The following is a 905,172-nucleotide window of genomic DNA, read 5'->3' on the forward strand; positions in this document are numbered from 1 at the left end:
AGACAGACCAACTGACAGCGTGGCATGAGTTCAAGAGCCATGGGTGGACCCACAACATAAACACGGCAGGCAGTGGTTATGTATGAGCCCTGTTACTCCTGCCCAAGAAAATGTAAGGCAGGGAAAGGTTTGGAGTGAACAGGCAACAGCAGGCAGCTCTGATCAGAAGCAGTGATGCTCAGTGTGTAGCACATGAAACTGCTGAAAGATTGAGTGCTCGGAGAGACTGAGGGAAATGGAAACGGAGCCCCCCGAGGGGAACCATTTTTCAGCAGGTCACGAGCAAGCCAATAATGATTTCCACTTCATTTGTATGTGTGCTAAACATACTTGGAGTTACTTCAGAGACTGGGGTCAAAAGTTCGATGATTATAGATCTTTGCTAAAGGCATTGTGCTAGAAGACCCATCTGGAGAGCTGCTAGGGGAGGGTCAGCCCCGGGTTTGCATTAACCCTTACCCCTGCCCTGTCCTAGTAGGGTTTCCCAGCTGAGATCCATTATACACGTAACTGGCACTGAAAAACAGACACAAAGCTTATCTTGCAAGTTACCTTACTGCCAGCATGCTTCAGAACAGCAAACGGGAAGCAGAGTAAGCAGGGCCTGCATTCATTCTGCACCTCCAACAGCCTTTCCATGCTGCCAGTCTCCTGGGCCAGCAAAAGCCTCCCTTCGCTGCAGACCCTCCAGCATGTCCTTCAAGAACAGCACATACAAAAATCATCATGGCTATATGATGAAGGGGGAAGGATAGCATCCTCCCCATCAGCTGTCAGGGAAAGGTGGGTAACTACAGGAGGGCAAACTAGAGCACTTCAAATTAGCCCGTGCCTCACACAGAGCATGTAAATACTCCCCCTCGCAATAAGTCAGCATGCACACACTCCTGCTCTCTCCACAGCAGGGCCCGCACTGCAGTTGAGGCCCTTGTACACATTTCAACACCCACTGCTTTCTCACCGCACGGTAGGACACCCATTTTCCAGGTACAAGCACAGCACCTGGTCTTGAGGGTATCCACATGGAGCTTAAAATGAACCCTAACCGCCTGCTGCCAAAGGAAGCTTTGGACCAGCTTCATTCCCCAAGGAGAAGCAGTGGCATATGCCTGTTGCCAGGGCAGCTCTGCAGCAAGGCAGCCCCCTCACCACCATTGCCGCTGCCTCTCTGGCAGCAGAGGACACTGGACCCTTAGCCACTTCACCACCTGCTGCCCTGCAAAGCGGCAACACGAGTCCCAGCACTAGGTGCTTTGCCTTGACCCAAGAGAAACTCTTCCCAAACAAAGGGTCAATAACTTTGTTTCTTGGAAACACCAACAGCATTTTAACCTCACCCATTAGGCTTTGGTGGTCTAGTGGACTTGCAATGCGAGTCCCACATGCTCAGAGATACGTGGTGGAGCTCCCTCCACACCTCCAAAGAGGTGGTCCTTACATCACTCCTTATGGTCCCAGTAGCACTTGGCTGTTGCTGCCTGGGGATAAGTGGAAGAGAAGGTGACCTGCAAGCACAGGTTTCTCTGCCTGAGGAAGATAAGAGCTGCAGCAAAGAAAAAAAGAGCTGAGTACACAAACACAATGCTGAGAGCATCCCTTCACACCATCTCTCAATGTCTTGGCTCTCTTGCCTTTCTCCAAAACATATCTGTGTGACAGAGACTCTCGCCACTCACTGAGTTTCAGCACACAGTTTGACTTCCTTTACATTGAACTGGCAAGAAAGGAGGAGATCTGTTGGTCCCAGGTGCATTATGCTGACTGTGTTTTCCAGCTATGAGCAGCCTTACAGAGAAGTTTTCCAGGGGAACCTCAAGCAGACTTAGAGAAATGAAGGACCAGAGGTCTTATCTCACAGGATGTAATTGCACTGGATTCAAGTAATGAATACCGAGTACTGGCTGGGGAAGACGTAAGTTCATTTTTCAAGGACTCCCATGCAATTGTCTTGAACTTTAGTAGGAGCTTGCAATGCCTGAAAGACGCACATTGTAAACATGACTTTTCACAATGTGACTTGGGGGGGGGGGGGGGGGGGGGGGGGGGGCAGCCAAGGAAAACAAACCCATACTTTTTTTTAGAAACTCTTCCCTCCCCCCCTTTCATTTTTTAAATTAAGTTTACCATAATGACCACTACAATCTAAATCTAATAAGTCTGAGATTGTTTTCCATTGGTAGCCATTTGCAGTGCTCAATTTAAGCAGTGCACTAAAGCAGAAGAACAATACTGCAAGACAACCTTCTTGAGTCAGTGGGTAGGAAGAAAAGCTTACCTAGACAGTATTAAATCACTAAAATTGATTGTACCCTATTCCTTATGCTCTGATTCCACTGGCAGGAAAGGTATGAGCCGGCTTATTTACACACATACTTGTGAACTCATTCACACACAGCTGCTTTCCACCTCGGAGCAATAAAAATTAATAATAAAAATAATTAAAATGTATCAGCTTTCAGGTATTTGGAAGTCCCAGAGCCCTATTGCCAGATCCTCTGAAAATGCGTCAGCCTCCTCATGAGAGAGATTGGGGCTCAGTTCCTGCAGGGACTGGCTGCCAGAACTGCCATGGTGCCTGGCTGTCACACTCCAGCAACAGATTATTCCGTGGTATCGACTCTCCTGCTCTGGGTTAATTCTTTTAATTGTCTCGCCACATCTTTTCCCATTATGCTGATGTAACTTGTTTAAGCATACACAGATTGATTTATGACAGCACTAGGGATGTTAATCAGATGCCTGCTGTCCAGTTAACGCATGCTCTGTAAGAGATGCAGGACAATAGCCTCCCATATGGGAGCTCTAGCCTTTCACCTCAAAATCAAAGGCAGCCTCACAGCAAGAGCAGAATGACCCTGCACTAGGAATAGGTGGCTGCCACCAGCTTTGCGGGTAAGGTAAGGTCATAGTCTCCTACTCTCAATTCCCGGGTGCCATATTCTTTAAACATAGCTGCCATCAAGGAAACGGGAAATATCTTTGGAAGTTCACTGTTCGGAATTATTGGAGCCCATTGAAATCCTAAAACCTTGTCAGGAAGTACAGGGTCCCCTTCAAATGCAGCCTTATTTGTCTCCAATTAGAGGTACTTCACAGTCTACGTTCAACATCCTTTAGCTCACTGCTGCACATTCCCTGCATTTCCCTTTTATTGAAGGGACACGCATGCAGCACAAGCCTGCGTAGAACAGCCCTCTTTTCCATACATACAGTTTAGATCACGTAATGCACAGAAAACAGCATTCAAGTACTATGGAGATAGTTGAAAAGAGTTCTCAACAGTACCACTAAAAATTTGAAGTCTTTGGAAAAAATAGGACACCCTGCAGATCCAAGGTACTTTTCCTTCTACGGCTGTGCTCAAAATTAGACCAGATACCTTCAGTAAGAATGAAGTTCAACTGCAGGTGCCACCATCTCACTGAAAGTCAAAGAAAGCTTGCCCTCTAACTTTGTGCTTCTAGGGAAAGAAAAAAAAAAAAAAAACAAACACAAAACCTCCCCATATCCACTATGCGAAACTGCTAAAGAAAATTTAAGTTCTGATTCTGACTCTAAACTACATAACCAGACACTCTTTGGGATTACAACCAGGACACTACCAGTCCCATCACATTTTGACAGCAAATCCCATGCATTCTCCCCACCAGCAAGAAAGCTCAGAGCAGGAGCACTCTCAGCTGATTCTCCCAGGTGCTCCTCCTGCTACTCAGCCGATCCTGCCTTGGTTAGCAAACGGACCTCATCTCCGATCTGCAAATCCTCCAGAGATCTTTCAGTGCAATTTCTAAACACAAACTTACTGGATGTGCTGACAAAACTCAGCACTTAGGAAGTTCATTTCACTTACAGACTACTCCTACTCTTCTTAAGCAGGAGGGGGGAGAGGGGGAACTTATATAAGAATTTATTTAGAAAATTGCAGAAGTTCTCTTTAACTGAGTTCCAGCCCCCACATCAGACCCTTTAGACACAGCAGAGGGGAAGCCGATTTGGGCATAACCAAGAAAACAGCAAATAGAACAAGGCCTAGAAGTGACCAGATTGATGGCAGCAGATGTTTTGGGGAGGAAAAAATTTTACACAAAGAAGTGGCATCCAGAACTAAGTAACAACACCTGCCCTTCCACAGTTCTCATCTCATCAGACTTGTTCAGGTGCCCTGGCCAGGCCACTGCCAGCAGAGCCTCTCCATCAGTGCTGTGCAGCCTGGAGCCTGATAGCAGCAGCCTTGCAGCCCCTGGGCAGGGAGCAGGATACAGCCCTTCAGCATCAGCCAGGCCAGTACGCTGGGGCCAGCACCACCTGTGCTCCACTGCCAAGCCCAGCTCAGGTCTCCAGAATCATCAACCCCAAGAATGATTCCCCAAAGCCCTGCATCAGCATGGCAGTGCTCAGGATGAGACAGCAGGAAGGAGAAGGGAACCTGGCACTAACCCCCCACGCTTCCAGCCCAGGCAGCGAGGCAATGGGAGGTGCACAGCCCCCGAGGGCCGGTCAGTGCAGCCCAGGTATCTCATGTTTACAGCAAGTTTTTTTCAGAACAACCTTCATGCTGAGAGCAACTCACATTTACAAACAAAATAAGTGAGACAACTGTCAAAGTATCTTCAGATGATTCGTGAGCAAAGACCAAAAACCTCTTACCTAATGTATTATTAAGCATAGATTGTTATTCAGCTTTATTCAAAAATACCAAAGGCTGCTTTGACAGATGTAAAAGCACCAGCAGGAGCCACTGCCCTTTGCAACTTGCTAAGAAAAACCCCCAGCTGACAAGGGCCACATGGACCATATGCTGCTCTGAAGCAGTACCGACAACACAGATCTCAGCAAACACTCCAAGTGACAAAAAGGACCATGAAATCACTACCTTCACTCTTCTGTCTCTGCCCACAACTTATCCCACACCATCACTCCAACAGCATCTTCAAACCCACGCTGGCTTACTTAAGATAAACCTCACCTGAGCCCATCCTCCTGAGGAACCAGCCACGAGGACATGCCTAATGGCCCTCCCTAAATTTATGCAAATAGTAATCCTACACACCTGCAAATAGCTACAAGGTGGCTTCACCTTCCACTTGATTTTACCTATGCTGGACAGGACAAGAGGAAACAGCCTCAGGTTGTGCCTGGTGAGGGGTTAGATTGGATATTGGGAAAAATGTCTTCACTGAGAGGGTGGTGAAGCACTGGAACAGGCTGCCCAGGAGGTGGTGGAATCACCATCCCTGGAGATGTTTAAAAAATGCGTAGATGTGGTGCTTAGGGACATGGTTTAGTGATGGACTTGGCAGTGCTGGGTTAACAGTTGGACTTGATGATCTTAAAGGTCTTTTCCAACCTAAATGATTCTATGATTATGTTGTTTGTTTCCAAAAACTAACAACTACTTCATACTTAAAATGCAATGGTTTTGTAGAAAGGTATTACAAAATTGCCAGATGCCAGAGCTTTTCTTGACAGTGAAATTTCACTCAAATAGTATGAAGGTACAAGCTGATTTGTATCCTGTCATTGGGATATGTCACATACAATACATCCTGCAAACGCATTTCTAATTCTTTGCCAAGATACTTGCCTCCCCACTTAAGTAAAACATTCATATTCAATTCATTCTGCTTGGGACAATGTTGATCACTTTACAGATTACCAAAACAAAATATCTGACAGGTTATTTGAAATATCCTTCTTCTGTAGCCAGTATGAGGAGAAAGCCCAGCATGATGGAAGCCTACATTTAAACTGTCAGCAAATCTGATTGCCAATCTGGCACCGCTCTTAAAGTCACAGAAACTATTTGTGACGGTGTGGAAGAAGTGTTTCCTGCTGTCTTAGTTTTGAGAGGCTGTTAAGCAATGAGGAATTTGATTTGGGCTACAGTAAAGCCCCAGAAGGTGAGTAGATGTGAATGGCTAGTGGAGAAGCATTTCAAGAATCAGTAGCATCAAAAGATTTCTTCAGCGCCAGCTCCCTACAAAATTGCATGAGAAATGAGTGCAGGGATGAATTTGAGGGGTTTTGGAGCAAGGATAGATTCTGTGTTTTTACAGTTGAAAAGCTGAAATACAGGGTAACTTTGGGAAAAACAGTATTTTTATGGTTCGTTAGAGAACATTTTGACAGGCTTCCTCAAAAGAGCAAAGAAAGACATGCTAGGACAAAAATGATGCTAAAGTACTAGGAAGAGAAGCAGTCACTGGGGGGAGCAGGATCTTCCCAGATCTTATAGCTGCTTCTTGCATCTCAGAGATGGACACCATTTGTGATCCTTGTCGAGTCTAGGACTGACAGAGTAAATGCCGTCCCACACAACATCATTGTCTTTAAACTGGAGAGACATGGATTTGATGGATGAACTGCTCAGTGGATAAGGAAGTGGCTGGATGGTCACACTCAAAGAGTTGTGGCCAATGGCTTCAATGTCCAAGTGGAAATTGGTGATGAGTGTTGTTCCTCATTGGTCCGTATTGGGACCAGTGCTATTCAACACCTTTGTCGGCAACATGGACAGTGGCATTGAGTGCACCTCCAGCAAGTTTAACACTGATACCAAGCTCTGTGGTGCAGTCGACATGCTGGAGGGAAGGGTTGCCATCCAGAGGGACCTTGACAGGCTTGAGAGGTGGGCCCGTGCAAACCTCATGAAGTTCAACAAGGTCAAGTCCAAGGTCTTGCACATGAGTCAGGGCAATCTCAAACACAAACAGACTGGGCAGAGGATAGATTGAGATCAGCCCTAAGGAGAAGGATGCAAGGGTGTTGGTCAACAAGAAGCTCAATGGGACCTGACAATGTGTGCTTGCAGCCCAGAAAGCCAACTAAATCCTGGGCTGAATCAAAAGAAGCTTGACCAGCAGGTTGAGGGAGATGATTCTACCCCTCTGCTCCACTCTTGTGAGACCTCACCTGGAGTATTGCGTCCAGCTCTGGGTCCCCCAACATAAGAAGGACATGGACTTGTTGGAGCAAGTCAAGAGGAGGGCCACAAAGATGATCAGGGGGCTGGAGCACCTCTCCTATGAAGACAGGCTGAGAGAGTTGGGGTTGTTCAGCCTGGAGAAGAGAAGGCTCCGGGGAGACCTTAGGGCAGCCTGCCAGTACCTAAAGGGGCCTGCAGGGAAGCTGGGGAGGGACTTTTTGCAAGGGCAGGTAGTGATAGGAGAAGGAGTAATGGCTTTAAAGTGCAAGAGGGTAAGTTTAGATTAGATATTAGGAAGAAATTCTTCACTGTGAGGGCGGTGAGGCGCTGGCCCAGGCTGCCCAGAGCAGCTGGGGGTGCCGCATCCCTGGCAGTGCTCAAGGCCAGGCTGGACAGGGCTTTGGGCAGCCTGGGCTGGTGGAAGGTGTCCCTGCCCATGGCAGGGGGCTTGGAGCTAGGTGATCTTTAAGGTCCCTTCCAACCTAAACTGTTCTGTGATTCCATGAAAGAAGAGACAAGGGTGGTTTAAGGTGATGCACACAATAGATATAGGTATAGTGGGAATAAAACAGGAAAAGAAATTTTAACTTGAACATTAAAAGACTACTTAAGCTGTGAATTTTATTGGACAGCTAAGTATTCTCCAAGGGAGGAAGTGGAAACTCCATTCACTCAGCCATTTAGAAGTAGAGACATGACTTTATCATAGAGAATACCCTGTACTTTTAGAGATGGAAGACACATTATAATTTAATACCTCTCTTTTAACTCTAACTAACAACTGTCTGTTATAACTAACAAGAACATCAACTATTGCTAGAGCTAACATAAGCTTAGACACAAAACCTTGAATTACTTTTTCTCTTCTCTTTCTCATCTATTTTTCTGTCTCTCTCTAAGCACTATTGCCAAAGAGCGAAGCAGCATAAAGTATGGGTGCAACATTAAAAAAAAACACAGATAATTTACCATTGCTGAAAAATAAAAGGGTGTGGGTGTGTTATGACAACAATTTATAAAGAGCAGTTTTGCTTATTGAACACAGCTTTTATAGAAACAGATAGGCACACTTTCATGTACAGTCCCCTTCCCTCGTCACACCTATATCACACGTGAAGTTTTGACAGAGAATTACAACAGACACAGTCTCCCCAGAAGGCTGTGCCTGGTGGCTATTCTCACTAATGCCAAAAGCACCATCGGCTGAAGGAGCTAAGGCTTGTCCAGCCAGTCCTGCCAACCAGACCTGCCCAGTGGGTACCCGAAGCAGGACCAGGGCTATCGAGCCCTGCCTGGCCTCCCCCCACCCGGTGCCACTGCATGGAGGCACCAGCCCTGGGATTTGCCAGCCCCTGCCAGGACTGGCTCTTCCCTCTGCTCTTCCAAGCTCCTCTGTGTGGCTCTGCCTGCACCCTTGTGTCTGTCTGCCTTGGGAACAAAGATTTTAGAGCCCAAGAGGAAGGGCAGGAAAATAATGACCACTGACATACAGGAATATGTCAATGGCTGACCATTTTGTGCACAAAAAAGATTTTGAAATTAGGTGGTTGAAAATGGACTTTACCTTCTATCTCCTCTCTTTTCCACCACCACACTTACAGAGATTATAATATACTTGTCAAACTAGGTGAGCCTCTCCTATTTGGCAGGATCAGATTAGCAGGTCTTTTAATCAGAAATTAAAATCAGAAAAGAAACACGTGATTATTTCGGGACTAAGTGCTAAAAAGTATTGCCATATCCTTAAGGGGACAAGCTCCCTATTGCAGATACTAAGTACTCAGACTATTAAGAAAATTAATATTTTGCAGACATGAGGAACACTGACTCACTGTACTTGGACTCCTCATAGCAAAAAGTTTTTCTCCTGTGGAAGAAAGACTCTTAAGGATGCATGATTAACTTAAGCCTGTTCCAGACAGCAGAGTGCATCACAGCAGTTGTTGCTTCTACCTCTTTCTCTGTAAAATCACTCTGACACAGCATCAAAACCAACTGTCATTCCAAAGTGCAAGGACTATCAATTCAGTAGGTAGCAGGACAAGCAAGCACAGATTGTACACAAGTCATTTTTTCTGTTTAACTACTCGGATATTTATTTTGATATTTGAAGAGAAAACCATCTCATTTTTCCAAGATTCCCAATGTAGGTAGGTCTTTCTTTTTAAACTAAACCAAGTGTTAAAAGAGTGACTAGCTGGTCATACTGAACCCCACTTTCCCCTCACGTTAAACTTGAACTGATACCATCACCAGACGTGTAGGTTTATATGCTTATATGTGTGTTATGTATTTTCCGTTGTTTCTGAAATCTCAAAGATGCTACATGAAATTTCCCTTTCTGGGCCCTGGGCTGTTTTTGGACACAGGAATAAATTCCTCTCTACGGCAAAACCGTCATCATGAGCTGCATTTTCCTTCATCTACTGCCTCTAGAACAAAGAAAGTGGTAAGAAGTCCTGGTGCAGCCAACTCTGCTCTATATACAGACCTAAAATCTTCTCCATCTCCTTGACATTAACAGTGACTTTCTAAAACTGCATGTTCTGCACTAGAGGACAAATGAAGTACATCTCCTCCTCCGCATTCCTCCTCTCAAACCAAGTAAGTGTCACATCCTCTGGGCTTTGGGACAAAGTACAAAATTTTAAAAGTCGTCTCATCTCACCCTGAAGTCCCTTCCCAAATATAATTACGCATTTCTAAGCCAAACACTAGGGAGAGGTGGTTTTTTTTTAACTTTAATTTACTGTAGGTCCATCAGTTTTGGCCACATTTGAAGGTATATTTTCTCTGCATCAGTTCTGTCTAGTCAAAGAAGCTCACGTAGCGATGACGCATCTCTTGCAGATAAGGGTATCCGTTGATTTGATTTACTAAGAAGGCTAAATTTATTATGCAACATTTTACAAGTATAATTCTGCTTTCCCTTGATGGTAATAAATTCAATATCAGCTCCCCTGAGACAAGAGAACCAGTCCCTTTATTATCCAGACATGACCCCCAGAGCCAGATTCCATTTTAGAGACGGGAAATGACCATATCTCTGATTAAAAGGGAAACTTTAATCAAATAAAGTGCCTCATCAAGCGAGAGCCAAGATTCCAATACTCCTGACTGCAGCACAGCAATGATCCAAAGTCATATCTGCCCCCAACCCATTACCGCTTACCGCAAACGTGATATCCATCCCAAGCAGGGGGTGCATCCTTCAGCAGTTTCCTTACCATCCTGGGAGCTGCTCTTCATGTGCTCACACAATGCCGTGCAGAAACATGTTCTCAGGCTGCTGCCCCGGTTCTGTCTGTTTGAGGAACCACAGGAAGACGGGCTTTGCAGGGCTTGAGGTTTGGGTTTTTTCCCAACAAAATTAGTCTCGCAGGTGACAAGTAGCCTGAACTGTGCAGCCAAGTGCAGCAGCCATGGCCTTCAGCTCAGTACCCTTCTAATAAGACTCTCCTACTTTCTTAGACATTTCCCTTCTACCCTCTGAAAGGATCTTTTGAAGCGTTTAGGATACTAGAATATTCAGAGCCCTGGGTCAAGAGCCTTGTCCTGATGTATTTCTGCAGTTTTGCAGCTGGGGTAGTGAACAACTAACAAATAATGATAGCAACGACAGTATGGATGTCTAGGGGTATTGCTGCTGTAAGTGTGCTTTGTGACACCACGTCTGTGTAAGCACGGTTGGATCTGTATGCCACTCCATGCAGGGATCCATCTTAAAGCCTTTCTGGCCATCTAGACAGTTTTCTTGCAACAAAGCAAGACACAGCAACTGACAGATAAATCATCTCCCTTTCAGCCACAGAAGCCCAGCTACGCAAGCAAATGAAGGCGCCCAAACTCCACATCTACTGAGGAACTGCTCTGTTGAGAGATCCAGTTATTTCATACAGCCTCCTGCAGAGATCCTCCTTGGATCAGCCCACGTGTCATTTCTGCTACAGGATTAATGATGTTTACCCTCTGCTTTATGCCAGGAGCATCCTACTCATACCGAAGGCCCTGTGCCCCACGATGCCCCTTGCTCCACAGGGCTTCCAGCCGCAGCCCTGGCCCGGCCGATGGCGAGCACCAGCTCCCACCACCGCCCTGGGAGAGTCCGGCCCTGGGGCGCGTGTGCCCCCGTGTCAGGCACGTGCAGCACAGTTACCGTGTTGCTCTCTGATTTCCAGTGCAGCTTCAGGGGTCTGCTAGCGGGGAGCGCTGGCGCCGGGGAGGGCACACACCCCCTGAGGAGGGGCAGGGACCGCCCGGCAACCCTGCCGGCGGGCCCGACCCCCCACCCCCCGAGGCCCCGGGGCCCGGCCACCGGGAGGGGCGGCGGAGCTGCGCGGGCTGGTGGCAGCCCTGGGAGTAGCCCTCGGGTTAGACGGCGGCAGTCGCTGGCTCCGGGCTGCGCGGCCGGGGAGGGGGACGCCGGTTCCTTGCGGCCCAGGAGCGGGGGCAAAGGGGGTCTTTGCGGCTCGCACCGCACAGGGGCTGCGCCGGTAACCGCCGACTCCCCCGCACAGCGAGCCGGGCTCGGGTCGCCCCTCTGGGGCAACTGCGGCGCAGGGCGGCGAGGACGCGGCTCCGCCGCAGCACCGGCGGGCGCACGTCGGGCCCGGCCCGCTGGTCCTGCGCGTCCAGGCCCTGAAGGAAACGACAGAGCGGGGGCTGCGGGAGGCTGCCGGGGGAGCCGGCTCCTCGCCCGCGGCTCCGCGGGCCGCCGCACCGTCGGGGCGCCGAGAGCTGCCAGAGGGCCCCCGCTCCGGGGAAGGCAGGGCGTCCCTGCCCCCACCCCCCGGCACACCCCCGGGGCGGGCAGGGACCGGCGGCACCCCCCCCCCAGCCCCCTGACGGCGACGGGCCAGGGCAGGGCTGCCGCCGCCGGCGCGGTCCAGCGGGGCGGGGCGCGGAGGGCGGGCGTGCGGCGGGGCCGGCGCGGCGGCGGGGGCGGGTGGGGTTTCCGTGCGCGGCGCTTATTAGTGTGGTGATGGAGGACCGGCCCCTCGGAGCCGCCTCGCAGCGGCGGCGCGGGCTGGCGGCGGCCGCCGGGAGGTGAGCGGCGGCGGCGGCAGCGGCGGCTCGGGCGGCGGAGGCGGCGACGGGGCCGCCCCCGCCGTGCCCCATGCGGGCGGCGGCGGGGCGGCGGCGGCACTGAGGGGCGATGTCGGAGGCGGGGGGCGCGGGCCGGGCGCGGGCCGCCGTGGCGCGGCTGTCGGAGGCGGTGGGCGAGCGGCGGCGGCGGCTGGGCACCGCCATGGGGGAGGCGCGGCGGCAGCGGCGGCTGCTGCTGGTGGTGGTGTGCGTGGCGCTGCTGCTGGACAACATGCTCTACATGGTCATCGTGCCCATCATCCCCGACTACATCGCGGCCATGCGCGGCCGCGGGGACGGCGCTGGCCCGTCCGCGCCCGCGGGGGGCAACGAGACCGGCAGCGGCGGCAACAGGAGCCTCCTGCCGGCGCGGTACCCGCCGGCCACGGGGAGCAACGAGGACGTGCAGGTCGGGGTGCTGTTCGCCTCCAAGGCCATGCTGCAGCTGCTGGTGAACCCGCTCAGCGGTACCCTCATCGACCGCGTGGGCTACGAGGCGCCGCTGCTGGCCGGGCTGGCCATCATGTTCCTCTCCACCGCCACCTTCACCTTCGCGGAGAACTACGCGACGCTGTTCGCGGCGCGCAGCCTGCAGGGGCTGGGCTCGGCCTTCGCCGACACGGCCGGCATCGCCCTCATCGCCGACCGCTACGCCGAGGAGCCGGCGCGGAGCCGCGCCCTGGGCACGGCGCTGGCCTGCATCTCCTTCGGCAGCCTGGCCGCCCCCCCCTTCGGCGGCGTCCTCTACGAGTTCGCCGGCAAGCGGGTGCCCTTCCTGGTGCTGGCCTGCGTCTGCCTCCTCGACGGGCTGATGCTGCTGGCCCTGGCGCCGCCCGGCGCTGCCGGGGCGCGGGCCAACATGCCGGTCGGCACCCCCATCCACCGCCTGATGGTCGACCCCTACATCGCCGTGGTGGCAGGGGCCCTGGCCACCTGCAACATCCCCCTGGCCTTCCTGGAGCCCACCATCGCCAACTGGATGAAGGAGTCCATGGGGGCCAGCGAGTGGGAGGTGGGCCTCACCTGGCTGCCCGCCTTCTTCCCCCACGTGCTGGGCGTCTACGTCACCGTCCGGCTGGCCGCTGCGTACCCCCACCTCCAATGGTTCTATGGGGCCCTGGGCATGGCCATCATTGGCGCCAGCTCTTGCCTGGTGCCAGCCTGCAGGAATTTCGGGCAGGTCATCATTCCCCTTTGCGGCATCTGCTTTGGCATCGCCCTGGTGGACACGGCGCTGCTGCCCACCTTGGCCTTCCTGGTGGACGTGCGCCACGTCTCTGTCTACGGCAGTGTCTACGCCATCGCAGACATCTCCTACTGCGTGGCATATGCCCTGGGGCCCATCGTGGCTGGCCAGATTGTGCACACCATGGGCTTTGTGCAGCTCAATCTGGGCATGGGGCTTGCCAACATGCTTTACGCCCCTGTCCTCCTCTTCCTCAAAAACGTCTGCCAAATGAAACCCTCTCACTCAGAGAGGAACATCCTCCTTGAAGAAGGACCTAAGGGACTCTACGACACCATCAAAATGGAGGAGCGCAAAGGCACAGGCAAAAACCTCCAGCCAGCGGGTGAGGTGGAGAACAGCATGGACTCTTACCGCAGAGACCTGACAGGGGTGTCTGAGGAGGACTCGTCGGACTATGAGTACAGTTAGGTTCCCCCACATGACCCAGCCCAGGAGCAAGGAGGGGCACCTGGGAGAGAGGGAAAGGGGGGGACGAAAGCGTTACTGCATTATGTTTCTGTACTGACGTGCAATATATAGAGTTTAACCTTTGTCATGATGTAATGGCTTTCTTCTAGACTTATTTTTAATTGGTGGCAGGGTGGAGGGGGTGCGGAATGGGGGGACAATCCTGAAGGAAATTATCTGAATAATCATTGGCATAAATCTGGGGGAGGGGGCCTTCCAAAAAAACCACCCACCAACAACAAAACAACAACAAAAAATCCCAACAGTCTCATAGCTGGGGTATAATCGTGCAAAGTTTTTCTCAAGCTGAAACTGTGTGTGACATACTGTATATCTCTGTAAAAAATATAAGAAAAGCAAAAAAGTCTGTGTAAAATTTTGAATGGCATATTCAGGGACTTGGTAAATCTTGTGTACATATACTTAGATTTTCTGTTGGTTTCATATATTTAAGAAGAGCAACAACCATCACAACGTCTTATTCTTACTTGGGAATAAACTGAAGTATTGTACTTTTCTCTCTCTCTCTCTCTCTCTCTCTCTCTTTCTCTCTTGTGCTGCTCTCCGGTAAGTGCAATATGCTGTATTATGTTGAATTCCAAACTACAAGAATAATACAATTGGAATAAATGGAATTGAAGGGGATCGATTGCCTCTGTTTTGTTGTTGAGGGCTGCTTGAGGGAGGGAGCTGGTTGTGCTCAGCGTAACCCCTACAGTAACAATTCTTCACACAAACCTCATCGGTTACCAAAATTGGCCAGGAGAAAACCCAGTAAAAAACGTTCTCGTTCATTCTTCAAAATATACGTTAATGGGTCTGAGCATCGCACTGCAAACATGCTATCGATTGCCTAAAACCAGGTCCTTGTATTCTCACGCAAATTTAATTCCGACAATCATGAGTTTCAATTCCCGAGTAGTTAAAAAATCGCACAACCGGCAGTTAAGAGACACAACACTGGAAAAAGCCTTTCTTGGTGCCGAGAACTGCCCCTACGCTGCGGTGTAGCCGACAGGGATTAAACAAAACAAAAGATGGATGAAGTGCTTCATTCAAACCTCTGCAAAAAGTTGAAACGTTCGATCCGACCACAATGGAAGCAGAGTGCACATTTTGCCCTGGAAATTTATCTTGATATGAAATAAAATCGTTCATTTAAATTCTTAGCTCATTAGGAAACAAAATACATGGCTTACAATCTCGAGAGAGGGGGGAAAATTGTAGAAACGGCCACAGCATTCACTAAAGGGCTGCCACCCGCCCCCGGAGAACTGGGCGCCCCGAGGGAGGCGCAGAGAAGCGGCTCGTCGGTGCCGCGGCGCCGCGGGTCGAGTCACTGCTCAGGCGGCGCAGAACTCGGGGAAGCACCGCGCCGGTGCTGTGGCGCGGCGGGTCCGGCGGAGAAGCCACGGCCAGCGCGGCGGGGCTGAGCCCCATTTCCCTAAACCGCAGCCTCTCTCCTAGCAGTACGCGGCGGCAGCGTCCGCCGCACCTGCCCGCCGCCCCGGGGCTGGCCCCGCTCCCGGCACGGCACGGTCCGCGGCTGCCGCCGCCCGGGGCCAGCTCCCCTCCCGGCCCGGGGCCGCTGCCGCCGCCAGGGCAGCTCCCGCAGAGCCCGGTCCCCTCCCGGGGCCGCTGCCGGCCCTCCCCGCCGCCCTGCCGGCAACCCGCTGGCAGCACCGCCCGCCCCGCTCGGCCACGGAGCGCTCAGGAGCCGCAGATGCCCCGCGGCGACACACCGCTCGACGCTGGCGACAACCGCCGTGGCACCGGAGGTCACCGAGAGCTGCAGCCCTCGGGGGCTCCCCTTGCCGCCGCCGCGCAGCCTTTCGGCTGGTCCCGACGGTGGTCAGGGCGCGGGCAACCCCGGCTCCGCCCGGCGCCCCCGCCAGCCCCCCCGGGGCACGGGCGGCCCGGGACGCGGCGCCCCCGCCAGGCACGGCCCGCTGAGGGGCCGGGGCGCGGCGGGCGGGGGGCAGCGCCTGTTGCGCGCAGCGGGAGGGGCGGGCCGGGCCGGGCCGGGCGGTGCCGGGGCCGCGGGGCGGGGAGGAGCCAGGCGGCGCCGGGGACGAGCCTCGCTCCGCACGCCCCCGCCCAGAGGGGCCCTGGCCGCGGAGCAGGCGGCGGTACCTTGGACAGAGCCGCCGCGACGCGCCGAGCCCGCCCGGCCGCCGCCCCGGAGCGCCCCGACGAGCAGGTAAGGGCGGGCGGGCTGCGCGCCCCCCGCCGCCCCGACGGCGCGGCTGCGAGAGCCGGGGCGGGGAAGCCGCGGGCATGGGAGCGGGGGAGTGGGGTCCCGCAGCCGAGAGGGCTCCCCTCGCCAAACTCCGCGGCACCCACGGGACCGCTCCCGTCGGAGCTCCCCGCGGGTCCCGCCGCGACGGGCCGTGCGGGAGGGAAGGGACCGCCCCGGGGCCGGGGCACGGGGAAGTGCCGGGGCGGTCCCCGGCGGAGCGGGAGCGCTCCCCGACGAGGACGGGCTCGGACGGTGCTGCGGCCCGCAGGGAGCTGCCGGCAGGCGACAGGGAGGCTCCGGCCGCCTCGCACTGCCAACGGCCGCCGCAGCGCGACTTCCCACAAGTATTCGTGGGAGCGCGTACGCCCCTCTGAACTTTAAGCGTCGGTTCCTGAGAACTTGAAGCTTATCTTCCTGCTGCCACTGGCAGGGGGGATGAATAGATGGGGGCTGAGCGGAATGCACTGCAACCTGCCCCCGGGGCCGCAGCGGACGGAGAACTCAAGTATAAGCACATGGGTTTATTTCAGCCCCTCTGTGCTCTCGGCTTAGGGGGAGATCAGTGCCTTTTGTTGTGGATTTGAGCTGCTCCTTTGAGCTGTGGGGAAGCCACCGGCTCCCCAGCCTGCTGTGACTCGCAGCCGCCCTGCTAAGCCACTCGCCCCAGCCCTCCAGCTAAGCCAGCCGTAAATAAAAACGGCTAGGATTATTTTTTTTTTTTTTTTTGCCTAATAACTTTGACAATGCACCTCACAGCCGTTCCAGTGAGCAACTTTGAAGTCATCTTGAATTTCTGCAGGATTTTCCCTCGTGTCAGTTTCCTTGTCCTTTTTTAAGCAAATACAGTATTGGGTGTGATGTTAAGCTGGCAGCACTTGAACCAGAGGCAAAGCCTCGGTTCATCCCCATGACAGAGAAAAAGTACAGCTCAGGCTACCCCCCCTCCACACCCCCAAACTCTTCATCACACGGATTTTACAGATAGGCGAGTCTGTTATTAGTGGCATTTTCCACAGTCACAGAACCAGTACGGACTCGTAGCCGGTGTGACTCCATATTGCAGTTTGACAAAAAACATAGGGAAAGAAAGATCAAAAGTCCCAGTGAGAAGGATACCGGCACGCTTTTTCCTTTAGGGTGGTGCGGTTTTAGGGGCCCTGGAGACAAAATGGCTGCTCTGTATTTGAACGCAGGTGGAGAGCAGAGGCCAGCCCATAAACTACTGAGCAAGCCACGGTTTTCCAAGAGTTACAGAACGTGTCCATTATTTGACGTGCTTTGAACCTGTGCTGCCAGGAATAGAGCACCTGTGCAGCACACAGGAGGGAGCGGAGCAGCACAGTGGGTTAATGTGGCCTTTCCATGAGGGAAATCGTCTCTCAGCTGGGTTGAAATCATGAGCAGATGACAGATCAACATGAGTTTGCTGTGTGGCTCATTGCAGGGCCCCAGGGACATCTCTCAACCTTACTCAACCTACTTCACAGCACATGGCCCCGCTGGCAGTGCGGGACTGGGAGAGGACAAGATCAACACAAGGTGTCAGTGACCACATACACATTGGCAGAGCCATGCTGAAGCCTCAAGGCTGGAAAAGCCAAGCTGGTTCTGCAGGAGAGGAATAATGCACATCCATCCCTGCCCATCGCTAAACAAAACTCTTCATCTCACTTTCAGGTTTTTATCCAAATTGTTCTGAAAAGTTGTCGTAGGAGTAATTCAAGTGCCTCGAATGTATAGTCCCAAGGGTTTCAGAAAGGAAGTTCTTTTCTACTTAGTCAACACGTTGTCTTTGATATTTCGCATACACATAGTGCAAAGTAATTAAAAAAAAATAATCTCCAAAACAACTCCAAAAGCCCCTATGATTCATCAAGACCTGACTGAACACATGGAACTTACTCTGCTTTAGCTGTATCACCATAATTGAAGGGTAACTGCTTGATGTGGGCACTATTATATAGGAAGAAACGTCTGGCATATCGCTCATTCTTGTACAGAAAAGGAGCAAGAGGCACCCTTAGAAGTGAAAACCAGGGTGAGCACAATACCAGAGACACACAAGTGGAAGTATGTTCTCTGTCACAGATGACTTCTGTGACTTTTGGCAGGTTAAGCCGTCTCCCTGGATAGGTATATGCTATTTGGAAAGACCGCTGTGTGAAGTGGCTCAAGTGCAGCATATGCCACCCCTCCCACAGCCAGCCTGCCAGCCTAGGCAGGCTCACGGGGGCCCCCAGCCCAGAGCTATGCCTCAAAGTACTGGCACCCTGCGAGCTTCTAGTCTGCAGGGAGCAAAGGCACATCTCCGTCAAGCTCGCTTCCACATCTTTAACATGGAGATGACAGCACCTCACTGTGTCCATGGAACCGTTCAATGACAAATACATTTAAAGACCATGATGCTTTCATATAAAATGGTAAGGGGAGGATGCAGAAGATCTTTAGATAAAAAACTGAAGCCTTCCTATTACCTGTGTCAACACGAGTACATTCAAAGAGAAGTCACCTCTTTCCTCCAGCTAACACATAGCAGTAATAGAAAGCGTGCAGATCACGGCACAGTGCGTTGCAAAGTAAATTAGAAGGACAAAATAAACCATGCTGAGAAGACATCATTTATGTGTATCAGATTGTTCTGGATAAAGAAATTTATAGCAAAATGAGACAAACAATGTCAGAGCAATCTCCACAGGGCTCAGTTCAGCTACTTCTGAACGTTGTACTTCTATTTCTCTTCAGTTTTGCATTCTGAAGCTTCTGTGTATGCTTGCACAGGGAATATTCCCCACGTACATTTTGGTTATAAATAATGGGTATTGACTGGACTTTAAATCTTTTCTATTTCCAGAACCGAGGCGTGAGGCTCCATAAGTGCCCCCGAGTGGCTTCAATTTCTGTCCTCAACAAAAGATATCAAAAGAAATGCAGGAATGCCTGTCCTAGAAAAAAACATGCAGAAGAAAGAGAAAGATACATGCAGTAAAGATGAGACAGTAAGTGACTGTTTCTGGGAAAACAAAAAACAAGAAAAAATGTTGAAGATGGATGACTTAACAGCTTTTAATGCTGTAAATTAATACAATAATTGTAAACCAAGCTCTGTTCCAGAGCAGAGTTCTTCATTTCAGGGAACACTAGGATACCTGAAGCAGTTCATAATCAAGAACTTTGGTGTAACATTAGTGCTTCTCATACCCAAATACACTTTTCCTCCCAACATCCTGTGAAGAATTCCAGTAAGTGAAATATTATTACACAGCAGCAGATGCATTACTGTACAGTCAGAGATGGCATGTAATTATTTCTTAATAGTACAGAACTATCAAACTATCATGTATGATTCATTTTCAAGCTGGTTTAAAAGATGCCGGATGTGTATGCCTATAAGCAGTCAACCCCTTGGGTTTAAAGCTTTTTTCCTAAGCAGAGCCATGAACTGTAGAGCAACCTTACCCAGAAAGATCGGGCCAAAGCCAGTATCAACAAGAAATATCATTTTACCCATCTGTTTCCACTGACCTAGAAGTCAGTGACAGAAGACATATGCCCCTGACTAAACATAGCTTGAAACTGTAGAATTACCATTCTATCATTTCTGAGATCCAGGGTGTGTTACAGGCTAAATTGGATTTGCATTTCCATTAATAGCAGGTAATCCTACGACACATTTTACGAGTACCTGAAATCTTCGGTTTCTAGATAGGGAAATTTAATGCAGTTTTTAATTTAATTTAATTAAATATCTGACTTTTCTGTGGGTGTCAAAAGGCAGGGCTGGTATTTGAGCTCTGAGGACACCCACTCCCTGCCTTCTGTTCCGAGCACTTCCTCCACTCCCTCCATCCCTACGTGCACTAGCAAAGGAGTTTGCAGCTAGCCTTTCCCTGAGCAGCAGGTGGGACTAGGTGACTGCCAGACATCTCCTCCAACTGAAATCACGCTATGGTCATGCGATCCTGTGAAAATGAATGTCTATTTCATCAAGAGCTAATAGAAAAAAAAAATCTGAATTTTACCTGCTTTAGGAGATAAACAAAAATCAGATTAGAGAAATAAACCCTCCCAAAGTTTACAGTCTACACTGATCGCTAATGGACAAGCACAGCTGAATTAGATGACCATTTCTCAACAGGAAACATGTCTATCTCCCTAAGGAACCATGCTTAGAGCATCACAGCCTCTTGCAATTTCTCAGTCCTTCATGGATTACATCCTTGCTTGATTCTCCCACTGCCCCCATGATTGCTCTGGCTTTTAAATGACTAATTACAATTCACTTGGTTAATTTTAGATTAAAAACAAAAGAAACTTAATTGCATGAGCAGCATGAGATTGTTTTTTTCCCAGATATTGTTGGTTTCCTGCTCCAAACAGGATAAAGATAAAGCAAATATAAACAGAAATGTTTTATCAAGCCTTCTAGGAGGGTTCCACACTGGCTGACAGCAGTGGTTTGGCAGGGTAAACCACAGGTTTATTGAGGATTGTCTGTAGTCAGTACTAATGAACAGGTAGACGTGCATGTCTTTTATTTCTCCAATTTTATAACCAGTCATATTGCCAATTAAACAAGTATTAACCCCTGGTTTTACTGATCACAAGCTAAGTGCACTTCTTTACTAATGAAATACCTTCTCTTAATGCATTATTTTACTATACTTTAATGTGTTTGAAGATTTCCTAGAGTCTAGCTCAGGCTATATGCTTGCATCATGCCTATTTACCTGTTTGTCCTAGGATTTCTAGACTTTTTACAGAGGAAAATTCTCCACTAGTTTCCTGGCTTATCTATTTGAAATTGTCATTGGCCAAAGGCCTACAAATAGAGCCACTGGATAGGTACCACTGCTTCAGTATTGCATACAGCTGCATACTGTGTCCTAAAATCCAGACAGTTTAAGACCTAATGAAACTCCACTGAAGTCACGCAACTACATTTGCAGTAATCAGGCATCTCAAATGCTAAAACAAAATAAAAAAGGGATGCAATATATTGTTCAGTAACAGAAGGGGAAAAAAAGAAGAAGAAAAAAAAAAAAGAGGACAGTTTGGGAACAATTAGAATTACTTGCTAATTTATTTTTTTTTTTTTATAATTAGGCAGTGTCAAAACTTCCAGTCCCACCACTACAACAGACCTTATGCATGTACCTACAATGCATGAAACACTTGGTGCCAGAGGAGCAATTTAGAAAGACCAAGGTCATTGTGGAGCAGTTTGGAATTGCAGGAGGTCTGGGGGAATCCTTGCAGCAAATCCTCGAGGAAAGAAGGGAAAAGACAACGAACTGGGTAAGCAAATACAGATGAGAAAAATATTTGCTGTATTGAGCAATTACGAACTCTTTGTGGTTCTATATATGCAATCACTGCTTGGTTTCAGTGGGTCGTCACATCAGAGTCTACCAAGGGAATGAATATTTCAGACATATTAGGCTAGATTTTTCAAACAGTTTTAAAATCTATGTCATTATTAAACAGTTTGTTGACATAAATGAGGGAATTCGTGCACCTCAGGTGCATGCACACAGGTGTCGGCTCTACCTGCAGGAAACACTATTACATCCTTTTTGGAGATAATGTCTTCCTCTCTCCTTAATAACAGGATTTAGAGTTTTTATTAAAATTAAAAATGCTTTCTGGTAGGGCTATAAAAATGTGTCTTGTATGCCCATCTACCCAAAACTCTGATCCAAATTATTCTAAAATAGAATACTACAGGATAGGAATTACTCTTTTTAAATTAAACTACTATTTGCCATTTATTGTCAAACTGTACCAATGTAGTTACTCAGAAGTATTTATTTTGCCGAATGTTCACACACATGTATACATAGATATATCTCTATCTATCACATAGACCATGCTGAGACCTCAGCCTTTAAAAAAGCTCAGCTTTCTGCTTCCCAAGATGGAAAACTAAATAAGCCATAGATAAAGTAGATTTTATCATTCCACAAAGTCACAGTTCATCCTGCCTGCATTAACCACATTAGAATATGGCAGCTGAAAACTAGAAACACTTCCCAGCAAGGAAGAGAGACACTGGATAGTTTCATGGATTCAGTGAAATCCTGCAGGCTTGCTACTGATGTCAGTGAAGCATGGTTCTCCCTTAACGTTTCAGTTGTGTGACCTGCAAGACGACTCCATCAAATTGCTGCTATAGAAAAAAAGGCTACAGTACTGGCAGTGCTTTTATTTTAAAAGCAATTCTTAATTTCTGAACGACTTGTTGCCACAGTCTGAGGGCTCCATTAAATGCTGCCCAATCTTGTTTTGTTATTCTGATCATAGAACTTCATGGTTTTGGTGGCTAAATTAACCATTGCTTAAATAGCGTTCCTGATAGCAAATAGTGTTCCAGGAGACAACTGTTCATTTAACCACTTACAGCATGAAAATTACAGAGGAAGGATGTATAAGTGTTTTCTGCAACATCTCAACTTTGAACACTGGTTATTAAAATTAAATACCTGATTCTTAAGATAAACTAGAAATGGTTTTGTTTGGAATTTAACTTGCCAGGAGTACAGCTCTAGCCTGTTCTCCTGAAGACTCCAGAGACTGTGGGGGAAGCATCTGTTCTAACAGCAATGAAATATCTCAGAGGAAAACTTTTTCAACTGATGCATGCATTCGTAATTATTTTTGCATAATTTCCTTGTTGTTTATAGTTACTATATTCAAAGCATGCTGCTAAACTCAGAAAGACTATTTGATCTTTTTATGAAAGCCTCCATTTTCCAAATAATGATTCTTCAAACCCTACTCAGAGATAAAGCAATGCAGTTATTGTACATACGTGTTTTCAATAAAAATGGTTAGAAATTTAATACTTGTGTCTGTCTGGGTCAAGCATCAGCAATCTGCATTTGTGTCAGTGGACACAGAGGGAGTTCTCCAGGGGCCCTATCCACATGCCAGTATCTGCAGGACTAAACCATTAGGCTCGGGAAATTCTTTTCCCACTCTGTCTTGCTACAGGACAGTATCTGCTGGCTAACAACAGAGCATCTTGGCATTGCTGACAAATATTTGAAGCCCCCTGAGGAAAGCGATCGCTAGTAAAATTCTGTCCATCTCTTAAATATATCCCAATCACTCTTCAAGAGTCAGCAGTTAGCATGTTGTACTCAAACATTTTTTTGTTGTAGAGAAAAGCAAACAACAAAATACCCAAAGCACCCCAATATGGAGCTTGTTTACTTTTTAATGGAACACACTGTAAATTGCCATTGATTGAAAAATAGGATTATGGAATTGCAGCTGATTTCAGCTGAGCTGAGGTCACAGAGCCCAGACTGAAAATGCTCAGCGGCTCCATTAATCAGAGCCCATGCCTGACACCAGGAGCACCAAGCACTCTCCCCTCATGCCCAGACTGCCTTTCTGCACGTTGCTCATAGCTTTAAGAATTCACATATCCTTCCCTTAGGTGCTTAACTACTGGCTGGATGACATGTACCTCAACAACCGACTAGCTCTTCCAGTCAATTCCAGCCCAGCAATTATCTTTGCTCGTCAGTATTTCAAGGATGTAGATGACCAGCTGAGGTAATGTATTACGACTTTGTAGCTTTTGCTAAATGAAAGGATATTTTAAATATACTGCTTTTGCAAAAAGACAATCAACTTTCATTAAAAAATAAGGGCTGCAACCATTAAATGATTTCCTACTAGGCCTGCTGACTGAAGACAGTGTTTCTGGGGATACTCATACTGATAATCAGAAATGAAAGCATCATTATTATTCCATTTATTGCATGAAAAATAATGCCACATTATTTATAATTTTTTTAAGGAATATTTGCAAAGCTTTTCATTGTGTAAGTAAAGCATTTTGTGATGGAAAACAGAAATACTGATTTCTGACACATTCTTTAAAGGAAAACAATTTTTAATGTGCCATCACTACAACTTGTAGCCACGCTTCAAACAGAAAAGGCCACGGTGGCATTAAATTGTCTGTCTCAGGTGCCCAAAAGAGCACCAGAAACACAGGGGATCTAAGAATAAGAATTCAGAAATCATTCCTCCCAAAGAACATTGCTTTCCTCAGGCCCATCCATCCCAGCCCTGAACTGGCCTTTCTCCTTTGAGCTGTTGTGGGCAATTACAATCATTTAAAAAGTGGAAAGGTAAGCAAGTAGTCAAGCACAGAATATACCTCTCCAGGCGCCCTTAAAACAGGATTCCATTCTTCAGCCTTTGCCAAAACATTTTCTCCTTTTAAAACAGTAAACCAGATCAAATCTACCTTCACATAGTGCAATTTTCCTCTTTGCTTTTAGCACTCTCTAGCTGCTCATTACTGAAAGAATTAACTGCATGTGAATTTATGCTATTATAGAACAGCCAGAACCCTGAAGCCAATATGTGTTATTTTAACATCTTGCATAGGCAACCAATGTATCTTTTTACTTTACTTTGAACATAACTATAAATGCTTCTATTCATTACTGAGCAAATTTATTGTGCACACAGCTTTCAAAAAAACTCCACTTTGCATTTTCTAATGCACGTGCTGTAACAAGGAAATATTTTTCTCAGAGCCTCCCACTCAGACACAGTGCAAATGGGCAGTGTCAGGAAATAATACACCTGTCCACAGCTCTGCAGAAAGAGTATCTGCTTAGGACAGGAAGTACTCTAATAAAATGGACAGCTTATGAGTATTGATATTGAAAGCCATGTTAGGGATTCTATTAAGTATTCAGCCTCTGCTCCCATTCCTTAAATAAATGCTTTCAGGCTTCCTCCTGTGGTAGTCTGTTTAACCATTTGAAGGGACCGTCTCTAGGATTTCATACTTCTCTTGACATGAATTAATTTAGGTTTGAGGTGGGGGTGGGGGGCTCCTCTTGCCAAGCCAGAAGGCTTTCTCTCCTTATGCTGTGTCATCAATCATTCAGGCTCTCCTCTGTCTCTCAGAAACAGCCCGATGTTGCCAAATGACAAAAGACTGATGTCACTTCTATCTGCTACTTGCAGGTTTGCTGCCAATCTCATTTCAGGAGTGCAAGACTATAAAGCTTTACTGGACACGTAAGTAGCTTGGAAGGAGAACTACTGCTTGAGTATCTGCAGGGCTTCTGATTCAAGGGTGCTCTAACATGCCCAAAGTCAGGCTGCATTGCACCTCTCCCCCATTTGGAAGGGTTGGGGCTCCAGCATGCTTCAAGGCAAGCGCTTCAGTGATGCTTTTTTATGTGCTTTCTGCTCTATTACTGCAATCTAATGGGTTGGAGAAGAATCCTTGTGATGCCTGCTAGTCATTGCTCTAGCACATGCAGCACAGCCCAAAGGACCCACACAACCTGCCTAACAGCTATTGAGAACACCCCAAGAAGTCTGTGCTGCCCAGACCCGATGAGCAGCAGCACCACGGTGACACAGCCCATACACCTTCCCTGTGCATGCACCGTCTCCACGCACTGCTCCCTCCATTCAGGGCATCAGCCCCCGCATCTCCCTCCTACCAGAAAAGAAATAACCCATCTCACCAGGAGAAGGGAGCCTCGCCACAGACAGGCTGGTTCAGTGGCTGGTAAAAATAAGTTACTTATGCCATTGTTCCTTTCTGTGTATAAACATGGGGAAATCCATGATTCTTTAACTCACGTATGAGGTACCTCATAACAGCATTTTACACAGCACTTCTTAACCCCACCTAGTGTTCCAAGTTTACTGATGAAATCACTGCTCGCCAAAGAGCAGAAAGAGTGGCAAGTCAAGCACAATGGACACCACACCATAGTAGGGATGGGGTCATTTTCCTGCCTGGAAACACACAAGGCCTATGGCGTATGCTTTAACCCACACTTATTTGTATGAGGAAGGCAAAGTCCCTATTCAAAGAAAGTCCCTATCATCTCTGATAAAAGAAAGAAAAGGCTGATTTTTCACTTCAGAAGTCTGACAGCTACTCAGAAAGTATAGAAGAGGTACTTATTTAAGAACATGCTTTTGTCCAAGATATGCCATGCAGCTGCAAACACCAGCACTAGCGTGCTGTGAAGCACTATTGCATACTAATGTAGTTTGTTGCATCTTTATATGACTGCATCTGAGATAAAGAAACCACATTGCTCAAACAAAGGATGATTTAAGTTCTTATTATTTTGACCGTGCTACTCCATATCCAAAGAATCCTGTGATCAGATTTGCTTGCCTTAAATCTGTAATCATTTAAATCCTCACTACTGTGTCCTCATATTGTTACTGCTGTTTGTTTATCATGCCTCCTGTATAATTATGAGGACACCATAATTGTAACTTTTTCAGTTCCTTGTTGCTGTTAAGGACTTCTACCAGTGAGCGTATTGCTAGATTCTCTTGGATCATCCCACATGCAGATGCACAATATTCCAACCCAAACCTAGGCATTTCATTTTAACTGCAGATATTCCATGCAGTTGCCATGACTAATGACGCCTAACTCGCTCATGTAAAAGACTTGTAAGACCTTACACAGACATCTCCTAAATCAGTTCAAGATTTTCTGCTGCCATCAGTCAGAGCTAATAACCCCTTTCTTAACTGCTATAATTACAGATTTTCTTATCTAAATCTACCATGCTATTCCACTATCTTCGATCATCAAAGATGCTCTTTAAAACTCTGCTAAATGTAAGAGGATTTCTGCATTATGCAAAATGTGGGAGAAGTAGATCACTAATAAGCCTATTTTGCTGATAAGGAACAAAAAAAATTAAGCACCTGTACAAGGAAATAAGTGATACAGAGAGTTTGAGAGCCAGGAACTGAAGTTCGCTGGTTTAGAACTGCAAGAGTTCTAGAGACAGTTAAACAAGATAAACTAGCACAAGACATTACCCCGTATCAGCCATGTAGCAGTAACCCTCCTTGTGTGCCTTTCACCCCTGCACCACTCTGGCAAGCTGGAAGCTGAGTCCTCTTTTGCTGAGGGAAAAATGTCTGCAGCACAAGATCTTCTTCTTCCTGTGGGCTCTGCAACCTGTCCCGAGTGACAGCACCATTATTTCCTGCTGCAGTGTCAGCGGGATATTTTACAATCCATAATTGCGATTGTGATAACTTGGGTTTTTTATCTGGCCACTAAAGATGCCTTTTAGGTGGTGTTATTTTCACATGCCTTCCGTAAAAGGGGAATAGCTCTAAGTAAAGACTAGTACGTAAGCGAGGCTTACTGGAAAACAGAAATGCCCAGCCACTCCTGTTCATCAGACAAGGCCCTCTCACAGCCTCTTTAACCACCCTGCACAGCACAGGGCCACTGTGATTTGCAGTGAATTTCATCAGACCTTTTTTTCAAGGTGCTGTGTCTTTTCCAGCTGTTCTGCTGACTTCTGTCCTGGCAAATTTCCAGGGTCCCATCTCGGCAGGTGTCCTGCGCACATTGCAAAGCTGCTTGTGACCTGCTATTCTTTCCATTTCCACTAGACGATAATGCAATTGCTTAATGAATATGCATGAAGCTGCCAGGAATGATGTATTTAACTTCGGTATGGGAATTCATCTATTTCCCTTATACTGTAATCTCATTTTATTATTAAATTTGTGCTATACCTGATCTAATTGTAACAGAACAAAGGACAGATTAGATTTCTTTTCCTTTCTGTCTCTCTCTCCCCTCTCTCCCCTCTTTTCCTCTGGCTTTGTTTTTCTCCTTCTCTCTCTCCAGCCATGCTTTACCTGTTGATTTTGCTCGTGGACAGCTGTCTGGTCATCCTCTCTGTATGAAGCAATACTATGGACTCTTTTCTTCCTATCGTCTTCCAGGACATACCAAAGATACCCTCGTGGCCCAGAAAAGCAGTGTAATGCCAGAACCAGAGCACATCATTGTTGCTTGTAACAATCAGGTAAATGAGTATTCTTCTTTTATACCTTTCTATATTTCTTAGTTTGCTTAAATTCACTCAAGAGCCTAATCTAATCACTGTTTAGAAACACAATTGATGTGCTATGTATGAGCTCACTTCTTACCAAGCATTTGCTGTCAATATTTCCAAAAGATGCTTCTGCAGCACTTTTGTTCTTAGCCCACATTATGTTCCAAGTACAGTGATGCAGAAAGGAGGAATGTGGCAGAATTCATTTGCTTTCTCATTCAAATAAAAATATTTATTAAACAGAGAGAAAACCACAGAGAAAAAAAAATATCTTATTAGAGTGCCTTTGCTGGAAATGCTCTTCTCTTGACAGTTAAGTATTGGCATGCAACACATGGCATATATACCACCATCCCAAGCAGGTATGTCTGAAGGAGTTAGCACAGGTGCAGGCAGAAATACTGAAGCGTTAGACTGAGTCCGCCCCAACCAATAAATACCATTGAGCAGCAGAGTATATTGGCCAGGCAGGATATCTTATAGCCCAGCTTGACTGTCTGACTGGAGCTGTGCCTGCAGGCCCCCTTGGAATGAAGGGGTAGATCCCAGTGGTCCCCTTTCTAGGAAGTCCATTCCCTCACCTGAATGGGAAGTTCTCTAGATTCTCTAGGTTATTTTTAAACAGATAGTACAATGGAAATTACTTACATACTTCCTGATTTTATCTCTTCAGGGGCTTTTAAGCTTATTTAAATAAGGCACGTTGCATTTGAGCCCAACATACAATTTAAGTCCCCTATAGCAACTGGCATTATACTGTCATGAAAACGCAGGAGGAGTGAGCCCTGGGCCAGTCTCCAGTGGGTTTGTGCTCCGTTGTCTGCAGGCCTGGCTCTCCAGGCAGGACTTCAGCATCTCAACACTCACCCAGGCAAAAGCCAAATGCTGGTCCAGTGAGGGTCCAACCCACCTCTAACTGTTCTGACTTCTGTCATTTTTTTGCAGTTTTTTGTTTTGGATGTTGTCATTAATTTCCGTCGTCTCAGTGAGGGAGATCTTTTCACTCAGTTGCGAAAGATAGTCAAAATGGCAGAGAATGAAGAGGAAATGCTGCCTCCAATTGGGCTGCTGACAACAGACGGAAGAACAGAGTGGGCAGAGGCCAGGATGATCCTTATGAAAGGTTAGCAGCAGCAACCCCAGCTTTCTCTTCTTCATCATCTTACTCCTCTTCCTCCTTACCACCATTGCCTTTCTTTGCTGGGAGTGAACATTACAGCAAACACAGGATTGAACGTGCAACCTCACTGCTGAATTTTTCTAGTAGGAGGAAACTCAATACCTGTAAGTGTTCAGATGTGCATTACCTGGGAAGCAGCAGATACGGTTTGACCCTTTGGCTGTGTATGTTTAAGTGTTATACCATGTAAATAGCTTTCACTCCATTCTCTGTTTTTCATCCCATAAATTACATTGCATCAGATTTTGTGATTTGTCTCTTTCTTCACATCCATTTCGTACCAATAGGAATGATGTATGCTCTTAGCTTTTGGCAATTATTAGACATTTTTCATCTCATCTAACAAAGGCATCTACAAGTTAAACACCCATTGAATCTAGCTGTGCACTCTCCCTAGTCAATTGAGAAAAATAGGAAGTACCCGGGCTGATTCATCTAAATCTTAAGAAAGTATCTAGGAAAGGTGACACTAATTATTATCTGGGGATAGTTCTCTCTCTCTTTCAACAACAGGCAGCATTTAGCTGTCTTGGATTCTGGACTCGAATGCCTAACTTTGAAACAGATGAAAATAAAGGGTGGGATTAGTCATCTATATCATGTCACACCTTATACATTTTAGTCTGAAACTAAGTGATGTAAACACCCTCTTTTTGCCATTTTAGGTGACTTAGGTGTTTATTTTTCCCTCCTGGAAAAAAAAATGTTAACTATCTCTTTATCCCCAGTTCAGCAATATTATCAAAATATGTTTACCATCCCAAGGAAGATCCTCCCTTTTCTTATTCAAGTATTTCTGTGCTAATAATAAATTTATTTAGATAAACACACACACACACACACAAACTCAGTCCTGGCCATTACTACAGCATTACTATGTGGTACCAACCTCATGCTGAAGCTTTTCTCTCCCCATCTTTTCTTTTTAAATCAGGAGGAAAAAAAAGATTCCTTATTTTAATGAAAACTGAGATAAACACCTGACTATTTATTTTCATGCCACAACTTTAAGTAAAACAGTGAATACCTTGGACCTGAAGCAACATCATCTTTGTAAACCTACATCATCCTAAATGTAAAAAAAAAAAAAAAAAAAAGACAAATTGACAAAAACTTGAACCCTCTCTAGAGTGTATTTGGATTGCCTGGCATTTGCCAAAATATTAATTTTAATAAAGGAAGCAAACCAACTCTGTTATGCAGCTGAAAAAAACAGATTCTGCACTAGCAAATTTCACATCACTGCGGTGTGAGCCTTCTCTAATTTAAGCAGGAATCCCATCCTAGACCACTCAAATTAGTACAGCTCCTCTATGTAGTATAATGTATTGCTGTTACACATGGATACATGATTATGAACAGACATTTTTTTCTTTCTTATATGTGGTTAAATGTTATTGCAAAAATAACTAAGAGAGGAATAGAAAAGCCTCTAGTGAAGCAGTGTGAGGTGGAAGGGGCCACTCTGCAACTCTTCTGTCCTGGGCAGGAAAAGAGAGGCTGCTTCAAGATGGAGAAGACTTATACAGCACTTTGCAGAGGTTATGAAGGAGATATATACATGGGCCTGCATAGTTTTACAAGTAAAGAATAGGTCTTCTAGGTGAGAAAATTTCAAAGAAATTGTAATAAACCCCGTCAGTCATCGCTGATTTATAAACGTATTCAGTGCTTCAACTGCATTGAGGTTGCAGAACTAACTCACTCCCCTAAGTAGAGGAAGTTAATTCTTACTACTATAGGGGCTGCTGTCCCATGTATACTATATCTGAATTTGATTCAGAACCGTCTTCTCATATTTTCCTTTTTAAAACAAAAAGGCCAACTAACCAAAAGATAACTGGCCAACTCGATGCTAATTGTGTGCATTAGAAAGGAAGGGGGACACGAAATGTCTTGCAGGGCTTTAGACTTGTTCTCACACTTCTCTGTTTCAGCTATTTCTGGAAATATTCATTTTCCATCCTGAGTCATGGTTCATGAGTTCTTGTGCAGTTCATTGCCTGCTTTACGTGATAATTTTTTCAGTGTTTGATCAGCTCTCTGGACATGTCTGTTTCTTTCTGTAAGGGCATCTTTTCCCTACTTTTCTGTTTCTAGCAGAGCTTAATTTTATTCTCCCTAATACCTAGACTCAAGATACCCTGAAGTCATATGTCAGAATAAGGGCTTCATATCTGTCAAAGATGTGTGGGCAACAGCCACAATGAAATATATATAAATCTATCAGACAACATAAAGCAGAACGCCAAGCAAACTGTGAGCAGTTTGTAAATCACTATGCAAGCAGTTTTTCCTTGAAGGTGCCTGTCTGCAAATACCAGCAGCTGAGGTATACAGGGCAACTTCCATTCACGAGGATCTTTTCAGCCTTTGCATTGATGTACCCAGACCATGAATGGAATAAATACCACAATTACGGTCAGCCCTTTAAGTGTCAGATACTAGAAAAGCTTTACAGCCAAGAGGACAGGGACGTGGCTTCTCCCTTATAGAACTTCTGAATGCTTTTGAATACAATTCATAGAGCCATCAGTGTTTCACATGTTGTAGGGCATCACAGATCACTGGCAGAAAGCTCAGCCTACCTGCATGACCCATCAATTACAATGTCCTGGCTCAAGTCTTTGCAGCACCTGGCAGGAACACCAGGTGCCTTTCCTAGGACTTTGCTTCTGTGTGCAAGGGAAGACACCATAAAATGTGCCCCACCAGGTCCCCACGCAGCCTAGAAGTCAGGCTGGCCACCCCTGTCACTTGGGCCCATGGCTACCAACACTCCCTAGTAGAAGCCACCAGACCGCAATAGACAGTACCTTACCATAACCTGCCTCTTCCTTCTCAGCCACTGCTATCATTTGCCTCTCTTTCTCCTGATACCTTTTTCATTTCTTGCATATTTGTGCTCTTTTTTACTACACAGCATCCAGAGAGTGAACCTGGATGATTACAAGCATCTGGGTTTTTTTCTAGCTCCTTATTAACCTATATTACTCATTTTGGGAAGTTATATTTTTCTTACTTTGAAAAATGCTGTCCTTTCAGAGGATCAACTTCTCATATTTGCATACATTAGAAACATGCACATTTTGAAATGGCTCCATATTTCAAATGCAAATCAGAATTGTTTAATTTTAAATATTTTTTCCATTCTTTCAGTTAAAGTCATCTCCTGAATTCAGCACAGATTTGTTGAACTTAGCACAGACTTGCAAGAAGTTTTGATCAATTTGAATTCATTTCTTTAGTTAGGAACATTCTGAAACAAAAACATTTTCATCAAAACCTAGCTAAACAAGCAGGTAAAAGTTGATCTGTTAAGAATGGAAGGAATTTTAAGCTGATGTTTGAAAGCCCTTTTTCCTTTGATCTTGTTAGAAAACATTTAACAGCAATTAATGATGTTATATGCTTTTGAATAAACCAAGTTCTTTTTATAGATTCCACACTTTTATCCTTTCAATTAAGAGCTGTATTAAGTGCTCACTATTAAATATTTTCTATGCCTCAAACTGGCCCTCAGAAGCAAACAAAACGTTACCTTCATAATGTTTCTGACTTTAAAAACTTGAGAAAACACCCCACATAAATAGACCATGAATAAGGAGGAAAGTGCTGAGGACAACATGAAAATAGCCTTTGTAGTCCACCTGTAGAAGCAAGAGTGACAGGATAGGAAAAAGAAACAGAGAAAGAAAGCCAGAAAAATCATATTTTATTCTGCGGTACACTAGTGATAGGAAGGAAGTGGAATGTGGCAACCCATGGTTTTGGCAATATCACATTAAAAAACTAAACCTCACAACCTCATCCACAGATGCTTCCCTCATGTGATATAAGCAATATACCCATCCAGGGCTTGTTTCTCTAAAGGACAAGAAATGACCAAGGACAAGAGAGAGAAGAGGGTTTTAATGCAAGAACACAAAACCAACGTGGGCCCTGCTGTTCCTTGTCCAGAAAAGGGTTTTAATGAGTGAACAGCACAATACCTGTACAGGCCCTGCTGTTCCAGAGCAGGATACTGCAGCAACAGCACGAACTCTGAAATTCTGTATTTTCCACCTGTCCTCTCTGTAACTGTTGTATATAAAAGAAGTAAGCATTGCTGGCTTTAAGAGTAAAATAGATCTATTCTGTAATATGATTACTTCAGGAAATGGAAAGCAGAAAAAGAAAGTGGATATTATTAAATCATATGAAAGATACTCAGAGATATTGCAAAAGTTAACACATGAATGAATGCCTCAGTGTAACATTTCCTTGCACCGAGATGTTCTGCTGTAGAGAGAGCTTTGCAGTCATCAGCTCATTGCAGAGTCAGGGTCGGATCTCCAGTGCTCTCCAAGGCAGCAGGGTTCCCCACCAGGCCTGTATTACACATAAGAGGATGTGAATATTTCACTCTTTTATCCCCAGACTCTACTAACCGCGACTCCCTTGACATGATTGAACGGTGCATATGCCTGGTGTGTCTGGATAGCCCAAGCGGGGTGGAACTCAATGATACAAACATGGCACTGCAACTGCTGCATGGGGGAGGCTACCATAAAAACGGGGCCAATCGCTGGTATGACAAACCTATGCAGGTAAAAACCTTACAGTACGATGATATTACTTGCACGTGGCAAAGCACTCCAGTTGCCCTTGTGGTAGGGACCACTTAGAATCAAGGAGGAGAAAGAGGGGAAGGTGGCATCAGCATCTGCCAAGGCAGGGTTGGTGTGAGCAGCACTGTTCCTTGCAAGGCAGGGATGCAGATCTACTGCCTTTCTTGCAGTGGGGAGGCCTTCTCCAACACAGGTATGCTTTCACCTTCCCTGAAGTTGCCCTTTGCACTTGAGGAGGTAGACAGATACACAGATAGGTAAGTATCTGATAAAACCAAACCGAAACAACAGTACCCATTTAATTACACTCAATCAAATGAAATAAAAATGCTGAGCTAGCATCCTAGAACAAAAAAAGAAAAGTACAATAGCTTTCTCTGTTTTCTCACACATTTTCCTGTCGTCCTAGAAATACTACTGCTTATAATTCAGCATGTCTTAAAGTTAGTACAAAGTTCTCACTTAACAGACTGTTTACTCATTTAATAACATCCTTGTTGAGACTTTCCTGAAAGTATTGATTTCTCCAGCCTTCTTCCCAATCAGATTTTGATTGTCATATTTGAAAGTGTTGCACTGTTAATTTCACATTTTGCAATAGACCCAGGGTGAAGCAATGTATTAATCTCCAACTGCCAACAAAGTTGACACCTCATGAAAAACACTAAAAAAAACCCCTGACTGATACATTGCTTGCACAATGCTTGTTGATCGTGCCCGTATTTAAGAACAGCAACATGAAAAGAGAAACCACTAAACTAATTTCACTTGCGCTTACTTACTGTGCAAATACATTTCAGTAGTCATTCCTGATTTATACCACTGCAAATGACATTATTAGCAGACCCCAGTGCTGTGTTTTTCAAGAACATACCATTTGTCTTTAGTTAGAATCCTGTCATTTGCAGGGCCACCAGTTGAGGTGTTTCAAGTAGATGAGAATAAACAAGATTTTCTTTCTGTTTACTATCAGAAGGTAGCAGAAAGCAATACATTTACATAGTATATGGGAAAGCTGCATCTGCCCAGATTTATTCCGGCCAGAAGTGGTTCAAAGGTGAAGAGAAATTCATAGGGGAAAAAAGATCCCATTTTCTTTCATGCAAATGCAAATTTTGTAGGAAGCCATTCTCACAGTAGGACTTGCTCTTTCTCTCCGTATTCTTCTTCAGCTCTGCAGTAAGGCATCAGAAAACATCCCGGTAAACTTTTTGCACCACACACACGGTGAAAACCTCATAGAAATCACGGAGGCAGAATGCATAGGTGTGTGATACAAATGCACAGAGCAAGATGAGTGGGAGAAGTCCAGGAAAAGACACTTCAAAAGAAGTGAGGGGGAAAGTCCAGAAAAAGGATAGGAAACATGTGAGACAAGTTGCAATTTTGTCCTAGACATTTGCATTGGGTTGAAACACAGAAGTAACCAGCTGCATGGGGGTATCAGAACTGCAGTGCAGCAGGTTAAGTGTCACCACTTGTACCATGTATGTGTAACGAAATCAGGAAAGCAAGCAAGAGGAAAATGAAGAATACACACCCCAAAAAAGGTAAGGAGGAAGCAGGGCAGTAAAACAAGCCATGAGAAAGCTACCAAATAAGCATGAGCTAGCTCATTTGATATATCTGTAATAAAATGTGATCCTAAGGGACTTCCCAGATACAGAAGTTGCATTGCCCCCAAATGGGGAAGGAGAACCCTGGCCTGTATTTCTATTAATGGGTTTTCTCTACCAGAAAGCAGATGCTAAATCCTATTTCCAGACTCCAGTGGGAACTGCTAAAATTTACATTCTCGCAGGAATCAGTCTGAAATAGCAGCATGAAAGGGATCCAATGCAATGCTATTCACAGGACAAGAAAATCTCCTGCGATAAGACTGTAAGTCACCCACTAATCTGTAAGTCAAGGAAGTTCCTGATATGAGCAATAAGAAAACAAAAGATGTTGTTGTTCTCGTGTGGTTAGGTTGCCAGCCTGGGTATCTTACCCAGAAAATGATTTATTCTCTATATATCTTACACTTGTTCTTTTCCTTGCTTAGTTTGTGGTAGGAAGAGATGGCATCTGTGGTACCGTGTGTGAACACTCCCCTTTTGATGGCATCGTACTGGTGCAGTGCACCGAACACTTGCTCAAGCACATGTGAGTCACCTTTCAGTACAGCTATTGTACCCACTCCAGCCCCTGGGAAGCCTCTGCCAGCCGCAAATTCCCCTTGATGCACAGGGCCGCTAAGACCCATACAGCTCCTGGAAACCAGTCATTTACCTCCTAAAAAAGCAGTATTTAATAAATTGGTTATTCCTGGGACTGTAATGATTTTTTTTTTCTCACATACTAACAGGAAAGAAAGCTCCAAGAAATTAGTCCGAGCCGATTCAGTGAGTGAGCTTCCTGCTCCACGGAGACTGAGATGGAAATGTTCCCCTGAAATTCAGGCACATTTGGCATCATCAGCAGAAAAACTCCAAAGGTAGAAGAGATGCCTCATTTTTCTCAACAGTGACTGCAAGCTGGGAACTACTCAGCACATTGTGTGCAGGCATGGGTTTCCTCATGAGGGTTCTCCCTGCTCTCCCACTTCTCCTCCTCTTCCCAAGCTGAACATACCTAGCATCTCTTGGCAGGATAGCACCCTCATGGACTGGAGCCACTTCACTGTATTCAGGAATTGTATTACCACTGTTTTTCTTCCATGTAAATATTAGGACAATGAAAGACCACTGGAAAAACTGTTGAGTCTGATTTGCACAGGATGCAAGTCCGCTGTTTTTGTGGATGCACTTTGCAGGTTTGACTTGACTAAAGCCGAAGCCAGGACAATGGGGATACATACATGCGATAGTAAAATACAACTGATTTGAATAACGATTTTAATTCAGGAATGTAATTTGTTTACATCTATGTTGCTCATACAGGGGTTAGTTTTCCAGACTGTAAAAGATTTGCATGATCTTTGGGGGAAGGGGTGGTAATGAGAGATTTTTTTTCCAAATTATTTAATCTCAACACTCAGGCCTGTCATCTCTCTGTAGAGACCGTATTGTCTGCATGACCAGCGGTAAGTATGTCCAGCGTGACTGAATTAGACGAGACCTCAAAGTAACTAGAAGCATATGTAAGAGTATGAGAACATCCAGGATGCAGAGTAATTCCTTTTTGTTTTTAAATAAAGGTAGTAGTCCTCTAAATTGAAAGGTTGCAAAGAGCTTACACCCTTTACCAGGTTTTAAATCCACCCATTTCTCACACTAGCAAATCTCACAGACATTTGTCAAGAACAAAGCAGGCCCTCACTTAGGCTTAACACTATGGTTAAAAAAAAAAAGTGTTTTACTCAAATGAATAGAATGACCTGAGTGCCACAGCTCCTGCTAAGGCTGCAGATAACAAGCCCAGCCTAGAACCTGCATGAATAAAAGTTACTGACTAGGAACAAGTTACCAAAGGGCAGGACTGTCTGCAGAGCAGGAGCCTGCTCACCTCCAAGTGGGTACAGGCAGGAAATGATCTCTGGGTTTTATTTGCAAATGGAAATGGAACATGAGATTCTTGCATCTCCCCCTGCAGTAACTGCCTCTGCTTGTTTTCCAGGATAGTAAAAAACCTGGACTTTATCGCCTACAAGTTTGAGAACTATGGAAAGGAATTTATTAAGAAACAAAAGATTAGCCCAGATGCCTATATTCAAGTAGCACTTCAGCTGGCATTTTACAGGTAAGGTTAATTCAAATCACAGGAACAAGGCAGCACAAAAGGAGACTCACAATTTGTTTTTTTTATGCAAAGGGTCCTTTTTTCCTCGGCACCCAAACAAATGCCTCCTGCATGGAAGTGAGGGATCTTGCATAATGACTGTAGGTCAGACAAGATAGGAATTCCCACTTGGCTCTAAGACAGAATACTCCTTTTCCTCACTCCGTTTCCCTCTCCTTGCTCTACCTTCCCATCCCCACATCCCCCTTCCACCACACACCATTCCCAGGCAGTGCCCTCCCTACAGCTGTCCCTGCACTCAGCATAGAGAAGAGGGTGACAGGATGTGGCAGGGAGTGGTAGACAACCCTGCCACCCACAGCAGCAGAAGCAGCTAGGGAATTCAAGTCCCTGGAGCAGAATGCACTCCCTTGCCACTGCAGGTAGGTTGTGAGGAACCGTGGCAGTAACGCATAGCTCAACACATACGCATCCCTTGCACTGCAGGGCAAAAAGCGTTGACAGGGAAAAATACTACAGCAGCATATCAGATCAGAGTTCCTACACGGGATAGCAACTACTGCTGCTTCCTTCTTCACAGGCACCCCAAAATTGATAATACCCTCCAATTTCCATGGTGTTATCAAAGTTAAAAGCTCCTTTTTACGTTGTCAGAACAGCTAATGCTCCAGGCTAGAGATCAGTTGCATGGTTTCCTGCAGAACAGCCTATTTCATAAACAATTCTTTATTGTGTCAAATTAAATCCTGAAGTGGTCTTTACCTAGTCAAAACCAGAGATGCCTATCACATTTTGCATACTCCATTAAGTGCTGTTAAACGTCCATTTGTGTATTCCATTAACCAAATTCCAATAATGACCTGGTCCATGATTTTCATCTGGATCCCAACCATGATATAAATCCCATGTACGCAGCAAAAACCTTAGGGGACAGTTATGTTCCGAGACTCCTGCTTCAACTGGAAGGCACAGTAGGTGTCTTGAAGCGAGGAACAGGAGCTATATACCTGGACCCAAATCAAACAATAGTCTTCACACTGTTCTGTTTGCTTTTCATTCCAGCTCCATCTCAAATAGCACCCTTTTCCCTTTTTAGTTTTCTATTTTTCTTACACAGTGCATTTTTTCTTGTTTTAAATAAAGTATATTTCAATGCCATAAGTAAATGATTAATTACACAATTATTTAGTGATGCAGTACAAATAAAACATTCCTTGAGATCTTTCAGTAAATTTTAGTTTTACTAGCCTTGTTTTTACACAGCAAGTCATTTTTTATGGGCAATGCATAACTAAAACGTATACAGCTGTATGCAGCTTCTCATATTAGAAAGGAGTGACCATCCATCTTTTTTAAGCTTCTTATAGAATTCTATCAACATTAAGATGAATACTATGCAAAAAATAAAATCGTGGCTGTAACAATAAAATATACCAAGCCTATATTTCTTTTAGTCTTTATGACTCCTTGAAAATAATTATTCTTCGTTTTTCTTAATTCATTCTCTCAGATGCCATAGGAGACTGGTCCCTACCTACGAAAGTGCTTCCATACGCCGATTTGATGAGGGCAGAGTTGACAATATTAGGTCTGCTACCGCAGAAGCATTCGCTTTTGTGAAAGCAATGACTGATGACAAGACAGCTCTATCGGTATGTTGCCCTGGTTCCCCCTCTGCCTTCTTTGGCAAAACACTAAGCAAATAATACTTTCATGATCCCCAACCTCTCATTTTTAACTGTTAACTGAGAACATGAAGTCATAGGGTAGGGTAGCAGGATTTTGCTTTTTGTGCAGACCATCCATTAAGCTAAATATAAATATTTCCTTATTTTTATTTAAGCACCAAAAGGTGCCTAAAAAGGTGTCAGAGGTGCCTAAGCATGATATTACAAGAAACAAATCATCTGATTTTAGACTTAGTACTGTCTCGGGAATGATCTATCACCATATCCAAATTCAGCTCCCTGGCGAGATCTAGGCTGAACATGCAAAGTTCAGGATCATTATACTGCCACACCAGGGGAATTGCCTCACAGGTCCCCTGCAGCAAAGAGCTCTGCTGCAGACGGCTATGTGTGAAGTGATATAATTCACATGCTTTGCTTTCTGGATAAAGTGGATATGTTCTGGCTGAGCTTTTTGGGTTTAAAGGTATGTTTCTACCAAATAGAGTTAGCTTTAAAGGATCCTCAAGGGGGCTGAACCTTCGTGATGAAAAAACTTCATCACGCTAATAAAACAACTCTCCAAACTGTCCTGACATCATCCTGCAAAAAGAAAAATGTAATTGCCTTTCTTTGAGGCACACCATCTGTTTGCCAGAAGCATGAGTACTGTACACAGTAGATGAGGATGCAAAGAGGTACAGGTGAGAGAGCCGAGACCATAGCTGCACAAACAGCTTTGCGCACTGTCCCGCCCGCCATCCCTGGAGAGGCTCCCTCAGCATCTCTCTGTGTGCTGCTTCTACCCACTGCACTTCACTGCTGTACAGGGAATTTCCAGGTGGCTGTTCAGATGCAAAACACTGCCATAATATAGATTATTTTGCACAATAAGCCCACTCCAGTGGAAACAGACCACGTGGCTGCTCTACAGAATCTAGCATAGCATTGCTAGAAGTATTGCTGGGCTGGATTAAGTGTAAATTAATGAAATATTGTAAACCAAGCTTTAATGTCCCGGAGGATAAGGAAAATTTGCCCAGAGAAGTGCTCTGTTCCTTCACTGCTTCTTCAGTCTCCTTAAGGTTACCATGACCAGAACTTAGCTCATGATGAACAAGACTCAAATAAGTTCTATGTTAAAATGATAACTCAAAGGAAACCTGAAGTAACTCCCTAGACTGAGTGGGTAATCCAAGGCAGATTATGACCATACTATTGCACATAGTGACTACCATACAGTAGACAAGAAGAGGATGTTATTTGCTATCAGTGTCCTGTCTGACAACATGGTTCTTAATCATATTTCACTAGAAGCTGATATTATATGTGCACACATTCCCCTCCACACTTGGGTGCCCAGGATACCCCCAGCCCCAACACACATTGCTGCAGGCTGACTATACACCTAGGAGGAGCCAACCTGCTCCTAGCACATTATTTTGCCAGATCCTTCTTGTTCCCTCCAACTATCTCTTCCTACCTTCCTTATTCCAACACTTACTGACTTCTGCAGCTCTCCCAAAGCTTCAGAATTTCTCATCATTTTAAACCACCGAAATCTGAGATTGTACCCACCTTTCACTGCATCCTAAACTGTACGGCTTCACACAGGCAAGCAGAAGAATGCCATGCGTGTCTACAGTGAGCTCAGTCTCATCTCCCTAATCTTTATATCGCATGCCTTGGCAGTACTGAAGAGGGAGAATAATGGTTTCATTCCCCCTGAAAAACCTGCAATCATAATGCAAACCAATACACTGACAGTTTTCCTGGCTTCTTGTCCACTGAGAGATGCAAAGGACATTTAAACTGATCTGTGAATGTTCTTTCCCACAAACTTTTAGAAATCTTTGTTTTGATGTGAACATCTTTATCTTTCAGTTCAAAACAATACGTATTATTATCACAGTATCATTAGAAACAAAATTCACTTAATACAGCCCTGTTCCAAGGTGATTTCTTTAGACCTACAGATTACCTCGGTATGTGAAGGGGTTAATTTTATTTTTTTTGACAAAGAGATGCATCACTTGGTTTAAGTAGCCTTGAACTCCCCGAAATATTGTTTGTTAATAGCCATTAATCCAAACTAAATTAAAAACAATTTTCTATCTGATGCTAATAAAAATGATCTTCAAATGATAACTTGAACAGTCACCAAAGATTGATCAAGTCGGATTGATTCTCTAGGAGGAGAAATATCTCATGCATTTGACACTTGCTGTAAAAGAAGTAGCAACTGACACTGCAGAGATTGCTTGAATAGCTGTAAATTAATCAGATTTAAAGACTGCATTTGGTAATTTAATCTGTATAAGGGAACTAAGGCCTAGCTCTAGCCCTATGAAAAAATAACAGACTCTGTACTTTGAAGGTCCCTGATGGTGGCCTTGAATGGCTTCTAAAATTAATTCTTTGTTCAAAAGATCATTCATCGTCCATAGGAGCTGAAGGTTCCCGTTTATCTGGAGACCCAGTCATTTCTGGCTGTTTCAGGGTCTCCAAAAGTTGTAGCATTGGACTTGATGTACAGCAGGGCAGTACTTCTTAGGAGCGTTCCTGCAATATAAAAGGCTGTCATTTGACAGGAGTCAAAATTTACTGGCTTGTTATCTGAAATGTGAGGAATCTGTGCAGGGTAGAGCAGCCTTGGAAAATTCTAGATGCCCTTTCACACCAGGGAGTAATTTTTTGACTGGCTAGTAAAATATCAGTAATGGCTGTCATTAATACCACTGTCATTGTCTAGATACACCATTGTGGAAAAAATATACTGCCTAGCTGTTCTGAAAACACTGAATTACACTAGGCAATTATTTTCCCTACTTCAAATGGAGCAATTCCATTAGTAGTAATCTACTTCACCAAAATCCACGGAAGGAATCCACAAAAGGAACTGCAAGTTCTTCCTTGACTTTAAACAAACTACCACCAATAAACCTGTTCAACCCTTGCACAACCAGGCACCGTTGCCGATTAGGACATTGAATCCCTATGGCTTTTCATTTATAAATAATACTTACACCTGAACCAGGAGCAAAGGACATTTGAGTACGCTCGCTCTTTGGCTGCTGGTTAATTGATGGAAGATGCTATTTCTTTGAGAATTTATTCAATAACAGATATATTTCCATTCCCCCACCAGGATTCTGAGAAGATGCAGAGATTTAAGGATGCAATTGCAGCTCAAACTAATTACACTATTCTGGTAAGTGGAACACTGCTTTGTCTGAATAAGGACTAGTTAGCTTGTTCTAGAAAATCATGAAGATACAATCATTAACTATTTATGCATCAGAAAATGTAGGCATCTTTGAAGAGAAAAGTACATGCCACGTCACACTTCTGAAAATTTCTAATGACCCAAACACCCTCCAAATAGCCATATTTAACTAACATCACCTTAAAAAAATAATTCCTGGAAAGCAAGATAACAAAATTCTGCATTAGACATCAGTGGCAAGACCATCATTCTTGGGCATTAGCTCTTTTATATAGAACTGTCATGGAACATGACACTCTGTATTCAACATATTCATGCGGAATGTGCTTCTGCAAAACATTTATGATTTGTATCTGTGTCTTACTTAGGAGTCACAGCCACAAATTAGGACTCCACTAAGCCTGGTGTTGTACAAATTAACAATTAAAAAATGGCCTCCATCTTAAAGAGTTTGTAATCAAAATATAATAAAGGGACTTTTTAATTAAATATTGAAAGGCTTGCAATGGAAAACAGTAGTCTGATGAAATAAGCCTTTATTCTGGGTACCCTGTGATCAACATGAAATGTTAGCCGTGAGGGTAGCCAAGAAAAGTGGCAGTGGTGTATTCTAATGGGGTACGGCAAGTGGAGAGCTGAAAGCCTTATCAGGATGAGAAGTAAGCAAGCATTACAAGCAACCAACTCAACTGCTGTGTAACATGCATAAGAAAAAAATCCAACTGCAAAATCCAGATCCCCCAAGTTTACAGGTATTTAGACCGATAAGCTATGATGTTACAGATAAGCTCAAGACAGCTGTTAACACATCAGGAATTCCACACACACAGAGCACCCCTAAAAATAATAATTTATGGATTTTCTTAGGCTTCTCTTCCCTAGCAGAGAGAGGTCCCTATCTGGGACCTGATCCTCAGACTGGCTGGTATTTTGGAAAGTGTACTCTGGTATTCCAAAGTGCCATTTCTAATCAAGGTCATAACAATGAGGGAATGATTCCAGTAAGTTCTCTTTTAAAGACCTGCACATCTAATAAAAGGAAGAGATGCACACACACACACACCCCAGTGAAGAAATCAGTTTAGCATGAAATGCAACTCATTTTCTGTTGATTAAAAATTAGATAATTCAGTCTAGTTAATGCTCTACATCCCACTTGTGCCAAGACAGGCACAGACTTAACCTACAAACAACTTAGTCTAACCACTTATGAAACTAATAAATGTTAACCAGCTATGTTAAGTGAATCTGAAACCTATGGTTTTGTCTCAGACCATTGCCTAACAAACCCACATTGTTGCTCACTGTTTAAATATTCAAGAAATCGTTCACTTCCAGAGGTGGTTTCAAAGGTATACTCAGAGCACTGGAGAGGTGAAGTGTTGCTTTCAGGCAGGATTATTCCCAAGACTGTGAAACAAAGAAGCAGGTGAAAAAAAACACAAAACAACAGGTTTGTGTTTCAAGCGTTGTGCTGGGAACTTGCATCTTAGAGGCTGAGGCTCTGTGTCACCTGTAAAGCAGAGCTGAGTCTTACTTCAGGGCAGTTGTCTCACCTGAACCACCTCAGCATAACCTCACCATGAACACAACATACTGTAGGCCTACTAGATCACAACCAATGGAATTTCTGTACAACATCTGTTCAAAATAAAAAGAAAAAATTTTCATAAAATTCCCCCTCCAAGTCATTTCAGATCCTGAAACTCATAAAATTCAACCTCGCGTGTAGGTCATGGAAAAATACTAAAATTGAGACAGGAAAATTAACTTATCTTTAAATTTAAAAAGTTCTCCAGGTATTTCTATTCACCAAGTACCCCCTTCTTTCTCAGAATAGCACAATGTAGTTGCTGTGCCTGTAAACTATGGTCAAGACTTACATTGTCTGACTAAATAGTGTGTAACAGGCTGAAATGTAATTGCTCCTAAGAAAAACGAAAAAATCTAGTTCATAAAACAAAAAGCAATTTAATGATTTTATTTCCCCTTGTTAGGGCTTACTAGTAGCATTGCTATCTTAAGTGCGGAGCTCTAAAATTCAATTTAGCACAGTTTTTTCCTATGTGTTGACTCACAGTTTATTTCATTAGGCTGTCTCGGCCTCTCTTCAGACATGACATTGATCTATGTTGCAAAAATGTCAATTCTAACAACCTTATAAATCTTGTGTGATAGCAAAATATTTCCTTTTATTATCAAGTCAGTTTCCCTCTATGGGAAAAACAACGTAAACATGCCCTGATGTATGCTACTTTTTTGCAAGCTTCCTTTCTCCATCTGGGCTGATGAGCAAATAGCCCCTCTACCAATGAGTGCCTACTCCTTAATAAGACAAACAAGATTATGCACTCCCAAACCCCTGCTTCAAGCATTATTAGCGGGTTAAGCAAACTTGTGCTTTTTTTTTTTTTTTTTTCCATTTGCCCCTTAAGAGGAAAACCAAGTTTGTACTTGTTTTTAAATCCTGCCTCCTCTCAGGTTGCTTCTTTCCCTTGTTACAAGGGGCCTGTGCCACAGGGTTATCGGTTCTACTCCCAGTGTAGTACCATGTCCCTTGTTCAGCATTCTCTTCCTCCATGGCTTCAGCCTGTTACAAGGGGTAAGCTACAGCTCAGTCCTCATAATCAATGCTTCCACCAAGCAGAATAAACCTAGACTGAAGGGTTTTAAATGCACATTTTAATCTGATGCAATTCCTGCCTGATTGGAACAAATTTTGATTGGGTTTTGTAAAGAAACAAAAGTCTGTAACTATCCTGGTCTGCCCATCTCCGACGACTGACTTTTGATGCTGTTAGCTATCTTCCATCACATTTGCTATCAGGGCAAAGACCTTAAAGCCAATGCATTCCTTAAGTCTACAGCATTAGGTAGCTGGATAGAGCTGAAACACCCAAGCATATCCAGCTCGTGGTAGAAAGACTTACTGCAGGCTCGGCAATAATTCTTGTAAGCTGGCTAGCTGGCCACCAGCATGGCCCTACTAAAGTTCAGTCACTGCACATGCTGCTGATCACCTCCCCAGGCAATCAGGAGAGGAGACTGGGGACACTCAGGAGCAGGGTTTGGGGGCAAGCGTAGCTGGTTCTATGCTGGAGATGATGGTGAGCAGAGACACGGGCAAGTAGGATGGCAATTAGACTGCTGCTCCAGGTCTCTTGCTTGTCAGGCACATTATTCTCATTAGTTAAGCCCTCTTTAATTTGATTCTGGCTTCATGGCACCTGGGCTACAGTACCATCCTTACTTACCAAATTTAGTGTTTTCAATTGCCCCATTAGGGCGAGGGCTAAAGTAATGGTTGCCCCTGAGATAATCCAGCACAGGGCAGGGGGAAGTGGCATATTTGGGCAGTGAATTGAATCAAGAAGGCATCTGTGTCCACAACCCCAATCTTCTTAAGTGGTGGGGTATGCTAGTAGATCTGTGATAGATCACTGGCAATTCTATCTGTTATTCTGTGATCACTGTTAAATCTGTTGGAGACATCTACCAGATCTTTGGATACGAGTTCTATGGAATAGCACATGCTTTACCTGCCAGAGAGACCCAGGCAGCAAGGCAATGAAAGATAAATTTGTTTCAATTCAGATCTGTCTTGCTATCTTGAAATACAATCCAAGTGACACACAGGAAATTCCAAAACAAGTTAAAGATTTCTAAGTGTCCCATGTGCTCCCTTCAGTGGCTTTGGAAGCCCAGCCCATGATACTTAGCTCTGAGAGATGCCAGATAACATCAGCACTTGGTACATCTCAAGACCAGCTCCTTCCTAATTTTTACATCTTCAGAGCACCGTATGAATTTCTAGTTACCGATCATCCAAGTACGTACTCAGAGTAATATCTGAACATTATCAGCATTACATCATCCAAACCAAGTTCATCAACTCTGACCAGAAAACAAGGCAGTTACAACTAAGAAAATGTCTCCATACTCAATTAAATGCTGGTATCTTATCATGTCGTACACAGGCTATTACTGGAATGGCAATAGACAATCATCTGCTGGGGCTCAGAGAGGTGGCACGGGAACACTTCAAGGAACTGCCAGAGTTATTTACAGATGAGACATATTTGACAAGTAATCGATTCATCCTTTCAACCAGCCAGGTGAGTTTCTCCTGTTCACTGGTCTTGCTAAGCAAAGGCTAATTCATTTGTGTTCTGCCAGACTTTGTAGCTCACAGTTAAAAAAAACAAACCACCAAAACCAAAAAACCAAAACAAACTACAACAAAAATCTGTTACCATCAAGAACCATCAAGAAGTCTGCAAAATTCTCCAGAATTTTAATCTAGTTTTGGTTCATCCCACAAAATCAGAACCGTAAATACTGAACTTATCACTTCCCTTGCAACATCCCAAACCCCTTCCCAGAAATTCTGGAAATGCACACAAACAAGCTTAGTACAATTCGCATGAGGGCTCAGTGTTTCCTCACTTCCCAAACTATGTATCTTCCCATTCCCTTTCTTCTCATCCTTCCCCTAAGGTGACAGCTCTAGTGTGAATTCTTTACTCCAGTGACAGTACAGCCACAAGCCAGACAGGCTGCCACTCTGAGAAACAAAAGCCAAGAGCCATGAGGAAATTTTACTCTTAAAAGTAGCTGTGTCTGAAATCTTCAAGAGCCTTCAGTTACTCAGTGTAAGACTGCAGCCTGCGCAGGCATGCATCCTGGATTTACAGACATTTACGGATTTTAGTTATTTGCAACCATACTAAGATACTCTAAGAGTCAACACTTCTTCCATTTAATGTTGTGAATAAGGAAACATCTTTATAGCATACAGCCTAAAAATTAAATGTTTCATTGCATGTAGTAGCAGTCCTAATGAAAGAAGAAATCTTTGTAGGAATTAATTTACTGAAACACTAACCCAACTGCACAGATTGGAACTATGCAACAAAAGAGACTTATAATATCATGCTACAGCATAAAACCTTAATAAGTAATTTGATCTTGTCATAATGTTTGTAGGCTTTCAGACATGAGTGAATGTAACCAACATACTACTACATAAATTCTGGAAGAAACTATCCATGAGCAAAGAGTGCTTCTGAATAGCTTTATGGCCTTCGGCTGTTGCACGGCAAATTTATCTGACAATTCTATGGCTCTATTAGCAGGACTAATGGCTTGTTCTAGACCATTAAAAAGCCAAATGTCATTTGTGAAGGCCCATGTACACAGAGTCTGAAACATATAGATTTCTAACACGTCTTTTGTTTTCTGCAGGAGAAAGTGTTTCACTCCTGCATTATGCCATGATTAAACTCACATGTCATAGACATATAGCACCTAGATGCATTAAAATATTTTTATACAACAACACAATTATAAATGGTGGTTAGAAATGGACAATACTACTTTCTCTAATTGATTACAGTCTTCCCATTACAAGTTTAATATAACCTTAAGATAACCTTAAGAAATTTAAAACCTTAGAGAAGTTTTATGTATCATAACTTTATGTATCAGAATTACATACATCCTTAAAAATAACCCATCTATCAGCAACACAGCTTATAGCTGTTAAAGATCTAGATAAAGTGAGAAAACTTATACATTATATCCACTTCAAATGATACCAGTTTCCAAACAATAGCAAACAAACAGAGCAACCGAATTCAGTATTGAGATCAGCTTTTACCTTCAAAGTGTCAGCTCCAGGTCTGGACTTCTGAAGGAAGTGATATTTTACAAGGGGGGTTCACCACATTTTCAGCATTTGTAGCATTTGCTTATCTTTTTCCTCATTCCTAACCAACCGATTTCAGGTGCCCTCATTAACCAGAGATCACTCCTTACCTTCTCCCTGCAACCAGGTTCCAACTACTACGGAAATGTTCTGCTGCTATGGGCCTGTGGTGCCCAACGGTTATGGGGCATGTTATAACCCTCAGCCAGAGCATATATTATTCTGCATCTCAAGCTTTAAAGACTGTAAAGAAACCTCTTCAGATGTGTTTGCAAAAGCTGTGGAAGAAAGTCTCCTAGAAATGAGAGATCTGTGCAGTAGATGCAATCCTACTATGGCAAAGCCACTTGCTAAACAAGAAGCAACGACATAGCTGCAGAGTGACCACAAACTCTAAGAGGCTGTGGGAGTTATTCTCCTGAACCCACCTTATGGAAGAAACAATAATATAGTTGTTCAAAGGCAAGATAGTACTAGTAATATATTAGTGTAGAACCAAAATGTCATTGTTTTACATTGTAGCCAACATTTAAAACCCTGTACATACTAAACTACCATTTCTTGCTTGAGAGTCAGCAAAAAAAGGTTTGGTCTCAAATGGCTGAAATGAAGGAAGAATTAATACAAGTTGTACTACTATTTCTAACCATAATTAACTTATGCCTTTTTATCACCTAAAAAATTGAGTAAGTTTGTCTATGACATAAATTAAATACTAAGGCACACCAATTAATTAACACCCCCTGCAAGTAGCACTAAAGTATTCACATCTATTCCTGCAAGACTTGCATGTTAAAAAAAATTAAAATATTCCCCTACTGGGAACGCTGAGAGTGACATCGTAAATAATAGGCTGATGCCATTAAATCTTGAAAATTTGAATGTAGAGTATTTAATACCACCATGCTATTTACTACATAAGGAAAACAGATTATTTTTAAGTGGCCACTGTGTATTTTCACCAACAGGGTTTAGGAAGATTACACTAGTGTTTGCGTGTTCCCCCAGTTCAAAAATGCTGCAGAAATAATTTAGCCTTTATTCAGGTTTGCACTTGCCTCAAGCACAGTCCTGTTCTGAAAGTGGCATATTGGAGATAAGATCCATCACAGAGAACTGGGAGAATTTTTTCCGTAATGAATTGACTTAATTATTTCTTTCTATCAGTGTGCAAAATCCAGTCTGACAGAGAGGCAAAGCACAAAGCATAAGTGCAATTCAGTCCTGCTTAAGACCTTTTCTGTTTGCACAGGAATGAATTTAGTCACTGTGGTTAGCAGGAGAGTATATGCAACCACACAAAATTAAAGAGCAATAAATAAGTAGAAAGAAAAGGCAAACTTGCAATATAAGGAAGTCTCCAAGCTAGAGCTATAAATACCAGTTTAGGAGTACTAGTACTCATATCAGCTTTGCATCGTCCCACTTGGGAGGATTTATATTTTATATTTTTAAATTGTAAATGTAGGGTTCATATTCTGCAATACGCAGTAAATTCAGTCAGGAAAATACTAGAGTATCTGGTAATTTCCATATTCTGTGAGTGTTACCCTGAGGGTTTTCTCATTATCTCTTTTCTTTCATTACTTACAAATCCTTCCAAGGACTGCTATTTTCAGTTACTTCCTCTTAAGCTGAAATATGTTGTCTTGCTTAGGAGTGTTCAGTCACCGTTGTTAGAATACAGCTTACTCACTGACTAAAGACACTTAGTTACTAGCTCCAGTGCAGAACCTTTGCTAGACAAGCTGGAGCACACTCGGAGGCCTGGCCAGGGACTGCTTACTTGCCTGTGGAGAAGCAGAGACATCTTTTCTTCCTTTGTAGGCTGAACAATCACATGCGTAAGCACTCTCAAGCCTAAAAGCAGGAGAACAGATTTATTACAATAAACTGGAAGCGCAGAACTCTAGATACAGATTCAGTAGATTATATGTGTCCATGTTTATTTTACTGCCTCTTTGGAGGGGCGTACATGCAATTAAGCAGTCTGCTGGACAAAGACTACCCACAACCCCATCTATGAAAGCACAGTGGGCCTGATGATCAATTGGAGCAAGTCAGTTGTGTTGGAGCAAATCAGCTGTGATGATTTACAGTGATTGAGAGTGCATTCACTTAAAAATGTATGTGTTTCATTACTCCATGAGCTGTGGCTCAAACCAAAGGTGAAATCTATTTTTAGATTTTATAAATAATATTATGGCATTAAAACTGCCCCAAAGTTAAAATGTAAAATTTTTTTTTTTTAAAAACCAACACCAAAAAAACAAAACAACCCCCCCACACCCCAAGAAAACTGTTAGTCAAGCCAGACATTCACTTAATGGATATACTGTTCAAAATACGATTTTAAATAATTCCTATACTGTAATTATGAAAATTACTTTTAAACATTCCCAGTACTTTTGCTTTGTTCTCATGTCCCTACAAATGCATTCTACATTTTTAACATAAACATAGCAGTGTTTTGCGTCATAGAATTGTATGTTTAAAAGTTATAATCATATTTTAAGTGTATAAAAATGCTGTGAATCGTTATTTAATTATTTATTAATTTGCTTCTAACAAAATGTACAATTTTATTTTGTATTCCTAGTTCCATAGTTACTGATGCTTATTTGTAAATATTACTCATGTTTTCATTTTACTTTTTTTTTGGCTGGAATTTTAACAGTAGCTTAGACACTGTACTCAATACACAATCACTGAGAATTCAGGCAGAAACTACAGCCACACCTGAAATTTTATACCAATTTATCATTAAGAGCCCCTTGTCTACAGCTGCTGTAACAGGTGTTTCAGATTCTGCAATACTGGCAAATACTAACACCATATTTTTACTTGAAGAAGAAAACCATGACCACCCATACTTCCTATTTATTTAGCTAACCATTCCATACTTGTATCTTAGATACTCACTGCTCTGAGTTTAGCATTCAGCCTGAATACCTAAAACTAGCAGCTTCAGTGAAGCCAGTCCCTCCAGGGGAAGGCATTTGCATACATCCTTAACCTCAGCCACTGCCCCTGCTAAAAGTGGGATCTGCCAAGTGCCTGGCCCTGTTTGAGAAACTGCAGGCTCGGTTCAGGCATGTTTAAATTGGAGGGTCCTGATTAAATTACAGATAGATAAAGTTCAGGGCACAGGGCATTACAAATGTCTCCGTTTGCAAGCATAAGGGACTGTGCTGCTCCTCAATCAACCCCTACACCCACACATCAGGGTCCCATGCTGCACCTGCACCTATTTAAGGATTTCAGGAAATGGGCAGTTTTCTTAGGTTCTTATTTAAAATTATTTGCATTATACAAATGAAGTTCTCTTCTAAGGTTTAAAAATACACGGTCTATGCACATGCACTTACGGAAATTGAATGTGAAGCCTTTAAAACATTTCCAACCAGAAAACTATGGAATAGACAGTTTGTTATAAAGAGGGAGAAAATCTTGATTGACAAATTAAGTGTAATTACATGGATGTAACAAGTGGCAATGACTTAACAAGACCTCTTGGTGAGACCTGGGACATACAAACCCCCTGCAAGAGAATTTTGAGGCGGTAATTGTTTCGCTCTGCCCGTAGGTGTCCATCGTGTGCGCACGGCACTGGGATGCAGAAGTTAAAAAGGCAATTTTTCTCAACTTCTATGCTCACTGTGTACAAAAGTGAAAGAAACTTGACTTCTTTCTATCTATAGTGATATATAGATAAGTATATATACATCATGGCAAGCCGTGGCGGTGGGAGGGCGCGGGAGGCCGGCCTTGCTCCCCACAGCGCCCTGTGGCAGCGCAGCCCAAAGCCTCCTGTATGCATTGCAGAGGACATAAAAATATTTTAGCGATACTTTTATTTTTATAAAATAGTATAGATTTATGATAAATGTAAAGGTGTGTTTATAGCACGTCAGGTTTCTGTTGTGTTTTGCGCTCGACTAATATATATTTATCTGTCTATATTAATATATACAACCCGAGGTGTGTATGCCGGCAACATGCACTCAGCTTATGGAAAGATGGAGCTTCGCACCGCAAATAAAAAATCCCTGAGGAAAGACGTTGCCGCCTTTTTGTGCCAGGCGCCGCCGGCCCCGCCAGCCGCCGCGGGGCAGCCCCAGGGCGCTGCCCGCCGCCGCCGCGGCCCCTCAGGGGAAGGGAGGCGGTTGCGGCCGCGCTAACGGCCCCGGGGCGGCCCGGCCCTCGCAGCCACCGGCGCGGCGGGAAGCGGGCCCCGGCTGGGGGAGCTGCCGGGGGGCAGGCGGGGCGGCCGGGCCCGGCGGTCACCTCCGGGCGTTTGGCAGCAGTCACGCCGCGCTGAGGGGCTCGCAGGCCGCCGAGGGAGGCTCTGTGTGACTGGGGAAAGAGCTGGCCCTGAAACGTGCCTCGGGAAGGCGAACTGGCCCGTGATGTTCGCTAAAACCAGCTCGTAGTACCCTGCGTGTATCTTTCCCAATTACACACACCTCGCTAAAAAAGCGCAATCCGAAACAAACTCCTCAAGCTGAAAACGCTCAGGCTCAAACCTAGCGATAAAGCCAAGTACTTGGGAGTGCAGGGTAACTCCCGTTGCCCGTCAGCCCAGCTGTAGCTCCCAGCAGTTCGCTGAGGGCAGGTGGCGGATGCCGGGCCACGGGGGGGTGGGGGGGGGGGGAGCGGGGCTGGCCCCGGGGGGGGAAACGGGGCTGGCCCCGGGGGGTGAGCGGGGTTGGCCCCGGGGGGGAGCGGGGTTGGCCCCTGGGGGGGTGCAGGGCTGGCCCCGGGGGGTGCAGGACTGACCTTGCGCCTGGCTGCAGGCCCCGCTGGGCAGGAGTGCTTCAGCCTCTTGGCCAGCCAGCTAGAACAGCCAAAGTGCACTATCCCTGCCTAAAGCTGGGGTGACATCGCCCACGAAAGAAGGTGTAGCTATATTTTTCCAATTCATCGCGAATTAAAGATTACTGTTGGCTATTTTGTGTTTGTTAGGGAATGAGCAACTGTTTTTCTCTGTTCTAATGCTTTCCGACTACAAGAGGGTACATAACAAAAACTTCTACCTAGCAAAATTAATGTAAGATTGCAAGATAAATCGCACGCATGTGATCTGAAGTATTCAGATAAGTAAAATGTGTGATTATAAAGGCTTTAGATCACATGCATGCACCTAAAAAAAAAAAGAAAAAAAGATAAACTCGGTATCACTGTTGAGCTGACACAAAGAGCAGGAGTTAATGCAATATATAGCTACCAGCACCTCATCCACAACCTCTTACTGGGGTTGCAATGTATTGCAGATCATTGCAATGTACCTGACAGGGACTGGGCGAGACCAGGCCTCAACCTCGGGAAACTAGTAAGGCTGGGTTTTTTACATTTAGAGCCAACAGTATAGAGATGCCATTTCTCTCATTCATTTTACAAATGTTAATTGTCAGACATTGCCATTAAAGGATCCAAGAAATAGGTGGGAGCTGTCTGATGAGGATGACAGAACAGCAGCAGAAGCTGAAAACATGCTGCTTTATGAACCGGACTCTTTCCTCAGCCCTTTTCTGTAGTATTGCAATAAGTTGAATTAAAATGCTGCAAACAGCTGTCACAGGTGGACACAGTTAGGTTAAATGTTTGAGAAACACCAACCCTTGCAAGTCATACAGCTGCAGTAGAACTGGGACAGAGGAAGCGGTACCTCTGCCTGCCAAAATAACTGATGTGTGCTGGGCAGTAGGCTGTACTAGCCTTGACACATAGCCGATAAAAACCTGGAAAGGTGAGACCCTGCACGTTTGGCTATACAGGAATCTGCTTCTGTCTTGTGAAATAAGTAAATAGAGTAAGATGAATTTAAAAAAAATTACATCGGGGGGGGGGGGGGGAGGGGGCGGCAGGCACATGGAATTTCAGTATCAGCCAGTTCTCTTCCCCAGTTCTGATTAATTTACAATGCTATACAATGTACTGCAATAAACCCAAAAAGCACCTAATTCATCTAAACAAATATGTGGGTCACGAGAGGATTTTGTCCCTTCTGGTTTCATTCTCAGCTTCACAAAATCACAAGTCTTTAACGTCCTGAGGAATTACTCCTTCAGTAGAAGTGAAATGAATTATGCGTGAATGAACAATTGGGTTATCAAGGTTGTTCACTTAATGTTCCAGCTGTTCTATAGCACCATCTTAATGTTTATTGGAGATTTCTTTTGAATTTAGTCCTGTTCCATGGTAGTTACAAATAAATACATTGTGTTTCTTACAGCCGCTGTGCCAGTTAATAGCAAATACAAGTGCATAATGAATTTCTTGCGTTTTACCGCTGGAACTAGAAATGACAGAGGGTGGAAGCTTCATTCAAAGGAGATCCATTAATGTAATAATAGTGAAGCCAGAGATTAAAGCTGATAGGATTTGTGGAGAGTTTTGTACAGCACTTAACTACATTAATACTGTTTTTTTGCTCCTGGCCCTCCTAAGTGCTAGAACTTGGATATACTCAGGGTTCACAGGAAACCAAGCAAGTACAGTGCTGGCCACTGCTGCTTTGCCCTTCTCCAGCTGTCCTGCAGGCAGATGGATATCAGCTTATTTTGGGAGAGGTACCAGGCTGGAACACTGTAGAGCTGGTGGGCAACAGGGAGACTGTATTTTGCTGCAACATCAATGACCTGGATTTTCATAAGTACAGAGTTTTATTCACCGCAGTCTCTCACTGAAAGCACTTATATTTTGAAATGAGCGCTTCCTAAGGCATAAACAGTCCAGGTTCTGTCAATATTAACACATTTAAGCTCTGCAGTCCTTTATATTTGAGGCAGTTTGAAGGGCACAGTCAGGAGGAGAGGGTAGTTTGGGAGTTAAGGCCATGCCCAGGAGAGCACCGTTTGGGGCCTTCCCGCATGCACCAGCACACAATCACAAGAAAACCTGCTACATTTCAGTCCACAAAGGTATCAGAGCATGCTTCTGCTTTTAAAATAGCAAACACTTTTCTTTGCTTTGGTCTTAATTTCTTCAGGATTTTTGTTTTCCCCTCCTCCCCTGCAGGAAAACATAGATAATATTATTTAAGTGCCTCATGGAGAGTGATTTTTTTATCATTTTTTGCTGCAGCTGAGACAAGGAGTTCAGGGCTTGAGTTTTCTAATCTCATGTGCAAGTGGCTTCCAGAGAAAGGCTGAAAGCCACCACTGCTCACCTCCCCATTTTTCAACAGCCTCTCTAGGGCTGGGGATGGGAGTTGTGGAGCAAAAGCAGAAAACTGACCAAGGATAATGCCATCTCTAGCACCTCAGCTTGGTTGGTTTCACCCTCCTCCAAGGCAGGCAGATAGGTTAGGAACTGGGAGGTTCCAGCTGGAAACTTCTTCCAACAAAATACTTTTTTTTTTGTTCCAATCCTAGACCTACGCTACACAGTGAAGTACTGGCTAATAGGCCATGCTACTATCTGTGGAACCACCTGCAATGCTGCATTCACTTTTTGATCTGTTTTAAATCCACACCAAAGCTGAATCAACCTCAGACTATACAGTTAACCAGGGTAGAGCCAAGCTGGATCCAAGTACTGTGAGAGAGAACGCAAAGGAATATAGATGCTAGGATAAGAAGTAGAAATGTAAAATAAGAATAAACTTATTTGCATATACTTTGTAAGCTGTATTTCTCCTTTAGGAGGTGATGGGAAGTTGGACCCACTTAGTGAAAAGCAGTGTTAAATGCTTACTTATTTACAGGGACGCATTCCCTTATGCCTTTGCTTTCTGCCAGGCAATGTACTTGCATCACAACGGTATCTAAAATGTCAGGATACAGTTGGTTCTTTACACTTCCAGGTCTCTTAATGAAGCGCTAGATAATCTTACTTGCTATACTCATGTGTCAACCAATTAAGAATATACTGCCTTTTCCAGAACCAGTCATGTTACCACTCCGAATATTATGAATTCATGTAGGATTGTGACTTGCATGTTGTTCTGATTTGGTTTTAATTAAAAGGAGGAAGAAATTCCTGGATATCTTTCATTCTTTCAACTTCTAGAAAGTTTCCTATGTCAAAGACTCATACCGATATGCCAGATCCACTCTTTTCTTGGCCACAAATGTCTCAGAAAACATTCGTACATCGTTAGACACAGCTCAAAGGTACAGAGAGAAAGAAGGTGGCATTGCCATAAGGACAGGATTAAAGTTGACTGGGTGTTACCACAACTGGTATTCCAGGTGTCTCAAAAGTAATGCTGCCTTTTCCTCTTGATCTTTTTCCCCCCAATATCTAGAGTATGAAGCTTCTTTTTTGCTCCTGATTTGTCAACATATATTCTCAACCTCAACTTCATTTTAAAAACACTTCTGAGTCAGGTAAATTCAGCAGTTTGCAAACAACCCTATGCCAGAATGCTGGTACCCTGAGCAATTTTCAGTTTGGCCCATAATCAGTTGTGAAAGGAAGAAGTGGTTAGTCTTTGCATCCTAACAGAGTGGCATGAATAAAGAAATGCAACGTTTGTCAAGGCTTGGGAGCGCTAGGCAGCAAAGACAGGCTGCCCAGCATAAAAAACAAAGACAAAGAAATCCTGTCACTCGGTGTCTCCTATCAGCTGTAACCTGCAGGGAGCTGCACTTACAAATAGCCAAACTACATTTACACTGATACTGATCCAACACAAAAGTGTTGCCAAAATAACATTATGACTGTATCCAAATACAGTCCCCTTCTGATGACTTACAGGTAACGAAGGCATTAAAACAGTGTTCTTCAGTGAGCAAAAAATACTCAGAGTTGGGTGAGGCAGAAAACCATATTGTCCCTTTAGAAGACAGAAACATTTTTTGCTTTCTGCAACTCTGATGTAACAAGATTAGAAAGTGAGAACATTCAGACTGAACCATACTGAGACGATCAATACAGTTACGCTTGGCACAGATACCAAAGGCACTTTCTGCAGTAGAGATCCACACAGACAGCAGGCTGGGGTCTCAGCATCTGCCCTGCTCTAGTTCTGCCCTGGAGAGCAGTGAGTTAGTTCACACCTCACTGTGACCCCGACCCTGTAACTACTGAGCAGTTACTGTCCTGCACCACAACCCAGCTTCAGGCTCCAGCTCCAGCGCAGCCCTCAGCATGGGGAGGGCTTTAAACCCGCCCCCACTGCATTCGTCAGCGGGACACCAACAAAGGGCTTTTTGCTCTGGCAGTAAATTGTTTATTGGCCTCTTAGGTATATGCAAATTACTTAGACTAAGTTTAAATAATGTTAGTTCTGGGCGGAATTTACTCCCAAAAGCAGAAGACTAAACTCCCCAGACCTCTTAAGCATGGAATGCTGTGCACATCAATGGAAACACTCCAGGCAGATGTACTCACCACTGTGACTACTTTATTTTTTAAAACAGATTTAGTTTTTGTTCTGTTTAGTGCCTTCTGCAACATCACTCTGAGGACATTTCTGATGTACCTCCAAGTTAGAATGCCAGCAGTTTTGTAGGGAGATACTAATCCTTAATAATTCAACATGTTTAGCTGGAATAAATACAAACAAGCTTCTTCAGGTCTGAAAGAGAAGCAGCAAACTTCAAGGCAAGTATGGGTTGAGAACAACTGTTCTGACTTTGCTTTAGATTAATATTATGACCAAGTTGTGAAAGAACAGAGACAGATGAGAAAAGGTTTGTAACATGACAGTGAGGTATCTTCCAGCAAGATAAAAAATTAGCTCCATCAGACATTTTGAACACAGCCGGCTAGAATGCATGAAGAGATCTCAGGCCCCGTTATTGTGGTTTTGTTACAGAAGAGAAAAATAAACACAAATTTGAAGCAGCCCTTTCAGTTTGGTACCTGTCCCGCAAACACTATCTGCGATTAGTTGCCATGGCACTAGCAGGCAGCTGGATATTTGAAGGCACTGTAGAAGCCACTTGGACAAAGGCAGTTAATTTTTTTTATATGCGAAATAACCACTTTTTTCCTCCAAGTCTCCCTCATTTTTAAGGGGATTATCTGCTCATAGATAATCATGGCCATTTGAAAGCTGAACCCAGCCTGCAAGTCTCTCTACAGCGACTTTCATCCAGACCATTGTGATAAAGTGAGATCAGGAGGAGGAAAACAGCAGCAGCAAATTATTCCAGTAGTAACACCAAGTAAATTGCTGTGCAGCTTTTATGGTTTGACTAATTGTCTCATTAAGACACATTTCTGATCACTGAAATGGATCTCAAGTATTATTAATCACTGAAAAAATTGTACCACTAAGAGCCTCTCTCCCTCCTATCCTTGGCATTATTTGCCATGGAAAACACACAAAGGCTCCCGTTGATTGGAGCCCCGCTGCTGCACAGTTGGCAGTCAAATGGTACTAATGGCACAATAACACAATATAACTAAAATAGTTTGCCTTTTGGAGTTACAATCTCTTATAATATGATTAAGCTCTGTTATGAGCGTTTCCTTGTGTTTTGCAAATGGCTCCAAAAAAAAAATCTGACAGTTTTTCCGGTAATTTCTTAAAAAGGGGAGGGGAAAATAAAAAATCATTAGCTACCAAGAAACAAATTAACAACACTTGATACATTAAGAAAAAGATGAAAACAACTGCATCGAGCACAGGCTGCACAGCAGCATGGTTGTGTGGCACCCCGTCCACTCCCCCTTGCACCTCCGAAGGCCAGGTCTGCTACACTTAATTGCAGGCACTTTATCGAAGCCCTCAGCTTCGGAGCTGGCTTGCTCTAGGCTGCCTCTGTAACTGATGGAGAGAGGTGTCTCCGCAGAGCAATTCAGATATCTCCTAAGTATAGACTGGAGGATCTCCGGGCACCTCATTTAGGTACTTTTTTGGTGTTTGGTTTCAAACACTATTAAAAGAGATGAAGCTTCTTCCTCATATGAGAGGCTGGTGTTATCCCACACACTACTGGTATGCTCCTTACGTTCTCAGCCAACAGCAAGATTTTGCTTTTGGCCATCAGTCCCAGCGGTTGCACAAGCCATGCATGGCAACAAGACATTTCCCTTTACCAGAGCTGTAGGTGTTTATCTCACATATTACCATATTAAAGACAGCAGCCACTTAATTTTCAAGCAGCTTATTCTCAGAAGCCTAATGCAAAAGTGGCACAGCTATTGGTAGGAGAGATGTACACTTTCATCGTGGCCAGCCTGATCAAAAAAAACCCCTGAAAAAGCCTAGGAGCTCTTTTGTGGAGATGGAAATGGTGCCTGGAAAGGAAATCACTCCATAGAATTACTGAGGAAGAGTTGAAAAGATCTGATTTTTGCTTAGACAGGTTTTGCTCATTTTAAAGTGACTGTAGGATGGTAATCAACTTCCCATAGGTACACCTCTGATCACGTACTCAGAAAAATAAAGCAAAATACAGCTGTTACCAGCACAGGTGTCAGAAAAGAGTTTAAACTTCATTAGAGCAACAAAGTTGAATTAATGTAACGGAGTTTTTTTGGATAAAAGATATCAATGTTACTATACATAGTTAAATTTCCTTCCTGACCATTTTGCATATTGGCCATCCAGCGTCATGATATTAAACACGGTAGCACTAAGGACTTCCATGCATCATTCTTAAACATTAAGAGAAAGTCTGTGACAGATTGGCTTTGCAGCTTGTAAGACATTACTTCTCCATCTCCTTTACCTGAAATGGAGATAACAGCTTTGAATCATAGAGAACTTGTGGACCCTAAAACATTTTCCAATTCTCCAGTAAAAAATTCTATAGAACTAGCTGTATGGCACTCCACAATTAGTGCAAGGGCTTTAGTCCAGTAAATTCTTCACCACCATTCCTGTCCCTCAGCTTAAAAGAGAGGGGACAAAGGGATAATTCTGATGGTTGCTTTAACCTGTCCAGATCTCTTTTGGTTATTTTAAGGCATTTTTGTTTATAACATTGAGAATGTTCCCTATCAAGGCCCACACACATTACGAGTTGAAAACAGCCCAAGAGAATATGTGCGGGATTCTTCTGCTCTGTCAAGGCACATATTTACAAGAGTCTGTATAGGCTCATTCAAGTGAGAGGCAAGATGCATTATTAATTTCAGGTGACTCCAAAATGTGGCCATTTCCTTGCTACAACTTTCAGTTTTGATCAATTTTGTAAGGCAGTTTTAAAAAGAGAGAGGGTTGTTCTGCACCCACACATAGGCAGTACCCGTCGGGCACAGACATCTTTGCTCACATACATGCACATATGTAAATGTAACCAGGAAAGCATCCACCAAGGTTAGATGAAGCGCAGCCAGAAACATTACAAACTAGTGGCCTTTGTCATAGCCTTTGGAATTAATTCTAGGGAACAGACTACATTACAGAGATTTCTGTTTACTTCCCTTTGGGCTTTGTTACAGAGACAGGTACCACAAAGTTACAAAGTTCTGCATAAATCTATTGAGCTCATCAGCTGCGCAGTATTGTGCTCGCCATGAAAAATACAGTTTTACTGTTAAGTCTAATGAGGGGCCTGAGGTCTGTGATAAAGGTCTAAGAAAAAAAAAGGAATAAATAATAATAATAATAATAATAATCACTCTTCATGTAGCATGTTTCTAATTTTTTAATGCACGTAAATATCAGAACAGTGATGCTGAAAAGAGGGAAAAATATTAGTTTGTTGGGGTTTTTTTCTGACAGTCACTGCAGAAGCTATTTATGTGCAGTCATATACTGACATGCATACTCAGATATATTTTCCCAAAGCCTCTAAAGTTTTGCCTAAGCAAGAGCTTCAGAATGTGAATGTGTAAATAAATTAAAGAATGTCTGCTTTATAATGAGAAGGGTGTATTGTGGTATAAATATTGCAGAGCACATTAAATAAACATGGTCACATATGACCAGGTATCTATTAAATGAGCACATCACAGGAGAAGTTAATTATCTAAGAGTGTAACGAGGAACCGTTTAGAACCGCTGGAGATTAGGTTGCTTTATTTCTATTTAACTTTCCTTCTGAACAGGCAGTAGGTTGTTGCAATGAAAAGTCCCCAAGCAACACAGAGCTTCAGCTCTTCATCAGCTCTAAGACGACAGAGTTTTGTCAATAATTTGAAGTTCTGATAAACCAAAAATTTTCCTCAAATGAATTTTGTGCCAAATATGCTGGCACAAACCAGTGTTTAAGATGTAAAGGTGCAAAATATTTATGATTCTTTTGATACCTTAAGCTGCTCAGGGGAAAGAAGATTACTTACATGGTAAGTATGTATTTCTCTCCTGTGTTGCACCCCAACAAAAAGTATACACAGACTTCTTCAAAACTGGTTGCTAGTGTGCGGTGGTGCACTTCTCCCCTTCTCCGGGCTGTCCTGGGACCTTGGGAGCTGCTGGCTAGGGCTTGGTGCCCTGGGTGATGAGTCAGGGTTAGGCACCACTGGCTGCTCCGGTAACTCCTACCCAGCGGAGGCAGAGTGTGGCACCGCCTGTGCTGGAACTCCCGTTCACTGGACAAAGCAGGGAAGAAGAATGGGAATGATCAGTTATTCCCTGACAGCCCCGGAATGTTCTCACCAGATCATAGTCCAAGTGGCAACCAGGTGGAACAATGTACTGTTTCTGGAAATTTTGAGAAAGTTGCTGGCTCGGGTTGAGGTCAGGGTGGAAATTTGCTAATGACTAAAGCCAGTCATCTCACAGCCTTATAAACAGTGACCCTAAAGTGAGACCCTTTGAGCTCTCCTGGATCGTAGCAGGCTGCAAACAGCATCTCCCTCCGAGCGAGATGCTGCTCAGGGCTTGCAAACTACTAACTCTGCAATACTACATGGAGGGGCCGTCACGGAGAGTTGATGATGAAGCCTGGGCTGACTGATTCCCCTGCTCCTCGAGGCTCAACCCTTCACCTGTTGAGGGATGCAAAGGTGTGAGACACGAGTATTTCACTGAACTCAAGGGAAAACTTTTAGTAGGTACACCTTTGCTGTAATACATTGCAAGCTTAAAGTAGTTAGGTTGTTTTAAATCACAGAAGTACATAATCAAGTGTTTTCCTGCTAAAATCCTATGAAATGTCAGTAATCTTTCTCTCCCCTATTAGATCTAATCTATTGCCCAAGCTTGAGACCAGGAATAGATCCAGCTGCATCCAAATGCTGTGGGAGTTTAGAAAGCAAGGGGGTCAGTTCCAAACCTCGTGACTCAGTGGGAGAATTCCCCTTACCCCTAATATTTCTCTAGATCTAATCTGCCATGCAAGTCTGAGACTAGGAATAGATCCAGCTGCACCTAAACTCTGCACGAGTATAGAAAGCAAGGGGGTCTACCCTAAACCTCATGACTCAGTGGGAGAATCTCCTTTACCCTTTTATACCTTTGATTTTACAAACTGTTGCTGCTTCTATTCTGATTTGATTTCAGTGTGACTTATCTCTGCATTTACTCCACATAATAAGTAATAGAGTGGATCTTTCCATCAAATCTTGCGTAGTCACATTCCCACAAATTCATATTAAATCTATTTCACTTAAACTCTTTGGTGGTAAATCTTTAAGCAACCTGACCTACCACTTCCTTCATGACATAGTGTCAGAGACTAACATCCCAGTACTAATGTATAACTTTACTGAATTAACAAGATTTTTCCAGACCTGAAAACAATTGTGTGTTTCAGTCCACTCACAAAAACATTAATTCTGACGGAATCTGGTTTTGCTTGGGCCATGGAATTAATGAAGAAATCTGTCCACTATTAATTCTATTCAATATAATCAACACTGCAAACACTGTACAGTTAAGGATGTGTTTGTGCAAACCGCTCTAGCACAAAGAACAGCTGATGAAGAAGGATTTAATCACATAAAATTCTTGAAAGCAAGATGAAGCCAATCCCTTCACATTACTTAAGTACTGCTTAAACCCTGTAATTAACATATAGTAATAAATATTTCATCTTTAACAAGCCTATTGGGAGCAGTTTGTTAAACATTTATTTCTAGTCACAGGGAATTACGTACAGTCATTTTATCATGTTCTGTATCAGACAGTTCTATTTTATCCTTTTTATTTTATCCACAGCAGTGGAGACACTCATTTAGGGAAATAAATTCCTCCAATACGGGGAAAACACACTCTTTCTTCAAATGTGTTTTGCTTTTTACTCATTCAGTTTACCCTTGCCAAGTCCTGGCCAGCACACAGTGACAGCTCGCATTTACTTGATGGCCTCTGCTGTGGAACTGATGTACTACAGGTACGGGACCTTTACTGGACCCCCCAGCCAGACCACCCAAGGCATCGTTGCAGAAGCAATCGTGCAACCTGGGCAAGGTCATTTTGGGACACTAGAGAGGAGAAGAGAGGTCTCCTCCATGGCACAGCCAAGCCCCAGAGAGGTGATACCAGGGGTGCATTTTCAGGCACCTTCCAACATGGACCTGCACTTTTTCCTTTACCCCAGGGAGCATTGCAGGCATGGGGAGAAATCCCCGAGAGCACTAAACATCGCTGCCCTTCAACCAAGTCCCTGCGCAGACAGCTGTTATTCCACTGCTAGGCCAACTGAAATGTGGTCACGTAAGCCACTATGTAAACACGCCCATTACTTTGATAATGTCTAACGTCCATCCAAGGAAAATAATCGAGAGCCAAGCTGCAGTCTTAGGCAGAGCTTCTTCACTTGTGATAGCCTGAGCACACCCTCCCCCCTGAAAGGGAGGAGGATACAGAGATAGAGCTGGCTGGGGTATGACATGGGCAGAAAGTTTCTCTGTGCTCCTTTATGAGAGTGTCAGTGAATTTATGGGCTATTGAATAGGAACTAAAGATTTCTGCAGCAGAATTGGGTTTGTTTCCTAGTAGCTACCTGATAAACTGTGCTAGCAGCAGGGGTGTGCTTGGTGGAAACCTTTGCTCTGCCTGCAGTGCAGTTGGAGTCACTGCTAGAGCAGAGGAGTAATGCGTTCTCCAGAAAGGGAACCATTCTGCTTGTTCTGAGAGGTAAAAATTAATGTTTATATTTCAGTGTTTCATGCAGCATCTTTAGTGATGACTACAATTATTCTCCCCTCCAAACAAACTTGATCTCCACTTGCCATTAAGGACTGCGTCACTTAACTATCACAAAGGAACTGCCTGGTGCGCTTATTAATAATTGAAAACTTTGATTAAAAATGTTTCACAGATTTCTTCAAAGCTAATAAATTTCTAAAATATTCTTTTTCATGAATAAATTTTCCTTTTGTTCTTTTATTCCTTTTGGATAATAGGCTAAATTTTAAATAATGGCTTTAAGAAAAGCACAAGCTGAAGTAAGTGTTGAAAGTATCTAAAATCAGAAGTGGTTTCAACAATTAAAAAAAAGGCAAGAATTAGACAAGAGGCAATATTCATCTGTTTTGTTCTTGCGAGTATGTCAAATTTCTATTTCAGTCTGCATGCTGTTTCATCGATATCTTACACTGATGATTAAGAAAATGTACCCACTTCATCTCTTTGTTCTGCATAAACATGAAGAAAACCTTTCAACCATCATTTTTTAATCAGTAGAGTCCATCAAATCAAGACTCCTGTTGCTACACAATTGGACTTCACAGAACTACTAAATGACCAAAGGGAACAAAAAAATACACAAAACTTTTTGATCAGAGCTAATAGAAATCTTGGACGTCTTTTACCATTTAAAGTTTCACATTGTAGTTATTCTACTTAGTAACTTCTACTACCCAAGAGCAAGGGCAGAAAGATACATACAAAATTACCCTCATCTGCAAAGATTTTTTTTTGGGTGCTATAATGCTGCTTTTTTCATCAACACAGAAAGGTTGTGACCGCTACTGATCAAAGCTCCAGGACCTGCAATCTTGTCCACAGGACATGGAGAGAGGGAAAAGCAGAGGTCCAGCATGTGTCCCATCCAGGCAGATCTTGCTCAGGGACGATGGCTGCAGCCTGGCAAAAGGCAGGTCATTCTTCACCTCCCCCCAGGGAGGGAGAATTGATTTTTGAAGGGGTTGCTTTGTTGTGTTGTTTTTTTAAAAAAACCCAAACACATGCATTTCTCCATTGTCTTTCACGCAAAGGTTTCCTCACCTTTTCCAAACAATCCTCGCTGCACCTGCACTGCGAGTGGCAGCATTTTACATCCCAAGCAGCTTCTGCCGGTGACTTGCGCCAGAAATCCACAGCCACACTCGGGGTTTTTCTCTAGGCCTTAAAGCCCTCAGAAGCTCTGATAATAATTCCAAAGACAGTGCTCCCCCCTCCCCGGGGCAGGATGAGGCCCCTGCCCCTACCCAGTTCCACCAGCCAGGTCTCTTACCTGCTGGTAGGAAGCAGACGCAGCCGGCAGCCTGTGCGCCCGCTCTCTCCTGAGCCTGCCCCAGCGGCCACCCCTCAGCCTCGTCGGCCGACTCTGGCCCTCCCTCCTGCAGAAACGGCCAGCCATGCCCCACAGGGGCCCAGGCAGGGACCCCTCCTCCCCTGCGGGTGCCCAGGGGCCCAGCCACAGCCTCCCACCCTGGGGGAAAACGTGCCGTATCTGAAGTATTTAGGGGACAATGGCAAAGGAGATAGAGATGGGCCAACTGGGACCAAAATCTGGGATTTAACCAGCTGACCATAGGCTGCCTTTGCTTGGCCATCCCCACGCCGGCCAGTCCCATCAGCCATAATTAAGTGGTCACTTTTACAGGGTAACTCGTTAGGCTGGCAGATGCCCTGACATCCCCTCATGGCATCCCATAGCCCAGTGCCAACATGCGGAACTGCCTGTAAAATTGAAGCGTACTGAATTCACCGAACCAACACTAGACAATAGCAGACTCTGCTTCCACCTTTGACCAGACTTGTTAACTTTACAAAGATATTTAATTTACTTTTAGGGATTTTCTGGCTTTACATGACTTTTGAATACGCCTCTATTTCACATTTTAAACAACGTTTCAAGTCGTCTATGCCACTGGCAAAACCCTAGGTCGAGCAACAATATCTGTGACACATGCATAAAGTTAACAGCAATCAAAAAGACTTTTAAATATATATATGTATATATTCGCATATGCGCAGAGCAGAAGTTCCCAAGCTTTCATTTTGTTATTAGCAGCAGCAGCGGTTATTCCCAACTCTGCATATGTGGGCAGCAGAACATCCCTGCTCTTTGTGCATCAAGGTAAGAGCTACCAGAGCTCTTGAGACAGAAGCCAGAGTATGGCCAAGGGGTTCTTAAAAAAAAATCCAACCAACAACAAACCCAAAGCAAACAAACAAAAAGAAGCAAACACCACCACCCAACACACACACTTTCATCTACTCAGTTCAAACGCATACACACCCCTGTTTCTCGGCCACTCTCACACATTAATTTTTACCTCTCAGAAGCAGCAGAATGGTTCCCTTTCTGGAGAACGCGTTACTCCTCTGCTCTAGCAGTGACTCCAACTGCACTGCAGGCAGAGCAAAGGTTTCCACCAAGCACACCCCTGCTGCTAGCACAGTTCATCAGGTAGATACTAGGAAACAAACCCAATTCTGTGACAGAAGCTGTTTGTCTTAGCAAGTCTTTTGCTGTTGTGGGCACGCATGGCGTGGTATCTCACCCACAGATACGATGAAGGCAATTGATTCTCACATGGGCTGTTTCTTCCTTCTGAGATACAAAGCCGTGATTTGGATTTCAGTGCAGACTATTTGCAGGAGAGGACTACATAATACTTCAGTCCTTTACAAACACTGCACAAAGATTAACTGATTGCTATTTAGTATGTAAAAAGTATTTACCTTGTCAGTTCTAACAAAGTATTTGTTTGCTGTGAGATCAGAGAGATATTCTTAACCTGGTTGAAAGCTGCCATTACAGAAACCTGCATTCATTGTTGATAATGCACCTATTTAATGTGCATCTACTTGAGAACTCACTGCAAGAGTTTCTTTTCAAGAGCCTTGTTCAAGAAAAGTAGCAGAATTCTGTAAACCAGTATAATCTATGCCTGTTGCAATTTATAATGCTTTAGTAAGCTTTTGAACATTTACTATCTGAAAGTGCAGGCAACAGGAAAAGTAATTCAATAGAAACATATGTTGAGCCAACATGTTTAGAGAAATGAACTCCAGTGTTTATAAATTAGAGAAGTTAATTCCAGTCTAGTTCCAGTATTTTAAAAATGCTGCTTGAAATAGAAATGTGTTCATTTATTAAAAAAAAAAAAAGTTAGAATAAACCAAAATACTCTAATATAACCTCAATGCTATTACTACTTTTAACCCAATTGTTTTGAATAATTATCTTTTCCTAGTCCAGACGCTGTCTCCCTCACTGCTACCACATTTAAATAAGCCATTGTTGAGGAAACAAACAGAAAATGGAAAAATGAGCTGCCCTAGCACTCTTACGGATGGGATGCTAATGCCAGCACTCAACGGAGAAACTGTCAAAAATAACAGCCATAACAGAGAACTTCTTTCTTACATATTTTTATTTTATTGAGTTTTTTACATTCCTTGATGGAATTTTTATGCAACTATTATGCCACAATCTATGATACACAATGAAAATGGAAATCTGTTATTTACCATTTACACGTCGATGTTAATTTTGTTTTCTGCCTCTGGATATACTGTGGCATAAGTGCATTTATCATACTTCATGCAGCACTGACCTGCCTTATGCAGACTGCAAATACAATAAACGGTGCCAGCAATATTCAGCTGCACTCAGTTCTTGCCACACAAACAAGCATTCATAAAAGCATTAAAATACTTTGGGTGATGGTTACTGCCTATCAGCCTAAAATTTGGAGCTATAGAAATGGACAGGAGACAATATTTACTGCTGTCAACTGCAGTACCTTCCAAGTTCATTAGGCTTCAAAAGACTGAATTAATTTCAATATTTCAGGTAAGAGAAAAACCCCAAGGCAACCAGCCTGATTTAAAAGGATGCTGCTGAGTTTCACAAACATTAGACTAAGTTTGATTCTGAATCCCATGGTAAGTACCTTAGCACATCAATTTTATGCTGTGACAGAAGGATTCTTTTTTTCACCATCGTGTTGTCTCCAGGCCAAATAAAGGGACAGCACAAGGCACACGTCCCTTTTTGGTAATCTGTTCGGACAAGTAGTATCCGATTACAGCTCAAAGTTTTTAATACATCGTTTTATTTTGACGAGACAGGAAGCTTTCCAGCATCACCTGATTCTTTGGTTCAGGCATATACTGTCAAGCCTTATTATCTCACAGCCAATACAGCAGCAGCAGGGTAAAACTTACTGCCAAGAACACATACATGTCCCAGGAGCACGCTCAGGACAGGGAATTGGAGACGGGGGTGAGGTCTCGTCTATGTTTTCCAGTCACTTGTTAGGATATATCGAAGTGGCTGCTCAGCAGATCCAGCACAACCCTGCAGGCCCTGCACGGGGCCCTTGTGCAGCCAGTTACTGCTGCCTGCCTCAGCACAGGCCTGGCCATTCCTCTGCGTCCCACCACACCACTCACTGTGTTGCCCACGCAGCTCCCTCTGCCAGCCAGCACAAAGGCAAGAAATGTCCTGCCACTACACAGTCCAGCGTTGCGGAAACCGGCAGTCACAATGTTCACCCAGACCCAGGTTCTCCTGGGCAGAGGCAACAGGACTTCTGACCACACTAGTTCTTATATGAAGAGAGGAGAGGGAAGCGGTGCCCACTTGCCTTCTGGCCCTGCGGAGGCATGGCAGGCAGCGGCATCTGAGACCACCCCGCTGCAGTGCCTCCCAGGAAGCCAAGCACCGTCTCCTGGGAAGAGAAACAACCCCTGCTGTCCATGCTGAAAGTACATGGCGACCGATATCCTAATTGACAAGTAAACACAAGGGACAAAACAACAAAAAAATCAATGACTACTTGTACAAACCCACAGCATGTGCCTTTGGTCAATCAGCAACTGTTGCTTGCCCACCTTCCTCTTAATATAAACAAGGGTGACTAAATCAGGAATTGCCACTTCAGAGTTGAATTAATGTCAGCAAAGAGATGTGAGGCAGGGATTAGCACTGGACAAAGCAGAGAACCCACTACGTGTTGCACAAACACAGATTTCTCATCCAAACACAATCTTTTTACAGGTGCTACCAGGTCAAAGAAAAGCAGATCCTAGTAGTTTGGTGAGGGGAAGTGCTCATCCAAAATGAGGATGTTCACAGGACACCACAGCTCCCTAATATCACAGAGCATCAAAGCAGGCAGCCCAAGGAGTGGGAGAAATCGGTACTGTCATCTCTCACTTTTGAAGTCATTTGATGCTGAATGCTGCTTATCACCCATTGCTCTGTGAGCTGTGGTCTTGTGTAGACCTCTTTCCTCCTCAGCTACCCCCAACAAATCTTTTCTTGGTCCCTTTTATTTCTGCCTTCATCACCCTCCTCCACCTTACCTAGGTGGTCTGCACCACTTCTCTTATCACCCATAGTTCAGCAACTTTGTAATCAGAGTCCCTGTTCCCAGCCTCCTCCTCACATCACTGTGATGGACCTTACCATCTCCTTTCAACAACCACAGCCAGTATGTTCCCCTACCAAAGTCATCTATCAACTCTTTGCTTTTCAGTTTCATTACCCTTCTCCAATATATTTAGAAGTAACTGTCAACCACTTTCCTTACAACAATGCAACTTGTTTCCGTAGTGGTTCCCAAACACCCTCTCTTCTTTTTCAGGGATGGGCACAACTATCATGCTGTCCATGCCTGCTCTACTTACTTAAGTAGTTAGTGCCCACAGACTGAGACTGCAGCCTCACTGAGCCAGACACTGCATCCTTGGATAGGAGACTCTCCTTCTGCCAAAGAGGTCCCCAATCTAAATTGCCAAGTGACAAAAAATGGTGGAAAGTAAATAGGAATAATTTTTTTTCCCCTTACAAACTGGGGAGCAAGGGGCAGATTAATGAAGCCAGCTGTTGGATTGTTTTATCTGGTAAAGCAAAGCCATGTAATTTCCAGTATTTTTCCCACTTTTATATCCTCTTTCAGATGCAGTGATTTGAGAGATTATATCAGAGATGGGTCGGTGCCCTGCAGCTAGAACGTCTTTCCCTCAAAGGCCTCCAGGTTGAAAGCTGTATCCAAGAATCTTCTGAGCGACACCAGATGTGTGTTCTTGTTGCCTGTGGCAGCTGCAGCAGCAGGCTCTCGGCCAACGTACCTTTGTGACAAAAAGAATTGGGCAGACAAATGAGGTGAGAAGAGAGACTATTTTGACACAAACAAGCATGAGAACATGTTGGTAAATGCATTCAAGTCAGCTTGGCAGATTTGGACATTTAATCATCAATCTTTCTTAAATAAAAATCAATCTAAGGTGCACCATCAGTTATAGCTTCTGGTCAGCTTCCGCCTCTTTTCCTCCTCCCATCAATATTAAACTGCGCTTTCTCCCCCATCCCTCCCAGGGCAGCCAGCTCGTAATTAGGTAACTTGCTTTTGGCGATAAAGACTCTTATTCCTCCGACAGCTGCATGGGCAGATCTGAGAGTCAATCATCTAAAACAAATGCAAAGGTACCTGGACTGAGCTCTTAAAACATCTGTTTCCTCCAGATTTTGAGTGAAATTCTTACAAAAGACAATCTTAGATGACAAGAGAGAAAAATCCAGGAGAGCCAAGTGCTGCGTTAAGTGGCAATAAATACAGAGCTAGTTGCTACTGATTTTCTTTTAGAGGTACTAGGAGGAGCAAGATAGGCATGATGTCTTTGAGAAATTGCCATCTAGACTTTTCCCTCCTTCACCTAAGACCCCAAACTGATTTGTAAAAATTCTGACTTACCCATGAATAACATCCTTACATCAAAAACAAATCTAAAAGCACAAAAAAAACCCCAAACCCATCTAAATTTTAAAGTAAAAAAAAGCCCAGGACCAGGAGGTAGAGCAATTGCTTAAAGTCTTATACCATATAGGTCGAGTGTGGTTCACAATAGTGCGGAAACGAGGTTTGACATAATCATAATATCCACTGTTTTTGTGTTCCTCCTGACACCAAACTAGATCAGCACTTGGATACTTCTCAAGTTCTTCTTTCAGCAAGTCAAAGGGGAATGGTGAGATCTGGAAAGAGAGAGCAATAACTGGCAAAGCTTTCTCTTACATGGTGTTAGCCCATTATAAGAAAGCTTTTTACCTATCAGGTGTTACAACCAACTATTGTATTTAACTATTTAGTACCTAATATAATTGAACTATTTAGTACCCAATATAATTGCCGTATGTTCTTTAAAGTGATTCATATTTCTTTAGTTGATTTCATGCTGTCAGAAGCAAATACACACTTATTTTATAGTTGCATCAGTATGAACAGAAGTAGGTCATAGTCCAGATCTCCTGCATCCCAATAGCTTTTCTAGTGAGGCAGCTGTGACAACACAAGTCCTTAGTTAGGAAATGGCAATATAGCTGCAAAGAGTACTATTTGCAACATGCAAACCTAGAAGATTGGATATACATATTTAAGGTGCTATCATATTGTAACCTTCACTTTGTTACCTTGTTCTGGAAAAGTCATCAACCTTTCTGTATCTCATTGTCCACTATACTACTGATGTGTTCCTTCTCCACAAGGCCACGAAGGATTAGATAATGTCTTGTAAGACGCACAGTGCTATAAAAATGCTATCACCATCCTTTCTGACAAGTGACATCTATTTAAAAGCATAGGAACCCCTTGCTGAAAGTCTCCCCAAGGTCCCTGTCTTCTGAGGATCAGGGAGCTCACCTGCTCAAGTCTGGTTATAGCTACTTGTTTCTCCAGGTCTTGATTCTTTCTCTCCTTCACAAGATCATAGTATACTTTTCCTGTGCAGAAAATCACTCGCTTGACCTCATGTGGTGCATGAGCTGCCAGCCCATTCTCAGGGATCACACGTTGGAAAGTGGTACCTAGATTAGAGCAAAAATTAGAAAAGTGCCCTCAGTGGAACTGACACTGTAATAAAGCAGCCCAAGAAACAGCAGCTTGCAATGGTCATGGGGTTCTGCTGCCTCCCTATTCCTATTTTCAGACTGGTAATTCTGCTAAAGTGACTTTCAGCAGTTTAGTTTCAAGAAGTTAAAAGACTGTCAATAATCCACTCTTCCACACTTAATAGAGAGAAACATATTAACAGTGGATTCTTCTTTAGCTTTGTGTTGTGCATTACACCTTTAATTTTAGATTCATTAGATAGCTCACCTTTGCTTCCAGGGTTTTTTTTTAGAGAATTACCTGGAATATTATTTCTTCTTTCCAAGATGACTTCAACCATGTAACATTAATACAGGTTTAGAAAATTTTATAACATTCTTACATAAAAGCATAGCACATATTCATAATGCAACTAAATCTGGCAACTGCAGAACTATTTACACAAGCACATACATTACTGCCATATATTTATGCAATTTAAAGCTCTGTTTGAGAGCTAAAATGGCATTAGCTAAAGGAAGAATTAACGTAGTACTGAGCCATATGTGTAAGTGATAAGATACAAATTCAGACACAAATCCTCACTGCTAGGTATCTTTTCCCCTGTGATATCATCTCCCAGGAGAACAATTTGCTTGGGATACGTGAAACTGGAAGAGGGACTTGATGGTCTAAAAGATCCTTTTCTTTGCTCTTTTAGATGATTGATTAGAACTACTCCCGTATTAACCAACTGCAAGGCAGCAGACAGCACATGACCTCCCAGTCTGAATCAGCACACCCACTTACCAGGAGAATAAGCTCCTGTTTGAATCATTTATCTTTGGGGGGGGGTGAAAAGCAGCAGCACAAACATGAAAAAGGAACTGATTTATGTCAGAATTAGCCTGTCTCCCTGAACAGAAGAATTTATCATTAAAAAAGACTGAATCTGCACTTCACTGGGTCAGCTGGAGTCAGTCTTCCTCTCCTTCTCAGCTTTCCATTAAAAACAGAGCAAAACGCATCAGCTAAGAGTCAGCAATACTTTACTACTTGCTGTCCTCTTCAGCAGGAAAATGAAAGTACGTCAGAATTCAATGTTAATTAGGAGCTTGGCCACTACTGAGGGTTAGCCTGAAGTAGAGAGGGATCCCAAGACAAAGAGACAAATCACAATCCCTACAGAATTTCTAATCTGACTCACTCTACAAAGCTTTTAATCAGTAATCAAAACCAGTAAATGCTTTTGCTTGAGAAGCAAACTGTAATCTCCTACAAAAAGGAGACAATGCAATATTTAAGCATGTTTATATACTGGAACTTGCTTTTAAAAAAAAGAGCACTTACTCTTTTCTGACAGCAGTCAGGACACCCACTAGAACTGGAGCCAGACCATCACACCTGGGCACACTGTCGCTCTGAACAATCGCTTTATCACTACATTTCACTGCATTTCCTCACACCACTCAAACACATTTTAACCAGTGCGTGGCAAGACAAATGACTCCAGTTTTCGGTGTTACCTCTGCAGTCGCCACACGTCTCTTGGTGCTGATGGCATGCCAGCAACAGCTAGGGCGGTAGCCTACAGCTCTGAACCAACTGAGCTCACTTTAGATCACTAGTGTGACATGGTGGCCCCAGAACTTGGTATTGCAAGAAGAAACAGCCCCCTCATTCTTCCAAATGGGCACAGTATGATTACACCCTGCCCCTCACATCTGGGGGCAGGGGGGGGGAGCAGGACAAAGAACAACTCAATATTTTTATGAAGTGAGAAAGAGCAGAGGGACCCATTATATTTTTAATATATTATTATTACGTATGTGTATAATTCATGTTTAATATTTTTATTTACTATAAATAACACACACATAATTTATATTTATTTATTATTAGACATATTTATTATTATTTCCCTTCCAACAGCCTACTGAGGGGAACATCCCTGCAGAGAGGGGAATGTACTTTCCACTGCCTTTAAGATTAATGGTTGGTTACATGATAAGCCTGTTACAATTAAGAATGCACACTTGAAAGCAGATTTTTCAGCAAAAGTCCATGCTAGATCTCACAACAGCTCCACAGAGATTACGGCAAAGGAAAAGGCAAAAAAAATTTCCAGAGCAGATTCTCTTCACATCTCAGATGTGACTGTATAGCTAATTATTTGTCCATAATGCTTTGAGATGACCTACCAGACACCATTTCATCAAAACTGGATTTAGCTTCTGGATGCCTCAGCAGTGACTTAGGTGTCAAAATAATCAGCTGTAAGACAGAAATTTTTCCAACACTCATGAGCTGTTTTATCTACAGTATTATTACATGCAACTTTTGTAACACTGTTCATGCAAAACACACAAGCCTTATATGCCACACATCAAATTAATGTGAATAGCAAACCCAGTAAATTCTTTTTTCCTGTTGTGAAAGCCTAGGAAGCTTCAAAAATTATTCAAAGATTTGGGTAGTCTACTCCCTTTAAAGGTTCTCAAAAATGATTGCTTATGCCTCTTTTTGAGAACAAATTCAAATCACAGGCTATGAACCAGTAGAACATCCAACAGATGTATCTCAGGTTTTTGAAGTTCCAGCAATTAGACATACAGATTACAGTTATGCAACCTGTTAGCTACGTAATGTCTTGACAAGCTCATCTGAAGGTCTACACAGCCAGGACGAAGTAAAGCTGAAAATCAAGTTTTAGAATCATAGTAAGTCAGAGCTGAGTTTCACCCCATCAAATCAGCGACTTCAACCTGTGTTCAGTTAAGGTTTTTCATCAATTCTTGTTCTACTCAGTCTTATGTCATATGCAAAGACCCCTCTTTGTGTGAGAGTTAATATACTTCGAATAACCAAGTCCATTACAGGAACTTTACCGGTTTTCTGAATGGCAGCAAGATCTGTCTTCTGAGGACGTGGAAGTAATTGGCTGGAGTTGAGCAATTCACCACAATCCAGTTGCATTCATACAGCTGGGAAACTTCAAACTGCTCACTGAACTCCTGAGAGAGACATTAAAGGCATTAAAAAAAAAGTCTAAAAAGAGCAGGAAAAAAAGGCTTGAAAGCTATCCTTCTGACTCTCGGCAACTTCCTTCCTCAAAAAACTTAATTAGCAGATCTCTGCTGAGATTATATTATTAGCTAGGGAAGCATCCCTACAAATCACTCTCCTCTTTTTCTACTTCTTCTTAAAAATGTATGCAAATAAATGCAAAAAGCTTCCATTAATTTCAGCAAGCTGGGAAGTTCAGGAAGGAAGGGTGGGGGGACTAGGACTTCACTAGGTGGAAGTACAAAACAGGACCCCTTTGAAAGATTCTTAAAACAGCAATTAATTTTTTTAGTAGATATTTAACTCTTTCTCTCCCATTTTTTGGTGGGTGTCCTTTCCCCTTATAATACTTTAACACATAAAATCACGTATTTTACAAACATGGGAGGGGTTATCTATATCTATGTACATATATATTAGGTAAGCACATATATAGGTGTAGAGGTACAATAATCTCATTATAGATTGGTATGGCATCTACTACAATTTCCTGGTCCACTGAATTGGACTCCTACCTTCTACGACAAAATTTATAACTTGCTTATTATGTACAATTGGCAGTGCTTAAATGTAGTCAGTCAAACTGGTCTTTAGTTAGCCAGCAGACTAACAAAAATCACTTTTAGATGAGGAGGAACATGGCTCTGGAACCATCACTGCCCCACAGGCAACAAACTCAGGGCCAAAACTGAAACGCCCATTTTATTTTGCCTTTTTTTTTGTTTTTGTTTTTTGGTTTTTTGTTTTTTTTTTTTAAATTGGTGGGCTTTTCAACTGATGTATAGCATCATTTCTTAGGAAATCTGCAGTGGGGAAGTGTATGCCCAGTATCCTGTAGAGGTATATACTTTATCAGTAAAAAGGAATGTCCAACGCATGAAGGTCTTAGCTGAATCAAATTTAGAAGTTGCTTATTTTCGTGCTCCCAGCAGTACAATGTAGCTCCACTGCAAAAAGCCAGGAGTAGTCTCACTTGGCCTCCTTTCAAAATTAGCTAGAGACACCTATTTGCAGTACACACAGCAATATAAACAAGCAGAATCACTGGCCCTGAGGAACAGCCATAAAAAGATCATGCTGCCAGAGATTAATTGTATATGACCTCAGCTTTGCAATGAAACAGCGCAGACAGCATACTACCATTACTTTTACCGGGATCAAGTTAATGTTACACCTAGTCCTTGAAGCTAAATCTTAACCTACTATACCTAGCTAAAACCCACTATACCTAGCTAAAAGGATGCTGCTTGCAAAAAAAAAACACCTCTGAGATGTGAAGAGCAAAAAAAAGGACGTGGCCTTTGACAAATCTACTTACTGGATAAGCATCAGAATCATCATTGCTCATCTGCAGAAACCTCTCAGGCCTGGCTGATGAATGCTCCGGACCCTGGTAAAGGTATCATTTAAAACAACATTAAAAAGCCAGATCAGCAGTTAGACAACACTCTAGGTCGCTCCCTGCATAAGTACCTCCTGTTACCCTGGCAGCTCTGACCAGCCTGCCCACCTGCCCCCCCAGGCAAAGGCATCAATGTCAACAGCAGTGAGACGAGAGGACACACCGAAGGACTGGAAATCTTTGTCATCCACAAACCATTTGCACAGGAGAAGATTAAGTTTCACACGGATTTTTTTTTTTTTTACCAGCTTTTTTACTTTTACCGGCTGCAAGTAATTTCTAGCCTTAGTATAGCTGCACGATGAAGACCAGTGAAAGGGCAGCAGGTCCACGTGGGCACAAGAATGACCTTGCTAATGCAGGGCAAAAAGGAGCAGAAAGAATGTCAGGAAGAGAAACACTGCGTTCCTCAGCATACTGCAGTGACTCACACTTCTTTGGGCTAAACCGCACCTGCATGCTGATCAGGAGCAAACGCAAAGTTAACTGCCGACTCTCTCTGCTATATTAGTGACAAAAGGAGACTCAGGATCTCCCTCCTACCATTGTACATGAGTCAGTACAGGACAAATTAGCCTAGGTGAATGCTTCAGCTAAAATGGATCAAAATACACGTACAAACTGTACCTACCAACTAGCCTATAATTAATTTCTGCCCCCTCAGAAGGTATTTCACATTCTGTCAAAGGACTGAGCACTCACATCTGCTATCTCACTACCAGTAGCCAAGGTGGTTTCTTTTACTGCACAAACACTGTTAGATCCATTTTACACTAGCAAAACATGCATGCTGGTCACAGACAGTATCAGGAATGAGGAGTGTAACAGAACCTGTTATCTTCCCTCTCATGTCCTTGTTTATAAAGGATAAAAGAAAGCTGTGAGGAGTATGAGAATGCAGTGTGGGTTTGCATTTATTGGTAATGCTGGCAGCCTTTGCTTGTTCAAATGACAGTTACCATTAGGTAAGACTTGCATTTTGGAGACAGTTGCAAAGAATTTTAACCTGAAAACATAAACTATTACACCTCCCGAATGTCTCCATGCATCCTAAGCTAATGATGTTCACAAAGAACTTTTTTCTTTATATGGCCGTCTCTCATCATAACTTCCTCTGTTGAAACCTTAACGATCTCAAAAATCACTCATTATTTTGACAGCTAGTAGTCCACCTTGATTCAACACATCATCCTCCCTGATTCTAATTGCAGGATTCCAGAGTCCAGAGGAAGGCCACAAAGATGATCAGGGGGCTGGAGCACCTCCCCTATGGAGACAGGCTGAGGGAGCTGGGGTGGTTCAGCCTGGAGAAGAGAAGGCTCCGGGGAGACCTTAGGGCAGCCTGCCAGTACCTAAAGGGGCCTGCAGGGAAGCTGGGGAGGGACTTTTTGCAAGGGCAGGTAGTGATAGGAGAAGGGGGAACGGCTTTAAACTGCAAGGGGGTAGGTTTAGATTAGATATTGGGAAGAAATTCTTCCCAGTGAGGGCGGTGAGGCGCTGGCCCAGGCTGCCCAGAGCAGCTGGGGGTGCCCCATCCCTGGCAGTGCTCAAGGCCAGGCTGGACGGGGCTTTGGGCAGCCTGGGCTGGTGGAAGGTGTCCCTGCCCGTGGCAGGGGGCTTGGAGCCAGGTGATCTTTAAGGTCCCTTCCAACCCAAACCGTTCTGTGATTCACTCTACTCCATGGACTAAGGGAATCCCAAGGAAAAAACACCCCACTGGCAACAAAGGAGTAACACAAACAGCCAAGAATTATGCCTTTCAAAAATTACTCTTTTGAAGTCCGTCTCCACTTTTGAGGTGCCAGATGATCTAGTCATAGATGGTAAGGGCTCGAGAACAAGAAGCAAAGACACGCACACAGTAAGAGTCCAACATCGCAGTACCTCTGCTGTATATAGCTATTTGCCGTGAATCAGATCCTACACCAAGTACCTACACATGCACACACACAGTGCTTCGCGAGCACACTGAGCTCAGTACGCTGGAAACAGAGATGTTACCAGCAAATAGTTGGAGAAGAGACATATGAGGCTTCCCTAACACACATGACACTGCCCCAGCAACCACCTCATCCGCAGCCTCAAGGTTCACATCTATCTTTGATTTCTCTGCTGACACCACCAGTCAGATTGCCAGCAAGTGCTGTGTGGGATGGGCTAGGGTTTATTTCTACTGTGACCACCTATCCAGTGAGAGCTATACTGAATCCATTAGCTACTTTCAGACGAGCCCCCAAGGAGCCATTAGGCAGCAGAGTCTTTCAATCTCAGCCAACTTGCCTGTGAATGCATGACCCAGAGATGAAAGGATCCATATCCCATTACGAATCCTTCCCCAAATCATTCTGTCCCCAGCACTGTACTTATAGAGAGAATAACACTCCTGTAATGGAAAGCTCCTCTGGGAAGATAACTGATTTCAACAGCCTGGTGGGATTCCTAAATATTCCAAAAACACCTGACACTAGTAGCAAAATAAGCATGTTTGAGAAGATCTGGACAAATCTTAGCTGCCAAGTTGCTAAGAGAAAAGGAAGATCAGTTTTATTTTAAGTAGCAGAGAACCAGCTCCCTTCAGCTGAGCGTTTCCCTGCGAGAACCACACCTCCCGCTGAGGGCACATTCAGGCTGTCCCTCAGAATTAATTTAAAAAAAATAATAATTTATCAAAACATTTGTGAACAGCATCACACCCTCTGTTCTTCACACACACCTGAGTATGGAAAGCCATTCATAAGCTATGAATACACCCTGGTATATCAGGACAGGATTATAATTGAAGGGAAATAAACTAAATTTTTTTGTGAGAATGGAAACGATGTCATTTGTAGTGAAAGGGTCTAGAGCACTTATACAGATGGAGAATGACACTGTGGCACATACTATGCTTTTCTTAATAGAAAACTCGAAACGTACACACATCAATTCATAAATGTTAATGCATTTGAAAAGGGGAAAATTAACCTAGCCTGACACGATGTTCATGTAACCTTTACAAATAATTTAAAAGATTTGAAGAACAATTCTACTGCTGATATGATCTTCATATTACATTACATACAGAGCGTGCCCATGCCCTTTCCCTCTAAGACACTGTCTACTTCCTCCTACTAACCACCAAAGAAAAGGGAGTCAACAGCTAGTGGACACATTTTCCTTTTCAGAAAGAGGGAAATTTCTTACTATATCAAAATTATCCAACATCAGTGATTTTTGAAGACCTTTTAAAGTTGCTTCATACCATTTCATTGCAAGAGAATTTAGAGCAGATTTTACACAGACTTACTTCATGCAAAATAAAGCCAAGCAAGCACTTCTAGGCTTTAATGATTTATTTCTTACTGCACACTAAGAATCTGGCTTTCGAGGGAAAGCACTGAAGCAGTCCAACATGCCAAGCAGGGCCTTCCTGCTCCTGGCTTCATATCACCACTGGATCCCCGAGACACTTTTGGCTTTTACAGCCGCAGAGAAAGGCACGGTGGCCAGCATTTCCCCCCAGCACGCCTGCCAGCAGCCCTCACCATTCCTTCCATGCCGTGTGGCAAGAGCAGGACGATCCCGTTGTGACGAACCCACTTGGCCTGGCCAGAGCTGATGAACTGGTCTATGATGCACTGTGCCGTGTTGTGGAAGTCGCCAAACTGGGCCTCCCAGCACACCAGAGCATTGGGACTTGCCATAGCGAAGCCAAGTTCAAAACCTGAGAACCAGACAAGTAGGAGAATTAGTAAAGAGATTTGCCGAGAATTCTGTTCATTTCTCACTAAAAAACAATAATAAATTAAAACAAAACCAAAATGAGAGCATGAACTGGATTTCTGTAGCCCTGTTATAAACCATGCAGTTTACAGTAGTACTGTCTCCATGAGAAGGATTAGCAAGTAACATTTTTCCAATCCTGACTCCAAACCTTCAAATTTTTCCTCAAACATTTAAATATCAGAGGAATTTTTAAATGAACAGTTACAACCCCTCCCTTGGCTCAGACTTTTGTGTGACATTTTCCTGAGAGCTCACTGAGGTAGGTGCCATCTTTTCCTGTGAAAAAAATCCACATTTTTGTGGAAAAAAATGTGGGATAAAAAAGCACATTATTAGTTCAAGAAGCTACTTGTTAATTTTATTATTTGCACAGCCCTGCACAATAGTCTTTTTTTTTTTTTTTTTTTTATGTTCTCATATGCAGGCACTGAACAAAATTATTGGTGACATCAATCTTTAGTCTACAGGCAGGTCCATAGTCTTTGGATCTTCAGAAAAGCTTGAACAAAATAGGTGCATGGGAGACATATCTGGGATTTGGGCAAATCCTTTCTTCGGCAGGGTCAAGGACCCTTAAGGTCTCTGTCTTGGTGGCAAAGAGGAGACCAGAAGTGCTCTTCACTCTTTGTGGGGAGGACATCATTACTTCAGCTAACGAAAACAGAAAGACATAACCTTCTCCCTCTCTGTGTCAAAGATTTCAGGTGGCTTACACTGGCCAGTAATTGCAGAAATTTCCCTAAACTTGTGCTGCTTGAACTGTAAATTCACCAGCTGCGCATGGAGCAGAAGGGCTGCCCGCTCCCCCTGCTCAGCCACATCAGGTTAACGCAGCAGGACCAACGGCTGACAGCAGCTCAGGTGTTCTGCACGGGGCTGGCCAGGCAGCTTCTGGTCAGCTCTTAAAACTTGTCAAGGCTCAAACATAACTGCAGGCTCTCACCAGGCTCCATACTTACCTCTTTAAAGGCAGAAACTAACCACTGCTCTCACTGGGAGACCTGCTGCAGTACGAGAAAGCCCCAGCTCTGCAGCAGGACCTGGGGCAGTGATCGGCAGAGCGAAAGGAAACCTAAACTGCAATGTAAGCCAGGTGATTGATTCTTAGGAGCTCCGGAAAGGCAAAAGACAGGAAACGACAAGGGTGTTTGTATGTGCGAGACAGCCTCAGCTGCCTAGCTTTTAAAAGAACACATGCAGAATTTTGTGTCAAGTCAGGACATGAAAACCTAGCTACGTGCAAAGTACCTGTCTCAGTTTAATGACCACGCTTAAATTTAAGGTATTTTTCTATACCATGTTTCATACTAAACACCTAAAAGTATCTAATAATATATATGTATATATATTAAAATATATATTTAATTCTTTGCTCATATTTTCCTTTGACACTGATACAGCTGAGCCTGCAGTGCTGAGTGAATACCTGTACTCATACTCTACACCTATGGTTTGGAATGATTAAACCCCAAAAAGTTAAATCTCTCAGTAAAAAACAGTGTTATGCAGCACTGCTCTGGATGTAGAGGCTCTGACTGAGGGAAAACTGGTTCCATACACATAAAGAATAAATATTCAATGGATAAGTATGTTTTGTGTTAAAGTTTTGAAGGTCTGCACAGAATATAAAGATTTGCTTTCAAATACAGAACTGCAACATGGATAGACTCTCACTGAAGGTTACCCCAGCAAAGCAACTAACTTTGCTGTTGTAAAATTTTATTTAAAAACCTGTGATAATGAGTTGTAACTCTTTTCTTGAGTAATTGCAAGACTAAAAAACCTCAGTGAGTTAACAAACTGACCTGGATTTCTTGTCTCTTTCCAGCTTCTTTATTTTAAGATCTGCCCATATAACCCAAGTTGCAAAGTCCCATCCTGCTACCATTGACCTGCACTGCACTCAGCTTCATATTTTCACTATGTGCCAGTCACCGTAATTTCCATTTTTGCCTGGTTTCCTTACTGTGGCAAGGTAGCTGCTCAAACTCTGTTCTACAACATAGGCTTCATAGCAAAAATGAGTGCAGCTTCTGGTAAAAAAATATCTGTACTGCTCAATTTGTCCCACTAGCCTGCAGCCTCCCCCTACCTCCGAACAGTCACAAGAGTTGTGTGCTTTTAATTAAGAAATGCACCCAAGACTGGCATTTGGGATGCAGAGAGAAGTCCTTTCGTATCTGAGAGGATGGTACACCGATCTAGATACTATGCATTAATTTGGGTTTGCAGACATTCTCTGGAGTACAGGACAAAAAAAAAAAAAATAAATCAATCTGTAAAACCTCATGTTTGTGGGTAGCATTTTCTTAGAGTGAAAGGTGTCTATGAGCCCAAATACAACCCTAAGTCAGGCACCTAATATGCCTCCTAAATACTGCATATCAGTAAAATCCAATACTGCTTTGTGACCAGCAGCATTTAGTAAACTACAGTAAACTGTTGTGAAGCCATGATAAAACCCAAAGTCACTTGAACTACAGTTTCTGACTCAGATCAAACTCACCATAAAACTCTTCCAATTAGACAAGTTTCAGGAACTTAAAAAACCCTCAGGCTTCCTGGAAAAGACAAACTTAGCACCTTGACATTCTCCACACAAAGAACGCTCCTGCTACGGGGTCACCAGCAAGTGACAGCTGACATCTCTCACATACTTATCATCTGTGATTTATACCCTGGTGACTAAGGGCTGCAGTCCCTCTAGGAGAGCCTCCCTTTAGGTGAATGAGAACTACTTAAAGAAAACTAGAATACCAAAAACCTGTGTAAGCGATAATAGAAAAATACCTAAAATACCTTTAAGATGGCCTGGCATTCCAGGCATCAAAAAAAAATTAATAATATAGTATGAGATAGAAGAGAACAATATGTGGCACGTACAGCATATGAGTTACTTTAATGTTATCGGTGCAAAGTAATTGACTTCGCTATGGAGGAAGATTTCAGGATCAAGTCAAACCTATCCAAACCTTCTTTGCCCTTTTTTGGTTTTGTTCAACTTTTACTTTATGTTCTTTAGCAGACAGATACTCAGAGCTCTAAGCTAAGATCGAGGTCTTCATGTGCTGGATACCACAAACACACACAAGTAGCTCCTTCCCTGAAAGTTTTACTGTCAAACTTGGGGGAGGGAGGGAGAAAAAGAGTTAAGGACAAGCATTTCCACCTTATAAAATTGAGAACTAATGAATATACAGTTACAGAAAGTTTAAACTAACTTCAAGGAAAACCTCAACACCTCAACAAAACCTAGTGAGACTAGCAACGTATCAGAGAAGTCCCTCTATAACGTGAACTACAAGAACACCCTTCCAACACTTGACATGAAGCTTTGACATAGGTCATCTATGCATGAAACTGAAATTGCTTTAGCTTAACTCAATGGCTACAGCTAAATGGGGACTACAGGATTTCTTTCTTCTGCTCCAGGAGCAGGCTTTTCTGTCAATGTCAGTATACAAACATTCCCGGAAGGTTAGTGGAGGGACAAGTGCAGGACAAATTAACAGCATGAATAAAAAAGCAACAAGAGCTTCAAGTGAAATTGTTTACTCACAGAGAAAACAGTTCTACACATTGATTTTTATAGCGTATCCTCATAGTCTACTCCCCGGTTATCCCAATCCAGCTTCTCGTTTACCATCTCTATGGCAAGAAATCTTGGAGTCACCTGGCTTCTGGATGGCTGACTGAACAGTCCACCCATAACCCCAGCAGATGCTCACGTTCTCACCTAAAGGCAACTAGTAAGTCAGAGGCCAAAAGGGGACCAGTAAGTCAGCCAGAGAGCCTTTCACCTGTGAGTCACCATGACAGCGCGTTACCAAAGAGGATGGGCTTTGCTGACCATTCCTTTGGCCCGACTGCCTGAATGGCCCGTCTTTCGGAATGTATTTTAAACCTCTGTCATCCTTATTTGTGTGAATCTATTGTTTTTAATGCAATGCAAACAGTGGAAAAATTTATACGACTCCTTCAATGCATGTTCCCAAAGGTATCTGAAAAATAGATTTCCCTAGACAGGCTTGAATCCCATTCTAATTTTACACAAGCATTAAGAGACCATTTCTACTGATTGGGTGACATGGTTGAGAAAATATGCAATATGTTCAAGACTTATTTGCACATATGCTGCTCTCTGTAAGGATGGGCTAATCTAGCTTTTACAGAAGAACAAACTGAAGTCTTGGCTGCTTGGAGTTAGCCATAATCACACAGTGCTTTTCAAAGAGTATGGAGCTCTGTGCATATTTAAAACTTGCTCAGAGCACACATGTAATTCTGTTTCGTATATCAAAATCACCCCTAAAACTCAGACAGAAAAAAAGTGTGTCCATATCTCATTTTGTATCTTGTTGCCCACTTGTCTAATAATCTTCACAAGGTGACAATGTCCCAGGTGAAGCCGCATTGAAAGGTGTGATCCTAACACTGGTGCCTTTTGCAGGCTTGCTGACAGCCATAAAAATATCTGGGAAAATATATCCAAATGTAATCTGTACATTCCGATTAATGTTTGAAATCAATTTTGCCAAGACCATTTCATGGAACATATGTCTATGTTATACCAGAACTCATTTTCCACCAGGCAAATGACAATGAGAGTTCTTAACATCAAAGCTATTCCACCAGCAATTATAGCAATTATCAGGGAGTCTGTCAAGAGTTACTACTCCTACTTGCATGCAGAGAAAACAGTTTAAAGAACAAGATCTGAACAAAATTTAAAGCTAAACTAAAAAAAGAATAAAATATTGGTGGAAAGACACCTAGACATATGAAAGGTGAACAACCCAGGAGAGGGTGAGGTGCTTCTCCTGAAAGGGACTTGTGGGCCATCAGATGAGTCAATGTCAGGGAAGGTGACCTGAGCTAGAAAGACTCCACAGTTCTAGAGACAGAACATGAACTGCAGGGGAGCAGCTTCCTAACGCAGCCCCTCATGAGTAAAGGGTTAAAAAAACTGCAGCAGAGACCTGGCAAACTTTCGTTTGTGTCTGCAGAGGCAAGAGCTGAACATTTCTTCAGAATGCTGTGCAAACATTGTGAGTTTAAAGTTTAACTCTTACACAGCTAGAAACAGAAAGAAACAGAGAACGAGGTTTAAGCTGTGAGGAAATCCAGTGCCAAGACAACTAGGCTGCAAGATGTGGCTTTCAAAGAACGACCGGTAAAGAACCCGCACACCCGAAGGGTGGCAGGGCACCAGCTCCCAAACACCCGACAGCTGCTCAGGGCTCAGAGCACACCAGGGCACAGGGGACCAGTGTCTGGTAAACGGCCAAACTGAGGGGAGAAAAGAAATAAAAATACACAGCACTTGACTAAGGTTGCCAAACTAATGTTTTAATTGCTGAAGTTCATTAAGGTCCCTAGATGACAGGCATAGCAGAAATGCTTGTTTCTATTAGTCCAGTTCCTGCTGTGCTCCCTTACTGTTCTTCTGTCACTCTGGCACAGAAAGAGGTGTTGTCAAGCAAAGTGGCAGCTTACACAGCATATTACGCTGTGTTTTTCCCCACAGCACTTTTCATGATTGTCGTAAGAACTGTAGTTTTTCAATTAATGTAAGTAAGGCTATAGCTTAATTCAATATGATTTCAAAGTGACTTCAGGCATGAATGTTAACTAATAGTTACAGAGGGCTTATGAGTGCAGGGATTTAATGTCAGAAAGAGGAAATTTACAAAGACTGTTTTGTGCTATGTTTAACAGAAAATCTAAGCACAGGGACTCTGAGGGACATGCACCCAAACACAAACCAGGAGAAAGTGAAGTTAATACCCATCTGGTGGCTGATTCTATTAAACAGAAAGACCGATGCCTTCTTAGAGCTCCACGCAGATGCCACTGAAAACCAGGTCCTTGGTTACCACGGTCTGTCCTATTTCCTAAGACAATTTCTGACAGGTAATTGTATTTGCTACTCCTAACTTTAAAAATATGCTGTTCTGAATGAGTAGTAATACTACATATTTCATCCTAAGAGTGTATTGCAAAAAACAAGTTTAAATTGGTACCTGTCCTCTTCCCTTCATCTTTTACTTTAACCATGACCTCCCCCCTTGAAAAAGCTGCACTCCCGGCCTCATCATTCGGGAATTTGCTGAATTACGCCCTTGTTCCAAGTCTATCTTGCCTGGATGCTCCCTGGAAGTTCCCAGTATAGGATGCTGCAGCCCAAGACCTCTCAAAGACAGTACTGAACCTGACCTGCGTGGAGGTCGTATCTCCTGGATAGAGAATCAACACTACACAAGTCATTCTGAGAGTGGTAAACAACAACAGGAGATCTTTTGAAGTATTTAAAAAATGCTGAAGAGGTTATGTGGAGTGCCTGTAAGTTACTTATGCTTTTCTCCTCTACCTCAATCAGCAAATAAACTCAAACTGTTTTGCTTAAATGACTTTACACAGCCATCACTTGTACTCCCAGACATTCAGTTTCAGTAAATGGGAAAATTTATAGCTAGATGAGTGGATGCACAACTAAACGGTAATAGTCTGGATATAGCTAAAAACAGTAGACATAGGATGTCAAACAAAACTATCAGAGGTTGTTAAATACTTTGATTTAATGCCCCAGTACACACACTCTACAGCTTCCTGTACACAAAACATGAGCAACTGTTTGAACCACAAGTTAACAAGACTGCCTTTGTTTTATTTCTACATGAAATCAATCTCATCAGAGTATCATTTTAATGGAGCAGTTACACTCCAGGCGTTCCTAACCAGCTCAACAATAACTTGGTGCAAAGCTCACAGCTCTGAACAGATGCCAGCTCTTGGCTTATGTACCTGCCAAGGAAATAATCTGTTTAATCATGCTGGGCTGTTCAATCCATTTTTATTTAGCTCTAATTTACAGAAACTAAAGGAATTCCCAAAATGCTTCTGAGGTGCTGCATGTTAACACAGTCATAAATTAAATTCTTAACACCCTTTTTTTTCTTCTTTGTATCCTCTCACAACCCTCCCAGCTCTTCCCCCCGACCTCCCAATACTTTAGGGCACTAATCCCAAACTGTTCCTTATAACAGGCTTATATAGCAGAAATAGCAGTTAGAGAAAATCAAGTGTTGGGGGGGTGGGGGGGGGGTGGAGGGTTGCCACTCCTGAAGGATCAACTCTTTGAACTGCAAGTGTTCACTTATTCTTCCACCTAGTACAGACATGCAGTGATGTTACCAGCTGAACAGGTAACAATTCTAACAGCTCCTCTTTGACTGAGATGCTTAACTAGAAGATGTTCACACACTGCTGCTTATCCCAACACTGTCTCTCTATGGATACAATACACAAGAGTAAACATGTTGGAGAAGGTTCATATGTAAAAGTTAGCAAGGGAGAGGAAACAATTATAGAATCACTTCCAACACAGAAACATGGCAGTTTCAGTAAAAAAAAATAATATAATAATCACTTAAAACAGGCTCAAGTTAAGAACCCCCAGACCAAACTCTATGAAACAACAGGAAATTGGGAAAAAAAACCTAACAATAACATTCTCTGAAATTAAATTCTTGCTTTTTATCTACAACAATTATTTCTCTTACGTTTATACACATCTCCTCTTTTACTCTCCTATTTACATGTTACTGTACCAGCTTATAGAGATACAAACTTGTTTGCATCAATTCTGCCACAGAGCTAACAAAAATAGCTAAAACCCCTCAGCTCTTCAGCCCATGCTCCAACTATAGTTTTATACCGCTTTAATTTCATTAGCGCTAGGTAATATGTAGCATATGTAAAAATGACTATGTGATCAAATATTTCTGTAACTTTGACAGCAGCTATCAATTACCACATTTATCTACTGCAATGTTTCATTTTTAACCTTCACACTAGCTCTGAAATGGATATGAAACAAGATTTCATTATTTATCCATAGATTCAATAACACTTCTGATAAATTATTAGATGCATTTGGTTTGTGCTCCACATTCCTCTTGCCACCCTCAACATGTCAGAGTGAGGTTATCCATTCTCTGCAACTGAAGGTAAAATGTCTGTCCGGTACCAAAAATATAATTCACTATGATTAATGTTATCACTAACAAGAATTTGTTTTCTTGAAATAGGACGCTCAGAATAGCAGTTCAGATAAGGCTAGCATGGATTTTTATATCTATATTACCAACTGCCCCTGATTTTCTTGACAGTTTCTCCCCTTTTGAGAAAGCATTAAGTGTATCTTCCAGCATTGCCAAGATCAACCACAACAGATGGATACTTTCAACCGAATCCCAAAATTGTAAAATGTGGGGATGCTTGTTTAAGAGATGCCAGAACCTGAGAGGGAGAGCTTTGATACCTGAATCTTATACAACTGTTTTACAGCTTTTTTCCATTTCCTTTCTTGCTGAGCTCTGCTTCTTGTGTAGCTGTATTATTCTCTGAAATTCATCTTCTGTCATTACTACATAATTTCCTGTTGAACACTAATGAGACCAATGCTAGCATATTCTGTGACTTTTCCACCAAAAGCTACTTAAGTCTCCCAGTTTGTAGTTTTGAAGTACAAGCAGGTTCTGAGCAGCCTAAACAAACCAGTGTACCATTTGAAGAGTGCAGAAAGCTTTGCATCGCAAAAGCACACTGAAACCTGCAAATCCATATGCCTGATACCACAAGCAACACATTCAAAAACTAAAGAAAACAAAAAGAAACAATGCAAACATACACGCCGTTGAAGTTTTCCCCTCTAATTTTTAATTTATTCTAAAATGTTAAAACTAAAATATACATTAAAACTGAAACCCATCATAGCACACTGTAGGAAAAAAACAAGGGTTTGGCTTAAAGTTTATATCTGACAATGATTTTTCAAAAACCATTCAAAGTAAGAATAAGGGACAAATCTGACAATGAACAGGGTAAATTAATTGAATCTCTTGAGAAAACTACTTTTTTCAGAGGGTGTGGGGGGATCGGTTTAGGCATTTTGATTGGATTTTAGGCCCCTGTTCTGCAATTCCTGGATCCCCTCTTAATACAAAAATGTTATGAATGTGATAAAGTCAAAATACAAAAAAGGCAGAGCGTTTATTATTAAAGGCCACTAGCAGAAGGAGATGTTTTTTGTTTGGTTTGAGGCTTGGCAAACTCAAGTAACAAAGTAAAACTTGGTAGCCAGAAAGCTTAACCACGTTAAAGCAAAATCTGAAAAAAAAACCAACAAAACTATCAGCAGTCATCATTTCCAACATCTCGCTTGAGACCTATTAAAACACAAGCAGAGCTGTCAGACAGCTACTCCGAGCCATACCTAGGACACCGTATTCGGAAAGGGAGCTGTTGCAGACGGTATAGGGGGCCTGCTGCTCCCAGAGGTGGTTCATGGGAACACACGTTCTCTTGTCGACTTCTTGATCGTGAAGCACATGATGACGATGGCTGCGAAGGGTTGTAGAAAGAAATTCGTTAGCTAAGATTAACTTTGGGCTTTAACAGAGCTATTTTCAAAGACAAACCACCAAAGCCACATTCTCTAGAGGGCATGCAAGCAGCACAGTTGTCTTTGCTTTACAAAATACCCTGCTTCAGCTGAAACCTAGAGATACAATCACATGTCTAAATACAATTGCTGCACTATAAGGACTTTCACTGAATACCCAGGCTTGTCCTCAAGCACTCACAGAAACTGAAGATACCTCATCGCTAGTAGAACTGGGTGGGGGGAGGAGGTTGTTGCAATGAAATAGACTGATTACAGTAAAAAAAAAACAAAAAAAAACACAGAAGAACAAAACTGCTATTAAAAATATTTCATGCTGCCTCCCTAGCAAATTCTGTTATTCTCTTCCTTAAAACAACTGTTGTTTGCCTTTTATGCAAAAACTTAATCTAATTCTAATCTCAGCATCAAGACTTGAAGCAGTGGTATCATCTTTGCTGCTGTTTCCACTCACATGCACCATTTACAGCTCTCTAGAACACCATTAATCAGCACCAGAATGGGGCACCGAGGAACACCACCAAAACAGAGATGACTGGAGTAATTACTGTCATCCATTAACTCTCTGAGCAGACCGAGTGAATCACACCAACAAGTCCAGCTTTACAACTGCTAACAGAAGGACAGTTATTACACTGCTCACAACTACTGTGTGTTGTACAGCTGCCAACACTGAACTAATGACGGAATCTTTTTGTGCTTCCCTTCGCTATAATGAACGCTAGCAAAAGAGCTCTGAAATTTATTTAGAAGTCAACAATGTAAGGCCAGGAAAAGACTGAATCTTTGGAGAACACCACAGGGAGGGAAGCTGGTAGGAACGGGAGAGTACACACACCAGACAGCTGTTAGGCAGAAATAATTTTTGCCACTGTCATTTTATTTCTGTCATTCAGCCAAAGATAGAAGGCCTAGATAGGCGATAAGCCTCGAGCACAAATTTTTGTTCTTCCGCAGCAGAAGATGATTACAATGAGCATAGATAGACACCCAGAAATGCAGTTGTACAAGTCAGATATTGCTGTTGCGTGATTGTCAGGTTTACCGACATCAAACCAGTACAGAATCAAGTCTCTCTCCCCTTTTCCTTCCCTTCTCCAGTACGTCTCCAAGATGAGAAAGGGCCCAGCGCTTCTATCTGTAGTTTTTATCTAGCTTCTGTCTATTGATAACGTTGAGTACTGAAACAGGAGGAAAGGCAACCATCGTATTGAATACTAACAGAAAGTACCATTTTCTAGACAGCACTTCTGAAGCTCCAAAACAGTGAAAGCACTCCAGTCATGTTGCTTTCATTATGGTAATGCAGTATCTTAAGTTCTTCCCAAATTCTAGCTGATACTCCCTCTTCAATTAGTCCCAGAGATTGGGGGGAGAAGAAGGATCTTCTCAGTACAAGGAGAGGATAACATGACATACACTTCCTATGTGTTTGCGATGTGTTTTTTCCAATAAAAATGCACCAACATTTGCAAATGTCTTCAGTTGTTCGGGAAGTTGCTCACCTTTATTACAAGCGAAAAAAACTCAACCACAGCCAAAAAAAGAGTGGCTTTACTGACAACTGCAGTATCTCATCTCTCAGATGTGCTTGTACTGCAAGTTAACTTTTCTACCTGTTCCTCTGATGAAATGAGCCTGAATGCAATAGGCTGTCTTACACATTTCTACAGCGTTCTCTTTTGTTTAACAGAGTAGTTGCATATTCTCTGACTTCCTCAGGTCATTTTTTTAATCTCACCCTTTATTGTCCAACTGCCCTATCACATTCATAACAAAAATTCATAATCACTCTACAGGCTAGTGTTTTGTAGCTCCCACTACGCATCAGGCAAACTCAAAACTCAGTGGTAAAGCAGAACCAGGTTGCTATAAATCTAACATCTGCAGTACCAGCTTCAGTCCTGAACTTCACAAAATTTATTTGAATGCCTTTTTACTCCTTTTAGAAAAGACTGAATAATAAAATCCAGATGGCACAGGAACCCTGAGCCAGTCTTCACCAGTCTAAACAGCTTTTTATTTCAACATATGCTTTTTATCTTTTTCCCTATATTGCTGTGAGCATAACAATTATTTTTATCTTGAAAGTCAAGAAAATCTGGGCAATAGTTTTGGAAAATCCTCTTCCACCAGTGAGGGAACTTGGTATACAGAGAACCAGTATTCTACAGACAAGTCTATAGGTGTGCGCTAGACATAACTAAGCATTCACCTGAAATAGGTGGGTAGGCTGCTAAACAACGAACATGTGCGTTCCTCTCCCAGGAGATGCTCACCACTTTACAAGACTACGGTACTGAAATCAAAGAGGATGAAAAATGGGGGTGGGGGTGCAGGGCGGGAATCTCCTGATCTTCAGTTTTATCTTCAGGTCTTATCCAAATGATTTTGTTAAACTGCCATTAGAATAGGAGCAAAAAGAAGAAAGCCCCAAAGACTGGGTGCCAAAGGAAGCTCAGCACAGAAACAGAGCACTGTACCACAGAAGACAGGCACCAAGATTTCTCTCTCTTTCTGCAAGCATTCACAATGAAGCACAGTGCAGCTGCTGGTTCATTCACCCCCAGCAATGGGCTTCGCATCAAAGGCTTCAATTAAATACATCATTAACATTTTACTCCGCAGAGAATCAGGTAAGAACTGTATATATTTTAAGAAGCGATCAGACTCTGTGTTTGTTCATGCTCCACAGTCATTAAAAAAGTCCTGGTACCAAAGACCTTATTTCATTTTAAAAAGCCTTTCCAACCGGCAACGTGTTTGTTCACAGAATACCCGCGTTCCAAGCAGCCACCGTGGGAATGGTATTTAAAAGACTTCAGAATCTGCAGCAGCACATATCCTTTTACTTCTCACAATGAGATGGACTGGAACTGAATTTTTACTTAAAAAGCAGGAAAAAAAAAAAATTCTGCTTTTCAGCAAGAGAAGGAAGAAAGTATTTAGGAACAGTCGTTCTCCCTTAAATACAATTCTTTAAAATGCTGTTTACAGAGACACAGGAGATTAGAACATTCTTGATTGCCAGAATCTAAAACGTTCAGATTGATGCTGAATAGTCTCAACTTCCCCTTTCCCACAGAAGACCATATTATTTAAAAAATGCCAAGGTGTTTCTTTAAGAATGGGACAGCATTTAACAGTCAACTCAATACTCACCTAAAAGTACCCCTCTCCACATCCTGTCCGCTTAGTCGGACGTGGATCCCTTCTTTCAGAAACGAGCCAAAAGCCATGTATTCTGCTAAGGCCCAGTCAACAACCCTGTTCTTGGTCATTTCCAAGCGGGCTCTCAAAATCCGAGAGAGGCCTACATTGCAATAAAGACCACAAGTCAATGGACCTACTTCAGAGATATTTTATATTCACATTACATTCACCGTTCCCCTTCCCCACTGGCTAAGTTAAACACAGATCTTAAAAAGGTCTGCAAACTGTTCTTCCAGAACTGAACTACTAGCAAAGTAAAGTAACTTGTTTCCCAGGCAAAGGGTTGCATAATGTTCATACCTTGTTTGAGAAGAAGAAAATAAGGTTGGTTGTGTCAGAAACTACTGAGAACAATCAAAAAGACTCATGGTGAAATACTTCTTCCCAAAGATTTATTTTCACATCTCTAACACCAAGTACTGTTTCATGAAAGACTGAAAACATCAGCTATCAGGTTTGTGACTTTTTCTTCTCCCTTTTTCTCTCTCATTTTTTCTTGGCATTTGTCTTATTGGACTTCTGGAGATGTTACAAAGTGAAACAGGCTGGATTAATCAATACTATGAGTATCATATAAATAGGAAATCATAGCAGCTGCCAACAGATTTTCGATTGGTAACCAATAGGTTTTTCTGTTGTTTTGGGGTTTTTCGGTTGGTTGGTTGAGTGGGTTTTTTTACAGTGAAGATTGTATAATTTGGTAACCCAAAACACACGTTACAACACTGTGACTTTTAAAGGGAAGTCTTCCAGCTCTGAGGCTATAAGCCTAGTGTATTCAGTGTCACTTGACAACATCTTATTTTCGCATTTGCACTGATTTTTTGGTAAGCTGTCCTATTTTTTACATTCCCATATTTCCCTTTGTTACTTTCTCCATTTTTACAAAAATCTCCCTGTTTTCATTTGACATATAACGTCATTGAAATTGTTGAATTTTAAGTAAAGAAAAAATCTTGAAAATTTTCTCTTTAGAATATACTAAACTTTTCACAAAATCTTCCAACTGTTTGTTGAAAGACTGCAATTCATCAGCTGTTTCATTCCAGTGGAAGGACAAAACAAGTCAAAAACGCTCCTGCCCCTTCTAATTCTCCCAAAATTTTCTCTCTCATGGCCTTTTACACCGCATAAAACAATCCAGCAGATAGGATTTGCTTTGAACCATAAATCTATCTTATATGCTGGCAAGTGTTACTGTCAATGGTTAATTAAGTTACTAAACACAGAACATCTTACCATTTTAATCACAGAATCATAGAGTCATTTAGGTTGGAAAAGACTTTTGAGATCATTAGAATGTTTGATACTAAATTTTATTGGCTGACGATAATTTCAAATTTATCAGTGTCACAACAAAGTGCATAAATACATAGGAGAATTTTAAAGTTGATCGATCAATTGTATCTGCTCAACAAGCCTGCAATTGAAAACTGGGAATGCCCTACCATCATTACGTGTAACAGTGTTTAATTGTCCCAAAGGAACACAAACACGCGGAACATCTACAGCAGACACACTTCGTTCCTTGATGGATTACTCTGGAGAAGAAGGACTAGCTAGAGATTTTACATAGGAAAAAAAAGCTGCTTCTCCTGATTTGAAGTACCTTCCCTACAAGCCAACAAAAGAAAAAAAGATCCCTAAACAAAGTGTCTCCATGTTTCCCCATGGAATGAACATTCTATTGCTCCCTGTAGAGCTGTAGACTTCAGCCTGACGAGAAAGTAAAAGAACTAACTCCGAACTCTGAGACAGCTTCAGGGCTCCCCAGTAAGACAGACACATTTAACTGCTTACTGTAATAGATGCCGAATACTAAATTGAATCTCTTCAGACCAAAAACTAAGACTTTTTGAGAAAACACTAGATTTGTGCTATCATCAATGCTAAATGGTAAGTTGAAAAAAAAAAACTGTCTGAATTTGCCCCCACAGAGTTCATTCAGCTGTACTAAAGTTAGGCTCACAGTATATCAGCAACATTGCCAGGTCTGAAAAGAACAAGCTATATTCCTGAACAGAAAGTTATCAAACCACAAGAAAAGTATTTTCAGTGGACTTCAAATTACCACTGGTTTTAGCATTAAAAACCCCCATTAATAGTGCTTCCTGTGATGGGTGCCTTACTTCCCAGTAAGTCCCACAAACACGCTGCATAGAGGCAGCATTTTCCACAAGGACATGAAGAATGAAAGGAGGTATTAACGTTACAAAGAGGCTTTTAACACCCTCAGAGGAAAATCTGTTTTAATGAGGTAGGGAACAGAAGCGACGTGATACTGAAAGAACATTATGCTGAGCACAAGTAGCAGGACCTCAACTGTCACGTTCTCCTTGCCCATAGGGTGGAAGAGTTAAAAGTCCCAAGCATTTTCCTCTTTGGGAAATGGCCCAACAGCAACTCATGAGCACAAATACAAAGTCTGAACAAGAAACATAGCCACTAGGAGAAACAAAGACTCCAGCTGACCTGCATGTATTTTGAAGTCTTTGACTGGCACTGAACTAGCTACATTGCCAATGTGAGTCAGCAGGTCTTCTGAAATGCCAGTTGGAGGACAAGACATGCTCTTGGGTTCTCCATCCACATTAAAGAATCCTGGAAGTAAAAGATTTGGTGAGATGTTCAAGGACTGATTAAGATATATCTACAATTTATTTAAAACCTCATAGCTCTTAAAAGACATTCTAAGCAGCAGCCTAAACCTCATTCATCATGTTTTACTGGGAGACACAATCATTTTGATCATCTGTATGACAACAGAACCTGATCTTACAGGCATGCATGATCTGGTTTGTTTCTGCTTTCACTCCCTGTGCAGTCCCAACTTATCTGGGCAGAGGCAGCCAAAAAAAGGCATATCTCAATCCCTAAGAAACACTCCAAAACCCAACAAACCCAACAAAAAGGAGCATGAGACATACTCCTTTTTCCTGAAGGCACAGACAGTGAAAATTACAGGAAAAACACTTCTCTGCTAAACTGAAAAGACATCTTTTTCAAAGCCACGCCTTACTTTGCATGTTTTTTAAGAAAAGCATCTCTTTCAAGTTGATCTGGCAGAATGTTTTATTTACTATTAACAGGGGCAAACCGAAGGTCAAATATTCTATTTTAAAGGAACACTTTCAGATAAGAAACCATTTAAGAATTCTAGAATATGCACTCAAAATAAAAGCACAATAATATTAACACTAGGACAGGACACTTCTTACCAGGCCAAGGAGAATCAAGCCAGTGCTTGATATGAAGGATCTTATTATCCTTAGATCTAGTATATGCTTCTTCACATATTCTGTCATACTTTGCAATTTCTTCCTGTAGAACAAAAGTTTATTTTTAAAATGAATAAACATAACACCCTTGTATCTTACAGATGACACCTGTCATTCAGTATGACAAAAAGTTATTTAACTCCAGAAGAAAATTTAGTTACAATTATGCAAACAATTCTTTTTTTAATCTAGGATCAAATTGCCTTCTAGAAACATGCTTACCCACATTAAATAAAATCAGTTTACTGGACAGGTTTTACAGAAGTAAAGAGAGCTGAATTCACAAGCGTTGCTCTAGAATGAGACAGAACCGAAGTACTAAATACAATTTACCATCGTATTTCTACGATCAGCATTATCCAGCTCTCACACGTCTGGCTACAGAAGCCACTAAAGACTACAAAAGAATCTCCTAGAAAACTAGTCTGGCTAGGAGAGTCTAGCTAAGAATCTGCTGGCCACACCTGTCAATGGCAACAGGTACAAAGCAGTACTCTGCAGAGGCAGAATGCCTCTATAATATCTGTCTCAATTCAAAACCCCACTCCAGTTATCAAACTAGCTCATCTTCCAAGTAATGAATAGCAATGTTGTGCTCAGCCTGTACAGCAAAACAACCATCCTGGATCCAGTCACCAAAGCCCACGTCACTGCTGACACAGGTTTACAACAACTCCAGATAGACAGTTCTGCATCAGCCATGACCATTCCCACAGATAACAAAACACACCTACACAAACTGCTTTTTTGTTGATTTGCAATAATGTGTCACTACACAGCCACACCTTCTCAGAAAGTCCTTTGTTGCATCTACACTCTACACCCTCACTTTCAAAAAGATTAAGGTAAAGACCTGACCAGCTTAATACAGGCACCAGACTGCACTTCATTCCTTCTGGAATATTTCAAATAATCTCTGAATTTACTTGAATCATTGCAAGAAAATAAAAAGATTAAATTGATTTTATTGCATTGTTGGTGGATACAAGCCTGTCAAGGCTATCAATTTGATGCTATAATTATACCTATGAGTGTTTAAATACTGTCTTACTGATGAATCAAGGTTCTAGAGATGAAAAACAGTTGACAAACCCCTCCATCCTCAACACTCGCATTTGATCACCTTTTACAAATCTCAGAACTGAAACACTTCTTTCTGTGCAATATGTTATGAATTACTTCACAGTGCTTTCAGCCCTTTTGTTACAACAATACAATCTATTTTACATGAAAATCCAAACCAAACTGAATCAGAAAGTGTCAAAGGGTGAAGACTTATCACGGTAACGGAAGGTTTTTAAGCAGAGAGCACACAGCGACAGTTGTGTCTTCCTAGTGAGAGCTTAAGTTCCCTTTAATTCTGTGGACGTGTACCTCAAACTCCTGCAGCGTTACGGTCCCATCTGCAATCAGTTTGTCAGCGTACTTCTTCAGCACCGGCACCTGCTTATGGATCTGCTTGTACATTAGAGGCTGGGTGAACATCGGTTCGTCCATTTCATTGTGCCCCCTCCTACGGTAACAAACCTACAATGGGAAAGATTGTATCTGTTGGTAAGGAAAAACGTAAAATTCAATCTTTCAATTTCAGAGTTTTACAGACATTTTAGAAGGCTTCTGGTATAAAAACATTTACAGATTCTTGTGGGCCTGTTAGTTGTTCAGGTTTTTTAAATGAAAAAACTAAAGGCCTTTAAAAACAAAGTATGTTTCTTGACCGGGCTATCTAAGCCACAGAAAAATAAGAGTAGTACACAATACACAGAATGAAAAGTTAAGAAAACAAAGACTTACCAAGTCAACCACCACATCTTTATTGAACGTGTTTCGCCATTCTGCAGCTACACTGCACACATACATCACTGCTTCAGGGTCATCAGCATTCACATGAAAAATGGGAGCATTGACCACACGAGCAACATCAGTAGGATATGGAGATGAACGAGCCATACGGGGGTCTGTGGTAAAGCCAATCTAGAAATGCCAGAAACTTCCATTAAAATAATTTGGGCATCTCCCTCTACTTTGTTTTGCACCCTTGAGGTTTTCATTTAATAGTCATTTATACAGCACTAGTGTCAGCTTTTCATTTTGGCTAGCTAGCTTCTTTTTGCTCCCCCCAAAACAAAACAAAGCAAACCCAATCCAATTAAGTTTTACAAATTGAATGAAATAAATACAGGTGATAAAATACCATCCACTCAGAGTTGCCGGATACTGTGATCATTTTCAGGAACATCCTAAGCATTCTGACATACAGAGGGGACAATGCACCCAGCTAATAACAAGTAAGAATAAAAAGAAATAAACTTGCAGCTATTCAGCAGACAAACTGAATGCAAAATGTTCTACTTCTTACCTGGTTGTTGACCACAACGTGAATAGTGCCATTTGTGGTGTAGGACGGCAGGTCACTAAGATGAAACGTTTCATACACCACTCCTTGCCCTGCAAAGGCAGCATCCCCATGTAACAATATGGACATAACCTAAGGGAGGATTATACACACATATCCACATATATATTAGAAAGCAAAACTTCCATTTCAGCTTCTCAACAGGATTTCTTTGCTCTGTATTTCAGCAGTGCTTACAAAATAGAACTGTATTTTTATATAGCCTTCTCAGCATTCTTCTACCTTTCTCAGTTCACAAATGAAAGGAAGTTTTGATCCTACTTCCTAGAGTTACCTTTGAGGTACCATGTCAAAACCCCTATCTAGTTCAACAGGAGATATATCCCTTTTGTGAAGGAGGAAGAGAGGAATGCTATGATACAAAACTACTTGTAAGCTATTTTTATTAAAAATAAACGAAAAAAACACCGGTAAGAGTTACTATATTAAACAATCTGTACCTTCTTCCCTGCCGTATCCCCTCGATAAAACTGTTCGGCTTTTGTTTTCCCTTGCACAACAGGATCAACTGCTTCCAGGTGAGAAGGGTTAGCCATCAGGGACAGAGTGATTTTCTTGTTTGTTGCTCGGTTGATCCTCTCATGGTACATTCCCAGATGATATTTTACATCCCCAGATCCCTAACATGCATGAAGTATTCATGATTCAGGAATGTCATTCATACCAGCCACATCCAATTGACTACGCCTAAAATTTGTGCTTCAGTCTGAAAAACACATCTAGCTAATCGTACACCAGTACGCCCTGTGGTGTTGACAACGTAATTTCAAATTGGAACACGGTTCCTATTTTATTATCTTAGTGTCACTAGCCAATATTGGATTAATATTTACAGAATATTGATACTAACTTCATTTGTATAAAACAAAGAAAGATGCTTTGAGATTACGAACTCAGTCAAATGACCCAGAACTAACTTATCTACAATCATTCCTGAGATACCTTCTGCAAGTCAGAGGTACAGTATAGTCTTTAGATTCGTTAAAAAAATTCACTGAATTACATTCCTCAAACTAGTAAAGACAACAATACATCTCAGCAGCTGATAATGCTATTTTCATAATAACTATGACCAAAATGACTAAAAAATAGCTTGAATGTTGACCTCTCTATATAGATCTATTGAAGAAGCATCCTACCTCATCGGCTGCCTCAAGTTTGGGATCAAACTGACAGAAGATCTGCTCCAGCTCTTTCCGGATTACATTTGCCAATACATTCAGTCTACCTCTAAGAAAATTCCAAACACAGTTATGTCTCAAAAAACAGTAATGTTAACAGCAGGAAACATAAAATCAGCAAGCCATTCTGTCAGAAATTTCATAGTAAGAAGTTACTTCAAGCTTTTGAACCTGAAACCCTTCTTTCTACCCTTCTCCTTCCCATTGCAAAGTTCCTCCAATGCATTCCCACAGACATTTTATAACACCTGGTTATCCAAGTATGAGCAATTAATTTCACAGCTATCTAGCAGTCTTACTATAATGCCACTAATAACTAATAAAGGCAGACTGCAAAAGTAAGTTTGATACTATCTCACCAAGCTTCCTCAGTCCCAGACCTTACACAATGGGACAGACAGCACGGCTGCTGCCACATTTGCTTGCAACTTCGATACACACTGAAGAGGGTTTCACTGGCATTTACTTGTGAAGCCTGTAGCCTCTCACCGACAAGTACTTGTTACAATTCTGTGTTCCCACTACTCGGTATGACATATTCTTGCTACTCGAGCTTCTCTAATATCAACTTAGTTAATAAAAGCCTAGAACTCAAAACTCGTCTTAAGACAATAAGCCTGTTTTTGTTGGGGGAGTTCCATTGACATTACCTATGAGGCATCCCCATTATAACATATTCAATTCCCATTTCACTGGATTTGTCAATGATGGTCTTCAGTGCAGGAATCATTACTTCACATCCTTCCAAACCAAATCTCTTTTCGGAAGACCACTTGCGAGCAAGGAAGTCTTCAAATCTTTGCCAAAAAGAAACCCGAAAAAACAAGACAGAGTGTTTGTGTTAAGATAATGTAGCACGTGCTCATTGTCAAACATCTTTTAGCAGATAAAATTACATTATGCTGTTTTAAAATGTCTGTGAATACATGTTTTTAGGCCTCAAAGTAAGTCACATTAGGGAGGGAGACACAGGAGAGAATTAAGTCTTCTTTCTCCTCCATTTGAGATCTATTTACTAGGACTGTGAAAAAATTCAGACAGGAAGAAGAGTCTCCACCTCAGACAAGATTCACGTAAAGTTATATTCTGCTCCTTCCTATGTACACAAAATGTATGCTGACCACCGGGAAGGCAGAGTGACAGCAAAGAAGTGTCTTCTATGTATTGAAGAAAACATAACAGAGAACCTGTATTTTCTGGAAGTAACAATTAAATACTTCTAAAAACCCAGAGTAGAAAGCACACCTATTTCATAGATCCTATTCAGTGGCAGGGCTCCTCAGACTGTGATGTAACTGTTGGTGACATGCCAAGAACTAGGACATTGGTATCTCTGCCTCAGCTTCAGCAGCAGAAAGATGTCAATCCTTGACAGCTCTGTGTTCTTTCATTCTTTAATGCATTTGGGCCAGAGGCAATGTGAGTAGTTAAAAAGTACCTTTTAACAAACGTTGAAAGCATTATATGTTGTAAAGCTTGGAGATACAAGAGGCAAAGAAAATAAATCTTCATGAAAATAACTGTATTGGTTACATCATCTGTGCAACACCTTGACTCATAAGACAGCCCTAATCCATTAATACTCAGCTTATTCCTCACTTAGGATGCTGACATTTACCTCTTCAGACTGAAATCCTAAAAGCAGCGAAATGAAGAGTTGCCAAAAGATTCTCCTTAGCTCACCCATCAATACCCTTACAATTCAGTCATCTAAGCAACAAGCCAGACCCTCAGCTGAGCTATGCTGCCAGAATTCCTCAGGGAAGACTGTGGGGCTCTGCCAGTTTATATAAACTGAAAGCGGGGTTCCACATGAACAGCAGGTCCTCCAGGGCAAGTCAAAGTGGTGTAGAAGCTGTTTTCCTTCTCTCTGCAGCTGCAAGTTAAGCCAGTATTGGACAAGCAGAAAGTTCATTATTTGAGGCAAACTCCCACTAAGTGTGCAAAACTACAGTATTTCACAGTCACATCTTGCAAGTCCTCCGTATGCCACAAAGGCTGACAACAGCTCATCCACTGTCACTGCACATACTGAGTACCCAGAGAGGAGCAAGTCTGTGAAAGATGGTTGCTCTCAAAAGGGATAATCTAGAACTGCTTGACCCTGCACAGGCTTAAGAAGATGCCCAGATCACACTACACAGTTAGGGTCTAACATGTTTACTAATGCATACACAAGGCAGCTCAAAGATATACCATGACTGTTTTACAGGAGGAAGAGTTAAAAATGACCCTTTGTTCAATAACCTACCAGTGAAAACCAAAAAGGGTGAGAAATCTTACTTTAAAATTCAGTTTCAAGTACCTGAACTATGTAGCACTTGGAATGAACACTTTTAAAAACATTATTCTTGAGCAAAGTGATGACTATCTGCTTTAAAAAGTCACAAATCTCAAGAGAACAACCAGTTTTCCACAAAACCAGTTTTTTCTCCTGATCATTTTCAGAAAGAAAAAAAGAAAAAGAAAAAATGCACGCTAAAGATAGCTGGATAGAAATTTAGGTAAAACTTTTTTCTTGCATTTTCAGCAGACAATTAATTTGGCAGATGAACATTCAGCTCTTTCACGCTACTAGAAACTCTAGATCTTTCCAAAGTTTAGACAGGCAGGAATAAAAGCACAAATTCTTGTCTCAAGATAAATGGTGATGATTCATACTGAGGGCTTGAACTTAGTCAAGTGCAATATTCACTTGACCATCAAGTGACATTTTTATTTCTGTTTAAATGAAATTTAACCAAACAATCTTGCTATAATATTGGCAAACGAAACACCTGGCAAAAATACCTTCCAACTCCCCCAATGAGCACTTCATTTTTAAGTCTTTGAACACAGACGTTTAATCAAAAATATGTATCTTTATATATTTCTAATTCTTGTGCTTATCAAAGGATATGCAAACTGTTTCAGATTGTAAGAACTGGAATAAATCTTGTGCCCAAAAAGACAGTCTGACTCTAGGGGTGAGAGGGTAATTCAGTCTCTGAGATCACAGTGTTTGCATACAGACAGCCATAATGGGAGCCATCAACATGCTGTTTCCAAACATGCCTTCATATATTGCAGAGGCCAAAACTCCTGCTGCCAGGTCGTGCAGCAGTACAGAACATGTTGGTACACCTCAAAAGGAAAAGGGCAAAAACAAGACTTGAAATCACATTATGCCTCTCAAATCCAGTCCCATCTTGGCACAGCTTTCCAGAGACCGTTAACATCCCAGTCAGTTAAACAATGCTCACATCAACATTTCACCCATCTAAAAATTCTCCTTGGGCTGACTGTTAGGATGGCTTCCTTTGATCCTGTGCTACTAGAAAGATGCACGGTAGAGAGAATAGAGCAGATCAGTATCCAGCGTTGTTCTGACACCTATTTTATGACAACCTATTATTTATGACAACCTATTTAGGTTGTGAATTTTTAACACAGATGTATGTTACTAGTCCGTTGAAACAATTTTTTCCCAGTGTCTCTCCACAAGCCAATGAAAACATTGCCAGATGTACCACTAAAGGCCATACAATTGTTAGAGAACACAACCTGCCTTTTCTTAAGACAGACGACTAAGTCACTACGTAGACCCTGACATACTTCAGAGCTTTCCTTTGATATCGCAACCAAGTCAGCTACACCCAGCTCTACTCCAGATTTCACTTAGACTCCTCACCCCCACCTTGGCAGTTTACAGACTGCACCAGCTTCCCACGCCAGCTTCCACCCAGCAGCCACAGCGCGGCTCCCCAGCACCACCCCAGCATACCTCATTGAGCGCACCAGCCTTGCCAACAAAGTCCTTTTCTCCTCATTAGTAAACTTCATAACTCCCGGTGTCTCAAACTTCTGACGGATCCACTGGCACTGCTCCACATCATTGATGAACATAAACTCCAAACCAATGTGTTGGCAGTAGGTATTCTAGGATGTGAAAACAACACAGAAGCTTTAGGAAGTTAATAGGCCACGAAGAAACAAAGATATTTTTTAAATTATATTTTCTGGATATATTACTCTTCTGAAAGCTATCTTGCCTTCTTCCTCTTCCACTAGATCTTCCTCACAGTAATCTTTTAAGCAAATAAATTATTTTGCTGAATCTAGTTTTGTGCCAGAAAGCTTTCTCTACAAAGTAACATTTCAAAATTTTGAATCTGGAAGATTCTCATTTGGTAATACATTCAAAGTAGGCCAATAAACCTGCCTTACACCGACTGGCATATTTCACCGAACTTGCTACTACTCTTACAAGCAGTCTTTTCTTTAGATGCACCAGCAAAGGTTTCAAGTAATTTATTAGAATTTACCCTGTCTTTTTTAAATGTCACCTGAAATGAAGCAATAGAGACAATGAGAAGACAGCTATGAAGCCTTATGCAAATTATCTGATAACTGTCAGTTCTCTGAAGGCTGGAAATCTGAAAAAGAATCCAAGCAGATGAAAGCACAGAAAGGACAGGGGAAAAAATGCAGACATTTTTATCTTCTTGTTGCATTTTTATTTTTATTTTCTTTTTCTTACCTTAAATAGAATACGTCACCAAAAAAATGTGTCCAAAATACAGGTCAACAGAAGTAAGACCTATTGTGAGTTTAATTTGAGACAAAACCACTCTGAACACACAGTATGGGCTCTCTACTGCCACTAAAAAGGAATTTTTAAAAAAATCCAAAGCTCTGGAGAGAAGAGGGAAGCCAGAGGGTTATTTCTCTTTAACGCACATCAGTTCCTTGAGGCTTTTAGATTTTGCTATTGATTTTGACCATCTATTTGCACATTACAGTTTTAAGGATTCTCTCTTTAAATTGCTCACAGACATGCTACAAGTGCAAAAACCAAAAAGCAAATACAGAACTCAAATGCACAACAGAGATGCTGTGGCTAAACAACTTACCATGCTTCAGCTAAACTGACATAAGAGTCAAACATGCAAGTCAATACATTCTCTCACACTTGCAACAGGTCAAAGCCATGAACTCTTACACACTTAGTAATTATTTTTACATTCTTTATTTTACATTCTTTACATACACAAACTCAGTACCGTGTTTCCTCACCCCTAATCCTTTTCACTCCAGTGGATTTCATTACCATGCAACAGAACTCTCTACAACTTCAGTACTCCCAAATCCTGGAAGAAGCACGATCGGGAATATCCAGCACTTACTAACTCAGTAGTCTCCAAAATCATTGCCATTCCTACTTGCTGTTTTGCTGTTTGGAGTTGCCCTCTAGTTACATTTACTCCTTTGAATTATTGTTGCTTTAAATGGTTTTAGCTGTGATGACTTAACATGGCATAACCATATCACTTGTCAGATGATGAAACTCTAGAAAAAGGATTGGGGATGCAAAACAAGGACCATCACTACCTACAAGCTACAGCTGGGATTTCATATGTTTGGTACCAACCCTCACGTCCTCACTCAGGTAAAAGTCTCACTAAAGCTAGGGGTCTGAAAGCAAACCCTGCACATCCCAAGTACTCTATACAAAGGACTTCCATCTGTATAGTATGAACTACAAGGTAGGTTGCTTAAAAGACAAGTTCTAAAGGCTCCACTCCTTTTAAACAACATCAGCTCTTTGCAGAACTAGGGCTCACATTCACCTGTTTTATACTCATCCTTAATCTATGTATTTCAGATATCCAGACAGTGAAATCAATGGTGCTGCCCTCTCTAGAAACAATACAAGGGTTATTTTTAATGTCATTTGAATTCTTTACATGCTCTATTTAAAAATTGACAAACGATAAGGCTTTTTGTGACTGACAACCAGAAAAAGTTCACTTCTGTTTGGATGAAAACAACCACAAATCAAAAAAAATCCCACTGACCTCCAACCGTTTGATGATCTCTCGTAAAGACAGACTGTTCTCATTTCCTCCTATGAAGGTGGTTGTAGGCAGCTGAAAGACTTTGTCCAAATCCGATTCGTGCAAACCATAAAACCCTACAACAGGTACATCACCAATTTGTGAAGCAGGGCAGGAGACAGAAAGGAAAACAGCACTGGTTTTCAAACCACCACAAATTAAGTTTAAGAAAGCAATATTAAGCAAGAAGGTACCAGATTAAAAATTGAAAGCGTGAATATTTTGGAGGCATCCATTAGTAAAAGCACTTTAGTCTGGATTTTAAAAAGAAATGTTTTCCTTTAATAGTTATTGTTTGATTAGAAGTACCAAGCTGTTCTTTCTTAATGCTCAGATAGAACAACTGAAATTAAAATCACCCAAACCTTTTTATATTTTAGCATATTAGCATATATGCTATCAAATCTCCATATTATATCTTGCACTTCACCATTTAGTAAGGCAACTAGCTGTAATGACTGGGATATCTTCCTTGCTCTATCACAAGCAACAAAGACAAAAATAACCACTTTTCACAGACAGAACCAGTTGGTTGGAAGCGTGCTAGATTAATTTACATAACATTAATAGACAGACTAGACAATATACAGAACGTGTTCAGTGTAACACTGTGCAAACACTCCAGTAGGACTTCCAAGGTATCTCTGATTCACCCTCTTTCTCTTTACAGGGAAGTTAGTTTGAAATAGCCATGTAATAACCTGTAGTAACCTCTACCAGCAATATTTCCCAGTCGGTGACCCCTTATAGAACAGACACACACACACACTCCCCAGCTAAAACAAGGGCTTGTTTAAGCACATGGTTCCATCTTGATTTAGACATAGTTAAGCTTGCTGTGGCTGAGAACACGGTTTAAGAAAATATTTAACTTAGCTATCGCACATTTCGAAAGCCAAAACACACAACAGACAAAACTGCAAAACTGGTGTCAAAGCAAGTTAAAGGCTTTGCATGATAAAGTTTAATCTAGACCTGGTTAATTAAAGAAAAGAAAAATTGCTTCTTACAATTGTAAGAAGCAAATGTGTAATGCTTATAATACACATACAGTTATAGAAACAAAAATATATATGGAAAAATTATACATAAACACACATGTAAAAATAATTTAAGAACTAAAAGCAGCTTCTCTATTTTTAATTTTGAACTCTTTACCTTGGTTCCACATAAGCTGCAGGCATCCACTTTAACACTGATATGAAAGCCTGCACATAACTCTTAAATCAATATAGAATAGTGCTCCGTACTCCCTGTTCAATGAATTTTCTGAAGATGAATATGAAGAAGTAATTTAAAGATGAAATAATAGCAGAACTTAGTTTTTAGAGTTGAATTCAGGCCATAGGACTGTGTTGCTACCACTTTTACTACACAGCACTGTCAGTGATAACACATTTTGTGTTTTAAAAATAATATATCTTAAAATATTGTATTTTAAGTATTAATTTTTTTCTAATAATGTTTTTATTAATATATTAAAATGTCAAATCTGGAGTGAGCAAAAAAAGTGTTTTGTACCACTATTACTCCTTTTTTTGTACCACAATAGGTATTTAAATTAATTATTAATTTATTCCTTTTTTAAAAATTTATTAAAAAAAAAAGAAAAAGAGAAAAAAAAGAGGAGGAGGGAGGGGCACGGGGGACCACAGGGCCTTTAGTGTCATTTGAAACAAAGCAGTGCTAGCTTTCCCCCCTCCCACTTTGCTTACTTTCTCTCAGACTTCACAGGCTCTTCATGTTCTGTCATGCAAAAACCAGAACACGTACAGGAGCGATCTGGGCACACACAGAACATCTGTGCTTTGTACTGTAGCGCTGCATATCTACTGAAGCATCACCTCAAGTTTAAAGAGATACAACCTTACTGAAATCCTGAAAGTAATTCTATAAACCGAATCATGCAGTAGGTACACCTGTAACTAGTTGCATTTTTAGAAGCAATTCCCAGAAGAAGCTTCCTACCAGAAGGTTTCTCAAAAAAGAAGCCAGAAGACAGGGATAACAAAAATGCACAGAAAATCAAACAGTAAAATACTTCCTGTACTACCAGAGACCTTTCCCAAGTTCCCTGCCTGGATGATCCAAGGACAGGCAACATTTGAGAACCTTCACCTTTTTGCTGTGCCAAGACTAGGTTAGAAATTTTATTTCCCCTCAAAAACTGATATATCACTTCAGTTACACACTCAGACACATCCCACCATCTCACTCAGAGGTCTAGCATATTTTTCCTACGCTCATGAGGGCTTCAGTATGATGCCTTCTGACCAGTCACAACACTGTTCTAAACTATCTGTTGAGTTTAAGAAATCTGTACTGATGTGCTAGCGATCACCCATGCTCCAAACAAGTTATATTTACTCAGTGAATGTCTAATGGATTTTCTAGTAGGTACTTTCCTTTAATTAAAGCTGACAAACTTCAAAGGATACTGCTGATTTATGTAAGCTCCTATTTACAGTCCTAAGCACTCCACTGCCTTTATATGATCAAGGGTCAGAACTGCTTTTTTCCCTACCACCAGAAATAGAAACCACAGCAGCGAAGAGGCGGTAGACTTACTTTGAGTAAAATTAAGCAAAATGTGTTTTATCTATCACTTGCACTATGCTTTATGTCTGGTCCAAAAAGCTTCCCTGCATATCAAAGAAGAATTGATCCAGTGTCTTCATGAAGTAGAAAACCACCTTTTAAACAAACCAGGTAGACTGAAGAGTAGAGAAAAATCAATCAGATGTGTGGGGTTTTTTTATTCAAGCAGAGAGGAGCAAAGAAATTGATCAGTGCAATTTCTCAAAGGCATGCCCTCTTAGCAACCAGAATAACCTTTGCAAAAGCAGACCCTAGTGTACCACACTCTTCCAGCAGTAAACTAAAGTGATCGCCACTGGATTATATACGCAAGTCAAGAATTCTACACTTTCCGTATTTTCTTCCGAAAGCTTCAAACAGATTTCTTCAAGTTATACAGAAGGAATAATTATGAGAGGCTAGAATCCAAATTTGGTACGAAATTTACCCTAAGCTCCACTATCCAAGATTTTGTTTATTGCTGGTTTTTTCCTATTGACTAGCCTTCAGATGTCCCCAGTCAAAACAAGTATCAAGCATAACGGTACAAAAGTAATATAGATTATCAGAATCTTGGCCTGATGTATTGATTAGCATTACTTTCTGCTGTGGTTCAAAACCATAAGATTTGGGGTTTTCATAAAGCATTTATAATCCTCATTCTTCAGCAGGTGAATTCACAGGAACCTCACTTGTGATCTTAGAGTTGAAATTCCATTGTCCTGAAATTTGAGCCTCCTTACAGATGTTCAAAGAAACTATTTCTTGATACCAGCAAGCAGGAAAGGTACAAGCTTCCCTGAAATGTCTTATTAAATCACTTCAGACCAACGAGACAAAAGAGACAAATGACCATTGCAAATAACAAGGGATACAGTGTACACACCAAGTTTATCGATTGTAGTGATTAAGTCAGATGGAACAAATGAATCCAAGTCTGCATCCAGAATTCCAAGGGGATCCAGCTGAGCCACATGATGGCCGCGGATCTGAAAAAAAGGAAGAAAGTGAGAGAAAAATGAAATCACACTAACAGAAATCAGAGAAAGGGAAAAATTCACTGATATCTCCCTATAGCATGTGTATCAGCCATGAAATCAAACCAGCAAATACCACTAATGTCATGAAAGGGTCTTATTTCCCAAGTTTCCCCATAAGGATGGGAAATAACCATTGTATCTTTGGATATGTATACTAACTATTAAAAAATGCTGAATACACATCAGAGCATAACCTTTATTTTGTCTGACATATGATTTAAACTGGAATTACACTGAAGCTTAAGTAAAGAAAACTACTGAAGATTGTACTCTACATCTCTGGGTAAAATTAAATTATGACCAGTCTACAGATCCTTTCATCTGCTAATTTGGTCATTTTGTATATTTGCCTGAATCCTCCTTTCCACACCTGCAGGATACAAAAATACAGCATTATTGACCTAAAACATAGATTGGGGATGAAGAAGTTTATATTGGAAATGGAGGGATTGCTCTTCTTGAGCTCTGCTCTACATTGGACAGCATCAGACAGCATTTATTTTCGTCCATGAAATGGTGGGAATTTCATCTGTGATGAAGTTGACTTTCAAGACTTCAAAAAACACAAATTCAACCGGGAATTTAGCCAGTTTTCAGTTTTTATAAAAACTTTTATAAACTAGTGCCTTATATTAACATGTAACATTGCTATAGAAGAAATAACTAATTGATTCAATAAAGCCACAAATAAAAAGAAAAAAATTAGCATGTCTCCTGTGCGTGATTCTAATATACCAGATTAGCTCATTAAAAGCTCTTTATAGATGAATATATGGATATTTTCTCCTTAATATTTTTCTTTCTAGGGACAAATTCAGATCACTTGAGGAGAATTTCATTCACGGTACTAGTAACCTAATTGTTTCTGAAAAAAATCTGCAATATTAATAATGAATCGCATCACACTGTAATAAGAGTGTGATTAAAGTATGGTTCATCAACAAGTGACTTGTAAAAACAGTACTGAAATGTTCTGTATTTGCAAGAGTTCATAACAAAATGCTTTCCACTCATAAGTGAGCAGAAATATGGCATTTTTTTTAGAACCACCAGCCCTGTAAATTCTGCCTGGGCTCTGAGACTCTTTGCATCTCATGAATCACCAGCAATAAAGCTCTGACAGGCCAAATGATGCCCACGGCAGCATCTGTGCCACCTCATTGTTTACAGCAGCACAAAGTCTATCTGACTGGAACTAAGCAAACAATTCTCTCTCAAGCATCATCAACAGGAAAGAATTCACCTCCCTAAGCTACATCTGCTCTGCAGTATTAGCAGGAAGAGGAAGAAGATTAGTAAGACCACCAAAACCCAGAATAGCACATCAATGAAGCGCTATGCCTTATTACACTGCAGGAGCAGTTTGGTCTTTAATTAAAAGACAGTGTTTACCTCAATACCAAGTTGTTTTTTAATACCTTGCACTTCTTTCACTGGATATAGAAAATAGTAACAACTGCAAAAATCAGAGATCAATCCTGTGAAAATAGATGGATGGAAATTGTTCATCAATTGCCATTAATTTGACTAAATCCAAGTACAGACTACCTGAAAGCAGATTTTAAAATCTTATTTTCTAGACACAGATGCAAAAAACCTAACCTACATTACGAAAGAAAACTCAAGAAATTAATTTATCTAGACTCATTTCTGTTAAGCTCACACATTTCACTGGAAATCCTTCTTTCAGTGCTCTGCATCAGATAAAGCAACAGATTAACTGCCTTTTCAGAAGTCCAGCTCCACAGACCACAAAGCAGTTTACCACAAAAGCCATAAAATACTGACAGGTTTGAGAAATGAAGATACTGTATCCTGCTCCATTTCATTTCATTATCAGGCAAAGGAAGGTCACAAATTGATCACATCCCTTCAACACAGAATTTAGAGGGTATTAAATACCTTTTAAAAACAGACAGTTGCCTTAGGTAATCCTCTTCCATCGTCTATCGCAGACACATGGGTGTCTGCCATTTAGACAGACATTTCTGTTCCATCACTTGACTTAGCACACTCTTTCAAATACATGAAACAAAATGGCAATCCCTGAACTAATTTAAAGTAAATGGTGTCAAAGCAGCCTAATATTCTCCAATTTTCTATAATTCCGCAGCAAATTTTTACTGAAGCAGTTGTTTTCTACATAGCTATTTCTAAGGAAATTTCATATATCCTTTATAGCCACAAGCCTTTCTACTCTTTTACAAACACCTCCCCAGTTACTGGAATAGCATGGTATATATATGAATCAATGGTGACAATATGATGTATTAAAAAAAAAAGCTTGTTTAAAAGTTCCTCTTTTGTTCCTCTGATGACAGCAAAGAACGTTAAAATTTTTAGTGCAGGGCAGAACAGATCTGTGCAAGTCAAACTGTATCAAACATCTTGCAAAGTTACATACATACTTTTTTAAAAAAGGCAAAAAAACAAATCTAAAAAATCAACCTGGAATACCTTCCTCAACACAGACCTACAATTAGCAGGGTTTGGTTTGGGATTTTTTGTTTCACACTAGTTTTAAGCCTTTCTTGAAATTAAGATATTAAACACGAATCTAAATAAAAATGTTTAGACTTGGTTTACATTTAGAAAACATCTAAACACAAGCACTGTGCTATTTCCAAAAACCATCTTCTTTTAGAAGAAAAAAGGAAATTAGACTTAATTTCTTGATTTAATAAAAGTGTGAAACAAAGTCAACTTTGACAAACAGGTCTCTAAACAACATTCATCAATGCTGACCCAAACTCAGTATGTAAGCCTCCCAAAATTCAACTTCTGATTAATTCATTATTTCTTCTCCCTGTTTTTACCTATAATCCTGCTCAAATCAGGAATCTCAAAATTCACACTGGATGTATGAGAAGGCAAGCACATTTCCTCCTTTCTTAAAGAAAGGCAGTAACATTAAGAACTGCAATACAAACTTTCTCAGAGGTGAAGACAGACTTGGATCATGGAAAACTTTGCTGTTGAAGAGAGGAAAAGGTTCTTATTTCACTTCATGCATCAGGAGATTCATTAGTACCAGTATATCCACGACAACTCCCTTCATATGAAGCAAAAATATTTCAGATAAATTTGTTTTCCAATTTGGTCAAGTCATTCCCTGAATAGACACACACACACACAAAGTGAGCCAAAATAGTAAAGGCTAGGCTTTGACATGTTTTGTTCCTGCTTCTGGTAAATAGGCAAAAAAAAGTAGATTCATGTTCCCCTTCACAAACCACTATCTCCATAAACAGCTCCCAGGTTAAGTCAGATGACCAGCATCAGGGCTGTGGGTAATCTGACCCCTCAGTTTGCTACGCCAGAGGAGCATCCCAGTCTGGATCCAGGACCTCAGCGTTCAGACGCTACCAGGAAGAAAAAGACTGTCTAGCTCAAGACATTCTGGATCAGAAGCAAGACAATAGGCAAGAGTTATGACCAGAAGGAAGAAAAAGGTTGTGTGGAAATGAGAGGTCCTCCCACACCTTCCCCAAAGCACACTTACTTGGTATGCTCTTATCAAAGACTGCACGGCAAGGTGGTCCTCAACAAGCTTTTCAGCTTTACCAGGTGTCTGGGCAAGACCATGGCTCTGAAGAAACGATGCCTTTCTTTCCAGCTGATCTGGTAGATGGGGATCATATGCTTGGCCAGCATTAGCATTTCGAAAAAACAAATCCCAGGACTGGACATGGGTACAGAGAAGGAAAGGAGGAAAATTTATTACCTCAAACAAAAGTCTCAACCAACAGCAGCTCCTTTAATCTACAACTGGTATCTCACTACATGACAGCATTAAGTATCACTAATACCCAGCAAAAAGTGAGCAATGATACGTCCACCTCTTGGTACCAGCTGTGTGTTTCTTTTACACAGAGCCCTTTTCATCTCATTTCTTACACTGAGCTTGTTCAGTGGAAAACTCTGCAGCACACATGAGTGCAAAGCATCTTCGTACATTATTCATTCACACAGCTCTTTTTAACTGTGATGTTTATCCAGGCAACCAGTAATGGGTACGATATTATGCTGCTGGTAAAGAGGTATCAAGCCTATAAAACTAAAAACCTCAATAAATGAAATTATGCCATTCCTTTAATGATACTTAAAGGATTTATGATACTTCAAGACACCCACTGAATATGCTAAATAAGAATCAGTCCTTAAGGGCCTTTCTTGAAGAAACTGTTTAAAAGCAATTACAGCTTTTCTGAGTGAGGCTTTTGGTCTAAGATACTTTCCTCACTAGCTTAGGTTACCTTACTATGAAAGAAATTATGGATCTGGTTTCAGGTGCAAGTCATAACTTTAGAATAATACGTATTTCAGAAACCGAATTGCAACAAACCACAGATCTTTCATTTCCATCGGCACTTTAAAGCAACCACTTCCTTGACATATGCCCAAATTTTGTTTTCCTGAACTGTTTCCATTCTGATGAGGTGATCACTGTCCCAGGTTAAAATGGTATTAGATATACAGATGCCAGCAGACAGCAGCAGAATGGGATAAACATCCGAGATGCTTATACCCCAGAAAGAAGAATGTCTGCATTAGCAGGGGATAGATCAATACTTCTGCTTAGCTTAAAGTTTCCATAAAACGTAATGAAAGGTCATAAACCAACTTCCTCAGTTTGGCTAACTCAGGAAAGAAAGGAAGCTATTTCAAAACTTTAAAATCTTTGTGACTAGAATAGAGTAACTGCAAAAGTTGAAAACTCATTTTGTACAGTGCATGTTATTTACCCTGGCTGTGAGCATAGAACTAATGCATTTCAAGAAACCAGTGCCAGAAAAGACAAAAAGCAGTGCAAAGATTTTATTTTTTAAAAGAACTTTGCTTAATATATTAATTACAGAATACACAAAAGAATCAAAATAATGTAATCCCAACACTGCATGACAGAAAAATATCTATAAAATTCTGGTTTTGTAAACAAAAAGTCTTCACATTGCAATTTCTACAGTCTTCGAGGTGTTCAGAAATGCTATGAGAAAGGCAGCATACAAGAGCTAAACCAAGTTCAAGTTATGAAAGTGGGGGGACTCACTGAACCTGTGGGCAGGAACTTCATCATTAGCCTGAAGCCACTGCTCAAAAAACACTGCTTTAATGCACCTCTCTCACTTCTTTACGAACACAAATCTGCATTGACACAAATACGATAAACGTACTCAATTTATCACCCTGCTCTTACACAGACTTGATTTTAACATAGCCTAAATTTTATGTGCCATGACAAATTAAGGCAGACACATCATGCTTGGTGGTCAGTCCCAGACACACTGATGAAGAACTCATTCCTTCTCCTTTCTCTCATTCATGCCCATTTCTTGTATTCTTCTTACCTTGACACCTCTCTAGCTGCACTGACACTAGAAGTCTGAATTTGCACACCATCCTGTAAATGGTCTACAAGTATAACTTCATTTCCTCTGGTATTCTCTCTATATATAACTTCTAACTCTTTATTAAGAACAGTACTGTTATTCCATGACTATACAGCACCTAGTTTGAGTTTGCAGATCCCTGACAGTGAAAAACAGATACCATTACTTCATTTTACAACTAATGCTACTTAGACTGGGGGAATTATTTTGGCAATACAGAGTTATTAACTTCCATTACATTAGGAAATTCCAAACACACATTTAGATCCATAACAAATCTGACATTTGGTATATTCATTCAAAGTTTAATAACGAATATGTGTTGCTTATGTTAAGGTTCCTTCCTTGCTTTTTCCAATACCATGATACACATAAAAGGTTGATAATATAACTATTCCTTTGTTGAGTCAAAAGGTTTTCATGTAGATGTAAAAGTTATCACAGCACAGTCCCACAGACAACTGAGTATGTTTTTAGACAAGTGCTCTGCTGAGACAGTTGCTAACAAAATCCAAATAGACTTGCCCAACAAGCTATCTGTTTAAGGGACAATAGGCGTAGGACCCTTTCTTCATGCAAACTCACAAATATAAAGAAAATGTTTACATCCAAAGATGCAGCCAGCTGGGCCAGAAGGAACCCACACTATTTTTTCCTATCACATTTTTGAACTTATTGATTTGTTGGGCAGGCTTGACATTTAATCAGAGGGGAGGGAAAATACATCATTTGGCTACAGAAAATTAGTTTTTTCTAGATACACATCCATCAAAGCCTTTACAAATTTCTATAGTGTCTTTCAAGATTGATACCAGATTATAGTCTTCAAGTCCTGTGTATCAATGTCAGTCTTTGGTAACAGCATTTGCCATGTGACAGAACAGAGAGAAGATCAGCTTGGTCTCACAGCAAACCTGCAGGTTCTCAACTAAATTATTAAAGTTCTTTAAGAAAATTATAGAGGAGACTTATAATAGAAAAATGCATCTGTAAAAAATAAATTACTATAGCGATACATGATACATCCCTTTTTTTTCTCCTGTCAGCAAATCTATACTGTAGTTAGCCATTATTTTCTCAAGTAATATAATACAATTCAAGTGATTCAGTGGCAATATTCTACTCTCATATAATAAACAGTGTTGCACTTAGAATAACAAGTAACATATTAGTTATCTTGATGGTTTGTTTGTTTTTTTTCTAGTGACATAATATTTATCAACTGCAATGAGAACAGTAAAGCCTTAGAAGACACACACTGAGCATCACTACATCATTTAAAAAAAAAAAAGAAAAAAGATGAAGTCAAAACAAAACAAAACCCCAACACTTTCTCCAAGTACACAAAACAAGGACAGGATTACACTCACAGTACAGTGGCTGCATACAGGATAACATGGCAGGCTTTATGTACTCAATATCCAGCCATGCAGTTTTGTAATTAATCTTGCAATAGTAATAACTGAGCCTTGTCAAGGTTCTCCCTTATGATCTACGACCGTGACACCACACTTCAAAGAGAAATAATGATGCCTTTTTCAGAGCCCAAGTCGTTTTATTCCGATTGTTGGTTAGGCTACTCTAAGAATAGGAAATTCTAAAGACAAGGAAAAGCAGGAAATTATCAGAAATGGATTTGCACAAAGAATAAAAGCCTCTATGGATATAAATGCATATTCCTTGACACATAACCATGGTATACATTCTTAGAAAAAATGCTAGTAACATTGAATATGCTCATTGGAACATGACAGACATATTTCAAAGAGTTTTAAACAAGCACACATAGGAAGACATTTCCAGTCAAATCTTCTGAGGGGGAAATAATTTGAGGAGCCATGATTAATTGGAGTTTCTAAGTAAAAGTGAATAAAGTATGATTTTTAAATCCCAGGAAAAATAAAGCTTTTCCATCTTGTCAACTAGAAGAAGGCACATCCCCTTGGATAAGAAGGAGATGTTCAAGGAGAAGAAACATGTGGAAAAATAGGAAATAAAGAGGGAAAAGAAGAAAGAGTGTCATGTCTAAATGCCTAGCACAAATTTGCTCTCTAAACAATGCTGGACATACTGGATAAAACAATGAAATATGAGTAGCCTGAAGAGAGTAAAATCATTAACAATACCATAACTGGCATCATGTCAGCCACTGGTGTTTCTTGTCATTATCATTCAACACTTCCACCACTTTCCACAGCAGAATGACAAATTCACACCTTGCCTACAGTCATATAACTATGGCATGAATTTTTCTGTATTTTTAAGAAAATAGGGTGACTTCAACTTTAACAATTTTAAACTGTTTATTAAAGCCCAAATTGAAAATTTCTGTGAACAAAAATCTTGGGTAAGTTTACAGCTTTCAGCTGATGAAATGAGATGGTTTACAAGAAACCAAAAAAAAATTTTGTTGATGAAACAAAGTAAAATGAATCAGCATCATTCTCCTCCTCCCCTTTTTCTAGGCTGTGAATTCATTATGTCCATCAGTCATCTTCTGTTAAGCCTCATAAACCGGGTACACAGTGAATTTACTTCAGTTCATTACTATTGCAAGCATATTACATACAGTTAACCTGGAAAAGAATTCACACATTTTTAAAATGCATCTTGAATTACCTGGGATCCACTCCCTAGGCCACTCTACACCACCAGTACATTTACATTCCTCTGTCAATTCACTTCTGCTAATTTATTGGTCACTGTTCAACCTACAAACTGCATCGCCTCACCAGGATCCATCGCCCCACCGTGCCTGAACAGCCAGACAGATAGCCTTTCAGCTGCCCCCAGGTACCAGCAAAATAACGAACAGGTCTGAATTTGGCAGAAGCCAGTGCTCTTTGCCGCGGAGGGTTGCGCAGCGGAGGGGCCGGGCTCCGGGCGGGCCCGCCGCGGCCCTTCAGCACCCTGGCCAGCTCCGGGCGGGCCCGCCGCGGCCCTTCAGCACCCTGGCCAGCTCCGGGCGGCCGGCGGCCCCGCGGGGACGGCTGCGGCCCCGGGCCGCTCCTGCTCACGGCCGGTTTCACCACCTGACGCTTCTGTTCGTTTCCTGGGATTTATGCACCATTAGAAGTTTGCAAGACTGCAAGGCAGCAACATTCACTCAGCTGTGAGAGGTCCGAACAAGAAACTTCATTCTTCTTAAAGGAAAGAAATGTGTCGTGCATCAGCATAACTAAAAACAAGGTGTCACCACACATGCTCCTTATGTGTGAGTTCATCCCTTCAGTGTCCTCACAATAAAGGGTTAAAATCGATCTATAGCAGCAACACATCATGAGGGCTTCTCAGAAATCAAATCTAATTCATCTACATGTGCTACCCTGCTTTACACTGGCTGGAACTTTAGCTGGCAGTTACATGATGAGGCGTCAAAGACAGATGGGATGCAAGAACGAGCCACCCCTGGAGAAGGCCTCTTCAGTTCCAAGTTAAGGCTTCACGCAAAAGACCTAGGATCTACCCGCTACATGAATAACATTCAGTCTTCAGAGCTGTTACTGCATATGTCACCTTCCAACAAGACTACATTCACATGCAACATCCAAAAAATCCAGCTACAAAGCTGCTTTTGGGGGTCTTTTTTTCTTCTTCCTCGACATGCACCACTTCCTCACACTCTAGATAGTTAGACTCAGACCAACAACTTCTAAGTGACATTTTGATTCACATGCCTCAAGAATAAGGGAAAACGCAACCAATTTGGTAAACATTTTGGCCACAATTCACATTACTTCTCTAGAAAATTACTTGCCTGTCTTAGAATTTATCAGATTTCTCATCAGCTGCTTAAGTTACCATACGTGTATCAGCATAAGAGAGTCTTCCTTGTCAGCAGAAAGCTTGTTAAAAAACAAGTCTATGTATTTTGTCTACAAGAAAGAATTTTGGCAATAAATTTAACGTAAAAAAAAGCAAACAAATTTATGTTGCCTGGAGAGAGAGTGAGAGAGACAAAAAATACTTTTCCAGATACTTAACAAGGCTTTTCTGACAATTTCAGATGCAGTTTTAAGGTGACAACTTCCATAGCTACCTGAAGGGAACTAAATATTCACCTCCTTCAGACAGCTTGGAAGGACCAGTATCAACACATACTATTCAAATACAACACACCCTCAGATACAACCTTATTACAAAAAACGAAAAGTTAAAAGTATTTTATTTCTTGGGTCTTCTTCCAGATGTAACTAATTATTTAACAGACTGCTTGAACAGTATTTCCATGGAGGAATACTGAAAGTGTCTGAGCAGCTTACTGTTTCTGGTCTGGACTTCTCATTCTTTCTGCAGAGCCCACCATGCCTATGGCTCCTCTGTGCCTTTTTAGCTGCAATATCACATCTCACAGCAATCAATATGTGGGAAATTACTTTCACATTTTTCATTTCATACAAGACCTTTTTCTGGACTTTTTGTAAAACAAGTTAAGAAAAAAATCGATTTCACACTTAATCTAATATGCTCATTTACAGTCAAGTTTTAGACTTACCTTATGTACACTTTTAGGGTTTTCAAGCCACGCATAATACATTTCCTCCACATAATTTGAATTACTCCCATTCAGGAATGGTTCTGAGGTTCCTGATGAAAAATACCGTTGGCCATGTAAAAATGCCCTTCTGGCTATATCTTGTTTTTCCAGAAGTTTAATGCCATGCCACTTCACCGTAGCCGCAAACAACTTCAGATGACTCATGTTTGTTTATTAGATGGAAGATCCAAGTCTATTAATAAAGACAAAACCAAACCTAATCAGAAAGAGTCAATGAATTGCAGACGCATTTCAGCCTCATAGTGAAAACTTATGGCTAGAGTGCTCTTCAACAAAGCTCGGGCCCAGGCACATTCTCTTCAGGAGAGGGGCCACTCCATGACTGATTGTAGAGCTGCACTTACAACGCTGGAAGCGTTGCTGATGGCCATCACCACCATCAATCAGCTCACCTCACAGCTTCTGTAACTGATAACATCATCCTGGTTCCTGAAGCAATCATGATACCACTTGTACAATACGCCCCCTGAGCACTGGTTCCCTGGGAACAAATGAGTCTGCTAATCATTGACTTCTCTGGAGCTCTTGGCAGCTGTAACTGCTCTCTCTTGGTTGTAGAAAGCTGTGGCCTTTTACCAAGCCAGATTGGGGTAGGTTCAACGAACAGCATCAGCCACAAATGCAGTGGTTGAGAAAAGGCCTGCTACTTCAAATTTATGCCGTAACAGAGCTGACAAGATAATTAGAAGTGTTAGTTAAGTGTTAATATTGGCATTGGCCTTCAAACAGCATTACACTAAGAAAAGGCTCAGTTTAATTTGCTTTCCTAGCTAGCAACATTCACCTTGTCCTTCCAATGACCTTTCATGAGCTTTTTAACAAGAATATATTCCCTGTGATTTTGAACACAATGAGAAAAACAATAAGGGTTGAACATTGGGAATGCTGAACACAGCATCAGCGCCAGTGCTAACAAAGGGAATCAAAGCTCACCTTCAGAATAAAACAAACAAATGCAGCTTACAATATAAAAATAATATAATCTTAATGTTCAAGTTAATAAAATTGCAAAGGAATAGCAATAATGTGAAAAGAAATTACTCATTTTGTTTTCACTTTAGAAGTATTTGGAAAGCTACAAGAACATAAAGGGTAGGGTACTAATTAAGAGGAAGAAAAAGTCAGATTTAACTCTGAAGTGTCTCTCATTTGTTTTGCTGTCCATCCAGAGAAATAATTTATTTGGTCCAGAAGGTAAAAACCAAGTGTTCTGTTGTTTAGTGTGACTAGTTGAACAATTGTTAAGAACAAACAAAAGTACTGAGCTGCCAAATGTACTTCAAAGTGTTTTAAAAACAACATTGTAACTTTGAGTCACAGATCAAGATTTATGTTACCTATTACATGTAAAGATTATTTTTATCTCTATTTCAAGAAGTAATAGATACCTTAAAAAATCCATATAAACATTTTCTTTATATAAATCCCATTAAATTATTTCCTTACAGTTTTTGTTCTTCCCCCCTCTCCCTCCAAAAAAGGAAATCTATGGTTTCCTAAATTTGTAAGGAAGGGATAGGAAGAGCTATATTTTTCATTATCTAATTTAAAAATGAATACAGGTCTTGAAAAAGAAAAAAAGAAAAAAGCTCCTACTGAAAAAGACAGTATTACTGCACACTATTCTCTGTCATCACATTTTTAACATGAGATTTTTAACTCATCTATTTTGAAAGCTGTTGACTGAATCCCTTTCTTAGTTGCTGACTTTAATGGCAGCATCCCAGCAGCGAATTCTCCTCTTTTATTACTAAATTCCTTTGTCCCCTCTTTCGAGAATTCTGTGGCCTTTTCACTCCCATCTACTAGCAGATCTGATGCCTAGCTCGTATCACCAGCTGCCATCATCCAGTCAATGAATTTTCCAAACAAGCACTTGTTCATATTCTCCACAGTGCCCAGATATATGGGAAGTATTCTCCCAAGGCAGATCACCAAAATGAGCATACAATCCTCCTTTAAAACCCCCCTCCTACAAAACTCCCAAAACCTCAAAACCAACTTCTCTCCCCACTTGACATTTTCAGCAAGTTGACAAAGGTTAGGCTACCTGCACACTGAATCCCCTACACGTTAGCATTATTTCCTGTCTACCTATATTCACTTGTCATTTCCCATTTCACAAATTCTAAGCTTATTACAACACTGATTTCCTCCTGTGTCAACACCATGTCTATGATTAGGGCTCCTAGGCAAATGTAGGAACATAAATACTGTCCGCACCATTTTGAAAGCAGATTAAGTCCTGCAAAAGCTCAGAGCAACTGGGTACAACACTGACAAGAGTTAACGTACTGTCTATATTCATAATTCTCGTTAAGATGTAACAGCACTAAAACCATTATGTATACATCATGTCATTTTGCAAAACTTGGCAAGATTTCAACATATCATAACAGTAGGAACTGAGAGACCACCACGGCACTTAGGACTTTATGTCTGTGCCCATTCTGAGCAAAATAATTCATCTATCCCTCTACCACCAAACTTCTGCACGTATACCTCAGGGCTGGACACTCATTCCTAAAAGGCTACCTCTCTCTTTTAAAGTGCTTTGCAAAGAGCTGGAAAAGAAGAGAATGAGAGGAACATTTTTCTCAGTTTATCATACTACAGCGGCAAGTTTCTTAAGTACAGGTAATTTCATGATCTTTCTCCCTAGTAAGTCTGCCTGGAAAACGTGTAGATCTTTCTTCTAGCAGTTAGCAAAGAGTGCATAGCAAAATAACAACAATTTGTCAGGGAGATTTGAAAACGGATGCAGATGACATAATATATCATAGAAACAAAAAGCTTCTAAGTGGTACCAGTCACTTCCCTCCGGTTCCCCTGAAATTTCAAAATGGGGTCAGAGCCATACCTCCAAGTTGTAACTACTGAATATGCAATCTGTAAGAGCAGATATGGGCTATGTCACTCCTGTGAAGATATAAAGATAACAGGTGAAGACAACTGTTATCGCAGATGTTATTCCCATCTCATGAAAAAGTAATGCCTCTATTTTTATGCAGGTATGAAAAAAAAAAAAAAGACAAAGCCACCAATCATGTAATTCCAGTCAGATTTCAGCTACAGATTAATTTGACTCAACAAAACTGAGTTCTTCCTAGCTCTTCCTTTTGCACACACCACTCTTCAGCACAGATGTCAGCTGTCAGCAGCTACATGAATCAGAGACCACCAGCATGATCATAGACCATCCCAGACCACTCAGCCTTGAGACTGTCAGTCAAAAATCAGCACGCAGGACAGCAGGCAGAAGTCAGAAACAGTTTGGATTGTTCCAGTCGGCTATGTTTCCTAAATCAACTCTGCTCTGAAATGAAAACAGTGATTGGCAAGGAATCAAGCTTAACTAAGAGCAACTTAAAGGAAGATATTAATTAAATCACTACCGGAGGTCAAAAATAAGAAAGAAGCAGTGAACCAAAAGAACAACCTGATATTTAATGCACCAAAGCACCCTTAAAATGGTGGAAGTAAATGAAAACCCTAAGCTGCTGAAAATTTCTGCAGCTGTTCTGCAGTATGGCATGTGTGAGGTTTCACCTTGGCACTTTCAACTCCAGAAGTGACCTAATGTCATGGACAGTCTTGCAAATTACTCTGCCCATGTTTCTAGAGAGTAACAGAAGCATATGAAAAAAAGACAGCAAGACCCTTCTGATAGCAAAGTGTTTTTCAAGTTTTTTTTTCAAGCTCACTTTAAACATAAATACATTGCATAGGCTACTGTCTTATGAACAGATAATTCCCCTGGTATTGCCAATACCCTTACAGAGTTTCTTAACACACCCATGAAGTCCTGCTACCAGTGCTAACAAATGCTCTTTATGCTCTGCAGAAGTAATCATTAATACATCTGGTCCATATTTCACAAAAACGCTCCTTCATTCACCATCATAGTCGTTTTCTCCTATAATGCCCATACAACTCGCTCCTAAAGCTCTTTTTAAGACAGATTCTAATAAAACAAGGCTGACAGTGGCAGGGGGGAAGGATGAACATAATGAAGTATCTCCAAAGGCCTCACGGATAAATGAAACTAGAGACGTGCTGATTTTCCTTATCAAAAAAGTCTACTTCAGCAATACACACCTCCCCACACTACATGCTGGTTTCCCTCCCAACACTGATGTGCCATGTTGTAAGAAGCAGCCCAGCTCTCCACCCAGAGCGATGACCCAGAGAATGGAGAACGGTGACAAACCGTACGCCCCCCACGAGGCACCCGAGGCACCCCCACGCCATAAAGCCACCCGACGTGCCAACCGACCCCCAACAAAGCCGCCTTCGGTGGGCACCACCACACGGGCGCCAGGCTGCCCGGCCGCAGTGAAGCGCGGGGGATGCCCGGAGGGGGCCGGGACCGCCGGGACACGGCCGTCCGCGGCCTACAGCACAGCCCTGCCCTCTTCACCTTGGCCGCGCCCGGGGGCCGGAGCCAGCGCAGCTGCCCAGGCTCCCCCGTGGGGCTGGGGAACCACCGGCGCCCGGGCCCGCTGCCTCCGCACCCCGCGCCGCGTCGCGTCGCCGCAGGCCGCGCTCCGGGGCCCGGCTCGGGCCTGCGCCGCGACCCCCCGCAAAACCACAGGGCGAGCGGCCCCGCGGGCCTGGGCGGCGGGCGGCGGCCCCTGACCTTCAGGCACGCTCACACGGGCCGGGCCCCGCCCCGCCGCCCCCAGCCGAGCCGAGCCGGGCCCGCCGCCCCCCGCCCCTCGCCGGCGCGGACAGACCTGCGGGGGCGGGCAGGCTCCGGCCCACCCGCGGGCAGCGGCCGCGCCGAGGGAGCGGCGGGGCGGGGCGGGGCGTTACCTGCGTCACGTGAGGCGCGCTGAGGTCACGGCGGGGCGGGGCCGCGGGGCGCTGTCCCCGGTACCGCTCCGTCCGCGCCGACCTGCGCGGCGCCATGTTAGGGACGCCGGGGGCCCGGGCCGGCGCGAGGCGGGGGTGGCGGGGTGTGCCGGGGGCCTCTGGCAGCACAGGGCGAGCGCTCTGCCGCTCGGCGTGCCCCCCGGCCCCGTCCGCAACAGGCGACCCACCTGGCGGCAGGGAAACGAGGATAAAAGGGGCGCCCGCCCGCAGGATTTCCAGCGAATTGTCAAGAAAACCGGCGGTAGGAGCGGGCACCCCTGCAGCTGCACGGCGTGAGGCACGGCGGGGGCGCGGGGGATTATCCCGGCCCTGAGGGCGCCGTGCTGCCCCTTCCCGCCTCAGCCTTCTCCTCATGGATCACCTCGTAAAGATCCTGGTGCGAGGAGAGCAACAGCACTTGGCGTTAGTGGCAGAGGGCAGCATCTAACTCTGTGTGTACAGAGAAAGCCCTTCGGCGGTCCCTGCCCAGCAGTTTCCTTTAAAAATATAAATGAAATCACCGATGAGATGCAAAGCCGTAAAGGGAACGCGGAAGGAAAGCTCATCTGAAGGACGAGGCATTCACACAACTCCCGTACAGGAATGACTGCAGGTTCCATAAAGGAGGTATAAAGTGTTCCAAGGACACATAACGCTTTCTCTCCAAATTTTGTACATAAAGTAGACTGAAAGTAGTAGACCTTGACAAAATGATTGGAACTACTTTGAGGCATGATTTAGAATGAGTTATTGTCCGAGGTTATGTGGCCAAATATAAAATGCAAGACAATACAAGTTGAAGTGTTCCTTTGCTGGCAGAATTTTTATTTATATCTTCCAAGTCTTTTTTTTCTCCTGGGTGCCTTCAAATTACATATGTCTATCCATTTTCTCAAATAATTCAGAACATGGCATGTTTGTTATTTACCTGCTCTTAACTTTCATGGTACATACAACCAAGGTCAATTGTCTTTAGAGACGCTAAAATTGATATTTCAGGTAAATACTGACACCATCACATAAATACCAATGTGTGACAATTTTCTGGGTAAATAATGAGATAGGAATAATAGGAAAATGCCACAACTTAAAAGGAAGGAGAAGAGAAGGAGAGCTGTAATTTGTTTTGTGCCAAGGGTATACTGCAAAAATGAGCGTATCAGGGTCAGATGGGCAGAAATGGAAAGTAAAAACCTTCGAAAGAAACACAACAGGCTTCATCAGGGGCTTTGTCACCTAATGGTCACACAGGTTTTCATGAGGCTTATTGGCTATTACGGTCGTTGGTTAGAGTAAAATTAATTTCTTCTAGAAAAAAAATATCTTAATTCTCACATAAATAAATCAAAAGCCTCATTATCATCTCAGCAGTTTTCCTAGCAGCTGTGTGTCTTTGAGGAATTGATAAATATTGCAAAGTTAAGGTGTCAATGATTTTGTGTTAACATCTTTGTGATACAGTATTCAGTGCAGGGAACAGATTGCACAGAGGGATGGCACTGGAAGCACTGCGGGATGGCCTGTCCCATGGACGCTGCTGCCCAGGAGGGTGACCACCATGCTGGCTGTGGGAGCCCATCACCGTTGCAAAATTAAATGCGTGCTGAACTGGTTACTTGCAGCTAGCCAGATGCTTGGTTGAGCCTTCTGGCGAGTGGTGAAATATTGTTAGATGCTGCAGCTACTAATTGTTTTAACCTTATTATGAGCAGACAGAAGCCATCTTTAGAGCAATCATGTTATGCTGACTGAACATAAAGTCAATTAAAAATTATAGTGAGGACAAGCAGATCTCCCATCTACTTCAGAGGGAAACCCACATGTCAAATCTGACTTTGAAATACCATTGCAGTGAACAGGGTAAATACAATTAGATAGATACTAAGATATTGCAGTACGTTTTAAGTACTTATGTTGTTCCCTGAAGCCTTTGCCCGATTTCCCAACATTTATGTTCTTTTTTTTTTTGTTTTTTTTTTTTGTTTGTTTGTTTTTTTAAATTCTTTACGCAAGAGGAATTTGTGTGCTTGAAACAGCAAAATGCTGGTTTATTGTACTTTGGAGCAACCCAGTTTCTCCAGTATTTATTGTAACTGGATTTCCTGCCTGCTTCTTCCACTCAGCTTTTGGTGCCTGCCTCTCCAGCTCTTGCTTTACTAAGGCATTGCCCTACTGCTGCTGGCTTTCCTTCATTCGGTGTCACTTTGCCACCACTCTGCGCCTCCTGAGCCATACCTTCTTGCCACTCATCCGTTTGCTCTCCAGTGAGCCCCTGTGACAGACAATCAGCTATTTTCTTATTATTCTAGTTTTAATTCTTACATTTCCTAATTATAGTTCATGTTTACCTGCACATTTATGTGTCCACTTGTATACTTACCTCTCCCTCCCACCACCCAAAAGGAGACACGTACACTGGCTTTGCTTCCTGCTAAACTATTATGCTTTGAAATTGGCTGGAAGGAAAGTCCATCAGTGGAATGAAAACTTAGAAAAACTGCAATTCATAGCAGACACTGAGCCAAGTTTGCCAGCTTGCTCAACATTGTTCTCATGCCAGCTGCCCACTAAAAAAATGTTATGTGTTAGAGAGGTTTTGCACTGGATAAAACGTATAACAGGATAGTGAAGACAGCACCCTTGAAATGGAAGTCAGATGTGAAATTGTCTATTGTGCTGAAAGACACACTGCCTCACCATGATTTATTTTTATATTTATCCTTGTTTTCTCTAGCATGTCAGTGTGAACCTGACATGCTTTCTTACTTATTTCAGCCTCTTTTATGTCTTAACTCAGGCATGAGTTAACAGAACTAGAACCAGCCTATCTGAACAAACCAAAGCATGTTTTAACAAAACTAGAACCAAACGCATTTTGGAAACATGCCGTGTTGCCCACCGAGGGCACAATGTGACCCCTCATTTGTTCCATTGGTAGAGTATTGCATGACTCTCTAACACTTTGCCTCTGTCTTACCTTGGTTTTGGTACATCGGTTTTCCTTGCTGGATCAGCAGTTACTTGCAATCAGCATTGCAGTTCCTGTGGTTAATTGCTTCACACAACTCTCTCTAACACAGCATGACTTCTCAGTAGGCTTGTTTCTTCAAAGGGTAATCTCATAGGAGGTGGTCTGGATACAGGATTACTCGTAGAAGGACAATCTCATTAATAGCTTCCCCTCCTGAAATAGATACATTTATGTATTTTTGGCAACTCTTCATTGTTATTAGTAATGTAATTCCACTAGAGACAATGTTTACCAGAAGTTCTTCCTAAACCAAGCACAGAAACTCCATTTTACTTTTTTTCCCAGGGCGTTTATTACATGTGAAGACTACAAAGTAACATAAATTCAAACCTAAAGTATCATCCCTTCTTAAAGCAAGGCGACTGGGAAACGATAAGGCATCCTCTCTCTTTGAGTCCAACAATAAACGCAGTGAACATCCTACAGGGCTCTGGTCATTAGGCTTGTCAAATATTTAAATTTGAGACTTAAAAGCCTTAGAGCATCCTAGACCAAAGAGCTCCAACAAGCGGTTCAGTCAGTTTCCAAAGTGGAAGGTTTGAGGTTTTTGCTGCTTATCCTAGCTAGACATTTCAATTAAGTGCTAAAAAACCCTTCTAAAATCCTATAAACAGTAACAGAGTAATGGCACTCACTCTTCTAGTTGGGATTTGCACCGATTCCTCGTACAACATTTCTCTCCCTTTTCTGTAACCCTCTCAACTGGAATATTCTGAAATTAATCTAGCAGCCACCCAGATTAAGCCCCTCTGCCAAGCACAGGAGCATTTCCTAGGCAGAGTACATCACTCGAGTTGATTGCCGATGCTTTGACCCTTCCTCCCAGAAGTGTTCTACTACTTCAGTGGCTCACACAGCAGGGTTAACCACAAATTCTTGCTTAACCCCCCTCCCCACCCTGGGGGACCTTTCGGCTGCTGTTAAGCACCCTGCACTGTTAGTGCTCCACTTACGTCCATTAGTGTGAAAAGATATTAACAGTAAATATACTTTTCAGCCTAGAATTCATATCATGTTTTCAGGATGAACCAAATCACTTTTAGCAGCAGCTCACAACTGCTGAGTGCTGCCAGGCAGTTCCTCTGGCAGATTTCTAATTCTAACTTCCCTGGTTTTGCTCCATGGCTTTTATTTTTATTGTATCAGACATAGCTGCATCGAATGGGAAAATGTTTTTTGTAGCACTAGTACAGATCTGCTTTGAGCTGCTATTTAACCAGGGTAACAGTGCTGCATTTTGTGGTGAACTTATTATGTTCCCTAAAATGGCACATACTTGGGCATTGGTTTGTTTAAAAGAGAACAATGAAGTGCTTCATGGTGACGTTCTCAATAGTTGGCTCAAGTGGGTTCCATCATCTGGGAATACCTTTCCCAGATATTCCCTGTAGTATCTACACAGCTATGTTCAGCATATTTTACTACTACAAAGTCAACAGGTGAAACCATGACCCTAATGAATCAGCACTGAATTTCCTTTCACTTCAGTGCTTTCCCTCAGGTTTTTTTAATCTTCCTCTGTTGGGTTGTTTGGTTTTTTTTTTTCAGTTGGTATCATTTATCAGGCTTTTCTCCCTCCCCAGTCCTACATGAGAGAAGCGTATTAATCACCTCTGACAACTCCTGCAGCAAAGTTTACATGCAGAATTTTACATAGCTTATTTCTATCTCCTTTGCTTGCCAAAACCTTGGGTTTATGTGCCATGAGCTTCAGTAATATCCCTGACATCCCAGAATAAACTTGCCATGGTAAAGGAATCATGGGCTGCTGGATGTCTGAGAGACAGGAAAACCAAGCCCAGTTTCTCACTGCTTCTTGTACTGGGCAGGTTAAATGTGAGGCAGTGAGGAAAGCCAACAGCATGCTGGGCTGTGCCAACAGCAGCACAGCCGGTGGCTGGAGGGAAGCAATCGCTGCCCTTTCCTCCGCCGTAAGGATAACTGGGGGTTGGGAGTAGTCAGCAGGAAGACAGAGCCAGCATGGAGGAGGAAGAGAGATGGTGAAATAGGAGTGGTTCAATCTAGATACAACGAAAACATTTTTGACTCAGAGGATAAACAAACACTACAACAGGGACCCAGAAACGTGGCAGATCTTGGAGGCTTCATGACCCAACTCAACAAAGCGTTCAACAACCTGGTCTGACTCCAGTGTGTATCCCACTTTGAGCAGGAGTTGCCCTGCATGACCTCCAAGCATCCTTCAAACCTGACTGAAGCATCCATGATTTATATCAATTTCACGACAGAAGTCACATCAGATCTAAGGTTAAGCATGCAATCATTATTTGGTCAACAAATGAACTCATATCAATAGTTTTATATGGATACCATCTATCTTAGTTTAAATTATTCTCTATTCTAAAATTTCAGGCTGCATTGCCCTGGAGAAAACAGTAACTTAGAAGTACAGCATTTCATTGGAAAACCAAGATCACCGAAGGCTACTACTCAGCTGATTCTGGCCAACAGATTAATTTCAAGTGACTTTATTCTCCAAACGTATTCCTGGGTAGAATCAAACTGCAGGAGCCCACTTGTCTGGCCACAGATCCATTAGAGAGGGACAAGTTAGACAATAGAGCCAAATGAAAATCTGCACAATACAACTTCTACTTGGCTGTTTCACAAGTCTTTCCTAATAAACTAGTCCACTACAACTACAAAAGCAACTGTTGCTGTAACTGTTTCTCTGATACCTCACTGTATTATCATTAAAATCTGAGAATAAACAAAAAGCTACAGCATATACAAAGCAACAAGTGAATCAATACAAGAGGTAGGTTAGGGAGAAACTCTGGCATACAACATATGTAATAGCTGCTAAATAATGAATTAATGATGAAATTAGCAAGAGCACTAAACTTAATTTGTCCTAGTAGTTTAATAGGAAGTTAGTACATTGGCAGGAGAAACGGCAAGAAGTTTTCCCAGTAACTGTGGAAGTGGGTCACCACAGGCACTGCAAAAAAGTCTGCCAGTGTTTGGCATGTTGACATGAACAAAGCCAACTGCCTTTTCCTTATCCAAGAAAGAACTGAAAATACTATTTTTTTCTATTTTACCTGTGGATTAGGACAAAAATGCTAGAAAATTGTTTTCAATATTTGCAGGCATTTCCTTAGAGACTCCTAACAAAAAAACAAACCAAACAACAACAACAACAACAACAAATATTTTTAATAACTTTCTTTTAGCTACACCTAACACAAAACTGCATTTTTTTAGATTGTCCCTTTAGGTGAAAACGAAACATTCAAGTACCCTGACTTAATCATACTCAACTGGTAAATTATCCTCATCTCTTATTTTATACCACTGTATGTGTTTTCTTCAGAAGAATCTATTTTGATTTTTAATGCTATTTACCTTGATGAAGGAAAGTGTAATTATCTTCCCACTTCTATTTGGAAGACAATAAATAAGTCAAGACAGTCCTCCATCAGTTAAAACTTCTGGGGTATCTAAGATTTGTAGCTCTCACAGGGAGTAGGGTTTGCTAATGAAGCTTTTGAAGCCACAGTGCAGGGTCTGATTGTAATTGCTAAAAGGTGACTCTTGAAGAGGTTTATTTGCACTAATCAACACCATGTTGTGCCTCAAAGCTAGAGTTCCCTTAGATGCACTGTCCCTACCGAGTTATTCTGCAGCAACTAAACAGGCTTTTCTGTTTACTTCTGTTCTGGCACCATATCTGTTTTTTTAATGGGATCCTTTGAAGTGGCTCTCCAAACCTGTTGTACAGTTAAAACTTTGTAATTTCTAACACTTTCCTCTTGCAGCCCTCAACCCCTTCCTCTCTGATACCTGAGCCAAAGGGACCTTCAGCAAAAGTGTTAATGTAAAATATCCAAGGGCTCAGGGGTGGGCTGCAAATATTGAATCTAGTACCTGCAGAGTAACAATTATTTCTTATTTTCCTGATGGTGGCCATTTAGAAACTTTACATTCAAAGCACTAGGTGCAGCTGGACAGTATTAGAGTGATCCTCGTTCACAGCTGAAACAGCTCTACGCTTCCCTTAATTTTTGTTGCCTGGGTTCTACTGTACAATTGCTCTCCAGTAAAGTAGAAAATAACCTGAGCATCTCAGTTATGAGGTGAGATTATTGTTCATGCTTCAGAAGAACTGCTGATCCATTAGCAGCCACCATATCACTGAATAAATTTTCAGAAAAATAATGTTGATCTTAAGGGGAAAAACAGAACAACTCACCCCAAACTTACTCCCAGCATGTTGTATTATGCTTGTTTTATCAACTCAGAATAAATTGTTCTAACTTTGCTCTAAATTCCTTTCAGACCAGATGTAATATGTAGTTCATATTACATATTCAACAGTCACATTACATAGGCCCTCCTTTTTTACAAAGTCTTCACTCGTGGATGCTGAGCTCACTGAATTTATTAATGCTTATTAACATGAGGCAGTTGTGGTAGGTTTGGATTTGTAGCACTATCACTGTGGCAGCCTAAGCCAATTACAGATGTTGCCTTAATGAGCAGCCCTTTCCTGCATAGACCCATTTCCCTGGATGTGCACAGTGCCTGTGGAAGGCTGTCACTGAAGCCAATTAAAGAAGAAAATTGAAAACTCCGTAAAGGTGTTTGGAAAGTGAGAAATAAATCCTACCTGTCATTTCTTACTCAATCCAGCTAGCAAATCGTGATTCATTACCACCCTTGCACGTTGTAGCTAGGGAAGGATCTAGCTCTGAAGAGCAAGGATTGCACATCACTTTGGGGACTGTGATTAGCCCAAGTCATAAGTAAATGAGCTTGAAGCTGACAGTTCACTCAATACTCCAAAGCCACTAAGCGTAGCTGGCACACGCTGTCACCAGCGGCGCTCCGCGTGCGGTGGAGGCTTAGTAGGAGCGAGCCAGGAGGCTGAATTATGATTCCTCCTGCAGACAGGGTGAACCTTGTGGGACGAGGCTGAGATCATCGGCTAGACACTGCGAGGAGCTAAGCGGCAGTGAGGCCATCAGACCAGAACAGAGATATAAAGCAAGCGCTTCAATAAACAAAGAAGCTTTTGCAAGGAATTAACACCTTCTCAAGCGTATGACAAAACATGCACGGGGTCACCCACCAGCTCTAGGTTTGTGGCACTTGTGTGTTGTAGCTCTGTAAGGAAAAGGTGCAGGCTGCCTGCTGGACACTGAGCAGGGGACCCTCCCGAGTCCCTCACCTCCTCCTGGCTCTTTATTTTTTTCCCTCAGCCCACTTCAGAGAATTCCCCCCACCTGGGTATGTTCCACATATTCATTTTTGGAAATGCTTTAAAATAGAACATGAGGGTACTTTGGCCACTAGTTGCTGCTTGTGTTATGTCTCAGTCCTAGAGAAATATTGAGGTGGCAGAGAATACCTGGCGTTATTTGCTGTTTCAAGATGCTGGTCACTGTGATCCTACATCCATGTGCGTGCCATTCCATGGAACATTGGCTGAGTGTTGCTGGAGTTCAGAACCCAAAGTTGGATTTAGCTCCCTTAAGCCATAGTTCTGAGGTCACCGCCTCATCAATTCTCAGAACAGCAAAGCCTTCTCTTGCTTGTTTAACTAGATCAATGCATTATTACAGTCACAGATTAAACATTTTGCGTGGGTACAATTTTACACGGATCTGTCAGCAGCTTTTACTGGACTGTAGCAGAAACTAATCTCAAAGTGATTTATTAACATTTTGAAGCTATCTGAGGGTCACATGCAATCAAGATTTGAGGCAAAAAGAGGAGGATGCTTGTTTAAAGCAAACACGGGTTTGATTACCCTTGAAACCTTTCTGAGCCAAAAGCTTTCCTAGCAGGCAGAGGAGGTTCCCGCTGTCAGCCAGGGTAACGAAACCTTCCAGAACTGACATGCAGAAGGTGCAGGTTCATCTGAGTGTTTCCAGCTCTTGTGCCGATGACTGACAAACAATTTTAAACTTTCAAAAACTTTAAAATTTAACCAAAAAAATGTCAATCAAAAGATTTAGAGCCCTAGATGCTGAAGGCAGATGACTTTAGGAGGCACTTAGTTGTCATTAAAAACACGTAGTCCTCATGATTGCCCGCAATCAAATGGTCAGGTTTGGGGTGGGAGGAGGGGGGAGCTCCAGAGTTGTTGCGTTTTACATTTAATCTGCTGGGTTTGGCTGCTAGTTTTTGTGTACCTGGAGTTGGTGGCATGAGGGAGGGGTGAACTCAATCAATAATCAGTAGGTCTTTTTTTCCACTGTGAACACTCAGGGAATCGTCATCATCAACAGTAAAGTCTAAATGCCACTTAGCTGAGATTTACAACGCAAAGAATTAGAAGCCTCCTTTCCTCAAAGTTGTTAGAGTACATACAATCCTTGCCCAGAAGACACTGATTATTTATTATTTTTACCTTTTTCCTCACACTGCAAAAGTTTTGATTTTCCACAGAATGTAAAATCAAACATCCCTTCATTCCTGACCCACATTTGCTGTAGGTCAAGTAATTATGAATGAAAATGCCACTTTGCTTATATGAACTCCATTTACGACAGAGATGAAGCTATGAAATTTGTACTCCTGGCATCTTATTAATACTGATCTGCAGTAAAATTCCTCAGGCAACAGGCAAAATAATGACTTAAAACTGCTACAAGATAATTACCTTACAATGCAGGCGTTTTGAAGATGAAGTTAGCTCTGGATTTGAAAACACAGGTTTTTTAGGACCTTATTCTTTCTATGAAAGATTGTGAAACACCTACAATTACCTTAATTTATTTCCATGACACTTTGGTTTAGGTCCAATCAATTCCTAGTACATTAAGGAAATTCTTGTCATTATTCAATAACGGGATTTAGCTATTCAAAGTAATTTTCTTAACCTTTAATTTTGAAAAGGTAAGTCTTCAAATCTTAGCAAAATTAACTTCATGCCATGGTGAGACACTTTGATCTATACAGTATCTTTATTGCATCTGGTGTGCCAAGATGCTTTGATGAATGAAAGAAATCAGCAAATTCAGCACTTCCCTTCCACTCCCAGCTGAAAGCCCAGTGTACATGTGCAGAGGAGCGATGCCCTCCCTGATAAAAGGCCACAGAGGAAGGTTCCTCTGAAGCCTCTCTATAGCAGACGACATAAACTACATCTAAAATGTAAATGGACTCTCTTCAAAATTAATTTGATTTAGCTTCCTCCTTTTTCATATGAAGTAAACCAAGCTTCTTTCTGCTTAGCGATCATCCACAATAACGTCACAGTTCAGGATCATCAACTTTCCCAAGAGTCCCCTTGTAGGTAACACCTGACGCAGAAACAGCACAAGAGTAATTCAGCAAATGAATTTCCTTTGTGAGTGGAGCAGGTCAAACTCCTGCAACGGGAAAAGATTTTCACAAGCGCATTTCACCCTTGTCAGTCCTGCAAAGCCAACAGACACCAGAGGGGACACCCTGCCTCCGTCACACATGGATACAGTTTCTCACGTGCCCAGTTATTGGAACATTACAAAAGGAGACAGCAGCTACTCAGGACCATTAACAGGGGAACACTGCTACTGATGAAAACGCACAAGCCCATGGAAATATTTCTCTGAAAACCTACTTTCTGGTGTTCCAGCTACACAAAACAAAACAACTTACCCTAACAAAGCAGCCTGGAGAAAATTTTCCATGAATTTCTTATTCTCAGTTCTAAAGTTGCAACATTCTGGCCAGGTAAGGTGCTTACTCTTGTCGTCTCCCCACTGAAGCCCAAAATTAATTCAGCTTACCTGGACATGGTCAGAGCTCACATTGTTGTCTTCAGAAAAATATAAACTTTTTTTTTTGCCCTGCTTTCCCCCTATAAGCAAAGCAAAACTACTATCAGCATCCAGTCAGGACAGTCTTTCACAAATGGAAAACATTAATTGACCAGGCACCTAAGGAAACCATTACAGGTATTTCTTCTTGGACGCTTACATGCGGGAGGTGGCAACCCAACAAACAGGAACACAGGAACAAAAATCAGTTGCCTTCCTGAAGTGTTTCCTGCCCTCTTTGCAAAAATCTGCAAACTTGGAAAATTAAAGGCTAATCAGAACACACACACCCACACACCCACCCAATAACTGGTCTTGGTAATGATTGCTGAGAGAATTTATGCATTATGTTTGGAGAGCATGACTAAAGCAGATTCCTGTAATAACTCTGGAAGCATTGACGTTTACCCCTGGTTCTACCTTTGTTTTCCTGGTTAGGTTTGGTTTGGTTTGTTTTTAGAGGTACTGTTAGCAATTTCTGAGAATAAATGTAACTGTTCCCCAACAATTAAAATAATCATCTATCTCCATAAAGTGAGTGTAAAAGACAGGTGAAAACAGAGTCTTTGAGCAAGAAGATGCAGCTTTTCCCTTTTGCCTCTTAACACATTCCTCCACCCTGAAAAGTATGCCTGGCTGCTCAGCAGCCACTACAGAGCACGACCAGCCAGGATTTACAGAGGTTTCATTTCTCAATTGTTCCTAATGTAAATATCAGTTTACACAAAAACTAGCCAATATTGCACTCCCCGGCAAAAATACCAGTAATGCCTTTAACCTTTAGCTAAGGTCAGACATATTAAGAAAGTGACATTAAAACAGCCATCCTACAGTAACAGCCTTCGGAATGGAAGTCAGCAGTTGTGTAGGGGCAGTGATTAAATGCCGATATGTGTACGTGTATACCTTGCATCCAAACTGGTAGCCATCTTTTGCGGCACTGCATTGTTTCTTGGTAACTCTAAATACGGACTTTAAAAACAACCCTACTCCGCTGCTTCTTTCCTCCCTTCCTATTTAGCAAACGCTTTTTTATCTGTGCAGAATCTCACTTTGATAATATTAGTTGCAAAAGAAAGCAGCTATAATAGGTATAAAAATTCCAAGCAGCTGCAGAAGGCATCTCTTTAAAGAACAAAAAAGCCCCGCGTCACTGAACTGGTCTTTCCAAGTGAACGTGATTGAGAACAGGGTAGACAAAAAGTGTCTGCGGACAGTTTTGTGCAGGGCAGGTAGGTAGTTACCTATGTGTTATGTGAAATCTCCAAGAGGAGATGTACACAAACCAATATTAACACTCAGAAAGAGGAGCCGGGGCTTTTCAGTAACCTTTACTTAATCAGGCATGCTTTTATCATTTTACACACAGTGAAGAAATCACCTCATTGTATTTTGCTGCTCTGAGAACTGGGACCAAAGTGGTCCTCTTAGATACTCAAAAAGGGGAAAAAAAAAAAAAAGGGCCGGGGGGGGGGGGGGGGAGGGGAACAAATCCCCCATTTTTTAGTATCACCTGTTCAATTTACCATTAAAAAACCAAAACACTAAACCCTCTCTTTTTCTTGTTGTTGGGCAGGTAAGCTACAGAAAGGATTTTCAGTGCAAACCTTTTTCCATTTGATCTAGAGCAAAGCTGCCCGTCAGGCTGAGGTGTGTGACCTGCGGATAGCAGCCAGCCCGGTGGCCTTGTAAAGACAGCGCCATCTCTGCTGCGCGCAGGAGCCGCTGTCCTCTGCTTGGCAGATTTACAGCGGATCGACCATCACGATCTGTGCTCCCTGGGGGCTGTGACAGCTTCTTCAAGCCTCTGCAGCAAACATCAGAAGAGGGTGGCGCAGTGCTGCCACGAGGACTCGGCACATACCCATGCTGCCTTTGACTGCGCACCAAGTGCCACTTACCAGAACTGTCAGGTAACCCCGGCTGACAGCTCCGTCAAGCAGAAGTTGATGGTATTGCTGTAATGGGGTTACCAGCTTCTGGGTCACACTCGCTTATGCAACGATAAGTGAAAATGACATACTATTAGCACAAAACAAGATCATAAATGCTCAGTTCTTAGCTAAAAACCCCTCAGCTTCAGACAACTGTGACATCTTGCAGTTTCCACGATTATGGCTGTTCTCACTCTTGTTAAAACTGTTCCACAAAACAATGAAAGGTGATGTTTTGCAGATACAAAAAAAAAAACAAAAAACAAAAAAAAAACAGAAAGGAAAAAAACCCAGTCATCCATCCAGAGCAAATATTGCATCACCCTACGCTGGCTAATACACAAATACATCTGTGAACCTTAACAGAGTTTACAACAGCTTTTGGTATCCCAAGGTCCGACATCCATCTGTCCATCCTTCTGTCATAGAAAGCTGCTTAGGCTGCGAGCATGCAGGCTGGAACGTAAATGTCAAAACTTGTAACATTCACTCGTCTGGGACTCCACCACCCCAGTATGACATAGGTGGGAGGCCAGTGGTTTGCCGTGGAGAAGACTGGGAAAATTCCACAGGGAAGCAGCCCTTGCAATTGTGCTTTGCCCCTAAGGGGTTACCTCCACAGGCTCCAATTGCTTTTAACAATTAATAAAGCATATTCCTGAGGGTGTCCGCTGATCACAGTTAGATTGGTGACAGCTTGGGACAGGAGACTGGCAGCTGCTTCCCCTCTGCAGCAGTGGAGTGAGCACCTTCTGCGTCCCCACCACCTGGGACTTGCAGGGTACAACACCAGGGGCACAGTCTCTCCTCTACCCAGTTACCTCCCTACCAAAAGCCTGTCATCTCCAGATTATCCCACACATAGCCAAACACCACCTGCAGAGAAGGACACCTTTTTGGACATTTACATCTAAAACCAGGAATGACAAACTGCTTGAGGACGCACCGAGACCTAGCGCGCGGCAAGAGCCAGCGTCACACGGGGCACCCTGCCCCGCCACAGCCAAGCTGCTCAGTCCTGCTTCTGCGGGCGCGCCTGCTGGCCCACGTGCCACTGCTGTGCGACACACTGAATCCTTCGGTGTCAACACTATAAACTTTAGTAAGTGTGGCTTATTAAATAAAAAACAAAACAACAAAAAGCCGAACTCTGAAAACCTTGAAAAACCCAAATCCTTAAGAGCAATCAGAAATTGTACTTTATCCTGATTTTCTGCAATACTAAAAACATTAGTTCCTTACTGGCTTAAAACAAGATTTTTGAGTAACAGTTCTAGATCATCTCACTTCAGAGGATGTCGCTCCCACTTTTATAAACCATGCAAACATTTATGCAACATGTTCATTACTCATATCTGTTTAGGGGTTTGTACGTTTTTATTTAGTTACATTGCCTTCATAAGGTTCAAAGAATAATTGCTTGCTTGCTTACCAGAAGCAAATAAGCAAACTGGGAATTAACATTGAAGCGTCTCCCTATGCCCATACGCACGTATGAATTCTCACATTCATGCCAACACCCTTCCAATTTACAGTAGTTACTTCCTTTTTACGTTGCTACGTGCATGGGAGCAACTGTTACAATATTGTACAGTAAGAATAAATCATTTAGCCATATTCTGTGTGTCAAAATACTGGAATTATTAAATTTATTGCTAGAACTATCTGTAATATCGTGCCACTGGCATTAAAATGTGCTGGAATTTCTCATTCCTGGAAAGTATGTTATGAAACAAAGCACACAATTTTGCTTCAGTCAGAATTTTTTTTAATCGTATTCCTACAAAATCATGTAAACATTAGCATACAGATCCAGAAAAATCAATATAAGATAAGGGTGCATAAACTGTAAGTTTAGAAGAATGTCAGGAACACTTCAACAGTTTATAAATTAATATATACAGTAATGGGTACTCATCATTAGATAAGAACACCTCAAAACTGAGGAATTTGGGTGCAAGAGCTGTAAAACAACTGAAGTGCTCAGACACCAAACTTGACTAGGAGGCAACATTGCAATCTACATGACTGCCTGTTGTTTCATATTAAGCATTCAATTTAGTGCTAAAAAATATAAACCAAAAGTTTTGGTAGGAAGTTTATTTTTATTTGAAATCATATAGCAAACATCCCTAAAATAATAAAAAAACCCCAAGAATCGGAATACTCCATAAACAGGTTTCTAGAAGAGTAAAACTGAAGCTTACTAGGCTGCACAAAGAGATCATCGACATCTCCATTCCACGCTACTTCAGACAGAGCACCAAAAGCCATTTCTAGGTAGAAAAAAAACCAGTTTCAGGTGGTTTATAAATGGAGTGGCAGATGGAAGGGGGGGGAAAAAAATATGTACTGGGCTGATGCAAAATTCCTACTTCCACATGCAGCACTGTGGGCAGTTTAGCTTTTTATTAAATTAGAAAGCCATGGGAATGTAACACTGTTGTTATTTGTTAACTCTGGGCTATTTTACTTTAAAAAACCAACCAAAACAAAACCCAGACAAAACACCAAAACAACCAAGAAAAATACAATCTTCAGCCTGCCTGTGATCAAAGTCATATTCAAAGTGTTCTTACACCACTGCCCATTACAAGACTGGGGACACACAGTAGAATGCAGGATGTATCACTCTCATTCAGATGACACATTAAACAGAAAAGTTGTTACTTTCCTTTTCTCCTGTCATATTTCATGGGATGGGATAGGGGGGCAGGGGGGGAATGTATGGGAACATATGGTAAACATGTCCTAAAGAATGATCTCAAATAAAAGGCATTCTTCCTCATACTAGAAATTTCTCGGGTATCGGTGAAATTACAGACTACATAAAATGACTGGTATCATCCTGGGGTCACCTGGCTCTGCAAAAACTCTTTGAACTGGACACCCTACAATATGATCTTCAGAGAATCTTTCCAAAGTTAAATATATTTTTTCTGTTTCTAGAGTTGAAGTAGAATTTTACACCATCTTATTTTGGTACATTTTTCATACCTGACCAATCATTTCCCCTCACAATGAAAATTAATATTGCACTAATAAAGATGTATTTATTTACAATTAAGAGGAAGTCATGTCTAGCCACCTAAAGCTTTTTGCTGTATTTTCTTCCAGTTGTTTAGGAACAAATTCTGTCCGCCTTTTCTATAGGAAATCCTGAGTAGTAAGATGAAGAAGGTTTGGCAGATAGCACCGATTTTTCATCACTTGTCTTAATTAACAGGGTACATTTATCATCAGCAATGCATCTAGAAGCACTATCACAGCTGAACATAAACGCCCAAATAAGAACTTATTACAAAACACTGTTATTCCCATGCCAGAATCTGAGCCAACGCTGAAACACCAGGAGCAGGAGAAAAGATTTCTGCTAACTCCAAGGACACAAGTTGTAAACACAGAAAAAAGCCTGAAATTCTAACCCAAATCTTTTCCGTGTAATGGATGGGAGAAAACTACAGCTGGTGGGAAGAATAAACCCCTCAACTGCTGTGTCTGTCACCTTCCAAGCAACACAATTCCAGGCTGCCTGCTCAGCAGGAACGCAAAGGTGCGGCGCTCCGAAGATGTTTATAAATCGCCCAGACTCTGCTATTGCTTTCACAAGAGCAGCTCAAGCAGCAAGTGCTTTATTGTAAGCCAGGCCGCCAACAGCTTCCAGCGTTTAATTACCATGCCGTGTTTCAGGCTTGGAGAAGTGTTTTAGCCAAAAGAATTTCTCGATACTAGAGCCTTAGCTCCCTACATTCCCTGCTGCAGTTTTCACTTGTATTGCTAAACTCATAACAGCAACCATGACGGACCAGAAAATCTAACATAGAAAAGGCTAAACTTAGCAATTTGGGCTTAAACAACTAACAGACAAACATTTCATTGGATTGGCCCTGTATGTAGATGTTGAAAGTTTTATCACAGATGTATCTGCATTTTTCTGTAAACTATTAATGTACTACAGCAACACTAATTTGGGTATTCACAGAGATAGTAACAGCACAGTTCTACACATCTTTTGCCCTCTCTTCATCATCATTCCCATGCCTGAAGACACACGGGTGCGAAGTCTAACAAGATGGTACGTTCTTATCTGTAGCCCGCAGACTTTCCTCCCACTGATATGCAAGTGATTGCCATTTCCTCACTCACGTTATCCCATGGGGACCTTATGCTCATATATATGCATACTGCAATAAAGAAGAACTGACATGACAATATAAACACAACTAGCAGACCTTAGTTCAAATGATTATCGCCAACAGCGGTGACCCTTGAGAAACTTCAAATATACCAACATGTCTAAGACCTTGTTCAATGTTGTAACAGATAACACCAACAAATGGCATTGCAGTTTCACGTGGAAATATTCCCCTCTGCTTCTAACTTTGGTCACCTTTCTCATTTTCCCACCCTCCCATACTTTCTGATTTTTCTCTACTTCTTCATAACTTTTATGTCTGATTCAATAAAGACCATGCAGTTATGAAATGCACTTTAGCTCCTCCTGATTCTTTTCCATTTTTAGCTATTTATTAAAAAAAATAGATTTAAACCAGGACATTTTAAGTGAAATGAATGAAAAAGTTGGTAAGAACAATGATGGTACCATGGCCGTCTTAAGAGATAACCGCATGATGAGAGTTTTCAGTAAGAACGATCATTACAACGCTTCTCTCTGCCATCATCCCAGAAGTTACGTGGCTGCCTGTACTCCAGCACTAAACTTACATGAGAAATCTAGGCAAGATCTCCGAAAAATAAGGACAAATGAGTACAGAGAAATCTTCTGAAGTCTTCCAGCAATCTCTGACTGAAATACTACTGAAAATATCCTTCTTAACAAGGTATAATGCAAACCAGATTTACCAAAGAAATCTTCTCTGTACACATGAACAAAGTTTTCACGTATGCAACCATCAAACAAAAAGAATCTTTCAAAGGTGGGATTTTCTTTTTCCTGGGTATTATACAGAACTATCAATGCAGTCAATATAATATATTAAGTCAAGCCAATGCGTACATTGTACCCAGCAATTCACACGATATACCAGCGGGAGGAGATGAACAATATTCTGATCAAATACATTTATTTTAATCCTCAAAGCACAACCCTTTTTCTTCATCATCATCATCAGTAGAATCTGCATAGGACTCAATGGCGTTGTAGATGAAAGAGTACAGCTTGACATCTGGTCCTGAAGTTGAACAGCTTCTGCATTCCTCATTGTAGTATCTCAGTAACAGCCTATAAATGTCCCCTTAAAAAGAAAAAGAAATAGTTAAAAAACATTAAGATCATACAATAGGAAGAACATATGACTGCAAATGAAGACTAGAAACGAACACTCACACTGAGAAAGTGGCTAGGAACATCTCTTTAAATGAGCAGTGAAAGAGGAGGTAGATAGCTCTATAAGGGGAACGTGAGCGTATCCAGGTTTGTTCAGAACATCGGGTGGGCTCCCTCAGCTTTTTGCTGAGCTCTCTACACAAGCTATCCAAACATTAGGCTTGCATACATGTTACTTACAAACATACTGCCAATTACCTAGCTTTGTGCTTCTGTCCCAGACATTCAACGATTACAGTGGGGAAATGGATACACTGCTTTTCTTGTATTGCTACTAGATAATACATCTGACCACATGTTTCAGGATCAAGGCAGAACCACTGTGAGACACATCTGCATCAAGAATGGATAAGCTGATTTTCCCTTCTCAAAGCATTTTGAACTATATTAAAAAACTTTTGCAAGTGTTCTGTCTACCCCATGTACTGTATTTTCCAAATTCTGGAGCGTAACTCCCAAGTGAATTAGAAAGGGATTCTAGAAGTCTTAACAGGTTAACACTGTGCAGCTGACCCTGAATCAGAAGAGTTTGTACCTGTTTCCAGAGTGGACAATAAACACAGACCCATTTGCTTGTGTTCAGGACCTGATGACAATAATTCTTATCGGACAAGTTCCACTTACAGAGATGGTTAAGTCTTTTTACTGCATGAAAAGATTTCTTTACGCTCACCAATAGTTTGGCCCTTCTCACAGAGAAAAGTGTGCATGCTGTAAATATCCCGCATCAGCTCCACATCTCCAAAGGTAAAATAAACAACATCACGTCCAGCCTCAGCAGCTGCCAGTATCTGTATTAAGGCTGAAACCACAAAAAAGATGACACACATAAATACGGAACAAAACAGTTCGCTGATGGGAAAAACACCGCCTAAGTTTACAGCAAATAATCATACCACCCATCTCCAGGTGAATGCTGCAAAGCGATTTGAACAGCGATTAGATAAGTATTACCTCCACTTTTAAAACAAAGAAAAGAATACTGGGCACTGCAGCTCAGAGTGTTGAAGTATTCTGCTGGAGTCAATAGTGATGACCACACTTACCTTCCAGATGAACAATGTGCTTAAAAATGAAAGGGGTTGGTTTTTTTTGTCCATGTCTGCCCCCAGCAGCATGCAGCCATTAATATCCAATAAACGTGGGTGACAGCATAAAGACAGAGCACCATCTTACATCCCGGGTTAAGCTGCTTGCATAGAGTCACAAGAGCGAGGTAAAAAGCACCCGCTAGCACATAAGTTTCTGTTCTCTGCCACTGTTGAGAAGGAAGGGAGCCAACCCCCCCACCGCACAAAGTACACTACACAGAGCAGCCACACAAAGCAGGTGCTGACCCAACTTTCAGCTCCCCAGGGGAGCTCTGCGGTTCTGCAGCCTCTTACTGTGCAGTGTGAAGGTGTCCACCTGACCCACCACAGAGGTATGCAGCATGGAACACAACGGCTCTTTCTGACCTATGAGAAGTGAGTGGCGATGCCAGGAATGCAATTCAGGTTATTGAAGTTCCAGCTTTACATCAGACTTGCTGGGCCAAACTGCATCCCAAGTTCTGTGAATAGCTAACATTACAAAATAGACTCTGTTCTTCTATGTGGAAAAGAAAGAATGCTTCCTATCTTGGAAACAGACTTTTGAAGATTCATCTTGAGAAATCACCTGGGGTATTGACCAATGGTCCAGCTGAGCTGCATAATGACCCGCTGCAACTGCAGGAAGTGGCTCTAGTCCGGCTACATTTTCTCCCTTGTCACCGACCTCCTGACTTTTCTGCAGCTCTCAAGTGCTCAAATATTTCACTGAGCCAATTCCGTTCACAAACCTGGCAGAAAAGTTACACACAAAAGAATAAAAGCCTATTGTTTTCTGCCAGATTAGCAGCTGAATTGCCTGAGTACAGGGTCTGCTTAAGTGCCAGAGCTGATGCAAGAGAGGGCACTAGACCATACAGCCAGGAAGGAAGGGGGGAAGGAAAACCAGAACCCCTCTAGGCAGCACCAAATTCTTGCAAGAACGCAGCTTTTTCACAGTACTGTGAGGCTGGGGTGTCACAGATGCATGCAATCAATTACACATTATTTGGACTGTTGTAACATTACCTGAAATGAATGGACCCAGCAACTACTTACTCTGGTGCAGCTTGTCTTATTTCAGGGTCTGTGAGTGCAGTTCTGATATTAATTCTTTCCTTTTCTACCCAGTAATTAAAATGTGATTGTCTCAGTAAGATTAATTTTAAATAAAATAGTGCACGTGCTGCATTACCACCTGCTACTGGAAACTAAATAGAAAGCTGCTCATAGCTCAGCTCAAGATTCTTTCACATTTTCAAACAGAAACCTAATAAAATAATGCATTCTTTAATCAAGAAAACCTCTTGTAAACCCATAGCTAAAATTATAAATTACACTATTCACATGTGAAATTAATCTCAGTCTGGGAATGATATTTTAATTAAACTACTGAACCAGCTGTGGACTTGGTAAAGCTTCAGCAGTTCAGCTTTTAAAGGGTCTAATTAACTATCTTGCATAGGGGAACAGAACCTAATGGATGTTATTATTCATTCCAAACAAACAACGCAGTTTCACTTTACAGAAGATATTAAAGATATTCTCCTGCTTACTTTGAATTGCTGTAAACCTTCTGAAATGAGGCTTATAATTTGTCAAGAATCAGGCTTCACAATCCTCTGTGCATTGATGATATACAACACCATGTGAAAATCTTGTGCTACCAGTACAGAAAGGAGCATCGCAGGAAGAGCCATAGAGCCTGTGGTACAGGGGTCTGGAGGGATGTGGTCTCTCTTACCCCTCGCGCTCAGCTGATGTGATCCCATTTAACTCTTCTGGACTCACACCTGAAGGAATGGCTGCGTTGACACACCTTCTTCTATCACCCAGCAGGGGTGGCAGAAGCACAATACAATTTCCTCTGGGGACCCAACTATCCCTCAGAGGCCCTATACATCCCTTTTATCCAGAGGAAAGAATGTTATCGCCAGGGGCTCCCCTCCTGCAGTGCTGTTGCGGCAGTGCAGCCAAAGTCCAGAGATCTGTGCGAGGAACGTGGCAGCAGAGACACAGCTGGGGCAAGCAGAGCAGAACCGCACCACTGCAGGCACAGCAGCACAGCTCTGGGCAAAGCACCCAATGCTCCTCGTGTCGCCTTGCAGTACTATCACGGCTGCACCTCACTATCGTATGCACTTCCATGACACAAGGCACATGCTTTTCTCTCCTTCCACTAACCCTACAAGGGTCTCTTTAAAGCTGATGGCTGTCTTCCCATTGAACTTTATTTTCTCAGATAAATAAGAACACCAGTTCAGCTAAAGATTACATTCTCACAATCATTAGTAGTTAAATTAGGTATTTATGAGATGCCTCATCAGATCATCTCCTTTGCATTTTCAATAAAACAACACTCTTCCCATCTTCAGACAGTCGCAACAGAGCCCCTGCAGCTATTAATTGCTAAATTATCCTCTGGTTGAAAAGATAAGCTCTTCCAACCCCTTCCAATCATATAAACATACTTTTTTCAGTATTGAGAGTCTTAAGTTTATACTAAAATTTTGTGGAAATATCCTTAACTTAGCTGGAATCCAGCTTGTTTACATACCAGGCCTTTAATTTATTAAGCCAGATAATTTTTTTCCTCCCTTAAGAAGACTTCAGTTTCTTTAATTCATGACTAGAAAAAAGAAAAAAAAATATAAAATACCATAATGCATTATGGTGCTTATCCAATTACATCAAATACTTTGGTGGTTCTGAAGCCTCTGTTACAGATCCAGATACTACTTCTGAAAGGACAAGGGTGTATATTTAGGAACATTAAATGAAAAAGCAAAATTTTAAAACTATGAAAACTATTTTGTCATTGCAATACACTGCAAAGCCTGTGCAGTCAACAAAAGCTATTTATTTGGGTTCAGTGAAACTGCAATACCGCTAATCTCAGAGTTTACCAAGACATGTTCTGAAATGAAGAATTTATGACTCCCTTTGAAGTGTAAAAGATTATTCACCAGCGTAAGAAATTTACTTATAATGAAGTGAAACCATTGAGAGTATTTGCAGTTTAGAATAACCCTACACAGCATTTTAGAACATAAGGGAGAAACAACTTTTAGCACTTATGACTGTGCAGGGAATATCTAAACTAGAAAAGACTTCATTTGTTTATCACACACCAAATGCAACTCTATTCTGACAAAAGCACACATGACTAACTACTGTACCCTTCGTAGCTCATAGTTTACAAAAAAAAAGAACCCATCTTGTTTCTCATCAGCATCAGCTAAGAGTAGAGTATCAAATACTAAACGACTAGCTCCATATCCATAGCACATCACTGCTGTTTAATTGCCTTTACTGATTTTTCAGGGTCAACTAAGAAATCAAGCTGTTCTACAAAAAGAGTAACCGAAATGCAAGTTAAACCAACGTCTGTCTTTGTAAGGTCTGCCAGAAGAATAGCAGAAGACTTGAGAGTGCACACATAGATTTAGATTTTTTTTCCTCACAGCAGCAGTGCTGTTAAGTGTTAATTCTCACAGACTTTTGGCGGGGGGGGGGGGGGGGGGGGGCGGGGGGAAAGACTGACCAAAAACCAGAGGAAAAGTTACATAAATGAAAGCTCAAACTAAAATATTAAGTTAAAATAAAACTGAGAGAATGTTCACCCTTACATGCTCTTGTTTTGCCTGGAGTTCCTAGCCAACTTACAAAGCACCACGTATCTCGTGGCTCATTTCTTGATCTACATCGAAGACTTTCCTTATGGGCTGCCTCACCAAACGGGCTCAGCTCTGGTGGTCTCTGTCAGCGTGCTTCAGTTTTGAGCTCTGACCAACAGGCAGAGGGAGTAAAGCACTGCAGTGAGCAATCACTATTCTAAAAGTCCAGTGTTGAACAAATAATGGCTTAGAGCAGATGAGCCTTATTTTTATCAGAAACCCAGACATGAAAAAATACACATGGAATATCACAGTTCAGATCCAGTAAGAGACCTTATGCAAATCAAAGCATTTATTAAACCTTCCTAACATAATCATAATCAAACATGATCAGATCCTGCAGTAAAAACTACTTCTGATATTGACAACCTGTACTTGGCAGCCCATTTTATCTAATGGTAATCAAAAAACAACTGTCAGGAAATCAATGAGCATGGGGGGAAAAAAATAAATGCTCAATGAATAAAAAGCATTAAGAAAGAAAACTAATGAAGCTGGTAGCCTGATGCTTGTTTGTCTCGATGTAACTACCAAAAGCTGCTCAGAAAAGCAAATTTTAAATAGTCTCCGAATGTTTGAAAACAACAAAAATGTAAATGTCTACTTAGAACCATACGAATCAGAATATCAATTTAAATGTCAGGATCCATCAGTTCTTAACTTGACGGGAAAAAGTCTTGAATTAAAGTAGGCATGTGATAGCTGCTGCATTATAAATACTCTAATTAAAAATAAAAGAACATGGGAAAGTTAGTGATACAGCAAGCGAGTCAGGAAAGAAAGGCGTATTTCTGAGTGACTGGAAACCTCTCTGGCATACAACAACGTATTAAGGAGCAAAACTAAACATTAAGAATTGCCAGCAAGTTTGTGAAGCCTTGCAAATTACCAGGAACTATAAACAGCTTTGCAGACATACAAATTTTAGGCATAATCTCTAAAGACTGCTCCACAAAGGTCAACTGATTTATAGCACTGCAATGAACATGTTTCTTTTGTGAACGAATACTGTGTGCTTGCGCTTTTGGTTTCAGTGCCACAGGTCCTGTAAACGTGACATTTCACCATCACATACTTACCTCAAACAAAGCCAAACCCCGAAAATAACGTAAGAGCAACGTGCATTTTTATTGCTAAGGCCACATTACTCATGGTCTAAAGATCAAAGCTAATGAATCAGTTCTACGGACAGTTTAACTGTTATTCCAATTCTTGGCTAAAATGTATTAAATTTGAATGAAACCAAAAAACGTACTTGAACAACAACAAAAAAGTCCAAGAATAAAAAAATCAACTTGATTGATTCATTTGGACATTAATGATTTGCTAAAATTTACCTTTTAATCGGGAGTCCCCTCCAAAGGCACCACATCCCCAGTTTCCTGTGGCTATTGCAGAGAGATGTTGAGGTGGAACATTGGGTCGAGAGAAGCCACAGTAGGCCTGCAGGCAGACAAGAGTCAGAAGATGAAGCTGACAGGCAATCTGGTGCAGTATTTTCAAAAAATAAGGTGGCAACAATAATCAGTACTGTCTTCTAGCAATACCAAATTCAAAAGACTTCAATACACAATTAGTCCTCCTTTAAATTTAAGGTGAATCACTAAAGACTGTAAGGCAAGAGTAATTTTGCCTTATCAAAGTGAAAAATTAAGATACAGATGCTGACTCCTAGGGATTTCTTCACAACTACAAGAAACTTGTCAGGACAGCCAGAGCACGGAATAACTTTAACCGTAGATTATGTCACAGTTGTTGCTTTTTGGCTTATTTAGCACACATGATAGCTGAACTGCTGTGTCCAGTATTAATGAAATGTCTCAAAACTAAAAATAAAATACAAAATGGCATCTTAGAATACAGGTCTAATGTAATAAATGAGGGTAGGAGGAAAAAGTGCAATATTCACTAAGAAATCTTGAGTAAAGGCAGGTGCTTCCATACATGGAAAAAAGGATAAAACTCTTCAGGATGTTTTTCAACAGTACGAAATGGTATTGAACTGGTACAATTGTCTGGTACAGATTGAAATACCCGTAGTTTCACTCCAGTCTGATCTAAGCTGCAAATTCAGGCTTGTGTTAGTTACAATTTCGCATGATACCAGATTCAGAGTTTGCATAAGGAGCACTTACACCTCATCAGGTGCATGCAGCTGCTCGAGCTCTTTCAGGTCAGAGGTATTATTAGTATGCTTCATGTCCAGAACACATTTGTTTTGTACAAAACTAGTGGACCAGGCAAGCTACTACTCTGGTTGCCTGGACAAAAATTCTTCAAAATCCATCCTCCCAATGAGGGAAATGGATTGGTGTTGTGATAAGTTGCTGTTTTATTTTCAGCTTTTACTTAATGGGCATGTATTTCTCAACTCGCCAGGACACAGAGAACAAAAACTGTCTCATCAGACACAGTAAGGAAGTCAGATATTTTTTGTCACTGCTGCTGAAGTCCTTCCAAGTATTTGCTAAGTGCTCCTCTACGATCTTTCATTGCAAATAAAGGGTAAAGATAAAAATAATCACTTTTTTAAACAAGAGATTATGAACCAATATCTGAAATAGGTTTCGCCTAGGAATATGAAAAGCAGTTTTAAAGCAGGTACTTTTCTATGGGAAGCAGAAGAGGTGTTCCTCTTGAACGACATAAATGAATCTGTTTTTAAGCTGTACAACACAACTCCAAATAAATGGTGTCTCATATTTAGAAGTTGTATCATGTTTACGATTGGTTTGTTTTCACATAAAAAGTGTTATATATAGTTCTCACTGTTAACATTGAAACATAACTGTTTGGCTTACCGTAACTCTTAGGGAAGCATTTCTTGCCAGATATGAAGCTGTAACTTTTTTTTAATTGCTGACTACCTAAGTAGGCTTAATGACATCTACAAATGGGATTGCAAGCCCACGGTAAGTCAGTTGTTCCTTAGGATTTGGGAAGTGGAACTTGCAATGGGAAAAGTTATTGCTAGTGAGAGTCTTTATTAGGCAATAATCTCAAGGGGCTACCAAGGATGAAACAGTGACATCTCTTGCACATACATCTGTAAATCTTAATGCTGGAATCAGATTCAATGATTTTTTTGTTTCTTATTCTGAACAGCTGACTTCAGACAACATTAATCTTGTTTTCTCAGTACGGCTTAAACCAGCAACAAAGGTCAGCCTCAGACAGCTACCTTTTGAGAAAACTAACCAAAAGTGAACATCTGGTTCTTTAAGATAAATGGATTTTATGCAGGAGAAAACATACAGGCTTGTAAGAAAATACAGGTTGCAAGAAGAACCACTTTTGTTTCAATCATTTCCTAACATCTAACAAAATAACGACAAACAAAAGAACCTCTGAACACTGAGCTGTGTCTACTAACACACAATACACTCATATTTCAAAGCCTGTGTGCATATACTGTGCATACTGAGTCCTGATTTATTAAATCATAATAGAAATAGAATTGCAGTTTATTCCATCCACTTGTTCTCACCCACAGTCTTAAGATTAATTTTAAATCAAACCGAAAAAACCCACCCACAGTACGTTCAAAAGTATAGAACCTCCAATAAATGTAATGAAATTTTTACTGTAGTAAACAGAATTAACTCAGGCTTACAATTTTCTTTAAATACCAATCAGTCCTCAAACAACACCAGCCATACTGACACACTGTATAAAAGCTGCATATATCTACCATAATTTATTTTAAAAATCCAAACCAAATCAATACTACTGAAAATTGTAGGCAGATCATAAATTCACTGGAGTAGGTAATTTGAATTCTGTTCTACGATATCACTGAAGTTTACAAAATTTGTTTACTGTCTTTTTCGGGGCTAATTTCATTACCAACCATGAAGAAACAAGCTGATGAATGTTACTTTAGTCAAGATACTAAGATTTTATGACTAAATTAAATTAGTCCTTCAGCACCGTACATCATTTCTGGGAGGTGCATGTGTGGGGGAAGATGAGCTTCCAGGTATATTCCTTTTGCATTTCCAGCTGAGAATAAGAAACACATTGCCATATGTTTGTTTTGAACCCAAATACAAGCACAATAATACAGTATAACTGTATAAGCATTCTTGTACTCAACTGTCCAATAAAACTACCATTGCCACTGCTATAACAGACCACAGACCTGTCACTACCCACGCCTTACACTAGCCATGCAAGGCCCTCGTTCTGCTCCATTAGCAAATACTTAGAAGTTAATAAGGCGGCTATGTGAACCAGAGACTGATACCAGGCATTTCTTGTTAGGAGATAATATTTGTGCCTGGGATAACAGCAAAGGCCTTGAAAACATTGGCACAGGTTGAAAGCGAAGGTCTCAGAACTATAAACAGCTCAGCGATGGCAATTACTAGTCACTGAAAAGGACAACAAAAGCTGGGAAAAAACTGTTTTAGCCTCAAGAAAAGAAACAGCAGCAAAGCAAGAATTAAAACAAGTAACATGGAAATCTCAGCCATGCAAGATGATAAAGCACCTGCCATGGCTTGGGAAAGTAACCCCATGTTCACAAACATTACGCAGCACACAGTCCAGGGCAGAGACCAAGGGCTAGGAACCATCTAAAAATTCAAGTGTCTTACAAGGACAGGATCCCAAATTAGGGAGAGCAAAAAGATGCCCACCACACTTCCACCTTCCCTTACCAAAAAGCTCTTCAGCCTGGCAGCTTAGATGACCAAGACCACCCTATCAGGGACCGTAGCCATCAGATCAGTGCAGTTTTGCATACATACAGCCAACGCAGGGTAAGGCCAAGGACTGTCTACTTTGACTACATAGTGATAATGATTAATAATGTTTAAGAATTGCTAGTAGGGAGTGTGCTTTTGCTCAATGTCAGTCTAAAGTTTTGTTAAAATGATTAAAACTGGCCTGATTTATTAGTCCTCCGAACACCACCATTACTAAGCTCTAAGTATATACACAATCAGTTGCAACAGCCCTTGCAGCCATTGTGCAAAAAAAAAAAAATAGGAGACTTATGAACAGCTGGATCTGATCTCAAGATGACATCAATATATGAAAAGATAAACTCCCAGGTAATATGGCAATACCCCAGGAGCAAACAATAAAGGTGGAAGAAAAGCAAGTGGCACCATATTTGCGAACTGTGACCATGTTAAAACATGAGGCACCCCCTTCTCTACCTTGACTGCAGGGCTGAGTAGGATTCAGCAGAGCCAGTCACAGGAAGAGAACTTAAAATCATGATTTAGAAGCAGGACAGGGAAGAGTTAACAAAATGTATATCCAAATTTCACTTGTATTTTTGAAAGTGAAGTAAAATACACCTTTGAATAGCATATGAAATGGTAAGAGTCGTTCTATTTGACAAGCTTCTGCTTTAACACTGGACAGCAAAATCCTGAAATACATCTAAGAGACACAACTAAGCAAGAACTTCCTTAGCTGAAGATAATAATACAAAAATATTTGAAGTAGTACTATAAACATTAAACTGCAGACTGTTGTAAGAAGTTACTGGCCTTGTTGAGCTCTCTTCTAATTTTCTCTGGACCAAACTGATCAAGGAAACGTCTGAAGTGAAATGCATCAATAGCAACAATTTCAGTGTAGCGTCGCTGCCATTCATCCCTAAAATCAGAGGGAGGAGAAAAGCAGATGACATTAGTTTTTTTAATGTTGGCATATAATCATGATCCAAAATGAGCAATTCCCTGCAGAGCTTCTCTGTTAGAAGCAGCTAGGAAAGGTGAGCTCGTAACAGACAGTGGGTCAGGAATGAAAGCACCATCAGAAATGAGACAGGTCTCCTTAAAAATTCAGAAATAATCTGGCCAGACTTTGGGCATAAATGTAAAACAAATCAAATTACACAGTACTATTTATTACGTAAGAATACTGCAAGGTCAATGAAAAGCACTCTGGCTCTCTGTCTTCCTCCAACATTTAAATGAGAATGTATTATGTATGTTTCTACACCAAATGAATAACTTTGTGTATACACTATGGTAACAATTTTTAAGAAATTCAAGACCTCAGAGCTTTCTACTCAGATCCATTACATGAAATCTTATTTTGCCACATACCAGCTGCACTGTAGCACCTGAGGTATCATTGTCAAACTTTTTGTGACATTACAATCCAGAGTTCAGTCAGTACCTTAACAAAGCTTTGGATTGAATACATATAACTGTAAAAGATGTTGGTTTAAGAACTGACATATTGGCAGCTACCATTTATTAGCATTAATATCTCATCATTAATAAGAGATAGCTTTGTTAGCTTGTCGGCTCTACTGAAGAGAGCAGGATCAAACAGCCAAATTCTCTATTATGGCAAACACTAGGAAATACTTAGAGCACCAAGTTTTCAAATCCGTAACATTTAACTTACGCTTTCACTTTAAATGTTTACATGGAACTTTACCTTGGGGTCTTATCCTCATGGCTTCTTGCCCACCGGTAAGTTTCTGCATAGCCTGTATACTCACTGTACTGCTCAGTACCTGAAACAAATGATTTTTCCACATTATTAAAAAAATATGTACATATTTTTTATCTTGGCAAATCTTTCATAGGAATCACTGCTTCTCCGAATGAACACACAGCTCTCTGAAACAAAGGAAAACAGAATTCATATCTGCACCAAGAATGCATTATCTTCTACCAGCAGAAGCTTTGTTTCCACAGATGATGTGTAGCATCCACCACAGAACACTGCAAGTGCAGATCTATGTATGCTGTCCAGTATATAACAAGACAGTTTTCAACTTTGCCACTCTCAAGTTCAATAGCTTCTCAATAAACTGCCTGTCATCTTTGAAGTTTTACTGGCTAATATCTGGTTAAGACTGTGAGCCTTCGGGCCACCAGCACATATTTTTTTCTTCTTTTTTGAGGCTACTACCTGTAAACATGATGATAAAATAGTCACTCCGCTATTGAAAACATGGCAACTATACTTCATCACAATTTAGCAAACATCTGGGCTGACAGTTTAGGAAACACAAGAAAAATACACACAGATTCAAAAGTGTATGTGGTGAGCAATACGTTCACACATTTTATTTCTCTAACAAGTTTTGTTCCTCTAACAAAATTAGAATCTATAAAGCCAAAGAAAACCCTGACGGTCAAAAATGATGCAGATTTCCAACACACCAGTATTAACCAGTTTGCTGCCCTGCAGTCTCACTGCCCAGTACACCTCTTTCCTTGTTACCATTTTGCCTTACATTTTTTCAGCAATTAATGACACTGACTGAACCCAAAGATCACTGCTGTCAGCTGGAGTGGTCAGTGCCAGAAAGCTACTTTATAAAAACTTGAGGAGCCACAAAATCATGGTCTGGCATGTATCTGGCTGCTGTCAAGAGTCCAGCAGGGTATGTTGGCAAGCACCAAGAGCTGTAAGAAAGTAGCTCACTAAGAAATCCAGTATTTTTAGCTATTATGCTCTGCTATACCAACTCCTTTTCAAAGGTTTATCTGAAGACCAAGGAGGAGAGCATTTTAACTGACAGTAAGGATCAGAACCTTTCTAAAAGGCTGCCTTTCACGTGTCATTTTACTGAGCTTCAGGACCTTGCTTCAAAACCTGGGAATGCACAAATGCTTCAAAGAAATACTTCTAAAGTAATGCCACAGCAAAATCACAACTTTTCCCCATTTTGAGCTCACAACAGCCAAATTTCAAAAGCAGGGGACTGAAAAGAATACCTTGTTTGGAAAATTTCAGCTCATACCTGTACAGTTTGGCACAGGCTTAAGCAGTAAGAGTAAGGAGATAACTGTTAAGCAATCCCTTAATTACAAACAGTAACACCAGCTATGCCTATATATATATATAACAGAAAAATAGGTTTTAGAAAGATGTGTGTCAGCAGGCAGCACAAAATGTCTGATTACTAAGACAAGATTAATGCCTAACTATTGCACAGGTTGGTGATACTCTGAGAATACAAATGTTTAAATCTAATCTCAAAGTTATTCGATTTCTAAATAAAAATAAAACTGAAGTTGAACAATCAGAAACCTGGAACTATTCACTTTTAACCGCATCTGACCAGGGAATTTGAATGCTGGCTATCTGTAGTCTCAAACATAGGAAACACAAGCTGTTAAAAACTGTTTAACGTGATGCATCTACTTCAAGACATTTTCCCCGCTTACCCTAAGTCATTTTAAGTGAAAAGACTTATCAGTGCTTCTTTAAATCATCTGCCCTATTATTCACTCATTCATTTAGATTCGTCTAGATGATTAACCACACTGAGGGCACACAAATTCCACTCAAGGCTATTTTGAAAAGTTGCTATGCAAAATGAGTGGGATGGTAAAAGATTCCTCACCAAGAATTCACTTCCTGTTACAAAATCAAAGTCCCCCAAAATTGCGACGGCAGAATATGCCTGTATATTCACACACACCCATGCCCTCGATCAAAGGACAACTGTGAGCAGCTTAAATATTCAGAACAGTCTTCTAATAGAATTACAGGCCACCAACCTTCAGTAACTTTTCCTGACACGGGCAAAATTCAGTTTTATTTATATGCTTGGAAAAAGTATCTGAGCAAATAGTAAGCAAAAACAGAGAAGAGAAGTATAAGACTTTTCTGACAGCTCTCTTTAGGGGACAACCTAGCAAAACTTCCAACTTGGAAAAGGAAGCATTGCCTTTGGTGTCTAGCATGTGGAAAGACAAGACTACCCTCTCACAGTATCTTGATAACCTAGATTAAGTGACAGTCAAAGTATTAAGCTAACTTTTTCAAGGTTCATTGTTTTCATTATTTTTATTGAAGCGCAGTGTCTGATCACAAAAGCACCAGGAAACAAACAAACAAGCAAATACAAACATACACACATATATAAAAAAAATAATAACAGAGATATTCAAAGAAATCACACAAAATCTATACTCATGTCCCAGAAACCCAAAGTTAATGAAAATCAATGGGTTTTCATAAGTGAAGCTCTGGAAATATGTCAGACAAAAATGGGTATTCAACTGGCAGCACTTTTGCGTATGAACCACTACAATACGAACTGCTGTAGCTGGGAGAATAGAAGCAGTACGGGATAAACTGGATATGCTAATGTTTCTAGTGAATTTTTTTTCTTCCCATAAAAGAAAAAAAGGGGTAAAAAAAGCCAGGCCACAAATACAGCATAACAGTATAGTTCCATCAGAAATTTAAAAACAAACTACAAAAACAACAAAAGCCTTAAGTCAAAAGAAAGTATATACAGGTATCCCTCAAAACTACATTCTTTGTGAAACTTGTAATAACCACAGCATCAAATGATAAAACTGCCGAGTGTTAGTGCTTATGGGACCTCATCTATCTAGAAAGACTTGCAATTATTACTAAAAATAAATATTCCTTTCTCAGACTCTATAGTGTAGCTTTTCATTTTCCTGTCATCTGTATGGCATTATAAAGTTCCCAAGGACTGGGAAAAGCCTCACCATGCTGTCCCTCTAGTCTTTCTTACGAGCTAGAAATTATGCCTCGGAAGAGCCAGTACCAGTAGCACTGAGTAACAAGGAGAACATGCGAACAGCGCAAGTATAGTTTTGTAGTCACCAATCCAAAGAAACATTTACTGCCAAAAGTGAAGGGAAGGTCCTTCTCTCCCTTTCAACCAATTCTTCTGATCCTTATCTTGTGCTACTGTTAATCTTCTGGGTCTCCAGACAGTAGCACAATCAGCCTGCTAAATCCAGCTGAAAAACAATTTTTCCCCTCTGAGTAAATTTTCCGCTGAACCGATTATCTGATCTCATTTACTGCACGAGTAATGTGCTTAGAGGTCTCTGGAAATGCATCGCTAAGATGCAACCAGTACTGGTTGTTGTTCAATCTGTAGATTTAAAGCAAACATGGAACACTGCTTCATCTGCTCTTAACACCGCTCGAGTACACATGAACTCAAGATGGGGCTGGGGCAGGAGGTGGATAAAAAAAAGAAGAAAAAAAAAAAGCCTGAATGAGAAACACTGACCCTTATTCACAGCTCTAGCAGAAATGCAGCTGTAACTCTCTGGCAGTGCTGCTGACATTTCTGTAGGGAGATGTCTGTGCTGAAGAACCTGAGTGTTTGCATGGCCAGTTCCATACTCATTACAGCAGTGATCTTAACCAGATACTGTGCAATCAAAACAAATTTAATTTCTCTCCAATTTCTCAGACTCTTCTGCAAATCTAAGCTACACAGTTATACCCATTAGGCTGCTAAGCCAAGACGCATCAGAAAGAATGTAATTTATCACGAGGATTGTAACACGCAGCAAGGAGACTTGGCTAAGAACTGAGGTGGAAGAGCTCCAAGGATTAAATGGAAATGATGGAATGGCCATTTCCATTAGAGAACAACACTGTAACACAAATACTAATTGCAAAACACTATAAAGTACTCAAAAAAACTAAAAAAAAAAATACTGCTGTGAAAAAATATCCCCACCTTTATTTGTTCATGCCAAATCAGTGTTTTTCGCAGAGGAATGGAAGATGCTCTTTCAAAGCACTCAGTGTTTTCTCCCCATCAGTTATTACACAGACTGATAGCTGTGCTCTGCTTTTACCCTTGTCAGAAGGGCCTCACCCAGAGGACAGTACTTCCACATCTTAATCTTGTTATAGTATCATATCCAAAATACACAACAGAAATCAGCCACAGACAAGAATTTTCTGACTCAATTTTTTAAAAGGTAATCACAAAAAGCCAATTTATCAAAAAGTTCTCACAGAAAAAGAATTAAGCTTTGGCATGGTGGAAAAACAAAATAAAATGCTGTCTTAAAAAGATTACCAAGTGTAAGACTGAAAACAAAAGATGCTCTGCCCAGTACAATCAATAGCTCAGGACAAAGTAAGATTTACAAGATATAAATTCAAATTCCTACTGTGCATGCATGTGAAAAGTGCTCTGGAAGGACTTTTCCAAGAAACGTGTTCTAATACCTATACAAATTACTGACTGTTGAGGCAGCTCAGGTAACCAAACCCAACATTTTTACTGAAAAATATAAAATATACATAACTATTACCATATTTGCCTAGAGGACTTCTCTGATCAAGTTTTGTGGATTTTTTTTTTTAATAGCTGTTCTTTAGAGTACATAAAAAAATATTATAGCATCATTTTATTTTTCAGTCATGACAAATGCTCACTGTGTTCCCATGTATGAAACAGACATATACAGCACAACCTGGGTTTCTCCAGTTCTTAATAGTGACGTTTAGTGGTTTGATGCTCACTGTTTTGATTCAATGGATAATAATAAAACATTCCAAGTTCTGTAACAGAGGTTGAAACAAAAGGAAAAACTTCCAGTAAAGCACTGGACAGACAGAGCATCTCCATACACAGCCCATCAACAACATACTGGAGAAGTGTTTAGTTTTTGATGTTGTAGTAACAAACTCATAACTAACTTGCAAGTAACACAAACATGGTCTTGTAAGTTACGAACAAAATCCTTAACAGACATTTCCTGACTTTCTAACCTTTTTTAACAGATGTTGATTTCCTCCTCTTCCACTTCCTCCCCTTTTTGCTAACTAAAGGGCAGTTACAATGTTACAAATTCCAGACAGGAACAAAAAAAAAACCACCCCTGCTTCAAGGTAACAGAAGCATTACCAGCTAATAGCTAGTAATTGTGGCTTTTACCAATATTGCCCAATATATTCTTCAGCTAGGCCTAAACACCAAAGTCCTCAAATATGTTTCCTTCACAAAACATCTACTGGAACAGCAGCCCTAAGGTGGAGTGAAGAAGGAAGCTCATTGTCAAATGAGTATTAACTTTACTTTTTTTCTTCCTTTTTTTAATCCCTAAAGCATTTAAACATACTAAACTTCCAACCTGAAATGTATCATCTATACGTAAAACCAGAATAAGATGTGAAACATTTTCTGCAAAAGACCAACCTGTGATGATAAGACATTCATTGTGATCCAAGACTTCAGTGATGAGCCTTGATACAATCAGTTCTGGGTTGATTAAAAACCGAATTTCTTCCTGGACTAGTCCTGCCCCAGTCACACCACCTCCAACAAAACGGTTTGCAAAATCAACCTAACAAAAATATATTCATGAGGATTATGAGACAAGCAAACAGCACAAAATTCTTTCGTTTACCAAGGTAAATAAAAGTCCTGTACAAATTTCAGTACTTCTGTTGAAATCTGCTATCACTTCAAAATACAAGCAGCCTCATTAATAATAATAACCTAAGGGACAGAGCCTTAATTAACAGTATAAGTATGTTTTTTTTCTCTTTCTAATTCTCCAAAAACTTTAAACAAGCAAGACATTATACAGCAAAATCAAGTTTTGCACCTCAAATGCTCTGAATTCAAGTTTTGTGGGTTTTCTTTTGAAGAGCACATACTGAACAATGAAACACATTTCAGTAAATGTGAAAGATGATAATAGCACAGTATTCTTTTTGCATTTTATGGACGTGGAACAATTATTAAGTTGTCCTTTAATAAGCATTCTGCCCCAGCTGTCCACAATGAAACATTTTAAGATTAGCATTGCCCCCCTACCAGTTGCTCTGCACTTGGAAGAATCTCTTATGAATTCTCCTTGAAATGCACCTGAACAAGGCAAGTAATTTTGATCATTAAGGTTTCTACCTGAAAGAGAGAAGCTCTGGACTCTTATTTTTTGCTGCAATAATACATATTTTGCAAATCACATTTTTATATAGACAAGTTTTAAAAGGATTTGGTTTATCCAATAAAGTGATTACTATTTACACAGATTAACTGCCCATATAAATTTATAGTTTAAAAAGTCAATTCATCTTTCAAATGCTATTAGCTTCCTACTGATTTTTATTTAGATAGCTGATGAGAGCACACTTTTTTTTTTTCCCCCCTCCTGTAAGAGTTGCTGGAGCAACATGAACATCCGTGTAGATTAGAAACTGATTCAGGAGTCAAGAGTCAAGTCTAAAGCACAGCGAGAGCCAGCCACCACAACAGCATGCATTCCTCCAGTCTATGCTGGAAACAGCAACATGCTCCAGTTGTTTAAGAACCGCTGAACTTGACTACGATATAAAAAAGTAACACGAAAATGACCCAAACGTTCAGTGTCAGAGCCCCAAATGCACATGAACTGCCCTGAGTAGCCTCACCTTGGGCCCCCATCCTGGCTCCCGTGTAAACACACAGCCTTGTCCTTGACCTCACCGGAGACACATCATGTATGGGCCCATGCCCAGCCCTGTTCTCTGCGGATGCCCACCTGCTGACCAGATGTCTAGGACTGACCTTGGTGACCTGACACATCACTTAGCCTTTGTCTGATGACCACCAGCCTGTCGGCAGAACCTGTCATCACCACCATCCCTGCTCTGCTTATCCCAGCCAGTGACCCTGCCTGCTGAGGCCGAGGTCACTGAGCAGAGATATTTCATTTGATAAGACTTCAAATGGCCAGGAAGAAACATATTACATCCCAGGCAATATTCACTTTTACAGAGTGCAACAGAAACAGTACATGAAAAGGTATAATTAAATCTCTCACCTCTGAGGTTATATAGCTGGATAGAGACAACAGAAAAATTGTTATTGAGCAGTTGCTCAGTTCTTAATAATTTCAATACACTCAATTGCACGCTCAGGTTTCAGTCACAAGACAAGTTTGAGCAAAAAGCATCACAGAAAAAAACTCCTATTTGCCTTCCTCCTCTTCCTCTGCAGTACTTGTTCCTGGCTAAAGTTGTAATTTTTATTTTTTTAAAAACAAACTCTAGAAGGCACTTTCTTTTTTTAAAAAAGAAAAGCAAAAAGCAAACAACTAATTTGAAAAGTCTGAGTGTGCTCCATAGATATGGACAGGACATCCTCCTTATGAATTTCTTTTGCTGACTGCCTCCCAGACCGGAACAGTGGTGCTGGCAGCAGCAAGAAAGTCTCCTGAACCACTGACCTGGTCACCGTCTGGGGCGCAGAATAATTTTTTAAAAATAAACTGAAACCCTTGACAACTCATCAAGATCACAGCCTGAAACTTTTATCTTGTCAATCTTTAATCCTGGCATGAACCATAAGACCCGAAGCTGTCCAGAGCTTCTGATTTTCTGTCAGCTCGTTCTGTACCAGGTAGATGGGCAAACCTAGATGGGCTGGGGAACACTGACAGCACCAAGACTGGCCACGGAATTAATTTTGATGTTTCTTTTAAACTGCATAACATCTTGTCATTTAAGTCAATTGAGGATAAACAAATAACTTCGTTATGCTGGCAGACCACAAAAGTATGACAAATCCATGACATAAAGCCAAAGTTACCGTTATATGTGCTTACCTGTAGCATACCTTGTCCATTGCTTTCAATGGTGCCTTCATAGGTGACATGCAATCTAGACAGTTTTTTCTGAGATCTATCATTGAGGAAAAATATTGTACAGAAAGGACGATTACAGAATCTCCAAAGACATCCATTTAAAAAACAAAAAGATATCCCAATCCAAACTTCTTACACACCTTAAACATAAGGTGGTTTAAAAAAAACCCCAACCACCTGACGGATTAAAGTGCGTTTGCCTCTCAGAAACAATTTGTAAAAGTTTAACACAGTCAACTGTGTTAAATTTGAAACTGAAGTTCGATGTTTTTCACACAAGTTTGTCCCACTTAAACTTGCTAACCAGCAAGAAAGCCACAATAGTCGTGTTTTTATGCTGGTTATCACCCATACTTCATTATATTTCCCGTGACTTCTGAAATCAAGTCATCTCTTTCTTCCCCACTCAAGCAACAGCACCAAAGATGTGCTACTGTTCACTGTGTAAAATTCACTTCAGACTTGTTGGCTTCACAGGCAAACATACTGGAAAACCCAGGACACTCAAACTACTTGTGGCAGTCCACCCACTTCCCTCTGTACTTCTCTCCATAACAATCCATACCAAACATTGTGTTCTGTAGTACTTCCAGGCCTGAATTAATGTCATATGAATAGGATTCAGTTACCGATTTAAGGAATTTCTTACGTTAACTGGATGTTTGACTTACCTTTCCCAGTCTGGAAACTCCTGGAGACACTGCCTTGTAAATGTCACCAATCCCGTAGGTTCTACAGGCAAACCAACCCCAGAGGAAAACGTATTAACTGCTGGAGCTTTAGTCCTTAGATTATTTTAAGTGGTAAGCTTTTAAAATTACAACATCATTCTTGGCAGAAACACAAAAGCTTAACTTTCCTCAGGAGCAGCTTTGAATCTTCCCCTGACAGCCCATGCTCAAACTGAAAGCAAGTAACATGAAGACCAAAATACTCACTTCTCCCTTTGGAGTTTGAGTATTTTTCTTTTTCCAGATCAAGGAGAAACTATTTATCGAGTGATTTTTAAACTGTAAACACTAATAGAAAGACTTGAAAGTTGGAAGTAAAATGTGCTGCCACTTAGAAAAAAAGAAACTGTGAGCGTTTAGAGGTTGCTGCTGTTCAGAGTCAACAGACAACGCACAAAGTACTCAGCCTATGGATGGATGAAGCAGCAGCTCATGTTTCCAAGAAAATCCTACTACATCAGCATTAGTGGATTCCAAATCAAGCTGTTTTCAGCCCTGCCAGGCTGCTAGTCAAATTCACTGTATTTCAACCGAGAAATGACTCCTGCCCTCAAGAGAAAAAAAAGGAGCTATTGCTCACTGCAGGAAGGATACATTAGCATCTTCTCTCCTTGTTTTACTCAAAAAAGTTCATTTTGCAACAAAAAGTATCAATCTTTAAGTCATGTAATCCTAGTGAAAACTGCATTTGAGACTCATCTCTGTGCTCCAGTAAGTCTATGCTTGTGAAAAACATTCAAAATAGTAGGTAAAGCACAAACATATCTTTCCAAAAGCCTTAAATAATCCTATGCTTTTCTTCAAAATTACAGGGGTTTAGGGGAAATAAAAGGACTACTGGCTCTTAAAAAAATAAGTGCACAGCTTTCAGTTATCAAGTGGTTTTCCACAAAGGAGCTCTGGTTATCAGTGGCAGTGACTTACAAATTAAGCATTCACCTTTTGAGCACAGTCTTCAGTTGATATAGTCTCCACTGTGTTCTTTTACAAGGAATTCAATTACCATTTCCAATATGCAACAATAAAGAATTGCAAAATTACTACAGTAATTTACAGAGCTAAGTTACTTCAGTCTTACTAATTCCTTGGACAAAAAAGAACAAAGAAATGGGGTCTCTTTTGGACGTATGATAGGAATTCTTAATTCAAAAAAAGAGCACTCAAGAAACTCATTAAATGTTATTTAAAGTTATCACGTTAGGAAATGCAGTTTCATAAAGCATGTTCCCAACAGATTTCATATGCACAGGGGGTCAGGGACAGCTGCATAAATTTAGGATTTGGTTTGCATGTAAACATTATTACTCAACTGAAAAAAAAAAAAGGCTAGCACTCTGTCTCTCTTCAGTCCAACACTTAGATCACAATTTACTTTTTACATCAGAGATTTAGTTCTATTGACATTGCTGAAAGTTTGATAGCTGAAACAGGATGTAGCTGGACTTAATTTGTGGTGAACTAAAATTATGAACTGAAGATGGACAGAACCAAGGAAAGGGATTTTAATATTTAATATCTTAAAGCTGTCTGTCTTTTAAAAAACCCTTCTGAGAGAACATGAAGCTGATAGTGAAATACTGACATGTAAAGAAATAAAGTTCTTTTAAAAAATACTGTAATGAGGATATTGCTGCGGATATGATGTATGCTTGCTACTGCAGTAAAATCTCTTTCTCCCGCAAAATACAATATATAAGCTCTAATAAAATTATCACAAAAATTTATTTTTGAAAGCTTATGCAAACGTTCAAATTCATGGCTACAACAAGAGATCTGACTACGTACGCTAAGGAAAATATTGCACTAAGTTCTGAAGGAGTTGGGGATCTCTCATATCTTGCTATCAGTTGTTTTATTTGAGCAGTGCAAACTTCACAACAGCTTTGATTTAGGAGAACAGAAGGGAAAAAACTGAAATATCAGCACAAGCAGGGGAAAATCCTTCAGAACTGCAAAGGTAGTCAGAGGACTAAATGTGCACACTGGGGGAAATCTGAAGCTTAAATCAGAATCTTTAAGCCTATGATTTTAATGACTACATATGGTGCTAAGTTCCCTCAACATCCTCACTTTGATGCAGTGTAGCAAGTAGTTGCATATATTACAAATATACCTAAGTATACTTACATATACACATTTATATACACACAATTTGTATAAGGGGGGGTGAAAATATTTCTCTGTGTATTTTACACATTCCCCTCATATCCTCCTCTCAGAAAAAAAAAAGCCCTGCGCAAAAAATTTAATTGCATGCATCATCTATATGAGAAGAAGTTACATTAATACAAATACCAGTGTACTTAGCAAGCTGGCTTTTGTTGCACACTTCCATCATAATGCTGGATAGCCATTTCTAAATTTAATGGGATTAATTTTTTCACGTATCTGTTTGTAGCTCAGAAAAAGAATAAAGGATATACTTTTTTCTGTGACTCTTCTAAAATAGCAGAAAAGGGTCTTAAGTTTCTCAGGCTTCCTTGGTGACCGTCCTTCAAACAATCTGAAAAACAAGAAATAAAAGCAATTAATTAGATTTCAGGGATATAGTACATAGTTATTAGGCTACGAACTTTGATTTTTTAATCATTATATGCACATTTTGATTAGCCTTGCATTTAAATTCTGTACTGTGGAAAGAACTCTTTAGACAGCCCCTATAACATGGGCCTTTAAGAGTAACAAGTTCATTCACTTGCTAAGTTTCTTATTAAGATGCTAAGTGAACGCCTATCTCATATTGATACCATAATATCAAAAAATATAACTTCAATATGAACATCCAAGAAAGCTAATAGTTTGTTTGCAACAGACTGGCTTGGATTAAAGTAAGTAACCAAGGGGTGACAATACATACATTGAGTACTCCAAGATCCAAATGCTTTACCCTACTTTCAGCTCAGTGAGTTGCACAGAAGAATTAATGCAACCATATTGCTTTCAAGAGTTGCATTGCACCAGCAGCATTTCTAAAGAAAAGAACCTACCCCCAACAGAAACTGCTTCATCCGCTGGGCAACTCCTGGCATTCTAACGTTCATTTGTAAAGACCTAAGCATTAAAAAGAAGCGCCCTATTTTTAGCCATTAAGTGAATGTATTCTTTTAAGGTTAGCTGAAATACTTTTACTGCATCATCTGTCCTCCAGCAACTTGAACACGCATTAGTTAATTTCACTTCCAACAAAGTGACAAGGCATTGTTACTGGCAACACATAATGGAATTTATCTGGAAGGAAGAATAGCAGCGACTTCAGAAATAATATCCTTTGAGTAGGAAGTTCACTAAAAGATGTCTGATTCAGTGAAAGCCCCAAGGATGTAAGATTGCGCCCCAATAAACAGTCTAAGTAAAGGAATGACACGACATTATTTATTTGTTTCTACGTACTGGGATGACAACCTGCCTTTAAAACCAGAATGCTGTCAGGTGATTGCAGCTTTTAGTAGCAAACTACATTTTTTCAGTATATAAGAATTCTTATGAAGTATATATGCTGAAAAGATCAATGTCATCCGAAACGTATATTAAGTCACAGTAGCAAGTTTTGAGGTGGTTAAAAAGGTTTTATAAAATCTCTCTCATTCATTGAATAATGAATCAGGCAAAGGCGGCAAACTCCAGACTTAGTCTATTTTAAAATGGGCCAATATGCAAGTTCTATCAAGAAGTTCTGCTTGCATGACTAATAAGGTGTTCATAAAAGGAAGAGTTGATACGCGTGTGTGCACACGTGTGCAGGTCCTCCCTACGTGCATAAATAATCTCTGACCTTTTATCTGTCAGTCTCATTTGGTATGAATCCTTTGAACTGGTTAATTTATCTGTTAGTCCAATCATGCCTTTACTAGCTTTTTGCCTCTTTACATCAAATTGAAATCTCACTTATGTTGCAAACTCTCAGCAGAGTGTTCTTCGTATCACAAAGGCAATACATGACTCAGCATAACTAACAGACTGGGGAGGAGAAGTCCAGGACTGGAAAAAAACATGACTAAAATAAGTCACATCAAGCTAAAAGGCAATGGCAAGGCAGATAAACTTTGTTTCATCCATTACAATTACTCATCAAAATGCAGCCACTCTGTCAAGTAGGGAACTCCAACCAAATATTTTCTCTTGTTAAAAGCTGCGTTAACTACCTCTCTTTTTTCTCCTCTGCGATCAAAGCTAGAGTAACACAGATTTGCTTCTGAAAAGGCTCATTTTACAGCAGATAAAATATTCCCCAAACACCATCTATAATTACAATAATGAGAAGAAATACCTGTATTTCTGTTCCAGCCCTACATAGCTGGGTAAAGACAAGGCAGCACAAAAGAATCTGAGAAGCTCTAGATTCTGGCACAGGCATCCCTTGCTCTGGAGGGATAGTCCATACCATGGAGATTGAAGAATACTATGGCCTTCAAAATTACCTGTATTTTGACCTAGTAGCTGTATTAATCCAGTAACTACATGCATTAGATCTTTTGTAACAGTTAACCCCAGAGCTCTCATCACCCTTCTCCACACAGCATTTCCTTTTCTTTGCTACGACATAACATAAATTGTACTTTGTCTTTGAAAATCCACTGTTAAATACAAAAAAAAATATTTAAAAAAATGTTATTTATTAAAAACAAAAGCGTGCAACACCAGTCCTGCACACACATTTTAGGACCACAAATCATGTTTGTCTGAAACAGAACACACTCATAAAAGGATAGCCATTTGTGGCAGGCCAAAACCACCGTGTCTTGGATCAATTAATTCGTATTTTCTGTTCTAGGATTTACCTTTACTAGTGAGCTAATGGTAAACTGAAGATAGCTGTCTGCAAACATGCTTTTTATTTATCTATAATGTTTGAAAAATACAAAACACTAGTATATCACTTGCATATTTTCATATAACCAGACCAAGGAACTCTTGTCTTCAGTTATTTCAAGTGAAAGTGCTTTACATCATTAGGAATTTGATTAAAAGGCCAATTAGACCTGTGGAAAAATCCCCAAGGATTTTAACGGGCTACAAATTAGCCTTAAACCCTCACAGTATCTAATTATTTAAAGTTATTGATATTCATTCAGTTGAAACTGATTGCTTCATATGTTCTCCCAAATTTCCATAGAAATCATGATATCAATGATTTGGAAGGCTTCCACCAAGCTATACTAAATTCAGAAGAAAAGCACAAGAGAAAACCCAACACCTCCCCCTGCAACACACACAGGCAGCCAAGCTTCCCGAAGTACAGCATAAAGTAACCAACATGCAACAGTAAAAGCAAGTGATACTTAGAACAATCAAAAATGGCCCAGTCCTACTCCATTAATTTAAGTGAAGATATAACACGGCAAAGTTATGAACGTTTTAACCTTGATCCTTACTTCTGAAACAGATCAATTTGGCAACATTATGATAAGTTCTATTTCTGAAGCAAATCTCTATTTTGAAGAACAAAGCTATATGAGGGCATCAATAAGATACTAAATAAAATTCTTCCTCAAGCCCTGTGACACAGATCCTACTAAAAAAAAGCCGCCCAAAATTGTAAGTGGAAACCACACAATCAATTTCCTGACAGAAGAACCCAAGGCCAAAACCCATTAATTCCAATTAAAGAACTCATCCAAATGAAGTGCACCGTAAATCAAGTGCAAAGCACTGCAAGCCTACTTTCAGGCGAAGTAATTGAAATATTACTGGCAACTGCATATGTAAGCTGTTTTGCTTTGTACAAGATGTTCTCACTGCCATGCAGATAACTTCAATTTAGCAGATATGGGAGTTAAGAAAGCTTGCAGAGCTGATCGCCAAACATAGCCACAAATTTATCTCTGGCTCTCCAGCTTCCAAGCCAGGGTAGCAGCAACGTTAATGAATGAAGACCTCTACAGGGCCATACTTAAGTGTTCGAGGAATCAAGGTCAGAGATTTAAAAACATAAGAAAGCAGATGCGTGAACGATGCCATAAACACAAAGTAGACTGTTAAAGTCATTCTGGCTAACCAAAAACTCTTTCCTAGCAAGTATTCAGACAATCCAATTGTTCTGAAGAGAATTCCTATATATAAGAAATATTAAAAATAACAACTGGTACTGGGAAAATGTAAAAAAAAAAAAATGTAAAAAGGACTCAACGAATGTCAGTAAACATACAATGAAGTTACGAGGCAACAGTGTATACTATTTCAGTAATTATTACAAAAACACGTGCATTTCTTTTGCTAAATTTCCCTAAATTTTAGGGTGGAGAAAAAGCATTTTAAAACTGTAATCAATATTCTGTTTTCTGTAGTCTCACTGACTGCAAACACAAAATGGTCTTATTTCGTGCTCTCTGACAGCACAAAAGCTGGAGCCAAAAGCTCTAAGGAACCTGCTCTTAGGTCCCTGGAGTGCTGAGACAAGCGGCAAATCTTCAAGGGACTTCAAAGGGTGCACTTCCAATCAAACCAACATCAACATGATTTAACATTAAAAGCTACGCAAAAGTGACCGTGGCATGCACATAATGCATGCTTAAGTGAACAGTTCCAAAACACACTGCTTCCGATTAAGGTATTATTAAAATACAGAAGTTTACTTGCAAAATATAATTTCCAAGGTGCTAAACTGATCTTTCATGTTACTTGAAGAAATGGCTCCAGTAATTTTTACAAGCAGAAAGAACCATTACAATCACGTGGTTTAACCTCCCAGTTAAATAGATCTGTTATCTGTATTTCTATCCCCAGCCTGTTATCTTCCCACCCACAGGCTGGGATTCCTTTGAATGTTTCTTTTTTAAGATTATAACGATGCCTTTACTGAAATCTGAACCTACCAAAGGACTCAAAGCTGCCCATGTGAAAACAATATGCAAAATTTGCAGTGTGAATCATACTTCAAAGAATACTTCCCATTCATAAATCCATGACATTTCATGTGTGCTAATTTTGCTAAAATAGCAACAAAAATTTGCATTTTTGCTATTGCAAAAGCATGGATGCACAAGTTTATACTTATGGTCCCCACAATTAACTATGCATGCTTTTACCTAACTGCCAGACACACTACACAGTGCCTTTTTCTTTACTACTGTAGTTGAAGACACACTTGTACTGTTTCTTGTATTTTAGTGTGGTCTCACTAAGGGCAACACAGCATCTAGACAAGGGCAAGCCGTTTTACTAAAACCTCAGTTTTCTCCTACAAATAAAGGTGCAAGAAGAAGGATTTACAAGGAAGTAGTATGGACAGATGAATTTCACCCAGTAAAGGGACTAAGCAGGGGGAAGGATGGAAAGTTAAGGCAGAAATAAAAATATCAAATCGACCTTACCTCCAATATCAAGAACAAAACTAATCACTAAACAGAGCTTTAGTCTAATGTATAGGATCACAAAATACTTGGGGGAAAAAAAAAAAAAGAACAAACCAAGCACCTTGCTTTTTGTATCTTATTGCATTTCAAGCCTAAGCTTTTCTGATGCATATGTGTAGGAGTGGAAATACTATGCTTACCTATGTCATCGTCAAATCTGTATAACTCTCCATATGATTGAGGGCTATTTTCATTAAAAGGCTGAGCATTCTCAGATGCTAGCAGTCTCAACAAACTACTAAAATTTCATACTGACACACGGAACCCTGAAGGAAAAACTAATACAGTGTTGAATGGCACAATAAACTCATCATTCAGGATTACATCAGTTGCACTGGCGAGCACATAAGCAGCCTCTCTTCCATCTTTCTCCTGCAATTTTTTTTCCCCCGGGAAAAAAAAAAAAAGGTGAAGTTCCACAAACAAAAGCGAAAAACAAAACTCTCCCTTTTTCAGAAACAGTATCATATTTCTAATGAAGTATTTTTTTAAGCTTGGATATGCAATGCTAAGCACAGTTGATCAAAAAATTCTTTTTTCAGTAAGGGTCTGTCACGATATTATTTGACATTTTTATTCAATTGTGCTCAAGGTAACTATCACATGCATATTGAGGACTGCCTACGATATTAGTCTAGCTAATGTCTAGGAAATCTGTTTGCATTATGCACACGGAGAGAACCCCATAATGTAAGATTTGGAATGTGTATATAATTATGTGTACTTATCACATGCTTACACAGGACAGAGAACAATTTCTTTCACTCTCTCAATATGGAAAAACAATTCAGCCTACCATATAGGAATAACTGGAATTACATTAATTACCTGTGTGCTTTGCCTGAAATATTTTCTGGGAAAGCCATTTCAATCGATCAGGTATTGAGTGGGGTTCTTCCCCATACAGAAATATTTGTCTGCCTTTTAAACCAGACTGCTACATCCCTAAAGCTTCACTCCAATGGAGAAGATGGAAGATTGTTCCAGTCAGTTACTGGTCAAGGACTTTTCATGAAGAATGGAGCTGCAACTCGTGTTTCATTGCTACCATTTATACTCCACATATCAAAAGAAATGAATTACAAAATGTTTCCTTCCTGCTTACATACCTGTATGTTGTGAAGAGCAGCACCCCAGACCCACTCTGGTCTCCAAAGCCCCCAGGGGGTGCGCAAGTCAATCCACTAAGATTCAGGTAGAAGTACTTTTACACCATTCATTAAAATAAAATAGTAATATTTTTTAAGGTAGTATTTACTTCATCTTTAGGTCGTCCTTTTAAAATTTCTCTTTTTGTGCACATACTAGAATGTAATATATTGATACAGTAGCACATGTATGTAATTTGCAAGTAAATAAATATGCGTATGTTGGGGGTGCATGCTCAAAAGTTTTTTGTTCGTAGGTATGCGCAACCAAAAATGCTTGGAGACCACTGCCCTAAACAGCTTGAAGCACTTAAACATCAATAACATGACATAAGATGACAAAACCTTAGTAAATTTTAAATGGGAAATTCTTACAGCCTACATAAAACTTAAACCCCTTACTACAAAGTCCTGCCGCCATTCAAAAAAATGTGAGAACTAAAAGTAAAGCTATTCAGAATATCAAAACTTCAATTCATGCAATGCGGACTTTATATAAATCAAAAGCAGAATAATCCAGATGAGAAATTCCTCCTAGAGAGATGGAAGGCAGACAAATTAACCAACCAGCTCTCGGACGGCACAAAAGGAAATGCCACTGTCCAGATCTTGCACTTCCCAGTAGGGAAACTTAGCACCACCTTACACAAATCAGGTACAGCAACCTCAGTTCGGCTTTTCTGGTGCCTAGTGTATGTCTCTTCCACTTGATAACATGAATTGCACCTTTCTGTATCAAAACTGCTTTCCTTTTCTGTTTACCCAGGATGGAATTTACAGTTTTTTAATTCCCTTCATGTCAAGGAGAAAAACTATACATTCAATAATTCAACCTCATAGGCCATTTTGCATTTACTGTCATGTGTCCTGGGTACAAGCTGTTGTCATCTCAAAGTTATATAACAACATCACACCAATTCAACACCCTTATATTTAATTATAACTTCATCTCTAGATTAAATACTGACTTTCAAGATTCATACAAAGAAAAAATAGAGCAATGTAATTCTGTTGGTAATCTGGATGCAAAAACTATCTTTCCAGCTCAGACATTCACATATACCCACATCTCTATTCTCTGTGCCTTTCATTTTGTGTTTTTGTTTATTGTGGCAAGTAATGTGGAACACTATAAACCTGTTTTAAGGAAAATTTTAGTGATTTGGGACTCCTAAAATACACCAGATTGATAGCTGACTTTGATGAAATGCTAAGATGCTAACTCCAAGTACTTGCCATATTTTACCCTAAAGATCTAAAACAAAAGACATCCCATAGCATGGTACAACTAAGTTCTGGACTAAATTACTACATTTACAAAGCTAAAAAAAATATTCAGATTGAGTACTGCTTTAATCACTACAGGAAAGTAATTATGCCAGGCTTGTTAATAATAGTGTCCTTTTGAAGTTGTCTGTTTAAAGAGTATTTAATCATTTACTACATGCAAATGTTGATTTTAAATTTCTCAGAAAATTACACTCTACTTAAAGTATTCCATCCAAGGCTAATTAGAACATATACTTAAGGCAGGCATACAGGATCAATTTTGTAGGATCAGCATCTGTAAACTCAGAAACCCTAGAACCACTTTTCAGGAGTAATGCATCTCAGTCCAAACCAAGTTCTCTCAAAGTCGCTAGGTAATTTATTCCCCACAGAATACTCATCAGTGTTGTGAAATTGATGTTGTTTATGAAGAGACAATTGCATTACTAGTAAATCAGATTTCAATTCTCCTGCATAAATGTACTATACAGTTTTCCCATTTCCTTTCATGTATTATACATTCTGTAACAGACATATATATCTTAACTAGTGGGTTTTTTCCCCCTCCTTTCCTATCACTTGAAATTGCTTTAAAAGGTCTGTTTAATAAAGATGAAGAAATTCAGTCCTAGTGGAATACTGGCAGTTTCAGACCACAGCATCCACTAATATATGTGCCGAAAGATCCACCCGGCTTATGGCATTAGACACGCTACCTTCAATGATGAATTCAACCTCAATTGCTTTGATGGGAGCTATTACAGCTGCACAACAACCTCCAGTTTAAGTACAGTCAGTTTTTTTGAAAAAAGGCAAACAGAGAAGTTATTGTCACTTGACATAGCTACGAACAGATCTGTAGCAGGTCAAAGACACAGCAAAACCAAAGTGTGTTTTTGACAAACCTGTCTCCTTTTCAGTCATCCTGAACCGATGCAAGATTGCAGAAGGTTTTTTTTCCCCTTATACTTTGCTTTTACATATAATCAGACTAGGTAGTTCCCCTAAACTACCTAATTCTGTAATGTCAAGACACAGGTCTGATAACTTCGTCAACAGGAGGGAAAAAAAAAACCTTCCACAGTGCAAAATCATGTGTGACAGTGGATGGCACCTGTTTCAGCATCTTACCCAAAAAAAAAAAAAAAAGCAAGAAAGCACAGCTCAATCTTATCTTTAATATATCTCAAGAGGAATATATTTTTTAATGAAAGTGCAACATTAAACCACCAACTATTCACAAAAAAGATTAATTATGATCATCACCATAAGAAATGACTTTAAACTGTGCAAACAACATCACAATTGTACAGATTATGTCAGAAGAGTCAATGCAGTTCATGCTCTACATTCAACCAGCATGCAATTTCCATGGAAACTTATCCAGCAAGGCAAAAAAAATAGCAGATTTAATTATTTCCTTTTTTGTGATGGGATATTTTTCATAAAGCTGCCTAATCTATTTCCATCATATATTATAAAAGTTTTTTTAAAAAGAAAAACTGAACTCTTTAAAGTTAGCTTGATATTTTGAACGGAAGCAGTATTTTATGCTATTTAGTATGATCTAATGTTTGGCTACTGAACAGATGTCATTTTATCTACTGAAATTCATAAATATTAAAGCTCTCCAAGTTAAAATACGAATTATATTTTATTAGCTACATTTGAAATGAATTATGTTGTTAATGACTTAAGAATCATAATAGGTCCATCCTTGCCAAGCATGAAAGGGAAGAATTCAATTAAAGTACCCAGTATTTCATTATACACAGGTGACTTTCAGTCTGTAGCATGAACAATCAAAACAGCATCGGTGTCACAACATACTATTAAACTAAGTGCTTCACTGTCAAAAGAAGAATGCACACTTTCTTTCTCCCCTCATCTGGCAAGACCAACACGCAGGAGAGGAGAGGTAAGTACAGATGACATGTCAACACTAAAACATACAATGGCCTTCCTTCCAATCAGTTGCAGTTATTAGCACATGCACCAGCACTCAAACCACTTGCCATCATCACTGCAGTAACAATGCCAAGCACTGGTGCACCAGAAAATGATTAACACAGGGAGAAGGGGATGGGGGGGGGAAGAGGAGGGAGCAGGGGAGAAAGAACAAAAGAGAAAAAAAGAAAAAAGGGGAGAGTCTCAGTATCTTACACTGACTGTCTGTTCGATTTTTACCTTGGGGGAAATATGGGTGGAAGGCAAAATACAGTAAGTCAATACCACATAAAAACCTGAGGTAGAGAAAAGACTGGGAGGGAAAAAGGAACGTTACAGCATTTAAATGTAGAAACCATTAACTGTTTTATAGTGTATGAAATGTTTAAGTCTGCATAAAGGGAATTGATAAACAACTGCTGTGTAAAACTGAAAACACAAGAAAGAAACAGCTTATATGGTTGTGTTTCTAATTTGAGGGACAAATTTTTTTCAGTCTCAAGGAGTTGAGGGGAGGGGTGGAAGCCTTTTGTATAGATGCAGAAAGGGCATACACAGCAGAATTGAGAAACACCACCACTTGCTGAAGAAAAAAAGAAAAAAAAAATCCCTCAAATGCAAGCATCCTCTCAGTAATTTTGCTTTGTTAGGGAACCATGGCAGATTTTTTTTTTTTTACCCAAAGAACAAAGTCATTCATTCACAGTCATGTAGCAGATGAATTATGCTAAGAACTAAGTCCGGAAAAAGCTGCAGTCCATAATATTGTGGGGAGAAAGAGCTGCTGTGTGGAACGATCTGTTATGCCCATCCCTAAGCAGACAGAGCATAACAGCAGCCTCCAAAACCTTTACAACAAAACAGTTATAAGGGGGGGTGGTGGGGGAGGGCACAAACATTTTAACTTCAGTCATTACCTACTGCCTTTTGAGTATAACCAGCTTCACGAAAGGCTTTTTTGTAAAAGCTGAGAACACACACTGCAATCAACCAAACCTTGCTGTCTTTACAAGTCTGCAGTAATAGCTGAAAACATGACGTTTCATTCCTTGCCCTCACTACCAAAGAACTAATTTGCAGGGTGAAAAAATAGAGGGTTGACAGGAAGAAAAAGAAATAAAATCCTATCCATCCTCCTTCTCCCCCTTCCTTTCAGATTTCAATGAAATCAGGTTACATATTGTAGCACAATAAAACCTGTAAATTCTTGTAGTGCTCTCTCCACCACTTGCTCTCTTCAATCTCCTTTTGCTTTTATCCTGCCAGTCTCCCTCTCCCTCATACATTCCTTCTTATTTTATCTACTGCCTGTCACCCCCTATTCCACCTCACTAATCTGCTCATTATCATATGCAAAATACACAGGGCAGGGGGAGAAGGAATTTTGGTCCAACAAATGGTTAAGTAAAAAAAGGACTTGAAATGGCAACTAATTATATATGTTAAAAAAAAAAAACATCACAGAAATTGGCAAACACTGAGGACAAGCCACTTTTAATCCTCAAGAACCAGAGGACATCAGCTTCCCTTCTTTCCTCCAGTTTGGCAACAATATTCTTGCAATTACATGGATAAAAATGGCTTTGTACCCTATGTGACTAACAGCTGAGCATTACCTCATCCATAAGGCAAGAGGAAGGCCTGAAGGCTGTCTGCTGTATTACCCCTTTAAATAACATTGCTGGGACTTACCATGAATGACAGCACTGGGAAGCCAAGACAGAAAACAAAGGAGGACTGACTGGAATAGGACAGAACCCCCCTGAACAGTTCATACTTTATACTGGTCATTCTTCAAGTCTACGGCAGGAAACTATTTACCTAATAATTTAACAAGGCTTTTTTATTTAAAAGTAGTTCAAAATATTAAGCCCAGAGTTAACCACTAGTACTACACTGTACTACTGTGACTTTATACTGCTGTACAACTCCATAGAAGACAGTATCAGTTTACTCCGCTGATTTAGCGGTATTTAATTCTGTAGTTGGTAAGAATTTAACTGCTTGATTTATAACATGCTTAAGTTACAAAACCTTTAATCTTCAAGCCCTTCATAAATAACCTCAAAAATTCAGCTAGAAGTGTATAGCTGGTACAAACAGAACTCTTTCCAGAACTTTACTGTCCTCCTTCGCTGCTTTGAACATAAAATCTTCTTTAATTCACGGATGGTACTTTTAATTTATTTGTTCTCATGAACTAACTGTGGAAAAACATGCTGAATTGTATGGTACATTAATGTCCACCCACACTTCCATAACCTACTGCACTGCTGGAACAAACACCAAGACAGTGACCCTGGCCTCTCTTCTGAAATTCACAGTACAGAGAAGCTTGTGCTAGCCCTTAAGGACAGCAAGCACCAAAACGATTATTAGTACATTGGCATGCCTGACAATTTATTCTGGGAAGTTCTAGTCTAACAGAGCTCTTATGACACACATACCCAAGTGTGCTGGATCACAGGTGACAGTATTTTTATATTTCATCTCAGTTTTCAGAGTACACACACTACATATGTTAACTGTGAGGAATGAGAAAAACTCTACATCAATAACTTACCTAAGCTCCCGCCTAATAAATTTAAGGTTGACCTACACAGCCTTGTATGGAGGTGCCCAGAAGACAAAATCCCCTTTCTAATCTACAAGTCCATGTGAACCATAATATTCTGCAGAAGAAAGCATCTCCATCCTCTTCCCCCATTTAACATTGAAATAAGCTTATTTAAAAAATAACAGATGTGAAGAAAAATTTCTAATTGAATCTGTAAGCTAGCACTGAGGGGAAAAACCTAAGTGTTTGTTTAGAAATCAGAGTAACTTTAATTAAATTCTTACCATGGTCTTGAAACCCTTTTAGGCTAACTTGTAGCAAAAAGGATAGGTTTATTTTAACATGCAGCTCTACAACTGCCTTAAAATGATAGAGAGATTGTAAGGATGCTGAGGAATGAAGTCCTATTGGTCTAACCAAACGTGCAGATCACTGATGCTGACACAAAGGATGTCAGAAACATGGCTGGGGAAACACTGACCTTTGATTTAAACATATGGAACACTTGAAGCATAACTGAAATGTACCATTCACAGACAAATGGCTTATGAGGAGGTAGGGAATTGTATCAGCCTAATTACGCCACAGCAAAAGCGTGTCTGTGCGTGCATGAAAAAAAAGAAAAAATTGGAATATTAAACATATCTTTATGTGCACAAGATCCTTTCTTAAATAGCTACATAGTTTTCTTGTCCCTTAGAGGTAAACAGAAAAGACAGAAAGCAAACTACTGAAATTAGTGACAGAAGCATGAAAGAAATGAGTTTCTCCCCTAAATGACTACAATAATATTTTCATTGAAGGGTTATCAGCTTCATTTACCTCAGAGTGCCATACCTGTTGAAGTTAATGTCTGGATAGCTAGAGTACTCAGACTTCATCTTTGCATTGCGACGTGGAAAAGTACAGAAGAAAGCATTGGCTAGAAAACTAGCAATCTGTTCCTGTGACATTGTGATGGAGTGATTCATCTTTTGTTTCAGTAGAGGTATTGGCTACCAACAAAAGGAGGGGGGGGGCAGGAGAAAAGGGAGGGAAGGAGAGAGAAAAATAATTAGCTTACCCCTTTTAAATGAAAAAACAGGAGCACAAAATTACATTTGTTAAATTAGAGCAAGAGTAATTTAGGCCATTGGTGAACCCTTTAATCAGCCGCACCATTAAAGTCAAGAACAGATTATTCCAGACAATTCAGAAAAAGTTTGCTTGACAAACTGCAGATTTCTATCAATAATAAAAAGGAAGACCAAGAAAACACAACTTATCAAATAAAACCATGGGGAACAGAGAGGGGGAAAGTAGACGGGATGCTGCAAATCCTGAGCAATCTAAAAACTGAAGTAAAACCCCACTTTCACAAACTGTACAGTTAGGAGCCCTTAAGGAATGCTTTCAGCTACAATAACTTATATTATACTTAATAAAGAAATGCAGAAGTCACACCACAAATCATCATTCTATGACTTGCTTTGAATTTCTTTCCATCCTACTTGAAGAAGTAACACTGATAACATTTGCAGAAAGTGCAGGATTATCTGTTCTTTTATAATCAGAATGAACAGAAGCTCAGCTTTGCTTTGCTCTTCAGCTTGGAGTTTTCTTTAATATAAAAGTAAACAAAGGGGCTGGGGGAAGGGGGGGGCACAAAAATAAAACACCCTGAAGTTTTTTTGGAAAAAATCTTCCATTTTATCAGGTTTCAGCCTCCTGACATGGAATTTTCACTCACTACATTCATGGCTGCCTTTTTTTTTTTTTTTTTTTTTTTTTTTTTAAAGTTATGTGATAATACAGGGGGGTGGCGAAATATAATTCTGAATGCTAAGGAGTCCAGGAACTATTATGATAAGCCCACTTGACAGGAGAAAGGGAACACAGCTTTCACCTCTTCTCCCAGTATTCTCAGCCATCATCATCAGCCTAGCTCCTTGAGAGCTGAGCAGCTATGTTTTAATCCTTTTATTTGTGAATATAGAAATTGCTACTGATTTAGATGGTCGAATACACAGCCCTATTTACTCCACAAAACAAACAAGTTTTCCTTCATTCTTATAACTACTACATTCACGTTCACTGAATCTCATTCTGTCTTCTGGCTATTTAATTAACAAGCTGTATTATGATGTCTGAAGTCACACAGCTAGAGGGGGGAAAAGAGCCTCAGAAGCTCTCTTTAATTAAAGTTCTACAAGCCTATAAAAATAGGATATTTTGGACAGTACATTATATTGGAACAAATTTAGCTTTATGTCTAATGAAAAAAAAACGAATCTGACAAAGTTCTTAATTTGCACTGCCTAACAGTACATCATCTTTATAAAAGGCATTGCTACATGAATTTGCAAGTCTTGCATTTGACTTTGTGTTCAGAAACTTCACAGCATTCTCAAAAACTTCCCCATCCAGTGACTAGTAAAAGAATTTTAAGAAATATTCATACTGTCTGAAATTACATGTCTACTGTAGGACCCCTGCAGCAGAATGAAATAGGGAGGTATTTTCCTGCTCCCATCCAACAAAATCAATTTTGAAAATTGTAACAAAGAAGCTTACGAGTCATTCCCCTGCTAATGTGTTACCCATCATACATTCTCACTTACTTGATGAGTCCTATTCATTTTTATCAGCTTTACTACCTACAGAACTGATTCTCATAACAATAATAAAGAGTTAAGGTTTTTATGTGTGCAAGTATTGTGATGGTCTAACTAGAATAAAATATGCTCCCATGTAAACAAAGGCTTTATGAAAATACTAATTCCAGGATTAAAAATTTTCTAAAATAAAAAAGACGTTTTAAGATTATTTAAGTATTTCAGTTTATAAATGTGGTTTTCAAAGCAGACAAGCTGCATTGTCATTTCATTTAAGAAAAGGAAGGAGCGACTCCAGCATATAGAAAGGGAAGCGTTACTGAAGTTCAGACTAAAAATACGACATCAAGATACGTTTTTTTACATTCCATTACAGATGTGCATTGTCCATTCTGCACTCTAGGCTTCAGCTACACTCAACACAAAACCTACAGCTTTTATTAAGAACATAACGTGATCCTGACATTTTGACCTTAGCCATTAGTTACAGTTTGAAGAGCAGCGGTCTGCCACAGAGCACTTAGCTGCGTTTACTTACCTGGGTGCAGATACTTGGGAGACAGAGCGCCAGCTTGACCATATCAGGAAGAATGGACTGGAACAAATGTTGAGCCTCTGCATCCTCAAGAACCTGTTACAAAGAAAGGAAAAAGGGAAAAAAAACCAAAACATCTCTTTTACATCAGAAATAATGATTGTACAAGAAGTTTGTGAAAGCAGGACCCATCCAAAAGAAATGAAAGAAAACCAAAAATGTCCTATTAGCCTCATGCAAACCTGCAGCATTTTTCACTGTACCACCTCACTACATTTTCCCTTGCAATAATCCTTTAACCAAAACACACAGAAACAACTCTCAGAAGTTGCAGTTGAGAAAAACACGTCACCAAATACTGCATAAAGGAACCTTGAATAAGTTATCATTTGACTCTTTCCCCAACAATGAACCAAATTATCAACTTATAAAAATCACTACCTAACCACAAAAGTACTGGAACTATTTACTTCCCTTTCATATTCAGGTCAAAGTCCAAGACAAGTGCCTGTGCCATTCTCCTCTTAAGGACATAAGAAACACACTGCTGGGTCAGCTCAGTTGTCCTCTGCAGCAGCAAGAAACTACGTAAGAAAGCACGCAAGCCTGGCCCCTTTCTGCTGCCCATCCCCACCACCTTCTTTCAAAAACTATAGCCATTGGGGCACATACCTTAAAGGGTGCAACCTGCCTGGTCCCACACTCTGAAGTTGCAATCTTTTCAGCCTCTTCCTGTAAGACAGCTGATCCTATGACTATTTTAGCTGCCCCTCTCTACCTATTCTAACATTATTCCCAAGGAGAGACCAGAATTGACAACGCTCAAAAAAATGGGCACACCAATGCTTCACAAGGCTTCTATACTCAAGACAAGTCATATCAAACCCTTCTTATACTATTCTCAATTCCCTTCCTATTGACATGTTTGGCTGCCAAAGCGTATCAAGTCAAGGTATTCAGAGAAAGTGCAGGCTATCTCTTCTAAAGTTGCAACTGCCAGTTTTGAGCTCAACATCACATACCCAGCGTTTAGATGAACCCACACACCCCCTGCACCCCCATTTGTGTATCATACATATATTTTTAGAAAGTGCAAAAGGTTCTTTAGATGGCCAATACTCTCCTTGAAAAGCTAGGATAGGCACACAAACAGGAGACTGTAAAACGAAAACCAAAAAACTGTGCAGCTGCAATATGCAAAATGGCACAAAAGCATGCCATAGCCTCCAAAGTCTCATGCTCTGCTGTACGAACAGGCTGAAGAAGGATGAAGGAGAGAAAAGCACATTCTCCATCTTTCTGTGCAGTAGTGCAGTTTTTCCCCTGACCTAATCCAGGCACTAGATGTGACTGGCTGTTACGTTGGCATGCTGTGTTTAGGGCAAGAAGCAGAAAGAAGAGAACACACAACGTGCACTAAAGCTGGGGAACGGAAGATGAAGATCACAGTTTGGCCTCCCTCCTTCCCCTACAACCAGGGAGTCTGTATTTGAGACAAATACCTTCCAACAGTTTCTAAATTAAAACCATTAAAATTCTGAAACTGTGGCTTTAAAACTATAGAATATTATTTTTTCAATTAAAACTGGAAAATAATTGGATTTACTACCAATTTCACACAAAAACGATAGCAAACAGAATGGATGGAACAGCATCAAGGTATTATCAGCTTCAGTCTCTGCAACACTTAAGGCTAATTGTGAAATCACATAAAGTGATCTTTTTATTCATATAATTAAAGCTTTGTAATTCACAATCGAAAGTTTCACAGAGACTTCAGAATGTAAAAAAAAAAGATACTGGCAATTGTCTTGAGAAGAGGAAAATACGATGCCTCTGATTCAAAGCATACTGTTCTCCATAAATGCCAAGCTGAAAATACTGTCTGAAGGCTAACAACTTCTGTTCTTCCAAGATCATTAAAATAAGTATAGAAGTATCTCTGCTCTATTCCCTCCTGTTCCAAGTGATATAAAAGGGATAAGAGCACTCCGGAGATTAAAAAAGCAAAACAAAACACAAACAAATGTTCAAAGGACGAACAACTTATGATAGGGAAGGGGGGAAAATAAAACAATCTCAATACCTACAGTTACTTTCCACGCATTATGTATGCTGCTCACAAAGACATACAAACAAGGTTTTAGTTCAAAATTTTAAATTGAAACAAGAACTTAGAAAGAACAGCAAACCTAGAAAACATGAAAAAACCCCTGATATAATAGAGGAGGAATCCATGTAATATACAAAGTATTAGTGAAAGCAGATTTTTTTTCAAGGTTAAAAAATGAACAAGATGCATATCTCTCTCTCCCCCTGCCCCTGTTCTTGGCCGTGTAGGTACCTGCATATTTACACAGTACAAGTCAGATATTCAAAATTATGACCAAACCTTTAACACCATCTGCTCTAGCAGGAAACTTTGCTCTGTTCTTAGGCACAACGTTTTTAAGCGCCATGAAGTAACAAAATGAGCATTTAAAGGCTGGAATTTCAGATCTCAATACTAAAATGAATATGTAAGTTAAATCTAATCATAAGATGACATTTAACCTCAGATGTCTACCAGGCTGTCAAATTCTGATATTTTCTCCCCTTTGGGTAACACTTCCTCTCTTTTAAAGTTGACATATAAATAGTAGCTGCTATGCTTTGCTGACTGCCACAGACTATACAGTATCACTTATCTGGTGACACATTATGGCACTGGACTTTGTCACAGCTGTCAAGACTTCAACCTTTTCTTTATGCTTCTTTGAAAACAATATCATAATAGTATGAGACAATTTCTTCCCAAAACAGAAGCAGCTCAGCTCTGATGCAGAATGCATAACTACAAAGGTCACTTACACTCTGAAATTCTCCTTTCTCTTCTCCTTACCTTCCTAATGTACCAGAATATACTCTCCTCTCTACATTATTTCTATGCATGACTTTTACTAGACCTCCACTAACAAAAACTTCAAAATTTGGAGCTCTTAATGCCCAGAACTGTTCTCATTGGACTTCAGACAGATTATTCTTATATGTAAATGACAAATAAGCTGCCTGTTTCGTGAAAAGCCTTGGGTGCCATGAAAATCTTACTACACTTCCACAAGACCCAACAACTTCAAAAAGACGGTAACTGAGTTCACGGACCTTAACAAGAAACTCCTAACTCTGCATTGTTCTCTAATCAAACCATCCAGCAGCCTAAGCACCCTTGTTCTGAATACTCCCCTATTTAGGGAGAGATCTCCTAAATATTGTGGGGAAGCACATCAATAGTTCTCAAATTCAAACATAGCTTGTTTCTTCCTGGAAATGTTATGAATTCACAAAAGAGCTGCTGCAGTATGTAACCTAAGAACACGGTTGTTCAAGGACAGGTGCTGTTTGTTTCTTTAAAAGAAACCTCGCAACACTATCACCATCACAGACACACAGACACACAAAAAAAAAAGGCAAAACCCCCAAACAACCCCCCAGCTTTCTCCCTAAAAATAACTCCTTGGGGAACTATACAGTCCTGTGCTTACCATTTATATCTGGAGACTGTAACTCATTATTGAACAGTGACAGTAAGCCAGAAATATGTATCCCTTCTTGCTTTTTAAAAAACTTATGTAACTTGAGTCATGGCCACCTTCATGTAATAACAACTTACCCTTTCTGCCCATGAACTCTTCCTGCACAGCTAACATTCCAGCGAGGTTTTTATGAAAAAGAACACCTGCAAACCCTTGGCTGCTTGGCTCTTATCCTCTTTTGTCCACTAAACCAGCACGCCACCACAGTTTCAGCTTTGCAGACCAACCACTATCAATGTATATTCTCAGCTATGCTCAGTGCAACGCCGCCTGGTTTTATCTGTGACCATCTTTTCAGACTTTGAAAGCAGCAAAAAAGAACACTATCATGGAAAGTAAAAGTATTCCAGGACGTGGAATGCTGACACCACAACTACATCTGGCAGACATCGCACAACGCAAAAGCCAACCTGAGAGAACCTAGCAACAGCACAGAGCATACCTGGTCCCAGAACTGAATGAAGATTTATTTAGAAGGAAACTCTCTTCAGGAAGCAGTGACTTGTACTGATGTAAAATCCAGCCTAGAGTCACATTATGTATTTTACTTACTTGTAGCTGCTGAAAGAGGGATACGTCAGTCTATCCCCCCAGACACACACACACCACGTTTCACCAGTTCCCATGTTCATCTGATAATTTCTTGAGATCCTTCAGCTTGCTAACACTACAGGAAAATAATCTGGGGGGGGTGGTGGTGGGGGGTGGTGGTGGTGTTGTCAGATGGGATAGTCTTCCTCTGCATTAATAAATCAAACCAGCCTACCACAAAGTCATGCATTATTAGATGTTGCACAGGGTGGGTGGTAGGTGAAACAGAACCAGTCACGCCCCTTGCCAATGGGCTATAAAAGGCAGATACCAGTTGCAACTCTTCTCGCTGAAAAAGCAGTAATATTCTAGTTAGAATGAAGCTGTTACAACAAGCACCTCACTTTGAAGTAAATCTAGTACTTTCTACTCTGAAGTAAATCTAGTAGAAGCATCTGTATTGATTCACTAAAGTGCTTTCAACTGCGTACAAGCTTCTTCAAGGCTACAACTCTGTAAACGTTAAGAGAGACCACTGGATTTCCATTTGTTAAAAACTAACATCTGTTTTATAACTTCAGAGAAATTCTAAAATATGAAACGGTTATCAACAATTTTTAATAAAGGAAAATACATCAAGTATCATAGCAACTTTGTTTGTAAACAACTGATCAGTTTCTCCTTTCCTTATTATGCAAACATGTCCTTTGCAGCTTCCTTCAGGATTTGAAATAAAACCAAAACATATTGTTGACTTTCTTCACAGTCCTCCAATCATGCAAAAAAGTTATTTAGGAATTAAATAATAGCAGGGGTTATGCCCCAAGGGAAAAGTATATGGAAGCAGAGTTGCAAAGCATGACTTGCCTTTTGCTAAAGAAATCACTCTGATTTCAACAGTATTTGCAACTAGAGCAACTGATTAAATGAACATGACTTAGGGCTCCAATTCGTAAGATGCAAACGGCTCAGCAAGCTGTTGCAGAGGTAAGAGCTCTTGGTGAAACCTGCATTGCAATTTTGCGAAATGAACATTTATACTGCAGCAAAGAGGCCCGACTAAACATGGTCATAAGTAATGGCATCTTGTCACTATAAACCAGTCCTCCAAAATGTGATGAACAAGTATGCCTGACAGTCCTAATAAGAAGGATCTGAAGCAGCATGGGGTGATAGTGATGGTAGAGAGTTTATATCTAAATCTGACAGCTCATCAAACCAAACAAACTGCACATAGAGAACACAGATTTGGACAGCTCTATCTATCTCATGGGAAGGTAGAGTCATCACACCAACAGGCAACCAGCATGCTACGACAGCAACGGCTTAATGTTTTCAATCTGTTTCGTTTTATTTCCCCGTATTAACTTTTCTGGCAGGACAAGAACCAACTGAACCATGTTCTTAAGGATGAAGGGGAAGACCAGAGTGCTTCCTTCAGACTTTGTGTCTTTTATTTCCTAATTCTAACAGATTTTGACCTGACATTCTCCTTCCCAGCTGCCATAATGCCTCACGCACTTCAAATCACTTTGTTTTGGTTTATAAGTGCCCTGTACCATGTTACTATACTGAACCACCTTTCCAGTAGCAGCTTTCCTAATTACTTTAATGTAAGATATCATATGGTTAGAGGTGGTAACAGCCTCCTAACTAATTAAACAAGCTGCATAATTTACGTACTTTATTCATAGTACGTTCATTCTCCTAATTTCAGGAACAATTTTTTTCTTTCTTCGCTATCTTCTGGTTGTCTCAAAAAATATGTCTGTATACTTTTACAGGGCATAAAGATCCACATGATAAATACTTCCACACTGAAAAACCTGGTTGCAAATAGAGGCAGACATAACATCATTACTGAACCTCCCTCAAGTCTGCAATTCAACAAAAATAATGAAGACAGATACATGAACAAAGCAATACTATTCACATTCCCCCAAAGAGAAAGATTTGCTCGGTGCCATATGCAAGGAATATGCAGGAGGAACATATCACGAGATCTAGGACAACTTGGAATGTTCTCCAGAAAAAAAGTTGATTGGCTTTTGTAATTTTGCAATTTTGGTGAAGATAATAGGGAAAGCAAAAAAATGAAAAAAGTAAAAAATTGTTTTGGGAAACAAAGACAACAGGAACTTGTGTTTGAAGGCTTTGTTTCTTTGTAAGACTGTTAACAGTCACGTTCTACCTGTAAGTATTTAAAATGCTGCTTTTTTCATTCAGTGCATAGACCGTATCTCCCTTCCAAAGGCTCCCATTTCACTGTTAAATGAGATGTAACTAGTTCAGTTGTGCTCTTGCACTATTCTACAAGACATTGGTTCTTATGCACTTTTGGATAATGTTAATTTTAATTTAGCTCTTTTTTGTTTTTTTAAAGTGTATTTCACAGAAGAACTTTCCAGGCATCCTGAAGCATCCCCCTCACCATTCCCTTTCAGCTAAGACTTTCCTTTGAGATGACACACAAAAACTTGAGCATACTTAAGCAGTCACAATATGCGGGTGCTCCTTTACTGCACTAAGCCATGTTGTCTTTTCTCTTTCTTCCAGAGCACCCTGTACTTACTTACTTGTTCTCCTGCCTCATACAGAAGCTACATACTTTTTATTTGCTGTTTAACACCTACATTTGGTGGAGTCTAGACCCATGACTAGACCTACAACAGTGCCAATAAAACAACCAAGGCACTGTTTACAACATTTAAGTCTTACCTGAAAATAAACCAATGTCAGACTGCCAAACTACTCCCCCTTCTTCCCCTAATCCTTGTCATAAGTGCTTTTAAACATTATAGAATCCTAAAGGCAGACTTTCTCAATCTCTTATCTGGAACAGCTGGAAGAAGAAAAAAAAATAATGAAAGAAGCCTAAATAAGTCCTTATCAGGTGACTAATGTATTTAAATTAAAACACACACACACAAAAAAAGGCTTCACTAAGTCATACCCTCTACAAAGCCTTTTCCTCTGGACAGGGAGTAGGTGAATTCTGCTTAAACATACCATGCCACAACTATCAATGTAGCTGGTACGCAGAGAGGGACACTAGGCTGCAACCCACTAACTTGTTGTATGCCTATGTAAAACAGCTTCTTTGTCATGTCAAATATTACACATATAAACAAGATTGAAACCTAGAGGCGAGGCGTGGGGTAGGGGGGATTTTAGTTCCCATTTTATTAAGTTAATAACACCCAAAACTGCAGAAAGAATACTCTCATCTGCCTCCTTTAGTTCCCTTACAAAACCAATTCAATAGAACACACCTAGCTGTCAAATCCATCCCATTTCTTCAGCACTCGTCTGATTAGAAACCAAAGGAAGGACAAAGAAATCTTTGGAGGGAAGAAGGAAAAAACAGATAACGCTGGATTATGCAGAGAAGAATCTTATTTGAGAAGAAGAATGCTTCTGACATTTATCAAAACCACAAACTGACACTTCAAAAGGAAAACAGAAGACAGCTTACAAGGCAGAGGTTAATTCATGTTTAATTTTTTTTCCCCCCTAAAGGCTCATTCACGTCTTCTGCCAATCCAACCCTGGAATGATTCCTCAGGTGTATCATCCCTAACAGCTGCACTTTGTTCTCAAACCTTTTCAACATTCTAAATAAAATCAGAGAGAAAAACATGTATTTATTTTTCCATCTCCTCTTCATGGGTTTAGAAGCCCAGTTTATACTTCCAAGGCACTGGAAATCTAACTTCATTCATTTCCATTACCAGTGAAACCTCAGTCCTGATTCTCTGCAGGCCACCAATAGACTCTGCCTGTATGCTCTTGCAAAGCAACTCTAGCATGAGAAGAAGCATAACAACCATTTCCAAAGCACTGATAGAGTCCTGGAAAGAAAAATCAAATACTGCTTTCTAAATACTTTCTGGATACACTTGGGAAGTACAAAGCAGTGGAAAGGACAATGACCTTGTTTCTACAGCAGGGCTGTAACACAAGGAGGAGGAAAAAGCATAAAGGTGAAAATGATCCCTTTCCAGGTTCATTCAAAACTTACATTTCTAAACACAGTACGGGGGGGGGGGGACGGGGGGGACGGAAGAGATTAAATACTGCTATCATTTAAGAAAATTCTGCTAGGAAGCATAATGTAGAAACATTTGAAAGCCATCAGATATTTAACTACAACTTTTTTCAACCGCTTTTGAAATCAATAACCTTGGCACCAAAAGTTTCATGAGACACCACAGCTATTGCCCTTACAAAACTATTTTCTTTAACATTACAAAAAAAGTCCAGCACAGGCAGAAGGGGAAAAAGAAGGATCAACTAAAAACAACACAACACTGTAGTTTTCAACAAATCTATAAACTGGTTTTTGCTTGACTCAAAATCACAAATATCTTGAGGAAAACATCCAGTAATTCAGATTATATTGGCCAGATAAGAACCTCAGGCCATCTCCAGGGTACACACACTGCCACCTTTGCAAACCTGCTCTTTTAAGAATGCATGGCAACTATTAATAAACTCTGCATGGAAGCAGTATAAACAAATTCAGTTTTTAAGATTAAAAAGGAGGAGAAAAAATGAGGAATATAGTTATAATACGCTTCATTTACGCTTTCACAGTCATTCTAACAATGGCAACGCCTCTTTATCCTTTCCCTGGTTCCACGTACACTTTTTCAGAGGAGCGCTTCTCTTGAAAGCTTTGACCAGCGTTTTTTATTCTAACTACTCCAGGCATAAAACCAAAACAAAACCCACTTAAGGCATAAAGCAGCTAAGGAAAGCCACCACAACCAAAAGGAGGAGCTTCTCTTAAGTCATTTGGGATAGACAGGTGACCACATGAAAATAATGATTTACACATAATCCAATGGAAGCAAAGAAATCTGTCCATGAGTCCCCAGCCCCCAAAACAAAACAACAACAAAAAAAAAAACAAACAAAAAAAAAGCAAACACCAGAAGATTACTTTTAAAAACACAACCTTTACATTTACTAGCTTTTTTCCCCGCTGTTTTTTGAAACAGGAATGTTCTCAATACAGTGAAAACTATGGAAGAGATCCTCAGGATGTATCTTTATATTGTCCCAAAGCATTAAGCATGCACAAACACTTAAGACACAATGTAATTACAACTCTACAGCTGGTACGTGTATATACCCCTTTCCCTGGTAGTTCTGAGTCAACAGTCTGATGCAATAGGATTGCAATGGTGCTTACAAAACACCACTTGAAAGATACTCAACTGTTTTGCTGAGAAAGTACAGAAAACTAACAATAAGCTTGTAATTCAGTACTCAATGCTATTTCTCCGCTACAACACTTAGCTTCTAATGTTTTGAACATGTACAAGATGCATATTGCCCCCACCCTAGAAAAGCTCACATTTTGTTCAATATGGGGATAAATTCCTTTCTGCTGCTGTGAAAAGAAAACCCTTCACGGCACACTCAAAAGACCTTTCAGTTTAGATTTTAAAAAGGTAATCTGATGTAATGAAAATTGTTTGAAGACATCTGGACTAAAATGAATCCAGCATGAAGCAATGGATAGGCTATTTTCAGCCTTGGGACATTTTGTTTCTTGCTTAAAAGCCTACGTTTGTATGCTGACATCTTTGTACAACGCTCACTTCTGTTAGTACTGTCTAGACAATTATAAAAATGATTTATCAAAAACCCAGTCACCAGAACAATTTGGTACCTTAAAATTCCTTCTCTTCCAGTATCACTGATTACAGCAATCATTTTTTCAAGCAGGTCATTCAAACAACAGAACATACAGGAAAGACTGACATGGTTCATAAGACCAGCTAGGAGACAAGACTGCAGTAAAGCCTTTTAGAACATAAAAATCTCCCAAGATATGCACATACTTAACAGTAGCAGGTATTCTTAAGCAGTTAAGTCTTTTGAAATAAGCGAAAATCCAGAGCTCAACTGTAATCCAACTAGACTATGCTATAGTCTCATCAGCTTCAGATGTTGCATTTACCGTCTTTTTTTTTAGATGAAAAATTGAAATAATGGTAAAAAAAGGAAGTATGATTTCCAAAATTGTCCAGGCAATTTCCAAAATTTCTTAAGGTTATTAAGTTTAAAGTTATTAAGTTAAGGTTATTAAGGTTCAGACCACACACACACACTTAAAGTCTGCATGGTTCTGTGGCTGTTTGAAATCTTGCAATTGAAGTACAGTACTTCGTTGACAAGACCGTTCTTAACGTCATTCAAAACAGCTCAGTGATACCAAAACACAACCAATTCTTCTTGGAGAAGCAGCAGATATACTGCCAAATTTTGCACATCTGATTTTTCTGCTCAGTTCTTACACATTTCATGTGCTCAGTCTTAACTCAATTACTCGCCTCTGACACATTTTCTGAAAGTACCAAAGGCCAAACGTGCCAGTATATTACATAGTAACATACGTTCAAATGAGAAACTATAGTCTGGCAAAAGAGTGCACTAAGCATATTCTGTAGATAATCCCAGGTTTTACTAGGTTTATGCCACACTTCAGCAATTCAGTAAGACACATTTGTTAGAAGAAAACTGATATTTCACTGAAAAACTATTTATTTTAATTATTCCTAAGTGCAAAGCATTGACTAACAGTAACAAGACTCATTGTAGTATGCTCCACCACTCCTCACTTCAAGAATAATCTCTTACATTCTGGAATCTGCTCAGAACACCTGTGGTAGAAAAAGTGATACCTTAGAAAGCGTGTGCACATATCCATATGAATATTGCTAGGCCAAAATTTAAATAGTAGGGATCTGTGCAAATTAAAAATAATTTCTAGTACAATAATTATCTTCAATTTTATTTTTTAAAAAAAAGGAAAACAGACTTTTGGAAGAGCAAAACATCTGTAATACAGCTGTGTAGTATTCATGGAAAATACATAAAGTTTTTATAATTTAATTTACATATTTATCTTGCATATTATATATTAAGTGTATGTATTTCTAAATGGTATTTATAGAAAATTCAAAAATGATATCAAGTGAGTTTCTAGAAATTTACAGTCGACACTTGCACATAAAAGCAGACAGTAACTAAGCCTCACGTCCTGACTGCTCCAGACTTTTAAAAGGATCTAGCATCCAGAACTATGACTGTCATGCAAGTTTTAATGGAAAGAAGCAGGGAGAAATGGGACTCCTTTTCTAATCCTGTTTCAAAACTAACGACAGCTGTAATTGTAAGACAAACATTTTTAATAGCCCATATTTTATATCATGTGAAAGCATAACTAAACGGTAAATAAAAATAGCAATATATTCCTTCAGCTTGACAACTGACCTGTTTTCTGGCTACAAAGCTTTTTATCAGATTTTTGGATAAGCTGAGAATTGTGCCCTACCAAAAAACCCACAAACAAACAAACCACCAAAAAACCCAGCTAGCAGCCAGTTTGGAGGCTAAAAACATTGAACTTATGCTTGACTGGAAAAGGAGAAAAAAGCACAGATAAAATGGTCTGGTACATTCTTCCTTCATGCTGAAGGTTCTTCTCTGCAATTAAGTATGGACAGGAGGAGAAGAGACTGGTCTTTTTTAAGGAACATGATCATGTTTCTTTCAACCTCTTGGAAAAACCCAAATGTCAAAGTTATTCAGCTTCTTTCATAACACAGAAGGATTTCCTGATGCTGAATTTATAAGGAAATCAACAGCAAATATGCACATCCTGGACATTAAACAGATTGACCGGCTTCAAACAGCTTTCCCAACAGACAAAAAGACCACAAGACATCCATAAGCAGACACACACATGCTTTTTTCCTACACTAAAACCCAAATCTTATAGTTGGAAACTGAGTGTTATACAGTGGAGAAGATGACAGCATCTTTGTAAAGGTATCGACAGCATATTCCCCCTTTAAGTCTTCCTGCTTACGTCAAGTAGGCACCAAGGGGTTTAAAGTTCTGCAGAGAGCTGAAAAAACAAAATTTAAAAGGCCTAAGTGCCTTCAAGTGATGTTCATTTGTCCTCCTAAAAGAAGCTAGCATATAGATCCCCATGCCTTTCTGTCAGCAACGTGACAAGGCCACTTCTGCCTCTCAACTTCAATCCAGCATTTGTAAGAATGTAAACACAGACAAAAGCTCATGAAAGCCCATCAACAAAAGGTGCCCAGAAAAGTTAACAGCACAAAAAACAAGCAATCAGCAGCACTTCCTCACAACGCTTTTACTTGCAGTGATCAGTTTCAGAAATCTCCAGAATCTATCACAGTATCTGTGTAGATGTCAATGGGATTTTTCTGCCAGCAATTTCTCCAAATCCCTTCAGAACCTGGTGTAAAGCCATAGCATCCTCTACATGCCCAGACAAGGAGTTCCACAGCCTTTCATTCAGTATCTAAACAATTACTTGCTTTTGTCTGGTTTTGAAATCCCTACCTGATAGGAACACTCCTCTGGTGTTCTTTAACTGTCATAGTGAAGAATGAACACTCATTTCCTCTTCACCCTCTCCTACATATATTTTGGACACCGCTGTTATACCCATTCCTCACTCCTCTCAACTAAAATGAAAAGATGAAACACTCCTAGCTTATGCAGATATTCCTCACACGGGAAGTATTACATACCTTTACACCATTCCCGACTCCTCTCGTTCTATATTCTCCATTTCACAGACAAACTTTCCACCAAGATGATCAAGCTCAAAGAGTCCAGACAAACATAAAAGTAGTTATGGATACAACGTGAATATCTACAAGATTTATTGTGATCCATTTTCAGATGACTCACAGCTCCTCAGACACCCACTGACTATGCAACACAAATTTACCTAAACGCCGATCGTCAGTCTGTGCTTCTTAAGAGACTGGCAATCAAACTTCTACCTAAACTATCTGCAATTTCCAAAACATGAGTAATCATCAGGTATCACAGTTTTCCTTTTAATGACACCCCCGAGTACTGCATTTAATCCTTTTCAGCTCTGAACAGCGTACAGATATTAACTCACAAATTAACATTTTAAACACAAGTATTTGGGGAATCCTAAATGCTAACAGTCCTGCATACATGAGTCACTCTTCCGGCTTTGCGTACACCAAAAAGCAGCAAGAGTAGCTAAAACTCAGATGACTAGATCCGATTATTTCTTTTTATTGAAGTGTATCAGGAAAGCCTGTAACTTCGATAACTTGCAAGTAAGACTTGAAAAGCATATGAACCTTATTCCTTTGTTTTCCTCCACTAAAATGATGTACATGCTATAGTTCTTCTCTATGCGTCAAAGGAGTTTAGAAGACTGAAATTAATCCACGTGAGAAATAAAAGCCCCCATTGTTGTTTTGGTGCCTGCAGAGCTCCTTTTTGCCACTTTCAGTGTCTTACATATTTTTTCAGTAGATTTGTTATTAACTGAAGTACTGCTGCTAAATCTCACAAGTTCTAGATGGGACCAAGTAACTCAGTTTGATACAGCTCTACTGTGAAGACAAAAACGTTTAAGTTGCGAAGCTGTTCACCAACTGATTCACCTCAAAAGAACTTAGATTTTCATGACAGAGGTTCTATATCATGAAGGTTTCCAAAGCTTCACAACATAAGTCCTGCTGACTAAAGTTCTTGTATACTATGCAACTAAAACTGGATTTAAAAGAAGGAGGACCTTTAAAGAAAGTTATGCACTGCTTATACGATGTTATGTCATTTTCAGATTTAAGCACTCCTCTGTTCCTGAAAGAGCAGGGCAGATGCAAGCAGTAAGAGAAAGAGTTCATAAAACAACATTAACAAGAATTACGTTTAAGCTCTGAGAGACTTTAAAGCAATATGATAAAAACAAAGCATGTCCAGAACAAACAAGCCCCATCTAGAGCAGCAGACCATGCGACTGTCTTAAATGATAAAGCCTTACTTCTCCCCTTAAATAAAGTTGATGTTGAAGATTAGCCTAAGACACAGGCCTTGAACAACCTCACTTTTTTTTCTCCACACACCTGGGAAAAAGCAAAAGAATTTACTCTTGCCTGGAAATGGAAGGGCAAATCTACAAGAAAGAAAAATAAAAACTACTACAGTATGTAGCACTGTTGATCAAAAACATGTAATAAATTCCCAGCCTATCATCATTCACACAAATAAAGCTCATCTACAACACACTGTGGGTCCAGAGACAGCTCCATCCAGAGCTGTTTCTTCTCCTTTCCTTTTCTGTTTGTTAACTCTTTCCTGCCTGGCTTCTACATAAGTTCTGGAGAAACAGATGCAGGGATGATTTCCAAGTGACAAAAATTTTGCAAGTAAGAAGAAAAATGTTAGCACTAATAATTTTCATCCACTAAGTAATAACTTAAATAAATCCTAAGCCTGTTTGCAAATATTAACGAACAGATGGCAAAACAAATCAACACAACTGTGGAAATTCTGTAGAGGACAACCAAAACCATCAGATATCTGAGGCAAACCACTAAGAGCTTTACGTACATTACTGATGGGTACCATGAGTTTTTAAAAAGAAACAAAAAAACTCGAAGCTTCCAAACTTACTTCACACTACAAATAGGAATTTTACTTCCACACATTAACTGGCATCCAAAAGAATCTTTTTAAAATAGTAAGGGCTCCCTCTTCTGACAACACTTGGAACAAACTGTAAAGCTGGTCAGCCCGTACATGTCAGGGGATGCTGTTTTGGAAAAAAAGCCTGGCTCACATACATGACATTTATTTCCCATTAGTTAAGAAAGCTGAAAGTGTTTGAATCTTTATTCTATCTATATCTAAAGGAAAATAAACTTAAGTCAAATAAACCGGTAATTATTGTTATGATAAGAAAACTGATTTCAATCCTACTTGTAAGATTCAAAAGTAATGTATATTTTTAATGTGTAACTTGGAAAGAAACTACCTCAAATAGGAAACACAATGTAAGACTGACATGAAAGCATATAACAGATATTAATGTTAATAATGATGTGAGCTGTGTCCAGAATCAGAAGATAAAATAACAAACGGTCCTTTATAATTTATGAAGCACAGACCTACTGAAGTAGTATCTGAATACAGTGGTCTCAAATCAATAGACACCATTAATTTGTGGACCCAGCTCCCTTCTAAATTAGACAACAAAATTCTTGGTTAAGAAATGCATTGGAAGTCAATAGTGTCCAAGAATGTAAATAGATGAGGACGACACTCTGCTTTAATCTTTTTTGTTTAACATATATTTGTGACTATTTCTCCCTCTGCTGAGCTGCTCCTCCTCCTTTTGGGCTGATTACTCAAGCCAGCTTTCCTTTCAACCAACCCTCTCAACTTTTGCTGAGCAAAAGTCACCTGAAACAGTTCCCCTGTTCCCTCAAAACCGTAAGATAAACAAGAAAATACAAATGCCAATAGTAAACTCCTGAACATTAACTGTGAAATGTATTAACCTCAAAAGCCACATTTCATTACAGACAGTGTATTTAGGTCATTTCCACAGATCTCAACTTCTAACTCAATAGCTACTCACTTAGGCAGACTAAGAACAGGCTTTGAAAGCAGATGCCTTGTTTACTTACAAAACTTGAGTTCAGACGTCCCTTTGTAACAGAAAAGATTTAAACATCTCCCTAACAAGATGTATTCCCTCTGTATGTTCTGTTCACTGAACACATTCAATAAACAGAGCCACAGTAAAATCTTGCTTCTGTGGTCTACAAGGAGCCACCATCATATAGTGCTTCATTATTCTTTATTTAATATACCGCTGCACACTCTTCACCTTGGTCTAAAATTCATGTTTTGAAACAGCTCTCCCCACTTCACCTGGGAGCCTCACAAGTAAGATAGCATTCCCAGGTGACAGAAATTTCCTTTTCACTCTCAGTGAAGGACTGATGCCCAATATTATGGTTTATTTTCCTATTGTTCCTCTCTTCTCTGGAAAGAGCTGAGATTACTTACTCTCCCTGGCAGATGACCTCTGAATCTGATTATCCACAGTTTCTGAACTCCCAAACGCATAATATGAATGCATCAGGGCAAGCTCGGTTGCATTTGTAGCAATATGATGCAAATCTGGTATCTTCCCAAGTCAGATTTTTACATAAATAGTGCTTGTACTTCAAAACATTCTAAAAATTTAAATATGTATTCTTTAATAACACAAGAATTAGTGTGTTATGAATAGTTATGTATAGAAGACAGCAAACGGTTGAAGAGGCCAAGGTAATTTTGGTTAGTACAAGAGTCAATATGAGCAAATAGGCCAAATATCCACAGCCTCTACCATCCAGCCACGACAGCCTCAAAAACAGAGACACCCCACAGATGACAGGAGGAAGCACTAAACTGGCAAGATGTGCAAACACAGTAGCTCTCGTGGCTGGTACATATGATACCACTAGTACTTTTAGAAGTGTCTTCTGTCAGTAATAACAAGACTGTGTTGCATGCAAAACAAAACTCGCTCTGCAAAACAGTAGTCCCCATACACTATGGAAACAGGCAATAGAAAGAACAGTTCTGATCACATGAAGTAAGCAGATATTATTTTAAACATACGTAACTAACAACATTAGCTTCAAATCAAATTTATTTTCCACTGAACCTTAATACAGCTTAGCAAGCCCCTCCTAAGAAAAAAAGCACACGTGTTTTTAAAGCACTTCTGAGCTGGTGGAAGAAAACCACAATTTCTGTTGCATCTCATTTAATCTCCCATACCACTTTAATTAGCATAGTTTCTGATTGTCAGTCAGGACATACATTAATAACGGTCCAACTTGCATTTGTCACCTACTATTGATTTTTTTTTCCCATCCTCTTCCAGGAAGGCAACATGAAGTCATAAAACCCACCGCAATCTTTCAAAGACTCTACAGTTTAGGTTCATCATCTCAGCATACAGCAAAATCTTACTGTTACAGCAGCAAAGCCCAGTCTATACAAACACCACTGCAATATAACATTAAAGCTGTTTAAAAAAGGAAAAATACGACCAACATTTTTTTTTAAAAAAAAAAGATACCATTACGCTAGAAATATTACTACAAGTCCTTAATAAATCTGGTTGTCATAAAACAGAGAAAACGCATTTCCCACCTTACCTTCAGTAACCTTAGGTGTTACCGAAGCACCAATTAAGTCCTTAAGATTTAAAATTAACCCAGTTTATAAAGTATAATTATCATTTCAGCTGAAGTTACCAGACAAGTAACTGTCCACATTGGTGTCTGCAAAATCTTTACTCTCAAAAGGGGAAATAAAGCCAAAAGCATTGAGACATAGAAACAAAGCAGTCACTTAGATTTTACTTTTCTTCCTATTTGAAATCAACTTGGTTTACCTTCTCACAGAAGTCGCTAAGAGCGGTGAAGTCCCATTTCTTGGAATAAGCAACATTGTATCTCAGTATAGCTTCCTAGGGAAAGAGCACATCAAAATGAAGCTTAGAGATACTTAACAGAAGAAAAACGATGTTATGAAATTTCATTTTTGAAGGGACAGTACCATCTAGTGGCTAAAACCTGTCACAGAGCCCATCAAAATCCACAGAAGTGTATTAATACGGTGCAACTCCATGACACTGAATCCTGTATTTTAGGTTTAGCATTGAATAAGCTCTAGTCTACAGGCTTTTCCTAGCACAAAACAAGACAAGGCATCCTTGGACCGGCCTACAACACCCAATAAACATTCCACAGCCTGTGCTTGCTTTCTTTAAAAATACAAAAAGAGTCCCTCAGCAATATAGCAGAAGAAGTTTTACCAGTTTAAAAACTTACAGAATCAGGACCACAACAAAATTAAACAGGTCCTTCAAAACAGCAACAACCACCTTCAAAAAATTGTCAAGAAAAAATACCAAATAAAATAGTATCATCAAGGAAAGTTTCATTAGTTGCTGGGGGAATGCTATTTATTTGTTTAAAGTTTATCTGTAGCTTTTGCACCCTTCTCCTTCCCTGCCTTTTAGGTATAATCAAATTATTATTCTTCACAAAAAACATAACTGCAATTTTAAGCTGCTCCAAATCACAATTTGTTAAAAGCCAACAAGAACTCTAAGAGTTATTACCAGAACATTTAGTCTTCACAATTTACAGATTTTTGTCAGCGGTTTGAATTGTTGCAATTTTTGTGGACTCCACCAGCACGAACAGTTACTGTTTGAAACTCTCTCACCTGTGTGTTGCCCTATGATCTGGTTACAGAAAAAGCCCACGTTACATTTGCCACAAACTAGTAGATACTACCAGACAAACACAGTTTATAAATGACAATTCATTTTAATAATAGCTAATAAATTCAGTGGCAACACGTAAGACTATTAAAGACTCCTAATTCATTAGGGAATCCCTTGAACAGCACAGATTTTTTAAAAAAATTATTTCTGTACGTGAATAAACAAATAGGACTAAGCCAGAATCACTAACAGTACACAGTGAACCTGAATGTACTTTTTATGCATATAGACTTCATTTCAAATTGACAAGCTTACCTTCAAATCATGTGAGCACGTAAATTTGTTAAGTAAGGCTGTTTGGATTAGTTCCCATCGACTTCCAGCAGTTCTGTCTCCATTCTTTAAACCAAAAGCCCAAAACAAAGTCGGATTAAGTTATTCAAAACAGAATGACATATTTACTAATAATTTTCTTCCTTGCCCCATTTTTTGAAATAAAGTTTGCTTTATTTGTGAAGGCCTTTAAAAATAAACCACATATTCTGAATAACTGTGAAGCACTTCTGCAGTTCTAGAGTCCCCTGCATTTAACTTCCTTAAGGTTCCCTTTTAACTGAAGCTACAGATAAAACATTACCACACTTAAAATACACAATTCAAAACTCAAAAACTAACTTTATAAAAAACAGTATTAAGAACATTAAGGGCACAGATTATAAAAGCATATTGCTGTGGCTGACTTGCACTAACCCAAATGTAAGACAACGTGTGATACTGTTCCTCAACAGAAAGTCTTACTGCCCACTGCAATCAGTAACAACAGTTCCTATAGGACCACCACGAGGGCAGATACAACTCATCTTGCTCAACTGGCAACAAAGACCTTATCAACACTTTTCCTCTGAAACATCAATTAAATTCATTTTATACTGTATCTTTAACATTGAAAAATTAAAAGATTTAATTTTTTAAGAGTACTTCCTAGAGGCTATAAAAATCATCTGTTTCAGATTCAAGCATCAATAATCATGATAGTGTCTTCACTACAGGACACACTTGCTGACATTACTCATCACAGTCTAAAGTATTTCAGTGGGTACGTTTAAGTAAGTCTCGAGCAGTAACAAGAAACAGCAAATGAACAAACCATGCAGGGCCAACCCTAACCTCTCTGCCATTGTTTCATCAGAACAGCAGTCAGATACACCTCACTATCGGCAATACCTGACAAGAGTATTATGAATTTGAAACCACATATTGATTATTCACATCTGTTGGCATCCCAAATTGCTTCACCAAAAAAACACCAAACCCAAACATATAAATACTTATACTCCATATCAAAATATATTCATGATCAAATCACTGGCTAGGTAAAACAATTACTAGAGAGAAAAAAAAAACAACATTAAAACAAATCTCCTGCTCTGCCTGAAGCATCATGACCCACAGTCCAGGTTTTCAGACCAGGTATGTTCATCTACTTGATTTTCCAATTCCATACATACAGTCTTCCAACTAAGCAAATGCAGTAAACTGAAAACTCATCTATATGAAAACAAATTTATTTGGTTACACAACTGTAAATACTTGAGCTTACCTCATCCTCTACAGGGTATAAATTCTGTTCTGAGCAGGGCATTTTAACATGTTTGTTGTCCCACAAATCTTTGTAGTGAGTTGGAAAAGGTTTAGGCACCTCTCCTTCCCTCAGAAGATCTACCTGCAACACAGAAGGAGGTGGGGGAAAGTTCAGACTCTACTTTCAAGTTTTTAAATTGAAGAAATAAAAAGTAAGCAAAAACATAGTTAAAAAGAGGTCTTATCTACAGCCACCTGTTTTGGAAAGGGGAAAGCCACAAACTGACCACGACAGATACTCAGAAAAAAAATTCCATCTGTTACTCCTACATTATACTTGGTGAAAAGAACACCACCTTATCATTTGACCTCTTGAAACACAATGAAATAAAGGTAATATATGCAATTATCTCATGTCCAATTATCAACTAAAGACTTCCTCATTTATGAATTTAAGTGTTTACATAGTGTCATCCAAGTATTTTCAAAATGTAGCTTCAAATATACCGATAGTCATGTGCAGAAATGTTTTTTAACCTAAGAACGAAGAGGATGAGAAATCATTATAGATACAGCAATATTTCAAATTTACTCCACAGAATACCAGAAATGTAAAAATGATGTGATGTACTTAAAGACTTAATCTGCTAGACAGCCTTCTGACAGCACTGATTCTCTCAGAACTTGCATTTAAACTTAAACATGCTTTTCTTTTGTTTGGGATTTAACCATGACCCTGCGGTTTTCTGGTCACATGTTTTACTCCAAGAATAATATGACTGCATACTACTCCAAAAAATTAAAGACAAATACATCAGATTTGATCTAAAATGCAGTGGTAAAACTCCTTGAAAATCCTCTTCATGTTTTGTCTTTTTTATATCTTGAGCCTTTTGCGTATCTTGAACCCAAAACAGGATCATGTTAAAACAAAAATATAACATGAGTACAAATTTTACTTGCAGACATATTTAAATTCTCACAGTTTACAACTCAGACAAGGAAGTACACACATACCTCTTTGCAAAAGAAAAATACTTGTCCCTAATGAGCCAGAGGCAGTTCAAACAATTACATTTCTTCTGGATCTTAATATCCTAATTCTGTGCATCAGAAAAGTCAATTTTCAGGAAAATCAGTTGCCCTAGTCTGCTTGCAAGGAATGGCAAAGAAAGAATTCCACAACCTGCTAATACTACAAGACTAATGTTTGGCATTTCATATTATTGAACAATTCAGTAGGAAATTTGATTTCAGGTAATACACTTAATTATCGTACTCTGACGGTTACTGTATGATTGGCTGAGGGTCGCAGATGAGGAAGACGGGCCCCACACATAGGCATTCTTCTCATCTCTTCAATTGGTGTCCCAAACCATTTCTTATTAGTTGGAAGAGGAGGTGGCACATATTTAGGCATCTTCCTTCCTGGCCTCTGGGGTTTGAATTCACACTTTTCTTTCCTGCTGTTAAAATAAAATATGTTGAAACAATTCATTTCCACTGAAAAAAACTAGTAGGCAAATACATGAACTTCCACTCCAGGGTTATGTTTGTAACAGAGTCAGTTTATTTGCTAGTCCTTGCTGTAGCCCCAGGCCAAAGCTTTATTTGGGGAACTCTCCCCTTGCCGCCCCCCCCGGCAACTTTCTCCTCCACCAACACACACAAGTACCCAATGTCTACCAAAACACTCCTCACCACAGGCTTACAAACCCCTTCACAGAACAGCGGTGAGTTAGCAAGGTACAGTTTTCCCCTGCAGAGTCCCAACTGGATCTGTTTATCCAGGGACAGGAGACAGACTCACTGGCCAGTATCTGTCAGGATAGCCTCTAGAGCCCCTTCTCAACTATTAGAAAACAAACAAACGTGCATGCAGAGATGCACATATTCTTTCTTCAAACTAAAAAAAAAAACACCAAAAACCCAAAACACTTCTTAACCACCCTTTCTCACTAGGGTTGTATTTTTCATGTCAGGCATAAAACACTTGCAATGGAAGTAGACATTTAAAAGTAATCCAAAACACACCTGTAAAATTCAATTATATGCAAGAGCAGATGAACTAATCCTCTTTGATGGTCAAAGGTATTTGCATGGATCTGATATTCTGGGGAAGAAAAATCTGAACGTGCTGTATGTTTGATGTAATATACCAGATGTTTCTCACGCAAGAGGGAGGAAGTTCTCAGAGTAGAACGCAAAACAAGTTAAAAGCCTGCACTCTGAGGTACTGTTTAGACCTCTAAATTCCCCTTAGCAAATTTACTCCACCCTCGAATAAAGATGTAGTCCAACCTGTTCGCTGCATCTATGCATATGCCAGTATTGCCAGGTGCAGACATTACCTCCAGCCTGGCCGATCACATACAAATGGTGTAGCCACATCGGCATGACACTGGGTACAGGCCCACTGCGCTCATCTGAGAGCCAGAGGGTAATTCTGGCACAGCATTACCGATGACTGAAACCTGTTTGATACACCACTGCTTTCTTCTCTGCGAGTTAGGATCTGAGCCACTCTACCTTCTGCTGTAGGCCTGGCATAACAAAAAGCAGGAGGAAAGCTTTAAGATTTTCTAATTGCCCTCTTAAGCACTATAGGCAATACCACTACTTTGCCCGGCACTGCAGTTTATAACCCTCACATCCTCTTGTTTAGACCCCCCAAAAATAAAAGCAAAAATAATCTCTCTGCAGCCTCACACACTATCTTACTAATTATTCCGTAAAGTACTGCTAGGATTCCCACCTATCCACACAGCAAAACTTCTGCATGAGTTTCCCTTTCAAACATGGATTTATTTTAACACACTATGCTCTAGCACTGACAAACACAAGCCTCAATCTCTGCTGCTTTGCTACAACAGCAATTCATTTAAATTAGTGAAAAGAGTACTCCCTAAACCCATTATTTTAAACGTTAGGACCCCCTTTTCCATACTTCAGCAAATTCATCTCCAATCTCAGCCTACTCATCTCTTAAGATCTGTCAGACGCAAGCTCCCACTGCTAGTTAGCCAACCTCCATCACCTTCTTCCTCTCCTCCTTGAAAAGTATGGTTTGTGCTGCTCCTCACACACAGAAAGGACCTCCCAGAAAAGATGTGCAAAACTACATTCTTGCCCTACTTTAAAGACTTGAGTCAACTAAGAAAATTGCTTGTTACACCAATACACACAGCCCTCTCATTTCTGCTTGTTCCTTTGCTGTTTATTCACTTTTGTCTGCTCCCACTGAAATCTAAGCTCTCAGAGAAGAGATTACCCTTTACACAACATCTAGCATGCAGAGTCCTGGGTCACAGCCGCAGCTTCTCTTTCCAGTGCTGTAGTCTGTATCACCAGCCCTTCTCTCTCCCGAATTATGAACAAAGCCAAAAAAAAATAAAACCCTGAAAAATATGCATACACATCTCTACAACTGTGTTCAAAAGTGAGATTTTTCATGTCTATTTCAACCAAAGCATCAGCAGCACTAATGCTTCAACAAAACAGATCAGTATTTTTAAAAGATGAAACTAAGAAGCCCATTAGTTTCTTCACGTATTCTGAAATTTTTGAGCATGAAAAAAAAGATGAAGTGGCAGACAGAACACTACCTTTTCTCCTCAACTTTAGGTATCCTCATGAAGTGAGAGGTGATTTTGGAATCTCTCTTCACACCCTGTTTTGCACTTTTGCATTCTGATGACGGAGCAGGATACAGCGCAGGTGACTTCGTATGCAGACTGTCCTCTTTAACAGAATTATCTGTTTCCTCAAAGCTTTCACAGCCCTTGGCAGAAAAACGTGACTTTCTTGACTCCAGTTCAGCATCCCCATATTGAATTCTAAAAGATTTGTTTATGGATTTTGAGATATTTATCTCCTCTCGCTCATCAAGAAATGGACTTGTTTCTTCATCAGCCTCTGACCCATGACAGCTATTTTTAGAATTATCTACATCCATCGGTGACTCCGGTTCACTTTCTTTCTCAAAAGCAGGTGAATCCCCTGAACTGCTCTGACATTTGCTCAGTTTCCCAGGACCTCCAAGATCAGATACACAAGCATCACAACCAGCATCTGAAAGTGGACTTTCTGGAACTACATCCCCTTCTTGTTCACCCATTAAACTGACAGAATTGCAACTCTTCAGCTTTTGTGAGTTGCATGAAGCCACTTGCTCATCTGTCTCAGTATCTTTTGAAGAAAGTTTTGTATTTCCCATTTTTAAAGACTGGCCTGATGGCAATTTCTTCTGAGTCCAATTGTCACTGCTTTCTTCACAGCCCCTCTGAGCCTGCTTGCCAATTTTGTGCATCTGGTCAACGTTGGCATTTTTGAAGAGGTCTCCAGACTGCATCCCCTTCACAGGCTCTGTGTCCAAGATTGCATCTTTGTCCTCAGCCACCCAGTTACACATGCTGACTGTCTGAGGCAAATTTACATGCTTTGTCCGAACTTCCACAGATATTTTTGAATAATTTTGCTGACAAATATTCTCTAGCTTTTTCACATCATGCTCACAAAAGTTCTCTTTTTTAATGGAAGTCATCTTGGGATTTGCTTCAGTATTGTTATGGATTTTGCTGTGTAAGCTGTGGAAGAGAAGGAAATTTAATGTCTTGTCTCCAAATGAAATTTCTGTGTATATATATTTTTAAAAAGAAATTATTATAAAGATACAATAGAAAATACAGGATTTTATTCATTATACTCTGTAAGTGAGCACTAACAGGATCAAGAAGTTTTACTGCACCAGGGACTGTATCTCCATGACAACCTATTTCCATTTAAAGGATCCAAAGGATGATGAATCAGTTGCTTATCTTAGAAATCTATACAAGTTATTCATTATCCTTATTTTCAAATCTAAACAGTATTAAGCTGTTTAGCTAATTTTCTCCAGATAAAAAAAGTTCAAAGTCATGATGAAGTCCTCCTTAACTTTCATTTTAATCAGTTAAATACAGTGAAAAAGGAAAGCAATGGTTTTGTAGCCATTCCCTCAGAGCTACAAATTCATCTTTTAGAAGACCAGGACACAGCAGTCCACAATTTCAAAAACATCCTATTACTTCCTTACTTTTATAAACAGTCCATGACTTAAAAAAAAAAAAAAATTACAAATACAAAAGCATGAGTAAAATATATTTAGAACTGGTAAGAAAAGTTAAAGAGAAAAATCACCTAACTTGTCCTGTGCTGTCTTACACAAAGAAGAGAAAGAAATGCATCCTAACCGTTACACAGGGAAACGAAGCAAGTTTTGTATGAGCAGATTAAACTTTTCAAGAAGACACTAGGAAGTAATTTCACACTTATGTACTAATTTTTGTACCAGTGTATCGATAAAGAAAAATACTTAAGACACCATATAAATATTAAAACAACTGACTACTCTTGGTGATTATATCACTCCAAACAATACCCCCGCCTGAATTTATTGATACATATTACATACAACCAATGCAAACTTAAGTACGCTAAACTCTTTATGTCTGGTTATTGCCCAGTATCCCATCTACATAATCCTAAATTCAGCAACTGAATATCTTAATAGATTCTTGAACACATTAATTCTCTCCATGAATGGTAACAGATCCTCTTCTAAAAAAGCACTCTGGGTAAAGAAACACCATTCACACCTTTATCATTACAGAACAAAAAGAGAAGAAAAAAAAAAAAAAGCTGCTTGGAGCAACAGATGACAGCTTGGAACCTCACGCATAGGAAAATTATTTGAAAACAAAAGGATTTTAGAGGGTTTTATATTATGATAATGTAACTTCCCACCTAAACATTTGTTTCTGCACTGAAAATTCTGATGAAAAAAAATTACTGCTGCCATCTCAATAAATGACTGCTTAAAGGTATTGACAACATCTGTTGTCAGCTTCAGATAAGAAATCAAATCTAACACAAAGACTGTTCAAATTCAGATTGTTGTATCAACTGCAATAGAAAATCACATTAAATGCTTACACAACTAACCTGCTAAAAACTGACTAGGCTGTAGTCTGTCAGCAAGGCTGGGGAAGAGCACACAAAAGCAATACTCTAAAGGGAAACTTCAAAAAAAATAAAAAAGTATTTGCTCCCTCCTTAAGCATCCTCTTAATATCTTTGCTTTACTGCAACCTGTGACCCTGTAATTGAGTCCTACATAGTTCTGTATTAATCATCCCAAGTTTTCCTATTTTAGCATTGCTATGGATTTCCATTTCTATTTATTAACAAACATCAATGAAATATAAACCAACAGATTTGCAAGTGGAATTACAGGAAAATAATATCTGAAATTCCTCTGCAACAGACAGTTAAACTCTTAGGTGTTTAATTTTAACACTGCCTTGCACACATTGCTCCTGACAGATTATGTTAGCAGGAAACATCAAACTTTACCTGGTTCCATTCAGCAGCAAAACTTTTATAAAACCTTCACAAAATAACCTGAAGTTACATTTGAGCACCTGTAAATTTCGGTCCAAACTAAATCAAGTTGCACATGTTTATACTACAATCACAGTCCAATGAGACAAACCAAAACAGACCTTTGTCTGTAAATTAACATAACTGCAAGTTGAATGCAGGACCATCAGCCCAAATCTGTAACTGTTACTGCCCTATCTTAAACAAAAATAAAAGCAGAGCTGTTGACTAAGGGCATAGCCTGATATTACATCTAACTTGACCTAGCAAGTTGACTTCACTGCCACTGGAAGCAGCAGTCCCACTTGGCCTTGCCCTTGCTTTTTCTTTGCAGGAGCAGCAGTGTTTATTCACCTAAAGAATGAGGTGCTTCAGGAAGCTAAGTCAGCAGAAAAGTTTGTGTTTGGGGACTTAGAGGGGAGGGGTGAGGGACTAGTTAGCTTTCTGTAATGAAACCGTCAGGCAGTTACACTCAAGAGGATGTGCCATGGTAAGGAAAACAGCAGAAACGGGGTTGCCTTTTTTCAGTAGCTAGCTGTGCTGGCAACCCACAGTTTTGAGTTCCCCACAGGCCCACTCAAAGAACACAACTTTTGAATAGGTATGCTGTACATTTTACCTTTTGGACTCAGTTGTCTTGGGTCCTTTATTCTCCAACCAAGTGGTAATTGTCCGTTGTTTACAAACTGAAAAAACACATTTCACTATATTATTACATGAAACATGATAGAGCTGCAACATGATTTCATATGAATAAAGTAACTTGTTCTGGACGAAGATAAAAACACCTCAACTAAGTCCTCATTATCTCTACTACAAGGAGCTTCCACTAATACTATTAAAACTACATGTGATGCAATATTTAATTTTTAGCAGTCAGCAACTGTAGCTTCTGTAATAGTTTTTATAAAAGCCAGACTTGGGGGGTGTGTTGGTTGGGTTTTTGTAGCCAACTTTTTTTTAATATGGTTAAAAACATACAGTCAATCTCCAGAGGGGGGGAAAAAAAAAAAAAAAAAAAAAAAAAAGACAACTTCAACTTTCCAGCTCTGATTATCACCTTTAATTACCACCACAGCGAGTCCTGGAAGACTTCTGTTGGTTTGGAATGAAGAGACAACATGAAATAGCTTTAAAAAACCCAACCAAACAAAAAACTACCAACTAGGCATCTTAGAAGACCCAACTGAGAAACTTACTTATATGCAACATACTGTGAAACATGAGGCTTAATATAAAGATTGTACACATTAGAAGTGACAAGTGCTGAGAAAAGGATTTTGTCTTCTCCCCTCCATCTGTAAACTGTAAAGCCTGTCAACGCTTACTCCCCTAACAGCAACAAAGTGTGAAGGACTTCTGGAAAATTACTATTAACACTCTTATCTCTGTGATGATGTTCAGACAAGCTTCCAAAACCAGCAGCACATGAACTAATTATGTAGAGACTTGGGGGGTGGCAGGGAATAAGGAGAAAAAACTCAAAGCAGTTATTTCACAACTGGAAAGTAATCTTAGGATTTTTTTTTTTAGTTCAGTTTTGTTGTTGTTATTTAAAGGTAATTCTGAAAATCTAGCAACTGCTTTCAGTTTTTCAGTTCCTTTTCTTTCCTTTTGTCAAGAGAAGTTATCTACCTGCCACTACTAACTATGCAAGGCATTTACCCACTGCTTTCAACCAGGTATGTAAAATTTGTAGTTCCCCTACGGCAACAGTAGTTTTGCAGAACTTAAAAACCAGTACAGCAGATCTGGCTATTCCAATTAATAGTCACTACATAAAGACTCAGCACTTTACGGCAAATGGAGGTTGTGCAGCTTGTAGCATAGGTAGCTTAGGCCATAGAAAACTTAAAGAGACATTGTTTCATAAATGCTTTCCCTAACACTCCAGACCTTGAAGACTTCCACAGCTGGTTATTAAATATCGTCATCAAAAGTACAGTTGGTAGAACACAAAAATAATCTCCAGAAAATATTTAAATCTTTTTAGTTTCTTCTGAAACAATAGTGCAAAACTGCCATCACGTGACTAGGTCACTGGGGAGTAACGCCAAAGCTGTATGTGGAGTGCAAGCACAAGGATACCTGTGCCATACTCAGCCATTCGATTTTTTTCAAAAAACACATAACTTCACCCCACTCAGACAAAAATAACTGAAGGATTTTATTAACTAGAAGATTGTTATTTCTAAAGATTCACTAAAACTGAAGTCTATTAGTCATTCTGTTCACCAAATTTCACTTTATTTAAAGTGTTAACCCACTGCCTACAGGAAAAGGGGCAGAAACAGAAAATAACTTGAAGAGACATGTTAAAACATCGGACAAATAAACCTCTTCAAAAGGCAGCCGACTACTTCTTGAGGTATAAATTTGCACTGAGGCAGGAATACTAGTTCTCTAGCACAATAAATAGAAATTATAGCAGCAGCAGCACAGAATTAAATGGTTTTGGTCTGAATTTTAACATCTGACTAAGCCCTTTAAGCCCTATAACCAACACAGTACGCATAATTTTAATACTACTAACATCTCTTTTTGCTACAGAAAAGGTGGTAAAAACATAAGCAACAACAAAAAGACAATATATGCTTACATACAGCATAAACAATAAAAGCAAACTTTGGTGTGATTTCTTTTAAAGTTGATCTCTAAATTTCTGCTCAAGATTCCACAGCAAATTCCCACAAAGAAACCATTCTTCAGAATCTACCACTGAGGAAAACAACTGAATTTGTAGAACATTCTTATTTATCACTCTGTAGGAGTGCATATGTATATAACTTCGAACTATTGCCTACTCGAAGTTGCCTCTAAGTTACTGGTTACTGAGGTTTAACTCATCAACCGAGGACCACAGCAAATCTGTTCAGGTTTCTTTTCGTCCCTGCGCTCCTTCCTATTCCTGAAACAGGTACTTTATCGTGCATTAAAATTTGATTTTGACAGCATTAGCTCCAAATAAAAGTCACCCAAAGAGGCTTGTGGGAACTTTTTATACACAGCTTTGTTCCAGGGCAGGAGGCGCAGCCCCCACGGCCAGCAGCACGCCAGGCCTGCAGCCACACGCCCATGCGGACTGTCACCACCCTTAGCTCTCACGGCCGCGACAGCCTGGCACAGCACCCCGCCGAACGTCATTTCTCTCGCAGCAAGGATTTGCCCCCCCACACGCAACGTGCTACCTTTAGCGGCTCAAGGCCTCACTGGCACGGCTGCACCGCTGCCGGAAAGTCTGTGCAGAACCTGGCCCAAAGCGATCCGGCACCCAGACCCCTCTCCACAGGGAAGCAAAGCGCACTGCCCCACGCCGCCGGGGGCGGGTGCCCGGGGCACGCTGGCTGCGCGAAGCTCAGCTAGAGACGACGAAAGCCCCGGCACTGAAGGCCAGCTCCGGGGAGGCTACGTGCAGCCGCACAGGCGGCCTCCCGCCACGTCCCGCTGCCCTCCCTCCAGCGCATCACGCGAACAGGGGCCGGAGGGCCCGCAAGCAGCAAGGGGGGACCCCGCACCTCGGCGCGGCCCCCGGCCCGGCCGCCGCCTCCCGCCCAGCCCCAGGCGATGGAGCAGCGCTCCGGGCCGGCCTGGGCGAGTTCCGCACTGCCCAGGCCGTGCGGGCGCAGCCGCCCCCCAGCACCCCGCAGCCGCCGAGAGGCAAGGGAGTTGGGGGACCCCCGCCGAGGCCCCCTCCGCGCCCAGCCCCGGCGCTCACCTGGCCGCTTCCCCTCGGCCCGGGGAGGGTGCAGCCCCGGCCGGTACAAACCTTTGTTCCCCACGGCGGTGGTGGGGCTGCCGCCGCCGGAGCTGCCGCCCCCAGGCCCCTCCTGGCGGGGACCGAGCAGCGGCCGCTCTCCCTGGGAGCTGCCGCCGGGGCTGGCGGTGCTCGGCCGGGCTCTCTTCCGAGGGGGGTCCCGCCCGCAGCCCGCACTCATCCTCAGCGGGCCCGCCCAGCCCGCCTCAGCCGCGCGGGCCCGCCAGCGGCCGCCGGGGCCAGGCGGCTGCCGCCCCCCGGGGACGGCGCGACGATGCGGCGGCGGCGGCTCTGCCCCTCCGCATCCTCCGGCCCGCGGCGCCGGGCGCTTTCCGCCAGCCGCGCCCTCGGCGGGAGGCGCGGAAGGAGCGGCGGGGCCGGAGCCGAGCCGCGTCTAGAGAAGGGAGCTGGGGACCACCGCCGCTCGTAGCAAAATGGCTCCCCGCCCGCCTCACCCCGTCTCACCATGGCGACCGCGCTCCTCCCCCGCCGGCAGCGGCGGCGCGGGCCGGAAAGCGGCGCGGGCCGGAAAGCAGCGCGGCGCGCTTTACGGCGGCGGCGCGGAGGTCGCTGCTGCGGCGGGCGGCGGGGCCCGGTGGCGCCATGGAGGGCGGCGGCAACTCCAAGGGCACGGGCCTCGGCGGCCTGTTCGGCGCCGGCGGGGTGGGCTACTCGCACGCCGACCTGGCCGGGGTGCCACGTGAGTACTGGCGCGCAGGGGCGGCCGGTGGGGCCGCCCTCGGCCCGGGTGGCGGGGCCGGGGTGGGGGGGGCTGTGTCCGCTTTCCGTCAGCGGGCAGGGCCGGGCGGGCCTGCTGGCCCGGGGCGCGGCGCCGCCGGGAGATCGGCACGGCGCGTCCCGGGCTGCGGCTCTGCCGGCCGCCGAGCCCGCGGGAAGCCGAGCGCAGCGCTTCCCCCGCCTGCCGGGGCCGCCGGGAGCAGGGTGACACACGGGGCCCGCCGCAGCCGGGCCCTGGCGGGCAGCGTGGCGCGACGGGCGCTGGTGACGGGGGCGGCGTGTCCGTCCCACTCGTGCCGCTCCCGTAGTCCCCCCTGAAAGCGGGGGGTTGTCGGCCGGGGCCGTATTTTACTCAGTTGTGCAACTTAAGCTTCAGCGCACGAGGTCAGCCCCCTTTTAATTCACTGGGTGGGAAATTGTTACTGGGGGAAGTGGTGGTCACGTGTTCTGGGTTTTTTTCCTTTCAGTAACTGGAATGAGCCCTTTGTCCCCGTATTTAAACTTGGATCCCAGGTATCTAGTCCAGGTAAGAAGGCAGCTTCTTTTTATTTTGTTGGACTCGATTCTGTTGTTTGTACAGTCGTGCGTGAAGGCGTCAAAAACCCCGCAGTGCTGTGCAGTGTGCACTGAAGTCTTGAACTGTTGAGCAGGTGAAAGGAACGATTTTTTTCAGTATTGTTCCTAATAAAAGCTTGCAGCGCCATGGCATCTAAGAGAAGAAAATCAGTTTAAATATTTAGGATAAGTAAGACCGTTGCATCAATATAAGTGTCTCTCCATTGAAGAGGAGATGTCTCCCTCCCTACTCAGGCATACAGCCCCAAGCGCTCTTACACAAGTTCTGCCATTTGTCACGCCCTCCACTGAGCTCCTTCAACCAGTAGGAGCAGCCAGAAACTCTCCACTCTTAAGTGGATCAGTTTTTTATACTGTGATGAGTTTCCTCAGTTTACAGAAGTGTTTAACCAAACCCCAGACCTGATACAGGCTTTGTCATCGGATGTGCTGACTTCACAGCACTTACCTTACGTCATTTCCCAGCTGAAGGGAGACCATCATGAAGTAGAGCTTTCTGGTTTATTCTACAGAATAATTAACTATCATACTTACACAGCTGAACATTAGTTAACATCAGCTAATGGCCAGTAGGCCCCCGTAAGGAAAATAAAATCCTAGGATGTTTTCCTTTCTCAGCAATATTAACTACAGCTGAAAAGGTGTAGTTAATCCAATAAGGATGCATCTTTTAATGATTTTATTTAGTTAATATTTTTTATATATATATGTATTTATGACTTGGATTATCTGAGAACATTAAGTTTTGTAGGAGCACTGAAGGTAAACGGTTGTGGAATGTCTGCTAATCTGTGTGCCTATTGTTTCACGGTATGCTGGGTCACAGCTTTTTTTAAGTGGAAAACTCTGAATGCAGTTCTGGGGGCTGTTTTTTGTATTCCTCTCTCACTAGAAGCTGTTGTAGTCAAGATTACAGCGTAACGTTCCCGTAGCAGTACAAAACGGGATATGCCTCTGTTTGAAGTAGATTCCCTAGTGTGATTAGGTGGCCTCCTGTTGAGTGGTCAAAAAACCACTAAGTGATTATTTAGACCTCTTCTGAAAATGCCCTCTCTAAAGCTGTCTTGTTTGGTTAGTACAGTATATCTGGAAACATACTGGTGTCAAAAAAGGTATAACAGAATTTTGTTGGAACAATATGTGTATGCTAAAAGATTTTTTATAAAAAAAAAAAAGCCTTGCTTGAAGAGAAAGTGCTACTGTCATGAATAACTTCTGAAACAGTTCCCTAGTGATGGAACCCTAGAGGTTACAGTTTGTGTTGTAACACTTCTCTTTATGTTTAGCACTAGCGAGTACATTGAAATAAATCTCACATTAAATGTGAGAATAAAACTTTACTTGGAACAAGTTGGAGACACAAGCTGTCGGGTCTCCATCCCTGAAGCAGCACAAACCCCAGCTACGGCCCTGAGCAGCCAGCGGTAGCTGGCCCTGCTTTGAGCAGGGGAGTTGCACTAAACAGTCTCCACAGGTCCCTTAAAACCTGAACTATTCTGTGATTCTAAAAACCCAAGGAAAAAGACATAGCTAATATTTTAGAATACAAAAACTTAAATTATTAGCCTTTAAAATTGGTTTGTCTGTGAAGGTGTGCGTGGAATGATGAGGGTCTCCTGTATTTAAAGACCATCCACTGGCTTTCAGAATGCAGAGGGAAAGTCAGCCTGATTGTTGAGAATCTTACATTTTGGTCCTGGCCTTCCCATAATAATGAGTGGTACAATGGTACTCATGAGTTTAAAACCCACTTTTTTTTTTTTGTTGTTAGTCCAGTAATGCAGGCACAAAATGTGTTTTCTGCAATGCTTTTGTTACCTTCAACAGGTATGCATTATAAAATAGCATGCCAGCCTTTTGTCAGAAACCTAAAGGATAGCCCTCCTAGGTGTTTATAGAAACATAGAGGTTACTTACAGACAATGACAGCTTCATCCTGACCTTTTGGACAATAGTGAAAATTGTTGGGAACTGCTAAGTCGTGTACGCGCTCAGTTTCTCGAAATAACCTAGTGACAGGAAAGATAGAAACCATATTATAGGTTCAGCTTATTGCTGAAGTATTCAGAGTTTTAGAAGCTGGGGTTATTTTCTGTATTGCCACCCACATTTAGTGCCAAGTGTGGACTAAGAGTGCAATTACTTGAGCCTGCGGTTGTTGCAGTCATACAAATTGGTTAAATAGGGGGTGAATAATACCATAACTGGAAAGCACAGAAGCATAGAAAAAGAGATCTTACTGCTTTAGCACCTTATTGACACGTGTACGTCTTGTCAGTGTCTCATATACAAAAAGTGCTTTGGACCACCACCTCTACACATGTGCTTGTTATCAGCCCATTTCTCTAGCTTTTTAGACCAATCTGATTTATGAGAACATAGGCCTGTGGGAGAAAGGTGGACATGTAAAAAAACTACCAATCCCATATTTCATGCCTAATCATCACTTATTCTATTCCTTCCTTTTTTCATGTCTTTAAAATAGGTCACTTAGCGCAATAAAATACAGCTTTCAGTACAAGGGCAGTTTTTCTTCAAGGTCAGAGTAGTGGGAAACCTTAATGCATTTCTGCATCAGTATAGGTTGCTCAGTGCTGCGTAATCAGACAACAGGAATGTTTTTAGAGGGGAATGAATCTTGTGTTGTCTGCTGCAAGGATATAATAAATAATTATGCAAATAGTAATTTTAAAAAAGCCCAAACAACATCCCACACAGTATGAATTCCTTGGCTGCTTGATGTAATCTAGGGGATTACAGCTAGGTGGAAAAAAAAAAGCTCACTATCTTTTTTAGGTCTTTTTTCATTCTTGTTAAAGCATACACATAGCATATTCCATCTCTATGCTTGCATAGACAACAGTTTTCCAGAAACACTGGTTGTACCTGTCTCTTCTTTAGTTCATTGTATGGATTAAAGAAAAAAGAAATGTAGTATGGCCTACATTTTGAAGCTGGTATGCTTGGAAAATACAAAAGCATTTTTTTTGTTTTGTTTCCCCCCAGGATACAGATGAGTTTATTTTGCCCACAGGAGCCAACAAAACTCGAGGCAGATTTGAGTTGGCCTTTTTTACCATTGGAGGATGTTGCATGACAGGTAGGTCTCATTGGTTAGTTTTTTCATTTATCCCAACTGTCCAGGTAACACGTGTGTACTACAGTAACTGACAAAGATTGTTAAGTTCTGTCTTCTGCAATATAGCCTTACATAAACAGCTGTCTATACACTGAAGTCTCTTCTCAGTATTTGCTTCTAGTATTGTTCTTTTTGTTCCTTTTTCTTCTTCAAAACTAATAACTGACATTATGCTAACTAGGGGCAGCATTTGGTGCACTGAATGGTTTGCGACTTGGCTTGAAGGAGACACAAAATATGGCGTGGTCAAAACCTAGAAATGTACAGTAAGTGTTTAATCTCAAAAAACAGTACACTTCAGTGACAGAGTTGTTTCTTCCAGCTTCTACAAGGTTAGATCTAAATATGCTGCAAAAATAAATATATTTTTGTGCCTTTAATGGGGAAAAATGAGAGTGTTTGTCTTCATCAAGTCACGAAATGTTTTTAGTTATAATGATGTTCGGTTCAAGCTTTTTGCTTTTCATTTAGTGACAAGTGCTATGTCCTCTGACTTACCTTAAATATTTGAGAATAGATCACTACTTTGATATTTACGAGTAATCGTCTTCAAACTCAAAATGATGGTTTTATATGATGACATATTCCCAGAAAAAAAACACAATTTTGCTTTGAGCTGTTTGTCACTTACTTGAGAGTGAGGTCTCTCTCCTTTCCCAAACTTTTCAAACAGGAAGAAATGACAATTCAGGAGCAAGGCCCGTGTGGATTTGCATTAGGCATGACATTGGTGCATGCTGCTGAGCAAGTGTTGCATGGTGGAAGTTGTTCTGGATTGTGGTGTCCATGAACACCCACGGCATTCACTGTTTTCACCTTAGCTGATCATTTGAAAGAACACAGTAGAAATAGAGAGGCATTTTTTCCAGCAGTATGTTTCTCCTTCTACAAGTACTGGTAGCTTAGACGTAACTGTAAGAAAACTTAGTGCCTCTGAAGGAGACATAGGAAACTAGAGGAATGGTATAACTGGGGGAAACAGTTTTCACTCCCACAGTACTTTGGAAAAAGGGAATTTTAGAGGAGGAATTTTAGTATTTCCTAGCGCATTTGTCCAGGCTCACCTCCTTTTTACATTCTTTTTCTGTATTCTTCATCCCCTTCTTTACCATCTTTAGAGTTAGAACCAAAATATCACCCACCATAATTATGACTCTTCTATAATGTTCTAGATGAACAGGATTGTATTTTACATACTCAGAATGAGCCAAGTCAGACAAAAACACGCTGTTAAGCACAAGCGCAGCTGGTTCAAGCCCAGTAGGTGGCAGCCAGGCCGCACGCTGTTGGTAGCCCTTGCCCTTCAAGGGAAAAAGGCCTGTTGAAGGTCATCACCTTGCAACAGTGTATTAAGTTCCATGTTTCCCTAATCAGATGCAGGGACGAGACTTGCCTAGCTAGTGTTTCCTTCAAATTTATCCTTAACACGTACATTATTTTTTTTTAATTTGAATTTTGCTGTTAATATTCTGTCATCAAATGTTTCACAGTATGTTATGGTTATTAAATTACGATTTTTCTCATCCATTCAGAACTATGCAATGTTAACAAAATGGGTGTTGGGGGTGTAATTAGGGGGAGATTGTCAATACCCTGGCATCTTAGATTTTTATTCTTGTTTCAGTGTTCCATTATTAAATTCATTACCTAACCATATTCAGTAATGGTCTGTGTCTCCTAATGAAAATTATAAAAAAAGGAAAAATAGTGGAGAATGAACTCAAATCAGAAGGAACATAACTTGTGATGCTTTCATTGCTTTAAATGATAAACTAAGTTCCAGTGGTAGTCAGCTGTCCAGAGCAGTACTGTGCTTGTGACAGTGTTACACTGCTGGAAGATAAAGATCAGTCATTTCTTCTGGCTGCTGTTATCACCATTCTGGAGACAGCTGATGCCAAAAAGAAGTGGCATTGTGCTTCCCTGAGAGTGCACTGAAGATTTGCTTTCCTTCTTTAGTGCTAGTCTGGAAGCATACATACAGCAATACTCAGGGTACTTTACCTTTTGTTGGGTGCTAAGTTTGACAAAAGGAAGTGCAAAAGATTGCCTCTTTCTGACTGGCTTTTAATACCCATGCCATTTGTTCAGGCATCGCCATGCTCCCTGACACATGGTCCCTGTATTGCTTGCACCTTCTAGAAGAGCACTTAAGCTTCCTTGGAGGTCTTTTACCCAGTTAAGTCAGCATAAGTGTATCAGTCATTCTCAGTAGCTATGTGTAGTCGTCACGTACACAACATTTATCAACTGGGGTTAGAAAGTAATTCAAAGGGAAGAAATTGGATTCTTAATAAGGGCCAAGTTTGACCTGGAAAGAGAGAAAACCTTTCCTAAGACTTGAGGGGACTAAATACTTGCTGTCGGTATTGCCTGTGTTACTGTTTGTAGTATCTGTGATAGAGGAGATTATGTATTACCAAGCTGTGTGCTCTTCCTTACTGTTTTCTTTTGAAGGGCTTTTGGTTCATTATTCCAGTGTTATTAATGAGATGTGTAGTGTAAACACATTATTTTAATTCCTTTATAGAATTCTAAATATGGTGACAAGGCAAGGAGCATTATGGGCCAACACTCTGGGATCTCTGGGTAAGTGAAGTTGTTGTATTGTAGGGAAAACAGTTTAAAGATGTAACTGATGGGAAAGAGTATTCTTAAATTTTCATTATGAAATCCATCAGAAAAATCTGCGAGTTTTTTTCTTTGGATCATGAGGACATTTCAGTAGACATTGAAAAGGAAATTAAAGGCTAAAATGGAATCTGAAGCCTAAGTAGCCAAAAGTCTCTAATTAAAACCCAATATTTTTAGTATATTACAAACAAGAACTCTAGTTGCAGAATTAACAGGCATAACTGAAGTTATAGATAACGCTTACTTGTTAATACATGGCAGTGAATTCACAACTTAAGGCAAAAAATAAAATTAATATATCTGCAGTAACTTTAATAACCTAAGACAACACTCAGTGGTCATGTGAGCAACTGCCAGATGCCTATTTCCTGTTAAAGAGTCAACAAAATGTTTATCTATAGAAGAAATAGCGACTATAAAGATTTATCCTTTTATGATGGCAGCTTAGCTAGATATGATGCCACCCACTTGAAATCTAAACGTTGCTTATAATTAATACAGGTTAGAAAAAAAGAGCAAAATTATCAAAGCCTAATGTATGAGAAGGAAACTTCTGTGAACTGAGGCTGGGTTGGCAAATAAAAATCACGTCAGTTCCCTCAGAAAAACCACTCTTCACATGACCTCATAGAATTCAGTGGAATAACTAATGCCCTAGAGCATACAGGCTCTTTGGCTTCCCCCCAGGTCTTAAAAGACCGAAGGGTGCTCCATTACTCTGAAAGGAAAAATCAAAACCTGATGAAATTATTCTGAAGATTAATGATGTAACTCGTTGCCCCACAGAGTGGTAATAAAAGAGAAATCAGCAATATTTACAATAGAGATTACATCATGTTGCAACCCAATCTACTTATATTTGAATCTTGAAAAACACATCAAAGGATAGGTTAAGTTGCATTTACTACATTTGGTTTGAGTCTTATTTCTAAGGAGTAGATTAGTCTGCCATTTAACTGAGACACCAGCTTTTGAGCCACAATGTAGAGGCCATGGTTAGAGATGGGATTCTGAACTACAGTAGGAACAGCACTTCTCATAAGAGTTGCATATGCCTAGTGAGTTTTGTGGTGGGATGTATTTTTGTTTTTTCTTATTTTTTATTCCAAATGTAATGAAAACGTGTCTGAAAACTGAGATGCAGGCACAGTGGAGTTCAAGGTTCCAGGTTAAGTGACACATTAACAGGTTTTTCCAGCTGTGTTTGAAGAAATTACTCAAGAAAATGTTTGTGCATTCCAGTAACAAATTGTTATATTTCTTACAAAAGATGGCCTACCAAGTCACAGAGTTAAGTTGAATTTAGTATTTTGGGATTTGGTATATCTTTGCCTTTTCCTAGCTACCAGACAAGTTCCTTTCAAGGAGCTGAAGTTTTTTTGCATCTTCTTTCACTTGTGCAGCATTTCTTTTGGCATTACTGATAAGAAAAAAGATTCCTTTCGGCATTACTGATAAATTTTGTCATTCTGTTCCTGAACAAAGGTAGTAACATATGTGTTAAACTATTTTTAAAAATGTTGTTTAACTCAGCTTTTCATTCCCCTCATTGTTAATACTACATGCTACTAAGACAAGGTAAAATACCATTGCCTATGCTGAAAGGAGAAAGATGCTACTGTTCAACTGATCCACATTAATATGGTTGTTCATGAAGAATTTACCTGCTTTTTTTTAGCAAAGATTTGAATTTCTTGGAGGACAAGGGATGAATTAAATTGGCATTGTGTCTTTGTCACTTTAAAATGATGACATATTCTACCGTTCTTTGTCAGCTTGAAATATATCATGAGGTATAAAGGATGGGCATGCCTTCTCCCTTCATCAAAATGCATACATTATACATACCTCCATACTAAAAGACTGTGCATTTCACGTTCTGTTCCTTTCCAGGAGAGTCCCCAAAGTTCTCCAAAAGCAAAAGGCCCTTTGGGAACAAAGTTATGAGGTGAAGCAGCTGTCAAATCCCAAGCAATTTAACAGTCCTTTACAAGGGAAATGTAGCCCATTGTACTCCAGCCCTTGATAACATCACCTGAATGCAGCACTTAACTTGCATTTCATCTTGGTCACATGAGGTCAACAATTTTCTGTGCTGCCTAGAAAGCGTTGTTGCCTTTAGTTTCACATCACCCACAGAAGACAGTATGAAGCCTGCCAGTACAGTTAAACCCTCAGAAGTTATTTCAAACAAATTTCAACTAGCAAAACAGGCTTAAACTTCAGTCAGTGCTTTATGTCACGTATTTATCATGACTTGAGGCAGTACTAGATGTCATGAAGCATGCTACTTTATAACCAAACTATAGCTAGAGAAGGGAAAATTATCTGTAAAACAGAAATAGGTTCTGGGAAGAAAAACCACCGAAGACAGGATTTTGCAGAGAAATACCCTCCCTTTAAACAAACAGAAAATCTCTGCTTCAGAAGTGTAGTCTAGTTACACCAGGCCTGGATTCTGAGCCCTTTGTCTCAGAGAATAGGAGTTTTAACCAACATTTTTCTTTCTCAGCTCTACTTTACAGTGCATTTGGAGTCATAATTGAAAAAACACGAGGTGCAGAAGATGACCTGAACACCATAGCTGCTGGAACCTTGACAGGAATGCTATACAAAAGCACTGGTAGAGTAGCAACGTGTTTCTAGTTTTCTTGTGCTTTATCCTAAAAATTCTCATTACTTTTACTAAATACTCTCCTGTTGTGAAAATTGGCAGTGTAAAAATGGTACAGTAGGAACTAAGACTTATTAGTTCAGTGTGCACTAAGCCGAACACTGTTTTTCACACAGCTAAGACTACTTAAAGAAAACTTGCACTCCAAAAAAAAATTTCCAGCTGAATTAAATGGATTCTTCCCAACTTGCACAGCACTAACAATAATCAATGAGAGCCAAATTATGTCTGTTACACATCTATACTGAATAAACACTCAAATGTTTACTGAGACTTATAGTGCAGCTGTGTGAAAAACATACTCTGCTCATTCTTAGCCATGTTTTTCAGGTATAGCAGGAATAAAACGAATAGTTTCTCAAGTCCAGGAGTGGATGCAGGCAAATGGGAACTCCTTTACAAAGGGAAAGAGGGCCAGGCAGGGGAGGGGAGGAATACACAGAGCACAGCTTAGTATCTGGAGCCACAAAACAACTATACACATAGAGAAACTGATATATTTATGAAGTTTTACTTAGCCGTTTGTGAAACTTGTCTTGTGGTAGGACTCTAGGCTTTGCATAGTGGTCAAAACCAACAATGTTATTTGAGAACACCATGGATTTAAGGTTAGTTTGCTGATGCATACCGAATTGTTTGCAGAAGAGAGGATGGGTCTGGGCTTCATCAGCAAAACACCTGTTAACACATATTCCAAGCTCAACAACTGGATCATCTTTTTTTTTTGAGAGGACTTCTGGATACCACAGATTGACATTACCACAGGAAAAAATTATAAACTTTTAAGTACCTTGATGGAGGTTTGGCTATGTGATTCACCTTTATTTTACTGAGGAGATAATTCCAGAATTAGCCTATGTACTTTTACATATCTAACTGAGCTTCAGTGTCTTAGAAATGTTCCTGAAGGCCAGCAAAACAGTTTAAGAAGTCTTATTTTCCTGTTGGCCTAGACTAATTGAAACCAAAAATAATTGGCTTTAGCAGCCTTCATAAATACAACGTGTTTATGCAAGGTTAAGTGCAAGGTTAGTAATCTTTTGTAATCAATTATTTACTTGGGATTTCATGAGTGATATGACAGATTACCAGCAACAGCTGGATAGAGTAGCCATATAGAAGTCTTATCATTTTCTGTAGGAAGTCATTAAGAACTACCATCTTACACTCCAGCAGAAGCTTCCACCTTGCCTTTCAGAAGCATAGGGTTGGCCTTATGTGTAATCTTTTTTTGGCACAGTGCAACAACTACAGTCACATGCACAGTCAACCTAACACTACAAAATTTTTTCTTAGCAGAGCACAGGGGGATTTTTGTTTTGTAACATAAAATCTGCTGAGCTACTAGTGGGGCTGATAAAGGTAAATGTAGTCAATAAGTAGTCAAAAAATCACTAAGTCTTACAATATTGGATTTCAAGTGTGTCATGCATATGAACTGTAGTGCACAGAAACTCAAAATAAATAATTTTTTCACCATATGCATGAAATCAGAGTAGCACAGTAGACCTAAAAGGTCAAGGATTAGTTCTGGAAGTGAAAAAGATAGTATTTACATCTGTCTGAAGAACTTAATTCCAAATCTTATTTTCCTTTTTCATGCTCTGTCCCTCTTGTTGCTTCTCCCATGCTTCCTCTCCTGTCATCTTATGCCAGAATGCCCTTCCTAATTCTGTATGGTAAAGCTTCCCTCCTTTACACCTTTACCCAGCATCAATATATATTTACCTTAAAAAAACATGAATATTTAAACCATATGCAAATGATTAGTTCATATCTGTGACATATATCAAGATTGTAATAATTTCCAGTGTTACACAGAATGCCATGTTGTGTTGGCATTAAAAAAGGAAAAATTGAAAGCTTTCAGGGACATTTCTGTTATACATCCTCATATTTTAGTGTCAACAAGAAACTCCCACAAACATGCCATTTCAAATCAAGGCTGTTCTGTAACCTACAAAGGGTGGCTATAGAGTTGGAGGCAGTGCTGTTCAAACACTCAGATTTCCCGGTACCATCACTCCTGTTATTGTAAAGAGATCAGGAACATATTTAAGGAGAAACTATAAAATATGGCAGGTTTTTTATTACAACTTTCTGGTCCACTTATAAACATAGCCCTGATGGAAGAACCCTATCAGCAACCCTGCTGACCTGAAAAACACTCTTGCGTACATACACTGCATAACCTAGATTGAATTTCTGAAACAAATAATTAAGCCTTTGCTGAGGGGAATATGTGGACAGGAAAAAAAATAGTGGGAAGACACTTTGAAGGCTGAGATTTGTTGCCCCGAACTGGTCCCAGTTTTCACAATTTGTCCTTGTAGAAGTGTTAATCATTACCAGAATGCCAGCAGTCAAGCAAAAGAAAGAGGCTTTCCAGAATATGCATGTTCTCAAGCTGTTAGATTGTGAGCAGTTTTGTGCAAGGCTAGAACAACACAGCTTGTCTATGAGAATATGAAAGAGCATTAAAAAGTCTGCAGGGGAGGACTGTGGAAGTTCAGCCTGTCTGTGTTCACTGGAAGTGGTGTAAAGTCACTGAAAGTTCCCCATTGCAAGTGACTGAAGCAGTGAAGTCCCTGAGGGTCCTCCTTGGAGCAAGTCAGATGCTATTAACTCACCATTATAAATCAGATGTTAGCTGGAATCGGCCTCAGCATACTATATGGCTTAAATTAACGGATGTTGAATTGAGTTTCAAAGTAAACCTGATTTGAGGAATTTTGAAACAGCATATTAGGTCATCCCTTCGACCAGAGTGACCTCTAGCTTTCAGACTTACTTGAAATGGAATCTTAACACCAAGATTACTTACTAGATTTTATCCTAAATGTAGCAATGCAAGTACAGTTATTAACTTGTTACACTAGACTTGCAGCTTCATGGAAGCTGGCTTTTGAGCTCACAACTTTAACTGAATGTTTTAGGTAGAAGTTGAGTGACAGGCAAAAGAAACCCCTATGTGTTCCTTTGCTGGTGGTGTATGTAGCAGAAACGCTGCAACTTGGTCAGTCCTCTGAGTTTTGCTGAAAGGGAGTGATAACCTAAGTGCACAAGGATGGCTTTTCCATTTAATAAATATTATTTATTCTTCAGTTTCAAGCAAAGACAGAAATGAAGATCTGTTATGCAATTCTTTTTCTGATAAATGTTGCAAAGCACAAATACCAACATAGCTTAAAACAGATATTTAGCCCTCTTGTGTTTTCAACCTCTTTTCTAAATCAAATGTTGTTGTTTTGTCGTAACTGTGTTAGTCTCTGAAAGTAGCAAAAATCAAAAATATGATTGTCACTGTGCACTATGTCACTATTATCCCGTTCCACTGTGAAAATGCATGTGGTTCCAGTCATCACTCCACAAAGGTACAGCTGGCAGAGGATCTTACAATTCTCCTCAGGCATGCAGGACTGATCACTCAGGGAAAAAGATACTGAGCTGGGTAGGACTTTGGACTGGCACCCAGTGTGACAGCCATTGATTTCTCATTGAAATTCCTGACAGAGACTTCAGTAAGCAAAAAAGTTAAATAACCTTTACCTCTTATCTGAGGGTTACACAGGTTGTAGATGTTCTTTTTCTTAGATAATTTTTTCCCCCTCTTGAGGTTAAGGAAAACAGGAGCAAAAATAATGCTTTTGAACAAACTGAATTATTTTGTTTACTGTACTTCTGTGCAGTAGGAACACAATACTAGATAGAGCATCTCATGCCTTTTGCACAATAGATGTTACATTATCTGGTATAAAATGGTGTGCATCTGAAAAGAAGGGAATTGCATGCAAGTGGTAGCTGAAAGGAGTAGTTGCGTTTTAAGCCCACAGAAAACAACCCTGAAAAATCAATACATTATGAATTAATTAAAGAGGAGCTAAATGTTTTATTGCTAGCAGTAAAGTCTGGCCAGAGCTAGAGATCAGTTTTGTGACATTCAGTGGGTAGAAGTTCAGGGCAGTTGTGTTAGCTAACTGCTTCTTCAGCTATAAAAGCCTCTTCCCTTTGGGCTTAATCTGTGTTTTTCTTTGGGCCAGGCAGAGCTTTTCTCCTTGTTTCTGTTGGGGCGGGGCAGGAACGAGGGGCTTTTTGCAGATTGCTGCAGCTATGGCCCAAGGATATCTTATTTTTCTGCATTATTTGGAGAAAAGTGAAGGATTTGCTTCTGAACTTCAAAGTTCAGGGCTGTCTGGTGCTTTAGAAATAAAGAACCTGTGTTAAAACCTGCTTTTAACTTAACAAGTCTATAGGACTTACTCTAATGGCATTTAGTGAAAGGATTTTGTTTCAGGTCTGAAATAAGGAAGAAATAAGAGCAAAGTACAAGCAGGCACTACAGGTAGTAGCTTGCAGAGGCTTTCTTTGTTACTTGGGGGCTGATGTCTAAAAGTACACGTGGCCACCGAGAGCAGCACTGCCTTCTGCCCGGCTCTGCTAAGCAGAAACGGTGAACTGAGTTCTCAGTGTTGCAGGGTTCTTGCTGCCTTTTACAGTAGCTTAAGTAGTCTCCTGTCAGCTAGGTGCTGCTGCTTTCACTCAGCGAGAAGACAGGGAATTTTAATAATGTTTTCAAAGTAATTTCAACAACTTCAATACTTACAAGTTTGTAAATTAAATAGTAAATTTTTACTGTTTTTCCAATTTATCCTTCACTCCACAGTAACTACAGGAGACGTTCCCTATTTCAAGCTTTGTGTTTCTGTATTTTAACCACAATGCTGTCTTAGCTGCAGCAGTCTGAGAGCAGAACATGCTTTTCTGGAATGTATCTTGTTTCCAAAAAGAAGTTTGCCGGTTTCCGCAATAATTTCTGTACCCACAGACTTTGCCCACACTTCAAAGGTTTCATAAAATGACCCTAGTGGAGCAGCAGGAGGAAACTCTTCAAGTTTTCTACTGACATGGGACCACCCACAGATGTTCAAAGGAATGTCTGGCTGATGGTTCAGTGGCTCTGGTTAGCTACCACTGTGCTTAACCTTGGAGCAAAACTGAGTTTGCCTTGTACATTTGAAAAGTCAAGCCCTTTAAACCATTTTAAATTACTTTTGTTCATGGAAGCCCTAAATGAAGAGAAACTCTTTGCATTCTGAATATCTGGGAGAGAAAGATTGGAAGACAGAAAAGTAAACACAACTTAACTATTAACACTTCTTTTGTTTGGCATAAATATGTGGGTCTGGGTTTTCAGTTAAGGTATTTCTAGTGCTTGTTGTTGGATGGTTCTTGCTTTAAACATCCCACAAACTGTCCCAGGATAGTTGAGTAACACATTTTGAAAACAGAGGCAGTAAAGTCCTAAACAGAAGATTTTTCCCTCGTGTTATGCAACATAGATAATGGCTTTACCTACTATGAGTTAAAATTCAGTGTTAGGAGTGGATCATACCATGAAGAAATGCAAAGCTGTTCTGTTAGAACACTGTGTGTCATTGCATAGTGTACTCTGAAACCTATTTTAAATGTATAGAAGAGGGACAATACTCTGGTGAAAGGGTACAGCAGCTAAAGAAAGGCAGAGAACTAAATTCTCATTTAAGAGAGCATCAGATGTATCTTTGGAAACCCATAGCAGTTCTCAAGTATTGTGCAAGTTGCCTGATCTCAAAATACCTGCTTTCAGAAATGTTTGTCAGCTGGAACTTTTAAGTTATCTTACTCAGACACGCAAGATTAGAGGCTTAGAAACAACCGTGTTTCTAGCAGGGTTTTTCAAGGCAGACTTGGTATCGGAAGCTTGCAGGGAGTGATTGCAGAGGAGGGGTGGGAACATGTTGTATCATGCAAACACAGCTGGGACGGGAGTGGAGAATTTTTTTTTTCCTTCTAACAAGGTAATCTTCTCAGAGGGCTTAACATTTCCTGCCCAGCAACTGGGCTGCATTCTCCAGTGCCTTACTGTTTGAAGTCTGCCACAGACCTGGAGGTATTTACTCAAATGCGATTCTAACCAGTTAGGGAAAGGAAAGTTTTTTCTTTCCCTTCTTTAATAATTACTGTGGATAGTTCAGAAGCCAGGTACAATTGCTACAAAACAAATAACTAATAACATTTTGTAGCAGAAGCATAGGAAACCTGGTCAGAAACATTTCCTGCATGCTTTCTTCTTGGATTTTTTCTCACTCGGTAAATGCACCTATACCAACTGCACAAGTTTAGTTCTTCCTGTTCACGAAACAGATTTCCGCTGAAGCATCTTCAGCAAAGTCCCTAAGTTTTCTACAAGAATTGCAGACTGCTTGAGACCCTCGTAAGTGGATTCAGAGCTGCCGTCCTCACCTGGCTGACCTCAGCATGTGAAAATATTAACAACATTCTGTGTTAGGAGCAGTACGTTTTAGCAGCACTGTGTCTTAAGTCTGCATGGATGCTAGAAGGTGGCTCAGCTACCCAAATTAAAGAAAGTACCTTTCTTATACAATCCCGACTTCACAGAATCTGGAATCTTCATCAGCCTTCAACCTAGCTTTCTTCCATAGGAAGGATAGGATTTTAAGGGAAAAGTAGAGGAATTGAACCTGGGGGCTGAGGGAAGCGTCTGCAGGAATAGTCATAGCTCTGTACAGTGTACAGTGAGGATGTTCTGCATCTTGTGCATTTTCCTGTACACTGTAATGGTAAGGAGCCCTCTTTGGAGGTTTCTTCTGTGAGCAATTGCTTCCTAATATAAACAGCAGAAAAATCAGGCTGTCTAATGTTTTATTAATTTTTCCCCAAAAGTAATGAGAAGTTAGTACATTTCCAGATTATCTCAAATACTTGTTTTGCACAAAGTGTCCTTTAAATTTCACCTGCGGCCTTTTGCCAGAAGCTGCTTGCACATGGTTAGTTCTGTTTACCCAGCTGCAACCCCTTCATGTGAAAAGCCTTTTGTGCAACAAGTTCAGGATGAATTATCAAAACTAAGTCTACATTTGTGTTCCTAGATCCTGATTTAGGCACGTAGGTGCATAAACAGTATGGCTTTCCTTATAGCTGTTGAATTCTCAACAGTTAGGGCAGTGAATTCAGTTAGGTGTATATCCCAAAAAACTCTCAGATAGTCGCAGCTGGTCTGGCAATGAAATTTCTAGAAACTATGGCTAGACATGACCTCTAGTACCAAGTCCAACTTCTGCTATCAGTACTGCAGCTTCTTGGTTTCATTACATGCCTGGGCAGTGTGAGTAGGTTTAACAGCTCCAACAAAATCTTACTTAAGTCTTGCAGCACAGGTAACGCAGTCTCAGTCTGGCTGACGCCAGCAGCTTGTTGCCCCGCTACAAGCCTAAATGCAGTTCTCCGAGACAGCTTCTTGATCCATAATGGAGAAAAAAAAAAACCAAACAACCAAAACCCCACAAAACAAAAAACAGCCACTGATTACTGAGATTCATTTGGTTTCAGGTTTGAGGAACCTGAATTCCACTGTCAGTTTTACCAGTAAAGCAGGCAGGTTTATCTAGCGGTAGAGCAGAAGCTGGCCCTGTTCTATATACTGTGCACATTATCCAACTTGATTCGGCTGGGATTGATGAACACTGCAGAATCAAATTCAGTGAGGTCTTTCTAGTGTTGAGGGTCATACAAGATCTTAGGTATTCCTGTGCATTTATAGCACTTTCTGGAAGCTTTACGAAGGCATTTTCTACTGCTGAGGAGTAGAAACATTTTGCCATTCAGGAAAAGCAGCAGTTCTGCCCCGGTGCAGCACAACCCTCACATGGATGGAATGGCCTTGCAATGCCATCTGACTCCCAGCTCCAGCCAGGTGCTGGCTGCCAGTAGCAGCCAAACTTGCCCAGTATTTTTACTTTCACAGCTTGCAGAAGCTTCAAGTCTTCAGTGAGCAGTAGGAATTTAAAAATAATTTTTAATCACCTGCATGACTCAGGTTTTGCCATTGCAGGATGATGATTTTGAACATTAGTAAGAATAAAGTTTTTCAGTGTATGCCCTAGCAAATTCTTGCCAGTTGATCCCTCTCATCTACTTTTTTTTCTTTTTTCCCAAAAGACTTTAAAATTTTAAAAAGCAGCAATAAGTTCAGAGTTGTGGCCCTCATGAATCTCTGCAGCCCGCGGCCACATCCACATCAGCTGCTGTTGTGTTCACTAGTTCCCCTCCTGTCCTTTCTGCCCCAAACCTAGTTACTATAACTGACAAACGTTATTACTATTCCTCATCTGAAATCCTAAGTGGATGAGTTCTTAAAGCAGAAAGAGAACATATCTATCTGTAAACACCTGTGTTGAGGACAGATGGAATAAAATAGGGCCTGGGAGAAGCCATCTTTGCTTTGAGTGTTCTTTGGTTCACTGGGGCAGTAGGGCTAACACAGTCTGAGAGGAAGCCATACCAGCAGAATTAACGTCGGGATCAGGAAGGATCTTTCTTGAGCCTGGCAAGAGGTTTGAGGGGAGGGTAGAATTAGCAGAGGTACCCTTTCTGCAAAGTTATAAAAAAAAAAAAAAAAAAAAAAGGCAGCTGCATTTCATTAAGCTGACCATTTCCTCAAGTGTAACTTTAATGGGTTTCAATTTGTTTTTCTTTTTCAGGTGGAGTGCGTGGGATAGCACGAGGTGGCATTGCAGGTCTGACGCTTACTGGCCTCTACGCTCTCTATAACAACTGGGAGCACATGAAGGGCTCCCTAACCCGGCAGTCCCTCTGAGCAGGGCAGGCAGCGCTGGGCAGAGGACACGCTTGCGTAGTCACCAATCAAATCAGTTGCGAGATCTGTCTGGTGCCCCTTCCTATTTTATTTACAATTAGTGTGAAACTGAAGGAAGCTATACTGGAAGGAACCTTTTGACACCGCATAGCTGGACTGGCCCTTTCCTTTCTGCCAGCCAGTCGCTGGAGAGGCAGCAATATTTGTTGGACCTGCAAGTGAGCAGAGTGGCCACCAAGATAGAGTCTCCCTGACACGCTCACCAGCTAGCCCTGGGCCAGAGCTACGAGGCATGCTCAAGTCCCATAGCTGTACCTGCTGCGCTGCCAGGTTTGTTCGGTTGCGTGAGCTACAATGCTAGCGCTGTGTAATAAAGTCTGTGTCCATAGAACTATTCACTGCGGTCTTTCAGCGTGCATCGCCCAGCCAGCCAGCGCGTTAAGTAGCAGCTGGCACAGGGCAAGGCTTGCTGCTCTGACAGCGCAGGGTAAGCTGTAAAAAGGGACATCGTCATTAATAAAAAGGGTGGTACTGATGCAATGCTGTTCCTATACTTTGCCGTTCCTGGTACTGATAAGACAAAAGTGTGCTGTATCCAGTGACTCATTTACAGTTTTGTTTTGAGGGACCGGTGTGATAAAATCCTGGGGGAGTCAGTGGGCAAGGGGAAGCAAATTCACAGGCCGACTGTCTCCTGATGTGAGATTATGGCGAGGCATACAAGGGCTTGACTCCAGTCCCTTGCTTGCTCCAATAAATAAGGAACTGGTTGTTTCTGGGTCAAGTGCTGTTGCAGAACAGTCATTAGTAAGTTATCAAAATGGAGGTGCTCCAGCATCTCAGATCTTGTTTAGCCAGCAGTTGGAAACCAAGCAGTTTCATTGCCTATTGCAATTTTTATTTTGCATTTGTTTTATGTTGTCACTAGTTTTTAATTAGTGCCAAGCTTCCCCCCTGCCCCCAAGTAACATTTGTAGGTTATTAGAGGAATGAAGTTGTGGTGAAGCCACACCTCCAGCATTAAAATTAAACCACATACCAAACATTGCTTGCAGATAAATTAAAGAGCAAGTCGTGAATTAGTTCAGAAATTAAGAGTTATTGTACAAGAGCTCATTCCTTCAGTTCTTAAACAATTAAATAGGTCTGAGATATCATGAAGGCAGAGCAAGGGAAAACCAAGAAACTTACTGCTCAGTAAGCAACTTAATGCAAAACAAGTTTACTTAGAGTTCTTCCTATTGAAACAGCTCTTGATAACTACACTGCACCCAACAAAACAAAATATTAGAGAGAAGATAGTACTTACCCTCCCCTAAGAAGAAATGCACCTTTGCTAGAAACCTCATCAGAGGATAGCTACTGAGACTGGGTTTTTGTAGAGTAAGTGCCACAGCTAACGAGCCTTCACAGTTGAACTCAATTAGCTTTCTTCGGCTACCAGTTAAAGAAAGATGCTTTACACCAGCACTTAACTAGGGGTAGCATAAAGGAAAGAAACCAGGCTCGCTCTGACCTGCTTTGTAGCTGCTGTTCCTCATTAAGCCTTATGTCCCAGTCCATCAGCCGGCTGTGCGTTACTGTTGCGGTGTTAGAGCTGGACCTTCTAGCATGTATTTGTCAAGGGCTGTACCACCAAAGAAACTGTCTTTTACATCGCAGGCTGCAGAAGGGTGACATGGGCACAAGCTGCACGGCACTGTCACATGGGACGTCAGGAGAATGTGTGCATTTTCAGAGTTTTTCTCCCCATTGGCATCGGCAGGTTCCCCCCTACTCATGTTTCTTGGTCACCATTAATAGAACTTAAAATTCTACATGCTTGGCAATGCTGGATGAAGGGCTGGTAGCTGCTTTATGGGCTGATGGTGTCAGGAACTTTGTAACGTATCTTTTAGGTTTTCTAGAGACTTTTCCAGGACTGATATATGACCCAGGAGCTCTCTGCCCCTAAGTGGAGTATTAAAGCTGTGAGGCTCAAAAAAATGTCTCTCCTCCTTTAGATGCACTGGAGATAATGTAGGAACAAGCTTTTGTTAAGTACAAAGTTGCCACAACCTTAAAGCTAGGCTGCCTCTTGAGACAATTTATCTTGTGTCTGGTCTGCATTAACCTCAAATTTCCTGGAATTGCTTGCCTTAGGGGCAGAGCTGAGCGCATTTGTCTGAAGTAGCGGTTTCTAGGGCTATCAAAAGGTTTGGTTCATAACTTGTTTGTAAATGGAGTGATCCATAGCTTGAGCTATGAAATATAACCAGCACGGAGGAGCAGTGATGCAGGTGAATTGTAAATACGGAGTGCAGAGAACATCTTGATGATGTTCTGTGTCAAGATTTACTGTGTTCACAGTCTAATGGCAAAAAATCAGTATAAACTTGCCACTTAAAACTGTGACCAAGAGAATATTTGAGTTCAGTAGGAATAAAAGGAAGTAAAATAAAGTTGCGGACAGGATTTGTCAAGCAAGTTACAGTCCTCCCGTGCAGGACTGCACAAATGTGAGCATGGGAAACTGCGGCCGTCTTGAAGCACGGTGTTCTATCCTCCTGCAGGGCCAGTCATGGTGTCTAGTTTTGCTGGTAGATGCGAGACAGATTGCCATGCTGCGGCGGCAGGTGAGGGAGTCTGAGACAACAAGTCTAACAGAAGCTTTTTGAGTCTTGTAAAACTGCTTCTGTGTAGTCATTGGAACAGAGAAAGGCAAACCACTTTCACCGTTCCCTGTCAGCAGGTGACTTCTCTTACAACTGGGGGAATGTGTTGAAAAGCCACTAGTCAGGTGGCAGGACTTGCCAGCTTCCCCCATGAAGCAGAAGCTGCCTCTGAAGATAGGAGGCAAGTGTACGTTAGGGCAGAAAAATGATCCAGTCAGTGTTCACAGCTCACGGTTCTTCGAGCTTATCTGGGACTGAAAAGGGTCGGGAAAAATCTTTTTTTGTGCTTTAACAGGTTACCCCCTGTGCTTAATAAATTCTAGATGGCAAACCGGTCTGTTTTAAGTGAAGCTTTGTGTAGTCTGGATACTGGCCTGTGCTTCTAACAAGGAAGCTCTCGCCCATTTGTTCTCTCCATGGTACAGTGCAGCCTGGAGTTTGTAAAGGAGTGGAAAATCCTTAAAGGAGGAACAAAACGCACAGGAGCCCAGTGTTCAAAAACCAGGAGAGAACAAGAGCTGGAGAGCAACTAACTACCAGTTGCACAGCTAGACCAGAGGTGTTCTACAGCCATGGGAAAAAGAAGACTGAAGGCTACTAAAATATATAAATCCTCCTGAAGTATTTAAGTGCAATAAGAAACATGTTATTTGGGCCAAATCTGTGTTTCTTACAGTAGCTGGGCAAAGGCTGGGTGATGTAGCCACACTGGCCGTGTATCCCAGGTGTCATGCCGCAGTGTGGCAATGGTCAGGTGTTGTCCATTGAGCTCCTGCCTGGTGCCTAGGCTCGTGCCTGGGCTCCCTGGCTTTGACAGTGCAGCTCCACGCAGCTGTGGTAGTGACAAGACAAAGAACTAAAGGCATGTGAATCCAGCACGGGGCGCAAGCACGGCTGCAGCAGCATCCAGAGTTTAACTAGGCAATGCGCCGCAACATTTTTTGTTAACCATCCTGCAAGGAAGATGTACCACAACCTTTGGTTGCAATTAGTTTTTAATGGAAAAGACTAATCAATGTTTTACATAAATATCAATTAGTGATAACAAGTCAGTCGAGTAAGTAAAGGAATACATACCCCCAAGTTTTAAAGGCTCATGAGCTGACCAAGTAGCACACAATGACAACTACAAGGAATTGTTAAGAGGTGGGCTGCACGTCGGTCACCTTCGTTAAGTTCCACTGCCAATCAAAATAGGTTGTTGCTGGAGTTAGTCACAGTGCAGTCTTCCCATGTAGCAATGATGACACGTTCAAGGGGAAAAGGGAACTTCAAAAATGTCTTTCTTCTTCCCGCAGAAAGCCCCAAGTGCTCCACTGATGTTAAGCCCTTTCGGGGTCTGGTTTCAGATGTGCAGTATCTTCCTCACTGACTAAAAACTTACTTATAAATAAATGCACAGGTCCTACCAGACAGGAATGTGTTCACACTTCAAAACAATACCAAGGTTGGATCTTGCTAGTAAGTTCTTTTCTACAGGGTTGTGAAGAATTGAAATCACTTCTATTCCCAGGCAGGCTGCAGGGATGGGGAGAAGAGGCAGCTTAATCCGATAACCATTAAGAGCAATTTAAGTGAGTACAAGCTGCACCAGAAACTACGTAACTTAATGGTTTTTCATGCAAGCTGACAGGTGTGATCCACATTTCCATCTAACATCTCCACACTCTTTCCTACAGGCTCAAAATGCTAAGTACCTAAGGAGGCATTGCTCATGTTATAGCCACAGCTATAGGGATCAGTTACGCGACCCCACTTTCATATGCATAACAACATGGAAATCCACAGATTTAAATATCTTTCAAATGCATCAGTGGGAGCCACACAGTTTGTCAAGTTAGTGTCTCCCAATTAAACAGCATGACATCAATCTGATGAGAAAGCATTTAACGTCCCAAATATTACCTCTAAATACTATGTGGCTAAGATGCCTGCTTTCCAGTGGTTTAGCCATGAATTGCCTAGAACTAGCAGACACATACTCTTTTCATCTCACAGCTTTTTCAGTGAAATTCACATAGTTATTAAATGCTGGGGACACGGTAGGATCTGATCTACTGACGCATGAAAATTATCACCCTACCCTGTTCTCTGAATGGCTCAAAAATTTGCAAGAAAAATACTCATTCAGAACTAAGTCACCAATTCTCCCATCACGTGTCAGGTCCCATAAATCTGTGTCTTTTTCAAACTCTGGACTACACATATTCAGCTGGGAGACGCACCAAAACAAGATGCAAATGAAACCTTTCAAGTTAGAAACTGCTCAATAAAAGAAATTGCTTCCAAATACAGCCCAAATTATCTTGCAATCCCAGCAGGCTGGAACCCAACTCATGACAAAGTTGCAGCAGCTGAAATGAATGACACTTCCAAAGTCACTGCCAAAGGTGGACGTTTCACAGCACCAGAGAGATTTTGCTTTATACTTGCACTGGCTTCAACATATTTCAAGTGACAACCCATTAAAAGAAGATTCACGTAGTCCCGTAACAGATACAAATTTACTAACACCTCTATAGTATCAGATTGCTTATGCTCAGTGGGTTTATATTTCAGAATTAATCAGAACAAAAAGGCATCTTCTGCACCATCACTCTATTATATGAGTAATCTTTCTTTTTGTTAAAATTTTAGAAGAAAAGCAGGCGGCCAAACAAAACACAAGAATTCAGCTGGCTGCAGTCGTTCAGTGTGATGTGCAATCGATCATTACGAAGGGGACAATTTCGATGCTTCAGTTCTTCACATCTAAAAAAAATTAAAATGGGGTTATTACCTTTGATAAACAGAAAGCAACACTTTTGGGGAAAAAACCATGTACAAGACATCTGGAGTGGGGCAGGGGGCTCATATTAAAATACAGAACTGAGTATCTTGCCTTTTAGGGTTTGAAATATGCCTGCTAAGGACTTTTTTCATTAATTTCAAACACAATGATAAGGAGTTATCTCAGCAAAAACGGAAAAACATGACATCAGCTGTAAATACATTACCAAAATAAGAAAGAAGCTGCCTGGAAATTCAGACATTAATTGCCCCTTCTAGTTACAGCAGAAGTTACTACGATTTTATTAAGTGCCAATCAGGTAAAGAGTGGTTTACTCAAGAACATAAATGAGCTCTCTCCCTGGCTTGTGATAAAAAGAGGAGGAATAATGACCAAGTAGAATGGTCCAAGCTGTTAAAAAGGTATATGGGAAGGAAGTCACAATGCTGTTAAACATTACATTTAGAGAACTCTGAAGGTGACAGCTGCCAGTGTCTGTATTCTGTACCCCCAAGTCCTGCTTAGGCTCAGCTATTCTAACACATTCTGTGCATCCTACCTGTAAAGGAGTCCGATACAGCCATTTTTCTTTATCTCCATTGAGTTTCATACAGGCAAAAAGGTCACAAACTGTAGGAAGGCCAAAGTCCTGAAAGAGAAGTCACATTAATTACTGATATCCAAACAGAAATACATTCTGAAGTATCTTCAAATTCTGTCAAGTGTTCAAAAAGAAAATAAAACTGACCTCCGAGTCTTAGATATGTATACTTTCTTCATTTAGTAAAACATACCAACTCGTTTTGCGTTAAACACTGGCCTCAGCTACTGAAGTAACTAAGTAATAAACACTGAAAACATTAAAACAGCTATGAAACCTAAAAACTGCGAAGTCAGTATTATCCAGAAGAGCTATGAATTTGGAAGAGAAGGCAGGCATTACACTCAGTAGAACAATAAACCCAGCACACTGACTTAAGACACAGCAGTAACAGAAACATGCTCACTTGCGCTTTCTTGCGTAGAAGCCATTTATCTTCCACTGGAGGTGGGTTAGCATTTTCTAGGTTGTTTGAAGCCAACACCCAACTGCTTACGTTCAAGGGGAGATGGAACGGAGCCAGGAGGTCTAGGAAAGGACTCTTGAAACTATTATTTGCTTTTTCCCTACTCGCCTTTTCTTCTGCACTTTCTGCTTTGTGCTCAGACTTAGCTAGCCAGCTTGTCAGAGGCCTTTCAAGCAATACTTTCAAGGGTTCTGCGATCTCTGCTGAATAATCTGCTTTCTCTGCACTAACGGGTTCCCCTGTGAGCTGCTGCATGGGGTTAAGCCAGGTATTGGCAGCAGACTTGGTCTTCTCATGCTCGAGGTTTGAACCATCTTTCTGGCTGACTGGAACTCCATTTTTATCCTTCCCTTCTTTCTTCAGAAGCCATTTACACAGAGCCTCTTTTCCACAGTTTTCATCACACACGCATTCTGAAAAGCTGGCACACAGCTCATTAGCTTTGCACACATCTTCCATTTTAAATGTGGCCTGGGGATGCTGAAGAAGCCAAGCATTTACAGCAGATGTTGTGGGTGACTTCTTTCCGTCAAGATGCTCATTCAGGCACTTCAGATTTCCCAGGTTCTCAATTTCCACACTCTTGATCTGGCTGCTGCGACAACTGGTACATGTTTCAGCTTTGAGGAGCCAATCATTCAAATTAAACTCTTCCCTAAAAGGTTTAAATTCATACTTCCATTTCTCATCTGAAGCACTGCTTCCATTTTCTGTGTCAGGAGCAAGCAGCCAGTCAGAAAGGTCCATCTCTTCTTGTCCAAGGGATCCCAATTCCTCCACCTTGTCAAAAGTGGAAAAGGATGAGTTGAAAGTAGAGCTGGAGTCCTTGTGGCCAGGGGAGTCTGTCTTCCCAGCAACATCACGCTGTTGATTCTGCAGGAGCCAGTTTTCCAAATCTTTCAGATTCCCCCAGGCTTCCTCAAAATAACAGACTTTGGAAGAATTTAAATCCTAGCAAAGACACATTGAAATACATCTATTAACACTGAAAGACAATGTTCAGTAACCGTTTGCAGTTACTGCTTGGAGCATTCTGATAGTAAGCCCGGAAGTGTTAGTTGAGCATGAGGCAGAGAGAAGAGAATTACAGAAGGTTTAACTCCCACCGTATTCTGCCTGCGATCGCATAGTATTTTCCCCTTTATTAAAAAACTAGGTTAGTGCATACAGGCTTACCTGGCTGGGCTCTGACACGCATTTTTGCATAACCCATTCTTCAAGATTGGTGCTGGGAACATACGGAGCCTGGCAAACACCTGCAGGTCTGCTTCCAAGTAGCCAGTCAGCAAGTGAGGCACTCACTGTCCCACACTGGGGGACTTTCTTCTGCTAAGAAAGAATGTTCTTAGTTATGAGACAGTCTAATTGCCAAAGCAATCTATGGTGAACATCAAAACAGACACTCAACATGCATCAGCACTTCTGAACCAAAAAACTCCCAGTCCCTTCTAATTAAGAAAAAAGTAAATCTTCCATCGCCTGTATGACTTTAAGCCACCGCACTGATAGCTATTTTTGTCATCCCAGATTCTTCAGAGAATAAAGGACAAAAATGGGAAGCGACAACTTCTACAATGCACAGTTCTGATACGTGTAATCCAGCCATAACCCTCCTTTTGACCACAACTCCCATGACTAATTTGCCACCCTCCTTCACTGATGCTGTTTCTGTGCAGAGCCCAATGTAAGATTTCCCACTAATTTCTGCATTAAAAGCAATTGGATAGTTCCAAGTCCTGGCTTGACAACATCAAGGAATGGTCACTTAAAAAACTCTGACTGACAGTCACAATCCAAATTCACTTTCATACTATGTTCTTGCATGCCTGTTCCTGGAGCAGCTAGACCATCAGATCACTAACGCTCACCGCAGTGACTGTTACTGACTTCTCAAACTTCTTAACAAACAGAAGTCATTACTCAAGCAAGCTAACATACTGTGCTCAAGTTACTCTTTTTCCTTTAATACAACTAAACTTTCAGATACAGGTAAGATCTTAACCTTACCTGCTCGCAGTTCATCAGGGCACAATTCTGCCCTGGGAACCAGGGAGAAGTATTCTCTCTCTCAGAGGTTTGCTGTAATGTAAGAAAAGTAAAAGTTAATTTACATGTCAATTTTGTTTAGTTTCTAGGATTAATTCTACAATAAAGTAGAAATAAAGCACAGTTACAACTGGTCAGTTCTTTGTGGCTAACTATTTTCCCAACATTTAAAAACAGAATGGAGAAAGATTTACTACCTTCAGCCCACTTTCTTTAAGAGAATTATCTCCAATAATACAGGAAATACTGTGCTTACCTAAGAATCCCAAAATAATTTTATCACAGCAAGCCATCTACAACGTATAACTATTAATATCTAAAGAATACTGTAGCATTAATTTTCAGTTGCTAGAGTAAGAATACAACCACTGTTCCCTCAGTCTCTGCCAAAATCTATTAAAGTAACATGTACATAACTAGAGCTAAGTTCGATCAACTACATGCAATAATTAATAAACCATCACATGTATATTATACAGCTAAAACTATATGACTCACACACAAGATCCATACAAGGTGTAACTAAAAGTAGAAACATCACTTTGAGTATATCACACTATTGCCTCTAAAAAAAGATATTTTTTTCCAAGTATTCCAACCCAGGAAAGCCTTAGTGCTCACCATCGTTTTAATTGAACCAAATGAGGTAATAGCCTGGCGAAGGTAAGATGTGTCAGCCTCAAAATTCAGGATGGAAGACTCCTCTGGTTTAAGAGTAAGACTTTCCAGTCTGAAAGAGTAAGGTGGTAGTTGCAGAAAGAAAAAAAAAAATTACAATCTTCTTCATCTGTCATGTTTTAGCAATCAGTCCATTATTTCATAAAAAGAATTCCAAGCTGACTTGGTATTAATTAGGTAACAAAAAGACTTCTAATACACGCATAAAAATAAAGATGTCCCTCACAAACACAAATAAAGAGGATCCACAAACCAAGAACAGAACGAAGAGACAGCAAAAACCAAGTTTCTCCTTCTTACTTTAACTGCCATCAATAACTAAACATTTGAAATACTCTGCACAAATGAGTACCTCTCCTGCTCTTTATAGCCCTGTACTTTCAGTCAAAGATAAAAAAGATGAGCGGAATCCTATCTCGGACTGCTTTGAAGATCTTATTTCCAGGAACCATTAAAAATGTAGAAACAGTGAGTTAGATCTATTAGAATCAAAAATCAGATTAAATTTGTGAGTCAAAATAAATACCAATTCATTTGCACCATAAAATGTATTTACCTCTCCAAGCAAGCTGAAATCTGGTTTGCTAGTTCGTTACTACAGGAACGCTCCAGCTGATGAATAAGACAATTGAATTGTCCCAAGTACTGGATGGAACACAAAACACATGTTACTGTTTTGGCTTCTAAGAGTAAAACGGAGAAAATACTTGCAAGGACAAAGTTTACTTCAAAATGCCAGTGCAACAATTTACAACCCAACCTTACCCAATAGAGCTGCTGCGCCTGCTGCTGCAGTGCCTCCTCCTTCAGCTGCTGGATGAGATCCACCTGCTCAAACAGCCAAACCTCACGGCTGCGCAGGCATTCCAGGTGGCGGCTTATGTGGCTGTGAATCTTCGCTTTTACCTGTAAGGTAACAGGTACCGTTTCTAGAACATCTGTCAAACTGGATGAACAAGCATATGCTGCACCAATTGCAAAATAGTATTTGTCATAGATAAGTGTTATTTTTGGAGCAATTTATTTCTCAAGAGCTAACCACAGTCACCCAGAGCACCACATGACTCAAGTTAGTAAAAGTTCCACGGCTACCTTTAAAGAAGTACCAAAGAACAATGTCACTTGCAGTATCTCTCTATACGGGTGTTTCAACCAACAGCTTTAGGGAATTCTGCGTGCCTAAGCTAGTAATACAGGAATACCTTTATCAAGAGCACAACCAAATTACACAGCAAGATGTTTGCAAGTCTCTAGGGAAATTTCACACCATCACCGTAATAGGAAGTACTCTGGAATAATAAAAACTGGCATTAAAGCCATGTTAGTTATTAAAACGTATTTTTTTAAAAAAAGAATTTGAAGTTACCTCCCGCCAGTTCTCTTTAATCTGTTGTTCAGCTTTGACAATTCCAGATATAGCTGTTTCCAAGTCCTTCTTTGCTTGAAGGCACTTTGCCAGAGGCTCACTGCTGCAGGAGCTTCTACTTCTATCTTGTGTTGGACTCATTCTTGAAGTGTTCCTAAAACTGAATAAAAAAAAAAAAAAAAAATCTTAAGTTTCTATTCCTCCTTAATGGAAGAGGAAGGGCATCATATGAAGAACCATCTGTTCTACTTCACTATAAAGGTGAACAAAAGATCTGCTAAGACCCTACACCAATGCAAGTTTTCTAAACACAGATAAAGCTTTCTCCAGGAGCAACAACGGTCTCTCAAACACTTCGGCCCATGGAATTTGCACAATCGAAGGAAAACCAACACATATTTGACAACAGCTTCAACCACAGGCACTTAGGCAATCCTCCTCTGCGGCTTTTATGTTTAGCCAGCAAACTCCAGCAGCTGAGGCAAGGTTCCACAGCTCTGCCGGAGCTGGGGTAGAACGGCCTGGCAAGGGCCAGGAAATGTTTCAGTCACCCTTTTTTCAGCTGCAGGCGAATGAACTGGCTCCCATGAATGAGAAAACTTCTAATATCGTTTGATCGACTGAAAAACCAAGTGTTGATACACAGATCACTCTTTACTAAGCTGCAAAGGTCAAAACTGAGAGCAGCTGCCCATTATTTTTGTCCTGGTCACTGCTGTGGTAACTTAGCTTCAGCATATCCTCAAGTAAAAGGAGCTCAGATACAGAATTTCTACTCAAGTTACACTGTTAAGGAGTCTGCAAGTTAAGGGGAAAAAAGCTAAATATGGATATTTAGTAAAAATGGGAAGCATCAATATAAGCATTTTTCCTAAATGGCAGATATTTTGTTTCAGCTCTCCTGTGCTTCAGGAATCCCATGAAACCAACTAATTAAACATTTGTAGCAAACATTCTATTTAAAAACAAGTCTTCAGCAATGACAGCTACAGAAATTCCCAGCAGAGTTGATTAGAAGCGTACACATATGCCAATCTAAATATTTCACAGATTTTACCACTCCTCTGGAGGGAACTGAAAGAGTATTTTGAATATGACAAGGTGACCATGGAGCTTGTGTTACTGAGCAGCTATTCAGCCTGTGATTTCTGAGCCCCATGACCATATAAACTGCGACCCAAAAATCCTTCTATAGCCAAGGCCCACCAGATACATGCAAGTTGTGTACATCAGAGAGCAGAGGGCCAGGAGTGGCTCACAAGTGGAATCTGGCAGGAAAAGCAAGGTTCGCTGTGAGGCAGCGGCAGAGGCTGCATCTCCCTTAGTTCCCTCCACACCATGGGCTTCCCATCTCCCAGGTGCCCCCAGCCACAAGAAATGGAGCAGGCACCAAAGCCATGCCAAGCCCCTGTACAAAACTCAATTCCATCCTTGACGTAACATCTCACCTTCTAGGAAGTGCAGAGCAAAACCAGAAGAGAAGTGACCTTGAATTTATTTTTTAAGTTTATGTTAATTCTACACCAAATTAGACAAAGTGCAGAAGTCCAAAATACATCATTTTCCATTCCATGCTATGAATGTCCGTTTCGTCTCTGTATTTGCATACTCTGTAACACATTCACAGGTTCAATACCGCAAGATTTCATGACCTTCACCTTACCACTGATGTTCAATAAAAAGTAAGCTTTCTGTTTACAACACCCCTCCCCCAGATTTTATCTGGCTTATCAACTCTCTCATGTACAACCTACAGGAAAGCATAAGCGGGAGCCCTAGCTCTCAGATGCAACCTAAAAGTATTAGTGCAAAGGCAGAGATATAGCCAGCCAAGAAAACCAAGGCATTAGATATATTAAGAGCTATCAGATACTCAAAAGTCAACAAAAAAATCCTATTGTTCTTCATTATTTTATTCATCACACTTCTATGTAACAACCGAGTCAAAGTCTGAAAAGCTAAACATAATTGCCATGTTGGCTTGCACAGCAGATAACGTACTTAAAATTGTGAAAACTATGCTGAGTTGTGTATCTACAAATGCCAAGTCCAATGTATGCCGCATTACCATTTATGTGTTTTCTGAATTTATGCCTCGAGGGAACTGGGCTCAGTATCTGAAGAAATACTACTTTTTCACACTGCATTAGCAACTACATACTGGGACAGTCAAAAGTAAGAAACTTGCACATTCTCCTCTATCTCTGAAAATACTTGTGTTTGTTGCTTTTCTGCTTTTTCATTTGCTTGGAGGAGTTGCTTTCCGAAATGTATACAAAAAGAATGAATGCTGCTTTCCTCCTGTCAGCCAGCTCTTGTAAAACAGCTGTTTTTATGCTTTGTCAGTAGCCAATAAAACTAACGTTACAGTTGAGGAAGAGTCACTCCACCCTTCCCAGTTTTTACAGGCCTCTAAGGAAAACAAGTGGGGGTAACCACCTACTTCCTTGCTGCACAAGTACCACCAAACAGCAGTAGGGGTTCAAGACACCCAAGATCACGTCTGCAACAGCATACACAGCTGCAATACAGAGGCATCATTTTTGGCAAATTCCATGCCACCGAAGTGTTCCCACCCGCACGGAGCATCCTCCCGCGGGTACCACGGGATGCACAGGCGCGCACACACACACACACACACACACACACACACACACACACACATGCCCCTCCCCATCGCCGGGCTTGCACTTACTTTCCGAGCAAGGGCAGCAACCCAGCAGCGGCCTGCTTATAAAGCTGCTGCCGTTCGCAGCCTTCCATCCCGCACAAGCACGGCCCCCGAACGCGCAGCGGCCTTCAGGCCCGCTGCAGAATCCGCTCCAAATTCCGCCGACGGAGGCGAGGGCTCGGCGAGCAACCCACCGCGGCCCCCTGCGGCGCCGCCCGCGCTTTATCGGGGCCGCCAGCCCGCGCCCCGCCCCGCGGCCACGGCGCCACGGCGCGCCCGCACGTCGGCAGCGGCCGGGGGAGGCGCCGGAGCCGCCCCGGGGGGCGCGGGGGGGCCGGGCCCCGGTACGGCCATCTTACCCCCGCCCGGCGAGGGGGCGGCGGCAGAGCCCCAGCCGCGCTCCCCTCCCCCGTCCTCTAGCGCGCCGAGAGCCTCCTAGCATCCCCCCGGCAGCTCAAACCGCAGAACCGCAGCGTTTTGCAACAAACCCGCGATGTCTTGCAACTTCAGCGCTGTGGCAATGCGCCTTTTTCACACAGGCGATGCAGCAGAGCGCACCCGAGCGCGCAGGCCTCCAGCCCGCGGCCCTTCCGCAGCAAGGAGGGCTACACGGGGCTGCGAGCCTCCACCCCGGCCACATGAGATACCCCTCCCCGTGCCCCGGCGCACACAGACCCCGCAGCGAGGCTCCCCGGCACGGCACGGCACCTGGGATGTTCCAGCAATCCTTCTGCTAACAAACGGCTGGGCTGTGGCCAGCTCCGGAGGGCCCCAACCGAGACCGACGCGCACACAGCCCTTATCTGCCCTCGCTCCACGCTCCCGCACGCAGGCGAGGAAAGCAGAGGTACGTGTCTGCACGTAATCAGTTAAAATGTTACAGCGATGAAACCGAAAGAACCGCCCAAATGAGGCAGGAAGATGGTAATATTGTCTCTATTCGCAAAATAACCGGTGGCCTTTAGGGAAAAATTTTTGTCTGCTGACACCCAAAAGCCTTGCCGGGGAGCTGTCACCACCAAGACCCTGCAGCCCAGACTCCTGGCCACTGTATCACTTCTCCTGGTGCTCTGCACAACCTCCAGTCTTCAATAAGCTGCCTGCCCTCTACTCCCGAGGTGTCTTCTTTTGCTTTTATTTGTAGATCAGAAACTGCTGGACAAAAATCATCTTTTCCATTTTCATTAAATCCCACGTGGCTGGGGCACAGGGGAGGGGGGGGCAAGCCTTCCTCGCCCACGCAAGCTGCTAACCAGCCAGCAGAAAACTGGTTTTACCAGCCTTTCAGCCCAGCCACCCCCGGGAAGATCATTGTTTTCCATTTCAAACGAGTGTTGAATAACCTCAAAAAGATGGCCGTGCCGGGAACAAAACCTCACATCGAACAGGCTCTATTTATAAATGCGGAAAGATTTCTTTCAGCTGGCAGGCCAAGGCTGTCCGAAAGGTCTCTCTGACCTGACTTCATGCGGTTTTAAAACCAGCTGGCTTGTTTGAACTGGAATCACGCTTAGTCTCCATTTACTCCACCAAAAAACAGTAGTTCTTCTGAAGTACCATCCCAAATTACGTACGTGGGAGTTGTGGTCAGAGAGTGAAGTACTGTAAGTACACAAGCTGAATCTCAGAAATTTCCATTTGCATCCAAACATAACAAGCATTTTATACAGTACAGCATCAGCCTCGCAACCCAGGACCTTCGTGGACCTTCTGCTGGGAGGATTATTTTCCTCCAAAACAATATGTAACACCCTGTTTTGTAAGCCACAAGCAGAAAAAATGACCTCTAACAGTTCTGAGTAAGAGACAAAGTGAAATTAACACCTTAAGGAATTATAAGGGAAAAAGTTCCAGGTAATACATTTTCCTAAAATTCAAGCAGTTTTCACCTGCCTGCACTGTACTGGATCTGGGCCACAGACCGGAACACATGCAACTGCCTTTTCAGCCTATTTTAGCCTTGGAAGAGGCCGCTCAGCGCACAAAGTACAGATACCAAGACTTCTTCACCAGAGCTGGGTTCTGAAGAGTTGCAAGTTACCAGTGCAGCTGAGACAAGAGGTCTGATCATCGCTTTATTCTATCCATCGTAAACATTTTTTTTTTAAAGGGCAGCACAGCAGGCACATAAAGTACAATCACAAAATATCTGAATACAAAAGCCTGAAATCACAGTGCCATAATTGCATACAACACCAAAGTAGATCTTCCAGAGTGGAAAAGACCACTGTTACCTTAACACAGGTTTTATATTACAACACATCTATCCTTCTGACTTTTGCATTTAAAACCCTTTGGAAAACAATTGATAAGCCCCTAAGATAGCACTGCCACGTTCTTTGTATATCCATCAACATAACGTTATGCACTTGCAGAGTTCTGAACCCTATTTTTTACTTGACTGTCAGCTTCCTTCCCCTCCCATGATGCATGCCTTACCTAAAACCCCAATGGAAGAAACCCCAGTGGAGGACAATCTTTTTGCTCTGTCGGCTTTTCCCTTTAACCCCAGCCACAAATACTGAGGTTAAAGCTGAAAGAAGGCCTGACAAAATCCCTGAAAGCTCTGGCTCGAACCACTTACCAACCACCTAACAACGCCGGTTTTTCAACCTGTCAGTAAGCATGGTGTACAACAACTCCTGATCGTTTCTAACCCCGGCTGTTAATACTTACACAACCTTTGACAAGCGCTGACACAAGATTCTGACTTTTCAGTTTAGGGGTGGAGATGACTTTAGGAGTGCTAGCGGCTCAACCCCTCACGGGCATAAGAAGGAAGCGAGATTAGTGAGAAAAAAAAAATAAAATCCACCATGTCTTCGTATCCGATCACTGTCAGCCCTCCACCACCGAATGCCGATTCCCGGACCGCCCCGCCCGGCCATGCCGACCCCCGCCGGGCGGGCCCGGGCGACTTCCCGCCGGCTGCTGGCGGGTGGCCCCGCGGCGGGCCCGGCACCTCACCCCGCGGCGGCCCCGCGCCCCGCCGGCCTCGCCGCCCGCCTGCGCGGAGCCCCGGCCCGCGGGGGTGCAGCCGCCACCCCCGGACAACGCGGACCGCCCGTCCAGCGGGCTGCGGCAGGCGGCGACGGCGGCACCGCCAGAGAAAGCCCCCACAGAAACTAACCGCACCACCGGCCCCCCCTCACCACCACCACCCGCCCGCCGCACGGTAACGCGTGTCCGTCCCCGCTGGCGCGAAACCGCCGCCGGCCCGGCCCGCGGGGGGGCCCGGCCCTGCCACCGCCCGCCCCCGCGGTGCCGCTTACCGGCGCCCGGCGCGGCGTCCCCTCAACCCAGCGCCGCCGCGGCTGCCCGGCCAGCAAGGGCCGCTCTCGCGAGAGCGCCGGCCCGCCCGCCCCCTGGCGGCGCGGCGGAGAGCCTGCGCGGCCGGGCGGGGCGACGCCATGGCAGCGGGGGCAGGGAGCGGGGGCGGCCCGGGGGCGCGCAGGCGGAGGGCGGTGAAGGGGGCAGCACGCAGGCGGAACGGGGCAGAGGAGCGGGCTGTGTGTGGGGGGGGTGCTGTTCCACAAAGCAGCCAAACACCGTGAATCGCAGCAAACCCAGCACAGCAAATCCTGTCAGACAGGCCCGCAGCAGCACGGCTCGTGGCCTCGACACCTCTGTCCCACACAAACCTCAGGGCCCGCCATGGCGGCGTGCGGCCTCCAGCCAGGGCGGGAAGGCCTTGGTGCTGGTGAAGACACCAAGCTGGCGGACCCATGAGCTTCCCAGCACCGGTGCGGCCCACGGCAGGCCGGAGACGGGCCTCAGCACCCCTCACCCCACGCAAAGCCGGCAGCCCTGCCCCACCAGAGCCTCTGCCCCAGGAAGAGCCCTTGCAGCTCGTGATCCCTGGCGTGCCCCCTCCATCCTCCCCTCCCCCATTTTCCCTGTGGTGGTGGGAGAGCTGCCCAGCAGCTGGGGTACCCGGCAGGCAGCAGGAGGGCTGCCCGGCTCCCTCAGCCCTGCCCAGGCCATGGCCAGCCGAGCCGCGCTGCCTCCATCCGTCTGCAGGCGGGACGTGAAGTCCACCACCACCGACGGCCTGGCGCGCCTCAAAACCTCCGACAGCACCGGGTCACCCTCCCCACCCGCGGCGAAGCAAAGCAGAGGGGAAGGGTGAAGTCCAGTACATGGCAGGGGATGGGGCCAGCCACCAGTTTTGGTCTTTTTCCTGCTCGCTGGGAAACTGCCAATGGGCATTGCTTGGTTTGGCTTAACACAGTACTTATATTGTAGTATTTTGTGTTTTCCCAAGTGTGCAGCATAGCAGAACACTTCCTAATACCTGCCATCACGGTTTTCAGCTGGGAAAAGAATCCAGTTACTCTTCTGGAGGGCAGCAAGAGCGGGCTGCACTACGGCTGCCCATGCTTTTAGCTGTTAAAGGCAAGCAGATGTCAGCCTTCCCAGGACCACCCAGCCAGCACCTCCAAGAATGCATGTCTGTGAAGCCGCTGCCTTTTATAGGTGCTTGCACAGTATTTGAAACAATTAACAGAGAAAATGGGTTTCAAATAGAAACCTAAGTAGCTGTGCAGCTCTGCATACATGTGCTAGCTGAGTCATCATTTTCTACACATAGGAGCTCCTCCGGTCATGGACAGAGGAGGTGTTCCTTTGAACAGGGCCTTACTTGTGGTTAGGGCTCATGGCTGTGGCCAGAGTACAAGTAATTTAGTGCTGACATAAGAGAAAGTAGAAGCCAGCCACCTAATCCCAGTTGCGCTGTTACTCCAGGAACTCGCATTTCAGGCATCTGGCTTCCTCCTGGTGTAAATACTTAGGAGACACAGGATGTGTTATATAATCCTTCTCTGTGTATTTGGATGTAAGAGAAAAAAATAATAGCAGCCCTGTCTGACCTTGAAAACCAGCAGCGCTTCTATACCTGTTGCATCCCCCCATCCAGTTCCCCAGCAGGACTGGGTCGGGTAAAGCGAGCAGCCTCTCTCGGGCAGGCAGGCACAGCAGACAAAGCGGCCTGCTGTCATGTCTCCCATTGGCTTGACCAAGGCCATATCATAATCTAGATGGTTTTCATGGAGCCACTTGTGCTGGCAGGTTTGCTTCACACAGTATGCTGTCTGCGTGAATTCATTATGGTTAAGGTTATGCTTTCCTAGGAGGATTCACCAGCTGGATACATCTTCCATCTCTCCCTTAAAGGAATTTCAGAGTAAGGAACCGTATGCATATTTTTAATGAGCTCTTCCCTCTCACCACTGATGGCAGTATGTGCTGCTCCTCCCCCTGCCATACCCTTAGCCCCATCAGATGCGCCTTTTTATGCAAACCTGCATAGCGGATCAAAAAATGGAATTTAAAATGGCATTAGTCTAAGCAAAGGACAAATTGGTAGTCTGCTAAATTAGGGGTGAAGGTTGGGTAGAGATGCAATTTTGTGGAAAAATAAACAAGAAGATCTCCTCATGTTCAAACAGTAGCAAAAATAAAATCTTATGTACTGTGTTGTTCCTCAGTACTGGATAAAACTCCGCATCAGTATTGACAGTAAGCCTCCTACCAGGGTACAAAGAGAAGCATTTTAGATGCACAAGAAGCAACTACATACACATCAAAAATAGTTAATGAGGATAAACACATGCAACTTTTCCCTTGGGAAGTCTATGACACCACATAATGCGCTGCTGTACCCAGAATTCAGTTCTGTTTCCTGCTAAATGGTAATCATACATGTAGTCCTGCAGCATAAAGCCCATCCTTCCTGACAAGCCACTGCTTGGCTTTGCCTTGATTCTGCAAAAGTGCTTAATGACCCTCTTTGTACACTCCAAGACATTCTTCCTTGCTGGGCTGCAGCGTGAGAATGAAGGGCAGGGTGAGATTCATCCTTCCACACCCTTGAAACAGGAGCCTCAGTACAGAAGTGGAAGCTTTTCCTGCAATTCTTCGGTATTGGCCTGCCAAACTGTACTACTCTGCACCACCCAAAACACAAAGAACCTGAGGAATGTTCTCTGCTACAATGATTTTGTAGCAAATTTCACGGGGGTCTATGCACATGTTCTTAAAGAATGTTTCCGGTTCCAGTTTAGACCATTCATCTTTCAATAACTGCAATAGTTTCAGCTGAAGAGAAGCAGTTGTGTTAACTCCTATAATTAATGCCTCATAATGTAATTTCCCAGTTCTACAATTCTACCGCAGAGTTAAGCAGCACAACACTGCCTTTTGAAAGGGAAATAAAGAAGCGCAGCACACTGACGCGGCGAGGCAAGCATGGCACCGCTAGAGGTGAAGCCAGATGCCAAGGCAGAGTTGCAAGCTGATGGCTGCTCCTCTCAGAGACAGCAACAGTCCTAAAGCAGAATATGAAATTATAGAAGGGTCGTCCTTATAGGCACTGGGGAAATTCATGCAGCTCCTAGGGGAATCACCAGTTGCTTCAAGCTCTGCTGCTGGAAGTGGGTTGTTTTCTCTTTGTCCCTGTCAGCCTGGCTGCATCCCGCCCTCATATCCTCTCTGACGTCTGTCCTTGGTCCCCTTCCAGGCAGGCCGTGACCTGGTGCTCGGTCTCACAACTGCATGCCAGATCCATCCCCAGCCTTCCCCCAGAGCTCATCCTGCCCATGGCCAGAGGCCAACCTCGCAGTCACCAAGCCGCCCAAGGAGCCGAGAGGGGCAGCAGTCAGTTTTGCTTAAGTCCGAGGCTTTACTTCCCTGCAGGGGATTTTCAGAGCTCTCTGTGCTGTATTTACGTGCCTTGAATCTTTGCGCTTTTTTGTCAAGCTACCTCAATTCCAGAGATAAACTAAATATTTTTGAACTCCCACACAAACAGTTTCATACAGAGGCTGTGAACAGATGTTGTAATGGTCTTTTCCTGCATGCCACACTTGGCCTTTTCGCTTCTTCTAGGTTAAGGATTTCTCATTTCTGCAAACTTTTTTAAATTACTATCAGCCTGTCTCACATATAGTCTATCCCACTTCACATGCAACAGAAGTACAGACTACACCTAAACTCCACACGCAGCTTTCATTTAAAGAGATTACCAGAAAGGTTTTCTGTAGCTTCTCCAGGAAGTCTAACCAAAAGCAGAACTTACTTCTGGAAGCAATGGGCTGCAGTGAGAACCCAGCAATCGTGAATAAGGGTCCCACCACAGACGTGAACAAATCTCTTACTTGTTGTGGTCCAAACCTATCAATGTAAAAAATAACAAAAGTTTTAGCCAAAGAAACGTCATCGCTGAGTAGAGGGACAGAGAAGAAGAACAGATGAACTTGTGGCAACAGAAATTATTTCTCTTGTGTAATAGGGGCTACTAGCAATTGTAGAGGGAAATAACATTATTTATGTACTACTTCATCATGTATTCAGTGAAAGTAATTAAGACTCCATACCCTATGCACAGACATGTTGGTAAGCACATACCCAAACATTCAGATGTTTGTCAACACAGCATCTTTTGTGTGATATGTGCCTAGGCAAGTAGTTTTTCCTAAGAGTCCCACATGTTCTCTAAAACAAAACCATGGGTATGGCCATTTTAATCCTTGCCCGTTTTTTCTGCTTTTTTTGTTATTGTTGTCGTTATTTTTCCCTCCTGAAATCATCCCAAGCCTCAGCTGGTAGGTGCATCTCAAACAGCAACCACTTCATATACACATAGCCTTTTGCAGAAACAGGAGATTCTTTGATGGCCAGAAATTCTATGTCTTGCCACCTATCAAGGGGAAAGGTCAGGTGTGATGGATAGGTACTGCAACTCACATGCGCTTTACAAGCAAGAGGAACAAGCGTATATGTGTTGTGGGTTACAATAGACTTGACCACATCTTTGATGGCAGCAGGAATAGCCCAATGGCTACACAAAAATGTGCCGAAGTGTTACTTGTCAGTAAATGTGTTACTGACTTCATCAGCAACCTCTTCCAAGACGGTGATATTTATATTACTGAAAAATTGTCTTAAAGGTTGTGCATACCTGCAAGGAGATTTGCCAAGGCCAGGAGCGTGGCTTTGCTTCAATGCCTGATATAGTTCTCCCTGCGGTGTTTGGCTGAAAGTAACACTCTGCCACGGTTTGCTGGCCAGTCTACAATACACAGAGAAAAACACTCAATAAGCAAAGTCATATCCCAACAGTGATTCACTGATCCTAGACTTGGTGGCTCCTGCAACTATTGAAGAAGAATGAAATATTAAACATAAATCCTTAGCCATGTTCCACATACACTACAATGTCATTTTTTTAATAACTGCCTGGCGCACTTGAGATGTTAAAAATGCTGTAAATTCAAGAAATCAGAACGTCAATGGGCAAGTTTCCCATGCAAGCTCACTGTTAAAATTTCAGAGACCTCTAGTTTCCCAAAGAGCTGGGTTTTGTGGTTCAACACACACACACACACACACCGCCTCTCAGCCTGCAAGCGACTGGCTTTTGGGACAGGGCAGCTGCTTCGTGTTTGGCTGCTTGGAGGATAGCTCAGATGCAGGCTAATGTAGAGCAATTCAAGAACTGCATGAAACTAAATTTGAGTTGGTTTCAAGACATTAACTCCATTTATTCCCAGGGGCTCACTTTGCATTTTAATCAGAAAACAAACAAACAAAAAACAATTGATCCTGCACAATGTATTTCTCTGGATCGTTCATCACCTCCTGCTTGTTACAGCAGGGTTGAGGAGATGAGTTAAACCTGGTGAGGTTATTTTTTAATCATCTTTGGCGGAAGATAGTTGGCTTCTGCGATGCTAGAAAGGTGGGAAAGTGATACAGGAAAGAGCTGGTGTCCGGTACAGGATAGAAACCTCCAAATCTAATATCCCCATAGAGGGAAGTACTTTATTTTGTATAAAGGCATGTAATACCCAGATATTCCACTTCCCTATGACAGAAAAACCAAAAGATTTAAATAAGAACCTAATGAGGAGAAAATGCGCAGGGAAGGCACAGACCTGGTGCCCCAAGTAGGGCACTGGTGCCAACACAAACATGAGGGAAGGGCCTCCAGGGAAGGTGAAAGCAGAGGAGATGCTTGTCCTGCAGCCCCAGAAAAGGTCCTGGCACCAGCGCTCAGGCAAAGCACCGAAGGGCCCACACTAGGAGGGAGGGAGAGCGCATGTAAACAGCATATCTTTTCAAACAATTGTAACTAATCAAAAATTGTTTTTACAAAGCTTCAACCTCCTTCAGAAAACTTGTTCTGTCACAAACGTAGTTTCAGCCTGTAGTGAAACAAGCTGTGTGATTTTGGTCACTAAACATTGTGAATGTGACCCTCCCAACACCATGTAAAAAAACCCACAAATATATATATATATATATATATATATATATATATACACAGACATACATATATTCCAGCCAAAACTGGAGCAGGAAAGGACTCAGCACAGGCTTAAAGCACAAGGGCTGTTTTATCTGACAACTATGCTATGTTACGGCTCTAGGGATTGCTCTTGCTTAAGTGGGGAAGTGGATTGTTGAACAATGGGTAACGCATAATCAAAACAGGCCTCTTCTTCTTTCTCAGGAACACTTGTCTCAGCTTTTTCCAAGATCCCTTTTAAGAAAGCAGCTACAGCAGCATGCACTAAATTAACCCCTAACTCTACCATCAAAGTGAGTCCCACGCTGAAAAAAGCATGAAATTTAACAAACACAGATCCCTATGAAAACAAGGAAGGAATTACAACATAACCCATCACATCATAAATTCAAATTAATGTATGGGCTTTCCTAAAATTGGATTCTCTGAGTCAATGGCATTTGTAGGGTTTTCCAGGCAGTGTGAACACAAGACAGCACTTAACTCACCTACATGCAGGAATTTCTGCTCCCAGTCTGGAGCGAAGCAGTTTGCACTACAGCCAGTGCCAGAGACAGGGTAAGCAAATTGTATACAACCATCACAAAAAGCAGCCAGAGGAGATGAAAGGACTGACTTTATGCATGTGTCATTACTGAGGGTATTGTGTCTGTGGTAGGGGAAGGACCAGAAACGCCAGCTCCTGCGGTTGCTGTCAGGGCAGTAAGTACAGGGCAGGTCAGATGACGGCACCCAAGCCTGGATAGTTCTGTGTGCTTCGTCGACTGCAAAGAGCTGCCTGTCAGCAGTTGTGCACTGGAAAGCACAAACAAAAGGGTGTTTTGGCAAAGTTCATGGTGCAGGAAGCTGGGACCCCATCTCTGCTTTACAGTTAAAATCGTAGGAGGTGAGAAGGTACCAGAAAAATGCAGGGGGAAAAGCGTATGTCTGCACTGCTGGGCTGTGCGCCAGGTGGAGCTAGGAGATGTAATCCTGGCCCGCAGGAGTTCACCGGAGCTCCTGACCCAGATTCGTGGTGCTACGCTGCTTTTAGCATCATGGGGGACAACCTCTCTCCTTCATCACACCGCTGAGTCACCTGCGACTGTTGTTGCTGAGCATCGTCCATTGGACCTCGTTGTGGCTGGAGTTGCCCTTTCTGCCCTTAGGCGAGAAGGGGGTGGCCGGGACAGGATGGACAGCTGCAGTGTCATTTCCTTGCTTCTGTTTCTCCCCTTTGTTTTCTAAGCTTCCTTCTCATGTTGTCTGAGTGGCATAGCCCGTAGCGTATTGAAAGGCTGATAGTAAGATAGATGACATCTGTTTAGGTCACATATTAGATAGGATTAATGCTTCTAAAGACAAGCTACAGCTTAGTTCTCTGCTATCTGAACACATTGGCCCTTGTACATGTGATGGCTGTCAGCTCAAAACCCAGCACTTCTCCAGCTAGAGGAAGATGGAAGCCGGGCATCCGAGTGACCACAGCAAAGGATATGCACCGTTCCCTTCACTGATGCAGACCGGCAGTAAAAGCCACAAGCAGCCGTGAGCTTAGTCCTGTGAAGGAGCTCCCAGAGGAGGATGACATGACCCCACAGCACTGGTTTTGCCCAGAGCGGGGCTGCTGCCCCATGGAAAATGGGTACACTCATTCCAGCTTGCAGAGGTGAAAAAGGCGCACACCCATTTTTGTACCGGGCAGAACTTTTGGCTGCAAGTTTCTTTTTGAGTGAGAAAAGAAATAAAATTCTCATTAACCCACACATCACCCACAAAGTTTACTCATCCCTTCCCCCTTTATAAACCACATGGCTCTGTGGTTTATAGGGGAAGGGGAGTGGGATGCCCTGGACTAGAACACCAGTGGAAAGCACCAGGGTCCCTCCCTCAGCAGGCACACGGTACTTGCAGACACGAGCAGCCCAGGGCTCTACACACAGGCTCGCAGGCATTAGATCCTCCTTATTTGCAAAGGGTCAGCTGGATCTTGTGACCTGCGTAAATAACAAGGCTTTGGAAGGAAGCTCAAAAGGCACATTGTATTCTTCATTTCAGACCCATAGTTCTGAATGGAGGAAAAAGAAATAAAACTTAGAAATCAAAACTTGCTTCACTTTTACAGATCTAAAGTCCCCTGAAAGGGAGACACAAGTGACTGACACAGCAAGTCCCACCAAGGTATTTAACTGGTACTGTGGGAGTCGATGAGAATTATTTATTTCCAACTCATAAACCCACAGGCTGCCTCTTTCTCTCTTGCCAATTAACAGCATTACTTAGCACTAATAGACTGCTTTCATTTTCAAGGGGCTTAAGAAGATAAATTAATCACCTCAACATGTCTGAAAGGAACAGATGGTAATGAAGTATTAACATTGCAATTTCACAGTTGGAAAAGCTCCTCAGAGAGGGGGCCACAGCAGTGTCTGGAGGGCACCTGGCCGTGCCCCCTGTTTGGAGCTGGGGTTCCTGGGTCTTGTCTTCCATCCAAGATTCTGCTTTATCCCAAACTCACCACACATTACTTTTCCTAAGCAAAGCTACACAGTTTTTCTTATTCCATCTTTAACAGGGAGTAACATCTTTCCAGAAGGCCTCTTACCTCAGCATGTCTCCAGACAGGTCGTTACTGCTTTGGATTTAAAAGACTAAATGTCTATCCAATAATGCAATTAGTCCAGCTTGCCATTATTTCTTACTGGCTATAAGCAGAGAAGTGATCAGGAAGAAATACATGCCCCTGTCCCTACACTGGAGATGCTTTTTTCCCTACAGGAGGGTACAGAACAGCTAATTGTATTTTCCTCTCCACTGACTCCTGTCTCGGAGGACCATGGACACGCAGGGAGCAGTGCTGCTCCGTGGTGCCTTTTGGCTCAGCTGTACAACACATCATTTTTTCAGCTACCTCTGGAAGGAAGATAAGCTTACCCTAGAGCAGGGCTTCCTACAGTAAAACTTGTGTAGGAAGGGTGAGATGTGTGGCCGTCCTTAGCAGAACCAGCTCAGGATCCAGGCTGTGTTAGTAAAAGGTCTCTTCCAGCAGCATGAGGCCAAAGGCACATGGTCTGCAAACACCACAGACTGAACTGGGACTGAGAGAGAGCCCACAGGACCCCGTCACGGGGTTGCCATCTTCGGACAGCCCCTCAGCTGCACACCCCCATCCCCATGGCTGGCTCCTCATCACCCTAGGGACAGCAGGAATCACTGGGAAGTTTGTGATACATCTCCTTTGTTACTAAAGCAAGATAATAATTCAGAGTGAAATGAAATGTTATAAATTTTTCAGAGCTATTTCATCAGCATAGTGATATTAGCATCAATTCCTTTCAGTCTGTGCCGAACCACAGACCTAAGCATCTCAGCCCATTATCAATCCCATACCCACCAAGTATCATATACAGTTTGTTCCTTCTAGAGACATTACTTAGTGTCCAGGGATGACATAACATACCCAAAATGCTGCATTACCAGGTGGCTGTTCCGTATTTAAGGGAAAGAAGGAGCACTGAGGCAAGAGGGTTAAGTTCCTCGTGTGCCAGTGCAGCCCTCACTGAGGGTTTGTGCTAAAGGCAACCCCAGCTTGATCAGCTGCAAACGATAGCTGACCATTCGGGCTGGGGAGCAGAGGCAACATGATGCAATGCAAACTGGTTTTCAAATGGGCTCAAGGAAATAATGCACTCTGATTTCACCCTAGCTTGACATGCATCTGTGTTCAGCATTGACCTGCTCAGTTATAAATCTAGTGGAAGTTTTCCTTCTGCTTTAGTTATATTTAAAAGTAGAATGCAATGGATTTGGATTTTTCCAAGTCAGAAAAAATTAAAAAACAGAGATAAGAGCTCTCACGTTTACAAGATTAACACTTGAACAGAGCTCTAATATGAAGAAAGCTTAATATACAACCTAACCGCATTTAAATTTTTTTTTAAATTGAACCCAAATGCAAAGTGAATCCAAATTCCCTTTTTTAAGAGGTATCCATCGTAAAAGTTACACAGCTTATTTTACCCATGTAGCTAATATTTAGATGAGTATTTGTTTGCTTTTTTCCCAGATCTCCATTAACATACCTCGTATTTTAACCTTTGCAAAAGCATAGGAAATCCTCAAACACAAATGATACGACTGTTTCCCACAGCAACTCCAATTAGTATCCTAAAGACTCACCATGCCTGTAATGAGCGAGCATCTGTTTTTCTTGATTAGCAAATCGTTGGTGTCCTTTCCCCTCACTTGTTATTTATTTTTCTCACCCAGGAATGATAATCAGTGTTTAGCACCATAACAGCAAATCTGTACCAATATATAAACCATAGGTAATTCACACCAGAGCTGTGTGAAGTCTAAGAGTTGTTCCAGCCTTTACAGTATACAACAAGCAAAGCACTCGGGGGACTGCCATATTGCTCCAGTCCCTTCTGCAAACTATCTCTTTCTGACCAGTTTGACACTGGTCCTATTTTAGCCTCTTCCTAGAGTTAGGGGCTTTATTTTGGAGGGGTGCTTGGGAAGGCAGGGGTGGGAAGGAGAACTCGTATGCCGAATAGCTTGAAAGTGTGATTACGACGGTCACGGGAGCAAGGGTCACTTGCTATATTAAAGCTTTAGTTTGATTGTTCCAATCTTTAATTTTCCTGCACAGCCAAGGACAAGGTAACAGACAACAGAAGGGTTTAGGCCATTACAGTGCTTAGAATTCTCAAAGTGTAATATTTGAAGAATGGATGAAATCAATGTTTGGTACTGCTTATGATACTCTGGACCAGAAAATAAGCCCATATAAAAACTGTTTAACTAAACGCTAAATAACAGCAGGTGACTTTTTTTTTTACTTCTTTACTTCTAGTAAAACTTTAATAAAAGGAACTTCAACATCTAGGATCATTGTGGAAACCTGGATGCCTACAGCTATAGAGGCATCCTGAGTAAGGCATCATATTCCAGTGGTTTCAGACTCCGTTTGTATAAAACTCATTTTGAGTTCAGACTTTACTGAGGCCAAAGTCCCAGGGCCTGAATGGAGCCTCCTGAACGTAAAGTGAGTTTCACAGGAGCCAGCTCTGTTCAATTCCACTTTGTTCAGAAGTTAGAATTTGTTCTTAAACTAGTCTACATTATTAAATTAGTGCATCGCAGGACATTCCAGCTAGCAGGTCCTGTATTTAAAGATTTTCTAGATGAAATTTTAAAGCTGTCCTAAGCAGCAGGGGCTCCTGCTCATATACAAATGTCAGGCGAGCGTTTTGTAGGCAGCCTGCTAACTTACTGGGACAAAACCCAAACCAAACCAACAAAAGCATGACCACACACTTTTAAAGAAAGAATGGATAATCCCGCAGCAGTAAGTTCTCTGTTATGGCAAGTTTTCCTTTGAGACAGAATGTTCCTCCTCTGTCTTCATCAAACAACACTGCACATTCCTAGTTTCCTAAAGAAGCTTAGACATTGACCAAAGGCCACAGACGACACTGGAAATAATAGTCTCAGCTTCCTTGACAGACCTTTCACTTCAAACAGGCCTTGGGCTATGGCTGCATTACAGTATCATCAAAAGTTTCTCACTGGGAAATTGCAAAGTTGGTTTTGGAAGAAAAATCTTTAAGCTGCCCATATGACCAAGGCACTTGGAACAAATAACCTCAGAGCTGTGCTTTGGCGAAGCACAAAGTCTCACTTTTCAGCAGACGCTTGACTCAGACCAGGCAGGGAACACAAGAGGAGCAAAGGTTACATGCAAACAGTTGCCTGTGGTTTATGCAACAACAGAATAACCACTGTTCAGGATAGATGCACATAAAAAGAACTCACTGGAAATTACTTTTAATATAAGCAGAACAAAACTGCTTATGATTTGTAGGGTATGATAGCGTGACAGACTAATGTGAACAGCTTTTGTTCCATGTCTCTAAAACAAGCATTCAATGAGTAATTCACATCACATGAGTCATCTTTGGTCATACTGTACATTTGTGTCAATCACTTGGTAAACATCAGTGCTGGATTATTTAGAATATATCTCGTCATTACTACAAACTAATTTGAAAGTTGCAGGAGCATCCTCCAACTGTACATCAGCTTGCAAAGGGAAGAGTTCAGACTTGCAATACCGAAATTACTTCAGAGTTATGTAGCAACAGTTGTAATTCTTTGTCATACAGCATTACACTAGTTGTCCATTTGCCTACAGTTAAAGTGGGCTCATATTCAGCATTATTATAAATTAACAGCAAAATATCTCCCAAAACAATTTAAGGGAGTAGGACCGAAAGCTAAGAACTTTGATTAAAGCATCATTTTCTAACTTTGTTTTCTAACCCTAAATTATTAAAATACTTAACCCTAAATTATTTTAAAAAATTATTTTAAAAAGATGCATCATTTAGAAAAGAAGTCTCATTCCTTACAATATCATTTAAAACTAACATAGAAGAATAAAACAGTGCTACATTAAATACAGCCAAGAGCTTTCAGATGGCATGATGTAGGTACAACCTCGCGTCCTGTTATATGGCCCGGTCACGGGTTTTTCCTTGCTTTGCTGTGCATTTGACGGTCACTGAACTTTTCCCATTTATCCTGACGTGGGTTGTCCACAGGTACTGTGTTAACACTTAAGAGTCAGCATTTATTTACAATTTAAAAGCAGCACAGCTGTCCTACATCCTACAGCTGTGCTCACTCCACTGCAGTACTGGAACGAGCACAACAGCTCGGGTATCTCAGGGAATGCATCATTGTTCTGAATGACCTTTTTTTCCCCATTTTATCAGAAGATGGCTCCTCATTACTGTCCCCAGCCAGCTGAGCAGGGTCTGTCTGGAATTGTTCTATTTGAATCTCAAGATGTTTTTGAATGGCTAACCCAAGGACTTCTGGATCCACAGATGCCCCATACACTTCCCATGTCATTCCTTCATCATCCCATCTCACTTCACGTACTGGAGATTTGGGGGCCTCCAAGTCTTGCTCCAAGTTCACCTCGGGGAACACATGCGAGTGGCCTTCTGCTGCAGCCGCCGGGCTTGTTGCCACGGATTTGCACTCCATGGTTGGAAGGGTTTGTACCTCGGCATCTCTAAACTCATGAGCTGGTTTCAATCCTTTGGTTAAATCATTCATAGAGGTCATAGTCCACATATCCTTCATGGTCATTACCATGTCTGCACCTTGCTGGCTACTAAGGGCAACACAGGCAGCCTTTGTTTCTGGAGGAGCTCTCTCTGGCCGAGCGCAGTGTTGAGCATGTTGCGGTTGTTCTCCAGGAATGCTACAGCACTTCAAGACTCTCTTGGCATCCAGGCCTGATTCACTTACTGAAGACACCAGCTTAGGATATGTCAGAATGTCTGAAGTAGAAAAGGAATGAAAATAGCCAGGTGCTGCCTGCTCTTTTCCTGACTCGCTAACCGAGCATATCAACCGTGGCACAAGTTGTATAGATGGTATGGGCAAAGAATGGCAGTAGGCAGGGACGGTGGCATCTACCTTCATACAAGGGTCCTGCCGTATATTACAGGCCCCTGCAGAATTGTTATGAACCGTCATCACCATGGGGGAGTATGCAGAGTTTGGAATAGTACCGTAAGTCAGACCACCGTGAATAATCCCAGTGGCTTGACTGAACATCGTCCTGTTTGAGAAACCATTTCCAGGCATGTGGGGTCCTAGCACGGCAGCGTGAAATGTTCCAGGATCTGTGTAAACAGTAGTGTTACGTGGAATACCGCTGCTGTCAAAGCTGTTTGTGGGTACTTTTTGGTCTCTGGGCAGAACTGTAAGATGAGTCACAAGGTTTTGATAGTGAGATGTATTTTCATTTGTTTCTGATCCATATCTCTGCGTTTGGAAAGACACCCTAGCCATTGGTGGATCGTGCCTGCAGCTAGAACTTAGGCTGGAGTGAGCAGCACTCGTTTCTACGTGAGTGACATATGTCTGTTGTTTGCAACTGCAAGTTAGGTCTGAGTGGCTTCTCTGAAGGGTCGTTCCTGGTTCTTCCATTTTACACATGCTTTGCTGGTGGACGATGCAGGCTGAAGAAACATTCTCAACAGTGCTGCTCTTTACACACATCTTAGTGCCCCCCACTTCCCAGGACACTGGGGACTCTTCAGCAATAAGAATATGGTTTGTAGTCTTACTTCTGCTCTGTGAATTGTCATTGCCTGACCGGTCGCTCATGGTTTGGACCACTGATCCAAGTCCCACCATCCCAGGCTGTGAGAAGGACCACCCAGGACTCCTTGCATCACTCTTGTTTCCCAGGGTATGGCAGATGGTGCTACTGTGGCTTTTCTTTAGCTCCTGTTTGTTGCTTTGACTTTCCTCTAAACTTGATTGCCCACTATAAGCCAGACTTGAGGAGCTCTTCGACAGGGGGTGACTATTGACATTCAAGAGACTGTAACAAGTAGAACTTAGTGAGTCCTGGTAGGAATGAGTGTGGAGCTGGTGGCTGTCAGCTGACATGGCAAAAAAGAGAGATCTGCAAGAAAAGGTGAGAAGAAAAAGAAGAAATTTAAGCAGGAAACAAATGCACTGCAAACTACAGTCTCTGTTGACTTTCTGCCTGGGCTTCTTGCTTTTCACAGCTCACAAATACCTTTCAAAAAGCACTATACTGTAGTATAGCGACTGGCCAGTTTCCACTTTCAGTTTCCACAAGAGGTTTTTCTCCGAATTAAAGCAGGATTTATTGAAATTCTGGGGTTTTTACATGTCACGAAACACAAAGGGGGAAAAAAAATATCTTCTACCTTTTAACAATAACAGTCTCAGCATTGCCAGGTATCATCTCCCCTGATTTTGCTGGAGCCATTTTTGGAATGTCCAGAGATGTCATATAACTTGAGCAAAGACAGAAGTATTTTTAAACAAGATAGCTTTTCGCCATGGTGTTATTAAAGCAACGATGCTAACTGGTTTGTCAAAACAAAAAAATGTTCAGTTTTTAGTTTCTTGACAGTGTCATTTCAGAAGTTATCCAAACACTGCTGGAGCTTGCAAGCATTAACAAAGTCTCAACAACTGAACAAGTTTTCCCTTTTTCCCCTTCCCCTTCCTAATAAGCTTCTTCAGATTTTATTCCACAATACTGTCACTATTTTAGTGAACTGTTTTCCCAGGGTCCACACAAGTGTGCAGTAAATGTGGACAAAATTGTTTTGACCACCTGTAGCAGAGTAGAAATTGGATGAAACCCAAGGAAATGAGCTCTGCCAGGCTTGTTTGGAGTCAGTGCCAGTGGTCCCAGGACAAAAAATGCTGGGCAGCACGGTGTGAAGACATTGGGTCAGTGGGCATTCTAGCTTGTGCTTACTGCTGGCATGATAGGAGGTGGCAGCAAAGAGGGACCCAGTGAAAGGCTGGGGGAGAAACTCCCCTAGGAATCACTGGGCTGTATGGAAAGTGTGCATCTCAGCAGTCTGTTAAGGGTACGTGCTTCCGTGCATGGTTTGGGCTTCTTGTGCCAACCACCTTTGGGAATTCACAGGTTCACACTGGCTGTGGAAGGTACATACTCACTGCACCAGAAGCAGGGTAAAAGCAAACCAAGAAATTCTGTAGCCCAAGTACTGTGGTGGTTCTGTCCTTTTTTTAGTGCACTTAGTCACTTCTATTGTTAGAAAATGCTTGTTTCTACTGAGTGCTATAGTATCCTAGCCTTGTTAACATCTATACTAGCACATCCACATCTAAGAGAAGTTGTAACTGAAGATCTTCAATCTAACCAGATCTAGTGATCCATTTTTGTTGATTGAATCGGATCTTCCCCTGACTGATTACGCACATTCCCTTGGTGTCACAGAGGTCTTGCAACATTTGCGTAACTAAGTTATTTTAATATGGTCATATAACTATATCTATCACACATGCATACAAACATATCCTAAAAGAACCCATTCTGTTGAACAGAAAAATCTAGAGCATTTACTCATTGCTTCCAGGTCAAGCACTGTTGGATATTTTGTTTTACAGAAGTACAGTGGAAGCCACAAGTTGTTTTAGAGAAATCTCCCTCAGATGCACTCTGTACACTCTGCCTCCTTAGCAGGACTCCTACAGAAACCTTCACAGTTTCTTGTGAACTGTACCACTAAAATAAAAACGAATGTGTGGAACAAGAAAGGGTCTTATCCACATTTGGTGGACAGAAGTACTCTGTAAGTGTGACAGGAAAGTCCACTCGTAATGCCAAGAGACCAGTGGCTCCAAGGACTCACATACAAACCTCTCGGTGAGAAGCTTTCAATATGTGATCCTTTTAGTATGACATTTAGAGACTCACAGAGTCCTCTACCAACGCAACTGATGAGGAGCATGCCTTTTGCTCCATCCACGAACCAAAGCTCTGCTGCTGATCCAGACAGTTATCAGTTCTTACACTTGTAATGCCATTTTCATTGTTAACTTTGGCAAGCTAACGGTTCAGGCTGCAGTTTTCCCATCACCTGAAATCCACTTGCCTTGGCAGTTTTCCATAATGAAATTAAATTGAGCAAGACAACGTTAAAAAATAACAATGTTTGCAATCGCTTGAGTAGCTTCTTGTTGTGGGCTGTGTACTAGGCACTTGAGGTTGGCAGCAATACCCTCTATCATTAGGCTTTGCTTGAATTTGGACTGTGTGCAGAAAAAAGGCAGTTCCCCCTCCTTCCTACGTGCTTGTTTAGTTAGAAGTTAAACTCGTTACAGACTCCACCCGCATCAAGGCTGCTCTTTACACCACGCAGCCTCCGGGCCCTGTAGGACTCCACAGGCTGGTGGCATCAAAGGACAACGCAAAAGCATCTTTTCTTCTAGGAATGGAATTTTTTCAGATTCCTGGGTTAGAGACACTGCTGAGTGCAGCTGCAGCCAAAAGCAACCACTTCTGGCCAGGCTGGCCATCAACATATTTCTGCAAGTTTTCCCAAAGCCCTCACAAAATCTCACTCAGCACTTCGTAGAGAAGCAAGAACTGGGAACGTGACAGTTTTAAAACACTTCACACTCCTCCTGCAGCCACTTAACACAGATAGGTATAGTCTGCCATGGAGTTCAGAGCAGTCAATAGGATTAAACACCAGAGCATAGCTGTCCGCAAGGTGAAGACTGTACATTTAATCTCCTTAAAAGATAACGCCTGCAAAGGCTCTCGCACACACTGGGATGAAACAACATTTACTAATGGAAATCCCCAGTCACAAATATTGAGTCTCAGGTGAAAGGAAGCTTCAAACATATCCCGTTACAGAAGATACAAGGCTGTGCAAACTTTGAGGAGCTCTCTCACAAAGTTTACGAGGTTCAAACACGGGTATATAGGCACAGAGACCTCTATTTGCTTTGTTTACTTAGCATTGCTGCAGAAACCTCTGTAATTGGCAGAAGTGAAGCAATCTGAGATTGATTCATCACCTGAATGTGAAGAAACACATTCAGGTGAATGAAACAGTCCAAGTATATTGACATCACTGAAAACACCACCTAGTGTGGTTTGCAACGAAACCCCCAAAGAAAACTCTGCAGAGATTTATTTTTGCTCCAGCCGCGTAGACTCCAACCGCAGCTGAAATCAAGACCAAACATGGGCCAATGCTACATATATTACACATTACAAACACACGTATAACATTATAACCACCGAGTATCAACAGCATGTGAACACTTTTGCTCAGACAGACAAGTGTTCCATGCTAACACAATTGTAACAATTATCCTGTGACTTTGGGACCTTAAAACAACAGGAACAAGGATCAATGAAGTAAAACAGCATCTTACCTGATACTTTAGGACATAGTTAAGGAGGGAGGGAGGGGGGAAATGATAAAAAAGAAATCAAATCCCCATTCAAACATGATGAATCAGCTTCCCTTAGAACAACGCACTTTCTTTCCTATTGTGTTGAAATCCAACGCTACATTTTCCCAGACAGCTGGAACACTTCCCCGTTTGTAGCCCACCTATTGCTTTCCCCCTCCATTCCCTGCTCCTGTTCCCCACTCACTCCGGAGAGACCTGTGAGCTCTCACACTGGCAGCACGCTTTGCCCGCCTGGCAGAGGCAGAGCCCCGAGCCAGCCTGGCACACGTGGGGCTCCGCACGCAGCGCGCTGGCTGCAGAATCGCTCACGCTGGTGGACCTGGCCCTTCCTCACCTCTGCTGCAGTCCAGCCTTGCCACAGCATCCCACAGCAGCACAGGCAAGCACGCAGGTGTGCCTTAAACCGCATCAGCTTGTTGACCCTGATTGCTCTTTTTATTTTGTATAACTGTCTTAGCTTTCCCTGCGCCACATCATCAACCCAGCCACACCGATTGCTAAGGTTAGCACAGGGAATAAACAGAAGACCACTCCCCACTGCAAAAACCCACAAATTTACTAGTGGCATAAACCCAGAGCAAACCTGCACGATGCCCTGCTTCCTAAGGCTTTGGAAAGGGCACATAATCCCTCGTCCACCTTCCCAGGCTCCACATTTCACACGTGCAAAGCTGGCGCTCATTCCCCAGCGTATGCAAAAGTTCTTACAGGTAGGTATATACACCCCTACGGAGGAGTCACAACACTGCACGTACACACACTGGAGGTGCTGTTCCCTACACGAGTTCATGCAGGCTGCATCCAGCTGATGGTTTCTGAGAAGGGGAAGGAAGCAGAAGCGTCTGGATGGTTATACCAGCACATAACCAACACATGTCCAGGGAGGGGCTGGGGGCAGCTACCGAGAACAATGTGACAAACTAAAAAAAAACAACCAACCAAACAACCAACCAACCAAACAAAAACAGATCAAAAAATAGCAACCCCAAAACATGGAACCCCTCTAATTTCACAGTCCTGCAATGCCGTTGTATTTTGTGAATCAGCTAATGAGGAATGGATTACCCATAGGAAACATGGATACAAACACGGCTGACTTCATGGGTACTCAGGGACCTGAAACTTTTTTGTGCGTGTTGGGCAGAAAAGACTGCTTAGCTTAACTTTTCTTTTTTAAAAAGTAAATACATAGCTTACAGGAAAGTGATTTTATGCAGAAATACCGATTGTAGATTCTGAGTTGAACTGAGATATTTTCATTTGGACATTCAAAGGAAATCCACACCTGAACGCACAAATAAGCAAGCATGAACTTTGAGGCAGATACCCTGCTATGAATACATAGAGAATTGTTAGACAAGCAGAGAAAGGATTAGGATAGAAATGGAATTAACATCCACTATTTTTGGCTTAGCTTCAGATAGCTTATGAGGGGATCTAGGCTGCTTTCACTAATTCCACTGAACTACTTTAAAGCAACAAATGTTTATTTTGCTATGACTTATGATTAAAGTTGTGACCTATTTAATGCACTAGTAAATTTAGTCTTAGAATATTAAATATCATGGACGTTATCAATTAAAAGACGTTCAGTAGTATATTAACTATGATTCTAGAATTCTTCAGTATTTTTGTATACCATGCATGTACATTTATTTATAGTTTTGACAACAAACACAAGTGGATATAAGTAGAGTGGTTCCTTACAGTCATGTCAACGTATAGAGCAAGCTTTCATGAAATATAATCATACCACATGATATTTCAGTATGATTTTATTTAGCTCCTACGTTATGTATTCCCAAGTGATTGCTTTCTTCCCTGCACTGGCAGGCTTCAAAAGAGCAATATGATAAACAAGACATCCACAAAACAAATCATAGTTTTCATAATAAGGATAGTAATACGGGACGTTAACACAAGACGATGTGTTAATAACAAAAGAAATCCAGCTGTGCTAGCATTTCCTCCAAGAAGCAAAGAAAAAAACTACAAAATGCCATAAAAGTAACACAAATGCTGGATCCTTTATCCCACGAAAGGAACTTTTGAGTACCGTCTCAAGCTCTGTACTATAACTTCACAAGTTACACGGCACTGCCTGCTCTTTCATCAGTGCTGTTACTGCACTAAGTAAGTGTATTGTGATGCAGTATGAATTGCCTAACACATTACACAGTACAAGTTAGCTGCAGAATTTGGGAAGAGACAAAGAGAAATTTCACTTAAAATTTAATACTATTTACTAGAAAAATACATGCCATGCCAGAGACTTATTTCTCTGTTTCCCATGCTTTATTTTTGCTTTATACAACTATGATGGTCAACCCACAATCCAACAAGACCTGTAATAGTGACAGCAGGCTGTTTCACCTGTCTTCACTTTACTGATCATAACACTGAAAAAAAATATTTCTTTTCTTCATATATTTCATTTTATGCTTTCAAAACCAGTATCTGACTGCAAAATAAGTGATAAAATCAGAGCCAGTTTCAGAGGTGACAGCATTAATATGCAAGTGTGGAATCTGGAAGACATAGGTGATTTGATGCATACCAGAATTTTTGGATGATGACTGTTAATTTTGGGTACTGACCAGGACACTCCATGGCAGGCATTAGCCCTTTTTGAGAAGACATGCAGCATTAGGGGGTTGCAAGGTATTTGCCCAGAATTCACTCCTTCATTTGCACCATCCTGGCCCCACTGTGCATCAGCACTCAGTAACCTCTGCAATAATCAGCTTGATCAGACGAACAGAATTTCTGCAATAGCACCAAATTCCATGACAAACACACGTATGTTTTATTATAAGGAGAATAGTGTGATTTGAACTAACTTACGAGATCTACTTGAATTGATGGCTGCTATATGTAAGTTCTTAACTCTATTTCATCTTGTTACAAACACCCTGGGTTATAAATTTGAAAAGGCAAGAGCAGTTTATGGTTATAATGACAGAACTTTAATTACAGCCCAAGGGGCAGCTGCCACTTAGCCATAAACACTGGCTGACACCTGCCTGGGACACAGGACAGCACACACAGAAATACAGCACAGAAATTTCTGCCTGAACAGCCGAGTTACCTTGGGTACCAGAAGCAATGCAACATGTCCACATGGTGTTCTCTTCAGGTCTGCTATTTTAAGCAATGTGTCTTCCTTATTGGCATCTACAACTAAACTTCTAAGGCAGATGTTTGCCATGGTAAAAGGATATAAAAAGGAACATCATCTAATATGACATTAATTTCTTCTAGAGCTGTTCTCATTTTAAAGAGGCTCATACCACCAAAATAATTTTCAACAAAGCAAACACCGGAGTATGGTCATGTCTAAAAATTTATCCCTGCTTGCCCACATTGAGAATTACTGATAACTTGCACAAGACAAGATCTGTTTTGCACTTACATGAAGACTGACATGCCAGCATCAGGAGACCTGATGGCCTCCCCCTACCTACACTCCCTTCAAAGAAACAGTCCATTAGCAGTAATCACTAACATCTACTGTTGGCCGGGGGGATTCAAGCCACTTGGAAGGCATTGGCAAAACAGGATTAGCCATGGTAAAAAGCTTAGAGATTCAAGTGCCTGGGATTAGGGGTTTTTTGGTCTTTTTAATTGTTATTTTATTTCGGTGAGGCATAAGGGAAGGGAAAAAATAGAGGAGTTGAAATAGGGGAAAAGGTATCACTCACCAGGGAACTTCAAGGAAATTCTGTGAATACAAGGATATTAATGCAACTAGATTAATGAAGAATCAGGTTGAGACCCAAATTACTTAACCTTTAATCCATCATCTTCCTTTAGGCTTTCCATTTTGGAATAGCATTATAAATTAACTATGCCTTGTTCAGTTCAATCTGCTAATACCCTCTTGTAAATATTTTGGGTCACCGTGTATTTCCAAGTGTCAGACAGATCTCCAGGAGACACTGATCTGGGCATCTACAAATACCACCCGATGCACACAACAGCCAAGTGCATACTGTCTGTGCAAACGGATGGGATCCTTGTTTGGTTCTGCCCCAGTACAAGCACCAGTGACAGCGGTGCATGTCACTGGGACCATAATTCACCCGCAGGAAGAGGAAGAGGAGCACATTTGACACAAGAGCAGAAGAGTTATGATCCTCAGTGTGCAGCATAGCAAAGGCATAGATTGCGTGTGGTTTACGTGTGTGTAAGCTGACTTGTCACAGCTTTTCTTTTGTTTCTGTTAATTATCACTTTAGCTATCAGGCTTTTCTAAAAGACTTTGTCTTTTCCCTGTCCAAAGCTGAGCACACTGGACAGACAGCTCTCTCTGCATCGATTGGCAACAAAGGGAAAAGGAGAGAGTCCCCTTTTCCTGAGGATTAATGAACCTCAGCTACCTCCTTACCGAGGAGCCAAGCAGAGACCTCTTCCCCCAATGCTGAAGTTACCGTGGGGAGCCTGCTTACCAGCGGCCTCGGCAGGGGGTAACAAGCTCATTGCCATGTCAGAAAGTGAATAGATTCAAACATTTGCTGATACAGTCACCTTAAGGCAGAATGACAAGGCCATTGTGTCCACAATTATCCCAAGAGCATCATAAGAAAAGTCATGCAAGAGGGTGATTGCTGGCTTTTAAGAAATAGCAGGGGCAGCCCACAGTCCTGGCGGTGCCTGAGCCTGGAAAGAAGAGCTGGGAATGCTAAATTCTAAAATAAAAAAGCTAAAATGAGAGTGCTGTGAGAGAAGAGCCTGTGGAGGATGAACCAAAGGAGACTGTTTTAATGACAACTTTAATTGAATTCCTAGGAAGAAGAATTCACGTGGGGCTGTAAATAAATAATTGGGAAAGCGGGGAGGGGTACGCTCTGTTGCAAGGGAGGCGTGTGCTGGGTGTAGCCCTGACACCACCACACTATGCACTGTGCAACTAGGCGTCCTCTTCACCACCTGTCTTTATTTAATCATCCATCCCAGAAACAACTTCAAAGTTCTCTTGGGATTTTGATCTTTTTTTAGAAGACATTTATAAGCAAAACATTACTCCCATTGTGTCTTCATGTGCACACAGACCTACCTCAGTGTACAAACTGCCCTACATATACCCGACAGAGCTAAAATGTGAGATATTGTAGTCATATTGGACGCTCGCTATTGGTATTTGACAGCTCACTTCTTTAAAATTTATCTCTTCAGCCAGAAGACTTAAAACTTTTTCATTACAAATGAAATATGCTGATACGGTCATGTAATCAGCTGTTTCCAGCAGCTGGGGCTTTAATAAAAAAATCATCAAATATTACGACAGCAGGCAACACTGACCTAGAATCATGCTTACTGTGAACAGTGTGTGCCTACAGAAGTGGTACATTAATATAATTGCCTTTCTGCTTTAAGCAGAACAGAATTATGCAGAATGAAACTTAATTCAGCTGCCAGGTTTGTGCTGCTAAGAGCTGCCGGTGGTACAGAAGTCCTGTGAGCAAAGCATGTCATAATTTTTTTAGGAATTGATCTTTATCGCACAAAATTTGCAGTGGCCTGTTCACATTTGCATTTATTTCGGAGAGACAGATGCTAGCAAACCTTTTCGCAACAGAGGATCAGATCCTATTCCATCACATGTGCCAGTCTGGAGGGGACAGGCTCAGTCTGGTATCGAACAGCTCCTCGCCCTCAGGTGTGGGTTGGCTCCCCAGTTCTGAGCAGACCGTGCCCAGAGCCATGCCACCGACCCACAACTCTGCAAAAACACAGGGCCACAGCTGGCTCAGTGAGACCCTCTACCCATCAGAGGCCCAAGCAAGTAAAATGTGTGAATCACAGTTGCCTGTGAAGCATCATGAACGTAAAAATCCTACAGCAACCGAAAAGCCTGCTTCCAGCCCGCTTCCAGCCTGGCAGCAGGGGAGTGCAGCCCCAGCATTCCCGAGGCCAGGAGTTTGCACGTCCACCAACCTCCACCCAAACTGGCCAAGCGATTAAAATATCTGCTTGGAAATACATGTGGTTTTAGTAGAACACAATCAAATCATCATTTTTGCTGTTTGCTTGAAAGCTTAAAAGCAACAGTTAGAGGGAAGATAAGAACTCAGTGTGGCTTAGCATGGGTATCCTAGCTTCAACTTCAGGATTCAGCACTGTAGTTAGTTACTTCTGGATACGAGGGGGCTGAGATACCCCACCCTGAGGAGTGAACGTGCATCTGACTCCTAAAGCTCCACGGGAAGGTCGATGTGCTCTCAGAGCAGGTGCACTGCCCTGGCTGGAAGGAGGAGGCCAAAAGCACGGCACTGAGCCCCCACCTAACACGCCCGGCCTCCCAGAGAAACGCCAACAAAGACCAAAGCTTTACAACCAGTTACAACAGCAGAAAAGGAAGCTCAAATCTGCCTTAGAAATCCTGACTAGGTACAGCCGCAGGTACAGTGGCTTTTCACGTTCACGCATCATCCCTACTGAGGATGGCAACTCCTGTAGCGGCAAATGGGAACGATGGTGACATAAACAAAAGTAACAGCAATCTGAAGCTCTCCAAACAACTCTGTTAGGATAAAGGAAGACAATATTTACAGACTGAAAGATGCACCAACGAAACAATCAAAGGTGGTTCATTCATCTTCTACATGTAGAATAGTTAAATTGCTTTCCTGCCTGAAATAAAACCTTTGGCAACTTACCTAGTGAGACTTAGCAACTTATCCTCATTTCTTGTTCCCGTATTTTTCCCTGTGATTGAACAATACACAAGGGCTACAAAAAACCCAAACAACCCTTTAATTCTTTATTTAATGACAGTGTTTATGAACTGTACACAAAACACTGGAGAAAAGAAAGATTCAAAAAGGCAATCCATCTGCCTCCAGAAGCTGCTGTCAGCAGTGGTAGGGAGAAGACTGTCAGAAGACTGACCCAGATTATAAAAACAATTGCTCAGTGATTAGAAAGAGGAAACAGTTGCCTCTGTCTGTGTTCACTGACACACTGTATGACCTTGAGCAAGCCATTCCCTCTGTGACTCAGTTTACTCCTCTGTGACTCAGGGATTAGATGCAGAAGCCCTAATGTAGGCATTTAAAGGCTTAATTCATGATTCCAGAGCACTCTGAAATCCCAGAATGAAAGCTATTAAATAAAAGACATTGAGAAGAATATATTCTGGCCTTTCTTTTGTCATATTTGGTTTGAAAGAAATAAATAGAGCATCTCTATGTGAAATTCTGGTTGCAGTTGCAGAAGACTCATCTCACTGGTAACGTTCACACACTCTTGGTGCCTCAGAAGCACTTGCTGAAAGCAGCCCCTCCGCTAGCTTCCCCGCATCAAGCGAGGGTGAGTAATCTGCAGGATTTCAAGTACATAAACCCAGTATTAACGGAATTTCTCAAATTAGGTATCATGTGTATATATTGTATATATAATACGCATGCTAATACCACGCATATTACATATGCATGGTATATTATGTAGCAATGATTTATTATAAGTAGGCTCTTTATGAGCAGAGCTGTCACAACTGCAGACCACGTCGCCCTGCAGTGCTACATTCACTCACAAGCTTTTATTTACTATGATGAACTTTTCATTAAAATCTGTCTGGCAGAGGGATTCTGTGACACATTTATGTTTTCAGTTCACGCTGCAAGCTGTCTTTTGTGTATCTGTAAGCTGGAAAAGACCTGGCAGTCTCTATCCAGAGGGATAAGTGGTGCTGCACACATGTAGTCAAGTAAGTATTGAAAAGGACTCATAAGAAGGCTACATAACCACATTTCATAGCGTTGCTAAAAGTTCCTATTGTCTGCATAAGCTAGCTCTGAAATGATATAAACAAAAAATATGGGAGGAACTAAGAAGAAAAAATTTCCTTATCAAACTCGATATTTAAATAACAGTTACTATGTCAAAGTGTGGTGTCTCTCTCGAAAAAGCAACTGTCCCAATTACTGTGGTCTAACCAGAACTATGTGGGAAGCTCTTATCTATTTTCAGAAAACATCTGAAAGGGATGAAAGGGAGCTTCTCTACTCTCTCAGGACTAAGAGAAGAAAGAGAAGAAAAACATTAGAGCTTGGCTAGAGGAGAGCCCGTGCTCACAAGATGCTATCCAAAGCTTGTTTGACACCAGAGACCTTAAGGAGAGAAACCCCAAGATATGGTAAAGCAGCTGACTAAAGCTTGCAAATGTTTTGTCAAATCCGAGTATGTGAAGAAGTTCCTCAAGAACTTCTGTTTACACCCTGCTCTATATAAACAAGCAAGTTTCCCCTCCTCTTGGTTAATCTCAACCACAAAATGAGCTGCAGAAGTCTCTGCTTCCTTATTAACAGTCAATAATGTCAGAAACACAAAATATTGTGGTATAAATGCAGAGCAGCTCAAGAGCTGCGAGACAAAGCGGGTTCCTGTCATCACCACGGCAGATGAAGACCCCACCTCTGCGATGGGCAGCTAGAGGGTAACCCGTTAAATGTCTGCTGTTAACCACTAGCAACGAGGCACTGGTTATAAGGAATTAAGTCTCCATTACAGGAATTCTTCGCTTGTCAAACATTTAGTTTGACCATATTCAAGACCCAAGTGGACAAAATCCTAAGAAATCTGATCTGACCTCATAGCTGTCTCTGCTTTGAGCAGCAGGTTGGAATAGATGACTTTCCAAGGTCCCATCAAAACTGAATGATTCAATGATTATTTTTTTAACTGTTTTCATAATTTTTTGCTTTTACCTGTCTTTGCCAATGAGAAGTTTTCATGAGGCTTCTCATCCTGAACCTCAAAAGAATGTGCAACCATTTTGCAATATTAAACCGTCTGATTGATTAGTAGAACCTCTACCTTTTACTGGAACAAGGTGAAATAGGAATGACTTTTGAAAGGAACCACAAACCTGACCCCTGTGCTCTACAGGCAAGGTGATACATTGGAATGAGGCAACGAATTCCAAAAGTTTCTTTCCAGTCTGTCAGCCCTTTCTTGTAACTAAATCAAGAAAAGCACTGCACTATTTCCATTGTTTAGAGGCCATTGAGAACCAAATACAGCTTCTAAAACAAGATGTATCCTTTTCCTTGACAGCGTTTCAAGACGTACTTATCTACCCTGTTCAGTCATAAACACTGAACTTTCCCAGCAGATTCATTGCAAAAGCCAATAAAATAATTTTGAGTCTAAAATAAAAAAAAAAATTTAGTTTAGAAGGGTTAGCGTGGCTTTGTGCATTCATCATCTCTCCAATTTCCACACCAGGTCTGCTTAGTTTGAGCTGAAAACAAAGTCAGATCTTTCAACGCAGCTCAGATGAACTGGGTTCTGCCAGTTTCATTCACTGTTGACTAGAGTAAAACTCTCCAAGTCAAATGAAGGTTTTACAACTGCTCAATCCCATTAATCTTCATTTGCACTCAGGTGTACCCTTGCTAAAGCTTAATTAGCAAATATTCTGCAGATGGAGAAATGCACTGGCTCCTTTTTCTGTATTAGATCTACACTGCGCAAGAGCTGAGCCATAATTTTGGAAGACATACTACTTTAAAGATGCACACAGGGATGGGACAGGCCAGTTTAAAGGTGATCTTTCTTACAACGCTTTTTTGGTGCAGCCTGACACCTGGATGTAACTCACGTGCTTAATGTTCACACTCAACACCACGCTAGCAAAGACCTGGCTGATGTCTTCATTTAGTTAGCCTGTCCCCCGTCCCATGCTCTCAGTATATACACCTAAGCAGCCCCAAAATAATTTTTTGTGGTTCCTACTGCTAAAGATAATTTCTGTGAATGGAACTTTATTCTGAAGAACTTTAACAGCTTTTGCAAAGAAAAGAGACCACCTTCTTCTCCACCACCCACTAAGGAATCAGAAGATACTCCTAAAGGACAGTTCTTAACATAGATATGAACTATCAGCGGCATAGCTTTAGATTAATTCCATAGTCATAATGCATCTGTAAGAAATACCACATCAAATTATCTGAACCAGAGAATGGCTCATTTAGTATCTCTCTGCTCACTGCCTTCACGCAGGTATTCCTTGGCACTGTATCCCAACATTTCTTTCCATTCTCCCCCTCTTTCTGCTTTTACAGAAACAATCGCTCTTACCACTGAAACATCCACCACCCTCCCCACAAGGAAAATATAGACTATTAAGAGTTTGGATGATTCACGTCTTCCTGAATTTTAATAGCCCAAGGAGAAGTGTTTTCACATAGGATACGGTATATGCATACAGCTTTACAGCTTACACAAGTTAAAAACCCTCTTGTTACTGTGCAATGAAACTGCAAGAATGAACCAAAAGGCCAGTGCCTGCAAACCCTCGAGTGTAACATCATTTGCAGCCTGATCCATGCTATACAGCTGTTCTTGGGCCAGAATGGTTTGGGACTGCAAGCAATGAAATGTCACATGCATCTGCCAAAGACAGAAACTTTTGTTTCTTTTAGGAAGTAATGGAATTGCCCAATGACTTAAGGAACGCCTGCAATGATAAACCCATGGCACATGATTACAAAAATAAGATTTTTATTTTTTTCTGATTCATTGGAAAAAATACTTCTAGGACACAGCAAATTAATAACTACCATTAACAGCTGTCTGTCTAGTTCCTGAGCCTTTGAAAGCATCTTTCCTAGGCTGCATTCTCCTGCAAATTGTATAACAGCTTGCAATATCCAAATACAAGGGACCAGTCAAGTACAATCCATCCTCATTTTGTAACATTAACTACAGGGGAAAGGAACGGAGAATTCAGCCTCTTTAACCTCCAGAAGAGCTGCTGAGGAAGGAAGAGGATTTTGTTGCTGTTCTGCACAGAACGAACCAGCCTGCAGACAGGTGTAATGTTATCTCACTGGTACAGCAAATACCTCTGCTCATCTGGAGTGTTTTAAAGCTGCCTCGGGTTTACCCTTGACCATTGCCCTTAACAGAAAGAAGATTGAATTTCAGAAGTATAATGACCATCAATACCAATTTCCTTCCGTTCCACCCTCCCTCATACCCTCTTATTTCTCAAGTGTATTTTGAATGTGCATAGTTTACTATAGAAAGAGAAATGTGGGTTCGGTATGGTTGTCTAATGGGGAATTATCATATTTGGTGTTGTAAACCAGTTCAGACATCACAAGGCTGTATGCAGTTTACTGCTCTTGTTTGGGCAGCCCTAGATAAGTGTCAGATAAACTAATCTGCAATTGCAGCTCTCTCTAAAGTACAGTTAAGATAAAATGTCTAGACAGTAAAAATCAACAAGACCCTATAATCAGGGAAGAGTGTTTTGCAGAGTAACTGAGCCATGGCATGAAAACATGAAGCCCTCATCTAATCCACCCTCTTAAATGAAACCTTCCCCAAACGTAATTCTTTTACACAAAGACTCTACTCCGTGTAAAAGTCTTTGAAGTCGGATCTTACTGCAGTCTATGTCCTGCAAACGTTCAGGCATATGCTTAACCTTAAACATGCAAACCACTATTTGGAAGCTTGGTGCAAGGAAATCACTGATATTTTGGCACTGGATGATTACTCTGAAGCATGAGTCGCTGGAAAAGAGGTAAGTTTTGGTCTTTATATGGTCCATCTCATTTATGCACAAGATCAACATCTTACAAAATATATTTATCCAATGGTTATCTTTCCAGTCACCTTTCATGCTTAGAGTTCTCTAAACAGAAACAACTACTGGCTCTTCCCCTCCCTTTTAAACCTCTTTCCCTAAAATCCAGAAGTGCATCAGCACAAAATCTTACCTTTAATCACAGGAGGTTATAAACTACAACATATGCGCAAAACACTCTCCTGCTATGGTTTCTGATCTAAAACATTTACTCTAGTGATAACAAAAAGCCAAACCAAATCAAACCTTTGACTTCAGAAAAGACGCGTTTTGGTTTAAGAGAAAATGTTAGTGGTTGTTCTAAATAGTGATTATCATTTATCTAGGAAAGAAGAGTATTAAACAAAGCTGATATGCAGGTGGCGTTGAAATATTCCTCAGCTTTTCTGTTGTGTTGGATATTAACTTCTTAGGAATTCAAAAAACATGTGGTAGGCATAGTGGAAGAAAAAAAGGGAAACCATTCTCTGGCAGATTAGTCCTAAAAAGGTAACAATTTAAAGCAATACAATTTACCCCTTTTCATTCTTTTTTTAGTATCAAAACCCCGACATACCCACAGAAGATCATCAAAAAGCATCTTCATAAACTTGTAGATGTGCAGAGGAATAAGATGAATGGGACTGGGGGGGTTCTCCCCCAAAGAAACAGTAACAAGGATATCTGAGCAACACTTGCTGAAAGACAGATACATACACATCTAAATGAAAGACACCAGCACAAAACCCCCACCTCCTGCAGAACTACATGAAATTCAATCAAAGCTCGGAGACACAGTTCCCGTCAACGTAGTAAAAGAGAAAACTACGATTTCCTTGGCTTTTCAGCCCGGCTACCAACCCCCTGCTGCCGACACGGCACTTACAGAAGCCTGGGTCTGTCTCTGTGCCGCTCCTCTCCCTTCCCCTCATCGGCTTTGTTACTCTCAGAGACCTGCTGGCACAACGGAGAGGGCTCCGCGTCCTCCCAGGAGAGGAGAGAACGGGCAACACATGGCTTCCGTGGTCCTTACCTTCCCCCTCCTCAGGGACTGCACATCCAGCTTCCCTGCCCAACGTACTTGGAGGGGATTTAAAACAGATGCTCAGAAATCCGAGGAGAATGAAAGGCAAGAGAGTTCGGATTTCCTTTGGGAACTGGGCTCCTTGGTCCGCCTGTGCTGTTGGCACCAAGGTAGGCTGAGGGGGAGGAGGAGGGATTGTTAGAGAGCATCAAAGGCAGGAGCCTGGGAGACGGGGTTTCCTCTGCCTGGACGTGACGCCCCTTCCTGCCTCCCCTCTTGGCTGGAGAGGAAATAAAATGGAGCCCAGGAGGGAGGGAGGGAGAGAGATAATCCTGCGGCTTCATCCGATTAGAGAAACTGGGCCTGTGCAGAGCCGGCAGTGCCGCCAGGGAGGCACGGGGAGGGGAGGCAGAGAGGGGCAGGAAGAGGAGGAGCAGAGGGGGGAGAACAGAAATGATAAGGGGAAAAGGAAAATTATAAAAGGCATGCCAAGGAACCGGCGCCTGGGCCAAGCCGCCCTGGCTACGTTCAGTTTCTACCCTTGTGTAAATGTGGAGTCACCAGTAGGAAACACCCATTGCTTCTGGTCATCTGGGGCAGCTGAAAAAACCCAACCCAACCCAAAACTAAAACCCCCAAACCCAGAACACATCAGCTGTATAGGCATGGGCTGGGAACAAGGGTGTCCCAATGGACTGAAAAAAGAGCGAGATTGCTTGTGCTGAGTAGGGGAGGAATAACCAGAGCGGTGTGCCGCACGAGCCGTCGAGTTTGGCACGGACAGGACACAACTTCGAACAAATTTTCTATTGCAAGTTGTTTACCAGAACCTCTTTCCAATTACTGAAAGAAATCTTAGTTGAACTGAAGTGACTTTTTAAAAGCGTGTATCAGCATCTCCCCCTTGCCGGGCGCTGGCAGCAGTGGCCTGGGTTGCCCTCCCGGCTGCCCCATGCCCTGGCAGCTGTGCCCCCGGCCTGCCCCCCCCTCCCTGCAGGCACATCTGGGCTCGGGGCTGCCCAGCGCACCCCTGGGCAGCACTGCTGGGGGCGGGGGGGGAGGGTGATGCTGTGGAGCATCCCCTGGCCCATCCTCCCCCAGCAGGACACCAGCATCCAGGTCCCTCTGAGCTGCCAGGTGTGACCCATGGTGCACTGGGGAATGCCAAGGACAGAAGTTGCCAGCAGAACCCTGGCCCCACCTGCGGTGGCCCATCTCTGTACAGAATCTGGCCTCTCACTCACCTTTACCAGCCGCTGCGCTCGGTCCTTCCCCAGGCACCACTCCTTGCCTCTGCACGGTGAGCTGCTTTGATCTCTTTCTGGCCTGTTCCCCTCCTTTTAAAGCTTCACACAAGGCAGGCTGGTTGGATCTCCAATGGGGCAAGGAGAAGGATGCCAAAACATCCAAAAATAATCCTTTCAAGTCCTCTTTCTTTCTGTTCAGGACAGAGTTAACACCTTTCCTGTAAAACACTTACAGCACATTCTCACTTTGTTCCTAAGCCTTCACCCAGTGCCCTCCCATCACGCCTAGCTCAACTGGGAGAGGGGGACCAAGACCCCCATCCCGATGTTTTTAGGAACACAAGCTTGCTCCCTCAGTCTTCAAAATGGCCTGCAAAACCAGTCATTTTCTATGTGCTTCCAGGCTTTGTTCCTAAGACCCACACACCACACACCCCCCTCCCCGAGTGGCTGCTCCCTCGGACTGCAGGTCAGGAGGCATTTCAGGGGTTAACAGCCATGCCTGGGTCAGCCGCAGCTTTCCGGCTGCTTTATTTTACTTGCTATGTTTATTACAGCAGTGAAGCAGAGCAGGCATTTTAATTCAGCTGTTTGCGCTGACCTTGTGCATCCTTCCTCAAAGGCTGGAAAGAGAAGTTCCTTGACCCAGTCCCAGAGCATCCTCATCAGACTCTCCCCGCAACAGTACAGGACCCCAGCAGTGCTGCAAGCAGAGGACGACTCCACAGCATTTTCCTTCCTTTCTTATTCCAGCAAAAGACCTTTGGCTGATACGATGAGACCACCCCCTCCTCCCCCGACGCTCACAGCTATTCCAGCACCATTCCACGGGTGCCAGTGGCCAGCTGTGGAACAGCTCAGTGTTTGACCCTTCCAGTCAAATGCATCTTCCAAACTTGTCCCAAGCTGCCCAAACGACGTCCCAGGAACACATAAAGGGTACAATGTAAGGATGATACTACATTTCTCTTTTTCTTTAAACCCTCTGCAGGAAGAAGTTGCATAGCTCTCTTGTTCTGGATTTGGTATGTCCAGTAAGGTTGACTATTTTTATTAAAAGCATTGGAATGGGCCTACTGGAAGGTACTGGTGACCAACTTTTACCTCAACAGGTTACACATCTGGGCATCCGTAATGATGCAATTGGCATACAGCTTTTTCATTTATATTTAAAGAGGAAAGGTGTAAAGATATCTCAAATTCAAATTTGGAGAATTTATTCTGTGTCTATGACAAAGCTGACAGAGGAAACTGAGGAGTCAAAAGCCTACAGATACATTAGGCTAAATCCAGACAACTTGATGTATTTCTTTTCGGAAGAAGGGAAACATTATTTTTTCAACTGGATTTTTGCAGAACAGTTCTGGTACCCCATTGCTCAGCCTGACTTGCATTCGTGTCTCCCTGAGAGCTCCACCCAGGGTTTAAACATGTGAGAATGTGTTTAATTTCATGAAATTAAAGTCCTACGCCCAGCAAGGAAGAGAGCTTTCAAAATTCCTGTTTACTGATTTGGCTGCTGGAAGATCAGAAGAAAGCGAAGCAGCAGCCCCATGACTTTGAGTCACTTTGTGTGAGGAAGGGCAGTGAGCCCTGCTGAAGGACACCGCTGGGCAGAGCTGTCCCCCCCTCCCCAGGCCAGTCTGTGCCACCCCAGCAACCTTCCAGAGAGCAGCTGCCCAGCCCTAGCCCAGAAGCCCTTTGTCTAACCCAAAAATTCCCGGACCACATCAGGGCCAGCCACCCCTCTGCAGAGGAGGGTAGAGGGTGGGAAAACCATCCTTGAGCTCCGTTCCTCCATACTAGACTGAAAAACTTGTCCTGAAGCCCTCCCCTCACCCCTTCCCATTCCTAACCCTACAGCCTTTTCTTGCACTGCCCGCACTGCTGTCCTGTTAGCAACCTGTCCGTGGCCGGTGGTGGTGCAGACCTGCCCGGACTGCACTGGCTGGGCTCCTCCATCAGCCCTGAAGCTCCCAAGCTCCATCAGGTGCCTCCAGCGGGACAGTGCCCTGCCAGCAGCGCCTTTCCCAGCCATCTCACAAGACCGCTGCTCGCAATTTGTTCATCTCTCACCCTCTGGGGCTCCCTACGCAAACCCTGCGAGGCTGATATTTGCTGTCTGTTGATTCAAAGCCATTTAAGCCAGCAGAGCTGCACCTGCAACCAGGCGGGTTTTAGCTTAATGCATGTCTGGAATATGGTCTAGTTTCCAGCAATAATGTAGCCCTCCAGGAACAATATGCTGTCTTGCGGGTAACGCTGCTCGGTTGCCTGAATGTCATCTGCCACAGTCGATTTGGATCAGATCTCGGATATTTCCATTGTGAAGTGTTTTTGAGTGTTTCTGAAGAGTAATAGCACTCCAGCGCAGTCTGAGAGCGCCTTCACGACAGTAACTAACACACCATAGCCAAACTGGGTTTTTACTATGCCTACAACCAGTCAGAAGCTCTCCGCTCGAGGTACTGCTGGCCCCTTGCTGGAACTGGCGTTCCGTAGGCACTGCAGGCGTCCAGTGTTCGCTTGTGCTCAGACACCCAGCATAATTCCAGGCAGCCCAGTATAGCAGCTAGCACAGCAAGCGTTTTCACACACACTTGAGAGAACTGAAATGCATCTGAGATGCGTTGAAAACATAAAACTGATCCTCACCTTCCGTTTGATGTAAGAAGCACAATTGTTTCTAACACAGAATTTTACAAAGAAAGCGATTCTGTCAGATAAGCAATACCAAAAACTTCAGATGAAAATTTTAGACAAACATGCAACAGCTGTCATTTGGATAATTTACAGGTAGTATCCGTCTGGTTATATGTTAATGTTCTACCTAAGCAAGCAGCTCCATTTGTGTATAAATACTTAACTTATTCAAACATCTGCGACTCTAGACCATCTTCTCATGTACAGAATTTATTTAAGAAAATTGAGCTCCTCTCAAGTTCTCAACTTCCCAGTGCTAAGAACTAGACCCATGTCTGCAGTGCCCAACTGTAGCAAGTACTGTCTATGAATAAACCTTTATTCTGCAATTTTATTATTCTGTGAAGATTTGTGTGGGTTTACCTCATCTGTTGGTTTCATAAAGTCACTACAAAATCTTCCAGGTCATCTCATCTACATTCATCTTTCTCAGGAATAATGCTGTAACACTACCGACATGATTTTTTTCAAGGAGCAACATAGATGTAGCGCTCTTCTTTGTGGAATTAATCTTTCTGAAAGCTGTCAGGCTTTTTAGCACTGTGAAAACTTGTGGGTCTGAGCTGTGTCATCTCCTTTCTTTTTCATCTTGGATTTAAGAGCAGCTTTCCCAACAAAACAGATCAGTTCTTTTGCCTTTATTTTGCCTGGGCAATTTGCAAGGCAGCCTGCTGATATAAGCAGTCTCCAAGACTTAGCAAATCTCTACACAGCAGGACTTTTTTGTTTATCAAATGAATAGAACAACAGCTGATTATGGAGAACGCAAACAAAATTGCATCTTTAAGCATGTTTGGTTATAAACCAAAGATTTCATGACGTGAAATCTTAAATCTCATTTTAAATCAAGGGACTATCACATGGGCACCCTGCTCTCACTTCTCCTTTTCCCGGATCTCATTTCCACCCATGCACAACCACCAGAATTTCTCCCCTGTTCTCTACAGTTGCTTAATATCCAGCAGCAGAAAGAAATAATTAAATGCAAAAAACCGCCAACCTGTAAAAAATTACCTTTCAGGCCAGTTTTGGGGTAGCTTAAAGCTGCCTTTCATGTAATAAGGGCTTTGGCCTTTTTGAGAATTTAATCACGTTTAGCTTTGTTCTGCATTTCATTGCTAGTCTTCCATCTGTTCTGTTACTCTTAACTGGAAAGGAGGCAAGCCAGCACCACATAAGCCGGCAGGGCTCCCAGAAAAGAAAAAGACGGTGCAAAACATTACACTTTGAGAAGTCACCCATAATTCTGTCCTATGTGACTCGTCCACCAAGGCACTCTCACAAATCTGGATCTGAACTCTTTTCAAAAACACATTCATCTACATACTAAGCTTCTTTAGTTGACTTTTGCAAATAGTGTGATTAAAAAGGAAAAAATAATAATTATTTGGTCTTTGGACAACAAATAGAACAAAAGTAGCAGAGTATTTTCTAGATCTTGGTGCCCAGGGCTGAGCCTATGAACAAAGCCTGCTGTAGAGATATTAGCTCTAAGTAATGGGAGTCAAGCATCTCAATAAAGACTTGAATTTTGATGCCTCAATTCAATAAAGACTTGAATTTTAATGCCTCAATTCCCAGATGTGAAACGAGGAAATGGTATCAGCGAGAAGCTGGGGAAAACACCACAGAAAACACTGTACCAGAGGAAAGCACTGCAGCTTAGAGGCGTAATTTCTGACCCTGATGCACTTTGAAAAACCATAGCTCCGCAGCTCCAAGAAAGGCTCTGTTTTCCATATGACCTGGAATATTCCCAAGCAATTTAGAGCGCAATCATCATAACGTAGCTATCTGTTGGCCCCACGGCCTGTGGATTGACTCCAGCCCACTCAACACTCCTGCTCCCACCTGGCTTTCCCTAGACACCACGCTCGGGCAGCATACCCATCCCCACTTCTGCCCCACGCAGCAGGAGTCTTCCTACACTGAGGAGCTGAGAGGTTCATCCAGGATATGCTGGGGACAGAGTATGATGGAAAAAAGATGGGTGGAGGACAGAGGCTTCAGGAAAGCTGGGGCCATTGGAAGGGGATTTGGATCTAGTCCCTGTGGCTGCCTATACTGGACCACCCTCACAAAAGGCATCACCCTTGGTTAAATGGAACAGGAAAAATTATTATGCAACCGATAGAGGAGGGTGACATTCCAAATCAAACGCAAGCTGATAGCAACAGCACTGTGTATGAAAAAAGGCTTGCACCAAAGAAGACCTACGAAGCAGTACCCACAGATCTCAGAGCAGCCCCACAGCGAGGGAGCGACGCTATTTCAAGCGCTCCCAGTGCCAGAAGCATTCCGCCGGGATGGGCTGTAAGCCCCGGGCTAGTTCTGCCTGCAGTAATCTGCAGGGCTGACTCTGTGACAGATTGAAATGCAGTAACAGTGTTTATGCAACTAAATCTTGTTCTAATCTATTAGTTTATGTAACCTTTGCTCATGGACATACTGACTCGTAGGTCTCAGGAACTGAAAGAAAAGCTCCTTTTTTAACTCTCTCCCGCCCCTGGTTGCCAAATAAACAAATAGATTGTCAGAGATGTTTGTTCTTTTTGAGGAAAATTACACTGGGGGGGTGGGTTGGGAAAGAAATCACCTGAAGTCCTAAAACCCAGTGTACCTCTCCATACATACAACCAAAGCTATATAATAAGCTGGCTGATGGTAGGCAGGTGCCCAGCCACAAATGTACCGTTTGGGCCCCCGGCTGGGGAACGGACAGCAATGGTTTACTTAGCTCCTAGGGAAAAATACTGCTTTCTAGCATTCAGGCTGTACCTTTCTGAATAAAGCAAAGCAACAATATCTGTGGGAATGACACTGATTCTTCTAAGCACGAAAGATTTATTTCTATTCCTCTCCTGTATCTTGCATTTCCTAGAACATTTTCACATGGATTTTAGGTGAGGCTCTAACAAGTGGGCAGTGTTCCTGCTGCAGCAGTCACCGTCCCAGTGATCGCTACCTGATGTGTGCCCGCAGCAGCTCACGCTGCCCCTTCCTGGCCAGGCTCTAACCTAGATTTGTGAAAGGATTTGAGTTAAGATGAACCCTCTTTGAGTTTTGGGGGTTGTGGTGTTTTTTGTTCCTTTTATTATTTTTTTTTCCCTGCCAATTTAATAGTTCACCTGGCTGCTTCGACATTGCCCATATGACACCCCTTATCTACACTATACCTGATTTAATTTCTAACCCTTTGTCATGCACAAGCCAAAGCTGATTGATATCACTTGGAAATAAATGTTTTTGGAGCCAAATCCTATTGTATTAGGTGTATTTAGGAAAGGTCATTATGTATTTCTGATGCATACTGGATGCTGTCAGCACTAGACAAATGCTCTGCAAACGGATCAGGAATTCCTTGCTGTCTGTTGCAGAAGCAGTACCAACAGGCAGAGTGCCTTTTACGTCTTAGTCCCTTTACATACGAGGGTGGTGTCCTGGGGGATCCTGTGCTCACATCGAACGGTCTGTCCTGGCAGAGCCAGCAGCTGGGTCCAGACACGGTCAGCACGGGTTTAGGTCCGAGCAGAAGGGAGCCAGCAGGGGCAGCCCAGGCTGCCCACCCTGCCGTCTTCTGGCTGCTGGGCGAAGAGGAAGGCAGATGAAATAAGGACTTAATTATACAAAAAGTTTATTCTTTTTTTCCCCTGTACTCAGGATATTTAATTTTTTTTTCTTACATCCTTGGCCCTCAAGATCCCACTACAGTCTTGCCCAGGCTTTTGGACACTTTTAAAAAAAAAAAAAAAAGCCACAAAAGTTTATGGAATGCCATCAGTAAATCTGTTGTTGCTATCTTCAGCTTTCAGTTGTATATGCTCCCAAAAACAAACATCAAATTTTGCTCCCAGCGAAAAGTTTGTCTTCTGTAAGGCTGTACCCATTAGGGCTATGTTACATATGGTATAATTGCTATGCCGTATGTCTGATTTGTGCTTTCCTGGACTTTACCTACATCTTCAGATGCATTCCTGTCTATAGATTCTTTCGTCTGCTCAGCAATCCCTCCCCATTTGTCTTTGAGTACCCATACTTTATTTACCTTATGGATGGCCTAAATCCATTACCTGTCCCAGAGGGAGTTAGGAAATATTGCCTAAAACAAAAACTAGTCTTGCCTTAGAAAAACATCTGTTGTTCATCGCTCCAGCTGTCTGAACAGTTCATTTGCCATGTGTACATAAGTAATCTTGCAAGGCCTTGTCAAAGTTAAGAAGTTTAGAGTACTATTACCAAAACTAGGTGATGTACAGAACCAGAACAAAAAGCCAGATATTGCCCCCCAAAAGCTTTAAAGCCAGCCGAGCCAGAGCTTCGCAAGTAATTTTTTCAGCAAAAATCTCTACAGTCCTTGAGTACATCATCTGTGAACTTGGACTTTATTAACAGATGTAATTTTAAAGGAACATTTTGTACTTTTTTTCTTAAAACAGTAACAGCTGCTAATTTTCTTAATGCATTTTACACTAACAAAAAATAATCCAAACCCTACAGCTGTGAGAATGCGATCCAGTGAAAGCAGATTTAGTATTTCTGAAATTCCTATTGTAAAACACAGGAAGGAAAAGTCAACTGAGAGGAATAAAAGTTCACATTTTTAGCTTTATGAAACAGCATACAGACAAAAAGGAAAAAAAAAGGTCACCTTTGAGAGCACTTTTTGGTTCGCTGTACTGAATGACACCAAAGCCCGGCTCCGGACGGGAGGTGGTGCTGTAGCTTGTGTAAGTTTTATTATTAGGCAACACCCAACAGTTAAAGCATACTAGAAGCAGAAGGAAAGTAAAAAAAACCCGAAACACAACAAAAACATTCTGCATTCTGCACAAGTGCTGATACGCAGATTTGCCCGCGCATGCTTTCGTACCAGTAGGAACACCCTAATGGGGCTGAAAGAGTTGTCACAGAAAAAGCAAAGGCAGGTGTGTCCCTGTCTGCCAGGGGCTCGGAATGCCTGGCAGAAGGTGACAATCAAAGCATGGAACAGCCAGCGTGCTCTGTGCCAGCTGTAGGGGGTCTGCGTGCCCCGGCTCCCCTGAGGATCTCTGTGCCAGAAGGACACAGTGGGACAGACACACGCCGGGGGAGGTTTGCATGGCTGCGGGGAGCTGCCCGCCTGCCTCTCCTTGACGAATATCGAGGTTAGCGGCGGTGTCAGGGGTCTTACTGGGCTCAGATGGAATACCAGGGTAGGAACCCTGCCTGCGCTGCCTTCTCTGCTGCTCCCTCTCTCCCCAGGCCCTTCTGGAGGCACCCAGTGTGGCAGCTTTTAAAGATTTTTCCCTGTTTCCGCGTTGGCCTGGCTTCTATCCCCATTTCATCCCTGCAGTTTTACTGGGAGAGCTGTTCTGGACTGGAGCCCGAGGCACCCCGCGCTCCCAGGCCGCCGCCACCAGCCGAGCTCGAGAAACAGCCCTGGTGGGCTCCTGCCCTGCTCCGGGCGCTTCCTCTCCCATTCCCACCTTTTCTTTGGAAAGGCAACTTAGAAACTTAGAAACGACCCCCAGAATGAACCCAAAGGATATTTTATGACAGCTCTCTTTCACCTCTTCTTTTCCAAAACAGTCAGTTATCCACAGCCTGCTAAAGCTGAGAACGGGATGTTAATCCAAGGCCAACAGCAGATTATGGGAGAAATCCTTCTCTCAGCTACACAAGCGTGAATCTGGAGGCACTCCAGTTATTAAACAATCTATAAAATAAGGATAACGATAACCATTATTTCAAAAAGCTTTTGTGGTGGTTAACTACCAGTAGTTAATGCTGGTGCAGAAATTGGAGGCCTGGGAACGAAAGGCACTATAGAAATGCTGAGCACTCATTATTTCTACCATTCACAATTATACTTCTTGATGTAATCTACCTGTTGTAGTTAGGGTGCCCATCGATGCTCCCTGTAGACCCTAATCTACTACGTCCCTGACTGATTCATCAGCTTCAATAAAATTGATCACATTTTAACTGGGGGGAAAAAAAAGTCTACCTCTTTCTAGACGCCACTGTAGCTGAGGGCACCACCAATGTGAAAGTCAAAATTCACAGACGCAGGGAAGTGGGAGTGAAGGCAGAAGAACATGAATATGTTTCACTTAAAATACCTGGATTTAAGGATCAATCTAGGGCTGCCAAATTGGATTTAAAAAAAAAAAATAAAAAAAATTTACAAAATCCTTTCATTGAAAGGCGTCTGCTGTAACTTCAAGATTATTAATAAATTGCAGAAGGGATTAGACTTTAGAGGGCAACTGTTAAGTGAATTATGCTAGAATTACTTACCACTAGAAGGATCTACTAACGCTTGTGATTCTACAGCTATATCTTAAGTATCTCTCGATCCTCTGTCATGGGCTGTTCCTACAAACAGCATTAAGTAATTACATGCAATCAAGTTGATTGTTAACAGAACGGTATAAAAGATGCTGAGCAAATATTTCGCTTTATTTAATTTAAAAAACACATACATTTCAATTTCACCCACTCTAGTGGAAATTATAAGAATATCATATAATAAATGACGCAAACGTGTTACTCAAGTCAGTGTCTCATGAGCAATGTGACAACGCTGCATTTAAACTAACACATTTTAGAAAACCGCTTTGTGGTAGAATATTCTTTAGCTTGAGTGTTGTGACTTCTTAACCTTTTAACAATTCTGTAAGAGACTATAACCCATTTCCAACTTCTCTATTTTTCACAGGGTTTAAGGGCAACATTACAGGAGCAACGTTACAGCGGATTTTCAGGCTTACCTTGCCTACACAACCCTGCCTTTTCAGCATCTGTTTCAGCTTTGCCAAAGCAAGAAGAAAGCCTCCACCTGAGCAGCCATAAAAACAGTGTCACCATCTCAGCGTTCAAAACAAGACTAACCGCTACCAAGGTGAGGAAAACATCCATAAGCAAAGTGGCATCAGATGTACACGGTAAAAACTACGGCATTCAGTAACTCCCCAGGTGATGAGCTTTGCAATTTCATGAGAATGTGTATTTTCAAAAACACGATAGGGATGTGCCAGCAGAGTTAGGAAAACAGAACATGAAGGAATATACACTTAAGAAATATGTATTACTTTTGGGGGGCCTGACTCCTTACTTCTGTTGCTAATACTACAAAAATCATTAAAAGGTGGGGAGAATGCAGCACCCTTTACCCTGTGTTCTAAACTAGGATGTCTTGCTGATTATCCTGAAGTATAGTAAATACAATTTTGTGGTTACTGTGCTGGTTTTGGCTGGAATAGAGCTAGTTTTCTTCGCAGCAGCCAGTGTGGGGCCGTGCTTTGGGTGCGTGCTGGAACAGGGCTGACAGCGCAGGGCTGTTTGGTGACTGCTGCGCAGAGCCTGCCCGGAGCCGAGGCCCTTTCTGCTCCTCTCACCACCCCACCAGCGAGGGGCTGGGGGGCACCAGGAGCTGGGAGGGGACATGGCTGGGACAGCTGACCCCCGCTGACCCAGGGGGTGTCCCATACCGTATGGCCTCATGCTCAGCATGTAAAGCTGGGGAAGGAGGAGGATGGGGGGGACATTCAGAGGGATGGTGTTTGTCTCCCCAAGTCCCCGTTACGCACGACGGAGCCCTGCTTCCCTGGGGATGGCTGTGCCCCCGCCTGCCCATGGGAAGCACTGAATGAATTCCTTGTTTTGCTCCACTTGTGCCTGCACAGCTTCTGTTTTACCTACTAAACTGCCTTTATCTCAACCCACGAGTTTTCTCACTCTTACCGTTCCCATTCTCTCCCCCATCCCACCGCGGGGGAGCGAGTTGCCAGCTGGGGTTAAATCACGATGGTTACAAATTAAACTTTTATGTGGTCTTTCAAAGACCAAGGTTTTACCCTAAGAAGCGAGACCTGGATACACACACTGAAAAACATATTACAAAAAAGACACACCAGAAACTTAGAATATGTATAAGTACAATATTTAGGCCCACACAACATTAAACTGTCAGCTTGGTCTCAGCCATTCCGGAGACTTAAGCTAGGAAGGAGGTTGGTAATCGGAGAAAAGGGACGGTATAATTCTGTTCCTCAAGTCCTGTATTGATTTTGATTTCCAACCAGTGCAAGAACCCAGCACAGAAAGACTGCAGAGCAGGGAGGTTGTGGTGCAACACAAAATGAAAATTAAAGCTCCCTGTTCAGCAACTTTGCCATTAATTCCTTCCACAGGAACTTGGAGAGGGTGAGATCTGCTCCTCCAGGCTCACCCCATCCCATCCACTGGCTCACTGAAACAGGAGCTGAATCGGCAGATGGTTTTTGCTTCCCAGACATTCACGCTTCCCACCCCTCTACACAACCACCCGGCCAGGAGCATTCTAGCTGCTCAGTAGTGCTCTGTAAGGCAGGCTGATGCTTAAAACAACTTCACCGCTCCTTATGTAGCCATAAAAGCCAACTCAAGCGAGAACACTGCAACAGAAAGCAGACAGTTGTTGGTCTTGCCACCCAACTCCAAACTGTCAGTCACCTCAGGCTTGCACATAGGCATTATCCTGGCAAGCGCAAAACCGCTGATCAAAAAGTCTGTAATTCACCATTACTACTAATTCAGTGTAGAAATAAGAACAGCAAAAGCACCGACTGTGCAATATTTATTTAATAGTAACTACATTAAAAGTGCAAAACTGGAACACGCGGAGCTTTTTCTATTTAGAATTAAAATTATCTAAATGCTTCCTTGCTTACGGAGGACACAAAAAAAGATGGAAAAAGCTAAACCACACTACATCTACTGCAGGACATTTTAAATGCACTTAAAAGAATTCTGAGGTTCCACAGAAACAGAGGGTATTTAATTAGAATCCTACTGGTTCAATTCCTACACATCACTTTAGCTTTTAGATTAAATGGCTTTAAATTAAATTAAATGATTAAAAAACCACAAACACATGCAATAGTTGTGAATGGAACAAGCATGTATACCACAGTTACATTTAATGTATAGATTCTCATCATACAGGCTGAGAAAGAAGTAAGCACTAGCAGGCAAGAAGCAGCAGAGCGAGTATTTTCATTTCTGAACTATGTGCCAGTGGTTTTGTTAGTTAGGATCAGTGTGGTTGTGTTAATTACACAGACCAGCAATTAAAGATCATCACAGCTGTAAATACAAACAGGAAAAGCTGGAATTGCAATTTGCCTGAATAGATTTTCCATGTTCCTTCGTATGCGTTTGGTTAAAAGTTTGAAACAAGTGTACGCTAACCTCTTGCCCACCCCGATTTCCAGGACTAAGCTACTGACATCACGGTCTTTTTCTGAGCCCAGCTGTTGTTTTCGAAGTTACCCCAAGGTCGGACGGGGGTTTTAGGGCTGACCGAAGATGTACAGCGGCCACTCCTCCACCGCTGCCCTGCGCTGCCTTCCAGGTGGGCTGCCCCGGGGGCTGCCCCTGCCATCAGCCCTAGGGGCTGCATCTGCCCCTGCCATCACTCCCGGGGGCTGCATCTGCCCCTGCCCCTTCCATGGTCCCCGGAGCTGCATCTCCCCCTGCCCCCGCCATCCCCCCCCGGAGCCGCATCTCCCCCCGCCCCCGCCATCGCCCCCGGGGGCTGCACCTCCCGGTGCCCCGGGGCGGCCCCAGGCCCTCCCCCGGGTGCCCCTTCCCTTCCGCCGCTGGGAACCGGCGCTGCCGTCCCACCGCCTGCCCCGGGCGCGCTCGGCGGGGCGGGCGGGGAGGGGCTGCCCGCCCCTGGGCAGCGGGGTCGGTGCGCCCACCGCCCGCGGCGGAGCCGTGCCCGAGCAGCCATGGCCGGTAAGTGCCGGCGGCGGGCGGGGAGGGCCGGGCCGGGCCGGGCCGGGGGGCAGCGGCTCCCACCCGTTCTGCCCCGGGGGGCTGCAGCCCTGTCCCCCCGTGCCCTGCAGCCCGCGAGGGGGTGGGGGGCTCGGCCGGGAGTGGGGGGCACGGCCAGCGCAAGGGTCACCCCCGCCCCAGAGCTTGGGTCGGTGCTGGAGATACTCTGAATGTTACAGACCTGAGCGTTCATACAGGGGTGAAAGCTTCTGGGGGAGAACTGGCTGGCGGTGACTTCAAAAGGCTCGCTGGAAACTTAAAAAAAAAAAAAGAATTAAGAAAAGCTTACTAACAGCGTGTTATCAGACTGGAGGATAAAAGGGAGCCAGTCCCAAAGGTAACAGGCAATGACCGTCAATGCTTCTCCCTGTGCTGGGATAAACCCGGTACCCGTTGCCAGCAGACAGCCCCCCAGCACTGCCCACTTGGAGATGAAGTGGTCCAGCAGGTCTCTCCCATCTCCAGCTGCCGTGATCCTGTGCCACAGCAGGACACAATACATCAATTTCTCATGACAGCAGGTAGTTATTTAAAAATATACGTATTTTCTCCCTGCACACAATGGTTTCAACTCATTTCATCAGTTATTTTGTGGCTAGTGCTACATTGTGCCCTAAGCTCCTGGTTCTGTTGCTGATCTAATCAGATAAGATGGACTAAAAGTGAGCCAAAGGCTCCTTACTCTCATTAAATCATAGATGGCTTTACCGAAATTAGTAAAGCTTCACCTTATATCTACCACTGTGTAAAAATAAAAAAGCAGAACTGGGGCCAATGGCAGTAGGTAGGTCAGGGATATATATTTATCATTGTGCAGCGAAGAAACTGAGTGCATTAAGACTTACCAACGAGGAGACTGGAAACTCCAGGATCGATGCACAGCTGCCGTACTACACATTGCATCGCAGCCCACCTCAGCTTACTGTCCCTGGCGGGAAATGGTGACAAACGGGTTATGGGAGAGCACAGGACAGAGCTGAGAGCACAAAAGACTTGGGAATGGAGAGGACACAAGTGAAACAGAGTTCTGCTGAGCTTGCTTGAAACGTTAACCTTCAAGATGTGTATGTCAGATGGTAAAACCACCAGCCCTGTGAATGGTTGTGTTGTTGGTAGTACACCTGTATGAAGTGAACCATTAATTTCTATTATGTTCATGGGCCTTAAACTGAAGCATTTTTTCTGCATCTGGCCTCCCAGTCTGTAAGAAAACAGCAATCTGGCTGGCGAGGTGCTCGAGCATGCCCTGCAATGCGAAGGGGAACAAACCCACGGAATTTCCAGCCTCAGGACTGCGTTTCTTACGTTTCCTCATACTGTGCGTTCTTATGAAAGAAACCCCAGTTACCGCGTAGCATGACCAGACTTGTCTCTGCATTAATATTAACCCACACCAACGAGGTACTCGTTTCCCGTTCCTCAGAGCCTTGTGCTAATACTATGGTAGCAACAGCCTGGCTAAATGCTGAAAGCAACTCAGCTGACCTACCAGTTGCGGGGACAGCGAAGCGGCCGTCGCTGCGGGCCAGCCATGAGCAGGGCGGCTGCTCCGTGGTGCTGGCAGACACGGCCCATGGGGGACTCACAGGGAAGCAGCCAGCCAATTTCTGCAGAGCGAGTCAGCTAGGCACACCGGGGGGGGGGGGGGGGGGGGGGGGGGCGGGGGAAGCTGCAGAAATAAGTTGGCTCCTGTGACTGTACCAAAAGCAGGAAAATGACATGGGATCAGGTAAAGGCCTTTAAGGCAGTACAGCCAGGTTAATTTTGTAACACAGAGTAGTTCCATAAGCATTGTGTAGCTGAAGGACATTTCATATCACTTATTTATTGCTACAAGGCAAAGTTGAAAAAGCTCAGTAACGCATGTGTTTGCAACTCTTTTCCTGTATTCTTTATAGCTGTAATCAAACTAAACCGTAATCAAATTAGTTCTGAATTCTTATTCAAAGCTACTACTAGCGCCGACTGATTACTTTGTGCCTGTACTGTCTTCCTTTACTTGTACTATCATATAGAGGCAGCTAACTGCAAGGTATCTACCAAGAGTAGACAGATAAAACAGGGAAAGGAACAAAGCATAATCACGATTATCTCTACCCAAAAGCAGAGAAGAGGAAAAAACCAGTCAGTGCCAGCTGTGAGAGAACACCAGGTCACTTGGTTGCTTCAGTTTCAGGGGAGCCGTTGGGAGCTGGCAGTGCACGGCGCTCAGCGGATCAGGAGCTACCTCCCATGGCAGCAGGGAGATGCTTCTACACTGTGGGCTCATCTCCAGACAGAGGATATTCTGGTCAGAGCAGTTCTCAGCTGAGACCCAGCCACGTCTCGATGCACCAGTACTAGTTTAGTGGTTGGCCCAGACAGGCTGGGTGTAGTTACTGTGCAGAAGGGGTCTGTGCAGCCTTTTACTCTAGCATACTCGGCAAATGTGAGAAAACAACAAACTGAGCCCATTAGCAATCATCGGTCCTTATTCTAGTGAGAAATTCTCACAACACAACTCTTCATACTCGTATTAAAGACATTTATTAAATTTTACTAGTGTGAAAAAAACAAACCCCAAATTATACAAGATTTGGTTTTATCCAAAGTAATCAAGATTCAGGAAACAGCGTTTAATGGATGCTTAAGTTTGACTTTCCAGATCAGGAAACACATGCATCCTTAGCAAAAAAACACCCAGAGCTTTGCTTTGTTCCTTGCGCCAGGATCTAGTCTCAAGTCAACACAGACGAATAGTTCTAAGTACAAACCAAACCATAATAATGGTACTTTTTGTATTAGGTGCTCCCAGGTTGATTTTTTTTTTTTTCTTTTTTCTTCTGTTCTGAAACCTTAGCACTTCTGCCATGCTAAGGTAAATGCTTATGCTGTTGTAAAACAGAAGCCCAAACAACTCTTTGGGTTCTGGGTTCCCCTGTCTATAGTCTTTTCCATTGCAGTCACTGCCAGCGTATTCAGATGAACACTTTCAAATCTCTCCCTGCCCATGTCGTACATCTTCAGGTGTTGCATCGTGCTATAACCAAAGACAAAATGTGCATGTGAGCAGAATGTTTCATTTAAAAATAATTTTGGAACGTAAATCAAATCTGTCAGCTTCAATATTCCTGTCTACCCCCAAAGCAGACATAACTTTGATCCTCCTATGAAGCTTTACGTGCTTCTGTGTTTGAACAGAACAAGCACTGGCTGTTGCTGGCGGTGTAATAGGAGCGATCCTTGTAGTTGTTCTCATTGGAACAACTGCGTACCTGCTCTGGAAGAAATTCTGCTGCCTTCTTTACTACGAAAAGCTCACCAGTCCTGTCCAAACGAGAAACACAAATGCCATTTTGCAGGATCGATCAACTTCTGAAATTCAACTGAAAGGCACAAGGTACTTATTTTTGTTTTGCTTTTAAAATATGCGCTACTGGTAACTTATTTCAACTTGTAAAATCTCAGATGAGGGGGTGGCCTAAATACATGCATGTACAGAAATAAAGGAGACCCCTAAATTATATGAAGAAAAAAAAAAAAAAAAAATCAGTCACGTTCTGTTTTGTTCCTTTAGGAATATAATACTTTCTTGCATTCTACAAATGCAATTATTATTTCTGATTTATGTAAAAAATAATACATTAAAGTGTAATTGGTGCATGGATAGCTTCATCTGTTACCTAGCCAAATCTGGCTTATGTTCCAGAATTCATTCCTGGTGGTCTTATAACAAAGCATCTGAGAACCAAACAACAGAACTTCAGAAAGGAAACTCTTACAAAGTTAGTTACTGCAGGGCTTTGGGGCTCCAAATCAAGCAGCTGCAGTTAATTCTTCCTTTCCTTTGAAGGATAAATTCTAAAGGAGAAGAAAGGGAAAAAAAAGTGAGGGGTCTGTGTCTGAAGAATTAAGATCTGACACATCTTGATGGACCTTTAGGTATTACACAAATAAAATCACTTACAAAACAATGGGTATTTCTCTTTTTCTACCTATGCACCTCCGCAGAATTTTTACAAAGCAGTGAGATAAGAACAGTAAAGTTATTACCGTTACTAAGTTTGTTTTTCATATTTAAACCAGAAGAGTCAGTAGCTGTTGTCTTGAGCAGATCCAGAAGCATTCCCTTTATCATTCCACCGACACTGCACGGGCGAGACTGGATTAACCTGACTAGGGAAGAACACGTTCAGGATGACGGTGACCCCTGCCTGATGCCTCAGCCCGGGCCACGCTCGTCATTTCACTCGTTGGGTACGGACAGGACTAGTTAAGGGTACTCTTTTGAAGGATTACTCTATCATTATGAAGCATGTTTACGGGGGGCATACCAGACATAGCATTGCACAGTACAAACCCTAAACACTGTATGTGTGTGTGTGTATATATATACATATATATATATATATATATATGGATAGGGCCATAATGTAGCCATTCTGGTCCCACTCCTGTGGGACCTTGCACCTCTGGCAGGCAGAGCAATCTCTCCTTCCGTGTTTCATAAAGGCATGACACGAGCGTAATTCGGGAAGTGTCCGATTGCTGTCCCCACAAACAGCAGTGACCAGTTGCAGGGTGCAGCGACGAACACCTAAAACTACCAAGGTACGGTCACAGGAGTAAGAGCAGAGTGGTGGAGCCTACAACTACTCCTCCAAATCTGAGGGGAAAGGAATTAAAATACAGAGTTCGTGCAAAAATGGATTGTTAATGGAGAGATTAATGTGATTTCCCCTAATACAGCAGTGGTTATAAAAATGCTTGCTAAGGTCTTGAGACTAATCTGAGGGTGCTTGCATTTTATTTCACGAAGCTGGAGCTTACGTCGTGGGGACCATTAACCCAGAGCTGTACAAGTTCCCTGAAGATGAAAGTGAGACGGATTTTCCTGAAGGCAACATTGGCCGCCTCTGGTTCTCCATAGAATATGAACAAGAGTCAGAAAGGCTCCTCGTCTCTCTGATCAAAGCCAGAAAGCTGCAGCCTCCTGCCGATTCCTGTAGTCCCTTTGGGAAAATCTACTTGCTGCCCGACGAAAGAAGCTACTTGCAGTCCAGAACAAAACGCAAAACCCTTAACCCACAGTTTGATGAAAACTTTGTTTTCCAGGTACTTTTCCTTTTGATGAAGCAGAATTTTGTTTGCAAATATTGACTTGTCAAACCACAGTATGTGTTTTGTGAAAACTGATTTTCTACAGACTTCTACCAAGATACAAGTTGTTTCTGCTAGAGAGGGGATTTATTAACTGGGGCTTCTGGAGATCCTGGGCTACTGAAGCCTGTGGCTCCAGAGCTGATCCTACCTGTGGTCTACACCAAAGTTGAGGATCCTAAAATTTGCCCTGAGAATGATGAAAGCTCCAGTTTGAACTGTGTCTGAGTAGTACAGCCCAGCAGCTCTAGAAGTCCAGAAGCAACAAATACTGAACTAATGCTTTCATAGCTTTTAGCTTCCTTGCTGTGGAAGCAGGCCAGAAACCAGAACTCGTGAGCTGGCTGGTGTGCTCTGTGTAGTGCTGTACAGCCAGGAGCTTGGCTCCCTACGTCAAGAGGCTTTCAGCAGGTGTCACAAGACAAAAGCTTTAAAACCAAAAAAGTGTGCGTTTCAGACAATTGACAAATGAACGTTTAAAGATTTCTAAACATCTGTGTCTGGAAGTGAATGCATCGTAAAACACTAGATCTGTACGAGGTGAAAACCTGCCAGCTAACTTCACATTTTGCAAATGAACTCGTTCTCTTTCAGCTTGGATCTTCAGACTTCTGCATAGCTAAAGCTTTAGGCGAATTAAGAAAGTGGACTTCAAATAATCGAAGGAAATCTCCACCTACCTTTAAAAACACTTTGAAAAATTCTTCCTTTGAAGTCGTGCTAGAGTAGAAAAGTGTCAGATGTTTTATAATTATTAATATAGCCTTCTTTTTCCTGTACAGGTTTCCAGTAAAATGTTGCTCCAAAGGACTCTGAATTTTTTGGTTTATCATGTCGATAAACAGAAGAAGCACCATCTCCTAGGCCAAGTTATCTTCCCACTGAAAAATGAAACATTAACTGATGACAACAAACTAGTCATATGGAGAGATCTGGAGAAAGAAAACTTGGAGGTATGCAATAGCAGGCTGCTTGGCGTTGTGCAACTCCTGTCACCTTACAAGCACTGGAGGGGTACAGCTGAGGCAGAAGTATGTTGTACCAAATACATCAAATGAAAAGTATTTGATAGACATTTGGAGTCAAGATTCCCACCGTACTGAGCTGCAGATCCATAGCTGTTGTACAGGGGTTATCCAGCCGCTCAGAAGCGGTCACGTGAGTTCGGAGATGGACGCAAGGAAGCTCCCCTTTTGTTATTTCCTTCTGTTTTGGATTAGTAAGAGCAGAAAAAAGCAGAAGAGGCAAGGAAATAGGCGTCACCTGGCAAAGACAGTAATTCAAAGGTTCAGGAAGGCTGATTAATTGGTTCTATCAAATCTCACCACAGCATTAAGCCATTGCAATTCACTCACACGCGTTGGTGTTGCAGAAACCAGCAGTGTGAAGAAAGAATATTTCAGATACATTTGACAAGTGTTCTTTTTCCAAAGCCTCCTTCAGAGCATGGCGATATCCAGTTCTCCCTCAGCTACAACGACTACCTGGGCCGTCTCACTGTGGTGGTTCTGAGGGCAAGGGGATTACAGCTCCAGGAGGAGAGCCACGGTGTCAGTAAGTGTGATTTCCTCTCTGCTATCAGCTCCAGAATTCCTGTTTTGATTTGCTCCTTCCTCATCTGTCCACCCAGGCTTGCCCTGAGTGACTCTGAAAAGAACAAATAAACATCTGGGTGATTTAATCTGAGTGGAAACAAGCTATGCTTCGTTACTGGGCTAATTAGGTTTTGGTAGCTCAGTTCTGCTATGTTTTGGTTTGGTTTCATAAATGGTTTGTCTCGTGTCATCCGTAGCAATTTTTTTCCTCCTGCTTTTAGTACAATGAGCAACATCCCTTTGCTGCGCTTCGCTCCAGAGAAGAGCAGCTGCAGGATGACTGCTTAAAATGAACAGCTGTTGGGGAAGAACTGGGAATAAAATTCCCATTTTAGGGCAGCCTGGCTGTTGTTTAAAGGACCATGGCATGGAGTCACAACTTTTCTCCCCTTACTGCAGTGGGGTTTTTACTGGTACATTGTGCTCCTGTGTCCTTGGACTTAAATGCTGAGTGTAGAGATTACCTCAAAAGGCTGTTTAAAATCTAAAAGGCTCAAAGCAAAAACAGATGGAAGAACCAAACTTGTGTTTGCATCTGTAGTGATTTTTTTTTGGAAGGGCTGTGAAACTAAGCAATATAAACGCAAAATACACCCAGCAATTAAAAAGAGGTTTAGTTCCCTATATACACACGTCAGCTGAGGGTTTTTTTGAGGTGAGTGGGCTGTTACCATGATGTTTAACTTTAGAAACAACAACCTCTTAAATGAGTAAATCTATATTCATAACATTAGACATAAATTTGCTCTGTTTAGGGCAAAACTTATAAATGAAGAAATGCACAGTAAAATGATGAGAATATAGGGGTAGCTGTATTCTTTAAATAAATATGTATATAAAGCTATAGCTTTACAAGCAGAATCATACACTGTGTACTTGTTGAAAGAGAAATGGATTACAGAATGTATTAGTTTTACAAAACAATTAAGATAAGGATGGCCAGTAAAAAATGACTGCTCTGTGGCAGATGAACAAAATAGCATCGTGAACTAAGAGCATCTAATTTTGCATCATCTCAGCAGCTTTACAAGAGAGGGAGAACACGCTTCTTAATAAGTCATGTCTCCGCCTGCAAGCTGTGAAGTACTGTAGCACAGAGAGCTAGAACTTTCTGTGATTTTTCCTACAAAGGTAATGCTCATCTGCCATGTTATTTCAGTGCTGGTATACTTGAGGTTATCAGAATAGCAAGAGTCGTGGGCACACTCTGGAAGGAAGAGCTGCCAGAAGGAGATTCTCCAGAATATACTACTGGGGGGGGGGGGGGGGGAAGAAAGATTACATAAATCAGGTGTAATTTCCTTTGATAATGCCCTTCAGGTATGATTTAGGGTCCACAGATTCTCTTGAAAAGCTGAACAAACTTGAATAAAAAGTTTTCTATATTAACAGGGATTACTGCAACACCAACTTTGGTAGAAAATACGCAGTATGGGACAGTAAGGAAATGTTTGTAGATTCAAATTACTGAATCAAATGTATTAAGTAATAAGAAAGTAATGAAAAGTCAGACTTTGTACAAGTAGTTTACATAGTAACTCCTTCCACATATGGCACTCAGGTAGCAACTCTGTCAAAAAAGGCTGTGCTGGTAATCCTGCTCCCTCCAAAACAGTAATGAGAGCCTACTGGATCTGTGGGAATAACAAGGAGACATTAGGAGTCTGTCAGCGCAGTCTGAAGTCCTGACATTTTGGATCATTTTTGCTATACAGATAAACTGTAACGAACCAAATAGCAGGGAGTAATAAACAGTAGCAGCATGGGATCTATTACTGCTCTGTTGGAGAAGAACAAATCCTCAGCCATCAGATTAAGACGAAGTTTCTACATGCTTGGTATTAAATTTTGTAGAAGGGTAGGGAAGAAGTTTCAGGCTGCTTTGGATCTCACTGTCAAAGATCTACTGAATAAGACCCCAATGCAATACAAGCCCCCTTCAGGAAGCAAAGCAAAATTTTGTTGTTGTTCTTGTTCCCACACTCACACACCATTTTTGTAGTATTTTCTAGAAGAGCGAGCAGAGATCATTGATCTTTTCCTCGAATTTTCTACAGAATCCCTTACCACAGGGCTAGAAGTCCTTAGTAAAACATTTGTTTAAGGATTCTTGTCTGACTAGGAGAATCTGTTCCCTTGAAATGTATGCAAGCCAAGCACAGGCTGCAGCTCTGCGACGCGGCTCCTCCCGCACAGCCTCCCTTGTCTTGGATCAATCATGTGACCAAATACATGACATTAGCTACCGACCCAACAAACTAAGCCTTCAAAAAGAGTCTCCATCAGATGAAGGGAAGGTACAGAAATGTAAGATCAAGGATACGGGGGTAAGAACACAACTGCTCCTATTAACAAATCTTAAATTGGAAAGTGCACTGCGAAACTGCACCCCGAGTACTTTGTGTACTCCCTGCTTAATGTTCTGCATTGCCATGCTGCCGTGTACCTTTCGCGAGTTGTTGAAGATGTAATTTTGCACTTAATATTGACTCCTGAAAAGCAAGAAATTCTTTAAGCCTTCTCCCAACTGCCTCTGATGTATTTTCTTCATGAATTTCTTTTTCTCCAAGGTGTGTTTGTCAGAGTCTCACTAATGAACCATAGTAAGTTCATCAAAAGTAAAAAGACAGCAGCTGTTCTGGGATCTCCCAATCCAGTGTACAATGAAACCTTCAGTTTCAAGGCACATCAGACAGAGCTGGATACAGCAAGCCTGAGTCTATCGGTGCTGCAGAGTACCAAGGGAGAAAGTAAGCTATACAGATTATTACAATTAAGATGTCATAGAATCTCTTACATATTACAGACATATTTAAACCTGGGAGGAACTAGTTCCTTTTCAGCAATAATGAGAAAACGGCAAAAAGGTTTGAGGTATTTCACAAGTTGTTTCTTTAAAAAGCTCAACAACTCATTTGCAGTAAGTGTACACCTCTTTCAGAGGCTAAAGATAAATTTAATGGAAGACATGAATAAAGTAACTGTAGGCTAGTCACTGTCAGCCCGAGTACTTTTTTCATTCTGGCCTCCTAAGGGAACAAGCTTGTGACATCACATTCTGTGACCACTTGTGTGTGCAACCCCTGACCTCCCAAACTGAGGCCATTCGCTGTTCCTAAGCAAATCTGAAAGAGGAATAGGAGTTCCAATTATCACAGCAGTTCAAACAGTAAGAAAGAAGAAAGAGAGACTGAACACACCCCATTCCCTAGCAGAAAACCTGATGCTTGAGGTTGCCTCTTACTAATTGCCAGAGTCTGTTAAGCAGCTCTGCTTAGAGAAGCAAATCAGAATTCAGTATTCCCACTGCTCACAAGAAAAACATCTTCCCTGCTGTGCAAATATGATATCAATAATGAAACGTTAATACCCTTCTTTGAATTCACAAGCTCCTAAAATAATTCTTTTAGGGGAGACTTAGGGCAGGTGCTTTGGCTTTGAGGATTGACAAGAACTAGGATCAGTACTCGAGTCTTTCACCATTTTCACTTGCGACAGCTGAAGGCTTTGCAGACATTCCAAAGCTCCTGTAAGGCAGGTTTCCAGGTTATTTCCCCCTTCCACAGCTGAGAAGTTCAGGCACGAAGAAACAACCTGCTCATCGGCAGTGGGTGGGCAGTGGCAGCCCTCCCTGCACCTCCCCGCCACCCCAGAGACTGAACCTATTCTTTCCCAAGCTGGAGCATCATGTGGATCCTGCTCAGGCTGCTGGGGCCCAAACCTGCCCCTGAGGCACAGGGGCTGGGCAGGTACGGATCTGTGTGCCTGGAACGGATTCCGGTTTGGAGGGCAGACGGTAGGGTAGACCAGCCTTGACGCAATGCTCACTAACTGCAGTACTTTTAACTGCTGAAATCTTAGTGCATAGAAACTACAGAACTTGAAATCTGCAGTGAATTCCTCGACTAAAATTTTAGTTTTAAAATTACTTTCAGAACATGTGTTATTTACAGAAATACAAGTTAATATTCTCATTTAGGTAAGGATTTTAGAGAAGCACTCACGGATGTTAATCACCGCCTGCTTGCTTTTTTCCCCAGAAACACATCTCCTAGGACGTGCAGTAGTTGGGCCCTTCATGTACACCCGCGGCAAGGAACTGGAACACTGGAATGAAATGATCAGCAAGCCCAAGGAGCTGGTTAAACGATGGCATGCTCTCTGCCACAACATGTGAAAAGTGCGGACAAAAAGACAACCTTAACATGGAAAAGCTCTCGCTACCTTTCATAATCTAACGATAGAGTACAAAATCTTTGACCGTTTCACACTCCTAAATAGACAAGAATAAAATAAGTAAATTGCCCAACCACAAATAGAAGACTCAGTCCCTGGTAGGCTGAACTCTTATCTTTCCTCTCTTCAAAATATATTTCCAATTTAATCAATATGCAGCAGAGCAAACAAAACAGGAAGGCAAACACGATCTCCTAGTATTAGTTATGACGAAGGATTGGAATTTACTAGTCAAAATGAGTTCCGGGCACAAATGATCACCCATCATGTGGGCAGAGCCCCAAATTACCTAAGAATTGTCAACAGTGACACGAGGCCTAACTGTCCACCGCACTGCATCACCACGGGCAGAGGAGCATCGCCACAAGGGATGGAAGCCCAGTAAATATGCCATAACAGACAAAGCCCAAGAAATGCTGACTGACTACTAAATTTACAGTTTATTCAAAATAGAAGCATTATATTTAGAACCTCTTTTGCATACGGATGGTGGGCAGCAATTTATGGATCAAAAGCCTAGAAGCACAAGTTGACATCCCTCAGCGCAGGATTATTTCTTACAACAATTCAGTCAGACGTTCTCAGCCGACCCCAACGTACAACGCTGTGTTGACACTAAGAAAGAAGCATAGAAGAATTCAGAAATCACAAATGACCGGAGGCTTGCAGGACAGAGTACTCGGAGTAGTACAAGGGACCTGTTCCATCCTTATATATTTCTCCCTAAACAAGTCTCTGCTGGAGACAGAGCACTGACCACAAGAACCTTGGGTTTGCCCTAGCACGACCATTCTTACATTGAAAATCCAATTAGCTTAAGCCCCCCAACATATGTCTGTTTTAGCAGTAGTTTTCTTTGTTAAGTGAATTACTGTTCTGTAAAATAATTCAGAGCGATTATTTTTAATCAAAATAAATAGGATGTTCTTCTCCTTTTGATTGTTCACTGGGGACCTGAACTCTGTACCTTCCACACCATACAGTCATAAACCAGACACACACAGACTACTGCAGCAAAACATTTTGTACAATTACGTTCCTAGAGAACAATAATCTCTGCAGCTGAAATAAAGCTAATACCCTTTCAAACAGGATACAATATTAATTCATTCAATATATTAAAAAATGAGGCTTCTCTGGGGAGATCAGAACACTTTCCATTTTGATTGTTATTATCTAAAGAAAATATTACGAGCGAGAATATATCTGAGAGGAATTGCAAGACAAGACTCCACTTCACCTGATCCCCCATTTGAAATGTTACATGGTACTTGCTCTCAGTCCGTCCTGCTAACTGCACCACTGGATCTAAGATAAGCCCACGCTCGTTACACTTAATAGAATTTTACAGAACGTTCAGCCCTTGTTGTATCTCTGTTAAATGAGTAATGCCAGCACCTCCAAACCCAAAGAGCTGTTTTCAAATTTTACTCCTACAAAACCACTGAAAACCTATCTAACAGGCAACTAATACTTGATCAGGGAAGGAAAACTACATATAAACTCTATTATAACTATATTACCACAATAAAGCAATTTTACCAAATAATTATGTCCTTTTTATGATTATAATCATATCAATAAACATTAAAGATCTTAAAAGTAAACTGTTAAGAATGTTTCAGACACTTAGGTTTACTAGCTTGTACAGGAAGATGCATGTAATGTACAGTGTCTATTAACATAAATACCTCTGAAGTGGGAAGTCAGTCACCCATCTGACTTGATGTACAGTATGGTCCAAGTAATAAAACTATGCATTATACTAATGTTGTCTTTTTTCTTTGCACTTCTTATACATTAAAGTGCCAATACTTGCAGTTTGTATGTTTAGTAATTCCAGCTAAAATCATGAAGAAATGTATTTAAATGCACTTACCAATGCTCAAGGTCATTCAAGTGATGTAAGTGAGAAAGGTCCTTTTTGACTTCGTGAACAGGACAGTTATTCCAGTAAAGCAAGAAACGTTATTTGAGAAGGAATTATAATACAGTGGTATTAATAGTCACGTAACAGAACAACTTTTTTACCTACTGCCTTTTACAGATCATCTAGCTGGTCTCGTACTTGAGATTTATATCAAGGTGAAGGAGGAGGAATGATTATGAGACCTCTCAGTGCCAACAGTTCTATTCATCTACAAAAATTTTAAGATTTTACCAAGATGCACAGCACAGAAAACCCCCATCCAAAAAATACATACAAGATCATACAAAACGTGACACCTTCCTCAATACTTCCCATTACCACTGACGAATACAGCAATTTCTAAAGCTCTGCATTAGGTTTAGCATGTAACTTTATGAAAGTACAGCCCTGTCAAATGACAGCGAGCGGCAATTTACCACCACTTTAGAACAGACATGAATAATGGTTACATTCTTGTTCTAGAGAACAGGACCTTGGAGAAGCCCTACCACTACTCAGAGTATTTATATTCCCTTGTGGATCACACTCTACCTTACCCTCTCTCCCAATTAAAATTATACCTACACTAGTCTTTTAGGAAACCTAATGATCGCTGCCATCTGCACTACTCTATCCTTCCTCTAAGTGAGGAAATGAGACCAGATGGATGTGATGACTGCTTGCTCCTAATGTAACCGTATACTCTAAAAGCAGCAGCTTGATGAAACTGAAATGATGATTACAGGTGATAAAGGATCAGAAAGCTCCTTCAGAAGAAATCTCTGTGCTAGCTGGAGGCACAGAAAGTGAAATGGCTTCCTGCTTGAAAGGCAGGGAGAAAAGCCTGAAGTAGTAGCCACAAGGCAGCAAGACCTAGAAATTTTACACAGAATTACTAAAGTGAAGACAGGAACCAAAGAAACTATAGAATTATGGTAAATTTATTAAAGTTCACATTGAACTACAGTGTCATGTTGCTTGGATTTCAAGAAGGAATACTGTTAAACTATGACTCACAGTGGCTATCTGAGAAATCATGACAAGTGAACGAGGCAGCTGGGTCCCAGTCAGCTGGAGAGACCTTCCCACAGCATGTGGAACTTGGTGGTAGCCACACACAGCTTCCCAATCCAGATAGCATAACTTCCACTTAATGTGGCTTACACATAGTGCTATTCAAACATAATTAAAACCCCAACACTCCCAAACTGGTTTCACATGAGATACAACAGAGTCCAAACTAGCCACCAAGAAAGATGGTTATTCAGTTGTAGGAAGCTGCTTCCAGAAAACAGCACATGAAAGCTGTTCAGTCATATTACTTGCATTATCATACATTTGACAACTTGATTTATCAAATTCAGTTTTGAGAACAGCTCTGTTTGAAGCCTGAGGATAAGTGCAACAGTGTATGGGGAAACCAGTTTCCCTAAATGAGACCAGTGCAGGTAAAGATTTACCAGGCAGCAAACAAGATTCATCCCCTACAGCTTCTACCAGCCTCTGTAAGAGGCACAATTCATATCAGACAAAGATATTTGTCAGAAAAATACTGATCTATATATATAATTGCATTTGCAGAGTAGTAGTTATGAGACTGTTACTTTATGAAGTCAGGTACAGTCATCATTCACTCAGCTTTACTGTTAAAAATCACTATCAGAATACACTAAGACTTTAAAAAGAATTAAATTTCTAAATCTGATCAAGATGGGAGAAAATTTTGCAGATCAGTGTTAAACTGATTACACTGGCTTAAGGTGATTAAGTTTCTTCACCAGCTTATGCTGGATAAATACTAAACAATAAATACTACAGCAATTAAATAATTTAAAGGGTCCATGAAAGAACACACCAGTTTAAACCCTCATAAATATGTGCAATACCTTCTCGATACACAAAATTGGATTCAGTGAGACAGTTCTGTTTTACTAAAAGAAAACAATGGCAGCAAAATTGCTAAGGGTAAATGGCAGAAATTCTGCTGTTAAAAAAAGGATGGCAACCACAAGAGCAAAGCAAAAGACATAACCAAGTTACAGATAGCAACAGAATAAGACAAACAAAAATCTCATAACTAAAGTATCATTGAATTGTGGCCATCTTCCTGCCCTATCTGAGAAAAATTCAGTCTCTCAATACTAGTAAACTTTTCTGGGGAGAAAAGGAAAACAGATACCCAGTAAGAGTTTATTATAAAAAAATATATGTATAAAAATATCTTTATGAAAATTTCAGTATTACAGCAGCAGTATGTACTATTAGCAGATATTCTATACCAGTCCTTTTGCGTTTTTAGGATGAGTTAAACCCAGAATCCTTTATTGTATTTTTAAAGAGATTTGCTTCCTTCAGCTACTTCAGATTTCTTCTGTTTGCCATCTGTGTGTTCCTATGGTCTCTGTTACTCAGTTATTGCAGAGTTCAATGCTTCAAAGATCAGGATGAAGGTTTAGCAGATGGAAATCTTTTTGCAAAGGATAGCTGTTCTCATCTAGCACAAAATGGCTCCTAATTTCCAACAAATAGGATGCTTCTGTATCTGCTAGCAGCAAATGACACAGATCTGCTACTATCGTGCTGTAGGTTATATCTGAAGACGGCACTGCAAAAGACAGAACAATCCAATTTACTCTTTATTTTCACAGTAGCACCTAACATTCCAGTTTTACCTCCATGAAAGCTACACTAAATTACTGAAAGTGTAGTTCAACATCTGAATGTCAGTTTTGGTTTTAACAATTTTTTTAAAAACACTGCACTAAGACTCTCTCATTAAATTAACACCTGTGAATCATGTAAAACACTTCAAGTCAAAAAAAAAAAAAGTGTATCAAGGGAAGCCTGTCCGGAACACTGCTCAGTTATTTACATCATGAGAGCCTGTCAGCTATTTCTAAAAACTGCTAAGACACCCTATTCTGCATATAAGCAATCCATTTGGTTACTGAATACTTAGTTATATAGCATAATAGATGTTCATGCCATCTCATCTCTTGTTGCTACCTCAACTCTGAACTTCTGAGTTTGTTGGACAGCAACTGAAGTGTTCTGAGGTGTTTTTTGGGGTTTTTTTTCTGGCTTTGTGTTGTTGCTGTTTTTTGTTTGTTGTTTTGTTTTGTGTTGTTTTTTTTTTTTAAAGTCTCATGCAATATAAGCAATCATCATATTTCCAGAACAATCTCATCCCAGTTCTCAATTGTCAATAATTAAAAATCTTACTCCCATTGTGAACTGTGCTGCCTGTTTCTATCAGAAGTAATTCATGAAACAGTACCTACTAATCTGTTCAGCCAGTCTGCAGGAATACTGAGGAAGATTTTTTCCATCAACTCAGACGCCACATGAACATAAATTTCATAACCTCCATCTTCTACTGTCATCACAGCAGGTCTAGATCAGAAAACAAAAGAGTTGAAAGTTAGCTGCTATGTTTTTTTGATTGAAGCAAAATTTCTGAAAGTAATACAATGTAGTATCACCCTCCAACCTAACACCAAGAACTAGAAAATCTATGCACTCATCTCTGTCAAGTCTCTGGAGTTGGAATGAGTTTGAGATATATTCTGAAGTCACTACTCAACGTTAAAGTAACTTCTAAAGCTATCAAGTAAGTCTTACTTTCAGACAACTGCAGAAAACCATGCCTTAGTGGCGTTTTCCAGGAAGACAGCGAGAACTGTGCTATTATGAAATTAGTGTTATGTTATTTATGGCCTTGAACTTTAAATATACGAAGTATAAATGTTAATATGTACCTAGAAATATATAATGGGTACATAAAGATGGAAAGGCAAAATAGGGAGACAAGCTTCGGTGCATCACTTGGAATTGTATCATCTGTATCAACATCACCTAATACTGTCTGTCTTAAAACACCACTTCATAGCCACTACATAATACCAAGATAGTATCCCTTGTACTATGATTAACATCAAATGTTTCACATACTGCTAAAAAAGTAATAATCCCTCCTTCCTGGAAACTATCTTCTACACAGAATATTGCCAATAGTATTCCTATTGGGTTTGAAATTAACCTGTTAGGGACTGCTGTCCCACAAGCACTGGTCTTTCCAAATTTTGCTGTTTCACATGATTCAAAAGTGATACTGGGTCACAAGCAATTGGTACGAAGTGATCTTTTCTAGACAGGTATTCCCTACATTTCAATTATTTGTCTTTCCAACCTGTCATTATTAGGGGAACAATGAAAAAGGCATGGCATTAAGTCCTTGCTATTTGTTTTGCAACGTTTCTGCGAGATGATACCTTAGCAGTCCTCTACAGCGATGTTCAGCAGGTGGTTTCTGCTTGCTTTCAAGCTTCTGAGTGATTTTACTAAGTCTAATCATTTATACAGCTGATGCAGCTTCTACCCAACATATGCTCTGACTGCCCTTACACTACTTACAATTTGACCTGCAACATCTGCAGCACCACAATCCTCACACTTCTTAGAAAATCTGCACTGCTCTGACCAAAGCAGGATGCAACGCTTACACCCTGACCGCCCACAGAAGAAACTAAAATAGTAAACATCAGGAGATATATCACAATAATGTAAATCCTGGTTATAGCAATATTGGAACGGTACCAAACCAGTATATGTTAATGTAATAAAATATGGCACAATCATCCTCAGTGCAGAACTTTTCCATGGGAGACGTTCCCCAAAAGGATAAAACGTGCTCACCGCAGAGACGGCAGAATGAAGGAAGGGCAGTCACTTCAAGAGACTAACGGAGCTGCACTGTCAAATACGACAGTCAGGCAGTAGTTCAGTATACTGACAGCTGGGGAGTGTTATGAAGTGATTAATTTAGTTAGCATGATGCAGAATACACCTAACAGCACTAATCTGAATGCTTATGAGGCACGAAGGCAAATGACTGTAAACATGCCACTTTCCCAGTAGGCAAACGACTTTACTTGCCATCTGTTAATCTAAAAGCTACTGCTAAATTTCATAATCTTAAGTGAAGTGATCAAAAGAGCTAAGAGAACTCCATGTCTGATTATCTGTGGGATAATTTAAAATCTGTTGGTTTAGACAGAAACCAAGGCCCACACTATTTGTAGTCACTAAAGACTGCTGGCTTCCTTCATGAGAGAAAGCTTAACAGTACACTTAATGCTCAGCTTCCCAACTAATTGTGGGCAATCGCTATTTTGTGTCTGAAGAAATATATTTTGGTTTAGACAATTTATGCTGAAGTACATGAAAATTATTATGATTTCCAGAAATACTAAATAACCATTTTGAAAACGGTATAATTAATACGTTTGCAGAGAAATGTACTAAGTGATGTTGCAAAACATAAAGCTTTTAAAAGCACAGCCAGGCACGGTCTACAGATATAACTTGCAAACCAAGCGATGCGTTAGGAAAGATTAATTTTGCTTCATCCCTGGTTATTATATGCCCACTACCTCCTCCTCAGCTCCTACTCTGTTCAAGGTTATCCAAGTCTTCTTTCAAATAGTCTTACTTACGTCAACAAGACTGAACTGTCATGGGGAAAAAGAAAAGTCAACACAGCCTTCAAAACAGAGACTGACACTGTTAAATTCCCTTTCACTAGCGCCACAGAAAATGCAATTGTGAGATTAACTTTATTCCTTAAATACCACTGGTTTTAATATGGTGAATTTAAATCAATGTCAAACAGTTAGAAACATATTTAAGGATGTAAATAAATTTCACTAGAGGCATACATAGTTCTGCTAAAATATTCCTTAAAGGCTACTGAGTACATAGCCTTTAGTACCTGCACACAAAGCTGGCGAAGCACGCCAGTGAAATAGGCTTTTCCACTAGTACAGAAAGGTTAGATTTAATCCCTGCTGAGCCTAAATACCCTAGAAATCTTCTGTCTCATTACTGCTACTGTTAAAATGTTCAACTTTTTAAATGGCAAATACTGATTGGTACAGACTGAAGAACGAATTATCTAAGGGAAATGCTACCGTCATACCAAATTCCAGGGAAGAGACGCTAGGAAACTGGAAGTTTGGGCAAAGGCCCATCTGTGAAATCCAAAATCTAGGAGATAAGCTCTGAAATACAAAATAGTTTTCTTTCTCTTCGCTTTTGTAATTTCTTTTAGCTTCATATTCATATTGTCCAAGCTCAAAAAAGAATATGGAAACACTGACACATGTACTTTACGTAAGTGCTGTCATATAATAGGTTTTTAGGATCTTCTGCCTCATTATTACTGCTATTGTTAAAGTGTTCAGTGTTCTGGGTATCTAACTTGGAAAAAAGAAAGCTAGCTAAGCATATACACATGCACCTAAATGTTATGTCTTCAGCATCTGAGGGAAAAGATGAGCTTCATTGCAATCACAGCAGATTAACAAAACTGGGCTCCTACATTTCAAAAGAAAAAGGTGACAGGAGATGACTTCAGTGGCCTACAGTGCTGAAACCCAAGATTTTAAAGCTATGTAAATCTCTTAAATACCAAGATCCTGTCATAGACAATATGATAGGAAAACAGATACTATCTCATATCTTAAACATTCACACTCTTAAAATACATAAATAAAAAAATCTATTAGGTTAATCAGTTACTAAATTCCCTGAATTGAAGCAGCAAATCAAATTACAGACTAATCCTATGTTTTAAGAAGTCTGCAGTGTTTAGTATATATTAAGTAGAAAACAACACGCAGATTTTACTTCCAAGGAGATGCTGGTAGCTATTCCATTGTTAGAAATAGAGCGTACTGAACATACTGCCTCCTTATATTGAGGGATTAAAAGCAATCTGAGATAAGGGGACATGAATTAGCACACTACAGGAAAAAAAAAAAAAAAGTAGTTTTCTACTAGTTGTGCACACAGGTTTATAAAAAAAGACTAACACTAACCATAGATGTATCAATCTGTTAAGCAGCACAGTAATGCTAGAACAGCATTTAGTTAATAAGTTAATTTCATTTTCACAAGATATTTCTTTAGCAAAAGACAGATTTTTCTCCTGCTAAGCTGTACACGTACCGAGTTATCCTACAATACAGAATTAGGAAATACTACCAAGGAGATGCATTCTTACTAAACTAATCAGAGCAAAATTTCAGTACAAAAATGACAGACTTTTCTTTGAAGAAGTTGCGCATTTAAGTTCCACATCAAGACGTGTTCACATGTTGAGAATACAAACAGTTGAAGTCTTTATCATTTTCCTACCACCTTTTGTGCAAGAGAGTAAACTGAAGTCCTTCAGAGTCACACGAGAGGTCATAATCTTATGAAACGGAGGGGGAACCTTTTCAGTTAAGGAAAAAATCTTTGCACTTAGTTGTAAACTTAAAGATGCAAGACTATTTTTTGCACAGAGGAAAAAGACCAAGTCACTACCTTGTTAGACAAATGGGATCCTAATATTAAATCAAAGCCAAGTGAGAAACTACTAAGTATGTAATAATTCGTTAAACTCATTATGAAATAGTTTAGGCATACTTTTAGAATGAATTTTGGTAGGAAATGTACATATTCTAGAATCCTATTACATCTGTGATTGTCTCAGTCTTCTCTACCTACACATTTCAAATTGATACTTACATTTCAAAACATATAAGTAAACATTAAGAATTGAACAATTTGTTAACAATGTTCCCACCTCAACTGGATCGATTTAGTTTAAATAAATGTGCATATACGTCTTGTCTCACAGCGCCACCTGCTGATAACTTACTATCCCTGCTCTCTATGAGAATGCTTATTGAAAACATGTCAATTTCTGCAAGGCTAGAATTGATTAATTAATTTTTAAAAATACGGTTGTGCATTCACACAATTTCAAACTTAGGCTGAAATAAGACTCTCAAAAAGCTTTCCTTTCCTCCTCAAGCTTCTACTCCATTCTTAGCTTACTGACACAGTGCCGGGTAAACCTAATGACATAGTATTTAAAAGAAATTAAAAAGTTAGGTTTAAACAAACAGTATCACCTATAAATAACGGCAATATAATACAGTAATTCAAGAACAGTTCCTTGAAAATACATTTAAAAAAAATAGAAATTGCTAACCACACCTTAAATAATTTTTTATATGGGGGAGCTTAAAATGGAGAAAGTTGTAGTTTACTTCCCTAATAGTAGTGTTATTGTAGTTTTATTTCATTTACCTGTAGAAAGTCTTTACTTTGTTGTACGGCAAACATCTTATACACTGCTTGTAGATCATGTTCTTATCCGTCGGTAGTTCCAAACCACATTGAGCACAGCCTGAATACGTTATCATCGGCAGAGAAGCCAAAACACACTCCAGTGAAGTGTCAGCACAGAAGGTGAGTTGCTTGCACTGACCAGTTGAAATGGTAAACTTCAGTTCTAAGATACGGGCTTTCACTTGAATCACTCCTGCAAAAACAATTTCAATAAAATCTGCATTCAGTTTTATTTATAACTAAAACCAAACGCAAGGGTTACAGCTTGTTCAAAACCAAAATGATTATCAATAAAACTTTCTGAATCCCCCCCCAGCTTTAGAAGCACACACTCATATTTTTAGAGATGATTTATGCAGCAAAAAGTCATTGTGGTTAAGTATTACTTAAAAGTACATACAAGTACTATGTTTTCAGGTACTGTTGTCATAGATACCACTACAGAAGAGCCTGAATAAGAGATCAAGAGATTAGAATTGTGCAAATTGCCAGTTGCTTTTCTTCCATGCTAATTCAGAGACAGTGAAAAGCACAGCTTTAACAACTTAGCCTTCCACTATTCCTACATAAACTAGAGTTAAATGCTGCAACACCAACTTTATATAGTTACTTCTTAATGTTTAACACCAACCTTCGCAATCTTCTAGGTTTATCTGGGAGGTGGTGACTGCATAAAATGTTGTCTTTGTTCTTTTGTAAGCAGTCTTCGATAGCAGTAGCTATTTTACTCTCGCTTTAGAGAATTCCAGTTTTGGAGAAATGCTATTAGACAAACTTTCAGTCATTAATCACATCATTACTAGATTGGTTGGCGTGGACAACAAAAGGCAGCATTTCACACTGTGTTCCAAAGCCTATCTCTGTATGGTACCACCTGTCCCACCTCTGGGCTCACTGAGGGAAGGCTGCATTCACAGTTTGGCTGGATATTGAGCAGCAGCCCTCAGAATAAATTAAAGACTCCCACAACTGTGCTAACCTAAAAATGAAAAAAGTTTTACTTGATCAACAGAACATCTATTTTGCTTAGTTACACACTGCACAACAGACAAGTGTGGAACAGTTACAGAGCTATGGATAACGACTTTACCTGAGCATTTTTCCTCCAAATGCATCGAGAGCTTTGTCACCTGCATGAGGGAAGTTTTGCTTTTCTGAAACTTTTCTTTAAATTCAATTGCCCTTCTGTCATCATCAAACAAGCACTCGTAGGATGACCATGGAGTTGTGTGCAGTTCAAAGTCACCAGAGACAGAACTACGTTGGACCAGAAGGTATTTGAAGTCCCACAGGTGTTCTACAGGACAAAAAAGCAAACAGGAGTTTACTTTCTATACCTTAGTTAATTTATAGAAAGCCACAGTCACTGACAAGATTGAGAAGCAAATCAACAAGACATTCTCATATGGTCAGCTCCGGCAACTTTATTTCAAGTGTGATGACAGGTAGAGGTTTTCCCTTCCCTATAAACTTTGCATGAGTCCTCCCATAACTAAACAGTGTTTTCATTTCACTTGTACTGAATTCAGCTTTCCAATCAACCAAACTTTTTTTTAAAAAGAAACCAATTTGCCAGCTCTAATAAGGAAAAGTTGGGAATGCCTAGAATAAAAAATCTTCACGTTATTAATCACTTCCATCTTTAATACACCCCTGTTTTTTAATCTTCTAATTTAATCTTAATCTCCATAACGTTCCAATTTAAAAATACTGATTTTCCATCTTCCAATTGACTCTATAATAAAGAAAAATACTTTATAAAAGGAGATTACAGAGGAGAAACATTTTGAGTTGTCCTTCACTTTGTTGTAAGAATCCAGCATTCATCTACTGATCAGGCCTGATAACCTTTCAGGCTGTTACTTTTCCTCCATATTTGCTCAAGCTGAAAGTTGCAGCCAAAATAATTTGGTTTGGAAATAAGGGTAGAAAAATGGGTAAGGATTTTATTAGCATGTTTTAGTGTTTTCATATTTTGGATTAATCTGATTTTTGGTAGTAACCTGCTAAAATTGCAAGTGTCTGAAAAAATCTGCCACCAGACAGTGTTTTACAGCAAAATACTCCAGAACTTTCTCTCCTCTGAACATGTCTAGTTTCCTGCACATCACATCTGACTAGAGATATCGCAGTGCCCCAGAACTGAGTGTGTTGTGTGTTCTAGTCCAAAGCAAGATTCAGGTAGTAACACTACAGCAACAGTGAGGGAAAATCTAAACAGGAAGAAAGAAACGTGCACTTGGCAAGAGGGGATATATGGAAGTGGAGGACATAGTCTAACTAGGGTACGGGATTTGGTTGATCCCGAATTTAACTTATTATTCAGATCTTCAACATTCCCCTGTTGATTAGAAAACTGATCACAAGAGTAAAGACTTAATACTACAGAGATCTACAATTTACACTCTTCTGCTTCAAGCATCAGAGAACTGATATATGATTGGGTCTTAGAAAGTCCCTTTGGTATCTTCTTTTTGCAGCTACAATTAATTCTAAAATGCTATATTTTGAGAAGTTTAATAGTCTAGCATACTAAATTCTGTAAGATTTCTAAGAATCTAACAAACAGTATATACCTGCTCACACTGAAGCACGCACAAAACCAATAACCATGTAGGTATTATGTCATAAAGTTAATTGGTTAATGTTTAAATTGGACCATCTTCTTCAAGTAGTCTAAGAGGTATGTCTTGCCGTTAAATGATTTCTAGGAGTGCAGATTACTTACAAATTGAAGTGGAATTGGCAGAATTCAGAGCATCTATGTTTAATAGGTAAAGATTCACTGTGAGGTTTTAACCTTTCTGGGTTTTATTTTGCACTGTACAAAAACCGGCATTTTAGGCCGCCACATTCTGCACTTCAATACAGCATATACTTCCTAAGCGCATCCACGGATTAGAAATACAAACTCTCAAGTTACCAGTTCAATGAAAACCTAGTTTCCTTATTTTAAGTTAACAAAGCCAGTACTAAAACAAAATTCAGTAGTAGTTGCTGCTAAAACACAGGCCATGTAATTCTTGCAAGAGATAGTTTTGGTCAGTTAGAGCTAGACTTGACAGCACAACCATTAGGGTAAAGCCTGACCCTGTAGTAAGGTGGCAAGCAGAGAATGAGTATCAGAAGCAGAAAAACTCAGCAATTCATGCTAAACCAGACAACAATAAGGAAGGCTCAGCAAACATGGTAACATAGTTATTACTCAAGTGTTTACAGTTACATAACTGAACACCAGTGCATCTTGTACCTAGAGTAAAGTTTCTAAACATTCATGCTTTCTCAGTCTCATAAAGCGAGTGCACTCAAATCTGTTGCTGATGCCACTGCTTCTTAACAGAGGAGAAATGTTAAAATTGTTATCAAGTATATTGCCTTTCCAAGGGGAGTATTTACAGTTTTAATGGAAAGACGTTACCAGCTGAGCTTTTTAAAGATACTAGTAACATCACAAAAATCCTTTTACAGCTACCTACAGATACACGGACTTTACCTTTTTTCCTTTGAAGTTGAGGGCACCAGGCAGCCCCTGCTCCCCACAGTACCATCCTATAGTGTTGACCTCTGTTCTGTTCTACTGTTAGAACAATTTTTTTTTGGTTGCCACCTCTGTATCTATACACAGATTCTGAAAAAGTTTGAAATTATGTGAGTTCTACAGTAAACAGCATATAAACATGCAAAACCCATGTGCCTCAATATTAAGATGAAATCACGCCGCTATGTTATTTTACAGTACAACTATAAGTAAACAAGAACACACCTACAATTTCTTCAGGACAAAATGAGAGCAATCTGATTTCTTCAGCAACACAAACCTAGTTTAAAGGAATGCACAAAGTATACTAATTTACCTTTATCTACCTAAATACCTAGCAATCCATGCATCTTTCAGCTCCCCTGCATCCTGACTGGTATAAATGGAAAGAAATCATACTCAATCTCTCAGCAATAAACTGTCATAGCTGGAAGTTAAAGTTCCTGTAACTTCTGTGGAATACACTGAAAGAAACATTTCTCTAAGAGTTTTCACAAAAGAAAACTACAATCACGTACAAGCCCACTGAGAGGATTAATAACAGTACATATATACTGAAACAATTAAGCTCCACACTAAAAATACAGTATTTTTCAAAACCAAATAATTTTTGAACAAGAGCTCTTGCTTTAAATATCTAACAATTCTAAGATTTTATGTATAATAATAAATTATAAAGAGTTCCATCTTCAAAATTCTCCATTTATAATTAATAAACATGATATTGACAGTGTGGGTAAAAATTTGAATCTTACAAGATGGTAGTGCAATATGATCAAATTTGTGGCCAAAGCTTGAAGTCAAGCACAGAGAAACAGTGGTACTGTAAAAAAAAGATAATCAGAACAGTTATGCAGGGAAAAAAGGGAAGAAGAGTCCTTTTCCAGGTGTGAATGGTGATCTTTAACTGCCCAATACAGGTTAAAAAAAAACATGGAAAGACACTGCTTGAAATACTGAGAATGCCCCAAATAAATTTGGTTTTGTTCACTTCAGAGGGGAAGAAGATGCTAGGAAGCAGCTGTAAGGCCCAATTATGAAGAAATGGAAACAAATCCTCAATTTTAACATGGAAAAGCGCTTCAGCAAAAGGAATCCTGAAATAACTACATTAATTATTAGAAGAAAATTAATGTGTGACAGAAGAATAAACTTAAAAAAAAAATCAGTATACAGACTGCTGACCATGATTCTTTGGGGAAGAGGAGAGTTTACAATAAAAATATACAGGAAACTCAGATTTCCAAGACAAACTTATATTGATGAGGCAGGTCTCTGTTGAGCCTATGCAGAAAAAGAGTATCACAGTTAAGACATGTTAGCAGTTTCATACTGTGCACTTTCCAGTGCTGAAAAATCAAAAAGAACTTTTACAGAAAGGCACACAAGTAAGGTTTATTATAAAGAAACATCACACGTATTTAAGAAACCAGGAATGCTTAGCTTTAAAAACCTATCCTAGATAGGAAAAAATAGAAACAAACAAGAACTGTTCCAAATAAAACATTATAAAGAGCAACACAGCTCCTTTATAAAGTAAGAAAGGCAAGCAATTCCTAAACCATTGGATTAAAATAATAACTTCATTCTGAAAACCACATGATTTACAGTGCAATCAAATTTTCCTTTAATGACAGGATGCTTACCTGGAAGGTAGTTGGCTGGCAAGCCTTGAATTAGTAAGGCTTGACTGTCCCACGTGACATTTTCATAAACCAGCCCCCTTTTTCAAGCAGCGGTCTACAGCAAGAATGTACCTCTTGAATTTCAAGAGCCATTAAAAAACACCTTTATGTTCCTCCACCGTAACTGCATTATCTTCCTCTTTTCAGCACTCCTGCCACACACACCTATCTTCCCGGAGAAGGATTTCAAACCCACATTCCTCATACTTAAGATACTTGAAGCTGTGGAGATGCCCAAGCTATCTCACTGACAAGTCAATACATTTGTAACTGCAGCCGCTGGTGAGTGCTGATTCCTTAGGGAAAACACACAAATCCCTCGGTGAGCAGGAACACTCAGTGCCCACTGCCTGCGTGCTGCTCCCACAGGCATGTATGCTATCCATACCACTAGTGTGTAGTAACCTCCTTTCAGCAGCTAACTACGGTCACTATTCTCTCCCTGTCCTTAACTCCATTTCTTTGCTATGCCTCCCATGAGTGGATCGTCACAGACGTTTCCCTTGTGATTCCCGTGTCAAACACTGGTGTATGGAATGGGAAATCACCAGAACTGCCTTGCAAAATTACTATTTAAGTTTTACCTGTTGTTGAAGTTTTGGAAGTCAAAGTCCAGTGCATGAACTTACCTATTAAAACAGCAATGTTGATAACTTTCAAGACCAAGTGAACCAATGTATTTGGCTGGAGCTGGTCTAGCTGCATATACTGAACACTATCCAGACTCTGAACTTGTCTTCGTGGAATGTCTCTGAAGTGTGGAAATTCTGATGATACGTATGACAATAAGCCATGGAGAGCATCACCATCCACTACAGGACAAACTTAAATACAATAAAAAAAGTTAAAGGGACACTTTTTTTTTTTTTAAGCTTAGAAGTACAAAATTTATCAGTTGGTACTTATTTATACTGACAAAGCGAAACTATTTCACAATAATTCTAAGGCAAGAAATTCTTGAGATGTGTAACGCTTCATCCAAAATTAAACCGCACTTCATCTGCCTTCCCTTGATAGCATCCCACAGTTAAGCCAAGTACAATATTTTAAATCACCCTAAAAATAGGAGAGACATTTTATCACAGCTTGGTAGGAACAGCTATTCTTGTTCATTTACCTCAGCACCTGCCTTAAACAGCTGGAAATAATGAGCATCAGGAAGACAATAAGAGTAACTCAAGTTCACGGTGATACTTCTACTGTATCCTCACGTATCTTTAAAGACTTCATGCTTAGTCGCCTGCAATGAATTACTCTCCCTGAATGGATCTACTAACTTTTAAGCCTCAAGTTTTTGCAAAGAATTTAATCCTCGTGAAATCTCAGACATCTTATGGTTGAGTGCTGGAATAACTGCTCTTTCTCAAACTAAGCTCAAAGAATTCAGTCTTTCAGAGTTTTGAATGGTAACCACCCAACTCTACCATAAAGTTCACGTGCCTATCTGGTGTCATCATGCCAAACATCTTGCCCACATGTGTTCCTGTCATACTTTCCTGTAGCGTTTTATAGCTCTGTTGCTCACATTTCCGTTTTGTCCTGTATAGGAGGTATTGCCAAGAAAATGAGTACTTTAAATAGCTATTTAACTGTGATTTTTGTGGAAGCTTATGCACTACAATCTTACATTCTTCTGGATTGAGAGCTGAGCAGTTCCCCAGATTCAGTAACTGGCTGGTAAATGTAGACTGCAGCATGATCTCTCCACACCAAAGATTTTCATACATTATTAAATCTGCAAGAAAGAAGCAGCCTTATCAATTCATGTATTAGCAATATTGAAGTACATCACACTTTCCCTGACTATAGAACCATCATGCATATAGGTGTGAAAAACTGAAAGAGATCGCTTGGAAACAAAGTGATTTTTTTTTATTTATTCTGCCAACACCCTTTACAATGACTTAATCAAATTTTCTCAGTAGTCTGACGTAATTCTTCAATTCATATAAAACATTCAATAGTCTCATAGCAGGTGCTGTATAAGTGAAGTGGGTGACTGTATTGGTGAATTATTATTGTGCAACATTTCAGAATGAGTAGCGAAGTACTAGGCTTACCCAGAAAGACTTTTGATGTATTTTGAGATAAGAATGATTAAGCAGACAAGAACTATTTCTCACCCTGAGACTGAACAGATCACCATGATTTTCTGGCTCGACAGCGGAGAATTACAAAAAAAGTCTACCCATTGAACAACTAGCATATCTGGTTTGTAGCAGCACTTACACCTTTCAGGAACAATTGTTTTAAAGCACTGACAGGTTAGAAAATAAGACTGACTACCTACGGCACTGCTGCAGTATCAATGCACTCCTGTGTCTCAGACCAAAGACTACACAGAAGAGACAGGCAAGCTTCCATGAGACCGTTGATGTTCCGCTGGCAGGATGACTGAAAATTCAAGGTGATGCTGAGCAATGTAAGATACTTACAGACGCTTAGCCACAGTTTCAAATTACTGGTTACACACTATTCTACTTAAAATAGGCATTTTTAAGACCCACATTTTAAAAAGGCAAACAAAGGAATTCTCACCTGTAAGCAGTACAACATCCCCAGGAAACACGGTGAGTGACCAAAACGCAGCGCTACGCCACAGCACCACCTTTCTCTCAATTTCTGACTGGTCAATAACAACGATTGTTGCTACAGGAATTGTACATGAAGATTTTGGTCTAGTCTTCATCTGTATTTCTCTGATATGACAGGGATGTACTATTGTAACCAAAACATTGTACTTTTGATTTCTGCAGCAACAATTCTTAAGTGGTGTTAGTTTCTTTTGAAGCTTCTTGAACTCTGCCATCCTCTCTTGATCCACTCTCATCCCAGGACCAGCTGGGGAAGAATTCAGTTTAGCTCTCTTTGGTTTCAGCAGTCTTTCAAATGCTGGAGGAAAAATATGAAAGGAATCTTCATACTGGCGGGCTCTTTCCAAACAGATCTTACGAGAACTGTCTACTTGAGAGCACAATATTCCTGAGCTCAGTGGTTCAATATGGATTTCATTTTCAAATTGCTCAGCAGGAACGTTATGTTCTTGAGACTTCTCTGCGTTTCCCTGAGCAGCTCCTTCTTGTTTTGTAGCTTCAAAGCAAACATTTTCCCCATCACCCTCAGAACTGAAAAGTTCAAGGGAACTTGTATACTCTTCCTTATATTCATTTTCAGCCACATTAAGACATGTTCCAACATCAGGATCAAACTGGAATTGATCATACTGCCTTTTTTCAGTTTTTTTGCCTGCTTCTGTTTCCAACAGTTTTACAGTTCTTTTCTGCATCTCATTCCTACCCCATGCAAAAACAGCCATCTGACTTGAAGTTATTATACTACGGAACTCAGTGTCTGTTGACACTGCAAAGTCTAAACAATCACTTGATTGTCCTTTTGGTTTTGACTCTCGATTTTGAGGGAAAAACAAATCCAGATACTGACTTCGATGTTCACGGCCATCGCTTCTACAATCTGATTGAACAACTTCTCCCACAGACCTTAGATGTACGCTAATCTGCTTAGTACTGGCAACCAAATCAGAAATGTAAGAGCTGTTAAATTCTACGTGACTGGCTTTTCTTTCAGTAAGGTTTGAACAGCCACCATGTGACTGTTTATATTGTCTAGCTGATTCTGCAAATCTTTGTGCAAAGTGTTGATTTGCAGCCTGATTCACATTTGCATGTACGCATTTATCTGTAGATATCTGACAGTCAGAATAAATTAAACTTTTGGTCTTTTTAGGTGTGCTGGCACAAGTTACTGCCGCAGGCACAAGAGATGTCAAAATCTCTTTTGCTACCATTAATCTCCCCTGTTCAGACTGCTTAGAGCTGTCATCACTTGTAGGAACTGCTGTGACTATAGAGCTTTCTGTCTGAAACATTAAGTGGTCAGCATCTTTGACTTTTCCAGGAAAAAGACTACGTGTATCACACCAACAGCGGAGTTCCCTCCATTTTTCAGCAGCCGGTGCTGAACTACTTTGTTCTGACATCTCCACTAGGCTCGGAATGTTGGGTGCTCCCACAAAAATATGAATTTGATGTCTTTTTGTCATTTTTGATTGCTGTGCCAAGTCTGACTTTAAACAATGTGGTTTATGTAATAGGCAGAATACTAAATATTAGTAAATGCAAAAAAATATATTTTGCCTTTTCTTTACAATTTAAAGACACCTAAAATTCAAAGGAGTAATTAATAATTTAACTGGTAAAACCACTAGTTTACTACCTAAAGCCTATAAAATTAAAATGCGCACAAAGAAAAGACTGGAAGTTATTTATTGTATCAAATTTGCTTAGAAAAATGAATTTACAGTGGGGCTTAATTTCTGATTCTGATACTTGAAAACATAGAGCAGATGCAGAGTTATAGTGGAGTTCAATTTAAGTTTAATTCATGAGCAGACGCATCTTCATTTATTATTGCTAATTAGCCAGTCAGACGTGAACTCCCTATTCAGTACCTAATTTTAATCTGAAATAAATGGGTGTAATAAACTTACACAGCATAGTTAGGAGATAACTTAATCTCCCAGAAAACTACAATTTCAACTAAATGATTAAAAATACTAGAGCTATTAATAATTAGTTTAAAATTTTCTACAAATGCAGTATTTTACATGCTGTTTTAGCATGAAAATACTGTGTTAAGTGACTGTTTCAGGAAATGGAAAGCTTGATGATATTATTGATAAATTATAATTATTAAATAAACAGTCAGCTAAGAGGTCAGTGAAACCTGAGCAGATGACTCATAATTTGTTTTAATTCATTTAAATAGTACCATACTACCCAAGAAGCTACTAGCTTTTCTAGCTAATTAAAGATAAGCCCACCTTACACAGCACAAAGGACCCCTGATTTTTTAAATTTCTGCTGTAGTCTAATTTTAAAATACTCAGCGACACCTACAAATGTTCATTAAAATGCAGACACCTAGCTACGTGTTTTGGGAGTGTTGTTCATAGAAGTTGCTGCAATAGGCAATTCTGCAGAGGTAGGAAACGGAACACCAGAAGTGAACTCTGGGAGATAATCCGGCTGCAAACAGAAGAAAAAGAACACTGAAACAAAGACAGCACTGAAAAGTACTTACATTTTTCATTTAGCAATTATTAAATTAACGGCCATTTTCCTAACAACCCGCTAGGGGTCAATAACTCTGCACACTCATAAAACTCACAGTAACATGGGAAAAAGATAAACATCCCGATCTCCGGTATATTATAGCTGCATCTGGAAAAACAGTATACAACCACTAAAACCAGATATGTTATCATATAAAGAAGCTACAAAACACTAACTGGTATTGCTCAGTTTTACGATCACTGCAAAGCAATTCATACTTAAATGATTAGAGTATCCAAACTTCTGTAGTTGTACATTTGAATTCAGCCTCATATGAATGCAACTTTTAAAGGATAATTCCCATACGAAAGGTTTAAATTATGTAATTAAAGAATGGTAATATACAAATAACTAACGGAATCTGCAGTTCAACATTCATGACGTAAGAAAAGAAAGGCAAAGCAAAGTGACAGTGAGGTTGAAGTCCTAAAGAAGTGATGTTAGTAAGTTCCGTAGATAAAAAGCTACCCAATAACGATGTCAAAACAGCCTCAGTAACAGATCCCCTACGACAAACAGAAAATGTTACCACTGCTCTACATGAACTTCAGAAGTGCAACCTAACTGATAAGACTAAACAATTTCATAGAGTCGCTTGTTCCCTGGCCACGCTGTTTTGGGCACCAGCCCGGTGCCGCTGGCCTCCTGGGCCACCTGGGCACGCGGGGGGCTCCTGCCCAGCCGGCCGCCAGCCAGCCCCCCCAGGCCCTTCCCCGCCGGGCCCTTCCCAGCCGCTCTGCCCCAGGCCCGCAGCTGCCCGGGGCTGGGGTGACCCCGGCGCGGGGCCCGGCGCTGAGCCCTGGGGAACCTCGTATGAGCGGCCTCGGCCCCTCGGCCCGGCCTGCCCAGCCCCCCCTGCGGAGCCCCCCGCCCCCCAGCACATCGACACCCCCAGCTGGTGCCACCCGCACACTGGCTGGGGCAGCGCTCGGTCCCTCGCCCAGGTGATTCTTCCCATAATCAAGGCAGAACAATGAATTAATCAGTTAAGACTTGAAGGAAAAACATCACTGAAGAATCATATGGAAGCATAGGGGGGTCGTGTGTAATTCTGCCCAATCCCCATATTCAAACCATAGAAACTAACTTTGGTTTAATTCCCTAGCAGTGCTGTATTATTGTTAGTGAAAAGCTTTACCAGTCTATGAAAACAACAATGTGTAAATCTAAATGCATGCCAACAGCCCCAGACTTTCTTCTCAGTGTATATACACACAAACTCTTTATGCATAGTCCGAATTAGACAAAGCTGCTACCTTGGCATACTTGTGGTCTTCATGAAAATCTATTTTCTATTTTTATTCCCGAGATTCAATTCTTCTTACATTCAGATAAGATCCTTGTGGCAAAACAGGAGTCTTACTTCTAGATTTAAATACAGGCAAAATAGAAGAACTGGGAAAATAAAGATTACAGCAGGATTTTATTTAACTATTTTTATTTGTTACGGATTAATTAGTTGTGGTTGGCTTCAAGTAGTTTTGTGTGCACTACAATATTAAGTAGTATGCGTGTGAGGATCAGAATATAGCAAAAAAAAAGTAGGTTTTTTAATACATATATAAGTATGTGTGTATATATATATATATATATATATATATATATATAGGTGGGTAGTTATGGATCTACCCATCCTTCCAGTTAAGGAAGGGTCATCATCATCACAGCATCAGATTAATGAAAGAATAGACTACTAGAAATAAAGGAACAAGTAACTGGAAGGTTTACGAGGATGGTGTTAGGAACAGGGAAGGTTGCATTCCAGAGCCTCAGTGTAAGCCACTCTTGGATCAGAAATGTGTTGACCACACCCCACTACCCCTCATCTTTTATGAATAACTAAACTACCTACTTGGACCCATATTGAAATATTATAAATAGGAAAGAAAAAAAGACAAATACTGTGCCCTTCCACCTTCCCCCCCTCCCCCACCCCCCTCGGATCTCTTTTTGTGGACCTGGAAGATCTTGGCAGTCTCACAATATACTCTAAAAAAGCTAATTCCTCTTGCAACTGCAGTGTTTTGGACTCAAGTTACAGCAGGCATGACACTGCCAAGTACAATTGAAAAATTTCTGCATTTTCTTCAAGAGTAACTCATCCTCTTACATATACATGTATACATTAAGATCTGTGACTAGTATGAAAGAAGTACTTTGAAAACACTTTTTTAGACAAGTACCTGAGTACTTGCTTGTATAAGCACACCTTACACTTAGGTAACATTGACATGACCAAAATGTATTAATAATAATCAGTAACTTATTTACTACAGTAAAACCCCACCAATGAAAAAAATCTGGGAGCTACTGACCGCAAACGCTAACACTTCCAAGATCTACTGCTGCACATACAGGGACAATCAATGTCATTAGCAACTGAATTTCCCTGAAGTAGTTTAAATTGAATTTACAATAGGATGATGGCTATGCCACTTCTAGTACAAAAATGAGTTTACTAAAGATGTTTGTTTTGAACACATTTTTATAGAGACTCACATGTTAAATAAAAACACACCTGAAACAGTATTGCATATAAAACCATGTGAAATCAGATTAATAACACTAACTAAGATGCCAACACCACTTTAATAGGAAAACACTTGTCAAAACAGAAATAACTTCTATACTTTGGTAAACTTCCATTTATGCAGTATTTGATCAGCCTCTCATTTTAACTATTACTTCTCTTGAGTTTTGTCACATTTAAAGATTAAGTAGTTATATATAATTCAGAAAGTTTTCCTTAACTTTCCAGTTCTATAACTTCTCTGAAGATTTTCTTTCCTGATTCATATTTTGCAGTGCAAGTATATTACATAAAAACATTTGAATCTTGATGTTATTTAACAAATTTTTGCAACTAAAGTATCATTTATCTTTTCAAAACCTTAAAATTTCATTTTTCTTGAGATATTTAGACCTTAGGAATGCTAAGTGACCTCTGCCTAGTTCACCGAATGAGTTCACTATTGAATGACCTGCTTTGGCAATTTCCGAATTACTTTTTAGGACAAAGATACCAAACTCCAGCACCAGAAATCATCATTACTTACAATCATTTCAGTCTCTGAATCAGAAAAAATTAAAGTTCTGTTAAATTATCTGCATGCAAAAGTGTTTAAAAGAATCTTGCTATGCTTCTTTAGAACAGTATTATTACTTAATGAGTTTTGTTAGTGAAGTTAATGTGCTTTGTTTTAAAGAAAAAGTCTAAAAGAACAGCTCATTACAGATCTTAAAAAACCGAGCAAAATACTATCCTATTAAGCAAAATGGCACTGCCAGAAAACAAATCCATTTTTATCCTGTAGGTAAGTTATCTGTGGGTAGACAGGGGGTTAACTACACCAAAGATAACAGGAGCTAAAGCTCATAAAGATATAACTGAAACCTGAATGCACATACCCATTATACCTGTTAATTATTACACCATTTCTTAATTTGTGGAAAGGTGCTCTATTCATAATGACCAATGAAAGCCTAGTGTTTTATCTCTGAAATGGTCAGAGTCTGATTGACGGGTCAATGATCTATTAAAACACAGTAACTACATCAGCAAGTTTTACATTTGCAAGACATTGCAACCGAAGTTTAATATACCTATTACAAGAAATAGACTATATACCACAATGTATTTCCCCTGACCTAAACAACAAGAGAGGAATTCTAAATTTAAAGGTTTTTAAAATGAGGAACTATGACATTAACAGTTTGTTAATCTCTAGTAATTTGCTACACATAGGAAGAAATTACAAATAACTTTTAAAATCCTCTTCCCATAGTTAAAAGTCGAAGCACATTGTGCAATGCCACATACATGGTCTTAAATTATTTTTAAAATACCTTAGAAGTAGCCATTACTTTTATTTCATATTTCACTCTTCATTTATAGTATTGACTCACCACAATAATCACTTAAGCATTACGCCAAAGTAACTTCCTATCACTCCTGAATATTAATGGTAGTCAGATACCTAAATTTAAAAGTTACATCCAAATATAGCTTCATCAAGTCTTTATGTAAGTCCTATACACTGGAAGTAAATCACACTAATTCCACCTCTGGGTGCCGGTTTCTTCATGTCTGTTACAGACTGCAGCTTCAAGCTACAAATAACATTACAGAAATAACAGTGATATATCAGATTAGTGCAATATAATGCAAAAGAATAACTTTACCCCTATGAGATTCTCATATACCCCCAACACTTACGCTTTTGGGGATAAACCCAGTATATTCTTTTATATGTAGACACATAAAAGAATATATATATTTATATAGAATATATAGAAATACATATTTCTATATATTCTCTTAACTTGCAGCTTTAATTTGGAACAGCTTGATGATGAACACCCTAACCTGCAAGTACTTAACTTGATTCCTACAATATGCAAAAGCAATTATATCTTTCTTTACTTGATGAAAAGCTGGCCCTGTAGGTCACAAATACGTAAGGTAGGATATTCTTTAAATTCTAAATTTTAACTTCTACTTTGAGCTCTCCCCTCCCTCCATTTGCATGCTTGATTTTACACTTCTATCAGTAGCATAAACAAAACTACAGGACTGTTTCACTGACCTTACAACAGAAAAAAAACGAGTTACTAACAGCCATCTTCAAAGTGTTTGCTTTCAGTTCAAGCTGTAGGGTTGTTTTTTTTAAACAGTTCATCCCAGTTGACGATAGAGTAGAAAATCTACTAGGACACTTGCCAACCAAAGGAAAATTAGAAATGAACCTCTGGATGCAGAATTCTGACTACATCAGAGGAAAATCTTCTGGCACTTCTACCACACTGCTCCAATCTCCCTCCAAAATTCAACTCTGCCTTTTTAAGAACCAAGTGCTGTAGCTGTACAACAACCTTGAAAAACGGAACAAACAACAAGCAGTGTAATAACAGTTTCACACACTTAGAATCTGAAACAACACCAGGATGAAGTGATGAACATACTACATGTTTGCTTGCAATTTGTGCAAGAAAAGAGACAGATGATCTTTATGCCAACAACTCATGTTGGCACTGCAAGTGGATCAATATACCAGCAACATCACCTATCCACCAAATGAGTAAGAAACTTCGTCCAAATATTTGTATGTATTAAGAGGAACTGAATGAAAAATAAAAACTGCCAGAAGAGATCAAGCTAAGCAACTTAGAGCTGAAGCAATCTTATATTCTACCTAAGCGAGCGATGTATCATCATGATGTATTAACATCAGACTATACCTGTAAATTGATGGCAGATGAAGGGGATTTAAGCGGATTGGCTTTAGACTAGGCTAGTGGGACCTCACAAGAAGTCAAGAGAACACCCATGTGGGAGAAAGTACACGTACACATGGGCAACTGCAGAAATTGATAGGATAAGTAATACAGGTCTTATTTTTGTCACCCTTTGGTGGTGGTAAAAAAATCACCAAATAGCCTGTATCTAAATTTTAATACAAAGTTTCAGGCAAATCCTGTAGTCCTATCTATAACTGACCTGTTTAAGCAAAAGTAAGTTTACTCCAAGATGGTTATTTTGCTCACATAATAACATGTCTGGAACACATTGTGGAGGCAGCTGTTGACCAGACATGGTGGTAGAGCAAGAACCCTGCTAGTCAGTATCTAGATTCATGAAAATCACAAACCTTCATTCCTACAGCAGTACCTGTAATAATTAGTATGAAGTTATTGTTAAATAATAGCTGAATATAGATTTATTATTCAACAGAAAGTAATTTCTATTAGTACTTTTTATATTAAATAGCAGCAATACTAATGTGTTGAGCAATTAGTTCTTGTCACTGGTTCTTACCAGAGGACTATAAAACCATCTGGCCTTGAGACAGGCACAGCTGGTTTGCAAATAAAAGCTGTATTCAGTAATATACAGCCATAAAACAATGTGTATGCAATTTTCATTATCTGCAACACTTTTAGTAACAAAATGCTTTTTTGAATATGAAACACCTAAGATTTAGGCAATAGAAACTTTCCTAAATACTCCTGCAGCATCGGCAGGGATATTGATAATTCAAATGAAAATCAGTGTTTTGAGAAGTTCCATACAGTCTGATGCTTTTCAGAAGTTAAATCAAAATACTGATTAAAAGGCTAGAAACACTACCATTGTTCTTCATAACTATTAAAATAATAACCAAGGCAAGCAACCAAATGGCATTGTTAACATTTAATGTGTACCTACTTGCCTGCAGAATCAAGGCCTGTGGCTTCTAAAATTGTGGTCCAAAAGGAAAATGTTTTCCTTTATTTGAAGCTCTTCTGTAAATACAAGCTTGGATCATATGGAGACATCTACTCAGCAGCTGCATCAGCCGTTTTATTTTAAAAGGATTACTTTTCCGATGAAGCAAAAATCTGAACACTGATAATACATTTCAATTCAGCCATTGAGATGGTCTTCATTGTCTTTGAAAATTGCAGTAAAGGCAGTAGGCTTTTGTGATTAACTTGGTAATTCTTTCCTCACTGCCTTTGTGCCTTGCGAGATCTACGTTTAGGTAAATGCTATTTATTGATTTCTGTTTTGCAATACATAAACCCACATAATTAAGGAGATAAGAACATATAGTGGCTGTTACAAACAAAAGAAGTTAAAAGATCTGAAGAACAGTGACCTCTTAAGTAGGAATGAAAGATAAAGGTAAAAGGACAGATATACAAAAGTGCTATGCATGTTTTCTTGAAGAATACTCATTCCCCAAACCCTTATTTGAGAACTATTTAAACAACTAAAACTTCTATACTTTCTGTCAAGAAAGATATTCTTCCGTATTTCAGCATATTCAAAAGCCTCACAGTTTTAGAATGACATCATCAAGGGTTTTTTTAAGAAAAATGGTTAAGTCTGCAGAAAATCTTCCACAGGTTATCATTACCAATGAATATCTGGTTTAGGAATTAAATCTTCTAATAAACTAAGGTTGATAAAACAATACAGGACCTAAGACAAAAGTGAGGAAACTGGTCAAAGAAACAGGATCACAATAGCCCTATCCCCATCAAATTAACTGCCTGGATATTCGATTTATTAGGATTGGTAGATAAACCCCCAAGATATCAGGCTAGTAGCAGCTTTTATTTTCTTCTTTTAAGTCTTCTCTGTTTTCTTAAACTGAATTTTTTTGACTAATCAGTAAAATAGAACTTTCTTCTAAATTGAGCAACAATTCACTGGGCTTTGATTGAATGGATTTCTGTAAAATCTATTTCCAGAACAGCAAATACCTTTTGGCTTGACTTAGTAACACAAATGCCAAAACATCAGTAGAATATTGTGCAGGCATTATAATACAAATAAGTACATCTTCCCACACAAATCCAGTGTGTTTCTCAAAAATAATAATAAATAAAATTTTTGGCTTAAATCACATAAGCTGGTATTTCACATTATGGAAGTTATTGGAATCCATCTTCCATAACAATTGCATACATCACAGGGATTAACAGGTTATAGCACACAGATAGCCATAATCAAAGCCTGATGTCTCAACTGCAGTTGCCTTAGTGGCTTGGGAAAGAGAATTTACTCCCCCATACATAGTTTCCATGCTATGGCAGAAAAAAATTTATTTAAAATACAAAGCCACCACTATTATTTTCTCACCCGTACAACAGCTTCACTCAAAAAAGATGAGGTTTTGTAACCAAAAAAATGGATGCTGACTGCACATATCATCAATGTTTTGGACAACAGCTGTAGGGAAGACTCTGCTTGTGTTTTTATACTGTGGGAGACAGAGTATTGAAAAGGTATCATTCATAACTTCACTTAGGTGGGATAAATCAGTAATTTACAACTGTTAGCAAAATATTTTTCACTCTCCACCACCAGTGGGTATGTTAGCAGTAGACTAACAAAAGCCACACTTCCTCTTGAATATAAGGCAAGCGCAGTATTTTTTCATTTGCCAGCATCACTAAACAATTAAAGTTAGATGTATTAACTAAAAAACCTGCCACCCACTCAAAGAAGTTACGTTAGGAACACACAAGTCATCACTAGATCAAGACATGCTCCAAGGCTCTGCAAAACTAGAAACTACACAAGCAGCTCCAGAAGCAGCCAGATGGCATACAAGCCCACAAGACCTCTTTAGACCGATAGCTCAATCAGTAGTTCATTTACCTCCTCACTGTTTATGCAGGATCTCTCCAGGAGAGCAAATATTTAACCTTCTTGTAAACAGAAACAGCAGCAAGTATTTTTTGACAGGACTGAACCTACAGCACCAGACCTCTTCTAGTCCTTCCCCACTCTGAGACACATTCTGCACATTTTCTGTTTCTGTACTATACAACTACATCCTTCATGTGGTATCACTGGCTTATTTTTGTGAGGTTCAAAGTAACCGGTGAGCTGGTATACTAAATAGCTGATCTCCCCAATACTTTCATATCTCAGTAAGATGAAAGCTGGCTTCACAAAATATTTCTATAAATCTAACATCTCAAAAGGAAAGTTCATAACACATGCTTCTGATGTAAGCATTGTATTTTAAATAAAACACTTGACAGATGTTGAATGTGCCAGTACTGACTTTTATATCCAAATTTTGAGTATTTCTGTTTCTGAAAATGCAAAGACATTGCAAGGTTATTTTAGGATCTTCCTATTGCACACACTATACACACACTCCAAGAATACACTTCAGCCTTAACAACTGAAAAAGTTAAGTTCTTCTGTCCAGAAGTTGAGAAGTTTAAGTTTTTTTTCAGAGATAAAGCTCCCTTATGGGAATGTAACCTTCAGACTTGGTCCAAGCTGGCTCTGTGCAATGGTGAAGAGCACTACAAAGATCACAGATGGTTCACTGCACACACTTGCTCCTTATTGTGGCTACAGAAGCAATGTACCTACCAACTTCTTTACAGAACTGTATGAATGTCAGCCAACCAAATGCTCTTTCGCAGGTATTATGGCTAAGGAGTAAAGTTGTTAATTTACTAGATCACTGCAGAAAAAACAAGATAAAAATTTCAGAGTATTTTGAGTTAATGAAAATGACAGTCAAACTTCTGGAAACAGAAGGAAAGTTTAAAAGTCTTTTAGCATATACCTGGCTAAAATTAAAACATGATACATAAAGAAAATTAGCATTAGCTTTTTAATATATAAGCCTTTACATTTCAATGGTTTAGACAGATGTTAGTTTAGCAAACTGGTTAAGCTTTAACAGAGAACAGGTGACACTGAGTAACTATCAACACAGCTGACTGAGCCAAAGGTGCCTTTTAGATGCAAATTTCCCTATTTCATTGGGTAACTTTTCTCAGACTTCAAAGCAGCAATGCACATAGACTAGTTATCCAAAATAATTTGATGGATTATACTTCAAAGAATTGTAGATGACAACTGCTATCCTACTCTGCCCATAAAAGTTAAGTGAAATCATCACAACTGAACAAGATCTGTGAAAAAAATGCCTAAAACACTGATTTATATGGCCTGTACATATATCTACCCTTTTCCATGGTAATTCAGCTGTCCGAAAACACCTCAAGCAAAATAAAAAAACTCAAAGTATGGTGTTACAAAGTCATCTTGGGTCTCCCTCTGCTTTTTAAGGCATAGCGCATAGCTGCATAACTACTGATAAACACCTTTTCTTGTTCTCAGTAAAGATGTATCATTTTCTTCACCATTTTTATGTTAGAGGCAATACCTCAATTATCTTCTGTACCATGCTAATGTAACTACTATTGTGCATCTTCACTCTGTTTTTTATTTTATTACTTCACTACTACATAGTCCTCATTTTTGAGGTGTACTACATTAAGGCGTTGAGACTAGCCCTATCTGCTGACTCACAGCTAATCTGAAAAGCTTTCAAGATCATTTCTCCCCCTCACCATTTTAATACCTGGGAATATTCTGCCTACCCTAACACTTCCATCATGTGTTTTGGGAGAAAGTTCAGCCAAGTGTATGCAGACTTAACATGTTCACACACATCAGCAACCCACTTTGTTCACCTAGAGTACACCAGCCTCTCTCTGAAGAAAGGTGCTTTCCTCAATCTTAACCACCAAACCACGTTTATAAAACCAGCAATACAAAAATATGAAGGAACCATGAAATTTTAATTTAATAAATGAAATGTGTAACTTTCCAAGCTCCTGAAGTATAAAGGGTTAAGGATGGAAACTATAAATGTTTATCTATTTATCCATTTGTCTTCACGCAGCAGCTGCTCCAAGCTGAAGTAAAACTATAAATTGCTTCTAATTCAATATAATGAGGAAAGACTGGAGATGTAATAAGTGCTCACCTGAATTTACAATCATTTAATTATTTAGGTTGGAAAAGGCTTTGAAGATATCAAGTCCAACTGTTAACCCAGCACTGCCAAGCCCACCACTAAACCATGTGCCTAAACACCACATCTAGTGTGTTTTTTAAACACCTCAAGGATGGTGATTCCACCACCTCCCTGGGCAGCCTATTCCAATGCTTGACCATCCTTTCAGCAAAGATATTTTTCCTAATATCCAATCCAAACTTCCACTGGCACAACTTGAGGCCATTTTCTCTAGTTACCTGGGAGAAGAGACTGACGCCCACCTGCCTACAGCCTCCTGTCAGCTAGTTGTAGAGATAAGGTCCCCCCTGAACCTTTTCCTCTTAAGTATTTGTACTGAAGTGTTAATTATTTGCTTAATACGTTATGTACTAGAACTGTAATCCTGCGTGCAAATACAATTTTTCATCAGCCTAATGTGGCAAGTTCTATACGTCATCTTTACTAGTACAGAAACAGCATGACTGACAGCGTACACAACAACAAGCCTACCAGTGTGCTAGCAAAATTTTTATCCACACAACCACGTAAACTACTATACAAAGCTAACAATCACAGTAGCTTTCAGAAAAATATTTTGAAAAACACTAGTAGGAAGTTTACATGTAGAACAGAAATGGCAGTGTCTACATTAGAAATTTATCTTTTTAAGAAGAGTTCTGTTTAATGCCACAATACCCAAACTACTTTAGCACTAAAGTAGTTCTGAATAGTCTTTTCTAACCTGCCCTTATTTTATGTCAACTTATATACTTCAATAGAAACACCGTTACAACTATGTGTGACTCACAGTACTTCAACGTCATGTGCATACAGGTAAATTTTACCTTCTGCAATGATCTGAAAGAGGAAAATTAGAGGTAACAAATTGTGATTACTGCAATGAGGGGAAGAAATACAGGTGAAAAAAACTTGCTACCCATTCCACATCAAACCATTCCATGTATTTAGCTAACGATTTGAGTAACTCCAGATTTTAATCACTTGTGTGTAGAAGCACATGAAATAGAAATAATCAGATATTATAGGACTGAGCAAATAACAGGTAATGAGTAAATACACATTGGTTTTGTTCTTCCCATAAATTTCATATTAAGATCTGTTTATATATGCCTACTTTAAAAGACTTTAAAATTAGGAGCTAAAGCAGAGAATCAAAAAGTTATTACATTAAACATACAACCTATTATCTTTCTCCAGAGATGAGTAACCTTTACTACTGACCAGACAGAAAAGAGTTTAAAAAGCAGTACAATTTGTTCTATCTTATTAGCTAATGTTCCAAGTTATCTGACATCTCATTGCAATAATTACATTGATGTTTACACTATAGATATAAGCCTTATTTTGCAGCTAAAACTAATATACCATCCAAATTAATGACAGTTTAGGAGCCATGAGCTAATAACAACAAACATTAAGTGAAGTATGGCAACATTTCATGTAAACTGTTATGAAACACTGGAGCAGACAAAAAATTTAAGAGAAAAATACATAAAGGCAAACAGCTAAGCTACGACTTTTGTCAGCATGAATCTAAAAAGCAACAAATGGAGATTCAGTTTACGGTATGGAAATCAGATTAAAAAAACATTGACGGTATCTTCCCCAAAATATAGTTTTAATTCATTAAATACCAGGTTTTCAGTGGCAAGTGAGAGGTAAAATATTAACATATTCAGTGTATGCTTTTCTCAACAGGAACTTGCACGACATTACAATGTATTTATTGTATGATATATTATGAGCTGCAGCTGCCAATAGAAAAACTATGCAGAAAACTGAATAGTCAGATCACAATGAGACAAAATTAGTAAGTGATGGGGTATGGATGCAAGGCTTTAATCTTCACCAAATAAGCATGTGCACGTACTTGATTTGATGAAGCTGAGGAGAAAAACATCCAAAGAAGTGTCCATTTAAATTGTATTCCTCATTAAAAATGCAAATATAAAGACAGAAGAAGTAACATCATCATGTATAAAAATTAAGAACTGTGTAATTACTGTATAGTTCATGATAATGTTACTTGTTGCTCCTTTCTAATTTTGGCAAACAACTAAGTTCTACTCTACCAGCTCTCAAGGAAGTTAAAACTTTTAATTCTAAATGGGAACCAGCTGCCAAGTCCCTTTATCTATGCATATTATCGGTTTAAGTTGGGAAACCTAGGGTTTAGAATACAAGTACCTACACTTTAAATCCAGGTAATTTTTCAGCCTGAAATCCTGATCCTGAAAGCTAGTCTACACAGGTAACATTCTCCAAGTACCCCTGAAATCACACACTATTTAGCAGGCATCTCAGATTTTCACTGACCATGTAAAAACAGAGAGGCTGCCCACCAGTGGTGTCCTCCACTGCTGAGCAATGCAAAGCCACTTGTACCGTTCTGCTGTACAGAATGGTGGTGTTATGCAAAGCTTTCCCCTCTCCAGTTAGAGCCCAGCTTCTTAAGACTGTAAACACCATAAATAAAAGACCGTTTAAAAAGCAGTCCTGACTCAAACTTACCTTTCCAAAAGAAAAAAAAAAATAAAATAAAATCTCACTTACAGACATTAGGATTTTAGAAACTGGTGGGGAAACCTTGAGACTTTGAAAGAAAACTGTTTTGCTTATGCAACTGCTCATCTGTATAAATCCAAATACAGTTTAGGGGGACTGAAGGTGTTCCCATTTAAAAGTTACATAGGGCTTTCCACATTACATTAGATTTCCAGTCTAGCTCCAGGCTCCATGATAGAAACTTGCCACCATGCTTTATACCAATAAAAGTACTGATGATAATTCAAGAGCAGTCTGACACTGTTATCCTAAGGAGGAAATACTGACTTCTCAGTCAAGAACTAGCTGCCAGGAGCAGTACTACTGAAAGATGCATGGCAAGCTTTCTTCAGGATTAGTAGTGCTTTACAAGCACTGATGCAATAAGGAGTTTGATTTTGGCTGGTTGTCCTACTGTAGGAATGAAAGTCTCACGCTTGAGAAGTCAGATTTCTATCCACTGGGGTTACACTGCTGTACACAGGAAGACTGGGGAATAGCTGAACTGCTATGTCCATACTCCCAACAAGTTAATTAGGATTAGCAGTCCATGCAGTTAAAGATCTGATAAAGTCGCCTTGGGTCCATCTCATCTCCAGATTTTATATTCTCTTTTGATCTAGGATGGGGACACACACACGACAGGGACGACACAACAACAACCACCACCAAGCATAGACAAAGCTCAAGAAATTACAGTGCTCTAAAGAAGTTGATCTGATATTCTCAGCAACAAAGCACAACCGTATCTATACCAGCACATTCCCAAAGAACTCATGCCAATCCCAGTATCCATTTCCTTTGTTTGTTGAATAATTTCACCTTACCTGGCATTTTAGAATTTTTTATAACCAAATATAGTCATAGGTCAAGTTATATTACCTTCTCTTCACCTGTCATCCAATTTGCTGGATGAAGACTTGCTGAAAGACTGATATTTTTTTCCCCAGACACATTAAGCACCAGACACAGAAATAACTGTAAAAATCTGCTTGAAAAACATATATGTAACATGTAATGATAATCACTCCTTTTATCCAAAATAACACATTAAAGGAGCTTATGGATGCAGCGCCAGATTGCATTTGTTATTCCAAGAGAACTTCTGCTTTTAATCCAACAGAACCTAGAAAATCCTACATAACTTTGATTTTTCATTACCTTCGAGATAAAATGAATGAACCAGTAAAGCTCACTGTTTCTGCTCCTAACAAAGAAAAAACTGAGTAATTTTAACATGCTCTGATAAAGGATAAACATTCAAGACAAGAAATATTTTTCTTACCACTGAGAAGACAATAATCTAATTTCCTGTATTTCTTGAGAAAGCTTAAGTTTGACAGGAAAGAAAAACTGTATCAGTTTATTAGAAAAGCAAACTCCATGAGTTTCTTATTTAGAATACTGTCCATGCTCTGTAATTTCTGACCTATATTCATTCAGATATGAGGACCATACAAGTTTGCATAACCAGCCCAGTTCCAAATGATACTTGACATATTTGTCCTCCCCATACCTTTGAGAAGCAGGGACTAAGTTATCATCTGTTCTTCTTATGGGAACTGAGGCTAGGAAAGATTAAGTAATTTACTTTGGCTCACACAGTAAAGTGGAACAAGTGGAGAGCTCACTCTGTGTGAATCTTTCAACTCAATACCTTAAACACTGCACTATCATTCCCCAATGCGTAATCCTTCACCTTTTTGATGTCACAACCCCATCCTTTTCAGCTTACCTATTGAGATTTTAACATTCATCATCTGATTATCCCATTTCTGTATCTGCAGGTTTCTCTCTTCCTGCAATAAGATTTATCATTCTCCTCAGTCAAATGCTTTTATTCCTTACCTTACTGAAGTCTCAGGTGCTGTCTTACACCAGGATAAGATAATCAAATGATTCAAAGTTGGTATTAACACAGGGCACTTGGTGTTACTTTTTGTTTAGTTTTTGAACCTCTGAACTATGTGAAAGAGGTTTTCTCTTACCTTATGTGTTAAAGGTTTTATCTTACCTTACGTGTTGTGCAGAACCTACCCACACAACGAAGCCTTAATTTTCGAACTGTTAAGAATTACTTTAAAATCTAAGTCTGGAGACAGTGTGCTTTATCCTGATATGACTAAGACTCAGCCACTCTGGGAGGAAAAAGGTGATGAGTACAAGGTTTTGTCAAATGAGATACCTTTTTCCTTTTAGTTAACAGGCCCATTAATTTCTTTGACTTACAATAACCTTCACTGAATTAGCCATGTAATAAACAAGAATAAATTAAACCTAAAACTAAGTAACACTAATGAACTTGCACTACAAGTACGGGTTCATTGGTAGGTGAGGCGTAAAGTATACAGGGGAAACAGAACAGTGAAGGAGACTGGTTTCTTTCTCCTTCCTTCTCTATTACCTTCATGAAGTATCTGTCACACGAGGAAGAAGTTCAATTTCTGCTTATACAGCCCAATGATACACATTTATTTATATAACTGCCACAATGCTCGTGAAACTTGATCTCTAATGATAACTGTGAACAATGTAAAAGCATACATATTTAGATTGCCAGTTAGTTTTCCTTTACTGAATTAAAATCAAACACTAGCTTATCTGAAAAACTGATAAGACAGAACAAAAGAAATCAAGATAAGCTTTCACAAATTCCATGACGATTTTAACTCAGTCAGATGACAGCAATATAATACTCCTCCTGAAATCTGAAAATCTGTTACCAATGATGTGCAGAGATGCTACCTTACCACTAGCTCAAAACAAGCTTACCTTCAAACTACTGACTTTCAAAGGAAAAAACAGAAGAGCTAAAGTAGAACAGAGATGAGACAACCTGCCAACATTGACAAGACTAGACAATAAATAATAATAAAGAAAAACTTACAAGCAGCACAAAATCTTCAGCTTGTTAATTAAAAGAAACCTTTATCTAAATCAGATTCTGTGGCAGCGCTGAGGATTTATGGCAGCAATTGTAAACTATTCTCATGTCAACTGCCAAGATACCTTGGATGCTCCTCACAACTGTGGATACATGAGGGCCTTGCTCCTTCATGTGCCCACTGCTCCCACACCAGCACCAAGGAACAATGACAGCAACAATGCCTCCAGAAGACATTCCAGGAGACAGATTTTGTCTGTGCACGTTTTGCCACAATCCCGTAAGCTGGCACTGCATGGCTATACACTTAAGAAGACTGCCCTATGGGCACCTGAACACCATTTATAACGTGATTTTTATTAACTCCAGCATCAAAGGACATTAATAATAAACCAAATTGTTTAACTAGAAGACAGACCAAAAGGACTGGAAAAATACCTAACCTTTTTAAATAGTGTTTTCAAAAATAGTTCAAATGTGCACAAGATGGGACAATATAATTAAAATCCAAGTATTCCTTATTCTGACTTATTTCCCCATTCTGAGATTCCTCTAGGATAAGCCATGTAACATTTGCACTGTATCTCTACATCCAGTGGACACCATGAACAATCTTGAGGTCTGTAAAAGATGACTAAGAAAAGACATCACATACACGTTCAGCATCCAGCATAACCAGCAATTTTTTTACTTTTTTTTTTTTTTGTAAATCTGTAACGTGTTGCAAAATACCAGCCAATGTACTCCTGGACTTTGCTGATGAACAGCGCCAATTTCAATTGTACCAACAAACTTGAGCAGTAATTCTTAATTCTTTATATATGGGCTTCATCCACAAATGATTAAACATTCAAATATATTTTAACAATACCGATTTCCATAACCAGTCCTCCAAAGTGAAAGAGGATAAAGTTAATTTTGTTAACAGAAATGCAAACAAAAGCACTACAGAAGACTAGTATTCTCCAGTTCATAAGAACTTTAATGTTTGTTATTTAAACAATATACACTTCGTTTATGCCAACAATTTCTGATTGTCAACTGAGCATTAAAGCAAGAAAAAACTGGTTTGCAGTCTCTGACGCTGTGATTCCAGGCTGTTAAGATCTCTGGTATAACTTTCAGCCAGACAGCCAAGGCCACCAAGAGTTGCAAAAAAGAATTTCAATTGTAAATGTGACTTTCAAACAATTCTTAGCTACTCCTGGCAAACCATACTTCCTACTATCTGTTTTCTGCGTTGATTAAAATAGATGGCAATTCTCAAAACATAGCATAATTTCCAGGAAATAAAGTATTTACTTTCCCTCCTAACCCTATTTAAAGGAACAAAGCTCGCATGTTCACAGTGCATCTGTGAAGGTTTTTGTCTGTATACCTTTCAGCTTTCCCATTACCAACTTTTTTCATGAGCTCATTTCAACTTTCCCATTACCAGCTTTTTCATGAGCTCATTTCAAACGCATTTCACAGTTAGGAATCTGAAGTATACCATTACTCTCTGTTTTAAAGTACAAATGAGGACAAAAGAAGCAAAAGCTAAAGATTATTCCACGAAGATACAAACCAGCTACTGTAACAGAGTCTCACTGATACAGGAACTGAGAAAGGAGAAGCCTTCACATTGACTTGCAAAAGCCCCTATCACTTCATTAAGGGCTATGCTGACTGAAAGGTCACTGAAATCAGATTAACCTGTTAACTGACTTGAGTAAGCTTCAGATCAGATCTGCAGCCTCCAGAGAAAGTTCCTTTTCATCCTACCCATCTGAAAAACAGAAGTTGCGCTACAGGAAATAAGCATTTTAAGAAGCGTATTTTGTATTTCTCATTTACATTATTTGGCAATGCCGATTAGCAATATACTGATGATAAAAGTACTAAAACATGGCACAAAATTTTTGTGTATCTGTAGACTGTCTGAACAAGAAATGAGGACATCACCTCCTGTATACATCAAGAGCTTTTTATATCTGTTCTGCCACAGAGCTAAAGTAACCAGTTGGCAACATCAGTCATCATGCACAGCAGCAATATAAACAGATGGAGACCGAAGGCCTTTAAAGCTGATAAACATAAGCACCACCACTTTTCAAGGCAATCAAAACTGTATTTACTCATGAGATAGTTATGAGAATTTAATATTTTCTGACTTCTGCAGCAGAATCATTAACAATTTAAAAGCTTGGGAAATTGCCCTCTGACACTTGCTCTGAAAAGTTGGTACATTAGTCCACTTACTGAGGGGTTTTCAAGTACCTTTCCCAGAGAATTAGGAACCCCTGTCGAATTTACATTCTGGAAGACAGCCCAATAATCCTACTGCCAGAATTCTAAAATAAGAATGCTATCTTGCTGCAAAAGTCCTGCAAAAGTAAAAAATCTTGGGATTGTTTAAATAATAAATTTAAACATGATATTGTTCAGCTGATTGCTTATATAGCAACACCCGAAGTAAAAACCTAAGACTCTCACGTTAGACTATTATTTCCTAAAGGAAGCCCCCACTAAGTTAAAGCTACCAACTTCCTACTTCACTTGTACAATCATGAGTTTCACCCTCTATATCTATATTTATCAGTGCTATAGATAGGCTAAGAAGTAACTATTTACATACAAACAAGATGTTAATAGCTTATACTTGAATTCAGCAACCATGAAAATACTTAAATTTAATGCAAAATAATACATAAAAATAATGTTAAATAATCAGACCACAGATACCTAAGCATCTCACTAATAACACAAAGTATTGGAAGGTTTAAAGTCTTTATCTCAACTGGAAACAATCCAAATACCTCTTCTCCAGCTCTGCAGTACTACAGAAAGCACATCCCAGATCTAACTTCTGCAACCTGCTTGGAAAGCCACCAAATTCAAGCTCTTTTGTATCAAGCCAAAAGGAGCAAATAAAGAAAACCTACCAGTCCACTCTCCAGCTCTGGTATGGCTGGACACAGCTGAAGCTATTTATAAAGGAAAGAAAAATTACCTCAGACCTCAGTTAAGGGATTCATAGGTATTTACCAGAATTTTAACTTCAGCTGGCTCATGCCCAGTCTCCAAACCAACAGATTTAAGTGTTGATACCTTCTGCTGCCAGTGAAACAGCTTTTCATCAGCTTTAGTCTCTAATTGGTGAAATGACTGAAATGAAGGTTTCTAGTTAAGTGTTTGTTTTGTAAGAGTGCTTACACAGACAGGTTGCAAATCAAAGGAATCTTCTGGGATTTACCTAATTCATGTGTTGCTTGTAATAGCATCTTATAGAGCCAGCACTCTAGCAACACTGAAGCTAAACAACCGTGCCACACTTCTTTTTTAATTCCTGTTATATCATGTTCTGGCTTGGCATAAAAAGGGAAGAATATAACCAAGAAATGTGACACTTAAGAGTATAATAATTTAATTCACAACTTTGGAATTAAAATTCAGCTCAGGTTGCATTAATCATTCCTTAGATTCTTTAGGCTGTAATGTATTTATTTTCTAAAAATATACATATTTGAAAGAACACGTGCTCTATCAAAATTACCTCCCCTTATTCTGAAGACTGAAGGCTGGCACAACATTTTCCTTTAGATAAAGAAAACAGCCACCTACTTTCATATCCCATGCCAAAACTAATTATACATGAAGCTTTACTTTAAAGCATTGTGAAGGCAGAAAATATAATCTGTAAAACTTGAGAACACCTCAAGCTAACAATCTGCAAAAGGATCAGATTTGCTGTTTGGTAGTATTTTGGCACACTTTGCCACAATATGCAGGCAGCTCCAACGCAGCAGGATTACTGTGAAGTCCTACATACTTGCTGCCCACCTGCATACCCTCTACATAACAGAAACATGCCCGGGATTTCAACCGAGAGGAACAGGAATAGGACTACAGTTAGTATTCCTGACAGATTCATACCCTCCCATTATCCCCGTAACTATTATTCAACCATCCACAGATCTGTTAACGGGCTGAACAGTTCTTCTCCAGCAAGTTTGGGTAGTACAATAACCCCAGCTGTCACCTAGTGTAGGTCACCTAACTAGACCTACACTACCAAGGTCTACATAAACCAATGCAGCATAACACTTAAGTCCAAGAGAAATAAACATCTTTTTGCAACTTCTGGTTAAATAAGGAAGGGAAACACAATTGCTCATACAGGCAATTCAAAGGGGAACAAGAACTTGCTTCAACTTGCACAACACACTATGTTATCCTACTGGGCTAGAACCAGTTGTAAAACAGAGGTTTTACAACTTGCCACGTTATTTCTAGAATCACTAGAAAAATATGTCTTCATATGTGTTACCAATATTTGGACTTTATCTCAATTCTTTAAGCAAAGGGTAAGAACTGCCAAATGCTTCATGTGATACAGCTGACAGCTTAAAATGAAGCTTGCTGAAACAACTGTAATTCCATTTGCAGAGTATTTCAAATTCCATTTCTGTTCCCAGAAGAAAGTTTGTTTACCACAGAAAGGAATTAGTTCTCTGACCACTGTACAGACCAACCTTCCTCCCGAACATGGTAATGGATGTTCAGACTCTTAAGTCTCTGAACTGGAGGCCGTCCCAGGGTTACCCTCGATTTCAAGGGGCTTAGCCAGACAAGGGGCAGAGTTATTCAGAGCCCTGTGAGGTCCCCTAATTTCCAGCTTCTCTGCTCTTGCTCTCTCTTACCCACTTTGGTAAGCTGGTAAGGAGACTGGGATGCAAACCAGGAATAGCTATCCTGGCTTCTGAGAGAACCCAGTACTAGTACATCCTAGGAACATTTTAGCCAAATCGACAAACCTTGAGAACACTAAACTGAACCCAACTGACCTTTTAATTTTAATAAAATTGTATTTTCCATCTGTGATGCCAATATTAACGATGTCAGACATAGGAAAAAGATTATCCTAGTAATCTACATATTCTCAAATAGCTAATACTTCAAATAATGGATTAAAGCAGAAAATACTGGATTCCTGTCTTAGATCACTTTTTTCAATAAAACTTTACAATTTGACACATAATAAATTTGACTCCCCCTGCTATGAAATCGACAATTTACACCTTAAAATTGTGGACTGTTTCAGGAAGGCACAATCCAATGTTTATAATTGTTCTCATAAATAACAGAAATAATCTGTTAACATAAAGACGTTTTAGAAGCAGCTTCAGAAATTAAATCAACTTGTCTCCCTCACTTAAACTTCACAGATTTAAAGACTTAGATCTATCATGCATAACACTTGAGTATAACCTTGCTGCAAAGTCCACAAATCTTGCAGACAGTTCCTACCACACAGGTATGAAGTTTTCTCTATGTACCTCTTCAGATGCAAGCCTAAGACCAACATTCAACATGACATTAAAAGTTAGTGAAGCTTCTGGTTGTGAAGACAAAAAGTTACCTTTGAATCCATTCAAGAGATACTTTTTTTTTTTTACTGATGGCACTCAAACGTGAATCTTCCGATGGCACTCATATGCTATACAAGAACAAAGAAGATACAGTTAATCTTTTATTATTGCAATTAACACTTTCATACCTGCTAAAATTCATTCTAAAGCTTGTGAATTTTAATTTCTTCTGATAAATACATTTTGCTTCAACTGCTCACTACTTACTATATAAGAGTACTAGAATAAGGTATATAACTCCTGTTCTCACTCTTCTTGAATACCCTCAGGCATCATGATTACTCTTGTCATCAGAAGGGATTTGAAGCAACCAAAAAAATGGTACGGGCCTACTGAGGCTGATAAAGTGCCTGTGAACTGTACACACAAAAAATGCAAACAAAAATCCCTAACTACCTTTTCTTTTACAGTATTTAAAGACTAAGAAATTCAATGTACTGATTTAGTTATTCTTAGCATTCAGCACACAGCTTGTTGAATATTTTGCTGAAATCCAGTCTTGTTTAGAAAAGAGAGCAGCTATGATGCTGCCATTACTCCAAATACAGTTATGTGACTGAACCCATGCGGAGATCCCACTTTGGTCTCACACTGTCATGCCCCACACTCAGTCTCAAATACCTTCACAAATGTGTACTGCAAACAGCCTGATACTGCAAGCAGCTGATAATTGAGTGAAGCTCATAAATCAGAGATGCCACAGCTGAAGGCAGGATAGGAGCTAAGCACGTTAACCTTATTTGGATCCAAGTCTACACACAAGCAAACTGGTTTATCACATTTTTCATTTAACCTTTGTGTCTGTGAAATGGTATTGTAACCTACAGAACAAGGTGAAAACAATTAGCTGATAAGGACTAATTGCCACACCACCTTTCCTACACATTTACAGAAGTTAGAAACTTGAACAGAAGTTCAGCTTTAGCTTGTCAGAACCTGCAGATGACAGAAATCAAATAGTAACTCAAAGCTGATACAACTACTGAGATCAGTGCAATTCTGTGAACTGAAAGCGAACACAGCAATAGAAGTTATCTATGAACCACTTCCAGTATGGCCAGAAAAACAACTCTGTAAGCTTTTTTTCTGAAGCCTTGTGGGAACACCCAATTGACAAACTGGCCCAAGAACAACCTCCTGTCTTGCTTTTGTTTCTGTATCCCTTACTACAAGGATCTTTGTTCTCCAGACTACAGTTACAAACCACCCTCATTAGATAAAAGGTAACCTTATTAGTGGTCCTTACCAAAACTTCTTAAGAATCTCGGGATAGAGAAACAACACTAAATCAAGATAAAATTTGAGTATCAGTGGTTTGAGCATGAAAGAGCCTGTGACTAAGCTTCCTGCTGACCAATACAGGTAAGTTAAATGCCCCGCAAGCCTTGCAGCGCAGCCCTTCAGGCGTCCAGGCGTCCATAGCGGTTAGAGATCCCCATAAAGGGCCTTTCTGCTTTTTTCTGCCCTAAGGCCATTGGTCTCCCACATGTTTCAACAGAAAAAACCCGCTGTATTTTCTGATTAGCAGCCCAACCCTACAGAACATGAACAAATCACTTTTTCTTCTAAAACGAACTGGGTAGAAAGGCTGCAACACACTATCTCCCGTGTTCTCCAGAACACATCAAATCAGACCTTACATGGCTTAAAGCGATATTCTTAGAGAAGTACTCAACAGCCTGAGGTACGTAAACCCCAACGCCCTCGAGCCAGCAGCCGGCAACGTGCTACCGACACAGCACCTGAGCACCGCGACCAGCCAGCAGCTTGGCTCGAAGCCTGTCCCCGGCTGACAGGGAAGCCGTTAAACACAGGTGGCCAAGCTGGGGCTCCCTAGCGGGCTCCCCCTCCCAGGGGGTCGTCCCACAAACCCTCCTTTCCCTGGAGGATTCCCTGCGCCGCCCTGCGTGGGAGCACCCTTACTTGCATGTGTACCCGACGCCGGGAGAGGCCACGCTCCGTGCCCGGGGAACGGGCAGCGCGTGCCGGCCCGGCCCGCCGCAGCACCCGCTACCGCCGCCCGGAGCGAGCCGGGGCTCCCGCCTGTGCTCTACCGCGGGCTCCTTCCACGGGTCCCTCACGGCAACGGCGCCTGCCTAGCGCGGGGCCGCGGGGCGCGGCACAGGCCCAGGAGCGGGGCGGCGCAGCCCCCGCAGGCCGCAGCCCTCCGACCGGCAGCGGCCGTTACCGCTCTCCCGCCGGCCCACAACGTGAGGCGCGGAGAGCCGCAAGCTCTGCGAGAGGAAAGGGAAGCGACGCGGGCGGGAGGCGCGGACGAGGTGAGGCGGGGCAAGGCCGCCCACGCTGCCGCTGCCCCTTCCCGCCGCCGACCTACCGAAGCCGGCGGGGGCGCGGCCGGCAGCGCCCGAACTCCCGCACGGCCGCGGGCGGCGGCGGCGGCTGCGCAGGGAGGGGGCGGGGGCCGGGGCCGCGCGGCCCCGCAGCGCGCGTGCTCGCCACACCCCCTCCCGTCCCGCCCATAGCGAGACTCCCGCGCGCCGCGCCCCCCTGCCCTCCGCGAATCCCGCCGGGGGCGGGGCGGAGAGGCGGGGCGCGTGCGCAGTGGGGAGGCGCAGCCCGTTCCTGCCCCCCCCCCGCGGCCCCCCCTGCCCCGCCGCCCCCTCCCCCACCCCGACGCCGTTTAAAGGCGGCGGCGGCGGCCCCGCGCCTATTGTAGCAGTACTGCCGGGCTCCGCCACTGCGGCTGTGCCCCTCGCCTTTGCGCCGCTACCGTGAGTGCCGGCGGCTGCCGCCATGTACCGCTACTTGGGGGAGCTGCTGGCGTCCCGCCTGGCCGCCGGTTCGGTGCTGGCGGGCGCGGAGCCGGGCGGGCCGGCAGCGGCTGCCGGGGGGGTGGCGGCGGCGGCGTGGGGTGGGAGCCGGTGCCCGCGGCGGCACTACTGTGAGGCGGCGAAGAAGGAGGACGACCCCAACTTTTTCAAGATGGTGGAGGGGTTCTTCGACCGCGGCGCCAGCATCGTGGAGGACAAGCTGGTGGAGGGGCTGCGCACCCGCGAGAGCATGGAGGACCGGCGCCACCGCGTCCGCGGCATCCTCCGCATCATCAAGCCCTGCAACCATGTGCTCAGCGTCTCCTTCCCCATCAAGCGCGACAACGGCGAGTGGGAAGTGATCGAGGGCTACCGGGCGCAGCACAGCCAGCACCGCACCCCCTGCAAGGGAGGTAAGACCCGCCGTCCCCCTCCCCTCCCCCCCCGCCCCGCTCGACAGTGCCGTGCCCGCCGGCCACTCTCCCGCCCCGGCCGGGCGCCTCCCGGAGGTACCGGCGCGGGGGCGACGCTTGGCTCCCCGCTGGCCGCCCGGCCGGCGTTCCGGCGGCGACAGGCAGCAGCTTCCCTCCCTCAACTGAGGGGAAGGCGGCAGCGGGGGCAGAGCGGCTCCCCTCGGCCCCTCAGCGATCCGCTGCCCGGCTCCCCGCGGGTGACCCGCCCGTTAGCCGGGGTGCGAGAGCTCCGGGCGGGCCTTCGCCGCGGCTCCGGCCTCGGGCAAGGCGAGGGGTGCGAGGGCAGCTCCGCGTAACCGCCTGGTGCGCCTCGGACCGCGGCGGTGCCCCTCGGAGGACGTGGGGTCTCCACGCCTGAAGTGCCAGGTCTGGAGCCGGGGGCTGAGGAGCTGCCCCTTCACACGCCGCCTGCTGCATTTGCGACACCCTAGTGCTCACCCAGAAAGCGGCAGGAGAGAAAAATAAAATAATAAAATTGCACGCTTCCCCAGGCGTTGGCTACACATGCAGGAAAGAACCTAAAGCGATTTGCCCAGGGGAAGCTGGCTTGGCGTAGGTGAGGCCGGTGCAGAGGGACTGGGAGGGTGAATCCCGCTGGAGCTGAGCGGGACTGAGCTCACGTGGGATCAGCTCCGATCTTAGACGAATCGGACTCCTTGTAGTCTGGGAGAGATGGCGTTTCCTGGAAAAACAAATACAGATGTCCTCATAACTTTTTCAGGAGCTTCGAACTTTGTGGACAGTTGAGTATTGGAGACCATTTTGGGACCGTTTCAGACCGGAGCCTCTGTGCTCTGTAAACATGTTTATTCAGCGTAGAACAGCTTTATGGTAAATAACGATGATTGCGGGAAGCAAAGTTTTCTCGGTGATTTCTTATCAGCAAAGACCTCTGACTTCGAGGATAGGGTAGGAAGGGTGTTCCTGATAACCAGTTCAGCTGGTGTGTGTATGTGACAGGGGGATGTCTCTCTTGGCAGCGCAAATAGTCTGTCCTGTTAATGCGGTTCGTAACCTTGCAAAATCAAATACATAGTGAGTGTCCCATGGCAGGCTTAGTTCTCACCCGAAAGAGGCTAACTCAGCTTCTGGTGATTACTTGGAACAAGAGTTACCACCACAGACTTAGTTGTAGCTGAAGTTGGGTATGGCTGAAGCTTACTCTGTGTGGAGCCACTGTTTCTCTGACATTGCTATGATTTCTTTTAAAATGCTGATGGTTATTTTGCTGCTGCTCACAAAACGTACTTTTCTGTACAGCCTGTGTTACTTACAAGATCCCCACTTGTGTAACAAAATACAGTTCAGTGGCAAATGAAGTAATAAGATCGTATTTATATATACGATAACGTCTAATAAGTCACATTAGTATTGCGTAGTACCAAAGAAATTAATGTTTTCATAACAAAGAACTGTAAAATACTCTGTACAGGAACAAAAAACACCAATGGGGTGACGGGATACCTTCTGTTCTGATACCTACATTTGTAAGTCCTCAACAGAATTTCTTGATTTTCAGTAGCATTTGTTATGCCTGTCTGCACTGACACTGGATCAAACACTGGAGCATTTGTGGAAAGTTACAACTGTGAATTTCAAGGCAGTTGGAAATGACAGCTAAAGAAAATGGGAAGTCTTAATAGTTTGTCCCTTTCTTCCTGTGCCACTCCCCACCTTCTGTGGGTTTAGGGGAAGGAATTGCAAATGATAGTTCCTTTCTACTCTTTTCACTGTAGTGATTATAAATGGATTTCACCTTCTGATGCTCTCTAGGAATTTGCTCGCTATCAGATGACAGATCTGGCTTTGCAGTAAATTTATATGGCATGTGCGATAAGTGCAGATTGACTGCTTGAAACTTGCTATGAAAAAAAAAGATGTGAGGAAGTAGATCACTTTTACTCAAACTGTAAAGAAAAGGAGTAGTAAAGGTTTTTCTATGTTTATGGTATATTTGATCCACCTAGAATACACCAATAACTTGAGCTTTTGTCTAGAAGTGATTTTTAAACTGGAATCCTAGTACATTCCACAGGGAAAAAACCTGCAAAGACCAGTGAAATACAACTCAAACTCCATAATAGTACAACATGCGAAAACTTGCTGAAGTGAGTGTCACTCACACACTGTGGATTCAAGAGTCTGATGAAAGTGATTCATGCCAGCAAGAAACAGCAAGGGGGACATTAAGACCACCTTTTAAAAGAAGGGGTGAGTTAGAATCTGCAAGGCTTGCAGGGCAGTTAGAGGAACACAGCTTCCAGATTTTTTTCAAATGCGGAGTTGTGAACTTTGACTTTGTACTTACTGTAATTTAAAGTTCGATAAAATAAGGTTCCCTGTACTTTTTTTTTTTAGAATTTTGTATTTGGTACTAAGAGAGAGTGTTTAGTTACTGCTAGGTAATAGCAAGTAGGGATTCTTTGTCATCTCTGTCATTCTTTTAAGAAGCATTGTGATTTAAAAGCTCATCTCTTGTATTTCTTGAGGTTTACATAAGCTGAAGGATAAGAGATGCTGTTTAGAGAATATTAAATACTGTTGTGTATGCAGATTAGACAAATGATCAAAGTACATTTTAAGGTATGGAATGTAGGAAAACAAATATTTTTAAATCTTTTAAAGGCTGTCTTCCTTCAATTTTGTTCCTCATTTCTTTTTGTACATCCATAACAAAATACTTCATTAGTGATTGTATGTTACTTCTATATACCTTTTTGTTTATAAGGTCATTTACAAATTTCACCATGAACTAATGAAGAATTTTTACTGTCAATCAAATTTAAAAAAAAAAAAATCTTGATTTAGATGCTTTAAACCCAGAGACAGCCAAATTACTTGAGGAAACAGAGTAAACATTTGAATTATCTGTACTTTAGCAGCACCTTGTGTTTCTATTAAATGTTTGTAGCTTAATATTATAGCAGTTAGATTATGTTCCTTCTGTCACAGACATCTTCAAATTCTTTGCCTGATCATTCTCTTCTAGAGTGAAACCTCAACCCCTGTCCAGCCCAAATCTGAAAAGTGCCAAACTTCTTAATGTGAGGTTGATCTTTATGAAGCAAGTTTAAAACTCACATGTGCACGTAGATGATACCTGCCAGGAGAAATGCAGCAGTTCCTTGGGTAGTAGTACTTCTGTACTTCCTTCTCTGCTGGCCTCTCTGTTGCCTGCAAGGAGAAATAAACCACCGGAGTGAGTGCTAGCAGAGGCCTGCATTGAAAATAAGGCTCCCGAGTGGATGGATGACTCTGGCCTGATGCGCAAATGGAATGGCAGACCACATGGGCTGGGCTGGATGAGGGCAAGTTCAAGATCAGTCTTACATTTTTAGCACAGGCAAACTTCTACACTTTGGTGGGAAACTTGACTGTCATATCTCTAATCAAGAAGTATGATGCTATTAATAACCTAGTTCGAACAATCTAAAGCATAGTTAATAAACATAGGAAGTATTTAACGGCTTATCCTACTCTCCTCTCTTCCCCCCCAAAACAGGTGTAAAACCAGAAGTCAATTGTAGAATCGTTTAGGTTGGAAAAGACCTTTGAGATAAAGTCCAACCATAACCCAGCGCTGCCGAGCCCACCACTAAACCATGTCCCCAAGCGCCACATCTACGCAGCTTTTCAAATACCTCCAGGGATGGCGAGTCCACCATTTCCCTGGGCAGCCTGATCTAAGGTCTCCTCTGAGCCCCCTCCTCTCCAGGCTGAGCCCCCCCAGCCCCTGCCCGGCTCTGGACACGCTCCAGCCCCTCTGCATCCCTCTGGCCGTGCGGGGCCACAGCTGGACACAGCGTTCCAGGGGCGGCCTCGCCGGTGCCGAGCGCAGGGGGACGGTCCCTGCCCCGGGCCTGCTGGCCACGCTGTTTCGGGCACCAGCCCGGTGCCGCTGGCCTCCTGGGCCACCTGGGCACGCGGGGGGCTCCTGCCCAGCCGGCCGCCAGCCAGCCCCCCCAGGCCCTTCCCAGCCGGGCAGACACAGGTTGGATGCAGTTGTCACTACACGACAGTGCAGGTGATTCTTCATCTTAGTGCTTTTCAGGAAGACTGGCACTAGGTACTGAAACATGCTTTCTTTTCAGTTTGTAACCTGTGGGATTTTCCCATGTCATCGAGAGAACCCAAAAATAACATCTTCTGTTGCATCTTGTGGCATTTACCTATTTAATTGCTGTAGAAATTAGCCTGTCATTCTACTTCGTGGGTTGCAAAACTTTGCAACTCGAAGGTGGTGATTCTTTTTCTTCTGCTGTTCTTCAGGAATCTTTACAGAACGGTTATTTACTCGTTTCAATGGTAGGCCTCGGGGTATGTCCAGCATGCCAGTCCAGGTTTTAAAGGCTCTGTTTTCTGCAATGTAACTGTTTGCTGGAAAGGAAAGTTAAGATCCCTCATCCCATTGAGAACATAGGGATAAGCAGTTTTCTTGTGTGTTGGAAATCAAGTTGCCTATGATCCAAACTTAGTATTTATATGACTGGACTGTGTGGTGGCTGAAGTAATGCTGTGGGTCAGGTCACTCTTTCCTTTGCTGGCGTGGTGACTTGTGTGTGAGTGGCCAGCACCAGCAGGAAACCGCAGCTGCTCTCGTCCGCAGCACTGACAGCTGCCTGCAGAACTGAACCCGAACGGGGGGCAGGAAATGAGATGGCTGAATACGGATGATTCTGTTAAAAAGTGTGCTGGCAGTTCCTGCTTAAAATAATGAATCTTGTAAATAATTTTATCAGGTTCTGTGAAAGGTGTAGAACTGGTTAAGCTGCTTTTTCTTGTAGTTGCTGACAGCTGTTTTCATTAATGGGTCTGTTTCAGAAAACAGAATAAGCCTATCGAGTCCCTACCAGCTTAGTAGTATGGAAATGATTCCATGTTTGTTAGGCAGCATTTAGTGTGGGGATAAAGCTATTAAGTGGTTTTAGAACTTTTTAAAGCCTTTTCATTTTAGCCGGCTGTACAGCAGGTCTGCTATCAACGAAACCAAATGATTTGGAGCTGGGGAACAGCCTAACCTTTTGTTTATGCTCACCCAGATTGCTTTAACCAAGTCTCAGCTGCTTCCTCAGTTCAGAAAAGCTTTAAAACCATCTTTAGTTCCAGAGCAGGTTTAGTCTAACTTTCACTTACACAGGAATTTTGAAAAACTTTTGTCATAGGTTACTTTGAAGTTCACTCTCTGTATATAAAGACAGATGATTCTTACTTTATTTGCTCAGTTGACTTGGAGGTGAATGAATCTGATTTCCTGAGTGGTGCTGTCTTGGCTGGAAGGTGCTATTCTGCATGACAAAGCTGTACCATCTTCTGGTTTTGGCTGCTTTTCTTCTGCCCATCAGGATTTATCCTTCTCACTTCATGTTAATGAGTTTCTTACTGCATAAGGTGACATTCATACTACCCTTGCCGCAGTTTTCCAGTTGCAGAGGTCTTAAGGCTGATGCTAATCTCAGTGCTCAGTCAAATAGCCTCTGTTGTACATACTGTCTAAAACAGTACGCACGCATCGTGATGGTAACGTTACTTCCAAAAGAAAAAGCTTTACGTGTAAGAGTTGGACCAGTACAACCCCGTGTGCTCTCTTGGCTATTGTGACATTGTTTATACCCCTTTGTAAGTGGGGGAAGTAAGAAGTCGTGCTATAAGGTATCTTCAGTTCAGCAGAGCTCTGTTTATCCGGGGGTTGTATTGGTGGCTTTGCTTTTTTAAGTTATGCATGGATGAAAGTTCTGAGCTAGTGTCTTTGGCCTGGGGGTCTTCAAGGGTAAGGTGTGGAAATGTACCCTAGAGACCATGCAGCAGATGGAACTGTAGCATAGACCATCTGTAACCTGAAAATACACCATGGAAACTGATCTAACTTCAAATGAATATGAGACTTTTACAGAAAAAAAGGTAATTAGCTGAACTGTGGTAACAGTGTTATAGCTAAAGCTTACGAGTGCCTTATTTTCATAGGTTTCTGTCCTCTTATTGTAGCTTACCTAACTTTACAACTGTTACAGCAGTGGATTTATATTTAAATTGCAAATTGAAGGAAAGAAAAAGACAAGGAATGGGTGACCTGTGCTTTTCCTGTCTTTTAATATAAACTAGTTGCAATTCTCAGTGAACCGTATCAGTTTTGTGTTTTTATCTCAGATACTCTTGTAGGAGTCTATGCCTTGCTCTTCTGGCTATGAATTTTTTCAGCCTCAGCTTTTTCATTTAGTCAGCTCATACCGTTTGTGTAGTAGCCAGCTTTGTCCTTGATCCTAAATAGTTATTTTCCCTTGCTACTGTTGGCTTCTTGTCTATTTATAGAGCGATCATACCTCTCTCAGCATTGAGGTTTCTGGATAAACACGTTGAAGGGGGTGAGGAGGGGAGTCTCTTGTGTGATAGTCTCCCTCCTGTTCTCTGGGTCATCCTGGCAGGTATGCTTTGTTACTTGAATTGCAACAGCTCCCTCTTGTTAGGAAATAAACTCTTAGTAAGAGTGTGGAATTTGCCTGCTTCATGTCAGCACTGCAGTGGCTTATTGTTTTGTGGCTCCTATGGCATTTGGCCTAGCCAGGGCCAACTTGTGTGTTATTTCCGCCCTCTGCGCACACCCATGCCCGTGGTATTAATATCTACATGGAAGCAGTGTTACTGCATCTCTCTGTATCAGTTTTTGTTGCTACAGAGTGGAGTGCAGTTTAATGAGAAGGCTATGCTTTAAGTAGGGTTGAGGTAGTTCTGCAGGTGAGACTCTACTTCTACTGAGCCATATTCTATGTGCATTAATTCAGGTAATACGTGATTGCCTGGTGGTAGCTATACTAAATTTGTCATATCTGCATTAAAAACACAAGGTCTTACCAATGCCCCACACGTTATTTTTTAATAGAGGATATTCTTGGCTTTTCTCTTCATGGAATGAAATGAACATGTACAGTTTAAGCGTATTTCATGTAAGTGCAGGTTATTAAAAGCATACAAGAAGTGGTGTATACTGAAGTATTCTGTCTGGTTGAATACCTTATAGTCATGGAATAGATACATACTTGTGGTTAAATCAGAATGGTGGGATGTGTCCATAGGGGAATCTCTTGACTGCCCCAGGTTACAGCTGGCTAATGCTGTGTGGGAAGAGATAAATATTTTTATCTCCTCTCTTGGCAGTTAGTGAATTGCATTTAGGAATGAGTAGTTCTTGTTGCTGGTGGGTGTGCAATGATCTTATTTCCAGCACTGAATTACTCATCTTGCTTTATTAGGTTTCTCTGGAATTTCTTCGTCTTCAGTAATTACAAAATTTGTCATTGTGCTGCTTGCCATGCTTTCCAAATGGTTAAATAAGGCTGAACAATTTCCTTCTAGGGAAGGCTGGATTGTTTTTCTGGATTTAGAAAAATGTACTTGTTCTGAAAGAGTCTAAGGATCGCTTGGAAGATCTGTTCTTACTGTGTTAGGTATTAATGATTACATAGAGTTTTATAGTAGTGTAATCAGTCTCACTTGTTTACTTCCCAGACTTCATCTAAATGAAAATGTTGTACATGATCCAGAGTTAAAATGTTAAGGAACTAAGGCATTGCAATAAATGCTGAAGCTGATTTACAGATTTTGTTTGGGGATTTTGCTGAATAGTTCAAACAAGGTGAGCATCTTTGCTGAAGCTCCTTTAGACTCTGGATGTAATGTCAGCCTTTGGACAGGGTCAGGCAAGCTGTTAACCCACAGGACCACTGCAGAATCCAGTGTTGCTAATTGGGAGATAAATATGGCTGTAGTCAGACCTAAAAACTTTCAAAGAGATCATGAAATCTGTTTTGCTGAGTGCTGTATGGGTAGTGTAGGATAGCTGCTGCCTTCCCTGGAATGCTTTTTCTGATGAGCAAGCATTTTGCAAATAGCAGTGAGCAGAACAAATGCACCATCTTAACAAGAATTGTTATCTGTAAAGGACCCAAATTAGTTTCAAAGTTCTAAAGATGATCACAACTAGAAGAACACACCAGTGTCAAAGCATGACTGTTGCAGGTTCTGAGGAACTAGAGAGACTTGCTAAGGTTTGCAAGATACCTAGTGCAGGAAGAGTAGTTTACCATGTGTTTTGCTCTGAACAGTTACTATGGCAACTGTTTACTTTTGAGACTTGTCTTTGAATACTTCATGCTCATTAGTGAGAAGGGCATACGTAGATACTACCATTTAAGATCACTGCAGTAGAAGATCAGGAAAGAATTACACCAGCTTCCTTAGATGTAGATTTTTAGGCATACTAGAAAGGCAGTAATCATCCAGGAAAAGGTGGTGGTTCTGTACACCGTGATTTCTAAGGAAGCATAAAACCCAAACAACATCACAGAACATACTGAAATTCTCACAGTGTAAAATCTAGTAGGATGTATAGCCAGTTTTTTTTGAAATCAAGGTCTTTGTTGAATGCCTGGTTAGTACACTCCTTTACTACAAACCCGCTGATTAAAATGGTAACTGACTGCTGTTATTACAGAATCCAAAATACAGTCTTGCTGATAATTACTACTCTGACATTTGTTTAAAAAACACTGTTTCAAGCATGTTGCTACTTCCATTTGGAAAAGAGAAAATTGATCCATAGCATCTATCTAAGAAGCTAAGTTTAAATCATGAGCAAATTTTATTTTGTCTGAAACAGTTACTTGGCTCAGTGCAAGAGGTAACTGGGTGTAGTGGGTTTGCATGACAAGGTTTTGGTAACGGGGGGGGGGGGGGGGGCTACAGTGGTGACTTCTGTGAGAAGATGCCAGAAGCTTCCCCCAGGTCCAACACGGCCGTTGCCAGCCAGCTCTGAGACAGACCTGCTGCTGGCCAAGGCTGAGCTAATCAGTGACAGTACCTCTGGGATAACATATTTAAGAAGGGTGGTAAAAGAAACAACTGCGCAAAAAAAACCTGCAGCAGAAGAGAGGAGTGAGACTGTGTGAGAGCAGCCGCCCTGCAGCCCCAGGTCGGGCAGGAGGGGCAGGAGGGGCTCCAGGCACCGGGGCAGAGGTTCCCCCGCAGCCCGCGGTGCAGCCCACGGTGAGGCAGGCTGTGCCCTCAGCCCGTGGGGGTCCATGGAGGAGCAGATCCCCACCTGCAGCCCGGGAGGGTCCCACACCAGAGCAGGTGGGTGCCCGCAGGAGGCTGTGACCCCGCGGGGACCCTGGCTGGGGCAGCGTGTGCAGAACTGCAGCCCATGGGAAGGACTTAGATTGGAGAGGTTTGTGGAGAGCTGTCTCCCACGGGAGGGACCCCACGCTGGAGCAGGGCAGGGCGAGGAGGAAGGAGCAGCAGAAACAACATGTGATGAACTGACTGTAAACCTGTTCCTTGTCCCGGTGTGCTGCTCAGGGGGAGGAGGTAGAGAAATCAGGAATTAAGCCTGGGAAGAATGGAGGGGTGGGTGGAAGGCGTTTTTCTGGTTTGAATGGTTAACACATCAAACTGATTTTCCCAAAGTCGAGTCTGTTTTGCCTGTGACAGTAATTGCTGAGCGATCTCCCTGTCCTTATCTCAACCTGTGGACCTTTTGTTCTATTTTCTCTCCCCTGTCCGGTTGAGGAGGGGAGCGATGGAGCCGCTTTGGTGGGCACCTGGCATTCAGACAGGGTCAAACCACCATACTGGGTAAAGTATATCTCCGAAATACAGATCACAAAAAAGAAGTTTTAAAAGCATTGACACTGCAATGTGATGATAAAGCCTTTTCTTTATACGGACCAGTCACAAAACAAAATTTAAATGAAAATGTTTCCTCATCTAAAAGGTCTCGTGCATAGAAAAACAAAGTGTCTCTCTTAGCATGTTGTTTAACTTCTTGGGGTGTGGCAAGGAAAGAGAATTCTCAGCTAGGACAAGAATTTGTATGTTTCCCAGTGAAAAGTATTTTCCATGGCAGTGAGTCATACTGTAACTTGAGGCTTTCTTCAAACTATTTTTTGTAGCTAGTTTGCTGTACAAGTCACAAGTTTCCAGAGACTGACTGTGTGGGACTTGTTAGGATTTTAAAAAATCATAATCTTGCTGCGTAGCAGCATTTTTTTAATACTTTTTTTTTCATATCATTTGCTTATGTATTATGAATCTTTAAAAAACCCAAACCAAACCAAAACAGTATTTTATCTCTGTATACGGTCCATTTTTAGACTCAGACTATTGAATGCATAATAACACTGCCAAAAGAGCCATACAAATGCATGGCAATACTCTCCTCCTGCCAAATTAGGAAGCTGTCAAACTAAATTTCACTGATGTCCAAATAGAATAGAAATTAAGCCTTTTATCTTTGTGCATCCCCTTGCAGATGGAATGTACAGCATTCTCAGATGCCTGCTTCTCATCAGTCCTAACAGCTTAGCACAAATAACTTCCCCGTCAAGAGGTGGGCCTCCTGCAGAGTAATTGCAGTTCCTGGAAAACAGTAGCTCTCCTAATTGTGAAAAGGATTGAAATGTTAGCGCATCTGAAATGTTATCCACTGGTGACAGAGAAGGGAAAAATCATCACACCTGTCAGTGAACCTGGAATCCACACCTTGAACTTTGCCTGACACTACTGACAATTTTCACTAGATAAACTGGAGCAAAGTGGCTAGTTAAGTGAGCACAACTCTCAGGATTGACTAGCCTCCCACTTAGGAAGATGAAGCCACCAGACACGCCATTACAATGAGAGCTGTTTAAAAGGCCAGAAAAGAAGCTAAATCTTGCTCAAAAATATGAAGTTGTCCAGAAAAGGACAGTTTCAGCCTCAAATCTAAAGTTTTCCCTATTCTGGTGTATGTACAAGGGTGACAAATAGGCATCTCAGCTGAAAGCCTTTCGGGACTTTGTCTTTGGGCCTCTCCCTATTTCCCTTGCTGTAAAAGTTTAATACTTATTACAGTAAAGTTTATAGTAATCCTTGACTGTAATACAAGGAAACTGGAGATGTAACTGTTTTGCACGTGTTTGAGTCTTCTAGTTAAACTGCTGTATGTTCACCTTTTCAGAACCCATCTTCTGTATGATGTGCAGAAAAGGGTGCTCTCTCCTTTTGCTTCCCTGTTAAAACTGTACAAAATAACTATCCCTTACGGTTTGGTCTCCCTGCTGCTTTCCATATATCAATAAACAACATTTTGTGTGCCTGTGGGAGTATAGTTATAGCAAAAAGGCTTTGTGTATGCAGCTTGAAGTTTGAATAAATATATGGGCTGAACAAATAAATACACAGTGATCTGGTTGAGCTGGGGGTGGAGGGGCAGAGTTCATTTCTGCCCAGCATAGATTGTGGCTTCAGACTCGGCTGGCTTGAGCAATGCTCAGATGAGACCTGTCACCAGAGTACCTGCTCAGCCGAGAGGGAACAGTGTGCCCAGGCAGGACAGTCAGTGCCGTAGGTAGTGTTTGTTCTTGCTCAGGGCCTGATGGAAGGGTAGTCGCTCCTTTGAAGGATCAGGGTAAGAAGTGTTAAAAAACCCACTTAACCGTTAACTGTGACTAGTCGGTTGGGCTCTGATAGATTCCACTTAAATTTCGAATATTACTTCCTGTGAGAAGGTTCTTGAAAGCCCAGGCATTAACGCAATTCTACTGAAGTCAGAAACTAGTTAGCTTGCTTGGGAGACCACCCTTCCCCCATTTGCACACAGAATTTAAATTCTGTTCTGCAGAGACATGGTACTTTCTTCTACTGATTGAAGTCCTGTAAGAAAGCAGCACTTGGCCCTCAGCTTTATTTGAGCAGCACTCAGTTCCTTTGAAACTGGGATTGTTCCCAGAGCATTCAGGAATGGCTTTCATAGCAGCACAGTGCTTTAGTTTGGATAATGTATGCTGGCCTTTTCTCACTCCTGAGGGCCTGAATATGGTCTTCTCTTTACATAGAAAGTAGGAAATTCGTAGTGCCTTGTCCTAGCATCTAAAGGACACTCTGTGCCTGCTACAAGCCACCGTGCAACTTGGCACAACCTACAGCCAAGGATTCGGGGAGTAGAGGTGGGGATAATAAATTCTTCATGGCTCTGTTACATGCTTAGTGATGTAGAAGATGCTTGGATAGAAGCTAACATATAGCTGTGGTGGGGGTTTTTTTGTCTGTGGGCGCTGTGTTGATCACGTGTTTAGGCTTCTGTAGTTCTGTATATGTGCCCTGTCAGTTTGGTTAAATATTTTCTACTCTGCAGCTACCTCCAGAATACATGAATTTTAACTTTTGAGTTTAATCAATGCATTGGACAGCTACAGTTCACTTTTTAGAAGACAGGTATGGGTCAGGCAGGTGATAGATGTCCCTACCTTTGTGTAATCATTTTCCGCTCTTTGAAGGTTTGAACTGCCTTGAAAGGCTGGGATCACCCATTCTGCATCTGAGCTGCTGTCAGACCACAACAATCTGAATTGTGCCTGCACCGTGTGTCAGCACACTTGCAATTCTGCTGAATGACTCAGAGCAGGGAATGCAGGTGTGGGCTGGCTTCCATGCATGTGCGGGATGGGTGGCATGGGCCCACAAGCTTGCTGGGGTAGGCTTATGCAAACAAAATGTTTTGAACAAATTTGAATTAGTAGAGTGACTTGTTACTTTCTGTTATGTGGCTGTGCCTAGCAGCCAGAGCCTTGAAGCTACCTGTGGTTTTGTTGGACCACGGCCAATGTATTGCAAGGCTCATAACTTAACAGGAGCTTGCATTTCTCTAGCAAAAAGGTCTTGACTCTAACCTGTACTGATAAGTCATGTTCAGGAGCAAAGTTCATCTTGTATATACAATCAATGAAGTCCAAAGCTAAAGATCTTATGGAATGCTGATGAGCTTTTTCAGCCTTTAAAAAAATCTCTACTGCTAGTTACCTATCAGCCTGGCTTATCTTGCTCCCAAGGAATATTCGCTTTTGTTCCAAGGTTGAGTGCTGCTGTTAAACTACTTACTTAATAGAGAATTACTGAAGTCTTGAATTTCTGCTAAGTAAGAGATAGATATGTAAATAGGAGAATGGGGGAATTGCTCTTCAAGTCTTAAAGCACAAAAGTTGATAAATTAAATACTTGCGTGTTATAGATGGTGGGTACAGAATTAACCTTCTCAGTTTATAAATACCTATGAAGTTGTTCAGTGAATTCCTTCTTGTCTCATGTGTCTTTTGCAGGTATTCGTTACAGTTTGGATGTTAGTGTGGATGAAGTGAAAGCCTTAGCATCTCTAATGACATACAAATGTGCTGTGGTTGGTAAGTGATAATTTTTCAAGCAAGGATACAATCTTGATTTCAATCAGTACTGAGGTAATTTACAGAAAAAAAATCTAAAAGGTTTGAATTAATTTTTAGACACTAATCTTTGACTAAAATCCATAGCAATATGGGAAAAATATATAGTAACAAAAATAATAATACATATTCCCTCTGCTGTTACTGTAGATACTTGGATAAAGTTGCATTTTCATTTGAAAAGTCCATATTCTGCTAGCTACCCCCTCCTGTAAAAGTACTGTATCTTGAACTCAAATCAAAGTATGACAAACTTGGATTAGGAGGGGGCTAATTTTAGGGGGAACAGATGGAGGCTGTAAAGGACTCAGGCAGGGGAGCTGTGGAAGGAAAAGGATAAAATTCTTTATGGGTTGTAAAGTAGTATAATTCATACACAGCTGTTAAATTGTGGAGGGGTTTGGAGAGAATCTGCAGATTATGTGTAAGAAAACAAAGTACTTTCTTAATGTATATAGAGACACTTCACTTAGGACTTCCAAACTAAAATTTTTAGGCTAAACCAGTGAAATATAAACTGTAAAATCTATTGTTTCTACTAGTGCCAAGTACAAGTGCTTGAAGCATAGAAAATTTAAATCATAATCTTTTGAATTTCAAAGACCATTTTCAAGCTGCCCTTGAAATATTTCTCATTTTTATAGGAGTACCTAGATAAATCATAGCTTAGCTTGTGAAGCCCTAAATGTGGCAAAACCAAATTCACTGCTAAAATCAGATATAATTACACATATTACTGATGTGTTCTGCCTTTATTGTTGAAAAAGTAAAATAATTTTCCTTTGCATTCTTGTAGATGTGCCATTTGGCGGGGCAAAGGCTGGTGTCAAGATCAATCCCAAGAACTACACAGTAAGCTTAATCATAGATAAAAATTTGGTTATCTGCAGTACTGAAGCCAGCCAGTTAAAAAAGCTCTTCTAGGGCGTTATTGACCACTTAAAACTTCCTGCCACTTCTGCCTGTGTAAAGGCTGAATTTAGCTTGTGCATGCAATAGGTAGGAAAAGAATTTTTAACAGGTCTGTGTTTCAGAAGTGAAATATTTCCATTATTTAACTTACTACTTCCTTTCTTAAAGTCAGGAGACTACAAATAATTTGGAGCCTGATTTTTTTTTTTTTAAGTTGATACTGTTAGTAAAGGCTTAAATTAAATTACTCTTAGAAAAAAGTTAATGTTTTTGTTTATTTTGACAAATAGTTTTATGCTCCATTAAACCTTTCTATGCAGTGTTCCAGTGTGAATAATAACTAACTTGCTTTATAAAAGGTTTACTGCAGGCTTGCCTTCTTGCCCTAATTAAAATAACTCGTACAGAAAGGAATACTAGGATATGTAACAGATATCCTAAGCTCAGAAATCTGTAAGAATTTGTGTGAAGTTGCTCAACTGCATTGATTACACAATTAGCAGGCCAGCTATCGCTGTTGCTGGTTATAAATCTCTCACATAGGATATCAGATTTGTTTGCTGGAAATCTCTGCTATAAGCACAGGTGGTTCTTTCTGTGCCACACTCCTGACTTGTCCTGGATCAGAATGTACGGAAAGAAAGTCGAATGTTTCCCTGTGCTGCCTGAATTCCAAGGGTCTGTTAGGGGGTGGCATGTAAATGATGTAAATATGAGTCATCCTTTCTTCTAAAAGAAAAGGGCATGTTTTCATGCTTGGGTATAAGTTCTAGTAAATATTCATGAACACTAATGATTTCTTGTGATATTTATTGCATTTTCTCTATAGGACAATGAATTGGAAAAGATCACGAGGAGGTTTACCATGGAGCTAGCAAAAAAGGGCTTTATTGGTATGTTGTGCAATTGTACTATTAAAATTTAGGAATCTGATTTGTTGTGCATTGGCAGCGTCTACTAGATGGTATCCTTAAATAACCAAATTTTTGAGAGCTGTAAATAATTTGGGTATAGAACTTTCAGCAAAGAGTCATAAAGAATTGAGTTACTGCATCTTAGTGCATTTTAAAGGGAACTGTGTCTTAACTTTTTTCTGGTGGCTGTTCTGCTATGAAAAGCCACAAAAGCTGAGCTCACAGGATGCAAAATGAATCGCATTTCTCTTAGAGGTACATTATAAAATTGTGACCAAGTTTGTTGCAATTTTAATATCTAATATCAATCTGTTCACTGTTACTGTTTCCTGTAGTCTCAGTTGAGGCTTTTGGCAGATATCTGAGGAAACAGAGGAAGGAAATAGAAGATCCACCCCAGAGAAAGTTGATGGCTTCACCCTTGGCAACCACAGGCTGCAAGAGAAGCGTAGGCAAGAAGCATAGGTGCCTGTTGTAACAGAACCTCAGCTTCTGTAATGTTAGTAGGTGTTTCATTCAGACTCTCAACCCTTGAGTAGTTCTGATAGCTTGCTGTGTGGAATTGCTATCTGGAAGTCTCTGGAGAAAGCTCACTGTTACTAGCTCAACTTCTATTTAAATGGAGGATCTTTACCTGGAGGAGGTTCTTATTCAAGTGAATAACAAGGCATGTACCTAATTAAAGGTCTGTCATGTATTCCTGATGTCTGACTGCCCCGGGAATGTGTATCCATTTATCTGCATTTTCTTGCTTTTCAGCCAGAGAGTTTGTCATAGAATCGTTTAGATTGGAAAAGACCTTTGAGGTCATTGAGTCCCAACCCAGCACTGCCAAGCCCACCACTAAACCATGTCCCTAAGTGCCACATCTATGCGTTTTCTAAACACCTCCAGGGATGGAGATTCCACCACCTCCCAGGGCAGCCTGTTCCAGTGCTTGACCACCCTTTCAGAGAAGAAAATTTTCCTAATATCCAATCTAAACCTTCCCTGGTGCAACCTGAGGCCGTTCCCTGTTGTCCTGTCCCTTGTTCCCTGGGAGCAGAGCCCGACCCCCCCTGCCTACAGACCCTGTCAGGCAGCTGCAGGGAGCGATAAGGGCCCCCCCCAGCCCCCTCCTTTCCAGGCTAAGCCACCCCAGTTCCCTCACCTGCTCCTCATAAGACTTGTGCTCTGGACCCTTTACCAGCTTTGTTGCCCTGGTCTTCCAGCCAGAGTGTTTCTCGTCTAAATTAAGGTTCTTTATAAACACCCTCATTGATGTTACATGTGACTAGGGTAATACTATACACTGTGCCAGCTATAGCGATTGTTAGCTCAGTGACAATTAAAATGGTTTGATTAAATTTGCCTTCCTTTTCTGCTCTATGGTTGATGCTATGCAGCTTTCACAAACCTTTTAAAAATACTTAGAAAAAACAATTGGTAGGGGCAGATGTGCATTTAAAATCTTGCTGAGCAAGTCCCTCTGATCTTAAATATGTTGGGCAGATGCTATTTTTAGTTATCTGGAAAAATCAGACCAGATTTGGGTTTTTTGCAACAGATGTGTGAAAGTTCTTTCAAAGGTTTATTTCATCAAGAAAGATGTACTGTCTCTTTCTTGAAGTAAGCAGTAAAATCAAATGGATGTGCTACAGTGCAATGACTAGGAACAGCTGATCTGCAATTTTTAAACTCACCCAGGATGAAAAGGAAATTCTAATGCAAAACAAAATTATTAACGTCACGGTATATAGAAATCATACCTAGATAGCGCCCTTCCTGTTGTTGCAGCAATGATTGTAAAAAAAAAATATTCTTTTGAAGCATTCTCATATCACTTTTCATTGACAAACTTACATTCATTTTACTGAATGGCTTGTGTGAAAGCTTAGAGGTTTTGACAGTATTGTACAAATGTGTGATACGGAATCTAAAACTGAACTGAATCCAGAAGAATCTGTTGCTTGCATAATTAACGGAGGATTAAACAAGAAAACAGTTTCTCTCTGCCAAGGCCTGCACAGTTCCCAAGGGAATAATGGTTGAAGATAGCTATTCATGTTTGATCCTTAAAAGCTGTTTTCATTGTTGCCAACAGGACCTGGTGTTGATGTGCCTGCTCCTGATATGAGTACAGGGGAGAGGGAGATGTCCTGGATTGCTGACACCTATGCCAGTACCATAGGACACTATGTAAGTTCTGAGCAGAGGCTCTGAAGCAGGAAAGCTTTCTTGGCCTTTGCAGAAATCCTTTTATCTAGACATTTATTACCGTGCTGCTTAATAATATAATTGTATTTAATTAACTTGATCTAAATATATTCTTGCAAACTCTAACAACTTAATTGGTGGGAGGATTTTAGGGTAGCTTAAGTTAAGTTTGTCTGATACAATACTGATTGCAACTGTTCAGCAAAAAAAAAAAAATACACTGTTTTTAAAGGCCTCATCCTTAGGCTAAAATTGGTTTCTATTTCTACCATTCCCTTTTGGTTTTCATTATTACTTAATAATTTAAATGATAGTTGTTATAGTCTTGAAGTACTGAAATCTTTCCATTTTAGACTACTGAATTTACAAGTGTTATTAAGTAAATGCTCATGGGTTTTGTGCATTCAAGAGCCCATGTAAATTAAGTTTGCACTATTAGTATACCTTGTAAAAGTATTAAAAATTCTCTGTGGTCCCCTAAAAGTAACAGGTAATCAGTGTAGACCAACAAATTCTCCAAAATGTAAAGCAAAAGGACACCAATAAAACTTACTTCCCAGAAGGCAATAAAAAAAAGGAAGTTTTTTTAAAACTAGTTTTTAATTACAGCCCTTAATTTGGCTTTTGTCCTTATGTTGCTGGGGTTATTTGTATCTGTTTTGACTGTACCAAAAGCATAACTGTTGACCAAACACTTCTGTTGTATACTTTTGACAGATTGCATGAGGAAAAAAAAGTATTATGTACAACTTACTTCTTGCAGCATAGTGTCTATGCTACCAAACTTCCTAGCTTCTCTTTCAGATGTTGTTTCTGCTACTCCAGCAGGTCATACTTTGCTAAGGAGTCTTGCCATAGCTTTGCATTGGCGTGTTAATATGCTAGGCTATTGCATGTTTGCCTATCCCCGCTCTTTTTGAATTGAAAAGACTCTTTCTTTGCACTTTCTGCAGTCCCTTCCAACAGTTCCTCCAAAATACAGCATGTTGTACACCCCCAGTAATGAGGCATTAGAGCCACCCAACACGTATTTCTCTTTGGCATGTCTGTTCAAGATGTGCCTGGCTTCCTGAGACGGTCTCTTGGCAGAATACTTGTCTTGTGCTGTCTGGTGCCCCCCATCCTCCTATTGTTACAGGCATAGGTTATTCTAGAGCTGAAATACAGTCTAATGGGGGGGTAAAAAAGGAATGCTTGAGGAATAGGCTGTGGCATGCTGATTAGTTGAGCTAAACGCAACTGTCTGTTAGACAAGGATATCACTATAAAACATTGCTTGCTTTTTGTTATTCATATATGTACTTCATTTAAAACTTTAATCCTGATAAAAAGCCAAAATTATGACTTTAAGAAGACTTCAACATGCAGAGGGGCAACTTGCTACCTTAGTCATAACTTAAAATTCCAACATTTAAGAAAACTACTGCCTGAACTCATTGCACTAAAATGTGTATTTCGTTGTGATACGACAGCATTGTTAGATTACGACTGACACCAAAGGCTCACAGGGCATGCCCTGCCTTAAGATTTGCTGTATTTGTTAATAGTTCACATTTATACAGAAGCTTCAGCTTTTTTAATAGGTGGAAAACTAAACACTGGTACAGGAGAGGATTTTTAAATGGCTCAATTTCTTTTCTTTCCATTTCGTCATCTCAGCTTGTTGTGTAGTCCTGCACATACACACGCTTCAATGACAAAAGAAAAGAAGCCAACAACTACTGAGCATAAAAACGCAGTTTGAATTACTACAACAGCTTCTTTTATTCCTAGATTCTTTCTGCATAGCAGTATCTTAATTTTTGAGGAATAAAAAAACTCTTGAGGATTTAGGTGCATTTTTCTGAAAGGTTAATTATATAATTGTAATAAGGAAAGAAATATCAGTTTTTTCGAGTTGCTTTGTACGTGGGTACATATGAAGAGACAATGGTAGCTGTAGTGGGGCTTAGGAACAGTTGTGGAGAATGAGCAAGTATAGAGAAGGAAGGTGAGAACCCTTGACAAGGCTGTAAAAAGTGGAATAATCTATCAGAACGTGTTTGTAGAGGAAGATATTTCAGAAAACTATCTGGTTGAGACACCAAGAACAAAAATAAAGGTAATTAAGGAATACTACACAGATAAGTGACCATGGGGGAAAGAGGAAAGGGAAGTAAGAGCAGAAAACGACCACTGAATAAAAGTGAAACTAACCGTAATTCCAAAAATGGATGGAAGCTATGCAAGGGACTGCATCCAGTTGTGGAAAGATAACTTTGGTGAGAGGGATGTGTTTGAGAAATCTACAGCCCTGATGAGTCAGTGTGGTTGCACACAGATGTGTGCAGGGAGCTTGAAGTGGAAAGGAAAAGTCAAATAACAGACAAACGGAAAGGGGAGGTCGCTGCAGCTTCCTGTCTCTGTATGTCAGGTTTCGAGCAGACAAGGAGAATGTTGCAGCATGGAAGAGGATTAAGACATGAGCAAAAAAGTTCAGTATCTGAACTTTGTCAACTAAGTTCATAGGCTATTAGTACTAGTATAGAAGTCTTTAATGCTAGCGATAAGCCATTTTACAAGCTTCTCATTAAAAGCCGTAGTCTCTCTTTTTGGCCTAAGATGTGTTAAACATTTTTTTGATTGACGACTTAAGACTTTGACATCAACTGTGGTTTGTATGTGTGACTTTAAGAAGACCCGGACCTGCCTTCACCTCATGCTCTTGTTTTCTTGCTTAACCATGCAAGTCTTTAATAACTATCATGTTAACTGTTCCAGAAAATCCATCTGAGGTTGCTGGGTCACTGAATCATATATAGCTAAAGTTTTTGATTAAATTCATCCTTTCCGTTCTTCTGTACTTCCTGACCCATCCAACTGATTTTTGGGACATGTGAAGGGACTTAAATAGATTCTTATGTATGGTGGGAGGCTGTAATTCTTCAGGTGTTTATAAAACATACTTCCTCCTTTGTGAATGCATGAAGGCTAAAATGTTGTTTCAATCTGAAACAAAATGAAAACCTAAAAATACATCAGAATGCCAGACGGAGTTGTTCCTAGCAAAACGCCACCGCAGATCTTGTTTACAGTTGATATGCCACCAGAGGGAGCATATAGCTTGATGAGAGCAATGCAGCTGTATTTTTGGGAAACTGAACTTGGAATTCTGTGACAAGCCCAGCATCGCTTTTATTGTTTTTTAAAGAGGGGTTATCTTTAGCTCTATATGCTAATTCACTATCATTGTCAAGCAGTAAATAGTTTTCACTTCCATTATGGCTCTAGTCGTCTCCTGCCATTCTGCCTCCACTTGCTTTTGTCTGTTCCTTTCCTTCCTCTCACCAAGCATCTTGCACTCATGCCACAGGCATGCAAATGCATTTGGCACGAGTGATGGAGGGGAGGGAGCCTCTCAGTGAATATGCAGCTGGTAGAATAGAAACCCATCCGGCTGCTGGCAGACTCCTTTCAGTGGATTCCCTTTCATCCCTACTATTTAACTTGTGTTGGAGGCCAAGCCGCTGTGTGACTGCTCCCAGGGTGTGGGAGCATGGGAACCAGTGGTGAGAGAAGAGGGAGGCTCAAACAGCATGTGGTTTGGAGGAAGTTTTTTCAAGTTATTAATTTCAATTTGAAAAACTAACTCTGGTTTTAAATAGTCTATTTTATCTTGGCTAGCTGTCTAGTATATGGAAAATTTAATTTTATTGCCACCAAATTAAGGATAGAGGCTTGATATGTATATATTGCCTTTCTGAATAAAAATAGTAAATAGTTATCTAACTTTTCCCATATGACCTTCACACTGTAGGTTTTACTCTGAGATCAAACATCCCTGTATTCTGACAAGAGGAAGGTATTAGGCCTGCATTGTCATTTCAGAATAACTGAATTTGGTATGAAGGAACACTAAACACTGTTTTAAGATGACTAAAAAAAACAGTCCAAAGATACATCTGAGCCCTTTAAAAGATGAAAATGTAAAGAATAATGATGGAAGTTATGGCTGTAATGGGAGCTAATTTTAGAAACTTATCCTTCAAAGCCTTTTGATTTGTCAAAGGTCTGTTGTTAACAGTACAACATCGATGTCACCATAATTAACTCGCCACAGACTGAAGTTAACCTATACACCTAAATACAACAAAAAAATTACAGAGCATATCCAGTATTGCACCATGCAGCTTCCCTGACATCTACTAGAGTACTTCTGAGAAGCTGCTCACACAAAGCGAGGAAGGAAATAATCTTTACAAACCAAACGTATATAAACTATATCATGTTCTGACTCTTACGATTCCTGTTTTCCCTTATCTCTAAAGTGTACAGACTTTCTTGTTTCAGCTGTTCTTTGATAAATCCCATAGCTCACAAGTCCTTCACTGTTTTGCAGGATATTAACGCACATGCATGTGTAACTGGTAAACCCATCAGCCAGGGCGGGATCCATGGACGTATATCTGCAACTGGTCGTGGTCTCTTCCATGGAATTGAAAATTTCATCAATGAAGCATCATATATGAGTATATTAGGAATGACTCCTGGATTTGGAGATAAAACATTTGCTGTTCAGGTAACTTTTTTCCTTCAACTATAGGGAAAAAGTAGCAAACTTTCAGTAGAGCTGCTTTTCTAAAAGGCTGTAGCAATAGATCCTGTTAGGGTTTTACAACTTCCAAGTTAACCTTTACTCTCAAACTTTAGAAACACTTTTCGAGCAACGTAGGTGCCCTTTATTTTGGACTGTTTTTTAAAAACTGAACTTTTGATTGCACTCTACAGGCGCAAAGCCAAATCTCCAGTCTTTATGAACATAGGCTGCAAAGAACAAAGTGAAATACTATTATAGCAGTTCTTTAAACTAAGGCATTGCACACTTTTCAATGAGCTGTGACTGTTGCTGCCTACATAAAATTTGTTGCACTGTTTTGTAATAAAAATTCTAGGGAGAGAAGGAACTGAGGGTTGGTTCTTGTTCCACTGAGGAACAAGCAGTTGGAAAAGTAGAAACCAATACTTTATCCTACATTTGTAGGGTTGAATGTAGGGTTTTGGTGTTCATAAAACTTCAGGATTTACTGAATTGAAGTAGTTGCATTTTGAAGGGGTTTGGTATTCAGTAATATGCATTATCATTCTAAAAATTCTGAAGAAATAACTTGTTCTGTTCAGCTTTGAACAGTATGTTAAATGGAGGAATTGAGGGATTGCTTTGTTTTGTTGTTTTCAGTACCAATGCACTGGTTGTTAGAATTAGCGGAGTAATTGTAACCTCCTAGTTGTCCTTTAGTTAACTAGTGGGCTGAAACAAACGTCTCCGCCCTGCACAGACAGACCCAGCAGCACACGCATCTCGCTGCACTTTGGCATTTTCATGCCAGGCAAGGGGATAACCAACAGGCACTTAAGCATAACTTAGATGAAAATACGGCCATAAGAATAGCTGATTTTTTTCTAGGAAAATGAGGATACACCACTTCAAAGGGATCTAATGCATGAGAAACTCTTGTAGCAAAGTTTGCTTCTAATACATACTAGCAAAAATCCTAAATATAATAGGACCTATGTTATACACAAATTTAATGTTCATCTTTTTTCCAGCATTGAATCTTACTATTAACTTTGGACATGGATTATGTGACTTTCTGGTCTGCCATGTGTGTTCTTTTACTTCCAGAATGTTGCATAATGGCCTGCAATCAGGTTTTCTACACCTGTAGGGATGTAAGACATGCTAATGAGATGCAGGATTATCTAAATGTAAACTTAGGCAATCTATTTTGACAGGACCACTTCAGAAGTGTATTAGAACTTATTTAGTTTCCTACTAGTTTGTATGTTTTAATGTGAAGAATTAATAATATTATTGTTTAATGCTTTCTATTGTGGGATGGTTTTATACTCATAAGCCTTCCTTGTTCAAATTAAACGTGAGTATTTCTTGACCTGCAAATGTTAGTTAAGCCTCTGAACAGTCATACAGAAATCCATGAATTTATGTTCATGGATATATAAACAATTTATATTTATACCAGTTATAAAATAGTCACAGTTGATAAACATCATAGTTTTAACACTTTCATAGTAGCATTAACACTTCCCTTCTATGTGTCCAGTGTAAAACACTTAGCACAACTGTACATTGCTGGCTAAATGTATAATTTCTAGAATGATATTCAGACTAGAATAGAATGCATGTATTTTTTCCACACATCATCTAATGCCAAGATATGCCAATAGGTGAAGAACTGTTTAAAACTGTCCCAACCTATATAAGCCTTAGAAGTAACCATCTTTTTAGCTGAAGGGTTAATGACTTTTCCCTTTCTCTTTTCCACCTGCAGGGATTTGGTAATGTGGGCTTGCATTCTATGAGATACTTGCATCGTTTTGGAGCAAAATGTGTTGCTGTTGGAGAGTTTAATGGTTCCATCTGGAATCCTGATGGGATTGACCCAAAGGAACTAGAAGATTACAAATTGGTATGAAACTTAACTGGGCAGAAAGAGTTTCGTTTTTGTCAGCTTTGCAAGTACGTCAGATGACTGTAGACTGGTTTTAATTTGTGATATTTAAATCGTGCTGCAATTAGTACTTACAAAATGGCTTAGGAATGTTGATTCTTCTGGCTTTCTCCTTTTCCCCATATGAATGCAGGTAGCACTTTTTTTACCCTTTAACCTGACTCTCGGAAAAATGGCAAGGACTTGTATGTGTGCAGGCTAATTACTTGGGTTTCAGAATGGGAGTTCATAATTATCTTGCCTTTGTAATGACTAAACTAGGAAGGACGTCTCAAGGAACCAGGGCAAGGAGGTTGCTGAAGGTTTCCTGACTGAGAATCACAAGCATGTGGACATTTAAGACTTCAAAGTGCAGTTTTGCTGCTTCTTACCTTTTGGATGTTTCTCAAAGAATGAAAGCCTGTCTGCCAGCGTGACTTGAATGTGTAGTTTATAATGAAAACTGGATTTGGTCTCTTTATTTCAGTTACCAAGTGAAGCAAACTTCAGACAGTTCACAGGCACTAAAATACAATCTTTTACTTAGAGTTTCTAAGGGGCTTATTTGATGTGTCATCTTTTTACATAGGGAGCACGTGAATGTTGTTATTACCCCCTTTCACAAAAGGATGAAAAGATTCTGTCACTAAAAAGGGCTATCATTGCAGTACTGAATTTGAAAATGGTACCTCCGAATCTTGTGTGAGGCAGCTTATCCTGTGGGTAGCTGGCTGGTGGGTCATTTCAGTTGTTTGAAAACTATTGCATTTGCCATGTATTTTAAGAGTTGAGGGACTTCCCCCCCCCCCCCCCCCCCCCCCTTTTTAAATACTCCAGAGCCCAAATGGGTATCAGTCTTTGGCCAGAGAGCAGTTATGCCTCAATCATGGGAACTTTGACTATTATCCAATATTATCTAAGCTTTGTAGCTTGCTTTTTATGTCTAATCTAAAGTAAAGCTAGGAATTATGTTATGTGCTGTCTTTCTAAGTACTGTTGTTTCTTCCTTCTTTCTTTTTTTGAAAGTTAGAAGGAGGGAAGGAAGTCATACAAGTACACACACACTAAACCCACCATGGTTTGTTTTCTTCAAACAGCAACACGGGACAATCATGGGCTTCCCTAAAGCACAGACACTTGAGGGCAGTATTCTGGAAACAGACTGTGACATTCTCATCCCTGCTGCCAGTGAGAAGCAGTTGACTAAGGCCAACGCTCACAAAGTTAAAGCAAAAGTAAGTTGGAGATTTCAAATGTAAATGAAAAAGAGGGAAAAGCCTGTTCAAGTACTAGTATTCAGTAATCAGCACAGATGAAAACAAACATACACCTCTAAGTTACTCTGCTGTGATGCCTTTCAGATTATTGCTGAAGGTGCCAATGGGCCTACAACTCCTGAAGCTGACAGAATCTTCTTGGAGCGGAATATCATGGTTATCCCTGTAAGGTTCTATTATGACCTTTGACTTTCATTACAAGGTTCATATTTCTGTGAATTGTAGTAAAATGTTATTTATTGAAGGTTTTTGTTAATAGCCATTTATTCTTTTAGAATCGTTTTTAACAACTGATGTCTAGGAAACGGGTGTCAATGTTGCTTGAGATTGGTAGTAATTACTTAAAGATCTCACTGCAACTGTCAATCACCAAAGGTAAATATTACATGAAGACTATATTTTTGGAAGAGAGAAAAATCCACAATTAGCTCTTAAATCTGTAGTTTTGTATTTTGGATTATTAGCTGACATTTGCTCAACTAAATAGTCCACTAAGCAAAGGAAGAAGGCAGAGTAAATACAGTGGTCAATTTGTTTGTAAACATTGTGTCTCTGGGTGGTGCTCTGGCAAAACTGTGTGTTGTAGACTGTATAGAGTAAGTAATGAGTAACCTATGGCAATAATTTGAAAGACTAAGACCTATCCAGGTATAATGATAATCTTTTCCCAGAGAAAGGGTGTCCTGGTCAAGTGGTATTGCTGGAAAGGGTGGCTGATGTTCAGTGTTTACTCACGGAGGTGGCCTAAGAACGCCCTAATTTTATTGATTAAAAACTTGTGCTAAAATAAAGGAAAGTAGTCAGTCAGTCAAGCACACCTGAACTTCACATGTTTTTAAGTTGAATCCTGTTTTAAATTGGTAGAAGTAATCCTTGGACTGCAGAAGAGCATAAGTGTTGTCATGTAAGAGTAACAACTGGATTATCTTTTCTAATGCAGTTTAAACTAGTACTTGTACGCAATGCTTTTGCTTAGTGCAGTAGAGCTGTCTGTCACATGGTCACATTTCAAGACGTTTATCATTTCTGTGCAGGATCTTTACCTGAACGCTGGTGGTGTAACAGTATCCTATTTTGAATGGCTGAAAAACTTGAACCACGTCAGTTATGGCCGCTTGACTTTTAAATATGAAAGGGATTCAAACTACCACTTGCTCAGTAAGTGCTCGGTGTTGCTTTGGCTCACTGTTTAATTTATAGACTGGACTATATGAATATACAACTCCTATAAATTCAGTGCGGTTTCCCACAAGTCTTATCATTGCTACATATTGAAGAGCAGGAAAGATGTGATAGGTTAACTGACTTGTAACTCTAATGACCTAGGTTCAACGCATACTTTTTTCCACTTCTCTTTTAATTCATAAAGCGATGCTTTCCTCAGTTTTGTGAAAATACTGAACTCAAACCGCTTATATGACATATTTATTACTACTTAATGAACATCTTTCAGCTGTACGCTTGGTATTTGAGAAGTATTCAAAGTTCAAGTGGGTGACATTGTTCTGCGCATACAACAATGGAAGATTTTTGTAAAAGGCGTTAATAGAATCAGCACACATGCTGTTAAAATCTCCTTATGGTCTACAGCTCCACTCAGGGTCATTCTGTGCTTCAGTTTCTGGGCCAGAATACTGATTGCATGGAAAGAGGATGCTTAACGGAGAAGAACTGAAGTATATGGCTCCATTGTAAACAATATTCTCTAGAAAACATGTGAGAATCTTGGGATGTTGAACTTGACAAAACATACATCTGAATGTTTTTTTAATATAGCCTTTTCTCATAAGTGATACCTTTTGAGGTGTTTCTGAAGTGGTTGAGGGTTATGGCAATTCTAATTTAAATCCCTTAACTTCAAAATTATGTCACCTCAAGTACTTTGTGATGTTTAAGAAACCATACCAATTAAATTTCAAGAATTAAGATGAAATAAGTATCAATTCAAAACACCAAAGCACTTCTCCGAAGTTAAAAACTAAAATTCCACATGAGCTTTTTTCTTAGCAAGTAGTGTGCATGCAAAGTGCCATAACAGATAACTGATTGCTTTATTTTCAAGAAGTATTTTGTCTAATGCTATCTATCAAATTAGGAAAGTTAAACCAAATTGCTCTATCAGCTTTATTAGGTTAATGAAGTGGGATCAGTAGATCCACAGTTACTTGCCATGTGATGTACTGTAGCAATATTACTACTAATATTGGAGGCGTTCACCTATAAAAACAGAAAAATTAACATCTTTTCCTTTTCTTAGAAAACAAAAATAAGATGACTGCCTTTGCCCACAGTCCCCGTGGTCGGAGCATCATGCCATTGAAGGCTGAAAGTCCTCGGTCAGGTCCTTTGTTAGGGAGCACATTCCTCTCCTTGTCACTTACCTTGCCTCTGCTTTTTTTTCCTTTCTAGTGTCTGTCCAGGAAAGCTTGGAAAGAAAATTTGGGAAACATGGTGGAACTATTCCAGTTGTGCCTACAGCAGAATTTCAAGATAGGATATCGGTAAGTAGTTGCTGCTGGTTTTTCAACTCTTACTGTAGCTGTATTCTGATCTTATAACTGCAATCTAAATTCTACTATTGTAGCTGTCGTGGAGGTTTTTGTCCCAAGCAAGGCATTAGCACATAGTTAGCCTGATAGCCAAATGAATTAAGAAAGCAAATGATCTGAACTGCTTAGGAATACTGGAAGTAAGCTATTTTTTCTTTCTTTTACTTGAGCCCATGCAAAATGCCTCCAACATTGTTAAAAAGCTACAGTTTTAATACAGATGCATTTTGTGTTTGTAACTGGTGTTAGACTGGATGCTGCTGTTCGTGTGCTGGAGTTTTTCAGAGCAACAGACTATCTCCATTGTTTAGATAAACCATGTATGGGTTTTTATTTTTTACTGAGGAGGGTGCAGGGAACGATTCTTTTTGCAGGCCTGTAAGGAAAACTTAAAAACCTGTAGTTTTTCTTGATGCTTTTGTTTGCTATGAAATAGTTCTGCTGGCTAACCAGATAAATACATAGCTTCCATGATTTCTTTGAACCCTAGCTGTCAAAGTCTGTGGAGCTTTTTTAGTAGGAAATACTGCCTCAAACATTACCAGAATTTGTTTTGGAGATCTTTTTGATGTAGTTTGCCTAGATTCCCAAACAACTTCCAACAAGATCCCGCACCACAGACAGCTTCACGCAGTGTTTCTGTAACTCCAGGATAACACAGACAAGAGCGGGGTGAAAAACCGCGGAACGTTACTCTAAGACTAAATTAATGGGCAAAGAAACGTCAGTAGAATTCATTGTTATCTAATGTGTAGCAATACATGGTAGGGAAATTTTCATGTGAAATGATGGGTTGTGAGCTTATCCATTTGCATTGAAATGGAAGATCTGGAAGTAATGACAAAATGAATGAATATATTCACATCGCTCATAAATGTTAGGCTACATGAATAGCATGGTAGATAGGTTCTGTGGCTTAAAGCGATTGCTGTCATCTCTTAAACACCAGCTGTAGAAACTGGCCTGGTACTTTCTAAATCGAGCCCAAATTGGTATTTGGGGGATAGCATGTATGTTGTGAAGCCAGATAATTACTAAATTATTAGTAAATTACAGCAATCAGGATGATGCTGAAGCAGATATTGACATTGAAGCTGATAGTCATCCTAATTCAGGCTATCTTCAATTATTTATTGTTCTATGTATTTAAATTGTAATGGGAAAAAAGTTATTCTGGTATTTGAGAATTGCAATTGCAAGTACCTTCTATAGGTTATTGGCTCCTGGGAGTTTTAACATTTACTGTGTATTCTGAAGGCTGAAAGCTGAGTTATAACATGAATAAAAAGTGCTAGCATCATGCATCTAGAAGCTAGGCATAAAGAAAGACTTCAGTGCTTACATCTGAGGTTTTAGAATGTAATTCATCATAACTAGCTCTTCAAGTAAAGGCAATTTAGATTCTTACACCAGTTATTAGAAGAAAATTGGCAAGCAAGCTTTTGTCATTATGGAAATCCAGCATGTCATTGTCCCTAATACACAACTAGTACCTTTTTGTGTTGTGATTTAAACCTTGATTTTATTCCTTGTTGTTGCAGGGTGCATCGGAGAAAGACATCGTCCACTCTGGGTTGGCTTACACGATGGAGCGTTCTGCTCGGGTAAATATTGTGCTAGTAAATATAGGAAAAAGTCTTACATGACTTTGCGACAGTTTTTGGATGGGTTGTACAGAATTTCTTTGCAACTGAAGGAGTAGATAAACAGTTCATGATAATGGAAGTCGCTCTGAGTCCGAGGTATTTCTGCTCTGTGCCAGGATGGCTGCCTTTAGCTGGATATAGTAAACATTAGAGACCAATACATGAGATCAGGAAGTATTTTCTAGCAGAAGCTGTAATAATTAGAAACTTTTTAGTGGTCCTCTTGTACGTGGCTAATCTGGGACATATACCTAAGAGTGCTTTATTTTACCATCAGCAGTTTTAGATTATTCCATCTATGCAGTATTTTTAATTAGTGGCGCAAAGACTACTTGAAACATCTTGTCTCTCTCTGTATTTGAGGTAGGCGTGGAACCAAGACCTGAAAAGGTGCAATGTAGTGATCTGGGAAGGATTTTCTTCCCTTTCAGATGTCAGTTCTAAGGGGAATCAAGAAATTTTAGAATTGATCCACAAAAGATTGGAGCTCTGATACAAGTCTAGCGGATTCTTATGCTCCTAACACGGATCCTCCAAGCAAAATCTAGTTTAGTTCCTCTGGAGGTACTTGCTGAAATCACATATCGCCTTTTCCGTTTCAGCAAATCATGCGTACTGCCATGAAGTACAACCTGGGTCTGGACCTGAGGACAGCTGCCTATGTCAATGCAATTGAGAAAGTCTTCAAAGTGTACAATGAGGCTGGCCTGACCTTTACATAAAGAGGCCGTTACCGCTCCTTGTTGTATCCCACCCCTCTCGCTGTTCATGTACCCTCTTCTTGAGAAAGCTTATCACAAGTTTACATGTAACCACAAAATTTTCATTTCTTCTGACATTATAGTGGATTCTATTCTCAATTAGTTTCAGTCCAAACTAGTCTTTTTTTTACAATAAAAATCCAAGGATTAGGAAATTGTATACAAGTATGTATCTGAAGATAACAGCTCATCTGCACTTGTGGGGGCCATTCTGGGTATTTCACCTACAAAACAAAATGGTACATTTTATGTATGAAAGAGTGGTCTTGCCACCTGAGCCACTTCTCAGACTTCAGATCAGATACTGTACTAGATGAGCACTTAGCTCATTATTACTTCATGCACTTTTGTTTAATGATGTAATTTTGGCTTTGGCACTTTCAGTAAGGCCTTGTATGATCAATGCCGTGGCATTGTCAAAGGAAGAATGGGCCTCCAGCAGGGATTAACTTTGATAGGAGTCTAATTTTTATTTGTAGTAAAGCTTCAGGCCTGATTCTCTTTAGGCAATGTTTTTTCTTTAACTGTGCTGCTGTTATAGGACTGTCTTTTACTGCTTGTTCAAGCTAGCTAGACTATCACCATGGAAGTATGTAGAGGTGACAGACTTAATATTTTTATAAGTGGAAACTATCAAGCAACTCTAGTTATGTTTTTAATCAAGTATCTGCATAATTATTCTGACTGTAGGTTGTTTCCTTTTTTTGTTTTTTTAAAAAAAGGGATAGTCTGAATTTGATAAGTAATCATACTTAGTTTTTCTGGAATTCTTTTTCAGCCTTTTCCTTTCAGAGGCTTTCTGAAAATCAAATACTGCCTCGGTGAACAACTAAAGTGAAACTGAACCCAGAAATCATTGGCCAAACTAAGGAGGAGCTAGAATGCTGCTATAAACTTAATTCACTGTCTTAACACACACAGCCTTTTTTTTTTTTTTTTTTTTGTCATCAGGAGGTCTTGAAAGTTATGAACATTAGAGTACAACAAAATAGACCTCAACACAATATTGGATCAAGCACAGTTTTTAAAGTGTAAGGCTTTTGTCCCATGGAGTCCCCTTGAAGTGCCAGATGTTATTTATGTAATGAATATGAATGTTTTTTTTAAAAAACAACTAGTCCCTCCCAGAAACTCATGCTTTTTTTCTAACTACTTTGTAACTGCATGACATAACCTGGAGAGAAGAGCAGTTATTAAAAAAAGTTGACCTTTCCAAACCTACTATGCTGGTGTATTACTGTTTTCTATTCCATGCAATAGCTTTCCGTAGTTACAATCAATCTGTGAACCTTCACAGCACCCTTGTTTATTCATGACGTGCCTACTGATAAGATATTGTCTGAGTTATCCTAAGGGTCTCACTAATACAGATCTCTGTCTCCTGAACTTGCCTGTCAGCAAGACTTTTGAAGTCGGATATGTTTGGTAAATCATTTCAGGTCTTTACTGTGTCCTCTCAAATTTGTGTGAAGAACTATTCTAGTAGTTAGCATGGAGCAATAAACCTGTGTGATGCATTTCATTAGTGGCTTACTCCATCATATATGCTGGTATCTAGGGTGATAAAAGTACTACACATCACCTAAGTGCAGTGTGTATATATATATATACTGGCATTTATTTTTGGAAACAATGAGAACTCTTTGAGCATGAAAGAATTACTGTGATCAAGATGTGGATCTCTACACATGAGATCCATATCTTGGATTATATTTTTCAGTGCAGCTTTTATGTAAACATTTATTAGATAGTGAAATGAAACTACGATTTTAACCGTTCTACTGACAAACTGTAACCTGCTTCCACCAAAACCTGGAGGCTAAAAATTCACGAATAGGTATCAGTAGTATTGAAAAGAGAAAGAATCTTAAAAACCCAGGTGCATTATCCAGCAGCAAAGATGTTGAAAGCAAAGTGCAGTAGCAGTGATGAGTTTTGGGTAATTACTGTTGCTCTCCCTCCCTTTCCCTCTCATTTCCTCTCCTCTCCAGCTAGTAAAGCATGTCTAGTTTGGCTGTGCAAACTTCAAAAATGGGACCCTTTCATTGCTGGAGCATGTGGAAAGCTGGCATCGCTAGCTAACTGGGATATCTTCTACCTCCTCCCCACTTTGAAGGAAAAAAAAGAAAGCCAAAAGCTTGCACCGTGCCTGAACTCCCCAGTTCATTAGCATCTTACATTCTTTCGCATCCGTATGTTAACACTTCTTTTCCCAGGACATCTCAAAAGAAAGCAGACCTACCACCTGGCATGATTTTACCAAACCAAGAGATGAGCCTTTAAGGCTGACAGGATTTCTCCACAACCCACCTGACTGCAGCGGTTACTGACCTCTTGTTAACAGGGACAGTGTTGGAGACCCATGAGACACAAATCTGAGCATATCCAAGGGCTGGTGTAAAAAGAACTTGGGGTACTTCTGATCAAGGAGCTGAGATGCTTGAGGAGATTGATGCTTGGAGTCTGACTTAAGATTACAGCACATCAGTTGATCTGCCCTTTGCTTCTAGCTGAACGCCAGAACCAAACTGCATCGGTGACTCCAGACTTCTTGTGGCAGCTTGCTCTGAAATGGTCCGGAGCATTAAGGTCACACTGGTGCTGAGCATCGCCGAGTTCAGTCCTAATGTGATCAGACAGTTAAGAAAAACATAAAATCGCATGTTCCTTAGCACGTTTTGTAGCACATCCCTCTCGAGACCTGGCAACAGTAACAGATAGAAGAAAGGGGTGAAATTTCACGCGGTTGCTGTGAGTTAATGTGGTTTCAGAGGCTAGGTGCAAAGCCAAAGTTCCCAGCCCCTAGCCACAGCTGAAGAAAGCAATTGCTGTCTGGGACGTTGTAAGTATTGGGTTTGGTTTTTTTTTACTGCAGCTGTAACTTCAGTTGGGTGTTGGACCAAACTTCTTGGGGAATGCTCCCCTCCTTACACATATAAATACCCATGTACACAAGTTTTCTCTTCCAGCTAAGATTGTCACCGCTTGCATTCACTTACCTGCCACCGGATACTCGCCGAGAAGCTCGCTGGGGTGCCTGGCAGGGAGCCAGTCAGTACCTGAAGTTAGATGGGAACACAGGTTTGAAACCGCTCTGAACCACGCCTGCTACCTAGAGCAAAACACACCTTCCCGCAGCAGGTGGTGTAATCCCTCGCGCAGCAGGAGGTGCTGGTTCTGTAGGCTGTGCTGAGAGCATCTCGGTAGGTGCTCTGAAGGTGCAAGTGAATTTCATAAAAGTGACAGCTACAGCGGCCGGGGTTACACACCGCCTGCAAACTACTAAGTGCAAAATATCTGTTATACAGAAGAACAAGTAGAACAATCATTTTTTTTATCCCAGCAAAGAACTCGTTGCTATGCCAGTTTTTGCTGATGGCAACTGTCACCATCAGGAGGAAGTGCTGGAGCCATGGTCGTTCTTGATGTGATTCCAGGATGCCAAGTAAGTGACCTCTGAATGACTGTTAGCAATTGGCGAGTCTGTAGATTCTAAGACCTCTTTCTGAGCTCGTGCACACGGGGTGTTTTTGTTGCTGCTGTTTGGGGTTGGGTATTTTAGTTGTTCGGTTGGGTTTGTTGTTTGGGTGGTTGGTTTTTGTTTTTTTTTTAAACAGCCCAGAAGTGCTCGGCTCTCATTCTTTCAGCTCCTCTTTTACTCATCGATACTTTGCTGTGCAGAGCTGTTGAAGCTGTACCAGTGATCCGCCTCAGGCAGTGTAAACAGCGGCCAGCTACATGCTCTGCCAGCAGTACCACATCGTTCTGCTATTGGCATTAGTTTGAGCGTCACAGTGGTTACGTACATCTCAAACACACTTGAGTCTTCATTAGCACAGTAGCTAATTGCGATTTTACAGATTAAGACCAGAAGCACGAGCGCAGTCACAGAAACCGGTGCTTACCTTGTGAAAGGGCTGTTGGGTGCACAGCTCGTCACACTCACGCGCACCCGGCTGTGACTTGGGCTCAGTGACAACACAGGAGAGACCAGCTCTCAAGTCCTTGACTTCACGTTGTGCTTGCTCGGAGCTACCCCTTACCTCATAAAAAACCCACACCAGTGTTTGTCTGCGTTAATAGCATCGCACGGCTTTAGCTGTCAGCTCCATGAAGTAACCTAGGCTTTCTCAACCCATGATTGTAAATGCTTTTTTCATACGTGTAAGCAAAAGATTCCTAAGGAATACATGCAAGCCGGGTAGAGTATAAGTGTTTTCTTTATTTAAGAGTACACATAGGAGAAAGTTGTTTACAAAAATTTCAGTGGTGGTACATTTTTGTCTTCATTGTCCAAAGCTTTTGGTCCATGAAGTTGCTTGATTCGCTACATTTTTTACAGCTTTTTCACTGGTTTCAGCGACTTTGTGGACCTCGTCAAGAGCTTTTAAAACAGAAAAACAAAGGTAACTGTAGCATCGCTGCAAGACCTTCCCCTTTCCCACCAGGTGTGGGACAAGGAGCAGGGAGGGGGTGGGGGACATATCTGGGACTTTGCTGACGTGACACTATTGAAGTGAACAGAAACATCACGGTACCTTTCTGACCAGCATCCTTAGCCTGCTCCACTGCTTGCTGCACAGTCTGGCCCACCGCGTTTACTGGAATGAGGAGAAAAAGAAGGGTCAATCAGGCAGTTCTTACCCTTCCCCTGAATTCAGTGATCACATTTTAGAAGGGTTCCCTAAATGTTTCAGGACTAGAAGATGAAGATGAAAAATTATTCCTTAAGGATGGGCACCCTGATCTTGTGAGAGAGCTGCTATTAGGACTCCAGCTGTAGTCCCCCACATTACCCTTGTGTCTTGGTACAGATGAAGATTATGGACATTACGACGTGTCACCTACAGTGTCAGGAAACAAACCCTCGCAGACAGTCAGGTGCAATGAAACCTTCCTTTTTCTGAGCCTGGGTAAGATCTGCCGAGAGCGGGCTCAGGTGGGTTGGTTGGTAGATTCTCTCACCAACTGCAAAAAGCTTGGTGCTCGCTGTCTGGAGCAGCGTGCTGGAAGGGCAGCACATCAAAATTCAGTGATTGGTCTAATGCTTTTTCTTGTGGCTAGAAAAAACGTTACTCTATTAAGAGACCAGATTAGTTGTAAAGGCATGGAAATGTTCAATAGAGGAGGCTTACTGAGACATGAAGAGCAAGAGAAGGTGGTGTCTTAAAGCAGAGCAACTGCAGCCTAGAAAATAATGATATTTGGATGCTCGGCCTCCAATAGCTATGATGGGGGAAGTCTTGCTCAGCAAAGGCAAAAAAAGTTTGGGGCAAGTGGCCGTCAGCTGACCCTGGATTTCTTTTGCTCCCCCTGGCTCCAGCCGCTACCTCTCCAAACGCAGGGATGTGTTGTGCGCCGGGTGCCGCTGGAGCGGGGGCTGACGGAGCGAGCCCGATGCCTGGGGCGCTGCGTGACGGCGAGTGCGGAGGTGAGGACAGGCATCTCAGTGGCCTGGGAGGGTCTGAAGCTTCAAAGGTCTCCAGGCTTGAACTGAATGGCTCTTCAACAGCAGTTGTGTCATTAAGCGTCTTGTAAAGACCAGTGGCCTGCTTCTCCTGGGGTTTGCAGGGCACTTTACTGCTTGAAGGACACGCGGATTACCACCCTGCCTCATTTCCTGCTGCGGGCTCCTAACGTCACAGACGGTCACTGCCCAGAAGGCGCTGCTGAGGAAAATGCTTCCCATAGCAATCTTGGGTCACAGCTGAGTCCATGGCTCCTTTTAGGAACCATGGGGTAGGTGCTAATTTTAGATACTTGCAAAGCCCGGTTGTGCTGCTCTTGGCAATGGCTCACGGGGCTGTGCCTCTGGGGCGCATGCACGCACGCATGGCAGAAGTAGTGCAGAGACAAGGTAAGCAGTAGTTGCAGGACCACCCGTTGGACAGTCTTGTTTTTGTTAAAAAAACTCATAAAAGCCCCTTTTATTTTCATTTAAATGGGGATTATAGAGTATTTTATATATACATATATATATAGTGTGTGTGTATATATGTATATATATATAGTAGTATAGAGGGTACCTCTACAATACTTCCAGGAGTTGGTGACAGTGACGCCACATGAGTTCACAGTCAGGTGCTGCGTACCTGCTGCATGTTACCAAGGTACGTGCTGATGGCACAGAAGTGGCCAAAGCCAGGCCAGTCCCTGGGACCTCCTGTTGTTCCAGGATGCAGCTCCAGCTGGAAGAGCCGTGCTGCAGCGCAGGACTTGCTGGGAAGATGGGCACAGGGTTCAGGCACAGGGCTTCAGGCTGCTCGTGTCTGAAGAACTGGTTCAGCTTCAGGTGCTCGGGGCAGAAGGGGAAGGACTGATGCTGCTATTTAAAAGCTTTGCTCTTTGAGTTTGCTGACTCCTAAATGTTCAGGCAGCTGAACACTGAGATGGCTGCTCAGCTCCTTCATGATGGCAAATGCTACTTCTAAAAAATCCGTATCGCTCTTCCAGCATAGGAAACAGTAGATATTTCCCTAATGTCAAAAAAGTTAGGAGCATCAAAAAATCTCCACAAAATGTGCAGTTCTAGGGCTGCTGCACAGCAAAAGCACTGCATTTGAAAACAAAACTTTACCGTTACCCTCCAACTGCCTGCATCCTGGTGGGTTTCTATTCATGCTTCAGCAGAAATCTTGTTGATTTCACCATAAACCCAAATTCTTTGGAAAAGGGGGTGGTGGATGTGGGGTTACGTATCTTTCATCTTCCTAGCAAACTCAACCAAGGACAGACAGTAAATAAGTAACAGGCTTTCCACTTGCTTTATGGGGCACAAAAGCTGCAAGTAATATTTCTACTGTATTTGAAGTCACAGAACGAAATGTCTGGTTTTGAGAGTTTACCTGGATGTCACCTAGAGAAATAAGACACGGTCTCCACTGCTTACTTACTACGCTAAGCACAAACATTCCTGGAATCGCACCAGTGCTAAAGCTTCACTTAACAACAGCTCATCGAAGCAGTGTGTTCTTCAATTTCAGGGCCATTTCAGCAAGCCTCGCCGCAGGAGTAAACCTGGCTCAGGTGCCCTGAGCTCTTGCAACTGCACCTGTGCTTTCGGTGGGGCAAGTGCCTGCGATGCCGGCAGGGCTGGAGCGCGGGCAGCAGAGCGGGGCTGACAACTGCACGGTGCTGAGCAGATAAAAGACCTCAGGGCTTCAGGGAAGTCCTCCTTTGTGCCACTGTAAAACTGGGATTGTAGTACAGCCCCAGTACAGCTGTAGAACAGCCAAAAATGGCTGTTCACGTTAGGAGGCAAAGCCCTAAATAAGCAGCATCGTCTTCCCCTCTCGGCTCTCTGCCGCCTTCAGTGCATCATCAAGACACCCACACGGTGAAAGCCAGCGTGGGAGAGGTTGTGGGAAACCAGCAGTTAACATCGGTCCTTCGTTTCCGATAGCGTTAGAAGTTTGGGGATTACGGGATGTCGTGGCCACACCCTTTAGGACAGCATCCCTACAGCTCCTGCCTAAGAGACAGCTGTGCTGGCAGGGCTGGGAGCAGGGCAGGTGCAGCACCCAAGGCCCAGGAGGGGGAAAGCAGGGAGCTGTATTTACCTGCCACCTGCACAGCGCTTTCGGCTTGTTGCGCGGCTTCTTCAGCGAGCTTCTTCCCCATCCCGAACATGGCTGCTCCGTCCTCTCCCCGCAGAGGGTGGGTGAGCGACTCCCTAAGTTCGGTTCTGTTCCAGCATTTGGCAAAGTGTGGCTTTTTATAGACAAAGCAGGACTCCTCCCAGCAGTTACAGGGCAAATGCAAACTGGAACAGGGAAAAGCCATGAGCCCTTGTTGGGTGATTAATATACAAGGCATAAAAGGTTGAAGAGAACATTAGCATTTATTATGTTTTCCTCCCCAGAGAGGGGGTGTGGATTAATTGGCAGAAGTTTTCCATAGCCCAGGAATGAAAGCTTTGTTTTTCCATATGGAGCTGGTAAACAGGGCGCATGCCACAGCTGTCCCGACCAAAGGCTCCCGAGCCGGTGCCGCAGGGCAGGCGCAGCCCGTCGTCAGCTGGGCAGGAAAACATTGCATCCAAGGCATACCGATGAGGAATTGCTTAAATCAACTTCGGCATTTCAGAACCTTACATAGAAAAGTATCCAGTTTCAGATGATTCTTGCCCGCATTTTTTTTTTCTCCCCAGTAGGACTTAAAATCCATGGTTATAAAAAGAAATGGGAGGAGCTAACCCTGCTTTTTCAAGCATCTGATGAAATCTTTGTTGTGTTAGACGAAGCTAATAATTTCGTGGTGTGTCATAATATTTTAACCCCTTGTTTCCAATGCCTGGCTCTGGAGTGCAAAGGGAGAAGGCTTGTGTCCTTCCCTCCCTGTCCCCACCTGCTTTCTAGCACAATTACTTCTGTGCCCTTCCACACAGGGGATGGGAGCTTCCACTCTGTTGATCAAGTAAGTGTTGCTGAAAAGGGCTGCAAAAGTGTAACCGACCCCAGAACACTGGGCTTATTCATCAAACTGATCTTCTGCCCGTGGTTACCACCACACCAGGCTGTAGGAATGCCTCTCTCGAGCCCGGGCATGCCATCTCACAAACAACAGTCCCCCTGTGATGTCCTTTCCAGCATTATGGCAAAGGTTCTGTTTTCTTCCAGCCGTTGCAGTTCCTTACTGACCACAAAGTCCTACTTTATGTCGATTAAATGTGAGGTGGAGGGTTTCCTGATGGTGGGGAGGGGCTTCTCTGCATCATGTTATCTTCTGACATCAGGGAAGGGATTACTCACCATATATGAAAGCAAGTTCTACCAGAATATGCTCCCAAAATGCAGGGAAAGTAACAATTTTGGTTTAAAATTAATGTCTTCCTTGACGTCAAGTCAAGGGGCACTGACAAAGTTCAGAATTGGCCTACGATGCAGAAAAAAGACCCTGAAGTATTTCCATAAACTGAGGGTAGCATTTGACCCGCGGATGCTCGTGGCGCAGCAGCCAAGAGGCAGCATTCCCATTGTTCCCGGCCCCTCCGCTGGCCTCGCTGGCAGGAAACTTCAATTTCCTCGTCCCGCTCGGCTGCTGCTCCAGTTACTGACAGGGGTGAGACTCGGAGTCAGCAACAGGCTCGTCTATTTGTGTATCTTCATCCTATCCCAACTGCAAAGTGCAGGATGGTTCCTTCTCCCCCACGCTCCAGTACTGCAAATACAACCCTGTGGGTTTTTCCATCACCAGCTCGTGAGCAACTTCCATGAGAGCAGACGGGTACGGCACCAGCCCTGATGCTTTGACTTCCCCATGAACTTGAGTGTAGAAATAAAATTACCGAAATAATCCTAATTATATTACACACCGACGCGCTGCAGGTACATATTGAATTGTAGCACTGGAGCGAGTACGTGCTGTTGCAACACTCCCTGCACACAGGTGAAGGTGATTGCCTCACAGGAGTAAAGACATTAAAGCACACCCCAGTTCACAGCTATAAAAAGGACTTTTCTGTTACTCATATAGAGCAAAGCATAGCAGGCCAGCGGAGAGGCGCAGTTCTCTGCAGGCACCACGATTTCCATCACAAGTGCATTTAGATGTCAGGTTGCACCCAGTGCCACAGCTCCTGCCACCCATCCCCGCAGCAGCGTTCCCTAACACGATCCGGGGCGGGTGCGGTGTGCGGTGCCTGCCCGTCCCTCCGTGCCACGGCCACGACCTCGCTCCTCGGTGCCCTCAGCCACCCTGGCACAGGACACAACCCGGTGACCTTCCCTTCGCAGCACATGGGGCTAATGAGAGCGGGGCTGGGCTCCGTGCGCCCACGTCCCCCGCCACCTCGCCCCCTCCCCGTGCCACCCGGCTGAAACCCGGTCGTGCTGCTCGCGGCGGTGCCAGGACAGCTTGGCAAAAACACGGGCTAAGGCAGCCAAGGCACAAGCACAGATGCTTCCTAAGCTCGGCCACCAGCCAGCCCCAGCAAACACACAGCGCTTGCCAGCAGGGCCAGACCCCGGCGCCCTTTTGTCACCAGCGCAGCTGTGGGACACCCCCAGCCCGGTGGGGCCCAACAGCACCCACCAGCAGCTCCCCCACAGCCCGCTCAGCCTCTGCCACTGGGCCGCGTCCCACCGCCCGCAGTGCCGCACGCCTTGGCCCTCCCCACCCCCACCCGCCACGGCTGCAGCCGGGGGCTCCCGCAGCCCCGGCGGGGGCAGGGTTTGGGGAGGGGGCCCTGCCCCAGCCCCGCCCGCAGCAGAGCCCGAATTCGCAGAACCTGCCAAGTTCCACGTGAGGGGACACCCTGTGCGCTTGGGAGGGGACGAACTGGAGACGGGAAAGGAGGGTCCCTCCGCCCGTGGGCCGGACCCGCCGCTGCCACGGGCGCTGGGAGCAGGCGGTGATGGGCAGCCCCGAGGGGCAGCCGGACACCGTCACGGGCGACGGATCGGCCCATAACCGGGGGCTCTGGGGAGCAGCCGGGACGTACCCTCCGGCGGCACCGAGCCAGCAGTCACGGCTGGCTGGGGAAAGGGTGCGGAGCCTGGCCCGACGTGCTGGGGCTGCCCAGGGCACCCGTCCTGCTGCGGCCCGCTGCTGCTGCTGCTCTTTGGGAAGGATTGGGGCTGGCAGGGTCACCCGACGGGTTTTCAGGTCACAGCAGAGCGCAGCAACAGGGGCAAAGCCCGCAGCCCTCGCAGCAGCTTCACCCCTGTACATTAGCGGTGGCATACGGAGACCAGCACCCAGCCCAGCCACAGCCTGTGCACCTCCAGGTTCCTTGACCTTACTTTAAGGAAGGCGAGTTCCTTTCCACAGAGGTGCTGCCCCATCCCATTTCTGCACGGTACCCTCACAAAGCCGCGAGCTGTTCCTGCGCTCACTCTCCACAAGCCACAGCGCCACCTCGTCTGTGCCTCCCTCTTGGCACCCACCAGCCCCCCACAGCAGCCCCCCACGTCCCTCCTGTGTCCTGTCCATGTCCCATCCATGTCCTGCTGCTCAGCCTCAGGTCCCCCAGCTGCGGCTGTGCCACTGCAGCAGCCCCCCAGCCCTGCAGGGACTGTCCCTGGGGGGGCGTGGGGTCAGGGACAGGGGCTGTGCCACGGCAGGGAGCGAGGACCTGAATAACTGCAAAAGGGTGATTTGGGAAAAGAAGGAAAAAGACGGAGGGTTAGTCCTAAGGGACAAAGGAGACCGTGTTTCACACATGCTGCCTAAGTTAGACGTGGGGAATGGAACGGCAGCTGGAGCAACGCGTGTGAGAGCGACACCCGGGGGAAACTGAGGCAGGGCGAGCTGCTGCTGGCAGGCCTGGGGGGCTGCTCATGCCCAGACCAGCACGAGAGCAGTAAGAAGGGCTCGCTTTACTAAGGGCTTGGTTAACACTCACCGCAGCACGTCTCCCTGCACAAGCAGCCGGTCAGCATGCTGTGCTCAACAGGTACGGACCCTGCTGTCCAGCCTTTGCGTAGGCTCTGCTCTCCCCGCTTTCAAAATGAACCCTGAGGGCTAGAAATGCTCAAAAAGCTTGGGCAGGTGCCTGGTCTAGGTCTGGGAGCTGTAAAGAAAGGAGAAATAAAAGCTTAGAACTGTTAGTAAATGACATCAGGGTTGGGGGAAGGCGGTGGGGATTTGCAAAAAAATCACCTTTGCATTTTGCCACGATGGGAAACTACAGCCACAAAGGCAGGTTTCAGAAAGCTCAGGTTCTCGATAACCATTAATCAAAGCATTCACCTGAGATGAGGATTCATGTTTTCTTGGGCAAAGAAAGGAGATGAAGGTAGATTTCAAACAGTCTGGTAAAATCTGTGCCCCTGTGCCCCTGCCCTGCTGAGCTGCAAAGGGGACATGGGGCAGCTGCTTGTCCCCCCAGCCACCCCGGGCAGGTCTCTGGGGCGTTGGAGTGGGGCATGGGGCAGGTGGTGCTGGTGCTGGGCAGCCTGGCCAGGTTGGCACATGAATCCCCTTTGCCCGGCATTTCGTGACTTAGGCAGCTGGGGGCACACCCAGGAGCAAATTTTAGGAAATTTGAGAACTCAAGTGTTGGATAACTTCACATGGCGTGGGCTGATGGAGCCTGAGGGATGTCTGCTTTGCTTTTACACAACATCTGGAGCCTTCGGGATGGATGGCAAGGCACGGTCCTGGGTTGGGACACAGCTCCCGGGTTGGGACACGGCTCCCTGTGTGGTGCACAAGGGACAGAGAGCCCCAAACACCGCAAGGCCAAAGAGCACTGTTACCAAAGCAGTGACCTTATTTGTGGAGCAAAGCACTGAAGTTCAGATCTAGAAACACTTGCCAGCAAGTGACTCAGGCTCATGAGTGCCTGTGGCACAGCATCCACCCTCAGGACAAGCAGGATGTGAGATACTGCCATCAGGCTCCTGGGACCGGTGCCGAAGCAGCCAGGGCATCCCCGTGCCAGGGACCAGGAGCTGGGAGCTGCCTCTGGAGCTGGATGGAGAAAGGCGCTTCTCCCCGCTCGGCTCGGGGGACGACCCCGCGCAGTCCCTGCCGCCAGGCAGCCCAGCCCCTACCCCACCAGTGCTGCAGCCCATACTGGGCCAGAGCAGCGGGCAGCGATAACTGGAGTAGTTACACTGAAGCCCTGGCTTGTGATTGCAATAAGGAAACAAAAACTGCGCAGCAGGAGTCAGGGCTGCGTCCCCGTGCACAAAGCAGCAGGAACAGCACCAGTCACGTAAGGGGGCAACAGGTTTCACTGGGGAAAAGACCCACAACTGTTCAATTTGTTCGGTGTAGGATGAAATAACGAGTGGTTTGCATGAATAAAACATTGTGGTGGAGAGCAGTGTATGGGCCACCAGCACCCACAAACGCAGCACTAGCTATGAAACACCGAGCCTAAAGACTCACTCTCCGAAGATTTCACCGTCAGGGAGGTAACCATGGAAAGTACTAAATAATTAAGTACTATTGAGGGTTGCCCAGTAACTGAGAGTGCAATAGTCTAATGCTTTTCTGTAAGCTTGTACTTGGGCAAATATTTAGGCTTTTAAAGCTTTAAATGACAGTGGACATTGCATAGGGACGCTCCGTGCAAAGCCCTGGACTATGTTTACTCACAGATGGTCTATTACTTACAGGGCCCTCTAAAGGCTTTCCCGTCCGTCCACACAGTCCTGGTGCAGATGCAGGCAGGGTGCTCCTCGGGTTCAGCCGCATGTCAGTCTCCCCTAGGGCTGCATTTGCCAAGATCAGCTTCCAAAAACCACGGTCAGCCACAGCTCTTGGTCAGCAGTGGAGGCACCGGTTTCTCACACCGGCGTGGATCGCCCTATTTCATTACAGCCAGATGCTTTCAGTTATGCTTTGGTTTTCTTTTGTAAGGCCCAGATTAGATTTTTAACCAGGCCGATAAGGCTTCAAACCAAGAGAAAAAAAAGTACAACCAACCCAAAACAAAACTGAAAAGAAAGGCGATGTCGCCTAGCGATGAGAGACATGCAGAGGGCAAGGTAAGAGCACTTACTGTAAGTGGGTATCAGCACCTTCTGCTGCCAGCGGCAGCACCGAGCGGGCACCCTGTCTGGCTGCAGTGGCCTCTGATCGCCCAGCAAGCTAAAACAAATATTTCCACCTGGTAGGCCAGGCTGCCCGCTGGCCTCTCTCCCGCTGCCTCGGTGAGCCGGCGGCCGCGGCGCAGTGCCCGCTGCCAGCTGCGCCCAGCACATGTGGTGCCCTGTCTCGCGGCGGTGCCACCAGCTGCGCCGAGCTGCAGTGCTGCCCGTGTGCACTGGCGTAAAGCAAGTGCCTGGTTTTTGTCCCCAGGAGACTTAACAGAAGATGTGTCGTGGATGACAGTAACACGAAATTTAGATGGACGATAGACACGTAAGAGAAAGGAACGAGGAGGCGGATGGCAGAACCTGCATCCACTTGCAGAGATCTCAGGGCTCCTCTGCAGTGCGGGACCAGTCGTTTCCAGAGCCGGCTGCCAAACTGCAAACTGATTCAGTACTCGCCTCCCTTACAGGATGGTCACTGACCTCACCGGGCTTTGAATCAAAGAGCAAAAGAGATTTGCAAGACATTGAGCAACCCTTCACCGCAGGTCCCCATAAAATAAAAAAGAGTACGTAACAAGGCGAGGTACTTTTGGGTGGTGGAAATCTTATGATACCTTTTATTTATCTTTACCCGAAAATACAGCAGATGGGGAAAATTGGACAACTGACAAGAAATATAGCCCCAGCTTAATTTTTGATTACTGGAAGGAAACTCGGTTTCATCATATGACTATTCTGGTGTCCTGGAGTATGAACAGTTTCATTGCTTCCATAAATACACTCAGCAAACGTGGCTATAATTGCACTGTTTTAAGCGCAGGGCAACAGCACTGCTGAAGCCTTGTGAACCACGTTGAAGGTTGTGAGCAGATGTGCTAACAGACGTATTTTTCCCACATAAAGGATGAGGGGGGCCCTCTGCCTTAAAAACTTGTATTTGAAGAGAGAGAAATTACCCAGATATCAAACAGCTTTCATTTTTCTACACAAAGGAGTAGAGAATTGCAGACCAAAGAGAGATTTTTATACATAATACTGTTTGCTTAAATTAGCATCATTTCTTAAATCCACACTTTTTCCCAAGGCCAGACATTGCTTCTGCGGCTTGGCCGGTTGCTTTTTCTACCCCGTCTTGTGCCATCTTGGAAGCCTTGTCGATAGCTGCAAGAGAGGAAAAAAGATAAGCAGAAAGCTGGGAAAATGCAGCACATGGTTTAATATTTACAATGAAAGGGGGAGGTGTGAAAATGATTAGACTATAAAAATACAGATACATCTTTAAAAAAATATTTCAGCAGTTTTGCTGCCTCCCCATCCAACGTCAGCAAGTGCCCAAGCCCGCCCTTCTCTGCACATCCACGGCACCGCAGAGGGCATCTGCTCTAAGGAGACGCTGTCGGTGCATTTTGGCTTTAAGATTTTAGGTCCTGAAGTCACTAACTCTCCTCTCACCCTCAGAAAATTATTAAAATCAAGAACTGATCCTAGTATTTTGTTTAACTTGTTCCCAATCCAGAGAAGTGAGTTGCCAAGACTTCTCCTGACGGCACCTTTGGAGCTGTGGGATGTTCGACCCCAGCTGCTGCGTGAGCAGGCGCTGGAAGCCGGCGTGGGGCTGGTCCTAGATGCACTCCTGCCTGCCGGGCTGCAGGCAGCCAGATGTGTCATGGAGTTACTTCATTCTCAAGAAAGAAAAAGTTTTGTCCACCCTGTTCCCAGAAATTTTCAAAAGGGGAAGCCAAAATCTGGAGTGCCGTGCATGAGACTCGGTGGCCAGGGGAGTGTCAGCTACTGTCTGCCAGTAAACTTATGGAGCTACGAAGCAACAGATCCTGAAAGTCTTTCCCACAAGATTCATAAAAAGCCAAAAATTGTCACTGAAAACCAGGACTTTCAGGGTGAGAGCACCCATGGGACAGCGGGGAATGAGCACTGCCTGCTGCTGGCTCGTGTTGAGCTGCTCCATCGCTCCTTGATTTGAATGGCATTGCTCCTACCTTTCTGGCTTGCATCTGTAATCTGGTTGACTGTGTCCTGGGTAGCCTGTCCCAACGCGTTTGCTGTAAGTAAGGACAAATAATAATAATAAAAAATAAAATTCCAGCTGTTCGCATTCATGCTTACAGGAATTCCCTATGTCAGTTGCATGCCCACAGAAGGTTATGGCCCTGGCAAGAGCTCAGGCTGGTATGGAGCAGGCTGAGGCTGTGTCCTTCGCTTGTGGGCACCCTGGGAGTGGTGTGTTGCCAGAGCAGCTTGCTATGAGATTAGCATCCACCTAGCACCCACGGTCAGCTGAGCAAAGCAATGATAGATAAGAAGATAAAATAGAAAGGAGATAAAGGAGCAAAGATTAGCAGTGAGTTGGAATGATGACATTTGGCTGCAAGTTGCTCATTTTACACTACACTTGCTTGTATTGACTTTTCTACTTATTCTGCTTGGAGAAGCTTGGCCATCTAGCATGCATTTTCCTCGCAGGCTGTTTGGGAGTAAGGCCTTTTCCAGGGTGGAAGCAAATGCATTAAACAGAGCAGGACAGGAAAAGGGAGATTTTACAAACAAGATACAAATCGAAGAAACAACAGATCAACTCCGGAATATAAAGCGTTAAAAAAGTGAGATGCCATGTAACTCTAAGATGTCTGACAATTTTGAAACCCATCCTATCACTTTTGCTAGAAGTGACCCCTCAACGACATGAGCATATTCAGGAAGCAGCAAGGACCGTTTTATTTCTCAGCAAGGTGTACAGTCATCTCCCTGGGCCTGCTACACATTTGCTCCCAGGTGTGCGGAAACTTACTGTAACTCTGAAGAAATAAGTGAGGTTACTCACATATTTCAGCTATACAACAAAGTGTGCGCAGGATCAGAATCCAGGACTGTGATACAAATCACACCCTGCTAGGAATGAGCTGCACACACACGCTGTAAGGAATATATCATAAAATGCTTGAATAAGCTATAAATATATTGCAATTTTTAATTTAAAGGAAAAGCTACTATGCTTTGCCTTTTAAAGTTGGTTTCCAATGCACAGAGCTAATAATAATAGAGTCCTTGGCCCTACAACATAGGCAGAGCTGTGACAGAAATGCGTGCACAGGTTTTTTTAAACCCTACGAAGTCTGGTGATCACTGCCGGAGAAGAAAACAATGGAACATACTCGTACTACTTATTACAAACAGTCCATTGCAACCAATACCGGGAGGCACTGACAGCCTCAAATACTCATCAAAGCAGCAAATACTAATCAAAGGTTAAGGCCAACTTCTTAAAAAGAGAACAGTTTAAAAACCACTGCAGAGCATGAGAACAGACCACCCTGAGGAATGTAAATGCTAAATACAGAAGGTTATTACTAGCAAAAAAAAAAAGGCTCCATTGCTCTAAAAGCACTAAGTTTAAAGAACTGTTTGGGGAGCGATAAAGGCTGGACGATGCTCAGGGGCTGCAGAGGGAGCTGGGGGGACATGGCTGCCCCCGTGGCCAGCCCGGTGCCTCCTCCGGGCCATGGCCAAAACCTGGCCCCTGGGAACTGAAGGAAAAAGGGGCCGCTGTGTCCTGCTAGCACCAATGTTTCTCTAAGCGAAAGCAGCGCTAAGCCCCCCACAAATATACATTTCATCTTTCTCACCAGCATCCTTCGCTGCACCTTCAGCCTGTTCCTTCAGCCCCTGGAAGTTTTTGGCTGACATCGTGGCTTCTGACACCTGTTAACACTCCTCTGCTTCAATAAAATTAAGCACCTGGCAATGTATAGCACACTATGTGAGGGGTGTCCTGACCTGTCCTGCTTTTATACGTGTGCCAGGAGACCTGCTGATGCTCTGGGGGGTGATGGGTGCAATGGGTGGAGATTGGATGTGAGGAACCAGAGCTGAAAATACACACAGAAAAGCCGTTTATTTACCCTCCCCAATGAGAGGGTGTGCCCAGGTAGAGATTTCTGCCTCATCGCACTGTCTTTGTTTATAAGTTTGTTTTTTTCTAAATCAAAACCACAAAAAAAACCCCACCAACCATTAAACAAAACAAAACAAAAAACAACCAAAAAAACCCAGTTTCACTATCACAGACAGAGCAAAACCACTGGGCTGAGCTTTACAGAGTCCTGGAAAACTACTGAAGTAGCAGTATCTGGGCATGGCCAACTTTCATCCCCGCCGGGCTGGCTTCTTTCTCCTTCCTTCATCCCCTGAGCTGAACCTCCTGAGAACAGAAACCAGCCCAGGCTTCTTTCTGTTCTCAGCAGTTTTAATCACCATCCCCTTTCCTTGTTAGATGGTGAGAGCTGTCATTTACGTGTATTTTTATAAGACACCACTAACCTGGCCATCTTCCCAGCTGCCTGCTCAAGTCAGATTGCAAAAGCCCATCACCAATGCAGGCCTTGCCTGGGTTAGGCAGGTAACCAGTGCCAGCGCTAGCAGTTATCGGGGGAAGGGAAAAAAAGAAGCCAAATTAGCAAACCCACCTTTTCCTAGCGTAGCTTTGCAGTATGGATTTTGTTAGGACAGAAATAAAGTTTAAACTGATCTCCTTACCTACTTTAATAAAAGTTTCTGGCTTTAACCTCTGGCATTTCACAGCTTTCCACCAGCCTCTGGAAGGGGTGTTTTCTGCCACCAATCCCCGGTACAAAGGAACTTTGTACACTTAAAGCACTGGGAGAGCTGGGGCCAAAGGGCTGGCCCGTTTTGTGGGGCTTGGGCTCCTCGGGACTATTTTCCAGCCTGCAAAGCATCTCGGTCAGACGGTCCCGCTCATACCCATGTTTGTCTTTCTAAGGAAAGCTTTGTGTTAAGTAACAGGCAGGAGAACAAGACGCCACAGATAAAGAAGGGTGGGAAGTGGCAGTTCTCATAAGTCTGATACTTCATTAGTACCCAAGTGAGGGAGAGTGACAGAAAACAAGCTTAAATGCAATCCGCTCCCATTCAGCCTGTCACTGCAGAGAGCTCTTTTCAACTTTTGCACCGCTCATTTATTATTTCAAACAGCAATCCTCTTTCCCCCATCAACAGGTCAATTAGCATTTTAACTACGTATTCACGTCAGGTATCTTTTCCCATTCCTTGCAGAGTTCTTTTTCAGAATGATTTTCTTACTCAAATTTGCAAAAACTCAGGTAAAAGACAGGCAGTATTGGGGCACTCTGGCATTTTCTGGGCAAAACCACTAACGTAGATCTGCTTACCTTTCTTGCCTGAACCTGAGAACCTAGCCACAACAGAGCCACAACAAACGGGTGGGTTTCGGCTGCTCTCAGCCCCCTTCGCCAGACGGCTGCTGCATCAATGAACTGTGTGCAGTTAGGGAAAGCATGGAAGAGGCTCTCCAGCACCCACCAGGCAGCCTGTCATGGCTTGAGAGGGGACGTGCCCAGCAGCAAATACCTTCCAGCTGCCCTCCCAGCTCCTTGCTGCTGCTGGATTTTCAGCTCCAGGGCCCTGCTGATGCTGGCCAGCACTGTCTGCCTGAAGGGGAGAACAGGAATTTGGGAGAATGTTTATAACCGATGCACACTGGTACCAAGCGTAAACATGCAACACATTATAGCAATGTTTTAGAGGCTCCTACACAGTTCAGGTAAACGTTGCTCTCTAGTTCTGCTCTGACACCTACCTAGATTTCTCCGGCTCCAACTATTACTCTTCCATGTGGAAATCTTTGTTCAGCACTTTGGACTCCATGTGGGTGTCTGATCTGTGCATGCTGCTTGCTTTACCTCCCGCTCAAACATTAAGTAGCACAAATTCATGAGTAAAACCTACACCACTGTCAGCATAGCAGCATGACTCCTCATCTAATGTAATCTTATCCTTAGCGTTAATATCATTACCTCGATTCCAAGTGAAAAAAAAAAAAACCTCAAAGAAAGCAAATTACTCTTGCCCAGCAAACTGACATGGCATGATCATTATAACGAAGCCCAGAGAGGAGGGAAAAGGGACCGTTGGTATAGTACATATTTATCCCATATGACTGGAGAAAGGGTCTGTGCATCAGGTGGCTTGCAGAGTTACAAAACCCCATCAGGAAATTAAGGGAACAGACAGACTGCATCATCTTTATTCACTTTGTGAGTTAACATTACTTTTTTAAAGCTAACAGGAAGCTTTTTGAACTGACGTTAGATGTAGATTAGAGTGCTCAGATAGAAAAAGGGTGATTGACCTGGGTAAAAATGAACATTTGAATGTCACCTGCTCAGAAAGCCACAGCAATTTATCCCTGAGTTTTCATTTTGTTCTGTTATGAATTTTGAAACTACTAATGCAGATGGGATCTATTCCTGGATTTAGTCAAAAACTATTTCTCAAAAGCATTCAAACTTCTCTTGGCCTCTAAAGAGAATAATATCACAAGAGAAACTTTTGAAAGCCTTTTCCTAAGACAGAGGGTTTAAGGAACAGTAAAAGTAAAATAGTAACTTATTTCTAATTACAGATGAATGGACTAAACGAAGTAAGCATATAGATTTAAATTAATTCCTGTCATAACCCAAGCTATAGGTCATCTAACTTACACTTCACTGTGTGTATCTCATGACATCAGGTATTCATGATGGGCTTCCGTGGGTCTCTTACAAGTGTGATGGGAAGTGTTTGAGCTTGCGATGAGCTGGATGTCCCACCAGGGCATCAGCCTTTCCCGGGACTTCAGCAGCAGTTCAACAGACTTGGGGCTGCCCTGGGAAATGAGCGGCTACGTTTTCAAGAAAGTCAGCTTTCAAATGTGCCGTCTTCTGAAGTGCTGTCTCTCCACTATCCTGAACACCTGGGCAAAAAAAAAGGAGCTTTTTCAAGAACTGCTCCTCCCCATGGATCCCAGTCTTTGCTTCGACTCTTTTGTATGCTTTTCCATAGTCTATCACCACTGAGAGAGAGGACCTGACCACCACTTGATGGACCTGGCCAGCAAGTGCTGTGGGATTGCCCATTTCGCCACTGTCAGTTCTCAACCATGTTGCCTCATGACAAGAAAAGATAGAGGTGGGGTGGGATATTACGAAGTATTTTGAAAGCTAAATGCCAAAACCCTACAGCCTGTGTGCTCCTTGTCTCCAGACATCCACACAGCATTGGCCTACAGCTCCAGCCTCTACCTACATCTACAGTCCCTACTTCTGTTCCTCGCATGCATTACCTCTTTCTGAATGGGTTTCCTGGCCTTTGATTGCATCATTCAGTGTGTCCTAAGGTCAAACCAAATTGCTTACAGGTGGAAAGTCAGTTTGGACCTTTGCACCGTTCAGGTCTTGGTATTTGCTGAGACTGCAGACAGAAATCCCGCTTACCCCCAGCTGGGGTAGGTACCATAATGCGCAGGCAGAGCCACACGCTGAGATGCCCCTGAAATTTCAAGCTATTCCCAAAGTTACTCCACCTGGTAACACCGGGGCATGTTGCTGACACTGCTGGGCCAGAATCAAGATGTGACAAAGTGTCACCACCCCCAGCAGCACTGCTCGCCTCCGACAGGTAACTTGTCTCACCCAGCACCCTTCTCCCATGCCTTGGGCTTTTTCTCCGTGTTCTGCACCTTCTTAGTCTGTTGCCTGTGAAGAGCAGTTATTTGTGTTTGGGAGGGAAAAAAAAACCCCCAAACTGATTCCTTAAGTGCTAGGAGGGCTCCACAACCCACGGCTCTGGGGCTGGTTGGCAACTCCACACACACAGCCCAAATAGCTGTGGGTTAAATCTAAGGCACTGCAGGGAAATGAGGAATTGTTCTGGTTCCTCTCCTTTCACACCTCGTCTATGGCATCTTTGAGCACCCTCTCACCTATCAGTAAGATGAACCCTTCTGTTCTTACTACCTGATGAAGGTGAGAAGGAACTGATCACAGCTAGAGCTCATGTTTTACACATGAAAACGGGCAAACAAGGTTAATTAAATGGGAAGTGTTGAAATTTATTTGGGTTTCACTCAATTATAATTTTGCCAGGGTTAGGTTTTATAGGTAGGTATGGTTCCCATCAGCAAGGTAAATGCAATGGTGAGGCAGGGCTGGAAAGTTTTACAAACATCATTCCTGAAGCTAATGGAGTGTGCAGTGTTCAACATCCACTACGCTGCTAAAAGAGCCTGATACTAGCGTGGGAGGGATGTGATGTTTACATCAAGAAATATGATTGTTTTAAGAAACAGAATTTTTTGCTCATAAAAAGAAATAATTACCATGTCACGTCAATTAAGCTAAAATAGCCCTCCAGTTCAAATATTGAAATACAATTCTGGGAGAAAAGTAGGACTACCTGATTCTTCTTTTCCACAGGTGGCAACATTCTCCAGAAATCACCGGTCACCTCTGCTTCAAGGCATGAGATCAAAATAAGGTCCGTATATATGGATTTCTTTACCTTCTGGTTTCTGAACCTTGAGGCAACGTCTAGGTGAAGTGACCAGTTCCTACTGTCTTCCAGAGCACTGAAAACTAAAACCAAGCTTAAATACCAGAATTGTTGCAGAGTCTCATGATATCCTGCAGCTTCAGTATTAGGAAAGTCAAATAATTGTTTGGTCTTTAAATTAGAAGGGGCAAAAAGATGGGAAATGCTTGACTACCGCTGTAAGATCTGGTACAGGGCTAGGGAAAGAAACAACCGGTCCCATCCCAGGAGTGGCTAGGAAAGCTGAGGATGGCAACTGGGATGTAAGCCGAGGGTAAGATCCACAGGAGAGCTCTGTATATTTTTTCAGGCACACTGGCTTTACCCTTGTGGCACACAGCTGTGCTGCCCACCCCGCCTGGGGCCCAGAGAAGCAGTTTTTATTCCGGTGCTCTTTGAGTTCGGTTTTAGGACGTGTGTTATGCAGACACAAACCCCAGACTTTCAGATGAAGTGGGATTTTAAGAAGTGTATTATTACCTGATTTGCATTTAAATTAGTGGAATGCACATTGAGATACTCTGGAGAAAGCCATTGCTTTCTCTACTGCATCCCAGATAAGCATGTTTGAAAAATCAGGCCCTGCATTCCCTTTAAAACACAGCTGGGGGGGAGCTCTCAAAGGCTATGAACTGTATCACAACATATCATTCAATAAAGCTTAAATGTAATGTTACATGGCAAGTAAGTTTTGCTATTACAAGGGGGGGAAAAAATGTTTTTCAGCATTTCGTTGGTCACTTGTATGGTAAAGTTGAGGCAACACTTGGCAGCTGGATCACCACGGAGGTGACAGCCTGAGTCATGTCACTGGGGACAGACAATGGCCCTGCTGCCCCTGGCACCAAGCGTTGTCTCGTCACAGAGGGATTAAATTAACAGTTTATATGAGAGTGGTATCACACATACAAGGGCCACTTAAATAATTCACAGGAGATGTGTAAAAGAAACTCTTGACTGCCCAGAACATGACTTGTCAGCAAAAAATGACTTTGCTACTGTTTACCTCCATCAGCTCTTACCCGGGGCAGGGGCATTCCCAGTGCTTCCCTTGGGAAAGGACCTTCTGCTGCGCGATGTCTTCTGATGCATCTCCTCCATCCTTCTGTTTTTCAGTTTCCTTCCATCACCTCTCACGCGGGTCTGAACACTCATTAAAAGTACAGCCTTCTGTTCCATGCAGCGAACTAAGCAGACATACAACAAAGTTGAATTGAATAATTAATAGATAAGCTTTTGGGTCTTTTATGACAGACCCTTCTGCTTCAGGAGAAACGAGTGTTGACCTTTCTTACCTCTGAAGCAGCCGCTCTGACTGGCATTGCTGCTCCTAGGCTGGGGAAGGAATGGGGAGGAAACCGAGGTTCACCGAGCCATTGCACGGGCACAGCGCTGCCCTGTTCTGGCTCACTGATGCAGGATGCTCATGTGGGAGGAAACCTTGTGTCCTGGTCTCCGTCTTCAAGGCTTGTGACCGCCTTGTGCACTTCTCTGAGCTCCGACCTCCATGGGGCTAGACTAGACCTAGGCAGGGGCTATGGCAGGGAAGTGCCGAACCCCTGTCCGGCCCAGGCACAAACAGCGCTCAGTGACACGAGCGGCAGGCGAGCACAGAGACAGATCTGTAGGAAACATCCAGACCAGCTGAGCAGTGGTTTTAGGCTCACAGTTCTAGATATAGGTGTGTAAATACCAGTTAAATCCTTTCATTCCCACAGGGAAGATGCTACCATAGCACAGCACATCAACACTGAGCGCTGCAAGCCTCGCTCCTCAGCAGCTACGTAGCCCAGTACCCTAGAGCAGTGTGCCTGCTCTTAGCTCAAAAATTATCATTCTAGCCTGGTCTCAGTCCTTTTGGACCAGGGTGAAGCCTGCTTGAGACGGGTGTTCGGGGAGCAGCTTACTCCTTGCTTAGTTACAGCCTGGCCCAGCCGACACTGCCCCTGCCTCCCACACGTGCTGTAGCTAGCAAAGGCACTCACCTCCTCTTTCCCCCTGGCTGGCAGAACAATTTTTTTTAAACCTCCGTAAAGCAAAGCTTTGGAGCTGAGGAATTTTCCCCTGTCTCTCCTGAGCGTGCACTATGAATAGACTCCAGCCTCCAGCAGGAGTATCACGGCCCTTCATGCCTTCTTACCTTGGCCTCAAATTTAGTTATTCTGTTTAACTGGCAGATGTTTTGCAGGACATCAGAAAAGGGTACGCATATAATGGATATAACTTCCTTTCAGGGGCCTTATCTCTGCTAGGGCTCTTTTGTTCCCCTTCCTTGTCGAGATCAAACATCCACCTGGATGGAAATCCTGGGGTCTCTAGAAGGCAATGCTTCATGTGCACGGTTAGCGCACGAGGGAGGCTGATATCACACTTGCTAGATCCTTCCATGCTACAGCAAGTCTCTCCTGTAATACCTTCCGTAGTCACGCAGCTTGATGGAGATTAATGGTCTGATTTTGAAGCAGCTTAAATCTTTATGGTTTACACTGGCTTCTCACGGATTCGTGGGTGCTCTGCCTGCAGGTGAATAAAAGACCCCAGGTTTTAGATCCACACTGACTGACAGGCTTTAAACTCATCCTTCGTTAGCTACAGCAATGAGCTTGCAACTACATTTTCCCGCTCTCTAAGCCTGTGAATGCAGAAAGTGTGCGCTGCTCCCACCCAGCAGCTTACCTGCAGGCTGCCCCCCTGTGCAGCCACCACCAGCCCCGGTGGTCAGGCTGCCCCCCGCTACCGGATCGGGCACCTCACAGACATCCCGCCTGACCCTGCCAGCCGTGGCCCGTTCTGATCCAACAGGTCAGTGCCCATCACGCTTCTTTATAATTACCTTTCTAGCTGTTCATTACACCCAAATGTCAGGACAGAGCTTTTAAAGCTCTGGCGTAAGCAGAATAAACAGCAAAGAACAAATGCTAACCGAGCTCTACATGACTTCCACGTTCCTAGAAAAAAAAAGGAGGCTACACCACCAGCCCCAGACACCCCACCCCCCCCCCCCCTTAAACACAGGGGAGTATTTAACAAGTGACATCTCTCTTTTTCAGCCCTGAGAGACAGAAAGCTGGCCTACTTATGCTACTGACTTCAGAAATACAACTTTTCATTATCCCACATCTTTTACATCATGATCTAAGGCCCTTGCATTTTAATACCACACTTTTATAGGAAGAGTTAATCAGTTTGGAAGGATCAAGGTCTAAAATGTGCAAATAAAACTGACAAAACAAAAAACTTGTTCAAACACTTTTATTTGTTAAAAAACAAAACGAGACGAAACAAAACATATATATTTCCACAATACCTAGAGATCCCAAGTGCCAGTGCGGATGGATGTGAGAGACAGATCAGTGAATCCGACCAAAACACGCAAAGCGAGCGGGTCGGGGAGCTGCGAGGGAGGTGGGGAGGGAGACACGCACCCCGGTACACACCTGCGCCTTCCTTACAATCAGAGGAGCCTGGCTTACGTATATTTTATGACTGGTTAATGCGGCAAGTGAAAGACTACAGGGCTGAATGTAGTTAGTCTATGGAGAGCGGGGTTTTCCTGTTGCAGTGTCAACTAATATTTCCATGTACGCTCTTGGAATGCTCTCTTTTGAACTAGAAGCCCCTAAGTTGATTAATTGCCTTCATTTTCACCCTGTGAGAAAACACAGACAGGAAAACAGTTAAATATTTCCAGTGGAAAACGTACATAAATAAAACCAGGAGAAAAATCAGTGCTGGTAGTCACCACATAAAACCCCATGAACAGCTACAGAACAATAAAGGACCATATGTGGTGCAGAAAACAAATGAATTATCCCTTCCTTCTGGGAACCAGGCACACTCCTGCTGTAACTCAGACCTCTGGGGAAAATGAGGTTGTGATTTCGCATGGGGTGGATGCTGAGCTGACATGGGGCTGGGCTGCCACTGCCACCCATGTCCCGCTGCCGGCTCTGCCTGCCACCCTGCCACGCAGCTTGACACAAGCGCTTGCGCAGCCGTGGAGTCAGTCGGACCAGCAGGGCTCATTTGGGGGACTGGCAGCAGGGGGATGATGGCTGGCGGAGGGTGGGAGGTGCAAGCTGAGACTTTTGGGAGCTTCAGGCACCGTGAAGACAGCCTGAGCTTCAGAGAAGCTGAAAACTGGGGAGTTTGGGTGCTCGCAGTACTGCGGGGCTTGTGGAGCGGGCAGCCAAAGGCTGTAGGACCAAAATCATCAAGGAAATACCACGGGAGAAGCGTTCATCCTTTTAAAGCACCCGTGTTGGACAGTAGGAGGTCATCATCCCTTGTTCAAGAGCTGAAATTGGCCCAGAGGCTGACACTTGACCCAGGGCTTCAAAAGGACATAGCAGGGAGAATAAAGCAAAAATTAAAAGAACGAATTTAAATATAGAAAAATCTATCTTGTTAGCCAAAATCTATAGAAAAATCTAACGTGGTATCTAAGGCTCTTCTAAAGCATGGCTGCAACCAGGAGAAAGCTATTCCATGTGGTGATAAAGCTATAGGTAAGCATTAACTACCGTTTGTGTGTTTATACCCCAACACCAGCCAGCAGTTTGCAGCCTGTCCCACCTGTCACTCACAGCAAATTCTTAGTCCCAAAAAAAAAAGAGGCAAAAGCAAGAACTGATGAGGTCAGGTTTTTGTCAAGTAAGTGATGGAACTGGGAATAGCGATGGGCTCCACGTGCAGCAGATCTATAACCACAGAAAACAAAGAGGAGATGGTGCCAGGGAAAACCAGTAACCCAGAAGAGCCCCTGCATGGTCTGAGAGCCCGGGGACCACGGCATGGCCTTACCTCTCCGCCGCCGCCTGTGCTGGCTGCTGGGGTCCCCTCTCCCGCCGCCCCCGGCTGCTCGGGCGGCTGTGGCACGGCCAGGTCCTCCTGCCAAGTCACAAGCGAGATGTTTGTCCTTACCGCCGCGCCCAGGGTCACTGCCTCCATCTCAAGGCTCTCTGAGCAGACCGCGCAGGGCGAGTCTGAGCATTACGCACGCAAATAAAATGCCAGGTTTAATAGATGGCAGATATTGCCTGAAATCCATTTTTTTTGCGTGCAGCTTGTTAGAGCAAGTGTCTATGAAATAGCAATTCAATTTCTTACAGTCTCATTTAGGGTCTTTTTCATACAGAGATTCCGTTCTTTTTCTGAAGTTTTCTTCCCTGTCACTGAGACCAGCTTTGACTCCTTCATGTGAACCAATTTGAGAGGAACAAATAAATGTACCCAGAGTAAGACAGGCTATGCCTAGCCTTTCCCCATACTATCTTCCCTACCCTAAATACTCATCACATAGACTAATACTAATTTCAGATATAGCAGTATTGCAGTGGCATTAATGTCATGCCTCAGATAAAACGTCATTATTAAAGGATAAGCTTTTCTTTGTGTTTGAAGTCCAAGCGTTTTCATAAGCTCTTTGGGTTCTTCCAGCTACCTGCTGACATCTTTCAGTGACCTTTCTATGCAACAAAGAAAAGATTATATTTCCAGGTAATTACTTTAAATGTGATTTGGCCACATGGGAAGCGAAGACAAAAATCTTGACCACACTGGATGTGCACAGGGGGTGGACAGAAAGCAGAAACACACCGTTGTGGAATCAGTCACAAAGAGCCAGGGGAAGCAGGAGTAGCAGGACCTCTATAGTCCAGCCCCAAATCACCAGCGAACTTTGCTAAAATTACAGAGCTGCTCTGTTCCCTTTGAGCGCACATCCCCAGCAGCATTCCCAAATTTTTACTCATGAAGTCAGGGCCATCACAGAAGGAACTTGAGACACACATATTACCTACAGGGAAAGTCAATTTTACATGGAAGGGAGATGTATAATTTGAATTTCAGTATTTTGAAAACGCGAGGCCACTGCTTTCCCTGGTGCCACTGTTGCCGCAGAGCAAATCAAATGCTCCTGTCAAACCTCCTGTAAACAGAACTTTATGCTCCATGTGTTTTGGGGGACTCCACTCTTCACTTTAAGGCATGTCCTTACTTTCCTGTCCAGTCACAACCGTTCTCATCAGTAGGAGCACACACCTGCTGCTTTTGGGACTGAATTAGGGAAGAGGAGATGACGTGAAATAAAAAGGAAAAAATAGACGTATTTCAAAGTTACATAGATATAAGGTAGATCCCATGAAATTTAAGCTGGAAATTGGACTTCAGATCCATTTTTGGCAGGAAGGGGAGCCAGGAGACAGAAGCACTGCAACCTGGCCTCAGGATGGAGTCTGAGGCTTTAGAACACTCTACATGCATATAGGGCCATATAAAAAGGACTATACTTTATAACTCAACAGGCATGTTAGGTCAGAACAGGTAAATAGCTTCAAACGGTATTCTGAAGCTTTACAAGCAGGTTTTTTGACTGTTAGGTGCAAGGAAAAGAAACCCGCCAGGCAAGCCAACGACAATAGCTGCCACAGCAGGTGCTTCGTAGGTTTTTGCCAGTGGGGTTACCAGCTACCACGTGAAATCACGAAGGTGAATCAAAGGCAACAACCTAAGGCGCTGAGTTGCCTTGGGAAAACTGGGGGACACCTCATAGGAACACAAGGACAAGTGCAGTGCACTGCATCTTTCTACAGGACATGATCCCCTACCTATTCTTGCTGCGGCCAGGGAGCTCAGCTCTGGTAGATGTCATGGGAACTATCAGGGAAAAGGGGATCCTTTCCTCAGGACACAGCACCCGAGAGTGATGGGTGGGCTGAAGAATCCCTGTTCAGCAATTGTGCTGCTTATTGTATCGCTTAAATCATGCTCTCTGCCAGGACTCTGCTCCAGAAGGATAAAAGTGACTCCCACCTATTTTTAGAAAGGGAAGCAACCATGTTGCTGGAGAGTGTTTCTAAACTGTGTTTCAGGAACCAGCACAATGGCAGGATGAAGAGGTGTCAGGCTGTGGTAGGGATGTCGCCTCACAGCCTTTTTCTCACACGCTTCCCACCCTGCCCAGAATAGCGAGCACGAGTTGAGGAAGGGTTGCATTCTTCAGCGGGGCGTTAGCCGGCTGGGGATTTCGGTGACTAGATGGGAAACAAATATACAGGAGGACCGTGCGATATAAGGGTCTTCATTTTGGATGAAGAGCCAGAAATTCCTGGGTACCAACCCCAGCTATAACACTGACTCATGGCATGATGCTGGGAAAGAAACAAGGGTGAGAAATCCAGCTTCTCTGGAGGACAGCTATAACTGTGCCATTCCGTTCAGTGTTCATCTCCGCATTAAAAGGGATAAAATGTTCTAAGGGAAAGGCATGTTGCAACTATGAAGTAATTAGCAACGCTCCTCCTGCTCTTAAACAGCAAGCAGATCTCTTTTCCCCCCTCAGGGATTATGTACTGTCTCCAAAAAAAGTATTTTAAATGGAAAAAACCTGATTTAGTGTGTTATGGGCTGCTTTCTTCTGTTTTTTTGGGGGCAAGTTGAATCTTTTTGGATAGAGAAGAGAGAAAACCAATGTAGCTTAACATAATAGTTAAGTGAAACACAAGACCCTAGAATTCATTACGGGAATACTACAGAAATTTTAAAATATCTTTTTGTGTATAAAAATACATTTGTATATAGAACATATACACTATAGAGGATGTATATATATAAAATTCAGTATTTCACTAAGGTTATGAAACACAGTTACATGTTCAGATAACACTAATGAAAATCTTGTCAAATTAGGATGTGCCGTTTATAAAAATATTCCTGCGCAATGTTAAGAGGACTTAAACAGAGTGTACTATAGGCTTCTGGCTTCAGATATTTTAATACGTTTTTTCAAAAAAAGATTTTTAAAGTCCACAGATTTTGCAAAAAATATTGCAATCTGATTTTTTAGGTTTGTCTGTTTCACAGATTCTATGAAATTCCTTTTTTCAGCTCAGTGCCTGTGTTTTATGTTCTGCTGGCTGAGTCCATATGTGAAAAGGAATTTATATTTTTATCCACATCATGTTATAGGCCAGTGATTTTTTTTCCCACTACCCCCAAAAATCCTGAGATAAACAACCTTATCAGGATTATCTTTCCTATCTAACAAAGAAAGCATACAGAATCTAAATATTGGATGCTGGAACATTACTTATCAAAACCTCAACAAATTCACTGGCAAGCAAGATTTCTTTATTATTATTATTATTTTAAGGCTGTGAAACCGGAGAGGTTCACTGGCAACCTAATCTGCTACAAATTTAACAGCCTGCAATGGGACATCAATTGCATAAGGCGGAGAAGGGTTCGGCCCCCTGTAGTGCTCTTGACCTTGGGTGCTGGAGCAAAAGCAATGCTGCTTGGCAGCATCCCCAAACCACTCCCTTGTTAGTCCTCAGGCAACCTGACAGGTCCCATGGACGGGCTGTCCTGGGCGGGTTTCGGGCTCAATGTGCTCAGAGTGATGCTGACAGCTCTGACTAAGAGGTTAACCTGTGATTAAAGCGAGTGGACCCACCGGCAGGCGTGCATGATACCTGCCTTACCCTACAAATCCAGGTGGACTCTTGGGGTCGCTTTGTTTTCATCCACCTCACAGACAGACTCTCTTAGGGTTTCCTGGGGCTGCTTATACAAATAATATGTATTTAATAATGTTTACGTTATTATCCGATGGGATTACTGGGGCACAACCTTTAGCCACGAAGCGCACAAATGCACACCGAGTTTTGTAGACTTCAAGGCTTCACCAGTGCCACTGACACAACTGTTCTGCATCTGAAAAATGTACACCTGGATGCACTAAGGAGGCTGAGAGGGAAGCACAGAAAAAGTGCCTGTAGGCAGAGTACCCCACTCCACGCTGCTTTTGCAGTCTTCCTTGCTCCATGGGATGCTGGAGGATACCACTGGGATGCATCACTGCATCAGTGAAGTACAGTGAAGCTTGAATACAAAGGGGAAGAATTTTGACTGTTTATTCTACTGAGTTGCAAGGTAGTTCAGCTGTTGATGTCCCAGCTCCTCCTGCTTAGCGGCTCTGCCCTCGGTGGCCTCTCAGATGCCCTTGGTTGCTCTCTTCTACTGCCACTTGCCCTGCCCAAACTAACTCAAACAAAGAGGTCACTCATCAGTTTCTGCTTCTAATTCCTTTGGTGTGACTGTCTTAGCGTCAGTGGTGTCGCAGGGTTTAAGCGAACAGAATTAAGGCCACGAACATCAACTGTTTGCATTCAAAACGTGCGGCTGTTACGAAAGCGATAAGCTGTGGTACGGGCGCAGCACACGTGCGCCAGATGAAGTGCAGAGAGAAACGATGTGATCCAACGGACACACCCGGCAGTTGCACGTAACTGACAACTGTTCAAATCATTCATGGAGTGAAATAAAAATAAAAAGGATCAAACCCAATTCAAAGTGACAGAGCCATGAACTGACAACTAAACCATATAAAAACTGACAAGGCAAACAGATCTAAAGGGAAGAGCTAGGTGGAGGGCGTAGGGAAGCATCAGCTCCGGGGGAAATACCTCCAGTCCCTGAGGGATATTTGGTGAAAGAGAGTGTGTGTGTGTGTGTGTGTACACATACATGTGCTTGTTCCCAACCACGTGGTGTCTGCAATGCAGCAAACTTTGTGCTGTGTCATGCAGATGAAGAATTAATCCTCTTCTAAGACGGGTATTTAGTGGATGGTTATCTCACTGAAATCTCTTAATATTCACCCCAGGGACTAGCATGGGTGCACAGCCACAGAAAAAACACATTACCGATAGGTCTTGTTCCTTTGTGTATCAGAAAAATTGTGGAGGGTTTATAATCTTTTAAGTTATGTATTTTTTAGTTAATCTTTAAAAACTCCTCCAAATCGGTCAACGCCATCTTGTATTCAGTTAGCAGTGACCAGGCCAGTGCCAAAGCCCTACTAGATGACACCAACACTACTCAAGGTTGCTCTCATCTGGTGCTTGGCACCCCTCCACGCGGTAGAGTTACTTCAGCCCCATTTTCTTCTGCCTGGCTCCGAATGCTCCCACCGAGGAAAGCAAGGAGCAGCGGGTTGCCAACCGCCCCATGTGTGTCCATATTTCAGTGCCTGTCATGTTCCACAAAGGGCTGAGTTCTTCCCCATGGCCAAAGTCACCGTCTGATACACCCGCAGGGCTCAGCCGCCCTGCAGCTGCTGCCCCGAGCAAAACTTAATCTAGAATCCTTAGAGTTCTCTGCTCCTTGCTAGTATGAGCCTGCCGCTGATCCCCGCTGTCAGATGCACAGATGAAATGTCAACAAGCTCTCTGTAATTGACATTAATACTGGGAACGCTCAGCTGGGGACGTGCCTCCTAGGCCACTCGACTCCCCAGATTTGAGTCAGCCCGTGGCACTGCTCAGTGCCATGCATTCACACACATCCCCTGGGCTTTGGACAACCCTTCCATAAAGTCAGCAGGGAACAACACTGGACATAGTTGAAAACAGAAATAAGACATTAGCAAATGCTGTTTGCGATTAGAAAGGAGGAGGACTGGATATAACAGCTCTCTCAGACTTCAGCGGCTGAAACACTTGTGTATATTTCCAGGATATATATTGCATATATTATGCAAAATTGTAACAGTAGGTATGTATTTTTTAAACATCTAACTGCTACACCTTATCACTCTTCTCAGTGTATCTCCAGTGGGTCTCTCGCATGCAGTACAGTGCCCGGTGCTGCTCTTGGCAGCCTCTGGCTGTGTTTCCATTAGCAAGTTATGCAGCACAATAGGAGCAGAGAGAACAGCTGGTGCCAAGAGCCCAGCACAACCCCTCCACTCCAGTCAGAGCCCTCCCTCTGGAGCAGCTCTGGCTCCGTGGCATTAACCGTTAGCAGTTGGGATGCACTCAGTGTGCACATGGAACTCAATCTTCCGTGTCATTGCTATCCAAAAAGTATCTAGCAGATGCAACTGAAGTGTGGTGAGTGAGGATGACTACAAGATCCGCACTGCTAATCCAAGCTGAACTAAACCAGTGGAGTAACGACCCCTCTCTTTCCCAGAAGGAAGCGTTCTGTCTACATCTCTTTCCTCTGTGACTTCTTTTGCCTTGCTTTTCTCCTCCCGCTTTCATTCTGCTGCCCACATCTGCTATCCAGCATGACACTGTGATACTGTATCCAAAGAAATTTCCCTCATTTAGCCTACCCTTTTTTATTTCTTGATCAAACCCTATTTTAACTCCAAGCAGGCAGACGTCAACAGAAGATGCCAGAACAGTTCAGAAGCTTAATACTTTAACCCTCTGGAAAACCCACAGCTTTTTTTATATTGCCTGCAGTCTGCATAACCCAGAACTATTACTAGGGTGAAGGAATCACTGATTTTCTAAGGGACTCCCTGCACAAGGATGGAAACGGAAAACATCTAACTGGTTTGAGCTCTGAAATTATCACCTTTAAATTGTAGCTCATCAGTCTTGGGGGGGGGGGGCTCACTTAGGATGAAAGGGGAAGAGGATTGCTGCTGCTCAGTCCTTGCCAGACGGAGAGACAGTTTGGAATCTGCAAGATGGATTCCTACCATCAGCAAATTCCTAGCTCTCCCGGGTCAACTACCCCATGCCCCATGGAGTTAGGAATCACTGTTTGCACTCCTGCAGCTGAACTGCCGTGTCCTGTGGGAATAGAGATTAATCTTATCCCAAGAGCTTAGCAGAAATTCTGTATCTGCCCTTTTCACATGCTTTCAGGAGGACATTTTGCGTCACTTGTAGCTGGTGTTCTCCTCTTTTGTTAGGCTATTCTCTCAGGATTTATATGGCATGTAGAAGTTTTGTTTCACATCACAATGTGTTTACGTGCAGGTCAGGAAGTTCATCAGCCAGCCATCTGAACAATTAAAACAATTTTGGCCTCGCTTTGCTTTGATTCTGGGTTTGGGTTTGCTGTGACTCATCTAACTCATGTCGCTATCAATGCCACGGCCCACAGCTCTCTGAAGAGGGGAAACGCAGCCAGGCTTACCAAAGAGCTGCCAAATATTATCCCCACGTCCCGTACAATCAGTTGCTGTTCGTTACCACTCAGTGAAAGCACCTTTCCTAATTATCAGCTTTGCCTTCATCTAGGGAGTTGTTCTGCTCCTTCACATGCCCCTTAATCCCCTCAATTTGAAGCAACCCGGTTTGTCAAATCAGGCTGGAGGACAGAAGATGCCTTGTCCGAATCTGGCTTAATCCGCAGACAATTTGGGTCACGAGGCCTTTATCAACAAGCACTTGGTGGTTGTCAAAATCAGCAGCGGGCAGAGCGGGAGGGTCGGGCTCGCTGCCGGGGCCGGCTTTGCCTGAGCTGCTGCTGCCCTCTGCCGCCCGCGGGGCTGCCGGGGGCCCACGCTCCCACCGAGCTCCCACACCTTCACGCCTGCCACCCCACAGCTCCCGCTCCGGCCAGGTGCTCGCTGCCGCCTGCCCGCATTTCTGCTCAAGTCCCTGGGAAAAACACTTTCCACATTCACAAGAAAACAGGGAGCCAGGCTCTTGGCAGCAGTGCCCGCTGATGGGACAAGAGGCGATGGGCACAAATTGCTTAATGTGTCTGTCTGAACACGAGAAAACACTTTTTTTCTTTCCTGTGAGAATGGTCAGACACTGGCACAGGCTACCCGCGGATATCATGGAGTCTCCCTCCATGGAGATACGCAACACCCAGCTGGACACCGTAGCGGCCAACCTGCTCTCAGTGATGCCAAGGAGGCTGGACTAGATGATCTGGAGTAGTCCCTTCCAAACTAAACAATTCTGTGATTGTATTAGCCATCACACAATAATTTGTATTAGCCATCATACAATAATATTCAGCATTATACAAAAGCAGGTATTGCTGAAAACCTCTCACTGAATACGAAAAACTATCGACTGTAAATGTTTGCAAGCATTTTAAGTGTAATCCAAAGACAATTCTTCTGCCCCGCACATCACCAAAGAAACACACATACCTTTTTTACGACGCCTGTAGTGGCCACAATTGTCTCTGCTCCTTCCACAGTCTTGTTTGCCACTGTGTTCACGCTGGCTACAACAGCTTCTCCCACCACATTGGCCTGCTCTTTGGTCTTCTCAGCAACTGGGGTTTCAACAAAAGCAGAAAGTCAACAAGCTAGGCACTGGCAAAAGGCAGTCACGTTCACAGGGACAACAGAACGATTGCACCGAGGTAAGAGAGGAAACCGGCCCTGCTACAGTCCCTATTTGGATTTTTTATAAGCGATCGCATCTGAATTTAAATCATGTTTGTGAGGGTTTTGTCTGACTCAAAATGCTGCCCGGAGAGCAGCACTGCAGCCTGTCAGTCTTTGCAGGCAACTGGAGAATGAAAAATTCACTGTAAGATACTAAGAGACAATCGTGCAAATAAGGCATTTTGCATTGCAGGCACGCATGACCTCTCTCTGGGTACCTTCTGTTTAACTTAATACACCTGGGCAGAAAAACCAAAAAGCAATCATCATGAAATTCTCCAGGGCAAGGATCCATTCATCTCTGCACAGGAGTCTCCCAAAAGACCACAGCTTTGGCTCGACAGGATGTTCTGTAATAAATCTCCACATGCTGGGCAGAACTCCCGACATTGTGAAACGTCTAAATTGCAGTGAATCATCTGAGTCTGCCAAGTAACGTTTGCTAGGTATTTCTGACCTGCTCGACCGATATTTTCTCCCATCCATGTGCACTGCCAATACCAGACCCTGACCCACCACTCCTGGCAAGCCTCCTCCATTCATCAAATGGAAGGTCACGCAGCTCAGCGGTGTCCCCCACTGACGTTCCATTTGGCAGGAGCGATCGCCTTATCAAGAGGGCCAGCAGCACATCACAGATTTCCACATCTCTCTCAGGGCTGTGCTCTTACCTGAGGTCACACTTTGCACTACGCCTTCCTTGGTTTTGGTACCTGTGAAAGGAAACACAAGGTCCATGAGTGCGACAGGGCAAAGAACCCCTTGGTTTCTGGACATGGACAAGGACAGCTTTCTGCTCTTACAAGGTGCAGCAAGGAGCCGTGGTGCTGCCAGCACCTTCCTGCTAAGACATGAGCCATTTGTAGAGCCCGAAGAAGGGACCAGCTTCTTTCCCCAATAAAGCCAACGAGTACCTTTGTGTCGGGAGTTGGATAACTTCAGCTGCAAAGTGTCTGGAGGTGCCTAGATCTAAAAAATCTTGATTATACCATGCTGAAGTACAAAAAAATGACCCTGAAATATTTCCAAAATGAACAGTTGAGTGGAGGTAAAGCAGTGCTGAGCTGATTTTAAAAATGAATGCATATTAAGTCATCTCATAAAATCTCACCTACTTCAGTCTTTCAAGACAAGGAGTCACATCTGTGACTCTCCCCTGCATTTTGGCAGGTTACTTGGCTGCGATGGTCATTTAAAGCTCATTCTGTACCTGTAATAAAGACTCTGGAGAAACTTGAGGCAGAATTTATAGAACCACCATCCACTTGCTACATACCTGCTTACTAGATTCCAATTTCAGTGCCTCAGCCTGCTTGCAGTGATACACAGAATGCAGATGTTTTTATCGCACGTTATGAAAGCACACCATATGTATGCTTACATTGTAATTTATCTTGCTGTTCTCTAGGCTAACAGGATGTGAGGGCATTCAGTTTGCAAGGCAAATAGCCCTTAAGGAATAATTAATCTCTGCGGTTTTCCTCCAAGCCTGAAGTGACCTTCTATACATCCCTTCTATTTGCATACTGCAGCACGTACATTAAATCATACAGTAGGTGGGCAGCCCCACGTAACTAGATGCTTTTCCACATTACAAAAATAAAGGAACAAATTAATCTCTGTTGGGAGTTAAATAAACACAACCCAGAAGGTGCCACTGGTCCCACTACTGTATTTTGTACGTCATCTGCATCTATACAGGCTCTTTTCAGGTTTCCCAGACTGATAAAAGAAAAGGATTTTTATGGCCAGCTGTCAAAATGACAGAAATAGAGCACCAGACAGATCTTTAACTCCAGAGGTACTACAGCATCCGTGGGTGTGGTGGGAGCAATCAGCTACCAACCACTCATTAAACAGCCTGAAAAGCAAAACAGGTGCAGCACCCTGATAGCAACAGATCCAGCCCAGCACTGTTCTGCCTGATACATGTCATGTATTATTGAATGTAATTCTCAATTGTTGATTTATTTTGGTGGTTGCAATTGTCGCCTGGGGCAAAGCAAAGCTGTTCTACCACAATATGCCCTTAACATTTCACTCCACCCTCCTGAACTGTGTTAAAACTGAACTCTTCATGCTTTCCACTTGTTACTGCTTTAAACTGCAGTTCCTAACGGTGCACGATACGCGTGCACTGCTGTAACCTGGATTTAATAATGATGCCCGTCATATAGAAATGTGTACAGAAGCACAGCAGAGAGCAGAGCAGATGCAAGTCTCAAGCCATGAGCGTGAGCTCCTGAATGGGCCAAACGCACACAGTTCAATTCAGACGCCCTCCAGCTTCACTCCCAGTGCCATGCCAGTAAAAGACTGCCACAATACTGATTTGACATGCAAGATTTTGTCACATCAGGTGCAGATGCTCAGCCCTTTGCAGTTTTTTGGCCAAAGAGCAGTTGTTAGGTAAACAAAGTCTGTATTTTGCTGTACTAGACTCGCATACGTTTTTAGTTTTGTAGTGAGTGTGCTTAGTGGGACAAGAACTGTACTTCTGTGGTTTTTTTTTACCAGACTTTTGCTTTAAGATGACTATTCTGGCTCAGTTCTTTTGCAGGGGGAGGGGAGCAGGTGGGTACCATCTTTTCTGATGGAAAATAATTCCAGAAAGGAGGGATACGGGCAGACAAAAAAACCACTCGAATCCATGACAGAAGCAACGGCATTGGGAAGTGCCACCGCTGCAGCCTGGGGAGAGCTTGCCTCATCTTCCGAACCCAGCCTCCCAGCCACACCCAATGACTCAGGCTCAGCATCCATTATGCACCACATGAAACCTGACCTTCCGGCCCATACCCTTGCCAGCAACCCACATCTGTTGAATCAGAAAGCAATCACCTGATGCTCAATCTCATTTCACTCATTAGTCCTTGCCAGCATGCAGCTTGTGTACACAGAATTAAAAGTGCACGCATCCTGCCTCTCCAGAGTGCTGCAAGTCATCTGAAACAGCTTTGGTGTGACAAGGGTGCGACCAAGGTGGTGGAGAGCCGCGCAGTGGGAAAAGGTTTAGAGTAGAAAAGGATATTATGGTGTGCTGCAAGTCCTGCAGGAGTTCGTGCTGGAGTCCCTTCCTTGGGGCGACATGTGTAGTCAAAAGCTGTTCTGGAAAACTAGAAGTGCGTTCTTTGTCGAGGCTTCCTGAACTACAGTATTAAGCAGTACTAATTACCTTATACTCAATACTCAGATGCAGCTTTGCATTAACTTTGTTAACAAATCACTCATCCCCCTGTTCAAACCAAATAAAAAAAGACAGCCCATTGAATCAACCGCTGGATATACATTAACTGCGCAAGGATGCACTCCCACTTTGGTACACCCTGAGACTGTTACCATTCGGAGAGCAGACTGTGATTTTGCTAACTGCAAAGGTGGCCCGTGCTATGGGATTTCTCTCTCTCTTTTCGTGCACCCTCTTCTCTGCCCTACCCGTTCAGCAAGCCACGTGGCAGGGCAGGAGCATCCCAGGCTCACGACTGCCCCAGCGATGGCAGCATCTGTAACCAGCCCAGCTGTGAACCGCATTGCAGTGTTAGCACAGGAGGGAGGTATCTCCAGCTCTGGCACAGGTTGTGGGAACTAAACCTGCATGGCTCAGAGGGGAGGGACGAGGTGGCCGCAGTGCCCCGATGACACTGCTCCAGGCAGATGCCTCTGAACGAGCATTATTTTTTTCTCCTGGGGCTGCAGCAAGTGACTCACCAGATGTGGTGGTTGTTAACAGACATCTGGAATCCTCCTTGGAGAGTCAGCAAGGAGTTAACGCAAACCTGAATAAGTGTCAGGGATCCACTTCATCCATCCCAGGTTTTGGGTTTTTTTCCTCCCTTTCCTGATGTTCTGAAAAGACCCTCAAGCTTTTATACAAGTATTATTTTCTCCTATAACAGCAGCCAAACATTCAGGTTGCGTCACATAATGCTCTAGACCAAGCTGCTTCCTTCTGGAAAGGAAGGAGCAGGAAAGGAACAGTTCAGTTCTCTGATTAACCCTTCACGTGGCACAGAGAAACGGCAGCACAAACAACAGACTAATCATTCCAGTTTTAATCGATATACCTGGCCTCCACCTTCTCTGCTTATTTAGGAAACAATTCCCTGAGCTAATCAGCATCTGGCCTTTACTTTTCCTGCCTGTGCAAGACTGAATTTTGCCTGAAAGGCTGAGCAGCCCCCAGTATGCAACAGGAACTGAATCAGCCCCAAGGCAGAGTACTATCCAGTGCATGACTGGGCAGGAATTGGCGGTATACCAATAATCCAAAAACAAACAAACAAATTGGAAAAAAAAAAAAAGGAGAAAGCACTTAACCTTTCCCTTGATCCTTATTTGATCCTCATTGAGAGATTTAGGTTTTAAGAAAGCTTTTAGAAAACTTCGTTGAAGAGGTTAGAATCTCATAAGCAGACTGCACCTCATGGCTATGCAAAAATGAAAGCCAGGTCACAGTCTGGAGACATACAACATGACTGAACAGAGATGTTAGGACTTATGTATAAAATTTGGAATAACCCTTTCTGACATCACTCAGACTAGGCAGCAGCTGGAGCAGTAGCAATGCCACAATTTGACACCTACATGTGACGTTTTGCAGACTGGTGTTTCAATTACTGTACTTAGTTTAATTATTTACAGGGATGCTGTTTACCTTTTTTCTTGGGAGTCAGCTTCAAATTGAAATGTGAACTGTTACAACTGTTCATTTACAGCATGCCAAGAGCTGAGTATTTAAAAATTTGGGATGAAGACCTTACCAGACCTGTTACATGTAAAATCTGTATTTCATTTATGATGTACAAGTACGTAGCTGTAGCTATTGTCAACAGAGCTGTTTTAAATATAGCAGCTACATACAGCTGTGGATGGTGCAGCACGATAACAGGAAGAGCCTGCATGTAAACTTTCCTGCTAAAAAAAACCCTCTCCCACATCTAGCAGACATAAAAAGCTGCGTGAAGTAATCAGCAGCAAGGTTATCAGTCTTGGGAACCTAAGACTTTGTAGATTTTATAGTACCTGGAATAGCCGACCATCCAGCCATATAATTGCATGTGCTAGATAGTGGAGATAGCGGGTTTCAAGGGTGACCTTCAAAGGGAAGGTTTCTGAAACAGCACATTAACTGCGCGAGGTCTCCAGGCAGGACATCAGACGTGCTGTTTTCCAGATCCTATCCTTTAGGGAAAATGAATCCGAGCGTCTCTTGTAAGGCAAGATTAACGCATGCATAGGGAACGAAACAGGTCGGTAAACAAGAGGGGATTTCAGGATAAAATGGTACGTTTGTGGGGGAAACAGATGCATCCTGCAACCCCCAGTTAATAATGCTGCTAGCTTCTCTCGGGGACCTCCTCAGCGTGTCTCAGTGTAGAGGTGAGGCGGAGACCAGCAGTGCTCAGATGCTTGGAGCATGACTGACTCCCCCTGCAATCGGTGAGCAGTCAGAACAGAAACCTTCCACCTGGGCACCTGCTCCTTAACATTGCATTAGTTCTGCCTCCCCTCAGGCAGTATCTTGAGTCTATGTATAATTTACAGCCGGGGAAACTGAGGCACGGGCAGGACGTGGCACCCCAGGCTTACATGGCCACTCTGTGACAGAGCTGAGGATGTTATCCAGACCTCCTGATGTTCACTCCCAAGCTTTAGCCACAATATAATTTCCCCAGACTTTCCCAGAGACAGTCTATGCGGCAGTCTGTGCTCAAATGTAGATTGAAAATTGTTCTCTCTTACCTACATACATCACCCCTTCTTTAGTCTTCTCTGCAGCCTCCGTCACCCCCTGCTTGGTCTTTTCTGCAGCAGCCACCACACCTTCTTTAGCAATGGAGAAACCTTTCTTAAAGACATCCATTCTTGTTGCTTGCTAGGGTAATACCTGGGTGATGTGAGTGAGGGACAGCAGCAGAAAGCACCTCAAGACTGGGACTGCAGTATGCAGCCTCACCCTCAGCAGATACTCTGTTTCTCTGCCGGTCTCTGCCTTTCCTCTTACTTCTCCGCTGGACGAAGGCAGTGTGGCAAACCTCGCAGCTCTTGCCAGCTCTTATTGATGAAGTGTGCTGCAGTGTAGCCAATGCCTGTGAACAGCTGATACTGAAATATTAATGATATGGATCTGCTCGGGATTTAAGAAGGGAGGGGGGAGAGGACGATGGCATCAGTAGGTAAGGGACTGTCTGGAAAATTTCCAGACAGATAAAGCTTTTAAGATGTGCTGCAATGCTCTCACTCAAGGATGCTTTCATGTGAAGAGGGAGACTTTTTATCTGAAGAGCTGAGATCCTGAAAGGGCATCTCCCCGGGGATGCAGCAGGAGGCAAACACAAGCTCTCCGGGGTTCCCGGGGGGGAAGGGGGGCACATAAAGGCTGGTAGTGTTTCTAGCAAACAGGGTCAGGTTTCTTCGTCTGGCAGTTACCAGAACCCACTTTGCACAAAACAGTAACGAGGACGTTATTTCTAGTAAATACCAAGAGAAAAAGGGAACCAGCTAAGGCTTGGTGCTCAAGTGAAGGGAGCTAGAAGTCCCACTTGCGATGTTTGTCAAGTCTGAAGGCGTTCAGTATAAAACACGGGTTTTGCATGGCTGCACATCCCACTACAATGGCTCATTTCTGAAAAATCAGATGCCTGTTGGGGGAAATCCTGCTTCCTAGTTCTCCGAGTTGCTGTAGACAGACCTCTGCTCTGCCACTGCAGGGTGAGCTGACGTTTTCCACTGACGCCATCACTCACGTCGGAGCTCTGTGCTGCAGAGCACAGTGGGGTGAGAAAATCATCCAGCAGAGAACTCTTACAGCTTGCACAGAGGATCCATCCAGCCTCAAGGACTCGCCAGGAAAAACTACAAAAACATACGATCATTAATCACAGTTGGATATCCTAATGTGCTTTAAAGTTAAACTCAAGATAAATTCTTTTCTGAAATAAATCCCGAGTGGCCCAAACCAGCTGTTGTCCCGCTAGCAAACTGAAATTCAGAGCAAGCACCTGTGAAAGCAATTGCTGGTGCAACAAGGTGGTTATTTATATATTTTTTTTAACAGTGCCATATCTGAGACTATGGAAGCCATGGAGCATTGGCCTCCGAGCACAAACCCTGACCAGCTCTGGCTGCTTTTCCTTATGAGGCAAACCAAATATGAAATGCAGAGGTTTAACTGCATTATGGGAGGGTAACACACTGTAACATCATGAAGTGTACTGGTCTGTAAGCTGCTGCTACCACGAGTTTTCAGCCTGGAAGTGTCAGATGGGGAATGCCTACACAGAAAAAAAAAAAAATAATCTGAATAAACCCCAGTATGTCTGTACATACATGCAGACATGTACACAAACATAGCTTACTGTGGAACTAAGAATATTTTTTTAGGTTTTGGGAGTGTTTTTTTTTTGCTCCGTACTGAGACAATTGAAAAATGGTTGATTTGGGAAACAGCATAGATTTCTTCATCTTTTTTTCTCACAAATAATTACTTATTATTATTAAAAACAAATCCTTACTTATAAATGAAGTACAAATTTCCATTTGAATGTAGAAGAGCCAAATCTCTGACTAATAAATTTATCAATCTTTTAAATTGATTTTAAAAAATGCAAGATTCAGAGGAAGGCCATCACAACATAGCCAATTATTATAGGAGCTTGCATTGTTCTAGACTATTGCAGCAAAAAGTGAAAAAAGGTTTTTCTTACCATCTTTCAAAATTCCCATCAGGTGGCTGATCAACCACTACTGTAAGTGCACAGCTGGTGCTCATTTCTGCTCCCAGGGTATTATTGAATTGAAGATATCTGCATCTTACTGTGCCATACAACCAGTGGTTTAACCTAGGTGCTCTGAGAGTCAGTTGCAAGACTCCCATCGATTTCATCAGGCACAGGGCAGGCGTTTTGTTTTTACTGCATTTGGTAAGAAGGAATTTACCATCTTTGGGAATTGCTACAGGGCCCATTTACTTTTTCACTAGGCTTTTAAAGACCATTAAAGCAGAGCACAGAGTTTCCCAGGGTTATGGGTTTTACTGATATTTTCAGGAGAACGCCTAGGCTGATAAGGCTGAGAGAGAAGTGTATTTTGATTTTGTTAAGTTATTGTTCTGTCATTGTGATTTTTACAATTGAATTCTACATATTTTGCATTGCTATAAAAGGTAACAAATACATGAAACATTAAGCCATCCTGGAATACGAAACGTGATTCATCACTGAATTGAATTAACCAGTACTCCAGTGGGATACTCCTTTCCTGCCTTCTCCTCTCTTGATGACCTTCAGAAAGAGCTCACAAGAGGTATTTAAATGCTGCTGGATCCCTCCCAAGGCAGCAGGCAGTTTGCACAGACATTGTTTTACCTTGAAACCCTTTTAGGAAAGCTCTGGACTCAAGACTGTGTTGTAGGTGATCTATATAGGGCAAGCATCAATAACGGCTGCTGAACGTTTGCCACCCCACGGTGACTGCAGTACCCCTTTTCTATTCTAAGCAGAAGGTTCAGCCCTGCCTCAGGCGAACCTAACAACAGGAGCTAATGTAAGCAACCCTGGCTTTAAGATTTTGCTAACATTATCAGCAGCTAAAGAGAAGCTTCTCCAGCAGGCAATTCAGAGAAGCCAAGTTCCTATCTCACCTGGCAGCAACCTCCTTTTCTCTGTTCTCTGCCTTGGGACACTGGGGAGAAGTCAATTAAATCGAGATCCTATTTTTCTTCTATTGAGTTTAATTCCTATCACTTTGTAAAGAAATTCGTATCTCACAAACATTTAGCTGATCTGCATAACACGAAGTGAAAGCCTCGTCTTGCCTTGTGCAATGACAAATTCACCCAGCTGTTGTTCATCTGAAGTCTGAACTCTGGCTGCTCAGACTTGCCCATTGAGTTCTCGCTGCATAACACTGTAGTTTCTTGAGGGTCTCTGCAAGGTGCAGTTCCCAACCTTCCACGAGCCTACACCTCCCTCTGGGTGTGGGTGGCTCATACCTGGAAGCAGACCTGTACAACATCTGCCAGTAGTTCTGGAATAGGGGCGTGACACGTGTAACTCCAGTCTACCTATTCCCAAAGCACAGACACAAGGGAAAGAAACGCGTGCAAAGCAGAAATCAAGATTCTCTGTCTTCTACTGTCTTTTCTTTGCGTCTGCAACAGATTAAAACAGGATTTTACTTAATTCGTGTCTCTCTCCTCTTTAATTTTCCCAGTTGCTCCGCACACAAAACCTTAACCTTGTCCTTTAATGACGAACTTACGCTGGAGACTAACAGCTGACAAAGGCATCTCGCTGGATGAAAGGAGAGGGATTTGGTCATATTCTACTGAAGTATTTAAACAGTGTATGATGTTGTTTGAAAGACAGGCAAGGCAAGGAAAGACAGACTGCTTTTGTGGCTGGTAAATATCCTTTGTTCAGGAAGTTTTTGTATGGAGAATAATATTAACATTAACAGGATCAAACCTTGTTCTATATAAACAGAAATCCTCCTGCCCCTCCCTCCCTCTCTCCATTTATGAAAACTTCAAAACACAGAAGGGAGAACTGTCTCAGATCATTCATTTTCATGCCTTAACGAAAATAAGCAGTTGTCTGACATCCTCTTGGCAAACAGTTTAGGATTTGAATCCCTGCATGTACGTTTGCATAGTTAATGACTAATTTCCTCTGCCAGGGAATGAATAGCTTGAAGGCTGATGGACGAGCCGTTTTTAAGGCATACGTACAGCGAGCAGAGCACTGCCAGTACAGCGGTCTTTCGTGACTGATCTCTGCCTTTGAATATCATTGATTATTTCTGTTAGTTTGCTCAAAAGCTTTGTCAACAAGAATTCATCTTCTTCCTCTGCAGGACAGAGCACTGAAAGGAACTGCCTCCCAGCTCAGCAGCCCCCCTCCCGACACTCCCCCCCCCCCCCCGTGCTCCCTTTCCCTGGAGCTGCTGCACACCCACGTGCGCGTATCGACAGCAGGGAGGGAATGAGACAGCGTTTTCCAGATCTAAAACCCAGCGCCTAATGAGAAGCTATCCCCTTGCTGCGCAGCTATTAACAAAACTGTCCTATTCATCTTCCCAGATAAAAAAATCCTTTCAGTTAGTCCGCTTCAGAGATTTCGAGCTGGGATATATGAATCTAAAGCAACCCATGCTTAGGAAAATAACGTAATCGTTTCTTGGCCTTTCAAATATTTTTCCAAGGTTTTTGGCTTTATTTTTTTTTTCTTTTAAAAGCACGGATTCTGAATTTAAGTCTATAATTAAGAGCATTGTGGAGTAGGCAGTGAATCAGGGAAGATAAAAAGAACAAACAAGAAAACACAATTCTAATAACTGAAAATTTAATTTCTACAGGTTCTTTCTCCAGAGAGCCACTGACTGGGCTAGCCAGCATGTTTGCTTTCCAAGTACATATAAGCCATTTATCAAATGTATTGTTTGGCACTGTTTACTGTGTGGTCACCCACCTCCTATCCAACCGTAGGTGCAGGGCTCTGACTCCAAACAAACAGAAAGGGGCCAAGATGAGATTTGACATCTTACACAGCTTATCCAGTACTGGCATCTGACAGCTTCGTTACGGAATGACAAATGGGACATTGAATTCTCAGAGCGGGCAACACTGGAAGGGGTTAAGAGCTGTGTTTGATGGAAATGGTTATAATTACCAGACAAGGCAAGAGTAGCCCTGAAAGTTACCTGCAAGATCCTGGGGCATACCGTGAATCTGGTGTAACTTGCAAATTCAACTCTTTTAAGACTAGTTTGAAGTCTGAAGACTAGTTTGAATAGTTTGAAGAAGTATTCCTCAAAAATAATCGGGGAAAAAGTATTTTCATAAATAAAGGCACAGGCAAAAAAAGCCATTAGACTGGGATCCAAGACTGGAGGAACAATATCTATCACCTGTCCAATTTAGTTGCCAAAATATAGAGTGAGCGAGCTGCATTTTTTTGGCTAGCTGTTCTGAGAACTGCTAGAAACTTCTGAGAAGTAACAGGGCGGCTCCAAACATCTCCACATTGTTACTGTCACATCACTTACCGATAGGGTTTCAAGTATACTTTTGGAATAACACTTATTTCCAAATCATTTTCCAAACTATGTTTTAAATTTGATTTACTCGCCCATTCCTTCCATTCTGACAGTGGTAGCCAGCTGCATAAAGTACACCAAGCCTAACTGAGCAACTGAAAAGAGAATAGGTATCTATTAATATTAGTTGGTGCACAGCTGCCTTTCTCACCTAGAAGGTACCTCCTAGAAGAGACTGACCTCAAAAAGCAATGAGCAAATTGTTACAGCAAATGACCTTGCACATCTGTTTTCCTTGGTTCCAGGCTGAGGAGTTAGCTCAAAAAAAGAGAGGGAAAGTTGTGGTGTATCTTGTTCCTAAATAGGTACACTCTTCACACCTGTTCCTCTACAGATGTTCGAGCAAGAAAACTTACAGCTCAGTTTGCCAATAAATCTAATGTTATGAACCAACCGTATAACCTGAATGTTATTCAGAGACCTCAAATCAGAACAGCTATTAGACAGAAACCTTAACTAGCGTTTAGTAAGTAAAGTCCTTTGAATAATTCATACCTTCCACGTGTTCATGGCAGCATCCTATGCTATCCCCATCACAAGGAAAGAGACGTCAGTTGCCGGCATGCTCTAGATTTTAACATCTTTCATAACTGCTACCAAAAAGTCATGGTAAATTATTAACTTGCAGATGGCTGAGCAATCTGCGCCTCCCAACTGCTGCAATTGTAGGCAGCGTCATTACAAAGGCACAGAGAATGGTTCTCGCACCTGAAGGAGCAGCAGATGTTCTGAGCCAGGAGGATGGCAGAGAAACATTGCCCCACCACTTGGGAAGTATCACAAAGAATAAAGATTAAACAGATGAGTTAAGACTGAGTGGAAAGGTATATGTGGGAAGGCAAGTCCAAAGGGTTTGGAAGGAGGTCACAAGTGGGACAACTTCAGTATCTGTAGCATAAAATCACTTTTCTGCAAGCCACGATCACACAGCAGTTCAGTTTATAAGCCTGTTTGTTTTGTCTTGTGTTTGTTTCAGTTCCTTCCTGATAATTAGTCTTATTAAATAAACAAACATAATGCTTAGGTCACATCCAGTTACTTGTAAGAAAGGCACATTTGTATGTGAAACATGGCACATAAAATATTCACACGTTAACATATATTATAGCAGGATGCACGCAATTCTGAAATAAAAGCAGCAGGAAGGAACAAAGGGAAATTGCCTACTTCTTTCAGTCTTCAGTCCAGAACTTATGATTTCATCTCCCTGGAGAAGTGACTACAACAGCAAGAGCAGGTTTTGCCCTTATAATTATCAAAATCTCTCTCCACCTTGCTCCATGTGCCACTGTTGCTGCCCTAGCACTTAATTGCTCTTACACAGTGGTGTCTGTCACAGGTCAGTAAGTGCATTTCTGCATCTTTCTAGGTTCTTCCAGTAAGCATAAACGAGGGGCAGTCAAAAGGAGAGGGGTGCAGATCCAACCAGTGATAATGAGATGCAAATTCACAGCCTTTAATAACAAGGCCTTCCAAAATCCTAGAAAGATTTTACCCTCTATTTTTCAGCTGGCACTGGAATGACTCCAGAAAAGCTTTACATTTAATGCACTGAACTTCAGGATGTGCATCTCATCATTCAAACAGACATAATCTAGCAGGTCTGCACCAACATTCCCACCTGTTTTGTCAGCGGGGCATGATTCTCCTTCGTTTTCTTCTCAAAAATGCCAGAGAGCTCATCACCCTGCAAGACAGTAAGGAAAGAAAAAGTTTATGATAGCAACAAAACTAAAAGCAGCACCATCAAGTAAAGCAAAACCAGTAAGAAAACTACGTCCTACTTCCACAGCCTTTTTCTTCGTTATTATTAGGATTTGGTGATGCAGCTCTTTACAGCAGCTCTTGGCAAATGTTTTTTTGTAATGCTAATTAAAAATATACAAAAAAATTATGTAAGATCCAGAGATGAGAACCCAAATGGAAATTCTTAAAAATGTTCAATAATCCTGAATTCTCAGAAGGACCACTTCATGAGAATCTTCCATGATGGCAACAGAGTACGATTCACAGAGCTACTTTGCAAAAGCCACACAAAAATGGATGTTTGTAAGCTCTTTTTTGCTGTGCATTTACTCCGAATCCCTTAATGCCCATAATTTGTTGTACATACCATGAGTATTCTGCTGCTAAAGCCACAGTATTTCAGCCTTTAAATTGCAGAAAAAATACCCACATGCAGACATTGGAGCAAGCAGGTCTGTGACATTTTTTGGCACCATAACGAAAGTCTGTTACACCACTCAGTATTTTCTTTCCTTTCTTTTCTCTTCCTTTCCTTTAAGCTAACATCCTTTTCCTGTGCCTGAGGGAGAAGGCAGTTGATAAAAGCCAAGTTCCTGTCCACAGAGAAGTTTAGAAGGCAGCCAAGCTCAGAAGTTCCTTGAATAAGCTATATTCCTACCACCGTTTTCCCCCCGCCTCTGTTGGAGACGCTAGAGCCCCACACAGGAACCAGACTCACATTGTTCAATAGCCACGGACGTTTCCACAGTAGCTGGGAGGGTCGAAAGCTTTTTCCGCTCTTTGTTAAACTTTTTCCCCCCCCCTTCCTTCTTCCAACTTTCCAGTTAAAGAATGTTGCCGGGGCATTCCTGAATTAATCCAGGCTGTGCTTCAGAGAAGAGAACAAGAGACAGGTGTAACTAGGTGGGAAGAAACCCACAATGCTAGTGAAACTTTTGTTCCTCTGTAATACAATAGGACTGGCAAAGCTGGCCAGACACTCGGACCATCATGGATATCACGATGGTTCAGTGCACAGCTCAAAGCCACAAATTTACGAGACCTCTGTATACCCCCAGAGGACTCCTCTGTCACACGAGGAACAAGGTTATTGGGAGGCAGAAGGGCTCAGGGAGAATATTCAAGATTACCCTTCAAGTGTGACCTCCCCACATCAAGAAGAGAGAGAGGATTTTGAAGCTGCAAGCTCACAGTCTCGAAACGGGTAAGTACCCCAATGTGTCTGTCTTACACGTAAAAATAGTGCGATCCTGTCTGGTACCCTTTGTATCCTGTTGACAAATGACCATTTTCAATAGAAGTTTCTCTTTAAAATACATTAGATTTTAGGGATCAGTCTATATCCAAGGAGAGGTTTAAATGTTTTAACTACAGAAACAGAAATTGCTTGTGGAGGATGAAAGCACAGATGGGACTGGCTCTCTACCTAGTCCGAGATGGCAAAACAGGGTTAGGGGTTTGGACACACCTGGCAGATGCAAAGCCTTCCAGTTCTGCTGTAGCACCATAAAATAAATGCTATTTCTGGCAAAGCAGAACTGGAGAAAAACCATTTACTAACTTTTTCTCATCACAAATTAATGCTGATTATTTTTGCTGATCATGGCAACCTTTGCCCATCGTCGGCATGTGCTTGGCTACAGACTCGGGCCTTGGAAATGGAGAGAGAAAGAGAACGGCAGGATGTTAGCAAAATAAAAATAGTGAAGAATAAATATAAGAGAGTAAAGAATAATAAATAAGCATGAAAATGACTACAAATTCAACCCCCACAAAAGGTTTTCATGACCGTGAAATGTTTCTCGGGGCAATCTACAGCACAAAAGTAGCCATGCTGAATGGAAAAGGCATGTACTTCACTAGAAAGATTTCTAAACACTATGATTTTTTGTAAGTTTTACAGGGCACATAAGTAGGTCTCTAAATGTTTAAAATAGATGAAAACCAAGCAGGACAGTGAATGAATCTTTTATAGCCCTGATGGATGGGTACTGCAGAGCCCTGTTTGGGAGAGCTGAAACAGCAGCACAGTGAGTGCTGTTCACAGCTCAGTGCTTTAGGATGCCCTGGTATTTTTCCCTTTAAATGCTCTTGAGGAAAGGGAAAAAGGGAGATGGAAAGAGACTACAAAACCTTGCTCATGTCATGCTTCCCTTCTATGCAAACTGTAGTATGCAAAATTGTTTCTAATCTCACCTATGTGTAAAATTAGGGCCTCCCTTCTGCATGCAGCATGGTGAGTGTATTAAAACCCTGCGGTGCTTCGTACCACACCTTCCCCCAAATCTGTACCTCCCACCATTAACCTTAAGTAATTTTCTAAAGCCTGTAAGTGTTGACTTCCAGTTGCCTGATGGCTAGTGTTTGATAATGACATGCCCTGTTAATTCACCAACTCCTGGTTAATGCATTTCAGACACCATCAGAGGAAGGAACACAAAGCCTAAGCGGTACTGTGGACTGCCACATTATACTGCAAGGTGGTGCTAATCATTTGATTGCTAGGTGAAATGCCAAAAGCATTCTGAAAACTATAAATACTACGCACATTTAGCAGTGTAAAAAAAGTGTATATATGGGTCAGCAAGACACTGTAATACACTGTCCTAATAGGGATTTCTTCCTTTGCTATGTAGCTTTGTTCAGCACTAGCTATTACTCATCCTAATTTCCTCCCAAGAAGATAAATACTTCCTCCTTTTATGGAGACAGTTGCATAATGAGTCAAATCATAGAGTTCTTCCCAATTATAAAGCTATGTTGATGACTACAGGCAATCAAAATCTAGCCTGGCTGTAGCTTTAAGGTGTATGTTCTTTTGCTAGAGCTGTCACATTTATAGTGCACACAAGCCCAGGAAGGTGATCCATCTTACGAAAGAAATCTGGCACTTTGAGAAGAATTATGTCCAAAAGCGAGGTGAGAGAGTGTGAACAAGAAGAGACAGCACAGTTCCCCTTGTAAGCGCATTTGAAATTCTAAAAATTCAAAGAGCTGAAGCAATGTACTTTTTCAGATCCTAAATTTCTCAAATGCATGTCAGGTGCTCATAGCTGGAGTACGCTGCTATGCATAGACAAGAAGTTGTCATCAATCTGGTATTTCCTCCCTATAAGTGTGACACATACCCTGGAAAAAAACATTGAGGAACTGGGCTTCTACCTCTAAAGCGCAGAGCAAGAAGAAAAGCAGGATTTAATCAGGAATTGAGAGATATAGGGGAGATAAAGACATGCCACAAAAGAAGCCCAGGCTCATAAACAAGAATTTTCTACCAAAACTATGTCCCACTTACAGTTTGCTTTTGAAATACAGAAACACTTTGTTTTCAGAACTTGGAAAAAACCCAAACAAAATCAATGGTAACTTTGTCTGTGAGATAAAGTTTTGACTCTCATAATTGTCTAACAAAAATGATGTGGGTTTTTTCCCACCTCTTGCTATTTTTCTTGTGTATTAGGAGCAGTGGCTGTTACAAAATAACGTAAGATTTTTCTAAAAAAATTACAGTATTATTTTTCTTAGTGCAGTTATCTGAATAACTGAGACATCATGACTAATATACCCAGGGCAATTAGTCAGACAGATTCCTCTGTTTCATGTTTCAACATGTAAGGTGAAATGACTTATTAGATCCCAGCTTGGATATGGTACTTTACTAATGAATTCATCTCACAATAACAGGATTATTCTGACAAGAGAATCAGCAAGAAGACACTAGTCTTTAGGTGACCTTTTTAAAAAGAGATAATAAAGTTGTTCCAACTTTTCTTTAGAGGAAAACCTAGGTAACAGTTTGGTATCTCAGCTGTTTGTATCTGAGCAAACAGCTGAAGCCCTGCATATTCAAAGCGGACAAGTGCTTGTACACGTTACTTACAAAATCAAAACTATCAAGAGGCCAATTTTCCCAGCGAAATCATCTTTTATTCTTTTCTCCCCAGCAACTGTGCCCTCATATGAGCTGCTTGGTTTGACTTTAGATATTTTATTCTATGGTTGAGGTAAATGGATCCATGTGTACACAAACTGTCAGCAGAATTAAAAAGGGAAATGAAAGCACAAGTATATGAAGAGACCTGTACTGTGAAACGGCTGGACTATATTAGCATTTGTTTTAGCAATGGAAGATAAAGGGTAAGAACAGTAAAAACAGGTTCTGGATTTCATAAATACTCCATGCATAATACCCAAAATAAATACATTTTCACTCTTCATTTCCTATATAAAACAGATGCCTAATGCAAAACTTCATAGGAAGACTCTGCTGTTACTGGTGGATTTCCTGCGTATGGATACAGGCAGCTAAAATGAGGCTTGAAAAGCTGCCTGGGCTATGACCAGATATGTGGAAGTTCTGCAAGTGACCCAGTAAATATCAAATAAGAGCTTGCATTAGCTCATTCCCTACTCTAATAGTCACCACTATTGGAACAGATTCAAATGCTGTCTGATCACAAGTCGTATTGAAAGGGATAATTAAATACATCAATGAGACAATACACCACTGTTGTTAGCCTGACAATCGCTATATGGATGACACACCTGACAGCTCGTGAAAACTTGCCCTGAACTGACAAGCCACCTTGGAGATTTTTCTTTCTTTAGAGCCGCTTCTACCAAACACTTGGTAATGACGCGTGCCTGAGCAAGGCATGGTGCTGAGCCGACCTCAGGGGAGCTGCAGCTGAAGGAGAGGGCCATTAAGTATACAGCTGCATGCCCTCCCTTAGGTTCTACAATTCAGACCTGGGCAGACAGAACTGGACACGCATGTCCTTCTCCACACAGCTGCATGGGAACCAGGAACATGGTGACCCAGCCTTTGAAAGGAAAGATTCCCTGACCCTGGGAAGAACATGCTATCTTCTCCATACCCTTGCCATGAACTTACCTCTGTTGATCAGAGATCTATGGAAAGACCTCTACTGTAATTACACTCAGAAGCGCTTGTTTTCTCTCCCTATAAACAGGTTTTTCTCAATTCAGGCAATGCACTGAAGCACCATTAGTGGAGCAGTGTACCCCAAGGCTCCTTCCTATCTTTTCTCAGTGCTGAGCAGAACTGCAGCCAGCTGGCCTTAATCTAATCCACGTGCCCACAGCATCAACAACAGTCAGGCTAACAACTCAGGTTTCATGTACTTGCGTTCATATTTAATTAACAAAAAAAAAAAAAAAAAAGAGAAATGAAGCATCTAAAAGATGCAATCCCATCACGTGCTAGCTCTGACAGCAAAGCCCAAAGCTGCCTGTACCCTCAGTTGGCCTATCCTGTCTGTCAAGCAACACTGTAAACCAGACCACTTAAGCATTCCAGGTTAAAAATAATCCTAGGAAAAAGCAGAGGTTATTTTTAACTTCCTCCCCTCAGTAACCACACAGAGAGAGTTGGTCCCCAAACAGAAGGCTAACCCAGTAAGGGAGAAATGGACTGTGGTGATAAAATGGGAAGTAGCAGAGCAACTAAAGCTGGTTTCCCCATCTGTGGCAAAGTCTCACAGAACTTCCCTCTCTCTCCAAAAGTGCAATCATTGCCAAGTAGCCCCTGTTTTGGATTTGCCCTCCAATTGGATAGGTGATTTAGATTTTCTTCTTTCTCTTTAACCCACAAACACACACTCTGCCTGTCATCTATTGGGATTTTTCTTAAAATTACAATGTATCTCAAAAAAAAAAAGAAAAAACAAAAGCAAAAAATTCCCCAGACTCCACTACCTGAACTACAAGTAGGAAAGGCAGAGGTCTTCAGCGTAAGTAAATCCTTAATTGCATTAACATATTTCGAGGTTTGGACACACGATTCTGTGAAGTCGCCCTTGATTAGAGGAAGGCTTTCTGATGTCAGCCAGGTGTGCTGTTATCTCAATGAAACACTCACCTCTTCCTCTAATTTAGCACCAAGACAGCCACAAAGAAGCAGGACTCTCTTTGTGATTGCCCAGGGTGTCAAAATACAGAACAACTATCCTCTGAAGCGCAGACAAGCAGAGGAAACCCAAATCAGTCTTACTCTAAGGAAAGTCAGAACAATGCTCAATCTTAATAGCATATTTTTTTTTGTCCGCTTTTACAGGAAAACATCTATTGCTTTAATAAAGACCAGTTTCACACTGACTTATCTATCGCTTCAAAATTAGACAGGGACTTTCTCAAGAAGCCTATGGGATACTGAAATTTCCCAACAAAGGGGCATAGCACATACCCTTAAAATAAAGCAGATTTGGATGAAATGAGCTAAATGTGATCTTCAGCCCCTGATATCCTGCAATCTAGTGGAATGGCCATTGAGTGCTCAACAATAGCTTTTGCAGTGCCAAGTTCATTAACAGAAGCAACAGTTTCCTACCAAAGTTAGGTACTTGGCTCCTTTCAGAACTTTAGGAAATTCTCTGATATTTGGCTTTTGCTGAGCTGCACAGCTGCAGGCGGAATGGCTCTCCATTAGCACGTTTGATGCAAATGACACACAGCTTCACTGCATGCGGTGCAGGAGTCATCGAACACTGTGCCCACAGGATTGTTTTACTTCACTGCTCCTTAGTGCGAGCTGCAGCAATTCATTCTTTCAGCAGGTAACAAGGGACCACATATTTCAGCATAGCCACAGAACCACCATCGGCACTACCACCACGTGGATCCAAAGCCGTCCCACTTGCGCGGGCCAGCACCCCTTGAACGAGTGATTGGTAGCCAGCCCTCAGCAAAATTACATGCAGGCCCAAAACGTGATTAGGGCAAACCCTGGTGCACATTACCTGCGCCCAGAGTGGGTGGCACCTGGGAAGCTGGTCTTCCTGTGCATTTTGGACTCGCTGGTATCACCACAGCTGTGCTATCAGGTGGCTACCGGCTGCAATTCCTACTTGAAGACAAGGTCTGACAAAGGAGCGAGCGTGCTACACTAGGGGTGAACTTGCGTGTGCAGGGATCAAAAGGTTAAACCCAAGTGTAAGCTGCCCTCTGAACAGGCTGTAGAACTTCTATTACAGGGAGGATAATATAAATGAAGTAATGGCTGTGGATGCTTTGTGAAGAGGAAAAACCTTTTGCATTTATTTCCCTGAAGTAGCAACAGTTGGATTTGGCTCAAACTCAGCTCCCAGACAAGCCTGCTTTTTCTTGAGCTCCTGCTCCCAGTAAGGCTCCAGATTAAGGACTGGATTTTCTCAGAAAGCCTTCACTGCACTAATTTTTTAGGACATTCTGCAGCACAAGTCCCAGCTGATAACAGACTAACTGGCACCACTGTTGGAACAGAAGTGGTCTTCAGGCAGCATTACTCAGGGCTCCGAAGGCTTCCAGCAGTGTCTAGAAATCCACCTGTTTAAAACTACCACTGCCACTCTTTCCAGCCCAGCTTGTTAAGGTAAACTGCAAATCAATCAGACTGCTTAAAACCCCGTGACAACCAGGGTGGTTCATGGGACGAGTCACAGGAAGATCCCAGAGCCTGCCTGAGAGGGACCTCTACTCATGCTAAGGGAAGGATGGAGAAATACGAGAGTTTCTGCTGTGAGATTGTAAGACAGGGTTGCTGGTTGCTCAGGAAGAGCTGGAAATTCACTGATAGATCACCAGTGATCACTTGCTGCCCGCTAATTAAAAACACAGTGGCATACATTCCATGCTCCCTCAGAGAGCCAGCACCTTGTTCAACAGCTGAACACCTCCTGCAATAAACAAAAAGACAGGTCTGTCTTAAAAATGATGTGCACAGTCCTAGTTTAGATTAATTTAAATGTGGTATTTTACCTCTGTTTTATTGAGGCTGCTTTTTCTTGTCAGTGAGAATTTTGCACTGAGGGAAAAACAGAACATAGATTACTCTACAGTTAAAGCCTCATTCTTGTTTTCTGCTTCAAATGGTATAAATCAAAAGTCATTCTGTAGAAGTCAATAGAAAGTGGCTTGTTTAAATTGGAAGAACATAGTCCTCTCTACTGCAGCCCATTTAAGCAGCAATAATTGCTTATTTGATGCCCTTTGCACAGTATCAATAAGGAAAGTGTTATGGACCTGAAAAGTTTTGCGCTCTGTCAGCAGTAGACACAGGAATAGCTGGACAGGAGCTTTCAAGGTAACTACAGAAACTGGATTCCTTCCGAATAGAGACCCAAGGAAACTGATGTAAAGGACAACCCAGTTGTACTAGTATAGCCAAAGGAATAGCAAAACTTATGGAAAAACAATATCCTGAAGCTTTTGATTAGGCAAAAATTCCACTGACCTAGGAAGTGTCTGAAATTACGCATTGCAGTGCCCATCATGAGAACATGTAACTAAGAAAAATAAAGTATGTAAGTACTTAGCTGACCTGGGGGGCATTCCTCGCACTATCATGCTGCAACTGTTGGCATAGCAGTGTATAGAAAAAAAAGGGACTACCCCATATTCATCTAAGCAGAGTGATAATTACTGCAGACCAGCCATCTCGCTTTATTCTCCTGGTTCAGTGGGTTTTACTTTGTTTGCTATGATATAAGGTGGTCCAGCCAAATCCTGCAATCAGATGTAGAACTGCCTGCATTTTGCTATCATAGAATCAATTAGGTTGGAAAAGACCTTTGAGATCATCAAGTCCAACTGTTCACGCAGCACTGCCAAGTCCATCACCAAACCCTGTCCCTAAGCACTGCATCCATGTGCTTTTTTAAACATCTCCAGCAATGGTGATTCCACCACCTCCCTGGGAAGCCTGTTCCAGTGCTTGACCACCCTTTCTGTGAAGACATTTTTCTAATACCCAACCTAAACCTCCCCTAACACAACTTGAGGCCAAGGTCCTCTTGTCCTATCACTTGTTACTTGCGAGAAGAAATCAACACCCACCTGGCCTACAGCCTCCTTTCAAGTAGTCATAGACAGCAATGAGGTCCCTGCTGAGCCCCCTCCTCTCCAGGCTGAGCCCCCCATCCCACGGGTGCCCCAGCCCCTTCCCCAGCCCCTGCCCGGCTCTGGACACGCTCCAGCCCCTCTGCGTCCCTCTGGCCGTGCGGGGCCACAGCTGGACATGAGCCTTGAACCTGTGTTTCAGTAAAATCAGAAGGAATATCTAACATAAGAAAAAAAAAAAATTAAAATCAGTTTTTAGTTTAAAGATCTTAAAGGTTCAAATAAAAGGAGCTTGAGCTAACCTAGATTTGTTGAATCTTATTTAAATACAGACTTCTTTGTCATCAGATGTATTTAACTGCAGACAGAAGAATACACTTGCCTCAAAATAAGGCCAAAGAGGATAGACACGTGAAGACTTTATTCAATAAGGAGATTAGAATAAATCCTAGGAAACACACACGTAGTCTATCAAAGAAAATAATTCAGATACTTTGTTTCTGGTTTAAAAAAAGGATTAATATGCTTGGAATGTAAAACAGGAAAAGTAACTGAATAAATGAAACATCTGTAGCCCTGGATTTGCTAGGGTTCCCTCAAGTGTTGCTCCAACTTGCAGTATGTGATAAACTTTACCATTCCCCAGACTGGAGAGAAAGCTCTTCTGCTCTGCTCAGACCAGCAACTTCTTTCTATTCCTCTCTCTCCTTGGCAGCAGAAGCTTGATTCAAAAGCAAACTGTATTAAAGAGAATAAAAGCAGAGGGTGTTAAGTTGGTTATATACTTAGTGAATGAAGCAACGTAACTACAAAGAGGGGGAAAAATGCAGAAGCAGAACACAAAGCTGCTGCATTCAGAAACCAGCTGAATAAAGCGCTGTTCGTGAAAACACCAGCTCTTTGAAACTTCATAGCCTGATCCAGGCCCACTGGTGCCAGCAGATGAACTCCTGCATGTCTTGCTGAACTTTAGATCAGTCTTTACATTGTTTCACTTAACATTCAAGAATGACGTATTTTCCCTCAAGGTTATACAGTTAAGGAGTATTTTTAGTTACAGATAGCAAAGTGTCCTTAAAGGAAGCATTTGATAAGATGTGCAAAAAATACTGCAATAGAAGTTTCCTCTTTGGGCACATGTATCTATATCACAGCTTATTAAAGATGGGAAAGATATGCCTCATTTACTTATATGATGAAAGAATAAATTTCGGGAAGCTTCACTTAATACTATGTTTTGATTTTAACCACAGTAACTTTTAGTGGTTTCAAGTTATGTAGCCCTTCATCTCCACAAATAAGCTTTTAAGATCAAGCGAGAAAGAACTAGTGACCAGACACTAAAGAAAAATGGACATAAAGAAATATGCCCACCGTTAAAGGAAGTTGTTATTGAGAGCGTACCAAATTCCCCTTTTTTTCATGCTATTCATTCTGCATGCTAATAACTGTCCAAAGTATGCACCAAGCTGGGATCAACCACCAATTCAATTTCTGATAGAACATAACCCCTTTCTACGAGTGAGAAGCCCACCAGAGACCTCCAACACATTAACAGGTTTTGAAAAGGAATCCTCGTGTTTTCCGTTATGTGTGTGTGCACATTGACATGTGCTACACAGCTGAAGTACTCAGTCACACGATGCCCCATTCTTGCTCACACACGTGTTGATGCATGTAAACATTTGGTTTAGATTCGTGTGGCTTCCATGACTCAAAGGACCTGTTGGAAGCTGTGTATGGTGGGAAAAACAAATCAGCCCAGATGGTGATTCATGGGGTGTGGATTGTTTTCGTTAGGAAAGAACAAAACACTAAAGCCAACAAAGCCTATTTTAAAAGGAGGTTTCCACAGTGAATGCAGACTCCTGCCTGGATCTGGCAGGCATCCCATGGGCAGACCTAGCAATGATGCCAGCGAACTCCAACAGCAGCAGCGCCTGGTCACTTATTTCCCCAGAAAAAAAAGCAGAGGATGTGAGGGGGGAAAACCCACTCCCATTTATGGCTTGCTGGGCACATGAGAGAGGACAGCCTAAATACAGGCGCAAATCGGGTCTCTGTTTCAGAGATATTCATCTTAAACCAACCACTGACAAGCAATGCAGCCTTACAAAGCCTGGCAGACTTATGGGCACCTTGGAGACAGACGTCAGCCAGGGCACGTGTGTTCGTCTGTGGCTTCAACTGAATTGCCCGGTGACACAAGCAGAGCATTTGACTCTCGAAGATTAATGATTTAATAAAAATTTGAGAATTTGTGTTCTGGTTCAGTCCCACAGGAAACAAGGCTCCCATTGATAAATGGGATAAAATTCTCCCAGTCACTTGCAAAGGCCTTAAAACTACAGCTCATCAAAACAGCTGGTTTGGCTTGAAATCACCACGAAGGCTGCAGCCGCCTGCTTTCCTGTGCAGCCCTCCCAGCGCCACAGGCTCCGGCAGATTCCTGCCCCTGCTTCTAACAGATGAAGAGTTTTGCTTGCATGAGCGTCCGCTGAAATCGTAACCACATTTTCCTTAAAAAACAGGGGAACACAAAAGGCTGTTTATGTCCCAACAAGCCTGGTGAAGTGTTCCCAGCTAGCCCAGGCTGTCTGCCCTTTCCAGCCTGATGCCTCCAACTCCTTTGCAGCTTCTTCCCCTTCTCCTGGCTGCCTGGCCACTATGGCCACAGCTTCTGCTTTTGGGCAGGACTCAGTTCCCCAATATTTCTGCAACTCTCTCAGACAGGCAATTTTTTTCCATACATGCTGATTATCAGAGATTTGGTTCCTGTGTTCCCACTTAAAAATATACTGCTTAAAGTTCAGTTGTTCCCATTATAGTTATTACTCCTCACTTCTGGTCTTGGATAACTGTCACTTCTGATCTTGGATTTTAACCATTGAACTTCAAACAACATGTCTTGACTTTAAACTCTTGAAAAGGAAGAGATTCACCTACACTCTGGGATTAATAGATGCCTATATAATTCTGACATGTAAAATTTACCTGACTAGTACAACTCACTTGTCCTTGCTAGAAGCATAAAGCAAAAACCCAAGAAACCCAAGAAAACAACCCTCACTTTTCCAGCGCTATTTTCCTGCAGATGATAGGAGAAACTATTTCAAAGCTAGTCTAACTAATAAAATGCAACCGGTTACTGTATTATCTTGAAGTAATACTTAGGAAGACATTGATTGTTAATGGAGTTTTTGTCAGATTAAGTTTTCAGAAGCAGTCTGCCTCAACCTGATGAGTCAGTCATTAGGCATCTGAAATGGCAACATGCTGAGAAAGGCAATTTGACATTTAAAGTGACATTAACCTGCAGGTTATCATGGATTGGAAATTTCTCCCGCTAAATGAAAGGACTGGAAATGGAACTATAATGCATCAAAGTTTAGACAATCAACCCTTTTGTAACACACCGAGATAAACATCCCAGATGAAAACAAATGAACTGGGAGTGGAGGGAGAAGCCAGCAAACATTTTCCATTTTCCTCATCATCAAGCTGAAAAAAGAAAAAAAAAAAAAAGAAAAAAAAAAAAGGGAAAAAAAAGAGAAGAAAAAGGAAGGGCCCTCTGCATTTCACTCTTCCTTGGCACTGTTACAAGCAGAGACTTAAGATGACCTACTTCAAATTCCTTTCCCATGTCTGTCTTCCACTAGGAACTGGTGCTCCTTCACGCAGTCCCGGCTGGTAACATACATAGAAGCCTGCATGAAGGAGAAGTACATCATCAATTCCCAACAGCCCTGCCTAAATGGAGCACCAGACTGCCAGAAGATCATGTAAGTATCCTAAATAAAACCACTGAAGAAAACAGAATTTTCTCTGAAGTATCTAAATGATAGTTTCAAAAGTATTTAGTGACACATTTCAAAAAGAATTGAAGCATCAGCTCAGCCTAATACCAAAGTGATGCAGGGTCTGACTTACGCACCTAAGGTGATCAGGCATTTCAGTAACCTGGGAGAACAACTGCCTTTCTAAGCCATCAAGTACAGGACCACACAGTGATTCAGTGATTTTTCAAATCTTCTCACATGTTTGTTCAGACACAAACAGGGACCACATGTTTTCCATGATTTTCAGGTCACAATACACATGCATAAGTTAAAAAAAATCTCTGCCTGCAGCCATCAGTAAAACCATTTATGTGGCAGGAGTCAGAGATGGGCAACTGGCCAAGTGCTTACTCTTCTTTCAGAAGGACTGGCTGCCCAAAGAGTACTGGTGAAAGCCAGCGGTGTACCTTAAGGTACCAGGGCTGATACATTTTTAATGTTGGGAGACACCGAGTCACAACGCACTTATGAAGTGAAATAATATTTAATACTCACCTATGTTTTCACATCTATGTAGTTACTTGATTGCAAAAATGCTTTTGTTATTTGTTAATACAATTAATTCCTCTTTCTTTGAACAGAAAAAAAAGTTTCACAACTATTTTAGTGGAGTTTTTACAAATTTGTATCTTCCTTGGTACCAGTGACATTTTGGGATGTTTGTTTAAAAATAAAACTTTCTCTACAACTCATCAGAATATTACAGAAGTTGAAGCTCCATCCAAACTTGATTGCAAAGGACTCTATTACAATAAACATCGCAGTTGCATTACTGATAGTTGCATAAATTTGCCATCTGTGACATTTCTCAGACTTGCATCAGATCAGTGTCAACATACTTGGAAAAACACCTCTACCAAAGAACAATCAAGCGTGAGGCAGAGCACTGGAGCCCTGCTCACTGAATAGTACTTAGATGCTGTCTGCATGTAAGAGTGTGTACACACCTCCTGGTGTAGACAGTAATCCTGAAAAGCAATCTTATGTAGGGGAAAAAAATAAATCACTGTGGACTGCCTAAATGTTTTACTAAGCAGCAGTGATACAGTTTATGACAAATGTCTTAACTGCATTCTGCATTAGTTGTCTAGGACACACTTGGAACCAAACTGCTGCTAGTCCGAATGATGCCAGCTGACTGTAACTTGCAATCTAATGCCCAGACCCTTACTCCCCAGGTACAGGAAAGCTCTGAAGCCAGTCTATCAAGTGAAACAGAAGGTTTTGAAGTCTTTACAGTGGAAATGCTGCCCTGGATTTATTGGCAAGGACTGTGAACAGCGTGGTAAGGAAAGCCAGGGAACAAGCATGAGAATTAAAGACTAAATGCCGGTCACAGTGGCAAGAAAAAAGTTTGCCTATTTGTTTCTCCTCTTTTTGAGAACTGATGCCTTACTTTCTTTAATCTGCTATGCCCTAAATCACGGATACCCTGAAAAGAAGTAGCAGCTGTAATTAGCTGTAATTCTTCTGCTGGTAGCATCTTTGTAATCTTTACACATGGAGAAAGGTATTAATTTGCTGGGGGAGGCTGGGGGGGGGGAGGAGCTGTCAGATGTACAAGTCCATTTAGGAACGTCTAATTCCAGGTAGAAACTGGTGACATCAGAAAGTAACACTAGTATGTGAAATGCCCCTACGGTCAGTTTACAGGATGAAGTCATCTGGCTAGGGAAATCACAACGCATCCAAGTTCAAACAAGGTAGGCAGCGCTCACTCCGCCGCCTGCATTGCTGCCTCCTCTCTGCTTCCCCTGTCTGCACATACACCGGCTCGTAGAGCGGGGAGCAGCTCTACAACACAAGAACAGAGGCCAGGCTGTTACTTCCACGGAAGCTCTAGCGATAGCTTTTTACATACAATAAACTACTACAACTCTTTACACTGCTGAATAATGGTGAGTGCAGCTACTAAGTCAGAGAGGGGAACATTGCTTAAAAACTGGAGTGTTTCACAGCGTGGGCAGGATTTAGCAAATAATACTCCAAAAGCAGAAAAAGAATTTAAATGGATAAAAATGGATAAAATAGCAATTAATGCAATCAAAACAAAAAAGGCAAACATCTGTGTGAAAATTTTCACACAACGTATGTCTAACTCACCTACAGACTTCACAGATAAAATGGGAATGTCTCTTTTTATCTCTGTAAGGTTTAGCTTTTTTTCCCCCACAGATAGCTTTTATTTGTAGATTTATCTCCAGGTGATACCTTGGCCTGACCTTCATTTATAACGTTGGAAAGATATTACCAAATGCAGTGCTTCTAGTCTAGTCTCTCCTTCGTTACGCTCATTGACCAAACCCAAATGCTCCACCTTTATCTCCTCGTTTGTACAGCATCACTCACTGTAGCCGGTGCCAGCAGAATGTTCAGATAACTGTGGAACAAGGAAGAGAAATTTGCAGATCTTTTGATAGGACCCCCCAGAAAAGCAAGCATACATACATACAGACTTATTTCCTAGGAGCAATAACTCAGCATGAGGTAACACACCACCACCACCGCACAGCATGAGCGTTTATGCAGTTGTACGCCAATGCTGTACCACAAGCAAAGTGAATTCTCCAGACAAGGTGTTCTTTACCCAAGAAACCTGCAACGCAGAAACCTGTCTCCACATCAGTAATACTAGACATGAAATTGCCCTGCGTTGCTTTGTTAAATTGTAGTAGTTTCTGTCTAAAACATTTTCACAGATGTATTATGTCTCAATTACAGATGCCAATTTTATTCTGGTGCCAGGAAGTCAAACTGAAGGACAGGAAGAAGAGGAGTTCTCAAACCACAGTATGTGCTTGAGGTTACTTTGCTTGCCACTCTTTTACCTCTCAGCCACTGACGAGAGAGAGATATGGATTTTTTTAGCTGCAATTTTACAATGATAAGCTATGGACAATATCTCTAGTGAAAGCATTATTTGGGAAACCTTGTATACAACTACATTTATTGGCATGAATGAGGGCTTTTGCTGTATCACTACACGAATGCTCTAGACAAAGCATGCAAAAGTTTCAAAGTTGGTCTGGTCATCAGTGATACCCAGTGAGAATGCCAGCTGGTACAGAGCATTAAACTTCAATGGCATGCAAGTTTAACCCTTTGCTCTACTAAGAGGATTCACAGGAAAGCATACCATGCTTAGAAGTCTACCAGAAAAACAATCCGCTCAAAATCCTATTTCAGAGCAGCTACCCAGTAGCTTTTTTTATTATGAAGTAACATAGATTTGTACCTCAGGCACTCCAAGTATCCAAAAAGGACCTTTCCTTACCTTCTGGGAAACGGTGTGGCTTGCAGTGCTATGAAGTATCTTCTAGCAATTGGCTTTAGGGCAGTACTGCAGCTCTGAAAGAGTTGTCTTTATATTATGCTCTCAACACCGAATGAATAAGCAGTTTCTTTAAATGACTTAAGTTCATAAAACATTAGATTTAAAAGTCAAAGTTAACCCTGGGGGGCGAGAGGCCCCCAGGATGGCACAGTTGGGATATACCACTTTCTGCAGCTCTCAGCTATGACACTGGCACTCTATGCTTAATGTGTATGCTTAGTGGAACATCTCAATTGCTCTTTCATCTTCTCCTTTTATTTTGGGTTGGTAAACCTTGCTACCCTTTAAGTCAATGGCTTGGAAAGGAGTCATTATTCCAGGATATTTTTGTGGCATGGGGAGATTTTAAGTGAAGAGCATTTTACTGCCATCATGGCTACTGTGGCTGAAGTTCTGTTAATATTTAAATATATTTGGTTTTCATCACTGTTGAAAAAACTCTTTGCAAGGAAACCACAAGTTAAGGTGCTATAAATCAACAAACCTCCTGTCAGTGCAAAATTTTCAGAGCAAAAAGCACACAGGTGTTCTCGGAGATCTTGTAGGAATACCTGTCACCTGGTCGCTGCACTCCATTGCATGATTTTGTTTTTTTAATCTTGTGATTAGTGTCAACATCAGTGGAATCAAGAGAAATGTTGGAAGTCATTCAAAATCATGAGGCTTTACTGGATGATCTTCAAAGTGATATTCATCAAGCAGTCAGCAACTTAGGTGACTTACAGAGAATATTTGAAAACAACGGTACAAGCATGGTGTTAGAAGTGAACCAGAGCAATTCAGGTGAGAGGTCTGACCCAGAATTATCAGCCTGCCAATAGGCCCTGTACAACCACGCAGATCAGAAAAACTTGAAAACAGAAATACCCTGATAGTCCTTGGTCTGCTGGTTGCTTCTAAAGAGAGAAAAAAATACGGTTGCAATTCCAATACAAATGAATGAATCTAATTAAGGAGTAACTTGAAAAGGGAAATGCAATGGAAGGCAGATTCCTTTGTACTCTTCAGAATATGCCTTAACAACAGAATAAAGAGGTTGCTCATACTTAAAATCTGTTAGCTTACTATTCTGCTTCTATGGCTTCTTTTCTCCCATGGGGATGTAGAGTTTAGATTTGGGTTTTGTTCTTTTTTCATACTCATGCTGTGTACTCTGAGGGGAGGAATACTGGACTGGTGTATGTAAAAAACCCGATAACATTCAACCCGTTCCTGGAACATTATTCCCGCCATATACAGGAGTGGGAAAAAAACAAGGCTACTGAATTTGAGCTACTAATGTCAGCCACTGCCTCACAAAAAACATGTTCTAATCATCAGAAAATGGTTTGGGTTGGAAGGGACCTAATCATCATCTAGCTCCAAGCCCCCTGCCATGGGCAGGGACACCTTCCGCCAGAGCAGGTTGCCCAAAGCCCCATCCAGCCTGGCCTTGAGCGCTGCCAGGGATACAAACTGTTGTCCTCAGTGAACTTGCAGGCATTCAAGTTTGAACATTAAAGACAGAAATCAAACCTTATTAAAACTCCTACCTAGTACAGATACTTCACAGATTTTTCAAGTGACTTGGTTCTGGTTTACTTATTCAGTTGTTAAGATGCTGTATAACTTTGTGAAGTAGAAGGTATGTTGTAGAAAGCATCAGAACAAGAACAACATTATGAGACAGCCAAACAAGCAGGAGCCTACCAGCTAAGAACTGTTGTGAAAACGGGCAGTATTTTTTATGACTTACAGGGCTGTCAATACATATTTAAGTTATTGCCTGCAGACTCAAAGATACAATGTGCTTCACAGTAACCTTGATTTAAAATTAGGCTATTTTTGCAATTGTCAAAATTTATCATGCGGTCAGATTCTGGGGAGTAATATGGCAGTTACTATAGAAAAATACATACTTGACTTACTCTGGCAACACCAAGATGTGTTCCGAAAGCAGAATTTAAATTTAATGAAATTAATTTTTTTTCAACGGTGTTAACAGATCTACAGGAAAGGCTTCTGCAGCAAGTTTTGTTTCCCCACGTGGAGAATTTTCTAAGGAAACATTTTAACCCAATGTGGGCAAGCTTCAACAGAAGCTTACAGAACCTCTCGACCATGGTAAGAAACTTGTCCCATGACGTGCAAGTCAACAAGAAAAGCATAGAAAGATTCCAAGAGAGCACTGTGCCCAAGAAGGAATTCCAGGAGCTGGGAACTAAGTTTGAATCAAAAGTCCAAGAAAACATCGTGAAAGTAGATCAGTTGAAAAGAGATATAGAGAACCAATTGCAAATGCAGCAGGCCAGTACCCACTATAATCTCACCACGATCAAGGCAGATACTGACACAAAGCTCAAGAAGTTTCATAAGATACAGCAGTCTCATTTTGTATCTTTGAACAACAGCATAGCAAATGTGAAACAAGAACAAAACAATCTTGAAAATAAATTTGAGATTTTGAAAAAAAATTTAACAGAACTCTCCTCGCATCATGGTCCCAAAGATGAAAATACCCATTTAACCATCAGACAAATAAACGACATTCTGACAGGGCATGCAAAGCAGCTTAAAGAACTTTACATGGAGTCAGATGTGGCCTTTCAGAACATTGCAGTTTTAGAGAGATGGTTTAAAGAGTTAAAAAAAAATATCTCAAAATATAGGCCAGAAGATCTTACAATAACTTTAATGGAGAAATCACTTATTATGGAAGAAAACAAAGCAGCAATGGAAAGGCAGATAGCAGAGCTCAACTATACTCTCTCAAATCTTCGGGAAAACTATTCAGATCTGTTGAGGTACATGGAGGAATGTAATTGCCAGAGATTATCTTCTGACACTGACGTACTGGAGGAAGATTTAAAGAATATCACTTATTCCCTTGAAGGCACCCAATCAAACTTAAAGGATATGAAGCAATTAGAGTCAGTATTCAGAGATCTCTTGAGGAATGAAATTGAAGAGCTCTCCTCAGCTTTTCCATCTATCCATCAGTCCCTTAATCTCCGTCAAGAAGAAAACAGACAGCTTCAGTCACAAGTTACGGCTTTTTCAGAAGACATAGGCTTCTTGAAGAAGAAAGATGAAGAAATTCATCAACACATCAAATTTCTCAACAGTTCTTTTGGCTCACTTTTAGAAGATGCCATGCGGCACGAAGCAGCACTGGAGGCTTTACTGGGAGAAGAATTTATGGAAGTCTTGTTTGAAGAAGATCCTAGTATTCTAATATCATCAGTATTTCAGCTGCAAGAATCTCTCAGACACATCTCAGATAAACTCCAAGAACAAAATGTGACTTTAGAATCTCTTATAAAGAGTTTTCACCTGTTGGAGAGAGGTCAACAGAAAAAACACGATGCTCGTACATCTCCCATGCATCCCAAAGAAGAAATGCAAACATCCTCCACTCTAGATGAAGCTAGTAGTCAACGCAGCATCGTAGAACATATGGAACCTAACTATGAAGCTGCCAAAGATGACTTGGATAGCTCAGCTTATCATGATATCATGACTCTGAAGAATGATATCAAACACCTGAGCCTGGCAATCAAGAGGCATGAATCCAGAAATGACATGAATCTCTGCTGCAATCATACAATAGCAAATGTAATTGAGCCACTCAACATTTCTGTGGAAATTCTCTCAGCAGACTTCGCAACCATCAAGCAGAAGCTGGAGGAACATCTGCTAATTTTTAAAAAACTATTTGGAAGCAACGAAGAATTAGTTGCCTCAAATGTAAGTCTGGATGTTACAAAGATTCAGTCAATGCTGACCAGAAAGGGGAGAAGGCAACAGAAAGGTCAAGGCAAGCAAAGAGACAAGAAAAAGCCTGAGAAGCACAGAGAAAATACCCAAGTGATAAGTGGAAGAAATACAGTGCAGACAGAGCTTTTGGAAAAAGGTGGGTTCTTTTCTTTTACTTGTTCATGTGCAGGTCTGGTTTCTTTCTGGGCCCTGCTCCAAGTTCCACACACAGAGCATATTAGCTGTGAGACCTGTCAGGTACCTTGTGGGATGCTGGAGGGAGAAATGCTGGCGTTATTTACATCCTCCCCCCTCCATCAAAATCAGCAGTTCCGAGTGAGAACCAAGTCGATGCACTGCTGCACTTTGCTTGAGGCCAATAAAATTACACCCATTATAGCTGCTGGGAAATTGGCCTTGAACTAATTGAGCTTCAGATGTTTAGAACACAAATTTTGTTTGTAGATGCTCATGTTAATACAGTAGCAGTTTTCTCTTTTGAAGCTGACAGGGGGTGCTAGGCTTCCCGGTCTTGACTTTTCCTCTATTACTTGAGTCTGGAAGGAGCATACTCAAAGCACCACATCTGTTCTAATGCAGACAGATACATTAAATGAACTGCTATAATTTGCACAAGTGGAACAGGGAGGACCTGCCAGAGCGAACACTCTTTCTTACAGCTAAGCTTCAGAGACAAGTTTTCAGCTCATACTTCACTGTGACTGGCCGTTTCCCTTTCCCACTAAAGATGTGGCCATAAGCACCTGCCTGGTAATTACAGCCATCGCAGTTTTAGCATTGGGTTTTATGATTGTAGCCATTGTTACAGACAGAGCAAAAACCAGCCCTTTCAGGCATCTGTGCTGCAGAACTGCAGTTAAGACTGAATAAGCAGAGAATGTATTTCAAACTGATTTATTTTTAAGACAGCAAAAAGTGCTACTTCTCTTTTTCCTGGGTGGTCTCAACTTTATACTTTCCAAGAGCAGTGGTTCAGGTATTTCCAGGGAACCATTTGACTGAATCCCAGGCACATACCCATTTCACGTCTTTAGCTCTACAAAGAAGCATTCCAGAAATCAGGCCTGATAAGGTGGGACATAAGTTGAAGCCCTGAATCCTGGGAAAAGAAGAATGCTCACTGCTAAAATCCTGTTCCTATTTCTTTTTCAGATTCATTGGTGGCATTCCACGTGGGATTCTCAGAAGGAAAGGATAAACAAAAAACTCTGAGGTTTAATGAAACTTACCTCAATTATGGAAACAGCTATTTCCCTGAACATGGCTACTTTAAAGCACCACATAAAGGTGTCTACCTGTTTGTCATCTCTGTGGAGTTTAGTTCGGGACCAGCAGTAGGACAGCTGTCCTTTAGCCGTGGGTACAAAAGAACTCTCTCAAGTAGTCAAAGGAAAGCACCAGATGGAAACACCATGACTACTTTTGCTATGGCAGAAATGGAGAAGGGAGAGAAAGTATGCTTTGAATTGCTGCAGGGCTCTGTAGCAAAACGGAGCCCACCTGGGACAACGATGAGTGGATTCCTATTATTTAAAACTTGAATAGTGACATTTTGTTTTACTGATATCTTTCCATAGATACAATGGATCAATTCACTATTGCTTCATCTGTGATGTATTCAATCCTACTGCATGTGTTTAAACATAGCACTACCCTAGATTTGTCTTCATGCTTCTTTTCTGGAAGTGTTTGGCTTTTGATTAGTTGCTTATGAGCAGCAATGGGATTGTCTTTCAAGTGGTAACCCAATGGTTTGGACTCCAAATGTATCAGTACGCACGTTCCCAAATCTTTCCATTGTGAGAAATTGTACCTAATTAGAAAAACTGTTCTGTCGGACTGTCTTCACTTATAATGTAAATAATTTCCCATTTCCCCTGGCAAAAGAGTATCCTCCCATGGCAAATACCCCACCACTGGCATGGAAAAGATTTTAGGAAGGACTGTATATATGAACTTTCACATTTTGTAAATAGTAGCTTAAAACCAAGAACTCAGGGCAATTTTACCTTTTAGCTCTCTGTGGACCACAGGCACTCACAGTCTGTCTTGTAAACTCCTGCAACTCACTCCAGTGTGTGCACAACATGAACACTGGAAGAGATCGATCAAACCCAGTAAGATGCACCCTATGCTAGTACTTGTAAGCAAGGATCTTAGAAATGGCCTGGTCTTTTTGCTTCTGAGCCTATGTTGTACTTCAAACACACCACAAAAATTTAATAGTAATGTAATATTGTTAAGACAAATTACGTCTACACATTTAGACATTAGGAAAATGTCTACAACATTCAAAAAATATTGGTGAAAATGCAGTTTATTTTCAAAGATAACCCTGAAGAATATTGTGACCTCAGACCAGAGTTCAGCATTCGGTAAATAGGTAAAACCAAGCAAGCAAATAAAACTTACAGCAAAAAGGCAAGCTTTGGTCTGCTGTCATTGTTGACTATAAAATAAATTTATAATTAGAGTAAACCAAAACAGTACTGCAAAACAAAACCAAACCAAATCTGAACTGCAGAGTAGTTTTGAACTTCCAAAATCTCAATGTCTGGTCATGTCCTGAACTTTTCTTCTGTCAAATAAAATATCCCAAAGCTTTAATTTTAAAGAAGTAAATTACTATGGTGTACTTGTCTATCCTCATGCTTTACCAAAAAAAAAAAAAAAAAATTAAAACAAATTTGCCAAAGTTAAATACATTTAAAATTCCCAATGTTTTTGATTAAAGAGGTAAATTCTTATCATGTATTTTATGCCCTTTTAAGGTAGCATTTTCTAATAAAAATCTATCCTGCCATGAAGGGGTTTTCTCCCCACCTACATGTATTCTAATCAACACTAAACTACAAATTTGTTAATAAACCACATCGGTACAAATACAGATTGCACTTAAGACATCATCTTGACAAGCAGACAACATGCATCCTCTGAAATAGCTACAAAGCAGTTTCAGCTACTGATTTGCTGAAAAGATTGTTCTTCTCCATCCTGAAAAATCCAACAAAGCAAACAACTAAAAATGATCTCCCATCTACTCCTAACAAGTGCTGATTTTCGTATGAGATTAACGGGCCAGGTCTCCCCATTCATCTAGCATGAAGCCACATCTTGCACTGCTCTGTGGCAGGCAGCACAAAGTGCCCACAAGCTCAGTGTCTTCTTCTATCCCACAGACTGCTCAAATACGAGTCAAGTAAAAGAAGAAAAAATTCAAGACGTAAAATGTGAAAAAGGAATAAAAGCATCACATTGTAAGATTGGGTTCTTTGAGTATAAAGATACTATACTGGGGTGGACCCAGACGTTTTTACCAGTGGTCCTCCAGTTACGGACTTTCGTGGTGGCAGCATTCTACAGTGCCAAGCCAAGCATGCTGCCTAGGTCAGGGTAGCTCAAAGAAACATCCCATCTTTAGTGCACACCAATTTTGCAGCTACCAGCTGAGTTCCACAATTCAATACAGACAGGGGACACACACATATATATTTAAAAATGCTTTGCTTGTTTTAAAGCTTTGACAGAAAGCTTCCACTGGAACAAAACCCATACAGCTACTTGGAAAAGGATTTGGTAGGTAGTAAAAGTAGGATAGCAGTTCATCCAGACAGGACTTTTAAAGGTTTGGTATCCTTGTGCTTACCAGAGTTTACTTTTGTTGACAAATCAGCCGGGCAAGTGCAGAGATCATTGACTCCAGAGTGAACACAGTATTAACATGAAGGCATTTTCATACTTGTCTTCTTCAAATATGTGCTTAAGTTAGCCACCTGCATATTCAAAGACGACACACTTGACTGGAAGACTCATTTTTAGACTATGAAGCAAAAAATTAAAAAAGGATAATGGGTTAAAACATTCTATTGGCTGCATAAGTCAGGAAGCCTGACCTCCTTCTCAAGCCACAAAAGACGATTAAGCTACTGGCTTGTGGTTTTTTTTGTTTTTTGTTTTTTTTTTAAATGAATACATCAGCTTTTTAGTAAATTTCCATCTAAATCAACTCTCAAATAGAAGCCAACTATTTGACTACTGGTATAAATTTCTTTAAAACACCCCACAAAATTGTTTTGTTGCTTACTTTTTTTGTTTTGTTTGGTTGGTTGGTGGTGGCGGTGGGGGCACTGTTTGTTGGGTTTTTATGGTAAGATTAACACAACCACATCACCATGACCTGCATTTTTAGACAACAGATGACAGGAAATTATTTTAATGAAGGGACGGCAGACTCCATATCAGGACCTAGAGGAAAGAAAAATTTGCCACAAAAGTGGCAAGAGGACAATGATACAAGGATGATTAATTGACAATTTAAAAAATAGCTACTGGTTAGCTCAGTGGATTAAGAATAGGGGAGTTTTCAAACATGATAAACAAACCGAAGCTGACCATAGGCATTAGGAAAAGACAGTTGTCTGTAAGATCAGACAAGTTGCTCCGGTGTAACTCATAGCCGATCAACCAGATTAGCAGGCCCGATGGCAGTTTCAGCCAAGCACCAATAGGCACAGAAATACGCATGCTCAGTTCAAGACAGAGATATATATACCATCAATGTAAACCTCACATTTTAACAAGAAAAAAGAAAGCTTCCACCTTCTCTCAGTACTTCTCAGAAATCTGCCAGAGAACACTGCTAATAGTTCAGGCTTCTGGATTTCAAGATCAAACCACTAAGCTTTATAAAAAGATAAAAATAGCTGTGCATCGTAATGCCTTCATGTAATTATTTAATTACTGAAACCTTCACCGCTTTATGAATATTGACACCTTACAGCATTTTAAATTTTTTTAAAGTCTCCTAGTTTTTTCTTTTCCATTACAAGATGATCTCCTTCCTTACTCAGAATGCAAGTACCCAATCTATATAAACGATTTTACTTTCTATACATCCATCAATGCCTGAATTCTGCTGTCAGATGCATCTGAAATCATTTCAAATACCCACATCAATCCGGTCTCTGAAGTCCATGGTGGTCACCCCTCTCAAACCAGATTCATGAGGTGGTCAGCCCACAGCAGCGGTCCTTTCACGGCTCAGATTCACAACTGGTATTGACTTACTACATTAACATCAGCAAGAAAAGACTGAAGTGGTATTTTTAGGAAAGGCAAAGATAAAACTGCAGAAGGGATTAATGAAATTAATTACATCTGATCCTATAGGCAATTAGTGATACTTCTGCAACTTATTTAAAAGTTTGTGATTCAATTCACCAACTACTTGGTATGCTTTTTGGCTTGCACACAAAACATACATGTGGGTTTTCAGACATGTCACTGGGTATAGCTCTTTCAGTTCTAAGACTGATGCAAGCTCATCAGTAGCATTTCTTATGTAGAGGTCAAAAACAATCACATATAAATGATAACATTTTGATATTTATTATTAGCACCCAGAAGAACTTATTTTCTCTTATGGCCTGCTTCAGTTTTTTCAAAATGTAGGATATGGCACCATCCTGTGGTCATTTCAAGAAGCAACGCTGGAGGGTGGGAGCAGGCATGCTGGTCAAGAATGGTGCAAAAAGTTTCAGTTACCCATGGTATTTTCATTATGTCCTCCTGTAACGCTAATATAAAAATCCTAGTTTTCAATCCAGCCATGATCAGTGTAATCAGTGGCGATATTCCAAAGCACACGATAATCACAACAGTAAGAAAAAGTTTACTTTGCCAAGGTACTAATTATAAGGAGACCAAATCTTTGTGCAGTATAATTTCCTGGTATTACGTATTAAGGAAAAAACAGGTTTGAGACAGTCTAGTCTTCCACTGTACTTCCCAGAACTCTATTGCAAAATTCAGCACATGACTTTACAGGGGAAAACCGGGTGTTATTATTATGTTTGTAACACACCAATAACAGCTTATATATATGATACTCAGATATCAAAACCTTTCAGCTACTGTAAAAAACTATCTTTAAAGCTAAAATTATTCCTGCTAAAAGGACAAAGTAGAATAAAAACTGGTCTTACTTATTGGTCCTTGTAAATAACAGTGAACTCTGTGAAGAGTAGTGGCCAATAAATTTCTACAGTGAGAAAATTCTGAGATTTTGTAGCATTGTGTACTCACAGATGAGATACCCCCTTGATGGGTCTTCATTTGCTTGAATCACAACACAGTGAATTTAGCAGGCTATACAGAAGCACCTGCATAATTTTGCAGCCAACAGCAAATCAGCATATTAGCTCAAATCTCTTAATTTGGATACCACTACACAAAAAGAATGCTGTTCACAGAAGGAACAAAAAATTTAATTTACTGAATCTCCCACCCCTTTATTTCTTCTCTTTTTACTTGATAAGCTTGATGCAAGTTTATATGCATAAAACCAACATGTAGCGAACTTGTGTATATTCAAATACAATAATTACTCTATTTTTACTTGCTTCTGGCTTTCCTGCAAGACAGGGATAAAAATCAGCAGAAGGAAACACTGGTTTTACTATTGTGCCCAAACGTAGTCCAAGGAATACAGAGCACCAAGTAATTAACACCATCGCACAGTAGAAGTCATCATTAACAACTTATTCAAAGACTGTGGGAAAAGAAAAAACAAACGAGGTATTAAAAAGTAGGGAATTATTTAGTTACAGTATTATGATTTCCAAGTCATTACATTCTTAAGGCAAAACCTTATAGTAACAAAACACATTACTAATATGTACTAAAATAAGGTTATTTACTTAAAAATGATACATTGGACATAATCTGTGTACAGAACAAGCAATTCATGGTAAACTCAATAAGGCACCTTCTAAAGCAGATGCTGTACAAAATACATTAGTGTGTTACATTTTTAAAGGAGTATTCTACACTTCTGGCATATAACACACACAAGAGTGTGACCATTTGTCTTGTTCCACTCTTCTTTCATATTTTATTTACATCTTTTCTAGGTTAACTACAATGTTATTTATTCTTCTTGTATACAATATAGTACATTTCATTTTGGGCACGGTATGTCAGAGCACAAATGTCACTACATGATGTGGGCTTCTATAATCGCATTAAATGGTAAAATATTACAAAGCAACAATTACATGAGATTTGTTAAAAATTAGAAGTAATGTGTACTCCACTTCTGCTATACCAACCAAGGCTAATATACCATGGCTTCATAAAGCATTGTATCGTGCCGTTATTAGGCATGACCCCAGTTTGGAAAAGACTGTGGGCACTGGATAAAGGCTTGACTTCAGAGACACTGTGAGAAGAATGAGGAAGAGCTAAAACATTCTAGTATCTGACAGAAGCTGAGCACGTAACTTTCCTTTAAAAATTTCTGCAATAGCAAAATAATAGTTTTTAAGTTAGTATCTTTGCTTTTCAAACATTTTAGACTGTTAAAATAGTCTGTGAAGATAAGAGTAGATGAAATTTATCCAAATTATTTGTTTTATAAACACATTCAAATGGTCATTTAGATCAAGATCTAAAATTTGATTCCAGACTACTGCGGAGGTAATTTAAAATGTTAATTTTACATTTTATTTAATACCTCAAAATGGACTGATTAAGAAAATAATTGGGGAAAAGTGATGGATATTGGGAAAACAGTTTCTTGAGTAAAACTGAGGAAAAAAGTATATATTAAGTAAAACAGAATAAACTCAAAATGTAAGCCTACATTTTCCTATAGGGATATAATGTTTCTTGTGGAGTTTACAAGATACCAGGAATGCAAGAACTTTCCTTTCAGTTGCTGTAACAATAAGAATTACATAAATGACTCAAATTATTTTCCACCTAACTGAAGTCACATAGACCAGGTTAAATAAACACAAACCCACCCCACCCCCCTCCATATATAAGTGTTTTCCAAGGCACAGTCTTGATACTCCTCAACATACTTTCCACACTTTTTATTTTTGTATTGATAATAATAAAAAAAGGAATTAAAACACATTTGGGGAGATTTTTTTTTGATGACAAATACTTAAAATTTTGACCAACAAAATAAGATTAATCACACTCCATCAGAAGAATCCTATTACCCTCCCTGACCTTAAAGGCTTCTGAACTTTACGGTATTGCATAAAGCAACAACTTAGCTTTAAATTCTGCACTAAGTATGCTTGATTATGTTAAAATGAATGTGTTAGCTTTAAGCAAAGTTGGGGTTCTTTTTCCCCAAATAACTGTTAAAGTATCAGTATAGATGTGCTTAGGCTCCAAACAGTGAATGACTTTGCATGGAATGCAGATATGTGCTCAAGTGCTTTATGCAACCAGATCCTTTAGTGATAATTTTTTTTGAGTACCAGGGAACCAAGGAATACTAAAGACCTAGCAGCTCCTGTTCAGGACAATGAAAACTGCATAAATTTGGTATGTTTGAGTATGAACCTAATAAACGAAGTGCTGAAAAATTAAGATTAAGCTTAAGGTGAAAATATTTTTTTTCTCTCAAAGATAGTCTTTGCAGCAGTCAGCTCACTACTTCTGTGTTAAATTGAATACGTAAATCAATTTAGGTCTTAAGAGGCCTATCGAGTATCATCATCCTATTGTCTTGCAAATGCCTAAAAAAATGGAGAAGAAAATAAGTGAATAATTGCAAATTATCAAAATTTCCACTTCCAACAGTGGCTTCCTGAAAACTTGGGAAAAATGACTTTAAAAATTCACAAAACAAGTTTACAGCTAATAATGCTGTGCCAACTTCTAAAAGAAATAGAAAAATATTCTTAACAGGAATGGGTTAACTTAAATAGACCTCCATGCTCTGAAAGTTTAAGCTATAGAAGGGTACCTACATAAACATTCTTCCTTCTTATTGATAAAAATCCTGAAGAAGGGAAAAAACAAAGCTTATCCCTTACTTTTTTTGGCTCATACCAAATATTTTCCAACTACCTGTGCAAAAATTATGTGCGAAGACATGATTAACAATTTCAAATTCATCATACATTTCTTGGCGATGGACGGAGAAACTTTTTTTAAAAAGCCCTTTATCATGAGGATTGTGGCACAATATCAGGTATCTCTTGCTGTTTTCAAATAAGTTAAAACCATAGTTGACAAACCTATGATCTTCCCAGCCAGAATACATATTAATACTTAAAGGCATTACTGAACAAAAGTAATGACTTTATTTTTTTTAAAAAAAGAAATGTCCCTTGAAATAGCTAGTTTTCTATAAAATATGCAGAACTGTTAAATAAAGTCTGTACATCACAATAGAAAATAAAAATACTGCAATCTTTTGCCTGACCATTTACATTATATGAACTACAGAATTAAAACAACAAATACCAAAAACCACATTAGAAGGTTGTAATTGTTCACAAATCACATTAGTTCTGTATTACATTGTTTTCTATCAGTTTCAAGGGAAATTTAAACACATATCAAAACAATCTCCATGTACATATTTTAACACAACAAATAATCTGGCATAAATCATTCTGAAGTTTTAACATTTTTTCATCAATTTTAATATTATTCCTAACTTTTTTCTTCAAATCTTGACTATGGCATATGTGTGTATGTGTGCATGTATCTAATTATACACATGTACCTAAGACTAGGTGGGTTTTTTTACTAAAGCACAAAACACACTGTATAAATAACTTCCCTTTTTAAAGTTATCTAGAACAAGATTTACAGTACAAAGTTATAGGCACTTAAATTATCAAATAGGTTCAATGGTTCCAATACTGTGTGTTCATTCTTCAGATGATTCACGCATTTGAAGCTTCAACTTGACTTATGGTACTATTTTCTAACTTCAAAGTAGAAGTGCCAAAGGAGTTATAAATCACTTAATTCTGCCTTACAGTAACCTCATGGAGGGGTTTTGGCTTTCAACCAACTTGTCTGTATCAGTGGAGAAAAGGAGGCAAATACCGTTTCCTGTGCATGCCAAATAGTTGGCACAGTGAGACCAAATTTTGCAATTATGTTACCTAACTTTATCTTCATGAATTATCTTTCAATGCCATTTCTTCCAAATGTGCTTAAAAGGACCATAAAACACCCACTGATTTACCTTGTCTGAAACCTTGAATTTTTTAACTGTCTACTAAGCGGCCCACAGATGTGGCCTCCCATCTTTACGTCAGGGCAACCCAGCTCAAAATCTTCTGTATGTTGTGGATCTTACCTTCACCAGTTCACATATTCAATCCTCCTGGTCTTGTCCTTTACCGTATTCTCTAATCTTCTGGGTGCCTGGCCTGCACTTCCTGCCTTCCCTCTTTTGCGTCTGTAAATTAGACTTGTTCCCAAGCCTTTCAAAACTTTTCTGCTTAATTTTATGAAATGATGAAAAGCATGCTCCTACAGCTGACTGATTCCCTCCTGTATGGAAAAAAGTTCAGAGCATGACAAGACACCTACCAGTGAGTCCCAATAAAGTAGAAAGGAGAATCACATCATCAATGGTCTTTCTGTTAAGATACAAAGTGCTCTACAGCAAAAAGGCTGGTTGAATGTGGCAATTTGAAAAATATGCCAGATTTCATAGTCATCCAATCATGGAGCCCACTAGACTGTAAGAGAGATGGCCAAGGCAGTCTATACCTCTAAAAGAGGTTTTTCAAGCTTTTTACAGACTTAGGTAAGCATTCCTGAATTTATTAATGGTTCACATTTTTGCAGTTCTCCTTGTGACCAAAACAAGAATAGAAATAAAATTAAAACTGAGATTGTGGAAGATAACTTAATGGCAAGGTGTAAATTCTGTAGCAAATCTTTGATGGTGGAGCAACAAAATGCATAGAGCCCTGACCATAAAAACTTTGTTCATTTAAATGGTTTCTTATCTATTCCAAATGACAGCAAATAATCCTGGCACACACATAAAGGCATAAAGAACTGTTAAAACTGAGTAGTATTACAAACAGATTCATAACCTACAGGCTGTTTCACAAAAACTTGGTATGGACTGACTAGGTTTTATCAGGTAGAAGGCAAAAAAAAAAGCTTATATTCTCCATCTCTGTTGAATCCATATAGCTTGTTAGGCTTTCACAGAAAGCACTGTAATCTGAACATTCAATTCAGTACCCAGAGTTTTACTGGAGACTCACTAAGTATGACTGAAGTCTCATTGCAGCTCAAAAAAAAAAAAAACCAAAACGTGTATTTTATCAAGGCTGTCCATATACGTAGCATGTAGTGTATAGAGGCTCTCAGTATTACAGTCTATGAAGTACTGAAAGATTTCATTAGCAGCCTGTAGAAGTGTGCTGAGAAAATACACTGAATCTCAGTTATTTCCTCTTTCCACATAGGTCTCACCCATGTTTTGAGTGAAAAGATCTAGGAGTCCAGCTTTGCTCTCCAATGTCAATTTACTATGTCAAATCTTTACATCTTGTGATTCCACCATCTTGGCAAGTGTCTTCTTGATCCTTAAGGCAGTGAGCCTCGAGGCAGGATTATGAGCCCAGCATTCAGACATTAATTTCAATATTGCTCTTAAACACTGTAAAATAAAAACCAAAGGAACAGTATTGTAACAACTGACAGATCTGAGGTGTGTAATTTTGGTTCACTGCAAGCCCAAACTATAGAACTAAACTGCAGAATGCGTGACTTCTACATTTTCTGCACAGATGCTGACAGAGAACTATTATAAACAGACCAACAACAACAAACAAAACCCAAAAAAACCAACAGCCATGTCCCAATCCTTTTTACTCCCCTTCACTGCCTAGTATTAGAGCAGCTGGAACCAGCTGAAGTGTTTCTTCAGTTTCACAAAGATGCATTACCAGAACTTACCATTAAAACTCAAGAACAGTGATACAAAAATGATAGCTATAATGGTAGCTATGAACAGAAAAATCTCCACATGTAAGGCAGAAAAACTGTAAATAACTTTTCCACTGAAAACAAAGACATGACAAAAGTTCTCTCAGCAGTCAAAAAATAATATGGAAAAAACTGGGGATTCTTAAAAGAAATCAAGGACGTGGGGAAGAAAGAATATGGCATATCTAGCTTGCCATGTGAAAGTTACATCTTATTTACTGTGTTCAAGCTGTGCGCCTTTAAAAACACATTTAAATTTAATATTTTAGTTGCATCATGGCTTGCCCTGGTATGTACCAGTAAAAAAGAAAAAAAGAAGAAAAAAAGGACATATACAAACACAAAGAAATTGCTTCATATTCCATAAAATACCTTATGTCACAAATCAATATGCTATATACATTAAAACTAATAAAACCAATTAAAAACTCATTTATGTTTTAGCTTCAATCAAAACTCTGACAACTGGTCCACTATCTAAAAAGAAAATCTCAATTACAGCAGTATTCATACACTTAGATGGCTGCTTAGAAGTATCTTCCCCTCAGATCAGAGAAGGTATATAAAAAATACAGTATTTTGCATTGTTTTCAAACATCTTTTTCCTATTGTTGCTGTGAGGTTTTCAAAATATTAGAATGTCTGAATGTAGTCCCTACTTCACAATGGTTTAGTATTTATTAAACAAAAATACCCTTCCATGTTAATGAACAAACTGAATTAATTTTTCCTTTCAGCATACTCACTTCATCACTATTCCACCTATTCGATACTACTGGGCGTAGGCGTTTGACACACACCACTTCTCTCATGTCTTCATAGGATGGATCATTTGGCACCATGTCATAATATGGCAACTGATACTCTTCAACAATACCTGCAGATAATTGTGTAAGATCAAGAACCATTAAAAAAAAATAATAATCTATATATCTACTCTCAGATTTCCTTAGCCAGAAGCAAAAATTAACTCAATTTTGTGCCAAGGCAAACTCACCACACTGCTACACTGTGACAAAAATTCAAAAACTTCACAATAACAATCAAGACATTTACCAGAAAAGCTCTGATATTATGAATATTAAGTTTAATAGCTACAATAATTCCCCGCAGTCACTTTGACACCCAACACAGATTATGACATCTTTTAATCTACTACATGCTACAAAGAAACAGAGAAAGCATATGATGGAAGAAGAGGAGAATACAAGTAAAGACCTGCAAGGTCACAAAAGAAGAGTGAAAGAATAGGAAGGATGAGTCACAAAAATATATGTAAGCAGAAAACTGAATGACACCAAAAATGCAAGTAAGTATAACAAAATAATATCGTCTTATCAATTACATTTTAAAAGTTTTATTAACAGCACAGGGGTGAAACACATCTGCATCCCACTATTTCTCCCAGACCAGGCACTCTGCTTTTTGAGCAAGGGAAAAAAAAGCCTGAGGTGCTTAATTGTAACAGTCAAAGAGGTTTAGTTCAGTGATTTTTCAAGCTGTACTCTGGACAGATTGTTATTACTGCTTTTAAAGAACACAAATCTGTTGATATAGCAGGCTTGTTGTATTATTTCCTGGTGAAGCATTGTTAAAGTGAGACAAGGGCCTGGTAGATTTTACACAGAATATTTAAAAGTTTACCTCCTGTGACGCAGCGCCGAGCCATTTCCCAAATGATCAGCCCAAAACTGTAGATGTCAGCCATGATGTACGGTTGGAAATGGTTTTTATTCAGGCTTTCATCTAGGACCTCTGGAGCCATGTAACGTTTTGTTCCCACTCTCGTATTCAAGGGAACATCAACTTCATTTGTGTCACTATATGAAAATATTAGGAAGTCAGCAAATCGTGGGCTGTCACAGGACCTGGTATGAAATCCCATATGGCGCAATCACTACACTACAAGCTCCTATTTACAAATCAAATTCCTTCTTTTCTTTCCCTCTCAATACCATGTTTGTAATACATTATACCTCCCTGAAAAAGATTAGCTAGACAAATGATAGTGAGTATGGAAGTTGACAGTTCGCTGCTGCTTTTGCAAGACATTGAAAACACATATTAAAAAAAATTTAAATGAGAAACCACTATAAAGATGAGTATATTTGGTAACTCAGAAAATTATTTGCAAAGGCTTACACTTTCTTTCAAGTTCTATTGTAGCAGAACACAATTCTCCGCCCCATTGAACTAAAAAAAAAAAGTATTCAATAATATTAATATAGTATTCTTCAATTAAGTTCTACTCCCTTTACACTGTTCAAATGTTCTGTGACAGAATTTATAATGAAACTACATGATAGCAATTACTATGAAAGGCCAGTTTGAATAACGAATGAGTTTGTCTCCTCTTCCTCTCCTCTACAAAACTACTTATTTCCCACAAGAAGTCTTCTCATTGTCTCTCAATAACCTATTTTCACTTCAGTCCTGACCAGCATTCAAAGGAATAATAGCATTTTACTCTCAAAACTGAAAAAACCTGAAAGCATGCAACTAAATGATTCTATCTTCCTTTTAAAAAGGATATCTGTGTATATTAAAAAAAAAAAAAAAAAAACCATAACAAGTTTTCCTGTTACAGGGGATTTGTTCATCTACCTGTTAAACTTGACTGCAAGACCCAAGTCTGCAATGCAGCAGGTTCCATTTTTCTTTATCAATATATTTTTACTCTTCAGGTCTCTGTGTGCAATAGCAGGCTTGCCTTGTGTCCCATAAATTTCCGTGTGTAGATGGCACAGACCACATGCAGCAGAATACGCCAGTTTGAGGAGAGCCCTGTTGTCTAGCGTAGTGCATTTCAGGAAATCATACAATGATCCATTTTCATGATAATCTGTAATCAAGTAAAGCTGTGTCCAGGAGCCAGTGCCTTTAATATCTGCAGCTATGAAACCTATGAAATACACAAACAAAGTTACAATTTATTTGTACATAGATTATTTTTTTTTATGCAACAGATTTAGTAGGAATTCCTAAAGCTATATTGTCCTGGACTGTATCAGAAGATACCTGTTCCCCTTACGAAAACTGATCATGTAAAAGCTCAGATTTCAAGTAAACATGAAGTTACTATTTCAGTCTTGCAGCAAAGAGATTGCAGACATGCTTCCACCCAACAGCAGCAAAATTCCACCCTTTCAAGAACATTTTATTAGCATATGTTAAGGGACAACCATCTGGTTATTCCATAGAAGCTTCCATACACCCCTCAAGACACCCACTATGAACTTCCCCCTTCCTTCACCCTCACACAAGCCCTCCAGTAGCCAAATAATTTACTGCTTCCTTACCAAGGATGTTTTCATGACGCATTAAAACAGTTTGGTAAATCTCTGTTTCTCGGAACCAACTGGCTTCTTCTGTAGTGAAAAACACTTTCACTGCGACTTTTTCACCCCTCCATTTTCCCATCCACACTTCACCATATCGTCCTTTTCCGACTTGCCTCACCATCTGAATTTGTTTGGCAATTGTACGCTGAACCTAGGGAAGAAGAAAAAAAAAAAACAAAAAACAAACAAACCAAAAAAGAGTGAGGGTAAGGTAGAGAAGGGAAACCCAGCGATTAACTAAAAGTACCTGGACAAGCTGCTTCTCAAGCTTGGATTGCTTTGAATTTTGATCCCATTGTAAAATTTGTTCTGTATGATTTTCCTCTCTTCCCAATTCAAACTCATTATTGCTGCCTCCAAGGAAGAATTGTATAGCAAACCCAAAAAGATTAAATCAGCTCAACTTCTTGTTTAATTCAGATGCATTCTCTTGCATCATATTTGTTTCTTTTATAAACAATTGTAGTTATATGTCTCACTGGCTAATTTTTATGCAAGTATTATATAGGAAGGTGAATAAAAAATTATGAACAACTGTCAGCAAATAAAAAGCAAATCTGTTTTATTGGACAGCGGATACTAAGAAAAAATATCTTTGAATTTGTTCAATTCAATACTTGTATTATCCATTTATTGCATTTTTATCTTAATGTCTGCAGGCTCTAAATTTTCTTTACATTTTGCTGATGCCAACAGATTTCCTAACATACCATCTAATTTTGTGCTTCATTTTAGTTAATTACATGAAGACAGGCTTTTTTATACGTTTAATTTGTACTGTATCATTCACAGTAATTGCTTATAAAATAATTAGCATACCATATGGATAAACTGCTTTGTTCTAGGCATAAGGTACAAACCAAACTTTGTACATGCTGGAGAGTTCAGCAAAGAAAAAACTTTATGATTTACCAACAACGGTAGTCCTGATCCACTCCCAGAACTCTGTGACTGGTCAATAAGGTCTTTTAATGACTCCCCAGCTGGAATAAATGCTTCATCTTGTTCCAGGTCACGATTATAACAGTGCCTCTTTGCCATCGACTTACAGTAATGCCTGCAAAAGCAGCAGGAGAAGTTAAGCTGAACTCCAAAACACATTCTTCAAAATATGTAGTAAATTAAGCTAGGAAAAAAGCTATTTAAATGTTCAAGTTTTCTCAAAAGAAAAAAAAATTATCAGATTTTACTGTATCTCTGTTTTTTTTCTTTCAGAAGTGTAACTTGCATAGTTTTTTAATATTAAGAAGTTGTTGTAATGCTTGTAGAGGCATGTCAGTTTATGATGAGTCAGGTGGAAAACAACCTTTTTTAACACTCAGCTCATGGCCAGTGTTACTAGAATAACACCGCTGGTTTTGGTTTAATCTAACAGACTGAACCTTGAACCATGGCAGATGAGGCTGACACATGCACGTTTCTGCTGAAACTGCTAGAACAATGATCACCTGCAGCACAGGGCTGGAGCTGACAGAAGCAGCATAATGTCAAACTGCATCCGCATGAATTGCCATAGCTCAGCTGGTTAATTATTTCATTTTGGAACACAGCAGAAAAAGAAGTTATAAAAAAGTTATAAAACACATTCTTGTCAATTTACATTTGCAAAAGCACTTTACAAAGGTAAATCTCAAAAGTAGATGGAATTTAATTATCAAAAGTGCCTGTAGATCCAAAACCATACAAACCATCAAGATATTCTGGTTTACTGCTAGAGCATAAAAGTTACATGTAGCTTAGCAAACTGTAAACACTTTGTAGCCAGAGGCAAGGATCAAATACACTTAAATTTTATGCTGTGCACATTTCATTTCACCTAGCAATACAAAATGCTATCCACAAAAATGTTAAATTAAATTACAATGGTTTCACTTCCCATCTGTTTTTGTCAGAAATGCATATGATTATCTGAGTACATTTAGAAAATTACTGTTCTGTCTACACTCTTTTGGGAAATTAAAGATATTGCCAATAAAGAAGGTGCTTTCCTTACTTGTAACAAAAGCAGCTAAATAAGACGATCATGACAATTATGCAGACTGCCATAGAAATCAACACTGCCATCCAACGAATGCTGCCATCAAAAAGCCCATCTATTTAAAAAAAAAAAAGAAGAAAAAAGGAAAGTTTCCGAAGTCTATTAATTAAACATCTATTGTAAACAGTTTAGTTGGATACATTTTCATATCCTGTGTTCATGAATGTGCACAAACAGAAACATACGAGGTTTTGTTTGAACATCGGGAAATACTTCTTCACTGTGAGGGCAATCAAGCACTGGCACAGGTTGGCCAAGGAGTGGAATCTCCCTCCTTGGAGATATTCAAAAGCCACGTGGACATGGTCCTGCTTGAGCAGAGGGGTTAGATCAGATGACCTCCAGAAGTCCTGCCCAACCCTTAACCAGTCTGTAATTCTATGACAGTAAGTGAAGCCACTTGCAAAACGTCAGAAACAAGCAAGACAGCTAATGTGTACAACATATCAGTTCATACGAAATTACACAAAATTTCTACTGTTTTAGTATGAAAGCAAATATTTACACCAGAAAAGCAGAGATAATTTCATTTGAATGACACACACACACACAAAAAAAAGATCGACCTTGATATTTTGGGAGTTGTTTTGGTTGACTCTTGTCAGTTTGTTCTTACAAATAGAAATGAAGGATTTACAGCAGTAAGATTCTGAGAAAGTATTAAGCAACAGTTGAACAGTTAAACCAGTACAACTTGTCTAGCCATGAATGTGTAAGATGAGTAAGCATATGAAACTATAAGCTATGTTCACTGGGAACAACAGAAAGAAGAGAACACATTTACAGTAGATAACAACGTCAGAATACTTTTTTTTTAAAGATACATTCATCACAGCAAAAGCACAGCAGAGATTAAGAAACACATGTTAAGAAACAGGCTGTGGAAACAGGATAAAAGCAGACTGAAAGATCACATGCAGATCAAGATATGAGCAAAGTGAGCAAAAGAAAAAAAATACCACAATTGACCGATGGAGGAAAAGATTAACCTCGAAGTAGCAGAAAAGGAAAACTGGAAATACAGTATGAAAGTGTCATACAGAGCTTTGTATCAAAATTATTTGGTAAGAAAAAACCCCAGAACTGTGCAATACTATAATTCCATTTTCTTCTTATTTGTATCTGTTGATCAGGAAGAACAGAATCTACACAGCATTTATGAGCAGCAGTGTGAACATCTAGGAGCTGTTTACCTGTACTATCAAGTGGTGGTAATGTTGGTTGTAAATCCTGATTGCAAAAATCAGTCCGACAGCACTCAATTGTTCGACGCAGTTGTGCTTTAGGTGAGTCCTGTTGAAGGAAAAGCATTGTATGTAAGCATGGAGTAAGCATTCAGATTTTGAAGTGATCAGCTGGGACAGGGACAGGTGATGCTACGGATACGATACAGCACAGACAAAAATTCAAGCTACTTTATTTTCAAAAACAGTGCAACCTCACCATTTAACATGTGGGATCACTTCACAGTGGCAGACAGGTATCATCTAATCCCTTTGGGTGCATATGTTCTATGTTCACATTTTATTTTCATGGAACATTTTTTACTTGGTGCACAGAAATATATGGTTCCTACTTAAGTTGTTATTTCATACATCACAAAAAATTTAAGCTTGGTCAAAAGCAGTTAACAGTATGTTAAATAAATACCGCTCTTAAGACAAAAAAACCCCAACCCCTTTGAAAGTTTTTCTTTTGCACTCATCATAGCCGTACTGTTTGCTTCAAAAACATCTTCAGAACACCACTTAAAACATGGAGGGGCATGAAAATTAATCTATAAGTGAGACACTAATATAAATACAGGAACAATTTCAGGAAGGTCATCATGACACCTCAGGTCTGACTTGCAGTAACCCTGAACATTCACAGCTGTAAGCTGAAGTCAACAGTGCTTCCAAAAAGCAGTGCTACTGACAACTACGTTATACAGAGATTTAAATTTGAGTACCTAAAACAGTGATAGTATTTTGGGGGAGCGTGAGAAGCAATCCAGCTGGTGATCACCTCCGAAAGCTTTGTCTAATGTAAGGAAAAATCAAAATCCAGTCTTCCAAGGCAACATCCACTTGCCCAACTAGTGCTATATACCTGTCTTCTAAACAAATCCTTGCTTTAACTGAGTTTTCAGTTTCAAATTTTGTAACAGATAAAGTTCTAAAGGCAGCAGTCTGCTTAATTATACCCCTTTAGATCACAAGCAAGTTATATTAATGCAATTAATGATACATAACTTTTAGAAAGGAAAAAAAAATATTGTATGTTGGACAAGAAAACACACATTTGATAAAGTTTCATGAACACATACACACAGTTTAATGGAGCTCTTGCATAATCTGTGAAGACAACTGCTTATGATTATGCTCTGCTATCAAATGAACTGAAGAAAACAAGAAATTCAAAATTAAAACAACCAAGAACTTCTGTACTAAACCATAAACTATAGTTAACCTAGTTGATCTGAGTAAAATTCTCTTTGATGGAGAAAACAGCTGACAGAAGTAAGAGGTTGATGTCCTCTGTTCATTTTGTCAGTGGCTTACAAATACTTACAGAGAACTCCAACAAGTTAGGATTCTATTACAATCTTTGTTGAAACACCGTTAAGTGTCCTTTCTGCCACTACTCACTCACGACTGTTCAGTCCCATTCTCCTCAGCAGTAAACGGCAACATACAAAATTCTGTGACAGCAGTTGTAAACTACAAAGATTAAAACTGCTTTTGCAGTTTCCCTACATAATTCCCATGGAGATCTTAAATTTTAATGATATCTCATTTATTTTACCTTGCACTGGAAGTCTGAACCTTCATACTTCATGCAGCCAGAAGCAAGTGTGGGTTCTCCATGTTCATCTTCCTCAATGATAGCAAAGCAATGCCCATTAGTTCTGGAATAAACATATCACTTGTGCTTTACCAGCATGTTTGTCGTTTAACGTGCAGCATTAGTTGAACATGAACCTCTTAAGAATACCAGAATGGCAATATCTAGAAAATATCTTCAACACAGTGGTTATCATACAGTTTGAAAACAAAAAAACCCCACAGTATTTTCAAATAGAATACTGTAGGGATGTTTTCTCCTGAATATTCTGCCTTCTACTTCCTCACTCCCCTTTTCAAGATTGCTTGTAACCAACCACACCTGCAGTTGTTTAGAAACAACTGAGGTCGCTATAAAAGAGATGTAACCAAAAAAGGCTTACTGACTACAATTTCATAGGCTATAAAAAAAAATAATGAATTCACTTGTGTGCCTGTTCTTGAAACTGCAATGATAAACTCCTGAAGTCCCAGTATGTGAAAGGTGGCTATTGCAAGGTAAAAAACTCAGCTACACTTTTCCCACAAATATTCGGCTTTGAGAGCAAAACAAACAAACAAACCCCCAAAACCCACTTTCTGAAGTTGACAGTAACAAATGAATTATATTCTTTCAAAAAAACCAGCACTTCAATTCCCCATTATCCCTTTAAAACTAATGCTTTGATTTCTACACTACATGAAAATGTCAACAATATTTGTAAGGATTCCCAAACCAATTCACAGTGGTAGGTCTGTGCTTTCAAAACCTGTAAAATTAAGATTTTATTAAGTTAATCAACATTCATTCATTTCCTCAACAGAAATACTGTGGGAAACAAATATAGAAATATTTTTGTTTGCCAAAATTTTTTTATTTAAATGAATTAAAGAAATGCAGATTTTGGAAGCATAATGCCACAGAATACACTGCATAAGTTTTGTTAACTCTCTTGACAGTTTTATTATCAGAATAATGATCCATACAGCCAATAGTTCAGAGGCAAAAAAATTAGTAAGGCCTCTAGTCACTGCAAACACCAGAGGGCGATAAAAAGCAACAAATAAATACCAAAGGACTGGAAAGACAAAATACCGGATCCTAACTAAACATTTTCTAAGTGCAAAACTGTTTGTAAAATACTACCTATGTTTAAATTGAAAAAGATAGTGTTTATTCCACCTCCTTGGGTTCCACAAAAACTGCTTTATCTGCCAAGTGACAGCTTTAGAGAGGCTTAATATTATGTGTTAAAGTGAAGACTCAAATTGAAGCAGCAATAATATGTTTTCTATTACGTATCTTCATATTAATTCTTAAGGAAAACAGAAGGGCCTTAAAACATGGAACTGCAAATGAACAGAAAAAAGGAAAACCGAGGGCATTTAAAGACATGAAAAAAAACATCTTAAGCAAACACATAATCAGTGCATGAATCTGTTAGGCTTCTTAAGGCTATGGAAGTTAAAACTACCCTCTCCTGTCCCTGCGTGTTCAGAGGCTTTTCTTTTTTTCCCGCTTTTCCCTCACACTCTACAATTAATGAATATGCAACAAGTAGTAAATGGCTACGTTGCCAACACTACCTTTGACTACTACGTGAAGAAGTATTAGACTAAGCAAGCGGATGGTTATATCCGGTTTAGACTTGGGTCATTTAATACTCAGTTATAAAATGCTACAGGTTACTGAAAACCTCGGTCCTTCAAAGCAGTCGCTGGGCATGGAATGACCATTTGCAAATGGTTCCAAGTACGGTGAAAGCAGTATTGTTTACATACAGATGACCGTGGGTTTTAGTGCTCAGCTCTCCACAGAACCAGTGAGTTTCTAATCAGCTATGGTCAAATCACCTGACAGAACCAGTCAGCACTCCAGAGATAGTTTGCGCTCTCACGAGCAAAAATGAGCCTCTTCAAAGAGTCTCTTCTACCCTGTGTGCAGTACTTACATGCATGTGTTATTAATAGCATCATCTGGACAATGTCCTGAGCAGTAGCACTTAAGAAAAGGTAACGTGTCCTCTGGAGCGAGTGTTACTCCATTTGCTTGTTTCTTTTGGTCAGGATTTGTCTTCATTCCTGTGCCATGAAGCATGCTGTCTGGATCTTGACCTGGACATTTGAAAAAACACAAATAAAATATTTTTGCATGTCCAATAACTGTTCAAAAGCTTTACAAGCAAAACATGACAATAGGATAATGACATTAACAAATAATTGAACTACACAAGACATAAGAACCTCTCTCCCAAGATTATGGTAGACACTGGAGTTAACAATATTATTCTAGAAATACCTATAGCTCAAATCTTGACAGCAGATATTCCAACCATAATCAATATAAACAGAAAAAGGATATTTTCCCTCTTTGAGGTGGAGCAGGAAAGCAGTGAGGTAACCGGTAAGGATTTTCTGAAGAAAGCCTTTCTCATTCATGTGTTTAAAAAACCAAAATGCTGACCGCTTGATAACCACAACAGTATAATTTTATGCATGACTGAATGTACTTAATATGCAATTTTCTAATTTTCTGAAGTCATTTTTTATGGATTCACAGTGTCATAGAAGAGCAGTAATAACTCCAAAATCTCTTGGCTTTTTTGATCTCTGTATGCATTAGTACTTCAAAACAGAGCTAAAGTAAATCTTGTTTGCAAATTAAATTTCAGTAAATGACATGAACATCCACACAAACAAGCTTTCACAGAATAAAAATAGGGCTAAATTGCGTTCCAAGTAGCCCTCAGTTTCTCAAGAATAGGAGAGCTCAGCATCATTTGTCCTAGTTCGTGTTATTAAAGTGCTTTTGTGAACATAGGTATTCAGAAGAAAAATTTCATCGGTTTTCTTCTTATCAAAGAACATCCAGAAAAAAAAATTAAACACATAAATAAATAAAACATGCCTCATTTTGAATATGCTTTCTGACTACTATATGAGTCAAGAACATCTTCACCCATCTCCTCCAGCATTATCACAAGTAATTTTACCAACATAAAATCTCTTTGTCCATCACCTAACAGTACTCTTGGCTCCAAGTTCTCAAGCTGTGAACCAAATAAAGCTAGAAAAGCTGTGAACAAACTTATCACCTGCACTGACACAATTTACAGCAAGTCTCTGTGGAAGACTCAGTGTTAGGACTGATAGAAACCTTTATAAATTCAGTTATAATTAAAATGGTGGAGTACCTCAGTTCCTCTCAGAAAGATTTTAGTCACAATAGAAATTCATCTAAGAATAATTTTTAAAAAAATTTTTGACCAGGAAACTCATGGTCTCTTTTACCAGATTCTTGTGGCTTCCTGTCAAACCCACCTAAGACTAGCTGTAATGAGAACATTGCTCTCATGTTGTACCTTGCTTGAAAGATGTGCAGAAAAACTTGATTAAACCCCTGTGTAGATACCACCCTCTGTATCAATCTATTGTAACACCCACTATATCAAACAGCCCAACGTGCAATGAAGTTATTTGTGAAATTTCATCTTATTGCTCCCCAAAAAGCAGACTTACGTACTTCCTTATCTGATACAGTACACCCAGTGCATTGACCCAATTCAGAGATTTCTGAAAGTAATGAAACTGCGCCTTTTTCAGATACAGCTAAGAGTATATCCTAAGGAAGTATAGCACCATCTACCTAAACCCTCAAATCACTTAGCCATGTTTTATCTGAAACGTAGTTTTCACAGTACTTCAGTAACGCCCGAGTTAAATATTCCAGATATGTACAGACTGATAGCAAGAAAGAAGGTGCAGTGCTAGAACAACAGGAGTTTACCTGTGCAATCGGTATTTCCGATTTAACCAAAAGGAACTTTGCACGTATGAAATAGCAGCTCCTCTCCATCTGTCCTCTCTCTCTCTGCCAGATTTCTTCCCAGCATAAACTGAAAGCTCATTTTAATATTGTATTACAGATGATACACAACATTGTGCATTCACATTTAAGAGATCCTTACCTGCTCAGAGAACAGGTAATTCTGCTTCATATTTAAAGGAAAAGCCACTGCATATGTACAAATACTGTCTTTCCTTCTGATTTTGTTGAACTACTAAGGTATCTTTCCCAATTCATGTTAGAAAAACTCCTTTCTCTTCAGGGACATTCCACGTGTTAAAAGTGTGCATACTTTATGACCTATGTCACACAGTCACACATCCATCTTCCTACCCTCTGCACCAAATGCGGTATTTTTTCAATTCATTAGAAGAGAATTAAGGAACCCTTAAAGCATAGCTTCTCCTAAGTCAGAAGAAAAAGTACAACATTTTTATGCAGGTCTGGATCTTTATAAGCACTATTATTCTTTGTAAACTAACACTGAAGCATGACTACAGGTATACAGACCTTTTATACTAAAACTGAGATTAAATACATTTTTCCTCTTAATTTATTATGATGGATTGTGTAACAAGACTTATGAAGAACACATCAAATAACATCTGAAATAGATAACTGTATTTTCAAAGAACCAGCACCTTTGACTTTTGTACAGCTGACTTTGCTTGCATTTCTTGAGATATTTTAAGAGGGCAGATTGAGATCCAAATAGGGCCACAAAATGTTTCATTGCTGTTTTTTCCTGGTTAATAACTACTGGGTAAATGAACAAGAGTGACTGAAGGATATGCCTAAATGACCATCTTGCTTCAGACATCACCTGACCTTCTTGCACTAGTGTTCTCCTTATCCCCTACCCTCAGAGCTCCATCTCTCAACCATTCACGCTGCTTTATCTTCCTTCTGGGAGCAGGACAGAGAAAGAGAGGATCATGTTTTAGGGATCTTGTGACACTACAGTAGTTGATGATGTAATTAATGGCTTCTTTTCCACGACATGCAGTTGTCAGCTCTGCAGTGCTGCTAAGGAACACACGTATAAATCTTAACATAACCTTCAAAGGTGTAAGTGCTATGCATTAATACACACAGCTTCAAAAGAAATAAGTCTGCACCAAAATACAGTACGCAGAGATTTCAGGCACAACAAAGCTTCTTTCTTCATTATTTCCTACCCTCTACCCATAAATTGCAGAAGGCTGGTGGGGCAAAATAATACGCAGTAGCAGCAAATGAACTGTTGCACGCTGGAGGACTTGTTCAAGACTGTGGATCAGTTTCAGCCTGTTATCCAGGCTTGAGAATGACAGTATCATATACCTTTAAACATATAAACTGCTCTATAATATGTATTTTACCACATTTCAAAAACATACAATATTCAATAAAGTATCAGAGTGATAGTAAGCTGGAACATTCTCTTCTCACGCAACCACAGCATAAGACAATAAATAGAAACAAGCTGATGGGACCTCCAAGTTCCCAGTTCCTCTTCTGCTTTGCCCCATCACAACATTGTCCCATACATAATGCATTAATTTTAAATTTCTAGAAGTGTAAACAGCTGCTACAGATAAGGAGACATTTAAATGGCTTTCCATTTAAAATTAAATTTTTTTAATAAAATAGAACAATGCCTGCCAGTGTATCATATCCAACCCTTGATCGAAAAATATAAATTATTCAAATAACTACTTCTTTCAATCACAGAAAATAAGTTAGACTATAAAATGTATTTTAAAGAAGCACAGTATATTAAAAATCCCACGAGGTTAGAAACTTATGTACGTCTACTTGAAAGCATGGCTTCAAATACTAATACTAATATGGATAATTTTTAACAAGTACTGTGCGTGACAGTGAAGGGTTAGCAGCACTAAAAACTGAGCTAACTCGGTTGCAACTCAATGCCAGGATACATATATAATTTCGTTAACTCTTCTAAGAAAAGATTTGTGTAACCCATAAAAAAATTGGCCTACTAAGAAATGCAGAGACAGAGAGCAGTAAATGAAAGAAGACAAATACAAAAGCCAAATTATGCCTATAATTTAACTGTATCCCCTCTACGTCCACAAATAAAGCTGCAATGTTAGAACCAACAGCCTACAGCATTCAAGTTGTTCAACAGCTTTCTGAATTCATAATATAGATGTTCCACATAAAAACATTTTTATTCCGGAGCACATTACCCTTAAAAGGGATTTATCCTAGCAGAAGTACAGTACTATCAGCATTTCTTTGTAGCTATTCTGACCCAAGCTTGTAAATCCCAATAAATTCAGTATTTAAATTAAAGGATTCTTTTTCAGAAGACTACCTTCACCTGCCTTCGTGCTGGTGCTAAAACTGTATGCTGGGGCTAGCAGACCCTCTGGGCTTGCCCACACTGGGCTCTTTTCATAAAAGATTAAACTTGTACCAATGCTTTTTACATTAGATATGCCTTCCCTATGAAAAAAACATAGCCAGAAAATTTTATGTGGTAGTTTTCAATTACTTTTTCTTGCTTTAGTATGCAGATACTGCAAATTCATCCACTCCAACAAGGACATTTCACCTTTCTGCCTATCACAAGCTTTCATAATGATCAAACATGTACTGCTATGTGAATTAAACCTTGGTACAACTGATACAGCCCGAGTAAAGTACTTTTTCTTAAAACACAAAATAATTTAAAAAATCAGGAAAATCTTTTTAATGAGTGCAAATATCTTAAATGCTTCTATGAGCTCTGTGTCTGGCGTTTCAACCATAATTCTCCCTGTAGTGCCTTTTCATGTATCAAGGCTGTGATCTCCAAAGATCAGGCATGTTAGAGGTAGCTCCATCTAGAAGAACTGGTTCCTAAAAAATCACAGCAGGTTCCCAGACTACTCCTTTAAAATCTCTCTACCACCCTCCAGCTCTCCCAGCAGCTACACCATTGCTCAACAGACAGGCAGCCCCTGCCCCCCTACCTTCCTAACCAGTAATCCCCAGGCTCCCACTTCCCTTCCCCACTAAAGTCACTTCTGAAGACTGCTCTCTGTTCGTATGTATTCAATATGAGAGCCAGAGACAAGAAAATTTTACGTTTATTTTACTTTAAGAAAAAAGTACACTGCATTCTAATTTAAATTAAATGGACTCCTAAGGAGTAAGTTACTTAAAACTAAATGTGAGATTATAATAAAGAAATATATAACCTTTTAATAATCCATTAAAATAATTTTAATCAGACAAATGTTTAACATCACATGTGCTGCCTGTGTGTTTTAAAAACAGCTGTAGTGATTGAGGAAATCACAGGTAAACAGAACTACGCTCCTCAAGGAATGAATCTGCTTCTGACTCTAAGTTCCTTCTGCAGATTTTAGAATACTTTCTAAATCTCAGATTAGTTTATATGTTTAAAAATCAGTAAATATTTCACTTGAAATTCAGAAAATGCATAAAAGTTAAAAAAAGAAATCTCCTTTTCTATATCAAATCTTTGAATAAAATTAAATATGACAGTGAAATCAAATCTCAACAGATTTTTTCAGTTCACTAACTGACAATGCCAACTTTAATAAGTTCATTTTAATATTTAATAGTAACATTAATTATTTTTAAATTTAACTTTTAATAAATCTTTCTTCATACATATTGAATGCTATTAATACTTTTTAGTCAACTAATTTACAAGGATTAAAACCCTGGTCTTCTGTGGTGCCTCTAAAGAACACAAAGGTGTGCTGAACCACACATCTAACATTACATCACACAGTAAACTGACAGTAACAAAAATACAAGACTTAGGAGAACATGTTTAAGTATACATTAAGTACTCCATTCCATAGATTGATCGGTTAGGCTCATCAATTCAATGCATTGAAAAAAAAAAAAAAAAAAAAAAAAAAAAAAGAAAGAACTCTACTCTGTAGTAAAACTGGTTCTCTGAACTAAAACCTGCACTAGTGGCAAAACAAAAACACATTTACCACAGTCCTCAACTACAATGATGCTGACAACCTCTTGCCTTAGATGAGCAAAAGTAGGTGGATGAAGATGCAGAGCAAGTCACAGGTCTAAAAAATATTGCAAAGGCCTTCCACAGCAACAAAGGAAATACAAAAATGTTTTTCTTGAAAAGCTTGCTATTAAATCTGTCTGCCACCCAGGCTTATTATTTTCGACCATTTCTCAACAGAAGTGAAAAAGTCCCATAAACCATAAAGAAGATACAATCCAGAGGATAACCACTGTGTCCACCTGCTCCATAGTACCAACCTGAGAAACAGCAACCATTCACCAATTCCATGACATTATTGTCTGGTTTCTGCTGCTGTCGTAAGAACATTTTCACATTAATCAAACCTGCAGCCACTTGTTTTTTTAAAGTTACCTATTAAGGAATATGGCGCGTATACATACACGTACATATACAGACACACTTGTTATCATTCTCTCAGGTCTTCGTAAGCCCCGAAAACCATACCATTTTTCAAGAAGCCTCCAAAACAAGAGAGCAAACCATTAAGCTGGGTGCCAGTCACTGAAAGTACACATGCCGTGTGTTTCTGCTTTCTCTTGCTTTTCCCTCCTTTTTCTGTAAATCACACATTCCCTTCAATTCCTCACAATGTGTCTTCTCCACTTCTACTGATTCCTTTAAGATGCATTTTTTCTAACATCCTGCATATATTTTTCTTATTGAAACTATTTTCCACTTGACATTTCCACTTTGACTTTTCACTTCAGATTTCCTCTTTCCTATAAAAATTTCAAACATTTGAAGACTAATCAACTTTATTCTTTCCTCCTCCCAAGCACAACTCTTCCATGAATTTAGGGACAAGTAGAAAGACTTGACTTTTTCTACTCACCACCCCTACAAACCAAGCATACTTCACATGTTTGAAGACAAGCCTTTAGGCAACTTGCATCAAAGAATCAACAACATTTCAGCAAGCGCAACTTTCCCATGGCTTTCAGAACTCACTCAGTATTGATTTGAAAGTCAGAAATATTCCTAAGAAAATTTCTTCTTTAGAAGCTGAAAAAACATATTTTTTTTACACAGTCCTTAAACTTATTTTACCTGTATTATTTTTTAGTAGTTATTTATTGAAGCATTTATTAATAAATATGATCATGGAAGGAGTTAATGTAATTTAAAGTCACTGTAAGACCTGTAAGTTTGTATTATTGTTCCTGTTTGTATCTGGAGAGAAAAAAATTTGTTCCTTCAGTTGCTATTGCCTTTGAGTAAAGTGCTGAATATTGACTAATGCAAAGGGGAAACTATAACTTCAGTAAAAAGAACAAAGTATATCGCTCCCAGCAGCCTCTTGAAGAGAAGCAGCTGGTATCTTCTGCAAGAAACAGCAAAACTTCTTGAATACTAGCAGAACAAGCTCCACGGCAAAGTGCTATGTCTGAGAGTTATTTCAGAATGGAAGAGACCTCTGGAAGTCACCTGGTACCACCACCTGGTCAAACGAGGTCCAACTTGCACATGAGACCAGGTTGTTCAGTGTCATTCTGGTAAAGTGACTGTCTACAGAAGGGTATTGCACAACCTCTCCAGGAAGCCTGTTCTAATGCTTAACCCACATTCACAGTGAAAATTTCTTTCCTAACTTCTCAACAAAATTTCATTTATTGTGATTTGTGCCCATTATGAATCTAATCACCTTTCAGCTACCTATAAATATTTGTAAATCTGTACTACAAGCTTCAGCTATATCCAAACTAGGCTATTTCTGTCTAAATAGACTGAGCTATTTCTCATCAATTAAAAATTTTAAGTCCACAACAGAAAGAGGAACTGGTCTTGTGAATTTCCCTCTCCCAGCTTAACTAATGTAACAAAGACCAAAGACGGAAGAATCCTGGATTTGTATTTGTTTTTTTGCTTTCAACCTCAAAATACTTGCTGCAATGCCAAAGCTTCAAACTTAAGACTCGTGCTCTTCCTCACTTCTGAAATACATGTGCATGCATACACAAACACACATGAGTAAATGAAGCCAAACATCAGCACTTAAAGCACATACCTAAAAGTTAGGAGACACTATTCTGAGCCCCTGCAGGCTAAAAAGATGAAAGCACTCAAATAACTTGGCAATTATACAGGAACACTTGCCCAGTTTTGGAAGAAAAGTGTTTACAGTTCTGTAGGCTGCACTCAATGATACAGAAGCCTTCAGTGTGCTCATGGTAGCCTCCTGGACTGAACCCCACAGGAAACTCAGAAGGAAGAACGGCAGTTTTAAGTATCTTCAACGAAGTGCCATTCTGCAAAGATCCTGGGAGAGGACTTCTGTTCCATTAAAGCTTAGCTGTGAATGTGTGTGTGGGATGGTACTTGAAAGAGCTTAAAGATGATCCTCCTTGCACTGACATGCTCGCTATTCATTTAATTTGGGTCTACTAGTGTAGCTGACAGCTCATCCCTGGTCAATTCCAGAGAAATATCTTCAGTGTCATTTATATTTACTGCTTAATAAAGTTTTGGGTTATGTTTAAGGGTACAGTCTTGTGCACTGCCTGAGTGCTCCTCCCAGGGTTAGAAGCTCCAATAGTTCCCAAGTACACCTTGGCACTTGATTACAGGAGGATAAATACCAGCACAGGGGATGAGGTGGGATCAGGTGGCTTGGAAGGGGCAGGCCATTATACATCTGATTCAAGTTTGCTGTTACAAATCAGTTGTCAAGCTACGTATTGAGCATAGCCCCACCAGAGACAGCTCTGCTAAATCCTTTAATCCACTAGTACCCACCAGAAACAGAACAGAAAGACTGCTATTTAGGTACTTACCAGGCTTCCTCCTCTCCCCATTTTAATAGGTTCACTGAATTGTTATTCTGGAAAGTAAATAGCTCAAAGAACATCTCAAAATAAAATCAAGCACTAAGCAATAATTGATATAAGTATGGAAAGAGAACATAAAACCTTTTATATTAAAGTATTGAAATTGGCACTGCCAAATCAGCCTTGCTTTTCCCTTGAAACATACGGAAAGCTCTGTGTACTCAAACATGAGAGGTGCACAGCTGGGAGAATGAGAATTCTAACACAGAGACCAACGATGGATGTACATACTTGGTGGGCATGCAGAGTGCTACTGTTCATGTCCCAAACATGAGAATGCAATACCACTAACAGCTCAGATACCATTCTGCTATTCTAACGCTTCTCTGAACTACAAGCAATTACAGAATCAGATCTAACAGGTACAGTACAGTTGCTAATATGGACTAAGAAAATAATAATAAAATGGATTTTCCCACAAACTACTTATAATCTTCAGACTTAAGACTTCCGTTCCCGATAGAGCCGGAGACACTCACATTGGTCAGTTCCCAATATTTTTCTTTTTAATTCAACCCAATTTAACTGAGGAGTTAAAAGTCCTAACGATAACTGGACTTGCAGAAGCTTTTGATAACTGATGGTTGGAAAGGCAACAGACATACAAAGGAGTATCTTCGCCAACTAAAAACCAGACTGTCGCAAACATCCCATAGCCTCACTGTGGCCCACTGAGTAGCTGTAACAAGTTTATTTAGATTTGTCACACCACACTATCTCTTGGCTGTCGGGAGCATCAGAAGGCATGGAGAACCACACTCTGCAACTTCTTCAGTTAGTCAAGTTTAAAGGGATCAAAGATGCACACATACAGGGAACAAATTCAGAAAGTCAAACCTTCAATTCTGCTGTTCATATAACTTGCTCCATAGTGTACTATGCATTTCTGGTACTGTTTCTATTTAAGCATTTGCTAAAATAGACTTAATCTATATCTATGCTACAACAACACGTGACCATTATAATGTCCTTTTTAGGGAAGTGTCTATATGCACGTCAGGCAGATAAGCCACCTGCCTGCAAAAGAACACACACCCCCAACAAAAAAACCCTACCCCAACCACTGGAATACACATGACTCTGAGATCAAAAATATAAACTTATTTCCACTAGTACATATTTACCTTGAACATGGAGAATGATGAGCAGATAGGCTCCAAGCAATCGCTCATAAACTCTCAATCGAGTCATTGTTCACTTTTAATCCTTCCTGTGCAAGGCGACTGGCCCTTCTGCTTGACAAAGGTTAAGCTTAGCCTGTTTGGTGAAGCCTGGTACAAGATTTGGCGCCTGACTGCGAAGATGCTTTTGTAACTTTTCCAACTTCGTTTCCTGAAAGATACAGTAAAACAAAGTGTTAAGAAACTCCTTGCATTTCTAAAACAAGAAAACCCCCTCAAGATTTTTTGTCACATTGATCATAACCATGTGGCTGCAAAAACTAATTAAAAATGTCTATGCTTATTAAGATTAATAACTCAAAACATCAGCCATATTTACTACTCGACTGAATAGCAGGATTCTTCTGAAATATGCATTTTTGGTAACAACCCACAGGAATGTTTTTACATGCCTACCAAAAATGTTAGACATGTTAACTCACTAGTCACAGCCATATATTTTATACTCACATACAGCTTTCAGGTAGCATTCAACAGATTAACATGTAACAGTAATTGAAAATGCATTATTTTTTTTTACAGAAATTTAAATTTACACACATTATTTCTCTTAAAAATGAAACCCAGTGGTGACTTCCCATAATCTTGCGGGAGAAAGGACACCACCACATTGAGCCACCAGTTGAAAAAATGCTTGCAGAGAAGCTTTATTGCAAGAAAAACCTAGTCTCTGCTGGATGAAATCTAGATTTGTATTAAAATAGTTGGTTTAGTTACCTAATTTACTTACAACTTTACTTTTGGCTTCTAGAATAGTACTATCTTAAAAAAAAACACCACCACAACCTCACTGAACATTTGAATTAAGAAACTTCTTACTTAGCATTGACTGTATCCCAGTCCCTCTTACTGTAGACTACTACTTCATACAGTGTTTTCTGGAAAAAAGAAAGTTAGCTCAGTCCACAATACCAATGAGCATTTATTATTAATCTGTTAACTCCAATTCAAAATCCTTATACCTTTCTGTATACCCAAGTTTTGTACAAAATAATCCCTCCTGAAAAATGATGCTACTATATGCACATGCCATTTGCTCCAAAGATAAAATATAATTCTACTCATCAGGTGGATGAACACATAGCCAAGACAGCCAAACTGAATAAGAAGTTACTTTTTCAGACTGCAACAGTTTGTGGTAACGTTCCGCTTAACGAACTTTCTACAGCGATTCACAAGGGAAGCATAATTGGGCCTCAAAGGACTAAAAAGCAGCTCGAACACCTAAACGGTTAATCGCAACAAAAGCGACCTTGCACAAAGACAAACAGAGGGCTGATTTTGCCTTCCCTCGGCCTCTTGTTTCAGTGGGCTTGACCCCTCTGACCCCTGTCAGCCTGGCGCTGCTCATGAATGCCAAAACTGGTGTTCGCTCAGGGATGCGCTGCAATTACTGTTGGTGGCCGCTTCCCCCATCAATAACTCAATCTGTCTGTCGGTGAGACCCAAGAACTTTTCATTTTAATTAGTGCTTCGGAGGCATTTAACATGGAGGCAAATTAGAGGCTGAGCTGGGAGGTGTCCGTCACTTTCAATTTCAGCGGGGCCAGGGCAGGCTGCCCTGACCCCTGGCCTACTTTTCACACGTCTCTGACTTCTCCCTAATGAAGCAACAAAGCATCCCTGCGCCAGAGGAAGCCGGGGGTGAGCTCCGGCCGGGCGCCTGCCCACCACCACTGCCACCCAGCCGCCCCGGCATTTGCCATCAGTCCTGCCGGGGGACGGCCTCAAACGACACCATTTGCAGACGTCCTAAGCACTAGTAACCTTGAAATAAAACTTCCTGGCAAGGCAAGAGGTAAAAGCAACATTCACTCTCTTTTAGTGTTTCCTAATCATAAGAAACAGGACCGATTCTGACAGCTGGCAGGGAACGTCCTTCTAGCTATAAAAACATCGGGCCAGCAACGTCAGTCTGTAAGTACTATGACTTTATTCTGTGTTTCAGCTGCAATGAACTTCATAAAACACGTGGAAGACAAAAACTGCCAACAGCTTGTATATAGTAAAAAACCAAAGGCTTTATTTACAGTATTGTTTTTGCAGTCCATGAAAGAGGAAAAAAACCACTAATAATCTGTTTAAAGTCTATCTTAAAATCATTTCTGTCTGTCTTGGTGCAAGTTTCAGTAAGGACTACGTATTCTCACTCTTCTGCATGTCAAGGGGAGGAGTGTTGTTAAACTTTCAGAAAGTTGGTGATCTCGCTCCCCAGTTCAGTAGGGTAAGAGAGTGGCTCAGGCGCTTAATGTGCAATGTGTGTCTACCACCATAGCACACAGTACATTATGAAAGAAATCAAGAACTGGAAAAAAGAACATTTTAATGCAACTCATTTGCAATTTCATGGTGATTTTTGTTCAGTGAGACAATTGAAGGTATTATTCAAAAATGTTGTCCAGGCCTATTCAAGAATATAATGCTCTCCACTTAGAACCGGTATTTTGACTTGACTGAATCTTCCTTTCGTTAATATTTCACTTCTTACAGATGTATATGTATTAAAATGTTTTTATATACATTTTATATGTATTTACATGTAATAAAATGACGCTGAGAACAAGCTCTGTTATAATTCCCCATTTAAAAATCATTCTGATTTTAAAATGCTTTTCAGCATTTAAAAGTACCTCTAAAATGGAAAGTAAAACCCAGAAGGGCTGCAATTCCCTTCTCTTCCGCTGAAATGCACATAACACCTTAATACTGTTACTTATCTTTCTGTGCTGCTACTGTCAGGGTCAAGTTCGCCCTTAGCCAGGAAAGCCCTGCAGCTGGCTGCAAAGCTTGGGCAGACAAGCTCCGATGAGCCTTGCTGCAACATTTCACCGCTGGGCAGGTGAGCTTAAGCCATCAATGGAAAACTAGCAATTTACAGTAACAAGTCCCAAAGTGGACTACATGAACTGCAGTGTGGGCACATGTCCTATTCTACTGCCCACACTACAGAAGCAACAAAGTTTTGTCAAAAACATAATGTAGACAGGTTGAGGCATATTTTTTTTCAGTCACCGCAGTAATATTCAGCAGAGCCTTCCTCCCATGACTATCAGAAGAGATTTCAAGTGGGTTTTAGTCATCCTTTGAGCTGTTCTTCCTTTTTCTCATTTAAGTTTCTGAGCTAAACAAAGACAATCAGGTCTCTAATAGCCTATATTGCTCTTTCCCAGAAACGAAAACTATTTTGAGAACATTTTGTTCTTAAAATCACCTGTGGCACTCCAATATAGCTATGCAGTTTAACAGCATTAAAGAAAAAGTTTCCAAAAACCGACTAGTTTTTTTACTCCTTCTAACAAATGCCACACCCCCCAACAATGCAGTTATGACCTTCCTGTGATAGTATCTTTTACTAAAACCAAAACTAACCACAACAAAAAAAATACATTTGACAAAACTGAAGAGGCTGCAGTGACAGCTTTTCTGAACCATTTCTGGATTCCCATTAAAGAGGAAGACTGGTAGCCCCCCACTAAGGCACGCTATCTAAAGTGAGCGACAGCTGGAACTTCTCCAAAATTTGTCCGATATTAACAGTGTAAAATGACACAACTGAATGGCTACTTCAAATATGTTAAAGTGCCAATTAACACCTGAAACACTACTCTGCCAACAGAGCATGCTGAAGAAATTCAAACCCATAAGCCAATCAGTTGAATTCAAAGTCCTCAATCTCTCTTTTTTCCTACTGTAGCCATGAAGAAGCGTTCAACTATATTCTGCTAAAAAGTAATTTATTCATCAACTGTAACACCCACTGTAGTCTACAGTATAATTTATTATCCTTCCTAAAATTAGTTTATTGAAGAAAATGCTTTTGTTATTAAAACTGGGGGGTGGGGTGGGATGGTGTCTGAACTGGAACTCATCTGTGAATTCACAGCACTATCATGGCAGTCTAGCCCTCCACTCCATACGACTCCAAACATACGAAGCTGAAGTGTGCAAGATTTGTCATATGGTCCAAAACGATTCTAAAACCAGTTCAGTGGTAACTGTTCTTTAGATGTGGCTCTGTAATATTTTTAACAGCATGATCCCCAAACGAAATGAGCTGCACTGTCCCAAATTTCAATAAAGAATGATAGTGCTGAACATAAGAACAAAGACAGTATTGTAAAAGGGGAACATATGAAAAAAGAAATGTCAGTCTCAGACTTCACAAGAATTAGAACATTAAATCCATGTCAACAGACATTTCAAAACATCTGCAGCAGTACATACAATACCAACTAAATATATTTGCCAAAGCAAAACTGAAAAACATTGAGTCTCCTATGTGTAACGGGGATAAGAAGCAACTTAGGTAACCATAAGGGTATTACTTCAATGACATGTACAGTTTTGAACAGAACTTTGAGGTGGAAGAGAATGCCAGAAATAACCCGGACTGTCAGTCAAAGCCAGTATGCAGCAACAACTTTTGTATTAAAACTTTAAAAAGCCTGATATGCTACCACAAAGAAAACTATTAATTTGGATGAAGAAAAGAGGGATTGCAAGAACAGTAAAGAATTCACTACAGGGCAGATGACAAGTAATTTCAAGAACAGAGATTACCAGTGTAGTTCAAATGATGTTCAAGGACCTTGATTCCTGAATCAGCCCGATTCAAGAATACTTACCCTTTTCATTAATGAGCTAAACACAGAAAGTAAAACTTTGATAGACCTAGCTGACATACATGAATTGTCAATTCAGCTGAGTGTTGGTTTTATGCAGGAATATTTGGATCACATGAAGAACCGAAGTTACAGAAACAGAATGAAATACAAGGGCATGAAATTGGGAAAGTTATGCATATTGGTAACCCTGAAGAATTTCTGCTTCACATAGACTAGGCATTCATGCATAAGAGATGCTATGTCCAAGGAGTCAAGTAGACTTAACAATTACAGAACATCAGACACATCCATGTGATGTTGCTGGGACAAACAGACAAACACAACTCTAGGATTTCCTAGGGAACCTTCCCAGGAGAAACGGTAAAACACAGACAGCACAGAGACAGTATGATAGATAAATCCAACATATGCCTAGGATTGATAATATTATCTGGAGAACCGGAAAGCCCTATGAATGGAGACAAAAATAAATAAAATATTAATAGGGTGAAAGTTGGCAGCAAAATGATTTCTCTTTGAAAGTGTAACACAGGAATAAACACTAGGAAAAAAAGACAGCTATTCAACCTGAAGAAAATTCCTGGTTCAACAACAACTACATATGGATTAGCCATTAAAATTTATTTAGATCAGAAATTAGAAGACAATTCCTAACCACTGGTTAGAAGGTTCTAAGGCAGTTTTGCAAACTAAATAGTGTCCAAAAACTTAATTAGCCTTTAGTTTACAAAGGCCACCATCTCATGTAGCTGCAGGTGACACGACAGGAGGAGACTGTGATCCAGGAGCCCTTACAAGTCAATTTCGTTATTCACAATACAAAAAGAGTTACAATTAACTTCTGAGTATTTGACTTTGAATAAGCTAATTTAACCAATGCCATAACAAGAAGGAAGTTGCAACGGGTTTCAGATTCTGTACTGTGTAATTCTGCCAAATACTTGTACAAGTGTACTTTTAAAACTTGTTTCTACTATTTTATTGCAAGGCATGCCTACTGAAACAGCCGAACTAGCTATGCATAAGTACTGTCAGATATATTAAATTAAAAACACAGGTAAATCCACTACAAAAATCTATGAAGAAATCATACAGTTGCTGGAGAAGACTGCCATGGCTGCATGGTCATCAACAAAACCTACTTCCAATAAGGCCCTATTTGTTTAGGCACTAATCTGTGTAAACTCACAAAAATAATTCCACTAAATCAGGGACTGAATTAGAATTATTTAAAAATATCGGTGACTGCATACATTTATAAAGCAGAAGACTGTGTAAATTACTTCAATGTTCTTGCTCCCTCTAGAAACCACTACAAAATCTGAAATGTTAAATGTAGCACACTTGTATGTGTATATTACACACTTGTCAAAAAACCCCATAAATGTATCTGAGTTTTATTTGTGGGATATTTATGACACATGTCTAACATGCATGGACTGCAATGGTGGGTTTGTTCATTCAGAAAATGTAAGCCACTAACAACTGCTTTCTGCAGCAAGAGTTCAAGGTCTTAGAAAAGGACTTTTTTTTTTTTGAGCAGCTGGAAAGTTCACCAAAATCCACCTCGGATACTCTTAACAGAAATCTTATGAAAGGAAAATTTCACACTGCTTGCAAATATCAGATGTGTGTACATTAGGGCAGAACTCAGAAGCCAAACTACTAAATTATGACATATCTGTCTGTTTCATAAACAAACTTGTTAACCATGAAGAAATTAAAGCCTAGCTGCTTTTTACCATGCCCAGCACAATTAGGTAATTGGGGACGCCACTCATTGGACTCCTGCATGCCCATCTTACTGTTACTCTGGAATTCCAATTAACTAACTGCTACAAAGTTTGTGCCATTAAATTAACAGTAATGAAATTCAGCAACATTGTTTTCCCAGTACCATCAGGTATTCAGACATATCCTAGTGTGTTACAAACATGACACATTCTCTTATTTGAGCATATTTAAATAGGATTTCACTACACAATTTTATTCATCTTGACCCATTTCCCCTCTTTCAACTCCATGACTTTGGCGATTAGCTAGTTGAGAGCTTCTGCCCTTAAGACAATTGGCAGACACCCATGCTGCTTCTACCGTAAATGACATCAACTGCTGCTATTGTACCCAGAAGCTATCACTCTTAAATATTTTTATTATCTATTTATCATTTTTGTTAGTGCCTTACTGTCATACCAATCAATGTCAACAGGGAGAAAAGTCTCCACATGTAATACATTCCATCTCTAAATCTAAGAAATCCAAACTGGGAATGTAACTGAAGCCTTTTAAATTTTGTTTGGAAAAAAAAAATTACTTAAAAAATGCCTTTTGTTCACTAAACAAAAGCAACAAGAGAAAAGTAATTAAAATTGTTACAAATTTCACGTGTCACTATTGAAAATATTGTCATACTATACCACTACAAGGCCTATCACATATTTTGGTTCTGAATTGCGCTTATTTTATACAAACAATTAACTAGGCTAAGGAAGGGAAAAAGCTGTGCCTCAATCCTGAATATATATTTGTTCACTTTATAAAAAGTGAACAATGGACCCTAAAATCAGGGCCAGTGCCTTTAAAAGCACAAATGCTTTCACAGGAAGGGTTTCTCAAGTGCAGCATCCCTTTCAGCACTCTAAAGAAGACTAATGAGTGTTTTCACAACCTTACAGTACTTTTTCCCTAATTTAAGGACAATTGTTCATTAATCTATGTCAAAAAAATCCCCAGACCAAAAAACTGACAGGGTAAACTTTTATTATACTTAGATCCCACGGTCTTAGCTTGTTTCTGTTACACCTATAAACTTTGTCCAATCTAGAAAAACAAATTCACAACTACTTTTTGTCTCCAAAGCAAAGGTGATTGTGCAAATTCTGGGACTCATTAGGAGTTCCCCAGAAACTGGGGGTTTGTTCAGTGGTTAAAGAGCGTATTTTTCATTTCATTTCATGGTGCCTAAGCAAAACAGCCTGCCTTTTTTTTGTTACTGAATTTAATCAATAACAAAACATGCTCTACAAACCCATGCTTTCCCCCCCGAAGTCGCTGACATCGGTTTCTCCTACAAGAGAAGGAGCAAGGAGCAGCAAACCAGAAGCCCCCCAACGCCATCCTTAGGTCAGCCTGCAGCTCCAGCTTCCAACACGCTTTCCGATCTGAACGTTTTGCCCACATGGGGGTAGTGTAAGCTAATTTGTGAGGAGGGGCACGTTGCTAAAATCTGCATCTCACGCAGACCACCGTTTCGAAAAAATGGTAACTATTTCAGAAACACGTCGCTTGAAATTTCGATTTTGGTACAAAGAAGAGAAGAGCAGCAATGAGACAATTCAGCAGGGTTTTGGAGGCTTGGGTTTTTTAACGTGAAAAATAGACTGCAGCTACATCTCTTCCCCTCACTTCCACCCTTGATTCTTGTTTTCTAGGTAGTAAGATTTTTCCAAGTCTTATGGCTAGCTGCCAGCTCCATAAAGTAAGTTGGAGTGGAGCTCTCCCCTCTGCTCGGGCCCCTCCCCGGAGCAGCCCTAGGCGCCCTGCCTGACATGCTTTTCAAGGCGTGCTAGACTGCAGAGCAGACTTTCTGGCTCCACTTCCATTGTTTGCACGGCTGCTTTGCTCCTTATCCAGAGCGTGGATTAGCATAAGAATACTGTCTTCCCCCTCTGCAAGCCAGCTCCCCTCTAGAAGACCTCTACCCCTTAAGAATAAACATGGGGTTGGGTTTCTTTTTTTTCAGATTTTCTCTTTAAATCCTCTTTTCCTACTCAAGGCTTGTAAAACCCAATCAAATAAATAACATTTTTAACAAGCAAGGCTGACAAGGCTCAGAAATACCCGATTGCACAGATTAGTAATTACCAAGGTCAAAAGAGTCAACTTGATAATGCTATTCACAGAGCCCTGACTCCTCACGCTCACGTTGTGGGTATAATTTTCGTTATTAAAGGATACGCTTTCCAAACAGAGCTGAGAGTAAGAACATTCTAGGAAAAAGTAACAGAAGGGAGACCTTAAACTCCCTCCATTCTTTTTTATTTACTCCTGGAACACGGAGTTTCAAGTTATTGTGGACAGAAAGCATTACTTATCAACACGGCCCTCAGCCGAAAACACAAACCAACCCCCTCCAGACTGCTACCAGCCATGCCTTAAACACAAGAATCGCTGCTGCCTACTGAGACAAATGCAAATCCTTTCCCTCTGGTATCTGACCAAGACACTATGGTGCCCCTTTGTAAAGTAAGTGACCTGTGATCCAGTATTAGGAAAGGCCAACAGATAAAACATTTCACAAGGAGGAAACTGCTTGCCCTCAAAATGCTTAAAACTGTCAACGTGGATGTAGGTTTTTGTTCTGGTACCCATAAGATAAACTGCTGCCGTAATTAACCGATACATTATTTTGTGAAAAAGATAAAAAACACACTTGTAAATGTGACTTCATAAGCAAGCCACAGAATTTGTAAATCATCAAATTCAGCACTCCTCATTGCAATGGGCAAGAGAAAATCTTTCTTTAACAGTATTTGCTCAATACATACAAACAGCAGAGACAAGACTGGCAAGAAGTTCAACATCATCACAATTTGGTAATACAAAATGCTGCTTGGCAAGGTAAGTCTTAATCCTCATTTTCTTCACCTGTTTACCATGCCCATAGGAGAAACTCCCTAGCTGTTCTCACAAATCACTGTAAATAACACACAGATATTCTCAAAGGAGCAGTCTCCATTGCTCTTCCAAAGCAGCCTTTTAATAGCTGGATAGGGCAAGTAAACGAAGTAGTAGAGATGCTGCTCCTTTATACTCTTCTAAAACACACATGTGGCAGGTAGGGAATTATTCTTTAAAGTGTTCGGAAACAAAATTTTAGATATGCACTTTGCAAATTACATTTAACTGTTAAGTTTATTCTTCACGTTAGCTATATTGCCCTTCTAACTTTAAATTGCTGAAATGTGCCCTTTCACCCTCTTTAGAACTCTTGAATTATATGAATAGTCAGCTAACAGCTCTTCTGTCATCTGTGAGTCTCAACACTCACCCTAGAAACTCACATTTGGGGTTATTACAAGCTCCAGACACAAAACATGAGGAGGGTAGCACCTCCACAGAAAGAGTAGGAGAAACGAGCAAGTATTGTCGGTGGCAAGTCTAGCATGGCCTAAACCAGAATCAATGGCAGTTTAAATTAATATGCCAGGCTCTGAACAGCTGTGGCTGATGAGCTGCCACTTGCTTGATACTGCCACAGAGGCGCTGACCTCCAACAAAAGAGCAAGGTGGACAGCTGGGGTTACTAACCTCACAAGCTGTCTCACTAGTAACTCCCAGAGCTTCCAAGGAGGACCCCGATACATACAAGTAGGTTAAGAAAGCTTCAACAGGCCCAAGAAGAAAAGAAGGGGGTTAGGGGGAATAAAACCCTGAATCCATGGAGAGAGCAAATATCTTGTAATTACACACTACCTTATGCAGAACCTGCAAAGTATTCTGTTATTCTTAGTATCATAGAGTGATAAACACTTATGTTTAAAGCATGACTTGCTCACACACAGTTACTTCACAAACAGTGGAGACATTAAATTAGCTATACTAAGAATGTGCTTCCACAGTACTAATAATCTAAAATAAATTCTACACTGCATTGAGCTTCTACTTTCATCTGCAACACTTAATTTTCAATTGTGTATGTAAGAAAGTATTATTGCACCAGGAAAAATTTCCAAGTGTCTATATGTAATGTGTCTAAGCCTACCTTACTCTGTTAGTATTCTGCAAGTTTTGCTGAGATGAAAATATATTTTAATACAAACTGAAATTAAACTCTAAGTGCACTGCAGATCCGCATGGTTAAATAACTACAGAAACAACATGGCATACACATGCACACAAACTACAACTACTTTTGTTTAAACAATGTACTTTCATCCATATAGCTTCAAAGACATTTCTAAACCCAAACACAGTAATCTTTCAATAAGTAGACAAAGGCAGAGTTCAAAGGTAATGTTTACACTTCAACAGTTATACTCTCCTATTTCCCTGCACAGAAGTGCTAAAGCAATACTGTTACTTTTTTTTCACGCAAAATGAAACATATACACAAAACGCATGACTAGATAAAGTTCAATGAGATTGAAATATTTACAGTTCAATAGTTTTATTAGTAGTATATCTCCCATTAACTAACAAGTAATTACACCACTTATTTTCTTAGTGGAAAAAGGTCACTTTAAATACACCAAGAAAGAAAAGGTTTTCAACAACCTCTGTGCAGCAGAGCAAAAAAGATCAAAACATCAAGATGTAAGGTAGCAGTTTGGTTTTGTTTGTTTCGGGTTTAGATTACATTCAGCTAATAAAACCCTTAAATTTTTTTTTCATTCAAATCTTTGCTTTTCTCTTCATATTGTAAGAAAGCAACTAGACTAAGACCTAAGGAAACTAAGAAGGTACAGTTATTATACTATATATTCCTTCTATCAATTTCATTTGCTTTCCTACTTTTCCTCTTTGACCCTTGTATGACAAACTACCTATACTCAGTACTATAGGAATTATTTGGACACTATTTTTTATTGCAAAAATTTCCCCCATTGCCCCACCGTCCTTAAACTTGAAATTGAAAGTATCTCCTCTGATGTCTCAACAGTTCCTTGAGCTAAAAATCTTAAAAGTGAATCCATCTGCCTCCTAAGTCACCTCTTGATTAACTTTGGCAATTCAGTTATTACCCAATCATTCAAGATGTCATTCTTATAAACATCTCATCCTGCCTTTCCTTATGTTACTTCTGTCAAGGCTGTGACTGCATTTTAAAGTCATTTATTCCTTCCACAACTCCACTATCAAAACCTTTCATTCACGATTCTTTAGCTTACACTAATCACCTCCAATAGGAAAGAATGAAGGCTGATTCAAAATAAATCTGTAAAGGAAAAATTGAGGGTTACAGGAAAACCAGATTCCACTATGGGAAGAAATTGTTGTGAGTTGAAGATAATAAAGAATTACTTTTGGCAGAAGGAAAGGGGACAAAAAAAAGTCATCATTATTGAACCTTCTCTATCAATCACTGTACAGTATCTTGTAATGACCAATCCTCTTATCACTTCCTGGGTATTTTTTCCATTCCCCTTTTTACTTTGAGATTTTACACATATTTGAGTTAAGAACTGTACTGAAACAAAAGCAGCAGATTAAATACTGCGGTATAAATACAGCTCTACTGCAGAGGTAGATTGGTCCATCGTTCCTATGCCTTGACCTTAAAGAGTCAGGAAGAAATGTTGAGGGCAAGAGTACAAAACTCAGAGAATGATTAGGATGCTCTTTCTCTGGATATCCCACTACATTTATTTCCTCTGCTGCAAAATTTATTCATAACTCTGAAGAGGCATCTACTCACCATGAACGTACTCTTCTACCCTCTTTAAATCCATTTAAAGTGTTGGTCTCTACAATAGTTTGCAATAATCAATTATCACCGTGTAGCTCTGCCCTATGTTAAAAAAGCCCTCATAGATCTGGAAACTGATACATTAGTACTGCTAATGCTTTGAAAAACTTGCTTTATAAGCTATCAACTGGCTGTCACAAGGTACGTGAACATGCTTTATCCAAATTCCAGTTTTACAAGAAAAAGCTAAAATTTCTTTCATAATCCTTAGAAGCATTTTGCTACTCATATCCCCCAGGACAGTGAAAGACACACAGTAAGCCATTTCTGTCTATCTGCTCTATCTGAAGCACAGTTTTGATATTCTTGGTATTTTGGCATAGAAAAGTATTACAGCAGACTGTAAAGAATAAACTCCTCCCAGATCACAAAACTATAAATGCATTATTACATGCTCAGTTTTAACTGCTCCCCTTGTAGTAACAGCACCTTAAACTCCTGTTTAAACACTTCTGCCTAAGTATGCATGAGTATTTTTTTAAAAAAAATACTTTCAGCTGTAATTTTTTTTTTGTCTTCCTTCAGTTACAACATGAGTTACATAACTAATTAGCTTTTTCTGGGGAGCAGAGAATGGTCACTGAGACAAACAATTCCATTTTCCAAGGAATTAATTTCAGTTTATCAATGTACCAACTGTAAAATTCTCGCATGTTTAAAAGTAACATTTACAAGACCAAGTAATTATGAAACTTACTTGCTTTCAAGTATGCAACACATGTCATACTGTATTTTGAATTTTTATTAAACGTAACCACAGCAGGAGTATCCACTCTCACTAGCTCAAGATTTCCAAAAGATCTTTTCAGCTTTTTAAATTTTTCTTCCCAGTCACAGGAATAGTGACAATATTCTTTTTTATCATGAGACTGTATGTCCACATAAGGATTTAGCTCCTGCTCAGGCTCTGGCTGAGTAACAGGCAGAGCAGGGGGAAAGGTACCATCTACTGATGGCATGGAGACAGTAAGAGCAACAGAACTGTTGATGCTAATTTTGTAAGGCTGATAAAGACACACCATCCCCTCATCCCCTCCACGTACCCTATTTAAAAAAAGTCTTATTAATTCAAAGATTGGAAATACCGCCAAACAGCAAATTTACTGGAGGAAAAAAAGTGAGTAGGTTACAGGTGTACATTTAGGGTTTTTAAAGGGTATGTAGTATCAGGATTAGAAATAAGAAAACTAGCAAGTTTCTATCACACTTTTACGAACATTAAGGATGTTAAACAAGGATCCTTATCTAAATCAATCTTAGATTTTAGTAGCTTAACAAGCAGCTCTTTAGTTTTTTGAAATACATTTTAACTGGACCCCTAGACTTATTTCCATGCAATTCCATATCAGCTGTAATACTTCAGAAACATTTCACCCTATCATAACCTTGAAACCTCTGAAGAAGGATGTTCTTGACATTTAAACCTAGCTCAGAGGAACCTAGTCCATAATTGACTTCTTAAGACTGCTTCAAAATGGTACCAGCAGAAAGCAACATTTATCTGCTTGGTTCTGCCTCAAGGAAGGAAAAAAAACCAACCCCAAACCCATCAACCAACAAAAGAAAAGCAATACTTGAAAACAAAAACAACCCCTGTATTAATATTCAGTAGATAACCACATTTTACCATTCTTAATCTAAACATTAAGTCAACAAATAAGCAAAGAAGAAAATCTGGTATGTTTCTAATTACATATCCATGTCACAATAATCTCATTGTAAAATACATTCCTATCAATACAAACATCTTCATACTGTCCTGTGAATGCATTCACTGTATACTTTTTTTGGCTAAGTTCTTGAATTAGTTCTCCATCCTACCCCATAAAAATCTACATATCTGAGGGTGGGAAAACACAAAATTCAGCCTCCTCTTACTACATAACCACTTATCTGGATTTCTTTGAGATCTCTCACCCACTACACTTTCAACACGAGCTTCTGAGCCAGAGCCAACAGAAAAACTGTAAAACGAAGGGATTCTTGGACAGCTTAACTCAACCTGCCTGAATCTGACGAGTCCTGGCCTAGCACAGGGAAGGCTCTTGTTTTATGCTGTCATGGTCACCCTACAAGAATAACCTGGGATAAGCCGGGCCAAAAGGAAGTAAGTAAAGCACAGTTAGGAGGATACTGGTCAAAGGACCAGCAAAACGTGTGACAGCGCGCTACAGAACAGAGCAGCTCTGGAGTGGAATCACTGGCACTTCCTGTTTTGATCAACTGATTCAAAAGACAACATGGACTTCTGGTTACTCCACTCCTGGAAAATGCTTTGAGCACACTGACCTGCATTCCCCACTTGTGGTTTGAGCCTGAAGTGGCTCAGCCTGTTTGTTATGGAATTAACTCTGAGCAAATAGTTTGCCACCAAGGAAATTCAGTGGCAGCTAACCCAACCTTACAGAATAATTGCTTCCTAGCTGAATGGAGGGGTTCTTACACAGTCTTGATGGTTAGTAAGAAAACTATTGAAAAAAATACCATGTTGTCACTGGCAGATTTCAATCTGAAGCACTTGGCATGTGTTCCTGGCTACTGAACGTACAAGCTCCATCACATGAGAAATTATGGTTCTACTACCACCAGTTTGGGAGGAAACAGAAAGACAACAACTCTATAGACATTAGAAGCTGAAAAGTAGGAAGTTATTCTTAAACTGTGAACTAAAATTACTGGTTCAGCAGTTGTACATTAGAGGTCTTTAATCTCCTCCTAGTTGATGCCTTGCTGCAGGCAAGTCAAACTAAGGGAGTATTTCATATTTTAATGGAGGGTGAGGGAGGAAGTCATCCAAAGCCCAGTTTTCAATACTGCAAAAACCCAAAGTAATCATACAACCAAAATCTTTATATTAAATGAAGAAACAACATGATACACAAGACCAGTTGCAGAAGGTAATTAAGCATACACAGACCTACTGATTAGGCGTAACATATTAAGCTGTATTTCTCCAGTTACATCATACTAGAAATGCTAAAGACTTGTATAAACACACAGTTGCAAAAAAAGTTTACGCTGTCTCAAAAAAATAGACTAAAAATAGCAAAAGTACAATGAAGACCCATATTACGGAAAGACTCTGTATTAAAGATTAAAGTAAACCATCTTGAGAACTGTCAGAGAGATGTACAATACTCTTAACTGTAACATGGAAGACATAACCAGAAAGATTTAATCACAATTTCTCCCTGTACACCAACTAGGAACTAACACATAAATTACCAGCCAGCAGTTTTAGATACAAAATAATGCACCTTTTTCATAAAACAAACATTTAAAACTAAAGCACTCACTTTCACAGGGTTTTGTGGGTGTCAAGTCATAAGTAGGCTCAAAAAATACACCTGAAAGCAAGTCAGGCTCTGAAATATGATACCACCGATCTCTCTCAGGAAGTACATAAAATGTCTGATCAACACCTGGAACGATGCACTCTGTCCACATCTGGTTATTTATAGTTTTTCCCCTCTTTTGGATTTGGTAACCTTCCTTCTTTGTCACCTTGCTATTGAAATTCAATATATATATATATTATAAAAGGTATATATATATTATATAAAGGTATGAAAACAGGAAGTAGAACATACATAGGAACAGAAATTATTAACAAAAGGACTTGTTCTTGTTTGGTTCTGATAAGCTCCCTTTTTGCATTTGTGTGCTTGTTGACTTACAAGCACATAATCCTCAGTAAAAGCAGGACAAGCTGTGTCAAGATAGGGAAATTTTGTGGCGTTGCCATTTTATATTTTGCCACATCAGCTACTTCCATACAGGGAAAGCAGAAAACCACTTACCTCCCTCAACTGCTACTAATACTATTACTATTAAAAAGACAGTGGAGAAGGGAAAAAAGGTAACTATGAAGATGGTTTGGAGTATGTGGTGGTAGTGTTGAGATTGTTTCGGTTTTCCCTTAAAACAACACTGCATCCAGTTTTCACCCAACTGCATATGCTTATGCTGTGCCATTTGACCCTGGAAAGCTTTTGCCCAGCCTATCAGCAAAATAATAAGTATTAGCAAAAAAACCCCTTCTCTCTCTCCCCACATGTAACAGAAAGGCATCCACCCATTTTTCAGTTCATTTCAATTCAGGATAGCATCTGAAAGACACTTAAGAGGGAAATACAGATGGTATCTTAAAGACATACTAATTAGCATGTACTGGTACTCTTTATTCAGAAAGCTCACCTATACACGGCATCTCCAAGCATTTCCCTTCTTTCAAATCTCTGACATGAAAGGAGTGAGATTTTTCATTAATCAAGTTTACAGCACTACTCTAAATACTGCACCAGCTGCAAATGCTTTGGGAGTGGGATCACTGAGAACAGAGGACAGAGTGATAAAAAAACTGTTTTTTAAAGACCCATTCTCTACACTCTACCATTCCTTAATCCTACAAAATCCCAAAATCTACACCAACACAGTTTATCCTTTCCCTTTAGCACATCGATTGCTCTTCTAAATGGCTGATGTGGTTCTAGTGTCCAGGCAAACCATCTAGGTTAATGAAGCTATTTACTTGTACAAATAACTCTTAAAGTACACAGTCTTCTATTAGTATGCACATGTTCCCAAACACTTAATCCCAATTCTGAAATTTACTTGTCATTACAAGCCTAAGAATAGACATTGTTCTTTCTGGCAGACGAAAGAGTGATCTTTCAAAACAGTGCCTCACCTGCAGAATCCTCTCTTGATAAACAATTTGGGACCTGTTATTTATTGCTCAACTATCCATCTCATTGGAAGAGAAATGATCTGCTCCCCTCCTCTGGGAGAAAAAGGGAGGAAATTAGTTCTTGGTTTTGTGAGAGTGCAAAGTCCGTAACTGTCAGCACTTGACTCCAAGTCCTTTACTTTTGAGCAGTACACAAGCATGTTAGATCTGTGCTAGCTGTTTCTGTTTGCAAGATGCATAGTACAATTGGCCTTTGAATCATCCAGCATCTTTATAGGAGTATGTGATTGAATAAGAAGAAATAGTACTTGCCTGTCTTCTTGTCTTGTCAGGCATAAAACAACCCAAGTAAAATAGGAAGGTGAAAGAAGCTAACATCCATCAGACCTGCATTAAGCATGTAGACAAGACTACAATCTTCCTCACCTGAAGTGCTGTAGATTGAGTACAAATTTTGCACTTGTCAACACGAGTTCCAACTTTATAGCTTTGTGAATTTGCTTATGGTATGCAGAAAGTTGCTGGTTTTGAGCAGTAAGTCCGCTAAAGATAAAATATGAGTTAGCTGAATTCAATGCTGATCTTTCCTTAGATGTTTCTCTAAAATTTGACCTCTAAAAGAGAATACATGCTTCTCTCTGTCAGTCAAATGTACATGCATATTAAGATTCCTTGGCTGATCTCCAGAAGTGAGAAAGAGACAGTCCTCTTAAGTAAAGTTTCTGTTTTCTTGATAAGGAGTTCAACATTTGTTTGTAACAGCGGCCAAAATCAGCAAGGTAAAATCTGAAATGTGAACTTCCTTTGACAACAAGCAAGATGATGACTGTTGAAGCCTGCTAGGGTAGTCTCTGAAGCTGTCCCACCTGTTACAGAGACCCCACTTCTACGCAAATGGGAAAGAGTGAGAAGGCCCAACAGCACTAGCAGCTTAAAAACTGCTGTATATGGGTATTGCCTCAGCTTCAGTTAAGCAAATTCCAACAGCGAGAAGCTCGACGTAGGAGGGCCACTGCTCACGACCTGTTTTTTAAACAGATCTAATGTTGCAGAAAACAATTCTGAAGTATGTCAGAAATCTGGCATTTCAGGATTATTCTACTTAGCCTCTTAGTTACGTAAAGGGAAAAAAATAGCCTCAGACACCACAAAAGCAGCAAATTATGAACCAACACACCCATCACTCATAATCAATCACAGGAATGCCTGTAAGATTTCGAGGCAGTGGAACTTGGTATGACAAAACCACTCCCCATAACGTTTTACTAATAGCAATAATAATAAAAAAGGGTAAGAGCATTTTGTACCAATCAAACACTGGGCCAGAAGACAAGATGCCCAACAGGCATGTCACTTAGTTTATGTTTTCAGTCCCTTGTTTCAATTAAAGCGTTAGTAATAACCATGACCAGACAGATTGTACCAAATAAAACTTGCCTGATATGGTAACTTTTTTCTAATGTATCTTTCTACAACAGATGTCTCTGTAGTTGATGCCGTTTTTTTCTTAACTGAAACATGGACAGAGAGTAGATCAAATGGCCGTTCCCAGTATGGTATTAAAGACTCACTAGCATACAAAAAGTAGGTTCAGAAATATTTATAAGAAAGATATCGTAGCTGCTTATCATATGCTTTTTATCCCTGAAATATTTGAAATACAGTTTCGCATGCATTAACCTTACCTCAGAATTAGGAAACTGAATGAAACTGTACTGTACTTCAAGCTTTCTCCAGACTGTTTTCATCTGTACTTCCACTTCATTAGTTCAAAGGTGATATTATGGAAATGCATATTTCTATCAATCTGTAAAACAGGAAGATTATTTGACTTAAGAGATATCCAAAGAAACTGTATTGACAGTTCATAGTACATAATGTGAATGGCACATTGCAGATACTGGTATCTGGGATTATGGAAGCCATCTGCTATTATGAGATGCTCCTAGCTAGAAAAAGCTTCTTCCTTAAGGGTCCTGAATCTCTAATACTTGCATGGTTGCAGTATATTTTTAAAATACTGATATTAAAAAGCATTTAAAATTTATTTTATTTATATTGTATCATTATGCACTCATATGATTAAAAAAAACAAACCCAGATTTCTATCCTTTTGTTTAAATACAGCTTTGTCTTAGATCAACAGTGATGTCAGGGAGGAAGGGTATTAAAAAAGTCTCTATAGCTAGTTTTCCTATAAAAATAAGCCTTTCTGATCTCTCCCAACTACTCTTGGATTCGCCTGGTCTATACCAGCCCAATTTGCAAGCCTCCAGATACCAGGTTTCTCCAATTTTTTTTTTTTTTTTTTTTTTTTTAGTCAGCAGACTAGAGGAAGGACACATTGTTGGTGACACCAATGGAAAAAAAAACCCCAAACAACGCACCAGTCAATTTTAATTAAACACCCAAGAATCTTTAAGATTGCAGCTTCACAACAAAAATCCACTGGTATCACCCCATTAGTTCCAGGACACAAGAAACTGCAATATACTGAGAAATAATCAATAGCTGCACACAGGCATGATTACTCCTGGAAGAAAAAGCAAGCCAAGAATTTAGAAAAAAGTCCTGGCAATAGGGTGAGTTTGAATTTTTGTTCGTGTTTTTGAACTGGTATACACCTAAGCACTAGAGGAAAGCACAACACAGGCTCTTAACCGCACAAACAAATTGTGAGCAAGCCTGACCTGTATCGATTCCCAAAGTCTTCAAATTCATTGTGGATAGCTAGGTTGGGCTTATCACCTTTATTATTTAGACTCCATCTTGAGCATACACCACTTAGTGTCAACTATTCCCATTTTATCAGTGTCACAATTTTTGAATGCTTCCATCATCTAAAGCTTTCAAAGAGATCATACAAAAAATTTTCATTTAGAAGTCCCAGTCTTACGACTACAAATGTAACCTTGAAAGTAACACAGGCTTTAACATCAACAATCCAGTTACACTGTTAAAAACCATACAACCAGTCTTGCCGCATAAAGATGTATTGACTTATTTTTGAATGCCAAGGCTAACAGTACTGGGAATAGGGATGGATAAACCATGCGCCTGTATGATTTCCAGCAGAGGAGGTTCAGCATCCACTTTCTTTCTCTCTTCCTTTCTAAGCACCATGAAGACCTTTACCATTACAAGGTCAGAATACTTCTGTCTCCACATCCATTTATAAGCACTGTTCCTCACACACTGAGGTTTAATAGTCCTGGTAATAAATAATAAATTTGTGTAAAATGGTAACCCAAAACCATCCTGAATATCAGATAGCACCAGTTCTTAAAGACAACTGTCTCCACTGAGCAGACAGGCTGATACTTGACTTATTTCTTCCATGGTAAAACTGAAAAAACATTCTTGCCATGAAAAAGTATTTGTGGAGATTATTTTTGCTTTTTTAAAGTACAGAATCTGAAAAATATATCCATCTCTTCCTCTCTATAACACCAAGAAACTAGAGTTCATCTTCTGTTGGACTCCAAACGAAACAACTATAAACAGCAAACAGTTGGCGTGCTTTCTGTTTTTACACCACCTCCAATCCCCTGTATTTAGCATCTGATTTATACAAAGGCCACTTTATAGGGGCTGCTTTATAAGGGTGAAGACATTTCCAAAAAATACTAGTTGGATTATTTGTTTGTTTTTTAAGTGATGCCCTCCTAGTATTTTTCAAACTCCCAAATCAATGAAATTCTTAGTAACTGTTCATTTCTGTAAGCATTCATTGCATTTCCTGATCCCACTCCCATGTATCAGATATCCAAGCTCTCTTACCAAACAAAATTACTTAAGTGAACTTCCTGATCTGCACGACTCTAGGTACATCTATACTTTAGCATTTAATTCAAATCAGGATTACACTTTTGAAGTCAATCTCCCAAACAACCCTATTTTCCTTGCTTTGCAATGTAAAGCAAAGCAGTCTCTAAGTACACGAACCACGTTTCTTTTGAATAAAACTAGATCAGAGAATGAGCTTCAGATGTACATTGTACACGCTCCAACCACTAACAGGAATTCAGCCACACAATCAGACAAGGACCAGCTTGAAATAAAACCCTCACCACCTGTATAGGATGGATGCCAGGTTCTCGGCACCTGACAGATCTGATCCTATTACACCACAGTGCTTGGTAAGGTGGACACAGCCTCTTTCATGACCTTACCGAATTTTTGTGTCAGTTCCAAATTCATCTCTCCTTTTTTTGAAAGGGGAACTGCAAAATCTCTCGTCAGAGATAGGACTGAAGTTAATGATAATTATTAATTTATGTGAGTGACCTAACTGTGTTACTATTTCTTCCATTTCTTCATCGGCATGAGATGCTACTTAAAAACATACCTAATTTTATAAAAATCAATTGACTTAAATATTTATTTTATACAGTTATCTAAAATGCTTAATTATTAATGGATTACTTTTTCAAAATATTTAGTGCCATTCTTGATGGCATCTTCCAGAGAAGTGCTATCAAGGACAAAATAATAAAGTTAATGAATAAATTATTCAATTTAATAGAACTTGGTCTACTACAACGACCACAAGAAGCACAAACAAATTCAAATGTACAGAGCCTCACAGTGCTGGTCACTAGTTACACATTAAATCCAGATTTATCAGGAAATTTTTCCAAGTGTTCTGACAAAATCTGGAATCTTCATATACTAATAACTCAGAAATACCAGCACCCAAACTGGGAAAAGAAAAATCTGAATTACATGAATATACAAATTAAATAGCTAACCCAGAGGACTGTAAATTTTCTGCCATTGGCAAGTCCCAGGGAACAATCAGAATATCTAAGCTGAGCCGATTTAAACCTCATTCCGTGTGCATGTGGGGAGGGAAGAGCTACCCCACTAGCACAGAGCAGAGGACAGGAACCAACAGCCATGAGCAGGACAGACAGGAGGGTCTCAGAGTGGCAAAGCTCAAGTCAGACTGACTTACCTTGAAGAGGAAACTGTACTCAGGCTGTGGATTCCTTTTTCTTGTCTTCCCACTTATCTCTAGATCCTGCTTCCCTTCTATAGCTCCAGTTCCTCCAGCTCCAGGACCACATCCAGCTCACTCCCTCACCTGTCTCTTCTTTTGACACTAAAAACTTCCCTGGCACTTGACTCTCCCTGCACTCTGTTCCTCCAATTCATTCCCCCTTTGCCCCAGTTGCCTCACCAGTTTTCAGCTGAATTACTTCATTCATTTTAGATTCTCTCTTCTTGCTACTTGTTACAGTTGGGGAAATATGCCAAAATCTGAGAAAATTGGAGGGCTGGGGTAGGTGCGATACGGAACTTTCATACCTTCAGTATGAATTAGAAATTTCACAGCAGAGTAAGACACCAGAGGTAGATGAAGGGTATTCCTGATGTAGCTATAAACATCCAGTACTCCCACCGATCTATAGCTGAATAAGCACAGCAGCTTTTTACCCCAGAACCAGACAGGAAAGGTTGGCATGCAGGAAATCTGCAATTGCAGGAAGACAGAATGCTCAGGAGGGCTGCACATTTAAATGAAAATTGACTTACCACAGCTTTTCAAAACAGAAGGGTGCCAATGGCAAATCTTTGTGCTATTAGACAGCTCTAGCTCAGGTGTGCATTTTAAATGCAAAATTATATGTATTTATGGAACATAACCTTGGAAAAGTAACTTTAATTAGAGTAACATAACAGTTAAAGTAATTTGATTGCAATTAAGTACATGATCATACAAGGATTCATTGGTACAGACTATGGGTTAAATAGTTCTCCATTCACTCCAGCTTCCAGTTACTTCTTTCCTGCTGTTTTACTTCCTTCAGCCACCAGTGCCTCACTTCTGCAGGGTTAGCTGTTCAGCTAATTATACCTTTAACCCGATTCACGAAACGGAACTTGTTTTAAAGTTTCTGTAAATTCAGATCATGTCACAGACATGGGCTAGGGTGATACTGTACAAACAGATCAGAAAAAAAACAGGGCAAATAACCTCCTGCATCTGAGATTTGGGGTGGGAGCAAAGTGGAGGAGAACGGCAGGTGATGCTAGCAACCTGTCCCTCTATGCAGTGTCAAGAGTTCCCGGCCAGCTGAAGGCTCTGTTAATCATAGACGAGAGAGGTTTCAGAACCAGAATTATTAATTTTCAGGCAAACTATAGTCCTAAACAAAGTTTTTTGTTAGAAATCTATGCACAAAGAAAATACATTGCAGGTCCTGATAACAGTCTAGAAGATGCTCCAACTAACAGTCTCACGACTACCACTAGAAAATTTATCTAGAGTTGCTGTAAGCTAGAAAGAGTTTGCAAAATAGTGACTATACTGCTTTTAGAAGTCTACTATAGCTGTGAAATTTGAGTGGAATTTTAAAGGGAAAGCAGCCATACCAAATTTCCAAATCCTACTTCAAAATTCATGTCCAAGGATATGAATTTCTTGAGGAAAATCTTTTCAACAAATCTACATGTGAGAAAAACCCCTTATCATGCTGGGAAAAGGAAACATCATACCACCTGCAGTACATTTCAGTCTTGTCTGTAGAACAGTGAAGGTATATGAGCAAGAACATCTTACTGAACAAACAACCCTTCCAAATTCAATGGGACTCTTACAAGAAATAAAATGAATTGGCTGAACAAACAATATCATTTTCCAGCCTCTGGACACCAAGTTTTCCAGGTAGCAAGATGGGAAAGAAGAGCCTGAAATATGGTTCAAGCACATTTATCCAATCCTTGAGGCAAACTAGCTCAAAATAGTTCAAAAGTAGAAATATACCTCCATGAAAACTAATTTTTAACATTATTTTTATGTCTGCATTCCCTTGAGTTTTAATAAGCAATCACCAAGTTATTCTTGCAAGGTATTAAAAATGCAAGGAATAACACAATATTCCAGCACTTCATGTCATACCGTTCCTCACATCTGTATTACAGTGGTTTGGCCTTTCTATATATTTAGTCAAAACTCTCAACTTAGTTCAGGATACCTCTTACCTTTCCAGCACTTCCAGGTTGCCCTTGGAAAGCCTAGATTTTGTTTTCTTTATCGATTACTGCATGGAACCTTTATGGCAGAAAAAACTTGTAATCATTTGTGGGAAGGTTTACAGAACTTCAGAAATACTGCCTTGGAATACTTTGATGAAACCAAGATACCACATATAAATAATACAGACTTAAACACCAACTGGTCAATTTAAGTAGTTATCTAACCTGGCCAGTTGTTTGTGCAGGCAGGTAGAACAACCACCACTGCCATTAATGCAAAATCTCTTGATTGACGATTCATTTCTACTCTGGCAGAAAATACAGGACAAATCCGTACAATAATAATAAAAAATAATAAATATATATACATACAACTGCTTTTCTTTAAGGCAAGTCTTCCTCTTTTTAGGAAAAATTTCTTCTCTATCAGAGACATGCAACTTTCTTCTTACAGACAGAATTTTTATTTATTTCATGAACATTATTAGACATAAGTTAAATCAATGGACTAGGCCTAACACATTGACATAATTTTTTTCCAGAAGAGACAGTGGTTCTTCCAGGTCCTTAAAGAACTTGTCTGCTCGGGAGGTATCAGAGGACTCTGCATGTCACATCATTTGGTCCCTTTACACATGAGGAAAGAATCTGTACCCTAGAGCAACCTGACCTTTTTCTTCTGAGGCCTTACAACCATGCAAGCTCACACAGACAGAAGACACCCTGAATGGGCAATATCTGAAGGACCAACACACTACTTAAATGGTCAGGCACTCTCCCTGCCCTTGTTACATATTTCTTTCATCACCTTGAGTTCTGCACCGAGATATATAACACAAAGTCTTCTACATAACCAAGCTCCTGATAAATCATTGCCCCAAGGCATATCTAGAAGTATTAGAATACAAATAAATTCTCAAGTAAGGCAGGACGATGCAGTACCCGACAGACAAGACTGGATGCATCTTCCAGAATGACATGAACCTGCATAAATCACAACGCACCATACTCTCCACAGCATCTAGTGACACAAGGAATTAATTAGTGGGGCCATGTGAATCCAGACATAGACCTTCTTAGACTCCATAATGAAAGTCTGCCTCAGCAGTAGGGCCAGAAAATTCCACCAGGCTTTCACTTTGTCTTGGCAGATAGAATTGCCTATAGTAGAAAGAGTTTAAACCTCCCGATTTCTTAGAGGATACCTTTAATATTTTATTTTGGCATACCTAGCTACATCATCTGGAGTCATCTGAAGGACTCCACAGCCTGCTGTGCTGTGAGAGCAGGCTCCGTGCTCCCAGCAAAGCTGCAGTATTCGTCTCTGTATTCTTACAGGTTCTTTGCCCAGTGAGCCAGTAGAAGCTGAAAAATCAGCTGACGCTCCATACTTTGGGGCTAAAAGGAATCTGACAATAGCTCGTTGTTAAAAACAAAAACAGTTATATAGTAGGCCACCCTCAAAGGCAATCCCATCATCCTGCAGCACTGGTGATGCATCAAAGCCAAACAGTTCATTCAGCGTGGAGAGGTCAAGTCAGAATCTGACTTGCCAAGCTTTGTCAAAAAACAACCGGGCTAAAGCCTTTGCTGTCCAGCTCCTTCTTTCATCATACACCACAGCTCTCCAAGTATCCAAAACAGTTCTCTAAAAAGTACTTCTGCTTTCCAAGATAGATCTAAAACTCAGCTGGTTTACCTCAGTGTTGTAGGTACCCAAGTCAAAGCTCCTCCATTTGCAATCTGAAATTCCTCTCAGGATACTGAAGACAGACTGCCCCCCCCTATTAAGAGTCTTCTGCTGCTTTTGACATTCCTGGAAACATAAGGCTAGCTGTGATACCATGGACTGATTTCACAAGCCTTCCCGAGGTCGAAAAATTTATCAAAAAAATACCCAGGCTCCATGCTATTCAGCCATCAGGCAAATTTCATAGCCAGATTTCACAGTATGCATCAGACCCTCGCTAGACTCTACTCGCCACCTGGCTAATAGGTTGCCTTGCGTGGATGGAAGCAACAATAAAATCTGATCATTTGGCACACAGACCCAGATGTGCGCATTCTTATCGTAATACTGATCCTGGGAATGTTGCCCAGACTTCAATTTCTCTCTGACAAAAGAGCCAATGAAACCTAGCTCCTGCCTGTCCCACAGGACATATTAGACCACATTCTGATAGGCAATCCTCTTCTTCCTCCCCCTAAAATTCCTGCAAAAGGTCAAGTATTTCTTCAATTTGTCTTTTTACAGAGTAATTCAAACAGTGAGAAACATTTTCAGGAACTCTTTGATTTTGGAAAAAAAAAATAATTAAAAAAATGTTCTGCCACAACTTTAAAGTCCCATGGTCACAGGTACTATGAAAATTCTACAGAGCAAACAAGATCCCCAAACTGCACTAATGTTCTATTACATTGACTTACACCTCCGAACGCATGTGTAGGATTAATGTTTGGTTTCTCTGGTTTTTAAATTGAACTGCCATGTTTAAATTGAACCCATACTGCCATGGGTTGGATGCCAGGTACCCAGCAAAGCAGCTCCTCCACTGATCAGGGGAGAGAAAACATAACAAAAGGTCCAGGGGTTGAGGTAAGGACAGGGAGATCACCCAGTAACTACTGTCACAGGCAAAACAGATTTTACTTTGGGAAAAAATGTTTTAATTTATTACCATTCAAAACAGAGTAGGATAATGAGAAAATAACTAAATCTTAAAAAAACCTTCCCCCCCACCCCTCCCTTCTTCCTGGGCTCAACATCACTCCCAATTTCTCTACCTCCTCCCTGCCAGCAGTGCAAGGGGACAGGAATTGGGGTGTGGGGGTGGTGTCCTCGCCCTGCCCTGCTCCAGCATGGGGTCCCTCCCGTGGGAGACAGCTCTCCACAAACCTCTCCAATCTAAGTCCTTCCCATGGGCTGCAGTTCTGCACACGCTGCCCCAGCCAGGGTCCCCGCGGGGTCACAGCCTCCTGCGGGCACCCACCTGCTCTGGTGTGGGACCCTCCCGGGCTGCAGGTGGGGATCTGCTCCTCCATGGACCCCCACGGGCTGAGGGCACAGCCTGCCTCACCGTGGGCTGCACCGCGGGCTGCGGGGGAACCTCTGCCCCGGTGCCTGGAGCCCCTCCTGCCCCTCCTGCCCGACCTGGGGCTGCAGGGTGGCTGCTCTCACACAGTCTCACTCCTCTCTCCAGCTGAAGTTGCTGTTGCACAGATTTTTTCCCTTCTTACACGTATGTTATCCCAGAGGCACTGTGCTGTTGCTGATCGGCTTGGCCTTGGCCAGCAGCGGGTCCGTCCTGCAGCCAGCTGGCACTGGCTCCATCATCTTCTCACAGAAGCCACCTTTGTAGCCCCACTGGCTACCAAAACTTTGCCTTGCAAACCCAATACACATAGCCAAGCTGAATCATACTAAACACAGCTTGTGGGGTTGGTAACTTCTGACAAGGTACGGAGGTGACAGGAACGTATAACTGGGAATGAGAAAACCTTTCCAAGGAGATCACTGCCTTCAGCAAACCACTAAGTCAGAGCCATCATCTCAACAGCTCTGAACACATGGAAGCATGACAGCATCTTTAAGGAAATCAAGAGACACCTTAGACACATCCCTCCTCCCCAAAAGGTTAAAGGCCTTCACCATGAGCAGACTTACCAGGTAACTTAAGTTTTCTTGCAGAAGATAACGTGGACTACATTAACATTCAAAAGAGTAAAACAACCATCCTGGGGGAACGAACACAACATGTGCTGGAGCTCAGAAAATTACTTTTTCATTCAGATATGAGAATACAAACACACCTAGACAATTTTGGCGGTTTGGACAGCTTTAGTACTAAGAGTCCTTACAATTAATGTCCTTCTAAAAATCATAAAACCACTTATTTATTAGCTCAAAAGTGTTCCTCCCCAAAAGCAAAATAAACACCTACGTCTCTGTTGTAACTTGGTCTGTCACAACAGAACATTCAAAGTATAAACGCTTTCCCCTATTGGGGCTGACAGACTGTTGAAGGTCGGTCACCAAGCATTTTAGTTGTCAGTAATGAGAACTATTTTAAAAGAATATGGAAACCTTAAGGTCTAGAACTCAGCAGCTGGCACAGGGAGAGAGCTGAACATTTTTTTTTTTCCCCTGGAGCTGTAAAAATGCACATATTCTATTAAATGGCCTGTAGTGAAACCAAAATCCTATCAGCATTAGAGGCACAAAAGCACAGAATTCTTGCCTCGCTCAATAAAATCTGTTTTAAGTTCTGCTAAAACATATAAACCTTAAAATTTGCATTTGTTTACACCATTGTAAAGTAAAATGAAAGGATCAGTCAACTGTCATTAAATCTTAAAATTGGCAGCAGCTATAAATGCAAGGGAAGCACATTTAGATTTAATTCATGCAGTGTGTATCATATCAGGAACATACAGAAGACCATTCAGATTTATACACAAAACCCTACATGTAGGCTTCTATTGATATAACCCCTGGTGATTAAAAAAACACAATGCATACTTTATTTTCAGTAACTCATTAGTCATTCTTTAATCAACACTAAAATTTTATTAAAACATGTTGCAAAGTGTTTTCCTTCAGACTGGCTACGACTTACCAATACTGCTTTGGGAAAAACTGACTACAAGGATGCTCAAATAGGAAGATGGGGTGGCTTAGAATGCTGCAAAAGACCCATCCATCCTTTGGAGATTCCAGCTGTTGACAATCATCTATATAAGGATATATAAATATATAAAGTTTGGTTCCCAGTAGGCCCATCTATATTCCCCAGAATACAACCTCATTTCTGTGAAATAGTGATAGGACGTTTGGAGAATAACCAAACTCCCCCCCCAAAAAAAAGTCTTTAGAGGAAACAAGCAAGCACAGGAACGTTTTGCTGGCAACAGCTTTTAGCTAAAGATAAAAGACATGACATCCAGTCTCTTGCTCTCTAGAAGTCACTACCTATACAATACTGTATAACAAAAAGAAAGGCATTTAAAAATATTTCAAATTATTCTAGTCAGCTTGAGAATTCCCTTAGTCCAAGTGTAGCATCTAAAGTTTAGGTATTTCTGTAGTCGATACATTAGATGCTTTTGGATCTAACTTCAGAAAGTCATAACCCGATATTCTTCTAATGAACAATGTTCCACTAAAGGAATGTTCTGGCTTTCCGCAATTAAGTGATGTTACAGAAACAACTGTAATTCTTTGGCAGACACAGAACTAAATGTTTTACCATTTTTTTTTGTAATTTCATTGTACCAAATAAACCCTTCTATATGTCAGGAAAAGTGAAAGAGTGCTTTATAATCCAGAACACCATATGAAATTACCTTGGTAGCATTTGATTTTATCTGATCTCAAGTGGACTGAACTTTGACTCAGCTGTTTAAAAAACCAAGGTAGTACTCTTCCCTGATACAATAAGACAAATTTATTATTCAGTCAGGTATTATTTCCACCCCCTGAAAACAGAAGTAGTCTTTTTGTTTGCATAGAAGAAGTTACACATTACAAAAAATATTTACAACAACTCAAAATAAAGACATAATTATGGTATCTTGTACCAGTATGGAAGTCTTGTACTAGGGAATTATTCCTGTATACCTGGTCCCTGAAATTACTTCAAACATTGTTATTTCAAAAAAAAATAAAATAGAAATATTAGAAGAAAAAACCAATGTAATAAAAACAAACCAGATACTGCTAAAGTACCCATTTACTCATTAGTATCTTAAAAAATATGACCATAAAAAATTTCCATCATTACCACCTGCATTATGATACAGAACTCAGTTTGCAAGTCTGAACTCAGGCCACCACAGCCTCAACTTCTGCTTCAGCTGAGGTGAACAGGTTAGAGTAAGGCAATGCTGCATCATATGGGAAGTAACACACACAGGTCATTCAATTTAGAAACTAAGCTGCTCAAAAGTCCTCAGCCATTTTGGCTATTAAACCTAACAATTATACATCCAGAACACTGGAATGTTATACCGCCCGTAGTTCTTTGGCCACCAGATCATGGGCCCTTTCAACTCAACCTAAGATGTCTAACGAAAGATTAGTGAAAAAAATTCTACATACAGAAAAGGCCTGAAGGGCACAGACACACACAGGGCAGGAAAATTCAGCACCAAGTTCTTTGACATGATGTATTGTTACCTACATATCCATTCTGGCCTCCTATATTTACTACCGATTTATATATTAAAAGTAATGGTAAAGAATTCCAGTTCATCTCATCTCTAATTCTCTGCTACAAATGCACAGGGCTGCTGGTGCCCTTATGAAGGACCTGAAAGAAACTAAGCCTTTTTTTTTTTTTTTTTTAATTATTATTTTAAATTGTGGCATATACTGGTGGCACACCACTCACAGAGAACAATACGCATGTCTACTGGTTAACGGCCCAGGAACAGGTCCATTTTATATAGCAAAACCCACCTTCTCAGAACAAACACTGTAAAAGATGGGCTGTATCCTGGAAAAAAAGACTTTAAAAAGAAGGGCTAAATTAACTGCATAGTTTCTTTAGCCAGGAAGAAGTTTTTGTAAGCAAAGCTCTACAGGCACCAGAGGTGTGCTAACCACCAGAGCTAAAACACACCGTTGTCATCTGCTTAACCTGCTAAAAATTCCGACACACTTGGTATTCTGCACATGACTTTAAACACTCTGGCAGTGCTGATGTACACTAACAAACTTAACTGACAGGCACCTTCCTTCAGACACATTTTAATATACTAATATAGAAGTTAAAGCATCACCCTAGAAATTGTGGATGAACAGGGTGATTCAAGATAGACTTGATGAATACAAGTGATTATTCTCTGCTGTACTTGCTAAAGACATGTTACTTTACAGAGATGAGCACAAGGCTCATGAAGGAAGGGGCAAAAGGGAGAAAACAGAAATAAATTGGTTTTTAGCCAATTAAGCATACTTGGAGGAGAAGACTCCTGAAATATGACCATACATTTTAGTACAAGCTTTACAGCAAAATACACTCAAAACGAGAAGTCATTTTGTTCTTGGAAGGTACAGAAAGTAGGTTAGACTTCACATTAGAATAACATATAAGCTTTTCCAACAACACTGAGACACACCACCAGGGAAATACGTACATTTGTGATAGATGCATTGTTCAATTTTTTTTTTTGTAAATTTCATGTTTATTTTAGTTCTGGAAAGCTTGCCCTGCTGCAAGAAACTTAAGATACTTGACATGTTCACTTTAATGTAACTTCTAACAAAAAAAAAGGAAAAAAACCAAAACCCTGACACTAGCAGCTTTTTCTGTTTAGTGAAGGCACAAGAGCCAGCAGCTGACATTTGAATCTCATCTTAATTCAAACAGGAAATACACTTTAAAGAGTTATCAATTACAGACTGATTCACCCATGACTCAGTGGATTCTCGATTGCGAGAAGACTGCTAAAGGCATACTAGATATACAACAGTTAAATGCATTTATAGCACACTGGGGTAGGCACTTATGTGGGTTTCCTTCTGCCCTCAAGTCCACAAACTGAGAACAGTCTCAAATAGAATTCTTTAAACCTGAAAATGACACACACATCTGCTCAGACTAACCAAGCAGAGCTCCTCACTTCAGGACCACTTTGGATTTAGTGGAGACAGAGATCCATTGCACAGAGCACGGACCATCACAGGAAGATCTTTTATCTTTCCAGCGCTGTCCCATTTGTTGTTAGTTAATAATATTTAAACTTTAAAAAAAAACACCTTTGAAAAAAATGGAAGTACAGCTATTTCAGATGTATACACTATCACAACCTGTAGCATTTATGAAAAAGCTAAAACAAGTCTTACAGATACACTTTACAATATTAATTATCCTAAGTAATTGCTGCACCATTATTATTTTCTGGGATATTCTAAGGAAAGGAAAACAGCATCCTTGCAAGTTCCCTTATGTATTTCATTTCCTACCCAAGTAAGAGGAGAATACAATTCTTATTTTAACTAAGGAAAAATGCAAAAACGAGTTCAAATATACAGGTAACCTCTGTCCCTCTCTACACTGAGAATCATCTGTAACCTATTAAACTGTCAAGCAAGGACCAGGGTTAAGCGAAATAAAAGAACCAGCAAAGTGTTTAACATTGGTAGTTTCTCTATAGGCTATGCTAAACCTCTATATGAACCTTAGCTGATTTAACACTTTAGATGCATGACATTTTATAAAATCATACGTGCAAAAGTGCAGGTAAATATTTTACTTACTATCCTTAGTTTACAGAGCAGCTATCTCTTCCTCCTAAGCAACTACAGAAATATAAAATAGCAATCAATACTGTGAAATTTAGGGGAAGGCAACAGAGACTTTCATGTAAGGCTGTCAGATTATTTTATCTCACATTTCTGTGTTCCAACCTTCTGTAACACTGACCACAGGCTATACATAGCACTACTCAAAGATTCAGCAAGAAAAGGGCCTAACTGCAGATGAGCACCTCTGGGGCTCTAAAGTAATTCAGCCTCATGAAGGTGTATGCTCAAGTGACAAACTTGCATGGGACTTACAAACCTCACCAACAGGAGCATTCCTTGGAAAGCTTTCATACTTTAAATAGATAATAACAATGCAACCGAAGCATCAGTCTTCAGATAGGCCTTTTCAGCATACCATCATCCCCACCAAACCAGAAAGCCATTGAATTTCCTTACTCCTTGCTGAAACAGATTTCAGCCCTCTAACAACTTACTGGAAATTCAGCAATCCCTGTTTGACAAGAATGCCAGACACTTCTAAGTGCTGATAGATTTCAACACTGGATAGCTTCCAAGAGTACTCATTGAAAATAGAAAAGAATCCCAGTTCAGGGTAGCAGCTTCCTTATTCAGGTGAAGAAAGGTGAAAGGCTGTCCAGAAGCAAATCGAAAGTAAACAGAAAAAAGTCAGTTTTTCCTGAAGTGTTGTATAAAGCATTGATTATTTACATTTTGCCTCTGTGTTCTTTTTACAGCAAGGCATATTAATTAAAGCTCCCATATGTATACCATATAATTAGAGAAGATTATAAAAGGAAGATAACATATACACACTATCATGACCACTTTTGTCTGTTCAAATCTGAAAAGCAATTGCTGGAACAAACAACTGCAGGAAAAATATACAGGTTACAGGTTTACAAAGTAAAAAATTACATGTCTTACAAAGCCAAGAAGGAACAAACTCAACATTCCAATGTTTTTAAATGTAAAAGAACTTATATACGTACCCTTCCTTATAAACCACTGAACATTAGGAAGGATGAAACAACCTTCCACATTTTTGTAAGTAGCTTTGAAAATGACAAAAATTGACACAGAATTACGTCGCAATGCAGCAGCAGGCTCCATTTATAGGAGTGCCTTTCACATTGCCCCATGGAAATACAGAGCCTTTCTAACTATCAGCCCTGACAATTCAACCCAGGTTCAAAACCCGGTTACTTTCTTGCGATTGTATTAACAGTGGGAGACTGCAAAAGAAAGTATGTACCCCAGATATGTTCCTGCATTTACTTCAAGTGATTTATTGAAGTTACATGACTGCAAGTCAGGAAACAGCTTTCAAGCACATGAGGAAAATTAGAAAGTCTGACCTGGTTCTGTTGGCTCTAGAAGAGTCACAAGATAAAACAATAAAAGTTACTAAAGTGAGCAGAAATAAATGAGCAGGTTTAAACAGAAGTTCTGCTGAATAGAAGCAGTACTCTTGCACATTCCTTCTCATATTAGTATGTTCTCAAAACTAAAATAGAACAAATATTTGAGTATATTTAAACAGAACCACACAATAGTTCCATAACAAGCTTACAGCTCTTTATATTTAAAAAGAAAACAGAACTTGAAAGATCTAAGCAATGCAACTAAATCTTGATCAAAGAAGCATGCAATCATATTCTGGCAGTCACTAAAGCAGATGCCTGCTATTAGTATAACATAAGCATCTCCATAATGCAACTCATCCTTATTAAGAAAGAAAAAGAATATCTGGGGTAAGAACAAAACAAAACAAACAAACAAAAAAAAAGTTTGATGTTACAGGAAACCCAGGAAAGGGTGATCTCAAGATGCTGTAATGTATTTCACTTGTGCATATATGTCTGGAAGTCAGGTGAGACCCAGAAACTCTCGAGTTCTTTAAGATACAGGATGCTTATCTCTAATAAACCAGAATGGTACATGATAATCCAGTGATCTGATTAAATGAGCTTTAGACTGTCAAACCACCAAAATCCCATGTAGATCAGATTACATGATCTTGGCCTTTCCTAAACCAGAGAAGGGAGTGGGGAACGTAAAGAGAAAACAATGATGACGTGGGATACAGACATGCGTGACCCAAACCAAAACCTCCTAATAATATCCTTGAACAAGACTGGTAGCTTTTGCCAAGACTTGCAAAGGTGTAAAATGGTCTCAGGCTGTTTCCTGAGTGAACTTGGGAAGGAGAACGGGCCATCCCCGAACTCCTATTCTTTAAGATACACTTAAAAAGCTTAAAAAATTCAAGCATTCAACAATTCTTCTGATGAATAAAGAGCTTTCTGGCCTTTCCTTGTCTACATGCTCACTTAGGGGTAAGGTTTACCTCTTTGTCAACAGAAGCTAACGCGTTGCAGTTTGTATGATGATGATGTCAGTTCTTCCATGCACAGACCAGCAGAATGGTTTGAGGGAGGTGGGCTCTTCTTGGCTGGTTGTGGTGGGTGTTTCCTCTTGTTAAATAAGCTGAGACCTCCTCGTAGTTCCTCCTTGTTAAAAGTAGCAAGATATTTGTAAGTTATCTCAAGAGGAACATTCTTAGATACTGAAAAATAGCAGCAGTTCAGGTACATAACTCTTATCGCACTACTTGTAACTTGATCGTAGACTTGACGTATTGAAAAGCAGCTTCAGAACACTATTACCTGCCTCCGGGGGGTTGGGGGGTAAGACACCTGATAATTTGAAAACTGCACGATCAAGATGCTCTTAAAGATACAGAATATGTTATGCCAAATCCAGGAAAAACAGTGGTAGGATGATGAAGCAAGATACCCATCTGTGCCGAGCTGATAGATGAGACTTTCAAAGGTGTATCAATAGGAGAAAGAACAACAAAATTTCACCCTCCATCACCTTCAAAGGTTGTAACAAAGAAAAGTTATCAGCAATCTGTATAGGCAGGTGTCTTAACTAAATAACTGAAAATATTTATACTTTGAAGGGGATGAAAATGAGGGAGACTTGTTTAGGATAATGAAAAAGAGGTAAAGACGTGGAGAGAAAGCACCTTTGTTTTAACTACTGTTCCTCTGCAGACAGAAGTTAAAATACTCCAGAATTCAACCTAGCCATACAAGAAGGGAAGTACATGCCCCAAACCTCCTCCGCCCTGCCATGCTGCTTTAGGTGTACTGGCTCCATACAGCACCATCTGAAAAAGCAAACTGTCTACTGTACATGAAGTAATGACAAACAACTTTTCCATTATTGCACAGTAATAGTACATTATTTTCCTACAGGTCTTTCAGCACCTAGATTATTTTATAAAATTATTTTTAGACTTTTACAATTCTTCCACTCTTTAGTCAACTGCTCCTTCTCTCATGTGGTTGTGAATATTAGACATTTTCACAGCTTAACCTCTAACTTTGGATCTTAAAGTTAGATGTATTTGGATGAGCTACAAGGGCTTCTTTTTGCTTGAAAGCGTGACAGGATACAACACTGAATGCTTTAGACTGTTCTGATGTTATGTTTCACACTAGTAATTGTGTAAAATGCCCATTATGCAGCACCACCAGGATACATAGCTACCACTGAACAGCAGATAAAGAGCTTTCCAAGCCACGGTCAGCAACAGTGAAATTAAAATAGTTTACAGAAGATCTAGGAACTACTGAAATAACAAATTCTGCTACTGCAGTACTAAGGAACATCGCCCAACAATTATACTGGGAAGTTGCCTATAATCTGGTCTTATCTTTATTACATTTATTTTAGTGTCTTTTATTTTATCCTCCTTAAAAAGGCTTCCTCTGATGCTATTCAGTTTAGGTGCTACTAAGAAATAATCAAAAAAGCCTCTTTTTGTATGAGAAAATTTTCTAAAACAGCTGTTACAAACAGTGTATCAGGGGAGGAACAATTTTCACTTCTTTCATTTGCTAATCCTTTGCGAGAGCATCTCTACTTTCTGACAGCAATGACATTTAAATTGATCATTCAAATTAAAGTGATACACACACACACAAAAAGAAAAACAAAAGACAAGGAAGAAAGTCCAAAATTCCAAGGAAATGGACAGGTTTTGAAAGCCCAAGTTAACCCAAGAGGAAAATATAACAAAAAAACACCCAAAAACCCCAAACCCCACCTAATGAAAACCAGTTGTATTTGCCTGACATTTTCAAGTTTTCTTTGATAAAATTACAGTCATATTTCAGAAAGCTTTCCAGTTCACAGACCTATTCTATTTCTTGTTGATGCTGCAATAAATTTCAATTAAAAAATGTTAACAAAAAAGGAAAACATCAAATGCACGTATTTAAATAAAAGCCAAGAAAGATACTAAATGCTTATACTTCTATCTTCTAATGAAGTTTGGGTGAAAAAAAAACGGGCTACAGAAAAGATGTAACAGTTGCACAATTGCTATCAATGTAAAACGAAAGATGGAGACAAACTTTTTAGTTGGGACTAAAAAAAAGCTAATGCTTTTAAACTAAAAGAGGGTAAATTCAGACTAGACAAAAAGAAGAAATTTTTTATGACAAAGGTTGTGAAACACTGGAACAGGTTGCTCAGGGAAGTGGTAGATTCCCCATCCCTGGCAACATTCAAGGTCAGGCTGGACAGGGCTCTGAGCAACCTGATCTATTTGAAGATGTCCCCGACCACTGCAGGGAGGGGGTTGGACTAGATAAGCTTTAAATGTCCCTTCCAACCCAAACTATTCTATGAATATTCCGTTTTCAGGCTTAACTCATATGCACCATGTTACAGGTAACCATGACCTGCAAACTAACATTGATCCTTTGAAGTTATCTTTATACATTTATATATGTGCAGTATAGAAATTGTCATTTTCAAACAGGCAAAACTGAAAGAAATAGTAACAAGACAATAGGCTAGGAGATCTTACTTAAAGCCAGTACACGGTTGATATCTGGAAAATACACAAAGGACAGGTGAAAAAGATTCTGGACTTTACTAAACTAGAGAAAATTCCCCAAATGCTAATCTGCCTTAAGGTTCCTGTCCTCCAAGTTCCAAAGTGGTTTCCTTAACAATTTGATTTAAAAATTTAAAATAAAAAGGATACTGTGGAGTTGAGTGATAACATTCACATTGGGTGATAACACAGCCAGGAAAAATCCAACTGGAAAAAGAATATAATGATTTACTTCTGCAAGACTTGCAGATAGCCAGAACACCAATTGAAAACCTGCCAGATTTTATTACATACTATTACAGAAATGACACCATTGTCCTCTATTGAGTTTGAAAACCTGATGTGCATAAACTCCTGCTGAAAAAAACCCCACCCTGCTGTCAGTTTTCGATTATATCTATATAAAAATAATTGCTTACAGGCCAGCAGTTCAACCTATAGCCATTTCATATCCTACCTCACAAAAGGAAGGAAGAAACTACTTTTAGCTCACTTCAAAGTAAACTCCCTCCTTTTAAGTCCTACAATAGGATTTAAATATTTGCAGAAAAATCACGGGACTCACAAGAAGTATGGTAAGAGTTACTCCTTTCCTGGCAAATTGTTTCTCATGTTTGTGAGCCACTGCCAAATCTAACACTGACAGAAGAAACACTTCGGAACTTCAACATTTTTTAAAGCCTTTCCATTGTTTCAAATACGCTCATAGAAACAAACAATACTGAACATCCATAGTATTATGTTATCTTTCCCAGGTCAGAAACACCCATAATTTTTAAAAATGTAACTGCTGTAGCACAAGACTATGTACAATTACTTTTGCTAATACAAATGCTAAACTTCAAAATAAAATGGAAGCTCAAATCTATTCAGACAACCAAGTGGTCAGACCAGGGAAGGGGGGGGTGGGGGACGGGACACGAGACAGGACGATGACAAACCAACCAACCAAACCCTAGGCATCCACCCAATAGCTCCCACTGACAAAATATTCAGATTGAGATTTTAAGATAGCCTGTAGCACTAAACCATTTGGCAGCTCTCCTGCCTCAGTTCTCTGTATAAAGACAGACTTAAATCACGGAATAGAAGACTACCACAAATGGGGGATAAACAGAAAAAATAAGTCTACATAGTGCGCCATGCCCCAACCCAGACCTTTAGAAAACTGTAACTCAGGCCATCTGAAATAATCAAACTATAGTTAAAAGTAACTAATCATAGTATTAAAAAAATAAAAATAAAAATCTGTGAAGTTTCCTTCTAAAGAAAGATCTACCAGAAAAGCCCACAAATATGACCCTAATGAAAAGGGCCATCACTAAGTGCCACACCTGTTTGCCGAGTTCTTCCCTCAGCTGTAAAACAAAAGATGGTGGTACACTTGCAAACTATACATGAAGTTCCGTTTTCATTTTAACCCAGATACACAATACAAATGAACTTTAACTACTGCAACCAGATAAACTAACATGGCTGGTGTTGAACAAGGTCAAGCAATTTTTGCTCCTGTCCTGCATTCACCAACTCAGTCAAGCAGAATGATGCCAATTAAAAAGGACCAACCAAGCAACCTATTAGACTGGGTTAGAAATCAGATGAGAGACAAACTGTCTGAGCTCTGGAGAAAGACAAGGTGACCAATCCACATGAATTGGTAACCCCACACAACCAAGTTGCTGTCAGATAGAACCATCAACTCACAGAGGTTGGAAAAGACCTCCAGAAGTTGCTTAGTCTAACCTTCTGCCCAATACAAAGCCAAATTCAAAGTCAGGTTAAGTTGCTCAAGGTTTTGTCCACATCCAAGAATGGCAGTTCTGCAGCTTCTCAGCAACATGCCCCAGTACCTCATCATTCTAATTATTTATTTTTTTTAATCCAGTAAAAAATTATCTTGCTGTAACTTGTAACCACTAATTTATCATCCTTTCAACATGCACTCTTGGGAAGACTCTAGCTCCACCTTCTCTAAAACACCCACTGGGTAGCTGAAGACAACAAACAGACCATTCCTCAGCTTTCTGCGGGCTAAATGCGCACACACCTGGCCCTCAGCAGCCCCTGTTGCCCACCACGCCACCGCATGAGTCTTCTTGTACTAGGGTAACCAGACCGGGAAGACTGAACCTGCAGCCTGCCGGCTTTGATTTCTGTTCTAATTCAGCTGAACAGTGAGCCAAACCCAAAAGTTTTAGTCTTGATCCCACTGTTCTCCCCCCATTTGCAGACCAGAGCTAGTACCCCAATGCAAACAAAGGATGAGGTTCCTCAAATAACTGATGTGATGGTTTTGGTGTTGGGGTTTTTTGTTTGTTTTGGCTTTGTTTGTTGTTCTGGATTTCTGTCAGATCAGGACAATGAAAATGACTTAACCTGGTCACCACAACTGCTGCATGGAGTATAACTGAAGGAGGGAAAGGGCAGAACCACCCATTATTTCACTGCCCTATCAGACAGGTGAACAAATAACGAGTTTTACAGTGAAAGCAACACTAGAAACATACAGCATATCCTCCATTCGCAAGGTTGTTACCTCAAATACCATGTTATTTTACTGCCAAAATAATTTTGTTGCTTGCCACGGCAGATTAAGGGAAGTGTTTTTATGAAGATCTATGCAAACATTTTGCAAGGTAAGCATGCGTGGGCAGAAGCAACGTAATTCAGATGTGTTCGCTGCTAACTTACAGCATGACTGCCACAGCTATGCTCTGTTTCAACTAACGCAGAAGTTGGGTGTTGGCAACACAATTTTAGCCAGAGCTCTTCGTCTATTATTCTACCCTGGATCTCAGCACAGGGGTTCCACCATCACAGTTTGACTGCTTGAAGTTTCTAAACTGGCACAAGTACTTAACTAAAATGCATTATATGTGCATTTATGGTCCTCACACTTCTGGGTATACGCACTGAGATTTCAGTTTGAATATGATGAAACTATCTGAACTGTACTGAAACCCATTATAGATGTACACATTGGAACAGAAACAAAAAGGTGTTTTGTTGTAGTGCTTTTTTTATATGTATTAGTTACCTTTATATATTCTTAGCACCAGCTGCATCTGTGACATATCATGCTTTTTGGTTATAAAAAACGTATTTTTTTAACCAACACTAGACACATTTTGAAATACCACATGCATGACAGTAAGTTGAAAAAACACCAAGAATTTGGCTAATAGGGTACATGAGGTGATCAAATAATTTATTTTTACTGTATATGGTCTTACTAAGAAAATGAAATACAGTGGAGATAGTGTCCATTTTCATTTTTGCTCTTAAGGTCAAATTTTATTGACTTTAGAGTAAACTCAATCTTTCCAAAAAGTTCATGTTCAGATTTTTAACTTGGAGTGGACAGAAACCAGCCAAAATTAGATTTCTCATGTTCAGGCCGAGGAGAAGAATTCTCCAACCTGCACCAAAGACACTTCTGCTGGGGGAGGTAAAAGACAAAAGACTCCTGCAATGAAACAGAAAGAATCAGTTTGATTCCTTTGGTTTGGGGGGAGCTCAGGAATGAAGCAGCAGCAACTCTCAGGAAGAATGTTCATCAGAACAAGATACTCTCCGTGAGTGCTTCATTCTAACTAAAACAACTACAGAATTTTGACATAAGACTCCCCATTCCAGTGGGTGATTGCTTTTATTTGTGGGAGGAGGGAAGGGAATAAAAGGAATTCCTTTGACAAGAGAGCTGCATTGCTAACCAAACCCAGGATCATTTTACCTCCTTTGCTACAAAGAGGTTACATGCCATGAAGAAAAAATCCCATGATCTAAAAGCTTCACATTATTTTATAAATAATACAACTCCAACCAGCTGCTAGAGAAGATATTTCTGCAGTTGATTTGATTCATCCATTTCACAGCACTTGATATACAGCATTCGTTATTTAGGCGCCAACAAATGTGGTATCTCATGCCCTTGCTCAGCCTTTTCACAAACAAAGCTGTACTTACTAGCTCTTGAAGGAAATCTAGAGTCATTATCTCTCTCACTTTTGTGGTATCATAGAGAAAGTAGAGGAAAAAAGTCGTCAATACTTATGGACACCCGATTGACACTATATGATGTACAACCCGAAGGGGGGTGGGGTGGGGGGGTGGGCAGTGGGGGTAGAACAACAGACCAAAACCCACAATGCAACATGGTCAGAGTCTCAAATTGAGATTTCCTCCTTAGTTTCTTCTACCTGAAAATGTTTACGCAGCCTCAGAGAAGTACACAGACACATGTTGATGACCCTATAGGAAGAGCAGATAAAAACTGACAGTTGCTGTATCTTTGCACTGTAACAACTGCAATAAATATTCCACAGAGCATTCTGTTCCAAAATGAACTCCAAACTTTATACAAACACAGTTCTGTTACAAAAAGCCTTAATGATAGTCTCCTGCAGGTTTGTTGTTTGGGTTTTGGTTTTTTTTTTTAACGGTGCAAGCTTTAAAGTGTGGGCTAACTATTGCTCTGCCAAGGAGCGCCTAAGTACTGCTGCAGTGCAAACATTAAATGGAAATTAGACGATCTTTAAAACATGTCACTTCAAATTGCTATTTTGTATCCATGGGAAGAGATGGGAAAACAATTAAAATACACAAACCTGCATCTCCGTGAAAAAAAGTAAATATTTACCTGGAATTTACATAACACTGTAAACATAGGCAGCAAGTTGGAAAATGAGGAGGCAATATATGCATCAGATAATCAGCCTTCTCCTTCTCGACGAAATATTTTAAGCACAATAATCCGTTTCCAGAAAGTCCTTATAAGCACTGTTACAGCTAAGCAAAATTAACCAGAGCCAAAAGGATTTCTGATACCTAAAAATACTTCAAACCCAAGTTCTTTCCTAAGTTGTCATGCCTACTCGGAGCCAACCCAAAACCCGAGATCCTGGACAACGACAGGCACCCGACGAGGCGGTGCCCTCCCCACATCTGGCGCGCCTGCAGCGGGAGGCGCAGGGCGCTCGCCGCGCTCCCGGCTCCCCCTGCGCGGCCCCTTTACCGGGCGCCCCCCCCCGGGGCGGGCAGGGCGGGGGCGGGGCCAGCGGCGCTGGAATGCGGAGCCGGTAACCCGATCCCCGCCCGCCCCGCAGCGCTCGGAGGCACTGCGCCGCTTAAAATGGCACCTCGGCGCTGCCCGGAGCCGGGAACAGAGCCGCTCGCCGCCTCTCCTGAACGAGGAAAGAAAACCGGTTTTTGCTCAGTATTCCCCGCGCCCCTGGAGCTGCCGGCTGCCGCCGAGGGGCCCTGCGCTCCCCCTGCGCCCGGCCCGCCGCCGGCCCACGGAACCCGGCCCCGCCGGCAGCCGCGGCCCAGCTCCGCCCCGAGGGTCTGGCGTGTTCGGCTCGTCTCTACCCGGCTCAGAATTCACCCGACTTTCACCGACCTCAGAAACGAGCAGATCTTACTCAGAAGCAAGGAATTAGTAAGAATAGCTCCTTCTCATCTCAAAAGCCTTGCATCTCAGAACCAAAGCATTCACGTATATCAAATCAGACAGAATTTCATTCAGAAGGCCAGCCACTTCATAAACCCAAACGACAGGGACAACTTCGTTATGAATTCACGTGATTTTTCAGGCTATACCCGTGCAGCTGATTCAGGACACAACGACGCTACAATGTCTAAGTTTTCTGGTCAATTACACACACACACACAGAAATAACAATAAGCACTACAGTTACCCCACAGAACACACCAGCTGACCTTACAGAAACACAAACCATCTCTGTCTATTTTCCCTAGAAGATGATATTTCTGTAGCATGAAAAAAAAAAAAGGCTGTTGCAATTTGGAATAAGTATTTTGCTGTGAACAAAATAGCCAAGAATTTTACTGTTCTGAATAAACTGAAATTACTAAAATACAATTATCCTACTAGATAACAAAGACTTGAAAAAAACAAGTTATCAATTATTCTAGTGATAGCACAGTGTAAGAAAAGAGAAAGAATAACTCTGAAAACATTTTTCCAGCAGTAGTAATTCTATTTATTAAGCATACTACCAAATGTTATTCTACCAGAACAAAAAAAACAACAAACAAAAAAAACCCCAACAACAACAAAACCCCACCAAACCCTAAACTACCAAAAACCCCCAAACACACAACACCCACCCCCACCCCACCAAAAAAAAAAAAAAACAACAAAAAAACAACCAAAAAACCCCAACCAAACCAAAAAACAAACAACCCAAAAAAAGAGCCCTCAAGGTATCTCAAGAGGGTGCCAAGTCTTTAGGGCATCAGGGTGGCAATAAGGAGCTCCCCCTGACATTCTCTTGTATCATTTTCATAGGAGGTAGTTTAAACTCTTTGTTGGCTTAACTAAATATGACACCACAAAGCACTCATATGGGTGGCAATTCTACAACTCTACCAGTAAGAGACCTTTGGCCAGTGTACACTGCATCTGTAGAATCACTCTTGTCCCTGTAAAAAACAGCAACAAAGGCTGCCAGAAACTTTCAACTGTCATCAAGTTTTGGGCCTAGATTTTTAAATTTATTTAAGAAGTCAAAAACAGAAATGCAGAGCTGAGGCATCTTTAGATGTAGGATCCTTCACTCACACAGTTTCTCCTGTATTGGTTCCCAATTAAAAAGCAGAAACAAGTTCTAAATGTTAAGAGATGTCGAACTGAAGCAGTGTTTTCATGCTGAACCTAGTAACATCAAATACTGCTATGATGGGGGCTTAAATCTGGGAAAAAACCCCAACACACTAGGGTAGGCAGGATGATTAAAATAATCACCCTTATCAATATACTACTAATACATTTACAAAAAACAGCCACTATGAACATTTCTTAACCTTGGTTATTGCAGGTCAAGCATCAGAAGCACTAACAGCTGGCTAATTTACCCTTACATTCTAGGCAAAGTAAATACAGGGTTGGGTGTTTTAGTTTTTTTTATGCATCAGAACAAAAATCCTACTCAGATGCCTTTGTTACTTACATAATATGAGCACTATAAACATAAGTATTTTCATTTACTGCACATACTGACTTACAGTTACAAGACCTCTTGTTATTTTGTAGAAGGCAAAATGCAGTCATTTTGCTTGTATGCATCATATAAAATAGGTTTTGTCTTTCACATTATGCAAAACTCCAAATCTTTTAAATATTTCCTCAAAGGAGCCTCTCTTATCTGTTACTCATCTACTAAATTTGTTTTTGAATCATTTATTTCCAATTTATAATTTGTATTGGATAGCCAAAATTCAAAGTAGGGTCACAGTTTCTAACTGACGGGATTTTCTGTTTTACTCAGCATTTCTCTATTAACCTCAAGGCAACAGAAAATGCCCCAAATATTATAACAAATCATCAGTTATGTTTCTTGTAAAATATATATAAATATATATATATAAAATAACCCTTAGTCAGTTGGAATAAAATTTATTCAAATCGTTAGTTAGAAGTGGAAGAGCAAGTATGTTTACACATTACACCGAAGCTCAAAACACCATAACATGATTACCTGACAGCTATTAAACGGCTTGCAAAAACTTACTAGTGTCGATTCTCTTTCAGAAGGCCTATATAACAGTTCCACCCTTAGCATCCTCCCTGTACTTATACTTTGTTGTGTCTTTTTTTAACATAAACTTCCCCCTCACTCCCACAGATTGTGTTTTGGTCTCAGGACCTATTATTGGGATATATCACACAAGCACTATATATAAAGAAAATTAAGACAGCCCTAAAAATACAAAGTAATCCCAAAGGCTTCAACAGGGGTCAAACCCATTGTGCTAAAAATAAAAGAACGTACACAAATTTTACTGAGGCTTCTCTGCTAAAGCCCTGTTTTCCAAAAGAGCAGACAGAAAACATGACTGTGATGTTTTATGAGGACATTCGCAAATGCCTTTAGTATTTCAGTTCAGCACAAGTTTCATGCCAGCAAAGATTACAACCCGTCACTGGAGGGGGGAACAACAACAAGAAAAAAACCACCAAACCAAACCCAACCAAAAAAACCAACAACCCTAAACTCACATCATCAGTGGAAATTAATTGTAACAAATGAAAAGTAGCATCAGGAAATATACCAACCTGCTTACAACAACTTTAATGTTTTCACAATCACAACCTTCTTTGAAAGCTAAAAAACACGTATCACAGAAAAACACATGGTGAAACAATTACTATGTGCAGAAAAGAAACAAAACTGATTACATAAAGTACTGTTAAAAAGGAGTATTGAAATGGATAACATCTTCTAACTTCTTTTAACTGTACTACTCTTAGGTGCACAAGCAATACAGAGCCTGACAGGCACCATTCTAAATGCACCGCCCTTCTGAGCGGTTCATTTCATATGTGAACTATGATTGGGAACGTTACTAACCATTCTAGCAAGTGCCACTTTGGATACCAATCTCTAACATAACTGTGCACTGCCAGTCCCACTGAGCTATAACTGAACTCTCTGCACCAAATAAAGCTATACCTATGTGTTACCGCTTTGAAGAGCAGAGAAACAATATTTTGAAAGATGTATCAAAATTATCTTTTTAATGTTATTTTAAGTATACTTCTAGAAACTTGCATTCTAAATTAAAATTAAAAACTCAACAGTATTTGCAAATTTGTTTGCATGAGGATAAAATATTTCCTAATATACTTTCCAAAAGCACAAGTTCTGCATGATAATGCTTCCTGCTGAAAAGAAAATCCAGTGCAAAGGAGCAGCATTCAGCAAATCCAGCATTTTCAAAAACAAGTGAATTTGCAACAACAGTTTATACAGAATCTGTTTTCTATTACAGTATAATGGGTTCAGTAGGTGGAGGAGTGTGGACTGCAGACATACTAATATATAAACATGTTGCTGCACCGGTACTCCTATGACCCTGTCAGACATTTCAACACTATATTTTTAGATTATTCTCTCATACCAACTGCACTGTTAAGATGGCATTTAATTCTGTTATGTCCGTTGTCAAAAAGCTAGTTGTCTTCTTCAACTGCAGCAGTTCTTCGAAAAAAAACATTTTAAAAGACGGAATTTAATTCTCAAACGTATTTTCCCATTCACAGCCATAAGCCAGCTTCGTTTAAGACAAAGGAGCATCCACATTTCCACTTGCTAGATGCTATGTCACTTTAAGCTCCTTTTGACCAACTCTGTAAAACTCCTTGGATTTAGGAATAGCATACACATTGCTATTTCTGTCCCTTAAGATATTATTGTGCCTTCCCTCTGTTCTACTAAAGCCTCGATTACATGAGGAAAACAGAAGAAAAAAACCTTTGTTGAATTGATCCCTTCTGCCCTGGCAATGATGGCAAACACACACCTATGGTACTACTGGTTCTTACACCTCAAGTGATTCTTTTATCTCAAATTTTCCTCCTCTTTCAGGGGGCAGGGGAGAAGTCATCACACAACAAGCTAATTGCACTAAGAGCAACAGACCTCAGAAGGCCTGGCTTCCTACAGATTTACGTCCTGTTTTGGTCTGTATCTTTTCCCAACGTAACTGCCCCAGCTCTCTCCCTATATCCTGTATGATTTCATTCCCCCTGTCCTTGCAATATATCCATTTCCCCACTCACACGGATATTCCACATATAACCACAGTTTTCTCTCCCTTTCCCTCCCATGTTCTCTGGTGCCAAATGCCATGTCTCACTGGCTGGACAGTATGTGCATACTGACTTCCCCCTTATCAGGCATAACAAGTTTACTGAACACTTCTGATCATAATATCCTTCACCTCTGGGGACATTAAGACAGCTCAAGACCTTTGAAACCAAAACAGTGTGACATCCACTCCATAATCGTACCAGACATCTAATCTTCAAGCCTGTTGACACGTGCAGCTTGTCTCTGAAGGTTTAAGGAATTTGACAAAACCCAAAACTTTATGTACTATAGAGACAAAAACACTTAACAAAACTACTGAACAAAGGACACAACTGCAAAAGGAGAAGAGCAATGAGGAATGCAGGAATGGCAAAGTAAAGCTTCTGCTCAAGCCATTTTTGCTTTCTGGAGGGGAGATATACTCAATATACACTAAGAAGTTACACGGAATCACTATTATTCAAGCTTATGAGGAAAAAAAAAAAAGTATTCCAAAACAGGTAACATTCCCAAATGGCTGCCTCACCCACAAGCACACTACAGTACAACTAAGCTGCATCTGGAAGGGACACTCTGGTTCTGTATGCCAACACTGGCACTTGGTCTGCCCCCACAACCACAAGCTTCACTTCTTGCCAGTCTAGCTATTTAAAAAAAAAAAAAAAAAAAAAGGCAATAGGCTTTCAGTCAAATTCCAACAGCGTCAGGAGTGCCAGCCAGTGCTGCTGTAAAGGAAAAGGCAAGGACGCACAAGGGTGGCATTAACAGGGAGTAGAACTGGCCCTTCGAGTGTACCCGCCTGCTTGGCTTGCTTATCTGTAGCATAGAACTGCCCTCTTCAGCTGCTACTTAAGTTATTCATCTAGCAGATTCTCATTGCAGACATCAATGGAAGTCTACCTGGCTGCACTGCTCCAGTCCTCAGGAAACTGTATTAGTGGTCCTTCCACACTAAGCAAAGAAAAAATACCTGAACAGAAAGTGTTCAAGATAAGGCAGACACTAAAACATGTTACTTTGTGTTTGACAGCAATATCATTAAACCAAACCCAAAAAATGTGTCAATGAAGGCAGCTAGAAGCCAGTCCCATAAAAAAAATGTAGGCGTTACAGACATTACTGAAAGTAACAGCAGAGGAGCTGACGTGCCTGGGTGCATGTGGGTGTGATAAAAGGCATAACAATTAGCCTACTGCACTGTAGCAGATGTCTAGCTGAGCACTCTGTGACACCGCCTGCTATCAGACCAGTCAGGAAAGAAGGAAGAGTCGTCCTCCCTTGCTCCATTCAGAAGCCTGTGTAGTTCCTGACCTGCAACTGGACACAAGCGACTATGCTATTGCCACCCTTCACAGACACATCCTTCAACAGGTCTCTGTGATCACAAACCTGCACAGTACTTTCATCCCCAGCCGCATATTCTGGTAGCGACTCTTCAACTGAAGTTTTCACTGTGAGGAAGGAAAGAGACATGATATTTTACTGTGCTTGTAACCTGCTACTCCCTTATGCCATGGGGAAAAACAACAACCACCCCCCAGCCAAAACCTACTCCCTATCAGTTTCTTAATTTCATTTAAGGTGTGATAGATTACCATCACCATTTTGCTCTCCACTATTTCTCTTTCCCCAGCTCAAGAAGCCCAAGTCTATTTGTACTGCTGGGGCAAGAAAAACACCAAACCAGAACAAAAAAAATTACCTTCTAGTTTTAATGAGATTGTTGAAATTGTGTTACTAGAACTATATAACATGCATGTCTATATATAATGAACGTGTACAGCTGCATAATCACGTTTGTAAAAAACTGTAATTACTCTATAGAACACTGCTTCAAAATTGGCTTAAATTTAAGACTGTGCTGATTGTAAGAAGGGAAGTGCCGTGCCTCCTCTCCCCTTACTCCACACATGGTATCACGGTGAGCTGGAAATACTGAAAAATGAAGGTTTTGTACAGGGTTGTTTTTCAGCCAGATTAGCAAACAAATCCAACCTTCCACCTAGCCACAATTACACCAAAACAAAAGCGACAGTGGAAACACACTGCCAAAAGGAAGAAGGGGAAGTTTTAAACACCATAAGCAGCTAGGTGCAATCTACAGTTGGAGCTTCACAGCAAAGAGCTGCTTGGAAAACTATCAAAAAACCTCCCCAGGTGTTAATACCTTATTTAGAGCCTATTACTGTTTTACCACAGTCCAAATTAAATTACATTGCACTTACAGTACCTCATCTGATATTTTATCATCCAGGCATTCAGTACGGCTACAGCCACTTTACAACACCTGTATCAGCTACAAGTTTCACCACCTCACCACCTACCTACCCCCTTTCCACACTACTTCCAAACACACAGAACAGAACTGGCCCTGTCACTTGCTTCCAGCGAGGCTGTTGGCACCTCTCTGCCACAGGGGTACCCGCTGATTACCTCCCAGGTGTCCAGAACTGGCTAGGGCCTTCCAGCCACGTCTCACCAGAGCCAAGCCGAAGGGCATCATCATCTTCCTCAGCCTGCCCACAACACTCTCCCTAATGCAGCCCAGGAGGCTGCTGGCCACCTTTGCCACAAAGGTGTGTTTGCTGGCTCATGTTCAATTTGTCGTCCAGTATGACCCGCAGGTCCTTTTCTGCAAAGCTGCTTTCCAGACAGTCAGTCTCCAGTCTCTACCAGTACATGGAGCTATTCCTCCCCTGGTACAGGGCTTTGCGTTTCCATTTGTTGAGCTTCATAAGGTTCCTCTCTGCCCACTTCTCCCATCCATCCAGGTCCCTCTGAGCAGCTGCACAACCACCCAGCCTATCAAACATTCCTTCCAGTTCTGTATGGCCTATAAACTTGCTGAGGGGGTGCTCTGTCCCATCATCCAGGTCATTTATGAAGATACCACACCATACTGGAACCCAGCATGGACCCTTTGGGGGCACTGCTAGTGACTGGTCTCCAGCTGGACTTCATGCTGCTGATCAGCACTCTTTGAACTTGGTAGCTCACCCAATTTTCAGTCTATCTCACTGTCTAGTCTGTACTTCCATCAGTTTGTTGACAAGGATGTTACAAGAGGCACTGTCTAAAGCCTTACAGAAGTCAAGACAAACAATATCCACTGCTCTCTACTCAACTCACTGAGCTAGTAATTTCATTGCAGAAGACTATCAGACACCGGCCAACATCACCCATGCTGACCTGCTGCTAATCCTGACCCGTATGCTCTCAACTGACGCCTCGTCCACCCAGAAGGCAGAGCTCCACGAGTTCCCATGGCGCTCTCAGAAAAACAACACACAACACCCTGCACCCGTTGCCATCCCAGCCTGTCCTTTCTGGAGAGCCTATACCAGTCCTCACAGCACACTGTCAGCTGTCCCATCACATCTCTGATCTCAACAAGATTGCAGCCATGCGACCGCACGCAGACCTCCAATTACTCCTGTTTGTGCTCAGTCTTTTCCACAACGTGTGGCAGAGTGAAATCCAAATAAACAGAGTATTAAACTTAGTCTGTGAGCAGGGAAATTTTGTATTAGCTACACTTCAATAGCCTAAAATCTCATTTCACACTATGACAAAGTCTCAGGCACTGAGGGAAAAATCAGTGGTGACAATGGAATGGTAACTACTTGCAGAAAGGAAACGTATGGCTAGATACAGGAAGAGGTGCTAGGCAGTTACATACAGAGAAAAGGAGATACACAGGTCTGTCACTAACTACCCCCAGGCAAAGGGTGAGACCTACCTCTGCCCACCTGCCACACTCCAGGGCTCACACCCAGCAAAGCTTTCTCACTATGCCCCTTCTCCTCTGCCCACGCTCCCTGTTGCCCGAGCCCACCCACAGTCCTGCTCCAAGCCCCATTTCAGCTCTTTCAAATCCTCATGAGACCCTATGATCTGTATTTGCAGCACACCCACAGCTGCTCTTCTTATTCAAATTAACCTGAAGGAGAACTCTTTTACCGTCAGTTGTTCCAAGTACACATAGTAAAAAATATTTTCCTGTAAACACTTCTTCCAGAAACAGATACACTTTGAAAACAATATTCAACATTTCTGAAATCCACAGCATTTATCTTACATAACTTTAAAATCTTGGCTAAAATTCTTTGAAGCAAGGGTCACCCTTGGTATCTTTTCTACAGATAAAATCTTTAAAAATCAACATAGGCTCTTACACCAACTAGATCACCCTTTACATCAGCACTCAAACCAAGCCTGCTCAAAGACTTGCTCTAACACATGTAGATCTCAGTACCAACAGGTAACTGATCCCCAACATTGTCAAAACAGTACGAAGAAATAAAAAAGGACACAAAAGAAAATGTAAGATTACACATTTTTATAACTTGCTTAATAGCTTACAGAGACCTTTTCTAACTAAAATGCTCTAACATTTTAAGATACTGCATAGAAACATGCTGTGGATATATACCTAAACTTATTTAATGTGCACCGCTGCTTCAGCTAGCTCCTGGTTATTAGGATGTAGGTAGAAGCTTCCACAGAGCAGTGTAATCCCACAGTTGTCTGCTACAGACTGTCTTGTGCTTTCCTCTGGAGCAATACCACCGGCCGTTGTTGAGAGCAGAACACTCGAGGCAGGTTTCTTAATTTGTAACATTCTTTTCTCACTAGTGCACTCATTTAATATATTTGTATTCAGTTATTTTTCCCATAACCAACCTCACCTCTGAAATTAAGTCACCAAAAATTAAAAGATACTCAAAAAGAACCACCAAGAAAGAAAATGACAGAATTTCATTGCAGCAAACAACCTTAAACACTACAGATGCTTAAGGATAAAGGAGGAAATCCTTACACCAGCTCACCAGCGCTTCCCTCCACCTCTATTCTCTCTACAACCTTAGGTTCCTAAGACTATTAACCAAAAGTATTTCAGAGAGATATAAATATTATACAACAGCATTTTAAACTTCGAGAAAAATTGACTAATGCCATTTCTGCAGCAGAACCTCCGGCTAAGGAATGCACAGCTGCTGAGCAGATGTATAATTTCAGCATTTAGATTCCATTATTTCAAGGGTGATTTTTTTTTTTTAGTAGATGTTTTCAGATTTTCTATTTCCATCTGGTTTTTGACCTCCCTCAGTTTAGTCCCCTCCTTTCAGTTTTAGTTCATTATGCCAAAATAATTTTCTAAATTAGAAACATCTCTGCATTTAAAAACTTGTGAATTTGAAGAGAGGTGGGGGGAATGAAGCAGGGCCAGGGGCGGAACAAAAACAGACAGTTCAACAGAGGCTTAGGTTTGAATAAAAACTGTCCTGTCTGGGTTGGGTTTTGTTTCGCAGTTCCTGGTTTAACCCAAATTGGCGAGTCTCTAACTGCATTCCTTCCATGAAATTTTAAGAGCAGGAAACTGAAGAATATCAGCTATATGGGAACGTTCCTACACTTCACCAGAACCCTCTGCCCTAACTTCTGATTAGGACAATGTTCCAGGTTTAGATTCTTTCTTTTTAGAGTGGTATTAATTATAGTTGTAAGCTAAAAATAGAAAAGAACAACTCCCCATGTACAAAAAGAACTTTACAAAACTTACAAAGATTAGTGTAAACTAGCATCAGTGGTTGTCAACTTAAATCAGTAAAGAATCGTTAACGCAAAAGTATTAAAAAAAAATTAAATGGAGCTAGCAGTGTTCAAAATAATTTCCATTCATCTAACCAAAGCAGAAGACTGGGGCATACAATATCGTCTGAAACTTTGGTCCACACTGTGAGTTTTAAAGAAGAATTATCACTAGTAGGATCACTGGTTCAGCTCAGCAAATACAACAAATTGGCTGCAAATCCTACAGAATTTTTATTTTAATTTTAAACTCACAGTAACAATTTCCCTGGGTGACGTAGGGCACAATCTTTAATCCTAATGAATGGCATACACTTCAGAATACTCCTACAGAAAGTTTTGTGTAGGGTATTTTCACAAAAAAAAAAAAATAAAATGGTTGCAAACTAGTAAATATAGCAGATAAAATTAGAAAAATACATCAATACATAAAAACAAAAAAGCACTTTTTCATTCTGTGTGATTTATTGTTTCCTTTGTCTCCAAGAGTGCAGACATTCAAAATTAGTTTTAAAAAAAATACTTTAAAGCAATACAAATAAATATCCTACTAAAACTTCCCATATCCTCTATCATCAGTGACATTTCTGCTCGATGTGGTACACTCAGTACCACTACTGTATTTTGATTATTGCTAAAAACCCTTCAATAATCTGAACCGAAGATGGTCAGCGTTTTGTGCATTGAGTCTAAGAAGAATGCCTGCACCTCATTAGCTGGCAGTGCCTTCCTGTGCCCTGTGTCCCAATCCCTTCTTGTAATTAACTCTCAGTTGTCCAAACCAGTGTCTGATAACTGCACAGCCTGTCCCTCAGACAGCACAGAGAAGGGTACAGGAAGGTTTCTGAAACCTTCTCCAAGGCATTCCGTAAAAGATTAGTCTCTCTTCCACAAAGGCAGGTGGGCAGCAAGGAGAAGCATGTTCTACACAGATTTCTGGTTTTCTCATTCACGTTTACAGTCGCTGAGGTTCACTCTGTCCTCTTCTGATAAGCCACTCTTGTCATACTAGTCTCCAGGTTCTTTCATTCTCAAGCACAGGGGACAAGGGGATGACACAGTATTTCCTGTTTCCAGCATCTGTTCTTCCTGCTGAACAATTCCTCACAGCTTACCTCTTCATGCTTCCTTTTCAAACCCTTTATACCCCCTGCACAACAACATGGGACAGTGCCTATGCCTCTGCATCACCACTGCACCGTGAATTGCCAACTGAACAAATAATAGGAAAAAGAACAAATTATTTAGAAAATTTTGCCTGAGCTTATGTGCCACATCTATATCCCTGAAATTCTGACTCTGAGCACATAATATACTCACTTGCACAATAAACCTTTCATAATCAGGATATTAATTCTCTGCAGAAGTGAAATCTGTGATGGCTTCGGTCCTCCAGAAGCCATTTGGGCTCTGCCCACTGATTTCCAGTCAAGTTTGGGATCAAGCTCTCACGGAGGAAGTGCAAAGGCCTATGAATGTTTTCAAGTTTTTCTCAAATCACGAAAAGGTTGTTAATAATTAACACTATAAAGACAAGAGAAAAGCAAATTTAGACCATTTCAACAGCTGCAGCAGTGAACAGGAAATTGCTTCTATGAACCAGGTCTGTGTCCTGGTATGTATCTTCTGAGACTTCCTTTGATATTTTTCCAACTTATCCCTGCTCTACCTGCTTGTATTTTTATTGGCCAAAACATGGCAAGATTGACAGTTGTCTCTTTACGATAGTGAACTGAGGGAATACAGACACAAAGAATTGCTAGCTGCTTCCTCATTTTATGCTAACGAAGTTGACTGAAGCCATCCAGTAAAGCATCTGAGGAGACACTGAGAAAATTCAACTGATTTTGTAAGTTTTTGTAAAAAGCATTGCTGCTGCTATAACATGCTGCAAATTAAGCTACAGTGCTGCAGAGCCGAGGTAGTAATACTGATTTTTTTTCCCTTTTTAACTCACAGCCAACACATCACATACTAAAATTACATTTACATGTACTATATTTTCCTCTGTATTTCAGGAAAGTCTATTCTGGGGAAAAAATAATCATCAGACCTGCAGCATGTGGCTGAATGCTAGGCACCCTATCAACTACTACTTCACAGATTTTGTCTTCTCAGAACCTTTTAAAGAAAGTTCGTAACTTTCATGTTACTCAAAATATTCCCCCCCAGCCCCCTGTGAACACAACCACTGGTGAATTCGGCACAGGTAGCAGACTCTGCTGGTGACTTGCAGGACAAGCTCCATCAAGCCAATCCTGTTCACTGTAACAACAGATGTCACTGCAGAAATTCTGAGGTGGTAACACACTGAACCTTAAATAAGGCTTTGCTGTGTTGCTTCTTTCATCATGCATACACAATCTATAAATACATCATAATGATGAACCACAGTTTATTTTCCTTCTTTAACACTTATTTTGAATTTCATTAACCACACCATCATAAAGCAGCAAACCTAACTGAAACACACTGAATTCAAATGAAATGAGAAGGCAACTAGAAGACACCCATGAGAAAAATGGCAAGAAATAAAGCTATGTGGATTATAAATCTCAACCAGAATGTCTGTGTTTTTCACACCATTTATGTACTGCTGATGCAGTGGGGTCATAACCAGAAACTCATGCATCTGATCACTACCACAACATGAATGACGCTATCTTCTGACTATATCAAATATATGACAACCTAAAATACTTCAGTGTCATAAAACTACTATAATGAATTTAAAAATATATATTGACGACTAGTAGAGTAATTGCTTTGTTTTGCTTTTGGGGGAGCATGGGCATAAAATACACCTAATACAACCTGCAAACATACCCGCTGAGGTGCTAGGAAGCCAATTCACAACAAAGATGGTTCTGGCAAGTTGGTAGCTCGTCCCCTAGTAGATTGCCTCATCAACGGTGGGGCGGCTATTTGTTTGTATCAAACTAAACCTCTTGAGGATTCCATACCCAGAGCACTAAGTACTGAGCAGATATTTCTGGGCTGAATCCCTCACAAAATGGCTATTTTATGTATTTTCTCAATAAAAAGCATTCAGAATGCTAAAATGATGTTTTCTGTGCAATGAAGACAAATGAGGTGACTATTTCAAATTTTTGCCCAATTTCAAGGATCACCTTTTCCAGTCTCAATATTATTTTTAAAGGACACAACACAGCATGTTAGATTTTACATTTGTTTTCAGTTTTAAACATTTTTCAGAATAAGTAAAGCTACTTTATGTCTGCGAATATCAAACGCTCAAGAGACTTCACAGCAACTTTTAAAGAATTGCAAGAAAACCAGGCAGAAATTCCCTGCTTTCCCTTTAAAGCACTACCCATTGCGGAGGGGGCAAGGCGACTGGGGACTATCAGCATGAGTGCGATGGGGCAACTGCAGAGACTTCTGCAGATCTTGTCCAAGAAAGGAAAAAGTGTAATCACTAAATCATCAGCAGTGAAAGGAAAAGTTTGCTGTCAGGCCACAGAGCACATGCACTCTGTGCCCGCCCCCAAATCCTGCATTTGGGGAATATCAGCAAGTGAAACAAGGCTCCAAGTACTCTGTCTGTGCCCACATAAAACAACTCTGACATGACGTATCTTTAAATTACTGAGTTCCTTCTGTCATTTATTTACAGATGATAGTAAGGTAAGTGAAGAAAACCCCAGGCACCAAAAACATGCCCAGGTTTACTGAGCAACCAAGACATACCAGACACTTTACTAGATATCTAGATAGAAAGGACAGGTCTTCAACTGATGCTTGATAACGGAGAAACACATTTGTAACACATTCCCTGTCACATACTGTCTGGTCTCATTCATCCATCTATACTTTTCAGCAATTTACTAAGGAAGTTACTACAGTTCCATGTGTCACACCTTTACCTGCTCTTGGAGAGAGATGCTGTCTTCTTCACAAGTTATCAGCCACGACAATGAACAAAAAAGAACAGAAAGGCTGGCTTTTTCCTTTGGTTTGTTTGCTTTTAAGGGCTTTGGAGAAGGTGGGTTCCTTTCACTTGGAAAGCCTGGTCATACCAAAATTAGCGAAAGCACCAGTACTTGTTCTTTGATTGCTTCTGTGAAAGGTATGTACTCAGATGCTCTTATCTACACTTTCATGCCCCACTATGCCATGGGAAACAGTAGAGTTCCTAGTTACACTGACTGACATACAATTTAAAAGAGATTTGATTAATTCAGAGTTACTTATTATCAGTATTTTCAAAACACTTTTTTCTCTTAAAATATTTAGGGACATGGTTTTATGGTGGACCTGGCAGCAACAGGTTAACGCTTGGACCCACTATCTTAAAGGTCTTTTCCAATTTAAACGGTTCTATGATTCTATGACTATAGCCTGCACCAATTTCTCACTATAAAAATACAGTTTAGTGAATATTTAGCAAGTCCTTCCCTACTTTTTTTAATATTACACAACCACAGAATCTGTATACTGCTTCTTAGAGAACAAATAAAATGTTACGATAATCCCTAATTTTAAAACCAATGGAAAAAAATTTAAAAAAAAAAATCAACTTATCCATCAATTGCTTGCCTTTCAAGACTCTGGGAAATAGACAAATTATCTATTGCTTCTTCAAAATCCTCTTCTCTTTGCAATGCAATAATCCATGACATTTCATACAACAGTAATGCTCATCTATGGCAAACACATGTCCATTCTGAGCGAAGTCAGGAGACCGATTACTACACATCTGAACAAGCATCACATTCAATCCCAGATGCGATCAAAACTTTGTTAGCCCTGACCTGGAGTAGTACAATAAACACATCAACTACTACAAAAGAACAAAGTTAATTACTTTGGTTACACCACTTACCAACATTCAGGAATTCGGGATCTCAAGTGTATCAAGAAAAAGCACATAGATCATTTACACACTCTACAATACTCACTAATTTGTGTGCTTTGTTATGAAAATTTAATTCTCACTGCAAAGTTCTTGCAGTGTCAAAACCACTAAGATTTGGGTCCCATATGCTGACTTTAAGAAATTCTACACTCTAGCTGCTTACTGTTCCAGTAAACATGATTTGATCACCAAATTTCAAACAACATGCTATTTCAGGCTTGCAATTTACCAAAGGCTTTCTGTTCTAATTTGAACTGGGGCTGGACCAGATAACATCCAGAGGTCCCTTTCAAAACTACTTCACAATTTAAAAAAAAAAAAACAAAACAAAACAAAACAACAAAAACAAACAAAACAACCAACAACCAGAAAAAACAACAACCAGATCCAGCCATATATATTCATTGTCCATGGAACAAAGCAGCCAGCAGGACATACTAAGGACTGGCAGCTGAATCTTGCAGCTGTGCAGGAAGATCCTCCACAAAATTTCAGACTAGAACTCAAAAGCCTACCAGGCTGCATGTCTCCATATAAATACATATAAAATATACACACACTCACATAATAAAGGAAACATGGTGAATAATCTAAGAAAAAGGTACAAATGTACAAGAACAAAGAGCACATACATTGCCAGCAAGAATTTTATCCAGACTGCTCCAAATGCTGCAATATGGGCTATTTCTGGCTATATACGGGATAAAGTATCTGACTACAAATTGCTCTCATGTTAACTTTTTTTATTCCAGGACTAGGTTCTACTACAAACCAACCAGCTTTCTGAATCCAGCAGAGCCTTCTTCGTCTAGCCAAGAATCTTCTCTATTCCTACAGATAACAGTCCCGAATATCAATCCTTAGGACACTAACTTGGTAAACAACTAAAAAGTTACCTGTCCACGGAGAACAAAAAATGTAAATTAGAACCGCAATCAGTTTTCACGGGGGAGAACCATCATACGACTTCGACACAAAGTTAAGAGGCAACTGCTGAATGGAAAAACCACAACTTACTACCATTCCCTGCTGCTGAATTCAGTCTTAATTTTAGAAAAACAAAACCGAAAAAAAAACCCATCAAAGGGTTGACTGAAGAGCCATTCACGTTTTTAAACCCTCTTCAACAGATTTTGTAACCAGTTATAAAAACATCGTACTTAATCAGTAGTCAACAGCGCAATCTTTTACTCCTAAGGTACGTGCGATGCTCTGGGCTTATTTTTTGGTCCGACAGCTTTTCCTTCGGATGGCCGAACGGGAGGAGATTTGGAAAGCCGGCGCACAGCTTTGTTTCAGGCTCGCACAAAAGGCAGACGAAGCACCTTCTCCCTCGCACCCTTCCCACGACGGCGCTGCCGCTCGCTCGGGCTGGGGCTGCCGGGCACCGAGCCCGGGATTACAACACCAGGGGCGCACAGGCGGGGGCAGGGAGCGCAGGGCGAGGGAACTCACCGCGGGCCGCTCGGGCCCGGCCCCGCCAGCGCCGCGCCGGCGGCCCCCCGGCCCACGCAGGAAACCGCCGGCCCCGAGCAGCCCCTGCGCCGGCGCGGCGGCCTCCCGGCCTCCCGCCAGCCGCGGACCGACCCCCGCCAGCGGCGCCGGGCCGGGCAGCGGCGGGGCAGCGCCCCCAGCGCCGCGGCGGAGCAGGGCGCCGCGCTGGGCGCTCGCGGGCCCCCTGAGGAGAAAGGCCGGGGCGGGAGATCCGTCGCCAGACGGGGAGGCCGCGTTCGACGGCGCTGTGGCCCGGGGCCGGGCCGCGCAGAGCGCGCCCGGGGGGCGGGAGAGGGCGCAGACCCCGCCGGGGAGAGCCGCCCGACGGCGGGCACAGACAGCGCCCCGCGCCCCCCGGCCGGCAGCGAGAGGGGTGCGGCGGCGGAACGCGGTGCTGCCCGAGGCGCCCCGACGCTCCTCAGCCGCACGCGCGCACGCACGGCCGGGGCCTCCGCGGCCCGGCCCGGCACTCACCGGCGGTGGGGGCTCCTCATCCTCCGCGGCGGGAGGGAAGGCGAAGGGGGAGGGGGCCCGCTCCCCGCCGCGCTCCGCAAGCCGTTCCCGGGGCCCCGACGGCTCCGGTAAGACGGGGGCGAAGGCGGGTGCGTGTCGGGCGAGGGAGGGCGAGGGCGGGACGGCGCGGCCCGGGCTCGGCGCAGGCTCCGTCCCGGCAGGCGCTCCCGGCGCGGCGCGGCCCGGCCCTGCGGCGCGCGGGCGGGGCGGGAAGGAGCCGGATTCCAATCACTGCAGCCGGCGGCTCCGGCCGCGCGCACGGCGGGGGCTGAGGGGAGGCGGGAACGCGCGCAGCACCAGCAGCAGGAGCAGCAGCAGCAGCCGCGGCCGCCGGCGGGCGTCCTGGCGCGGCGGCACCTCGGGGGTGCCGGGCGCGCGCCTTCCCCGCGCGGCGGGGAGCGCGCGGCAGCCGTTGGCGCGGGGCAGCGGCCGCCCCTCAGAGCGGCCGGGCGGGGGCCGCGTCCCGGGCCCGGCGGCGCCGCCCGCCTCCTCCCGCCCTTCCATCAACACGTGCCGTGGGCGGGAGAGGCTGGCGGCGCATCCCGGGAAAGAGTTGGCCGGGAGGAACTAGCCGGGCCTGCTTTTCCTCCCCCGTAGGCCCTCCTGGGGCGGGAGCGCAGGCCGCAGCCAGCCGCCGCCTGAGCGAGCTTGTCGCTAGGCTCCGTGCCCCGCGCGGGCGGCCGCCCCCAGCCCCGGCACCGAGGCGGCGCCTTACCGGCCGCCCAGAAGGGCTTTCCCGCTGAGGAGGGTGGGGGCGCACCTCTAGGGAAGGCCGGGAAGGTGTGAGGACAAGCAGTGGCCAAGCAGGTGTCACGGAGGGACTGCTGGCCGAGCAGAGGGCTCGGGATGAGGAGGAGCAGCTCAGCTGGATATGGCTGCGGGGCCGGGGAGCTCCATCCAGATGCTGGTGGGTCGGCGCCATGGAAAATGGACAAGCTGCCAGGATTCACAGAGTAGGTGGGGTGGAGGATTACCGTGGCAGTTTTGACGTGAATTAAAGGGGGCCAGTGTGCCAGCTGGGGTGGGCAACAAACAGGCAGTGGTTGCGGCAGCACAGGGGAAAAAAATGACGGCCTCAAACGGGCCTTTAGCTTTGTGGAAAAATCGTTCTGAAAAGGTTGACGTTGCAGTGCCGTGTGAGGGGTAGAGTTCCATTGTAAACGACAGAATTGGTTTTGTTTGCTTTTTTCCATTTCCTGTATCTCTAAATAAATAAACCCAGTTAGTTAGATTGGAATATGTAATAACTTGTGCTTGCTTGATAAGTTTCCTGAAGGCCATGATTTGCATTGCGTTTCCAAGCTCCTCATCATTAGGACAAATTAGCAAAGTAGTAATTTGTCTGTCTGTCTTCAAGTGAGGTCTCCCAGCAGCAGTGCAGAATGAGCTTTAATGACAGCATGCCATGCGACAAGAGGACCACACAGTTCCCACCTGGGCTGCTGTTTCAATCCTTTGCTGAGCAAAGTGGCAGCAGTTGTGTTGTTGAGGTGGTCTTGCCTCTCCCTGTCATGTGGTTACTTCGTGTCAAGAACTTTGTACACAAAGCCAACTAAAGGGGAAAATGAAGATTGCATGGATCATGCAAACCTACTCGGTTTCCCTTTGCTGCAGCCCAAAACACCCTTTAGGCCTTCAGGACACACCAGCAATTGCTAGTGTCAAGGTGCCTGCCCAGATAAACTGTTTCTAGAGAATAACCAGTTGGGAGGCAATCTCACTTATCGGTGCCAAATAGCCACATGCGTATATATTGTGGGAAACACAGGCTTGCTTATTTTGTTGCCCACAGCCTTGCTCCATTTTTGTGTGCTAGTATCAGATAGGACTTGTAAATGCTGTGTACTCCACTCCAGAGTTGTCACCTCTGAATGTAAGATGAGAGCGTGGGCTCTGCAGTATCATTCACATGCATTATACCTGCGGATCATTAGACGAGTACTTAGCTTGCCTACTATCCTATATAGCAAAACAAAAAAGGGAGTAGAATTTCAAACCTATCGACTTCACAGACTCCTTTAAAATGTAGGCAGTTAAAGGCACACCTAGTGAGTGTAGGTGGCCAGATACTATGGTGATAGGCATTTAAAAATACAGGTCTTGTCTTACTAGACTTCTAGAAAATTTTTTCCGATGACCATCATCCAGAAAAATCTGTCAGTGTCCAAAACAAAGACAGCCTGCGAGAAAGACAAAATCACAGCTTTCATGCCAAGCAATACAGAACTTGTATGCTTATGTTTATAATTTCAAAGGAAAATATGAGTCTGCTGTTCTTCCACACTGTCTACTATCAGATTATAGCAACAGAATAGACACTCAATATGGAAGAAGAATGCAACATGCGTGTCTGTGCTCCCAACCAGAACCAAAGCTGTTAGCGCTAGCATCTCTTTAAGTAATAATCTGTGTGGTAATACAGTCGTGCTTTTCAGATGTTGGATATTGATTTAAATCCAGTATGCATTAATTTAGCAAAAGCCACTAGCCTTGAAATTTATTTGATCCCTTGTGTGAAATGGATCAACTGTTTTCATCCAATTCCAGGTCAGTAAATGTGCACATCACAGAAACAGCCATCTCAGCTTGTACTTTTCAAGGCACTCAGGCACTGAAGATACCACAAGAAATAGTCCGTGTCAGATCAGAAATAAGTATTGCTGAGGATGAACTTTGCATTGCCATGGCCAATATGCCTATTCTCTGCATAAACGAGCACTGTGTAAATACTCAGCTTAATCAAAGAATAAAGTCAGTAAAAGCAAACTACATTATAATTATACTAGGGCTGCAGGAGACAGAGGTGTATCGTCATCTAAAGTGAAGAATCATAACAACCTTAAAAACTATTTAGATTGAGATGGATGTCTGATGAAACATCACAGGGAAAGTACTGGTGTCTTTCAAAACTGTGCAGTACTTACAATATGTTTCCAGTTTCATACAGGGATAAACTGTCATTTTTGACACATAGGATTTATAACAAAAGTATGAAACCAGTGTGAGTAGATTAAAATTCCTTATTTACAATCATACAGCAGTCTCTGTGTGAGAAGAGGATTGTTGACCAATCCTGGCATGCGAGATGTTCGACCTGATGATGGAAGAGTTTTCTTTATGCACCACCTGAAGAACCAATGTATTTCCTGAAATGAAAGTAACTGTGGAAACTGAAGCTAAGATTTTTGTAAAGTAAACCACGAAGAATCAAATCTGACTTGTTTTGCTTTGTTTACCTGGCAGGATAGGTAAACATACCTATTTAAACCAGAAGATGAACACTTCAGGTGACAGGCACTCAGAAAGACATAGAGTACCAGTGAGCTAGTTATCAGTAACAGACATCTCACCTGGTGAAGATTTTAGGAATATGCAAAACCTCAGACACATCAGGTTTTAATAACATGGAAGTATTTATTTTGTTAATTGACCAACACTCAAAGATGCTGTAGTCTAAAAATCTGAAAATAAACATACGTTCATTTGACATTTGGCCAGGATAGGATGTGGAACCCTAACATGAAATACAGAAGAAGCAGATCAAGACTGACTGTCATGTTGAAGAGAGCTGTATTTAAAAAAAAAAAAAATTAAATCATGAATTGGATGGTCTTCCAGCTGCTTGCTTTGTCATTTCCTCTCCAGGAATTTCTTATTAGTTCTTGGAATCACTTGGGAACTGCAAGTCTTAAATATCAAAAGATCTATAAGAACAAAAAAGTACGTACAGTGAGAAGGTCATCCATGTGATAGAACTTTTATCTTTGTAGATCCTTCTTCCCTTCAGTTTCTGGAATTCATGTCTTAAATCTGTGGTTCAAATACATTTTTGAAAACTGTTTGCAATTAGATGAGTAGTTCTCTGTTACTGTTACCAAAATAAATACTCTATGTTACATATTAAAAGAATATTGCCGTTCAGCCAGGGACACAATTTTTTTCACTTAAAATGACGTGAATTTGGCTTTGTCTTTTCTCAGAATTATTTTACTTGAAAGTACATTCTTCTGATTATAAATTTATACAGCTGTTTGTTACTTAGAAATGTCATGGATTTTATTAAGTGTTTTAAATGTAAGCATAACTAATTCAGTAAGGCAGAATCAAATCTGTGAAGAAAGGTGTGTTTAAAAAATTTCTGCTAGTGAAGCACTGATAGTAAAAAGGTGAAAAAAGTATTCCTCGGCGCTGCAAGCCCCGGCCAACCTTTGGTCCAACAAGCGGGATGTGGAACTGAGCACAGTACAGCACTGGAGAGCACTGTGGAGACACTCCAAAGAATAACAGTAGAGCACAGGCACAAGGAAACAGGAAACTGTTCCCACAGCTTGAGCACTTGGTGTATTTTCGGGTTACTTCTGGGATTCTGCAGACCAGATTGTTCTTTAGCCTTGTGCAGGTGGACAGGGAAGGAGGAGGACGTAATGGCTATACCTGTCATGTGCCTTAGGCAGCTTCTGCAGGATGTGGACTGATTCCTTACTGAGCTGCGTAGTAGGGAACTCCATTTCATCTTGCAAAGGGCTGTAGTAATGGGAACACTTTGCCTGATGTTGCAAGTGCCCTAGGAGACATTTTGCCAGTCAAGAACCAAACTTCCTGTTGCTTTTTCTGATTCTTCTTCCTACGCCTAGTTAAGCTGTATGTTTCTGGTTTTATGGATTCCCAAGTACAAAACCCGTATTGCAGTCTTTTCACCAGGCCAAAATAAACCCTGAGACAATTCTCCTTATAACTACAAAGAAACATTTAAAATTATTTTCTTTTTCTTAAAGCCAGTGTTGGGTAGTAAGAGCATTAAAAGTCTTACACAGAAAAAGAAAGTATTTGTAGGCTGAGCAGAGGCTTCACTTGAGTTCTCGCATCAGTTTGTCAGAATTAGTACCTAGATGTGTGCAAATAAAATCCTGAAAGTCTTCTTTTCCTCTGAGAAGATTAAGTATTCAGACTTAGACTCGAGTGCTGATTTTGAAATTTATCCTCTGAAATTACTATGAGTCTGCAGTGCCAAATGATCTACAAGGAAGTTCTACTTATTAGCTTCTCTCTGAGAATGAGTGTATCTGAGATATGTCTGTGTTCCTCTGCTTTTTATTTTAAGAAGTATTTGTTAGTTTCTTTTACAAGTTTGAATAATCCTTGGCTCCAAACCCACATTGTATTGACATTTCTCCTACTGATGCTGAAGTTTCATCCCCCTCAAGTCTTTGTAACAAAAACTTCACTTCTTGATGATGATCCTTCTCAGCAACAGAAACTGAAGGAACGATGAAAGGGGAAATGTTTTTTAATCCTGCTGTTAAACAAGGAGAATTCTTTCCAATACAGAAAATTTCTGTCTTGGTGTGTATGACAGCTTTGTCCTCAAGAGGCATGGATTCAAGGAGATGTGTTTCTGGCAGCTATAGTGGGTAGCATAGAGATTTACAAAGATGGACGTTTAGAGACTGAAAATGTTATATTCTTCGAAGCTTGTTAGAATGAAACAGATCTGAATCCTATACAAAACAAATTAACCAAATCATTTCACTTAATCAAATCCTTAGGTTTTTTTTTTCTCAGACTAAACATACCTGTAACCATGAATGCATTGCTGTTATATAAGAACAAATGCAGCAAAATCCTCTTATTCTCTTCTTTTTTTCACATTCTAGCAAAACCAAAATAATACAGGTTTACTAAATTAATAAGAAAAGGATATATTTGTATTTCAGTCACAGCAGTCAACTAATATGTCTGAAAATATATAGTGAAGTTAAAGGCACAGCAATAAAGCTTTTCTCCCTTAGCGTGTAAGATACTTAGATACTTGAATATGTACTGGAACTGAACTTGAGCAAATTAAAGAAACACATATAACTAAAAGCAAATCCTGACAAATAGTCTATAACTTCCTTTGCTTCCAGTGAGAAATTGGCCTGTGTCTGCAAATCTCCGGATTTGGCAGCTATACCTAATTTACTTTAAACTCCCACCGGCATCAGCGAAAAATTACCTAAATAGGGATGCAGGATTGGATCTAAGATAATAGCATATTAAAATTCCACTATAAATTCAAAAGCTACTAATGGAAATTAACTCCCCAAATTATAAAAAGTTCAAAGCAGTTCAACAGTTTTCAGTGTATATACTCAAAATGCTACACAATAGTAGCTATTGCATGTGTGGCCATCAGGAAACACAGCTGTGCTTCTTTGTGCTACAATTAATTACTTCCGTTGTATATAAAATTGAAAGTATTGGTACTCTGGGGCGGAAAAAGGATATCCTGATACACTGCTCCTATTTCCTTACCAAGGCCTATTACTGAATGTTTCACCATTAATTCAGTTTCAATGATTTATCTTACGATGAATAAAGGAAGGGTAAATTGGGTGGTTAATTGTTATGCTAAAAGCCATTTTTTCTTCACATTTTCACTCTTCTACATTTTTATCTCATTTTACTGCTTTCACATGTGCCCTCTTTCATAGCAATTGTTCACTTTTAAGTAGTTGCACTTAGTAATGAATGTCTAAAATAAATGTTCACTTAACTATCCTTTGACTTAAGGATTGTTCTGGTGGGGTTTTTTTTGGTTTTTTTTTTTTTTTTTTAATGTTATGAGATCAGAGAAAGCAGAAAACTTTGTTGGTGCCCTTTAAAGGAATGAGTAAAATTTTCAGCTTAAGTATTTGTGGCCAGGTTCTCTGAAGCTGGCACACAGAGATGTAATTTATACCTTTCTGTGCCAGTGAATTTCCCTAAGCTGGAGGGGGATAAGGATTCTTACCCAGAGTTAGGGAGGAGTAATTAACAGCCCAGCATTTCTCTGTTACGCATTTTTTTTTTTTTTGGTGAGAATTGCATAGAAGCAAATACAGTTTGAGGTTGTATTAAATAGTGCAAATGTGGACCCTTAAGGATATACACTGCCCCCAGACTTTAATACTTGTTTTTTAATAACACTGACTCTTTCTTTTTAGAGGACTTCTAAACAGAGAGCAGCTTCTGTGACTGCTTAGGAAATCCATGAAGTCTCCGACAACCACCAGCCATGTAAGTCTATAAAGGGTAGATAACGTGTCATGTATTTGCCACTAGGAATTAAATCTCTCAGGGTGCTAACCTAAAAAGTCCGTGATTGTATGCATAGGTGTAATTAACACCACCAGACTGTTTCCAATCCATTAGAAGATGTGTAGCACAAAGCTGAGTAGGTGACATGGGGGAAACATGGAGTCCTTCAATGTGACTACAAATAAATTCTGCCAAATGAACTGAAATCTTTGCAAGTTTGAATTCACTGTAGCTGATGTCACAACAAAGTGACAGAAGAATGGAAACTCAGAAAAGCTCCCATTCCAGAAACCGGTTTACATAATACAGATGGCAGAAAATCATCATCCACATAAAATACAGCCCTATTCTCCTTTTGCTGCAGCAGCTGGAGAATTATGCTGTGTGTAGTAAATGACACAGTAGAGCTGCTCAAAGAATTATGCTCTGTCACTATTTTGCAACAATGCAGTTTAGATTCAGGTATGCTAAATTTGAGGTGATACCTAGAACCTGAATATCTCTGGCTAGCACTATCACATTTCTTGCAAGTATTTTTTGTCCAGAAGTATGTGCAGTTTAGCATAGATGCTGTGTTGTATAGATGCAGTAAAGCAAAAACTTCCAGTTAGTAACGTATATATTGTGTATCTCCAATAAATCTCAGTAAAACTGGTATTTCCAGGGTGCCGTAGACCGACTGAATACACTTGCACTAGCAGCACAGCACGTTGCATTACTTTTTACCCCACAGTGCTACACAGCTTACAAGCATGTGTAACAGTAACTCTGGCCAGGCTACCACATGTGCAGAAATCATAGGGAAATTTATGATGTCCTCAGAATCTGTGCAGGGAAAAATTTCCAGGAAGAAAATGGGTCAGGGAACATACAGGCCAACCAGTGGCATTGGGAACTGCAGAAGACCATTTGTCTGTGAAAGAATGTATTTGGTCTTTGTCTATAATGCACAAATAAAATTTTTATTCCTGAATTCATACCTTTTATATGAAGCCAGATTTTGGAAAGTGTGCCCTTCTTTCTGCTCCCACATCTCCTATGCTATCAGAAGTCTAGAGATGTTACCTCTTAAAGCACAAATACCTAACTGGTAACAAAAACTACATCTCTAGGTGCACTCAGTTTAATGCACCATTATTATGCTGTGTGTAGTAAATGATACAATATGACAACAATTTAGGCTCAAATGCTGCAGGTATGAAACACATGCACTTAAAGGAAATCAAATCCTCACTTCCAAGTATTTTAATCCACATACGTGTTCCATACATGCATATAGGAATGCTTGCATTTATCAACATTTAAATGAAACTAAACCATGTTCCCAATGTTATTTTTCAGTCTACATATGATTATATCTTAAAATAATTAAAATTCTGTAAATCATTCTTTTGTTCTGAAATGAGATCCTTAATTTTCACTATAGATACTTATTAAACTTCCCAAAAATCCAAAACAGCTTCTTTAATGCACCATAAGAATAAAACATTCTAGAAGAACAGCAAGTTTCTTAGCTTTCTTGTAGCAAGCACTATTACTTCCACAAGTACTGGAAGGACCATTACCTTTATTCAATTCAAAGTTGTTTTTTATCTATATCTTCTAAGTAAAAGAAAAATAAATAATTAATTCAGTTATAGAAAGGCCTCAACACTTTTTCAGTAACACTGCACATAGTAAAACTAAGCAGAAGCAGAAGAATTTCTGTAACATCTTTGTCATTAGTGAAAATAATCTGATTTCTATAGTAAGATTAGAAAATACTTGTGTAGCAGAGGCAGATTTATTAATGATACTTTATGCATACTGATTTATTATTCCCTAACGGTTAATATCTGGAAACTTTTAAAGGAAAAACATCTTTTGCTCAAAAGTTTATCTTCGTTTGAAAAAAATTCATACCGCTTGTCCTTATTGCACAGAAAAGTCTCGTGAGTCAGTCTGAAGGTCCTTATTAGCACAACACACATTACTGTTTTCTTTTGATGTAATCTTCCTAAGAGGAGGGGGAACTGTATTTTTAACAGCTATCCAAGGGCATGTTTTATAGGCATACAGCACAGAATTTATGCCTGAATATAATCTGAGTCTCATCCATAACTCTCTGATTTGGCTGTGAGAACAAAGCATTTCATTGTGTGTTCAATAATAGTTTCAGCAATCTTATTCACACATTCCTTCCCTTCTTAATCAACAGAAACTGGCTGAATTTAAGATTCAGGGGCGGGGGGTGGGGGGTGGTGAGGAGCAATGCCAAAGTCTATAGTTTTGAAATCACCATTTTCTTCAGAGTAAATCATAGTCTCACTTCTATTAAGAAACTCTCAGTGCAACACTTGTCAAGCTATTTTGCACCATGTCCTTTTCTAATGAACTTTGCTCTATTCACTTTTTGCACTCTATTAGCTGGCACAGTGTTATGGTGCCTCTATTGCTTCTACTTCCAACAACTCTCCTGGGATCACAGTGCACAGTTTAGGAACCACTGTCTTGTGCAAGGGTTAGAGGTCAGAACAGACAATTTGAAAAACAGCAATTTTGAACTGTCAGAAAATTGTGTCTGTTCTGTTCATTCTTTTGAATTGTGTTTTTCCTTATGCACATTGTAAACAGAAATTAGGGCTGTAAAATAAAATCAAAGTGCACCAAGTGCACTGATGCTGTACTTTGTAATGCTATCTAAAACCAAATCAGTCCATTTATCATCTAACTTCTTAATTAGGTTTAATGTAATTAGTTGTGTCTTTAAAAATCCTGCATTCCTGAAGGGTGTGCATTAGGAATGCACAAAATGGCTGTTTTTATAAACTGCACTGTTATATGAAGATATCCTTTCATTTGAAAGTATTTCTTGGCACTGGAGCTCAATGAGGACATTTAAAACATTTTGTGCATTATTTAAAGTCACTTCTTCTAAGAAATGGAATACCCACCTGAACTTACGCAATCAAACTTTGTTCTCAGATGTGTCAACGTAACCTAAGACAGAATTTACCCATTCCTTATAAAGTTACTATAAACACTATTTGTTGACACAATAAGGTCTGAGACTATACAAGTCTTGCTAAGTTACAACATGTACTGTTAGTACACTACATCCTTTAAGCATACTAATGTTTGTTTAAAACAGTGTTATTTGGTTAATAAAACATTCAAGATGGATATACAATGAAGTTGAAACCAATGCTTTTAATTTTTATTTTCAGGTCTGAAGTAGAGAGTACAAGCTTGTGTATGCTTTCGTATCAGTATTACATGGCTGAAAGTAGTCAGCTGTTCACATGCCATATTAATAAATATGCCCAAATCATAAAGCTTTAACTGTATTTGCACATTGCTTTTATTACTAGACTGGTTTATTCATGTTGGCACAGATAATCCATGCAAGGCAGTTACTCACACCTCATAAACCACACTACATTCTGTTTCTGAAGAAACTAGGAACTTAGGAAAAAAAGTATATCTAAAAGCAAGGGCACTTGTGGCATCAAGTCAACATGTCAATACATTATAAAACCTAGATTTCTAATATGATCACTGCAGGCAAGAATTCACTCAGTTTCAAATTCTGATATTTATAAATACTAAAGAAATTAATATCTGCTACCAGGAGACAAGTATTGCAAATAAACATTAGTGTGCCCAGCACTAGACACTAGTGAGTGTGTTCAGTGCTGTGGACATTCACATTATTAAACATAAATACAAATAATCTTTAACAAAACATTTTGCCCAAAGTACTGACCTATGAAGGACCAAAGTAAAATATTTTTGTTGTTTTGAATTTATTTTAGAAATGTGTAATGTGTAAATCCAATACAGTAAAAATGAACTTCTAAAAAAAGAAGTCATGATTTTTTTTCCAGATAATGGAAGCGGTCTTCTGTGGAAACATTATTTTTACTCTGTTCTGTAAAAAGAACCAAAAAATGGAAAAAGCGTTAAGATACTTTTTGAAGACTTTGATTGAAAAGTTACTTAACATGTTTTATTAGCTAAAAGACTGGTCTTTTTATTTGATCATTCAGAGGTACAGTATCTTTGTTTAATTATGTAAATTAATTAGAATGAAAAGAAATATTTAGAGGAACTTAGGACTTGTCCCAGGCATCTATTACAAGACATAAAACATAAACAAGTAGACATTATTAGTCTTGCATATTTTTGTACAGCGTTTATGTTCAGTGATAGTTGAAAGTTGAATTATATATATATCTCTCTATGCATCTTTCCCCCCTCCATATCACAAAGGTGACATGTGACAGAAGAGTATCAGCAGTTATGTGGTATTCTACCCCCATGAAAGTTAAAATACTACATTATTATTCACAAATTTCTGGTTCAGATATGTGCAAAAAGTATATCTTAATATAGATATCAAGGGCGGGTAACTGGATTCTCTATTTTTGGACCACATTATGAAGCAGCACAAGTCAAAACAGGAAATTTATTACATTATAATCCTCAGGGTATCTCTGTTCTTCATTCAGAGATATCACTGTATCTCATATAGTGATATGTAAACTAGCTTTAATCTCACTTGCTCGGGCACCGGCTGGAGTCAGGGCATGTGTTACAGTGCAGGTTATCTGCCCAAGGAAATTTTCAGGACTCTCAAGTTAGTACGGCTCCCACTGAAAGGGAAATTTTAAGGACTCAAACTAGTACAGCTTCTGCTGAAGTCTGTGCTGCTGCCTTTTCTCTGTTGTCACTCCACGAGCTAGCTCAGCTATGCTTATGTACATTGCATTCACTTTTCTGCAGTACTGACTTCAGATTTACTAGATGGGATCCTGTATCCCCCTTGCTCACCCCTTCTGTACATATTCATACTCTCTCTCTGAACTATTGTGAGCTACTTGTACCCCAATTTCTTGCTTCAGGCCCTTTCCCTGACTGTAGTGAGTCATCCTGGCTATTCCCCCTTTCCCTCCCCCTGCCCCACCCCAACCATCTACTCTGTCAACTCAGTGAAACTAGGCTTACCTAGGCATTCCCCCTCCTCCGGCCCCAGCTTCAGTAAGGGCTTCCCACCCCCTCAATGCTTCATCTTTCCACACTCAACCAGAGGCCCCCAGAGCCCCTACATTCTGGCTGCTGCAGGTGCTCTCCCTTCTCTGATCCAAGCCTCCCTTCCCCTGCCCACACTGAGACCCCTGTCTCCCATACCTCCATCCAGCCAGCAAGCCAGCAACTCGCAGGCTGACCCGGGCCCCTTCAGCTGGCAAGCCGGGCTCCCCTGTGAACATGAAGAAGAGACAGCCCCAGCCGTGCTGCCTACCACCATCTCACAGAGTGTACCCCTGCCTGAGCTGCAGCCTTCCATCTCTGGCCATCTCCTAAACTGCTTTGTCCTTCACGCTGCCAGCGAAGAGGGAGCTTTTAAGGACATTGAGGGGGAAGGTGGAGAGTGAGAGACACACATATACACATCTGTAGATTAGAGGTGAAAGACCTCATGAAATTCTCCTGAGGCATCACAAGCCCTAGCGTTTTGTGTCCTCCCAAGGGGTCTGACTCCCTGTTTTGATGTTGACAGCAAGAAACTAGTCCCAGTCAGTGGGTAACACAGAAATCTGCCTAAAAAATACCTTCATGCAGCCTTAGTATATAATATGCTGTTTTGAATTCTCTTAAATAACAGAGAATAAAACCCACCATTTTGAATGACATTAAAAAATTAAAAGGAACTCTAGAATTGTCTCACTGTTATGAAAAAGTGTTTGAGGAAGTCAAATATGAGTGAAAAAAATACTTAACTTCCATGATTAAAATTTATTCCTCTAGAGAATATTATGAGCCAGATCTTTGGATTTTGTAATCAATGGAACCATATTCACACCAACCCAGCACCGACTGAAAACAGAAAATTTGTTTGCTATAGAAAAAAAACAACCAAGGCTTTTCATATAATGTGCTAGTATTTTAGAATAATTCATGCATACAAAAATCTGATCCTGTAGCGCCTGTATCAGACCACTGCTAAGATCAGTAAGAACAAAGATACCTACTGAATAAATACAGGTCATACATGTCTAAACTGCCACAGGCAGTTCAGGTTGTTATTTTTGTCCAAGCTGCACACTGCCTGCAGCTAACAACTCTCATATTAGAACTCCAAATTTCTCCTATTCCTCCCCCAATCTTTGGACAGTTTTTCATCCCTGAAAAGACACAACAGTTTTCTTGAAATGACCATTACCCATTGGAGGGCAAAGGCAGACAATGCCATGTCATTTCTTGTTACTCAAAACACTAGGCAGAAATAGGGTGCAGATGGCACCAGAATGTGGCCCACAGAATGCGGCCCACAGAATGCATCCTCAGCCTCAGAAATACTAATTCAAAACTGTCAGTACTGCAAGCTGTCAACACACACATCATAATTCTCACTTAAACAGATTAATAAAACTTGAATAGTGATCAGACTTGCCATTTTAACTCTATTTTCAAACAGAACTGCGGTCTCTAGTACAAGTGTCATTGGTATTTAAAATTAAAAATTCAAAGGTGTTATCAGTGCTACAAGTATTGATCTTTTTGGTGAAAAAAAGTTTTATAACTAACTGTTTGAACAACCTGAAAGTTGTTTTTAAAATACTAGAAAAGATTACTGTACGGTTATCCTAATTGTCAGACCCTATCTACAGTTTTACAATGGCAAATACTACTACAATTCAGGATGCATTGCACTTAAACTAAGAAAAGGGGGAAAGAGAATGTGCCTGTGGTGTAATGCTTCCTTATGAATTTTTAATCAATGTTAATTTACTAAGGGGGGGGAGGGGGAAAGATGCGTTTTTCCTGTGTGGGATAGAGTAGGGAACTTTTGCAAGCTGTCATCCATTTCCTAGCTGTGCTAGATGGATGTGTGTCTTCTGTGTTCATCAATATGAAGGTCCAGATGTAAATTCCTACCTCCCACTGATATCAATGGGAATTAGAAACCAAAGCAACTTTGAGCATTTTTTCCACAAGAGGAAAGGAAAACTGGATTTGAATTAAAAGCTAGCCTTTCCAGCCAGCTCTATTCCATTCAATGTAAAAGCAATTTGGAGAAAGCCAGTTGTCCTTTTCTATTATGAATGAAAGTGACTAATCTACTGTGCGAGTATAAGCCAAATGCACTAGCAACATTGACCCAACATGCTTTTCTCAATCTTAACGGATTATGGAAGGCGTTAGTCTGTTTCCACTTTATTTTCAAACTAAGTTACAGATTATCTCCTATGCTTTCCAGTTACATATGGATTCAAGGCAGACTTCTTATTTGGAAAGAATCTAAAATATTTGATGCTATGAGGTAGCACCACAACATAATGGAACAACACTCACTTTTCACAGAGGAAACCCTAATCTATTTATTTTCCTTTGAAAGTTATAGCCTTTGGTTCTACAGATTATTGTACATGTGGCACTTAGTCATTCTTGTTATAAAAGAAAATGACTTATTTCAAAAGGACTTTCCCAGTTGTTCTTGAACACTAGTGTGTGGTCTAAGCAGTAAAACTGCTGTGGGTAGTTATTTGAAACTGTATTTGCACATTACTTTTTACATTACAGTTTTTAGTTAATTTCAATATTTCCCCCAACTGTTGCTCTAATAATGGACTAGTTCATTTGTTTTTGACTGTGCATTTAGTAGGTTTTTGTATGAACCTTGCAAAAGCATGTTCTGCATTTATGAAAGAGGTTAAAGTTAAAACTTCAGCAGTATCAACTTCCCAGCTTTTACCAAGAGAAACACTAGCCATGGTTACCAACTTTATAATTTCCCAGTTAGTCATCTGTTTCTCCCCAGCATTACTGACTACCAGCTCTTTTAAACATTGATGGCGTGGGCATGCTTCTTGCACAGTGGCTTATCCTTCTTGGAGTAGAAAGGCTGACCTTCCAAGTTCACATGGCATACCTAGAATTAATAATAAATATAATCAGGAATCACTAAAAATAATAAAAAAAAATTAAAAAAAAAAGAGGGAGAAAGACATAATTATCAACCTCAACTGTATTTCTCTCCTGCCACATATTTCTTTGGCAGAAGTGCATCTGATTTCCTGGATCAAAGTGGTAGTTTTCCTTGGTAGTTTTCCTACTCCATGTTGAGGTTAGGCTCTGGTTTGTATCAGCTCTCCTCTCTGTACTTTCCTGCCACCGCTACCCACTACGTTCACTAGTTTCCATTAAAAGGAAGTCTGGGTACACGATCCCCTAGGCAGCTTCAGCATGTCCCAGCAGTGCTTGTGTAGATCATCAAAGAACGGTGGCACACGCAAGCACATGCAGCTAGCTCAGACTTTAAGACCTAGATTCTGATCCTTTCACGTATGATTTTACAAAGGTTCTGATTAGGTGCCATGGTCCCTGAGGTACCATCCTTCCACAGTACTATTATATACTCATTCCTGTTATTACTTGGTATGGGTGCTTATGTGATCAAGGAGTGAGTCATTCAGACAGCCAGTATTGAAAACTAATTACTTATTCTTACCAGTTTATTCTTCAGCCCACAAAGCTCTCTGCCTGGCTGCAGTGCCAGGGTTTGAGAATGCGTGTCTGAGGCAGGGCAGCCTAGGTTTAGATCAGCTTAAACTGCCCTGGAATTGTACACAGGGTGGTGCAACACCACTTGCAAGGTCAGAGTTGGCTAGAACCACTTAAGGAAGTAAACATATCTGAATCTAGGAGTAAGAATAAATGTTGTCCGTAATGCTTATGGCAGGCTTAAAATCAGTGAGTGATAACATCAGTGATGTGCTGCTGCAAGTGGAAGGAAAATCACATGAAAGGATATGAGGATGGCATATTAGAATTTAAAAGTCATGTGGTTATTTACATTTGACTTAACCCACTGAAATAAAGTTAGCTCCTAACAAAAGAAGCTATGCTGCGAGAACTGCATTAGCAGAACTATCACTTCCAGAGAAAGTCGCATTGCTAATTTAAATAAGTACATAAGAATGCAATTAAATGAACAAGCAAGAGAAGAACACAAAATATTCAGAGAAAGCATCTTTTATAAGTGACTAAGAGCTGTTAGTTCGTGAAGGAAACTTGTTGTCTGGGTATTCTTTTCCTATGTTAGAATTTCAAAACCACTTCAATTTTCACAGGACACCTGTGTCACTCACTTCCAAGTACCCTTGAAAGACCAGTAGCTAGTTTAGTTTTAGATATTTACATTTCTATACTTTCTACTCTTCAGCCTAAATTTTAGAGGTCAACAAACATTACGAATTGTCACTACCATTTTTGCTGTGGCCAACACAGTATTTTTAGCTAATTAGAGGTTCTAGATGTTATTACCTTAGCACAGCATTATTAGAGCCAGATGAAAAGTACTCTTTATCTTACGGATTTTACTACTTTGTGTGCAGTGTGGGAATATGGCCACACTGTATAGCTGTATGTGCACCACAGTTCGATGAGTTTGACCAACTTCTATGCTAATTACTATTCATTCTCTCTAAACAGACTTGGTTTTGCAAGTTTCAAAAAGCATTCTGCATGGAAATACAAATGCACTGCTTTGTAAGATTGTGGCTATATTGTTCAGTATGGTGTTAATTTATTTTAAATCCTGCTTTATCTTTATTTGGTAAATATTGGAAGGAATAACAGCAGTAGTGCTATGTATTAATATATGTACTCCCTAAAACTGGATGTTTTATTAGAAAGCACTTGCTTGAGATGGTCAAATTTAATAATTCTAGTACGTTTATGGGAGGAGAAGAGAAATGAGTCCCATCCTTCTCCATCTGCAAGTAAAAAATGAAATTCAATCCTCTACATCCTTAGGCGTACGTTAGTCATTCCTGCTTTCAGGTCTTCTGATGTTACTTCACTATTTATGAGTATAAAGAAATTATATAGTATTTGATATAGAACCTACAGCACAAATGAAGCAGGTATCATGCCAAGTGTGTCCGAGAGCTTCAATGAATTTATCTCCAGCTTCAACAGGAAAATCACAGCCATGGCATTTTGTGCTGAACAAAGCAATATAATCTAAAATGAAACAAAAAAACAAACTTAAAACAAACACTTAATGTAATCGTATTAAATCCAAGAGAAATAGAAAGCTTCCAGAGGATGAATTTTTTTACTTTTTACTACATTCACTGAAACACTTGTTTCATTTGTTTCATACATTACTGAAATATTTGTTCCTTTGTTGCAACACTTAGAAAACAAAATCTCCATTACCACGTCTTGCACATCTGAGCAGAGCTCTTTTTATGTATGTTGGTTGATTCGTTTTAGGGTGAAGTAGCAGTACCAGGGGTTGTAATTCAAGCAACTTAGTAGAGACAATGTGGGCAGCAACCCACACATACTGTATAGAAGCACTACCAGAACCCTAAAAGAAGAATTTTTCACCCCATAACGTGTAGATTTCCAGTGAGCAGACTCTACCAGGGAAGGGAGGGGCACAGGAAAAAAATGTGTAGGAACAGAAACAGAAAGCAAGCATCATAATACAAAAGGGAGAGAAATAATGTAAGGCATTCTGGGACATGGAGGCAAAAGACCAGGGCTCTTCCAGTCTATCACAAAAAGTGGAGAACAATACAAAGGGAAATACTTGTATATGTGGCGAGTGGAAACAAAATCCATGCTGGATAGGTAACTTTTTTTATTTTGTTCATCAGCTGCTTTATTCTTATGTTGCTTCCACACAAAATGAAGCACATGATGACTGAGCAGACCTGTCCAGTTTACCATACCTTTCTCACAGTAAGGTTCCCCATCCTCCATGTGAAAGAGGCTATTCCCAAACGGCATCTTACAAGCAGCACAGACAAAGCAACTGGTGTGCCAAGTCTGTCTTAGGGCATGCATAACTTCCTGTAAAACAAACAAACAAACAAAAATCTCCAGCAGAATAGCATGTCATGCAGCTACCTACTGGAGAACAAACACAAGGCAAAGATGCTCTAAATTTTTCCCTTTTGTATCAGCCAATTCCCCTCCTCAAAAGAAAGAAGTATGACAAAAATTGGGCTCCTCTGGCAAGAAAGAGGAAATAGGACTACAAACTTTCCAGAACAATGTATTTGCCAAAATGAAACAACATAGTTCAGGCAGCTGTTTGTATCAACATGCCCAGTCGCTGTTGCAGGAGAGATTCTCTACAAAGATTCTGATTATTTGCTCCTTTGTTTTGACACAACTAGTATGAATTCTTCAGTGCAAGAGTATGATTTGTTAAATAAATTTTAAAGAGTAACTTTCTCTCTAAGACCAGGAAGTGTATGCAGGGGATAAGTCTGATGTTTCAAAGCAACTTAGGTTATGCACTAATTTCTTTAAGCTTCTCACAAGAATGCTTTACAAACTAATGTAAAAATCTAAAAAAAACCAGCAAGGGTTCTTAGATTTTAACTTATGTGATTAGTGAAGATGAGTCTATGGGTCTGTTCCTAGGCCATGTGGGCCATGTGTTCATCACAACCCTCCATGTTCGGTGCAACTGATGTTCTCTTAAACTGAGTATCGAGATTCTATCAGCTTCTTTCTTCTATCCAGTTTGGATCAATCTCTATTACTGATTCATTCTTATCTTGTCATACAGAAGTCCTCCAAGACCAGAAGCTGCTGTACTGAGCTCTGATACATGATTACCTGCTAATTTGTCAATCTCACTTGTGCCCAAGACAATGTTCAAGTGTATATCTGTCAAACAGTCCAGATTTCAAAAGGCCAGATGTGTAACTGGTGTAAATGAATTTAACTTTGTTCACTTCAGTGAAACAGTATTGATTTACACCAGATGAGAATCTAGATCCTATTTTATGTTGTTTCCAATTATATATGTAGACTGATTCTCTTTAAAAGATTATTTTTAGTCTCCATTGACTATGACAAAAGGGTTTGAAGTCCTCTTCTATGCTTTGAATCCAGTGAATAGCCAGAATAGTCTGTTTACCATATATCTTATTAGAGAATCACCATTTGTCATGAACTTCTGTTACTGTTTGCAAAACAACTATTGCTGATAAATAGGTTTGTATCCATTTATGAACCTCATTGAGCTAAGAAGCAAAAAATCCAGATTGAGAAATCTTATTAATATAAATAGAGGCAGCTGGCATCTTTGCTATTTTCCTGATGAAAATCCATAATGGGGAACTGATTTGTGCCGGCATTAATTAGGTAAGTTAAGTCAGTACTGTGCTGTAAAATTACTACTGCTGCAGTAGCAAACAAGACTTGGTTGGAGCCAGAGCTTCACCATAGATGTCTGATGCTGCCATCCCTAATTGGCAATTGCACAGAAAAGCATCTAGTCTGTCAGTGCCAACATTTAGATACATGTCAAAAGCTAAGCAGTGAAAAAACAACGTGTACTCCTTGCTTCCTCATTTAAGAGTATCATGTCATATATTCATTATCGCTGTATGGATAAATACACTGCTAAAATTATTTTATGGTATTCCAACCTCATCACCATCTTAGGTTTAAGTAGAGCAAATTTACTTGTACCTAAGCACGAGTACATTAAGACAGAAGTGGCCTCTATTTTTGCCTGTATTTTCTTAACTATAAGAAGTCAGCAGAATTCCTCTTGGCAGCTGTGTTGCTAGCTACCAGCGAGGTGCAGCAAGAGCAATGGGCCTTTTCCCAAGATCACTGATTTCTCCATTGAAATTTAGGCTAGGTCCTGTGTAAGATAGAAAACTCCAGTTCAAGTCTCTTACTATGAACATAAGGAAAAGACAGATAAAAGTAACATAGCGTGTATCGGATAGCGAAGAACTATCCAGAAAGTGTTACTTACTTTGCACTCAGTGAGATGGTAATTGGATTACATGTGCTGTCTATGAATTGAATAAGGTACAGAAACATCCAATATTTCAGCTAGATAAAAATTACTATAAAATAATATGTTTCTTATTCTGAAATAATCAATGGGCTGGGACATTATTATATAAAAAGGGAAAATAATTAAATATTTACATTCATTGCTTACAGTCTAAACTATTTCACTATTTCCATGAACCATGCAGCTGGAGAAAGGGTTAAGCTTGTTCTCTTACCCCCATGATCTTAGTGTGGCATCTGGCACAGGTTGGTGCAAAGAACTGTTCATAACAGCGCTCACAGTACACACTATTCTGCTCTTCCACAAAGCACATATCAGCCAAGGATGTCTTGCAGTAAGCACAATTGAATTCTTCTGGGTGCCAAGAGCGACCCATGGCTACCAGGAAAGGACCCCTGTAAACAATCATAGTTGTCTTATTTGTATTGCAAAAAGATTGATTGACCCTGATTACAAACCCACTTTGTTAGACACTGCATACACGTAGAACAAGCATTCTGCTTGAACCGTGAAGGTACCTATTGAAATAAGATCCAGAAGCTTGAACAGAAATGGTCTTTTTCAAGCACACTACTCAAACACTTTGCCAGTTGGTTAAAATATTTCATTGTTATTCAGTCTTATACATTGGATTTACAGACAACTGTTGGAAAAATCATCAGTTGTTTTCATATCTGCACAGCTATAAGTGGTCTTTGCAAAGACAGCAGGAAAAGGCCAAGGGTTGTAACACAGAAGATAATGCTACTATTTGAATACATGAAAAAGCAGGCAAATTTCCAAACCTACACACCCACACCTCACAATAGCTCCTGAAGTCCCTGCCTTTTTTCATCTGAGAGCACACTGCATGTGGCATGTTCTAGAAATGTCAGATTATCAGATGATGACTTGCTGTTTGATTATATGGAATACACATTAAATTCATCTTGGTGATTTACTCTTGATTGTAATTAGATATAGTGATTATTACTGGAGTCTATCTATTTCAGAATATATAAAGGGCAATAATCAGCAGTTCCACGTCACCAAACCAGCTCCTTTAGTGGGGGAGACTGTCATTATACATGGATTACTTAAAGTTGGTTAGCAGTCCACAGGGTAACAATGGGCACTGGTCCAGCAGAATGAATTGGGAGAGGAGAAGGGAGAGGCATGCTATGAATCACTGGTAATAGAGTGTAGGCATTATCTTTCGCCAGACACAAAAGCAACAATTACATTTGGCTGCTGTTCCAAAATGATGTCTCGTTCCTTTTCTCTCCATAATCCTCCCCCCCACCCCCCAACTCTCCCAATGAGGCTCTATGTACCTCCTTCAAGGGGTACCTTAGGACCAGAAACTTGTTTAAAAAACAAACAGTGATTTACCACAGCATCCAAGAAACAAACAATTAGCATGTATAACTTTGCAGTGATAAAAAGTGAACCACACAATAGCAAAATGAGCTCTGGAAATGTTAAATTAATGATGCAGACAACAGACATCCCTCCTGGGTAATTTAACTGAGTCTTAGGCTCTGGTACTGTATATTAATGTACAATAACCAGTCCCTCTGATATTTTTTCCCTGCTTCGTCCCTCTTCAAAACCTCATGACCTTACCGAATTATGCTGTTACAGTGCCCACAGAGAGGAGTTCGGCTGCTGGCTGGGAAACGCTCAGCCCTCTGAACTGTTCCCCGAGCTATTGCAGGAGCCTGGGAAGAAGTTGAAACTGGAGATGGGTAGGCAGAAGTTGAGGCAGGAGATGGTACTGGAGCACCCCGTGGTAGGATGTGCTTTGTGACAGTGGTGGTGGTTTTTCCAGGTGCAAATTTCTGGGAAAAGGAGTCATCTGTTACCCACGGAGGGCGGCTTGCAGGCTCAGTGTTGGCAGGGGTGTAGGAATGCGCTGGTGCTGGTGCTGTTTTAAGTATCCCAAAAGAAACCAAGAAGTATTTTAAAGTCTTTTCTTCTGATGGCGAAACAGCAACACTTACCAAAGGGTACTCCATGACACACAAAAATTAAAAGCTTCAGATGACACTTAATTATGGCCTGTCCCATTATTGCTGATTAACTCTGGACTGAAGCCAAAGTTATCAGTACAATCACTGACTTTTAATCCACATGCATTACAGAAGTCATTGCCTACTGGCTTTTACAGATTTTATGATGACCATTTTCAAGGGCAACTCTTCATGTAGGAATAGACATGGCAATTCTGTGATAATTTTAAAGACTGCCATATAATCCGTTCAAGGCAGGTTAAAAACAGAAAGGCCAGATCACGTAATAACATTTTAGATGGAATTCCCCATACTTTCAATAGAAGTTATGCTTAAATTTTAGTCTCATTATATTCATTAAAATGCAGCATTTTCCACAGATGGCACTGTTATCTATCATTTGTAGGTTTTACTCCTAGGTGTCTGAAGAAGAACAGGCTCATACAGGGAACACAGAGACGGAGAGCACTGGAAGCAATACTGAGGGAGCCAGTTCAGCTCACATGACCAGCGAGACAATGCCAACAGCACTTAGTGGAAGGCCAGACTTGCGGTTACGACTGATCTCAGTTCAGTTCTTGGCTCTGCCACAGACTTCCTGTATAACTTCAAGCAAAGCGTAGTATCTCTGTGCCTCAGTTCCCATGTATAAAATAGAAATATTATACTTCCTTTCTTCCACCCTATCACATAAAATCTTCAGTGCAGACTGCCTCTGTGTTTGTATGCACCAGGCTCTAATCTTGGGTGGAGCTTTATCACATAAAAATAAGCAGAAGCTAGAGCCTGCACATACCAACAAGTTTTCCCATTGCCCTGCTCTTTTCAAAACGTCAGATCTTGCATTGTGTAGGACTGAAGTCACTGCCTGAGAAACTGCCTCACTTTGCCAAGTACAGGAGCACTAAAAGCAGTTTTTCCTTTGCAAGGAAAACAAAGTGAATTATTGTTGGTTTGTGTGAGGAGGAACAGAAGCTTGGAGAGTTGAAGTGTTTTGCCCAAATGAGAGAGCACAGATTTGGGAACAGAAGTCAGTTCTGCAGCCTAGGCAAACACTCTGCATAGTGGATTTGAGTGCCAACAAAATGATGACCAAGTACAGCATTTACAATTAAAGGGGCTTGCAGGTAGAAAGGGATTTCAACCAAGAAGAGGGTTCTGAATGGGGGGAGAATGGATCTTTCTGGATATTTATGTGGTGTGAAGATTATGTTCTACTTAACGTTCCTCCCGTAGCCCACACCCTGCCACAGAGAATAACAGACATTGATCATTGGCAACTGCAGGTGCTTAAATTGCATATGTATCAATCCATTGTGATCATCCTAGTGATCTTTGATTTTCTTCTTTTTATTGAGTTCAGAATCTAATGCATCGTCTTGGTAAAACTTTCTTATGCTACAGTATCAACAAAGTTTCTGCCTCACAAAACTGTATCCCACCTTAGCTTGAGGCTTCTTTTTTTTTTTTTTTTTTTCCACTTGGGAATGGTAAACAGCGTTTAAAGATTTCAGAACAGAGAGTTTATATGCAATCTCTTTAAATCCTGAGGCTGTTGCTATTTATGAATTACGGTATTAAGCTAGGTAAAATTAGAAGGCAATATTTCATCTCTAATTGGTGAGTTCAAAAGGCTCCCACCTATGAGGCTCTCTAATTAAATAAGGTGACTTCTAGCTCACTCCGTTTTGTGAAAGGATTCTCCCTCCCCCAAGAGCCAGTTCTTGTTTTGCAAAGTACAGAGTGTATCCCACGGAGGGCCTAACAAAATGGTCAGATATTCAAACCCAGAGTTCCAGAAGTGAGGAACAAATGCAGTCCAGGTACCATTTTTAGGATCTGTTTTTCTATGGTTGTCTTTAGTAAATTCATCTTACAACCTCTTGGTTTTTCACTTTTTCTTCCTTAATCTCTCAGTGTCAGTATTTTGATTTTTCCAGTTTGCTTATTCCAACTAATGCAGACAGCATATAATTTATCTGAGTTCAGATTAATCTAGACTCCTTTGAAGGATAAACACTGTGGAAGGATCTTTGTCTTTCATTCTCTCTACTGTCTATTTCTTTTTACTTTATCCATCTTTTCCACTTGCCACAGTAAAATAAAGCAGCCAAGTAACATTTTTTCCCAGTTGCTGAAAGAAGATACCAGGGGAATTATTGCAAAATGACAAATGCTGGGTGTTCGCAACTGGTCCAAGTTCTCTTTTCAGCCATTACAATTTGTTTTTACAGGCTGGATTTATTACAATATATTTTCCTCTGTGAACAAACTGGATATTGATTTTAAATACTGTCATTGCAATGTATTAGAAATATTTCACCAATTTTGAGATTGTAGCTACTGTTACTAAGAGGGAATTATTATCTTATTATTCAACAGCTATATCCCTAAGCTTATAGGCTTTTAGTAGCTACTGCCATACAAATGCACCTTGCATGTTTATGTATTTCATTTTCAATAGACATGCAGCAGATAAAAGGTGCTGTTTGCTGGTTAAAAGTACTAAGATTCAGTATACGAGAATAGATTCTCAAAATATCAGTATCGTATGAGCTGACCCTGAACTGTTCAAAAATGAGCACTTTAAATAATTCAGTAACCCAGCCTCTATCACCTTGTTTCTCTCAGCCCTCAGACTCTCTTAAAGTAGGAGAGAAAGAATGGGACTATTGTTATCCCGAGAGCATGGCAGAGAGGAGATCTCTTTTATCAGCCCTAGGAACAAGCCAGTTCCTTGCTGCTGGGGAATTTGGAATTCTCCCCATCAACTCTTCATTTATGGTCAATGGATATTTTCCCTCTAGGAAAAAAAGGTGTGTTACCAGAGATTAATTTAGTAAAGTAAAGATTCGTATAGTTGCAAATGCTTTAGTCTTCGATACTAGCTTGCACTGTGAAAAAAAATTTCCTCTTTTTTTGCTTTGTTAGTAGAACACATGATTGTTATTCTTAATAATAATTTTCCATTAACAAATGTAATTCATAATCACAATAGATTTCACTTATTCTACACTTAGTGGCCACATCCTTGAAGCTCCAAATTTTCTTGTATACTGTTCCAGTACATAGTAGAAGACGGCCAAAGCAGGTAATGCAACTATTCCTTTATAAGAAGACACTATTCTTACTCAGAAGAATGTCAAATGAAAGATGGTATGTAACCTGCTGCTTTAATATTGAAGGTGCTTAGGATTCAGTGAAAAGGTCATTGAGATCTGTGGGAACCTTTCTACCAATTTCTGAAAGAGCGGATCAAGCCTTTACACTTGAGCACTTTTACATACATGAGTAGTCCTATTTGGACTTATGGATTTAAAAGGAAAGATCTGCTTTCTTACTTCTAGGTATCATGTTACTTCGTAGTATGAAACTGGCATTTGAGTTGCTTGGAATATATAAAAGCATTATTCTAGTCTGGGAAAGCTTACAAGAAAGGGATACACAAGTATTTTCTGCCATCTAGTGGGCTTTGTTCAGAAAAGAAATCTACACTCCTTTTAAAAATAAAGAAAATCACAGGACAGAGAAGGGAAAGGATTTCGGAGTTCTCTGCTTTCCCTGTCGGAAGATTTTTAGCAGCAGAAAATTCCCACCAGAGTCAGGTTAGACAAAGTAGTCCTCTTTCTTCTCTTTAAAGTGTACACTTACTGATTACTTCCATCTGAGCCAGATATTCAATGACGCAGTTTCATTTTGAGATTGGTTTCTGAGTAAACAAGATTTAGCCCCATTATTTTTTTCAATCTGAGACAGATTAAAATAGTCTTGTAAACCCTCTCAGTGATTCATTCAGGTTTCTAGATATTGCATATATGAAGCTATTGGTGGGTGTTTTAACCTGCAAGTTGCTGGGCCACATTTTTAAGGGAAGCAGGTAATTTCATTCCCATTGACACTGATGGCTAGCATAAAGACCTTCCCTTTCTAAATTCTACATTGCAAATTCTCATAGTACTCTCTACTATTTTGGCCTTTTCACACAGTGGATTTACAGAAATAGAAGTCTAAGAAATTATTTGCCAAAGTGAGAGTGCAGTTATTGCAAAAGCCTGAGGTTGCACTTAGATTGGAAGAAAAGATGTATTTTGTGGTCCCGTATGTCACAGTCAGAGAACAGCTGGTCCTCTCAGATTGCATTTTACACTGCAGGACAGAATTTATATGCATTGACAAAGTTGAGTGAGTAAGTTTTCTAACTGTCTTGATGGTTTGCTTCAAAGTACTGCTGATCTTTCCCATCTGTGACAGGAAATGCTGTTTCCTCCATTTCTTCCTAAGTGACAATTTCCCGTTTGCTCAGGACTGGAACTAGGACTGTGCTGTAGGGCCAACTCATATTCCCAACCAGTATGAAGTGCTACTACATCAAATATATAAAAATTCAAAAAGTTACCAAAAGAAACACAAACATCTTCAATAAAATCTCTGTCTGTAATCTCCTTTGTACCCAAGTCACTCTGGGGTTCAATTAGAAAGGTATTTCAGAATCCTTTGCCAGATATCTCAAACTCCTAAACAATACAGGGAGACTTACTACTTCTTTCTCTGCCAAACTTAATTTCATTTTAATTTTGTCTCTGTAATATATCACATTATATATTATTCTGAATTTTCTCCTGTTCTCTGGAGTCCATTACATCCTTGCAGTGCCTGCAAAATGAGAATTTTACACATGCAGGCAGACAATATATACAGTTGAAGTAAGCTTGTTGTATATGTAGTGACAAAACAGAGTTTCCATATTCTGTATTTTAAATCTTTGTTAGGAGGGAGTGGGGCTCAAACCCAGCAATATAAGAAACAAAGAAGATGTCCATTACAGGAGATAACAAAAGCTCTGCCTCTTATTCTGAGTCTAATTCAACAGCCAGCTTTTTCTTTAACAGATTTAACTCCTAATTGGGTATAGCTACAGATTTATTTCTGTGGCAGGTTGGTATATTGAGAACTGGAGTTTATACTTCCCTCAAATAACCATGGGACTTAGTATCTATCGGTGCATTTAGGAGATATTTTGACTTGTCGCAGTTTGCTCTGTTCTGGATTATGGAAATAAATCATCTGTCTTCATCTTTCCTTCTTTTGCAAGATAAAAATAATAACATTTGCCTTCAGTGAGAACATGGTATATGCTGACACACTTAACCAAAAGCAAATGAGGAGAAGCTGAAACCTTTATTTACTTTGAGACCCTTAAACAGCCCATGATAGCTCTGAACTGGCTTTTTCCAACTTTATATCTCAAATATAAAGATCAATCAATTGATCTGTCTGTCGTCTTTATGTCCAAGCAAAATTTCTGCATTGGTTTCATTTCAGTAGATCTAGAGATAGAGCATGACAGAATACAGAGTTTAAGACTGTTAAGAATTCTTGGCCTTTTCATATTTACTTGACTGTCAAGATATAAATCAACTTCTAAATTCTCTTGCTAAGATCAGAACAAACTTAATTTGAAACAGAACTGCATTGAGACTTATATTGCTGCCTTATTTAATTTATTCATTTTGAAGGTTCACATTTTGGTCATCAATGGTTTTAGAAGTTCACTCCCTTTGTAACACATTAATACAAAGGGAATTTAAATAACATCAAGGAACATATTTTCCACATGAATGAATAATCAAATATATTCGTTCAGTAACTGGATCTATGGGAAATGGAAGCATAGCATTATGAAGTGCTTTAATAGGTCATTCTTTATTTCAAATATAAGCCTTATCTATTTTGCAAATATATCCTACTCAAGCTACCTTCACTTATTTTATCTCCTTCCTGAGCTGTGCATTCTTAAGGTATTTTATCAATTCTGAAGTGTCATTGGGCCCCTAATTGGGTGTACTGGGTTATTTTCCAAGAGTATTTCTTTTGAAAAATCAGGCTACACATTTTATATTACAGTCTTTTCCCTTGCTTTTATTTTTCCTCCATTTGTTCCACATTTTCATGCCAAAGCAGAATACAAATACAACATAATCCTTTGTCTTCAGATAGTCTGAACAAAATTAGCAACTAGCAGCATTTGGTTCGATGTATTTAAATGTTTCCTGATCTGTGTGTGACCTACTGCAAAATGTCCATTCTTTGCATTATCTTTTTCTGAAAGAAATGCGTGTGCATTTCTTCTGAATCCTTTCAGTACTTTGAAGTCACCTTACCTGGTTGGTAGACAGAGGGCTTTATGCTGGCAGTAGTAACAACTCTCATTTTTGAAGTAGCAGAAGGAGCAGGACTTTCACCATAGCTTCCAGAAACTGGCATTGGTGTATATGACTGGCTTGTGTTTCTAAAAGCAAAATGAAGGTATGAGCAACTTTATAAACAGCAAAAGTTACTGATTATGAAATAACAGATCTGGCAGCTTCCAAAGCACTCCAAGAGGAATGGTCCTTGAGAACTACAGAGAGAATACTGTGAGTGAGATTCATTAGTCTTTACCATTGCTCAGAAAGGTTTGGACAATTCTTTGGAAAGAAAAATTATCTGAATAAGGCTTTTAAATAATGCCACGTTGCTCTTGCTGTTGCGGAAAATAGCTTACTGAAGGAATATGACAAATTTACTAAAGGAACTGTCAGTTTAACAATAGATCAGACTTCAGGAATATGCATACAGAGTTTGGGTTTTCTGTCCCTCTACAAACAGGCTTTTTCTTGTCTAAAATAAATCAATAAGGGATATCTTGCTGACTTAAAAAGATACTGGCTCAGCACAATTACTACTACTACAAATGCTAACTACTGTTTATAAGCACTGTACTCATTTCAAAAAGATTACAGTGACCTTTAATAAACTTCTGAAACTAACTTTTCCCTATTTAGGCTGAAACCACATTTTATGTTAATTTTTCTAATGTTCAGATTCAGCTAACCCAAAAGCAAATGAAATGCAATATTATGATGCAATTTCTGCATTCCTAGATTAAAAGCATTTGCTCAGGATTCCAAACATCAACAAGAAACAGTTTTTCTCTATTTTATGACTTGGATGGTGATTCCCAGTTTGATTATAGTAACACATCGAAATATATGCCTCTTCTATTTGCCTGTTACTTAGGATGGTTCTATTTGTAATGACTTTGCTTCACAGACCACTAACAGAGCATTACATACAAAGCAAGCAACAAAATAAAGAAGTACAAGGAAGGGAAGCAACAGATACTGAGATGTGTGCAGTAATAAACATTCACTATTGAACATCATTGTTATTCACCCTGAAAACATAGTTTTACTTTCTTTTCCCCTTCATTTTCACTATGTGCATGAACAAGATCCCTATCCATTTGTGCTGACAATTTAGAAGTTATTTCCATAGTGGCTTTGTCTCTAGGAAAACATTGGTCAGCATGAGAAATGAAGCATTCCGTTTTGCCAGACCATTGGTCCATCTTGACTTGTACCTTCTTCAACAGTGGAATTAGATGCTATCTGGAGAGAACACGTTATCATTTTTACATATGGCAAACCCAGAAAATTCCTTCCAGTACAGGTTAAAAATATTCTGACAAATGTAAACTTTTGATTTTGAACAAAATAAACCTGTTCTCACAACACAGCCTTTTGCTACTCTGACAGTGCTTAAAGTATAGATCTGGTTTGCATAGCACTGATGCCTCAGGCTAATTTATTTTACCTATTTAGTTAGACCTAGAAACGTTGCTGTTGCTACAATGACTATAGGTAATTATTTCTGTACTTAGTCTAGGGCTTAGGGCTGGATTTGGGTTCACTATACCATGAGTAAGCAGATAAACTCCAAGCTAAACTATTTTAGTGGGTTTGTATTCACTGTAAATTCTGTTGTGAACTGTGCTGTGATTTTGAACCGCCAAAGCTGTTCTAAACACAGTAAGACTTTCTACTTTCCATCCTCACCATCTATTTCCTGTTGATACTTTCTTATCTGTAGTGCATAAGAACACACTGTACTTGGGGTCACTGAGCAGAGGATCGTTGCTCCTACCGTAGGACAGGCAGGAAGATTTACACTTCAGGTACGCTGGCTTCACATACAGCCTTTAGCTAAACACACACTATCAAGACTTTTCCCTGTTTTAAAATCTACTATTCAGGGTAAACTAGACAGAAAATCAGTAAAACATACTTACCTTTACAGGCTTAGTGATCAATATTTACAATGTGGATTAAAAGATTTTAAACCATGTGTCATACAGCCTTAATCTGAAAACACATACACTCAGGAAAGTCTACTCCCAGATGTGCAGGTCCATTGGCAGAAAGACTCATTTGAAGGTCTCTTAATGCACAAAATACATAAAGAAGTTCTGAACCAGATTAGTGATATTTAGACTGTCATAAAGAAAGATCGTTTTTCGAAATACAAATGTTTCCCAAAGCTAATAGCAGGTAATACCATGCCACTATATTTCCTTGTATGTTCAGGGAAATGAAGTTGAAAAAAACAAAAACAACACACACAAACCCCGCCCCCACCCCTCCCATATTCATAGTACCAAAATCATGGCAAAATTAAGTCAACTACTGAACTTTTACATAATATGATGCATATTAAATAGAGTAAGGAAGATAAAAAGGCTTGTCAAAGAGAAATAAAGTGTTATGCTACATCATTAAGGGTTTTAGTGAAGTTAAAAGATTTATCAGAATTTCTGCTGAAGAAAAGGAAATAGCATGTGATTCAAATAGACGGGAAAAAGGAGAAAAAGAAAAAAAAGAAAGAAAAGGAGAAAGGAAAGAAAAGAAAGAAGAAGAAAAAAGAAAGAGAAAAGAAAGAAAAAGAAAAGAAAGAAAAGAGAGGTGAGAAGAGAAAAGAAAGAGAAAAGAAAAAAAGAATAAAAAGATGTCCTAAGGATCAAAGATGCTTTAATGGAAAAGGAAGCAATGGCATCTCGAAAAGCAGTGAAAGCACCCTTACTGAATTTATCTGTAGCAGCCAATGGCATGTGATAGGCAACAAATTAAATGCTGGCTCTGAAAACTATTAGTTGTCAGAAAAAGAAAGAGATCATTTTTATGTTAACACTTCACTAAATGCCTACTAGCAGCAATAAATTGGTTTGTTAAGTGCTTGTAAAGTAGAGTAGCTGCACAACACATTTTTATACCTCTTCTTTGACTGGTAGCTGACGGAGGTGGAAGAGTGCCGGTTGAAACTAAAATGAGACAAAAGTTGTATTTGAAAAAATATACCAAGAAAATCGAGTTATCTTGTCCTACAGTGACTTTCCTTATGAGTAAGAGGTGCTCTTAAGTGCTAAAGTAAACAACATGTACATACTTATAATCATTTAAGATCAGTATTACATTTTTCTTCTCTTATTCAAGCTAGGAATCATAGTGAAACCTGACCGATGGTAACATAAAAAAATGAGCTGAGTATATTGCTCCATTAGTCACTGTCATTCAGTTTTGCTTATTCTTTATTTGTAGAACTCTAATTCAACCACTGGGCTGTTTGCTTTGACATTCATAATTTATATTTACTAGCACAGAAAAATAAGTAAGAGTTTCCTTTTTTCAGTATCATAAGCTCAAGCTGCATCAAATCTTAAAAGCAAGCCTTGAATGAACCAAAGTCAAAACAAGCCTTGAATGAACCAAAGTCCAAAGATCAGCTAAGTTTCCTAGCTTATAAGGCAACTAGGACAACCCCACAGAAAAGACAGGCTTGGAAGTAGTTGAAGCAACAACACCAAGCCATCACATTCAACTTTTCCATTGCAGTACCATTCTATTGTTCATTTACTAAATGGAGTCTTAGATAAACAGGTAGATATTTTTTTTTCTTGGGGAAACAGCATCATTTCGGAACATAAATGATTAATTTCTGAAAATACAGGAAGTATTTAAAAGCCTGCACAATATATGATCTGAGAAACACGGGGATTCAGAATGAACACTGTCTAAATGCAGAGCAGTACAGGGCTACATGGCATCAATCACATCCCAAAGGAGTACAGCCCACATTTGCCGGAACTACCAGAAGTCTATCATATGCCAGTTATTTTCTTAGCTTCTGGAGAAAAGTTTTTCTTCCCTTTACCACAGATACAGTGCTTGAATTAAAATCCTAAGATCTCAGAAGCTGCACCTTCCTTTTAGAACCATAATTGTAGCTCTTTCCGTTGTTTCTCTTGTTTTTGTATTCCCAGAGTGCTGTCTCACTGGTTGCCCTGCTTTTACCCTTCAGATGGAATAACCAAATGCATAAAGAGCTTCGTAGCTTGTTTAAAACACTCCTGCTATGCTTTCTTCTTTGTAAGTAAGATCGTAAGTGAAAAAGTAAGATGACATGGCAGATTTAAAAGCAAGAGTAGCGTGATCAGTTAAGTATTAATGACTTAGTTCAAACATTCCTGTTTAGGAACATTATGAAGCTTTTACTCATGTTACGTGGTTATGCATATGGCCTTGCTCACAAAAGCAAAGTCACTATAGAAGAGGATCTACCAAAATTCAAAATCAGATTTGAATAGTTACGGACACTGATCAAGAAATCCTCCTGCATTTTCTTGGTGGACATTTTTAAGGTATCTAGAAGGAAAAAACACCAACAAACACTGGAACAGTGCTGGTAAAATCTCAGCCTCATTCTACTTGAGCATGCTTTACAGGATGGGGATACTGTTGTAACTAAGGTAATCCATATTTTATTTTTAACTAAAATTATACAACACGCTGCAATGCTCCAATGGTGTATGTCAAGTGGAAACTGGATTTTTGAGTCTGTATTTTGGCATGCTAATGAACTGCTTGATTTCTAAATTAAAACTATCAGATGCTCAAAAATTTGGATTATAAATTAATTTAGAGGCCTGGTCAAGTCCCTTAAGTTTGAATACACTAGCTATAATACGTAACAGTTTTTAAAACAAACATAGAAGTAGTGCACAAAGATAAAAACCCTATTTCAGCTACAACAAAACCCTCCAAATCCAGACGGAGTTTGCTTCTTGCACCTGACTATCAGGGGAACGATTTTTTACAGGTCCTACAATTTCCTGATTTGCCTTTATGTTCCAAGGCTTGCTGAATTACTGGACTTCCAGGGCAAGCATTTGCTATGACAATAACATTTGCCTGCTGGTAATGCCTTGAAGTGTATGTCAGCATGATACCTGTGTCATCTGTTGGCCAGTAAGATTTTAGGGCAGTAGTGTATAAAGCTGATATGCTGTAGATCTTATATCTTTGACTTAAGTAATTGCCAGATATGAGCAATAGGTTTTAGTAGTCTGATTAAAGCATTGCTTTCTGAAATGGACAGCTGGTTTTCATAGATTCACAGAACCTTTCAGGGTGGAAGAGACCTCAGGAGGTGTCTCATCTAACCTCCTGCTCAAAGCAAGGTGAGCTCTCTGGTCAGACCAGGTTCTCAGTGTTTTATCCAGTGGTGTCTTGAAAACCTTCAAGAACGGAGTGCATACCTTCCCAGACAACCTGCTTCCTTTCAAAGGGGCAAGAAAGGGTAAAATGCTCCATGCCAATTTAATGCATGTGATAAAAGACAGTTGAATTGCAAGTAAATTTTAATATCTCATAGTGATCTTTTTATCCTCATTACTCATTAAAATTGTGATTCACACTGATTAGTCCATGCTGATACATCACTACAAATGAATTTGTAGTTTCAAGGCCTCACACTGCCTCCCTTCTCCCCGTTAAAGGAATGTGAAATTAAAGTGAAATGGACAGAGGCTCAATCAAGAAATAGTATTATATTAGGTCTAAGACAGCCATGCGTGTAGTGTCAACAAATAATGGCTATCTTTACACTAATTTATTAGCTGTTTATATGTAAATTATACATAATTGTTGCTTAATTGTCATTTTGAAGACAACAATGAAAACATAGCTCTTTTATGGAAAAGCAGATTTATTCCAAAAGATAACAGAAGATATCTGCATCTAATTCTTATACCAAAAGCTATACCAGCAGTTGTCAATCTGTCCCAAGTAACTATTATATTCTATTCCTGACCAACATAGTTACCATACTTCAATGTAAAGAGTGCCTATTCTGGGATTCCAGTCTATCCATAATCCTGTGATTAATACACATGAATTATGAGCTTCTTAAATGAATAGCCTTCAGTTAAAAAAGTATGCATGCGTTAACCATTTTGTGAAAACATGCCTTCTGCCTACTTAGGCGGCCTTATTTTAAGAATTTCTATGACGATAAACTGTCTCTGAAAAGTTTCTAGACATCTACCACTTTTATAACTCTGATTTAAAAGCTCACAATGCTATGATTCACATATTCGTAAGGGTTTCTGAAGTTTTTAGATGACTCCGAGTATAGCCTTATAACTCAATAGTCCAATTTTAGAATGCCCCCCCTGACTAGCAGCATCCTCAACATTCAGATCTTCGTCTGCCTTCACCTAGCCAGACAGCTTCACAGAATAATAAAAACAAAATCCAAAGTAATGTTTATTTCTGAAATAAAGCCTTTTCTTTAAACTGGAAAATTTGTAGCTTTGACTTCTTAAAAGTGTGATGTGTTCTTTAGCCCTACCCTTATATCCTCCTATTCAAAATTCTCAGAAATTGTCAATGAGTAGCATCTATTTCACTCAAGTCTAAAAATGCCTTTCTAATCTTGGACAGACAATAACATAAATCTGATTAAGCTTTTAACAATGGAATGGTAATTTGTGATTTTATCTTTCTGCATTCCTCCAGAATTGTTCATTAAATGAAAGTCTTTTATTATCTGACTGTTTTTCTTGAAGGGGAAAACTAGGGCCTTTTGTGACATCAATGCTAATTTCAATGAAATATGTGTATATTGCAGAAATAAGAAGTATTACATGCAGACTACTACTAGGTGCAGGCTTCAAAGACCTATTATTAGCTATTATGTAAAATTCTCACTGAAGCTAGTAGAATACCAAGGAAATCTTTTATGCAAGTCTGTAAAAATATACCTCTCACAACAAGATTTATATGGGTCCTAAGATACAGACTGATGAAACATGAATAGATGTCCTCTGGTTGACCAGAATAGTCACCAAGGCTTCAGTGATGGATACAATTCAGTCCTCAACTGAGAGAAGCACTAAAACTAACTCTTTTCTGTAGCTCAGAAGAAATAAACATATTTTGCATGTCAGCGTTTAATCAAGCTTAAATATGCACAGTTATTGTTGCTTAGGAAGCAAGGGACTGGTTATGAGAGGCTTCCAATTGTCGCCTACAACTATGTAGGACCCTCTTCTCACAGAGATATGTGATCATTCCACTCGACTAAAAGAGATTTGTTAGTAAAACAAAGAGCAGATGAAATAGTACTGGTGACATTTAAGAGCCTAATCATACCACAGGATTGAACTGAAAAGCAGTGTAAGAATTACCTGTGAAATGCACTGAGCACTCTCCCAGTTAACAAGCGACAGGACAAGAGGAAACAGCCTGAAGTTGCATCAGGGAAGATTTTGATTGGATATTGAGAAAAATGTCTTCACTGAAAGGGTGATCAAGCATTGGAACAGGCTGCCCGGGGAGGCGGTTGAGTCACTGTACCTGGAGTCACCTTTTAAATACAAAAGTCGTGTAGGTGTGGCTCTTAGGACACACTGTTTAGCGGTGGACTTGGCAATACTGGGTTAACAGCTGGACTCAATGATCTTAAGAGGTCTTTTCCAACCTAAATGATTCTATGCAAAAATTAGGCCCTCTTAAGGCATTTTATGATGGACACCCACAAATAATTCCCTAAATAACACCACTTTGGAATTTTGAAAGTTCATACATGAAACTAGACATCAGTGGCAGCAAACACCCTTGCATCTGTTCTTACCTTCTATTCTTGTTAACATTGTGGGGACATTCACCAACTAGTTTAATAGAAACTAAATTTATGATTAGTGTACTTCCACTCAAATAAATAGAATTACATCAGCAGTTAATTTTCTTTCTTATTTTTTATCAGCTCCATATGGGAATCACATCCCCTGTGTAATTCCCATGGCTGTAAACAGCCATGTTTACATCCTAAAACTCAGAACTCTTCTGATCTGTTCCATAGGTATTTCATTTTTGCATTGGTTTCAGCAATGTGAAGCCATCCAAAATGCTTTCAAGTATGTACCTATGCTGTTTTCTATGACACTCTTGACAAAGATCATTATACTTCTTGAAATGTAGCCTTCGAACTTGCATGTTTTGTTCATTTCAAACATCACCTTTGGGTGATTACTAGCTACCTTTTGATATCAAGATGAAAGACATGGATAATTATGATCTCAAATGCATTGCTGATTCAGTTTTTCATTATTTCTGAAGATTATATTCAAACAATCACTCTTAAAACCTACTGCTTTCTCCTGTTAGTCTTGACAAAGTGTTAATGAAAGCAATGAAAAAGCTTAGCAGTGAGGCAGTACAGCAGCATTCTCTCTTACTAGTCATAGATGCTACGTTTCCCTGTCAGTGCTCTTTCATTAGTCATGATTAAGAGCATAATAAAAGGTCTGTGATTCTGTGTTACCACCAAGAAAAAAAAAAAAAAGAAAGAAAAAAGTCTGTCATTCTCACCCAGTGTCACTAGACAACTATTTTCATTTTAAGATGGCAAAACCAACCGAAATACCTTTGTTCCGAAAGGATCTTTTGGTCACATATCCTAAATCTAAAACTTAGGCATTTCCTAGCTTGGTTTTAATGTGAAGGATAAGGAAGAAAGCTGTTCCTTTAAACACATCAAGCTTTTCAGTAGTCTCTGCTAAGTCAATCTCTTAAGAAGCTGAAAACCTTAAACAGGAGAGAGCAATATAGAATAAACACAAATTAAGTTAAAATAAAAAGAAGAGAGCTTTACAGATATACCTAGACTGAGATGAGATTGCAGATGAAATAGTGGAAGCTGCTAATGACATGTTCTTGGACCCATGGAAAGGCTTAGGCTGTGAAAGAGAGCTGGGGGCTGCAAGCACTCTGCAGAAGACACAGTAAAAGCGTGAAAGCATGTACAAAATTATTTAACAGGGACAAAAATAGTGACATCAGAACCAGGCTTTGTCGGAGTTCAGGAAGACTGCTGCATAGTTACCAGGAACAGGTTTTCTGTAGCATACATCTGCAGACTTACAGAATAGCACAACCAAGCACACTCCTACAGAACACAAGACAAAATGCACACATTATGTACACATCTTAAAACCAGAGTCTGTCAATAACCAAGAAAGACAGTGTTTCAGGACTGGACTTTACTAAATTATTCATGTTTTTATCTGCAAGATCTGAAGATGTTTGAGACTGAATTCAAGCTAAAGTTTTTTAACATGCAAGCAGTACCAGACAAAAGATTCTATTTAAAACACAAGTCAATGGCATGATTAGTTTAATAGAAGCATTTATTTTTGAAGCATATATTAGATAATCCATTTTCTTCATGTTACAGTTTCAATGGAGGGATAAAAATTACTTAAACTGTATCATTATTTCATGTCAAAGTGCCTTACGGCACAGTTCTGAATTACAGAATAATACCTTATTCAAACCTCCTTTGCTGGCTGGATGATAGATTTTCTTGCACTGGAATAAAAACACTGGAGTCTGGTAGGTCACGGTTAGGTAAAAACTGACTAAAGTGAGAAACTAAGTAGTTGCTATACATAAATAATTCAAGTCAACTAGCAAAAATTAAACAAGTAGAGCCAAGAGAACATTTGCAATTTCATTTACAAAAATCTAAGATATGACAGACTATATCCTAGGTCTCAATTATTTGAAGTAGTTTCCATTACTGAAAGCGTTTTTTCCCTTGTATTTTTAAAACATGCTAAAACATACATCTTCTAGGAATATTCATTTAGTAAAAAAAAAACACAGAGAAAAGAATAATATGCACCAAAGGAATTCACTCTTGCTATCTGCAAAATTACTATAATGTGACAGCAGTATAAACCCCACGTTTCTTCACAGACTGTCTGACAGCTTTTAGTATACAACTGTAGATCCTACTGTACCACAAGTGTTCTGAATGCCTACCTCCTTGAAACTCACCGTAGCTCTGTGGCTAAATCTCATTAGAGAAAAGAGAGTAGACAAATCTAATAGAAATTGATTGAAATTAATAGAAACTTAATACCTTACAGAGCAAGTCAGTCATGAAATGTGTGGTTCTACTGACATGTCCACTAAGTTTCACTGACACCTGCTATGATATGATAAGCTCAATCACGTGACTAATGACGTTTTCTGATTTTCCATTTCATGTCATACTACAGAAACATTACTAAGAGAACCTTTATTCACTGTAATATTATGAGGAGTTGTTTTGGTTTTAATACAAGCAGTGAAGAAACTTCTCTCATTTTAACCCTAGACTTGCTTTCTGAAAATGTAAGCTGTATTACAGACTTAAAGCTACATTTTTAGGGCAGTTTTATTTTGCAAATTATTTGCAAACTTGAACAATGTACTTCAAAGTAAGAAAACATACCTAAATATACAATAGCATATATAATAGGTTACAGCTTTTGCATACTACATTCTTAAGTTAAGAATGTGTATGCAGCATTTTCAGAGCCATACAGGGGTGTACTTGCGGAAGGACAAAGCAATGAAGCATTACCTTTGGAAGGAGGATGAGAAAGACTCTTGCACTACTGAGGTGGTTGCTGGTGGCGTCATCAGACTGGCTGTGTTTTGAGCAGCAGTAGCAGGCTGATGGGCTGAAGCATGTGCAGGAGCAGAGGCAGAACTGGTAGACACTGGAGCATGCTCAACAGGGGTACTAATTAGAGTTAAATGAAATAAAACAAGAAGCATCTTCAGAAGAGGCATATTTAAAAGTAGAGCATAAAACCTACTATGTTTGAACCTGAAGCTGCAAACATAGTAGCAGGCCGTGTTACTGAGGGAAAAGCACAATTATGCAAAGAAAAAAGAAGAGATTTGTTAAGCCTTTTTGGATGTGCAGTTAAGACTGTAATGCAGTTTTGGTCCTGCTTGACTGAAATTTATCCCAGGCGTTATACAGCATTTAAGTCCCGCTCCCACTGAAGCCAGTGGTAGGAAATGTGGCACGCAGTACTTAAATGGTTGCAATCAGCCTGTCACAAACATTGGGCTCAGATAAATTTCACACAATATTTACTCCTGGAGCTGAAGTTTATGTTGGGAGTAAATTTTTTAATTAGATGAAAGAAAAACAATTTAAAGGGTGTTATCATAGTTTATGATAGCATCATCATATTATCATCATTATCATGGCAGGTTTCCTGCAAGTTCTGATAGTCTAGAAATCCACTCAGCCCAGTTTTGTGTCAGTTTTAATCAGTCTCGTGCAATACAGGTGGTGGAAAGATGCTTAAAAGGAGCCCATTCATCTCTGACCTAAATTCACCTTACATTGCACTGGCCAACCCATCAAAAAATAAGATGCCTTTTTATACCTAGAACAGTATGCAAAATACAAGGGGAAGATGGAGCATAAAATTTTACGACACCAGTTTGAAAACTACTTGGCTGATGAGTGTGAGTTGTTACCCTTGTGACCCTCTCGTGCTTTTGTGGCACAGATAACATGGAACAGAGAAATATTACAGTTTAATTCATTTTATCTTTATTTGATTGCAAAATAGATTAATTGAAATTAATAATAACAATAAAAATCTAGTCTCGTACCGTGTGGCCATTTTAGTAACCTACTGAACTACTAGTGTCTTTCATCACCTGCTATCAGAGCACCCCATGCTTATCAATATATTTCAGCCTTGCAGCCTCACTGAAATTTGGAAAGTATTACTCATCACTTACAGACAGACAAATGGGGCAAAGTTATCTATTAGACAGCTTTGCAAGATAGTTTAGTCAAAGCCATCCACTGCTAAGAAATGAACAGTCTTTTGGGAGGTTGTTTATTGTCTCCCCACTAGCTCTTACATCAAATGAAAAAAAAATAAATCATTAAGTGGACTTAAAAGGTTCAAGTTATTTGCTGACTGTTTCAATGCACTTAATATCAGCAAAAGAATAATGGTATGTACATTCATTATTCACTTGTGAATAAACCTAACAAAAATCACTAGGTCATTTAAAACTAAAAGCAGGGGCAGGGTGGGGAAAAGGAGAAACAAGAAGAGACAAAAGCTTAATTTTGTGTTTAGGCAGATTTTACTGCAGATCTTATTAATTATTATCCACAGAACAAATAAGCCACTGAAAAATGACTAATGGCAATTTGATTTTTCAGATTATTATACTATTCCAGTGCATGTAACAATATGAGCGTATGTCCCCCAGGCATAAGGAACATTTTTTTCTTGATGCCATTTTATTATGCTGTAGATCCATTTTCTTTAGTAGTTATCCTAATACATTATTTTTTTTTTCCTTAAATCAGGGCATTACTGTACATGACATAGTTGTCTTGTCCATAAGCAGTGATATAAGAACATAAGAGATATATTTTTACTTCTTTTGACCTAAGTCATATGTATATTGCCACATGTCTGGATTCTTACAAATTACTCCTATCAGGGTGATGATGGAATTTGGCAATTCTTTGGCCCAAAATATTCTTTCCTGAGCACACTAAGTATCAAATAACAAAAGAAAGCTTACAGTTCCATGACTGTTTTTCAGCCAAACCTTAGCCCTCTGACAAAAGCAGAAAATCAGTGTTTTCTCCCTTATGAGTTTTGTCTGCCATTGTATACATACCAAGTGAGCTCCTCAAAATACTCATCCTGTTTGCAATTCTGGTTTTCAAATCATTACACCAAAAGTTTTGCAACAGTTTTGCAACAGTTTTTTCATCATGATATGCATTTGAAATTCAGATCAGTTCTTCCATCTTGATGCAATTTGCACTGTGATGGAAATGCTTCCGCTTCACTAATACAGTACCAATCACACAGGCTATGAGGCAGAGTGCCTGTATATTGTACATTACAGCTGTGGATCACGGGCTAGGCTGTTACCGAGTTTTCATACTTGCAGGATTTTTTTTTGCCCTGTGCAACAGTGGGTACTGAAATTGTCACATTAAAACGTGTAGAGTCAAAATTTAGTACTTACGTATCTTTGATTTAGCAAACAGGAAAGGACTGAATCTATACTGCACATAAAAAATGAAGCTTTATATATGTTCTAAAAACAAACTAAGATTGCACCTATGTTGTCTTTCTATTTTCCCTGATGTGAGAGGGATTTTGCTACAGATTTCAGAAGTCGTGAAATGATACCTTGAATAGAAGAAAACAGTGTATATATACTTAAAAGAATAGAATAAGAATATTTTTAAGAGAAAACAGTGATATATACTTAAAAGAAATTAAAAAAAGAAGAATATGTGTGGACATGGACCTGTGTGGAGACAGATTTGAACTGGACAAACATATATAAATAAAATAAATGCAAATATACTGGAACACCTTATAAAACTTGAAAGAAATACAAATTTTATCTTGCATGCTGTTTGTAATAGGTTTTTTTTGTGATTTAAATGTTAGAGGCTTGATCACCTTCCTGCAGCGTAGGATATATTAATTAATTAATGGAACAAGGAATTGGAATAAATATAGATGAAGTACAGAAAACTTTAAAATCAGGATGATCTGATTACACAAATTATATGCAGTTGGTAACTAATTCTCTGCTCTGTTTTATAGAAAGGACTCAGACTGACTGTTTTTATTTTACACCAGTATAGATTTTAAATAATTTTATTTAGATATTCAAATAAGATAACCCAACTTTTTTTTTCTAAACACTGCCTAATTTCTAGTTTTTCAATCTGATTTTTTTTTCTTTTCTTTTTTTTTTTTTAGTCCTTCAGGTGCAGAAGAATTTTAAGAACTAATAAATGTGAATGCTGCTTTATAAAATAGATCATCTATTAAAATAGCTTCATTTTTACATGTTGATCATATTAAAAAAAATCTGTATTCTGTACACTTTTAATCTTTATAGTATTTTGTATTTTAAGGAAATCCAAAGGAAATGGATGTTCTCAAACATCTCCATGTATGTGGTCACAAACAAACATAAAATGCACAATGTAAGTTAGGTGGATGAAAACAAACACATATATCTCTTCTCAGATGATTTTCAGTCACAAAAAAGAACACAGATGAGTAGAGGTTAAGAGGATAATAAAGGTTAACAACCATAATGAGAAAACACAGGCAACAAACACACTCTAACATTTAAAAAAATTAGTGCCAATTAAACTTCTTTCTTTCAGTAAAGTCCTAGGTTCTGACATTTGCTGTCTGAAAAACAATTGAGTGGATTATTAAAGCAGTACTTAGTTTCCTTTATGTAACACCTGAAGTTCTTTTTGTTTCAAATCCTCCAACAGATCTCTTGTAAGGAACTGGAGATATAGGGAACAAAAATAAAAATGAATAGGGGAAAATTATCTCTTATCATAGCATTTGTAGAAAAAAGTGCTGGAGAAGGTGTTTAGAGAAAGACATAACACGGAAGAGCTTTGCATTCGAATATTGGAATGTTTGTAGAAATACAGTGAACTGTTTCTCTGCAGAGGGTGCTTAATGACTGTTTCCTTCTTATCGCAGGTGCGATCCTTAAGAGTGCTGCTTAAAACATAAAACTCACACAAACTAGAAGTTGTTGGAATTTGTAGAACTTGGAAACGCCCATTGCCTAAAAGGCAGATGTCTGTCTGAAGGAGTTAGAGGTTGTTATTACCAAACCATTCCAAAGCTCCAAACAGGTCAGTTATGCAGTTACACGTCACAGTGTACCTTTGATTACTGGATGAAGTAAGAGGGACTTTCTGGCCAGTAGTGATGAAACCGGCCTCCCTCTGACTTGTACCCGCTCCAAGCCTCACAGACCCCTTGGAGGCCACTGGCTTAGCATTGTCAGTGTTGGCATCCATGCTGCACGGTTTAGGAGGATGCCAAATACTTGACGTCACATACTGTGTCGCATGCGTAGTAGCTGCAGGCCTGGGTAACAAAGATTACAAGGGGATTTGTAAATGAGGCATTTCCTAGGTAATAGCAGGTATTTGAGGGAGAGACAGAATTCCAGCCTTAATAGAAAAAGGGTTGGGTGATTTTTTTGGTTTTCAGAGATTCATGTGCTTAATGTCCATCACAACAAATAAAGCAGCATTTTAGAATGCTAACACCTGGCCCTTTAAGACAGCAGGTTTTATATGGAGTAAAGCCTTCAGAAAAAAAACCCCAACAAAACAACTCAAACACCAACCCCTCCAGCCCAAATCAGAAATGCTAAACCTCATAACCAAAAAAGAAGTTAAGTCTAGATTTAGTAACGAAGGCTTTGTTTTTCTGTCTTGTCTTTTTTTTTTTTTTCCCCTGGAAGATTTATATCTGTAAATATCCAGTGTCTTCTTTTTATATCCCCAAATTCCTTATACCATAGATCATCCTGATATTGCAGACGAAATCATGACAAATCTTGGTAGTTCATTAGTTTATTACTGCTTAAGACCAGGAAAGGCTTTAAGAATTAAAAAAGGTACCTTGTGTTAAATCTGGAAACCATATTGCTAGGAATATCAAAATAAGACACATAGCAGAGCTGTGATGATAACAGAGGTGGAGAAAAGCTATGGTATGACAAACCATGCAAGATTAAAGCAATGTAATATGACATTAACACCCATCATACATCACAAATTGTTCCTGGTAAAATAAAATAAAATATTTCAGTGGAGCAGCTGCATAGTCTTGTAGATGATTTTATACAACTGAAACTGCTAGTGAAATGTTTACGTGCATTACTTGTTTTTTCAATTTAGTTTATTTACTGTTGTTATACAGGAATCAATGGGTTTATTTCATTATTTGGACAAAATGAATTTAAGAATAAAAATCAATTTTCCCTACTCTTCCAAGTGCCAGTTACCATTGCTTGTGTCATTAGTAATGACAACGCTTGCACTTGGATTTAAACTCTGCAACCTTTATTCAAAAGTGAGCAGTCTCACAAAAAACAAGCAAAAAAAGTGATGCACATTGTTTAGGCAGGAATCAACAAAACAGAGGAAAGCTTTGAGATAGAATTCCTTTCATGTCAAACTAATAAAAGGCATTCATTTGCTCAATTAAACAATTGTCCAGGTTCACTCAAGAAGTACCTGTGTTTCAGTACTTGTGTGTTTTAGTATATGAACCAATAGAAAACAGTACACTTCTGTACATAACTGCAAAATGTGCTGAGATTCTTTGGGAGAAAACAACTGTGGAAATGAAAGAACTTACTTCCAGAGATACTATTTTTGAACCTCATAACCTGTCGAGGAACAATCAAGATATGCAAGAATCTGGTATGTAAACCTTCTTAAAATATGAAAAAGATAATATTTTTTAGATTTTAAAAACATCTTGAACAATCTAGACAAAGTTTAAAATGGAAATTGTTGTTACAATTTTGTCCATCACAAACTGACAATACTCCATTCAAGAACATTTGATCAAAGCTTTTTATTTTCCAGGTTTCTAAGTTCTGAGAAACATGATCCCCACATGCCCCATCTCACAGAGCTTTCTGAAGTCTACACTAGAAAGAAATGCCTGAAGAACCCATTTAGTTGTAACCGCTACGTTCATCATCTGCTCTAACAGCATATAAATTTCACGGGTTTGAGGTAAGAACAATATGGGGAAAGTGGAAGTAAACTCTGAATAGGAGGCAAGCCAAACAAACAGAGCAAACATTACCTGTTTTGTGATGCTGCTGCGACATTTTCCTTGTCTCTGTGAAAGGAGGGGATACAATATGAATAAAGTAAATGCAATTGCCAGTGGTGGTCAAAAAACCCACCAAACCAAAAAACCAGGAAGAAAGAAGATGGGTTGAGGAGAAATGTTTGGTTGCAAAAAGCATCCTAGAGTGGTTGCTCATATAGTTGTGAGAAACCTCTTCAGCTCTCCAAGTGAAATCCAACAAATATGCAAGTTTACTGTATGCTTCTCAGTTGCAAACAACTTTATTTCAATATTAAAGTAAGATGAAGGAAATTAACAGTTATGAATCAGACACTGTATGTATGTATGTAATTTCAGGCATAGTTTTGACTTTAGCAAGTTTCCTCGTAAAAGAAAATTTCAAGAATATTCCAATGGAACGTGTTCTGATGCCAACTCCAAGTGGTAAAAATAATCAGACTGGGCAGTCCTCAAGGATCCAATATTTTGAAGTGATAAGCAGCTAAATGTTTAACAAAGATTCATACAAGATAGATTTTATGTGTCTGGTAGCACTTAAACATTATCTGTCCTCGTAAGTACTAGTTTTCTCAATCTAAGTCAAATTAGGAACAAGTGCAATCATTCCTTCATTGAGGTGAGGAGTAAGTCAGCCTCAATTTCAGTGGTAGAGAATTAGGCTGTTATTCTCTAAACACACATACACGCTTACAAAAATAACTATCAGTTTAAGTGTAAGCAACTGTGTATCTGTGAGAAGCTGACATAGGTATTTTCATGAAGAATAGAATCCTTTAGCCTTAGACTCCTAAGTCTGAAATCCAATTACGTTAAGTAATTGAGATAGTCTCAATACTTAGCAATTTAGTGGGTGGTTGCATCCTTTCCTATTTAAGGGATTGTCCTGGAATTTCAACAAGTTTAAAGTTGAAATATGCAAAATGAGAACATGTTTCTTAACTGGAATCTAAAATTACAAACCAGAAAGCAAACGTCCTCATTTACCCAACTGAACCTTCTTTCTGAGAAGTCCTTTGAAAAAAAGGAATAGACGTATTTGTTTATGTGGATTTGTTGAGTTTCAGTCATTGTCTTACACCATGTTTAGAAGGCTATTCTGTAACATTTTCCACATTATTAGTAGTATTTCATGTATTTCTATCTGTTCTATCTCTGTGTTTATGTATGTACATCACGTATATACATACAGTCACATGTCCTTTCCTTAGTTTACCTCCAATAAAGTTATAAAAACCAGTCCAGTTTACATCAGCAAAGTTTGGGCATAGGTGATCTCTACCAATTTTTAAAACCTCTAACTAAAATGTAACCCCTAAAATAGATGAATTGAAGCCTCATTTTCAAACCCAGAAGTAGATCTGAAATGGCCCTCAGATGTGGCTGCATGACTAAGATGTTATGGTGGTCAGAATGGAAGAACCTGTCATGAAAGCAAATACCCTCGTAAGATCCATGGGCTCACCACTCTAAAGCAATGAGAAACCAAACACTATCTTTATGGTAACCAAGCCGTGAGTTGACTGGAACATCAAGTATAGGAAAGCCAGGATGAAGCAACGTGGAGGAGGATGGATTAGAAACTGTGTGTGTGGCAGGCAAAGCGTTAGTATACCAAGAGCCATAATCATGCGAGAACGTTAAAAACTACAGTCACAGCCTGGAAAGCATAAAGCACTGTTTATTTCCAGTGTTACTAGATATCCTATGAGAAATTAGTCAAGACCAAAAGGCAGGCAGTTGGGGTCAGGCAGGATAGCGTTAGGCCTCTGTTGTTACTGTCAATCTGATCCAAACTTTTCTGCTCCACTAGCTGCGGCTACACTGAAGAACGCAGAAAAAGGTCACTTGACTTTGAGGTCAGAATTTCACAAAAGCTTGTTCCTTGAGCGTACAAGTATAGGATAACAGTAATGATGGCAGGGGAGTTGTGCAGGTTAAGGGGGGAGAGAGAAGTATAGTAAACATACTTCCACAGAATAAAGCAAAGGAAAAGGTAGAGAGTAAAGGGAAAGACAAGTTCAAAGGCACACAGTACTTCACGGTTTTCTTCCAGGAATTATTTCTCTCCCCAGTCAACAGCAGTAATTCCCATTTGACTAACAGTGAGAAAGGCTCAAGATCAGATGTGTCTCCTCTTGGCAATACTTGCATTTTGAGGAACAGACTATTGGATTTCCAGCCTTTACAATCAAACATGTTTTGCTATCTAAATGCAGAATTAATTTTACTTTTGAGTCAAATACATCCCTGGGGCAGGCTCAGTGAAGTCGATACCTTCACAACATGAAAGAATTTGGCTCACAACATGAGCAGTTTGTATCTCTGTGGCTACACAGGTGGCTCAAATAACCGACAGTAGTGGGTAGTAGTTTTGAGCTGTCTGGGAGAGATTTAATATTAATGGAGTTTTTTTGTCTGCAGCACTTTTAGTCACCAGCTGAAATAGCTTTTGATAGAAGGGCCTTAGTCGATGACTGTTCTGAGAGAACAGTGCAACTCCCACAGATTTTATTAAATGTTGGACATATTTCTCAAACAAGATTTATGCAATATACTGTCTTCCCAATTACACTGTATATTGTACAATGAAAACTGTGAAATGTTTCCTTATCATAAATATATGCTACATGATATGGTCACAAAGACAGAGTGAATGAAATGGTAGAAATAGTCTTTCCCTCCCACACACTAGCAAGAATTATAGTAGTTTGAGTAACAAAATGTAAAATTAATTTGCAAGCCAAGCTTGTGTGCACTACTGGATTCTAAACAGAGCCTGAAGAAACTTCAGTTTCCAATAAATGAGTCTGTTGAATCTGAACTGTATGTACTGGACACTGGAATACTTTCCCACTCAGTTTCATTTTTAGAAACCGAATGTAAAAGATTCCCAAACAAACTTGTACATGTAACAGGTAACCTCAGATATGGAGCTTGTGCACCTTTCATCTACCTTCTCCTTAGAGGATAAGGGATCTGGACTCTCTCTCCTGAACAGTTCCTCTCTGTTGCATTAAAATGATGCAGAGACAGAATCATTTAATCTGTAATGAAGATCTGCTGACATAAGAAACATTAGGCATCCTGAGAGACCACATGCTCTTTTAACTCAGTCTTTCAGTACTGAAGCAGTAAGTGAATACTATAATTAATTTTTTCTCCATATTCTCATGGAGCAAAACTATTTTTCTTGTTTTACAAACGAAGAACAAAAACTTAACAGAATTGCTTATGGTCAAAAAGAAGGTCCACGGCAGGGCAAAGAACTGAAATAAGCTCTCCTGAATCCCAGCGCAGTATTTAAAAGCTCACCCTCTTTAGTAAGAAATTGTGGATTTTTTTAACAAATTTTACTATTCAGTTTATCAGTGTTTTCCTGTATTGATCATACAATAGTCCTCTATAGAACATGACAAATATATACTGGCCTTTTTTCGAAGAGAAAATAGTTGCTAGAACTTACAGATTATTAGGGTCTCTATCTATTGAAATAAATACCACTATTCTAGTACTATATTATGGATTTGCAGGACTTGTTCTTATTAGACTTTTAAAAGCTTTTATCCTAAAGTACTTATTCGTACATAAACATTTTTGCCTAAAACTTTTAAGAAGTGTAAGTAAAAAAAATTTTTACAAAAGTTCTTATAGGGTGTCTGGGAGTAAAGCTGTGTGAAAGCTATTTCATAATTGCCTTCCAAACATTTTTGTCTCAAAGGCATGAGATACCAACACTGCTGGAAACTGGACACTGAGCTAGATTAACTGCTGCTCTGATCCAGTGAGGCTATTTCTACCTTTCCGTGTTTGCAGCTGAGAATTTTTCCATGGTCAGATGAATATAAAACTGTTGAGAGCATTTGTCTTCCGCCTCCCTGCCCCACACCCCCCTTCCCCCTAGCTACATTTTTGTTGCCTTAACAAAGACACCATAAGACACACAGAGAAATCATAGGCAGTTAACTGAAGAGGACAGAAGACAACTATCATGCTGGTTTAGTTAAAACTTTTAGCTTGGGATCAGAAAAGAGGGGTAGAAGAGCTAGTCTCTCTTTTTCAGCCACTGTAGTTAAGAATGTGAGCAGCCCACGCCAACACGATTGCAACATATCCTCCTAGTATGTCTGCTTTCCAAAACAGGGAAGTATGTTCCTCCCAGAAGGTATCCTGGTTTGTGCAGACAGTGCCACAGAATAGAAAAAGCATTATCATATATTCAGGGGAAGAAAAAACACCAGCAACTCATTCTCAACAAGTAATATGGAACTCAATCAAAGCAGCTCACTAAAATCAAAGCAAATACCTCCTACAGATGCATTTTAGTGGCATCTACTGGTTGCTGTTATATTTAACAGTCAATTAATAAATGCAGCTGGAAATACAGCATCATCAGTGTTGCTGAAAGTAAAGAGAACTCTCTTCCAAGGTTTACATAGTGATATTTGGCATGCAAGTATATGTACTCCAATTTATCTTATTGGTAAACACATCACTTTAATAAATGACCGCAAAATTCTCAGTACGTGGAACGCTTTGAGCTGGGATATATTTCAGATAATTATTCTCTATCTTGGCCTTAAGAGTGCAATTGGATTTATCTGAATGGTTCCCTCCAGCGTTTTATAGCCCCACTGGCAGAGTGCAGATAACCTGCCACCAGGCACTTGAACACAGGATCAGGACTTTCAGTTTATATATGTGACCGTTACAAACAAAACCAATGCACAACAAGTTCAGGTATTGGACACCAGGAGATTATTCCCCTTTTACTGAAGTGTTCTTTCTCATCATGACTTCACTGTTCTCCAGGGAAGCTGAGAGAAGAACAAGAACCCATAGATCTCAATTTTAGCTGGTAGTTGTTTTAGAGCTATTTCGTAGTTTGTGCAGACCAATGATAAGAAAATTCATACTTTCTCTACATGGTATTATCTCAAGTTTGAAGCTGCATTTGAAATGTACTAATGTGTCTTTTCTGTTCAGTTCCTGAACCAAATGAGCAAGTGGCATGAATTAGAGCAGTTGTCATTCTTTCAGAATGTGGATTACATTTTGTTTCATAAACTCCCTTACGGATTTTCTTGCCTTCTCCCTCTCTCATTTGTAATTGTATATCATTCAGGGTCAACTACAACAAATGCTTACATGGAAATGAACTGTTAGGAAGTTATTAGTATTTAGGGTAATTTTGCTGACATTAATGCAATTTAGAAGCAGAATAAAAGGAAGCAGTGCCAGTGCTATGCTATCGGCCAGTTCTCCAGCTCACCCTAAACAAAGCTCTGTGAGCCAGTCTGATGATCCACAGACCACAACTGAGTACCTCTGGCGTGTTGGAAAGCCTGCTACATGCAAGAACTGCTTTTTTGTTGTTGGACTGAAGGCAATGAAAGGAAGTGGTCAGAGAGAAAGGTAGCATTGTGCGCTGCTATCTTGGTTAGCCATCTACGTCAGTAGAAGGATGCATATGAGAATCTTAAAGGTTGCACAGTAGGAAAGAAAGCAATGTTAATTTCTGCCCATGCAAAAGTTTAGTGGAGAGGAACATGCAAAAGACTGAGATGGTAAAGACGAGATGTTAAAAATAGGTTGGTACACACTCCACGCTCCCCAAAACTGATCCTTGAGCTTCAACAAGCTCTGTTAGCTTATGCATTACTTTCTCTATGATCTGTTCTGATAAAAGCTTCAATGGTATTTGCTGATTTAATCCAGAGGCCCCACTCCTTCAATTTTATGTGAGTACATTCAAGTGCATACACCATCCCTTACAGTCACAATCTTTGATCAAGTGGTTCTACAGAGAACTGGCTTGCGAACAAATGATTTATGATCTCTCAATTAATTTTCCCCATAGAACTTCCAGGGCTATTTGGGGGAAGAAACACATTATATTTGATCGATTTTCCCTTCTTATTTCACTCAGAATTCCATAGAGACTATTGAGTTAGTTCACTATTCCTAAGGTATTTTTCACTCTTTAGTTCCTAAAAGGTAAGTGGAGATCAAATAGAATATATTAAACTGATATGCTTATTATTCTTTATTGCAGTTATGTTCCTTAAATGAGAAAGCTACCTATAGAAGTCTGCTTTATTTCATGGGCTGTTGTAGAAAAATAAGGTGTATATTTCAAAATGATTTTGGTAATCTGATTAGCGTATAGATAGGAAGTTTTTGACAATTGGGCAGGTCAGCAATGCTAATCATTGGAACTTCTGGCAAACAAAGGAAGGGGATCAAGATTCCTTAGCTTGTCTTGGTGGCATCAGACAGCTTTGATAAGCAGCAGTAGAACAAAGAATGTATTGTGCTTGAGAGCAAATTTTAGTCAATCTATTTTGTGCATATTGCAGACCATACCAAAATTCTAGCTTTTTAACTTTGCAAACTGAAATCTGTGCAAGTATCCATGTATTTTCTGGTATGTGTAATGATAGTTGCAGTCACTGAAACTCAAGGTAGACACTGCTAAAGAAGCCACAAAATCAGTTTAGTCCCCGTGGGAACCTGAATGCACAAGTGAAAGACTGGTGTCACCTCTTCTGCCCTGAAGAAGACTTCAACAGCTCTGTGATACGCAAGAGTTGGGACTTTTCAAAAGTGATAAAGTAGTCCCTAAAAGAAGTGTTCCTTGCTGCTGAATATATACTCCACACAGTTGTGCATAATGAGAGAGAAACCACAATGAAGAGAAAGCGACCTCTGAATTTATTACATAGGAAAAACATACTCTCCTTCCCATGCGGGCAGACGTGAAAAGAGGGAGGCGAGGGAAGGAGCCACAGAACCTTTCTCCTTTTTTAATTTTGTCATGCATGGAAGGAAGAGAGGTCAAGTTCTCATGCCTGCTGTTCTGAAGTCACACTTCTAGCCATGTCCCATCAGCATGCACCGCATGCAGTCAGTATCCCTGCTGCAAACTAAGCACCATAGGAGGTGAGGAGGAGACCATTTGAGTAGAAGGCAAGGCAGCACTATTCAGGAAACAGGTTAGTTCAGAACAAACGGTCTTATATCACAGCAGAAAATGAGCATTTCCCTGTGTCATAACCAGACAAGCAGATTTACCTGGAAGGCGTTTTGGTTTTGATTTCCTACTGGCATCAGCTTTGCTGTATCTTCATTAAATGCTTATACCACTATACTTTACTGGCAATGTTGGGAAGGGCAGGGGGTTAATACCACTATCCACATCCTGCATTTTACTTTATTTTTGGCATGGAGGCTATTTGCCAGACAGTATTGTCACCAACCATTGTCTTCTGCTCAGCAGAACAGTCATGGTTCAAAATATATTCAGCGTGGGACAGTTACACCTGCCTATCATCAGCACTATTTGAAAGAATTACATGACTCACTGAGTCTTCAATCAGGAACCTATGTTAAGCCCCTCTGTCTTTAACTGAGACAAATTTTCCCAGGCAAAACAGCAAACTTCTGCAAATGGCCAAGAAACACTGCAAGATGGGGTTGGTCAATCAGAACCGACATACAGTGAGATAAGCCTGGACATATTAAAAATAGGGCATAACCAGGCCGGACTTGAGCTTTTGCCACAACAAAGCTAGTGGTTTCTTAAAGCTGTTAATGATTTCTTATCCGGCCTAAGTCTGTTAGTCTCGAGCAATGAGATATAGTGTAATGACAAATCCAGTCCAGTTTCTCCACCTTACAGAAAAGGTCTGCCTGCCGCTCAGGACAGAAAAACAAGGCCTGCTAATAGTTATTCAAAGAAAGTTCTGCAACATTCATTTTCTGGGCTTGAAGATCACCATGACAGCATAAAGGCAGATTTTTGAGGAGTAAGAGTTAAGGAATTACTAATTTACATACAAAGAAGAAACTCGATAGAAAAATTTGACTGACGGTTTAACTAACAAAGTCCATCACTTGGGAGATTTTTTGAAAGGGACAGGACTAAGCATTGGGAATAAGCTGTAGTAAACAATCTAGCCTTAGGGATTAACAACAGCACCTTTACAAAAGGTCTTTGTGATTGCAAAAGTTCCGGAAGTTATCAACTATTGAAGATTTTTTTCTTTTTTTTTTTCCTGTAATTACAGAAATAATTGAAATTCTACAAGCTTGGAGAGTATTTAAATTCCATTTTGTATCCTCCAGGAAAAAAGGATTACAACTATTTCTCTATTTGGTTACATGGTTTATATGCACTGAATTTTTATCATTAACTAAATCCACTGAAGCAGAGCTAAGAAGAAGGGGTTCCTTAATTACATCTACATTAATTTCATATCTGATCAAACTATGCTTTTCTGATTATTAAAAAATACCTTTAAAAATACCTTTAAGTGTAAACATTGAGACATAATCTAGACATTTTCTTTTCCATTATAGTACATGCACTAGGACTATTTGAAACAAACAGTATCTGTGTTATGTTCATAAAACATTAAGGAAACACAATTCCTATTTAAGTGAAAACATTGTATTATTACTTCTTCAGAAACCCATTTAATTTAGTTGAAAATTAGAACGGGAAGATTTTTTACTTAGGTACATTTGATGTTTATGAGAAAAAGTTAATTGCCTATTGATATTTTAAATTCTATCAAAATTTCCCATAGGTAAACAAAATCACCCGCTCTGAACCAAAGTTTGATCTTAGCAACATTCAGGAAAAGTTAAAATGTTGCTCTTATTTCATGCGGTTACGTTGATTTTCCACAGGCACTAATTAGAAGGTGCGATCAGAATCTGTTTGTGTTCCCATAAGGAAAATATAAATGAATGTTGTGTATATTAAATGGCATGTTTACTGCATCGCTATGGTACTTATCTAAGAAAAGTGAAATGCATTTTAAAAGGCACTAGCGCTCATGTACTCTTAAATTATACTCAAAAATTACTACTTTTTTAAAAGTATGATAGCTAGGTTATTTTTCCTTTAAACACTCCAGTATGTGGTTGGTTCATGTAAAACAATGGCAGCTTTTTTCTATAACACAGAAGAAGAATGGGAGTTTGAATGAACTTTGTTCTTATATGGATTGCTGATACAAAGCCGAGATGTTTGGAAGCAGCAAAAAGTGTAAGAGTTTCAAGCTATTCTCATGCGCTAATCTCTGATCAGAATTACTGCTACCAGATAGAGGTACCTAATTTGCAGTTTATAGAAGTTAATGAGAAAAAAAAATACTGAGGGCCGTAAGCAGGGCTGCCATGGAGTCAACCTTCCATTGCAGAGACCAGTGTTTTATCAGCAGAAATTTTTGCTTCAGTCAGTACTACGGACTCCTAATGCAGGTTGTTGAGGGCTAATGTCAACTGTTTCTATGGAAACCCCAAACAGTTCCATTTAGTTGCGTTTTTTGTTTCATTTAATGATCAGACCATAAACTGGAAAGGGAAGGAACATTGCTCTTGTACTTCAAACGGAAAACAGAAATACTTGGCAGCTACAAAGGTTTGCTACATCTCGACTGACAGCTTAAAAGCAAAGCATAGTTCTAATGTCGAAACAAAATTATCCCATTCTAAGCACCAGCAATGTCTCAGTGCCTGTGCCATGGGCACAATTACTAATTATTGCCAGAGAATGCATATTATTCAAATGGAAGTGCTAAATGGTATTATTAATAGGTTGTCATCTAGCATCTATTAATTATGCTTGCTATCATTCACACCTAATACAATAGTTGTTAATTTCTGTTGTTCTTTCAGCTGCTTTGTCAGGTTTATTCTAGTTCAGATAACTTCAAGGTCAGCAATAATTATAGGTAATAGGGGAAAGCTTTTTGACCAAATTTTCTGTTGTGGAAAGAGAAGTTCTACTTCTTTCAGTCAGTTGAAGCAGTTACTGTTTTGAAACAGAATAAAGTACTCTGTAAAACAGGCACATAATTATTTTAGTTTTAAAGTCTTTTATTTCAGATAAAGCATGCTGCTATATACAGAAAAAAATGTGGGTCGAAGCAAGAGCAATACAGAATGGGCAACATATTCCTTAAAACTTACAAGATACTTTTAAAAACTTCAGTGCACCAGTAGTACTATATATTCTTCTCACTCCTAAATCTCCTACAGCAAAATGTAATTTCCTCACAGATCCTGAGCAACCACAGCTATCTCTAGCTTTCATATAATGATAAATTCAGGTTTCCAACAGAAAACTTACAGCACTGTTTTCAGCAAATGACTGCTACCAGTATAACATACTGAAGAAATACAACTTCACATTGCTAATACCTTATTTCAAGCGGCATCATTCGACTATGCAAACTAAGTATGTTGTACATTTAGCAAAGTCTAGTCCAGGCTCAGGCAGTTTTCCTTTTCATCTTTCTTTCTCCTACTTAATTAACTTTACAGCAGTAAAACTCAGTAAAAGTATCATTTCTCTTCCTTCTAAGGAAATACTGTCAATAACTTCCCTCTCATTTTCTCCTAGAATTAAAGTCAAGAAAGCAGAATAATGCTGTTTTCCCATATACTGCAGTTACATTTGATATAGTAAAGGACAAAAGCTAATCTACTTGATAATGAAGAACAAGAACCGGGTTGTATCATCATTTTTACTTTTGGTGAGAGTGAATGGATAAAAGGCTAACAACAGAGATATACAGAAGACAGGCACTTGGAGAAAGGCCCTAGAACTAAGCCTTTCCTGTGCGTGACACACTTAGGCTCTAGCTCAGGACAGCAGTTAGTTTTTTACTGTACTTCTCTGTCTTATGTATTTGCCTGCTAAATGTGGGCTTTTAACTTTTAACATTAAGGATTTGCGCTGATAGGCCGTGATGCCAGTTGCGCAATTTGGCAAAGCGTGGGCTGTTACGTTCCGTTTCAAACCTTTCCCTGTGGCATGAAGAAAGAGAAAGAGAGAGAGAGAAAGACAGAGACAGAGAGAGAGACACACAGAGAGAAGAAAGAAAGGAGGGAGAAAGAAAGGGGTTAGGGACCATGGCTACTACTCCCCTGCCTTATAACTAGGGCAATAGCAATTTATTTGGATTTCTTCCTCAGCTTTTAAATCAGTGCAAAGAAGGCTTGGTGATCCCTTTGGACAAATGTCTGAAAGGTTTTGCAGTTGTTCATTTCTGAGAAGTAACTTGATGTAACTTCATATTCTTTGACTTGTGCTTGGTATTACAGGGCTGCTTTTGCTAGAAATGCAGTTTCATCCCATTGTTTTCCTGCCAGCAGATTCTCTTGGCTTTTCCCTCCCTCACCCCCAGCTGAGCAGTCAGTGAAAGTTAGCTCCATACAAGAGCAAAGTTAATGCAAATATTTTCCATTCAGTAATACCTAGGTCAGCCTGTGTATATATCCTGCTGTCCTTCTTGTAAAAACAATCAGCCACAGTTTCAGCAGTGCTTCTCTATAGCTTTTCTCCGCATAAGTGAGTGTAACTGTTGACATTTGCATAAATATTTCTGGTCATTTGTGTCAAAAAGCAGTATGTCATGGGATTTTCAAAGCACAGTCCCACAAAGTATCGGCCATCTCCTGCCAACGCCCCTAGGTACCTCTGACAGCAGAATGGGGCACTTGAGCAAGTTGTAAGCAATGTTTAGTGCCTCTCAGCATGTAATCTTTTCAAGATGTTCTACAGTTTAAACTCAGGTTTTGTAAATAAAGAGGGGAAGGAGGAGCATGTGGGATGAGAACAGAGTCAAGAAGAAGTATATCAAACAGAATGGAAAATAAAATGTTATTTGCAAAATGTATTTTGATTCATTGCAGACAAGGTCATTTCCCCCTCGTTTACACCCAAAATGCAAGGCAACTGTGTTAATGCAGCGGAACTTGAGAGTGAAACCAGCCAAACAGAAATGAACAAACTGGGCTGGTTTTACTCCTCAGGCTGAAGAAAGCACAAAACAATTAACAGAGTAAATGCCAACAAATTTGCTGATATTTCTAAGTCTTCTGTTTCTAATAACACAGTGTCATGCAAGTAACACTCCTAAAGGAGTCTTGACTTACCAAACTGTCTTTCATGCTTTTAAGTAATTAAAAGATATAAAGTATTCCTAGCTGAAATGCTGAAACTTTATGATGGCATTTTTTCAAGTTACATTGGAGCATACTAGCTCATACAGTAGACCCATACAGTGGGTCTTACATGAAATTTAAGAATTCCCTTATTGCTTTGAAGAGATACCCATCCGTTCAAGGAAAAGGTATTCAGAAACCTCTGGCTTGAAATGGATACGACCTTTCTGGAAAATATTCTGTAACAATCATCACAACAGCAACGGAAAGTTTTCACAGCAAGTTGTAAGATTATGTGTGCCTTCAAAATAGCAGTAGCACGAGCAAAGGACAGTCATGCAATGCACTCATTAACTGAACGGAATATTCTGCCACCTGAAAATTCCCCAGCTTCATGGGTTCTGTTCAGTGCATACATCATGAAGTTAGAAGCAGCAATCTAGAAGTGACTATTTTTATGTGAAACAGTGCTGCCAAAAATAAGGTACGTGTGTTTATTTTTTTTATTATTATTTTTCTCCCCCAAGCATTTGGAAGAAACCTGATCACCATTTCATGCAGTCCTTGCTGACTACACTGAAGAGCTGACACAGAGACAAGAGAAAGCACCAGAGAGAGATTGCTCACAGCATGCCCCAAGACCAAAGTTCCCCACACTGTGAAATCTCTAGCAATGTAAGTTTTGGAACATGAAGGATTTTTCCACAATGCCAGGACAGCATGGGATTAATGCAACACTGAATCTGGCAAGACTCAGGTTCCACAGTTCCATGGAAACCTTTTGCTTTCAGGAGCCTTTTCTTTTCAGGAAGCCTTCCAGTTGATCCCAAACTGTGGGCGTGGAGAAAGCTGTGGTTGTACAGGCTGTCTGGGGTAGATACTCAAGAGGAGTTGCTACTCCATTACTGGGCTGGAAGAATGGAGTTAAAATATGGATCCTGTGCATTTTACAAAATCAAAAGTAGCAGGGGCCTTGCCAAAAGATTAAACAGACGGAGTCCGGTAGGCCTAAAAGAGTAGTATATGATGGAGGCATGCATAACCAGGGCTGTTGCTACCAGATCTGCCGTGGTGTACATGCAATGTCCGAGGTAGGTACCAAGCCACCGAGATGGAGCAAGCATAACCAGTTAAGTAGGAAGGAGACTCCATTCCTTGCACCAGAGCTCGTGCCAATCGCACTGTACCCATATAACTACCTAGCATATATTTCCTTCTGCCTCTACTAGCAATGAACGCCCTTAAACCTCTTTAGGTAATACAACTGGGCCTAAGTATACTCGTAACCGTAACTGTCCTTGTGCAGAAAAAAAAGGGTAAAACGGTGATACCTCAAAACTGCAGAAAATGCACAAAGCACCATGGATATAGTCATATACTGTAAGTTACACTGAATAGAACATGCAATTTACACATGCTGCTGTGTTACTAAATAATTATTTTCAACATATCTGATACCATGTTAAGTTTCCAATATCTAAAATCCAAAGCCACAGATTACAGCTGGAAAGATTAGTTCTTTAAAACAACATATTACTCTTAGATGTATGTGGGGGACTGTTAAGTTCAGCACAATGCTTTAAATCCCATCATAATAAGGATTTGGATGTGTGCCTATTACATCCAAACAGATAATGCACAATACATTTAATAAGAATTAGGCTTGCACATTTGAAGGAAGAAATAAATCCCTGCGGGATGTAATGTCAGGCCTGATGTTCAGGCACCTAGCCATGAACTTCAGTGAACTGCAAGGGAAGGTTTATAGCGAACATAAACTGAAAGTATACTTGTATTTTCACAGGGAAAATGACACACATCTTTCTCACTGATTCAACATTTGTGACTTGCACCGTGATGAAAAAGCTCAGAACCTTTATAGAAGCCACATGGCAGTAAAAAAAGAAAAGAAAAAGAAAAAGATAAAGAAAAAGAAAAAGAAAAAAAGAAAAAGAAAAGTTGACTGAATATCAAACACATCACAAACCCAGCCAGCGGCTTAGAGTAGCTAACATGATATAGGGATTTGAAGTATGCAAACAGAAAATCAGGCTTGCATGCAGGATGCGCTGCTTCAGCTGCAGGTTTTACAGCTCAGCATAAGAATCTCTACTAAATCTATTTCCTGGCTATGCAGGACAACAGAAGATGATAATAAATCTTTAATTCCTTATTACATCTCTGAACATAGCCACTTATTCAGTGGTTTTGGTAGATCACATGAAACAAATACATCTACCCACTAGCAAAAGCAGTCCTGTGCTTCCATATTCTACAACTTTGGGTTGTATTTATTCCAAACAAAACATAACCAAATGATTACGGATATGGATGGAAACAACTCCTTTACTGCATCATTTCAGGCGAGTCAAATGTCAATCATAGGGTCATCCAAATAAATTGCTCACAAATTTCAGTGCTATCACAACATGATATATTTTCATCCAGTTACACAACTGAGTAGTTACACGGGGCTTGGTCTTAGGAACTCATTGCATTCACACACTCAGTGAAGTACACGAGAGTTGCATGTGCAGAGTGCTTTCAGATTTGAACACACACTTCAGGAATTTTGCACTGTCTTTCCTAAAAACATGCTCATTTGTTATCCTTTTCATTCAAATGCCTCTCACTGATAGCATTTTAATTTTAGTGATTTAAAAGTAAATGCATTAGAATATTTTAAGACAAAAATATAACAATGTATGTTCATGTTAATGCTGTTTTAAAACATTATTTGGTTATCAGTAAGGAGAAAGCCAGATTTTTCACAGGGAGTTGCCTACCTTGACCTCCTCAGGGCTTCTTCATCTGGATCTTGCACTGCAGACAAAAAAACCCGTTTCAGTTAAAAAAGAAATAAAGAAAGAAATTGGCTTTATGATGAAATTATAAGTTCTTCAGAAATGTATCAAAAGCCTATCTAAAGGTGAATTCACGCTGACTTTGCAACAGTAGGTTTTGTAAGAACAGCATGAAGAGGAGCAGTTCCCTAAGGTTAGAAAGAAGGATGCTAGTAGGAAAGTAGCTATTACAAGTACTTTCTTGTTCATTTTTTAGCAATGTTTCACAGCTGTGATTCTGCAGAGAGGGCCTGCTGTTTCATAGGAAAGCATAAGAGGCAGCAGCAGATTCATATGAGAAGGAAATACTAAGTATTTCCCCCTGATGTGGGTAGGTCCCTGAACTTCCCTCTCTCTAGATCAGAAACAAGCTCTGAAGTTAGCACCAGGTGGTCAGAAAAACATTTTCATAGGCAATGAGCAACAAAGTTCAAGCTCCCATGACATTCCTGGCAGATCTAGGTTTAGATAACGGAGCTCACAGAACCATAGGTTCAATACAGGTCATGATCTGTGTTTTTTTTTTAACCTCTGGAAGTCACTTCCACAAAAGACTGTTACAAGAGACGTAAGTTGTTTATCTTTTTTTCTAATGAATGGACAGCTTTGTACGTCTAGGCTGCTGGAAAATTAAAGATTACACTGTAAGATTTCATTTGTAAGGAAGAAGAACTATGGGCCCCAAGTGCTCTTTTACTGAATAGTCTGTTATACTTTTCTGGTGAGACCCCTGGCAGATCAAAGAATTTCCTTCATAAAGCACAAGGTGAGAGTGAACACTTTGATTTTCTAGTTCCCTCAGGTTACATCCAGGGTTCTCCAACCTTAGCCCTCGCCGACCGTGACTGCAAGCTGGACATGAGTCTTCCTCAAGTATCAGTTGCTAATACTGGGGTAAAAAAATAAAGGCATGAATCTAAAACCAGGATGAGAGGGATGCTTTGTTATTTGACTTACTGTACTCCGTTCCAGTCATCTGGGCAAGGATGCGGAAAGACTTAGACTGCAGATTGGCAGAACGGCGGCTCCAGTCTTCAGTTTCATCTTCAGGCTTGTTCTGAGTTTTAAGCACAGCCTGATACACCGGAGAGGCACTGTCTACGTGAGTGTCTTTAATAGGAAGGGTACTGCAATTCAGAAAGTGAAACGCTGTGAAACAGCACATGGTAACTTTCATCCCAACCTCTCTGGTCTTAGTTTCTCATCCAGAATAACAGCAGTCCAGAACACAACTTTGAAAATACCACTTTTTTAAAAAAATACACAGGTCAATTTTATGTGAATTAAGAATGTTATGGTCCATTCTATCTATGAAATGGTCTGTTATCATTCAAATCTACATATTCAAAACAGTGTGAAAATGCTTGGAAATGTCTCTTCACGATTTCTCAGCCAATGCAGCCACAAGCTTATGGTGATTAGAATAATGCTTGGTGATAAAGGAGAGTATGCCAGGAAAAAACCATGTATTTCTCTGAGCATTCTTGTCTTTTTTCTTACAAAAACAGCTTCATGTTGATACTGCTTTATGTTCTATCTTGCTACAGTTTTGGGCCACTATTTTAAGGTTGCAATTAGAAATAAAAACCATGTTTCATTATAAAAATGATGTGATAGGCTTTTGTAGCTTTTTGTAGAGATGATTATTCTTTGCCAAACTCTGAATCAAACTTTCAGCTGCTGTAACTCTGGATTCATTGTCTACTAAACACGTGAAGCATTAGAAGTCTTGTACTCGCATACGTATATTGTAGCTGAAATCTTTAACAGCAGAATATATCTCAAAGTCTTATGACATCTCTAATCACCTTGCAAAGTGATATATCCTGGAAAAAAACTTCCAATTTTGCACACCTGAAGTCAAATCTATGAAGCTCTGTAGCACAAGTGAGGTAACCTCTCTCTGATTCTCCGATTTACGATCCAAGCTAGAAACAGACTTAGTAACTTGATAGTTCTCCTGCCCCTGTGAAAATAACTTCTGCATAGCATACAGTTAAAATTAAATATTAACAGAGCTGCAGAAATATACACTGAGGGGATGATGTGTGCTTGGAGCAACTTGGCTCCATGACTTCTCTAAATACAAGCTCTATTTTTGAAGCAAGTGATTTATTATAACAGCTTTAACATGCTATTCCATATAGAGCTTTGCAAGCAGCATGCTCAGCTTAATGAAAATTGAGAAATGGCTCTGTTAAAAGTTAAGGGCCATCAGGTCCAACTAAGTCCTTTCTATAAAGTTCCAGAAGCAGTCACCTGGTGTAAAAGTTGCTTCCCTGGTTTAGGCTCAAAGTTAGTGTTTTCCAAGATACCATTGTGCAGAGAAAATCTGCAGAGAAGGTGGGTTTGTGATTTGAGAGCCTGAGAGGAATCGTGAAAAAGTGAAGCAGCACGTCTGATACCCTACATGCAGCAGTAACATACGGTGTAATAAAAAAATATTACCCATATATCAGTATTTTCCAACTGACACACTCATCTTCTCCAGCACTCTGTAATACACTGTTTTAACGGCTTTGCATCTAACAATAGCATAGAATGTGTTCTTCAAGTAAGACTGGAAGGTGCTCAGAAACATGATGTGTGCTAATTATATATGCTATGGACCCCAAAATGCCCCACCTCTTTAGGTTGGTCTTTTTTTTTAATTAGAGGAGTATTTATATTCCTTGTAACTCCCAGTATATGCAGACTTCTCACTTTCTTGAGGACCCAGCAGGGTACAAAACCCAGTTATTTTTCTTTCATATGTTTCAGAATAATCACCTACGTGATGGAGCATAGCTTAGAAAAAACCTCGACTCTTCAGTTTAAATCCTGCCACAAAACATAAAAGTTATGTTAAAAAGTCTCTCAGCACAGAAGATACCTGTAGGAGGCAGCAGCATTTTCCAGCTCCGTTTTTTAGCTTGTGTTCCCTGGATAACTGTCTCTACAATATCTAAACACTAACAGGTATGAAAGGTGTAATGTGGACTTGTTTATTTTGGGAAGGGTGTGCCATCAGCGGCTTCCACTCGTATTGCGCTGATGTGCACCAGTGAACAAATAGTGCCCATATTCTTCCACAGACGGAAGACGGGAGAAAGAAGTCTTCCTCTTCTGGCCCTTCATACACAGCTGGCGGGCTTGCTGAGGCAGGGAAGCACTGCAGCGAGTTCTGCTTTCTGCTGACTTCATGCAGAAATAGTCTTCATAAGGAGAAGGGATACTCCGTAACACCCAGTCTCACCGTTCTGCTGCCACCCCTCGCTCCTGGCTACGCTGAAAAGCCCTGGCACTCTGAAGGGTCCAGTTAAAGTTCCCCGAGGTGACCCAGGTTTCAAGTCCCCTTGGTACTGGCTAAGCACCCAGCACCTTGCCCTGCACTACCGCCGCAGGTGGCTGCCGGATTTTGGCCAACTGTTTCATTTATATCCCCAGATTTACTTTTTAATTCTGCCAAAGCTTAAAAAACTGCTGTACGCGATAGCAAATTTCACAGCTGCAGACTGCTGTAGAGTGGATAATAAACCACTGGATAGGTAGTACTGCTGAGTTCAACCACGGACTGCTCTAGCAACAGCGGTGTGCAGGTCAGGGACAGTTCAAATTGCTTTGGTTTAATCCTCAAGCTGACATGCTTTGTTCTTACACTATGACAAATCTACAAAAATGCAGTATAAAAGTCTTAGGTATAGATATGCCATTAGCTCAAAGGTAGTTAAAAAACACTAGAGGCTGGACCACAAATTTCACAGTAGCAATGTGTGGCATTAATATGACATATTAATATCCTTATTGTAGATGATTAAGGCAGGAAATGGAGCTTGGAGAATTAACCTTCCCTAGCAGAGTGAAACACGCTCATGTAAATTGAACAAAATTAATGCAACATACTGGAATATTTCCAGCTCTGTCTTTAATGCAACAGGGCTTTTTCTTTTTAAAAAAACGTAATTATATTGTGGATGAGTAACTAGGACATATAAGCCACTCAGTATGGAAGTGTAAAATAGAGCGTATTGCTGATTATGAGCATTTCATAAACCTAAATGTGACAGTTGATTCTTACAGACAGCCTGAAGATGCACATAACCATGTTAATGGTTGTGTTATACCTCTTCTTAATTTAATTTTTTTCCATCTGGGTGTGTATGTGTAGAAATATCATGCATCTTTAAGCATATTACTTTAAACTAATGTTACTGTAAAAAAATTTCTTCCCGAATGGGTTAGACCTTTTGAGGGTTTTTCATATTATAGCCTAAGGTATTCTAGTAGGATTCAGTAAAAGACTGTCCTCCTTTTTCACATCATCATACAAGTCACACATTATTAAGATTAAATTAAGCTTTAAAGACAGTCAGACCTCTTTGAATAAGTAGCAATGTGATTTTTTTTTCTTGGAGTTCATTATAAACTACGGTTTACCATGTGAATCACTGCCTGGAGTCATTATTCAGATTTAATTTAAATAGGTAATAAGTAAAACTTAGGAACACTACAGTGTTCTACCCCTGATGTAGACATACAATGAAAAATTGTGACTTTGGGTATTAGACTGATTCCAACTACTATAAAAAAAAAAAAAAAAAAAGCTCTAAGAGGTAAAAAAACCCTCAACCCAGCAAAGAAACAGTTCATGTAGGCTGGTAAATTATCCAGCCAAGTTGACTTATTGTAGAGGATACACGAGGCTAAGTTCGTGCGATCACATTATTGATTCTGCAACTAAAGCTGTTAGATCTTAATCCTGATAAAGTTGTTGGATTTATGTCTACTGACATGACTTGTAAATTTGGCTAGAACTGCATAATGGAATGTAGAAGAGGTTTGATAGAAATGTGCTTGAAATGTACTAACCACATGGTTTTGCTGCAACCGACTCTTGGTTCTTGCTATAGCAAAATCAATTAAAACAAAGAAACATTGAGTGAGAAAAGATATAAAGTCAGGACATTCAATTTCTTCTGCTTTTAATTCCAGCATGAGGTCTGAATAACTGCAGTATATATAAATAAAAAATGTATATGCTTTTCTTTGTGCTTTCCATGGTGATCCAGTACATGTGGGTTATTTTCTAAGTGACATGAGCCCGATTCTGATCTCACTGACTTAAGTTGAAACATCACTGATTTCAAATGGTCAGACTATGAAAGGAATTCTTATCTTAAGCCTGTCTATTCATCACCGATAAAAGAAGCAGCAAGCAGTGTTTCCACCTATTGTCTGCCAAAAAGAACCGAAGCCCTTTAGATCTACAGTCTGAGTATGCTTACCATTTTACACACACCTTGTGGCTGCGGGGCTTCTCTCTAACATAAAATGAAAAGCCCAAAGAAGAGTAATTAAGTGCCGAGACCAAATTATGGGTAGAGAATTGAGACAACATGAATCAGTAGACAAATTGGTTTGCTTTTATATGACAAACTTCTCATACAAATACTTCTGTATTAAGCATAATCTTATCTCAGACTTGATCTGCCATGCAAACTAAAGAACATCCTTGGTTTCTACTGCAAATTAAAGTTCAGAATATCACAGAGGTCAAAGCAACACCTTAAGGAAATGAGTTACAGGTTTAATCAAATGAATATCAGTCAATGGGTACGCCATTGTCCTATCTGCACAAACCTTGCCTTTATATCGAGATTAAAAATGCTGTGTTAATTGTAATAGAACAATCTACTGAGAAAACTGCTTAGTCACTAAGTGTTACGAGTTTAAAAAGAAGTTGTTACTAAACAGGCTGTAGCTCACAGCGCAGTAGACGTAGAGAGTCCCTGTACCTGACTGCACGTAGAAATAGAAACACTAGACTCTTCTGGGGCCAGGTGAATGTTAGGCTTGGGACCCACGTTCCAGAACGAAGGAAAAGCTTAAGCAGTAGTTTGTATAGTGAATCTTGCAGAAAAACTTTCATTGCAACATTACAGGGGAGAACACAGCCATGAAGTTTTTCTGCAAAGAACAGTGTTCCACTAGAACTGTCTGATGCAAAAGGATTAATGGGCATTATCATCTCATTTCAAAAACACCCATGAGACAGGTGGACTCCATGTTTAAAATGAGAAAGTTAGAACAAAGCTTTTGCTCGTGGTGTTTAACACAACTCTTGCTGCTACTGGTGCAATGGCTCAACAGTCCATGAAAATCAATTTTTAATTTCTTATTTTTTACCTATGTATCCATTCATTCAGCTCTTTCCAGGTTGTATTTGTATACTAATATAACTCATTACCACCTTACGATTTATGATTCAAGCCTCTCTCATTTTTCAGATTGCTTACTTCACAATTTTACATGTTAAGGCAGATTCCTAAACCCCCTGGAAAGCGTGCTGATCTTCCAGTTCTAGCTGCTCTCTTTGGACTTCTCTCACCCTATCTGGAATTTTCTGGAAAGGGCATTTTCCTCTTCCCACAACACTGTGTGTTTAAATCTCTTCCACAGATGGGAAAAGATGACATTTTCCAGCCCAGCCACCCTGTGATTGGAACTGCATTTGAGAAATTCTTATAATGTGCAGTTTATAAAATGAAAAGGATCCACATGCTCAGCAGTGAAACTTTATCATCATCTGATCATTTAAATAGGTAACATTTTTAAACATTACTATTTCCATTGTATAATGTTACAGCATTTAGTAGAAAATGCAATATATCATAAAATATCTTGTATAATCCATGCCTATGAAAGATGTGAACCATTATAAAGAACACAGAGATGGAATGAACTTCTTTCATTGTACTTTGCTAATTGGAAATATGAGTCTACTTACACCTGTGAAGATAGACTAAGTCACGGCCAAAACCAGCTAAAGGTATTGTTTGGGATCCATTACTAGGGAGAGTTGCGATGAACAACAGAATAATACTGGTGCAAAAAATTAGTGGGGAAAAAAGAAAATAATTAAAAAAAAAAAAAAGAAATGGCCAGTAAAAAGGAGCACAAGCAAATACATAAACCATCTATATTTTGAATAAGCCTGCAGCTAACATTTTGAAAGGAAACTATATTAAGGTGTGTCACTATTCCTATTATTTTGGTGTCACAAGAAAAGAAGGTAAGTTCTATTTTGGGTAGAAAGATACCCAATAAGGGAGAAACCTGGCTACATTCATTGCACAGGTAATTCAGTTAAGTCATAACAATTGTGGATAAGTTTATCAGGTAAAAGTACCAGAAATGTTCATTGGAAAAGCAGAATTATTAAAGATCAATGGATTTTGCCATAGTCCAAAGGATATGTACAGGACACATGTTCGGTATGTAAACGAGGGATAGGGGTAAATATATTGCACACTACAAGCTGAAGAATAAATCAGTAGCCAGCACTAAATAAATATTTTGCATTCTTTGTGTTATCAATAAAAATTCTACCTTCCCTTTCCTGTTCTTTCTGACTTATGCCTATAATACAGTGGTTATTACAAAGCATGGTCACCATAAAAAAAAAAAAAAAAAAAAAAGCAAAAAAAAAAAAAAGCCATCCAATGTCATATACAGAGCACCAAGTACATTTTTGTGGGGTTTATCAGTTCTAGGAAGAATACCAAAAAAGAAATGCTGCATTTTTAACTACTCATTCTTTTAACTTCGAAAAGATGAAGTGCCTTCAAACACTGCCTAGGATTGATTTGTTTTTTTCCACGTGGAAGATACTCCAGAAAAGAGCCCAGGAAGACCTGCCGTGTCATGCATGTAGCGACTGTTAGATGTATCATGCAGAGAAAGAGCATTCCACACAAGGAAATAACCTTACCTAGCAAATTCTCCACCCTGGGCTTGTGCCTGGCCTGCAATTGCATCCATGATAGCATCTTGGGAATACATGCTGATCGGGGTGTTATACTGGGCGTGAATTATAGTAGCCTTGCCGCCTAGGCCTTTCACCTCAATGGGTTTGTGTGTAGACAGGGCAGAGTCCTTCAAGGCATTGGGGTTGAAACGCTCCGTGAACTCCGTGCTGGGTTATGCAAGAGTGAGGTTCGACAGGGAAGGGGGAGGAAGAAAGGAGAAAGGCGTGACAGTTAAGAGAAAGAGCACCAACAGAGGAGCGTGCATGTCTGTTCATGGCATCTCACCACAAAAGACTCTCATCGGAGGGTAAGCGACAACATAGGTAACAAGTAACAGAAGCTGGCTGCACTAGTGGATGACACTTTTGGATGTATAACAAGAAAAAAAGGTGAAACAGTTGTCGTTGTATAAGAAAATCATGACAAATCCCTAAGTATTTATGTGACACAGATTACAATTCTATTCTTACATGCATATATACATGTAAGTGTATACAAACATATGCATGCATATGTATATACGCATGCCTCTGGACGTACATACATACTGCAGAGAATGCCCAGTTTATTCACTGCATTCATTCATTCTTTCAGAAGGCTCTTACAAAGCGCTAGAAAGTGCAATGGGGTGAACAGACGTCAGGTCCTCTATTATTTAGAAAGTTCCAGTACTTTCTGTCTGGATTATTAATCATAGTGAAATGTAGTATCACACCTTTTAATCTTCATCTCTCTCCTCACTGAGGCTAAATCAATCTTCCCAAAATCTCTGTACAGCCAGCCCTAAGTGTTGCTATAGCATGATAAATGCTCAGCCTCTGATCAAAATATCCTACATTGCAATCGACAGGACAACTGCAGCTGGAAGAGTAGCCGGCATATTTTCCAGTAGCTTTGTTTATGAGCAAGAATTTTTGTTTGAGAAATCGAGCCACGAGCGAGTTAACTGAAGCTCCCATTGCAACAGAATGAGTCCGCTGAATGTCACACTTCAGCTACAGAGCACCTGGCTTCCTTGCAGCACCTAGTTGTATGTCCTGCTAGTCCTAGAGTTAGGACTGAGTATTGCCTGGAGTTTTGGTGAGTAAGCTAAGCCTCAGCTGTCAGTCACTGAAGGAGCTGCTCTTCCCTAACCTACAGGAGATCAGATAAATCTCTGGGCTGCTGTTCCTGTCCTACCAGCAGCAGAAAGATGCCAGCAGTATAGATTCCATATGCTCACCAAACAGGCCAAAACTGAGATTCCTGTCCTTTGGGAAGTAACAAATATTTCACAAAGGTTTCATTTTGAACTGAGCTCAAAAGCTGGAAATGGATTTATCTCCCCACCAAAAGAAATTCTAAAAAATGTAATCGCATTTGATTGGAACGATTTTCCTTTCCACTTTAAAACCATTACACCATAAATTTATCAGCTAGTATTAAGTCTTTCACTGAGTTTTTTCATGTGACTAAACAACAGCTTCTCTGGTTGGCAAGGGAAAAATAGTGTGCCTGTTTGCCATGGGCTAGCCCCAGTGGGTGAGCGTTAAAATCAAACCCTCAACCCAGCATGGAAGAAAAGGGAAAATCAAGTAAAGCTGGCAGCCATCTGACTTAATCTTACAGAGATGATCGAAGATGATGTGCCACCCAGCCAGCAGATTCTGCTATGTTGTCAGCTTTTTGCTTGGTGGGATGCCCTGACTGAAGATGGACAGTAAGAGACAGAGTCACACATCATTCAAAATACTTGAGAGAACATTAACAGCCACATGCTCAAGGAACAGAGACATAAATACACATGTGCTGCGTTACAGCCACAGCCTGCAGTTACGCACATCCACATTTTAAAGGAGGGAACTGGGAAGCTGCATTATGCATTCAAAAAAGTGAAAATCATCTTTTTACAAAGACATTCTCATGTTTAAAATATCTCTCCATTAATTATTCATCAGCTACGACAATATTACTATTACAGTGACATCATCTGTTGAAGGGTGATGTGTAGAGACGTGCAGATTGTTATACTCTTTCCAGCATGCACATGCTTTACTTGAACAACGGTATCTCTTTTCTTCGTAATACCCTAAATGATCACACGATAATTACAAACACACAGGTCCTCAAGATCTTGAATTTAGTGTTCTCTTCCCCCCACACTGTTAGAAATATTTAAGAGGTTCTAAACCCAAGATCTGAGAAGACTGTGTGAATGAAAAGACAGAGGTTAAATATGCCACTTTTCAAGTTCAAAGCAATTAGTTTCCACAATCATTTACAAAAATAAAAGCCAGTAATCTTAGAACAGCATAAACTTCCCTAATGGTAGCAGCAGTAGTGATTTGGGCTTTCACTTGTGGTATTTAGATGGTTTCAGTGATGTCTTTCAAGAGCTTTTAGTCACATTACACATACCAAGGCAAAACTTCCACTGAAGTTAACAGAATTCCCATAAAAATAAAAGAAAAGGGTACAGATTTTAAACTGCAGAGGTTTTTTTTACAACTCTGGAAGTAAACAGAAGATATTAGTGCTTGTAAGGGGTGCTGTGCTCTAGGACTTGGTAGCAGAAGTAAGGTCCTAGAGACAGCTGGATCACCTCTGCAAAATGAATGGGATTTTTCTACTAAACTGGAACAGGACCAGGAAAAATAAATCCCAAAGCAAGTAAAATTAAAAACACCCCTATAATGTGAATTCCACTTTCTAAGACAATTGTAAAAGAATAATTTTCAATGTAAACTGGCTAGAATTTCATCACTCCAAAGGAGTTATGTCATTTGCATGACATCACATGCACACCTCATTAAAATCAACAGAGAATGCCAGATTAGCGTAAATTATATGCATCAAATATTTCAATTTTATGTATTCTACTACTTCTAACCTTCTCTCATCAGTTTCAATTTCACGTTTAACTAATATAAATATGCTGAATTTAACCCAGTCTCCAGCAATTTCTGGACAACAGTTCAGGGACAGAAAGTGTGAATTTGGAGACAATCCTCTGCCCTTAGAAAACTGAAGATCAAAGCTGAGGACTCTGTGAGCTTTCCTAAATAAAGCGGATTAATCATACTTTCAAAGTTGCTTCTTTTTTGGGGCAATGTGTTTTTCTAAGGTAAATTACTTTTTAGATTTTTTCCATATCAATATCTCACACCAACCTAAATTTGAATTTTAGTGGAGTGGGACTTTGGAAATTAATGTTGAGGCTAAAAACATATCACTAGTAATACACCAGGAAAGGCACAGATAAGACTCCCCAAATCTTGAAGGCATAAAGACTACTTAAAGAGTTAGGAGGAATTAAACCCAGACTATAGAGACAAAACCATTTGAAAGCGTTTACAAGAGCTGAGCAAGCTCAGATGCTGGCTGCACTTGCAGCATTAGAACATCACCAAGAAATGCCGAACATATGGTGTGCTGAGAAGGGAGCACCACCGGACACCAGTGGCAGTGCATGACGCTTGCCATACCAATAAGATTTTTTAAAAAAAATAATACTTCCACTTGCAAGCAGACACAGCAGGAACACAGGGGATCATGCTACCCCAGAAAACAAATCTTCACGCATACAGCATAACACAAATACTTGGCACTACATAGAATTGATACTAACTTGGCAGCGGTGTTGGTTATGACCTAAAAGAAGAGAAAGAGAACAAACAACATCAAAACCAACCACACAGAAAAAGTCAATAGTTTTTAGAGTGCAAAGGGCAACAGGTATTTACAAAAGCTTACTAAAGGTTTTTTTCAGACCCTCTACAAAAAAAAACCCAGAAGTATGCCTGAGAACACCAATATGATTAAGAAAGGAAAAAATGTAGGGATTATAGTTGATCCACTAGGACTTAGTAGGGTACCATGGCATTTTGGCTGACCCTTGAACATGTTTTTATTGCTGTGCATCCCTGAAAATACTGTTATCAAAGTGTATGGGGGCAGGGAGTGGAGGGAAGAAAAAAGCATCTGCAGAGTATATTCTCCTCTGAAAATAGCAAATGAGTAGTAGAGATTATATTCTTCACTCGGATACTAAATATTCAGGGATGAAGTCTGTTCTCCTCGGGCCACCCTCAAAGCTGGTATTGCAAGATTGATTTTTTGGTCTTTTACATGCTGGAGAACAGCCAAAGAATATATTGGTAGATGTTTTACATCTAAAGCTAAGGAAAATGCCTTTGTACTTAACAAAGTATTGGCCTAAATTGACTGTACCTATGTTATGCCAACAGCGGTGTAGCCAATTAACTTCAGAATAGTCATTTCTAATTTATTCCATACGAAATGAATTAAGTCCATGCATTATGTGTTTTTTTTGGATATCTGTATCAGGATATTTTATTCCATCTGGTATGTACACAGTATGAAAAAACTGTGTGAAAAAACGTTCATGCTACATCCTGCTTCGCTGCATAAACAAGAAGTGACGGAGACTTGCACAGTAATTCCAAAGAAACATAAGGCCTATGATGAGTTTTGTATGATGCGGGCCAAAGCTGGGAATAATGAACAGATAGTGTGCTCAGACTGTAATATTATATTATTTGCTAGTAAGTCTTTCTGCTGGTTGCACCTATAGCATTAATAGGCTACGACATTTATTTTAACTTAGTTTTTTCAGAGCTTAGAATACTGGATTTTGCTCTTATGTTCTTGGGTGAAGTAATTCATCACATTTTGCAAAATAAAGAGGAAGAGAGTCCAGGATCAGTTAACAAACATTCCTTCTTCTTTAGCTGCACAGAATGCTGTTGACAGAACTGGGTGCTGAACCTTCCAACTTGTTGCTGTAACGTTTCTGGACCTGGGGTTGATACAAAATACTGGACAGCAATGTTATACTGTTAGAGCGACATTCAAAGTGGATTTGTCTGCCTCTGCTTCTGCCTTGCAGAACCTTTGCTATTACTGCCTCTTTTTACACACAGTTCTTTTGCATTGGCTCATGCAGCTGCCTTTTTCATGACCTAAAACACTGTAATGAGCCAAAGCTGCAGTAAAGGCTTTGCACTTCTGCATTTCCATGGAAAAAACAATCACAGATCACCTTCTGCAATTACTGTTCTTCAGACTTTTAGATTCAAGAATATTCTCTTAACTGTATAAACCCTACATTAAGCCAAATATACCATTCTGTTACAGGAACCAGTACACTGGGCTGTAAGCACATCAGTGATGCTGTATCCGTTTTAGGTATGTGCAGGACAGCTGGGTACTCATTTACAATGAAACATAGTATAATAGTATCATTTTCTGAAGTGGACTCTGATGCCTGCTTTAATCTTCTAATCCAGGCCTCTGCCTTATACATAAAATAATATTTCAAAGGCAGAACTACCATCCCTAAAATACACCTTAATTAGAGGAAACACTTGTTTGCATATAAAAGTATGTTCAAAGATAAAAATCATTACATGCACACACCAAGAACAGCTCAACAGCCATGTCTCTAAAGATTTTTGATGTGAAGAAGCTACTACAGCTTCCTTCAAAAAGAATAAAGCCTTACTTCTCCTTATGCTTAGCATGAGATGAGAAAAACCTCTCCAGTTCAGAGCCACACATTATTTTAGTTTGATTCTAAATACGGACATGTATGAAACACCCAACTTGCTACTCAGAGAGGTCACACTAAGAAGCTAGTAACCCAAGCCACCTGGCACGTACTTGTGGGACAGGTATTTACTGCCCTTAACCTAAAGTGTGAAAAATAACTTACACTGGAATGAAAAAGAACCACGTTACAAGCTATGACTCACTCTTCGTATTTATTCATACTCCCCTTTCCAGAGCTTTCAGCACATCAAGTGCTGCACTCTTAACGGGCCACCTCTATTTTTCACCCTGGGCCAGAGTGATGAAGCTTTAATGTAAAAGTGTATCAGAAAAACAGATGCTTTGTTATTCTCCACAGATCAAGGAAATAATCTCAAAAACAATTTCAGCTTTCTGATAGCATTTTCCAAAGGGTTTAGCTAAACCTCCAGCAGGAATTCACACAATTAAGTTTAAATGATTTGGTGAACAGGACGCCAAATGGAAATATGAAATATACCTTAAGATCAACCCCCAAACCTGAATCTTATAGCTTTTTACCATACTGCTAAGTGCATGTCCATGAATGCATAATAAATTCACAGTTTTGAAGCACCATAATTTCATAATCTTTACACAGAATCTCACGCTGTACTATATGATAAGAACATCCCTGCCAAAGTCCTGAGCTGATTTTGCAGACCTTACAGGGCTTTCCTTCTACACGCTTTCACATATATCCACAATGAGATCAAGACTACCATGGATGACACCAAGCCCCAAGGCGGTTACAGGTTCCATGTTACGCTCCACAGGGCATCAGGAAAGATGCCTCTCACTTCATGGGTAACACTCCAGTGGGAGTGGGAATGACAGGGTTATTGAACTCAAAATTTTCTCTGCATGTAAACAGAGATGTACAATTTTCTGCATCTCAGAGGAATAACCTGAAGAGACACATATACTTAGTAGCTCTGGGCTCTTTCATCTTTTCAGAATGTTCCTGGGCTGCAGGATAAAGGCTGATTTTTTTTTAACAGAACATTTAGAGGATTTCTCATAAATATACTTGTTGATCAGTGCTACAGATATTACAGGCAGATAGACAGCAGCTCCCTAAAATTTTGTTCAAACTGACAAAAAAAAAATATCTCAGATGGTTGTTCAAAGGCAGAACCCTGCTTTGTAATTCAGTGCACTGCCACAGGCGTGCGCTAACATGTGTACATGTAAAGGAGACATAAAACAGAAAAGCAGCAGAGTGAAGACAGTGAAGAAGTGTTTTCTGCAGGTACAGCTTCTCTGCAGCCCAATAATCACTTGTCATATTACATAGTCCTATCGCAGTGCCCTCTGGAATCAACAGAATGGTTCACATTGACTTTGGTGAGTGAGGGGTGCAGCCGTGTTGTAGTTTTGAAAACAAAGAAACAGTCAGAATGCTGAGCCATCCGAAACAGAGCCCCTTCCCCCTTTACCCCTGCAGATGTTCAGGAGGGTTGTAAAGACAGTGGGAGAAAGATAACGAGATACACTCCCGGGAAACTTTGCATATTGAAATAAGACAAGGATTAGTTCTCCTCAAGAAAACTGTAAATTAAGAGAGAAGCATTCTGAGGTTTATTTTGCTGATCTTGCTTACTAACTGAAATTACTTTCTTCAAAACACTAATTGCCTTTCTTAATTATCCATATGAGAAGGAAGGATAGGATTTTTTCAGATAAGTTAATTAGGATTGTTGGGTGCTCAAGAGAGTTACAATGAATCATCTAAAACCGCTTGAATCATCTAGAATATGTATAAATGCTCTTTTATAAGGATAAAATATCCTTAATTTGCTACAACTTAAAACCCCTTGGTTTTACTCTTATAAAGAGCTTCTGCAATGGGATATAAAGTACTTGAAAATATGCGTTTGCTATCAGACCTTGACTGGATGGCTGGAATTTTCTGGTTTCATACAGCCAGTCCCTAGTGTCAAAAGTACACCTTCCCCCCATGTTTAATCATAATAAGAAATTTATCTTCAATTTAAACAAACACAAATAAACAAACTAGAGATTTGTTTGCAAATTAGTACATGAAGGCATAGAAATTAGGAAAACCTGTTTCTCGTTGCTTTTTCTCATGTATTGTAGTCCAAGCTCCTCACTTCACAAACTGACTAATAAAACAGTTCATCTGCAATACAGTAACACTGAAAACCTTGACAGCATGGGATCAGACTCCCTGGGCAGTATTGGGAGATCATTCCTTGTGACATACAAGCCAAGAGCACAGCTAACGGAAGTGAGACAGACAATGTTCAAACCAGAGGATTCAAAATACTGCGATCCTGACTCACTTTACATAGGAAAGCTAACACATTAAGGCAGGAATTATAGCGGGATACTCCACTAGACTAGCATGTCAGACTTGCTGGTCAAAGCAATTTCTCTTTAGGAAGGTACCAGATACCAGATCTGTTTTATAACAGCTTCTTTGACGGCTGACAGTGATACTCGGCTCTGTGAGACTGAGTGCGTTAGTTTAAATCGCTAAATGCCAGAACCCCGAGATGTTCACAGTTACTTCAGTCTTAATGTTCCTGCTCGTGCTCTGGTGGCTATTGCCAATCCATATTGCAATTCAGATCCCAAAGACGGAGAGTTATTCTGCAATGGTACTGTGTATGTGTTTTGGGGGTTACTGGAAAATTTAATGATTGTTTGAGACCTTAATCATGATTACTAGACAAATGCACAATCGGGTAGGTACTATTACATTCATTTTTTCAGCAAATCCATTACTTATTAAACTATTAAATATTTTACCACGTTACCTACCCTCTAGGAAGTCCACCTTCCGAAGCCCTTCGGTTGAGACTTAATTTATGCATCTCAGCCATTTCCCTTAGAGTGTCTGCTGAGTAAAGGCCAATAGGGTTGTTATACTGCCTTGCAGGGCTCAGCTGGTGTATGGGACTACTGCCATCAGTCAATACAGGGCTTAGTTTGGAACCTAGGTTACTCTTTTCAGGTGAAATGTCAGAAGTCACAGACTGAGAGGACATGGAAGATCTAACTGTGGTAGTCTTTGAGTAGGAAGAGCTATTTGAAAAGCTGATCTCTTGCTTGTTGAGGTAGCCTGAAAACGTTCCGTTTGTTGCTAAAATACTACCCATAGGCCCAGTCGCCGTGTTAGTTAGAGGACTGAAGGTTGTTCTGTTGCCATTGATTTCCCAAGCAGGTTCCTGTAGTAGCAAACATGCAGGCCAAGAAAAGAAAAAAAGAAAAGAGCAATCATAGAACACATGCAAAAATAACATATCTGCAATTACTGCTTTCTAAACATATTGATAAACTTGCAATAAATAGGTTGGGGCCAAAGCATCCAACCTTTCAGGGAAGATTTTCAACACAGAAACACATTGTTTTAAGATAAGGAAAGCAGAGCATACTCAGGCATTATTTTTTTTTACTGGGTTTTAGTTGGAATTGACAAGTAAAGAAGCTTAACATTAAGAAAGCATTTGCTACTAGTCAACTTCATAGCAATAAGTTTATATAAAGACAACACTAATAATTTCTAGGATAGTTAAGAAATAGTTAAAAAAATGTCTTGAGGTCAGAATCATTTGAGATAATATAAGTCATAACATAAAAGTCAATGCCCTTATTATAAAAACATAATGATTCTAAACCACACCATTCTATTTTCCACGAGTACACTTCAAGTTATTGAAGGCCACACATTGCATTGCTTTTAGAGGCTCTGGCTCATGCTAATTAGGCCATGCAGCACGGTTAGCAGATAGACCAACAGGACTTGAGAACAGGTACTGCTCAGCGGGTAGGATGCTTCTATCCTGATCATTTCTGCATAATTTCCACTTGAAGGAATGTGTGCATGAGTATGTAGATGAGGAGCGTATGATCCTACAGCCATGTCCCAGATAATATTCCTAACGAGGACAGCAGGATGTATTGTCTTAGTCAAAGTCACAGGAATGTCTCCTACCCCATACCCATAGAAGTCTGTGCTGGTGCTCAAATTAGGAACATTCCACCAAAGCCCATCCTGGAAAACTGTAGTATATGCTTCAATGTCATAAAAGATTTGCTATTAATGCAGCTTAGTGAAACCAAAATAAAAGGTAATATCAAAAAAGAAAAATACTGCTTTTTCAGCAACACAGTGCAGGAAATAAGTTGTCACGTGGGTTCTGCGGAAGTTTCATGTAAAACTCATGCTTATGTTGCCTAAAACACCCCATCACTGCTTCAAGCTTATTCTGATGCAAAACCATCCAGAGCTTCCTGGGAAGCACAGAGCACCTTTAGGGTTAAACTGCCTCACTTCCTTCCAGCTGCTGGCAGCTGCAGTGACCACAGCCCTATTATGCTTTCTGGAAGTCTGCCTACACGCAGTATGGACAATTTTATGAAAGAGGAATAAAAACCACTCTCAGGGGGGTCATTTTATACCTTTACTCTCAGTTTTCTTACTCTTTAACTTCTAAAGGCTCAGTGACCTCAACATGAATAGCAAGATTCTAATATTGATTAGCATCTTTTTAATGTTTACCTTTTGAACCTAGCATCCCAAGTGCTGGAACTCATTAGCGCATGTTTTAAAATAATGAATGATATAGTTCCGAAAGCTGTTTTATTCTTCACTTTTGTTTGTAGTTACGTACTTCGGATAAAAAAAAAAAAAAAGGTATAGCTGAGGTACCCCACAAACTATTTGAATGCTTGGCAATTTACAGATTTCCCTGGAGCCATGATATCAATTTGTATGTTATTTGGGAATCTCCTGGCTCCAACCAAACTTGGGTTACATTGATTTTGCTACAGGAGAAGGATCACTTCAGCCTCTCCCTCTGGACCTAGATACGCTGCAGCCATAACTAGTACCCAGAGGTGGTGAGGCTCACAGTTAAGAGGCCCACCAGTAATGCTGGCAGCATGCTGCAGTCCGGCTCCAGGGGACAGGGACAGGCAGGGGACATTACCCTGAAGAAGGGATGGAGCCCCAGGGAAAGCCTGTACAAGAGCAGGTGGCAGCCTGCAAGTGAGATTTTGCCTCCTTCGGGCTGGCGCTGCTTCAGTCTCTGTCTTTAACACCTTACACACATCTCCCCCACAGTCTTGTATGAAACACTGGCCTGACAATAATTTGGCCTTTTGATTTTCTACTTTTGCTAGTATTGGTTATCATTAATGTCATTTACCAATTCTGATACTAAGGTTCACTAGAAAAATAAATATTTTATATTCTCCTCTTGGATTTTTTTATATTGCATATTTAAGCTTGGGGAGATTACATTTGAAAAAAACAAGACAATATGGCCTGATTAATTAAAATTAATTGCTATGCTCCACGCCCCTCCCCCCCCAAAGGTCTAAGGATATAATTAATTATAATGTTAAATACATTGAATATGTTTTGAAGCAAAAAATGTAAGGCCGATAAAATGAACGGAGACTATTTTTCTTAGTAATAAACAGGAAGAGATTTTAGCTGGCATTAATAGCTGCCTGAGGCCATAGAAATAGATAATCCTAAAAGCGTTTTTCAGACTATGCCTTTTTAAATAAGTATATTAGAATTACATACTTCAGTCATTATACCCTGACACAGCGAACAACTAACCTTTAAGTGGCCTACTGAAGCTTTCAAGTATCATTAAACAAACAGAAAACAGGGATTCTCTCTAAAAATGTGATGTAAAAGAGGCACAAATGCACAAGGCTACATTCATAAATTAAGTCACCACTTGTGCAAATGAGTTTTACATGCTAGCAGAGAGGGACAAACCAAGTATTTTAAAAAGACTTCAGAAGTAGTAGAGAATAAAAAGGATATGCCAGAGTTACATTTGTTTGTTACCCTGAAAACTGTGGCTTTTATCTAAGTTAACTGTGGGTTTTCTTTCTTAAGCCCGTAATAAAAGGACATACAAGGAGATCTGATTATAAAGTATCAGTTTCGACTGCTAATGAGAGAAATGCCTGGTTATTTCCTTAATCCCAAAGCATTTTCATAGTTTTGGTGTTACTGGATGCTAATAGTAGGCAAATGGAAAATTATAGAACCTCCATAAAAAATTATGGTTAATGATTTTGTTCACCTTTATGACATGAATGGAGTTTTGCTTTCAGTCCTCAAACAACTTCCAGCTGGAATACCAGCATGCTGGTAACTCAATGCTAGAATTCCTAGGGACCCAGCAGTGCCAGGTTAGCGTTCTCCATTTTAAAATAATATTCATGGTAGTTTTAAGGTAGTTGTTTTCCCTGCGTTCAGGGGGAAAGGGATGAAAGAGGAAGCTTCTAAAGAATTACTGCCCAGTAATCAGCTTATTTAGTGCTTTCCTTTTGTGATTGACAAAGAATGTCTCATTCCATTTATTCCCAGTAGGGTATTTTAGAATTTTTTTTCCTCCAGTTCAGTGGCAAAACCAGATCAATGCAGCATTTCTGAAACCATTTCTGAATGTGAAGGTCAAATTTCTAATACAGAGCAGCAGCACGGCTTTTAGCATTACATCACTTGAAATGCAGCCAACAGCAACAAACGTTCCCCTGTTTCCCATCTCTCGGTCATCCCATTCTGTTTCAGCCTCTGGCTGGAAAAGCAAGCACAACATCTCGAGCTATGCAAGTGTGATGCTACCCTGCAGCCGACCAGAAGAGGAGGCTCTGACACCGACCAAAGGGCTCCTTGCCTCGAGAGCAGGCTGTGATCCTGCAGCAAGCCCTTACTACTAGGGGGAAACTGCGTTTTACTTTCCCAGTGTAATAATGTCAGTGAATGAGCTTAAAACTGACAGATGTAGAGGAGCCTCAAACATTTAGGAACAGAAGGAAGCTATGCATCAGCTCAGTTTCCATTCTGAAAAATTATTATTTTCTTTATAAATATTCAATTTCTATGAAAGGCAAATATTCCTTCTTGTGTATCAGAGAAGTGAGAAACAAATTTACATCGGAAGACAAACCACCGGTTTTTCAGGCCCTCTTCCTTTGGCAGCCCATGTTCTATTCATCTATTGCTATAACCATACAATCTTCATTCACCTTTTGCACTTCTGGGAGAACAATTTTAATGCTATACTAATGAATTTGACCTCCCAACGTGACCGTGAAACAGTTGTTGCTTTAAACTTTTTTATAGAAAGAAGAAAAAGGAGGCACCATGGCATTAAATTACTCTGCTCAAAGACATCCAACAAATAGCTTTTGGTTCAGGCAGCTCTTTCATCCTATGCTTTAATTAAAAGTCAATCATCTCTTCACCTGTTTTCTTTTAGCCACATAGGTTCCCAAATTTGGCAGGAAACAAATCATAAGCATTATGAGATCCTCACTGGGACTCTGAAATAAGTGTGTTCAATACTGTTTCATAAATGGGACAACACATGGTCATAGCATTAAAATTAAAGAGGCTGTCTTAATACCTTTATGCAGAGGAACAAATGTTAAAGCTATGCTTAGCCTTAAAGCTTCAGCTTGAACATTTTGAACTGCACCAGGCTGAATCTTCACCTGTATTTTCCTTCCCAAAAAGCTGCAAGAACTCCTTCACTGATGATGGATTAGTTTCAAGCCCTTGGACTCATACTAACTCTTATTTGAATGCTTTCAGCATGAGTTATGCCCTTTCTTCCAGCTATACCACACCCGTGCAAAAGACTTGACTAAATCTTTTGACTAAATAAAAAAGATTTGACTAAACTAAGTAAAAAAAGTTTCAAGTTCAAGATTGAGATGTCAGATAAGGGAATAGTGAATCTGCAAATCAGTCAAACTTGTATTTCTAGTAATGGCCCTACAGCCCAGCTGATGCCATACTCATGGTTGCAGAACCTGTACCATCCATAATGTTGATCAGCTCAAGAAAGTAAGGAGAGAATTCATGTTACTTGTGGAATCTAGAAAAATTTCTATCATGGTGAAGAACTCTGGGGTTTTTATACCTTCCTTACATCTTTGTAAAAGAAAGTATCCTTATTTTTCTAAAACACAAAATCATGACCATAGCAGTCAAAGAAGAAATACATGCTTGAAAATTAGTGGAAGCTGCAATCAGGTCAGCAATATCGCACAAGAGGATTTATGGTTTAAACTAGGCATTGAACTTGCACATGCAGATTTTTTTAGCTAACATTGCCATGCCTTAACCTTGACTCAGAGAAAGGTGAGAAAAAACTTCTCTCAATGTTTGATGACAACACTGCCGTGACTGTCTTGAAATGTAGTTTGTTGCTTTTTTTTTTTTTTGAAATGCAATTGAATTCATTTCATGTCAACCATGAGTCTAAACACTGTCAAGTAGTGATGCGGAGGTGACAGCTCATGCTTATTTGTCACGGAATTCTTCATTTCTACAGTGATACTGTAACTGGAAATAACAAAAGGACAAGCAAAGAAACCTTGATTTTTAAAGTTTTTTTAGTGTAACACACCTTATTGCAACAACCCCATACCACTGTTTGTATCAGCAAAGACTTTTTATCCCGGACCTTCAGACTTCTCCAGTGGTTCAATGCCTTCATTCCCTTCTAAACCATGCTCAGAGAAGAATTTTTCTTCAGCTAAAAATTACTGTTGTCTACTAGTGTATAGTGGTGACACAAACGTCACTCCTCTTGCCCTGCACAGGGCCTCCACTCTAGCACTCTACTGCTACCTCTTCCCCCTGGGCCAAAGACCCCACACCTAAGAACACCTTTCTGAATACTGCTAGATACCCTGTTTCCCACCATACCTTCTCCTAGATGACACCCTTTTCCTTCAGAAAGCTCCCAGTAAATCTCTTTTCCAGCTGCAAGTACCACCTGTAGCCCATTCAGAACAGGCTGCCTCCAACAGCTCTTATAAACCCTTCCTAAGTACCAAAACACAGAATTCTGAAGTGTGAGACAACATACTCCTGAAAAAGGGCTGAGTCCTTTGATCCTCACCTCTCTCTGAAGGGTTAAAATAGGAAATGTAAAGTCACTTTAGAACTTTAATGCCAAATTAAACTTTTAGGACCTTTAAAATAACCTACAGTGTACAGTGTGTGGAGTTACCTTTTCTATAGGGTACATAGGAAGAAAAAGGGTTTGTGTGGTAAGCAGCCTTAAATACCTATGGCAGTAATTCTAAAAATGATGCTTGCCAGGGAAAAAATGCACCTAATACAAAGTCATGAAAACCTGATGTATAAAAGCTTTTACGTGCCTGTGGTGGAAGGCAAATTTGTCACACCTGCACAGGGTCCCCAAAAAGATAGTTGTCAGTCTTGTGTTGGTGAATAATTCTGAAGAGATGTGTCTGCTTGCTGCCTTGAAAACTAACAGCATTCTGTGTAGTTCATGAGGGAAAACAAGTACTCTCTCCCCCTTCCTGAAGTCCCTAATACTCTGCTGGTGCAGTCTAACTACAAGAATGATTCATCATTTTTGTTCTAGGAATTTCACAGTACTGTTCAGTGACTCTTTCAGTAACTTTCTCCAAGATAACTTTTATAAAATCATGACATAGGCAGAAACAACTCAGCAAAATAAAATCCTAATTTCATCATCCCTTTACAAGATCTGGAGTGAAATAACATTATTTCTGTCTCAACTAATACGTGGTCAGACAGGTTCATTTAAAATTTGACAAAATAAAATCGAATCAAATTATTCCCCAAAGTATGTTCTCTTCTGTTACTTTGAACATATTTGCAGTGGTTACAGGGATGTTGTTACCTTCTGAGCTCTGAATTTGGAAAGCATGGTGTTTATAAAATATACTTGAAATTGATCTGTGGAAGTCAGAACTGCCAAAACCAGCAGAACATCACCTAATTCCCCATGTATTTTGACCTTCAGTGTTTCTTATTTATACTACATGCTGGGGCTAAAACTGGCACTCACAGAAGGGATAAAGTTGCCGCAATAGAGGTTTTACCTCCTCTCTACTTATCTAATTAAATTTATCAGCAATACCAATATCCTACCCAGTGCTTGACCCTAGGGATATATACCATCTTTAAGGTATCCTTGCTCCTCTGTGCCTCCAAAGATACAGATGAAGAGTTGCCAGGTACAGTCATTGAATGCTGTTTCTTCTAATAGGAACATTTATTTTATGGAAGATTATGAGCTTTGACAACAGAAACCAAGCCATCCATTTCCTCTGCCACTTGCTGCAATTCATTAAATTGGCTTATCCTCTTTATTTTTTATTCTCATCTCTTTGGCATAATGTGACAAGAATGCAATATGATGCAAGCTTTCAAATGCCCTATCGTCCTCTTTCCAATTGAGTGTCTTTTCAGTTGTAGTCAGGATTTTCCCCAAAAATCTACAAAAGCAAATGTATATTTTGAGAAGCTTTGGTAGCCTCTTGCAGCCTAGATGAAAGCTGTTCAGAATGGGTTAGACCAGATCATATAAGAGGATAGCTGGATGCTTTGGTTCTGATCAGAAATCAGCAAAAAACAGATCACTAATACATTGCATTGTGGCAGTTTTGCTGCCTGAGCATTCATTCAGTGTTTACTTATTTGGGGTGGGCAAAAGCTATTTCCTGTAGTAGGTATTTACCTTCACTGCAGTAGATAAAAATGGTATTAACTCTGGCTGAGGAGAAGTGTGTCACATACCTTCTGGTGGGGAATTACAGTCCTGGGAGTGTCAATTCTGGGTGCTGTGGTTGAAACTGGCACTGGACGTTTAGATCTGGGGACCAAAAACCAAAAAAAATTAGCAATCTGGACTCTATTTTCCAGCTCTAATTTCACACAAAAATGAAAAACGCTGCTTCCTCAGGAGTGAAAGCTAAGCATAGCCTAGACTTATTCTAAATATCATCATGCTTTCTCTACATTCTCATTTACAAAGGTCTTAAAAGTGAAAAAAGTTTGATATAGTTTCTCTGAATGATAAAAAGCCACCAGTTACGGACGCAGCCTCTGACTTGGGTGATCATCTGTTTTCCAGTACCTTGTGGCAAACTGCATTTTCATATATGACAATCATCCACAACTAGGTAAATTCAGGTTTGGGAAGCACTCTGGAAAAGCAACTCTGAAGGTTTTTAAAATGCAGAGACTAAACTTCGGTACTGAGGCATCTCAAGATCAACTCCTCAAAAGATTATTACTTAATAGCTTAAACTGTATAGCAACTGCCATGATTTAAACACCTCTGCAGGAAGAAACACGGTCTTGATTTCAGATTATTTAGTTTGAAAAGGAGCAGATCACTACTGAATTAGCCACACTCCACTCCAGATGCCTGCCTTTCGCCTCTATTTGACAAGAATATGTACGTGATCATTTCAAACCAAAAAATACATCCCACTAAAATGCCTTCAAAACACGCGGTTCACCCTTTCATCGGAACTGAACACAGAAAGCACAGTGGCAAATGCTAACTGAAGCCCCCAGGCAGCTCGGGTTAGTGAAGGTGTATTTGTGGGAGGTGTTGCGGGAACCTGCATAGTGCTGAACGTCCCCCAGAAACCTTTCCAGTTACACATGTGATCACCAGAGAAAATGAAATGAAAAATGTGAAAATAGTGAAAAAAATCATAATTATACAAGTAATACCCTATTGCCAACCTACAGATCAGGATTATGCCTGGAATTCTCATCGCTAAAATGCGTATTTCAAAATTAAAACAGGTACAAAAATGAAGTAAAAATACTTCAAAGCATACATATCAAGTAGAAGTGACTGAGACATTTGGAATTGTTTGCTTTAGACAGGAGAGGAGTAAGGGAACACATTACATAGGCTTAGAAAATAATGAATGGTAGAAAAAGGGAAATAAAACTTTGTTCCTCTTTCAAGTGAAATTGAAAAGACGACACATACAGAATTGATCAAGGCAAACATTTTTACCTAGAGTACTTGATTAACCTGAGGTGAAACTCATTGCTACAAGACGTCATTAAGACTATGAGAATAGCAGGATATCAGAAAGGACTAGATACTTACACCTACAACAAACCCCCCAACAGCTGTTTTAGATGGGGTAACAATAAGTAGCCATACAGATTCTCATTTTTCATGGCCCACCTTAAAAGAGTGATGATGAAAGAGCCTTTGTGTTAGGTTCATTATTTCCTTACTGAGGGCTGTGTTGCGCTTTCCACCGAAACACTTACGAGTGGCACCTACCCGAGACAGAAAGCTGAGCTAGACAAAAACTGGGCTCATCCATAGCAGCAATCCCTGCACTAATACCTAGCTTCACATGGAGCTGCGTATTTAGTTTTAGCTGTCACACAGAAAATAATTCTATAAGCAGAATTAAACAAACAAACAAACAACAACAAAAAAAGGAGGAGTTGGGGGGGTGTGTGTTGGGTGGAGTGGGAAGGAGTAATCCTTACAGGACCTGTAAGATTTCCACATAGAAGATATGGGAGTAATGCTACTTTGGGAGCTGAAAACACTGATGATGTAATAGATGCGGACCTCACAATGACATGCTATGAAAATGAACACAGTTTGAGGAGACAATGAAAACTGGCATTTTGTTAAACAATAGGCAATTAACTTGTGAAATTCACTGACAAAGGATTCCTGAAATGAGAGGTTGGAAAATTGTAAAAGGCACTAACGCTGATACTCACAGTTGGAACATATCACAATATACTCCCTAAGACATAATTATCGAAGAAATATATACCTTCAGGTTCTAAGAACAAGAGCTAATTGCTTAGAACAGACTTTCCTCAGGCGAGTTACTAACTGATGTTCCCTCAGCAGTGAGTGCCATACCCTCCCGCCAACCATTTTAGCTTCCAAAGAGAAACGATAGATCATATTCATGAGAGACACACAAGTACGGTGAAAGACAGTGAGAAAGAAAAAAAAAAAAAAAGAAGATCAGCTGCAGCCCAGAACACAAAATTGCTGAAAATTGACTGTGACAGTTTCCAAACAGACAAAGATTATGGGGGAGATTCCGATCTTCCTTCCATCGGTGCCATTTCTGGGTACACCCAGTTATTTCTGTGAAGTTATGTGGGGAGACCTGGGCATACTCAAGACCACAGTTGGGCAGAATAGACACTATGTGTCCCCTCTGCTCTGCTCACTGACCATGAATTTTAGTGCCAAAGCTGCTCATCTCCGTAAAGATTGTTTGTCACGTACAGAGGTATAGCAAGCAACCACATACTGCACATTTGATGCGTAACTGGAAAATGTTTGTGTGCAAGCAAATAAATTTATTTACCAGGCTACTCCACAATTTCTGTTGTTTATTTTATGTCTATTTTTCCTCACTCACTACCCGGCCACAGAAGATGATGCTAAAAAGCTGTATTTATTCCACATTATTGATAAGAAACATTTGTTTTTCACAGCGCTATCCAACTAAGATTTTTATTTCACACTGACTTCTAAGGTTCCAAGATGTTACTTTAAAACAATGAAGTTCCTACATAACTCTGCCCTGAAAGTTTATAGCTTTGATATTTAGAAACAGAATGATGAGGCTTGCTAGATTTAGCAGAGACTTGCACCAGAGAAAAGGGCAGAAGAGGTGAAGTCCATTTGTGGAATGGAAGTGTATGCACTTGCAGAATAAAGCGATTATTTACATAAGAGCCATTACTCTTCCAGGAAAACCATCTGCAAGTTCAGGACGTTTTTTTCCCCTCCCTCTTTTGCTAGATGAATCAAATCCTGCAGCAACACAAATTTGCTTTTCAAGTGATGATGGTCCTGTTATAAACATGTATTCCCAGGTTTACATTTTAATCCATTGATTGCAAAATTATTTTAGTCCAAACATTCAGAGAGCGTACCTGCTTAGTAGGGCTATGAGAAGGATGAAAGTCCAAATTTCACAAATGACTGTGGTAAATTTAGGCTGATGTTGAAATGTTCTGCCAAGGTTGTTTATTTGAAGTAATTAACTTGATCTGAACTTTTAGACGTTTTCTTCTGTATTTTCACAATTGAAAATGGAAACAAAAACCTAATTTCACAATGAAATTTCAGAACAGTTCTAATGATGATAAAATACATCATTCTGGTATTTTTAAAATTCTTCTCCTTTCCACAGATACACCACCCCACCCCCACCCTGCACCACAATACTGGTTCTCTTTCTTAATGAAGTTCAAAACCAAGATGGATGTAGTTTTACGAAGCAGTTCAATTTTGATAGCACTGCTGATATGGCTGTCAAAATTTCTACTTGTTCCAACCGACCTAAATATATCTTTCATTGAAGAGCACTTGACTTCAATCCTGCTATCTTTGCACTCAAAGCAAAGGTTCATTAGGAGTCAACTGCATTAAGAGGAGTTGCCTGCCTAAGAAGGGGCTGCGAAATAGTTCTGTCTGTGATCACTACCAGTTTAACCTGTGTCCTCAGGGGAGCACAACACTGTACGTGCAGAGAGGTGACATGATCTAAGAGATAATAGCTCTTTTTCAGCTTCATGTGGCTTTTTTATATTTCGTATCTTCCTCAGTCAGCGTCTATCTTTTCTACCTCTCAGGACAGGTAAAAATCAGCATTTCTTTTCTTACAGTAAACTTTTGCTTTCATTTTATTACACATGAGCACTTATTTATACCTTGTTGAGCATCTTAATAATTGCATCTTAATATTTCAACCGCTAGAAAATGAAAACTGGTCAAGTGCATGGAAAGGTAATAAACCAGATTGGATTAGGGTTAGAAATGCTTAGAAAACATTTTACATACTTTACTTATCACCTAATTGAAACGGAGTCATTCTGGAGTGAAGCAGGTAAGCACGCAGTAGGACACAAAACAAAAGAGCATGTAGAACTGGGCTTCTGATACACATCTGCTTTAATGCAATAATATTCCTGACAATTTGGCCACGGTGGGGAGACATAAGAGGGGCAGAATAAATATTACTCAGGGTTAGCCATTTGAGGTGTCCATTTAATAAGTGCTAAGATCAGTAACGTGTCAGTTAAATCTTCAGCTAAACAGTGAATCAAGCAGCCAAACAGAAGCTGCTTCTTGTTTGTAAATCTTGCACAGAAGATCTTGAGTCTCGTCTGGGACACCAGCAAACAGTCTTAGTGACTCCAACGAGAATCACAAAGACAAAACCCTGAACATTTCACAGTACTTCAAATGTAACCGCGATGACTCTGGGGACAGAATAAGACCTACTTTCCCTGTCTCAGGATATCATGTGTGCTTGCAGTAAAATTGAAAAGTATTTCCATCAGCAGTTTTGCTTTCTATATATCAATGGCAAATGCAAATATTAGCATTTGGCTGGATGACTGATTTGTTAATTATTTCCCTGCATTGTGCTGCGCTCAGATTGCAAGACAGGCAATTATGCTTTCCAGACCTAGTGTTCATACCCACAGCAGTATTCAGACAAAAACCTCCTATGCATAAATGGCACCAACCTAAAGGGAAGCTGCTATCAAAACCAAAAATAATCTATGAAACAATTTTTTTGGAAGTACGTAACACCCATTTACCCTCAGAAGAGATCTAAGTCAGAGGCAGCCGCAAACATTATGGGATAGAAAGGGAAAAGAAAAGGGAAGAAGCCTTGGAGTTTTTTTGTGAAAGGATGGAAAGGAAGGGAACTGGAAACAGTATGCATAAAGCTGAGGTTTTTGAAAAGGAGTATGTATTAAAAAATATTGGAGAAGCAAATTCTACTCTCCTGGTCTCTCTTTGACCCTTTCTACTTCTGTGGCATCTGCACAGTTCCTGTTGCATCTTCTTAGCTCTTCCCCTCCCTCCTGCTATGTAAAATCCTTCTTTCTTGAACTGCCCCACATGCTGCCCTCCAGCGTGCTCCCTCCTGAACGGAGCAACCAGCTACCAATGCCTCCATCTCCTTAGTTGACTTGTTACCAGCCCTCAAATTCCTCCATTCCAGCAGCTCCTAGGGGCAAGGGGGAAGGCTCTGCCAGTGTCCCTGCAGCTCTGCTCTGTGTGTCTCTCCAAAGAGTATGAAGTATGGATGCTGAGCACGTGCCTGGCACTCACCCAATGCACGTAGCAAGCTCTACACTTAAGCTCCATGGAGCATGGACACCTTTTTTTCAGGCAGGTTATTTTTCTTGCTGACCTCTTCTTCCTGTCTTTGCACTATTTTTAAACCATTTCCAAATGTTTCACCCCTCCTTATCACTACTGAAAACTCAGGTAACCCATAAAGAAATGTGCGTGCATCCCCAGGAAATTTCATCCAGTTATAGAACTTGCTTACACTGGCATGGATTGACTTTGTATGTAAAGGTATATTGCTATCAGCAATGTTAAAAAAAAAAAAAAAGACATTAATTTATATCAAAGCCATACCTTTGTTTCAAAGTAAATATAAGTAGATCATAAGAATCTGAAAAAGAGCTTGCTTTAATGCTGAATTACCAAATAGGTCGCTCAGTTATACAGTGACCTACTGCAGCCTGCAAACCCTTGTTGACGTCACTGTATTATCATTCAAATCTCTCATACAGCTAAGTTTCTTTGTTTCAAGCTGATTTTTATGAGTTTTGCTTGAGACCATTCATTCATACATTATAATCACAATGCTACTTACCTGAATTTTTAATGTTGACACCATCCAAATTCACATTTGACTTTAGATTTCATTAGAGGAGTTTTGCAAAGCCTTTCTAATTATCAGCAGTAACTCAATTTCAATAGCATAGGATTCATGAGTAAAATGCATTTTAACGAAGCTGAAACCAAATACTATTAGAGGGAGGGTGAGGGTATGGGCTCTTTTTACTTTCTACTTTTCATTTACATGTTTTCCATGGCTGTTACTGATCAGATAAAAGTGTCAGATGTTCCTCTCAAAGCTTGATTTAAAATAACAGCAGAAACATTAATATGAATAGAAGTGGTACTTTCAGCACAGTGTGGGCAAAACCACAGTACCTCAAACACTCAGAAATATATAAACAGGTATTGATTATAAATAGGAAACCACTCTTGCCACCTCAATAAAAAATTGGTTAAACGCAGAATTTGGCTTGCCTTGCTACAGAGAATGGTGTTACAGAATCAAAAGTGAGAGGCTGAAATACAATCAAAATCATCAGATAGGCATCAAAGCTTAATGGTATATAACCTTCAGATATAGTGCCTCACTTGAAATTGCCAAGTTCAGCATAGCTATTTATTATTAATGATTTCATTATTATACTGATTGTTTATAATTACTGAGAGATGTTAAAAAGCAATCTAAGGAAAATGTTCAAATAATAAAATAATTTGTTAGTTTGAGAAGAACAGAAAATAAATTTGGGTTATGGAAGGATCTAATAGTGTAGAGCAAAGAATTAGCTATTATTAGTAAAGAGCAGAAGAGGCACCGAATAAAGATTCAGTGCTTATACGTAGCCTACTGTACCCCTGGTCTTGAGCTGTGACTGAACTCTGCCAGGAAACATAATAAATAACAATTTTGAAGAATCAAGTATCAAATATTCATATAAGTTCTTCAGCTGAAAAATATCTGAAGGGAACCATAGTGATTTTCCCTGTTCAATTTTCACCTGCCGTGCAAATAGTGCACCTGAGACCCCCATTCAAGCATCATCAGGCTCCACGGCAGTCCTGCGACTCCTGGCTTCTTAACAGCTTCCTTAAGGGTGAAAGTCACTCAAGTACGGATTTCAGAGCAGCACTGGGGACTGCTGTAGAGCATCACCCTAAAGAGCCAGCTCCAGAATCAGGGAACCACAGCTGAAATTCAGAGATATGATGATTCACAAAAGAATAATAGAAAGCTTTGTAACTGCCTTCTGTTCATACAGGCGACTTCAAGTATCGTCCAAATCCGAACAGATTTCTAATACTATGCAGATTAAGTCTGTTTTTCCCCTTGCCACTCACCAATTTCTAAAAGCAAAAGTTTAACTCAGGATACTTTGAGCATCCTGACCACAAAATACTTTCTTTAGTTTCCTGAAGCTGTTAAGGAAACATATTTACTTAGCTGATTTTCCTGTAATTCCTCTTACTTGGGATATGGACCTTCCAGCGTGCCACATGGTTTTTAAAGCATCATATATGGGACAGAAAAATTAGTGAACACGGATAATTAGATCTTAACAACAGTCCACCTCATTTAGGCCTTCAGTTTTTCTGTTTCCTAACTAAAACACTTCAATGAGCTTTCCATTAACGCCTGTAACTGAGAGACTTTGACTGGAAAGGTAACTTAACATCTTAAGTCTGCTAAGTCAAGAAAATTAGCCAGGACTTGGAAAAAGATTTTGTTTCTTTTTGAAGTCCTCAAGTACTGTTTGAAGTTGTCATTACAGTAATGCAGAAACACCACGGGGCCAGCCTGTAGCCAGTGCTCAGTATTGCCATGCTGCAACAGACATCAGCCAGGGAGAGGAGCACAGACACGAAGAGCTGGCCACCCCCTGAAGATGCCTGAAAGCCAGGCAAAACAGACCTTGGGGTACTTCTGCTCTTGCTGTAAGAGACAATGGAGCCACCAATGATTAAGGTTTTGTCAAAAAAAGAATGAGGTCTGACAGCTTTTCTAGTGGCTGGTGGGCAAGAAACACCCCAGTAAAAAGGATCCAAAGGAAACTATGAATCTTACATACACAACGCATTGCAAGATTGATCTAGTGAAGCCTCAGTATTTTATCTGATTGAATGATTCCTCATTCCTCTTCTAAAAAATACTATATCACCCATTCCAATTAGCTTCCAGTATGTAATTTACATTGTGACAGGATCATGCTTAAGCTAATCAATAAGAAGCAGTCCCAGCCCAAATACACTGTGACCTTCCTGTCTACCGAAACATTTTGGGTAACGTATACACTTGCTCATTGCAGCATGCAACCAGGAACTGTTCATCAGAATGAGTACAACTGTCATGTATTTAGTAGGTTGTGTCAGCCCGTTGACTTTGGCGAGATGTGCCCGTGATACCTGTCTTGACCTTTCCATGGTGGGTGCGAAGTAAGGTGTGAAAGGATTCACATGGAGATTATCTGTAGCTTATCCAGAGAATATTTCTCAGACAAACAAAATGATGATTTTTAACCTCTAAGCTGGTATTCGGGGGAAAGAAAAGTGATGTGTGCTCTGAGAACAGTTCTAATCCCTAAGCAGAATCTTGTTGTAATGAAAACTTCACTGCCCTTTAAAGCCTTGGCCTATATCCACAGTTTCCAGGTTCTTTCCTAAAACTAACAAGAACACTTTATGCAGTGAGTGTAAACTGCAGTCCACTCAAACTGCTCATGTAAGGAATATATTTACGTTTATTGCAGTGACCGACACTGATATTTTATTTCATTTTCCACGGAAAAAGCTGCTCATTCATTTTAATAGCATTAAACATTTCTACTTAAAGACAGAAACTCACAACCCTGTCCAAATGCTGGCCTTACATCTATTAACAAATCACAGAATGGTCAAGGCTGGACGAGACCTCTGGAGATCATGCAGTCCAAGCCCCTGCTAAAGCAGGTTCTCCTAGAGCAGGCTGCACAGAATCACATGCAATCCTACTGGCCTCTCATACCTGCATACAGAGACAACTGGGCATGCAAGGGGATTCACCTCTGTTTCACAAGGAGTGAGGGAGGACCACCTCCCTCAGCTCACAAGTAGCTTCCTCAGTCCACCAGGAGGATATGTCTTTTTTACTGCTTTGAGAACACAGCATCATTATCAGTTTAGGGAGGAAATCTTGGCTATTGGAGGCAGGGGGCTCTCAAAAGTTCTAGAGTCACATGTCTAGGCAAAATAAACTACATGGTACCATGTCACATACACCATTAGTGTTCCTCTCCTTTTTCTACTAATCTGCTTAAAATTTTGAATTTACACACTCTGTGATTCAGTAAAGCATGTAAGCAGCTGTTTGACTACTCTGTTCTTACCTTTCTAAAGGTGACTACTCTGTTCTTATCTTTCTAAAGGTAAACTTTGCAATACCTCCCCTGAGTACAGGTACATACAGTTACCTACTGACAAAGGTGCTCACTGAGTGAACCGTGGGAAGCTCCAACACTGACTGTCCACATGGTCACAGATCTTAGTACTTGGCCCAGTCTAGATCATAATTACACCAGTGAACACCACATGGAATATCTAACATTGCACCAGCTCTGAATTTATTTCTTTCTGATATTTAGCCAGTATTTTCTTAATTTAACCTTTAAATCCTGCTGAGAATCATGCTGGCATATTTAAACATAATTTCTGTAGAACTCAAGGGAACAGATTAAAGGACAGAGCTTCGTTTTTAAATTTTTCTTTTAAGATTCTTATTTGATCTTTTTGAAGTGTCATCTAATTTCCAGCTATATTTCTATGGCAACATGAGCATATTTGTACTTGAAAACAGAGAAGTCCATCATTTCTAGTGAAACATTATCAAATGCAAACGGCACATCTTTGTCAACACTTAAGGCTGAGTTGTTAAATGCTGCGTTCTGATAGAGCGTGGGTATTCCCATCCTTAATCCAGTCTGACACACTCACAAACATCTTGCTTCTGCACCCAGTAATTTAGAGATCCTTGCTGAAGTCTTGATGTCCCAGGTGGGACTTGTGAGTGTAAAAGCGTTGCTGCAGCCTCATCCAAGGAGCAGTCATTTGCTACTGAGCATTCATTTTCCATAGCTTTAAGACTGCAGTCAAAGGCAGGAATAACCAGGGAAAACTTAGTCACTCCAAGAATGGATTTCAGGAGATATATTCACAGTGCTGAGCATGAACACTAGCAAATTATCACTAGCATTAGTATTCCTTAAAAAAAATATTCATATTCACATAGGCTCAGATTCTACCTCTAGTATGTAAGCAGTCGCCAAATGAAAACATCATTAGTCAGATGAATGTAATGGAATCATTCGAAGAAGGGGGCGGGAATCCCAAATCCATATTTTCATTTTAGGTTTGTTTTTAGAAATCATCTCTACAGTGCTTTTAAGAAATGTTTCTACAGAATAGTCTGACTACCACTATTTCAGACCATGCTTTCATCAATATTGTTTGTATCTTAAACTGGGATAGATATCCTCTTCTAATTTTTCTGAGCATTAAATGCAGCCTAAATCTGGTTCCGATTTAAAACACGCCCATCAGCAGACGTAAAACATGCACAGAATTGGTTACTATTCACAGTTTCAGACAAAAGAAAGCAGTTTACAATAACCACTGAATTCCCCTTGCTTGCAGTTTGCTGTCACCACATGCTTTATTTATAGTAGGCCTGAAATAAATACTGCAGGATCAGCCATCTTTTGGTGCTGCACAAAAAAGAAAAGCTATTAAATATTTACCATAAGTCTCTCGTAGCTTTGCCTCTGACACTTTTTCCCTTTCACTAGAGAAAAGGATTATTTAGTTCATGATTTTTCAGCACAAGACAGTCAGTTATGACTGACTGGAAGTGAATGGCAGCATCACCCCGCTGGCGCTGGCGGGGGGCACACGGGGTGTCCCCAGGGCTCAGCGCTGGGGCCGGCCATGGTTCATGTCGCCATGGACCATCGGGGCGAGGGACCGAGCGCTGCCCCAGCCAGTGTGCGGGTGGCACCAGCTGGGGGTGTCGATGTGCTGGGGGGCGGGGGGCTCCGCAGGGGGGGCTGGGCAGGCCGGGCCGAGGGGCCGAGGCCGCTCGTACGAGGTTCCCCAGGGCTCAGCGCCGGGCCCCGCGCCGGGGTCACCCCAGCCCCGGGCAGCTGCGGGCCTGGGGCAGAGCGGCTGGGAAGGGCCCGGCGGGGAAGGGCCTGGGGGGGCTGGCTGGCGGCCGGCTGGGCAGGAGCCCCCCGCGTGCCCAGGTGGCCCAGGAGGCCAGCGGCACCGGGCTGGTGCCCGAAACAGCGTGGCCAGCAGGCCCGGGGCAGGGACCGTCCCCCTGCGCTCGGCACCGGCGAGGCCGCCCCTGGAACGCTGTGTCCAGCTGTGGCCCCGCACGGCCAGAGGGACGCAGAGGGGCTGGAGCGTGTCCAGAGCCGGGCAGGGGCTGGGGAAGGGGCTGGGGCACCCGTGGGATGGGGGTCGGCTGGGGGGGCTCAGCCTGGAGAGGAGGGGGCTCAGAGGAGACCTTAGATCAGGCTGCCCAGGGAAATGGTGGACTCGCCATCCCTGGAGGTATTTGAAAAGCTGCGTAGATGTGGCGCTTGGGGACATGGTTTAGTGGTGGGCTTGGCAGCGCTGGGTTATGGTTGGACCTGATGATCTCAAAGGTCTTTTCCAACCCAAACTATTCTATGATCGTTGGCATGCAGTGGGAGGCGGGTGTTGTGTCAACACACAACACAAAGTCTGCATCTCCCCTGCTCCTCTCCAGCAGCACAGGGTGACACCAAGGCAGGAGTCTTAGAGTGTCACAGGAATGTTTGTGCCAGCAGAATGAGGCGCACTCATATTACAGCACTTTCCAGAACTAAGCCAGTACATTTGGTGAATCCTTTCCAAGGAGGCTGATCAGATTCCTCGAGTTAAGATCAAATGAATGTTGTGGATGCTCCAGTAAAACATGTTGACAAATAATACTGCACTCTCATGCATTCCATTTACTGTGAATTTAAAAAGAAAGCCATTTTTATGAAATAAAAATAGATTTTGCATACGTTTCATTTTTCACCTGCGAACTGAATGCTGTAGGACAATAAGTTTATGGCCTATTATCTATCTGTGGGACAGCCAGCCAGCCAAAAATGAACTTTGACTGGCCCAGAACTAAAACGCATAGGGGCAGCTGTGTAGCTCAAGTAACTGACCAGAAACTGATACTGAAAAATGATTAAGAACTAAACTCCAGGAGGTCACAAAAAGATTAGAAGCAAAGCAATGTCTTTTTCCACCACAACCCCAGTCATTATAGAGTATGATCACAGCCTTGCATAGCATGGTCCCGCAGAACTAGCACCGACCCCGCTCAGTACATCTGGAGTAATGTAGGTTTCTAAGGAACAAGCTCCACCTATGAAGTATCTAATGTTTTAGAACATCAGCCTGCACACTATCATGCCTCTTGGCGTTCTACTGGCTAATAGTGCACAGCGCAAAGAAATTTCTTTCCTTCTCCCCTCGCTGCTGCTCTCTTTTTCTTCAGCAGAAGCAAATTCACTTCCTAGATACATTTCTTCTTCTAAACTGAAGGAAACAGAGCTGGTCTGGAGAGTCCCATACCTTTCCACACAACTAGATCACAGGTCTTTCTCCGGGAATGGTCTGGGAGTATTTCAACTCCCTGCCATTTGCCTGTGTGCATCCTTTAACTTCCCAAAAGCAGCACAGGGAGGCATGCTGTGCGCTCCGGAGAGCTAGGCAACCAGACACTGAAAATGAGCAGTCAGAGAATGCAGCGTTTCACTCAAGCCAGTAACAAGACAAGTTCTGGCTGCCCAATCAAACCTCTGGCATAGCTGGCAGGCCCTCCATCTTCATTTTGTGGTTTCATGTGAAAAAACAGCATAGGTGAGGTCATAAGACTAAATTTAACAGGGAGTTTAGGGAAGGAACCTGTCAGAAGAAAACTTGACATCCACAAATTCCTGAACCCATAATGGGATATCTACATGACTAAAACATGGAGAATTCCACTCAGGCCAGCACTACACACCAAGCACTCATTGAAGAGCTATGTTAGCGTACCCTGAACAGTGCAGATTGATGGTACTTGGAGAGAAACTAAGTTTATATAGCCAGAGAAGTGCAGACTTCTCGTTGCTCAGGTAGGCAAGTACAAATGGGCATTCTTAATGCTTCCCTTCTGCTATGTTTGATGTCTTGCAATCTGATGTCCTGCACAAGTGCTGACACCATGTTCAGCTTGTCTTGACAGCCAAATAAAAAAATAACCAGTTCCCCACCCTGAAAAAAAACTACCCCACAGGGAACTTAAGCGTGATAATAAAAGTGAGTAGCAGCAAACACTGTCTGAACTGTCAGGTTATAAACAATGCTCATGAAACCTTCATGGCCAGGATCGATAAAAGGAAAGGCCATCGCTCTTGAGAGCCAAGAGCCATTAGAAAAATGAAAAGCTTTCTGTCTCTGAGAGTTTATGTCTAGATTTCACATTCCACTGCTTCTTCCATGGACTTATAGAGTAAACAAGCAAGTTCACTTCTACTTCCGCTACTGCAACAGTGAAACCAAGGCACAGATTGTGTAGTAAGGCATTCCATGACCTTGAAATTTACTCTGCAGAGCCATGTGACCACTCCACATAAATGTCTAAGACCATAAAAATTTAGGGGTTAAGTTTTCCCATCACAACAGTCTATTTCCTAATGTACATATATTCCTTTTCCATTTGAAAGGATTTCCAATGTTGCCAAACTTTTATACCAATTAGATAACTGAGTGTACCCATCTCTACGATCTTTATGGAAACTAGCTTTGTTTTTCCATAGTAGTAGGATACTCCACTCCAGTTTCATTGCTGCAGGCTGTGTCTAAAAATGTAAAAATTATCTCTTAGCACAGTAATTTTCCTGGTAACCAAGTCCTAGGAGATTTAGGATTAGGCTCCTGGTGTCTTTATTTTTGGCTGAAAATCTTGCCTAAGAACACTAGAGGCACACATGTACATCACAGGAGGTGGCAGAAATTATTCCATGCATCTCCCTTGCATTCACTGAAACAGTTAGACAACAACCTTTGAGACAAATGTCAAATATTTTTCTTTGAGAAAATCTGGAACATCTGAAAATCTGAAGAGCTTTAATTTAAAATCTTTTCCAGGAAATATATGTTATAAATTCCCAGGAAATATACGTCTACGCAGTGTTCACAGAAGCTAACAAATATGTTGCAATTTTTTTAGCATCTTTCTACTTTGTGTACTTAACTTTACACATTATCTAGAACACCCACTTAAAGACAAACTTGAGACTTACAAAGCCATATGGGAAATTCAGCCACACATTTTGCTTTAGAGCACCCTGCTCCATCTTGGAAACCTCAGCTAAAGCTCTTTTTCCCTTAGGTATTAGTCTGTTCCTGATACTGCTTAGCTCTACTGCACATCCATGTATGGGATTTTCTGGTATATTCACAGATATTGCACTTCCACATTACAACTTACTTTCTGTACCAGTCTTTGCCTAGCCCATGTAAAAACTATCTTCTCCACAATGCCATGAAAAGAGCAGTTACTTTGCTTAATATAATTATGGAGCTTTAAATATTAATGCAACTATTATAGATAATGTCCATGCAGTTATCTGACTTGAGAACAAGTTTCCTTGGAAGCAACATTAACCAGGAAAAGTTAAAAAAACTGTTACGTGAAGAGATTCTGCCTTCTCAATGGCACGACAGCTTTTATCACATCTCTACAAGAAAGTCTGCCCTCTCCATGTTCCACTGACTTCCATTCCTGCACTCAGGCTACACCTTTCTTATTCTGTCAGATGCAGAGAGGCCACTTTCAAGCTCACAGGCACCAGACCATTAACACAAATTCTCAGCCTGCTGTGATTATTCACCCTTCTTTTCTTATTCGTTTTCTTATTCAATTCTTATTCAAAAGAAGACAAGTTCTTCTTTGTGCGTTTATAACGCTTGTTACCATAGTCTTTTCTATAACTGTTGTTCATAAATTAACCAGACAAAACTGTGTGTTGTCCACATGGGAATAAGCAACAGAAACATCACTGTTGGAGTTATTTTTTTAATAGGAGCTTGAACGGGTATGGGACTACACCTGTATTCAATAGGCTAAATTCAACACAGATACACCCAACATAGCAACCATACTGACTTGTATAAGAATAGATGCTGATTTCTACAAGAATCAGAGCAGATTTTGGCTTTCTATCTCATATCTGTGCCATGAACACTTCAAATAAATCTAAGAGACAGAGATAAAACACTTATATCCCTTAGTCACAAGTTTCATAGGACACCCTTGGGAATGCAAAGACTTTTAACTTATATCAACATACTTCTGAAGAGTGAGGCTCAAGTTGTGGCTGGCTGACTTGATCTTGTTCTGGGCCTCTAAGTGGGTCATGCTGTCAGTGTTGACTCCATCAATGGCTACCACAAGGTCCCCTTGGTTCATCTGTGACTGCGCTGCCTTGCTGCCAGGGGTAATCTGTGTGGGAAAATAAAAAAAAGTCATATCAGGATCAGTCATTCTGTGTACAAAGCACTTATAGAGAACTTGCCCAGAATTATAATGAGGAACAGATACAGCAATAAATACAGTAATAGATACAACACTAGCTGTATCTATTATTGTATGGGTGGAACAACAAAATGTATGGAAATTAAACAAACTGAAAGTTAATTTGCATTTCTGCAAAGGTCCAGGACAACATCTACTTGTTATTACTACAATTTTGAGAGGTTAAGCTCAATGTAGTTGTTCTTTTACCAATATTATCTCCTCCTCAAGGGGATAATTATCACTATTTATATTGGAGTAGCATATAGGGATATTACTCAGAAGTGGAAAGCTAATGAACCACTATCTATGGTTTTATTGTATTTTTCCTCATAAAAGCCATTTTTTCCCAAATTCTTTCATTATATTGAATGGACAGAAAACGAATGTGTGTGAGGGGCCTTACACATGCTTTGCTTCTTTTACAGTTAGCTTTATAGAAAATCATTCTACTTAACCTTACTCACATACAACTACAGCTCCCTTACCAAATCAGATCACTACATACCCGAAATGACCTCAACCACCTGTTAGACCTGATGCTCCAAAGACAGATACTTTTAGAAATAAGAAGGCACAGTGTTTCAACTACAAACCCAACTACTGAGGCAACAGTTCATAAATTCTGCTCGTTCCCTGTGGCATCACATTTTGTTAGCTCCAGATGCCTTGTGGACTGCATCTTCTCTGATAGGATGGTATCCTGACCTCAGTTTTACACAGCCCTCTCAGCTTGCATCTGGATTACATTGATACAGTACAGCTGCTTATGAAACTTGCCTCCATTGAGGTGCTCCAACTAGAACTGAAAAGCCTTCGCATACCATCAGTCAGGCAAATTTTAGTGAGCACATCAGAGTTCTCATCTGCTTTCAGCAGTCGGTACTTAAAAGATATGGACATAAGCTATAGGTCTTTGCTCTTATTTTTAGCTGTCCACTTCCTTACCTTCCTCACTTCTAAGAAAACCCAAGGATAATCTAAAATACTACAACAAAGGTTGCAGTCAGGCTCTGTTCCTTCAGCACAGTGAACACAAAAGAAAAATGTGTCTGGTTATAAGCCAAAATTTCCCTGTGAATTCAGCCAGGCTTAAATGGTGAAGCTGAATTCCCAAGGAAACCAAAACACAAATCCAAACACCAAACACTTTTTCTCATCACGTGTGAAGTGAAATTCCTTAACCTGCCTTCCCTAATATGACCTCAACACACTTAAAAATATGTACATACTCAAAAAAGTTCTTCCAAAGCAATTCCCTAGTCTGCTTGTTTGTACTCTTCCACCGGCAAAGACAAAGAAGAAAAAAAGGAAAAAAAAAACCACCAAACCCTTTCTTAACACCCTATTAAAAGTGCTCAGTATTGAGGCTGGCAGTCTAATTGACAGTATAGTCTGACAAATGGGCGTTGTCAATTTCCTAGAACACAAGCTATAGTATCAAAGTGCTAGAACACAGCACCCTGCATACTCTTGACACTACAAAAATAGAGATGACTTTGGAATTAGGCACTGTAAAAAACATCCCAGAACTGATCTGACTGCAAGAGACAGCTTTCTATACCTTTTCATTAGAGATAAAAGCTAGAAGAGCTCTCTCTGTGTTTTCTGAGTGAAGATACAAAGTTCTCATGCAAAGTAAGCTGGCTGATAATAACAGCGCCATTCCCTTATGTATTTTTCTGGTGTTGAGGAATTGAGTGGTGGAGGAAATACTTTGTAGTAGTTTCAGTGACATGGAGTTTTATTCTGCAGTTTAATACATTAATACTGCAAAGATGCGTACTGCAAACAGTTCTCCTAACCTGTTATACAAACATTGGCTTCTACGCATTTTGCGAAATGTGCATTGTGAGAAATTAACAGAATCCAGAAGCCTACAAAGAATACAGATTATTTGCATAGACACATGTACCTAAATAGTTACTGAAAGGCCCTTCCCTGCTCAGTTCCCCAAATACATCAAAAAACAGAATCCGCAATAAAAGAGGAGGTCAGGAAAAGGCAAAACGTGAACAGATAAATCAGTATGACTTGAATTCATCAAGCAGGACACTTCAGTCTTTCTTAGTTTATCTTTTTCCTCCATTACATAAACCGTTTGCCAGTCAGGTAGACACCAAGGCTTGAGCCTACTTGATAATGATTTTTTTAATAAATAATCTTCACACATCACTTTTCTAAGACACCACTTTTTACCTCCTCATTAAACATTCAAGTTCTTGCCACAAAATGTTAACTGTGTGATGCTGATAGTTCTAAATGCTGGGAACTCCCCCTTTTTCTCATAAAGAACAGACTAGTTTTTGAACATCAACCCAGTTACTGAAAGTCAAATGTTTGCCCTAATTTGGGAATTCTTACTTAACACATAGATCTCTCCTTCCACTCCCCAGTGATGCTTCAAACAAAACAGGCCCAGAGAAGCTCAGCTTCCACAGAAAGGATAAAGAAGTCTAAAACTGAGACTATTTTAATATAGCTGTAACATACTGACTTCCCTCCCAGCTTCTCTGATTTCTGCTTTTTGCAGCCCCAAATTTACATGTGATATCTCAAAATAAAGATAGCGCAGTTAACTACAACTGTCTGAGAATTAGAGTCAAATTTAGAGGGAGGGGATGGTTATGACTAGTGACCTGATTTCACTCACTCTAGTGGGATATTTTTCTCCTAACACTTTTAGAAGAGACTGCCTAAGAAAAAGATATATTTGTCAGAAGAATCTATCAAAAAAAAAAAACACCCAAACAAAAAAATTCCTGGGTAACTTCAAATTTGTCATTTATATGAATTTCTAACTATGGCCATTTAAACTCCCTTTCTGAGTCAAATTGCTGCAGGAGAACCACACTGTGAAAGATAAGAAAACAGTCTGAATCATGGCTTACCAGCCAACGTTCCTTTATTTGAAAAGTAAATTAAAGGGGTTTGTGGGCATCTCTTCAGCTAAGTGTAACAATAACAAAATATGGGCTGGATTCCTTCATGCAGCTCTACCTTTCCAATTCCCGTTTCAGGGGCCAGCGCTCCGCTGATGTCACTTCACCTCTAAAGATCAGCTTATCCTAGCTTCATGGACAGTAAGACTCACAAATAGAAAAGATTAATCTCGTTCATTGCATCTGTAATTCAGAACCATACTAAGCATCAGGAAAGAATTCTTTCCCCAGTCCTCCTACTGGCTAAAAGCATACAATATAGATTATTTGGTTCTGTACAGCTTCATATAGAGAGCATTATTAAAGTCTGGATGTATAAAATATTCACATCAAAGTACAACATTATACCTATTTTAGTTAGAAGCTAACAAGCTTCTCTGTGAGACTTTCAAGCGAACCCACAGCATGCATTTACAGCAGACATTGAAAACAGCCAGTAATTGTTGGGGACAAAATACCAGCATACAGATGGAGATACAGGGCAGCCAGATCTGAAGTGTCAAGGCACAGTCAAGACTATCTTGTTCCCATTTTTGAAGATCCAGCAGAAAGGAATGGAATGCAAAGTGTTTATTGTACTTTCCTTTGAGAATTCATTTCTGATCTACTAAAAATTTACTAAATACAATCACAGAGAAGATCTCACCGTATTTTTGTGAAATCTTTTTTCTATTAATCTATTTTTTTTATTTCATCTATTTTTTTATTTAAAAAGGGGGTTTATTCTTTTTTTCAATTAAGGGTGAATGTTAGTTAACTCTTGGAATTAGACTGCTAATCCAGATCTGTCTACATAGTAAGTTCTAGTTTGCCCTCATCTCAGCCTGTCCTGTTTACAGAAGTAACAAAATTAGAGGAATATAGTACTGTCGAGGCCAAATATGTATTTTTTGATTTAACCACCAATGTTTTTTTTTTCTTAAAAGATCTCTGGGAAAGACCTAGACAGAACTGTTTCAGAAAACCTCTGTAATGGTCCTAACTCACTTGGTCTGGATTACAACATAACTTTCAGATTCTAGGTATTGCAAATGCCTTTACTTATGGCTACAGTGAGATGTTCACCAGAGATTCAAGCTATAGCTATTTCTGTCAATTGATTCACACAATCCAAGACAGGGTACCACTGACATATCTAATTTTGATAGTAGTTCTTTAGCATCTCAAGCCCAAGCACAGACTTCATCTTGAAAAGCCAAGCATATTTCACCTCTCTCAGGAAAGCAGAGGAACACATGCTGCTTCAGAGATGTGAGTTTTCAGCCCTCACAATTTTCCTACAGGGCAGACATCTGACTTCCAATATCCCCAGCTTAAAGCAAGTGGGCAGGCTGGAAGTATCACATGTTGCTTTCAGTGCACTACAGAGAATTCTTACTACGCTCTGTTGTGAGCAGATCTGTGTACTGGGTGAATATATAGTACAACAGTGACAGCTGTGCTCTAAAAAATAAGTCTGCACCGGGTTCCAAGTAAATACTATTTAGCAGGAGCTCTGGGAGGCAGCGTACAAAGTGCAGCTGCTACACCACCTTGAGACCAGCACGTGTTTCCATCCAAGCCCCCTCAGCTACACTCCAAAGGGGGAAGAGAGAGGGACCAGGCAGCATTTGAGTGCTTGAGTGTTAAAATACTAATGAGAATGCTTGCATAAACAGACGGATGGACACAGCTTTCCTGCCCCAATGAGCTCCTAATTTACAAGGCAGGCAAAAATACATGGGGGGGACCTACACAACTGAGAAGGTGTTAGTATGGTAGCCTGCAGCATTAGCCAGGGCCCCTTGTTTTTCCAGGACTCGAGCTATGCCTGACCCCAACCCCAAAATCAACAAGTTAAACTTTCCACTTTTCATTTAAGAATCAAGTATTCACTAGCACTAGAAATATACTAAAGCACTTGGAAAGAACACCCTCTCCTCTTCAGGATCTCTGGAATAGAAGAAAATGGTAACAGAGAATGTTGCTTTCCATAGTCAGAAAGGCTAGAAACCAGAGACAGGACATAAGCTGTCAGCTACCAGAGGCTATAATACACTCTTACAAGAAAAGGCAGACAGATCCTTGGATCACTAGAAAGTATGTTTCCTTCGTGGCGAAAACGGCATTTAAATCTCCTGTTACATTTTGGCAAGTGGGGTTTTGTATAGATGCTTTGTACTAACTTTCACCAGCTTTCCAGTGCCTGGGAGGGGCAGCGAAATTTCCCTGTTTTACATAGAGGAGCATGACCTACTGAAAGGAGGAGAGACATGCCTTGGAATCTCACTGCAGAACAGTTACACCAAACTGGCAAATACCCACATGAATCTAAGTAGTTATCTCTGGACTAGAGACTTCAGTTCCTCTCCCATTGTGAGCAAGTTAATTGAGGAAATTTATATTATTGTTTCCTAAATGAGTCACTTTCCATCCCTGTCCCCACAACAAATGTGTAACAGCTCCAAAGGGAAAATCATGGGTTTTCTTAGAAAATAGAAGACAATTCTGCACAAGAAAAAAACAGCAAAGGAATAAAACCCACTGGGATAAGTGATCAGGCAGAAATTCACCATTTCAGTTGACACATTGCCAGAAGGCGTAAAACAGGAACAAAGAAAGAAACAGCCTAGCTAACCTACACCACAGAGCAAACACCCTGCCCTCTTTGATGGTGGCTTTTATACCTCTCAGTGTCAGATGGGGGAGCTGAACAAGACCAATTACATATAAAACCAGACAACTATAGAAAACTGGAAATGAAAGTCCTTGCACATGACTATCCAAACCTAAAGAAAATTCCCTCTTTGCAGCTGCCATTTTCCTGAAAAATATGTCTCATTGTTTTCAGTTTACAGGCTTTTCTTTTTTTTTTTCCTTTCTGATTTTTTGTTTTAAATGAGGCAACAGAACCTGCCTTATAAGAACACTGGTGGCATTTGCAAAATATGCCACTGACACCTTGAAGAGCTTCCATTTATATTAAACAGAGCTGAGCTGGCAAGCTGCAGAGACACTCTGAAGTGGCCTCTCAGGCTATGCTTCATCTGTAGTTAGGAAGGGAGATTACAATACACGTGAGAACACCCAAAATAGCTTTAGTCTACCTCTCTTGGGTACCAGGAGCCACGACGCCACAGCAGCACAGAGATTTTGTGGGATTGCCTGTCAAGCACGCACAATTCAGGACACTGTGTGCTGAGATCTGCACTGCAAGAGCAGAAGGACTATTAGCACTTGCGTTATCTGATTTATCCCGATCTCAGGTATGCCAGACCACATTAGAATGATACCACCACAGTTAACACCAGAAACTTTCCTTTTACTTAATAATCTTACAAGGCTGCTGTTCACACACAATATATAGGCTTTCCAAGGAAGGAGACAGACAGCTGGCCCTTCTTGCCAAGCTAAATAACCCAGGTGATGGAAGTAAACCAAATGTAAAAGACTTCCAGCTGGGAAATGAAAGAAAGCATATAGGCAATGCTTAGGGGATTGCCCTAGGTAAGGCTTTGGGGGATTTTTGGAAAGTAAGTGTAAATGCTCCTGCCCGTGGTTAGAAGGAAAGTCATTCTGTTTCCTGCCTCAACTCCACCTTATCTGATGGAAAAAACTGTCTTTTTTTTTTTTTTTAAATGGAAATATTTTGGAGTTTGCAGCTTAGCCCATTAGAAGCATGTGTCCTCTATGTACACCAACTATACAGATGACAGTAAAAATGTGTATGTGTGTTTTCAATAGGATGTGTTGGCATAGCTAGAAGACTGCAGCTCTGCAAATCTTATATGGTATGATTAATAGTAATCTTCCTTCCCCCAGTCTTCATCTAAATATAGCTGTTAGATCTATTCAGTCCATTCTCAGTTAGCATCAGCCAAGATAAGAGTGTGCTATCTAACTTGCACAAATGAGACGGAAGCAGAGAGATGAGTCATATAATAATAAGTGTTGATTGTTTCGTTACGACAGTTTTTAAGGAGCAAGTGAGTAAGTTTTTCTTTGGTATCAAAAAGTTTAACAACTTTATACAAATCAAAACTGAGAATATAACCGAGGTACTGATCCTTAGTATTGTGGCAGCCCTGTGTGTGTGAGCAGTTCAGTCGGCTTCCACAGAACTCCCTGCCAGTTACACTTGGCTTCTAAGTGCTTGCAGGATCAGAACTGCCAAGTTTCATCAAACATTCCCCTTCCTCTTCCCTACTTCTCTTTTTCAAATTTTAACTCACTGTAAGGCATATTTCTTTGTGTTTCAAGTAGACAGATCCCAGTTATCAATATGGCCTTTCATATTTTCACAGCTATTGGCTTCTTGAATTCTACATTTTGCGCAGTTTTTTGACCTCCTCATACAAACACCATTTGTCTTGCCTCCCCCTACAAGCATTAGCAATAAACTGAGGGGTTTATGTCTTTTTCTATTGGCCACTACGGTAAGATTTTCTTTTTTTTCAACTTCATTCTACTTAATACATTTCATCGTATGTAACTAAGAACATAATGTTTTCTAACTTCGAAAGGGTTTTGATTGGTTCAGCAACAATAAGGCCTGACTAAAAGGGCATTTGAGACAATACTGAGTTTTAGTTTGGTGGTTAGTGGCCTACAGCCACTCTGATATTAAGCAACTTAAAATAGCTTTGACTTTGAGTAAGTCCTGAGGTTCCAGCACAGATCTGACCGATGTATAAGTGGCTTTTCTGCTCCTGTGTGTTTGTAAATTAGAGTACTTATTACATTGACGCAGGCTTACATTTACTGTTCTTTAAATGTGAATTTGTTTATTGAGCTGTTTTTTTTTTTTTTCTGGCCACCAGAATACCAGGGGAGTAATTCTTCCTCTGATCACTAAAACACGAGCTGCCAGTTTGACAGAGCAAATAGCAGTCCTGTCTGTAAACCAGAAGTACATAGTATTCAACTCCATGCTTTGCCGACAGATGCTAGAATAGTGCAGTACACACAGAAAGGCATCTGTATGACAGAAGATGAAATATAGCCCATGTTTACAGTGACAGATGTTGAATCAGAACTAAATTTGCAGGCACTGCGCTCGGTATCATGCCATTACTTTTGCATCTCAGGGTTTAAGAGGCCATATTGCCCAATGTGAACCTGTTGCAATTGGATGGCCCAGCATCAACCATCCACCATATAGCATCAATGACTCATTGAATGCTCTCCTTATTCATGAGAATAACTGTTTTGTACCTATAGTATGCATTCATGCTCTGAGAGAATAAACAAAAGCACTGGCTTCAGACTTCAGCCAGTGAAAAATTCCTTTCAAGATCCAAGTGAATAAGAAAAAACAGAAGCAAAGTTCCCCTGAGAAAGTGCAATGCAAATTTCTTCTGTAGTATGCTGTATCATGTTTAGTGCATAACATGACGTCCTGCCACCAGGATCCTTGGAAATTTAAAGGTGTATCAAATAAAATACAATCTTGACACATTTAACAGGTATGTAAGCTGCTGGATGTTTCAGGAAGCAAGGCATGTTGTAGAGACTGAGGATGTTTCTCTCACTGTTAAAATGTAATAGCTTAAGCTTTGCTTTCCTGGCTTTTCAATTACACAGAGATGCCACTTCCCCTGTGAAGCCACAGGAACCACATTTGTTTAACAGGAAATAATTTGAACATAATGGTATAATCTCAAATCTAAAAGGGAAAACTTGTTATGTTGAAGACCGTGAAGACTGAGAAAATAATAATTAAAAGCAACACAATCTGAATTTTAAAAAAGTAAGCATCTTGTTTTACTGCTGCTTTATCTTGACTGAGGAGGGACATGGCTATTGCTGAGGACAAGAACTGAACTTTATTTATAGTGTGATGATGCCAAGGCTGTTTTTGGCTGTTTTAACCCATTAAAGTAGTGCATACAGCAGTCTTCAAAAATTTCCTACTTAAAGCTTGCAGAGTGTAATAAAACCCCCTAGACTTTATTTAACAAAGCACAAGCCAGTGGCATATATGGTTTTCTCTAAGGTAAAAACATCCCTCTAAGTTAATTTTACATCCATCAGCTTTATAATCCTCTTTGGCATTAATGTAGCTGAGTACCTGCCCATGCATCTCACAGTGGCTTCAGGGCACATAGCAATATTAAGCTGAAAAGTTTTCAGAATGTGGGGTTTTTGTCTTTTTTCCATATACTAGAGTATTTTCCATAACTCTACAATAACCATTTTTACGTGACTTTAGAATGGCTTCTTGTTTACAGACAAAATAAAATAATAGAAATGAAATGTTTTAACATACTGGTACTGTCTTCAGCTAAAGGCTATTTCAGACTTAAAGTAATAATAAAAAAATAAGCAAATGAGTAAGATGGAAAAAAGTATCATTTATTGAGAAAGATACAGTCATTTTTGTTCAATCACTAATGCAACATGGGTAGATTTGCTGGCCACAACAGTTTACCTATTTGACTTCTCTCCCCTACCAGACCATCAAGCTTGTGATGAAACAGGAGGCCAAGTAAACCCCGACAGAGTGGCTCCTACACTAACCTAGGGCTCACAGGTTTGTTTAATTTCTGGTCACAAAGAAGTCAGATCAGCTGGGTGTGCAATACACAAAGCTGACCTGGACTGAGAGTCTTTCCTCACAGAGTACTGCTTCATCAGCTCCCCTTTCCAACCTGCACCATTTCCAAGGGAGAATCTGAAGTAAAAATTTTGTATGAAACGTTACAGAAAAGAAATATATTATGTTCTGAAAATTTACAGAAATTCCTCATTAAACATCAATATTCATTATGAGCCAACGTGTCCTGAAAGGTACAACCAAAAAATACTACTAAATTAAGAAAATGCAACATCAAGAAGGAAGCATTGACATAAGTTTTTAACAAGAATGTCCCATAAATTTGGGAAGCCATAAGCTAATTTAGAAGTAGAGTATTTAGAAAGACTTTTAAAGAAATGAATGACCTTAGGTAGTTAATATTAACTTGCATGTGGTGAATAGCTCTTCATTTAAACTGACCTGTGTTTGAAGATCCAAACAATGCCGCTCACCTTCATCATACCATGTCTTCTATTTTTATGCCCAAGTTTTGGGCTGAAATTTGACTCAAAAATTCCCATTTGCTACAAGGAAAGCCGTTCTTGGGGAGTTTCCATTCCAGATAAAGGCAGGAGTCTTGATCTCATGATTCCTAACTGAGCAGAGTGCGTAGCTCAAGCAGCTTCAATTATCTTTGGATAAGCTACTGAGTTTGTTGGGGTTTTTTTGCAGAGGGAAAACTATTTATTCGAACTCCCAGTCCTCTAGAGTTCTCTAAAATAGCAAAGCGTGTTTACCTGACCATGCCACTCAGCAGCATATTCCCAATACTCACTGTTAAGAAAAACAGAACTACCTCCACAACAGGAAAACCAGAAACTCTTTGACATTCACAGAAGACCTTATTTAGTTATTGTTGTGACAAGGATGACATTTAGACCCCTTGCCAGCAGTAATAGCAGGTGTACTACCTACTTTGTCAACATTCATCCACCAGTCTTTTAGGTGCCCAGAGAAGCACTCTCTTATGGACAAGCTGATCTGTTGTTGCTGATGACAGGTTTTGAATTCCCAGAGGAGTTACCCAGCACGTGTGTGTGGAGGGGGATTTCAACGTGCAAAGACTATGACCAGTAAGTAACTGGCACTTGAAAGAAGGTATTAAGGCAGGAAGAGAAGCCTGATCAGTATTTCCTATCCCGCTGACATACTACTGTGGACAGCTTTTCAGCTGCTGAGCTGCTCACCCTGGTGATCAACAGGTGAAGTCAGAGAGCTTTCAGTTTGCATCAGGAATGCCAAGTAAGATGTATCCCATCTTAATAAATTCTTTAACTTTCTTTTGCACTACATTCCAGAGGGTCTATTGAAAAATCTCCCTTGTTTTAATTACAGATAGCAAAGCAGGCAACCATCAACTGTGAATCAACACTTCGTCTAATCAAAAGGCCCTGCAAAACCCAGCCTGCGTATTTGCCTGTGATGCTGATATTACTCATTAGTGATACTTTTACCTGTAAACCTGGGGAGCAATGTTTCTGCCAATTCCTTTTTGGGTACTCTGCTTCTCTCCTGTTTTCTCTCACCTAGATTGGGTATTCATCACTTGCTGATGTAAGCAGCACCAAACTAAGGCAGGATTATTCTTCCAGAGTACACAGGTTTTAATAGAGTGTTTAAGGTAGGGTCTTGAAGCATGCTGTCTACATATAATCCTCCAACTTTCACTCCTCTGTACATTCCTATTCCTTTCAGGTAGTTAATTATACTTGGGAAGGAAAGTAACAGTTAATCATAAAGATTTCTACCAGTTTGGCAGCATGATCAGTGGTTTAGGAGCTTAGGGTAGATTTAAAAAAATGGCTTACACGTTTGTATCTAATAAACATGCGTAGGTAACAAAATTAGGTCATAAACTATATGTGAAAATCATTACTACCCTGCTTGGTGTATTTACCTAGGCTTTATCTAGGTGAATGTGGTTCTGATTCTTAGTTTAAGACACTAATTCATCCTTGATTCAGGCTACAGCTCCTTATGGATCATCAGGCTCTGTGATTTACACATATCTTGGGTGTAACAGAATTATTCTGCAGGGTGCTTCACTTCCATTTCACAGCTGTACTTCTGCCTTTCATTCCTTCCTTAATAACTGCAGATATTTTTCTCAGAAACACTGGAAGCAAAGATTGTAATGAGCTACACACCTAGCCAGAATAAGTCTCAAAATTCTGCATCTCCAGATCAGGAATTTTCCTCTCGTGGTCCAGGGTAAATACACTAATTATGATAATCTGATTGCATATTTTGTTAGGGGATAAATGTTCACAGGACATCTATTTAAGTCCACGGAAGGAATGCAATGAACTTCAGAATTTGGCTTAACAGTGTTTTCCTTGGCTGTGTTAAACACTATAACTTCTGCAGTGGAGCATGTCAAAATAATTGGTTTGGAAGAGGCAGCAGGAAAATTTGTCGTTTGACCAAGAAAGAATTTCAGAAAGTCTAAGGTGGTCTGCCTTTCTGTGCCCAGTTTGTCTTTTTTTCTTCATCTGGCACCAAATGAATTGCTAAACAATGAATTGTGTAGATGACAAAATATGGCAGTTACTTTAATAGGGATTCCTGCTGCTAGTAAAACCATTATTTGCCTGATACAAATGAGGAATGAAGGGGAACATGCAGAAAATGTTAACCCTCCACTTTGATCTCAAATGAGGACTTAGCTAAACTGCAGGACAATGAGCATCATCACTCTATTTTGTCATCAAGCAAGCATCTGAGTGGCTAAATTAAAGGGCCATTTTGGACTGCATAAAGCAAACATCTTTAAAGATTTATGTATTCCCCAATACCAACATGCAAGCCTCAGATCCAGACAGAATTATGACTGATGGAATTACATAAGTTCTCTGTTCTAGGCACAGTTATATTTACAGTAATATTTTTCAAAGCTGTACACCCACATGCAAACAAAATCTATAGGCATTCTGGAGTTGTAATATGCTGTCAGAGTTTGATCCTGGCCAACTTTCTCTAAACACTCTTAAATCAGGAGATTACTTAGTGGATGACCGGCTCCCACCCTCCCCAGTTTTTATTTTTTATCTGCTTTCTTTTTTGATATCCTTCCTTCTCTCACAGCATCTTCTTCAATAACATTGCTTAGTCTCATGAATCATGTTTGCAGAGAAAATATTTAAAAACTGTCAGTGGTGGAACTTTGATGTGCTCCGCATCAAGACTATGCCAACTGCAATGGCAGCAGAAAACATTTCTCAAAGCGAATATGCACCTATTTAACAACAGGCGGCTTTTACTTCAGATACCAAGAAGCGGAAATAAATGAAAATTAAGAATGCTTGGATGATTATTGGGCAGCTGCAGAGATTCCTGGGGCAGACAGAAGAGCCAAATGGAGCTGTATTAGTAATCTCTCTTTATCCTAGGATGGATCTTCTATTTATAGATTTATACAGCTCTTTATGAGACTGTAAGGTTACATATGTGTATGATATGGGAGCAACATATACATTTTACATGTAACTGCCTAATAAAGTCCAAAGATGCTCCCAAACTTTTACTAGACCTATTTTAAATAGTACCAGAGATTATGTCCATCTGGTTCTCTCAGTTGGTGAGAGGCATTTTCTTCTGAATGGCTTTTTCCTCTGCCTTTCTGTATAATTCCCGGGACTGAAAGAAATTCACCCTCTACTTTCTGCTTCCATTTCCTGTATATCTCCTGCACAAAATCCTCAGGGAAGAGCTCCTTCACAATTCCAGATCATACCAATGAGTCTTCTGGATCATACCCAGTCCAGCATACATTCACGTAAAAGTAATTTCTATTCCACACAGTGACATTAACCTTCTATTTTATATTTAGAAAGCAACAATTTCATAATTATACTATTCTTCAACAGCTACCCAAAGTCAGAACTAGAAAAATACTCTTATTATTCAGGTTTAACGTTGTGTCACTACTGGAAATAGCATTTTACCAGCAAAATTTTGTTACCAATTTGGAGAGACTTCTGAGGCTGCAAAGGGGAATATTAAGCATAAGCAGTAGCCGATATTAAAGCTATATGCGTCAGCCACAGAGAAAGTATATAATCTAGCTATCTGTCTTCTCTGATGAGGAGACACACCAGAAATTGGAGGAAATTCTCTGGTTTTAAACAGTGAGGCATTGACATGTCTCTTTCACTTAACGGGGAAGAGACATAGCTTAACAGGGTCCAGACCTTCCCTGGCCTGGTTATTCAGGGCAATAAAAGTATTGGAAATAATGAATCAACACATTTTACACAGTGACAAACAAGACATCAAACAGTATTTTGGGCAAATGGTACAGAAGATTGGTATAAAGAAATCATCCAGGTATTAAAATAAGTTCCTCATAAAAATACAAATAGAGGAAAGAAGCTGAGACCTAAGAAAAAAAACTTGTTTTACAAGATTCTGGCTACGTCAGAGAAGAACAAGACTGTCTTCACTCTCCCCTTCAAAACACCTAACATCATCTCATCTAACTCTGCTGCTCTGTGTGAATACCACAGACAAACAGAACTGACATGAAAGCACGGATTTCAAGCTCTCTGCTACTCTGCCCTGTAGTCTAGGCAATAATTCTAGCTTCTGCTGCAGCCTCTGTGAAGAGACTGGCAGTGATAATGCAGAGGTAAAAGCTCTGCAGACAATAAAGTATCGGTCATGTCTCTTTGGAGGCCCCTTATCCTTTTTTATCATGCATGACCCTGTAAGAATGTGCAATGCGATAGTCCAGAGGGAAAAAGCACTAGGCTGTCAAGCTGAGCTTTTGCTGGCTGCAACTCAGATATGACACAAAGTCATGCCCATCTTATGTAAAGACTGATAAGAAGGCTGTGTGCTGTTTATGCTGTGTAAGTGTGTAATTAGAAAGTCTTGTGCTTGTATTAGTAGGTACACTGATAATCAGCCCTCAAAAGGAAAGAAAAAAACCACAACACCAATCAACAACCCAGAATGGAGAACTGAAATTCTGAATATCAAAAGTGGTTAAATCCTTTTAAAGAAGGAAGGGCAAAGAACAGATCTGCTTTAAGACTAACAGCTTTTGAAACAGCACAATTACAAGTACCTTCCCCAAGTAAGGTGTGAAACAAGCCATTGCGAAAGTGAGCCTGATGCAGGAAATGAACTCCCTTGTGCGTATTCCTCCTGTGACCCCAGTTTGTTTGCTTGGAGGACCAGAAAACTTCTTTCTCTTGGGATTTTATTTTTCTATCCTGTCTGTCAACACATTAGAAGTAAAACTTTAGCACAGCAAAAATATTATGGTCCTAATTCCCCATTACTTAGCACAAAGTTACTCTCTTCAGCACAAATACAAGTATTTCAGTTCCCCTCTTTGCCCCTTTGTAGCAAATGACTGCATAGCTGCCTAGCAATGGTAAATCAGAGTTCGCATTTTCACCTCTGGCGAAATATCAATGATTTCTTCTCAACAAGCATTTGGAAAACATACCTTTAATTTACAATAGGGTTCTAAAAGCTCTTCTATTCCATGTACAGTTTTATGTTAACATTTGTTGGTTTTATGAGTATGGAAGTAAAACTAAGGATTACAGGTGCTCATGTCCCCACTTGCTTCTGTTCTGAAGAGCAACCTCCCTGCTCTTCTTATCAAAAGTAACAACTTTTAAGTCCATCTCATCTTTACATCTGAACGCCCCTCTCCAATGACGATGGCTAGGGTGGCAGCAAACTCGCTTCACAAGAGAGCAGGGCAGGACTCACACATAACTTGCTATCTTGCAAAGTCAATGTGTAACACGCCTTCCTCCCTGTACCAGCCCTTTGCCACTCCAGTACGTGAACACTCAAAGCACAAAATCTTTGCTATCTTTTGAATGATTTATAAGCCTAAATCAGAGAAATTAAAGTTTGAAGATGCCTGTGTTGGTAGAATGCTGACAACAAGCCCATGTTAGTGGCAGAAAGTCAGGAGAATAGTCCACAGGACCAAAAAGATCTATCTACATTTATCTGTAGTTCAATTAAGCAACTCCTTGTCATGACAAACCTATGAAGCATGGAGAAGCATTAAAAAAAAAAAAAAAGTATAATGGATTTAGAAGAGATTGGATTTCAGACTTGCACACATCTCAGTGGGAAGAAAAGATAAGTACAGAAACTTCTACAGTAAACATGAGTTAATACTAAGAAAGTAACTTCCCCCCCCCCCCCCCCCCCCGCCCTTAAAACATCTTTTGTTTCCCTTTCTAGTTTTATGTAATAGATATAACAATCAGCTGGGAAATGTCATCCATGTGCAGACAGCACACACTCTCAAATCCAGTCATAATATTAATATGCCAAAGAGGCTGAGGGATCTGTATGCTTTTGCATAAGCTACAGACAAAGTATTTGCCAGTCCCATAGCACATGTATTTCCATAGTAGATAGTAATATTATTATACAACATTTTGTTAACCTATCATTTGAACTATGTTGGTATTAGTAAAGGAAAAAAAAGGTTTAATCTATTTTTGTTATAAACTTGTAATTCAACCTATGATAATATTTTCAGTATTTAGTAATACAGACTGCTGTTTCCAAAGCCTGACTTAAGAGTATGCAGTGCAATGGTGCTTACTAATACATTGACTGTCTTAGGTATTTTTTTAAAAATGGAGTTTATTTGTAACAGAAATTGTTTTGCCTTGTTAAAAATGAAAGTACTCCTATTCTATATGAGACCTGTAGTTACACACATGGCACTGTTTCATGAAGGGCACTAATGCAAATTATTACAAGTACTAAAAGCCAATTAAGTCTCCCATATGAGTTATGATAAATGATTATTTTAGAGCAAAGCTATAAATTTTCCAAAGGGTCTTTATCACAGCTATGTTGACAGGACTTTAAGTATGGTGGTATGCTTAGTACTACCCTGAAGTAGCTGAAGTATGTGCCACAGCAGGTGCCACAAGTAGAACATAGATTTGCTTTGACATTAGAACATAGGGTATAGAGTGAGTGCAGGATTGTTTGATGGATTTAAAAAGAGCATATGTTGTGAACGATTTGGAAAAGCAGAGCCTTCGGGGTATAGCATTAGAGTCAAAGGTAAATGAATTTGAAGAAATCCTGCCTCATCACGGCAACTGTTGTTTGTACTTCATGATCATAAGGGTATCTGTCATTAAACATTTTGCCACCTCAAAGAGAAAAGCTCACTGAAGTATAATCTCTTGGTGAAAGTAAGACCAAAGTATTAAAACATGTTGTTTGAGCATTAAGGCATACATTTCTGCCTCAGAACTACAAAAATTGTATTTGCAAATATTTTACAAAATATAAAATATTTTACACTTCTTTCACATTCTTGATAATGCCCTCTTTGTAAAAACTTAATCTGGAATTTTACCAGTGCCAACTCCCAGTGCCATAGGATGTTGGTAATCAATATACTCCTAGTCCTTAAGGCACACAGTGGCATAGAAGATCACAGCTTTTACCCATCAAAGGATCTTTCTGCATCTATGACTTCACATATCCCCAACCTAGACTGACCATTTCACACTAACAAAGTAGGAGATGAAAAGCCCCTCCTCGTTAGCCATAGCTATACCTCCCTGCTGACACACGTACACTTCTTGCAGCCATAAGCACGCATACACTCCTCCACTTTTCACAGTGATTTGGAAACAGTCGGTATGGTCTGATCTGTGTAGCTTTTCGTATAAGAAATTTTTCACAGCTTCTAGTATTTTTGGCCTTTGCAATGTCATTCTACAAAGATGTTGATTATTCCTTTCCTAATACCTGAGCAATGGGACAACAGCGTCTAGTTTTAATTTTCACAAATTGCTACTGACTTTTCTTGATCCATCTGAAAAATCAATTTTTTGCTTTGTATATGAATTAAGGTCACATATGACTTGGAAAAATGAAGTGAAATATCTAAACAGTCGGCTTGATAATCAGTTTTATAGACGAGGTATGCCAAAACTGTAGCTAAAATTAAAGATCTGTGAAAAATAATGGAATCATCCCAAATGCCACTAGGATAGTAACCTAAGCAGTGTCTAAGTTTCCTAGATTAACCATAAAATATATACATAACCAGAAAACCTCAACCTCATCTCTGATTAAAAAACAATGAGCTAGATTCTCAGGTATTAGAAAAAATACCACATTCTATGGTGTTCACTCTCCTTAATGGAGTTATGTTGGTTTATACCAGCTAAAAGTATCACCCTCATCTTAGCAGGTGTACCATTTTTCTTACAGAAGGAATTTTAACTTTATGTTAAATATTTTTTCCAACCTCCTTTTATATACAAGTGATTGAGAACAGCAGTATTACCCTTCAACTCATAAGGCTCTCTTGACAAATACATTTCCCCTGTAACTTCATAGAACTAGTGGAATTATACCAGGAATAAATCTGTTCCAGTATCTTCAGTTACTCTATTTGGAAACCAGTCATTTGCCTGACCTTCAGTGCAATGCTAAAAACAGAGTTTGTCTGTCATCAAGAGCCAGTGAGATTTCAGATAAAACAGAAGTCGTGGCTCCTGCAATGAAATTCCAAGAGTGTCCATCAAAGGCTTGCCAACAATAGCATCTCACTTGGTCAATACTTTCATACTTTGATAAAACTGGGGGGGGGGGGACAAAAAAAAAAAAAAAAAAAAAGAGGAGATTTTATATTTGGAATTGGGCATGTCACAGAGACTTAGTGCTCTGTTTGAAATATGCAAAAGAAAAAGAATTCTTTAATTATATTCTACCTAAACTTTTATGACTTGAATAGCTTTGGTTCTTTAAAAGCCAAATAATTTCTCACACTATTGAGAATTTACTTTTTTCTTTTTGGTTGGTTAGTTGGTTGGGGTTTGTTTTAATTCCTACTGAGGAACATTCCTTCTTGCTACCAAACCAGAAAATATTTAAAATAAAATACAGATCAACACAAAATAAATCATCTTTGTTCTAAACCCCAGTGTCAATATCGTGAGCAAGCACTGAAGTAGAAGCAGGACTATTTATTCTCCAAGCTTCCATCTTCCTTGTTTAAATTAAAATAGATTAATCTTTTGTTCATTAGAACTGGAGGATTGTTATAGAAGGATAGCTGCCAGGCAAGACTTCAAACTTCTTCCTCATGGTCCTATGCCAGTATGTAGGCCTGCAGTGCTCTCCCTTCTTTCAGACTTGACCGTAGCATTTCTCTCCACATGCATCCTAGATATCCATTAGTATATACACAGCTTGCTAACAACCTCCCTGTCTTGGAATACATGCTTACATTTCAAGTACACATGCAGTTTGTCCAGTCTTGTAGTTATTTCTGAATTGGGTTTCTACTTAGAGGATATAAACAGCTATGTTTCTGGTAAGACTAAACATAAGAGCGGGTGGGAGCGAAGCTAGCAAAAAGGATACGACATCATCTTCAATATAGTGTTCTCATATCACAAAATGGACAATATTTATTTTAATCAAAAGCTAAAGACCTGTTCTAGTCTCTCTGTCTCTCTCAGTAATCTTTGCAATAAAAATTAGCCATAAAAACCAGAAGATGGAGGTGTCAGAGGTAAGAATAGAAAGTAAAAAGACAAATTTCAAGACAATGTCAGGCATTACACAAAGTGAAAGCCATATTTCAAAGCTAAGCAGAGGTTAAGATTCATACTATCAATTTTAAGTGCAGCTTATAGGCAGCTCTCCTTAAACATGAGGCCATGGCACTCACTCTGTTATCTAACTAAATTGAGAATTGTCACAGTGAAACCTATGTGTAATACAAAGCGACAAAAGCCACCAGAGGAAGAGAAGAAAGTGTCAAGATGCAGTGAAACCAATGGCTGTTTGTCCTTGGTGTCACAGTAGTGCCCACAAGTTCAGTTGGAGATGCTGAGTCTGTTGGACAAGTTTTGCAAATTCATCCAAGAAGAAAACATCCAAGCCATTGTCTAACTAGGTAAGACATGCAAACAGATTAGCAAAACAAAACAAAGCTCTACAATTCGGAGAAAAATCCAAGTCTCTATGTTCTTGAATACTAAAGGAATGAAACTAGAGAAAAAGTAAAAAGATAAATCAAAACAGCCTAGATTTTTATTTTTTCTGGTAGCAAAGTAAAATAAAGTGGGCAAAATGTAAGTCATGGTGTGACAAATGATAGAGAAAAGGGCTACGTATATATTATTATATGTATCAAGAGTACCTGTTCATCACAGGCATACAACAAAAGCCGGAGAGATTTTTCTATAGGCCATTTGCATCCAAAGATAAATACACAGGTCACAGGCAGTATACATTCAGGAGGGAAAACCGGAAGAATGTTTCCTGCATACCAACCAAAAATGTGTACGATCAACTAAAAATGTACCAAGGCCATTGTAAGTCACTGCCACCTTCATCTAATCTCAGGATTTGATATCTTTCCAAACAAACATGTTTTTACTTGATTTCTTATTTCCTTTCTTTGTTTGTTTGTTGGGGTTTTTTTAAGCAGAAATAAACATAGGCATTTCAAGCTTTTAATATTATGGCTGTATTCAATAAATACATGAAAATATTCAAATAAATATTAAGAAACAATTAGATGTTTCAACTTCACCTCTTCAAGATAATCAGCTCTTGTACAGTGTTAGAATTTAGCCAAAAAAAAAATGCTTTTCTTTTATGACACACTGAGAAAAATAATTTTTAATGATTATCACATCAATGTAATTGTGGCAATAGTGGGAGGACATGAACAGCTTCAGAAGATGGTGTGCACCCTCTTCTTTCTTCAGAGAGACTTTGACATTGGGGGCTTTTCTTGCTAGTTTCTGAGCCATATTTAAATATTGTAAAATTGGGTTGTCTACAGTGGGAAAAGATAATATTTTAGAGACTACTTTCTACACATCTCTCTTTACAGCATTAGTATATCCCAGGACAGTCTCATACTAGTACAGATGTATGGGCTAGATAGCCACTACCCAGACAGTAGCTAAGCACAGATACTTTAGGGGAAGATTAAAACTATGGACTTCAGGCACCCAGGCAAGAACATTCACTGTGGATGTTCTAAAATTTAATGCCAACAAAGCTTCTTCCTAAAGCCTTTATTTACACATTGAACAAAGAAGCTTAACAATCAACTAATGGCAAGAGCTCTTCCTTGGCATTCTAAGCTTGGAAATGCATTTAATATTGGGACCCAATCCAATTTCTGCAAAACCAGTGGAGGAGGATCAAGACTCAATGTAGACAAAAAAGTAATATTGTTACAAGTTCTCTTAACAATGCCTTCCTCAGATAAAACTAACCAAATGTCCAGTTAATAAGCCAAATAATTCTAGGTGTTAAATTATATTAAGATTTATGCTCTTTTGTGCTGTTTCCTGGCCTGTAAAGTTTTAATAAAACAAAAGAAGTTACAGACCAAATTAACTAATTGAGCTAAGCACTCAGAGTGGCAAGAGAAAAGGAGACATCTACCCATATCATCCAATGGCATGAAACTCAGATCCAGCTTTGAATTCCTTCCCCATGGGAAGGATCAGCATCTCACACTGTACTTATAAAATATAATACTGTACAAGAGAGTGTCCTCCCTCCTTTCCAGGTTGTCTTTAGGACACATGAACTCCAGGGAATCGTGGGTGGAATGTATAAAAGATCTTATTGCAGCTGCTTGTACTGCATCTGTTCAAGGGATAAATAAAGCAGCTAAGTTCTAGTTCTGGTTTCATTCGCTGCCAGTCCCTTGATGTGCAAAGAAATTATATACCACCTCCTCATCTTGTCAATCATACTGCAAATATGTCTTCAATATTGTAGAAGTAATGATCACTTTTTTTTTTTTTTTTTTTTTTTTTTTTACCAAGAATGTTCCCACAAGCTGGGATAACCTCTATGACAAGTCACACACACTGGGAAAAAACAAAACCACTTCATATTCTTCCAAACAGCAACCCTGTTCATGTAAATTATTGGTCCTTAGACTTCTTCCCATTCTTACTAGGAAAGGAATTAGAATTTGGTCTAGATTAAACTGATCTGAAATTAAAACTGAATTAATTCACAAATACTCTAGAGCTTACAGGCTTATTCTGCTTTGTTTTTTACACCCACTTATTCACCTCTGACTCTCAAAGCCATGTTATCCATATTGCATAAAAGAAGAAATACTAGATCTGTGTGAGTTGAAGATCCAGACTTTTTCTATGTGAGTCATTGGGGTGCCTCCAGTGCCATTTAGGACACACATGCACATCTTTCACAGGGCATATTTTCCAGAAAAGCCTGTTGTTTCTTTTCCTCTGCAGGGCAGTTGTTTGGGGTTTTTTTATTATTCTTTCACTCATTTGCCTATTTCTTTAGGTCACCTAAAGGATGTTTTCTAGGAATTCAATCAAGTAAATGATGTTAGCATCCAAAGACAACATGGGCTTATAAAAGATGCACATGTTCCCGCGTTTTGCCATGAAGAACTTACAGCAGGGGTCCTCAAACTACGGCCCGTGGGCTGGATACGGCCCCCCAGGGTCCTCAATCCGCCCCCCGGTATTTACAGAACCCCCCGCCGGGGGTTGGGGGGGGAAACCCAGCAGCCGCAGATGGCTGCCTGCCACGGCATCCGCGCATCAGCCCCCTGGTTAAAAAGTTTGAGGACCCCTGACTTACAGAAATGCTCACAACCACTATCCACTTGTATTTTTTTTTTCTTAAAGATTAATGTGTCCTACTATCTATATTCAGCATAATTTCTTCAGAGAAAAAGTTGGAGATTATACTCTAAAAATGACATTTTGCAGGGTGAGGAAGCAAAGCTCTGCAGAAACTTAAGCACAGAAACGTAGGGAAAGGGAATTGCTGATGAGTAGGGCAAAAACATCATTTTCTGGGCTATAGGATGTATGGTTGTAAGGGGAGGAAAGTCTCTTCCAGGAATTCTCAGTGGAGATATACCCTATTCTCAACACAGGAATTATATTGGTATTAGTTGCAGCTTGGGTTCCACAACACATGGTAAAGAAAACTATTTAATACAGCCACATGTGTAATCAGAGAAACAGAAGACCCCACAGCTACATATAGAAAAGTTGTGAACCTCCATAAGGTACCCTGTTTAGCCAACTCCTTCCTGCACCCTTACATCCTACGTATTCTTTCTTTTTCCCTTCACTGTTTTATAAGAAATTCTAACACCTTGTGGAAGGGTCTGTAACTTTCACTTTCCAAATGCAGCTTTCATCTCTTTACTCCTCCACTCACAGTGCACTAAACCTGAAGATCGCTGAAAGCTGAGAGCAAAGAAAGGACGGCAGACTTCGGTGAGGGAGAACGTGTGGGGCAGAGCAAGGAAAGGCAGGCAGGGGAGGACACCCACATCAGCATCCTGGGCATATGGAAGGAGGAGACAGCAGAGTACGATCCCACATGGAGCAAGGATGAATGCCAAGAGCCACCGTTATGGGCCTCCCACATGACCACAGACCACAGCAATATTGGTACTTGTCCTTGCAGCCAACTGCTACAACTAAGGCACACCGCTCTCAATTGTGGGATAGTTCCTTCCTCTAAAGAGAGGATAGTTATGCTGTGTCTCAGGGATGAAACAGCCAAACAATTCTGGCACCCTCATAATCTGTTCACTCTTTCCATCAGGGGCTTACCTCCAACAGCCTGCTACCCACAGCTCTGCGCGCTCATCCTGGACTACTGACAACTATATGCCAACACAGCACATATTTTAATTTTAGAAATGTTTCGCTGAAATGAAGCAGTAGGCAATTAAACTGAGAAGATTGCTGTTATAATGGCTTTGGGTTGTTCAAACAACTGATGACACAGACTTTTGACCACTTCTTCTCATCAAGAAGGCAAAGCAGACATGTAATAGGGAGATCCTCATCCACCCCATACAGCTGATGAAAGGATTAGATAATTTAAGTCAACAAGTGAGATAAAAGAATCTGACAGCAGGTCAGCAGAGTACTTGTATTTTGCAACTCCTGTCTAAAAATTAGCAGAAAAACTACCCATTTATTACCTAGAGTAGTTAATCTTAGCCAACTTTGATGAAAGAGAACATCTTGTTTCAGCTGCCTATTTCTTTTTTAAACACCTGCCATAGTACCAACTGCTCTTGGCCATTTTTGAGCCAGCTATGACTAGGTAAGGAGAGAATGCTGACATTCTCAAATAGAGCAGGACGGTCCCAGTGACCCTCAGGATCAAGAAAAGGCAGCCCAAATTCACCCTAATACCAGAGCATTCTGATTTGGCACTATGTACCAGAATCTGGGGTTACATGTGGTATTTTTGGAGTTTTGGATACCGTGTCCCATTCCAGAACCTTGAGGTAAATGTAGCATTCATTCCAATTCAAAATAGCTTCCTAAGTTACAGGATGCTTTAAATATAGCATGAGAGTCCCACAGAGACTTCTGAAGAGTGCGCATGGCACCCTAACCAGGTATAATAAGTACTACAATGCCTTACCGTTATTTTTCTTCATGCCACAAAGACTAATTGTCACTTATGCTGGCTTTAAACTGAAGAGCTATAAATTGTTTAAAGTAACTGCGTGCCTTTAAGCCTGTTACCTTTAATGAGAGTAAGGGTTTATGCCTGTATTAACAAGTATGGCTAACCAAGAGCAGCAAGTAAGGGAGCCAAATTAACCCAGCAGCTGGAATTTGGGCTCTGAGCAAGGGAAAGAAGGGGATATGGTGCAAGCATATGAAAGGCTGTATTCCTCCTAATCCTCAGCTGCCATTGCAACAAATCAAGTGTATTTGGAAGGATTTTGGGGAAAGGTTAAAACCTATTTATGCACAGTGTCCAGGCACTGAACACCTGTGGCATAGATGATCACAACACCAGCTATGCATGTGGGAGGTGCAGAAAGTAACTCTACCCTTGCCAGGGGATTTGCACGCCTTTAAGACATTTGACCCATTACATCTTCCTAAAAGAAGAGCAAGATCTCATTGACTTTTTGGAAAAATGGCTGCTAGCCACTACTACTAAAAGAGGAGTCACCTTGCATGAAGTACATTCAAGATGTCATCTGGAGCCATTTTTAAGGTGGAAACATTATTTTCAGGGTACCTAATTCCAGAAACAGAGTGCTTACACTCAAAGCCAGTGGGTGGGAAAAAAAAATAAATTATTTCTTCCCCCTATAAATAAGAGCTGGGTCCTCTTGGTCCTTAAAATCTTTCAGAAGAACACAGAAACAGGTTCACATTTGGGGGAAAAATTATATTCTTAATGGATCTGAAAATCACAGATTTTAGAACTGTTCCCAAAGGGTACTCAACAGTAGGGCTGGACTGAGTTTCAGGACCAGCTTCACATGATCAAGCTTTTATTTCATTTAGGACCTTGAGTTATGATAGCATTTAAGTAAAATACATTTTTTTTTTTATCATCTATGCAGCACATTTTGACAGGTGATACCGGTTTGATTTAAAATTTATTTTACGTAAATTATGGGTCAATACAATGTGACTGAACAGCACATGTGTGGCATCTTTGTCCTCACTCTGTACAGGCAAGAATGAAATTCTTTATGAAGTGCCATTGTTAAATATCACAGCACACTTTTATCAGATTAGGATTTAAGGATTTAGGCAATTGTAACAAAAAGCCAGTTCTGAGATTTTGCTCTCAGGTAGCCTTTTTTATTAAGGCTTTAGTTATACTAGTACAGAAGAAACAGCCCTTTAACATGCTGCATATAAGCCATCCTTTTTCAATTCATATTAATAATTTCAAAGCATACCATAGCTGACGCTGCCAGACAACATTTTAAATTAATTTCTTTCCTCAAGACTCGCAAGTATTGATTTTTACCATGTTCAGCAAAAAATTTCCCTCCTTCCTCTCCCCTTCTCATGATCTTTTAACAGGGGTTAATAACTTACCTGCACATTGAGCATCTGGCTATTCCTGCAACAAAACCCAGTAAAAAAAGAAGAGCAGTATCTCACATTATATTGGACATTATTTAACACTATATTATGCATCACAATGGTGGCATCTCAGGTACCTACATGCAGAAACTTCTAGTTACACAAATCAACTACATCAAATTGTGTTCTCTGATAGCTCCAGTCCACTACGAATGCTAGATTATAGTGAAGACCATTGTATTTTGTACACGTTTTGATACTTTCACAGGGCTGCTAAATGTCTGTGGTTTGTTGTTTTTTTAAAAATTTTGAAGAGTTATAAAAAACATGCATATTATGCTACTAATTAGACAACAAGAGTGACCAGATGAGAACTGCTGTTGCTGGTATAGAAAGTTAATGCTGACATATTTGCAGAGCTAATTTCCCTCTTCGTGTTCCGCTGGTTGGAGAACATTTTGCAATAATGTGTTCAGAATGGAGCTAATGACAAGGTTATCTGCTGTGTTATGTAGACAGCCATTTACAGAGTTCAGACATCAGACACTAATAAAAAGTTCTACCTGAAAAAAGCTTATTGTTAATTTTAATTATAAAGCACTATCAGTTCAGCATCTTTAAATTCATAATTTAATGGTTACCTCCTGCTGCATTTACTAAAGGATCTGCAAAATTACTAACTTTAATGATAATTAAGTAAATCTGAGGACTTCCTGAAATACTACATGAACTATATTCTCAAAAAAATAAACTCTAGATCAAAGGCTAAGCAATTTGTCAGACCAGAATATCCAGTTGCTAGGGAACATTGCTAAATGTTAAAACAACACAAAAAGGAACGTAACTCATCTGAGTTGTGGATCTGTTTCCTTAGGTTAAGAAACCTTCTCCTTCTCCTCCATAAAGACAAAATAACTATGGTTATCGCCACTTGTGAACTTCTCTGTTTCTCACCAATCTTGGGCCCAACTTGCTCACACTTAAGACTATGCCTCCTGTTCAAGGGAAGAAAGCTGCTAAGTCACTGTGTAGTGGTTTTTGGCATGAGTAGTAAGCTAGCACCAATAAATAGCGACTGTATTTATAACTGAGTTAGTAATTGCATAGATGCTCTTCAGCCAATTATTTCATACACTGAGCTCTTTTCATGGATAATGCTACACGAGCATTGATGATTCAGACACCATCACACCCCAAAGAGAAAAGCTGCATTTAGCAGGTGAAATAAAGGCATGACTTTAAATCCACGGGTTATGTATTATGTGTTAGAACAGTCAGAGCAGCAGGTTTGATGATGTAACATCATTTCAACAAGTACCTCAGCTGTTATGGGCCATTATTCATATTAATCTGGCCTAAATGTTTCTCCTGAAATTCAAAACATGGATAGAATTGAGAACCAGAACCTTACAGCTGTGCATGATGTCTGCACAGACACTGTGCAGAGTACATAACATAATAGTCCATATACACTCCAACCTTCAGCAGTAAAGCTTAGTATTTAGTGATTACTTTAACTACACAAACAGGTAAGAGAGGCTGCCTTTCAGTTCCAAGCACATACTTGATTTAAAAGAGAAATCATTTGACCAAGAGCTGTAGTTTGATCCATGTCCTTCCTGAAAGTTCTTTGGTTGAGTACAGTACATGCATTCAAATCACACTGCATTATGATACTAATATTTAAATAAAATTTATAATAAAAGGACTCTTCCCCAAAAATCCTGAGTTTAAAGATACACAACAAGCTGCATGGATTTTTTGGAATGTTTTCTTCAAGGAAAGAAAACAAAAGCCTCTTAATGATTGTTGAACCAGAAGGGAAAAAATAGCACAACTTGTGGTGGATTTGCTTTGTATTACAAAAATCAGATATCTGTTGAAATCAAACCTTCTCTTAAAGAGTTAGCAGAGGAATGGTGAAACGTCCATTGGGATTACTCCTCAGACCTTATATGGGATTTTTGGTTAAGACAGGGAATATCGTCTGCCTCAGAATAACTAATGCCTTACCTCTTAGAGGACCTGGACAACCAAGTTTAAACCTTTGTTCTGCTGTAGTCAGGGCAGAGAGTTGAAGCAAGTCCCCAGTATCCAGGGATTTTCTGATCCCCAGGCACCAGAAGCCACCTCTTTCTTTGGTCCAATAAATATTATTTAAACAGAAAGCGACGCGAGAATCTGCTCCCTCTATCCTTGCCCAACATACACAAGCCACTTGTGCTTGATGAGAGATGCAACCATATCATACAAATGCCCTGTATACTGAACTGTCATTTATAGTGTAGATGCTGACTACTGGAACATCTCAAACAAATAATACCAAATCAGAAAGTTTAGGAGTTCCTTGTAGGGTTCAGGCTCACAGAAATACAATAATTTCTGATAACGGTAGTTGTAAACATACCAGAATTGGCTTGTAAATTAGTTTGAAAGCAAAGATACCATCTAAAATAACTAACATTCTCTCATTATACCAACACATTCGTACACACGACAAATGACAGCACATAATAAAATTCAGAATGTTCTGGCTTTGGATGGGGTGACTGTTGCTCAAGAAGTGATCTAGAAATTAAGCAGATTATCCCAAAGAAATGCTGATGCCCACAGAATAGCTGTGTTATCAAAAACAGAAAAGGAAGTTTTGGAGTGTTCTTAAAAGTCAGTCTGGAAGTATTTCATTTTCCTCTCACAAGGATCTACTTTGAGTTAAACTGTAGAAGACTGGAAGAATGTGAAACCACTCATGCATAAGATATAACGACAGTTTATCTAGACATAAGCCAGTCATTACATTAAATGGCTCGCTCCCCATCTCTGAGGCTGACTGAGTCATTTGAGTTTTTTGGGAAAAACGGAAACATCTCCACTGAATAGTAGTTTAAAAGGCAGGCTTTCAGAGGACACGGGACTTACTTGTTAGATTTTGTAGAATATCACCTATTATAAAGGCTCATCTACAGCTTTGAGTATTGTGCAGAACTTCACACTTGGAGACTGAAGAAAACCTCTCAAAGTTGCACTTGTGGCTGTAGGACAACTACTCAGCAGTTCAATTCACCAGAGACAGATGCTTAACAGGTGATATGGAATCAGCATTTCAAGTAAACTTGTTACATTTCTTCAGTTCAGTGAATACAAGTAAACTGCACTCTTCTGATTCCAATTTACGTACAGCACCACATGGTCGTCCAAATGACAGTTGCAGAATGAATAGTGCCTGACCCAAATAATCTGAGATTTCCCTGCATTCAAGAATACAAGAAAAAAAAGCAAAGAGGGCCTTCCTTCCCCCATCACGTGCCTGTTGTAAGGCACTGATACCCCATATGCTATAGGCCCACGGGAAATCAATACTCTCACATAGCTCCTAAGGAAACGTAGTCACAGGCAAGAGGCTGATACAAGCATGCTAAGGAGTGGAGGAGGGAGAGGGAGTAATCAGGAGAAGATGCTAATAAAAGGAAAGAGCCCAACAAATATGAGAACAGACTTCCAGCTCCTCCAGAGATGCAGACTGCAAAATGCTAGAATAGGGTTTTTTCCTCCCCAAAGAGCTGTTTCAGGCTGTTTTTATCAGGATAAATATACAGATCAGCTAATTTCTTTTTTTTCCTATTAGCGTTTGCCATTTCCCCTCACTGCTTACATCATCACCAGTTTTCAACTTCTTCCTCACTTCATAAAATAAAGCCAAAATACACTTAACACTTTTGTTTTGTTTAAACACAGTCTCGTTCAGTTTCAGGCTCTGGGTTTTGGTTTGGAATGCAGGCAACTTCAAAAAACCTTTCTATGAGGAAATAGAAAATCGTATGGATAATCAGAGTGAATATACCACTCACGAGTTACTGTGTTGTTCTGGATAATATATCTGCTACCTCAGATGATAGTTCTCACACACCTTTCAGCTCATTGCAGCACCTGCAAGCCAGTCTGTCTTACTAGAAAAGCTTGCTGTTCAGCAATGGTCATTCAGAAATATATGAAGTGGCTCTGCTATTGCATCCATCCACATACAATCATACCATCTTAGGTAATATGGCAACACAGCACTTAGATAATTAACTATGCCTAAAAGCCTTCTTACAGAGGATTTGGTCTATAAAATTAATGAATTCTGCTTGCTTCCAGACAGTTCATGCAAGCAATAGGAGAAAATAACCTGCTTTGCTGCCCATATCAATTTGGAAAGACCAGATTTATTCATACGATCATGCCACCGGTGACAGCTCTTAGCACTGCCAACAACCTGCAGGTCTCATTCATTTCAGTACGACTGACAGATGTTAAGCTTTACTAAGAGTCTGTCAATACTGTTTTCCTACCTCTGCTCCCTGCCCATGGCATCTCATGACAGAATTTGTTCTAGAAGGTAGGATGGTCTGCAAAGTAGGGACCAGAAAAATATTTTTTAAATTTTCCCAGGTTATTTTCTAATGCCATCATTAAAGGAGCATGAAAGCTGCAGTGACCTTAACTCTTCTCCACTTTGTCTCCTCTTTTCCTGTCCCCACCCCCCTACATTAGCCAGGCACTTATTTTTAGATAAAGAACAGATAAGCAGAACAATCCATTTCAGGGGAACACATCTTCACCTGTCACCCAGCTGACTGACTGTGACTCCTGTGTCTTATGTTGTTGGCTATTCAGCAGTGAGCTATCACCTGGACCTACCTGAGGGGAAGAAAATAGTGTTTCAGACAGTGTTTTAAAAGTCTTTTAAACTGTTGTGTCAAACAGCTCTGAGTAACTCCCTTGCTTGCTCACTGTTTTAAGAGCACTTTCCTAAACAGAAGCAATAGCAATGCCACAGTCTTGTATCATGCTTTTGTCAGTAGGCTTTAAAGACTTTCAGATTCTCTCCCCTGCTTCTCAGATGAAGTGCAAGCTGAGCAGGAATTGGGCTGGCTGACAGAGTGCAGGTCAACAGACAGCTAAGCCACAGCTCTAGTTCCTAAGTCCAGGGTGCCCACTTTCTGTCTAGGTGTGGGCTAGCTTCATACTGGCACAATACTAGCTTCCCCTTTCAGGAAGGTCCTTGGGAACATGCAGGCTTAAAACTATAAACGGGATGTACAATCCCAGTGTGGTAGGCTGTTGCCGTCATCTTTCTCAAGAGCTCAGAGGCAACTCTCTCACCGCATGAGAGAAAAGCACAGAGCCTCCATGAAAAAAGATGAGTCTTTTTGTTCTCTGTGGCTCACTCACAGACAGTCTTATTGCTTGGGGGCAGTTAGAGTATAAAGAGCATGTCTGCATGTAAACCCTACCTGCCTGCATAGAGGGATACTACACATATGTAAGCAAAAGAGCTATAGCACATCTGGTATTAAAAGCAATTATAAGACCCTTTAAGTTGAAGTGTTTGGGGGTTAGGACTCATCTGGCACATAGAAAGTCTGATCTTATCGCAGGGCAGCTGCAGATCAAAACCAGTCCGTGGATAAGCATATGGCATCCACTGGCAACATTTAGAGCTGTGTGCCCTTCTCAAGATGGGGATTTTCCTCACTTATCTTCTCTCCCACACTCCACCCCCCCTAGAATATCTTCAGAATTTAAGTACAGCTTTCCTTTTCCCCCATGGTAAGATTGCAATTATGGTTAAGTTCACAGCTTAACTCACTTATAACTGCAAATTGCTGTTTAAGGGGAACATCTGATCTGTTCTGAGATATATTTATGTGAAAGATGCTACATGAAAAATAGACATTATCAAAAGCCATGTATTACACTGTGTTCCAATTAAAAAATATTACAATCAGCAGGCATTCCTACTCTTGCTCCTCCTGAAAGAGGCTACGTTCATTTCTGCATGCCTGCCTTTCCCCCCTAAGGCAGTGTGGCAGGCTACAAAATCCAATCCCATCCCAAAGCAACATTCCCAACTAAAAACTGGGCCTCACCGGGAAAGAGTTCAAAACATTTAACAGTGCTTTCTGACACTTCTACTGCTGGAAACGTAGCCAGCTGTGTGAAGAGGTAATTCCTCCACATCTCTGGGAATCCAGCCATTATGGTTTCACTCCTGCTCATACGTTCCCACAAGCCCCATGAGAATCATATAGCCTTTGGGCATAGTGAGTACACTTTAAGAGATCACAATTTGAGACAATGGGTTCTTTGGTTTTCATTTCTGATTGTGTCATACAGTGCAAGTGCCATAGCCCCAGCCTCTAGGTATGACTGAATTACTTAAAAATATAAAATCAATACCATACAGCACAGGCTCTATGTCATGAAAATTCTGACAAAAATATGTTGGCACCTCTCTATACTTACCTTGTGTGGGATAAGGACAGAAATACCAAAATTATTTACCCTAATGAAATTAATATAAGTTTATGAAGTGTGTTTATTTTTGGGTGGTGGTGGTGATTGGGTTTTGCTTGCTTTTTTTTAATAACACTGACAGAACAGCCTTCTTTGCAAAAGAAGGGGTTATGAAAAGTTTCTCTCATCATCACAGGGCTTAGTATTAAGGTAAATGCGCCTCTGTCTTCAGAGAAAGAAACACTGTGCGTAAGAATAAGGGAGTTAATAATACAGAGCTTTACAGTATGAATATGAAACAGCATAGTTAAGACTTGAGAAGCTAACTGATGACTTTGAACGAGGACTGCTGCAGGGATATCAGTTTGGTACCCACCACTTAACAGACTGTATTTTTTCACTATGAAAAAACCCCACCCAGTTCTCAAAGTAGTGTCGGTGGCTTTTTTTGCAGTGAAGCATACCTTTTGTCTGCATTCTATTTGTCTGATTAAATCATTCTGGTATTCCTTTTAAACACTGTTATGTAAGTAACCTCCCCTGTCATTGCACTGCAAAATAGACCTTCTGCAGGTGATTTGTGGAGGAACCAAGATGTCTCTAAAAAGATCTGAGCATTCTGGAACAGATTTGATACTGTCAGAAGGAGGGGAAAAAAACCCCACCAAAACAAACACAAGGAAGCTGCAAGAGGTAGTAGAAAGCAGAGTTCCCAAACCAGAAGTTACACAGAACTACCTAGTTTGATAAGAGAAGTGTAGGTAAGAGAAATGCTTACAAGTTTCCTGAAAACCACACAATGTTAAAAACTTTTAAGAAACTGAGCTAATTCAGGTAATAAGAGCACTCCACTGCAACACCCTAAAATATTGCTCTTAGGAGGAAAAATAAAAAGGCAACACAAAAAATCAGCTAGGAAATAAATGGACTAATATGTAATTGACAGATACATCAGGTAATTAATTATTAAATCACATGCTGTTTGTCAGCTGCAAATGGAAGACTTCTGCATAATTTAAGACCATATCTTAAGCACTATTGAGTCTACTGCTTGAAATGTCTAATTTTCAACCAGTTTTTGCTCCCCCCAAAAAGAGGGGACATGTATCCCTACCTTTGTCCAGTTTTAACACCTAGACTTCATGTATTTACAAGCCATTACATGTTTATTTTCTAGAAAAATAATTCTATATTCCCATCCAACCGTTCTCCCTTTCTCCCAATGGGACAGCAACAGCGATGTCCCTATCAGCACAAAGAAACACTGTACAGAATAGACCTAGAAGCTTGTTTAAGAGAGACAGTATCATCATTCTATAAAACGTACTAACCAGAACTGTCTTCTTGACGCATCATCAATGCCAGGTTCTACCTTGAACTGGTATATTAAAAGTCCACATTATATTATCTTTATTCAGACCTACAAAGGTCCTCTATTTTGCCAGGCCATGTCAGAGCGTACATTGACTAGTTCACTGCTATTTTTCAACCTAAACAAGCTCAACAAGGTCTTGTTGCTCACTTACTCTGGAGATGGTCAAGGGCATGTTGAAGTCCTTGCCCCCTTGCAGTCGGAAGCCCCATGGTCCAGGACCATTCAGAGTCACGCTGTAAGCCATTTTGTACCGCTTTCACAAGGCACTGCAGAACAGAAGGATAAGGTAGACAGAGAAAGCGTGAAAAAACACAGAATGAGAAAAGGGAAGAGTTTTATATAATGAAAGCAATTCTCTTTCTGCCTTGCCTGTTCAGTCGTGCTCTGATATCACCTAAGAATAGATGGGAGCTATAATGCAGATGCTGATATCCCAGCTGAGTAGGGCCCATAAAAGGTTTGTAACCAGACACCTACTATGCAAAGACTTTATGACTCAGAGGTCTAATATAGCCCCCAGGGAAGGGGACAGATCTTTCTAGGCTTCCCAAGCCCCTCTTCATGCTCAGTTACTTTATGGGCAAAGCACATTTTGTAATAAAACAAGCAAAAAATATCCCGTGCTTAAACCCCAAACACTCAAATCTCTTTACTAACCTGTTAACAACTACATAGCCATTTGTTACTTCTACTCCAGAACATACGTTTATTGCACTGTGATATATAATGTGCTACAAACAGGTTCTTTTTACATAGATCTTTCTATATGTAGCAGGAAAGGCACCAAAAAAAAAAAAAAAGAGTTTACCTTCTTTTGCATTGGTTTGTTAAACTGAAAAAAACAGTATACACTACATGCCTTTAGCACCACAAAAAAATCCCGCAACTTCATGTCTGTCTCTTGGTTCCATAGCCCTTGCTTTCTCAAGGGAAAATTAAAATTTATTCTCTTTGAATGCAGAAAGAAGTATTATGGGTTACTTCTAATCAGCATTTAATTTCCGTGGCAAAAGCACAGTTTCACTACCAACCTGTCTCATTATTTCGATACAAGTCTTCTAAAGGCATGACACTTAAGCAGAAGGCTAGGAATACAAATAGCTAGCTAACTGCTCCCTTAACCCATTCCTTGATTTTTCATAGTTTATATTCCAGTTTTTAGGTGTTCCATAAAACTTTATAACCCTTGTTCAGTAACACTGGATAGCATTTCTGCCTTAGATTTGGAATAGCTCAAATAAGAGAGAAAAGTGACGAGGAGGAGCTGCTGGCAGAACTACAGATACAAACAAAAAGCTTCTTCTCTCAGGGCAAGGCTACAAACGTTAAATAACATTCACCCCTTTCAAGTCATTAATATGTGCAGGACCTCCAGAACCTGTCTCTCTGCAGCACCATTGCCTTTACTACCCTTCAGTTACAAAGAAATTCCTATTACGTTAACGTGGGAGGGCAAGAGGCGGAAGAGCATGGGTTCTGCTCCGATAATCAAAAAGACAACCAAAACCACATAATGCACTAGAGCGAGGCAGCTCAGTTTGAACGTTGATAATAGGTCGTTCACCCCAAACACGTACCTTAAAACGTGACAGAAAAACTGATGGTGAAATGGCAGAGAGCAGACACTACCAGGGCCTCAGCCTTTCTCTAAGGAGATGACCAATAATTTTTCAAAAACCATGAGACAATGTGTCTGTTTAGTATTCACAGTGGCAGAAAAGCCATTTGTACAAGGGAATAATTAAGCTCTGCACAGACACTAGACTAAACCACATAACCACTTTTTTTAGTCAGACATCCAAATTAAACCACAGCAATTCACACAGATTTAAATGAAACTTACACTAAGCCAGTAGAACTGGCCCAAAACAAAACAAATAGCAAGACACAGCTTTAAAAGAAAATGGGTTACTGGTGTCTCTCGAATACCTCTAGGGCATATTTACATCAACAGCATTTGTAACCTACCCTATATGAGTCCAGAACCAGTGATGTTTGGATGGTGACTTTGAAGGGAGACAAAATGCGATTTGCACTTCAAATGCCAGTTTTCAGGCCTGCCAGTTTATCTAGTAGCTCCATTTCTAAACACTAGCACTGGGTTTGTTTATTTTTTTAGAAGGTCACATGCACACATTAAAGATTGAAGGTAAATCCTCATTGCACTATTCCTTTCCTTTTCCTGGGAATTCACTTCTGGTTTTTAGTGCCCTTTCTTGGCTCCATTGCAAGGGTTCAGAATGGAATAAAACCAGGAATAAGACAAGCATAGTGAATCATTGCTTCACTAGTAAAGACAGTATCACAGAAAAAAGTATTAGAAGAGAGGATATGTTTTTACGGACTGTGAATTCTGTGCCCGTTACCTTCCTGTACCTAAATCTTGAGTCATTTGTGTTAAAGGAAAAAGAATGGGGAGTGAGTATGAAGCAAAACCCAGAACAGAATAGAACTGCACAGCAAGCTGAACAGAACTACGCATTAAGAAACAAGAAACAGAGATGCTGTTTAATCTAAGACTCGTGCTTCTATCCTACTTTCACATGTGTAACATGCCATTTGCTTATCAGTTTAGGACATCTGAAAGGATCTGTGAGATCCTTCAGGCTGGGTGATGTGCTAGGAAACTAGAGTGATAATCTTGTTAGGGGCACTGTCATTTGAATGAAATGTTAAACTGAGGTCACTTGTTCCTACTCCTTTCCTTTCTGTCTGTGTCTGCATGAATGTTCAGCATAGCTTGGCACTTTAGAAAAGAAAGTGTACAGGCTACGCCAGTGCTCTGGCCAACATTCCCCTTCCAGACAACAAGACCTCTTTCACATGCCTGCACTATCACTACCAAGTGCACCTGGGAGTAAAAATATTTCAGAGTTTTCTTTCTCCGGGCTTCTCTTAAGTCCTTTCTCTTCTGTGTTTGTTTCCCCTCTGCCTGCCTGGGGAATGTTCTGTACCTAACAAAGAAGTGCGAACAGTTAAGAAGCTCATGCATGTAGTCACGTAGAACCCAACTCCATTAGCTGCGGACACTCTATCATAGGTCTCACTTGTCTTCTACAGACTTAATACAATCAGCCTGTAAGTAAGTAAGAAGGTGATCCACCCAGATGACTGTTTCAACCCTACCCTGTTTTGAAAGGTGAGAGACACAGGGGTTCTCACCTTGTGAAATATCCTGAGCAAACCCAGGAACTACAGGCCTGCCAGTTTATCTAGTAGCTCCATTTCTAAACACTAGCACTGGGTTTGTTTATTTTTTTAGAAGGTCACATGCACACATTAAAGATTGAAGGTAAATCCTCATTGCACTATTCCTTTCCTTTTCCTGGGAATTCACTTCTGGTTTTTAGTGCCCTTTAGTGCCATCATGGCTACCAGCACAAACCTAGCAGAACACAGTGAACCTTGTGATGTTTAGATGAGGTTTTAGTTGCTTTATATAACTGCCTGTTAGACTGTTCAAAAAATCATTTTTTGTTTGCTTCAATAACATTTTTTTTTCTCTTGGTGTACCTTCTTCCCTATGTTCTCCAGCTATGTCAAAATCTAGGATTTGCTTGCAGTTCCTTCCTTCAGACAGAAGTTGTGCTGAGTCAGATAGGGTCACCGGTGTAAGGAATGACATTTAAAGAAAAAAAACCCAAACATATTCCAGGAGCAGGGTAACATTTTCTCTACAGATATCAAAAGAAAAATTTGTCCAGAGCTCAGCAGGTCCCTTGCTGAGCTACCCCCAGCTGACGGATGGGAACAGTTGTGAGGAAGCTGGATGGGTACCAGGCTCTGCAGGCTCTACAGCAGAGGAGAGTGCTGCCCCCCGCAGCGAAAGCCTCAGAGCCCGAGCAGAGCTGTCCTTCCACAACTACGTCAGAGGTGTTACACCAGCAGAAACAACTCACATATGCTAGGAGACCATGTTGTATTACAGTGAACTGACTTTAGGAAAGCTACAACTGCATGCTTGGGAGTGCATAGCCATTAAACGAATGAAATAAAACCCACCAGTGTCAATGCTAAATTAAGGTGGAAGGAAACAAGTAATGGAAATTCCAATTGTTCAAGTTGCTACTACTTCATTAAGCTGGCCACATTACTCACCAGTTATATTTTAGCTGCAGCGGTAGATGTACTCATAGAAGAGCCTTGAATTACTGTTACTGCAGCAACAAGGTTGTATCATTAGGCATTTCAGAATTAGATTGCTTGAGTCTGACTTCTGATCTGCAATAGACTATGCATCTTTGGCTTATAAAAAGATTTCATGCAAGGTCATGGTTTCAACAACATTTAATGTTTTTCTTCAGGCAAGTGAAAGACTTTCCCTGTGGAGGAATAAACAATAATTTCTTCTTTGATAAACAGATCTTCAACAAGCTGGATAAACATGCCTTTGAAACAAAAACTCAGACAATAATATTGGCCTTCATTTCAGCCACCCTCAACTGAGGGAGTGGTGGTATGAGAAAGCAGCATTCTGCTTTATGACAAACGTGTCCTTTTTGTCCCATGGATTCCTGCACTGTCTCCAGTAAGATTATCAGTCTTCCAGAAGAGTGGAAAGGCAATGAGAATGGATTGGGAGCATGTGAAGAAACTACTCACCTAGACACTTTCATGAAGAAAATTCAAGCTTTGAACAAGATGTCTGATGTATGCAATCCTAGAGTTTTCCAAAATTTTGAATTAACCCAATGTTAATTATATTCCACGTGGAATAATGAGGAAACAACAGCTATATTTGAGGACTGATCTTCATTGCAATCCACAGGACAAAACAGCGCGTTTACTATATAATGGGTAATCAGTGCTAAAGAATTTGAAACTGACACATTAGAAATGTAAAGGCTTTTTAGCTCTCAATTCCTTCCTTGCCAATGTCAAATTGAATATAAAATTACTGAGAGCTAAGATTTTTTTTCCCACAGGTTCAGCACAAGTTCAATATTGCTTCCAAAGCAAGACTATTATACAATGCAAAAGAGCTCATTGATGTCTCCTTTCCTTCACTGCTGAGCTCTGAACTAAGTTGAGCTAATCCTATTTGTACTTCCATGTACAGCTTTGTTTCACCCATTTAATCAAAATACTTCAGTTCTCACAGAACCTTGTATTTCTGAGTTCTTACTAGTCCCTTTATCAAGTTGTCCTAAATCCTGTATTTTGACCTTTCTTAAGAAGTTAAATTTTTTATCATGCTTGGCTTCAACAAGTTTTGCTTTGTTGATACCTTTCTAGTAATGTGGCTTGTGGTTCCCAACAGAGTATAGTATTGCTGGGGAGATATGCTACAGCAGTATAATGATGGAGTATTATCTCCCTTCTCTGTAACACAATCCCTTCAGAAATGGAGCTGAAACCCTTTTCTCTTTGGCTGTTTGCTGCTGCCAGGATCACCTTACCAATTAATCGTATCTGCTGTTTACCCTCACCTCTAGGTCCTCCTCCATAACTACTTTCAGAATTACGGAAAAATGACATTTCACACTACTTTTTCAGCTAGGTGTTTTGGGTTTTTTTCCTGCCATGACCTCATTCCACTACCATAAAAGACTGCCTATATATCATAGTAGTCATGACATGTAGTCAGACATGACCTTTAGAAGATTTGAAGATTTTTGGTAACTATGTTAAACTGGAAACCATACCTGTGGAGAGGCAGGCTGCTGAGGGAAGAGGAAAAGATACCTGTCCAGACTGTTTTAAGTGACTTTTTTGCCCCTGTATTACCAAAAGGCTTTAAGCGTATGTTACCAAGTTCTCACCTCACCAGCATTCCAGTCATTGTTTTTAAAGGCACCCACTACAGCATGTAATAGTTAATACTTCTACGGCGCCTACCTTGCCAAGATATCCCATGTCTTTTTTTAAGGTAAAGAACACCTCAACACCTGTTGTTGTTACCACATCCTTTTAATATATGTAACCATAGCGCTTAGATTACCAGCTTTCGGTCACAAAATGAGTCGACAGCAGCAACTGGATTAAAATGAAGGGCTCGGTTTCTAATGCAGGTACTTGAACCAGAAGAAGGTTGCTAAATGCACTGCCGTTCTGTTGTTATCACTGTTCCCCAACGCCGGGCTGAAACCAGGAAAAGTTATAGCAATGCTGTGACTACTGTAATTTGTGCCTTGCTGCAGGGGATTCTAATTGACGGTTTTGTCCTACAGGAGAAAACAGCAAAGGAGAAAAACCCAAACCAACACAAACACACCAAAAAGCGGCTTAAGAGTCTCTGTGCGGGTCACTGTCAGCTCCACATGGACCAGGGCCTGAGCTGTGATATGACATCGGTGTCACAGCACCTGCACGGAGTCGGCTGGCCTCCGGAGAGCCGGTGGTTTGGCACAGCACAATCGATGTACAGCAAGCTTAGAGGAGGGGATCCTGCACGGTCAGTGTACTGTGTCCATTGCAGAGATTCCTCAAGGATCACCACAGGACGCTGAGGCAGCGGCGTGCCCCTGCGCATACGCCCAAGGATGCAAGATTCAACCTTAAACTGAGCCGCCTGCCAGCAGTCAGATTTCAGACAAATGACCCACCTGCTCGCTCCTGCCCTCCCAGGAAAGGCTTTACTGGGCAACGTTTGCCGCTGGGGAAACTCTTGAAACCCGCAGGGAGACTTTTTCGAGGCGGCAGGAGGCTCCCGCTCGCCGGCCTGCCCCTTGCCAGCCGCCTGCGGCTCGCCCGGCGCCTGCCTCCTGCCCGTTCGCCTTCCGCCGGCCTTAGCGGGAGCCCGCTCCCTCCCGCAGCCGCGGGGCGCTGCCTGACGGAGCGGGCCCCTCGCCCGCCGCCGCTCCTTCCCTCAGCGCCGCGGCGCCACCCGCCTTGCCCACTTGCCGTACCTCGAGCAGCGCAACCGGTAACTCTAGGCCGGCCGGGCGCCCACCGCTACCGCCGGCCACGCACCGCTTCGCTGCGCCGCGCCGCGGCGGGTGGGACGGGCGGGCTGGGGGTGTCGGCAGGCGTGGGACGGCCGCTCCCCCCGCCGCCAGGCGCCCGAGCGGGCCGGCGGGCGCAGGTTCCCGCCCCCGCAGCAGCTGCCCTCAGCGGGCGGCGCTTGCGGTCACACGCACCCACGGACATCCCCCCGCGTCGGCCGCGGCCAGAGGGCGGCCCCGGCGAGAGAGTCGGCGGCCCCGGCGGGAAAGGCGGCGGCGCCGGCGGCACCACCCGCTCCCGCGGCGAGGGCGGCGCCGCTGCCGCCGAGTGGGCGCCCGTAACGCGCCCGTAACGCGCCCGCGGCCCTGCCGGGCGCCTCCGCCGCACGTGGGCGTGGCGTGCCCGTAGCGCCCGTGCCCGCCGGGCGCCGCGCTGAGGGGAGCCCGCCCGCGCGCGGGGCCGCCGCCAGGGGGCGCTGCGCGGGAGAGCAGGAGCGCGAGGGGGCTCGCCGCCGCGGGTGGTGGCGGAGTGGCCGTTAGCCGAGAAACCGTTATCAGCCGTGGCCGAGCACTTTGTAACAAAATCCGTTGTTGAACGGAGATCACCTCTCGGCCCCGGTGGCAGAGCAGGACGGTGACACAAAGCTGTGGGGAGCGGTTCGGCTGCGCGCCGGGGGAGCAGGTATCGGGGGGGGTGGGGGGGGTGGGAGCGGGCATTACGCGTCTGGGTGCCCTCAGGGCCGCGGCGAGGGAAGCCATGGCGGCGGCGGCGGGGGGGGGGGGGGGGGGGGGCGCCCTCCTGAGGGACTCGGAACGTTCTGGAAGGCGGCGCGGGAGGCGGGTGCTGCCCCGGCTTGCCGGCCACTGCCCGCCAGGGACAGCGGGCTCCGCGCCTGCCGGCGGTGCCCTGCGCATGTGCCTGAGCGCTTGGCGAGCGGGGAGCCGGCCGCCTCCCGCCCCCGCGAACCCCCCAGCACGTGTGGGAGCGGCGCGTTCCCTCGGAAAGTGGAGGTGAAGTTGTGCTATTCCCCCAGTGGTTCCTGGTGTCGGTAGGTAATGGTCGTTTGAACTGCACGGAAAAGTTAAAACGGCTGCCCAAGAGGAGACAGGGGGTTTGGAAGACAATTTTCAGAAAAATAGAGAATGAAGAGCGCCGTTGCCCAACTGAACTTAAGCTGCTCGGCCTTGGGGTGACCGCGACCGCTGTTTTGCCAAGACCCAAGCTCCTCACTACGTACACCCCTCTATGCAGCAGTGACATGCGATTATTTGCTTTTTAATATTACGCTCCCAAAGGTATCTTCCAGAAAAAGTGAAAGTGGCTGAGCCACTGCTTTATGAGTTCGTTAAAAATAAAATCAAATCAAATAAAATAAACGCCTGTTCCGAAGCACTGAACACACTGGAACCCACCCCGCGCGGCCTGGCTGTGGGGCGGCCCGGCAGCGCGGGGCCGGGGGCGCGGGCGGGGCGGGGGGCGGCGGGCGCGGCGGCCCCGTCAGCACCAGGGACAGGCGCCTCCCCGGGCCGCCCGCCGGCAGCGCCCCCCGGAGCTGTGGGGCGCGGGGACAGGGCCGCCTCCCCCTGCCGGGGCTCCCGGGCCACAGCCATCAGCAAAGACTTCGCGATGGGAGTCCCGACAGTGCCTCTGTGTCGCCTGGGGTTTTTGATTATAAATCCAGGAATGGCACTGCTGAAATGCGCAACGAGCGTTCGCAGCGCTTTCTCAACGCGGTTCTAACCTACTTAAAGGAACGGCCGTTGTGATTTAGTATTCCCCGTGTCTTACAGAACCTGAAGTCTCTATTCCACGTGTGCACTGTGCCTGAGTGCTGACTGTGATGCATATTAAGTAGGCTCTTTTGGTCCAATACACGGGATGCACAGACCAGGCCAGGAAATCGTGGTCTAAATTATTTCTGTATTTATATTTGGCCATGTTCATAGCCATATGGATTGTGACTTAACGGTAGTTGCAAAAATATCCCACTGACAAGTCAGCTTACATCCCCAAAGGAAACATTTTGCATCTTGTCGAATGCCGGAATAAATTGCTTTTCGCAGAGCACTGAAGTTATCAATAGTTGCAAGGCAGCGCAGTTTAAGTGAAAGGTGTGTCAGATCTAAGTCAATGTGCATACAGAGCAGATCGGTTTTACCACGGATTGTAAAACCAAAAACCTTGCAACTTTTTTCCCCCCCCAAGTACGACAAAACAGAAAATAACAGGATGGTTGCTGTGAAAGGAAGAAAAGCGTACCATAGCATTGTCTACAGTCAGTTTTATAGAACACTTGCTTTTCAACAGCATTATTAGATGCCAGTTTTTACAAAATTCATTCATAGCTAAAATTATACATCTCATTAGGAAAAAAAAATGATTATGCTGACAGCAATATATTTGATGTGTCTTTTAATAAAGAAAGCAATTAGAAAATTGATATTAAAGTGCCTGTTTGTGGTTACTGATGCCTTGAGCCATGGAAATACTGAAGTATTTTTTTAGAATTGTTTCTTATTATACAATTAATCAGAACTATGAACCATTGTCTGTTAGTCTTGAGGCAGCAGTGAAATTGTATGGTAAAATGTAAGAAATTTGCTCAAATCAATTTATTATAAGCTTAGTGTATCTTTATTTACGAATGGTTATGCTAACCAACTCTGATGATGATAGATACTTCTATATCTACCGGTTAATGAAAGTAATGGATATTTGCAGAGGGTAACTGCAATGAGGTGCTTTTCAAGTAAGTGATTAGTTGATCCTGAAGTTGGTATAACAAAAGACCTAAATACCTTTTCCTTTATCTGCCAGAAAGCTTTGGAACGTAAGGAGATATTTCATTTTTCAGCTTTGAATAACATTTTTACTGTGCTGTAAGCCTCCCTCTTGTATACGTTCATACCCTGCTTGCATCAAGGCTACTTGATTCTCTTTAGGAGGATTAAGTGGGAATAAATCAGGGCAGAATCTGATTTGACTTTCTGTGGCACATGGCTAGGCACTTCTGTGTGCTCTGTACTAGTTTCATTATATGCTGTATGTGTGTGCATTTAAAACCCTCCTCAGACCCTCAGCAATGTGTTTAAGGGGTAGGAATTTTGATTGTCAGAGGCTTTCTTTTTGCAGTGGGATCTGTGTTAACGAGTATCAGGATGGAAATACATGTTTTGTTATCCTTGGAGTTAGCTGTAGCTCTTTGTCAACCTTCGAATTCCTTACCAACTCTGCTGTCTCTTAGAAGACCTCTTTAAATAACAAAAGCTGCAAAATGCAAGCCTTGTAAAGTAGCATCATTGATGACTTAGGCTGGAAAACATGATCCAGATGGATGGAAGCTATGTTTATTTCATAATGAATAGGGTGATGTTCTGTTAGATTATTCCATTCTGCACATGATGATAAAAAAAAATCTTATTTAGATCTAAGGGCTTATACCTGAACCTTTACAAGGCCTTTAGCAATCTGATTTTCTGCTCCCTGTTAAGTATATCAGCAAGGATGACCACAAATTTGCACATAATCCTGTTCTGGTAAGTGGTGGATCAGTTTTGCTTCAGAATTTGTTTTTGTTCAAAACAGGGTGAAATTCACTAGCTTGTGTGTTTCTCATTAGGTCTTCTGAGGCCAGGGAATTTGAAACTATGGGAGCTCTACCTGCTCAGCACTCTTAGAAAAAGCCTACAAACTTGTTCCCAGAAACTTGTGCCTGTGTTGTGGAGAGACAGAATCTGTTGTCCTCTTTTTCTAGAAAGGACTAATAACAGTATTAAACTTGCATTTTAAATAACATTTCCAAAATACATTGCTGACCTACCAATGGCCTTGGAATAGTTCTGTGAAACATCCTCAGGAACACCACTTAGCACAAAAAGCTGAAGACCGAGACTGTCCAAACAACCCTGTTTGCTTTCTGGAAAGTAACTTACTGGTAGATTCAACTGTGCATTTTTCTCTGTTACTCATTTAATGTGATTTGCTTAATTAACTCATGAGTTTTGATCCAGCCTGGAGGATTTCCTTTCTTGTGAAATTTAGATAGTTCTGTCAAGAGCTAGTTCTGAGTTTTCCGCAAGTCTTTCTCAAAGTCTTTTGTCCTTTCTTCTACTCACAATCTGATCTCCCCAACTGTGGCATTAGCTGTTCATCCTCAGTTCAGTCACAGATCTCATGAATATATAATTTTCCTCATTCTTGTATATATATGTAATATTTTAATTGTAAATAAGCCCCTCATATTTTTGTAAATTTCTGCAGTATGGTTTCGTTAGGGTTATGAGGCATTTTAGTAAGCTCTCCGCACAGTTCAGTTGCAGTAACTGTCAACTGCAGGTACAATCGTCACAGGTGGAAGTGTGAAAGAATGATTGCTGCCTACAGGGCTGGCCTTCTCAGCTACTGAGGGGTTCCTCACCAATGCTGGTGTTAGGAGAATTAACGTGTAAACTGAATACACTGCAGCAGAAGATAAGGATCTGTTTCTCCCAGGAGAATCCTTTTGACATCGGATCTTATTCCCTGCCTTGCTGAAGGAGTTACGGTTCTGAGTTCAGAAATAAACTAGTAATGAGTGTGGCTTTCTGGGAGCCTCTGCCTAATTCTGTATCAATATCAAGTAAGTATCAAGATACTACCTTTGGTTTGGGTAAGGTCTGTAGGTGTTATTTCTCTATGGTGGCTTCAATGTGACTGTTCAGACCAAAGTGCTAACTTTAGAGGAGTGCAGATCTGGGGTGCATGTGCACTGTCATTTACCCAAACTCCTTAACAGCTTCAGTAAAAGGCCTTTCCAATTGTGATTGCTTGTTGCTTAGCGGTTCTGACTTTTGCTGTCCTTTGCACATGCAATGTAAGGGGGCAGGAGATTTGGTGGTCTGTTCTTTCTGTCATTACTGAATAAATGAGCATTTTGCAGAACAACTCGCACTTTTCACTTCCCTTCTGATGAAAGACTGGAAGGAATTTCTTTAAAATATAATTATGTCCGGTTAGCAGTCTGATTCACATGCGATGGTAGCTTAATTTCTGGTATTGGCAAACAAAAAGCTGCTGGGAGAATCTAATATTTTGGATCTTCAAAATTATTTTATTATTCAGAAGTTCTACAGAAAAATCTCAGGAAAACATAGCAAGTGCAGCTCAGATGAGAATCATATTTTTAGAGTGACTACTATGGTAATTTTACCCTTGTAAGACAGAGACTCATCATTCTCATTTTCAGTCTTACCTTAGCAGTTTTGCAAAGTTCCTAATGTTGTCCATATACAAGAGCAAACAAACAAGCAAATAAAACAATCCAAAGGTCAAGCTGTTACACAGAGTTCAATAAAATATTGTGAATTGCAACTCCAGAGTTTGCTCAAACATAAAAAGAAGGCTGTCCATGTGGTAACCTCCTTGGACTGTTCCTGTCATTTCCCTGGGACACGTTATTAGCGTAACATTCCTAGTACAGGGTAAAGACAGAGTTATGGCAGTAGGTAATTCAAGATGAACTGTCAGCAGGATGAATCCCAGCAATGCGGCTTGACTCAGAAGCCAGGCAGCTTTCATACTTGGGGCCAATCCAGCCTCAAAATGTCAGTGTCGACTACACAATTTCCACAAATCTTGTGCTCTGATTTTAGACACAAGGAAAGCTGGAATTCTCTTGAAGTTTAAACTTGATCTATATTCAGTTAGTTTGTCTAAATAAATGTTGGCCTTTTAATTCTAGCTCGCTGTTCAACTCTTAAGTATTCAGTTGTAAATGCATGCTATTTGTATAAAGGGAAAGGTGAATCTTTTCCCACCTGTTTCACTTGATATCTCTCTGCATTTCTCAGTTGAAGGCTGATTAATCTGTCATTGCATCTTTCTTAAAACAGGCACTGCTAATCCTATGTTTGAGTATGGACAAAAGGTTACAGTTTGCAACCATTATACAAAACCTTCCTAATTTTGTGTTGCATCAGTCCAAGAGTAAATGACATGCCCATTCACAGATAAACTTGGGCACTGCAGTTAATTGGATTGTCAAGGTCACAGAGGGAGTTAACGCCATACTGTAGCTCAAAACTGATTATTTTTGATACTTACCACAAAGTAGTGTCAGCTGAATATCAGTCTTGTTCAGTTTGATTACTTGGTGCCTTGATCTCATGATTTTTTTCAGTTGAAACAGTTTTAATTGTGATGTCTGAAGAACAGGATAAACTTAGCTGAGAAAACTGTGAGCCAGTTGGCTCTTCCAAATAAATACTTACTCAAGCACCACTTTTCCTTGAGCTCTAAAAAATTGTCTGAGCATTAAAATACACATTCCCAGAGTCTTTTAAAAGAGAATTTTATAAAGGGATATATGACCTCTAGATTACGCAAATGAAGAAAGACTGCCCAGCTCATGTACTTTAACAAACCAGAATTAACAAGTATTTTGCTCTGCTGATGATACATACATTCACTGCATTAAAGTAGTAAAGGAAGAACAAAATGACACACACTTCTGAGAATTTTTCATTTAATTGTAAATAGAACATGTGAACTGGCTCAGCATTTTTTCTCACAGTGGCTTACAAGTTATGCTTTGGACACTTTGTAGTTGCAGGTAAAGATAATGATTTTAAAATAAACTTGGCAGCCACTGGAGAATGACTGCTGGTATATGTTTTTTTTCTTCAAAGGGTAGCATCTCGGTACCCCACCTTTCAACATCTCACAGAATTTTTCCTGGACTTTCAAGCATAAAGTAAATCTGTTTAACACCACCACCTCAACACATAACCTGGAGTAAGCTATTATTGTAGTAGTATGTCTGTTAAAAGGGAAATAGAACAAACTAAACTGAAACCTAGCACAACAGTTTTCATTTAATACATTTATGCTAGCAATCTGTCCTGCCAGTTACATAAATCTGCACAAGAGAGTATGTGCAAAAGCAAACATTTGCTACTCAACATCGGTTAAGAGACTGTAGCCAAATGCTCCAACAAAATACAGTGACAGAACTGTTTCAGATGAGAATTTGCCTATTTAATAATGATTTAACCAAAGTCATCTCAGTTTTCATTCACACATTTTTCCATTCCTTTCTTAGTGTTTTCAGTTGTGCTGGGAATAGAGCAGGAACTGAACTCAAAGCATGACAGGCAGGGTGAGGGAGTACGCTAGCTGGATTAGCTTGATTCTCCTAAATGGTAATTTTTTTCCTATTTGAAAGGTGTGTAGGAAGATTGTTTCTCAGTTGAGAGGAAGACAGATCAGGAATGTCTTGATGGTCAGATGTGAAAAGTACAATTCATGTAAGATGGGAACTGGCAAATCGGCTATGTAATTTGCATTTGCATGATGTTTTCATGCAGTAAGCAGAATGAAGGACTAGGAGAAAAAGCACACCATGTCAAAAATGTTCTTGAATACCTCTGTTCAATCACAGTAAGTAAAATAAATTAATTTAAGATGTAGCTTTATTGGCTATTTCAATAATAAAAACGTTTGTTTAGGGTCAGCCAATCTTTCCAATTGAGTTTCAGTGGCCTAGGACTTGTGGAGGACAAATGGGATACAAATTCAGGATCCTATGATATGAGTAACCTGAGTCAGTTCCCCCACATTTAAAGGAATGTACGAGTTAACAAGAACAGAGCTCCTGGACAAGTCAACAGGAATGTCTTATTCCTTATTCCATTTAGCTTATTTTGTTCCTCAGCCCTTCCCTTTACATGTTGGCTATCAATTGCAGAGGGACTGGAATGAAAGTTCCAATAAAATATGGTCTCTGTTATGAGCTTTTTTCTTTTGATGAGATCTTTCAAATTGACATCAAGTAAAATAATAACAGTCAAATTATAACTGAAGTCAAGGAATTCTGCTGGAACCAATGTTTCTTAAGTGGAACCAAGCCACTAGCTCTTGGAGGGAGGAAGCAAAGACAAGTGCCTATGAGTTAGTCACATATTGAAACAGAAACATTATGGTGTCCTCTTGAATTTCCAAATCACCCAAAAAAAGTGTAATTTGCACTGAATGTGTGATAGCTGGGACCGTTGCATTAGTACTTAGGCTGGGACTTCCAAAGAGTTTCAGTTGCTGAAGTTCAATTGAATGTCCTTTGCCAAAACAGGTTCCTTTTTCAAATCTCTGCCTCCAGTCCTGAGAGATCCCAAACTGGGGAAGAAATACTACTGTTGTGAAAATCTTAAGCGAGTAATCAGTAAGACACAAAGTACTTAGTAGGGGATGTTGCTTTATTGCCATGGGACTTTTTGTTTTGTTTTAGCATTTTAACTGAAAAATTCAGAATTGATTTGAGATCCCTGTGAAGTGGTTTAATGGCCATGATTTTCTGTTCAGGGAATCCTCCATAAATAGTGGATGAGAAATTACATCTCCCTGAAACCCACTTTCCATCAGGATCCACCTCATGTGGCTGAATCATTATGCTGCAAGTCCTGATTGATATCATGCCATTCCTACCTGTATGGCTGTTCTGGTGAGGCGTGTGGCTGTGGCCATCTTTTGGCAACAGAAATGCACTGATCTTATCTGAGCCCAAAATCCTAAGTTTCTGAGAAATGGCTTCCAATGGTGTTGGACAGTCAGCTGTGTTATTTTGAAAATTCCTACAGTAATTTTGTTTTTAAAAGCTAGAATTCAGCCAGCTCACACTATTGCCTTGTTCATTACCTGCTCTAATAACCAACTGCCTTTGTGCTGTGACCCAGTAAAAATGGAGCAGGTTCAGCAGTGATGGGGATTCTTTCTATTTCAGGAAACAGCACAATGAAGGGAAGCTGCAAGATGCAGCTCTCTAACATACTGTGGCCTCCTTAGCCCTGTCTCTGAAATCACTATGGTCTGGCTTCTGCACCTGAGAAAAAATCAAGGAGGGTTGAGTCAGTGAAAGAAGCAAGGAGAAGTCTGACACAAGATGGTAACTCTTAAGTTCCTTTTCTGATGGTGGCCCACAGTGGGAAAGAGGCATGTTTTCTGTGAAGTTACTGTGTTTTGAAACACTTCAGGATTCCCTAGCGTATTTACAGTTGCTTTATTTTGATGCAGTGCTAATGGGTATCCTGAATTGTGTTTTCTTTTTTGCTTCCTTTGCCTTTGGCCATCCTCTACTCTGACAATTTGAGGTAAAGCAAGAATTAAAGTGGATGTGATTTATTGGAATGGAGTTTCACATGACATTTCTTGGAGTTTTCATGTTTTTAATTCCTTCAGTTGAAATAAATGGTCTCTGCAGTGCCCAAGGAGAACAGCTTTTACTGCATGAAACTTATTTCTCATCTGACTGAAGATAATGATCCAGGATCTGAAAGATTGGTGTGTTTTTTTCTTTTTCAGAGGAATGATTTTCAGAAGGAATCTATGCAGTGAATATGACCAACCACTGAGCTGCCTGATGCTACTGCCTCAGCTCTGTCCTTCATCAGATTAAGTTCTCTTACTTCACTGAGCAGCAGCAGAAAGTGAGTTTTAACCAGTGTGTCTGGAAAACAGCACTTTGAATAAGATGTATCAATACACCTCAAACAATACATTATGTGTACAATAATGTACAATACATTAAGTGTTCTGCCATGTGTGTCTGTTACTCAGAGACTTTAGCGGGGGACAGCAGCATCAAAAGGATTCTTATTTTTAAATAACAGTAGGAGGATTATTATAAACCCAGACTCCATCTGTTTACATGCTAAGGTGAAAGCATACATGGTTTCTTTAAAAGCCAGGAGGGGGCTGTGTTTAATTAATGCTGGCTTTGGCACCTGAGGGTGTTGGGGACTGCTTGGAAAGGGGTACTAGAAGCGTGAACTGGTGAGAACTGGAAGAAGATGGTAATACTGCTGGGAGGGCTTGAAAGCTAGACTGTTCCAGAGCTGACTCTGGGGTGAGTGACAAGGAATACTTGACTGCAGGATCTGCCTGGTAGAAGGGAGCTGAGACCTGGGCTTATGGGCAATCAAGAGATCAAGGTTACAGAGAGAAGTGGGGTGAGAAACAGCTATTTCATGCCAGGTCCTTGGAAAGGGTAAGAAAAGGCCTGCCCTCTGGCCCTGTGGAATTAACTGGAGAAGGGTTGACTGGTCACTTGTTGCTGGCAGTAGAGAAAATTAGAAGAATCTCTAGATGTGGACTGAGCTGAGCAGGCTCTCTCTACAGTCTGCACAACAAGGTAAAGGTGAGCAGTGGCACTGGGAAAGATCTACTAAATTCAGATCTGAAACTTTTGGTTAAAGAAGAGAAAACCAATTTTTCTTGGTTAGTTTTTAGACCTGTTTTTCTTATTTTCCTCTTCTTTTAAGTGACCTTGCATAATATGTCTAATATAGACAAATAAGGGGAGAGGCATTGCCGAAAAAATTGAGGTATATTCAGTTTTCTGCTTATGTGCTTACAACTATGACCAGTCTAGTATATATTAAAACTAGTCAAAGTCTGATGGAGAACTGATTTCCTCAAAGCCACAGCTCAGCACTGGGCAGTTACTGTAGAGAATCCAGTGCCCTGTGGTAAGAGTCATGTGCTCCAGGCACTGGAAATGCTTCTGTAAGTTTTTAAGACTATAGTCTTATTCTTTCCTTAATTCTTTCCTTTTATGGTTGAGCCTCACTGTATCCTTAACACTTGTTGGAGTTCAAACTTTGATGAATTTCCCTGCTTTAAATCCTTTGACATTAATGGAGCTCTTTTGTGCATGAAACTAAGAAGCTGGCCCTGAAAAGGCTTGCTTATGTCTGGACAGGACAGAAACAACTATTTGATGTTCAGAGCAGACTGCACTATGCAGTTATCTCTGATTTTCATTCTAGGCAGTATCCAGGGAAGGCTGTGAAAATCTTATTGGTTTGATTTTATGTTAATGTTGCCCTTGTTTCCTGGATGACACTGCTGATCAATGACTCCTTTCTTCCACTGATGATTTTTACCCCATTAATAGAGAAAAAATCCCTAAAAATCACTTTACTATCTGTTTGACTTTGCTGACTCCAAGGGACAAACCTTACTGATGAGGCCTCAGCCCTTTTTCAAGGATCCCTCTCTTATATCATCTGTTAATAAGTTGTTTCTCTCCATAGATCTGTTTCAGCACCTTCTCCACAGATAAGTTTTCCTTTTTGCTTATGTACTGTAGAGCAAAATTTGATCCAGTGATTTTAAATATTCAGCCTTCTCAAGGGAATACATTTTTACTTATCGGCTCATTGATCAAAGAATGTACACAATTGCATGATATATATTTTTATTAATTACGTTTTACCATTAAAATGCTTGGTTCTACTTGACTCATGTCACAAAGTAAAATATACCTTTAAATGATAGCTGAAGTCAGCATGGTGGGCGTCTAAATTATTTCTGATGAGTAACTCCTGTAGAGAAAATGAACTACTATGCATCCCTTATCCCCTTCAGTTACAATCTCTGACTTTTATATGTAATAGAATAGTTTAGACGTTTCAATAACTGTATAGTAAAGGAAGAAAATGTTAACAGTGGAAAAAGAAAACTATATTTCTAGTTGTGAATCCTGGAACAAACTGCAAAAGCTAGTTGAAAGTAGCCTGATGATGATGAAGAGCATGTTATCTCTATTTTAGAGGTAGAAATACCGAGTTATGAGAAAATAATTTTCCCAAGGTCACACAGAAAACATAGAAAAAACCCCACCAGAATCTTGAACTTCTGATTCTAACTTCTGTGCATTTTCTCAGCACTGTCCTTTCTCATCTTCTTAAGGTTTTGCTATACCAAAGCGCTTACTGCTTTCTACATCAAGTCACAGTAGGCCTAATAATGATACAGGTTGCAGCCCAGCTCATCTATCAGTAATAACCTTGGCTTTAAAAAAATCTGAAACTTAGGAGATTTATTAATGTACAGTTTCATGGAGTTAGCAGCAAATACTAGACCAGAAAAATATTTTAAAAATTCAGTCACTTTTAGTACTGACCTAGCATACTCTTAACTCCTTCATTTCAATTGTGTGTTCTGAGGAGTTGTGTAGATGTTTATGCACATGATTACCTTCAGGCATCTCAAAAACTTCGAAAAAAATGAATACCAATCCAAAGAGCGCATCTGAGAATGTGTAATACATTTTTAAAGTACTGGGGCTTTTGAAGGAAATGCTGTTACATTAGACATACAGTCACTTTATATGTGACCTTTCAGGCATGGCATTGTGTGGAAGGGTATGTATTTTCCATTCTGTTTTTCCAGTCAATGGAAAACATACAGCAACTGTAAGTATACCCATAAGTGTCCCACGGCCTGTTCAGGAAATGTCCTTTATGAAACTTTACATGGGAGACCTTGTGCTGTCCAATGATGTAGTCTCAGATTTTTGTGTCTGTTTCTGAACCATCTTCTTGTACACTTGTGGAAGTCGCAGTGAAGTCTAAATGTTGAGGGAAATGAATAATGTCTTTGTTTTTACGTAGTGGGTAGAACATGGTTTGCTAACTTTTTTACAAGTGTATTGTGTTCATTTTTTTATTGGCTTAAGCTAAATACAGCAAAGTAGAATGCTGAAGTTAGATGATAATATTGAGAGTGGATTCTTGGGAGAAAGAAACACAAATTCATATAATGCAACATAAACTGCAACTGCTGTATCATAAAAATTCCCATTACTAATGTATGAGATAACTGTCTCCAGGATAAACTGTAATATTAGAAAATCACATATGACTCCATAAAAGAAAACACCAAACAATAATGGACTAAGAGGCACATGATGAGCTTTACTTTCAGGTTATGTCTGTGTTTCTGTGCCGAGACAAGTTAACCTGAGCTGCAGCTCACTCAGCTCTACAGTGTACCTAAGGCTTGACTTAAGCCTGATGAAGTTAAAAAGGATGCTTCTAGAAATGCATCTCTCAAGTTACAGTTATCATCAGAAGACATACTTAGGCAGATTTTGCTGTGAATTTCTGTGCTTCTGAGTCATACATCTGATGGATTATGGCAGGGTATGTATTGTAGTAGGCCAAATGAAAGTGGGTCTCAAAAAAGTTCTCCCACATATAAGTCTCCTTGGCAAGGGTTGGTTAAGATTTTCCTGAAAGCGATCAAAAAAATCTTTGGTACTAAATCTGCATCAATACTGCTGTTTGTATAAGTTTAAAAAAAAACAACAAACCAAACCCCACAGAAGGGTAGGGAGGAAAAGTTCACTGTAAAGAGGGACGAATCCCTTTCCATTCTTCCCAGCCTACTATTTGCCCCCAGTTTCAGATGAATCTTAATCTTGAGGGCCAATTTCATTGCCACAAGGTGTTTGTAGGTAATGTTCAAACCAACCACTGTGAGGCCAGCTTTGTAGTCTAAATATCATGAGATCCTGAGATCTCTATACACAATGAGGTGATACCAGTGTTTGGAAAATGTACTAGCATTTTCCTACACTGACATGACTCTTGCAGCATTTGCTTTGATCTGCGAGCCAGGTACATAGAATTCCTGTGCTGTAAGTCTCCAGCAGAACCCTGCTGCTGCCAGGACTGGTATAACTAAAAGAAGTATTTTCCTACAAAATAAAATCTTCTTACTAATGTTTGTGCTTTGTATTAGACTGTTAAGGCTAGATTTGCTCTAGAGAAACTTTTCTGGCTTTGTTAAGCTTACACTGAAGATCTACTGAGTCTACTGAGTCCTTAGAAAGAATGTAAACAGGGCAACTTGGAAATCTCGACAACTGTGAACTTTGCATGAGTTTGGAAATGAGCATTTAGGCTATACATTTCATGGGATAAGAAAGGTATAGTAATCTTGTTGTTCTACATGAAACATTTAGTGTATGGGATTGTGGCTTATGCCTCGAGTTGCTGGGAATGACAGTACTAATAATTTATTTCTTTGTTGTAAGACTACTTTTATATAAACCTATTTATAACATGAGACTCCTCACATTCCTGTGACATTAACAGCTGCAAGGCTACAAGCACAAGTGTTTGAACTGAGATACCTGTTGCTCAGCCACTGAAATAGCATTGTCTGATACTAACATTGCTTTGCAGATAAGGGCACTCTCTTAATAGAGGCCTGTGGAAATAGTGGTTTCAGAATCAGACACAGAACGATACCCTGTCAGCGTTTCTGAGATGGTAATACCTTTCACTGAGGGATCAGAGGGTGAGGGACATACTGCAGCACTTCTTGGAATGGCCTAGGTAAAAAATGGCACTGGTCACATGGAGAAAGGCAGGAACACATGCAACTTACCCGTGTTATGCCCTAAAGAGCTGTAGAAACACCCAAAAACTGTTGGAGATGCCTTCGATTTTTTTTTCTGAATGTCAGACTTGCTGTTGGTTTTGCATATGACTTCAAGAAAAACACTTTTTGCTACTCTGTCTTACCTGAGAATGTGTGAAAATTTACTCAATGTCACATGCCATGATGACTTTTTAGTCCAATCGTGGATGCAAACCAGTTTCCAAAAGTATGGAAAATGAGGCTGCAGCCAGCAAAACACAGGGACTAAGGTCCCTTGCAATATGTGAAAATTTGAAAGATTGGCAGCTTGTGAATCTGGCTTATGTAGTGCTTCAATCTTGACTTGTAACAGCCTTTTATTATGCTGGCTCTTGACACCTACCCTCTTTGCAGAACCAATAGTGACTGATTGCTCAGCAGTTTTTCAGAACTGCTTCTATGATCAGACCAAACATTTTCACTTGTGACCCAAGTCTGAATTTGAGCTTGAGGCGATGGAGGTGAAGAGCTTGTCTGGTAATTCACACTGCTTGCTACTGCCTTTGCCAGCAGGCTGCTCCGTGAACAGCTGCTGTAGTACAAAAGGCCAAAGGGAAGCACCTCAGTTTTGCCTCAGTCCTTTCACACCTCCAAGTCACTGGAGCTTACCCAAGTGCATGGTAAACTACAGGCAGTCTCTGCAGTGCGGAACAGGCTGTGCAGTTGACTTTAGCTGAAACGTGAATCATCTCAGTCCTAAATTATTTTAATCCAGTCAGTCATCTGTGTTAAAGGGTGTAAAGAGACAGCAAAGCGGAAAGAATGGCTGCCAAGTAGAGGATACAGAACACAAATAAAGCTGCTAAGATGAGATGAAATATGAACTAATAATGGTTTATTCCAAATGCCAGTGGGGTTACAGTGTGAATCACTTGGAGAGGTATTCAGGTGAAATGCATTTTGTAGGCTTTGCCCTGAATGATTTTTATAGTCTCAGAGGAGGTGAAGGGAAGGTAAAGCTGTTAGTTACACAGGGAGTACACGCAGGAGTTTTGAAGTGCTCCCAAAAAAATTCATCCTAATAAATATATAGTTTTCAAGCCTCTTGTAAGTAGATGAACGTGAACAGCTGTAGTTCTTTTTGTAGATACAAACTAATCTCTAGTACATGTTGGAGTTGAAGGATATAGAGGACAACATGCTGTGGATTTGTAAGACTTTTCTAGCCAGGGAAGTATTCTTTTCATACCCTCTAAAAGTGGAAGGGAATGCAGAAGAGTGCAGAGCATAGTCTTCAAGAATACTGCTTGGGAACAAAATCATGATGGGAGCAGTGCTCTTAATGACACATACCATGCACTTCTTATTAACACGTGAAACAGCATGTGTGAGGTTTGACCTATTTTCTTGACAGGTTCAGCCTTTTGGGACCCATATGAAATGGGCAGCATTTTCTAGCATTTCTTCCCAGTTTTCACTAGTGTGAGCGGCTTCCATGACAAAAGATGGGAAGAATTACATGATCATGCTTCACACTTTTAAATAATTTTAAAAGCCTAAGCAATAAGTCATAATAAAATTCCTCAGACTTGATGAATATCTTTGAAAGTACTTCCTGTTTGAAGATTATATGTTTTCTCTCTTCTTTCTCCTTATTACTAGCTGTATATGTTATCAGTTTAATATTGTCCTTTGCCTGGAGACAATATCCGGTTGTGGTAGGTGAAGGGAGGAACTGTAATAGCTCCTTTCCATCTCTAATGCCTATGATTTTGTTTACATAAAAACATCCTGGGTTTTGTATAGTTTGTTTCTTTCAGCAGTTTATTACCAGCCTGAACAGCCCACTTTTTCATGATCTAATGGTTTGCTGCTACAGAAGTGATTATCACCTCCATTTTTAGTTTTAATAACCTTCCATTTAATAAAGGTCAGTTTGAAGTAAGTTTCCGAAAGTTTGCTTCAAAACAATGCCCTAAATCTTCTGGAACTCACTGATTACTTTTTTTCCCTTCGAGGGAATAAGCTGGTTACATTTTCATTGTTTTTTTCTGATGTGACATAAGGAAGAACTGATTTACTTAGGACAGAATGACTTACTGGGTTCCCTGCATTATTGCAACCACAGGGAGAACTCTTAGAGGGTCCATGGGGAAGAACTGTTTCAAGGGCTCTTTTCTTAGGCGTTTCCTAATACTTTCCTAAAGCTCTGGGGAGGTTAGCTAAGAGTGGGTTAAACCGGTCTCTTAAGTGACTGTTGGAAAAAGAAGCTAGGTATGGAAAGGACTATAGCCTCATCCTCAGTGTTGTTCCTTTCTCTTCCCCAGAATCTCAGAAATTAAAATAAAGATCTGAGACTTCAAATTACTGCTCAAGTGCATTGCCTTTGTAGAAGAAAGGCAATTTTTTCTACAATTTTTTTTTTTTTGTAGAAGGATTGTAGAAGAAAGTAAGGGGAAATGTGTCATTAATGAGAGAAGGGAGCACTGGACTGTGATTAAGTTTTCATTTGATTGAGGAACTTCACAATAGTGAAGAAATTGTCTTCAGGAAGTAATGTATGTTTTTCCCCAAATTTTTCAGCTTTAGCTCTGCAATATCTTTGAAGTTAAACTACACTAAATTAACAAAGGCTAGTTTTGAATTTTACGCTTTCCTTTTCCTCTCGTGTTAATCATAGGAGGCTTGTAAGTAAGATCCATGCAGTGGTGGGATATACCCGAGCGGAGTAAAATCCAAATGAAAGAAATGGTGTAATGAGCTGCCTAAAGAAGAAATAATAAAATTACAATGTGACTCAGATCAAGAAGTGAACCACTGGAGAGAGTTCTGATGCTGAAAAGCTTACTCCTCTTGCTTTTATCCTTGCCTGTCTTGTGTTGTGTCTTTGTAGAAGTATTTCAGAACAATGTAGGAAGGTATTCTGGGTTTAGCTGGTCCATAGTTGTTCCAGAAGTATTGGCTAAGGTGACATTCTGGCTTGCACCGCTCAGCTGTTGGACTTCTTGTTCTGCTTGTGGCTGTTCATCTTAGGGTACAAGAAACCAGAGTTATATCCAGAAGGCAGGTCTACTCCTTGGACGTTGTGTATGTTATTGTAATGCTGGATATTTGGGCTGCAGACGGTCCATGGTGAAACTCTCCTTTTCTTTGTTCAATACCGTTTGGGGTCTCACCTCTCTGAAGGATGCAAGGGTTTAAAAGAAATGGAAAACACAAACATCTGCAGGGAGATCAGGTTACATCATCTGTGAAAAAGTGGCAGATATGTAGATAAACACTTTGCCAATCCCCACGGCTAACGCAAAAACAAACTTAAAGGATGGAGGAAAAAGTAGATCTGAATATTTTTTTAATACTTCATGAATGACTTATGAGAAAAAACCTGTTAAACAAGTTAATGTACTAAAGCACAGACTTTGCAGTTGCTATTTAAGAGCTGGTCTACTTTGATGAAACACCAAGCTAATGACAGTGCATTCAACTGTGAGCTAAAGTCCTGTGAATATGCTCAGATAGTCTATGAATTCAATCAAGTAAGGAGTCCCTCCATAAAGAGGGACAGTTTAGGCTCATTGGGGCGAGAGGTGATGTTAAGTGTAGTGATAACAGCATGGATAGTTTGAAGGCGGGGAGCAAGCTAGAGAATGAAGTGAAAACAGGAATTGAGGGGAAAATCTATTACCATTTTTGATAATAGCAATGTTAGCTGTCACTTGCACAAAACCAAAACACAGGAGTGTTAGGATGAGGCTAGCATAGCTCATAAGGATCACTACTAACAATAAAGAGATAATTTAAGATATCTATATTACATGTGGGTTAATATTACAAAGATAAAACTGGCCTGTGTTCACTTGTCAACTCTTTTTTCTTATTTTGCTGTCTGTCAATAATGCAGGCAGGTTGACTCAGTTGTGACAGATGTAAAAAAAAGATAATAATCAGTATGCTATAGCTTTGTTACATGGAAGAAGAAATAGATGCTAGCACAGCATCTTACTGAATAGGTGATATGGCATGTTTTGAAATCTTACCTTGATTTCCTCCAAGGTGCATTTTTCAGATGTTTGCTGCTACCCAAAACAGAAAAAATGGAATAGTTAACAATGTCACCTTGTCCAGCAGTACTTGCCACAAGACTATGGCTGTCTCAGAGGTACAGCCATTAGAATGGCTATCTCAGCTTACTGGGTACATTATTTGTATAAAGATGGCACAAAATTAATGCTTCCATGCTCCATTAAGGAAATCACAGACCTCATCAGGGGACCTACTGAGTTCAAGAAAATATTCAGGTTTCTTGAATAAGTTTGACTTAAGGAGAACGTCGTAGTACATGTAATCTCCTGCTTAGTTTCAGCAATTATTTACCCTTTGTGGTCATGTTTTCTATAGTCTGCTGGGAGTCGTGTGATTTTTGCATCTCAAAAAATAGCGTAATTTGTGCTCAGAGACTGAGATTGTCCTTAGTTTTTGTTCCCTTGATTAGTTAAACCCATGCTGAATATTAAAACAGTAATTCTTATAGTAGGTGTAGCATTTACTCTGTGACATTCAGTTCCACCATGGATATGTCATCAGCATCTACAGCTGTCTGAAAAATGAACACAGATAAGAAAGACATAAATGACTTATAGGTATGTCACAATATTTTACATACGTGAAATGAAAAGTATAGGAAAAAAAAAACCAAAAAGGGGATTGCAGAGGACTGTCTGAAAAGCAGTGGTATGCTAAAGATAGCCTTGTTTTTTACCTCTCACTGTATGTGTTCATCTGATAGCAAAAAGATCAACCAAGTAATTTGGACAGTGAAATACAAATATTACTTAATACACACTTAAGACCAAACACAAGACAACATACCATTCAGATGCTAAGTTTGCATTGCTTGTCAGAAATGCAACAAAGACAGCTGAATAATAAACCATGGTGGAAACAAAAAGCTGATGACTTTTTACAGTCTCTAAGTCATTACTCATTGTGGTAACTTATAGGTTATCTCCATTTTCTTGGTAGGAACTTTTAGGGTTAATTATGGTAAAACGTGCAGATTTGTTAACCTACCAGTTCCAGAGAATTTAGGTATTATGCATCTATTACCTTCTCACAAATCCCAGAATCATGGCTCTTCAATTTAGGTTTGGCTCTTATGTCGCTAGTTTGAATTGTGTCTTTACCCATTTCATAGGAAATCTGTCTGCTAGCAAGTCTGGAGAACATACTGGGGTTACCAGTTTCGGTATCATCTGTGTCAGTAGAGCCCTGAAATGAGTAGAGCAAAAACAATCACTTCATGTTCCTTAGACTTCCATCCAATTTGCCCCATGAGAGTCAGTTTTACCTAGACAGAAATTGTAAAAGAGACATACGTTGTATAAAAGACATTTCACAAAATTTATGCCATGTATGACTTCATAAAATCTCTGCTGATAAGAGGTACAAACAAAACTATTAAGTCTGTTGAGTCTAGAATTCAGCTTGCTCTTTTTTTTTTTTCTCTCCACAGGATGCACTGTAAAATTTAAAACAAAATACTGTTCTGTTATAGTCTATTGTTGAAAATTCTCTAATGCACCCTGTGACTCTGAGGAGACTGTTTCTATAGTAGTACCTAGTTAAGAAGCACAGGTGTTTGGAGGAATTAGGGCCAATGTTTCCAAAGCGGCTTGCATGGAAGCAGAAGTAAATAGAAGGAAATGTTCAGGGGACTGCAGAATCTGTGCTTTAGAAACATTTTGTTTCACGAAGGGGCCCTGGTTTTATAAACCTTTTTCCAGCTAATGGGAAAACAAAACCTAAAAAACCCCAACCCACCAGAATTTCCTGGAAGTCAAAAATTTCTGTTCCTTTTCCTCACTCTGTCAGCTTTTTCACTACAATGATGAAGAATCACAGAATTCCAGATAATAATAAAACATTGAAACATCTAATGGGCTTGATGAGCAGCTTATGGCAAAGCAGCCTATTTTCTGTTTGACAGCATATCTTGCCTTAAAATGGGGGAACATAACAATGTGATATACTTTCTAAATTTTTTTTCATGCAGCAAGGGTTTCACGTAAGCAATTTACGTGCTTTGGATGTAGCTTCCATCAGATGAGAGCATATAATTGCTTGAAAATAATCAAAGCAATTATTGATACTTTCAGTATTTGATACTTTAAATTATTGAGACTTTGATAAACTTTCCCCAGGGAAGAAAATAAAAATAAGAGATAGAAAACCATGAACTTTGATGGAACTGGAGAAATTGTCCTGGTGAGTCTGTTACTATTAAGAGAGAATTCCAACTGGTGATGCTACACCAGAATTCTAATGCATAACAGTTTGTTTGCTCTAGGATCAGGATCTTTTTGTGTGTGTGTAACTGTAGGGAGGTATAAGTGGAACACAGTAGAAGGGGAAGGAAAAATTAATTTAGTTTGGAACAGTGACAATCAAGATTGTATTTTCAGAAGCAGCTTTCTAACTGTTGGGGAAACAATGATGAAGATGAGTCTACAGAATGAAGTGTCTCCAGGCTGAAATGTCTCCATGGAAGGTTTTTCAGAAGAGCTCAAAATTTTTTAGAAGAGCTTCTCAGTTTTCCTGTTGAAGCCCAAGATTTTTTGGATCCCAGCATTTTAAAAAATGTGTACTGTGCTTCCCATTCCACGCATAGAGTATATTAGCACTTACAGTCCTGTTTGATTGCATTTTAAAATGGAAGTGACTTTATTTTCTGAGCATCTGTTCTGGAGCTTGGCTCCTTTTCATTGCAGAGAACTGACTGGAAATTGTTTCTTTAGGTTTTTCCAAGGTGCAGAATATCTTTGTATCCACAGGAGTACAAAAAAAAAATTCATAAAGATAATTTATTGTCTTAGAGTTTGATGACCAGCCTTGACATAAAATAGATGGCAGCATATGTACTGCCTTTTTGCATTGTGAGTGTATGTCTAGGAATCTTACAGCTTAATTGAGCCACATATGGTGCAAAAACCCCAAAATAAATTATCAGTGAGCATCAAAGTAATTTTGTTTATTTGTTTTAAACTTGAGCCCCTCTTTCTGCTCTGTATTTCAGCTAAAATGATACTACTTACTAATAAATCGGAGTAGTCTATGGTCAAATCAAATAGTTAAGGGAAGTGTGTATTCTTCTCAGAAAATCTTGACTCTATCATTGAACAAGATCCAGACTTACCCAAGGCTTATAGAAAGTTTCAGACTGAAACGTGCCAATTGCTTGGAATTTTTTACTTTGGGTAATTTTTTTTTCTCCATTCCACTGTTTTACCTCAGGTATTAAGAGTTGTTTTCCTAAGCAAAAAGAATCATCGGATTGTTTGTATGCTTCCCTTTCCCCAGCACTGATCATAGTACAGGAACACACTGTTACTGAAGGAGTCTGTTGGTTTTTCAAGAATCAAGATTCACAACCTGAAAGTTGCAATATAAAAGTGTTCCTTTTTTATTAGCCAGTTGTAAAACCTTCCACCTGAATAGTAGCTACTAGCCAGAAGAATTTCATTCTGATTGGACCAAGAAGTCTAAAGAATATAGAGTGCAAAGAAATTGAAATGTCACTGTTAAAAACAACTCAGAATTCAGTGCTTGGCTGGATTATATACAATTATTACCTTGACTATGAAAAGAATTACCAAGAAAATGATGGTTTTTCATATCTTTGGAAATTTCATTTAAACCCACTGCAATGGCCTAACTAATGTGCTTAGTTAATTAGTAATGTAACTTAGGGTTGCAAGAGAGAGTCTAGGATGCCACATATTTGCCCTGTTCTCAGCTGCTGTGCAAAACATTTGGTTTCACTTAGACTGGCAGCAGCAATCTGTCGAGGTCTTCGGTGAGAATGATTCTCTAATAGATTTACTGATTTGTCCAAATGATATTAGTATGTTTCCAAATCCATCCCACTTCACTTTCAGAAAGCATTATCTGTTTCATTACAACCTTTCTTTGGAGAACTATTCTGTAACTAGCAGTTTCTTTTGTGTGTGAGTCCAGGCTCCAAATCTGTGGTCAGGCAAGTACATCATAGAAGTATGGTCAGACTTTCAAGTGTGCTCTGACTCTAAGCTTCCCTTACTTTCTAAAATTTCTGTTGTTCCATCTTTCCACTCTTTCTTCAGTGTCACCAACCATCAAGAATACAAAGATCTACATTCTGCTTTTAGACTTCAGCCTTCTGTCTTTAATTTCATTTTGTGCCTCTACTTTCTCTAGAGCGCTTGTAATGAGCACCATAATGCATTTCATCTAAAGAATCTACCACTTTGAGGGGCTCTATATGAAAATGAATTACTTTGCAATTAAAAATGGGTGTATGGGAAGTGTCTCTCTTACTGATTCACTGTCAGAGAGAGAAGACAGTTGCCTTTTTGCTTTCTGCAGCCCACTTATCTCAGAAGACTGGCTGGTTACAGTTGCTCGTCTGGAGGAGGGATAATTGCTGAAAGACCGTGAGTCCTTAGGAGAAACTCTCAGCAGGGTTCCAAGGCAAGGAACATATGTTGCAATGGCTTTTCTAATGGATGAGAGGTAGAACCAGTCAGATTTTTTCTGTTAGCACAATAATTCAGTCATCATAAACAATACATTTATTCAGAGAGATGAACTAATGCTGCATGGACTGGAAAATTACTGGGTACAAAAAGAGTTTTCCAGATATCCAATATCTCATATACAATCACCCTGCAAGATCACTTATTCACAGTGTTCTGCAGAACTCAAATTTATTGCTTGGCAGGGATAAGGGCATTAAAATAATAACTCTTCGAACTGAAGGGAGCTACTAAAATTATGTTTTATCTCCTTGCAGCTTAATCGGGGCAAAAATAAAATTCTGTCCCTTTAAACTGAATTCACAGAAGTACCACATAATGAGTTATTTTAATCTTCCCCTAAGCAGCTATTCTAGCTTCCTCTTACACATCTGTTTGCTGGCTATCTGTAGAGTTATACAAAATGTGCAGTTATATTACAGTATTTCTTTCCTCATACACAGCATAAGGTAACTCTGCCTAGCTTTCCTCTTCCTACCAGCCTTTCCCACTTAAATGTTCATGCCCATTTCTTCTCTATCCAGTTCCCCAGTAGGTCTTTGTACAGGGTGAAACATCAGCATATATATGGCTTTGCTGCTATCCATCAGATGTCACAACCTGTATCTGAACTTGACATGGTAATGAGCCAAGATGTTACAACTCAGAAGAAATACTATCTGAAATATGAAAACTTGATCATAAAGGTGGGGATGATGCACAAAATAGGGTAGAGGTGGATTGATGCCTTACGGAGTTGCATCTCTTACTGGTCTGGTTAATTTAACAGACTGCTATTTGCAAAACTGAGAAACGTCTGCATCTCTCATGAAGATAGTTAAAAAATTTATAGTGCTTTCCTTAGAGGTGGGAAGGTTTCGATCTTTTGTCATGTAATCTCTGAGTACAGATCAGTATCCATAAACATCTCTAACTCCCATCTGCATAGTAATTTGTTCCAAGTACAAATTCCACTGACATTTATATGGCATTGAGTAGTTTCTTGGTGAGGGCGAGGCTGTCTTGCAGAGGTAAATGAGCAGGTAAAGCAGAGTTCAGTTACTAGTCCTAAAAGTGACAAAGTTATTGTCTGATTTTCTTTGCTGTATTAAACATAGCTTATAAGAGTGAACTTACCTGTATTTGGGGTGAGTGATGGCATAAATGATGGGGTTATGGATGACAGAAGCTTTGGCAATCACAGCTGGTATGGAGTTCATGAAGGGTGTTAGAACGTGGGAATACCTAGGGTAATGCAAATGCAATATATGTTTAGTACTGAGTTCTGTGTAGTCTGTGCAGTTATACACTTACAAGACCATGCTTTATTAGTGCTCCAGAGAGAGTAAAAGGGGGAGTTCTGTACCCAAACAGTGAGAGAACAAACTTTGCATCCTTTGTCTGGAAAGATCAACACCACCCTTTCAGAGAACATCAGCGTTTCTGGGAGACATGGTTGTCTTGGGGCTTCTCTTGCAGCATATCACTACTATGAGTCAGGATGGTGGTCTGTCCGATGTTGTTTACCCTAGGGACAAAGTCAGCCTTCAGTATGTGAATGTACATTAATCAGAGTATCTCTCTGTTCCAAAATCAGCACATATACTTGCTGAGCAGTATGTCACTAAACAGGTGTGCAGAATGAGACATTGTAGGGAAACAGAACTAATAAACCTATTTTCCTATTGAAACTTTATTTTTTGTCTGATCTGGACTAAAAAGTGGAGGAGAAGTATTTTCGGGTGTCATATGTTCTGCTCATGTGTTACTGTGACCGTGCATATATGCAGGTGATGCAACTCTAAAGGATAAATGAATTATGATTGATGTGTATATGCCATGCTGCTGCTGCTATCAGCCAGTTAATGTTTGAAGAGAACTTGATGTAGCTCATAAGGTCTTGGTCAGAAGAAAGTCAATAGAACAGCTCAGACCAAAATAGCAATAACATTTCATAGGTGGTTTCTACCATGCAGATTTCCCATAGACCTGCTTAGGGGCTCTGAAGACCTCTTCCTGCATTAGTCAAAAGAGTTGTAAGTGAGATGGCCCGGTAAGTCAGTCTTTCCTCCCAAGGAAAACATCCTTCCTTTATCACTGCTTTTCTTCCTGAGAAGACAGTCTGAGCTCTATCTTTCAATTAGCTTTGTGTTCCTATAGTATTATGGAAGAAAACAGGTTTTCCTTTCAGTCCTCTCTCAGGTCTCCTACAAGAGACCATACTGCAGACAAATAACAAAGAGGATGGCATAAGTAGGTGGCAGCTCATCATCCTGGTGAAGCAATTTTTCATGATACTATGGGAATATCTGTGTTCTGTGATGAGGTGGAAATGGTTTGCCAGTGGTAATACAGGAATCATTTTTCCAGCTGCCTGAATGTTCAGATGCCATTTCACCTCTAATTTAAGGCTTTCCTCTGATAAACATGTTCTTCATATACAATTTTTAATATGGTTTCTCCTAATCATACTTTTAAAACATTGGTTAGGGGTATAATTCTTCACAGATTCTGGAGAACACCCAACAGTGTGACCTTGCTGGTATGGAGGTTTTGACCCTGAGGTGAGAGAGAGAGTGCTTTGGTGAGACTGATGGAGAGTTCAGCTAACAGAAATGAACAGTGACAAAAGCTTTTGTTTAAGCAAACCGTTCCCATAAAATACATCCTGTAAACCAACACTAGTGAACAAGATGGTGTGCTAGCTCAGTATTCCCCAAACAAAATATTTTCTAAAAGATTCTTCCTTAATTTTGTATATGTTGATGCTCTGTCAGATTTGTCTTTAGCTCAAGACTATAGCCATAGACTCCATGTCTGCCTCCCATATGTGGCATGCAGTGATTTTATCTCAGTTCATTGTAATAGAAGTGCAGAAGGCTTCCAGGCTTGGTCTATTAATCTCTGAAAAATCCCAGGAGGATTACCTAAAAGGGATCATTCAGAAATAGAAAAAAATCTGAATGAAGCTGTGTTGCTTACCAGATGAGAAAAATCTGCAAATGCTCATTTGTCACACACTGTAGAATTATGAAATTGTCCATTTGTTCAGATTTTTGTCAGAGTGAGACGTGGGTAGAAGTCAAGTTCAGCAGGCACTTGATCATCCTAAGGTAGATGCTGAATCATACAGGGCAGCCTGACAGTTAGCTCAAATCGTTAGCTTAAAGCATCTCTTAATTTATCTTTTTTTAGGTACCTTAGAGCAAGTAGTACTTTGAGGTAGCTGTACTGCATTTCTTTGTCTTCTGGCTCTTCCTGTTTCTATCTGGCCCCATATCACCAGTGGTGGATGCCCAACACCTAAGTCCCCTTCTGATAGGAAATAGGACACTGGGATACATCCTAAGGATTCATGTTTTTCAGTGAGGAACGTGTTTACCTCCATGGAGAAAATGTTCACTGCTACTTGGAATTGTGCCCTGGATACAAAGGGAGAGAATCCTCTTCTCCTAGCATTTTTTCTACTTAGTGTGGTATTTCATAAAAGCAATGTTTAGGAAGCTGCCTTCCTTAGCTATGTTTGACAAGAGGCCCTGCAGTGGCCTCTTCCTTAGGTGTGAAACAAAAATCACCCCTGCCTCCCAAAATGCTCCATCATAAGTAAATTTATCCTGTGTGTCAATTTTAGGAAAACCTACCTTTTATTTCTGATTTGAAAAATACAAATAGAAGTGTTTTGTATGTCACAGGAGTCTTCCACTTGAGGTTTTGCAGCTGACAAGACTTTATCAAGCAGATAGTCACACCCATTTTACAAAGGTTAAATGGAAGCTCAGGAAAATTTGCATGTTAACATGGGAGAAATATCCACATAGAGCCAAGACATCCTGACTCCTAATCCATTACTTGTACCTGAACTGTATCAACTATAGCCTGGTGTTAAGCTGTGTACAGATACTGTATTAACAGTGTCATGCTTTTGTTGAAATTACTGTCTAAATGCTGGCATTTAAATAGATCAAGAACATGCTTAGATGCTTTATATTTATGATCTTTTATATCCAGCATCAAAAAGCTCCCCAATGCAAATAAGTACTAATTTTGAACATGCTTATACAGGTAAGGAATTTCAGCAGTTTGATGTAACACAAGAAAATGAATAGACTTTTGTAAGTAAAACAATTGGAGAAAGAAAAGAAAATCAACCAACCCCTAGATGCATCTTTTGGGACTCCCTATTTAGCATTTTGGTGCTTAATAAAATTCAGGTAGTTCACATACACTAACATAGAGAATCTGCATTCAGAAATCATTAGCACAGTAATAGCATGTTGCCAGTAATAACCTTCTTGGTTTTTCTTTTTTTTTGTGTGTGGTTTTTTTTTTTAAATTCAAACTAAGAAAAAATACCAGTCAGCATAAGCCTCATCTGTTAAATGTCACTCCTAAATATGTGAATGTTTTGGATGCACTTTAGGCATCAAACTTGACAAGTAGCTTTGACTTTCATCTGTCTTTTACAATTTCACACCTTTTGCTTTCAATGAATATTCCTTTGCTGATACATTCATAATTACCCAGCAAAAGCTATCAGAGCAACAACAGAGTATGGTGACCAGGAAATGACATAAAGCAAGATGACAATCAGTGCAATTTTGGCCATCTTCCACTCATTTTTCATCCTCCGATACTGTTTCTGGAACTCTTTATTTCCATTTTTGCATCCAAATGTCTGAACAGACCTAGGAGAAATAAACGTACAATAGCAAAAAAAGGAGGTAGGGAATTGAGCAAATAGCTTCATAAAATGGGGCAACATTTACTCTTATGCTAGTTTATGCTAAAAGTCATGCACTGTTAATGTATGTTAATGCAGGTATGTGACTGGTCCTTGACAATTCATTGTACTTGTGTGGCACTAGTCAATGGCAAAATTCACATGTGCTTCAGTGAAGAAAATAGTCCTGTACCAGAAAAATTTCCACATAAATCAGGTATTCAAACCAATTGAACAATGTTATATTAAATACAAAGTAGAGAAGTCTTCGCTTCCCTAGGTCCAATATTGCTATTTCACTCTGACTCTACTGAGCTATGTGACTAGATATGCTGATACCTACAGGACAGATATCTGCAGATTACAGACATGGTGGCAGACATTGGCCTTGCTTTTTACATTAGCTTTTGTTTCAGAAACCTGTGATTAAATGTTTTGCCTCTTTTTTACCCTTTGTCGAACATGGAATTTGTATTTCAATTCCATCTATTTTTCTGTGGAATTGTTGACACACAATTGTTAGGTGTCTCCGATGTCCCTTTAGTATTTCTTTTGGTTGGTTAATTTCTGTAGTCCTTTCTCATCCTTTAGGTTTCTATTGTTGCTACTCACATCCTTTTCAGCATCATTAGACAATATACTGAACAGTTCTGGCTTAAATTCAGGAATGGCCCTTCTAAGGATCATATCTCTTACCATACTGATAATTGATGGAATTCTTGTTTGGTTTCCTGTCTCAGTCATGCATACAAATTAAAAGTGGAAAACTTCTGAATTTTCTTCTATTAATCTTTGTTTAAGCAAATAAGCAGTCACTTAAACAGAAGGATAAAAACTTAAAGACTGTTGGCTGCTTACTTGTTGGCCTCCTTGATAGCCTCAAATATAAAGACATAGCTGTATATGATAGCAATCAAAGGAATGAAGAAGACAAAGCAGAAAAGCAGCATTGTGTAGGCACGGACTGATGGTGTGAAAGTCATGTAGTCCCAGGAACAGGAGGTCAGCAGACCCTCAGGAACATACGCACCTAGAAAGAAAGACAGGAGAAGGCATAAGCTATGAAGTGATTCTTATTCTGAGTGAAGAAGTTAGAGAAGGGTACTCAGAATAACATGAGATTTAGCCCTATTCTCTTAAAGGGAAAAAGAGTTTGAAAGGGTAAATGATTCTTTGTTTAAAGCGCCTGTTTTTATTATCTTTTACTCTGTTGCCCTATTGTATTTATGTTTAGCAGTCTAAGGTTTCAGATTGGAAAACCGAATAATTTTGTTTCAGTCCTTGAATATTGCTTAAAGCTTGACATAGTCAAAGGGCATCTCTCCAAATACTAACGTGGGTTTTGGATCAGGCCTGTGGTTTTTTTTAAGTATCTCCATTTCCTGACAAACTGCTGTCTTCCTGAGGAGTGAAATGAAACTGATTGCTATAGCTACCACTTTTTTAAGCTTGTGCAGATAAGAGAAATCTGCTGTGCAATGAGAAAGGTTTATTGTGCAGATCAAATTAATTTTGTCTTGAAGTAAAGTTTAATACAAGTAAAAAAAAATCATACATACATAATATTCTGCCTGAAATAAAATATAATCTGGAACTGTGTCAAACTATTAAGTAAAGAAATTGTCAACAGCAGTGTCTTTTTACCTTTGTATTTTAATTTTCACTGTTTACAGTGATATTTTCTGTTGAACTCTTAAAAATATTTCACCAGATGTGCTCAGATGCATCTAATTACTGCATGAGAGTTAGTACTGTGGGTACTATTAGAATCTAATTACAAGATAACAACACACTTCAAGCAATTATTCCACCTTCTCCAATTAAGAATCTAGAATCCAGGACTATGTTGTCATTTTGTTTTTCTAACAGTTCCTCGTTCAGCTAAAGGCTGCTTCTCCCAGTATTGCAGATTGCCTGCTTAAACATGCCTCATGTTTATGGGGGACCGGAACGACAACAAGACAGTAACAAAAATCTGCTGGAATTCTACTCGGTAACTGAGCTGGTTGCAGCATCCTTTGGTAAAATCAAACATTGCTGTGGTCTCACCTCAGCTGAGCTGACACATTCTCTTCTGGAATTAGGGAGCACAATAACGGGCTGGGGTTTTGAATGATGAGTTCATTCTGACTTACTGACTGAAACTGGTGACTCATAGAAAACAAATTAACGGTAGTGAGGCAGATTCAAATGAGGAAGAATAACAGAAACCCTCTTTGTTACAAGTTGCAAGTATCAAGATGCTGTATGTGTGTTCCAATATGCAGGTGTAAAATTCACACTTACAAAAGGAAATTAGTTACTTAGCTATTACTAAATGCCATCTTTATTGGAAGCCTTAGTGAAGATACCAGTGACTGAATTGAGAATGTGACCAACATCTAGTGCAGTTTGCCCATCTAGAGCACAGTCGAGACTTACTGAACATACACTTGCACAAAATACTCAGACTGTATTCCTCTTTTATGTGAATGAAGAAAATTAGATTGACACTACTATCTTACACAGCATCTTTGGGGAGGAAAAAAGTAATTAGAAAACCCACAAAATACATTTATTTCATTTTTATATTGTTGAATTTGGTTCAACAGAAGTAGGAATGGGATAATAGGCAGGAGCATCCTTCCTAAATTTTGGCCTTGATTTTTATCTACTGCTCTTTATTCAGTAAGTAATGAGCTCAAAGAAAAGTGCCATTGTCGTATAATATGCTGTAACACACACTGGATTTTTTTCTTTTGATTAGAGATCTTCAGTTTCAATATGGATTTTATCACTTTTCTTCAAATTGACTTATTCAAGCCTAATATGCAAGCCATTAATTCAGCTCTCTTCTATACCTGTAACCAGTCTTTAATCCAATGTATGAGGGAAAAAAAACTTTTATTCCATTTCACTTACTCCATCCAAAGAAAGGCGGGAGGCTCCAAGCCAAAGAGTACAGCCAGACTCCTACCAGGATTATTAGGGCCTTCTTCTTAGACATCACTCCAACAGAAGCCAGAGGTTTTGTGATGACAAAATATCTGTCCAAGGCAATCACCATCAAAGTGGTCATAGATGTAATGCCAAAAAGAGCTCCGCAGAAGGCATACAGCTCACAGCCTTTCAATGAAGATGACAGAAGTAGCAGTGAAATTAATCTACCCATGCTAATTTCTGGGAGAGTTCAAGTGTTTCCTGTGAACTAATGTCTCCTGGAATTTGTAAAGCAATGGAACTTCAGTTTTCCTGCAGTTGTAATACTATTTCATAGCTGCTGTCTGTCTTGCTAATTACATTATCCCAGATAAACTTCAAAGATTTTGTTTGCTTGAATTGCTGGAGACAGTGATATTTAACATCTTTTCACTCAGTGATTTCTGATGTTTCCAGTGGGATCATTTCAGCAGTCCACCAATACCTTGTTTAACTCCAGTTTTACTGCAGCTCCCATAGAAACAACTGTTTTGCTTAATGGGTTATAGCTATTTTGATATCATAGAACCATTTATACCTCAAGGTCAGCATAGCTGAAGTAAATATGCATGCTATGAATATAAAAATGAGTGATTTTGCTGAAGTAAATATGCAGACTATGAATATATTAATAACTGAATTTAATTAATCAAACAACCTAATGATTAAAAGCATGGGTCTGGTTTGTTTTAAGATGTATGCAAGTGAACACTTCATAGAACTAAAAAAAAATGTGCTTTTGGTCATCAGAGATCAAAATAGCAACATTAGTTCTCTGACCTTTCTGTCAATACCTGTTCAAGAGGCAAAGATTAGTCTTCCTCTTACTACAGTTACACAGGAAGAAAGCAAGCACCGTCATTCCACATTTTCTTTGCCTTCAGAGGCAATGTTCATTTAAAATTTCAGTTGTGAAAACTCATACCTGCAAGGCTTTCTTGCCTCAGTTTTCCAGGTGTAAATCCCAGAGAGGGCTGTTTAGGAGAACATTTAAGCTGGTGCGTTGAGGGGTGGTGCTTTGTTACAGGCCTCTGGCAGTGACTAAGGTGTGATATGATTGGGAAAGAATGGTGACAAGAAGCCTAGTCCTGTGCCTAACGTTGCCAATGCCACCTTTGTATTTATCATCTCATGCATGTAATTTTCCTCCCTGTGGTGGGAATGTATTTATTGCACACAGAGAAAAAATGTTCAAAGAAACATTTGTGTCAACATTGAAACAATGTTGAGAACATTTTTCAACATTGCAAGTGTACCTGAGGATAAGGAAATAGTAGATAAACTGCCACTATGGTAAGAACATACTTAGTCATATCTTAGAAAGAATAGATACAAACCTTTCTCACCAAAAATCCAGCGTTTGTGGAGACTATTGGTGAAAAAAACTGGAGACTGCGTAATGGACATCAGGAAGTCACTAATAGCTAGATTGATGATGAATATGTTGGCTGGAGTCTGAAGGCTCCTACTCCTACAGAGATCAGAAGGAATGTTGCTAAACACTGCTGCACTGTTAATTACGTTGTTACTCTTTCCTGTGAGCCTTGGCAGCTTCACAAATACCAAGGCACACTACATAGCAAGCTAGAGCAGAGCACTTCTCTTTTCCCTCGTGAGAGAACATAAGCAAGGCTCAGTTTTGCACCCTTACACTCCTGTGTACTTTAGAGGGTTGTTTTGATAACCAGTTCAGTGATGGGGATAAATCGTATTGTCCTTTAAATATTCTGACCCAGTGCACTGCATGTCCATGATTACCAGGAAATTGAAGTTGATGTACTCTATGGATTTCTGGATCTGGGTCATCTTAAGCAGGGGGAGGGGAGTGCATTTTCCACTGCTGCTAAAATCAACAGGGACTTCAAAATACAGAGATTTAGCAAACTCACTATGTACCACATCAAGCATTTTGTTTTACATCTGTTCTTCTCTATGATAGTCATTTCACTGGCCCGGACACTGACTTTAAAGAGAGCAATAGCCAGCCTTCAGTGTAACCTGCCTGTATATGTTATTCATAGTATTATATCACAATGTTTTACAGGGTACACATAAAAGCTCAACTGAGAGCTCCGCAGTCTGGGGCTCAGTGTAAACTTTAGCTCCTTTCTCAAATTTTCAGTCTTGGATACAATTGAAAAATACCAGAATAAATGATGGGTTCTTTGCACTGATCCAGAATCAATCACTAGGACTACTGTCCCCTATCTGTCAACTTAGGAGCAAGGAGATATTTTTAGTAGATGCTTATGGACCACTTGTATTTGTTCAATAGTCTGTAAAGTTGCTGAACATATTTACATTTCAGGCAGCTGTCTGTCTTATAGTTTGCCATTACTTGAGAGTGCTTTCTAGGCATCTGATGTGTTCTCCAAACTTCTGATGTACTTTTTACTTTGCTATCAGTATCCCTTCATCCCATCATAACATCTTCAAATGAAGACAGGCTGTGTCCTCCAATGGAACTGCAATTGCCATGACTGGTTTTCCTGTATGGGACCAGCCACAGAGCCAAGCTAGCTCATGTACTTCATCTTCACATATCTGGTCTGCATGCCAGCACCTTTTCTGATCTTAAGGCCATGTCATTCACACTTAAGTGTTGGTATGTACTCCAAATGCACATACTGAGGCCTACTGTTTAATGCGCTACATAAATATAGGCTTGAGATCCAGACTACTTTCATCCACACTCCAGTGCTTTAAGTTAACACAGCCAAATAATCATATAATTGCTATTGTTTTTGTTTATTACATTAGTGCCTAAAGACAATTGTGAAGTAGAAGCTCACTGGCCTGGACATCATGCCAATGCTCTGTCCCAGTGTGACATAACAGAAACAGGATGAGTGAACAGCAATGGTGAAAAAATCACATTGTTGTCAGAGATCCAGTTTCCTTCCGATAGAAAAGTTGGAATGTGGCTTTATTTAAAAGGAAATAAGCCAAGTTTTAGAAAATGTGAAAACAAGAGACATGGCCAGTAAGGAACAGAGAGGGGAAAGAAACCGAGCAGTAACCAGCAGGAGGAAGGAAACATCTGAAACAGAGAAGATACGTGGGAAGCACAGGTGCAAAACATCCCATCAGTCCAGTGCAGACACAGTTAAGCTGGTAGAAAATTCTGAAAATTCACTGGAAGGTTTCTGCTTTGGCTGCTTTTCTATTGCTTGGCTTATCTGGGTGATTCTTTGCAGTTTTGCAAACAATTGTGCTATGGCTGTAGTTAATGGGAGGAAGTCAGAGGGAAATGGCAGGTTGCCACTGCTTTTCCTACAGCGATGTCACTTGGTGCTTTTACTATGTCTGCATAGCAGTCTGATAGAATGCCTGTGCTGCATTTGCAGAGCACAGTCATGGTACTGTTAAAGTTCATAGATCTGAGTATTTACAAAAGCATCACAAAGAAAGATACCTGCAAAAAGCATAGAAGACCAGGAAATTACCCAGACTTCCTGTGATCCCCACTATAAGAACGACTACTCCAATTGTATAATGAGCATGGTCTGGGACATCCACTGTAGGAAAGGCACCAGGAACATCTTGCACTGTCATCTTCTGTGGAGTAAACAAGAGGTCATAGGTATATTGCCAGGCTTTACTGAATAAGCTGACATGTGCTTCTCTAAGAAGAGGAAACAGTCAAGAATGCAAAAAGACAGCAAGCAAAAGAAGTCAGAATGAGTTAATTGCTTTCAAGTTACATTAACTGTAGATCACCTTCAGGGAATAGTTACATCAGCAGTGCAAAGGTCAAAGGGTGGTTTATCTGCTTACTGTTGATTTAGAATTGTGGTGAAGAAAAGCAATCTATTCTCTCCCAAAAGAAAAATAAGGATACAGAGAAGAAAAAAAGAGACAGGAAGGGACCCTTTTTATTGCATCTGACATCAAATAATGCAGTACTTAACAAGTAAGTTTTCCATACTTTTCATTTCAGGAAAGTTTCTGTACCTGTGAAGTATATCTGTTGTCCTCTGACATCACGGGCTAGACTTCTCTAAGTAAAAATGATCTTCTATGGATAAACGTGCATTTATTCCCTTATTAGTATGACTATTTAATTTCTCCCACCGAATAACACTGAATTGTGAGCTGCCTTCAAGACTTGGTTGCCAAAAGCCTGACAGTATTAAACAAGAGTCTTTTGGAAATTAAATTAACGTCAGAAAAACTAAACCACAAACCCTTTATACCTTATGTCTGGTTTCCATACCAGTTGTTTTTGCTCTGCACTGAATGTATTTTGCTCTCTGTGAAGTATGTGATAAAACACTTGTTGAAGGCATTTTTGTTGTAACTCATAACTCATAGCAAAATTCAGTATCCAAGTCTGAAGACCACAGCATTTAAATAATCAATTAAAAACATTTTCTAGTTAATTATCAGGAGCCACAAACACATTTTAGGCCAGGTGACCACAGATTAGTAATGAAGCAAACAATAAGGCTGCACCCAGGAAGCAGGATGACCTGATAGAAACTGAAGAGGACAGAAAAACAGCTGTCCAAACCGTCACTGTTGTGCTGCCTTTTGATGGAATGTCAGTCAAGGAGACTTAAACACTCACCTCTGTGCAGCTGCCACTGGCCTAAACGTGTCTTGGCTTCAGCTCCAGCCAGCTAATGGAGTCATGAAAAATACCAAGTCTTCTCCTCATTCATCTGCATGGACAGATCCTGTCTCTTCTTCATAGCCAGGCTTTTCTCATCAAGGGTGGCACTCGCTCTGGAATGGCATGCCGTGACCACTGCTCATAGCTCAAGCCTGCAAGCTGCAGCCACGGCATTCCTTGGCTACTGAGCTGTGAGAATCACACCAGGGTTCACAAAAGCCCAGAAAATAATTCTGAATCATTTGTAGCCTGCCTACTGTGAATACTGTCAGCTCGGCTGTGGCCTAGGATCCAGGACAAGGGGATTGCTGGTGCCAAAGTCAGTGCCTGTACCAAACTTAAATAGTGCTAATGAGGCTGGATATGTTCTTTACAATCACAAGTACTGGCAGGTGGTGGTACAGCTGTCAAGTGCAGTCATTCCTTCCCAGGAAAAGAAAGGTTGCTGGTAGGAAAGGAGGAAAGTGCACAGAGGTAGCTATGAAGTTCTCCTTTTTATGCTACAGTTGTGTTAGTAGCTGACATTCACCATTAAGAGTGCAGCTCAGAGATGCCTTTGACAACACCTCAGTTATCAAAGGAAATGGGTATTTTCAGACAATAAAGGCAGACATTACTTCTGAATACATCTGTGAGATTGGCCTGAACTTATCAGAGACAGTGTGTATCTAAAACCAATGTGCCAGTAGCAAGAGGTGAACCCCGGGAGTGTCTGGAATTCTGGAAGAGATTGTCTTTGCTTTGTGCTGAAGATCTGCCTGCAGCAATCCTCAACAACTGGAGCATACTCCCTGGGTTTCTACATTAGCAGCAATGAAATGTTGGACTCTGATATTAGAGAGAAAAAATGTAGCTCTGGCTGTTATTGTAATTGGAGCAAAATGTTAAGGTTGATACACTAACTGAATGACAGTATCACGGCATATACTGTTCAGGTTCCTGCAGCAAAGTGTTAAGTTGGTGTCACATCACCAACATCAATGAGCATCTTGCCTAGGTAGAAGTTGCTGTGCTTAACACACTGCCAGTAAAATAACAACAACAACATCCCATACTGATAGCAAGTGGTGAGAGGAACTCTGAGATAAAACCATTTTAAATAAATGATATCAGGTGTTCTTTAGTTTGGTTTGTGGTGTTCTTTTTTCTCCTTAGCCTTGTGGCTAGAACATTTTTAAACTGCTGTTCTACAGAGAGTTAATGATGATTATTAATGGAATGGAGATTTCTGATTTTTTGTTGCCTATAGCTATCCATTTAATCAGAAGTGGATCAAGGTAACAGAAATGAAGCAACTAAAGGAGCTTGTTTTGGCTACAAAGAACAGATTGAAATGAATTTGAATTACATTTGTGGAGGACTAAGGACAAGGAAAAATTTAAAGGATAAATACACAGAGAAATCACAAGAGAGAAAATGTGATTTAAGGGACAGTAGAATACTTTAAAATGACTTATTCAGGAATGAAACAAGTTCAGAGTCAATAAAAATGTCAAGCATGAAAAAAAAATATATTTATACCAAAGCAGTGATAGGACATAAATAATAATGAATATATGGGCAAAAAAAAGGTCTGTGGCAAAGATGGATAAATTCACATTTCAGTGCAGACTGCATGGGATTTTTATCACAGGGTCCAACTCTGGGTGTTCTCTAAGATGAAAAAGTCAGTTATTAAAAAAGTCATTTCACTGTTTTTATTGGAAATACAGATCTGATTCAAAGCTTCTTTAAGTCAAAGGAAGTACTAGTTGACCGAGAAGGCATTCAATCAGGTCTAGACACTTTAAATTCATCAGTAAGTTGCACACACAGAAGTTCCTTACTAGAAGATGAAAACGTGCCTGTAACAAGTTCATCTCTAGATCTTCTATGGGATTTGTATGTCAAAAGACAGGATAGGGAGAAAAAGATAGTGTTTGAGGAAATCAGGTCAGCATGATAATTAAGAAATCAGGTAATTCCCAAAGCTTTTCTCCATTCACTTTCTCCAGCAATTAGCCTTGTTTAGTCTCTGACTTACGTTGTCACCCCGTGGTATGAGTACTTGGTTGTCAGGGGAGAATAAAAATCCCACTGTCGGAATCCCCACTGTAGCAATTGCCCTTTGAGAATACTCTGAACAGCTATTTGCATTGATAATATGCAGCATTGTTGCCTTGCATGTTTTTCTGTTGAGCTTTCTATAAATACCTTGTAATAAAGATAAGAAAAACAGAACAGGCAAAATCAGCACTTCATTAATTCTCTTCCAAGTGATACAACAGCATGGTTTATTTAATGTAACCTGGTTCAGAACATCACCAAATGCACAAAGAAACTGAACCAGAAGCTAAGAGGTTGGACATTTCCCAGTAGATGAACAATGGACTACAGCTTTCCTGAGTCAAAAAAGTAAAAGATGCTTGCACCTGAGGCTCTGGACCACTGGGTGCCAGTATCCCCACAGACCAACGGCACTGTGGGTGCTTAGGTCGGTGTTAATCCTGCAGGAAACAATTCATTGGGAAGCACCAACTTCCTGACAGTCAGTCAATATAGACACTGCTCATTTTTCAAGCAAGTGAACAAAATGGTCATGGGAACTGTGGAGGACATCAAGGCAGTAACTATAATGTAACAAAATTTCTCCACAGTAAGTACTGAGGATCAGTCGGAGAACATACTACTAGCCGAGGACAGCATTTTAATTAACCTTTAAAAGTAGGTTTTATAATATAGGTTGGGTGTATATGAAAACTGGGTGTATATGAAATTTGTGTTTTTAATTTCTGATAGGCATGTTACTTATGTATTTTTATACTAGTTTTGCAGAATCACATGGATAATTTTGCTGTGGTAAGGAACTTTGGTAGCACCACACTGATTCAGGCCGGCATTCCTGACAAAACACTAGCCTGCCTTTAGCCATGACTGAATGCCTCACAGAGCTGCAAAACGTGCATAATGAACAGTGATGTGGGAATTTCATTTTCAGTATGGAGCCTTAGCAGTTGGTTTATACCCTAAAACAGTGTTATTATCCCTTTGAAAGGATAATCTTAGTGGAGGATATTTTTATCCTCCATATATAGGTGTAATCCTTTTCTAAATCCTACTCTATCATTTGCCTCATTAGAGTCAGTGGCAAGAAATTATGAAGTTGCTCTGCCTTAGTGTGTTTCCTTCCAGCAGGCTTAAGTTTGTCCTTGTGGAAAGACTAGAATAGAGGGAAACAGCAAGGTTTAATGCAGTCTGCCTTCTTAAAATGCTCCTTGTTCTCCCTAAATGAATACTTGTCTACTGCCTACAACAAAACAGCTGAAACAGAACTGACCATGTTTTCAGTTATCGTTTAGTAAACTTGGCTGGGACTTAAAAACTTGAGACGCTTTTTGGGAGTTTGGAGCAAAGGAAGTATTTGATAGAGAAATATATCTAAATCCTTGCTATTCTGGCCTTGTCGGGCGAGACTGCAGCACAACACGGAGCCACATTATTCTGTATTTATGGCCTGCTGCCACAGCTGGTTACCAGGGAGGCAGAATTCTTCCTGGAGGGCCAATCTGAGGAGCCAGCCTTCTTTTTGGGAAGAGAGCAGTGCAGTCCCCTCTGTTGAGGCTTGGTGCAAGCAGAGAAGGGGTAAAAATGAATTGGCCACAGAGAACATCAGTGTAGGGCAGAACTTGTATTTCATCATGAAGTTTGTCAAGATCCTGCAAGACACTGGTGTGAAGAGAGTTAAAAGGATAAAGGAATTCCTTTGCAGTTCAGGACAAAACCACAATTCCTAAGTGATTTGCCTAGGTTAGAAGGCAGTCTAGATCAGATATAAAACCAAGGAATATTTGATGTCTGACTATTCTGTCTTGAGAATCTGTTTATTATACACATTTTCCTGAAAGAAGGTTTTCTGAATAGTTATAGTTGATTACAGAAAAAACCCAAAACCAACCAAACCAGCTCACCACTGAGTAACTTCTACTAGAAGACATAAAATTTTTGAAAGTCCAATCCTCCACATCCCCATAGCATGAGAAAAATATTTGTGTATAAATGAAAAAAAAAAAAAAAAAAAAAGACAACATGCAAAGAATACAGTTCAACTATTATTAGGGAAAAAAATCTGTTCTCTTTCACAGTGAGAAAAAAAATCATTTAACAATTACTGTTCACTTGGAGATGTCCATTACTGAAGTCCTACTGAAGCTAACAGTGATGCTGGTAGGAGCAAGGCCATGCATGTAAATACTTGTATTGAACATAAATCGTATTTGACACAGTCCACTCCTCACATTCTCCCAATGGTAGGATAAAGCAAGGTTTAGTTTATACCTACAGGGAAAGAAGAAATCCTCATAAGGTCATTTGGAGATTTGAACATATTTCAGTGCTGGTTCTGATTGATTAATTTAGGTATTTGTGTAACATTGTTTCAAGAGTCAGGAACAGAAAAGACTAGGGCAAGAACATTTTTTCAGCTACTTCTGCCTGGACATGAGATGGATCGTATCGAATTTGGTGTAAAACAAGACAAGGAGAGGGAAATAAGGACCACTACATCGTTGCTTTTGTGAATTCATCTGGCTTCAAACTGTAGACATTGGTTATGCAGAATGAATATTTTAATGGAGTAGAGCCCAGTTCCAAAACGTGGCAAGTTTTGGCAGTCCCACATTGACTTCGGCAATGTATCAGGTGTCTTTGTTCTTAATTTTCTACAGATACAGGTAACGAAGCTGCTTATTTACACAGTATGACTTATACAACCAATGGTAGCATTAGGCCTTTTACATTGCAACAAATCATACAGTTTAGAAAAATCATCAGAACAGAAATACTGCAATTTCCTAGGGTTTCTAGCTGCAGTGTTTGTACCGCCTACCTACAAGAGGCTTCAAACAACTGATAGCACTTATTTTTCAGTACAGTTCCTTGCTCCGATTTCCGAGCTTGCCTCTGTAGGCACTTGCTCTGTGGTGACAGGCAGCACAAAGAGTAATCCCACCTCAATTATGGTTTCAGCAGGGTGACGCCAGCTGCTAAACCCTCTTTCCAGTAGGCAGCAGGGCTTTCCATAGATGATGTTTGTCCTGTTGAGCACTTTGGGTAGCAGATTTTGTATCCTATCTTCTAGATTTAATCTCAGTCACAAGCAGCACATACTGCTTTCGGTTCTGAAACTCTCTTAAACCAATCTTTGTGTCAAATTAAAATGCAAAAATTTGAAAATACAGTCACTTGACCTGGGGAGAGGAAATAGACAGCTAATTATCTTTTTCAGCAGAATAAGGAAAAAAACCATTTTTTTAAATTTTCAGTTGTAAATCACTCTGTGCCCGGAATCCTTTTCCATTTTGGCATGTTCACTCCAGTCTCTCTTCTCCCTCCCTGCTATGTGCTGCTGTCCTCTTTCATATGTTATCCATCTAATTTAGTTTGTAAGCCTTAGCTCAGGACACTTCTCAGTTTATTTTTCTGTAATACACCACACATATCCGGGTTTAATTAAAAAATAAGTAAACAGACTGGATTTTTACTATGCAAATAATAAAATATTTACTGGTCCTTCATTATAAATTTGGATTAAACTGAAACACTCAATCCAACATCCTATATGCATAAAAACTTTTGGAGTGTTTGAAACTTGCACACAACTTTCAGGTGTCCACTGTGTTACGTGGGCCATGCCAAAATATCTGGTGTGACCACATCAAGATTGTAAGTTGAATTTCAGATTTTAAAAACTTAAAAAAAATAGCTTGGATAATGTTTTTGTTCTTTAGTTTTAAACAGACTTTTGTATAAATAGCAGGCAAACAAAAATTTTTAGTTCTAGCAGTATACTGAGATACACAACCAGGAAGAGAACTTCTGAACTCCTTTGATTTGGGCTTTTTAGCGAGCCCAAAGAAATTCCATCCTGAAGTGTCATCACAACAGATTCTCACCTTCACAGTTCTAAGGAAACTTTCTTTCTGTTTAGCATTTGACTGACAAAAGAGCTTTGATAGAACTTACCTTGGAAACCTTCTGAACAGCTCTCTTGGGTAACTGCAAATAACAACTCATAACATCTCCATAAGCACTCCACTGCACTTACAGACTATTACAGAAATTACGGGGATTTCCATCTTGAATAATAACACAAGAGAGCATTGTGTTTGAACTGCTAAACAGCTGTTTGATGCACAAGAACATGTTGTTTTGATAGTTTGTAACATATTTGGTGTACTTTGCCATTAGACATTCCTCCCCATCTTCTGCCCATGTAACTGTGCTGAAAAACACTGCTTCTACAATCCTTTCTGCAGTAAATAAATAGTTAAAGGAATAAAAAGAAGATTTAAAAGTTTTCATTATGTTGTTCATTATTGCATTACAGCATTAAATGTGTACATGCATGCACCTTAAATGTCTGTTTACAGTTCTATAAACGGCAGCTTTGCCAGCAGAACTACTTGCTATAGCTTTTAGTGACAGAAAACACTTACTGTTGGGGCTCTAAGAGGCAGGTCCATCAGTGTGTAGGCTTTGGCTTCCGAGTCATTCCATGTGTTGAAGGACTCCACAATTTTGGTGCCGTTGTGGTCCTCAGAGGGACAAGAGACCCCCCTTTGAATGAGCTGATTGTTCAGGTGAACGAAATTAAGCTAAAACAAAGAAAGAAAAGCTCTCCTCTGAATTTGAGTCAGCCAATTTACCTTTTTGTGTTTGTGTAAAGCAGGTTTTTAGGTTCTCTGTAATAACGTGAGATCCAGTGCAGAGTTTCTCACTAGAGCTTCAGATTGCCTCAGTCCATCTTCAGCTTAGCAAAGGGCAGCAGCAGCAGTTTCCATTTAAATACAGGAGACGGCAGGATCCGCACATGCCCAGTTTGAAGCTTGTTCCATCCAAATTCGAGCTTCACTTTCATTAAAGTATAAAACTGATGCTCACTTAAAAGTGCTGTTATCTTTTTTTGCCTTTGACAGATACATGTCTGAATTTTAGGCTATACCACATTATCCCTGTATGAAAACAAGCAAGTTAAAAGGTTGAGTTCACTGTCTTAAATATTAGACCTTGCTGTTTATTTTCACTGTGTTGGTGAATTATTTTTTAGTAGTCTGCTTTTAAAGAAGATGCATGTGTACAGTTCTGCTGAAATTGTCTGAACTCCATTAGATTTTTATATTTAACAATGTGCTTGTGTGCATTTCTGTCTTGTAGAATTTAGGTCATGGTTATTTGTTGGTCCGCTTCTAAAAATAAACAAAAAATAGGGATAAAACCCACTGACATCATCCTGTGCTGCTCTTCAGTTAAAAAAAAAAAAAAAAAACCACAAAAAAACCCCAAAAACAACCACACAAATACCTTAGGCAAAGAACAGCAAATAACCACTTGTTTCAAGAGCTGTCTGCATTCTTTTTCAATTGTGTTTAGTTAGGGCGTTGCATGAGCAAATTCTTATGCACACAAATCTTCCTTTACTGTGTAAAGAGTTATGAATTGCTGTATTCCCAGTTGAAAGCCCATTACTGTGGTAAGGTGAAGTTTAATAGCAATAGAGAATTAAGCACAGAGTGTGAAAAAGCTGTGTGAAAAAGCTGTTGTAGCAGATACTGCAGGATGAATGTCACAGAGTGTAGGCCTTAGAACCATCATCAAAATGACACTAGTGGAAGCTAGTAGCTTCATTGAAGTTTGTAACACAAATAGATGGTGTGAACTGTTTCTGGAAAGTCTTTATGAGAAGGCTGTGATAGTAAGGGTGGGACCTGTATTCCCTCAGCTCCACACAGGTTCCCCTTCTCACGTACCTTTCCTTAAATTAGCACTGGCAGTACCTAACCTTAAGTTAGAGTGGTTGCATTTCTGCATGAACAGGAGCTGTGCCTCTACATCCAAGTCACTCACCTATAGTGCTGCAGATCCCCTTTCCCTGATGTCATTTAAGGAAGGTGGCGTTTACCTTGTGTCACCACAACAGTGAACATTCACCAGAGGAGACACCTCTTAGTTTCTACATGCTGTCAGACTGTGAGACCTTAAAAATAATTATCAGCTGACCTGTTGTGAAAGGCAGAGACATTTCTTCGAGTGTCCCTGCCCTGCAGTGTTAGGTAGGCACAACCAACCCAGATTTAAACTAGCTGTGGCAGAACTGAACCCAGAGGTGGCAAATCACCTGACGGTTTTCAGCTTTGTCAGTGTCTGAGATTCTATGGTCATTTTCTAGGCTGTGCTCTTCCCTTCCTCTCTATGTGTGTGTGATAACAGACATATGAGTACCAGGGCAACGGTGGATGTGACAATAATGGTACGAACTTCAAAAGCTATTGATGCAAACTCCAGATCCATGACGCTGTGTTTCTGCACACACAGTGCTTGCATGCAGCACACTGTAGATATGAGGCAGCCAACAATAGTGTTGGACATTTCAAGGGACAGAACCTTTTTGGAAGATAATTTTGAATTTTACTACTGAAAAGGTAGAAGATGTTATAACAGAAAGCCACAGTGTGAAACTGGGAAAAGCTCTTACTATCTTCAAATAAAATTTATCCAGGGAATAGAGCATGAAGTTCATTTTAATGATTGAAGTGCAGAGAAAGGAGGCAATGGGAGGTCTTCCATTGGTGTGAATTTCATGTTCAAAGAAGTTGCACACAGTTACATCCTGCTCTTACCAAACTGATAAAACAGAAAGTTTGAGACATACGGTCTTCAAGGACAGACATAAATACTAGATCCGAGGTGTTCTTTGCCTCTGTACTCTAATTGTTTGCTCTTAGTTTTCTGCTTTGTGCTTTAGTTTTTGCTATGCCAACACTCAGTCTGTTTACATACAGCTTGTACTTTGTTTTCCTTTTCCCTGGGTCACAGATTACATTTTTCTAATTATTTCCTCTCATCTTAATAATAATGCAATGAAAATATTTCACTTACCGTTAGCCTGGAAGATTCCAATTTTTCGCATTTTTAGGAGAGCCCATAGTATATTTGGCAGGGTATTCAAATCATGGAATACATGTAGTCTTTTTTGAAGTAAACCAGACACCTTCTTGCTTCATTAGATTTGGTGTTACACATGCCTTTCAAGATAGATTAATTTGATTAGTTCAGCATCTCCTGAGAGTATATTATGAAAGAATATACAGTATGAAGGAGAGAAGAATTTTCCCAATAAGAACTGGGTACTAGTCCAAAGAGGGCTATTGATTTGGTGCCCTTCCTTAGCTTCTGGGGCCTGCTTTTGTGAATACTAAGCACTTGCAAGCTAGGTGAAATTATTTCTGAAAATTAGACCCTAACACTAAGATTCGTGTCCAATGGAAATGTTCTCATATGATTACAGTTGTCTGATCCTGTGTTTTAGCCAATTGCTAGAGGCAATTCAGCTGATCTATTCTATATGCAATGCCTCAGTTTCCATGGAAAGAGAGGAGTCATGTCCTAGAACTGCACAACATTTGAAGTATGAGGCATCTCATTCTCTGTACCCAGCACCTGGGAAGTCAGGCAAAGACATATAATAGCAAATTGTTCACAAAACTTTTTTCTCTGAGATTTCCTTTTGGTTTATATGCAGTACTAAACCAGAGAGAACAATTCAAAGTATTTTAGTGAGCGGTGATTGTTTTTCTTAATAGGTAAGGCTATTTCACTTAAAAGTTATCAGAATGCTAGACTTATAGATCTGGAGGGAAATTTGCTCTCTACATCTCCCTTATTTATTCTCCACCAAAAGCTTACCTCTGTTGTCTCCCTGGGAAGCTTAATGGAGAAAATGTATCAATTCATGACACTGGGTACTTGCTAAAGCCATCCGCCTCATACTAAAGTTTTCAAATATTTCTGCCAGAGACGTGTGGGTAACTCACTGGAAGACCACCTGACTTATGGCCCAGGTCTGAATTGCTCTCAGTCACTTCTGGAGAAAAGAAAACCTGCCCAGAATTCATCTCTCTGAATTCTGTCACATTGAAGTATGGTGAGAACATCCTTCCCAATTTGAGAGTCCTGACTTTCACCTGCACCTCTATGGTAGGTTGACCCTAACTGCATGCCAGGAGCCCACCAAGCTGCTGTATCACTCCCATTCCCCGCAGGACAGCAGGGTAGTGGCAGGGAGAAAATAAGATGGAAAAAACTCATGAGTTAAGATAAAGGCAGTTTAATAAAGCAAAAGCAAAGGTGGTGCATGGAAGCAAAGGAAAACACAAGATTTATTTTCTACTTCTCATCAGCAGGTGATGTCCAACCACTTCCCAGGAAGCAGGCCTTCAGTGCGCATAGCAGTGTTCCAGAAGACAAACATCATAGTAACAAATGTGTCCCCCCTACCCTTACCCCCGCATCCTCCTCTCTCTTAGCTTTCATTGCTGAGCAGGCATCACATGGTATGAAAAAACCCTTTGCTCACTTAGGGTCAGCTGTCCTGGCTATTTCTGTTCCCAAGATCTTGCCCGCCCCAGCCTACCGGTGAGGGGCAATGTTGGAGAGACAGCCCTGGTGCTGTGCCAGCCCTGCTCAGCGGGAGCCTAAACACCGGTGTGTATCACCACCTTTCTAGCTGCCATACAAAGCCCAGCACCATCAGGAAAATCAGCTCCATCTCAGCCAGACCCAATACAACCTCTTGCTACTGATAATTAACTTCTGTTCATAGCTTTTTATAAAATACAGGCAGAAATAGCAGAAAGATCATGGACTCTGGGGCGCTTCCAGAAAACTGAGAAAACTGTCTAACAGGACAAGGGAAAGTGAATGCATGGGTAAAATTTAATTTAAGTTCAAATGAGCATAGGAGTTCTTTCACAATGAGTGAAAAGGAACAGTGTCCTCTTCTTTGGCTGGGACCTTTGTGTGGAATTAGGTTTTAGGAATCTGCAGGAATAGAGGGTGGGCTGATTTGCTGCTTAGAAGATAGACTGCTGTGGGGAAACGGCAGGAGAGTTAGAAGACTAGGGGTATGGTCAGCCAAGGATTAATGTCCATGAGACACATTTACAAAAGTTCACCTGGGCTTCCTTAAATTTTCCAAAAGATTACCTAGGTTTCCAAGGCCAGCATAAGGAAAGAGGAACAGACTACTCAGTAATGGGAAAGGTAAATTCCCACTCTTACTTTGAGTGCAGATACAGTTCTGGGATATGAGTTACCATGAATGAGGAATGCACAAAGCGAGGAAGTTGGGTGTTTCTAAGGCTTGCCTAGTAAGTTGTGTGATCTGCCCCCACCCTGTTATTATAGGGAGAATGATAGCGATAACCCCTGTAAAAGATCTTGGGGATAATTATGCTGCCCTCAAAATATGATGTGTTTGTCCTCTAGATGCACTAGGTCTTCCTATAAGTCATGGGGCAGACAGAGGAATTACTGATTTTTCAGTTGAGAGCCTATCCATTCTCAGTATCTGCCTTTCAAAAGGCAATACGACATTATAAAATCTGAGTCCATAGCAGCCTTCCTTACACAGTCCCTCCTGTATAGAAGCGGTGAGCCCTCAGTATCTGGTGTGGTATTGCTTCTCAGTGGCTGTAACATCTGAAAACATGTTTCTTTCAGAAGTGTTTTCAGAGGCCTACTTTTGTAGTGGTACCTGCAACAAATTTATCTGCTTATATATGCAGGTGAAAACTGGTTGCTCATTTTATACAGAAATCTGGTTGCAACCGCCTGTGTTCTTTCTGCCTTTTTTAACAGCTAAGATCTGTCAGGTGGGAATTCTCCCACTTCCTAGCTGTTCCCAGACAGCATACTGCAATTTTGGCACCCCAAATAACAAAGCAGGGAGAGAGTCATATAATATACATCTTCTTTGTGCTCTATTAATCATAGAAATCAAATTTATTTCTTCATGCCTGGAGCAACTTGGCAAGGGGACATGGAGACAAGAACACCTGTTGTAAATAAAATGGTTAAACTGAGTGCAAAGTTCTGTATGGCCTTTTGTGGGAGCACACTCTTGGGACTACCCAAAAATCAATAGACAAAATAGAAAACAGTAAAGCAAATCAGCGTGGTTTCTGCACAGCTGTAGAAGTGAATAATTCACCTCATAGGTAGTTCTGATTTTATAGGGTAGCCAAGATCTATGGTGAACAGCAATAGCACGAACTGCAGGGTGCAGCCAGTAAGCGTGTAAGCAAGCAGGAGAGTGAGAATCCCAGGGCTGAACTAAGTACAGAAGGACCAGACCAGAAAGGATGGTTTAGAAAAGTCCATTCACACACAAGGTTTTTTTCCTAAGATTTAAAAAAAAAAAAAAAAGTCTTTTCCACTGAGATGGAAGGATTGTATCAGTGATGTTTTCACAGTATTAATTTAGCTCTGTAACATGGCATTAGCCTGCCACTCTATGGCAAGACACAATCCAACAGGTACTCTGCCTTGATTTCCCCAGTAGTATTTCCAGCTTACTCTAGTGGCTTATAGCTTCAAGGCCAGGTAGCTTGAAAAGGTCAACCTGCCTCTGTCCCTCTTGGCCTTCCTTACAGAGCCTAAGGACAAAGAAGTCAAAGAGCTCTCCAGATCAGCCAAGTTGGATCTGCAGTGCTTCCAAAAAAAACCTCTTACTTTGTTTTGTGGGCTGAGCTCTCAGATTCATTCTTTACCTGTCTCCTGTTACTTAACTTCTGTGCAAAACCTACCCTTCTCCACAGAATTCTGGTTAGCCAAACTCTTCTCAAATTATTTTAGCTGGAAGCTTCCCTCCTTTCATTCAGTTCCCACATAAGAGCTCTCACCCTTCCAGCCCTCCTCACATGTGTGAGATAAAGCTGATTGTGCTGGTGCAGTTTAGTGCCTACTGTAAGCAGGGACAAACCCTATTTTAAAATTGATAGAAAACTTGCTATGTCATTGCAGAAAGAACAACCTTCCCATTTTCAGGCAGTAATTACATACAAAACTTAAAGGAAACTTCCCTTGCTACTCTCTTGCCCATAACAAATCAGGTCTGTGCCACAGGAAGCTCGGTCTGCAGTGGGTTGAGATGTGGGGTCAGCACATGGTGGTCTCCACGTTGCCTTGCCATCTGTGCTGGAAGTAGGCACGAAAGAATTACTAATGCAGGGATACAGCAGAACAGTGTGTTTCGTAGCTAGGGTAGGACTCAGATTGAAAGAGGGTTATTGGTAGAGAAGGCATGAGAAGTAAAATCACAGAGAAATTCTGTTCATCAAGCATTTTCCCCCAGTCAAGTATTGACTGCCATTAGAGTGACATCTGCCAGTGACAGACAGCAGTGCCAGGTTTTGGTCAGCATTAATAACGAGCTTGTACTGCTTACAGGTAGAGAAATTGGTACCATTTGGGTTTTAATCTCATCTGCTTATGTAGTATTTACTTCTGAAGTAGAAAGAACTTAGTGACCAGAGCTCATGGGGAGGGGCTGCAGAAATATCTTGATAGGTGAGATAGAGTTAGGTTATGGAGACAGACGGTTCTCTGATGAAATGACTAAGGGGAGAGGAACAATAAGATGCGATTTGTACCCGCACGCAGCAATCAAAATGAAAACCCTGGGTTTGAGAAAAAATAGTTCATGATAGCCAGAAGGTAAAGAAAGTGTGGTCTCATTTGATATTAAAGAATTGTCATCTTTCTCCTTTAGATAATAGCACTATTGTCTTCAAATGATCCGCAAAGAATGCATATACTGCCCTGATGGTTATAAAACTATTTTTCCTGGCACATATTGTCTAGTCTTACAACATCCTTGTGATAGAAATCCTAACCTTTCTAGAAATACCATCAGTGATTCTGGAAAAATTATAAAAATAAAGGACATGATTATTCAGTCTGCTGGTGGAAGAAAATTATGTTACTGCACTAATAAGCAGACAGCTTTATCACTGACTGCAGCTGAAGTCTCAGCAGCCCACAGCTACTGCAGGTACCCTGTGCTTTGCTGTTCTAGTCTGCACGGTGTTCATTGCTTTCAGGAATTTGGGCAGGGTGAGGAGGGAGAAACTGACCACTAACATCACCGAATTTTCAAAATCTTGTGTTTGAATTGTTTCTAAAAACAGCTTGGAGAGTCAGTGCAAGTTAGAAATACGGGAGGATATTTTAGCCAAGTCTGTAAGAGATTTCAGTGACAAGTGTCCTGCCCAAGACAAAATAACTAACAGCAGCTGCAGCAGGAGCAGAATTTGGCTCAGATTATACAGTGTTCAAGATTTGGGCAGGATTCTGTCATGACTATTGAGAACAGAGGTATTATGAGGAGTTTCTCCTGGCTGCAACTTGAAACCTTTCACACAAAGTCCAAAATCAGACAGACCTAATGTTTAAGATAAAGGAGAATCCACTGCAGTTCTACAGTCAGAGCTTCTCAATGTACAGAAGTGTAAAGCCATATGCTCATTTCTTTATAAACTCTTCTTCTAGGGCTGTCATCATCTTGGGCTCTGATTTCCCAGGTGTTCACATGAGGCCTCTAAATAAAGAGATATTCTCCTTTGACTCTGCCATGTGGCCTTTATTAATACCTACTCTGCTAAATGCCTCCTCTGGATCCTCACTGACTTCAGTTGCTATGACATCCTTTTTTCTCCAGCCTTAATTAATGGAACATACAAGGCAATTGTCACAAGGCTGCAGACAGGATGCAAGTGTGCCAGTGTTGTTGTGTCCAGCTCAGTCCTTTTCAGCCCCTTTCATCTTGATCCTGTCATCTCCCAGCCCATTGCTTTGACTGTTACTGCCATGCATCCCCTTCTTTGACCTCCCCTTTTCTATTAAATCAGATAGATATTGCTGTCTTCACTTCCAAGGGCCTTGATGGATTATCCATCTCCAGCTTACTTATCATCTTTCAGACAGCACTGGCTTGCCAGCTCTCACATCCTGTCAGCCAGTGATGCTCATTTCTATCATTCACTGCACAGAGTTTCCAACATGCATGACTTGCTTGTCTTCATGCAGTTCCTCTTGCTGGTGGCAGTGGCAGTGAGAGACATTGACAACAGCTAGGCTGCAGGCACACAGAACCTGCTGCTCGTATTGTCAGCACTGACCCATATTGTCTTATTGTTACCTGCTACTTTCCTGCCAGTATGCCTCTGTTTCTTGCCTCCCTATCCTTGGATAACAAGCTCTTTGGAGCAGAGACTTTTTACTATGTGCTGTTACGATGTTCTGGCTTGCCTAACATTTCTAGGCACGAGAGTAATGCAGACATGGTGAGCTTCTGTTTTCTGGTAGTGTCATGAATTTCCTTCAACAAATATACTCTGCTTAAGTTTTAGGTGATGAATTGGTGAGTAGTTCAGTATGGTTACAATAAGAAGTCAATAGAATCTCAGGGTTTTGTTTTAATAGAAACATGGATGTCTTTTTGAAGACTGTTTTCAGAGTTTAAAAAACAAAAGAGAAAGCCTTATGAATAAATATCTCAAAAGCAAACCTATATGAACTAAAGTGATAAAAGACACTGGCAGTGATCCTCAGAAGCAAAACTATTATTTCTCACTTCTGTAGTTCTGCCTGCTCCCTACAGAACTGGCATTCCTTTCCATGACTTGCAAATGATGCTGCAAATCATGAAAACATAGTTGGGTAGTAAAGCACAGCAGACGAACATGTCTGAGTTTTTCCACTGAAAGAATATCCTGGAATTCATCTATGTGATAGGAAAAGCTGGGCACTGCATTCTTTCTGCTCTTCTGAGATTGCTACAAATATGCCTGAAACATGAAAAACAGATCAAAACCAGGCATCCCTGAATACAGACTTAATTTCTGGGCCTGATTCTCCACAGCCGTTGAGCTATTTTGCATGCCACCATACAGTTTCCTTCTTGTACAAACTGAAACTTAAGAATGTCACCAGTAGGAAGCGACTGACGTCTCCCTGTGTAAGAAACAAGTGGATCCTGTGATGAGGGACATCAGATTTAGACAAGCCTTATGTCACTTCTGAGTGAATGATTCAGCTACTTCTTTTCTTCATAAGACAGACAATGCGCTCTTTTCTAAGCAGTTTCTGCAATGGGACTTAAGACTGCAGAATAGCTCAATAAAGAATGGACATTTAGAGGCTTTTTTTCCCCCAAGTACAAAAACATTTTCTTTGTGTGCATTTACCCCATTTTGCAACTTTAGTAACAGGATGTAATTTACACAGAGTAAAATTATCATCCTCTCTTTCTCCCCCCCAAAAAACCCCTCTACCCAACCAAGAAGTTAACCCTTGCCATTACTACACAAAGAATATTTTACTAAACAAATGCATTGCTGCTGCCTTTGATACAAGAGGTGAAAGTACTACATTTTTTCAGTGTTTATTTATAGTAACTGATCGTAAGGGAGAAGAGGTAATGAGAAATAGAGTAACTTTTTTTCCCACAAATTTAAGTGAAGGTAAGTTCAAAAAATCCTAACCATGCAATCAGTACAAACTGTTGCTATTATATTCCTGAGTATGGACATGCTTGACAGTCTGCTCAGTCTTTTTGTTTTCAAATTCGCTGGCTCATTGTGGAGTTACTTTCTTGGATTTCTTTTAAAGCGATAGAACAAGGCTGTTCATTTGGCAGTTCATAGCAAAACATCCTTGTGCAGCAATCTGAATTACTTAGGATCATCAGGTAATTGCAGAGATCTCAGTGTCCTCTAGTATCTTGCAGACAGCAAGTCAACAATGATCATGTTGGTTATTACGTAAAAACAATCGAAAAATAATCTTGTGGCAGCATTCTGAAGTAGAGATACCAAATAAACTCAAACCTATTTTCTGAGCATAAACCTTTCACATTTAAGGAGCAGTAGGACTCAGTTTTACAGTTCACCAAAATAAATATTCCACAAAACATACAATAAACTTCCAGGTCTAATCACCCTTGCAGAATTAAGTAGTTTTGTACTTTTATCATGGATCTGTTCCTCAGACAGTGTAAATCAACGTGGCTGTACCAACTCAGCTCCTACTGCTTGAGGATCTGGGCTCCCTCTTACAAAGCAATTGCAAAGCCAGTATAAACGGCCCAAGGAAGATTCTGCCACAGGGTTTCCAAGCACCGTACAGATGTCAAAGTGTGTTCCCTTCCTAGCAATGCTTGTTACCTGACAGACTCTAGCTCCCAGATAAGACCTCCAGAGCTGCTTTAGAATGGGAAAACAGCAGAGGTATTTTCCCCCCATTCACTCTGCTGATTTGAACACTACAGGACCTGGCTCTCCAGAGAAACTTTCTGCTGGTTTAATAAGTGATTTGGTTCCACTGCAACTCCAGTTCAACACTTGCAGAGCAGAAAGAGTTTACCAAACAATTATAAACTGAACTGAGAATAAAGCAACACAAGAATTTAAGACTAGGATATGATTGTTAGACTATGCCAGGGAACAGCAAAGGACAGCTGCTTTGTAGGGGCCAGTAGGATGATAATAAATCAGGAGGCCAGAAGCCTCACCAGGCAGGGCAGCATGCCATAACACGTGAGCAAGGTGAGCTCGGCAGACCTGGGGAAGGCAGCTCTCAGGATCAGCAGAGAGTCTGGGCTATCAGTCACATCCACGCAGCCGGGCAGGGCTGGCAGCAGAAGGTGGCGAGGCAATATCCGTACCCAGGCCCAGGTCAGGTCAGCCAGGCCCAGGGCTGCACACCGACATAGCTGTGATAAGCTCAGGCAGCGAGCAAAGGGCCAGGCTTCAGCTTAAATGCAGCCCCTGGCCCCATGGCTAGAGGGGGTTGATGGGGGTGTCGGGTAAAGCTGGTCAGGGTAATTAAGACCTATTGGGGTACTCAGGTCCCTGACAGACTCTTGAGTCTCAAATTCTTAACTAAATTACTTACTACTGTATTATATCCACTAAGTTAAATTCTTCGTAAATGAGCACATTTTCTCAAAACCAAAGTCTTACTACCTTGCAGTGATGTCACCCTAATACCTGTTTGCCGTCTGGTCATTTATTTAGGATCATAACTTTGGATTTGGAATCCTCTCACATTACGGAAGTTTAGAGCAAGAGATCTTAGGAGGGATTTTTTTGTTGCTGTTTATTTATTATTTTAAATAATCTATTGCATTAGGGAAAGATGTTGGTATTTAATAGATAGCCCTAAGAACATAAAAGTATGACAATGCCCATTCTGAGTCAGTCCAAGGGTCTGTCTAACCCAATATCCAGTGGCTAAAAGCAGCATGCCAGGAAAGAGAAGAATATGGTGAGATTTCCCTAGATTACTCTTTCAGCCTCCAGCAGTATGCAGGTCAGCACATCTGTGCCTCTCAAACCATATTTCAGTGATCTAAATCAAACATTGATGAGGCTTTTGTGGGTTTGTAAAAGGAGTCTGGATGTAAGAATGTAGTTTCAAGTTCTCGACATAAAAGTCAGGGAAAAGAAAGGCTGCAGTCTGAACCATGAAGTTATTTTGGTCCAAGCCAAATTACTCTTCAGCTTGAGCACAAGCACAGAAATCTGAAAGCTAACGCAGCCTCTCTTGGAAAGCTTTGTATAATTTAAAACAGTCATACTAAAAAAAAACAGTTTTCATCTCAGCTCAGCAACTCTCTTCATGATAGGCCAGTGCCTTTCAAAAAAGTTGCCAGAACAAACCAGCTGAGACACAAGCTCCCTTTCCCTCCTTTCTCCTAATGATTGGAAGAGAAATAATTTCTTTTAAAATCTGTGAACCAAAAACTCATTTTAATGCAACATCTTTTATTTTTTTTTAAATAGATACTAAATAGCCTTATTAAAAGCTCTGATTTTCAAGGTTTGATGATCAGAACTCTGAGATTCGCATTCCAGAAAAGTGCCTGCAACTGAAGCACCCAGAATGACTAGCTGAAGATTTAGGAACATGTTTTTTGTATAAGAATTAGGCTTTAAGAACTGAGAGGCTGAGTAAAACCAGAAATCCAACAGAGTAATGCAACATTAACATTCACTGTGTTGGGAATAGTTTCTAATCACTGCTATTTCTCAGGCTTTCCTTGCGGTACTTTGATGGTGCTTCTATTGAATGTCTTCTGCTCATTAGACATTACTGCAGTAAAAGGCTCTTCATGATTCACTGAGCGCAGAAAAATAACAGAGGGGAGACTTTTAAAAGAGCAGCTATTTTGCATTCTCCAACCATTCCACTAGGTCTGAGTTCTTAATTTTTAGTAGTCAGTAGAGTTATGAATATATGTGTTTCCAAACTGGAAGGTGTTTTGCAAGTTTTCCTTAATGATCAGCATTGAGATGTCATATTAGAGATCATTCTATGAGAAATACTCACCCACAGGGAGCTGAACATTTTAGTCCTTTAGTGATCATCAGTGCACATACATTTTAGAGCACTGGTTCTGGATTTTGACTTATATATTTACTGTGAGGTCACTTGATGCATTTTTTTGAATATGTAGGACTCAAAGATGCTGATGGTCTTTTGTGCAGGGTACTTATCTAACTAAACTCAGGAATTACTTGCGATTTGGTTTTTGTTTTGAAAGCTGCTACTGTTACCTGCCCTGCCAACTTGTTACCACAAATTAATTTGTGTGTGTCTGAAAACTAATTTTTCCAATTACGCCGGTTCATCTGCTAAAAGATAGTTACCTACAGAGCTTGAACTGCCGATGTTTACACCATAACAATTACAGCAAATACCAACAGAAATAATGGCACATTTTCCTGACTTGACAGCATCCTTCCCCAGAATTCATGAAACTACACCAGGAACATTAAAACACAGGAGTACTGTCATTAAAAACAAAGGGTGTGTCACCTGGAGAAACAAAGGAGCAGCTGTAATCCAGCCCACAGATACCATTTGCAGCTGATTTTCCAGTGTCATAATGAATTGTTTCTCCATTGCACTTAGGCCAGCTTCCGTGGAAGGACATTAAATATAATAGGCAATGTGTATGACCAGCAGAATAAAGCACAAACCATTTGGCCCTCTATAAGAATAAAGCCTTGCGCTTCAACTAAAGAATTGGGAACAGGAAAGCAGGGCTTTAGGAGACCGGGGCCAGAATTTTGAAAGAGGAAAATTCCAGCTTTACTATGAAATAGCAGATACTCCATAGCCCAGTGATGGTACATTTTGCTGTCTGTCATTAATTCTAGGTTTTAAAAATATACCAGTACTTCATTTCAGTTGAGTTCATTAGCCAGAACAGCAGCAGGAACATAGCAGTGGTCAAACAGTCTAACATGTGGATGATATGAAAACAACAGTTCCGCACTCTTGACAAGCTGAGAATGCAGCTTCAAGGAAAAAAACTTCATATCTGAGGAAGATGAAAGTGAATGCTGACATGAGGAGTTAGTCATGTAGATATTAATTCACAGACTATGAACTCCTTTAATAGTTTTGAAATAATATAACTCAGTACTTGACAAGATTTGGTTATAACTTGTTCACTTTGTAGACATGAGTAAACATTAACCAAAGTGTATTTTTCCCCAGAATATTCCCATGTACTAATACCTCCTTTGTTGAAATAAAAATGTACTAAAAATCAAATTAAATAGGTTATTTTTTTTGTCCAACCATTCGCAAGTTGTTTTCCTGTTCTGGCACTTGAGAAATCACAATGGAAGCACTTTTCTTCCCACACCTGTTAATAAAACCCAGTTTTAAACTCATCAGTTTTGTCCATCTGACAGATGCAAGATTTCACTAGTTAGAATAAACATTCTTTGATAAAATTAGCATTCCGAGTTACAAGTAGTATTTTTATTGAAGTTCTATAGTCAATAGCAATCCCTCTCTTCCTCTATATAAAGAAATATATATGAATGTATTTCTATAGTTCTTGTTACTAAGCATTTCTACTAGAAATTTATTTGGTTGATGTTAGCAAAAATGTATGTGATTATTTTGGCTGTGGTATGTTAGTCCGGAACACGAAGGTTGTTGGCTGCCCAAGGAAACTTCCTATGATGCTAAGGAATCGGCCATGAAACTTCTGTGTGCTTTCAGGGCACATGTGCTCATTTACGTGACTTAATCAAAATAACCATGTCTACTTTAATTGAAACCTTTTGCCAGTTGATGCAATGTGCAGATGATCTTGGAAGCACAGGTGTCCCTCTTCAGCTGAAGACAAGACAATAATTATAGTATGATACTGATTCAAGATTTATTATTTTAGGACAAAAAGAGTAAGAATATCCACCTATTGTACTTGCATAGCAAGAGATGTAAAGTAAGAGCAGTATAATTATTCTTGTGACAATTTATGTGCAGATCAGCACTTAAAACTGTGCTCAGTGTCAAACCACCTGAATTTCAGGCAGATGGTCCTCCTGCAGCACCTGGGTTCCTGCAAGCGAGAAACATGTCGGCCTGGCAGTTTGGACTTCTCTGAACCAGATTCATGCAGCTTTGGCTGTGAAAGGAGGTGGCAATTACCTCCCCAGGCCTTCCATCCTTCTCTGTATTGTTTCTTCTCTTCAGCATCTGATGCTTTTGTCTTGATTGAACAGGGCAAGGAAGCCAAGTTCCCTCGTTGTCTTTCTTCAGGATAGACAGTCACAGGTCGTCAATTACACAGTAGTCCAACTGTTTAGAACCTTTTCTGCATTGGAGGGTTAAGGCAGAAGCCTTTCTTCAGTCTGGACTGCAGTATCTAGAATTCTACCAAAGATTTTTGTTTACAACAGACATTTGCCATGTTTTGCCAGAGGCTTGAACAGTTTACAGCTTTTCCTAAGCATCAATTGTTAGTACAAAAAGCAGATACAGAAAAGCTGACATTTCTTCCGTCCATTTTCAACAAATGGGAGAACATGATTTGTCAGCTATAATGTGAATTTCTTATTTTCCCTTTACTGAATTTCAGAAGGGAAGTACTGTGTTGAAACTGAAGTGGTGTCTAGGTAAAGTATCTTTTGAGAAAATGATGGTGCTCTAAATACAAATTTGGAATAATACTAGAGGGTTTTCAACTGTGACTTGGGCAATTTCTCACCAAGCCTAGATGATGGATTGTTTCTTTACAATATGTTAAACAGGTTGTATTAAACAAAAGAAAAGCAACGGGGAAAGTAATATATATTACACAAGATACTGCTTTCTCAGTCTCTGAAGCTGTGGTCATATTTAAAGGGTTTTTTTCTTTTTCCTCTGACCTATTTTACTTTATTATTGCCAGCAAATTTGAGGTCTTCTGCCAATTAAATAATTTATGTCCTTTTGACATAACTTATCACTGTATTGCAAGAAGCATTGTCTGCCAAATACTACTCATTCAGTTCTAAGCTTGTCTGCAAGCTGTGGAGAGGCAAGCATTTACCTAGCTTACATGAAGTTTTCACATGGCTTCATTTTTGTCCATCTTACTCCATGGAAGAGGAAATCTCCAGCTGGGAGCGACCCAAATGCTAATATCTGATACTATGGAGCATACCCACTGGCAAATCTAGAAAAATCAGCCTCTGTATCCACATTAAGGATAAATGACAGAAATGTTTGAACATCTCCTAGGACTCCTGTAACAGTTTCCTGGCATTGTAAAAAGAATTATAATCACAAGGGAAAGAATTCTTACAACTGACAGGAAATTTTTATGCAGAGATAATGTAGACCTTAGAAAAGCGGGAATTCATCTTCAACAGCCTCAGCCACTGAAACTTGTCTGCACGCCCTCTTTAAACACCTCCATCAAGTGACTCATCCCATTCTGAGACAGTCTAAGATTAGCCAGAACAAGCCACCCTCTAGGGCTCCCTGTCTCCACACTACAAACAGGGCATAGATGACTAACAGAAACAAGGTGTAAAACGCGTGCTAAGGTTAGCAGAGTTGAACCCACCTTCAGAACACAGGTATGGCAGAAATACAGTACGTGGGGGAAAATTTCTTTATGCTGGGGTCTGGCTTTTTTAAACATCTTTATTTTTTCTATTTCCTAGTACTAGGGGACCCAAGAAACAGGACTTTGAATTAGTCTTGAGCTTTCCATTGTTGTTTGGACTACTTCACATACTACTTCAACAGTACCCTCTATTTCTTAAATGTTGTACATTCAAACCATACAGGATACTGCTCTGTGTATCGAAAGAGATTCCTTTTAGGAAACTGTATTCTAATGCTACATTAAAAAACCCCAATATCTCCTTAAATACCTAAAAACCTCAAAGTCTTCACTGTTGGGACAGTGCCAGCAAAAATAAATTAAGGGACTTACCACCATAGTGATAGATAATGCAGGAAAATTACTACATCTGTTCCTAAAGTAATCTTAAAGAATCTTCACGTCTACAAGAAAAACTAGTAAAAATCAGCAGTGCTGGGGCTAGTGAAATAATTTCCAAACAGTTGCAGAATTAATGCAAATACAGATTCATTGCACTGTGTCATTTGAAAAAGTTCCTGGCTTTCACTCCCCTCTCCGTGTTTCTGTGATGACTTATTTCAGTTGTTTGTTTATCTATAGGAATGTGGTGCTACTGAATCTAAATCCACAAGCTTCTACTACTAGAGCTAAAGAATGAGGTTGATTAATTTGCAGGGGTCAAGCCAGGCTAGCTATTAAGGAGGGACAAAATGACCCATCACAACTGGCAGTGCAGTTCTGATGTAGTGCATGTTGTTGTAAACAAATGTGCAACAAAAATCATTTGTCATAGAAGGCCTTAAATTGCCAGAGGTACGTCTGATTTTTAACTATATCATTATATCTCCCATTAGTAATCAAAATCAGTCTATCTCTAGTAGAAGACAGGGAGGACAATTTCATACTTGAGTTTCCCAGAGGTCATCAGAGGCACTGGAGTACAGCTTTCCTGCAGTAGGAGAGGACAGTTCACCATGTGCTCTTCAGGAGAGCACCGCAGCCCAACATTTGGGATTTGAACTTGCCCAAGGGTCTGGCTTTGATTTATGGTGACACTCTGTCTTGTCATACAAGGGGACAAACCAGGTTTGGATGAGAATGGATCCTTGTATTCTGGCCATACTACAGAACCCCTCTGCTTGACCAAGGAGGAATATAATGAGACTGGAAGAAAATCAGAAATTGTATTTGAAGTGGCATTTTCTTTGTCATTGCTAGGCAAGTGAGAGAAAGAAATAGGATCTTTTTGACTATTCCCTTTGGTTTGTTAGTAAGTTGGCAGCTAAAAAAACTAAAGCTTAGGGCATACATTTCTCTGTAGTTATTTACCTGGGAGCAAATAGATATTCTTCAAGTTAATATTTCTTATGTATTCATATAAATGAATAGCAACTATTATACCTCAAAATCAAAGCCTTTTTCTCATAATTCTGGGAGATGGAGTTCAAAAGACTTTGCACTGATTATCCCTGACTTCTTGGTTTAGGACAGTCAAAGGAAAGCAAGAAAGGAGGAAAAAAATATTCCAAAAGGAAAGTCCTTGTAGTACTTTTAAGATTCTGTTGGAGTCCTGAGGTCCAGAATGTCTTGGGCAAGCGATGGTTGTATGTCTAACCATACACCTGAGAATATGTTGCTTTGCAACGATACACTCTGACAGTATATGTTACATAAATCATATACTTAGAGAGACAAAGTAGTTTTAGATTACAATCTCTCATGGGTTGCCACTTATTGGGAACAGGGTGCCTAAATGTCCTCCTTTGTATTCTGAAATCTCTTGTAAGGTCCAGGAGCTGGGGAGATAACCAACAAGGGGAAAAAGTGAATACTGACAGAAATCAGATAACCGCTCTCCCCCTTCTGTCATGTGATGTACTGTCATTAGGTGATAGGGGAAAAGAGAAGGCACTAGCGCCAAGAAAAGGACAAATTAACACTGTGCGAGGCAGGAGATTGATACTGTTTAAATTCAGGATACAACTTTACACTGATTTATTTACCAAAAGGTAGATACTACTTCCTTGATTTAAATTAATTTCAATCTTCTTCCTTCACAGTCATTACCAAGAAAACCTTTTTAACAACTTGTCCCTACCTGAAGAACTTTCTGCTCCAGTTCATACAGAGCGCTTGGTGCTTGGTCTCCTTGCAGACAGATAATGGCTATTAGGTGACAAGGCCTGACAGAAAACCACCACCCAGACATGTGAAACCAGGTACATTTAAAACTTCTATTTTATAACTCTTTTTTTTACCACCACCTTCATTATCTTTGATATCAAAGTCCCAAGCCTTGACTTACATAAGCATGTGATGGTTGTATAGCTCTGTCCCACAGCTGATGGAGGTGGCATGTTCTCATTTTTGAGAGTTAATGTGACTAAATCTTAGAGACATTTGATAACCTGGTATTGAGTAACATTTCCCCGAAACAGCATTTAAGTACTTCAAAAAAACTGGCCTTGAAGTATGGTGTAGATTATCAGTGCTGACCGACTAATATGAAGTTAATTATTATAGCTATGCAACAAAGGTAGTGAGGGACTTAAAAACGCAGGTGATTAGTTAAATGCTATATTAATGAGCAAAATGTCTGCAGTCTACCAAAGACACAAGCTATCAGACACCTGTAGAATAGCATGCAGAAAATAACAAAAGCTATATAATCTGTACTGAACAGAGGTGCTGGGCACTCCAAAGAATCTGGAGCCTGGAAGTGGTGGGATGAGGAGCGGCTACAGTGACCGAAGAGCCTCCACAGTGCCAGCAGCAGACTGTGGTACTTGGAGAGCAGTAGCAGCCAGGGACAGAGCAGCTTGCGGCCAGTGGCAGTCAGGCTCTGGAAGGACCAATAACATGAAACACGTTAACTTTGAAAAAAACACTGCTGCGCAGGCATGAGTTTTCCATTTTGGTACTACCTTACACTTTCCAAAATTTCATGCAAATTCATCGTACATAGGAAGTAAATGGAAAGCACCTAACATTTAACTGAGTATTAGAAAAACATGGTAAAGGGGAGAACAGTGGCACAGGGGGCAGCCGAAGAGCAGAGGAAGGGAAGGAGACATGGCAAGGAACTAACTAAAGCAAGCAGCAACATACTATTAATCTAGCAACTGTAACAAGAGGTGCCAGTCCTTTAGGAGCAGAAATAAATCTACTTACAGCATTAATCAGTAATGCTTGAAATCAATAATACATAACAGACTAATGGATCTGAAAAGTCATTAGTGGTATGGGAAACTTACTTCCTAGAAGTAATCGAGCTAGTCAGAGAATGGATAATCTTGTCTGTGCAAAAACTGGTATTATATGTTCAAGTGATGTGAAAAGCATAAATTCTGATTTTTTGCATAAAAAGAAATGTCAAAATAAGTTTCTTGATAGGTGCCTTTCAATATTTTTACATGAAGCTTCTAAACTAAAAATATGTATATTTCAAAAATGTTGTGAAAGAATGCAGATATTCAGGTTTTTTTCAGGATTACATCAGTAAAATTACTGGAAAAATACCTAGTGGAATGGTCTTTTGCTAAGGGACAACTATATAGACGATTTTTAGCAAAGCTATAACTAGCACCAGAAGTTAACGGCACAGGAAATAGTGAAATACAGTGACTAAGCCATCTTGCTACCTTTACCTTTAGCTGGATAAAAAGCCAAATAATTTTATTTACTGTATCTACATGATAAAAGGCTGTCCCGTTACAGCAATGTTTTGTTGCAGATTTTTTCTGTTTCTTTAGACAGAAGGAAAAAAAGCTGCAAGGGCTGTGATAAGACTAGTAAATCAAATCAAATGTATTTTTTATAAGGAATATCTTCTGACACTAAAAATGTTGATCTTGCTAATGGTTCTGGCATAACACATGTGAGAGGATTACAAATTTGTAAAGTCAGTTTGTCAAAGCAATCACCTCTTCAAAGAGAGGACTCCTCTGGAAGAGCACTTGTGCTTTGACAAGAACGGACTTTGAATGTCCAAGGCAGATGAAAAAGGTCCCTTCCAGGCTCTGCTCACCAAAGGACAGATACCCCTATTAAACAGTAGCATAGGAACAGAATGGGAGGAGGTACCTTTCTCATTCCCAGAGCCCGCAAAGCCGGAAAAACTTGTAAATTTTCTGGAAGGGGGGAAAAAACCCACCTCTGAAGTTCAGCATGAAATATTTTTAAGAGTAACCAGGAGATACTTGAAACATCCAAAAGTTAACACAAATGCTGATTATATTACTTTCCTCCTCACTCTAAAGGAGATTTAGTAACTTCAGACCCCACTACTAGTTTGCTTTCTTTTGGTTTATCCTTTTGGTCCCTTTTCTTTCTGTTTGTGCCTAGAACCTGGTGTTTCACTGAAAGGCAGGTTAAAAGCTGAGTGTGAGCTCTAACCAGAACTAATGGAGTCAAATTAACTTCTAAAGGCAAATTCTATTAATAAAACTGGATTTAAAAACTGGGGAAGTTTTCAGAAGTGTTTATAGATAAAAAGGTACAAACCAAGATTGCAGAAGGTCTGTAAAAACCAGCGAGATAGCTTAATATAACTGGTATCACTTAACCTTTATCAAACCTGATAAGGACATGAAGCTTATGGTCGCTAAAACTAAAGCATATGCTAAGTTGTATTGGTTTAATGGTGTTTATGTGCATGGTAGATTAAGGCATGGTTAGCTTTAACAGCCCCTTTGTTGGTTAGGAATGTAAATATTGATTTGCCCATTTCACTGACTAACGTAGATCTTTGCTAAAGAAGTGAATAATTTACAGCACTCAAAGCCTAGAGGTCTGGCTATACTCCACTGAACTAAAACATACTCTGGTAAAAGCAAAAACTCTCGGGTGAGTTCTCAGTCATAAAAGCCCCAGCCACCCCTGAGCACAGATGTGTTAAATCCCATAACGGTAGGCACTGGAAGGGGGTTGTGTTCTTTCAGGAGTTAGTATATGAAGAGAAGAATCACTTTACATAGTATTGTACATACCAATCTACTAGTTCAGAAGATGTCATCCTAAGGGTTGGAGTCCTGTTGAAAAGAAATTGTGAGTATAACTGGAAGAAATTAACAGTAGTATACCTCAAAAAATTACAGTCAGAATTATTTAAGTAGTGTTCTGTGAACACGTGAGAGTTCAAGCAACAGTTCATTTACCCAGCTTCTGCTGTTCTTGTTGCCGTATAAATATTGCCTTATGATGAAGGTATTTCTTCTCTCACCTTTTTCACCTTACTTCGTCCTTTCTCACCTCAACCCAACTTAATGTTTTTTCCATTTTCTTCCCACTGTTCATTTCTTCCTTCCTTTTTCCCCCCAAGTGGTATCTCTCATTCATTCTTTCTCATACTTATCCTTTCTTCATTTTGGTATTTTTCAGTCTCTGTGGAAGAATAAATACTTGGTTTTCTAGGAAATTGGAAAAGCACAAAAGCAAACTATTTTTCTTAGCAGGGAAGTAGTGGACCATATCTGCAGCCAACTGATCTCAGAGTCCCTGCATGGAATAATTCAGTTCCATATCTGCTAGTCCCACTCTAATTTTGTGTTCAAAAGTTCTTTGCACACTCAGCAAGCTAACAAGTACTCAAACTTTGTAACAAGACCTTTAAAAAGCTTTCGCTGCATTATTTGGCACAGACTTAGGGACTTTTTATTAGGTAATGAAGGAAGCCCCCACTGCAGAGGATGACATTACTTAATGATAAGATGAAAGCAAGGAAACGTGTTTTTCTCCCACACAGCAAAGGCATATTACTGGATGTTGCTGCATATGATGTACTAGTTGAATTAACAATCATTTTGGAAAGCCTGCGCTTAATGTGAAAAATAGTAATAATAAGAAATAAAACAGTTGAAAAAAAGGTCCATGGCCTATGTTAGAAGAATATAACTATATAAAGCTATTTTATAGATACAGCTGTTTTGTTAAATAGGCAGCGAACTGGTTATTTGTAAATTTGTTCTAAAATAGCATCATTCTGGTTTTAGAAGTTAGATAAGAAGAATAGAGATATTTTCTTCTAACAAATAGCATTAAGTGGAGCTTTGGTGGTACTTAGTGAACTGCTACAGTCTGGTTTACAGTCTGTTGAACACTAAACAATGGAACTGGGTTTTTGTGTGGTGTTCCTTTACTGGATTACATTGTTCAAGCAGATGCAATCACAGCAATATTAACTACCTTCTGAGGTAAGACGAAGGACTCAGCCAGAGGCAGCTGTTAAAGTTTCATAAATGTTTCACAAGAAATTAACTGTTTTCAAGTAGGCAGAAGCTCATAAGGAAGCTTGTTCTGCATGAAATGAGGGCAAATTTTAATTTATTTGAATACAGTTTCATTTAAATAGCTATTTATTTTTAATTTGAAAGTGTTGACAACGCACAATACCTTTACTTACTACTTATCACATGACAAAACTACAATAACTTGTCTCTGTCTCTTCCGCAGCAGGATATCCAGTGTGAGTTTGTTAAATTACAGGAAATATCTATTTTTAAGTGAAGTGATAGCACCAAGAAAGGCTTTCTGACATATATAATACAGCAAAAAGTATTTTAGCATAGAGTCCAAGTCTTTAAAAGACTTCTTGCCCACTTGTCCTGTATCTCATCCTTTGCAGTCACAGCTCTCCTTTGTTATCAGCTGTGATGAAAGGATGGAAGACATACAAGAACCTTCTTTATCTATAGATAAGTAATAGTCTCCTGTTGGACCTGTCCTTTCTCTTAACAGAACCTGCGGAGGTCCATGTTTCTCAAGCTTCTCTCCCTTGGTTCTACTTTGGAAGTAATGTTTGATACAATCTTAGTTGTATACATCTTTGTTTCCCTATTACCACTTGGTCTGAGCAATTTGCAGTGCTTGAAAAGCAAGTTACACCACGACTTACCTACCATTCATGAATAAAATTAGATTATGTTATCCATTCGATTATGATTAGTCACCAAGGAGATCCCTTGGAAATTTAGTTTTAAGAAGCACATGCTGTTTCTGTTAACTTCTTCAAACCACCTGCTCTAGAGGGGCTGGAAATGGTTCAGCTATTAAGAAACAATATCATACAATCACATAGTTTTTCCTAGCCATCTTATCAGCTTGATTATAGAAAGAGAAAAAATAGCAGCAAAATAATTTCTTAATTATTGGAGGAAAGTACTGATCAGGAGAGCTGGGGCATAAAAAAATATCTGAAACAAGAACCACCAGCGAGGAACACCATCTCATAATCACTCACCCTTTGAAGAAGTTCCTCAGCTGGGAGTTGAAGCAAGATTCATGACACCTGTATGGACAGTCTGGTTCAGCAGAGAAAGGCTGAGGACCATTGCTGTAATCCACACTAAGCATTAACAACTGTTTCTATTCCTTCTCATAATTTACTAAAATATTGTCCAATTTAAACTGTAAATTTAAATTAGCAAAGGGAGTGCCAGTTAGTCTGTGTGACAAGAATCCTGGGGCACTGTCACAAGACGAGATCTGTAACAAGAGAGCAAACCATGAAAAATTAAGTTTGAATATGAATAGCCTTTCCTAAACAGGGCTTTATTGCAAGGGCTCTGACTTTAGCTCACACAGTAGAAGTAATTCTCAGTTGCATTTGCCAGAGGCAATTTTTAGATGTAATAAATCAATACAAGATAACATGCATTAGTGGCTCCTGCTCTATATTTGTCACTGAAGATTACAAGTTGAGAAGACTGGTACGTATTTGGTGAGCCCCATTACCTTCATCTGAACCCTGAAATTCAGGGCTAGTAACTAACTCGGGGAGAGCTTGCTTTCAGTCTACAAAAGCCTAAGGATCACAGGAGATGCTGAGGATATTACTGTGGGGCATATAACAGGATAGATGAAATTTTTATTTACTCATCACTTAATAGAGCATTCTCTTGCTTTAAGGTATTACAAAATTAATATTTTATATATAGGAAAAGGATTAGCACCAATTTGAGTTTCATATAAGAATCAAGTCCAGTTTACACAACAGTGATCTCTAATGTGAATAAGAGTTTCATAGATATAAAGAGATAAATGCTTTGCTAATTTATTATGAACAAAATTGAATCTGAGACTTTAAATAAAAATGAAGTTAGTATTTTTAACAAAATTGACTGCAAGAGTCTGAATTAGTCTTCAAAGTACCGTAGGACCAAAGGTCACAGGATCAAGCTCTGCACATAGAGTGTTTTTAGGAGCAGATCACCAGTAGAAGTATTATTGAATTGAACCCATTCATAAAAGTCTTGTTAAAATAGTGTCATTAGTTTACAAACATAAGAGAACAGAAGTACTTGAAGTATGATTTTTGGCAAACGAAACCGGTGCTGAAAAGCTTTGGGTCAGGAAACAGCAAGGACCAGCAGCTCCCCAAGGGACTGGAAACTGTATGTGGCAGCACAGCCAGGAGAACAGGGACCTCCACCAGCCAAGGTCCAGCCCCACTCTACCTGAGAAAAGCAAGTAGGACAGGCTGAGGGATAACAGCTAGCAGTCCAGATGCTCATGCACATACCTGAAGATGATGAGGCAGATCTGAAGCCAAACTGAGAAGCCACGTCAGGATCAGATCTACTAAGAATAACAAGAGTAAAACACCCTGGGGAACAATTCTGAGAGAAAGCCAAGACCAAAAGGACACAGATAGCAAGACTATAACTGCAGACTAGCAGCATTCCCATAGATAAACAGGAAGAAAGCATCCAGGGCTGAGCTAAATAGAGCTCCTGGGCAGAAGGGGTGGATGAGGGAACAGGTGAGGCTGGTCAGGGGAACTAAGGCCTGTTGGTTTGCTCAAGGCTCTGATGGTTTGCAAGCATTCTTGCTTCCCCTGAGAGTGCCTGTTTTACTAATACCTATGAAGCTATTCTTTTGCCTTTTCTCGCCAGACTTGCCAAGGTGCAAAATTAAAAAGAAAGCATCTCTTTCAAAATTGCAGTTTGATCACACAACCTTGAATTACATCCTTAAACATTCCTCATGTCACGTTTCAGTTCATCATGGTTTCTCTTTAGGTTCCTGAAGTGGATGATATTTAAGTGATTTTCAGCTTCTCTTTTACTCTCTGTAAGTTGGGCTTTAACAAGCTGTCAGATCAAATAGACAGGAGGCTATTCATGTTTCCGCTCATTTTATCAACAGAGCAAAAGTACTCTGAATCAGGGAGAGAACAGAGGGCATGTCAACACCATATAGAGATGCTAGTTTGGGTTGTGGAAGCAGAATGGACACATTGGTACAACACTTCTTCCCAGCTAATTACTCCTGCTGAGCATTGCTTTTCAGTGATGTTAACTATTCTAATCATAGTGCTCTGCTAACTTTGTTCTGTAACTTCTGGCTACTACTAGCTTCTCTGCACAGCACCATAGCACATGGTATAGGCACACTAAAAATGAATAAATTTTTAAAAAACAGATGGGGATAACAGTCAAGAATCCGTACCACCTTGTGCTGTTGGATGTCCTTATGATAGATCCATAAAGATCCCTGATATGGGGAAGGTGTATGTGTAGCGTGTTCTGCACGGCACTTGGGGATAGTGTCTAAAATAGTAGTTGGAGGGAAAAAGAACTGGCCCCATTGAGTCAAGACACATACTGTGGGGCTCCTGCTACTTTCCAAGCAGTAAACCCAATGGCTGCAAGTGAACACAGGCAGGGAAAACTGTTTTGAGCTGTCTCAAGGCTGTGAGGAATGCCATCCTGTGCTGTGCAGGCCAAAGTCATTAGGCAGAGCCAGCTGTGCCAATAATCACTTGAAAATTAAATTGTAAGAGCAATGGAGCCTGCATAGTCTTGTGATACCTGTTAGAGACAGTACAATTCCTCCAAAATATCCTTGGTTTGTGCAAATACAATGTTTGTATAGCTGTGGATTCTCTGAAGGATTGTGTTGTGGTTTGGGGTGTTGGGTTTGGTTTTTTTGCTTAAGATAAAAGAATTAAATGTGTCAGGGCCCTGAGTGACTAGGCCTTAATGACCCTAATCAACCTCATCTAGGCTCCATACCCACACCCTCCGCTCACCCGCCCAGAAATTGCACTTAAATTCGGGTCTGAGCATTCAGTATTTAAGTGCTGTTGTTAGAGTGCTGGTCTCTAATTCTAGTTCTGATCTATAGGTTGCCTTTTTAGCTTTATCTTAGGTTTGTTTTGTTTCTGTGGAGTCCGCTGGGTACTTCATGAGCTATGTTGGACCCTGGCTGTTTTTATTGCACCAGACCCGATCTGTAGATCAATTTTTTTGGCTTAATCTTGGGCCTGCACCATTGTTGCAAGTTGCTGGTATAACTTGGATACTTAGTCAAACCTGGCAGCTCCCTCTGGGTCTGCCTTGCTCAGGTACTATGGGAACTGCTAGCCTTTTTACTGTGCTTGTCCCTTCGTACATTTGGGAACAGCTGATCCTTGATGCATCCTGAGAAAACGAAGCTTAGTAGCTATGGAATTTATCTTTATGGCTTTAAGTCATCTTCAATGACTACATTTCTATTCAATGTAAACTTTCTTCTTAACGTTATTGTTAGCAATGCTTTATAGCTCATAGTAATACCTTTGCTTGTTCTCCTCAGCTGCCCTTCAGGCTGTTCTTACAGTTTGTTGTTTATGTAATCTATTTTCCTACTTCTTCCTAAAGGCATGGGTCTTCCTTCCTGTGAAATGAGCTAGTTCAGAGAACTGAAAATGAAGCGCAGCAGAAGTGAGTACAGAAAGCTGATGGAGGCTGAGCATGAGGGATGATACAGTTCTACTCTGGCTTCTTTAGATATGCCTATTAAATTACTTGTAGTGTTCTTCTTAGCTGTGTAGGAGTCGGTAGGTGGATCTGGTTGCTTTTACTGCTTCTGAAAGCAATTACAGGTCAGTTGTTTCAGTGAAGATTTCTACTTTATTTGGTGCTTGACGTAGCCCCTGTTGTCAGCTCCCAGGAGTAGAATAATGACAGGGCATCCATATGGCACTGGATTACTGTGTGAGCACTTTGATTTTGTCTTACCTTAAAAATACAAGAAGGCAAAGGTTTGTTATGGAGCACTATGTGCCAAACTGCAACTCGGATGTGACCACTCCTGTTGCATCAGTCGGGTCCTACCACACTTTACGAGGGAGGCCTGCTAGGCCAGATGCTGTCCTCATAAAGCAAGCTACTGAAGAAAGGGAAGCAATAACATTCCCTTCTCTCCAGTGCAACATTTCTCACCACAGAATGAACTCTTTAGTGAGAAGCTGTAAAAGACTGCAAGGATCAGCAGGCTTGTGTTCTAAGAGTGTCAAAATAAGGGGGTTTCCTCCCACCCAAAACCACACAGGAGAAAGACGAAAGACAGGAAGGCAAAAGTAGTATCTTTATCTTGTAGTTCAGAAATGGGACTTGAAGTGGGTAAGAGTTGTGTAAGACCATTCAGGAAGTCCACAGCAGAAATACAGGCTGCCTGCATCGCAGCTTCATCTAGAAGACCTGTCTGTCCTTGCATGCACAAAAGGCTATGTTTTCTAGAAAGAAAATAAATTATTTCTGCCTCATGGCTGCTGCCAGAGAGGATGCTGGCTGTTCAGTAGCAGCGTCTGTATTTGTGGCTATGAACTTGCTGAGAGATGAGAAACCCGAAGGCAGAACTAGAGGTTCTGGTTACGCTGCCTGGTGGGCTGGGAGTGGTCTGATGTGGCAGCAGGTACAGTGTAGTCAGATGGGGACTACGGCAGCAGAAGGTATCTCAGCAGTATAATTACGTAAAATAGACCAGATGCTGTTTACAGTGTGGGGGAATTCTTTATTAACTTTCAGAGATACTAATGATGATAGTCTTAGGTGTTGTTATAGGAAATACTTGAAGTGATCTAGTCAACCCTGTCTGACTCTACCAGATACCCTAATAAGTGCAAGAAAAGAAAATTATATCCTTTCTTGCCTTCTGGAGATATCAGAATCTGTTTTCAGTGTAGGACTTGCGTATCAAGTTTCTTTTGCATTACTGTAGAGGAGGATCCTGCCATTAGGTGGAAAAACTACTTTTTGTTTCCTTTCATTTCTGTAGTTCTCACAGCCTTAACGCTCTTCCACCTTCCTCCTCTTAGAGGCTGTCTGCATTTGGTTACTAAATCACTTTTGCGCCACGAGGAACTGCTTTTTCCACAAAGTTCTGCACACTATTTACGTAAGTAATTTGTCATGGATCCAGGACCATAGGAATTAATGTTCAACCTAAATTGCCAGTCTCTCTAGTATGTCTGGCTAGCGTGTCTCAGAGGATACTGCTTTGCACTGAGCCTTCATGCTGTGCTTTAGCTTGCTTAGAGCCTTTCTTCAACCCTTGTAACCTTTCAAAGGCAAGGGCCTCCGGAGCACCAGTGGCCATTGGTGCTTCCCTCAGAGAGGCAGTGCCACAGCCTGTAAATGATCTGTTCACCTGCTCTCAGGAAGCTTTAAAGTCTTCTGCTTTGTGGGAAACACTTTTCTGGTCCCTTCTCCTACCACAACAGTCCTTGGTAGCTTCTCTTCTCAAGCTTTCAGGCTCCAGTGCCCTGTGCATGGGGTCCAGAGGTGAAGAGGGGCCATGCAAACCCTAAATGGTGCAGGGACATGACACAGCCTCGTGAAGCTTTATGTGGAAATGGGAGCTGAGGCAGGAGGCACTGTAGTGAGAAAACTTTCAGAGTTTGTAGTGGCATGTTCCATTGCACCAAATTAATGTACGTAGTACATAGTAGTCATAACAGTATCAGAAGGAACAGTCCTGCACTGACAGAGGAAAATATTATATGTAGAAGAGGTGCAACTTTGTTATCTAGTAGAATTTTAGGTTGCAGTTTGCAATGTTAATTTTTTTCCAAGGAGGGGTGACAAAGAGTATATATATATATAAAACCCCAAACTGTTGAAGAATGACAAGTTTGGTATTAACCCTGTCTAGTAGCTTTCATTTAAAGTGTGTAGGAAAACCTAAATGAAAAGCATGGGTTTTTGTCTTCATAGCTATTATAATCTGAATTAAAAACATTTATCTTTTTATCTAGTGTAAAGAAACCTCTAGATTCATGTATATCTTAAATGCTCCTTTAATACTGATTGTATTGTGAGCTATCAATTAAATATTAAATATACATAGGCTTTTATATAAGGGCAGACACTTGTGAACAATGGAAGTGACAATATTTTGGCATGTCAAGGCCTATTTACAGAGTAACTCCTAGGTAAGCTTGTCTAACAAACAGAGCCATTCAAACCTAATGAATAGAAGTAATTCCTGCTGATATTTTGAGCTGCTATGTTTTTATGTCAGGACCTACATGGACACTTTCCAAGCCACAAATTATATAACTGAAGAGGTTGGGAGTAAGCAGTGGATTTAGATATTCAAAGTTATCACGGCACAATACACTGTTTATAAGGAGATGACTGTAAACACAATTCTGTACAAGTGGATTGACTGCTCCCTTTTGAAACATTATTACTTAGGTTAATTCCTGTCCTGAAAGAGAAATCAAATGTTTATGGGAGCCTTTTGGAGGTGGAAAAAGGAAGTTTTTGATTAATGTAGAAATGTATTGTTATAAGACATATATAAACTTCTAAAATATAAAGTAATGTTTGACTAAGTTGCAGTCCTCTGCTGATGGGTGCCTTCCCTGAGGGCAGTTGGTGGGAAGGTGTAAGCTTGATTAGAATTATTGGCTTGTATGAAGGCAAGCGATGTAGTGGTGGTGTGGTGTGTGGTGGTCTGCACTGCGTTTGTCTCTTGCTGTTGGAGATTTGCCTATATGAGGGAGCAAACTCTTAGTCCAGTTTAGTTACTCGCTTGGTTGTGCATGCTCCCCTTTAAAAGAACTGAACTCCAGTGCCTTAGAAAACCTACACCGTTTCTACTGATTTAGCTAAAAAGCAATTTTCTGTCTAGCTGGATGGAAGCTAAATACAGCTATAGAGAAAAAAGATAGTTGCATTATTGTGCCGTTCTCCCTAGGTCTGTCCTTTCTCCTCTTAAACATGTCAGAGGAGTCAAGGCTGAAAATACAGAAGTAGGAAAGGGAGAGGAGGAACGTGGTAAGGAGAGATGGATGTGGATGTGAAATGCCAGAGGATCAGTGAGCAGATTAAACAGACTGAATGAGGAATGGTGATGGGAAAGACTGCACATTTTCTTTTTGCCTAAGAGTAATGGAGAAGAGTCTAGTTTGGTAGCGTTAACTCCCTGTCTCCATGATGATTACAGCTATGGCTGTGCAGAAGGACTGACATTCTGCAAGATGCTGTATGACCTGTCTTCTATAGCTGCTACTTGGCGAAGATGCATACACTTGGCTGATTTGGAGGTCTATACACCATGTCTGTAGTTGCTGTATTTGACAACTGTTTGGTGCTCTTGAACCTGTGCAACTGCAGATAGAGATGGACTTTGTCATGCAGTCTCAGCAATGTCTGTGCCAGCTGTACTCTGAAGCCTCAAGCGAGGCCACCAAACATCTCTGGGTGGCTATCCCACTCCAGCACAAGTCCCCAGAGTCCCTACTTGCTAGGTTCAGATTATGTCTTTTGTAGCAAGTGACTGCCTATTAGACAGCCAGGTCTGACATACAGAAGAGTAGATGCTTTTCTGTTAGAAAAGGTCATCTCCAGAATTTCGTCAAGTAGGCGAAATCAGGAGTATGCTTTACACTGTTCTTTGCAGGACTACATTGCTTTTATGATCAAATCTTCAGGGTTTTGTTAGTGTTTGGTTTTTTTTATTAAGGGTCTTGGAAACAAAGCTTGGTAAATTTAATAGATAATTCATTTAATAGATATCAGAATGACAAAATCAGGGTTACCTATGCTGAGATAGGAACTTAAAAAATTAGATAAATGCAAAACACAGCAGGGCTAGGAAAGCAAGCTGTTGCAATGGAGTCTGTCAAAATCCAGTTACTGAGCTTTGCCACATCCTTGTCTCAAAGGGCACTCAGCAACCTCAAGTTTAATACAGCATGAATGTACTTGGTTATGCCATGTTTATTTGTACTGATCTCCCATCAGAAAAGACAAACTGTTGTACGTTAAAAGGTGCGTGTAGCTGGCCGATCGTCATGTGTTGCTTTGGGCTTGCTGCTTTCACCAATTTTCTTTTTTCCCTACCTCTGGTAGTCCTTTTGCTCTGTGTGAGAGCTGTGAGTTAACTGAATGTCATGTTGTATTCAATTGTATTGTGTTGTGTGGTGTGTTGGCAAATGCTACAGTGGAGTGGGACCAATGGTGCCAATACAGCAGTTCCCAGTGAAGTTCTATTTGCATTCCTTGTAAAGTGCTACTGCTGCCTCTGCAGGATTCAATTTCCTTTCTATTTTTATATAATTTTCCAAGTCTGTAGTTAATATTAACTGACAGGGCCAGCTGAGAATCTTGGGATTTCCTATTGCAGATAATTAAGGAAAATACTAATTCATATACAGACAGATGCCTTGTGGTAAATTGCACTGCACGAATATCATTGCCTTCACGGCTAATTCTGTTTCCTACTGATTACCGAATCTGTTTTCTAGTATAAGGTGCTAGAGGCACACAGCAGGCTTTCCAGCAAGTAGACATGTAAAGAAAGCTGCAGAGAAGCTCTTCTTTCTGAAGTGTTGCTTTTGTTCTCTGCCTAGGGTATGTGAGAGCTTGCATTTCATGCTTTCTTAATGGATCTTGGGGAAGGACCTGGAAGGGGCACTTGCATTCATCAAGGACTTTTCCAGTCCATCTTCGTTATTACCAAATTGTGTGTATGGTTCCATATTAGGTTAGAATTGAGCTTCCTGTTTTATTCAAAAGAGAGATTGCCATCAGGAAGCAGCAATGGGCTGCTCTGCAAGGTAGCCAGGAGCTGAGGATGACTGCAAGGCAGGCAGAGCAAGTGGCCACACCAGCCCCACAAGCCTTCTGCAGTAAGAGCAGAGAAGGGCCAGTGGCAGTAACCAGGGATGGCCACAGCCATCACTAGACAAGCCTATAGCAATGGGGCGTGCCCAAGGTCTAACGGGAAAGCTGAGTTTCAGGGTCTGGGTCAGCAAGGCACATCACACATAGTAAGGCTTCCTTGCAACGTAGCTCAGGATTAGAAGCTACGCGTCAGACCCGCTCAGCCAGACCGATGTGAGGGTCTGAACTTAAATGCAGCCTGGAGGAAGCCCTGCTGAGGCTCCTCACGGCTTTTGCACACCAGCCTGACCCGGTGTTGCAGCTGCACTGCACTGGAGTTGGCCTTGAGCACAGTGCACTCAGAGGTAAGGGTGGCACGTTGCAGAGCCTTTTGGTGCACTCATACAGCAGCTGTAAACTACAACGTGCTTGCCCTGTTCTTGAGCTATTTCCCAGACAGGAGGCAGGTTATTGGGTCAGAGGGACCTAGTCCGATGTGGTACAGCCATTGTTATGGTAACACGTTAAACCTTTCTGGCCTCAGAGTACTCTTAATTTGGACACAGAAGAACAGGACTTCAGAATTCAACTGAATGAACTGCCTCAGGCTGAGCAGGTTTGAAGTGTAATACTTCTATAAAGTAGTATTTCCTTATTAGTTGTCAGCATAAACATAACCAAGTATTTGAACAAGCAGGTAGCTGTGATCAGAAGTACAAAGCTGGCCTCTAACATCTTGTAGAGATTCGTTTCCTGGGAGACTAGCTGTTTATCTTGTCAGTGAAAAGATCTGATAGTTTAATCCCTGTTCTTTAGGAAGGAATGTGCTGGGAGTCTCCTGACTCATAACTTATCTACAAGCAGAGGGATAAATGTTGATTTTAACATGTCTAAGTACAATAAAACACAGGCAGACAGGAAGGAGATTTGTGCTTGTCTTTCACCTTCTGAAGTGTCTCCTGCAGAGGGTATGAGAGCAGCTTTGCTGGAGCCAAATATGTTTGCTCTCATCTGCCCACACTGGGTACCACCAGCCAGGGACACTATGGCAGGTCTGACTTCTTATAGTCCTTTAAGTGACAAAGAGCTAGTTTGAGTGTGCAGACTCAAGCCACAAACATCCTGCCAGCAGAACGGGTGTGGCCCCCAACTAGGTCAGTAGAGTTGCTACTCTGGGGAAAACAAGACCTTCTAGTTGTAAACAGATCAGAATTCATCTGGAATAAAGGAAACACAAGCACGGTCTGAAGCAGATCAGAGGTTGTGCTTCAAACCTGTTTAACCAGAGATAAGATAGTTCATTCAGTTGAGTTTTGAAGTCTTGCTTTTTTACGTACAGGTTACCAATTTGAGGGCACTTTGGATGTACCAAAGCTATTAGCCGGCATGCTTAAGATTAACTTGTGCAGTGAAGAAAAATACAGAGTAGATTCCTGGAGCTTAGCAAGAAAGATGGGAGATCAGTACAAATAAACATGGCATAACCAAGTACATTCATGCTGTATTAAACTTGAGGTTGCTGAGTGCCCTTTGAGACAAGGATGTGGCAAAGCTCAGTAACTGGATTTTGACAGACTCCATTGCAACAGCTTGCTTTCCTAGCCCTGCTGTGTTTTGCATTTATCTAATTTTTTAAGTTCCTATCTCAGCATAGGTAACCCTGATTTTGTCATTCTGATATCTATTAAATGAATTATCTATTAAATTTACCAAGCTTTGTTTCCAAGACCCTTAATAAAAAACCCAAACACTAGGGTTAGCTGTTAACTAGTGGTAGAACAAAGGCAATCCATGCACCTCCAAATTGCTACTAATTCTTACTCCCCTCTCCCCTGGAATAGTGCAAAAACAATGTCTAACCATGTATACTTTTTCTGTTGTTCTGAATAACCCAGTGAGTGCTGTGACTTATATTTTCTATTCATGTACTGCAGACATCCTAGCCTACAGCACTGGTGTTGCTGAGATTGAGGTATCCTGTGGGCTCTGTTTTAAGCAGCTAATATTATAGAGAGCTGAAGTTAATATATTTTAATGTATGGTATTAGAGTGTGTTTATATATTATGCCGTTTTGAAAAAGCATTATGGATCACTTGGCACCTACTTGGATATGTACTTTATCATAGAATCGTAAAATAGTCCTGGTGAGAAGGAACCTCGGGAGGTGTCTTAACCAACCTCCTTCTCAAAGGAGGGTCAGCTCTAAGGTCAAACCAGATTGCTCAAGGCTTTACTCAGGTCTTGAAAACATTCAAGAATGGGAACTGCACAGCCTCTCCAGGCAACTTTTCCCCTGGCTGCTTGAAAAGTTTTTTTTGTATATGCAGTTGGAATTTTTCTTGGGATTACAACTAAATCCATATTGTAAGACAAGTATGTTGGATTGTAGTTCAGCTGTTTAATTGGAAGTCATGTCAGATGCAGAGCACGATGCTGAGGACCTATGTGGACCATAGGTGAAGTGCTGCTGATGGGAACAGGCTGATGTCTGTAAAATCTATGCACCAGTAGGGATACAGAGGCCCTACACATGGTATTTATGCAGCTCAATGTCTGTAATTCAGCCAGAGTAGAGGCTGTTATAAAAGCAGTGCCATGACACCAAAAGTACCCCGAAGTAAAAGATGCGTTTGTAAAAGTTGTACTGACTGGGTCTTCCATACCTTGTTTTCCTAACAAGTTTTACACATCTTCCTCCCCTGCAATCTAGGCATGATTTGTGTCTGTGTCTGCTGCTGCTCATATCTTTGTAGAGGAGCAAAACCAGCATGAAATTGATGTGATCTTCTTTCCTTGCTGCCCAAAAGGTTCTGAATAGCAGCCCTGGAACAGTGCGGGCTTGTTGACTTCATTCTGCAGCTGCATGACAAATCTGCCCCTAAGCCTGCAGCTTCAAGACGACAGTGCAGCATCTGTTCACTTCAAAGATAGCTTTTGGCTTGTCTTTTTTGAAATAATGAGAAATTTAAGCTACTGGGTTTACATGGAAACTTAGGAACAGGTGACTTGGGCTTCCCTCACTTGCCAGGAAAAGCTTCCCACTTCTTTTTAACTAAGGACTGGATGGATTATCTTCAATTTCAATTAAATATCTTTTGTTCCACATGTGGAGAAGTTAACATCTAATTTACAAGAAGCTTTAATCCTGGTATAATAATTACATTCTATTATGTGAATCTCTGTTTAGTCAAGGTATGAATATAAAGTGTCTTTGATTTTTATGGGCTGGCTCTTTCTATATGCATCTTTTTCTATATGCATTTTCTTGTCACCATGACAACTTCCTATGACTTTATCTGACACTGTGCACTTCAGAGAAGTTACAGCTAACCCAGGGCCTGAATGCAGAGTTCCAGGGAGTAACATCTGAGCATCTGACTTCCATGGGCTCATGCGTAGTTCTGCTCTGTTGAAGTCTGATGCATCCATGCGTGCAAGTTTAAGAACAAAGAACTATATTCTTTCACCAGATCTTCAAGCTGCAACATACTGCAGTTTCTGAAATATCTTTTCATCATAATTAATGTACACTGATTTTCAAATCTAGTATTATGGACATGTTTCAGTGTATTTAACTATCACTTAACAGATTTATAGCCTGACTTGTAATAATGTCTCTACGTTTCCTTTAGTAACTATTCTCTTTATAGTCTACTGCAGAAGTTTTTATTATTGAGTACTGGGATCAGCACTTAATTGGCAAGTATTCTACCACAGAACCGAGCTATCTTATACCTGTCTTTATCTGCTCTCCAGTAACCTGGAAAAATACTCCTGCCTGTGCAAATCTGGCTGAGCTGCTCTGTCAGGAGCAATTTTTCAACTTAAACTTCAGTACCCAAAAGATCTGTGCATTCTTTGCTCTGAGATGCCTGGGCTGATACCTTGTGAGCTGTGCTGATTTGTGTTGCTGGGTGGTGGTGGGTGCTCATTGCTATGCTTCCTCACCACTTCATACAGCGTTTTTGTTGTCTTGGGAGAGCTTGCAGTGGAGACTGGCAGGCTTTACCAAAACAGGCTTTTGCACAGGAAGCTTCAGTTCTTTGAAGGAAGGATTTGCAGGATGAAGAGTTGAAAAATTTACTTAGGGTATGTGGTTTTGCTGAGCCTTATCAGAAAATGCCTCAGCATTAGAGGTGAAACTGAGACAACTCTCAGACTGCCAGAGGTAGTAGGGGCAAAGTTTCTGAATGAAACGTGAATGGTTAGACCTGTATCAGTGATGTTTATTGCCAAATGTTTGGCGAGACTGTGGTTTAAAAACCTTATGTATGTTATTTCCTTGTCAACCTCAAAAGAAAACCCTCGATTGCTAATTGTCTTGAATTAAAATAGTCATGTCCATCCACTGTACTAGCGTGCATAGTGGAGCCTAATGGTAGATGGAGACATTAGTCTGCTGCACAGAGCAGTAGTACTGCTTTTGCTTACTGCATTGATTCGGCATGTTCCAGCTGGCAGCTGCGGTGTCTCTGAATGTACATCATGCATATTACATCCATTTTCTGTGAGTAAAGTCTTGCATCATGTTTGGCTTTTTGAAGAGTTGCTCTGTATAACTTGAAAGATACACAGGAAGAGTTTTTACCTAAATAAAATATTTCAGGTATCTGAAAAGGAAATTGGTTACCCTTGGCTTCATGATCTGATCAGAAAGGCATGTAGAAATATGACAACAATGTATTTCCACCATAGAAAGAGCTGCTTGTTCCATTATTTTGCTAGAAGGCTACTGGAAATGCCTTTTTTGAGTCATAGTACTGGAGATGGGCTCTTCCTTCTGTTTTGCCATTGAAATAAAGCCTTCCAGGAGTAGCTCATTATAAAAATCTCACAGTGAGAGGATAAAGTTGAGTTTTGTATTGCCTAACAGAAAAAGAAGGGGGTGAGGGGGGAAGACTTCCTACTGTCTCTTAAGGAGTTGAACGGTATTTACTCTTTGACAAGTGCTGGCTGAAGTTACATTCAGGAATATCTGTATGACCTACAAAACTCATACAGCTGTGACAAGCCAGCTCAGGCCTACAAACAGCAGATATTGGTCAGAAGCAAAACCATGATCGCTGGTTGTGCTGCTGATGAGATTTTAACTTTTGGAATCTATGCTAAAATGCATGCAGCTGAAAGCAAATGAAGATGTATTAAATTATTTACTTTTTGACTGTAGTTCTATTAATGAAATGACTAAGGAAATAGTTGGAGACATGTCCCAGTGTACTCTAGTAAGCCAAGAATCTACTGGACCACTTTAATGTACTGCTGCCAATAGCAAAATGTATGACTTGACAAAAATGCAGTTGCAAGTAGTTAATAATCAAAGGGAGTCAAAATCCTATTTTGAAAAATAAACACCAAATGTTTAATTAACTCTAATACCAAATTGTGACATGGTTCTTAGCCTGAGCTGCCAAAAAAAAATTTATTACTGATCCTAAGGGCAGATGCATAAATTAAGGCGGCTACATTTTCAAGAAATGTTTGGTAACTTCTTTATTTACCAGTAGATGTCACTGGAGTCCAGCAGAGAGCTATTATTACTTTAAAACCTCTGTTCTGCTTAATTGAACCTTTATTTCATAGAAAAACATTCAATATTTGTACATGTTGACATACATCCAATAAAAAGGAAGAACTCCAGTGCTCTTTCAAATGTTTTTTCTTGTCTCAGCTACTGGTAACTGTTGGTGGATAATTCAATGGATTGAGAACAAATTCTGAATTATTTTTTTCTCTGCAGCATGCCTGAATCTGGTCCAAGTTGATAATAACCAAAGTGATGATTCGATGCAAAGGTGAAGCCAGCTAGCAGTGCCTGTGTGATTCCTCAGCCTTTGCCCAATCTTCCATTTTGGGGTGGGGGTGCATAGGGAATTAAGCCAAAAGACCTAAATCTTCAGGGGGTTTGCCACCTGTGCTGAAAATTACAGAGAGTCATGGCACTGAATGGCACAGGAAGGGCCTGTCAGAAACAGAGCAGCTCTCTGCAAGAGTGAGGAAGCATTTAGGGAGGAAAAATAGTGGAAGCTCAATTTTTGGTGCCTGTAGGTACCTACTTCTGGAAATAAGCAGATAACCTTACTGATGTCAGTGATTTTTTTTCCTCCAGTCTTAAATGTAAATTATTTCCAAAGAATCTATATAATCATGTGTCATTAGTTTTATGCACTTGTACTTTATTATAGGGAAGTTTTTCTGAAGATCTGGATCTTGCTTCTAATACCTTGCATTAGAAGACACAGCACTGTGCTGAACAGGACTGCTTAGGATTGAGCTGAAGTAGAGCATGGAATGACCTTTTTCTGTTTTAATGAATGGTAGTTCTTGTCTGTCGTGTGTTTGCTAGGCGGGTGATGGGCAAAGGTATTTTCACTGAAATGTGCTTTCAGGTATGCTCAGGTATTTGCTATCTGAAAGACACCTGTGGTTACTACATGATGTTCAAGTCACTTGATATCATACATCAACAGATAAAAGGGGAGTTAGCTTTTGTACAGGTAGAGTAAAAGGCTTATTCTTTATGGAAACCACCAGGGAGACATTTTGAGTTTGTTGAAGCAGCCTTAGTTTGAGCCTACATACATTCCTCCAACCTCTTTCAAATGTTTAGCAAGAAATTACTGTGCTACACAGTAAACTTTTATCTCAGAAATTCAAGATTGCACATCCACTAGAAAACTACAGCATAAGGAGGGTGCTGCAGGCCAGTGTATTATTAGATTAATCATGTGCTTTTGGATAGTAAATGCACTGCCTGTTCTGTTGCACTTACATGTGGCTAGATCCAGTAATGAGTCATTTGTTTGATATGTCTAAAGAACCAGTCAACAGACAGGTTGCTTTTAGCCTTTTGTTATCTTCTTTAAATACATTTCTGAAGTACTCTGCCCACTGCTTGTTAACAGGCTCTCAGCTACGTGCTGTAGGATGACCTTTGACCATTCCACAGAACGTGATTCATTGTATGCACTGAACCTTGGTAAATGTGGACAGGCTTGCAGAACTGGCGCCATGTATGGCCCAGGATGTACCAGGGTCTTGTGCAACAGGCAGAACACATGGCAGCTTTCTTCACAGTGCTGCATTATAGTTTGAATAAAGGTGGAAGTAATTTGTTCAGGGCTGTATTCTAGCAGGAAACGGGTGATATTTTCTTGCCTTCTTATGAGGAAATCTTCATTTAATTATTTTTTTAATTATAATTTTATCAGCTTAATTTGCTAGATAGTACATAATTCTGCCATGACATTCAGGGACATGTCCATCTAGTCCTCTTTAGTCCCACAGGTTTTAATTCTCTGTGGATTTTCTTTTCCAGTTGTACTTGATGTTGCTGCTGTTGGTATCATCACACACAGTCCTCTAAGGCCACACATACTGGTCTCAGTGCAGCAGCTTAGTTGTTTGACCTGATACTGCTATGGTTTAATGTTTTGTAACTGCTGTAGAAGTGCTTGGCTACTGGCCAAGTTCCACTCTTTCTAAAAAGTAGAAACAAGTACTTGGGAAATACAAAGGTGAAAACAAGTCTTGTAAATAAAAACTCAAAAGGGAGCAGAGCGATTATAGCATCTGCATTCAAGAGCCCACACACAAACCTAATAATCAAAACCAAGAGGACAAAGTAACATAATATATATCTGTTGGTCATGTACATGCCCTTCCTAACTGGTGAAGGGAGCAAATTAGCAAAATAAGCAATAGAAATGGTCGCTACCCTATTGCTGAAGAGGACTAGAATAGGACAATGACAGTCTCACCAATGGACACTTTATAAGAACAGTTTAAACCACCAATTGCTTATTGCATTCCCATGTTTTCTTTCCCCAACAAACACTATGACAGCACATTTTGGTAGCTTTCCTAAAAGTCTGCTGCCATGAAAACAGACACAAATTCAATAATGATGTGAAACAAATTCTTAAAAGTATTAAAACCCCAAAACCTCAGGGAGAGGATAAGGTTGGTATCAAATCTGGTCCTTCTATAAGGCTGCAACAAATCTCAGGCATTTGAGAGAGTCGGTCCCCTTTTACTCCATAACAAAACAATGGAAACTTCATCAGACCAAAAAACATAGACTTTCCTTGCTGCTTTTAAAGTTAAGCTGCATCCTCAGCTGCAAATGAGGGTTAGTTTGTTGGTTTTTTTTTTCCTGAAACACCTTGGCATGTGGTAAAATCTTCGTGGGAAACAGCACAGTTAGTTACTTTCTCAGCACAGCTTGCTGAGATAAACTGCATGGCAGAATAAAGTTCTGACCTTGACAATTATAACAAGGTGAAGCTACTTAGTGTTTTTCCCACTAGTATTTCACCACAGGTTTTTCCAGTAGACTTGCAGGCGGATCACCTAGGGAAGAAAATTGCACAGAACAACCACTGAGAATTTAGCCGTAGGTGAATGACTACTGTTGGTTCATCAAGCCAAACTAGTCTTTCCAGAGGCTTTTACATCGCAGGGCCAATGCTGCCTCTCACATGATTGCAACAGATGGGTGTGCAGGCCAGAGAGAAGGTGTAGTGCAACTTTTTCTGCTAGCTGCCTGGGTCTAATGCATTAGTGCCATGAACCAGGGATTTTTTTATTATTATTTTTTGTTAAATCACATAGAACTAGCCCTTTGCTGCACTTCTGTAAGCATTCCCTTGTTCTGTCAAGTAGTGTTTGTTTTAACCTTTCAGTTTCTAAACTTAATACCTTGGTTTGACCACCTCTTATCAGGAGACAGCTACAATATGCAAATACTGAGAAAGTATGATCCAAACCTGTATAAAGGTCCCCTATTTGAATGCCTTTCGGTCTTCTCAGGGTTCAGTGTCAGAAATTAGCAGTATGCTATCCATTGGAAATACCTCACTTAGAAAAGCCCTGTTCTTGACAGAAATCACACTTCCCTGTACATTGGGTTGCAGGTCTCCCCTCCCTGTATATTCTGGTTTATGGTCTGCTTTATTGGGTTTGTGTGGGTTTGGATTTTGGTAGCCAGGGGGGGATATGGCGGGGGGGGGGGGGGGGGGGGGGGGGGCTTCTATGACAGGCTGCCAGAAGCTTCCCCCATGTCTGACAAAGCCAATGCCAGCCGGCTCTGGGATGGGCCCACGACTGGCCAAGGCCAAGCCCATCAGCGATGGTGGCAGTGCCTCTGGGATAATGTATTTAAGAAGGGGAAAAAACTTCGCCATGGAAGCTTCAGCTGGAGAGAGGAGTGAGACTGTGTGAGAGCAGCCACCCTGCAGCCCCAGGTCGGGCAGGAGGGGCAGGAGGGGCTCCAGGCACCGGGGCAGAGGTTCCCCCGCAGCCCGCGGTGCAGCCCACGGTGAGGCAGGCTGTGCCCTCAGCCCGTGGGGGTCCATGGAGGAGCAGATCCCCACCTGCAGCCCGGGAGGGTCCCACACCAGAGCAGGTGGGTGCCCGCAGGAGGCTGTGACCCCGCGGGGACCCCGGCTGGGGCAGCGTGTGCCTGAGGGGCTGCACCCACGGGGGGACCCACGCTGGAGCAGGGCAGGGTGCGAGGACCCTCCCCGGGGGGGGAAGGGGCGGCAGAGACAGCGTGTGAGGGACTGACCCCAGCCCCCGTCCCCCTGCATCACTCGGGATGAGGAAGCAGAGAAAACTGGGAGTGAAGTTGACCCTGGGAAGAAGGGAAGGGTGGGGGAAGGTGTTTTTAAGTTTTGATTTTTACTTCTCGTGACCCTACTCTGATTTGAATGGTAATAAATTAAACCAATTTCCCCAAGTTGAGTCTGTTTTGCCTGTGATGGTAATTGCTGAGTGATGTCCCTGTCCTGACCCACAGAGCCTTTTGTTATGTTCTCCCCCCCTGCCCAGCTGAGGAGGGGGGTGATGGAGCTGCTTGGTGGGCACCTGGCACCCAGCCAGGGTCAAACCATCACATCTGCTCTGACCCAGGCGCTGCAGCTCTCAGTGCAACCCAGCTGTTCTCGCCTGCTCTCATGCTGCTGCAAGTGGTGTTGCTGAACTTGCTTCGGCACACATTAGTAGCGATACTAATCTATAAATGACTATTTTCAGAGCTGTTTCAGAAAGGTTGACTAAAGCACAATAATTAGTTACTTAATGTGTCTCTTTACCCTCCCTTCATCTTTGCTATGCAAATAGCAAGGGGGAAATTCTAGCCCCAGTGAACCGAAATGGTGAAGCTCTGAGTGCTGTCACCCATGCATGCCACATGACAGTTGAAGGACAGGAACTGGAGAAGACTGACATTTTGCAAAGAAAAAGCAAAACACACTGAAACGTTTAGCATTTTAAGTGGCACTAATTGGGACATGAAAGCACTGCAGCAGTTGTGAATGCAGCAAGAGCAGCAGGAGATCTTTTTCTCCCCCACCCCTTTCCACCTGGACAAGAGGCAAGGAAGGAAGTACTATAGGAAGCAGGAGAGAACTCAGGAGGCAAATAGTGACAAGGCTGAGACACAGAAGAACGGGAAAGAGGCAAAGGGGAAGATGTCGAGTGGATTGAGGGGCCACTGGTTTTCATGGTTGTGAGGGGAGCGGTCTGGGTATAAGGAGTAATGGGGAGAGCCTTCCTGTCAGCTACTCTTTGCTTCTTGGGCAGCACTTCACCGGGAAGCAGGGCAATGGGCTCTTTAGCTTATTCTTTTGTAGGAAAAGGAGTGGAGCAAGGATGCGTTATGCTGTTAATTTACGTACTTGCTATGAAAGATACCTACTGCTGTGGTCCTTTTAAAGCCTGTTTGTAGCCTTGCTTTAATTTTGTCCATGAGGCAGCGCTGAGAAGCCTTCCTGACAGCTTCTGGAAGGATATGACTGACTTCATCTTCCCCCAGAGTATCTGCTGCACAGGAAATCTTTGATTTTCCTACTGCATTGCCTCTGTTTTCTTTTGGAAGAAACTGAAACAGTTTAATTAATAGCTGCCTCAAGACTGAATTATGTGAAAGGCTCCGTACTAGGCTACAGCTCATTTTGAAAAATCTGTGTTTGTTCCCCACACAGAGATCTCAGCACAGAACCTTGAAAAGAGAACTGGGAGGGTTTTAGTGTATATTAGGTGCGATGTATTCAAGTAACTCTTCTGTCCTTCTTGTACGTTCTTTCTACTGTTACACTTTTATCTCTCATGTCCTGCTTTGATGTATTTGAGCTGTGGTTTTCAGGGCTTTCTGACTTCATTATAAATAGTAAAGATGCTAGTTTTTCTTGTGGGGGGAGTAAAGGAACACAATAGGAAGCTGTAGGACTCACTTCGGCTTTCCCAGAAAAGTTTTCAAGATGGAAAAGCTGAAGCTGTAAGATAGCTGCTTACCTCCTGCTGCTGTTCTTACGGAGGCAAATGCCAAACTGGAGTATTTTGTGTGCTGCTTTTTTTGTGAAAGGTTTTCTATGGTTGACTTTGTGTTGTTTTTTTGTGAAGGGAATTCAATAATAGAATTCCACAGAAAGCATAAGATGCCTGTTGAATTCTACCCTCTTTGAGAATTAAACTTATCTACTGCCCAACATAGATAGGATTTGGCTTTTGCTCTGTCTTTGTACTTAGATATTTGAGGTAAGCTAGGTGAAAATGGAAATGGCAAAGCTTAACATGTTAATTGCCAAGCTTATTAGGTTACAAGGTGTGAAATTTTCAGAAATATCTAAAGTAAGTTAGGTGCAGAAGATTTGGCCCATTTCTGCTGTTCTTTTGCATGTTTGTTTTCCATCATCATCTAAGTAAAAAGTTTTATTAGACTTCTAGGCTTCTGCTGATACCCAAGATAGGACAGGCAGCACATAAATTAGTTCAGTTTATCCTCAGTTAGGCATGTGAAACTCCGTCGTGAGCATGAATCTGCAGTGTTTTAGATTACTCTGTACAGGGATTCTACAAAGACTGAAAATACTGTTGGACATATGAAGCTAGCCCAGGGAGTACAGGATGCATGACAGCTTTCAAATAACATTCAGTTATTACCACTATACCAAAAATTCTCTAAATTACTGTTTAAGTGATTTATGTACCCCAGGCTTTAAGTTAGAAATGTATTTAATTTAATTTCAACTCTTAATTTCTATTTGGATATAAAGTTATTTCTAAATATTTTTTTGGTGTCCCTGCCTCACTCTGGGCATATTCTTCACCTTTTCTGGTTCTCAGGACAATTTTTTTCAAATGCTGTAAAGACCTCCACACAGCCTCAAAGTATAAATAGAGTCTCACAGTACTGTTTTTTCCTCTTTGTCTGACAGATCAGTTAGTCACCAAATAAGACTTTTAGACTCATGCAACAGAATGCAAAACTCAAACTGGTTTCACTATCCATTTTACTCTTGAAGTTTAAACAAGCTAATTAGAAGCTCTGATACAAGAATACTCACAGGAAAAAAAATCTCCTTACTTTTTGTATTCAAATTATGTATTTTAAAATTTCTAACCTGTTTTCAGTAGCTCTTCAATAACAGAGTCAGGTGGTTAGATACAGATAAACTTGTAAGCCTTCTTTGAAATACAACACAAATCTCAACTATATCTCAAATCAACCTTGTCCACCTCATCACAAGGCCCAGTCTAGTTTATTTTTACTTTGTCTAGCACTAGTTGTACGCTGGCTTTAGGGAGCACATTCAGAGTGTGTTCATTCTTCAGAAGTAATAACTAAAATGGAAATTACATCAATAGATACCAGGTAAAGGCCAAAAATCAATTTACTTACAGGGTCACTAAACGAAACCATAGTCCTGCCTCTCTCTATTGAAAGCCAGTAATTTTGCATTGGGTAAATTAAATGTAAAATTAAGAAAAAAGTAATGTTTCTTAACTAGAAGTATCGAGACAACTCTAACCTCTTCTGTGCAGTGAAATCAACCTTTTTTTTTTTTTTTAATTCATTTTGCATTTGGGACCTGTCTTGTAAACCATTTCCTCAAACAACAGATGGCTACAACAATCACGTGTTGTGAAACCATAGAAGGTTCCAAGGTTGTAGAGGTTTTTTTGGTTGCTTCTTTTTTCTTTCCTGAGTGCCTCACGCCTCTGAAAAATGACCGGACTATACCTGAGAGTGATGCACTGCTTTTCTAGTAGTGCATTCTTAGTTTTCTATTCCACAAGCATTTTACAAAATACTGCTTACAGAATACAAAATAGTGGATTTGAGGGTGGTTTGATGCCTACATGTATTTGCTGTATGACATTACCTCCTCGGAGTTTTTTTTTTTGCACTACACACGGAGTGTATCATTAATTAAAAGTCTCAAAGGTGTGCATAAATAGAATGTACGTGGGTGGATGTAACTTCTTTGTATAAGCTAGTGCGTGTGGAAGGAGCATCTGAAAGCCACGATTTCACAGTCCGCACCACGTTTGTTCCATGGGACCTCTCCGCAGCGCATGTTTCCTCCCCGGGGCGGATGTAACGGCGGGGGGCTGTGCAGCCGCTGTGAGTACCCACAGAGACCTGCCAGGCGAGGAAGGGGCTCGCCTCCCCGGGGAGGCTGCCCGCTGCTGTCGGCGTAAAACTTTTAACGGAGTCGCCACAGGGGTGCTTCGCTGCCCGCCGCGCTCCCAAACTCCTACGAAGGGCCCTGACCTCGACTGCAGCTGCCCCAGCCCCTGCCCGCCGCCAGCCCCGCCGGGGCAGCCCCGGGAGACTCCGGGCCCCGCGCAGGGACCCACGGCCTGAGCCGGCGGAGGGGCCGGGCACCCACCTTCAGAACCGTGGCGGCCGCACGGCCCGGGGGTGCGGGCCCTGGCAGAGGCCGCCGCGGGGGAGGCGGCGGGTCCCGCCAGGCCGCGCCCTCCCGGTCGCCTCGGGGCAGCGCTGAACGGCCGGGCCCTGGGCAGCGCGGAGGGGCCTGGCGGGACCCCGCGCTGGGAGGGGCGTCCCCCGGCCGGCCCGGCCCGCGCCGCACTACGGCTCCCAGCAGGCACCGCGCGGGGCGGGCCGGCATCAGCGGGGCGGGCGCATGCGCGGCGGCGCCGCCGTCGGTTGAGTAAGGCGGGGTGCGATTGGCTGCGGGCGGCGGCCGGGCGTGGGACGCGCAGTGACGGAAGGAGCGGGGCAAATGGCGGAGAGATGGTCCCGGGCCCCGTCCCGAGAGCGGCGATAATCCCCGCGCGGAGGAAGCGGCGCCGGAGGAGGCGGCGCCGGGGGCCCTAACGCCCGCGCCACCCCGGGAGGGTGCCGCCGCCGCCGGGGGAGGGGCGGAAGCGTCCCGTTGGCGAGCGCCTTTCGCAGGCGGTAGATCGGCGGCCAGAAACCGCGGCGAGAGCCACATCCGCGGCGCCGCCCGGAACGCGCCGGGCCCGCGCCCGGGCTCCCGCCGCCCGCCCGCCCCTGCCGTCACGACCCACGCCGAGGTAGGTGCCGGCCGAGGGGACGGCCGGGGACGGCCGCCCGGCGCCCGAGGCCTGTGCGGGCCGCGGAGCAGGCCCCGGCACCCCGGCGGGTACGAGCCGCCGGCCGCTGCCCCCGGCGCGGTCTCGCTTCCGGGGCGGCGGCCGCCCGGTGGGGCGTGAGGCAGGGCCGCGGCCCCCGGCCCGCCGGGAAGTTCTTGGGGCGGGGGCGGCGGGGCTCGGCCCGGGGCCGGAGCGCGGGCCGTGGCCGGGGGGGTGTAGGGGCGGTGCGGCCCGCCAAGCCGGCGGGTTCCGCCGTTCGCTGCGGGCCGCGGGCCGGGGGCTGCCGCCATGGGGGCCGGTGTGCCTGTGGGGCTGGGGGAGGGGGCCGGGCAGGAAGGGAAATGACATCAGAAACGGCCGGGCGTGCACGGTGGGGTGACCCGGTTCCGCTAGCACCCCCTCCCTTCCCCTCCACCCCCCCGCCGCAGGGGGAGGGAGGAAAAAAGAAACTGTCACCGTGGGATTTCATCAGCCTTCTCTGCCTCCGCGCATTTAACCTATTTCGCTTTTTCTCGGTTATGTAAGAGGAGCGGTGTAGCGAGGAGCCGCCAGCGGGGGTGGCCGATGGGCGCCCCGGGGAGCTGCGGGCGGCCGGGGCCGGCTGGGCCGCCCCGCTGGCTCTGGGAAATGCCCGAGAATTAGGGGTCAGGTTTTTGCTAGTGTTTTGCATTTCTTGCACTGCTCCGGATATCGCAGCTCAATGCAGAAGAGAGAGGTAGGGAGTGGAAGCAGGGTGGCGGTTGGCCGAGGTTTTTATTTCACACTGGGTGAAAAGCAAGAGAGAATTGTCAGTAAAGGGTAGAAATCCTGTTCTGCTGATGCTCCCCTGTAAGGAGGTACCTGTCTATTTCCCCATCTTTAATCTCAACCTAAGATACGAATTTATAGCGTAGTGTATTTATGTTTTCTGGATACTCGGCTTTTAACCCATTTACATCATATTGAATACTTTCGTGAGTTTTTATGAGATGATCATAATTTTTAAACTTGTAAATAGCAAAATGTAGATTCAGAAGGCTGTATTTCTGGAAAATAAAGTTCTCTTGACTAAAGGAATCATCTCTTTAAAAGTGCAAGCCGCAAGTCGTAATTTAAGTCTGCCATTATTTTTGCAGTTGCTGGGAATGTAGTGTTGGAAATACTTATTTGAGTCAGGGTTTAGGGGAAGAAAGTGTGATGGTAGTAAGTGAAGTTACTTCAGGGGTTTTATTTGTAAGAGCTGTGTAGAAAATGAGCTTTTCATAAATACTTCACTTTAGTTTCTATAGCTTTAAAAACTGGCCTTTATGGTATAAAATATTTTAGTTATGGTTCTAAATATTTTCAAGCATCAGTAAACTGAAGCTACTGAGTTGGATTTGTTGTACTGTTTTTTATCTGAAGTATGTGGGTAAGTTTTAGCTTTGGTCTTTGCAAAATAGGAAATTAGGGCCTCTTAACAGGGGAGCAAAAAAAGAAAAAGCCTGGCAATGATGCGTTTGGAGCAGCACAGAGTAGACTGATGACACTGTGGGGAAAAAGAGGGTGGAGGTGGGGTTAAAGAGTAACGTCTACTAGTAGTAGCCAGAAGCCATCTGCAAAATGATGTTTCACAGCAGAATTCTGGTCAGTAGATAAGCACATGTCTTTACCATCCCTATGCTAAACTGCTGGGCAGAAGGGTGCTTCCCGAAGTGGTGGTTCCTGTATCTCTTCTGCATTGCAACACCAGCCATGTGGTAAACTTCTGAAGTTCAAATTTGATATTTTTAGTTCACTCAAAATTTGCTCAAACATAGATGATCCGATGAATTGCTCAGTTCCTATGATAAGTGAAGGTTGGCCTGGTCTGATAAAAGGAGACTATTATTAGTAAGACAATCTTGCTAGAGTGAAGTGATAGAATGACATTTCTGGAAACCAGTCTGGCGATTTTTGGCAGAAGATAGTCTAGCACTTCAGGTTGAGGAACTCTCGACTATCGAGGTGAAAACTAAAATATGCAAGAAAGATGGTATAATGCATATTGAGGGGAATACTAATAAAAACAGTTGTCTTGAACAAATGGATCATGTGATAAATTTATTAACAATTACTTTAAGCACTATTTTTCATATAATTTACTATATATGAAGGCAGTTGACACTTTAAAAGTTGAATTTCTTTGATTCTGTCATCAAAATAAATGCCCCCTTTGTTAACAGACTTCTCTCCAATATGCAGAGTAATGTCAGAGAGAAAGATGGACTTGATTAGATTCAGACTGACTATAAAGAATTCCAATTTCCTATTCGTGTTTGGGCCAAAACAAAACCAAACCAAACAAACAAAAAAGAGAGAGAAAAGATGGTTTATAAAACAGATATGGTCGTTTTGGTTTTATGTCCAGTAATTGAAGTATTTGTTTTGGGAAAAAGAAACAAAGTAGTCTGTCTTCCTTCTTGAGTTAAACAAAAGTAGGAATAGAACACATGCAGGGAACTGTTTAAATGTGTTCCTGTTTAATCTGTTCATATTTAAACTTTATGTTTCCAAGAGAGCAAATTGTGAATAGGGCTGCAGTTGTTGCAGCCAGTAAACAGTCTTGGTTATGCTGGTCTGTGTAAGGTGTCCTCCATGATCTTAGAAATGGATTACGAAGTGTCTCTTTGTTCCTGTCCCTTGATCGATCAGATTCACTCGTGGAGGATTGCTGCATACCTGTCCTGACCATGACTGTGCAGATGGCATAAACCGCATTGTATTACCAAATCATATGCTTGCTAAATGAGCCTGGGTGTGTGTGAAGAACGTAGGGTGAAGTTGTCATCGTTATTTGTGATTAATCAGTATTTAAAATATCTATAGCAACTTGAAATATTTTGACAGTATTTTATTTAACTACGAAGAGTCTTGTTAAAGCCGAACTACAAAAAATCTTTTGAAAAAAACCTGTGTTACTGGGCTGTAGCAGAGCATTGTGTGTTCAGATGAGGTGAAAATATTGTTTAGTTTTCTGCTGATGTTTTGTGAAAGCAGTGCCATCTGCACTTGAAAAATAAAATTAGAGCAAAGCAATACCAAAAATAATGTATTCATGGCAGATTTTTCTTAAGGATCCGTTGTGCCATTGTTCTATAAATGTTCAAGTAACTGAATTTTGAGTTAAGTTGGTACATATATTACTTATTGCAGAAACTTTTGACATAATGACATTCACATGTAAATGACTTAGTCTATAGAAAGAAGCAGATGATGTGTCTGTTGCTCGTGTGAAATGTACATGCTTGGTGTTTGTAGGCCAAATAAAGTATGGAAGTACATTCATTTGTACGGCAAAGTTGGTGAATTTATGTTTCTTTCTTTTCCAACAGAGAATATGAAACAGGAGCCAAAATGACGTCCCGATTTGGAAAGACCTACAGCCGGAAAGGGGGAAACGGCAGCTCCAAGTTTGACGAAGTGTTTTCCAACAAACGGACCACCCTTAGTACAAAATGGGGAGAAACCACCTTCATGGCCAAATTAGGACAGAAGAGGCCCAGTGTCAAACCAGATATTTCTGAAGTTCCTAAAAAACCCAAAGTTGAAGATGAGGTAACAGAGGATCCATTTGGATTTGACAGTGATGAAGAATCTCTTCCTGTGTCCTCAAAGAATGTGTCACAGGCTAAAAGTTCCTCTCAGCTGGAACCTGGTGAAGCTGCTCAGTCTGAGGACTTCACTCCTCTACTTGAAGCTAACAGCAGAATTAATCAGCCAGACAGTGGAGAAAATGTTGCATCCAGCAAGTGCATGCCTTTTGACAATACTGTTCCTCTCGCAAAAGAAAAGAGCACAAGCAAAAATGTGGAAGATGGAGAATGCAAAAGCAGCAGCGCTAAAGTTGTAACAGCAGGTATGTTTACTCACCTGCCCAGATAGTTCTGTTATCCTCAGATTTTAAAAATTACATTTAGATTTCATGTTTTCAGGGGTTGGTTAAATGTTCTAATAAAGCCATGGGGCAATTAACTCTTACTTGTAAGAAACTGTGAAGGATACACTATTTAACTAAAAACAGCAGGAAGCATTCTGCATTTTACATATTGGTCTGAGATCCTTGGCACCCTAATCCTTACATCTGGGAGCTGAGATACAGTGCTTTAGAGTCAACGTAGTATGTTAGTCTGCTTTGAATAGAACGGAGTAACAATATTCCTTTTCTGAAATTTATTCTGAGCTCAGTGTATTTGTGGGTTTTTTAACCCTTTTTTAAATGTATTTTGAAGAGTGATGATTTGGTGATAATAGAATGCTTTATTCTGAAGTTTCTGGCTTTAATTTAGTGGGGGTACATCATTACTAACATGCAGGTGCAAATACAGCTTACGACCTGCCTTATTTAATTATTCGGATGGCAAAAGTAGTTTTCTAAACTTCAGTTGCAGAAAGGTATATATATTTTTTTAATTGGCACATCTTTATTGACATGTATATAAAAACCTCCAGACCTATGAAACAGAATTCTGTCAGACTTCTTTTAGGGGCTGTTTTCAGGCTCTGAAATGTTGGTAAGCTCTCTGCTCTCAAGGGGGAATTCACAAACCCTGTGGAGCTGAACATCACTGTCGTTTTGTTCACATCATTCTTAGTCAACATCACATGTTACTATATCTCACCAGAATTTTTCATACAATGGGCCGATGAAACCACAGCTTCTAAAATTAGGCAGATCACATTAGATGAACCTTGATGACGATGACACCTACTGGCTTGCTCTGGATTATCATAATCAATTTTAATGAGAAGAACTTAAGTAACTTTGAATTCTCAGATATCGTTAAGTTAACCCTAGGATCAGAAATTTGAGTGGACTTGTTCAGTTGTAATACAGTGGACAAGAAGTACTGAAAAGAGGAAGATACACGTAGCTCAGTTACTTGCAAGATAATTTTATTAGCGATGTAATACAAGAAGAACCAAGAAATGTTGAACTGTAGCATGACAGACACATCGGTTGGCGTATGTAGTTGCCTTTTAATCTTACTGTTATTTTTACTGCTGAAATATTTTTCATTTGCATATGGTTTTCTGCAGTTTATTTATCTGTAACTATAATCCACCTTCAGTCTGGGAAATGCAATTTATGTTTAGCTAGGTTTGAATATAGTTTTCGTAAGAGATTGAATAGATCCATCCCCCAATATTTACGAGAAGAAGTAGTAATGACTTGCCTTGGTTGTTAATGAGAGATTGTAGCAACGCAGGTTTTACAGTGAAATGGTTCCAATGCAGAAGAGCTTTGTTAGAACAGTATTTTTCAGGTTGGAAAAGAAAATGTGAGGACTGTGGGGAGAAATGTGATAGAATTGTGAAAATTCATTGTGTGTGAAAAGCCCAGAGGAACATGCTTCCTGGTTCCAGTGTTGTGGAAATTAATAAAATAACAGTATTTAGCGCTGAAAAACTTTTAAATATGATGCGAGTTTAAATTCTAGAACTCCTTGTTAGACAAGGCTATATATACCATAAATATGTACAGCTCTGAAAGGAAGGAAGCTGATGAATCTTGGTGGAGAAGTCCATCAGTGGCTGTTGAGTGTGGTGGTGCTCTGGATGCAGAGAGGGAGGTTGAATTAGACACAGGTGGCTGAATGAGTTCTGTTCTTGTGTGCTTTCCTGAAGTGTTTGTTACTGACTGCGGTTCTGCCGGAAGCAGTGAAGGACAAGGTGGATCTTGATCCGATGGTGCTGTTCTTTCAGGATCCATTACATTCTGTTTACATCCAGTCAAATGAAGGCAAAAACTCATTTCATAGCTTTCTTCAGGAATTACATTCAACTGAGAATGAATCTGTACGGAATATCCTAGGAGGGTCTTTAAATAAGGGTAAGGAAACCAAGACTGTTGATAGTGTTTATTTTGGACAGTTAGTGTAAATGAAACTTGGATCTGATTTAAGTAGTTATTATGCTTGTGTGTAGACTGATCCAAAATAAAGAAGAATTGTCTCAGAGTACATCACTCAGAACACTGAGCAATTAGTGGTATAGTTATCCAGTGTAAATGTAGGTACTTCAAAGCCTTTGTTGTTATATGACTGCTAGGTAAAGTTTGATGGTATGAGGTTATCTTTCAGAACTGGAGGGAGTTAATTTTACTGATTTGGGGGTGGGGGTATGGGGGAAGAGGGACCTTGGGGAAGAAAAATTGAGTAACAATAAGGTATAGCGTATGTACTTCTACCTCTTACATGTCTTCGCTCTCCCCATAACCATTTTCCTCTGCCTGGTCACTCTTGAACTCCACCAGGTTCAACCAGATTTATTCAAAGGGCTTGAGACAGCAAGCTCTACTATTCCTGAAGATGAAAGAAAGGGAAGGGGGGGGGGGGGGGGGGAAGGCAAGTAGATAGAACAATATTATTATTATCAGTGTGAGAGACACTACAACTTGAGTTCAACCTTAACCCACATATAACAGTGTATCTCTAGGAGTAGGAAACTAGGCTACATTGGTTCTAATGTTCATGAAAGTGCTTGTTAACTTGTTTGAAGTGCAATTGCTAGTCCTTGTCCTGATAGTGACTAGACAGTGCATGAATTAATGTCTCATGACTTCCTGATAGTATGTGCCATCATTGTATTGTAGTTCTTAACCAAGGTGAAAAAAGGTTAAGAGTTAGAATAAGGTGGAAACTGTGACTTAACGAGGCTACGGGCAAGCTGAGAGCTACAGTATAGGCTGCTAATTCTGATCCAAATGTATTGTCCTGCCTCAATGTCCATTTCTTTGGACATTAAAATGAAGGTGATGCAATAGGCAGTTAATTTTAACTAATGTTTGTTGTTAGAAAGCAGTCCATGTTTTTGATCATTCTGATACTTGTGCAACCGTGTAACACAGTGGAGGATCTGTATCTTTTATTTAATGGTCTGTCTCTTTTTTTTTTTTTTTTTTAAATAGCTTTCAGCTAGTGCTTGTAACAATCTCATTTTAAAGGCTTTGAGAAGCTCTTAACATGGAAAGCTTCTCATAATCTTACCCTAATGTTGCTTGATCAAGACATAATACTGTTGGAAGAATGTTCATTAGTAATCATGTACATAACGGGTAATTTACAGATAGTAGGAGTTCAGTTAAATTAGAAATAGCAAAAGAATATTCAGTATTAATAGTTACTGTTACATCACTTAAGTTAGGAGGACTTGGTAGCTTTTTTTACGAGGGTCTTGCAGTAGGATAAGGTGAAAACCTGCAGAGCAATACTTACTTGCATTTCTGAAACACCTTGGTGGGTTTTTTGTATTTGTTTTTTTTAAGTGTTAAGCTTATTCTGTAAGGCATAAAGCCAAATAGTATATTGCACTAAATTCGGCTGCACCAAGTTTTAATACAAAAACACGTACTGCCTGGCAGAGCAAACTGTGAGGTGCTAGTTTTAAAAAATTTGTTCTTAGAATATTTATCTTTGTTTCTATGTTGAAATTAACTTAGTGCGATTTTTCAGATGAAAATTGAAGTCAAAGCTTGATGCATTTAAAAAAAAGTGGTGTGGCATTTCATAATTATGTTAGTGTATGAGTGTGTTTCAGATGGGATAACTACTTTCCCCTACTCTGGCTATTTCAGTTTAGGGAAATACTGCTTCAGGCATTCTTGCGTTTTGACTCTGGATGGTGCGGTCACCTGCTGTCTTCTGCCTGTGTGCCACAGTGCTGAGTTCTGTAACTTAACTCAAGCCTTTGGAGGGTCTTGTCCAAGATGTTGATGCTGTTCATCAAAGAAGGCACGTGGGTGGGGAGATGTCTCAAATGGTTGAATGACGTCTCTCGTCTTTGCACACCTCATATTCCTGTTTGTGGACTATGAAATAATATTACTTTTTCATGTTAATTATAAGTTAAAATATGAGGTATTTAATGATGCTTTTAACCAAGAAGTATTTTAATTGGGTGTGGATTAAGTCTGATGTGTTTTAAAGCCTGTGAATTTATTTCTTCAAAATATATTTTGCTTGCTGTGGAGAAATAGAAAAAAGGATGGATTAAAATGTCTTTTCAGAATACAGAGGAAATATAGGAATAGTATCCCTTTCTGCTGTGTTGTGATGCTAAGTACAGATTTTGTGGTTATTGCCTCAGCGGTGCCCTTTGAAGCTTTTTAAGATTAAAAGACGAATTATTGCATGCGAAGTATTTGTGATACTTTTTTTTTTTATTTTCCCTCCCCTAATATTTAGAGTAATTATGAAAATAGCTATTCTGCATCATGTCATTTGTTACTGTGTCCTGGTATTCGAGCAAGTCTTTGTTCTGAAAGTAGTTTTGCTCTTGGTGCTTTTAAGGAAACTTTTGCCCGTGGTCTGCTATTCAGTTCTTTTGTGTTTGTAGCTATTTCTTAATGCCGTCTTTGGCCCGTATCGGTAGCAAATCAAAATGGTAAATGTAGTCCTTAATAACTTGTGCTTATGCAGCGCAGGAGCGAAGGGATACATCTGTGCTTAACTACTTCACGACCCAATGTGCAGAATCTATTTGTGTTTAGTTGCTTAGAAAGAATACTGAGTGAACAGAGTATTTGCAGAAAATAGTTGCCCTGAAAGAAAATAGTTTCAAGTCATCAGGTCTGTTCCTGACAGACTATCCTGATAGTACGTAAGTGAACATGTCTGCAAAGCCTCTGCATCCTGATTACGTGGGTGGGGGAGCCCTATCTTTAGAGTTAAATTTCAACTTCTCAATTGCAAGTTTGTTACATAATTATATTTGACAACGAGATTTGCCAGGGTGTTCCTTTCAAATCGCTTTAGAGCTTCTATTTTGTGTTTAATGGTGACACGGACATTTAAGATAGTGGTTAGGTCTGAGTCGTCTTATCTTTCTTCTTCTGCAGAGTTGAGTGCAGTGTATTTACCTCTTGAGGAATAATTTCAGTGTAGTCATTTTCTGTCCAAAAATGAAGCAAAAAGTTTGGGGAAACTGAATGAGGTCTGAGCGTTTGGCTGTCTAAAGAGACAGTTGGCAGCAACCATGATTAAAAAGAACTGCAGCTGTGCTCTGGCTGGCTCAAAGCATTAGGAAGCTGATAGGAGAGAAGGGGAGAGGGCTGCCAGAAAATATGCATGCCCGTAGAATTTCACTGTTTCGAAGTTAGCTTAAGTGGCAGTAGTTATGCTGGATATATGGATAGCCAGAGTGTATCTACAAGTCCCCTCTTCATTTGCTTTTGTTACGTTTCCCCCTTTTTAAGATAACCCTTTTTCCCTTGCACACGTTTTTTTTGCTGTGTCAGTAGCCCAAGTTCAAACTACTGTGATAATTGTTCGCTGTTTGGTTTGTGTTTTTGTTGGGGTTTGTTTTTTTGGTTTTTTTTTTTTTGCTTTGGTATTACCCTGATACTTGGAAAATTTTGTGTTTTTTTTTTTTCTTGGGTGTTTTTCAAAACTCTGAAAAGATTGAAATTCTGTTTACATTTCAGTATTTATACCAGTTTGCTAAAACAGCAATACAGGAAGAAGACCCCAGTGTTTAGGGAGGAGTCTTCTGATTTCTGTAACATTTTTTTCCTAATGATGGGGAAATGCATGCTGTACAGAGTGCACAAAACTTTCTTGTCCCTCAATCTACTGCTCCCCTTTCCAGAACAACAGTGAGATTCTTGATACCTTTTTTTGGAATCCATACTTTTAAAATCAGTCATTATTTATGGACTTGTACAGTGAACAGTTAGTTTTTAAAAGGTCAAACTTTTGACTGGTCCTTAACTTCTTTCATGTTTAAGAAGCTGAAGTAACTTTGAATTGAAAACAGTTGGTTAGTGCTTGTAGAAGAAAAAACCTTCTAATGTGCTTACCTCTTAAGTGGGCCAAAGCATGCAGGAAAGCAGAAAACAGTTTGTAAGGAAGCCATTTCAGGTTCAAACTGCTGAGATCTTATTAGTTGCATGGAAAATGTTTTTCAGGCTCAAACTTAACTTGTATTTCCTATCGAGAAACTGCTACTCTATTCAGTAAAGTACTTCAACATATTTATGAGTAGTGTCTGAATGCAGGCTTAGTCTAAGGATTCATTTGTTTTGACAGTTATTAGTGCTACTATGTTATAATATGCTTTAATGCTTTTTGCATGAGGAGTTACACTGCAGAACTCTCTGAAAACAAGCTCTTTGAGTGTGTGGCAGCCCCTTGTATTGCCCATGACACTTTGTCTTATTTTCTCTGCAAGGGGGAAGTAGTTTGCTTCCTGGATCAGCTTTCTCCTGCTGCTCTGAGCAAAAGATGCCCTTCTGAGCTACCAGTGAGAAAGAATGTGTCTGTTTCACTGGATTTTTCCATCAGAGGTGAACATGTGGTAGAGCTAGTTCAGGCTCTGACAACTCTCCGGTTACAGAGTGTAGCAGCTCTTCTGATGGTTGGATTTGATGTTGCACAATTTCTACTCTCTTCAGGACCATTTTATTTTTAGATTTCTGACCAAATAGTGTTGCTTCCAGTGTTGTAGAGTTCTTCAAAGCTCTAATTCTTTGCTGGAAGACGAAAAATAGTTTTCTTTCTGTAGGGAAGGGGTTTCAGCCTTGTTTACTAGAACTGCAGTTTGTCCTTCATCTGAGCAAGTTGTGGACTTTGTGTGCAAGTTGGGTGTGGGCATTGATAACGTGCTGCATGGTATGTTCGGTTTTTATGAAACATCAGTGTCTGTAGAGTCCCATTATAATTTATATTGTTATGAATGTGGATAGACACAGATGTGAGGAAATGTTAAAAAAAAAAAAGTCATGTTTGTCTTGTAAGTGTATATTCACCAGAAGAAAAACAGACTATATTTTCAGAACGCTGTAGAGGATTTTTAAACAAGATTAGAAAAAAGAATGAGGGAGGAATGATAGTTATTTCAGCTGTGAAAGACAAGCTGCAAGGCTATAGGTACAGCTTGGACAAAAATGCTTACCTGGGAAAACAAAAAAGGCCAAAGTGCAAGGGAAGTTATAGGGCTTTGATTTGATAGAAATTGGGGGGCTGCATATAGCTGATGATAAGAAACCTAGGTTAATTTTTAGCTGTATTTTAATTTGAGGAGGAAATGCCTTCAGGAATGATGGGGTAAATCAGTAATTTTGAGGTTTGGTGGTTTTCCCCCAAAATGTTTGCTGGGAAGGCAGTTGTGCTGGACACGCCACTATGCATGGTTTGGCTACGGGTGTGTGTATAGATTGGTGTGAAGGTGGTATTGAGATACACGGTGACTTAAGGTACAATGAAAGATCAAGTGATCAGGCAGAATATCTAATGATTGATAGCTGAAGAGGTAGAAGAGGAGAGGAGAAGCAGCTAGATTACTTCAAAAAACAGCATCTTCCCATACCACCGGAAACTGCCCAAGATAAAGGCAAGTGGTGAGCTTTGTATTTTCTGCACAAGAAGGAAGGTGGTCAAGTCAGCCTGCATCCCTGTCAAAAGCTTCCACTTCCATTGAAATGCAAGGATTTAAAAAAAAAAAAAAAAAAAGCTGTGTGCTGGCTGACAGGCGGTATCATTTCTGTGCCAGCGTAAGACCACCTTTCAGAATGCCCACTGGTAGTGTATTTTCCCAGTGGGAAAAAGTGTACAAGGAATTACTACTTATGGCTTAAGCAGGGGTCCAAGGTGAGAAGCAGTAATGGGGAGGTTAGGGTTCAGCCTTTCACAGGGTGGAGCCGCAGTGCGGTGGGATGTTGTGCTAACAGCAGCAGCATGGTTCATGTTCTGCACGTGTGAAAATCTGTTAGGTTCACAGGATGAAAATAATGGTTTATTAGAGATGCTGAACACTGTGCTACCAAACTGAAAGGCTGCATCTAGGTGATTTGAGAGAAGAAAAGATGTCTTCTGTCTCACTTTTCATATTTTGATATTCAGGGTGCTGGAAAGCAAATTATTCTTAAGGAAAATAGTTCTTTGATGGTAGTAAATGAAATCTTACCACTTTAGGGTTTTATGTGGAATTTTTCTGCGGAAATCTTCTGCAAGAGAAGATGCCACTAAACACATCTACAAAGAGGCAAGCAGTGGCTATCCAACCTGCATGCAAACTTGTTTGGAACTAATTTTGAGTAAAGAACTGGAATTACTTAGAATTTGTGATCATAGCTGTGGACGCGCAGGTTCTGTAATTTTAGCTGTTTCAGTAATTGTCAATCATGAAACCGATCTTGAGAGTCTAATCTTTTGAGGGTCTTATGCTTTTTGTCTTCTGGTTATGCCTGCTACCAGGTGTGGCTTTTCAGGATCTTATGGGCATCAGTGGATAATGATGGATCTAAGTAAATTTTGTCCATTTCTTAAATTGTGTGTTTTGTATCCATAAGCTTTTCTGTGTTTCCCAGCTGTTGCAATCATAGGCAGGAAATGGATCAAAGGAGTTTAGTCTGTAACCTTTTCTCCTTACCAACCAAAACATTTCATTTCCAATCTAAAGTAGGAGAGATAAGCTGCAATGAAATTCATTTTCTTATTTGGAGAAAAGCATGGCTTCTCTGCAGTTGCTGCTTTTCTGTCCAAACCAGGGAAGACGCTGTGTGTATGTCTCATTTGGGCTCTCTTCCCAGAAATGAGGAATGTGATACAAGCACCTGGTAAAGATTCGTCTTTTCCTTTAGCTTGGTTGACTTCAAAGTTGTAAAGCGATGTAGCTTTATGCTTGGGAACACTGGTGATGGTGTAATGGAACCGTAATAAATGTTTCCAAGTGTTCAGGAACATCAGGCAGAGCTGTAGCTCATAATGAGCTTAACAAACTGTTTCCTACATCCTGTGTCAGTGATCTGTTCATGAGCTGTGGCCTGTTAATATATGTGCCCTCAGTAACTGGAGGGATCTGAAGGCCCAGGATATGCTTTTTTTAAGTCTTATTGCCTCAGTTTCTTCAGTGTTTCATTTTGTGGGTTTTGCATGTATCTTGGTAGTCAGGGGTCTATTTGGAGAGAAATAAATAAAAAAGAGGAATATAAAACTGGCATCTTGCCACCAGCATGCCCTTTAAAAGATTTCATTTCTGATGAACTTTAATATTAATCTGTTATGTTCATGATGAATTCTGGGAACTTGTGTGGTTAATACCCAAAGAAATCTAGTTTAAGTTTTCAGATTTGTTTCCTGTGTATAATAATTCAGTAATGTTCCTGTTGGTATTAAAATGAAGACTTCTACAGGCTGGTTACGCAGCAATGAAGGAGCATAAGGTGTCATGCTGCAAAAGCTGTAGAAGGCAATATATCTTTCGTTTGTAGCTTGGAGGAAACTTTGGTTAGCATTCATCAAGAATTGCTAGAAATGAGAGAAAATTAACCTGGTGCTCAGGTTACTAGGGCTAACATTTAATACTGGCAACTCTTCCATGAGTAAATAGAAGAAATAAGCATTTATTTTGCATATATGATAATATTTTGACATCTTAGCATGTTTTCTTAAAATACCAAGGCTAACATTGACTGTCCTTTTGTTTTCTTCAACGTCCTAATAACATTTGTACTTGTTAACCAGTTTTAATCAAACTTTGAGTGATAAGGAGAGATTTCAAAGGCACAATCCTCCTTCAAGTATCATGAAAAATGGTGGAGTGAAAAACTGAGTTGATTTGATTCATCTGTTCCTTTACCTCTCTGTTCTCTGCATGCTGGTAAGGAAAATGTGGTTATAACTGGGTCCCTAATCCATTTGAGAAGGCAGCAGCCAGCTGGCTAGCCAGCACATGTTGCTGCACGTGATCTGCAGCGTGTGCTGTCTCCTGCCCAGTCAAACAGGTTGGTGTGGAGGAGGCTGCGGGGGGTGGTGGTGGTGGTGGTTGAGTTGTGGGGCAGTGAGCTCTGTTTTGTTATTTGAGCCCTGAATCTGTTCAGGACAGAAAATTATATTAAGAGACATTGGTCTCGCAGCCTAGGAGACTGCTCCAAGTAACTTAAAAATAGCACATAAGGTTCTGCAGCTCTGTTGCTGAATTGTTAACAAAAGCATATACTGTTTGACTTCAGGCAATTAGTATTAGACTGTTAATGATGATTTGATTTTTATGGAGCTGAAAATGATGTTTTTGGAATTAGAGCCAAATAGCTAGTAAGTTAAATGGAAATGAAATTGAAATGGGGACTAGGCTGGAGGATACATTTCTTGATTGTTGGTTTGGATTGTGGTGGGTGTTTTGGTTTTTTTTTTTTTCCTTCTCCAAGAAGAGAGCATTTGGTTTCCTAAAAGATATTTTTCCCTTCACTTTGTTTTGAATTCCATCTTGGTATACGCTGTACCCTAAGGATCAGGATATGAAATTGTTAACTCTTGCAGTTAGTTGATGGAGAGAATGTTACCTTTTCTCCAAACTTCAGTGTTTCCTCTTCAAGTAAGAAAGCTCTGTCAAACTTTTAATCTCCTGTGAGAAATGAGAAGAATTATTTTTATGGCTTCTCCTTTCTGCATTAATCTGATCACTCTGCTTTTAGGCCCTGCCTGGAGCAGGTTTTGACCAAGTTTGAGTTAATGTAATGAGTAAATTGAGTAAATGAACCTTGAGCAGCAATGGGGCTGGTTCGTGTAACACGTACCTAAATGCTAAAAGTGTAACAGTAGGTGATCAGTCCATCGTATCAATATAGTTTCATTACTGTAAATATTCTAATATGTCATCTGCGATGATAGGAGAAAATATTGGTTTTAGCTGTCTAAAAAATTCTCCTATGAATCTGTGAAGCTGTCCAGGCAAAAAGATAAGTAGCTCTAGTTCGACAAAACAGAGCAACTCTGGCAAGATGTATAACAAATCCGGGAAAAACACTTCAGGCTCCTGGGAGCACTTGTGCAACCTTTTAAGTTCCTGTCCTCCCTTTTCCCCAGGTACTTGAGTATTCTCAACCTGTACCTCCTTTCAAGTAGGAAGAGATTCCATTAAGTACTCATTGAACTGTTTCTCATACTAGGCACCTTTTCCTGGCTGCCTTGGACTCTGCTGGCCTGTTGCAGCTGTAGGTAATACAGGTTTTTGCCTGTTCCTTTTGGTCTCCTGATGCTTGTTTCTAGGTCGTGGGATCATGCTCACTTGTTTCACGGGAAGCTGCCTTGTGCTTACACATGATGTTGGTCGGTGGCTGTCACAGCTGTCTGTTGCTTGTACCAGTAACTTCCCCATATGTCTACTTGTCATTACCAGAGGTGAGGAAGAAGTAATGAATGTGTTCCACACCACTCCAAGCAGTGGAGAATAGTCAAAGGTCAGGTTTAGAATTACGCATATTTTTGCATTTTTAAAAACTTCATGCATTTGTCTATGTTTCTTTGCCATTTTGTGTAGATTATAAAGTGACTGGAATCACCTAGCCAACTGTGGAGACAAATTGCCATATGGTCTCTTTATTGGTTCTTCTAGCAATTTCTTTTTCTTATTTCATCATCAACCCAGAAATGAAGGGTTTGAGCCAGATGAATAGAGAGATTCCTTAGAGTCCTCTTTTTATGTTCGCTGCCTGTGCTAGAAGGCAGCTTGAATTAGTACCAGAAGTCTGCTCAACTGGTCTAGTGTGACTTCTGCTTTGGAAAAAACTATTGGCCATCACTTTTTCGTTCAAGACAATGTATAGCTAAAGGTTGAAGTTAAGAAGCGTATTGGAAGTTGTTTATCTTCAATTAGTAGCTTACTTAGTTTTCTTTTGTAACATTCCGTTTAAAACACTTTATGGATGGCATACAATTAAAAAAAAACCCAAGGTGCTTCTTTTCACTCTGTCAGTTTCTGAAAGCCTTGCAATTATTTTAGACCTTTTACTATCTCAACAAGTCTGTAATTATATGGTGTCTTTTATTATTACTGTGATTGAACTAAATGTTTTGTGGATGGGGGATAGTCCTTCCTTTTTCTCATATAGTGTGATCAAGAAATAGTAATGCTTTTGAGGGCTATTCGGGAGAGCATTTTCAGGTAGACATTAGTTTCTTCAGAAGAAAAACCTTTTAAAATAAGGGTGAGCTGTGTTACAGGTATTTAATAAAAAAATGAAGTTGAACTCTGAGACATTGTAATGTCAATATTATCAGAGATGTCCAGCTGAAGGATGTAGTGTTTCGCCTATAAAGAAAACTCATTAATCTTTTTAAAAAAAAAAGTCTGGAATTGCATGCTGCTTCTTGTATGTGATCTAAAAATGAAAAGGCAAGAGGTAGTCCCACTGTAGCTACTCGTGGTAGCCACAAGGCATTTTCTGTTCTGTTGAACATAAAGAATAGCATTTATTCCATCTAACAAGTGAGTGCTATCTGTCAAGTGTAAAAGATATAAGTCTAGATGTGCCTTTGTGTAATATTAAAAGGTTTATTACTGAAAAAGCAAAGGTTTATTACTGAAAAGCAGTGGGATTTTAAGAACTCTGTTCCATTCTCACTATTTAAACGTTTTCATGTATCTAGAGGAGTACAAATTATTACTGTACATAAACTGAATATCTTGCAGTGTATGAACTTGAATTTTTGTCTCCAGTAATCATCTTACGAAGGTCACTTGGGACAATAATAAGCATAATCACTTAAATACAGCTTTGCAGCAAAGTTTGGTTGACTGCATCTCTGTGAAAACATCTCAGTGTGTTTGGTGGGAAGACTAGAAGTTTCATTTCTTTCTTTTATTTTCTTTTTTTTTAATTCATCAGCAATACTTAAGACATCCCTATCTTGTTGGTGACATAAACTAGAGCACAGAATGAAGCAAGAGGGATGTAAAATGTGTGGGTGTTTTTCTTTATCAGTTAATGTTTAATTTAGACCTGCCAGTCATTTAGATTGGCTCTCTCGTACTCTGCTAATTAAGTTCTAGAGATTTAAACAGAAAGCAAATCATGATTACTACAGAAGATTGTTATGGTTCTTAGTAATATTGCGCTAGTACCTAGCGGGGGTGGGTGGGGTGGGGTGGGGGGTGGGTAGGGGAAGACATTCTGGTGAATTACTCAGTTATAAGCTATTGCTGATCTGGAACTATTTGGGAGACTTACTCTGGTATTTGAGCCCCAAAAGAGCCTAATTGCAGTTAAAATTGGGAGGAGAAATTACATGCCTCTTTGAACTACAGAGTATCTAATCATTCAAAATTAGTTCATTTTCTCTGTGCTTTATGTATCTGTAAATAAAATTATATGTTATGTTTCCTACAGTCATGCTAGCTTCCGCATAGTTACTATGGAAATACTTGATTTTTAAAATTACTATACTTATGGAAATTGCTGGTATTGTGCACCTTTGGGCAATTAGCAAGTGACTTGCAGTAATTTCTGGTATAGGAGCTTCAGTCTGACAGCTGTTGACCCACTGAGGAGATTAGAACAGTGACTTGACAAAGTATCCTTTGAGGAAGTATTCCTCTAAATGTCTCTACCTAGTTTTCTGCTACTGCATTACAATGATCCAGTTTGAAAGCCAGACTTTTCTACCTGATGTGCAGTAAATGGTTTACTGGTTAGATTTTTCCATCAGCCTTGCTTGTTATTGGAGGTGGAAAAACCTTCCTGCTGCAGTTACTAAGACTTCTGAAGTACTGGGTGTTTTTAAAATTTTGGTGTCTGATAGGTGCAAAATGATTGGGGAGGCTAACTGCCACTTATTTGCTGTTTAAGAGTAACGTTGTATGCTGTATTAGATTAGTTCAGAGTGAAAAATGAGATGTAACATCTTGGTGTGATACTCCTGGAGTGTTTTCAGAGACAACTCGAAATTCTAAGTTGCTTATGCGCATACTTAAAACGATTAGTAGGTTATACAAGGGCAAGAGAATTCTTACTGTGGTACAGAAAGAGCTGTTGATGATGATTGGTTTTAGAGATCATTTCTTTGAAGTGTAGTAAACTAAGCATCGATAAAGCTGTTTGACTGGGGTAGAATGGATTTGTCACTGACTGGAGAAAGTGACTTTACTTACATCTACAGATGCAGAGAAACAAGGAATTCAAGGCTGGAAGGACTAGATATATGGTGTCTTAACCCAGTCTGATCACGTTTCAGTTATATGCAGGTGTTCTAATGCCTTGAAATACTGTGGCTTTGGTGGCTCTCTTAGAGGTGGTGGAGACTGGCACTGAGGAATTAATAGCTAGCTCAGTTTCCTCAGCTTTTTACTTGGGACTGTTGGAAACAAGCACGAGGAGAAGAGCAGGCAGGTCGGGTGGCTGTGAGCCACCCTGGGAAGAAAAAAAAAACGTAACGACCTCAGTGCAGCAAGTACAGAAAAATTGAAATGGAGAAAACAGATGTGAAGCAGGATTGTTCTTGTCCTGATGCATCTCCCAACTGATGCTTCAGTTTGTCCAAATGAGGCTGCTGCAATAAGAGAATAGAAAGTTTTGTTCCCTTAATAGGTCACAGAGACTAGATAGGACTGTATTGCTTGCTCAGAGTCCTACAAATATTGGGCTAATTTTAGCACGTTCTGAAATATTCTAGAACAATTTGTGGAATAGTTTTTCAGGGTACATAACTACATCTTCAAAATGAATTAAAATTCACTCTTAATGAAAATATTATCTATTGGGATTTATTATTACTTGGTGAAATATGTAATGCATGTTCGAAAAACTTCAAAATAAAAGCAGTGCTGTGGTTGATTAGGTGTCATAAGGATCATCTTTCTTCCATCAACTTAGCGAATGATGGCTTTAGCTCTTGGTTACCGATGGAGCAACTTCCTGGCATGGGACTGAAAAAGTAAGAGTGGTTTCAGCGGCTAAACACTGCTCCAGAACTGATGAATGAACAGAAAAATTCGGGGAATATGTTTTAGATGAAGTGATCTCTAAGTGAAAGACTTAAACGTGCACTTCCTCTATATCTTTGCTTTTTGCATATTAAAAGTCTGGAATTAAGAGAACATATGTGAAAGTGTGTATTGTAGGGTAGTCATGATTTTTGTGATGTGCTAGTAGCAGAGTGTAAAAAAAAAAAAATAATCAAAAAACCAAAACCAAAACAAAGAAAAAAATGCAAACGAACAGCAAACAGAAACCACCACCAAAGACCCCAAACTCAACCTTTTTCAAATAGTTGATTAACGTGTCTTTGGAGACAGATCTTTTGTCAGTGCTAATGATGTATATGAGCTACATTAATATGTCTTTGGCCTCTTCAGTCTGTTTTCCAGGCTTGATGTGTTGAACATCTTTTCCACTTGAGAGTACAGACTGTAGCTGAGATTATAATGATTCGAGCTAAGACAATGTATGACTATAAATTTCAGCTTTTTTCATCTAAAAAAAAAAATAAATTCCTGAATTATTTGACTGTTGGGTTGTAATGTGCATGTGCACACATGTATTCTGCTTCTTCCATGGGAAGATGAGATGTGATTTGGTCACGGTGGGAAATGTGGTTCTTTAAAATTCCAGACTTCTTTAGGATGGGAAAACCATTCCCTTTCCAGATAGGGATGCTGAAACTTCTTAATAATCCAGTAAAGTGTTGTTTAGTAAGTCAAGACAGACGTATTTTTAATGTACTTATTTTAAGTGTTGCTTAGACTTTATTAATTCAAGTAAATACGCACTCAGATATGGAACAGTAGTGAGGCTGCAAAATAGTTTAGTGAGAAAGTTTGAAAATTGTTGAGGTTAATTTGCTGGTTTTCATGCCTACGTATTAGGTAGTGTTCAGTTGCACAGTAATATTAAACATATGGGGTGGAAAGGAGCATGTTGTACACTCTTTGATTACAGAAAGATTAATTTTGGTTGGGTCTCTTTTATCACAGGCATGAAATTGAAATGGGAATAACAATCTCTTGTATAACATACTGATACTGAAAAAGATTAAAAAGATTCCATCGCTGAGATGGCTAGGACTGATGTTCTTTGGGGAATTTAGTTTTGCATTTCATGTATTCTCTGAAGAGTTTTTTGATTTCTAGCTGAGTATGTAAACTTCTATGACAGACCTCAGCTGGACACCCAGAAAACTTAGATGCTATTTGTGAGATATTACTTGTCCTGCCTCCCTGAGGAGTTTTAGCGAGGATTAAACCAATTTCCCGCAAAACTTGACTGGATAGTAATTTCTTTACTAGAATTTTCTGCTTGCACCTTAAAGTTCTTTTATAAATTGTATGTGCAAGGATGGCATTTAGATGATGTTGTTGTAATCTCAAAACAATTGAACAGAAGTCCCTGGAACAGTATGGATGCTCACTTTCCTCATCAGGAAGGTTGAAACCTTTTGGTGAGTGCTACAAAACTTTTGTGCCACTTGGGTAAATGGTAGCTGGTGAAGTTTAATGTAGTCGGGGCTAGTGCTAAAGCCTTCATTTTACTGTGGGGTTCAGGAAGCATTTGCTACCTGACAAATTTGAACCTTAGGGGCTGCATTCTGTCAGTGGAGCCTGTTCTACTACTGTAGTGTGCTGTGCCCGTGTCATCTAACAGTTTTCTAGGTTTGGGTTTTTTTTTTTTCTGTCCTACTTGTCCCTGTTCCCGCTGCTTCTGTCGCTTCAGTTTATCTCATCATGTCCTACTCTTCTATGAGTCAAGGTCTTCTGCATTCTAGTCAGAATTCTTATCTTGCTTCTTCTGGCCCAGGCAGCCAGTACAGTGAGCGCTGATATAACGGTAGCACCTTGGTTCCTGTATTTGCTTGTACTGTCTCAGACCTTTCAACGAAATTTCTGCTGCTCTTGCTTCCAGGAAGTAACGCACTTGTGCGTCTGGGTATCTTTGTGTGTGTGTGATGTGCAACAGCAGCATGTGGCAGATGCAGATGCAATTTTCATGAGACTGGTACCAAATCCACTGGGCTTTTGTTGGTGTTGGTAGGGAATGGTTGTCCCCTAAACTGGTAGGGAAACAGGTGGAAGACTTAGTGCTGACTTACCTGGAATTACTGTTCAGTCAATGCCGGTCGGCTGGAAACAAATCTTACAGAAACTGATTTCTTACAGTGGAATTTGTTCTCTTTGACAGCATAACATGCAAGTGCTGCTATGGGTTGGAGAAGTGCAACACTGAATAATTGCAGTGATATTATGACTTTTCAAAGTTGCTCATAAAGGTGTTGGTTTTTTTTTAAATAATGCTTTTTAGTAATAAATGTGTTTTTTTTTTTTATTGTAGAGAAAATACAGAATTTAAATGAAGATAATGAGAACAGTCATTTCATCTATGAGAATGCTGAAGACGGTAACAAAACCAATGCTGAAACTACAGACACTTCTGGATACAACACTGAAGCGAAGGACTTGCCAGATTCTTGGGACTCCCACATCGGAAAAACAGTAGACTCTCCATCAGAAACATCTCAGACGAAGGGGCCATTAAGAACTCACTTGTATGAATGGGAGGATGAAACTGAAGACACCAGAACTGGAGAGTATGTATTAGATTTTGACAATGAACATCTCTCAGAGATGAAGAGCAAGGATGAGGAGTGTGATAAAGAAGATACTGAAAATCCAAAGGAAGCCATTAGTGAAGAACTTGTGCAAACTATTCCTAGGCCAAGCAACTGTAGGACATATTGTCGATCCAACAAAGCAAAACCGCAGGGGGCAACAAATTTTGACAAGCTAATGGATGGCACTAGTCAGTCTTTATCCAAAGCAAACAATGAGTCAAATAGTGATGGTCTGAACCCAGCAAGAAAAGTTTCTTTAAGCAGTGGGACCAGTTGTAGAGGGACGGTTGGACGGACTAGAGACTACACTGTTCTACATCCATCTTGCTTGTCAGTTTGTAATGTTACTATACAGGATACCATGGAACGAATCGATGAATTTACCACAACAGCCCCTACTGACCTGGGAGAAGCTGGCCGCTTAAGAAAAAAAGCAGACATTGCTACTACAAAAACTACAACCAGGTTTCGACCAAGCAATACCAAATCCAAAAAGGATGTCAAATTAGAGTTTTTTGGGTTTGATGATCAAGATGAGGGAGGGGGAGATGAAGGCGCCTCTAGAAGTTCTGGGAGTTCAAATTACAAAATCAAGTACTTTGGGTTTGATGACTTGAGTGAAAGCGAGGATGAAGATGAAGAGTGGCAGGTAGCGGAAAGGAAAGCGAACAAAAAACGAAGTAGAACTGCACCATCTTCTTCACTACAGTCAACCTCTGATGGCAATGAAAACTGTTCCCAGGATAGCCAGCTCAGTACTAATGCGGGTAAGCAGAACCCTTCTGGAATGCATGCCTAACATTTAAATGTAGTTGACCCTTATACTTTGGTTTTTTGCAGTATACCTAGGAGTCTGTGTTGAATAGTACTACTGATTTGGAAATCTAAAAGTTAAATTTACTTATTTCTGCTGTGGTCCTGTCTGGTGTTTCACAGCTGTCTTGAAGGATGCTTTATACCCCTTGATCTCTTGCCAGAGGTAGAGTATTTTTCTTTTTGAACAGAAGATTCTTACCTTTTTGTTGTGTTGAGCATACCGTACCTGTGCCTGGAAGGCAGATGTCTTCCCACAGAAGCTCCACATCAACCCAGAATTACAGAGCTGAGTGCAGAAATTTAAGTAGGTCTTAGAGATGTGAAGGTATCTTCTTCCTTTTGGTGCTTTTGAATTCGTTTATAAACAGTTTGGACCTTTCTCAAGTTCCAGCTTATGCAAGGGTGCATGGCTCGAGAGAGAGAGGCTCTGGGGACCCATGGAGTGCCAGTCAGATATCTGGCTTTGGGTGTGCCTCTGCATATTAATGTGTTCCTTCGTTTGCTTCCATTTTTCAGGTATCCATCTTCTGCATAGGTGGTATGTTATGTATGTATGGGTACATACACACATATATTGAGTAAAACTGTTCATGCAGAATTTGCTGAGCAAGTTCTGGTGTTTGAGTGCTTTCGAAAAATGAGACTTACTTGGTGATCAGTTGGGTCCCACGTAATGGCTTTGATCAAGGTTGAGGTGTGTTGGTGAAGAAGAAAAGGAGTAACTTTGAAAGATTTATTTTAGCTTTTTCTTTCTGAAATTTCAAATGCCAGAGAATCATGCATGTTGGAGTAAGTATTTCAAAACACTGCTGCTGTTGTAGGAAACTTTTTGGTCCTCCATTTTGGAGCATGAAGCATGAGAAATTTTAGCCATTCACTAAATAGTTATTTTGGTGGTTATATTTTTTTATTTTTATTTTTATATATATATATAAGTTGTTTTATTTTTAAGACTTTGGCAAGATGTATTTCATTGTGATGGGGAGGGGGGAGGACTCCACTTTAGCCTTGCAAATGTTGTAGAAGCTGTGGGTTTTTTCCTACAAATAGCTTCTGCTAATATAATCCAGAGGTAAAATTTCATAGGAAAACATGTTCATTTCTCTTTTCTAATTAAGTGGTCTCTAAAAATAGAATTGTCTGTAAGTCTTTTAATCAAAGGTAAACCTAACTGCTAGTTTTCTGTAAATTCTAAAAGGGCCAAATTGATACTGATGCTACATGAGAAGATTGTATTTTCAAACAAAACTCTTGATTTGTTTTCATAAAATTTAATGATGATGAGACACTTGCATTCTGTCGTCTTCGGGAGATGGGTTTAACTTGCAGGACTGCTTATGAAATACTCCCTCTGAGTCCCTTTCTCTGACGAGTCTTTGTTCAGCCATTTATTGCAAGGAAAGAAATTCATTACACAGTTAATGCAGCTGAGATGCTGACCCATCAAATAATCCTTTCAGCTGCTGTCCTCTGGAGTCTCAAAATACCTACAGTTTGCCAAAGAGGCATTATACTCTGAGGTATCACAGATTATTTCTCTGAAATATTTTCCTAAAAGGAATTCCCATCGCACAGGTAGATGTACATTTCTGTTTTGTTAGTTTCTTGATATACTTCTGTCCTTCTTGGGTTAGAGCTACCTCTTGGTGCCTCTGCTGAGAGATGCTTTCCCTTTATCTTGCATCTCCTTTGCTCATATGATTCCTGGTTTGCTACAGTAGCCAGATGAGATTTGACTTGCATTTTTTGTTCTCAAAATTGAAAGGGTGACATGAAGTTATTTCTTTAAGTTGCAGCACATTCTCTACTTCAGTCCTGTAGTACAGATTATAAAAATAGCGAGTCTGATGTTGCTCTAAAATTTGTAGGACTCCTTGATATATTTCATGCTGTCTTCTCAGACCTTTTGACAATTTTGAGCATCATGATTACTCAGAACAGGCATATTAAGGTCTTTAAATGTAGTGATGCTGAGTCTGGTAATTTATCAAGGACTTCTGGATCTAAGCCTGAAGTTGCAGCAAAATACGTGATGTTGCTGTGAGGTATTGTCTCTATATACTGAAAAATTACTTCTGTGACCATGGAAAAGGCCAGTTTTAAATCCAAGCCTCAGAAAAAGCTTTCAGAACACCTTGCCCAATAAAGCTTTTTCCTGACATTACAGTACTCGAAGGTGCTAATGCTACCCGAGTTCTGTGCGTGCTGTTCTTTTTTGTACAAATGAAAAAATCCACAAATTAAAAAATCCAGTGTTCCTGTTCCAGGTTGACAGGTGAGATGCCAGATTGCCTCTCTGAATTCCAGCCCTGGAAATTTCTGAGACTAATTTTGATGTTCTGTGTGAAAAGAATGTTTATATGGCATAGTTTCAAGAGATTTGATGCTTTCTTTTACAGTCCTACAAAATTTTTGCCATAATAATGATTTGATTACTTAATATAATCTAGGCCTATTTCTATGGAATGAATCTTAACTTCTTAGTATAAAACATCATGCAAAGATTTTTCTGGCTGAACTGGAAATGAACAATTTCTTCCAGTCCAGTAGTTCATGGTTGAGGGTAACTAAATTTAATAATATGTGTTCAAATGTTTCTGCAAATGGAATTTAAGGAATTATTAAAGAATAGATGGATGATATTGTTAGTGCAGGGAAAAAATGCAGAGTAGGTAAATTCAGCGTTAGACTGTCTTTCACTGAAGTGGCTTTTCAGTTTTTCACTTTTATGATAGGCTTACCTGCTGAAATGGTAAAAAAATACAAAAAACCCACACACAAACCGAAGTGTGGTGGTTTGACCCTGGCTGGGTGCCAGGTGCCCACCAAGCAGCTCCATCACCCCCCTCCTCAGCTGGGCAGGGGGGGAGAACATAACAAAAGGCTCTGTGGGTCAGGACAGGGACATCACTCAGCAATTACCATCACAGGCAAAACAGACTCAACTTGGGGAAATTGGTTTAATTTATTACCATTCAAATCAGAGTAGGGTCACGAGAAGTAAAAATCAAAACTTAAAAACACCTTCCCCCACCCTTCCCTTCTTCCCAGGGTCAACTTCACTCCCAGTTTTCTCTGCTTCCTCATCCCGAGTGATGCAGGGGGACGGGGGCTGGGGTCAGTCCCTCACACGCTGTCTCTGCCGCCCCTTCCCCCCCCGGGGAGGGTCCTCGCACCCTGCCCTGCTCCAGCGTGGGTCCCCCCGTGGGTGCAGCCCCTCAGGCACACGCTGCCCCAGCCGGGGTCCCCGCGGGGTCACAGCCTCCTGCGGGCACCCACCTGCTCTGGTGTGGGACCCTCCCGGGCTGCAGGGGACCCTCTGCTCCAGCGCCTGGAGCCCCTCCTGCTTCCTCCTTCACAGACCTCAGTGTCTGTGGGGTTGTTTTTCTCACCCATTCTTACAGCTGTCTTCTGCTGCAGTTGTTGTGCAGGTGTTTTGCTTTTTTTTCTTTCTCACTTTGTAAATACACTATCCCAAATGTGCTGCCGCCATCGCCGATGGCCTTGGCCAGCAGTGGGTCCATCTTTGAGCTGGCTGGCATTGGCTCCATTGGGCATGGGGGAAGCTTCTAGTAGCTTCTCACGGAAGCCACACCTGTAGCCCCTCCGCTACCAAAACCTTGCTGTGCAAACCCACCATAAAAAGCCAAACAATCAAAAGACAAAAAAAGCCAAACCATGAGATGTTCCGGTTTGTAAATTCCTGGACGCTGTTCCCAGACTTCTCCTTTTAATGAAGGCGCTTCATAACTGAGCCTGAGATTTTTGGTGAAGCTTTCTAGTTAAAATTGGTTTGGGTTTTTTCTTTTTTTTTTTTTTTTTTTTTTTCCATTGTGATCTAAATTATCTCGTGTTTAGTTGGTGCAGCAGCCCAGTGAAGCAAAAGCCCCTTTCACCTGCGAGCTTGCCAGCTGCATTCTGCCAGAATGCCGGGGACCAAAGGTACTGATGAGACTTCACTAGATCTGAAATAATGCCTGTGTCATTTCACTAGCTGGAATACACGATGACTCTAGTAAAGAGAAGCTTTTAATATTGGAGGAAAATGACTGAATTCTTGACTGTATTAATCAGTGGGCAGTTGTGTCCAAGAGAAATCTGAAATAATGACAACGAATAGTAAGGCTTAACCAAAAAGAACTTGTAGGTTTTGGTTTTCAAGAGGAAACCTGTCTCTTTGGGAGGATGATACACTTCTGGAAATAACTGTGCTATTGGTTTGTTCCTGTTTCTAAAGATCCCACCATGGCTATCGGTAATTAGGGTGGTCATTAAGATCTCTAATATGTTTAACTTCTTAGCTTGTAGTCTCAGAATGCTTTATTTCCCATCTGTTCAGCTGGGACACCTAGGACTCCGTTAATGCTTGTTTTACTCCATTTCACTTTGGGCAGTGACAATTATTACAGAAAGTGACAGGCACAAAAAAAAAAAAAAAACTGCTGACTAAAATTAAACATTTCCATCTCTCTCTGTAGATTGACATAAACAGGATAGAGCAGTTGCCCTGAAACCTTCTGCTGAAGGAAGGTGTGAAGATATATAGCCTCTAACATGCTTATTTTATTTGGTTCACCTCCTTCTTTGCTATATGTCTCATAAGCAGTATAGTAATGATGAATTATAGTATTCCTGATGTAAATTATAGTAGTAGTTACCCTGTAATTGTAGTGTAAGTGTTGCAACTTAGCTTTTTACTTGGTAAATCGGTTCTGATATAGAACTTAACCTTTATGTCATGCATTCATTTTCCTTTCAGTGATCAGGATGAGATTCCTAAGATCTTTTTGAATAATAAAATAACTTTTGTAGATCAGCATCTAGCACTCAGTACATTTCTGGTGAGCAAACTTGCCTTTTTTTTTTTCCTTTACGTTTGCATCTCCTCAAAAATTGATTCACCTTAATTGGGTAAATATTTTTAGCTAGTTAAGAGTACATCAGAGTTCTCAAAGGTAGAGTCCTGTTTTGCAGACACTACCCTCAGGCACTAAATCAAAACTGGGTTGTTCTCCCCCAGGAAATTTACTGCGGTGTTGCCTTCTAATTGGTCTTTGAACATTTTCCCAATTTTAGTCAAGATGTGGAAAATTTATCTCAAAAACCAGAAATGCCTTGGAAATGGTTGGGTAGAGGAGAAAAGGCCTTATATGCTCGCTCCCACATTGAGAAAAAGGTCCAAATGCGCATCTTTTCTGTGAGGTAGGGGGGAACATCCTTACAAGAGAGAGCTACTGGGAAACAAGCTTCATTGGTGTCTTACCAAACCACTTGTCTCAGTGCTAGCTCAGTTAATGTTAACAGAAGGCTTCTGCCCCACACCCTATTTATTCTAGATTTGAAAATCTGGTAAGTATGTATGCAGAGTGCTTTTAGGATACCTAGAAGGCTTCAAAGAGCATTGTTCAAATAGAAGCATTCCAGATAATCTCATGAAACTCATCATAAAAGTGTGTGATAGGCTAGCAACGTCAAAAAATGCAGAATTATTATATTGTAAGTAGGAGCTGAAATGTTTTTATCGGTAAGTTTCTTTCCATTTTAAATTACCTAATTTAAATGGAATAGCTCAGGATCACATAGGAGTAGAATTCAGACGAAGAAACTTGGATGATTTTAAAATGGTGGTTTAGTTGATACAGAGCACTGTTAATCATAATTAACCACAATACTAGCTTCAGATCTCAGTGCAAGGCACACATTGTGCTGATTTGGTGGGTGAAGACACATCTTGGCTACCTAGAGTGACTTGCACATTTATAAATACTGTAGTCAAGTGAGTTACTTTTAGCTATTAATCTACAATAGGAGGGTCCAGTTCTGTTGGCCTGACTTTCTTTTGGGAATTGCATTCAGGGCCTGGCTTCTTCAAAAGCGTTCAGGATTTGTAAGGTTACGCATCAAAGCGATTTGATTGCACATCATACAAATAAACTGGAAGCCAGTGGGCTGGGATGCAAGAGATTGATTCCGGTACATGCTTTGCAGTGGGCATCCTGCCTGCCCTGGTGGTGTCAAGCCTGTTGAAATTTACTGCAATTTAAGAAACTTTTGAGGCTTACTTTAAGAACAGTTATATCCCCCAGACTACACTAGGTAAGGTTGGTGTCCTTCCGAGTGCCATTAGAAATTTGTTTGCGTGATTTGCTTTTGATTGGCTCCTTACCTAGGTCTTGTTTGCTGGATGTGAGTCCACTTGGGATTAGAGGAACCAATACATTCCATTTGTGGTTTTGCAGTGCAGTTGGCAAATAGTGACAGCTTCTCTGGAATAGATAGGTTTTCTAAACTGTTTATCAGTTGAAACAGTGCTTCTCTGTGCCTGTCTTTATTTCTTTCTTGAAATTTATGGTAACTTCTGGTTTGTGCCAATAAAAGAACATAAGCTGGTCTCGAAGGGATAATGCTTCAAATAAAACACAAGTTTAAAGAAAAAAAAAACCCACAACAAGGACAAGAATTTAATTAGATCAGTGAATTGCAGATTTACACTTCAAAACTGAGTACTAGAACTACTGGTAAGGCAAGTATTGAATACATTGAAAGGCCATTTCAGCAGCTCCTTCTAGCTGACTCCTTTCTGAGCTGCTGCCCATATTTTTTTAGTACTCTTTATAGCAGAATAAGCAAATACAAACGGGCTGCCTTCATGAGAAGCAAAGTCAGATCAATTCTTCGGTTCTGTAATTGTAGTGGGAAGTATTCGTCATCTAAATCTCTTAATCTCACACTTCTGAAGAACCCCATCTACTGTTCAATTCATCGGCTGCTCGGAGTTGTAGCAGTATGCCAGAAATAAGCACGTATAAAAAGTAACCTGGGATTCATGGGAGTATGAAATGGGAAGCGGTATCTTAACTTACACAATGGGCAAGAGGTGCTATAGTTGTGACTATGTACCTTGTAACGTATCTTCTATGTATTGCGACAGTCCAGTCAGGGAACTTGAGCTCCATGCAGACCTGTGTTTGGTTTTAAGCTGATATTTCTGGTGAAGATTGTTGTTTATGTAACTTCAGAAGCTATACATGTGGAAATGTCAGATGCAAGAAATGCCCGAGCAGTTCCAAGAGCTTTTCAGTATGGTTGTCTCATTCCTATATTTACCTTTTACAGATCTTCTGGAGTTTTCAGAGGATGCATCTGGTGTGCTTGAAGGCAATAAGAAATCTACAAATAAACAAGGTGATAAATCTAAGGAAAACACCAGGAAGATTTTTAGTGGGCCAAAACGGGTAAGTAATAATACTGAGACCAAGACAATGTTCTTAATTTAATAAACTCTTCGCTATTGATGTTTCTTTCTAGATACATAACAGGGCTTTTGTCCCATTTTTTTTATCTGCGCTTGAGGTAATTTGTTGGCTTTTAAGTTTGTATCTGGAAGAGTAAAACATTCAAATGCAAAATTTTTGTATTGATCACTGGGAATTTCACTTCTTGGGTACGAGTCTGGTGTTGCCCAGTAGTAACACACAACCTAGATGCATTCCCTTCTAGATGATTGTTAAAGTAAAGCACTATTAAATGCTGTGTGGGTTTTTTTCTTTTGTCACTGTCCCAAGAAATGTCTACTGCATTATAGGATTGAACCTTTCTGAAAGCTTCAGATTTGTCATTGCTGTAGTCTTTATAAGGACAAGAGCCTTTTTATAGCATGTGGAAAAGTGTGATTTTCATGTGGTTAAAAAAAGTAACCTCCGATCCCACCCCCGTATACCCAAACTATGTAGTATCCAGTTTGAATTTGCCCTTTCATACTGTGAATGGGGCTTATTCATTTTGTGGTTGCTAGGTGTGGTTTACCTTACTTCTTGTTATAGGTTACTCAGTATTTCAAGGCTTGTAAAAATGTGTATGCAGCAAAAATTGTCTTTAGCTATTAGGTGAAAGTTTGCAATAGTAGGATCCATGTAAAATTCATTAAATGAAGTTTTTATGACTTGATTGTCCAGGATACCCATTTTTAATGCTTAGGGCCTTTTCATATACTTTTTGCATAATGCATTCCCATTGTGTGGTGAAGAAAGTAGCTGTCTCGCCACCCTTGCAATCTGCTACTGGTGTAATAAAAGAAAGAGGGAGCTGGAGAGGGAAATGCACTTTATTTCTCCTTTGCCTTTGAGTTCTGTAAGTTTCGCGAGACCCAGCAGTTGCATGCTATTATAGAAACTATTTCATATGTATTCAGAATGTGTTCAGCAGTCTAAAAAATTTCTCAGAACTGGTAAAGATTGTTTTCCCTGTTACTTTTCTGAAAGAATTCTAGGAATTTAATCACACTCTAAAATTTCTCACAAAGGTAGATAATTACTTGGCTTATAAGGTAGTTTCACTTGAACTAGTTTTTTAAGGGTTTTGTTAGTCTTGCAGAACCAGATTTATTATCTCCCCAGCTGTGTTGGTACAGAATCATTTTCCATTTTAAAATATGCATTTGAGGGTGGAGGAGGGAGGACAAATTTTTGTTTCTCAAAACATGTGAGGGAGTGTTGTCATTTCGGAGGACACGTGACCAGTAAGTAGTGTCAGTTGTAATGCCCTTTTGAAAAGAAGTGTCGCTTCTCACTGATTTGTGACTTGGGACAGAAAGGGGGGCTCTTGCCTCCAGAGTTCGAAGTTATGCTATTGATAAGTGAGGAGGGTCTTTTCAGAACTGAAATAATATTTCTTGAAGGTGAGAGTCCCTCAGTTTCTCCTGATTACATAATAATTTTTTAAAAATCATTTTCCTATCAGTCAACACATTACAATAGGCTGAGGAACAGAAGTACAGGGAATGTAAATATAACTGTACCTTTTTTGATGTATTTTTTAGCAGCATAAAACAGCTGTGGGTGTTCTGGTAAACATAGAATATTTTCTTAGTGTTTAAATATTTATATGCTTCAAATACTATTCCAGAATAGCATTTTATGTGTGCGTTTACTTTTTAGACTTTAAATACTTCAGGGTTTACATAAAAACTGCTTTAATTAATTTTGAATCTATATGTCATGAAATTATATGGGGGGAAAAACCTACAGCAATATCATACTATATGAGAGAAAATGGTTTCAACTCTAGGAAATTCTCAATTTGGAAAAAAATTAATTCAAGTGAGAAAGGTGAGAATTAAACAGCCTTTTTGACCCTGTAAGTGATATAATGACCTAGAAATAGAAATTGCTGTAATTGTGATTCAGATTTTAAACTTTAATATTCTCTAATCATGTGACAGTTACATGGAGTTAGTAAAAAGGCTTGTAAAGCTTGTTCTGGTGGTAATTACAGATGCTGTAACTTTCTGAACTATAGACTCCTACTCTTAGTTGCATCTTAAGGGAACTTTCATTCTGGGAATGAAAAAAATGAACTGAAAATATTAACCTGGCCATGACTAAATAATAAAAATATCATCTCTGGAACTGCTTTGCTGTCTCAACATCAGTTTTATTTTTTGTTCTTGTAGAACTCTATCTTGCAGATAGAGTATTAATTGTTTTCTGCTAGGTGGTGGTGTTAAAGGTACGGCACTTTGCATCACACTGAGCTGAAAAGTAAATGGCTCTGTTACTCAGGAAGCAACAGGTAGTATTGTTAAACTTCAGTAGATCCAGAAAGCTGAAGTATTTTTTCCAATTGTTTTTTTTCCAGTCAGCAGGACTATTGCCTCTGTTTGTGCTTTTGAAACCTGACCATTGTACTCTAATCTTAAAGTCCAGTTCTTGAAACTTTGAGCATATGTGTAATAAAAGATTACAGACATTATTGACTTAGTGAATAACAGTGTTTCTAAAGATTGCTTTTAACATAAGGAGTCTCACTGAAATCATTGACTATTCACACGCATAATAATGAGCATAAAAGTTGCAGTAGCATGTGCATTATGACAGGTATGTAAAGTCTCAACCAGAATTCTGCTTTTAAGTGAATTAAATCTCTATCCTGAGCCTGAGTTACAGGGGGACTATTATGTTCCGTAGCAACATAATTATGTACTTACAGTACATAAATATTGGCATTACTTGACTTGCAAATTATGGGTGTGAGACATACATGAGTAACATCTGCAAAAGTTTGTTTGCAGCTGTTTATAATTTTAATTCAACTGGTTCAGTAACTCTTGCTCTAGCATGTAAGTTTGGGAGCTCTGTGGGGCTGTGATATGCCCACCTGCTGGTCCCTTTGAGCTTAGTTCTTCTACAGACGAAACTAATTCTCAATTATCAGGCAAAAAGCAGTAAGATATGCCAGAACTTTTTGTTGCTATGGTCCAAATCTACTCAGACTAAAGGCTTAAAAACAGGGACCATAAAAATTCTTCACTGAGATTTCTTGCTCCTGCCCCTCTTGCCACAGATTTGGGCTAGAGTCAGCAAGTGAGGAGAATCAGTTTTTGTAGGAATACTCTGGAACAGTTCCCTGTGGTCTTACACAAACAGTGTATGTCTCTAAATAAGAACCTGGGGAAAAAAAATCCCCAAACTTAACCTTTTGATTGATCAGTCCTAGAAGCTGATGACACTGCCTGATGTTTTTGTGCCAGAGCTGTACTGTCAAATCAGTGTTTCTGTTGGCCAGCATGTCATTAAGGACCACCAAATCCTCTGAACTGCAAATTTTCTGGCATGGCCCTCTGCTCTTAAACTGGAAATGTATGAGAAAGAGTGACCTGCAATTCTATGCTGATCCTAGTTCCTGTGGCCATGGGAGGCCAACCAGGACAAGGTGATTACTGATTATCTTTGAACTTTCCAAGGTAAGAATGTAAATATGGTTGCAAATTATAATTAAAATAATTATAATTAAAACGTATGGGAGCTTTTCAGCTTGAGGGGCCAAGAAGAGGAAAGGGAAGACTCTAATCCCTCTGTTGGGGCTCTTCAGTGCTGCCAAGGCATATGGGAAGACTTAAGTGTTGCCTGAAGTGGGACAAAGGAGGTACAGCAGGAAAAGCACTGACTCTTTCAAGTAGATGTATCCAAAAGCAGTCCTTGTGTGTGTTTTCTCAAAGTAACTTGAAATTTCAAGGTATTAGATGAGTGGTATATCAGGATTATTTTTTTTTTCCTGTGCCTAGAATAGGTGAGCTTTAGAAATGAGTCTTTTGGAATTAATTTCTTAGATGTTGGGTTTTTTTGCATTGAGTATGTTTCATAAAGCTTCCATGCTAGTATTGACAGAACGCAACTCGGCGCATATAAAAGACTGAAATTATCTTGAGAGGATAAAAAAATACACTTTTTAATGATTGGTAACCTGAGGAAGAAGACACTCACTGCATGGATGGTCTACATGGGTGATGCATGGACTATTGTTCAAACTAAAACCTAACCTGAATGCTAGTCTGTTGCTTGGTGATTCTGACTGCAGTTAAAATCTGTGTATTTCCCTTAACTGCTTGCTTTTGCAATGAGAATTGAATGTTTATAAACAAATTTAAACTACCTTAAATATTTTCTCTTATTCTCTTGTCTTTCTCTGGAGAAACTTCTCTAAACTCATGTGCTGAGGTCTTAGCTCTAGAAAACCTGGCTGTTTTGTGCCTACATTTCCCCATGTATGTGCAGTGAATGGGAAGAGCAACATTACGTCAGTGTGCTTTTTTTTTTTTTTTTCTGCTCTTGTATTGTGCACACATTGGGCTGTACTGGAAAAGATAAGGAAAAACCTCTTTGCCACTAACTTGATCATCATAGTGTTTCCTTCGGGCTACTCACTCAAGTCCTGGACCACGGAGTTTCCCATTCAAAGGACCTTCCTTGTTTTTAACAGTTTTTAACAGTGGCGTTGCTTGAAAGTTACTCTGCTAGTGTGAAATGCATTTTTAAGGAAAAGCTGCGATAGTCTTGTATTATGCATTAAACAACAAGAAAAAAACCCAACTCAACCTACTGTAAGAGCTGGTTTTGTCTGAAAAAGACAAAAAATACTGACAGAAGTATTTGGTGAAGCTGGCTTTGGTCTCCTTTCATTCTACCTGCTCACTCCTGTTCCCTTGCTCCTTCAGTTTCCCGAGGTGGTTTGTTGATCTGAATTGAGGACCCATCTGTGTTTAGAAAAAACAACCCACTAAAAGGAAGCATTTAACATAAATCTCAGTCTGGGTCACTGCGAGACTGTAACCAATTGTATCCACTCAGTTGAGGGAAACGAAGAGAGATTTAAGTTGTCTTAACCTGGTTAAGTCAACATTGCAACTGAGAAATGCTCACTAAACACAGCCGGCGTTAGCAGGATTACATGCATTACTTTGATCAAGTGACATTAATAGTTAGTCATGACAGTAGTGTTGAATACATGAATGAAATCACTGCTGAATTCAGACATGGCTTAGCCAACAGACTGCTTCTGAACTTTGTATGCAAGGTAAAAACTTGATTCTGTCATAACCTTGTAAGTATTTGTTGCTTTTCATGTTTTATTCAAATTTTAAGAATAACTGCTGTTTTGTGCCCGACAAGGTACAGAAATGTGTGCAAGGTTGTTCAAAGTGTGGGTTTTGGAAAGGTCAGTTGGAAGGATGTGTTAAGTCACTTCTGTGTGAAGATCACCGATTTCCAGCTATCAAGTGCTGAACCAGAAAAAAAAAGTGGTGGTGTTTTTTGTGGGTTTTTTTTTTTTTTTACTCCTTTCTGTGTGACTTCAGTTTGGTCTGCAGCTAGTCTGTAATTCATTATTTAATTGCATCTTTCTTGTCGTGTAGGCAGGGTGGATTTTTTCTGTGAGTAGGTTGTTTTCATCGAGTTGCCATATTCCTGTTATGAATTTCAGGCACTCTGAGAAACTGTCAATCCTTGAAAATAAAGCTTACATGTGATCCTGTTGTTCTAATAGGATTTGCCGTAATACAAGTTTAAAGGTGTAACCTGTGAGATCTTTTACAGGTTGATGTGAGCTTTTTCCACTGGTGCTTCACGCTGACTGGAAGATGCTATAAATATCAGCTTGAAACAAATACTACGTCTAAGTTTACTTGAAGTCCAAGATGAAATACTTGTACCTGATCTTTGAAAGTGTTTTGAAATTGAAGAAGTACGAAACCATGCATGGCTCTTGGTTTGACTGAGTAATCTTATGGCTAATATGACAATGACGTGTGTGTGGGAGGGGAAAGAAACTAGGCTGTGCTGTGATCTGTATTTTTCCACTAAGCTTACATTATACTTCACAGTAGATGTTTATCAGAGACATCCTGCAAGTAACATTTATTTTCACTTGCCTGAAAATGAATCTACATTCCCCAAATTAAACTTTGTAAGATTTTTTTACATTTTAATTTTTTTTTTTTAGATTTAATATATGTGAAATTAAGTAAGTGCACTATCTCAGGTGGTTTTGGGTAATTATTTTTCCATAGCTTATTTTAGGTAAATAAGCTTGGAAAAGCAGCAGTAGAAGCTTAATTCTAAAGTTTTGCTGTATCAGTCGTGGCCCTTTCCATACATTTAGTGGTAGGACCAGAGTAAACTGGTCATAACTAATTTTAGAATGAACTGCTTGTCTTTATCTTGCATAACCTTTAGGGAAAATATGTTCTACCAATAGGATGACAAAGCATTTTTTTTCAATGACAATTAAACTGCTGATACTACACACATGGAGCTGCTGTGTGCATCCTAATTTAGGCTTTGAAAATCACAATTTTTTTTTTAATAGGAAAGATTATTAGTTGGCATTAGCTATTTTGACTCCAAGGAATCAAGCTGAATTTTGGCAATCAAAATTTTCTGTGAAATCTCTGGCTAGTATCAGTTTAGCGCTAAGCCAGCAGTCTGTTTCATCAGCAGTTTGACACACAGTGGTGGTCAGATCTGACAACATGTTGCTGCTTCTGCAATACATTCATTTACGGGTTGGTGCTTCCTGCAGATGGTCTGCCCAGTCCTGAACTGAAGTGTTTTATGTGGGTTGGTTTTTTTGTCCAAAAACTTTTTTGGAATGATGCACAAGAGATGAGCTGTTCTAAGTGCTAACCAATTATAAACAGCATTTATATTTTAAGCAACTTTTATATTTCTGGAATAAAAATGAATTTTTTAAAAAAAGTAGAAATAAATCTGTTTGTTAATATGAAGCTTTGTTTTTTAACAAATCACGTATTTGATGTGATTATTTCACTTAACCTTTGCAAAACCAGATTCATCAGTAGGAATGTTTATTCAATACTGGCTTCCTAGTGCTGACCACTTAGGAATTTGTTTTTCTTCTATTATTGATGTAAATAGACAAAAACCAATTCTTAATAATTAAGTTAGTAAACAGGATGCTAATCAGGACTGCCAGGTTTTTAGATTAGTCACCTAATTTGAAGAGTTAAGTAGCCACTGTAATTTTACTGGATTGAGTTGGGGCATAACACCTTGAAGCCATCTCAGGGTGAAAGCAAACACCAAGAGTTGGTCTGTTAACTTCCAAGATAATTGTTTGATGCTAATCAAAATTATTTTCTTCCCACTCCTTCATCTTAAACTGTGGTGAAGAAGGGTGTGTTCTGGTAGATGCTGAGCTGAGATCCTTCCACCTGGCACAACTGCTTCCTCATCTGCCCTCCACATGCAGCTGTTGGGTAGAACTGTGGTAGCAACGTTACTGGAAGCACATGTCTTCTCCTGTGCAATGTCAAGAAAGATGTTATCGATTGAGACATAGCTTTGTTCTGCGAAGGGCAGGGGTGCCAACTGCAGCGTGAAGGTAACAGGCAAAGTCCTTGTAGAGGCAAGAGGGACAAATGAAAAATAAGCATGGAAGCACTTCTCCCCTTGTGTGTGCTTTCCAGGAAGTGGAGAAATCAAATTGAGTGGAAAATGTTTAATGTCACAGTGGAAACTTTTTGTGTTTTATAATTCCACCTCCCACTGGTATTAACTCTTAGGCAAGAAGCAAAGATGCATTAAAACATTTTTGAAACCAGATTCTCTCTTGCATCTTCGCATCCCCTCCCGCCCCCATCAGTTGCGTAGTTCCCAGTAATTAACTCAGTGTTTTAGTAATTAGACAGCGCAGGATAACTGTGTAGGATAAATGTTACCTTGCGCAAGGCCTCAGTCCTGCAGAAAGTTCTAAAATGGGAAGAAAGCTGAAAGAGATTAAAATACACCAGTTTCATTTGCCAGTGGGAGCTTAATTTACATGCAGATGAATATGCAAAATTGTCTTCACAGCTCCCATGTACTGTATGAACATGGTTGGTTCACTCAGCTCTGTCTGTGACTTTTTTGTATATTAGATAATAGCATGATGCAACATGAGCACATCTTGAGAGTGTAACAGTTGGTGTTGAGGGCCCGGTGTCCCCATTGCACACGTCTGCAAGTTTGTACTTTGAGTTAGCTTGGTTGTGATCTGCTTTGGGGAATGCCAAGTAAGAGCTTCCATGAGGCAGGTGCTTTCTGCAAGACCACCTTCAAGTTTGGTTTAATTAGAAAGGAATCAGGTAAGTGTCCTCAGAGACTCGGTGATGCAAACCACTGTGTTGTAGCTGAGGGTATCTGGGAGTTTTATTTGAAAAATGTTTCACTGATCCAAATGGAAATGTTTATGTGGGCATGCTCGCCTGCACACTCAGCCTAGCCATATGACCTCTGAAGCTGCATTGCTGTTGCAATTTTGTAAGGCTTTACTGTTAGTAGTTTGATACACTTTGAGTAGATTAGGATTAGCAGGGGAGTGTTGTGGGGGTGTGGGGGCTGTCTCTCCCTTTGTGTAGCAACAAAGAGGGCAGGAATTCTGCCTAACAATTTTTAGCAGGATGTGTTTGTCCTAATACAGTTACTTGTAGGCAGGTACAGGTTTTTCTCTTCTCTTGAAGTGATATGTTCCCAACATTGTGGTGGTATGTCTCAACTATTGTGCCCTGTCCCTTTTAATTAGACTTCACATAGGTTTCAGGCCAAATGAGTAGCCATAACCATATGGCTTCTGCTTCTGAGCTGACCGTTTTTGAGTACACTTACTGTAAGCAGCATACAGAACACGGCTAGCTATTTCTGTTAAAGAATGAATCTCACATTTATCAAACTGTCCGGTTTCTTCAAGATAAATTTTCTTGTTTCACTTGGGTGTTTGACCCATTGTCTTGTTCTGCCCTGTAGGCTTCCTTTTGAGCTTTGAGGAAGAAAAAACATTTTGTAGTTCTTCAGAAGTATGATGCAAGAAAAACTTCAGTGACATTTTCTCCCTCCCCATTCATTGTATTGTCTGCTGCTGATACTCTTTAACCTGGTCTGACTAACAACTTGTTGTCTAGCTATGTGCATGCATAATTTTCTGTGTGTACTGCATTAAATAGTATAGCAGCTCACGATTCAGTGTTCCATTGCACCTAGAGGTCGTTTATTGGCATTAATCTGCTACTGTGATCCAAGTAATGGAGATTTGGTTCCCATTTTGAATGCTGAATAAATTATTTGGTCCAGGTTTGCCTCAGTTTTTTAACTGCTGTTGGAAACTGCTATCTTATCTGGAGTCCAAATTAACTTTTTTTGTGTTATATACACATGGCTCAGCCTGTGCTGAATTGATATTCCATCTTCCTGTTTTGAAGCATAATTTTTTTTCTTTGTTCTGAATGGATGCATATGCATTCCTTGTCAAAAGAAACAGTCCGTTATGAATAGTTCTGTGCTGTACAACGTACTTGTTCCCTTCTTCCCATTCAAAGTGAGACATGCAGGACAGACTAGTGTTCTTAATGGTTATGAATACTGAGTGGTAAATAATAATGTATTTTGGTTTATTGGGCTTTTTTGGAATTTACTTGTAGTTTTGATGAGCATCTGGCTTGTACACAGCATACAGCCTTGCTGAATGCCCTTCAGATATAAAGGATTTCTTCAGATATCAGGATATCTGTTAAAAATACTTTTGGGTTTTCTTTTGCCATTGTCTTCTACCTTGGAATGTGTTCTTGCCTGCAAATAGCTGCTGTCTGTCTTGTTTTGCTAGTATTTTCAGCATGACTCATGTCCCTGGCTCTTAATTTCTGCTATTCTTGTATCTATGAATGGCAGGTAGTGCTGTATCAGTATGTGCAGAGTGCCAGCTCTTGAAAATTTCAGCTTTGAGGCTTTCAGGGATGGGAGGTTAAGCGTGACCCATAGTTTATGCTATTTGGAGATGATCTTATAAAACTGACAGCCCTGTGCATTTTGTGAAATCCTTGGCATTAGTTCTGGGTTTGCATCTCAGTTCACCCCCCAGAACCACGTGCAGAGTCCCCCAGTACAATATGCTTTATACCCTCACTGGAATATTTGCACTCTTCCAGACATCTGTCTGTGTGTAAACAGCTGTCAGTTCTGTACATATGAAAAAAGGAAACTCTTCTGCTATTCAGCAGAAGCTCTTACAGCTGATTAATATTGCAGTACTTACTTGCCTTAAGAACACAGGATTCAAAGGAGTGATGTACTTCCCACTTGCATCTCTTCTAAATTAATCTTGAGAGGAAGAATTCTGAAGGAAAAGTCTCCATTATTTGAATAATCACAAGATTGTCTTGTCTTCAAAAGAAAGTCAGTCAGTTTCTTAAATTACTACTGCTTAAATATCAGTGTTGCTTCTTCAGGGAAGCTTGTTATCACAAGCATTTGAGTTGCCTTAAAAAAAAAAAAAAAAAAAAAAAAAAAACCAAACAAAAACAAAACACCAAACAAACAACCGAAAAACCCCCCAAAAAACATCACCAAAACCAAACAAACCAACCCCTTTGCTTTTGTGCTCAAGCCCTTCTGTAAAGTCTTTGTTCACTAGCATTCATTTGATCTTTGATACTTTTCCTGGCTTGAGTTCTGTCACACAGTAATCTAAAGCAAATCTACACGGTGCTTACTGGATTGATCAGTATTGATGCGGTTTCTTTGCAGTTATTTTGGAAATGCATCTTCTTTTAGTGTTGTGAGGGAAAATACTAAGGTTGCTTTAAGAAATGATTGTAAAGGAGGGCTGTATTTGCCATATCTGTGTCAGTGTCGGTTGTAAGAGAGGCTCCAGAGTCTCCGCATAATGCGTTAGAGCTGATTAGAACATACTTCTTCAGAAAGCAGTGTTGCGTTCTTGCAGGTGTGTGTGGTGGTTAAGCTGCGTGCAGTCAGTGTGAGGCAGGATACCGGACCAGACAGTGGGGATGCTGAGGAGCAGTGGCTCCTGTCTAGTGAAATATTAACTGGGAAGGCACGGAATCACAGGCAGAGTTGCTTTGGTCTGAAAGTAGAAGACATTACGAGGGATAGTGGCTAAACCTAACCTTCCATAGGTATTTGAGGTTTTAAATATATTACCATTTCCAGTTAGGGTTTAGGCTCTGTTACAAGAGAGCTACTAAATGAAGATGTCCTTTCTCAGAACAGGCATTTATTGGTGGCATTACTTGACTCTTACATAAAATGTGTGTTTCTTCTATATTGTACTGGTGGTGCCTAAGGAAACTGTTAAGTGCCTTGTCAGAAAACACTGTGGGATGCCCTGGCTTTTGATTTGTTAAGGGATTAAGGAAAATCAGGGAAGAAAAGCCCATTTTTGACTGTTAAATAAAAAGGATGCCATTTTTGACTCGGGAAGCCTCTGAGCCCAGAGTACTTAGAAGGAATTTGTCTTTATCTGTCTGCCCTGTTGAACTTTCCTACGCATCAGCTGTTGCTCGCTGCTGAAGAAAACACAGTAATGCTGTGTGGACCTTTTGATTATGCTGGCGCAGCTGTTTGTGTCCTTTGTTCTTACTCCATATCGAAGCACTGAACTTGATCTCTGTTATCTGTGCTTCGTTGCTGTATGCGTATGTATGCCACGGAGGTGCTAAATTTTGAAAAGCCAGGACTGCAGGCGCTCCTGTCACATAGTCAGCCAGGGCCTGTCCCCACTGCTGCCTGCCTGAGTTAAGGTGAGCTTGAACACCAGCGTGACCCTGCTCCCCCTGCGCCTGGCGAGGGCTGGCGTTGGTTTGTCGGGGAGCACGAGGCATGAGGAAAAAGGAACACGCGGATGGGGCAGAGGCATGTACCAAGGCAGCAAGTATGGCATGCCCTTCACTTAAAGTTCATAAAAACGGGAGTCCTGCAGCAGCAGAGCCTGCCGTGGTCTGTGCCCCTGGGGCTTCTGCATCGAGCTAAGAGAATGGTGTAAGCCTAGAATCTGGCTGGGTGGGTTGCATCTCCCCACGGGGTGTGCTGAGCCCGACACTGATGTTACAGAGACCTGGAAAGCTTCTGTGCAGCACGTAGCTTCTGGACAGGAAATTCAGGAGTATTAATATATTAGTATCCTTCAAGAAGGAATAGAATACTGTTTGAGGCTGTAACTGAGATTTGGGACTATTAATAAAGAATATCCTATGGTAACAGGACTTCTGGCAGCTGTAATGCAGTACGCTGTTGTCAGAATTATACTAGTTAAGCTTCCCTGCAAGATTTAAAAATAATTGTGCATTGGCTGATACTAACTGATATTACATATATATGTCTACTTGCATGCTGGTTACTTGATAGTGTGTGTTATTTCCTTGAATTATCCTGTATACCAGGATATGGCACGCAGGAACTTAGGCCCTCTCTTCCCACTCTTAACGCGTTTGCTGCTGTTGTTTGTGGAACAGTTGTAATTTAAGACAAAAAAAATGAGTGTCCAGAAAATAGTCAGTGGTTCTTTTCCATTGCAGACATTTGTGAAACATTGTATCTTTCTCAATTTAAAAACCATCTTTGTTACTACCTTGTCCTTCCTTTGTTCATTTCAAACCCTGAGTCGGATTGTGGGTAGGAATCTGCTACTCTGAAATGTATAGGAGAAAAGAGAGTTAAACTTTTAACCATTTTGTCAGTAGTTAACTTTTTTTCAGATAAGAATCTATATGACACAGTCTTCTTATTTGTGAACAGAGACATCATCTCATAACTGTAGCAGCCTGAACTTAAAACTGTTTTCTCAGTTTAACTTTTTGAGCTTGGTGAGACTGTCAGGAAATTTGGGCAAGTTAGTGCTTCTCTTACTTGAGAAAGTTAAAAATGGAAATTATCAAGACCCTTATTTTGGTATTCTTACGTGTGGCTGTGGTGCCTACATGTGGCTGCTGAAGGACTTGGTGTGTCCGTTACCTGAAAATGTATTCTTTGAAAGGGCTCCCTGGGAAAACCATGTGGCCATGGTATGTATGTTGCTGAATGGTACATGAGCACTGCTTTAAAAAATAATTTAAAAATCCAATTAAGTTTCTTACGGCCGCAGCGAAGCTCACTGGGGGGGGGGGGGGAAGAGGCTTTTCTCTTAAATGATTTAGGGCTTGACAGATCTCTTGGGCTTTGAAAACTCAGTAGCTGAGATTTTCATTCTGCTAATGTTCTTTGAAGTTTTGTTAGTCAGGGCTTTCTCTTCTTCTAAAGAATGGAAAGATGCAGCACAGTAGAGTTTTAACAGTAATACAGAAACTCTTGAACATATAAAATCTACTTTCTAGCTTTTGCCATGCCAAAACCTTCTTATACTTGATAGAATGGTATTCGGGCAGTGGCTGGTACTGGTAGGTTTGCTACACGTAGCTCCTCTGTGGGTGGTACTTGAGCCAGTAGTTGATATGTTCTATTCTGACTTAAAATTATTTTAATACAGAATTTCTTAAATTATATTTTTTCCGTGTTGAAAATGTTATATAAGTTCATGTGAGTAGGTTATAGTTACACAGTTCGTACAATATGAAGCAAGCTGGGAAATTGTGACAACTGTAACGATATATTAGTCTAGAATATTATTGTGCAATTAGATTGGAAAACTCAGATGTTAGAAGTATAATTCTGTCTTTGCTTCCTCTGAGAATTATGTTGTATTACCCAAAAATTCAAGGAACAGTAAACTTTGATGCTTTTTGATTTGCCTTGACATGTGTTCGAGCAGAAAGATAAAAAAGGCTTCTTGATTTATTAATATGGATTAAGGCATTTCATTTGAGTGTTGTCTATTCCTCCAAGCATCAAAGTCTATATCAGTTATACATTTTGATTCTAAACTAGTCATATTTTCTACTGACATGGTGTTCACTAACATGTTTTTTTCCCGGTAGCTGTCTGGTTTTGTCTGTAGGCAGGTTGCAGACCTTTTGTCTTTGTATAAATTTAAAAAGTAGAAAAACTGAAGAATTCTTGAAATGCATACACATCCTGTCTTTTGCCATTTGAATGGGTCTGTATGTCTTCAAAACCATCAGATGCATCAGTCTTTCGAGTTTTCTGATACATGCGATACTGAGAAATTGTGTTGCTGGGAATACAGAAGAGGGGGAAGATGAAGCTCATTTTACTTGTTTGGCTACATCATTGCTACCGTAATTTTTGGAGTATATAGTGACTACTGGTAAATTTGCTTAAAAAAATAACATTTATTTTTATCTTTTAGTCTCCCACAAAAGCTGTATATAATGCTAGACACTGGAATCAGCCAGAATCAGAGGCCCTGCCAGCACCGCCGGTTTTGAAAACTCCCAGTGCCCCAGTAAGTAGACTGACTTTTTTTTTCCAAGTTTAGTAAATCTCCTGTTAAGATTCACTGATATTTTTTGAAGCACAAGTTCTTGATACCTGGTAATGTCACAGTAATTCAGAATGAAATCCACTTTGTGATGTGAGCCATTGGGTATTTGATAGGAAAGAAATCGTCAGTGGAAAGACTCCAGAACAGGATCTTCCATATAATTTCAATACACTGATGCAAAAAAATACTTTAATCAAGTTCAATTCCCTAATCTGCTGAAGTTAATATTTCTAACAATGGACTACCATCTTCTGTGAGAACCCCTAGGACTGACTTGCTCGTACCCGTAGAAGTCAGCAAGTTGCAGGTCAAAAAAGAAAAACTTAAAAACAGATAATTTGTTTATTTTTCCTGTGTGGATTGTGAGTTGCTGACGTGAGTCTTTAGACACTATGAAAGAAACAAATTTTTCTGTATACAGCCAGAAATGCTAATATGAACATATCGGCTATAAGCATGTCTACAAAAAGTAGACAAGAGGTGAAAACAGTTCTTAAAGTAACTTGTTCGTTCAAAAATCGGTGATTATTCCAAAGCTTAAGGTGTAATTGTTTTATAACTCTTTTGAGAGCCTGAGAATCCGGGGTCTTGGACTTAAATATGTGTAAAAGCTGTTACTGGTTATGCTAAGAGAGCACTGTACATTGTCGGTAAACTTAATTTCATTTGGTGCCTTGCTTACAGTACTTGCCTGAGAACAGAAGATCAGAAAGTAGATATTTTTGCAGTGATACGTCTTCAGCTGTTGTCACCGGTTTCAGTTTTGGTTGTTGGTGGTTTTTGGGGGTTTTGTTTCTTTTTTAATTCCACCTGTGTGTGTCTTGTTCTGACACCAGCTCCTTTTTGATTTGTGGCTGGTTTTGGTTGTATCATCACAGTATTCTGAACAGCCTTCCTTCATTGTTAACTGGTCTGCCTGGAAAATGATGACTAACTTAAAAATAACCATTACCACTAGTGTTTGAGGAGAGTGCAGAAATTTCAGTCCTGAGTTTCTCCTAATTCCCTTCCTCAATTTAGATTTTGTGTATTTTAACCAAAGCATTTGTTGCTTACCGAGTCTTTATATTAGTACTGATTTTTGTGAAGTACTCTGATAGCTAACTTGACTCAGGCAAAATCTGCCTTTTTCTCAGACAGATTTTGAATATATTCTCTTCAGGCTATGAAAATGTCTGTCTGCGTCATTCATATTCAGGCAAGCCATTTTGTTTTCTGTCCAACTTCTGCTTTGTAACTGGAACCTTCAAAATAATTCAGAAATACGGCAGAGGTTTGACTGAACAAACCAGTTAGGGGAATTCACTTGTATCTGCTCCTCTTGTTATGACGTACATCTGAAGCTAATTCAGTCACTTCTTTTAACCTTGATTTACATGTGTATGATTAAGATTTAAGAGTTACAAAATAAATGAGTCTTGATCTAAATGTCCAGTAATTCCTGCACAGATGGTCCTTCCTCTTTAATTTCTGTAGAAATTTGTTACCTGAAGATCTGCATAAATTTGTCTTAGATTTACAGTGAGAAACCCATGCAAACTGCTTAAGCCAAGTACTCTTTTTTCTTACGGCCTCTGCAAGCTCCCTTGGAATTTGCTTTGAAGGGGAAGCCATTAACCAAGACTTGGATGAGATACTTCAGTAGATCTGCTGTGTTCACAGACTGATAAGATCAGAATCCTCCAGTACCTGCTTTATGTAAACCAGCTTTTCAGCGTGGTTTATTAGCATTTTGCCACTGGAGCTTAAGTGAGCAAATACAGAAGTGCTGCACAGTGATAGAGGCAGCATGTAAAGAAAACTCCATTAGTGGAGCAGGTTGTTTTGGCTTATATTTTCATTTTGACTGTCAGTGTACAAGAATGCTTTCTCTCAGAATATCCCCTGAAGTATGTAACAGTTACATGCAGGCATGGGGGGTGCATCTAGTTCCATTTTTTTCAGTCACACTTTTAAAAAACCTCATTTTTCTAAGCAAGGAAACTTACATTATTTTTTTGTTTGTTTTGGTTGGTTGCATCATCACAGTTTAACATCACATTACCAAAAAAAAAAAAGTACATGAGGGTGAGTAAATGACCACTGGCATTGGCACTTGTACATTTCAAATTGAGCATTTGGAGGTCTTTTTCCTGTGTGCCTTGTTTTCTGTAGCTTGCCTTCACATCTGAATTTGTGCCACAGTAGTAATACGAAGATAAGCTGACACTTAAGCTTATACCAGCCTCAAACTAATACAGAGGAGTAGCTTGAGGAGAAGCTTGTAATACTTGCCTGAGATGGCTGGAAACTTGTCACTAGTTATGCTAGACCTAGCATCAAGGTCTCTACTACCAGCTGTAAGCTCAGAATAGGTTTTGCTGTATATCATGCTATAATATGTTGTTTCCATAATATTAATGACACAAATGTGAATAAGGCTGGTGTACAGAGAATACCATGAATTTACAAGAGCATAACTCGACCTGTTTGAGGCATGCACATTGCTTCTTTTATGGTGCTACAAAATTTCGATAGTTAGTCTTCCACCCATGAATACAGTTTGGAGTATCAGGTTGGAGAGGTTGATTTTCTGTTACCCTAAGTAGGGTAGTGTGCAGTAGCCTCCAGTAGTTACAGATGAGAACAGTAGGCACAGAATTTTTCAGTCGAGGCTGTGCTGAGACAATGACTGCTCAATGCTGTGCTTGTATCCAGACCAGTGTACTTAATGATGGTTCAGTATAGCAACCAACTGGAAGCTCCAGTATAAAGGGGGTGAGATACTTGTAAGTATCAACAAATAATTGTTTTTAAACACTGAACTTGCTTGGTTTACTTAAGCTAAAGCTTAAGGAACCAGTGTAAAGAACTTTTTTCCCTTGTTTTTTAATTTCAGAATTCCACTGGAGCTTCCTGACTACTTTAAACTGGTTTTTGTATTTAAAAATTAATAATTTGTGCCATCTTCTTTTTATTTTTCTTTAAGAGTAGGTACATTATCACAGAGCTTAGGTACATCTTGGTAGTGTAAGGCAAGGACTAAACAGTCCCAAAATGTGAGTTTGACAATTGCACACCTGTACTGTTTCCTGATGTATTTAGTGTATGTTTACATGCTCAAAACATCTGCCCATTTTAGCACTTTCTTATTAATAGGTAAGGCTATCTTCAAAGGAGGCAATTCATAAAGATGATGGAGTTTTTAAGGCTCCTGCACCACCTCCCAAAGTGATAAAAACTGTGACAATACCTACTCAGCCCTACCAAGAGATAGTTACTGCATTGAAATGTAGGAAAGAAGACAAAGAAGTAAGTATTCTTAACACATTTTTAAGATAAAGAATTATTGGTAATCCTAAGTACTGAAGGAACAGTGTCAAAATGAAATTTGGCTTTCCTATTAAAGATAATATTTTTTTATCTAAATAGTTGAATGGCCTTCATTAACTTCTTAATGTTTCCTTGCACTCAAAACTGAATAGATTTTAAACCGTACTTGTTAAGGTTATAATCAATCCTAAGAGCAGCTTAACTAGGTCAAAATATTTGTCTTTTCCAGTTATACACTGTTGTTCAGCATGTAAAGCACTTCAATGATGTAGTGGAATTTGGTGAAAATCAAGAGTTCACAGATGATATTGAGTACTTGCTAAGTGGATTGAAGAGCAATCAGCCCCTAAACACACGTTGCCTTAGGTAAGATATCTTAATGTAAAACACTGAACTTATATTTAAAAGAGGTGTTGAATTAAATATTTGTCAGTGAAGTGACTGTGCTTTAAAATGTTGTTTGAGTGGTTACCTGGCACTTCTTTCATAAAGAAAATAATCATCAAGATGATATGTTGTTTAATAATCAATAGTAGTATGATTAGGAAGATGAAATAGAGAATTGTACAGTAAGAGACAGCTTCAACACGCTTGTTCTCCCGTACAAAAACCATATTTGCTATAAATTAAAAAAGTATTTTTTGATAACTTTTCTTTGCTTAGTGCAGTCTTATGTGTGGTGTCCGTTTTGGTTTGTAATGCAAAATTCAGTTCTAAAATGAAATCTCTAAAACTGGAAAGTTTGCTGGCTATAATCTAGAACTGATGCAATATTGAGATACTGTTTAACTCCAACTGTCTCTTCTCTTCTGTTGATAAATAACACAGCTAGCATCCTATTGTGGCCTCAGTGTTAATTGGGAGCTTCCCTAAGTTGTCTTGAACTACTCATTGCACTCTTAATATTCAGGTTACACATTCTTACAAAATGAGTGTGAAAAATGCAAGTCTTGCTTTGAAAATGTTTATGATGATGGTGTCCATTCCCTGGATATAGAAGTAATTAGAATGATATTCTGTAACCACATAATAATATTTTTTTATTTCTATTAAGCAAAACTAAAATGGTGGAGAAGGAAAAACTTGAATTCACAGAGACAGGGGATGAGGATACTGTACTTTGACATTTGACTGTGGATGAGAAAAATCTTTAATGATTTTAAGAGAGCTGTTTAAAGAATTTATTCTTCGTGTTCCTCAAAAAGTAGCAATGAATATTGTTGCTGGAGTATAAATACAAGAGATTTATTACCCAGTTTGAATGTACAGTATGACAAGAATAAATTAGTACCATAATGACAGTTAAGGAGCATTTTTCGTGCTGAGTGCGCTTAATTTGCTCACGTGGCAAGCTTCCTAAGATCTTAAACTACTTTTTTACTTTCCCAATTTATATCATGGAAAGTAACTTGTATAAACACCATAATTTTTTTTCTTTCAGTTAGCAAATATATTTTTCCAAAGGAAATCTGTGAGTAAGGATAGGAATAGACGTAAAAGAATCAGAAACTGGTAGGTAGGCTCTAACTGGTGCTGTTGTGATTGGAGACAGAAAGGCCACTTGTTCTTTCAACACCATACTACATGAATCTTTTATAATAAGATTCCTCAGTAGTCATTGAAGACTTGATTGCAGAATCACTCCCACATTGCTCCACATTTAAAAGCAATATATTTTTAATAGTCTATATGTTGCCCTGTGCTAGAAATAGCAGACAGCTTGCTAGTAAAACTAGGGGAAGACTTACTTGCACTTTTAAAATAGAACTGTTATGCTGATCACTGATTAGACTAAAGATTTTTTCAGGCTTTTCCTGAAATTTATAGTCTTTCTATCAGCCATAAATGCAGCAATAAATATTGAAAATGTTTAGGTTTTTGTAAAAGTATTGACAGGCATAAGCAGGACTAGTCAGTCAATTAGATAACTGCTAGATAGCGGTGGAAGCTCATGTTTATAATTTCTAATAATGCCTTGATCTGTAAGCTTTCCAGCGCCTCTAAATCAGAGCTTCATGCTTAATCCATGAAAGTTTTACTTTAACTATTTGAAATTATTTCATCTTTTGTTTGAAAGAAGCAAGTTCAGGGTGACCTTTGAAATCCTGTCTTTAGCCAACCTGGAAATAAAGCAGACACGATTTGGTGCTGGTAACCAACTGATGAATAAAATGCTGCCCTGATCACCAGTTACAACTTGCCTTATAACAAGTTTTAGAAGCAACATCCCAACAGGTTCTGTCAGAGTCTGAGGTATATGGTCAATCACATTTTGTAGACTTGTTTGTCTGCCATTTTTGTAAATGTGTTCATTTTAGCTGTTCTAATCCAGAATTAATTTTCTCTAGTGTAATCAGCTTGGCGACAAAGTGCGCCATGCCCAGCTTCCGAATGCATCTGAGAGCACATGGGATGGTAGCCATGGTTTTCAAAACACTGGATGATTCCCAACACCATCAGGTACGGTTACATTGTGTATTTCATCAAAGTTTGATGAAACCAGTCTAGTTTGTATGAATTTTTGTGTACGCACACTCAAGGTCAAGCATCCAGTATAGTGTGCGTTTGGGATCTGTGGCTCCGTTTTAGTAATCTGTAGTGAAATGAAAAATAATAGCACCTGCATTCCAATGACAAATTCCCTTTCCACTGTTTATGTGCTTCTGGGTTTGGAAATTCTTTTAACAGTAACTTAAACTTAAAAAAAAAAACTGTCGGTGCTTTGGATGGCTATTTTATATCTTCTCTTAAGCTTTTTTCAAACAGTTTTATTGTTGTATTTATAATTTCCTTCAAATAAAATACATTTGAAAGGAATCCTTTCTTCTTTACATTTAAAGGTGGCTGTAAGTGCTCATCTCCAGAGCAGCTTGTATGTGATTTACTGCATTTTCTATAGCTGTTGTGGGCCATTTCTCATGTCCTGTGCTGTCTCCTTGAGTAGTGGTGTAATTGCAGTTGTAGGATGCCTTGAGTCTGTGAAGTGTTCTTTGATGAGTCTAGGAAAGGTAAAATGTAACTACTTATAGTAACATGACCCCAGAGTTTAAAACTGGAGCAGTTTGGGTTTTCCTTGTTATCAACTTCACAAGTTCAATTCAGCTATAATAGAAAACACTTCTTGTGGATGATAGTCTTTATTTTTTTCCAGTGGCTGGAAGCCGTTCCTCTGTGGGGTATCCCTTGAGGTTTTGTTACAAAAGCTGAACATAGGAAATGGTGCTTGAAGTGCACAGTAGATATGTATATCCAGTCAGGTTTATTACTTTTATTTAATAGCTCTAGAAGAATGACATGCAATGCAGAAGGAAACTTTTCACCCACAGAAACAGACATCTAAGAGAGGGTATTTGACATCTTGCTGTGGGTGAGGGAGAAAGCTGTAGAGCTTAAAAGTAACTGATTTAGAATAATAGCTTATTTTCCATCTCCTTCAAAAATTAGCAAAGGCTAACTGTAAAACATAGGAACCAGGTTCAATGCATTCATTATTTTGTGTGTCAAAATAGTGCCAAGTGATACTAGAAATAAATACAGTCAAGCTATTTAGGACAGTTGCCACCACTGAGTTGCAGGAGATGTGCAGAGGACAGCTACAGTTCTTTGGAAGGTGTACAAGCTTGCTCGGTATATTTTTGGCTTTTAACAGTTACCATTATTCCTTCATTTTCAAAAGAACTAGCACATAGAGTTCAAAAAGAAATTGCATGCTATTATTAGTGTGCAGTAACAAAAAGCATTGATTATATTCACTGTTTTCAGTATGTTTGATGAAATGTTCTCTTGTCAGGGAAAAATATTGGTAGTTAAAAGTTTTAATATAGTCATGGTGCATTCTTGGTACAGGTTATACAGTATTATAAAATCACTGATATATCAAACTGCTATTAATAAATGCTAAAATATGTGCTCTATTTACTGTCAGTATATGCTTTAACAATTACCTGGCCTGTGTAAGTTTGCTGTCTTTATATACTGCCCTTTCATTCACTAATTATTTCATTAAAATTTTAACTTAATAGAAATTTCTCCACTAAATCTTAGTACAAAGTAACTCTAGAATTATAAACCACACTAGGCTTCACTTGTATGGCTCATATCTATTTAAGATTAATAAGGACTGGGGAAAAAACAATAAAATTATTTCATTAATATTTTCTTTAAAGTATTTTGGAGATGGGAAAACTGCCACAATGAGATTGATAATGGAAACAAATATGTGTGTATACTGCACCCTCGTTGTAGATACAGTGGAACAGACTGACAAAGTACAGGACTTCTACATTTCTGTAAGAATATAAATTAGCAGTTGCAGAGGTATTTTTCTAACCAGCAAGGAAAACACAAAATAACTGGTTAAATTACTGAGCTATGCCCCAAAAAATATTTGTATAAAAATTACTTGTTCTGCTGAATTTTTCTTGTAGATTTGTCTTTAAGCTACAGTTTCAGTTTTTAACTGTCTTTGTCCCTTCAGATGTGGTCTAAAGGTTTTGGAGTATTATTAATGTTTAGAATAAAAACTATATTTTCATTATAGCTGTCAGTAGTTAAAGAAATGTGGTTTTGTAATGTCTTCACCATGTGAATAATTAAAAAAAAAAAAGTGCATTAAATGTAGTGCTCAACACTAGAAAATAGCCATCTGTTCCCACAAGCTGGAGTATAAATAGAACAAGCAAGGCAAGACAAGGATGAGAGTGGGTGTAAATGGTCTGCCGTTATGGAGTATATGTTCAACTAGGATGTTTTCCTGAATTCTGCAAAGTATGGAGTGCAACTCCATAGTTAGATATGGCATAAAATTTCTGGAGCAAATGCTATTTATTTTACTTTTTTCTCCTCTTCGCATTCATTTGGAAGCAGAACATATTTTAGGCATCCTGAGAAATAGAAGGGGGGGGGGGGGGGGAGCCCAACCAGCTTCACTACAGCAATCCATAAGGGTGGGATTTTGAGAGTTTGGTTGTTTGGTTTGGTTTTTCAGGATATTGATCAAAAATGAGTTGTGCTAACAGTTTTCCCCTCGTTCTCAACTCGGAATTCTGTGGATAGTAAGGCTCGAGATTAGCTTTCAGCCAATGTGGTTAACTGTTGTTAATGTTTATAGCAGGTCAGAGCAAAATGTAGGGTTGTCATATTCAAGATTAAACGAACTTGCCTATAGGGACTGAGAAAAAGGAGTTTTAGAAAACCCGTATCACTGGCATGTAGCTGAAGCCGGTTTGTTCCACATTACAAGCACCCTTCACATTGGAGGTCCTTACTTTTGCAACACCGTTATTTTTCTGTTGCACATCAGCATTTGGGGGCTTACTGGCCTGATTGCCTTCTGTAGGCAGTGCTGTTGCACGAACCTAGTTCTTGCTACACATAGCTACTCCACTGCTTTTTGCTTTTCTGGCAGTCCTCCTGCAGCCTGAAACCTTGTGTATAACGTCTTGGGCCCCTGCTTTGGCCCCTCCTGATCACGTTTAAGCATCTTAAAACCTGGGTGGAAGGTCTGAAGAGAAGTGTTGGCACAGCGTATGCAGAGGGAGAGCCCTTACTCCCTGCGTAATAGGAAGTCCGTGAGGCTGCGAGGAAGGGAGCCTGGAGACAAGGCAGGGGCTTGGTGCAGAGGCTTACAAAGTGAGTGCCATTGCCCTTAGCAGGCTTTGGAGTACCTGTAAAGCATTTCTGAGTAGTCATCTAAGAACAGTCTCTTGACTTTTTGGAATGCTTAAATATTTAATAATGCAGCCAAGGTTATAAATTCAGCTGTTTCCTTCTTTTAACTGCTGCATAGTTTGTAGTTGATAGAAACTCCTTTTGGGGCTTAAGCATTTTTTGTTATTATTTTATTTATTTATTTATTATCCAGGAAGCTCACCTGGGTAATACTGATCACTAGAAAATAGTTCTTCATAGATGTTCCTTTATTAGGTCCCACACTGGCTGAACTACGGTTAGCGGGGTAACCTTTTGTTTCTCTGGAATGCGTGTGCTCCTGTGTCCTGTTTTAATAACTACTATTCTGAAAGAACAGGGTTTTCTTCCAGGAACCTGAAATTGCTTGCTTTAAACTTTCTTCAGTATAAACCAGTTGCAAGTACATCCAGGGTAAACGATATCTAAAACTAAAATGATAACATTCCAAGGTTTATTGGAGAAAGTTAATAGAAATTAAGGGGAAAAAATGAATACCTCGTCTATGTAGACGAGCCACATAGATTGCTTTCGGCCTTATATCTGACAAGGCTGGAGCAATGATATTCACAGCTAAGAGATTTTTTTTTTTTTTTCCCCCTCCAACAACCCTGTGTGTCAAAGTTGTAGTCATGAAAGGAGACACAGATTTGGAAGCTCTTGCTTCCCTCCCTCAGCATTCCAAATGCATCTTTGGTGGTTAGTCAGATTAAAGTCTTTATTCACCTGAGGGTTTCCTTGACTCAGGCTCAGACAGGAAGGAGTTCTAACGTAGCTTTTGATAGACTGTCAGCTGCCTAGTCCTGTTTTGGAAATGATGATACTGCTTAGTATGACCAGGTATGATTATTACTTGCTTCTAAAATAAACAGAAGTAGCTAATGATTGCTTTGGTGGCCAGCTGAACTCTAAATAAGATGTTAGTCAGCTGTGACACAGAAGTTCTGCTCTTTCCTGTTGAGCTGTACAACATTCATATCCCAGAATTAGTCTCCATTTTTAATTTATACAGAAAAAACTGAAATAGATGCACGCAGCATGTTGACTATTGAGAATAGAACTTGGGAAGATGCACACGTAAACCCCGCAATGCCCCCCTGGCTCTTTTCCTTCAGATATTGTGAAAGGTTTCTGAAATACCTGAATTTCTGAAATATTGTGCACAGCACAGCTTAATTCCCCATGAACATCTCTCCTCTTCACCGTAACTTGGAGCTCACCTGGATCGATGAGTCTCTTGACACAAGTGCTGTACTTGCCAGCACTAGGGACAGATGGCTTTGCTTTGATCCCTTCACTGTCATTTGTCCCTTCCTGACAGTCACCTTCTGGCTTTGCTTTTCTGGATCCTCATGAAGATGGCATTTAATTCCTTCTTGAAGAAGGATTAAGTATGCTTTAGCTGGGAAGAGGTCCCTATACGCCGATTCTGTGTAAGATAGGGAGGGTCAAGATAATAACACCTACCTGTTCAGGACTGATGGGGACGGGGCGTGGGGGAAGCTGGTTTATACTCTGGCTATTTTCAAGTAGCAGAATTCCCCTGGAAATTAAATGTGTTTATGCTGGAAGGGGTTGGGTAAATTGTTGACTGACAGAGCTGCTTGGCAGAATTGGAACGTATGTCACCAGATTCTCCTTCCCTCCCCCCCCTTCACATGCAGACTGTCCCCATGATCTCTCTATTTTCTGGTGCTGTCACCAGCTTATCCCATTGAACCAGAATGTTCACCTACCTTGCTGTGTACCCTGGGCTGTTTCACTTTGTTCCCATGCTGTCTCCTCTATAATGCTGTTACTGGAGTTACCGTGTCTTACTTTGTCTGCAGCACTGACTCCCTTAAAAGTAGAAAACCCTGCTTTTCTACTAGGTTTTTGTAAATATCCTAAGTGATTTATGTCTCGGTTGTATTGGTTAGGGGAAGGCATTAGTAACTTGCTAGAAGGAATCTGTTTGCAAGAGCAAGTACTCATGCAAGTGCTAATGCAGATTTGAACTTTTCAGGCTTTTTCCTTCGTAAATCTTCATCTTGTTTGTTAAAAATTGTAAAACGTCTGCCTAAGATGATTACTAAATACTGTTGTTTTTTTTTTCTTTTCTCTCCCAACCCAAGAATTTGTCCCTTTGTACAGCAGCTTTAATGTACATTCTGAGTAGAGATCGTTTGAACATGGATTTAGACAGAGCTAGTCTAGATCTGATGATACGGCTTTTGGAATTGGAACAAGATGCTTCTTCTGCCAAGCTGCTCAATGAAAAAGACATGAATAAAATTAAGGAAAAAATTCGGAGACTGTGTGAAACTGTTCACAACAAACATCTTGATCTTGAAAACATCACGGTGGGTATCATGCTTTTATTTGAAAGCCTTGATGGTAGTGGAATGCTTAATAAAGTGGAACTTGTAAACATTATCCTTAATCTCCTATCTCCCAGCTGAGGAGTCATGACACTTTGTCTACCTTCTATGTATATACGACTGCACTGCAAGTATTTTCTTCAAATGTGAAATTTCCTTTCTAAAAGGCTGTCAGTAGGATAAAGCTATGATGTTCTTCAGCTGTCTGATTCACCGTTCACCCCTGCTAAGGGCAGCTAGTTAAAGGTAGCAATTAGTAACAAGAAGCACTTTAAATAACCATGTGTTTAAAGACAACATTTGGATTATTTGACTCTTGTTTCTTTGCTTAAATATTACATGCACATTCCCAAACAATAGGGTATTACTGTGTGTTAAATTGAAAATGTAGTGCAGGTTCTCCCATTAACAGTAAATAAACATCTGTCCTAAAGAAACTGATTTCTCTCTCCCCGAAGTGTGGTGGCAGATCTGTTGATTAGCATAATTGTGGACGCATTTTTTCCTTCCCTTCTCAAACATGTTTGTTTTTTACGAATGTATCTTCAGCTGCAACAGTGTGAGCTGGTTTTGCTTAAAAATAAATTTGGCCATGGTTTGATGCTAGCATCAAGCTAGCTTGAAAAACAAAGGGTAAGTTGCAAGTCTTATTAAAAGAGTACATTTAAAGAATTGATGACAGATTGACTGGATGAGTAGTCATAGATGGCAAAATTAGCACTGTGGTTTTGCTTTCACTATGTTTCAATATAACAGATGTTAGTACGGTCTTAATTTTTGAATGTCTTGTATTATACTACTTATGTTTGAAAGTTTCTTGTTAGGTTTTTGCTGTTTTTCATGTAATAGTTAAACCCAACAGGAGAAGCTTCTGATTTATTGTTTATAAAGTAAGCTTTTTAAGGCTTTATCTCTGCAAATAATGGTCCAACTCCTGCCAGTAATCTGCAGTTAAGATTGTATTCCATCTTAGGTCAGATCAAACGATTATATGCCTTGTTGAGCTGCCATTTTCTTTTGTAATTTTGTGACTTCTGTTGGTTTAGGAAGGGTTTGGTTTGGCTTTTTTCACAAAACTCTAGCTATGGAACAGATAGCTGAGTTGATATGAGAAGTCAGTATTATGTAACAGTAGAAAGAGTTGAATTTGGGGGGAGGAAAATAATAGTATTTTTGGTGTATATTGGTGTAATTCTTAACCTTGGCAATCTGTTCGTGGTGACAAAGGAGAATTGTTTCGAAGTTTCAGGTTTAGGTTTGTTTCCTACAAACCTATGAAATGTGCAGGTAGGGGGCTTGTATTAATTCTCTGGCCTTTGAAATCTACAAAGGAAGAATAAATCTGAGCTTGGTTTTGCTGCTTTCAGTTTATTCTCTAAATTCACATGATACAATATGAAGATACCAACACAGAATGAAATTTGTTCTCTAGGTGGTGATCAGCTAGGGACTGGTATAATCAGCGTCTTATTTCAGCCCTGTTTTGGCACTGAAGACAACTCACATAGCTCACAGTCTGTCAGTGCCAGGATATCTTTTGCACTGTAAAATATAAGACAGCTCCCTTTATTAAGCATGGAACAGCTGGTACAGGTTCCTCATTGCTAAAGCATCCAGCTACACAGACCACTGTCTCCTATTTGAGCTTTTCTCATTTTCATAATCTGAGCTAGCCTGATGATTTATTTTTTTCTATGAATTGTAATTCTGTTCTTGTGTTTTCTTAGGCATGGGTTTTAAAGGGAAAGAATATATTAAAAAGGACTCTGTCTTCTGAAAGTTATCCATGAGTAAAGAGTAATATTATCAGAGGCCATCAGTTTCAGCTGGTTTTTTCTTTCTTTTTTTTTTTCCTGAGGCATTTGTATTTCTTAAAATTTTGTCGAGCTGTTGTAAATGTGTTGAATACTGTAGTACCTCACAGATGGAAACTGGTTCCCTCCCAGCTGCCCCATCTAGAAGCATAGACTATATAGCATTTAGAGAATATGTGCAAGCCAAATGAGATAATTAGGTTGTCTTCCAATTTATGATAGTAGCAATGGTAAGTTGAGACCATAATGAACTTCATATGTGGAAGATAAAGTTGCTTTCACATAGATCTCTGTCATGAGATATAATGAGTAATCTGTTTTGCACTAGATGACAGGCAGAAAATGCTAACAAAAATGCAAATTTTGTGGGGGTAAAGAAAAGATCTGTGCTTTTTCAGACTCAGACGTAGCCACTAAGAAGCAGAAGGATGTTTTGATAACTCCAGTTTGTGCCTAACTGGTTACGCCTCTGTTGTTTTGAATCTTGCATAGATCAGATGAAGATGATCAATACTGCCTAACTCTTCCCTCAAAATGTTATTTGTGTGTGACTGCCTAGATCAGGCTAAATGTTGAGTGCTCGAAACAGGTATTCAAAGGGTTTTGTTTTCTAGACTGCTGTGAACATTAAAATGTAAATCCCGAAATGGAAAAAGACTTTTCCATGGAATGAATTTGTTCCAGGTGTTTTTTTGCTGTCTTAGGAGAAGATAAAACCTGAGGATCTTCTCCTTCACGTTAGCAAATGGCCCTGCCTGTCAGCATAGCCCTGTGAAGCTCACGCTTGCAGCTAGCTCCTCCCTCTTGCATCATAACGAAAACCTTCAGAAGTGACTTTTCTTTTCAGTTGATGAAAGAGGTTATTCTGGTTTTCATTCTCAGCATAAGGCTGAAAGCTTAAGGGACCCACATTTTGAGCCTTTAGTGTTAAAATTTTATAGTAATTGACATAAAAAATGGATAGAATGGATTACTTTTCTCAAAAGCAAAAGGGCTACAAGGTTTGATTAATTTTATTAAAAAACAAACAAAAAAAGAGCCAACAACAACAGCAAAAAATCAAACAAAAAAAACCCCAAAACAACCCTGAAAATTATATCCTTAAGCCCAGTAGTATAAATACTGAATTATTTATAGTTTATAATATTTAGAATAATTCTCAGGGAGTGTTTTTGAAGTGTGTTTCTGCAGTGTTACTGCCCTTTAACAGAAAACGAAGCATCATATTTTAAATATTGTATGGCCTTTGAGCTTTCATGGTGAAGGTAGGAAGTTAACTAAATCTTTTGTAGCCATTCAGATCTCTAAGGAGAGTTTTCAATCAGCTTCTATCAATCTGGCTTACAGTTACACGTGATTTCAGACATCCATGTTAGAATATTTTCAAGCTCAATCTATAAAATTGAAAGGAATCATCTGAAGAGGATGGGAAAGCTATAGAGAGCTAGGGATCTGTCAGACTGCTGTCTTCAGGTTCTCTCGCCTTCTCCCTCAAAACAGTTTCTCGTTTGGCTGGCTTCGGAAAGGGAGTTCTCCATCCATTGCTTAAAATATGCTCATCTCCTTTAGCATTATGTTTTGAGCTTACAGTTTTTGAAATTGTGAGGTTTTGGATCTTGTACCTCCCAGTGATGAGAAGAGAACGCTCTGTAACCAAGTGTGTTTAGTTTCCCCCCGTGGGCAGACTCGATGAGTGTCTGTTGGCAATTAAAGGCAGTTAGCAGTTTCCCGGGTGGTGGAACAGTTGCAGGAGTAATTGCAGCTTTGTCTTTGTTTCCTCAGTGATGGGGAGTTGAGATGATGCTGAGTCAGGGAGGGATGACCGACCTGTTGTAGGTTTGCTGCTGCTGCTGCTTGTGTTCCCTTGTCCCCCACAACACTTTCATGACCCAAGGACATTTTCATTTACGTTGGAGAAATGCTGTTACTCACTATATGCTCATAAGTGACAGCCTGCTACAGAGCTTGCTCCTGAAAAACAGAACTGACTGACTTTGGGTGGTAACTTTTCATCCAGAAGTTTCTTTTTCCAACTTTCTTTTTCTCTTTGGAAGTCAGTATTTTGAAAACCAGGAAAACAGCTGAAGATATTGGGGGGGGGGGGGGGGTGTGTGTGATACAATTTATAACATGGTTTTCCGAGACAATGGGGTGTTTACTGAAGCCTAGTGAGTACTGTTAATCCCAGGAGGTGCTCAGGTTTGAACTGGTATCCTGGAACATGCTGCACAGCTGAGAATAAGCACAGACCTCCCTGAAGCATTACACATCGAGCCTGTCAGGGAAGGAAGATAACTTGAAAGTGGTTAAATTCACTTGGCTTTCATCAGATCTCAGGCCTTTTTCTCTGAGCTTTCGTTGTTGCACCTATGCACCATATATGAGATTATTAAGCTTACAGTAGTTCAGATTTACCTGTGCATTTTCCAGGTGTTACAGAGGTCTATACAGGTCACTTTTGTGTAGGTGTAAATTTATGTGTAAGTATATGTTCTATTATTAAGATTTGCTTCTTATTAGAGGCCTTTGGAAAAACAAGTTACAGTCTTGACTTTATAAATGGTGCTAGTTTTGGTTAAAAACATTGCAGGGTATTAACAAAGATAATCACCTAAAATCCCTTCAGCTTCCATTTGCAGGGGGTAAACTTAACTTGGCTGTTGTTGAGTTTTGATATACATTCCTCTTTTTTTTTTTAAATATATCTGTAAATGTAGTAAGATTTTCTACATTGTTATAGTTTAATTGCTGTCTTCTATGGGTTTGACATTTAAAAACACGAAATACCTATGTTAGAATTAAAAGTATTCTACAAGCAGCAGAGCCAGTGTGTCCAGGAGACAGAGAAGCAGTGTTCACTGTGGCTTTGCTTGTGGTTTTTCCTGCCCGGCTTATTTGACAGTTTCCTTCCTTTATTGTTTCTTCTGATAATAAGAGAAACAGATGAAAGGAGTCTGCTTAGGTTTTCTAAGCTATTAATAAAATCAAGAAATGTTGAAAATGCAGAGTATCTTTTTATCATTACGAAGTATATTGTTGTTACACATATTTTTCAATCTGTGCTCCCTCTGGTGGTTCTTCTACTCAGAACCTACAACTTTGCTTTTTATGGGTTTTATATGACATGTATTTATATGATTTGGTAGATTTGCTACAGCTGCCTGTGATGATATCACTAATTCTGGAACATAACTCTTTCAGACCGGGCATTTGGCAATGGAGACATTACTGTCTCTCACCTCAAAACGAGCTGGGGACTGGTTTAAAGAAGAACTGCGACTTCTAGGTGGTCTTGATCATATTGTAGATAAAGGTATATCGGAGATGCTGCTTTAACAATGTGAAAAATCAGTAATCTTCCTAAGATGTTTGCTTTGCTTATATGTTTTCTGTGGTTAAAAATGGAAACATAAGTATTTTTTCTCAGTAGTATTAAAAACAAAGAGTGCAATTCGATATCGAGTCACTGAGAAACATTAGTGACTGTAATCTGTTGCATGTGGGATTGAAAGTAGTTTTAAGGTTCAACGGAATGTATATAATGATGCATATAATACGTGAGATTAAAAATGGCTTAATCTTAGACAGAATACAGATTACTGTGTTACATAGCTCTGTACATCACACAAATATAGCACACTTACTCTGGAGTAAAATCTCCTTTACAGTCTTCTAGAATTGTTTTCAGGCCTGATTTTTTTCAACTAAATGTCCTGGAGGAAGTCAGCCCTTCAGCAAGAAATGATTTTTTGTTTCCTTATTTTTTAAAGACTTGTCTTGGGTTTTTTTGGATGAACATCTCACAGATAGCAGAAGGGATATTTCTAAAATGAGTTCTTGAGCTGAGTAAAGCTTGGTCTAAAGTAAGCAAAGGGATGAACAAAGGAAGGATTGAAGAGATGAAAGCATTGTACAGTTTCAGACTTGTAAAGTATGGGGAGAGTGCACTTGCTGTATCTTTTTTCTCTTCTACAAAGCAGTGCGTTACAGTTAAGAAACAGTCATGTGCTGTACAATCTCTTCATTGTCAGTAGAAAATAAAATACACAGGTAATTTGTGGTGACAATTGCAAACTTGTAAAGCCAAGATTGAAAGTTTGTGGTCAGTTGTTTTGTTTTGTTTTTTTTAATTTACTTGGAGAAATGAAAAACTTGGGAATGCTGATCATGTCCTTCACGATTGTTTCCTAGTATTAGTTTTGTATAGCGTAAAACGAGGTTGACAGCAAGTCTGAGTAGCTAGTTTATACACTTGGCTTTTGAAGATCTCTTACTGATAGTGGAAAACAACTTCTTTTTGCTGTTTAGTTAAAGAATGTGTGGATCACCTAAGCAGTGATGAAAATGAAGAGAAATTGGTTGCTTCGCTATGGGGTGCAGAAAGATGTTTACGGGTCTTGGAAAGTGTGAGTATAAGCAGATGCATCATACTTCTGAAAACCGCTTTTTCTCAAGTGGACCTTTTCGATGTTACATTCTTTCAATGTATTGTTACATAATTACACTGTAATGTTGATTATTTTCTTTATAGAGGATACTGATTTTCTGATGTTTATCACTGGTCCTGGAATGTTTGTTTAAAATTTTATTTTACCATTCTGTTTCTTTTTGGTAAGAAAACTAAATGCAAAGTGATGCTTTTTCTCATGTTCTTACAAAAACCTGCTGTTTATGAATGTTGTTTTCAAGACATGGGTTTGACTCTCCAGTGTGTGTCTTAATAATAACGAATCATTATAGAAGCACCGTTTTCTTAAAAGCAATAATTCGATGTGTATTTTAAGGATTGCTGCTTTCAAGTATCATCTAAGTGCTGAATGGGGAAACTGCCCTGAAAGTCAAACTAGTCCTGTAATCAGTTGAGCACGTATAATGAGGTGCGAGATACTTTTTTTTTAAATGAGAATGAGAAATTTGAACAGAATTACATGGTGGTTTTGTGTAGAGCTAAACTGACAGGAATTGTGAGCATATGCTTCTCTACAGTGCCTTGTTTTGCCAAGTTTCGTGTTTGCTACTAGTGTTACTCTTTTTTGTGTTGTGATACGGTAAGCAAGCAGAAGAGTGTTGTGATGTTTCAGCAGTACATCTCCATAGCTGAGAAAGCAGCGGTGGGGTTCAGCGTGCGGGTCAATGAACCTCAGCGAACACCGTAAACCCAAGTTAGAGGACAAATAGTTCCAGCGCTAACTCGTTTCTTTGCTAAAATAGAAAGACAGACTCAAAGATAGCGTAAAGTAAGCTAAAACCTGAGAAAGATGAACAATTGCTGAAGTACTAATCCAAGGGTGCCTACTTTAATGGCACCTGCCTTCTGAACAGTGAGAGAAAAATGTTCAGATCCAGTTTCTGCTTTTATATTTGATAGATATGTTTGCCAAGCAGCAGTAGAAGAGCCTTGTTTAGTGGTAGAATATTCAAATCTGAGCCTAAGGGTGGTTTGTGATGTAGTGAGGTCCTTAGGAGCTTGGGAGAGATGACAAAAATCAACACACCAAGTCACGAAAATTTAAAAGAACTTCTGCTGTTTCTGGAAAGTTACTCTGAATTTCAGTCAAGGGAATCAAGAAAAAATGTGATTTTTATGGTTGGATGCATAATAAGCTCTCAGAACAAGTTCTAAAAACAACATAACACCTAAAATTTTGTTCTTTTATATTTTTGTGTGTATTTACATACACTCATACACACACCTGGGACACTATAGTTCCAGGATATAGAGTCAGGGTTCTGCTGTGGCAGAACATTCTGCCACGTGGTTTCTGTACTCACTATATCATGGAAGATGGTTTTATCTTCAGTACAACAATTTTGTGTGAATAATTACAAAGTGAAAACTCCAAGGAAATACTGGACAATGACAAGTGAATGTTTACACTGGATAATAACTAAGAAATGTGCAACTGAATGAAGCGGGGTGGTAGGGGGGAGGGAGTTTTTCTCTTTCAAGGAAAAAGTAGTCCCATATTTAATATTACTTTCTCCTCCTCTTTTCAGGTAACTGTGCATAATCCAGAAAATCAGAGCTATCTGATAGCATACAAAGACTCACAACTCATAGTCTCCTCAGCTAAGTAAGTTATAACAAAAAGACAATTTTGCAGAGTGCTGCACATGATAGGGCAAAAACAATAGATAAATTGTTATACTAGAAGAGTCTAGGGGGGAAAAAACCCCACAGTTTCCACTGTTAATTTGCATCAAGTAACGCTGAAGTTAACTTACATGAGGGTATGTGTAACTGCCTGAGTACTACCAATACATAGCACTGCTATTGTTGGCTCTGTAGAAGCTGCAAACTGTGGATTCAGCTCCTTCTGTACCTGGTTAATATGAACACGGAAGAGGGCAGTTGGGAAGCCACGTTTATTTATTGTTTTTTCATTATGCTTAAGTGTTTACTGAAATGGAGCGTAACAGAATTGAAATAGTGAAATTCTGTTCTTAGCTGTTCTCCCTGGCAAAGATGCTTGTACAAACACCTCTAACCCATTTATCAATCTGGGTGAGGTCTCAGTTGACTGGCAGAGATTGTATCCCTCTTGTACTGCTCTTCATAAGAGAGCAAATGGAGCTGAAAATTTGGCTCTGTGGGCCTCATTGGAAACATAATTTCATGGTTGTAGGTTAGATATTTTGGGTACTTCTTTAAATAAAAAAGCCAAACAAACAACAAATCAACCAGACAAAAAGCAGCACAGTTTATATGCTATTTAGGCCAGTATATATTTTTGTCATTTTTTTGTGTTGTTGGTAGTTGAAACGAGTGTTGTCAGTTTAACATCAAACTAATGACATGCGGTAGAACCATGCCAGTGGTCCAGCAGTGTTAGAAGATTAAGACTTTACTGCTAGGAAGTCACGTGTCATTTGTTTATTTCTTACTGAGTGGAAATAGCTCTGAGGACAGAACAAGAGAATGTTTAGATAACACTGTCGGGATAATGTTGTGCCTTGATGGTCAGAGGATATGAGAGGCTGGGCTTGTATGGTGAGGCGATATCTTCTGTAAGACTGTGGAAAGAAAAATGAACTTCTGCTCTTGAAATCTCAAGCTGATAAAGCTCTAAGCCACAGAGCTTTCCTGGCCTTTGTTTTCACAATTTCAGTTGAGCTCATAACAGATTCTATAGCTGATAAGTTCATTATGTCTCCCTACTGACTAGGCACCTAAGTGTGAGAAAAATTCTGCATGAGCTCTGTATTTGAGGTTTTTTCCTGGTGAAACAAGCATAAAGGTGGAATGTCCTGTATTTTGTGGAGGTAATTTTGTTCTGCATCTTCTCCCTGCAGAGCACTGCAGCATTGCGAGGAGTTAATTCAGAGATATAACCGTGCTGAAGACAGTATCTGTTTACCAGACAATAAGCCTCTGCCCCACCAGAATGTAGCTAACCATGTGGGTAAAGCCGTGGAAGACTGTATGAGGGCCATCATCGGTGTCTTGCTCAACCTGACAAATGATAATGGTAAAACAAAAAATTTGCATGTTCGGTGTTACAGCATCAAGTAAAACATTTATGTGCGCCCTTTCCTTACGCTGATTATGGTTTTTCTATCTACAGTGTAATAAAGTAGTTATGTATGGTAGACGCTTGCTTTACACTAACGGGTAATTTGTCTTCGCGAATTGGATGAGTATTTGCAAGCATTACGTGCTAAGATGCAAGCTTTTGCGAAAAGACCCCTGTTTGTCTTTAGGGCGAAAAGGTTTTTATCAATCGGCTAATGATGATGAAAATGAGTATTTTCAAAAGTAAGCCTCTAAACTCTCTTTGTTTGCAGAATGGGGTAGTACAAAAACAGGTGAACAAGATGGTCTGATAGGCACAGCTATGAATTGTGTGCTTCAGGTTCCAAAGTTCCTACCTCAAGAACAGAGATTTGATATTCGGGTGCTGGTAAGCTATTGTATCTTTTACATCAGTTTCACCCCCTGGTGCATTTAACTACTCTGGTTCCAAGTTAAGGAGCAGCCGCTACAGTTTTCCTTGACCTTATATATACTTGGTGAGGTGCTTAAAGTTTCTGTAAGGATTTGGTGGCTTTGAGCGCTGTTTTCCCTGTTTGGTGCGAAAAAGTGCACTGCTAGATGAACAAAGAGATTTAGCTAAATAAGTCTGCGAATTACCTAATTTTCAAATGTCTTTTCAATGTAGAAATACACTGGGTGTTATTGTTTGAGATAAAGGCTTTGTCAAATTTACCTCAGCTTATGTAAAAAGGGTCTGTGTGGCCTAAATAGCAACACTGAAATTGTGCACGTGACGGGTCTTTTAAGATTATAAGCTGAAGGTTGGACACCTGACTCCCTAATCTATGACTGAAATCACATGTTTTAAAATGTTTTCATGTTAAGACTTGTAAAAACAGGATTCCTGCATACAAGTTCTATTATAGAGGGATCTCAGTTTTGCCTCCTATTTCTTTAAATCCTGATCCTTCTATCAAACTGTTTCATAAAGGTGTGCTGCTAAGTTACGTGTCCTCAGAAAGATAAGGCTTAAAGGCGACATTTATCTGGATAGCTGGTTTTTGCAAAATTATCCTTTTTCAATATGTGTAATCCTCTCGGACTCTCCAATTCTTGCAGGGATTGGGTCTGTTGATCAATCTAGTAGAATACAGTGCTCGGAATAGGCACTGTCTTGTCAATATGGAAACATCATGTTCTTTTGACTCATTCTGTACGGGAGAAGATGATAGCCTAAAGATAACTGGACAGATTGATGCTGTTCAGGCTTTAGTGCAGGTAAGAAATGTGTTTTTCCTGTAACAGTTACCATTTCTCATTATCGGGCTGTCAAGGGGGAAAGGCAGAACTCTGCAATGAAGATTTGACATAATTTTTTTCTGTTTAGTATTTTGAATAATTCAGCATAGCGGGAGAAGAGTGGGGCTGCTCACAATTTTGACTTGTTCAGTACTGCCCATTACAGAAACAGCTTTCCTGGTAAAAAACAGTGGCATCATTATTACAGGCACCCAAAGGCTGCTCTCATGCTCCATAAAGCTTTCTTGTTCCTATAGAGTTTACTTCTAGTTTTCTCGTTCCTAAATGGTTTACTTCTAGTTTTGTTTTAAACCAGCTGTAAAAACTGTGAGCTGCTCCTGTCTTAAATACTTTGCTTCCATAGATTTTTTTTCTAAGTACTATATTTTTGGGAGTTTGTAACATTAAATTAGAGAAAAAAAAAAGTATCATGCTTTACAAGAGCAATAAAATATGGATGTAATGATTATGGTTGTAAAACAGCATTATTAAATGTTGTATTGACCAACTTAAAAAATAAAAAAAGAAATTCACCAATAATTCTGGTGAATGTGTTCCACCATGCAAACTAAAATAAAAGAATTTAAAGGAAATACAGCCTTTTTTATTTCAATTGAGATAATTTTATGGACGCTTTTAGCAGTTCTTGTATTTAACTATGTGAAACAACTGTGCAGCAGTGGACAAAAAAAAAAAGAATAAAAATAAGGAATGCGTTCAGCTCTGAAGCAATATTTAAAAGTGGTGCTTGTATGGTTTGGGAAATAATTCAGAAGATGTAAGTGTACAGTATGAGATTGTGACTGAAGCAGCATCTTGATAAGTAATTTTAAATTACTCTTACTTTTCTGCTTTTTACATACTAAGGGAAAAGCTAAGGGAGCAAAGAGGATAGCTAGTAGGAAAAGAAAATAAGGATTAGTAAAGAACAAAAATGGACAGGGAAATATGGCAACTTTTAGTCTTCCAACTGCGTCTCAAAGAAAACGATGAAACATCTACGATGCCTACGAGGAGCCTGCTAGTTCAGTGCCGGCAAGGGTGGGAGGGAGGGAGGGAGGGAGGCTCTTCTGTAGAGCACAGCGTTAGTGTCGGGATAAATTATATTTTCCTTGGAAAAAGAACAACAAAAAAAAAAAGGCTATTAAGAAAAGTATTGACGACTAACTGTCTTAAGCAGTGAATTGTGAAGAGGAAATAAACTTGCAAGTAGTGATTCAATGTGTTTAGGATTTAATTTCTAATAGAAATTCCCCTGAAATTTTCCCCATTAGCTATTTCTTGAGTGTGAGCGAGCGGCACAGCTGGCGGAGAGCCAGACAGACGAATTGATTAAAGAAGCTCCTACTGCTCAGCACGATAAGAGTGGGGAATGGCAAGAGACAAGTGGGGAGATACAGTGGGTCTCCACAGAAAAGCCAGATAGTACTGAAGAGAAAGATAAGAAAGAAGAAGATGATGAAGAACTTGATCTTAATAAAGGTATGTTGTCTGGTTGTGACGAGCTCAGAAAAAGCAAAGAACTCTTGTGACTGCATAAATTCCCACCTTCTGCTTCCTATTGACGTGCAGTCTCTTGGGCTGAGATTTCCTCAGTGTGTTCCCCAGGTGAAACTGTTACAGATCGTAAGTAGGAGCAGTTCAGAGCTGAAGCATGAGAAGTGGAAGAAGAGTTAGACTACTTTTTATTTTCTTTATGTACCTTCGATCAGTTCCTTCTTAAAAAACAAACAAACAAAAAACCCCAACACACACACAAAAAACCCCACACCTTTTTAGAGGTTCTGTGTAAGAAATAGTCTGGAGGGATGGCTTTTAGGGCTTTACCTTATTCTTCTGAAACAGTCCTTGAAAGTTACCTGGCTTAATTTAGTGGGTTTTTTTTTCCCCAGGGTATCATGACCTGTTCTTGTTTCATGCTGCTTTTAGGGATTTGGTTTTTTCCTCCGCTCCTTATTTTCATGTACGCTTCTCCTGTCCCCGTCTTCTTTCTGTCTGAGTTCTTCTCCCTCCATTTGGTGGTATCTCAGGTACCTATGTAAAGCCTTTATGTGCTGCGTCTTCAGTAGTTTGTTCCAGGAATTTAAGTACCTGTAAGCTGAGTTACCGTAGTTTGTCTCTGGAAAATGTATCATGTCTGAAACGTCAGTCCTTCTTGGTTTAATCTCCTAATAGTAGGTGCAGTGTATTACTTCTAATAGCGTTATGGTCTTCTAATAGTAGGTGTGGTATATGACTTTCTCCAACCTTGCTTTATATCCTTTGTCCTTTTTGTAGCTCCGTCATGGTGGCTGCAGCTGTTTGTGGTTTGCCCAGAAATGCTGAGTCTTTAGCAAATGGGACTGTATATGTTATCCTCGATATAACTTTTGGTGGAAGTCTTACTGGCTTGTAGCATCACATGAAACACTTGTGTTTGTATTTTGGAGTGTTAAGCACAGAGTTTGCACACTATAATGGTTATTAATAAAATACTGTGTAACATAGCGGGTTGACGGTGAGTGAACACCATGTTTCTGTTCAAGAATGTACTGCTGAGGTAGACAGAGTTTGTCTGATTCTTGCCTCTGAGGTCTCAGCCCAAAAGCTCATTTTGTTTCAGAGGAAAGAATTCTGAGAAGTGATAATGAAAGATTGTATTTGAAGCAGTAAAAGATACCAGCTGCTTAGAGAATACAATACACTCTGTTGTCTCTCTTTACAGCTCTTCAGCATGCTGGGAAGCACATGGAAGACTGCATTGTGGCCTCGTACACAGCATTGCTTCTAGGCTGTCTCTGCCAAGAGAGTCCAGTAAGGGAATAAGTCAATAACTTGCTCTGAAGTCCAGTATGAGTTTTGGTGAAGCAATAATTCGCGGTATTGAATAGGTTTACTGAATTAGGGTTCAGTGTGAGCTGGTACGTTGATGAAGCTACACTGATGTATATAGTTTAGTGAAAAGTTGCCAGAGGCATTCCATCTGAAACAAATTTTCTGAACATCGGTATGTTTATCAAAACCAGTTGGAATTGAATATTTAACCTCTTCTGCCTCTCTCTCCCTTCCACTCTTAGTCTTAGCCAACAAATGAACTTGCTTTGGAAAGGCAAAGGAAAAAAAAATGGGCCCACCTATTCTATAATTAAAACTCGCTTTCTTTTTCGGTAGTTTCAATAAGCAAGTTAACATCAGACTTGTTTATTCATTTTTATCAGTCTGCTTTATTTTTACCTCCATTGAAATTACATGAAGTCGCGTATGTCCATGTGAGTTGAAGATGATTGCCTCAGGTTGGAAATACATAATAGAACTAAAAATGTGGAACTCTAATGGCCGAGAACTTCATAAACTTTTTGGTCAAATATATACTCAAATGAAAGTGAGGTTCAGACCTGCCTTCATGCTTGTCTAAATTCATCATGTTGGCAGAAGTGGTCTTTCACGTGCTGTTCTGTACCTTTTGACTGATTAGCTTCCATACAATTTCAGTGCTTGGAGTGATACTGACAATAAGTTCAATAATTCTCAACCCTTAACAATTATAAAGGGAGATTCTCTACGTGTCAGGAGAGTGATCTGGTGGTGGGTTTTGTTCTTGATAATCCTCTAGGTTCCGGAGAGGTTTGATGGCTGTGATCACCTTTAATGGGAATCCCCAACCCAAAAAACCCCAAACCAATCCAAAAAAACCCCAAACCAAAAAAAAGAGTTTAGCAATTGTTGTTTCCTAGAAACACCATAAACATATGAGTGTTGTTTGAGAGACTTAAATCATAGAGATGACAGCGAAAGCCATCTTAATAATGATGTGAATATACTTGTCTTACTGCATTTCACATGCAGAGTAATACAGTTCTGTATTGGAAAAATATTTCCCAAATTAAAATGGATTGTTTTATTTCTTAGATCAATGTGACTACTGTGAGGGAGTACTTACCTGAAGGGGACTTCTCGATAATGACTGAAATGCTCAAAAAATTTCTCAGTTTTATGAATCTTACTGTAAGTAATACATGTTTTAAATTGATGTATGTCAATATTTTTGTAATTGTGTTTTCTGTTAATAGTCCATACATCTTTAGAAGCACTTAATGTTTTTCAGTTTGTGTCTTTAGAAGAGCACAGGATGGTTTTCTGTTTTTAAATACTGAAAACCGATTTGTCTGTCATTACTTTGGTAGTAAATGGGGAATGAAGCTACTTTCATTTCATTTGGTTGTGACTGGTCAGGAAAATACTTTTGAATCCTCTGCCTGAACCTAATTGCTTTTACTGACACATAATTCTAAATACTAAAATTTGGAAATGAGCATAGTTCTCAAGTACTTTAAAGAGGTATTACAAATGCTTGTTTGTTACTTCTGTTTTCTGTTACATTTTCCAGTGTGCTGTTGGAACAACAGGCCAGAAATCTATCTCTAGGGTGATTGAATACTTGGAACACTGCTAGATACTTAACTTCCGCTGCAGGCACTCTAATGCTGGAGCTACCCTTAGACAAAAGAAGAAGTCATGAAAGAAGTCCTTGAAGGATATACCAAGAGCATTCATCTGTGTCATTCGTGTTCGGATTTTTAAGGCTACCTGGTCTCTTAACCATGCGTTCAGCATTTTCTAAAAGACAGTTACTACATCAATCTGCAACTATCAAAAATGAGGGGGAAAAGGTTCTGAGGAAAGTAAATAAAGAAAAGAAACCATGCTGTTTATGATGCAGTGCAGTATTTAAATATTTTTTGGCAGGGTTTACCCTCCCTATCTTTTTTTTTTTCTTGCTTTGTTCGTGACAAGTTTCAAGGGGAAAAACTTGCTGCTGATAGTGCAACTGCTGTTTACTGTTGAGCCACTGTTTCATGCCAGCCAGGTGCAAAGGCAGCTTAGCTACTGAGGTATCAAACAAATGTTCTAATAAAGAAGTTCTGGACAGCAGCACCGCTCCTATTTGAGTTTAATTTGTTCTTGCTTTTTTATTACTAGATTATTCCAAAATCATAAAATATAAATTTTTAAATACTTTTGTGATTTTAACTACTGTCTATATTTAAAATCTGTTGGAATCCAAAGAGGCGAGGATTGGATAGTTTATTTTTTATACTGTTTTGATTGAAATTAGGTTGCTGAACTATTTCTCAGTTCTAAAACTATCATGGCCCATGTACTGTAAACTGATAGACCATAACACTTGGTAGTTCCAAGAAGCATGCAAACCCATAAACACACAAAGCCATTTGAGGGTATGTTATCCATTAAAAAAAAAAAAAATAGTAACTGTAAAAAGGTGTGCCCTGTTTAAAGAAAGAAAGAAAAAAATATTTTAAAAAAAAGAATATTCAATCCCAGGGTAGTTTACACTTCTAATAAGCAAAAACTTTGAAATGCTGTTTTGATTTGTTTCAAGGAAGCACTCAAGATGTATTTTATAATACTCAATACAAAGAATTTGGATGTTTTAGGGGGAAGAATTTTAAAGAAGCTAAAACACCAATGGGGATTAATGTTTCCAGCTGACATAATCTTTCTATTTCATTCTTCTGTAGTATGACAAAGTTTAAATGCATACAACACAAAGCCTTAAATTGCTGATATAGCTAAGATTTTGTTCAGTCTGAGGTCTAGTTCACAGCAAAGCATTGTGTTTGAAGACTTAAGTGGAACAAAGAATCCCAGAAAATACATGACTTTTTAAACAGTTGTTTTCTTGCACTCATTATTCAGACCAACAGAATTGGTAATTATTTTTATTAAGGTGGTCTTGAATATTTGCAGACTGTTCTGAGATCTGCTTCATTGACATTTTTAAATACCTGTATAGGTAGTTGCATCATGTTATTCCATTGAATTTGTAAAACTTGAAGCCATAAAAATATTAGTTCTATGTATAATGAGGGGGAAATAACAGGAAATCTAACCTGCTTTTAGATCTTGTGTTATCTCCATGTATAAAGTTAAGAACTCGTGCTTTTGTATCAGTGCCAGCTGTAAATTTTTTACATACAGTGGCTGCCTTCTATGTCTTCCTATTTTTGATAATGCAGATTGTTGGGAATTCTGTAAGGAAGTAACTGATTAGCGGCAAAAATCCTATGTTGGTCATACTTTTTTGCGTTTTCTCTCATCACCTTCTAAAACTTAGTGTATCAGTGTAACTCAGAAAAGTTTTTGAGGTTGTATTCCCCTTTGTTTAAAAAAAAAAAATCATTATTGAGAGAGAGAGAAGCTGTATGTAAATGATAGGAGGAAATCACTGAATATTTTGCCCTTCTAGTTTTCTGATTTTTAGAGATTTTCACTTACTATAAAATTTTGATTTGATTATGTAGTTTTCTGTGGAGAGATGGCAAGAAAAAATAAAATACAGATGTGATGATGGGGGAAAGCAGGGACAACTACCTTTCTTTGTTACACTGGTAATTGTTTGGGAATTGCTTTACCTCAGTGTTTAACAGTTTTTTTTAAATGTAACTAATTGTCAAGCACTGACAAATGCAGATTTTTTTTTTTTGAGGGTGGGGGGAGAAATCACCCTGTGAACTGCAGTGCGTTTTTGTGTGTTAGACCCTCAAATAACTCTGCATTAAAGGGTACTTGAGGCCAACTTGCAAATTAAAGTTTTAAAGTAACTTTTTTCCATTGTAAATATTTGTGTAAATACTCTCAATTGGAAATTAGAACAGTAGAGTACTTTTCTGAATCCAATCCTATTTTTATTTTATACAGTATTTCTCAGCTGTGATCTTTGGAGCAAAAGCCAACGGCAGGAAAAATAGTTTGTACCAGTTTCATGAAGTATGTCTTTGGGTTTTTGTAAATAATTTTAACTCAAATAAAATTGCTACTTTCAATACATATCTTGTCTTTTAACATGCAATAAAACACTCCTCTGAGTGATTGCAGAAAGGCAGTGTCAGGTAAATTGTTAAAGGGGAAGGAGGAAAAAAAAAGAAGGGGGGGGGGGAGAATTAAAAAAAAAAAAAAAAAAAAAAAAAAAAAAAAAAAGCAATAGAGGAGCATCTTGATGGTAGCGTTCCACAAAATTCAGTGCCTGGACCTGAGGTTGTGTGGTCAGTCAAACCAACAAAGCCTTGGAGTTTTCTGGAGATGATGTGCTCAATCTCTTGATGCATTTTGGAGTACTCCACACAAGTTGCTGTTGATCTTTCAGCTGAAGGGGCATGTAACCACTCTAAAGAGCTGTAGTTAGAATAACAAAAACATGCTTCCTTATGGTGATACTTTTCATGTCTTGGGGGATGTTACTGGCTTCTTTCTTCAGCAAAAACTGAGAAAATTACTGTGAGCGTTGCACTGTTAATACAAATGATGCTTTAATTGCAGGGTGGATTTTTTTTTTCCCAATGGATTTTTTTTCTTAAGTGATACAATTAGATGCAGGTACAATACGCAATAATTCATAAGCTGTAAAGCGAGTTAAATGTGATGTGTCATCTCAGTGCCACTTCAACAAGCATCAGTGTAATGTAGCTTTATTTCTGTGCTCTAAAGGGATGTTACTGAAGTTTGAAATATGGAGCAGTATGTTACTAGTATGTGCCACTGTAGGAGGCAAATACAGCTTTACGTAAGCAAATGTGTTCCACAAAAAACCCAACAGTTCTGTAAAAGTATTTCCTCTTGGTTATGTTGTTGGTAGATAAGTACAGGAAGCATTATGTGCGGGGGCTTTGAGATGACGTCAGCATTTTGAGATTAACGGGATGATTGTGGAGCTGCTGTAGAAGATTTGGGAGTCATCGCCTTTCACATGAATCATTTCACTCTGAGTGCTCTGAAATGCGTGATTTGCATAATAACAAAATGATCTTGCATGATGTGTACAGCACTGATTTACCAAAAGCTGAATGTAGAAGCAGGTAGTGCTGGAGATGATTTCTCAAGCTAGCCTAATGGAATGGGGTTTGTGCTGTCAGCAGATTGAGTCTCTCTGAGCAGAAGATTGGACGATGATATACAAAGGTATAAAAGCTTCGTTCTTCCCCCTGAGCCAAGCATCTGTGCCAAGCGTGCAGCTGGAGCTGTGCAGTTCTGCTAGGGAGCTTAATAACCACTGCATGGCCATTTTGGCTGGGCAAGAAGGTAGTGGGAATTCTCATAACAATTTTAGGGCATTACATTTTTTAGCTTTTTCTGTAATCCAGTACACTAACAAGAGTTCTTGCTTTTAACCGTGTTTTCAGGCTCAGGTACCTCGCTGAATTGATAGATGTTTTTGGTCTCAGATGCACTAGAGAGTACTCTGTCTTCCCTCAGTTTTCCTTCCTGGACATCAATAATTCCTCCCAATAATTCCTCCTTTGAGTCAGCAGAAGCCAAAACACACTCAGCTGGGGCTATTACCAGGCAAGGCCACACAGTTTTTCAGTAAAGTTTTTTTTTCATTTAGATGGTACCGTTCTTGTTTAAAGGGCAAAGAAAATGAGCTCAAAAGACAAAGAGGGCTTAAGCAGCTGCCATTCTTCTGCATCTAGCCTTGCCTTATAGGATGGCTTGTTAATTGGGTTTTTGAAGATAATTATATGGGAATTTGCCCCAGATTCCACTAGCCAAGTGTTTTCAGAACCAGGGCAATGTAATTCTTGATGCTGCTGCTGCTACTCCTCCTCCGTGTAATGTGTTAATTCATCTTTGGTTAAAGGGCACTACTGGATTCTTACAGCTACCGTTCATATGTGTTGGTTTTTACTGCCCTACAGGTCCCCTGTCTAAGGGACTGTAATCTGTTACGGCATTTGCAGCATCAGCAGGTGCAGATAGTCTTACTGGAAGTAAAAGTGAAACCATTATAAATAATGCAACTGCTTGAAGTCCTTATCCAAGAGTAGATTGGTTTATTAATGCCGCAAGGGTCTTTATTCCAACTGTGAAAACTGAACTTAATTTGCAGCTATAGGTTAAGCTTTGCGTTGCCATGCTTGGTATGTGTATCTGCCTGTGATAACAGGCACTCTCTTGGTGATGCACAGGATGTTGTAAGGAGCCCTGGAAAAAGGCGTCCTCGTTGGGAGGAAAGTGAGCTACACTGGAGACTGCCTTAAATTTGGAAGACACATGTTCATGTCTTTCACTTCTTGTCTTTCAAACTGTATCTGTAAGTCTCCTAACCCCCAACTATTGCTACTACATGTTGAACTCCTATTTCATCAGCTGAGAGGACTAAAGCCCAAAGAATTTCTTGAGATGTGTGGAAAGCTAGATTAGTAAATAATAAAAAGAGTCGTTCAGACAGTAATATCTATTTCGTCTTACGCCCATGGCATAGACTCAAAAAATCTAGTCTGTCTTAGGTGGCCCAAAGTTATTTAGGGGAAGGTTCATTATTGGATAAATACTAACTTTTAAAAAAAGTAAACTGTGGCAGAGTAAAACTAGATGATGCAGCCAAGAGGACTCTCTTTGGAGTAAAGGAAAGAATAACAGGAATTCTATTTAGATTTACTGTTTAGTGTGGAAATTCTTTGTTTCCTGTATTGTGACAGCAAACTTAGTTGTGTCTGCGTTTAGTTTTTTGAAAGTGGGGAGGAAGAGTGTGAACCTGGAGTGTGGAGTGTATTACATGATCTTCATTCCACCTGTAAAGCTCACCCTGTGGTTGTGCCCTAGAACAACAGTTTGGTGTAGATCAGGTGAGTGAGTAATAATAGTTTGTGTGTGTGTCTTTCCCCTGAACTTCCTAGCTGTTGTCACTTTATCTTCTTCAGAGGATTAAATTTGTTTTCTCACCACTGAAGATAAGGGCACTGAAAAGAGGATGTTTTACCAGGAGAAGGATTTGAGTCAAATATGCACCAAAGAGTTTATGTTTAGTGGTGGACATGAATATTTACCACCTGGAGAAATATTTTTGTTAAAGACCCAAACCAGATTTATTCAACAGGTTCTTAGCTTGCATTGTTTTCTCCTTCAAACTCACTGATGCTTAATCAGTAGAAACTAAAACTTGAGAAAAGCTGCAAGGGCTGCAATTTGAAGGAAATAATAAATAAATACCCCCCCAACAAACCAACCCACAGATACTAGAAATAATTTTACTTTTTTCCAGCTAACAATTAAATTCATTTTCTTTATTCAACTAGCCTGTCTTTGTGAATGTGACAGTGAGATATGTCCTACTGACAGTTGCTGCTCTTCCGTTTCCTTCAGCGTTACAGTATTCTACTTGGTGGAAAGCAAACCTTGATGAAAAATACGTGGGTATGTATGTGCACACGCACACACAGAAATGTATATCTGTATATATATATATAGTTTTGTTTCTCTGCTGTTACCAGTACCTAATGCATTAAATTCAAGGTGAAGGGCGTTACAGCAGAAGTTTGAATGAGAAAGAAAAGGAAGGAGTTGCTTTTGCATCAAATGAGACCTGTCCGGAGCTGTGCACACACCTTACTGCCTCTGGGAATGATGCCAAATTTGTGGAACTCCGGGTTTTTTTCATGGATGTGGTGTTGGCCTCGGATCCCAAACATGGCTCTTGAAAGTTTCTGGGGTAAAAAGTTTTAAAATACCCAGCCGAAGTTGTTTTCTGGTCTGCCGTTTCATTTATAGTCTCTGAATGGAATTTTAAGTATAAACCATAAGGAAAACTTGCAGTACGATCACTTTGTGTCACAGCTTTACTCTGAGGCATGAGTTTAGGTTCAAAAGGCTGATATTCAGATTTCTGAGCCTCAGAAAGTAGTTTAGTGATGTATTACATAAACTTGCTGTATAACATCTGGTGTCATTTTGCTGGCTTCGTATTTTGAATTTTTGTCTTCATTCAGCAAGGAATTACAAGGCAAAGCTAGCTTATCCAAATTACAAATGCTGTCATGTTTGTCTAGGTTGAAGTGCTATAATGAAATTATACTTTAGCAACAGAAATGGAGCATTGTAAATTAAATAGAAGTGATGTGATTATTGTTTGTAGTCTCCTTTGCCCTAACTATTTTTAAAACCTGGCAATAGTTTTTTAATAAGAAAAAATTAATTTTCCTAATGGAAAAATCCGATTGGAATTTGTGTGCTGAGTGTATTCATGCATATCATACATCTGGTTTTGAAACGGAGCTTCATCTTGCAAAGCAACATTTTTTTGTTCGTGATACCGTAGATTACAGTGAGAGTCTTATCGAGTATTTTGCAAGAATGAATTTGTAGCTATTTTATCCCAGGTAATTATTTTCCTCCTTCATTATTTCGTGCAAGTTATAGTGGTTCTTCAAGTATCATTTCAAATTTGAGACAAAACCAAGCATCATACAGGACTTCAGGTGTCATCTGTGTATTCCTGGAGAACATCAATTGAAATTGTTGGGACAAACCAGTACTCTGGAATGATCTGCTAGTCTATTATACATCCAGTATAAGGCTGTAAAGAAGAAAAAAAAAAATTATTCTCTTGAGAGCGCTAAATCAATATTTATGTTCCTCGGAAGAAGACGTCAATACATGGCTGTGCTAGTGGTGGTGTACAGTGTTAAATGGTTTATACAAATTTGAAATACACCGCAACTGTATTTTTATGCAACACTTGCAATAGCCTTCAGAAGTTCTCAGGAGAACTGGTTTGTTCGGGTTGATTAACATATATAATGGTGCTTCAGCTTTTTCAAGTCTTCTGAAAATCACTTAGAATGCACTTTGGTTTTCTAAACTTTGCTAGCTGGGACCTAATGAAGTGGCTCTTGAACCACAGCTGTCTGCACAGTCCTGCCCCTCTCTGTGAGGATTTTCACTGGACATGGTTTTCAAAATGCTGAATTCAAATCCTTGAAGTCATTAATGTCAGTCTGTCCTGCATTATGTTGATGTTCTTTAGAGCCGAGCTCAGCCTAGACACTTTTTTTCTGGGAGAAACCCTCAGCAAAATGCTCGGTATGTGCCTAGGTCTTGGTAGGACCAAAAGTCCTCTTAACGTCAGCGTGAGCATGAGGTCGCACCTGGAGGAGGTGCGCTTGAGGAGGCCCATGTGGCCAACTCTATGCACTGGAAATCTGCCGAACAGGGGCAAGATGCAAATGCATCTGAAGAAGTTGGCATGTTCATAGGGGTTTTGCTGAGGTCACTAGAAGCGGCTGTCTCGGGCTCTGGCCCAGGAGCTCAAGCTGTTCACAAAGGAAGAGCGTAGGAGGCGGCGGGGGAGGGTACCTGCTCAGGCTGTTTCTGCTGAACACCAGGTTTTGCTGACACCAGAACCCCACAGTGTTTTTCCTGGGCCTGACTTCAAAACCCACCTGTTTGTGGAGCCATCACTAGCTTCATTCCAGCAAGAGGAGCAGGCGGCGCCATTGGAATGTACTGTCTCTCCTGGGTCTAGCAAAAAACCCTTGCGTTAAGGTGTGGAAACGATACAACCAAGGGATGCGAAGGAGTTCTGTGAACCTGGGTTTACCTACCTACTGTCATCTGTGAGAAACTAATTGCACTTTGTCTGTGTGGTTTGACTGCTCAAACAGGAGTTGCGCTCTTAGGGAGGTGGAGATCATCTCCCATTCAAATAGGATTTTAGGCATATGTAAAACAAGGATATCTGGAAGAGCAGGATTGTTCTGCACAGCCTTAGGCATTGTCTTAATTAAAGTTTCCTCAACGCAAGTAAATGTCAAATTATTTCAGGAGCTTGTGGAGTTGTTCATGTCCTGCAGATGAAATAAGAATTCTAGAGATTCAGACTTGTGGAAGAAAATGTTTTTTCAGCACTAGAATGCTAAATAACTTGTCATCCATCTGTGACCAGCAGTGGGGACAGAAAGTAACAGTAATTACTAATCAGTTTCATCTGGAGATGAAATCAGAGACACAGTGGTCTGACAGGGTGAAGAAGACCCATCATACAACTTAGGACATATCAGAAGATGGATCGGCATCTGGGCCTGGCATATGGTTGCCAGCACAGCACTTCCTCATCTGAAGTGTCAAGTATTTCTTCTAAATAATGATGCTGCTGAGGACTTGGAGGGGCTCCAAATGGGCTAGCGATTAGCCCACGAGTGCCTTTCACTTCCCGAATGAGATTCCAGTAGTACCACATGCCATCTAGGATTAGGTTGTTATCTCTTAGCACATTGCAAAGTGCACCTCTGAACACTTGCCATGGAGATTGCATATGCTACTGCGCCATAAGCAACTCGGTTGCCACACTGAGAACTTAGCAGGATGCATCTATGGTCAGTAGTCAGCCTTAAGTTGGGCAGTGCACAGTGTAACATCTGCAGATGTGACGGCAGGCTCCACAGTAACGCTGGCACAGGGCTGCCGGATGCTTTCCTTGGAAGCTGCTTTGCTCTCTTTCATTGAATTCAGTTGAAAACTGTAGTGTGCAGCTAAGAAATAAATCTCCTTGTTGCCCTCTCTGCCTCTTCCCCATGTCATTTCAGTATCACCACTGAAATAAGATTTTACAAGAGATAAGTCCTCGTTGTTCTTCAGCACCAGGAAGAATTTATTCTATTCTCCTCTTGTTTGTGTGTGGGGGGGGGGGGGGGGGGGGGAATTATCCTGACCTACTCAAAAGGCTCTCTTGAGAATGGCTACTGTTTCAGGATGCTGAGGTTTGCCTCCATCGGTCTGAGGTCCCAGGCAGCTTCATGGCACTTGGTTTATGGCTCACCTCTCCAGTGCCAATGCCACAGAAATCCTAAGCAGACATGGAGTTATCCTGAATTTTCCCATCACAGTAAGGACCGGCACTGACCGGTCTGCAAAGTACCACATGGCAGAAGTAGAAAATAGGAGGCTGGTTACTCAGAAGCGAACTCGGCAGCCGTGATGTCCTATTGCAAGAACAGATACTCACTAGATTATAACTGTAGTTGTTTAAGGTGCTGTGAAAAGTGTGAAACCCATAATTTCTTGCTGTCAGTGTTTCAGAATAACCATCATCATAAGTGTCAAACTGCAAAGGAACAAAAGGAAGATTACACTCTTTTTGCCCTTTTTACTCTCCTGAGAGAACCAGGAGGCCCAGGAGCATTCACGGCTTTGAGTACAGCTTGCCAAAACAAGCCCCTCAAGATCCCTGGCTCAGGTGTCCCTCCAGCAGGTTTCATGCCGACTCCTTTATCTCTGTAGAACTACATTAACTGCCGGGGCCATGTTGTGCCTTTGCCTCCTCGGATCCCCCCTGCCACTGGCAGCAGCCCCGGGGAATTACCTTGCTGAGTTTCTGCGGCTCTCCGGAGCACTTTGAGGGTTGTTGAATTACATCCGAAGTCGTGTCTCTGTGGTGCTCTGCCCCATGGCAGTGAGGGAGATCTGCTCTGCTGTGCGTGCATGAGCAAAGGAGGGGAGTGTGTGCGCTTGGCTCTGGAATGCCTCGTTCCTACAAGGAGCTCTGTAAATGCACCTGGAGCCTCACACAGGGGATGCAGCACTGAGAGATCAGAGGAGTTCGCTGCAACTGGGGAAGCTGTCATACTGGTTTGTGTTGTCCTAGTCACACCAACTGCGAACTGCTCGTATTGCTGTGTGACAGGTACCACGCTCTGGGCAGTGGCAGAAGTGTTCAAAGGAGATCTTCTGAAATACAGGTTGTTGGAAATAATGTGGGATTTGGGATGAGAATATGGGGGTTTATGAAAAGCAAGTGAAGATAACGTTTTAGATTGTATCCCGCATAGAGTTAAATGGATTATGTTAGGTGAGAAAAGCCACCGCACCTGCTGGAGTTCACAGATGACTTTGTGAAAGAGATTGGGCATGAATGTAGGATGTCCCTAGTTAGCTTTCTTGCAGCACTTCTATTTAAACACAAGATTTACTAAAGAGATATCACCACCAGCGTTCTGGCATGCACACAGTGCCCTTGTCTCTTACTGCTACTACTCACGAAGGATTTTGAGACAGAAAGCTTATTGATTAAAAGCACTTGGGAACTTGGCGGAGGGAAAAGTGTCGGGGAGGTGGCAGTGTCAAGGCATGAACTGTATAGGTGTGAAAAGAGCTGATCGTCAATGATTATCGGGCCCAACTGGTGTCGACCAGAGCCTTAAAGCAGGTCAGCAAATGGCTCTGGCTTATAACATGTCGCTTACAGTTCGAACTAGAGGAAAGACTGTGACCACGTGCTTTCTAAAGAGGTTCAGAAGTAATCCTGCTAACCACAGGCAAGCAAGCTTAACTTCATTCCAAAGGAAATTGCTGGAAGTTATACACTGTAATAAAACATAGGCAGCTGAATGAGGTACTTGGCCAAATATTGTGGGGAACCAGCTGCTGTAATATTAAGAGAAACCATAAGTAAGGATTGCTCTTAAAACTCCAAAGGAGCTTGTAAGTAAGCAGTAGGCGTGATGCGGTTAATGTAAAGCCGTGCAAGTGTCTCTTGACAGGAACTTGGGAGATTGTCTAGCCCAGACTTGTGCTTGAAGTGAATTGAGTGACCAAGGCAGGTCAGGGCAGCCCTGGCTTTGTCTAGCCAAGTCTTTAAACCTCTAAGGATGGACATTTCACAGCCTCTCTAAGTAATCCATCCCAATGCTGTACTACTCTCCGTGGGGGTGGGGGGAAGGGTGGGCGTACTTGTCAAAATAAAAAAAAATCCAAGTTTTCACTAAATCCACCCTAAGGTACACATAAAGAGGAAAGTCCTAGTCCTGTATCAGACTGATAACCTTCAATCCAAGGGCTTAAAAGAGAAAAGCTAAACAGAAATAACGATCCCATCCCTGCAGGACAGGACACTGCTGAGCTACCAAGGGGTGTGGGCCGAGTGCTGTGCTGTTGCATGGGTTCATGGTTGACTTGACAAGAGGAGTGTGGTGGGTGGAAAGGGTGGTGGGCTGCGGTGTTTGGCAGTCTGTGGTATTTGGTTATGCACGATAGTCAAATACAAAGCTGACTGCAAAGAGCTGCAAATGACAACATGATGAAAAGCCCAATAAAACTCGTCACTGATAAATGTGAAGTAATGCATGTGAGGAAAAATAACCCTATACCTACAGTGAGTTAGACTACAAATTAACAGTTGCCACCAGAAGAAAAAAAAAAAAAAAAAAAAGCAAGTCTGACTATTCAATTTCAGCAGAGGGCACAAAACCAATTGTAACATTAGGCGTTATTAGGAAACAACTGGAAGAAGAAAACAGGAACCATCTTCGTATCACAGGGTGCATCTATGATGTTGCCTTGTTTTGAATACAGCATGGATTTTAGGAGAGAGCAAGACAGGGACAGATACAAAAAACCAGCCTCTTTTTCTTCCTTTCTTCTGATTTATACCCTGAATAAGCAGCAATATGGAATACCCAGAAGAGGTTAAATAGCTCAGAATTCTTCAGTTTGAAGAAGAAATAATGAGTGGAGGTACACAACTGGGAATGAAAAACTCATGTGACGTGGAAAACATACATAGGAAATGACCATTTCTCCCAGAGCTCTCCTTTGTTCTTACAAAATGGAACCCAGTGCAATTACCAAGTAACAGAATTTAAAATAAGCGAAAGGAAATGCCTTTTAACACAGCACAGAATTAAACTGTGGAACTTTCTGCCCCACAATGCTGGAAACTCTTCACTCTAAATGTTTTGCTACTAAATATTAGCCTTTACATACCAGGCAGCTAAATTTCACCGCAGTGCATGAGGGAGTAGCGACAGGTCCCTCCAATGTCTACAAGAACTGGTCTCTCAAATTTTGCATCAGCGCACCCACTCCTTACTGTGCCACTAGTCTGTGGCAGCACATATGCTCTCCAGCGTGCACATGCAGCAGGAGCAGCTTTACTTTGAGCCTAATTCCTCAGTTACCCAGCAGTGCCCCAGACACCACTGTGCTTCAGGATTAGCTGGGCTTAAAGAGTCGTGTCCCTGGCTGGTGATCCTAATGTGGCAGACTGGCCAGACCCTGGCTCCCGTGTGGGGCAGGGAGAGGGTTTCCACTGCCAAAGCACTCTCCTTGCTACGGAAGGATTTCCTTGCATCTCTTTGGATGGTAGTAGGGGTCTAGTTCCATTTCTTCCATACTTTTGGAATATATTTTTCAGAGCTCACCATATACCCATTTATCCCCTTCCTGCTTCTCTTCTAGCTCTAACTTCCCTTCACCTCCCTGCTTTCTCCCAGCCTCCACATGCCTACCAACCCCCTTAAAAATAATTCCTGTTCTTTTCAAAAATAGTTTGAGTCCTCTCTGAATAATCTGCTACACTTAGACTGCATTTCCAAAAACACTGAACAAATACCACAGACAGACAGACATGCTGTGGCAGCAGATCCTTCTCACATTTTGACCCTGGGTAGAGTTCCAGCTTCTGATGGCTGGAAATGGCTTCAGTTCAGCGCTCAAACTTATCCCCTCGAGCTGTTCAGGTCACACGAAACCAGGCTGGCGAGAAACCTCCTTAGCCAGCCTTTTTGCTGCTCACTGCTTGGCACATCACACATGCCTTTCAGGGGAGCTCAGGTCTCTCTTTAACGCTGTTTACCCTGTGGCTTCCTCAGAGTGACAGGGAGGGAGCTGCCAGATGGATGTCCAGCCACAGAGAGCAGTGAGGGGGCAACTGGAGCTGTGGGCACACTCGGGCACACCCTATGAAGTGCTGGGCTCAGGCTCAGGGCAGTCTGTGTGCTGAGAACAGCAGTTCATATCCCCATGAAGTAGCACCACTGAGCTCGACCCCTGCACGGTCACACACCACTTGTTCTGAGTCCATCCAAGGATGGGTGAGGGCTTTAGTGTAGTTAGGAAAGTCAGCCTTTTAAACAGGACTCACTGAACTTAATTGCATATGGAAGTGACACAAATTCAGAGAGCAGCTCGTAGAAATGTATACTGCTCTGGTGTAAGTCCAGCTCAGTGTTAATTATTAAGGACTGGTATTTTTAGTCAGCATTTGCAATAGATTCCACATTTCTGAATCCTTGTTCCCGTGAAAGTTCATCACAATGTCAAGTATTTAATTAATTTTAACCTTTATTTTAAAGGTGTTACTGCAGTTAGCAGAAATTTTTGTAAAAATCCCTTTGATTTCTTTCCTGCCCCCTCCCCACTGGGAAGGCTAAACAATCATATGAATTTTAACCATGCTTTCTAACACCCCAGGGTGCCAAGTTTGCCCAGGATATAAATATAAATCTATAGAACAGGGTGGAGGCAGGAAGAGTTGGTTTACAAGAATACAAAGATTCTTTCAAAGAAATGTATAAATGTCTTGAGTTAATTCAACAAATGATCTGCTATTCTGCTAGTAAGAAGTGTATACTTTTTAAAACAAGGGGAAAAAATAATTACAACATTTGCAATTTTTCCTACACACACACAAAAAAATTTCCTTCAACAGTTGGCAGCTCTTAGTATAATTTGCCTAAACTCAGACTAATTTACATGTAAGAGCACATTACCATAACAACTTTTAAATCTTGCTAAATTCTCTTCTTACTACTTAATTATTTATTTTTCTTTTTGTACTTTCTTCGAAGGAAGTAATCTGTAGTCTGGAACCTCCTCCACATGCAAGGACCTTCATTCTGCGTCTCTGATTCTGAGTCCACTTTGAGTACTAGTGCAACAATGTAGAGTAGGCTTAAAATCTTGTTTATGAAGAAAGAGGAAACAAATCATATATAGAAAGCAAATAACATGTTAGTATAATTGAAATATTAAGTCTAATCTAAGAATCAGTAGTCCAGATCTAATTATTACAGAAAAAAATGCTTCTGTACAGAAAGAATTGCAATAATAATAAGAATGATAATACAACTAAAGCTGTTATACACACACTTCCCAGCTTCTTCGCCCTTTACTGGTGTTACATCCACCCTGCCGCTACTCCTCAGGGTCCTCAGGTTGGTGGCTTCAGCGCAATGGTAGGGGTGCTAAGGCTGGTCACCAGCACATGGGATCTTACCGAGAGGAGTGTGATGATGATGGCTGCATCTTTCTTACTCCAAGATCTACTTGGGGTCCTGTTTATGTTTGCTAACAGGCTTCACACCTTTCATCATTGGTTTGCAACTCCACATACTATCTAAATTTACCATATATAATGTATCTTGTATATGCTAGAAACTTGTTCTTCATTCTGTTATCCATGAAAAGGTGGTTTTGTATAACTCTAGGTCTGAATTTTGTGTTAGTGGAAAACAATTGTTGATTTGTTTATAACTGTGGGCTCTCCAGTGGCGAGCCTGTGTTTCATCTTTTGTCATCTTGTGTGTGTACTCCTCCCCACTGCATCCTGTGCCTCCACCTCTCAAGGCCTCTGCTTTCATCCCAGGCCTGTATTTCTTCATGCTACATCATTGCATTGTTAGAACCAACATTGTTGCTTGTAAATACCTTGTTCTGCACAGAACAACTACTTGTTACTCCGGTCTGCACACAGCTAAGGTGGTACCATACAACAATAAGCAAAAGTAAAACCAAATCATCCGCAACCATGTGGTCAGAGGAAAAAATGCTGTAACAGCTGAGCGAAGTCAAAAGAAAACTTGCAGGCGGGTCAGCAAATGTTCAGCCAAAGCAAACCTGGCATGACTCAGTACTGAGGCCTTGCAGACTCAGTGCAAAGCACGTGGCCGGTTACTAACAGTAGCAGTATCTGATACGGGGCTGCAGGTTACAAGCAGGCAACTGTTGCATCAGCAGAATGCAGTAAGGAATGCAGTAACGCTGCTGTGTTATGTTCCAGCTGCAGTTAGAGCAGTGCCTGCCCTGCTGACAAAAATAAGGCTGTACAGGTGCAGAGCAGCAACAGCTGTGATCTTCGCGACTGCTCATACGACAAAAGAACCCCCCAGCCTGGTGCTATGGTCTCCCTCCAAGTTGGCTGGGCAGATGCTCGAGTGGAAAAATAGCTTACTGGTGAGATCAGCCTGTTCAACCCAGGAAAGTGAGAAGAGCAGCTTGTTATTAAAATAGAAGGCAAAATGAGGCAATTCCTCTGCCTGTCAACTGGGTAAATCTTCTCATGGTCTTTGCTCCGTGTGCTTTGCTAGATTTGGTTACCTCTGTCCCATGAGAGTAAAAAATTCTTGGCAGAGAAAGCGCTGCTTTCACAACTACCAAGCTTTTAAAAATTAATACTATGTAAAGAACATACTTTGTTTTCATTAAAAGGTTGTGAGCCCAAGCTTCAGATGGATTTTAAATCGTACTGTGTGCATGTTCAGGAGCAGCGCCTGCCTGGTTTCCAGCGGGCGCCGGGTGGGTGCGGTGGCTGGGGGGCTGCAGGTGGGCTCTCCCGGGTGGGCAGGGGGAGCAGCGGGCCCGGTGTGCCCCCCGGCCGGGCCGGGCAGCGGGAGGGACGCTGGTGGCTTGTGCTCAGCCTGACGCCTCTCAAGTGACTTCAGCCAAGCGTCCTCTGAAGTTCCGCCACCCTGGGGCACTCCAGAAATTTCATCCAAGTTAATGAAAGGCAGGCTGCATCACTTAAAACTTCATTAAACCTGCAGAATGGATGCTAAACCCGTGCTTTAATTCACAAATGGGATTGAGTAAAGAGTTTACCGGCCCTCCCTGACCCCAATCCCCAGAGGCTGGCCGCGGTCGCTCAGGAGCTCGGGCCGCAGCCCTGCCTCTAGGCCAGGCGGTAACGGAACGCGGCGGCGGGCGGTTCCCCGGGCGGTGCCATGGGCTCCTCCCGGGCCGAGGCGCTGAGGGCTGCCCGCCTCGCCCCGCCCCGCCGGCCGCCCCCGCCGGCCCAGCCCGGCCCCGCCGCGGCTGTCCGCCTTCCCCCAGAGAGGCGGCGCCGGCCGGCGGAGGGTAGCGGGGCCCCGGCTGGCCGCCGGTGGGCGCCCGGCGTCAGCTCCCCTCAGCGCCGCGGCCGCCTGCTGGCACGCGCCGTCGGCCGTTTTCCCGCGCCCAGCGCGGGCGCGTGCCGGCGCCCTGGGGCTGCTGCTGCCGCCCGTTGCTGCGGCAGGTGGGGCCGTCAGCTGGGCGCTGAGAGGAGCCCTGCCCCTGCCCCTGCCCCGCAGACGCGAACGAGTCCTTGGGGAGAGAGGAAACTGACTCGTCAGGGAGAGACGAAAGGAAACGTGTGGGATACAGGCGTTCGCTTTAGGTTAGCTGCACGCTGCTGCTCTCCTGGGGGTGACGGCGGGAGCTGAGGGGATGTTACCACGCAGCCTGAGGTGCCACCTGAGCCCTGGGGGCCACCTGGGAGGTCCTGGCCAGCTGCACCCCCCCCTCATCCCAAACCCCGTCCCAGCCTGCTCCCCTCAGAGTCCCCGCTGCCTAAGTGTGAATATCGAGTAGTGCCAAACGCCTCAAATGTCGGTGGCACCCCGAGGTGAGCGCCAAGGGCCTGCAGGGTTTGTGGCCGCCGCAGCAGCATGGCGCTGAGGGATGGGGCTGTGCCAGCCAGAGAGGCTGGCGGCCAGCCCTGCACCACCACAGCGCAGCACCGAGTCCTGCCAACGGCCCTCAGTGGTGGCAGCTGCTGGAGGCTTCCAGAAAGTTCCTCAGGCAGGTGAGTAGGCAGGGCCCTCACTGACCTTGTGGCAGCACTGGTGCTTTGCAGGTGCTGGCCAATGGTTTCTTCCCGGGGCCTTTAGGGACAGGGGACAGCCTGATGCCAGCAGACAGGGAGGAAGGGGCTTTGCACTGCCATGCTTGCCTGCCTTGCCCAGACGTGCGGCTGTTCCCCTGCAGAGGGCTGGTGGTCAGCCTGCAGGCAGGGCTCGCCCTGTGGCCTGAAAAGCTTAAAAAGGTCCAGGTGTTTCACAGCTTCCATTTGCTTTTAGTAACCACCAGAGGGTGACATGCTGAAATTCTGTCACTACAGAAGCGAGGCATTAAATTCTTTAAAGATGATGATTTAAAATTCTGCAGGTAAAGAAGCTGTTTTGTCTGGTGAGCTATGGATGAGGGAGCCACTCCTCTGCTGCTCTCCTGGGCATGCTAGCCACAACGAGTTGTCAATTTCCTTCCTCTGGAAACCTTTTCCCTCATGGAAAACAGCGATCTGTCAAAGCTGAAACTGTGAGAAAATAACTATGAATCCTGCATTTTCTGATACAAAGGGAAAAAAAAGAATTAATTTGAATATAGACGATGTATCCAGTTTCACTAATATTTACAGAAATATATTTCATTTACTTTTCCCAGTGGAAATTTACATTCTCCTTTTTCCTTATGAGACCAAACAAAACAGCTAAAACATTTCTAAATGTCAACATCCACATTCTGAAGGGGTGTTGTGTCTCCTTCGCCCCTGGTCCTCCATGCTGCTGTGTCATGCATCTCCCTTCAACCCTGCCTACCGAGCCATTATACCCCCCATGTCAGCAGTGTGTGATGCCACGTTATTTACTTCTCCCCGCTGTGCACTACACTGTGCTTTCATCCCAGTCACTGTCCCATATGCCAGCTCATGATCTGCTTTCATTCTGTGCAAAGCCTGAGGCTTATGTGCATGCAGGAGTAGCTGTGGCAGGACCAGTATGGCTGTAGAAAAGCTAGGTGTGGAAAATTAAGTGTGAACAGTACTGATGGTTTGCCATAGGGTGGAAAGTGCTGTAATTTACAGATATATAGATGGTGCTGTTGTGAAACATCAGATTTTGAGTGACTGATGTAGAAGACTCATATTTATGTAGATATTATAAAAGAACTTGTGTGGTCATTTTGGGCATAATTGGCCTCCCATATAGACAGTTATGAAAGCTACTTGGTGTCACATGTTACTTGGGAACTTATCAACAAGTGAGTCCATGCTTAATGACGTGATCCATTCAGCTGCAGTTACTTTGACATTGAACAATGTTGTTCCTGTAGGTGTCAATTCTGAGTGAAAGGACGTAAGCATCAAACTGCAAACTAAACATGAAATAGACCCTGGGGCCTAGGGACGCACCAAGGCTGAGGAAGCCACACCCTTCACTTGCATGAAATAAAACGATAAAATTAATGTTGAAATGTTACTATTTGCGCCTTTAGAAAGGATTCTTCATTGCATCTGTGCAAATGAAATGATGGGGTACTCAAAAAAAACTCCTCAAAATTAGTAAGTAGCTTTGACTAGTGAGCAGTATGCTTATACCATTAAAGATCTTTGTGCAAAACAGAAAATGGCCTAATTTAACACTGCAGGAACTAAGCAGATGATGGTTGGAGCTTAAGCAATTAATAATTAAGAAGCAGGAGATAGAATATACTACCTGAGAAGAAAACATGCTGTGTAATGTAAAAGCGACTGCTGAAGAGCATACACGATGAAGATGTGACGGGTACTTTGTTCCTGGGCAGCATTTTATCAAAATACCACTGTGTTTCAGATTTAAGACCCCAGTGGAATATAGATTAATAGAAAGGGATCACTCTTGCAACTGTACTCCTTACTCAGTTTTGGAAGTTTAGCGGGTTTTTGACTTGTTAAGGAGTTTTCACTACTAAAACCACTTTCTAATTCATATGGTTAGACAATGACTTAGGTGGTATACATACATTTTGTGTTTTTTTCTGATCCTGTCCATTACACAGGGAATGAAAAGGGCTGTAAGTGGTTCCTTGCTAAAATCCAGGCATGCAATTTCTATTTTAAAACTCAAGTGTATGTTTTTATGCTACAATATTGCTGACTTTGCTCTAGCTATACATAGTTCCTTGCCCTCTGTCCAAGCCATTTTTAACTCCACTGTTCTGTTTTAAAGAAAACTGAATTGGAGAAGAAACACACTTCCAATTCAGTCTTTTTTTTTATCCTAAATGGAGATGGAAATTGAAGTTGCTCTTGAGGGAAGAGCAGTAGATGGACCAGAAGTACTTAATATCAGAGTCATAATTCATTCTGCTCACATCTTATCATAGTACAAATTGTGCTGTTCCTGAAATTTCAGTGCTTTTTTCCCCCCATTTAAAACAGGGATTCAATCTTCTCATTTTGGAAAAAGAACTTGGTGTCTTCATTGACTTCACAGTACAAAATCTTCAAGCAAACCCTGACTCCTCTAAGGACTATGAGGTAAAAGGTAGCTCGATAGCAATAAAAGCAGAGGTTTTGTTTCTGCTGAGTCACTTCTTATTTGGTATGTTTCTAGGTAATAAAACAGTTTGATACTAACTTTTAATATGTCCTTACAAGTATAGGAAGGCTTGTGAGTAGGCTGCATTTGAGAAATTTAGTTGCAGCTCAGCCAAGTTCCTAATGATCATATTTAATTACTATGAAAGTGGTCTCATTTCAGTTGCTGTGAACTTTAAATAGACCCTGCTCAGTGGCAGATCCTCAATAGCCAAGTGAATTTGGTAGGAGTTTCTCTTCTAGAGAAAATTATGAAGGTACAAAAAGGGGGAGGTCATCCTCTTGTGGATCCCTGTGTGCTAATTGTACTGCTTCCAATTGTTCGTTGCTCCCTGGCTATACTTTCTTACCTTTACAGCTTGTTATCCATTGCCAGCCAACTGAGCAGTCCCTGTACAACTCTAGTTCTGCTCCAGAAAAAAATATGTCAGATTCACTGTGACCTCAACAAGACCAACAGCTGATTTTGCCAACTCTGCCTGTCATAACTAAGATGCTGGAGCTGTACTCTTCTCTCTGTTTTTACCTGACATAATTATGCTGCCAAAATGTTGCTGTGTAAACCAAGCAGCAGTGTGTTTGCAACATCAGTAGTAATGGGGCCGCTCTAACACTTCCTTCTAATTACATTTTGCATATTTGCAAGGTGTGTGAGCTGCAGGAGGTGGTGAGAAGGCTCCTTAGGCTGAGAAGGAGTTAGCTGATTCTAAGCACAGTCTGCAGTGGACCCACAGCTCATGGCCAAACAGCCAAAAACTCCCCTGTGGGCACATGCAGAAGGGATGGGGGCCAATAGTGCAAAAGAATGGAAGCTTGCAATGGCAAGGACCTGCAGGAGGAAGAGACCTCCCCTGAAGCCTGAGTTGCCCTTGCAGAACCCCTTCACCACTTTGCAGACTGAACAGGAAAGACCGGTCGCATCAGGATTGATGCTGGTGCTGAGTGAAGCAGCCTGATCTGCTCCCTGTATAACAGCCAGTCCAACCAAGTAAAGGCGATACGTGACAGTAGTAGGTGTCTCTCTTCTGAGAGGTAGAGAGGCAGCCATCTGCTGACCTGATGTGCTTTCTAGAAAGGTGTGCTGCTTACTAGGGACTCATATGAGGGATGTCACCAAGAGACTACCAAGCCTTGTACAGTCCACTGAGTATTATCCACTGCTGTGGTTTCATGTGGGCACCAGTGACACAGCCAGGAACAGTCTGAGCAGTATGAAGGACTACAGAGCCCTGGGAGAAATGGTAAGGGACTCTGGAGTGCAGGTAGTTTTTTCATCAATACTCCTGGTCAAAGGGAAGGAGTTTGAAAGGGCCAGTCGAATCTGGTGAATCAACAAATGGACTGGTGCCACAGCCAGAGCTATGGCTACTTAGACCATAGGACTTGCTTGGAGAAACCTGGTCTACTGGGGGCTGGTGGGGTCCATCTGTCAGAGAAGGGGAAGTGGGTCTGCAGACAATTTAGTTGACTTCAAAGACTTAGCTGTGTACCTTTAAGACAGCCACAAATTGTCAGGTATGTAAACAGGATGTGAAGAATCGGAACTTAGAACTGCAGCATATGGGCACCTACAGCAACAGCAAATAGCAAGCAAGAAGAAGGACACAAAACCCTATCAGGGTCTAACACCTGCACTGTCTAAGATATATAAATAGTTTGGATAGACAATAAAGGCCATTTTGTCCGAACCCAGCTACGCAGACATAGTGTTTCCTTTAAGTCCGCCTCGACTTGCGTCACCACAGGGAAGAACATCTTTGGTCATAGACTTGCCAAGGTGGTGAAGAGTGCTTTAGACTAAAGTTGGTGGGGGAAGGGAACCTCAATCCCTCCCACTCATACCAGTTTGATGCCAGTGCCAGCAATAGATGCCCAGAGCCTGGAGAGGGATCACAGGTCACCAGGAGAACAGCTGAAGAGCAACACAAAGGAATTCCAGCTTCTCCAGCCAGTAAGTCAGCTTCATCAGGACTCAACTTCAATGCCTCTATGCAAACACACGTGGCATAGGGAATAAACATGAGGAGTTAGAGATGTGCGCATGTCTGCAGGGCTACAATCTCATTGGCATCACAGGAGGTGTGGTGGGATGGCTTCTGTGACTGGAGTGTTGGAATGCAGGCATACAGGCTCTCTAGGAAGGACAGGTAGGGGAAAAGAGGAGAGGGTGTTCTTTATGTCAATGCCCAGCTGGATGGTGTGGAGCTCTGCCTGGGAATGGATGAGGAGCCCACTGGGAGTTTATGGGTTAGGATTAAAGGGAGGGCAGGGACAGGTCACATTGTAGTGGGGGTCTGCTAGAGGCCATCTGACCAGGAAGACCAATGAAGCCCTCTAGAGACAGGAACAGCCTCACATTCACAAGCCCTGGTCCTCGTGGGGGATTTCAACCACCCCAATATCCATTGGAGGGACAACACAGCACCACATAAACAACCCAATAGGGACTTGGAGTGCGTTGACAACAACTTCCTTCTCCAAGTGATAGAGGATCCCACAAGGAGAGGTGCTGTGCTGAACCTTGTTCTCACCAACAAGGTGGTGGGGAATGTGAAGCTCAAGGGCAGCCTTGGCTGCAGTGGCCATGAAATAGTGGAGTTCAAGATCCCTAGGATAGCGAGGAGGGTGCACAGCAGGCTTGCTACCCTGGACTTCAGGAGAGCAGACTTCGGCTCCTTCAGGTATCTGCTTGGTAGAGGACCATGGGATAAAGCCTTGGAGGAAAGAGGGGGCCAGGAAAGACAGTTAATATTCAAGGGTCACCTCCTCCAAGCTCAGGAGAAATGCATCCCACAAAGAGGAAATCAGGCAAAGACACCAGGAAGCTGCATGGACGAACAAGGAGCTCCTGGACAGACTTAAACACGAAAAGGAAGCCTACAGGGGGTGGAAGCAAGGACAGGTAGCCTGGGAGGAATGGAGAGAAATTGTGCTGTGGCAGTATTCCTCAGTGATCACTTTTGAGACTGGTGCTGTTTAACATCTTTGTTGGTGACATGGATGGTGGGATTGGGTGAACCTTCAGCAAGTCTGCTGATGACACTGCACTGTGTGGTGCAGTCAGCATGCTGGACGGAAAGGATGCCATCCTGAGGGACCTTGAGAGGTGGGTCTGAGCGAGCCTCATGAAGCTCAGCAAGGCCGAGCCCAATGTCCTGCACATGGGTGGGGCAATGTTGGAAGAAGGGTTCGCTGGAGTCAAGAAGACTCAATATGAGTTATGCATCTTGCTCAACTTTGTTAGTTTCTAACACTACTTATATAGAACCGATACACATGCATATTCGTAAAGCAGAAATATAATTGGTTAGTAGTCTCTAAATGCGCGGTTCTCACACCCCTAATTATCATGACTAAAATAAGCAATTCTATCCATGTAGCTAATTGTGTTGCTGTGCTTCAGCCTTGTAGTTTGTTACTCCCTATTTTCCCATACCGGTCCCTATCTCTCTTGGCCCTGCACCTGCTTTCCCAGCAGCTGTATCTTGTTACAGCCATGGCCTGTTGGCACAACATAATTACTTGGTCTCAGGATTCAAGAATAGCTCAAGGTCAAAGCTTTCTTGTTAACTTCAGCACAGCAACTTCAGTACAATTCTGATTGCAGGCCTATTGTAATACCAGGCCTGGATTGTGCAGATCTTCAGAGATTCTAAGGCCATGCTTCTGCAGCCATTCTTCTACAATTCCCCCTTTTTCTTTTGCACAAGCCAGGCCTGATTGGTTATGTTAAAAACTACTCTCTTTAAACAAGAAAAAACACAGCTAAAAACTAAAAGCATTACAATAATGATTATAACAAAGCGTATTCCTTCCATCAATAACGTCTTTAACCAACCTGTTATGCCCAATTCTCTCAACCATTCATCAAAGGGATTATCATCAACAAGAATATGCTTCATGTTTCCCTGCAGTTGTGACAACTTATTGTGGGTAGATATGGACTGATCGGAAAGGTTCACACAACACATCCCTTCAAAATCCTCACAACCGTGTCCATGTGCTAATAACAAAAAATCTACTGCAGCTCTATTTTGTAATGTAGCATGCCTAACACTATCTACGTCAAGTGATAACGAGCTTAAAATCTGTGATGTAAGATTAAATTGCTTCTCTCCCCAACACGCTAACCTTCGTATATTCTTAGCGTTTAATGCAGTCATTGCTCCTGGCATAAATATGGAGGCTAAGACATTTGTTGTTACAGACTGCAGATCAACTCGGTCATTACATGTTTCATCAAAGGTGCGCAGTGCCCTCCGTGATCTATGAAATTGTAGAGTCATTTTCAATAAGTCTTTCATACGTGGAGCAAAGTTAAACACCCTAAATAACATGGTCCACTGACAGGATTCAAAGGAATCCCTGGCCATGCTCTATCTCCACATATCAAAAAGACTCCCGGTGGCAACTGATAGCCCCCTGATACATTTACATGTAAGCCTCCAGCTTTCAGTTCACCCCAATTAGGTGAACTGGTTAAATTTTGAAACTTTGTATCAAACTCCCATTCACCTTGCTGTGCTAGCTACAAACGCCACGGTTCACCAAACCAAATTACTCCAGTGCCATTTACAGGTTGAAGTGGTGGTACCGTGTCCTCGCATTCTGGCATTCCCATTGCAGTCATGTTAACGTATTTAACGGGCGTAATGCTACCTAATAGGTCTAACTCCTGCAATGGCAAATGATATGGTGGATTCAAATTCTCAATAACCGTTTTCTGCCAAGCTGCATTATGTATAGAAGGCCAAACAAATTGCCCGTTCAGACTCATACATGTACCATTCTGATTGGAAGTCAGATCCACTGTTTTAACATTTAAAAAAAACATCAAAATTTGTTTCATTCTCTTGCAGGGGAATACGAATTAAACAAGTTCTAAAGGGGTTGTCTGCTTGCTGCAAACTTAAACAAAAGTCTGTTACCCCTGTGATATTTGCCCATGTCACCCATATGTTTGTTCTAGGCAAGATGTCAAAAATACTTTGGCCAATGGGTAAAAAATTCATCAAGACCGTAAACCAAGTCCACCACTTAAACATGTTTAGTCCTACAATTTGCACCTTTTTTTTTTTTTTTCTTCCCCCCCACAAATCTGTGCTTTCACAGATTCTGATGATGTATGCTGTCTCCAGTCAGCATGGTATTACACTAGTCGTATGCTTTCTCTTGTTTCATGCCCAGTTACTAATCAAACACATACACTCTTTACACCATTTACATTTAAGCTTTGGCTTACAGAACCGTTTTAGCCCACATAGCATACATCTGCACAATACCCACGGGTTACATCCCTTACAACATAGACAGTTTATTCCGTCTGCTCGCTCTGAGTCTTCTCTTCTGTCTTCTGATCTTGACATACAGGCCGCACAAACTTGCTAGGGACCCATATAGGTCCTTTATCTGTGGAGATACAAAGATAACCTCTACTGATAAATAATACTGGATTAGGTCCTTCCCATACACCTGAAGCCATATTTTTATACAGAACATTCAAACCAGGAACTGTGGTTGTTTGGTTCCCTTGTGCTGTTTGGTGATGTATAACAACAGGTGGTCTCTCTCTCTCCTCCTCAAGGGAGAGATAATTTAAGGTAAAGAACACCTTAGTCAACTGTTTAGTTACGTCTGTGTCCTGCGATACTTTCTGTCTCTGAAGATAATCCTTCAGGGTACGGTTTGCCCTTTCAACAACTGCTTTCAGTTCTAAGGTTTAAAGGTTGTCCCGTGGTTCACCGGTGATCACGTGTTTCTGCCACTGATTATCGGATTGCCAAACACACGCAGCCTTCTTCATCTTTTGTCCTGCATCTGTAAACACCGTTGGCCCTTCAGCTGGTCTTTTTGAGCGTAATGGGCTCACAATCCATTGATAATGTTCTAACATCTTCCAAAGAGGTCCTTTTGGCTGGTTGTTGTGTACAACACCTGTATAACCCATCCTGTATGGCTGTTGAATGTCCCAGAAGCCATTCATAATCATCACAACGGACTGGAATACTGATATCTGCTGGTTCAGTCCCATCAGTTTCAACAATCCTGTCTCTTCCTTTTCTCATCAAGGCCGCTACTGCTTCAGGGCGACTTAAAATACAATGTCTGGGTTGCAATGGCAAAAACAACCACTCTAAAATGATCACCGTATTTTCCCTTTGCCATTGCAACATAAGGGCAAAAGGTGAAGTGGCAACATTACAAACCAAAAAAGATAACGGATGATTTGCCATTCGGTGACCACACCAGCCAGTCTGAATCTTGCAGGACACAACTTTCAGGGCAGCCCGCTGTTCTGGTGAACAAGTTTGAGGACTGTTGGCTTCGGTGCCATGCAACCAGGATCGGAACAGTTGCAAATCATCGCTAGTGAGTCTCTTTGTGTGTCATCAGGGTGTAAGGGAATTGTGAAAAAGACAGAACAGTCTTTCAAGTCTATCACAACAATTTCCCAAATCTGAGGGATCATCATAAAAGGTGGAAGAGCAGGTTGCAACACTCCCATCGCTAAAATCTGATCATTAATCTTCCATAAATCATGTCCCAGTTATGTGCATCAAGATTATTGATCAGTACCGGACAAGATAACGAGCCAGTCACCTGCCATTCTCCCTCCAAAACAGCATCACGAATAACACCAGACCAACACTGTAGAATTGGATCTTTTCTCGAGTTCAGCATCGGTGGGGTAGTTGGGCTAACTGGAGGAATTACAGGTATTGAAGTAGTAGGCAGGTTCATTTTAACTCGCTTTACCAGGTTTCTTAATTTATCTATTACCTCCTGTAAGGATTTCTCTGTATTGTTATCACAAGGTTTCTCCCCACCTTCTTCCTCAAACCCGTCCGATGACGTTTCAGGACGAGGAGGGTACGTCATCGCACGGCGCTTCTGCGGTGACGTACAGGGCAATCCCAAGCACAAATACAGGCTGGGCAGAGAATGGGTGGAGAGCAGCCGTGAGGAGAAAGACTCAGGGGTGTTGGTCGACAAGAAGCTCAATGTGACTTGACAATGTGTGTTTGCAGCACAGAAGGCCAACTAAATCCTGGGCTGCGTCAAAGGAAGTGTGACCAGCAGGTTGAGGGAAGTGATTCTCCCCCTCTGCTCCACTCTTGTGAGACCCCACCTGGAGTCCTGTGTCCAGCTCTGGTGTCCCCAACATAAGAAGGACATGGACCTGTTGGAGTGAGTCCAGAGGAGGGCCACAAAGATGATCAGAGGTCTGGAGCACCTCTCCTACGAAGACAGGCTGAGAGAGTTTGGGTTCTTCAGCCTGGAGAAGAGAAGGCTCCGGGAAGACCTTAGGGCAGCCTGCCAGTACCTAAAGGGGCCCGCAGGAAAGCTGGGGAGGGACTTTTTGCAAGGGCAGGTAGTGATAGGACAAGGGGGAACGGCTTTAAACAGCAAGAGGGTAGGTTTTGATTGGAGATAAGGGAGAAGCTCTTCACTGTGAGGGTGGTGAGGCGCTGGCCCAGGCTGCCCAGAGCAGCTGTGGGTGCCCCATCCCTGGCAGTGCTCAAGGCCAAGTTGGACAGGGCTTGGAGCAACCTGGTCATGTGGAAGGTGTCCCTGCCCATGGCAGGGGGCTTGCAACTAGATGGTTTGTAAGTCATTTCCAACCCAAACCATTCTATGATATTGGAATTCTTTAAGCTGAAGATAATTAGTAGGGTAAGCAAAGCTGTGCCTGACTTTGGAGTTAAGACATGGCTTCGTCTTCCACCCGGCTCCAGAGTTGTGTCAAAGGCTTTCTTCATGGTAGAAGAGGATATTGAGAGCCCCAGGATAGTGGCTGTCAGCCTGGATGGATCTGTATGTGGCTATTAGGAGTGTGGTGGCAGTGGAGACTGGTTAGCAGAAGAATTGATACTATGTGGACCCCTGTGATAGAGGCAGTACAGTTTCTTAGCTTCTTTTTTTACCCAGCTACAAATATTCTGCAGGAAATGAAAAAAGGCTCTAAAGCAGACTGTATTAATGACTGTACTTCAGCATTTCTTGAAAATTTGATGCAACACAATATATGAAGCAAATACTTCATCAGGCTTATAGCATTCATCAAACAGATTCCTTGGGAGTGGTAAGGAAGGGAAGAGGTAAATACTTGCCCAGACAGGCTTTACAATTTTTTTGTGACATGTAGTGCACAGTAGAAAGAGGAACCAGACATTTTTCTATGATTACCACAGATTCTGAAATGAGAAACAGCAGGCAGGAAAATTCAACCAATAAAAGATAGGAGTATCTATCTAGCCACTGTAGTGAGCTTTTAAACCTTTCAGTGCTATGTCTCCATAACTGAAGAGTTACCATGCATAGGTGTTGTTTAGGAGAGATGTAACTCAAAGAGTTTTTCACTTTGATGACTCGGACTGATGTTGTGCAACAGAAAACACTGGAGTAGGGAGCACTGACTTTAATTCCTTTCTGGCTAGCTCAAAAATCTGCAAAAGTTTTACACTGTTAAGGAACTCAAAATTGCAAGCATCTTTTAGGATTAGGTTCTATAGCAGACTTGTTTCTCCTTTTCTAAGTCCCTTTGAATTTTCAGTGCATAATTTTTATAAATCCTTGGTCTAGGTCTTTATCAAAACTTGGTGGGGGAACATGGTAAATCATCATAAATTGCACCTCTATATGCAGTTATTCTGTTGAAAACAAATGCCTTAGTCTTTCCATCCTGCCCCGCCCCCAACCCCAAAAAACAATATCCAGCTTTTATGATTAAAATAAATGCAAATGTTCTTCTTCAGAGCAGAGTCACTAAGAAGTGTCTGCAGACATGAGCATAAATAGTGTGGCCTACAGTTCACAGAGCAGCGGCTTCTGCCTGTGCCTGTGTCCTCGAGGGCTGGTTGGACAGATCCTTGCTAGCTCGCTTTCTCACCTTCCCTGTACAAGCCTGCTCCTGGGGAACTCGGGCAGATGTTCCCTGATGAGATCTATTGGAAGAAGAGTGGAGGTTGTGCAGATGTATGTGTGTGTGTCTCTCCTTCTCCAGCATTTTACCTCTTGTCTCTGAACTGCCAGCTCCAGAGCATAAAATGATTTGTTTTATAGGGGAAACTAGATACAGCAATGATGCTAAATGAACAGGCTCATTGGTAACCTGCTTGTTTGGAGGAGACATTGCAAGACTAATTGGTAAAGAAGTGTGAAGCAGAACTGGCTGGCAGGGAGCCCCATAATGCCCTGCACCATGGCCCTTTCTGCCTTGCTTGGAAGAAAACATGGTAATTCACACCCACAGCCTTGAAATTAATCCTATTAGACACTTCTGGAAAAAAAACCAACAACATCAAACCCAAAACTCACAACCAAGAGGCATACAGCTTTCTACTTTGATTAATCCAATACAAATCTATTGTAAAGATACCCCTTCCTGTTGTGCTTCATGTTTCCACATGCTCTTGAATAGAAATGAGCTGAAGACTGTTAGGACCTTCAGCTGTTTCAGAAATCTAGGAAGATAGGAAGAGGCTGTGACAGCTTGGTTTGCTTTGCTTATTCAATTAACAGACCATCCAAGGAATGCAAGAGTTATGAGAGATCAAAAAGGAGCTGTCGCTGTTCTTGGTGTTCCCTTGGTGGGTTCAGGTTTCCAGAAGAACAAACCATCCAGTACTGGGGTAAGGGAAAGACCTTTTTCTGTAACTGAAATACCTCGGCTACTGTTTGTCCAGGCCTGTCCTCCTCTTCCTCAGACTCATCCTAAGGCAAGTAGGTATTCATGAGGATCTCTTCTTGGGTACAGGTGTGTTATTACCACCCTTTAGGATGGACACCAGTCATGCAGTGATTTACTTTTCTTCTTTGCATTAAAACAGAAAGAAAAGGGTGAAGTGAAAAGCTTTGGTGCCCCTCACTGGACTGGGAAGGGGTGGAGCTTTTCTTAGTGAACTTCCTGGTATTAATGGTTTTAGCTTGAGGAAATGATGTGCGTGCTATTGCACTGTCTGCCTGCTCAATTCTTCTCTAATGCCATATGAACCCATTAATGACACTGAGCTGAATTATCTCAAAGATGGAGTTTCTGTATGTGCCATGGAAGCTGGTGGCTGAATAAAGGGGAGAAATACTCCAATGGGTTCTCCCATGGAGGGCAATACTGACAGATTTCAGGTTGTCTCTGTTCTGTTTGGCTTCAGTCAACTGTATGGGCAGCACAGGCTTTGTCCTGCACTGGCTGCCCCTTCCTGTGGAGTTATCACAAAAAAAGATGGATGTGCTGCTGTTGCTAAGAATGAAGATAGTGGTGGTGGCCCCAAGCCTGTAGGAAACATGTTGTTGATTCCATCATTCTTGTTGTTTCTAAGACAGCAATAACCAATTTTGAGCTACTTGATTTGAGAACTCGGTGAACTTGACAAGTACCTTTAAGTCAGCCATGCTAACAACTAACAACTAGTTTGGAGGGGTTTTTTTCAATTAATTTGTTTTGTCTGTTGTGCATGGCTGGTGTATAAATAAGTCTTTAGTCTTTTCAATTTTTTTTTAAAAAAAGGGAATAACATGAGTCAAACATGCGCCTTTGAAACACATCTCTGAGTTACAGAAAACCCTGCAACAGGAGCAAATACTAGAGTAAAAGGAAAACAATCAGATTAGAAGGGAAAGTGTTGCTTCAGTTCTACTGCACTGAATATTAGTAGTGAGACTTGCAGAACCTACATGTAATTGAAAAACAGCATGGGTTTGTTTTTTTTTTTTTTCTTAAGGCAGGATTGTAGCAAACTCATAGACTGACTCCACATTTGCAACAAAGTGAAAAGAAAATATTTCAGGTTGAAGGAAAGGATCGCAGACCCTGCTTTATCTGGGAGGTTTCCTGGCAGCAGAAAAATGGAGATTCTTTTACTTCATGCATTCAGCTGAAGTGATAAGATGTGGGTGTATTTGCTGGATTTCAGATCATCCTCATTAGCTCTGCTCTCATTACAGTCCCAGAAATGTAGGGCTTGGGAGGGGGCAGTGTTTGTGTTTCCTATTGCCCTCTACAGGGTCTCAGAAGTAAAACACCAGCTTAAAAATACAGAAATATGTTGTATTAAACATTAAGTAATGCCAGTTTGCACACTATAAGGAAGAAAGCTGAAAATATGTTAATAAGCATTATTTATCTCTGAACAATACGCTGTTGCCTTTCTATGGCTAAACTGGAAAATTGCATGTGTAAGTAACATTCATCAAAACAGATTTTAAATAACCACAAAACTTTCTATTATCACTGGATGTGTTGCAAACCCAGTGATACTCTATTTTTGTGAGGCTGGACAGGGCTCAGATTGCCAACATTCACCTCTCTCCCCTGGCCTGAAAACATAGCTCTTGTTTTCACAACATAAACAGTTTTGTGGAAATCGGCATAGTCCTATCTGTCAAGCAGTGCTTTTTAGTGTGAATTTAACTTCGCTTCTGAAGAGCCAATAACGTTTGAATGCATTCAAGTTTCCATTGTGATTCATGCTTAGAAGTTTAGTCAGGCTGGAACTCTGCAGGATAGTTTGGGTTACATGAAAACAAACATTACAGCGCTGAATGGGAGTCCCTTAAAACCAATGAGAGACCCTCTGTTCTCTTCCACGAATCTTGAGACTGGCTGTTATTTACTCCCTCTTTGGACAAAAAGGTTCAGACAACTACTTACACATTCACATTTGTGTGATGTTCACTATGTCTCTGCTGGACAGTTATAAAGATAGGGCATGACTCACCTCTGCCTCAGCATTCTTACAGACCAGATCTTTTTCCCTATATAGGTAGGGCTGGTATTACTCAGTATCACTTACACCAATTTCTGTTATGAAAGTATCCGTTTAGTGTTTTATAGGTCAAATAAAATATTTGCTCTGAAATTTTTCATACAGGTGATACTTTTTTCCTAGAATAAAACCACAGTTGTTTCTGGGTTTTGGTGTTTGTTTTTATAATCTCTTATTTTGGAATAGAGACTTCTTATACAGTAGGAGTGATGCTTCATATCAGGGAAAACTCTTTTACTCTGTACCCAAATTCGAATGAATTTTGAATTATCAAAACACTGGAGTTTGTACATGTTTCAACAAACACTGGCTAGAGTTTAACAGCTAAAATTTCTACTCAGGTCAGGACTTAGTTTTTAAAGTAGCTAGTGAGCAATAAATTCACACACCCCTCCTTTTGTACTAATGTCCTGTGTAATCAAGCCCTGAATCTGCTGTAGATTATGCTGCTTATGAAAAGAGAGGTCAGAAAATAAAAGTATATTAGAAAAATAAACATAAGAAGCTCTAGGCAGTTTGATGAAATGTGATATGTCAGTTGGCACAGTACATTTTAATGCTAGATTTTACTATAACATCAGAAGACCCTTGAAAATCAACACTGAAATCAGATCTGATTCCTACCTGTACGTTCTTTTATGTGTTGGACTTGAATAATATCTGGCCATTTTAAAAATGAAAATTGGTTGGTGGTTTTCTTAAGGCCAGGTTTTCCTTTCTCACATAGATGAGTAACTAAATCTGTATGTGCTTGTTTTTAAATCTTTCTGAGCATCTTTGTGTTTTGACAAAAGCTGCTCTTGGCTTGAGGGCAAAAAGGAATAGAACCTATCACAATAACTGTATCTATCACATTGCATCATTAAGAGAACAGACTAATAAAATGTGTCAGTCTTATACCACACAGTTAGGAGAAATTGCTCTTGACCTTTCAGTGATCCATCTTTCTTTTAGGAAAATGGGTAGGTGCAGGGTTTTTTTTTTTTTGTTGTTGTTGTTTTTTTGTTTGTTTTGTGTTTTTTTTTCAGAAAAGATTTATTGTAATGTAGATGAGGGGCAGGGAAAATGTGAATCACTCTCTTGCTATTTTTTCTCTGGCCAGTTTCAATCCTTAGCCCACTCTGTATTGACTTTGTTATACCTGTTTGTGCCAGGTTCTCATCATAGGATTTGTCTTTACATTGCAGTCTTCCTGAAACTGTGATAATGAGTTTATTTTACTACCTTAGTGTCTTCAGAACACACAACTTTAGAACTTGCAAGTATGTAATTCAGGATGATTTCAGAAGAGCAATTAAATTTGCAATTGTATTTTGGAAGACAGGATCACTGTGTATCTTTTTCTTGTACTGTAATAAGTACGTCTGTAACACAAATCTTCATTTCCGTATCATAACTGTACTGGGAATGTCATTGGAGATTTCATTTAAATCAAAGTAGCCTGTAATGCTGAAGTTCAAATCTTAGATGTCAGCTATGATGTTAGGCTCCTAGCATTACTTTGAGTATGCTGTGATAAATTAACTTGTTGGTTAAATTTCTGAATGTTGTCTTTTTTTTTTTTTTTTTTTTTTTTTGACTTGTAATGGTGGAACTGCCTACAGCTCCTAAACTATTATTTCTATGGAATAAGTGACTGCAACTTCTGTTACATTTTGTTCCAAAGTAACACACTAGTTACTGAAGCTAGCACACAGCAGGAGCCACACTGGGCTCCTGCCCTCAGCTGTAATCAGGAAGATAATAAGGTACCTTTAAATGCTTTTCTTTCTTTACCCCTCTTGCAAGATGAAAGTGGATCAATAAAGAATTCTGTAGCAAGCTGAGCTGATTTTATAATCATAATGGCTACCAGTTGAATCGGGTAAAATTAATTCACTCCAATTGCTTATCTATTGTGGTTACTTTTAAGAATTCTGCTTCAAAAATGTCTCTTCACATGAATACATTCTAAAGGAAGTATCACAAAGCATTTTGTAGCATAAAATGGGTTTCTTTGGCATGTGGGTGACAGCTGAATACCATAATGAAACATTCAATAATTGCACACAACTGGGGAAAACCCAGTGGTCCCATTGGGATCAGTTACAAAGCTGGGGTCATTTGCAGATGAGTGGCTGAGTAAGTAGTTAATCGGGCATGTACACTAATAATAGGAGACCTCTGTCTCTTATAGGAGACTGAGGGCATATAGTGGGCCTTGTCCCACTTGAATAGTTCTTTCATTAAAATAACTGTTTTACCGATTAGACTTCTCTAAGCTTATTTGCTCTTACATCAATATCTATTGTGTTTCCCTTGTCTTTTATTGACCTTACAATTGATCTATTCTCTCTTTGATCATGGTTAGCTGACTGGGGTAGGGGGGTTGGGGTGTGGTGTGTGTCAGTGTTGCATTGCAGTCACCTACTTGTTGGTTTTGCTTGCCGATAATTTCCTTAGATTCATTGTTACTAACTTCCATAGATTTATTTTAAGTTAGGAGATCAGAAACAGAGCTGAATGTCAAATCTTTACCAGTAAGTAGGAGGAAGGTGGAAAAAAGAAAAATCAAGTTGAGCTCATACAAGCTGTAAAAGGCAAAATATAGATTGCGATCCTTAGTTAAGAAGTGATTTTATTTTTAAAAAGCTTACCAACACAAATTGCCATTACAGGCTTTGTATTATTTTTCATGCTGCCAGATGAATTTGTTTCCCAGACTATTCAGAGATGCTGAATTAGTTCTGTTTAGTCTACAGAAAATTTAGACTTTAAGAGAAAGTTACTACTCTGATCATTCAGTTAATCTCTCCACAAGGTAGGCAATGATGTAGGTATTCATGGTGATTCACTTGGTAATTATAGCTTCCTTAGGCTGAGACACTGGAATATTGTTTTACCTGCAAGCTTTTGTCATCTTTGTTTCTTTCACTTACCCTATATAAAATTTTAACTGACATAGGGGCATAATAATTCTTGAGTAAAAAAACTTCTTTAAAATCTTTCTCTTTAAAACTAATTTACTTGAAGTTTGTGTATTGTTCTATTGCCTAAAATATTATGGGAGAGGGTCAATGTGAGTTGTCTGCAATAGTTGAATAGCTTGCTGAGTAGTGATTTGCTAGGTTCAAATGACTGTTGCTTCAAGAAGTATATTTCTCTAACATTTTTTTATTTTAACCCTGTTGAGTTAAATTAGTAATTTGGATGGTTCATTCAATGTTTTTCTAATAAGTGAGTTTCAAACATTCCCAAATGTACAGGCTGTGCTAGAGGATGTTGCTTTGTCAGAAGAAAACACCACAAGGAGGGGTGGGTGGTGAGTGGAATTTTAATCCTTATAGACCTAGTCATGAGCCTGGATATGCCAGTCTGAGTTCAGTGAGCCTGGGCTGAACTCTGTCAATCAATGTAATTTTAAAACTTGAGACACAAAGGAATGAAAGGCTTCTTCATGTTTCACACTGGGCACACTGTGTGGAGGATCCTACTTGAGATCTTTCAGGTTTTCAACACCACCACACCTGGCCAGTACTTAGCCTTGTGCACAGATGCCTCAGCCTTACTTGGTGAGCACTGTCATGTAGGAAAGCTGAAAGGTAAGTACAATGATTTGGCCTTTTATGATCTTTTATGATTCACCTCACCTGCCTCCTCTGTATTACTATTTTGAAATGCTCAGTAGAGCTGAGGAATTCTGTGTGTTCAGTAGGGTAAATTTGATCCAAAATGCTGCCTCACTGTGTGTCAGGGAATAAATGGAATGTGGCTAATACTCTCTTCCAAACAATTCACCGTTTCCTCTGATTTATGAGTGGAGATTTAAAACTATCCAATGAAACATTTCTCCCACTGGCTCTTGGCTTCTGCTGATCCTTTAGAGTCAGTTTCCTGAATTCTAACGTACTTACATATGAGCTGGGGCAGCATAAGATGCATAAGCATTCTGTTTTGAGTGCTTATGATTACCTTACAGAAGACAGTGAATTTTATGTGTATTCTCCAGGGTTTTTTAAAATCTGCTGATCAGCAAATATGCATGCCTGTAAGTCAGTTCAGTAGAACAATTGTGAAATAAAGACACGAATAGAACACCAAGCAGAATTATTGTAGGGCTGGGGTTTTAGAGTTTTCAAAAGCATCTAGAGAATTTTGGAAAACAAATTCCATTGAGAGTCAAAGGGATTTGTATGGTTAAGTCCTTCAGCCATTTTGGAAAAATTTCTCATAAATGAGTAAATACAGGGAAGCTGTATAAAAAATTGGTGTATTCACTCCCAAAGGAAGAAAACAAGGTCAGGAAATATATAGACTTCACATGACAGCAGGCAAAGCAACCTGAAAAAGTACAGATGATCAAAGAAAAAAAAAGACTCCCAAGTCCTTCTTTTTAATATATATTTTTGCTGTTTGCTTTTTTTAAGAATACCTATCCTAACTGATGGCTAAAGGCTGGATTGATCCTAAGTGTAACTGCTGTGACTTCAGAGGTTCAAATTCCACTCCTGATGTTTTAGAGAAATGGATTTGGGACTTGCTGGAGTATATAAATCTCCATTATCCTGTAGTGGATGTTGTCTTTGTCAGTGCTGCTTTTCATTTAAAGACTATATAACACTGTTATATCCAGCACAACCATAGAAATTGCTTACTTGGGAAGATGATGCTTGCATAAGCTGCTGTTTGCCTGCAGTCTGTCAAGTAGAGTCTAACTCGGATCATTTGTAGTCTGATACAAATGTACCTTACAACCAGGTGTATAGGACAGAGCCCTGAAGCCCAGTCAAATGACAGTTCGTGGCATGCACCAGGTATATTTCTCAAAAGTGCTTTCTGCTGAGGTGATATTTCTGTTACTGTGTTCAGTGCTGAAGAAATGGTATGCTCATCACTCTGAGTTCAAATGCTAATGGCAGTGTAGGGATGAACATCCATCCTTTATATACTGTGGTAACTGCTGGTAATTCTTTCCCAGTTCAGATGGGTAAATCAATGGAAGTATATTGTACATGTGCTTGGATTATTTTATTTTTATTGTTTGTACTCAGAGAAAGGTCTAAAGAAACCCTGAGATTTAAATACGTATCTTAGCTTCTCTTTCCATGCTTTCTGAACCTGTACCAATGTGATTTGTCTTATGTTCAAATTTTGTCTCAAATGTAAGGGTTTTAATTTATTTTTAAATAAAGGGTAAGATTTCAAATGGATAAAGATGTAAGAGAAAAAAAAAACAGTTTAAAAGATGAGAAATGAGGGAAACCTGTCATTCTCTCTGCATAGACTGGTGAAAGGAAATGTTTGGACTTATGTTTTGCCTTCTGCACAAACGTTGCCTTTGTAGCTATTGTGGTAGGTAACCAGATGATGGTTAGTTTTGTTGGAAGCAAGTATAGTCAAAATTATACTGAGTATCTAGAACCTCAAGGTATTGTTTTTTGCATGGAGAGTGATGCGGCAGCATAGGAGATCAAAAAACTGATTATCATGACAGCTAACTATTGGCATAGTTTGAGGGCTATTTTGTGTTCTTCCCTCTCCATCACTGGTGTTTGAATATTTTTCTGCCATCTTTTGCTAGTAAGAGGGATTATTTTTTTTTCTATTGCTCTGATATATTCATAATTATTTAGATAATTTAATCAAAAAATAAATAAGCACACACTGCAACTAATTTAAATTAGCTCCCCCCCGCCCCCTTTCCCCCCTTTCCCCCCTCCCCAGCAGTCCCTGAATTCTAAATATATACAGAGCCAGGTGAAGAAATACTGTGAAACACAAGACAGGTTCTTCCACTCTTCCAGTCAATAAGCCAGTAGAAGATATATCATATGGAACAGACCACTCACTTTAACAAAAAAACCCCAAACAATATTTTTTTATAAATTAAAAATACCCTATTCCTTACCTCCAGAATTAAAGAAAATATCAATAGAATTGACTCTGAGATCAGCAAATCTAGCACTGTACTGAACGGGGAGCTGTGACACTGCACAGTCTTCCCATACTGAATAATAAAAGTTGGTGACAGATGTGGAAGAGGGTTACCTTGGTATCTTCCCAGGCATTTACTGCTGAGAAAGGTATCCACCCCCTCTTTTGAATTTTAAGACAGGATACCTGGCTGTAAAACATGAAATAAAATAGGGCAACTGCTGTCAGAGCCCAGTAATAATGGGAAAAAAGGAATTTTTGAGACAAAATGATGAAAGAAGAAGGGGAAGGCACTTTTAACACTTGAAATGGGGAAATTGTAACAAAGCAATGAAGTTCTTTAAGGCAAGCTGTAGCTACATCAGCCTGGAACTAGGATGTTCTGAGGCCTGGAGTTTGTAGAAGCTCTGTAGGAATTGCTGGCAACAAGAAAAATGGAGGAAAAAAGTGAAGACATAAATGCATCACGTCACTTATCTGAGGGAGAAAGATGAGAAAAGATGTATCTTTTGAGTAAGAGAGACAGACTAGGACTGGGGAAGGACCTTTCAATTTCTTTAGCTCAATGGGCTAATCTCTCCCTGAGTGAGTGAATGAGGGAGGACCTTATGTTCTGGTTTGAGAGATTGGTTATGAACTTAGAAAGTGAAGAGACAACAGGAACAGAAATAGTCAGTTGGGAAAAGATAGCTTCTGTTTTGAGGTCTATGAGCTACCCTTGTGACTGGGAGAAACAATACAGTAGTTTCTGTGCTAATTCAGAAGCGGTGGAATTTGTAGTTTGAGAAAAATGGAAACTGGTCAGTGATTAAAGCCACAGGACTGAGCCACTTGACTGTCACAGTAGTACCTCTGTATGTGCTCCACAATTTTTATTCTATCTGAATTTTCACTATGCAAGAAAAAAAACACTTTTTAGGACATCCAGAAGTACAAATCTGTAAAGCCTTACTTTCCTACACAGAGACACTTACCAAGAGCAAGGAGACCAAGGGAAATGACTGATTTTTACATTACCAGGGACAGATATACTTGAGGAGCAAAACTGCACATATCTGTGTGGCTGCCTAGCTCCACTGCAGGAGTTAACGAATTTAAAATACAGCTTTTCACTGAGGAGATGGACAACTTTGAGTTTGTGAGAGGAAAATGCTTAAAAATGTGTTCTGGACAATTAATTTGGTGGCACTTTATCTTGAAATGAGCCATTTATCCATGTGATAGAGACAGCAGAGGTGTTATCAGTACAAACTGCCCTGCTTGCATCTACCAGTATGCCCTTACATTACTGTAGAAAGTGAGAACCTCTTTGGAGGCATGAGAGCAGTGAGCCTTCAGTTCACTCTGCCACTGGCATCTTGTGTGTGACTGCCAGAAAGATGCTGACTAGTGCAAGCTGTTAGTCCTGAGAGGCTCTTCAGATCAGGTACCCTACAACCAACATAAGGGGACTGCTTTTTTTTCACAGTAGTAGTTCTCAGTATATTTTCTTTCATGCAGAAGGGGTAAAAGTCCCGTAAGTTATGCCAAGAAAAGAAGGTGCAAGGAGTTATTTATCTAAAATTCAAAGGGAAGATTATCTGAATTACCATCTGGTAATGGAGGCACACAATTAAAGACAAAGGTACATGCCTGCCTACGTCAGACCTTTGACTTTCTAATCCTGCCCAATTGCTGCAGTCAGGATCATAGAGATTATTTTTGTGAGCTATAGCTCAGCAAAAGCAAAACAGATCAACTATAGTTTGTAGAATTAGATCAGCCCTGTCCTGAGGCAATCAAGCACAAAATACAAAGCTTCTGGCAAAAATAGAGACAAATATAACCAGCTTGTCCTCCTTAAATCTAAGTGAGGAAAGTGCGTCTGTTGTAGCCATAAAATAAGAAGTGACTTGTTTTAAAAAGAAAAAAACCATCACTTTGTCATTCCAGAGCTACATTTTTTTGCAGTGCAGAATTGCTGCAGGGATCACAGCAGTCAGGGATAGAGAAAGACTATTAATTGAGTCCATTCCCCTGCACTCATGGACATAATCCCCTAATGCAAATACGTGGTTTATTAAGGTTGCAGTGTACTTGCTATGGGAATCAAACCTCTAATAACATCATCCCTGGGGCTCTAGAGGAGTAATGCTTCTTTTCTTTAGAAGTGCGTTGTGGATAGTTTTGCACCAATGCTATACACTGGTGAAAGGAGTGGACCACAGAAGTGAATACAGAGCAGTAGAGAAAGGATGTTTGAAAGAAACCATGTTTATGTTATCTGCAGGCATTAAGTGCTTTTCAGATACGTCCGTATTTGATGAGAAAACAGATATGTTGCCTTGAGTCATGCTTAAATTCTCCCAGCAGATCTTGAATTTCACATTCTAGTACATTTCAGACTAGAGGAGAAAGCTGTGTTGAATACCACAGAAAGTATGAAGGACAAATGTGAGAAGAACATAAAAAATTCTGGTGCTATTAGAATCTCCATCATATAGCTAAATGAAAGACCAAAAGAATAGTTCTAGCAGCCCAGACTGAATGGGAGGAGACGTACAGAGTCAGGTAGCCTTATTGTATTTATACATAATTCAGTAAAGATTTCTGCCAAGTTCTCTGTCCTCCCCTCTCCTGTGTGGGATGTGGCTTTCAATCTACAGCATAGCTGCAAACAGTAGAGCTGGAAACACTGCCATGTTGTACAGATGTCTGTGGTTGTATCTGTCCCAGAATTTCCTTCCTTCTCCCCCTACTTCAAGCTTTTGCAGCTGCTGTGACTGCTTCATCTGTACCAGTAGACACAATGGTAGGAGCACTAGGATACCTGAAGTGACAAGTTTAAGCCACTGTGTTTTCATATTGCAGTGCACACTGAGGGCCTAAACTCTGAAACCTGGAGATATCTAACATTGCAAGAGTGAGCTTGTGATACATGCCTCATTTTTAACTGAGCTGATGTTTTTATCACAAAACAATCAGTTCATCACAAGAAATTAATTCATGCTTCACTTGCCTGCCAGATCCTCAGTGCTGCTTCACTTTTTTTCTGTCGTAGGAGATGATGTCTTTGCAAAGGCACACAAAATGCAGCTGAGAATAGTATTTGTGTTTACTACCTGTTGCTTTACAAGTTCAGTGTAGCATGGGACAATACAGAACAGAAGCCCTGAAATTGAGGCTACTGGGTTTTGGTTTGGTTGACTACTAGGATTTTGGTTGAGGTTTCTGGACATTGTAACTCACTCTGAGTTTGTTTGACTTGCTGCCACGGTCCATAATCCAGGGAGGAAAGCCCATCAGAAAACAGCTCCTGGTGACAATGCTAAGGTGGTCATTCAAAAAATCAAGACGCTTAATCATTAATGATTTTTTTAAAAATAATCAGTCTTTGGTTTAAAGCCTGCTGCTAATTGCTCACCCATGCATACACATACAGTGCTAAAAATGTTTGATCTGAAATAGTATCACTTTAAAGCTTTGACTTTCACCTTTTAGAAAGTTAGTTAGTCATTTTTCCCCTTTATAAATAAATGTGAGAGGAAATATCATATTAATCATAGACGCAAAGTCTGCCTGTAGCGCAGTAGCTCATTAAGCTTCCTTTTTCCAAGCTCTATGTTTCTTTCAGAATTTTAATCTCTGTAGTACTTTTATGGTTGGAGTATTTTTTTTTTGGTTGGAGCATGTGTAGTATTCTGCAACAATGAATGCTTTGCTGGATCATTTATCATCCTTTGCCTTGAGGAAAGTCTATACAATTTTCTTTGTTCTTGCGTTACACTCTAAAGTTTTATAATCCAGGTGTCTGCAGGCTTCTCGAACTTGTGCAGTGGGAGATGCACATCAGAGAAAATGCATCACTGCTGCTGAAACCCCATCCTTGGAAGTTATGTAGTTGGATCCCCTTACACAAAGTAAACTGTTCATTTTTCCATTGCTGTTCTCTGGCTTATAGCACCACCTACAAGTTACTTTCAAATTGCAGATGCAGGCCACTGATCTTTGCATGTTTGTGTACCCTATTCCATGATGTAGCCGCAATTACCCACTCTTCTGCAGCCCCATGAGAGCATCAGTGACTTCAGCCACAGAAATTTGCTGCTGTTAAGGATACCGTGGCTCAGTGATTTTTGTCTGTCTTGGAAACCACTAAACTTCATCCAGTTCTCAAGGTCAATACAAGTCCCTGCATCCTATTTGTTCCTCAGCTCTTGATTTTAAATAATGAGGAAGGAGAAGGAGCCATAGAAGGGAGTCTTTGTTAGCACAAAAGATGGTCCATATGCCAAAACTTGGTAAAATAGTGTAAAAGGCCGTGGTGGAAGATCAAGTCCAATGACAGTCACTACCGACCACTGAAAGCAACCTTATTTTTCCTTCATCAGGTGGAGCTTCATGCTAAACCGTTGGTGTTTTTTACTTTCACATCAAACTTGTCAATTTAACAAGTTTGATTAATTAGGTTTTGTGAGAGTGAAACTAGCCACATTCTGAGAGAGGGAAAACTGAGCTGCATGCCCCAAATATCACTAAATTATCGCAATGTCTGTAATGGCTTTGGTGGAGTTTTTTCTTCCCAGTCTTTCTTAGAGCACAATATTCCTCATGTAATTTCATGGCACAATGTGCAGTTCAAGAAATGTTTAACTGTAGCTCTGCTGTCAGTTAATCCCTCTCCCTGGTGCAGCTGACTAACTCTGGTGGAAATTGTGATGATACTCATTATTCTTGCATTTCTGTTAAAAAAAAAAAAAAAGGTGTTATTTGTACTCACAAAAATAAAAAGCACTTACCAATATGGATGCACTCTACAGCTATTAGAACAACTCACATGCTGCTATTGCAGCTGCTGTGACAATAGAAAATTAAGCCTGCATTCATACAGGTTTGTCTTGCTGTTGTTAAGGAGAAGAGGGAGGAAATTATTATGTTCCATTTGAGGAAAATATTGTTTAAATTGAAAAACTTGCAGTATGCCCCTTAGTTAAACCTTTGTTTACTAATTTAACCAATCTGAGTGTCAATTATGGCTTGTTTGATGTGCATTCATCTAAAACTTCTTCCACAGTATCCATAATGCAGTTTTATTTACATTCTCACTGGTTTTATTTGGGTGACAAGGCAAAGAAAATACCCGGTGTGAATATTCCTGGAAAAGCATAGGCAAAATACAAAATTATAATAAAAAAGTATTCCTAGCAAAAGCATACCTAATCTTTCACTGTAAGAGGAGCCATTAATTTTCCAAGTCTATTACTATTAGCAGTGGATAGCTTATCAAAAGGATTTTTCTGCCTGGGAGTAGTCCTACTTCAGCCCACGGGCATGAACTTCCTGACGGAGTTGCTGACTCCTGCTGGTAAACGTTAAAAAGCTTATTGTTAAGCTGCAATTTTGAAGACACTTCCTTCACTTCATTTTTTTTATTGCCAAATACTTTTGCATGAGAACGGGATTCAGTATTTGAGAATTCATAGGCTCCTGCTGCTTCTTCCCTGAGTGAAGTTACAATCAACTTGTGACATCAGAGATGGCTGTTGTAGAGGTTGTTATGTCATAAGAATGGCTTCAGGTGGGGAGAACAAGCAGTAGAGGCAGAAGAAATGTCAAGTAATTATACAGGTTTCACGTTAGGTACTGTAGTAATATGAGAAAACATACTTCCTAGTCTCAGCAAAGAGTCAAAATTGTTTCTAAACTGAGAATAGCTAAAAAGTTTTGCATATCACATCAGGTGTTCTTTTGTTTTTGTTAATTTGACAACCAGATAACCAACTGGTAGGTTAGTCGTCTGTATTGTGGATTTTACTGAGTTTTTTATTATATGTTACGTGTAAGAGAGAGGTAGATATTTGCAACACAGTAACAGATGACAACTCTAGTCCAGAAATTTTAACAAAATCTATTACTTGAGAGCAGTGCTTTAGATGTCTGTGGGAACAGCTGTAATAATTACTTAATTCTTTTCTTTTGGCAGTATACCTTGGTGTCATGTGGAAAAGAGGGAAGGCCCAATGATAGTAGAATATCAGGCATGGAAACTTTAATTACAATGAAATCAAATGAGGGCTTTAATTTGGGGGTTTAAGGTTCTGGCAAAGCTTTCTGCACTGCCTCTGCTGAGTCAGTGGCACGAGGAGGAAGTCTTGTGCTGTCCTTGCACACATGACAGTTCGCTTGAACAAATTCTTCTGCCAAGACACCATCCTTTCTTCTCCCATCTCCTTATTCATTTCAAGAAGAGCAATGGAAGTAATACTCTGAGGCCTCATTTAGCTCAGCATCTTCTCTGTCCAATTAGCAAATACCCTGCATCACTGATTCTAAGAATTAATGTGACCATAGTTCTCTGACTGGTTATAACGTATCAACTCCATCTTGAACAGTATTAATTTTCAGTTACCAGGGAATAATATATGGAAACACTAACAAGAAAAATCTGCTTGCATTCTTCTCCAGCTGCTCTTTAAATGAGGGCTCAGTGTTGCAGGTTTTGTCTCACCTGATGCCATTTTATTGCTGATATTGTTATACTTGTATTGCTTAAACTGAATTACTGCTTGTGCACTTTGCATGGACAGTGTGTTCCCAGCAGAGTTCTTGAGTCAGTTCCTTAGCCTGAGTTTGGGTACATAGACCTGATTGTAGCAACTGGAAACCTTTGTTTGGAAGTCAAAGGAGTCCAATTAACCTGGATCCTAATTCAGTCAGCTGTGTCTTTCCTTCATTTCCTTCGTTCTCTGGGAAGAGTTAAGCTTGCAGGGAAGGTTGACTTCTTCTGAATCTTGTCTGTCACTGTCTATGTCACTCCGCTATCCCTTATACTACTTCCTGTGAATCTTCTGATAAATCCACCCTTCCATTGTTTTTTCATGTAGTCTTCTAGAGAAACTACACATATCAAATACAAATACCCCCTCCTAATATTTCTTATTTTCTGTCTTAACCTAGCAAAGGTTTAGCCCATTGGGAACTCAGCAATAGCCAACTTTGCAACCTGATACAATGGTCAGGGTCAGACCATTGATCCTGATTTCACAGTGCCCCTAAATACATTAAAAGGACACTTATGCCTTTTTTTTTTTTTTTTTTTAATGCAGGAGCACATAACTCTAGTGATGGGTGTTTCACAGAATCCTATGTTCACATGCTGTCCATTTAGTGACCCCAACTGCAGTACAAAGCCTTTGGTTCCATTGCCTTTATTCCTATCATTTCTTGTCTTTGGATGTCATCATTAAACAAAAGATGGTCTTTGTTTAACTGTGGTAATAGTAATCTCACAAGCTTCCTGCAGTTATGAGTCATTAATGTGCTAGAACAAATAAAATGTCCTGGGCATTGGGGACAGGAAAAGTTTTACCATAACTTTATTTTATTCCTTAATAAGTAGAAGGTGAAATAGGAAGATCTCAGATGGGCTGAGCCCTCTCCAAACTTACTGGACTACTGCATTTGAAATGGAGAAATTATATTCTTTTTCTTTATTATTGCTTTCTAATTTAATCTAAGCATCTGAAAAACTAGGGAGACTTTTTTAAAGTATTCAGTATCGTCACTTTGGATTTCAGGAAACAGTCCTTATGGTATTTTTCTGGTTTATGCAAGTAATCTGTAAAAAGTGTGAATAAATTACCTGAGAATCACCCTCCTGTATGTATCTGTGCCTTTTCCTTCCCTGGAGTTATGGCCTTTTAAATTTATTTGTGTTACTCTTTTTTCCTCTGTACCCACAGTTGCTATAATTTCTCAGCACTGCTTGATAGTCATGCCTTTGTCTGAGTGCATTACCCCTCCAGTGGTGAAATCACCCACTAAGCTGACTTGATCCAAAAAAGACAAATAAGGTACAGATTAAAATTCCTTTTTTCAAATCAACAAAAAAGCCCAAACAAACACACCTTTAGAGAGCTTATGAAAAGTCTTGGACTGCTTGCTCTCCTGCAGAGTGCAATGTGGGTTGAAAAATAATATATATTTCACTATTTCTACTCTGCAGACCATGTGTGGGATGCAGGCAAAATCTGAGAATCACTGAACATATTCACAGCTCTCTGTGCTCACAAAATCTGCAATCAAATTGGCTATCATCATGCCATCAGGTTCTTTTCTATGGTCATAGCTGACTCAAATGGATAGTAAATGCTGGCTTTGCAGCTGACTTCTCAATCACAAAAATACTGCTGTCCGTGCACCTAACTGTTCTCACATAATCCAGGCTCCCTCCTCCCAAAACTCAATTTCACTGCCACTGAACCTGTGATAAAACCTGAGCACTGACAGCATGAACAATTGGCATTCTTAAAGGTAAACATGAAACCTTATCACTTGGCTGCTGCTGCAGATTGCAATAGGGAGATGAGTGCTGGGTAGCGACAATTCAAGATGAGAGATTGCAACAAAGGGGGAAAGAAAAGTCTCTGTACTGATAATGAAACTACTTAATATTTCTGACTTATACATAACTTTGAGCAAGTTACCTCCCAATCAAATTGCCAAAATTAAATACATTTCCAAACTGCTCAAACAATGTAAGAACTAACGATATTTTTCATTTTCACCTTATATTAGCTTGAGTGTTTTTACCTAACGGGTATAAATGCTATGAATTTGACAAGAATGTAATGGGCAAGAATTCTAAAGGGTGCTGTATGAAGGGGTTGTGTGGAACTCTTTCAGCTGTTTCCTTTGCTTAGCAGGTTACAGTTGCTACAACTTGAGTATTTCAGTGCGAGTTACCTTGCTTTCTAACAAGGTTGGCCTATCCTTTGCTCCCTGATTTTTGTTCATGATTTCTTTAGCCCTAGAGAATATACAATATTGATGATCAGGTCTAAGGTACGCTGGCAGTGCTAGTTATAATACTAGGTATTTTTTTCTGTTTACCAATATACTGTGTTTTAGCCTCTACAGGCACTTGTGTTTGGGCTCTCCACAGAGCTAATTATTTCAAGTGCAAATTCACTCCTGTGCAATTCTGTTTCTAGTTTCACATTCAGCCAATAGGATTCCTCATCTCTCTCCACCACAAAATCTGTGCTCAGCTGCTGCTGCTTAATCCTGTTCCTGCTTAGTTTTAGAGCCATTTGCATCTCTGAGCTGTGCCACACATAAACTGCATTAGAATTTAACACTGAGGATCCTCTACTTCTCTTGCCTAGGTGGCTGATCTGACAAGGCATGCCCAAACTCTAGTGAGGCCTTCCCTTCTAGGCAATTCATTTGAGATGTTCAGATCTATGGTATGAGTTAAAGCAAAGATGAGGAGCAGGGACGTTTCCTTACTTTTGCAGGTGAGTGGTATTTTTGCCATTTGGGATTCGTATGACAGAGTCATTCTTACTCTCTGGCCTACTGAGCGTTTGCATATTTTTATGGGGTAGGCCAGATTCTATATAAGAAATTGAGAGCATATGTCAGCCATGGCAAAACAGAGGTTTAAGATACAGCAGGTCTGGTCTTAACATAAGCAAAGGAAACATCTTAATTCAAGTTCTGGTACTGAATGGAGGAGAGGTTTCTAATTTCTTTTCAGTATTCCATTGACATCAACACCCTAAAATCTCTAAAATGTTTCTTCTGGTACCTACTTTACAGTCACTGTTATCTGGGAACTTGTGAATTCCAGTTAATCCAAGGTTATCTAAAAGTTAATGTTTGTGTTTTGTAAATCTGTTATATTGAATGTTTGCTATTTAACTTGTGAGGAACAAGAAAGAACCGGTGTGAATGCAGACCAACGCAGAGAAGTAAATAACCCCTCCCTAGTATATTACCTGACAAGATCCCCTCAAATTCTTACTGGTAAGGGATTAAATATCCTGCCCAGTGATAGAGAAAGGAGATCACAGCTGTCTTCTATTAGGGCCTGCCACTCCCTATGGGACTGGCAGTGGGCAACCCCATAAAAGTGGGTAATTCTGAATCACACTGTGTCTTCTAGTTTTTACATTATTAAGCTCTTTATCATGAAGACTATTTATTTCCTGGTCAAGCAAGGGTCAAGTGGATAAATGGTTGGACATATAGTGCATATTCAGAGCTTAAAATATATTTGTGAAATTGGAAAAAGGCAGAGATAATCCTCATGAGAGCAGGGAGAGAGAATGCTAATTGCATTTACGTTCATCGCTTCAGGAGTGTGAGTTGTTGATAAAGTGTTGATAGCTAAGATACCAAGCTGTTCCCGAAGTAGCATCCCGTTTCTCCTTGTTGTCTTGCTTCCTAAAGCAAGGTTTCTTTCTTGACCTGCTGATTGTTTGTATGAAAAATCTAAGGGCAATTATCCTGGGCTGATACAGGCTGTATTCTAGACTTTTTACTATTGGGATGTCTAATGCCAGGATGCACTCCATGTGGGATCCCTTAGAGCAGAGTTGCTGTATTTGACCTCCTCATGAGATATACCTAAAGGCTGTAGTCTTCCCTTGAAACACCTCAATATCGTCTTTACTGAGTGGCTCCTGCTGCCGGTTAATTAACATGGGTTAAACCTCACTCTTTGCCAAGTAGACACAGCACTGTGAAGAAGTCTTGCTGCAGGTTAGTAGATAATGCACTTTTGGCTTATTGCTGCTGTTTGAGGGGAAAGGGACTTCTGACCTGTTTCCCTAAGAAAAGAAACAGCACATTAAGCTTGAACTTACGGAAACTGATTTAGTGTTTACCTTTAACCTGTGCCAACCTCTGGTATAGAGGGCCCTGATTCTTACTTTAAGGAATGTTTTACATTGTAAAGAAAATCCAGTATTGACCAAAGCTTCAGGTGGGTTTCAGTTATGCTCTTTTGCTAATTGTACTTAGTTTGGGAGAATGAGATAGTTGGGATTGTTGTATAGGGTTAAAAATCAAAGAAAGAATTTTTTAAACTGTTGTGGGGAAAATCCGTAATGGTTTTTCATCTTGGAATTGGACTTAGTACATGTAGGAGCTCTGTGAAGCTTTAGTTAAATTCTTAAAAGGCTTGTTTACATCGATAAAGACTTTTTTAGGTAATAGCTGGTCAATTCATATCTGGAATATTGGGGCATCCATTTTCTCTCTCATTTTGTTTTTTATGTCTCCTATACAAAAAAGCACTATGTTATACCAACGTGAAATGAGTTTTTCACTGCACGGATTACAAGGTGCTGAAGAGTGAATGCATTGTCCTATTTTGCCCTTTTGAATGGTCTTTATGGTAGTCTTCAGGTTCATAATTATATTACATTAAATAACTTTTTTTTGTTTTTTTTTTTTTTTTTTTAAAGAATTACGCTTTCATGTACAGAGTGTGGCAGAAGAACAGACAATGAAAAAGAATAGGCTTTTTTCATGTTCATCTCTCTCTCATGGTGTATTTGTGTGCCTATCTGTACAAGCTTAATAATGCCTTAACCTAGTTTTTTCCATTCACTATGAAATAAGGTTCATAGAGGCTCATGATAGCAACCTCTGTATTGAATCAGAGGGGGAGGGGAAAAACACACCTTAAACATACTGTTTTAGACAGTCAAATGCTAGGTTCTGTGGAGTTACACAGACAAACTTTGTTTAGCTCTTTGCAATGTTTCAGCAAATATAAGCCTATGAAACCATCACTGACTGTTTGAGACACATGACCAGATTAAAATAACTTCCAAGTTGCATTGTCACATTGGGAGCACAGCTGAAATCTTAACTGAGTGTAGTAGAGAGATCTGGAATACAAGCTTAATTCAAAATTCTTTGGTGATGTGTACTTTACCTTGGGAACAAGAGGTCTACTTTTGAACTTCAGACATAGAGTGCATGAGGACCCTGAGGAAGGTAAAATGTAGCACTTTGATAGCTGGCAGATCTGCTGTTGTGAGAGATGATAAATACAGAAGTTTCAATTCTGCAGTACAGACAGCAGGAACAAATAGATTTTGGAGAGCAAAAACAATGTCCTTGGTGCCCTGCACAAAGTGTCCATTATCAGAGGGCCCATTGCCACAGGATTTCCTGGAGAATGGCATGTACTGTAATGAATTGCAGGGAGCCATGTCTGCAGGTAATCAATTGCAATGGAGGAGTATAGCTTAATTTTTGAGACCTCAGGTTGAATTTGCAGGGCCACAGCTAAGAAAAAAAACTTTTCTTTGCTTATAAACCAGACAAATCTGGTCAGTAAAACAAGCAAGACAAAAGGTTTCTCCAACCCTCAGCTGAGGTAGGAGACCTCTGGGGGTTTGGGATCACAGTGTTGCTCCCAAAATGCTGCTCTGGTCTTTGGCTCAGGTTTGTGTTCGTCACTGTATCATCAGTTTCTCAGGGAAGTGAGCCCTAGATTACTGAACCACTGAGTGGTAGTGAGTTCTGTCTGATTGACGCTAATTATCCACTGCACAGATGGATACCAGATTTCAAAGCCTTATCTCCTAGCACAGTAATTCCTATTTCTTCTTTCACTTAGGGTGTCTCTTTTTCTGGGATGTTTCAGTGCAAGAAGTAAAAGGCAGCTGGGAGAACTGAAGTATTTATGTGGGGTCAGCCTGTCACCATGGGGAATATTCTTAGATGATAGACAAGTAATGGTGTCCCAGGGAGCATAGAATAATTCTGCATCTCCTGGCTGCTTCTAGACCATCTTCTTCACCTTCATTCTCCACTTTTGGATTTGCAAAGGGATGAGAGTGAGTAGGGTTTTTCTTGTTTTGATTTCATTGTGGTTTGTTTGGGTTTTTTTGTGTGGTGGTGTTTTTTCTTTTTCCCCTCACACTACAGTCTTAAACCCCCTTTGCATCCATACCCTGAATAACTGTGAAAATGAAGTCAAACTAGCCACTTGAACTTCTGCTATTATGAACAGAGCTGTTTGAAAAAACGTGTTGTGTAAGCATGGGACTTGTGATCCACTTAAATTTCTTTTTGCCCCAATACAAGGATAAAATTAAAGTTTGAAATTAAACTTTACTGTTTTCTAAATGGCAATTCAGCTTTTGCACTCACTGTCTAGTTAGTTAAAAGCTTAGGAAATTATGCCATTCTCACTAATGGATTCTTTATTTTGAAAAATTCTGAAAGGCACTCCAGTACTGTTGGATAGAAATGTTCTGCATGGTGGTATATTTTGTGCAAAGTACTTGACATTTTAAGATTTGTTTGGAAAGGTAAATGGATTAAAAAGCTAATTTGTTACAATGGGTTTCTGTGGTGAAAAATTCAAAAGGTCTTCTGTTCACCTTTTCAGGTCAGGAGAGAGTTTGACTTTTACAAACCAAAATGTAAAAGGGATTTCTACATAATGCATGAATGATGTATAATTTCAAAGGGAACTTTCCTGGTGCTAAGTTTCAGTCTGTCCATGCCTAACTTCTCTTTACTGCAGTGGGTAGGAGATAAGGAAATAGGCACACAGAGTTGCTTGAAGGATTAGTAGAAGAGAGATTTTCACTTCCACAGTAGGTCATCAGTTTGAATCCAGCAGAACACATCACTACTGACCAGCTGTTTAGTGGTCTTTTGGCGATTACTAGCCCTCTTTACCAAAAGGATGGTGACACGGCAGTGAACATCAACCTGAGTTGAGACAGAATGAAAAACTGAAGTCAGTTTATGAAACTTCTTGATCTGAAGGCCTAGTGAGTTTGTGAGATATGATCTGTGAAGGGAAATATGTTTTTGGACTGTGGGACTGAAGAGGTTGTGGAATTTCAGCAACTGTGTAATACAGTCTTTGCAATAAACTGAGATTCCATTTCAGAATGGCTGGGTCTTTCCCCGCTCTGTTCCAGTTGGAAGGCTGCTCCAGATTTCTGTAATGGCCTTCTTTCCAGTCTGCTCTGGGTTGGCTTTCCTGCTCTAGACTTGGGAGCATCTTCATCCTGCAGGGCAGACCTGGGATATGCACACAACAGTTTGCCATGCTGTGTTTGAATAGAGAAGTCCAGTGTCAGTAGCAAATGCTGTGGTCAATGAAAGGCATTTAACAGACTATTGACCCTGTGTGCACAAAAATAATTTATATAGAACTCCAATACCTGGAGTTCTCTTCTGGTTAGGAAAGCAGGGGAAAAAAATACATGCTTGTTTGTTTAGTTTTTAAAATGTGATGCCTTTGTAATAGGTGTGACCAAGTAATTAGTTTTGAGTTGTTCGACCTCTGTTTAAACTTAAAATTAGAATCTGGACATGTCTCAAAAAACAAAAGCAACAAACAAAGAAAACCTTTAATAAACCAGGAACCGTTTAAGAAATCATTTGATGGGTTTTAAATTTTATTTTTCTGCTTTGACAGCTATTGTGTCAGTGATCATTCCAGCTCTGTTTAAAAGAAAGTCGATTCTAAAGAATAGTTGTAAGATAGCTTCATGTTTCCCAGGGACTGGGAATCATGCATGTAATTTTTCAAATTAATGACAAGACTTGGATCGAGTGTGTACTCTTAGAACAAAACTGTCTTGTTAAAAAGCACTGTGTTTAGACAGCTTGCAGCAACAGGAGATTAAATTGCTGGATTGGCCTTTTATATAGCTTGATTGATGAGAAAACTATGCTGCAGTACTCATTGTTTATCAAATGCCACTTGGCCAGTGGCACTAAAACCCCAAATATTTATTTGATGCAAGATTAAAAAATGATATTGCAGAAATGTGTGACTAGTTTCAGTAAAGATTCCTATATCTCTGTAGGGGCAAAAAGTTAAGATGTGCAGAAAGAATAGTGAAAGGCACTGTTCAATGTAACCAGGGAGACATCAAGCACTGTCTTTTTCATAGAAAAGAGGTGGTTGTTCGTGATCCCTTACTGAAGGACATTGCAATAATAACCTGCATGCATTTATAAAAACAACTGCTTTCTCCAACTGCCTTCTCTTCTCCCCCTACTCCTTTAGAAAGTAAACCACCGCAGTCCTTGGTGGGTGTCCTTTTATTGTCACTCTTCAGGTGTAGCTTTCTCTGTGATGGGTTATACCTGTGTATTACAGTTTATAGCCACCTTGCTGCAGTACTTTTATCCACAAGGAGGAATGGGAGCTTATCCATATGATTATCTGGTTTAGGCATCATATATATTGTTTTGATCAGGGTGGTGCTGTGGGCTCTTATCTGAATGAGTGAGAAGCTGGAAGGTGGATTACCACAATGTTAACCATTTAGCAAAAAAATAGTTGTCATATGGTGACAAGTACATTGTGGACTTACTTGATATACTGTCTTTTCTCCTTATCTGTAGAAGTGGATTTTGCAAACATTGGCTTTTTAGGATTTTTGTGTGTGTGCAGTAAGAACAGACTTAGGATCCCATTTCCTCTGTGACTGCACACCATGAATAATAAACAGGTATTACTGGGTCATTTGCAGGAGATCCTGTGTGTGGGGGTTTGTTTTTGTTTTTTTTTTTTTAAGATGCTTATCTAAATATGGTGTTTAGGAAAAAAAAGTTTCATATTAGTTGTAGGTTAATGTAATGTGAAAGACATGCTGGGCAAACATCCTCTAGTCAGTCTGTCTGGAAATAGCTATGATCTGTGAAATGTTATCTTGGCTAGTTTGCATCATTCCCCAGTGAGTCAGTTCGAACTCTGTTCTTTTATTGGATTATTATTTTTTGGAAGGGAATTCTCAATACATTTGTATTCATGAGGCAATGGACAGTAGGTAATTTAACACCTGCTATCTTGAATATCTGTCAGCAAATGGCCTTCTCCTGGTGAGATTTATAATTACTTCATGTTTCAAAGGCGGAGAATTCAAATCCTGTGAACTTTTCTGTGCTGTGAGCAGAGATACGTTATGTACCTTCTTTCCATCCACCATTTAGTCTGGTTTTAAACTAACACTGCTTCTTTTATTCCAAAACAAAGAAAAGCTAAAACTTGGAGGGGGATAACAATTGTTTCATCATGCCAAAGTCTTTTTTTCCTCTCTAACATAGAAGAAGAGGGAGTGTGGGTAAGAAAATGAAGGAAAAATCAACTCTAGTCCCATCTTATTTACTGTGAATATTTTGTAGGCTTATTGTCTTTGTCTTTGCATTGTCTTCTTGTATTGATTTTTGAGGAGGAAATGTCTGTATCAGTGTGAGGCAAAATCAACCTCTAAAGCTGTAATCCCCAGAGGTAAGGACTGTATATTCATGTCTGCATAGTTCCTGTTGGTAGGGAGGTCTGACTTAAGGTGCTTTGCATGCCCCTTCAGCTCTGTTACAACTTCCAGTTCTGGTTTCACTCAATAAGTGTTCAGAAAGTGTAAAATGAGAGGGGAGAAGGAGGGATACTAGTGCATCTTTTCTACCTCTCATTTGAAATAAGGGAATGCAGTGTTTGTAACTGATTCCCACCCCCACCCCACTCCCCCACACCCCCCCAGGTAACAAGCTACATTCACCCTCCTGCAAAAGCCTTGTGTCATATCAGCAGTGGTTGCTCTAATGTTGATTGATAGGAATAAGCTAAACTCTACCACATTGTTTCAAAATGAGTAAACTGCCTTTTGGTTAAAAAAGTAATCAGCATTGTCTGATAGATAATAGGCAATTATTGCTTTGTCGCAGCAAAACTCTGCATAGAAATGTTCATTCCAGCTGGCTGAGAGACCGTTAAACTAGATTAAGTATTCCCTGATATCTTGGCCTACATGATCAACAACCTATTGTTGATTTTAGTCTCTTGCTTAACAGGTTAAGAGTACTCAATGTTAAGATGAATTTTAATTCCTCAGAGAAGAGGAATGGGTACCTCTCCTCCCCTCCTTCCCCAGGAGAGTGATTATTTACAGTGCTTATCAGCTTTTCAAAGATGGAGTATGTTACAAAGCAAACCCTCCCTCTTCTGACTATGCATCCTGTTTCCTTTTTCAGTCTGCTGGATGGAGAAAACTCTATGTGCTCTTAGCATTACAGTAGAACCAGCCTTTGCAATCTTACACTAGATTTCCATCCACCTCCTTAGCCTGTGACTGGGCTGAGCTGAAGAATGGGAAGCCTGTGCTCCTGACTGTGTGTTACCAGTTCAACAGGGACACATTTTAGATGCAAGTGGTAGACAGTATGCAAAACAGAGACTTAAAAGACACGTATCAAAAACACATTGGAAAGGCAGAGAAGGATGCTTTTTCAGATCCAGCTTTCTGCTTGAAAAGTACCAGAGAGAGTGGGAGTTTGTCAGAGGATGTTCAGTATGAGAGAGGGTTGCTAGCTGTCTATGGAGGAGTAGTCATGCACAGTGCCTGGGTTGGACCCTGGCCGTACAGGAAGAAGATTGCTGCTGTTGGGTTTTTCACACAGAAGGTGTAGATAATCTTGGAGACTGGGGGTAACAGCTGCTTCTGCAGGAGAAAGCCTGTAGCTTCACAGAAACAGGAGGATGGAGCAACTGAGGTGGCTGGACTTAGCTGTGGAGTCAGGTTGTGCATTGTTGGCAGGTCTAGTGGAAAAGAAAAGTTTAAAAGACCTCAGAGAGAGCTGCATATCTGAGAGATCAAGCAGCCAGCCCATGAGTGCACTAGAAAAGCCTTGATTTGGATGCCGGAGTACCCCATCCCTTTTAGCTGTCTTCCTGTGGTAAGGTAGGCCATGTCAGGGAGCTAGTGTTACTTCTGCCCAGATGAAGTCTGTCCTACAAACAAAGGATGTTGGTTTGGGGGCATGTCATTCTAGCACCTCTGCAGTGCACTAAAACACACCTCCAAAAGGTAAAAAAAACCCAACAAGCAAACCCTGAACAAACATATTCTTGAATGATATATAAAATAGAGCTCCAGCTCTGCTTTATCCTCTGCACAAGAAAATACAGTTTGTGGCTGGTTAAGATAGGGGCTTTCTATTACCATCTGTTGAATCTTGCAGTTTCTTTTCCCCCCTGCTCTGGCATCTGTGAATCTCAGTAGCGGAATCGTTGCTTGGAAACTCAATTGCCTTTTTGCATTTACTGGTAGAAAAGAGTGCGCAATTTCAGTAACTTGATTATCACGACTTCTGCATAGATCTAGAACTCCTTAGCAAAGGCAGTTTTTAGTGACAGGATAAATGCTGCAGATATACTAGAAGTGTTTAACAGTGATTTCAGCAGGGGTGGGGTTGTTCTGATGTGAACATTTGTTGGTATCATAACTGAGGCATAAAATAAGTCACATGGAAATAAACCTTTTGTATATGTGCCAGTATCGATGTGCCATTTCTACTTCTTTTTCTTGTGGAGTAGGAAACCATCATTCAGGTTGCCATCATCTGTGGGTAAATTTGGGTTGTTTGTTTTTCTTAGATTTTTTTTTTGTTTGTTAAACTAGGTCTGCAGTGTACCCTGACAATTTTTTTGGTGTCTTTTGGAGAAGTCAAACTTTTAATACCTATCAACTTGTGGTAAAGATTTGGTCACAACACTTTTCTCTGGTGTTGGAAGACAACACAACGGTGTATTGAAACTTTTTGTACAGATAGACTATTTGGAGTTAAGTTTGTCTGAAATAAGAGTGTGTGTTTTGTGACTTGTATCTAATCTCTTGATTCAAAGTGTTTAGGAAACAGACACTCCCCCTTTTTCCCTGAGATTCATATTCTTAAATTGAAAAACTAATGTCAGGATGCTCAGTCTATGATAGATTCACAAATGGTATGTTTGATGCTGACAACTGCTTTTCTTTCCCCACACATGTTAATTTAAATAGGTGTGTGCCTTGCTGAGTGTTTGCCTTAAAGGGCTCCTGTGTATGGCACAAGAAAAGATTTTGAGTTGAGAGTTTAGGAAGCAGTCATAATACCAGGAAGCCTGACACGCACCTCTTTTTGAATTTTCAAGTTGGCCACTCTAACCTTATCTCTTATATTTTGGGGAAGCAGGTAAAGAGGAGAGATTATGAATTACTTCATAACACTCTTGGTTAAATGAATCTTCTGCCCGCTGTTTTAATTAGTTCTTTTTCCAGGGTCCTTGTTGCTCTGTTCCCTGTGGCCCTTCTGGCACTTCTTTGAGGCATGTGTTATGGATAGATATTCCCAGCTTGGCAAGCAGAATTTTGTGGGGATTTTCAGTCTGATGGAACAATTCTCGAGTTTGGTTTGTTTGGGACTAATCATTTTGAGGGTTTGGTTTGAAAGGAGGGAGAAGAAAAGAGTGATCACTACCTTGTTTTCTGGGTTGGGTTTTTTGCCCCCTCTCTGTGGCATGAAGTAGCATGAATTTCACAAACCTTGCAGAATCAATACTTTAGACTGCATATTAATGTGTACCGGAGAGCTACAGAGAAGGTAAGCAGATGGAGAACATGGAATGACTCTGTCTTTGGTTGTAGTGTGGTTTGGGTGAAAAATAAGAGCTGCAGTTGCTACCTGCACTTATGCTCAGAAATACCAGCATCTGAAGGTGACTCTGCCAACACAAAGAAAGCTTAAGAGGGCTTTTGTTTTTATTGCCATGTAAATTTAGATACTGAATCCTATGTCGTGTTCTCTAAAGTCACAGCAAAGAGTTGTTTTTCACTCAGTTTCCAGGAGATTATCACAAGGACTGAAAACTGAGCTAAATCCCAGAGTAAGCTATATGAAGTGTTAGATCAATACTTGAAATTGGCACATGTAATGACAGCTTTGAGACTGATGTGCATGTGAGTGTGATTGATAATTGCATTGAGAGCCTCTTAAGAGAAAGTTGGGGATTCATTTTGTTTAAAATGGAAGGAAAATAGTATGTATGCACACTATGTACTACACTTCATGGTAAGTGTTACAAATGAAGGCTTCAAACAGTATTTAAGTGCTTTATGCTATTCATTATCCTCAAGAGTGGTATTAAAATCAGCACTGTAGGTTGCAGAGCTTGTGGGATATGCTCTCCCTTAGGATGGAGAGGGATGTTTGCCTTGGTGGTTTGGCTAGTGTTTGGATTCTCCCCCTCGCCCCCACAATCTGTGTGGGATTTTCATTATCAATTATATGTATTTGGACTTAAGAAACACCTATTAAACATGACAAGAACATAGGAATTCGAACATTTGTGATGTGTACTTCTTTTAAAGGCTGGGTATGCACTAGGAAGCATCACTACTTGACCAATATTTCCACATCATGACTCTTGTAAAGTTTAGTGGCTTTGATTTTATTCTATGGACCACATAGGGGTCTCAAAGTATGGAATGATACCACCTGTCATTCCACTTTAGTCAGAAGCCTAGGCTGTTTGCACTCCTGAGAAAGTGATTTGGCAGTAAACTGGGATTGTAAAGAGTAAAAGGAGAACAATGTGCTGCTTCAGTACTTTGCTGTAAAGGGCTATTCTTGTTTTCTTGCAGAATATAACCACTGAAAAAGACTTATAGCTCCCCAGTTAAGGACAACCCCTGGTTGGGGGCTAGGTTATTGTATTCCATGTGCAGCTTGGATGTTTTCAGCCAAGAAGAGAGCAACCTCCTTTTTATTTTATTTTATATATATATTTTCTTTTCAGATTGTATTTCAGATTTGGAGATCTTCAGTATTGGACCCTTAGACTCTTTTGCTGCCATCTGAAGTTATTTATTGTCAGCTAGGAGGTAGGACAACAGTTGTTCCTGCAGAAGGCTCTTGCTAGACTTGGTTCTTAAAGTTGACCTGCTGGAAAAGATTTTGTAAAAAGCATGTGTTCCCAAGCACTTTTCTCTATGGAAACTGTTGTTCTAACTTCCCACTGATCACTTGGAAATTAATACTTATGATCTAGTGTTGTGTTTGTTGTCTATAGATCCTCTGTTCCTTTAAAAATCACTGAAGTAGTGGGCTGAAAGTTTGTTTTGGCATAACATAAAAATGAAGATGACCTACCATTTTCTAAAGCAATTATTGTTGGAGTCATTAATTCAGGTGTTGTCTGGATCTGCTTAGCAGTCTGATTTCTTAATGCCTGAGCATGTAGCTATGTTGAAATTGGCCTAAATGAGGTTAACTGGAAAGAAGACAGCTGCTATTGGCATGAAAGAGAGGCTGCAGGGAGGTGAGTGAGCAGAGGTTTAAAGAAAAAACCATGATTTGCTGAGAAGTGCAAGTAGCAAAATATGAAGTACATTAATTAAACGCTAGTAGTGAGCAGGTGGAGGAGACTACAGGTAACAAGACAGGGATCTCAGAGTTAAAAAATTAAACAAACCCTTAGGGAATAATTTAGTTGCTTTTTTCATCTTTGTTCCCTTGCCTAGTTGTAATCAATCTTAGAATAATAATAAAAAAAATATCTTTCTCTCCAGTCCAAGGGGCTTTTAGGCTTATCTGGAGTTGCCTAAATCTGAAGCGGTCCCAGATTCCTGTTGTTGGTGTAAGACGGGGAATGACAGTGCCACTGGCCAAGGCAGAAAGTTCATGCTTGGAAGACTGACTGAGACAGCATTAAGCGCAGATGTAACTCTGTGCTAGTATCTTTAATGATACAAAAAAGGGGTTTCTTGCAAAATGATGTTTTTCAGGATCTATAAATATCTCCAGTTCGGGCCAACAGGTGCCAGACTTGAAATGTTGTGATGTTACAGATTACAAAAGGTTTTGGATACTGGGTTGAGTGGATTGCATTTATTTTCCCTACATTTTTATATCTCTCATTCATGTCTAGAGAATGTGCAGTTAAATCCTTGACCTTGCATATGAAGCCTTGAAAGATCCTGTGACCCTTTACGTGAGAGTAATGTGACTGCTGTGAGGGGGTTAGTATTTGCTAATTTTATCTGAATTGGCTTATTCTGTGATGCACTTTAATAAATTCTTTCACAAACTTTCTGGTGAGATAGAGAGCAGGCATTTTGTTCTTTTTTCATGTTTATGGGGTAAGAACTCTCATTTTCTATCTTGTGGAACAGAATCTGTGGCTCCTAGCATGGTACAAGTATTTTAAAGATGGAATGTAGAGAGCTGCATGCTATACTCATAGGGTATTTTGCTCTTCCTTCTTGCTGGCTTTATCTTGACATCTTTTGAAGGCAAACTTCTCTGCCAGCAAGATTGCTTTTGCTTTGAAGGAAATCATGCTGTTTGAGAACTGGCTTAAAGCAAACCTCATTCTACCTAGCACAAAAATAACAATATTCTACCCAGAATCAACTGAATGTGGAAATGAATTGCCCATATAAAATTCATATTAACGTTTCTTTAGGAAATACTTTTCTTCACTTTTCAAATAGAAGCAATGAATATCTAACTGGGGGGATCTGCTGGAAGGTGTTCTGCATTTTACCTTTCTCTGCTGAAACATTTCTGCAGTTTGTTAGGGTGGTGGAATTCCTTAAGATTTTTTTTTTTTTTTTACTGACATCATGTACATTAAATTAAACAAAGAAGAATTTTCATAATCCTGGATCCAAATGTAATAAATGTATTTTTTTTTTTTACCAATCCACTTGTTTGAGGTTCTATTTCTAGGGAGGAAAGAGAAAATCAGTTGCTTCGGAAAAAATTGTTTTACAGTATCCTAACTGGACAGTGATAAATGCCTTCCATGCCTTTGCCAGCTTCAGGGTAGTTTTTTAGACACATCATGATGATACTGAACTGCGAAAAGCTGTAGTTCTGCATAGACATCAATTTTGTGTTTTCTTCAGTGAAGATGTTGATTAGGCTGCTTGTGGTCAGCACTGAAAAGATCAAGACCTTTTGTAAGAAAAAAAATTCTTATCCCATATCTCACAAAATGGTCTCTCTTCTGTGTAATAACCACCAAGTATGTATATTCTACAAAGGAACCCCACGTGAAGAAGAGAGCCTCGGAACTAACCTGGTAATTCTGTTACCTGGTGGAAAGAGTTTACTTTTTCCTGGGTCTGGGACATAGCTTGGGGTTAATATTTTTCCTCAGTTTTATCCTGTAGCTTGGGCTGCCTAAGTCAATTTTCTGTATGTTAGAGGCAAAATTGCGTATTTTCTTAGTCTAAGGTAAACAAGGCTTCCTGTAAGTTCATTCTAGGACTAGTGCTGCTCAAAAGCACACCATGAGGAAGCCCCTCTCAGGAAATTTGGTGGAAGTACTAAGACTACTTATTCCTAGCATTCTCTTGCTCCAAGATTATCTCTGAAACAGAGAGGGAGCGTAACAAGACAATATCTCTTCAAACAATGGATATAATTTCTCCAGTAAAACGAGTATTTTTAACAGCACCACCTGGTGACTCCCATAGCAATATTTCCTCATTAAACTATAAGTGATGAACCTGCCCCTTTGGGACAGGTGGCATAGCTGTTTGTTTGTAGTTTTCTTTTTTGTGTATGACTGGTATTGACGTCTGTTTGTTTGGGTGGGTTGATGTTAAATTCTTGCTAGACTGAGACTTTCCACAAACCCACTTACAACTGTGAGCTTTTACACCAATTAAAATCAGTTGTTTGCTAAAGATAGATAACTCAAGGTAATTGAAAAACGTTTGAGGAGGAAGAGATCACATCAGCCTTCACAAAAGGTAGAGATGACCAGTTATCTCTAAGGTAAAGTGAACTACTATGTTCTAACTGGCTATGTATTGACTTTAGATATTAGATTTTGTTTCGTTTTGTGTGTATTCCCCCATCTGTTCCTGTCCTCTCTTCCTCTGCCCTACTTCTTTTGTGGAATGGCTTTAGCTGTTAATTTTGAGTGTAATAACCTATCCACAACAAAGTGGAAGCTGAATTGCTTAGTGCAAGCTCAGATACTAGATAGCTGTCACTAGAGCTGCTGCTCACACAGACAGGATTCTAATAAAATATTTCAGGCTTACAAAAATAAGAAATAAAACACTTAAGGCAGTGCGTCTGTGCTCTTTATCACATCCCCCATGGAGTCACTTTGTGAACTTCGAGCTAATTCTATCTGCAGATTGAAACTGGAGTATTAATAGCAAGTCGAACCTGGTATGCTGGCTGGTTATCTAGAATATTTTATTACAAGGACCTGTAACCACAAAGAAGAAAGCTGAGGTTTCTTGGAAGTATTCTAGGGATAGCAGTGAACAAAAAGAAAGGTTTATTTTCTGCTTTTCTTCTGTTGCCCTGAAAAAACATGAAAAGGATATGTACAGCCTGGCTTGGCAGGGATGACCAGGCCCCAGTGAAGTCCCATTACTGGTTCCCACAAGGAGGGGCAATGCGGGTGTAGATAAACCAAAGGAGATGTAGGTCATTGACATTTCATGTATTCCTAATGAAGCAAGGGAATTACAGGGCAGCTGCATAAGAACTGCAAAATCTGCACTTACGTTGCAGCAACAGTTTCCCATGAGACTAATTGAAAGAGGCAATACTTTGAACTCCAGTGATTCAAAAGGCTGTAGTTCTCTGTACTTGTTCAAGGGAGGTGACCATAATAAAGATGATGTAAAATACACAACAAAACAGTCTTGCAGCAGCTTTAAAGGTGGTTATGTACTCTGTTCATTGAAACAGCGTAATGAGGGTAAACACCACCTGAGATCTGAGATTTAACGTTCCCTTAAAGTAATCATAAGGCAGCCTATACTAGAGGATCGATAGCATGTAAGAGGTAAAAGACTTCCCTTGTTTGAGAAGCTAGGCCTGCTCTTGGTTTCCAGGACTGCTTTAGTATTATACTGGAAGAAGAGAAGATTGGAAGAAGTGCAAATAGGTCTGGCTTTACTTGCACTTAACTGGGATGTTTAGGAAATCAGTACTAAGAGTACAGTATGCTAGTGACCACCTCATGTGGCATGATTTTTTTTTTGGTGTTTTGGGTGGTTGTGTTTGTTTTGTTTTTTTTTTTCTCTTTGCAAACATGGATATCAGCATAGGATTGGCTTGTGGGTTTTTTGGGTTTTTTTAATCTTCAGAGGGGACACTTGTAGATGGCACTTAAGATGTTGCTAACTCTACCAAAGAATGATCAGCCTCGATTTCTACTGTCAGCTGCAAGGAATTGGTAACTGTGCATGACTAATTTCACAGTCATTTTGTTGCTTAATTTCAGTTTGTTCTTGTCCTATTACCATTGAAAGCATGAAGGTTAGCGTCTAAAATAGATAAAAAATAAGGGGTCAGAGCAAATGTGTCCTGCCTGTGCCCTTAACCCATGGGATTCCCTCTGGGAATCCTGTAAGTGAAAAATACTAATTGGGTATGCAACACATCTGTGATTCTGGGAAGAAATACCTTTGAGCATACCTCTGATCACTTACTCCTAAATTTCTTTGGTCTCCTGGTCTGTGTTGCAATATTACATAGTTTAAGAACTGAACAAGAATAGATATTGAGCTGTGAGGTATTATAGCTGGTACAGTGCTTGGATAGACATTTAATAAGTGCTCCTTTTTTCCAGTAGAAACAGGAGTGGACATGCAAAGCAATAGTATAGATGAACAGATTTTCTTCAGGGATGTCTAAAGTGTGTGGGAATTTCCTCCTCTCTGCTTACTACAAAAAGATGCAAATTGCTTTCCCTCCCCCAGACTGCATGCTGGATAATATCCTGAAAACTAAGTTTAAATGTAAAATTCATAGTCTCTTGCAATTCATTTTGGCACAAAGTTGATGGCGCTACTTAGAAAGAAACTTCCTTCAGAACTGAGCTTGTACAGTGAAATGCCCCAGCAGCATTACTACGGTGCAGTGCACGTGGCACTCGTGTTGCTGTTCTCTGGTAACCATCCATCTAGATACAGCAGACACTGGTGGAGCGCTCCAGTCCTTGGCTTTTCTGAGAGACAACGACTTCTGCAGACAGGGGATGGCACTGTTGCACTGTAGCTCCTCAGCCTTCTATCCACAATGTCTCTATAAAAGGGCCTGGTATTTACCAGGAAGGGAGCAGATGAACCAGATGCACTACGGCAAGATTTTCTTGAAATAGTTCTGCATAGAATATCAAGTTTGGATTACGAGGAATTTTATATTTTGATAATCCCCTCAAAACAATATGTTAGCATGCATCTAAATTGGATGTTGGCAGTAGATGTAGTTTAGGGCAGTCTTATTTTAAATCTAAAACAAAACACCTGTGTGAAGCTCCAAGAAATCATTAATAATACAATAAACGCTCAGCACCATGGCAATAATCATTTCAATAATAATTCAACCAGAAAGCATTTAAAGAAATTCCTTTCTACCTTTCCTTTTTTCTGGAAAATGCAAAATTCCTTTCTCAGGAGCCTGAATATTTTGTCTTATGCAGTTCAGCCAGAAATTCCCTAGGGCAAGAGACCAGTTCTGAAGGATGCCCGGTCCACATGGACAGGCACATGTGTGGTGGGTGTGGAAGCAGCATTCAGCTTGCTTGTCTTGGCTCGCCACAGCCATAGGAACATGGCAGATGGACCAAAATGACTTTTTTAAAAGAATGGGCTTTTGCCATGTAAGGCAGCATAGATCTTGATCAGCACCTTCTATTTCAGCTGCTAATTGAGTGCAGTCAGAGCTGTTAACGTGAGCACTGACATCAGCACATAGCAGTGAGGTATCTAACTGCTTTGGTCATTCGATGATCCTCAGACAGAGTCCCATCTGAGGTGCACTGTTAACAGCCTCAGTCTTGAAGTGATGAAAGTATAGGTAACAATGGGAAAGTCTGAATTAAAAATACAGATGATAGGAAAAGCTGATGAGGCTGTTGCTGGAATGTGATGGCTGAAATTAACTCACTGATTCAGTCCCTTTTCTTGAAGGACAGCTACCTCTGCCTCTCTTCTACCAGTCCACTGTGACTCCCTTAGTTTTAGCTGAAAGCTGGCTGTCTCTTTTTTGCCTGCATCTTTATTTTAGCAAGGCAAAGACACTAGTCTGGAGCTAAAGTGTGCAAGTCAGATGAGGTAAAGCTGACGTGAGTCAGTACACAAAAACCACTGGCATTCGTGTTTCCTGCCTAGGCCCCTTGTCACTGACCAGCAACTTCAAACTGGTGGTCTGAAATTTCCAGTGGAAAATAAAGAAAGCAATGTCTATAACTATCAGCAGAAATACAGCTGAAATGAAAAGAATGAAACCTCTCAAAAGAAAAGCTAAACTGCACCAAAGTTTTAAAAATTTTTTCTCTTGTTTTTTTTTTTTATTATTTTTTTTTTATTTTCCCCTCCCCTGAAAATGCGTGACTGAGTCAACTGCAAAAATCAGTGTGATACTTTTTTTGGGGAGGGAAAAGATACAGATAATGTGGGTCAGGCCAGTTCATTTGGCTCTGCACTTAAAAAAAAAAAAAAAAAAAAAAAAAAAAAAAACAAACCAAAAAACAACCAACACACACACGAAAGAAATTGTTCCAAGATGACATTTAGTTTCAAATGTAGATATAAAATGTTCACTGTGCTTAGTTCTGGGAGAAAAAACACACCCTTATTCAACTTGAACTTACCTCTCCCCATCCTCATCCTTCCTGCCAGCTGTAGGAGGAACTGAGAGAGTTAGTAGATTTACTGAAGCTTGATTTCTCAAGTGAAGGGCAGGCTCTGCTGCTCCATACTAAGGTGTGTAGGTGAATCAACTCTGAAGCCTTCCTACTCTAAGAAAGTCAATTTATTTTCTGGACAAGATAAATCAGATTAGAGATAACCTGTATGCTTCTGTGACAGTATCAAAGGCAGCCAATCAAGCTAATAATAGCAGCATTATTACAAGGCGTCTGATTCTCATCCATCACTAGAAAGAGATAATTAAGAAGTCCTTTGACTTATTCTAAATCCATACCTAGATTACAAGGGTCAAGGAAGGCATATATATGCTAAGAGCAGTCTCACTGTCTGCCTTAGAAAGAGGAGATGAAATGTTGGTGAGTTAGTTTATTATACTCTGGTGATGATTTGTGGAGTATGCTTCTTCAAAACTATGTTTAACTTGTCCTTCTTGAGTTGCTGATGATCATTGCTGGCCAGGAGTTTGATAGTTGTCCTTAGGACTCCTTTAGAAAAAGTTTACATAGGTCTAGAGGAAAAGATGCTGAACTTGCCCCCTCTCCCCCCACCCCCCCAATACTCCTTGAATTTTAAGGAACAAGCTAAGGGCCAGCAGAGTAGCCAGCTGCCTCAGAAGAGCCCTCACCTACCTACTGGCCACCGCAGTCATGTCCACATGGTAACCTGGAAATAGCATAAATAAAAATACACTAAAAATGTCCCAGTTCTGTTTCTTTTGGAGGTTTGCATAGTAAAGACAGTATTCTTTCAGGTGCTGTTTTGGACAGCGTCCTTTTCGTTCTGCTTGTTGTTTTGTTTTGGGTTTTGAACTCAGAAGAATGTTCCTCCAAAATTACATTGGAGCCAAGTGAATTTTTGACCTTCAGGCTTCACCTGATCATGCTGTGCATGTTTGTGTAGTTATGTGATGCTTCCTTCTTGGGAATTAAGAATGGAAAAAGTGAACCTTTAAAGGTAGAAGTGCTATTGGAAAATTATTTATGATGATTTAACTTGAAATAAGGCAAAGCTAGGCTGGAAAAATCGTTCAAATTATATTGTAAACCTAGTAACGCTGCAGTAATATAGTAACAAAGGGGAAGAATTTAAAGGGGAAAATAGTTATCTGTATTTGTAATGCCAAGTGTTTTTTGATATGTATTAACCTAAGTAAAAATAGAGGTATCATTCCCATTTCAGAACGGAGAAAGGAATGCACAGATGCTGAATGACTTGTTCAAGTTTACTCACTGCATTCCTGTCAAGGCCAGGCCTTCAAACATAACACTACCTCAGGGCGTTAAAGAAGAGCTAAACTTTCTTACTTTTAAAAAATTATTATTTTAATGTAGAAATTCAAACTGAGCATTTGTGTTAAAAGCATTCTATGGAATATCATACAAAACTCCAAGTGTTCTGCATTAAGAGCAAGTGAAGGTACTTGATCATGGTGCTCTTCCTGCACTCCTTTTCTTCTTCTGCCACCCCCAACCACACTGAAATGTTCCTGGAACATCCTGTCTGAGGCCCAGGTGTCTTCAGCAAAGTTCTGCCTATCATTCATGATGAGGAATGTCCGTGTGAAATTAATTTAGGATATGTGGCACTTATGCATTTAGTGCTACTGAAATTGGGCCGTGAGTCAAAATGCTGATGACCTACCATGCACTGAACTGAGGCTGATGATGTGTAAAGTGGTGAAATGTTTATTTCAATACTTAGCTGATGATGCAGTATTTATTTTAAGACTATTGAACTGTGTAGTTGTAATAAGGTTTTGAAAAGCAGTTATGAAATATCCTGATTGTATATCTGTCACAGCTAAAGATGAATCTGAACTCTGGAGGCAAATACTGCTGGATTCCAGCTGTTCAATATCTAAACTTGGTTCTGAATTGCTGTAACTTAGAAATATATATAAATACATGAAGTATGTACCTGATTACATAGAATACTCCACTACGAAGCATCCTCGTTTGGACTTCAAGACATAAACACTTGCAAAGTTCTCTTTGGATAGGAATTTTGGACATAGACCTCATGAAGTCACTGCTGGAAGGTTAACTCTGGCTTATTTATTCCTTTACAGAGGGAGTATTCACACCAACAAGATTAGGTTGTAGATGTGTGGATAAATATTCAGAATTTTCCTTCCCAGCATCCTTGTGTTAGTGTTGCCTCATCCATTTAAGCTACAGGCCTGAAATCTTAATATTTTTTTCCTCCTTGGGAGATAAATGCCTTTAAACTACATTCTGTGCAGGAAAACAAAATAAAGAACACTTTCTTGGAAGACAGTAGGTTTTTAAGCTCTGGGTCTGTGACTATGAAACCTACCTTTTCATAATTTTTCCGGTATTCCACAGACCCCTTAGGGCAGAACTGATGTTTCCCTGGGGAATTCAAGGCTTCCTTGCAGGTTTCCCTGGAGAAGTCCATTCTAGCTTTCTGCCTAGTAGGGAGTCCAGCACATGGGGTGGGTGAAGTCATGCCTTTCTTAAAAGCATATATTTACTATACATGTCAGAAATCTAAGGATAGGTTTTTTAAATGATGTTTGTTGAATAACAAAGTTTAAACTGTACTTGCTGAAGAGTTTAAAAAAAAAAAAAAGCAATTGAAACTCTACTGGCACTGAATACATAAGAAAGAGCACCATTTTGGGGTATGCTTTATGAATAGGAGTAGTTAGTTGAGAATGTAACATACTTTTAGTATTAGAAAACAATCTTCACAGTTGCCTCTAATTTAATTAGGAAAGTTTTTGCATTGTCTTCTGAAGAGAGTTTTTTCTGGGGTTTTTTTGGGTGGTTTTTTTTTTTTTTTTTGGTGGCAGCTGTATAATATGAAATTGGGGAATGAGTTTAGAAATTCTTTTGTACTTTGTTTTTGTACTTTTGTAACTGTTTTATTGTGGAGTCTAGTGCACCCAAACACTGGCAGACCATAAGCCTACTTACTGTCTCTAGAACTAAGAGCTATATAAAAGGTTCTTTCTGTTTCCTAGATCTGTTTGGCCCACTGCTATGGAAATTGTGCTTCATAATCTGTTAAAGAATTTGTGTTGGTGCCTGAAGTACCTAACAGCATAAGGTGTTTTACTTGTTAAACAATGTATTGTAAATGAGAGATCTATTTCAAGGAACTGGTTGAGTGATCTTGTTTCCTTCTCCCATTTGGTGACTTGGTATGCCATGTTGTCTGAAGGTATCAACAGAAACAAATGTTTTCCTATGCAACTGTGATTTAAACTTGTGAAAATAAAGTGTGAGTGTTGGCCACATTAGTACTGGTTTTCAGGAGGACTATTTTTGTGAAACTGTTACAGCTTGCAAATAAATAAGGGCTTTCTTTAAGCCACTTTACTATGATCACTCATATTTTGAAAATATCCATTTTTCACTTCTTAGGATTGGAAGTAAGTTCTTTAATTATCTTTTCATTCACCTTAGAGTGTTTGATCCACAGTTAATATTGCTTACATTAAAAGAAGGACTTGTGTATTAAAGGACATTGAGTTATAGAGGCCCATAATGAAACTGTCTTTGAGGATAATTAAAGATGTCAAACTATTGGTGTCAGTGCTGCTTGGGCTGCTAGATCTCTGCACCCTTTCTGTTTAGAACAGCTCAAAGGGAAAATTTACAGCAAAGTCACATTTTTCAAGCTCAGAGGTCTAAGGGACAGCACGTTCCAAAGTGCAATGTGCAGGGGCTGAGAGAAAAGGATGTGTGAGAGAAAGTGTGTTAACCAGATGGCTCCACTTTACTGTTTTTGGGAGCCCTTGAAGGGGATGGGGGAGAGATTAAGGCAGCAAGTTTCTGCCTGAGCGGAGGTTCAGCCAAAGGGAACTCTGTGTGTGCTCTTCACCTCACTGCTTCAACTCGACAAGGCTCAAGGTGTAACCTGTAAATAAACCCCCTTGTACTTTACTTCTCATCTTTCCAAGCATGTTACTGTTGAATTGGACACTCTGTATGGTATTAATGGAGATCCTCTTTCTTTCTGGAAATGTACAAACCCCTATTTGCCTTTCTATTCAGATCAATTAAAAAAAAAAAAATATCTGATTTTTATAACTGTTTAACTGCAGGGCTCCTGTTCATTAGCATTTCCAGGCAATGGGAACCACTTGGTATTTGGCTCATTGATGTCTGTGCGCCCCTCGGTGACCTTTAGAACAATTTAATTAAAATGATCCAAAATACCCCTAGAGACCTGTCTCTTAATGATAATCATGGATAGTATCATCCTCTAAGATGCTATTTACGGAACTCTGTGTCTTTTTAAAGATAAAACATATGGGGATGCTAGGCTGCTGCAAAAGCACAAAGTAAAATATAGGAATGAAAAAATGTTGCATAACCTGTAACACTGCTCTAACAAACATAGCACTAGTTACTATTGAAATACTCTGAGGTAAATGATGTAAGAGCAGCCTTTAATCTAACAAACGAGAGGAGGAGAGAAAGAGATATTATTAGCAAGCATAAACTGAATCATGACTATATATTCTCCAAAGAAGTGAAAACAATATCTATTTGTGTTTCCACTTAAGGCAGATTTCAACATGAGGGTATGCCGGCTGTTTATTTGCTGCATCTAGAGATAGCCAGCATTCATTTAAATGAGTGTGAATAAACTTTAAGTAGTGGCATTTAAGTAAATTACAGGCAATGTATTTAAATTTTTATTTTAGAATTTTATGCATTCAGAAGGCATTTTAGTTCCTCATCTCAGCCTTTCTTGATATTATTTGTTGCTCTTCAGCTTGTTACTGCGTCACATTTCATAAACTAAGTGAGATTGCTGTGATTTGTGCTGGTGTGGTTTACTGAATTGCCCTGATTTCCTGCTAAACTTGTCTGCTATTAGCTTAAGACTCTATGAGTTTTACAAGAATACCTCACTGACTGTGGATTGCCTAGAAAAAAAATAAGTTTCTTTAATGAGGCATCTGTAGGACACAAATAGGAACTTCCCTAGATAACCCAAAAAGCTGCAGCCCGTTTGCACTTAGTCTTGATCTTTGGGCCAAATGTCACTGCTTCCTGTCAACTGTCTCTGAGAGAAAGGAGAACACCAATTTGCTTTTCAGGTGCATCACTGAAAAGATCAGTTTCAGAAGTTATTTGTGTGCTTTTTCATGAAACAGCTTTTTTAAAAAAATATTTTATTTTATTTGTTCTTGATGGCCTTTCTTAGACTGACTGAGTCCAGGCTATGACCAGCACATGCTGCTTTTTGTGTATCAAAAACACAAATGCAAAGTTATCGTCAAAACTTTTCAATTTCCCTCAAGTACTTATGCCAACCTGTCTTAACACTGACAGCTGCGTTAAGCTTAAACACAGCAACCTCATTTTTGGTAGAAGTGCAATGATTTCTACCATTTATCTAACCTCCAAGAGGGAAGCAAATCCTGTATTCTGGGATGGAAAGCATTATAATCCTGTTGGTTCAGATATCAGGTTGCTTTGTCCTAGCGCTGAAGAGAACTAAGAAAGATGACAGCTCTTGTCCTGGGCAGCTGACACTTCCAGTTATCTGACAGGCTATGATGGAGGAACACAGTGAAGAACTGTGGCAAGGCAGGGGTGGAAGGCTGAGGCAAGAGCAAAGACTGCAGTCGGGGTGAAAGCAATTGAAAATAGAAACAGAAGTCATATACTGATATCCCTAAGAAACTGCCAAAGCACAAATTTTCCCTGACTACTTTAGGTGTTTCTTCCTGCGTTTGCTTGCCCCATGAGCAGCTTAGTGTTTATGATTCGGGTTGGAGTCAGTAGTCCTAATTAGACCTTTAGCCAGTGGTATAACAGCCTCCAAATTTATGCTGCTATGAATACACAGTGACCCATTCAAAAAAAATCAATCACAATTTCGTTAATTGCATTAAAACTAAACAGTTTATGCTCAAAGGGAAGCTAAGTTCTGACTATTGGGCCATTTGATGACTTAATTAGGTATAGGAGTCAATGACAGTCAAACTTACTGCAGCTTATGCACTCCAATATTAACCTTCATTATGAGTGCTTTATTTTCATGGTTAATACGCAAGAAAAATGCACCTCTTAAGTACTGAGAAATTTAATGCAGATCTATCCAAGTCTAACTCTCTGTGCTTTAAGAAATATTTTATTTTTTATGCCTGTGTTTTCATTTTAATTTTTAGAGAAAAAGAGTAGTTGCCATTTTGCCTGTAGTAGTTTTAGATCTCTGTGAGCTTCTCTCGTGAGACACCTTCTCTTGTGGAGATCAAAGAACAAGATCACTTCTGTCACATCTGCAGATCATTGCACTATAACATTTTGTGTATGTTAGGCTATTTGAATGACTGATGGAAATCAGTTACATGAAAGTGTAAATTGCTTTTTAAATAGAGTAAGAAGACAAGAGATAGACTATTCAGTATATATATCAAGCCAGTTTCTTGATGTTTAATGGCTCAAGTCCTCATAACCAAAGAGAGTATTACATGTTGTAGCACTGTCAACATTGCTGAACTAGAGCTCCTGAAGTCAGAAATCCTATAAATTGGAAAGAAACCAACAGATGGCATTTTATAAACCCCATGTTTCATTGTCCTATAAATAGAGATTATCAAATGCATAATGAGCACCCAGCAAGAATAATATTCCTTCTCTGTTAACTACTTTATTAATCATAAGCAAGCAACTAATACCTTTTTTGCCTCTTGATGGTAATTTGGTTTGTAATATACATGGTGTTGTTATTGTAAGACTATGTTCATCTGTGAGTTAACATTTCAAGTTAGACATTGAGAACACAAGTGGCACCCACTTTTTTTTGTCCTCTGCTAGTCATGTACCTACAATGTGCATATACTGGCATTATGATTATATTTTAGTTTACAGTAAGGATGAATTTCAAATGGTTGGAAATCGGGTCTTATTTTTCTAGAAGGGAGGGTGGTAACTGGCAATTAGGTTTAACGTAAGTCTTAGTTGAAAGGAGGGTAAAGAAATTGCTTTTAAAGTAATGATAATGCCAGGTAGACAGAGATTGCTTATGGATGGTGTAGCCAGCTGTGCAGGAGAAATGTCAAAAGATGGTTATGGGAGTGTTTGGAATGTAGAAAAATCAGTCTAAAAGGGTGCTACATAAACCCCATATATTTTATTATGATGTTGCCTTAAGACTATTATCATGTATCCTGTCATTAGGAGATTCTTTCTGTCGTAAAGTTACTCTACCTTCTCTCGTATAACTCCTTTAATGTTATTTATTGTCTTTTGTAGAAGGAAAGCAATGTGCTGCTTTTACTCATGTAAGAAGTAATGAACTAAACAGTCTTGTTAAAAGAAAATAGATCAGCAAATCAAAAGTGTGCTTTGGAACAGAGAAGGTATTAAAGAGAAAAGGACCCTTATTATTTGGTACATCTCCTTTCTTCACACATTCAAAGTCCTGTCAGCTTATTTAAGGCCTTGCCGATGCTATATCCATGTAATGGTTTTGTGTTAGCAGTTCCTAGTGATTCCTTGGCAAATATTCACCTCTCCCCAGATAACAGGTCATATAACTTTCTCAGCTTTCAAGAGGGAAGATGGTTCCTACCAACATTTATTTTGGCTTGTGGCAGTCGGGGGTTGATTTTTACACATAGAGTGGTAATTATTTTAGATGTTCCTGTATTTTTATTCCGGAAAATACTTATTTTTGTAAGGAATATTTCTTGCAAACATACAAAGGGAAGCTTTGTTCTTTTGTGAATTGTTTTGCACTGTTTGTCAGCACATAATGTCATGAAAGGAATCAAACTGCCTCTTTGTCTTAATGAGGAGCAAGAGCAGTAGCGTGATAATAGTTTCATTAATAGCTATTTGTCTATTAGTCAAAATGCATAAAGAATTATCATAGAACTGGGATTTGGACCTGTGGCTGTGAGTGGCTATTTATAGGTAGAACTACATTTTCTGTGGTGTGACCACTCTGCTGCTGTAGGCTGGCCCTGAGAGCCGTGTTGGCTCTCTGGATCCCTTCTTATAACCAGAGCTTGTGCTGTGGCTGTAGAGGGGACTGGGTTAATCCAGCCAGTGTGGTGGTGAGAGGAAAACCAGTTCAAAGCCTGGTCTTAAAACTGTCCCTGAGATGAGCTCACAGACCTGCACAGTCAACCAGTTTGCCCTTGTCTATGAGGTTGATCATTAAATCGTAAACAACAAATTGATTTTTTTGTTCCTGTTGTCTTTTTAGAGCGATGAGATATAGAAGGCTGGATTCTGTTCTAACTTGCACATCATTATCAAAGTGCTAGAGGAAGCCACAGGCTTTGCAAGAATATTTTTGATAAACTTTTCACTGGTGGGAAAATGAAAAAGAAATGGAGAAGTGAAAATTTGAGCTACTGCTAAGAAATTGGCCTGAAGAAATTTAATGTGTTTCAAACTGGTGAAGACTTTCTGGCTACTGTGTGAGCTAGAGACTGAGAAATGAGGCAATAGAAAGGAGACCTCTTATTTTTTTTATAAATAAATAAATCCAAATTTATAGAGGTCTCTTCTAAAGGGAGACCTCTGTATTTTATTTTTCTGACCAGTTTTGCAAAAGTGTTTCCCACTTTTGGGTGTTTGCAGCGTATGTGTGTGTTTCAGTCACTTTTTCACCTCTTCTTCAAGGTTTTAAAATATAAAAAACCCCAACAAAACCTGTATTCCATGATAGTAGACATGCTGGTAGAGAACAGAGGCCAAAATTAATAATAAGGAAGCTACACTGTAAGTTCATAAAATGGTCCTGTGAGGTTCTGTTGTGTACAGAACCACATGTTGCATTAGCAGGTGTGTGGACAGACCACCTTAAGAAATTTCCTAAGACCAAATGCAAACACTTCAGTGAATTAGGAGGTTTTTGAGGACATTAAGCAGTAAAGCTGCAAAGCTGCTGTTAAAGGTCATCTTTTGGCTACTGTAAAAGAAGAATTATCACTATGCAGAAGTATATGATAACAATGAAGGATAAGTGGGAAGCGACATTGTTGTGAAGTCCAGTAAACACAGCCTCACTGGTTAAAAGGGTTAGGAACCCAATTGGTATCCTAACATTGGGGATACCACCCCAGTGTTAGGAAACTTCTTTTGGGTTGAGTTTGAGGGCAGACCTAGTGCTGGCCATTTGGCTTCGTTACCACACCTGTATTTTATTGTCTCTTGAGATCTGCAACAGTATACCGAGCAGTTGCCTGTGCTCCTCACTAGCATGGTTTATGAACTACATACAAGCTAGTGCTGGCTGTGGTCTTGTTTTGAAAGTGAGCTGGGTCTTCCTTTAAATCCTGTCTGTAGAGCACTAAACCAAAGCAATTCATCCTTTTTTCCTGTGAGCTAGAAAGCTTATTCTTCTTGTGAGCTGATTTGGTTATCTGTTGCTGTATTTAGTGATCTGATCCTTTGAACCTATTGATTTAATTGTAACTGTTCACTCAATTTTTTTCATAGTATTATTCCATCTTTAATTAGTTTAGTAAAACTGTATAGTGAATCATCTTAGTACAACTATGGCTATTTAAATGATTTTTTTCTTGTTCAGCCTTGAAATGAAATCCATAAATGCACAGAACAGATTTATTCCACTACATTGCAACAAGATGAGCTCAAGGTTGCAGAAACCAACAGATGAGAAATTTGCTTGCCTCTTGTTTTTCTTTCCTCACCAGTGTCCCAGAGTCCCTTTTAGTCTCAGGCAGTTTCCAGATCTGTTTCCCCTCTATAAGCAATATGAAGTTTGATTGTGTGCTAATGGAAAATCGTTTGAGCTGGTGTGTTGCTATCTTCATCAATAGAAGGGTGTTTTCATCCTGTGCACAGAAAATCACGTTTCACTTCTAACTGCAGATAGTGAGAACTTCCATTCCGGCATTTAGAAGTCAAAATAAAAAAATCATTCACTGTGTTTTTTAAAATGCATCCTCTCAGGCCATATAGGTCAAAACACAATAAGACACAGTGGTAACTGCTGATGGAATTGAACAGACAGGCTACTGCTACTGAAAGTGAGAGAAGCTGTGGATGTGTGTCTGGTTAGCAGGTGTTATGCAGGAGTCACTCACACAGCTTAACCTCCTTGGGGAGCAGGGCTGCTTGCATTTTCCAGCTCTTTAACACTTCGGCAAATATCTAGGGTTGTTCTCCATCTAGTGGCAGTTGGCCCTGTGGTTGGCCTACACAGCCAGAGTATGTATCCACAGAATGGAAACTTCTGGTCTTGCAATTTTTACTAGTAATGATCTAGATTAGTATGAGTGCACGATGAGATGATGATCTGTGACTTTGAAGGACCGGATAGATTTTTATTTCTGCTTATGTGATTTTATAGTCAGGCAATGATATGGGTGGGTGGGCAAAAAGAAAAGGAACGATGTCACTGATGGAGGGCTTCAGGTTCTGGGGGGCAGAAATGCCACTGTTGAAAACAATACTGAGTCCAGATTATAATGTGAAGTTACTCATCCCATATTATTACAGAAAATCTATGCAATCATATCCACTTTCACTTTGAATGAGGAAGACAAAAATTCTTTGTTACTAACATATATTAGACATTGCCAAATATTTGTTGAACTGCATGTCTTGGGCATGCTGGGATGAAAAGAAGAACACTTGTGGGGAAAATATATGTCAGTTAAGTACTGCACCTAATAATTACACATGCTTGTAAAGTTTTTAAGAAAACAAAGTAGGTTTGTTTTCTTAAATGGATGAGAGGACATAACTGTGAATTGATAAAATGTACCAAGAAACATGCTTTAGTGGTGATAGGTTTTGTTACAATTTTTCATTACTATAACACCATTTCTCTTCAACATGGAATTACAGGGAGGTAAAAGTTCACTAAAAGGTGTCTCTAATGTATTTCTTAAGAGGCTTCTTATATTTGTATAGTGCAAAGGTGTTTGGTAGCTAGTTTGCAGTAAAAGGAACTTCTGAGCTTTCAGGAAAAAAAATATATCTAAGTAGGTGGCAACAGAGCAGCGGGAGAAGGTTGAGTGGCTGAAGCAAAACTGGCCAACAGCTCTCCACAGTGTAATAATGCTGAGAGCAATTGCATTCCTCTGGGTGGGGTAAGGCTCTGAACAACCATGGCAGTGAAATGAGGGACATGTGGAGAAGTGACAGTGTCACTGTGGAGATCCTAGGCCAATCTGACTGACTTTTGTTGTATGGAAATTTTGTGTTTGCCGCACACTGAAGGGAGGACAAGTCACTCTGTTGTGTGGACTGTTCTTAAATAAAATGCAGAAAGTTTTCAGGCTTCAGGAGGACTATGGGTGGCCTTTGCTGCTGCTGGTCCTCCTCTGCCACATTGTTACCTCTGTTATTTTAGTTGATGTAGACGAAGATGGTAGAGCAGCTATGGCTTTTATTCATTTCTTAGGACTGGTTTG

The 905,172-nt window shown here is 40.5% G+C and overlaps 18 protein-coding genes and 4 long non-coding RNA genes across 66 annotated transcripts; 9 read left to right on the forward strand and 13 right to left on the reverse strand.

Moving 5' to 3' along the window:
- Positions 1-11,972: 11,972 nt before the first annotated feature.
- Positions 11,973-18,822, forward strand: SLC18A3 (solute carrier family 18 member A3). Its single transcript, XM_080402831.1, has one exon. The coding sequence runs from the start codon at positions 12,081-12,083 to the stop codon at positions 13,665-13,667; it is 1,587 nt and encodes a 528-aa protein (XP_080258957.1). The 5' UTR covers positions 11,973-12,080; the 3' UTR covers positions 13,668-18,822.
- On the forward strand, positions 15,795-50,175 carry CHAT (choline O-acetyltransferase). Its single transcript, XM_080402822.1, has 15 exons — positions 15,795-15,906; positions 18,797-18,941; positions 21,049-21,240; positions 23,387-23,505; positions 24,943-24,996; positions 27,617-27,797; positions 28,773-28,950; positions 33,427-33,596; positions 35,662-35,762; positions 35,965-36,093; positions 37,215-37,337; positions 38,848-38,989; positions 42,153-42,215; positions 46,208-46,345; positions 48,065-50,175. Exons 2-15 carry the CDS (start codon positions 18,879-18,881, stop codon positions 48,308-48,310), a joined length of 1,899 nt encoding a protein of 632 aa, XP_080258948.1. The 5' UTR covers positions 15,795-15,906; positions 18,797-18,878; the 3' UTR covers positions 48,311-50,175.
- A 2,530-nt stretch (positions 50,176-52,705) lies between these two features.
- Positions 52,706-136,116, reverse strand: OGDHL (oxoglutarate dehydrogenase L). 8 transcript variants are annotated; one of them, XM_080402789.1, is made up of 24 exons: positions 123,746-136,116; positions 121,870-121,928; positions 118,947-119,181; positions 112,564-112,743; positions 108,908-109,010; positions 105,406-105,521; positions 103,332-103,486; positions 100,219-100,365; positions 99,527-99,617; positions 98,828-99,007; positions 98,331-98,459; positions 97,766-97,945; positions 97,346-97,498; positions 95,912-96,014; positions 95,166-95,294; positions 92,643-92,793; positions 89,292-89,419; positions 79,774-79,952; positions 76,166-76,237; positions 74,670-74,795; positions 73,983-74,055; positions 71,614-71,777; positions 70,795-70,949; positions 52,706-70,045 (listed from the first exon to the last, which is right to left on the reverse strand). In XM_080402789.1, exons 3-24 carry the CDS (start codon positions 119,151-119,153, stop codon positions 69,922-69,924), a joined length of 3,045 nt encoding a protein of 1,014 aa, XP_080258915.1. In that variant the 5' UTR covers positions 119,154-119,181; positions 121,870-121,928; positions 123,746-136,116; the 3' UTR covers positions 52,706-69,921. The 8 variants fall into 8 exon arrangements, with proteins under 8 accessions (XP_080258915.1, XP_080258914.1, XP_080258913.1 ...); XM_080402788.1 differs by having other exon boundaries at positions 123,649-136,116; XM_080402787.1 differs by lacking the exon at positions 121,870-121,928.
- Positions 136,117-138,674: 2,558 nt separating this feature from the next.
- On the reverse strand, positions 138,675-209,619 carry PARG (poly(ADP-ribose) glycohydrolase). Of its 8 annotated transcripts, none has more exons than XM_080402802.1 (18): positions 209,177-209,619; positions 206,030-206,096; positions 202,596-203,576; positions 200,270-200,453; positions 199,010-199,132; positions 197,725-197,808; positions 196,570-196,644; positions 179,188-179,280; positions 176,893-177,050; positions 164,206-164,285; positions 161,723-161,783; positions 161,013-161,088; positions 158,618-158,765; positions 153,103-153,181; positions 152,199-152,307; positions 148,032-148,137; positions 142,621-142,749; positions 138,675-141,855 (listed from the first exon to the last, which is right to left on the reverse strand). In XM_080402802.1, exons 1-18 carry the CDS (start codon positions 209,343-209,345, stop codon positions 141,689-141,691), a joined length of 2,889 nt encoding a protein of 962 aa, XP_080258928.1. In that variant the 5' UTR covers positions 209,346-209,619; the 3' UTR covers positions 138,675-141,688. The 8 variants fall into 8 exon arrangements, 7 of the variants coding, with proteins under 7 accessions (XP_080258928.1, XP_080258927.1, XP_080258926.1 ...); XM_080402801.1 differs by having other exon boundaries at positions 200,270-200,456; XM_080402800.1 differs by having other exon boundaries at positions 176,878-177,050; positions 200,270-200,456.
- An 84-nt stretch (positions 209,620-209,703) lies between these two features.
- On the forward strand, positions 209,704-228,121 carry TIMM23B (translocase of inner mitochondrial membrane 23 homolog B). Its single transcript, XM_080402851.1, has 7 exons — positions 209,704-209,864; positions 210,370-210,428; positions 213,485-213,578; positions 213,799-213,883; positions 216,148-216,206; positions 218,764-218,874; positions 227,466-228,121. Exons 1-7 carry the CDS (start codon positions 209,768-209,770, stop codon positions 227,579-227,581), a joined length of 621 nt encoding a protein of 206 aa, XP_080258977.1. The 5' UTR covers positions 209,704-209,767; the 3' UTR covers positions 227,582-228,121.
- Positions 220,998-227,459, reverse strand: LOC308069845. The gene is made up of 2 exons (XR_013930534.1): positions 224,066-227,459; positions 220,998-224,008 (listed from the first exon to the last, which is right to left on the reverse strand). It is a non-coding gene; the product is annotated as an uncharacterized lncRNA (long non-coding RNA).
- Positions 228,122-231,212: 3,091 nt separating the features above from the next.
- Positions 231,213-249,823, reverse strand: NCOA4 (nuclear receptor coactivator 4). Of its 6 annotated transcripts, XM_080402817.1 has the most exons (12): positions 249,770-249,823; positions 248,794-248,904; positions 247,912-248,006; positions 238,163-238,322; positions 237,562-237,702; positions 237,353-237,441; positions 236,740-236,848; positions 236,080-236,151; positions 235,249-235,401; positions 234,013-235,023; positions 233,565-233,654; positions 231,213-232,986 (listed from the first exon to the last, which is right to left on the reverse strand). In XM_080402817.1, the coding sequence occupies exons 1-12, from the start codon at positions 249,806-249,808 to the stop codon at positions 232,981-232,983; spliced, it is 2,076 nt and encodes a 691-aa protein (XP_080258943.1). In that variant the 5' UTR covers positions 249,809-249,823; the 3' UTR covers positions 231,213-232,980. The 6 variants fall into 6 exon arrangements, with proteins under 6 accessions (XP_080258943.1, XP_080258942.1, XP_080258947.1 ...); XM_080402816.1 differs by lacking the exons at positions 247,912-248,006; positions 248,794-248,904; positions 249,770-249,823 and adding an exon at positions 244,106-244,260; XM_080402821.1 differs by lacking the exons at positions 247,912-248,006; positions 248,794-248,904; positions 249,770-249,823 and adding an exon at positions 243,510-243,929.
- Positions 249,824-249,946: 123 nt separating this feature from the next.
- Positions 249,947-274,544, reverse strand: GPRIN2 (G protein regulated inducer of neurite outgrowth 2). The gene is made up of 2 exons (XM_080402826.1): positions 274,404-274,544; positions 249,947-258,619 (listed from the first exon to the last, which is right to left on the reverse strand). The coding sequence occupies exon 2, from the start codon at positions 258,601-258,603 to the stop codon at positions 256,810-256,812; it is 1,794 nt and encodes a 597-aa protein (XP_080258952.1). The 5' UTR covers positions 258,604-258,619; positions 274,404-274,544; the 3' UTR covers positions 249,947-256,809.
- Positions 274,545-285,298: 10,754 nt separating this feature from the next.
- LOC308069834 (synaptotagmin-15-like) lies at positions 285,299-301,027 on the forward strand. Of its 5 annotated transcripts, XM_080402836.1 has the most exons (8): positions 285,299-287,867; positions 291,473-291,671; positions 292,386-292,528; positions 293,091-293,386; positions 294,214-294,384; positions 294,865-294,985; positions 297,597-297,776; positions 299,067-301,027. In XM_080402836.1, the coding sequence occupies exons 1-8, from the start codon at positions 287,822-287,824 to the stop codon at positions 299,201-299,203; spliced, it is 1,293 nt and encodes a 430-aa protein (XP_080258962.1). In that variant the 5' UTR covers positions 285,299-287,821; the 3' UTR covers positions 299,204-301,027. The 5 variants fall into 5 exon arrangements, with proteins under 5 accessions (XP_080258962.1, XP_080258964.1, XP_080258961.1 ...); XM_080402838.1 differs by lacking the exon at positions 297,597-297,776; XM_080402835.1 differs by having other exon boundaries at positions 285,299-288,253; positions 297,597-299,172.
- Positions 301,028-302,094: 1,067 nt separating this feature from the next.
- SHLD2 (shieldin complex subunit 2) lies at positions 302,095-344,847 on the reverse strand. 12 transcript variants are annotated; one of them, XM_080402804.1, is made up of 12 exons: positions 343,207-343,373; positions 340,862-340,939; positions 325,913-326,033; positions 323,685-324,579; positions 317,114-319,620; positions 316,203-316,310; positions 315,205-315,399; positions 312,846-312,980; positions 310,443-310,649; positions 309,311-309,545; positions 304,449-304,564; positions 302,095-303,776 (listed from the first exon to the last, which is right to left on the reverse strand). In XM_080402804.1, the coding sequence occupies exons 5-12, from the start codon at positions 318,633-318,635 to the stop codon at positions 303,604-303,606; spliced, it is 2,691 nt and encodes an 896-aa protein (XP_080258930.1). In that variant the 5' UTR covers positions 318,636-319,620; positions 323,685-324,579; positions 325,913-326,033; positions 340,862-340,939; positions 343,207-343,373; the 3' UTR covers positions 302,095-303,603. The 12 variants fall into 12 exon arrangements, with proteins under 12 accessions (XP_080258930.1, XP_080258936.1, XP_080258934.1 ...); XM_080402810.1 differs by lacking the exon at positions 343,207-343,373 and adding an exon at positions 341,079-343,192; XM_080402808.1 differs by lacking the exons at positions 323,685-324,579; positions 325,913-326,033 and adding an exon at positions 341,079-341,228.
- GLUD1 (glutamate dehydrogenase 1) lies at positions 343,474-375,323 on the forward strand. The gene is made up of 13 exons (XM_080402827.1): positions 343,474-344,055; positions 357,240-357,320; positions 358,156-358,211; positions 359,101-359,164; positions 361,269-361,363; positions 365,760-365,939; positions 367,711-367,848; positions 368,967-369,104; positions 369,231-369,311; positions 370,181-370,304; positions 371,556-371,647; positions 373,237-373,299; positions 373,944-375,323. The coding sequence occupies exons 1-13, from the start codon at positions 343,626-343,628 to the stop codon at positions 374,061-374,063; spliced, it is 1,662 nt and encodes a 553-aa protein (XP_080258953.1). The 5' UTR covers positions 343,474-343,625; the 3' UTR covers positions 374,064-375,323.
- A 2,981-nt stretch (positions 375,324-378,304) lies between these two features.
- On the reverse strand, positions 378,305-382,015 carry LOC308069842. The gene is made up of 3 exons (XR_013930529.1): positions 381,662-382,015; positions 378,641-378,703; positions 378,305-378,486 (listed from the first exon to the last, which is right to left on the reverse strand). It is a non-coding gene; the product is annotated as an uncharacterized lncRNA (long non-coding RNA).
- A 5,839-nt stretch (positions 382,016-387,854) lies between these two features.
- Positions 387,855-392,790, reverse strand: ADIRF (adipogenesis regulatory factor). Its single transcript, XM_080402853.1, has 3 exons — positions 391,234-392,790; positions 389,590-389,652; positions 387,855-388,753 (listed from the first exon to the last, which is right to left on the reverse strand). The coding sequence occupies exons 1-3, from the start codon at positions 391,292-391,294 to the stop codon at positions 388,647-388,649; spliced, it is 231 nt and encodes a 76-aa protein (XP_080258979.1). The 5' UTR covers positions 391,295-392,790; the 3' UTR covers positions 387,855-388,646.
- Positions 392,791-399,231: 6,441 nt separating this feature from the next.
- SNCG (synuclein gamma) lies at positions 399,232-415,492 on the reverse strand. The gene is made up of 5 exons (XM_080402852.1): positions 414,894-415,492; positions 409,823-409,864; positions 408,909-409,036; positions 400,799-400,885; positions 399,232-399,644 (listed from the first exon to the last, which is right to left on the reverse strand). Exons 1-5 carry the CDS (start codon positions 415,012-415,014, stop codon positions 399,624-399,626), a joined length of 399 nt encoding a protein of 132 aa, XP_080258978.1. The 5' UTR covers positions 415,015-415,492; the 3' UTR covers positions 399,232-399,623.
- Positions 415,493-417,671: 2,179 nt separating this feature from the next.
- On the forward strand, positions 417,672-444,183 carry MMRN2 (multimerin 2). Of its 2 annotated transcripts, XM_080402781.1 has the most exons (7): positions 417,672-423,198; positions 434,489-434,611; positions 435,847-435,953; positions 437,390-437,458; positions 438,612-438,785; positions 439,987-441,894; positions 442,911-444,183. In XM_080402781.1, the coding sequence occupies exons 1-7, from the start codon at positions 422,915-422,917 to the stop codon at positions 443,297-443,299; spliced, it is 3,054 nt and encodes a 1,017-aa protein (XP_080258907.1). In that variant the 5' UTR covers positions 417,672-422,914; the 3' UTR covers positions 443,300-444,183. The 2 variants fall into 2 exon arrangements, with proteins under 2 accessions (XP_080258907.1, XP_080258908.1); XM_080402782.1 differs by lacking the exon at positions 438,612-438,785.
- A 6,659-nt stretch (positions 444,184-450,842) lies between these two features.
- On the reverse strand, positions 450,843-532,956 carry BMPR1A (bone morphogenetic protein receptor type 1A). Of its 3 annotated transcripts, none has more exons than XM_080402828.1 (13): positions 532,592-532,956; positions 492,059-492,180; positions 473,534-473,741; positions 463,669-463,831; positions 461,700-461,802; positions 460,106-460,205; positions 458,868-458,967; positions 457,787-457,931; positions 456,833-457,025; positions 456,138-456,435; positions 455,178-455,353; positions 454,280-454,410; positions 450,843-453,204 (listed from the first exon to the last, which is right to left on the reverse strand). In XM_080402828.1, the coding sequence occupies exons 3-13, from the start codon at positions 473,598-473,600 to the stop codon at positions 453,079-453,081; spliced, it is 1,602 nt and encodes a 533-aa protein (XP_080258954.1). In that variant the 5' UTR covers positions 473,601-473,741; positions 492,059-492,180; positions 532,592-532,956; the 3' UTR covers positions 450,843-453,078. The 3 variants fall into 3 exon arrangements, with proteins under 3 accessions (XP_080258954.1, XP_080258956.1, XP_080258955.1); XM_080402830.1 differs by lacking the exon at positions 532,592-532,956 and adding an exon at positions 531,784-532,570; XM_080402829.1 differs by lacking the exon at positions 532,592-532,956 and adding an exon at positions 493,064-499,844.
- A 152-nt stretch (positions 532,957-533,108) lies between these two features.
- On the forward strand, positions 533,109-591,091 carry LOC308069843. Of its 3 annotated transcripts, none has more exons than XR_013930531.1 (5): positions 533,109-533,587; positions 539,596-539,668; positions 575,028-575,185; positions 576,941-577,093; positions 589,661-591,091. It is a non-coding gene; the product is annotated as an uncharacterized lncRNA (long non-coding RNA). The 3 variants fall into 3 exon arrangements; XR_013930532.1 differs by having other exon boundaries at positions 533,109-533,583; XR_013930530.1 differs by having other exon boundaries at positions 533,109-539,668.
- LOC308069833 (uncharacterized protein) lies at positions 549,705-575,358 on the reverse strand. The gene is made up of 8 exons (XM_080402833.1): positions 575,217-575,358; positions 571,073-571,234; positions 569,323-569,430; positions 563,595-563,642; positions 560,668-560,795; positions 554,121-554,421; positions 552,730-552,910; positions 549,705-550,537 (listed from the first exon to the last, which is right to left on the reverse strand). Exons 1-8 carry the CDS (start codon positions 575,351-575,353, stop codon positions 550,163-550,165), a joined length of 1,440 nt encoding a protein of 479 aa, XP_080258959.1. The 5' UTR covers positions 575,354-575,358; the 3' UTR covers positions 549,705-550,162.
- On the reverse strand, positions 577,132-671,987 carry LDB3 (LIM domain binding 3). Of its 4 annotated transcripts, none has more exons than XM_080402848.1 (9): positions 671,271-671,987; positions 664,574-664,688; positions 631,187-631,338; positions 615,917-615,992; positions 603,371-603,393; positions 599,727-599,930; positions 592,934-593,103; positions 591,920-591,956; positions 577,132-577,202 (listed from the first exon to the last, which is right to left on the reverse strand). In XM_080402848.1, exons 2-9 carry the CDS (start codon positions 664,664-664,666, stop codon positions 577,163-577,165), a joined length of 795 nt encoding a protein of 264 aa, XP_080258974.1. In that variant the 5' UTR covers positions 664,667-664,688; positions 671,271-671,987; the 3' UTR covers positions 577,132-577,162. The 4 variants fall into 4 exon arrangements, with proteins under 4 accessions (XP_080258974.1, XP_080258973.1, XP_080258976.1 ...); XM_080402847.1 differs by lacking the exon at positions 577,132-577,202 and adding an exon at positions 587,040-587,993 and having other exon boundaries at positions 671,271-671,986; XM_080402850.1 differs by lacking the exons at positions 577,132-577,202; positions 603,371-603,393; positions 671,271-671,987 and adding exons at positions 587,040-587,993; positions 608,119-608,525; positions 664,792-664,831.
- Positions 593,110-599,398, forward strand: LOC308069844. Its single transcript, XR_013930533.1, has 2 exons — positions 593,110-594,934; positions 598,415-599,398. It is a non-coding gene; the product is annotated as an uncharacterized lncRNA (long non-coding RNA).
- An 8,773-nt stretch (positions 671,988-680,760) lies between the features above and the next one.
- Positions 680,761-731,304, reverse strand: OPN4 (opsin 4). The gene is given in 12 exon segments (XM_080402832.1): positions 680,761-688,575; positions 688,578-688,668; positions 689,526-689,564; positions 690,595-690,756; positions 693,841-694,021; positions 695,175-695,282; positions 698,558-698,722; positions 699,616-699,787; positions 701,659-701,862; positions 703,053-703,186; positions 705,131-705,273; positions 712,804-731,304. Coding segments are annotated over 12 exon segments (1,524 nt in total). The 5' UTR covers positions 712,831-731,304; the 3' UTR covers positions 680,761-688,477.
- A 27,079-nt stretch (positions 731,305-758,383) lies between these two features.
- WAPL (WAPL cohesin release factor) lies at positions 758,384-831,732 on the forward strand. 3 transcript variants are annotated; one of them, XM_080402778.1, is made up of 19 exons: positions 758,384-759,287; positions 762,659-763,182; positions 780,364-781,410; positions 788,576-788,694; positions 802,823-802,918; positions 806,096-806,248; positions 806,499-806,635; positions 808,618-808,729; positions 814,072-814,299; positions 819,333-819,444; positions 820,440-820,537; positions 822,129-822,205; positions 823,425-823,600; positions 823,917-824,032; positions 824,725-824,883; positions 826,179-826,386; positions 827,609-827,697; positions 828,793-828,888; positions 829,271-831,732. In XM_080402778.1, the coding sequence occupies exons 2-19, from the start codon at positions 762,681-762,683 to the stop codon at positions 829,334-829,336; spliced, it is 3,591 nt and encodes a 1,196-aa protein (XP_080258904.1). In that variant the 5' UTR covers positions 758,384-759,287; positions 762,659-762,680; the 3' UTR covers positions 829,337-831,732. The 3 variants fall into 3 exon arrangements, with proteins under 3 accessions (XP_080258904.1, XP_080258906.1, XP_080258905.1); XM_080402779.1 differs by lacking the exon at positions 758,384-759,287 and adding an exon at positions 760,076-762,045; XM_080402780.1 differs by lacking the exon at positions 806,096-806,248.
- Positions 831,733-905,172: the final 73,440 nt, after the last annotated feature.

The sequence above is a fragment of the Falco punctatus genome (genome assembly GCF_963210335.1).
Source record: "Falco punctatus genome assembly, chromosome: 9".
Classification (NCBI taxonomy): domain Eukaryota; kingdom Metazoa; phylum Chordata; class Aves; order Falconiformes; family Falconidae; genus Falco; species Falco punctatus.

What these genes read in the sequence shown, in the direction of transcription:
- GPRIN2 (XM_080402826.1), bottom strand. Translation starts at nt 258,603, where the DNA reads ATGTCAGCTGACAGCCACCAGCTCCACACTCATTCCTACCAGGACTCA.
- CHAT (XM_080402822.1), top strand. Translation starts at nt 18,879, where the DNA reads ATGCCTGTCCTAGAAAAAAACATGCAGAAGAAAGAGAAAGATACATGC. An exon ending in TCAGCAGAAAAACTCCAAAG is followed by an intron (nt 36,094 to 37,214) that starts GTAGAAGAGATG and finishes CTTGTTTTCCAG; the next exon opens with GATAGTAAAAAACCTGGACT. An exon ending in CTTCAGCTGGCATTTTACAG is followed by an intron (nt 37,338 to 38,847) that starts GTAAGGTTAATT and finishes TCATTCTCTCAG; the next exon opens with ATGCCATAGGAGACTGGTCC.
- LOC308069834 (XM_080402834.1), top strand. Translation starts at nt 287,822, where the DNA reads ATGTACAGCGGCCACTCCTCCACCGCTGCCCTGCGCTGCCTTCCAG. An exon ending in TGCCCTGCGCTGCCTTCCAG is followed by an intron (nt 287,868 to 291,472) that starts GTGGGCTGCCCC and finishes GTGTTTGAACAG; the next exon opens with AACAAGCACTGGCTGTTGCT. An exon ending in ATGAAAACTTTGTTTTCCAG is followed by an intron (nt 293,387 to 294,213) that starts GTACTTTTCCTT and finishes TTTCCTGTACAG; the next exon opens with GTTTCCAGTAAAATGTTGCT.
- LOC308069833 (XM_080402833.1), bottom strand. Translation starts at nt 575,353, where the DNA reads ATGGATGCCAACACTGACAATGCTAAGCCAGTGGCCTCCAAGGGGTCT. An exon ending in AGCTACCAGTCAAAGAAGAG is followed by an intron (nt 560,796 to 563,594) that starts GTATAAAAATGT and finishes TTTTGCTTTTAG; the next exon opens with AAACACAAGCCAGTCATATA. An exon ending in GCCCTCTGTCTACCAACCAG is followed by an intron (nt 554,422 to 560,667) that starts GTAAGGTGACTT and finishes TACTTAAAACAG; the next exon opens with CACCAGCACCAGCGCATTCC.
- TIMM23B (XM_080402851.1), top strand. Translation starts at nt 209,768, where the DNA reads ATGGAGGGCGGCGGCAACTCCAAGGGCACGGGCCTCGGCGGCCTGTTC. An exon ending in CGACCTGGCCGGGGTGCCAC is followed by an intron (nt 209,865 to 210,369) that starts GTGAGTACTGGC and finishes TTTTCCTTTCAG; the next exon opens with TAACTGGAATGAGCCCTTTG. An exon ending in TCAAAACCTAGAAATGTACA is followed by an intron (nt 213,884 to 216,147) that starts GTAAGTGTTTAA and finishes ATTCCTTTATAG; the next exon opens with AATTCTAAATATGGTGACAA.
- OGDHL (XM_080402787.1), bottom strand. Translation starts at nt 119,153, where the DNA reads ATGAGTCATCTGAAGTTGTTTGCGGCTACGGTGAAGTGGCATGGCATT. An exon ending in ACGTTGTGGTCAACAACCAG is followed by an intron (nt 97,946 to 98,330) that starts GTAAGAAGTAGA and finishes TGGCATTTCTAG; the next exon opens with ATTGGCTTTACCACAGACCC. An exon ending in TGCTGCCATTCAGAAAACCG is followed by an intron (nt 74,056 to 74,669) that starts GTAAAGTTCCTG and finishes TCTGTCTTACAG; the next exon opens with CTGATTATTTTGACACCTAA.
- SNCG (XM_080402852.1), bottom strand. Translation starts at nt 415,014, where the DNA reads ATGGATGTCTTTAAGAAAGGTTTCTCCATTGCTAAAGAAGGTGTGGTG. An exon ending in AGTGCAAAGTGTGACCTCAG is followed by an intron (nt 409,037 to 409,822) that starts GTAAGAGCACAG and finishes TTGAAACCCCAG; the next exon opens with TTGCTGAGAAGACCAAAGAG. An exon ending in CTACAGGCGTCGTAAAAAAG is followed by an intron (nt 400,886 to 408,908) that starts GTATGTGTGTTT and finishes GTGACTTGGCAG; the next exon opens with GAGGACCTGGCCGTGCCACA.
- PARG (XM_080402796.1), bottom strand. Translation starts at nt 209,345, where the DNA reads ATGAGTGCGGGCTGCGGGCGGGACCCCCCTCGGAAGAGAGCCCGGCCG. An exon ending in TTAGCGACTTCTGTGAGAAG is followed by an intron (nt 179,281 to 196,569) that starts GTAAACCAAGTT and finishes TCTTTGTAACAG; the next exon opens with GTTCTTGAGGATGCAGAGGC. An exon ending in AACAGGTATGGCACTCTGAG is followed by an intron (nt 164,286 to 176,877) that starts GTAAATGAAGCT and finishes CTTGTTTTTCAG; the next exon opens with ATTGTTTGAAGGACGGTCAC.
- GLUD1 (XM_080402827.1), top strand. Translation starts at nt 343,626, where the DNA reads ATGTACCGCTACTTGGGGGAGCTGCTGGCGTCCCGCCTGGCCGCCGGT. An exon ending in ATAAAACATTTGCTGTTCAG is followed by an intron (nt 365,940 to 367,710) that starts GTAACTTTTTTC and finishes TTCCACCTGCAG; the next exon opens with GGATTTGGTAATGTGGGCTT. An exon ending in CTCACAAAGTTAAAGCAAAA is followed by an intron (nt 369,105 to 369,230) that starts GTAAGTTGGAGA and finishes GATGCCTTTCAG; the next exon opens with ATTATTGCTGAAGGTGCCAA.
- MMRN2 (XM_080402781.1), top strand. Translation starts at nt 422,915, where the DNA reads ATGCTAGTGAAACTTTTGTTCCTCTGTAATACAATAGGACTGGCAAAG. An exon ending in AGTGAACCAGAGCAATTCAG is followed by an intron (nt 438,786 to 439,986) that starts GTGAGAGGTCTG and finishes CGGTGTTAACAG; the next exon opens with ATCTACAGGAAAGGCTTCTG. An exon ending in GACAGAGCTTTTGGAAAAAG is followed by an intron (nt 441,895 to 442,910) that starts GTGGGTTCTTTT and finishes TTTCTTTTTCAG; the next exon opens with ATTCATTGGTGGCATTCCAC.
- BMPR1A (XM_080402828.1), bottom strand. Translation starts at nt 473,600, where the DNA reads ATGACTCGATTGAGAGTTTATGAGCGATTGCTTGGAGCCTATCTGCTC. An exon ending in GTTCAGACTTCCAGTGCAAG is followed by an intron (nt 460,206 to 461,699) that starts GTAAAATAAATG and finishes TTCCTTCAACAG; the next exon opens with GACTCACCTAAAGCACAACT. An exon ending in TTTAGCTGCTTTTGTTACAA is followed by an intron (nt 457,932 to 458,867) that starts GTAAGGAAAGCA and finishes CTGCTTTTGCAG; the next exon opens with GCATTACTGTAAGTCGATGG.
- ADIRF (XM_080402853.1), bottom strand. Translation starts at nt 391,294, where the DNA reads ATGTCAGCCAAAAACTTCCAGGGGCTGAAGGAACAGGCTGAAGGTGCA. An exon ending in AGGTGCAGCGAAGGATGCTG is followed by an intron (nt 389,653 to 391,233) that starts GTGAGAAAGATG and finishes CCTTACTTACAG; the next exon opens with CAAACGCGTTGGGACAGGCT. An exon ending in TACAGATGCAAGCCAGAAAG is followed by an intron (nt 388,754 to 389,589) that starts GTAGGAGCAATG and finishes CCTCTCTTGCAG; the next exon opens with CTATCGACAAGGCTTCCAAG.
- LDB3 (XM_080402850.1), bottom strand. Translation starts at nt 664,666, where the DNA reads ATGGCTTACAGCGTGACTCTGAATGGTCCTGGACCATGGGGCTTCCGA. An exon ending in TTGAGCCTCACTCTTCAGAA is followed by an intron (nt 615,993 to 631,186) that starts GTATGTTGATAT and finishes TTTGGTCCCCAG; the next exon opens with ATCTAAACGTCCAGTGCCAG. An exon ending in CTGTAATTCCCCACCAGAAG is followed by an intron (nt 608,526 to 615,916) that starts GTATGTGACACA and finishes TTGCTACTACAG; the next exon opens with GAACCTGCTTGGGAAATCAA.
- SLC18A3 (XM_080402831.1), top strand. Translation starts at nt 12,081, where the DNA reads ATGTCGGAGGCGGGGGGCGCGGGCCGGGCGCGGGCCGCCGTGGCGCGG.
- NCOA4 (XM_080402817.1), bottom strand. Translation starts at nt 249,808, where the DNA reads ATGTTTGTGTTGGCACCAGTGCCCTACTTGGGGCACCAG. An exon ending in TGCCCTACTTGGGGCACCAG is followed by an intron (nt 248,905 to 249,769) that starts GTCTGTGCCTTC and finishes TGTGTATTGTAG; the next exon opens with ACTGGCCAGCAAACCGTGGC. An exon ending in ATTTCAGCTTGCTTGGAGAG is followed by an intron (nt 236,849 to 237,352) that starts GTAAATACATTT and finishes TTACTCTTTCAG; the next exon opens with ACTGGAAAGTCTTACTCTTA.
- SHLD2 (XM_080402805.1), bottom strand. Translation starts at nt 318,635, where the DNA reads ATGACAAAAAGACATCAAATTCATATTTTTGTGGGAGCACCCAACATT. An exon ending in AGCTCTCAATCCAGAAGAAT is followed by an intron (nt 315,400 to 316,202) that starts GTAAGATTGTAG and finishes ATTGTATTTAAG; the next exon opens with TTTGTCCTGTAGTGGATGGT. An exon ending in CTGGCTGAACAGATTAGTAG is followed by an intron (nt 303,777 to 304,448) that starts GTACTGTTTCAT and finishes TGTCTTTTGCAG; the next exon opens with TGCCGTCTTCAGATATAACC.
- WAPL (XM_080402778.1), top strand. Translation starts at nt 762,681, where the DNA reads ATGACGTCCCGATTTGGAAAGACCTACAGCCGGAAAGGGGGAAACGGC. An exon ending in CCAGCTCAGTACTAATGCGG is followed by an intron (nt 781,411 to 788,575) that starts GTAAGCAGAACC and finishes TACCTTTTACAG; the next exon opens with ATCTTCTGGAGTTTTCAGAG. An exon ending in GTCTCTGCCAAGAGAGTCCA is followed by an intron (nt 827,698 to 828,792) that starts GTAAGGGAATAA and finishes TTTATTTCTTAG; the next exon opens with ATCAATGTGACTACTGTGAG.